The following is an 807,635-nucleotide window of genomic DNA, read 5'->3' on the forward strand; positions in this document are numbered from 1 at the left end:
CTCTACGACCAGAGTTAGCGTTTGAACCGAGAAAGTGACAGGAGACGATTTGATTCCAGTCCGCATCAATCTTGAATCCATGGGGGAGGTTGATGTATAGTGGTATTTTCATGGGACTACAGCAGATGGAGTTCAATATAAATCTGGAATTAAAAGTGTAAAAGACATAGAATCCCTACAATGCAGAAGGAGGCCATTTGGCCCACCGAGTCTACCCCAATCCCTACCGAGGCCCGCTCACCTGCTGTATCCTCATAACCACACCTAACTTGCACATCTTTGGACACTAAGGGGTATTTTCGCGTGGCCAATCTACCTAACTTGCACATCTTTGGACTGTGGGAGGAAACTGGAGCACCCGGAGGAAACCCATGCAGACACGGAAGAACACACAAACTCCACACAGTCACCCAAGGCCAGAATTGAAGGCGGGTCCCTGGCACCGCGAGGCAGCAGTGATAACCACTGTGCCACCATGCCACCTGGTAATGACCATAAAATCGTTGATTGTTGTAAAACAAAACCACGTGGTTTACTACGTTTGAGGTTCCACAGCAGAGTGGAAGCGAGGAGTGAAATATTGTGTGATATGCTTCACTGAACTGATAGTAACCTTGCTTTGGGATATTTTTTACTGGACTTTTACATTGAAACAATCTAGATGGGATTGATGCCTCAAGGGATGTTTATCTTTGAGTCTAACCAAGTAGGAAGTTTGCTTTGGGGACATGTTCTGTAAGACATATTTTAACTATGTAAATTTAATCTTGTGTGTTTAGGTTTACCTTATGTTTGATAATAAATGTTTTAATTTAATACTTAGAATCTCCAAAAGCATTACTGGTATTGTGACTCCTGACTTCTGTGATGAACGTAAGAAATTGTCATATTTTATATTTTTTGCAGTAATGTTATTATTAAAACCTGGGTTAAGATGCATACAGACAGTGGGGCTGGATGCTCTGTTTGTGGGACTATGTCCCCCACGCCGTCATGAAAACTCTGGTCTTTTATGCCATGGAAACTGGCGACAAAAGGCCACAGATTCACAGCCTTGCAGGGAGCCATGGTGAAGCTCACAGCTCCAGCTGCCGATACGGCCCCATGCACTTCCGGGTCAGAGGCCGCACATGCTCACGGCGGCGGCCTCCAGCGGCAGCGCTGTGCTCCATGGTGCACTCAGACGGCGGACCTGGACTGCGGAAATAGTGCCCCTGATCGGCCGCGCGCCCGACCCGGACCGTCCGAACAAAAGAAAAACCCAGTCCCGAATGGGCCGCCCCAGCCCTCCGATCGGCCCGCCCCTGACTGCGGCGGCCCCGGACTGAGCCCGCAGCCGCCTCGCGGGTATCACGGACGGTGGGACCATCATTCGTTCCCACCGTTGCTGAATTCGGGTGGTCAGGGGCGTACTCCCCGAGTAGGCCGCTTTTCGGGGGTGAGGAGAATCGCGGAACCAGTGCCGGTCCGGATTTCATGCTGGAAACTGGATTCTCCGACCCGTCGCCGAACCCGATTTCGCCGTCGGGCTGCGAAGAATCCAGCCAAGTATGTCTGCTAATTCTGTGACTAAGAGGTCACAAAAGTAAGGGCATCATTAATTTTGCAGGAGAAGTGTTCTGCCAATAGAATGGGAACCATTTTCTTGTTTGCAGCTAGCCAGCTAATGGAATATTGTTTACACTTGAAGGATAGCTGGGCTGTAGATAATTTATGAGGGGTGGGAGGAGTTCTCCGTTTCTGAGGTTAGGGGCTGGATTCTCTGATTTTGAGGCTATGTCCGGAGGAAGTGTCAAATTTTACGATGAAAAAGTCGGCGGCGGCCCCGCGCCGATGCTCCTCCCAGTGGGGGGCTAACAGTCACGCCACGTAAAACCCCCGGCGTTCGCGACAGAAATGGGCGGACAATTGCCAGGCCTGTGGCCGCGCATGTGCATGGCGATGGCCTGCACCCGTCGCACGTAAAACATGCCAGATAGTGCCCCCCTGGAACTCCCCACGCCTCCCCGAACCACCCCCCACCTGTCCCCAACTACCGCCGAAGACCCCCCCGGCCAGCGCAATGGCTCTCCCCCCCCCGTCAACTGTGGCAACGCTGGACACAGTCCGCAGCCGCCAAGCGAGGTTGACGAAAACTCAGTGCACGTGTGCCCCACGCCATCGGTAAGTCGGCCCAGAAAGGGCGGAGCATCGAGGGAGGGTCTTCAGATGACGTCCTGAAGCCGTCCCAAAGGTGTGCGGTGTACTCATCGATGACGGTGTTGTGGATGGCGCGGAGCATCCGAAAACTGGCACCGCCTCCGATTTCGGCGTCAAAAGGGATTCTCCGCCCGATCGCCAAATACGATTTCGGCGTCGGCAAGCGGAGAATCCCACCGTAAGTGTTGACACCAACAGAGAATCCATGCCTGTTACGACAGAAAAACCAGCGCCGCTACTGGACCGATTCCGCGACCGTTGAGGGGCTAGAACTAGTGCCGTGATTGACACTCGGGAGGCTGACAAGCCGCAGCCGCACATACGCATTACACTCCCCACACGCACTCCTACCAGCCAACAAGATGGCACTGGTTGTGCTGGAGCGCGCCCATACAGTTGATGGGTCAGCTGGGGCCAGAGGGCACCCAGTGGGGTGCCCTGAGGGGACACCTATACGATCCATGGCACCAGATTCACAGTGGGCTGTTAGCGGTGTGCGCAGCTGCACGGCTGCCTTGCCGGCTGCGGCAATGCTGTTCTGTGCCTGTCCACAGCCCAGCGCCTGGCCACAACCCAATTCATTTTTTTTCCAATTAAGGAGCAGTTTAGCATGGCCAATCCACCTACTCTGCACATCTTTGGGTTGTGGGGGCGAAACCCACGCAGACACGGGGAGAATGTGCAAACTCCACACGGACATTGACCCATGGCCGGGATCGAACTTCGGACATCGGTGCCGTGAGGCAGCAGTGCTAACCACTGTGCCACCTTGCTGCCTGATAGTACTGCAGGTACAGTTCACAATAGTTAGGTTAGCTGCTTGTACATGCGTGTGGCGATCTCTCCATGGTACAGCTTCAATGAAAAAATATGAGTTAATTCACGTTGAAACCCGTGACAGTAAATAAGCAGAGCAGCTGTTCCAGCAAATGACATCTGGCTGTACACAACAAATCTGTATAAAGAATTTCAAAAGGAACAACAGAGATTAATGAGCCACGAATGAGCCGTTTAGAAGTTGTGTATGCGCGCGGGGGGAAAGAAAAAGATAAATGAGCGAAGGTTGTACCGACTGTGGACCCAGCCACAATGTGGGAATTTCTACTGAGGACCCGGCCACAATGTGGGAATTTCTACAGTGGACCCGGCCACAATGTGGGAATTTCTACTGAAGACCCGGCCACAATGTGGGAATTTCTACAGTGGACCCGGCCACAATGTGGGAATTTCTACTGATGACCCGGCCACAATGTGGGAATATCTACTGAAGACCCAGCCACAATGTGGGAATATCTACTGAAGACCCGGCCACAATATGGGAATTTCTACTGTGGACCCGGCCACAATGTGGGAATTTCTACAGAGGACCCGGCCACAATGTGGGAATATCTACTGAAGACCCGGCCACAATATGGGAATATCTACTGAAGACCCGGCCACAATGTGGGAATTTCTACTGAGGACCCGGCCACAATGTGGGAATTTCTACTGAAGACCCGGCCACAATATGGGAATATCTACTGAAGACCCGGCCACAATGTGGGAATTTCTACTGAGGACCCGGCCACAATGTGGGAATTTCTACTGTGGACCCGGCCACAATGTGGGAATTTCTACTGTGGACCCGGCCACAATGTGGGAATTTCTACTGAAGACCCGGCCACAATGTGGGAATTTCTACTGTGGACCCGGCCACAAAGTGGGAATTTCTACTGAAGACCCGGCCACAATGTGGGAATTTCTACTGAAGACCCGGCCACAATGTGGGAATTTCTACTGAAGACCCGGCCACAATGTGGGAATTTCTACAGAGGACCCGGCTACAATGTGGGAATTTCTACTGAGGACCCGGCCACAATGTGGGAATTTCTACAGAGGACCCGGCCACAATGTGGGAATTTCTACAGAGGACCCGGCCACAATGTGGGAATTTCTACAGAGGACCCGGCCACAATGTGGGAATTTGTACTGAAGACCCGGCCACAATGTGGGAATTTCTACAGAGGACCCGGCTACAATGTGGGAATTTCTACTGAGGACCCGGCCACAATGTGGGAATTTCTACAGAGGACCCGGCCACAATGTGGGAATTTCTACAGAGGACCCGGCCACAATGTGGGAATTTCTACAGAGGACCCGGCCACAATGTGGGAATTTCTACTGAAGACCTGGCAGCAATGGATTGGATTGGATTGGATTTTGATTATTGTCATGTCTACCGAGGTACAGTGAAAAGTATTTTTCTGCGAGCAGCTCAACAGATCATTAAGTACATGTAAAGAAAAGGGAATAAAAGAAAATACAAGAAAAGATGTGTATGTGGTATATCTGCATGTGTGTATGTGTATTTGAGGGTGTGTATATGTAGTATATGTGTGTGCAATATGTGCCTGTGTGTATGTGAGAGTGTGTACATGCATATGTAGTGAGGGGGATTCTCCGACCCCCTGCCGGGCTGGAGAATCGCTGGGGGGCTGTGTGAATCCCGCCCCGCCGCCCCGCCGCCCCGCTGCCCCGCCGCCCCGCTGCCCCGCCGCCCCGCTGCCCCGCCGCCCCCGCCGCCCCGCCGCCGGCTGCTGGATTCTCCGACCCCCTGCCGGGCTGGAGAATCGCTGGGGGGCTGTGTGAATCCCGCCCCGCCGCCCCTCCGCCCCGCCGCCGGCTGCTGGATTCTCCGACCCCCTGCCGGGCTGGAGAATCGCTGGGGGGCTGTGTGAATCCCGCCCCGCCGCCCCGCCGCCCCGCCGCCCCGCCGCCGGCTGCTTGATTCTCCGACCCCCTGCCGGGCTGGAGAATCGCTGGGGGGCTGTGTGAATCCCGCCCCGCCGCCCCGCCGCCCCTCCGCCCCGCCGCCGGCTGCTGGATTCTCCGACCCCCTGCCGGGCTGGAGAATCGCTGGGGGGCTGTGTGAATCCCGCCCCGCTGCCCCGCCACCCCGACACCGGCTGCTGGATTCTCCGGCGACGGTTTTTCGGCAGGGACAGGAATCGTGCCGCGCCAGTCGACAGTGGTGCCCCCCGGCAATTCTCCGGCCTGCGATGGGCCGAGTGGCCGTCTGTGTTTGGCGGGTCACGCCGGCGTGAAACACACCAGGTCCTTAGCGGCGGGAGCTGGCTCTGTGGGCGGCCTGCGGGATCCTCGGGGGGAATCTGGCCCCGAGGGCCTGGCCCGCGATCGGGGCCCACCGATCCGTGGGCAGGCCTGTGCCGTGGGGGCACTCTTTCCCTCCGCGCTGGCCGATGTAACGGTCTGCCATGCCGGCACGGAGAAGACCCCCCTGCGCATGCGCTGGGATGACGCCAGCACACGCTGGCGCTCCCGCACATGCGCCAACCCTGCCGGTGCTGGCCGAGCCCCTGAAGGTGCAGAGGATTCCGCACCTTCCGGACGGCCCAACGCCGGAGTGGTTCACGCCACTCCTCGCGCCGGTACGGCCCGCTCTGCCGGTTAGGGGAGAATCTCACCCAGTGTATTTGTGGGAATGTTCGTGTGTATGCCTGTCTATGTCTGTATGTGAGTGTGTCTGTGTTTGTGCGAGTGTGTGCATGTACGTGTCTGTATGTAGGTGTGTACGAGTGTGTGTATTTACAAGTGCCTGTATGTATGTTTGTGTGTCTGTGTGTGTCTATATGTGTGTATGTGCGCATGTAAGTATGTATATGTATGTATGTGTATCTATGTATGTATATATGCGTGTTTGTATGTATGTGTGTGTCTATACATATGTATGTGTTTGTCTCTCATGCAACAGGTCCAAAGCAGACGCCATCACCATAGAACATAGAACATTACAGCGCAGTACAGGCCCTTCGGCCCTCGATGTTGCGCCGACCTGTGCAACACCTCTAAAGCCCATCTACACTATTCCCTCATCGTCCATATGTCTATCCAATGAACATTTGAATGCGTTTAGTGTTGGCGAGTCCACTACTGTTGCAGGCAGGGCATTCCACGCCCTTACTACTCTCTGAGTAAACAACCTACCTCTGACATCTGTCCTGTATCTATCTCCCCTCAATTTAAAGCTATGTCCCCTCGTGCTGGACATCACCATCCGAGGAAAAAGGCTCTCACTGTCCACCCTATCTAATCCTCTACCCTGCACTCTACCCTGAAGCACCTAGATAACAAAGACACCTACGTCAGACTCCTATTTATCGACTACAGCTCATCCTTCAACACCATCATTCCTACGAAACTCATCTCCAAACTCCGTAGCCTTGGCCTCGGCTCCTCCCTCTGTGACTGGATCCTGAACTTTCTGACCTACAGGCCACCATCAGTAAAGATAGGCAACAAAACCTCCTCCGCGATCATCCTCAACACCGGTGCCCCACAAGGCTGTGTCCTCAGCCCCATTCTATACTCCTTATATACCTATGACTGTGTGGCCAAATTCCCCTCCAACCTGATTTTCAAATTTGCTGATGACACCACAATAGTGGTTCGGATTTCAAACAATGACGAGACAGAGTATAGGAATGAGAGAATCTGGTGAACTGGTGCGACGACAATAATCTCTCCCTCAATGTCAACAAAACAAAGGAGACTGTCATCGACTTCAGGAAGCGTAGTGGAGAACATGCCCCTGTCCTGGTCCCCCCCATGCCAACACTATAGTTAAGAAAGCTCACCAACAACTCTACTTTCTCAGAAGGCTAAGGAGATTTGGCATGTCAGCGACGACCCTCACCAACTTCTACAGATGCACCATAGAAAGCATTCTTTCTGGTTGTATCACAGCTTGATATGGAGCCTGCTGTTCCCAAGACTGCAGGAAACTAAAAAAGGTTGTGAATGCAGCCCAGTCTATCACGTAAACCAGTCTCCCATCCATTGACTCTGTCTATAATTCCCGCTGCCTCAGAAAGGCAGCCAGCATAATTAAAGACCCCATGCACTCCGGACATACTCACTTCCATCTTCGCCCGTCAGGAAAAAGATACCAAAGTTTGAGGTCACGTACCAACCGACTCAAGAACAGCTTCTTCCCTACTGCCATCAGGCGTTTGAATGGACCTACCTCGTATTAAGTTGATCTTTTCTCTACACCTTGCTATAACTGTATGATTATATTCTGCAGTCTCTCCTTCCTTGTATGATTATATTCTGCAGTCTCTCCTTCCTTCCCCATGTACGGTATGCATTGTTTGCACAGGATGCAAGAAACAATACTTTTCACTGTATACTAATATATGTGACAATAATAAATCAAATCAAATCAAATACATACATTATGTGAGGACAACATCAAACAGATGGGAAATATCTTCATCTTGCTTCAACTCATTTTAATTTGACAATAACTTTTTACCTGCCCATTGAAACACCCCGGGAAACAAAAAGGATTTGTCCAGGAAATGCAGCTGGGAGTTGCTATGATTCTGAGTTTAGTGAATTCAAATTAGCCATCTTTGTGACTGACAAACACTGAAACTTGTTAATCTGCAATGTTCGCTTTTACATAACAATTCCAACCTGCCGGCAGCAGGAGGCTCAGGACATCGATGTTTTTTAAAATTTAGAGTACCCAATTCATTTTACCAATTAAGGGGCAATTTAGCGTGGCCAATCCACCTAGCCTGCCCATCTTTGGGTTGTGGGGGCGAAACCCACGCAAACACAGGGAGAATGTGCAAACTCCACCCAGTGACCCAGGGCCGGGATCGAACCTGCGACCTTGGCGCCGTGAGGCAATAAGGCTAACCCACTGCGCCATCGTGCTGCCCTGGACATCTATGTTAGTGTTTATTATTTATAATCTTTATTGTCACCAGTGTCATAATATCCACTCATGTATATCATGAGATGCAGACAGGCAGTGATTGACAAACAGGATAACCAATGAACACACACATGGCGCTGTGAAGCAACAGTGCTAACCACTGTGCTACCATGCTGCCCTTAATTCTCTCTGTGAGTCGAAGTCCTCATCCCAGTGTCTGTCCTGTATACACAACCCTTTATATCCCCTTTATCACTCACTTTCACAGCACGTGGGCAGCACGGTAGCATAGTGGTTAGCACAGTTGCATCACAGCTCCAGGGTCCAGGTTTGATTCCCAGCTTGGGTCACTGTCTGTGTGGAGTCTGCACATTCTCCCTGTGTCTGCATGGGTTTCCTCCGGGTGCTCCGGTTTCCTCCCACAGTCCAAAGGTGTGCGGGTTAGGTGGATTGGCCATAATAAATTGCCCTTAATGTCGAAAAAAAAAGGCTAAGTGGGGGTTACTGGGTTACAGGGATAGGGTAGAGATGTGGGCTTGAGTAGGGTGCTCTTTGTAAGGGCCGGTGCAGACTCGATGGGCCGAATGGCCTCCTTCTGAACTGTAAATTCTATGTAGTTATTATTTCTAAGGCTTAATGTTTTATCCATGTTCCCTTTGTTTCCGCCTGCCTTCCATTCCTATATATTTTAAACACCTCTCTCAATTTGTGTCATAGGACAGGAATTTTACCCAATCTTGGGGCAGGAATGGGCAAAAGCAGGCACATAGTTTTGTGCCGCCAGCTCATGCCCTGGTTTGCCTTTACTATTCCGTCTTCTGGACCATTTTCAAGGAATTCAATATTGCCATCGAGGCCTTTGATCAGAGGCCATTTGGAATGTTCTGACCATGTCAGGAGCAGACTCCCAGTGGCAGACCTAGTGGGGCCCCAGTCCAGGAAGCCTTTGAGGTCCCCCCTCCTAGCTGGCCACAGCTGGGTCCTGTTGTTACCCTGTGGGCTGATCCCCCCCCCCCCCACTCCAGTGGTGGCCAGGCAGCTGTGGCTATTTCCCCCCCCCCCCCCTCCACCCCGAGATGTTTTACAACTGCTGGGAGGGCGCCTCAAAATGGGGGTAAGGGGGTGGGGCTCTCCCCCCCCCCCCTTACCTGCAAAGGCAGGTTGCATCTACTTCCATCTTGGGGGCTCTCCAGCTTCAAGAGCGTACTGAAGGGCGGTGTGCACACCTACTGGCCACTAATCAGCCAACCCAGGCAAAACCCAGTGACTGCCATTGACTGAGTGCAGGGTAAGGGCCTGTATTTGACTGGAGGGGAGTCCAAAGCCAGGGGTCATAAATAACAGATAAACACTAATAAACCCAAACAGAAGTTCAGGAGAAACCTCTTTATCCAGAGAATGGTTTGAATGTGGAATCGCCATCAGGGGGAGGGCCAACGCAACGGCCCATAATCCCGCTTCTAACAGAAATGGCTCCCATTATTTCACATTTTCCTTCACATTTGTATTTCCTTGCACCATGCAGGTAGAATTACCTGGAGTCAGGTGGAATATACGCGGCAAAAACCCAAGATCATTTTTCCGTTGGTTGTCATATTCGTAAATGGTTTTACGGGGGCTGGTTCAGCACCGTGGGCTAAACAGCTGGCTTGTAAAGCAGAACAATGCCAGCAGCGCAGGTTCAATTCCCGTACTGGCCTCACTGAACAGGCGCCGGATTGTGGCGACTAGGGGCTTTTCACAGCAACTTCATTGAAGCCGACTTGTGACAATAAGCAATTTTCATTAATTTCATTTCAAATACTTGCCGACTGTGAGAGGCAATTGAAGCAAGGGACAGAGGACTGTGTGAATCTAAACTGTGGGTTTGATATGGTAATGCACCTAACAGCTCATCAAACAGATGCTTACCTAAGGTAATTAATTACGGATGGTGACAGAACAGGAATAGATTTGAAACGGGTGGTTGTGGTTCAAAGGAGAAGATATGCAAGATGTGAAAAAAGGCGTCATAAGAAAAGTGTGGATGAGATTAGTTTAATTTTCGATTAAATTCTAAAAGCTAAAGTAAAGAGATGAAAGTTAATCAGTTCTGGGAGAGGGCAGTTCTAAAATGACTGGGTAAGACGATGGGGAGATCAAAGGGGAAGAACGTATTTAAGGAGCTACTGAAACCTATAAAAGGATCTGTTCTAGGTTAGGATCAGGTGGTCAAACGCCCCAAAAGCAGTGTGAATGAAGACAGATCTGAGAAGCCATCTTCTGGTGTTGTGTATTCATTGTGTTTTTAGCGGTTCCTCTCCAGCAGCCTTATGGCTGAACAGGGGCACTTTAAGAGAACGATTGCATGTCATCATCAGAGATGATGTGGAGATGCCGGCATTGGACTGGGGTGAGGACAGTGAGAAGTCTCACAACACCAGGTTTAAGCCCAACAGGTTTGTTTCAAACACTAGCTTTCGGAGCACTGCTCATTCCTCAGGTGAATGAAGAGGTGGGTTCGACAATACTTTGAATGCGAGCATTTGCAGGTAATTGAGTCTTTACAGACCAAGAGATAGGGGTAATCCCAGGTTAAAGAGGTGTGAATTGTCTCAAGCCAGGACAGTTGGTAGGATTTTGCAAGCCCAGGCCAGATGGTGGGGGGTGAATGTAATGTGACATGAATCCCAGGTCCCGGTTGAGGCCGTACTCATGTGTGCGGAACTTGGCTATAGGTTTCTGCTCGGCGATTCTGCGTTGTCGCACGTCCTGAAAGCCGCCTTGGAGAACGCTTACCTGGAGATCAGAGGCTGAATGCCCTTGACTGCTGAAGTGTTCCCCGACTGGAAGGGAACATTCCTGCCTGGTGATTGTTGCACGATGTCCGTTCATTCGTTGTCGCAGCGTCTGCATGGCCTCGCCGATGTACCACGCTTCGGGACATCCTTTCCTGCAGCGTATGAGGTAGACAACGTTGGCCGAGTCGCATGTGTATGTGCTGCGTACCTGGTGGGTGGTGTTCTCACGTGTAATGGTGGTACCCATGTCGATGATCTGGCACGTCTTGCAGAGATTGCCATGGCAGGGTTGTGTGGTGTCGTGGTTGCTGTTCTGAAGGCTGGGTAGTTTGCTGCAAACAATGGTTTGTTTTAGGTTGCGCAGTTGTTTGAAGGCAAGTAGAGGGGGTGTGGGGATGACCTTGGCAAGATGTTCATCTTCGTCGATGACATGTTGGAGGTTGCGAAGAAGATGTCGTAGTTTCTCCCCTCCGGGAAAGTACTGGACGACGAAGGGTATTCTGTTGGTTGTGTCCCGTGTTTGTCTTCTGAGGAGGTCGGTTCTGTTTTTTGCTGTGGCACGTTGGAACTGTCGATCGATGAGTCGAGCGCCATATCCCGTTCGTACGAGGGCATCTTTCAGCGTCTGTAGATGTCTGTTACATCTATGGACAAGCCCTCCATATACACAGGATCTGCTCCCTGAAAGTTGCCACCCAGATAGATCCCTGAAAGTTGCCACCCAGGTTGATAGGGTTGTGAAGAAGGCCTATGGTGTGTTGGCCTTTATTGGTAGAGGGATTGAGTTCCGGAGCCATGAGGTCATGTTGCAGTTGTACAAAACTCTAGTACGGCCGCATTTGGAGTATTGCGTACAGTTCTGGTCGCCTCATTATAGGAAGGACGTGGAAGCTTTGGAACGGGTGCAGAGGAGATTTACCAGGATGTTGCCTGGTATGGAGGGAAAATCTTATGAGGAAAGGCTGATGGACTTGAGGATGTTTTCGTTAGAGAGAAGAAGGTTAAGAGGTGACTTAATAGAGGCATACAAAATGATCAGAGGGTTAGATAGGGTGGACAGCGAGAGCCTTCTCCCGCGGATAGGGGTGGCTAGCACGAGGGGACATAGCCTTAAATTGAGGGGTAATAGATATAGGACAGAGGTCAGAGGTGGGTTTTTTACGCAAAGAGTGGTGAGGCCGTGTAATGCCCTACCTGCAACAGTAGTGAACGCGCCAACATTGAGGGCATTTAAAAGTTTATTGGATAAGCATATGGATGATAAGGGCATAGTGTAGGTTAGATGGCCTTTAGTTTTTTTTTCCATGTCGGTGCAACATCGAGGGCTGAAGGGCCTGTACTGCGCTGTATCGTTCTATGTTCTATGCTCAGATGAGGAGGAGCGTAACAGACATCTACAGGCGCTGAAAGATGCTATTCAAATGCGGTTGTTAACCGAAAGCAACCTGACCTGAAAGAAAGCTTTGCTGTATCCATGGAATTAGCAGCCATAGAAGTTCAAGAGTTGAGTTGAAGCACAAGAATTCACAAGATGTCAGCTGAAATTTGAAAGCAAACAGAGACCGCACCTGCCATAGGTGGGGCAAAACTGGGCACTCAGCAGCAGATTGATGGTGGAAGCACGTATGTGCAGATACTGTGACTTAAAGGGCCACATTGCACGTGCTTGTTGGAAACAGAAAATAATAATAATCACTTGGTGTCACAAGTAGACTCCAATGAAGTTACTGTGAAAAGCCCCTAGTCGCCACATTCCAGCGCCTGTTCGGGGAGGCCGGTACGGGGATTGAACCCGCGCTGCTGGCATTAGTTCTACATTACAAGCCAGCTGTTTAACAAATTGTGCTAAACCAGCCCCTAACAAGCTCCAGGCAAACGTTGCAGGAAACATAATGGCAAGCTGAATCGAGAAACAATTGTCCTCGTGGTACTAAAAGCACACGCAAAGGAACTCGATTCACAGTCCGAGACGAACCGTCAATAAATGCGTGAGCTACTGCTGGTGCATCAAACCCGTATTGGGTCAGTCCATTGCTGGATGGTCAGCCAGTGAATAGGAGAAGCACACAGGGACTGCAGTTGAGGCCCTCAGTTGAAAGAAAGCCAATAACGTTCGCCTCGAGGACCTTGAATAAATCCAAAAGCAATTATGCGCAGATAGAGAAAGAAGCACTAGGAATCATTTGTGGAATAAACCGGCTCCACCTATTGAGAAAATTCACTTTATTGATGGACCATGGTCTATTAACAATTTTTGGACCAGGAAGAGAGCAGGATACAGAGGTGGTCATTGCTCTTGTCAGCACATACGTTCACGACGAGGTATTGTCAGTCAAACCTTCACGGGAATGCGGATGGACTCTTCCAACTATCCTTACCAAATAGTTCTGTGAAAAGTAGTTCATGTGGAAACATTTTTAACTTCGAATAAGTAGATAACACTCCTGTAATCGCAGGACAGGGGAAAAAGCATGCCAGATGTGATTCAGTACTGTCAGAGGTTATGCACATGGTGCTTCGAGGCAATACTTCAGGAGCAAGCCCTGAGTTAAAGGTATATTGCACCAGAAGTCCTGCGTTATCCGTACAGGCAAGTTGTCTCCTCTGGGAATGAGAGTCATCATTCTGTCATTATTAAGAAAACATGTATTAAACCAATTACACAAAGGCCACTCTTGTATTGTAAGGGTGAAGGAGAGAGCCAGGAGCTATTTTGGTGGCTGGGGCTAGAAACCGAAATCAAACCGGCCAGGTGATCAAATTTTCAGTGGGAGATAATTTCGGGAACAGTGATCATAATTCTGTCAAAGAGTCATTGGACTGGAAATGTTGGCTCTTTTCTCTCCCGACAGATGATGCCAGACCTACTGATATTTTCCAGCATTTTCTCTTTTGCTATGGCGAAATGTGTTTTTTGCCTGGGTCAAGAAGGTCTGGCGAGACATTATAGCACAAGTGAAAAGCGGATTAGTGCCACCATCTTAGCACAAACAGGACGGGTCTCCGACACCGTCCAAACCCGAGACTATGTAATCTGGAGGAAGCACACAGATCAATTTTTGGCGACAAGAACTAACCTGCCAGAGGCAGGACAGAGAGAGAGTCCAAATGTAGCTGTGCCAAGAGACGACCTGCACCTTCCTGAGAACCTGACAAAAAACAAACCTATTGGAGAAACCAGCACCTCAATTGTGAATCAAACACCGAGTCAACCCCAGATCACTACGTCGGCGCCGGTCAAGATAACCACTGGGTGGCGCTGTGGTTAGCACTGCTGCCTCACGGCGCCGAGGACCTGGATTCAATCCCAGCCCTGGGTCACTGTCCGTGTGGAGTTTGCACATTCTCCCCGTGTCACCGTGGGTCTCAGCCCCACAACCCAAAAAGATGTGCAGTGTAGGTGGATTGGCCACGCTAAATTGTCCCTTAATTGGGAAAAAAAATAATTGGGCACTCTTAAATTTTTTTGTTTTTTAAAACCAGTGACGAGACAAGCAGCTGTAGCCACCTGGGTTGGCCACATCCCGACTTTAAAATGGAGATTCGCTAAGAATGCAGGGAAAAATGGACAGGTACAGGGAAGCAAGCAGAATGCAAAGCTTCCTGTATATTAAGATTCGCAGAAAGCAGACAGCACTGAAACTGACGACCATCTGCATATTGATCAGCGATCCCCGGGAACATTAGCAACAGTTAAAGATAATCGAGGCAAAGCCAGACTCCTCGGCGCCAGCAGGAGCCAAAACAAAAGAAGCCAACGGACACTTAGGAACCACCCAGCGATCAGGGAACAGCCCCAGTATTGGGGAAATCAAACTAATCGATTGGAACATGGTCCAATCAATTGGAACCAGGTACGGGGTCTGCCCAAAAGGGCGTGAAGCCCCTGGGGACTATAAAGTACAGTCCCCAAGTTCAATTCGCGCTTCTTAGCACTTAGCCTAACAGCTTCTTAGCAGGGTCTGCCAGCAGCTCGAAACAACCCTTGACAGAGACCTGCCTAGCAGCTGCACCAACAAGTAAGTGTCCAGTCAACGCACGCTACGAGATAGGCGCTCCTAACCCTTAGTCCATACCAGCTGGAAGCCTGCAGTCTCAGGATCGAACGAGAGGCCATTGTTCCCTGACACAGTGGGTCCCTTTTCCGAAGCTAAGTATTGGCCTTTAGTGGTAGAAATAGTCTAGTTCTGTAGTATTTTATGCATGAGTAGCGATTGACTGTATGTAATAAATGTGTTTTGATTTGAACCTTACTAACTGGTGTATTGAGTTATTGATCAGCACTTGAACCTGAACCTCGTGGAGGTATCATAAAGATACCTGGCGACTCTAGAGCAAAGATTATAAAACAGAGCATTAAGTATAATGCACACTTAGCAAAACGAGCAACACAGCAAGCTAAATACATCATATAATATAATAATCTTCATTAGTGTCACAAGTAGGCTTACATTAACAACTGCAATGAAGTTACTGTGAAAATCCCCTAGTCTCCACATTCCGGCGCCTGTTCGTGTACACTGAGGGAGAATTCAGAACGTCCAATTCACCTGACAGAACATCTTTCGGGACTTGTGGGAGGAAACCGGAGCACCCGGAGGAAACGCACTCAGATGCGGGGAGAACATGCAGACTCCGCAAAGACCGTAAACCAAGCTGGGAATCAAACCCGGGACCCTGGTTCTGTGAAGCAACAGTGCTAACCACTGTGCTGCCGTGCCACCCATAAGTGTTTAAGTACTTAAGTGTTTATGTGTAATTCCATTTTTATTCCCCATTTCTTAAAAAAGATTTACTTTCCTATAAAATCATCACAAGTAGTCAGGGACATCATTTTTGGATTTCAAACCTAGTTTACAAATTCCAAATGCAACCATGAGGGCAGTCGTTTCACGATTCCCTTAACATTCAGCCAATCGGGCTGCACCTGCATTTATAAGTCAAATGATCACCATTCCATCCTACTTCATGTCACCCCACCAGCGTATCGTTTTATTCTTCCCTCCACGCATGTATCTATCTCGCTTCTCCTTAACTGCATCTATAGTATGTGTCTCAACCACTCCCCGTGGTAGCAATCCCACATTCTAACCATTCTCTGGATAAAGAGGTTTCTCTTGAATTTCCGATGGGATTTATTATTTTTTTTAATAAACAATTTTATTGAGGAATATTTGGCATAGTAAACAGCAACAGTACAGAACAGTCTGCGAAGAACAATATACATAGTGCAAAAACCGGCTCCCATCACACAGGGACCCGCCTAATTAACCCCCTAATCTACGTTACCCTAACCCCCCCCCCCCTGTTGACGATTAATTTTTCCGCAAAGAAGTCGATAAATGGTTGCCACCTCCAGGCGAACCCTGACAGTGACCCTCTCAAAGCGAACGTAATTTTCTCCAGACCGAGAAAGCTCGCCATGCCTGATAACCAGGCCTCCGACTTCTGGGGGCTTTGAGTCCCTCCATGCCAGCAGTATTCGTCGCAGGGCTACCAGGGAAGCCAAGGGGATCTTCGCTCACTGGCTCCGCTCCTTCGAGGCCTACCTCGGCTCCTCTGAAGCGCCTATCCCCGAAGCTCACAAGCTGCACCTCCTCCTCGCCCGGGTGAGCCATCGAATTTCAGTTTTGATCGAAAAGGTGGCCACGTACGAGGCAGCGGTCGCGATTCTGAAGAAGTGCTTCATCAAGTCTGTAAACAAAGTGTTTGCGCGGCATCTGCTCACTACCCGTCGGCAACACGCAGGAGAATCTCTGGACGAATATCTGGAAAACCTGACCCTACTCACCAGAAACTGTAATTTGTATGGCCGGTCTGCGCATGCGCGGAAATACGCTGGCCGTTCCGCGCATGCGTGAGATCACGCCGGCCGTTCCGCACATGCGTGAACTCGTGCCAGCCCTTCAGCACCAGCTGGAGCAGCGAGGGCGACTCTGGCGGCAACCTAGCCCCCGAGAAAGGTGAGAATTCCTCACCTTGGGGGGCCGTTGACGCCGGTGTTATTGGCGTCAGTTTACCCACCGGCGTGGGGACATAGCTCCATTTTCAGAGCATCCCACCCTGTGTGTCAGACATGAAAAGAAAAATAATTTTGTCTGCATGAAAAACACTTGCTTTGATTGAGGATGAAGCATTAGTGGCACACACACACACACAATTGCACATTGGTTTCCTCATGGTCCTCCCATCGTCAGCCTCTGCTTTGGAAATTAGTCACTAACTTCAGTCTTTCAATTTTTTATCCTGGATTGATGATAAATTGCAGAATAGATAAATATTTCAGTAGTTACTTTCTCATTCTAACAACTTTGCTACCATCCGACTCAACCATTCTAATTTTCACCTGGCCGGTCTCCGATCTCCCATCGTCCATGACCTGGAATCCAACCGGAAGCTTTGCCAAATTTTCCAATTGGCACCAAGTACTATTCTCCGATCACCACTGTGCACCCTCAGCTGCATTGGCGTCTCATCCATCAACACCACAAATCTTGGGTTCTTGTGTCTCTGTAACCTCTTCCCCCTACAATATCTCAAACAAATATGCATGCCGTCATGACCGAGTGGTTAAGGCGGTGGACTAGAAATCCAACAGGGGCCCCCGCACATGACCGAATCCTGCCAACTACGTGTTTCTCTATTTCAATTCCAGAATTTGGCTAAGGACCTTGCAGGTGGATTGTGTCTCACATAAAAAGATAACCTATACCTCTCGACACCGAAGTTGCTTTTCAAGAACAGTGTGGTGGCGCAAAGATTAGCACTGCTGTCTCACAGTGCCAGGGCTGAGAGTTCAATTCCAACCTTGGGTCACTATGCAGAGATTTTTTTTGAAATGTAGAATACCCAATTATATATATATTTTCCAATTAAGGGACAATTTAGCGTGACCAATCCACCTAACCGGCACATCTTTGGGTTGTGGGGGTGAAATCCACACAGACATGGGGAGAATGTGCAAACTCAACACGGACAGTGACCCAGGGCCGGGATTCAAACCCGGGTCCTCAGCGCCGCAGTCCCAGTGCTAGCCACTGCGCCACATGCCGCCCCTGACTGTGCGGAGTTTGCACATTCTCTCCGTGTCTGCGTGGGTTTCCCCCGGGTGCTCCGGCTTCCTCCCACGGTAAGGATTCTATGAGTCTAAGTCCTGGAATCCTTTGATTCTAGCCTTTGTATAACCTAGATTTGAATCCCCTTCCAACTTTTGCAACCTTGCCTTTAATTCTCTATTTTCTAGCCTCAAGAATTCCCTCCCTGAACCTTTCCAACTCCACGCCCCTCTCCTTCCCCCCCCCCCCTCCCCCCCCCACTTTCAGGGGGGCTGGTTTAGCACACTGGGCTAAATAGCTGGCTTTTAAAGCAGACCAAGGCAGGCCAGCAGTACGGTTCAATTCCTGTACCAGCCTCCACGAACAGGTGCCGGAATGTGGCGACTAGGGGCTTTTCACAATAACTTCATTTGAAGCCTACTTGTGACAATAAGCGATTTTCATTTCATTTCATTTCAGAATCACCCCAAAACCCAGCACTGAGAGCAAGCTGGGGCAGCATGGGAGCACAAGTGGATAGCACTGTGGCTTCACAGCACCAGGGTCCCAGGTTCGATTCCCTGCTCGGTCACTGTCTGTGTGGAATCTGTATGCTCTCCCCGTGTGTGCGTGGGTTTCTTCCGGGTGCTCTGGTTTCCTCCCACAATCCAAAGATGTGCAGGTTAGGTGGATTGTCCATGATAAATTGCCATTAGTGACCAAAAAGGTTAGGAGGGGTTATTGGGTTACGGGGATGGGGTGGAAGTGAGGGCTTAAGTGGGTCAGTGCAGACTCGATGGGCCGAATAGCCTCCTTCTGCACTGTATGGTCTATGTTCTACGTTTTGGTCACTTGTCCCGATGTCTCCTTCTTTGACTTAGTGTCACTTTTTGCCTGATTAACGTCCTTATAAAGTGCCTTGGGGGCATTTTCACAATGCTGAAGGTGCGATGCAAATGCAAATTGATCCTATACAGGGTCAGCGAATAACGTTTAGTTCTATTTTCTTTTAAAAAAATAAATTTAGAGTACCCAATTCATTTTTTTAAATTAAGGGGCAATTTATTGTGGCCAATCCACCTACCCTGCACATTTTAGTTTCTAACACGAGCTGAATGCCAAAGCCAAAATATGCAAGCAACAATATTTAGCAGTACTGCAGCTGGAAAAAGGGGTTTGGCGTAACCTATTGCCCGACATCCTGACGTCAATTCAGCTGCTGAGGGGCAGCACGGTGGCGCAGTGGTTAGCACTGCGGCCTCACGGCGCCGAGGTCCCAGGTTCGATTCTGGGCCACTGTCCCGTGTGGAGTTTGCACATTCTCCCCGTGTTTGCGTGGGTTTCGCCCCCGCACCCCAAAGGTGGATTGGCCGCACTAAGTTGCCCCTTCATTGGAAAAAATGAATTGGGTATTCTAAAGTTAAATTAAAATTCAGCTGCTGTAAGGAGGGAAGCTGAGCTGCCAATCCTCCAGAGCCGCCCTGGAGTTAGTGAGAATGACAGATTAATCACCAGCTCACTGACATAAGAGTAAACTCAAAGGAACATTTCCTTTTAATGTTCTGGAACTATTTTTAAGATCATATAGAACAGAAGGAGGCCATTTACATGGAGTGTATGTGCTGGCTTTCTGAAAGAGCTATCCCATTAGTCGCCCCCCCCCCCCCCCCCCCCCCCCCCCCCGCCACGCCCCCCCCCCCCTCCCCAGCTCCTTCACCATCGCCCTGCTATTTTCTCCCCCCTTCAAACAATTATCCAATTTTCTTTGATAAGTTATTACCTATGATGCGTTTCTTGTTGACATGCTCACTACAAAATTCACAAGGCAAACAGCCCAGGCGAACATCTATTTTTAAAATAAATTTAGAGTACCGATTCTTTTTTTTCCAAATAAGAGGCAATTTAGCATGGCCAATCCACCCACGCTGCACACCTTTTGGGTCACATAGACATAGAAGATAGGAGCCTGCTCTGCCATTCATCACGATCATGGCTGTTCATTCAACTCAATAGGCTAATCCTGCTTTATCCCCGTAGCTTTTGATCCCATTCTGCCCAAGTGCTCTATCGAGCTGCCTCATGAATGTATTCAATGTTTTAGCATCAACTACTTCCTGTGGTGATGAATTCCACAGGCTCACCACTCTTTGGGTGAAGAAATGTCTCCTTATCTCTGTCTGAAATGGTTTACCCTGAATCCTCAGACTGTGACCCCCTGGTTCTGGACACACCCATCATCGGTAACATCTCCCCTGCATCTATCCTGTCTAGTCCCGTTAAAATGTTATAAGTCTCTATGAGATTTCCCCCCCCCCCCCCTCCTCTCATTCTTCTGAAAATAAATTGTGGGGATGTCACAGGGAGAATGCGCAAACTCCACACGGACAGTGATCCGGGGCCAGGGTCGAACCCGGGACCTCAGCGCCTGTGAGGCAACAGTGCTGACCACTGCGCCACTGTGTCACCCTACCGACAAACATCTAGGCTTCCCTCGCTACAGGTACATGAGGTTCAATCAAAGTGCAGTTTTTGAATGTGTTCAGTAAAGGATACTCAACCTGTTTTTGGGTAATAAGGGGTTTGGTCATTTTCCGATCGGTGCAGGAGAGAGAGAGAGAGAGAGGGAGGGAAAAGGGAGTGTGGGTGAATAATGGAAGGGAGAGGGGTGGGGGGGGGGGGGGGGGGGTGAAGGAGTGGTTAGCCACCACATGACAAATTTAATTCTTACTAAGGTCTGTTAGAGATCTGACATCACGTCTTGATTATTTTATACTGAGCCTCTTGCCATCAAATCCAGTATCGCATTAACTTTGTGCTACTTTTATGTGAGGAAATTCCCTGGAATGCGTTCAACCAGAGTTGACAGATCTTGAGGTACAGGAGCTAATTGGTTCTCCACAGCTTGGGGAGTGAAGTGGAAGACAAGATGGCTGCCCTCTTGTGTCCATCCTTGCGCTGTGAATGACGCCTGTAAGTCGGCCCCTTCGGAAGAGACGAGAGGCAAAAAGCACACACGGGAACAGGAGAGGAAGAGTTTCAATTTAGCATCTCCTTGGAATGGTTTATTCTGTAATATCTTTTGCGATGTACAATATACAAAAAATACATAGAATAACAAAAAAAAAATTCACAGTGTCTACAGAGGCAGTGATTACTCTCTATGCCACAGTTTACCGACAGTACCATAATTTAAATTGCATAGGAAGGTGCGAGAACCTTCAAAAACTCCTCCGACTCACCAGCGTCTCTGTGATGCCAGAAATTGGTGCAGCATAGCCCATTTGGAGAACCATAAATCTGTCTCTTCCAGGTTTAGAATTGACAGACTGGTGGGCAATATTGTTTGGTACGGTTAAGAGTTGACAATCATCAGGGGTATTATAGCTACGTGGACAGATACAGCCCCAAAGATCAATGCAGTGGATTCCCATGACTGGGCGTACTTTCCAACCTGCCAGTTCCAACACGTGGCACAGTACCTATCAGAGGATTCTGTTCTGCACTGGGCTGCATACCATTGAAATGGTCATGAGTTGGGTCAGGGTGGGCACGGGAGAATTATTTTAAACTAAGCAACTGGGTTTTAAGCCAGCAGGATTGGGCGGAATGCTAAGCTTACGTCCAATCTGCTGGATATTTCTCTCAGGTTTTCAATGGGGAGTAAAATGGAGCAGGGGGATCAAAAACCAGGGTCGCATTAATTAGTAGTCTCCTGGTACCATGTTGTGTTAGGTACACTGGTCTGCAACTGGATGCAGCTTATATCAGAAAGATACTCCAGACCTTGAACCTAGTTCAATCAGATTTATTGACCTAATAGCACAATCAGCACAGTTCTCTGTGAGTTCAACTCTCTGCTAACTTGAGTGTGGTTACTCTGTCTGACTGAACCAGACTAGCTCTTAGCCATGTGGTGGAGGTGTGAGATTGTAACAACACCCTTGACTGTCTCTCCAGCTGTTCATCAGTGGAAAGAGGTGGAGTGTGAGCGCCTCGTGTCTTTTATAGTCAGATCCCACCCCTGAGTGTCCTGCCTGCTTATTGGTCATGTCCTGTTCTCTGTGTCCATTAGCTGCTTGTCTGTATATCATTATGTGCGTGTCTGCATATCATGACAGCACCCGATCCTGTCAGCTTCCCAGTCAGTGGGTTAGGTTAAAATGGCAACCCTGCCCATATCCTGCCCATAATGCCAGCCCCTGGCTCAGCCCATGCGCCAATATTAGATCCTGAATACCTCGTGCCTCCTCCTGGCTGCCTCAGAAAGAAGCACAAACTGACTTGGGGCCTTTGTTACCCGCGTGGCCTGAAGAGATTGCCTCTTAGCCCAGCGAACATTCACACGGACAAAGCCAGCCATAATGTTGAGGACTGCATATATTTGAGGCTACAGCAGGAGCAATCGGGCAGCTGCCTCAGAAGTCGGCTGCAATCAATCACAGGGTTGGACAATCTCACAAAGAGTGCCTGCAAAATATATATTTCGGAGGGCAGTGATTGATTTTAAAACGAAGTGGGAAATACAGTGATGCTTATTTGTTCAGTTTGAAGGCTTCCTTCCTGAAGGAGGGATATTTGCTGGAATTGGTTCAATTGGGATGTTTTTCCTTTCCCCCTCCCCCACCCCCATTCCTGCACAGCTCACTGGGAATTTTCATAATTGTCCAGTCTTGAATTACCAGTTACATGCATCAGTAGAGGCATGGCCTGTTACCCATGCCTTAATGAACTAGTTTCAGCTCTGTGCAGTGCTTAATGGCCTTGTTCCGCCCGGTCCAGTGAGAAATCTGTTCCCGGCTCAAAGGTGAAGCCCCTTGACCAGAGGATGAATGTATCTACTAGCAAGCTCACCTCTGAAACCCCACTGCTACCATTGAGGACACGTCACAGCGGCATCTTTTGGTCTGGGATGGCACCCTCTCCCCGTGTACCATTGTCACACTGTACTTGTATTCGCCGGGTGGCACGGTGGCATATTGGTTAGCGCTACTACCACACAGTGCCAGGGACCCAGGTTCGATTCCAACCTCGCGCGACTGTCTGTGTGGAGTCCGCACGTTCTCCCCGTATCTGTGTGGGTTTCCTCCGGGTGCTCCGGCTTCCTCCCACTGTCCAAAGATGCGCAAGTTAGTTGGATTGGCCGTGCTAAATTGCCTCTTAGTGTCCAAAAGATTAGGTGGGCTTACTAGGTAGGGTGCTCTTTCAGAGGGTTGGTGCAGACTTGATGGGCCTCCTTCTGCACTGTAGGGATTCTATGGATACTCTTAATGGCAATAGAAGCAATTCAGGTGCCATAGGGGTGGTTGGCTTGCTGTCATTTTTAAATTTATTCTTTCATGGGATGTGGCGCATTGCTGGCAAGAACGAATTGCCCGTGAAGTGAGTGGGCTATTTCAGAGGGAAGTTAGGAGTCACATGTAGGCCAGGCCAGGTAAAGCCAGCAGATTTCCCTCCAGAAAGGATATCAGTGGACCAGCTAGGATTCTATGACAATCGATGATAGTTGCCATGATCACCATTACTGAGACCAGCTTTATATTCCAGATTTAATTCATTTTAATTCAAATTCCACCAGCTGCCGTAGTGGGATTTGAACCTGCATCCCCAGAGCGTTGGCCTGGGACTCTGGATTACTAGTGCAGTGAGCTCTTCATCTGGGACAGGCAGGGGTGGGGAAGTTCTCACCTGCGAAGCAAGGCAAAAGAATTGCTTCTCAGAATCTCAGGCCGCCTTTGGCAAGCTGCTTTGGAAAGTCCCACAGACAAGGGCACATTTATACCCTGTCATTCCCACCACACAGCGCCAGGGACCCAGGTTCGATTCCGACCTTGCGGGACTGTGTGGAGTCTGCACGTTCTCCCTGTGCCTGCGTGGGTTTCCTCCGGGTGCTCCGGCTTCCTCCCACTGTCCAAAGATGCGCGGGTTAGGTGGATTGGCCATGCTAAATTGCCTTAGTGTCCAAAAGATTAGGTGGGGTTACAGGGGAGTGGGCGGACGCTGTGACTCCTGAGACAGAGAGCAAGGGGAGGAAACTGAAACCGTATCCAAAAATAACTTAAGAGATTTGCATTTACATCGCACCTTTCATGACGTCTGGGCATCCCAAGGCGCTTTACAGCCAATGCAGCCTCTTTTTTTAAAAGCGTAGTCGCCATTTTCATGCAAGAATCGCGGCAGTCAATTTGCGCACAGCAAGCTCCCACAAACGCCGGCGTGGCAATATCCAGATAATCTGTTCGCTGGTGATGCTGGTTTAGGGATAAATATTGGCCAGGACACGAGGGAGGGTTCCCCTGAAAGAGTGGCCATCGGATCAATTTGGCGCTCCTGAGCAGGCAGACAGGGCCTCATCCGACAGTGTGACTCTTCTTCAGCACTGAATGGAGCATCAGCCTGGGCTTGGTGTAAATTTTGGGAATAAACACCCGGGGCGGGATTCTCTAAAAATGGGGCAATGCCCCTATGCCAGTGTAAAAACGCTGGCATTTCACTGAAGGATTCTCCTACCTGCAGGGGGCTGGCAGGGCCTCGGGGTGCTTCTCACAGCTCTGGCTGCGGATATGGGCCCCCGCACTTCCGCTTGGGAGTCCGAGCATGCGCACGGCGGCAGCATCCAAAATGTAGGTGTGTGTTCCCCCCCCCCCCCCCCGTCCCCCCCCAAGATGGCGCCCGATCGCTGCCCCGGCCGCCCGTGAGGCCTCCCCCGCTACTCGATCCCCCCGCCAGGGTGGCCCCGGTCTGAGTCTGCAGCCGCTAACCGATGTTCCCGACAGGCAATACGTGGTTAGAACCACGCCGTTGGGAACCTGGCCAGTTTTTCCCGGAGAATCGCTGGGCGCCCTCCGGGAACATGGGGGGGGGGGGGGGGCGGGCACTGTCAATGGCCCCCCCAAGCCGTGCCATGCAATCCGCGTGTGAGCGCTTCTCCGGTCCAGGAGCGACGCAGGCCACAATACCTGCGTAAAAATGGAATCTCTGACCCCACGCCCAACGCGATTTTGGCACGGGGCTGCCGAGAATCCAGACCCAGGTCTCTGACAAAGCCCCCATAATTTTTTTTAAAATTCAAAAATCCTGGAACAAAAACAATAAAAATACATTTATTTAAAGAAAGCTGTGCTCATAATTCAACAACTTTAACGAATGCAGAATGTAATTCCCTTGGCAAGGACTGGCCAGGATTGATCAATGTCAGCAGCAACTGGTTACAGTTCTCCCTGGGCACTGGAAACAGCTTCTAATTGATTACTGCCCCCATTCCTGTCATTTCCACACAATGCCAAGTACAAGCCCCTTTAGCAAAGCAGTAGTAAGCAGTAGTTTCACAAGGCCTCTGAACCTTGGTTTCCTGGCCACTGCAATGACAATATGAGGGCAGCGCTCCATTAGCCTGGCAGGTCTCTCACCTGGTTGTTATCATTATAATTAATGTCTTAAAGCGGAAAAACAATTGCTTTTTATGTTGGATGCCAACTCCATCATCAGGAAGGCTACTGGCCAAGGATAAGTTTGTGGGGAAAAAAAATCATCATCTTAATATTGCTGTGTGATCGGCTGCACTCTGATCTCCTTTTTACTTCCCAGCAATCCAAATCTTTGAAGGGCTTCCGTGGTGGGGTAAGGAACGGAACAACTCTCCAGTTCCGACCCCTTCCATTTTAACCATGCCTGCTCCGCTGGGAATGGGAATGTGTTCGGGATGGGGCACCCAGGTTACTTCCCTCCCGATTTATAGCCTTTGCGGATCCAAGGGAACATGAATTGGGCTGGGTATCAGAGCGTGCCACCCCCCCAAATCCACTTTGCACTGGGTGGGGAGGGTGGTATGTGGGTGGAGAGGTTGAAATGGGAAAGACATGGCGTTTGCTTCAAGAACTCCTGGCTCGGCCTTCCCACGGTTGAACGCGTCCTCGTCGTGTGCGAGGTGGAACCTCATCCAGTTTAAAGTGGTACGTAGGGCTCATACGAAGGTGGCGAGGATGAGTAGGTTCTTTGCAGGGGAAAGGATAGGTGAGGGCAGTGTGTGTGGGGCGGGGGGGGGGGGGGGGGGGGGGGGGTGTTAATCACGTCCACATATTCTGGGAGTGCCCAAGACTGAAGGGGTTCTGGCAGGGGTTCTCGGACGTGCTGTCCGAGGTGCTGGGTGTGGAGGTGGTTCCGAGTCCAGAGGTGCCGATATTTGGGATTTGGGGTGTCAGAAGGGTGGGGGGGGGGGGGGGTGTTGGGGAGGGGTAAGGGGGTTAAAACGGGGAAGGTGAGATGTGGTGGGGTGTTGGCATCAGGGGGGCAGGTGGGGTGCGATTGTTCATTGAGTTGTTCTGCTGCCCTTAGTTTTTGTGTGTATGTGAAAATGCCTTGAATAAAACATTTTCTGCAAAAAAAGAACACCTGGCTGGGATACAGTGAGGTTATCGGCAGAGTGAAGTTTCCCCTTATACAGCCCAGTGACAGAATAGTGCATTCAAGTGATAGTTGCCCATTAGCCAGCTAGGGGGTTGCCAAACTTGCCAACTCTGGTAGGTTGTAACCACAGAGACTTTGTCACTTTACTCCCTGCCCCCAACTCCATCCGCCACAATCGCCCGCGTCGCAACACACCACTTTCCCACAGCCAATCACGGGGCAAGCAAACACTTCACAACCCCATTGATTGGCTGATTCTCAACTTCAGTCAAATGGCCTTTCCTTCCTGTTCCCAATGCATTTTTATAAAATTTTGAACTAATGAGCAACAGTTTTCAAGGAACATAAAGGAAGCGCGGCATCTTTCTCATGCCCCCGCCATCTTTCTCATGCCCCCGCCATCTTTCTCATGCCCCCGCCATCTTTCTCATGCCCCTGCCATCTTTCTCATGCCCCCGCCATCTTTCTCATGCTCCTGCCATCTTTCTCATACTCCTGCCATCTTTCTCATACCCCCATCCATCTTTCACCTGTCCTCAAATCCCAACGATTTCAGCACAGTGTTTGGAGGACGAGGAACCCCGACAGCTCCACTGCGCGTGACTAAGGACGCTGATGGAACGTGCACCATTGGGAAGTGGAGCGCAACAACTCATTTCATATGGGAGCCGGCAGACTGACAGGACCTCAAAAACCATCAGTTTGTTGGCCAATCTCCTTTGGGTGGGAGGAATGATAAATCCTGGCCATCTCACTAATAATTGGCATCAATACGGTTCTAACGACAAATCTCATATTTACAAAAACATCTGCTTGTTCCACAGTTTAAAAAAATATGGCTATTCTGAATGGCCTGAACTACTCAAGGTACATTTGCATTTAATCTTCCGAAAAATGTCATCATACTGTTATCACCTACATACAAAGGAGCCGCCACTCAGCACAATACTAGCCTGAGATAGACTATCGTTCAGTCGGCTGAGAGGCCCCATTCATAAACATGCTGCTTTAAACATGCAGTTTCATGACATGGGATCACGAGGGGGAATACCGAAGAGGCACTTTTGTTTTGCTATACTCCTTTTGGCCATTTCTGTCAGGCCTGGCCTGACTGTTTGGGCCTGCCTGACGCTGTGTGTTGGTCGGACTGTTTAATAACGCTGTGGCTCTCCTCTGTCACTGACGTCACAACGCTGACTGACTTCACTGGCTTCATCACCATGCCCAAAGGCTGTAAAAGGCACTGTATAGATTCAATTTGTTTCTGCGTGTTGGTTAATAATCCTTCCCACCCCTTCCAAACAGCGAGTAGCTCCGACCAAGGGGGGGGGGGGGGGGGGGGGGGGGTGATTTCCCCTTTCCAAGAAGCACATGACAACGGAGATCAATCGTCTCTTCATCAAACCCTCATGCATGCTTTCCAATTGCAGAGTCGATGCAAATGTGCGAGAGGACCATGGCTGGTTCCGCCTCCTAAAGTCAGGTTAATGACCTGCAATTGTTACTCTGGCTGAGGTGAGCCGATTCAATAGGCTTTCTGAATAGGCAGTGCACTTACCAAGGGAAAAAGAGGGTCGATCTAACATAGAACATACAATGCCCATCGAGTCTGCACTGACGCACTTAAGTCCTCACTTCCACCCTTCCCCCATATCCCAGTAACCCCTCCTAACTGTTTTGGACACTAAGGGCAATTTATCACGGCCAATCCACCTAACCTGCATGTCTTTGGACTGTGGGAGGAAAACGGAGCACCCGGAGGAAACTCACGCAGACACGGGGAGAACTTGAAGGCGTAACCCAGCAAGGAATCGAATCTAAGACTCTGGCACTGTGAAGCCGCAGTGCTAACCACTCGGCTATCGTGTTGCCCCACAGATCAACATTAATTAGCATGGGTACTACATGGTGAAGGAATGGGTAAAAGGGGTGAGCACTACAGGGTTCATTGGGTGCGGCCTCTGGTAGCCAAGCTTCACTGTGCTAGTGACCTGGGTTTGATTCCCGGCTTGGGTCACTGTCTGTGTGGAGTCTGGACGTTCTCACGCATCTGCATGGGTTTCCTCCGGGTGCTCCGGTTTCATTCCGCAGTCCAAAGATGTGGAGGTTAGGTGGATTGGCCATGCTAAATTGCCCTTCGTGTCCAAAAAGGTTAAGTGGGGTTACTGGGTTACGGGAACAGGGTGGAGGTGTGGGCTTAAGTAGGGTGCTCTTTCCAAGGGCCGGTGCAGACATGATGGGCCGAATGGCCTCCTTCTGCACTGTAAATTCTACGATTCTATGATACTCGGGGGATACATCTTCAAATCTCACTATGGCAGCGTGTGGGATTTTAAAGTCAATTAATAAAGTTAGTCCCATTGATAGTGACCATGACAACTATCATCAATTGTTGTTGAAAACCCAATAATGCCCTTTGGGGAAGGAAATCTGCCATCCTTACCCGGTCTGGCCTACATGTGATTCCAGACCCCACAGCAACATGGTTGACTCTTAACTGCCCTCTGCTGTTAAGCAGGCCACTTGGTTCAAGGGTAATCTGGCCTGGGTAACAAATGCTGGCTTTGCCAGCAACACCCACATTCCCGTGAAGGAACCGTTCAATCAGGTCATGGCGGATCCTCATCCTAACTCTGCATATCCGCCTTTGTCTCACATCCCTTAATACCAGAGGATGACAAAAATCCCGGGGAAGGAGGGTCACCAACCAGACAAAAGTGGGGGGAAAAAAATTCAACTTCAACAATTCCAACTTATATTTATGTGGCACCTTTACAACATCTCCATACTACTTCTCAGGAGTGTTATCGAAACAAAATTTGACACCAAATCGCATGGAGAGGCACCAGGACAGACGACAAAAACATTTGGCCAAAGAGGTAGATTTTAAAGATCGTCTTACAGGGGGAGAGAGAGCGCGTCAAAGCAGTCGAAAGGCTGAGCGGGGGGGGGGGGGGGGGGGGGGGGATTCCAGAGTTTGGGTGCTGGCAGTCAAAGACAACTAAAATTGTCAAATTCTAGATGAACACGAGAACAGATTTGGAGGAGTGCCAAGGCATAGTAGGCTATGGACTGAGTGCTGGTAAATGGGATTGGTGTAGATTGGTGGCGGCATTGTGGCAGAGTGGTTAGCACTGTAGCCTCGCAGCTCCAGGGACCCAGGTTCAATTCCAGCCTCTGGTGACTGTGTGGAGTTTGCCCCATGTGTGCGTGGGTTTCCTCCGGGTGCTCCGGTATCCTCCCACAGTCCAAAGATGTGCAGTTAGGTGGATTGGCCATGATAAATTGCTCCTTAGTGTCCAAAGGGTTAGGTAGGGTTAGGTAGGGTTACTGGGTTACAGGGATAGGGTGGAAGCATGGGCTGAAGTAGGATGCTTTATCCAAGGGCCTGTGTTGGCTCGATAGGCTGAATGGCCTCCTTCTGCACTGTTGAGATTCTAAACATGGTGGGCTGAAGGGCCTAGTTCTGTGCTGCATGTGTCTATGGCCGTAGGACTGGAGGATGTTACTAAGATAGGGTGGGAGTGAAACAGTGGCATGATTTGGAAACAGGAATGTGAGTTTTAGCTTTAGTCACGTGACTTGTTCCTTGCTCGGATAACCTTGGAAACCCATTCACGCACACATACATGTATTATTCAGGAAAACCGACCAAACAGCTCCCCCAAGTGCACCCGAATGTATTTGGGTCCTGGGCACCTGCCATTAGTTTACACCAGCAACTCTTAGCTCTAGGACTGCGGCGCCGAGTCCCCGGGTTTGAATCCTGGCCCTGGCTCACTGTCCGCGTGGAATTGGCACATTCTCCCCATGTCTGCGTGGGTCTCACCCCCACAACTCTAAGATGTGCAGGGTAGGTGGATTGGCCCCGCTAAATTGCCCCTTAATTGGAAAAAAAAATAATCGGGGATTTAAAATTTATATTTAAAAAAAAAACATTTAAACCAGCAACTCAATGAATAGGTTAAACCACAGCCCTGTGAGAAAAGGCCACATAGAAATCTGACAGCTGTGTTGTAAAAGACAGGGGTTTCAGTCAAAGGAGGGAGACCATCACCATGTGATGGCACATGATTCTTTTAGCTTTTTACATGTACGTCAGTGCAGGTAACTTTATAGCTATCTTTGCATGCATACACTCTCAACACATCATCCAGGGAAATTTGGGCTTTCCCCTTTAGGGGAACCCCAGTTGGTTGATCTATTTATATGAAGTTTGGTTTTCATTATCATTGATGGACGGAAATGGAGGTTTGATTTCAATTGGCAGCAGGAGATTCCTTGGGAAGGTAGGGGAACCAGCAGGGTACAAGTGCAGCGTCCCAACGTAACAATGCACAGTCACGCTTTTAAGTCATGCGTGCCCACCTTAATTGCCCACCTTGCAACTGACATCAAACACGAACAGCCTTCTCCAGGGGGCCAAAGAAAATGAGCAGAGGCGACCATGGAACTTTATTCACAGGGAGCTGTCTGCTTGAGCTCTGGGCACTGACCAGTTCTGACATGTCTTTGAACAGTTTCCGCTGAGCTGGCCAGGGCAAGGGCTGCACAGGAATAAAGGGAAGATGTTTGATTTTCTGCTCAAATATCTCATCACTCTGGTGAGCAAGTGGGCGAGTTCCAGTTCATATTACACGAGGATGCATCTGAACCCGTCTCAGACAGAGTCCCCCCCCCACTAAATACACCCAACACCCTGTTCTTCACTCTTTGTTGATAAGCCCCCCACCCCAGGCACTCACCATCCTGACTTGGAACTGTCAGCCGTTCCCCCGCTGGGTCAAACTCTTCGAACTCTCACCCTGACAGCACCAAGGGTGTACCTACACCACATGGACTTCAGAGGTTCAAGAAGGCGCCATCTTCTCAAGAGCAACTGGGAATGGGCAATAAATGCTGAGCTAGCCAGCAAAGCCCATATTTCACGGAAGAATTTTAAAAAAAAATTCCGATGTTGAGCTTAAACCAGGGTAGTATAACTATGCGGATCTCATATTTCAGTGACATTGGCATTTGCAAAACTCTCCACTGTTGCAGGCGCTGCCTCCGCTGCCCACTTCACCATCACCCTTGCATTCTACGATAATTCTTTTCAGACACACTTTCCAATGGAACAGGTAAAATGATGGTGCAGCTTACATCGGCCGATAATAAATACATGAAGCAGTCAAACCATCCAAACTAAGGGCAAAGTCGCATCAAATTAATGGAGTTGAACCATCAAAGGGCTCGCTCCGAATTACTTTAACAATTGCTTGATGATTGAAGGGATTTCAAGCCGAGCTAAACTCAGCAACCAACTATGGTGAACTGTTTGCCCACGTTTAGCATTTTTAGGTTGCTCTCCATACAAAATTTCATCCATTCATCGTTAAGTGCAGAATTTACAATTTTTGGGAATGCAAGTAAGGACAAAACTAGAAAAGAAGAAAGGCTGAAGCTACGCAAAATAAACGAATCAGTTTAAAAAAAAAATCAAGAACAGTTTGATGGGTTTTTTGTTGAACGGTTGATAAGGTGAAGGAGATGAAGGAGGTTGGGGGGAGACTTAAGCAACGTCATGGAATTGTTTGGAGCAAATGGCCTGTGTCTGTGCTCTAAATACAATGTGAGACTATGTTTTGCTACTGTTAGGCTCAATAAGGTACACATCTGAAAATTAATACTGGAGGAGGAAATAGAAAAAAAAACATTCGAATGACAATAAAAAATAGCATCCCCTCAGTAGTGAAGGAGTATTTCTGTATCCAGATGCGATGGTCACATTCTCAAAACCGCCTCTGTGAAGAAATCCTCGGCAAATCTAGTTTCACAGAGACAACACGTTGCTGTGGCAACTCTTATATTGTTCGTCCACCGTGGTGGCCATTTTGTTTCCGCCATGTTTGTCAATTTTTTTTTTCTCCCCGAATATGAAGCTCAGTCTCTCTCACCAGGGAGTCTATTATGAAAAAAAATAAAATCCATTGCTTTGTTTCTTATAAGTCACGAGCAAGTCTCGATGGCTGGACCGTGGATCTTGAGGAAGTGCAAATCGTTAATGAAGGACCCCACAAAAAAAATTTGGACTGTGATTGGCTGATGCTATGACTCGACTACGGGTGTTGCTGTGATTCTGGTGCATTTTCAGGCGGAATCCATTCTGGTTCGTTTCTAAGCACCGTCTCCAGGGGAGGTTCGCTCGGATGGGTTTTAGGTGTAGGTTCTGCCAGGTGAGGAGTCAGGCCTGTAGTCATATTTATTCAGGGTGGTGGGGTAATACGTTGTGGTGTACACATTTGTCTGCTGTAGAGAAGAGAAATAGTTGCTCCGGTCATCGGGAATCAAATTGTTTTTGTTCAGTGTCTGGGGTAAAAGAAAAAAGAGACAAATGAGTGCTTTAGATTCAAAGCAACATCAGGCAATTTTAACAAATTTCTCCTTAGAACATAGAAAATATAGTGCAGAAGGAGGCTATTCGGCCCATCGAGTGTGCACCGGCCCTTGGAAAGAGCACCCCACTTAAGCCCATGCCTCCACCCTATCCCCATAAACCAGTAATACCCACGTAACCTTTTTTTTTGGACACGAAGGGCAATTTAGCGTGGCCAATCCACCTAACCTGCACATCTTTGGACCGTAGGAGGAAATCGGAGCACCCGGAGGAAACCCGCGCACACACGGGGAGGACGTGCAGACTCCGCACAAGCCGGGAATCGAACCTGGGACCCTGGAGCTGTGAAGCAACTGTGCTAACCACTATGCTACCGTGCATAAACCTTAGCCGATTTAAGAAAAGAAAAGACAAAAGAATTTGCATTTATCTAGCTCCATTCCCTACCTCAGAACGTCTCAGAGTGCCCCGCAGCCAATAGCGCACCTTTGATGGGTAGCGACCATTGAGATGTAGGCCAAGGCATTTTATGCTCAGCACTATCCCCGAAGCAGTGGGCTCAATGGCCAGAAGATCTGCTTTTTGAGGGGTAAACGAGAAGTCCCTTGCTCTTCTTCAAGTGCCACCTGAGGGGGCGCAGGGGGCCTTGGTTTAACCTGTCAGCTGAGAGACGGCGCCTCCGGCAGTGCAGCACTCCCTCGGTACAGGCACCGGTGGTGTCAACCGGGTTTTGTGCTCAAAGTCTCTGAAGTGGGGTTGGAGCCCACAACATGTGGCGCCGATAGTGAGCGTTCTAACAAATTGAGCCATGGTTAGTTTAATGAACACAGGTGGCTAAGATAAACTATTCTTCCCCCACCAAGAGGAAATTAGTTTTCAATTAGTGCCAAACAGCAATAGCGACCATGCCTCCGCTAAATAAATTGCAGCACACAGTTTGAACAGAGTTTGTGATTATTATTCTAAGGAGATTGCAATCTCAGTATCCATCGATCTCCATGCAACTGAACACCCGAACTGAAAAGGCCATAACCAGAGGTGGGGCTGGTGGAGTGGGCGGGGGGGGGGGGGGGGGGGGGGGGGGGGGTTGCTGTGGTGGACGCAGTGTTCATAGAACCCACATGTCCCCATTGAGAGCTCACTGACCCATTCAGGCTGCGTGATAGCTCTTCATTAGTAGCCTGAAGGTTACCAGAACCCACTGCTTATCTGTAATAAGTCCACACAGCTAATTATTCCTCCATAATACATTTACAATGCGCAGTGCATTAATCCATAAAACCCATCACGCTGGAGACAAGATTAGTGCAGGAATTTTATAATAAACCTGGCTTGTAGCCAACAAAGATAAGCCTTCAGTTTAAACAAAGCATAAATCAGATTTGATGCCTTGATTATAAACAGGATCATTGAAAGCAATCTCCACTCCCCGCGCGAACAAAGAGCAAATTCATAATAATAATCCTGATTATTGTCACACTGCAATGAAGTTACTGTGAAAAGCCCCTAGTCGTCACACTTCGGCGCCTGTTCGGGTCCACAGAGGGAGAATTTAGAATGTCCAATTCATCTAACAAGCACGTCTTTCGGGACTTATGAGAGGAAACCGGAGCGCCCGGAGGAGACCCACGCAGACACGGGGAGAACGTGCAGAGTCCGCACAGACAGTGACCCAAGCCGGGAATCGAACCTGGGATCCTAGCGCTGTGAAGCAACAATGCTAACCACTGCGCTAGCATGAACAGTCTGATTTCTTTTCAACAATTTTGTAGAATCACACATGCACAGAAAAGAGGCCATTCATAGAACATGCAGTGCAGAAGGAGGCCATTTGGCCCATCAGGTCTGCACCGACCCACTTAAGCCCTCACTTCCACCCTATCCCCACAACTCAATAACCCTTCCTAACTATTTTGGTCACTAAGGGGCAATTTGGCATGGCCAATCCACCTAACCTGCACGTCTTTGGACTGTAGGAAGGAACTGGAGAACCCGGAAGAAATCCACGCAGACACACTGTGCTACCATGCTGCCAAAAGCCCAATCTTGGCTCTTTGAAAGAGCGATCTGATTGGTTCCACTGCTGCTGTTCTTTCCCCCTATTTCCTTCTCCTCGAGTTCTCCACCTGACGGCAGGCCCTTGGCGGTTATGTACTAATCCCCGGCAAAGTGGTGTAATTTTTCTTTTTCCCGCTCCCCCGAGCTTTATTGGCATGGATGAGGTGGAATGGGGACAGAACCTCCATGCTGTTGGTATCAATCCGATCCACAAGCCAACCATCTAAGAGCACTGAGAAACCTGGGCCCTCCCGCCCCCCTCCTTTCCCTCTGATAGCCCACGTAAATACGGTTTGCGTTGCTGGGAATGGCCGGAATGTTCCTGTGGCAGCCGTGTACGAGGGAGGTTTGCAGGGTTGTGGAATGCCATATTGAAATGGAGTCCCCACCCACCTGTTTGTCTTTTCCCTTGCTCCCCTCTGCCGTTGATGACTCATCCTGTGCTACCATGCCATCAACATGCCAGGGGCGAGGAGAGATCCTTTTAACGCAATGAGGGGCAATGAGCTGGAACCCGTTGCTCACGAGAGTGGTGGAAGCGGAAACGATGAATGATTTGGAAAGGAACCTGGATGAGGACGAGGGACATAAACTTGCAGAGCCAAGGGGCTAGAAGGGGGGGGGGGGGGTGGAGAAGGGGATTGACTCGATGGCCCTACAGAGAGTCAGCACGGAGTTAATGGGCTGGATGGCCTCCTCTGTTCTTGTAACGACTCGGTATTGCCAAGACGCACAGAATCAAACGACAAGTTCTAATTTTTCGGGGTCTGAGCTAGCGATTGACATCTGATTTGTTTTAAAGTTTTTTGAAAGTTTTTCTTTTTTTAAAAGAGTACCCAATTATTTTTTTCCAATTAAGGGGCAATTTAGTGTGGCCAATTCACCTGACCTGCACATTTTCTTTTGGGTTGTGGGGGCGAGACTCACGCAGTCACGGGGAGAATAAGCAAACTCCACACGGACAGGGACTCGGGACCGGGATCAAACCTGGGGCCTCAGCGCCGTGAGGTAGCAGTGCTAACCACTGCGCCACCGTGCTGCCCACAATTGATATTTATTCACCAAGAGCCACATTTCAGTACAAGAGAAACAACCAAGGAGAAGAGGAAGATGCCAGTTTCAAAATCATCAAAAGTACAAACGTGCCTGCCCTAATTAATGGACATGTAAGTTGAGAAAAAAAAAATCAACAAAGTTCAAAACACCCGTACCTTGATCTCCATGGGGTTGTAGAGTTCGTTCTTGTTACTCTGACCGCTGCCTTTGTAATTCAAGTGATTGGGGGTGGTTGGATGAATGACTGTAGATTCCTGAGACTGCCTATGGCATCGCTGGCAATATGTATAGATCAGCAGAGTGATGAGGGTGGCACCCAGGAAGCAGGAGACTCCGGTGGCAATCAGATGGTAGACGCTAAAGGCTGGGTGAATAAATGGTCAGGAACTTCAGAGAGGCAGCAGATTTAAAGTCACAACCTTCAAGCTATACTGGAGCACAGCTCAGACGCGCTATCGTTCATCCAACACCCAGGACATGTCGATGTGAGAAGGCATATTACTAGCTCCCTGTGACTCACCTTGCAACTCACCTCTGAGGTGCACATCGCCATCTCCTAATTCTGCCTCCGTAACTTAATCCTCAGGTACACCTAAGAGCATAATGAATAGGAGTAGGCCATTCGGCCCCTCAAGCCTGCTGCATCATTGAATAAGATCTGGCTGATCTGAGGGTGACCTCAACTCCATTTTCCTGTCTGTCCCTCATAACCCTTGACCCCCCCCTCCTCTAACAAACCCCTGTTTAACTTAACCTTGAATATATTCAATGGCCCAACTTCCACAGTTCAATGGGGAAGAGAATTTCCAAACACTAATGATCCTTCCGGGGAAAGAAATTCCTCCTCAACTCCATCTTAGATGAGAAATTCCTCATTTTGAAATTGCGCCTCCGTGATCTAGGCTCCCCCACAAGGGGAGACGTCCTCTCAGCATTCACCTTGTCACGCCCACTCAGGGTCAACCGTTTCCTATGAGTCAACCTCCTCAGCCGAGTGGACCTTCTCTGAAATGCCTCCAATGCAAGTATCTCCCTCCTTTCATAACGTGACTGAAACTGTGCACGGTACTCCAGGCACAGCCTCGCCAGGCCCCGTATCAGGACTCCCCTTGTTAAACTCCAACTCTCTTGCAGCAAAGACCAATACTTCATTTGCCTTCCTAATTACTTGCTGTACACGAGTGCTAACGTTTTGTGATTCATGTACAAGGACACCCTGATGCCTACATTTACGTAGGAACATAGGAATCGGGTGCAGGAAGTAGACAATTCGGTCCCTGGAGCCTGTTCCACCATTCAATCAGACGATGGCTAATGTCTTTCTGGTCTCAAATGCACCTTCCTACCTGTTCCCCATATCCCTTTAACCCGTTTTTATCTGATATTTATTATCAAATAGTGCACAGCTTTTCTAATCTTCCTGCCAAAGTTGGCAACCTCAGGTCGACCCACATCATACTGCATCTGCATAGGGGCTTTTCACAGTAACTTCATTGAAGCCTACCCGTGACAATAAGCGATTTTCATTTTCATTTCATTTTCATCTGCCAATATTTTGCCCAATCAGATAACCTGTCTACTTCCGGAAGGGTTTTAGTTCAAACGGGCAGCATGGTCGGTACAGGCTTGAAGGGCCGAATGGGCCTGTTCCTGTGCTGTAATTTTCTTTGTTCTTTCCCTTTGCAGTTCATTTGTATATTCCTCACAACTTGACTTGCTCACTATCTATGTATCATTAGCAAACTTGGCTACGTTACAGTCGGTCCCTTCTTCCAACTCATTTATAAACAAGGTCAATAGTTGAGACTCCAGCACTGATCACTGTGACATGCAACTAGTTAGTTTGACAAACTGGAAATTAATCATTTGCCCTATTTCCAGTTCATTAGCCAGTCAAATATTTTTTGTAAATCCAAATACACCACGTTCACCGATTCCTCTTCATTCATCTTGTTACATCCACAATGAACTCTAGTGAATTGGTCAAATATGATTTGCCTTCCACAAAACATTGCACCTTACTATCCCCAGTACTCACTCTCTAACATTCCACAGATATACATTACTGCCCCCAGTCTTCAAAGAACAATACAGCACAGGAACAGGCCCTTGGCCCTCCAAGCCTGTCCAGGTCATGATACCAACCTTGGCCAAAACCCTCAGCACTTCCTAGTGCCTTCTCCTCTATACCCGTCCTATCCATGTGTTTGTCAAGTTGCCTTTTGAACGGCGTTAATGTATCTGCTTCCACAACCTCTCCCGGCAAAGCGTTTCAGACACTCATCACCCTCTGCGTAAAATACCTGCCTCGCTCATCTCCTCTAAACTTCGTCTCCGGACCTTAAACCTATGCCCCCTGGTGACTGACTCCATCACCCAGGGAAAGAGTGCCTGCCCATTCACTCTATCCATGCCCCTCATAATCCTGTAGACCTCTATCAGGCCACCCCTCAACCTCTGTCGTTCTAATGAAAACAGTCCGAGTCTATTCAGCCTCTCCACATAGCTAACACCCTCCAGACCAGGCAACATCCTGGAAAACCTCCTCTGCACCTTCTCCAAAGCCTCCACACCCTGCTGGTAGTGTGGCGACCAGAATTGTGCGCAATATTCCAAGTGCGGCCGTACCAATGTTCGATACAACTGTAGCATGACTTGCCAGTTTTTATACACGATGCCCCATCCAAAGAAGGAAAGCATTCCGTATGCTTTCTTGACTACCTTGTCCACTTGTATTGCCACTTCAAAAGATCTGTGGACCTGCACGACCAGATTTCTCTGACTTTCTATATTCCTAAGAGTTTTGCGATTTACGGTATATTTCTCCTCTAGATTAGACCTACCAAAATGCATTACCTCACATTTGTCTGGATTAAACTCCATTTGTCATTTCTCTATTTGTCAGTCCTCAACACTATCTGCCACTCCACCAAACTTACTCATCAGAATAGCTACATTTTCCTCCAAATCGTTTAATTATACAACAACCAACAGATCCCTGTGGAACACCACTAGTCACAAATGTCGGTTCAGAAAAACACCCTCATACTGCTACCCTTTGCCTTCTGTGACCGAGTCAGTTCTGTATCCATCTTACCCACCTCACCTCTGACCCCGTGTGACTTGACCTTTTGTACCAGTCTGCCATGAGGCATCTTGTCAAAGGCTTTACTGAAGTCCATGTAGACAACATCCACCGCCCTCCCCTCATCAATCATCTTTGTCACCTCCTAACATTCTCTAACATTCCTCAGATACACATTACTGTCCCCAGGACTCACTCTCTACCAGTTCTGAAATCTCAGCAGTAGGTCCTAAAGGAATTCACAATCACTCAGACCACAAAGGACTCTCTCACAAAGCAGTTTTCTGTCGCACTGTCAGGACTCACCTCCGCAGCTACTGTCACTCCCAATAGCCGACTGAATCACTGCAGGAGAGAAGAAGAGTAATATTTAACCTTAATGGAGCAGCGCCTCAAATCCCAAACTGAGATAAATTCAGAATTACAGCCAATAATCACACCCGGGCAGTGGTTCTGTTATTGAGCTAGCCATTCAGAAGCCTGGACTGACAGTCCGGAGAATGAGAGTTCCAATCCCACCTTGGCAACTGAGTGCCGGATCCTGTCATAAATATCCGGAAATGAGAACTCTGGTATCGGTGTGGCCATGAGAGTCATAAAAACCCAAATTATTTAGGATAGGGATACCTGCTATCCTGCCCGGTCTGTGACTGCCGTGCCAACTCTCAAACACCCTCTGAAGTGGCTTACAAGCCACTCAGTTGCCAGCCTCGCCAGCGATGGCCGCAGCTACAGAATGAATAAACTGGCGAATCCGTCGCCTGAGATAGAAACAGATGACAGGACAGTGATATTCCAGAGACAGGCTTCCAATGCACCACCAGGGGTCCATCGGGCTGTCACTAGCTAAAGTGGATGGGATCATATTACCTCTGAATTTCAGTCCCTCTCGCTGGCTAATTGATCACAGCCAGATCCACAGACTGTCATGAACCATGGACAGATACAGCACAGAACAGGCCCTTCGGTCCACGATGCTGTGCCGAACCTTTGTCCTAGATTAATCATAGATTACCACAGAATTTACAGTGCAGAAGGAGGCCACTCGGCCCATCGAGTCGGCACCGGCTCTTGGAAAGAGCACCCTACCCGAGGTCAACACCTCCACCCTATCCCCATAACCCAGTAACCCCACCCAACACTAAGGGCAATTTTGGACACTAAAGGGCAATTTATCATGGCCAATCCACCTAACCTGCACATTTTTGGACAGTGGGAGGAAACCGGAGGACCCAGAGGAAACCCACGCAGACACGGGGAGAACGTGCAGACTCCACACAGACAGTGACCCAAGCCGGAATCGAACCTGGGACCCTGGAGCTGTGAAACAATTGTGCTATCCACAATGCTACCGTGCTTCCCTTAAGAACAAATTAATCTACACCCCATTATTCTACCCTAATCCATGTACCTATCCAATAGCCGCTTGAAGGTAGCTATTCGGCCCATCGAGTCCATTCTGGCCAAGGAAAAGGCTATGCAGCTCCTCCCAGCTCTAGGTCTATAACCCTCCAGGTTGTGCCATCCAAAATGCAGATACTAAAGCCTTGCATTGGGGGAGATGGTGGCACGCTGGTAATGCCACTGGAGTAGTCCAGGGGCTGGTGCAATTTAAATTCAATTAATAAACCTAGAATGTAAAGTTCGTCTCAGCAATATTGACCATCACAACCATTACCGATTGTTATTGAGCAAAAAAAACCCATCTGGTTTACTCGTCCCCTTCAGGGAAGGAAATCTGCCGTCCTTTCCTGGTCTGGCCTACATGTGACTCCAAACCCACAGAAATGTGGATGTCTCTTAACTGAAATGGTCGAGCGAGCCACTCAGCGGTTAGGGATGGGCAACAAATGCTGGCGTTGCCAGCGATGCCCAGCATCCCAGCAAAGAATAATTAAAAGATCTGTACTGCCTGTCACACAATAAAGCACAGTCTCTGTTATAGAGATATAGAGAAATACAGCACAGAACAGGCCCTTCGGCCCACGATGTTGCGCCGAACTTTTGTCCTAGGTTAATCATGGAATTTTGAACAATTTTTCATGGCCAATCCACCCAACCTGCACATCTTTGGACTGTGGGAGGAAACCGGAGCACCCGGAGGAAACCCACGCAGTCACGGGGAGGATGTGCAGACTCCACACAGACAGTGACCCAAGTCGAAATCGAACTTGGGACCCTGGAGCTGTGAAGCAATTGTGCTATCCACAATACTACCGTGCTGCCCTTAAGAAGTTAACCTACACTCCATTATTCTACCCTAATCCAAGTACCTATCCAATAGCCGCTTGAAGGTCCATAAATTTTCCGACTCAACTACTACCAGAGGCAGTGCATTCCATGCCCCCACTACTCTCTGGGTAAAGAACCTACCTCTGACATCCCCTCTATATCTTCCACCATTTATCTTAAATTTATGTCCCCTTGTAATGGTGTGTTCCACCCAGGGAAAAAGTCTCTGACTGTCTACTCTATCTATTCCCCTGATCATCTTATAAACCTCTATCAAGTCGCCCCTCATCCTTCTCCGTTCTAATGAGAAAAGGCCTAGCACCCTCAACCTTTCCTCGTATGACCTACTCTCCATTCCAGGCAACATCCTGGTAAATCTCCTTTGCACCTTTTCCAAAGCTTCCACATCCTTCCTAAAATGAGGTGACCAGAACTGCACACAGTACTCCAAATGTGGCCTGACCAAGGTTTTGTACAGCTGCATCATCACCTCACGGCTCTTAAATTCAATCCCTCTGCTAATGAACGCTAGCACACCATAGGCCTTCTTCACAGCTCTATCCACTTGAGTGGCAACTTTCAAAGAACTATGAACATAGACCCCAAGATCTCTCTGCTCCTCCACATTGCCAAGAACCCTACCGTTAACCCTGTATTCCGCATTCAGATTTGTCCTTCCAAAATGGACAACCTCACACTTGTCAGGGTTAAACTCCATCTGCCACTTCTCAGCCCAGCTCTGCATTCTATCTATGTCTCTTTGAAGCCGACAACAGCCCTCCTCACTATCCACAACTCCACCAATCTTTGTATCATCTGCAAATTTACTGACCCACCCTTCAACTCCCTCATCCAAGTCGTGAATGAAAATCACAAACAGCAGAGGACCCAGAACTGATCCCTGCGGTACGCCACTGATAACTGGGCTCCAGGCTGAATATTTGCCATCCACCACAACTCTCTGTCTTCTATCGGTTAGCCAGTTTGTTATCCAACTGGCCAAATTTCCCACTATCCCATGCCTCCTTACTTTCTGCATAAGCCTACCATGGGGAACCTTATCAAATGCCTTACTAAAATCCATGTACACTACATCCACTGCTTTACCTGCATCCACATGCTTGGTCACCTCCTCAAAGAATTCAATAAGACTTGTAAGGCAAGACCTACCCCTCACAAATCCGTGCTGACTATCCCTAATCAAGCAATGCCTTTCCAGATGCTCAGAAATCCTATCCCTCAATACCCTTTCCATTACTTTGCCTACCACCGAAGTAAGACTAACTGGCCTGTAATTCCCAGGGTTATCCCTATTCCCTTTTTTGAACAGTGGCACGTCATTCGCCACTCTCCAATCCTCTGGTACCACCCCTGTTGACAGCGAGGACGAAAAGATCATTGCCAACGGCTCTGCAATTTCATTTCTTGCTTCCCATAGAATCCTTGGATATATCCCGTCAGGCCCGGGGGACTTGTCTATCCTCAAGTTTTTCAAAACGCGCAACACATCTTCCTTCCTGACAAGTATCTCCTCAAGCTTATCAGTCTGCTTCACGCTGTCCTCTCCAACAATATGGCCCCTCTCGTTTGTAAATACTGAAGAAAAATACTTGTTCAAGACCTCTCCTATCTCTTCAGACTCAATACACAATCTCCCGCTACTGTCCTTAATCGGACCTACCCTCGCTCTAGTCATTCTCATATTTCTCACATATGTGTAAAAGGCCTTGGGGTTTTCCTTGATCCTACCCGCCAAAGATTTTTCATGCCCTCTCTTAGCTCTCCTAATCCCTTTCTTCAGTTCCCTCCTGGCTATCTTGTATCCCTCCAGCGCCCTGTCTGAACCTCGTTTCTTCAGCCTTACATAAGTCTCCTTCTTCCTCTTGACAAGACATTCAACCTCTCTTGTCAACCATGGTTCCCTCACTCGACCATCTCTTCCCTGCCTGACAGGGACATACATATCAAAGACACGCAGTACCTGTTCCTTGAACAAGTTCCACATTTCACTTGTGTCCTTCCCTGACAGCCTATGTTCCCAACTTCTGCACTTCAATTCTTGTCTGACAGCATTGTATTTACCCTTCCCCCAATTATAAACCTTGCCCTGTTGCTCGCACCTATCCCTCTCCATTACTAAAGTGAAAGTCACAGAATTGTGGTCACTACCTCCAAAATGCTCCCCCACTAACAAATCTATCACCTGCCCTGGTTCATTACCAAGTACTAAATCCAATATGGCCTCCCCTCGGGTCGGACAATCTACATACTGTGTTAGAAAAGCTTCCTGGACACACTGCACAAACACTACCCCATCCAAACTATTTGATCTAAAGAGTTTCCACTCAATGTTTGGGAAGTTGAAGTCGCCCATGACTACTACCCTGTGACTTCTGCACCTTTCCAAAATCTGTTTCCCAATCTGTTCCTCCACATCTCTGCTGCTATTGGGGGGCCTATAGAAAACTCCCAACAAGGTGACTGCTCCTTTCCTATTTCTAACTTCAACCCATATTACCTCAGTAGGCAGATCCCCCTCGAACTGCTTTCTGCAGCTGTTATACTATCTCTAATTAACAATGCCACCCCCCCACCTCTTTTACCATCCTCCCTAATCTTGTTGAAACATCTATAACCAGGGACCTCCAACAACCATTTCTGCCCCTCTTCTATCCAAGTTTCTGTGATGGCCACCACATCGTAGTCCAAAGTACAGATCCATGCCTTAAGTTCACCCACCTTATTCCTGATGCTTCTTGCATTAAAGTATACACACTTCAACCCATCTCCTTGCCTGCAAGTACTCTCCTTTGTCATTGTTACCTTCCCCACTGCATCACTACATGCTTTGGCGTCCTGACTATCGTCTACCTTAGTTGCTGGACTACAGATCCGGTTCCCATTCCCCTGCCAAATTAGTTTAAACCCTCCCGAAGAGTACTAGAAAACCTCCCCCCCAGGATATTGGTGCCCCTCTGGTTCAGATGCAACCCGTCCTGCTTGTACAGGTCCCACCTTCCCCAGAATGCGCTCCAATTATCCAAATACCTGAAGCCCTCCCTCCTACACCATTCCTGCAGCCACGTGTTCAACTGCACTCTCTCCCTATTCCTAGCCTCGCTATCACGTGGCACCGGCAACAAACCAGAGATGACAACCCTGTCTGTCCTGGCCTTTAACTTCCAGTCTAACTCCCTAAACTTGTTTATTACCTCCACACCCTTTTTCCTACCTACATCGTTGGTACCAATGTGCACCACGATTTCTGGCTGCTCACCCTCCCCCTTCAGGATCCTGAAGACACGATCAGAGACATCCCTGGCCCTGGCACCCGGGAGGCAACATACCTTTCGGGAGTCTCGCTCGCGACCACAGAATCTCCTATCTATTCCCCTAACCATTTAATCTCCTATTACTATTGCTTTTCTATGCTCCCCCCTTCCCTTCTGAGCCCCAGAGCCAGACTCAGTGCCAGAGACCTGGCCGCTGGGGCCTTCCCCCGGTAGGTCATCCCCCCCAACAGCATCCAAAACGGTATACTTGTTTTGAAGGGGAACGGCCACGAGGGATCCCTGCACTGTCTGCTTGTTAGTTTTCTTTCCCCTGACTGTAACCCAGCTACTCTTGTCCAGTACCTTTGGTGTGGCTACCTCCCTGTAACTCTTCTCTATGACCCCCTCTGCCTCCCGGATGATCCGAAGTTCATCCAGCTCCAGCTCCAGTACCTTAACACGGTCTCTGAGGAGCTGGAGTTGGGTGCACTTCCCGCAGGTATAGTCAGCGGGGACACCAGTGGTATCCCTCACCACCCACATCCTACAGGAGGAGCATGCAACTGCCCTAGCCTCCATCCCCTCTTACTTTACAAAATTAGCTGCCCCGTGGACCAACTGGACCTCCGCCCTCCGACTCTACTTCCAGCTGTACTCCAAACTCCTGGCTCCCTTTACGCTCTTTGATAAATATAGGAAATGAAATGTAAGGAGCACCTTACTCCCTCCTCACCTAACTCCCTCAGTCACCAAACTCTCACTGTAGCACTCAAATGCCACAAGCTCAGCACTCCCTCAGTCACCAAACTCTCACTGTAGCACTCAAATGCCACAAGCTCAGCACTCCCTCAGTCACCAAACTCTCACTGTAGCACTCAAATGCCACAAGCTCAGCACTCCAGTGCAAACAAAGTCTGCACTGTAACTAGCTCCTATTTATACTGTGACTCTAGCTTCTAAAAACTGGCCTAATGCAATTAACTAATTAACAAGCTCCAGCTGCAAGTAAGTCCAAGTAGAACCTTGTTTAAAGCTGATTCAAAATTCACCTTCTTATAGACCAAACAGCAACTTTTAAGTTAATTAACTAAATAAAAGAAATACTAGACTTTAAATAAAAATGAACCCTTATACTCCCTCAGTCACCAAACTCTCACTGTAGCACTCAAATGCCACAAGCTCAGCACTCAGTGCAAACAAAGTCTGCACTGTAACTAGCTCCTATTTATACTGTTGGAGCCACTTTGTCCACAGCACGCTCCCATAAACAGCAATGTGATAATGACCAGATCATCTGCTTTCTGTGATGTCGACTGAGGGATAAACATTGACCAGGGAGGGCATCCCACTGCTCTCCTTTGAAATAGTTTCATGGCGTCTTATTTTTCCACCAATAACAGGCAGAAGATCCCACAAGTTAGCATCTTAAAGGCAATGCCACTAGGTTGACCTTGATTTTCCCTTTTGTTCAAACTCTGAAGTTGGACTTTAACTGGGACCCTTGTGACTCAGAGACGAGAGCTACCACCTGAGCCATGGCTCAGTGAGAGGAATGCTCAGTTAATTGGTTGTATTGATTAAGGGCGGCATGCTAGCCAGTTTCTTGAATCTCGAGCTTGTCTGGCCTGTCAGTGGAGACCTGGGGCGGGATTCTCCGACTCCCCCCCCCCCCCCCCCCCCCCCCCAGGGGCCGGGTCAGAGAATCGGTGGGGAGCGGCTTGAATCCCGCCATCCGCCGAATTCTCCTGCACCGGAGATTCGGCGGGAGTGGTAATCGCAGCGCGCCGGTCGGCGGCCGCTCACTGCGGCCCTCCCCTGGCGATTCTCCGGCCCGCGATGGGCCGAAGTCCCGCTGGTTCTTTGCCAGTCCCGGCGGCGTAGATTAGACTAGGTCCCTTACCGGCGGGACCTGGCGGTGCGGGCGGGCTCCGGGGTCCTGCAGGGAGCGCGGGGCGATCTGGCCTTCCACACCAGCCGGGGCGCAAACCACTCCGGCACCGGCCTAGCCCCTGAAGGTGCGGAGGATTCCGCACCTTTGGGGCGGGCCTATGCCGGAGTGGTTCATGCCACTCCGTCCCGCCGGGACCCCCCGCCCCGCCGGATACCGGAAAATCCCGCCCCTGATTTCTGAATTATCGGGATGACCAGTGAGCTATCAATGGTTCTTTCTGAAGTGGTCAGATGGCTATCTGGTTAAGAATGGGACTGAATCTCAGCTGGGGTGACGCTGTGGATGTCAGACCTCGCAGCTACCGTCCTTAGCTTGAATGTCTGGTGACGCAGTGGATACTCTCCCTGGGTCAGAAGCTCAGGGTTGGAGCCCCAAGTTCAGGACATGGTGGCCACGGAAGGTGGCTGAGCAGGTTGATTGGCAGCCTGTAAATTCTTCTGTACACCCGGGGCGGGATTCTCCGTTGTGAGTCCACATCGCTGCTGCTGTCAGCGAGGAGGGAGAATTTGGCGCCCAGCCCAAATCGCCACTCAGTACAGCGGGAACGGAGAATCATAGTCCTGATTGCTAAACGGCCAATTCTCTTTCACTGCTAATATGTATTTGATTGTTTTTAATGTTCAAATGCATTGTATGGCTGTGTCATTTCTGTTGCTGTGTCGTTAGCCCCTTCACCGGGCCGTTATTGTCAGTGAGAATTGGTTCCCAGTTGATTCACCTGGCTAAATTAAGGTTAATGAAAAGAAAAATGAAAATCGTTTATTGTCACGAGTAGGCTTCAATGAAGTTACTGTGAAAAGCCCCTAGTCGCCACATTCCAGGGCCTGTCCGGGGAGGCTGGTACGGGAATCGAACCGTGCTGCTGGCCTGCTTGGTCTGCTTTAAAAGCCAGCGATTTAGCCGAGTGAGCTAAACCAGCCACGAAACAACATGTTAAATAACATTTAGTAAAAGTTATTTATTCGATAATCGGATGTGGGCTGTCGCAGGCTGGGCCAGCGTTTATTACCCATCCCGAATTGCCCTCGAGGGGGAGATTAAGAGTCAGCCACGTTGCTGTGGGTCTGGAGTCACATGTAGGCCAGACCGGGTAAGGATGGCAGATTTCCTTCCCTAAAGGACATCAGTGAACCAGATGGGTTTTTACAACAATCGGCAATGGTTTGATGGTCACCATTACACTTTTTAATTCTCAGATATTTTATTGAGTTTAAACTCCATCACCTGCCGGGGAGGGATTCGAACCCGGCTCCCCAGATCGTTATCCTGGGTCTCTGGTTTTTTACTGAATTCAAATGTCACCATCAGTGGCGGGATTTGAACCTGGGTCTCTGGTTTACTAATCCAGTGGCAATACCACTACGCTACCGCCGCCCTGGGAGAGTTTCCTGCTCAGCCACACCACAAGAGGCAACAGCAAATTATGGCTGTGCCTTGCCAGGCATCATCATGGACCAATCCAATGGCAGTCCATGGTTACCAATGCCGTCTTGGGGCAGGGTACCCAAAGGGGGATCCTCAACTTGGAATGGAGTTGGGCGGTGGGGTTCAGTTTTAATGCTATGCAGTGGTAATTACTTGCACCGTAGCCTTGTGGGCATGGGTACGACGTCAGGTTCATCATAGAATTTACAGTGCAGAAGGAGGCCATTCGGCCCATCGAGTCTGCACCGGCTCTTGGAAAGAGCACCCTACCCAAGGTCAACACCTCCACCCTATCCCCATAACCCAGTAACCTCACCCAACACTAAGGGCAATTTTGGACACTAAGGGCAATTTATCATGGCCAATCCCTCTAACCTGCACATCTTTGGCCTGTGGGAGGAAACCGGAGCACCCGGAGGAAACCCACGCACACACGGGGAGGATGTGCAGACTCCGCACAGACAGTGACCCAAGCCGGAATCGAACCTGAGACCCTGGAGCTGTGAAGCAATTGCGCTATCCACAATGCTACCGTACTAGAACTGCCATCAATGCCTATGCAGATTGATTGGGGGGGGATAAATGTTTCCATTTCCGAATACTGAATATTCAGTTTTGCCGGCCGCCACGGGTCAGTTCACTGCTGCGCTCACCAGGAATTTCATTGTAGAAGCACTGTCGGAATTGGGTGCTGTTCCCCACGCACTGCATTGTCCCCGGATTGAGAATCTCACATCGGCGACTGCGAAACTGGGTATCCTCCTCATTGCACAGACTCCATTCAGTCCACACTGACCAGCCACCTGGCAAATCAGAAGATGAGATGTTTAATTTCCAGCAAAGTTAAATCAGTCCTCCAACGTAGCATCACATTCAAGGCAGAACATTCCGGCAATTAGCAACTTTTTGTGTCATTCAGGAACATCTGAAAAAGCTTCACTCACAATTAGTCACTCAAAAGGGTTATTGTTCTTTTTGGCTTGATTTTAAAATTCCCATCCTTGTTTTCAAATCCCTCTATGACCTCAACCCTCCCTATCTGCGTGATCTTCTCCACCTCCAAAACCTTTTGTGATCTCAGTGTCTCTCTGATTCTGGTCTCTTGAGTGTCGCCAATTTTGATTGCTCCACCATTTATTGCCTGAGTCCCAAGCTCTGGAATTCCTTCCCTTAGCCTCTTCACCTCTCTAGCCTCCCGTAAGACACCGACACGGTGGCACAGTGGTTAGCACCGCTGCCTCACAGCGACAGGGACCCCATTCATTTCTGGCCTTGGATGACCGCGTGGAATTTGCACATTCTTCCCGTCTCTGCGTGGGTTTCCTCCGGGTGCTCCGGTTTCATAAAATCATAGAATTCACAGTGCAGAAGTAGGCCATTTGGCCCATTGAATCTGCACCAGCCCTTGGAAAGGGCACCCTCCATAAGCCCACACCTCCACTCTCGCCCTGGAACCGAGTAACCCCACCTAACCTTCTTTGGAGACTAAGGACAATTGAGCATGATCAATCCACCCAACCTGCACATCTTTGGGCCGGAATACCCGAAGGAAACCCACGCAGACACAGGGAGAACGTGCAAACTCCACACAGACTGTGACCTAATTGAACCTGGGACCCTGGTGCTGTGAAGCAACAGTGGTAACCACTGTTCTACCGTGCCACCTTGATCGGTGGTTTCCTCCCACACTCCAAAGATGTGCAGGTTAGGTGGATTGGCCATGCTAAATTGCCCTTAGTGTCAAAAGATAAGTAGGTTAGATGGGGTTACCACGATAGGGTATGGAAGCGGGCCTAGGTAGAGCGCTCTTTGAGAGGGTTGGTGCAGACTCAATGCCCTTCTGCACTGTAGGGATTCTATGATTAAACCCAACCTCTTTGACCAAGCCTTTTTCCATTTCACCTAAAGTTTCCTTGAGGGCAGCACGGTAGCACAAGTGGAATGCACTGTGGCTTCACAGCGCCAGGGTCCCAGGTGCGATTCCCCGCTGGGTCACTGTCTATGCAGAGTCTGCACGTTCTCCCCGTGTCTGCGTGGGTTTCCTCCGGGTACTCCGGTTTCCTCCCACAGCCCAAAGACGTGCAGGTTAGGTGGGTTGGCCATGATAAATTGCCCTTAGTGACCAAAAAGTTTAGGATGGGTTATTGGGTTATGGGGATAGGGTGGAAGTGAGAGCTTACGTGGGTCGATGCAGACTCGATGGGCCGAATGGCCTCCTTCTGCACTATATGTTCTATGCTCTATGTTGTTCTATGTGGTTCAATGCCATATTTTGTTTTAGAATGGTCCTGTGAATCACCTTGGAATGTTTTCTTATGTAAACATTGCTACATAAATAAAAGCCGTTGTTACGTTGGGCAAGAAATAAAAAGTAGCTAGGTAAAACAGTAATTGAACAATATTAGGACTTCACAGAGAAGATATCTCAGAAATGGAATAGACAAGTTCCCGCGAGGGAAGAGGAAAGACATCCAAAGCTCGACCTCCCAGGCTGTCAAAAGATACAACAGAGGTTAAAATGGGACAGAGAAATGGGGCTTATGACAAAAAAGTCATTTTGTCAAAGCTTCTCATTTTGCACTCATCAGAACAATTGCAAGAATACCAATGTCAGGAGAAGCAACTGTAGTTTCCCCTGATGTGATGAGTGCAGAATGAAAAACTTTGACAAAATGTCCTTTTTCAGCAACACCAAGTTCTGTATTACTAAGCGATTAAAAGTAAGGTTCCGAGTACACTAGTGAACTAAAATAAATATATAAAACAGGGAATAAGATGAGAAAAGAAAAAGTACGAGAATGGTTAACAAAACCATATAACTAGCAAAGGAGTAGCCAATCGGGTGTAGGCCAATTAAGCACCAACAGAGAATTATTCACGTGGAGTCATAGGCTCTGGCTGAGGGACCAATGCAGCACTAGTGGAGATAGCAATGATTTTGCATTGGATAAAAATAGATAAGGAGGACGTACTTAAAAAGTTGGCACAACTCAAAGTCCAAACATTATCCGGTCTGGATGAGATGCATCTGAGGATACTGAGGAAAATCAGGCGGAAATTGCAGAGCCTCCAGCCACATGGTTCCAATCTCGTTGGATAAAGGACAAAGCGGGGGCCACGTCTGTGGTGGGGAATCAATAACCTGGGGCACAATTAATCGCTTTTTGTGCTCATAAATCAATGTCAGCATGGATTTGTTAAGACCAAATCACCATTGACTACGTTGATTGAGTTCTTTGATTAAGTAGTGGAGTGAGTTGATGAGGGTAGTGTACTTGCTGAGAGCAGTATACATGCCGATGGTAGTGTACTCGATGAGTGTAGTGTACTCGATGAGGATAGTGTACTTGATGAGGGTAGTGTACTCGATGAGGGTAGTGTACTCGATGAGGGTAGTGTACTCGATGAGGGTAGTGTACTCGATGAGGGTAGTGTACTCGATGAGGATAGTGTAGTCGATGAGGGTAGTGTACTTGATGAGGGTAGTGTACTTGATGAGGGTAGTGTACATGATGAGGGTAGTGTACTTGATGAGGGTAGTGTACTCGATGAGGGTAGTGTACTCGATGAGGATAGTGTACTCGATGAGGATAGTGTACTCAATGGGGGTAGTGTACTTGATGAGGGTAGTGCACTCGATGAGGATAGTGTACTTGATGAGGATAGTGTACTCGATGAGGATAGTGTACTCGATGAGGATAGTGTACTCGATGAGGATAGTGTACTTGATGAGGGTGGTGTACTTGATGAGGGTAGTGTACTTGATGGGGGTAGTGTACTTGATGGGGGTAGTGTACTTGATGGGGGTAGTGTACTTGATGGGGGTAGTGTACTTGATGGGGGTAGTGTACTTGATAAGGGTAGTGTACTTGATGAGGGTAGTGTACTCGATGAGGGTAGTGTACTCGATGAGGATAGTGTACTCGATGAGGGTGGTGTACTTGATGAGGGTAGTGTACTTGATGGGGGTAGTGTACTTGATGGGGGTAGTGTACTTGATGGGGGTAGTGTACTTGATGAGGGTAGTGTACTCGATGAGGGTAGTGTACTTGATAAGGGTAGTGTACTTGATAAGGGTAGTGTACTTGATAAGGGTAGTGTACTCGATGAGGGTAGTGTACTCGATGAGGGTAGTGTACTCAATGGGGGTAGTGTACTTGATGAGGGTAGTGTACTCGATGAGGGTAGTGTACTCGATGAGGGTAGTGTACTTGATGAGGGTAGCGTACTTGATGAGGGTAGTGTACATGATGAGGGTAGTGTACATGATTAGGGTAGTGTACTTGATGAGGGTAGCGTGCTTGATGAGGGTGGCGTACTTGATGAGGGTGGTGCACTCGATGAGGGTAGTGTACTCGATGAGGGTAGTGTACTCGATGAGGGTAGTGTACTCGATGAGGGTAGTGCACTCGATGAGGGTAGTGCACTCGAGGGTAGTGAACTTGATGAGGGTAGTGTACTCGATGAGGGTAGTGTACTTGATGAGGGTAGTGTGCATGATTAGGGTAGTGTACTTGATGAGGTTAGTGTACTTGATGAGGGTAGTGTACTTGGTGAGGGTAGTGTACTTGATGAGGGTAGTGTACTTGATGAGGGTAGTATACTTGATGAGGGTAGTATACTTGATGAGGGTAGTGTACTTGATGAGGTTAGTGTACTTGATGAGGGTAGTGTACTTGATGAGGGTAGTGTACTTGATGAGGATAGTGTACTTGATGAGGGTAGTGTACTTGATGAGGGTAGTGTACTTGCTGAGGATAGTGTACTTGATGAGGTTAGTGTACTTGATGAGGTTAGTGTACTTGAGGGTAGTGTACTCGATGAGGGTAGTGTACTTGATGAGAGTAGTGTACTTGCTAAGGGTAGTGTACATGATTAGGGTAGTGCACTTGATGAGGGTAGTGCACTTGATGAGGGTAGTGTACTTGATGAGGGTAGTGTACTTGATGAGGGTAGTGTACTTGATGAGGGTAGTGCACTTGATGAGGGTAGTGTACTTGATGAGGGTAGCGAACTTGATGAGGGTAGTGTACTTGATGAGGGTAGTGTACTTGATGAGGGTAGTGTACTCGATGAGGATAGTGTACTTGATGAGGGTAGTGTACTTGATGAGGGTAGCGAACTTGATGAGGGTAGTGTACTTGATGAGGATAGTGTACTTGATGAGGGTAGTGTACTTGATGAGGATAGTGTACTTGATGAGGATAGTGTACTTGATGAGGGTAGTGTACTTGATGAGGATAGTGTACTCGATGAGGATAGTGTACTCGATGAGGGTAGTGTGCTTGATGAGGGTAGTGTACTTGATGAGGGTAGTGTACTTGATGAGGGTAGTGTACTTGATGAGGGTAGTGTACTTGATGAGGGTAGTGTACTCGATGAGGATAGTGTACTTGATGAGGGTAGTGTACTTGATGAGGGTAGCGAACTTGATGAGGGTAGCGAACTTGATGAGGGTAGTGTACTTGATGAGGATAGTGTACTTGATGAGGGTAGTGTACTTGATGAGGATAGTGTACTTGATGAGGATAGTGTACTTGATGAGGGTAGTGTACTTGATGAGGATAGTGTACTCGATGAGGATAGTGTACTCGATGAGGGTAGTGTGCTTGATGAGGGTAGTGTACTTGATGAGGGTAGTGTACTTGATGAGGGTAGTGTACTCGATGAGGGTAGCATACTTGATGAGGGTAGTGTACTTGATGAGGGTAGTGTACTTGATGAGGGTAGTGTACTCGATGAGGGTAGTGTACTTGATGAGGGTAGTGTGCTTGATGAGGGTAGTGTACTTGATGCGGACAGCATACTTGATGAGGATAGTGCACATGGTGAGGGTCATGTACTTGATAATAATAATAATTCTCTTATTGGCACAAGTAGGCTTCAATGAAGTTACTGTGAAAAGCCGCTAGTCGCCACATTCCGGTGCCTGTTCGGGGAGGCTGGTACGGGAATTGAACCCGCGCTGCTGGCCTTGTTCTGCATCACAAACCAGCTGTCTAGCCCACTGAGATAAACCACATGAAGTATACTTAAAGCTGTGTACACAGATTTCAAAAGGGATTTGGCAAAGTAGACGTGTGAGCAAAACGAATGCCCAAGGGATTAAAGAATCAATGAAGAGTGTGGATATGAAATTGGCTAATGGACGGCAAACAGTTGTAACGGTGAATGTTGTTTTTCAGCCTGGGTGTGAAGGTGGGTACCCAGGGTCAGTATCAACACCTGTTTATTTTGATGATAATAATTGCTTTGGCATGGCATAACTTTGAAGTTTGCAGAGGACACGAAACTTGGAAGTGCAATGAACGATGAGGAAGACTGCAACATACTGTGAGGGGACACAGAGAATGTCCGATAAAAAAGGCAGGGTACTAACAGCGGGGTAAGGTAATTAGCTGCAGCCCACAAGGGTCTATAATCACCTCTCTCCATTAGAAAGAGAGAGGCCGTTCCCTATAGCTTGAGGGGCCCCTTCTGGGCAAGCATGGAGCATGGTGCGGTGACAGTCCGCCATGAACGGGTTGCCAACTCTGGCTGGGCATATTCCGGGAGAAGTTGGTGGAAGTGACATCACAGAAAAGCCAGCGTTGTGGCGCAAGGCGGTCTGATTATTCTATTAAATCGTCATGGTCACATAGTTCCTGTAAATTCTACCTAACGTTCATTGCATTGAACTCAACACCAGCCAATTACATATGAACAATATTACTCCCACTTTGCATCTGACCCTGTCCTTTCTGGAGCTGGAGTTATGTCGCGTGGGCAGATTAAAGTCAGCAGCTGTTGAGGGAATAGTTTGCCGCTGTTCTGGATGGAGACACCGGGGAATGCTGCTGGGATTTCACAGTTAGGGAGTCGCCACTTCCCAGCTGGCTCACACATGCAGACTGAGGTTTTGAGTGGGACATCAGCAATTCCAGGAAGTTTGCAGTCAGTCCTGCAGCCAGGGTAACTAACTGAGAATTCGAGTGTGGGAGACGGCTGCGGTTGCTGGTACCACGGGGACAGGGCAGCTATGGGCCCCACACATTCGTCATTAAAGAAGGGGCGGACCAAACAGATGCAGAGCCGAGAATTCAGCCTCGGCAAAGCCCGGTCTGAATGCCTGTTCCTTTCGTCACTGATGTTGTTGTGGTTTAGAATCTCCCAGAATGCCTTCTTTGGTCACGGAAGATTGATGCCGATTCTAGGAAAGACGCCCGGCCATTCAAGGACAGAGGAGGAATTTCTTGAGGCAGTGGGTGGTGAATCTGTGGAACTCTTTGCCGCAGGAGGCTGTACAGGCCAAATCACTGAGTGTCTTTAAGACAGAGGTAGATAGGTTCTTGATTAGTAAGGGGATCAGGGGTTATGGGGAGAAGGCAGGAGAATGGGGATGTGGAAAATATCAACCATGATTGAATGGCGGAGCAGACTCGATGGGCTGAGTGGCCTAATTCTGCTCCTATGTCTTATGGTCCAGGGAATGAACACATATCATTGGCGCCACTTTGCATTGCGCTCGAGCCAACTGAGCTACCAGACCAGCGCCAACCCCTCCACCCCCCCCCCCCCCCCCCCCCCCCCCCCCCCCACAACCCCCACCCCCTCCCCCGCATCCCCAAATTGAGGGTTTATGTACATAAATATTTGAAGCTGGCAGGACAAAGTGTCATGTGAGAGTACCTTTAAGAAATGGGTGTTTATCAAATAGCCGCAGTAATGTCAGAGTATGAGTGGAGTTGGGCTGTCTGTCTGCTTTTACTTTTGTTTTTGAGCTGGCAGCCACAGTGTGTGTTTAGTTTCGTTCAGTTGGAGCTGCATCCAGCCAAACAAGGTGTCATTTTGATCTCTCTCTGCATGAACAGAATGTCTTCAGGTCACTTGCTAATTTAAAAGTGCTAACTGCTCTCAGTAGAGAATTTAAACCGGATCTCTGTGTTAAAGAGGGTATTTGTCTTATGGATGTTGTTAGGAAAGATTACGGGTTACTTATAGAGTACTGTATTCTTTGGGGGGAGTATTTGAGTTGATAGTTCCTAAGATGTTTACTGTGTGTTTATAAAATGTTAACTGGATTCATAGAATAAACATTGCTTTGTTTTAAAAAGTACTTTAGATCTCTATTGCATCACACCTGTAGAGTGGGCCCTTGTGCTCCCCATAAGTTGTGGGTCAGGTGAACTCCATGATACACTTTGGGGTTCTCTAAACCCTGGCCGGTAATAAATGTGAGGAGACTGGTATAAGGTAGAAGTGTCCTGGGCTTCGTTAATAGGAGCAGAGAGGAGAAAATCAAATAGGTTATGCTGAACATTTACAAAACACTGGTTAGGCCTCACCAGGAGCATTGTGGTCAGTTCTGGGCTACGCCCTTTACGAAGGATATCAAGGCCTGGGAAAGGGTGCATAAGATCATAAGACGTAGGAGCAGAAGTGGGGCCATTCAGCCCATCGAGTCTGCTCCACCATTCACTGAGATCTGGCTGATCTGATCTCATAATCCTCAACTCTACTTTCCCGCCTTATCCCCATAACTTTTGATTCCCTCACCGATTAAAAATCTGTCGATCTCAGCCTTGAACATACTTAACAACCCAGCTTCCACAGCCCTCTGCGGCAAAGAATTCCACAGATTCATTCCCCTCTGAGAGAAGAAATTCCTCCTCATCCCGGTATTAAACGGGCAACCCCCTTACTCTGAGATGATGCCCCCTGGTCCTCGACTCTCCCACAAGGGGAAACAAATTCTCGGCATCTACCCTGTCAAGCCCCCCCCCCCCCCCCCCGCGCTGCAAAAGAAATTTAAGACATTGGTACAGGGACTTCAGTTATGCGAGAAGAGGGGAGAAGCTGGGATTATTCTCCTTGGAGCAGAGAAGGTTAGGAGGAGATCTGACAGAGGAGTTCAGAATTCTGAATGATTAGAACAGAGTAAATAAGGAGAAACTGTTGTCCAATGTCCGAGGGTCAGTAACCGGCTGACTCCATGTTTGAGATCACTGGGGCAAGAACCAGGGTTAACGTTTGTGCAGCAAGTTGCTGTGATTTGGGTTGGCTCCGCGTGGAGAAGATTCAACAGCAGCTTTCAAAGGACAAATCCTTAAAAGGAAAAAGATGCCAGGGCTGTGGGCATACGATGGGTAATGGAATAGAGGAATAGGCTGGCAGATGAGGAAAGTGAGGCACGGGTGGAGCAAGGTCAGGCTGCGCCGAATTTCCTGTTTCGGTGCTGTATATCCTTTGGAAAATCTGCACGGGTGCTCGGCCGTGCTTCTCTCGGATACGCATCGGGCAGGGAGGAAACAGGCTACGCAAAAGGGACTGCCCTTTTAAGATGCCCGACCACTGTCTTAAAGGGACCATACTGTGATACAAGCATTCGGATGATGGAGGGAACATTGTTCATGGAGAAAGGGTCGGGCAATGGGATTAACGGAGCCAGCTTTACCAAAGAGCCGGTCGAGGCAGGATGTGCCGAATTGCTGGCTTACTCCGGGCTGTAACGTTCGAAGGTTTTATTATATGCAGCAGTCATTTTTGAGAATGGGAAGACCCCAGAGCCGGCAGTGAGATGAATGGTCTGAGAGAAAGGGTGAAAGAAATAAGGAGAGAATTTGGGCAGCTCGGTAGTACAAGTGGTTAGCACTGTGGCTTCACAGCGCCAGAGTCCCAGGTGCGATTCCCTGCTGGGTCACCGTCCGTGCGGAGTCTGCACATTCTCCCTGTGTCTGCGTGAGTTTCCTCCGGGTGCTCCGGTTTCCTCTCACAGTCCAAAGATGTCCAGGTTAGGTGGATTGGCCATGGTAAATTGCCCTTAGTGTCCAAAAAAGGTTAGGAAGGATTATTGGGTAACGGGGATAGAGTAGAAGTGAGGGCTTAAGTGCGTCGGTGCAGACCCGATGGGCCAAATGGCCTCCTTCTGCACTGTGTGTTCTACGTTCTATAAGGGGCAGCTGGATCTTCAACCAGCAACCTCAGACTCGGAGGGGAGAACCTCGTGCAGACGAGACCTTTAATTTCAACCACTTGCCCCTTACTTAGTGCCAGGCAACTTGGCTGAAACACTAGTTGTAAAGGAATGACCACTGCAGCCCCTTCACATCCCAATTGGAAGTTCTCCCCCTTTCAATAGACAAGCAAAAAAAATAAATGGCCCAAAGAAATAGAAGAGAAACAAAGAGTTTGAAAGTGTCACGGTTACGGGTGAAGAGACAGATCAGTGGAGGGACATAAAATGGAGAGAGGATAGTGCGCAAATACTCAGTGAATAGGAAGGAGGAGTGAGAGGTAACAGCAGACAGGCTCTTAATGGAACGAGGGAGAAGCCGAAAGAGGGAGAGGCAGCTTAAGAGAAAGGCATCGAGAGCGAGAGAGTGCCAAATAGAATGTCAGAGAGATAGAGTGAGAGAGCAGAGAGATAATGAGCACCAGAGAGAGAGAGAAACAGAGATGAGCGACAGAGCGGCAGACACAAAGAGAGAGAGACCCAGAGAGAGACAGAACAGAGAGATAAAGAACATCAGAGAGAGAGAGAGCAACAGAGATGAGCGTCAGAGTGCCAGACCGACAAAGAGAGAACAAGAGAGTGACATAACAGAGAGATAAAGTACACCAGAGAGAGAGAGAGAGAGAGAAAGAGAGATGGAAGTGACAGAACGCTGGACCGAAACAGAGAGAACCTGGGAGAGAGGAAAAGTGACAGAGAGAGAGAGAGAGAGAGAGAGCGCGGCAGAGAGCATGAGAGGAAAGACAAGCATGGGTCAGCCAGCCATCTCACAGAAAGAGATTGAGATAGTCAGACAGACCAAGGAAAGATAATAACAAAGAGGGAAAATATTGTATTTCGCAGTGTTTCTTGCCCTTGTTTACAGGACTGAAACACACAGAAACAACCTCACTGTTGTTAAACTACCCCTGCTGTAGGTATCTTCCATACAGACAGGGGGACTGATGGGCGAACACAGTCTGAACACACCTGGCAAATGGACTGGAGTGCAGAGTGTGCCCTCAATCTGGGAGTGGTGGGGATGTGAACGTGGATCAGGGCAGTTATTGAGCACTGCTGCTGGCTGGACTGTAGTTTGAGAACAGGAGGGAAGCACGTGTGGGTATTAATTTATCCAATTACTGGCCTCCTTCTGCAGAACTAGAGGGGAGTTTCTTGCACATAAATCTTCATCAATGAGAATAATTGGGAAAAGTACCTCATTATTTCTAATAACACACTTTGACGAGGGAGCACTGCAGCCGTCAACGTGCAGCGTTTCGAGGCTCTTTGTTGAGGTCGCTTTCCGCTGATCTCAGCGTTCCAGCGCTGGCTGCAGCGCTGAACACGAGGGGGTCGACGGCCGCTCACCCTTTTGCCGTAGCTGAGGTTAGGTGCCCCTTGACAGGCTTGGGGGGGGGTCGATAGGCCCGAACCTCTGTCAGTGCTGGGAAATCGAGAGGTCACATGCATCTATCACGTCTCCGGGGACGGCCGTGAAAGCTCGTCGAAGGAACAGTCTCCAGGGCCCGAGGGCCCATTCCCAGGTTTCCCAGCCCCGCGTGGGGAATGCAGCGGGCCAGCCAGAACGCCATTGACTCCCAACGGGATCGGAAGACACCGCCGGCAGGCAGGACCGTAAAACTCCGGCCTTAATTTTCCTATGCACAGAGACTTGCATTTGTATAGCGCCTTTCGTGACCACAGGATTTCAAACCGCTTCACAGCCAATGAATAACCTTTTGAACTGTAATCACTGTTGGAATGCGGGAAAATGCAGACAGTCAGTATCACCACAGAGAGCTCCCACAAACAGCAATGTGCTAATAGCCAAATAACCTGTTTGTGATGTTGACTGTGGGTAAATACTGACCAGGACAATGGGGACAACTGCTGTGCCCATCTGTGAAATAGTGTCCCCGGATGGTTTACGTTCATCTGAGAGGGCAGGCATTTACCGTCTCACCCAAGAGAGGTGGCACCTCTGACAATGTAGCAACCCCTCAGTTCGGCAAAGAAGTCAACCTGAAATTCTGTGCTCAAGTCTCTGGGGCAGGACTTGAACCCACAACCATCCGATTCAGAGGCAGGTATGTTCCCCACTGAACCAGGGCTGCTGCTGGTTCCTTTTTATTCGTTCATGGGACATGGGAATCGCAGACTGTGCCAGCATTTATTGCCCACCCCAATTTGATTTGATTTATTGTCACATGTACCGAAGTACAGTGAAAAGTATTTTTCAGCGGCCGAGGGAACGTACACAGTACGTACCTAGTAGACAAAAGAATAATCAACAGAGAACATTGACAAATGGTACATCGACAAAACAGTGATTGGTTACAGTGCGGAACAAGGGGCCAAACAAAGCAAACACATGAGCAAGAGCAGCATAGGGCGTCGTGAATAGTGTTCTTACAGGGAACAGATCAGTCCGAGGGGGAGTCATTGAGGAGTCTTGTAGCTGTGGGGAAGAAGCTGTTCCTATGTCTGGATGTGCGAGTCTTCAGACCTTCTGCCTGATGGAAGAAGCCAATGCCTGGGTGGGAGGGGTCTCTGATAATGCTGTCTGCCTTCCTGAGGCAGCGGGAGGTGTAGACAGAATCAATGTGGGGGTGGCAAGCTTGTGTGATGCTTTGGGCTGAGTTCACCACACTCTGCAATTTCTTGTGGTCTTGGGCCGAGCCAGGCTGTGATGCAGCCGGATAGGATGCTGTCTATCGCACATCTGTAGAAGTTTGTGAGAGTCGATGCAGACATGCCAAATTTCTTTAGCTGCCCTTGTGGAGGCAGTTAAGAGCCAACCACATTGCTGTGGGTCTGCAGTCAGATGTAGGCCAGACCGGGCAAGGATGGCAGATTTCCTTCCCTAAAGGGCATTAGTGAACCAGATGGGTTTTTAACGACAATCGACAATGGTTTCATGGGTCATCATTAGACTTTTAACTCCACATATTTACCGATTTCAAATTTCACCATCTGCGCGATTTGAACCTGGATCCTCAGAGCAACACTCTGGGAGTCTGGTTTACTAGTCCAGTGACAATACCACTAAGCCACCGCCTCCCCCATATTGCAGGGTGGGGCACGACCATATTGGGTCGCTGGTTCCATTAGCTGGATTGCCATGGGCAGGAGTGATAATCGCAGGGTACTCGTAGCTTTCTCCCAGCTTTTTCAGATGTCCATTAGGAGGTGCAACCAGAACAATCTTCTGGCTCTCGGGGGGGGATGGTGGCATAGTGGTAATGTCAGTGGGGTAGTAATCTAACGCCCCAGGGTAATGTTCTGGGGACACGGGTTCAAATCTCACCATAAGGGATTGTGGAATTTGAATTCAGTGAATAAAATCTGGAATTTGAATGTTGATTTCAATAATCATTATATTATTGTACATGTGAAGCTTTAGGAGATGTCCTAACCTGGACCATACACATCAAACCCTACCACACACTCAGTTCAGGATAACTAATAAAGCTGGCATTGCCAACAATGCCCACATCCTAAAAATATCCCTCAAATACCCCAAAGAATGACTTGGGTTGATGGAACAAGAGATGAAAGATTGGCACCTCTAGGAAGAGACCATGGGAGTCCGTGGCAGAGAGGTACTGTCACCGAACTCGTACTCCAGAGATCCAGATTAACGGGCTGGGGTCCCGGGCTTGTATCCCACTATGGCAAATGGTGAAGGTTCTGGATTCAATTTGAATTAAAGCTCTAATGATGACCATAGAATCACAGAATTTACAGTGCAGACCATGAAACGATTGTCTTAATTGTCTGGTTCGCCAATGCCCTTTGGGGAAGGAAATCTGCCAACCTTACCTGACCTACATGTGATTCCAAACCCTCAGCAATGTGGTGGACTCTGAAATGGCCAAGCATGTTCAGGGGCAGTTAAGGATGGGCAAGAATTCGGGCCCGTATTAGAACCACGAATCCCTACAGTACAGAAGGTGGCCATTCAGCCCATCGAGTCTGCACCAACCCTCTCAAAGAGGACCCTGCCTGGGCCCACTCACCCTATCCCCATAATCCCACTTAACCTGCACATCTCTGGACTCGCTGGAATTAAACTCTTGCGAACATAAATCTGTCGATCTCAGTTTTCCCATTTTTCGGATTTTCAGTATGCTTTGTGAGAGAAAGTGCTTCGCCTGGACAACCCAGCTTGAATTCCAATGTTATGTCCGCTTGCTCTGGACTCCCCCACCCGAAGAAATGGTTTCTCTCTACCTCCCCTATTAACTTATTAAATCAATTTGAATACAAAATTAAATCTTTGACCTTCTTTCCTCAAGGGAAGACAAGCCTAGTCTATGTCAGCTGGAGGTCTTGTGGTGCAGTGGGGAGGGTCCCTAGCTCTAAGCCAGAAGGTCCAGGTTCAAATCCCATTCCAGGACTGGATGGCCGAGGGAGGTGCGTTAATAGCGCGGTCAAGCATCAACCTGTAAACCCTTCCAATGCATGCCAAAGGCAAACGGCAAGAGCAGGAGAAATTCTTGGCCAGTCATGCGATGGAAAGGAAGTTATTTCATAGATTATCATAGAATTAACAGTTCAGAAGGAGGCCATTCGGCCCATCGAGTCTGCACCGGCTCTTGGAAAGAGCACCCTACCCAAGGTCAACACCTCCACCCTATCCCCATAACCCAGTAACCCCACCCAACACTAAGGGCAATTTTCGACACTAAGGGCAATTTATCATGGCCAATCCACCTAACCTGCACATCTTTGGACTGTGGGAGGAAACCGGAGCACCCGGAGGAAACCCACGCACACACGGGGAGGATGTGCAGACTCCGCACAGACAGTGACCTAAGCCGGAATCGAACCTGGGACCCTGGAGCTGTGAAGCAATTGTGCTATCCACAATGCTACCGTGCTGCCCTGCTGAAGTTGGACTTTCTGCCACAACACTCTCCAGACCACAACATGTCTGTAAAAGCACAAATAGAGTGGAGCCTCTCAATACTGTCACATGTCTTCACCATCTCCTGTCTAAGTGAGACCGAATACACAGCCTACCTTCACAGGACCCAGTGTTGCAGAGCGCTTCCTCCGTGTGCAGTCCGATACAGATGTCCCCATTGTTAGCCGGCACAGGGTTGGTGCAAGTCCGTGTGCGCTGGTAGTGTCCACCTCCACAAGTCGCTGAGCACAGGGACCAGGGGGACCAACAGGACCAAGCTCCCTTAACTGAAAACACAGTGTGAAAGAACAGAGTTAAACATTAGTCGCGGTGCACAAGCCTGACACCTCTGCTGTCTCGAATGGTACCACCGGATATTTTATTTATTTCCACTGGAACATAAAGCCAAAGTGCCGAAACATCTGTGCCTGAGTTCTTGGGTCAAACTCCTGGAGCTCCCTCTCTAACAGCAGCGTGGGTGTACCTACACCAGTTGGATTGCAGCGGTTGAAGGCGGCGGCTCACCCCATCTTCTTAAGGGCAACTGGGAATGGGCAATAAATGTTTCTTTCTCCTTTTGGCCTTTTATGCAGTTTCCTCTTAATTGTACAGACACCAGTCACAACCTGTGCTAGTGAACTCTACAATTTAACAATTTTCTGGGTCAAGGCGTTCCTCCTGGATTTATTGGTGACTTGTTAATACTGACGGCCCCCAGTTACGATGTACTTCACAAGGGGAAACATCTAAGTCTACTCTATCTTTTTTTAAAAAATGTATTTGCTCACGGGATGCAAGCATGGCTGGCTAGGCCCTTCATAACCTTCCATAATTAGATTATTAGAACAGTACAGCACAGAACAGGCCCTTCAGCCCTCGATGTTGTGCCGAGCAATGATCACCCTACTCAAACCCCAAGTATCCACCCTATACCCGTAACCCAACAACCCCCCCCTTAACCTTACCCTTTTTAGGACACTACGGGCAATTTAGCATGGCCAATCCACCTAACCCGCACATCTTTGGACTGTGGGAGGAAACCGGAGCACCCGGAGGAAACCCACGCACACACGGGGAGGACGTGCAGACTCCGCACAGACAGTGACCCAGCCGGGAATCGAACCTGGGACCCTGGAGCTGTGAAGCATTTATGCTAACCACCATGCTACCGTGCTGCCCTTAATGTCCGTTCTTAATGTCCGTTATCAATCACCCCCTCAGCCTTCTATTATCTAGAGGGAAGAGCTTTGCTGTGCTGACTCATTCCTCATACTGGTACCTTCTCAGTTCTGGTATCACCTTTGTAAATCTTTTTTTTGTTAAATCTTCCTCGGTGCCTCTATATCTTTTTTTCTAATATGGGTAATTGAACCATGCACACTTAACTAAAAGCGTGGTGAGGTTTGATACAAGCTTGATATAGCTTCACTGCCTTTCAATTCTACCTCTCTAGAAATGACACCCAGAGGTTTGTTAGGATTTTTTAGATAATGGCCTTATTAACTGTGTAGCTACTTTTAGGGAATTGTATCCCATGATCCCTTAGGTTATCTACCCCATTTAGAATCTAATTTTCCAAGGAACATGTGGATTCGTGTATTTCTTATCAAAACACACAATCTCACACTTCTCAATACTGAAGCCATTGGCCAATTATGTGCCCAGTTTTCAAACTTATTTTGTGTTATGGGAGAGGTGTTTTCAGAACTCCAAAATGTATCATGGAGTCCAACCCCCCCCCCCCCCCCCCCCCCCCTTTAATGGATTGTTGCTTTTGAAGCACACGGCTTGTTCCCTAGGTGTGATATTACAATTATGGACACGTGGCTTTTAAAACAAAACAATGTTTATTCCATGAACTCAACTTAACCTTTTAAAATAAACATTGAATCTCTTAACACCCCTTACTTCAAAGATAACCCCAAAAATAATACACTAACCAATCCTGCAAACTGTTCTTTTAAACATCCAAAAGACTTCAACCCTTCAAAAATAGGAGCACAATAGGTTGAATTCAATATATGTATAGTCTTTGGATGTGTAGAAATCACCAGACCAGCTCTTTTCCTTCCTGTAGCTCTCAGCAAAACCACACACACTCCCAGCTGCTCTCTCAAACTGCAACTAAAAAACTTCAAAATGGCTGAGCTAAAGCCCAGCTCCACCCACACTCTGACATCACTGCATTTCTTAAAGGTACATTGCTTAAACATCCATTTCTTAAAGACACTCTCAGATGACATTTGTCAGATTCTTCATCAACATTAACCGTACTCTTCCATTCGGTCGCTGTCTATTGTAACTTTTGTATCTTTGACTGCTGAATCCAAATTCTTTCTGTTACCTTGGCAAGGCAGGTGGTTACAGTCCTCGTACTCAACATCGGCTCCCACGCAGAGCAGGCCCCCGTTCTTGGGCTCAGGGTTGGTGCAAGTCCGCCTCCTGGTCCGAAAGCCTGTCTTGCACTCTCGAGAGCAGGGCGACCAAGGCAGCCAGGGAGTCCAGCCGCCATTGATCCTACGGAGCGATTGCCGGCCGAACTTCAACAGGTCATCGACGAGGGCTGCGCGTGGAGAAAGAGAGAGACATGAACACGTGTCAAACTCTGGAACACAATGTCTGCCGCATCTCCAGCTCCTCTCCCAGCATTCCTCAGGTGTGCACCCCTTTTTAAATTCGCTCTTGGGACATGAGCATCCCTGGCAAGGCCAGCGTTTATTGCCCATCTCCAATTGTCCTTGAGAAGGTGGTCTTGGGCTGGCGTCTTCGGAGGACAGTTTAAGAGTCAACCACATTGCTGTGGGTCTGGAGTCACATGTAGACCAGACCGGGTAACAGGTTCAAGGTGACAGAGGGAAAGTTTAAGGGAGATGTGCGGGGTAGGTTTTTCACACAGAGAGTGGTGGATGCCTGGAACGCGCTGCCAGGGGATGTGGTGGAAGCAGGCACATTAGCAACATTTAAGAGGCATCTGGATGGATACATGAATAGGGAGGAAATAGAGGGAAACAGACCGAGTAAGGGCAGAAGGTTTTTAAAAAAAAACTTAGCATCATGGTCGGCACAGGCTTGGAGGGCCGAAGGGCCTGTTCCTGCGCTGTACTTTTCTTTGATCTTTGTTCTTTTTGTTCTTCCCAGTGCAAACAAATGATGGACAATGCATGCTGGTGGAGCTAATGGAGCCCACGTCCCATGAACGAGTAAGAAAGATGATTGGTTCCACAGGGAATGTGGGGCCCTCTTCCCTCCCTTGACTTACAGTCAGTGGTGCAGGCAGAGGTGCCATCTGAGGGGCAGAAACGGCTATCCACCCTCTTTTTTCCAAGCTGCAGATCGTGTGGATCTGCCAATGGCGCCCGGCAGGTGTAGCGGTACCGCTGTTCGTGACGGGCTCCGTTCTGACTGACGTTGACCGGCATCCATGGTGTCCACGGCGTGTTCCTGCGTATCTCTGGGCAGGAATCTGCATTACAGGCCCGATGCTCCTGCAGGGCGGGAGAGTTAAAATAGAGAGGGAGATGGGCAATGAGACATTGGTAAATCAACAACTTCAACTATGATGCCAACTTTGTAATGTCAATGACAACAAATGATCCGTTTTCTGCCGGATCACAAGGTTCTTTTTCAGGAAGAGATTGGAATTGTAAACGATGTAACAGTACAGGACCGTTCGGGATCTGCCAGCTGACTGAATTTGCGCTGGCCCTTTCGAAGACCAATCCAATTTTTCCAACTCCACCCCCCCCTCCTCCTCTCCCTCCCCCCCCCCCCCCCCCCCCCCCCCCCCCCCACCCCTGCCTTTCCTCATATGTTCCAAGTACTTTGCTCATAAAGGAAGGATATGAAGGCCTTTGAGAGGGTGCGGAGATTTACCAGGCTGGTTCTGGGGGTGAGGGATTTTAGCTACAAGGTTAGGTTGGAGAATCTGTAGCAAAGGAGATTGGGGGAGATTTGATAGAGGTGCACAAGATGGTAACTAGTTTAGGTGAGGTAGACAAAGGAAAGGCGTTCCCATTAGCTGATGGTACAAGGACACAGATTTAAGGTTTTGGGCAAAAGATGTACGGGGGTGGGGGTGTGTGGATGCAGATGTGAGGAAGAATCTCTCTTATGTAGCAGATGGCAATCATCTAGAACTCACTGCCTGTGAGGGTGGTGGACAAGGAGATGGTTAATGATATCGAAAGGAAAGTGGAGGGCAGTACGGTGGCGCAGTGGTTAGCACTGCAGCCTCATGGTGCCGAGGTCCCAGGTTTGATCCTGGCTCTGGGTCACTGTCTGTGTGGAGTTTGCACATTCGCCCCATGTTTGCATGGGTTTCGCTCCCACAACCCAAAAGATGTGCAGGGCAGGTGGATTGGCCACGCTAAATTGCCCCTTAATTGGAAAAAATGAATTGGGCACTCTAAATTTATTTTTTTAAAAAGGAAAGTGGATGGGCACTCGAGGGAAATGAACTTGCAAAGCTACAGGGATTGAGTGGGAGAATGGGATTGACTAATCAACAAAGAGCTTGCATGAACCCGATGGGCTGAATGACCTGCTCCTAAGCCATAATTCCCTTTTGAAGACTACAAGAGAATCTTCGTCTCCCGCTCTTATCAAGTAGTGCATTCAAAATCTTAACTACTGGTAGCGTAGAGCCAGAAAGAGGCTACTCGGTCCATTCTGCCTATGCTGCCTCTTGGGTAGGGTGGCACAGTGGTTAGCACAGGGCCAGACACCTGGGTTCAATTTCGGCCTTGGGTGACTGTGTGGAGTTTGCCCTTTCTCCCTGTGCCTGCATGGGTTTCCGGTGCTCCGGTTTCCTCCCACAAGTCCAAAGATGTATAGGTTAGGTGGATATGGCCACACTAAAAATTGGCCCTTAGTGTCCAAAGATATGCAGGTGAAGTGGGATTATGGGGTTACGGGGATAGGGCAGAGGAGTGGGCCTAGGTACGGGGCTCTTTCAGAGGGCTGGTGCAGACGCGATGGGCCAAATGGCCTCCTTCTGCACTGTAGGGATTCTATGAGAATTAGTCCCATTCTGCCAGCTCTTTCCCGGTAGCCCTTATCCAATTCTATTTCAAATGCTACAAATGGAATCGGCATCCCCCAACTTTTCAGAAAGGCCACTTGACTCAATAACTGTGCCCGGGGTCGTCGTCAGGGATTTAATCAACCATTAAATCCCTGATGACGACCTCGGGCACAGTTATTGAGTCTTTTTAGCGTTGCCAACCCGACAGGTTTGCCCTGGATTCTCGAGGAATTAACGGTTAAGATCCAGGACATAGGCGCGCGCAAAAAAACCAAGGGATGAATCTTGGGATCAGAGGGGCGTTAGTCTGTGGAATTCTCCTAATCAGTCAGCAATGGAGGCAAGGTCACTGAATTTATTCAAGGTTCAATTAGATAGATTTTTGACTGAGAAGGGAATCAATAAGGGTGACGGTGCTGGATGAATGGGACTTAATGCGAGTTAGGACACGCTGAGCTCGTGCTTATGGATGGAGGTCGATTGTCCATATCCCGTGATACCACAACATAACAAAATATTCTCCCAGGTCCAGTCATGAAAGCTCCGACTGACCCCAAGCATCCACAACCTTCTGCAGGATAAATTGACCTGAATGGGAACGGAGTCCCATCGCGCGATTAGCCATGTGTTTCCCAGCGCTCGGGGCACCGAGAAACACCACGCTATCGAACGGCCATTCGGGGAGATTGGAGGCCTCAGCGGGGAACGCAAGGCCGACCGCGTCTGGTCCCGTTTTCTTCACCGAGGAGGTCGCTTGCTCAGTACAGGAGGAGATTGGGACGCCATTTAAACCTGCTGTCCTGATGTCTCGGCACCCCGACGGGACCCCCGAATCCCCCCCCTTCCCCCAGCCCCAACTTACCTATAAGGGGATCCTCGCACCCCACCCCCTGCTGCGCCCCACACTCCCTGTTGCCCAGAAAATGCCAGCTTGGCACCTTGGCACTGCCAGCCTGGATCCCTGGCAGTGCCATGTCAGCTGGTAGTGCCACCTAGGCAGCCTGGCAGCGCTCGGCTAGCACCTAGGTGGCACTGCGAAGGTGCCTGGGTGGCACCAGCAGGTCTCAACATGGCCGGTGGATTTCGCCCCAAGTTCTAGATTCCCACTGCCCTTTGTGTGAAGAAAGAGCGTTCCCACGGTTCTGCTGTCCTCGCAGATTCCAAAACACAAAGAATTCAAGGACAAACCTTCGTGCCAAGAAGGAACATCCCATCGTGATTTTTTTTTAACCTTTCAAATTGAGGAAGAAAAATAATTCGTTCCTGTTCCTCAGAAAATAGGAGCATTGACTTCCGGTTGCGGCTATGCGGAGCTAAGCCGCACGTTCGGCAGCTCCCGCTATTTAGGGACTTTTGGGCCGTTTCGAGGGCCCCAAACGGCGCTGTTTCTACGCATCCCGGTGGGGGAAGGTGCCTGGAAGAACTTGCCCCACACTATATGGTGCTCACCCGGAGTGGGAAGAAGAAAAAGGCTGCAGTAACTCCCCCCAAAAAACGGGAGAAGAAAAACAAAATGGCGGCCGGCACTCCCGCTATTTAAGGACTTTTGGGCCGTTTTGAGGGCCCCAAACGGTGCTGTTGCTACGTATCCCAGTGGAGGAAGGTGCCTGGAAGAACTTGCCCCACACTATATGGTGAGAAAGGCTGCAGAAACGCCCCAAAAAAAAGGGGGAAGAAAAACAAAATGGCGGCCGGCGCAACACCCGAGGACTGGTGGAAGTGGGCGCAGGAGCAACAGGCCTCGCTCCTACGTTGTTTTGCTGAGCTGAAGGCTGAGCTGCTGGACTCCATGAATGCTACTACGACCAAGCTGCTTGGGACCCAGGCGGCACAGGAGGAGTCTATTCGGGAGTTGCAGCGGCAGGCCGTTGAAAGAGAGGAGGAGGCCGTGGTCCTCGTTGGGAAAGTGGAGTTGCACGAGGCACTTCATAAAAAGTGGCAGGACCGCTTGGAGGAGCTGGACGTTCGCACGAGGCGAAAGAATCTGAGGATCCTGGGCCTGGCGGAGGGGCTGGAGGGGTCGGATCTCCCGGCGTATGTGACCACGATGTTGAGCTCGTTGATGGGAGCGGGGTCCTTCCATTTGCCCCTGGAGCTCGAGGAAGCGCACAGAGTGATGGCCAGGAGGCCCAAGGCAGGTGAGCCCCCGAGGGCGGTGCTGGTGCGGTTCCACCGATTCAGTAACCAGGAGTGTGTGCTGCGCTGGGCCAAGAAAGAGAGGAGCAGTAAATGGGAGAATTCGGTAGTGAGGATCTACCAGGACTGGAGTGCGGAGGTGGCTAAGCGGCGGGCCGGGTTCAACCGGACGAAGGCGGTGCTTCATGCTAAGCAGGTCAGGTTTGGAATGCTGCAGCCTGCGCGCCTGTGGGTGACATACAAGGCCCGGCACCACTACTTCGAGTCCCCGGAGGAGGCGTGGGCCTTTGTACAGGCGGAGAAGCTGGACTCGAACTAGGGCCTGGGGACATACTTTGGCCGGCGTTGTTTCCGCTGTGGCTGTTTTGTTCCAACTGTTTCAACATTTTCAACTTCGACATGTGTGTATTGTATGCTGGTTTTCTGTTTGCTCTGGTTACGGGTGGGTTTGTTTGTTGGGCATGGTTGTGGGTTAGGTGGGGAGTGTTGGGGGTTTGTGTTCCATATGTTCTCTTCTGTACGGGGCTGGGGATTGAGGGGAAACTGGATATTGGGGAGCTGCGTCGGAAGGGTGGGGTGTGGCAGTGTGAAAGCGCGGGCTTTCCTCTGGTTTCCCGCGCTGCGGGGCGGGGGGGTGGAGCTTGTGGTGGGGGCGGAGCCTCTACGGGTCTTTTTTCCCGCGCTGCAGCAATGCCAAGGAGGTGTGGCAAGAGGGGGATGACCCCAAGCCGGGAGGGGATAGGTTTTGGCGGGAGCTGCCGGGGTCAGCAGAAGTCAGCTGACTCACAGAAGTACCATGGAGGGTGCGTCGCGGCTAGGAGGGGTCCTAGCCTGGGGGGGGGGGGGGGGATACCGGGTTGCTGCTGGAACGACTAGGAAGGAGCCGATGGGGGCCGGGGGGGGGGGGGGGGGGGGGGGGGGAAAGAGGAGAGGCACTATCGCCATGGGGAACGGGTCGAGCGGGGTGTGCTGGCCTGGGGCGAACATCTGCCAAGCTATGGCTAGTCGGCGGGAGAGGGGGGCGGGTTGCCCTCTGATCCGGCTGATTACCTGGAACGTGAGGGGGCTGAACGGGCCGGTTAAGAGAACCAGGGTGTTCTCCCATCTAAGGGGGTTGAAGGCGGACGTGGCTATGCTCCAGGAGACCCACCTGAAGGTGGCGGACCAGGTCGTCTGAGGAAGGGGAGGGTGGGGCAGGTTTATCATTCAGGATTGGACGCGAAGAACCGGTGGGTGGTGATTCTAGTGGGGAAGAGGGTGGCGTTCGAGGCGGCTGAGGTGGTGTCGGACAAGGAGGGCAGATATATTATGGTGAAGGGTAGGCTGCAGGGAGAGAAGGTGGTGCTGGTGAACGTATATGCCCCGAATTGGGATGATGCTGGCTTCATGAGGCGATTGTTGGGCCGCATCCCGGACCTGGAGGCAGGGGGCCTGACCATGGGGGGAGATTTTAACACAGTGCTGGATCCCGCACTGGACCGGTCCAGCCCAAGGACGGGTAGGAGACCGGCGGCGGTAAAGTGCTGAGGGGATTCATGGACCAGATGGGAGGGGTGGATCCCTGGAGGTTTGGGAGACTGAGAGAGCGGGAGTATTCCTTTTTCTCTCACGTCCATAGAGTTCATTCCCGGATAGACTTTTTTGTCCTGAGCAGGGGATTGATCCCGAGGGTGCAGGATGCTGAGTATTCGGCCATAGCGATTTCGGACCATGCCCCGCACTGGGTTGATCTGGAGATGGGGGAGGCGCGGGACCAGCGCCCGCTCTGGCGCCTGGATGTGGGGATGCTGGCGGAGGAGGAGGTGTGTAAGAGGGTTCGGAGAAGCATTGAGGGGTATCTTGATACCAATGACACGGGGGAGGTCCAGGTGGGGATGGTCTTGGAGGCTCTGAAAGCAGTGATCCGGGGGGAGCTTATCTCCATCCGGGCCCACAGGGAAAGGAGGGAGAGGAAGGAGAGGGAGAGACTGGTGGGAGAGCTTCTGGAGGTGGACAGGAGATATGCGGAGGCACCGGAGGAAGGGTTGCTGGGAGAACGGCGCAGGTTGCAGGCCAAATTTGACTTGTTGACTACCAGAAAGGCGGAGACACAGTGGAGGAGGGCGCAGGGCGCGGTATATGAGTATGGAGAGAAGGCGAGCAGGATGTTGGCGCATCAGCTCCGTAGGCGAGATGCGGCTAGGGAAATTGGGGGAGTGAAGGATGGGGGTGGAAATGTAGTGCAGAAGGGGACAGAAGTAAACGGGGTCTTTAGGGACTTTTACGAGGGATTGTACCGGTCGGAACCTCCGAGGGGGAGAGAGGGGATGGAGAGCTTCATGAACAGGCTATGTTTCCCAAGGGTTCAAGAGAGGCTGGTAGAGGGGCTGGGGGCGCCGATAGAGTTGGAGGAGCTAGTCAGGGGGATCGGGCAAATGCAGTCAGGTAAGGCCCCGGGGCCGGACGGGTTCCCGGCAGAATTTTACAAAAAATATGCGGACCTGGTGGGTCCCCTGCTGGTGCGAACTTTCAATGAGGCATGGGGGGGGGGGCTTTGCCCCCGACGATGTCGCGGGCACTGATTTCTTTGATCCTAAAACGGGATAAGGACCCCTTGCAGTGCAGATCATATAGGCCTATCTCGCTCCTTAACGTAGACGCTAAGTTGCTGGCGAAGATCCTGGCTACCAGGATAGAGGATTGTGTGCCAGAGGTAATTCATGAAGAGCAGACAGGATTTGTCAAGGGGCGGCAGCTCAACACGAATGTGCGGAGACTGCTCAATGTTATCATGATGCCGGCAGTGGAGGGGGAGGCGGAGATAGTGGTGGCGCTGGATGCAGAGAAGGCGTTTGATAGAGTTGAGTGGGGGTACCTGTGGGAGGTGCTGGAGAGGTTTGGATTTGGGGAGGGATTCATCAAATGGGTGAGGCTGCTTTACGCGGCGCCGATGGCGAGTGTAGTCACAAATGGAAGGAGATCAGAGTATTTTAGGCTTTATCGTGGGATCAGGCAGGGGTGTCCCCTGTCCCCCCTGCTCTTTGCACTGGCGATTGAACCGCTGGCCATGGCGTTGAGGGAGTCAGGGAAGTGGAGGGGTCTGGTGCGGGGTAGGGAGGAGCACCGGGTATCGCTGTATGCGGACGACCTACTGTTATATGTGGCGGACCCAGAGGGGGGAATGCCGGGGTTGATGGAGCTGTTAGCGGAATTTGGGGGCTTCTCGGGCTATAAGCTGAACTTAGGAAAGAGCAAGGTATTTGTAGTGCACCCGGGAGATCAGGAGGAGGGAATTGGGAGGCTCCCCTTCAGGAGGGCAGTGAAGAGTTTCAGATACCTGGGGGTGCAGGTGGCCAGGAGTTGGGGGGCTCTTCATAAGCTTAACTTCACCAGACTAGTGGAACAGATGGAGGAGGAATTTAAAAGGTGGGACATGGTGCCGCTATCGCTGGCGGGCAGAGTGCAATCCGTCAAAATGACGGTTCTCCCGAGGTTCTTGTTCCTCTTCCAGTGCTTGCCCATCTTATCCCTAGGGCCTTTTTAAAAGGGTGACCAGCAGCATCATGGGATTTGTTTGGGCGCATGGCACCCCGAGGGTGAAGAGGGTCTTCTTGGAGCGGAGTAGAGATGGGGGGGGCTGGCGTTGCCCAACCTCTCGGGGTACTACTGGGCAGCCAACGTGTCAATGGTGCGTAAGTGGGTGATGGAGGGGGAGGGGGCAGCATGGAAACGGATGGAGAGAGTGTCCTGTGGGGATACAAGCCTGGGGGCCCTGGTAACGGCGCCGTGGCCGCTCCCTCCCACGAGGTATACCACGTGTCCGGTGGTGGCGGCTACCCTCAAGATTTGGGGGCAGTGGAGGCGACATAGGGGAGAAGTGGGGGGCTCGATGGAGGCTCCGTTAAGGGGGAACCATAGGTTCGTCCCGGGGAACATGGATGGGGGATTTTGGGGATGGCAAAGAGCGGGCATCAGACAGCTGAGGGACCTGTTTATCGACGGAAGATGTGCGAGCCTGGGGGAGTTGGAGGAGAAATTTGGGCTCCCGCCGGGAAACATGTTTAGATATCTGCAGGTAAAGGCATTTGCTAGACGGCAGGTGGAGGGATTCCCTGTGCTCCCCGCGAGGGGGGTGAGTGACAGGGTACTCTCGGGGGTCTGGGTTGGGGAGGGGAAGATATCCGATATCTACAAGCTTATGCAGGAGGTGGAAGAGGCGTCAGTAGAGGAGCTGAAAACGAAGTGGGAGGGGGAACTGGGGGAACAGATCGAAGACGGGACATGGGCTGATGCCCTGGAGAGGGTAAATTCTTCCTCCTCGTGTGCGCGGCTTAGCCTCATCCAATTCAAGGTGCTGCATAGGGCCCACATGACTGGGACGAGGATGAGTAGGTTCTTTGGGGGTGACGATAGGTGTGTCAGGTGCTCGGGGAGTCCAGCGAACCATGCCCATATGTTCTGGGCATGCCTGGCATTGGAGGAGTTTTGGAAGGGGGTGGCGAGGACGGTGTCAAGGGTGGTGGGATCCAGGGTCAAGCCAGGATGGGGACTCGCGATCTTTGGGGTTGGGGTAGAGCCGGGAGTGCAGGAGGCGAAAGAGGCCGGTGTGCTGGCCTTTGCGTCCCTAGTAGCCCGGCGAAGGATTTTGCTACAGTGGAAGGACGCAAGGCCCCCAAGCGTGGAGACCTGGATCAATGACATGACGGGTTTTATTAAGCTAGAGAAGGTTAAATTCGCCCTGAGAGGATCGGTGCAAAGGTTCTTTAAACGGTGGCACCCTTTCCTCGACTTTCTGGCTCAACGATCGGGTACTGGGACAGCAGCAGCAGCAACCCGGGGGGGTGGGGGAGGACGTTGATTATGTTTGCTTATTTCATTTAAATTTGATTTATTTAATTTTAATTTATGGTTAAGTTCTCTTGTTGGGGGGGGGGGGGGACGTTGATTATGTTGGCTTATTTCATTTAAATTTGATTTATTTAATTTAAATTTATGGTTAAGTTCTCTAGTTGGGGGGGGGGGCGGGGGGGAGTGTGATACATGTGATGTTACGGTATGGGGGGAATTGTGGGTGTTATGGGGCTGTTAGTTGCATATTACTGCTTGTTGCTATACTTTATATTTTTATATTTTCTGTAAAAAATTCCAATAAAAATTATTTAAAAAAAAAAGAAAATAGGAGCATTATGAAACAGGTAAAGATGTAAACTTGACGAGGAGGTGTAAAATGTGCTTTCAATTACAATCAGTGCGGCTCGTGGAGAGCCCATTGGAAACATCGCATCCTGCTCTGAGGCCGACCCATTCGACATGGGTTATATTTTATGAAAAAATAACAACTCAATTAAGGGGAATACCAAACAGATGTGTTACATGGGCCCTGGTGGAGAATACAAAAGAGCTGACACTTAGCTGACCCTAACCTACAGCGTTATACATCCCTCCTCATTCCTCCCCCCCACCACCCCATTCCTCTGAGCAGCCAAGCCCCTTGGGCGCCTTTCAAAATATCCGAGGTATTTGTCTTTCTGCGAATCAGCAGCTATAAAAGGGATGGCTTCTTGCAAATTCTCCCTCTCGGAACACAGTGGAACAGTATGTTGGGAGAAATAGAGAGCAGTTGAGAACTTCCTCCCCGTCTTTTTGCTGCCTAAACAAAATAAACTTCTTTGAGTTCATTTTCACGCACACTTTCTTTCCTCTTTGGAGAACAGTGGGAGGTGATGGAAGGATTTGCAGGCTGGTTATTTGCCTGGTGAACCATATCAGGAATGGTCCTTCTGCAACCAGCAACTCCTTGGGGGGGGGGGGGGGAATGGTCCTTCTGCAACCAGCAAATCCTGGGGGGGGGGGGGGGGCTTGCAGCTTCTGGGCCAGGGGTAGGGACAGTGCCACTGTGCCGCAAGACCTATTGGGCGACACAGTGGTTAGCACTGCTGCCTCACAGATCCAGGGTCCCAGGTTCTATTCCGGCCTCGGGTGACTGTGTGGAGTCTGCACGTTCTCCCCGTGTCTGCGTGAGTTTCCTCCGGGTGCTCCGGTTTCCTCCCACTGTCCAAAGATGTGCAGGTTAGGTGGGGTGGCCATGCTAAATGCCCACTTAGTGTCCAAAAAGGTTAGGTCAAGTTACGGGGATAGGGTGGAGGCGTGGGCTGAAGTAGGATGCTCTTTCCAGGGGCTGGTGCAGACTCGATGGGCCGAATGGCCTCCTTCTGCACTGTGAATTCTATGATTCCGCACGATCTGTCTCCCACCCATCTTTATCTAACCTAATCTATGTATCCTTCAAACCTTTCTCCCTCGTGTGTTTATCTAGTTTCCTCTTAAATACAAAATACGCCATTCACCTCAACTATCTCTTACAATTGCGAGACCCACTTAGTTCACAGTGTTATTTAACGTAACATAAGAATTAAGAGCAGGAGGACGCAATTTAACCCCTCGAGCTAACTCTGCCATTCTATACACTCATGGCTGATCTCTTCTCAGCCTTATCTCCATCTTCCTGCCCGCTCCCCATAACCCTTCATCCCGCTACTAATCAAAAACCTATCTATCTCCTCCTTGAATTTGTTCAGTGTTCCGGTATCCACTCCACTCTGGGGTAGAGAATTCCAGATTCACAACCAATCGAACAAAGTCATTCCCCCTTCATTTCTGTTTTAAATCTGCCACCCTTGGAATCTCTACAGTGCAGAAGGTGTCTTCAATGCCCCTCTTGAGAGAGCGCCCTACCGCGGCCCACTCCCTTGCCCTATCCCCGTAGCCCCACCTAACCTGCACGTCTTTGGACTGTGGGAGGGAACTGGAGCAGCCGGAGGAAACCCACGCAGACACAGGGAGAACGGGCAGACTCGGCACAGACAGACACCTGAGGCCAGATTTGAACCTGGATCCCTGGTGCTGTGAGACTGCAGTGCTAACCACTGTGCCACCGTGCCGATGGGTCAGGATTTACTGGAACACTGGGTGTGGAAAACTTGGAGAGGTAGCCAAAGGTCCATTGACGTACGATGGGAAATTCTGCGTCATGATGTCTGCAATCCTTGCAAACTAGGGCAGTCCAGAGATCAGGAGGTAGTGCTAAATTAGCTTAAAAGCATTCAGTAAACCCTGAAAGGTTATAAAACCCATTTACTTCATTAGATCAAAGGAGAAGTTACAAATAAGGAATAATTAATATAAAGGTCAGTTTGTGGACAGCCCAGATACAGCATTATGGAGATGGGCAGAAATGAAGGGTATCTGGTTTCAATTTATCTAGGTGCTTTCTGACACAATTGCAGTTTGGGCCTTGTGCAGGTTGCTGCTCACTGAGAGCAGTTAGCTTGAGTAATTGACAGTTAGATAGATCTGCACTGTAAGCAGAGCTACCATCATCAATGACTGTGTGGGCTGTAGCTGCAGTTCACTCTCTGTTTGAATCTTGAGGGGAGACAGAAGTTGAAAGATTGGCTAGTTTGCAGGTAGTGGAGGAATCTACAGTGGGCCTCACAGTATCTTATTGCAAAAGAAGATAATCAACTGGCTTAGAGCTATAAGAGTTTTACAGCACGAAAAGAGGCCCTTCAGCCCATCGTGTCTTGCACCGGTCAGCAAGCACCTATCTATTCTAATCCCATTTTATCGCACTTAGTCCGTAGCCTTGTGTGCTTTTGGCGTCCCAAGTGCTCATCTAAATGCTTCTTAAATGTTGTGAGGGTTCCCGTCTCTACCACCCTTTGAGGCAGTGAGTTCCAGATTCCCACCACTCTCTGTGTGAGAAACGTTTTCCTCAAATCCTTTCTAAATTTCATGCCCTTTACCTTAAATCTGTGCCCCCTGGTTACTGACCTCTCTACTAAGGGGAAGAGTTTCTTTCTCTCTGGTCCCTCATAATTTTGTACACCTCAATCAGCCAATCAGCCTTCTCTGCTCGAAGGAAAACAACCCCAGCCTAACCAGCCTCTTCAAAGCTGAAAGGCTCCAGTCCAGGCAACATCCCGGTGAATCTCGTCTGCACCCTGTCCAGTGCTATCACATCCTTCCTATAGTGTGGTGACCAGAACTGCACACAGTACTCTAGCGTTTTATACAGCTCCATCATAACCTCCCTGCTCTTATATTCTATGCTTCGGCTAACAAAGGCAAATATCCCATATGCCTTCTTAATATGGACATGCACCCCAATGTCCCTCTGTACATGCTGGTGTCTGGCCATTCATTGTATATTTCCTTGCCTCGTCAGTTCTCCCAAAATGCATCACTCAGAGTTTCCAGGTTTAAATTCCATTTGCCACTGTTCTGCCCATTTGACCAACCCGTCTATATCATCCTGTAATCTAAGACTTTCTGCCTTGCTGTTTACCACGCCACCAATTTTTGTGTAATTTACGATCTTTACTGATCATATCTCTTACTTTCACATCTGGATCATCAATGTACCCTTCAAACCAGCGCGGGACACAGCACTGATCCCTGCGGTACTCACTGGACACAGGCTTCCAGTCACAAAAACAACCTTTGACCTTCACCCTCTGTCTCCTGCCAAAAAGCCAATTTTGGATCTAATTTGCCAAATTGCTCTGGATGCCATGGGCTCTTGCCGTCTTGATCAATCTCCCATACAGGAACTTGTCAAAAGCATTACTGAAGACCATGAACAACCCAGCTCTCAAATACACACCTAGTCACCTCCTCAAAAAATTCAATTTAATTTATCGCCATGCTGACTATCCTTGATTAATCATTGCCTCTCCAAATGCAGATTAATACCGTCCCTCTGAACTTTTTCCAATAATTTATCTACCAGTGATATTAGACCCACAGGCCTGTGATTACCCAGTTTAACCCTGCTCCCCTTCTTGAATAATGGTATCACATTAACTGTCCTCCAGCCCTCTGGCACCTCACCTGTGGTCAGAGAGGATTCAAAGACTAGAGCGAGAGCCCCTGCAATCTCTTCCCTGGCCTCCCGCAGCAGCCTGGGATGCATCCCATCTGGGCCTGGAGGTTTATCCCCCTTTTAAGCCCACTAAACCTGTTAATACCCCCTCCCTCCCAATGCTAATTTGTTCAATTATATCACAGTCCCCTTCCTGATTTTTATACGTACATCATCCTTCTTCAGAATGAACACAGATGTAAAACACTCATTTAAAACCTCACCTATGTCTTCACACGAACATTGCCACTTTGGTTCTTAATGGGCCTTGCTCTTTCTCTGGTCACCCTCTTGCCCTTAATATATTTTAAAATACCTTGGGTTTTCCTTTATTTTGCCTGCCAGTGATTTTACACCCCCCGCCCCCTGCCCCCACTTCGCTCTCTTACTTTATTTTTTAAGCACCTCCTTCACTTTCCCATGCTCCTCTAGGGGGGCCACTGTTTTGAGCCTCCCTGTATCTGCCTCCCTTTTTTTCCTTATTCAATATATATCCCTGGACATCCGACATTCCCTGGGTTGGTTCCATCTTTTATCTTTACGGGAACATGTTGGCCCTGTCCTCTCTCTATTTCCGTTTTGAACGATTTTCGTTTTGAACGAATTCCCTGTTCTGATGTAGATTTTTCTACACGCAGCTGCTCCCAGACCACTTTGACCAGAAGCTGACTTTTCCTATTAAAATCGGCCTTCCCCTAATTCAGAACCTTTATTTCCAGTCCATCCTTTTTCATAACTTCCTTAAATCTTCCCGAGGTATGGTCACTGTCACTGAAATGCTCCCCACTGACACTTCTACCACCTGCATGGCTTCATTTGCTAAAATTAGGCCAATATATCAGCCCCCCTCTTGTCAGACTTTCTACGTTCCGGCTTTAAAAGCTCTCCTGGATACAGCTTAAGAATTCCATCCCTCTAAGCCTTTCACAATTTGATTATCCCAGTTAATATTGGGGATGTTGAAATCCCCAGCTATTATTACCCTGTAATTTTTACAATTCTCTGGGATTTTCCCACATATCTGCTCTTCTATCTCTCCCTGCTCATTTTAGGGCCTATAGTACACTCCCAACAAGGTAGGTGCCCCCTTATTATTTAAAGTTCCACCCATATGGCCTCAGTTGACGAGACTGCTAAGATATCATCCCTGCTCACTGCTGTAAATGACTCTTTGATCAATACTGTGATGCCACCTCCTCTTTCACACCCTCCTCTGCGTTTAAAAAAAATTAATTTACGGGATGTGGGTGTCGCTGGCTAGGCCAGCATTTATTATCCATCCCTAGTTTCCCTTCAGAAGGTGGTGGTGAGCTGCCTTCTTGAACTGCTGCAGTCCCGGAGGTGTAGGTACACCCACTGTGCTGTTAGGGCGGGAGTTCCAGGAGTTTGACCCAGTGATGGTGAAGGAACGGCGATATATTTCCAAGTCAGGGTGGTGAGCGACCTGGAGGGGAACCTGGGGGTTCCCAGGTATCTGCTGCTCTTATTCTTCTAGATGGTGTTGGTCGTGGGTTTGGAAGGTGTTGTCCAAGGAACCTTTTTGAGTTACTGCAGTGCATCTTGTAGATGATACACACGGCAATTACATTATCTGCTTTCCTGCCGGCTCCTGCTCTGCCACACATTTTTTAGTAGTTTCCCATCAAGTCTCTCTCCCCAAACTTTGTTCTGGTTTTTTAATGATCAATATGTCACTTGCAGGTCAGGTGCCAATGGCATTTTTCCCATGGTTCCGCAACCATGAATCTAATTGGGCAGCTAAAGGCGCCAAAGCAAATTGGGGGGGGGGGGGGGGGGGGGGTAAGGGACTAATATGAGCTCAGGCAGGGGGAATGTGGAGATTAAAACCTGGGTTAATTTCCAGGATAGTTTGGATCTACAATTCATGATAGAACGAGACTTGCACAAAAACGGAAAGAAATATTGGTTGCTCCACGCCTGACCTTCGACCATAACCCCACTTTCCCGTCGTTCTCCTTACCCTTGATCCCTAGAATCCATCAATCTCAGTCCTGAACATACACAATGACTGAGTGTCCACGCCTCTCCAGGGCGGGGAATTCCAAAGATTCAGTAGCCGGTGAATTAAGAGATTTCCCCTCGTCGCAGTCCGAAATGACCATCCTCCTTCCCGTAGACACCACAAAACAAACGGCAGTAATTCTACATAAAACTAAAGAAGCTCATATCAACGCTCGACCTGCTGAATAAAAGGGGGCCAAACAACAGATGGCATGACAATCATTTAAACCCTCAACGCGCAGAGCTAACTAGGCGCAACACACTCAACAAAAATATATTTAAAGAAGATGCAAATCCTCCAATTTTGAAGCGATAGAAAATTCTGGAAATAGTCATCATATCTGGCAGCGTCAGAAAGAGAAAAATTAGCTAATGCTTCAGGTAGAAATTCTTTATCGAATTCTACAGCACAGAAGGAGGCTATTCTGGCCCATCATTCCGGTGCTGGCCCTTTCAAAGAGCAATCTGACTAGTCCCGCTCTCCCCAGATCCCTCAACAGAAACAACTGTTTCTTTTCAAGCATTCATGCAATTCCCATTTGAGGGTTACTCTTCATCTGCTTCCCGCCACCCTGCCAGGTGGAGAATGCTAGACCGCAACAACACATTGAGTTTCCTCTCACTCTGGTCCATTTGGCAATGATCTCAAACCTGTCTCCACTGGTTACTGGCTCTTCTGCTGCCACTGAGAATAGTTCTCCCTATTTGTTCCATCAAAACCCTTCATGATTTTGATCACCTCCACGGAATCTCCCCATAACCTTCCCTAGTCTAAAGAGAACAACTCCAGCTTCTCTGGTCTCCCTACGTAACTGAAGTCCCCCATCCCTGGTAATGTTCCAGCTGATGTGAGTTGTGATGCCCCTTCAGCGGACTGCCTTGTCTGATATGAAACATCAGATATATAGAACAACGTGGAGGAAACAGCATGGCCAGTTCAGCTATACACAGCTGACGGAATTATATTGATGTGTTCAGAGGCATTCAGTACAAACTATACAATCCAAGTTAAATTTACCAAGCACAATTCTCGGCAAAAAACGGCAAATCAAACCCAGGCTTTTGGGAGAAGAGGAACATAGGAATTAGGAGCAGAAGTAGGCAATTCAGCCCCTCGAGCCTGCTCCGCCATTCAATCAGATCATGGCTGACCTCTTCCTGGTCTCAAATCAACCTCCCTACCTGTTCCCCATATCCCTTTAACCTATTTTTTAAAATCAGAAATGTATCTATCTCCTTCTTGAAACCATTTAATAACTCAAAGTCCACCGCACTGTGGGGCATCGGGTTCCACACATTCACCACCCTCTACGAGAAGTAGTTCCTCCTCATCTCAGTTCGAAATCTACCGCCTCTCAATCTATATCTGTGAGCTCTCGTTCTAGATTCCCCACAAGGGGGAACATTTGGTCTACGTTTATTTTTTCAATCCCTTTTGGTATTTTATACACCTCGATCAAATCCCCTCTCATCTTTCTAAACTCCAGCGAGTATAATTCCAAACTGTTTAATCTTTCCTCATACGTCAACCCTTTCACCCCTAGAATCAATCTGGTGAACCTCCTCTGAACTGCCTCCATAACCCACAACAGCTGGAGCGGCTGAGGCTGTCAATTATAAATGTCAATGAAGGCATTAAATCACTGTTATAACCTGCACGGGATCTATGGGATGGACCAATTAGCCTCGTAGAATATGAGCTTCCTGCTGAGGGACAGGTGCCCATCCGCGGAGTAAATGGCCTCCAGCATACAAGTCGGCCCAGATGACAGCCGAGCATGTGCAGTCCCGCCTGGGACCTGGCGTGCACTGTGTACATAACTTACTTTGTAATGAAATAAGTTTCTTTACGCCTCTCGTTTTGAACTCCTCTGTGGCCACTAAAAAGACTCGCGAGGCAGTTCAATGATTAAACGCAATCATGTTACGGCGAAATGAGTCCATTTAAAATTTTGATGACACTTTTACTTGGGACATTAGACTTTTCAATTACTGACGAAAGATGGCGGCTGAAACATTTTCAGAAATTAATTTGAGCGATGCGTGAGAATCCACGGAGTGACAGGTTTATGTGGGTGGGAACATTGCATATGCGGGCATAGGAATTATAACAGGACGAAGCTGACAAAAGTGTAAGAAGCTCACGAGAACAGGAAGTTAAATTGGGCAGACACATGCTGCATGCAGATGTTCAGAATTCATGAAAAGGTTTAGGCCTTAAATTGACATTGAATAAAGCATATTTCATGCCTCTACCCCAACCCCACTACATCGTTTTATCCAGTTTAAACTCTGCACTAAGCTAAGATGTTGGAAGGGGTAGAGTGGGTTAGGATGGAGGAAGAATCTTGTAAGGGGTCTAGTTTGAGGGCTATGGTGACGGCAGCATTGCCAATGGCTCCGAGTGGGTATTCAGGGAGCCTGGTGGTGCAGTCCACACCGAAGATATGGAATCAGTTGAGGAGGCATTTTAGGGTGGAAGGGTTGTCAGTGGTAACGCCACAGTGCGAGAATCATGAGTTTGAGTCGTGGGGGGGGGGGGGGGGCAGATAGTGTATACAGGAGGTGGAGGGAAGTGGGGCTGGTCAAGGTGAGGGATCTGTATTTGGAGGAAGGGTTCGCCAGTTTGGAGGAGCTATGGGAGAGGGTAGAGCAGATGAGGGGGAGTGAGTTCAGGTATCTGCAGGTTAGGGACTTTGCACGAAAGGTCTGGAGGGGGTTCCCTAGGTTGCCGGGGTACACCCTGCTGGAGCGACTGCTGCTCCCGGATGTGGAAGGGGAGGGAAGAATTGGGGATATATACAAGGGAGCAGGAAGGCGAGCGGGTGGTGAAGATCAAGGAGAAATGGGAAGCGGAGTTGGGAATGGAGATCCATTGGGGAGTATGGAGTGAGGCACTTCGTAGGGTAAACGAGACCTCCTCATGTGCAAGGATGAGACAGATACAGTGGAAGGTGGTGCACAGGATGCATATGACTCGGTCGAGAATGAGTGGGTTCTTTCAGGGGGTAGCAGATGAGTGTGAGAGGTGTAGGCGGGGGCCAGCGAATCACGCGCATATGTTTCGGGGTTGCAAAAAAATTGGGAAGATTCTGGGCGGGAGTGTTCGCGGTCTTAGCCAGGATAGTGGAGGAGGAGGTGGACCCGGACCCTTTGGTGGCGATATTTGGGGTTTCAGAGAAAATGGGGAAAATTCTGTACAGACTGTACAGTTGATTGGTGGGAAGTATGTTTCCCGGGGTGTTTACTGGCTGTAACCTGTTTTGATACATGTTTGTAATAAAATACATTTTTTAAAAAACTAAGATATTGGATTGTAAATCTTTTAGAATAAAAAAATAATGCTGTTCTACAATTAAGATTGTAAGAATTATATCTAGATTTTTCTAAAGTCTGCTTATACATAATTTGTGTGCAAACAGATTCCAGCCCCCTTCAAAGGGTAAAAGTCAAAATAAACATAACAAAGATCATGGTAATAATATCCCCAAAGGAAGGGTCCCAATTGCATCAAACTGTCTCCACTCAGGAATCTTTGCTAACCAACCCAGCATATTTTGACAACCGATTCATTTTGGAATTCTGCCAGGATTTCCTTCTTTTTTTTCTCACAGTGTAGTCAAGGTTTCCCAGAGCAGATGTTTGGATTTAATATTGACATCCCTACATGGATTAGCGAGCTGACCTCCTCCTCTCCATTTGTGTCACTTTCACTTTCAGTGAGGAGAGGCAGGAATTTCCAACCTGAAACCTTCCCGTTCCGGCCCAGCACCACGCAACGCTGGCCACCAGGGGGCGCGGCTGCCGTCAGTGACTGCGCCGGAGCTCGAGATATCTGTGACGATCCCCGCGGGAATGGGCAAGCAACGCACGGAGCTCTCAGCTGAGAGATGAAGACCGTGTGAAGTGTAGATCCCTGTCCAGGGAAGGCAATCAGGAACCAAGAGCAAGGACACCAAAATTCCACCCCCCCCCCCCCCCCCCCCCCCCCCCTCACACCCCCACCCGAAGCCTGTCCACCATCTACAAGGCACAAGTCAGGAGTGTAATGGAACACTCTCCACTTGCCTGGATGAGTAGCAGCTCCAAACAAAACTCAAGAAGCTCAACACCATCCTCGGACAAAGCAGCCCCGCTTGATTGGCACACCATTCAACACCCTCAACCTCCATTCCATCCACCACCGACGCACAGTGGCAGCCATGTGTACCATCCCCAAGAGGCACTGCATTTTTAGAGGGCTGCTAAGAGTCAACCATGCTGCTGTGGGTCTGGAGCCAATCATAGGCCAGACCAGGTAAGGAAGGCAGATTTCCTTCACTAAAGGGCATTTGTCAATCAGATGGGTTTTTACAACAATTGACGATAATGTAATGGTCACCATTACAGAGACTAGCTTTGGATTCCAGATTTTATTAATTGAATTTAAATTCCATCGGACCCCCTAAACAGCGATGACATTCCCAAAGTGCTTCTTTTGCCATAAAGAGCTATGAAATGTCCTAAGATCACGAGGAACATTCTATAAGCGCTGGTCTTTATCTCTTTGTTCCATGGGCGAGAGTCTCTGGCCTCCCCATGGCAGGAGGCGATCTGCCGTTGACCGGCTGTGGCATCTTCTGGTCTCACCGCCGTCAACGGGATGTCCCATTGAATCCACCCACGCCACCGGGAAACCCATGGCGGGGTGTGCCATCGGTGGGGCTGGAAGATCCCACCAGCATGAACAAGCTGGAAGATCTTGCCCAATGGTCTACTTTCTTGACGGGACATTCTAGACACCTAGCTCATTGCTTGATCCTTGAAGACCTGGGTAATGATGATAGCGGCAGTTTGGAATTTAGCCAACCAGGTTTGAACAAATCAGGGGCAGTGTGGGAGGTTGTGCCAGTGGGTGGGAGGGTATTCCTGGCACTGACAGATCGGATACTTTCTCCCGGCTTCCAACGGATGACAACATTTGCACAAACCTCCGTACAACCCGGGCAGGTATTGCCATTCTCGCAGCTCCTCTGTCGGGAATGCATCCCTCCACCACAATCAGCGCTGCATCTGGTCCATGGGCCCCAGCTGGACCAGAACATGGCGAGCGGGCAAGCTGCGTTCTCATTGCAAAACCTGAAACGAAAGGAGCCAGCTTCATCGGAGGTCAATTACCGGAGCGTAAAGAAGATTTTATAACCACGACCCTTCGCGGGATGCAGTGGGTACATGCACTGCTCAATGCGGGGCTGGATAACACAGGCCTGGTGAGCTTAAATATCAGCAACATCATCTCCCTGACATGTCCTGTCTGCTGCCCTTGTCCTCCCAATTGGTGGCCGTGGCAGGTCTGGGAGGTGATGCATCTCCACTAGGTTCCCCTCCGAGTCACGCCATCCCAACTTGGACACAGAATGGCTGTTCCTTCACGGTCACTGGTCACAACCTGGAATGCCATCCCAAACATCGCTGTGGGTGCAGCAAAACCACATCCACTACAGTGGTTAAAGAAGGCGGCTCACCATCACCCTCCTAAGGGCAATTAGGGATGGGCAACAGGTGCTGGCCGAGCCAGCGACGCCCACATGCTGAAAATGAATTAGGAAACAAAGAAATGAGTGTGTTGGACATCAACCAGAGGATCGCACCCATCATCGACGCAGGCTGTCGAAGATACAACCGTGGCCGAGGTACAGAGGACGGATGGGTGCATGGCCAATCATCACCCAGCATGCTCGGAAAGGGGCGGCACAGTGGTCAGCACTGCTGCCTCATAGCACCAGGGACCCGGGTTCGATTCCCGGCTTGGGTCACTGTCTGTGCGGAGTCTGCACGTTCTCCCCTTGTCTGCGTGGAGTTCCTCCCACAGTCCAAAGATGTGCAGGTTGGGAGAATTGGCCATGATAAATTGCCCTTAGGGTGGTGTTGCAGGAATAGGGCGGAGGATTGGGCCGAGGCAGGGTGGTATATTGAAGGGTTGGTGCAGACAGGATGGGCTGAATGGTCTCCTTCTGCACTGTAGGGATTCTATGATTCTTCTTCACACAAGTGGTTAGCAAGAGCATAAGCTTCCCATCTCTCTGCTTCGTACAGGAATACCATACACACCTCATCAAACTAGCATAATGGATTGAATGTTTCATGGCCAGACAGGCAGCTCTTAGATCCACTCTTTGAAATGCAAAGTACTGCAGATGCTGGAAATCTCTCCTCCACTCTCTCTCCTCCCCCTCCTCTCTCTATAACCCTCCACTCTCTCTATCCCCCTCCACTCTCTCTCCTCCCCCTCCTCTCTCTATACCCCTCCAATCTCTCTATACCCCTCCACTCTCTCTATACCCTCCTCTCTCTCTATATCCCTCCACTCTCTCTATACCCTCCTCTCTCTATATACCCCTCCACTCTCTCCTCCCCGTCCTCTCTCTATACCCCTCCACTCTCTCTATACCCCCCTCTCCCTCTAAATCCCTCCACTCTCTCCTCCCCCTCCTCTCTCTCTATATCCCTCCACTCTCTCTATCCCCCTCCACTCTCTCCTCCCCCTCCTCTCTCTCGGTATCCCTCCACTCTCTCTATCCCCCTCCACTTTCTCTATACCCCTCCACTCTCTCTCCTCCCCCTCCTCTCTCTCTATCCCTCCACTCTCTCTATACCCCTCCACTCTCTCTATACCCCCCTCTCTCTCTAAATCCCTCCACTCTCTCCTCTCCCTCCTCTCTCTCTCTAACCCTCCACTCTCTCTATACCCCTCCACTCTCTGTAAATCCCTCCACTCTCTCTATACCCTCCTCTCTCTCTATACCCCTCCACTCTCTCCTCCCCCTCCTCTCTCTATACCCCTCCACTCTCTCTATACCCCCCTCTCTCTCTAAATCCCTCCACTCTCTCCTCTCCCTCCTCTCTCTCTATATCCCTCCACTCTCTCTATCTCCCTCCACTCTCTCTATACCCCTCCACTCTCTCTATACCCCTCCACTCTCTCTATATCCCTCCACTCTCTCCTCCCCCTCCTCTCTCTCTAAATCCCTCCACTCTCTCCTCCCCTCCTCTCTCTATATATCCCTCCACTCTCTCTATCCCCCTCCACTCTCTCTATCCCCCTCCACTCTCTCTATATCCCTCCACTCTCTCTATATCCCTCCACTCTCTCCTCCCCCTCCTCTCTCTCTAAATCCCTCCACTCTCTCCTCCCCTCCTCTCTCTATATATCCCTCCACTCTCTCTATCCCCCTCCACTCTCTCTATCCCCTTCCACTCTCTCTATCCCCCTCCACTTTCTCTATCCCCCTCCACTCTCTCTTTATCCCTCCACGCTCCCCTCCCCTCCTCTCTCTCTCTATCCCTCCACTCTCTCTATACCCCTCCACTCTCTCCTCCCCCTCCTCTCTCTATATCCCTCCACTCTCTCTATCCCCCTCCACTCTCTCTATACCCCTTCACTCTCTCCTCCCCCTCCTCTCTCTCTTTATCCCTCCACTCTCTCTATCCCCTTCCACTCTCTCTATACCCCCCTCTCTCTCTAAATCCCTCCACTCTCTCTATCCCCCTCCACTCTCTCTTTATCCCTCCACGCTCTCCTCCCCTCCTCTCTCTCTCTATCCCTCCACTCTCTCTATACCCCTCCACTCTCTCTATCCCCCTCCACTCTCTCTTTATCCCTCCACTCTGTCCTCCCCCTCCTCTCTCTCTATACCCCTCCACTCTCTCCTCCCTCTCCTCTCTCTCTATACCCCTCCACTCTCTCTATACCCCTCCACTCTCTCTTTATCCCTCCACTCTGTCCTCCCCCTCCTCTCTCTCTATACCCCTCCACTCTCTCCTCCCCCTCCTCTCTCTCTATACCCCTCCACTCTCTCCTCCCTCTCCTCTCTCTCTATACCCCTCCACTCTCTCTATACCCCTCCACTCTCTCTATATCCCTCCACTCTCTCCTCCTCCTCTACTCTCTCTATACCCCTCCACTCTATCCTCCCCCTCCTCTCTCTCTTTATCCCTCCACTCTCTCTATCCCCTTCCACTCTCTCTATACCCCCCTCTCTCTCTAAATCCCTCCACTCTCTCTATCCCCCTCCACTCTCTCTTTATCCCTCCACTCTCTCTTTATCCCTCCACTCTCTCCTCCCCCTCCTCTCTCTCTATACCCCTCCACTCTCTCCTCCCTCTCCTCTCTCTCTATACCCCTCCACTCTCTCTATACCCCTCCACTCTCTCTATATCCCTCCACTCTCTCCTCCCCCTCCTCTCTCTCTATATCCCTCAACTCTCTCTACCCCCCTCCACTCTCTCTATATCCCTCCACTCTCTCTATATCCCTCCTCTCTCTCTATATCCCTCCACTCTCTCTATATCCCTCCACTCTCTCTATATCCCTCCACTCTCTCTATCCCCTCCACTATCTCTTCTCCCCCTCCACTCTCTATATATCCCTCTACTCTCTCTATCCCCCTCCACTCTCTCTCTATTACCCCTCCTCTCTATTCCCTCCTACCTCTCGATTACTCTCCTCTCTTTCTCTATCCTGCTCTCTTTCTCTTTTCTCCTCCTCTCTCTTCCCCCTCTCTCTCTTCCTCTATCCTGCTCTCTATCTCTCTCCACGCTCTCTCTATCCACCTCCTCTCTCTATTACCCCCTCCTCTCTATCTCCTCCTACCTCTCGATTACCCTCCTCTCTCTCTCTATCCTGCTCTCTCTTTCTCTTTTCCCTTCATCTCTCTTTCCCCCCTCTCTCTCTCTTCCCCCTCTCTCTCTTCCCCCTCCTCTGTCTCTCTATCCTGCTCTCTCTTTATCTCTTTCCCATCTCTCTGTTTACCCCCTCTTTCCGCCTACTTGTTCTCTTTCCCGCCTCACTCTCTTTCCCCCTCTCTCTTTCTCCCTCCCCTCTCTCTTTCACCCTCCCTCTCTCTCTCTTCCTCTCTTCCCTCTCTTTCCCACCTCTTTCTCCTTCACCCTCCCTCTTTTTTCCCCTCTTTCTTAGCCAAGGGCAAGAGTCAGTGCCTCCGGGGCAGAAGGGGAAGTGTGGAAATCCATCCAATATCAGGAAAAGAAAAGTGGCTGATTAAGGCAAAAATATATACCCTGACCAAAACATTCATTCTCCTTTCTCGAGAAATAGAAGACTTCAATTGGGGAAGAGGCAATGGGAACGTGGGGAGCTTACCTCTCTTCCCTGCTCTGACCCACACAGACTCGTCCTCCGTAGCGGGGCGTGGGATTACTGCAGGTACGCTGGCGAACCTGAAAGCCGATTCCACATGTTGTACTGCACGGCGCCCAGGAAGCCCAGAGAGTCCACCCACCGTTCCTTAATGCAAAAACAATACAACGTTAAAGAGTCGCCATTAGACAGACGGACTTCAACAAGAAGCCAAGAACTCGGTAAGAGCGGGATTGACAAAAAGGCGATCATTTCCTCCCCCCCCCCCATCTATTCTGTCATGGGAGGTGGGCATCACTGGGCTGGGCCAGAAACTGTTGCCCATCTCTAACTGCCCTTGAAATGAGTGGCTTTCTGGGTCATCCCAGAAGGCAGCTAAGGGCAAACCGCATCGCTACGAGTCTGGAATCAGATAGGCGCCAGCCCAGGGTAAGGACGGCAGATTTCCTTCCCTAAATTGGCATTAGTGAACCCGATTTGCAACAGTTAACCACAGTTTCACACGCTCACCATTACTGACAATCGCCTGAAATTCCAGATTTTTTCATTGAATTTAAATTCCACCAGCTGCCATGGTGGGATTTGAACCCATGTCCCCAAAGTATCAGCCTGGACCTCTGGATTACTAGCCCACTGATATTACCACTACACCACCATCTCCTCAAACAAAGCATTGGGGACCAAGGGTCGAAGCTATCTGGCACCAACTTCGACATTCCGAGACAGATGAATTAGGAGCCGGCCATTCAGCCCCTCGAGCCTGCTCCACCGTTTAGTAAGATCATGGCTGATCTGATAGCACCCTCAAATCTGCATCCCACCTATCCCGATAACCTATCACCCCCTTATTTACCAAGAATCTATACATCTCTACCTTAAGAATATTCGAAGACGCGGTTCCGCCAACTTTTCAAGAAGCGAGTTCCAAAGACTCACAAGCTTCTGAGAGAAAATATTTTGCGTCATCTCCGTTTTAAATGGGTGATCCCCTACTTTCAAACAGTGACCCCCCAGTTCTAGATTCTCCCACAAGAGGAAACATCCTCTCCATATCCACCCTGTCAAGACCTTCTGGATCTTATATGTTTTAATCGATCACTCTTCCCGACTCCAGCAGATACAAGGCCAGCCTCTCCAAACTTTTCCTCATTAAACAATGCACCCATTCCAGATGTTAGACTGGTAAACCTTTTCCAAACTGCTCCCAATGCATTTACATCCTTCCTTCAATAAGGTGGCCAAAAGGGTGCACAGTACTCCAGATGTGGTCTCACTAGTCCCCTGTACAATTGAAACATAACTTCCCTACCTTTGTATTCAATTCCCATGGCAATAAATGATAACATTCCATTAGCTTTCTTAATTACTTGCTGAGCCTGCATATTGTGATTCATGCACTAGGTCACCCAGATCCCTCAGAGCTCTGCAATCTCTCACCATTTTGATAACAAGCATCTTTTTAAATCTTCCTGACAAAGTGGGCAATTTCTCATCAGCCCACATTGTACTCCACTTACCAGATCTTCGTCATTCATTTAACCGATCCATGTCTTTTTATCCCAATGTCCTGTTCACAACTTGCTTCCCTACCTATCTTTGAATCGCCAGCAGCCACCCTTTCAATCCCTTTACCCAAGTCATTTCCAGAAATTGATCCAGCACTGATCCCTGTGGCACACCGCTCGTTACATCTTGCCAACCTTAAAAAAAGACCAGTAGTCATGGGCGAGTGGTTAAGGCGATGGACGAGAAATCCATTGGGGTTTCCCCGCACAGGCTTGAATCCTGCCGACTACGTATCTTCGTTTATGGGTGGCACAGTAGCACAGCGGTTAGCTCACAGTGCCAGGGTCCCAGGTTCGATTCCCTGCTGGGTCACTGTCTGTGCGGAGTCTGCACGTTCACCCCGTGCCTGCGTGGGTTTCCTCCGGGTGCTCCGGTTTCCTCCCACAAGTCCACGTGTACCCGAACAGGCGCCGGAATGTAGCGACTGAGGGCTTTTCACAGTAACTTCACTGCAGACACAGGGAGAATGTGCAGAAACTCGCACAGAGTGACACAAGCCGGGAACCGAACCTGGGACCCTGGCACTATGAAGCCACAGTGCTAACCACTGTGCTACATTGCCACCCATAATGCAGTGTTTTCAGGGATTTCACTTGCTCTGCCTGATCTTTGCTGCCGTTCTTTTATTTGAATGGGTGAGGTGTAGGAGACACTTGTTTTTTTAAATTATTCTTAGTTGTAGCCCCTTTAAGAAGGAGGATGAAAGGGGGCTTTGGAGCTCCATTCTGCAGTTTATCATTTACAAAGCCACACTGCAGCTACCCCCACTCCCCCAATGCGACAGGGGGGCACATTGGTGGCAACTGTGCCCGATCTCAAAACCATTTTCTCCCTCCTTCTGAAATTGGTGACTTCTTGAAAAATAAAAATTATTCTCAGTCACAAATCTTGACCAAAGTTCGAGGTGATATCTTCTGGTTGAGATGTTAGCCCAGTGAGTCGGCCGCATGAGTGGCCCTCCGTCATCTCAGTGGGCCGCAAGATCGAAATCGGGCTTGTCCACTAACCTTGACCCCATCAATACGATTGAATATTTGCCAAATCTTTCATAAGTTATAGCAAATGCTTCAGCATTTATATATTAACAGAACTGCCATCAACTTCAAATGGTGGAAACAAAACGAATAATTACACTTTGGATACAGAGGGAGCGCTCGGCTCTCACAGTCAATGTTGTGAGCAATCAATGCCCACCTCACTTCACTCGCCCTCGCAAATCACTTCAGTCAAACCGGTAAGAAAAAAGCTACGCGGATGGAAACCAGCGGAATGTGGCAACGGTCAACAAAATGTCTCATAGGCTGCACTCATATCCCTGATGGGCCACACGTGGTGGCACGGTGGCACAGTGGTTAGCACTGCTGCCTCACAGCTCAAGGGACCAGGTCCTTGAGTGACTGTCTGTGCGGAGTCTGCACGTTCTCCCCGTGCCTGCGTGGGTTTCCTCCCAGTGCTCCGGTCCCCCCCCCCCCCGCACACCAAAGATGTGCAGGTTAGGTGGGGTTACGGCGATAGGGTGGGTGAGTGGGCCCATGGGTCTCATGTTTCAGAGGGTCAGTGCAGACTTGGCAGGTAGGGTCTATGCTTAGGCTCACAATCTGTATAACCTGACACACGCACATAAGCGTGCACACATACACCATACACACATACATAATAATAATAATCTTTATTGTCACAAGTAGGCTTACATTAACACTGCAATGAAATTACTGTGAAAATCCCCTAGTCGCCACATTCCGGCACCTGTTCGGGTACACTGAGGGAGAATTCTGAACGTCCAATTCGCTTAACAACACGCCTTTGGGGACTTGTGGGAGGAAACCGGAGCTCCCGGAGGAAACCCACGCAGACACGGGGAGAACGTGCAGACTCCGCACAGACAGTGACCCAAGCGGGAATCAAACCTGGGACATTGGAACTGTGAAGCAACAGTGCTACCCACTGTGCTACCGCCCTTTCAGGTTCCCCCAGACTCTTTTGAGTGAGGGGGGGGGCCTGCAAAAAACTTTAAAAAAAAATAAATTTAGAGTACCCAATTATTATTTTTTCTGATTAAGGGGCAATTTAGCGTGGCCAATCCACCTAACCTGCACATCTTTGGGTTGTGGGGGTGAGACCCACGCAGACATGGGGAGAATGTGCAAACTCCACACGGACAGTGACCCGGGGCCGGGATTCGAACCCGGCTCCTCAGCGCCGCAGTCCCAGTGCTTGACCCTTGACCGCCTTGACCCTCCCCCAACCTTGAGGAGGCCCCCGGGAACCCCCCCGCCCATCTCATCCTGGCAAGGCTACCCTGGAGCCGACCCCTGGCAGTGCCAACCTGGCACCTGGACAGCTTGGCAGCACTCCTGGCACCTTGCCAGAGTGGCACTGCCAGGATGGCGGGGGGTGGCACTACGAGTCTATCGGGTTTGCTGCGCCAGGGTGCCACCTTCCCCTGTCTCTGAACACACAGGCCAAGGTGCTTTTACGACTGGACAACGTTTGTGTGGACCGGAACTAAACATTGAATTGGGGAGGTCTCCCAGGTGTGGTCGGTGAGTCCCGGGCACCGAGTGAATTTGGCGTCTGGGTATTTAATTGAGCTGCAAGACTCATTTAAATATTCAGAACGCGGCGGGCGGAGCAAGTTGGGTGACCCGAGATCAGCCCAGTGCGGAGCCTGATTTGGGGCATGCGAGCGATTCACCCATTCTGCCAGGATCCACGTTGGGCATAACGGGATCGTTGAATTGCGCCCTCCATGTCTCTTCTAGGTTGCCCACCACTGTGTTAAACTGAGGCTCCCTCTGCTCTCTCGGGTGGGTGTAAAGATCTGCACCCTAATTTGAAGAAGAACAGGGGAATTCTCTCTTCCAATGTCCTGGAAAAATATTTATCCCTCAGCCAACATCACTGGGAAAAAATAGGATCTGGTCGTTACGTCGCAGCTGTTTGTGGGAGCTTGCTGTGCTCCAAACTTGCCACTGTGCTTCTGAAAGGGTACTTCATTGACTGTGAAGTGCTTCGGGACATCCTGAGATTGTGCGAGCTGCTTTGATAAGCACGATGATTCGAACAATCAGCAGCGCCAGCCAAGGCAAACGTGCCTCTTCGCGAGGGCGCAAGGCTGCCTCCACATGTCAAACAGTAGACTGAAGAAAACCATCCCTTATCAGGCTCTCCAAGAACCGCCCGCACAATCTCTTCAGATGCCTGCACTCACCGTTCCAAAAATAAAGCCAGTCGCTCAATGGAACATGGCAGGATAACCCAAAGAAAGATTTCCCACTAAGATGCCATTGCCTGCCAACGCAAAGGCTCCAATCCGCCTTCGCCAAGCTTATCTCAAGGAGATGGGAGGATAAAGGCTGAGAACTCCTTCAAGCAAAGCGCAGCTGAGAGAGAAAGAGAGAGAGAGAGAGAGAGACAACAAACCTCTTGTGTGTGAAGAAATCCAACAGTTTTTGGCGAAGGATCAATCTGGGTAACAAAGAGATTTTAAGCTTCCTGCCTCAGCGATTAATTCTTTTTTCATTTCTTTAACTGATTTTGTTACTGCTGCTACAAAGTAACATGATCAGCATCAGCCACAACACAATAATCGGCAACAGATGCACAGTGTAGCATTAATTGAAGGTGACGGCAGTGTTTCCGACTGCCATCCTGCAGATAGAAAACATTTCAATTTGGAAGGAAAAGCCATATGGCATTTATTTTTCTTTCTCCCGAGCTGAGGCGTGGCGATTATCAATGAGGATATTTTACACCCTGTTTGGATGGTGTTCTTGTCTCCGATGATGACCCTGGGACACAAAACTGTCCAACTCTCCCAGTTGGCATCCTTCCTACTATCTACTCGAGCTCAGGCTCAATTCCTTAATCCCTGTATCCTGACCCTGCAGGGAATCGAACCTGGGACCCTGGCGCTGTGAAGCCACAGTGCGAACCACTGTGCTAACATGCTGCCCTTTAGCTCCCAAGGCCTCAACTCTGGGATTGCCTCACTAAATCGTAAGTTCATAAGTTCATACGATATAGAAGCAGAATTAGGCCCATCGAGTCTGCTCCGCCATTTGATCATTGCTGATCTCATCCTGGCATTAGCTCCACCGCCCTGCCCATTCTCCACAACCCTTCAACCCATTACCAATCTAACTCCTCCTTATAGTTACTCACTGCCCCAGCAACCACCGCACTCTGGGGTAGCCAATTCCACAGATTCACAACCCTTTGGGAAAAGCAGTTTCTCCTTAACTCCGTTTCAAATTTGCTACTTATTACCCTAAGAATATGACCTACCGTTCTAGAATGCCTCTTTTAGAACGTCTACTTTATCCATACTTTTTATCATCTTAATTTGATCTCCCCTCATTCTTCTAAACGCTAGAGAGTATAGGCTTAAACTGTTTAATGTCCCCTCATATGACAAACCCTTCATCTCTGGACTCAACGTAGTGAACCCTCCTCTGAACTGCCTCCAATGTCACTATATCTTTCCTCAAACAAGGGGGACCAGAATTGTGCCCAATACTCCAGGTCATCCTTCGTCATCTCTGGCTTGCTACAATTTTTGCAATTTTTCCATGAGGTACCTTGCAATGTTGGACTACCTTAAAGGCGCTGCCTAAATGCAAAGCTGACCACCCCATGAGCCGGGTTTCCAAGATAACCTGAGGAAGGTCCATCGCTAAACTGTGGAAGGGGACTGTATAAACACCGCTTGTGCACCTGTGGGATTAGAAGATCGAGAAGTGTTCTCGTCAAGGTATTTAAAAATTAAAACGCATTCATTTTTTAAATAAATTTAGATTACCCAATTATTTTTTCCAATTAAGGGACAATTTAGCGTGGCCAATCCACCTACTCTACACATTTTTGGGTTGGGGGGGCGAAACCCATGCAGACACGGGGAGAATATGCAAACTCCACACGGACAGTGACCCAGAGCCGGGATCGAACCTGGGACCTCAGCGCCGTGAGGCGGTTGTGCTAACCACTAGGCCACCGTGCTGCCCTTAAAACACATTCATTAAGATAAGGAGACTATTTGCTTTGGCATTGAAGTGCAGAGCCAGAGGGAGCAAAATGTTAATTACAGTGAGCCTGCTTGGGACTGAAACACTTTTCCACATAGTGGGAATCTAGAATTCTCACCCACAACAGGTCGTGGCCGTGGAGAGGAAATTGGAGCTTTCGAGACGCATTTCAATAGATTTCTGTTAGTGACGGTAGGCGTTAAGAGCGGGAGAGTTTCCTGGTCAACCAGACTGCGGAAGGCCGATGGTAAATCACTGCAGTACTTTGCCAAGCATCATCATGGACCAACCTACTGGAAGTGCGTGGGCGCTAGTGCCCTCTTAGGGTGTGGTACCTGAAGGGGGAGGATGGGTATCCAGGGATATGGAGCAAAGGTGGGTAAATGGGGTTAAAGTGCAGTACCGCCATGATCTAACCACACGTTGGTGTGATGAGCATCGTGCTGGACGTGGCGCAAATAGGGGAGGATGATCCGTTGGATACGGAGGGTGGTGGGGCGATTTTGGGAGATAGCGGAAGGGAGCGAGAGCAGGAGTGCATGAAATGGAATGGACACAATTGATGGCCCTGCCAACATAGATTCAGAAGAGCCAAAAGTCCACTGCAGCCAGAGGCATGGTTGATTAATCCTCTCCAGCACCCTGTTGCAAGGGCAGCCCGATAGCATAGTGGTTAGCACTAAGGCTTCACAGGGTCCCAGGTTCGATTCCAGGCTTGGGTCACTGTCTGTGTGGAGTCTGCACGTTCTCCCCGTGTCTGCGTGGGTTTCCTCCGGGTGCACCGGTTTCCTCCCACAAGTCCCGAAAGACATGCTGAACATTCTGAACTCTCCCTCTGTGTACCCGAACAGGCGCCGGAGTGTGGCGACGGGGGGCTTTTCACAGTAACTTCATTGCAGTGTTTTAATAGAAGCCTACTTGTGACAATAAAGATTATTATTATTGTTCATTTACGTCAAGCAAGTTCACTTATCTAATAAAAAAGTGTCAATTAAAATCTCTGAGCCTTGAGACAGACCTCTTCACAAAAACAATTCAGTCCCTTTGCAGAGGTGACACTTGACCCTAAGCCAACTATTGTCCCTGGCAGGCGTGCTATTGCACAGCGAGGCCAATTTATCCCACCTCCTCCATCTCAAACCTTTCTGATCTTTCTACACATGTCCACTTGTTCTATGCTCCTCTTCCCGGTTAATCAGCTTCCTTCAGTTGATATTAATTAATTCTGGATATTAATTAAGGAGACGTTATTAGATGGAAGTGAATTCCTGCTCCCTCCCCTGCACATGATTAGCGAGTAAGGTACCTGGAGCTCCTTCTGTGCCAGAGGTAGATTAACTGAATAAAGTGGCCGGGTCAAGTCTTGGGATTTCCGGCCAGATTGATCCGCAGCAAAGGATTTGATCCATGATCCATGAGGTGGTACCTGTCAGGTACCAGCTACCTCACAGTGCAATTGATGGAATTCCCAGACACTCTGTGATGTTTCTCTTTGATCTCAGTTGCTGTTGCGTTTGCAAAATAATGACTCAGATAAACAGCAGTGGGCATAAAAAACAGTACATTTATATAGCAGCATTTAACACTCCCAGGATGTGCCAAGCACTAGAGTCAATGAAATATTTTTTGGAATGTAGTCACCGCCATCGCCACACAGCAATGTGATAATGGGCAGATAAACTGGTTTAGCGCTTTTATTTCAGGCATACATTGGGGCCCGGACACCGCAGAGAACTACCCCACCCCACCCCATGCTCTTTCTTTGAATTCGTGTCGCAGGATATTTCACATACCCCTGCCCCCCCCTCAAGATGGCAGAGCACCTGGAGCTCCAGTTTAGATTATACACTCAAGTCTCTGGAGTGCATTTTGTACTCACAACCATCATATGGGTGGGGTTACTCGGTTACGGGGTTAAAGGGGGATAGGGTGGAAGCGTGGGGCTTAAGTGGGGTGCTCTTTCCAAGGGCCGGTACAGACTCGACGGGCTGAACGGCCTCCTTCTGCACTGTCAATCCTATCATATGCAGCACCTGGCCTGCGGGTGGAGCAGTGGAACCAGATGTGCTCACGTGAGCACTGAAGAGATTGTGCCCTTGTTTGAGGGAGGGGTATGGCAGTCTTCACTCCCTCAGTGGATGGGGTCATTGCAGGTCTGTATCCATCTGGCGAACGTGTTTGCTGTCAAACCAGACAACCCCTGAACCCTGCATTACAACCCCAAGTAAATGGTCTTCTTAGAACCCACCAGGGAACGGGCTCCTCTTGCTATAAGCTTAGGAGAACCAATAAAATACTTTGAAGTGGCTTTAAATGGTTCAGTGGGTGAACGCACTTGCCTGGTCTGATATGGAGTCATATAGACCAGCAATAGCCCAGATTCCATTCCCAGTTTTCTGGTCCTATATCAGCACAGCTAGAGGGAGACTCAATGAGTCAGCGTGGTCTTGAAGTGATGAAAGTGAGAGATATTCAGCCGGGTTTCATTTTTTGATTTCCTTTCTAATGAGCTTTGAAGTTCGGGTCCACAAGTTAATGTCAGGTGGGGTCGGATTTATATCCCGACCAGCCCCTGAGAAGGCATTGGGTATTGAGCTGCCTTCTCAAACTAGTTTAGCATGGGGCTGGTTTAGCACAGTGGGCTAAACAGCTGGCTTGTAATGCAGAATAAGGCCAGCAGCGCGGGTTCAATCCCCGTACCGGCCTCCCCGAACAGGAATGTGGCGACTAGGGGCTTTTCACAGTAACTTCATTGAAGCCTACTTGTGACAATAAGTGATTATTATTATTAAACCGCTGCAATCCAAGTGGTGTACATACACCTACTGTGTTCTTGTCCTCCCCGTGCAATTTGGTACAACGGATCCAGCAGAGGGCAGCAGAGCGGAGCTACTGATTGGCTGTTCCGGGGAGATTTGCATACGTGCAGTGCGGTCAGCCTAATTTGAAGCTGTACCTGAAAAAGAGACCCGAGGAGTTCGAGTGCAAGCAAGCATCCAACAGAGGGCAGCAGAGCGGAGCTACTGATTGGCTGTTCTGGGGAGATTTGCATACGTGCAGTGAGGTCAGCCTAATTTGAAGGTGTACCTGCAAAAGAGACCCAACGAGTTCGAGTGAAAGCAAGCATCCAGCAGAGGGCAGCAGAGCGGAGCTACTGATTGGCTGTTCCGGGGAGATTTGCATACGTGCAGTGCGGTCAGCCTAATTTGAAGGTGGTTTGTGAAGGGGCTGTTGTCAAGTGACAATTTAACCCGAAACACTTCCTTAGTGTTTCCCTCCCTACCCCCTCCTCTAACCAAAAAAAAAACAACCGTGGTTGTCGGGAAGGTAAGTTTATCTCTTTAAAAACTTACCTTGAAGGGTGACATCACAACAAAGCAGTGACCTGATTGGCTGGCAAGGAAAGTGCTCCAATTAGCAGTTGCTGGGAGAAATTTAACTCTTCGTGTGTTGGTGAGTATTGTGATTGGTAAGTAAAATCTTTATTCCTTTCACTTATTAATTATTTGATAGTATATTTGTAATCAGTTAAGGTAAAGGGTAAAAATGGCAGGAGATCCCAGACCCGTGTTATGCTCCTCGTGCGCAATGTGGGAGTTCAGGGACGCGGCCGATGCCCCTGACTTCTTCATGTGTGGGAAGTGTGTCCAGCTGCAGCTCCTGTTAGACCACATGACGGCTCTGGAGCTGCGGATGGACTCACTTTGGAGCATCCGCGATGCTGAGGAGGTCGTGGATAGCACGTTCAGTGAGTTGGCCACGCCGCAGATTAGGATTGGTGAGGGAGACAGGGAATGGATGACCAAAAGGCAGAGAAAGAGCAGGAAGGCAGTGCAGGTGCCCCCTGCGGTCATCTCCCTCCAAAACAGGTATAACAGGTATGACTCACCAGGGGAAGGCAGTAGTAGCCAGGCCCATGGCACCGTGGATAGCTCTGCTGCACAGAAGGGCGGGAAAAAGACTGGCAGGGCTATAGTCATAGGGGATTCAATTGTAAGGGGAGTAGACAGGCGTTTCTGTGGTCGAAAGCGAGACTCCCGAATGGTATGTTGCCTCCCAGGTGCTCAGGTCAGGAATGTCTCCGATCGGCTGCAGGACATACTGAAGGGGGAGGGTGAACAGCCAGTTGTCGTGGTGCATATAGGCACCAACGATATAGGTATAAAAAGGATGAGGTCCTACAATCAGAATTTAGGGAGTTAGGAGATAAGTTAAAAAGTAGGACCTCAAAGATAGTAATCTCAGGATTGCTACCAGTGCCACGGGACAGTCAGAGTAGAAATTCAAGAATAGTCAGAATGAATACGTGGCTTGAGAGATGGTGCAGGAGGGAGGGGTTCAGATATTTGGGACATTGGAACCGGTTCTGGGGGCAGTGGGACCATTACAAACTGGATGGTCTACACCTGGGCAAGACTGGAACCAATGTCCTAGGGGGTGCTTTTGCTAACACTGTTGGGAAGGTTTTAAACTAATGTGGCAGGGGGATGGGAACCAGATTAGGAAGTTAGAGGTCAGTAAAGAAGCAGCAACGAAAGCCAGTAAGGTACGAGACAATAAACTCAATGTGACTAAGGGGAAGAGTAGACAGGGACGAGATGATGATGTTTTAATGCGAGAAGTGTAGCAGGTAAGGCAGATGAACTTAGGGCTTGGATCAGTACCTGGGAATATGATGCTATTGGTATTACTGAGACTTGGTTGAGGGAAGGGCAGGACTGGCAACTGAATATCCCAGGGTATAGATGCTTCAGGAGGGATAGAGAGGGAGGTAGAAGGGGTGGAGGAGTTGCATTACTCATCAGAGATGATATCACAGCTGTGATTAAGGAGGGCACGATGGAGGATTCGAGCACTGAGGCAATATGGGTGGAGCTGAGAAATAGGAAGGGTGCAGTAACATTGTTGGGACTTTACTACAGGCCTCCCAAAAGCGAGCATGAAGTAGAGGTACAAATATGCAGACAGATTATAGAAATATGTAGGAGCAATAGGGTGGTTGAGATTTTAACTTCCCCAACATTGAATGGGATTCGTGTAGTGTTGGAGGCGTAGATGGAGCAGAGTTTGTAAGGAGCATCCAGGAGAGTTTTTTAGAGCAGCATGTAAATAGTCCAACTCGGGAAGGGGCCATACTGGACCTGGTATTGGGGAATGATCCCGGCCAGGTGGTTGATGTTTCAGTCGGTGATTACTTGGGAATAGCGATCACAATTCCGTAAGTTTTAGAATACTCATGGACAAGGACAAGAGGGGTCCGAAATGAAGAGTACTAAATTGGGGAAAGGCAGAGTATAACAAAATTCGGCAGGAGCTAGGGAATGTGGATTGGGAGCAGCTGTTTAAGGGTAAATCCACATTTGAAATGTGGGAGTCTTTTAAGGAAAGGTTGATTAGAGTGCAGGACAGACATGTTCCTGTGAAAATGAAAGATAGAAATGGCAAGATTAGGGAACCATGGATGACGGGTGGAACTGTGAGACTTGCTAAGATGAAAAAGGTAGCATACATAGGATCGAGGCAACTCAAAACTGATGAAGCTTTGGAGGAATATCGGAAAAGTAGGACGAATCTCAAACGCGCAATAAAGAGGGCTAAAAGGGGTCATGAAATATCTTTGGCTAACAGGGTTAAGGAAAATCCCAAAGCATTTTATTCGTATGTAAGGAGCAAGAGGGTAACTAGAGAAAGGATTGGCCCACTTAAAGACAAAAGAGGGAATTTATGCATGGACTCAGAGGAAATGGGTGAGATTCTTAATGAGTACTTTGCATCGGTATTCACAAAGGAGAGGGACAAGACGGACATTGAGGCTAGGGATGGATGTTTAAATACTCTCGGTCAAGTTGTCATATGGAAGGGGGAAGTTTTGGGTATTCTAAAAGACATTAAGGTGGACAAGTCCCCAGGACCGGATGGGATCTATCCCAGGTTACTGAGGGAAGCGAGGGTCGAAATAGCTGGGGCCTTAACAGATATCTTTGCAGCATCCTTGAGCACAGGTGAGGTCCCGGAGGACTGGAGAATTGCTAATGTTGTCCCTTTGTTTAAGAAGGGTAGCAGGGATAATCCAGGGAATTATAGACCTGTGAGCTTGACGTCAGTGGTATACAAACTGTTGGAGAAGATACTGAGGGATAGGATCTATTCACATCTGGAAAAAAATAGACTTATCAGTGATAGGCAGCATGGTTTTGTGCAGGGAAGGTCATGTCTTACAAACCTAATAGAATTCTCTGAAGAAGTGACAAAGTTAATTGATGAGGGAAGGGCTGTAGATGTCGTATACAAGGACTTTAGTAAGGCATTCGATGAGGTTTCCCATGGCAGGTTGATGGAAAAAGTGAAGTCGTATGGGGTTCAGGGTGTACTAGCTAGATGGATAAAGAACTGGCTGGGCAACAGGAGACAGACAGTAGTGGTGGAAGTGAGTGTCTCAAAATGGAGAAGGGTGACTAGTGGTGTTTCACAGGGATCCGTGCTCGGACCACTGTTGTTTGTGATCTACATAAATGACCTGGAGGAAGATATAGGTGGTCTGATTAGCAAGTTTGCAGATGATACTAAGATTGGTGGAGTTGCAGATAGCGAGGAGGACTGTCAGAGGATACAACAAAATATAGATAGATTGGAGAGTTGGGCAGAGAAATTGCAGATGGAGTTCAATCCAGGCAAATGCAAGGTGATGCATTTTGGAAGATCAAATTCAAGAGCGGACTATATGGTCAATGGAAGGGTCTTGGGGAAAATTGATGTGAAAATTGAGAGGGTGCAGAGGAGGTTCACCAGGATGTTGCCTGGTATGGAGGGTGCTAGCTATGAAGAAAGGTTGAGTAGATTAGGATTGTTTTCGTTGGAAAGACGGAGATTGAGGGGGGACCTGATTGAGGTCTACAAAATTATGAGAGGTATGGACAGGGTGGATAGCAACAAGCTTTTCCAAAGAGTGGGGGTGTCAGTTACAAGGGGTCACGATTTCAAGGTGAGAGGGGGAAAGTTTAAGGGAGATGTGCGTGGAAAGTTTTTTACGCAGAGGGTGGTGGGTGCCTGGAACGCTTTACCAGAGGAGGTGGTAGAAGCGGGCACAATAGCATCATTTAAGAAGCATCTAGACAGATATATGAACGGGCAGGGGACAGAAGGAAGTAGACCTTGGAAAATAGGAGACAGGTTTAGATAAAGGATCTGGACCGGCGCAGGCTGGGAGGGCCGAAGGGCCTGTTCCTGTGCTGTAATTTTCTTTGTTCTTTGTTACACTTTATCAGCGAGCAGTTTGGAGTCAAGTGACACTGCTGTGGGCCTGGTGTCACGTGTGGATTAGATGGATACGGATGGGGGAATTTCCTCCACTGAAGGACACCAGTGAACCGGATGCGTTTTTGAAACAATCCAGCAGTTTCACAATTATTATTAATGAGACCAGCATTTAAATTCCAGATTTATTAATTGAATTTCAATTCCCCCAGCTGCCGTGGCGGGAAATGAACTCGCATCTCTCGCCTGGTAGCCGTACCTCGATGATACTATATCCAATTAAGGTAAGAAAGGAAAGTTGTATATAAATGCAAGTTGGTGTTGTAAACAGATACAAGTTGTTGTAGTAAACAAATGCAAGTTGTTGTAAACAAATGCACGTTGTTGTAAACAGATACAAGTTGTTGTTGTAAACAAATGCCAGTTGTTGTTGTAAACAAATGCACATTGTTGTAAACAGATACAAGTTGTTGTTGTAAACAAATGCACGTTGTTGTAAACGGATACAAGTTGTTGTTGTAAACAAGTGCAAGTTGTCATGAACAAATGCAGGTTGATGTTACAAACGATAGAAGTTCTTGGCTATGAATGCAAGTTGTTGTTGTGAACAGATATAACGTGTTGTAAACACATGCAAGTTGTTGTTGTGAGTAAAGGCAAGGGGCGGGATTCGGGGTCGGAGAATCGGCGGGGGTCGGCGTGAGTCCCGCCCCCGCGGCGTCCTCCAATTTCTTCGGCGCCCCAAAAATCGGCCCGGCGTGAATCACGCCGCACGCCTCGGAAAATGGCGGGGTCCGGCGCGACTCAATGGGCCCCAGAGCTTCTCGAATTCTCCGGCCCGTGATGGGCCGAAGTCCCGCCCGTTCTTTGCCAGTCCCGCCGGCGTAAATTGGAGTAGGTCCCTTACCGGCGGGACCTGGCGGTGCGGGCGGCCTCCAGGGTCTTGCGGGGGGATCTGGCTCCGGGAGGTGTCCTCACGGTGGCCTGGCCCGCGATCGTGGCCCAACGATCCGCCGACGGGCCTGTGCCATGGGGGCACTCTATTGTTCCGCACCGGCGGCTGTAGCAGTCTGCCATTGCCGGTGCGGAAACAAAGCCCTCTGCGCATGCGCGGGGATGACGCCAGCACACGCTGGCGCTCTCGTGCATGCGCCAACTTGCGCCGGCCGGATGAGGTCCTTCTGCGCTGGCATGGCACCAAGCCCCTTTCCCGCCGGCTGGCGTGGCGCAAACCACTCCAGGGTGGGCTTAGCCCCTGAAGGTGCGGAGGATTCCGCACCTTTGGGGCGGTCCGATGGCGGAGTGGTTCATGCCACTCCGTCCCGCCGGAGTTGCCCGCCCCGCCAATTACGGCAGAATCCCGCCCAAGATTTTCTATATCAATGCATTTTGTTGTTACCAACAAATGCAAGTTGGCCACACTGCAGCAACTGGCCATTAGCATATTTGTGTACAATTTCTCAGTACTGGGCTTCAAAGTAAATGAACCAGCAGCCTTCCCTCTATTGATGCAAAGAAATCTCACACCAGTACGTGAGTCATCAATGTCACTCAAAAGCAATTTTAAGATGCACACGCGTTCATCCTAAGTCTCTTATTTGCCATAACGAATGTGTGTGACACTTTAAGGAACAGCTGGAGACCTTTAAGCCCATTGAGCCTCTTCAATTTAATCACAGCAGATCTTCATCTTGACTCCACCGTGGATCTATAACTCTTAATGTACCCTTAGAACATAGAACATAGAAAAATACAGCACAGAACAGGCCCTTCGGCCTGCGATGTTGTGCCGAAACTTTGTTCTAGATCAATCATAGCTTATCATAGAATTTACAGTGCAGAAGGAGGCCATTCGACCCATCGAGTCTGCACCGGCTCTTGGAAAGAGCACCCTACCGAAGGTCAACACCTCCACCCTATCCCCATAGCCCAGTAACCCCACCCAACACTAAGGGCAATTTTGGACACTAAGGGCAATTTATCATGGCCAGTCCACCTAACCTACACATCTTTGGACTGTGGGAGGAAACCGGAGCACTCGGAGGAAACCCACGCACACACGGGGAGGATGTGCAGACTCCGCACAGACAGTGACCCAGCCGGGAATCGAACCTGGGACCCTGGAGCTGTGAAGCGATTGTGCTATCCACAATGCTACCGTGCTGCCCTTAGGAACAAATTAATCTATACTCCATTATTCTACCGTAATCCATGTACCTATCCAATAGCCGCTTGAAGGTCCCTAATGTTTCCAACTCAACTACTTCCACAGGCAGTGCATTCCATGCCCCCACTACACTGGGTAAAGAACCTACCTCTGACATCCCCCCTATATCTTCCATCATTCACCTTAAATTTATGTCCCCTTGTAATGGTTTGTTCCACCCGGGGAAAAAGTCTCTGACTGTCTACTCTATCTATTTCCCTGATCATCTTATAAACCTCTATCAAGTTGCCCCTCATCCTTCTCCGTTCTAATGAGAAAAGGCCTAGTACCCTTATTTAACAAAAGTCTATCAATGTGAGTTCTGAGATTTCCCAGAGCTCGGGGCCAAAGCAACTGAATACATGATCACCCGTGGTGGAGCCATTAACATTGGATGAGCTGAGACAGGTTGAAGTTGGGTGATGCTACTGAGGTGGAAATAAACACCTTAACGCTGGTATGAATATGAGGCCGAAAGCCTACCTTGGGATCAAATGTGACATCAATGTTGTGAACAGATTGGCTTAATCTCAGACTGTAGGCAGAGAGAGGGGTGGAGTGGTTGGCTGGGGAACGGAGATTGGAGCAGGGACTGAAAACAGTGGCTTCTGTTTTCCCAGTGTTTAATTGGGGGTCATTTTAGGAGACAGTTTAGGAGAATGGTCCAAGAAGTGGCTGATGAAATTCAACGTGGACAAGTGCGAGGTCTTGCACTTTGGAAAAAAGAATAGAGGCATGGACTATTTTCTAAACGGTGACAAAATTCATAATGCTAAAGTGCAAAGGGACTTGGGAGTCCTAGTCCAGGATTCTCTAAAGGTAAACTTGCAGGTTGAGTCCGTAATTAAAAAAGCAAATGTAATGTTGTCATTTATCTCAAGAGGCTTGGAATATAAAAGCAGGGATGTACTTCTGAGGCTTTATAAAGCACTAGTTAGGCCCCATTTAGAATACTGTGAGCAATTTTGGGCCCCACACCTCAGGAAGGACATACTGGCACTGGAGCGGGTCCAGCGGAGATTCACACGGATGATCCGAGGAATGGTAGGCCTAACATACGATGAACGTCTGAGGATCGTGGGATTATATTCATTGGAGTTTAGGAGGTTGAGGGGAGATCTAATAGAAACTTACAAGATAATGAATGGCTTGGATAGGATGGACGTAGGGAAGTTATTTCCATTAGCAGGGGAGACTAGGACGCGGGGGCACAGCCTTAGAATAAAAGGGAGTCACTTTAGAACAGGGAGTCACTTTAGAACAGAGATAAGGAGAAATTTCTTCAGCCAGAGAGTGGTAGGTCTGTGGAATTCATTGCCACAGAGGGCGGTGGAGGCCGGGACGTTGAGTGTCTTTAAGACAGAAATTGATAAATTCTTGATTTCTCGAGGAATTAAGGGCTATGGGGAGAGAGCGGGTAAATGGAGTTGAAATAGAACATAGAACATAGAACAGTACAGCACAGAACAGGCCCTTCGGCCCTCGATGTTGTGCCGAGCAATGATCACCCTACTTAAACCCACGTAACCCGAATACCCGTAACCCAACAATCCCCCCATTACCTTACACTACACTACGGGCAATTTAGCATGGCCAATTCACCTATCCCGCACATCTTTGGACTGTGGGAGGAAACCGGAGCACCCGGAGGAAACCCACGCACACACGGGGAGGACGTGCAGACTCCACACAGACAGTGACCCAGCCGGGAATCGAACCTGGGACCCTGGAGCTGTGAAGCATTGATGCTAACCACCATGCTACCGTGAGGCCCAGAAATCAACCATGATTGAATGGTGGAGTGGACTCGATGGGCCGAATGGCCTTACTTCCGCTCCTAGGTCTTATGGTCTTATGGTCATTTCTACTCATCCAGTACTGGATGTGGTATCATTTGCAACAGTGGCAGAGCTGAGAGAGGTGGCGGGGGTGAGATGGAGCTGGAGACTGCCAGCATACATGTGAAAACTAACTTTTGGGGGCGGCACAGTAACACAGTGGTTCGCACTGTTTTTTTAAAAATAAACAATTTTATTGAGGTAGTTTTTGGCTTCGTAAACAGTTACAGACATTAACAGAATGAAAGCAAAAAAGGCAAAAATGTGCAAACATCCATGTACTTTCAATACTTCAATCGTAACATATTGCACAGGCCCGCTCCTCTCCCAGCGGTACTACCCGCCATTTTATCCCTCCTACTCTACTCTACTACTCTACTCTACTCTACCCCCCCCCCCCCCCCTCCCCCCCACCCCCTGCTGACGCCCACTCTCCCGCAAAGAAGTCAATAAATGGTTGCCACCTCCGGGCGAACCCCTGTACAGATCCCCTCAAGGCGAACTTAATTTTTTCCATACCCAGGAAACTCGACATGTCCGCAAGCCACAACTCAGTCTTCGGGGGCTTTGAGTCCCTCCACGCCAATAGTATTCGTCGCCGGGCTATCAGGGAAGCAAAGGCCAGCACATCGGCCTCTTTCTCCCCCTGGACTCCCGGGTCTTCCGAAACCCCAAAAATTGCCACCCCTGGACCCATCGCCACCCTTGTTTTTAGCACCCGGGACATGACGCCCGCAAATCCCTCCCAGTACCCCCTCAGCTTAGGGCATGCCCAAAACATGTGAACGTGGTTCGCTGGTCCTCCCGCGCACCTAGCGCATTTGTCCTCTATCCCAAAGAATTTGCTCATCCGAACCACCGTCATGTGGGCCCGGTGAACGACCTTAAATTGAATCAGCCCGAGCCTGGCACATGTCGCGGTTGAATTTACCCTACTCAGGGCCTCTGCCCACAGCCCGTCCTCCATTTCCCCGCCTAGCTCCTCCTCCCATTTAAGTTTCAGTTCCTCCGTCTGGGACCCTTCCTCCCTCATGAGCACCTTATAAATATCCCAGACTCTACCCTCCCCTTCTTCCCTCCGAGAGACTATTCTGTCGAGGATCCCCATTGGCGGGAGGCGTGGGAAAGATGGGACCTGTCTACGAACAAAGTCCCGCAACTGTAGGTACCTAAAATCATTTCCCCTTACCAGCCCAAATTTCTCCTCCAAGCTCCTCAAACTCGCAAAGCTCCCTTCCAGGAACATATTGCCCACCCCCGCCCGCCGCCATGCTCGAAACCCCCCATCCATACTCCTGGGGACAAACCGATGGTTGTCGCAGATTGGCGCCCAAACCGCGCCCCCATCTCCCCCACATGCCTCCTCCTCTGGCCCCATATCCGCAGGGTCGCCACCACTACCGGGCTGGTGGAATACCTGGCCGGCGGCAGCGGTAGAGGAGCCGTGACCAGGGCTGCCAAGCTGGAGCCCCTGCACGAAGCCGCCTCCACCCGCTCCCAGATAGACCACGTACCCACCATCCACTTCCTTATCATAGCGATGTTGGCCGCCCAGTAATAATTAATCAGACTCGGCAAAGCCAGCCCTCCCTCGCTGCGGTTCCTCTCCAGCATCGCCTTCTTCACCCGCGGGGATTTTCCCGCCCAGACAAAGCTCATGATCATCCTGTTAACTCTTTTGAAGAAGGACTGTGGAACAAAAATTGTGAGGCACTGAAAAACAAACAGAAATCTAGGGAGGATTGTCATCTTTACAGTCTGCACCCTCCCTGCCAGCGACAGCGGGAGTGCATCCCATCTCCGAAACTCTCCCTTCATTTGCTCCACCACCCTGGCCAAATTTAACTTGTGCAGCCTGCCCCAGTCTCGTGCCACCTGGATTCCCAAATACCGGAAATTTTCCTCAACCAGCCTAAACGGTAGCCCTCTCAATCTGTTCTCCTGCCCCTTGCCTGGACCACATACATTTCACTCTTGGCCATATTTAATTTGTATCCTGAAAACTGGCCGAACTTCCTCAACATTCCCAGTATACTTCCCATCCCGGCCACTGGGTCCGACACGTACAGGAGCAGGTCGTCTGCGTAAAGAGAGACCCTATGTTCAACCCCGCCCCTCACCATCCCCTTCCATCCCTCTGCGGCTCTCAGCGCAATCGCCAGCGGCTCTATGGCCAGCGCAAACAGCAGCGGGGAGAGCGGGCAGCCCTGTCTGGTCCCTCGGTACAGCCTAAAGTACTCCGACACCTCTCTGTTAGTCCTGACGCTTGCCCTCGGGGCCTGATATAATAATTTTATCCAATCCACCAGTCCCTCCCCGAACCCAAACCGTCCGAGCACCTCCCATAGATAGTCCCACTCCACCCGGTCAAAGGCCTTCTCGGCGTCCATCGCCACCACTACCTCCACCTCCCTGCCCGCCGGGGGCATCATTATCACATTAAGTAATCTTCTCAGGTTGGCCGCCAGCTGCCTACCTTTCACGAACCCAGTTTGGTCCTCCCCAATCACCTCCGGTACGCAGTCCTCTATTCTAACCGCCAGTACCTTTGCCAGGAGCTTGGCGTCAACATTAATCAGGGAGATTGGCCTGTAGGACCCACACGCCTCCGGGTCTTTACCCCGCTTCAATATCAATGATATAGTGGCTTGCGACATTGTCGGCGGCAGGGTCTCTCTGTCCCTTGCCTCATTGAAAACCCTCGCCAAGACCGGGCCCACCAGCTCAGAAAACTTCCTATAAAACGCTACTGGGTATCCATCCGGCCCCGGGGACTTCCCCGACTGCATGGCCTTTAGGCCCCCCAATACCTCCTCCACTCTAATCGGGGCCCCCAGCTCATCCACTCGCCCCCCCTACTGTTGGGAATGTTAACCCGTCCAGAAACCTTTTCATCTCCTCCGGTTCTTCCGGCGGCTCCGAAGTATACAGCTTGCGATAGAAGTCCCGGAATACCTTATTCAATCCTGCCGGGTCCTCCACTTTACGCCCGTCCCTATACCTATCACTCTACCTATTTCCCTGGCCGCCTCCCTCCTCCTGAGTTGCTGCGCTAACAGTCTGCTAGCCTTTTCCCCATGCTCGTACACCACTCCCCTCGCCTTCCTAAGCTGTCCCACGGCCCTACTCGTAGACAGTGCCCCCAGTTCTGCCTGTAGTCTCTGCCTCTCCCTGAGTAAAACCTCCCCCGGGGACTCCGCGTGTTCTTCATCTATCCGACCCATTTCCCTGACCAATCTATCCATCTCTGCCCGGTCTTCCTTGGCTCTGTGGGCCCCGATTGATATCAGCTCCCCCCGCACTACTGCCTTTAGCGCCTCCCACAGGGTCGCCGCTGAGACCTCCCCCGTGTCATTCACCTGCAGGTAATTTTGCATACACCTCCGAAGCCTCTCACAGGTCCCCTCCTCCGACAGCAGTCCCACGTCTAGCCTCCATTGCGGGCGTTGGTAGCTCGCCCCCCCGATCTGCAGGTCTACCCAATGCGGGGCATGGTCTGAGATAGTAATTGCCGAATATTCCGTGTTCTTTACCTCCCCTATACAATCCCTGCTTAGTACGAAGAAATCTATCCTAGAATATACTTTATGGACGTGCGAGTAAAACGAGTAGCCCCTTCCTGTCGGCTGTCTATCTCTCCAGGGGTCCACTGCCCCCATTTGCTCCATAAACCCTTTCAGCTCCCTTGCCATTGCTGGGAGTTTACCCGTTCTGGGACACGACCGATCCAAAGCCGGGTCAAGGACCATGTTAAAGTCCCCTCCCATTATTAGCCTGCGAGAGTCCAGGTCTGGGATCTTCCCCAGCACTCTTTTAATGAAGTCCACGTCATCCCAGTTCGGGGCATATATATTCACCAGCACCACTCTTCTCCCCTCCAGTCTGCCCCGTACCGTTAGGTATCTGCCCCCCCTGTCTGCGGCTATGCCCTCCGCCTCAAATTGAACCCACTTGTTGATCATGATTGCCACCCCTCTGGACTTCGAGTCCAAGTCCGAGTGGAAGACCTGGCTAATCCAGCCCTTCCTTAGCCTGGTCTGGTCAGACACTTTCAGATGTGTCTCCTGCAAAATAATTACGTCCGCCGTGGTTAGCACTGTTGCTTCACGGTGTCAGGGTCCCAGGTTCGATTCCTGGCTTGGGTCACCGTCTGCACGCAGTCTGCACGTTCTCCCCGTGTCTGCATGTGTTTCCTCCGGGTGCTCCAGTTTTCTCCCACAAGCCCCGAAAGATGTGCTGTTAGGAGAATTGGACATTCTGAATTCTCCCTCGGTGTACCCGAACAGGCGCCGGAATGTGGCGACTAGGGGCTTTTCACAGTAACTTCATTGCAGTGTTAACGTAAGTCTACTTAATATATATTACTATTTTTGTCTAGCCGAGATGTTGAAATATAGACGTAGTCTTACATAGAAACATAGAATTTACAGTGCAGAAGGAGGCCATTCGGCCCATTGAGTCTGCAACAGCCCTTGGAAAGAGCACGCCACTTAAGCCCACGCCTCCACCCAGTAACCCTGTCTCCCCTCCTAACCTTTTTGGAGACTTAAGGGCAATTTATCATGGCCAATCCACCTAACCTGCACATCTTTGGACTGTGGGAGGAAGCCGGAGCACCCGGAGGTAACCCACGCACACACGGGGAGAACGTGCAGACTCCGCACAGACAGCGACCCAAGCCAGGAATCGAACCCGGACCCTGGAGCTGCGAAGCAGCAGCGCCAACAACTGTGCCACTGTGCTGCCCCACTCCACTAGGTTCTCTATGTCCCTCCTGAATTCTGACTCATCGTTGTTCGAGATCCGATCCACTACGGTCGTGTCGTCAGCAAACTGTGTCGGGCAGCATGGTAGCACTGTGCCCAGCACTATGGCTTCACAGCGCCATGGTGTTCAAGGCTTCCAGTGATGATAAAGTAATTTGATGAGTAATATAAAATAATCTTCAATTCTTTAAGTTCTTTTTACTTAATATTGAACTAGTAAAACAAACAAATAACTGTAGATTAAATTATTAAATAGGATAATGCTATTTACTGATAACTAATAACTTCTTCTAACTAGCTGTCTCCCTTCTGTATTCTCTGCACTCTTGACACACTCTCCTATTGGAAAGAGCGGGAAAACCTTCATATAGGTCCTGATAGTGTGGCCATCTAGTGTTCAATTACCTATAGATCACAGAATTTACAGTGCAGAAGGAGGCCATTCAGCCCATCGAGTTTGCACCGGCCCTTGGAAAGAGCACCCTATCTAAGGCCACACCTCCACCCTATCCCCACACTTCCACCCTGTGCCCGAAACCCCGCCTTACCTTTTTTGAACACGAAGGGCAATTTAGCATAGCCAATCCACCTACCCCGGCACATTTTTGGACTGTGGGAGGAAACCGTGCGGCCCATGTACGTGCTCAACATAGTCTGATCGTGAATTACAACATACAGAGATCACCACACATGTGACAATAAAGATGTTTTTTTTAAATTAGCGATGTCACCGTGTGTGCAGATGAGAAATAGGAGGTGACTAAGGATAAATTCTTGGGGCACGAGAGGTAAGGGTGTGGGGAACAGGAAGAGATGTCCTTGCAGTTGATTCTCTGGCTGCGATTAGATGGATAAGAATGGAGTTAGTTGAGAACAGTCCCACAGTGGAGAGGTATTGGAGCTGGATGATCGGGTCAAACTGTGTGTTGGAACCAACAATTCTACGGACACGTGCTTGTAGGATTAGAATAGCGGTTTTAATATACGTACAACAGAGCCAGCCTGTTAGCCGTTGAACTTTCGGTGAACTGGCTGGTTGACCCTGTGGCACGGATCTTTATACAGCAGCTCCAGGGGGAGGAGTCCTGGGCGGAGCCAAGGGAGTAGCCCAGTACAAACTCTCGAGTACTCCCAGAGCTACTCCCCCTGGTGGTCAGGTAGTGCAACTGCACTTACAATATTGATACATATATACAGATTATAATACCGTGTGAATCTCATTCACCACACTGTGTCAATAACTGCAGGCAGGTCGAGACGGACAAGGAGGGTAAGTTTATCTTTGCTGCAGTCACTTCGGGTGTCATTTGTCACACTGTACAATCAAGATGGCAAATCATACAGGACAGATGTGGATAACCGGTGGAATGAGAGGATATTAGTTTGATGTTTTTCTGACTAACCTGTGGCAGTAGTACATCGGAAATGTACCAAGCTCTCCCCCCAATGTGTTATGAATGTTGGCAGGTCGTTCTGTGGCACCCCCTTTGCACATCAGCTTCCCATCCTTATGGATCATTCATTGTCGCTACACTGTCTGTGATCACTACTTAGCACCGACTTCAATTAGGACATGAATAAACAGGGCCTGGAACTCACTTTTCAGCATTCATCCCACACCCTGCGCTCTGGAGCTCTGCAACAATCTATCATCAGCTGGCAGCACTTCCATTCATTCTGCAGACCTCACCTTGTCCTGTCCCCCCTGTAGACTCTTGTCAGATTACATTCAGTAAGATTCATTGCTACCACTTGTGGTCGTGATGGCAGCGATGTCCCCGGGAACTGCTCTCCTTCAGGGAGGTTAGGATTTAAAAAAAATACCTCCAGTTCTATCTGTCTTTTCACGCATATATCGTTCATCATTTGAAAGGGCGGGAGGGGAGGGTACAACTCACTGGAGCGCTCGTCGTGAAGGTTTGCGAATCTCACTGAGACCACTCTGTCGATTAATATATTACAGACAGCGTACGATTCACGCAAAATCAGGGAGGCATTAACTAACGACAGCTACTGTGGAACACACTGAACGCACACATTGTTTAACTTCATATCAGATTTCAATGGCAGTTCAATGCCCCCAGGTAAACCTCACCCAAATCGGCGATTGTCACACAAGGTACAAAAGCTGAGGCTGTACAGAGTGTTACCAAATTGCCGTGGAATAATTCAAGGGGAGGAAATGGGAGAAAGAGATGTAGCCACAAGATGTTAATTTGCATACAACATGTTCGTATTAAATATGTTCTAACACAGCCGTGACTTGACTCCGCGCTCAATCAAAAGTGATTTGTCTTGCTTCCCCCCTTTCTAACAGCGTGAAGTATTGCCTGGTGTAATACGACTGTCATGTTAACTAGAAGCTGCTGAGCTTCAGACCGCAGTCTGTGTTCATTGATCTCAGTTGGAGTACATTGCAGGCAAGCTATAATTGGCCAGTGTCTGGCCCCCTTCCCCTACTGACTGGGACAGATCTCCCTGGGTTCCTGCTCCTGACTGTTCATGATCCAAATTCCGTTCACCCACCACGCTCTAAACTCAATGACCGAACATAAGCTCCTAGTCCAGCATTGCCTCAATTTCATAATCCTCATCCCTTTTTTTAGGTTCCCCCACAGAGCGGTTCCTTGTTCTATTTCTGTCACCTTCTCAAGCTCCAAATCCCTCTTGGATGTTCCAATACATCGACAATTCTGGTCTCTTGTGTGTCACCGATTCCTATTGCTCCTTCGTTGTAAGGGTGCAGCAAGGATTGAGAACAGTGCTGCCCACAGTGTGATGTAGAGTCAAACAATAGTGAACGGAGTACGGTAGAGTGCATAGAAGCAAGTTTTGTGTGTGTGTGTGCGCTCATGTATATTGTCTGTCTGTTTGGGTGCATGTGCGTGTGTTTGTGGATGTCTGGGTACATGTAGGAGAGTGTGTATTTATATGTATGTGCGTGTATGTGTTTGAGTATATGTTTGTGCATGTGTGTGTGTGTGTGTGAGTTTGCACATACAGGCACACGCACATGTGTCTGCACGTTCTCCCCGAGTGTGCGTGGGATTCCTCCGGGTGCTCCGGTTTCCACCCACATGTCCCGAAAGATGTGCTGTTAGGTGAATTGGACATTCTGAATTCTCCCTCTGTGTACCCGAACAGGCGCCGGAATGTGGCGACTAGGGGCTTTTCACAGTAACTTCATTGCAGTGTTAATGTAAGCCTCCTTGTGACAATAAAGATTAATATTATGCATGTGTGCGTGTGTGTATAGTATATGTATGTGCATGCTTACGTGCGTGCGCAGGCGTACAGATTGTGAGCCTAAGCATAGACTATAATCTCACATTTGGCATCAAATAAAGTGAACCCACAGATGCCTAATCACCTTGAATTGTGCAGACAGTTGGACCTGGTACTTTATTCTCTTGGCAACTTATGTCCCATGAATAAAATTCTGCTTGTTCAGCCTCGCCCATGGAACAGTTGTCCACCTAAATTGTCAAATGTTCCGAAGTGAGTTGCATCGTGAGTTAAAACTGAGCTCAGCTTATCGTGTTGTGCCCACCCCCATTGCACCAGCGCTGACATTTCCAGATCTCACACCTGACAGGCTTACAGCTCAGAGGGAAACTAAATTTAGCAGCAATCAGGGTCCAATTATAGGCAGTTTGAACTGAGTTGATGTTTCGCCAATCTCGTTTTGCATTGGATCCTTCCAGATGGCAGGGAGAGGGGGAGTGAGAGAGAAGTGGCTTTCCCTTCGTTGCTCCAAGCTGCGGTCCTTTCCAGAGCCAAGCACCATCCACACAGCTGCAGCTAAACTGAGGACGCTCGGGCTGCTGAGTCAGAAGATTGTGGTGCTCACGCCCCACTCCAGGAACCTGGACGTCAAATCTACCTTTCCGCGGCCAATGCCACCACTGAGGGTGTGCTGCACGGTCGGAAGTGCCACCTTTGGATGAGACCTGCCCTGTCAGAGGTTCGATCTGTCGGACCCGATGTTAAACCGGGGCGGCCCCTCAGGCGGTGCTACTTCGAAGATAGAAGCAAGGAGGTGCACCCTGGTGGCCCGGCCAATATCTATCCTTTCAAAACAGATGTCGCCGAAACCAATTTTCTGGTCATTCACTTACTGCCATTTGCGGGATCCTGCTGTGCACTGTCGTACTTCTCACAGTGGCGGCATTTCCAAAGCCCTTCATTTCTCTTGAGGGCTGGTTTAGCTCAGTGGGCTGGACTGCTGGTTTATGATGCAGGACAAGGCCAGCAGCACGGGTTCAATTCCCGCACCAGCTTACCCGAACAGGTGCTGGAATATGGGGACTAGGGTCTTTTCACAGTATCTTCATACTTGTGACAATAAAAGGTTATTATGTTATAATTTGGAGTGTGCTGACAGAGAGGGTGGAGGAAGCAGATTCTGTCGTCACTTTCGGCAAGGAACTGGACAAAGAACAAAAAAGAACAAAGAAAAGTACAGCACAGGAACAGGCCCTTCGGCCCTCCAAGCCCGTGCCGACCATGCTGCCCGACTAAACTAAAATCTTCTACACTTCTTGGGTCCGTATCCCTGTATTCCCATCCTATTCATGTATTTATCAAGGTGCCCCTTAAATGTCACTATCGTCCCTGCTTCCACCACCTCCTCCAGCAGCGGGTTCCAGGCACCCACTACCCTCTGTGTAAAAAAACCCGCCTCCTACATATCCTCTAAACCTGGCCCCTCGCACCTTAAACCTATGCCCCCTAGTAATTGACCCCTCTACCCTGGGGAAAAGTCTCTGACTATCCACTCTGTCTGTGCCCCTCATAATTTTGTAGACCTCTATCAGGTCGCCCCTCAACCTCAGATGAAAGGAAACATTTGCAGGGTCCAGGGTTAGGAGCAGGGGGAATCGTTATGGTTGGATAGCCCGTTCAATGGGCCGACAGAGGCAGAATGGGCAAAATAGCCTCCTTTAGTTCGGTATCTGCCTATGGTTGGTCAGCGCCGGCCCTAGGGTTGCTGGCGCCCCGGGCAAGCTGAACTTCAGCGCCCTTGGGGGGGGGGGGGGGGGGGGGGGCGGGACTGAGGGGGGGCGGGGCCGAGGCGGGGGGGGCGAGGTGGGGGGGGGGGCGAGGTGGGGGGGGCGGGGCCAAGGCGGGGGGGCGGGTCCGAGGCGGGGGGGGGGCCGAGGCGGGGGGGGGGGGGGGGCGAGGCGGGGGGGGGGGGCCGAGGCAGGGGGGCGGGGCCGAGGCGGGGTGGGGGGGCGGACGGAGTGGTGGACGGAGGGGGAGGGGTGGACGGAGGGGGAGGGGTGGACGGAGGGGGGGGGCGGCCGGAGGGGGGGGGGGCGGAGGGGGCCGCCCTGGGGGAGGGCGGGTTGGCACCGGCCCAATTGCGCATGTGCGGGACCCGAGTCTGGCGCCCCCTAGCACATGGCGCCCCGGGCGACTGCCCGAGTTGCCGGTACCTTGGGCCGGCCCTGTGGTTGGTGGTAAAGTGCTTTGGGGGCAATTTGAAACCATGAAACATCCATAAAACTGCGACTCTGTATTTTTTACTGCCCTCCTAGAGTTCGTCCTCCGGTTCCTGATTCTGTAACTCTATGGTTATACTGTGCCCCAGTTACAGTAAATGCTTTGTATTCATGTGACTCGAACCAAGCTGATGGGCTGACCAAATAAATATTGGCACCGACTTCACAAGGGACGACATTAGTCACGATGAGACATCTTTTGCAAGGTAAAAAGTTCTATCCTCCTACCTTGAGCAATTTGCCACCTCAATCCGGGCTCCAGCGCACTCGCAACCTCCGCAACGTGGAGCAGGGCTGTCACATGACCTGGAGCGGCACATGCACGACCCTGTGGCCTCTTTGTCTGTGTGCTCGCACAGTTGCCAAGGAGACCAAGGCCCGAATTCACCATCCGCTGTGAGGTTTCTCACCTAAATCAAAGGATCCCAATAGTTTAGGTGGACCAAACAAAAGTTCAAAAGGTGAAGCATTGAATCACAAGCTGAGAAAAATGGCACAATATTGCGAGCAGTTGCATTTCTTAGCGGGAATAAAGTCTAGACAATTTTTTAAAAAACTTACCCCTTTCCATTCTCTCATCTTACCAGACAACAGATCAACAGGCAACAGTCAGTGACGCCCCAGGCAACACCCACATCCCAGAACGAAACAGAAGCTTGATTGCATCCAGAACAAAGCGGCCCACCTGATCGGCACCCCGTCCACCGCCTTCAATATCTGATCCCCCCCCCCCATTACCGACAGTGGCAGCCATGTGTGCCATCTACACTGCAGCAACTCACCAAGGCTCCTTCAATGGCAAATTCAAAGCCTACGATCTCTACCATCGGGAAGGACAAGGGCAGCGGGTACATGGGAACGCCACCACCGGGAGGTTCCCCTCTAAGCCACTCACCATCCTAACCTGAAACTATAGCGCCGTATTTTCACTGTCGCTGGAACTCCTTCCCTAACAGCACAGTGGATGCACCTACACCACGGGAAACGCAGCGGTTCAAGATGATGGCTTGCCACCACCTTCTCAAGGGGCAATTAGGGATGGGAAATAAATGCTGGTCTAGCCAGTAATGCCAACACCCTGTGAAAGAATATCTCCCCCAAAAAAGCCTTTAGATTAGTAATATGGCCCCAGGCATAATTAGACACCAACTGACCTTGAGCCATGTAAGGTCAGCTGAGGGAAGGTCAAAGATGTGGGCTTTAACGGAGAGAGTCTTGGAGAGGCTGCCTAAGCAGCTGAAGGCATAGAATCACAGAATTTACAGTGCAGAAGGAGGCCATTCGACCCATCGAGTCTGCACCGACTCTTGGAAAGAGCCTAAGCCCACACCTCCACCCTATACCCACACTTCCACCCTACCCCAGTAACCCCTCCTTATTTGGACACTAAGGGCAATTTATCATGGCCAATCCACCTACCCCTGCACATCTTTGGACTGTGAGAGGAAACCGGAGCAGCCGGAGGAAACCCACGCAGACACGGGGAGAACGTGCAGACTCCGCACCGACAGTGACCCAAGCCGAGAATCGAACCTGGTACCCTGACGCTGTGAAGCAAGTGTGCTAACCACTGTGCTACCGTGCTGCCCACTGGTGAGTCAGAATGAATCGATGTGCATGAGCGTTCAGAGATGGAGGGTCGCAAAGATGTTGACGGGGGCGGGAAGAGATAAGAACTTAAAATTCCATAGAATCCCCACAGTGCAGATGGAAGCCACTTGGCCCATCCCGACTGCCCCGAGCCTTCGAAAGAGGCCCCCGACCTCGGCCCACTCTCCACTGCCCCATCCCTGTAACCCCTTACATTGATCACGGCCAGTCCACCTGACCCGCACGTCTTTGGACCGTGGGAGGAAACAGGAGCACCCGGAGGAAACCCACGCTAATGCGGGGAGAATGTGGCCACTCCACACAGACAAGTCACCCAAGGCCGGAATCGAATCAGGGTCCCTGGTGCTGGGATACGAGCAGCCAAGAGAATTGGCACAATTGCCCTGGAAAGAGTGCCAGTGGCCCAGAGCCAACTTGCAGCCCTAAACGTTATTTAGCCTGTCACATTCGCATCTTGGTTGAATTAATGCAACACCCAGCGCTTTCCTCCTCTCCCCCAAAGGGACGTTCAAATCTGTTCCGATGTAACCCTGCCCTTCTTTGCCAGTTTTATGTTGGGAAGAGATTTGTGGACAAGTGTCACGATTTTGCAAGCTTCTGAATTTTTTAAAAGACCATTTCACCTGCTAAATTTTTTAAGTATCTGTTTGAAAATTGATAAGTTTCTTGGAAGGAGGGCAAGGAGTGAACATCCCAACCATCTGTTACAGCCAGCCCATAGCATTTTTGAAATCAGTGAACAGAAACATATTAAGATCAAAGTGTGAGCTTTTTAAAAAAAATAGTTGTCATGAATGAATAACTGGTACCAAGATGCCGATAAATTTCTGCCATTTAAACAGTCGCTTGGGAATATCGCTGGAAAGAGACACATGTTACCGAAGCTTTTCATTCTGCACTCATCAGGGCAAACACAAGAATGCCAAATTTCAAACGATCACAGAAATCTGTACTACAGGAGAAAAGGATGCTGATTGGTTGGTGCGTCATCTCTGATGGCCGAGATGTTGCCATAGAGAAAGGTTCCCCACGTTCACGGTTCATTCAACGAAAGGTGCAAGGCTTGGACATGTTCCTTTTGTTTGCAGAGAATGGGTCCTTGTGTATGCATGTATATTGAATATTGTGTGCAAGAATGTCAGAAGCAGCATACATTCAAACGTGGGACCTACTCTCTGCAAACAAAAGGAATATGAATGAAATGAAATGAAAGTCGCTTATTGTCACGAGTAGGCTTCAATGAAGTTACTGTGAAAAGCCCCTAGTCGCCATATTCCGGCGCCTGTCCGGGGAGGCTGGTGCGGGAATCGAACCGTGCTGCTGGCCTGCTTTAAAACCAGCCCCTGCACATATAATACTAATAATAACAATAATAATCACATACTGTCACAAGTAGGCTACAATGAAGTTACTGTGAAAAGCCCCTCGTCGCCACATTCCGGCGCCTGTTCGGGGAGGCCGGTACGGGATAAGGCGCCGGGATGCTCAAACCTTGCAGGTTTTTGAATTGCCCGAGAGCTTGGGGAGCCGATAGTTTACCCAAGGTTTGCTCCATGGAAGAGTCCTCCCAATCAGATTCAGCTTGCCAACCAATTAGCAAATCTTTCCCTCGCAGTATCAATTGTAATTGTTTGAAATTTGGCACTCTTGTGTTTGCCCTGATGAGTGCGTGATAAAAAGCTTCAGCAACTTGTCCCTTTTTTGTTTAGTGTGGCAACCTTGGCTCAGCGGGTAACACCCCTGCCTCTGTGTCGCATGTGCTCGAGTCCCACATACCCCTGAGACTTGAGCACAAAATCTAGATTGACACTGTGCCCAACTGAAGGAGTGCTATACTGCCAGAGGTGCAGTCGCTCAGGTGAAGTGCTAAATCATGGCCTCCAGCTTTCCCCCTCGTGGCAGTATTTTAAGAAGGAGATCTCCCCAGTGTCCTGGCCAATATTTATCCTTCAAACAACACTTTAAAAAAAAACACAGTCTGTCTGCTCATTTACCTCATGGATGTTTCTGGGATCTTGCTGTGCACAAATTGACTGCCACGTTTCCCACATTACAACAGGGGTTATCTTCAAAATGTTTTAGGATGCCCTGGGGTTGTGAGAGACCCTGCCTGTGTTTTTATTTTTTAATTGAAATATAGCCCGAAAGACCGCTCCTCTCCTTCCCGCTGCTGTCTGTGGACTCAACATTTCAGCAGTGGTTGATAGCCAAGCAAAGCCTAAGGAGCAGGTGCTGGAAAAACTCAGCCGGTCTGACAGCAGCTGTGGAGAGAGAAACAAGGTTAACGTTTTGAGTCCAATGCGACTCTTCTTCAGAACCGGACCTATGAAGCATTCAGTAGGGGCTGGCAGGGAATTAGCATCATAGAATCGGCAAAGAAGCAGGCCATTCGGCCCACTGTGTTTCTGCTGGTTGTTTGGTAAAGCCATCCAAATAGTCCTCCTTTCCCACTCTTCTCCCACCATATAGCCCTGCCTACGTTTCCCCTTTAAGTATTGATCCAATTCCCTTTCGGAAGTTATGGCGGAATCTGCTTCAAGTCAATGCATCCCAGATCGTAATAATTTATTTTGTCAAAACAAACATTCTCAACATCTCCTCATTGGTTCTTAAACCTACGTCGCTTGGTCGCCAACCCCTCTGTCAATGATAACAGTTTCTCCTCACTTGCAACTCTATTGAATCTCCCTTCACTGCTCTAAGGAGTGCAATCCGAGCTTCTCCCGTCTCTCCGCATGAGTGAAGTCCCTCATCCCCGCTACCATTCCGAGCCGGAATTCCCGACCTCCCGATGCCGAGAAAAACCCCAGCTGGGAGGCCGGAGAATACCGTCCCCGATATTCCTTCGAGACCCTCTCCTGGGCCCCTGATGGTGCTCAGATTAAAGAGACGACCAATGGCGAAGACACGAACGGGAAAGTATTTGCGACGTGTTTAACCAAACACCTACCGGGCACTCTGTGATGTTCTGACTCCACAGACTCATGTTGGAGCTGTCTTCAATGGTGGTGCACCGCCTCTTCCGCAGGTCCCAGCCACAGTAAGGGTCCCTCACTCCCAGGCAAGATCTGCCAATCAGATACAACCATGAACAATTAACCGATTAAAAATAAAATACACATATTCCATCACAAAAGTGAAATGCCACCCCAATGCAGAGAAAAATCACTTCAGAAGCAATGATTTGGTTGTGGGCCGGAGATCGGTGAGATGCGCTCTCACACAGTGTAAAGACGAGTATGTTCGGTTCTGGGACCTGAAACACAGGACAGCACCATGGCAACAAAAGGTGATAGGTCAATAAATATCAGCGCCATAAAAGAAACCAGGGATTAGAAATTGAAGGAAACTCCAGTGGACGGGCGGGGTGGGGAGAGATGCCATGAGCGGAATGGGAAGAATTCGCCAGAGGGGAGGGCTGGAAGATTCCGGAGTTTCTCTTTTTCATTGCAGTGTATTTTTGGAAACAGGAACAGAGTAGATACCTGAGCAGCTGATGCAGGAGCTACATTGTCACCCTGACCGGTCTGCTACCTTTCCGTCACGACAATTATTCACTGAAAACCGTTTTGTCTATATTCCATTTTTTGCACCTTCTCACCTGCCCCTGAAGCTCCCCCCATCCCTGTCGGAAATATCGGTGGAATGCCTGTTTTCATTCGCACTAAGTCCCACTCACCCACCACCGCTCTGCGCTTGATGGCTCCTGTGTTGGAGCAGTCTTGATTTCAAACATTTTTATCCTTGTTTTCAAATCCCTCCGTGAACCCGCATCTCTCTATCTTTGTAACATACTCCTGCCCTACAACCCTCCGTGATATCGGCACCTTGCTCCCTTTTGCACCGGCGATTTTAATCCCCCCCATCATTGGCTGCCTTGCCTTCGGCCAATTGGGTTCTAAGCTCTGGATTTCCTCCCTAAATCTCCCCACATCTCTCCTTATCCTTTAAGGTGCTTCTCAAAACCTACCTCTTCGACCAAGTTTTTGGTCATGCCCTCTCTATCTTAATAATAATAATAATCTTTTATTGTCACAAGTATGAAGTTACTGAGAAAAGCCCCTAGTCGCCACATTCCGGCACCTGTTCGGGGAGGCTGGTACGGGAATTGAACCCGCGCTGCTGGCCTTGTTCTGCATTACAAACCAGCTGAGCTAAACGAGGAGATCTTAATATCTCCTTACATAGTTCCATTGTGGTGCACCTTGGGATACGTGTATTTTATATGTTGCAGTCACTATGTAAATGCACATTGTTGTTTTCAGTAGAACTGTCCATTGGGCCACTGATACAAACAGCTGATCCAGCAACATTGCGCACCAGGTGTGTTTGTGCTGGCTTTAGCTGGGAACCTCAGTGCCAGCTGTGGATCAATGATAGCACTCTGACCTCCGAACCAGAGGTTCATGGGGTCAAAACCCATTCCCAAGCCTTGAACACAGTAGCTGTATGTCTTGTACACAAAACAGTAGGACAAATCCAGCCGGTCATTTACCGCCCCATTGCGTCCACCCTCGATCATCAGTAGAGTGAAGGAAGGGGTCATCAACAATACTGTCAACCGACACTTTCTCAGCAATAACCTGCTCACGGATGCTCAGTTTGGATTCCACCAGGGTCTCTCAGCTCCTGACCTCATTACAGCCTTGGTTCAAACACGGACAAACAAGCTGAATTCCACAGGTGAACTTCAGAATTGAGGTGAGAGTGACTGCCCTTGGCATCAAGGCGGCATTTGACCGAGGGTGGCATCAAGGAGCTTGAACAAAACTGACATCGGAGGGAATCAGGGGGGAAACTCTCCGCTGGTTGGTAACTGGCACAAAGGAAGATGGTTGTGGTGGTTGGAGGTCAATCATCTCAGCTCCAGGACATCACTGCAGGAGTTCCTCAGGGTAGTGTCCTAGGCCCAACCATCTTCAGCTGCTTCATCAATGACCTTCCATCGTAAGGTCAGAAGTGGGGATGTTCGCTGATGGATTGAACAATATTTATCACCATTCGCAACTCCTCAGATACTGAAGCAATCCCTGTCCACATGTAGCAAGACCGGGACAATATCCAGTCTGGGGCTGACAAGTGGCAAGTTACATTCATGCCACACATTGCCAGACAATGACCATCTCCAACAGGAGAAAATCTAACAATCGTCCTTGACATTCAGAGCCATTACCTTCACTGAATCCCCAACAACATCCTGGGGATTACCATTGATCAGAAACTGAACTGGACTACCCATATTAATACTGTGGCTACCAGGGGAGGTCAAAGGCTAGGAGTCCTGCGGTGAGTAACTCACCTCCTGACCCCACAAAGCCTGACCACCATCTACAAGGCACAAGTCAGAAGTGTAATGGAATATTCTCCAGTTGCCTGGATGAGTGCAGCTCCAACAACACTCAAGAAGCTCGACACCATCCAGGACAAAGCAGCCCCGCTTGATTGGCACCCTTTCAGCCAACATTCACTCTCTCCCCCACCGAAACACAGGAGCAGCCATGTGCACCATCTCCAACATGCACTGCAGTAACTCACCAAGGCTCCTTCGAAAGCACCTTCGAAACCCACGACCAACACCATCTAGAAGGACAAGAGCTGCAGATACCTGGGAACCCCATCACCTGGAGGTTCCCCTCCAAGCCAATCACCCTCCTGGTTTGGAAATATATCAGCCGTTCCTTCACTGTCGCTGGGTCAAAATGCTGGAGCTCCTTTTCTTAACAGCACTGTGGGTGTACCTACATGGACTGCAGATGTTTATGAAGTTGGCTCACCACCATCTTCTCAAGGGCAATTTGGGGCAGGCAACAAACGCTGGCCTAGCCAGTGATGGGCTGATTTAGCTCAGTTCGCTGGTTCGTGATGCAGAGCAAGGACAGCAGCACGGGTTCAATTCCCGTACCGGCTGAGGTCATGAAGACCCTGCCTTCTGAAACTTGGCCCTCGCCTGAGGCGTGGTGACCCTCAGGTTAAATCAGCACCAGTCAGCTCTCCCCCTCAAAATGGAAAGCAGTCTACGGTCATCTGGGACTATGGCCACTTTACAATAACACTTTGGGAGAAGGGATAAGGTGGGGCGGAGGGCACCATTCAGCTTCTTCTGCTACCAAACCTGGTCAGGCAGGAAGCAGAGACACAGCCTGATGTAATGTAGCTATTTACCTGTCCTGTTCTCATACTCTGCCTGAACGCTCTGAGAAAACACACAGTCAATGTCACACAATTCATCACCGCAGGGCAATCAATTTCATTTTGTGCCCGAACAGCCTGAACCCATCGCAGTTCATAATGATACCAGGCGACGAAGGAAAGGGCAAAGAGTTGACGTAGGCATAGGGTGGGAGAGGTAACAAGGATAGAGGGCAGAGCGCACTGAGGATAATGACAGAACAGAAATAAGACCTTGTGGAACAGAAAAGCGGACAAGAATGAAGCGCGCAAAGCAATCAAAGCTCATTTTCAGAGAGAAGGTGTGGGTGTAAAATCATTCTTGCTGTTCTGAATGAATCTACAGGACATTTTATTTTTCTTCCCTCTTCAATTGCCTGCTCACTGACGCATTGGCACTCAGCCAGTGAAAAGGTGGCACATTAACATTGCACTTTTATCACCACTCCACAACATGTCTCAGGGTTGCTACACTTTGAATTGCTGGTGGCGAGGGGGGAATACCAGGAGTCACAATGTTTCGCTGAGTCTCACCTGTTTTGGAGGAGGCTCGGAGGGGAAGGTTTCCTCTCTGCATTTCCATACGCGGCAAACAGTCGTCAATGCTCAAAGCTCAATGGTGGGATTTGAATTCACGTTCCCTGGTTCGTTAGCTTAGGCAGCGCGTAACTTAACCAGTGCATGGCCGTACCCCCAAACAGTGCACCGTACCCCCAAACAGTGCACCGTACCCCCAAACAGTGCACCGTACCCCCAAACAGCGCACCATACCCCCAAACAGTGCACCGTACCCCCAAACAGTGCACCATACCCCCAAACAGTGCACGGCCATATCCCGAAACAGTGCACCGTACCCCCAAACAGTGCACGGCCATATCCCCAAACAGTGCACCGTACCCCCAAACAGTGCACGGCCATATCCCCAAACAGTGCACCGTACCCCCAAACAGTGCATAACCGTACCCCCAAACAGTGCATAACCGTACCCCCAAACAGTGCGCCATACCCTCAAACAGTGCACGGCCATATCCCCAAACAGTGCACGGCCATATCCCCAAACAGTGCACCGTACCCCCAAACAGTGCACGGCCATATCCCCAAACAGTGCACGGCCATATCCCCAAACAGTGCACCGTACCCCCAAACAGTGCATGGCCATATCCCCAAACAGTGCATGGCCATATCCCCAAACAGTGCACGGCCATATCCCCAAACAGTGCGCCATACCCTCAAACAGTGCACCATACCCCCAAACAGTGCATAACCGTACCCCCAAACAGTGCACCATACCCCCAAACAGTGCACCATACCCCCAAACAGTGCACCATACCCCCAAACAGTGCACGGCCATACCCCCAAACAGTGCATGGCCATATCCCCAAACAGTGCATGGCCATACCCCCAAACAGTGCACGGCCATATCCCCAAACAGTGCACCGTACCCCCAAACAGTGCGCCATACCCTCAAACAGTGCATGGCCATACCCCCAAACAGTGCACGGCCATATCCCCAAACAGTGCACGGCCATATCCCCAAACAGTGCGCCATACCCTCAAACAGTGCACCGTACCCCCAAACAGTGCACCATACCCCCAAACAGTGCACCATACCCCCAAACAGTGCACCATACCCCCAAACAGTGCACGGCCGTACCCCCAAACAGTGCACGGCCGTACCCCCAAACAGTGCACGACCGTACCCCCAAACAGTGCACGGCCATATCCCCAACCAGTGCACGGCCATATCCCCAAACAGTGCACCATACCCCCAAACAGTGCATAACCGTACCCCCAAACAGTGCATAACCGTACCCCCAAACAGTGCACCATACCCCCAAACAGTGCACCATACCCCCAAACAGTGCACGATCGTACCCCCAAACAGTGCACGGCCATATCCCCAAACAGTGCACGACCGTACCCCCAAACAGTGCACCGTACCCCCAAACAGTGCACCATACCCCCAAACAGTGCACCGTACCCCCAAACAGTGCACGGCCATATCCCAAAACAGTGCACGACTGTACCCCCAAACAGTGCACGACTGTACCCCCAAACAGTGCACGACTGTACCCCCAAACAGTGCACCACCATACCCCCAAACAGTGCATGACTGTACCCCAAGCAGTGCACCGCACCCCCAAACAGTGCACGACCGTACCCCCAAACAGTGCACGACCAGATCCCAAAACAGTGCACGACTGTACCCCCAAACAGTGCACGACTGTACCACCAAACAGTGCACGACTGTACCCCCAAACAGTGCACGACTGTACCCCCAAACTGCATGACCGTATCCCCAAACTGCACGACCGTACCCCAACCAGTGCACCGTACCCCCAAGCTGCACGACCGAAACCCCAAACAGTGCACGACTGTACCCCCAAACAGTGCACGACTGTACCCCAACCAGTGCACCGTACCCCCAAGCTGCACGACTGTACCCCCAAACAGTGCACTACTGTACCCCCAAACAGTGCACGACTGTACCCCAACCAGTGCACCGTACCCCCAAGCTGCACGACCGTACCCCAAAACAGTGCACGACTGTACCCCCAAACAGTGCACGACTGTACCCCAAAACAGTGCACGACTGTACCCCCAAACAGTGCACGACTGTACCCCAACCAGTGCACCGTACCCCCAAGCTGCACGACCGTACCCCAAACAGTGCACGACTGTACCCCCAAACAGTGCACGACTGTACCCCCAAACTGCATGACCGTATCCCCAAACTGCACGACCGTACCCCAACCAGTGCACCGTACCCCCAAGCTGCACGACCGAAACCCCAAACAGTGCACGACTGTACCCCCAAACAGTGCACGACTGTACCCCAACCAGTGCACCGTACCCCCAAGCTGCACGACTGTACCCCCAAACAGTGCACGACTGTACCCCCAAACAGTGCATGACTGTACCCCAACCAGTGCACCGTACCCCCAAGCTGCACGACCGTACCCCAAAACAGTGCACGACTGTACCCCCAAACAGTGCACGACTGTACCCCAAAACAGTGCACGACTGTACCCCCAAACAGTGCACGACTGTACCCCAACCAGTGCACCGTACCCCCAAGCTGCACGACCGTACCCCAAACAGTGCACGACTGTACCCCCAAACAGTGCACGACTGTACCCCCAAACTGCATGACCGTATCCCCAAACTGCACGACCGTACCCCAACCAGTGCACCGTACCCCCAAGCTGCACGACCGAAACCCCAAACAGTGCACGACTGTACCCCAACCAGTGCACCGTACCCCCAAGCTGCACGATCGTACCCCAAAACAGTGCACGACCGTACCCCCAAACAGTGCACGACCGTAACCTCAACAAGTGCACAACCGCACCCCCAAACTGCATGACCATACCCCCAAACAGTGCATGACTGTACCCCAACCAGTGCACCATACCCCCAAGCTAGGCACGACTGTACCCCCAAACAGTGCACGACCGTAACCCCAACCAGTGCATGACTGTACCCCAACCAGTGCACCGTACCCCCAAACAGTGCACGCCCGCATCCCCAAACAGTGCACGACTGTACCCCCAGCCAGTGCACGACCGTACCCCAAAGCTGGGCAACTGTGGCTTCTTGCCTGACTGCATTATGGAGCCAAGGAGGATTTTCTCCAACGCTAATCCTGAGATAAGATGATTGCTGTAGTGCCGTGCAGGGTGAGATGGAAGACACGCTGTTTTTACAAAGAGCGACGTAACTTCGAATACACAGCATTTTATTTTCCTGCAAAACTGTGGCAGGCTCTCTTTGAGGACAAAACGGTTACGTGGCTTTGTAGCCAGCTGCTGTCTTGCTCTATTGTTGTGTGAGGGTCTGGCACATACAGAGTTAATGTGGGGCTGAGTACAGGTGATGATTTCTGACAGAGACACCACTCTGTAACCAACAGCCTCCCAACAATTCAGCAGCTCGAAGCTGCAATCCCTCAACTTCACCCCAATTCTGAGCCGAGAGAAGCTCCCATCAGGAAGCAGAGGATGCTGAGAACATTCACCACAGAAACAAACCTGCAGTGAGGAAGGGTTATTGGGTTACAGGGATAGGGTGGAAGAGAGGGCTTAAGTGGGTTGGTACAGACTCGATGGGCCGAATGGCCTCCTTCTGCACTGTATGTCCAATGTCCCAAGATGAAGGCAGAGAATTTGCAGGAACCTCCGTAAAATTTCCTTTGCACATCCAGCTTCAGAATTATTGTACAGTCATCAGGAGCAGAAACTCCGAGTGATCCCGTTCGCTGCTACCCCCTAACACTCCTGCTGCCCCCTAACCCTCCTGCTGCCCCCTAACCCTCCTGCTGCCCCCTAACCCTCCTGCTGCCCCCCTAACCCTCCTGCTGCCCCCTAACCCTCCTGCCCCCTAACCTTCCTGCTGCCCCCAACCCTCCTGCTGCCCCCTAACCCTCCTGCTGCCCCCTAACCCTCCTGCTGCCCCCCTAACCCTCCTGCTGCCCCCTAACCCTCCTGCCCCCTAACCCTCCTGCTGCCCCCAACCCTCCTGCTGCCCCCTAACCCTCCTGCCCCCTAACCCTCCTGCCCCCTAACCCTCCTGCTGCCCCTAACCCTCCTGCTGCCCCCTAACCCTCCTGCCCCCTAACCCTCCTGCTGCCCCCTAACCCTCCTGCTGGCCCCTAACCCTCCTGCTGCCACCGAACCCTCCTGCTGCCCCCTAACCCTCCTGCCCCCTAACCCTCCTGCTGCCCCCTAACCCTCCTGCTGCCCCCTAACCCTCCTGCTGCCCCTAACCCTCCTGCTGCCCCCTAACCCTCCTGCTGCCCCCTAACCCTCCTGCTGCCCCCTAACCCTCCTGCTGCCCCCTAACCCTCCTGCTGCCCCCTAACCCTCCTGCTGCCCCCTAACCCTCCTGCTGCCCCCTAACCCTCCTGCTGCCCCCTAACCCTCCTGCTGCCCCCTAACACTCCTGCTGCCCCCTAACCCTCCTCCTGCCCCCTAACCCTCCTATCCCCTAACCCTCCTGCTGCCCCCTAACCCTCCTGCTGCCCCCTAACCCTCCTGCTGCCCCCTAACCCTCCTGCTGCCCCCTAACCCTCCTGCTGCCCCCTAACCCTCCTGCTGCCCCCTAACCCTCCTGCTGCCCCCTAACCCTCCTGCTGCCCCCTAACCCTCCTGCTGCCCCCTAACACCCCTGCTGCCCCCTAACCCTCCTCCTGCCCCCTAACCCTCCTATCCCCTAACCCTCCTGCTGCCCCCTAACCCTCCTGCTGCCCCCAACCCTCCTGCTGCCCCCTAACCCTCCTGCCCCCTAACCCTCCTGCTGCCCCCTAACCCTCCTGCTGCCCCCTAACACCCCTGCTGCCCCCTAACCCTCCTGCTGCCCCCTAACCCTCCTGCTGCCCCCTAACCCTCCTGCTGCCCCCTAACCCTCCTGCTGCCCCCTAACCCTCCTGCTGCCCCCAACCCTCCTGCTGCCCCCTAACCCTCCTGCCCCCTAACCCTCCTGCTGCCCCCTAACCCTCCTGCTGCCCGCTAACCGTCCTGCCCCCTAACCTTCCTGCTGCCCCCTAACCCTCCTGCTGCCCCCTAACCCTCCTCCTGCCCCTAACCCTCCTGCTGCCCCCAACCCTCCTGCTGCCCCCTAACCCTCCTGCTGCCCCCTAACCCTCCTGCTGCCCCCTAACCCTCCTGCTGCCCCCTAACCCTCCTGCTGCCCCCTAACCCTCCTGCTGCCCCCTAACCCTCCTGCTGCCCCCTAACACTCCTGCTGCCCCCTAACCCTCCTGCTGCCGCCTAACCCTCCTGCTGCCCTCTAACCCTCCTGCTGCCCCCTAACCCTCCTGCCCCAACCCTCCTGCTGCCCCCTAGCCGTCCCCACTCCCCGATACTCCCCTCGCCGCTCTCCATGACCTCCCCACTCACTGATACTCTCCTGCTGCCCCCTAACCCTCCTGCTGCCCCCTAACCCTCCTGCTGCCCCCTAACCCTCCTGCTGCCCCCTAACCCTCCTCCTGCCCCTAACCCTCCTGCTGCCCCCTTACCCTCCTGTCCCCTAACCCACCTGCTGCCCCTAACCCTCCTGCTGCCCCCTAACCCTCCTCCTGCCCCCTAACCCCCCTGCTGCCCCCTAACCCTCCTGCTGCCCCCTAGCCCTCCTGCTGCCCCCTAACCCTCCTGCTGCCCCCTAGCCCTCCTGCTGCCCCCTAACCCTCCTGCTGCCCCCTAGCCGTTCCCACTCCCCGATACTCCTCTCGCCGCTCTCCCTCGCCGTCCCCACTCCCCGATACTCCCCTCGCCGCTCTCCATGACCTTCCCACTCACTGATACTCCCCTCGCCGCTCTCCCTGACCTTCCCACTCACCGATACTCCCCTCGCCGCTCTCCGTGACCTTCCCACTTCCCGATACTCCTCTCGCCGCTCTCCCTGACCTTCCCACTCCCCGATACTCCCCTCGCCGCTCTCCCTGACCTTCCCACTCCCCGATACTCCCCTCGCCACTCTCCCTAAACTTCCCACTCACTGATACTCCCCTCGCCGCTCTACCTCGCCGTCCCCACTCCCCGATACTCCCCTCGCCGCTCTCCCTGACCTTCCCACTCACTGATACTCCCCTCGCCGCTCTCCCTGACCTTCCCACTCACCGATACTCCCCTCGCCGCTCTCCCTGCCCTTCCCACTCCCCGATACTCCCCTCGCCGCTCTCCCTCGCTGTCCCCACTCCCCAATACTCCCCTCGCCGCTCTCCCTGACCTTCCCACTCACCGATACTCCCCTCGCCGCTCTCCCTGACCTTCCCACTCCCCGATACTCCCCTCGCCGCTCTCCCTGACCTTCCCACTTCCCGATACTCCCCTCGCCGCTCTCCCTGACCTTCCCACTCACTGATACTCACCTCGCCGCTCTCCCTCGCCGTCCCCACTCCCCGATACTCCCCTCGCCGCTCTCCCTGACCTTCCCACTCACCGATACTCCCCTCGCCGCTCTCCCTGACCTTCCCACTGACCGATACTCCCCTCGCCGCTCTCCCTGACCTTCCCACTCACCGATAGTCCCCTCGCCGCTCTCCCTGACCTTCCCACTCACTGATACTCCCCTCGCCGCTCTCCCTGACCTTCCCACTCACTGATACTCCCCTCGCCGCTCTCCCTCGCCGTCCCCTCACTGATACTCCCCTCGCCGCTCTCCCTTGCCGTCCCCACTCACCGATACTCAGCTCGCCGCTCTCCCTGACCTTCCCACTTCCCGATACTCCCCTCGCCGCTCTCCCTGACCTTCCCACTCACTGATACTCCCCTCGCCACTCTCCCTCGCCGTCCCCACTCCCCGATACTCCCCTCGCTGCTCTCCCTGACCTTCCCTCTCCCCGATACTCCCCTCGCCGCTCTCCCTGCCCTTCCCACTCACCGATACTCCCGTCGCCGCTCTCCCTCACCGTCCCCGCTCACCCATACTCCCCTCGCCGCTCTCCCTGACCTTCCCACTCACCGATACACCCGTCGCCGCTCTACCTCGCCGTCCCACTCCCCGATACTCCCCTCGCCGCTCTCCCTGACCTTCCCACTCACCGATACTCCCCTCGCCGCTCTCCCTGACCTTCCCACTTCCCGATACTCCCCTCGCCGCTCTCCCTGACCTTCCCACTCCCCGATACTCCCCTCGCCGCTCTCCCTGACCTTCCCACTTCCCGATACTCCCCTCGCCGCTCTCCCTGACCTTCCCACTCCCCGATACTCCCCTCGCCGCTCTCCCTTGCCGTCCCCACTCACCGATACTCCCCTCGCCGCTCTCCCTGACCTTCCCACTCACCGATACTCCCCTCGCCGCTCTACCTCGCCATCCCCACTCCCCGATACTCCCCTCGCCGCTCTCCCTGACCTTCCCACTCACTGATACTCCCCTCGCCGCTCTCCCTGACCTTCCCACTCACCGATACTCGCCTCGCCGCTCTCCCTGACCTTCCCACTCCCCGATACTCCCCTCGCCGCTCTCCCTCGCTGTCCCCACTCCCCGATACTCCCCTCGCCGCTCTCCCTGACCTTCCCACTCACCGATACTCCCCTCGCCGCTCTCCCTGACCTTCCCACTCCCCGATACTCCCCTCGCCGCTCTCCCTGACCTTCCCACTTCCCGATACTCCCCTCGCTGCTCTCTCTGACCTTCCCTCTCCCCGATACTCCCCTCGCCACTCTCCCTGCCCTTCCCACTCACCGATACTCCCGTCGCCGCTTTCCCTCACCGTCCCCACTCACCCATACTCCCCTCGCCGCTCTCCCTGACCTTTGCACTCACCGATACTCCCGTCACCGCTCTACCTCGCCGTCCCCACTCCCCGATACTCCCCTCGCCGCTCTCCCTGACCTTCCCACTCACCGATACTCCCCTCGCCGCTCTCCCTGACCTTCCCACTCCCCGATACTCCCCTCGCCGCTCTCCCTGACCTTCCCACTCACCGATACTCCCCTCGCCGCTCTCCCTGACCTTCCCACTCACCGATACTCCCCTCGCCGCTCTCCCTTACCTTCCCACTCCCCGATACTCCCCTCGCCGCTCTCCCTCGCCGTCCCCACTCCCCGATACTCCCCTCGCCGCTCTCCCTGACCATCCCACTTCCCGATACTCCCCTCGCCGCTCTCCCCGACCTTCCCACTCCCCGATACTCCCCTCGCCGCTCTCCCTGACCTTCCCACTCACCGATACTCCCGTCGCCGCTCTCCCTCGCCGTCCCCTCTCACCGATACTCCCGTCGCCGCTCTCCCTGACCTTCCCACTCACCGATACTCCCCTCGCCGCTCTCCCTGACCTTCCCACTCACCGATACTCCCCTCGCCGCTCTCCCTGACCTTCCCACTCCCCGATACTCCCCTCGCCACTCTCCCTGACCTTCCCACTCACCGATACTCCCCTTGCCGCTCTCCCTGACCTTCCCACTGACCGATACTCCTGTCGCCGCTCTCCCTCACCGTCCCCACTCACCGATACTCCCGTCGCCGCTCTCCCTGACCTTCCCACTCACCGATACTCCCCTCGCCGCTCTCCCTGACCTTCCCACTCCCCGATACTCCCCTCGCCACTCTCCCTGACCTTCCCACTGACCGATACTCCTGTCGCCGCTCTCCCTCGCCGTCCCCACTCACCGATACTCCCGTCGCCGCTCTCCCTGACCTTCCCACTCACCGATACTCCCCTCGCCGCTCTCCCTGACCTTCCCACTCCCCGATACTCCCCTCGCCACTCTCCCTGACCTTCCCACTCACCGATACTCCCCTTGCCGCTCTCCCTGACCTTCCCACTGACCGATACTCCCGTCGCCGCTCTCCCTCACCGTCCCCACTCACCGATACTCCCCTTGCCGCTCTCCCTGACCTTCCCACTCACCGATACTCCCCTCGCCGCTCTCCCTGACCTTCCCACTCCCCGATACTCCCCTCGCCACTCTCCCTGACCTTCCCACTCACCGATACTCCCCTTGCCGCTCTCCCTGACCTTCCCACTGACCGATACTCCCATCGCCGCTCTCCCTCACCGTCCCCACTCACCGATACTCCCCTCGCCACTCTCCCTGACCTTCCCACTCCCCGATACTCCCCTCGCCGCTCTCCCTGACATGCCCACTGACTACACTGCCCCATGCCAGCTTCCCGTTCGGCACTTCATTGATCCTCGATTCAGGAGAGAGGAAGCGCGAGTTAAAGAAATGGCTGCGTGTGTGTGTGGGAGGTGAGTGGAGCACATGGCGGGAAGCATTGAGCAGGAATATCAGAGTAGGGAAGCAGCGAGCGGGAAGCAGCAAACTAGGCGTCATTCAAAAGTGTAAGTAGGAGGATTACTGGGCCGCTCAGGTTTAAGGCGGCCAATAGGTTTTTAATGTAACTTACTCTTATTATTTGTCCCTTTATTGAAAAGTGTTTTCATTTAACACATTTTCTTTCAGCACACTGTTTTTTTAGGAAAACATAAGGAAGGCTAAATGAGTGATGGGTGTAATTTGTTTTTAGTGATGCTAATTGAGGGATGAATGTTGGCCAGGACATCCAGGAGAATTCCCACACTCTTCTTCGAAACGGTGGCCACGTGAGACAGCAGCCTGGGCCTCGGCTTAACATCTGAATCAAAAGACAAAGCAGCGCGACTCGCAATCTGCCCTGGGAATGTCAGCCTGGATCCCAAGCACAGGTCACTGGAAGTTGAGGAGAGGCTGGGCAGTGAAATTGTTGCCTGAAGATTAGAAACAGCCACCATGCCCTCCTTGCTCGGAAAGAGCAAGTTAGATATGGACAGTGAAGACAATTTTACCCATCCTCGCCCCTCCGTCTGAAATAAGGGCTGAAAGTTCACTCACCCACTGCGCCCACCTAACTCGACTGGGTTTGTTTAAGTTGTCGCTGTGCTCTGAATGATTTGGAGGGAAAATAGTTCCAAAAGAGGAAGTAGGTCCCGCACTTTATTATGTTCCCTAACCCCCCCCCCTCTCCTGTTTAGCTGTTATGGGGCTGTTTAGCACAGGGCTAAATCGCTGGCTTTGAAAGCAGACCAAGGCAGGCCAGCAGCACGGTTCAATTCCCGTACCAGCCTCCCCGAACAGGCACCGGAATGTGGCGACTAAGGGCTTTTCACAGTAACTTCATTTGAAGCCTACTTCAAATAAGCGATTTTCATTTCATTTCCCCACTCCTCCCTCTTCAGGGTCCCCATGCCCCACAAAGCAGCAAACAAGATTTTGCACTGGGGAAAGTTGTTGGATTGACGCCAGGGTGAGGCTTGTCAATTATCACAGAATCACAGAATTGTTACGGCGCTGAAGGAGGCCATTTGGCCCATTGTGTCTGCCCCGGCTCTTCAAACGAGCATCATAACTCAGTGCCATTCCCCTGCCTTTTCCCCGCACCCCTGCACATTGTTTCTGTTCAAATAACCATCCTTTTGAAGGTCTCGATTGAACCTGCCTCCACCACACTTCCAGGAAGCACATTCCAGAAGGTTTTTTTTTCTCACATCACACTCTCTTCTTTTGAGGGGACTGGAGAAACTGGGATCTTTAGGACGGAGATGATTGAGGTGAGATTTACCAGAGGTGTTCAAAATCTATCTGGGACCTTTGACAAACCTGAGGGCTGGTGAGCAGAAGGTTCTCATTGAAGACCGTTGGCCAATGGATGGCACGGTAGCACAAGTGGGTAGCACGGTTGCTTCACAGCGCCAGGGTCCCGGGTTCGATTCCCCGTTGGGTCACTGTCTGTGTGGAGTCTGCCCGTTCTCCCCGTGTCTGCGTGGGTTTCCTCCGGATGCTCCGGTTTCCTCCCACAAGGCCGGAAAAACGTGCTTGTCAGGTGAATTCGGACATTCTGAGTTTCCGCTCTGTGTACCCGAACAGGCGCCGGAATGTGGCGACTGGGGGATTGACACTGATAAAGATTCTAAAAAAAAACCAGAGGGGAGATCCGGAATTGGGGATCCTGAAAGGTGGTTGGGGGGGCGGGGGGCGCGGAGGGGGGGTGAAGCGGATTCAACAGCAACCCTCAAAAATATTGGATAAATACTTGGAAAGAAAAGATGTGGCTGGAAGACCGAAAACCCTAATTGGATTGACGAGCTGGCACAGCCACGGCAAGAGTGACCGAATGGCCTCTTTCTGTGTTGCAGGCTTGGGAGGTTTAGGACTGAGTTTAGGAGGAACTTCTTCACCCAAAGGGTTGTGAATCTATGGAATTCCTTGCCCAGTGAAGCAGTTGAGGCTCCTTCATTACATGTTTTTAAGGTAAAGATAGATAGTTTTTTGAAGAATAAAGGGATTAAGGGTTATGGTGTTCGGGCCGGAAAGTGGAGCTGAGTCCACAAAAGATCAGCCATGATCTAATTGAATGGCGGAGCAGGCTCGAGGGGCCAGATGGCCTACTCCTGCTCCTAGTTCTTATGTTCTTATGTTCTTATGTTTATGTTTAGTTGGAAGGAAGGCTGTGGAAGTATTGAAACTAGAGACACGTAAATGGTGAGTGGAGCTAAAGTGAGAATCCGAAATGGCGATAGCATCAGTGACTGAACGGCAAACTGGTGAAGCAGCGCCCATCAAGAGGCGGGCACGGGCATAGCGGGCATCCGGGCTGGTAGCCAGGGCAACGGCAATATCTGTCTACCAACGGGACCCGCAGCATGCCAAGGATGAGGGGGGGGAGGAGGAGGAGGAGGACAGGGGGTTGACAGCTGTTATCATGCAAAGTGATCGGAGAATCATCAAGAGCTCTCTGGAAACAAACGAAACCATCACAAATCAACATGACGAGCCTTCATGGTGTCTGCCGCAGAGCTGTCTCCAGGTGTTGGCACCAATCCCCAACAGCAAAAAGAAAAAAATGAATATGAAAGTATTGAACACTCTGCACTTTAATGTTGTGCCAACACATTTCTACGCGTGACGCTCGTGCTCTCATCGCTGTGAATTGTTCCCACCGTCTCCCATTCTCCAGTGACAGGCCTGCGAGAGCCGTCTTGCAGCTCAGGCCGGCACCGGTAATCGTGTGGTTCAAGTGGACATAAGGTGCAGACCTCGCAACACCCTCCCTCACTCTCTCTCACAAAATCTCAGCGAATAATGCTCCACCAGTTTTTATCTTTACTACGTGGCAACTTTGTCAAAAGTGCCACATGACCCCCCCCCCAAAAAAAAACACAAAAGACCCCCGACATGACGTCAGCAGCGGATTCAGAAGCTGGATGCTCCATCGCCCAGGCAACCAAGCCCGGCCAAGACTCCATTCACAAAAAAAAACAAAAAACCTGCCCCTTGCGAAGGTGGCGGCTCTTGGTAAATGATGCGGTCCCATGAGCACCCCCTGGCACGTTGCCCACAATGGCGTCCCTTCGTGGACGCACTCAAGACAATTGAGGCAGTCGCTCCCTCCATCTATCTTTAAGTTGCGGGCACCAGGCAAAGACGGAATAAAGCTCTGATGTAGCAACAGCCTGAGGTGGCAGCCAAAGCGTCGTCAAATGTGGAACCAGCATTGTGCAGGGGTGCAGAGGGCCTGGGTGGTTTGTGGATCAGTAATTCCTCCATGAAATTCAGCAGAAGGAAGGATAAAAGATAATTGCTGCTCTCCTGCAACTGCCCCCACCCCCTGGTTAAATCATTTACATGACAGAAGTCCTTCTATTTCACTCGACTCTTGTTCTATAATTCTCTAATGAGGATTTAGTAAATCTCTGTTTAACCAGCTTATCGCCATGGTAGTGAACACACAAAAATATTAACACACACGAGAACAAGCAGGCATAAACAAACATGAACACACGTACACGTGAATGCACACACATACATGCAAACACACACACGAACACACAAAAATGAACATACACCTGAGCACACACACACATGAACAGAGACAACGCACACACAAACATGAACACATATGCGGCACAGTGGTTAGCTCTGCTGCCGCTCAGCTCGAGGGACCCGTGTTCAATTCCAGCCTTGGGTGATTGTCTAGACTCTGCACGTTCTCCCCGTGCGTGCGTGGGTTTCCTCCGGGTGCTCCGGTTTCCTCCCACAGTCCAAAGATGTGCGGATTAGGTGGATTGGCCGTGCTAAATTGCCCCTAAGCATCCAAAAGGTTGGGTGGGGTTACTGGGTTACAGGGATAGGGTAGAGGCGTGGGCTTAAGTAGGGTGCTCTTTCCAAGGGCCGGTGCAGAGTCGATGGGCCGAATGGCCTCATTCTGCACTGTAACTTCTATGATTCTATGACACACACAAAAATGAACATACGCACGTACATACGAACATGGACAAACATGAACAAACACAAAGAACAGACACAAGCATGAACAGATGTGAACATGAACACATGTAACACAAGCATATGTGAACACACATGAACATGAACACACATGCATAAACACACACACAGAAGAGTTACACCCAGAGATTATTATCTAATAAAACATAGAACAGTACAGCACAGAACAGGCCCTTCGGCCCTCGATGTTGTGCCGAGCAATGATCACCCTAACACATCCACCCTATGGCAGTAACCCCCCCCCCCATTAACCTTATTTTTTAGGACACTAAGGGAAATTTAGCATGGCCAATCCACCTAACCCGCACATCTTTGGACTGTGGGAGGAAACCGGAGCACCCGGAGGAAACCCACGCACACACGGGGAGGACGTGCAGACTCCGCACAGACAGTGACACAGCCGGGAATCGAACCTGGGACCCTGGAGATGTGAAGCATTTATGCTAACCACCATGCTACTGTGCTGCCCCAAATCTTAGAGTTAAATCAATGTGCAATTAGCAATATTTTCCATTCCTCCCCTGGTCAGACAACTTACAGCATTATGTAATGTTTACAAAACTGGATCAGTAACTTAGACATCATGAGGTCACATCCTACTGTGGCCAAGTTATGAATCTGAATTCAATGAACCTGCCAATATGTGGGCTCACATCCTAAAGCTGGCTGTAAAGGTTCAGCCAATTGTCATAAACAAAACCGGCATGGTTTAGTAATGTCCATTAAAAAGAGGGAACCTGTCACCTCTACCTGACCTGGCCGACACAGAGCTCTAGCCCACAACATACGGTTGATTCTGAAAGAACACAGGAAACAGGAGCGGGCCATTCAGCCCCTCGAGTGTGCTCCGCCATTCAATAAGATCAGGGCCAAATCGGTGGCTTTTAAAGCAGACCAAGGCAGGCCAGCAGCGCGGGTTCAATTCCCGTACCAGCCTCCCCAAACAGGCGCCGGAATGTGGCGACTAGGGGCTTTTCACAGTAGCTTCATTTGAAGCCTACTTGTGACAAGAAGCGATTTTCATTTCATTGTCATGATCTGATTGTGGCGTCAACTCCGCTTTCCTGGGGCGGCACGTGGCACAGTGGTTAGCATTGCTGCCTACGGCGCTGAGGACCCGGGTTCGAATCCCAACCCTGGGTCACTGTCCGTGTGGAGTTTGCCCATTCTCCCCGTGTCTGCGTGGGTTTCACCCCCACAACCCAAAGATGTGCAGGGTAGGTGGATTGGCCATGCTAAATTGCCCCTTCATTGGAAAAAAAATAATTGGGTACTCTAAATGTAAAAACGAAACTCCGCTCTCCTGCCTGACCACCATAACCCTTGACCACCTTGTCGATCAGAAATCTGTCTTACTCAATCTTGAACATATTCCACAGCCTGATGGCCCTCTGAGAGAAGATATTCCCACTCATCTGCGAGATAAAAGGGAGACCCCTGATGTTGAAAAGGTGCCCCCCCCCCCCCCCACCCCGGCCGATTCTAGAATCCTCCACGAGGGGAGGGGCGGGCTCCGTCAAGTTGGCTGGCAGCTCACGAGGGCGGACTTCCTCCCACTGGGTCTGACCCTTACGTCCTCAAAGCCGTCTGCAAGCACGCGCTGGCTGTGGGGCAGCCTTGTTTAAAGTTGGTCGGTCCGGGACCAATATTTCTACCGGGGAGAAAGCAGAAAAGACACCCCACCGGACAACTTGCTTTCTCGTCTTTCTACGGATGGTAAGTTTGGCTGCAGCCCACGCTGCCCCTTCCCCCGGTTCACTAATACAGATGGCCAACAGATGAGGCCCTTGAACTGACCCCTCTGGTTCTCGATTTAGCTCCAATTTGCCGAGTTGAAAATGCCCCCAATTATCCAGACCCTGAAGTAGTTTGACACGCAGCTCAGCTCTGCAAATAAATCGGGAATGAGAACCCCACCAGTATGGAAGGGTTATTGGGCCTTGCCACGTCACTGCAGTCGGGGGGGGGGGGGGGGGGGGGGGGGGAGCCAGTGCTGTGACAGTGGGGGAAATAAAAGGTCCTCAAATATTCAAACTTCTTGCCGACTCCAGGGAGAATGGGAAACTGAATTCAAATGAGTCCAGTCAAGTGGGAGTGTTGGATTTTGACAAGTTATTTCCAGGGGAAAACATAATTTATGTGGGCTGTCAAAGAGTGAAGTTTTAATTGAAGATAATCATATTATTTGAGATACATGACGGTGAGGAAGGAAATCATTTTTCCTCATAGTTTGAAGGTTTATGATTCTATAGGTACAGTAGACATCTGTTTTCTGACAGTGTTGTACTTCAGCTCAGCCACAGGCTACCTGACTAAATAGGGAGTTGGGTAACAGGTAATTATCTACAGCTGTAGCTCCCGTTTCCTCACCCCACCCCTCTCTGCTCCATGCCCAAATGTTTGGGCAACCACAACATTTTGACAGCTTTCCATCTGGACATTTTTCTCCTCTGTCCTCTCCTCGTCCCCACCCCCGACTCCACAACCTATTTCCCTCCACACCTCCCGACATCACTGGGTGTACCCGACAGGGTGAATGGCACTTGCTAAATTGCCCAACGGCACGCCGTCTACTTGGGCAGGAACGTCGGTATTCCAGCTCACCCCCAGTCTGCCTTTACTTTACATTCCCTCAGAATCCACCGGATGACCCCCAACCGATGGAAATTCTTCCCGATTTAATTTGTCCACTCTCCGGCAAGCTCTCTCTGGCACTGAGGCCAACTGTGACGTTCCTACCCTCGGAGGAGGCGTTGAGCTTGACCTCCTGTCTTTCCTCTCAGGTGTACGTAGCCAGTCCCATGGCAATCTCTCCAGGTACCATGCCTTGAAAGGGTGACCATGGACTTCAGTGCTGGTCCATGGTCACCAGCCCATGGTTATGCTTAGCAAGGTACTGCAGTAGTTTGCCCTTGCCACCTGCAGATGGCTAACCAGGAATCTCTCCCACTCTTCCCGCCTGCCATTGGCACAGTTTGGAAGGACTTACAAGTTGACCCACAGCCTCTTTGGCCACGTTGCGGATGCACCTTCTTTCGCCATCAAGCCCTCCAGTGGGATTTGAACCCAGAGAGTCTGGTTCAAAGGCAGGCGGGTATTGTTTCTGGTGCCACCCGCAGCGACTCCCGTGGTGGGTGACGGAAAATGTGGCGGGCCATTTATAGGTCCGTTGGCCTTGGGCGGGAATTTCTAGTCTCAGGGCGGGAGCAACCGGAAAATCCCGCCCAGGGCTGTTGTCCACTGCACCACAAGTGCTCCAATGGCAACACTTTGAAGAAATTCCGAGGAGATCTCACTTGAGCTAGGGCCAACATTTATCCCTCAAACACCATCAGAGACTCTATCCATCACCGTGGGTGCGATTCAGCGGACTCAAATACAAGCCTGCCGAGCGGCAAAGTGTTTCTCAGCAGCTGTAATCTGAGAAAGACCCCTCTATCCAACCGCCCTTTGCTGTTTCTTTCGGCCTCGAGGAGTTCCCCCCGCCCCCTGCCAAGGGTGCCATGCTGGCAATCCCATGGTGCCTGAGTGCCAATGGCCCAGGAGACACCCCCCCCCCCCCCATCCCCCCCCCCCCCCCCCCAATTGCCGTCAGGACTGGTCTACATCTGTGAGAACCAATACTAAACGTCGCCTTGGCGAAGCCTCCCAGAGAGGTAGAGCGGTGATAGGGAGGGTATTTCCAGAGCTTAGGACCCAGGCAGCCGCAGGCAAGGCCACCGATGTTGGCGCGAAGGAAGTCGAGGATGCGCAAGAGGCCAGAAGAGGAGAGTGGCAGAGCACTTGGAGGTTGTAGAGCTGGAGGGAGTTATTATTGTGAAAATAAATTCACAGAACCCAATTCTCTCTTTTCCGACTAAGGGGCAATTTAGCGTGGCCAACCCCCCTACCCTGCACAACTTCTGGGTTGTGGGGGGTGAGACCCACGCAGACACGGGGAGAGTGCGCGAACTCCACACGGGCAGTGACCCAGGGCTGGGGTCGAACCTGGGATCTCGGCGCCGTGAGGCAGCAGAGCTAGCCACTGCGCTACCCTAGCTGGAGGGAGTTATAAACGCACCTGAGGGAAGTAAACACTAATACCTGTAAGTCAAATGATTTGATGGGACCTATTAGAGAGGCTTGTACTGACAAGGACTCAAGGTGTCAGCCGTTATTCAGCAGATAGAGCATGGATCCCTGAGTCAGCAGCCGCCTACTATACTCCCTTTAAGACTGGATGGCAAAATGTGGCTCCAACTCCATCTACAAGTTTGCTTTGTTTGACGCAACTGTAGTGGGTCGGATCACGAATAACGATGAGTCAGAGTACGGGAGGGAGATAGAGAACCTAGTGGAGTGTTGTAACAACAACCATCTCTACCTCAACGTCAGCAAAACTAAGGAGCTGGTCATTGACTTCAGGAAGCGAAGTGCTGTACACACCCCTGTCTGCATCAACGGGGCCGAGGTGGAGATGGTCGACGGCTTCAAATTCCTAGGTGTGCACATCACCAAAAATCTGTCCTGGTCCACCCACGTCGACGCTACGATCAAGAAAGCACAACAGCACATATACTTCCTCAGGAAACGAAGGAAATTTGACATGTCCACATCGACTCTTACCAACTTTTACAGATACACCATAGAAAGTATCCTATCTGGCTGCATCACAGACTGGTAACTGATCGGTCCAAGGCCGTATGAAACTACAGAGAGTCATGAACACAGCCCAGTCCATCACACGAACCTGCCTCCCATCGATTGACTCAGTCTACACCTCCCATCCGGCTTACTCACTCTTCCAACTTCTTCCATCAGGCAGGAGATACAAAAGTCTTAGAACACGCACTAACAGATTCAAAAACAGCTTCTTCCCCGCTGTTACCAGACTCCTGAACGTCTCTCTTATAATTCTAATAATAATCTTTATTATTGTCACAAGTAGGCTTACATTAACACTGCAATGAAGTTACTGTGAAAATCCCCTAGTCGCCACACTCCGGCGCCTGTTCGGGTACACAGAGGGAGAATTTAGAATGTCCAATTCACCTAACAGCGCGTCTTTTGGGGCTTGTAGGAGGAAACCGGAGCACCCGGAGGAAACCCACGCAGATATGGGGAGAGCGTGCAGACTCCGCACAGTGACCCAAGCCGGGAATCAAACCCGGATCCCTGTAACAGTGTTAACCGTTGTGGTACTGTGCCGCCCTGGGCTGATTTGACCTCCTCCCACATCTTCGCCTGTGCCTATGTATGTATATCCTATGTTTTCTTTCCCTCATGTATAGAACGATCTGTCTGGATTGTACGCAGAACACATCGGTACACATGACAATAAACAAATCCAATCCAATCCAGGTTGTAAATTCAAGGTTTGAGCATATAACCCAGGCCGACACTCCTGTGCAGCACTGAGAGAGTGCGACACTGTGGGAGGTGATGCCTTTTGGATGAGGCGTTAATGAGCCTGCTTTTGAAGGCGGACAGAAAGGATCGCACAACACCTTTTGAGCAGAAGAGCAGGGGACTGATCCACTGTTAGGGCCAATATTTATACCTCAGATTGTTCTGTCTTCTGGTTACTGGCGTTCAAAATAATCACACATTGAGACTGTGGAGCTCGCCATGTGACTGATAATACTCTTGCTGAGCACCTGCCAGCGATGCAGCAGTGAAACATAGCATCCAGGACGTACATTGCATCAACTATTAGTTATTAGCTCTTTATGACTAATCTAACAACATAAGAACGGCAAAACAGATTATCTGGTCATTACTGTCTGTGGGATTACTCTCGCGTGTCTTACCATCCCTATATTTTAAAAGTAGCTGAATAGCTATAAAGGGTTTCGAGGGAGGTGCTGAGCTTGTGGAAGTTGCTATATAAATGCAGGTTGATTCATTTCCCTCAGTGCAGGCTTAAAAAATTCAAATGAAAACTGAGGGCGGGATTTGCCAGCCATTCCCGCCAGCGGGATCTTCCCGTCCTGCCGACGGCGACCCACCCACCTCCCCCGTTGTCGCGGACGACGGGAAATCCCGTCGAGGGTGGCGGGGACCGGCTGCCGGCCAGCAGGGGGCCCCCTCCGTCGCTGCAAACGGCACGGCGAGGGCGTACGGAAAATCCCGCCCCTTAATTTACCGAGACGGAGATGGCATTGGATAATCTTTCAACGGGTCGGCACCAACACAGAGAGCTGAATGGCCTCCCCACCCCGCAGCAGCAATCGAGGATCTCTGCGGCTTGGGCCACTCAGCCTGTGGAAAGTCAGTCATTCCTGTCTTTCCACAGCCAACGCCCTCCCCTCCGTGGGGAAGGAAGGAATGGTCCATGTGTTCGCTCAGTGCCGCCCTTCTGACATACTGGGGTGTCGCAACTGGTATCAGGGTTTTGGACAGCGATCAGAAAAATAAGCATCTGTTGACGTTGACTGTCCCCTGTTGGCACACGAATGGAAATAGGACACTCCCGGTGTCAGCAAGCTACTAAATCCTCATTTACATCATGAAGCCCCAGGTGAAAATGGAGTATCCCGCCGTTTTGCTGATTGCCTCCCCTCCCCCACGTTACATAAATACCAGCTGTCCCGCAGCATCTCGCAGCAAAGGGATTATGCCTGAAGATTAATCTTGCTGGCAAGGTCACACATCGGATTGAAGTTGGACAGGCAGCACAACTTTGTCAAACCCAAGGTGCTCGGAGGATGAAATCTGATGCATTCAAGGTCTCCCGTGACCCCTGCCACCTTAGGAGGGGGCAAGGGCAGCAGATAACTGGGAACCCCACCGACTGGAGGTGCCCGCTCAAACCACCCACCGTCTCGACTTGGAAATATATTGGCCGTTCCTTCACTGTCGCTGTGCGAAATCCTGGAACTCCCTCCCTAACAGCAGGGTGGCTGTACCTACACCACATGGGGTGCTGCAGTTTAAGTAGTTGGCTCACCGTCACCTTCTCAGGGGCAATTAGGGACGGGCAACAAATGCTGACCCAGCCAGTGACGCCCACAGTGAAAGAATTGAACTAAGGTCTCCATGATTGAAAACCGCACCCAGCAACAGTTTCCAATCGCTTGACGCAACTCCCATCACCCCTGACCTTCTTGGGTGATGACCTTTGGCATTTCAATTCCGGCACCTGCCCATCTTTTTCTCCACTCCGCTGCTGGAGGCAGAGCTTCCAGCCATCCCATTCCCACTGTCGAAACCTCCCCAGGAAAACCCTCCCTATTGCTACTTGGCAACCTGTCTGTCCATCAAAACCTCCCCATTGCTGTCAGTCACCTCTCACCTGCCCTGAAACATGGTCACTGCATTAACGCAGTAATGGCCAATAACAACAGCAGTGCGCATTCATATAGTGGCTTCAACACATTTCTCCACTGGAGTACAATTGGCACCAAACAAAAGAGGGCAACATTAGATCAGATGTCAAAGAGTTAAGTTTCAAAGGAAATAGAGAGGCAGAGGTCATTAGAGTGGCAATTCCAGGGTTTAAGGCCTAGACAGCAGAAGGTATGGCTGCCGGAGCAGGAGTAATGGAAATCAGGAATGTGCAAAAGGTCAGAGTTGGAGGGGCACAGAGATCTCGGAGGTCTGTAGGCCTGAGATTGAGAGGTTGAGGCAAAGAACCAATTTGAACACATGGATAAAAATCATAAAGCCAAGGTCAGGAGCCAAGGTATAGTCCTATGTTTACAGGATGAAATAGGACGTCAGGAGGGGAACAATTCAATCTGTCTGAGGCTGAGGCCAGAGGGTGAAGCATAGAGAGGACATGGGGACAGAAGCTCAGCACAGTCACATATACACCACCCAGCACAGTCACATATACACCACTCGGCGCAGTCACATATACACCGCTCAGCACAGTCACATATACACCACTCAGCGCAGTCACATATACACCACTCAGCGCAGTCACATATACACCACAGCGCAGTCACATATACACCACAGCGCAGTCACATATACACCGCTCAGCGCAGTCACATATACACCGCTCAGCACAGTCACATATACATAGCACTGCGCAGTCACATATACACCACTCACCACAGTCACATATACACTACTCAGCGCAGTCACATATACACCACAGCGCAGTCACATATACACCACAGCGCAGTCACATATACACCGCTCAGCGCAGTCACATATACACCGCTCAGCACAGTCACATATACACCGCTCAGCACAGTCACATATACATAGCTCTGTGCAGTCACATATACACCACAGCGCAGTCACATATACACCGCTCAGCACAGTCACATATACACCGCTCAGCACAGTCACATATACACCACTCAGCGCAGTCACATATACACCACTCAGCACAGTCACATATACATAGCACTGTGCAGTCACATATACACCACTCAGCACAGTCACATATACACCGCTCAGCACAGTCACATATACATAGCACTGTGCAGTCACATATACACCACTCAGCGCAGTCACATATACACCACTCACCACAGTCACATATACACCACTCAGCGCAGTCACATATACACCACTCAGCGCAGTAACATATACACCACTCAGCGCAGTCACATATACATAGCTCTGTGCAGTCACATATACACCACTCAGCGCAGTCACATATACACCACTCACCACAGTCACATATACACCACTCAGCGCAGTCACATATACACCACTCAGCGCAGTCACATATACACCACTCAGCACAGTCACATATACACCACTCAGCACAGTCACATATACACCACTCACCACAGTCACATATACACCACTCAGCGCAGTCACATATACACCACTCACCACAGTCACATATACACCACTCAGCGCAGTCACATATACACCACTCAGCGCAGTCACATATATACCACTCAGCACAGTCACATATACACCACTCACCACAGTCACATATACACCACTCAGCGCAGTCACATATACACCACTCACCACAGTCACATATACACCACTCAGCGCAGTCACATATACACCACTCAGCGCAGTCACATATACACCACTCAGCGCAGTCACATACACATAGCTCTGTGCAGTCACATATACACCACTCAGCGCAGTCACATATACACCACTCACCACAGTCACATATACACCACTCAGCGCAGTCACATATACACCACTCAGCGCAGTCACATATACATAGCTCTGTGCAGTCACATATACACCACTCAGCGCAGTCACATATACACCACTCAGCACAGTCACATATACACCACTCAGCACAGTCACATATACACCACTCACCACAGTCACATATACACCACTCAGCGCAGTCACATATACACCACTCAGCGCAGTCACATATACACCACTCAGCACAGTCACATATACACCACTCAGCACAGTCACATATACACCACTCACCACAGTCACATATACACCACTCAGCGCAGTCACATATACACCACTCAGCGCTGTCACATATACACCACTCAGCGCAGTCACATATACACCGCTCAGCACAGTCACATACACACCACTCAGCACAGTCACATATACACCACTCAGCGCAGTCACATATACACAACTCAGCACAGTCACAGATACTCCACTCAGCGCAGTCACATATACACCACTCAGCGCAGTCACATATACACCACTCAGCGCAGTCACATATAAACCACTCAGTGCAGTCACATATACACCACTCACCCCAGTCACATAGACACCACTCAGCACAGTCACATATACACCATTCAGCACAGTCACATATACACCACTCAGCGCAGTCACATATACACCACTCAGCGCAGTCACATATACATAGCTCTGTGCAGTCACATATACACCACTCAGCGCAGTCACACATACACCACTCACCACAGTCACATATACACCACTCAGCACAGTCACATATACACCACTCAGCACAGTCACATATACACCACTCAGCACAGTCACATATACACCACTCAGCGCAGTCACATATACATAGCTCTGTACAGTCACATATACACCACTCAGCGCAGTCACATATACACCACTCAGCGCAGTCACATATACACCACTCAGCGCAGTCACATATACACCACTCAGCGCAGTCACATATACACCACTCAGCACAGTCACATATACACCACTCAGCACAGTCACCTATACACCACTCAGCGCAGTCACCTATACACCACTCAGCGCAGTCACCTATACACCGCTCAGGGCAGTCACATATACACCTCTCAGCACAGTCACATATACACCACTCAGCGCAGTCACATATACACCACTCAGCGCAGTCACATATACACCACTCAGCGCAGTCACATACACATAGCTCTGTGCAGTCACATATACACCACTCAGCACAGTCACATATACACCACTCACCACAGTCACATATACACCACTCACCACAGTCACATATACACCACTCAGCGCAGTCACCTATACACCGCTCAGGGCAGTCACATATACACCTCTCAGCACAGTCACATATACACCACTCAGCGCAGTCACATATACACCACTCAGCGCAGTCACATATACACCACTCAGCGCAGTCACATACACATAGCTCTGTGCAGTCACATATACACCACTCAGCACAGTCACATATACACCACTCACCACAGTCACATATACACCACTCACCACAGTCACATATACACCACTCAGCGCAGTCACATATACACCGCTCAGCACAGTCACATATACACCACTCAGCGCAGTCACATATACACCACTCAGCGCAGTCACATATACACCACTCAGCACAGTCACATATACACTACTCAGCACAGTCACATATACACCACTCAACACAGTCACAGATACTCCACTCAACACAGTCACATATACACCACTCAGCACAGTCACAGATACTCCACTCAGCACAGTCACATATACACCACTCAGCGCAGTCACATATATACCACTCAGCGCAGTCACATATACATAGCTCTGTGCAGTCACATAAACACCACTCAGCGCAGTCACATATACATAGCTCTGTGCAGTCACATATACACCACTCAGCGCAGTCACATATACACCGCTCAGCACAGTCACATATACACCACTCAGCGCAGTCACATATACACCACTCAGCGCAGTCACATATACACCACTCAGCGCAGTCACATTAACATAGCTCTGTGCAGTCACATATACACCACTCGGCGCAGTCACATATACACCACTCAGCGCAGTCACATATACACCACTCAGCGCAGTCACATATACACCACTCAGCACAGTCACATATACACCCCTCAGCACAGTCACATATACACTACTCAGCACAGTCACGTATACACCACTCAGCGCAGTCACATGTACACCACTCAGCACAGTCACATGTACACCACTCAGCACAGTCACATATACACCACTCAGCACAGTCACATATACACCACTCAGCACAGTCACATATACACCACTCAGCGCAGTCACATATACACCACTCAGCGCAGTCACATATACACCACTCAGCGCAGTCACATATACATAGCTCTGTGCAGTCACATATACACCACTCAGCAGTCACATATACACCACTCAGCACAGTCACATATACACCACTCAGCACAGTCACATATACACCACTCAGCACAGTCCCATATACACCACTTAGCGCAGTCACATATACACCACTCAGCAGAGTCACATATACACCACTCAGCGCAGTCACATATACGCCACTCAGCGCAGTCACATATACACCACTCAGCGCAGTCACATATACACCACTCAGCGCAGTCACATATGCATAGCTCTGTGCAGTCACATATACACCACTCAGCGCAGTCACATATACACCACTCACCACAGTCACATATACACCACTCAGCGCAGTCACATATACATAGCTCTGTGCAGTCACATATACACCACTCAGCACAGTCACATATACACCACTCAGCGCAGTCACATATACATAGCTCTGTGCAGTCACATATACACCACTCAGCGCAGTCACATATACACCACTCAGCACAGTCACATATACACCACTCACCACAGTCACATATACACCACTCAGCGCAGTCACATATACACCACTCAGCGCAGTCACATATACACCACTCAGCACAGTCACATATACACCACTCAGCACAGTCACATATACACCACTCACCACAGTCACATATACACCACTCAGCACAGTCACATATACACCACTCACCACAGTCACATATACACCACTCACCACAGTCACATATACACTACTCAGCACAGTCACATATACACCACTCAGCGCAGTCACATATACACCGCTCAGCACAGTCACATATACACCACTCAGCGCAGTCACATATACACCACTCAGCGCAGTCACATATATGCCACTCAGCGCAGTCACATATACACCACTCACCACAGTCACATATACAACACTCACCACAGTCACATATACACCACTCAGCGCAGTCACATATACACCACTCAGCGCAGTCACATATACACCACTCAGCACAGTCACATATACACCACTCAGCACAGTCACATATACACCACTCAGCGCAGTCACATATACATAGCTCTGTGCAGTCACATATACACCACTCAGCGCAGTCACATATACACCACTCAGCGCAGTCACATATACATAGCTCTGTGCAGTCACATATACACCAGTCAGCGCAGTCACATATACACCACTCACCACAGTCACATATACACCACTCAGCACAGTCACATATACACCACTCAGCACAGTCACATATACACCACTCAGCACAGTCACATATACACCACTCAGCGCAGTCACATATACATAGCTCTGTACAGTCACATATACACCACTCAGCGCAGTCACATATACACCACTCAGCGCAGTCACATATACACCACTCAGCGCAGTCACATTAACATAGCTCTGTGCAGTCACATATACACCACTCAGCGCAGTCACATATACACCACTCAGCACAGTCACATATACACCACTCAGCACAGTCACCTATACACCACTCAGCGCAGTCACCTATACACCACTCACCGCAGTCACCTATACACCGCTCAGCGCAGTCACATATACACCTCTCAGCACAGTCACATATACACCACTCAGCGCAGTCACATATACACCACTCAGCGCAGTCACATATACACCACTCAGCGCAGTCACATACACATAGCTCTGTGCAGTCACATATACACCACTCAGCACAGTCACATATACACCACTCACCACAGTCACATATACACCACTCACCACAGTCACATATACACTACTCAGCACAGTCACATATACACCACTCAGCGCAGTCACATATACACCGCTCAGCACAGTCACATATACACCACTCAGCGCAGTCACATATACGCCACTCAGCGCAGTCACATATACACCACTCAGCGCAGTCACATATACATAGCTCTGTGCAGTCACATATACACCACTCAGCAGAGTCACATATACACCACTCAGCGCAGTCACATATACACCACTCAGCGCAGTCACATATACATAGCTCTGTGCAGTCACATATACACCACTCAGCGCAGTCACATATACACCGCTCAGCACAGTCACATATACACCACTCAGCGCAGTCACATATACACCACTCAGCGCAGTCACATATACACCACTCAGCGCAGTCACATATACATAGCTCTGTACAGTCACATATACACCACTCAGCGCAGTCACATATACACCACTCAGCGCAGTCACATATACACCACTCAGCGCAGTCACATATACACCACTCAGCGCAGTCACATATACACCACTCAGCGCAGTCACATATATACCACTCAGCGCAGTATATGTGACTGCGCTGAGTGGTGTATATGTGACTGCACAGAGCTATGTATATGTGACTGCGCTGAGTGGTGTATATGTGACTGCGCTGAGTGGTGTATATGTGACTGCGCTGAGTGGTGTATATGTGACTGTGCTGAGTGGTGTATATGTGACTGCACAGAGCTATGTATATGTGACTGCGCTGAGTGGTATATATGTGACTGCGCTGAGTGGTGTATATGTGACTGTGCTGAGTGGAGTATCTGTGACTGTGCTGAGTGGTGTATATGTGACTGTGTTGAGTGGAGTATCTGTGACTGTGTTGAGTGGTGTATATGTGACTGTGCTGAGTGGTGTATATGTGACTGCGCTGAGTGGTGTATATGTGACTGCACAGAGCTATGTATATGTGACTGCGCTGAGTGGTGTATATGTGACTGCGCTGAGTGGTGTATATGTGACTGTGCTGAGTGGTGTATATGTGACTGCACAGAGCTATGTATATGTGACTGCGCTGAGTGGTGTATATGTGACTGCGCTGAGTGGCGTATATGTGACTGCGCTGAGTGGTGTATATGTGACTGTGCTGAGTGGTGTATATGTGACTGCGCTGAGTGGTGTATATGTGACTGTGCTGAGTGGTGTATATGTGACTGTGCTGAGTGGTGTATATGTGACTGTGCTGAGTGGTGTATATGTGACTGCTGAGTGGTGTATATGTGACTGCACAGAGCTATGTATATGTGACTGCGCTGAGTGGTGTATATGTGACTGCGCTGAGTGGTGTATATGTGACTGCGCTGAGTGGTGTATATGTGACTGTGCTGAGTGGTGTATATGTGACTGTGCTGAGTGGTGTATATGTGACTGTGCTGAGTGGTGTACATGTGACTGTGCTGAGTGGTGTATATGTGACTGCGCTGAGTGGTGTATACGTGACTGTGCTGAGTAGTGTATATGTGACTGTGCTGAGGGGTGTATATGTGACTGTGCTGAGTGGTGTATATGTGACTGCGCTGAGTGGTGTATATGTGACTGCGCTGAGTGGTGTATATGTGACTGCGCTGAGTGGTGTATATGTGACTGCGCCGAGTGGTGTATATGTGACTGCACAGAGCTATGTTAATGTGACTGCGCTGAGTGGTGTATATGTGACTGCGCTGAGTGGTGTATATGTGACTGCGCTGAGTGGTGTATATGTGACTGTGCTGAGCGGTGTATATGTGACTGCGCTGAGTGGTGTATATGTGACTGCGCTGAGTGGTGTATATGTGACTGTGCTGAGTGGTGTATATGTGACTGCACAGAGCTATGTATATGTGACTGCGCTGAGTGGTGTATATGTGACTGCGCTGAGTGGCGTATATGTGACTGCGCTGAGTGGTGTATATGTGACTCTGCTGAGTGGTGTATATGTGACTGCGCTGAGTGGTGTATATGTGACTGTGCTGAGTGGTGTATATGTGACTGTGCTGAGTGGTGTATATGTGACTGTGCTGAGTGGTGTATATGTGACTGTGCTGAGTGGTGTATATGTGACTGCACAGAGCTATGTATATGTGACTGCGCTGAGTGGTGTATATGTGACTGCGCTGAGTGGTGTATATGTGACTGCGCTGAGTGGTGTATATGTGACTGTGCTGAGTGGTGTATATGTGACTGTGCTGAGTGGTGTACATGTGACTGTGCTGAGTGGTGTATATGTGACTGCGCTGAGTGGTGTAAACGTGACTGTGCTGAGTAGTGTATATGTGACTGTGCTGAGGGGTGTATATGTGACTGTGCTGAGTGGTGTATATGTGACTGCGCTGAGTGGTGTATATGTGACTGCGCTGAGTGGTGTATATGTGACTGCGCCGAGTGGTGTATATGTGACTGCACAGAGCTATGTTAATGTGACTGCGCTGAGTGGTGTATATGTGACTGCGCTGAGTGGTGTATATGTGACTGCGCTGAGTGGTGTATATGTGACTGTGCTGAGTGGTGTATATGTGACTGTGCTGAGTGGTGTATATGTGACTGCACAGAGCTATGTATATGTGACTGCGCTGAGTGGTATATATGTGACTGCGCTGAGTGGTGTATATGTGACTGTGCTGAGTGGAGTATCTGTGACTGTGCTGAGTGGTGTATATGTGACTGTGTTGAGTGGAGTATCTGTGACTGTGTTGAGTGGTGTATATGTGACTGTGCTGAGTGGTGTATATGTGACTGCGCTGAGTGGTGTATATGTGACTGCGCTGAGTGGTGTATATGTGACTGTGCTGAGTGGTGTATATGTGACTGCACAGAGCTATGTATATGTGACTGCGCTGAGTGGTGTATATGTGACTGCGCTGAGTGGCGTATATGTGACTGCGCTGAGTGGTGTATATGTGACTCTGCTGAGTGGTGTATATGTGACTGCGCTGAGTGGTGTATATGTGACTGTGCTGAGTGGTGTATATGTGACTGTGCTGAGTGGTGTATATGTGACTGTGCTGAGTGGTGTATATGTGACTGCTGAGTGGTGTATATGTGACTGCACAGAGCTATGTATATGTGACTGCGCTGAGTGGTGTATATGTGACTGCGCTGAGTGGTGTATATGTGACTGCGCTGAGTGGTGTATATGTGACTGTGCTGAGTGGTGTATATGTGACTGTGCTGAGTGGTGTATATGTGACTGTGCTGAGTGGTGTACATGTGACTGTGCTGAGTGGTGTATATGTGACTGCGCTGAGTGGTGTATACGTGACTGTGCTGAGTAGTGTATATGTGACTGTGCTGAGGGGTGTATATGTGACTGTGCTGAGTGGTGTATATGTGACTGCGCTGAGTGGTGTATATGTGACTGCGCTGAGTGGTGTATATGTGACTGCGCTGAGTGGTGTATATGTGACTGCGCCGAGTGGTGTATATGTGACTGCACAGAGCTATGTTAATGTGACTGCGCTGAGTGGTGTATATGTGACTGCGCTGAGTGGTGTATATGTGACTGCGCTGAGTGGTGTATATGTGACTGTGCTGAGCGGTGTATATGTGACTGCGCTGAGTGGTGTATATGTGACTGCACAGAGCTATGTATGTGTGACTGCGCTGAGTGGTGTATATGTGACTGTGCTGAGTGGTGTATATGTGACTGCACAGAGCTATGTATCTGTGACTGTGCTGAGTGGTGTATATGTGACTGTGTTGAGTGGAGTATCTGTGACTGTGTTGAGTGGTGTATATGTGACTGTGCTGAGTGGTGTATATGTGACTGCGCTGAGTGGTGTATATGTGACTGCACAGAGCTATGTATATGTGACTGCGCTGAGTGGTGTATATGTGACTGCGCTGAGTGGTGTATATGTGACTGTGCTGAGTGGTGTATATGTGACTGCACAGAGCTATGTATATGTGACTGCGCTGAGTGGTGTATATGTGACTGCGCTGAGTGGCGTATATGTGACTGCGCTGAGTGGTGTATATGTGACTCTGCTGAGTGGTGTATATGTGACTGCGCTGAGTGGTGTATATGTGACTGTGCTGAGTGGTGTATATGTGACTGTGCTGAGTGGTGTATATGTGACTGTGCTGAGTGGTGTATATGTGACTGCTGAGTGGTGTATATGTGACTGCACAGAGCTATGTATATGTGACTGCGCTGAGTGGTGTATATGTGACTGCGCTGAGTGGTGTATATGTGACTGCGCTGAGTGGTGTATATGTGACTGTGCTGAGTGGTGTATATGTGACTGTGCTGAGTGGTGTATATGTGACTGTGCTGAGTGGTGTACATGTGACTGTGCTGAGTGGTGTATATGTGACTGCGCTGAGTGGTGTATACGTGACTATGCTGAGTAGTGTATATGTGACTGTGCTGAGGGGTGTATATGTGACTGTGCTGAGTGGTGTATATGTGACTGCGCTGAGTGGTGTATATGTGACTGCGCTGAGTGGTGTATATGTGACTGCGCTGAGTGGTGTATATGTGACTGCGCCGAGTGGTGTATATGTGACTGCACAGAGCTATGTTAATATAACTGCGCTGAGTGGTGTATATGTGACTGCGCTGAGTGGTGTATATGTGACTGCGCTGAGTGGTGTATATGTGACTGTGCTGAGCGGTGTATATGTGACTGCGCTGAGTGGTGTATATGTGACTGCGCTGAGTGGTGTATATGTGACTGTGCTGAGTGGTGTATATGTGACTGCACAGAGCTATGTATATGTGACTGCGCTGAGTGGTGTATATGTGACTGCGCTGAGTGGCGTATATGTGACTGCGCTGAGTGGTGTATATGTGACTCTGCTGAGTGGTGTATATGTGACTGCGCTGAGTGGTGTATATGTGACTGTGCTGAGTGGTGTATATGTGACTGCGCTGAGTGGTGTATATGTGACTGTGCTGAGTGGTGTATATGTGACTGTGCTGAGTGGTGTATATGTGACTGCTGAGTGGTGTATATGTGACTGCACAGAGCTATGTATATGTGACTGCGCTGAGTGGTGTATATGTGACTGCGCTGAGTGGTGTATATGTGACTGCGCTGAGTGGTGTATATGTGACTGTGCTGAGTGGTGTATATGTGACTGTGCTGAGTGGTGTACATGTGACTGTGCTGAGTGGTGTATATGTGACTGTGCTGAGTGGTGTACATGTGACTGTGCTGAGTGGTGTATATGTGACTGCGCTGAGTGGTGTATACGTGACTATGCTGAGTAGTGTATATGTGACTGTGCTGAGGGGTGTATATGTGACTGTGCTGAGTGGTGTATATGTGACTGCGCTGAGTGGTGTATATGTGACTGCGCTGAGTGGTGTATATGTGACTGCGCTGAGTGGTGTATATGTGACTGTGCTGAGTGGTGTATATGTGACTGCGCCGAGTGGTGTATATGTGACTGCACAGAGCTATGTTAATGTGACTGCGCTGAGTGGTGTATATGTCACATATACACCACTCAACACAGTCACAGATACTCCACTCAACACAGTCACATATACACCACTCAGCACAGTCACATATACACCACTCAGCACAGTCACATATACACCACTCAGCACAGTCACATATACATAAGTTGATGCTCTTTTAGCTGCGGCTTCAGGAGACTCACTGTTCTGTTTTGTAGGAGAAGCATCGTTCCAATGGAATCTTCAACACCATCCCGTTCAATCCCACAAACAGGGACCTGTCGCTGTGAAGGATCTGCAAGCTTCGAATCGGCTCCTGTTTGCCAGGTGGAAGCAGCTGCAACTCCTCCAAGTAGCAGCCTCGCAGGCTCTTGGTCTCCGACGAGAGGGTCTTCAGAATGGTGCCGTGCTCTGCGTTCAAAAATAAATAGTCATGGGGTACCAGTGAACCAGGGCATCGGTCGTGTTGACGAATCCATTAGTTTAATTTGGCAAAACAGAAATCAACTAAACACCTAGATCCAGGACATTAGCCTATATGAATGGAGAAGTGGGAGGCCACAGAGTGGAGGCAACCAGGCCAGAGTGCGATGAGGAACCATTCCCAATTGGGAATTTAGTGCAGATGAGGAAGGCCGTGCTGCCTTTATCCTTTCTCAGAGTCGAATAGCTAGTCACTGTTCAAAAGCGTTACTTGGGTGAGCAGCTCGGTGGTCGATTGATGAGTTTAAAGATTTTATCCCTGTTACGGGGGCAGAAGTTTAAATCGGTACTGAGGAGAGAAAGGCATTGCATTGAGTTTATAGCTTAACTCGTTAAACCGCTCGGTATAACTACACACAACAGGTGTGGTATTGCTAGAGTAGAAAAGTAATTAGCTGAATTGAACACAATAAAGAAGGCAGGGAAGATGGTGTGTCGCGGCTGTAGTATGTGGGAGTTGCCGGTGGGCACCACTGTGGCCCACGGCAACCACATCGGCAGTGAGTGTCTGCAGCTCGAGGAACCTCAGCTCAGAGCTGCTGTGCTGTTCTCCGAGGTGCGGACACCACGATGCATCAGGGAGGAGGCAGTGCTCCAGGAGGCAGTCACATCTCTGAGGCTAGCTCCCTTCAATTTGCTCCATGGTCATAAGACCAGAAGACCATAAGAACAGGGCTAAATCGCTGGCTTTGAAAGCAGACCAAGGCAGGCCAGCAGCACAGTTCGATTCCCGTAACAGCCTCCCCGAACAGGCGCCGGAATGTGGCGACTAGGGGCTTTTCACAATAACTTCATTTAAAGCCTACTCGTGACAATAAGCGATTTTCATTTCATTTCATAGAATCAGAATTAAGCCACTCAGCCCATCAAGTCTGCTCCGCCATTCAATCACGGCTGATGTGTTTCTCATCCCCATTCTCCTGCCTTCTCCCCACAACCCCTGATCCCCTTATTAATCAAGAACCTATCTATCTCTGTCTTTTAAAAAATAAATTTAGTGTACCCAATTCATTTTTTTTCCAAATAGGGGCAATTTAGCGTGTTCAATCCAACTACCTTGCACATCTTTGGGTTGTGGGGGTGAAACCCACGCAAACACGGGGAGAATGTGTAAACTCCACACGGACAGTGACCCAGAGCCAGGATCGAACCTGGGACCCTGGCACCATGAGGCAACAGGGCTAACCAACTGCGCCACCGTGCTGCCTACTATCTCTGTCTTAAAGACACTCAGTGATTTGGCCTCCACAGCATTCTGCGGCAAAGAGTTCCACAGATTCACCACCCTCTGGCTGAAGAAATTCCTCCTCATCTCTGTTTTAAAGAATCATTCCTTTAGTCTGAGATGGTGTTCCCTGCTAGTTTTTCCTACAAGTGGAAATATCCTTTCCACATCCACTCGATCCAGGCCTCGCAGTATCCAGTAAATTTCAATAAGATCCCCCTCATCCTTCTAAACTCCAACGAGTACAGACCCAGAGTCCTCAACCGTTCCTCATACGCCAAGTTCTTCATTCCAGGGATCATTCTTGTGAACCTCCTCTGGACCCTTTCCAAGGCCAGCACATCCCTCCTTAGATACGGGGCCCAAAGCTGCTCACAATACTCCAAATGGGGTCTGACCAGAGCCTTATACAGCCTCAGAAATACCTCACAAGGGGCAGAAGTGTGTGCCAGTGTGTGAGGCAGTATAGTTATGGGGTTAGATGCTGTTCTCTGCAGTTGAGAGGGGGAAACCCTTGGCTGTGTTGCTTGCCTGGTTTCAGGATCAAGAACCTGTCAGGATCAGCAGAATCTCCTCCGGGCTGGAGAGGCACAGTAAGAAGTCTTACAACACCAGGTTAAAGTCCAACAGGTTTGTTTCGAATCACTAGCTTTCAGAGCTCCACCATCAGGCGAGTGAGGAAGGAGCTGCGCTCCGAAAGTTAGTGATTCGAAACAAACCTCTTGGACTTTAACCTGGTGCTGTAAGACTTCTTACTGTGCTCACCCCAGCCCAACACTGGCATCTCCACATCAGGGCTGGAGAGGAACTTAAGAGTGAGAGGACGGGCAGCACGGTGGCGCAGTGGGTTAGCCCTGCAGCCTCACGGCGCCGAGGTCCCAGGTTCGATCCCGGCTCTGGATCACTGTCCACGTGGAATTTGCGCAATGTGGTAAACCACATTGTTGCCACCTCTATTAGAGGATGTATGGTAGGACCTGTACTACAGGAACGTTGGTAGTCCCTGAGTATAAATATGTGTGTCCTCCATGCTGCAGCCATTTCGCCAGCTGCTGCGGGAGGCCACACATCTTAGAGCAATAAAGCCTCAGTTGTATCCAACTCCAGTCTTTGTGCAATTGATCGTGCGCCACACGTTCTCCCCGTGTTTGCGTGGGTCCCAGCCCCACAACCCAAAGATGTGCAGGCTAGGTAGATTGGCCACGCTAAATTGCCCCTTAATTGGAAAAAATGAATTGGGTACTCTAAATTTTAAAAAAAAAGTGGGAGGGGAAGGATCCGGTTGTCATGGTGACTGTGGGTAGCGATGACATAGGTAGGACTAAGAGCAGCTAGGGGCAAAAGGTAATAATCACTTGACTACTACCTGAGCCACAAGCGGATTTAATGAGGAGAAATAAGATCAGAGCATTGAAATGAAATGAAATGAAAATCACTTATTGTCACGAGTAGGCTTCAATGAAGTTACTGTGAAAAGCCCCTAGTCGCCACATTCCGGCGCCTGTCCGGGGAGGCTGGTACGGGAATCGAACCGTGCTGCTGGCCTGTTTGGTCTGCTTTCAAAGCCAGCGATTTAGCCGAGTGAGCTAAACCAGCCCCTAATTGACTGTGACTGTGCGGCTCAAAGATTGGTGTGGGAGAAATGGGTTTTCATTCACTGGGCACTGGTGCGAGTGCTGGGGAGAGACAGAGCTGAACCATTGTAACGCTCTTCACCTGAACCATGCTGGGGTCTGTCGTGATCAGTCGTGTAATTAGAGTTATAGAGAGGGCTTTAAACTAACTAGTTGAGGGGACGGAAAGGTTCACATGAGGGGAGATTTGGGAAGTTGAAGAGAAGGGACAAGGCAGAAAGACGTGCTGGATAACGACACGGGTATTGGTGACCAGAGTGTGCAAACAGAAAAACGCAACAGGGAATATGGAGAGAGAGGGGAAAATTATCTTAAACCAACAGAGAGGGAACAGGGTTCAGGTGAAGGGAGGTTTAGAAATCCAAAGATAAAAGTTGGGGCAGTCGACCAGTATTACCGAGGTGGTTAAAAAGGAGCTGAGTGGGACAAGGAGAGCCAGAGCGTTTAATGGTAATAATGTGAGGTCCATGCAGGGAACAGAAGTAAAAGAAAAAGTCAAATTTAAGTCACTTTATCTGAATGTGCATAGCATCTGTAATAAGATAGATGAACTAGTGGAACAACTGGAGATAAACTGGAGAGTGGGGGGGTGGGGGGGAAGAGAAATTCCAAAACCCAATCACGCCGGAGAGAATGGTGTTTTTTTGACTTGATTTTGTGTCTCATACCGCGTTTCTCACAGGTGGAGAGCGTGGGCTCAAAAATGCCCCATTAACTCCATTCTCTCTCCACAGATGTTGTCAGACCTGCTGCGATTTTCCATCAATTTCTGCAGTAATTTGCTTTTCTTTTACATACAATTTTATTGAGGTATTTTAGGCATATAGAAAAAATGACATTGTACGGTACAAAGAAAAAAGAAGTCAAGACACAAATTCCACATTAAACATAATGCAAACCACGGCTCTGTTCACGCACAGACCTCAGTAATTTGCTTTTATCATCAGACCAGCTCCTCAGGGCCAACAGGAAAGGATTACTAAATCTCAGCCTTGAAGGTGTCACCCCACACATCAACCCACCCCCCCCCATGCCACACCTCAAAAAGAATTATTTGACAAATGTCAGGTGCCACCACAGCTGAATAGCTTACTAACATTCACTACAGAGGCGCCTACTGGTATCCAAGCAGCCAGTGCCTGTTGGAAGTACGCTCCAGCGTGTCTCATGGATTGGTTGTATTACCAAAGGCGGCCGTTCAGCCCCTCGAGCCCATGCTAGCTCTCTGTCAGGGCAGTTTAGTTACTCCAATCCGCGTGCCCTCCAACTCTCCAGATAATTGTCCAACTCCCTTTTGAAAGCTACGGTGGAATCTGCCTCCACCGCACTCTCAGGCAACACACTCCAAATCCTAACCACTCGCTGCATGAAATAGTTTTTCCTCACATTGCCTCTGGTTAGAATCATAGAATTTACAGTACAGAAGGAGGCCGTTCGGCCCATCGGGTCTGCACCGGCCCTTGGAAAAAGCACCCATGTCCATGCCTCCACCCCATCCCTGCAACCCAGTAACCCCACCTACTCTTTTTTGGACACTAAGGGCAATTTAGCGCCGCCAATCTGCCCATCTTTGGACTGTGGGAGGAAACCGGAGCACCCGGAGGAAACCCACGCAGATGCGGAGAGAACGTGCAGACTCCCCGCAGACAGTAACCCAAGTCGGAACCTGAGACCCTGAAGCTGTGTGGCAACTGTGCTAGCCACTGTGCGACCGTGCCGGCATTCTTTTGCCATTCACATTAAATCAGCGCCCTTCGATTGTCGAACATTGGGCCAATAGGAACAGTTTCGCCTTGGTTACTCTGCCCAGGCCCCTCATGGTTTTGAGCACCTCGATCAAATCTCCTCTCAACCCTCTTCTTCCAGGGGAACAATCCCAGCTTCTCCAACCCATCCCCGTAACTGAAGTCCCCCCCGGTCCCTGGAACCATTCTCAGGTGAGGCCTCAGATTAAATGGGGGAGCGAAGAAGGTGAAGAAAATGTTTTACCTGTGCCAATATATATGACGTGGTAGAGCGTGTCCCTGCCTTGCACGATGTCCACTACAAGCTTGGAGAAACGCATGTTATCGTGAGTGACCAGGGGGTCAACAGTGACCGGCTGCACCACATCGTTCATGAGGAAGAAGCGCTGAGCATCCTGGAGGCTGCGCTCCGTCAGGTTCTCGTTGGGTCCGTGGTCTCCGAGTGAGCCACACTACAGGGTGAGTAAACACAAGCCACATTAGGGGTTCCTTCAGCCCAAGACTTTCATCCTCATCATCTAGGGCCTCCACCCAAAAAAGATCGAATATAAGCAAATGCTATGTTGGCTTTTATTGCAAAGAAATTAAAGCATAAAATTAAAGAATTCCTTATTACAATCATATAGAAACTTGGTGAGTCCACACTTTGTACAATATCGCTACCAATCAACATCCTGGGGTTTACCATTGACCAGAGACTAAACTGAATTAGCCACATACATACTGTGGCTACAAGAGCAGGTCAGAGGCTGGGATTCCTGCAGCGAGTAACTCACTTCCTGACTCCCCACAAACTGTCCACCATCTACAAGGCACAAGTGAAATGAAAGATGAAAATCGCTTATTGTCACGAGTAGGCTTCAAATGAAGTTACTGTGAAAAGCCCCTAGTCGCCACATTCCGGCGCCTGTCCGGGGAGGCTGTTACGGGAATCGAACCGTGCTGCTGGCCTGCTTGGTCTGCTTTCAAAGCCAGCGATTTAGCCCAGTGTGCTAAACAGCTAAACAGGTGTGTGATGGAATATTCTCCACTTGCCTGGGTGAGTGCAGCTCCAACAACACTCATGAAGCTCAACACCATCCAGGACAAAGCAGCCCCGCTTGATTGGGCACCCCATCCACCACCTTCAACATTCACTCCCTTCAGCACCAACGCACAGCAGCAGCCGTGTGAACCATCTACAAGGTGCACTGCAGGAACTCACCAAGGCTCCATTCACAGCACCTTCCAAACCTGTCATTATCTAGAATGGCAAGGACAACAGATACCTGGGAACCCCACCACCTGGAAGTTCCTCTCCAGGTCACACACCATCCTGACTTGGAAGTATATCGCCGCTCCTTCACTGTCGCTGGGTCAAGATCCTGAAAACCCCTCCCTAACAGCACTGTGGACTTTTGCAGTTTAAGAACGTGCTACACCACCACCTTCTCAAGGGAAAGTAGGGATGACACCGGGCACTGCCAAGATGCCCAGGTGGCACTGCCAGCTGGCAGGGGCACTGCCAGGGTGTCATTCTTTACACGGCCGTGATTGGGACAGAGTGTACCCTGCGCTGCATTATACCTTAGTTAGGCCACACTTAGAGCATAGTGTTCAAATCTGGCCGCCACACTACCAGAAGGATGTGGAGGCTTTAGAGAGGGTGCAGCAGAGATTTATCAGGATGTTGCCTGGTAAGGAGGGCATTAGCTATGAGGAGAGGTTGAATAAACTTGGTTTGTTCTCACTGGAACGAAGGAGGTTGAGGGGCGACCTGATAGAGGTCTACAAAATTATGAGGGCATAGACAGAGTGGATACTCAGAGGCTTTTTCCCAGGGTAGAGGGGTCAATTACGTGGGGGCATAGGTTTAAGGTGCGAGGGGCAAGGTTTAGAGTAGATGTACGAGGCAGGTTTTTTACACAGAGGGTAGTGGGTGTCTGGAACTCGCTGCCGGAGGAGGTGGTGGAAACAGGGACAATAGTGACATTTAAGGGGCATCTTGACAAATACATGAATAGGATGGTACTAGAGGGATACGGACCCAGGAAGTGTAGAAGATTTTAGTTTAGACGGGCAGCATGGTCGGCGCAGGCTTGGAGGGCCGAAGGGCCTGTTCCTGTGCTGTACTTTTCTTTGTTCTTTGCGCTTGTATGGGGGGGGGGGGGGGGGGGGGGGGGGGGGGCAGGGACCTCCTTATAGTGGGTTGGGGCTTGAAGGGGGGTTCGGTGGTCACGTTGAGAGTTCACAAGGTCGGGACACCATTAATCTCTTGCTGCACTGAGGAGTTTCGGCGATGGAGCTCCACAGTGCAGTAAACGGGGCTGAGTAAGGCCTCGCAGCGAGTTTCTCACTGAGGCCCCGATGTTCCTGGATGGGCGATGGATAGCAGGGTGTTTCTAGGTGCTCCGAGTCCCCGGTGAACACCCGGCTAATCTCGTGCCACAGGACTCGGTCTCAATTCGGGTAGGCCGCTCCCATGGGGACAGTGTGGGGAGGTGCAGCAGAGATAGAAGATCAACCCACGCTGCTGATACTATCACTAATATCACCATCGCTTGAAAGGTCAAACCTGTATCGAGTCCCAAATCAAAAACTTCAAGGAGAAAGTAAATGAGGGCCGTAGGAGACATGTGCCCGGAATAATCTGTGAGGGGTCAAAAACAATCACCTGCGCCATTCAAAGTGGAGCTGGTACTGGGACAGTCGTGTTACCAGGAGGGATTTGCCATGTACCTGAAAGTTAGGAATGGGGTTTGAGGCCGGCAGCCATGTTGATCGAGGGTTCTCCTGGTAGCGGAAGGGTCCGTTGAAGGCCTGAGTGATGGCGCTGAGATTGTAGGCACAGACTGCAGAGGCCGCGATGCTGTTCCTGTTGGAGAATCGGAGAGGTTAATATTGAGTGGGTGTATTAATACAGGACTCACGTCCCCCTCAGGTGTCCTGCATTATTCGCTGCTTCCTTCCACTCCTTCACTTCCCTAGTGAGAGGGCAGCCACTCCACGTGGGCCCCGGGTTAGCTCTAAGATCACCTCTATCAGCCCTAAGGAGGTACGTTATAGTATACATGGCTGCGTTAACTCCCAGATAATAGAGCACAGAAGGCGGCCATTCGGCCCATCGTGTCTGTGCATGCTCCTTCGAACTCTCTTCCTCAAAAGACAGTGGAAGCAGAGTCTTTGAATATTTTTAAGGCAGAGCTAGGTAAGTGTCTTGATTAGGGGGTGAAAGGTTATCGGGGGTCAGCGGGAATGTGGGGTCGAGGTTACAAGCAGGTCAGCCACGATCTTACTGAATGGTGGGGTAGGCTCGAGGGACCGAGTGGCCTACTCCTGCTCCCAATTCATATGTATGCATGTACGTTCATAAAGAGTCATTCAATTAGTCCCACACCCACTTGCTCCGACCCGCACTAATCCAATTTGAATCTATTTGCCAACCCTGGCTGGATGTGTGCCTGGAGGATTTCCCATTTCTGTCACCTGATGAAAGGTCACCGACCTGAAAGGTTAAACTGCCTCCCTCTCTCGCCACAGATGCTCCCTGACCTGCTGAGTATTTCCAGCATATTTCTGTTCTAATTTCATACTTCCAGCATCGACCCTTTGCCGATATCCCTTTGCCCTTCTTTGCAATGACACCGAAAAGCACCGAGTTACCCCAAGGTCCCACCAACTAACAATTATCCCTCGATCAATAGCTGAACAGAGTCGTCGACTTCAGGAAGCGTAGTTGAGAACATGCCCCTGTCTACAGCAATGGGAACGAAGTAGAAAGGGTCGAGAGCTTCAAGTTTTTAGGTGTACAGATCACCAACAACCTGTCCAGGTCCCCCCATGCTGACACTATAGTTAAGAAAGCCCACCAACAACTCTACTTTATCAGAAGACTAAGGAAATTTGGCATGTCAGCTACGACTCTCACCAACCTTTTACAGATGCACCATAGAAAGCATTCTTTCTGGTTGTATCACAGCTTGGTATGGAGCCTGCTCTGCCCAAGACCGCAGGAAACTACGAAAGGTTGTGAATGTAGCCCAGTCCATCACGTAAACCAGCCTCCCATCCATTGACTCTGTCTATAATTCCCACTGCCTCAGAAAGGCAGCCAGCATAATTAAGGACCCTACGCACCCCGGGACATACTCTCTTCCACCTTCTTCCGTCAGGAAAAAGATACCAAAGTTTGAGGTCATGTACCAACCGACTCAAGAACAGCTTCTTCCCTACTGCCATCAGACTTTTGAATGGGCCTACCTCGTATTAAGTTGATCTTTTCTCTACACCTTTTTATAACTGTAACATTATATTCTGCAGTCTCTCCTTCCCTCCCTATGTACGGTATGCATTGTTTGTACAGCATGCAAGAAACAATATTTTTCACCGTATACTAATACATGTGACAATAATAAATCAAATCAAAATCTGCTGATTATCACAGTGCTATTTACCGAATGCCATCAGAAATACCTCAGCGGCACTTTGGGACATAATGAGGTTGAAAAAGGTGATGATAAATGTGCAAGTCTTTCTATATCCTCCCCCATTTAATGGTGGCTCCGACAATCGGGAAGGAAGAATAATAACAGCCTTGTGTCTACCGTATATTACTGCAGTTGGTTTTGCTGTCCAAAGCTTTTCACTGTGTAGGACTCGGCCATTGCTGCAAAGCTGCCTATACCTGCGTTCTACCCACTTGGCCCCATTCTCTTAACCCCTTTCTTCAACTCTTACTTTATTTCTCAAATATTCAGCCACTTTCCTATAAGATCATAGAATCAAAGGGCGGTATTCTCCGGCCCCGCTCACCCAGTGATCGTATATTCCTGCCCAAGGTCAATGGACCTTTACATTAAAATGAAATGATTGGGGGCCCTTAGTTGGTCGGGCTCTGGGTAGGGTGGTACCCTTGCACCACCTGGGAACCATGACACTACTACCCGAAATGAAAAAAATCGCTTATTGTCACAAGTAGACTTCAATGAAGTTACTGTGAAAAGCCCCTAGTCGCCACATTCCGGCACCTGTTCGGGGAGGCTGGTACGGGAATAGAACCGTACTGCTGGCCTCCCTTGGTCTGCTTTCAAAGCTAGCAATTTAGCCCTGTGCTAAACCAGCCCCTTGCTAAACCAGCCCCTATTTAGCCCAGTGTTCTAAACCAGCCCCTGGGCACCCTGCCAGTGCCACCTGAGCACCATGCCAGTGCCAGCTGGGTACCACCCTGTCCAGGTGGCACTGCCAGCCTGGCATGGGCACTGGCAGCTCGGGTGATATTTTGCCCATGCCAGGGGTGTGGGGTGCGGGTGGCTTGGTAATTTGGGGCGTTGGTGGGGTCTGGAGGCTGTGGTGGGATGAGGGGTTCAGAGTCTAAAATGGCACCCTGGCGAGCGGAGATCGTTAGTGCAGGAAATCAGGCCTCAGTGGGGCGTCCCTCACAAAGGCCCAGAAATAAAGTCCCATTTAATAGTGGGGTCATTCTCGGCGCTGTGAGCACCAGGAAACATAAACGCACCTGACATGGGACTCCGTTCCATTTCCGTTAAATTGAGCCCGTGGCCTAACAAATGTCCTGTACGGTCCAAATGTTATTATAGATTCTGCTGCCACTGATGGTCAGGCTTTATACCTTCAGCAACAATGAAAAGGTGACACATTCTGACCCAATCCTACTGCGATGGTGTAAATCCTGGATAACAAATCTCTCTCAATTTCTGTTCCCCAGTGACTTCACTGTCCCTTCACATTGGTGGCAGCCTGTTACTGTCCACTCGGGGAGTCCGGGTTGCCGTGGCAACATGCACACTGTAGGCTGGAACTGTGGAGGGCGAGGGTAGGGGGCTCCAGCTCCCTCTCCCATCACCTGGCTGGCCTGCATTTCCCCTGTTCTTCCCACCTGCCATTGACGTGTACTGGAAAGATTTGCAAGTTGATGCTCAGGCTGTTTTGGTCGCATTAGGAGCGCCCCTTCTGTGGTCTCAGGTCCTGGGGTGGGACTCGCTCCCAGAGCTTCCGGCTCACAGACAGGCATGTTACCCCCCCCCCCCCCCCCACCCCCTGCTGAGGAAGATGGCCAGCCTTCCATTACATGCCAACAGCAGCGGGAGAGATTGCCAGTCAGCCATATGGGAGCTAAGTTGAGGCCTTGAATGTCACAGACATTCGCTCCAGACCACGACAGCCTTGTTTCAGCAGCAGTTCAATTATGGAAAATCAGAAACCAATTGTGCGCACAGCAAGATCCCTCACAAAGCTCTGATCTAAATAACCAGATTATCCCTTTTGAACGATGCTGAGCGATAAATATGTAGCGGGAGAAGGCCCCTGGTCTCCTTTGGGAAGATATACCGTGAGATCCTTCACATCCACTCGAGAGGGCACACTGGGACTTGATTTAATCTAATAATCTTTTATTAGTGTCACAAGTAGGCTCACATTAACACTGCGATGAAGAAGGGCAGCAAGGTGGCGCAGTGCGTTAGCACAGCGGCCTCACGGTGCTGAGGTCCCAGGTTCGATCCCAGCTCTGGGTCACTGTCCGTGTGGAGTTTGCACATTCCCCCCGTGTTTGCTTGGGTTTCGCCCCCACAATCCAAAAATGTGCAAGCTAGGTGGATTGGCCACGCTAAATTGCCCCTTAATTGGAAAAAAATGAATTGGGTACGCTAAATTAAAAACAAAACACTGTAATGAAGTTACTGTGAAAATCCCCTAGTCGCCACATTCCGGTGCCTGTTCGGGTACGCAGAGGGAGAATTCAGAATGTCCAAGTTACCTAACAGCACGTCTTTCGGGACCTGTGGGAGGAAACCGGAGCATCCGGAGGAAACCCAGGCAGACACGGGGAGAATGTGCAGACTCCGCACAGACAGTGACCCAAGCCGGGAATCGAACCTGGGACCCTGGCGCTGTGAAGCAACAGTGCTAACCATTGTGCTACCATGCCACCCATTTAACCACCCACCCCCAGGAGTACAGTGGGAAAGAAGCAGAAGAAATACAGAGAGAGAGAGAGAGAGCATTAAAAGTTTATTAATACACAGATTTAACTCACAGAACAAGCCACTGTTTCTGGAGTTGCTGCCTCAATGTGCAGCCTGGGAGCGAGCTACACACGATCACAGCGAACAGCTCTAAGTGGGGCTGTACAGTCTGTATCAGCTACAAATCTGGAGCAAACTCGAACTGACATCTCCAATTAAATGCAAGGCTCAAGTTACTGCTCGCTCATCTGTGCTAAATATTCCCAGGGAAAAAAAATATATAATCAGCATTTAGCAGCAACTGGATTGACACGGGGTTGAGCCGTACATTTCGACCCTTCCACACAAGACCCAAATGAATTCTGCCCTGCTTAAAAGATGGCTTCATTTGTTAGCGAGTGACAAGTGCGATGTTATTACAGCGCTCTGGCCGGCTGCCAGCAGTTGCCTGCTTACATCCTAAATCTCCAGGAACGAGACAGAAAGGAACAAGCAACGGAGTAAAGAGAAACTGAAACCCACCTGGGCTTCAGAGAACAATACCACTGGCTATCGTGAGCGATTAGCATCCAAGAGTAAAAATCCTGCAACAACAGGCAAAGGTGTAGGATGTCTTTCCCACTTTGACTCATTAAGTCAGAGCAATACCCAACGTGACAGTCAGCCAGCCCCACAGAGACCAGGCCCCACCAGCAACATTTACAAAGCACCTTTAACATCGCACATTTATAACCTAAAAATCAGATGTGGAGATGCCGGCGTTGGACTGGGGTGACCACAGTAAGAAGTTCTACAACACCAGGTTAAAGTCCAACAGGTTTGTTTCAAATCACTAGCTTTCGGAGCACTGCTCCTTCCTCAGGTGAATGAGGAAGGAGCAGTGCTCCGAAAGCTAGTGTTTGAAACAAACATGTTGGACTTTAGCCTGGAGTTGTAAGACTTTATACTGCTAAAAATCAGAGTCAGCCCTTTCATTTTAAATAATTGGGGCTCACCCCCCCCCTCGGGCCCCACTCCAGAAGCAAAGTCCGCTGGATGCTCCATGCTAGCCCGCCCCACAGCCTCACCGCGTAGCGGGTGGGCTACGTTGTCTGACAGTGGGACGTCAGCCCCTCACTCGGGAGATGTCGGCCTAACAGATTGGCTGGCAGCTCCAGCGGTCCCGACAGCACCAAGATCTGGGTAGTGGCCGCTGCCGGGACTGCAACCAGTCCTGAAAAGGCGGTCCAATGGATCGTGGAGTGAGGCGGTCTGGGATTTGGGGTGGGGGGGGGGCGGGGTGGGGGGGGGGGGGGGGAGTGTTTGGCTGGCTTAGGGACGGTGGGATGGAGGCAGTAGGTTTTGGAGAGCAGGCGGGCAGGTGGAAAGGAGGGGTACTATCTCAGGGAGGACTGCCCCCAACACCCCCCCATGCGCAGAGGGCATCTACTGAAGACAGTACCCCCTTTCCTATCCGCTCTTATAACATTTGGATTATAAAGGGCCTGCCCACTCCCACTGACGGCCCACGCCAACTGTAATATGGCATGGGCAGCATCGCCTTGGGGACAAGTGGCTTGTTAACAAGCTCAATTGGCCCTTGAACATAGATTTAAATATGGCAAACGAGCTGCCGATTTGGCATCTGCCCATCCACCGGGTTAAGTGGATGAGCTCGGGGGGTGGGAGGGAAGGTGGTGGGGAGGGCTCTATTTTATGTCCCCACCTCCCCCCCCTCTTGCCAAAAACACATCTGGCGGGGGATGGGGGGGGGGGGGGGGGGGGCAGGTAAAATCCAGCCTCATGTAAAGGGTGGAGGAATTGTAGAATCTTCCCTCCTAACAAGAAATGCATGCTAACTCATTTCATGATTTCAATTCTGAGGTAGATTTCTGCCCTCTAAGGTTGTACAGGGATAGGGGGTGGGGTAGGGTTACGCTATAGATTAGCCATGATCATAGATCATAGCATTTACAGTGCAGAAGGAGACCATTCGGCCTATCAAGTCTGCACTGGCCTTTGGAAAGAGCATCCTACTCAAGCCCACGCCTCGACCTATCCCTGTAACCCAACCTTTTGGACACTAAGGGGCAATTTATCATGGCCAATGCACCTAACCTGCTCACCTTTGGACTGTGGGAGGACAGGGGACCCGGAGGAAACCCACGCAGACACGGGGAGAAAGTGCAGACTCCACACAGGGAGCGACCCAAGGCCAGAATTGAGCTTGCGACCCTGGAACTGAGGCAGCAGTGCTAACCACTGTGCCACCATGCCGTCCAATGAATCTCACTGAATGGCAGTGAAACAGACTCGTGGGACTGAATGGCCTACTCTTGCTCCGTAAATGGCCCAAGGCACTTCTCTGGGTAGTTATTATAGTCAACTAAGTAAATCCGTCTTAGTCCCAGATGACCATAGGCTGCTTTTGCCTTTCTGAGGGGGGAGAGCTGACTGGTGGTGACTTAACCTGAGGGCCACCACACCTCGGGCAAGGATCAAAGTTCAGAAGGCGGGGCGGAAATTGAACCCACGCTGCTGGCCTTGCTCTGCATCTCAGCCAACTGAGCTGAGCCGGACATTGGGCTGCATAAAGGGACATTAGGACAGGAAAGAGGTTGAATTTAAGGCAAAGAGCCTTAGACGATGAAAGAGGTGGTTGTCAGATCTCAGGCTGGAGGAACCAAGCTACAAGTCACAGATGTAACTGTGGGAACAATAGCTATTGAGTCAGCACCACAGTGGGCAGGGAGGGAAGCAATTCCAGAGGCTCAGGCCCAGGCAGCTGCCCATGGTGGGGTGAAGGAAGTCAGGGATCCACAAAAAAGGCCAGAATTGGAAGAATACAGCGTTCCCAGCAGATTGTGGGGCTGGAGGAGTTTATAGAGATAGGGAGGGGCAAGGATGCAGGGGTGGGGGGGGTGAGTAGAAAGACGAAAATGGAGGTGTTGCTGGATCAGGCTGAATCTGCACCACGTTAGCTGACCCTAGACCGGGCTGTAATGGGGGATTGCAAATGGTATATCACCACCCCACAAAACCTGAGGGTACAACAACCAGCCCGGACCTCCATTCCAATGGCTATCCAGTGACTCTGCTCTAAAGTCTATAGACAGGTAGGCTGTGCGAGGAAAGGATGAGAAATGTGACAATAATAACCTCTAAATGTTCTGAATGTCATACGGGCAAAAGGGAAGATGAGGAAAATGTCTTTTATGCATGCAGTGCGTAATTCTGAAATGGGGAACTCACTGTCTGAAAGGCATGTTCCATAACTTTCAAAATGGAATCAGATAAATATTTGAAAATTAAGCCAGCGTTATGAGGAAAGGGTAGGGTAAAGAGTGGGGAACAGGGCGTGGGCCAGGCCTTCAAAGAGCTGACATTGACTCAAATGGGCTGAATGGCCTCATTCTGTGCTGTACGATTTTGATGCAAGGGAGTGAAAATAGAATCGGAGGCGGGAGGCCACGTGGATTTGTTTAACTTGTCGGTTCAAAGAGAGAAGACTGAAACCACATCCCCCCTTGCTGCCAGGCAAAGATCACTCAGAGAAAATTTGAGGGTTTTTGTATACTTACCATGTCGACCTTTGCCCTTCACCTCCCACTTCCTGCCAATCACAGATTCAGGAACGGGGGGGGAGGGGGGGAAACAAAGGCTAAAGGTCAACACTCAATTACCTTTTTTTGACATCTGCGACTTTTTTTTAAAAAGCCAAACGTTCAAAACTAATGACAGGGTTTTACTAAATATAAAAGCATTGGTTTGCTGCTGTCATCTACAGGAACAACGGTGAATGATGAGGCAACAGAGCTCAAACTGGGGAAACTCGATTCCTTCCCTCCTGAACGAAGTGCCAGTTGTGGCTGAGTGGGTTCTAATCTTGCCTTTAATTCAAAAGGTCGTGAGTTCAAGCTTTTGTTTGTCCACTGCGATGGGAGGTAGTCAGTAAGCTGGAGGATCTGGTCACGAGGCTCGATTTTACAGTCTTGTCCATGCAATTGAAGGCCCAGAAAATCCAGTGGCTTCATCACACCCCCCCCTCCCTTCCCCCTCTTCCCCATCCCCTCCCCCTTCCTTCACCCTCTTCCCCATCCCCTCCCCCTTCCTTCACCCCCTCCTTCCCCCTTCCCCTCCCCCTTCTCTTCCCTTCCCTCACCCCGCCCCCTTCTCCCCCTCCCTCTTTCCCCCCTTCCCCCTTCTTTCCCCCCTTCCCCTCCCCCACTTCCCAGGTTTTCTGAAATTTTACAGGGGACAGTGACAGCATCAGGGGTCCACCCACCCTCAGGCCTATTGAGGCCCTTGAGGGCTCGAAGCTCACCCCGGCCATGCTGCGATGTTACCTGCAGCAAGAGGTGAGGGCAGCAGCTTTTGCAGCTGATGGAACCATCAATTCACTAGACACGTGCTTTTAGATATGAACAGTGGTTTTAATCTACTTACAACAGAGCCAGCCTGTTCCGCGTTGAACTCTCCATGAACTGAACGACTGGCTCTGAGCATTGGTATTTATACAGCAGTCCAGGGGGAGGAGTCGCGGGCGGAGCCACGGGTGGAGCCCTGTACAAACTCCTAAGCATTCCCAGCGCTACTCCCCCTAGTGGTCGGGCAATGCAACTGTGCTTACAAATGCATGGTCTCATGTATATACAATACAGTGTGAATTACGGAGTTACATTCGCCACAGCAGTGCGGGCTGATATTGGGCAAGGAGAGGGACCACCTCCCTTGTGGTTCCCTGGATCCCATCGGAGGCATTTCTGCCCCCCCATCATCTCACCTCCCCCTCACCGCACACCCCCCCCCTTTCGCCTCGGCCTCTCAAACCCAGTACCCCACCCCCCCTGCCAAAACCCTTTGTGAGCGTCCGTTAACGTGGTCTCAGCGATACCCTGGACCTGCCTCGGGAGAGGGTGCTCCTGTAGTCCCAGCAGTGGCCATCACTCCTGCTAGTCAGTGCTGGGACCACAGTGGCCTGATTGGCCAGCAGCTCCCTGAGGTGGAGTTTTGTCCCGAGGGAGGGGGTGGAAGTCTTGCTTTAAAACAATGAGCGCTGCTCCCAGCATTAAATTGCTGTGAGGGTGGAATAGGATTACGATACAGATTAGCCATGATCTCCTTGAATGGCACGGAACCTAAGACCTCGAGAAATTTCAGAGAGTTGTGAACACCGCCCAGTCCATCACACGACCCTGCCTCCCATCCATTGACTCCATCTACACATCCCGCTGCCGGTGGAAAGCGGGCAGCATAATCAAAGACCCCTCCCACCCGGCTTACTCACTCTTCCAACTTCTTCCATCGGGCAGGAGATACAGAAGTCTGAGAACATGCACAGAGACTCAAAAACAGCTTCTTCCCCGCTGGTACCAGACTCCTAATTGACCCTCTTATTGACTGACCTCATTAACACTACACCCCTGTATGCTTCACCCGATGCCGGTGTCTATGTAGTTACATTGTGTATTTTGTGTTGCCCTATTATGTATTTTCTTTTCTTTCCTCTTAATGTACTTAATGATCTGTTGAGCTGCTCGCAGAAAAATACTTTTCACTGTACCGCGGTACGCGTGACAATAGACAAAAGCCAAATCTAACAGACTCGTGGGACGCAATGGCCTACTCTTAACCCCATTGTGGGAGGCTATATTAGGGGTATTGCGGTACCTAGGTGGGATGTACCTTATACTGTAGTATGAGTGGTAGAACCTGCCTGCTGGTTCCGCCCAGCAGGCGGAGCATAAGAGTCTGTGTTTCACCCACAGCAGTCATTCTGTACCGGAACTGCTGGGGTAACTACTTGTTCATTAAAGCCTTCAATTGGACTACAATTGCGCTTCAGTAGTGATTGATCGTGCATCACCCATAAGGTGTCCCAACACTTCACTGGACAGTTGTTGTACTAAAATGTGATACCTGCTATAACCTAACCCTATATACCCTAACCCTAATGAGAGCCATGAGAAAACAATCATTCATCTCCCAATGGGGCTGATTGAATACGAGCTCCCCAGGTAAGGTGGCAGAGACCCATCACCTGGAGCCGGTTAGGATAAAAGCAGGCCCAAATCAGAGCTCTGTGAGACCAATCCTCCCTATGAGGTCTACACCGGGAGTGAGATACTGTGTAAAGTTCAACTTGTATGTATGCAAATAAATTCACCTATGTTTATGACGATTTACTTATTTTTTTTTTTTACATAGAATTTACAGTGCAGAAGGAGGCCATTCGGCCCATCGAGTCTGCACCGGCTCTTGGAAAGAGCACCCTACCCCCTATCCAAGGTCAACACCTCCACCCTATCCCCATTACCCAGTAACCCTACCCAACACTAAGGGCAATTTTGGATACTAAGGGCAATTTATCATGGCCAATCCACCTAACCTGCACATCTTTGGACTGTGGGAGGAAACCGGAGCACCCGGAGGAAACACACGCACACACGGGGAGGATGTGCAGACTCCGCACAGACAGTGACCCAAGCCGGAATCGAACCTGGGACCCTGGAGCTGTGAAGCGATTGTGCTATCCACAAGGCTACCGTGCTGCTGAGTTATTAAGATACCGAACAACTGTGTGTGACAGCCGGCATTATCATGGGTGGGCCTTAGTGGCAAGGTGGTGTGAGCTGTCATAATGTACATCCATGTATATAATGGTGTGCAGACAGGCAGTGATTGACACACAGGATGATCAGTGAGCACACAGAACACAGCAGCCAATCACCAGACAGGACACGACCACTATATAGCCAGAGGGCACCAGTTTTCCCGCTCTCTCGGGACCCAGCCTCTGAGACAGTCAGAGCTCGTGAGCAGCAGCCAGTGCAAACACCATGTGGTAGTCAGTAAGTCTGGTCAGGCAAGCCTCAGGTCTCCAGTCAAGTCAGCATAGTGTCACCCCGCAGTTCAACATGTAAAATAGTCAGATGTTAAATAAAATCGTGTGGCATCTTATCAAGTGTTGGAAGCCTGTCTCTGGCTACACTGCATCAAACGCAGTCCACATAGACCCAGCCTGCCCAACACATCAGGAGCAGGGATGGGAATTGAGGTACCCTGTAAAATCGAGCCAATGGGGCCAATGCCTGGGCCTAGATCAATCAACAGCAATTGCTGGCCTTAAGTAGGTGGGGTCTATAATGGGGAGGTGGGCGATCATGTGTTTTAGAATATAATCTGAAGTGTAATGTTGGAAGACCATAAGACAGTGGAGCAGAATTAGGCCATTCGGCCCTTCAAGTGTGCTCCGCCATTCAATCATGGCTGATATGTTTCTCATCCCCATTCTCCTGCCTTCTCCACACGACCCCCCGATTCCTTTATTAAGAGTGCTGCACTTCAGGCGATGCAGTCGTGTGAAACTCAGGCCACAGTCCCAGTTTCCTGGGTTACGACGGTGGCGACACTTCAGAAACAAATGAATTGGATGTGAGGTGGATTGAAATGTTTCACAAGGAGTTTTGTTAAAGGCGGTTAAGTAAATGCCAGTCTTCATTTACACTTTGACCTCTTTGCGGCTGAGATTCTTTTGTCAATACCATTCAACTCTCGGGGCGTGAGCATCACTGACAAGGCCAGGATGCATCACCGCTCCCTTCAATCGACAAATGAGGCCTGACCTGCAGGCCGTCCCACAGGGCAGTCAGGGTCTGGGACCACCTGTAGGTCAGACCAGGTGAGGATGGCAGATTTCCTTCCCGAATGGATATTAGTGAGACAGAACCTTGGGGATCATTAGTCCGGGTGTCTGGATTACTGCTCTACCGCACCATCAGACCCACATGGACTGGGTGGCTCACGGGAAGTTGGTTGGAGTCTCTTTAACGATGGTTAAAATATTCATAAGGTACAGATTGCGGCTTTATGCTTACCTCTTTTTTTAATAGAGAGAGCAACAAAAATTCCTCGGAACACACTGGGGACATAAGCAAGATCAATGAAAGCAAACCGCCAAGGCAGTTACTGGTTCCCTCAAAATAAATGTGATCCCTCCATCCTCACTCGCGACAGATTAGTCACAGGCTGAGATCTACTGGACTGTTTTCGGAAGAGGCACTTGCAGTCTTTGCTGCTTTTCAAAGTCATTCTGCCTCATTCAGTGAGGCAAAACGAGACGCATGAACAAAGTCTTTCTGTTTGGAGGTTGGGCAGTGTGGGAGGAGGGGCTGGTGGGAGGGGACTTGGGAATTAATTCTTGTTACTCGTGCTTCCGCACACAGAAATTTGCTTCAGTTTTTACCTCAGCGTGTACAAGGTGCACTCTCTCAGTGTAATGGGCTAAATAATTATCACTGATTGGAGCCTAAGGGGCTGGTTTAGCTCACTGGGCTAAATCACTGGCTTTTAAAGCAGACCAAGGCAGGCCAGCAGCACGGTTCAATTCCCGTACCAGCCTCCCCAAACAGGCGCCGGAATGTGGCGACTAGGGGCTTTTCACAGTAACTTCATTTGAAGCCTACTCGTGACAATAAGCGATTTTCATTTCATTAACCAATGTTTTTTGTGCCAATTTTGGGCAGATGCATGTGAATGGCAGGTTCCGCCTGAAGGTGAGGTTTCCTGCCCGCACAGAATGAGTCCATTCAGTCCATCAGCTCTATGTTAGCTCAATACAACAGCAATTCAAATCTGATGCTGCTTCAAACCAGTCCCCCCCCTCCCCCCCCCCCCCGCCCCCCCCCAAACCTAGCCCACCAATTCCATTCCCTTCCCATCGCTCTCGGCATCGAATCCCAAACTCTACCCATTTCTCTGCATCAATCCCAAACTAATTGCACTGTCCCACATGCTTCCCATTGCTCTCCATCAATCCCAAACTAATTCCCCTTGTCCCACACTTGTCCCATTGCTCTGCATCGAACGCAACCAAATCCCAAGGGGCTGTTTAGCACACTGGGCTAAATCGCTGGCTTTGAAAGCAGACCAAGGCAGGCCAGCAGCACGGTTCGATTCCCGTACCAGCCTCCCCGGACAGGCGCCGGAATGTGGCGACTGGGGGCTTTTCACAGTAACTTCATTGAAGCCTACTCGTGACAATAAGCGATTTTCATTTTTTTCATTTCAAACATTTCCCAACCCTCCGCTTCGATCCCAAACTTATTCCACGGGCCCACACTACTCCCATTGCTCTGTATCAATCCCAAACTAATTCCACTGGTGCACACTCTACCCTTTGCCCCGAGTCAATCCCAACTGGGGGTGGGATTCTCTCAGCTTACGCCGGGCCGGAGAATCGGTGGGCCGGGCGCGAACCGCGCGACGCTGCCCCGATGCTGGTCCGCCGATTATCCAGAGACTGGAGAATCGGCGCTATTGGCGCTGGCGAGGTCGGCGCGGCGCCGGTCGGGGGGGCCGGCGCCGTCCACGTGTGGTCTATCCACGGCAGGGACTTTATGATTAGTAGCCGTGACTTCAGCTGCCTAGGCCCTAACTTTGGAAAGACATTCCTTAAATCCCAGCTCTTTGCCCAAGCTTTTAATCACCTGTCCTGACATCTCATTAACTGGCTCAGTGTCAAATTTGGTGATGCGAAGCATCTTGCGGTGTTTGACTACATTGGAGAGGCTATATAAATTCAGGTTGTTGTTGGCCATTTCAATACTGCTGAGCCACTGGGGGAGCTTCATCTCTCTCCTCAGTCAACATTTAATAGAAAGAACTGTAAGAATAAATAGCTTGGGACAAATTTGTTTCTAAATGCCTTCATTCACCCAGCCACTCTGTTCTTGAGAGTTGACACAGTTTCTGCTCAACCAATAATTTGACAAGTAAATTCTATAGCCTCACTCCATGTAAAGAAGTGCCACTGATTCTCTGACCCTTATTTATAATCGTGCAGTTTTTTTTATTCGTTCACGGGATTTAAGCAACACATTCAGACCAGCATTTGTTGGCCCACTCCATGATTATCCGAAAGGAGATTGTGGTGCAGCGTCTTATTGTGGCTTGCTGGGCTATTTCAGAGGGAAGCACATTGCTGTGGATCTGGGGTCAGTTGGAGGTCGGACAATATAAGTGTAGTAAAAGGGTCCGGCACATATAGGGTTAATATGGGACTGGGTACAGCACCGCCCACGTGGTGATGTAAGAGAGAGCATGACCCTTACGCAGGGTCAGCAAAGTGTTGGACAGAGACCTGTGTACCAGCAAGCATGGAGTCAAGCTTGTACCCTTTACTGTATATTTGTAAATAGTTCTAAGAACCAATAAAGATTTACAATTAACCTACAGGTGACTACAAAGAACTGTATCCAACATTGCTACAACAGTAAGGATGTCAGACTTCCTTTCCTGAAGGACATGAGTCAACCAGATGGTGTTTTACAACAATTCAGTAGTTACTGATTTTTAATTGCCGAGTTTATTTAATTAATTGAATTTAAATTCCCATCAAATGTTCTGGTGGGATTTGAACTCGCATCTCCAGACCGTTATAATCTTTATTGTCACAAGTAGGCTTACATTAACACTGCAATGAAGTTACTGTGAAAAGCCCCTGTGAAGAGCCACATTCCGGCACCTGTTCGGGTACACAGAGGGAGAATTCAGAAAGTCCAATTTGCCAAACAGTAAGTCTTTCAGGGTTTGTGAGAGGAAACCAGAGCACCCGGAGGAAACCCACCCAGTACGGGGAGAACGTGCAGACTCCACACAGACAGTGACCCAAGCTGGGAATCAAACCTGGGACCCAGGCGCCATGAAGCAACAGTGCTAACCGGTGTGCTGCCGTTAGTCTAGTCATCTGCATTACTCGTCCCGCAACATAAACACAACGCAATCATGACCCACTGTGGTGACAGCATCTAAGTCCATTACTGGCAACAATTGGCTTACATCTAACCTACACGATGCTTTTAAAATTGTGAACACTTGGATCGTATCTCTCCTTAATCGGAACTGTTTGATGAAAAAGCAGATTGAGAATGAGGTGACTGAGGAAGGAAACCACAGCTTGAAAGGAGGGGTACACGTGTTGCTCTTTTTAGCCAAAAGCAGCGACGGGCAACATAAGTTTAAAGTTTCAAAGAAAAACAGACAAGGTTATCACATGCTAACAGAGAGCATTTGAATCTCTAGCCTCAAGCCTCACATCTGTGTCACAGCCAGGGCAAAGAAATGAATGGTATTTGGGGGTCAAATATGCTTTGCTTTTTGGCAGCCTCCATCCCAATGGAACTCAGTCCCAGGACAGAACAAACCCGGAGCAGAGTTACTATTTCCAGACACTATCTGACACGTGCCAATATTCAACAGAGAATGCGTCAGCAGAGAAAAGGCTGCCTTATCTCATATTCCCTTCCCTAGTTTAAAGACCCTTACGATCACAGTTAATTTTCATTTTGGTTATGGAGGTACAGTCATGTTTAGCCAGCACAGAGGGGAAGATATTCCGAGCAAGGTTCCAGGGAACCACAAGGATTTGAAGATTCTCAACCATGTAGGGTGGGTGGGTGTGTGGGTTGGGGGGGGGGGGGGGGGGAATTATAAGACAAAAATCCAGGAAGGAATTCTCTGATAATGGGGCTGGTTTAGCTCACTGGGCTAAATCGTTGGCTTTTACAGCAGACCAAGCAGGCCAGCAGCACGGTTCAATTCCCGTACCAGCCTCCCCGGACAGGCGCCGGAATGTGGCGACTAGGGGCTTTTCACAGTAACTTCATTGAAGCCTACTTGTGACAATAAGCGATTTAAATTTTAATTTAATGTCCCCACGCCCACGGGAAAACGGGCGCAAATCATTCTGGACTTAGCTGGAGAAAGTCCAGAGTGATTCTCCATTCTGCAGGGAGCTAGCAGGGCCCTGGAGTAGTCGACACAGCTCCGGCTGTCGATGCGGGGCCCAGTACTTCCGGCCATTGACGACACAGAAAGAGGCCATTCAGCCCATTGAGTCGATGCTAGCTCTCCGTGGAGCAATTGAGTCGGTCCCATTGACCGCTCTGCCCCATCACCCTCAACTTTATTTCTTTCAAGAGTCCATCCAATTTCGTTTTGAAATCATTGACCGTCTCGGCTTCCACCATCCTCCTAGGCAACGGGTTCCAGGCCATCAACACTTGCTGCGTTTAAAAAAAAAACTTTCTTCCTCATTCGCGCCCCCTCCTGGCATCTCTCGGTATTTGAGAAAAGGACCAAGAGGAAACTGAGTAGAATTTGTTTTTATAAACACAGCGAGTGTTCCGATCTGCAATGAATTGCCTGAAGGGATGGTGGGAGCAGACTCAATAGTCACGATAATAATAATAATAATCGCTTATTGTCACAAGTAGTGACAATGAAGTTCCTGTGAAAAGCCCCTAGTTGCCACATTCCGGCGCCTGTTCGGGGAGGCCGAATTGAACCCGCGCTGCTGGCATTGTTTTGCATTGCAAGCCAGCTATTTAGCCCACTGTGCTAAACCAGCCCCTTTCAAAAAGGAATTGGGTCAATACTTGAAGGAGAAAAGTTTGCAGGTCTTGAGGGACGGGGAGGGGTAGGTTATGGATTAATTGGATTGCTCTCTTAAAGAGCCAGCACAGGAACGATGCGTTGAATGGCCTCCTTGCTTGTTATATGGTTCTCTGAAACAGTACGGACAAAGTGTATAGGTTTTGAAATGGAGGTTTCAAGTGGCACGGAGCAAGTCCAGCTCTGTTTTGCCTGAAAATCACACCTACGCTTGACTCCTCAATTTGTGCTGAGACCAGAGAGATGGACGTGCAACGCAGATTCAACATGCACTTACACGTTGGTTGTGAAGATCCCATAGATGAGGTCCTGCTCGGGCAGATAGAACGTACTCTGCAACTCGTTGTAGTAAAACGGGATCTCTCCCGAGCGTGAGCAGTTGAGTCGGGCCTTCATGAAGGTGGTCCACGTGTCCTCCAGCAGAAAGCGGCCCCCGATGTCACTCTTGCACACCCGCCCGACGCGGGAGTAGACGGTTTTTCCGCAGTCGTGCTCCACGGCGTTCTCACGGAAGAAGAAGTAGATGAACAGGCCGATGTCGTAGGCCGAGATGAAGTTTGGTTCTGGGAAGGAAGGACAAGGCAGCAAAATGAGTGAAGGGAGAGAGAGGCCAGGCTTGCACGCCCACCCCAACCTGGGGCCTCCATTTAATCCCACCAAATATTATAAATTCCAATTGTACGACTGGACTGTGTTTATGGGCCCAGTAGCTTTGCAACATGAAACCTAGGACTGATGCATTTTACTGAATATCAGCCCCAGCTCGGCAAACATCCAAGTCCTCAAACATAGACTAATTGGCCTCAATGGACTCAAGGAGCTGAATTATGAATGCTCTGGATTCCCCACATTCCCCTGCCCCCTAATCCAGCTAAAACATTGGGGGTTGCCCGCTGAAGGAAACAGGAAGTCCCGCAGCCATTTATTGGCCAATTGGCCCTTGAGAGGCTGAAGGCGGGACTTCTGCCCTTCTGGATCTGGAAGTCCCGCCTCAGAGATCATGCTGACCAATTAGAGGCCGGCTGCTCTGCGGGGACAGATGTGTGCGGCGCTGGATCGATTTGGATCAGCGTTTGTGGGTCTCATCGGCTCCAAGAGTGGCAGGGCCCAGTGAGGGGGTCAGCAGGGGCAAGGGGGTGGGGGCAGGTTTGAAAAGCCATGGGGACAGAGCAACCTAGAGGGGGTTGCACCTTAGGGGGAGACCTCCGATTGGCCCAGCGGACCCATTAAGGAAGGGACTCCCACTGCCTGTCAACAGCCAGCACAGGGAAACACGCCAAGCTCGCCACTTGGAGCGGGCCTCTCCCTCTGCTGGTTAAATCTGAAGGCAGTGGGATGAGGCCCTTAGGTGGGCATCAATTGGTCCACTGGTGGTTAGGCTGCCTGAGGCCACCCCTACTCTTGGTATAATTGGAGCGGTGTCAGGGCTGGATAGGAAAATGACAGGCATCCCCCCCCCCCCCATATGGAATTTAACAAGCCCCTTCCTTCAAGCCCAATGGTGGTGGAGCACCAAGATTTGGGCACCATTATAATACTGCTGTTTAGCTTCCCTTCACTCAGTGAATAACAGAAAGCAATGCACCATATCAAATGTGGTACTTTGAGTGGGGGAGGGGGGGGGGATTCGGCAGCAGGAGTGGGGGGGGGGGGCAGGGGAGTGGTTTGGGGGGAGGTACGTGTGCTGCTGTTAACCAGGGATCAGCAGCCCGTCACTACCTGGTACCAAGGTTGGACCCAGCCAGAAGGCATACCAGACAAAAGGTGCGCCAGGCAGAAAGTGTGCCAGGGTGGGTGGTCGCAATTGTAATGGGGGGGGCCAGGCATAGTGAGTGGCAGACGATCCTGAGACAGCTGAAATCCCAACCGGAACCTGAGGCTGCGCAAGGGAGCAGAATTGGAGGAACACAGTGGTGGCAGAGGGGTGTGGGAGGCTGCGTAGATAGGGCGGGGCAGGGCGTGGAGGTATTTGAAACCAAGGATGAGAATTTTAAAACTGAAGCATTGCTCGAGAGGAGCCAATGATGCGATTCGGCACTGGTCTGTCCAACACTGGACAGCCGTGGGAATCCACCTTTCCTTCCAAAATGTAGATCCAAGTCACATCCCACAGTGACGAGTGTCACTATCGCTCGCAGCCCACACTTAAGAGTTACAGTTTGCTCGTTACCATTAAGCCATTTGGAGTTGTACTGAGCAGTCCGGAGGGGTGGTCCGTTTCCCAAACTTCGGTAGATTGCAGGGTCACGACCTGAGAAGTCTATCACCGTGGCTGCGTACAACTCCCCCCGTGAGGTAATCACAGCCGTGGAATTGTGTCTCGGATCGTAGGGGCATCTTGCCACACCGTTAATCTTGTCCAGCACGTGGCTCAGGTTCCCAAGCTACAGGAAGCAAACACACATGCACAACCTCAGTAATTGCAGTAGACACTTCTTACCTCACCACTTGCCCACCCGCCTTTCCTCATTGGCTGTTAGACATAAGGAAATGCGGCATCCGTTACCGCCTTGCTTCCCCCCCCCCCCCCCCCCCCCCCCACAACATTGGTTTTTAGGTTGATGACCTTTCAAGGCTCGATTCGCCTTCCTGACTTTGTTGTCTCTACCCTGTACAGTACATTCAGAACCCCAGGCCCTGTATTCACACCCAGCCTCCTGTCATTCCTTTAGCCAAGCCCCTTAAGTAGTCCAGTGCAGTACAGGGGCGGGGAGTGCTGCACTGTCGGGTAATGCTGTCTTTCGGATGATAGTTAAGCCGATACCCCGAGTGCCCGGACAGTGAAAGATCCCACTGCACTATTTCAAAGGTAAGGAGGTGAGTTCTCCCCAGTGTCCAGGGCTGAAATCTATCCTTCAACCCAAAGGCAGGAATTTGGTTCTTATCTCGTTGCCGCTTGTCCAAGATTGTGGCTGTATTTTCACAGGTGTCTCTGACTGAAACTCGTGCTTCTCGCAACCTTTCCGTTCCTCCTCTCAGTCCTGTGAAATGCTCCAAAATGTATTCTCTTTTTGCACGGCAACATCCCACTTTCCCCTGTACTATAAATTGTCGTCAGCATTTGAAATTTGCAACTCTTGCCTTTGCCCTGATGGATGCAAGACGAAAAACTTTGACAGCGCGTTCCTCTTTTCAACAATGTTCTCTCCTTGAGAGGAATTGGTAAAGAAAGGCAAGTTGTTGCTCAAACCAGTCTGCATACAATAGGTTCATTCTGACGCAGGGGCGAGGGGAGGGGGTAAATGTTCCATTCCTGCCAGCTCACGAAATTGCCATGGGCGGGACGGACAATTTCACGCGCGGTTTAAAGGTCCGTCGGAGCGGGCGCGACCAGAAAACCGCGCCCGATCAAAGTGGGATTTATTTCTCCTTCTTCCCCTACTTCCACAACTCCTCTTATGGTTCTGAGTTGCCACCTCCATCTCTGCAACAAACAGATCAAGAAAAGGCAAATTTCTCCCGCACCAGCGATGCCCTAAATCTAAAATTATTTTTTTTTAAAATAAATTTTGAGTACCCAATTGTCTTTTTTTTTCCAATTGAGCGGCAATTTAGCGTGGCCAATCCACCTTCCCTGCACATCTTTGGGTTGTGGGGGTGAGACTCACACAGACACAGGGAGAATGTGCAAACTCCACACGGACAGTGACCCAGGGCCAGGATCGTACCTGGGTCCTCGGCGGCGTGAGGCAGCAGTGATAACCACTGCGCCACTGCAAATTTCAAATTCTCGTCTTGCCGGTCAAAATCCGTGGCCTTGACCTCATCCAATTTCTGTGAGCTCCAACCTAACCCTCAGAGAATTTACCGTCTCCTTGAGAGTCCCCAATTTCCTTCACCCGGCCATTGGTGGCTGTCCCTCAGCGATCGAATTCCCTTTCATAAACCTCCCCAACTCTTTACCTTTTCCTCCTCCTTTTATGATGTTGCTTGAAACATTTCCCTTTGACCCAGCTTTTACCTCCCCTAATAACTCTTTATCTGGTTCAAAGTCAAATTTTGTTTGCTAACACTCCTGAAAACACTTTGAGACATTTCACTTTGTTGTAAGTCTTCCCGTTTCTCTCTCGGAGTTTCCTTTTTGCCTTTCACTCTCTTTCAAGCAGAGAGAATCTGATAACATTCCATCTCTCCCAACTTTGTCAAGTTGGCGGTGTCACGCAAATGGTCGCGCAACAGAAAGCAATGGCAGATTCCTAATGAGCATACGTTACAAATTAAATCATGATTAACGACCAGCTTTAATGTACCAGGGAACTGAGAATAGGGAGGTCACTCTCAAGGACAAGAACAGAGCGAGAATCCTTCAACCAGGCTGCTTTACAAGAAAGGCTTGCATTTATATAGCGACCTTTTTCCTTCTACTCTTTCACAGAAATGTGGCTTTGGGTCACTGCCAAAGGCAGCATGTATTGCCCATCCCCCTAAATGCCCTTGAACTTGTTTGTGAGGCTACCTCAGATTGGCGTGGATCTGAAGTCACACCAAGGCCAGACCAGGTAAGGATGGCACATTTCTTTCCCTGAAGGACCATAGCGAATCAGATGGGTTTCGACGATGGTCATCGTTAAGACTTTGAATTCCAGATCTGTACTGAGTTCAAGTTCCACCATCTGCTCTGGTGGGATTTGAACTCGGATCTCTCGAGCATCAGCTCTGGGTGCTGGATTACTAGTCCAGTGGCAATACCACCATACCACCATACCACCTCCCCATCCCCGACACCGAATGATGCCTCAAAGCCCTTTACAGCCAAAAGGGTACTTGGAAGTGTAGCCACTGTCTCAATGTAGGAGATGAGGTGACCACTTTGCACGCAAGGCATCACAAGGGAAATGAGAAATGCTTAAAACCCATCCCTTTGATGAGGTTTTTGGCATTCTGTCCTAATGTCTCCTCACGTGGTTCACGGTCAAATTAAATCATAGAATTTACAGTGCAGAAGGAGGCCATTCGGCCCATCGAGTCTGCACTGGCTCTTGGAAAGAGCACCCTACCCAAGGTCAACTCCTCCACCCTATCCCCATAACCCAGTGACCCCACCCAACACTAAGGGAATCAAAGAGAATGGTTCCAGTGAAGCACCTTGGGACGTCATCCTGCGTAAAAGGTATTACATGAGCTATTGACCAATGTTAATGGTTGCAGGAAAGACATTAGCCAAGGCATCGAGGAAGAACACCCCTCCTCTTCATTTGAGACAGTCCAATGCAATCTTTTCCATCCACCTGCAGAACAGACAGGCCTGAACATTCCATCTGAATGTTGCAGTAGCACCAAATAAGGTAAAAGCAACAGACATTTAGATTTAATGTAAGGTAGACCGACGATGATACAATGTCAACATGACATTGTCAGGCATCATCAATCAACGTCAGCCACCATTTGCTGGCAGCTGGAAGAGATAAAGCAACTAGCTTTGAATAATGAAATATTCTGCGATTGAATTCTTCCTTTACCTTGCCTCCGCCTCCGTTGTAATATTAATGGCAGATATTTAAAGAACCGATGACTGCGAGGTCTGGATAGAGTGGACGTGGAGAGGATGTTTCCACTTGCAGGAAAAACTAGAAGCGGAGGACACCATCTCAGACTAAAAGGACGATCCTTTAAAACTGAGTTGAGGAGGAATTTCTTCAGCCAGAGGGTAGTGAACCTGTGGAACTCTTTACGACAGAAGGCTGTGGAGACCAAATCACTGAGTTGTCAGATGGGTTTCGACGATGGTCATCGTTAAGACTTTGAATTCCAGATCTGTACTGAGTTCAAGTTCCACCATCTGCTCTGGTGGGATTTAAACTCGGATCTCTCGAGCATCAGCTCTGGGTGCTGGATTACTAGTCCAGTGGCAATACCACCATACCACCTCCCCATCCCCGACACCGAATGATGCCTCAAAGCCCTTTACAGCCAAAAGGGTACTTGGAAGTGTAGCCACTGTCTCAATGTAGGAGATGAGGTGACCACTTTGCACGCAAGGCATCACAAGGGAAATGACAGAGATAAATAGGTTCTTGATTAATAAAGGGATCAGGGATTATGGGGAGAAGGCAGGAGAATGGGGATGAGAAAATATCAGCCATGATTGAATGGCGGAGCAGACTCGATGGGCTGAGTGGCCTAAAGCTGCTCCTATGTCTTATGGTTGCTCTCAATAGTTAAGGAAGCAGCTCAATATTTGGTGTCAAGCCCGGGCAGCACGGTGGTGCAGTGGGTTAGCCCTGTAACCTCACGGCGCTGAGGTCCCAGGTTCGATCCCGGCTCTGGGTCACTGTCCGTGTGAAGTTTGCACATTCTCCCCGTGTTTGCGTGGGTTTCACCCCCACAACCCAAAGATGTGCAGAGTAGGTGGATTGGCCACACTATAAAAATTGCCCCTTAATTGGAAAAAATTAATTGGGTATTCTAAATTTAAAAAAAAAAAAAAATATTTGGTGTCAAACCTGCTGACTAGAGTGGGTGACCCAGTAGTCCACCATATTGATTGCTGGGGTTAGTTGGACTGTCCTTTGAGTAGAGATCAAGCTGAATGGGCTGATACTCTCTGGAGTTTAGAAGTATGAGTGAGGTGGTCTCATTGAAACATCTAAGGTTCCGAAAAGACTCGATCGGGGTTACAAACAGGAGAGAGTCAGGCAAACCGTACTTCTTTCCCCTCACTACCTGCCTGTAAGTAAGAGGTGTTTTGAATTATTTTTAGGGTACGCTGTGGAGTGTTTTCCTAAATCCTCGGTTTGTCTCCCCGTGTCTGCGTGGGTTTCGCCCCCACAACCCAAAAATGTGCAGAGTAGGTGGATTGGCCACGCTAAATTGCCCCTTAATTGGAAAAAATAATTGGGTAATCTAAATTTAAAAAAAAAAAAAAAAATCCTCGGTTTGTGAGATCCAATTCACCAATAATTCACAGCAAACGTGCGTCATGATTAACTCAGAGGGTTAGTTTAGTCACATTCAAACGGGGGGGGGGGGGGGGGGGGGAGCGGGGGGGATTGTTTGCAATTCGTTTACGCACACATGGTAAGGTGGAGCGATAGAAAAAAAAGTGTTTTACAACTATGGATAGTAACAGTACAAGAACCACAGAAATTAATATTAGTTCACGTGGTCAACAGAGTCCAGAATAAGAGTCCAAGAGGAATTTATTCACATAGGAGCTCTGCTCAGCTGGCTGCAGACCAGAGTTGTAGAGGTTTTGTTACAAATGGCACTAATAACACAAGACAGGTTAGACACTGAGGGTCCGTTTTCATCAGTCTGAAGAGTCTAGAACCAGGGAAGGTGGTCCCATGTTAAGGTGTCCACCTAGGATTGAGATGAGGAGAAACTGCCACACACCGAGGGATGTAAATCCTTGGAATTTTCTATCCCAGAGATGTGTGGACGCTCAGGCCATTGAGGCTACTTCAAGGATGAGATCGATAGATTTTTGGACTGTAGGGACATAGGAGTGAGAGGAAGCCATTCAGCCCATCGAGACTGCTCCGCCGCTCAATATGATCATGCTTAATCGAACGCTTCATTGTCTTTTATCCGCACTATCCCTATAATCCTTTACATTATTGTTAATCAGAAAGCTATCACAGAATAATACAGTGCAAAAGAGGCCCTTCGGCCCATCGAGCCAGCACCAACACATGAAAAACAGCTGGCCTGAGTACCTAATTCCTATTGCCAGCACTTGGCCCATAGCCTTGACTGTTGTGACATGCCAAGTGCTCATCCAGGTACTTTTTAAAGAATGTGTGGCAACCCGCCTCTTCCGCCCGTCCAGGCAGTGCATTCCACACTGACCACTCTCTGGGTAAAAAATCTTTTTCTCAAATTCCCCATAAACCTCCTGTCCTTCACCGTGAACTTGTGTCCCCTCGTAACTGACCCTTCAACTAAGGAGAACAGCTGCTCCCTATCCACCCTCTCCATGCCCCTCATAATCTTGTACACCTCGATCAGGTGACCCCTCAGTCTTCTCTGCTCCAGCGGAAACAACCCAAGCCTATCCAACCTCTCTTCATAAATTAAATGTTCCATCCCAGGCAACATCCTGGTGAATCGCCTCTGCACCCCCTCCAGTGCAGCCACATCCTTCCTATAATGTGGCGACCAGAACTGCACACTGTACTCCAGCTGTGGCCTCACCAAAGTTCTACATAACTCCAACATGATCTCCCTGCTTTTGTAATCTATGCCTCAATTGATAAAGGCAAGTGTCCCACATGCCTTTTTCACCACCCTATTAACCTGCCCTACTGCCTTCAGAGATCTATGGACAAACACTCAAAGGTCCCTTTGTCCCTCAGAACTTCCCAGTGTCAGGCCATTAATTGAATTACTCCTTCCAATGTCTATCACCTCACACTTTTCAGAGTTAATTCCATCTGCCACTTTTCTGCCCATTTGACCATCCCATCTATAACTTCCTGTACCAATCTCTACTTCAAACGTACTCAATGACTGAGCGTGGTCAATGACTTGCATTTACATAGTGCCTCTCACCATCTCGGATTACCCCTAATCCCTTCATAGCCAATGAAGTTGCAATACAATTGGATAGATGTACAGCCCTGAAACAGCCTTGCAGCCCAATTGGCCCACTACAATGTTTATTTATCGATTTTGTTCTTTCACAGGGGGTGGGTGTCACTGGCTAGGTTAGCATGTGTTGCCCACCCCTTGAGAAGGTGGTGTTGAGCTGACTTCTTAAACCGCTGCAGTCCACGTGGTGTAGGTACACCCACTGTGCTGCTGGGGCGAGTATCCCAGGATTTTGACCCAATGACAGTGAAGGAACAGCGATATGATTCAGGGTAGCGAGAAGTTCGGAGGGAAACCTGCAGGTGGTGCTGTTCCTATGCATCTGCTGCCCTTGTCCTTCGAGGTTGTAGCGGTCGTGGGTCTGGAAGGTGCTGCCTCAGGAGCCTGGGTGAGTTGCTGAAGTGCATCTTGTGGATGGTACACACGGTTGTCGCTGTTTATCGGTCGTGGAGGGAGTGGATGTTGACGTTGGCGGATAGGGTTTGTGCCATGGCCTAGCCACCTGAGACGGTTGGTTTAATGCCCCATCAGAAAGACGACACCTCCGGCAACGCTGCACTCGCTCAGCATCGCACTGGGAGTAGCAGCTTAAATCTTGGCTCTAATCATTGGAACGGGACTGGAACCCACAGATTTCTGACCCGGGGATGAGAAAGCCAGCCAGCGAACTGGAGTCAAACTTTATCCCATTTTGTCCACGAGGCACTGAATTTATAATCCACCCAGAGCACTTTAGAGACAAGATCCTGATTCAGGCATAACAGTGCCTTCTTTCTAAAACGTTGGCACATGAAATATGGTCAACCCCCTGCCAAATGTCACCTGGCGACAGCATCACACTACATTAGTCTAATCACGTCAGCCATAGAATAGAGGATTTTCTGCAGTGTACTGAGTTTTTGCTCTTAATTGAATCACTGAGTGAGTGATTAAATGGGCTGTGCGTCGATTTGGAAATTGGCCGATGTTACCGACAATTGCTGGAAATCTGGTTCCTCTTTCAATTCAATAGACTGCCATGCATCCATCTGAATGTAAGTGGTAGAGTCAATTAATTCTGTCTATAAAACCCAGACCACCTTCCAGCCCTGCGGCCTCTACCATCTAGAAGGCCATGGGAACCCCACCGCCTGGAGGTTCTCCTCCAAGCCACTCACCATCCCTGACTTGGAAATATATTCCCGTTCCTTCACTGTCACTGGGGCAAAATCCTGGAACTCCCTCCCTAACAGCACAGTGGGTGTACCTACAGCGGTTCAAGAAGACAGCTTATCACCATCTTCCCAAGGTGTTTTGTGAGAATTGTGCTCTCATGGGCAGCACGGTAGCATAGTGGTTAGCATAAATGCTTCACAGCTCCAGGGTCCCAGGTTCGATTCCCGGCTGGGTCACTGTCTGTGCGGAGTCTGCACGTCCTCCCCGTGTGTGCGTGGGTTTCCTCCGGGTGCTCCGGTTTCCTCCCACAGTCCAAAGATGTGCGGGTTAGGTGGATTGGCCATGCTAAATTGCCCGTAGTGTCCTAAAAAGTATGGTTAAGGGGGGGGGGGGGGTTGTTGGGTTACAGGTATAGGGTGGATACGTGGGTTTGAGTAGGGTGATCATTGCTCGGCACAACATCGAGGGCCGAAGGGCCTGTTCTGTGCTGTACTGTTCTATGTTCTATAATGGAGTTAGGTTGGTAATTCCAATAATGACATAAGAGCATAAGATGTAGGAGCAGTAGTAGGCCATTCGGCCCATTGAGTCTACTCTGCCAGTCAATAAGATAATTTTTTTTTTCTTTATTAATTCTTGGGATGTGGACATCGCTGGGCCGGGCCAGAATTTGTTGCCCATCCCTAATTGCCCTTGAACTGAGTGGCTTGCTTGGCCATTTCAGTGGGGGGCAGTTAAGAGTCAACCACATCGCTGTGGGTCCGGAGTCACATGTAGGCCAGGCCGGGTTAGGACGGCAGATTTCCTTCTGCCATGTGAGAGTGCCTTTCAGAATTGGATGTTTAAGAAATGTACCTTTAAGAAATGAAGCTGATCATATTACTGAAGAGATATCACGGTTGGGGGGGGGGAAGGGAAGCTGAGCTCGCTTCTGCTTTTTGGGAGTTTTCGTTTCAGTGAAGAAAGCTTGGGTGTAGCTGTGAGCTGCATTGCTGGTGATCTCTGCCATCTTAATCCTTTGGTGAAATCGGAATTGTAAAAAGGTCTCAGTAGTGAATATAAATCTAATGTGCTTCTGCTTGAAGGATTTGTTCAGTCTTTTGGATGGTTAAAGGAACAGTTTGCAGGATTGGGTAGTGTTGTATTATTTTCGGGGTTATGTTTGCTGTAAGGGGTGTTAAGAGATCCAATGTTTAGTTAAAAGGTTAATTTGAGTTCATGGAATAAACATTGTTTTGTTTTCAAAACCACGTGTCCATAATTGTAATACCACACCTAGGGAGCAAGCCGTGTGCTTCAAAAGCAACAATCCATTAAAGGTGGGGGGTGCTTGAAATCCATGATACATTTTGGGGTTCTGAAAACACCTCTCCCCATAACACTTCCCTGAAGGACATTAGTGAACCAGATGAATTTTTATGACAATTGGTCAATGGTGATCATTAGACTTAATTCCAGATTTTTATTGAATTCAAATTTCACCATCCCTTATTGCCCTTGACCTGACTTGGTTTGCCATGGTGAGATTTAAACCTGGGACCCCAGAGCATTGCCCTGGGTGTCTGGATTACTAGCCCGGTGACAATGCTACCGTCTTCCCTAACTGATGTATGATCTGATGCAACAATCCTCAACTCCACTTTCCCACTTTAATAATAATAATAATAATCGCTTATCGTCACGAGTCGGCTTCAACGAAGTTACTGTGAAAAGCCCCTAGTCGCCACATTCCGGCACCTGTTCGGGGAGGCCGGTACGGGAATTGAACCCGCGCTGCTGGCCTTGTTCGGCATTACCAACCAGCTGTTTAGCCCACTGTGCTAAACCAGCCTCATAAACCTTGATTCCCTTCCCGATTACAAATCTGTTTCTCTCAGCCTTGAACACACTTAACAGCCCAGCCAATGCCGTAAAGAATTCCGCAGATTCGCTACCCTCTCCCCACCCTGAAGGATCAAGGATGTCGTTGCGACTTGGACGGGAGGTCGGCACTGATGGCGTTACCCACCATGTTGTGTTCTTGACTTTCCTGGAGGTAGAGCTCACAAAGTTGAGGAAGGTTCTGTTGAGGCAATCTTGGCAAGTTTCTGCAATGTAACCTGCAGGTGCTGCGTGCAAGGTGAAAATGTGCCAGTGGCGAATTTGATTTGAGCCCAGCGGCAGGAATGTTGATCAAGAGAACCATTCTCTCCTGGAACACCCAGAGATTTCATGAAGAGCATAGAGAAGCCACATTGAGTGGCCAGGTCTGGTCTACTTGACTACCTCTGTCCCAGTGGAGAACTCGATCAAGAATGAAGTGCATGCATCAGAACTGTCACCCTTGCTGTCATCAGTATACAAGTCTTAAAACAGCGGCGGTTTCAATAATCGTGCAACGATTAACAATGGCCCTGATGGGTAGGACAGTAAGGAACAGCAGCAGTCTACAAAACACTCAGTTTGTGGTCTCCCACTTGAGGTAGGTGTGCGAAGTTAGGATGCAGAACAGCCACCATCTCACGGAGTAGCGGAATCGACTGGAGGGGCCGAATAGCCTACAACTGCTTCTATCTTTTACCTTTTTATGGGAGAGGACAGGAGTTGGATGCAAGATGAGACAGGAGGAGACAGTGCTGGGAAGGAGTATTGTTTATTCAGGATTCTTGGGCCAGTATGGTGTGAGACAGGCTTAATGGACCAGCCCTGCCCATCCGTGTTGTATTTATCCTTATGTGGAGAGACGGGTTCAATGTTGTTCGATATACAATACAGTAGAAGTTGAACTAGATGAGGTTCAATCCAGTATTCTCTGCACGATTGCTTTGGAGCACTGTATTCCTATGCAATGGATTCTCCTTCCCTCTACTGCCTCTGAAGTGAAATCACTTGAAAGGTAAATAGAACAGGTTTTACAACATGACTATCCACAGAACTTGGCAGGCAAGATAGAGCGTCGGCATTAAACTCATGCCTGATTCCTGAGTGAGGTTCAGCAATGTTTAATCTGTTCTCTCCTAGCTCCTCTCCCATCACCCACCCCCTCAAAACTTTAGCTCATTCCAATCTTACTGATACCTTGTAATTAGTTGCCAGGAATTAAGTAGATGACACAGATTGTGCTACAAAGATGCGCAGGAGTTTAAGACACTCCCCATTCTTTGCGTCAGGTGCCGATGATGTATCAAAGTGGTGACCAGACACACCCACAGTTCACTTTTATATTCAGTGTACAAGTTGACCCCTGCTTTTGGAGGGGCTTTTCAAGGCTTCTTAAGGTCAAATTTGACAGTAAACATCCCTGGAACCATTCTGGTGAATCTCCCCTGAACCCATTCACGGCCTTCACACCTCCTCCATGATAATCCTCAATACTGCGTACTTAGCCCCCTGCTATACTCCCTGTACACACACGACTGTGTGGCAAAACTTGGCTCCAACTCCATCTGTAAGTTTGCTAATGACACGACCGTGGTGGGTCGGATCTCGAACAACGATGAGTCAGAATACAGGAGGGAGATAGAGAACCTAGTGGCATGGTGTAACGACAACAATTTCTCCCTCAACATTTGCAACACTAAGGAGCTGGTCATTGACTTCATGAAGCAAAGTACTGTCCACTCCCCTGTCTGCATCAATGGGGCCGAGGCAGAGATGGTCAACAGCTTCAAATTCCTAGGTGTGCACATCATCACCAATCTGTCCTGGTCCACCCATGTCGACGCTACGATCAATAAAGCACAACAGCGCCTACACTTCCTCAGGACACTAAGGAAATTCGGCATGTCCACATTGACCCTTACCAATTTTTACAGAAACACCAGAGAAAGCATCCGATCTGGCTGCATCACAGCTTGGTATGGCAACTGCTCAGCCAAGACCTTTAAGAAACTACAGAGAGTCGTGAACGCAGCCCAGCCCTTCATGCGAACCCGCCTCCCATCGATTGACTCCGTCTACACCTCCTGCAGCCTTGGGAAAGTGGGCAGCATAATCAAAGACCCCTCCCACCCGGGTTATTCACTCTTCCAACTTCTTCCATTGGACAAGAGATACAAAAGCCTGAGAACACGCATTAACAGTTTCAAACACAGCTTCTTCCCCGCTGTTACCAGACTCCTGAATGACCCGCTTATGGACTGATCTGATCTCTTCACAAACTTTCTCTACTTTTTTTTCCTATAAATTTAGAGTATCCAATTATTTTTTTCCCAATTAAGGGGCAATTTAGCGTGGCCAATCCACCTAACCTGCACATCTTTGGGTTGTGGGGGCGAAACCCACGCAGACACGGGGAGAATGTGCAAATGTCACACGGACAATGACCCAGGGCCCGGGATCCGAACCCGGGTCCTCAGTGCCGCAGTCCCAGTGCTAACCACTGTGCCACATGCCGCCCCCACACACCTCTACTGAGTAGTACTATAATATGTATGCTTCACCCAATGCCTGTGCCTATGTATTTACATTGTGTATTTTTGTATATCCTATGTTTTTTTTCATCTATAGAATGATCTGTCTGAACTGCATGCAGAATAATACTTTTCATTGTAACTCGGTACACATGACAATAAATCAAATCAAATCAAATCATTGTTCCTGGAGCATGGTGATCAGAACTAGATGCAATATTCAAGTTGTGGCCTAACTGAGCCTTGCAGAGATTCAGCACAACTTACTGTTGTGGTCAATACCTCTATTTTGGACGAGGTGGCAGTAGATAGGCCAGTGGGAGGGTATTCTTAAATTCTTTCATGGGACATGGCGGCCGCTGACGTCACCCTGGGGCATGCGCGGTGGAGGGGGTCTCTTCCGCCTCCGCCATGGTGAAGGCTGTGGCGGCGGTGGAAAAAAAGAGTGCCCCCACGGCACAGACCCACCCGCCGATCGGTGGGCCCCGATCGCGGGCCAGGCCACCGTGGGGACACCCCCCGGGGTCAGATCGCTCCGCGCTCCCCCCAGGACCCCAGGGCCCGCTCGCGCCGCCTGCTCCCGCCGGCACCAGAGGTGGTTTAAACCACGTCGGCGGGAGAGGCCTGACAGCGGCGGGACTTCGGCCCATCGCGGGCCGGAGAATCGCCGCGGGGGCCCGCCGACTGGCGTGGCGTGAATCCCGCCCACGCCGATACCCGGGTGGCGGAAAATTCAGGCCATGGCGGGGGTGGGATTTACGAAGGCCCCAGGCGATTCCCCGACCCTGCGGGGGGTCAGAGAATTCCGCCCTTGGTCACCATTACAAATTTTCAATTCCAGATCTACCAATAGAATTTAAATTCCACCAGCTGCCGTGCTGGGATTTGAACCCGTGTCTCCAGAGAAGAAGCCTAGGCCCCTGGATTACTAGGCCTGTGACATTACCATTAGGCCACCATTCTGATCCAGACACTTTGTTAGCTGCCCTCATCTCTCTTCCCTGGACTAACGTGACCCCTGATCGGGTTCAGACTTGGTTCTTGGTTCTTATGCAGTACTTTCCCAGCAGGGATTGGGTATGAGAACGGGACTTGTTTGTCGAAAACGGCTTGTTGACACTCAGTGGGTGGGCCGGAGACATTAAAAATGGCTGCTCGGTCAGGCCACGGCAGATGCCTGGTGCCCCGATCAGGAGTTAGTCCAGGGAAGAGAGAAGAGGGCAGCTAACAAAGTGTCTGATATTGAACGTTGGAATGCTGGGACGGAGCGCCGGAAAGGGACCAGGTGGATTGCTCTTCGGAAGAGCTGGTGCAGACTCGATGGGCTGAACGGTCTCTTCCTGTGCGTACCATTCTGCGACTGGACGGTAGGTGGCTTCCCACAGCTGAGGAGAGTCTCCTGAGTCGAAGGAGCATTTTGTTTTGAACTTTTACGAAGGAACAAGTCAGCAGGTTTATTTTTACCTGTCGGTTGGTGCAGGTTGGAGAAAAGGCGTTGGTTCCACAAGCAAAGATTTTCTTTCCATTAATGAGCAGGACGCGAATATAATTCTGACACTCGACCTGAACAGGAGAGATAAGATACCAGAACTGTATTTAAAGTAAGAACTTGCATTTGCCGGGCATCTTTCATCGCCTCAGGGCGCCCAAAAGTGCTTTGCCGTTAATCAAATAGATATAACACGTATACTGTAGGAATCCTGGTCGCCAATTTGCACACAGACAACTCTCATAATGAGCAACGTTACAACAACAACATTACCTGTTTTTAGTGATGACAATTGTGGGATTAATATTGGTCCAGGACATGTGGGGAAATTACACCCCAGCTTAGCTACAAAATAGTAGCCGTTTACATCTATGTTGAGAGGTCAGGCGGGTCTCGTCTGGAAGACAGCGCCTCGGAGAGTCCAGCACTCGCTCAGTGCGGCCTTGGAGTGTTATTAGCCTAGACGCCTGTGCTCAAGCCTTTAGAGTGGGACTTGTCCCAGAACCTTGTGACTCAGGAGGTTATTGGCTGACACGAGGGTGGGGGTTTACCGATAAGATCAGGGAGGGTATGGCTAAGACTATTTATGAAAGAAGTCACGTGCCACAGGAAAGGAGTGGTATTTAAGAAGAGGAGATAAATAGGCTGAAAAGCCTGCCTCGTATACATCCAACTCGTTACTACTACTGTGGGCCATCCTTATCAAACTTGGTGGATGTAAGTGATAAAAAATATTCCAATCCCCAGGACTCTATATCCTTGCTTCAAATCAATGATCATTGCACTCAAATCGGCGATGTTTCTTGAATACACAACAGAAAATATGGGGAAAGAATTTCTTGAAATATCGCTGAAAAGGAGGACATGTTGTTGAAGCTTTTTATCTTGCACTCATCAGGTCAAGCACCAGGGTACCAAATTTCAAACAATCACAACAATTTATACTACAGGTGAACATGCAAACATACAAATTAGGGGCAGGAGTAGGCCACTCGGCCCCGCTCCACCATTCAATAAGATCATGGTTGATCGGATTGTAACCACAACCCCACATTGCAGCCTGCCCCCATTTGCCACCCCCCCCCCCCCCCCAGCCCCCAACCCACACACACACCTTGCTTAACCAGAATGAAATGAAATGAAAATCGCTTATTGTCACGAGTAAGCTTCAATAAAGTTACTGTGAAAAACCCCTAGTCGCCACTTTCCGGCACCTGTCCGGGGAGGCTGTTTGGCTCTACCATAAAAATATCCAAAGATATTTTTCTGCTTCCACCGCCTTTTGAGGAAGAGAGCTCCAAAGACTCACAACCCTCGGAGAGAAACAATTTCTCCTCATCTCTAGTTCTAGGTTCCCCCACAAGAGGAAACATCCTCGCCGCATCCACCCTGTCAAGACCCCTCAGGATCTTATATGTTTCAGTCAAGTTGCCTCTTCCGTTTCGAAACTCCAGAAGATACAAGCTTAGCCTGTCCAACATTTCCTAAGATAATCCATCCATTCATTGTATTAGTCCAGTAAACCTTGAAGCTGCATCCAACACATTTACATCCTTCCTTAAATTAGGAGGCCAATACTGTGCACAGTACCTCAGATGTGGTCTACCCAATGCCATGTACAACTGAAACACAACCTCCCTACTTCTGCATTCAGTTCCCATCAGAATAAGTTCTAACATTCTATAAGCTTTCCTAATCACTTGCTGTATCTGCAGACTAACCTTCTGTGATTCAGGCCCTAGGACACCCAGATCCCTCTGCATCTCAGAGCTCTGCAATCTCTCACCATTCAGATAATAAGCTTCTTTATTATTTTTCCTGTCCAAATTGGCAATTTCACATTTTCCCACATTATACTCCGTTTCCCAGGTTTTTAACCAACTCGTTTAACCTATCTATGTCCCTTTGTAGCCTCCTTGTGTCATCTTCACAATTTACTTTCCTACTTATCTTCGCCCAGGTCACTTATATATTTGTAAATTTGAGAACGCAGCACTGATCCCTGTGGGACAATAGTCATTACATATTGCCACCTGGAAAATGGCCCATTTCTGCCTACTGTCTGTTTCCTGTCAGCTCATCAATCTTCTATCCATGCCAGTATGTTAGCCCTCTCCACCACAAGTTTTTAGTTTCTGCAATAACCTTATATGTGGCACCTTATCAAATGCCTTCTGGGAATCTAAATATAGTACATTCACTGCTTCCCCTTTATCAACGGCATATGTTACTCCTACAAAGAACCCCGATAAATTGGTTAACATGATTTCCCTTTCACAAAACCATGTTGACTTTGCCTGATTACCTCGAAATCATCTAAGTGCCCTCCTATAATGTCTTTAATAAGAGATTCTAACATTTTCCTTGTGGCAGCTAACTGGCCTGTAGTTTCCTGCTTTCTGCCTCCCTCCCTTTTTGAATAAGGAAGTTAGATTTGCTATTTTCCAATTTAATGGAACCTCTCCTGAATCTAAGGAAATTTGGAACATTAAAACCAATGCATCAACAATATCAGTAGACACTTCTTTAGGACCCTAGGATGATGTCCATCAGGACCCTGGACTTGTTAGCTCGCAGCTCCAACTATTTGCTAAGTACCACTTCCCTGGTGATTGCAATTTCTCAGAGTTCCTCCCTCCCTTAAATTTCCTGATTTGCAGCTATTTCACCCCTGGGCATTTTTCTTTCTCACTGTAATGTACCTATTCTGTGCATATAATTTCAAATATCTGCCACTGCACCTCTATTGACCTATCCCTTAACCTCATTTGCCAGCTCCCTTCGTTTTCATGCCCTCATAATTGTCCCTGTTTAAATTCAAAATGCTGGTCTTGGACCCATTCTTCTCTCCCTCAAACTAAATGTAAAATTCTATTATGACGCTGTCACTATGAGATCATTAATTAATCCTGTCTCATTGCACAAAACCAGGTCTAGCATTGCCTGCTCTCTGATTGGCTGTAGAGTTAAGAAAATAGCCCTAAAACATTCAATAAACTCTTCATCTAGGTTGTCTTTGTCCATTTGATTATTTCAGTCTATATGCAGATTAAAATCCCCCATGATTATCGCTGTACCTTTCTGATACACTCCCATTATTTCTTTCTCTATAAACTCCCATTATTTCTTTCTTTATACTCTGCCCTACTGTGTGGGCACTGTTAGAAGGCCTGTATATCACTACAGGACAAATACAAGAATACCAAATTTCAAACAGTCACACAAATTACGAACTCAGGAGAAAAGAGTGCTGATTGGTTGGCAAGTTGACTGCTGTGCTACACGCCATGGGGAAGCCAATCAGAGTCAACTTACCAACCAATCGGCGTCCTTTTCTCCTGAAGTGTGCTTGTTTGAAATTTGGCATTCTTGTGTTTGTCCTGATGGGTGCTAGCTAAAAAGCTTTGGCAGGTTTCTCTTTTCAGCAATATAAAAGAATTTCTCAGCCGCCCAAATTCAGTTCAAGGGAAATCCAATGAAAAGGTCTAAATTACTTAAACCAAACAATTATTTTCTAAATTCTGCAAGGAAAGCAAAAGGCATCAACAGCAACAGCATAGTCATGCTGGAACGATGAAACATTAACCGGGTTGTGACAATGGTTTAAAAAGTTACCTCGGTCTTCCCTTTACTCTGACAGGCCTTCCTGGTGTCTTCCTCTGGTCCCCATTCTATTGCCTAGGAAACAAGAATGTACAAGTCACATGACATGCTTCAGCTGCCGAAAGCCAAGTTGTAACGAAATGGAGAGGCAAGGCGGCAAGATGCAGGGAGGAGGAGATGGAGGGAGGGGAGGGGAGGGAGACGTGGAGGGAGGAGGGATGGGGAGGTGGGAGAGGAGAAGCGTACATGGAGGGAGAGAGTGCGGGGTAGGTGGAGGGAAAAGGGGAGAGGGAGGTTGAGGTATCAGAGGGCAGGGAGGTGGAGGGAGGAGAGGGTGGGGTGCAGGCAGAGGGAAGGGAGTGGGAAGGGGAGGGATGAGAGAGGGCAGGGTAAGTGGGAAGGAGTGAGCAAAGGGGAAGATGGGGGAGGAGTGTGGGAAGGGGGATGGAGGGAGGAGAGGGAGGAAGGAGACAGAGGAATGGGGAAGTGGGCAGAGAAGCAGCAATGGAGGGGAACATAGAACAGTACAGCACAGAACAGGCCCTTCGGCCCTCGATGTTGTGCCGAGCAATGATCACCCTACTTAAACCCACGTAACCCGTATACCCGTAACCCAACAATCCCCCCATTAACCTTACACTACGGGCAATTTATCATGGCCAATCCACCTAACCCGCACATCTTTGGACTGTGGGAGGAAACCGGAGCACCCGGAGGAAACCCACGCTCACACGGGGAGGACGTGCAGACTCCACACAGACAGTGACCCAGCCGGGAATCGAACCTGGGACCCTGGAGCTGTGAAGCATTGATGCTAACCACCATGCTACCGTGAGGCCCGTGAGGGAGATAAGGGAAATTGGAGAGGGAGTGGATTGGAATGGAGAAGTGTGGGGCAGAGGGGAGAAGGGGCAAGGGATGGGGAAGTGGATACAAGAGAGGTAGGAGGGGATGGAGCGAGGGGGAAAGTAGGTGAAATAGATTAGGTGGAAGAAGGAGGGAGGGGGTGAAGAGGGGGTTGGGAAGTGGGGAGGCGAGGAAGTGGAGAGAAGAAGAGGGTGAGGGATAGGGAAGGAGCAGGAGAAAGGGGGCGGGTGATTGGGGTGGGGAGAGGGAAGGTGGATTTGAATTGAGGGGGGGAGGGAGTGAGTGAAAATGGAAAGGGGGTAAGAGTTAGCATTTAAATTCTAATGAAAAAAACCTTCACCTCTTGAAGAAGACTTAGTGAGCAAGACGTTTTGTTAGCTTGCTGTGTGTACAGCAAGGAGTGAAATAATCCTTTCAAACCCTTGTTAACCAACAAGTCAACAGAGGAAAACGTTCTTCATTTGCATGTTTGGTTTGCAGTTCACGAGTAATTTCAGTGAAAGAGGTTCGCTTCATCACCAACCAATGGCTGAACCATTCACTGACTTAATGCTAAAAACAACCTCTAAAAACTATTGGACAGAATTCTCTGTCCCATCAGACCCATTTTCTGTGCGGCATGCGCGGGATCCTCCGTCCCGGCAGCCAGCCAATGGGGTTTTCCATTGTGGCCACCCTCCGCCGTTGGTGAATCTACGGGCGTGAGTGCGCTGCCGGCGAAACGGAGGATCACGATGACGGAGAATTCCCCGCCATTTTGTTTTGGGGCAGGCTTTCTATCCTGAAAATGGCAAATCAGCTCCAACGTAACCCCTTCGAAATGGACATAAGCGATTATTATTATTATTACATGTCCCCCCACCACGGGTGCCTCACCGGTTTATCAACCTTATGGGGCATCAGAACATAGCCTAACACCATCCATCGTCCGACTGGGATTACTGTACAGCAATCAGGAGCAGGGGGCCCACCCTTACCCTTGAACCTATCTCCCCGCTGCCCCTCCCCACTCCCCCCAACTCTGTCGAAAGTAGCAAACATCTCCTCAAGGCATTGTTCATTCAACTGTTACTTTACTACCGAAACACTCCTGGTTCAGATCACCAGGTAATGAATCGTACAGCAGAGCAGGAGGCCATTTGTACCATTGGGCCTGTGCAGGCTCTTCGAAAGAGCTAGCTGAATAATCCCGCCTTCTGTCAGCTATCCTGTCCTTGCCCCACAGTCCAGCAAATTCTTCCTTTGTGAATATTTATCCAATTTGTTTTTGAAAGTTATTATTGATTCTGCTTCCATCTCCCTGTCAGGCAGCGTCTTCTAGATCACACTGAGTAAAAGAACATTCTCCTCTTTGGGTCTTTCCAGGGTCTTTGTCATTTACCTTAACTTTGGTTATCCACTGTGCATTCATCAGAACCCCTCACCTTTAGAACAGACCTACTGAATCTCCGTAACCTTCGCTGCTCTAAGGAGAACAATCCCAGTTCCTTCAGTCTCTCCTCTCTATCTGTAGTGAGAGCATCTTTAAGAAATGGGTGTTTATTACTGCAGTGATGTCAGAGAGTGGGTGGAGCTGGGCTGTCTGTCAGCTTTTTACTTTTGTTTTAGGCTGTTTGCTGCAGGTTGTGTTTTCAGTGTGGGAGCTGAAGCCAGACACAGCAGCTCTACTGTTGAGCTCTCTGCCATGAAAAGGCTATCTCTTGATCATTTGGTGAATGCAGAATTATAAATGTTTTCATTAATGACTTTAACCTGATGTGCTTCTGTTAAAAGGTGTTTCTTTTGTAAGTCTTCTGGGTGTTAAAAGGACAGCATAAGTGTTACTTAGTGTTGTATTCTTTGGGGGTTGTATTTGAATTGATGGTTGCTAAGATGGTTGCTAACCCTTTGGGGCAGCAGGGTAGCATGGTGGTTAGCATAAATGCTTCACAGCTCCAGGGTCCCAGGTTCGATTCCCGGCTGGGTCACTGTCTGTGTGGAGTCTGCACATCCTCCCCCTGTGTGCGTGGGTTTCCTCCGGGTGCTCCGGTTTCCTCCCACAGTCCAAAGATGTGCGGGTTAGGTGGATTGGCCATGATAAATTGCCCGTAGTGTGCTAATAAAAGTAAGGTTAAGGGTTGGGTTACGGGTATAGGGTGGATACGTGGGTTTGAGTAGGGTGATCATGGCTCGGCACAACATTGAGGGCCGAAGGGCCTGTTCTGTGCTGTACTGTTCTATGTTCTATGTTCTAAGATGTTCACTGTACATTTCAAAAAGGTTAACTTGAGTTCATAGAATAAACATTGTTTTGTTTTAAAAATACTTTTCCATTTCTGCACCTGTAGAGTGGGCCGTGTGCTCCCCATACCACAATCTATTAAAAATGTGGGTCAGGTGAACTCCATGATACACTTTGGGGTTCTCTAAACCCTGGCCCATAACAAACTGGGGCTCGTCCGGGATTTGAACCCGGGAGCTTTTGCAAATTTGTTATGGGGCAGGGTTTAGAGAACCCCAAAGTGTATCATGGAGTATCACGCACGAACAGACTCAAAAACAGCTTCTTCCCCGCTGTTACCAAACTCCTAAATGACCCTCTTTTGGACTGACCTCATTAACGCTACACCCTGTATGCTTCATCCGATGCCAATGTTTATGAAGTTACATTGTATACCTTGTGTTGCCCTATTATGTATTGTCTTTTATTCCTTTTTCTTCCCATGTACATAAGAACATAAGAACTAGGAGCAGGAGTAGGCCGTCTGGCCCCTCGAGCCTGCTCCGCCATTCAATGAGATCATGGCTGATCTTGGACTCAGCTCCACTTTCCGGCCTGAACACCATAACCCTTAATCCCTTTATTCTTCAAAAAACTATCTATCTTTACCTTAAAAACATTTAATGAAGGAGCCTCAACTGCTTCACTGGGCAAGGAATTCCATAGATTCACAACCCTTTGGGTGAAGAAGTTCCTCCTAAACTCAGTCCTAGTTTGAGGCTTTGTCTCCTAGTTCTGCTGTCACCCGCCAGTGGAAACAACCTGCCCGCATCTATCCTATCTATTCCCTTCGTAATTTTAAATGTTTCTATAAGATCCCCCCTCATCCTTCTAAATTCCAACGAGTACAGTCCCAGTCTACTCAACCTCTCCTCATAATCCAACTCCTTCAGCTCTGGGATGTACTGAAAGATCTGTTGAGCTGCTCGCAGAAAAATACTTTTCACTGTACCTCGGTACACGTGACAATAAATCCAATCCAATCCAATCCATACCGGCCTCCCCGAACAGGTGTCGGAATGTGGCGACTAGGGGCTTTTCACAGTAATTTCATTGAAGCCTACTTGTGACAATAAGCGATTATTATTATATGCTTTCAATAAGATCCCCTCTCATTCTTCTAAATTCCAATTTTAGGTCCAGCCTGCTCAACCTTTCCTTATAAGATAAGCCCTTCTATGAGTCGAATGATCAAGGATCAATCGGTGGGCAAATGGAGGTGATGTAAAAGTTCGGATTGATCTTCTTGCTAGTGGAGCAGGTTGAGGAGCTCTGTGGCTGCCTCGCACTGTTAAATTTTATGTTCTACGAAAGGGCAAGACATCTTTTCTAATGTATGGTTCCGGGGATTGGACACAATAGTTCCGCTGAGGTTTAACCAATGATTTGGAAAGGTTCAGTATAATCTCCTGATTTTGTTCTTGCCCGATTCTAAGGTTTCTCATCTCCTCTTCTCGAGTCCAATCGATGTGTTGACCTCTGCGGAGAAGGAATTTCAAACTTCCCATGCTTCAGGAAAGTGGGTAATGCTTCAGAAATAATAAATGAGGAGGGTTGCCAGGGATGTGGGACTTCATTCCCGAGGAGAGGTTGGAATAGTTCGGACTTGTTCTCCTTGGAACAGGAACGGTTGATGTTGTAAGTGTTTTTCCAGCAGGTCTTACAAAGGGGTTCAAAGGCTCGTCAGCTCAAACATTAAGGGGGCTAATCTGAGCCCGCGCAAGCCCTGCGGATGAGCTGGCGGAAAATCCCGCGGGAATCGGGAAGCCCGTTTCTCGCTGGAGAGAACAAACAAAGAACAAAGAAAAGTACAGCACAGCAACAGGCCCTTCGGCCCTCCAAGCCTGTGCCGACCATGCTGCCCGTCTAAACTAAAATCTTCTACACTTCCTGGGTCCGTAGCCCTCTATTCCCATCCTATTCACGTATTGTCAAGATGGCCCTTAAATGTCACTATTGTCCCTGCTTCCACCACCTCCTCCGGCAGCGAGTTCCAGGCACCCACTACCCTCTGTGTGAAAAAAACTTGCATTTCCCAATCCTCTTCGCCCCACCGCCCTGCGACGTCACAAGATTCATGCCCACAAGCACGCACCACCCCCCTCCCCCCAACTTGATTCTCCCTCACTAAATATTCATACCGTTGGTGAGGTTTCTAACAGGTTTGGCCAGAGGAGAAGCAGTTGAGGGGATCTCTCCGGGAGCTGTTTAGGTAAGCGTGCCAACCTGCACTGGGGGCAGTGCCAAGATGGCCCTAGTGGGAGCCCCTTGGGGAGGTGCATTTACGTGTGGTGGCGGTGGGGAAGGGGAGTGGGGAGACTGGATACTGAGGGAGTTCAGGTGGAGGGGGGGGGGGGGATCCATGGTGGTGGGAGAGGGGTGGAGTGCCGTTGAGGAACTTTGTGGTGGGGGGGCAGAAGGAGCCCCCGATACCTCCGTGATAAGAGGCTGGAGTCCATTAGGTTGCACTGCTGGTCAGCACTGCAGCCCTGATGGCGTCCCGCACCTCTGTGGAACCGGTAGCCGGCTCTATGAGGACCCGCACCACCAGAGTGACGGCATAAACCACGCCTGCTCATTTTCTTTTTTCTAAGAGGCTGAATATTTGGCGAGAAGACTGCTGTGTGCAACTGGAGAGTTACTCATCAGTTTTCAATCTGAGCCTGGCACTTTGCCAAGTTCTGGTAAGATTTCCCCCAAAGTGTTTATTGGTAACACATAATTATATACATATTGTGATGGCTCAAGACATAGGCTGGAGGCTTCCACTAATAAACAAAGGTGAACATTGGTGAAAGGCAAAGTCAGTTAGATAATAGTGTCATGTGAGAGTACCTTTAAGAAATGGATGTTTAAACAGTGTACCTTTAAGAAATTGGGCAGCTCATATTACTGAAGTGATGTCAGAGGGTGGGGGTAGCTGAGTTGAGCTCACTTCTGCTTTTAGTTTCAGTTTGAAAGAGCAGCTGAAAAGTGCCTGGCTGGTTTGCTGAGAGCTGCATGAAGGAAAAGAGCTTGGGCGTGTCTATGTTTGCAGTGAGCTGGATCTGCTGTGATCTCTGCCAGGAAAGACTATCTCTGAATCATTTGGGTGATTTAAACTCATAATAGTAATGTCTTTAACCTGATGTGTTTTTGTTTAAAGGTGTTAAGTCTTTTGGGGGTTTGAAGGAACATTTTGAGGGATTATTTAGTGTTGTATTACTTTCGGGGTTACCTTTGAAGTAAGGGGTGGTAAGTGATCCAATGTTTATTCAAAAAGGTTAAGTTGAATTCATGGAATAAACATTGTTTTGTGTTTAAAAACCCACGTGTCCATAATTGTAACACCACACCTGGTGAACAGGCCGTGTGCTTCAAAAGCAACAATACATTAAAGGGTTGAACTCCATGATACATTTTGGGGTTCTGAAAACGCCGCTCCCATAACAATAGGCACAGAACACTTCAGCTGCCTGGTCCCCACTGCCCGGGATCCTGCTCCCAGTGCGCCTCATAAACTTTCTATTGGCCGGGGTTCATGTGCTCCAGTGCAATTGGCCCCAAGCCAGTCACGTGGTCCATGTAGGGCCCACACAACAACATCCCTCCCCTTTTAAGTTCCTTAATACACTACCCCAAAATTGTCTACAAAAGTTACAATTGTTAACAGGACAACTAAGGAAAGAGAATTCATCAAACTGTCAATCGATTCGAAGAACTCGGCACTCTTTTGGGGCATGGCGTTGTCCACAGTCGATGCCACTTCAGGAGGGCCCACTTCAATGTCGGGTGAACTGGCCTCACCGGCCGCCACAGACGCAGCAGGCTGAACAGAAATGGCAGTCCCTGGTTCCCCTCGGCTGGGCTGAGTTACGGGAGAATTCACGACTCTCGCTGGACGTGCCGACTCCACGTCAAGGTTCAGTGCCCCTCAACTCCTCAGGTGATTAATTTGCTTTTTGACTCTCCGTTAATATCGACCAAATAAGACACCGGCCCCGACTGGGCCGCAACCTGTCTTTCTAACCACGGCCAACCGGCGGTGAAATTCTGGACCAAAGCCGGGTCTCCCACCCAGAGCGACCTGTCACCTCTCTGCTCTGACCGTTCACTCTTCTGGGAGGTCTGACGAGGCTCTAACCTCCCGGCCAAATTTGGAAATACAAGATCCAATCAGGTTCTCAACTGACGGCCCACGAGCAGCTGAGCTGGTGTGACCCCTCCTGGTTGAATGAGGGGTTGAGTTGAACCACAACAGAAAATCTCTGCCGGAGGGAGGGGGGGGGGGGGCCGGAGGGGGCCCGAGGGGGGGGGGGGGGGGGGGGGGGGCCGGAGTGAGCCCGAGGGGGGGGGGGGGGCGGAGTGAGCCCGAGGGGGGGGGGGGGCCGGGGTGACCACCGGCGAGCCTGGATCTATCCGCCATGTTTGTGCGGGGCGGCCTGAGGGAGGGCGGCCACCGCGCATGCGCTGGTTGGCACCGGCCCAACTGCGCATGCGCGGGACCCGAGTTTTTTACGCGGCGCCCCTAGCACATGGCGCCCCGGGCGACTGCCCGAGTTGCCGGTACCTTGAGCCGGCCCTGATTGGGTCCAGTAGTGGATGTGCCCCGCGGACACTGGCAGGGTGTCTAGCAAGTTTGGGGCTAGAATGATCACCTGGGATACCAGTGGTAGCGGAATGCTCTTTGAAATGAAAAATGAAAATCGCTTATTGTCACGAGTAGGCTTCAATGAAGTTAGTGTGAAAAGCCCCTAGTCGCCACATTCCGGCGCCTGTTCAGGGAGGCTGGTACGGGAATCGAACCCGGGCTGCTGGCCTGCCTTGGTCTGCTTTAAAAGCCAGCGATTTAGCACAGTGAGCTAAACCAGCCCCTACTGAGCTAAACCAGCCCCTTTGGCCGGGCAGGTGGCTTAACGCATCCGCGTTTGCGTCGCAGGCCGGTGCTGAAAAGCACAATAGTAGGCTGCCAACAGCAGGGCCCAGCGATGCACCCACGCCGAAGCTGTGAGTGGTATGGGCTTGTCTTCCCTTAACAAACCCAGCAATGGCTTGTGGTCAGTCACTACGTCAAACTGTGGCCCGTACGCATACTGGTGGAATTTCTTCACACCGAATTGTAACTGCTAAGCTGTCCTTCTCAATCTGGGCATACCTTTATATTAGCCGTCTGTAAATCATGCACCAGGACACCCAGATCCCTCTGCACCTCAGAGCCCTCCAATCTCTCTCACCATTTAGACCAAAAGCTTATTTTTTTATTCCTCCCGCCAAAATGGACAATTTCACATTTTCTCACATTGTACTCCATTTGCCAGATCTTCATCCATTCACTTAACCTCCATGTGTCCCTTTGTAACTTCCTTATGTCCACTTCACAATTTACTTTCCTACGTATCTTTGTGTCATCAGCAAATTTCGCACTGGTACCTCCAGTCCCGTCAACCAAGCCATTTGTATAAATTGTCGAAAGGTCCCAGAACTGATCCCAATGGAGAATAACACATCGTAACCTGACAACAAGAAAAAGACTCAGTTACGCCAACCCTCTGCCTCCTGTTCGCCAATCTTCAGTCCATCTCAATGTGTCACCCCCTACACCAGGAGCTTTCATCTTCTGCAATAACCTGGCTGCTGGCCAAATGCTTCAGTACCGTGCATGCAACAAACGGTTCCTTATCGGGGGGGGGGTGAAATGGGGTGGGGAAAGGGGGAGGAGGATGGGGGGAGGGAGAGGGGGATTAAACACAACTGCTCTTTCAAAGAGCTAGAAAGGACAGGATTGGCCAAATGTAGGTTTCTCTCAGTCCCAAACCTGCCTTTTACAATTCTGTCCCACTTTCATTGTTGCATTTTAATGTTAATTAACTTTAACTAAAGGGCCTCGTTGCAAAAATATTTGGATCAACTTTCTTTAGGTTCGAATGCTGGCAGGGCTGTTCTGCATTTCCATTGTCAATTTTGTGTTCCCGCGTTTTCCAGGGAATTTTCTTTTGCATTCCGATCCCAGGAAAGAGGTGGTGGGGCTGGTAACAAGAGATCCGATTGCGATGAATGTGGTGCTTCTCTCTAATCACTTGTCCGCCAGACTGTGTTTTTTTTGTATTGTTGGAAGACACGGTGGACAAAAGGGATTGAAAGGGGGCGATACGAAAAGCCAGACTAAATGAAGCCATTGAGCCGAGGAGCAGAGGTTAGGCTCGTCAAAGGTGCTGAATTAGCGGCAGGAATCATACCCGGCCACCAGGGAAGGTCGGGCCAGGTCACAAAGTGAATGGGCAGCCAGGGGTATTGAAGTGTGAAAATAAAGGCAGTAAAGTGTTTGTCTCTCGTTTCCCCTGACAACCACATTCGGAATCAAAACGTGAAGAGCACAATCACCTTCTACACTGTCGACATTACAGCGGTCGCCACTGGACACCAAGCCTGCGCTGCGAGAGAAGAGATGGGGAAAGGGGGAGGGGAGAGGACGAGGAGGGGGATGGGAAGGAGGATGAGGCTGAGGAGAGGGTGGGGAGAGGGGAGGAGGATGGTGGAGGAGAGAGGGGGAGGAAAACGTGGAGGGGGGAGGGGGATGGGGAAGGAGAGGAAGATGGGGAGGGGAGGGGAGAGGGGGAAGGTGGAGGGGGGAGGGGAGGAGGATGGGAGAGGGGAGCAAGATGGGAGAGGGGAGGAAGATGGGGAGGGATGGGAGGAGGAAAAGGGGAGCGGAGGTTGGATGGGAGAGGGGGAGGGGGGACGGGGCGAGGAGGTGGATGGTAAGGGGAGGGGGAGGGAGTGAGGGGGAGGGAGATGTGGGGGTGAGGATGGGAAGAAGATGGGGAGGGGACAAGGATGCGAGGGGGAGAGGGGCAGGAGGATGGGAAGGGGGTTTGTTTGGAAATAATAATAATCGTTTATTGTCGCAAGTAGGCTTCCATTAAGTTACTGTGAAAAGCCCGTAGTGGCCAGATTCCGGCACCTGTTCGGGGAGGCTGGTACGGGAATTGAACCCATGCGCTGCTGGCCTTGTTCTGCATTACAAGCCAGCTGTTTAGCCCACTGTGCTAAACCAGTCCCTTAAGAGGAGGAGAATGGGAAGGGGAGAAGGATGGAGCAGGAGGGGAAAGGTTAAGGGAGGAGGAAGAGTGGAGAGGGATGGAGGAGGGTAAGAGCAGAGGGAAGGAGGGGAAAGGGAGGTGGGTAAGGGAAGAGGGAGAGGAGGTTGGGGAGAGGGGAGAGCTGCAGGGGAGTTCGGACGGGCGGAAGGGAGGAGGGGACAGAAGAGGGGAAGTTGGTGGGTATGATGGCAAGGGAATGTGAGGGACAGGTAGGCACAGGGGGCTGGGGAGGGAGGATGAGGAAGGGGGAAATGTTCCGCGGGGGACAGTTTTGGAGAGGGGATGTGTTGAGGTTGAGCGTGATAAGGATTGGGGAAGAGGAAGGGATGGGGTGAGGTGAGGCCTGTGGAATCAGCCAGGGAGGGGCATGTGGCGGATGGTGGGGGGGGGGGGGTTGTTGGAGAGAGGGGAAGGGCTGGGGGGCAGTTCCCTGTGTTCACCAAGCCCACGATCGGATTGAAAAGCCTCCAGCTATGTAGAATTATCCCTGGGTGGTCAGCTAATTAATTTTCAGGAACACAAGGTCCAGCAGAGCGTGTGGTAAATGTCCTCTTAACCTGAACACACTTAAAGTGACATCTCATCCAAACCACAGCAGTGTTGTAAAAAATATTGGTCCTCTTTTGCACTGGTTTAGAGGGACAATAAATAATCCTTGTATAATAAATAAGAGACGACACATCCAGGCACAGAGTAAAGAGAGAGCGTACAGGTTGTCAGGGGATTTAACTCTTCAATAGCAATTGCATACTTTCTTGTCACCTAAAGGCAGGTTCACTGAACTTGACCAGCCTTCTGCTCTTCCACATCGACATAAATCACCTACAAAGGTCTGTACCTCGACGAAAACGGTACTAATCTCATTATACCAGACCCAGGGCACACCACAACTTATCGCAGAGTTACTCGGACTGTGAGAGATAGAGAATGAGGAAGAGAGGCAGAAAGACAAAGGGGAGGGGGGGGGGGGGGGGATTTTTCCCCACCCCACACGGTGTGTGTCGGAAACGAGAGGCGGCCAGCCCGCTGCCAATGGGATTTGCCATCGAATCCACCCTCTGCCTCCGGGAAACCCGGGAGGTGGAGGCTCTAACATAACTGTCCCCCCTCAGCCCCTCCCCCACTCCAAGGTTTCCACCCCCCCCCCCCCCCCCCCCCCCCCGATAATCCCAGACCTCGACCGTCCTCACTGGGACCTGCCAGGTCGGACCCGGTGAGAGCATTGGTAAAGTCTGGGCCCCATCGGTGTTTCCGCGGTGATACCGCCTGCAGTCCCAGCTGCGGCCACGGCTCCCAGTGGCACTGCTGGGACAAGAGAACACTGACAGCCCTCTGGCTGGCCGGCAGCTCCCAGAGGGGGAACCTCCTCCCGGATGAGGGAAGAGAGTGACAGAGAGCGAGAATGTGTATGTGAGATTTTGTGAGGGAGAGAAAAAAATACTTGTGTGAAGCAAAGTTTCTACCATGTTAAAGGCATTTATTCTCCAGTTCTCTGTCTAAGATCAGGTCTGACACACAGCACCTCAATCTCCACCTTGGTTAGGGCAAGGAAACAGTTCCTGAATCCATCCCAGCCACAATGGTTATTGAAGCCTGTGCTATTGGGTTGGGTTACGTGGAGGCATGGTGCTTAAGAACGGTGCTCTTTCCAAGGGCCGGTGCAGACTCCATGGGCTGAATGGCCTCTTTCTGCACTGCAAATTCTATTTAGTTCCACACCAGACGACTGAGCCAACCAGTTCCCAAGGAGGCCACGTTTCTATGGCAACATGTTTTTTTACATGCATGTTGTAGTCTGGACCTCTGGACAGCAATGGTGGAGCCTCCAATGCTCTTTCTATCACATGGCTGACCTGGAATCTCTCCCATTCTTACCACCTCTGATTGATGCGTGTTGGAAGGATTTGCAGGTTGATGCTTAACCTGTTTGCCAATGTTAGGAACACGCTATCCTTGGTCATCAAGTCCTGGCGTTCGGCACAGACCCAGAGATCCTGGATCAGAGGAAGGGACGCCAACACTGTTCTATATGATCTCTTTAAAGGTACTGTCTAAATTGTGATGTTGTTCAGGGAGAGTGTGTGTGAGAGAGGGAGAGTGTGTGAGAGAGAAGGTGTGTGTGAGAGCGAGAGAGAGAGAGTGTGTGTGAGAGAGTGTGTGTGTGTGTGAGAGAGGGAGAGTGTGTGAGAGAGTGTGTGAGAGAGAGAGTGTGTGTGTGTGAGAGAGAGAGTGTGTGAGAGAGAGAGTGTGTGAGAGAGGGAGTGTGAGAGAGAGTGTGTGTGAGTCAGTGCAGTACTGAGAGGGAGCTGCACTGTTGGTGATGCAGTCAGTGCAGTACTGAGGGAGAGCTGCACTGTTGGTGATGCAGTCAGTGCAGTACTGAGGGAGAGCTGCACTGTTGGTGATGCAGTCAGTGCAGTACTGAGGGAGAGCTGCAGTGTTGGTAATGCAGTCAGTGCAGTACTGAGGGAGAGCTGCACTGTTGATGGTGCAGTCAGTGCAGTACTGAGGGGGAGCTGCACTGTTGGTGATGCAGTCAGTGCAGTACTGAGGGAGAGCTGCACTGTTGATGGTGCAGTCAGTGCAGTACTGGCGCAGCACCCTCTCCGGATTCTAGTCCCACTCCGTAAGACTTTCCGGGCGGGAGATTACAGCTGTTCCTTGATGCCAAGGAAGGAGGGTTCATAACTCAGCCAAACCGGGTGATTGTCAATCTGTAAATCCCTTCAATACCAATATGGCCAGGTGGTCAGACGAGGAGGGCGGGACTTTCCACCTGCCTGTTTGGTGGCAGCCCCACCATTGCCCAAGAGCGGGATCGTTGTTCGCACCCTCTGCCAGCAGGGAATCCCTGCGGCGGGCACAGGTTGGTGGCGGGGTTGCTGGCGCGGGGGTTGGGGGCGCGGGTTGGTGGAGGGAGTTGGGGGCGCGGGTTGGGGGCGCAGGTTGGGGGTGGGGCTTGGGGGTGCGGGTTGGGGGAGGGGGTTGGGGCGGGGGTTGGGGCAGGGGGTTGGGGTGGAGGTTGGGGCGGGGGTTGGTGGTGGGTGTTGGTGGTGGGGGTTGGGGTGAGAGGTTGGGGACGCGGGTTGGGGGTTGAGGGTGGGGGCACGGGTTGGGGGCGCGGGTTGGGGCGGGGGTTGGGGGGTTGGGTTAGGGGTTGGGGGTTGGTGGCGAGGGTTGGGGGTTGGTGGCGAGGGTTGGGGCCGGTGGTTGGGGGTTGTGGGTGGGTGTTGGGGGTTGGGATTGGGGGCGGAGTTGGTGGGGGTTGGGGGTGGGGGTTGGGGGCGGGAGGTGGGTGGTGGGGGTTGGGGGTTGGAGGCGTGGGTTGGGGGCGGGTGTTGGGAGTTGGGGGCGTGGGTTGGGGCGGGGGCAGGGGGTTGGAGGTGGGGGTTGGGGTGGAGGTTGGGGCAGGGGGTTGGAGGTGGGGGTTGGTGGAGGGTGTTGTGGTGGGGGTTGGGGGTGGGCGTTGGAGGCACGGGTTGGGGGAGGGGTCTGGGGCGGGGGGTTGGTGCTGGGGGTTAGGGGCCTGGGTTGTGGGCGGGGGTTGGTGGCGGGGGTTGTGATTGGGGGCGTGGTTTGGGAGCGCGGGTTGGTGGTGGGGGTTGGTGGAGGGTGTTGGGGGCGGGGGCTGGAGGTTGGGGGCGGGGGTTGGTGGCAGGTTGGTGGAGGGTTTTGGGGGCTGGGGGTTGGGGGTGGAGGTTGGGGGCGGGGTTTGGTGGCGGGTTGGTGGAGGGTGTTGGGGGTTGGGGGCACGGTTTGGGGGGCGCGCGTTGGGGGCGTGGGTTGGGCGGGGTTGGTGGCGCGGGTTGACGGTGGGGTCTGGGGGCGGGGGGTTAGGGGCCTGGGTTGTGGGCGGGGGTTGGTGGCGGGGGTTGTGATTGGGGGCGTGGGTTGGGGGCGGGGTCTGGGGCGGGGGGTTAGTGCTGGGGGTTAGGGGCCTGGGTTGTGGGTGGGGGTTGGTGGCGGGGGTTGGGGGTTGGTGGCGTGGGTTGGGGGCGGGGTCTGGGGGCGGGGGTTAGTGCTGGGGGTTAGGGGCCTGGGTTGGGGGCGCGGGTTAGTGGTGGGGGTTGGGGGTTGGTGGCGTGGGTTGGGGGCGCGGGTTGGGGGCGGGGGGTTAGTGCTGGGGGTTAGGGGCCTGGGTTGGGGGCGCGGGTTAGTGGTGGGGGTTGGGGGTGCGTGTTGGGGGCACGGGTTGGGGGCACGGGTTGGGGGCACGGGTTGGGGCGGGGGTTGGCGGCAGAAGTTGGTGGCGCGGTTTGGTGGTGGGAGTTGGTGGCGCGGTTTGGGGGTGGGAGTTGGTGGCATGCCTTGCCATTGGTGGGTCCGGAAGACCCCGTCGGCGGGATCAGCTGGAAACTCCCAGCCGGAGAGTCTCTGTCGGCCATCTTCAATCCAAACCCATTCCTCAGAGACAGACATAAGCACTGCTTTGCCCACCTCATGTGTCACTTGATTCAGAAAGTGTCTCAGTTTAATGGTAGCATTAATGGGGATGGAAAGTGAGGGGAAAGCAGGTGGGGTGGAGTGTGTGTGTATTCACATGTCAACGTGCTTCCTGTTGCCCGGGAGGCTGCAGAGACTGACTGAGACATGGGGAAGAGGAGAGAGAATACAGAATAGATTTCTCTATCCCCCAAAATGAGCCAACATTGGTCACACTGAGTGGCTTTAAATGTCTGCTTCCCTCCCGTCACCCACTTTTGTTTTCGAAGCAGTGACAGCGCATAGCGGCCAGCTTTCAGCACCGAGTGAATGATTTCTTTCAGCCACGCTGGGCACCCACTCTCCCACACCTCCTGGTCTCAGCCACTTGAGGTAGGAACATTCTCAAAGTCAATTGCTGACATCCACAGAATACCTGCAGTGCAGAAAGAGGCCATTCGGCCCATCGCGTCTGCACCAGCCCTCCGAAAGGGCACCCTACCCGGGCCCACTCATCCGCGCAACCGTGCATTGATCATGGCCAATGCACCTAACCTGCACATCTTTCGAGATCTGGCGCATCTCATCAAAAACACTCGCCCGAAACCTCTCCCATGTCCGGTGGTGTCAGACCTCAGATTGGGACGAAGCTTCTGCATGAGGAGCTGCATCTCATGCACCACCGCCAACACCCCCGGCCTACAGGGCTGCCAGTCCTCCGCGATGGCCCAGGGTCACCAGCAGTTTGCTGCTGTTTGCCACCCTGTTACCTCAGGACATTAAAACAATTGGGGGTTTTTTTTGTTAACTTTCTTTGGACATTTCTTTTTTGCAGGTATTAAAATATTGAAAATCAGGGGGGCGGGGGGGGGGGGGGGGGGCTGCTTCTTGTCTGACAGTCAAACGTCATCCACTTGGGCAACAAGTCATTTTGATTTCCATTGGACTTTGCAAGGCCGTGCGTCACAAAGGTGGACATGTTGGCCGACTAACGGCTGGAGCATGTGGGCAGGTCATGTGACAAAACCACCAGGTAATCACCTCACCTCTTCCAACAACTGCTTGCATTTATGGAGAGCCTTTGAGAGAGCCACAGTACTCCACAGAATTGCAGTTGGACAAAGAAAACTCCCACAGAGTCAAAGAACGAGATGTAAAGGCGGGGGACTAAGAACTTCTTACAGGGAGGGAAAGAGGCAGAAAGGTTGAGCAAGGGAGCTCCAGGACTCGGGAGCCCAGGCGGTTGAAGGCGCCACCAGCCATCGTGAAGCGATGGAAGTTGGAGATGTCCACACGACCAGAATTAGAGGAGATCAGGGGGAGCTCCCTTGCTCCTCTTCGAAATAGCACTGCGGGATCTTTTACAGGAACCCGAGAGGCCCTCGTGACAGCATTTCGCCCAGGAGCAAGGTGGCCCTTTGCCACTGCAGTACTCCTGCACTGGAGCGCCAGCACTGGCCGTGAACTCTGGAGCCAGCATTGAGCCCATGACCTCGTTAACTGAATAAGCCAATCAGGTGACAGAGCATCAGCTTTCCAATTGACCACACACCGTGGGGATGGGCATGTTGGATGCCACAGTGGCAGAGGTGTGGGTGGGGGCAAGTAGGGCAGGAGCGGGGAGGGGGACTGGTTGCAGTCAGCCAACTAAACAAAGACTTCAGGAACATGTCCAAAGAGAGTTGCCAATTCTGAGAAGGATAACTGGTGCTTACGGTCCTGGATTAATAATCTAAGAGATCATGAGTTCAAATGTCACGATTAATCACAGGAGAAAATAGCTATAAACCCTGTTGTAAAAGCCTCACTGCTTCATTTACATTGTTAATATTCTAACTTACAATGACTGGCGTTCTTAAGCAAACTGGTACTGCTGAATGCGCTGGAGAGAAATTTATGTCAAAACCTTGAGAAATATGAATCTGGGTTAGCCCTGTTGCCTCACGGCGCTGAGGTCCCAGGTTCGATCCCGGCTCTGGGTCACTGTCCGTGTGGAGTTTGCACCATCTCCCCGTGTCTGCGTGGGTTTCGCCCCCACAACCCAAAGATGTGCAGGCTAGCTGGATTGGCCACGCTAAATTGCCTCTTAATTGGAAAAAATGAATTGGAAACTCCAAATTTATTTAAACAAAAGAAATATAAATCTGGAGCTGGATTCTCCGATTATGAGGCCATGGGAACATTGGCGTTTTACACCCGGAAAAGTGGTGTCAAACGGCCACTGAATCCCCGTTTGCCGGGGGCGAGCACGCCGGCAGTGTACAGCACCCGGTTCTAGTTGCCGATACGACCCGGAGCATTTCTGAGTCTCACGACGTCACCTGAGGCCCTCCCCCCGGTGATCCGCTCCCAATGGGCCGAGCCCCCGACGGCATGTAGCGGGTGTGCTCTCACTTTTCGGGACCTCGTGTGACGGCTGCAGACTGTGTCCAGCACCGCCACAGTCGGGGGGGGGGAGCTGTTCCACTCGCGGGGGGGGGGTTTCGGCAGGGGCTAGGGGTTCTGATGGGGGGTGGTCCGGGAGGTTACGGGGGGGGGCAGTTTTTGGCAGTCCGGGTCCGCGCCATGTTGTATGGCACGGCCGCTACCATACGCATGCGCGGCCACGGACCTGGCCGCTCTGCATCCATATCGACGGGGGGGGGGGGGGGGGCTTTACGTGGCCCAGCTGCTATCCCCCCACCAGGGTCGGAGGTGACTTTTAGGTCATAAGACCAGACGGATCCTGTAGACATAGCCGCAGAATCGGAGAATCCAGCCCAATATGTTTTCAGTTTGGGGAGATGATGTCATTGCTGGATGGGGCTAAGGGATTCAGCCATTTTGCGAAAGCTTTTTGAGTCGAGTTCTAATCTGGCTACCCTTTAAACCACAAGTAAAGTCTATTGCTCTCACAGTAGGATAGTTAAAAATAAGATTAATAGTATTTAAAACAGTGCAGACTTGTCTGAGGATAAGTGGGAAGCTGAAACAAACTCGTTGAAACAACATTTTGAAGATATCCAGCCAGAGTCTGCAGGGGTTCTAACAGGAGCCAAATCTGTTCCGAAAAGCAAATATTACTCTGTGCCCTTGGGATGGAGGATGGACTGAGAGCTGTATGTATTTTTTTCTTTCATATTGTTCAATTGGGAATAGAGATAGTAATTAAGGGTGTGTTTACCGTATTGAGTAGGATTGTTTAAGGGGTAAATTGTAAGCTATTTTTGGGTCTGATGTTAAAGAGTTTAATATTGTGTTGATAATAAAGTTTTGTTTTAAAATATCAAATCCCTATTTCTTCAAGCAATCACTCGTGGTGCAAAGTATTCTTTCCGCACAATCTTACAAGACAAACTAAAATATTGTTTCCGTCCAGTATCTGAGCCACTGTTGGGGGTCTGGTCTGGGATCGTAATACAGCCCCCTATTCCCTTCTCCCTCGTGTGCTCATCCAGACCCGCCTTATCTTCACTCCAGGGGCGACTTCCACATTCTCACCACCCTTGGGGGGTCAGTCAAGAGATTTCTTCTGAATTCCCGATTATATTTCCTAGCGACTATCTTATTTTGATGACCTCTAGATCCGCCGCCCACCCCCCCCCCCCCAACAACACAATAGGAAACATTCTCTCTGTATACATCCTCTCATAGATTATCATAGAATTTACATTGCAGAAGGAGGCCATTCGGCCCATCGAGTCTGCACCGGCGGCTCCTGGAAAGAGCACCCTACGCAAGGTCAACACCTCCACCCTATACCCATAACCCAGTAACCCCACCCAACACTAAGGGCAATTTCGGACACTACGGGCAATTTATCATGGCCAATCCACCTAACCCGCGCATCTTTGGACTGTGGGAGGAAACCGGAGCACCCGGAGGAAACCCACGCACACACGGGGAGGATGTGCAGACTCCGCACAGACAGTGACCCAAGCCGGAATCGAACCTGGGACCCTGGAGCTGTGAAGCCATTGTGCTATCCACAATGCTACCGTGCTGCCCTCGAAACCTTTCATAATTTTAAAGACTTCTATAAATTCATGCCGCTGCCTTTTTTTCTACCCCCCCCCCCCCCCCCCCCCCCCCCCCCACCCCCACCAAGAGAAAATAAACATCTCCCGATGTGTAAACCCATCCATTTCTGGTACCGTCCTTGGAAATCTTCTCTGCACCCTCTCCAGTGCACCGATATCCTTTTTTATAAGATAGCGATCAATCGCTAAATATGGCCGAAGGAAGGATCGATAAAAGCTCGGCATCACTTCCCTACTTTTTAAACACTAACCCTTCAGAAATAAATCCTAGTGCTCGGTCTGCTGTTTAGTAGCCTCGTTAACTTTTGGCGGTTGCTTGATGTATTTGTACTCCGCGATCCCTTCGTTCTTCTATCTGACCCAGGGCGGGATTCATTTGGCCTCACCCCCTGCCAGGATTGGTACGACCCCGCTGAAAGCCAACGGACTATGGGCAATGGACCCTGCCCCGAGGAGGCCGGATGGCTGAGACGAGAGTGGGGTTTGAACCCTCAACTTTCGGACCCAAGAGGTCACTGCGTGGCCGGCTGAGCCCAGCTGACACCTCACAACATTTGGGCAGGGGGTTAAATTATAAAAAAAAAAGAAAGCAACGGAATCCTAATTGCGGGAGACGCTGTGCTCTGAACTCCTCGTTCGCAATCAATTTATTGCTCCTTCACCCGAGTAGAGTTGGCTCTGAATCACTCACTGACTGAGGAAAGAAAGAAATAGTGAATAGTGCGTAACGAATAATAGATGTCTTGGAGCTGGTTGAAGGCAGTAATTGAATCCTTAAATTCTTCAGAATCTTATGAGCAGGGAGATCAAAGCCCGGGTAGTTCCATATAGTCACCAGAAACGCTCGATTGAATTACTGTCTTGTGAATAACAGTCGGCTATTTAGCACTTGGCTACTTAATACCTTCGCTTATTTTGCAGGGACTTGGAGGTAGTTGTGCAGGGCCTGGGATTTCATTACAAATATTGTCGGGCTTCTTCCCTTCCCCGAAGTTGGATGTACTCAGAGAAGCGATTCCCTCCATTCTGACAATCGCAAACAAGTGAGGCAGAATCTAAAATTAAACCAAAGCCATTTAGGGGGGGAAATCAGGGAGTGCTCATTCACCTGGAGGGTAGTGGACATCTGGCATTCTCACCCCCAAAACATGGAGTCCAGAGTGGTGGGAAATTGGGGGAGGGGGGCGGGGGGAGCATTCAAGACTGAGATTGATGAAGTGTAGCTGGGATAGGGCAACAAGGGATGTGGAGCTGACACAGGAGCCTTGTTTTAACAGCCCGATCAAAAGACGGTACCCCTGACAATGCGGCACTCCCTGCATTGCAGCACGGGGAGCGTCACCCTGGGCCTTTGAACTCTGTCGAGGGGCTTGAAATGCCAGACTCGGAACCCAAAATGTTGCAACTGAAGCAAGGCTGGAAGTTTAAGAATAAAAGACAGAGATGGGGAGAAAAGAGGGACATAGATGGGGAAAGAGAGAAGGAGACAAGAGGGAGAGAGAAAGAGAGACGTACGCACACACAATTGGACAATTGCAAACTTGCGGAGCTATTTGCAAATTAATGTTCCCCCACACAGAAGTAATGCAAAAAATCTTATTTTGGTCATTGTGTGTGTGGATGAACTGGGTCCATTTTTATTAATGCACAAAATACTGATGGCATTTTATAACCAGGATACGTCAATTAAATTGTCGTGGGTCAATGCTGTGAAAGCAGATCAGTGGGCGGCACAGTGGTTAGCACTGCTGCTTCACAGCGCCAGGGACCTGGGTTCAATTCCAGCATCAGGTAACTGTCTCTGTGGAGTTTGTACTTTCTCCCCGTGTCTGCGTGGGTTTCCTCCGGGTGCGGAGTCCGGTTTCCTCCCACAGTCGAAAGATGTGCAGGTTAGGTGGACTGGCCATGCTAAATTGCCCATTAGTGTCCAAAAGATGTGCAGGTTAGGTGAATTGGCCATGGTAAAATTGCCCCTTAGTCTCCAAAGATGTGCGGGTTGGGTTGGGTTACGGGGATAGGTGAGGGGATGAGGTGGGCCTAGGTAGGATGTCCTTTCTGAGGGTTGGTGCAGACTCGATGGGCCAAATGGCCTCCTTCTGCACTGTAGGAATTTCAATGATTCTGTCATTGTGGTTAGGGCCACAAGGACCATCAACAAATTTCGAGAGAGAGTGGATATCTCTTCTTGCCCCTCCCCTTATCAACCATAGTGTTGAATGTTCTCTGGAAGAGCATTTTCTTATTGAGAATGGGAACACAATTTGCAATCAACACAGGGTTTGTAACTGTGGGATTTGGGATGATGGTGAAGGTTTCAAAGATTGCTAAATAGCTCCTCAAGGTTGGGTTTGTTTTAAAGATTTACCTTATAAGGGGAGGAAGAAACGATGGGATAAAATAAACCTGGGGTAAGATTTTCAGGTAAACCCAAGCAAAATGTTCAGGCAGGGTTGCTCAGGTGAGGACAGGTGTCGCGAAAGGTGTGCCCACTTTCCCGATCCCAGTGTTGTATCATACCAGCCTGATTGTCTACTGCAATGGAAATCCTGGGCCTACGGACAGGAACCTGCCCTCAAGCAGGGGCGTGGGTTTAGGTGGCTGGAGTCCAATGGTCCCAGTGGGACTGGGAGTGACAAGTTGAGGGGGGGGTGGGCCCCAACAATAACCAGGAGGAAGGGGCCGAGTGCGCGGTGGCTAAATTTCTGATGACACAAAGATAGTAGGAAAGGAAGTTGTGAGGAGGACGTGCAGAATCCACAAAGGAACTTAAGATGGGTTAAGCAAGTGGGCAAAGATTTGGCAGATGGAGTATGATGTGGGAAAATGTGAACTTATTCACTTTGACAAGTATAGAAAAGCAGCAAATGATTTAAGTGGACAAAGATTGCAGAGCTCCAAAGTACAGAGGGATCTGGGTGTCCTGGTGCATAGATCCAAAAAGTCAGTATGTAGGCACAGCAGGTGATTAGGAAGGCAATTGGAATGTTGTTGCTTATTGCTAGGCGGGTGGAATATAAAAGTAGGGGGGTGTTGCTACAGTTGTTCTGGGCCTTCGTGAGACCACATCCAGCGTACAGCGTCCTGACTTAAGGGTATAAGTGCAGTAGATGCAATTCATTGAAGGTTAATGCGACTGATTCCTCGGATAGGAAATGATCTCAGTTGGAAAGGCTGGACAGATTGGGCCTGTATCTATTGGAGTTTAGAAGAATGAGAGATGATCTTATCAAACGCACAAGATCCTGAGGGGGCTTGACAGGGTGGGAGGGTGTTTCACCTATGGCGGCGCCTAGAACTGGAGGGACACAGTTCAAAAATAAGGGGTGTCCCATTTAAGATGGAGATACGGTTGAATTTCTTCTCTGGGGGGGGGGGGGGGGGGGGGGGGGCCAGGTTAGTCTTTTGAATTATTTTCTCGAGAGAGAACAGTCGTGGCCGGAACATTGAACCTATTCGAGGCTGAGTTAGATAGATCTTGGATTGATAAGGGGGTCAAGGGTTATTGGAGACGGGCAGGAAAATAGAGTTGAGGCCACAATCCGATCAACCATGATCTTATCGAATGACGGCACAGAACCGAGAGGCTGAATGGCCTTACTCCTGCTCCGAATTCTTGTGTTCCTGTATGATCTTCCCAGTGGGGCAGGGAAGAATCCGGTGGCCCCCTCATTTTTAAAGAAAAGTTGTTTTTTTTAACACTTCCTGAACCATGGCCGGGATTCCCCCCGGCCTCAAGCCCGTGGCTTGCTTTCCAGCAAGGAAGCAGCTCGACATTGGCCGGTGGCGGGGTTTTCCAATCCCCCCCCCCCACCTCGAGGTCAATGGCCATTTGCACCGTTTGCCGGCCGCTCGAACTCGGTTTAACATATTCCGACATTCTCTGTGTGTGCGATTGTCTCCAGCTGCCTTTCCCTGCCGTTTCTCTGCTGCGACCAGGTATGGTTAACCATGATTGGACCTCTTTTTTTTAAAAAAATCTCTCCGATTTTCTAACACGTTTTGCTCGCAGCAGAGAACCAAATATTAATCTTCAATTCCTGGAGTCTCCAGTCCCTTGGCGAATCTCACTGCAACGCCAGTGAGTCAGTTCCAGTCATTAGCACAGCAAGGAGTGAGATTAAGCTGAGCAAAAGCTCCAGGAGCAGTCTTGTCCTATCTTGATTGTGTACACAGAAAGCACAGAATCGCGTTGCTATCTGTGTACATACTAACACGCACACACGTATGTTTGAATAGCCGGCGCCTCAGGAACTTAATCTCTTGGATGCTGCTGAGCGCAAAACTCGTAAGAAAAACCACAGGCACTTCAAATTTTCTGACAGTGCGTTTCAAAAAATATATTAACCATTTTGAGTGGGTGGGTTGGAGAGGGGAGAGGGGGGGCGAGAGAGGTGGGGTTTGGGGGAACATGGTTGGAGGGCAGCGATTGCATAATCGAACCTCCAGGTCCATCCAGAATTAGCAGCCGTAACACACGCACAATGTCCTGCTGCTTTGGGCAGCTGGCTGCGGTTTGATAGTTTTTCACTTGTTTCCTTGGGCTTCTCCACCTTTCAGATAACATTTTTGGAACAATGACATTGTGGTAGTCACCACTGTTGTATTGTATATATTGTATATAAGGTGTATTACGGTAAGGCCCCTGTACTACAGGTACAGGGGTAGATCCCTGCCTGCTGGCTCCGCCCAGTAGGTGGAGTATAAATGTGTGTGCTCTCCGAGCTGCAGCCATTTTGGCAGCATCTGCACGAGGCTACACATAGAACAGTACAGCACAGAACAGGCCCTTCGACCCTCAATGTTGTGCCGAGCAATGATCACCCTACTCAAACCCACGTATCCACCCTATACCCGTACCCCAACAATACCTCATTGCCGTGGAAACAGACGGCCTTCTGTAGGCCTCAAAGAACATTAACCATTGAAGAGGAAACCGTATAGACAAAGGCATTAGAATCTTGATCAGTCCCCTGAGGGTCTCATTGAACTCTGACCAGTTTAACTCTGAACCGTTCCCTCATAAACAATCAAAACCTGACTAACTTTGCCAAGTATTATCTCCTGACTTCGAAGTTCTGGAGAAATATTAAGACCAGGATGGGGAACCTAGGCCAGTGTTTTTCAAACTTTCTTTACCAGGACCTACTTTTACCAATCGGCTGACCTTCGGGACCCATGCCATTCGACCTTTGCAACCCACACCGGCCGACCTTCGCAACGCACGCCGGCCGGCCTTCCCGCCCCACGACGGGTAACCTTTGGGACCCACGCCAGCCGATCCTCACGACAATCCATTTTTACTTACCTTAAATGCGACACGTGAGCCTCCTTGGTCCTCACGATCTCACTTGCTTTGTCATTCAATGTTACATTTCAGACTTCAGCTGACACTTTAAGATCTCTTTGAAAAAAATCAAGAGGTTTGTCCTCGAACATGCCGTGCTTAGTCTTCAAATGTCTTTGAAGTTTTGAGAGTTTTAAAATTTCACTTGCCAGTACTTCCCTGCATATAACACACATGGGCTTTGCATCCTGATTTGCATTGGCACAATTAAAGTCATATCTCAATAAATCATCCTTATTATGCTTTGTTCCCGATTTCAGTTTATTCTTAATGGGTTGTTCACTAGGGGCCCTGGAGCTCGGATACAGCTCACACCAGCACTGCTTTGTCCTGCTGTGGACTCTCCAGGGAAGCTCTCTCCATCGGATTCAATTGTGAGATCCTGGCCTGTTTGTGTCTCTTCCTTATAATAAAATAATCCATCTTCAGTTCTCCACAGAGTCCTATTGCTTGCTTGCTGGCAGCTACAAAATGGTGGAATCTCTCCTCCGTGATTTCACGCCCAAAGCACAGATCCACACAGGGTGCGTGATGTCAGTGTACTTGCTGGGCACGAGACCTTCTCTCTGCCGCCGCTTCCAGTGAGAAGACTCCAGTGTTTGTGTTTAAAGGCCGTTCGCAGCGGCATTCTCAATTTTAAAAAATGAAATGAATGAAAATCGCTTATTGTCACGAGTAGGCTTCAAATGAAGTTACTGTGAAAAGCCCCTAGTCGCCACATTCCGGCGCCTGTTCGGGGAGGCTGTTACGGGAATCGAACCGTGCTGCTGACTTGCTTTGGTCTGCTTTCAAAGCCAGCGATTAGCCCTGTGAGCTAAACAGCCCCTAAAAGCCGGTCGTGGCTGTTGGGCACTTCTCCCACAAATCGGGAACGCCATGGCCGACTGCTTCGCTGACACTCCCGACATCCGTCCGCCACCCTGAGTTCGAAAAACCCTGATCTGGGCTAGTGAGTGGGCCGCAATGGGGGGGGGGGGGGGCCTCCTTCATCTCAGTGGGCCGCAAGATTCAAATCGCGGCTTGTTCACTAACTGTTATGGACCAGGGCTTAGAAACTCCAAAGTGTATTATGAAGTTCACCTGACCTATATCTTCGATGTTGAGTTTGGCTAGGATGGGCACAAGAGTCTTCACTTCAGGTGTGATTCAGATACAGATTTCCGAGGCACTTTTATCAAAACAAAATTTATTATACGAATGTAGTTAACATATATAAAACGGAAAGCAAGAATATGTTAAAAATTGCAAACAGAAATAAAACACAACAGCTACTGTAATCTATGTATATAACTCTTAATTAACCCCCCTTAGTAACTGTTCCAATTCAATACAAAATCCAATGAAACCAAAACCCCTTTCAGGGCCCAGCACACTGTAATCACACTTGAATGGGACTGGTCCATTCCCTGAGATTCTGGTCCAGCCTCCAACCAGCAGATTCAAAACTCCTTCCGGAAAGCAACTCTATCTTTAAAGTTCCCAAGGCAGTTTCCACACCCAATGTGCTTTCAGTTCAATGGAACAGCTTTAAAATGAAAACAGGGAAACACTGCTTTTTTTTCTCCTGCACTCCAAAGCAACAAACCAAAACTGAAACCTCAAACACTTAACCCCCTCTCAGCTGACAGCCACAGCCCAGCTCCACCCACAAAATGACATCACTGAAGCCACACTACAAGTCATGTGGTCAAACAAAACCTTTCTTAAAGGGATGCTCACCATGACCCTTGAATAAGGTAAAATACATTTAATACACGCCGAATATTTCACAGCAAGTTATCGAAAATGCTTAATCATTTACATATTAATAGAAGTATCATCAACTTCAAGTGGTTAAAAACAAAATAAATATTTATGCTCGATTGTGCGCAGACGGCTCTCAGAGTCAATGCTATGAGCAATCAGCACGGTCCTCACTTCACCCGCCCTCGCTTTACACGTGAATCACTTCAGTCACACTGGTAGGAAAAAAAGCTACGTGATGGAAACCTGCACATGGGAAACGGTCAACAAAATGTCTCGTGGCTGCACTCAGAACCCTGATGGGCCTCATGTGGCCCCCGAGCCGTGGATTTCCCACAACTGATTTAGAAGGATAGGAGCAGGACTGAGCGGTTAGGCCTAACGACAAAGACTGAGAAGACTGGGATTCTTCCGACTAGAAAGGGTTCAACTGCCTTGACGTAGAGAAGATGTTTCCAGAGCGACCAAAATTAAGGGTCATAAATATACAAGACAACAACTTCTTATACCAATATTGAATTCCGGAGAACAAAAATAACAGGGTTAATGTGAGCTTTCATTCGAACTCTGATGGAAGGTCATTGACCTGAAACATTAACTCTGTCTCTCTCTACAGGTGCTTTCCCAGCTATTTTGCCCCTTATATTGAGTTTTCCAGCAACCTTAATATATTAACAAATTCCAGGGGAAACATTGCTAGGCAGAGCACGGTGAAAATGTAAAAGTTCACAGAATCACAGAGTTGTTACGGTGCCGAAGAAGGCCATTCGGCCCACCGTGTCTGCCCCGGCTCTCCAAACGAGCATCATGACTAGGTGCCATTCCCCTGCCTCTTCTCTCTACCCCTGCACATTGTTTCTATTCAAATACTCATCCAATGCCCTCTTGAATGCCTGGATTGAACCTGCCTCCACCACACACCCAGGCAGCGCATTCCAAACCCCAACCACTCACACTGCATTTGCTTCTTTCGCGAATCATATTAAATCTGTGCCCCTCTCGTTCTCGATCCTTTGCCGAGTGGGAACAGTTTCTCCCTCTCTACTCTGCCCGGAGGGGGTTTGGAGAGGGGTGGGGGGGAAATAACGCCGATGCATTTCAGGGGAGGTTGCATAAACATACAAGGGCGAAAGGACACGCTAAGAGGGTTGAATGACCTTCGAGGAGCAGAGGAAGTCTCACATGGAACATGAAAACTGGCATGGACCAGTTGGGTCAGATAGTCTGCTTCTATTCTTTCCCCGCCCCTGTTGAAAGGTCATACGCCTGAAACGTTAGCCTTGTTGCTCTCTCCACAGACGCTGCCTGGCCTTCTGAGTATTTCCAACATTCTCTGTTTTTATTTATTTCATTCTGGTTGTTTTGATTTTGTTTACTGCCACGTGTACTGAGGTACAGTGAAAAGTATTTTTCTGCGAGCAGCTCAACAGATCATTAAGTTCATAAAAAGAAAGGAAATAAAAGAAAATATATAATAGGGCAACACAAGGTACACAATGTAACTGCATAACACCGGCATCGGGTGAAGCATCCAGAAGTGCAATACTAATGAGATCAGTCCATAAGAGGGTCGTTTAGGAGCCTGGTAACAGCGGGGAAGAAGCTGCTTTTGAATCTGTTCGTATGTGTTCTCAGACTTTTGTATCTCCTGCCAGATGGAAGAAGTTGGAAGAGTGAGTAAGCCGGGGGGGGGGGGGGGGGGTCCGTGATTATGCTGCCCGCTTTCCCCAGGCAGTGGGAGGTGTAGACAAAGCCAATGGATGGGAGGCAGGTTCGTGTGATGGACTGGGCTGTTACCTAGTGTGTTTTGACCTGGTGGTGGAAGTCATTGGGCGAGTTAAACCAAGGTACCTTTCACAGCCACAGAGTCAGAATATCTCACCTGAATAAGAGAGATGTTATCCAGAGTGAGGCGAAAGAGGTAATTTCTGTAAAAAAAAACAGACACACATAAGCATGCTAATATTAAGAAATCAAACACAATCTCATTGATTTTGCAAGTCATTGCAGCTTTCCACGAATTCAACCGTAAACATTCCACAATCAATAAGGGTTCACATTTCTGGGAAATATCAAAAGCGGGCAAGAGGATGATTAAAATGCAAAATTCCTCGGTGCATGTCACACGGAGGAAAATTTGGCATGGGCTGAGCAAGACAGATCCTTGGCAACACAGAGAGGGAGAGAGAGAGAGAGAGAGAGCGAGAGTGAAAAGAAATAGAATAGACAGATGAAGAAATACAAGAAAATAGCAGGAAAGCAAAAGATTAGAGGAGAGGGCAAAACCAGAGGGAGAGAAAAGCGAAAGGAGATGTAAATGTGCAAAGAGGATCTGAGAGTGAGAGAGAGAGAGAGAGAAAGACAGGAGAGGGGGGAAATCAAAGGAAAGGAGGAGAGAGAAAAGGAAAAAGAGAAACAAAAGAGTGAAAAGAAAGGGATGAAAGGATGGGAGGGGGAAAAAAAAGAGAACAGGGATTAAAAGAGACGAGAAAGATCAGAAAAGAAAGAGATGGAAACGAAAAGAGAGAGAAAGGGAGTTGGATAAAAAGAGGGCATCAGAGAGAGAGAGATGGAGAACATGGGAGAACAAACGAGAGAGAAAGAGAAAAACAAAGATAAAGAGGGATTCGGGAAGAAGGAAATAAAAAAAATACGGGAGATCAAAAGGGTAAACTAACTTGGCAGAAAATAGGGAGAGACATGTTAAAACTACACCAGGTAAACTAGACCAAGTGATAGCCTCTCAGGAATTTCACGCTTTGTGCACAGCTTCAGGAAAACAGAATTATCAGAAGACAAGAGACAGCGTCTGACTGATAGTCAATCATGCAATTGGCCGCTTACTGTGTTTCAGCACAGACAGCTGGAAAATGTCACCTTATTTTAAAGAGGGTTCTTAACGAAAGAGAGACTGAGTGGGGAAAGTGTGTTTTTCATTCAAACACCACTTTTGCCAGTTTTTCTAAGCTGGACATATTTCTCATTCGGACAGAAGTGGCGTCTGGCCATCAATGGTGGCCATTTCCCTATGGCGGGGTACAGGCGGTTGATGGGACAAGAAAGGAACTTCAGAGGATCCCGCTAATTCACAGAGAATATAATGAAAGTCGCCCTAGTCCCCGAGGACCAGAGGCTGCTCTCTGCCTTTTTGAGAAAGAGCTGACTCGTGGTGGTTTAACCTGAGGGTCACCGCACCTCGGGTAAGGGGCATGGTTCAGAAGGCGGGGCCTTCATGAATAACCTCAGCCTGTACGGGAATTGAACCCACATCATCAGCCAGCCGTTCGGCCAGCTGAGCTAACAGACCCAAGTGTGAAAACGTTCTGGTCTGAAAAAGGGAGTCATTTGTGGCCATTTGGACACCTCAATTGAATGCTGAATTCTGATTGGATCAAAGTAGAGTTGCCATATATTTTATATTTTCCTCGAATCTGGTCACTGTTTTCTTTCAGATTCTGAATAATTAGCATTGCAAAAAGATATGATACTTGAAGGTTGATCATCATACTTCCTCCAAATTCCTTTGGGGTACTGCGCACAGTTTTAGGGAACTGTGGCAAGGAAGATCCTTGCTGACTCTTGCAGGTCCAATGCCATGTTACACTCTAATGAGCGTTGACTGGCATAAGGCAGAACTTGTGACCCACACTCGGGAGAAGGTCCCACCTTGGAGAGCTGCCAGCCAATCTGATTGGCCAGCAGCTCTCCAGAGCCTCCAGGCACAGCGCTGCAGTGGCCGGAAGAGGCACTGCAAGCGGGGGGGGGGGGGGGGGGGGGGGGGGGGGGGCACCTGGTACTCAGTCCCAGGAACTGGAGGACAGGTGGGATAGGGGCTGCCTGGGAGGTGACAAGGGGGGCCACTGGGGTCTTGGAAGGTAGGGTGGGGTGGTGAGGGAGGTCCAGAAGTTATCAGGCCTTAAGGGGAGGGCGCTCCAGTCAGGAGGCTTCTGATGGAGGGGTGGACCCCTTTCCTCCTGAGAGCCAGCTGTGTTCATTCATCCAATTCCCTCCCTGAGCTGTCATCTGCCCACTAGCCTGAAACTTGAGGATGTGTGGGAAAGGGCTCTAAAGTGGCCAGTAAGTAGCCACTTAAGGGCCTTAATTGGGGCAAGGGCGGGATTTCCATCTGAGGTCCTGCCCAACGCAATGTAAAGTCACTGCCAGGTCAGGGTGGGTGAGAACCAGGGAGTAATACCCTCCACGCAATTTCTCCCTCCCCTCACCATCTCAGAACCCGCCGGAGGAGGGCAGGGAGGAAGGGGTTTAAATTTTAGCCCTGGGTCCAAGTTGTTTAAAAGAATCATCTCTTAGCGGCACGGTGATGCAGTGGTTAGCACTGCTGCCTACCTGTCCGTGTGGAGTTTGTACAGTCTCCCCGTGTCTGCGTGGGTCTCACCCCCACAACCCAAAGATGTGCAGGGTAGGTGGATTGGCCACCCTAAATTGCCCCTTAATTGGAAAAAATGAATTGGATACTCTACATTAAAAAAAAAGAATAATCTCTGTGGAGAAGGTGCGACAGGGATTTAGAAAGTGGATACCGTAACTGAGAGGCTTTGGGAAGGGGAGTGACCCCGGTGGAGGTTTTTATGAAATGGTTTGAGAGGGTGGACGTGGAGAAGATGGGTGTGGTTTTCCCAGCGTGTTGTGCCCGGCACCGATCCCGTTGTTGGGTGCATAGCGGGCAATGCCACAAACAGGTTTCTCACTGGGCACCGAGCGCGATGCACCTGACCCGCTCTGCCCGACGCAATTGAACTAATTTAAATATATGTAGTCCATTCAGGGCCGCAGTCTCCCGCCCAGCAGTATTCACCCGCCCCGTGAAACCCACCAACAACTGGGAGAATTTCGTCCGATGTTTCCATTTGTGGAGGAGTCCAAACTTAGAGGCGATAATTATAAGATGGTCACCAGTAAATCCAATAGGAATTTCAGGTGAAAACTCTTCATCCAGAGAACAGTTAAATGTAAAACCTGCTCGAACAGGGAGTAGCTCATGAGGTGAATAGTACAGTTATATTTAAGAGAAAGCTGATTAATTTCATTTAATAATCTTTATTGTCACAAGTAGGCTGACATTAACACTGCAATGAAGTTACTGTGAGAAGACCCTAGCCGCCACACGCCGACGCCTGTTCGGGTACACGGAGGGAGAATTCGGAATGTCCAATTCACTAACAAGCAGATTTTTCGGGACTTGTGAGAGGAAACCGGAGCACCCGGAGGAAACCCACGCAGACACGGGGAGAACGTGCAGACTCCGCACAGACAGTGACCCAAGCCGGGAATCGAACCCGTGACCATGGCGCTGTGAAGCAACAGTGCTTACCACTGTGCTGCCGTGCCACCCATGAGGGAGAAGGAATTAGAAGCTGATGGGGTTAAATGAAGAGGGATGGGGGTGGCTCCCAAGGAACATAAACCTCTGAGGATGAGATAGTGGTCTCACTGCACGAGTCACCTCGAGACCAATCTGGATTTGAAAGTTAGTCTCAGTAATGATGACCCAGAACTATCATCGATTGTCATAAAACCCATCTGGTTCACTAATGCCCTTGAGGGAAGGAAATCTGCCGTCCTTACCGGGTCTGGCCTACATGTGATGCCAGACCCACAGAAATATGGTTGACCCTTCACTGCCTTCTGAAATGGCCCAGCAAGCCACTCAGTTCAAGGGCAATTAGGGGTGGGCAACAAATGCTGGATTGAACAGAAAGTTGAGCATACAGGGCTGTATGTAGAGTGCCGAGTTGAAAGATGAGGTGCTATTCTTCAGATTTACATTGAGCTTCAATGTAACACTGTAGCAGGCCAAGGACAGTGAGGTCAGAGTGGGAGCAAGGCGACCTGTTTCTGTTCTGTACACTCTCAGCCCTGTGCTGTCGCATCCAGCCCAGGATGCCCTAAACTGTTTTGGAGGTAGTTCTATGGGGCGGTGCAGTGGCACAGTGGTTAGCACTGCTGCCTCACAGCGCCAGGGACCCGGGTTCAATTCCAGCCTTGGGTGACTGTCTGTCTGTGTGGAGTCTGCACGCTCTCCCCATGCCTGCGTGGGTTTCCTCCGGGTGCTCCGGTTTCCCAGGTTAGGTGGATTGGCCATGATATATTTCCCCTTAGTGTCCAAAGGTGTGCATGTTAGGTGGGGTTACGGGGATAGGGCAGGGAATGGGTCTAGGTAGAGTGGTAATTCTGAAGGTCGGTGAAGACCCGATGGGCCAAATGGCCTCTTTCAGCACTGTAGGAATTCCATAGATTCTGTGGTAGTCCACGTAGTCCATGAAAGCTTCACTGATTGAAAAGTTAGGCCTTTTGGCAAGTCATGATGGAGCCGACCATTCCTCGGGTAACACACAAGAATTAAGGTTGCTGCATCTGAATGAAAAATGAATGAAAATCGCTTATTGTCACGAGTAGGCTTCAAATGAAGTTACTGTGAAAAGCCCCTAGTCGTCACATTCCGGCGCCTGTTCAGGAAGGCTGGTACATCTATTAGACAATCAGCAGAATTATCAATGCTCCTGAGCTAAATGGTGATTTAAAATAAAAATTGAACCCCGATGTAAGAAGGAGCAAGCATACAGTTCAGGATACCTGTAAGTTGAAAAGATGATGAGGGAAAGCAATGGGCAGAGTAGCACGATGATAAGGCTGGCAGGCAAATATCACAGGAAATAGTAACATATTAAATTAATAATACAGAGTTTGAACTAAGCACCCAGAGATGTATGTTTATCATGTGATTGTGGCAGCTCGGTAATGTAAATACAGTTTGTTAAATAAATCTGGAATAGTGGGCTGGATTCTCCGCCCCGCCGCGCCACTTTTCTGCCCCGACCCGCCGGCAGGATTCTCCGTTACGCCGCCCGGTCTACGGGGTTTCCCATTGTGGGGCAGCCCCACGCCGTCGGGAAACCGGCGGCCGCTGGCAAAACGGAGAATCCCGCCAGCGGAGAATCCCGTGTGACAGGGACCACGCAAATGCCAAATTGTCGTGAGCAATTGAATAGCAGAATCAATTGGGCCTGAGGAGGAAGCGAGTTTCAACACAAAATAGTCCAAGTTGTTGTACTTTACCTGGCTCCAATAATCAGCTGATTCCTGTTGAGGTCAATTGCCAACTGAGAGTAGTCATATACTCCGGGAAAGCTAAAATTCACCGCCCAGGGTCTGAAATCTGTGGAGAGAGTGAGGCAGGAATGTTATCAAAGTAAAACTTGAACGACAACAAAGACTTGCATCTGTCTGGCACCTGTGATTTGTTTTACTCATTCATTCTTGGGATGTGGCTGGCACTGCCTGGGTCAACTTTTATTGCCCATCAACTGAGTGGCTTGTTTGGTCCTTTGGATCTGGAGTCACATGTAGGCCAGACCAGATAAGGACGGCAGATTTCCCTTCTAGAGGACATTAGTGAACCAGATGGGTTTTTAATGACAATCAGCAACCATTTCGTCATTCCGGATTTTTATTGAATTCAAATTTCACCATCTGCCGTGGCAGGATTGGAACCCGGTCCGTTTTCACACAGCGAGTTCCGGGTCTGGAATGCTCTTCCTGGGAGTGCGGCGGAGACAGGTTCAATCGAGATAATCAGGTGATGGACTTGAATTAAAAAATGGGCGGGATTCTCTGATCCTGAGGCTGTGTTGACGCCGTTGTAAACGCCGTCGCGTTTCTCAACGGCGTCAACATGGCCTCAGGAGCAGCGATTCTGACCCCTACAGGGGGCCAGCACGGCACTCCAGCGGCCCACGCCGCTCCAGCTGCTGATCCCCGGCGTCAGATGGGCGCCGCGGGCCTGCGCATGCGCAGTGGGACCGGCGCAATTGCCGCGCATGGGCAGTTCTCCCTTCTCCGCGCCGGCCCCGACGCAACATGGCATAGGGTGACAGGGGCCGGCGTCGGGCGGCGTGGCGCGATCCGCGCCGGTCCCGGCGATTCTCCGGCCTGTCCCCGGGGTGAGAGAATCCCGCCCAATGTGCAGGGGTACGGGGAAAAGGCAGGGGAATGGCACTAAGTCATGCTGCTCAATCGCGGGGTTGGTGAAAAAAATGAAAAATGAAATGAAAATCGCTTATTGTCACGAGCAGACTTCAATGAAGTTACTGTGAAAAGCCCCTAGTCGCCACATTCCGGCGCCTGTCCGGGGAGGCTGGTACGGGAATCGAACCGTGCTGCTGGCTGGCTTGGTCTGCTTTAAAAGCCAGCGATTTAGCCTTGTGAGCTAAACCAGCCCCTTGAGCTAAACCAGCCCCTTACGTGCAGGCACGTAATGGGCCGAATGGCCTCCTGCAGCGCCAGAACAATTCTGTGATTCTGCTAAATGCCAGTACAGGCTCGGCAGGCTGCATGTATGGCCTACACTTGCTCCTGTTCCTCATGTTCCTTTGTCAGTCAAATGAATAAATCTCATCACTTCAATCTACCAGATCTTGTTACAGTAGGGGTAAATATAGCCATTACTGGTTGTTGAAGGACGAGCTGAGGATCAGCATTAGACACGGTGCATTATTTTTCATTCTAGTAGCACTTCCCCCTTTATATATTAACTAAATCTAACCCTCATTCACATTTTATCCTCATTACAATGCACCGTCTACAATCCATTGTCATTTACAGAAGCCATTACCATATTTTCATGGCAACACATTTCTCTCTTATTACCTCAATTATTAATTCATGCTGATCTAATCGAGGTATTTAATTAGAGGGTCGGCAGAGCGAAACTATTTTCTTTGGTGAGAGAATCAGAACAAGAGGGCACATCCTTAAAATTAAAGACAATTCCTCAGGAATGAAGGACTTGTTCACACAAAGGAGTCTGGAACTCAGTCTCCGAGTCCTGGGGCTGGCTGAAACTTTCGGGGATAAGGTGGACAGAATTTTGTTGGTTAATTGTCCACGCAACCAGGAGAGAACATAGTTATTATTTATAATACTAAAAGGCGGATTAATGGCCATGATCTAATTAAATGGGGGAGCAAGTCCAAGCTGCTTCTGTTCCTGAGGGAACCTGCATTTAGATAGCACCCCTCACATCCTCATGCAACCCCCAACCTGTCACTGAGTGGAAGATCATGAACGGTTTGTGGTCCATTAATTGATTCACCCTCACCTTTGATTCATGCTCATTCTCGAATAAGACCACAGGGAGCAGGAGTGGGGCCACTCGGCCCATCGAGTCTGCTCCGCCGTTCACTGAGATCATGGCTGGTCTGATGAGATTATCCTCAACTCCGCTTTCCCTCCTTATCCTCACAACCCTTGATTCCCTTCCTGATGAAAATTCTGCCCACCTCAGCCTTTCATGTGAAATGAAAATGAATATACCGATCGACCCAGCCTCCACCGCCCTCTGTGGTAAATAATTTCACAGATTCACTAGCCTCTGAGAGAAGAAATTCCTCCTCATCTCTGTCTGAAATGGGCGACCCCCTTACTGTGAGATTATGTCCTCTGGTCCTAGACTCTCCCACAGGGGGAAACAACCTCTCAGCATCGACCCTGTCAATCCCCCTGAGAATCCTGTGTGTCTCAATAAGGTCACCTCTCATTGTTCTAAACTCCAATGAGTACAGGCTCAACCCACTCAACCTCTCCTCACTGGAAAACCCCTCCATACCCGGGATCAACCTAGTGAACCTTTTCTAGATTCCCTCTTTGGTCTCTCACTTAAGAATGTCCTGAAGAAGCTTCACTGCAGTTTTGTTCTGCATGCTCCCATTTGCATTGTATTCTCTACTTATTCATTTACAGGATGTGGATGTCATTGCCCATCCCTAATTTAATAGAATCAGAGAATTCTAGAATCCCTACAGTGCAGAAGGAGGCCATTCGGCCCATCGGGTCGATCCCAACCCTTTGAAAGACCACCCTACTCGGGCCCAATCGTCGCCCTATTCCTGCAACTCCTCCCAAAGGGGCAATTTAGCATGGCCAATCCTCCTAACCAGCACAAGGTGGGTTGAATGGCATCCTTCTGTGCTGAAACATTTCTTTGGTCCTATGATTCTAACACTCTGCTCTAAGGAGAACCCTTTCTATTCAAAGAAAAACGACAGCACAGATTGTGTCATGATATATTTTTTTCTGTAAATTTAGAGTGCCCAATTATTTTTTTCCAATTAAGGGGCAATTTAGTGTGGCCGATCCACCTGACCTGCACATCTTTGGGTTTTGGGGGAGAAACCCACGCAGACACGGGGAGAATGTGCAAACTCCACACGGACTGTGACCCAGAGCCGGGATCGAACCTGGGGCCTCAGTGCCGTGAGGCAGCAGTGCTAACCACTGCACCACCGTGCTGCCTGTGTCATGATATTTGCGCTTTTCTCAATGTGCAACGTTTCCATCTTGTACCCCAATCCAAAATGCTCTCCAGTTCCAGGCAATCACTCGGTAAGGCCTTTGCGCACCGTGATACCTGTTCCTCTTTATCTACATTGGGTGTTTCATTTTTGATGAGCGCAGACTTGATTATTCACTTAGAACATAGAACATACAGTGCACAAGGAGGCCATTCGGCCCATCGAGTCTGCACCGACCCACTTAAACCCTCACTTCCACCCTATCCCCGTAACCCAATAACCCCTCCTCACCTTTTTTGGTCACTAAGGGCAATTTAGAGAATCGCCCGCCAGCGAGTGGCCGGAGAATTCCCGCTATTGTTTGCTGTGCAGACTGTGTGATTTTACTTCAGGACCCCCCCCGATCTGTGATGACGTTTTTGTTCCCAGTGACAAGAACAATCTCTTGTTTGCCATCTTCATGCTCGTTTCCTGGCTGCGGTTTCCTATTTACAGTTTCCCGGCAGGAGTTGCAGCCACACACGGCAGACAATGAATGCCGACCTTATGTTGGAATCCGCACCCCAGGAGCCTATCTTTCAATTAGCCTCAGCTTGAATTCCATCGATGCATCCGAATCAGTCCCGACCGATCCCGCTTCAGTGATCGTCAACCAAACCTCTGCACTCCTCCAATTCTGCAAGGTACCCTCGCCCCAGCGTTGTTGGCCGTTCCTTCAGCTGACTGGTCCCGGGACCCTGGAGTTCCCTCGCCGAAGCCTCTCCATCTCACTGGTCTTCCGTGAAAACCTCCGTCCCGTCCCGTCGTCAGTATCTCCTGGCCCTGCTGAAGTCGGTGGGAATTCGGACGGTTCGCCGTATCCGGCGGAGTGGAACCAGCCGCGGCGGACCAGAAAATCCCGGCCTCCTTCTCTGGCTCACTGTCAAACTTGATTTGACAATTACTCCCGTGAAGTGTCCTTGGAATGTTTTACTTTGTTGAGGGGTTGGGGGGGGGGGGGGGGGGGGGCTATGTAAAAATAAGTTGTTACTTCATAAAACAGATGCCTTCTCAAGCCAAAACTGAACTTAAGTTGTGAGACTCTGTTGAAATTGGCTTCGTCCGAATTTGTCTAATTCACAGAATTTACAGTGCAAAAGGAGGCCATTCGGCCCATCGAGTCTGCACCGGCCATCGGAAAGAGCACCCTACTTAAGCCCATGCCTCCACCCTATCCCCGTAACCCAGCAACCCCTCCTAATCCTTTTGGACACTAAGGGCAATTTAGCATGGCCAATCCACCTAACCCGCACGCCTTTGGACTGTGGGAGGAAACCGGAGCACCCAGAGGAAACCCACGCAGACACGGGGAGGACGTGCAGACTCCGCACAGATGGTGACCCAAGCCAGGAATCGAACCTGCGACCCTGGAGCTGTGAAGCAACAGTGCTAACCACTGTGTTACCGTGCCGCCCACACTCCTTATGGCTTTTGGCAGCCAGTGAGGTATAGTCAACCCCCCACAAAGAGGCTACCAACGCCCACTGCAGAGCTCACACAGACAAACTCCGAGGGAAAAGAGTGAAGAGCAGGAACCTTTCCCTTCGAAAACAGGAGGAGGGGGAATAAAAATAATGGATTCCAGTTTCTTTCATTGTCCCCAGAAACCCTTTGGTTTTCATTGCCCCACAGAAACGAATCGAGAAAATCTTCCAGGATCCACGCTCCTTGCTGCTGAACTGTACCATAGCGATGATCACACCCTGAAGAATCAAACAGCCTGGCTGATTAACGACAGCCTTCAGCAAAGATATTTATTAGGCCCTCACCTCCTGCATTCCCTGATCCAAATTAAGCAACCTAATGCCCTCAGTTTAATGCATCTGAGCGGTACAGCGTGCCGATCTCAGTCATAAGTATCAGAACCAAGAAGTCAGCGCATTGAACAGCAACTGACATAGGCCAGGAGAAATCAGGGATTGGTAGAGTAAGGCCAATGGCAACGGCAATTTATCACAACAAGAGGCAAATTAATAGTAGTATAGAATACAAGAAGAAACAACAAAGTTATACTAAATCTGGAAATTGCTGAAAAAGAGACATGTTGCCGAAGCTTTTCATTTCGCACTCATCAGGACAAACACCACAATGTCAAATTTTAAATGATCACACCGAATGATACTACAGGAGGAAAGGGTGCTGTTTGGTTGGCAAGTCATCTCTGATCAGACAAGGCATTACAGGGAGAAAGCAATGGGGAACTATAGAACTATAGGCTCCCCAAGCTCCCAAAGAAAATGTTCAAGCTTTGCGACTTTTTTTGAATTATCTGGGAGTTTGGGGAACCTATTGTTCCCTCTTGCTTTCTCCATGGTAACGACGTAGCTAATCACCATTTCTCCTTTTGTATAGGTTGTTGCGATTGTTTGAAATTTGGTATTCTTGCGTTTGTCCCGATGCATGCAAAAAGCAAAGCTTCAGCAACATGCCTTTCTTTTCAGCAATATCCTCCTGAATCTATGTCAATCATCAGGTTAAACCCCAGCTGCAATGCTGGCTAGAATCAGTAAGAAGTCTTACAACACCAGGTTAAAGTCCAACAGGTTTGTTTCAAACACTAGCTTTCGGAGCACTGCTCCTTCATTCACCTGAGGAAGGAGCAGTGCTCCGAAAGCTAGTGGTTCGAAACAAACCTGTTGGACTTTAACCTGGTGTTGTAAGACTTCTTACTGTGCTCACCCCAGTCCAATGCCGGCATCTCCACATCATGGCTAGAATCATATCACCTCTAAAGATTCTCTGAGGTGCGGACCAAGAGCAAGGCCCATGCCCGCTGGTGATGCCCGGCTGCACATGCCCCTGTACCACCTCACCAATTAGGAGGCTGCCACCAGAATTGAGGGTGGCAGGAGGGATAGGTGCCCGGCTGGTCCACTGGGGGAAGGTATGCACTGCTCTGGCAATGGAAAATGCTCTGGAAAGTGAGGGCACATCAGGATGGAGGCTCTCTTGGAAGATTTGTGCAATTATTAAAATGACAACGGCCAGGCCATCATTGTCTATTTTAAAAATGTGTTCAAGGGCGTGGGTCCCGCTGGCAAGGCCGGCATGTATTGCCCTTCTTAATTGCCCTTTAGAAGGAGGTGGTGCTTTGCCTCCTTGAATTGGCACTGCCCATGTGGTGCAACTACTCACAGTGCTGTTGGCAAGGGATTTTGACCCAGCATCAATGAAGGAATTATGTTACAGTTCCAAGTCAGGATGGTGTGCGGGCATGAAGGGGAACTCCCAGGTGGTGGTCTTACCATCTTGTCCTTGTCCTTCTAACACAGTGGTGGGCAACCTGCAGTCTGGGGTCTCATACGGCCGATCTGGATTCTGAGTGCGGCCCACAAGATATTTCGCTGACCGTCGCTCAGGCGCAGGGTTATCGAACATTACAGCGCAGTACAGGCCCTTCGGCCCTCGATGTTGCACCGACCTGTGAAACCAATCTAAAGCCCATCTACACTATTCCCTTATCATCCACATGTTTATCCAATGACCATTTAAATGCCCTTAATGTTGATGAGTCCACTACTGTTGCAGGCAGGACATTCCACACCCGTACTACTGTCTGAGTGAAGAACCTACCTCTGACATCTGTCCTGTATCTATCCCCCCTCAATTTAAAGCTATGTCCCCTCGTGCTGAACATCACCATCCGAGGAAAAAGGCTCTCACTGTCCACCCTATCTAATCCTCTGATCATCTTGTATGCCTCTATTAAGTCACCTCTCAACCTTCTTCTCTCTAATGAAAACAGCCTCAAGTCCCTCAGTCTTTCCTCATAAGATCTTCCCTCGATACCAGGCAACATCCTGGTAAATCTCCTCTGCACCCTTTCCAATGCTTCCACATCCTTCCTATAATGCGGAGACCAGAACTGAACGCAATACTCCAAATGCGGCCGCACCAGAGTTTTGTACAACTGCAACATGACCTCATGGCTCCGATACTCAATCCCTCTACCAATAAAGGCCAACACACCGTACGTCTTCTTACCAACCCTATTAACCTGGGTGGCAACTTTCAGGGATCTATGTGCATGGACACCGAGATCTCTCTGCTCATCCACACTACCAAGAATCTTACCATTAGCCCAGTACTCTGTATTCCTGTTACTCCTTCCAAAATGAATCACCTCACACTTTTCTGCATTAAACTCCATTTGCCACTTCTCAGCCCAGCTCTGCAGCTTATCTATGTCCCTCTGTAACCTGCAACATCCTTCCGCACTGTCCACAACTCCACCGACTTTAGTGTCATCTGCAAATTTACTCACCCAACCTTCTACGCCCTCCTCTAGGTCATTTATAAAAATAACAAACAGCAGTGGCCCCAAAACAGATCCTTGTGGTACACCACTAGTAACTGAACTTCAGGCTCACACGGTTCTCACATTCCACTGATTTCCAGTCGTGTAATTTTTTTCCTACCGGTTTGACTGAAGTGATTTGCACGTGGAGCGAGGGTGAGTGAAGTGAGATGTGTGTTGATTGCTCACAACATCGACTGTGAGAGCCGGGCCCTCCCTCTGCGTCCAAATTTCTTTTGTTTTTACCACTTGAAGTTGACGGCAGTTCTATTAATATATTAATGATTAAGCATTTTCTATAACGTGTTGTGAAATATTCGACGTGTATTAAATGTATTTAATCTTATCCATGGGGTCATGGTTGGTGAACAAGCCCCGATTTCAACCTTGCGGCCCACTGAGATGAAGGAGGGCCAGTCACGTGGCCCATTCACTAGCCCAGGTTGCCAGTCACTGCTCTCGGTGATAGCGGTCTTGGCTTTTGGAAAGGTGCTGTTGAAGTAAGTGTGAGTAATACAGGGGTGTGCCTTGTCTCAAAGGGGCAGCTGATAATTAATGCCTCCCCTCCCGAATCTGTGACTTTATCTATAGTGCCTCTCATGATTCAGGACGTCCCAAAGCACTTTGCGACCAATGAAGCACTTTTTTTCCCCCAATTAAGGAGAAATTTAGCCAATCCCCCCCACCTTGCACGTCTTTGGGTTGTGGGGGTGAGACCCACGCAGACACGGGGAGAATGTGCAAACTCCACACGGACAGTGACCCGGTGGCCAGGTCCTCAGTGCCATGAGGCAGCAGTGCTAATCACTGAGTCACCATGCCGCCCTTCATAGAACATAGAACATTGCAGCACAGAACAGGCCCTTCGGCCCTCGATGTTGTGCCGAGCAAGGATCACCCTACTGAAGCCAACGTATCCAGTAACCCAACAACCCCCATTAACCTTATTTTCCAGGACACTAAGGACAATTTAGCATGGCCAATCCACCTAACCCGCACATCTTTGGACTGTGGGAGGAAACCGGAGCATCCGGAGGAAACCCACGCACACACGGGGAGGACGTGCAGACTCCGCACAGACAGTGACCCAGCCGGGAACCGAACCTAGGACCCTGGAGCTGTGAAGCATTGACGCTAACCACCATGCTACCGTGCTGCCCCCAAATTAGGGTTAGGGTTAGGGTTAGGGTCAATGAAGCATTTTTTACCGTGGACTCACTGTTGTTATGTCGGAAACGCCGCAGCCAATTTACGCACAGCATGCTCCCACAAACAGCAATGTGATCATCCGGTTTAGTGACACTCGTTGAGGGAAATATATTGACCATAACACCAGGGAGAAGGCTCCCTGTTCTTCTTCAAAATGACGTCACGGGATCTTTCACAACCAGCCTGAGAGAGCCAACAGGGCCTCGGTTTCATCCTCAGCCTCGGTTTTGTGCTCATGTTTCTGGAGTTGAGCTTGAATCCATGATCTGACCTAGCCAACACATCCACGCCTCCCCATACACATTCATATCCCATACACATGTTTACGAGGCTGCTTCTAAAGGCCACGGAAAAACAGTGATACAGCTGAACTTCAGAATTCCCTTATTAAAGATTAACATTTGGAGGTGGAAAATGTCACGAGAGCACATTTAATCAATGACGGTTAAATGCTGAACTCGTTTCTTCATGCAGGAAGCTCTTCAAACCACTCCAACCGTTACAGCGGTGACCCCTTCAACACTACTTGATCAACTGCAAAGCACTTTGAGACCTCCTGAGGTCGTGAAAGGCGCCATAAAAATGCAAGTCTCGAGTTTGCCTTCTCGAGCCACCAGTCTGTCACTTTTCAGTGTGAGCCTCATTCAGCTGAATCGGCCCTTCAAACACACAGCTCGCGGGTTTCTAAGGGGAGAATGACCTGCCGTTGCCTGATGCTCGCCGCAGATCGAAAGGGCAGAGAATGAGAATTTGAGACACTAGCCTGGACTCCTAGTGACCATGCAGCCTCTGTCTTGCTGGGGAGGGGGAGCTGAAAGTGCTTTAATCGATTAGAATTCTGCTCGCCGGAGTCAATAGGAAGGGGTTTGATCCATTAGGATTCTGCGCCATGAACCATGGTTTTATCAGTCTGACAAAGCACCGAATGTTCCCGGCATCATTACTTATCACTTCAAGGTTTCTGTTGATGCTGGCAGCATTCATCGCAGGAGCAATAACACAAAATGAATGCGCACCACTAAAGCAGAATAAGGGAAACATATGCTTTGAAACCTTTGACTTATCCCCGTTATGGACAAAACATTTAAGGTCTTGACTGTTGAATATTCAACATAAGCCTGTGACCCGAGGTCCGTACTATCATGTTGTGGCTAAATGCCTTCAAGCATAAAACCAGAATGTTAAAACATTGATAAAAGGTTAAGCTCGAACTCCAATTTAGCTTCGACCTTCACTTTGGAAAACTGCAATCAAAGATTAGTGTCTATAAAGTGCTTCATCACTCCCAGGGCTATGTCGAAGAGAACATTTCACACAGTACATTTCTCTGCTTACATAAATACAGCCACCACCGTTCAAAGGTGGCAGCCACGGCACAGTGGTTAGCACTGCTGCCTCACAGCTCCACGGACCCGGGTTCAATTCCGACCTCGGGTGACTGTGTGGAGTTTTCACTTTAGAATTTAGAACAGTACAGCACAGAACAGGCCCTTCAGCCCTTGATGTTGTGCCGAGCAATGATCACTCTACTCAAACTCACGTATCTACCCTATACCCGTAACCCAACAACTCCCCCTTAACCTTACTTTTTAGGACACTACGGGCAATTTAGCATGGCCAATCCACCTAACCCGCACATCTTTGGACTGTGGGAGGAAACCGGAGCACCCGGAGGAAACCCACGCACACACGGGGAGGACATTCAGACTCCGCACAGACAGTGACCCAGCCGGGAACCGAACCTGGGACCCTGGAGCTGTGAAGCATTGATGCTAACCACTATGCTACCATGCTCCGGTTCCCTCCCCAGCTCGAAGATGAGCAGGTTAGGTGGATTGGCCACGCTAAATTACCCCTTAGTGTCCAAAGGTTAGGTGGTGAGCTTAAGTGGGGTGCTCTTTCCCAGTGCAGGTGTAGACTCGATGGGCTGAATGGCCTCCTTCTGCTGTGTATTCTATGATGATTTTGTACACAGCCAGATCCCATAAACAACAATGCAGTAAAGAATCAGATAATCTATTTAGAGTTGCTTTTTTGAGGGAAATAGATTGGCCATGACACCTGGTTACACACCCATTCACATTTGCAAATAGTGACATGGGATTTTCAACATCCACAGGAAGTGCAGACACAGCCTCGGGTTTCACATCTCACCTGAAAGATGGCGTCTCCAACAGTGTAGCATTTTTTTAGTACAACACTGAGGTGTCAGCCCAGCTCATGTGCTTCAGGCCAAAATTAGGCTTGAAACCATATGGTACAGCAGCAAGATTACTGCCACTGAACAAAGACTGTTCCAATGGTGTGGAATGCCAAGAAGCCATTGCCCATTGGGGTTACACAAGAGAGCACCACACAGCAGCCCCATAATCATTATAATAATCGCTTGTCAGAAGTAGGCTTCAATGAAGTTACTGTGAAAAGCCCCTAGTCGCCACATCCCGCCGCCTGTTCGGGGAGGCCGGGAGGGTAATGTAACCCGTGCTGCTGCGTTAACAAAGAACAAAGAGAAAAAAAAAGTACAGCACAAGAACAGGCCCTTCGGCCCTCCAAGCCTGTGCCGACCATGCTGCCCATCTAAACTAAAATCTTCTCCACTTCCTGGGTCCGTATCCCTCTATTCCCATCCTATTCATGTATTTGTCACGATGCCCCTTAAACGCCACTAACGTCCCTGCTTCCACCACCTCCTCCAGCAGCGAGTTCCAGGCACCCACTATCCTCTGTGTAAATAAAACTTGCCTCGTACATCGCCTCTAAACCTTGCCCCTCGCACCTTAAACCTCTGCCCCCTAGTAATTGACCCCTCTACCCTGGGAAAAAGCCTCTGACTATCCACTCTGTCTGTGCCCCTCATAATTTTGTAGACCTCTATCAGGTCGCCCCTCAACCTCCGTCGTTCCAGTGAGAACAAACCGAGTTTATTCAACCGCTCCTCATAGCTAATGCCCTCCATACCAGGCAACATCCTGGTAAATCTCTTCTGCACCCTCTCTAAAGCCTCCACATCCTTCTGGTAGTGTGGTGAGCAGAATTGAACAATATACTCCAAGTGTGGCCTAACTAAGGTTCTATACAGCTGCAACATGACTTGCCAATTCTTATACTCAATGGCCCGGCCAATGAAGGCTTGTAACGCTTGTTCTGCATTACAAGCCAGCTGTTTAGCCCACTGTGCTAAACCAGCCCCTTTGGAGTGTCGGATGTCACGGCAAAGATGTCATCTGTGGAGCTGCAACTGACCAGCCTGCTCCCCCTTGTCTTTTTGATTCTGCACTCTGCTGAAGACACTGAACTACTCGACCTATGGCGCCTTGCCCCCTCGGTCACCTTTCATACGTAAACTTAGACAGTGCGTACCTAGCGTTCTCCTTCACTGTGTTCTTCATCACAGTCATTCCCCTCATCAGGGTGTCCAGAGTCACTTTATACTTTCCTTTAGAAAGGCATTTAACAAAGAACGTCATAATAAGCAGGTCGGTAATTAGCCACAGTCCATGAGCAACCAGCGGTTAGATAGCTCGAGGGCACCACTCCAGATCAAGCATTGGGCAGGCAGCTACGAAGTCTGCCTCAGCCAGAGCAGGAATTGAACCCGCGCTGTTGCCTTTATTCTGAAGCGCACAATAGCTGGCTGAGCTAACCAGCCACCCACATAATAGGCTTGTTAGCAAAACAAAAGCCCCTGGGATTAAAGGGAGAGTGGCAGTGTGCATATCAATTCGACCAGGGACAGGAAGCAGATCGTAGTGATGAACAGGCGGGAGAGGAATACTGTGCCGTGTTCCCCAGGAAGCAGCATTAAACCCACTGTACCTTTTGATACATATGAATGGCTTGGGGTAGATTGTGCATAACTTTAATGTTTGCAGATGATATACAAATCTGCAAAATGGAGAGAACAATGAGGTGGATAGGAAGAGCATTGAGAAGGACAGAAGGCTGGTGAAATGAGCAGAGAGTTGACAAATGAGAGTTAACACAGAGAAGTGCAAAGTGAACCATTTTGGTAAGAAGGACAAGAAGGCGATATAAAGAAAACAACACAAAGGGTGCAGGAGCAGAGAGACCTTGGTGTGTGTGTATGTATGAATAAATCTTTCAAAGTGACAATGCAAGTTAAGATGGCTATGAAAAAGACATATGTGATCCTTGACTTTCCTATTAGAGGCACAGAGTGCAAAAAAAAACCCAATCACAACATACAACATAGGAGCAAGCCATGAATACGTCATGCTAAACCAGCAGGGATCGGAAGGTACTGCCAGGGGCTGGTTTAGCACACTGGGCTAAATCGCCGGCTTTTAAAGCAGACCAAAGCAGGCCAGCAGCGCGGGTTCAATTCCCAGCCTTCCCGAACAGGCGCCGGAATGTGGCGACTAGGGGCTTTTTCACAGTAACTTCATTTGAAGCCTACTTGTGACAATAAGAGATTTTCGCTGCAAAACACGCCACGGGTGGGGCGGTCATGAAGACAGTTAGGAGGAGTTTCTTTCTTTCATTGAATGTGTGCATCACTGGCTGGGTGGGGGGGCCAGCATTTGTTGCCCATCCCTACTTGCCCTTCAGCTGAGGTTGCTGCGAGCCTGGAGTCACGTGCAGGCCAGATCGTGAACCGCATGGACTTTTATGACAATCTGACGATGGTTTCAAGGACCCCTTTTGGGAGAAAGCTGATTGGTGGCGATTTAACCTGAGAGTCACCACACCTCAGGCGAGTGGCGAGGTTGAGAAGGCGGGGCCTTCATGAATAGCCAGTACAGGAATTGAACCCGCGCTGTTGGCATTGCTCCGCTGCTGTCCCGTCCACTGAGCTAACCTTCGTGGATATCCTTGGACACCTAATTCCAGATTTTTATTAAACTCCATTTTCACCATCGACCTTGGTGGGATTCGAATCGGGGTCCCCGAAATGTTACCCTGGTCTCTGGATTACTAGCCCGGTGACAATACCACTGCGATTTGATAGAGGCTTTCAAAAGCGTGGACGGCTTTAAAGCCTATGCTGGATGGAGAAGGGAGGTGCCATGGCCTTCTATTGAGCGGTGGTACAAGCTGGGGCAACGCTCTGTATGAAATGAGTTCCCTTTGACCGTCTAAACTGCAAGCCAATCCAATATAACACTCAGTTTCCCTTCACTTAGCAAGCTGCAAAAGGCATTCCAAACAATATTTACAGTGCTTTAAAGAAACCAAAATTTAAATGCTTGCTTAATTAGGATAATGAGGGCAAATGAGAGTTTCTAACAAGGTTAATGAATGAGCACAGGAGGCAGCTAATTAAAGCAAACACTTGGAACTATCTACTCCAGGGAAGACATGCCTGAGACCTCATACATAAAGAAAAGGAAGACTCAGAATTACCGAGTGCCTTTCACGTTGCAATATAGGAAACGGCGCAGCCAATGAGCTCAGCAAGCTCCCACAAAGTAGCAACACCATAATAACTAGATAAACTCTTTCAAGTGTTGTTTAAGGCTGGGACATCTGCTCTTCTTTGAAACATGCCCACCTGAGGAGGCAAACTGGCTCTCAGTTTAACCTCTCCAGTGAAAGGCAGAACTCACTCGGGTGTAGCACTGAAATATCATAGAACATACAGTGCAGAAGGAGGTCATTTGGCCCATCGAGTCTGCACCAACCCACTTGAGCCCTCACTTCCACCCTTTCCCCGTAACCCAATAAGCCCTCCTAACCTTTTTGGACACTAAGGGCAATTTAGCATGGCCAAGCCACCTAACCTGCACATCTTTGGACTCTGGGAGGAAACCGGAGCACCTGGAGGAAACCCACGCAGACACGGGGAGAAAGTGCAGACTCCGCACAGACAGTGACCCAGCAGGGAATCGAACCTGGGACCCTGGTGCTGTGAAGCCACAGTGCTAGCCACTGGTGCTACCGTGCTGCCCAACTGAGATTGACTATCAGCTGAGATTATAGATTCAAGACCCCGGGATGAGATTTGAACCCAAAACCTTCTAACGCAGAGACCAGAGTCTTACCACTGAGACATCGTTCGCTCATGTGGCCATGAATTCTCCACGACTAAACTGTTTTTGAGACAGTGAGAAATATTTGAAATTAGAATTCTGCGATGACCTAATCTGTGTCCACAGCTATTGTACAAGGTGTTCCACGTTTTGTAAACCTAATCGACCCCATAAATCAGGAAATAGAAAACGCATGTAAAAAAGGCAATATTACAATAATCATGGGGGACTCCAATATGCAGGTGGGCTGGGAAAATCAGGTTGGTAGTGGATCCCAAGAAATGGAATTTGTGGAATGTCTAAGAGATGATTCTTTTGGAGCAGCTTGTGACAGAGCCTGATAGGGAACAGGCAATTCTGGATTTGGTGATGTGTAATGAGGGAGACTTGATCAGGGAACAAGGTGAAGGAATCCTTAGGGAGCAGGGACCACAATATGATAGAATGTACCCTGCAGTTTGAGAGGGAGAAGCTGGAATCAGATGGAATGGTATTACAATAAATAAGGTTAACTACAAAGACATGAGGGAGTTTATTGGAAAAGAAGCCAGGAGATTTGGGGGGTTATTCGGGAGGCACAACAGAAATTCATCCCAAGGAGGAGGAAACATGCGAAGGAGAGGACAAGGCATCCATGGCTGATCAGAGAAGTCAAGGACAGTATAAAAACAAAAGAAAAAGCATACAAAGTGGCGAGGCTTAGTGAGAAGTCAGAGGATTGGGACTCCTTTAAAAGCGACCAGAGGACAACTAAAAAAGCAATAAGGGGGGAGAAGATGAAGTACGAGTACAAGCTAGCGAGTGATATAAAGGAAGATAGGAAGAGTTTTTTTCAATATATAAAAGGTAAGAGAAAGACAAAAATAGACATTGGACCACTGGAAAATGTGGCTGGAGAAGTAATAATGGGAAACAAATAAATGGTAAAGGAACTGAAGAGTTAATTTACATCAGTCTTCAGGGTGGAAGATACCAATCGGTTGTCAGAGCTCCAGGAGAACCAGGGGGCAGAGGTGAGTGCAGTGACCATTACTAAGGAGAAGGTTCTGGGGAAACTGAAAGGTCTGAAGGTGGATAAATCACCTGGATCCGATGGACTACACCCCAGGGTCCGAAAACAGATAGCTGAGGAAATTGTGGAGGCATTGGTGATGATCTTTCAGGAATCACTGGAGGCAGGAAGGATCCCAGCGGACTTGAAAGTGGCTAATATAACACCACTGTTTAAGAAGGGAGGGAGGCAGAAGACGGGAAATTATAGACCGGTAAGCCTGACTTCGGTCATTGGTAAGATTTTAGAGTCCATTATTAAAGATGAGATCGCAGAGTACATGGAAGTGCATGGTAAAATAGAATTGAGTCAGCACGGCTTTGTCAAAGGGAGGTCATGTCTGGCAAATCTGTTAAGAGTTCTTTGAGGAAGTAACAAGGAAGTTAGACAAAGGAGAACCAGTGGACGTGATTTATTTAGATTTCCAGAAGGCCTTTGACAAGGTGCCGCATAGGAGACTGTTAAATAAGTTAAGAGCCCATGGTGTTAAGGGTAAGATCCTGGCATGGATAGAGGATTGGCTGACTGGCAGAAAGCAGAGAATGGGGATAAAGGGCTCTTTTTCAGGATGGCAGCCAGTGACTAGTGTGCCTCAGGGGTCGGTGCTGGGACCGCAGCTTTTCACAATATATATTAATGATCCGGAAGAAGGAACTGAAGGCACTGTTGCTAAGTTTACATAGATACATAGAATTTACAGTGCAGAAGGAGGCCATTCGGCCCATCGAGCCTGCACCGGCTCTTGGAAAGAGCACCCTACCCAAGGTCAACACCTCCACCTATCCCCATAACTCAGTAACCCCACCCAACACTAAGGGCAATTTATCATGGCCAATCCACCTAACCCGCACATCTTTGGACTGTGGGAGGAAACCGGAGCACCGGGGAGGACGTGCAGACTCCGCACAGACATTGACACAAGCCGGAATCGAACCTGGGACCCTGGAGCTGTGAAGCGATTGTGCTATCCACAATGCTACCGTGCTGCCCTTTGCAGATGATACAAAGATCCGTAGAGGGACAGGTAGTATTGATGAAGCAAGGGGGCTGCAGAAGGATTTGGACAGGCTAGGAGAGTGGGCAAAGAAGTGGCAGATGGAATACAATTTGGAAAATGTGAGGTTATGCACTTTGGAAGGAGAAATGGAGGGATGGACTATTTTCTAAATGGAGAGATGCTTAGGAAATCAGAAGCACAAAAGGACTTGGGAGTCCTTGTGCACGATTCTCTTAAGGTTAATCTGCAGGTTCAGTCGGCAGTTAGGAAAGCAAATGCAATGTTAGCATTCATGTTGAGAGGGCTAGAAGATAAGACCAGGGATGTACTTCTGAGGCTATATAAGGCTTTGGTCAAACCCCATTTGGAGTATTGTGAGCAGTTCTGGGCCCCGTCTCTAAGGAAGGATGTGCTGACCTCGGAAAGGGTCCAGAGGAGGTTCACAAGAATGATCCCTGGAATGAAGAGCTTGTTGTATGAGGAACGGTTGAGGACTCTGGGTCTGTACTCGTTGGAGTTTAGAAGGATGAGGGGGGATCTTATTGAAATTTACAGGCGAGGCCTGGATTGGGGACATGAAGAGGAAGTTTCCACTTTAGGAAAAACTCGAAGCAGAGGAGATAATCTCAGATTAAAGGGACGATCCTTTAAAACAGAGAGGAGGAGGAATTTCTTCAGCCAGAGGGTGGTGAATCTGTAGAACTCTTTGCCGCAGAAGGCTGTGGAGGCCAAATCACTGAGTGTCTTTAAGGCAGAGATAGATAGGTTCTTGATTAATAATGGGATCAGGGGTTATGGAGAGGAGGCAGAAGAATGGGGGATGAGAAACGTATCAGCCATGATTGAATGGCGGAGCCGACTCGATGGGCTGAGTGGCCTAATTCTGCTCCTATGTCTTATGGTCGTAAAGATAAAACAACTTACAATTTCTATCTTATAATCAAACATTAAAGGTAATGATGATGTACATGTGACTTAAGAAGCCAACACTGGTCGAACACACCACAATAAATGGTAGATGTGACCAAAACAGAGTCCACGGATTTCTCAACAACCCACCCAGATATTTGTAACACTGTGAGGCAACCATTCTCACTAAAACTTTGCCTCTCTCACGAGAGATTCCAGTCTTCACCTCTAAAGGTCTAACCAGGGAATTCGCTCCAAAGGTCGCCCCAACTTAGATCGCATCCAACTCAGTTTTTCAATCTCATTTTCCGAGATTCCGTTCCACTGCATTTCTGAGCATGCACTCAAACACAAACTCACAATCAGCTGCACCAAGCAGATAACTACAGTTCCAAAGAAGTATCTTTGCACGAGCCACTGAAACACGGCTACCTGCTTGGACTTTGGGGGTTTCTCCTCAGCCCCTTTCATTTCATGCTTGTTCCCCGCAGCCCCTATCCTGTTTGGATCCTTTCTCTCTGTTGAACTGAACTGGAGTCTTTTCCTATTCCTGATCCTCCCTGAGACTCTTATTTTGTCCCCTCTTCTTCTGGGACCTCGCCCTGCCCCTTCTCCCTTTGGGATTTCTCCCTGTCCCGTCTCAAATTCCTCGGGGTACACATCTCCAAAAATCTGTCCTGGTCCATCCACGTCGACGCTACCACCAAGAAAGCACAACAGTGGCTTTACTTCCTCAGGAAACTAAGGAAATTCGGCGTGTCCACATTGACTCTAACCAACTTTCACAGATGCACCATAGAAAGGATCCTATCAAGCTGCATCACAGCCTGGTATGGCAACTGCTCGGCCCAGGACCGCAAGAAACTTCAGAGAGTCGTGAACACAGCCCAGTCCATCACACAAACTTGCCTCCCATCCATTGACTCCATTGTCATGTGAGAGTACCTTTAAGAAATGGATGTTTAAGCAATGTACCTTGAAGAAATGGAACAGCTCATATTACTGAAGTGATGTCAGAGGGTGGGGGGAGTTGCTGAGCTCACTTCTGCTTTTTGCAATGCTTTTGTTTTCAGTTTGAGAGAGAGGAGCTGAAAAGTGCCTGGCTGGTTTGCTGTGAGCTGTTTTGAGAGGAGAAAGCCAGTTTTGAGGAAAATAGCTTGGGTGTGTCTATGTTTGCAGTGAGCTGGGTCTGCTGTGATCTCTGCCATGAAAGACTATCTCTGAATCATTTGGATGATTTAAACTCATAATAGTAATGTCTTTAACCTGATGTGTTTCTGTTTGAAGGTGTTAAGTCTTTTGGAGGTTTGAAGGAACATTTTGAGGAATTATCTTGTGTTGTGTTATTTTAAGTAATGGGTGTTAAGGGATCCAATGTTTATTTGAAAGGTTAAGTTGAATTCATGGAATAAACATTGTTTTGTGTTTAAAAACCCACGTGTCCATAATTGTAATACCACACCTGGAGAACAAGCCGTGTGCTTCAAAAGCAACAATACATTAAAGGGCGAGGCTGGTTGAACTCCATGATACATTTTGGGGTTCTGAAAACACCGCTCCCATAACACCATCTACACCTCCCGCTGCCTGGGGAAAGCGGGCAGCGTAATCAAAGACCCTTCCCACCCGGCTTACTCACTCTTCCAACTTCTTCCATCGGGCAGGAGATACAAAAGCCTGAGAACACGCACAAACAGATTCAAAAACAGCTTCTTTCTAGCTGTTAGCAGACTCCTAAACAACCCTCTTATGGACTGACCTGATTAACACTATACCCCTGTATGCTTCACCGGATGCCGGTGTTATGTCGTTACATTGTGTATCTTGTGTTGCCCTACTATGTATTTTCTTTTTATTTAATTTTCTTTTCATGTACTTAATGATCTCTTTGAGCTGCTTGTAGAAAAATACTTTTCACTGTACCTCGGTACACGTGACAATAGACAAATCCATCCAATCCCTTTGCGATTTCTCCCTGTCCATTCTGTCTTTGGGATCTTTCCCTGTTCCATGTCTGGGACACTTCTTCTCGATGGTGTTCTGCTCCCGGTCACCTGACCTGCTTTTTTGTTCCATTTTCCATCTCTGCATGGGTACGCTGGGCCAGTGCTTGGCCCAAAGAGTTTCCCCTGCCAAGCTGCATATGTGCAGCCACTCCTATTCTGCGCACACATGGAAAGTCTGAGGTTTGTTTGGAGTTGAAGTTCCCGACCTACACCCTGAACACCAAGGTAAGCTTGGTGTTCATAACAAACCCAAACCTCTCCTACTCCATATTGCTAACTTACCAGCAATGAGTTTCACAGGAGAGGGATCAAACACACTATCAGTGGAAGGGGATTCAAGTTAATGGTCTGTGGACATGGGTTCAAATTCCACCACAGTAGCTTGGGCCAATTCATAGGTATCATGAAGGTATCATAGAATTGACAGTGCAGAAGGAGGCCACTCGGCCCATCGAGTCTGCATGGCCCTGAGAAAAAGCACCCTACCTAAGCCCACAGCCCCACCCTATCCCCGTAACCCAGTAAGCCCACCCAACCCAACCTTTTTGGACACTAAGGGCAGTTAAGCAAGGCCAGTCCACCTAACCTGCACATCTTTGGACTGTGGGAGGAAACCAGAGCACCCGGAGGAAACCCACGCAGACACGGAGAGAACATGCACACTTCGCACAGACAGTGACCCAAGCCGGGAATCGAACCTGGGACCCTGGAACTCTAAAGCCACTGTGCTAACCACTGTACTACTGTGGATTAAATCCAATTAATAAAATCTGGATTTAATAGTACTTTTAGTAAGAGGGATCATAGCACATAGAACATACAGTGCAGAAGGAGGCCATTCAGCCCATCGAGTCTGCACCGACCCACTTAAGCCCTCACTTCCACCCTATCCCCGTAACCCAATAACCCCATCTAATCTTTTGGGACACTAAAGGCAATTTATCATGGCCAATCCACCTTACCTGCATGTCTTTGGACTGTGGGAGGAAACCGGAGCACCCGGAGTAAACCCACGCAGACACGGGGAGAACATGCAGACTCCGCACAGACAGTGACCCAAGCCGGGAATCGAACCTGGGACCCTGGCGCTGTGAAGCCACAATGCTAACCACTGTGCTACCGTGCTGCCCATGCGGATCATGAACTGTTGCAAAAATCCACTTGGTTCACTAATGTCCTTTAGGGAAGGAAATCTGCCGTCCTTACCCGGTCTGGCCTACATGTGACTCCAGACCCACAGCAATGTGGTTGACTCTGAACTGCCCTCTGCAATGGCCCAGCAAGCCACTCAGTTCAAGGGGCAATCTGAGATGGACCCACCCACTGGCCTTGCCAGCGACGCCCACTACCCATGAAAGATTTTTTTTTTAAAACAAGCCACAGGAGAAGGTTTAGGTTTTGAGGAGAGGGAGGGAATGGGGTACAGGAAGGTTTCGGGAGGGAATTCCGGAGCTTAGGATCCAGCTTGCTGAGGGCATGGCCTCCCATGCTTGAATGAAGAAAATATGCAACATGCGGGAGGGAGGAACGCAGATATCCAGGAGCGTTGCAGGACTGGAGGAGGACGCAGAGACAGCGACGGGGAGACGCCATGGAGGGATTTGAAAACAAAGACGCAAATGTCAAAATCGTGGCATTGCCAGACCGGGGACCAATGTATGTCGGTAAACACAGGCCTGATAGAAAGGCGTTTGCTAGGCGACAGGTAGAGGGATTCCCTCTGCTGCCATCGTGGGGGACGATGGACAGAGTGCTTTCGGGGGTGTGGGTCGGAGAGGGGAAGGTGTCTGACATCTATAAGGTAATGCAGGAGGTGGAGGAGTCGTCAGTGGAGGAGCTGAAGGTTAAATGGGAGGAGGAACTCGGGGAGCAGATAGAGGACGGGACTTGGGCGGAGGCCTTGGAGAGAGTCAACTCTTCCTCCTCATGTGCGAGGCTTAGTCTCATCCAATTTTAGGTGCTGCACCGGGCCCACATGTCCGGGACTAGGATGAGTAGGTTCTTTGGGTGTGAGGATAGGTGCACCAGATGTTCGGGGAGCCCAGCGAACCATGCCCATATGTTCTGTGCATGCCCAGCACTGGAAGAATTCTGGAAGGGGGTGGCGGGGGCGGTGTAGAGGGTGGTTGGATCCAGGGTCAAACCAGGGTGGGGAATCGCGATTTTTGGAGTTGCGGTAGAGCCGGGAGTGCAGGAGGCGAAAGAGGCCGGTGTCCTGGCCTTTGCGTCCCTAGTAGCCCGACGAAGGATTCTGCTACAGTGGAAGGATGCAAGGCCCCCAAGTGTGGAGACCTGGATCAGTGACATGGAGGGATTTATAAAATTGGAAAGGGTCAAATTTGCCCTGAGAGGATCAACACAAGGGTTCTATAAACGATGGCAGCCTTTTCTGGACTTCCTGGCTCAAAGATAGGTAGCTTGGTCAATGGCAGCAGCAACCCGGGGGGTGTTCCTTATTGTAGTGTCTATTCTGTAACTTTATATTGTGTTAATTTGCGTTGTTGTTAAAATGCTGTGTTGTTCATGGGGATGGGGCGAATGTTTATGATTGTTAATATTATTGTTATTTTTGGTATTTTACTATGGTGCGTTATTGTTGTATAAATTCAAAATTTTTCAATAAAAATTATGTTAAAAAAAACACAGGCCTGATAGATGAACGGGTTAGAATACACTCTGCAGAGTTTCAGATGAGCTGAGTTTTAGTAGCAAGTGCGAGCTGGGTCAGTCGAGCATTGGAATAATCGATTAACTCCTCCAGCCAATTTAGGAATGGGCAACAAATGTATCTCTGCCACCATTCACCCCCCCCTGCCCACCCCGAACATCCCGAGAATAAATTGTTACACAAAGGACAGTAAATTTATTAACTGAGCCACAAACAAGAGATCACAGTTGTCCTGTATCCCACCTCTGTGCTTAATAAATGAAAAAGGAATTGTAAAGTTCAAATGGCACAGTTAATTTATAACAGGACCAGAAACCCTTCCCATCAAAGACGAACCTCTGCTGTCACCAGTTTTATTAGACCCGTGGGCTGTGGGAATATCAGTCTGGTATCTGTCAATGGCATGGGTTTTAAATTAAACGAATGGAAACTCAATGCCAAGACTTCACTTTCTGCTTTTATCGTGCGGGGTGAGGGGTTTCTAATTCTGACAGATTCTCGGGTTGCCGTGGCGACGGTTAAAAGCAGGCTGCCAACTCCCAGTCAGCACCTTTGGGCTATCACAAAGAAACAATGTCTTCTCAACGTCTCGGCCCATCAGCTGCCAATCCCCCAGCACTTTTAGCAGCATCAAATTCCCTCCTCCCTTTGTACGATCAACGACATAAGTGGTTGGGACACGCAACTCACTTGGCCCCGGAAAATAATACCTAACTCGCAACAGGTTTAATTCCCGGGACTTTCATGTCGTGTCATACAATTGGGAGTAGCCGCATTCAATTCAGGGCACCGCAGCCCAGGAAAGAGGCAACGGCCTCGGTGGGGATTCAGCTACGGGGTTCACTACACTGGCACTCGGCTTAAACAGGCCGCCCAGGCGAGGGCTGTGGCTCCGTCTGCAGAGAAGGTGATGTCGTGATAGAATTGAGGGGTTCGAGGTGACTAATAGAGTTCTTACGCTGGGCGGTGAGAGAGTGTTTCCTCTGGTGAGGGGTGTCCTGAACAAAGAACAAAGAACAATACAGCTCAGGAACAGGCCCTTCGGCCCTCCAAGCCTGCGCCGACCAGGTACCTGCTAAACTAAAACCGTCTGCACTTACGGAGTCATAGAATCATATCATAGAATTTACAGTGCAGAAGAAGGGCATTCAGCCCATCGAGTCTGCACCGGCCCTTGGAAAGAGCACGCCGCTTGAGCACTACACCTCCACCCCATCCCCCTTTATCCCCGTAACCCCACCTAACCTCTTTGGACACTAAGGGCAATTTAGCATGGCCAACCCACCTAACCTGCACATCTTTGGACTGTGGGAGGAAATCGGAGCACCCGGAGGGAAACCCACGCAGACGCGGGGAGAAGGCGCAGACTCCGCACAGACTGTGACCCAAGCCGGGAATCGAACCTGGGACCCTGGAGCTGCGAAGCAACTGTGCTAACCACTGTGCCACCGTGCTGCCCACGTCCGTATCCTTCCATTCCCACCCTATTCATATATTTGTCTAGATGTCCCTTAAATGCCGCTACCATACAAGAAGTGGGAGGGCAGGATATAAGCTTAAAATTAAGGCCGATCAAAGTCAGGAAACACCTTGTCGCGCGGTACACCAGTAATAGATAACCGAACGACCAGACGAGAAAATAAAAGTAAACACACACACTGCCACTCACGTTGACAACTGGCACCAGGCCTGAAAACTAGAGACTATTTATTTTCAGGGCTAAGTTTCAGAAAACACCATCAGGAAACGCTGAGGGAGGGCGGCATGATGACGCAGTGGTTTGCATTGGGACTGCGGCGCTGAGGAGCCGGGTTCGAATCCCGGCCCTGGGTCACTGTCCGTGTGGCGTTTGCACATTCTCCCCGTTACACCCAAGATGTGCAGGTTAGGTGGATTGGCCAGGCTAAATTGCCCCTTGACTGAAAAAAAAAATAATTGGGTCATCTAAATTTTTTGAAAAGGAAAAAAAAAAGAAACGCTGAGGGAAGTCAGCGGGAAAAGTCAAATCGTCATCATGATGGCCACGCCCCACACTGTAAAAACCTGGCTATGTCTTCCAAAGGGAGTTACCATGGCAACCACGTGCTTTTACCAAGAGCTGAAAGCAATATATTTTGACTCATCTTCGACAATCTGAGACCAATCTTTACTTCATCCTGTTGTTATGTGACATCCTTCTGAACGGATCTAATCCTCGCGTCAAGTCCTGAACTATCCACGAAAGTCAAACCCCACGTTCCCGATTAGATGGGAAGTGTCGCTGTTTTCCAACCTCTGAAGGATTTAAGGGAGGTGAACCTTTCTCAAGGAGGTCAGGTCTGCAACCTCTTGCTTGCTTTCTTTTTAACCTCTTCCCTCCAACCCTTGACCCTGCTCTTACACATCGCTGTCGGTGTGTTAAACGTCAGGCATACAGGCAGTGTTATAGAAAGTTCTCAGGATGAAACAGAGGAAACAAATTGCATTATCATAGAATCTTAGAATTTACAGTGCAAAAGGAGGCCATTCGGCCCATCGATTCAGCACCGGTCCTTGGAAAGAGCACCCCGCTTAAGCCCATAGTAACACCACATAACCTTTTTGGACTCTAAGGGCAATTTATCATGGCCAATCCACCTAACCTGCACATCTTTGGACTGTGGGAGGAAATCGGAGCACCCGGAGGAAACCCACGCAGACACGGGGAGAACGTGCAGACTCCGCACAGACAGTGACCCAAGCCGGGAATCGAACCTGGGACCCTGGAGCTGTGAAGCAACCGTGCTAATCACTGTGCTCCCGTGCTGCCCAATATCACTCCTTTCACAACCTCAGGTATCCAGACTCGAGAGGCCAGATGGCCTACTCCTGCTCCTAGTTCTTATGTTCTTATGTCTCTGTAGTAGGTCTTAAACCCACAACGTTCTGACTCCAAGTGAGCGGTTACCGATTAACCCATAGTGGGATAGTGAGAAAATGGCTGGCTCGTCAAGTTAGTTCTTCACATTCATGTTTGCAATGGAGGAAGGGGATAAACATAAAACAGTGGTGCAAAAGAGTTTATTAATTTAATGCATGTAAGAATGGCGATGGAGAAAATAACGGGACTTAAGATAGATAATAGTCTAGGATCTGATGATTTCCACGTCAGAGTGCTTCAAGAAATAGATGGAGAAACTGTAATTTTCCAAAGCTTTCTAGATTCAGGAATTGTGCACCTGTACGGGAAAACTGCAAATGTGACTCTACTATTTAACAAGGGGATAATCAAGGAGTGAGAAACTAGTCAACTAGCGAGTTGTAATTTTAACATCAATTTTGAGAGGGTTACTGCTTTCTGTCACTAGACTGTGCAAGTGTGAGTTAATCAGAGAGCGTCGGCATGGACTTATAAAGGATCGATCATGCCTGAATAATCTAGTTGCATTTTTGAGGCGGTCACTAGCATTATCAACAGGGACTGACAAGGGATGTTGACGTCCAGAAGGCATCTGATAAGGGGCTGGTTTAGCTCACTCGGCTAAATCGCTGGCTTTTAAAGCAGACCAAGCAGGCCAGCAGCACGGTTCGATTCCCGTACCAGCCTCCCCGGACAGGCGCCGGAATGTGGCGACTAGGGGCTTTTCACAGTAACTTCGTTGAAGTCTACTCGTGACAATAAGCGATTTTCATTTCATTTTTTCAGGTTCCACGCCATAAATTATTGGACCGGTTGGACGGGCTAGACGTGTATCTGCTGGAGTTTGGAAGAGTAAGGGACAACTTGTTTCAAACGTAAAAGATTCTGAGGGGGTCATAGAAATAGGGGCAGCAGGGTAGCATGGTGGTTAGCATAAATGCTTCACAGCTCCAGGGTCCCAGGTTCGATTCCCGGCTGGGTCACTGTCTGTGTGGAGTCTGCACATCCTCCCCCTGTGTGCGTGGGTTTCCTCCGGGTGCTCCGGTTTCCACCCACAGTCCAAAGATGTGCGGGTTAGGTGGATTGACCATGCTAAATTGCCCGTAGTGTCCTAGAAAAAGTAAGGTTAAGGGGGAGTTGTTGGGTTACGGGTATATGGTGGATACGTGGGTTTGAGTAGGGTGATCATGGCTCGGCGCAACATTGAGGGCCGAAGGGCCTGCTCTGTGCTGTACTGTTAAAAAAAAAAAAAAAATCAGAAAATAGGAGGAGTAGGCCATTCGGCCCCTCAAGCAAGAGGATGTTGGGAGAATTTAAAACCGGGGGTCACTGTTTAAAAATAAGGGGATGAGGAGAATCTTTTCTTTCAGAGGGCCATAGGTCTTTGAGAGTTTGAGGAACTCTCTTCCTCAAAAGGTAGTGGAAGCATATTTGGATATTTTGGATATTTTTAAGGCAGAGCGAGATAGTTGCTTGGTAAGCAAAGGGGGGGGGGGTGAAAGTTTATTGGGGGTAGGTGGGAATAGGCAGGCTCGAGGGGCCTACGCCTGCTCCTAATTCATATGCCCATAATTCACGTTCACAGAAATTAACCACGTGGAGCTGGAGGTATGGAGAGAGCTCAGCACAGTCAGCGATGTCGTGGAATAAAAGGCAAAGGGAGTGGTAATGGTTGCAGTAAAGAAACAAAGCATTTGTCCCGAGCAGGTACAAATGGCAGAACAATAGAACCAGAGAAACACAGCAACGTTATGGTGCAGAAAGAGGCCATTCAGCCCAAAACGCAGCAACGTTATGGTGCAGAAAGAGGCCATTCAGCCCATAATCTCCACAAGCAGAAACCAGGCTTAAAAAAAAAAGAATCAAAATGGAGGACAGAGCTCAAAGTCAGAAACTCAAGTGTTGACTCCAGAAGGCTGTGTGGTGCCTAATCGGAAGACGAGGTGATGTTCCTCAGGCTGTTGTTGAGCTTCACTGGAACATTGCAGCAGGCGTAGATCGCCGAGGTGACCATAAGGGCAAGGCGGTCCACTAACCAGAAACTCAAATGAGATGTTCTGCCAAAGTCTCTCATGGAGGATGTGAAGGATCCCAAGAGTCCAGGATCTGATTGCGAAACAGAGCAGCAGGGGTAGTGTCTCCAATGTGCTGTCTAATGTGTATCCCTCAACCAGAATCATTAAGAGAGATGTACTGATCATTTATCGTAATGTTGGAGTTTGTTGTGTGCAAATTGGCTGCCAGGCTTCCTACATTACAACACTGGCTAACAGAAAGTTAGCTTTTGCTTGTAAAACACTTTGTTCAGAGGTTGCAAAATATGCTACGTAAATGCAAAACCGTTTGTAAAAATATCGTTCGGGCTCAAACCGTGGGAGCGATTCAGCGACCCCGTTGTGCCCAACGCGGATCCAGGCCGATTCGCGGGCTAGCCTCAAATCGGGACTCACTGGCCACGCCAGGGAGACCATGTCAGGGCGTCTCTCAATATTGGTCCGCACAAACGTGGACCAGGCCACTCGGCCCCTGGAGGGTCTCTCAGGCCATTGGAGACAACCCGGAAGATCGGGGACATTGCAGGGTGGCACCCTGGGCAGCACGGTAGCACAGTGGTTAGCACAGTTGCTTCACAGCTCCAGGGTCCCAGGTTCGATTCCCGGCTTGGGTCTCTGTCTGTGCGGAGTCTGCACGTTCTCCCCCGTGTCTGCGTGGGTTTCCTCCGGGTGCTCCGGTTTCCTCCCACAGTTCAAAGATGGGCGGGTTAGGTAGATTGGCCATGATCAATTGTTCTTCGTGTCCATAAAAAAGGTTAGGTGGGGTTACTGGATTGTGGGGATAGGATGGAGGTGTGGGCTTTGGTAAGTGTTCTTTCCAAGGGTCAGTGCAGACTCGATAGGCCGAATGGCCACCTTCTGCACTGAAAATTCTATGATTCACCCTGGTACTCCCCCAGGCATCTTGGCAGTGCCAGCCTGGCACCCTGGTTGAGCCACCTGGACACCCTGTCAATACCACCCTCTAATGGGCCATAAAACCCGACAAAGTGACGTTGGACAGCAGGGTGTTTCCCAGTGTTGCAGCCACCAAGAAACAGCCCGTTAAACGTGCCATTCAGGGGAACTTCTGGTGATGGCGGGCAGGAGGCAGCCGCCCGTTGGAGGGCTCCCATTCGGGAACGGTATTGTCGGGGATTGACGCCCGATCCTAGGGGCAGCGAAGGCGGTGAAGGCCAGGAGAAAGCACAGGGAAGGGATATGTCGAGGACCAGTAAGAAAACGGCTGTGAAAACAGCTGGAAGTTCGTCGTGGAGTAGAAAGGTCACCGCGGGGTCACCAAGGAAAATGGAGGCTGCAGCACCAGGGGAGGCCGTATTGCTTACGGCTGAAGAAATAACTAAGGCGATGGCTGCGGAACTCGAAAGGCAGTTTACAAAACACATGGAGGCAATGAGGAAGGAGATGAGGGAGGTTTTGAGTGGCTGGTGGAGGAGGCGATTACCCCGGTGATGACGGCGGTGGCGAGCGCAGTGGCGGAGGTGCGGGAGCAAGGGGAGGCGCTGAAGGAAGTGGAGGAGACATTACTGCAGCATGGTGATCAACTTACGTCGATGGGGAAGGAGATGCAGAAGGTTATGGAGATTAATAAGGATCTGCGAGGAAAAATGGAAGACCCGGAAAACAGATCCAGGCGACAGAATTTGAGGATTGTGGTGCTGCCCGAAGGAGTTGAAAGGCCGAGGCTGACTGAGTATTTTGCCGCAATGCTGGCGGAACTATTGGGGGAGGGGGAGGATCCCCCCACGATATGAACTGGATCGGGCTCATCGGTCGTGGAGGCCTGTACCAAAGGCGAGTGAACCGCCAAGAGAAGACTCTGCTTCCGTAGGTACAGTGTGACGGAGAAGGTCCTGTGCTGGGCCAAGCAGAAGCGGGTGGTGCAGTGGGCTGGTGCTGGTATACGTGTATACCAGGACTTGACGGTGGAGCTGGTGAGGAGGCGGGCTGCTTTCAACCGGGTGAAGAGGGCCCTGTACATTAGCAAGGTGCAGTGCGGCATTGTATATCCAGCAAAGCTGAGGGTGACTTACAAGCTCAAGGACTTTTATTTTGGAATGGCAGAAGCAGCGGAGGAGTTTGCGAAGGCAGAAGGACTGTGGCAGAACTGAGAAATTGAGATATGGCCATGTGCCGATGTAACCTCATGACTGTATTTTCTTTTTTTTTGTTTGTTTGTTTCACTGCGTGCGGGTGTGTGGGCTAAAGGAGCCAATGTTGTATATATTTGGACAAGGGAAGTGATGGGACTTTCACTCGAAGTGAGGGCTCTTTGGGGTGTAGGTATTTTGTATTTGTTATCGTTTACTGTCTGTGGGTGGGGTGTCAATTTTGAAGGAAAATGTGAAAATGGAGAATAAAAACATTTACTTAAAAAAAACGTACCATTCAGGGGCTTTAACTTGAGTCCGCTGAATCCTACCCCATGTCCAATTTACGCTTACGAGAAGCAACAAACATTCATCCACAAGGACCCGCTGCCGGCAAACAAAAGGAACATGCTCAAGCCTTGCACCTTTTACTCAGGAGTTTGGGTAGTTCTCCTTTTCCTTCTCCATGGCAACATCTCAGCCAATCAGAGTTGACTTACCAACCAATCAGCACCTTTTCCCCCTGAAGCATTAATTGTGAGCCTTTGAAATTTGGCACTCTTGCATTTATTCTCATGAATGCGAGACAAAAGGCTCCAGCGATCTGTCTCTTTTTTCGGCCTTTTTTCCCCCCCCAGAGTGGAGCTTTATATGAATATACAGAAGATGGTAAAGCTGGGTGAAGAAATTAGAAATGTGCTCTGTTTCCCCCAGCAAGGGTGACCACGCATGTCAACAAGCAGAGAAGTTTCCGAAAGACATTCCGAAAATCATTAGCATCATTTGATTCTAATTTCTTACCATTAAAAAGCACGATTGGATGGTCCTTCTTGTCACACGGAAGCTCATTCTCCCGAAGGTGTTCCGAACTGTGGGAGGCCGTGAGGTTGCACCTGATGATAAGTAGAACACATGGGACAGACAGACAGCAGGCCACCAACCGTGATGCACCCATGGTTGAATGTCTTGGCTACCAGGGTGGTGGGACTTGGGAGACGTGCCTGAAAAGAAACAAATTGATTTACTTGCAAGGTGGTTGGAGGGATCCAATCACACGACAGCTCTTCATCATCTTTACCCAGAGCATGGTGAGAATGGGAGGTGTTGAAGTCAATAGTAGAGGTGCACCTTAGAGTCTAGATATGGATATCACAAGGGAATAGAAGGTGGTGCTGATAGGAAGTTAGATATGGAAGGATGGGTTAAGTCACTAACAGAGCATAAATGCCAGCATGTACTCGATATAAATATACTAACATATGGGCCGGGATTCTCTCACCCCGGGGCCCGGCTGGAGAATCGTCGGGACCGGCACGAATCGCGCCACGACGCCGGTCCGCCAATTCTCCGGAGCACGGAGAATCGGTGCCGTGGGCATGGCACGGCGCCGCTCGGGAGCCGCTCTACGGGGCCGCCCGGTGGTTAGCACTGCTGCCTCACGGTGCAGAGGACCCAGGTTCGATCCCGTCCCCGGGTCACTGTCCGAGTGGAGTTTGCACATTCTCCCCATGTCTGCGTGGGTCTCATCCCCACAACCCAAAGATGTGCCGGGTAGGTGGATTGGCCACGCTAAATTGCCCCTCAATTGGAAAAAAAATGAATTGGGTCATGAAATGAATTTTTTTAGAAAAAAGAAAATATATATATATGTACATTCCCACCGCTTTCTGAGGAAGTGAGTTCCAGAAATTCATGACCTTTAGAGAGAAATAATTTCTCCTCATCTGTCTTAAAGGACCAACCACTTATTTTTAAACAGTGACCCCAGTTTTAGATTCTCCCACAAGAGGAAACATACTCTCCACATCCACCCTGTCAAGATCCTTCAGGATTTTATATGTTTCAATCAAGTCGCCTCTTACAATTCTAAACTCCTGGGGTAAAAGTCTAGCCTGCCCAACTTTTCTTCATAGAAAAAGCCACCCAATCCAGTTATTAGTTGAGTAAACCTTCTCTGAACTGCGGAGATCTGGGCCGGGATTCTCCAAAAACGCGGCTAAGTGTTTCACGCCGACGTCAATGGGCCCCTTGGCCCAGCGATTCTGTAGCCCACAGGAGGCCAGCACGGCGACGGAGTGCTCCACGCTGCTCCAGCTGCCGAGCGTGACCGTGCACTGCTGGCTGAGGGTCCGAGTGTTTCCGCGCAACATGGCGGAATCATACAGCGGGCCGCGCGGAAGAAGGTAGGCTCCCGCCAGAACGCGCGCGTCCGCTGATCGGTGGCCGCCGATCGCGGGCTTGGTCGTCGTGGAGGTCCCCCCCCCCCCCGGAGACTGATTCCCCTGCCCCCCCCCCCCCCCCCTCTAACGCCAGGACGGCCACCGCAGCCGCAACGCCGAGCTCCCAGCGGGTGGAACCATATGTGAACCACGCTGTCGGGAACTTGGCCGGTCGACCACGGAGAATCGCCGCAGGGGCCTCCTTCAACGGCCCCCTGACCTGCGCCCCATCAACAGCGCGCGCGCGACTGCCGCCGATTCCCCGGTCGCCGGAGAATAACGTCCCGGCGTCGGACCCGATCGCAGGTCTGATGCAGAGGCTGGTTTAGCACACTGGGCTAAATCGCTGGCTTTGAAAGCAGACCAAGGCAGGCCAGTATCACGGTTCAATTCCCGTACCAGCCTCCCTGAACAGGCGCCGGAATGTGGCAACCAAGGGCTTTTCACAGTAACTTCAATTGAAGCCTACTGGTGACAATAAGCGATTTTCATCATTTTCATTCTGTGCCCCCACGCCGAGCGCCATTTTGTCGCAGAGGCTCGGAGAATCCCAGCCCTGTACTATACTCACTATTCCAGGTGTGGGCCCAACAATGGGATGTGTAACTGAAGTAAAACCTCCCACTATTGTTTTTATAAATGTTTTTTATTGGGTCTTTGAACAAAGTATATTTACCGTTATGTACACAGAATAAGAAATATATGTATATATACATATATAGAAGAGAAGGGCACACCCAAACATACCCAAAAAAAAGTAAAATAAAAAATAAAATAGAATAACTGGGGTATTGTGCACCAGCTCAACAGCAGCAACTCTGTACAACTGTCAAAGTTATTTATAATACATAAGTAGGCGACTGTTTGTTAGGGGGGGTGTGCGGTGGAGACTGGGGAGGTAAATATACATTTGGGTGAAGGAGAAACAATTGCAGTGGGCAATACTCGAATGGGTCTGGTGTTGATGTTGTCGCTTGCTTCTCCCGGACAGATTTCGCTGCCGTCTCGCGCTCACCTCCGCTTCAGCCGTTCCTCCCCTCTTTTGTCTTTATTCTCCTTGTTCTCTGTTCCTGGAGATGCCAAGTTTGTTATCATATCCCGTGCCCTCCTTCCGACTGTCATTTCCCTGCCTCCCACCCACCTCCCTGGTTCTCCTCTCTTGTTCCCTGTCTCTTCCCTCTCCCCCCCCCCTCCCCCCGCTTCTGCCCCCTCCGCCTCTTCTCCTGTGGTTCACCTTTCTTTCCTCTTAGGTTTAGCTGCTTCCCCCCCCCCCCCCCCCCCCCCCCCCCCCCCGATCTATCTCTCCCTCTCATGCTTTGGCCGCTTTCCCCTGATTCTTGGCCACCCGGCTATTCTTCTGCTTGCTCGTTGGCCACAAACAGGTCCCGGGACAATTGGGTGAATGGTTCCCACGTTCTGTGGAAACCGTCGTCCGACCCTCGGATGGCGAATTTGATTTTCGCCACTTGGAGAGATTCCGAGAGGTCGGACAGCCAGTCTGCAGCTCTGGGCGGTGCTGCTGACCGCCAGCCAAACAGGATTCCACGGCGGGCGATCAGGGAGGCAAAGGCAAGGGCGTCCGCCCTCCTCCCCAGGAATAGATCTGGCTGGTCCGAGACCCCGAAGACCGCCACTATCGGGCATGGCTCCACCCTCACCCCCACCACTTTGGACATAGCCTCGAAGAAGGCTGTCCAGTACCCCGCATGTCTGGGGCATGACCAGAACATGTGGGTATGGTTGGCCAGGCCTCCTTGGCACCGTTCACATCTATAATCCCCCTCTGGGAAGAACCTACTCATACGGTTTCTTGTTAAGTGGGCTCTATGTACCACTTTTAGTTGCCTCAGGCTGAGCCTTGCGCACGTGGAGGTGGAGTTGACTCTATGCAGTGCTTCGCTCCAGAGTCCCCACCCTATCTCAATCCCCAGGTCATCCTCCCATTTCTTTCTTGTTGCGTCCAGTACGGTGTCGGCCCTTTCTGTCAGTCGGTCATACATGTCGCTACAGTTTCATGTATCTAGTATGCTTGCGCCCAGTAGGTCTTCCAGTAGTGTCTGTCGTGGGGGTTGTGGGTACGTCCTTGCCTCCTTTCGTAGGAAGTTTTTGAGCTTCAGGTACCTTAGCTCGTTCCCCCTGGCTAGCTGGAATTTCTCTGTCAGTTTGTCCAGTGTTGCAATCCTGCCGTCCATGTATAGGTCCCTGACTGTCAGTGTTCCTCCGTCCTGCCTCCACCTTTTGAAGGTGGCGTCAGTCAGTGCTGGTGTGAACCTGTGGTTGTTACAGATGGGAGCTTTGTCTGACATTTTGGTCAGGCCAAATTGCTGCCGTAGGTGCTTCCATGACTGGAGGGTGGCTGTCACCACTGGGCTGCTGGAGTGTTCTTTGGGTGGGGATGGGAGTGCTGCCGTGGCGAGGGCCCGGAGGTCCCCATGCAGGAGGCCCCCTCCGCACGCACCCACTCGGCCTCTGGCTCCTGGATCCATCCCCTTACTCGATCGGCCATCGCCGCCCAGTGGTAGAATTGTAGGTTTGGGAGGGCTAGCCCCCCCCCCCGGATTTTGTTTTTTGCAGAACACACCCCCCCCCCCCCCCCCCCCCAATACGAACGCCATGATTAGTTTGTCTACTGCTTGGAATAAGGCCTTGGGGATGTAGATCAGGATGGATCTGAATAGAAAGAAGTACCTGGGCAGCGCATTCATTTTGATCGCCTGGACTCTCCCCGCGAGGGAGAGTGGGAGTGTGCTCCATCTTTGCAGGTCCTTTTTTACTTCCTCTGTCAGACTGGTGAGGTTCCATTTGTGGATCCCTTTCCAGTCATGGGCTATTTGGATCCCCAGGTAGCGGAATTTATTTCGGGCTTGTTTGAACGGCAGCCCCGGGGGTTGCCCCCACGGTGACCTGGCCCGCGATCGGGGCCCACCGATCCGCCGGAGGGCCTGTGCGCGTCAGCTGGTGTGGTCCTCCGCCATGGCTGACGCGGAGATGATCCCCCCTGCGCATGCGCTGGGATGACGCCGGCACACGCTGGCGTTCCCGCCCATGCGCCGGCCGGCGGAGGCCCTTCGGTGCCGGTTGGCGTGGTGCCAAGCCTCTTCCCCGCTGGCTGGCGGGGCGCAAACCACTCCGGCGCCGGCCTAGCCGGAGGATTCCAAACCTTTGGGACGGCCCGACGCCGGAGTGGTTCACGCCACTGCTCGGCGCTGGGACCCCCCACCCCGCCGGGTAGGGGAGAATCCCGCCCCTCTTTTTTCTTCCTGCCAAAATGGGCAATTTCAAATTTTCCTACATTATACACCATTTGCCAGATATTAACCTATCAACATCCCTTTGTAGACTCCTTGTATCCTCTTCACATCTTACTATCCTACCCATCTGTAATTCATCAGCAAATTTAGCGATCATATCTTCACTTCCTTCATTCGATTAATTTTTACAAATTATAAAAATTTGAGGCCCCTGCACTGATCACTGTGGGACACCGCTCGTTTCATCTTGCCAACCAGAAAAAGGCCCATTTATGCTTACTCTCTATCTCCTGTTAGCCCATCTTATATCCATGCCAATATGTTACCTCCTACCCCATGAGCTTTCATTTTCTGCAATAACCTTTGATGTGGCACCTTGTGAAATGCCTTTTGGAAATCTAAATACAGTACATCCACTGGTTCCCCTTTACTGGCATATGTTATTTCTTCAAAGAACGCCACTAAATCGGTTAAACAGGATTTCCGTTTCACAAAACCATGTTGACTCTGCCTGATTGTGCTGAATTTTCCAAGTGCTATTGGACCAAATGGCCTGTTTCCGTGCTGCATTTTCTGTGCAATTCTACAGGAAGCTCAATGGGAATTAGAGAACACTACCTGATCCAGATACTTTACAGCCTCGCAACGTCAACAACGAGTTCAACAATTTCATGGCGCCGAGGACCCAGGTTCAATCCCGGCCCTGGGTCCCTGTCCACGTGGAGTTATCACATTGTCCCCGTGTCTGTGTGGGTTTCACCCCCACAACCCAAAGATGCGCTGGTTAGGTGAATTGGCCGCGCTAAATTGCCCCTTAATTAGGAAAAAAAAAATTTGGTACTCTAAATTTTAGGGGCAGCATGGTGGTATAGTGGTTAGCACAGTTGCCTCACAGCTCCAGGGATTGGGTTCAATTCCGGCCTTGGGTGACTGTCTGTGTGGAGTTTGCACGTTCTCCCCGTGTGTGCGTGGGTTTCCACCGGGTGCTCCGGTTTCCTCCCACAGTCCAATGTTGTGCTGGTGAGGTGAGGTTACGTGGATAAAGCAGGGAAGTGAGCCTAGGTAGGGTTCTCTTTCAGAGGGTCGGTGCAGATCCAATGGGCCAAATGGCCTCCTTCTGCACTGTTGGGGAACTCTGAACTCTACGAGCTTATAAAGAGGGGAAAGTTACTTCCTAATGTCTGCACCTCATAATGCACTGGATTCGCAACACAAAGTGCAACCCCTTGCGTGCAGAGGACAGTTTGTATTGTTACAAATGTGCAAGTATTAAGGAAGGAGTTAAAATACCCTACAAACCTTTTCCAAATATAAGGCGTCACTGTTTCTATTGAACCATTGCCCAATTCTGAAGGTATGGGGGGGGGGGGGGGGGGTCACTTGTTGAAATGGGAAGAGGAACTTTACGTAAGACAAAGCGAGGACAGATCAGAAAGACAGGATTTAGAAAGCTCTTTATAGGAAAGACTTTGCTTTAAAAAGAAAATCAATGCAAAAACGTGCAGCCTGTAAGAATAGCACATCTGCATTGCAAACACAGGCCGCTTTATCTTAGCAGGAACACAGCCTAATGTCAGGCAATCCGCACAAATTACACATGATGAATTAATGCTGCATGTTTAGCCAAGGCGTTGTGTATTAATAGGTCCCCAGTGTGCATTCGAGCAGAGTCAGAGAATGCTTCAGTAAAGTTAATCAAAGAGCTTCTAACAATTCAGCGACACCGCCACAGGTTCGGGTTAGGGCTCGAATCAAATTTACAATTCGTGCAACATTTCATATTTATTTCCCAAAGAAAATCACACAACCTTCCAAGTAAAAGGCCTTTCCTCTGTCGGAAGGGTTTACCTCAACAACTCACATTTATATACCACCTTTAAAGTAGTAAAACATCCAAGAGCGCTTCATCTTGAGGTCTGCATTCTGTTAATCGCTGGCAGCAAATCAAAGCAGGAGACATTAGAAGAGGTAACCAAAAGGAGAACGGGCATGGTAGGGATGTGGTCTTGTTGAGTTGAGATCAGCCATGATCAAATTGAACAGTGGAGGAGGCTCAAGAGGCTAAATTGCAGACTCCAGCTGCTAGTTCTAAAGTTCTAAGAAAAAGCTCTTCTGCCTAATTCCACCTTCCAGCTCTTGATCTGTAGCCCTGTAGGTAGCAATGCCTCAAGCACAAATCTGGTGCTCTTGATTAATAAGGGGATTTCATGATTAGGCACAGGGACGATGGGCCGTGGGGCCTTTTCTATGCTGAAAACCTCTATGACACTAAAGATGTAGCTTCTAAGGAATGAAAGAGAAGGGAATGGAGAAGCAGGGAGGTCTCAGAATTAATTTTTTTTGAGGTTAGGATCTAGACAGTGGGAGACAAGGCTGCCAATGCTGGAACATTGGAAGTGGGGGAGGGACAAAAAGCCAGAGTTGGAGGAACACAAGCGTTCTCAAGGTGTTGCACAATATGCTCAAAAGAGGGGTGGCTGGATTATTCTTCAGGCGACAGGAGGATGACGCCGGGAGAACTCCCACTTATCTGTTTCCAATCCCTCCACCCATCATTCTGCAAAACTCTAGTCCAGAGTGCGGTGAGCCAATTGAGAGATTTCAACCCAAAGGTGAGAATTGTTAAATCACAGCATTGTGGGCCAGCAGGCATTGTAGATCAGTGACCACGGGGGCGATGGGCAAAATGATGTGGGCAGAACATTTTGGATGAACTCCCTGTTTCTGTTTTATTTAAGGGTTTAAGGCTTGTGGGAGAACAATGGATTCTGAAGATTTCATAGAATTTACAGTGCAGAAGGAGGCCATTCGGCCCATCGAGTCTGCACCGGCTCTTGGAAAGAGCACCCTACCCAAGGTCAACACCTCCACCCTAACCCCATAACCCAGTAACCCCATCCAACACTAAGGTCAATTTGGGACACTAAGGGCAATTTATCATGGCCAGTCCACCTAACCCACACATCTTTGGACTGTGGGAGGAAACTGGAGCACCCGGAGGAAACCCACGCACACACGGGAAGGATGACCCAAGCCGGAATCGAACCTGGGACCCTGGAGCTGTGAAGCAATTGTGCTATCCACAATGCTACCGTGCTGCGCTTAACAGAAGTAGGGATGAGGACCGCAATCTGCTTATTCCTCCACCTGCCAGACCGCCATCCAGGAATCACTAGCTTTAACCCGCCAAATATTTGGTAAGTGAGTGGAATATTTCAAATACAGAGATGGTAACGGCCATGACTCGCATTGAACTGTTACTCTATCCTCAGCTGCCAAGGGCTGGGGAGAGTGGTTGGGATATTATAATCGGCTACGGGTGGTGAGTCAGCCAAGGTTCGCTATCCAAATCACTAGTCAGCGATTCCCATTAAAATGTGCACATTAGAAATAGAAGAGCAGATATGTCGGCAGATTTCAGAGAAGTGTGGTGATAGTGGGGCATTTCAACTTCTCAAGTTTAACTGGGGTAACCATAGGCTTAGAGGGAGCAATCTTTTAAAAAATGCATCCAGAATGTTTTAAGCCAATACGTAGAATGTCCTACAAGAGAAGGGGTGGTCCTGGACTCCATTTTTGGTAACTAAGCCAGACAAGTGGTTGAAGTATCAGTGGGGGAGCATTTTGCAGACAGTGATCATAACTCGGTTAGATTCAAGATTGTTGTGGAAAAGGACAACGATGGGCCTGAGATCAAAGTTCTAAACTGGGGAAGGACGATTTTAATAAGATCAGATATGATTAGGCCCAGAGCGGACTGGGAGCAGATACCTTTCGGTAAATCTGTGACAGAACTGTGGGATGCATTCAAGAAGGAAAGAGGGACAGTACAGGGCCAATTCTTCCAATCAAGATAAAGGGTGGGATCAACAAATCCAGTAAATCCTGGATATTGAGGATATACTGCTTTGGATAAAAAAGAAAAGGGAGGTTTGTGGTAGATATTGTGGTAGGTTTGTGGCACAAAACAGCAGAAGCCCTGGAGGAGTAAAGAATGTGCACGAGGGAACTTTAAAAGAAAATTAGAAGAGCAAAAATGGGACATGAAAGGACATTGGCAGGTGAAATAAAGGAAAATCCTATGTTGATTTACAAGCACATTAAGGGTAAAAGGAAACCTGGGAAAAGAGTAGGGCCCATTAAGAACCATTGTGGTAATGCGTGTGAGGAGCCAGAGGACTTAGGTAGGGTTCTAAATGAATACTTTGTGTCGGTGTTCACTAGGGAGAGGGATAGTGTGGGTATAGATATCCGGGAGAAAGGCTGTGATAAAATTCAAGTCATTAACATAGCCAGAAAGAAGGTTCCGAGTAGTCTGGTAGGCTTGAAAGTAGACAAACCTCCAGGACCAGATAAAATGTATTCCAGGCTGTTGAGTAAGGCAAGGGAGGAAATGGCAGTGTGCTGGCAATAATTTTCAATTCCTCTCTGGCTACAGGAGAGGTGCCAGAGGACAGGAGGATAGCCAATGTGGTACCATTATTCAAGGAGGGAGGAAGGGATAAACCAGGAAACTACAGGCCAGTCAGTCAAACCAGAGTGATGGGGAAAGAGACACAATCAATCTGCATTTGGAGAGACAGGGATTAATCAAGAACAGTCAGCATGGTTTTGTTAAGGGGAGGTCATGTCTGACCAACTTGATTGAATGTTTCGAAGAGGTGACCAGGTGTGTAGATGAGGGAAATGCATTTGATGCAGCCTACTTGGACTTCAGCAAAGTTTTTGATAAAGTCCCACATAGGAGACTGACAGCAAAGGTAAGAGCCCATGGGATCCAAGGAAATTTGGCAAATTGCATCCAGGATTGGCTGTGTGGCAGGAAGCAGAGGGTGATGGTCGAGGGGTGTTTCTCTGACTGGAAGCCTGTGTCCAGTGGGGTCCTGCAGGGGGCAGTGTTTGTGGTTTATATAAATGGTTCAGATACGAATGTAGGAGGGGTGATCAGTAAATTTGCAGATGATATGAAAATTGGTGGAGTGGTAAATAGTGAGGAGGATAGCCTTCGATGACAGGAAGATATAGACAGGCTGGTCAGGTGGGCTGATCAATCGCAAATGGAACTCAATGGTTTAGCACACTGGGCTAAATCGCTGGCTTTTAAAGCAGACCAAGGCAGGCCAGCAGCACGGTTCGATTCCCGTACCAACCTCCCCGAACAGGCGCCGGAATGTGGCGACTAGGGACTTTTCACAGTAACTTCATTGAAGCCTACTCGTGACAATAAGCGATTTTCATTTCATTTCATCTGGATAAGGGTGAGCTGATGCATTTGGGCAGGACAAACAAGGCAAGGAAATACATGACAAATGGCAGGACCCTGGAAAGCACCAAGGATCAGAGGGACCTTGGTGTGCATGTACACCCATCCCTGAAGATAGCAGACTAGATGGATACAGTGGTTAAGAAGGCATATGGTATACATGCCGTTATTAGCTAAGGTCGAGAGTTTTAGAGCAGGGAGATTATGCTGGGATGTATAAAACGTTAGTTAGGCTACCGCTAGAGTGCTGTGTGCAGCTCTGGACTCCCCATTATAGGAGGAATGTGATCGCACTGGAAAGGGAGCAGAGGAGATTTACCAGGATGTTGCCTGGGCTGGAGAGTTTTAGCTATGAAGAGAGATTGGATAGACTGGGGTTGTTTTCCTTGGAACAGAGGGGACAGATTGGGCACATAATTGAGATGTATAAAATTATGAGGGGCACAGATAGAGTACAGGAAGAAACGTTTCCCCTTGGTGGAGGGATCAGTGACCAGGGGGCAAGGATTTAAGATGAGGGGCTGGAGGTTTAAGAGGGGATGTGAGGAAAAACCTTTTCACCCAGAGAGTGGTGGGGGTCTGGAACTCGCTGCCTGAAAGGGTGGTGGAGGCAGAGACCCTCATAACATTGAAGGGGTATTTAGATGTGCATTTGCGATGCCGAGGCAGGCAAGGCTATGGGCCAAGTGCTGGAAAATGGGATTAGAATTCTTAGGTGATTGTTTTTGACTGGCGCAGACGCGATGGACGAAGGGCCATGGTGTAGACCTCTATGGCTCTCTAACTGCGGCAGGGGCAGGAGAAGAGCGGGTGCACTGGTCACTGTTCACTGCGTGCAGAAGGCAGTGGAGAAGGAGTAAGACAGCGAGTGAAATTCTAACCCCACGGGCTTTAGGCAAAACACAGGATTGCTCCAACTGATTCAATAAAAAGCACAAACCATCATTCAGCATTTGGGGAACTACAATTCCGCCAACCATTGAATATTCAGTATAACTACCAAACATTAAAATATTATTGCGGCGTTTCAGAAATTCCAGACCATTATCAGGTTCCAGAATCTGACTCTCAGAGCAGCCCCCTGGCTTCCCAGCCATATATTTGTTTTATAAAACAATGTTCAGAAAAATGTGTAACCCTATACTTCATGTAAAAAGTCTGTTACTTGCACTCTAAATATTAACGATAGCACAGTTTTCCAACCATAACGCCTCTCTCAGTGGGGACCAATAAACATAGGCCGGAATTTAATTCTCAAGTCGGGGGTGCAGGGTCAGGACATGACCCGGTTTGTAGGCTCCATCCGGGAGAAAGTGCCCGGGAAGTTGGAATTTTTATTCCGGGGTGGTGCGGTTCCCTGGGAATCAGACCGGCTAACCCTGGAAAGTGTGCAGAGGGTGGGTGCAGGGTGCAGAAGCGGGCTGGATGGAAGGCCTGCCTCGGTGCCAGCGCTGTGCCAAAGCCTTTTTTCAAGGCATTAAAACGAAAAACAGCTCTCCAGTCCTCAAACCTTCTCAGCCCCCACACGTACTTCCCCATTCCCCAAATTTGCCGGTGACATTCCCCTGCTCACCCTCCCCCATGGCCCCTCAAACCACCGGTGCCAACCTATGCTCCTCATGGCTCTACATAGCCTCTATGCCAACTCAGTGCCGAGACGCGCCAACCCATGCCCCCCACCCACCACCGTTTTCCTGTAATCTACCAACTCGCCCAGTATCCACCATGCGCAGACCTCAGGAGCCATGCTGAGATTAAATACAGCTTTAATTATCCATTACAGACTTTAAAGAGCACAGCCAGAAGTCTTACAACACCAGGTTAAAGTCCAACATGTTTGTTTCAAACACTAGCTTTCGGAGCACTGCTCCTTCCTCAGGTGAATGACTTCCTCAGACTTTAAAGAAACATGCTCAATCATAAAAACCCATTCACTGCCTCTAAATTCCTTCAATTACAATATTCATTCATGTGCATAATTCCTTATAAAAAGAATAATTGGAATTCATAGTCCAACTTCAAGAGCCTATCACCACTTGGAGTTGTAAATCAAGCTGTGAAATGGCTAGTACGCTGGAAGGTAATGGAAGGTTGCGAAATCCGTCTTGTAACACTAATCTAGTAATGGTAGCACGCAGGCTTATATCAACAGACGGAGTGCAATAGCAAGGAATGATTTACAAAAAACACTTCAGGTGTTTTAAATACTTTGAAAGTAGCTTTTCACAGCTCATTTTGACACTTTTGACAACTGAGTTTGACCCCTTTGACAGTTGTAATGATTTGACAGTTAATGCGTTTATGTACTATTTACACACATTCATGTCTACTTTTAACAATCTCAGGGGGCATCTGACCGTCCTTAAAGGGCACATGACCTCCCCAAAGGTGTCCTGGCACCACATCCAAAGAGTTATGCTACGTCTCCAAAAGTGTACCACACCTCTCCAAAAGGACTCGGCAACGTTAGCTCTGCTCCTTCAAGGGCACAGTGTGTTTCACACTCCTGGGTCACCAAAATTAGACACGAGTGGAGGCAGCTGCTCATTTATATCAGTAGCTGCATCTGCGAAATCCGCATCCACAAATCCCAATCTGCCTCCATTTCCCGCTCCCCTGAAAATGGAGCCTGGTCTGGTGGCAACACCCTCTACGGTTGAATAATTAACCAGGACGTTTTCGAATTTCCAACCCCGGTAGGTTGTGGAGTTTCAATCATTGAGCCTGTTCATGACAGAGCTCGATAGATTTCCGGATACCAAGAGATACGAGGACAGTGGGGAAAGATGGTGTCGAGGCAGATGAGGAGTCATGATCTGTTTGAATGGCGGTGCAGGCTCAAAGGGCCAAATGTGGGGGCGGGGGGCGGGAAAGAGCCATATTGAGAACAGCATTGCATGAGTGTACAAGGTGTCCATCTCAGTGACACACTCCACTCAGTCAAATATCATTGTTAGATTGCCCAAGACCCATGAGAGTGGCATTCATTCAACTAAGCTCATGAATAGAAATCTTCCAGCTGCTGGTCTAACACTAATAATAATAATAATCTTTATTAGTGTCACAAGGAGGCTTACATTAACACTGCAATGAAGCTAGTGTGAAAATCGCCACATTCCGGCGTCTGTTCGGGTACACAGAGGGAGAATTCAGAATGTCCAATTCACCTAACAAGCACGTCTTTCGGGACTTGTGGGAGGAAACCGGAGCACCCGGAGGACCTGGAAACCTTTACTTTCAGAATTACTGTTCAGAAACAGTCCATTTCCCCCCGAAAGGAGGCGTTTGTAATTTTCAAATGGGTTGGATTGGGGCAGATGTGGAGATTAATGGTCCCACTTGTGGGAAACTCAAGAACTAGAGGTCATAGATGCAAGATACTTACTCATAAATCCAACAGGGAAATAACTGTTATTTTTTACTCAAAGAGTGATTGGAATGTGAAACTGACCACCACAGGAGGTGGTTGAAGCAAATGGCTCAACAATTTTGAAAGGAAATTCGACAGGTGGTGGCGCATTCCAGTACATTCAGGTTGCAGTCCGGAGCTATGGATAGTGACGGCAGAGGTTGCAACTTTCTTTCCATCATACGGCTGACCTGAAATCCCTCCCGCTCTTAGCACCTGCCATTGGGGCTGGTTTAGCACACTGGGCTAAATCGCTGCCGTTTAAAGCAGACCAAGGCAGGCCAGCAGCACGGTTCAATTCCCGTACCAACCTCCCCGAACAGGCGCTGAAATGTGGCGACTAGGGGCTTTCACGGTAACTTCACTGAAGCCTACTCGTGACAATAAGCAATTTTCATTTCATTTTTTCCATTGACATGTGGCGGAAGGATTGGCAAGTTGATACTCAACCTGGTTGGCCACGCTAGGAACACAGCTCTCTTGACTGTCAATTCCTGGGGCAGGACTCAAACCTGGAGCTTCCGCCAGAGGCTGTGAAAACCTGAGGCTGTGAAAAGTTCCAAATAAAAGTAATTTTTCTCTCCCACCCAGCTCCCGTGTTTCTCAATTCACTCATGCATTCATCAAGCCCTTACCAACCCTTAACCGTGCCACTGATCCCTGCGTCAAGCATTTCAAGTGGCAGAGACAGTGCCAGCGTGCACCCAGCCTCGGCAAACCCCAGAGGTTCGTGCCAATTGCATGGGCGTTAACTCAGTGCAAAAGCAACTTAAAGCCCTTCCCCTCTTACTCTTACTGAGTTAGAAATAAAACACGCGGAAGACGGCAAACTCAAACCGGCAGCCCCAGTGCCTGAGCCGAGGTATTAACTCACCCAGGTGGCGGACCTGTTGTGCTATATCACCAGGCAAGGGCTGCGTCATGTCGGTGTCACTGAAGACCGACCAGGCTTTACTAATGGATGGTCGAACCGCAACACACACTGGCAAAGAAACGCAACGCCAAGTCAACGTCCCGATTATGGCTTGATTCAAGGTTTGGCGTAAGTATTTGCGATAATTAAAACAAATTAAAATGGAAGGTGTGGGCGAGTGAAGAAAGGAAGCCACTTGTAAAATCAAAGTTGCATCGGGCAAGTCAGGGCACAAACCTCCAATAAATATCGAAGGACTTGGCTGTCCCAATCTAACCACAACTTTACAAAATGGCCCATTGCTCAAGCTAAGAGGCTGCGACATTCCCTCTGGTTATCCAGGGACAGTTGTTGTGGAACTGTAACCCACGGCATAACTTCAGATTTTGATCTTTTTTCCCTCTCGATCGCCTCTCCAGTGACAACGCCCTCCTTGGACAATATTATCTTATTGTTGTATGTGGGAGCTTGCTGTGCAAAAAAACGGCCCCTATGTTTCTCACCTGAGGAAGGAGCAGTGCTCCAAAAGCTGGTGTTTGGAACAAACCTATTGGACTTTAACCTGGTGTTATAAGACTTCTTACTATGTTTCTCGACACTGCAACACTGATGACACGTCTAAAGTACCTCATTGGCTGGAAAGCGCTCTGAGGCATCCCAAAGTCACGGAAGGTGCTATACCAAGGCAGCTTTTTTCCTTCCCTCAAAGTGTTCTCCCCTTCCTCCCTGAGGCTGTTGATTTCTGACCGCCAGTGAAATTTCCTCATGCCCAGATGGCGAGGGGACCCGACCGATGGGGAATTCAAAACCGTAACCTGTTCTCACCCAAAGTTTCCAATCATAGGGAGGGAAGAAACTTCAAAAAGTTGAATTCTGTTGACTTAGTCGGTGGTGCCACCTTGGGTCGTGTTGCTGCCTCTGAGCTCCAAGTTCAAGTCCCACTCCAAGACTTGATGGCCCTGGAAGGTGCATTCATACCAAGGCCAAATATGTCAATTATCAGCCTGGGAGTCCTTCCAATACACCTGTTGGCAGGCTGTAGGAGTGGGAAAGTTTCCTAGTCAGGGAGGCTGTAAATCCGACAGTCCAAAGACGTGCAGGTTAGGTGGGTTGGCCATGATAAATTGCTCTTCGTGATCAAAAAGGTTAGGAGGGGTTATTGGATTACGGGGATAGGGTGGAAGTGAGGGCTTAAGTGGGTCGGTGCAGGCTCAATGGGCCGAATGGCCTCCTTCTGCACTGTGTGTTCTATGTACTTTGCCAAGCATAATCATGGGCCACCCCAATGGAAGTCTCCAAAATCCTCTTAATGCATGAAGAAGGTGTGGGTAATTTAATCCCTGCTCTGTGCTGCTGGCTAAAAGGAGTGAGACCTGCAGTCGAAGTGCAGAGAAACAATCTAATTGATTGTTTGTGAGCCAAGGGAAGCACAGAATCATACAACACAGAAGAAGGCCTTTCGGTCCATTTTCCTTTTGCTGTCTCTGTGAAGTAGCTATGCAATTAGTATCTCTCGCCAAAGTTCTGCTCTTCAATCATTCTTCAATTCCCTTCTGCAAGTTACAGATCATAAACCTCATAAAAGTATTCTCCTCGTGCCCACCCTGCCTCCCTTGCCAATTATCTTAACCAGTTACCGAACCTCCTGCCGGTGTAAAAAAGTTACTCTGCCTGAGAGCGTAGTAGTCAGATTCCATTGAAGCATTCACAAAGTGGATGTGAACGATCCCAAGGCACTATTCAAAGGATACCACCATTACACGTGAGAACACCACCCAGCAGGTACGCGGTACATACTCGTGCAACTCGTCCAACGTTGTCTACATCATACGCTGCAGGAAAGGATGTCCCGAAGCGTGGTACATTGGCGAGACCATACAGACGCTGCGACAACGAATGAACGGACATCGCGCGACAATCGCCAGGCAGGAATGTTCCCTTCCAGTCGGTGAGCACTTCAGCAGTCAAGGGCATTCAGCCTCTGATCTCCGGGTAAGCGTTCTCCAAGGCAGCCTTCAGGACACGCGACAATGCAGAATTGCCGAGCAGAAACTTATAGCCAAGTTCCACACACATGAGTACGGCCTCAACCGGGACCTGGGATTCATGTCGCATTACATTCATCCCCCACCATCTGGCCTGGGCTTGCAAAATCCTACCAACTGTCCTGGCTTGAGACAATTCACACCTCTTTAACCTGGGGTTATCCCTATCTCTGTATCTGTAAAGACTTAATTACTTGCAAATGCTCGCATCCTAAGCAGTGTCATGCATTTTTGAATTTGTCCATATATATATGTTTCTGGAACATACTTCTTCATTCACCTGAGGAAGGAGCAGTGCTCCGAAAGCTAGTGTTTGAAACAAACCTGTTGGATTTTAACCTGGTGTAAGACTTCTTACTGTTCTCACCCCAGTCCAATGCCAGCATCTCCACATCATGACTATTCAAAGAATGAACAGGAGGATTCCCTCCTGGTTTTCTATTCCAGAAAGTCAGGTGGTGTAGGATAGAACTGGAGCCTTGGCTAGGTTTTTCCAGTCCCACAGGGATCATAGAACATACAGTGCAGAAGGAGGCCATTCGGCCCATCGAGTCTGCACCAACCCCACTTAAGCCCTCACTTCCACCCAATCCCCATAACCCAATAACCCCTCCTAACCTTTTTTTTGGTCACTAAGGGCAATTTATCATGGCCGATCCACCTAACCTGCACATCTTTGGACTGTGGGAGGAAACCAGAGCACCCGGAGGAAACCCACGCAGACATGGGGAGAACGTGCAGACTCCGCACAGACAGTGACCCAAGCCAGGAATCGAACCTGGGACCCTGGCGTTGTGAAGCCACAGTGCTAACCACTATACTACCGTGCTGCCCATGGAATTCGGCAGCGCAGTCAATATCCATAGATGTTCAACAGGACCGGTCGATCCCGGTGGTGGGTGGGGCTGGAAAATCCGATCCCTAATTTTTACACGTCCGGGCAGACTTTTACAGTCCACCACAGGCCCACTCAAGGGTAGCTGTTTATATTATTAATTTTAACGAGATGTGGCCAACATTTGATGCCCATCCCTTTAGAAGGTGGTGGTGAGTTTTTTCTTGAACGACTGCAGTCCATGTGGTGTAGGTACACCCACTATGCTATTAGGGAGGGAGTTCCGCGACATGGCTGGGTTTCTCAGACTCAAAGGTGGCACTGTTTGTGTAAACTAGTCCAGTTCAGTTTTGGTCAATGGTAACCCCCAGGATGTTAATTGTGGGGTATTCAGTGATGGTAATGCCATTGAATGTCAAGGGGTGATGGTTAGATTCTCTCTTGTCGGAGGTGGCCATTGCCCGGCATTTGTATGGCATGGATGTAACTTGCCACTTGTCGTCCAAGCCTGGATATTTTCCAGGTCTTACTGCATTTGGACGTGAACTGCCTCTGTATCTGCGGAATCACAAATAGTTAAGAACGTTGGGCAGTCATCAGCAAGCATCCCCACTTCTGACCTTATGATGAAAGGGAGGTCATTGATGACGCAACTGAAGATGGTTGGGCCTAGGACACTACCCTGAGGAAGCCCTGCAGTGATGTCCCGGGACTGAGATGATTGACCTCCAATCACCACAACCATCTTCCTTTGTGCCGGGTATGACTCCAACCAAGGGAGAGTTTTCCCCCTGGTTCCCATTGACTACAGTGTTGCTAAGGCTCCTTGGTGCCACAAGGGCAGTCACTCTCACCCCACCTCTAGAATTCAGTTCTTTAGTCCACGTTTGAACCAAGGCTGTAATGAGGTCAGGAGCCGAGACCCAAAGTGAGTATACGTGAGCAGGTTATTGCTGAGTAAGTGATGCTTGATAGCACTGTTGATGACTCCTTTACTGATGATGGACAATTGGCTGCGTTGGATTTGTCCTGTTTCTTGTGTACAGGACACACCTGGGCAATTTTCCACATTGCCGGATGTTGTAGCTGTACTGGAACAGCTTGGCTAGGGGTGTGACAAGTTCTGGAGCACAAGTCTTCAGTACTATTGCTGGAGTATTGTCAGGGCCCATAGTCTTTGCAGTATCCAATGCCTTCAGCCATTTCCTGATATCACATGGAGTGAATCGTATTGGCTGACATCTGACATCTGTGATGCTGGAACCTCCGGAGGAGACTGAGATGGAGCATCCACTCGGCACTTCTGGCTGAAGGTTGTTGCGAATGCCTCGGCCTTGTCTTGTGCACAGATGTGCTGGGCTCCTCCATCATTGAAGATGGGGATAGTTGTGGAGCCTCCTCCTCCAGTGAGTTGTTTAATTGTTCACCACCATTCACGGCTGGATGTGGCAGGACTGCAGAGCTTAGATCTGATGCATTTGTTGTGGAATCGCTTAGCTCTATCACTTGCTGCATATGCTGTTGGGCACACAAGTTGTAGCTTGTGTTGTAGCTTCACCAGGTCGACACCACATTTTTCAGTCTGCCTGATGCTGCTCCTGGCATGCTCTCCTGCTCTCTTCATTGAAGCAGGGTCGGTCCCCTGGCTTGGTGGGAATGGTAGAGAGTGGGGGATATGCCGGCCACGAGGTTAATGATTTTGGCTGGGTGTAACTCTGCTGCTGATGGCCCACAGCGCCTCATGGATGCCCAGTCTTGAGTTTCTAAATCTGTTCTGAATGTGCTGGTTTAGGGGCTGGTTTAGCACGGTGGGCTAAACAGCTGGCTTGTAATGCAGAATAATGCAGAACAAGGCCAGCAGCGCGGGTACAATTCCCGTACCGGCCTCCCCGAACAGGCGCCGGAATGTGACGACTAGGAGCTTTTCGCAGTAACTTCATTGAAGTCTACCTGTGACAATAAGTGATTATTATTATTATGTATCCCATTTGGTACAAAAGTAAATTACTGCGGATGCTGGAATCTGAAAGCAAAAGAGAAAATGCTGGAAAATCTCAGCAAGTCTGCCAGCATCTGTAAGGAGAGAAAAGAGCTAACGTTTCGAGTCCAGATAACCCTTTGTCAAAGCTAAAAGACATAGAAAGTGGGAAATATTTATACTGTGGGGTGAGGGAATGAAAGATGAGTCATAGCCACAGAAACCAAGTGCTGACGGCAATCCCCAGAGAGAACAAAAGGTGTGAAAGGCCAAACAGCAGAGAAACTAACATCAGAGGGTAAACTGTGACAGATGTAGATGTGGGGGGAGGGGGTGGGGGGGGGGGGGGGGGCATAGGTGGGAGAGAGGGGACGGGGAAGCCAAAAGGAGAAAGGTAAGGAAAGGGGGGATAAGATAAGGGGGGGGGGGAAGATCCATATATAGAAAGACACGACAGAAATAACATTTAAAAGACAGTTAAAATGAAATGGAATGAAAACAAAGGGTATACTCCCTGTGACTATGGAACAGATCCCGGGTCCCCAGAGGATTACCATGGGTCACTTGATCACCAGTCCAGTGACACTACCATTAGGTCACCACCTCCCTCGAAAGTTTGAGGCTGCTGGGAGGAGATCAGGGCAGTGGGAAAGTTCATAGGTCACCCATCGGTGGGCAGCAGGAAGCACCTTCTTCAAGAAACCTCTTACCCATTGAGTGTCCTGTTCTCCACCCCCCCCCCCCCCACGCTACAGGATAAGGTGATGTCTAAAACAGGGGTTGGGGAGGGGAGGGTCTCGGAAATATATAAGGAACTGATGGAGTGGGAAGGGGGTCCCAAACGGGGAGGTGAAGAGGAAGTGGGAGGAAGAGCTGGGAGGAGAGTTGGAAGTCGGATTATGGGAGAAGGCCCCGGAGAGAGTCAGTGCATCCTCGCTGTCTGCCAGGCTTAGCCTGATCCAGTTCAAGGTGGTTCACAGGGCTCATATGACTGTGGCCCGGATGAGTAGGTTTTTTGAGGAGGTGGAGGACAGATGTGGGCTGTGTGGGGGAAGTTCAGCGAATCATGTGCACATGTTCTGGGAATTCCCCGAGGCTGAGGGGATTTTGGCAGGGATTCACGGATGTCATGTCAGAGGTCCCGGAAGGGAGGGTGACTCCGAGTCCAGAGGTGGCAATATTTGTGTCGGAAGATCCGGGAGCCCAGGGCGGAAGAAAGGCCTACATTTTGGCCCGGAGACGGATTTCATTGGGATGGAGGGACACGGAGCTTCCAAAGTCGGGGATGTGGGTCAGTGACATGGCAGAGTTTCTTAGGCTAGAGAAGATTAAGCTCGCCTTAAGGGGTTCATTACAGGAGTTCGCAAGGTGGCAGTCATTCATCGACTTCTTTAAACAAAACTGACCATCAAAAGGAGGGGGGGATGGGGTGGGGGGGGGAAGGGGAGGCATGGAAGTCTAATATATGGGTAGCTGGGAGTTAGGACAGGGGGACGTTTGGTGTGTTATTGTGGGGGTTTTGCGTGTGTTGGACCACTCTGTTGTTTAGAAGGTTAAAATTATAAATGCCCCAATAAAATATTTTCTAAAAAAAAGATCCCCTCCCCATGCTTCCCCATCCCCAGCCATCATGGGACCCCCTCCTCCCACTTCGAGGGCCCTGGGCTCTGTGACTTAGAATCTGGAGACTACTTGCAGTACCAGTCCTAGCCACTGCTGCCAGTGGCACTGCTGGGGCTACAGAGCTGCCCACCGGGACTACCTCAAATATTAAATAGGTGTGCGAATGCTGTGACTGGCGGGAATGCGTGCACCACTGACCCTTTGGGTACTTAAGGGTTTCCTATCCTACTATCAGAAAAATACTGTCCTTTGCAAACTTTTATTTACGGAGATAAACACATATTTCCAAACTGAACAACCAGGGTGTGGTAGGCTATATTTGGGGTATCGCGGTACCGAGGTGGGATGTACCTTATACTGTCGTATGAGTGGTAGAACCTGCCTGCTGGTTCCGCCCAGCAGGCGGAGCATAAGAGTCTGTGTTTCACCCACAGCAGTCATTCTGTACTGGAGCTGCTGGGGTAACTACTTGTTCATTAAAGCCTTCAATTGGACTACAATCTCGCTTCAGTAGTGACTGATCGTGTATCACAGAGTTTCAGTCTATTCCTGCTTCTCGGAACAAAAGTGAATCCCACCACCTAAATACAATTAAGTAGTCAGTTGCTGTACAATTAAGACTGATGTCCTGGCCAATATTATTCCTTAACTTCCAATGCAAGAACAAGACATCAGGTTGTTTATTGATAGTGCAGAACTCAGTGCGTGAATTGGCTGCCACGTTTCCTACATTACCACAGAGACTACATCTCAAAAGTATTTTAATGTCCATAACGAGTCTGAAGTCTCAGTGCAGACACAATGGGACCAATTGGCGTCCTTCTGCGCTGCAACAGTTCTGTGCTTCTGTGGGACTTGGGGCAGGCAAGAAGGCAAAAGTTCCAATTTAATAAGCCGCAAGCTTTCTAAACACTTGATACAAGGCCAAACATCCATTACGGTGTCCCAACAAATCTTTATTCAGTACACACGGCTCTTCCTCTCGAAAATGGGAGGACCTTCCGCTCCTCTAGAAGCTTCTCCCAAGGGACACTGTGCAACGGCAGAATGTTCCGGATCGTCCAAGGTACAGAACTGGTTAATCTCTGGTCGCAATAGATGAACAGCTATTGCAATCTCGAGTACGCAGTGAGTCTGGGCTTCCAATGTAAATTGCAGAGTGAGCCAATTTTCAATTATCCACATTGTTTGACAGTAACTCCGCATTCGACGCACACACACACATTCACAGAGAATAGTGTCCAATTGAGATATTTTTTTTTCCTGGCACAGAACCTGTGCAATTACCAGGAGCTTTGGAATGATAATCTGAGTAAATCAAGTTGTGCAGGACCCAGCCTGATGAAAGGAAATTCTTGCGGCACATCACAATTTCTGTGCTCAAAGCTGACTTGCCCCCCCCCAGCAAATTCCTTGACCCCCCCCCCCGTGGTGATGGATTTTGGAGACGTAACAGGGATAGATCTTGAACGTTGTCAGAGAGTGCAGAATGGGCAGTAACAACTTGGCAACCCATTTTACACTTTCTCCCTTTTTCCCTGCATGGACTTCAATCAAGCCTGGGCTTCGCTTGCCAATCGTATGTCCAGGTGGATCTCCTCTGCCAGGTGGTAGCGCCAGGCCATGACGAGATTGGTTCAACTGGGATGGCGCCCATTGACCACCGGCCAACTGGCACTTATTCTGTATGAAGAGAAGCCACTTGGGAAGATACTGCAGGGCAAGCTGGCACCGATATAACTATATGGCTGGAAGAGCCAATGTCTTCGGGAAGGGAGGGAAAAGCAACAGGGATGATGAAATTGTAAGTAAGTGCACTTCAATTATGCAGCATCATCGAGCATGGCATTGACATAGTGAGGGGCAGAAACTGTAACTCTGACAGTTTGTTACATAATCCGAGCTCAAGTGTAGGTTTACCTGCGTTAAACCTCGGAGCGTCCCCAGGTATGATGTGAAATGAAATGAAAATGAAAATCGCTTATTGTCACGAGTAGGCTTCAATGAAGTTACTGTGAAAAGCCCCTAGTCACCACATTCCGGCGCCTGTCCGGGGAGGCTGGCACAGGGAATCGAACCGTGCTGCTGGCCTGCCTTGGTCTGCTTTAAAAGCCAGCGGTTTAGCCCAGTGAGCTAAGCCAGCCCCTATAGTAAGGGGCCGATGGTGACACAGTGGTACTGTCACTGGATTTCCAATCCAGAAACCCAGGGGGCATTCTGGGGGGCATGGGTTCTTTTATTGCCCATCCCTAATTGCCCTTGAGGGGCAGTTGAGAGCCAATCACATTGCTGTGGGTCTGGAGTCACATGTAGGCCAGACCAGATAAGGTCAGCAGATTTCCTTCCCTAAAGGACATTAGTGAATCAGATGGGTGTTTACGACAATCGCCAATGGTTTCAGGGGCATCGATAAGACTTTTAATTCCAGATTTTAATCTAATTCAAATTTCACCATCTGTGGTGCCGGGATTTGAACCTGAGATCCCAGAGTACTCTGGGTCCCTGGATTACTAGTCCAGTGACAATACCACTACGCCACCGCCTCCCCCATCAAATCCCACCACAGCAACTGGTGGAATTTAAATTCCATAAATTAATATATCTGGAATTGAAAGCTTGTCTCAGTAATGGCGAATTGTTGTAAAGATCCATTCTGGTTACGGAGGGGAATCTGCCATCCGTTACCTGGTCTGACCTGCACGTTACTCCAGATCCACAGTTGATTCTTAACAGCCCTTTGAAATGGCCTAACCACCCACTCCATTCAAGGACCATTTGGGATGGGCAACAAATGACCAGAAGGTCATGAGTTCATGTCTCCCTCCAGAGCTTTGGGCACACAAGCAGGCTGACACTCCCAGTGCAGTACCGAGGGAGTCCTGCAATGTGGAGGTGCTGTCTTTCAGGTGAGACTGAAACCAAGGTCCTGCCTTCCCCCTCAGGTGAATGGAGGATTATGGCACTATTAGAAGAGCTGGGATGTTCTCCCAGTGCTGTGCCAATCTTCATTCCTCCCAGCTGCATAATAACGCGAAACGATCCGATTATTGTCTCACTGGTGTTTATGCGAGCTTGCTGTCCATAAATTGGTTGCCATGTTTCACACATCGCCACAGTGGCTGTGTTTCAAAAGTTCTTCATTGGCTAAGAATGTCTCACATTGTCCTAACATCGTGAAAAAGCTCCATGTCGTTGAAAATTATTTCAGTTGAGAGGGCCCTATCTGCCTGCCGGTGGACGGGTAAGATCCCATGGGACTATTTCGAAAAGAGCAAGCAGAGGTTTCCCGGTGTCCTGACCAACATTCACCCCTCAATCAACGTCACCAAAACAGTCACTGACACACTGCCACTTGCGGGGGTTTGCTGTGCAAAATGGCTGCCGTGTATCCTACATGATCACAGCAACCACAATTTCAAAAGCTTTGATATGTCTGGTGACCCTGAGTAACGTGTACAACGTAAATCTTTCTTTTGGTTGAATGAAGGGTGGGGTGTTAGGGGTGGGGCACGGAGAAAGAGATAAAGAGATACAAGACCAGAAAGGTACTTCTGCGGTTGTATAATTCTCCCAGGGGCTAGTGAATCTGTGGAATTATTACCGCAGAGAGCTTTAGAGCTGGGGGTATGTTCAAGACTGAGCGAGACAGATTTGATTACTTTTTGTGAAGTATTTTTATTCAAACTTTTAGCATTTTTACATTTTATAAAAGAAAACAAGACAAAAACATTACACCCCCAATACAATAAACCTGGCACCACCCCCCCCCCCCCCCCCCCCCCCCCCCCCCCAACCCACCCCACATCCCTCCTAACAGTTAACGGTAACTAGCACCCCAAAATGCAAAATAAACAAACCCTATCTCTGGTGGAACCCCTCATCTGTCCCCCTTAGGGAAAATTTCCTCTTCTCAAGGTGTAAGAGCTCCATTAGATCCCCCCGCCACGCCGAGGCACAGGGTGGAGAAGCTGACCTCCACCCCAACAGAAACCGCCTGCGAGCGGTCAACGAGGCAAAGGCCAAAACATCTGCCCCATTCCTTGCCATGATATGCAAACATGCAACTAATGAACACTTAGAATAGGACACGACCAATCAGCAGTCAGGACACTCAGGGGTGGTATCTCACTATCAAAGGGGATGAGGCGCTCACACCCCGCCTCTTTCCACAGACCAACATCTACAGAGTGAGACAGGGCGTATCCTCAGCATCACACCCCAGCACGTGGCTCAGAGTAAGGCTGGTTCAGTTAGACTGAGTTACTACATTTAGATCAGCAGAGAGTCGAACTCATTGAGAACTGTGCTAATAGTTCAATAAAACACATTGAACTCACTTCAAAGTCTGGAGCATCTTTCACTCAAAACTGCATCAAGTGGCGGCCTGTATTATTCTAAATTACATAACACAACACTCCTGTCTGCAACACCGGTAAGCCCGGCACCCTGAATATGGCCTCCAGGGGAACCGGCTCCAAATCCACATACAGGATCGACAACATGGTGCTGAAAACAACCCACAATATTTCTCCATCTTCGGCAGGACCAGAATATGTACACATGATTAGTTGGGCCCCTCCCACACCGCTCACAAGTGTCTTCTACCCCCTCAAACAGCCGGGTCACCCTTGACTTCACCAAATGCGCCCTGTGCACGACCTTCAACTGCACCGACCTCAGCCTCGCGTACGAGGTTGAGGCATTCACCCTCCGCAGCCCCTCACACCACAGTCCCTCCTCCAGCCCCATCACCAACTCCTCCTCCCACTTGGCCTTAACCCCGTCCATAGTCACCGTATCCTTCTCCAAAATCCTCCCATAATTTGCCGAGACGACCTCTCTCTCCATCCTCTTTACCAACAGCACCTCCTCCAACAACGAGGAGGCCGGCGCTATCAGAAAGGTCGGGGAAACCTTTCTAGCAAAGTCCCGCACCTGCATAACTGAAAACCCTCCTCACATGGAAACCCAAACTTCCCCCTCAGCTCCTCCAAGCTTGCAAACTGCCCCTCCAAAACCAAATCCTTCATCTCCTTCACCCCTCTCTCTTCCCATTTCCAGAACCTCGCATCCATCCTCCCCCGGCTCAAATCCATGATTGCCCGGATCGGCATCGGCCTTGACCCCACTCCCAACCTAAAGTTCTGCCAAAATTGCTTCCAAATCTTCAATGTGGCAACCACCAAAGGACTTGAGATAGACAGATTTTTAATCAGTAACGGAATCAAGGGTTATGGGTGTTATGTATTGATGTCTTTTTTCCTAGTTGGAACAAGGTCACTTTAAGAGTTTGATCACATGATGTATTGATGATGACATCGGCAGTCTGGGTCGGATAACAGTCAATCCAGACTGTAGAGAAGACACCTTTCGGCTAAAACCCCTGTTTGTTTGTACCTTCGTCGTCTATAAGTCTACCCTTTAAAAATACCATAAGGAAACAGGCGACGAGGTGGTTGATCGGCACTGCAAGCACCCGAAAATGAACTTCAGAAATCTGGTGGAGTAAGAAAAATCTACGATCTGCGCACAGCCATCCAAAAGGGATTAAGAAGATAAAAACATCACCACAACAAAGCTGGCTATGGAGGGATTCCAAATAAGAGCAGCAACCATCGAAGGAACCAAAATTTAAACCAAGGTTTTGGTCTAAACGGCATCAAAAGAAGCTTGCCATGTGCTCTGCCCGGAAAGTTCGGGAACAGTGCTCCCTCTACTGTGAGGAGCAAGTAAAGTAACAAATGCCCTGCAACAATTAATTGAGAGCTGGGGGAGTTTTGCTACACTCTTTGCAAAACTCAGAAAGGAACAGGTTGCGCTCAGGGTTACCTTCGTTAAAGGAAACGAAAAGGAGGTGAGGTATTGATCAGGTTAGATGAGGTACAGGAGAAGAGGTCTGATGTGCAGCATTAACACCAGTGTAAACCTGTTGGGCTGAATGGTTTGTTCCTGTACTGTGGAATCCTGTACAGTTCTATGTGACTGCCTGTAACCCTCCAGCAACCTCCTGTGTGAACTCAGGCAAGGAGTTCACATCACATCTGAACGCAATCCAGATCTCACCTACTGCCCACACACTTTAAATATTATCCCCAGCAATCAGGAGTAGGATATACCTCAAGCATTTCCAATATGTTCCATTCCTGCAGACACATGCCTGTGCTTCTGAGAAATGTTTAAATCTGGAAGCCCTCTTGTGTCCTCGCATAAATTTGGACCCTATTTCTCCACGGGATGCGTGTTAGAGATCTGGTTGTCTTTACCTGGTTGTGGCGCTAACAATTATACTCAAAGACGAGAGACAAGTACAATAGAGGCTTTATTGCTGTGTGATGCTATTCCTCCATCTGCAACTGTAGACTAGGGTTTGAGTGACTCACACTCATTCCTGACCAAAGTTCATGAGTATTCAGCGGATCAGATTAAATAATGGTCTGGTGAGTACATAAAATAATTACATTTTACAAAGTACTTTTAGACACAAATTTTCAGGTTTATATGATGTATTATATGTTGACCAAATTTAATCATTATAAACCATGCTGCATTATTATTGTTTTGCTTTTGTTGGTGTCTAGGGTCGCATCAATTTTCAAGTGTTAAAATGGGCTCGTATTGGAAAATAGTTCAGGAAGTGCTGACCAAAGCCAACAGATCAAAGAACAAGGAAGAATACAGCACAGGAACAGGCCCTTCGGCCCTCCAAGCCTGTACCGGTCATGATACCACCCTTTGCAAAAACCCTCAGCACTTCCTTGTGCCATATCCCTCTATACCCATCCTATCCATGTGTTTGTCGAGATGCCTTTTGAACGTCATTAATGTAGCTGCTTCAACAACCTCCCCTGGCAACACGTTCCAGGCACTCACCACCCTCTGTGTGAAAAACCTGCCTCGCACCTCTCCTCTAAACTTTGCCTCATGGACCTTAAACCTATGCCCCCTGGTGACTGACTACTGTTCCCTGGGAAAGAGTGTCTGCCCATCCACTCTATCCATGCCCCTCATAATCTTGTACACCTCTATCAGGTCACCCCTCAACTTCCGTCTTTCTAATGAAAACAATCCGATTCTATTCAGTCACTCCACATAGCTAACATCGTCCAGACCAGGCAACATCCTGGTAAACCTCCTCTGAACCCTCTCCAAAGCCTCCCACCTGCAACTTTACTTACGAGCCACACATCATCCTGACTCGTAAAAATATCACTATTCCTTCACTGTCACAGAATCAAAATGCTGGAACCCCCTCCAGAGCAGCACTGTGGGTGTACCTTCAAATTACAGCCATTCCAGAAGACGGCTCTGCACCACCTTCTCAATGAGCGATCAGCGATGGACAATAAATGCTGAGCTTGCTAGATCTGCCCACAGCTCGTGAACAAATAAAGAAAGGATTAAGTTCAGCTCAACCGCATTTGATTCCTCATCAATTGCAATCATCCACTTTGACGACGTGAAATGAGTACAGAGGCTGTCAAAGCCAGTGGCCGGGATTCTCCGATCTTGCGCCGGGTCGGAGAATCGCCAGGGGGGCGCGTGAATCGTGCCATGCCGCTCCCGACGCTGGGCCGCCTATTCTCCAGCGATCGGAGAATTGGCGGCAATCGCGCCCGAGAGGTCGCTGCCGCGTTGGCCGGGGGCCGTTCAAAGCAGCCCCCCCCCCCCGGTGATTCTCCGTGCCTCGACGGGTCGACTGCCCACCAAGTTCGGCCGAGTCCCGCCGGCGTGGGTTACGTATGGTCCTACCCGCCGGGATGTCGGAGTTCTGGCTGCGGGGGCCGCCCTGGTTGGTGGGGGGGGGGGGGGGGGGGGGGGATCCGGGTGGGGCCTCCACAGTGGCCAGGCCTGCGATCGGGACCTACCGATCGCCGGGTGGGTTAATTCCGTGGGGAGCCTATGTTCCTCTGCCTGGGCCCCTGTAGAGCTCTGCCATATTGCCCGGGGCCGGCGTGAAGACGGCAACCCGCACATGCGCGCACCGGCCGTGGCGTGCATGTGCGGACCCACGCCAACCATGCCGCCCATGCGCGGACCCACGCCGGCCGTGGCGCACCGGCTTTCGAGCGCCAGAGCAGCGGACATCACTCTGCCACTGTACTAGTCCCCTAGGAAGGGGTGAATGCCTGAGCCTGGAGGCCCTTTGAAGCCGGAGTCGCTCGCAATGCTTTCAACGCCGGCGTCAGAACTTGGCCGCAGGATCGGAGAATCCCAGCCCATTAGTCTATACTCTACAGTCCGCGAGCAGATTTGGGAGAGGGAAAGCAAAGAGAGAGATATAAAAACACAACAAAGTCCTGGGCAACAAGTATATCCCAACCCCAAACTGTCAACCCTCTCACCCAATGCATTGGTTGCTTCCTCTTTCACCCTGAACGTATCTGGGGCTGACCAATCATTTCATTAGATACGGTCGGATGCTTAACATATCTCATCATACCTTTCAAAGTCTTCACACTGTTCCTCCTCATTAAGTCACTTTCTCCTTTCTGTGAATACTCTCTATGTCTGATTTGCCAAGTTTCTGCCACAGGGGCCCCCCTCTTTTACAAATCAATAGGAGCAATGTGACCAGTGAAAAAGGCAACTAATTCTCCACGCCTCACCCACAATGAGGCATGCTAAATTGCGATGACTAATGATGGCGCACAGACTGATGAAGCCAAAGGACAGGATTTGCTAGTCTGCCGAAGTGAAAAGGGGTTTAAACTCTTACCGTAGCTGCATCACAAATGTGTCGTAACTCTCGTCTGTAGGCTCCCGTATGACCTGGAAGAGAAAGTGGGGAAAGTTCCTTTGGTAAAATGGTTCCTTCAGTTTGAATCAGATTAGAAGAGAAACGTAAAGTCATCATGGCACAGGGTTGGGGGGGGGGGGGGGCCTTTGGCCCATCGACTCCAGGCTCCGTGGAGAAATCCAGTCAGTCTCGTTCCGCCTGCTCTGTGACACTGTTTCCCTCAAGTGCCAACCCAATTTCCTTCCGCCATCATCATCTTTCCTTCCATCATCCTCATAGGTAGCAAGTTCCAAATCATTATCACTCACATCCTGAAAAGGTCCCTCCCCAAATTCCCCCCCATTTACCCAACACCCCCCCCCCCCCCCCCCCCCCACCCACGCATCTCTTGCCAAGAAACTTAAATCTGTGACGCCTAATCCTTGTACATAACAACAGAAGAACATAAGAACTAGGAGTAGGCCATCTGGCCCCTCGAGCCTGCTCCGCCATTCAGTGAGATCATGGCTGATCTTTTGTGGACTCAGCTCCACTTTCCAGCCCGATCACCATAACCCTTAATCCCTTTATTCTTCAAAAAACTATCTATCTTTACCTTAAAAACATTTAATGAAGGAGCCTCAACTGTTTCACTGGGCAAGGAATTCCATAGATTCACAACCCTTTGGGTGAAGAAGTTCCTCCTAAACTCAGTCCTAAATCTACGTCCCCTTATTTTGAGGCTATGCCCCCTAGTTCTGCTTTCACCCGCTAGTGGAAACATACTGCCCGCATCTATCCTATCTATTCCCTTCATAATTTTATATGTTTCTATAAGATACCCCCGCATCCTTCTAAATTCCAATGAGTACAGTCCCAGTCTACTCACCCTCTCCTCGTAATCCAACCCCTTCAGCTCTGGGATTAACCTAGTGAATCTCCTCTGCACACACTCCAGTGCCAGTACGTCCTTTCTCAAGTAAGGAGATCAAAACTGAACACAATACTCCAGGTGTGGCCTCACTAACACCTTATACAATTGCAGCATAACCTCCCTCGTCTTAAACTCCATCCCTCTAGCAATGAAGGACAAAATTCCATTTGCCTTCTTAATCACCTGTTGCACCTGTAAACCAACTTTCTGTGACTCATGCACGAGCACACCCAGGTCTCGCTGCACAGCAGCATGCTTTAATATTTTATCATTTAAATAATAATCCCTTTTGCTGTTATTCCTACCAAAATGGATAACCTCACATTTGTCAACATTGTATTCCATCTGCCAGATCCTAGCCCATTCACTTAACCTATCCAAATCCATCTGCAGACTTCCAGTATCCTCTGCACTTTTCGCTTTACCACTCATCTGAGTGTCGTCTGCAAACTTGGACACATTGCCCTTGGTCCCCAACTCCAAATCATCTGTGTACCATCAGCTAATGGAAACAGTTTGTCTTTGTTCATCTTATCTAAACTTGTCACAATCTTGTACACCTCGATCAAATCTTTCCTTAATCTCCTTTGCCCCAAGTAGAACAGTCCGAGCTTCTCCAACCTACCCTTTCAGCTAAAATTCCTTGTTTCTGGAAACTAGGATACCCAACGAAAAGGAACTCCCAATATTGGCAGTATAGGATCGCTCCAACAGTAACGATCAACTTATACATTTGGAATTTGCGTTAACAGAGATGTAGCAATGTGAAATGAGTTAATTGACCTCCACCTTTCTCGAAAGGCATTGCTACAATCCGATCGCACTGAGCTACCTCAATATCCCGCCTGAGCGAGTATATTCATGAGGATCAGTGGAGACAGCAGGAAGAATGAAGCTCCTTTCATGACTTAAGGCTTTCCAAAGTGTTTTATTGTCAACAGAGTACTTTCTCTACGCATAATGACTGTTGTAATGAAGGGGCAGCCAATTTATACACAGCAAGCTCTCACAAACAGCAATATGCCAACGCCCAGAAGGCATCCAGTTGGGTTTTCCAAGACAATCTGGATGTTTAGATTTGGAATATCTTTGAAGCTGAACTAGATAGATTCTTGATTAACAAGGGGGTGAAAGGTTATCGGGGGTAGGCAGGAATGTGGGAGTTGAGGTTATAATCAGATCAGCGATGATCTTATTCAGTCATTTTAAAACTCAGGGTCGCGACCCACGGGAGGGTCACGGAGCGATCGGTCGCGGCCCTCTCGAACGCGGGAAGAAGTGCCCAACAGCCGTGACCAACTTTTAAAAATGCCGTTGCGATCAACTTTCAAGAATGCCGACTGGTGGCGGCCATGGAGTGAACGGTCGCACATGTGGTAGCTCCCGCTCATGGTGGACTTTGTGTTGCTTTTAAGCCGGATTCTTGCAGAAAATTTGTAGAGAAAGGGTGTAGAGACAAGAACAGAAGGAGGGACCCACAGTTTATGGACCTGTGGCCCAGAAGTCATCGGAAAAGAACAAACCAGGCGGTGGACAATGCGCGTGAGATGGCGGACGAACAGGGTCGGACCCCGTCAGCTCAGTGGTTGATGGACCAGCTGGTGGAGCTTCTTCAATGAGAAGTTCACTCAACAACGGAAGGAGAGCGCGGAAGAGGAGGTCCTGGTCTCGATCAAGGTGGTGGTTGACCGCATGAAGACGAAACTGGCAGCCCAGGGACAGGCAATCCAGAGGTTGGAGGAGCTGGCGGGGGAGCATGAGGACCAGTCCAGCTCGATGGCAGTAGAGATTATGATACTGCGTGACAGCAGAAGAGGCTCCTGGAGAAAGTGGAGGACCTGGAAAATTGTTCTCGGAGGCAGAACATTTGGATCGTGGGTCTGCCGGAGAGGATCGAAGGATCGGACACTGGCGCATATGTGGGGAAGATGTTGGAGAAGCTGCTTGTGGAAGGTGCGTTTGATCGACCGCTGGAGGCTGATCGGGCCCACAGGGCGCTGATGCACAAACTCCAGGGGGGGGTGAGTGATGGTGGTGCGATTACATCGGTTCCTGGACAAGGAACGCATTATGAGGTGGGCCAAGTAAACGAGGCGATGTATGTGGGAAGAGGTTGAGATACGGGTGTACCAGGACACCTGGGAGCAGAGTTTGCGAAGAGGAGGGCAAGCTTTAATAAGGTCAAGTCGGCTCCGGGGGGGGGGGGGGGGGGGGGGGGGGGGGGGGAAGAGAGAGAGAGGAGGAGAGAGAGAGAGAGAGAGAAATGTTATGGTTAGTAAGAAGTTGGAGGGAATGGCCATGGTATTGGTAAATATAAAGGCCTCAAACTGGGACAATGTTGCGTTTGTCAGACGGGTGCTGGGGAAGATCCCAGACCTGGATTCATATCGACTGATTATGGGGGGAGATTTCAACACGGTCCAGGATCCGTAAGGAGTGTTATGGGCCAGGGTTCAGAGAACCCCAAAGTGTATCATGGAGTTCACCTGACCCACTACTTTTAATAGATTATGGTTATGGGGAGCACACGGCCCACTCTACATGTATGGTGCAAACAGAGCTTTACAGTACTTTTTAATTAAAACAATGTTTATTCTATGAACTCAAGTTAACCTTTTTTAAAACATACAGTGAACAACTTAGCAACCATTAATTCGAATACAACCCCCAAAGAATACAACACTAATTAATCCGTAAGCTGTCCTTTTAACATCCAGAATACTTAAGAAACCCCTTTTAACAGAAGCACATTAGGTTTACATTCACTACTGAGAGCATTTATAATTCGGAATTCGCCAAATGATCAAGAGATAGTCTTTTCATGGCAGAGAGATCAACAGTCCACCTGCTCTGTCTGGCTTCAGCTCCAACACTGAAAACGAAACTAAAACACACCCTGCAGCAAACAGCCTAAAACGAAAGTAAAAAGCTGAGCGGGCGGAGTTGGACAGGCTGGTAGGTGAAATTTTACAGGTGGACAAGAGGTATGCGGAGTTTCCGGATGACGGGCGTTTGAAAGAACGTCAAAGACTGCAACTGGAATTTGGGCTCCTGTCCACAGGTAAGGCGGAGGGACAGCTGAGGAGGGTGAAGGGGGCGGTGTATGAATATGGGGAAAAAGTCAGCAGGATGTTGATGCACCAGCTGAGGAAACGGGAGGCGGCGAGAGAGATTGGGAAAGTAAAAGATACAGGGGGGAAGTTGGTTTTGGATCCGGCGGGGGTGAATGCTGTGTTTCGGAAGTTTTACAGTAGATTGCATACATCAGAACCCCCAGCCGGGGAGGAGAGTATGAAACGATTTCTGGGGAGGGGGGGGGGGGGGGGGGGGGGGGGGTGGCTGGAGTTCCCAAGAATAGATGAGGAATTAGTGGAGTGTTTGGGAGCCTCAATTGGGCTTGGGGAGGTTATAGACGGGTTGGGGGCGATGCAATCGGATAAGGCCCCGGAATCTGACGGATACCCGGTTGAGTTTTATAAAATGTTTTCCAGGTTGCTAGGGCCGCTCCTGCTAAAGGCTTTTAATGAGTCCAAGGAGCTGGGAGTGCTCCCCCAATGTTATCTCGGGCATCGATCTCCCTTATTTTGAAGCGGGATAAGGACCCGGAGAGCTGTGGGTCGTATAGACCAACCTCCACGTTGAATGTAGATACTAAATTGCTGGCAAAGATCTTGACCATGTGCACAGAGGATTGTGTCCCAGAGCTAATAGGGGTGGACCAGACGGGAGTTGTGAAGGGTCAACACCTGACATCCAATATTAGATGGCTCCTAAACGTGATAATGATGCCCGCGGAGGGGCGCGAGGTCGAGGTGGTGGTGGCCATGGGTGGACTGGAGGTACCTGTGGGATGTACTGGGAAGGTTTGGGTTCGGGCAGGGATTCGTGGATTGGGTCCGGTTGCTTCATCAGGCACCAGTGGCGAATGTAAGGACCAACCGGGTCCGGTCAGAATATTTTAGTCTGTGCAGGGGGACAAGGCAGGGGTGCCCATTCTCCTCAGTACTGTTTGCCTTGGCCAGAGAACCTTTGGCAATGGCGCTGAGGGCATTGAATATTTGGAGGGGGGACAGTGAGAGGTGGGGGGTGGAGCACAAGGTCTCGCTCTATGAGGACGATCTGCTCCTGTATATAACAGACCCGTTGCGGGGGATTGCAGGAATTATGGGAATACTGGAGGAATTTGGCCGGTTCTCAGGCTACAAACTAAACATAAGCAAGAGGGAGGTCTTCGCGATCCAGGCAAGGGGGGCAGGTGAGGAGACTGAGGGAGATGCCGTTCAAAGTGCTGGGAAGGAGTTTTAGGTATCTGGGGAGTCAGGTGGCAAGGGACTGGGGTCAGCTTCATAAACTAAATTTGGGCAGGGTGATTGAAAGCAGACTTCCGCAGGTGGTGCATGCTCCTGCTGTCATTGCTGTTTGTGTTTCAGTGTCTCCCAGTGTCTCCCAATCTTTATCCCCAAGGCATTTTTTAGGAAAATGAACGCGGTGATCTCAGGTTTTATATGGGCTGGGAAAGCCCCGAGTGTGAAGAAGTTCCTTCTTGAGCGGGGGCGTGGGGAGGGAGGCTTGGCCCTTCCGAACTTTATTAATTACTATTGGGTGGCTAATAGAGCACGAGTCTGGAGGCTCTGTTAACGGCACCTCTGCCGTTCTCGCCGGCTCAGTACTCTACAAGCCCAGTGGTAGTGGCAGCCCCGAGTCTGTGGGGGCAATGGAGGTAGCATATGAGACTGGAGGGTGCATCGTTGTGGTCACCGATCTGTGCCAATCACCGGTTCGCTCCGGGGAGGGGGGGGGGGGGGGGGGGGGGGGGCTTTAAGAGGTGGCAGCGGGCAGGGATTGAGAGATTTAGGGGATCTCTTCATTAAGGAGGGTTTCCAGAGCCTGGAGGAGCTAGAAGAGGAGTTTGAGTTACCGGGTGGGAACGAATTTCGGTACCTACATGTACGGGACTTCGTCCGGAGGCATGTTCCAAGCTTCCCTCACCTCCCTCTAAGGGGACTACAGGATAAGGTGATGTCTAAAACGGGTCTCAGCAATATATAAGGAATTCCCAATCGGGGAAGTGAAGAGGAAGTGGGAAGATGAGTTGGGGGGGGGGGAGTTGGAAGTTGGGCTATGGGGGAAGGGCCTGAGGAGAGTCAATGCATCCTCGTCGTGTGCCAGACTTAGCCTGATCCGGTTCGAAGTGTTCCACAGGGCTCGTAGGACTGTGGCCCGGATGAGTAGGTTTTTTGAGGAGGTGGAGGAGGTGTGGGGGAAGTCTGGCGAATCATGTACACATGTTTTGGGCATGCCCGAGGCCGAGGGGATTTTGGCAGGGATTCGCAGATGGCCTGTCAGAGGTCCTGGAAGGGAGGGTGACTCCGAGTCCAGAGGTGGCAATATTTGGAGTATAGGAAGATCCGGGAGCCGGGGGGAGGCGGGGGGAGGGGGGGGGGGGGGGGGGGGGGTTGGCCTTTGCCTCCCTGGTGGCCCAGAGACAGATTTTGCTGGGGTGGAGGGACTCGTAGCCTCCAAAATTGGGGTGGGTCAGTGAGTTTCTCAGGCTAGAGAAGATTAAGTTCGCCTTAATGGGGTTCGATACCGGGGTTCGCTCGGAGATGGCAGCCGTTCATCGATTTCAACGAAAATTGACCATTAACCATGTTAATATGTTTCAATGTTAAAATTATAAATGCCTCAATAAAATGTTTCCTAAAAAAAAACTTTCAAGGATGCCAGCCATCTCACGCAGGCGCGCCCCCTCAGCCCGATCTAGCAGTGCATAGGCCCGGAGCCCAGCAGGGCAGACCGCTTCCCCCTGATGTCAGCGCACTGTCCCAGGAACAGATATTTTTAAAAATTGATGGAGTCTTCCCGACAGAAACGGTGGCAGAGAGAGGGTCACGTGCTTTGGGCGCAAAATCATAAGAGGAGAAATTCCTCCATTTTGTACCTTCCAGCAAGCAAGCAACAGGACTGTGCGAAGAACTGAAGATGGATCTTTCTGTAATAAGGAAGAGAGGGCCAGAGACATGCCAGGACCTCACAACTGAACCCGATGGAGAGAGCTTCACAGGAGAGTCCACGGCAGGACAGAGCAGTGCTGGTGTGAGCTGTATGCAGAACTCCCAAGATCTCCCGTGAACAAACAATTAAGAAGAATCTGAAATCGGGAACAAAGCCGTATAAAGATGAGCTTTTGAGGTCCCGGGAAAAAAAGTTTGAAAACCACTGATCTTAATACAATAATCTTTATTGTCACAAGTAGGCTTACATTAACACTGCAATGAAATTACTGTGAAAAGCCCCTAGTCGCCACATTCCGGTGCCTGTTCGGATACACAGAGGACGAATTCAGAATGTCCAAATTACCTAACAGCACGTTTTTCAGGACTTGATGGAGGAAACCCACACAGACACGGGGAGAACGTGCAGACTCCGCACAGACAGTGACCCAAGCGGGAATCGAACCTGGGGCCCTGGCGATGTCAAGCCATAGTGCTAACCACTATGATATCATGCCGCCGGCGGAGCAGGCAGGGGTGGGGGGGGGGGGGGGGGGGGGCGAGTGGCCTACTCCTGCTCTTAATTTGTACGTTTCCATGATCATTCTTTTCCCCCATGGAAATCAACGCATTAAAATTATTTTATTGAATTTTGTTCCACAGCTCGCCAATGGTGGGACTGTAATCTCACTGCCTAGGTTGCTAATCCACTTCTGTAACCATAGAAACTAGGAGCAGGGGTAGGCCAATTAACATGGCAATGCGGTTACTGTGAAAAGCCCCGAGTCGCCACATTCCGGCGCCTGTTCGGGTACGCAGAGGGAGAATTCAGAATGTCCAATTCACCCAATTAGCACGTCTTTCGGGACTTGTGGGAGGAAACCGGAGCACCCGGAGGACACCCACGCAGACACGGGGAGAAAGTGCAGACTCCACACAGACAGTGCCGTGAATTGAACCCAGGCCCTCGGTGCTGTGAAGCAACAGTGCTAACCACTGTGCTACTGTGCCACCCACATCCCTGCCCACCCCAGGAACCTTCGGTTCCCTTGTTAGTCAAGAATCTATCGACCTCCGCTGTAAAAATATCCAACGGCTCTGCCTCTATCATGGTCCAGGGAAAGAGAGTTCTAAAAACTCATGGCCCTCTGAGGAAAGGAAATTTTCCCTCATCTCTGTCGTAAATGGGAAACGGGAGACCCCTCATTTCTTAAATTGTGTCCCCCTAGGGATACAATTGAAAAAATTAAAATTGTTTATCGTCACGAGTAGGCTTCAATGAAGTTACTGTGAAAAGCCCCTAGTCGCCACATTCCGGCGCCTGTTCAGGGAGGCTGGTACGGGAATCAAACCGTGCTGCTGGCCTGCCTTGGTTTGCTTTAAAAGCCAGCGATTTAGCCCAGTGAGCTAAACCAATTCCCCACAAGGGTTAAGATCTTTTCAGTATCCACCCTGTGGGGCTGATTTAGCTCACCAGGCTCACCAGGCTAAATCGCTGGCTTTTAAAGCAGACCAAGCAGGCCAGCAGCACGGTTCGATTCCCGTATCAGCCTCCCCGGACAGGCGCCGGAATGTGGCGACTAGGGGCTTTTCACAGTAACTTCATTGAAGCCTACTTGTGACAATAAGCGATTTTCATTTTTCATTTCATTTCAAGTCCCCTCTGGGTATTGTATGTTTCAAATATGCAAATAAACTGGAGAAGCTGAAGTTGTCCTCCTTGGAGCACAGGAGGCTGAGGAGATTTCATGGAGGGGTTTCTAATCCAGGAGCGGTTGGGATCAAGGGGGTGAAGGGACACTGATTTCAGGGTCAGTAACCAGGGGGCACACATTGAAGGTGACTGAAAAAACAACAAAGAAAACATGAGAAATAACACTTTTACACAACCAGTGACATAGAGATCTTTCAGTGTGATTTGGACAAGTTGAGTGAGTGGGCAAATGAATGGCAGATGCAGTATAATTTGGAGAAATGAGAGGTGGTCCACTTTGGTGATAAAAACGAGAAGGCAGACTATTATCCGAATTGCCATAAGTTAGGAGAGGGGGATGTGCAACGAGACCTGGGTGTCCTTGGACACCAGTCGCTGAAGATAAGCATACAGGTGCAGCAGGCGGTAAAGAAGACAAATGGTATGTTGGCCTTCATAGCGAGAGGATTCGAGTACAGGAACAGGGATGCCTTGCTGCAAATATACAGGGCCTTGGTGAGGCCACACCTGGAATATTGTGTGTAGTTTTGGTCTCCTTATCTGAGGAAGGATGTTCTTGCTGTAAAGGGGGTGCAGAGAAGGTTTATCGGGTTGATTCCTGGGATGGCGAGACTGACGTATGAGGAGAGATTGAATCAGTTAGGATTGTATTCGCTGGAGTGCAGAAGACTGAGGGGGGGGGGAGATCTCATAGAAACCTATAAGATTCGAACGGGGTTGGACAGGGTAGATGCAGGAAGGATGTTCCCAATGGTGGGTGTGTCCAGAACCATTGGTCATAGAGAGGAATCTGTTACAATGTAGGTTCTGGCCCCTTAGGGGGTCATAACAGGGGTAGACTCATTCCAGGCAGAGATGAGGAATAATTTCTTCACCAAGAAAGTGGAATTCGTTACCACAGGAAGTAGTTGAGGCCAAAACATTGCATATTTGCATATTGCATTGCACTTAGGGCGAAGAGCATTAAAGGAAACGGGAGGAAAGTGGGATTAGGCTATTGAGTTGGATGATCAGCCATGACCATCAAAAATGGCGGAGCAGCGAGGGCGGCACGTGGCACAGTGGTTAGCACTGGGACTACGACGCTGAAGACCCGGGTTCGAATCCCGGCTCTGGGTCACTGTCCATGTGGAGTTTACACATTCTCCCCGTGTCTGCGTGGGTTTCACCCCCACAACCCAAAGATATGCTGGCTAGGTGGATTGGCCAGGCTAAATTACCACTTAATTGGAAAAAAAAATAATTGGGTACTCTTAAAAAAAAAAATTTTTTTTAAATAAATAAATGGGGGAGCAGGCTTGGTGGCTGGCATGGCTCCCTCCTGCTCCTATTTTCTATGTTTCTATTACGATTTGAATGTGTTCTCTTGGGGGTGATGGCGGCGCAGTGTTAAAGCCACTGGATTTATAATCCAGAGGCCTCAGGATAATAACATAGAATGTTCTGAGGAGAAGGATTCAAATCCTATCATGGGAGCAGGGAGAACTTAAATTCAATTCATAAATCTGGAATCAAAAGCTAGTCTCAGAAATGGTGTTTGGCGGGAAATCTGCCGTCCTTACCCAGTCTGGCCGACATGCAACTCCAGACCCACAGCAAGGTGGCTGACTCTTAACGGCCCTCACCAATTGCCCAACAAGTCATGGGCAATTAGGGATCGGACAATAAATTTGGGTCTTGCCAGGAAATGAAGATTTTTTTTTTTTTAAATCGTGCGGCGGAAACAGATTCAACAGTAACCTCCAAAAGGGAATTGGGTAAATACTTAGAGGGGAAAGAAGATAGGAAGGTAATAAAGGAAAGAGAGGGTAGCGGGACGAGCAGGGGCTGGTTTAGCACAGGGCTAAATCGCTGGCTTTGAAAGCAGACCAAGGCAGTTCAATTCCCGTACCAGCCTCCCTGAACAGGTGCCGGAATGTGGCGACTAGGGGCTTTTCACAGTAACTTCATTTGAAGCCAACTTGTGACAATAAGCGATTTTCATTTCATTTCAAAGAATCCAGCACCAAACCAGCTGGGCTGAATGGCCTGCGTACGGGCTGTACAAAAAAGGCCTGAGAAATGAAAGCCCAGCTGACCGACATCCTCCTGGTTCTTTGGTGTGATAGCGAGACAGTTATAACCGCACAAACAAAATTAATTTTCTTCACGTTGAAAGCCACCTCTGGTCTGTGCCACCAACAGATGGCTAAATCTGTCGATCCACGAGCTAGCATTTTATGACCAGGATTCGGTTGCTGGAAAGCGGAGACGCAAAATGCACCCGCTCCTGTAATTTGCATGCAATCATTTAATGCCTTATTTATGCCTCCAACTAGCCTCTACCACCCACCACCCGCACTCTCAGGAATCCCTGGGCTTCGGAGCCTGAATCGCAGCTCCTGGGTGAGAGAGGTTTTTGCAACGTTTGTAGGTTTAATTTGAAATAATAATGAACAGATTGTTATCTTCAATTGGCATTAGCCCAGTCTGTGAACAGAATAATTGCAACCTGCAGCTGCAACCACAGTTTAGCTGGCAGCGGTACCATCTCTCAGCTGTTTATTCGAAGGGCAATCTAACGTTTCATTCTCCCCCACCCCTCCCCCCTCTCTCTGGAACATGCTCGGATTTAGTTCCCTCGGACACTGTTGCCTTCCCGGAGCTGCAGGCTATTCCTCCATGGGAATCTCGGATCGCTGTCCGCGCCAGCCAGCTGGATGGGAACTGGGAATGGGAACCCTGGATGATTTCCCCCTTCCCTCTTTCCACCCCGACCCCCGACCTGGGACGTTTCAGCCCCCTGACTAAGCCCAAACCCCTGAGGTGTTCCCGAGCACTGAGGTAGCAGTCCCTGCGCCATTCAGCTGCAGGGCCGGGAAATGGAAATGGTTCCTCACTTCCCCTCAGTAGCCTTTGTGCCAGGTTGCCATTTTTGAGAAGGAGGAGTAGTAAACGACGCCCCCTTGACTTACATAGAACATAGAACAGTACAGCACAGAACAGGCCCTTCGGCCCTCGATGTTGTGCCGAGCCATGATCACCCTACTCAAACCCACATATCCACCCTATACCCGTAACCCAACAACCCCCCCCTTAACCTTACTTTTAAGGACGCTACGGCAATTTAGCATGGCCAATCCACCTAACCCGCACATCTTTGGACTGTGGGAGGAAACCGCTGGGGTCTTGGGTAATTGCCGGGAGGCCGCTGCATTCGTCTTCAATCTCGGTAATGGAGATTGACAAGAATGCAAATGAGAGGGTTAACGATATTCTCACCATTTTGGGGCGAGATCTGGAACTCGCCATTGGGAGAGGGTGGGGTGAATCGGAAAATGGATTGCGCCGGACACGAATCTCGATTTTGCCTTTCCCGCTATTCGCACGGCACGTCCTGATTCGCGCCGGGAGCAACACGGTTGCTGAATCGCGCCTTCAAGTCTTTGAGCACAAACGTGCCTTTCGTTGACTCAGTGCCAGGATTTGAGTGATAATGCTTCAATGAAACACTTTGGGACATTTTACTGTGTCAAAGGCAAGCAGCTGGGTATGAAGTCTTAAATTTAATTTGTTGCGTTAACTTGTAGGGGCTGGTTTAGCTCACAGGGCTAAATCGCTGGCTTTGAAAGCAGACCAAGGCAGGCCAGCAGCACGGTTCAATTCCCGTACCAGCCTCCCTGAACAGGTGCCGGAATGTGGCGACTAGGGGCTTTTCACAGTAACTTCATTTGAAGCCTACTCGTGACAATAAGTGATTTTCATTTTTTTTCATTTCCCGCGTGGAATTCCAAACTAAACCATCTTTCCTATTTACTCCCACTCTATAAAAACACCAAACCAAACGGGTTTGCTTTTATCTGGCTTATCACTTCATAAACCTGCATGGATTGACCACCAGGCTCTTGTTTCCAATGTCCCAACACATTCTGAAACTAAACTGATCTTGCTGAAGTATTTTCTTTTGCTTTTTCTCCCAGACCCCATTTTTTGAATAAACAGTTTAATCAATTCTAATTATTAGTATCAACATATGTTTTAAAGAAATGTTGTTGCTGGGTAATTTGTTTCGCAAGAGCATGTTTATTGGGCTTGTAAATAAAGTAAAGCTGATCAGGCATGCGTTGTGGCTGTCTAACTGTTCCCACTTGACGTGAAGTGTAATTACAGCAGGAGGATTTCTCCGCGTCTCAAAATAGCTGGCCTGTCGCAGTGCTGACTTAATCATGGCAACCAAAGTGGTAGTCCGCAGGCCACCTCTTCAGTTTCCTGAGGCTGCTGCTGTTCCCAGCTACCCCAGGAAATTAGCCAGGTCCAAGAGCACCTCCCCCCCCCCCCCCCCCGCCCCACCCTCCCCATCTCCCCCCGAAGCAGCCTCACTCCCTCTGCGTTACACATTCACCGTCAGAAGGAATGAGGTTCCCGCAAACCATGTTCACATGTGTCGGGCGTGCCCGAAGCTTCGGGGATTTTGACAGGAATTTGCGGATGTCATAGAACATAGAACAGTACAGCACAGAACAGGCCCTTCGGCCCTCGATGTTGTGCCGAGCAATGATCACCCTACTCAAACCCATGTATCCACCCTATACCCGTAACCCAACAACCCCCCCCCCCCCCTAACCTTACTTTTTAGGACACTACGGGCAATTTAGCATGGCCAATCCACCTAACCCGCACATCTTTGGACTGTCCATGGTACTAAAAACGAGAGGTGGCGATCTTTGGAGTGTCAGAAGACCCGGGAGCGAGAGAGGCTGATGTTTTGGCCTTTGCCTCCTTGGTAGCCCGGAGATGGATATTACCTGCGTGGATGGACTCGAAGCCCCCGAAATCGGGGGTATGGGTTAGCGACGTGGCCGGGTTTCTCAGACCTGAGAAAATTAAGTTCGCTCTGAGAAGATCAACGTGAGGGCTCGTTCAGAGGTGGCAGCCCTTTATCGACTTCTTCGGAGAAAACTAAACTGTCAGCAGACTCAATGAGGGGTTTAGGGGGTAAGGGGAGTTAATATATTATTGCTTGTCACAAGTAGGCTTCCATGAAGTTACTGTGAAAAGACCCTAGTCGCCACATTCCGGCACCTGTTCAGGGAGGCTGGGATGGGAATTGAACCCACGCTGCTGGCCTTGTTCTCCATTACAAGCCAGCTGTTTAGCCCACTGTGCTAAACTAGCCCCTGCGTTAGGCTTAGACTCGGCAGGAATAGTGGGAGATGGAGGGATGTGTTACGCACTGAACTATGTTTACACTTGTATGTGTATCTTTTATTGTTATAAAACCATAAATGCCTTCATAAAATGTTGGTAAAAAAAAAAGGAATAAGGAGGCTGGCATCCAGTACAAGGCCATGTGGGGCGATTGAGCTGCTGCTTCCGAATATACCCGTAACCCAACAACCCCCCCCCCTTACAATACAATAGACTCCGTGACCCCAATGCAGTGTCGGCCGTGTATCCTGAAAGTATACTTTATTCAGAATATGATACGATCAATCAAAGTTGACGTGCCACGAGGTGCAAAGCCAATTCAGTTCCTTCTAATGCTACATGTTACTCATTGCGTTTACAAACATTTACAATATTCATGTCATATCAAACATACAGGCGTAGGGTTTTACCCCTCAGTAAACCATGGCTGAAGGGCCTCGGTTATTGGCCTGTCCCTCATTACGCCTCTGCCCCAAGCTGTAGTCCATCCCCCCCCCCCCAGCACGGAGTCCTGGACCTTTGGAATGCGCTCGTCGACAACACCTCGTCGTGGGCAACTCTTTGCACTGGAGAAGTAGCAGATTTCGGGCAGACCGAATTGCGCCACTCCCAGTTTAGGGTCCTCCAGCCGCAGTTGATGTTTCTCTCGGTGTGCGCCCCTGGAGCACAGTCCGCAGAGCAGTCGAGTCCTGCGTCACGGGGATGCTCAGGCAGAACGCTGACAAAAGGCACCTCATCTCTTTTTAGCCCTCCTTTGCAAAGGCACAGTAAAGAGTTACCCATTTAATCCCACTCCCCTGTTGCTCTTTCCCCATAGCCATTGAAATATTTTTCCTTTCCAAGGGTTGAAATTCCCTTTTGAAAGTTACTATCTGATCTGCTTCTCCCACACTACCAGACAGTTTATTCCAGATCATTATAACTCACTGGGTAAAATATCTTCCTCCATATTTGCTCTTTGGGCCTGCCCTTGCCTCATAGTCTAATGATTCACCTAACTCACTCTTAAATGTCACGATCGACTTGATTTCAATGGTTAATGTTGGCCATACAACCTATGCTTCAAGTACGCTTTGTCTCAATGACAGTCCTTACAGCTTTCCACTTTAGGCTCCTTAGCTATCAAATCATGAGTTCTATCTACATAATTTCCTCACCCGAGGAAGAGTTCTGGATGAATACTCCTTGATTTCCCCAAAGCTAACCTTAAACTGAAGATCTGGATACTTGCTCAAAGCTATGCCTCCCCCGTGTCATCTTAACCTCCAGGTAACATTCGTCACCTCTCCACTTTCCCTTGCTGCCCGACTCAGGCGTCTTCAACCATGTCACCCCTCTGTTGATTTGATCACATCAGTTTACACCTACCCTCAATAACTTCGAACCCTGTTTGTGGCTGGTAATGATTCAGCACCTTTTCCTTCACAGGGCATCAGTCCTGCTGCTTTTAATTGAAACTTGGGTGCAAAGGATGCCATGTACAAGGGTTGACAAACACTAAATAAATCATGGAATCCACCCCCCCCCCCCCCCCCCCCCCCCCCCCACCCCCCCCCCGGCCCTCCACCACCACCATCAACAGCCTGGGGAGTCATCAGATATTTAACTGGATCAGTCAATTCAGTATTGCCGAAGTTTTTCATAATGCACTGATTAGGACAATTGCAAGAGTACCAAATTTCAAAGGAATGACAATTCATACTGCATGAAAAAAGAAGGGTTTCTGCTCATGTGCAGTATAAATTGCCGCTCTCATTTAAATTTAGTACTCTTGGAGCTGTCCCGAAGTGTGCAAGGTGACAAACTCCAACAGCATGTCCCTTTTGTCAGCAATACTCAAGATCTATACTACCAAGTGACTTCTTGGACTAGAACATAGAACAGTACAGCACAGAACAGGCCCTTTGGCCCTCGATGTTGTGCCGAGCAATGATCACCCTACTTAACCCACGTAACCGGTATACCCGTAACCCAACAATCCCTCCATTAACCTTACACTACGGGCAATTTAGCATGGCCAATCCACCTAACCCGCACATCTTTGGACTGTGGGAGGAAACCGGAGCACCCGGAGGAAACCCACCCGCACACGGGGAGGACGTGCAGACTCCGCACAGACAGTGACCCAGCCGGGAATCGAACCTGGGACCCTGGAGCTGTGAAGCATTGATGCTAACCACCATGCTACCGTGAATAGCCATATAAATATTGTGGGCTACCAGAGCAGGTCAGAAATTGGGAATCCTGCGGTGAGTAACTCAGCTCCTGACTCCCCCGGAGCCTGTCCACCATCTAAACAAGGCATAAGTCAGGAGTGTGATGGAATACTCTCCACTTGCCTGGATGAGTGCAGCTCCAACAACACTCAAGTACCTTGGCCCATCCAGGACAAAGCAACCCGTTTGATTGGCACCCCATCCATTACTTTGAACATTCACTCCTTCCATCACCGACACACAGTGGCAGCCGTGTGCACCATCTTCCAGATGCACTGCAGGAACTCCCCAAAGCTCTTTCCAAATCCGCGACCAGTGCCAGCTGGAAGGACAAATGCAACATAAGCATGGGAACCCCGCCACCTGGAAGTTCCCCTCCAAGCCACACAACATCCTGGTGGCACAGTGGTTAGCACTGCTGCCTCACAGCACCAGGGACCCAGATTTAACTGTGGCCTTGGGTCACTGCCTGTGTAGAGTCTCCCCGTGTCTGCGTGGGTTTCCTCCGGGCGCTCCGGTTTCCTCCCACAGTCCAAAGATGTACGGGGTAGGTGGATTAGCCGTGATAAATTGCCCCTCAGTGTCCAGGGATGTGCAGGTTTCCAGGGGTGGGGAGGGGTGGGGCGGGTGGACATGGGTGGACTGCACATTTTGAAGGGTCGTTGCAGACTCGATGGGCCGAGTGGCCTCGTTCTGCACTGTCGGGATTCTAAGATTTGGAAATATATCACTGTTCCCGGGTCAGAATCCTGGAACTCCCTCGACAGCACCAGGACAGCAGCAGTTCAAGAAGTCGGCTCAGCCTTTCAAGGACAGTCAGGGATGAGAAATAATTGCTGGTCTCCCCAACAATGCCCACATCCCTTAAATAAAAATTTTTTTAAACGCAAACATGGAAGTACATTTACAAACGGAGTTGTGCCGGTGAATGACGAGGCAGTGCGGCTGGAACTTTGATTACAATTCTGCTCCAGAAGTATAGTCAGGAGAAGTTATTCCCTCAGATTTTCATACCCTCAGGAATGAAGAAATTTGGTCTTGCTCCCTATCCACCCTCCCCCAATCAAACCCAGCACCTTCCAACACCTCCTCCTCGTCCTCCATCAGCCTATTCAGAACATGCTTAAATTACAAAGTATTACAAAACATTTATAGCACAGAATCAGGCCTCTCGGCCCCACTGGTCTTTATGCCAGTGCTCATGCTCCACACCAGCCTCCTCCCAACACTCTCCACCTCTTCCATCAACGTATCTTTTTATTCCTTTCTTCCTCACTCATTTACTTGGCTTCCCCTTAAATACATCTTTGTTTTTTGCATCAACTACTCAGAATAATAATAATCTTTATTGTCACAAGTAGTCTTGCATTAACACTGCAATGAAGTTACTGTGAAAAGCCCCTAGTCGCCACATTCCGGCGCCTGTTCGGGTACACAGAGGGAGAATTCAGAATGTCCAAATTACCTAACAGCACATCTTTCGGGACTTATGGGGGGGAACTGGAGCACCCGGAGGAAACCCACACAGACGCAGGGAGAATGTGCAGACTGCGGCAACACGGTAGCATGGTAGTTAGCACTGTGGCTTCACAGCGCCAGGGCCCCAGGTTCGATTCCCTGCTGGGTCACTGACTGTGTGGAGTCTGCACGTTCTCCCGGTGTCTGCGTGGGTTTCCTCCGGGTGCTCCGGTTTCCTCCCACAGTCCAAAGACATGCAGGTTAGATGGACTGGCCGTGATAAATTGCCCTTAGTGTCCACAAAGATTAGATGGGGTTATTGGGTTACGGGGATAGGGTGGAAGTGAGGGCTTAAGTGGGTCGCTGCAGACTCGATGGGCTGAATGGCCTCCTTCTGCACTGTATGTTCTATGTTCCGCACAGACAGTGACCCAAGCCGGCAATCGCACCTGGAACTATGGCGCTGTGAAGCCATAGTGCTAACCACTGTGCTACTATGCTGTCCAGTGCAGCGTTGATATGGATTCGATGAGTTGAGTGGCCTCCTTCTGTGCCGTAATGATTCTATGCGACAGCAAATTCCACATTCTCGCCAATCTCTGGGTAAAGAAATTGCTCCTGAATTTCCTGACTGAATTTATCAGTGACTCCCTCACACCGATGCCCCTAGTTCTGGTCTCAGCCACAAGCAGGGCATTTTATCTCTGTATACCCTGTCTGCTCAATCTTAAAGACGTTGATCAGGTCACTCCGTCAGTCTTCCCTTTTCTGGAGAAAATTAGACTGATAATCCTCCCATGGGCTGCCCTTTCCTGCCGCTATTTCTAAACAGATACTCCAAGACCTCCACCACCCCCCCCCCCCCCCCCCCCCCCCCCCCCCTCTCTCTCTATCTGGGGCAAAGTCTCTCTTTCTCTGTCCCCCCTCCCCACCCTCGCCACAATATAGTGCTTGCTTAGGACCGGGCGCTGGGCCATGCATGACACCATTCCTCGGGGCAACAGTCAGGAGAATGGATGTCTGACCCTGGGCTCCATTCCCCTTGACTCTGCAACAGCGAGGAATGATAGAGAGAGAGAGAGAGAGTTGCCGAGATAGGAACTGGCAATATTCTTTACTGGGATATATAGCCAAGCCATCTGCAGTACTCATAAACTACTGCCGGTTGTTCATTATTCAACTTAAGTACAACCAATAGAACAGTGTTGAGGTATTGCCAAGACTATACATCTCTGGCTAATCAAACCCTCAAAAAAAAAACCCTCGGCTAGAATAAGATTTAGCAGGACAATCTCAAGCCTGCAAACTCGTAACATACTTCCCCTGTGAAATAAGCAATAATGAGTTGATTAATTACTCAGAATATACACATCCTATGGTAGTAATAGCAATGTCTAGGTCACTTGCAAAGTGTCTTATTGAACTTCAGTTTCATTACTGATGTCTCCACCCCCCCCCCCCCCCCCCACCCGCTGCCACTCCCCAATCCATCGCCACATTTCTGCTCTTAAAGGGAAGCCCCCAGCACGTGTTTAAAACTAAAAACAATGAAATATTAAGAAATAAGATGGGTCGCACTCTCGCCTCAAGGTCAGAGGGTGGTGAATTCAAGAGCTGCTCCACAGGCACGATCAAGGCCTAGATGCCAGTGTTGGCACTGAGGAAGTGCAGCGCTGCCAGAGATGCTGACTTTGAAATGAAAATCGCTTATTGTCACGAGTAGGCTTCAAATGAAGTTACTGTGAGAAGCCCCTAGTCGCCACATTCCGGCGCCTGTTCGGGGAGGCTGGTACGGGAATTGAACTCGCGCTGCTGGCCTGCCTTGGTCTGCTTTCAAAGCCAGCTATTTAGCCCTGTGCTAAACCAGCCCTTTGGGATGAGATGTTAAGCTGAGGCCTTGTCTACCCTCTCAGCTGGGCGTACAGAACCCCCTGAACTCTGGTGCCCTGGCCAATATTTATTCCTCAGCCAATGTCAGAAAATCAGATTGTCCCGTTGCTGTTTGTGAGACCCTGCTAGTGTGCACATTGGCTGCCCTTTTCAACAGTGACGACATTTCAAAAGTATTGGCTGAAAGCCTTGGGATGTCCTGAGGTCATGATAGGTGCTATATAAATGCAAGTCTTTCTTTCAATGTTTATAATATGCAGAGATGGTGCGGAGCTCCCTAGGAATGCTCCGTCCAATGCCACTTGTCAAATACCTCGTTGATAGTCATCTTCTAAATGAGCACAAGGCGGGTTGGGGGAAGAGTGCGTTGGTTAAGGCTGTCCATGCAAGAACTTTCTAAGCTCTTCTTAGAAAGGGGCTGTTTAGCTCACAGGGCTAATCGCTGGCTTTGAAAGCAGACCAAGGCAAGCCAGCGGCAAGGTTCGATTCCCGTAACAGCCTCCCCGAACAGGCGCTGGAATGTGGCGACTAGGGGCTTTTCACAGTAACTTCATTTGAAGCCTACTCGTGACACTAAGCGATTTTCATTTCATTTTCATTTCCAAATAGTATCTTCTCCACCTGCAAAGGCAGACTGGGTATTGTCACATCCAAACGACAGCAGCGTCTCTGACAGGACAGCACTCCGTTGGCAGTCCGCAGGAGGGTCGGCCTGGATTGTGTTTTCAGAAATGGGAAATTGATGCCACAACCTTCAGAGGCAGGGACAAGAACCTTATCCTTTTCTGCTTTGGTTATGTCAGCATCACGCCTGTATTCCACCAACATTTATGGCTGTGCTTTATCACAATTTGATAATGACCAGAGGTAAGCTGTTTTTCATGATCTTGACTCAGGGATAGATATTGGCCAAGGTACTCCTCTTCAAAAATAGTGCCACGGGATCGTTACATCGCCCTGAGCAGGCAGGTGAGGGTCTCCGTGATGATAGGTAGACTAACATCTGCACATATTAGTCAATCATCATCATCTGCATGTGTATTATAAGTTATATCTTTTACTGTTGTAGTTCTAGCATCCGACCAGCAGGTGATGCGAGTATGCAGGCATGTGTCCCGGACACACCATGTGTTACAGGACAAGGTGTGAGTAAGGATAGCAGTCGCATCTTAAGAGTCGCTCTGTAGTATCTTAGTGTAATTTATTGGTTAGCACAGTGGTTAGCACAGTTGCTTCACAGCGCCAGGGTCCCAGGTTCGATTCCCGGCTTGGGTCACTGTCTGTGCGGAGTCTGCACATTCCCTCCGTGTCTGCGTGGGTTTCCTCCGGTTCCCTCCCACAAGTCCCGAAAGACGTGCTGTTCGGTAATTTGGGCATTCTGAATTCTCACTCGAACAGGCGTCGGAGTGTGGCGACTAGGGGCTTTTGACAGTAACTTCATTGCAGCGTTGACGTAAGCCTACTTGTGACACTAATAAAGATTATTATTATTTCCAACTGTATTAATCTTAGACATTATAGTAATCCTTTCGAGTAGTGTTAGTAATAAACAGTTTTGTTTATAAAACAATGTCTAACGTTCTTTGTCACACGACAATATCAAGATTCGACATCAGCCCAATCAATGAACAATCCCTCTGCCAGTGTAGTGCTCCCTCTGTCAGTGTAGTGCTCCCTCTGCCAGTGCAGTGCTCCCTCTGCCAGTGTAGTGCTCCCTCTGTCAGTGTAGTGCTCCCTCTGTCAGTGTAGTGCTCCCTCTGCCAGTGTAGTGCTCCCTCTGCCAGTGTAGTGCTCCCTCTGTCAGTGTAGTGCTCCCTCTGTCAGTGTAGTGCTCCCTCTGCCAGTGTAGTGCTCCCTCTGCCAGTGTAGTGCTTCCCCTGCCAGTGTAGTGCTTCCCCTGCCAGTGTAGTGCTCCCTCTGCCAGTGCAGTGCTCCCTCTGCCAGTGTAGTGCTCCCTCTGCCAGTGCAGTGCTCCCTCTGCCAGTGTAGTGCTCCCTCTGCCAGTGTAGTGCTCTCTCTGCCAGTGTAGTGCTCCCTCTGCCAGTGTAGTGTTCCCTCTGCCAGTGTAGTGCCCCCTCTGCCAGTGTAGTGCTCCCCCTGCCAGTGTAGTGCTCCCTCTGCCAGTGTAGTGCTCCCTCTGCCAGTGCAGTGCTCCCCCTGCCAGTGTAGTGCCCCCTCTGCCAGTGTAGTGCTCCCTCAGTGTCGCATCAGCCTTCATTAACTTCACGCTCTAGCCCTGGAGTGGGCCTTGAACCGGGAACCTTGTGATTCAGAGGCCAGAGAGCTACCAAATAAACCACAGCGGACTGACGGACGCTATGTACAACTCTATAAGGCACAGAAGGAAACAACACACAGCCCTTAATGCCTTGGCCAGCTTCTTGAAAGAACAATCCAATTAGTCCTGTCTCCTGCTCTTTCTCCAGAGCCCTGTAGTCATTTTATATTCCCTTTTCAACTCTATATATCAAATTTCATTTGCTGTAATAAGCTGCTAACAATAAATTCAGTTGCAGGCGTAAAGATTAAGAGATGGTGGGGACGAATTATAAGACTGTCATTCAGATCAGTGGCTCTAACGTCAGGTGTAAATTATGACCAGGAGCCTTCAACATTTTACGGACGCCAGCGCAGGTTGAATTATAGCCCAGAACACGCGGCACCTGTTATTTCTTGAAAAATACAGGCTGCAGCTTGGATCTTAAGGGCTTATAACCACAGCGTATGCAAAAAGCTGATAGAGATGACGGCAATAAATCATCAGTGTAACCACACTTAAAACACCGTGCACTGTTCTGGTCGCCACAGTACATGAAGGATAATGCAGCTGTTGAAAGGATACAGAAGCAGGGCAGCCGCAATCATTGAGGGGATGAAGAGATTGAATTATGATGAGCGATTACATAAATTGGGTACGCAGTCACGGGAAGAGAGTAGGCTGGAAAGCGATGTGATTGTTGCTTTTCAGGACTCTAAAGACCTGAGGTAATGTTGCAATTCGATGAGCTCTTTCACCTTGCCAGGGACGGTGGAACTAGAGGGCACACAGCTTGTGTATGAAAGCGGGGTAAATGCTAAAATGCATCTACAAAAGCGATGGCTGAAATTTTCCGGCCCTTCCCACCAGCGGGACCTTCCAGGCCCGCCGATGGAAACCCCCCCCCCCCCCCCACAGCATGTTTCCCCCTCCGGCAGTGGAGGGTACGGGCATGCAATACCCCACAGACATCAGCGGGATGAGAAGAAACAACCTGATGGCCAATAGCAGACTGCCTCCGCCAGCAGACAATACGCCACGGGTGTAATGTTCTCTGTACGCACGGATGGCGATATCTTTATTGTTGAAGTGATCAGAGAACACGCGGCTTTGTAAATGAACAAAAATGTTTACTAACTAACTAAAACACTAAAGGGTTTCTATGATGTCTACTACGATTACTGTTGGATACTGTGTCTAAATACAAATAACGATGATTAGCTAGTATTAATTACTACTGACTAAGGAACGACTCGATAGGCGATGGACTCCACGCCTGCTCTCCACGTTTTGCCCCACATGTGTCTGTGTTCCAGTAACGTTCTCCTGTCGCCACGCCACCTGTGGTCGGATGCTAGAATTGTAATCTATACACGCAGGCACATATGTCTGTGTTCCAGTAACGTACTTAGGGGCAGCAGGGTAGCATGGTGGTTAGCATAAATGCTTCACAGCTCCAGGGTCCCAGGTACGATTCCCGGCTGGATCACTGTCTGTGTGGAGTCTGCACGTCCTCCCCCTGTGTGCGTGGGTTTCCTCCGGGTGCTCCGGTTTCCTCCCACAGTCCAAAGATGTGCGGGTTAGGTGGATTGGCCATGCTAAATTGCCCGTAGTGTCCTAATAAAGTAAGGTTAAGGGAGGGGTTGTTGGGTTACGGGTATAGGGTGGATACGTGGGTTGAGTATGGCTCGGCACAACATTGAGGGCCGAAGGGCCTGTTCTGTGCTGTGCTGTTCTATGTTCTATGTACTCCTGTCACCACGCCACCTGTGGTCAGATGCTAGAATTGTAATCTATACATGCAGGCACATATGTCTGTGTTCCAGTAACGTTCTCCTGTTGCCATGCCACCTGTGGTCGGATGCTGGAATTGCAATCTATACATACAGGCACGAATGTTTATGTCCAGTTTGGTTATTATATTATACACACAGATAGCTCACAACAGGGTCCTGGAAAATCCCGCCAGTGAGTGATGGGACTGGCTCCCTTGAAAGATGGTGGATGTAGTTAGTATTACTTCATTCAAATGCAGTAGGTTTATTTCAGAATATAATAACCTGGGATACGGTATATAAGTAATTTGAGACCGGGGCAGGATTATCCGTGCAACCCGCTGTGTATTTGCGGATTTGGTGCTATCTCCTATGATGAATTTTGTCTGGTGAATGTGTTTTCTGCTAATGTTTAGATGCTGAATAAAACTCAAGTTCGAACACCAAGAACCACCAACTTGAGATCAATGATGTGAATTCAGTTTCCACACATGCTCCCCACTGCACACAACGATCCATAAAATCCAAGAGCGGGATACTCCCCATTCAGACAGCCAGAACAGACACAACAGGCCAAATGGTCTCCTTCTGCAGTGTAACCATTCTGTGATTCCATTCCAAGAGTTCAGCTTTTCACAGACTACAGTGCGGCTAATGTGACAATATAGCGCCTTTGATTCAATGTGTGATCTTGCTGTCCATGCTAACAGTGTTGATGAACTACAGTGTGAACTGCCACCAGTATATCGACTACGTCGCACTTTCCCACTGCCCCCGTCCTGTGCTCGCTCACTCACAGCTGGGCTGAGAAGTGGCAGATGGAGTTCAACCTTGGTAAATGTGAAGTGATTCATTTTGGAAGGTCGAATTTGAATGCGGAATACAGGGTTAAAGGCAGGATTGTTGGATGTGTGAAGGAACAGAGGGATCTTGGGCTCCACATACGTAGATCCCTCAAAGTTGCCACCCAGGTTGATGGGGCTAATAAGAAGGCGTATGGTGTGTTGGCTTTCATGAACAGGGGGATTGAGTTTAAGAGCCGCGAGGTTTTGCTGCAGCTTTATAAAACTCTAGTTAGACCACACTTGGAATATTGTGTCCAGTTCTGGTCGCCTCATTATAGGAAGGATGTGGATGCTTTGGAGAGGGTACAGAGGAGATTTACCAGGATGCTGCCTGGACTGGAGGGCATGTCTTATGAAGAAAGGTTGAGGGAGCTAAGGCTTTTCTCACTGGAGCGAAGAAGGCAGAGAGGTGACTTGATAGAGGTGTACAAGGTGATGAGAGGCATGGATAGAGTAGATAGCCAGAGACTCTTCCCCAGGGCGGAAATGGCTGTCACAAGGGGACATCATTTTAATGTTATTGGAGGAAGGTATAGGGGAGATATCAGAGGTCGGTTCTTTACACAGAGAGTGGTGGGTGTGTGGAATGCACTGCCAGCAGAGGTGGTGGAGTCAGACATTAGGGACATTTAAGAAATTCTTGGACAGGCACATGGACAGCAGTAAATTGAAGGGGTGGAGGTTAGGTTGATCTTAGATTAGGATAAATGGTCGGCACAACATTATGGGCTGAAGGGCCTGTAATGTGCTGTACTGTTCCATGTTCTATTTCTATGATACACTAGCCCTGGTTGTGCACTGCCTTGATTGCAAAATTTTCCTCCTTGTGCTCAAATCCGTCTGTGGCTTCATCCCACTCGATCTATATAACCTCGAGCGGTCCGCTAACCCAGCAAACACGCTGTGACCCTCTTGATCACTCTCTTCTTTTGCTTGACCGTTGCCTTCAGATGCCCCAGGGCTCAGCTTGACACCAGAAGTGAAGCCCTCACACATTCCGACGCCTGTTCGGGGAGGCCAGTACGGGAATTGAACTCGCGCTGCTGGCATTGTTCTGCATAGCAAGCCAGCTATGTAGCCCATCTGGGGAGGGAGAAACACTTTTAATATCTCAAGTCCAATTTGACCCTTCTTTGGACATACTCGGATTCCGTACAAAATTATGGCCTAATCTACAATATTGGTTTTAATTTTAAGGTCATTTTTGAGGGGAAAAAAAGCAGCTCTGGACTGTCCGACAATTCTCTCTCACAAGAATGCGAGTACAGGACAGTCAAAGATCACTCAATTGATCGAAGTAGGATCCTGGGCCAGGGCAAACAGCTGAGCCCATTCTCAATGCCGGGATGTCTTGGTCTCCGGTTTAGCTTCTGATCGGGCAGTGAAACACGGCTTCTTAGTCAGGGTTGCCAACCCTCCGGGATTGGCCTGGAGTCTCCAGGAATCGAAAATGAATCCCCAGAGCACTGAGAAAACTCAGAACGGAATTTAAAATAAAACGGTGGTTTCTTTTTGGTTTTCATTTCAATATTGTTGAAGAGGTATTGGAGTTGGGAGCAGTCAGGATTAATCTAATTGGGCATCAAGACGTTCATTTGCTTTCCAGTTGGAAGGTTATGCACTCAGGGGATGGACCAATTGTAAGAGTGGGTGTGGGAATGGTGGTACGTGGCGCTGTGGTTAGCACTGCTGCCTCACAGCTGCAGGGACCCGGGTTCAATTCCGGCCTCGGGTGACTGTGTGGAGTTTGCATTTATTCCCCGTGAATGCATGGGTTTCCTCCGGGTGCTCCGGTTTCTTCCCATAGTCCAAAGATGTGCAGGTTAGGTGGATTGGCCATAATCAATTGCCCCTCAGTGTCCAAAGGGTTAGGATGGCATTATAGTGGTTCTATGACATAACCTCCAGGAATACACTCGACCAGAATTGGCAACCCTACTTCCATCAGTCTATAAACGGCAGCGCTGTTTGCCTGATTTAATGTGATGAGACCACTTGGGTGGCAAGTTAAATTTATTGGGTTAAAATTTTGCCAGGATCCCCGAATTCCCTGCCCTAACTTCAGAGCAAACCCCAGAGGAAGAGGAATTGGCTCGATTTTAGAGCAGGGGATTGGGTAACCCTCGCGGATTCTATCCCCCATAGTTTTTGATCAAATTCGACTGGCTCCTGTGCCTAGTCGGGTTGACTGAGGGGTGCGATGTGGTTGGGGAGTGGGATGGCATACTGAACAAAGGGAAGAAGTACACAATGCAGAGTATCCGGTAGAACCTTCTAGGTTCTTAGTGGAAACACAAATCCTGCACAGGGTCACGTTACCCAGAATGCTGTTTTTTTTTAGATGACTCAACATAATACATTTTAGCCCGCTGGTCAAGCAGTCTTGGTGGACCTTACCATAGAGCCATATCCTCTCGATGATTGGACACGATTGCCGAGAAAAAGCTCCAGATAAAATCAAGCACAGGTACCTTTGCTGATGGTCTTCCCTATTGCTACCTCGAACCAGTCTGCCCCCAACCCAACACAGCCCACAAAGGCCTACTGTACTATCCAACTTACCACCTCAGCTAAGGTCAACTGTCGTAGAACTGTCCAGGTACTGAAATTAGGACAGTCCTGTTAGGTTTGACTCAGTATCCCATCAGACTTTCCAATTACAACTAAATTGTGAGGTAATGATCAGAACCATCAGTTGTTTTGATTATCTTTCCAATAAGTGGGATGCACCTTGTCATCTGTCTTCTATTTGAACTCACGCTGCTCAGCAAGCATGTGCATTATGAAATCCACTCATCTCTTTGATCCATTCCTGCATCTGGTCAATCATTCTGACCTGCCGGAAGAAGCATTTATTGCCCTCACCTACATTTTAAATGGACTCTTTGCTAATCTTGTGTCCTGTTAGCCTCTTTAAACTTCAATATATATATATATTCTAGATTCAGGAGAGACTGTGGCGGAGTGTGAATGTCACTGGACTAGCAACCCAGAGGCCACGGCGAATACTCTGGGGACATGTCTTCGAATCACATCGCATCAGCTAAATTCAATTAATAAATCTGGGATATAAAGCTAGTCTCAGTATCGGTAACCATCATTGAAAAAAAAACCCACCTGGTTCACTAATGGCCTTTGGGGGACTAAATCTGCCATTTTTATCTGATCTGGTCTGGCTTCCATGTGACGTCAAAGCCACAGAAATGTGGTTGATTCTTAACTACCCTCTGGAATGGCCCAGCACGCCACTCAGTTCCAAACAAGGATGGGTAACAAATATTGGCTTTTTCAGCAATCCCGTGAAATAATAAAAATCATTCTCCTTTCTTGTTGGGTGAACAAACACGTAGCTCAAGAAAAGTCTCTTGAACATTTTTCAAATATTCCTCCCTTCTCTGCTTTTGACGCAATCGTTGTTCCGCTCAGTATTGGGCTGGTCAAACTCTTCCATTATCACACATCCTTTCACCTCTCAGTAATCTCATTGCATTTTTGCCCCTCTGTTTTCTGTCTTTCATTTGATGGCCTATAAAATACACAAAGCAGCTCCTCTATCGTTTCTGAACTCCAAACAAATGGGCAGCACGGTAGCATTGTGGATAGCACAATGGCTTCACAGCTCCAGGGTCCCAGGTTCGATTCCGGCTTGGGTCACTGTCTGTGCGGAGTCTGCACATCCTCCCCGTGTGTGCGTGGGTTTCCTCCGGGTGCTCCGGTTTCCTCCCACAGTCCAAAGATGTGCAGGTTAGGTGGATTGCCCTTAGTGTCCAAAATTGCCCTTAGTGTTGGATGGGGTTACTGGGTTATGGGTATAGGCTGGAGGTATTGAACTTGGGTAGGGTGCTCTTTCCAAGAGCCGGTGCAGACTCGATGGGCTGAATGGCCTCCTTCTGCACTGTAAATTCTATGAAATAGATTTACTACCCACTAATGATTTGTCCCAACGGGCTAGTTAACCGTCAGCTAATATTCCCGATCGCCAAAACGTCAATGCCACTTAATACTTCCAACAGGGCTGTCGAGAGGGCGAGAATCCAAGGTCAGGGATGTACTTCTGAGGCTGTATAAGTCTCTGGTCAGACCACATTTGGGAGTATTGCGAGCAATTTTGGGGCCTGTATCTAAGGAAGGATGTGCTGGTCTTGGAAAGGGTCCAGAGGAGGTTCACAAGAATGATACCGGGAATGAAGAGCTTGTCGTATGAGGAACGGTTGAGGACTCTGGTTCTGTACTCATTGGAGTTTAGAAGGATGAAGGGGGATCTCATTGAAACTGACAGGATATTGCGAGGCCTGGATAGAGTGGACGTGGAGAGGATGTTTCCACTTGTAGGAAAAATTAGAACCAGAGGACACCATCTCAGACTAAAGGGACGATCCTTTAAAACAGAGATGACGAGAAATCTCTTCAGCCAGAGGGTGGTGAATCTGTGGAACTCTTTGCCGCAGAAGGTTGTGGAGGCCAAATCACTGAGTGTCTTTAAGACAGAGATAGATAGGTTCTTGATTAATAAGGGGATCAGGGCTTATGGGGAGAAGGCAGGAGAATGGGGATCAGAAAAATATGAGCCAAGATTGAATGGTGGAGCAGACTTGATGGGTCGGGTGGCCTAATTCTACTCCGATGTCTTATGGTCTTATGGTCTAAACTTCACTGATGGTTGGATTGGATTGGATTTGTTTATTGTCACGTGTACCGAGGTACAGTGAAAAATATTTTTCTGCGAGCAGCTCAACAGATCATTAAGTACATGGGAAGAAAAGGGAATAAAAGAAAATACATAATAGGGCAACACAAGATATACAATGTAACTACATAAGCACCGGCACCGGATGAAGCATACAGGGTGTAGTGTTAATGAGGTCAGTCCATAAGAGGTCACTTAGGAGTCTGGTGACAGTGGGGAAGAAGCTGTTTTTGAGACTGTTCGTGCGTGTTCTCAGACTTCTGTATCTCCTGCCCGATGGAAGAAGTTGGAAGAGTGAGTAAGCCGGGTGGGAGGGATCCTTGATTATGCTGCCCGCTTTCCCCAGGCAGCGGGAGGTGTAGATGGAGTCAATGGATGGGAGGCAGGTTCGTGTGATGGACTGGGCGGTATTCACGACTCTCTGAAGTTTCTTGCGGTCCTGGGCCAAGCAGTTGCCAGGCTGTGATGCAGCCCGATAGGATGCTTTCTATGGTGCATCTGTAAAAGTTGGTAAGGGTTAATGTGGACAAGCTGAATTTCCTTCGTTTCGCTGTTGTGCTGTCTTGGTGATAGCGTCGACGTGGGTGGACCAGGACAGATTTTTGGAGATGTGCACCCCATGAAATTTGAAACTGCCAACCATCTCCACCTCGGCCCCGTTGATGCTGACAGGGGTGCGTACAATACTTTGCTTCCTGAAGTCAATGACCAGCTCTTTAGTTTTGCTGGCATTGAGGGAGAGATTGTTGTCGCTACACCACTCCGCTAGGTTCTCTATCTCCCTCCTGTATTCTGACTCGTCGTTATTCGAGATCCGGCCCACCGTGGTCGTATCGTCAGCAAACATGTCGATGGAGTTGGAACCAAGTTTTGCCATGCAGTCGTGTGTGTACAGGGGGTAGAGTAGGTCTCATAATCCTTTCTTGTGTCTCATGCCTTGACACGAAGGTTAAGACTAAACGGGGTAACAAGGAATAAAGGTTCTGCCGCTTTTCAAGGACACACTCTGCTCGCCTGAAATCCTGCAAATGGTTGCTGCAGTGACAGAGATGAGAGAGACAAAAATGAAGAATAACAAAATCCCACTCGGACTTGGAGGCCTTCCCCAGATGGTTGCCAACTATCAGGATCAGCTCTTTTAAAAAAAAATGACATGGCAACATTTGGAAGGAAACACTGCCAGAAAGCTTGAAGCAGAATCAGGTCACTTGGCTCATCGAGTCTGCTCCGCCATTCAATCATGGCTGATATTTTTATCATCCCCATTCTCCTGCCTTCTCCCCATAACCCCTGATCCCCTTATTGATCAAGAACCTATCTATCTCTGTCTTAAAGACATTCAGTGAGTTGGCCTCCACAGCCTTCTGCGGCAAAGAGTTCCACAGGTTCACACCCCCCCCCCCGGCTGAAGAAATTCCTCCTCATCTCAGTTTTAAAGGATCGTCCCTTCAGTCTGCGGCTGTGCCCTCGGGCTCCAGTTTCTCCTACGAGTGGAAACCTCATTTCCACGTCCACTTTTTCTCGGCCTCTCAGCATTCTGCAAGTTTCAATGAGATCTGCCCACATACTTCTAAACTCCAATGAGTACAGACCCAGAGTCCTCAACCGCTCCTCATAAGACAAGCCCTTCATACTTGCCCGAGAGGCAGTGCACCAAAAAGCTCACTGAACTGGTGCGCTGGGATCAGGGAATATTCCTTATAATCCGCACATATGTACGTCCAATAGACATCACTGGATTCAAATCAGAAGCAGGAACTGTTGTAAATTTTTTCCCACCCCTCCCCTATAGAGACCCAAGGCCACCGTTCAGATCAGTGTTGGGCAACTTAGGCCAGTGAGTGGGCTGCCTGAGTGTCCCTCCTTCATCTCAGTGGGCCGCAGATTGAAATTGGGCCTTTCACCAAGCATGCCCCATGAATAAGGTAAATACATTTAATCCACGATAAATATTTCATAACCAGTTGTAGAAAATTGGAATCAATTATATATTAATCAGACTGTCATCAAATTCAAATGGTAATAACAAAATAAATATTCACACATTGAACCCAAAGTCTCTCACGGTCAACGTTGTGAGCAATCAGCATTCACCTCACTTCACTTTCCCTTGCTTTATGTGTGTATTACTTCAGTCAAACCGGAAAAACTGACATGGGCGTAAATCAGCGGAATTTGGCAACAATGCGTCAGGGCAACGGTCAACAAAATGTCTCGTGGGCCGCACTCAGAGCCCAGATGGGCCGCATGTGGCTCCCAGGTCGCAGGTTGTCCACCATTGCTTTGATTGACCATGGTTGGCCTGTATCCCAGCTCCTGTTACCTAGCTTAGCTCCATATCCCTTGATACACTCACCCAACATAGAGTCGTATGTTAATAGAGTCATAGATGTTTACAGAATGGAAACAGGTCATTCGGCCCAGCTTGTCCATGCCGCCCAGTTTCTATCACTAAGCTAGCCCCACTTGCCCACATTTGGCCCATGTCCCTCAATACCCACCCTGCCCATGTAACTGTCTACCTGCTTTTTAAAAGACAAAATTGTACCCGCCTCTACCACTGCCTCTGGCAGCCCGTTCCAGATGCTCACCACCCTCTGTATGAAGAAATTTCCCCTCTGGTCTCTTTTGTATCTCTCCCCTCTCCCCTTAAACCTGTGCCCTCTAGTTCTAGACTCCTCTACCTTTGGGGAAAGATGTTGACTATCGACCTTATCTATGCTCCTCATTATTTTATAGACAAAAACCTTGTCGATTGCAGACTTGAAAGCTCCCAACTAATTCCAGATACCCCAAATCCTTTTGCGGGGAGTGAGTTTCAGATTTTATAGGGGGTTCAGGGGGTTGGCAAAAGAACCAAAGGTGACCCGAGGAAATATTTATATGCAGCGAGTTGTTCAGATCGGGAATGCACGGTCTGAGAGTGTGAAAGAATGCCTGAAACGAAAGGGGAAATGCTGGAAAAGGGGGTGTCTTTCCCCTTGTTTCTGTGGCTATGACTCATCTTTCATTCTCACTCCACAGTATAAATATTTCCCACTTTCTCTGTCTGTTCGCTTTGACAAAGAGTCATCGGACACGAAACGTTGGCTCTTTTCTCTCCCTACAGATGCTGCCAGACCTGCTGAGATTTTCCAGCATTTTCTGTTTCGTTTCAGATTCCAGCATCCGCAATAATTTGCTTTTATCCAGTGAAAGAAAGCCTCCTGATTTCAATTAATTTTCAGGCTATGTCACCTTGTTCTAGATTGCACCCATCAGAAAGAAATTGTTTCTGAACATCTATCCTATAGATAGGAGCAGGAGGAGGCCTTTTGGCCCTTCGAGGCCTAGGATTCAGGCTTCTGAGCCCCAGGGAATGAATAAGGGTTAAGCTGATGCAAAACGTCATCATAATCTCGCCCTCGGATTAGCCCAGCTATCGCCCTGGTGATTCCGGCGTGGGATTCTGGTGAGCTCTATCCGTAAAGTCAAGGTTTAATTTTTATGTGCGATAGCCAAAGGCGGTGAACCCTCCAGAACAAACCGTTCCTGAGAAACACAAAACAGGCACACGGGCTCACGTCTGCAAGTCTGAGCTGCCTAACCTGTTGTGACTACACAAGCTTGTATCACAAAGCCTTGGCCTCGAGTGAGACGCATCGACTCTCCCAGTACGCCACCTCAATGACTCTGAAGAGATATCAGTCACTGCCCACGAAGTTTCTGAGTTATTCTGGTCTTCAAAATTGTAAAAAAAGTGGTTAGCACTGCTGCCTCACAGTGCCAGGGACTCCAGGATAAATTCCAGCCTTGGGTCACTGTCTATGTGGAGTTTGCATGGGTTTCCTCTGGGTGCTCCGGTTTCCTCCCACAGTCTCAAGATGTGCAGCTCAGGTGGATTGGTCATGCTAAATTACCTTTAGTGTCCAAAGATGTGCAGGTTAGGTGGGACTACGGGGATAGGGAGGGGGAGTGGGCCTTGGTAGGGCGCTCTTTCAGAGGATCAGTGTTGACCCGATGGGCCGAATGGCCTCCTTCTGCACTGTGGGATCCTATGTCTGACATCGATAGGATTTTTGTTGGGTAAGGTAAGGTGTATGGAGCAAACGTGGGTAAATAGAGGTGAGGTACGGAGCAGTACTGATCTAATTGAATGTGGGGATAGGTTTGAGGGGCTGAGTGGCCTTCTCCTATTCTAAGGAGCTCAATTGAAAAGCTCAGCTGAGGGGATCCAGGAAATTATATTAATACTGGGAGTACTCAGCACTCTGTGAATAGGGAAGAGCATAATTCATGTCTCCAGTCTGTGGCCTTTCTCCAATTCTGTTGTAAGTTCACAGAGCTGAAGGGAGAGGGCAGGGCCCTGCACTGCTCACTGTGGGACCGCGTATGCGCACGGTGGCCGGCCGCGGGTCCGCGCATGCACACGGAAGCCGCATGCGCGGCAGCAACACTGTGGCGGAGCCACACTGCGGGTCGGCGCGCAAGGAGGTAGGCCCCTCCCCGGATCGCGCGCGCCCGCCGATTGGTGGCCCCCGATCGCGCACCTGGCCATCGTGGAGGCCCCCCCCCACCCCCAGGGTCTGACCCCCCCCCCCCCCCCAAGCAGGACAGCCACTGCGGCCACAGGTCCGAGCTCCCGCCAGGTTGAACCATGTTTGATCCACGCCGGCGGGAACTCGGCCGGTCGACCGCGGAGAATCACCTCTTTCAGGCTCCCGGCCGGCACTGCGTCGACCGCGCGCGTGGCTGGCGGCGATTCTCCGACGTCTCGGCATCACTTCCAATTCTCCGAGCCGGCACGGGCTCAGAAAATCCCGGCCATTATCTCCACAGATGCTGCCTGACCTGCTGAGCATTTCCAGCATTTATTGCTCTTCTTTCAGATTTCTAGCAAGCGCAGTTATTTCGCTTTTGTCCATGAAATGATTCCACGTTTGGCATTGAATTGGTTGATCCTGCCAAGGTCAGCAATATCAAACTTTAACATGAAACATCAGCCTGCTCTAGACCATTGCTCAAAGAAATCCATTGAATGTGAGGTGATCTGAGAGATGGCAAGCTGTTTGTTGTATAAAGTTTTCTTTGTCTCTTTTTGTCAATGCTGCTAGATTTATGCATCATGTTCCTGGGCTTTGCCCGACAATCTGAGGAGATGAAACCTAACTGAGGACACTGGAAAAGAGCATTTTCAAATTTTGAAGCTACATTAAAATTATAAGAATCATCCCAAATCAGGTAAAATTCGAACATATGAATTAGGAGCAGGAATAGGCCACTCGGCCATTCGAGCCTGCCCCGCTATTGGATAATATCACGGCCGATCTGATTGTGCCCTCAATTCCTGCCTGCCCCTGATGACCTTTCACCCCCTTTGTTAATCACAAACCTATCAAGCCCTGCCTTAAAAATATTCAAAGGTTCCGCTCCCACTGCCTTTTGAGGAAGAGGCTCGCGACCGTCTGCGAGGAGAAATGTCGCCTCTCCTCCATCTTAAATGAGGGACCACTTATTTTTTTTTTAAACGTCTGTTTATTGGAGTTTTTCAAATTTTACACAAATTAGCACAAGACGAAACAAAAGCAGAAAGACAGCTAACAATGTCAATGTACAATGTCAATGTTCAACAGGTACAGCCCCAAACAACAGTCAGGGGCAAAATCCCTAACAGGTTCCCTCCATGGATAAACGACCCGTCCGCACCCGAATATTTGGCGTTAACACTGGGCTCTGATACCAGCGAAAGAGATTATGCGGCAAGGGGGGGGGTTCCGGTTCCGTGGCGCCCGAGGTCAACGGACATTTGGCCGGTCCGTCACATTTTTTTAATCCCAGTCTGTATGCTGATGGATGTTAATGCTATAAAGTGTTTTTTGACCTAGTTTTACAGTTCCACGCTCAGTCCTAGTTTGACATGAAGCCACCTAACGAAGCTTCAGAACAGGTGAGCAAAAACCTGGTCAAAGAGGTAATTTTTAAGGAGCGACTTTAATGAGCAGAGAGCGGTAAGAAGGCAGAGAGGTTGAGGAAGAGGGCCTTCCGGAACTTGGGGTCACGGGAGGCACAGACGCCAATGGTGGGACAAGGGAAGTCGGCCTTGTTGAAATTGCCGGAATTGGAGGAGCGCAGAGATCTTGGAGGTTTGTACGACTGGAGGAGAGCAAAAGAATTTTTAGAAGGACGCCTACTTGTACTGGGATCCAATGTTGGCAGCACGGTAGCATTGTGGTTAGCACTATGGCTTCACAGCGCCAGGGTCCCAGGTTCGATTCCCGGCTTGGGTCACTGTCTGTGCGGAGTCTGCACGTTCTCTAGCTTGTGGAGCACAGCTCCTTCCTCGGGTGAGCATGTAGTATCTTAGTGTAAGTTAGTGTGTAGCACAGTGGTTAGCACTGTTGCTTCACAGCGCCAGGGTTCAGTTCCCGGCTTGGGTCAATGCCTGTGCGAAATCTGCACGTTCTCCCCGTGTCTGCGTGGGTTTCCTCCGGGTGCTCCGGTTTCCTCCCACAAGTCCCGAAAGACGTACTTGTCAGGTGAATTGGACATTCTGAATTCTCCCTCTGTGTACCCGAACAGGCGCCAGAGATGTGGCGACTAGGGGCTTTTCACAGTAACTTCGCTGCAGTGTTAATGTGAGCCTACTTGTGACGATACAGATTATTATTATGATGTAGGTCAGCAAGCACAGGGTGTGAACAGACATTGGCGCAGATTAAGATTAGGGCAGCAGAGTTTTGGATGCACTGAAGATTAGAGGGTTGAAGGTGGGCGACCATCCTGGAGAGCGTGGCAATGGTCACATCCGCTAATAACAAAAACGTGGTTCAGAGTTTCAGCAGCGGACTAATGGAGGAGTCAGAATACAGAAACTGGCCATTCTGCCAACCAACCTTTGCCAGCGTTGACCCCGCATACGGGTAAATAACCCACCCAGTTTCCACATCCTTTATCATCCTTTCCTTCATCTACCTGTCTGGTCTAATCCTGAATGTCGACACAGTATTTGTGTTGACCATTAACCCTGGAAGTGAATTCTGCAGCTCTCTTTGTGAAAAGGATTCTCCTTCAAACTATTCTAAATCCCTTATAGTTCATCTTGTAACTGAGAGCCCTGGTTACAGACTCTCATTGACTGCCAGAATAAATTTGCTTCTATCTAACCTAACCTGTCCGCTTGTGACTTTAAGCACTTGTATCAGACCACCTGGCAATCTGAGTTATTCTAATGATGAAAGAGCCTTTTTTTCCAGCCTTTCTTTAGAATTATATTGCCACACACCAGGCCGCACCCAAGTGGACCTGCATTGAAGCCTCACTAGAACGTCAACATCCTTTCTCTCACATACATTCCAATACTGCACACTGCGCTCTAATTGAGGTCTTCTTCAGGTTATATATAGTCTTATCAACACTTCTTTGCTTCTATATTCTATGCGCCTAGTGATAAAACCTAGCAATTCATTAACTTGTTTTTTTACAGCCTTATCAACACGAGATGCTGCCCTTAAACTCCTGTCATTTCCACTGAGAGTATCGAAACGCAGCTTGTAGGTGGCATGCAGCTCCGACAATTCAACTCGACAGCATCTAGGATAAAGAAGACGGCTTGATTGGCGTCCCATCCATCAGCATAAACGCTCACTGCACCTGTCATTGACACACAGAAACTGCCGTCTGTACTGCCCACAAAATGCAAGCACTTACAGTCACTCGGCAAGTATCCTTCGACAGCACCTCCCAAAACCATGAGCTCTGCCAGCTGGAAGGGCAAGGGCATGGGAACACCACACCAGCAAGTCCCGCCTGCCCCCTCCATTCAAGATACACACCATCCTGACTTGGGAGTTATACCGCCGTCCCTTCACTGTCGCTGGGTCAAAATCCTGAACCTCTCTACCTAACAGCACTGTGGGTGTGCCTACACCACATGGACTGCAGCACTTCGAGAAGAAGCCACCGCCGGGTTTAAATCCCACTCCAGGCCTTGAGCACAGAAATCCAGACTGGCAGACGCTCCAGTTCAGGAGTAGAGAAACGCTGCATTCATGGGTGTTAGCGCCTCTCAGACGAGCCGTTAAACCTAGGCTCGGGTGAATGCGATGGATCCCCCGGTACTTCGAGCAGGCTGGGAAAATCCGAGGTCACTCTCCCACATTTTCCCGTCCCGCCCACAACGATGCCCGCCAGAGGCGGGACTGAAAAATCACGGTCGTATGAACGAGTGTCTGCATTGCTCCAAGATCCATTAAATTAAATATCCAACTGTTATCAGGAAAGGGTGTAGGACGAATTGGATTGCTCTTTCAATGAGCCAACACAGGAACGATGGGCCAAGTGGCTGCCATCTGTGCTGCATTTGGCCTCATTGGTAAAGCTGCAGCAGAAAATTAATTTGACTAGCAAAATTACCTGTTCAAATGTGTTATTTCTGCAAAGGTGGTGTGATTCCAGAGTTATTTTTACACTTTACGGGTCGAATTATCTGTCTGCGCCAGCTACGATTTGCTGAGGTGAATAAGAAAGCGATTTTCTTCAAATGCACACATCGGGTTTATTGTCACTTTTAACGCACAGTTCTTTATTCCTTCGTGGGGCGTGGGCATCACTGCCAAGGTCAGCTTTTGTTTTCCACCCCGAACTGCCCTTGAACTGCCTTCCTCGGCCATTCCAGACAGCAGCTAAGAGTAGACCACATTGCTGTGGGTTTGGAGTCGCATGTCGGCCAGGCCCGGTAAGGATGGCCGATTTCCTTCTCTAGTGGGGAATAATGGGTGTTTCTCTGGTTGGCAATCAGTGGCTAGTGGTGTCCCTCAGGGATCAGTGTTGGGCCCACAATTGTTCACAATTTACATCGATGATTTGGAGTTGGGGACCAAGGGCAATGTGTCCAAGTTTGCAGATGACACTAAGATGAGTGGCAAAGCGAAAAGTGCAGAGGATACTGGAAGTCTGCAGAGGGATTTGGATAGGTTAAGTGAATGGGCTCGGGTCTGGCAGATGGAATACAATGTTGACAAATGTGAAGTTATCCATTTTGGTAGGAATAACAGCAAACGGGATTATTATTTAAATGATAAAACATTAAAGCATGCTGCTGTGCAGAGAGACCTGGGTGTGCTAGTGCATGAGTCGCAAATAGTTGGTTTACAGGTGCAACAGGTGATTAAGGCGGCGAATGGAATGTTGTCCTTCATTGCTAGAGGGATGGAGTTTAAGACGAGGGAGGTTATGCTGCAATTGTATAAGGTGTTAGTGAGGCCACACCTGGAGTATTGTGTTCAGTTTTGGTCTCCTTACTTGAGAAAGGACGTACTGGCACTGGAGGGTGTGCAGAGGAGATTCACTAGGTTAATCCCAGAGCTGAAGGAGTTGGATTACGAGGAGAGGTTGAGTAGACTGGGACTGTACTCGTTGGAATTTAGAAGGATGAGGGGGGATCTTATAGAAACATTTAAAATTATGAAGGGAATAGATAGGATAGATGCGGGCAGGTTGTTTCCACTGGCGGGTGAAAGCAGAACTAGGGGACATAGCCTCAAAATAAGGGGAAGTAGATTTAGGACTGAGTTTAGGAGGAACTTCTTCACCCAAAGGGTTGTGAATCTATGGAATTCCTTGCCCAGTGAAGCAGTTGAGGCTCTTTCATTGAATGTTTTAAAAGTAAAGATAGATAGTTTTTTGAAGAATAAAGGGATTAAGGGTTATGGTGTTCGGGCCGGAAAGTGGAGCTGAGTCCACAAAAGGTCAGCCATGATCTCATTGAATGGCGGAGCAGACTCGAGGGGCCAGATGGCCTACTCCTGCTCCGAGTTCTTATATTCTTAAGGGGGCATTAGTGAGCCAGGTGGGTTTTTATGTCAATGAATGATAGTTTCATGACCACTATTACTGAGACGAGGAGGTCTTTGTGGCGCAGTGGGTAGCGTTCCTGCTTCTAAGCCAGAGGGTCTGGGTTTGAGACTGAGTCCCAACGCTGAGGGACGTGCGTTCACAATGCAACCAAACAGGGTGAGTGACATTCTGTAAAATCCTTCCAAACACACGCCATTGGCCGGCGGTAAGAGCGAGAGAGACTCCTGGTCAACCACGCCTACAAAGAACAATACAGCACAGGAAAAGACCCTTCGGCCCTCCAAGCCTCCGTTGATCACTTGTCCTATCTAGACCAACCGCCTGTATCCTTCTATACCCCATCTGTTCATGTGTCTATCCAGATAAGTCTTAAAGGTCGCTAACGTATCTGCCTCAACCACCTCACTTGGCAGTGCATTCCAGGCCACCACCACCCTCTGTGTAAAAAAATCTTTCCCGCACATCTCCACTGAACCTTTCCCCCCTGACCTTTAACCTGTGCCCCCTTGTAATTGTCATTTCCGCCCGGGGAAAAAGCCTCCAGCCTTTCACCCTATCTATACCCCTAATAATTTTATAAACTTCTATCAGGTCGCCCCTCAGCCTCCATCTCCCGAGCGAGAACAATCCCAGTTTATTCCATCTATACTCATAGCTAATACCCTCCATACCAGGCAACATCCTGGTAAACCTATTCTGTACTCCCTCCACCTCCTTCTTATTGTGGAGGGGCACCCCTCAAGCTACAAGCCTCTGGCGGCGGACTAGCGACCTGTCCCGGGAATTACTAACTCTGGAAACGGGCGAACCGGAATTAGAATTGCTGAGACTCGCTCTCAATTCCGGATTTATTCATTGAATTTAAATTCCACCGAGTGCGGCAGCGAGGTTTGAACCCACGTCACCAGAGCACTTCGTCAATCTCTGGATTACTAACCCAGCAACAGTACCACTCCACCACTGTGTATATCGCCCCACAGCCTGCAGGCTCATTCAGTCCAGGCAGTCATTGACTGGCATCCAAGCCATTTCCCAACCCCCTTCACCAGAGAGTTCAGGGCTACAAGGAGAGTTACCAATTCTCCAGGGTTTCCCTGGAGATTTCATGATTAAAAAATGCACCTCCAAGGTAGCAAGCAAAACCTGGGGAAAGATCATCGAAAAAAAAACCAGCAGGAAAAAAAAAGGTGTATTTTATTTAAAAATTCCCTTTGAACATTTTTCTCACATGGTTGTGGAAATATTGCTGGGGTGGGTGTTGGTGGGAAAGTCTGTTTGACTGACAGTTGAGAAGCGCTTTCACTTGAATCCTGCTGAAAAGCTCTTCTTACACTTATCAGGACAAACACAAGAATGCCAAATTTCAAACCAGAAAACTCTGTATATGCCCCTCATAATTTTGTAGACCTCTATCAGGTCGCCCCTTAACCTCCTTTTGTTTCAGTGAGAACAAACCGAGTTTATTCAACCTCTCCTCATAGCTAATGCCCTCCGTACCAGGCAACATCCTGGTAAATCTCTTCTGCACCCTCTCTAAAGCCTCCACATCCTTCTGGTAGTGTGGCGACCAGAATTGAACACTATACTCCAAGTGTGGCCTAACTAAGGTTCTATAGAGCTGCAACATGAGTTGCCAATTTTTATACTCAGTGCCCCGGCCGATGAAGGCAAGCATGCCGTATGCCTTCTTGACTCCCTTCTCCACCTGTGTTGCCCCTTTCAGTGACCTGTGGACCTGTACACCTAGATCTCTCTGACTGTCAATACTCTTGAGGGTTTTACCATTCACTGTATACTCCCTACCTGCATTAGACCTTCCAAAATGCATTACCTCACATTTGTCCGGATTAAACTTCATCTGCCATCTCGCCGCCCAAGTCTTCCAATTGGTTGGGAAGTCCACTCTGATCAGCTGAAGCATTGCCACGGATAAAGCAACGGGGAACCATAGGCTGCCCAAGCTCCCAGGTAATTCAAAGAATATGCAAAACTTGAACATATTCCTTTTGTGTGCAGAGTATGGGTCACTGTGTATGAATGTGCGTCACTTCTAGCAACAAGAGTCGCTTCTAGTACAAGAGTTGGCAGGTCATGTTACAGTTGTATAGGACTTTGGTTCGGCCACATTTGGAATACTGCATGCAGTTTTGGTCGCCACATTACCAGAAGGATATGGATGCTTTGGAGAGGGTGCAGAGGAGGTTCACCAGGATGTTGCCTGGTATGGAGGGCGCTAGCTATGAAGAAAGGTTGAGTAGATTAGGATTATTTTCGTTGGAAAGACAGAGGTTGAGGGGGGACCTGATTGAGGTCTACAAAATTATGAGAGGTATGGACAGGGTGGATAGCAACAAGCTTTTCTTAAGAGTGGGGGTGTCAGTTACAAGGGGTCACGATTTCAAGGTGAGAGGGGGAAAGTTTAAGGGAGATGTGCATGGAAAGTTTTTTACGCAGAGGGTGGTGGGTGCCTGGAACGCTTTACCAGCGGAGGTGGTAGAGGCGGGCACGATAGCATCATTTAAGAAGCATCTAGACAGGTATATGAATGGGCGGGAACAGAGGGAAGTAGACCTTGGAAAATAGGAGACAGGTTTAGATAAAGGATCTGGATCGGCACAGGCTGGGAGGGCCGAAGGGCCTGTTCCTGTGCTGTAATTTTCTTTGTTCTTTGTTTGTAATCGAGCCACGTTACGAGCTGGACTGATTATCTTAAATTTGTTGTTGGTGTCGCGATTAGCACATTTGGGGTTGTTCAGCAAGAACTGCCCAATCGCAGAATCACATCTAAAAGTAAACGTTTTGTTAAATGCCGAAAGTAGAGCCTGATTGATCTCTGATTGGGGAAGGCTGTGCCAGCATTTATTGCCCATCCCTAATTGTCCTTGAGTGGGCAGTTAAGAGTCAACCACATTGCTGTGGGTCTGGAGTCACATGTGGGCCAGACCGGGTAAGGACGGCAGATTTCCTTCCCTTAAGGACATTAGTGAACCAGATGGGTCTTTATGACAATTGACAATGGTTTCATTAGGCTTTTAATTATTCACACACAAAGTCCCCCACATTTCCATTAAGCGAAAGCTGAATTAACTTCTGTTCGCAGAAATTACGAAAGACGGAAGCATTGAAGGTTCCAACAGTGTTCAGCGCAATATCGGTGTTGGGAAAAAAAGCTGCTTCTGATTATCCTGCTGAATGGAGGAGGAATCCTCCAAGGGCTCTCTGTCACCATCCCAGAGAATGTTTATTTGCAACGGCAGAATCATGCCTCTTATTGTAATTACATTATTCATCAACAGGCTGAAACAATAATCAGGACGCAACATGAGATTCTGAAAGCAGCCGTTGTTGGCACAGATTACCTGCGTTCGAATGTGTCCGCACAGTGACAGATTACTTGCACCTTTCTCTCAGATTGCATAAGTGGACCAAGCCAAGAAATAAAGTAGCCACTTCATCTCCCTCTGCCCTCCAGCTACAATACCATCCATCAACCCCCCAACTCATTTTATATCTTTTAATCCATTCTCATTTCTGTCCACTCTCTCCGTGGCATCTGTAGCGATTTCGCAGAGAAGTGCCCGAGGTAATCGTTCTCAAACGATCAGCACCAAGGAAGTCAACTGTGGGCGGAGTTTTCACCCAACTATGTGGACGCGCACCAAGACAGAAGGGTGCAAAGGTTTCAATTCCGGCCTGGTCTGTGCAGAGTCTGCACGTTCTCCCTGTGTCTGCGTGGGTTTCCTCCGGGTGCTCCAGTTTCCTCCCACAGTCCAAAGCTGTGCGGGTTGCCTGGCATCCTCTGCTGGGCTGCCCTGGCGGAGGTTTCTCCCTCCAAAATGGTGGCCCGGCTTCGGAGGCCATTTAGAAATTTTAAACTTTTAAACGTTGGGGAGGGGCTGTCTCAAAATGGAGGGCTCTCTCTGAACTGCAGGCTGCCACTCCTTCCCGCTCAGGAACTTCTGATCGGACTCACGCTTCAAAGCGCGCCCTACCTAATCCTAATTTGGATGGCAAGCCAGCTTTCTGGCCACTAATTGGCCAATTCAGGGGACAATCACTCCTGGTTATTGCTTTCCACGCAGTTAAGGTCGTCGCCCCCATATTTGACCTCGATGATGAGGTCCTGACCCAACATTCCGTCTCAGGGGCTGTTTACCACAGGGCTAAATCGCTGGCTTTGAAAGCAGACCGAGCGGGCCAGCAGCACGGTTCGATTCCCGTAACAGCCTCCCCAAACAGGAGCCGGAATGTGGCAACTAGGGGTTTTTCACAGTAACTTCATTTGAAGCCTACTCGTGACAATAAGCGATTTTAATTTCATTTCATTTTTCATATCTTGCTTAGCAATCCAGATCAGTATTTGGAGGAAGGACTCGCCAGTCTGGAGGAGCTAAGGGAGAGGGTAGAGCAGATGAGGGGGAGTGAGTTCAGGTATCTGCAGGTTACCTACTACTTTGCGCAAAAGGTCTGGATGGGGTTCCCTAGGTTGCCGGGATACACCCTGCTGGAGCGACTGCTGCTCCCGGATGTGGAAGGGGAGGGAAGAATTGGGGATACATACAAGTGACTGGGGGAGCAGGGAGGTGAGCGGATGGTGAAGATCATGGAGAAATGGAAAGGGGAGTTGGGAGGGAAATCAATTGGGGAGTATGGAGTGAGGCACTGCAAAGGGAAAACGGGATCTCCTCTTACGCAGGGATGAGCCTGATACAGTTTAAGGTGGTGCACAGTGTGAATATGACTCGGGCGAGAATGAGTTGCACAGGACCTTCAACCGACGTTATACACCAGATCATGATGACAATTTTTTCCTTTGGACCCACGGCGAAGAATCACTGAAACGACTACACGATGACATCAATAAGTTGCATCCCACCATCAGACTCACCATGGACTACTCTCCAAAATCAGTTGCATTCTTGGACACACTCGTCTCCATCAAGGACGGTCACCTCAGCACTTCGCTTTACTGCAAGCCCACGGATAACCTCACGATGCTCCACTTCTCCAGCTTCCACCCTAAACACATTAAAGAAGCCATCCCCTATGGACAAGCCCTCCATATACACAGGATCTGCTCAGACGAGGAGGACCGTAACAGACATCTACAGATGCTGAAAGATGCCCTCGTACGAACGGGATATGGCGCTCGACTCATCGATCGACAGTTCCAACGCGCCACAGCAAAAAACCGCACCGACCTCCTAAGACAAACACGGGACACAACCGACAGAATACCCTTTGTCGTCCAGTACTCTCCCGGAGCGGAGAAACTACGACATCTTTTTCACAGCCTTCAACACATCATCGATGAAGATGACCACCTTGCCAAGGTCATCCCCACACCCCCACTACTTGCCTTCAAGCAACCGCGCAACCTTAAACAAACCATTGTTTGCAGCAAACTACCCAGCCTTCAGAACAGCGACCACAACACCACACAACCCTGCCATGGCAATCTCTGCAAGACGTGCCAGATCATCGACATGGACAACATGATTACACGTGAGAACACCACCCAGCAGGTACGCGGTACATTCTCGTGTGACTCGGCCAACGTTGTCTACCTCATACGCTGCAGGAAAGGATGTCCCGAAGCGTGGTACATTGGCGAGACCATGCAGACGCTGCGACAATGAATGAACAGACATTGCGCGACAATCACCGGGCAGGAATGTTCCCTTCCAGTCGGGGAACACTTCAGCAGTCAAGGGCATTCAGCCTCTGATCTCCGGGTAAGCGTTCTCCAAGGCAGCCTTCAGGACTCGCGACAACGCAGAATTGCCGAACAAAAACTTATAGCCAAGTTCTGCATGCATGAGTGCGGCCTAAACCGGGGCCTGGGATTCATGTCGCATTACATTCATCCCCCACCATCTGGCCTGGGCTTGCAAAATCCTACCAACTGTCCTGGCTTGAGACAATTCACACCTCTTTAACCTGGGATTACCCCTAGCTCTGGATCTGTAAAGATTTGATTACCCGCAAATGGTCCCATTCCAAGCATTGTCTGGCATCTTTGACTTTGTCTATATATATGTTTCTGGAACATACCTCTCCATTCACCTGAGGAAGGAGCTGTGCTCCGAAAGCTCATGTTTGAAACAAACATAGAACATAGAACAGTACAGCACAGGCCCTTCGGCCCTCAATGTTGTGCCGAGCCATGATCACCCTACTCAAACCCACGTATCCACCCTATACCCGTAACCCAACAACCCCCCCTTAACCTTACTTTTTATTAGGACACTACGGGCAATTTAGCATGTCCAATCCACCTAACCCGCACATCTTTGGACTGTGGGAGGAAACCGGAGCACCCGGAGGAAACCCACGCACACAGGGGGAGGACGTGCAGACTCCACACAGACAGTGACCCAGCCGGGAATCGAACCTGGGACCCTGGAGCTGTGAAGCATTTATGCTAACCACCATGCTACCCTGCTGCCCCTAAACCCGTTGGACTTTAACCTGGTGTTGTAAGACTTCTTACTGTGCTCACCCCAGTCCAACGCCGTCATCTCCACATCATGAAATATTGTAGTAATATATGTAACATCAGCTAATGTATCCCCTATATGGTCCAACAGAGGTCAGGTGACAACGGTCAAATTCATCTGCTTTTGTCAATGTCAGTTGAGAGTAAAATACTGCCCCAGAACAGCAGGGAGAACTCTGCGTTCTGCTAAGTCTGGCCACTTGCTCATCCTTGATTTTAATTTTTCTCCAACTGGCAGCTCTGGGCTGGCTTCCCCTGCCCCGTCCACCGCAGGAACGCAGCGGGCGAGACGCCGACAATGGAGACATCCATCCACCTTAGCCGGGCCGACTTGATCGGAGAATCCCGTCCTCTATCTTCAGCTGCCTGGGCCCTAAGCTCTGAAATTCCCTTCTTAAACCTCTCCGAATCCCTGCCTTCCTTTAAGATGCTGATTAAAAGCCAAGATCAGAGTCTGGGGAAGTGATGTGTTGAAACTGCAGAATGTGGAAGCTCCTGCAGGCCAGTGTGATCCAGGATAAACATGTCTGCAGTAGGTGTCTGCTGCTGCTCCGTGTCATAGAACATAGAACATACAGTGCAGAAGGAGGCTATTCGGCCCATCGAGTCTGCACCGACTCAATTAAGCCCTCACTTCCACCCTATCCCCGTAACCCAATAACCTCTCCTAACCTTTTTGGACACTAAGGGCAATTTATCATGGCCAATCCACCTAATCTGCACGTCTTTGCACTGTGGGAGGAAACCGGAGCACCCGGAGGAAACCCACGCAGACACGGGGAGAAGTGCTGACTCCACACAGATAGTGACCCAGCGGGGAATCAAACCTGGGACCCTGGCGCTGCGAAGCCACAGCGCTATCCACTTGTGCTACCGCACTGCCCTCATTGAGTCATTGACTTAGAGGCTGAACTACAGACACTACAACATATCAGGGAGGGTGAAAGTTACCTGGACATGTATCAGGAGACGGTCACACCCCTTAAGACAGGCTCTTCTGATGTGTCCCACGGTCAGGGGCAGGAGGGTGTGACTACAGGTTGAGCAGATAAGGGGATCCAGAAAGTAAAAGTGGAGGAACCTCATCCTTTGAAATTGTCCAACAGGTTGGAGGGAGGTTCTTGCAATCCCTCCAGATGAAAGCGAGGACTGTGAGGTGGATAGGTTATCTGACCATGGCATCAGGATCCAGGAAGCCATTCAAGTAGTGCGTGTTAATGGGAATGTAGTGAAAGTAGGGGCGAGCATTGTCAGGGGAATAGGCACAGTTTTCTGCAGCTCAGGGTGTGAGCCTCGATGGCTTTGTTGCCTTCCTGGTGCCAGGGTTCAGGGTATCTGCTCTTGGCTGGAGAGGAACCTGCAGTTTGAGAGGAAGAGCTTAGTGGCCATGGTCCACCAAGGTACCAATGGCACAGGTAAAAATAAGAAAGTGGTTCTGCAGAGGGAATATGAGCAACTAAGAACAAAATTAAAAAGCAGAACCTCAAAGGTAATAATCCACCTGAGCCATGAGCAAAATGGCATAGGGTCATAAGACTAGAGACTTAAATGTCTGGCTGAAAGATTGATGTTGGAGAATTAGCATTTCAACTCATGGGACACCGACACCAGTACTGGAGAAAGTGGGTGCTGTTCCGTTGGGACGGTCCCCATCTGAATCAGTTTGGGTACAGATGAGAAATAGTGACAATAAGATGTCGCTTGTGGAGTTTTTAGATCCCTTAACAGTAACCAGGACTATATATACAAGAGGAGATAATGAGGGCTTGTGAGAAATGCATGGTGAAAATCATCACAGAATCTTTACATTGCAGAAGGAGGCCAGTCGTAAGAACAGAGAACATAAGAACTAGGAGCAGGAGTAGGCCATCTGGCCCCTCGAGCCTGCTTCGCCATTCAATGAGATCATGGCTGAATTTTTGTGGACTCAGCTCCACTTTCCCACCCGAACACCCTTTATTCCTTTATTCTTCAAAAAAACTATCTTTATCTTGAAAACATTTAATGAAGGAGCCTCAACTGCTTCACTGGGCAGGGAATTCCATAGATTCACAACCCTTTGGGTGAAGAGGTTCCTCCTGAGATCAGTCCTAAATCTACTTCCCCTTATTTTGAGGCTATGCCCCCTAGTTCTGCTTTCACCCGCCAGTGGAAACAACCTTCCCACATCTATCCTATCTATTCCCTTCATAATTTTATATGTTTCTATAAGATCCCCCCCGCATCCTTCTAAATTCCAACGGAAAATTCCAACAAAAAGTCCATTCGGCCCATTGAGACTGCACTGGCCTTCAAAAAGCATTCTACCTAGCCCCACTCCCCTGCCTTATCCACGTAACCTTTCGCAGTCTTCATAACACTCAGTAAAGATACATTTCAGTGAGAAAGAAAGACTTTAAAGAAGGACACTCCATCTGTGGCTTACTAAGGAAAGTAAAGATCAACATGTAATTCCACAAAGGTGAGTGGCAGGTCAGAGGATTGGACAGAATATAAAGATCAGCAAAGAATGACTAAGTGATTAATAAGGAGGGAGAAAGAGTACAAGAGAAAGCTAGTTAGAAGTTTAAAAACAGATAGTAAGAGTTTCTACTGGTATTTAAAAAGGTAAAAGTTAAATAAGTGAATGTTGGTCCTCGAGAGAGTAAGAACGGGCCGGAATTAATATGAAATGAAAACCGCTTATTGTCACAAGTAGGCTTCAAATGAAGTTACTGTGAAAAGCCCCCAGTCGCCACATTCCGGCGCCTGTCCGGGGAGGCTGGTACGGGAATTGAACCGTGCTGCTAGCCTGCCTTGGTCTGCTTTCAAAGCCAGCGATTTAGCCCAGTGTGCTAAACCAGCCCCAGTGGAAAATAAGGAATTGGCAGATGAATTGAACAGATATTTTGTGTTTGTCTTCACTGCAGCGTAAAGCAAGTAACATTCCAGAAATAATTGTGAAAAGGAGGGAGGCACTTCAAACATTCACAATCATCAGGAAAGGGTACTGGGAAAATTCTTAGAACAAAAAGCTGAACAGTCTCCAGGGGCTGGTTTAGCACAGGGCTAAATCGCTGGCTTTGAAAGCAGACCAAGGCAGGCCAGCAGCACGGTTCAATTCCCGTAACAGCCTCCCCGAACAGGTGCCGGAATGTGGCGACTAGGGGCTTTTCACAGTAACTTCATTTGAAGCCTACTTGTGACAATAAATGATTTTCATTTCATTTCATTTCAGTCTCTGATGGACTTCATCCAAGGGTCTTAAAAGTGGCCGCTGAGATAGCAGACGTTCAATTTTCCAAAATTCTCTAGATTCTGGAAAGGTTCCATCAGATTGAGAAATCGCAAAATGAGAATCAATTCAAGAAAGGAGAGAGACAGAAAGCAGGAAACTACAGACCAGTTAGTTTAACATCTGTCGTTGGGAAATTGTTGAGATCTGTTATTGAGAAGGCTATGGCGGGGCACTTTGAAAATCACAATGTAATCAAGCAGAGTTAACATGGTTTTGTGAAAGGGACATGATGTTTGACTAATTTATTGGACTTCTTTATCAAGCAACGAGGATAAAGGGGAACCTGTGGATGTGGTGCACTTAGATTTCCAGAAGCCATTTGTCAAAGTGCCACATGAAAGTTTACTATGCAAAGTAAGAGCTCTTGGTGTAGAGGGCAAAATGTTTCAATGGATAAAGGATTCGTCAGCTGACAGGAATAGGTATAAATGGGTCATTTTCTGGTTGGCAACATGAGGGGGAGGCAGTGGTGTAGTGGACGAGTAATCCAGAGATCCCAGGAAATGCTCTGGGGAACCGGATTCAAATCCCACCAGGATAGACGGTGAAATTTGAATTCAATAGATTCTGAAATCAAAGTCTAATGATGACCATGAAACCGTTGCTGATTATCGTACAAAAAAAAAAACCCATCTGGTTCACTAATGTCCTTTCGGGTCAGGCCTGTATGTAACTCCAGATCCACAGCAATGACTCTTAAATGTCCTCAGCAAAGCAGCTTGCACAGAGGACATAAGGAGGCTGCAACGGGTAGGTTAAGTGAGTGGGCAAAAATTTGGCGAGTAGAGTATAATGTCGGAAAATGTGAACGTATCCACTTTGGAAGTGTGGTGAACGTATTGCTACTGCAATTCACCACTGTATTGTACTGTACTATGTTGATGCCGCTGTGGGCTCCGCCTGTGGCTCCGCCCCCTCAGGGGTGGTATATAAACCTGCAGCCTGTAGGCGCCACTCAGTACAGAGCAGTCGCAGGCAGGCACAGATCTAGCTGATTCAAACCACTGTTCACTTCTACTACTCGTCTCGTGTGAATTGATGGTCGCATCAGGCAGGAAGAATAGAATAGAAAAGCAGCAAATTATTTAAATGGAGAGAGGTTTCAGAACTCTGAGATGCAGAGGGATCTGGGTGACCTGGTACATGAATCACCAAAGGATCGTGTCATATCCTGGGACACTAATGAAAGCTTCGACAGGTCATGGGACACTTATGAGACTGGGGGATTGATATTCCCAAAGGACTATGGGGAATACACCCCTTCACTGAGGGGCAGGGCACTCCCTTCCACATCTTGTATAAAACCGGAAGATCATGAACTATGAGTGCCCCTTGTAGTAGAGTAACTGCTCTGTACTTAGGGGCTGGTTTAGCACACTGGGCTAAATTGCTGGCTTTTAAAGCAGGCCAGCAGCACGGTTCAATTCCCGTACCAGCCTCCCCGAACAGGCGCCGGAATGTGGCGACTAGGGGCTTTTCACAGTAACTTCACTGCAGTGTTAATGTAAGCCTACTTGTGACACGAACAAAGATTATTATTATTAATTCCCTCCCCCCCCACCCTCCATTTCAGTTTTAAGCTGTCCAAGTTAAAATAATAGTATGGTTAGATGCAAAATAAAGCTCATTCCTGGTTTAGCACAGGGCTAAATAGCTGGCTTTTAAAGCAGACCGAGGCAGGCCAGTAGCACGGTTCAATTCCCGTACCAGCCTCCCCGAACAGGCGCCGGAATCTGGTGACTAGGGGCTTTTCACAGTAACTTCATTTGAAGCCTACTTGTGACAATAAGCGATTTTCATTTCATTTCATTACTCTAGGTCAGTGTGGACTCCTTTCTGAACTTTATTATAGATAATCTGCAGATACAACAAGCGATTAGGAAAACAAATAGAATGTTGTCATTATTGCAAGGGAACAGAAATATAAAAATAGGGATGTTTTGCGACAGTTGTACAGGGTGTTGGTGAGGCTCCATCTGGAGTATTGTGCACTGTATTGATCTCCTTGTTTAAGGAATTATGTAAACGTGTGAGAGGCAGCACAGAAAAGGTTTAATCGACTGATAACTGGATTAAAGGGTTATTCTTATGAGGAAAGGCTGATTAAACTGGGCTTATATCTATTGGAGTTTAGAAGAATGAGAGGCAATCATATCGAAACAAGGAAGACCCTGAGGGGACTTTCTGGAGGGATGCAGAATGAATGCTTCTTCTTGTGGGAGAGGCGAGAAGTAGGGACACAGTTTCAAAATAAGTGGTCTCTCATTTAAGATGAAATGAGAATTATTTTCTCTCAGAGTGTTGGGAGTCTTTGGAACTCTCACAGAAATATATAGTGGAGAAGAGACCCTTCAGCCCATCGCATCTGTACCAGACAGATTGGAGAGTTGGGCAGAGAAATGGCAGATGTAGTTCAATCCAGGCAAATGCGAGGTGATGCATTTTGGAAGATCTAACTCAAGAGCAGACTATATGGTCAATTGAAGAGTTCTGGGGAAAACTGAGAGATCTGGGTGTTCGGGACCATTGTACCCTGAAGGTGGCAACGCAGGTCGATAGAGTGGTCAAGAAGGCATACAGCATGCTTGCCTTCATCGGACAGGGTATTGAGTACAAGAGTCGGCAGGTCATGTTACAGTTGTATAGGACTTTGGTTCGGCCACATTTGGAATACTGCGTGCAGTTCTGGTCGCCACATTACCAGAAGGATGTGGATGCTTTAGAGAGGGTGCAGAGGAGGTTCACCAGGATGTTGCCTGGTATGGAGGGCGCTAGCTATGAAGAAAGGTTGAGTAGATTAGGATTGTTTTCATTGGAAAGACGGAGGTTGAGGGGGGACCTGATTGAGGTCTACAAAATTATAAGAGGTATGGACAGGGTGGATAGCAACAAGCTTTTCCCAAGAGTGGGGGTGTCAATTACAAGGGGGTCACGATTTCAAGGTGAGAGGGGGAAAGTTTAAGGGAGATGTGCGTGGAAAGTTTTTTACGCAGAGGGTGGTGGGTGCCTGAAACGCTTTGCCAGCGGAGGTGGTAGGGGCGGGCACGATAGCATCATTTAAGATGCATCTAGACAGGTATATGAACGGGCGGGGAACAGAGAGAAAATAGGAGACAGGTTTAGATAAAGGATCTGGATCGGCACAGGCTGGGAGGGCCGAAGGGCCTGTTCCTGTGCTGTAATTTTCTTTGTTCTAACACGTGTAAAACACCGGACCTCACTTACCTAATCTCATTTGCCAGCACTTGGCCCAGAGCCGTGAATGTTATGACATGCCATGTGCCCATCCAGGTACTTTTTAAATGATGTGAGGCAACCCGCCTCTACAAGGCAATGCATTCCAGACCGTCACCACCCTCTGGAGAGTGAAGGGTTTTCCTCACATCCCTCCTGAACCTCCTGTCCCTCACCTTGAACTTGTGTCCCCTCGTGACTGACCCTCCACCAAGGAGGAAAGTTTCTTCCCGTCTACTCTATCTATGCGCATCATAATTTTATACATCTCACTCATGGCCCCCTTCAGTTTCCAAGGAAAATAAATCCAAGTCTATCCAATCTCTTTTCATAACTCCAACTCTCCAGCTCAGGCAACCTCTACACCCTTTCCAGTGCAATCACATCCCTCCTACAATGTGGATTCCAGAGCAGCACACAGCACTCTAGCTGTGGCCTAACCAACGGTTTATACAGTTCCAGCAAAGTCTCCCTGCTCTCAAACTCTATGCCTCGAATAATAAAGGCAAGTATACCACGGGCGGGATTCTCCGAGCCTGCGCCGGGTCGGAGAATCCCTGGCGAATCCTTCCACGGCGCTCCGGCACCGGGACGCGATTCACCGGAGAGTGGAGAATCAGCGCCATTGGCGCCGGCACAGTCGGCGAGGCGCCGGTCGGGGGTCGCTCTATGCGCGCCCCCCCCCACCCCCCCCCCCCCCCCCCCCCCCCCCCCCCCCACCGATTCTCGGCCCGGGATGGGCAGAGTGACGGTACAAAAAAATCCGAGTCCCGACGGCGCCCTTCTAACCTGGTCTTACCAGGTGGGACCTCGGCGTGAATGGATCCGGGGGCGGCCTGTTGGGGGGGGGGGGTTCGACCCCGGGAGGGGCCTCCGCTATGGCCTGGCCCGCGATCGGGGCCTCTCAGGCTGGGGGCCTCCTTTGTTCAGCGCCGCCCCCTGTAGCCCTGCGCCATGTTGCGCCGGGGCCGGGCGGAGAAGGGAGCCACCGCGCATGCGCGGCAATCGCGCCAGTCCCACTGTGCATGGGCAGACCCGCGGCCCCCATCTGACGCCGGGATGGCCCCCTGTAGGGGTCAGAATTGCTGCTCCTGAGGCCATGTTGACACCGTCAGGAAACGCGACGGCATTTACGACGGCATCAACACTTAGCCTCAGGATCAGAGAATCCCGCCCCATATACCTTCTTAACCACCATATCCACCAGTTTGGCAGCCTTAAGGAACGGATATACATGCACACCAAGTTTCCCTCTAATCCTGATGACAGGTATCAAGGGTCCCAACACTGATCCGTGTGGGACCCCACTGGACACAGGCTTCCAGTCAGAAAAACACCCCTCGACCATCACCCTCTGCTTCCTGCCGCTCAGCCAATCCTCGATCCAATTTTCCAAATTTCCTTGGATCCCGTGGGCTCTTATATTCTCTATCAGTCTCCCAAATGTTAAATTCCATCTGTCACTTCTCTGTTCATTTGACCATCCCATCGAAATCTTCCTGTAACCCACAACTCTCAGCCTCACAGTTGACCACTGGGCCAATCTTCGTGTCATCCGCAAACCTACTGATCCTACCCCCCAACGCCGTCGTCTATGTTGTGCTCCCATTACAGGAGGGGGGCCATTCAGCCCATCGTGTCTGTGCTAGATCCTTGATGGTGAGATCCCATTTATCCCATAGACCTGTAATTTATTTCACTCCTTTCAAGTATTCATCTAGGCCTCGTTTGGGAATCCTTTCTGTTGAATCTGTTTCCACTGCCCTTTCAGGCAGCACCTTCCAGATCGTAGCAACCGGCTGCAAAAAAAAAAAAATGTGTCCCCACGTTGTTTCTAGTTCTTTTGCCAATTATCTGTCTGCTGGCTATGGTCACTTCAAATAGTTTCTCCTTATTTACGCGATCAAGGCCATTCACAAGGTGAATTCAGAACCCATGGAATCCATTGATGGCCGCATGGTAACAGTGCTGTGCATTGTGCCTGATGCATTTAGAATGGTTAAGCTTGCCAGTTCGGGAGCTTATGTGTGTAATGAGTGTGCGTGCAGTGGCTACTCTTTAGTAGCTTGGCAGCTGATGTAGTCATGGGAGAGAATAAAATCCTTTCTAAGCAGCAAGCACGACTTGATTGGGTCGCTCGCACCAGGGCTATTGGGGCCTGAGCAACACAAAACCCAAGTTTTGTCACCATCAAAGAATTCTTCTTCTTGTGCTTTTGCTGTCTCTCGGTATGGGACCCTCCACCACCCCTGCTTTGGAAGCAATGGCCTGTCCTATTGGTAAAGACGCCGTCCTTCACGGGTGAATCACTTAATGCGTGTGGGTAGAGTGTTTAACCACAGGGGCCACTTGTAACCTGCGCCTCTTTGAAAGGAATGTGCATTACTTAAACTTCCCAGCTGGACTTTCCAGACACTGACACAGAGTGGAAATCCAGGTTGATCTTCCTCCCGCCTTTCCACCCTAAATTTACATGAATTATAAATGAAGCATGTCATTTAGGGGGTGGTGGGTTAGTGGTTGGGGGAGGGGGGGGGATGGGAGAGAAATGTAATTGTACATTTGGCTGGGATCTAAAGAGTAAGGCCGGAAGAATTTTTATTGGATCCTAAATGGAAGAAACGTCACTAATTGAAGGAGTTTCCAATTGAGGAGGACTGTGACTTGCCGGTTCTGATGTTCCCGTGCAACCTACTGCCATCGTCCTTCAAGATGGCGGCAGCCATGGGCTTGGGAGGTGCTGTCGGAGGAGCCCTGGAGGTTTGCTGCAGTGCATCCTGAAGGCACGGCATACGAGAGTCAAAGTGAGCTAGTGGCCGAAGAGGTGATCACCAAGCGGGCTGCTCTGCCCAGGATGGGGGTCGAGCCACTTGAACACCTTTGCAGCTGCGGGCCATCCAGACAGGTGGAGAGTATCCCGTCACAATCCCGGCCTTGTTTCCCACACTGCTGCAGGGACTGCACTTCAAAACATGTACTATTTTTTTCATTCTTTTGTGGAGCATCGCTGGCAAGGCCGGGATTAGTTGCCCATCATTAATCGCCCTTGAACCGAGCGGGTTGCTAGGGCCATTTCAGAGGGCAAGAGTCAACCAGATTGCTGTGGAATCAAGAAGAACTTTGTTTTAAAACTCAGACTGAGCCCTGGGAGGAACTGCTATGCACCAGATGTTCAACCTGCTTGGCTGCATTATGAACGCCCTTTCCTTGGACATCAAGTCGTGGGGTGGGACTTGAACCAGAGCTTCTGGCTCAGAGTCAGAAACACGAGACGCTGCGCCAAACACCCTCCATATTGGACAATGGACCACCACCTTAAAAAATACTTAATTAGCTGTCAAGCACTTTGGGATTGTTGGAACCAACAATTCTACGGACACGTGCTTGTAGGATTAGAATAGCGGTTTTAATATACTCACAACAGAGCCAGCCTGTTAGCCATTGAACTTTCGGTGAACTGGCCGGCTGACCCTGTGGCACTGATCTTTATACAGCAGCTCCAGGGGGAGGAGTCCTGGGCGGAGCCAAGGGAGAAGCCCAGCACAAGTCCTGCGCATTCCCAGAGCTACTCCCCCTGGTGGTCAGGTAGTGCAACTGCACTTACAATATAGACACATGTATATACAGATTATAATCCGGTGTGAATCACATTCACCACAGAGATATCTAGGGGTTGTGAAAGGCGCTATATAAATGCAAGTTTACCATTCTATATTTATAGTAACAGAATGAGCAATGTCCATCTTGATGGTTCAACAAGCAGTGTTGTGGGTTTCCTGTCAGATCCGCACTTTCTTCATTCTTCCAGTTTTAAGATTTGTGCTTGATTGTTTGCAAAACTGACAACTGGGGATAGAATTTGAGGACATCGCAACAGCCCCTGAACATCCTGCCTCTCAGGACATCAAGGAATATGGGAAGGGAGGGGGGGGGGGTGTAATAGTGAAGTTGAGGTCGAAGATCAACCGTGCTGATGGGCAGCACGGTAGCATGGTGGTTAGCATAAATGCTTCACAGCTCCAGGGTCCCAGGTTCGATTCCCGGCTGAGTCACTGTCTGTGCGGAGTCTGCATGTCCTCCCCGTGTGTGCGTGGGTTTCCTCCGGGTGCTCCGGTTTCCTCCCACAGTCCAAAGATGTGCGGGTTAGGTGGATTGGCCATGCTAAATTGCCCGTAGTGTCCTAAAAAGTAAGGTTAGGGGGGGGGGGGGGTTGTTGGGTTACGGGTATAGGGTGGATACGTGGGTTTGAGTAGGGTGATCATTGCTCGGCACAACATCGAGGGCCGAAGGGTCTGTTCTGTGCTGTACTGTTCTAATTCTAATCAGCCATGTTTGTGTTGAACGGTGCAGCAGATTCGAGGGGCTGAATGGTCCATATATTCCTGCTCCTATTTCTCATACTCACTCCTCTGCCCAGGAGCTTCCCAGAGGCCTTGCTGAAGGTCGCCTCTTATCACAGAGCCAGGAGCTTGCATCGAGTGGCAGAGATCAGCATCCATTTTAAATTAAAATAAACACACAGTGCAGGACCTCAATTCTCTGCTCTAATAAACAAACCGCAGTTCAAACAGTCTTGGCGATAAGTAACCTGAAAACTTTAAATCCGTCAGACGCATCAGTCAGGATCACAGGCGAGGCTCAGTAGATTGTGTAAACGTTGGCACCGCTCCTTGCTTAAGTGTGTAATTGAGGTTATGTTTCCTTTGTGAATCTCTTTCTCACCCTGGGTACATGCTGTGCATTAATTCAGTCACCTTGAGTGTTTAAAGCAGGCCCAAGACCTCTGAAGGGGCTTCTTTAACGCCCCACCAACTGTTAGCGTCTGCGCGTCACTTAGCTATTGAGATGAGTTGACGCCATTTGATAACTTCAAGGTGGCGCGAAATGCATCAATCGTACCCGAGGCAACGGCGTACATGAGGCACCGCAGGCAATGCAGGCCTTTAAATTATAGAATCACCCAGAACAAGGCCATTCAGCCTTACTTTTGTGGATCTATCCAAGTTGTCCCAGCCCTCGACTTTCTTCCCCATAACCCTGATTTTTTCTCCCCCTTCAAATGTCGGACAGAAATCTACATTCTTTTGAACAAATTTAGAGTTCCCAATAATTTTTTTTCCAATTGAGGGGCAATTTAGTTTGGCCAATTGACCTACCCTGCACATCTTTGGGTTGTGGGGGCGAAACCCACGCAGACACGGGGAGAATGTGCAAACTCCACACGGACAGTGACCCGGGGACGGGATCGAACCTGGGACCTCGGTGCCGTGAGGCGGCAGTGCTAACCACTGCGCCGCCCTGGGAAACCCAGTTTTAAATCTTCTTGAAACTCTGGGCCACAGACCATTCCAAGAGTAAACGCAGCATGTCACTTGTTCTCTGGTTTTTAAAAAAAAATCAGCTCTTAATCAATTCATCGAGAGGGGCTGACCAATAAAGGTGACCTTGCTCACTAAGTCTTCTCCACTCCAGTAGGGTTTGCAATATATAATACTTTGAAGATTTCCGTTAAAGAAGCATTAATCTATTTGCTATCCAAGTGAAGTATTAAAAAAAAATGCCTGCAAAAACCAGAAAAAAATCCTTCCATTCAGATGTCGACATGGAACAAGGATGAGAATAATCCTGAAGTGAAGACCTTGACCATTACGGCTGGTTAATTCTTCAAGCTAACTTCATGCACATTGCAGCCAGAACTGATAACTAACTCCTCCAGGGTGTGAGCATGATAGGGCGGTTTCAGAGAATGAGCTTCTGATCAAACGACAAACAAGAGATGAGTTCAGGGGTGTCGATGGCCTGGTGATAATGTTACTGGATTAACAATCCCGTGGGTCTGGGCCTAACTCTCAGGATATAGGTGCAAATTCTACCGGCTGCTGAATTCAATTAACAAACCTGAAATTAAAAGCTTGCCGCAGTGACTGTGAAACTATCCCTGACTGTCATGGAAACCCTGTCAGGAAGGGAAATCTGCCACCCTCACCTGATCTGGCCTTCATGTGACTCCGGGCGCACAGCAGTGTGGCTGACCCTAATCTGGCTCCTGAAATGGCCGAGCAAACCATGCAGTTCAATGGCAATTTGGGATGTGTAATAAATGCCGGCCTTGCCAGTCATGCCTGCATCACATGAATGAAAAGATCCTAATTCCTTCCCAAAGATTCTCTCCTTTTCCCATTCTGTGGCCCTGCCTGGACAGTACAGACACATGACAGTATCACTAATGCCAGACACTTTACTTCAACAAACAACAACTTGAGTTTATACAGAGCACCATTAATGATAGTTAATCGTCTCAGGACACTTCACAGGAGCGGGAGAGAGGACTTGGCACCCAGCCAGAGTAAAAGACATTAGGACAGGTGACCAAAATATTGGTCACGAGGTAGATTTTAAAGAGCTTCTGAAAGTAAGGGAGAGAGGCAGAGATGGGAATTTCAGAACTTAATGCCTAGAAGGCACTTACAGTGTACTGAGAACCTAGATAGAGTGGACGTAGAGAAGATGTTTCCATTACTAGGTTAAACTAGAACCTGAGGGCACTGCCTCAAGCTGAAGATCCTTTACAACATAGATGAGGAGGAATTTCTTCAGCCAGAGGGTGATGAACCTGTGGAACTCTGCCGCAGAAGGCTGTGGAGTCCGAATCAATGAGTGACTTTAAGACAGAGAGAGGTAGGTTCCTGATTAATAAGAGGATCGGGGTTATGGGGAGAAGGCAGGAGAATGGGGATGAGAAAAATATTAGCCAGAGGAGAGGTGAGAGTGTCAGCATTTGACCGAGTCTGGTATCAAGAAGCCCTAGCTAAGCTGGAGTCAACAAGAATCAGGAGGAAAACCCTCCACTCTCCATCTGGCACAAAGGAAGGTGGTTGTGGTGGTTGCAAGTCAATCATCTCAGTCCCGGGACATCACTGCAGGAGTTCCTCAGGGTAGTGTCCTAAGCCCAACCATCTTCAGTTGCTTCATCAATGACCTCCCTTCCATCTTAAGGTCAGAAGCGGGAATGCTAGCTGTCGACAGCACTATGTTCAGAACCATTTGTGATTCCGCAGAAACAGAGGCAGTTCATGTCCAAATGCAGTAAGACCTGGACAATATCCAGGCTTGGGCTGACAAGTGGCAAGTTACATTCGTGCCACACAAATGCCAGGTAATGATCATCTTCAACAAGAGAGGATCCAACCATAACCCCTTGACATTCAATGGCATTACCATCGCTGAATCCCCCATAATTAACATCCTGGGAGTTACCATTGATCGGAAACTGAACTGGACTAGCCATATAAATACTTTGGCTACCAGAGCAGATCAAAGGTTCGGAATCCTAGTGGAGGATATGTGCTTAACTCACCTCCTGACTCCCCAAAGCCTGTCCACCATCTACAAGGCACAAGTCAGGAGTGTAATGGAATACTCTTCACTTGCTTGGCTGCGTAGTACCTCCAACACTCAAGAAGCTCAACACCATCCAGGACAAAGTGGCCCGCTTGATTGCGCCCCCTTCCACAAACATTCAAACCCTCCATCACCGACAAAACATGACAGCCATGTGTACCATCTACAAGGTGCACTGCAGTAACTCACCAAGGATCCTTAGACAACACCTTCCACACCCACAACCACTACCATCTAGAAGGACAAGAGCAGCAGATACCTGGGAACCCCACCACCTGGAGATCCCCCTTCAAGTTACTCACCACCCTGACTTGCAAATATATCGCCGTTCCTTGATTGTCACTCGGGCAACATCCTGGAATTCCTTCTCTAGCAGCACACTGGGTGTACCTACAACACATGGAACTCCAGTGGTTCAAGAAGGCAGCTTACCACCACCTTCTGATGGACAACTGGGGATGGACAGTAAATTCTGGCCGAGAAGCGAGGCCCAAACCCTGTAAATTAATTTTTTTATAATTCCACAAAAGTCAACTGTATGCAGCCTATTATATTCATCATCCATTTTCTCCTCTGCTTCCCTCTTGCATGTTTTCCATCGATTTCCCCTGCGATAACTGTCCCAGTCCACCGTCAGCTCTAAGGATGTGACTGAAGTATTGTATCTTTCTCTCTTTGGTGCTATGCACTAGTTTCCTCTTTTCTCCGGCCATTTCCAGCACTTCCTCATTGGTCTTCCGGGCCATGTAGGAAGTGCGGAACATCCTCCTGTATGCCCACTTCTCGAATGCATTCAGCTTATCAACATGCTGTTTGCTTGCTGTCCATGTCTCTGAGGCACATTACCGAGCTGTAGCACAGCAGCATCCCTCTGCCTGCATTCTTTGATGTAGCACACATATACATCTGCTTAAAAAAAAGTCATTAACTTCTGAGACCTGCAAACAGTAAAGAACGGCTGAAATTCAGAAACACTTAAATTGTGCCAAAATATCATTAAAAAATCACCGTTGCACCGGAGGGAGACACGGCAGGCAATTTGCACACAGCAGGGGCCTTCCAAACAACAATGACATAAATGGCAGGCTGTGCTTTAGTGAGGTTAGTTGAAGGACAAACAGTGTCCAGAATGACGGGGAGACCTCCCCTGCTCATCTTCAAAATAGTAGTCGTAGCATCTTTTCAATCCGCCCGAGAGGGAAGATGGATTTAGCCATGACAGGCTCAAGGGGCCGAATGGCTGACTGCTGATCCTATTTCTTATGTCTTTGTATCCCCGACAGCTCTTGACGAAAGTGTCAGCCTTATATTAAACTGACTTGGCTCCACACAGATGCTGTTTTTTTTTTTATGGTGTTGATTCAGCTATCTGTTCCAAACTATTGCCCACTGAGCGCAAATTCCTTGTGCTGCGAATGTTGATGGAGAGGGGCGGGGAGGAGGGGCGGGCGAATGGACCATGCACACTGAGGTGCGACATTTTTCAATAGCCCACACACGCTTGACACATTTGCTCCATGTGAGCTTTGTAATGATTGCATTTGAAACTCGGGCTAAACCAACGCGATAAATCCACCAAAATGTCAGGGAAAGGATTCTTTCCCCCTCTCCCCAGCCCCAACCCCTTTCTTGATGCTCTCTGGATCGCTGAGGCCACGAAGCGTCTGAATTGTGAAGAGCCAACTAATAAAAACGCCAGACAGTTTCCCGCTCCTGTCAATTTTCCTCGACTCAGGGATGTGGGTGGATGTGTAGGTGGGTTTGTGGGCACGTGTGTGGGTGCATGTGTTGGCATGTGTGGGCACATGTGTGTGCGCACAGATGTGGGCACATAGAGATTCATCCATGATTTATTTGAGGCTCAAAAGTGGTTACCACTAAAACAAAACAGGGTATTACAGCACCCTACCCACCCACCTTGACACTTGCAATCTTCCCCTTCCCAATCCTTCCCTCCGTATAGTTCCTCCCTCCCATCCAATCCAGGCTCTTTAACCACTAGAAATGGCCCAATATCCCCAGGCAGCCGACAATGGTTTAAAAATCCATTCTGACGCCGCGACATAACCTTTTATGTAGGAATTCGACATTTATCCAGCTTCCTCAGCTTCACCGCGGTCGCACTCTGCTCTCCCCATCCAAATATGGAAATATGGTTGGAAATATATGTTCCTCCGCGCAGGCCCCTGTAGCTCTCCGCCATGTTGCGTTGGGGCAGGCGCGGAGAAGGCAACCCATGTGCATGTACAAATTCACGCCTGCCGTAGCGTGCATGCGCAAACCCGCGCCGACCGTAGCGTGCATGCGCAAACCCACGGCACCCGTTCTGACGCTGGTTTTGGCAGCTGGAGCTGTGTGAGTCGCTCCACTTACGTGCTGGCCCTCTGTGCTGCTCCTAGGGGCCTATTGATGCCGTCGTAAAACGCGACGGCGTTTACGACGGCGTCAACACTTAGCCTCAGGATCAGAGAATTCCACCCCCTTTCTTTAAAGTAAGACATCGCATTGATAGCGGTTGGGAAAACACTTCCCAACCGATCAGTCACACATCTGACTGGGTCGCACGGTAGCATTGTGGATAGCACAATTGCTTCACAGCTCCAGGGTCCCAGGTTCGATTCCGGCTTGGGTCACTGTCTGTGTTGAGTCTGCACATCCTCCCCGTGTGTGCGTGGGTTTCCTCCGGGTGCTCCGGTTTCCTCCCACAGTCCAAAGATGTGCAGGTTAGGTGGTTTGGCCATGATGAATTGCCCTTAGTGTTGGGTGGGGTTACTGGGTTATGGGGATAGGGTGGAGGTGTTAACCTTGGGTAGGGTGCTCTTTCCAGGAGCCAGTGCAGACTTGATGGGCCGAATGGCCTCCTTCTGCACTGTAAATTCTATGATAATTCTATGATGATCTGGCTACAGCAGCAACATAATAGGGGATAGAAGTATAAGAATATAAGAACTAGGAGCAGGAGTAGGCCATCTGGCCCCTCGAGCCTGCTCCGCCATTCAATGAGATCATGGCTGATCTTTTGCAGACTCAGCTCCACTTTCCGGCCCGAACACCATAACCCTTAATCCCTTTATTCTTCAAAAAACTATCTATCTTTACCTTAAAAACATTTAATGAAGGAGCCTTAACTGCTTCACTGGGCAAGGAATTCCATAGATTCACAACCCTTTGGGTGAAGAAGTTCCTCCTAAACTCAGTCCTAAATCTACTTCCCCTTATTTTGAGGCTATGCCCCCTAGTTCTGCTTTCACCCGCCAGTGGAAACAACCTGCCCGCATCTATCCTATCTATTCCCTTCATAATTTTAAATGTCTCTATAAGATCCCCCCTCATCCTTCTAAATTCCAAGTGGACAATGAATGAGAAATAAATGCTTCTATCCTGCACCCAGTCAACAGCCCGGATCTGAATCCCCCAAAGCTGTGTCCGGTTCTGGCCACCAGACTTCAGGAAGGATGTGAGGGTCTTTGTGGGTGCAGACGCGATTTTGCAGAACAGCTCCAGGGCTGAGGGGGTTTTAGCTACCGGGTTAGGTTGGAGAAACCGAGGACACGCCGTGTCTCCCCTCCTTCTATAGTGCCACCAATCGACAGTCGAGACTGTGAGAAAACATTGTAAATGAGTAAGCATCTAACTTCTTAAGAATGCCAAAACAGTTCAGTATTTTAGCCAATAAACTTCAACTGAAGTAGATATGGCTGCTGATCCGAACACAATCAAGATGGCCGCCACCTCCCCCGTGCTTCGAACATCCGACACTCCGAGCAAAATCCCCATCACTTAGCTGGACAAATCTCGATGGAGTTTGGTTCTGGAGCTGAAAAACTAAGTGGAGGAGGCACTGCCCCACCCCAACTGATCCACCCTCGATTCCACTCACCTAACCATTGACTCCCTCGCCACCACCAGCACCAAAATGGAGCCGGCCTCTCTGGCCACAGCGACAGGATCAGCGCACTGGAGTCTGAGCTGGCTGCGGGGAGTAAAGAGAATGTAGAGCTGAGGGATTGGGTCGATAACCTGGAGAACCAGTTCAGACGACAGAACCAACTGATTGTGGGGTTAGCAGAGGGGTCTGAAGGCCGCACCCTTACTCAGTTTACATCCAAACCTTTAACAATATGGTGGGTGCAGACACGTTCCCAGAGCCCCCGAAGTTGGATTGGGCCTACTGCACCCTTCCAGCTGGAACCTCGTCCTGGTGACTCCCCATTGTCAGGTGGATGTACCTTTAAGAAATGGGTGTTTATCAAATAGCTGCAGCGATGTCAGTGTGGCCTCACAGTGCCAGGGTGCCAGGTTAGATTACCCACTAGGTCACTGTCTGTGCGGAGTCTGCACGTTCTCCCCGTATCTGCGTGGGTTTCCTCCGAGTGCACCGGTTTCGTCCCACAGTCCAAAACAGGTTAGGTGGATTGGCCATGATAAATTGCCCTTAGTGTCAAAAAAAGGTTAGGAGGGGTTATTGGGTTACGGGGATAGGGTGGAAGTGAGGGCTTATGTGGGTCGGTGCAGACTCGATGGGCCAAATGGCCTCCTTCTGCACTGCATGTTCTATGTTCTATAATGTCTCCAGATAACTTGATGATTTCAAAGTTATACCTGTTTCTGTAAGGAATGCAAACCTACTGTCTTTGTTAAAAAGGTTTTTTTTTGACTTATGGATGTTGTTAGGAAAGTTACTAAGGGTTACCTATAGAGTATTGTATCTGTGGGGGTTATCAGTGTTGGCAGTTGGTAAGATGTTTACTGTGGGTTTATAAAATGTTAACTGGATTTATAGAATAAACATTGTTTTGTTTTAAAAACTTTTAGTTCTCTGTTGCATCACACCTGTAAAGTGGGCCCTTGTGCTCCCCATAACCACAATCCATTGAATGTTGTAGTTCAGGTGAACTCCATAATTTACTTTGGTGTTCTCTAAACCCTGGCCATATAACACCATAGCTCCAAAGACAAAGAGCTGGGGCTGGATCGACTGGTCGCCGACGCCGAAATCGCATTCGGCGACTGGCTGGAGAATCCGAGTTCCCAACCAAATTGGGGGCAACGCCCCTTTAGTGTGCTCCGTCCCCAACCGGACGAGTTCCCGCCGGCGTGGGACACGTGTGGTCTCAACCGTCGGGAACTCGGTGTGGCGGCTGCGGACTCAGTCCAGCGCCGCCACAGTCGGGGGGGGGGGCTGATACACGGGCAGGAGGGGACATTATTCGGGCCTGGGGCACAGTGGGGGGGTGGTCCGGGGCGTGCGAGCCGCCCGAAGGGGGGGGACTATTGCGCGAGCGGCCGGCGTCACGTGGCACGACACGGCCACTGCAGGCCATTGCACTGCGCATACGTGGCCACGGACCTGGCAATTCTCCAGGCCGTATCAGCATCCAGAGCCGGGTGCTCTACACTGCCGTCCTGCTAGCCCCCAGCAAAACAGGGAATCAGTGGCCGTTTTGTGCCATTTTATCTGGCATAAAACGCCACCGTTCCGACGCCGGCGTGGGAACATGGACCCAGAATCAGAGTATTCAGCCACTGGTCTTCCGATGGGTGACAGCTCACTGCAATCTCAGCTACCAGGGCCACTCAATTAGGATATACTGAAACATGAGCGTGGACCTGGCTAAGGGACGATATGCATTCAACAGTACCAAGTCCACACTTAACAAAAAAAGAATTGGTTCTGGGAAGATCGACACTGCCCTTCTGCAAATCGCTCTCAATGGAAAATATCACTTCTACAACCTGGCGAGGCAGACACTCTCCTGGAGAGGTATGTACCTGACTCAGAAAAGGCTTCTTCCACTGGTGGATACGTTTGTTTCTGGGCATCATATCATATCTCATACGTGTTTTCTTTTCTTCAACACTTGTATTGGTGTGAGTTGCGAAGGTCGGCCGGTTGGCAAAAGTGGGTCTCCAGGAAATAACGTTTGAAAAACAATGCTCTAGTTGGCGCTAAACTGGTGTTTGATATATAGAACATAGAACAGTACAGCACAAAACAGGCCCTTCTTAATATAACCCCTCACTATGCCCTCATTAATAAAGCCGCGGATACTGTTTGCTTTGTCAACCACACTCTCAACCCTTTACTTCTCTATTTTTCCCAACATCAGTCCAGATGACATGATATCCAAGAACATGAGACAGCCGATCCCTGCTGTTAACTTTGGGATATCTCAAGATGGCACTGGGGATTGTGATCTCCGGGCACTTCAACCTGTGCCCAGTGATTGCGAAGGGTCAACTTCTGTGTCGTCTGTGCCCCTCGCCCGCTCCACCATCCATGAAGGTCCGGCATTCTGTATGGCCGTGGCTATGGGTTCGGCTATTTTGGAAAGGCATTGGGTGGCACGTTCAAGCCGCAGTCATATACAGTCCGCCTGCGGAAATACTGAGTCTGTATATAGAGAGAAAAGAGAGGAGAAAAGAGGGAGAGGAGAAAAGAGGGAGAGGAGAAAAGAAAGAGTCGGAGGAGAGAAAAAACAGAGGAGAGAAAAGTGAGCGGGAAAGAGAAATGAGAGGGCGGCACGGTGGCACAGTGGTTAGCACTGCTGCCTCACAACACCAGGAACCCGAGTCCGATTCCGACCTTGGGTGAATGCCTTTGTGGAGTCTGCACGTTCTCCCAGTGTCTGCGTGGGTTTCCTCCGGGTGCTCCGGCTTCCTCCCACAGTCCAAAGATGTGGAGGTTAGGTGGGGTTACGGCGGGGATTTGGGCCTAGGTCGGGTGCTCTCTTGGAGAGTCGGCACAGACTCAATGGGCCAAATGACTTTCTTCTGCATTGTGGGGATTCTGTGAAAGAGGAGCGAAAAGGGAGAGAGCGGGTAAAGAGAAAAGAGAGGAGAGAAGAAAGACGGGGGGCAGAAAAAGATTCCAGGTCATTACCACATGCCACATAACAAGGTTCTTCCTCACATCCTTGCATATCTTTTGATTTGATTTGACTTATTATTGTCACATGTATTGGTATTCAGTGAAAAGTATTGTTGGAGCTAGGATGGAAGCTCAGAGCGAGAACAAACAGAGTTGTTATCTCTGGGTTGTTGCCCGTGCCACGTGATAGTGAGATGAGGAATAGGGAGAGAGAGCAATTAAACACGTGGCTACAGGGATGGTGCAGGCGGGAGGGATTCAGATTTCTGGATAACTGGGGCTCTTTCTGGGGAAGGTGGGACCTCTATAGACAGGATGGTCTACATCTGAACCTGAGGGGCACCAATATCCTGGGGGGGAGATTTGTTAGTACTCTTTGGGGGGGTTTAAACTAATTCAGCAGGGGCATGGGAACCTGGATTGTAGTTTTGGGGTGCGAGAGATTGAGAGTAGAGAGGTCAGGAGCACAGTTTTGACTTCGCAGGAGGGCGGCAGTGTTCAGGTCTGTGGTTTGAAGTGTGTCTATTTCAATGCCAGGAGTATACGAAATAAGGTAGGGGAACTGGCAGCATGGGTTGGTACCTGGGACTTCGATGTTGTGGCCATTTCAGAGACATGGATAGAGCAGGGACAGGAATGGTTGTTGCAGGTTCCGGGGTTTAGGTGCTTTAGTAAGGTCAGAGAAGGGGGCAAAAGAGGGGGAGGTGTGGCGCTGCTAGTCAAGGACAGTATTATGGTGGTAGAAAGGATGCAAGATGGGGACTCTTCTTCCGAGGTAGTATGGGCTGAGGTTAGAAACAGGAAAGGAGAGGTCACCCTGTTGGGAGTTTTCTATAGGCCACCTAATAGTTCTAGAGATGTAGAGGAAAGGATGGCGAAGATGATTCTGGAAAAGAGCGAAAGTAACAGGGTAGTTGTTATGGGAGACTTTAACTTTCCTAATATTGACTGGAAAAGATATAGTTCGAGTACATTGGATGGGTCGTTCTTTGTACAATGTGTGCAGGAGGGTTTTCTGACACAATATGTTGACAGGCCAACAAGAGGTGAGGCCACTTTGGATTTGGTTTTGGGTAATGAACCAGGCCAGGTGTTAGATCTGGAGGTAGGTGAACACTTTGGAGACAGTGACCACAATTCGGTGACCTTTACGTTAGTGATGGAAAGGGATAAGTATACCCCGCAGAGCAAGAGTTATAGCTGGGGGAAGGGCAATTATGATGCCATTAGACATGACTTAGGATGTGTTAGTTGGAGAAGTAGGCTGCAAGGGTTGGGCACACTGGATATGTGGAGCTTGTTCAAGGAACAGCTATTGCATGTTCTTGATAAGTACGTACCAGTCAGGCAGGGAGGAAGGGGTCGAGCGAGGGAACCGTGGTTTACCAAAGAAGTGGAATCTCTTGTTAAGAGGAAGAAGGAGGCCTATGTGAAGATGAGGCGTGAAGTTTCAGTTGGGGCGCTTGATAGTTACAAGGAAGCGAGGAAGGATCTAAAGAAAGAGCTGAGACGAGCAAGGAGGGGACATGAGAAGTCTTTGGCAGGTAGGATCAAGGAAAACCCAAAAGCTTTCTATAGGTATGTCAGGAATAAAAGAATGACTAGGGTAAGAGTAGGGCCAGTCAAGGACAGTGGTGGGAAGTTGTGTGTGGAGGCTGAGGAGATAAGCGAGATACTAAATGAATACTTTTCGTCAGTATTCACTCAAGAAAAAGATAATATTGAGGAGGAGAATGCTGAGACCCAGGCTATTAGAATAGATGGCAATGAGGTGTGTAGGGAAGAAGTGTTGGCAATTCTGGACAAGGTGAAAATAGATAAGTCCCCGGGGCCGGATGGGATTTATCCTAGGATTCTTTGGGAAGCCAGGGAAGAGATTGCTGAGCCTTTGGCTTTGATTTTTAGGTCATCATTGGCTACAGGAATAGTGCCAGAGGACTGGAGGATAGCAAATGTGGTCCCTTTGTTCAAGAAGGGGAGTAGAGATAACCCCGGTAACTATAGGCCGGTGAGCCTAACGTCTGTGGTGGGTAAAGTCTTGGAGAGGATTATAAAAGATACGATTTATAATCATCTAGATAGGAATAATATGATTAGGGATAGTCAGCATGGTTTTGTGAAGGGTAGGTCATGCCTCACAAACCTTATCGAGTTCTTTGAGAAGGTGACTGAACAGGTAGACGAGGGTAGAGCAGTTGATGTGGTGTATATGGATTTCAGTAAAGCGTTTGATAAGGTTCCCCACGGTCGGCTATTGCAGAAAATACGGAGGCTGGGGATTGAGGGTGATTTAGAGATGTGGATCAGAAATTGGCTAGTTGAAAGAAGACAGAGAGTGGTAGTTGATGGGAAATGTTCAGAATGGAGTTCAGTTACGAGTGGCGTACCACAAGGATCTGTTCTGGGGCCGTTGCTGTTTGTCATTTTTATAAATGACCTAGAGGAGGGCGCAGAAGGATGGGTGAGTAAATTTGCAGACGACACTAAAGTCGGTGGAGTTGTAGACAGTGCGGAAGGATGTTGCAGGTTACAGAGGGACATAGATAAGCTGCAGAGCTGGGCTGAGAGGTGGCAAATGGAGTTTAATGTGGAGAAGTGTGAGGTGATTCACTTTGGAAAGAATAACAGGAATGCGGAATATTTGGCTAATGGTAAAATTCTTGGTAGTGTGGATGAGCAGAGGGATCTCGGTGTCCATGTACATAGATCCCTGAAAGTTGCCACCCAGGTTGATAGGGTTGTGAAGAAGGCCTATGGTGTGTTGGCCTTTATTGGTAGAGGGATTGAGTTCCGGAGCCATGAGGTCATGATGCAGCTGTACCAAACTCTGGTACGGCCGCATTTGGAGTATTGCGTACAGTTCTGGTCGCCTCATTATAGGAAGGACGTGGAAGCTTTGGAACGGGTGCAGAGGAGATTTACCAGGATGTTGCCTGGTATGGAGGGAAAATCTTATGAGGAAAGGCTGATGGACTTGAGGTTGTTTTCGTTAGAGAGAAGAAGGTTAAGAGGTGACTTAATAGAGGCATACAAAATGATCAGAGGGTTAGATAGGGTGGACAGCGAGAGCCTTCTCCCGCGGATGGAGGTGGCTAGCACGAGGGGACATAGCCTTAAATTGAGGGGTAATAGATATAGGACAGAGGTCAGAGGTGGGTTTTTTACGCAAAGAGTGGTGAGGCCGTGGAATGCCCTACCTGCAACAGTAGTGAACTCGCCAACATTGAGGGCATTTAAAAATTTATTGGATAAGCATATGGATGATAAGGGCATAGTGTAGGTTAGATGGCCTTTAGTTTTTTTTTTCCATGTCGGTGCAACATCGAGGGCCGAAGGGCCTGTACTGCGCTGTATCGTTCTATGTTCTATGTTCTATGTTCTATGTTTCTTGCATCTTGTACAAACAATGCATACCGTACACGGGGAAGGAAGGAGAGACTGCAGAATATAATGTTACAGTTATAGCAAGGTGTAGAGAAAAGATCAACTTAATACGAGGTAGGTTCATTCAAAAGTCTGATGGCAGTAGGGAAGAAGCTGTTCTTGAGTCGGTTGGTACGTGACCTCAAACTTTGGTATCTTTTTGCTGACAGAAGAAGGTGGAAGAGAGTATGTCCGGGGTGCGTGGGGTCTTTAATTATGCTGGCTGCCTTTCTGAGGCAGTGGGAATTATAGATAGCGTCAATGGATGGGAGGCTGGTTTGCGTGATGGACTGGGCTACATTCACAACCTTTTGTAGTTTCCTGCGGTCTTGGGCAGAGCAGGCTCCATACCAAGCTGTGATACAACCAGAAAGAATGCTTTCTGTGGTGCATCTGTAGAAGTTGTTGAGGGCTGCAGCTGACATGCCAAATGTCCTTAGTCTTCTGAGAAAGTAATCGTTGGTGGGCTTTCTTAACTATAGTGTCGGCATGGGGGGGACCAAGACAGGCTGCTGGTGATCTGGACATCTAAAATCTTGAAGCTCTCGACCCTTTCTACTTTGTTCCCATCGATGTAGACAGGGGCATGTTCTCAACTGCACTTCCTGAAGTCGCTAACAATCTCCTTCGTTTTGTTGACATTGAGGGAGAGATTATTGTCGTTGCACCAGTTCACCAGATTCTCTATCTCATTCCTGTACTCTTGCCTATAAACCTAAATCTGCGGCCCTAGTCATTGTACCATGGGGTAATGGAAACAGATTTTCTTTGTCTAACCTTTCTCATGCCTGATAAACCTCCTCTGCACCGTCTCCAAGGGTGCCTGAAGTGTGGCCTGCAGGATTGGACAGAGTGCTCCAGCCGAGGCCTGGGCCAGTGATTTATGAAGCAACACCAGTGTTGTAATAAAGCAGATGTCGAGAATTGGGCACAAAAAATAAGTGCCCTGTGATGGATGAGCAAACAGATTTCACCCACTCTGAGGATTGCCTGACGAGCAACAGTACAGTTATCTTTAAACAGCAAGTTAGAGAAGGAATCAGTCATCCTGCAAGAATTACGTCAAAGTATTTCTGAATACTTCAAAGGTTGAAACTGCAGCCAGCCACTTACCAGGGCAAGTATTGGGTGAGAGAGTCTGTTAATCAGTCACGCTGCAAAAGCCAGCAAAGCTCCTCTATTTCCCCCATTGTGCAGTGCCATTGTCAGTCGCTTCTCATGCAGCGACCAAAAGAAAGGGAAAAAAAGATGACCAAAGGATAATGTGCCAGAAGCCGTTCTCACACTAGCTCGCTGCAAACAGAAGGCAAGTCGATAACTCCCACACCAGCTCCACTCGAGACGGCCTAAATGCCAGACTGGACTAACGCTCCCCAGAGGAACACAGGATTGTGTGTATGCGTGTGGATATTTGTGTGTGTGTGTATATTTGTGCGTGTATGTGTGGTAGTGCTGCCCCTTTAAGGGGGCGGGCTCCACGGACCAGGTAACCGGCTCAGGACTAATTGCATGGGAGGGTGCAAGCCCCGGCCAATAGGGTGTTTGCACTGGGCCCTGGTAGCGGGACCCCGGGTTGTGTACCACAGAGCCGTGTACAGACCTGTTATATAGTGTTTGTGCCTGCTGGCTAACTGCCTGTCATCAATCAACCCCTTTGTTAACTACTGGATGCCTCCCAGTGTATGTCTCGGGTGTGTGTGCATTTGTGTATGTATATTTGTGCATATGTGTATATGAGCGAATCCACAGAATCCCTACAGTGCAGAAGGAAGCTATTCAGCCCATCCAGTCAGCACACTACCAAGGCCCACTCTCTCCGAGCATTGATCATGGACAGTCCACCTAAAGTACACGTCTTTGGACTATGGGAGGAAACCGGAGCACCAGGAGGAGGCCCAGGCAGACAGGGGGAGAATGTACAAACTGCACACCGTCACCCCAGGCCAGAACTGAACCCAGGTCCCTGGCACTGTGAGGCAGCAGTGCTAACCACTGTGCCAATGCGCCGCTGTGTGTGTGCATATTTGTTTATTTGTGCGTGTTTATGTTTGTGTGTGTGTGTATTTATGTATGTGTGTATTTTTGCGTTTGTGTGTGTATATTTGAGTATGTGCGTATGTGTATTGTGTGTGCCATGTATGTGTATTTGCGTGTATGTATATTGTGTATGCATGTGCGTGTATTTGTGCATGTGTATGTGCGTATATTTGTATGCATGTGCTTTTGTCTGTATATATTGAGTGTGCATGTGCTTATTTGAGTGTATTATATATGTGTGCATGTGTACCTTGTACCTGGGGGCTGGTTTAGCACACAACTAAATCGCGGGCTTTGAAAGCAGACCAAGGTAGGCCAGCAGCGGGGGTTCAATTCCCGAACCAGCCTTCCCGAACAGGCGCCGGAGTGTGGCGACTAGGGGGTTTTCATAGTAACTTCATTTGGAGCCTACTTGTGACAATAAGCGATTTTCATTTTCATCTGTATAAATGTGCATTTATATTTGTGTGTGTATATTTGGGTATATGCATAATTGTGTATGTGCATATATATTTGTGTGTGTGTATTTATGTGTGCGTATTTGTGTGTGTGCATATATATATATATATATATATATGTAACTTCATTGAAGCCTACTTGTGACAATAAGCGATTTTAATTTCATTTCATTTTCATGTGTATGTGAATGTGAGTGTGTATATTTGTGTGTATATATATATGTGTGTATATATATATGTGTGTGTGAGTGTGAATATTTGTGTGTATGTATATGTATATAAATATATATGAATGTGAGTGTGTATATTTGTGTGTATTTGTGTGTGTATATATATGTGTATGTGAGTGTGTGTATTTGTGTGTACATATATATGTGTGTGTGAGTGTGTATATTTGTGTGTGTGTATATATATATATATGTGTATGTGAGTGTATATATTTGTGTGTATTTGTGTGTGTGCATATAAATATGTGTATGTGTATGTGAGTGTGTATATTTGTGTGTGCATATATATATGTGTATGTGAGTGTGAGTGTGTATATTTGTGTGTGTGTATATATATATGTGTATGTGAGTGTGAGTGTGTATATTTGTGTGTGCGCATATATATATATATGTATGTGTATTTGTGTGTGCAGATATATATATGTGTATGTAAGTGTGTATATTTGTGTGTGTGTATATATATGTGCGTATGTGAGTGTGTGTATATATATGTGTGTATGTGAGTGTGTATATTTGTGTGTGTGTATATATATATATATATATATATGTGTATGTAAGTGTGTATATTTGTGTGTGTGTATATATATATGTGTGTATGTGAGTGTGTGTATATATATATGTGTGTATGTGAGTGTGAGTGTGTATATTTGTGTGTGTCCAGATCAATGGCTGGAATGATCTTCGCTCACAGCAAAGTCCCATCACTGTGCTCAATACAATGAGGCACTCTGCAGGAAAATAGGAAGCATGGAGAGGAATTTAAATTGTATTCCAGTTCATAGGATCAGTGCAGAGATTGTAGATGGAACCATTTTCCCTCCCCCCCCCCCCCCCCCCCCCCCCAAAGAGCAACTCACAAATCATACAAGAGAGAGTAGCACACCAGTGACAAAGATACGTCCTTTACTTGCAGACTCATTGGCCATGATTAGGAATTATAAATAATTATACTAAAACAAATAGCTATCACATTGTTCGAAGCTGTGCACACATTTTGAGTGCTCTCTTCCCCTTTTCGTCACTGCACTCTGACATCACTATTGATCACGTTCATGCTCCAATTCCCAGGATGATGGGATATTGTCCCATGAGGAGAGATTGAGTAGATTAGGTCTGTATTCCCTGGGGTTTAGACGAATAACAAGTGATCTCACTGAAACTGATACCATTCTTATGGTTAGATGCTTCTCCAGGTTGGAGAGTCAAGAACCAGGGGCGCAATTCTCCCCCAACCGGCGGGCGGGCCGTACCGGCGCCAAAGAGTGCCGTGAACCACTCCAAAGTTGTGGAATCGTCTGCACTTCCGGGGGCTAGGCAAGCGCTGGAGTGGTTGGCGCCGCGCCAACCTGCAGCGAAGGGCCTCCACCTCCGGCGCATGTTGGCGCATGCGCAGAACCGCTGGCGTGATCCCTGCACATGCGCAGAACCGCTGGCGTGATCCCTGCACATGCGCCGGGTGTTTCTTCTCCACGCCGGCCATGGCGGAGCTTTCAGAGGCTGGCATGGAGGGAAAGAGTGCCCCCCACGGCACAGGCCCGCCCGCAGATCTGTGGGCCCCAATCGCAGGCCAAGCCACTGTGGGGGCCCCCCCCCCTGGGGCAGGATCCTCTAGCGCCCCCCTCGGGGCAGGATCCCCCCCGAACCCCCCCCCCCCCCCCCCCTCCCGAGGACTCCGCAGGCCGCCCTCAGAGCCAGGTCCCGCCGGTATGGACCTTCTGTATTTCGCGCCCGCGGGACCGGCCGAAAACAGGAGGCCACTCGGCCCATCGGGGCCCGAAGAATCGCTGGGGAGGGGGGGGGGGCCACTGCCAACGGCCCCCGACTGGCGCAAAATGATCCCCGCCCCCGGCATAAAACCACAGCCGGTGTCGGAGCGGCGGGGCACGATTCACGCCCTCCCCAGCGATTCTCCAACCTGGCAGGGAGTCAGAGAGTCCCACCCCCCCACCCCCCCCACCTCCGAATATGCTGTTGGCCATTTAGAACTGAGATGATTAGATTGTCATGTGTACCGAGGTTCAGTGAAAAGAATTGTTCTGCGTACAGTCCAGGCAGATCATTCCACACATGAAAACATAGAACATAAGATAAATACATGAGGATACACAATGAAAATACATAAGCATAGACAGCAAGTGAAGTATACAGTACAGAGTGTTACAACTGTAGAGAAGATGTGTAGAGAGATCAGTTCAGCCCATAAGATCAGTACAGTCCATAAGAGGGTCATTCAGGAGCCTGGTAACAGTGGGGAAGAAGCTGTTTTTGAATCTATTGGTGCAGGCTCTCAAATTGTTGTATCTTCTGCCTGTGCAAGAGGTTGGAAGAGCGAATAACCTGGGTGGGAGGGGTCTTTGATTATGCTGCCTGCTTTCCCGAGGCAGCGGGAGGTGTAAATGGAGTCTAAGTGTAAATGGAGTCTAAAAAGGGTTCCCTGTGGAGTATTTAATTAGAGACATTGGGCAGGATTCTCCGACGCCCCCGCCGGGGCGGAGAATCGCTGGGGTGCGGCGTAAATCCCGCCCACACCGGCTGCCGAATTCCCCGGCGCCGGGGATTTGGCGAGGGCAGGAATCGCGTCGCCCCGGTCGGGGGCCATTGGCAGCCGCCCCCCTGGTGATGCTCTGGCCCGCAATGGGTCAAGTGGCTGCCCATTTTCGGCGGGTCCCGCCGGCGTATGTTACGACAGGTATTTACCGGCGGGACCTGTCTCCACGGGCGGCGTCCAGGGGGAATGCGGAGGGATCTGGCCCCGGGGGGGGGGGGGGGGGGGGGGGCCCCCATGGTGGCCTGGCCCGCGATCAGAGCCCACCGATCCATGGGCAGGCTGTGACGTGGGGGCACTCTATTCCTCCGAGCGGGCTGGTGTACCGGTCCGCCATGGCCGGTGCAGAGACGAACCCCCTCTGCGCATGTGCTGGGATTATGCCAGCATGCGCTGGCGCGCCCGCGCATGTGCCAACTCGCGCCGGCCGGCGAAGGCCCTTCAGTGCCAGTTGGCGTGGCGCCAAGCCCCTTCGGCGCCGGCCGGCGCAATTCACTCCGGGGCCGGCCTAGCCCTTGAAGGTGCGGAGGATTCTGCACCTTCGGGGCGGACCGACGCCGGAATGGCTCACGCCACTCCTTCACGGCGGATTTGCCCGCCTCGCCGGTTTCTGAAGAATCCCGCCCCATTGTGTATAGTTAGTAATATGATGCAGTTACTGGTAGGAGCTGAAGCAGTCAGATGTTGAGGTTTCACTTTAGGTTTTAGATTGGGATGTAAACAGAAATCAAGCATCTGCTCTCGATACAGTTCAGTTAAAGATCTGTTGGTGGATTATTTCTTTCAAAGCAGTTCAGAGTTTCAGTTGGGTTCCGGACGTCAAGTTCTGAAGCACTTCAGCTATATATCCTGCATTGTTCTGAAAGGGCCAGGTCTCTTTCTTTAAAGCAAACTCAAAAGATTATTTTTCCAAAGCTAACGTTCAAGACATCCCTCTACAGCAAGTATTCCTGAGTGCTAACCGTATTCAAAAGTGGATTGGGATCGGGATTGGTTCTGTTGTTTGAGTGGAAATAAAGATAGCATTTGAGGGTAATTATGTCACTGTACTGATTAACATTGTAAGGGTAATTGTATGTTCTTTTCTTGTGCGATGTTAAAGATATTTAAATACTATGTTATCAATAAAATTTGTTTTAGTGTACCATATCCCTATTTTTGCATGAAATCACTCCTGGAGCGAAGTTGGGGGGGTGGTCCCTATAGGTGCGGGGGTCCTCAGCAACCTCCACAGCAGGGTGTGCTCACTTTGGAGGGGGTGTAATTGACCATTGGGTTGATGGTGTAGGGGACCCTCCAGCTCACTTAGAAATCAGAGCACCTTTTCAAAATGGCGCTCTGATCGGCAAGGAGCTGGTCTGGCCGGAGAGTTTAGTTCCCCACTCCAGAAAGAAGATCTCGGTGACAAACTCCCCAAACCCCAAAAAAAGTGACTTAGCGGGAGTGAATCCAGGTCTGAGTCTCACCCAAAGGGCAGACGTGAAACTCCTCTGCAAACCCACCAAAGTCAGATTTTGGGAGAATCAGTCATTTTTCAGGAGAATCGCACCCATTGAATCATAGAATTGTTCCCGTGCAAGAAGAGGCCGTTCAGTCCTTTGCGTCTGTGCCAGCTCTTTGCAAGAGCATCTCAGCAAGTCTCACCACACCCCACTCCTTTCCTGCAAATGTTTTTCTTCTTCCGATAATCATCCAATTTCCTTTTGAAAGTGTCATGTGAAATGGGTGTTTATAAATGAGTGTGTATACAAATATCTGCAGTGAGAGTACCTTTAAGAAATGGGTGTTTATTACTGCAGTGATGTCAGAGAGTGGGTGGAGCTGGAGGGTGTGTTTTAGTTTCGTTTTCAGTGTTGGAGCTGAAGCCAGACGGAGTAGCTGTACTGCTGACCTCTCTGCCATCAAAAGACTATCTCTGAATCATTTGGTGAATTCAGAATTATAAATGTTCTCAGTAGTAAATGTAAACCTAATATGTGCTTCTGGTAAAAGGTGTTTTAATCCTTTGAATGTTAAAAGGAAGCTTAATTGATTACTTAGTGTTGTATTCTTTGGGGTTGTATTTGAATTGATGGTTGCTAAGATGTTCACTGTATGTTTTAAAAAAGGTTAACTTGAATTAATAGAATAAACATTGTTTTGCTTTAACAAATACTTTTCCATTTCTGCTGTACCACACCTGTAGAGTGGGCCGTGTGCTCCCCATACCACAATCTATTAAAAGTTGGGGGTCAGATGAACTCCATGATACACTTTGGGGTTCTCTAAACCCTGGCCCATAACAAAAGCCATGATTGAATCTGCCTCCACCACAATCTTGGACAGTGCATTCCAGATCTTAACCATTCACCGGAAGAAAAAATGTTTTTCCTCATGTCACCCCTTCTTCTTTTCCCAATCATCTTCAATCAATGTCGCCTGGTTCTTGATCCTTCTGCCACCTGGGAGCAGTTTCTCCCAATCTATCCTGTACAGATCCCTCATGATTTTAAATATGTCAATCAAATCTTCACGTCTCAAAGGAAAACAACACCTGGGGGTTGTCAGGAATGGAAAATTGCAGCTATGAGGAAGGATTGGATAGGCTTGAGTTGTTCTCCTTGGAACAGAGGAGGCTGAAGGGAGATTTGATGGAGGTGTGGAAAATTGAGGGGCCCGGATAGTGAGGATGGGAAGGGCCTGTTTACCTCAGCAGAGAGGTCAGTGACTCGGGGGCATAGATTTAAAGTGGTCAGCACTTTACCGAGACCAACATAAGCCTCTCTCTCTCCAAGATCAGCCAACTTGACAACAATAACAAGTGTGCACACAAATTGCCTTTAGCACAGTAAAACTTTCCAAGGTTCTTCACTGTCACAACATCAGTCAAATATAATTGAACATCTCCTCCTTTGGCTCAGTGTCAAGACAAGTGACCGAAAGCTTGGCAAAAGAGGTAGGGATTAAGGAGCACCTCAAAGGGAGCCCATGGCTCGGAGTACGGCCAACAAGCCACTTTCCTGACCCATGCCCATGCGTAAGGTTGCCACACTCCGCTGGTTTCCATCACGTAGTTTATTTTCCTCTCGGCATGTTTGAAGTGATTTGCACGTAAAGCAAGGGGAAGTGAAGTGAGGTGCAGGCTGATTGCTCACAACATTGACCGTGAGAGCCGTGCGCCTCGATGTCCAATCAAAGGGCAAACACTTATTTCGTTCATACCATTTGAAATTGAGAGTTTCATTGAGATATGAGTGATTAAACATTTTCTATGAGCAATTATGACATATTCTCCATGTCTTAAATGTATCCCAGTAAGAAGTCTTACAACACCAGGTTAAAGTCCAACAGGTTTGTTTCAAACACGAGCTTTCGGAGCACTGCTCCTTCCTCAGGTGTCCAACCTTATTCATGGGGTCAAGCTTAGCGAACAAGCCCCGATTTCAATCTTGCGGCCCACTGAGCTGAAGGAGGGCCACTCATGCGGCCCACTCACTAGCCCAGGTTGCCATTCACTGGCCAAAGGCCTGGGCAGCTGAAGGTATGGCTTCCAGTAGTGAGGTGAAGGACGGTGGAATGCACAAGAGCCCGGAATAATAATAATCTTTATTATTGTCACAAGTTGGTTTACATTAATGCTGCAATGAAGTTACTGTGAAAAGCCCCCCGGCGCCTGTTCGGGTACACGGAGGGAGAATTCAGAATGTCCAATTCACCTAACAGCACGTCTGTCGGGACTTGTGGGAGGAAACCGGAGCACCCGGAGGAAACCCACGCAGACACGGGGAGAACCTGAAGACTCCGCACAGACTGTGACCCAAGCCGGGAATCGAACCCGGGACTCTGGCGCTGTGAAGCAACAGTGCCAACCACTGTGCCGCCCAGAAATGGAGGAACGCAGAAATCTCAGACTGTTGTAAATCTGGTGGAGGTTTCAGCGGCGCCGCGGAGGGGTCTGTACGGAAAGATAACAATTTAAATTAGAGACGTTCGCAGGCCAGGAGCCTGTTGGGGTTCAACGAGCACAGGACTCGGTGTGAGTTACGATGCAGGCAGAAGGTGTTTGGAGGAGATCAAGTTTGAGGTCGGAAGGCCGGCCAGCAGGGGAGTATTGGAATAGTTACGTTCCGAAGCAACAAAAGCTAAGATGAAGGTTCCAGCATCAACACTGCTGAGGCAGGGGTCAAGATAGGTGATATATTCTGGAGACGCAGGCCGGGGATCAAAGTAGGGCTTCTGTGCTCCTCAAGGGTAAATCGCTTAAATGCCCCAATGGCCTAACAAGCCACTCAGTTCAAGGGCAATAACTGCTGGCTGGGTCAGCGATGCCCACATCCCACAATGAAATTCAAAGAAACACAAACTCTAATATTAGTTTGACGCAGAACGGACAATTCACCTGATAATTTCTTCGTTGCTCATCCCCCATGTTAAGGTTGCCAAATCCAGGACGTTTCCTGGACAAAGAACAAAGAAAAGTACAGCACAGGAACAGGCCCTCGGCCCTCCAAGCCTGCGCCGACCATGCTGCCCGTCTAACTTAAAACCTTCTACACTTCCGGGGTCCGTAGCCCTCTATTTCCGCCCTATTCATGTATTTGGCTAGACGCCCCTTAAAAGTCACTATCGTCCCTCCTTGCACCACCTCCTCTGGCAGGCACCCACTACCCTCTGTGTAAAAAAACTTCCCTTGCACATCGCTAAACGTTTCCAACTGACCCCTGCCCAATAATTGCCCCCCTTCCTTTATTGATCAGACAATGAACAGCCCCTTCGTGAGATGATTGGCTGACCTTTGACTATCAGTCAGAGTCTTTTCTCCCCCTCCCCCTCCAATATCCAATATTTATATAACTAGCATTCAAAGAAGTTATTTTAAGGCCTGTGTGATTCTTTTCCCTTGGCAGCGGTGTCCTGGAGATTTATCTTTAATTCCTGAGAAGTCCAGGGCAATCCAGGAAGGTTGGCAGCTGACAACTGTCTCTCCATTTGGTGGTAAATGGATTCAGTATGTGGCTGATCCGCCATCTCCAGTAATAGGGCCATACATCACACAGGCAACAAGCCATGCTGCTTTTATTTCTCTCCAAACTGTCTGGAAGGGCTCTGGGAATGTAAACAGAGCAGCCGTGAAGAGGTCACCAAGGCAGCTAAATCTCTCGGGGGCTGCGTGGGGAAAACAGGGGATGGATAATTAATAGCCTTTCAAACGCTGCCTAGTCCCAGTCAATGGAGAGCGTACGAAACAGCGAACGACAACACATGCCAGTCGGCAGGGTGTGTTCCCAGGCTCGTGAAGGCTAACGGTGCATTTATAAAAAAGAGAGATACCTATGAGTGCGGCGGGGGGGGGGGGGGGGGGGGGGGGGGGAGGGGGGGGGGGGGGGGAGTCTCTTCTTTAAAATCCCTCAGCTGCCAGCACTGGCCTTTGTGTCAGCGAGGGGGGGGGGGGTGAACTTTGTTGAAAGGCAGGGAAAGGGTGGCACGGCGGCGCAGTGGTTAGCACTGCTGCCTCACGCCGTCGAGGACCCGGGTTCGATCCAGGCCCCGGGTCAGTGTACGCTTGGAGTTTGCACATTCTCCCCGCGTCTGCGTGGGTCTCACCCCCACAACCCAGGGTAGGTGGATTGGCCACGCTAAAATCGCCCCTTAATTGGAAAAGATTTTTAAAAAGAGAAAAGGCAGGGATGAGACATGAACCAAAGTCACCGCGATTCCGTTTCCATGAAACACGACCGTTATTTGAAGAACGGGTGAAAAGTCATTCCGGCGCTGTAACGTGGGCCGTCAAACTAACTGTTCATGTAACTCCCATTAGGAAGTTGAAGTGAAATAGAAATGGTAAATCTGGATTCTATTTCAGCCTCCCACCACATCCCAAATTAAAACCACAAAGGGCAAAGTTACCAGAATATTTTCAGCGATATTTAGGTAGTGTGATGGGAAAAGAAGAGGGAAAGCTACGAAAGGAAGAGTAGAAGGAGTGGCTCAGTACTCCACTGGCTGTTCCCAAGGGATGCACATGAGGGCAAAAACCAACTGTGGGTGAAATACGCTCTTAGGTCTGCCCAATACCTGCTTCTCTGTGCAAAGATCTGTCAAAGGCCAATTGTTGCAGACAGGCACATTGAAAGCTGCAGCACTAGACATGCTGAGGGACGCACTAAAGTTCGGGGAAGCCATCTCAAAGATTCAATGAGCAAAAGGTCACTCCCTCAAGCCCTTCACCCATTGTGCACTGAGGGGTTGGAAATAGTATAAAACTCCTTGAGCTGTATGCACCAGAGAATGTTTGTTGTGAGATGCTCATGTATACTGCAAATATCCCTAAAATAGCATGTGTAGTGTGCATCAAGTGGATCCACTTGATGAAATGTCAGCTTGAACTGTTATTCATATATTTTAGAAAGCTACCATTTTACATAAGGAATATTTTGGCAAAGGAAATTCCAAACAGGAGGCCATTCGGCCCCTCAAGTCTGTACCGCAATTTAATTAGCAGCCCACTTGATTGGCACCCTTCCATATGCGTTCACTCCCTCCAGCACCGACGCACAGTGGCAGCCGTGTGTACCGTCCACAAGGTGCACTACAGCAACTCACCAAGGTTCCTTAGACAGCACCTTCCGAACCCACGACCACTACCATCTAGAAGGACAAGAGCAGCAGATACCTGGGAACCCCACCACCTGGGGGTTCCCCTCCAAAGTCACTCACCACCCCTGACTGTCGCTGGGGCAAAATCCTGGAACTCCCTCCCTAACAGCACTATGGGTGCTCCTACACCACAGGGACTGCAGCAGTTCCAGGAACCTACTCATCGCCACCTTCTAATACGATTCCAGACCAGACCCAAAAAGTGGCTAGGATACTGGACAGAAACCCCAATATTTTGTTTTGTTTTATTTTGTCAGACTGTGAGGAAAGGACGCTGTGCTCCAGGAGAGATTTCATACAAAATAAGGATGTGGTATATTAAAACAAACTATATTACTAACACAACATTAAAATATCTTTAACATCGAAGCTTAAAATTACTCCTTAAACAATGTTAATTAATAAAGTGGCACAGTAACCCTTAACTGCTATCTTTATTCCCACTCAAACAACAGCACGGTAGCATTGTGGATAGCACAATTGCTTCACAGCTCCAGGGTTCCAGGTTCAATTCCCGGCTTGGGTCACTGTCTGTGCAGAGTCTGCAGGTTCTCCCCGTGTCTGCGTGGGTTTCCTCCGGGTGCTCCGGTTTCCTCCCACAGCCCAAAGATGTGCAGGTTAGGTGGATTGGCCATGATAAATTGCCTTTAGTGTCCAAAATTGCCCTTAGTGTTGGGCGGTGTTACTGGGTTATGGAATGGGGTAGAGGTGTGGGCTTGGGTAGGATGCTCTTTCCAAGGTGCAGACTCGATGGGCCGAATGGCCTCCTTCTACACTGTAAATTCTATGATTCTATGAAAACATTCCCGATCTTAATCCAGTTAGCACTCAGGAATACATTATTAAGCAGGCAACTAATATCTTACCTGTAGATTAGTGTATCTTCCTTTAATTTCTTAATGCAATGAAAAGCCCCACACCAAGTTTATAGATGATACCACACTTTCCATAGACATGAAGGGCACGATCGAATGACCACGTTGCACCTGGAAAGCAGCTTGCCGCTGTGCAGTGTGGCCAATAGAAGTCGGGAGACCCCACTCCCGGGATCTACCCGGCTCGCAATGCCTTGCAAGATCCAACATGATTGTGCCAGATGCTGCGATGTAAATCCTGCCCACTGTAGGCAGGATCACCTTTAGGCAAATCTGCATATTGGAGCAAGACAGCTGGTCTCACTGTAACATGCAGATTCTCGAGGTACCCGAGGTGTTGGGATCTATCCTCTTCACCTCCGAGATCTCGGGCGAGCGCCGTTCAGTACGGAACAGCACTCATGGGGATCGGAGGCCCCCCCCGGTACATGCCCTTTGGACAGGGTGGTCCCCTGCCACTGCTGGTGCCACCTGGAAACCCTGGCAGTGCCACCTGGTGCAAGCCAGGCACTGCCAAGGTTCTCAGGTGACACTGTCAGCTGGCAAGGTTACTGCCAGCATGCCAGGTTGGCACTGCCAAGGTTCTCAGGTGACACTGCCAGCTGGCAAGGTTACTGCCAGCATGCCAGGTTGGCACTGCCAAGGTGCCAAGCTGGCATTTTTTGAGCAGTGATAAATCGGGCTGGGCTTCCCCAAGATGAATCTCTGTCCCTTTAAACCAAGTTCTCTTCACTCAACCCTTTGAGCATAATTGAATGAACTTCCTGCTGTGAGGTTTCATCTGGGTGTGAGCATGGATTCTGTCCTCACAAGGCCTTTGCTTTGCGGTGAACCCAAAAGCAGCCTCTTTATTCAGCTTGGCTTGGCATCACCTGTTGTGGGTTCTCTTGGCCAAGCTCCTTCAGTACTTGAGAGTCTGTGGATCTGGTGTGGGTTGCAGCAAAACCAGCTGCCTTTTCCCTTGTGTCCAGATGTTAAAGCTCGCGCCTGACCTTTGACCTGGGCCTACGTCCCCATGGCAAACAGGTCACGTGAGCTAAACACTGGGCACAATTCCACACCACCCACCCCCCCCATTTCCAAGCATGCTGTGCTATCTTAAATTAAAGAGACAATTTAAAACAGGGTTTATCAAACTCAGGGTTGCGACCTGCGGGTGATTCGTGGGCGGGTGTTGGGAAGGTCGCGGAGCGATCGGTTGTGGCGTTTCTGATCATGGGAAGAAATCCCAACAGCCGCTGGCAGTCCCTGATTGGTTGCAGCATTTGAGGAGGCGGCGCAAAGCTGGGCTGTGTGCTGGTCACCCCGCGTGTGCGGGTGGGTCAGGGGCTGACGGGCATCCACGTGGGTGCGCGATGCTAGCAGTGGTGGCTCCAGTTTGGAGCTCCTCTCCGGAGCTCATCCTCTGCACACTGCTCGTACAATGGCCACTTGCACTCCTATGATCTGAAGTACTGGTCAGGAAGTGGTCAGCAGTCTGTGACTGGGGTGGAATCAGCTACTGGACAGTGAGAGGGAAGCCTGGACAGCTTTGTCGGCCAGGAATACCGATCAAACAAGGCCAGTCAATACAGCTGACACATGTCAACACTGGAAGTAACCTACAGTCATCACTTTGTGTGGCCACTTTCTGGAAACCAGGAAGTCAGAGCTTTTGCTGAGAATGGAGAAGGAGATAACTTGGCTGTTTGGATAGTGCGATGCAGTGGAACCAGTGAGAAATATTGTGACATTGTGTGTGCTTAACAAGTTACTTCATCTCGCATGAAGTCATAGTTCGTAAAGTCAAAACAAGATTGTACTTTTTTCTATACTTGTTTAAATTTCTAAAGAAATGGGAACATATTTAAAACAAAGTTTGTGTGTTAATGTAAGGATGCGCATGTTCAACTGAAATTGTTTTAAGTTTCAGTAGTAAAACGTCATAAACTTGGAAAAATCAGGAGCGGGATTCTCTGACCCCCCCCCCGGGTCGGAGAATCGCAGGAGGGGGCGGCGTGAATCCAGCCCCTGCCGGCTGCCGAATTCTCCGGCGCCGGGGATTTGGCGAGGACGGGAATCACGCCACGCCGTTCGGGAGCCGTTGGCAGCGCGGCCCCCCCCCCCCGGTGATTCGCCAGCTCGCGATGGGCAAAGTGGCTGCCCGTTTACGGCCGGTCCCGCCGGCGTAAATTACAACAGGTACTTGCTGGCGGGCCTTGGCACCGCGGGCAGCCTCTGGGGTCCTCGGGGAAGCACATGGGAATCTGGCCCCAGGAGTGGGCCCCCAAGTTGGCCTGGCCGGCGATCGGAGCCCACCGATCCGCGGGCAGCCCTGTGCCGTGGGAGCGTTCTATTCCTCCGCGTCGACTGCTGTGGACCTCCGAGATGGCCGACGCCTGGAGATGAATCGCCTGCGCATGCGCTGGGATGACGCCAGCATACGCTGACGCCCCCGCACATTCGCCAACTCGCGGAGGCCCTTCGGCGCCGGTTGGCGTGGTGGCAAGCCCCTTCCGCGCCAGACGGCATGGCAGAAACCACTCCGGCATCGGCCTAGCCCCTGAGGGTGCGGAGGATTTGCGCCGGAATTGCCCGTCCCGCCGGTTTGCGGAGAATCCCGCCCCAGGTGTTGGAAATAAAGTTTCAATGTAAATACATACATAGATACATGGAAGATAGGAGCAGGAGGCCTTTTGGCCCTTCGAGCCCACTCCGCCATTCATCACGATCATGGCCTTGGAAAGGGTCCAGAGGAGGTTCACAAGAATGATCCCTGGAATGAAGAGCTTGTCATATGAGGAACGGTTGAGGACTCTGGGTCTGCACTCTTTGGAGTTTAGAAGGGCGAGGGCGGATCTTATTGAAACTTACAGGATACTGAGAGGCCTGAATAGAGTGGACGTGGAGAGGATGTTTCCAGTTGTAGGAAAAACTAGAACCAGAGGACACAGCCTCAGATTAAAGGGACGATCCTTTAAAACAGAGATGAGGAGGAATTTCTTCAGCCAGAATGTGGTGAATCTGTGGAACTCTTTGCTGCAGAAGGCTGTGGAGGCCAAATCATTGAGTGTCTTTAAGACAGAGATAGATAGATTATTGATTAATAAGGGGATCAGGGGTTATGGGAGAAGGCAGGAGAATGGGGATGAGAAAAATATCAGCCATGATTGCATGGCAGAGCAGACTCGATGGGCCGAGTGGCCTAATTCTGCTCCTATGTCTTCTGGTCTTATGGAGTGGAAGGGCCTTTCGGTAGCATCTGAAGCCACACGGCTGTCTAAACTTGGCCATTTGTGGCCAGTCAGTGCAAAGCTCACCAGGGACCTGGACCCTGGCATGTAGATAAGAACGGCGAACTTAAATGAACAACCCGTTACAATTAAAGTCACTCAAGCATCCAAGCATTATTCTCAATAATTATGTGTTCTCATTTTATTTTCTACCTTATTAATGCTTTCAAAGGAAGGACAGATTTTATTGGCCTGCTGTCTCCACATGGCCAAGGTCAGTGTTTGGGAAGTGAATCTCGGAATAACAAGGCACTCTGTTGAAGCCACCCATATTGTCTTTAAATTCGACACATTAAGACTTACAACGTTATTACATATAATGGGATTCAGTTAGAGGAAAACATGAAGGGGAAACAATTGCGCTAACTTCTTCAGTTTATTGGCCTTAGTTACACTGCTATATAAAACACATAAAGAGTCAATTAAACACGATCAGCAACGTTTTGCCAATCTCCCAAAGGAGAAACTTCATAAGAACAGTTTTGGTTACAAATTAGGTATCCATCTATTGAGCAATGCTTGGCGTTATCTACAAGAGTGATCTTTTCTGAACTGTCCTTTTTTTTGTTATTTACAGCTCAGAAGGAGGCCATCCAGCCCATCGTGTCGACCCCAGCTATCCTGTAGCCACAACCCAACACAGAGGCACTGTCATGTTCTGTGGACTGGCCGAAGGGAATGATGAACTACAGGCCATGTAGTTTAAAATAATTTATTGTAGGACAACTGTGTGGTAAGATAACTAAGATAAATAAAATAATCAACAACCAACACTAAACAACTACAGTAAAACTACTGCAAATATGTCTATCACCCATCACGACCAACTCCCAGATCACATGGTGTCGTGATGGGTTTACAATGCCACCTAGTGGTCGGAGGTCACGCATAACATTATGTACAAACTTACATTATGCATATAACAACAAGGAATAAAGAACAATACAGCACAGGAACAGGACCTTCGGCCCTCCAAGCCTGCGCCGATCACGAGTCCCATTTAGCCAAACCGCCTGTATCCTTCTATACCCCGTCTGTTCATGTGTCTATCCAAATAAGTCTTAAAAGGTCGCTAACGTATCTGCCTCAACCACCTCACCTGGCAGTGCATTCCACCACCACCCTCTGTGTAAAAAACTTCCCCCCCACATCTCCGCTGAACCTTTCCCCCCCTCACCTTGAACCTTTGCCCCCATGTAATTTTAAATTCCGCCCTGGGAAAAAGCCTTCAACTGTTCACCCTATCTATACCCCTAATAATTTTATAAACTTCTACCAGGTCGCCCCTTAGCCTCCGTCTTTCTAGGGAAAACAATCCCAGTTTATTCAATCTCTCCACATAGCTAATACCCTCCATACCAGGCAACATCCTGGTAAACCTTTTCTGTATTCTCGCCAAAGCAGCCACGTCGTCCTGGTAGTGCTGTGACCAGAATTGGACACAGTATTCCAAATGTGGCCGAACCAACGTTCTATATAACTGTAACATAATTTTTAAGCTTTTATACTCGATACCCCATCCTATGAAGGCAAGCATGCCATATGCTTTCTTTACCACCATTTCCACCTGTGCTGCCACTTTGAAGGATCTGTGGACCTGCACGCCCAGATCTCTCTGTGTCTCTCTGCTCCTGATGGTTCTGCCATTTATTTTATAGCTCCCACCTGAATTGAATCTACCAAAATGTATCACCTCGCATTTGTCCGGGTTAAATTCCATCTGCCATTTCTCTGCCCAATTTTACAGCCTATCTATATCCTGTTGTATTCTCTGACAATCTTCATCACTATCCACAACTCCTGCAATCTTAGTATCATCCGCAAACTTGCTAATCAGGCACAGGCATGACCTCTCATACAGAGAAACATCACCGGGAAAAAACAAAGTGCTGGGGATGCTCAGCAGGTCTGGCAACATCTGTGGAGAGAGAAACAACGGGTCCAATATGACTCTTCTTTGGCATTCCAAATGGGGAGTTGGGTGGTGGGAAAAAAAAGGACTTAAGTTTACAGAGTGGCTTACAGAAAGCCTCAAAGTAATATTCTTTTATTTATTCACAGGACGCAGGTGTCACTGGAAAGGCAAGCAATCGTTGCCCATCCCTAATTGCCCTTGAGGAGGTGGTGGTGCGTGGGCATGAACTGACCTGCTGCAGACTGCCATGGTGCGTTTAGTACGACTGAAAGGCTCATTAACATATCAGAGGGTAGTTAAGAGCTACATCGCTGTGGCCCTGGAGTCACATATCGGCTAATCCAGGTAAAAATGCCAATTTCCTTCCCTGAAGGACATTAAAAACCCATGTGGTTTATCAGTGACAATCTGGTAGTTTCATGGTCATCATTGCCAATGCTTGCTCTTTATTCAAGATTTATTTAATTAATATTCCAATATCGATTTTAAATTCCCCAGGAGGTCATGGGGGGATTTGAGCTCACTTCCCCAGATCATCAGCCTGGGTCTTTGGACTCTCTTGGCAGCCTTCTGTCACGTCAGTGGCGTGCAGAGGGGGGGGGGGGGGGGGGGGGGGGGGGGGGGGGGCGACGGTGCATTGGCCCCGGGCATCCATTGGATGGGGGCAGCCAATCAGAGAAGGAAAAAAAAAAAAATTGTTTTTTTTTTAAAAAAAATTTTAAATTTAGATTACCCAATTATTTTTTTCAATTAAGGGGCAATTTAGCTTGGCCAATTCACCTACTCTGCACATTTTTTGGGTTGTGGGGGCGAAACCAACGCAGACACGAGGAGAATGTGCAAACTCCACACGGACATTGACCCAGAGCCGGGATCGAACCTGGGACCTCAGTTCCGTGAGGCGGTTGTGCTAACCACTAGGCCACCCGTGCTGCCCCAGAGAAGGAAATAAGATAGTAATTTTAAAATTTCAGCGGTGATAAATCAATTTTTGGAGGCTCACCACACTGCAGAGGCAGTTGTTAGCCCTTGATTCCTTTAACATGGTGTACCCTTTCTGTCTAGAGAAAATGGTCCTTCTCCCCATCCCCCCACACGCATGCGGATGATGTACGTGGTGCAACCATCAAAAGCAACAAGCAAACGTGGCTGTTCGTTCCTGCGTTTCCTCGAGTCATAACTCGTCTTTTCTTCAGCTTTTTGTGCATCTAGATTAGTTCTTTTACCTACTCAGGTCAGTGAATAGCTCTAGAACAGGTGCAACTACGGTTTTTATAGGTTTTTTGGCGATATTTAAGAAATATTTACGTGGGATGTAGTAAGAGTGAAGCCTGGATGATCAGAGGACTGCTATGGCATTTAATCTCGGAATAGGAGACATTTATTCCTTAACATGCTAATATTCGAATACAGATACCACTAATTTGCAAGTCTATGATATAAATTGCATAAAATTATCAGTGGAGAATCAGTGTGAAATAATTTGATACGAAGGAACAAAGAAATGAAATATGGTTTATCCGTCTGCAACTGACCGATTGTTTACCATTTTCTTCCCATTTTCTCATGCGTCTTACGGTTTTTGAGATAGAAAATGAAATGTTACGAGTATTTCGTGTACAACCGAGTGGAGCACAGAACAGGAAAAAAAAAGAGGGCCAGAGTCGAAGAAGAGTCCCATCAAAGAGGGGCATTAGATGCATGGATAAAAAGAAGTAAAGAAGAAGTAGGAGAACCTGGAGAAGTAAAAGATGATGTGGGTGCAGAGAAGGATTTTTCTGATACGGATTCAGCTCGGTCAGAACATAATACTCTCTCTCCTCAGTCTCGTTGTCAGGATGATGATCCATGTGAAGAAAATAAAGAAGATATTTGCATATTTTTGCAAAGAAGCGATTTTGGCTGTTTGAAGAAACCGATTCCAGATCATTTGAAGATGACAATATTACAACATGGCCCTGAAAGATATCAGAATAAAAGTGGTCCATTTGCTGAGAAGGATGGGAGATCATTTTCCAAACAGTGGTTTGATAAAGTTTCCACAAACGGAGAAATTGTGGAGAGGAAATGGTTGTTATACTCTCCATATCGGAAAGCATGCTACTGTTTTGTTTGCTTTTTGTTTTCAAAGGAGCATTTGTCGTCTGTGTCAAACTTTGGAAAGGAAGACGGTTTCTCCACTTGGAGAAAACTAAATCCAACAATACCTGACCATGAGAAAAGCCCTTCTCATAGAGCTCACATGAGGGAATACCTGAACCTTGTAGATCGACTCCATCATTCAACTACGATAGATGCTGAACTTCAACAGCAAATGTCTGCTGAAAAGAAAAGATGGAAAGCTATAACTGAACGGATTGTCGAGGTTATATCCTTTCTGGCAAAACAGAATCTGGCCCATCGTGGACATTGAGGAGAAGGAATATCTGGGTTATCAGAGCCAGGGGAGACAGTCAGTGAAAATACAGGAAACTTTCTACCAACAATCAGACTTTTGGCCAAATATGATGACATCTTAGCAAAACACTTGCAGAGAGGGAAAGAGAAACCAAAAAGTGTCACCTACTTGTCCAACAGAATTCAAAACAAAATAATCAATCTTCTTGGTGAAACTGTCAAGAAAAATATAATTTCTGAAATTAAGGACGCAAAATATTTTAGCATAATGCTGGATTCAACTCCAGATATTGCCCATGAAGATCAGGTTTCTGAAATTATGCGTTACGTTCATATTGATGAAAACAGAAAAGTAGAAATAAAGGAGACATTTCTGGGATTTTTTCAAGTCAACAAGAAAGATGCAGTCAGCCTGGTAAATAAAATTCAGGAAAAATTGGAAGAAGACAAAATTTCCATGAATGACCGTCGTGGTCAAGCATATGATAACGCAGCAGTTATGGCTGGAGTGAGAGGAGGTGTTCAACAAAAAATTCTTGAAGTTAACCCAATAGCTGTGTTTGTGAACTGCGAGAACCACAGCCTCAATTTGTCCTGTGTCCATGCAAGTGAGGTGCAACCTGTTGTTACATTTTTTGGCATTCCAGAAAAACTCTACTTTTTTTTCTTCATCTACTTCTCGTTGGGAAGTGTTAAAATCATTTGTCACTCGGACTGTGAAAAGACAGTGTGACACAAGATGGAGTTCCAGCCATGATGCTGTGCAAGTAATCCACGAAGAGTGTGACAACGATATTGCAAGCCTTCAACACCTGCTGGAAGGAGAATTTTCAAGGGAAACTAAATCTGATGCAGGATCGCTACTGAACTCTATTCAACAGTTCCCGTTTATAGCTTTATTAAATTTTTGGTACTCAGTTTTATCATCAGTGGATAAAGTCTCAAAACGTTTGCAGGATCCGAAAATGGGGTTCCATGAAGCTTCTTGTGATCTGAGAGGACTTATTCATATCTTGAATTTGAAGAATGACGAAATTATCCACAATGCAATAGATTTAGCCAATGAATATTGTCAAAATTGGGGAATACCAATTGCACGAACAAGGAGAAGCAGAATAATGCCTGGAGAGTCAGCAAGAGATAGTGGACTGACGGCACAAGAAGAAATGAATAGAGTAATGGTAGAGATTGTGAACAGATTAAAAACTGAAATTGAAGACCGCAGTGTCCGGCTTCAAAGACTCAGTGACCGATTTTCTTTTCTTCTGAACTTGAATTCAGGAGTGATTGAAGATAAACAAGAAAGAGAGAAATTAAAAAAGGAATGTTCAGACTTTGCAAATTATTATGACAATGATGTGGTTGCAATTCAGTTATATGACAAAATTATTGATTTTGTGATGCTCCTTCGAGCTGGAGGGAATAGAGATCCCCCTGATCCTAAAGATGCTCTGGAGTCTTTACTGCAGTATGGGAGGGATGTCTTTCCGACGCTGTGTGCTTCATACAGATTACTGCTTACAATCGCATTTTCAGTCGCAAGCTGTGAAAGGTCATTTTCAAAACTGAAATTAATAAAAACATATCTGAGGTCTTCTATGTCACAGGAGCGCCTGACCAACCTGGCTTTAATAAGCATTGAAAAAGAATTTCTCACAGCTGATGTAAAAAGTGAAGTAGTTCAGGTGTTTTGTGACAGGAGGTATCATTTGGGGAAAAGAACTTAATAAATTTGATTGATTTATATTAAAATCGAATAAAGCGTTTATTTCATGTTTCATCTGTGTTTATATATTCAAAATGTTTTCCTTTCTCATAATATTTCTCAGTATATTAGGCCTTATACTTGAGTCTTTGGGGCATACAATCAAGATTTGCCCCGGGCATCACCAGACCTCTGCACGCCACTGTGTCACGTTGAGACGCTGGTTTGCGCCGTGGTGGTCAACTCTGTGTTAAGGATTACCCAGTGTGGCTCGGGGGCCCCACTGTGGTTTGACGGTCTCTGCTTCTCTGCTGCATTTGCCATGGAGGATGAGAGTGGGCTGAGAAGGAGTTCTCTAGCTCCCTTCTCGGACAGCTGAGCTTTTGGTTAATGACCACCTCTTTCAATGCCCTTCCAAACAGACTCCAGATGTCACGGTCATCAGCGGGTGTCTCCCAGTTGTTATTGTAAATGTCCACCATCTTCATGTCTCATCTACAGGTGTCCTTGGAGCTGTACGTATGGACACCCAGGCCTTGAAGCAGTGGCCAGTTCAGGGTACACAAGGTCTACGGGTATATAGTCAGCATCCGTCCGAAGAACATGCCCAGGCCAGTACAGATGCCAATGGTGGTTTAGCAATGAGTGTACATGGAGTCTTTACCCCTGCCGAGCTCATCAACAGGAAACTAGCACAAGAAACTGGCACTCCTGCAGCACCTGGAACCCAGCTTAGCAATGTAGCCACTATGCTAACCCACCTGATGAATTTGCAACCAATGAAATACTTTTTAAAACTGTGGTCACTGTTGTAATGGAGAGGTGGACAAGTTCACCCCACATCATCTATTGACATCACTGAGTCAGCCAGTGAATTACATGCGTGTTGTGATTTACAGCAAGACTTACAGCAAACAGTCTACAGAGTCTATTTTGTTTTTAACAGTAAACTACGATGTGGAGATGCCGGCGTTGGACTGGGGTGAGCACAGTAAGAAGTCGTACAACACCAGGTTAAAGTCCAACAGGTTTGTTTCAAACACGAGCTTTCGGAGCACTGCTCCGAAAGCTCGTGTTTGAAACAAACCTGTTGGACTTTAACCTGGTGTTGTAAGACTTCTTACTCTGTAAACTACAGCAATCAGAACCCGTGACAGAAGTTACGACAGCATGTCCTGATAAAAGTTGGGTGATTTCTCCAGTTAAATGCAGGAGTGGAGGATAGTCACATACCGATTGTGTTCATACAATCCATCCATCAGCTCCAGGCACGATTGACGAGATAAATTAACCAACCATTTCCAATTTAGTGCTGTGACTATAAGCAGCCCAGTCCACAACCCCTCCCCCCCTCGGCCCGGGCTCCACCTCCAGTGGGTGCACCCATTATTCAACTCATTCCATTGGACGGGTTATTGACCAATGGGGTGGAAGCTGTGACAGAGCTTCCAACAATTCCACCCACCAGTACACACCACTCACACACAAGCAAAGAAAATCTCCCACGCTCCCCGAGCTCTGGGAAAGATATTAACCATTGTAGAAACAGTCACAGACTGAAACGCCCCGAGGTTTTCAAATGAAAATCACTGCTTTTAAATGTGAACTCGTGTCTCACCTTTCGGTTTCCTACCCCGGGAAATATTGAGGACTGACTCTCTGAGCAGCTCCATGAAAGACCAACAGGTGTCAGCTCCTCGGGTACGCATAATCCAATTTTTAACAAAGTGCTTCCCCATGGGCTGTGCTCTGATCATTATAATTTGCATTTCTCCAGCCTCTCAAAATGCACACCCACATACGTAGCTATATTTTTCTGGATTAATCATCCAGAGGCTAATGCTCTGTGGGCCCGGGTTCAATCCCTGCCACAGCAGCTGAAGGAATTTAAATTCGATGAGTAAATCTGGAATTACAAAGTAAGTCTCAGTAATGGTGAGCACGAAAACAGTAATCGATCGTCAGAAGAACTCATCTGGTTCGCTAATGCCCTTTTAGGCTGGGAAATCGGCTGGACTTGCCTGGTCTGGCCCAGATTAGCACAGGGCGAAAGAGCTGGCTTTTAAAGCAGACCAAGCAGGCCAGCAGCACGGTTCGATTCCCGTACCAGCCTCCCCGAACAGGCGCCGGAATGTGGCGACTCGGGGCTTTTCACAGTCACTTCATTTGAAGCCTACTTGTGACAATAAGCGATTTTCATTTCATTTTCCATGTGACTCCAAACCCACGGCGATGCAGTAGATTCTTAACATCCCTCTGCGAGCCTGGGCAATTAGGGATGGACAACTGCCGGCGACGCTGACACCTCATGATAGGATTTCCCCTCGCCCCCTCCCCCCCTCTCCTCCCTCCCCCTCTCCACCCCCTCCCCCCCTCTCCACCCTGGCCCCCCTCCCCCCTCTCCACCCTCCCCCCTCTCCACCCCCTCCCCCTCTCTCCACCCCCTCCCCCTCTCTCCACCCCCCTCCCCCCCTCTCCACCACCTCCCCACCCCCTCCCCCCCTCTCCACCCCCTCCCCCCCTCTCCACCCCCTCCCCATCCCCTCCCCCCTCTCCACCCCCTCTCCACCCTTCCCCCTCTCCAACCCCTCCCCCCCTTCCCAAGTGTGATGCAACTCAACCAAAAATCGGAAATTGCCGGGAATGTGGTGCGGGTCAGTCAGAACCGCGACAGTTGTTCAGAGCTACAGTTCCAAGCTGCCAGTGAAACCGAAAGAGAACTTTTGTTGATTCTGAAGAGTTGGGGAGGGAGGGGTTGCGGGGTTATAGTGGTGGGAAGAAGAGAAGGCCATTCAGTTAGGAGCCCCTTCAGTCTTTTACATCATGGTTGATCTGTACCTCAACCCCATTTACTCGCTCCCACCCTCCATTTGCTGCATACCCCTGACACGTTTGTTCAATGAAAATGTATCCATGTTTTGTGATATTTCCCCAGGGTTGTAAACAGTAGTGTCCCGGAGATTCATCCTTAATCCATGGAGGCTACAGGCCAATCCACAGAATCCCTACACTTCAGAAAGAGGCCATTCGAGTCTGCACCCTCCGAAAGAGCACCCTACCTAGACCCACACCCCGCCCTATACCCATAACCCCACATCTTGGACACCAAGGGGCAATTTAGCAAGGTCAATCCACCTTACCTGTTTGGCAAACCTGAGTAGGTTACAGAGACGGGGAGTGGGGCGATCATGAAGGCATTTGAAAGGACGGCACGGCGGCACAGTGGCTAGCACTGCTGCCCACAGCGCCGAGGACCAGGTTCGTTCCCGGCCCCGGGTCACTATCTGTGTGGAATTTGCACATTCTCCCCATCTCTGTGTGGGGCTTACCCCCATAACCCAAAGATGTACAGGGTAGGTGAAACGACCACCGTAAATTGCCCCTTAATTGAAAAAATGTTCTAAAATGAAGGTATTTCAAAACCAGGTTAAGAATATTGACATTTTGAAAAGCAGGATCATGCAGAGAGGTAGCACCGACTCGATGGGCCAAAAGATCTTCCCTTCTGTATTGTAACCATGCCATGATTCAAGAATTGCGGCCGAGAAAAGGAGCTTTAGCAAGTCCCAGAACGCCTAGTTCTCCTCCTCCCCAACTTTTATATCTCCCCATCAACAAGCAAATAAACGAGTGATTCTCTCCCTCTCTCTCTCTCTGCATTTTAACAGCCTCCTGGGGAAACCACAATGTTGACTTTTTTGGGAAGGTGCGACGCACTGAGACAGCGAAGGCTATTAATCAAAGTTTACTCTTCACGCTATAGCATTATTCAGGAAAATCAGGACACTGAGGCCTCCAGCTTGAAAGCTAAAGAGCAAATTCCAACTGCTGGTCTCCCAATGATTTGCGGCTCCAATGTTGCGATTTTACACCATCCTCACCCGCCCCACACCCCTCAAAAGGCTCAGGGACAAACGGGTTTCTAATTCAGCGAGACAGAGCGAATATAGCTCACTCGGTTGCCAGGCAAACAAACCTGGAGAGATTATTAGAGGGAGTTTGAGCAGTCTATGCAGGACATTGCTCTCAGTTATACTCCCTTCCATTATGGCGAGGCATCAGAAAGAGCACCGGAGCATTTTAATGGCACCGCAATTCTTTCAGGAATTGTCACACTGTGCTCTACTCCAAATAGTTCTTTACCAGGATCTCAAAACCATTTTTGGAGCCATCTCGCGGAAGACGCATTAAACCACGCGCGGCACCTTCTGTCCACTCGGGTGGACGCAAAAGATTTCAATGCACTGCTCCTGAAATCAGTACTCCTCTGTGCCTCTAGCCGATTTTCAACCCTCACTAAAAATACATGGGCCGGGAAATTCCGGGCGTTCTCGCCGGCCGCATCTTCCGGCCCCGCCGACGGAGAATCCCTGTCACGGGTTTCCTGGTGGCGTGGGGCGCAGAGAGTCAGAAACCCCACTGCCATGCGGCGGAATCTTCCGCTCTCGCCATCGGCCAGTGACAGGCCGCCTGGAAACACGCCGCGGGCGGGGGAGGAAGTGGGAAACCCCGCCCACCATTCCTTTCCTTCACTCTTTCACGGGATGTGGTATTGCAGCAAAGTCAACGTTTGTTGACCGTCCCTGACTGACCTTGAACTGAACGCTTTCAGAGGACAAGAATCAGTCATCCCACTGCGGGGTCAGGAGTCACACAGTGGGCCTGACCAGGCAAGGGTGGCAGATTTCCTTCCCTAAAGGACATTATGGAGCCAGATGAATCGTTACAACAGCCAGCGAGAGTTACATGTGGTCACCATTTATATTCCCAAATTACTGATTGAATTTAAATTCCACCAGTTGCCATATTTGAACCCATGACTCCGGAGCAGGAGTCCGGGTATATAATTGGATTACTTATTCAGTTACACTGTCACTACCCCACCGTTCCCCCACCCCCAGCCTCCCCCCTCCCCCCATATAATTGATGCCCCATTGTGCGAATTGGCCGCTGTGTTGCCCTGCAATACAACAGTGACTAACTACACTTTAGAATGTATTTCACTGGCTGTGAACCACGTTGGTGCATCCTGAGGCTGTAAAAGGATGTGCTGTGATTTATTTCCTCCTGCCATGCCTCACGATTAAGAATTCAAGTTTTTGACGTTTTTCAACTTTTACAGCTGTACTTTCCGACATCCAAGGTTCTTCAGCTGAAACCGCCCATTTCTTTCTGATTAACGAAAACAGGAATTGAGCCCACACCAAGTTCGAATGCAGCAATAACACCCCTTTAAAAAGCAGGCACCAAACCGTTGCTGCTCTTTCATTGCTTTTTTAAAAAATTCTATCGCGGGATTTTTGGTATCACTGGGAAAGCCAGCATTTATTGACCATCTCTGATTGCCGTTTGGTAAGTGGTGGGGAGCTGTCTTCTTAACAACCGAGTGGTCATTTCAGAGAGCACCTAAACCACATGGGATCTGGTGTCACGTATAAGTCGAACTGGGGGATGGAAGATTTCCTTCCCTCAAGGGTGTTAGTGACCCAGATGGGCTTTTACAACATTTCAGTAATTACATTGTCCAGGATTCGCTAACCGCAGCATTCACGATGGCCTGCTTGAATCCCGTGTCAGGCCAGTCGGGAGTCTCCTGGCCCACCCTGCCGGCCGTAACAGGTTTCCTGGTGTCCCCAATGACCTACCCACCCCGACCCAGCGGGAACATCCAAACAGATCATTAGAGCTATTCCGCTCTTCCCATCTGCAACCTTTAAACCCATCAAACAGTATGTATGTAAAAATTTAAGTTTTCTCCTAAATTGAAAATGGTGCCCAGGGGCTGGTTTAGCTCACTCGGCTAAATCGCTGGCTTTTAAAGCAGACCAAGCAGGCCAGTAGCACAGTTCGATTCCCGTACCAGCCTCCCTGGACAGGCGCCGGAATGTGGCAACTAGGGGCTTTTCACAGTAACTTCATTGAAGCCTACTCGTGACAATAAGCGATTTTCCATTTTCCATTTCCCTATGAAAAGGTCTGTCAGTATGCCAAGTTTAAAGCCTGTGAGATGAAGGTAAAAATAATTCCTTTAATGTGGTAGAAACATTTTGATGTGATTGTCTCACCGTCAATTTAATTGCCCTTTAAAGCATAGAAGCCCGTTTGTATGCCGAGAAGGCTAAAAGCTTTGAACTGCATTGTTCACATTCAATTTCACACACCGCTGCCTCCAAAAAGCTCATTGATTGACAGGTCGAGGCAGTTTCAAAGCGGAGATTTAGATTGTTTATTTGTATTGCTCTGCCGGGATCCATTAACACAGGGGATCATCTTTGTTCATCCAGTTTGCGAGGTTCTTCAGAAAGGTGGCTCTTTGTCTAATGTGATCCTTTTTACCATCCATCTTTCCCATCGGCATCAGACTTTCTAAATCATAATTCCTTATTGCGTCAACGAAATTCCAACAGTCTCTTCCTGACCTTAGTCAGCAGAGATCTTTTGCTCGTGGATTTTACTCACACCTCCTCACTAGTTGTGTAAGCGCGTTCAAGGTATCTTCATTGTTCGTCCCAAAAACCACAACTCTTCAACTTCAATTCTTCTCTGTGTTGCTGAAATGATCGTCCAGCACTTGCATCCTTATCCAAAAATTGGGGTGGTGTCTCATTCTGGGATTCTGTTTCCATGGTTCATTTTCAATTGAGCATCACTTTAAAAAAAATTTTGAAATGCACTTTTGGACATTCCAATAATTCGTCTTATTTCTGAGTCACACTTTCTATCCAAGGTTAACACCACTTCCTAGGTAACAAGATTTGTCTACCAGTGTGACCTTCTCATGATCTCCATTACTGATCTATTCATCAACTGAATTTAAATTGTCTCTCTGCTATGGTGGGACTTCAATTCAAGTCTCCAGATCATTAGTCTGAGCCTCTGGATTCTTGCTCCTGTTACATAACTGTTACAGGATGCTACAGCTCTGCTTAATATATCTGATTCAAAATTAATCTCGATCACCTCGCCCATCTTTACTGCTTTTAAGGTAATATTGTGGTAAAGTGCTCCCTCCAAATCATTTCCTTTTAAACTGATGAGCATCACTCTTTGCTGATAGAACACAACAACAGAGCATGGAGGGAGGTCATTCGTTCCATCAAGTCTCCTATATTAATAACAATAATAATAATATGGGCCAGTTTAGCTCAGTGGGTTAGACAGCTGGTTTGTAATGCAGACCAAGGTCAGCAGCGCGGGTTCAATTCCCGTACCGGCCTCCCCGAACAGGCGCCGGAATGTGGCGACTAGGGGCTTTTCACAGTAACTTCACACTTGTGACAATAAAAGATTATTATTATTACCTTTATTATTGTCACAAGTAGGCTTACATTAACGCTGCAATGAAGTTACAGTGAAAATCCTTTACTCGCCACATTCCGGTGCTTGTTTGGGTACACGGAGCGAGAATTCAGAATGTCTGATTCACCTAACAGCATGTCTTTCAGGACTTGTGGGAGGAAACCGGAGCACCCGGAGGAAACCCACGCAGACACGGGGAGAACGTGCAGACTCCGCACAGACAGTCACCCAAGCTGTGAATCGACCTGGGACCCTGGTGCTGTGAAGCAACAGTGCTAACCACTGTGCTACCGTGCCGCCCTCTGCCTCTTTCGAACAGCAATGCCTTCGACAAGCTCATGGTACAGAACGCGCCTTTGACAGTGCCTTCCACAGCGCCTTCCAAAAATGTCACCTCTACTGCCTCGGAGGACCAGGGCAGTGGGTGTACAGAAACACCACCCAGCTGCAAGTTCCCCGCACCATCCATACTTGGAACTATATCACCATTCCATCACTGTCGCTGGGTCAAAGTCCTGGAAATCCCTTCCCAACAGCTACTGTGGATGTACGTAGACCACACAGACTGCAGTGGTCTAAGAAAGGGATGGGGTGGGGGGTGAAATCACAAGATCCTAAGAAATAGGAGCATCAGTAGGCCATTTGACCCATTGAGTCCTGCTCGAACATTCAATAAGATCATGGCTGAGCTGACTGCGGCCTGAACTCCATTTGTCTGCCTTTCCTTGTAACCCTCGACTCACATATTAATCAAAAATCTACCAAACTCAGCCTTGAATGTATTCAATGACCCAACCTCCACTGCTCCATGTGGAAGGGAACTCCAAGGATTAATTATCTCTGAAAGGTACATTTCCTCCTTGTTTATATCTTGAATGGGAGACTAGCAATGTCCGCGTCTTCTAGATGCCCCACAAGGTGAAACACAGCAGAGTGGTTAGCACTGTCGCTTCACAGTTCCAGGGTCTCAGGTTCAATTCCCGCCTTGGGTCACTGTCTGTGGGGAGTCTGCAAGTTCTCCCCGTGTCTGCGTGGATTTCCTCCGGGTGCTCCGGTTTCCTCCCACAGTCCAAAGATGTACAGGTTAGGTGGAGTGGCCATGCTAAATGACCCTTAGTGTCCAAAAGGGGGTGCGTGGGGTTACTGGGTTACAGTAATAGGGTGAAGGTGTGGGCTGAAGTAAGGTGCGCTTTCCAAGGGATGGTGCAGACTCAATGGGCCGAACGGCCTCCTTCTGCACTGAAAATTCTATGATTCTATGATCCCTTCGGCATCTACTGTGTCAAGCCCTCACAGATTCTTATGTTTCAATAAGACCATCTCGCATTCTTCTAAATCTCTACGAATATAGGCCCAACCTGCTTAACCCTTCCTCATAAAACAACCCCCCTTTTCTGAGGAATCAGTGGAGTGAACCTTCCCTGAACTGCTTCCAGTACAAGTATATTTCGCCTTAAGTGAGAAGAGCAAAACTGTACACAGTACCCCAAGTGTGGTCTCACCAATGCTCTCTATGGCTGCAGCAAGGCTTCCCTACACTGACAATCCATCCCTCTTGCAATTATGGCCAACATTCCATTAGCCTTCCTAATCACTTGTACCAGCATTCTGACTTTCTGTGATTCATTTTGACCTCCGCATTCTGCAGCCTCAGGCCATCATTTTACATTCTGCTTTTCTATTTCTTCTGCTAAAGTGGACAACCTCACATTTTTCCCATATTAAACTCCATCTGTCAGGTTTTTGCCCACTCACTTGCCCATTGCAGACTCTTCACTACTTGCCCTCCTGTCTAACTTTGTATCATCAGCAAGTTTGGTTACAATGCAGCCCGAATAGAAAAGGTAACGGTAAAGGTGCCGTAGTCCCAGATGACCATCGACTGCTTTCCCCTTCGAGGGGGAGAGCTGAGAGGTGGTGATTTAGCCTGAGGATCACCACTCCTCAGGCGAGGAGCAAGGTTGAAGGTTCATGAATAACCTCAACCCGCGCTGCTGGCCTCGCTCGACATCACGAACCAGCTGCCGAGCTAACTGAGCGACGAGGCCGTTGAATCGCGCCCCATTATCTACTGGATCCTTTTTATCCACGCCATTTGTTACAGCCTTAAAGAATTCCAAGAAATCAGTCAAATGTCCTTTCAGAAAACCAGTTTGACTCAGTCTGACTGTATTACGATTTTCTAAATATGAAATGAAAATCGCTTATTGTCACAAGTAGGCTTCAAATGAAGTTACTGTGAAAAGCCCCTAGTCGCCACATTCCGGCGCCTGTTCGGGGAGGCTGGTGCGGGAATTGAACCGTGCTGCTGGCCTGCCTTGGTCTGCGATTTAGCCCTGTGCTAAACCAGCCCCTGGTTTACCACCTCCATAATAGCAGAAGCTTGCATTTTCCCAATGACAGATGTTAGGCTAATTGGCCTGTAGTTTCCTGCTATCTGTCTCCCCCCCCCCCCCCTTTCTTGAATAATGGTGACACATTTGTTGCTCTCCAATCCGCTGGGACTTTTCCAGAATCTAGGGAATTCTGGAAGGTTACAATCGATGTATTTGCATTCACTGCAGTCACTTCTTTTAAAACTACGGGCAACAGATTCTGGCTTTGCCAGTAATGCTTCCCAATCAGTTAAACAAGGTGAGAGATTGAGCCTGCAGAGATGTCACCACTTTGTCACCCGTGACAGGTTAGTTCCATGTGGGGAAATGTTTAACAGTCAACCTCCACCACAGCTTGTTCCTCAGATGGGATTTTGATTTATATCCTAAAATACCAAAGTAAGCATTGTTAACTGATGTATAATGTACAAGCATTAACTATCATGTCAGGCTTCATTCCTTGTGAAGTACATCTGATGAACATTGACTCCCAACAACTTGCATTCATTATCATGACTTAACAGAGTAAAATATTCAAGGCAGTCCACAGGAGCATTAGAACAACAAGACTTGAGGCCTTCATAGTATCATAGAATTCCTATTGTGCAGAAGGAGGCCATTTGGCCCATTGAATCTGTACCGATCCTCTGAAAGAGCAGCCTACCCAGGTCCAATCACCTGCCCTAACCCCGTAACCCAACCTAACCTTTGGACACTAAGGGGCAATTTAGCACGGCCAGTTCACCTAACCAGCACATCTTTGGACTGTGGGAGGAAACCTGAACACCCGGACGAAACTCAGGCATGGAGAGAATGTGCAAACACAGTCACTCGAGGTCAGAATCGAACCCGGGTCCCTGGTGCTGTGAGGCAGCAGTGCTAACCACTGTGTAACTGTGCCACCTCCTCAGCCACAGTTCATAGAACATACAGTGCAGAAGGAGGCCATTCGGCCCATCGAGTCTGCACAGACCCACTTAAGCCCTCACTTCCACCCTATCCCAGTAACCCAATAAGCCTTGCTCATCTTTTTGGACACTCAGGGCAATTTAGCCTGGCCAATCCACCTAACCTGCACATCTTTGGACTGTGGGAGGAAACCGGAGCACCCGGAGGAAACCCACGCAGACATGGCGAGAACGTGCAGACTCCGCACAGACAGTGACCCAGCGGGGAATCAAACCTAGGACCCTGGCGCTGTGAAGTCACAGTGTTATCCACTTGTGCCACCGTGCTGCCCCACAATACCGGACATCAACTCAGGTGACCAAATGCTTGGCCAAGGAGGTGGGTTTTAAAGAACTTCTTAAAGGGGGAGAGAGTGCCAGAGAAATTTAATAAGGGAATTCCAGACCTTAGGGCCTAGACAGATGAGGGACATTGGCATATATTCTGGTATTGGAGGCAGTCCAGGGAAGGTTCATGAGGTTGGTCCTGGTTTGGAGCGATTTTCTTAGGGGCTGGTTTAGCTCACTGGGCTAAATCGCTGGCTTTTAAAGCAGACCAAGGCAGGCCAGCAGCACGGTTCAATTCCCGTACCAGCCTCCCCGAACAGGCGCCGGAATATGGCGACTAGGGACTTTTCACAGTAACTTCATTTGAAGCCTACTTGTGACAATAAGCAATTTTCTTCTTTCTTCTCTGATGGAGAGAGGTTGAGTAGAAAGGGCCTGAACTCATTGAAGTTTAGAAGAATGAGAGGCGATCTTACAGAGACATATTGGATTCTCACAGGGCTTGGACAGGGTAAATGCTGAGAGGTTGTCTTTCCTTGAGTTTAGGACCAGAGGATAGAATCTCAGAGTAAGTTGTCACCCATCTGAGACAGAGATGAGGAGGAATTTCCTCTTTGAGGTTACTGAATCTCTGGAATTCTTTACCGCAGAGAGTTGCAGAGGCTGGGTCGTTAAGTATGTTCAAGGCTGAGACAGACAGATTTTTGATCAGTACGGGATATGGAGATAAGGTGGTAAGTGGAGTTGAGGATTATCATATCACATCAGTGATGATCTCATTGAATGGCGAAGCGGACCCAGGGGCTGAATGGCCGACTTCTGCTCCTGTGTCTTATGGGGGCAGCACGGTAGCAATGTGGATAGCACAATTGCTTCACAGTTCCAGGGTCCCAGGTTCGTTTCTGGCTTGGGTCACTGTCTGTGCGGAGTCTGCACATCCTCCCCATGTGTGCGTGGGTTTCCTCCGGGTGCTCCGGTTTCCTCCCACAGTCCAAAGATGTGCAGGTTAGGTGGATTGGCCACGATAAATTGCCCTTAGTGTCCAAAATTGCCCTTAGTGTTGGGTGGGGTTACTGGGTTATGGGGATAGGGTGGAGTTGTTGACCTTGGGTAGGGTGCTCTTTCCAAGAGCCGGTGCAGACTCGATGGACCGAATGGCCTCCTTCTGCACTGTAAATTCTATGATCTATGTTCTCAGGTGCAAATAGTGGAGTGCTTAAAATCGATGGTGCGCAAAAAACATTAGAGAACGTTGTAGGGCTGAAGAAGGCTACAGAGATAGGGAGGGCTGCGGCCTTGGAAGGATTTGAAGATAAATGTGATTGGCGGGCCAGGAGCCTGCGTAAGGCAGCCAGCATGTGGAGCGAAGGGTAAACAGGATTTGGTGCGAGTTAGGACATGAGCAACAAACTTTTGGCTTTCACAATATTTTGTTGTAGGAAGTACAGTTGGAGAGTGTCGGGAGGGCCAGTTTATTCGGGAGGTATAATAGACAAATCCACCATCAAAAACTGGCTGTTACGGTAAACTCTTAACAGACAAAGACCAGAGCAACTGCCCTCTCAGAGTGAACCTGGATTGGGGTTTGAAGTGCACAATCTCACACCGAGGTTCAGTTCTGACAGCCGCAATATTCGCTGCTCCACTCCCTCTTTGCAAACAATGCCACAGTAATGGTCAATCTGCCAAGGGGTGGGGAGATACACATTACGATCCTCCAAGATAAGCTTTTGCTCCACTTTGACATGACGACAGGAAACGTAGGTGAATTACAAATACACAGCTTGAGACTTCTCCATCCCGGCAGCTGAACAGCGCCCTCTGTGGCCAGGGGGCACAGTGCAGATTCCAAAAGGGGACACACACCCTTGGGTTGAATTTTCCCACTCTAGGAGGAGCGGGCGTGGAGGCGCGCTGCGGCAAGGAGACTCAGAGCGAAACCGCGCCGGGGGGGGCGACCAGACGCATTCCTGCTGCTGGCAAAGTTCCCCACGGCCAGTGGCAACGTGGTGCAAATATAAAAACAGGAAGGGCTGGAAATACTCAGCAGGTCTGGCAGCATCTGTGGAGAGAGAAACTCGAGTCGAATATGACTCTTCCTCAGAACTGAAGGGAGGTTGAAATGTGATGGGTTTTATGTTGTTCGGCGGTGGGGGGGTGGAACAAAAGGGGAAGTTTGGGATAGGTTAGAGGGCAGGAGAGATTGAATAACAAAGGTCTCTATCAACAAAAGACAAAAGGAGTGTTAATGGTTGCCGTGAAGAAACAAAACATTGGTTGAGGGTCAGTGTCGATGGCAGAATAATGGACAGTTCCCGCCTGAAAGCAAAAACATGAAGAAGGACAACATACAAACCGGGCCTCTTGGCAAAAAAAAAAGCAAATGTGAGGATGGTGTAAAGTTATTGAACCCAATGTTGAGTCCAGAAGGATGTAAAGTGCCCAATCAGAAGATTTGGTGCTGCTGTTCCTTCAGCTCACTGAGCTTGAAATTGCGCAGACAGATGGCCAATTTATATTCTCAAGGATCCAATCGGGGTGGCCTTGCTGCCTCTGCACCATATTGCCAGTGGACAGGCCTACTCCTGCCAGCTCGATGGAAGCAGCCACCCTGTGGCAGGCCGGGGCCTTGAGAGGCTCCAAGGCCCAACGAGAGCTGTGAGCACAATTGTTAGGCCCCAGAGCTCCCCAGTGAGCCATCTGGAGAGGTTTCCCCCTCCCCTGCTTTAATAAATTAATTTGGTCCCTTTGAGGTACCCTCATGGTTCCCGGCCGGCCTCAACGGTGACCACCTTTCCCGCTGCAATGGCCGAGAATGAAGAACTGCTGGCCCAGAGATTGGGCCCACAGCATTGGGAGCCCACCCTGCCATGTGCAGGGGCAGCCAATGAGGAGGCTGAGCTGGACTCACTGTTGGCAAGCGAGGAATCGGGGTGGCCGTTTGATCCCATCATTAGGCCCCCAAAGCCCCCGGGGATATCTTTGCCCATGTCTCCCTGCGCTGGTAATGTTATATAAACCATCCGAACGCAAGTACATTGGGCTTCCAATGCTGACCTTTTAACCGTACCCAGTGGACTGTACTCAATTACCATTGATAATATCACCTGCAAAGCTGCCTCACACAGTTCCCGTTGTCAGCAACAAAATCTGACCCAGTGAGGGAATGTCAACATCACAAAAGTTATCAACTGCCTCTAGTCCCTGCCTTTCAAAAGCAAATCTCTGCAATGGTTGAACAATCAGAAACTGCATTGCTACCATTCTCCACCCCACTTTTAAATTCTCGCCTGCAGAATTTATTGTTAGACTGTCAAGTCTCCATATTTCTGCTCCTCGCAGGCTATTTCCTTTTTTTAAAAAATAATTTTTATTGAGATTTTTGAAAAATGTATAACAACAGAACAATAATAATAACAATAATAAACACCCCCCCCCCCCCCCCCCCCCGGCACCCATAACAACGCATATAACAAACCCCCCCACCCAATAAACAACAAAATAAATTAACAATAAATTTAATTAACATAACAATTCCCCCTGAAACCCCCCCTCCCCCATCCCCTTCCCCCCCTTTCCCCCCTTCTCCCCCCCTCTCTCCCCTTCTCCCCCCCTCTCTCCCCCTTCTCCCCCCCCCTCTCCCCTTCTCCCCCCCTCTCTCCCCTTCTCCCCCCCTCTCCCCCCTCTCTCTCCCCTTCTCCCCCCCCACCCTCTCTCTCCCCTTCTCCCCCCTCTCTCTCCCCTTCTCCCCCCCCACCCTCTCTCTCCCCTTCTCCCCCCCCCACCCTTTCTCTCCCCTTCTCCCCCCCCACCCTCTCTCTCCCCTTCTCCCCCCCCACTCTTTCTCTCCCCTTCTCCCCCCCCCCCTCTCTTTCTCTCCCCTTCTCCCCCCCCCCCACCCTCTCTCTCCCCTTCTCCCCTCCTCTCTCCCCTTCTCCCCCCCCACCCTCTCTCTCCCCTTCTCCCCCCCACCCTCTCTCTCCCCTTCTCCCCCCCCCCACCCTCTCTCTCCCCTCCCCCCACCCTCTCTCTCCCCTCCCCCCACCCTCTCTCTCCCCTTCTCCCCCCCCCCACCCTCTCTCTCCCCTTCTCCCCCCCCCACCCTCTCTCTCCCCTTCTCCCCCCCCACCCTCTCTCTCCCCTTCTCCCCCCCTCTCCCCTTCTCTCCCCCCCTCTCTCCCCTTCTCTCCCCCCCCTCCCCTTCTCCCCCCCCCACCCTCTCTCTCCCCTTCTCCCCCCCCCCTCTCTCTCCCCTTCTCTCCCCCCCTCTCTCTCCCCTTCTCCCCCCCCCCCCTCCCCCTCCCCTTCTCCCCCCCACCCTCTCTCTCCCCTTCTCCCCCCCCTCTCCCCTTCTCCCCCCCTCTCCCCTTCTCCCCCCCTCTCTCCCCTTCTCTCCCCCCCCCCCCTCTCTCCCCTTCTCTCCCCCCCCTCTCTCCCCTCTCTCCCCCCCCCTCTCTTCCCTTCTCTCCCTCTCTTCCCTTCTCTCCCCCCCCCTCTCTCATCCTCTCCCCCCCCTCTCTCCCCTTCTCTCCCCCCCCTCTCCTCTCCCCCCTCTCTCCCCCCCTCTCTCCCCTTCTCTCCCCCCCCTCTCTCCCCTTCTCTCCCCCCCCTCCCCTTCTCTCCCCCCCTTCTCTCCCCTTCTCTCCCCCCCTTCTCTCTCCCCTTCTCTCCCCCCCCCTCTCTCTCCCCCTTCTCTCTCCTCCCCTCCCCCCTTCTCTCACCCCCCTCTCTCCCCTTCTCTCCCCCCCCTCTCTCCCCTTCTCTCCCCCCCTCTCTCCCCTTCTCTCCCCCCCCTCTCTCCCCTTCTCTCCCCCCCCTCTCTCCCCTTCTCTCCCCCTCCCTCTCTCCCCTTCTCTCCCCCCCCTCTCTCCCCTTCTCTCCCCCCCCTCTCTCCCCTTCTCTCCCCCCCTCTCTCCCCTTCTCTCCCCCCCTCCCCTTCTCTCCCCCCCTCTCTCCCCTTCTCTCCCCCCCCCTCTCCCCCCTTCTCTTCCCCCCCCCTCCCCCCCCCTCTCTCCCCTTCTCTCCCCCCCCTCTCCCCTTCTCTCCCCCCCCCCCTCCTCTCCCCTTCTCTCCCCCCCCCTCCTCTCCCCTTCTCTTCCCCCCCCCCCCCCGGGTTGCTGCTGCTGCTGACCTAGTTCCCTATCTTTGAGCCAGAAAGTCGAGGAAAGGCTGCCACCGCCTAAAGAACCCTTGTACCGACCCCCTCAGGGCGAATTTGACCTCATCCAGCTGAATGAATCCCGCCATGTCATTGATCCAGGTCTCCACGCTTGGGGGTCTCGCATCTTTCCATTGCAACAAGATCCTCTACTGGGCTACTAGGGACGCAAAGGCCAAAACACCGGCCTCTTTCGCCTCCTGCACTCCCGGCTCCACCCCAACCCCAAATAGCGCGAGTCCCCAGCCCGGCTTGACTCTGGACCCTACCACCCTCGACACCGTCCTCGCCACCCCCTGCCAGAATTCCCCCAGTGCCGGGCATGCCCAAAACATATGGGCATGGTTCACTGGGCTCCCCGAACACCTAATGCACCTGTCCTCATCCCCAAAAAACCTACTCATCCTCGTCCTGGACATATGAGCCCTGTGCATTACCTTGAACTGGATGAGGCTAAGCCTCGCACATGAAGAGGAGGGGTTCACCCTCTCCAGGGCGTCCGCCCATGTCCCCTCCTCAATCTGCTCCCCCAGCTCCACTTCCCACTTAGCCTTCAGCTCCTCTACCGACGCCTCCTCCACCTCCTGCATCACCTGGTAGATGTCAGACACCTTCCCATCCCCGACCCACACCCCCGAAAGCACCCTATCCCTTACCCCCCAGCGGGGGCAGCGAAGGGAACCCCTCCACCTGCTGCCTAGCAAACGCCTTGACCTGAAGGTACCTGAACATATTCCCCGTGGGGGGGGGGGGGGGGGGGGGGGGGGGGGGGGGGGAGCTCAAACTCCTCCTCCAGCTCACCCAGGCTCGCAACGCGCAGACTATCTCCTGACGTGCAGCTTTCACAGGTCCAAGACAACCGGTACTTTACTGTGTCAGTCATAGCCCGGTGGGTAGTGCTCCCGCTCGAAGTCAGAGATTTGGGGGTTCAGGTCCCCACTCCCGGAGCGTCAGCACAAAAATCTCAATGAATGCGCCAGTGGGGATGACACAGAGCTGGGCGGGAGGGTGAGCTGTGAGGAGGCTGCAGAGATGCTTCACTGTGATTTGGACAAGTTGAGTGAGTGGGCAATTTAATGACAGATGCAGTATAATGCATCTTTCATAGCCAAAGCAGGAAGGTAGATTATTATCGGAATGGCTATAGATTGAGGGAGGGGAATGTGCAACGAGCTCGGGGTGTCCTCGTACACCAGTCACTGAAGGTAAGTGCGGAGGTGCAGCGGGTGGCAAAGGCGGCAAATGGTGTGTTGATCTTCATAACGAGAAGATTCGAGTACAGAAGCTGGACTGTCTTGCTGCAATTATACCAGGCCTTGGTGAGACCACACCAGGGATATTGGTCACCTTCTGCACGATCGACCAGCCATGTCCCGCCCGAATGGAGGCACGACACGGCTGGTAGATGCCGGGGGAGGCTTCTTACAAGATTTACATGGCTCGCCACGCCTTGCGAGGTCTAATGGGTGATTGTCCCCTCGGCGGAGTGACACCCTGGCACTGCTTGTGTCACCTGGGTACCCTGGCACCGCTACCTGGGTGTGAGCCTGGCACTGCCAAGGTGCCCAGGTGGCACTGGCAGGGTTAGGTGCCGTGCTCCTGTAAGGACCCCCTTATAGGTGAGTTGGAGCTTGGGGGTGGGGTCGCATCGGGGTGGGAGATCGGATCTCCTCCGACACCGAGGAGTTCTGGCGAGTGGAGCTCCTTAATGCAGGAAACCGGGACTCAGCGAGGCATTGGCCACTCAGCCCCCGGATTGCAACAGAATCCCATTCAATAGCGCGGTGCCGGGAAACACCTGGCTAAACGCACTCGACGCGGACTCTATTGCAAATCGGTTAGATTGCGCCCCTTATCTGAGGATAAGGGTCTGAGGAAAGTTGTTCTTGCTAGGGAGGGAATGCAGCAAAGGTTTACCAGTCTGATCCCTGGGATGGCAGGACTGACATATGTGGAGAGATTGAGTCGGTTGGGATTATATTCGATGGGAGTTCAGAAGAATAGGGAGGGATCCCATAGAGACCTGTAAAAATTCTAACAGGACTAGGCAGGGTCGATGCAGGAAGGATGTTCCCCATGGTGGGGGCGCCCAGACCAGGGGTCACAGTCTGAGGATTCTGGGTATTTATTACTGAGATAAGGTGAGGTGGCCAGTCTTGAAATTTACCACGACAAGGAAGTAGTTGAGGCCAAAACACTATGTTTTCAAGAAGGAATTCGATACAGCTCTTGGGGCGGGAAGGGAAGGGAAGGTGGGAACAGGCTATTGAGTTGAAGTGTCTTTAAGACAATACAGTAGTCCCCCTTTATAACGCGGGTGTTGGGGTCCAAGACAGCCACTTGCATCCGAGCCGCGGATATCCACGATGGGGGTTTTAAATTTATTTTAAAATCTATGCATGCGCTTCCCATTGTGAGATTACGGGGGGCGGGGGAGAGGTCAGACCCCCTGTAGACTCACAATGGGAAGCGCATGCATAGATTTTTAAATAAATTTAAAACCCCCATCGTGGATCTAATTAAAACAAGCACTGCTGCATTTTTAACAACTTAAAAGTTGGATTGGAGGGAGAGAGCAGCCGGCAGTGGCAATTTCAGCGGCCCGCTGATTGTTTCAGTGAGAGAGCAGCTTCCCACTCCGGATCAAAGTGAGCCGGCCGCTGAAATTGACACTGCCGGCTGATTGGAGGGAGAGAGCAGCCGGCAGCGTCAATTTCAGCGGCTGACTGATTGTTTCAGTGAGAGAGCAGCTTCCCTCTTCGGATCAAAGTGAGCCGGCCGCTGAAATTGACACTGCCGGCTGATTGGAGGGAGAGAGCAGCCGGCAGTGTCAATTTCAGCGGCCGGCTCACTTTGATCTGGAGAGGGAAGCTGACAGTTGGGGTCCATAAGCCCCCCCCCCCCCCCCCCCGCCGTATATCGCGAACCGCGGAGCGCGGTATAACGGGGGACTACTGTAGTAAGCTTTTTGATTAATAATGGGATCAGGGGTTCTGGGGAGAAGGCAGGAGAATCGGGATGAGAAACATATCAGCCATGATTAAATGGCGGAGCAGACACGATGGGCCGAGTGGCCTAATTCTGACCCTACGTCTTATGGTCTCATGATCAACCATGATCATAATGAATGGCGGAGCAGGTTCGAAGGGCCGAATGGCCTCCTCCCACTCCTATTTTTGATGCTTTTATGCAGTACTGAGGGAGTGCTGCACAGTTGGATGTACTATCTTTCAGCTCAGACAATAAACTGAGGTGTGTATAAAACATTCCATGTCAATATTCTTTTTTTATAAATTTAGTGCACTCAATTCATTTTTTTTCAATTAAGGGGAAATTTAGCATGTTCAATCCACCTATCCGGCACACCTTTGGGTTGTGGGGGCGAAACCCACGCAAACACGGGGAGAATGTGCAAACTCCAAACGAACAGTGACCCAGAGCCGGGATCGAACCTGGGACCTCGGCGCCGTGAGGCAGCAGGGCTAACCACTGTGCCACCGTGCTGCTCTTCCATGTCAATATTCTAACGGAGAGTCAGGGGCTGATCCTTGGTGTTCTTGCCAATATTTACCAACGCCATGGGAACAGGTTGTTTGTTCATATTAATTGGCTGCTTGTGGGAAGCTGCTGTTTGCAATGTTTCCGACATTGCAACAGGAACAATACTTCAATGTTTGCTGTACAGAACTTTGGGATGCCCTTTATTGCAAAAGGATTTGAGTACAGGAGTATAGATATCTTGCTGCAATTACACAGAGCTTTGGTGAAACTGCACCGGGAATCATAGAATCCCTACAGTGCAGAAGGAGGCCATTCAGCCCATCGGGTCTGCTCTGACCCTTCGAAAGAACATCCCAGGTCCAATCCCCCACCCTAAGGGGCAATTTAGCATGGCCAATCCACCTAATCTGCATATCTTTGGACTGTGGGAGGAAACCGGAGGAAACCCACGCAGACACGGGGAGAAAATACAGAGGGAGAATTCAGAATGTCAAATTCACCTAACGAGCAGAGTCGGGATTCTCTGACCCCGCGCCGGGTCGGAGAATCGCGCCACGCCGCCCCGACTCGCCAATTCTCGGGCAACCGTGGGATCGCCACCGCACCAGTCGGGAGCCGTTGAAAGCGGATCCCTCAGCGATTCTCCGCTGAGTTCGGCCAATACGGCGTGGGTTACGTATGGTCCCATCCGGCGGGACCTCGGCGTTCTGTCTGCGGGGGCCGTCTTGGTGGGAGGGGGGGGATCCGACCCCGGCGGGACCTCCACGGTAGCCTGGCCAGCGATCGGGGCCTACTGATTGGCGGGCGGGCTAGTTCCATGGGGGCCTATGTTCCTCCGCGCCGGGCCCCTGTAGGGCTCCACCATATTGCCCAGGGGGGCGGCGCGGAGATGGGAACCCACGCGCATGCGCAAACTCGTGCCGGACGTGGCGCGCCGGCTTTCGGATGCCGGAGCTGCGGACACCACTCCGGCACCACCCGAAGTGGCTCGCGCCGTTTTCACACCAGCGTCAGAACCTGGCCACAGGATTGGAGAATCCCGGCCAAGGTCTTTCGGGACTTGTGGGAGGAAACCGGAGCACCCGGAGGAAACCCACGCAGACACGGGGAGAACGTACAGACTCCGCACAGACAGCAACCCAAGCCGGGAATCGAACCCGGTTCCCTGGTGCTGTGAAACAACAGTGCTAACCACTGTGCTCCCGTGCCGTCCAGGTGGAAGGTCAGCCATGATTTATTTAAATGGTGGAGCAGCCTCGAGGGGCTGCTGCCATGTTCCTATGGTCGTGAAAGGTGTTATATAAATGTTATTAAGTCTGTTGCTTTTTTATCCCTTCCATTCACTTTTCTATGACTGACGCCACTTTCCAGTCAGCTGCCATTTATCACTCCTGCTTGTGACGAATTCCTCTGGATCTCATCTCCCAGAACATGGTTTTTGGCCTCTTTCCATCCACCTCCAACATTTTGTCACCCCCGCCCCTCACATCTGCCATTCTTTAAAGCTGGACAATTTCCGCTCATGCCCCTCACTGACCTACCAGATGGAGCACTGACGATGGCAGCTTTTGCTATCACATCCCTGCTCCTCTGAAATTCTCCCACTTAAAGCCACCCACTTCCTTGCTCACCTTTAACGAAACCCAAAAGCGACCTCTGGAAAGCCACCCTTCGATGTGGAGGTACAGGACTCCTCCACAAAGTCTGGCTCGGCATCAGAATTCACTCCCACCGCACACACATTTCACAAATCTGCTGCATAATCTTAAGCCAACTCATAACGTGAACTGAGATATCAGCCAAAATCCCCCCCCCCCCCCCCCAAAACCTCCCATCACTACCACCACCAGACAAGGTGCGCCCTGGTCCATTTACTATCCGTGCCAAAACTCCACTGTGAATGGCAGGCAGATTATCATGACAGGGAGCCCAGTCATTTCGACCCGACCTCTGGCCGTGAACCAAACTCTCTGTTTCTGGTCAAAGCAAAATACTGCAAGAGATCTGAAACAAAGGGAGAAAGTACAGGAAAAACTCATCAGGTTCTCGCAGTATCTGTGTCGAGACGACAGAGCTAATGCTGTGAGCCTGGTATGACTAATGTTCGGAACAGAGAAGTGCTGAGGTTTCCCAGCACTTTCTCGTTTTAATTCCTGTTTCTTCCACTGCTGGACCTGAAGTGGCAATCTTTTTCCAGAAATATTTACAGAGGTATTGGTATGAGTTGAGTTAACCAGACCTACTCTACCCCTGTCTCTCCCCAACCATATACACGTACATGTTGTCTAACACTGCTGTTGTATCTGATCTGCGACACTTGGATAGTTGTATCACTAAACACGCCATTGGCTGAATTACAGCCTCATCCTCCATATGCTTGGCTCAATGTGTCACACATTGGTCACACCTCTTAGTTCAGAGGTCATGGCTTTAAACTCCAATCCAGGAATTGGAGGAGATCATCGAGGCTGACGCAGCAAACGTAATACTGAGAGAGTTCTGCACTGTTGAAGGCACCGTCTTCTGAATAACATGTCAACCTGAGACACTTTACGTCATGGTGGGCAACATGCGGCCTGGGGGCCACATGCGGCCCATCTGGCTTCAGAGTGCGGCTCACGAGACACTTTGTTGACCGTTGCTCACACGCAGAGTTGCCAAATTCCGCTGATTTCCATTTGGTTTGTTTTTTCCTACCGGTTTGACTGAAGTGACTCTCACGTAGAGCGAGGGCGAGTGAAGTGAGGTGTGTGCTGGTTGCTCACAACATCGACTGTGAGAGCCGGGCCCTCCCTCTGTATCCAATGTACAAATACTTATTTTGTTATCTCCATTTGAAGCTGATAGTTCTAATATATAAATGATTAAGCTTCTTCTACAACTCGTTACGAAATATTCAGCATGTATTAAATGTATTTAATCTTATTCATGGGTCACGGTTGGTGAACATGCCCGATTTTATTAATAATAATAATAATCTTTATTATTGTCACAAGTAAGCATACATGAACACCGCAATGACGTTACTGTGAAAAGCCCCCAGTCACCACACTCTGGCGCCTGTTTGGGTACACGGAGGGAAAATTCAGAATGTCCAATTCACGTCTTTCGGGACTTGTCGGAGGAAACCGGAGCACCCGGAGGAAACCCACGTCAGACACGGGAAGAATGTGCAGACTCCGCACAGACAGTGATCCAAGCCGGGAATCGAACCTGGGACCCTGGCATTGTGAAGCAATGGTGCCAGCTACTGTGCTGCTATGTCGCTAAATTTCAATCTTGCAGCCCACTGAGATGAAAGAGGGCCACTCATGCGGCCCACTCACTGGCTTAGGTTGCCCGACACTGCTGTGCGCCCTCTGAGGTGCACCTAAAAGAAAGGTCCCATGCCACTACCTTGAAGAGCAATAGGGGGTCAACTCCACGACAACAGATTATAAGATTATATAGCTGTTTTAGCACAGGACTAAAATCGCTGGCTTTGAAAGCAGACCAAGGCAGGCCAGCAACACGGTTCAATTCCCGGACCAGCCTCCCCGAACACGCGCCAGAATGTGGCGACTAGGGGCTTTTCACAGTAACTTCATTTGAAACCTACTTGTGACAATAAGCGATTTTCATTTCATGGTGATGCTGTTTGTGAGAGCTTCCTGTGCATAAATTGGCTGCAGTCTTTCCTGCAATACAGAGGCTATACTTCTAAAGAACCTTATTGGCTCTTTAGATGTCCCAGGATTGTGATAGACACCGTATAAATGTAATGTTTTTATCCTCCTTTAAGAACATCAGTAGCATTCACATGTTAGAATTTGCATTTGCTTTGCCGGTCTGGACCCAGTGGAGTAGGTCGTGTACATCAATCCTGTGGGTTGTTGGACTCCTGGGAACACTGTCAGTGTGACAGGAATGCGCAGGCAATATACTCAAAACTACACAGATATGCGTTGGATTGAAGCACATCAGAATACTTACCATGTCGTCCTCTTAACCCCCATTTACTGAAAACCACTCGGTACGTATAATATATTCATTTTTTTGGAAAACTTCCCAACATTGAAGGAGACATTTTGACGACAGAATGCACCAGCCTAGCATTCTGACATTATTCAGTTCCTGCACTTGTGTAGGTTGGAGATGTGATAATTATTTACATTTGACATTTTTTTTTGTTTCTCTCACTTGTTATTTTCCTGTTCTTTTCTGGAAGATTGTGCTCTTTCTCTACTCAACAGAACTGCATGGAAATATACTGATTGCAATCACTGGTAGCGCTCTTAGACTGGTCATTTGGAGGTTAGCACCAAGAGCGCAAGGTGACTAACCCACAGGTTTACTTGAACTCTTTTTCACTGAAGTGCACATTTTCTCATCCTGGCAAGGTTGAAAATGGGAAATCCCACTCTATTCAGATCGTGCATCTTCGTATTCACATCGGGTAACTGCACAGAAACCCGCCAATGAGCCTTCTCCCGCCCGAATGCTCCCCACGCCGGGTGGGAGAATCGCGGGAGGGCCGCTCTGGCACCCCCCGCGATTCTCCCACCCCCGCTCGGAGAATCGCCACTTTTCCCGGCGACCAGCGATTCTCCGACCCGGATGGGCCGAGCGGCCTGACGACCCCGACGGGTTCACGCCAACGGCAACCACACCTGGTCGCTGCCATCATGAACATCGCGCGAAAGATGAGTTTGGGGCCTGTGGGGGGGCGGAGAGAGGATTGAGCACCACGGCCGTGCTCGGGAGGGGACTGGCCCGCGATCTGTGCCCACCGATCGTCGGGCCGGCGTCTCCAAGAGACGCACTCTTTCCCCTCCACCGCCCCGCAAGATCAAGCCGCCACATCTTGCGGGGCAGCGGAGGGGAAGACGGCAACCGCGCATGCACGGGTTGGAGCCGGCCAACCTGCGCATGCGCGGCTGACGTCACTTAGGCGCCGCCGCCACGTCATTCTCGGCGCGCTGCCTTGACGTCAGCGTCAAGGCCCGGCGCCCAAGCTCCTAGCCCCCCCCGCGGGGGGGGGGGGGGGGGGGGGAAATAGGGGGCGAGGAGCGGCCCCCGAAACCGTCGTGAAACACTCCTGGTTTCACGACGGCGTCGGCCGTTGCGGAGAATTCCGCCCTTGGAACCCGATCAATATAACCTCCTGTCTCTCATATGCGATGCTAACGTTCCCTTAAATGCATCGATGCTACCTTCTGCCAGGACAAGTACAGCAGATACATGGAACCCCACCACCTGGAGATTCCCCTCTAAGCCACTCACCACCCTGACTTGGAAATATATCGGCTGTTCCTTCACTGTCGCTGGGTCGAAATCCTGGAAAACCATTCCTAACAGCAGTGTGGGTGTACCTACACCCCAGGAACTGCAATGGTTCGAGACTGCAACTCCCCACCACCTTCTCAAGGGCAATTTAGCGATGAGTAATAAATGCTGGCTCAGTCATCGACGCCCACACCCCAAGATGAATTTTTTAAAATGCTATTCACTTCAACTTTGGAAGGTTCCAAATTCTCACCACTCTCTCCAGTGCAGGACTGATGGAGTGCAGCGCTGTCAGAGGTGCCGTCCGTCGGACGTGTTCTTAAACCGAGGCCCCATCTGCCTGCTCGATTGAATGTAAAAGATCCCAAGGCACTAGTGCAGGGGAGTTATCAGTCTCCTGGCCAACATGTATTCCTCAAATAATGTCACAAAGAAGAATAGGTTATCTGCTTATTATGACATGGCTGTTTGTGGGAGCTCTCTGTGTGCAAATTGTCTCTCACATTTACCTCACTACAAATGTCAACTCTTCAAAAAGTATTTCATGAGCTATAAAGTGCCTTAAGATATCCTGTGGTCAGAGAAATGGTTATATAAATGCAAGCCTTTCTATTGCCTTATGAAGAAGTTTTCTGTTACATTCCTTGTGGGATTTATTTGTCACAGAATCCCTACAGTGCTGAAGGAGGCCATTTAGCCCATCCAGTCTGCACTGGCTCACCAAAAGGGCATTGGACCCAGGCTCAATCCCTTGCCTTATACCCGTAACCTTTCACAGTCTTTCTTCTCAGATAGAAATTCAATTGCCTTTTGAATACCTCGATCGAACCTGCCTTCATCACTCTTTCAGGAGGTTTGTTCCAGACTCCAACCAGCCTCGCATCACTTCAACTCTTTTTGCCCATTATTTTCAATCTGTGCCCTCGTTCTTTATGTACTTTTGAGAGGGAACACTTTCCCATTGCATACCCTGTCCATCATACCCCTCAGGATCTTGAACACCTCCATAAAGTCTCCTCTCAGCCTTCTTTTCTCCAAGGAAAACAGACCCAACCTCCCTTATCTATCCTCATAGCTCCAGTCGGTTATTCCTGGAATCGCTTTTGTCAATCTCCTCTGTCCTCTCTCCAATGTCGTCACATCCTTCCTCAAGTGTGGCACCCATTTACTCCAAACAAGGCCGAACTAGTGTCTTATGTCAATGCAACATGATCGTCATTATCACATATTGGTGTCATCTGTTGAATCCCTGCATCATTTTTAAAGAGCCCCTTTTTATTTGTACACTGTGTGTCGGTCGATACAAGCATTTATAGACGCTCCCTAACTTTCCTGACATCAATGTTCATGACTGTTTCAGCCCGCATACATAGCCAAACATTTACACATTTTATGCAAGGGTTTTCTCTGGGTACTTGGCTCTTTATGTTGGCTCCTTTGGACCATTGCTTACACTGCAGTCAGGATTATGTTACAAGTTGATTACTTGGCTCCCCGGACTGTGCATTGTTTCATGACCTGCATGGTACTTTTCTACTGCTTTTTGTGTTTATGGTTAATGTGTCACCTTTGCCTGATTTTCCAAGTCCAACAGCTTAATGGGAGTAACAAAAAAAAAGAAAGTCAAACCCTATAACACAGAAAAATCTTATGCCTCCATCTTCCTTCCCTCCTCGAATCTGCAGGCTTTTAAATCTAAGTGAAGCATCGCCAAGAAGGTACTCTTCAATTTACTCGTCTTCTCTCCAACTCCAATTCAATCATTGGTAATAATGTTCTCTACTCAACCTCGACCCTGACCTACATTTCGGAACATTTCTCACATCCACTGGGTTGTTCTGTAGAGACACTAATTAAATTGATTTTGCAGCACTGTTGAGAAGCTATTTCCTCTGACAGGGAATCTAACTACAGGGGGACATGATCTTGAAAATTAAGAGTTCGGCTATTTAGGTGCAAAATCAAGAAGCATTCTTTCCACAATACGGGCAGCACAATGTGAAATTTTCACGTTCAGAAGGTCGTCGATGCTGGGGGTCAACTGGAGCTTTCAAGACACAGGTTGAGATGTTGTTGGTTGGTGCACAAGGGATATGCTGACCAGTGGGATGCCAGAGCTCCAGGAGAACCAGGGGGCAGAGGTGAGTGCAGTGACCATTACTAAGGAGAAGGTTCTGGGGAAACTGAAAGGTCAGAAGGTGGATAAATCACCTGGACCGGATGGACTACACCCCAGGGTTCTAAAAGAGATAGCTGAAGAGATTGTGGATGCATTGGTGATGATCTTTCAGGAATCACTGGAGGCAGCAAGGGTCCCAGAGGACTGGAAAGTGGCTAATGTAACACCACTGCTTAAGAAGGGAGGGAGGCAGAAGATGGGAAATTATAGGCTGGTTGGCCTGACTTCGGTCATTGGTAAGATTTTAGAGTCCATTATTCAAGGTGAGATCGCGGAGTAATTGGAAGTGCATGATAAAATGGGAGTGAGTCAGCACAGCTTCGTCAAGGAGAGGTCATGTCTGACAAATCTGTTAGAGTTCTTTGAGGAAGTAACGAGGAAGTTAGACAAAGGGGCGATCCTTTAAAACTGAGATGAGGAGGAATTTCTTCAGCCAGAGGGTAGTGAATCTGTGGAATTCTTTGCCGCAGAAGGCTGTGGAGGCCAAATCACTGAGTGTCTTCAAGACAGAGAAAGGTATGTTCTTGATTGATAAGGGGATCAGGGGTTATGGGGAGAAGGCAGGAAAATGGGGATGACATAAATATCAGCCATGATTGATGGCAGAGCAGACTCGATGGACTGAGCGGCCTAATTCTGCTCCTATGTCTTATGGTCTTATGGATGTGGAGCAAAGAGGATTAGGTGGAATTAAGATACAGGCCAGCCAACACCTAACTGAATGGCAGAGTAGGCCCCGAGGGGCTGAATAGTCCTTAGTTTTTCTGTTTAATTTTAGCAGTTTTCTGTAGATGATTGCATTTATATAGCACCTTTAATGCAGTAAAATACTGTAAGTGCACATTGTCAGGCAACATTTGACCCTGAGTAAAGTGACATTAGGACAGATGGCTAAATACTTGGTCAAACAGATAGGTTTTTGAGAAGTGTCTTAGAGGAGGAGAAAGTGTTAGAGCAATAGAAAAGTTTAGGGAGCAAATTCCAGAGCTGGGAGCCTGGTCAGTCGATGGTCACCAATGATGTCCCCACCACAAACACTGACCCAAGCCACTGACTCCATCCTTCTTCCAAGCAACTCTCTCTGAGGCTGAGCTGGACTGTTTGCAACTTTGGTGTTGGACTTGACCTCGAGGTGAGTTCCTGACCACATACCTGCACCATCACCAAGAGCATCTATTTCCAAGACCATATCATTGCCCACTCTTATCATAGAATTTACAGAGCAGAAGGAGGCCCTTCGAGTCTGCACCAGCTCTTGGAAAGAGCACCCTACCCAAGGTCAACACGTCCACCCTATCCCCATAACCCAGTAACCCCACCCAACACTAAGGGCAATTTTGGGCACTAAGGGCAATTTATCATGGCCAATCCACCTAACCTGCACATCTTTGGACTGTGGGAGGAAACAAGAGCACCCGGAGGAAACCCACGCACACACGGGGAGAACATGCAGACTCCGCACAGTCAGTGACCCAAGCCGGAATCGAACCTGGGACCCCTGTCTCAATTCACCTTATCCCAAAACCCTCTGTCATGCCTTCTTTACCTCTAGGGTTGCCCATTCCAATACACTCCTGGCCTCTTTCCCATCTTACACCCTCTCTGTTACTTACATCCTAACTCATACCAGGTCATGTTTGCCTCCCCCCCCCCCCCCCCCCCCCCCCCCGTGCTTGCTGACCTCCATTGGCTCCAGTCAAGCAACACTGTAATTTTAATTTAGACCTTTACAAACCTCTCTCTGAAACCTCCTCCATCCCGCCCTATAATCCACCAAGATCTTTGCTCTCCACCAATGTGCTGTTGCCTCGCGCATCTCTTATTTTAATCCCCTGCCGTTGTTGGTCGTACTTTCCGCTGCCAAGGCCCAGAGCCTTTGGAATTCCTTCTCAAGGACTTCCGATTCACATAGTTCCCCAGGAGAAGAGTTCCAGAGTTCATCCAGACTGTTGAGGGATTCATCTGAAGGTGTAAATGAGCCTTCTTGCAATGGATGCAGGAAACCTTGTAACAGAGAAGGAGACTCTTGCACATCTCTCAGTGGCTTCACGTAAAAATACAAGGTTACCAGATTAACCCTCTGACCAGGGAATGCATGGGCCTTAAAACATCAAGGAATTGAAACTAGTAAAACTAGTGATAAATTAAGCTTTGTAAAATTAATTCTAAAAAGGCGAGGACAAAATAAAAACATTGCTTGATAAGATGCCTTACTGGGTGTCTCAAAGCATCCAAGACATGAAGTGCAGCTACCTCTACAAGAAAACATTGCAGCCATTTTGTACAGAACAGTGGTCTTCCAAATTGCGATAGGTGCATTTAACCAGTTATCTCTTCTTTTGTAGCAGTGCTGGTCACTTACACAGGAGAGGAGGTGAACTACTTTCCCAATGTTCACCTTAACAAGCAGACATTGCCTTAGTTCAACAAAATAAATTAATTTTAACTGATGAGCAACATCAAATGTGCGCGAGGTGGATTCTCTGATGAAACCATGTCTCCATTATATTTTATGCCCAAATATAAACTACACAAGCAGAAGCTATAATGCAACTGGTCAGAGTCCCACGTGATCTCAACTTAAATCCCTAAACATTTAGTGTACAGTAATAATGTACACGGCTAAGGAAATGAGCAGCTAAGAAAGTAGGTTTAACTGGATAGTTCTCTAGAACAGCCACACAAGAATAATCTTTATTATTGTCACAAGTCGGCTTACATTAACACCTCAATGAAGTTACTGTGAAAATTCCCTAATCGCCATATTCCGGCGCCTGTTTGGGTACACAGAGGGAGAATTCAGAATGTCCAATTCACAGAACAAGCATGGCTTTCGGGACTTGTGGGAGGAATCCGGAGCACCCGGAGGAAACCCACGCAGACCGGGGGAGAACGTGCAGACTCCGCACAGACAGTGATCCAAGCCGGGAATCGAACCTGGGACCCTGGCGCTGTGAAGCAACAGTGCTAACCACTGCCAAATGGCCTCCTTCCGTGCTATTTGATTCTATTGTTTAAACTTGTTTGACAGAAATATGGCATTTTATGATTCCCTAATGTCTTATCAGTTAGAAATACATTCTGTGACAGGTTGATGGTGGATGATACTCTCAGCCAACTCCGTAGTGGAGGAGGAACGATTATCCTCAGTGTCTCTTCATTTCAGAGAAAAAGGAAGCAAATGGAAATTATCCAGGGCTCTCCTATGCAAATCAAGCCACCCCTGACAGACATGTAAACTGGGTGCAGATTGACTGTGTTGCACCCTTCCAGTGCATTCTACAATGGAATAACCCATTAATGCTCGCAGTTACAAACAGATTGCTGCAGGATTGGCGATGCTTATAAATGACAGGAGCTCACTGCTGCCAGGATGGGAGTGGAGGCAAGAGGGTTAACAAAAAATTATGAGGATTGAATTCTCAATCCAGCAGTGCATTGTCAAATAACCCAACTTTGGAGAGAGCTTTCCACTTCGAAAAGTAAACGTTAGTTCACAAAACACAACGCACTCAACTTGATTCACGGGCAGGGAATGAAGCGGAATTTTTATTCGGGAATACCGCACTGGTCCCTGCCTGGATGGTGGATAACTACCTCTCAGAAACTCCGAGAAGAATGTCGTTCGTATTTCACACACGAACGCCAGCACTAACCTTCCTTCAACCCCATTAAACCGTGGCGGATTCAGAACTGAGGGGGAAAAAAAAAAGAACCACGTACATTTATTTAAAGAGAAAAAAAAACTCAATTGGAATAGTTCAGAATACAGAAATCACAAGAAAAGCACATTTATAAATTAGCTCGGAGCAATATTGTCACAGCCTGTGCATGTCAGAGCTGACTGTGGGATAACATGCAAATGGACCTTGGGAATGCTATGTAAAGAAAGTGCTTTTTTTAAACACAGATATGGGAGATATTATGCTTCCTTGGTGCAACACATACATAAATAGCCTCTTTGGAATATTAAAATGCAGCGTTCTGCTATGGTGACAATGCCACCGTGTTAGAAGTCACTTGAGTTCACTGCACTGAGCATCAACCTGATCGTTCTCCCAGTTATCCCAACCCCTAATTTATGCTATTTTAACATTCCTGCCCCCCCCCCCCCACACACACACAACTCCTTTGATGTAGATAATAGAATACATTATTGCTCTCTGGCTGCACACTGCCAAGCCTGTCACTCAAAGAGATGACAGCTCTGTGATGACACAAAGGCGGTTAATCACTACAGGAGTCTCAACAACGCAATGGGAAGATGGAAGGCGGGGGGGGGGGGGGAATCAACTTACCTCTACCATTTGACAGCCTGCAAAAAGGCTGCAATGGCGAGGAAATCTTTAGATACGCTTTTTAAAAAGATGTACATGTCAACAAAACTCAAGAAATTCGTCCCCCCCCCCCCCCCAAAAATAAACAATCAAGGATTTCTACCTCTTTCCCTCCCTCCCTCCCAATCCATGGGCTGAATTTTAATCAAGTTCAGGACAGCTAATTACGCTTCCCGTTTCGCTGCTGATTGAACTTGTTTGTTATCATATCCGTGTGTGTGTTCAGCTGCCAACAGAAATAAAAAGAGAGAATCGGAGGAGATTTTTCTAAAAAATGAAGACAACTGAGAGAGGGCGGAAATAGATTTGTGAAAAGCTGGTAGAAACTTGGACCCTCTCCCCACCATTAATCACTCATAGGACATACAGTGCAGAAGGAGGCCATTCGGCCCATCAAGTTTGCACCGACCCACTTAAGCCCTCACTTCCACTCTACCCCCGTAACCCAATAACCCCTCCTAAACTTTTTGGTGACTAAGGGCAATTTAGCATGGCCAATTCACCTAACCTGCATGTCTTTGGACTGTAGGAGGAAACCGGAGCACCCGGAGGAAACCCACGCAGACACGGGGAGAACGTGGAGACTCCGCGCAGACAGTGACCCAGCGGGGAATCAAACCTGGGACCCGGGCGCTGTGAAGCCACAGTGCGAGCCACTTGTGCTACCGTGCTGCCCTACAAAGCATTTGCAGTGCTGGGTTCAGCCCATACAGGCCTCATAAAAAACCTTTAAAAAAATCTCGTCCTTATTAGCAAACAGCAGCATGAAATCTCCCATTCAAATGAACAAGTCTCGTTGGTATTAGCAAAGCTTAATGCTGCCCCTCATCAACAAAGTGTTGGTATGTTTGAGAAAAGAGAACCACACACAAACATCACTCTTCCACCGAGACTATTCAGTTTGCCCACACTTGCAGCTTGTTGCGTGCCCAGACACACAAACCAGGTGCTAAATTCATCATCAGATTCCGGAGTTCAGGCAGGCTCTGACAACTTGAACTGCCTTGGCTGAGGCAGCAATCGGGAGTGTAGCAATTCGCTTCACCGTCCCCTGGGGTAGGCAGGGAGAGGGTGCGGGGGTGGCGGAAGCAGGAATCTCAGGGCTTCTCCAGATTCCAGGGCTACGTTAGGAGAATTGCTTTGCACAGATGTGGCTTGTATTTCTTTTGAGGGTAAGAAGATCAAAGAGGGGATCTAATTGTGGCTTTCAAGGATTTGATAGTGTCAATAAAAAGCATTTATAATGTCCCTTGCACGACATACCAAATGCAAATTCAGTACTTTTTTACAAATGAAGTCAATGTCAGTGCAATAATAATCTTTATTATTATCAGAAGTAGGCTTACATTAACACCGCAGTGAAGTTACTGTGAAAATCCCCCAGTCGCCACATTCTGGCACCTGTTCGGGTACACGGAGACTGAATTCAGGCTGTCCGATTCACCTAACAAGCACACCTTTCAGGACTTGTGGGAGAAAACCGGAGCACCCGGAGGAAAGCCACGCAGACACGGGGAGAATGTGCAGACTCCACACAGACAGTGACCCAAGCGGGATTCGAATCTGGGACCCTGGAGCTGTGAAGTAACAGTGCTAACCACTGTGCTACCATGCCACCCATATAGGCAACGCAGCAGCTAATCTGTGCACAGCAAGCTCCCACAATCAATAATCTGAGAACCAGATAGTCTGTTTATGTTTAATTGGTGTTGACTGAAGGGTAATAATTGGTGAGAACTCCAGGGATAACTCCCCTGCTCTTTTCAAAAAGTCTCATGTGATCCTCTGCATCAGCAATGTGGTTGACTCTTAACTGCCCCCCTACTGAATTGGTTCAGCAAACCACTCCGTTCAAGGGCAATTAGGGATGGGCAACAAATGCTGGCCCAGCTAGTGATGCTCACATCCCAAGAATGATTTTTTTTTTAAATCTGAGAGGGCATATGGGGTCTTGCTTTAATGTCTCGGGAATCGGAGCCACGGTGCATTGGCCACACTTAATTGCCCCTTCATTGGAAAAAAAATAGTTGGGTATTCTAAATTTAATTTGAAACAGAGAGTCAGAGCCACCGACATTGCAGCACTCCCTCAGTACTGACCCTCTGACAGTGCAGCACTCCCTCAGTACTGACCCTCTGACAGTGCAGCACTCCCTCAGTACTGACCCTCTGACAGTGCGGCACTCACTCAGTGCTGACCCTCTGACAGTGCAGCACTCCCTCAGTACTGACCCTCTGACAGTGCAGCACTCCCTCAGTACTGACCCTCTGACAGTGCAGCGCTCCCTCAGTACTGACCCTCTGACAGTGCGGCACTCCCTCAGTACTGACCCTCTGACAGTGCGGCACTCCTTCAGTACTGCACAGGAAAGGCGGACTCAAGGTTTGTACTCGTGTCCCACAGAGAGATTTGAACATGACCCTTTGACACACAGACAAGGGCCTGGAATTGTAAACGTCAAAGCTGATATTGATAGATTTTTATTCGGCGAGGGGCATTTCGGATTACAGGACCAAGAGTGGAACTCAGTGTCAATACAGATCGACCATGATCTAACCGGTGGTGGAAGGCTCGATGGGCCGACTCTTGCTCCATCAATCATGGGACAACTTCGGCTGGAAGATGGGCATGTTGGCTGGGGGCATTTAGAGTTAGCTACAGTCATGGAGAAGCACTTTTATTCTGAATGTCCCAGCCATCTGATGGACAGAGGCACTGTGGTGGCAAGTACTTTATCCCCATATTTGTATGTTCTCGTTTGTCCATCCAGGATTCTTCACTCAATGCCACACATCATTTCAAGGCAATTGTTTCCAGTAATGGCAAAATCACTTTAAAATCAGTGCAAAAGCAACAAGTGCTTGGATATACATAAAGCTTTGAATGCAGCATAATATTTCAAGTCACTCCACAGGAGCGTAATCACACAAAATTTCACACTGAGCCAGGCAAGTGGATATTAAAACAAAAAGCTTGGTCAAAGAAGTAGATCTTAAGGGAGCACCTTAAAGGGAGAGCGAGGTAGAAGAGTCGGGACAGGTTTAGCAAAGAGAATTCCATACCTTGGGGCCTAGTCAGCTGAAGGTACAACAGCGCGACAAAAGAAATTGTGGGCGCACAACAGGCCACAATTGATGGGTCGTGAGATCTTGGGAGGTTGCAGGGCTGGAGGAGGTTATAGAGGTAGGGAAGAGGTGAGGCCACGGAGGGATTGGAAAACAAGGACACGCCTTGTACATGAAGCCTCAGCTTCGGCTAATGTAGGTCAGCGAGTACTGAGGTGATGGGTGAGTTAGGATGCGGGCAGCTGTGGTTTCCAGGAAAGCACATCTGTCGTGAATTCCAGAGATGAATTCATGTTAGGGGCTTATGGATTATGAGGAGGGAGGAAGGGGGTGGATTGCGATAGGGAGTGAAAACCATGATGCCATCAAACACAGTGCAACAACATACTCCCCCAAACAAAAGACTGTTTTGAAAAGGTCACGAACGAAATGAATTTGACCTATTTGTGAAATATTCAAGATGACCTAAAACCTGTGGCAAGATACTAAAGGTTTGAAGCAGATTACCCCGGCGCGGCAAGATCCAGTCAATCACCACTTAGAATGTCTTTTGAAACTCTATTTGTGAGGAGCATCTTAGTGGGAGAAAGTGAGCTGGAGAGGCAGAAAGATTTAGGGAAGGGTATTCCAGAACATTGGTCGCAGGCAGTTGATGGCACAGCTACCAATGGATTAAAATGAGGGATGCCTAGAATTAGTTCAAGCTGCAGTGCATGTGACAGTTGACTCTGCGTAAACTCCTGCAATGCAGATCTGTGCCTTTTAAATCTCATTGGTGGTCTGCTTTGGCAAAACTACATTACAGATATGGGTTTTTAAGCAGGGTGATGATGATAGCTTATCTCCCATTGGAATTGCTCATTGAGGGCAGTCCAAGAGCATGGCGTGATGTTCAGCTGCCCACCTGGTCTGTTCCTTCAATCTGGCTGATGCTCACAGCAATCGAACAGCACGTAAAGAGACCAATAAGTTACTAATTATTGTTGCTGTTGGAAATGTCTGTGTGTGCGCGCGTCCTGGCAGCTCCTTGGGAAGATGCCAGGTTTTTCTCAAGGTTAGACTAAAAAGACCAGGGAGCAACTGATTTTCTTCTTTAAAGCATGTTTCTTTTTAAAAATTCAATTGTAAAAAAGCCTGGGTCTCGTACAAAGTGGGATGTGTAAGCTGTACCCCAAAGGCTGCATTTAAAAAGATACTAATATGTACAATCATTCCACTGATCTCATTGTGTCCTCTACCTGCACCAGCAAAACAACAACAGGGTCATATGAAACACTGTACAATACTGAAAATCAACATCTAAAGTGAGATAAATGTTCAGCTATAAAATGCTAATTATCTGTGTTCCAGCACTTTCACCCATATAAACGCACTGCTTATGATTTAGTGGAAACTTCCAACAGTACATGATAAATAGAGAAGTTTATTAAGTGCACAAGTAAAATCAACTCACTAACGACACCCACTGCTGCTGTTTATATCCCTCACAGAACTGCTAACTCAACCAATTTGCAAAACAATGCCAAAAGCTTTGCATTTCTCAGACTTGATCCAATAAAGGTGCAACTTTGTTCAATACTGTTCTATGTAATTCAACAAAACCATTCAGGCCAAAGGGGGAACAAAATAATGATCTGTATTTATATAGCACCTTCCATGATGTCAGGGAGCCCCAATACTGCAGACAACTTGCGACACCAAGGTCTGACAAATGATAATGTTATAATGACCATAAAAATCGTGGGCGGCACGGTAGCACAGTGGTTAGCACTGTTAATTCACTGCGCCAGCGTTCCAGGTTCGATTCCAGTTTGGGTCACTGTCTGTGCAGAGTCTGCACACGGGGAATTCTGAATTCTCCCTCAGTTTACCCGACCAGGCGCTGGAGTGTGGTGACTAGGGGATTTTCAGTGTAAACTCACTGCAGTAAGCTTACTAATAAAAGAGATGTTGACGGAGGGCATTTTGGAGAATTTCCAGGATCTTCTTTGAAATAATGCATTTTGATTGTCTACATCCACTCAAAAGCCGTGATGTGGAGATGCCGCGTTGGACTGGGGTGAGCACAGTAAGAAGTCTTACAACACCAGGTTAAAGTCCAACAGGTTTGTTTCAAACACGAGCTTTCGGAGCACTGCTCCTTCCTCATGTGAATGAAGAGGTATGTTCCAGAAACACATACATAGACAAATTCAAAGATGCTTAGAATGCGAGCATTTGTAGGTAATTAAATCTTTACAGATCCAGAGAGAGGTGTAACCCCAGGTTAAAGAGGTGTGAATTGTCTCAAGCCAGGACAGTTGGTAGGATTTTGCAAGCCCAGGCCAGATGGTGGGGGATGAATGTAATGTGACATGAATCCCAGGTCCCGGTTGAGGCCGCACTCATGCGTGCAGAACTGTGTCCACTCAAAAGGATAGAGGGAGCCTGGGTTTAGCATCTTAATCGGAAAGATGGTATCTCCGGCAGTGCAGCACTCCCTCAGTACTACACTGGCAGTGTGAGCCGAGAGCTTTTGTGCTCATACCTCTAGCGTGGGGATTTAAGCTCACAATCTGGGTCAGCAATGAGAGAGTTACCCAGTGAGCAGGCACAAGAGAGAGAGAGAAGTGATACCAAACTGATGTGAATCTTTGACTTCACAGTCCAGGTCTGCACCAAAGGAGAAAGTGGGATTTTTTACCTTGATGTGTGATAGCTTGGTATTATTTACTGTTGTCGACGTTTGATGCTTTGAAGTAATTCAGCTGCAAATCTATAATAAATGTGGATTTAAAGATATAGCACAAAATGTGTCTGAGACTTTGAAATTCTTTTTAACCCATAATGAGGTTACGACCAGGTGGGATATCTCTGTGGAAGCAGAATACCAGTAATTTCCCCCCCTGCCCTTTGAAATGTGTCTCAACACAGCCAGGCAAAAGTCAAAATGTGAAAGTCAGGACAAGGTTTAACACCCTAGCTCAACTGAATCCTCTGGAATCTGCAAACTGATCCAATCTATCGCAGTTTAAAAAAACAACTGTATTTACAGAGTATCTTTCACAACCCCACGGGACCCCGAAGTGCCTCACAACTAATAAATTACCCCCCCCCCCTTAATGTAGCCACTGTTGGCAAACAGAAGAGCCAATCAGAGTTTAAAAAAAAATAAATTTATTGTACCCAATTCATTTTTCCAATTTAGGGGTAATTTAGTGCACCTACCCTGTACATCTTTGGATTGTGGGGGCTAAACCCACGCAGATACGAGGAGAATGTGCAAACTTCACCCAGACAGTGACCCGGGGCTGGGATCGAACCTGGGACTTCGGTGCCGCGCGGCAGCAGTGCTACACACTGCGCCACCATGCTGCCCCTACCAATCAGGGTTAACAATTAGACCATTTAAGGTATCATTAAGTATTACAGCTTGGAGGGAGGCCAATGAGCCCATCATGACTATACCACTATACAGTTAAGAAGAAAGGCTTGCTTTTATAAAGCGCCTTCCAACTCACTTTTTCCCCACAACATTTAACAGCAAATGAAATAGTTTTAACACGTGGTCCCTGCTGTAGTTTGTTTTAATTGTTCACTGGATGTGGGTATCGCTGGCCAGGTCAGCATTTGTTGACCATTCCCCAATTGCCCTCGGGAAGGTGGTGAGCTGCCTTCTTGATCCCCTGCAGTCCACATAGTGTAGGTACACCCACAGTGATGGCGAGTGACTTGGAGGGGATGGCGAGGGACTTGGAGGGGATGGTGAGGGATTGGAGGGGATGGCGAGGGATTTGGAGGGGATGGCGAGGGATTTGGAGGGGATGGCGAGGGATTTGGAGGGGATGGCGAGGGATTTGGAGGGGATGGCGAGGGATTTGGAGGGGATGGCGAGGGATTTGGAGGGGATGGCGAGGGATTTGGAGGGGATGGCTAGGGAATTGGAGGGGATGGCGAGGGATTTGGAGGGGATGGCGAGGTATTTGGAGGGGATGCTGAGGGATTTGAAGGGGATGCTGAGGGATTTGAAGGGGATGGTGAGGGATTTGGAGGGATAGCGAGGGATTTGGAGGCGATGGCGAGGGACTGGAGGGGATGGTGACGGATTTGGAGGGGATGGCGAGGGATTTGAAGGGGATGGCGAGGGATTTGGAGGGATGGCGAGGGATTTGGAGGGGATGGCGAGGGATTTGGAGGGGATGGCGAGGGATTTGGAGGGGATGGTGAGGGATTTGGAGGGGATGGCGAGGGATTTGAAGGGGATGGTGAGGGATTTGGAGGGGATGGCGAGGAATTAGGAGGGATGGTGAGGGATTTGGAGGGGATGGCGAGGGATTTGGAGGGGAACTTGCAGGTGATGATGTTCCCATGAGTTTGTTGCCTTTGCCCTTTTAGGTGGGAGAATTTGCAGGATCGGAAGCTGCTGTCGGAGCTTTGGTGCAATGCATTGTAGATGGTGCACACGGCTGTGATGGTGCGCAGGTGGTGGAGGGAGTGAATGTTTGTGGACGGGGTGCCAATCAATGGGGGCTGCTTTGTCCCCGATGATGTTGAGTTTCTTGATTGTTGTTGGAGCTGCAGACATCCAGGCAAGTGGAGAGTATTCCATCACACTCCTGACTTGTGCCTTGTGGTGGACAGGCTTTGGGGAGTCAGCAAGTGAGCACTTGCCGCAGATATAATGTAGAGAATGCCACTTTAAAAATCATTATTATTTGTGCTGAGTGAAAATTAGCTGCTGCATTGACACTCCCTCAGATTAGGTAAATGCATTCTAAATGCAAGTTACACAAGGCAAGCTCTCACGGGTAGTAACGTGATAATGACCAGGAAAACATGTTCTTGTAAAATTGATTGGGGGATAAATATTGGCCAGGACAGTGGGGCAAGCATAATGCACATCTGAAAGGTCAGATAGGGACATTGGCTTAATATCTCACATCAGATACAGGACCACTGACAGTGCTGCACTCCCTCAGCACTGCACTGACCCGTCAGCGTTGAATTTTTTGCTTCACGTCCTGAGTAATACTTGAAGTCACACACGCAGCAAGTGCTACCAACTGAGTCCTGGTTAAGCCTCTGCCCTTCCCCGATAGCGCTGCAGAACCTTCCCCCCCCCCCCCCCCCCCCTTTGACTATTGATCCAATCTCCCGCGGTGAGTTGGGTTCAGGGTTACATGTTGGTCAGTTCACCCGAGTGGGCTGAATTGTTCAGCGGGGTCTTCTCTACATCCACCTGTTCTGGCACAAAGGTAATGCAACATTCTCTCAGCAACGCATTGAGGTGTCAATTTAGACCTTATTCTCAAATCCCTGGAATCTACAACCTTCTGACCGAGGGGAAGAGAGTCTTACAAACGGAACCAAGCCTGACACATGTCTGTAAATGTATTACAGCTGAACGTGGTTTCTAAATACTGGCCCAAGGTTTACACCAAACCAGTTTCTGAAAAACTGCCACCCCCAGCGCTGTAAAGTGGGGAGTTCGCGCATACTTTCAAAGTTAGCCCGCCGAACGACATTAAACGCAAAATAAACGGCTGCCTCGCACCCATTCCTCCTGCAGTGGGGATCGTGGACAAATTGAACTGCTCAATCCTCCAGGAGGAGAAACGGAGCTGAACTCTCTCTCCCCCAGCCACTTCCCACAGAAGTGTTTTGGAAGTGGACTGGAGACATGCAGTGGCGAAATCCAGACAGGCCGACCCCCCTCCAGTGTGTTGTATGCAGGTCACGCCAAGGTAGTAACCCCCTCTGCCACACACACACACACACATGTGCAAACACACATACAAATACACACACATACAAACACATGCACATACATGCAATCACACAAACACATGCAATCACACACACGCAAATAAACACACATGCAATCACACACACACATGCAAACACACAGATGCGAACACAGGTCCAATACAAAGAATAAACCATTATTTCTTACATCTAAGAGGAACTAATAATGCAGGCAGGTTTCGACTCATTCGGGAATTGAAAGGGTCAATTAATCAATTATGATTCATGCCATAAAACTTGGAATTATTGCTTAAGGCGGCTCAAAAGGGTATCTCAAAACTGCACCGCCGTGCTCAGAACGACCTGTGATTACCGAGGCGCTGGCACCTTTATTGCAGGAGGTACAAGGTGCACAGGTAGACTGCAGAGCGCCAAGATGCCAATCTGGACCCTCCAGCAGGTCACATTCCCTCTGCCTTTCTAACCACACAATCAGACTCGAACCCAGAATCTCTGCGCCTCCGTCTAAATACCTGGAGCGTCGCTATGTTGGTGCGTGGGATAAAAGTTTTAATTGCCCTTCGACTTCCTGATGCAAGTGATGATATTCTTGTCTGTAAATTATGTACAGCTTTTACATCTCGTTCAATAAAAAACCCTCGGTTTGCACAACGGCCCCACATAGTCCCAGCCAAACGTGACCCAAACACAGAAACAGCGGATTATAAGGAGAGGATTTGGCCACAGACACCCCCGACATAACACAACAGAGAGAGAGAGGAAGGGGGGGCTCCCAGCTCGCAACTTTCAATCGCTTTGGGGCTTCACATCAAAGCCGAGGTTCCTTGCATTTCACTAAGAACATCTGCAGCCAGCAGATTGTCTTTCCATCTCGAATAGCAGCTCTGACGGAAATCCAAAGGTGTTGAAACAAAAAACTGCAATTCATTAACCGGCGTGATTATCCGGGTTATTCCTATACAATAGGCTTTATTTTTCGGTCGCAATCTTGCACTGAGCTCCTGAAAAGAATCCTCCCCCCTTCTCTCCCCAACCCAGCAAACCGTACAACTTTCAATGGCTTGTTTGAATAGAGCGTGCATGAAAAGGGGATTCGGATTACGCTAACTCCATCCATGCCCGTTTGCTGCACCAACTCACAACACTGCGAAAACCTACAGCACAATAAGGAATCAGCTTCTCCTTGTTTATTTTTTTAAAAAAAATCAACAATATCATTTAAAAAAACAACAAAAGACAAACAGAGGTGAAATAACACCAACACAAAACCTTCAGACAATCCATCAAACAAAAAAAACAATCAGTCCTACAAAGGTTGAAATATCACATCGAAGCTACTGCATGCAGCTGCCTTCTTTTGCCAAAAAACATTGCATCTATTGTGTTAAAAGAGCAAGGAACTCCTATTTCTATTTGAGATTGAATGTAATATATCAGTAGCAAGCGCCAGCAATTTCGATCAGTGGTATTTTCGCCTTGAAGTTTTAATGTGCGCCAATTAGAAGTTGCAATAAAAGTTTCTGAAACTTTCCAAACTTTTTTTTTCTAAATCACAAAAGTTGCAAAACGCGGTTTCCCAAAGGTTGTGCTCACCATGAGAATGGTTGTCCGATTAATTAAATAATTAAGGTTTTCCCTCCTTCTGCCGCTCTTTAATCCCGATTGTATTTAAGAAGTGGTTCTCCAGCCCGCCGTGGTTACAGTATCCACAAGAACTAATCTGCAAAGCGATGGCTCTCTCACCAACAGCGCAGCCTGAACCATTTCACAGGGATATTGCAATTCCCATCTCCCAAAGAGGTGACACTGTGAAAATATACATAATATACACATTCATATTTATTACTTCTTGCCGAGCAATATGAGACTTGTTAGATTGTAAGAAAGAATTAGATTCCTCCTGGCACCAATTTTCACCCTTACTCTTGCCTCTTACTCAAATCCTTTGTTCATTTAAATTGTTCCCCCCTCCCTGCTCCTGTTTAGAGAGGCCAACTGGTCGGGCTCCTTGGGATCGACTGGCTGGCCGCGAGCACGCATGCGCCTCGCCATGGCGGCGCAATGCATGACGGGATCTGTAGTCCCCGCCCGCCCAATCTGAAGGCCGAGCGGCAGGGCGGGGGACCACAGCCCCCAGGATCCATTGCGTCCACAACAGGTCCTGCCCCCCCCCCCCCCCCCCCCCCCCCCCCCCACCCCCGCGCCACTGCGCAGGTGTGAGTCGACACCGTGGCAAGATGGCGCCGCGCAGGCAGAGCGGCGCTCCGGGCGCCGCCGGGACTTTGCAAACCGTTTGTTTCTTATGGCTGGTGAGTTGTCTCCCGCCGCGTTCCCTCTTCCTCAGGATGCAAGCAGTTGGGCGACATTTAATAGTTGTTATTAGGGAGAGGTGGTTGCAGTGATTTATTGCGGAGCTGGGAGGGGAATCAGGCGGCGAGTGACCTGCGGTGGACACCGATCACCCTCTGTACTCCCACCCGGATCCTGCTGGTGTCCGCCTGTCGCGCCAGCTGCCTCATATTGCCAGATCGCCTCTCCTGCCCGCAAAACCACGGGCTTGCAACTTTATCTTTGCCATTGAAAGCTTCAATTAATTCTTTGTGCAATCAATAACTTTGTTCAGTTTTTTGTGCAATTAATAACTTTGTTCAGTTATTTTTTGTGCAATTAATAGCTTTGTTCAGTTAATATTTGTGCAATTAATAACTTTGTTTTGTTGTTTTTTTGTGCAGTGAATAACTTCAATTAATTTTTCGTGTAATTAATAACTTTGTTCAATTAATTCTTTGTGCAGTTAATAACTTTGTTCTGCACTTTTTTTTTGCATTTTGTTGCAACAAATCCCAGCTGTTCAATTCTTGGCTTTCTGAAGCCAGATTATTTCATCATCTGTTTTCCTGAAGCAAATGTTTGTACAAGTGCCTTAAGTCAATGAATCAAAAGGCCCTTCATTAATATGTATATATATATGTTGTAATACATAGCCCCTGTGCATTCAGGAAATTATGTGTTGAACTTTTAAAAAAGTTTAACAATGTAGATTTTGAAGTAATTAGTAGAAGGTGAAATGAAGAAATGTTTATTTGGCTGGAGGGATAGTGGGGGCCTGAAGGGGTGGTAGAAGTGGAAACTCTCAATGTTTTAAAAGTACTTTGATGTCCACTTAAAAAGCTGGGAGCTGTAGGGCTACAAGATCTAGTTCTGGAAAATGGGATTAGCCAGGGTAGTTTGTTGACTGGCACACAAATGGTGGTAGAATTGTCAATTTTCTATGATTTACCCTGAAGATTGGCAATGTAACCAGAGAGACATCTCAACAGTCTGCAAGCTTATCTGTGTGTCTGAGTGGACATCCCCTCGAAAGGAAACAACACTTGGCAGAGAAACAGGAATTGTTACAATGACATAAAATCAAAATGTTGCAAGCCAATGCCAAATCTCTGGCTGGGGAAACATAGTGACATTTCAGGTCTACAACTTTTTCATAGTGAAAGATCAAAATACTTTACTTGCTGGAAATCTGAAATAGAAACTGAAAAACAGGTTGGTGACATGTCATCGACCTGAAAATGTTAACTCTTTTTCTTGTCTCAGATGATCTGCTTATCATTGCTAACAGTTTCTGTTTTTGGTCCTCTTCTTAAAAGGAATATTTAGCCAACTTTTACCAATTAGCTTTTTAACAAGTTACATAGTCAGAATGAGTTTCTTTGTTTAAAAATACTTTGCTAAACCAGCCCCAATCTAGCAACCCATGATTGAGGCGGTGCGGGCCACCAGCAACAGCAGAATTGTACTCCCCATAATCTGTAACTTCATGGCCTGGCATATCCCCCACTCTACCATTACCACCAAGCCAGGGGATCAACCCTGGTTTAAAGTAGAGTGCAGGTGGACATGCGAGGAGCAGCAGCAGGTATACCTAAATATGAGTTGTCAACCCGTTGAAGCAACAACACAAGACTACTAGCATACCTAACAGCAAATAATAGATAGAGCCTCACTGGTGGAAGTGCCACAAACATTCCTCTCCTCAATGATGAAAGAGCACTAGGGGCTCGTTTAGGGGCTGGTTTAGCTCACTCAGCTAAATCGCTGGCTTTTAAAGCAGACCAAGCAGGCCAGCAGCACGGTTCGATTCCCGTACCAGCCTCCCCGGACAGGCGGTGGAATGTGGCGACTAGGGGCTTTTCACAGTAACTTCATTGAAGCCTACTCGTGACAATAAGCAATTTTCATTTCATTTTTTCATTTCACTGCACCTTTTTCCATCCACAAAAGACGAGGCTGAAGCATTCACAACAATCTTCATGCAGAGTGGATGATCCGTCTCTGCTTCTTCCGGAGGTCCCCAGCATTTCAAATGCCGGTCTTCAGACAATTCTATTTGCTTCACATAATGTCAAGAAATGGCTGAAGGCACTGAATCTGCAAAGGCTACAGGCCCTGACAATAGTCTGTCAATAGTCCTGAAGACTTGTGCTCCAGAGCTTTCTGCACCCCTAGTCAAGCTGTTCCAGTGCAGCTACAACACTGGCATCTACCCAGCAATGTGGGAAAATTGCCCAGTTATGTCCTGTACACAAAAAGCAGGTCAAATCCAACCCGGTCAATTATCGCCCTATCCGTTTGCACTCAATCGTCAGTAAAGTGATGGAAGGGGTCGTTAAAAATGCTATCACATGGCACTTGTTTAGCAATAAACTGCTCACTGACACTCAGTTTGGGTTCTGCTAAGATAGATGACGAAATTCTTCATCACCTCCAATGTGCCAGTTCAGCCTTTGGCCAACTGAAGAAAAGAATATTTGAGGACCGGTAGATTGAAACCGTGACTACGGTAATTGTTTACTGGGCAGCAGTGATCTCTCTGCGACACCATGCTTCAGAGACTTGGACAACCTACAGTGGGCACTTCAAAGCACTGGACAAGTACCACAGATGCTGCCATTGCAAGATCCTTGAAATCTAGTAGCAAGAAAGATTAATTTTAATAATCTTTATTGTCACAAGTAGACTTACCTTAACACTGCAATGAAGTTACTTTAAAAAGCCCCAAGTTGCCACAATCCGGCACCTGTTCGGGTACACAGAGGGAGAATTCAGAATGTCCAATTCACCTAACAAGCACGTCTTTCGGGACTTGTGGGAGGAAATCAGTGCACGCGGAGGAAAAGCGCGCAGACACGGGGAGAATGTGCAGACTCCACACAGACAGCGACCCGAGCCGGGAATCGAACCTCGGATCCTGGTGCTGTAAGCAACAGTATTTTTTTTAAAAAATAATTTTTGTAAAGGTTTTCACAAAATATAAACAACAAAACAATATTAACAAAACAACCGCGGTAAAAACCCAAGAACAACACACACCTAACTACAAAAGCAACTGCAAAAAAAACCCAAACAACAAAAGGGAAAGAGATAACACCCGCCACATCCCACAAACCCATGTGCACAGTTCTCCCTCCCACCGAACCAACCCCCCCCCCCCCCCCTTGCTGCTGCCGCCGGCCTATTTCCCTACCGTTCCGCCAGGAAGTCCAGGAAAGGCTGCCACCGCCTAAAGAACCCTTGTACTGATCCCCTCAGGGCAAATTTCACCTTCTCCAATTTAATAAACCCCGCCATATCATTGATCCAGGCCTCCACGCTTGGGGGCCTCGCATCCTTCCATTGAAGCAAGATCCTCCGCCGGGCTACTAGGGACGCAAAGGCCAGAACACCGGCCTCTTTCACCTACTGCACTCCCGGCTCCACTACAACCCCAAAAATTGCGAGTCCCCAGGCTGGCTTGACCCTGGATCCCACCACCCTCGACACCGTCCTTGCTACCCCCTTCCAAAACTCCCCCAGCGCTGGGCATGCCCAAAACATATGGTCGTGGTTCGCTGGGCTCCCCAAGCACCTAGCACACCTGTCTTCGCCCCTGAAAAATCTACTCATCCACGTCCCAGTCATGTGGGCCTATGCAGCACCTTGAACTGTATAAGGCTAAGCCTCGCACAGGAAGAGGAGGAATTCACTCTCTCCAGGGCATCCGCCCACGTCCCCATCTCAATCTCCTCACCCAGCTCATCTTCCCATTTCCCCTTCAGTTCCTCCACCGAGGCCTCGTCTACCTCCTGCATTACCCGGTATGTGTCCGATATCCTCCCTCCTCCAACCCACACCCCCGAGAGCACCCTGTCCCGTACCCCCCGTTGGGGCAGCAAGGGGAACCCCTCCACCTGTAGCCTGGCAAACGCCCTAACCTGCATGTACCTAAACATGTTCCCCGGGGGGGAGCCCAAACTTCCCCTCTAACTCCCCCAACCTCCCCTCCACAAACGGGTCCCTCAACCTCCTAACCCCTACCCTGTGCCAGCCCAGAAATCCGCCATCAATGCTCCCTTGGACAAACCGATGGTTCCCCCCTATCGGGGCCTCCATCGAGCCCCCCACGTCTCCCCTATGCCGTCTCCATTGCCCCCAAATTTTGAGGGTAGCCGCCACCACCGGGCTCGTGGTATACCTTGTTGGAGGGAGCGGCAACGGCGCCGTTACCAGCGCCTCCAGGCTCTTGCCCACACAGGACGCCATCTCCATCCTCTTCCATGCTTCCCCTTCCCTGTCCATTACCCACTTACGCACCATCGCTGCGTTGGCAGCCCAATAGTACCCACAGAGGTTGGGCAATGCCAGCACCCCCCTATCCTGTTGACCCTCCTAAAAAAGGCCTTCGGGATAAGGATGGGGAGGCACTGGAACAGGAACAAAAACCTCGGGAGCACCATCATCTTAACGGACAGCACCCTCCCCGCCAGTGACAGCGGTAACATATCCCACCTTTTGAACTCCTCCATCTGCTCCACCAACCTTGTGAGGTTGAGCTTGTGCAGGGCCTCCCAGCCACCTGGACTCCTAGGTACCTGAAGCTCTTCCCTGCCTGCTTCAGTGGGAGCCTACCAATCCCCTCCTGATCCCCCGGGTGCACTACGAACAACTCGCTCTTGCCCAGGTTCAGCTTGTACCCAGAGAAGCCCCCGAAGTCACTAAGAATCCTCATCCCCTCCGGCATCCCCCCACCGGGTCTGCCACATACAGCAACAGGTCGTCCGCATAAAGCGACACTCGATGCTCCTCCCCACCCCGCACCAGACCCCTCCAGTTCCCTGACTCCCTCAACGCCATGGCCAGGGGCTCAATTGCCAACGCAAAGAGCAAGGGAGACAGGGGACACCCCTGTCTCGTCCGCCGGTACAGCCGAATGTACTCTGACCTCCTTCTATTCATGGCTACACTCGCCCTCGGGGCCTCATAGAGCAACCTCACTCAACAGACATACCCCTCCCCAACCTTCTCCAACACATCCCACAGATACCCCCACTCAACCCTATCAAAGGCCTTCTCCGCATCTAATGCCACCACTATCTCCGCCTCCCCTTCCACAGCCGGCATCAAAATAACGTTGAGGAGCCTTCGTACGTTTGTATTCAACTGCCTTCCCTTCACAAATCCCGTCTGACCCCCGGCACACAATCCTCTATTCTTGTGGCTAGGATCTTTGCCAGCAGCTTGGCGTCTACATTTAGCAGCGAAATCGGCCTATATGACCCACGCTGCAGAGGGTCCTTGTCCCGCTTCAGGATCAAGGAAATCAGCGTCCGTGACATAGTTGGGGGCAAAGCCCCCGCCTCCCTTGCCTCGTTAAAGGTCCGGACCAACAGGGGGCCCAACAGGTCCGCATACATTTTATAAAATTCCGCCGGAAACCCATCCGGCCCCGGCGCCTTCCTCGTCTGCATGCTCCCTATCCTTTTAACCAACTCCTCCAGCTCGATCGGCGCCCCCAGTCCCTCCACCTGCCCCTCCTCCACCCTCGGAAATCGCAGCTTGTCCAAGAAGCGCCCCATTCCACCCCCCTCCACCGGGGGTTCAGACCGGTACAGTTCCCCATAGAAGTCCCTGAAGGCCCCATTAACATCTACCCCCCTCCGCACCACCTTCCCAGCTCTATCCGTCACTCCCCCAATCTCCCTGGCCGCGTCCCGCTTTCGGAGCTGGTGTGCCAGCATCCTGCTCGCCTTCTCCCCATATTCATACAGCGCCCCCCTGTGCTTTCCTCCACTGAGCTGCTGCCTTTCTGGTGGACAATAGGTCAAACCTGGCCTGAAGGCTATGCCTCTCCCCCAGCAATCCCTCCTCCGGAGCCTCCGCATAATCTCCTATCCACCCTCACCATCTCCCCTATCAGTCTCTCCCTCTCCCTCTGCTCCCCCCTCTCCCTATGGGTTCGGATGGAAATCAACTCCCCTCTAGTCACCGCCTTCAATGCCTCCCAGACCGTCCCCACTTGGACCTCCCCGTTGTCGTTGGCCTCAACGTACCTCTCAATACACCCCCGAACCCCCTCGGCCACCACCTCATCTGCCAGCAGCCCCACCTCCAAGCGGTAAGCAACAGTATTAACCACTGTGCTGCCCATGGTATGACAGATGGTTCAACAGCAATTCTACCAAACCAACTTTCTACGTCAATGCATTAGCTCACAAGGCTAAATCGCTGGCTTTTAAAGCAGACCAAGCAGGCCAGCAGCACGGTTCAATTCCTGTACCAGCCTCCCCGGACAGGCGCCGGAATGTGGCGACTAGGGGCTTTTCACAGTAACTTCATTGAAGCCTACTCGTGACAATAAGCGATTTTCATTTCATTTCATTTTCAAAATCAGCTTTGCAAGGTGGTGCTTGTTGCTCATACACCTGAACTCCTAACACCAGGCTGGTTTACTCTGTGGCAGGTGAGTTCCAGGAGGACATGCTTTAGGGATGTCCTCCATGGGCAAACAGCCCCACCGATTCAAATGAGTCCCTGGCTTGTGACCAGCGAAGATTTGAGAAGGTTCACCCAGGAAGCCATCAAGCTCATCGAGAGAATATGGCAGGAATACCACATTAAGGTATCGGTGGGAGTTCACACCACTTATCTACTCTACCCTTTAAGGGCCACCTGTCCCACTTGTGGCAGAGTCTGGACTATCAGCCATCTCACAACCCATCAAACCTTCGTGGAAGCAAGTCATTCATTTTTTTTTATTTAAAAAAAAAAAAAAATTTAGAGTGCCCAATTCATTTTTTCCAATTAAGGCGCAATTTCGCGTGGCCAATCCACCTACCCTGCACATCTTTGGGTTGTGGGTGCGAAACCCACACAAGCACAGGGAAAATGTGCAAACTCCACACGACAGTGACCCAGATCCGGGATCGAACCTGGGACCTCCGTGCCGTGAGGCAGCAATGCTAACCACTGCGCCACCATGCTGCCCCGGAAGCTAGTCATTCTTAATCCTGAGGGACTGTCTGAGGAGGATCGTACCTTGGTTCATTTCGGTGGGAAAAATAGCTGGCCAAACTCTCCTTGGAAAATAAGTTTGTAATTGGGGGTAGAAAAACGGAGTGATCCGGGGGTACTGATACTCAAAATTAGTGACAGGTGAATAAGGCCATTAAGAAATGGGGTTCATTTCATGGAAAATAGAATTAGGTTATGTTAGACTGGTATAGAACCAAGCTTAGACCACACTTGGGATACTGATGGTTTGTAAGGTGCTAGAGAATGTGGAAAAAACAATTCTTCATTGGAATATTAGAATCCGTGGTTATTATCAGGAAAGATTAAACAGGCTAATAGGATCAGGAAGTCTGAAGCTTGACCTGATAAAGGTCTGAGTTTATGGAAGGTTCTGATGAAGAAAGAGTGACGCGAGTTGGACGGGAACTGTTTCAAAGAGCCAGCACACATGATGTGCCAAATGACCACCTGTGCTGTATGATTCTAACTATACCAGCATATGAAACATAAAATGTCATTCTTTAAGAAAAAAAAGAGACCTACCAGTTGATGCAGCAAAAACGGAAAATGCTGGAAAAACCCAGCAGGTCTGGCAGCATGTGTGGAGAGGGAAACATTACCGTTCAGAATCCGTATTGAATCTTGTGAACCAAAGAGGGAGAAATGTGAGGTGGCACGGCGGCGCAATGGGTAGCACTGCTGCCTCACAACGCCCAGGACCTGGATTCGATCCCGGCTCCGGCTCACTGTCCGTGTGGAGTTTGCACATTCTCTCCGTGTCTGTGTGGGTCCCGCCCCCCATAACCCGTGTGCAGGGTAGGTGAATTGGCGATGCTAAATTTCCCCTTAATTAGAATAAAACATAATTGGATACTCAATTTATAAAGAAAAAAACCCTTGATTTTAAAAGAAAAGAGGGAGAAATGTGATGGATTATGTACTGTATAAGGTGGGGTAGAGCAGGGTAGAAGTGATTGGTGCAAACTAGGACAGATTGCAACAAAGATGCGCAGGTCGTGAGACAGGAAGTATTAGTGGCAGGAGCAGGTGCATATTAGTTGCATAACGGTAACATATCAGAATGTATTAATAGGAGAGTAAATGTGTGCTCGGCGAGAAAAAACAGGTGACAGCCTGGTGGGGGAGGGGGCGTTTGCATTGGGACGAAAACATGTAAAAAAAAAAGGTCAAGATGGAGGTGGAAGGTCACAGTTTAAAGTTGTTGAACTCAATGTTCATCTGGATCAAAGAATCCCTACAGTGCAGAAGGAGGCCGTCCAGCCCATCGAGTCTGCACTGATCCGCTGAAAGAGCACCCTACCTAGGTCCACTCCACTGCAACCCCCCTAACCGTTGGATGCTCAGGAGTAATTTAGCGTGTCCAATTCACCTAACCAGCAGGGCCGGCTCAAGGCACCGGCAACTCGGGCAGTCGCCCGGGGCGCCATGTGCTGGGGGGCGCCAGAGACTCGGGTCCCGCGCATGCGCAGTTGGGCCAGTGCCAACCAGCGCATGCGCGGTGGCCGCCCTCCCCCGAGGCGCCCCCCCCGGTCCGCCCCCTCGCTCCGCCCCCCCCCTCGGGGCCCCCCCCCCCCCCCCCCCCCCTCGGTCCGCGCCCCCCCCCCCCCCCCCCCCTCGGTCCCCCCCCCCCCCCCTCGGGTCCGCCCCCCTCGGCTCGCCCCCCCCCCCAAGGGCGCCGAAGTTCAGCTTGCCCGGGGCGCCAGCAACCCTAGGGCCGGCGCTGCTAACCAGCACATCTTGGACTGTAGGAAGAAACTGGAGCACCCGGAAGAAACCCACACGACACTGGGGCCGCACACAAGTCGCTCAAGGCTGGAATTGAACCTGGATCCCTGGCGCCCCGAGGCAGCAGTGTTAACCATTGTGCCAGTGTGGCGCCCTTAAACACCAGAATGAACCCGTTTTGCGGGATGAGGTATGTACCAAATGGATGAACAATCTAATCCTCAAATGTCCCAAAATTCCTCAAACCAGTGAATTATTTTTTCAAACGGGTACGGGAACTTGCTGAGGTTATTCATGAAGGCCTGGTTTCTCAGCCTTGTCCCTCGTCTGAGGTGTGGTGATCCTCTGGTTAAATCATCACCACCGTCAGCTCTTCCCCCTCAAAGGAGAAAGCAGCCTTTGGTCATCTGCGACTGGCAACTTTACTTTTTGAACTACATTTACTGTTTTCTAGACAAACTTGACAAATTATTTAAATACAGCTGAACGACATTAAATGCCAAATAGAATGATTGTCCTGATGATTTTGGTGTAAACCCTCGGGTCAGGTGCCACCTGTGGAGAGAGAAATAGGTTGATGACCTTTCATCAGAACTAGTGCATCAACCCTGACATGGGCCATTAACACTGCAATAAAGTTACTGTGAAAAGTCCCTCGTCGCCACACTCCGGCGCCTGTTCGGGAAGACTGAGGGAGAATTCAGAATGTCCAATTCACCTAACAAGCACGTCTTTCGGGACTTGTGGGAGGAAACTGGAGTGACCCAAGACAGGAATCGAACCTGGGACCCTGGCGCTGTGAAGCAGCAGTGCTAACCACTGTGCTACCATGCGTAGTATTTGACTTTCGGAATCTTTACATGGTCTAGGTTGTATGGAGAAGTTTGGTTGCCTAGGTTACTAGTTGAGCTGTGTACTTTCATTTCAATAATTCTAAAGCATCGCCTGCATCTACTTGAATAGATCTGCAGTTCCTCAACTGAACTGGTTAGACTTCATCTGGAGTACAGTGCTCAATTCTACAGAACGTACTTTAGGAAAGGTACACCCCTTGGATGAACGTAGGGTTGGTTCACCAGAATGCTCGGGCTAATAGAGTTAAATTATAAGCACAAACTGCATTAGGCTTGTATTCCCTCGACCGTAAAATATGAATGGGTATTGTAACTGAGGTGTATATGATTTTGCTGGGTCTATAGAGAAAACCCCCTTCTGGTGGGATGGATTGCTGAACAAGGGGACGTAACCATAAAATGGGAGCCAGGTTGTTCAGGGGTAATGTCAGGAAGCACTTCACACAGCCGTGGAAATGTTAAACTCTTGGACACCGTCCCCGCCAATAAAAACAACTGTTGAGGCTTGGGGATCAATGGGAGTTTTCAAATCTGAGACAGTTAGATTTTTGTTAGATAAGGGTATTAAGGTTATGGAAGGTGGGTTAATGGAGTTCTGATACAGATCCGCCATGATCTACAGAATTGGTACAACAGGCCTGAGGGGTTGAATGGGCCACTTCTGTTCCTTCGTAATTGCTCATGCAAACGGTATCAACTGAAACAATGCAACACCCCCATAAGGGCTCATTTTTTTGTCGTGAGCTTGAGTTCTACCTGCAAACCCTTTGTTCAGCGGGCTACCACCATTTATATAAAGTACAACTGTGCACAGATTTGGTCCCCTTATTTGAGGGGCGATCTAATTGTATTAGAGGCAGCTCAGAGGAGATTCACTGGATTGATTCCTGAGGGGAGGGGTTTTTCTTATGAAGAGAGATTGAGCAGTTTAGGCCTATGCTCTCGAGTTTAGAACAATGAGGGGAGATCAAGTTGAGGTACATGAGATCATATAAGGTATTGACAAAGTAGACGTAAAGCGGATTCTTCCCTTCGTGGGGCAATCTAGAACAAGAGATTTTAGGGTACAGGGTAGCAGATTTAAAACAGATGAGAAGGAAATACCTCTCTCTCAAAGGGTTGTGAATCTGGAATTCACTATCCCAGAGTGTGTTGAATGTTGGGGCAAACTTTGAGGAGATGGACAGATTTTTAATTAGTAATGGGTTGAAGGGCTATGAAGAACGGGCAGGAAAGTGGAGTTGAGGTAGGGGCTTTTCACAGTAACTCAATGTGAAGCCTACTTGTGACAATGAGCGATTTTCATTTTCATCTTGTTGCATGTCAAGGCAGACTCGGGGCTGAATTGTCGAATTGAGTTGACATCGGGGAAGGTTGTGGGGATGGGGTTGGGAAAGTTGTGGGAATGGCGTTAAGTTTAATACCCATGGCTGCAATGTGGACATGTTGGTTCAGGGTTTTGTCAAATTGTTAAGAGGGCACTGGGTGACGTAAAACAAGATCAGATGTGATGTTGTCTATGGCTGAAATCTTCCAACAGAATCAATGATAAGAATGTTGGTGATTATTTGTCCCTTTTTTTCTCCCCAACCCATCTTGAAGCTGAAATTGCCGAAATTGATAATGTCTCAACTGCTTCTACTAGTGCTTATGAATATTAGTATCTTTTTGTGGAGAGTATGCAAAATAGCATGCAAAAATAGCAAATGAGATGCAATACTGAACCAAGGGTGATGCACACCCCTGCACGTCACTCTGAACCATTGACTGAACTGAAACAGTGAACAGAAATAAAATATAGTTTGGGAATAATGTTCTGCAACCCTGAATTTAACATAGGGTTACCGTTTGACAGCGCACATCATCCAACACGGGACTTAGTTCAAATCTGATTATTTTATTGCTGTGGTTGAATCGGGCAGATTTTCTGAAATGCTTCTCCTGGCTTCCTATTCTCCAAGGGGCAGCACGGTAGCATTGTGGTTAGCACAGTTGCTTCACAGCTCCAGGGTCCCAGGTTTGATTCCTGGCTTGGGTCACTGCCTGTGCGGAGTCTGCTCCTTCTCCCCTTGTCTGCGTGGGTTTCCTCCGGGTGCTCCGGTTTCCCCCCACAGTCCAAAGATGTGCGGGTTAGGTGGATTGGCCATGCTAAATTTCCCTTAGTGTCCAAAAAGATTAAGTGGGGGTTACGGGGATAGGGGAGAGACGTGGGCTTGAGTAGGGTGCTGTTTGTAAGGGCTGGCATGGACTCGATGGGCCGAATGGACTCTTTCTGCACTGTAAATTTTATGATTCTATGATAACTGTGTTTCAAGAACCTGTTGAGTGTGGTCTTTCTTTCTGATTCATTTTGCGCCTCTTTGTACTTTTATGCCCAGCAGAAAACTCATTGAATTTTTAACTAGCAATTTTTAAAAAATGGCTAACTGGTTATTCACTGAATGATTTAGCTGCAGATTTTTTAGGTGATTTTTGTCATGAATTTATTGTGCCTGGTCCAAGAGAAAAATAAATATAAATCTAGATGTTGTTTGTATTTTTTCAGTTGCGTGGTCAGTCTAAAGGGTTTCACACTGGCTTGCTCTCCCTTATAACTTTTCTCCTCTCTATGTCAAACTGTGAAAGAGGCGAAACTTGCATTTATTTATTTAATTTTGATGTAGCCGAGTGAGTCAGTTGAGAATCAATTCTCATTTACAGTAACAACCTATTCAAGAGGCCACAGCAACAGAACTTGCACAATACAATTAATTTAAACACTTAAAAACAATAAAATACAGATTCGCTGTGAAGTAGAATTGGCAGTTCAGCAAGTACAAGTATCAGTCAACAGGGCGTTTATCTTGCTGCGAAAGGCACCAACGGTAAAAAAGCTAGTTGGCTTCAGCTTCAGTTGCGTCTCGTTCCGGTCGCTGACAGCCGCAAACTGAAATTAATTACGACCAAAGACTCTTGAAGACACCAATTTGATCAAGTCACATGACCTCGTGATAAGCTGAGTCAGTGAAATGTTACACACTTTTCAAATAGGCAGGCTTTTTCACAAGCAATGTTCGATTAAATTAACAACAGCAGGAGATGGAACCTTGTGTTCAATGAGGGCCAGTTAATCAGGGAGTACAGGTCACAGTGACGGGTGTGAAAAGGGGCACCAGTCAAAAATCTAATTGCAGAGTGAAAGAGGACGTCTGACTTACTGAGAGAGACACTTTAGAGGACGTTTTATAAGTTAGTGCCTGCATTTCGCTCTGTCACGTGGAATGCACATCACAGTCTTGAATCTTAACACTTCAGAACAAGACAGACCGCATGATCCATTAAGTTAATTGTTGTTGAAGGATCCTTCTCACAGGTAATTCAAAGCAGCTGACTCACATATGCCTCTTCAGTTTGGTTATCTTGACCCTTTTGCCCAACCAGACTGCACCGCCTGAGTATTGTGTTGAAACTTTGTTCTAACTGCCAAAGATACTTGTTCAAGGCCAGCAACTTCGGTAATTGACAAGCTGTTAATGACAATGAACTCGAGCAATTATTAGAGATATTTTATTTCAATTTATATTTGAGAGATGTTGAAAGATCTATCTTGTTCTGCTTTTTATGTAAGTCCACAGTCCGCCTGAAGCCTGCCGAAAGGCGAAACTTGGCATCTTGAAATTAGCAACCCCCAAAATACCTGTGTATTGGATTATAGACCAGGCCTTGGTTTGTAGTATATCTTCCATTAACTAAGGGCTGGGCAATTGTGAAGCATAGTCGCAAGGATTAGCTCTGTTCGAATTCTAGAACTTGCAGTTGCTCATTTAGGCATTGGGCGAGTAAAGGTGCCCTCTAGTTTATAAAGGGATGCCATGACTGCTGACTTCCTCATTGCCCGACTGTGCTCCTCACTCAGCGTCTCTGTTGAAACCTTCATGCACAGGTTAGTTTCTCTGCACATGACTGTTTCAGGTTGTCCTGGCCAGCCTCCATCTCCCACCTGACTTAAACCTGCCTCTCGTACTCTAACTGCACCATCACCACTGCGCTGCGCTTTGTGACCTAAGTTGGTGGCTCCTGGTCTTGCAGCACCTGTTCTAAAATTCTCATCCTTGTTTTTCAAATCCCTCCACAGCCTCATTCCTTCCCATCTCTGTAACCTTCTCCAGACTTGCAAGCCCCAGAGCCCTCCAATTCTAGCCTTTTGAGCACGGTTGATTTTAATCACTCCATCGTTGGCGGCCATGTCTTTGGACACCAAGGCCCTAAGTTCTGGAATTTCATCCCTCAACCTTCCTACCACTTGCGGCGGCGTGGCGGCGCAGTGGTTAGCACTGCTGCTTCACGGCGACGAGGACCTAGATTCGATTCCGGGTCACTGTCCATGTGGAGTTTGCACATTTTCCCCATGTCTGTGTGGGTCTCACCCCCACAACTCAGATGTTCAGGTGGATTGGCCATGCTAAATTGCCCCTTAATTGAGCTTTGACAAAGGGTCACCTGGACTTGAAACGTTCGCTCTTTTCTCTCCCTACAGCTGCTGCCAGACCTGCTGAGATTTTCCAGCATTTTCTTTTTGGATTCAAAAGATATTGTTCTGGTTCAGTGATCCTGGTTCCATATGAGGCCAATGGGATCGAGCTCCTGCACAGTTCCCAGTCTTGGTTCAATAGTAACAGTATCGTTGTCTTTGTTTCCAGTATGATTTTTCCTGAATCCACTGGTGGTGTTCATCCTCAGAATCTGGAAGCAGTTCAGGCAGCATTTTAAGTTCAGTTCCTTGTCTTCACTAACCCCCATCTGCAACAGCCACCTTTTTCTGCCAGCGGGTTTAGACTCGACGTCTCAGTCACGAGAGGGGAAGGGACAGGTTTGGAGACTGTTTGTGGAGGGGAGGTTTGCCTAAGGAGCTGATGGAGAAATTTCAACTGCCTGGTTCCAGTCTTTTCAGATGCACAATTTTTTTGCATAAGGGTTTTCCTTGGCACCACCCTCCTCCCTGTTGAAGAGGATTTTATCTTTGGCTGGGTCTGGTGGTGGGGGGGGGACTATTTTGGACACATATGGCCATATCCTCTCAGCGGAGTCAGCTCTGTTGAGTGAGGTGAGGCGAGGGTGAGATGGGTCCCATTCTGGATGATGGGGTATGGAGTGAGGCCCTTCAGATGGTCAACTCCATGTCTTCATATGCTGATCCAATTCAAGGTGGTGCAAAAGGCGCATCTGACTGAAGCGAGGATGAGTGGATTTTTCTCCTGGGTGGAGGGCAAGCATGAGTGTTGCTGTTGGGGGCCGGCTAACCACACATTCATTGTGGTCTTGTTCCAAGTTGACAGGTTTTTGGGCCTTTTTCTTCAACACCATGTCAGAAATACTCGATGTTGATTTGGATCCATGTCCAGGGTATCCGACTCACCAGTGCCTCAGATTTTACTTTCGCCCAGTGCCTCAGCTTGGTTGCGTGACCGCAAGTCGTTCTTAACAAAAACCATTAGGATATTTGACAATGGTTCAGTATTAATGCCCACCAACAATGAGCATTTTTAGACCACCTTCCAATGTGATGAAACACCCTAATGTGACTGGGAGGTGGCGGCGCAGTGGACGAGTTACTGGACTAGGGTATGCTCTGGGGACCCTGGTTAGAATCTCGTCATGGCAAGTGGTGGCATCCAAATTCAACAAAAATCTGGAATTAAAAGTCTAATGATGACCATGATCCCATTGACAATTGTCGTAAGATCCCACCTGGTTCCCTAATGGCCCTTTAGGGAAGGAAATATGCCGTCCATACCTGGTTTGGCCTCCATGTGTGTCCAGCAATGTGGTTGCCTCTCAAATGTCCTCCGAAATAGCCAAGCTAATCACTCAGTTCAATTAGGGATGAGCAACAAATGCTGGGCGAGCCATGATGCCCACAACCCGCGAATGGACCAAAATATCTGATGCTAGATGGCATAATTACAGATTCTGACAGGTCATCAGATGTTTAGACAAGGAAGTAAGCTATTTAAGCAGCATTTGAATGAATATTTTCTGAATATTGACTGCCCAATAGTAAAACAGTAAATTGGGTAAATCCACACTCCCAGACTGCCTATCTCTTTGAAGCAAAGCCTCATGGGATACCTGATAGAGGTCTACAAAATTATGAGGGGCATAGGCAGAGTGGATAGTCAGAAACTTTTTCCCAGGGTATAGGGGTCAATTACTAGGGGGCATAGGTTTAAGGTGCGAGGGGCAAGGTTTAGAAGAGATGTACGAGGCAAGTATTTTACACAAGAGGGTAATGGATGCCTGGAACTCGCTACTGGAGGAGGTGGTGGAAGCAGGGACGATAGTGACATTTAAGGGGCACCTTGACAAATACATGAATAGGATGGGAATAGAGGGTTATGGACCCCGGAAGTGGAGAAGATTTTAATTTTGATGGGCAGCATGGTCGGTACAGGTTTGGAGGGCCGAAGGGCCTGTTCCTGTGCTGTACCTTTCTTTGTTCTTTGACAGGGGGAGATTATCCCACCTCTGAAAGTTGGACTTGACATCATCAACCAGACTAGTACCATTTAAGATATGAAGCGAGGCCCAATTGTGGGCCACCCAAACCTCCAGATAACAGAAGCTTGTCTTGGCTCGGCGAAAGGTAGCATCCCACGTTGGGCTCTCCTCCCAGGGGGTTGATCGGGAAGCATTCGCTCTTGTCCAAGTTAGACTTGTACCCAGAGAAGGAGCAATAACTCCTAAGCAGCTTCATTATCTCATCCACAGGGAGCACTTGGTCTGTAATACAGAGAAGTAGATCATCCGCATAAAGGAAAACCCAATGCTCCTCCCCGATTTGTCTCCTTCCGCTTAAGAGGACCTCAGGGCTACAGCAAGCGGTTCTATTGCCAAAGCAAACGAGTGGAGACAGTGGACACCCCTATCTTGTGTCCCTATTCAGTGAGAAGTAGCCAGGGTTCAGAGCATTCGTACAAACACTAGCAGTGGGGGTCCCTATACGGTTATCAAATCCAGGAGACGTCCAAATCCAAACCTCCCCAAAACCTTAAACAGATATTTTCACTCCTCTCTATCTATGCCTTTTTGGCATCTAGGGAAACAATCACCTCCAGTTTGGGCACCACGGAGGGATCCAGGGAAGTGCAGGTGAAGTTCTGAGTTAGGGTGGGTGGGCAAGGGTGTAAATGGATAGAGTGTTCATTCGAAGGGTCGGTGCTGTCTCGATGGGCTGAATAGCCCCCTGCACTCTAGGGATATGCAAATTTTTTAAAAAAAATCTTTTTTTTTCAAATTTTTGTCAAAAACATAATTTTTGCATAACCGTACGCAACAATTAACAGAACAAAATAAATATTAACCGTATATACAAAGAAAAGAACAATACAGCGTAACAATTGCTGCTGACATTTTAACGCTCTCCTAGAAAGTCGAGGAATGGCTGCCACCTCTGAGAGAACCCCGCCATGGACCCTCTCAAGGCAAACTTTATTTTCTCGAGACTGAGAAACCCAGCCATGTCACCAATCCAGGTCTCCACACTCAGGGGGGGGGGCTTTGAGTCCCTCCACATTAAAAGGATCCGTCTCCGGGCTACCAGGGAGGCAAAGGCCAAAACGTCGGCCTCTTTCGCTTCCTGAACTCCTGGATCGTCTGACACACCAAAGATCGCTATCTCTGGACTCGGCATCACCCGCGTGTTTAAGATCTTGGACATTGCCTTAGCGTAACCCTGCCAGAATCCCTTAAGAGCCCGGCATGCCCAGAACATATGGAGATCTGCAGGGATTCTCGCATATTTATCCTCAACCCCAAAGAGCTTGCTCATCCTGGTTGCTGTCATGTGTGCCCGGTGGACCACCTTAAACTGGATTAAACTAAACCTGGCACATGATGAAGGGGAATTGAGCCTATTTAGGGCGTCCGCCTACAGGCCCGCATCCAGCTCCCCACCTAGCTCCTCCTCCCATTTGCCCTTAAGCTGCTCTACTGGGGCTTCCTCCGACTCCTGAAGTTCCCAGTAGATGTCCAAAATCTTCCCCTCCTCTACCCAGGTGCCGGAGGCTACCCTATCCTATATCCTGCTTGGGGGTAGCAGCGGAAATGATACCACCTGTTTTTTCAGAAAGGCACATACCTGAAGGTATCTGAAAGTGTTTCCAGGGGGCACACTGAATTTCTCCTCCATCCTTTTAATGCCTGTCGATGCCAGCTTTAAAACCTTCCATCTATCTTGCCCGGGACAAATCTGTGATTGTTGCGTATCGGGGTCCAGACTGAGACTCCCTCCACCCCCCCTTCTCCACTGACCCAGATCTTTAATGCCGCCACCACCACCGGACTAGAGGAGCAGCGGGCCAGCGAGAATGGCAGAGGTGCCATTACAAGTGCCCCTCGGCTGGTACCTTTACATGAGGCCGCCTCTAACCGCTCCCACGTCGACCCCTCCCTCAATACCCATTTCCTAATCATAGCTATGTTAGCCGCCCAATAGTAGCTGCAAAGGTTCGGCACGCCAGCCAGCCCCCCCCCCGGACTGCGCTCTACGTACAGTCTCTTCACTCGCGGGGTCTTATTTGCCCATACAAATCCCGAGATGATCTTGTTCACCCGCTTAAAGAAGGACTTAGGGATGAAGATGGGAAGGCACTGGAAGATGAACAGAAATCTGGGGAGGAACAGTACAGCACAGAACAGGCCCTTCGGCCCTCGATGTTGTGCCGAGCCTTGTCCAAAATCAAGATCAAGCTATCCCACTCCCTGTCATTCTGGTGTGCTCCATGTGCCTATCCAATAACCGCTTGAAAGTTCCTAAAGTGTCCGACTCCACTATCACAGCAGGCAGTCGATTCCACACCCTAACCACGAGTCAAGAACCTACCTCGGACATCCCTCCTATATCTCCCACTCTGAACTTTATAGTTATGCCTCCTTTTAACAGCTACATCCACCCGAGGAAATAGTCTCTGAACGTCCACTCTATCTATCCCCCTCATCATCTTAAACCTCTATTAAGTCACCTCTCATTCTCCTCTGCTCCAAAGAGAAAAGCCCTACCTCCCTCAACCTTTCCTCATAAGACCTATCCTCCAAACCAAGCAGCATCCTGGTCAATCTCATTTGCACCCTTTCCAATGCTTCCACATCCTTCCTATAATGAGGTGACCAGAACTGCACACAATACTCCAAATGTGGTCTCACCAGGGTCATGAATAGTTGCAGCATAACCCCGCGGCTCTTAAACTCAAGCCCCCTGTTAATAAACGTTAACACACTATAAGCCTTCTTCATGGCTCTGTCCACTTGAGTAGCAACCTTCAGATACCTGTGGACATGAACCCCAAGATCTCTCTGTTCCTCCACATTACTTAGAACCTTGCCGTCGACCTGTAATCCGCATTCAAATTTTTCCTACCAAACTGAATCACCTCGCACTTATCAGGGTTAAATTCCATCTGCCATTTTTCGGCCCAGCTCTGCATCCTATCAATGTCTCTTTGCAGCCTACAACAGCCCTCCACCCCCTCCACTACTCCACCAATCTTGGTGTCATCAGCAAATTTACTGACCCACCCTTCAGCCCCCTCCTCCAAGTCATTGATAAAAATCACAAATAGATGATAATCACAAATCGAAACCGTCATCTTAACGGTCTGCACCCTCCCCGCCAGAGACAGCAGGAGCATGTTCCACCTTTTGAAGTCCCCCTCCATCTGCTCTATCAGCCGAGATAGATTAAGCTTGTGGAGGGCATCCCACTTTCGAGCCACCTGTATCCCTAGGTACTGAAAGCTCTTCTCGACCAACTTTAGCGGAAGCTCTCCCAGTCCATTTTCCTGCCCCTCAGCTTGGATCACGAACATCACGCTTTTCTTCTTGTTTAGTTTGTACCCAGAGAAATTGCCAAAGTCTCTCAGAATCTGCATGACCTCCCCCATCTTCTCTAGTGGGTCTGAAATGTACAGGAGCAAATCATCCGCGTAAAGCGAGACCCGATCCCCCCCCCCCCCCCCCCGAACAAACCCCCGCCAGTTCTTTGAAGTCCGCAGTGCTATAGCCAGCGGCTCTATCACACTCTTAACGGGAGAGGGGGCACCCCTGCCTCGTCCCCCGGTGGAGCCTAAAGTATTCCATCCTGTTCGTGCACACACTTGCCTGGTAGAGTAGCTGGACCCAACCTATGAACCCCTCACCGAATCCGAACCTTATTAGCGCTTCCCACAGGTACTCCCATTCCACCTGGTCAAAGGCTTTCTCCGCGTCCATTGCCGCCACCACTTCTGCCTCCCCTCCCTCTGAGGGCATCATGATGATGTTTAGGAGCCCCCGTACATTGGAGTTCAATTGCCTGCCCTTGACGAAGCCTGCCTGATCCTCCCCATCACCCCAGGGACACAGTCCTCAATCCTAGCAACTAAGATCTTGGCCAGCAGTTTGGCGTCTACGTTCAGGAGCGATATCGGTCTATAAGATCCACACTGTAGCGGATCATTCTCTCATTTGAGGATGAGTGAAATCAAAGCCTGTGATATTGTTGGGGAGAGGGCCCCTCCTTCTTTGGCCTCATTAAAGGTCCTTGGTAGGAGTGGGCACAGCAGTTCTGAAAATGTTTTGTAGAATTCTACAGGGTAGCTGTCTGGCCCCGGGGCTTTGACTGACTGCGTGTTCCCTAAACCCTTTACCATCTCCTCCAGCTCTATCGGGGCCCCCAGTCCCTCCACCAGATCCTCTTCCACCTTTGGGAACCTCAGTTGGTCCATGAATTGCTTCACCACCACCCCCCCCCCCCTCCCCCCCGGGGGCAGGGGGCTCTGACTCATAAAATATACCGTTAAATGCCCTAAAGACTTTGTTCACCCCCTCTAGGTCTATGACCGTGGTTGAACTCCTTATCCCGTATTTCCCTGGCCGCCTCCCTCTTGCGACGTTGGTGAGCCATCATTCTACTCGCTTTCTTCCTGTATTCGTAGACAGCCCTTTTGGCTTTCCTCAGCTGTGCTACCACCTTCCCAGTGGTCAGCAGGTCGAATTGGAGACTGCAATGGCCGAGTGTTCTGTCCCCTCCACCCTAAGGATCAACGCCCTGCTCATCACAAAGAAATCTATACTGGAGTAGACTTTGTGGACATGGGAAAAGAAAGAGAACTCTTTCGGCCTCGGTCGGTCGAATCTCCACGGGTCTACGCCCCCCACCTGTTCCATGAATCTCCTCAGTTCTTTAGCCGCCGCTGGTCGCTTCCCCAACCTGGGGTTTGACCGGTCCAGTACAGGGTCTATAACTGTGTTAAAGTCACCCCCCCCCCCATTATCAGATTGTGTGAGTCTAAGTCTGGAATTTTACCCAGCGTGCATCTCATAAATTTCACGTCGTCCCAGTTCGGGGCGTAAACGTTCACTAGCGCCACCTGAGTCCCCTGCAGTTTCCCGCTGACCATTATGTATCTGCCCCCCTTGTCAGCTAAAATATTCCCTGCCTCAAAAGCCACCCATTTGCTGACCAGGATTGCTACTCCTCTGGTCTTTGAATCCAGCCCCGAGTGGAACACCTGGCCCACTCGCCCTTTTCTCAATCTTGTTTGGTCTGCAGATTTTAGGTGCGTCTCCTGTAACATGGCTATGTCTGCCTTTAGCCCCTTTAGGTGCGAGAACACGTGAGCCTCTTGACCGGCCCATTCGGGCCCCGCACATTCCACGTGATCAGCCTGGATTGGGGGGCTGACCCCCCCCCCCCTCCCCTGCTGATTAGCCATCTCCCTTTTTCGGCCAGCCACGAGCCTTGCATCCCCCGCTTACTCGAGCCCTCCCATTGGAGCCCCCCCCCCCCCCCCCCCCCCCCCCCCAAACCCCCATGTCAAGCACCCGCTTGACACTGGCTCTCCCCCCATTACGCTTCCGTGAGTCAGCTGACCCATGCTGACCCTGGCAGCTCCAGCCTCTGACTCCAATTACTCAGATGCCTCATTTTGCCGGCCCCTTCCTCCCTATGGAAAGCCAACTTATCAGCTTCAACGGCCACCAAAGAACATTTTCTGCCCCCTCCCCCCAGCGAAACAAACAGCCAACCCCGGGCACAAACCCGGCCCCACCAAAGAAACAGGAGAGCAGCCCTACGTGTCGGGCCCCCCTCCTCCCTCTGCGGCCGAGTTCTACAAAACCCGAAAACGTGGCCGAAGAAACGGGGAACAAACAAAAATAAGAGGAAACAACATAATGTGGCTCCCTCCGGCTACTCGGCAATTACCATCCCCACCAGGGTAACGTCCTAGTGTGACTGTCCTTTAGTTTGAGTCCAACTTTTCTTGCTTGATGGAATTCCACGCCTCGTCCGGTGTATCAAAGTAATGGTGGCGATCTTGATACGTGCAGCAGCCCGAACTTTACCCCTTTGCTGTGGAGGGCCGCCTTAGCTCGGTTGAATCCAGCGCGCCTCTTGGCCAGTTCTGCTCCCAGGTCCTGGTAGATGCGGATTACGCTGTTCTCCCACCTGCTGCTCCGTTCCTTTTTAGCCCATCGCAGGACTCGTTCCTTATCTGAGAAGCAGTGGAACCGTACCACCATGGCCCTCGGCGGTTCATTCGTTTTGAGCTTCCTTGCAAGGACTCTGTGCGCCCCATCCAGTTCCAGAGGCCGAGGGAATGCTTCTGGCCCCATCAGGGACCCCAATAACGTGGTCACGAATGCGCTTGCGTCCGACCCTTCCGCACCCTCCGGTAGGTCCAGCATGCACAGGTTCTGCCTCCTGGACCTGTTTTCAAGGTCTCCCAGTCTCTCCTGCCACCTCTCGTGTAGGGCGTCATGTGCCTCCAACCTGACGGCCAGGCCCAGTATCTCGTCTTCATTATCTGAAACCTTTTTCTCAATCTCTTTGATCGCCTTGTCCTGCATTTTCTGGGTCTCAACCGTTTTCTCCATTGAGGCCTTTATTGGAGCCAGAATCTCCGTTTCAGGTCAGCAAAGCAGCTTCTAAGAAACTCCTGCTGTTCCCGCGACCACTGGGCCCACGCTGCCTGATCCAAGCCGGCCGCCATTTTCTGATCCCGCGCCCGTTCCTGCTGCTTCTCACTGGTCGTTTGTTTGGCCGTCCTGCTCCTGGTCCCTGCCATAAACTGCTGTGGGGAGCCTTCTCGCGCCGTTTGCCCGCCGGTTTGCATAGAAAAGGGGCCGTCAAAGCCCCTTGAAAGGGCCCGTTAGTCCATTAGCGGCGGGAGCTGCCAAAAACGCAACCTACCCACGCATGGCCGCCACCGGAAGTGTGCAGTTTGTTATTCAACCACTACTTCGCCTCAATCTCGACCGATATGCAAAATTTAAGGCACCAACTGCTCCACAAACTTCTAAAATTCAATGGGGAAGCCATCTGGGCCAGGGGCGTTACCAGACTGCATCAACCAAATGCATTTCATACTTTCACCTGGTCCCAATGGGGATTCCAATTCCTCACCCCTCTACCCTCCACGGCTGGGATGGATAAGTTGTCCAAAAGGTCAGTCATGACCGATTCCTCAGCCGGAGGTTTCAATCTATCGAAAGACCCTGATAGGACAATTCGAAAGCTGCATTGACCTCGGGGGGCGGCAGAAACCAGGCTGCCGCTCGGGTTACGCACCTGTACGACCTCCCGGAAAGCTTCGTATCGCTCCATTGGTGAGCTAAGAGGTAACTGGCCTTCTCCTTGTATTCATAAAACATACCCCCTCGAACATGGCAGCTGACCCCCCCCCCCCCCCCCCTACAATAGCTCGGACTGTGTCTGCAGCTTTTTCCTACTTGCCAACAACTCTGGCGTTGGGGTGAGTGAGTGCTGGTGGTCCACCTCAAGAATGGAGCCCGCCAGCCTCTGCCGCTCTGCCTTCACCATGTGCATCTTGTAAGAGATAATCCCCCCCCCCCACCCGCCCCTGAACCACAGGCAGCACAGTGGTTAGCACTGTGGCTTCACAACTCTTGGGTCACAGTCTGTGCGGAACCCGTGCGTTCTCCCCGTGTCTGCGTCGGTTTCCTCCCACAAGTCCCAATAGACGTGCTTGTTAGGTAATTTCGACATTCTGAATTCTCCTTCTGTGTACCCGAGCAGGCCCCGGAATGTGGCGACTAGGGGATTTTCACAGTAACTTCATTGCAATGCAAGCCTACTTGTGACAATAAAGATGATGATGATGATGATGATTATTAAGGGCTTCCCACAGTGTTGAAGGTGAGGTTGGCTTATGTATTTCCCAATGGCGGTGGACATGCGCTTACACAATCTAATAATGTCACGTTCAGTCTCCATGATGGGCGCTGGGCGGGACCTGACTCTAGAGTCAAATCAACAAAGTGCGGGACGTGGCCCGAAAGCATAATCAGTGAGTAACCAGCTGCCACCACAAAGAAAATCGACCCACAGGTATACCTGATGCACATGTGGGGGGGGGGGGGGGGGGGGGGATGAAAACTCTTTATCCTCTGGGAGCAAAAAGTGTCAAGGACCCCCCCCCCCCCCCCCCCACCACCACCACCACCACCACCACCACCACCACCACCACCAAAAGACAACAAACAAAAAATCTGTTTCATGACAAACAACAAAGTTCTGGCCACCCCTGATGGAGTCAGAGATTTGGACCTATCCAAGGTAGGGTTCAGCACACGATTAAGTCCCCCACCCAAAATAAGCTGATGCAATCTAAATCGGGGGGGGGGGTAAGGCCAGCAAATTATTACTAACATTTGTTTGCACAGTGGCAGCCGTGTGTACCATCTACAGGATGCACCGCAGGAACTTACAAAGGCTCCTAAGGCAGCACCTTCCAAACCCATTACCCATTAAAAAATATATACAAGTTTAATTGATTTATCCCCAAAAATCAGGGTAACTGGCACTAGGTTGCACTACACAAGTTAACTTTGCGTAATCACTGTAAATGCTGATCTATCAGGCGAGCTGCTCTTGAACAACAAGATGGTTTCTCCAGCAATAGAGTTTTAGCCTTTTTTTTAGTAAACATCAATTATATTTATTATTCTACAACAACAGAAAGAATAAAACATGTCATGATTGTATAGACCACCACAACTCCCAAACGGTTTATGATGCAGGAGCTGTAGTTTATAAACTATGGGTCAATAACATGTTGTTTTGAAGAGATGCAAGTATGACAGCATCTGTCAAAGCATCTTGTAGATGGTACACACGGCTGCTACTGTGCGTTGGTGGCAGAGGGATTGAATGCTGTGGACGGGGTGCCAATCAAGGGAGCTGCTTTGTCCTGGATGGTGTTGAGCTTATTGAGTGTTGTTGGAACTGCACACACCCAGGCAAGTGGGGTGTATTCGATCTCCTGCCTTGTGCCTTGTCGATAGCTGACAGGCTTTGGGATGTCAGAAGTTACTTGCTGCAGGGTTCCTAGCCTCCGGCCTGCTCTTGTATTTATATTGCAACTTATACCAACTTTCTTAGTTGGTCCACACAGCAGTTCAGGGTTGGGTGATAAGATTCAGATAATTATATTGTCTGCAAAACATCCAATACTTGTTGAACAAGGGATACTTGCAAGCTGTTGATATCTAAATTGTCTTACTTCTTTCTAAAATAATTCAATACAAATCGGTGCTTATTTAAGGATAGTCACTTTTTCTGAAGTCATACCCACCAGCAAATTTGAAAATGAATTTCTCTCAAAGTAGAAAATCAGATTTAAATGAAATTTATTTTGAGCTAACAGACATAGGTGCTCAATTTGCTGCAGAACTTATTCAGCCACAAAATCCTAAATGTTGCATTCAAGATCATTGCTGATGAATAAAATATTAACTGCTAATAAAAGCACTGTAATTTAATTCACAAGCACAATTTCAATGCAGCTATTTTCCAAAAAAAGTTTGCAAATTTAGAGATAATTATAATAATAATAGTTATAAATCTGAATATAGCTTTTTCTATCATCAGTCGCTTTTGGTCTTGGCTCGTTTGGAAAGGGGTAACCCTTCATCCTTCTCTTCAGTTGCTGAAAGGGGCTGTTTAGCACAGGGCTAAATCGTTGGCTTTGAAAGCAGGTCAGCAGCACGGTTCGATTCCCGTTACAGCCTCCCCGAACAGGCGCCGGAATGTGGCGACTAGGGGCTTTTCGCAGTAACTTAATTTGAAGCCTACTTGCGACAATAAGCAATTTTCATTTCATTTCATTTCTTCACTGTGTAGATCATGCCGAATGAAGTATTTCTGGTTTCTCCATGCAGAAGGGCTGCTCTACGATTGGTTGGCACGGCAGCTTTGGCATCTCCTTCAGTTAAGCCAAAAAGCAACCCAACGTTAGCAATATCGTATGGTCCTCTCAGTTGCAAAGGCCTTTCTGCTGCACTTGACATAATTATGTTCTTTCCTTTGCATATCTGCTAGCTAGTATTCTCAGTAATGAACCAAAACAGCCCGGTCACGTGAAATTACAGTGGGAACAACTTGTATCTACCTCTGTATTTAAGCTCTGAAGCTCTGCTGATGTAGGATATATGGGAAATTGGTGGAACCATTGCAGGCATTATCCTGTTTGAGCACACCTATTTCTGGCTGCCTGATTTACCTGTTTTTCCCCCCTAAGGCGATGCTGTCCACATGCCTCATGGCAGCAAAAGTGTCTCCGCTGATTGAGAAAGTTGATGACCATAAAGAACTGAAGAAACTCACGCGGACAAGAAATAATGTATTGGTCCTATACTCCAAATCAGGTGAGCAGATTCTGCATCTTTGTCGGATAGCTTGGAGCAGTTACTTTGGAAACCCTGCTGTACGACGCATCCCATTTCACCTGCGTAGTGATATCGTGTCTTGTCTGCATGGGTGATATCATTCAGGAGCACACAATCCGGTTCTGCATGTTCGCTGATGACACCTCGCTATTCACTTTCCCAATCCTTCCAATGTCCAATACCGGATAAGCAGAAATTGCCCAACGGTGTATTGGAAATACCAAATCCATTGTCTTCGGTCCTTGCCCCTTACTCTGTTCCTTATCTATTGACTTTACCCCTCTTCCTGGCATCTGTTCGAGCTGAATCGAACTGTTTGCAACCTCTGTATTGTATATGATCCTGACATAAGCTACTGGCCACATATCCATATTGGGCTGCCTAATTCCACCTTTGTAACATCACTTGACTGTGCACTGGCTAAGCACATCTGAAACCCTCGTTCTTACAATGGTCTAGTCTTGAGATGACAATACAAGGCAGCCCTGGCCAGTTTCCTGTCTTCATAACCTCAAACTAATCTAAAACTCTGCTCCTCAAATCCAAACTTGTATCAAGTCCTGCTGTCTTTGACTTGCACTGGCTCCCAGGTTAAGTAGTGCTTCGTGTTTTTTTAAATAATTCTCATGGTTGTTCTCTAATCCCTCTACATCTATGCAACCTCCTCCGGCCCTACAATTCTGCAAAATATTTGTACTGCGTCACACCACTCTCCTGTACATCCCTGATTTTAAGCACTCCACCATTAGAAGCTGTGCTTTCGGCTGCCATGCCTTTAGGGAAGGAAATCTGCTGTGCCTGACACCCAACCTGGCCCACTTGAAACTCCAGTTCCACATCAAAAGGATTGACTTTTCAGTTGACTTTCGAAGTGGCTTAAAGCTTTCCTGTTCCAGCACCCCCCCCCCCCCCCCCCCCCCCCCCTCCTCTTTTATGGTAATCTTTAAAACCTACCTCTTTGACCAAACCTTGACCATCTGCTGTAATACATCCTTAATCCTGTATTACGGGGCTGGTTTAGCACTGTGGGCTAAACAGCTGAGTTGTAATGCAGAACAATGCTAGCAGCACGGGTTCGATTCCCGTACCGGCGTCCCCGAACAGGCGCTGGAATGTGGCGACTAGGGGCTTTTCACAGTAACTTCATTGGAGCCTACTTGTGACAATAAGCAATTTTCATTTATTTATGTGGCTTGATGTCAAGTTTGGTTTGCTCCTATGAAATACTTGGTGGCATTTTACTACACTTAAAAGCACCAAATAAATGCATATTGTTGCTCTGGTCTCACCGAAGCGTTGTTACTCGTTATTAGGTATGGGTTTACTACGTGTGTTATCAAGTGGTAAGTTTCCTATTTTGTTGGAAGTCGCAATTGAAGGCCCTTCTCCGAAAGAGTTCCAGGTTGAATGTGGCACCACTGAAGCCCAGTTCTCTGCCCCCACCCCCAACATGTCCCGAAGTAGCACTGGGGAAGATAGGTGAACCGCGTGAGCCAGAAGGCTGAAAAAGGAAATTGAGCAGTAATTGAAAGGTGGGCCAAGCGGGTAAGATGGGAAAATCCAAGCACCCTATCTTTAATTGTTAGTCAAATCTCCTCATGAAGGTGGCGCCTTTAAAAGAAGATTGTGGCAAGCTTCAAGCATGTCTAACAGTGTCACCCAGTTCGTGATTTCTTGTTTTTAAAAATGAGTTGGTGCCTTCCCACCGCTGCTGTAATGGTGTGTAACCACCAGCATTGTGTAGCTCACTAAACTCTCTTCAGGAACAATCCAGATTTGGACAGAGAGCAAAATATGCAGCTGGTCTCTGTAACATAAAAATTTCACACCCACGTTGAGCTTTATCTAAATCCTACTCACAGCAGTGTGCACTGTATTTTAATCAGCAATTAGGCGTTGTAAGGATGCAGTCCCTTTCCCTGTGAAGATGCACAAGCCGTATATATTCCTGACTGGAATACTATTGAAGAAGGAAGCAAACCTTTCAAAAGCAAACCAAAAAAAAAAAATTAGCTGTGACATGAAGCTGTGAGATTGTTGTAAAAAGCCAACTGGTTCACTAATGTCCTTTGGGAAAGGAAACCTGCTGTCTTTAACACCCAGCCTGACCTATATCTGACTCCAGTTCCACACCAAAGTGCCTGACTTTCAACTGGCCTCTGGAACAACCTAGCAAGCCACTGAGCTGTGTCAGAACACTGGGAAACGAAACAAAAATACAGCAGCCCAAGGAGAAGGCGTATCACCACCATTTCAGGGCGACCATGGATGGATAATAAAGGCCTGCTTTGCCCGTGACTGTCGCATCTGAAGAATGAACTGAGACCATATTCTTTGTGGCAAATTTTGAACTAATGTACTCTGTCGTAGTAGAAGCACTCTAATTATAGCCTAGGCATGGTGTGAGTCACTTAGTGCTCATCTACTTGGAAACTACTTGTGCAAATACCGAAAAGATAACCTTTGTAAGCCAGGTGCGTGAAGAGATTTGACTGCTGTGAAATTGCACTGCATTTGGGAGAAAAAAATTAAATGGAAAGTTGGCATTTCGCAACAATCGCAACAGCTTCCACGGTTGGAGACTGATTTTTTTTTTTTAAAAAGACAAACTGTTCCTGGAGTAGGGCGGTGGTGCCGGGTGACTATCCTTTCAAAATTTGTAGTGCCAACCAGGCCTGTTAATTGACAGTAAGAAATTTGCCCAAGAGAAGGGTCCGGTGGAGCAAAGTGCAATTCTCATTCGACATTTTCTCCCTTCCTCCTCCTCCTCCCCTTTCGGTGTTGCACTTTTAGCTGGAGTCAGTAAGCAGTGATTAGCTCAATCAGAGCTCCTGCCCCGTTGTTAACGTTTTCGTCTTTTACTCGGCCCCAGTCCCAACCTTACTTTCCCCTTCCCTGAGTTGTAGCCCTTCTACTGTTCCCCCAGCCCAGGTTCGCTGGCTCCTCCCAAGACCCCTGTTGCAGTGCAACCTTCTTGGGCCTTAATATTCCCCATCTAGCTACCTTTGAATTCCTTTTGCTAAGACTATTCAGAGATTTGGGAATGCTCAACATTGATCTATCTACATCCTGTTCTGTGCTGTGCTCAGCCATTGCCACACTGTACTGGTGCAGGCCAGTTTGGCAGATTTCACCAGGCTCCTGGAAGCCAGTGTGCGCCTGGTTTGGTGATTATATGGCAACTGTAATATTATTGAAGGGTCTGTTTGTTATCTCAATGTACTTTGATAATCTGTTGAACAAGGCTGACTCTTTGCAGCTCACTGCACAGCACAATGTTGATAAGTAATGTTCAGTAACGCCCGTGTTTGCTTTCTTACTGTGTGATAGCTGCCACTGCTGAACGACCGCTTAAACTGCTCTCTGACGTGGCAGAAGCAGTGAAAGGGCAGGGCACCATTGCCTGGGTAGATTGTGGGTAAGTTATTTCTCTTCTAACAGCCATGATTGCAAACACCTTAAAACCTTTTTGATTTAACCCATTTCTCTCATTCTCGTGCTTCCACCTCATTTCTAATCATTTCCCTCTGTTGGATCTTTTTTTGCTACCGACCTGTTTGCATTTTTAAAGGGGTCGACAGGCATCTAACCAACTTTTCAGGTCTCTTTCCTTTTCTGCCAGGTATGCTTTTTGTGCGCTCATCTGTTCAGAACACTGGAATTGACCATTCAGGCTCCAGTCTATTCGGCCATTCATATGGGGTCCATTACCAATCTCCTCCATTTACTGTAACTGTATGTCGTTCAATAGCGGCACCCAAGAAATATCTATTATTCTCCATCTCAGGAGCTCTAGTTGCCCCATTGTCTAATGCCTTTTATGGGGGAGGATTTCCGATTTCCATTATTCTTTGTGTGATGTATTGCCTCCCCCCCTCTAAATGGACTAGCTCCAATTTTAACATTTTACCAAATGGTATTTATGTAGCTGCTGTAACCTAGCAAAACCTCACAAGATGCTTACTCCTTGTTCTTGATATCCTCGCCCGCCAAAGCAAATAACTTCTTTGTATCTGCTCTATTGGATCCTTTTTTATCATTTTCAATACCCTGATCAGGTCATTCGCTAGCTGATATATTTCCATCTGCAACATTTATTGCCCATCCCCTAATTGCCCTTGAGAAGATGGTGGTTAGTTGTCACCTTGAACCGCTGCAGTCCCTGCTATGTGGATGCACCCACGGTGCTGTTAGGGAGGGAACCGCGGAAAGGTTACAGAGCAGAAAGAGACCATTCAGCCCATTGTGTCTGTGCGGGCCAACAAAGAGGGAAAAGAAACAAACTAATGATTTTTTTTTTAATACAAAAAATACGGCAAATACAAAAAAGAAGAAATAGATTAACACCCGTCATAAACAAAGAACACATGTACACGTCCCTTCAACCTAACCCACCGGAACACACACAAACACACAACCCCCCCCCCCCCCCGGGCTGATGCTGCTGCTGGCCTTTTTCCCTACCGTTCTGCCAGGAAATTTAGGAAAGGCTGCCACCGCCTGAAAAACCCCTGTACTGATCCTCTCAGGGCACATTTCACCCTCTCCAATTTGGTGAACCCCGCCATATCATTGATCCAGGCCTCCACGCTTGGGGGCCTCGCATCCTTCCACTGAAGAAGAATCCTCCGCCGGGCTACTAGGGACCTAAAGGCCAGGACACCGGCCTCTTTCGCCTCCTGCACTCCCGGCTCTGCTGCAACCCCAAATATTGCGAGTCCCCAGCCTGGATTGACCCTGGATCCTACCACCCTCGACACCGTGCTTGCTACCCCCTTCCAAAATTCCCCTAACACCTGCGCTAGGCACGCCCAAAACATATGGGCATGGTTCGCTGGGCTCCCCGAGCACCTAGTACACCTGTCTTCGCCCCCAAAGAACCTACTCATCCTCGTCCCGGTCATATGAGCCCTATGCAGCACCTTGAACTGTATGAGGCTAAGCCTCGCACGAGAAGAGGAGGAGTTCAGACTTACCAGAGCATCCGCCGACGTGCCCTCCTCAGCTCCTCACCCAGCTCCTCTTCACATTTACCCTTCAGCTCCTCCACCGAGGCCTCGTCTACCTCCTGCATCACTTGGTACATGTCCGAAATCCTCCCCCCTCCAACCCACACCCCCGAGAGCACCCTGTCCTGGACCCCACGCGGGGGCAACAGAGGGAACCCCGCCACCTGCCGCCTGGAAAACGTCCTTACTTGCATATACCTAAAAATGTTCCCGGGGGGAGCCCGAATTTCCCCTCTAACTCACCCAGGCTCGCAAATTTCCCGTCTACAAACAGGTCCCTCAACCTCCTAACACCTGCCCTGTGCCAACTCAGGAACCCGCCATCGATTCTCCCTGGAACAAACCAGGGGTTCCCCCGTATCAGGGACCCCATCGAGACCTCCACCTTCCCCCTGTGTAGTCTCCATTGCCCCCAAATTTTGAGGGTAGCCGCCACCACAAGGCTCGTGGTATACCTTGTTGGAGAGAGCGGCAACGGCGCCGTTACCAGCGCCTCCAGGCTTGTGACCACACAGGACACCATCTCCAGCCTCTTCCATGCTGCTCCTTCCCCGTCCATTACCCACTTATGCACCATCGCTGCATTGGCAGCCCAATAGCACCCACAGAGGTTGGGCAGCGCCAGCACAAACTGATGATTTTAATCCCAATTTTCCAGCACCTGGTCCGTAGCCTTGCAGATTACAGCACTTCAGGTGCAAATACCTTTTTAAATGCGTTGAGCGTTTCCGCAGTGAATTCTTGACACCCACCACCCTCTGGGTGAAGTTTTTCCCCATATCCCCTCAAATCCTTTCAACCCCCCAATCTCCTTAAATCTATGCCCTGTGGTAATTGTCACCGCTAGGGGGAATGAAGTCTTTCCTGTCTCGGCCCCTTATAATTTTGTCCACTTCAGTTAGGTCACCCTTTAAACTCTCTTCCAAGGAAAACAACCCTCGCCCATCAAATCTCTGATAGCTGCAATTTTCAAGCCCTGGCAAAATTCTTGTAACTCTCAGAGCAATTATGTCCTTCCTATAATCTGTTGACCAGAACTGTGGAACTATTGCAACCAATGTTTTATACAGTTCCATCATTGCATTTTCGCTTTTGTTTCACAACCTAGCCAATAAAGGAAATCATCCCATATGCTTCCTTGACTGCCATTTCCATCTGTTCAAGGACCTGTGGACATGCACTCCCAAGGTCTCTCACTCACTCGACCTCTCAATATCTTCCTGTTTTATTAATATTCCTTTGCGTTGTTTGCCGTCCCCAAGAATTACCTCACTTTTTCGGATTGAATCCCATTTGTCGCCGCTTTGCCCATTCAACCAAACCATTAATATATTTTCTCGAATCAACAGCCTTCACTATCAACTACGCAGCCAATTATGTGTTCTCTGCAAATTTTCCGATCGTGCCACCCACATTTAAGTCGAAATTAATATATATGACAGACTGCAATGGCCGTAACACAGCCCTGTGGAACATCACTGGAATCTGTTTTCCATTTGAAAAAACATCCATTGATTATTACCCTTTATTTTCTGTCACTTAACCAATTTTGGATCCAATCCGTCATCCCTTGTATCCCCTGAGATCTCATATTTTTATGACCAGTTTCAGGATTTTGATATCAGTGACATAGTTCCAAGTCATGATGGTGAGTGGCTTGTAAGAAAATCTCCGGGTGGTGGTTTCCCTTGCATCTGCTACCCATGTCCTTCTAGGTGGGCGAGGTCGTGGGTTTGGAAGGTGCTGTCAAAGGAGCCTTGGTGAATTGCTGTGGTGCATCTTGTAGATGGGACACACGGCTGCCGCTGTGTATCGGTTGTGGAGATGGTAGATGTTGAAGGTGGGCTGCTTTGCCCTATTTTTGTATCAAGCTTTTGGAGCTGCACTCATCCAGCCAAGTGAGAGTATTCTGTCGCACTTCTGACTTGAGCCTTGTAGATAGTGGGGAGCCGCAAGGTGAATTACTCACTGCAGAAGTCCCAGCCTCTGACCTGCATTTGTAGCCACCGTGTTTACGTGGCTAGTTTATTTCATTTCCTGGCCAATGATAACCCCCAGAATGTTGATTTAATTCTGTTAACCAGCCAGAGATTTTCTTGGCGTGTCGACATATCCCCCATTCTACTTCTCTATTGGCCTTGCTGCTGATTCATTGTTTCACCTTTCCACTTGTGTTTATGTAGACGCACCCGGAGCTTTGTCTGAGACCTGTCTTGACTGGCAAAATGCTTACAGCCAACCTAAGTGATTTAATTTTGTAAATGTAACTATACTTCTGAGTTTTGTAGCATCCCCAGGAATAATATGCTGCTAGAAAGTTCTATGAATGCCTCTTCAGTACAACCTAGTAATCAAAAAAGCTTCCGGGAGCTACAGGTAAAGAGGAGTGTAGGGCTGACAGATAAATAAGGGGAAGTTGTTTCTACCAGCAGGTGGGTTAGTAACCAGAGGACACAGATTTAAGATAATCAGCAAAAGAGCTGGGGAGGAGATGAGAATTGCTTTAATGCAGTGACAGAAGACCTGAATGCATTGTCTAACAGGGTCATCTAAGCAGATTCAGCAGTAACTTCCAAACACAAATTGGATTTTACTTTAAAGGAATAAAGTGGACAATGGGAAAAGAAAAGGGGAGTGGGATTAATTGGGTAGCTTGTTCATTGTTACCAAAACACTAGCTTCACCGGACACGTGGAGCATAAGGGGCAGCACGGTAGCATTGTGGCTAGCACAATCGCTTCACAGCTCCAGGGTCCCAGGTTCGATTCCGGCTTGGGTCACTGTCTGTGCGGAGTCTGCACATCCTCCCTGTGTGTGCGTGGGTTTCCTCCGGGTGCTCCGGTTTCCTCCCACAGTCCAAAGATGTGCAAGTTAGGTGGATTGGCCATGATAAATTGCCCTTAGTGTCCAAAATTGGCCTTAGTGTTGGGTGGGGTTACTGGGTTATGGGAATAGGGTGGAGGTGTTAACCTTGGGTAGGGTGCTCTTTCCAGGAGCCGGTGCAGACTCGATGGGCCGAATGGCCTCCTTCTGCACTGTAAATTCTATGAAAACTCTATAAGCCCAAAAAATAAAAACATGCTTTTTTAAAAAAAAAAACTGACTTTGGGCAACGGTGTAACAACTTAATTCATTGTCACAGACTCGTAGAAAGTTACAGAACTGAGGGAAGCCATTCGGCTAGACATGCCTGTGCTATCTCTTTAGAGGGTGGTTTTGTTTAGTCTCACATGCATGTGTACTTTATAGATTTGAGTCTATGGCATTGATTTAAGCTGTCCTATTTCCTCAAAGTCAGTAAGAGATTCAGTTGTTTTCTACCATTTATATTCTGAAAATGCAGTAAAGTTGGTGCTCTGCCCGCAATGGTGCCAACATCATAAGTGTTCAACCTCTGCACTAGATTTCTTTTACAGCTAAGAACATTAGCTGAAAGATCAAGACTCATTGTGCAGATTAACAGGGTTCGAGAGAATAGGAGAGAAGGTGAGATAAACACACAGTTGTGGGTGGCTGATGTCAAGCTCAAGCTTTGCGTGTCTAGATTGTGAGAAATGGAGGATGAGAGAGGTGAAGAGTTGGCACCATCCTGAAGTTATAGTGATTCAGTGCACTGGATCACGAGATGAATAGCAAATCAACCCATCGCAATCCTCTACCCTCCGACAGCAGTCCTCCCAGCACAGTATCCAGATTTCAGTGTTTGCCTTCATACCATATCCATAGCTGATCTGCTCTTTAGTGTGAGCAAACATTTCCTGGCTTAAGTGCTGTTTGACCTCGTGTCTCTTTTGCCCACTTTAAATTTTTGTATTTACTTTTCCTATTCCATTTCTTAATTTTCAGTGTTTCATTTAATTGGTTTTCTTTTGGGGAGATGAGTGAGGCATGTGCACAATGTATAAAATCTTTTTTTAAAAATAAATTTTGAGTACCCAATTTTTTTAAATTTCCAATAAAGGAGCAATTTAGCGTGGCCAATTCACCTACCCTGCACGTCTTTGGGTTGTGGGACTGTGACCCATGCAAACACGGGGAGAATCATAGAATTTCCAGTGCAGAAGAAGTCCATTCGGCCCATCGAGTCTGCACCGGCCCTTGGCAGGAGCACCCTACATAAGCCCACACCACCACCCTATCCCAGTAACCCCATTTAACCTTTTTGATCACAAGGGCAATTTATCATGGCCAATCCACCTAACCTGAACATCTTTGGACTGTGGGAGGAAACCGGAGCACCCGGAGGAAACCCACGCAGGCACTGGGAGAACGTGCAGACTCTGCACAGACAATGACCCAAGCTGGGAATCGAACCTGGGACCCTGGAGCTGTGAAGCAATGGTGCTAACCACTGTGCTACCGTGCCGCCCGAGAATGTGCAAACTTCACATGGACAGTGACCCAAGGCCGGGATCGAACCCGGCTCCTCAGTGCCATGAGGAGCACTGCTAACCACTGCACCACCGTGCCGCCAGTGTATACAATCTTAACTGATTTTTGATTGCTGAGGTAAGAGTTGCTGCAACACATTGAATGGTGGCGATGACGTGCATTCAAATACGTCATGTATCTTTTTTGTTCCAAATGGAAGCAAACTATTGTGGTTTCCGGAAATATGAAATTAAAGCAGAAAAGTGCTGGAAAAACTCAGCAGATCCGGCTGGAGACTTGACGTTTCAGATCGATGACCTATCGGAGGAACGGAAGGGCCGGTTTTAACCTCGCCTGTGAGGCAGATCCTCCATTACGCTCCATAAACAGCCTCCGTTTCTGTTTCTGATCACTGTTCCCAATGCTGGGAATGCATGCTTGGACACTTGGCTATGGCACTGATGACAATCCCCCACCCTCTCTCTCTTTCTCTCTGCCCCTTACCCCCAACATTCTGGTGGTCAGATATTCTGCCAGCTGTAACACTCATTCATTGAGTAATAACAACTTAAGTGAGATACCAGTGTCAATGTCACAGCCAAGATTCAGCATTCATTTGGTGGTGTGGGAAGTGGGTGGGGAAGCAGGGATAATAGTTTACAACAGTTACATTTTAAGCTTGTACAGAGAGGATAATTTGTTCATACAGCGCAACAGGGAGCAGCACTTAATTTGCCATGCAAATCAATTCTTTTGTTTAACGGTATTCTTCATGCCAAAACGTTGATATTTTACTCGAGTAATGCTGATATTTGAGCATAGTAGACATGGCCCAATAGAGGCCAGTATTTATCAATCAGGAATGTGAACTTGTTATTTTATCCCATCCTACTTGAGCCAGGTACACTGATCAGGGATTTGATCAGCATTGATCAGGGATTTTGTTTGGTGGGGAAAGGTTGGACTGGCTCAGCTTGGATCTACTGGAGTTTAGAAGAATAAGAGGCGACTTGAGGGCTCTTGACTGGGTGGATGTGAAGCGGCGGCGGCATGATAACACAGTGGTTAGCACTGCTGCTTCACAGCGCCAGGGACCCGGGTCGATTCCTGCCTTGAGTTACTGTCTTTGTGGAGTCTGCACGTTCACCCCGTGTCGGCATGGGTTTCCTCCGGGTGCTCTGGTTTCCTCCCACAAGTCCTCAAAGACATGCTTGTTAGGTAATTTGGAATATTCTGAATTCTCTCTCTGTGTAGCCGAACATGCGCCGGAATGTGGTGACTAGGGGATTTTCACAGTAACTTCATTACTTGTGACACTAATACAGATTAGATTATTATTAGGATGTTTCCCCTTTTGGGAGAATCTAGGGGTGGGGGGTGTCACGATTTAAAAATAAGGTGCTGCTCAGTTGAAACAAAGAAGAGGAGAATTTACTTTCTGAAGGAACCCTCTTCAAAAGATGAGCTTAGCCTTTTGAGTATTTTTAAAGCAGAGGTAGACAGATTCTCGATAAGCAAGGGGGTGAAGAGGTTATCGGGATAGGTGAGAATGTGGAGTTGAGACTATCCATTAGATGAGCGATGTTTTTACTGAATGATGGAGCAGGCTCGATGGACCGATGCCTTCTCCTAATTCATATATTTATTCTGTATATATTTATCTTTGAACAGTCTATTTTGGGACATGAATAGGCCATTTAGCTCATCAAAAATTCTAAAGTGCCAGCCATGGCAACAGATCAATAGTTTAATCTTAATTTCCCACTTTCCTTCATATTTCCATTTACTTCTGAAGTAAGTAGCTATCTCCTGCAGAACACCTGGATTGACTACACCTTCCGGGGCAGTGCATGCTAATTTGTTAGTATTTCTTGATATGGTTTTCCAACCACAGGCGTGCTTAATTCCTACCCTGTCAATTCCCTTTGTCATTTCCGTAGCAATTTGCAGTATAGAGACAGGCCATTGGGCTCAACCAGTCTGTACTATTGTTTATGTTCCACTTGAGCCTTCTCCCACCTGTCTTTGTCTAAACTTTTTCTTTTAAGCTCGTCCATTTGCAAAGTGGCAGAGGAGCTTGTGTGGTGTTACTTGAAATGGGGGGGGGGAAAAAAAGTTGTAATGCACAGCAGGTGCATTTTAGAAACTGGATAAGTAGCCGTGTCCAAATTGTTTCCCACAGATTGGCTAATTGCTGCTTCAGTGCCTCTGATTTGCGACAACTGACCTTGATTACCGATGAAATGATAATTGTCTTGCTGTCGCGTCGACGGAGCTCCTCCTGCCAGGCAAGCTTATGGCTGCTACCTGCTGGCAACCTGAGATAGATTAAGCCCAGATATTAGTTTAATCTTCTGCAGCTGAATTTATGAGAACACTTGGCAGACAGCTCTGCGCTTTTAAGAATTTTTGGCTTTTTTTTTGTGGAGGAGGAATTTCAAGTATTGTCGCAGTTAAGAGATTCTCCCATTTGCAGTCAAATCATGCTGCTGTCTTCTTGCAGGAACAGTGAAAGCAGGAAGCTGTGCAAGAAGATGAAAGTGGAACCGGCCTCAAAGAAAAATGGCGTTGAGTTGTTGCATTACAAGTAAGCCGAAACCCAGTCCTTTCAGTGATGAGGGTTAGCATTTCCGACGAGGCGTTTTCTTTTTGTGGGACCACAGTTACTGTTTCGTGCCGTTTTCTCCCGAAGCCACAGATCATCCTCTGACTGAGAGCAGCAGATGGGTGCCTTGCTGCATGACTTCCGCAAGTGTTGCTCTGAAGCCAGCTGCAGTTGCTCTTCCTGTTTTTTTTTATATCTCCTGTCTTCCCAGCTTGGCACTTGCCCATATCAGTGTGGCTCAACGGCGCACGTCAATTGTGGCACACTCTGCCATCATGCTCCTGTAACTTGACATTTGTTTTGAAAAATTGCTTTACCCCTTGTTTTTGTCACCTGTCTTTTATGAAGGCACAGTATTGAGTCGCTGCCTTAAAAAGTAATAAAGAACATAAGAACTAGGAGCAGGAGTAGGCCATCTGGCCCCTCGAGCCTGCTCCGCCATTCAATGAGATCATGGCTGATCTTTTGTGGACTCAGCTCCACTTTCCGGCCCGAACACCATAACGCTTAATCCCTTTATTCTTCAAAAAACTATCTATCTTTACCTTAAAAACATTTAATGAAGGAGCCTCAACTGCTTCACTGGGCAAGGAATTCCATAGATTCACAACCCTTTGGGTGAAGAAGTTCCTCCTAAACTCAGTCCTAAATCTACTTCCCCTTATTTTGAGGCTATGTCCCCTAGTTCTGCTTTCACACGCCAGTGGAAACAACCTGCCCGCATCTATCCTATCTATTCCCTTCATAATTTTAAATGTTTCTATAAGATCCCCCCTCATCCTTCTAAATTCCAACGAGTACAGTCCCAGTCTACTCAACCTCTCCTCATAATCCAACCCCTTCAGCTCTGGAACCTTCCCCCCCCTCACCTTGAACCTATGCCCCTTGTAATTGTCATTTCCACCCTGGGAAAAAGCCTCCAACTGTTTACCCTATCTGTACCCCTAATAATTTTATAAACTTCTATCAGGTCGCCACTCAGCCTCCGTCTCTCTAGAGAGAACAACCCCAGTTTATTCAATATCTCTCCACATAGCTAATACCCTCCATACCAGGCATCATGCTGGTAAACCGTATACGCTCTCCAAAGCCTCCACGTCCTTCTGGTGGTGCGGTGACCAGAATTGGGCAATCAACGTTCTATATAATGGTGACATAATTTTCGAGTTTTTATACTCGATACCCCGTCCTATGAAGGCAAGCATGCCATATGCTTTCTTTACCAACATTTCCACCTGTGCTGTCACTTTTAAGGATCTGTGGACCTGCACACCCTGATCTCTTGCATTTGTCCTGGTTAAATTCCATCTGTCATTTCTCTGCCAATTTTGCAGTCTGTTTATATCCTGTTGTATTCTCCGACAATCTTCATCACTATCCGCAACTCCTGCAATCTTAGTATCATTAGGTGTGCAAGAACCAATTTGTGCACAACAAGGTCCCAGAAACAGCCAGATTGTTGGTTTTAGGTTTCGGTTGAGGCATAAATGTTGGTCAGTACACAGGGAGAACTTGCCATGTTCCTCTTTAAATAGCAGCATGAGATCTTTTAAGTTCACCTGAGAGGACAAGCAGGTCTTGGTCTCGGGGGTGGCGCCTCTAACGGTGCAGCACACCATTTAGCTTGCGTGTTGAAGTCTCGAGTGTGGGACATTCACCTCAACTTTCTAGCTCCGAGGTGAATGTGCTGCCTCTAATCGAGAGCTTTGGTTACTTTGCTGAGCGCTGTCCTTTGGGTGAGAGGCCAGGTAAGTGCCAGCAGGATTTTCGACTGGCGGGACATTATAAGTGATCCTATTCAAACATACACTTTCCATCAGATGCTTAAATGTTGGCTGATATATCACCCCTCTGTAGCTAAATGAGCCATCAAAATGGCTTCATCCCAACCCTGGTTGACTTGCAGCTAGTTCAGAAGGGAACAGGGGTCAGATTTGGGACCTTCCTGCTCTGTTTAACTCGATTGGGTCCACTTGAGCAGAAACCTTACTATACAAGTTATCTCACACCTCCATCCTGGCATGAAAGCAAAGATTAGTACATTACACCTGTCAGCCTTTAAAGAAAACTTAACAAGACATTGACAGGCTATCTGTGCCAAAAGATAATGAGGCTGACGGGCATGAAAGTGAATGATTTTGAAGTCTGACTCAGTGTTTTAAGTCCTTCTACATGGGTCCTATTTCTCAAGATATGGTGCGGTCTGTTTTATTGAAGAAGGCGCTACACTTAGTTATTGGGGTAAGTTGGATTATGTGCTGAAGAAAGGCATAACTGAAATCCTCAGCCAATCGTACTCGGCCCTGCTTATGAAGTAATCAAAGTATATGAGAGATTGGTTCATACCAAGAATCATTAAACATTGTTTTTGAAAAAAAATAGTTTTCTGTCTCGTTGTCCTTTCCCATGCTGTACTTACGTTTGGCAGGTGGTTACCCACCCTGAACAGCTATTTAAATAGCCACACATGAGCATAGATTGTTCAGTGGTGTTCAGCCATCATGGTTAAGCAGCTGAAAGCACTTGGAGCAGGGATTTCTGGACAGTGATCCCTGGACATAATGGGTGTACTCCATGTTCTTTCCCCTGTCAAGCTCAGGAACGCTGTCTTCACAGTAAATACTCTCTTGCCAACCCAGCTGATGCTGGTGCTAATGGTGTATTTAACTTCAATTTAGAACATGCAATAGTTAGAGCCAATTCCAGGGCATCTCACTCTGAGAAACTGGTTGAATCACTTCTTGCCATTTTGAAGATATGCCAGATGGGTGTTTGCGTCTCTTAATCGGTGTCTCTGTTTTGAGGAGAACAATGAGAGGGAAGTTGTATTCGTTTTTCAAGGGAGAAGGATGTTGATAATTGTGCTGCAAGGTACTGATATCTGCCTGTTTCTGACTGCCTAGGGACGGAGCTTTCCATGTTGAATATGAAAGGCCTGAAACATTCAAGGTAATAAATGTTTCTTCCAAGCGTCTGTGGTCATTTATATGCCGCTTTACCTCCACATGATTAATTGGACGGTGCATTGTCTTATATTTGGAATATCTTTGGCTACAAGTCTTGATGTGTTGGGCTTGAGGGAGCGTGAATTGCTCAAGCGATTGCCTTCTTCAAATACTCTTGTTTTGGTTAATTTCAGTCAGTGAAGCTCCAGTGTATAAATCGGACTTGCATTTGTCATTTTGGTTTACGGAAAAGAACCGAGCGATGAACCAGTTTTCCCTCTAACCTATGTGGCCACGCAACAAAACGAAAGACCCCGTGCACACTGGTCAGTTCTTCCACAACCGAGCTCTCCAACTAAAAATTCAGAGGTTCCATTGGCAATTACTGTGGCCAAGTGGTTCCTTTGGGTGAGTCTCTGCTTCATTTGCAAGTGACAATGCTTTCACCTCTATGCTGTAAGAACACTTTACCAAGTGCCCTCCATGTATGTTCGCAAGCATACATGGGCACATGCGCACGCACCACGCATGCATGTTATACACAAACGCCATGTGCACTCTTAGCTTTATTGCTAATCCCTGAACAATCTCCAGCAGAGAAACGGGAATAATAAATTCCTTTGGCTTGTGTTTCTCATCTGTGTTGTTTAACCTCACTGCCCTCTCTCGCAGTTGTACAATTAGCTTGCTGCAATCTATTGTAGTCTGACTCCCAGTTCACTTCATAATAGTGCAATTGTTTGAGCAGTATTTCTGAAAAACCTAATCCGCCTATCAGTGGATGTCCCCACTATTGTGGCTATGTAGAAAATAAAAATTCCCGTTTCCAGCTGTTCCAAGTCATTGATGAAAAATGCTACGTGCAATCATGACTATAAACTTTTAAATAAGGGTGAGATGTGGGATAGGTAGCAAACCCCAAGCTACTGTTGACTCCTCAATGACTCGCTCAAGGTTGACCCAGAGCTTTGGGTGAAGTTTTCCTGAGTTACCTCTTGTCCCAGCGGGGCATCAAATTTTCTTCCTTATTCTCCTGAAATTGTGAACTCCTGCCAGGAAATGTTTACATGCACCGTCATCCAGTAATTGATCCAGTTGTCCACTCGTCATGTGAATCTAGTGGCAGTAAACCTTGGCAGCTATTCAGCCGTGGAGGTGGTTGTATATGAGCCTGATCTGCCCGTCCCTATCAGCCACGCATGCCTTGTACAATAGACATCTCTGGATATCGAGGGAAAGCTGGCTGTTAGTTTTATTGTCACCCTGCTCCTCCACATCCCTGACTTGCTGAAGCCAATTGGTACCTGGGCTGAAATCAGCTAATCCTAGCACAAGACAAACCTGCCTTTTTGCACTTCTCTCTCTCTCTCTCTCTCTCTCTCTCTCTCTCTCTCTCTCTCTCTTTCCACCCCCCCCCCCCCCCCCCCCAACCGTTCGAATAGGAATATTTTAAAAGCTGCGGAAGAGACCCAACCAACCTTGCCCAGTAGTTTTTGTTTAAAAAGGAAAGTCCATGTAAAACTGGGCAACGAGGTGTTTAATGTAAAGATCTAAAGGCAGGAGGTGTTAAAATTACATCCCTTTTTATGGTTGAAGATAAACCACATCACAATAGCGGATGTCATTCAGTTAACTTGACTCAATACAGATGTTGTGTAAGATGTATAGTTTCCGTGACAGTCAGGTTGCAACATGGCCTGAGGTAAACCACATTTGCTTATTTTTGTTTTGGTTTTAAATTTAGAGTACCCAATTTCTTTTTTTCCAATTGAGGGGCAATTTAGTGTGGCTAATTCACCTAGGATGTACATCTTTGGGTTGTGTGGGGTGAAATCCACACAGATACGGGGAAAATGTGCAAACTCCACACTGACAGCGGGCTGGGATCGAACCTGGGTCCGCGGTGCCGTGAGGCAACAGTGCTACCCACTGGGCCACCTTGCTTTTTTTTTGTACATGTCTTTTAAAATGACAATGCTTCAGAATGTTTGCCCTTTTGCGACCCAGCTTCCGTATTTGCATAAGTAAAGTTCACATTTGGTCCATCCAAAATCTACAATCTGCCTGCTGCCACGTGAAACCCTCCTGCACTGCCGCAACATCTGATTTTTAAAAAATGTATTAATATCCTTGAATGATTTCCAAAGTTGCCCAGTCATAAACCTATTTTATTTGCTGATCACTTACCACCATGAAGAGCCCTCTGTTATCACTCCTAAATTGTCCTCTCCACTGTTCTTCTGCCCTCCTTTCACCGCCCTCCCTCCTGCCCACTACCTTTGCTTCCCATTCTCCCACTGATTTAGTGTTCGAGTTTTTTTTCCAATTGTTTACGATCTTTAAACAACTCTCTCTCTCTCTCTCCTGAGTTAAAGTTTTGAATCTTTCTTGGTACATCCCCTGGGGATTCCCACTCTCTGGCTCTTTTACAGAATGTCTGTGAAAGGTCTGGTGGTCTAGCTCACGAGTGTACTAATGCCCAGTGACTGGAGAATGGTGGTATTCAGGCTCTGGTGGCAGGGGTATCTTGGCAGCCGGCTGCAGAGCAGTAATCCTTGCGTCATAGCAAAAACTACTTTCTGGCAAAAACCAGCTTTCGAGCAGAACTCTGCGCTTGATGCCGGGAAGCTTGCAAAAGCGGCCACCGTTTTTTTTTTTTGCATGCAGTTTAACACTTGCAAACTGAGCCCTAATTGGAATTTCCTCTGTTCGTTGGAAGCGGGAGTGTTCTGGCTGGGGGGGCGTCGGATGGTAACCCGATTCATACGTTTCTTGCTGAAACCTCATCTGTTGGCCTGTTCCATGTTGTAATGCTTGATGTAATCTCCTCCCCATCCCCTGCCAGTCTGTGAGAAACCTCTTTGGGACCAGGCTGGAATAAGCACAATACCACTGATGAGCCCAAGAAGTTTTAGATGCAAATAGTCTTTTCTTTTCCTTTAATCCTCCATGCCACCACAAATAATTTGTGTATTCAAAACTTGAGGTTCTGCTCCTGAGCTTTGAAACTCATGAACTCTGCACTCTTTTCTGATTGTTCACAGTCAATGGTGGCATTTATGAGGGATCCGGAGGGTGCTCCATTGTGGGAGGAGAATCCCGAAGCAAAGGATGTGGTTCACATTGACAGTGAGAAGGTTTGACACTATTCCTGATAATGGACTTGGCTGGGAAATAGGATACTCAATGGTGATAATAATGCTGCTTTATTTTATTTGTGCGCACGAGAATGTGAGTGCTGTCAAGTGTTTTAGATCGTTGCATAAAGGACATGTAGTGCATGCAACACGGTGTGACCTTGCTTTATCTGTTTTTTAAAAAGGCAGTTCTTGGAATGGTCTATGTGTCCATGCGGAAGGTTTCAAGAAAGAAATGTAAATGCATATTGTGATTTAATGCTAATGTGGTGTTAAAAAGTAATTTTTTAATGCTGGAAATCTGAAGTAGCAACATCGAGGGCCGAAGGGCCTGTACTGCGCTGTAATGTTCTATGTTCTTTGGAAAGTCACAATAAGATGATCACAAAACCACAGAGATTTGCAGCACAGTAGGATGGGATTGTTATTTGGAGTACTATGTGTCAATATTCCTTCTGGGAAACTGCCCCAAGCAACCTCCCGCTTAACATGAAAGCCAAATACGGCAGATGCTGCAAATCTGGAAAAAAAAATGGAAATGCTGGAGATAGAATAGAATCCCTACGGTGCAGAAGGAGGCCATTCGGCCCATCTGATCGCCACCGACCCTCTGAAAGAGCACCCTACCTAGGCCCTTTCACCCACCCTTTGGATGCGTAGTGACAATTTGGAACGGCCAATCCGCCTGACCTGAGCATCTTAATAATCTTTATTGTGACAAGTAGGCTTACATTAACACTGCAAAGAAGTTACTGTGAAAATCCCCTAATCGCTACATTCCAGCACTTGTTCAGGTACACACAGGGAGAATTCAGAAGGTTGGGTGGGGTTACTAGGTTACGGGGATATGTGCTTAAGTAGGGTATTCTTTCCAAGGGCTGGCGCAGACTCGATGGGCCAAATGGCCGCCTTCTGCACTGTAAATTCTATGATGGCCTTTCATCAGAGCCCATTCATGTCAATGATCATGTTCCACGCAAGCCTGCACCCATTTCTTCAACTTGGCCAACTTGCTGTCAATGTTTACATTTCTATGGTGTTGGGGGGGGGGGGAAGAAGAGAGAGAAGATTTAAAAACTTTACAGACAGCTAAAATGACATCAAAGGGTAAATTTCTTGGACCTAAAACAAAACTTCTCTCAGCCCAACTGTGCTCGAAGCCCAACCACAGAGTGTATCACAGTCAGCTGGAAGACCAGATAAATGTCTCAAGTAAAATCTGAGAAACCACGGAAATGGAGGCACAGATATCGCACTGCTGACCACAACACGTCCTGTACATGCTGTACAATTCATTTTGAGCAGTCTTTGGACATTCATAAGGTCCTTTTAAACAATTAATACTTTCCTTTGATATTGGAATAGCTGTTTCCTTGTGCAGTCTACGCAGGGGGAGGCTTCCTATTGGGGTGAGGAGATGCACAAATGCTGTGAGGGATTACGTGTTTAATGTATATAATAATCTTTATTGTCACACGGTTCTAGACAGCCTTCTTCGAGGCAATGTCCATGGTTGTGGATGTAAGGGTGGAGCCCTGCCCGAGAGTAGTAGTCTTCAGGGTATCAGACCAGCCAGAACTCCATATGGGGAAGAGGGCTGACGCCCTGGCCTTTGCTTCCCTCAATGCCCGCCGGAGAATCCTGCTCGGCTGGCGATGAGCAGCACCACCCACAGCTGCGGTCTGGCTGGCAGACCTATTGGAACTTCTGTTTGAAGCCAACAGCTGTGGGGGTGGGGGGATGCACGGGAGCCACCAGGGCTACAGAAAGCAGGCAGGAACGAGAAGGGGGCAACGGGGAAGAGACCCAAGGAAACGCCAAAGGGGAGCCAGGGGCGAGACTGACACGGGGACCAGAGGGTCCATCACAAAACCTTAAGAATAAGATAAACGCCAAACAAACCACCTATGGTGAAAGAAAGGGCCTAGGATGGGACCCGGAGACAGCAGGGAGTAGAGTGTGGGGGGGGGGGGGGGATGCATGGAAGGGTTTGAATACAAATGCGAGGTATTGGTGATACCTGGCAGAAATTTATAATAATTATTGTCACAAGTAGGCTTTCATTAACACTGCAATTAAGTTACTGTGAAAAGCCCCTAGTTGCCACACTCTGGCTCCCGTTCGGGTACACAGAGGGAGAATTCAGAATGTTCAATTTACCTAACGTCGCGTGTTTCGGGACTTGTGGGAGGAAACCGGAGCACCCAGAGGAAACCCACGCAGACACGAGGAGAACGTGCCGATTGCACACAGACAGTGACCCAAGCTGGAATCGAACCTAGGACCCTGGAGCTGCGAAGCAACCGTGCTAACCACTGTGCTACCATGCCACCCATTTTTGGGATGTGCCAGCATTTATTTCCTATCCCTAATTGCCCTTGCACAGAGTGGGTTGCTCAGCAATTTGAGCAGACATTTAAGAATCAACCACCGTTGTTGCGGATGTGGAGTCACATGTAGGCCAGTCCAGGTAAGGACAACAGATTTCTTGCCTTTAAGGCCATTAGTAAACCAAATGGGTTTTTACACCAATCAACAATGGTTTCATGGTCACCATTCAACTTTTAATTTCAGATTTTTACTGAATTCTAATTTCACCATTCCTATGGCTCTCTGGATGGCTAGTCCAGTGGCAATACCGCTACACCACCACCTCCCACAGGTCGGCCAGTATGTGGGATAGCGACTGATTAGGACTTGGTGTGAGGTTACAGGCAGCGGAGTTTTCAATGATTTCACTTTTCTAGCAGGGAGAAGATAACCGCAAGAATCTTTGAGATCGTAGCACAGTCTACAGTCATAAACAACTACGAAACAACACCCGGACGCCTTGTTCATCGTGGCCGGGGACTTCAACAAGGCCAACCTCAAGAGTGTACTGCCAAAATCCACCAGCACATATCCTGTCCTACCAGGGGTAACAACACTCTTGACCACTGCTGCTCAAAAAAATCAAGGGCGCCTACCGTTCCATCCCCCGATCGGACTTTGGGAAATCAGACCATAAGACGGTGCTCCTTCTCCCGGCATACAAGCAGAAACTCAAGCGGGAGTATCCAGCTAAGAAGGTTGCGTAGTACTGTTCCGAAGAAACAGAAGAGCTCCTATGTGATTGCTTGGAGACAGTGGACTGGTCCATATTTAAGAATTCAGCAACCAACTTAAATGAGTATGGCACCACCGTCACAGACTTCATCAGCAAATGTGTTGGCGACTGCCTGCCAAAGAAAGCAATGCGTACGTTCCCCAACCGGAAACCATGGCTCAGTGGCGAGATTGATTCCCTACTGAAGGACAGGTCTGAGGCGTTCAAATCAGGCGACCCTGACCTATACAAGAAATCAAGGTTCTATCTCTGCAAAGCTAACCGAGCTGCCAAGAGAGAATATCAGACCAAGCTAGAGTCACAAACTAGCACAACATAACGGGCTACAAAGCGAAGCTGAGCAGTATCTCCAGCGGCAGCGCACCCCTCCCCAATGAACTCAATGCATTCTATGCTCAGTTCGAGCATGGAACCAACGATCCGCTGTCGAGTGCCCCAGCAGCTCATAACACACCCATACCCACCATCACAGCTTCCGAAGTCAGATCGCCTTTCCTGAAAGTGAACCCTCGGAAGGCGACGGACTCGGCATACAAGCAGAAACTCAAGCGGGAGAATCCAACTAAGAAGGTCGTGCAGTGCTGGTCCGAGGAAACAGAAGAGTCCTAAGTGACTGCTTGGAGACAGTGGACTGGTCCCTGGTTGTGCACTGAGAGCCTGCATGGACCAGCTGACAGATGTGCTCGCGGACATCTTTAACCTGTCCCTACTCCGCTCCAAGGTTCCCACCTGCTTCAAGAAGACCACCATCATACCAGTGCCAAAGAAGAACCAGGCAACGTACCTCAATGACTACCGTCTCGTGGCCCTGACTTCAGTCATAATGAAGTTCTTTGAGAGGTTGTTCATGAAGGGCATCACCTCCATACTCCAGAACGCCTTGATCCACTGCAATTTGCATACCGTCGCAACCGGTCCACAGCAGATGCCGTCTCTCACGCCCTACACTCATCCCTAGAGCATCTCGACACCAAGGACTCCTACATCAGACTTCTATTTATTGACTACAGCTCCGCCTTCAACACCATAATCCCAGCCAAGCTCATATCAAAGCACCAAAACCTAGGACTTGGCTCCCCACTTTGCAACTGGATCCTCGATTTTCTGACCAACAGACCACAATCAGTAAGAATGAACAACAACACCTGCTCCACAATAGCCCTCAACACCGGGGTCCCGCAAAGCTGTGTACTTAGCCCCCTACTCTACTCCCTGTACACACACAACTGCGTGCCAAAAATTGGTTCCAACTCCAACTACAAGTTTGCTGCCGATCCGACCATAGTGGGCCGGATCTTGAACAGCGACGAGTCAGAATACAGGAGGGAGATAGAAAACCTAGGGGAGTGATGCAGCGACAACAATCTATCCCTCAACGTCAGCAAAACTAAAGAGCTGGTCATTGACTTCAGGAAGCAAAGTGCTGTACACATCCCTGTCAGCATCAATGGGGCCGAGGTGGAGATGGTGAGCAGTTTCAAATTCCTCGAGGTACACATCTCCAAAAATCGGTCCCGGTCCACCCACGTTGACGCTACCACCAAGAAAGCACTAAAACTAAAGAAATTTGGCATGTCCACATTAAATCTTAGTAACTTTTACAGGTGCACCATAGAAAGCATCCTATCTGGCTGCATCCCAGCCTGGTACAGCAACTGCCCGGCCCAAGACCGCATGAAACTTCAGAGAGTCGTGAACACAGCCCAGTCCATCACATGAACCTGCCTCCCATCCATTGACTCCATTTATATCTCCCGCTGTCGGGGGGAAAGCGGGCAGCATAATCAAAGATCCCTCCCATCTGGCTAAAAAAGTCTGAGAACACCCACGAACAGACTCAAAAACAGCTTCTTCCCCACTGTTACCAGACTCCTAAACGCCCCTCTTATGGACTGACCTCATTAACACTACACCCTGTCTGCTTCATCTGATGCCGGTGTTATGCAGTTACATTGTGTACCTTGTGTTGCCCTATTATGTATTTTCTTTTATTTCCTTTTCTTTTCATGTACTTAATGATCTGTTGAGCTGCTCGCAGAAAAATACTTTTCGCTCTACCTTGGTACACGTGACAATAAACAAGATCCAATCCAACAGTGGTTAGTACTGTTGCTTCATAGTGCAGGGACCCAGGTTCGATTCCCAGCTTGGGTCACTGCCTGTGCGGAGTCTGCACGTTCTCCCTGTGTCTGTGTGGGTTTCTGCCCACAGTCCCTAAATACGTGCTTGTGAGGTGAATTGGACATTCTGAATTCTCCCTCCGTGTACCCAAACAGACGCGGTAATGTGAAGACTGTAGGTTTTTCACAGTAACTTCATTGTTAATGTAAGCCTATTTGTGAGACTAATAAAGACTATAATGATTATCCAGCTAATGAGGTCCAGCTTTTGGTGTTTCTGTACACCTGTAATTCAGAATGCAGTTTTACTGATGACTGAAGTCAGTATTTTAAAGTCGAAGGGCAGGAACTGAAGAATTTATATTGGGGAGGCGACTGTTTGAAGATAAATCAACATGTGACATCTGGCATGTGGGAGTCTTTCAAAAGTCAGTTGATTAGAATTCAGGACTGGCATGTTCCTGTGAGGATGAAGGATAAGTTTGGAAAGTTTCAGGAACCTTGGGTAATAAGGGATATAAGAACATAAGAAATAGGAGCAGGAGTAGGCCATCTGGCCCCTCGAGCCTGCTCCGCCATTCAATGAGATCATGTCTGATCTTTTGTGGACTCAGCTCCACTTTCCGGCCCGAACACCATAACCCTTAATCCCTTTATTCTTCAAAAAACTATCTATCTTTACCTTAAAAACATGTAATGAAGGAGCCTCAACTGCTTCACTGGGCAAGGAATTCCATAGATTCACAACCCTTTGGGTGAAGAAGTTCCTCCTAAACTCAGTTCTAAATCTACTTCCCCTTATTTTGAGGCTATGCCCCCTAGTTCTGCTGTCACCCGCCAGTGGAAACAACCTGCCCACATCTATCCTATCTATTCCCTTCATAATTTTAAATGTTTCTATAAGATCCCCCCTCATCCTTCTAAATTCCAACGAGTACAGTCCCAGTCTACTCAACCTCTCCTCATAATCCAACCCCTTCAGCTCTGGGATTAACCTAGTGAATCTCCTCTGCACACCCTCCAGCGCCAGTACGTCCTTTCTCAAGTAAGGAGACCAAAACTGAACACAATACTCCAGGTGTGGCCGCACTAACACCTTATACAATTGCAACATAACCTCCCTAGTCTTAAACTCCATCCCTCTAGCAATGAAGGACAAAATTCCATTTGCCTTCTTAATCACCTGTTGCACTTGTAAACCAACCTTCTGTGACTCATGCACTAGCACACCCAAGTCTCTCTGAACAGCGGCATGCTTTAATATTTTATCGTTTAAATAATAATCCCGTTTGCTGTTATTCCTACCAAAATGGATAACCTCACATTTGTCAACATTGTATTCCATCTGCCAGACCCGAGCCCATTCACTTAACCTATCCAAATCCCTCTGCAGACTTCCAGTATCCTCTGCACTTTTCGCTTTACCACTCATCTTAGTGTCATCTGCAAACTTGGACACATTGCCCTTGGTCCCCAACTCCAAATCATCAATGTAAATTGTGAACAATTGTGGGCCCAACACGGATCCCTGAGGGACACCACTAGCTACTGATTGCCAACCAGAGAAACACCCATTTATCCCAACTCTTTGCTTTCTATTAATTAACCAATCCTCTATCCATGCTACTACTTTACCCTTAATGCCATGCATCTTTATCTTATGCAGCAACCTTTTGTGTGGCACCTTGTCAAAGGCTTTCTGGAAATCCAGATATACCACATCCATCGGCTCCCCGTTATCTACTGCACTGGTAATGTCCTCAAAAAATTCCACTAAATTAGTTAGGCACGACCTGCCTTTTACGAACCCATGCTGCGTCTGCCCAATGGGACAATTTCTATCCAGATGCCTCGCAATTTCTTCCTTGATGATAGATTCCAGCATCTTCCCTATTACCGAAGTTAAACTCACTGGCCTATAATTTCCTGCTTTCTGCCTACCTCCTTTTTTAAACAGTGGTGTCACGTTTGCTAATTTCCAATCCACCGGGACCACCCCAGAGTCTAGTGAATTTCGGTAAATTATCACTAGTGCATCTGCAATTTCCCTAGCCATCTCTTTTAGCACTCTGGGATGCATTCCATCAGGGCCAGGAGACTTGTCTACCTTTAGCCCCATTAGCTTGCCCATCACTCCCTCCTTAGTGATAACAATCGTCTCAAGGTCCTCACCTGTCATAGCCTCATTTCTATCAGTCACTGGCATGTTATTTGTGTCTTCCACTGTGAAGACCGACCCAAAAAACCTGTTCAGTTCCTCAGCCATTTCCTCATTTCCCATTATTAAAACTCCCTTCTCATCCTCTAAAGGACCAATATTTACCTTAGCCACTCTTTTTTGTCTTATATATTTGTAAAACCTTTTACTGTCTGTTTTTATATTCTGAGCAAGTTTACTCTCATACTCTATCTTACTCTTCTTTATAGCTTTTTTAGTAGCTTTCTGTTGCCCCCTAAAGATTTCCCAGTCCTCTAATCTCCCAGCAATCTTTGCCACTTTATATGCTTTTTCCTTCAATTTGATACTCTCCCTTATTTCCTTAGATATCCACGGTCGATTTTCCCTCTTTCTTCCGTCCTTCCTTTTTGTTGGTATAAACCTTTGTTGAGCACTGTGAAAAATCGCTTGGAAGGTTCTCCACTGTTCCTCAACTGTTCCACCATAAAGTCTTAGCTCCCAGTCTACCTTAGCTAGTTCTTCTCTCATCCCCTTGTAATCTCCCTTGTTTAAACACAAAACACTAGTATTTGAATTGAGTATTGTGAGGATGGTTCAAAAAGAAAAGCATTCGTAAGGTCCAGAAGGCTGAGAACAGACAAAGCCCTTGGAGAATACAAGGAAAGTTGGAAGGAGCTTAAGCAAGTCATTGGCAAACAGGATTACGGAAAATTCCAAGGAATTTTCGACGTGTATATAAAGAGCAAGATGATAACCAGGGAAAGTTGGCCCACTCGAGGTCAGAGGAGGGAATCTATGCGTGCAGCCAGAGGAAATGGGCGAGTACTAAATGGGTGCTTTACATCAGTATTCACCAAAGAGAAGGACTTGGTGGATGATAAGTCTGGGGAAGGGTGTGTCGATAGTCTGGGTCATGTTGATATCAAAAATGCAGTGTTGGGCGTCATAAAATGCATTAGATATGTCGCCAGGGCCTGATGGGATCTCCCCCAGAATACTGAGGGGGGCAAGAGAGGAAATTGCTGGAACCTTGACAGCAATCTTTGTATCCTCATTGGCTACAGGTGAGATTTGAATTTACATAGAATTACATAGAATTTACAATGCAGAAGGAGGCCATTCGGCCCATCGAGTCTGCACCGGCCCTTGGAATGAGCGCCCTACTTAAGCCCATACCTCCACCCTATACCCATAACTAGTAACCCCACTGAACGATTTTTGGACATTAATGGCAATTTAGAACGGCTGAGGAAGTGAACAAACGAACAGGGTGGACTTTAGGACCATGAGGGTACTGTGTTCACACGGCCAATCCACCTAACCTACACATCTTTGGACTGTGGGAGGAAACTGGAGCACCTGGAGGAAACCCATGCAGACATGGGGAGAATGTGCAAACTCCACACAGTCCGTGAGCAAGCTGGGAATCGAACCTGAGACCCTGGCACTGTGAAGCAACCGTGCTAACCGTTGTGCTACTGTGCCGCCCATACCCTTAATAAAAGCAAATTACTGCGGATGCTGGAGTCTGAAACCAAAAGAGAAAATGCTGGAAAATCTCAGCAGGTCTGGCAGCATCTGTAGGGAGAGAAATGAGCTAACGTTTTGAGTCCAGATGACCCTTTGTATCGGCAGATATCCTTCTCTGAAGGATACTAGTAAACCAGATGGCATTTTGCAACAATCGGCAATGGTTTCATGGTCGACAATAGACTTAATTCCAGATTTTAAAAAATTTAATTCAAATTTTACTATCTGTTCCGGGGGGGGGATTTGATTTATTGTCACGTGTACCGAGATATAGTGAAAAAATACTATTCTGCATGCAGTCCACACAGATCATTCCATACATGAAAAAACATAGGACATATGATAAATACACAATGTAAATACATTGGCACAGGCATCGGGTGAGTATAATACTCAGTAGAGTAGATGTGTAGAGAGATCAGCTCAGTCCATAAGAGGGTCATTCAGGACACTGGTAAAAGAAGAAGCTGTTTTTTGAATCTGTTAGTGCGTGTTCTCAGGCTTTGCATCTCCTGCCCGATGGAAGAAGTTGGAAGAGAGAATAACACGGGTGGGCGGGGTCTTTGATTATGTTGCTTGCTTTCCCAAGGCAATGGGAGATGTAGACAGTCAATGGATGGGTGGCGGGTTCGCATGATGGACTGGGCTATGTTGACTATTCCCGGTAGTTTCTTACTGTCTTGGGCCAAGCAGTTACCATACCAGGCTGTGATGCAGCCAGATAGGATGCTTTCTATGGTGCATCTGTAGAAGTTGGGAAGAGTCAATGTGGACATGCCAAATTTCCTTCGTTTCCTGAGGAAGTATAGGCGCTGTTATGCTTTTTTGGCCGTAGCGTCAAAGTGGGTGAACCAGGACAGGTTGTGGTGATGTGCACACCTAGAGTTTGAAACTGTCAACCATCTCCACCTCAGCCCCGTTGATGCTGACAGGGGTGTGTACAGTACTTTGCATCCTGAAGTCAATGACCAGCTCTTTAGTTTTGTTGATGTTGGGGGAGAAATTGTTGTTGCTGAACCACTCCACTAGGTTCTCTATCTCCCTCCTGTACTCTGACTCAGAGGACTGGAGAATTGCCAATGTTGTTCCTTTGCTTAAGAAAGGTAGCAGGGATTTTAGACCGGTGAGCCTTGCGTCAGTGGTAGGGAAATTATTGAGGAAGATTCTTGGGGACAGGATTTGCTCACATTTGGAAACAAATGGATTTATTAATGATGGGCAGCATGGCTTTGTGAAGGGAGGTGTTGTGTCTCTCTACTTGATCAAGTTATTTTATGAGGAAGTGTCCAAGATGATGGAAGATAGGTCAGTGGATGTTGTCTACAGGGACTTTGACAAGTTGCAAAAGGTGAAGTCACATTGGATTAGAGGTGAGCTAGCAAGATGGAACAGAACTGGCAGTCATAGAGGACAGAGGGTAGCGGTGGACGGGTGCTTTTCTGATTAGAAAGCTGTGACCAGTGGTGTTTCCTGGGATCAGTGCTGGGACCTTTGTTGTTCATAGTATATCTAAATGATTTGGAGAAAAATGTAGTTGGTCTAATTAGTAAGTTTGTGGACGACACAAAGATTGGTGGAGTTGTGGATAGTGAAGCGTATTGTCAGAGTATACAGCAGTATATCGATCAGTTGGAGACTTGGGCGGAGAAATGGCAGATGGAGTTTAATCTGGACAGATGTGACGTAATGCATTTTAGAAGGTCTAATAGAGGTGGGAATTGTACAGTGAATGGCAGAACCCTTAGGGGTGTTGACGGGCAGAGAGATCTGGGCGTACAGACCCACAGATCACAAAGTGGCAATGCAGGTGGATAAAGTAGTCAAGGCATACGGCATGCTTGCCTTCATCGATCAGGGCAGTGAGTATAAAAATTGGCAAGTCATGCTGCAGCTGTACAGAACCATATTTGAAGTATTGCGTACAATTCTGGTCACCTCGCCGCACTACCAGAAGGATGTGAAGGCTTTGGAGAGGGTACAGTCGAGGTTTACAGGATGTTGCCTGGTCTGGAGGGTATTAGCTATGAGGAAAGGTTGGGATAAATTCATTGTTTTGGAATGAGAGATTGAGGGGCGACCTGATATGGTCCACAAAATTGTGGGGGAAATGGACAGAATGGATAGTCAAGCTGCTGCTTCTCAGGGCGGAAAATCAATTGGGTTTAAGGTGTGAGGGGGAAAGTTTTTTACATAAGAGGGCGGTGACTGCTGGGAGAGGAGGTGGAAGCAGTTGCGATAGTGCCGTTTAAGAGGCATCTTGATGAATACAGGAATAGAGGGATATAGACCCTGGAAGTGCGGAAGGTGTTGGTTTAGATAGGCATCCTGATTGGCTCAGGCTTGGAGGCCCTGTTCCTGTGCTGTAATGTTCTTTGTCGCAACCACAAAGGAATTGTGTGTTTTTCTATGTCAGCATTGGCTGAGTGGCAGCACACTGTTCCAAATTAGAAGGTCTGGATCCAAGACCCACTTCTGAGACTTGAGCCGGCAATACTTAATGAAATGAAAATCGCTTATTGTCGCGAGTAGGCTTCAATGAAGTTACTGTGAAAAGCCCCTAGTCGCCACATTCCGGCGCCTGTCCGGGGGAGGCTGGTAAGGGAATCGAACCGTGCTGATGGTCTGCTTTAAAAGCCAGCGATTTAGCTCAGTGAGCTCAACCAGCCACTACTAGTGATACTGCTAGTGCAGATCTGAAGGAACACTGCACTGTCAGATGTGCCGTCCTTTTAATGGAACAGTAAATGAGGGCTCTATATGGCCCCTCAGTTGAGCATAAAAGATCCCACAACATTATTTGAAATAAAACTATGCGGTTCCCCGTGGTGCCTTGGCCAAATTATTTATTTATTTCAATTTGGAGTACCCAATTCTTTATTTTCCAATTAAGGGGCAATTTACCGTAGTCAATCCAACTACCCTGCATGTCTTTTGGATTGTGGGGATGAGACCCACGCAGACACGGGGAGAATGTGCGAACTCCACACGAACAGTGACCCGGGACTGGGATTGAACCCGGATCCTCAGTGTTAACTGGCTGATTATTTATCGCTCGACCAGCACATAAAAACACACTATCTGGCTATTGCTGTTTGTGAGAGCTTGCTGTGTCCAATTTTTAACTACCACGTTTCTTACATTACAACAGTGACTGCACTTTAAAAGGTCAATTGACTGTAAAGCACTTTTGGGTGTCCTGGGGTCTTGAAAGATTTCTTTGCAACTGCACGGAAGGAGCGATTTGCCAATAGGGAAAAATGTCAGAAAAGTCTTAACCTTGCCGGTTAATGGACGGCTCCAAGTGTGGGTAGGGCTCCAAGTGTGGGTAGGGCTCCAAGTGTGGGTAGGGCTCCAAGTGTGGGTAGGGCTCCAAGTGTGGGTAGGGCTCCAAGTGTGGGTAGGGCTCCAAGTGTGGGTAGGGGTCCAAGTGTGGGTAGGGCTCCAAGTTCAATGAAATGAAAAGGGGCTGGTTTAGCACACTGGGCTAAATAGCTGGCTTTTAAAGCAGACCAAGGCAGGCCAGCAGCACAGTTCAATTCTCGTACCAGCCTCCCCGAACAGGCGCCGTAATGTGGCGACTAGGGGGTTTTCACAGTAACTTCATTGAAGCCTACTCGTGATAATAAGCGATTTTCATTTCATTTCATTGCATTTTCATGAAGGAGCAAATGGCAGACTATCTCGTAGATCAGCGTAAGCGCCCACAACCCTGATTCTGCAGATTCTCCCCATTCATGCTGCAGTGTATAAGGGGCAGAGTTCCAAGGACAACACAGTGTGGGATGAACATTTCATAGCCAGAAGCAAAATAAGCCAAGCTTGACTTTACAGTTAAAAATGGAAAGCTCTGGACATACACAGCATATTGGATTGGATTTCAGTGATTGAAAGGGGAAGCTGAGCATTGTAACCCCTTCAGCAGAGCTGTGCTTATATTGTTTGGGTTTCCAGTAATTGGTGCTTTTCTTTTTATCTCCTCCCTCGATCTGCATCTGGCATCAAGGATGCCAATTGCCAATCGGGAGACTGACGGACGGCCCGTGCGTTGAGCAGGCCGTCTCGAGTTTGGGAGTCTGAAGTGTTGGTGTCCTGATTTCCTTCTGACTCTCCAGGATCCGTACGGTGGATGGCAGATTGTTTTCTTTTTTTTTGATGGCACTCCTTCCATCATCATCCACCAAGAAAGCACAACAGCATCTATACTTCCTCAGGAAACTAAGGAAATTCGGCATGTCCACATTAACCCTTACCAACTTTTACAGATGCACTATAGAAAGCATCCTATCGGGCTGCATCACAGCCTGGTATGGCAACTGCTTCGCACAGGACCGCAAGAAACTTCAGAGTCGTGAATACCGCCCAGTCCATCACACGAACCTGCCTCCCATCCATTGACTCCATCTACACCTCCCGCTGCCTGGGGAAAGCGGGCAGCATAATCAAAGATCCCTCCCACCCGGCTTACTCACTCTTCCGACTTCTTCCATCGGGCAGGAGATACAGAAGTCTGAGAACACGCACAAACAGAGTCAAAAACAGCTTCTTCCCCACTGTCACCAGACTCCTAAATGACCCTCTTGTGGACTGACCTCATTAACACTTCACCCTGGATGCTTCATCCGATGCCAGTGCTTATGTAGTTACATTGTGTACCTTGTGTTGCCCTATTATGTATTTTCTTTTATTCCCTTTTCTTCCCATGTACTTAATGATCTGTTGAACTGCTCGCAGAAAAATACTTTTCACTGTACCTCACGTGACAATAAACAAATCCAACCCAATCATCACCAAAAACATGATTGACTGGCTATTTATCTGATTGTTCATGGGTTGTTCAGTTCCATGTATCTGCTGTGGGATGTTTAAGAGATATGATGGTTCTCGTAAATGAAAATCTTACCTTTTTTCCCCCCTTCTAAGCATGGCGTATCCCCTTAAAACTGTTCAACTTTTTTTTTGCCAACACTAGGTAATATTCGTGGTGCAGTAATAGTTGAAATGAACATGTAAGGACTGTGTGTGACTTGGGACTCTAGATTTCTCCGTGCTTGGGACATAACAAAATAGCAGATTTAAAAATGGCCCCAGGCCTACCTTTTGATACATTTTTTGGTCCCTCATGATGACACCCTCGCACCATTTCACTTTAACTTGTTAACCTTGGTCACTCCAAAATGGGCAGTGTGCTGAGCACCACAGGCACGTATGCACTGTAACATGTGCATGTCCTGGGTTCAAGTACACATTTTATACAGAAAGGTGGAGTGACTAGCATGCAAGACATAGGATCAAATTCCCGCAGTGCAGAAGGTGTCCATTCGGCCCATTAAGTCTGCACCGACACTCGAAGAGCACCCTACCTCGGCCTCCTGGAAATTGGGAAGGGAGGGGATGTTGGGGTGATTGAGGAGTGGACTAGGTTTTTGAGGAGGGAACAATCCCCACAATGCTGAAAGAGTAGGGCAGGGGAAGATCTGTTTGCATCATGTAAATGGCAGAGGATGTGCAGGTTAGGTGGATTGGCCATGCTAAATTGCCCTTGGTGTTTATAAAAAATGGTTAGCTGGGATTACTGGGTTACAGCGATAGGGTGGAGGTGTGGGCTTAATTAGGGTGCTCTCTCCAAGGGCTGGTGCAGACTCGATGGGCCGAATGGCCGCCTTCTGCACTGTAAATTCTATGGGGATGCGTTGAACTGGAGGCTGGTGGGATGGAACGTGAGAAAGGGGGAGAGGGAAACGGTGAGAGCAAATGGTGGGAATCCTCCGTAGAGGAAAAAGGAAGACCTGTTGGAAGCACAGGTTTGGAAGGTTGCAAGGAGAGGAGAGCGGGAGGACGGTGTTGACCGTAGAGGGATTAGATGTCCATTGTGCACAAGAAGTGGTTGGGGCCTGGAGACGTGAAGTTGGCTTCATCTTTCCCACGGTCTTATTGAATATAGACAGTTTTCCAAGGCTTGCCTTTCCAGCATGCATATTCCAAAGCTGTTTTACCGCTGTTCAAATGCCGCAGTTCTTTTAAAAAAAATAAATTTAAGAGTACCCAATTATTTTTTCCAATTAAGGGGCAATTTAGCGTGGCCAGTCCACCTATCCTGCACATCTTTTGGGTTGTGGGGGTGAAACCCACGCAGACACAGGGAGAATGTGCAAACTCCATACGGACAGTGACCCAGGGCTGGAAATGCTGCAGTTCTACCGGATATATGGCGTTGTTGCGGCCAGCACTATCTTTGTTGTTTTTACTCTTCCTTCCTGCCGGTCACAGAGAGGGACAAAAATAAACAAAGGAAAAAATAGAAAGCATTATATCCCTTCCTCAGGAACAGCTTGAGGTTGGGACAGCCCCAAGCTATATTGCATATGTGCCTGTGGTGCTCAGCACCCACCCTGTCTTGGAATGAACAAGGTTAACAGGTTACATTGTTGATGTGAGGGAGTCATCTTGAGGCACCAAAAGTTTCATCCAAAGGTAAACCTGGAGCAATTTTAATATCTGCTGTTTCTTTGTGTCCCAAACATAGTGGGATTCTGGAGCACAAAGTCACTCACCGCTATTACCTGTCTGCGTTTTATCCTTCTCCTGTTAGTCACAACGATCTGTTCCCACTTCCCCCAAAGCACCCAATTTCAAATATAAACTCCAGAGTCCAAAATATCAGTGCCGCGCACAGTCAGTGCCATGTACGCAGACAGATTAATTTTATTCTTGCACACATATTACACCCAGGACAGTTTTGAGTGTTGGAGGATCAGCAAGAGGGGTTCTGTAAGGGTTTTATTTTAAATAGTATGGGGAATCATTTTGAGCATCCAATGCGAACATCGAGAAGTGTGCCAAAAAACAATGCGATTCTTTATTTTGAGCAGAGAAGACATCTGCTGAACCATTTGGGGGGGGGGGGGGTGGACAATTTTCCTCTCGTAAGTCTTTCTGGTTTCAGGGAGACACAATATACTTAAAATAAAAACGTGGAAACTGTTTTTATTGAATCCCTGTCACCTCCAGGGCATTCTAAAGCTGTCTCGCAATCAATTGAATCTCCCCGCCCCACACACACACACACACAAGCGTGAAGACTTTTGGTTGCAGGCAAATGTAACATCCAATCTATATACCGGTAACAGTGTGGTAAATGACCATGCAGTTAGTTTCAGTAACATTGGATGAGGAATAGGACGTGATGGCTAAGATTCTCCCACTCTTCATGTGGTACCAAGGGGATATTTTGAGCCCACCTTGGTAAGCAGCTCTGTTTATTGCCTTAAGCAAAAGATGTTTGACTCTTGACAGCACATCACTATCTCCGTACTACATTCGGTTTGGTACTACATTTCTATAGGCTTCTTTTGCCTTTTCTCTCATCTCTGATGCACTGCTTTCCAATGTATTAAGTATTGATTTACTTTCCTTGGCCATGCTGTTCACTGTCTCCTTAGGAATTCAGAAAATTGATGAAGAAGGAGGAGCGACCAGTTCTTATGATTTTCTACGCCCCATGTAAGTTTTTCTTCACGCACATTCGCATTCTTGGCAGTCGGTAGTAGCAATACTGTATGTTTCTTCTCTCCCGTCAGCTCAAGGGTGCAGAGCGATTGGCATGTTCCAACTGCTTTGGCAGCAGGAGTGAGGGACCACCTTGCTGGGAAGTTGGATAACTAACCCGCAACTCCTTTTATACGCCCATATCTTTAAAGGAAAGACCACCCGAAGGGCCATACAAAGCACAAAGAGAGGAAATTTGTGGCGGGGGTTTGGGGATATGTGGAGTGGGTATCAGCCAGGATGCCTTCTCCTGGTCACCCTGCCCCCACACAAACAAAAAAGTTCTTGAGGCTGGGAGATTAATTGAAAATTTCAGGACTGAGGTTGTTAAATGTTGTGTATTGCATATTGCGGTCTACAAATTGAAGGTGGGTCAATGGAGTTGGGATACAGATCAACCATGAGGTGATTGAATGATGAAGCGGGCTCGAGGGGCAGAATGGACTTTCACGTTCCTACATCGCACTTGAAGCGTGACTGCTTTGGTGGGGTGACATAGGCCCCTCCCGCCTGCTGTGGATCCGTACTGAAGCCCAGGAGGGAACAAAACGAGGGAAAGGAAATTGTAGCATCCCTCGTTCAGTCATCTTAGAAAAACACTCCGTTCTATTTTTGCAAAGAATACTTTTTACAATGTTTTCACTGCTGCAACCCCTGATGATAATGAAGCAGCACGATTCCTCTCTGCCTTCTGTTACCCAGTCAGTGTTTTGTTGCTTTGTGACTTATTTTAATTCTGGAACAGATGCTAGTTCTTTTGTGTTTTTTTGTCTTCAAATTGAAAGAACCTGTACAGTTGGTACATTTATTGAATAAAGTGAGTGCTGCCAGAGCTTGCAGGATCTTTTTTTGGTAATTTTTTGTGACGCGCAGGATGCATTTCTTCTTCCCATTCTGTCTGTTCCACTCCATTGTGCAATTTGGCTCTTAGGCGCTTTCCTCTTTCTTTTAGCTCCAGGCTTCTTCCCTTACCCCCACTGCACCACCACCTCCCAGGGTTTGAGAATGAACTATGCATCTGGTTATGTTCCTGTTGCATCCTAGTTGTGGAGGATCGTGACCATCAACCTATATCTGTAACTCTGTGATGCATTTTTATACCTGTATTAGACGGCTGCACAATGGAAATGTGAGAAGTAAGGATCTGCAGTTCACTGAGCATATGCTGTTCTGCATTGATTTAAAGGGGGGCTTGATGTTTGTCCAGCAACGATGCTCCTACTGAGTGAATAGGGCAGTTTGCAATAGGTATTGACCGAAATGATAGAAACCTAAATTGAAAGCGGAAAAGGGCTGGAATTGCACCGTAGGCTGATCAGGATCTGGGGAGAAAGACTGGTTAAACTTTCAGATGTAACTCCTTCACCCAAGACATTGAGTAGTGAACTAGGCCTAATCAGGTGAGCTGCGAACAGATTATTCACCAACTGTGTTCAGCTCCCGACTGACTGATGGTGAGTTATAGGCTGTCTTCTGACGTGTGCAAAGCACTGTAACAATTCCCTTGTCCTTGGAGCAACCTTTGTTTAGGGTGCCAATGCCGGTCAATGTTTGGTTTTAAGCATTAAAGGCATGCTATTGAAGTTTGCTGATGGAGTAAATGTGGGAAGAGTTTGTAGGAGGGGGGAATCCCACCAGTTCTGAAAACCTAAAAACAAAATATTGGAAACGCTCAGTAAGTCGGCTGCAACATCAGTGGAGAGAAGCATAGTTAACATTTCAACAATTGCCCTGCAGGAGGCCAGGTAGGTGGCAGATGTCGGTCGGCCAAATACGAAGTGGTAGATTTTTGGGAAGAAATAGTGAAATAATTTAATGTCCCCGAACTGCAGTCGAGTGGAGAAATGCAGAAATCTGATTTCTGGGCCTTTCTAATGGTGTGAGATGGATGAAGAGGATGTAAAAAGACAAATAGATTCCTGAGATATGATACTATGTTGATTTTTGTCTTAAGGAGCTGGTGAGGAAGAATGTTAAAGCCATAGAAAATAAATAGCTGAATTATATTGAATAGAATGTAATTGATTGAGGATCTCTGATTTGTGAAGAAAGGCAGAGCAATTTTGGACATTATTTTAATTGGTATAGTGAAGCTTAATCAAGGGACAAATTAATAAAGGTTTTCAAAATGATGGAAGATAAATGGTGAAAGACAGTTTCCACTGATTGGCGAATCATGAATAATTGGGTTTAAATTGGGGACGAGGGCTAGAAGAATTGAGTGGTATAATCTTACAGTACAGAAATAAGCCATTCAGCTCATTGTGTCTATGCCAGCTCTTTGAAATAGTTGTCCAATTTAGTCCCGCACCCAGCTTTTTTCTCGCACATCTGCAGATGAGCTCTGATCAAGTAAAATATCTAATTGCCTTTCAAAACGTCTTGCAGAATCTGTTTCCAGGTTTTGCATTGCCGATGTTAACAATCCTGTGTAAATAGAATTCTCATTTCCCTTTTTATTTTCGCCAATTATTTTAAATCTCTGGATGCTCTGCCCCCACCAGTGGGAACTGTTCCTTCCTACTTAATCAAAACCCCATATTATTGTATCCAAGTCACCACGTCTTACGTATTCTGATTTCCCCATAGAATGGCATTTAAAATTGAATAAATATCGAGAGAGGCTAAAGGAAAGTGATTGGATTGGACATTTTTAATTGGAGAGCTGGCAACTTGCTGTGTGCTGTCATGTCCACGGAATGTCATTCGGTGAAATGGTTTTGTTAAAGCTGTCATTGACTCGTTTAGTACAATGTTTGTCTCTCTCTTTCTTTCTGTTCATTGTTCTGCTGCTGCCTTTGACCTGCCCTTTTGCCCAATGAGTCAGGGTGTGGAGTGTGTAAGCGGATGATGCCAGCCTTCCAACAAGCTGCCTCAGAGTTGAAGGGAGCCTATGTAAGTATTGCAGTTTAGCTGGACGATTTTTAAAAAAAAAATGTATTTTAAAGCATCCCGAATAGAGACACTCTCATTTTTATATTGTGTGTGTGTGTAAATTCAGTTTAGTCAGATTCAGCTATTCTGCTCAGGTTTTTCAGTCAGACGTTTTATTTAGGAAGATGTGGGAATGATATCCATAATGAAATGTAAGGCTCTGCTTCATTTTGTTAGAGTCTGTGAAGCCCAGCAGGCAAATACTAGACAGGATGTCGCCGCTTAACATCATCCTGCACAATTTGCGTCAACGTTGCTCTTCAATTAGGATCCTGCATTCTCATTGTGTTGCTGCTGCGCATTAGCGCCACATACGCCTGGATATTTCTGTGTAACCCCCATGTTGAGCATGCGAGAGCCTTGGCCTCTGGCACAGTGGCAAACAGGCTATCTTGAGATGGAGTTAGGAGCCTCAAGACGCACAGTTTCCCATGACACCGTCTTCCACTGAGTCTTCCAATTAATTATGTTGAGTGAGGAGCTTTTATACGATTTGTTTCCCGTATGTAACCCCAATTTATAAAATGTGCATTTACTGGAACAGGTCCCGTCCAAAGCCAGATCGGTAACTCATCGCTAAACAATGCACAGCCTTGCCATCTCACTATAGGATTGTTTGTCCTGCCGTATACCCGTTTCTCGTTTGGTGCCGGTGTTTAACAGGTGCCACGGGGCTCTTTTACCTCTCAGGTGGTGTGTGAGTGGCCAGCTATTATTGATGCTACTTCACGCTCGGACTGCAAATGCACTTTGCAGAGTGGAGGGACTCTAAAGTTAATTCTGGGATATTGATTTTGCTCGCAAGATATGGGAGCACAGGAGCAGGAGTAGCCATTCAACCGCTCATTCCTACTCTGCCATTCAGTTAGATCATAGCTGATCTGCTTTAATGCTACGTTCCCACAACATCCTCATAGCCCATGATATCTTTAATATTCAGAAATCTGCCCATCTCTGTCTTGAATATACGGAATAGATGAACTTCTAGATCACCGCAACTGCCCCCCCCCAAAAGTCAGGGGGCGCATCCTTCCTGATCGTATTGGAATATTGTGTGCAATTCTGGCCGCCATGCTATCAGAAGGACGTGGTGCTTTGGAGAGGATACAGAAGCTGGTACATAATGCAGGGTCTGGTTTAGCACAGTGGGCTAAACAGCTGGCTTGTAATTCAGAACAAGGCAGCAGCGCGGGTTCAATTCACATACTGGCTTCCCCGAACAGCCGCCGGAATGTGGCGACTAGGGGCTTTTCACAGTAACTTTATTGCAGCCGACTTGTGATAATAAGCGATTGTTATTATTATCAGAAGCAGTTTACCAGGATGTTGCCTGGTATGGAGGGCATTAGCTATGAGGAGAGGTTAGGTAAACTCGGTCTGTTTTCACTGGAACGATGGAGGTTGAGAGGCGACATGATAGAAGATTTATGAGTGGCATAGACAGAGTGGATAGTCAGATGCTCTTTCCTAAGGTAGGAGAGCCAAGTACTAGGGGACATAGGTTTAAAGTGCGCGGGGAAAAGTTTAGAACAGATGTGCGAGGCAAGTGTTCTACACAGAGGGTGGTAAATATAGGAACTCGCTGCCTGCGGATATGGTGGAGCAGGTACGATAGTGGCATTTAAGGGGCAGCTAGACAAATATATGAATAGGGTGGAAATGTAAGGATATGGACTCTTAAGTGCATACGGTTTTAGTTTAGGCAGGTCGGTGCAGGCTTGGAGGGCATGTCTGCTTTCAGTGACTTACGATCAAGGACACCCACGTCCCTTTGAACACACAACTTTCCAATCTCTCGCCATTGATAAATATTTTGCATTTATGTTTTCCCCACGAAAGTGGACCATTTCGCATTTTTGTACCTTGCATTCCATTTGCCATGTTCTGGCCTGCTCACCCAGCCTGTCTACAACTTCTAGAAGCCTCTTTGCATCCTCCTCACACCTCACATTTCTCCTAGTTTTGCATCATCACCAAACACCAAAATATTACATTTGGTCCCCACATCCATATCATTGACATAGATTGCGAATAACTGGAACCCAAGCACTGATCCTTGTGTTATCTACCACACTAATTGCAACTTGTCGTCCTGAGACTGATCCACTTATTCCTACTCTTTGTTTGGGGTCTGTTAACAAATCCTCAATCCATGCAGTATATTGTCCCCAATCTCTAATTTTTCTTAAGGTCCCATGTAAGAGGTTATTATCGAAAGCCTTCTGAAAATCCCAATTCACCACATCCACTGGTTTCTCCTTATCTATTCTAGTTGCATTCTCAAGAAAACTCCAGGCTTGTCAAGCAAGATTTCCCTCTCATAAATCTATGTTGTCTCTACCAATCATACCTTATCAATACATAGAAAATAGAAGCAGGAGGAGCATTTCTGCCCTTCGAGCCTGATCCGCCATGCATTATGTGCATGGCTGATCATAAAGTTCAATCCCTGATTTCCCCCCCCCCCCCCCCAAAAAAAATATTCCTTTAGCCCCAAGAGCTACATCTAATTCCTTCTTGAAATTACACAACATTTTGGCCTTAACTACTTTCTGTGGTAGTGAATTCCACAGACTCACCACTCTCTGAGTGAAGAACTTTCTCCTCACCTCAGTCCTAAAAGGTTTACCCCTTATACTCAAACTATGACCCCTAGTTCTGGGGGTCCAATAAGGAGACCAAAGCTGCACACAATATTCCAGATGTGACCTCACCAATGTCCTATACAATTGCAGTAAAACATCTCTATTCCTATACTCAAATCCTCTCGCTATGGAGGCCAACATACCATTTGCCTTCTTTTGCTTGCTGTACCTGCATGCTTACTTTCAGTGACTGATACATGGAGACACTAAGGTCTCGCTGGGTATCCACCTCTCTCAATTTACATCCATTCAAATAATTTTGCTTCCTGACTGCTAACCAACTTTCTATTCATCTCCAGGCGCTACCCGCAATCCCATGCTCTTTAACTTTACATAACAATCTGCAATGTGAGACTTTGTTAAGCCTTCCGAAAGTCTAAATAAAGCACATCCACTGGATCTCCCTGGTCAACTCTACATTATTTTCTAAGTGCCCAGTTATCACATCCTTTATAACAGATTCTAGCATTTTCCCTACTACTGATGTCAGGCTCACAGGTCTGTCGTCTGCTTTCTCTCTCCCTCCTTTTTTAAATGGTGGGGTGACATTTGCTACCTTCCAATGTGCAGGAATTGCTCCAGAATCTATTGAATTTTGAAAGATGATCATACCCGTATCGCTCAGGGTTGTAGAGTCCACACTCCGGGTGGTAGATAATCAGATCCAGGAGGTTTATCAACTTTCAGTCCCATTTAATTTCTCCAGTGCTGCGTTTGTGATAATACTAATTTATTTCAGATCCGCGATCTCACTAGTGCCTTAGTTTTCCAGTATTTCAGGGAGGTGTGTTTTTTTTTGCACAGCAGTAAAGACTGACACAATCATTATTTGGCTTCTCTGCCATTTCTTTATTTCCCATTATAAATTTTCTGCTTTATCTAATGGGCCCACATTTGTCTTTGTTAGTCATTTCCTTTTTTGATAGTAAAGAAATTTTTGTGTCCGTTTTTGTGTTTCTCGCCAGTATACTTTCATATTCTATTTCCTCTTCATCAGTTTCTTGGTTCCCCTTTGCTAAATACTAAAATGCCTTACTATTTTTGGCAACTTTATAAGCGTCTTCCTTTGATCTAACAGAATCTTTACCTTCTCTTGTTAGCCATGCTTGAATTACCTTTCCTGTTGGTTTTTTGTGTCTCAAAGGAATATGTATTTGTTGCTGACCATGTATTAATTCATAGAACAGTACAGCATAGTACAGGCCCTTTGGCCCACAATGTTGTGCCGACCATTTATCCTAATCTAAGATCAACCTAACCTACACCCCTTCAATTTACTGCTGTCCATGTGCCTGTCCAAGAGTCACTTAAATGTCCCTAATGATTCTGACTCCACCACCTCCGCTGGCAGTGCATTCCACGCACCCACCACACTCTGTGTAAAGAACCTACCTCTGATATCTCCCCTATACCTTCCTTCAATCACCTTAAAATTATGTCCCCTTGTGACACCATTCCGCCCTGGGGAAAAGTCTCTGGCTATCCACTCTATCCATGCCACTCATCACCTTGTACGCCTCAATCAGGGGCTGGTTTAGCACAGGGCTAAATCGCTGGCTTTGAAAGCAGACCAAGGCAGTCCAGCAGCACGGTTCAATTCTCGTATCAGCCTCCCAGAACAGGCGCCGGAATGTGACGACTAGGGGCTTTTCACAGTAACTGCATTTGAAGCCTACTTGCGACAATAAGCGATTTTCATTTCATCAAGTCATCTCTCTTCCTTCTTCGCTCCAGTGAGAAAAGTCCTAGCTCCCTCAACCTTTCTTCATAATACATGCCCTCCAGTCCAGGCAGCATGCTGGTAAATCTCCCTTGTACCCTTTCCAAAGCATTCACTTCCTTCCTATAATGAGGCGACCAGAACTGGACACAATGGGCGAAATTCTCTGACCCCCGCAGGGTCGGAGAATCGTCCGGGGCCGGCGTAAATCCCTCCCCTGCCGTGGCCGGAATTCTCCGTCACCCGGGAATCGCCAGGAGTGGGAATCGTGCCGTGCCGATCGGCGTGCCCCCCGTGGCGATTCTCCGGCCCGCGATGGGCCGAAGTCCCGCCACTGACAGGCCAATCCCGGCGACGTGGTTTCGACCACCTCTGGTGGCGGCGGGATTGGCGGCTGAGCGGGCCCCTGGGGCGCGGGGCGATCAGACCCCGGGGGTGCCCCCACAGTGGCCTGGCCCGCGATCGGGGCCCACCAATCGGCGTGTGGGCCAGTGCCGTGGGGGCACTCTTTTTCCTCCGCTGCCGACACGGCCTCCACCATGGCGGAGGTGGAAGAGACCCCCTCCACCGCGCATGCGCCGGTGGTGACGGCGCATGCGCGAACCGGCGAAGGACTTTCGGCCAGCCCCGGCGGCGGGCGTCAACGGCCGTTGGCGCCGGTTTTGGCGCCAGTCGGCGTGGCGCCAACCACTCAGGCGCAGGCCTAGCCCCCAAACGTGCGGAGAATTCCGCACCTTTGAGGAGGCCCGACGCCGGAGTGGTTGGTGCCACTCCACTACGCCGGGATCCCCCGCACCGCCGGGTAGGGGAGAATCCCGGCCAATATTCCAAGTGTGGTCTAACCAGGGTTTTATAAAGTTGCAGCAAAACCTCGCGGCTCTTAAACTCAGTCCCTCTGTTAATGAAAGCCAACACACCATTCACCTTCTTAACAACGCAATCAACCTGGGTGGCAACCTCACACCCCCCCATATATCCTTTGATTCCCTTTGTCCCAGGTTCTACATCTAACTGCTTCTTGAAACCATACAATGTTTTGGCCTCAACTACTTTCTATGGTAAACAAATTCCACAGGCTCACCACTCTATGGGTGAAGAAACCTCTGCTCATCTGTGTCCTAAATATCCGTAGACCGTGACCCCCCACCCAATCATTCTTCTGAACTCAGGATACAATCCTAACCCACTCGATCTCTCCTCATACGTCCATCCTGCCATCCCAGGAATCAGTCTGGTCAACGTGGTAAGTCTTGATCTGAGATCCTCTCTCACTAATGTACTGATCCTATTCTTTATTCATAATGCTGTCCCATGTCCTTTTTGTCTCTTTCCTTTGTGTTGACCATCCTTGAACATTCAGCTCCCAACCTTGGTCACCCTGCAGCTACGTCTCTAATGTCAATTCGGTTATATCTGTTTATTTCTCTTTGTGCTGTCAATTTATCTACCTCATTGTAAATGCTGTGTGCATTCAGCTTGTGTCTTAAACTGTCTTTTTATTTAATTTTGCAACTTCTATCCTTATCTGCCAGCAGACACTTAAGTTTTCATGCCCTGTTCCTTCCTGCCACACACTAACCACCATTTTCCTGATTGCTACATTGCTCTCTGGCTTTCTCCTCCCTCTTTAAGATATCACATCTTCCTAAACTTGATTCCTCAACCACAGTATTTAATTTAAAGTCCTCTCTTCGACCCTGTTCACATGACCTGCAAGAACACTGCTCCCAGCACGGTTCAGTTGAAGTCTGTCCCAAAGATATCACTCTGACGTTTCCCAGTATTGGTGCCAGTGTCCAAGGAATAGAAACCCATTTCTCCCTCGCTAATCTTTGAGCCATGCATTTCACAATGGCGAACTCTGGCCGCTGTGCAGAAACTGGCCAGGATGTGTTTGGCAGAACCCCCCAACCCATGACTCCCAACACCTGGAACACTGGGAGCACCATCGGCTCCAAGTTTCCCTGCAAGTCACTCACCACCCTGATGTGGACACACAATCAGTAGTTATCTTCCAAGGAAAGGGTGGGCAGGTTGGGCCAGTACCATTGACGTTCAGAAGAATGAGAGGTGATCTTACGGAAAGATATCATATTCTGAGGGTACTTGATAGCGTGCATGTCTTCCTTCATGGGAGTAGGGACACAGTTTAAAAATAAGGAGCCTCCTATTTTAGATGGAGATGAGAAGAATTTATTTCTCCCAGATGGTTGGCTGTCCGTGGAATGCTCTTCCCCAGAAAACAGTGGAGACGGGGGTCATTGAATATTTTTTAAGTGAGTTAGATAGGTTCTTGGCTGGCAAGGGAGTTGAGACCACAATCTGATCAGTCATGTTCTTCTCAAATGGTGGAGCAGGCTCCTAATCCAGATGTTCGTATCTCTCACACTTTGATCCTGTGAACTATGGGACTCTGAGAACACTTTCAACAAACGGACTGTACAGCTCCCAGGCGGAGGGCGCTCGCTACCACCTTGAGGCAATTAGGGATGGTAAATCAGTATGGCCGCATCCTGTGATATTTTTTAAGGCTTTTTTAGAATAGATTATATCCCAGAATGTTGAATGCATCGGGGTTGACCCTTTCAAAACGAAGGTGGATACGTGACTGATATTGAGCTGTGTTGGCATTTTGATTAGTATGAAGGGTAGGAGCGAAGTAAAAATAACATGAGAGCATTCCTACACTGTGTAGGCTACAGTCGCTTCCCCCAGATCCCAGAACTGCCTGTTGATGTTTTGTTCATGACTTTGCATTCACAGCTCCATTAACCCAGTCTTGGTCTGGTCTTTCCCAGCTCGGGTCTCATTGCATCACCCAGTCTGTTCAGTGATTGAAGCAAAATAAACAAGTGGGAGTTTCAATTGTTAGCTTAACCAAGACTGAACAGAACCATCCTATCTTGAGTTTGGGGATCTGGGACGGAGGGTGAACAACCTACTGCTTACTGAATCCCTAGTAGAATTCGATATTACGATCAACCCTAACTTAGAATATGATTCGGGAAGATTGCCTCGTCTTAAAATACTATGTCTATGAATTCATCTAGTATTCGTTAAACATGCAGCCCTTTTGTGCACCAATTTTAATGCTAAATGTTTCCTTTATAGATAATGGCTGGGATGAATGTCCATCCATCTGAATTTGATGAAATCAAACAGGAATTTAACATTAAGGGATATCCAACCTTCTGTTACTTTGAGTAAGTTCTTGATACATCAGTACGGTATAACTAATCCGGTCCTAACAATCTTGTGTGACGTTGTTAAGTTAGACAACTTTATAAAATTGGATGGCTTAATCAGTGCTGAGACTTCCTCTTTTTTTTCCTCAACTCCTCCCCCCCCCTCACTCCTCAAAAGAAAGTATGCCCAAAACAGATTCTGGATACAAATGCGTTTCATCACTATCCTGCATTTCTTAGCAACTTTGACGCAGTTAAGTTTCCAAAGGCACGTGACAGCAGAATAATTGGACAAAAATGGTATCTGGCTAAAATATTTGTCAGCAGGCAAAAAAAAAAGAAAGATGAATTTGTATAGTGCCTCTCGCAACCTCCAAGGACTGGAGGAGGTTATGGAGAAGTGAAGGAGGAAAAATAGTGTGGATTTAATTTTGGGAAGGATATGATGGTGTTGGAGAGAGACACTTAGGTGAAGCATTCCAGGGGTGAGAAACTTCAGTTCTGAAGATGGATTAGAGAAGCCCAAACTCTCTTCCTTGGAGAAAAGAAGACTGAGAGGAGATTTGGGAAGTATTTGGAATATTGAGGGCCTGGAGAGAGTAGCTAGGGGGAAACCGTTCCCATTGGCCGAAGGATTGAGAACCAGGGGCAGAGATTTAAGGTGATTGGTAAAAGAAGTAAAAGCGATATGAGGAAAAAAAATTTCACACAGCAAGTGATTAGGGTCTGGATTGCACTGCCTGAGAGTGAGGTAGAGGCAGGTTCAATCGAGGCATTCAAGAGGGAATTAGATTATTATTAGAAAAGGGACAATGTTGAGAAGGTGGGAGAATGGCACTCGATGAAATGCCCATTTGAAGAGCTGGTGCCGACACGATGGGCCAAATGACTTCCTTCAGTGCTGTAACGATTCTGTGAATGGTCTATCGAAATTTAAGGTGCTGGGAACTACTGTATGTAAGTGAGTGCGAGACGGTGTGGAATAGGGTATGGGCAGCGAAGCTTTGGATGAGGAATGTTGAGGCTGCCAAGAAAGTATTGCAGTAGTCAATACGACGAGGATTTAATCAACACGTGGGCAAAGATGGGCAGTGTCCAGTTGAAGTTTAAGCTGGGGTGAGGAACTGGTCAGAAACTGTGTCCAATATGAACAATCAGTTTGACTTGAGACAGTGGGCAGAGAGAGGGTGGTGAACAGTGGCAAGGCCTGCATTTTGTCATGTGTGCCAAAGCAGTCTTCCCGATGCTTAACTGGGGTAAAGGGAAGATCATCCAGATGTTGGCCAGCATCCTGACAAAGTCACGCGCTGGAGGAAGCTTGGAGAGGCGATGGAGAGGTACAACTGGGTGTTGTGAGCATACGGATGGAACCTGACCCGGAGTCTTCAGAAACCATTGCCAAGGGGGTTGGACGTAGAAAAATAAAGGATCAGATGATAGGTTTATGTGGAATTCCAGAGGCAATGTATTATATGACAGGAAGTGAAAGCACTGCTGGATTCTACAATATTAACAGATTGAATTGCAGATAAGAGATGTGTGCATTTTCTTCCTGTCTAATTAAATGACACCTCAAAGAGGAAAAAGATTAAGTTAGAAGTGAAACACACGATCAACATAATATAATCAGAAATAGTCATTGCATTCTGATCTCTTCAATTTTTTTAAAGTGGCTTCAGATACTTTGAGAACAGACAGTGTTTATATCTGTGAAAATCTGTCTTTCTGTTTGTTCACTCTACCGGAATTGGGATTTTGTTTTTTCACGGGGTGTGGGCGTTGTTGGCTAAGCCATCATTGGTTGCCCATCTTTAATTGCCTTAGAAGGTGGTGGAGTGTCGGCGCCTTGATCCACTGCAGTGCACATGATGTGGGTGCACCCAGAGTGCTGTTAGCCAGGGAGTTCCAGGATATTGACGCAGCGGGAGTGCAGGAACGGCGATATGTTCCCAAGTCAGGATGGCGAGTGGCTTGGAGGGGAACTTGGTGGCGTTCCAATAGATTAGTGCTCTTCTCGAGGCCTGGACGTTGGTGTTCAATGAGGTTTGATGGTGTTTGTCGGAGCGGTTTCAAGACCTGTGCATTGAGTCAGCTTCCACGTGGGGTTACTCCCTGTCGCTCAACTCAGTACAGAGAGGAAAAGACTCATCGACAAGATGGCTATTTAATCAAGCTTGTTACGTGTACACTGAGAACAGACCTGGATATCTGCCAAGATCTGTTCTTCTGAACAAAAATCAGAACACGGTACTTATACAACGTTCAAAAATAAATAGCCCATCCCAGTTGGACGCGATCTAATCCCTGAAGCTGCTACGGTTAAACTTATCCAATAGAATTGCAAGCAATGTTTAAACTTCACCCAATAGAATTGCAAGCAGCGCATGATTGATCCTCATCCTGACAGCTGTGCTTACTAGTAATTTGCTGAGCATTCATTGTCTGTGAGAAGCAGGGCAGCAAAACCCTCATCCTGGATTGTTTCACAAAGACAAGATATCAGAAGTGATGTCCTTTTGGTCAAGTTAGCTATCCTAAATCCCATTTGATTACTTATTTCTGCTATGTCCTAAAAATACATGTTTAATGGTTACTCAAACCTATAATTCATCTCAATCCTTAATAAAGTAACTAGTAGTAAAACTACTCTAGTGACATTCTAGATATTCAGTTTTAAAAGTATCATCACTGACCCCCCCCCAATCAGTGTTGGAGGAGGTTGAGGATTCGGTGTAGGAGAGATACAGAATGATGCTTATGACCATTGGGTATAATAAATATTCCGCCCCAGTCTGTTTCCTTCACTTCTCACTGGCGAGAATGTTGTTTATTATAATATTTTTTTTTACATTGCCGTGGCCACATCAGCAAATAGCCTAGGGATTGTTGTAAACCTGCCCAACCATTGCAAAATATGTGACTGGGGAAGAATGTATCATTGCCCAGATGAGAGGATGTGTTAAGGGTATGAAAGATTCCATTTGATTTAGTTCTTCTGGTCTGTAAAGCCATCGCTGCTTCTGTGTTTACTGTCGTAATGAGGCTCCATCTGCGCTCCCACAGAACAATACAAATATTAAACAAATTGCAGGTGGGCAAAACAAAATACTGAATATTCTCCGACCTGACTTTTCTCCTGTCCCTCCACTAAAGGCGCTGGGGCTTGCATCGAGATAGATTTGCACATATTTTGGCCTACTTAGCATATTTTGCACAAGATCATAAGACGTAGCAGAATTAGGCCACTCGGCCCATCGAGTCTGCTCCACCATTCACTCATGGCTGATATTTTCTCATCCCCATTCTCCTGACTTCTCCCCATAACCCCTGATCCCCTTATTAATCAAGAACCTATCTATCTCTCTCTTAAAGACACTCAGTGATTTGGCCTTCACAACCTTCTGCGGCAAAGCGTTCCACAGATTCACCACCCTCTGGCTGAAGAAATTCCTCCTCATCTCTGTTTTAAAGGATCGTCCCTTTAGTCTGAGATGGTGTCCTCTATTTCTAGTTTTTCCTACAAGTGGAAACATCCTCTCCATGTCCACTCTATCCAGTCCTCGCAGTATCCTGCAAGTAGCCGTTCCTCTTGTTCGCTGAATCATTTGAGGTTAGCAGGCAGTTTGGCTGTGTGTGGCAGTACAGGTGAGTTTGACTCAAGCTCTGCGCCACATTTACACATTCATTTTTCAAGGGATTTGTCACTAGACCACAATCAATTACAAATGGAAACATTGGCTTGCAAATCGGGGCGGTGGGGGGAGGAAAGCCCGCACCAACCTGCGGCATGCAACATTCAAAAAAGTTATCCTCATCTCCACCTTGGATCTTCTGCCAATTATCCTAAACTTGTCCTTCTACATATCAGCCCTCCTGCCAGTGGAAGCAGATTCTCTTCTTTCTTCTATCCATATCCTGCAATTTTTTCTGCATCTCGCTTAAATCTCCTGCAAGGAAAATAACCCTGGCCTCTTTGGTCTCCCACATAACTGAAAACCCTCTTCTCAGGTTCTATCTCCTGTACAAAAACTGCTCCAAGATCATGACATCCTTCCTAAAAGTGTGGTGCACAGAATTGCACACCGTCCCGGGCAGCACGGAGGCACAGTGGTTAGCATTGTTGCTTCACAGCACCAGGGTCGTAAGTTCGATTCCCGGCTAGGTCACTGTCTGTGCGGAGTCTGCACATTCTCCCCGTGTCTGCGTGGGTTTCCTCCGGGTGCTCTGGTTTTCTCCCACAAGTCCCGACAGATGTGCTGTTAGGTGTATGGGACATTCTGAATTCTCCCTCTGTGTACCCAAGCCTCCCCCCCCCCCCCCCCCCCCCTCCCAGTTGAGGCATAAATGGTGGTTTATGAAGATGCAGTACAACTTCCTTACTTTTGAACTCCGTGCCTCTATTTATAAAGCCCCGGATCCCATATGCCTTGTAAATGGAGGAAAAGATTTGGAAAGAGAGAAACAATAATCCTTTGGCAGGCAGTAAATTTTGTACACCAGTTGCGAACATTTAGTTTGAAAGACAAATAGGAATGCACTGGAGAAAAACCTGCTTAATCCAACCGATCAATATTTATTTTCTGCCTTGCAGTCTTTCTCGCTTCTTGGAGCAATTCAGTCTAAAGTTTGAGACTGGAGAAAAGCGATTTGCATATGACAATTTGCCGAGGAAAAAAGATGATTTTTAACATTAAAGATGGTAATTACTGTAGCAGAGCATGATCCTTTGGGGAATGTCGATGAACTTTAATTGGAACTTTGCCTAGACTGATTGCCATTTGTTAATTTGAGCAAATTAGAAAATGTTTCTGAAGTATATTTATAAAATGATGTTTATAGAGTTGCTTAAAATTGATCTCTATAAAAGCTGTTTTAAAATTACTATAGCTTCCTGAGGACCTATTTAAAATTCTGTTTTCAGAAATTGCTGAAAGAATCATTTCACAGCAACTGTCAAATTATGAATTTTAAAGTGTTTTTTTTTAATGCATGACTTTCTGGGTTTTCTGTCTGCAGAATTGAAAGTGAGTGATATAGCCTTCACTTAACAAAACAAAAATTGGCATTTGTTTTTATGTTGAATGCTTCTAATTGCTGTTCATGACTTTGCCGTCTTCTCTGATTCTGTGCTAATGAGTGCGCGACTTAGTTGACCGATCAGATCTGGATGTGATTTTGTAAATTCCCACTGCTATGATATTTGCGATGGATTGTGAAGATCTGTAGTTTTTTTTTCAATAGTTACTTTAGGTCAAGGTCCTCTTGATGGCTTTCATGGGCAAATGTCTAGTATGGCCTCAGGCTCTCTGTTCTAGTGATGTGGGATGAAGGATGAATGCTGGTCAGGATACCAGGGGCAAAACCCCACCTCTCTTCAAGGGGCCCACTGGATTATGAGGGGCATGGATAGAGTGGATGGGCAGGCACTCTTTCCCAGTGTGGAGGGGTCGTTCAGGCGGCATAGGTTTAAGGATCGTGGGTCAAAGTTTAGAGGAGATGTGCGAAGCAAGTTTTTTTTTTACACAAGAGGGTGGTGGGTGCTGGGACAAGTTGCCAGGGGAGGTTGTGGAAGCAGATACGTTAATGGCATTGGAAAGGCATCTCGACAAATACATGGATAGGATCGGTATAGAGGGATACGGCACTAGGAAGTGCTGAGGGTTTTGGACAAGGATGGTATCATGACCGGTACAGGCTTGGAGGGCCGAAGGGCCTGTTCCTGTGCTGTGTTGTTCTTTGTTCAAAACGGTGCAACGGGATCTTGTGCATCCACCCGGGTGGACATGGCCTTGATTTAGCATCTCATCTGAAAGATGTCATCTCCAAAAGTACAGCCCTCAGGTGCTGCACTAGGTTGCTGGCCTAGGTTATGTGCTTAAGTGCTGGCAGTGGGATTTGAACCCATAAACATCTGACTCAAGTGAGCTTGCTACGGCAAATCGAAAGAGTCAGCTAGCGATATTGCTCTTCAAGCTCATCCATTGGCAGCTGCAGGAAAGCAAATGCATCTGCCAGAAGACGTGACTTGGCCATTGAGCTGATTTTCCTCAACGTCTGAGAAAGAAACAAACTGTACTCCAGGTTGAACAGCATTCATTTGTCCAGAAATAATTGCTCTTTGCCTGAAGTATTGAAGGGCTCCTATGGTCTTAGAACTCTAGCTCAAACTGAGTCAGCACTCCTGGTTGCAAAGGGAAGAAAGTATTTTTTTGTTAAACAAATTCTACGTTTGTTCCTGTCAGACAACTCTCGGAACTTGTTTCGGGCATAATTGCCGCACTGTTTATTTATGTGTAGGTAGTAAAATAAAAATTTGAGGTGCTATTATACTGGATTTTGCGATAGAAAATGTGAAACATGACAAGTCAAATAAAAGCGAAATGCTGGAAATTTGAAATAAAAAGCAGAAAATACTGGATGAACATACTGCCAGACCTGCTGAGTTTATCCAGCGTTTTCTGTTTTTATCAAACATAATGACAGCTCCCATTTCAATACGATACGTTTGCCAGATGTCTTTGTGTGAAGAGGCCCCTTCGGCCCATTTAATCCCATGACTCCCCATCCTTCATCAGGAAGAGTTTTGTGCAATGCTGCATGGTTTACGAGATAATTGAGTTTTATTTTTTCTTTGGCTTCTTTCAAAAGGAAGGGAAAGTTTCTATTTAATTTTGAAAACTACGGAGCTACTGCCCAAGATTTTGTTGAGTGGATGAAAAAGTGAGTACGATTAAGTGTTGTATGTATAAAGAAAATTACGTGTGCCTTATCTTACTGACGCTACTGCCATGGATACAAAAGAGGATTTTTTTTTCTTGCCTCGCGGGCTACTTTAATACATTGGCAACATGAATGGTTCATTGCACTGAGATTATGAATCCTCTTAAACCTTGCCGTTAGTCTAATTATGTTGGGCATGTTTTCAGAATAACTCAAACACATAGTCTATCATTAATTATATCCTTTATCGTTCATCTAAACAAATATTTACTAATAGTTTATTGTCTGAAAGTATTTTGTTACTGGATCTAAGCAATCCGAAAGGCCAAAAGCACAAAACAAATTACTGCTTAATGACGAACATTTTTAGAATGAGATTCTTTGTGTTACATCTTTCGCTTGGCCACAAACTTAAATGCAGCCAGGCTAAATGCACTGAACCATAAGAAGTTATTCGTAATCTGCCTGGCAAAGAGATGCATTGGTCGGTGGTGGGGGTTGGGGGGGTGGGGGGGTGTTGGTGAGAATTGAAGCATTGGTACATTCTCTCTGGTGCATTCAGCTCTATAAAGCCGTTGCGTTCCTTTCTGCCACCAGTCCGCAAGCAGTGCCGCTAAAAGCCCCAGAGGTCCCGTGGGCAGAACAGGAGTCTGCAGTGTCGCATTTAACCGACGATAGCTTTGATGGGTTCGTGAAGGAACATTCGTCAGTGCTCGTTATGTTTTATGCGCCGTGTAAGTTGCAGTCTGAATTCAAGAAGACCGTTATCTGTCGCTTGTGTGCATGCCCTGCAAGGGCTAAGGAAATTCAATGGTTCACCACTCACTTTTATTAATTGCATGTTTGTTCTGGAGCTTTCTTGACATGCCTAACTGAAATATGGTGGGTTTCAATGATAATTGCTCGAAACTCAAGTCACTAGAATCTGCGATTTCCTCCTTCAATCCCATCACCTCTCTCCCTGGGTGCATGCATGTGTTTTAGGCACTGAGGTCCAGACACCTACCATCCTCTGGGTGCAAAAGTCTTTGCTGGCCTCCCGTCTAATCTTTCTACCAATCACGAAATCTATGACCCCTAATCACTGACCTTTCTGTTAAAAAACATAGAATATATAACATACAATGCAGAAGGAGGCCATTTGGCCCATTGAGTCTGCATCGACCCACGTAAGCCCTCACTTCCACCCTATTCCCCCTAACCCAATAACCCCTCCTAACATTTTGGTCACTAAGGGCAATTTATCATGGCCAATCCACCTAACCTGCACGTCTTCTGGCCTGTGGGAGGAAACCGGAGCACTCGGAGGAAACCCACGCAGACACGGGGAGAACGTGCAGACTCCGCACAGACAGTGACCCAAGCCGAGAATGGAACCCGGGACCCTGGAGCTGTGAAGCAACAGTGCTACCCATGTTCCACCATGTTGCCCGATAAACACTGCTTTTAAATATTGCTTAAGATGTTCTAGAAAGAACAGAAGTTTTAAAAGCAGTTGCGTTTTTCTTAAAACTGGGAGGAAGGTACTGATTTTTAATTGTGCAAACCCCAATTTTGTATATGAACAGGAAACAACCAGCTGGCCTCTGTCCACAGTTAACTCCGCCACATTCTCCCCCCTCCCGCCATCTCATCCTCTGATGAGAAAGAAATCTTTAGGCCATTTAAGGAAAGAAAATTCTGGGAATTTCCTCTGTGACCCTCCAGGAGGTTGCTTGGACTGGTACCACCGATGCCTTTGTACCTTGGCTTGTACGTACCCCTGGGATTAAGGGGGTTTAAACTCCTTAGACACTGAACAACAGTGACGCGCAGTGAAGCGCAGCATCAAGTCAGCTTTGTCAACATGCCAAAGACAGTCTTTAAAATGCTGCTAATCAACATGACTTATCATTGACCTCCTACAGTTGACAGTCCGTGAAATCAGGACCATTGATAACCAAGCAGCAACACAATTTGCTGAATCTCATTTCTGCAAGAAGTGCCATCAAACCTGGCCAAGTCGCACTGGCTCGGCTGTAAGTAGACGAGGCAAGGGAGGATTGGTTCTCACTGTCTATTATTTCACTGTTTAATAAGAAATGAGTTTTTGGTTATTATCGAAGCAGCACCTAGTTGGTGTGGGGCCGCTGCACAAAGCCACATTCTCGATCAAACTGTGGCAGTGAAAATGCAGTGCATTTGTGCTTTGCACCCTGCCAATAGTCTTCTGTTTTCACTGACCATCTGTGCTCCAGGTACTAATTTTTCAATATAATGGAAATCGAGGGTATTAGTATGGGAGGAAAACTTGGTAAGGAAGAAACAAGGTTTGCTTAGAATTATGCAGAATGTACTATGTAGAATCAGACCATTCAGCCCAATGGGTTAATGCCGGTGTTTGTGCTCCACACAAGCTTCCTCTCGCTCTACTTCACCCAACCATTTCAGCATATTGTTCTGTTCCTTACTCCATTCATAGGTCTCGATTTCTCTTGACTACATTTATGGTGTTCACCTCAACTACAACTTGTAGCGTATCTTGTATTTTGAGGAAAGGTTGGACAGGTTGGGCCTTTAACCATTGGAGTTTAGAAGATTGAGACATGATATTCAGACATGTAAGATCCTGAGGGGACCTGACAGGATGGATGCTGAGAAGATGTTTCTCCTCATGGGAGAGACGAGAACCAGGGGACGCAAAAATAAGGGGTCACCCATTTATGATGAGAGATGAGAATTATTTTCTGAGGGTCATTAGTCTGTGGAATACTTTTCCCAGAGAGCAGTGGAGGTCATTGAATAGTTTTAAGGCTGAGTTCGACAGATTCTTGATTGACTGGGCGGCACGGTGGTGCAGTGGTTAGCACTGCTGCCTCACAGCGCCGAGGACCCGGGTTCAATCCCGGCCCTGGGTCACTGTGTGGAGTTTGCTCATTCTCCCCGTGTCTGTGTGGATCTCATCCCAAGAGTGGTGCAGGCTAGTTGGATTGGCCAAATTGCCCCTTAATTGAAAAAAAATTATAATCGGGTGCTCCAAAGTTTTTTCAAAAGGTTCTTGTTGACGAGGGAGTCAAAGGGTCTGGGGGTAGGAAGAAAAAAAATGCCGTTGAGTGCACAATCAGAGCAGCCTTGATCTAATTAAACAATGGAGCAGGCTCGTGGGCTGAATGCTCTATTCCTACTCCTAATTCGCATGTACATATATACGTACATGTTGTGGTAGTGAGTTTCACGTTCTTCATACTCCAAATGAAGGAGATTCTCCTGAATTCCCTGTTGTGTTTATTAGTGACTATCTTACATTTATGGCTCTTAGTTCTTGTCTCGCATGACCTCAACAGATCATCCCTAGGCCTTTGCTTTTCTTAATGAAAAAGACCAATCTAATTCAAGGTTGCCTGATAGGTTTAAATTTTTAACTTGCTTATGAATTTTCTCCCCTCTCTTCCTTTTCCAGGGGCAATGGCTACTTGTTGTAGAAAGGCCCATTGCAGTTATTAGCCCCCCCCATGCCACACATATGCACACTATTCATTTGCCAGCCATGAGTGAATGTCTGCAAGCTTATTGGCTGCTCAGTTGGGTGGGGTGGGCGCCTCAGTGAAGGCCTCACCCAATGCCCATCATAGTCTGTTTGGTTCAATCAGCTACACTACAAATGTGCTAATCAATGAAAGAAATCCTTAGGAGCTTTTCATTTTTTAAATTATGTCACTGGGTGTGGCATCACTGGCATGGCCAGCATTTGTTGCCCATCCCTAACTGCTCTTAAACTGATTGCCTTGTCTGTCCCTTTCAAAGGGGTCAAACCACATGAATGTGGTCTGGAGTCACATGTAGCCCAGATAGGGTAAGGCTGGCAGATTTCCTTCCCTAAAGGGCATTGGTGAGCCTGATGGGATTTTATGATCAGTGATAGTTTAACTGAGAGTAGCTTTCAATGCCAGAATTATTAATTTGGACCACCGTCTCCTCCCACTGTCAATTTAAAAAATACACATGTATGAGTTAGAAGTAGGCTACTGGGCCCTTCAAGCCTGCTCCGCCAATCAGTAAGATCATGGCTGATTTGACTGTAACCGCCTGCCAACCCCGATAACCTTTCACCCCCTTGTTTATCAAGAACCTATGTGGTTCAGCTTTGTAAACATTCAAAGGCTCAACTCCCACTGCCTTTTGAGGAAAGGATTTGCAAACAGCAATAGACTGGACAGCCCCTCGAGACAGCTCTGCCATTCAATACGCCCACGGCTGATTTGCCTCAGCTTTACTTTCCCACTCTACCCCCATATTCATTGATTCCCTTAAAATCTAAAGTTATCGATCTCAGTCATTGAGCTTCCACATTCTTCTGGGTAGGGAGTTCCAAAGATTCACAACCCTTTGAGCAGGAATCTCCTCCAGGTTACTACAATTACTCTCCAGGTTAGCTCTTCTGGCCAGTAGATTAACTTGTTTACTCAGAGGTGAAGCAGTGAATGTCCTTTGAGAAGCTGGCAATTGGTTCCACGTGAAAGGTGCCACGAATAAATTGTTAATTATAATCGACTTATGTGAAGTAGCTGGGATTACTCTTATCTGAACAAAGCAACTCCCCAAAGTTCCTCCGACAGCACCTTCCAAACCAGCACTACTGCCCAGAAGGACAATAATAATAATCTTTAGTGTCATAAGTAGGCTTATATTAACACTGCAATGAAGTTACTGTGAAAAGCCCTGAATTGCCACATTCCGGCGCCTGTTCGGGTACACGGAGGGAGAATTTAGAATGTCCAAATTGCCTAGCAGTGCGTCTTTCGGGACTTGTGGGAGGAAACCGGAGCATCCAGAGGAAACCCACGCAGACAGGGAGAACGTGCAGACTCCACACAGACAGTGACCCAAGCTGGGAATCGAACCTGTGACCCTGGCGCTGTGAAAAAACAGTGCTAACCACTGTGCTACCGTGCCGCCACCAAGAGCAGCAGATGCATGGGAACCCACCACCTGTAACTCTCTCCTCTCTCTCCTTCCCCCCCCCCCCCCCCCCCCCCCAAAAACCCACACACTATCCTAACTTGGAAATATATAGCTGTGCCTGATTCAAGATCCTGAAACCCCCTCCCTAGCAGCATTGAGGGTGTACCTACACATGGACCGCAGCGTTTCAAGATAGCTCGCCACCATCATCCCGGGACAATTGGGGATGGGCAATGAAAATGCTGGCTTAGCTAGAGATGCCCACATTCAGTAAAAGAATTAAATAAAAGGTTAGGAAGTGATTTAATTCAAAACCGCAAGAGAGTCTGAGAGAGCAGTTTGGGCCGGGAGGGGTTTGTGCGAGATGGGAGGAATGAAATTCACTCGCAGACGTGTCACGGATTTAAGACAATTGAAAATAGAAGCTGCGAGTGGATGAGAAATGTAGCCATGCGATTGAGTTAAAATCTAAAATACGTTGCCTGAAAGGGAGCTGCTTTTTTTTCAAAAGGGAACTGGATATACTGGAAAAGGAAAGATATGCAGGGCAAAGGGGAAAAGACGGGGGAATGGAACGAATTGGTAGTTTTTTCAGAGACAAAATGGACTCTTGTGCTGTAAGATAACATATGAATTTAGGGGTTCATTTGGCAAGAAGGTGGATGAATACAGAGTTTTGGAAAAACAGGTGCAATCTGTTAAAACCGAGCCAAAAATACCTCCACCCTTGGCCTCTCTAAAGAGTTTTTAAATGGAGATTCTCTCAAGTGCATTTGAACAGTGACAGGTGTGTGTTAATAAAACTGTATGCACCGCTGAGGTGACAGCTGGTAATTGCTACAGTGACAGGAAGTTATTAAACATGGAAATAATAGCTGAAGAATAAACCTTTCTGCTTAATGCTGAGGCAGAGTCAGCTGGCCAATTATTACTGAAATGACATTGAGCATTCTGTTGATGTTTAGTTCCCAATTGTCCTTAATTCATGGACTGTCAATTATAGAGGGTCAATAATCTGTTTTGTGTTGATTAACAGCATTTTAGCAACTTGTTCTGTTTGGTTTGTTGCCAAAACTAACATCAAGTGCATCACTTTATCTTCTGTTTGTCTGTCCCTATGGAGCCCTGCTTTCTTTGGGGAGAAAAAAAAAGACTTTTATTTATATATATTCACGACCACCGGACATCCCAAGCACTTTACAGCCAATGAAGTACCTTTGAGTGTGCCAATTTGTGCACAGCACTCTCCCAAAAACAGCAATGTGATAATCACTGGATAATCTCTTTGCAATTTTGACTGAGGAATTGTTATCGAACAGCACACTTCTCTCTCTCTCTCTCTCTCTTTTTATGTGTGCAAATTGGCTGCTGTTTCCTCTATTACAAGAGTGAATACACTTCAGAAGTACATTATTAGCTGTGAAGCACTTTGGGTTGCGGAAGGTGCTGCATAAACCAAAGATTTTTTTTTTGGAAAGCAAGTGGCAAGAACAAGAAATACTCTAATGTTTTTAATATTAAGGAAGTTTTTTAAATTAATAATCGCCTATTGTCACAAGCAGGCTTCAATGAAGTTACTGTGAAAAGCCCTTAGTCGCCACATTCCGGCGCCTCTTCGGGGAGGCCGGTACAGGAATTGAACCCGCGCTGCTGGCCTTGTTCTGCATTACAAGCCAGCTGTTTAGCCCACTAGGGAGGGGAATTTAACTAACAATGAAAGGGAAGAGAAAACATTCAAATATGTACCAGTTTTCATCTTTTTTTAAATAACAGCCGGAACGGTAGATTGGGAAATACATAATTTGGCCCTTGACATTTTTTTCCACCATCCATGCATGTACTTTATCTTGAATTCAATCCCGCCCAATTAATCTCCTCCTTTGCCCCATATACAACCTACTCTATTGTGGCCTCTACTCCCTCATCCAATTAATCTCCTTCTATATCCCCGGTATAATGCACACTCTAGGGTGCACTCTATCTCACCCATTTAATCTCCTGAAGAAAGATCCTGTAGAGATGTTTACTCATTGCTGGGTGATTAATCCTAGAATATTCCTTGCATCTCTACTATTTAACCCATGTCTGTGATTTACTGTAGAGTACATTCCTCTTCCAAGCCCAGTTTGTCACAGTCCGTTTCCTTTCCCTCTGCTTTTTAAAAAAATATTTGCTTACACCCTCTGTGGTTGCTGTGAAATAATGACTGGACTGGGGTGGACATTTTGTGCAGTTGCAGTTATAAAGCCTCTCTTGAGATGGATGCATTCTGAACCTTGGTTCTGTTTCCGATTGTAGGGTGTGGTCACTGTAAGAAGATGAAGCCAGATTACGAGGAAGCTGCTGAGGTGCTGAGTAATGACAGTGATGTAAGGAAATGTTGGTGTTCTTCCTGAAACTTCAGCCGGAGTTATTGGTTGGTGGAGCTGGCGCGCCTAGAAAGGAGAAATAAAGATGCCATTGCTTATAGCCACTTCTAAAAAACAAAATGTCACGTGCCTTTTTAACTTCCCGTCTGCTCGCTTGCTCCTCCACTTACTGTTTTGCTTTGTTAACCTAGAGTCCAGGCGTGTTGGCAGCAGTTGACGTCACAGCTCAGAAGTACTTGGGTGAAAGGTATCAAATTACTGGCTTCCCAACACTAAAGTACTTTGAAAATACTGAAGAGAAATGGACGCTCCCGCATCTGCGGACCAAGGACAAGATTATCGAGTGGATCTACAAGTACGTTCTTGGCCTCCACCAACATTTATCGTTGCTTGTACTGCATTTCTCTCTATGACAAATCCATCCGCAAGACTTTTAAAAAATTTAGATCGCCCAATTCATTTTTCCCAATTAAGAGGCAATTTAGCATGGCGAATCCACCTAACCGGCACATCTTTGGGTTGTGGGAGCGAAACTCACGCAAACATGGGGAGAATGTGCAAACTGCACATGCACAGCGATCCAGAGCCGGGATTGAACCTGGGTTCTTGGTGCCGTGAGGCAGCAGTGTTAACCACCACGCCACTGTACTGTCCTCATCTGGAAGACTTGCGGTACAGGACACCGCAGAAGGTGGCATGGTAGCACAGTGGTTAGCACTGTTGCTTCACAGCTCCAGAGTCCCAGGTTCGATTCCTGGCTTGGATCGCTGTCTGTGCGGAGACTGCACGTCCTCCCCGTGTCTGTGCGGGTTTCCACTGGGCGCTCCGTCGTTTCCTCCCACAGTCCAAAGATGTGGGATTTAGGTGGATTGGCCATGCTAAATTGCCCCTTAGTGTCCAAAAGGGTTGGGAGGGGTTGCTGGGTTATGGGTATAGGGTGGAGGTGTGTGCTTAAGTCGGGTGCTCTTTCCAAGGGCCGGTGCAGACTTGATGGACCGAATGGCCTCCTTCTGCACTGTAAATTCTATATGTCGAAGGTGGAGTGAATAGCACAGATGGAATGATTGGCAGATGGATCCCAGGTTTGTGTTTAATCAGTGATTGACTGAAGTTACAGGCGCTTGAGCAGGTACCTCAGCTGCACAGCTGTGTATATCACTGGGCAAAAGATTTCTGCACCTCAGTTGATGCCTGAGTTAGGTCCACAATTCAATGGATCTTGAAAGCATGGGTGAAGAATTTGAAAACAACAAGTCTTGCTGAACTGGGAGCCAATGTAGCACATGAGAATAGTGAACGGTAATATGGGCAATTTGTGGGCAGTAGAATTTTGGATGAACTCTGATTGACGGACGGTGCAGAGCAAGCCAGGAGATTATTGGAATTGCTAATGCAAACCTTACTATCCCAGGTACACTGACAGGCAATGCCTGTCGTCACTGAGCTCGACGCTGCTTTCCATACAAGTCCCCCCCCCTCCCCAGCTGCTGATTGTCCTTGATGGTTCAAGGGGTGATATCGATGTGCTCTTTGATTGTGACAAAATCGCCCAATAGTTACTGCTTCAGTGGCAGCCTGCAGATAAGTGACTGTGTCAGACGTAGTGCCACTCACCAGGAACCACGGTGGAACTAATTACTTTTAATTTGACATTTTGATGACAAAAGGGTGAGGAGCGAATCCTCAATGCTATAAACCTTTAATTAAATTGTGTGAGGAAAGGGAAGCGACTTGGTCAAATCCATTCGGTTTGTGGAAAATGTATGGAAATTTCAGTCTCCTGCTATTTGGCAGTCACCCTGTTCAGAATTCTCAATGTTTTTTTTTGATCTATTAAAAGCATAACCAAGAGCTGCAGCTGGCTCGGAGAACTGTTTTATTAAAATCCACGAGCAGCTTCTGGCAGGAAATCCAAATTCTACACTTGACATTTTCTACCTCTGCCGCTGCTAAGTATTGGAAGCATTTTATCATATCAAACTGGTGGTTATGGAAGCGCTCTCTGAATATAGATTGAAAATGATTGAAGGAGAATTTGACTGGGCTGGAGCAAGTTTATTTTCACTAATAAAAAAATCCCATTTGTTTGGTTGGGATGGGGGGTGTTGTGAAGCAGACAGTCCTGGAAAACCTAGGTTTGTCTCTCCTTTTGCTCCCCAACCTTGTCCTCCACATCTGCAACGAGCACTCGTACGTCAAGTGTGAATGAGACAGATGCAACTGGAAAGACCCGCTACTAGGGCTGGCATTCCAGATTGTTTTGGGTTCAGAGACCAGCTGCCCACAAAGCACTGGTGTAGCGGCAACTTTCATCTGTGCCGCGCCTTTGGCCAATGGAACATTGCACGGCACTTCGCAGAGGCACAATTAAACAAATATTGGCACAGAGCCAAAGAAGAAGATATCACTCTCTCCCGATCGGAGTGCTACAACACTGATGACCATGGCGTCGACTACCTGGACACGAAGCTCTGGAACTCACCACCCCTCCTTCTCCTCCTACCTCTTGCCTGTATTTCCTAATGTAGCTCATCGTCAAATATGTTTGATAATGCTCTGCACGGCCTTTTGGAACATTTAGTGTGTTAAAGATGCCATGTAAAGGAGTGGTGGTGGCATAGTGGTTATGTCACGGACTCTTATTCCAGAAACCCAGGCCCTGGGAATAGTGGTTCAAATCCCACAGAGGCAGCTGTGTAATTTTTCTGCCAAAATTGGGAGAGCTGCCCCACAGACTAGTCGAGCAACAGCTGGACAACGGAATCATACCTGACAAACATTGTGCCATAAACCACCGCTACCATTGCTGGTTATATCCTGTCCCAACAGCAAGAAGGACCCACCAGTGGTGGTGGCTCAGTGGTACACATTCAGGAGGGAATTACCCTGTGTATCCTCTTTTTAAAAAAAATAAAAATAAATTTAGTGTACCCAATTCATTTTTTTTTCCAATTAAGGGGCCATTTAGCATATTCAATCCACCTACTTTGCACATCTTTGGGTTGTGGGGGTGAAACCCACGCAGACACGGGGAGAATGTGCAAACTCCACATGGACAGTGACCCAGAGCCAGGATCGAACCTGAGACCTTAGGCGCCGTGAGGCAGCAGGGCTAACCCACTGTGCCACCGTGCTGCCCACCCTGTGCTTCCTCAACATTAACTGTGTGAAGTCTCATGACATAAAGTGAAATGTGGGAAAGTAACCTCCATGTTGAATACCAATTGGAAGATGCACTGAAGGTGGCAAAGGCACAGAATGTACTCCAGGTGGGAGAAGTGAAAAAGAAAAATGCCTCAGTCGCACCATTATTGACTAAGCTAGCTGAGTCCAAAAAGTATATAGCTGCTGAACTCAGTCTTTGTCAGACGGTGAGGGAACCAACAAGAGGGAAAAGAACACCAATAATTTACCTGCCGCTGAGCCATCTGTCCACGACTATACTGGGAGGAGTAACCACAACATAGTCCTTGTGGAAACAAAGTCCCATCTTCACATTGAAGATACCTTCCATCCTGTGTGATGCAACCATTTTAAAAAAAGTTTAAAGTGCCCAATTCTTTTTTTTCCCAATTAAGTGGCAATTTGGCGTGGCCAATCCACTTACCCATCTTTCCGTTGTGGGGGTGAGGCCCATGCAGGCATGGGGAGAATGTGCAAACCCCACACAGTGACCCAAGTCCGGAATTGAACACAGGTCCCTGGTGCTGTGAGGCAGCAGTGCTAACCACTGCGCCACCATACCCGCCTATGTGTGATGCAACCATAGAAGAATATTCATAAAATACCTACAATGCAGAAGGAGGCCATTCTTCCCTTCAATTCTGCACTGACTCTCCTCCAGACCAACACTAGATTTGTGAAGCCTCATGGCTCCAGGTCTCGGGCAAGGCAACCTCCTGCTGATTAAAACCGACTGCACCCCCTCCCCGCAGCTGATGAATCAGTTCTCCTCCATGTTGAATACCACCTGGAGAAAGCACTTGAGGGTGCCAACCACACATAGTGTATCTTGGGTGGGGATATTCAATGTCCAGCACCAAGAGTGGCTTGTTAGCATCACTACAGACCATGCTCGTCGAGTCCTAAAGGACATGAATGCAGCAGATGGTGAGCAAACCAAGAAGAGGGAAAAATATACTTGTACTCCTTCTCAACAACCTGCCTGCCGCAGATGCACCGATCCATAACGGTAGTAGTGACCACTCCTTGTGGAGACGAAGACAAAGTCTTCACATTGCGGATACTCTCCAGTGGAACTACCACTGTGATAAATGGAAAAGATTTCAAACAGATCTGGCAACTCCAGACTGGGCAACGAGCCTTGTGGGTCATCATTACAGCAAAATCGAACTCAACCACAATCTGTAATCTTATGGCCTGGCATATCCCCCATTCTACCCTTCCCACCAAGCCAGGGGTCACCCCTGGTTCAATGAAGAGCGCAGGAGAGCATGCCAGGAGCAACACCAGGCGTACTGAAAAATGAGGTGTCGACCTGGTGAAGCTAAAACACAGGACTACTTGCCGCCAGACAGCATAAGCAGCAAATGATAGAAGTAACCAACTTGGCCAACACCCAAGGTCCTGAGCATAACAGATGTTAGTTTTGCTCATATCAAAGCTCCAAAACCTAGGACTTGGCTCTCCACTCTGCAACTGGATCCTTGATTTTCTGACCAACAGACCACAATCAGTAAGAATGAACAACAACACCTGCTCCACAATAGTCCTCAATACCGGGGTCCCGCAAAGCTGCGTATTTAGCCCCCTACTCTACTCCCTGTACACACACGACTGCGTGACAAAACTTGGTTCCAACTCCATCTACAAGTTTGCTGCCGATCCGACCATAGTGGGCCGGATCTCGAACAGCGACGAGTCAGAATACAGGAGGGAGATAGAAAACCTAGGGGAGTGGTGCAGTGACAACAATCTATCCCTCAACGTCAGCAAAACTAAAGAGCTGGTCATTGACTTCAGGAAGCAAAGTACTGTACACACCCCTATCAGCATCAACAGGGCCGAGGTGGAGATGGTTAGCAGTTTCAAATTCCTAGGGGTGCACATCACCAAAAATCTGTCCTGGTCCACCCACGTCGACGCTACCACCAAGAAAGCACAACAGCGCCTATACGTCCTCAGGAAACTAAGGTAATTCGGCATGTCCACATTAACCCTTACCAACTTTTACAGATTCACCATTGAAAGCATCCTATCAGGCTGCATCACAGCCTGGTATGGCAACTGCTCGGCTCAGGACCACAAGAAACTTCAGAGAGTCGTAAACACCGCTCAGTCCATCGCACAAACCTGCCTCCCATCCATTGACTCCATCTACACCTCCCGCTGCCTGGGGAAAGTGGGCAGCATTATAAAAAAAACCCTCCCACCCGGCTTACTCATTCTTCCAACTTCTTCCATCGGGCAGGAGATACAGAAGTCTGAGAACACGCACGAACAGACTCAAAAACAGCTTCTTCCCCGCAGTTACCAGACTCCTAAATGACCCTCTTATTGACTGACCTCATTAACACTACACCCTGTATGCTTCATTCGATGCCGGTGCTTATGTAGTTACATTGTATATCTTGTGTTGCCGTATTATGTATTTTCTTTTCTTCCCATGTACTTAATGATCTGTTGAGCTGCTCACAGAAAAATACTTTTCACTGTACCTCGGTACACGTGACAATAAACAAAACCAATCCAATCCAATCCAATTTGATTAACTCGCCTTGTAACAAGAAACGGCTGAAGGCACTGTATACTGGAAAGGCTATGGGCCCTGACAATATTCCAGCAATAATACTGAAGGCTTGTGCTCCAGAACTAGCTGTGCCCCTAGGCAAGTCGTCCCCATATAACGAACACTGGGATCTACCCGGCAATGTGGAAAATTGCCCTGGTATGTCCCGTTCACAAAATGTAGGACAAATCCAACCAGACCAATTACCGTCCCATCAGTCTATGCTCCATCATCAATAAAAATAGTGTAAATGCTATCCAATGGCACTCGCACAGCAATCCTGCTCATGGACGCTCAGTTCGGGTTTCTCCAGGACCATTCAGCTCCTGGCCTGATTGCTGCTTTGGTCCAACCATGGACTAAATGTGAAAGTGACTGCACTTGACATCCAGGCTGCATTTGACCGAGTATGGTATCAAGGAGCCCGAGCAAAACAGGAATCAGTGGGATTCGGGGAGAAATCTCTCTGTGGTTTGGAGTTCTACCTGGCAGAAAGAAAGATGGTAGCAGTTTTTGGAGGTCAATCATCTAATTTCCAGGACATCACTGCAGAAGTTCCTGCTGGGTAGTATTTTAGGCTCAACCACCTTCAACCGCATCATGAATGACCTTCCTTCCGTCATAAGGTCAGGAATGGGGATGTTCGCTAATCACTGATTATACAAACATAGAACATTACAGCGCAGTACAGGCCCTTCGGCCCTCGATGTTGTGCCGACCTGTGGAACCACTCTAAAGCCCATCTACACTATTCCCTTATCATCCATATGTTTATCTAATGATCATTTAAATGCCCTTAATGTTGGCGAGCCCACTACAGTTGCAGGCAGGGCATTCCACGCCCTTACTACTCTCTGAGTAAAGAACCTACCTCTGACATCTGTCCTATATCTATCTCCCCTCAATTTAAAGCTATGTCCCCTCGTGCTAGCCATCACCATCCAAGGAAAAAGGCTCTCACTGTCCACACTATCTAATCCTCTGGTCATTTTGTATGTATCAATTAAGTTACCTCTTAACCTTCTGACGAAAACGGCCTTAAGTCCCTCAACCTTTCCTCATAAGATCTTCCCTCCATACCAGGCAACATCCTGGTAAATTTCCTCTGCACCCTTTCTAATGCTTCCACATCCTTCCTATAATGCGGTGACCAGAACTGCACACAATACTCCAAATGCGGCCGCACTGGAGTTTTGTACAGCTACAACATGACCTCATGGCTACGAAACACAATCCCTCTACCAATAAAAGCTAACACACTGTACGCCTTCTTAACAACCCTATCAACCTGGGTGGCAACTTTAAGAGATCTATGTACATGGACACCGAGATCTCTCTGCTCATCCACACTACCAAGAATCTTATCATTAGCCAAGTACTTTGTCTTCCTGTTACTCCTTCCAAAATGAATCACCTCACACTTTCCTGCATTAAACACCATTTGCCACCTCTCAGCCCAGCTCTGCAGCTTATCTATGTACCTCTGTAACCTCCAACATCCTTCCGCGCTGTCCACAACTCCACCGACTTTAGTGTCATCTGCAAATTTACTCACCCATCCTTCTACGTCCTCCTCCAGGTCATTTATAAAAATGACAAACAGCAGTGGCCCCAAAACAGATCCTTGTGGTACACCACTAGTAACTGAACTCCAGGCTGAACCTTTCCCATCAACCACCACCCTTTATCTTCCAGCTAGCCAATTTCTGATCCAAACTGCTAAATCACCCTGAATCCCATGCCTCCGTATTTTCTGCAAAAGCCTACCGTGGGGAACCTTATCAAATACTTTACTGAAATCCATATACACCACATCAACTGCTTTACCCTCGTCCACCTGTTTGGTCACCTTCTCAAAGAACTCAATAAGGTTTGTGAGGCACGACCTACCCTACACAAAACCGTGTTGACTATCCCTAATCAAATTATTCCTTTCTAGTTGATTATAAATCCTATCTCTTATAAACCTTTCCAAGACTTTGCCCACAACAGAAGTAAGGCTCACTGGTCTATAATTACCGGGGTTGTCTCTACTCCCCTTCTTGAACAAGGGGACAACATTTGCTATCCTCCAGTCTTGCACTATTCCTGTGGACAATGACGACATAAAGATCAAAGCCAAAGGCTCAGCAATATCCTCCGTAGCTTCCCAGAGAATCCTGGGATAAATCCTATCCGGCCCAGAGGCCTTATCTATTTTCACACTTTCCAGAATTGCTAACACCCCTCCTCCTTATGAACCACAAGCCCTTATAGTCTAGTAGCCTGAAACTTAGTATTCCCCTCAACAACATTGTCTTTTTCCTGCGTGAATACTGACGAAAAATATTCATTTAGCATCTCTCCTATCTCCTCAGACTCCACTCACAACTTCCCACTACTGTCCTTGACTGGCCCTACTCTTACCCTCGTCATTCTTTTATTCCTGACATACCTATTGAAAGCTTTAGGGTTATCCCTAATCCAACCTGCCAAAGACTTCTCATGTCCCCTCCTGGCTCTTAGCTCTCTCTTTAGGTCCTTCCTCGCTAACTTGTAATTCTCGAGCGCCCTAACTGAACCTTCACGTCTCATCTTTACATAAGCTTCCTTCTTCCTCTTGACAAGTGATTCAACTACTTTAGTAAACCACGGTTCCCTCGCTCGACCACTTCCTCCCTGCATGACAGGTACATACTTATCAAGGACACGCAGTAGCTGTTCCTTGAACGAGCTCCTCATTTGAATTGTGCCCATCCCCTGCAGTTTCCTTCCCCAACCTATGTATCCTAAGTCTTGGCTCATCGCATCATAATTGCCTTTCCCCCAGCTATAACTCTTGCCCTGCGGTATATACCTATCCCTTTCCATCGCTAAAGTAAACGTTACTGAATTGTGGTCACTATCACCAAAGTGCTCACCTACCTCCAAATCTAGCACCTGTCCTGGTTCATTACCCAGTACCAAATCCAATGTGGCCTCGCCTCTTGTTGGCCTATTTACATACTGTGTCAGGAAAACCTCCTGCACACATTGGACAAAAACGGACCCATCTAAAGTACTCGATCTATAGCGTTTCCAGTCAATATTTGGAATGTTAAAGTCCCCCATAACAACTACTCTGTTACTTTCGCTCCTATCCAGAATCATCTTTGCAATCCTTTTCTCTACATCTCTGGAACTTTTCGGAGGCCTATAGAAAACTCCCAACAGGGTGACCTCTCCTTTCCTGTTTCTAACCTGAGCCCATACTACCACAGTAGACGAGTCCTCATCAAACGTCCTTTCTGCCACCGTAATACTGTCCTTGGCTATCAATGCCACCCCTCCCCCTCTTTTACCACCTTCCCTGAGCTTACTGAAATATCTAAACCCCGGAACCTGCAACAACCATTCCTGTCCCTGCTCTCACCATGTCTCCAAAATGTTCAACATCATTCCTGATTCGTCAACTACTGAAGCAATCGTCTAAATGCAACAAGACATGGACAATATGCAGGTTCAGGCTGATAAGTAGTGAGTACCAGCCAATGACCATCTTCAACGAGATAATCTAACCACCTTCCCTTGACATTCAATGGCATTACCATCGCAGAATCCCCCACTATCAACGTCCTGTGGGTTGAATAGAAACTAAACTAGATTAGACGTATAAACGCTGGCTACAAGAGCTGGTCAAAGGATAGGAACCCTTCTCCCGACTCCCCAAAGCCAGTCCACCATCTACAAGGCACAAGTGAAGTGTGATGGAATACTCTCCACTTTCCTGGATGAGTGCAACTCCAACACTCCAGAAGCTCAACACCATCCAGGACAAAGCAGCCCACGCGATTAGCACCCCACTCCACCCACCACTGTCAAAATTCATTCCCTCCGACGCACAATGGCAATGATCTGCCTGAGCTACAAGATGCACTGCAGCAACTCTCCCAAGTTTCCTTCAACACCGCCTTCCAAACCTACAACCTGTACCACTTAGAAGGGCAATGGCAGCAGATGCATTGGAACCATCACCTGCAAGTTCCTCTCCTAGCCACTCACCATCCTGACCTGGAACTATATTGCTGTTCCTTCACTGTCACTGGGTCAAAATCTTGGAAATCCCTCCCTAACAGCACTGTGGATGTACCTGAACCACACGAGTTGCAGCGGCTCAGGAAGGCCGCACAGCACCACCACCTTCATGGCAATTAGGGAATGGTAATAAATGCTGGCTTAGCCACATCTCATGAATGAATAAGTAAAATTAATAACTGTGAATTGTTGTTGTCTTGGGACTTGTGACCAATCATTTGATTGGAGAGATAAGACCACTCTTTAAAGGAGGAGGAAAAGACGGGAAGGTTTTGGAAAACAATTCCAGAGCTTGACCCTAAACTAGTTGAAGACCTGGTCAGTCCACCCACTTCCTATGTCAGATGTACTGTAACGCTTTGGCTGCTCATTTACAGTAAGTTCACCAGCCGGGAGAAACGGAAAAGGGCAACACTGCTCATGTGCACGAAGGGTTCAGGGCTCATAGAAGAGTAAAGGGAGATTAGTTGAATAGCTCTTTCAAAGGGCTGTCCAGGATGATTGGCCATCTTCTCCTGCACTGTTTGACGATCGGAGTATAGTTCGCAGCCCAAACAAGTAGGAACAGAAAAATACGTTTTGAGTTGGTGCTGATGCAGAGAGGGTACAGTGATCTGGATTGATCCGTGCTGCAATGTTCACGTTAAACTGATTGCTGTTCACTTGACTTCCTCTTTGTGCACTAGAAACTTGATTTGTATGCAGGTGGCTAGTTTGGCTTCTAAGAAAAATGATGTGGTCTAACTTGACCTTGTTCAAAGTCAATGTTGTCGTAAGTCCTGGTTACTCAATTACCCATTAATGAGTTGAAATAATTCCAATTGCTCATAGACCCAGTATTACCTGGATTTCTACTGATCATGACGGTAATTGTTCATGTGTGGAGGGATCCATCTATTAACCTGACTCTGTTTGCAAGCATGTTGCATGAATATGATTTCATTATTAAAATTAAATGAAAATACTGCGGATGCTAGCGATTTGAAAGAAAAAGAACAAAGTGGTGGAAAAATTGCGTATGGCGGCACTGCACGTCCTCGATGTTAACCCCGTTTCTCTCTCCACAGCCGCTGCCAGACCTCTGAGACTTTCCAGCACATTTTGTTGAGATTTATTTGTTGCCTGGTCAGCTCACCTGGGTAAAATAGTTGGATGGCAAATGCACAACTGGGCCATTTAATGCAAATTGGAATGTCTGTGTATGCTTTAGGCCACGTTGCGGGCAAAAAACAGGTTCCATGCACAAATCGCCGGGTTCCAAATGCAGAGGATCTAAATTTGACTACTATAGGCCCATCCTTCACGTTTTACACTGTTAGACGACCATCGGTAATGTTTCCAGAGCAGACCAATCTCTTCCAGTGTCTTAAATACTCTGCGGGGCAGTAGGAAAAAGGTGGAATAGCAAGAAAAGCAGAAAGAGCTGTAAATGAGGGCTTGTAGGAAGCCAGGTAGGAGGTGGCCAGAGGGCAAGATTGAGGAGGGATTTCCAGAACAGAAAGTAGACCTTAAAACAAGTGATCACCCACATCAATCTAGGGGAACGAAGAGTTCATCCAGTTTGGAAGGAAGAGTGTAGAAATGGAGGAGGCCACTTGAATACGATGGATTGAAACCGAGTTAGGATGGTGAAGCACAGACAAGAATCTCAAGTTGTTTTCCTGGAATGCACTTTCATTTCCTCTTTCTTTTTTTCTTCCCCCCCCCCGCCCCCAATCATCTCCTCTTCACCCCCACCCCACCAATAGTCCTCAAGCCCCTCCACCACCAGAACAGTCTTGGGACGAGCAGCAGACCAGTGTCACCCACCTCGGTGCTGAAGATTTTAAGGAATTCATGAAGAAAAAGAAGCAAGCCTTGGTCATGTTCTATGCTCCTTGTAAGTTAACGTTTGTATATTTTTGCATGTGATGTTGAACTTTTTAATGTTACCCTACTTTTGAGTTCTGTCATGACTTTTCCCATTTGCAAAGGTGGGCTGGAACTGACCATAAGACCAGTTGCATAGACTAGGTTTATATTCCTATGAGTGAAGAAAATTAAGGGGTGACCTATTTAAGGTGTTTTCAAATGATTAGTGGATTTTCAAAGGTACATAATGAGAACCTATTTCCTCTGTGGGGACGAGGGGCGCAATTGTAACATCATAGCAAGTGCAAAAAGGAGTGAAATCTCTTCGCTTCTCTCCTGCAAAGATCCGGGATTGTTAGATCCTTTTAATCCTTTTGTTAGATTAGGAAAATGAGGGGTAGACATAGAACATACAGTGCAAAAGGATGCCACCCGGCCCATCGAGTCTGCACTGACCCACTTAAGCCCTCATCTTCCACCCTATCCCCGTAACCCAACAACCCCTCCCAATCCTTTTTGGTCACTAAGGGCAATTTATCATGGCCAATCCACCTAACCTGCACGTCTTTGGACTGTAGGAGGAAACCGGAGCACCCGGAGGAAACCCACGCAGGCACGGGGAGAACGTGCAGACTCCGCACAGACAGTGACCCAGCGGGGAATCGAAGCTGGGACCCTGGTGCTGTGAAGCCACAGGGCTATCCACTTGTGCTGCCCACTGTGCTACCGTACTGCCCACATATTTTACCAAGACGTGTAAACAGAGTTAAGATACTGATTAGTAATTTTAAGTGATTTGTTGAAGAGGTTACACGTACATAAAGAGCAAGAGGGTAGCCAGGGAAAGGGTTGGCCCACTGAAGGTCAGGGAAGGGAATCTATGTGTGGAGCCAGAGGAAATGGGCGAGGTACTAAATTAATACTTTGCATCGGTATTCACCAAAGAGAAGAAATTGGTGGATGTTGAGTCTGGAGAAGGGCGTGTAGATAGCCTGGGTCACATTGAGATCCAAAAAGGCGAGGTGTTGGGCGTCTTGAAAAATATTATGGCAGATAAGTCCCCAGGGCCTGATGGGATCTACCCCAGAATACTGAAGGTGGCAAGAGAGGAAATTGTTGAGGCCTTGACAGAAATCTTTGGAGCCTCACTGTCTTCAGGTGATGTCCCGGAGGACTGGAGAATAGCCAATATTATTCCTTTGTTTCAAGGGCAATCCAGGAACTATATGCAAGTGAGCCTTACGGTAGGGAAGTTACTGGAGAGAATTCTTCGAGACAGGATCTACTCCCATTTGGAAGCAGGGGGACGTATTAGCGAGAGGCAGCATGGTTTTGTGAACGGGAGGTTGGGTCTCACTAACTTGATAGTTTTTCGAGGAGGTCACAAAAATGATTGATGCAGGTAGGGCAGTGGATTTTGTCCATATGGACTTCAGTAAGGCCTTTGACAAGGTCCCTCATGGCAGACTGGTACAAAAGGTGAAGTCACACGGGATCAGTGGTGAACTGACAGGATGAATACAGAGCTGGCTAGGTCATAGAAGGCAGAGAGTAGAAATAGAAGGGTGCTTTTCTGATTGGAGAGCTGTGATGTGGTGTTCCGCAGGGATCAGTGCTGGGACCTTTGCTGTTCGTGTATATATATAAATGATTTGGAGGAAAATGTAACTGGTCTGATTAACAAGTTTGCGGACGACACAAAGGTTGGTGGAATTGCAGATAGCGATGAGGACTGTCAGAGGATACAGCAGGATTTAGATTGTTTGGTGACCTTGGCGGAGAGATGGCAGATGGTGTTTAATCCGGACAAATGTGAGGTAATGCATTTTGGAGGGTCTAATACAGGTAGGGAACATGCAGTGAATGGTAGAACCCTCAAGAGTATTGACAGTCAGAGAGATCTAGGTTTACAAGTCCACAGATCACTGAAAAGGGCAACACAGGTGGAGAAGATAGTCAAGAAGGCAAACGGCATGCTTGCCTTCATTGGCCGAGGCATTGAGTATAAAAATTGGCAAGTCATGTTGCCGCTGTATAGAACCTTAGTTAGGCCACACTTGGAGTACAGTGTTCAATTCTGGTTGCCACACTACCAGAAGGATGTGGAGGCTTTAGCGAGGGTGCAGAAGAGATTTACCAGGATGTTGCCTGGTATGGAGGGCATTAGCTATGAGGAGATGTTGAATAAACTCGAAAGGGAAAATGCTGGAAACTCTCAGCAAGTCTGGCAGCATCTGTAGGGAGAGAAAAGAGCCAATGTTTCGAGTCCGATGACTCTTTGTCAAAGCTTTGACAAAGAGTCATCGGACTCGAAACGTTGGCTCTTTTCTCTCCCTACAGATGCTGCCAGACTTGCTGAGATTTTCCAGCATTTTCCCTTTCGTTTCAGATTCCAGCATCCGTAGTTAATTGCTTTTCTCTCTCTGAACTCGGTTTGTTCTCACTGGAACGATGGAGGTTGAGGGGCGACCTGATAGAGGTCTACAAAATTATGAGGGGCATAGACAGGGTGGATAGTCAGAGTCTTTTTCCCAGGGTAGAGGGGTAAATTACTAGGGGGCATAGGTTTAAGATGCGAGGGGCAAGGTTTAGAGCAGATGTACGAGGCAAGTTTTTTTACACAGAGGGTAGTGGGTGCCTGGAACTTGCTGCCGGAGGAGGTGGTGGAAGCAGGGACGATAGTGGTGTTTAAGGGGCATCTTGACAAATACATGAATAGGATGGGATTAGAGGGATACGGACCCAGGAAGCGTAGAATATTTTAGTTTAGACGGGCAGCATGGTCGGCACAGGCTTGGAGGGCCGAAGGGCCTGTTCCTGTGCTGTACTTTTCTTTGTTCTTTGGGGGGCTGACTAGTCTCCTGTTTCTATGCTCTGATCACCTGAACTGATTTCTCCTCGAAATAGGCTTGTGACTGATGGTTGAAGGATTTATGTGAACGGTTTGTAGAATTACTGGTCCCCTCTCTCTGTGGGGGAAAGGTCAAAAGTCCGGACTACCTTGCTTCGGTATAGTTAGACGGGTCAAGCTCACAGCCGAGCATCCTGGACACAAGCTCGCGTGCCCTTGCCCTCTTAAAACTCAGTACAGTGCATTTTCAATCCTGCATTATATTAATTGTCTATGTTAGCAAAGCTGATGTTCAGAGGAGGCATGCCCACACAGAAAGGAAGCTGGATTGATGAATCTTGAAGGAAAATTGAATTGCAAGAGATATTAATAATATTGCTTGCTTATCCTGCCAAGATTGGAAATCAATTTAGTTTTCATTGCATTTGAGGATTAACACAGCTGCTGGGGGATGGGGGGAAGAGGAGAAAGGACATGGGAAGAGTCTATTGGACAAGAAAGTTATAAATGAACTCTGCATTCAATGTACTGAAGCGACACGATATTAAAAGATGCGGTAAATTGGGAGTAAAGATAGGATGGCTCCATTGTAAATGGCTGCAAGTTGGACGAGAAAAGAACGCCGGAGATAAGTAAAATTTCCAACGTTTTAGGGAGGAATGATGCATTTCAACATGTTGGACACAAGAAAATAACGCGGCACTGTGACACCGTGATTAGCACTGCTGCCTCACAGCGCCAGGGACCCAGGTTCGATTCCAACCTCGGGTGGCTGTCTGTATCGAGTTTGTACATTCTCCCCATGTCTGTATCGGTTCCCTCCCAAAGATGTGTAGGCTACGTGAATTGGCCGTGCTAAATTGCCCTTCAGAGTCCCAACGGTTAGGTGGGTTTACGGGGATAGGGCAAGGTATTGGGTCTAGGTAGGGTGGTCTTTTGGAGGGTCAGTGCTGACTCAATTGCCGGAATGGTCTCTTCCTGCACTTTAGGGATTCGCTGAAGCATGTGTTAGACATTGTACTTGTGAGAAGACAGAAAAGTTCAGGGAATAAGTGATTGTATGTTGGGAGCCTTCAATTTAAACATTTTTCCTGCGGGTAAGGAGAGAGATAAGGAGAAATTCTTTGTGCAGAAATGTGTTGCAACGTACCACAGGATTTAGGTGAGATGAATCATTGCACCTGGTTGAGAAGAAAGAAAAGTACAGCACAGGAACAGGCTCTTTGGCCCTCCAAACCTGCGCCGACCATGCTGCCTGTTTAACCTAAAATCTTCTGCACTTCCGAGGTCTGTGTTCCTCTATTCCCAACCTATTCATGTATTTGTCAAAATGCCCCCTGATTCCACCACCACCTCCGCTAGCGAGTTCCAGCACCCACTACCCTCTGTGTAAAAAAAAAAACTTCCCTATCACATCTCCTCTCAACTTTGCCCCTCACACCTTAAACCTAAGTCCCCTAGTAATTAACTTTTCCTCCCTGGCCCAAAAAGCTTGTGACTATCCACACTGTCCATGTCCTTCATAAGCTTGTAGACTTGTATCAGGTGACCCCTCAACCTCCTTCGTTCCACTGAGAACAAACAGAGTTTATCCAACCTCTCCTCATGTCTAATGCCGTACATACCAGGCAACATCCTGGGAAACCTTGTTTGTACCCTCTCGAAAGTCTCCACATCCTTCTGATAGTGTGGTGACCAGAATCGAACACAATATTCCAAGTGTGATCACTGTTTCCGAAATGCTCCCAGACTGAAACTTCGACCACCTGGCCGGGCTCATTCCAAGTCCAGTATGGCCCCTTCCATAGTTTGACTATCTGCATATTGTTTCAAGAAGCCCTCCTGGATGCTCCTTACAAACAATCCTGTTGCTTTTACACCTTTCCAAAATCTGCTACATATCTGCTCCTCTATCTCCTGCTGGCTGTTGGGAGACCTATAGTAAACCCCCAACATTGCGACTGCACCCCTCCTATTCCTGAGCTCTACCCATATTGCCTCGCTGCATGAACCCTCTTGAGGTGTCCTCCCACATTACAGCTTTGATATTCTCCCTCACCAATAGTGCAAATCCTCCACCCCTTTTACATTCCCCTCCATCCCACCTGAAACCTCGAAATCCTGTAACGTTTAGCTGCCAATCCTGTCCCTCCCTTAATCAAGCCCCTTACCTGTTATACTTCTCGCATTGCCACAAATACACTTCAGACCACCAGTCCTGCTGTGTTCAGCAACATCTCCCTGTCTGCTCTTCCTCTCAGTCTTACCGGCCCTATTCTCTACTTGCCCCTCAGTTATTTCACCTTCTGACCGATTGCTCCAGTTCCCACCCCCCTGCCACACTAGCTTAAACCCTCCCGTGTGATACTAGCAAACCTCACGGCCAGGATATCAGTGCCCCTCCAGTTTAGATGCAACCCGTCCTTCTTGTACAAGTCCCACCTACCCTAGAAGAGGTTCTAATGGTCCAGATATCTGAAACCCTCCCTCCTACACCAGCTGTTTAGCCACGTGTTTAGCTGCACTATCATCCTATTTCTAGCCTCACTGGTACGTGACACAGGGAGTAATCCCAAGATTACAACGTCCTGTTTACTCCCTAAACTCTGGCTGGAGTTCCTCGTCACACTTCCTGCCTATGCTGTTAGTACTAATATGTGCCACAACCTCTGGCTGTTCATCCTCCCCCTTCAGAATGCCCCCTGCACATTCAGAGACATCCTGGACCCTGGCACCAGGGAGGCAAAATATCATACTCAAGCCTTTCACCTCCACAGAAGTGTCTATCTGTTTCCCTGACTGTAGAGTCCACTACCTGTTGCTCTTCTGTGCTTTGTCCCTCCCTGCTTAACAACAAAGCCAGCCGTGGTGTTACTCCTCTGGCTGCTGCTGCTGCTCTTTCCCCTAAAAAGACCAGAAGACAAAGGAGCAGAATTAGGCCACTCGGCCCATCGAGTCTGCTCCGCCATTCAATCATGGCTGATATTTTCTCATCCCCTTTCTCCTTCCTTCTCCCCATAACCCCTGATCCCCTTATTAATCAAAAACCTATCCATCTCTGTCTTAAAGACACTCGGTGATTTGGCCTCCACAGCCTTCTGCGGCAAAGAGTTCCACAGATTCACCACCCTCTGGCTGAAGAAATTCGGCCCATCGAGCTTGCACCAGCCCTTGGAGAGAGTACCCTACTTAAGCTCATGTCTCCACCCTATCCCCGTAACCCAGTAACCCCACCTCACCTTTTGGACATTATGGGGCAATTTAGCGTTGCCAATCCACCTAACCTGCACATCTTTGGACTGAAGAAAACCGGAGCACCTGGAGGAAACCCATGCAGACACTGGGAGAACGTGCAGACTCCGCACGGACAGTCACCCGAGGCTGCAGTTGAACCTGGGTCCCTGGAGCTGGGAGGCAGCAGTGCTAACCACCGTGCCACCATATTGGAGGATGCACAGTTTTGTACCAGACAATAGAGATGTTTAAGTCCCAGATAATGGTAAAATCATTACATGTAGCAGATACTTCCTGCAAGTCTCTCACTGCCTGTAGTGGTTCGGATTTATATTTTTTGTGGAGTACTTTACATTAATATACAGTTAGTGAGATGCACAGCCTCGAATGAGCTAATTTGTGAGAAAAGCAATTTTGAACATTTGTCAAAGTTACAAATTTTTGAAGAGAAACATTGAACGGCCAATGACAGCCTTGTAAAATGTGACACGGATGTCCTTGTGGTAACTTTGCAAAAAGAAAAGGCTGAATTCTCTGAACCACCTGGTTCCTAATTTAAATTATAAATCCTTTTGCTTTTCTCAATCCCAACAAGGATGTAACAGGATGGAGCGCTGAATATTTTGGTTATTGTAACAAATCCTTCCATTATTATGAATAATAATAATCGGTAATTGTCACAAGTAGGCTTCAATGAAGTTACTGTGAAAAGCCCCTAGTTGCCGCATTCCGCCGCTTGTTCGGGGAGGCCGGTACGGGAATTGAACCCGCGCTGCTGGCATTGTTCTGCCGTACAAGCCAGCTGTTTAGCCCACTGTGCTAAACCAGCCCCATATTTGTGTTGGGGGGGGGGGGGGGGGGGGGGGGGGGGAATGAGAACTGCACTTTTCCCCCATTAAAATATCTTGCTAGAGCTCTCCCTTCTCAAAGAAAGATTATCCTTTAAAAATTTCATGAAATTCCTTTTGGAATATTATCAGTTGAGCCTCATGGGCCCCTTTGTCCGAGTCTCAATTCATATGCAAATTGACCCTGTATTCTGGCCATACCCAGCAGTCTTTGTAGGCTGAACAATGAGAGAAATGAATTGAGCAGAAATGGCAAAATACTAATCCAAAGGTGAGAGTTCCTTCCTGCAGAAGAACTTTAATCTGCATGATGTGATTAAGGAAAAGAACTCTTCGAGCCGTATTATTGGAAAGCATGTCCAAAAAAATCCCAGAGTGCCTCAGTGGCACTACAGCTTATGGCACTAATATTTTAGTTTGTGGGTATGCAGAGCAATAACCAAGAGGGCACGATGCTGTGTGTTGCTAAGGAGGAAGAGATTTTTTTTTTTCTTGTACCAGCCATTGCTCAGTGTTCAGAAGCAAGAGGTTCTGGGTTCCAGTTCCCACTCTCAGAAACTGAAGCACAAAATCTAGGTGACGTTTCCGGGCCGGGGGTGGTGGGGGGGGGGGGGGGGGGGGTGCCCTGTTGTCGTCGGTACCATCATTCAGGTGAGTATCAATCTGGGGGACCCCTCGAGTCGGGTAAAAGATCTTGTGGTGTAATTTGAAGAAGAGAAGAGCAGGGGTTTTCTCGTGCTCGGGTCAACAGTTATCCATCAACAAAGCTTGCTCAAACAGAATATCTGGTCTTTATTGTAGCGCTGTTTGTGGGATCTTGCTGTGCTTAAATTGGCAGCTGCTTATCCGCCATTGCACTTCAGATGTATTTCATTGGCTACAAAATATTTTGGGGGTAGCCTGTGATTGGGAAAGGTGTTATCTAAGCTTTTAAAGTATGGATTTGCTAGCATTGTAAAGCTATATTTATATTTTATTCTGTGCACTGGAAGCATTCCAAGAAGATTTGTTCGACTTGCATGCAGAATGGAAGGGTTGCCTTATGAGGAAAGGTCAAACAGAACGAGGCTTGTATCTGCTGGAGTTTAAAAAAGAGGCAACTTGATTGAAACACAAAGCCCTGAAGGGTCTAAACAGGTGGATTTCGAGAGGATGTTTCCTCTTGTGGGAGAATCGGGAACGAGGAGTCACTGCCCATTTAAGGCAGATGAAACATTTTTTGGTGAGGTTAGTGAGTCTTTAGAACTCTCTTCCTCAAAAGGTGGTGGAAGCAGAGTTGTTGAATATTTTTAAGGCAGAGGTGGATAGATTCTTGGTAAGCATGGGGGGGGCGGGAGGTGAGAGGATATCTGGGGTAAGCGGGAATGTGGAGTCGAGGTTACAATCAGATTGGGTTGCTCTTATTGAATGGCGCAGCAGGCCCGAGTAGCCTACTCCTGTTCCTCATTTGTATGTTCATATATATTGTTCAATTCTGCAATTTATTAAAGTACTGTGGGCAGCACAATAGCATAGTGGTTAGCACAGTTGCTTCACAGCTCCAGGGTCCCAGGTTCGATTCCCGACTCGGGTCACAGTCTGTGTGGAGTCTGCACGTTCTCGCCGTGTCTGCATGGGTTTCTTCCGGGTGCTCCAGTTTCCTCCCACAGTCCAAAGATGTGCATGTTAGGTGGATTGGCCATGATAAATTGCCCTCAGTGTCCAAAAAAGGTTAGGTGGGGTTACTGGGTTATGGGGATAGGGTGGAGGCGTGGGCTTAAGTAGGGTGCTCTTTCCAAGCGTGCAGACTCGATGGGCCAAATGGCCGCCTCCTGCACTATAAATTCTATGATTCCTTTTCACCCCAGTGAAAACCTCATATAGACCTTTGGTATCTGTAAAATTAGAGGTACTGGATGTGTTTCTCTGCTTCGCTAAGCTGCAGTGGTGGCAATCGTGGTCAGCTACAATATTGACACTGCAGCTTCAAATCTCTATCCGTGTGGCCGGGTCTCTCCAGAGGCCAACAGTGCACTCCTGTCCTGAAAGGGCAAGGTTTAGCTCTTGAGCCCAACCCAATGTGTCCGTGGACAGGGAAATGTGAATAATCCAGAAACCTCCCAAATTCAGAGAACCAATTGTACGAATGGGTCTTAATTATCAGAGTGTCTTGCCCCCTTGTGCTAGTTGTTCCAGCCTGTGACCAAAGAGTTGCGTCTGGTGCACCAAAAAAAATGAATGTTTCAAAACATTGAGGAAGTATCAGCCCATCTTGGATCTCATTCTGCATGGAACTTCTTCAAGGTTGGTAACTGTTCTATATACCACTTACTGGAATAGCAGCAAATATTCAAAATTCAAGAACAGGTAATTTATCATGTATGAGGTTTAGGTGCTGAAATTACTTTGTTGTTGGAGTGTGGGAGGGAGAGGACTCAGCTTGTTTCGTGGGCCTCAAATGTATTCAAGGCTGGGTTCTGTCTTGGCAATTTGCAAGTACTTTTTTCATGGTATGCTAAAGGCATGGCCTTTTTTTTTTGGGAAAGAAGTAACCAAGACATCCCTGCGCCCTCTCCGAACATGGAGATCAAATAGTTAATGAAACCCTTAGCTCACTGGGCTCAACTGCAACCTGGATTCTTCATTGTTTTCTTTGCTGCCTGTCTCTCAACAAGTAGATTGGTTATCTCTTTCTCGTCTAAAAATGTCGCGATATTTTAGTCCCTTAAATGGATGGTGTATCTTTATGATGCAAAGCAAATCTTTTCTAGCTCTCAAGCTCAGCGAGTCTCATTATGTTCTGCCCTTCATTGTCCTGATCTTAAATGTAGACGTTGAAGATTTGTGTAAATATAAATAGTTCGATTAATTTGACAATAAAACATTGGCTGGCTGTCACTGTGTTAGTAGATGTGTTTTAGAAGGACTATTAAACATGGTGACGGGTGTAAATTCACTTCACTTGGCTGAAGGCACTGAAGTCTAATGGACTAACTTCTAGAAACTTTCCTCTGTAAAGGGATTAAATCAAGCACTTATTGTTTGGATTTGTGTCAAAAACAATATCTACTTTGGGTAACATCAGTTCTCCGAAACCATATCAGACCTTGAACTGAACTTGTACATGAATTTGCAAGTAGCCCATCTCTTTTACTTTGGCGATAATATAAGGCCGCTTGTGTGTACAGGATGGATGAAAAGATTCTAACCCTGCAAGTGGGTTATTTTAAATGTAGATTGTCGTCCACCTGCAAAGGCCAACCCCCCCCCCCCCCGGGCCAAAAACAACTGTTTCTGACGTCGATGTGTTGGTGATTGGCAGCTATTTTATTTTAATTGAGGAGCTGGTTTCCAAAACCAGCTAAACATGGTATCATCTGCTGGCCTCCTTAGTTACTACGAACAGAGGAATCTTGTTACTGGGGATCTTATGCAGTAAAGGAGTGGGGCCGATCACATGGCTGCCTAGGGAGGTCTCTGATCCCCCTCCCTGGTTTTGTGCTCTATCCTAGCATTATGCAGTAATACAATGCAGAAGGAGGCCATTTGGCCCATTGAGTCTGAACTGGCTCTTTCAAAAAGCAATCCCAATTAGTCCCACTCACTTCCGTTTTATTGGGTAAACTGCTTCCAGTGGAAATGTGGACCGGCCACGCTGCCAGTGGGTGACCCTACTTCTTGAACGATTAGATTACTGTTAGATGGTGACGTTCCTCAGGGGTCGAGATTTTTTAAAATTAATTTATGCTGTAGACGTCGCTCATCCCTAATTGCCCTTCAGAAGGTGGTGGTGAGTTGCCTTCGTTGAACCGCTGCAGTCCCCGAGGTGTAGAGACATCTACAATGCTGTTAGGGAGGGAGTATGACCCAGTGACAGTGAAGGAATGACGATACATTTCCAAGTCAGGATGGTGAGTGATTTGGAGGGGAACCTCCAGGTGGTGGGGTTCTCAGGTATCTGCTACTCTTGTCCTTCTAGATTGTCGTGGTCATGGGTTTGGAATGTGCTGCCTTGGTGAGTTACTGCAGTGCATTGTGTAGATGGCACATGCGGCTGCCTTTGTTCATTGGTGGTGGGGGGATTGAATGTAGGAGGGGTGCCAATTAAATGAGCTGCTTTGTCCTGGGATGGTGTCTAGCTTCTTGGGTGTTGTTGGAGCTGCACTCATCCAGGCAAGTGAAGAGTATTCCATTACACCCCTAACTTGTACCTTGCAGATGGTGGACAGGCTTTTTGGGGGGGGGGGGGGGGGGGGGGGGGGGTGTTCAGGAGGGAAGTTAGTCTGATAGCCACAGTATTAATATGGCTAGTCCAGTTCAGTTTCTGATCAATGGTGGCCCCATGATGTTGATTATGGGGGATTCAGCAATGGTAATGCCACTGAATGTCAAGGTCGCGATGGTTAGATCCTCTCTTGTAGGAGATGGTCATTGCCTGGCACTTGTGTGGTGTGAATGTAACTTGTCAGCCCAAGCCTGGATTTTGTCCAGGTCTTACTGCATTTGGACATGGACTGCTTCACTATCTGAGTCATCGCGAATGGTGCTGAACATTGTGTAGTCAAAGAACAAGAACAGTACAGCACAGGAACAGGCCCTTCGGCCCTCGAAGCCTGTGCTGATGGCGATGCCTGTCTGAACTAAAACCTTCTGGACTCTCGAGGCCCGTATCCCTCTATTCCCATCCTATTCATGTATTCGTCAAGATGCCTCTTAGATAGTTAATCATATCTGCTTCCACCGCCTCCCCTGGCAGCACGTTCCAGGCACTCACCACCCTCCTGTGTTTTAAAAAACAAAACTTACATCACCCATTTCCTCTAAACTATCGCCCCTCACACCGTAAATCTATGTCCAATAGTAATTGACTTTTCCACCTTAGGAAAAAGGGTCTGACTATCCACTCTGTCCATTCCACTCATAATTTTGTTAACCTCCATCAGGTTGCCCCTCAACCTCTGTCATTCCAGTGAAAACCATCCTAGTTTATCGAACCTCTCCATATAGTTAATATCTCCAGACCAGGCCACATCCTGGTAAACCTCTTCTGTACCCTGTCCTCTGCGAACAGCCCCACTTTGACAATATGATAGAAGGGAGGTCATTGTGAAGCAGCTAAAATGGTTGGGCCTAGGACACTACCCTGAAGAACTCCTGCAGTGACGTTCTGGAACTGAGATGATTGACCTCCAACCACCACAACCACCTTCCTTTGTGTCAGATGTGACTCCAACCAGTGGAAGTTTTTCACCCTGATCCCATTGACTCCAGTTTAGTTAGGGCTCCTTGAGGCCATACTCGGTCAAATGCTGCCTTGATATCCAGGGCAATCACTCTCACCTCACCTCTGGCATTCAGCTCTTGTCCATGTTTGAACCAAGGCTGTAATGAGGTCAGGTGCTGAGTGACCCTGGCAGAACCCAAACTAAGTGACCGTGAGCAGGTTATTGCAGCGTAAGTGTCACTTGATAGCATTGTTGATAACTCCTTCATCACTTTGCTGATAATGGAGAGTAGACTGATAGGGCGGTAATTGGCCGCGTTGGATTTGGCCTGTTTCTTGTGTACAAGATGCACATGGGCCATTTTCCACATTGCCGGGTAGATGCCAGTGTGGTAGCAGTTTGGCTTGCAGTCTGGAGCACAAACCTTCAGCACTATTGCCAGGGCCCAGAGCCTTTGCAATGCTTTCAGCTATTTATTGCTATCACATGGAGTGAACCGTTTTGGCTGAAAACTGCCATCTGTGATGCTGGGGACCTCCGGAGGTGAAATCCACACAGCACTTCTGGCTGAAGATTATTGGGGTTACTTCAGCCTTGTCTTTTGCACAGATGTGCTTGGCTCCTCCATCATAGAGAATGGAATATTTGTGTAGCCGCCGTCTCCAGTGAGTTGTTCAATTGTCCACCGCATTCACCGCTGGATGTGGCAGCACTGCAGAGCTTAGAATTGATGTATCGTTGCGGAATTGCTTAGCTCTGTCTATGACTTGTTGCTTATGCTGTCTGGCAGGCAGGTACTCCTATGTTGTAGCTTCACTAGGTTGACCCTTCATTTTTAAGTACTCCTGGTGTTGCTCCTAACATGCTGTCCTGCCTCTTTATTGAACCAGGGTTGATTACCTGGCTTGGTGGTAATGGTAGAGTGGGGGATATGCCAAGCCATGAGCTTGCAGATTGTGGTTGAATACAATTCTGGTTCTGCTGATGGCCACAGCACCTCATAGATGCCCAATCTTTAGTTGCGAGATATGCTATAAGCCTATGGTGGTAGTGCCACACAAGACGATGGAGGGTATCCTCAATGTGACGTTGTCTCCACGAGGACTGGGTGATGGTCACTTCTTCCGGTATTGTCAAAGGTAGATTGGTGAGGATGAGGTCAAATATTTTTTCCCTTGTTCGCTCACTCCCGGTCTAGCGGTTATGTCCTTCAGGACCTGGCCAGCTCAGTCTGTGGTGGTAATACCAAGCCACTCTTGGACATTGAAGACCCCCACCCAGAGTGTATTCTGCATCCTTGCCACCCTGAGTGCTTCCTCCAAATGGTGTTCAACATGGAGGAGTACTGATTCATCAGCTGATGGTGGGTGATAATCAACAGGAGGTTTCCTTGCCCATGTTTAACCTGAAGCCATGAGACTTCCTGGGGTCCAGAGTCGATGTTGAGGACTCCCAACTCCCAACTGTATACCACTGTGCTGCCACCTCTGGGCGCGTCTTGCCGGTGAGACAGGACATTGCCAGGAATGTTGAGAGTGATGTCTGGGACATTGTCTGTAAGGTCTGACTCTGTGAATATGACTATGTCAGGAAGTTGCTTGACTGATCTGTGAGACAGCTCTCCCAACTTTGGCACAAAGTTAGTAAGGGAGATTCTGCATGGGCGAAAGGACTGGGTTTGCCGGTGGTAGTTTCCAGTGCCTGGGTTGATGCCGGGTGAGCTGTCCAACGATTCACCACTCTGGCTGAACAAATTCCTCCTCATCTCATTCCAAAATGGATTGAAGCATTCAAGGGGAAGCGAGATAAATGCATGTGGGAGAAAGAAATCAAAGAATATGTCCATAGTGTGTGAGATGAAACAAGGTAAGCAGAGACTAGTGTGGAGCACAAACACAGACATTGGCCAAATGTGTGAAGTGGTCTGCTGCTGTGCTGTAAAATTCAACAGAGTTAAAATATTTTGATTCTATAACAAATCATCAAATTGCAGTTTTCTTAAGGACGTCCCTATTTTGAGTAGAGCTAGATTTACATCTTTCTTAAAGGAAAGACATGAACGTCTGAACATCAGTGAAACATGACTTTTGTACTCGTTCAAGGAAGAACAGGGAGGGAAAACAACCTGCTTGGATGGCATCCACATTTGGGAAAAGGCATCCATAATCCAGCATTCCCAGATATCTTAACTGCCCTTCTGATCTTGGAATGATCAGGACAGATGTTTTTGTTCTGACGAGTCGAGCTTACTAGGAAGTGGGTTGGTGCACAAGTAATTAGGACTTTTACCTTTAAATTCTCATCCTTGTCTTCAAATCCCACCATGGACCCAATGACTTGGATGAGGAGAACAAAGGCATGGTAGCTAACTTTGTGGGTGGCACAAGGATAGGTCCAAAAGTACGTTGTGAAGAGGACATAAGGAGGTTGCAGACGGATGTCGATGGGTTGAGTGAGGGATGATGTAGGGAAATGTGACGTTGTTCCCTTTGGCAGGAAGAATACGAAAAGCAGAGCATTACTTAAATGGAGAACGACTACAGAATTCTGAGGTGCAGAGGGATCCAGATGTTCCGCGTGCATGCATCACAAAATGTTAGGAGGCAGATGCAGCAAGAGGGCTGGTGGAATGCTATTCTCTATTATGAGAGAAATCTAACATAAAGGTAAGGATGTTATGTTTCACTTATTCAGGGCACCAAACCTCGAATACTATGGGAAGTTTTGGTCTCCTTATTTAAGGAAGGAAGCAAATGCGTTTGAGGTTGAACAGACTGGGGTCGTTTCCACTGGAGTTCAGAAGAGTTGAGGGGTGGCTTGATTGAGCTATATAAGATCGTAAACGGTATTGACAAGCTGGACGTGGAAAGGATGTTTCCTCTTCTCCAGAACTAGGGGACGGTGATTTAAAATTAAGGCAGAGATGAGAATTTATTTTCTGAGGGATGTGCGTCTCTGGAACACTTTTCCTCCGAAGACGGTGGAGGCAGGGCCATTGAATATTTTTAAGCCGGAGGTAAATAGATTCTTGTTCGGCAAGGTGATCAAAGGTTATCGGGGTCGATGGGAATGTGGAATTCAAAGCACAAATAAATCAGCCAAGATCTTAATGAATGGCAGAGCAGGATCGTGAATGTCCTACATCTCTTATTTTATATGTTCCCTGCCCCTCTAATCTCCTCCAGCCCCCACCCCCCTCCCCCACCCCCTCCCTGCACTCCCAAATTCAGGGCCCTTGAGCATTCCCAATTATAATTGCTTCATCATTGTTGACTGCACCTTCAGTTGCTTGGGTCTCAGGCTGTGGGCTACCCTCCCTGCCCCTCACGTTTTCCGTTAAGAAGTCTTACAACACTTGTAAGCGCAGCTCCTTCCTCAGGTGAATGGAGAGCTGCGCTCCGAAAGCTCGTGTTTGAAACAAACCTGTTGGACTTTAACCTGGTGTTGTAAGACTTCTTACTGTGCTCACCCCAGTCCAACGCCGGCATCTCCACATCATGGCTTTCCTTTAAGATATTCCTTAAAACTAAATTATTTGACCAAGCTTTCAGACACCTGACCGAATATCTTCTAGTGTGACTCAGTGTAATATTTTGCTTTATAGCGCTCCTGTGAAGCACCTTGGGGCATTTCATTACATTAAAGGCGCTATATAAATGAGTTGTTGTGGTTGTATTTGGAGTTAAGTAACAGTTTATCACCGCACGTCACTTTAAAAAAAAAAAATCAATATTCTGCATAAATGTAATGCAGAGCATAGCCCACGCGTGTTCCTAAATTCAATGTCAGTCTGTTTTTGCTGCTCAAAGATGCTGCTCAATGTGTTTCTGTCATCTGGAATGAATTTAGTTTTAAAAACTGTAGTATCGGAATTGTTTGCTAATTAATAATCTGCCTTCAATTTGGCATCTCTCTTTGTGTTGAAGAAATGTAATTTGTGGCATGGTTTCAAAATTCTCTTCCAAGGTTGTTTCAAAAAGCCTGACCATGATGGATCCTCCTTTCTGGAGGAGAAAGTGGCAGATTCCCAAGTGCGCTTCGTTATCCAGATACTAGGTTGCGGATAATTTTGTAAATCTGTGTTTTGCTGTTTTAGCTCTAATACACAATTTTGCCCCTTGTTTTCCTGTTGGTTGGTGTGTTGAAGTGCTAATGCACTGTGCCCTGTTTCATACTAAAATGTGCCATTTTATGGGTGCAATAAGCCGAAGGTACTTCTGGCTCCTTTGGGAAACATCGATCTGTTCTTCACGCGTAAAAAAAAACTTAATTTATGTAACAAGAAGATTGTGGATTCTAGTCTCATTTCATAGACCATAAGCCAGTACTGAGGGAATGCAGCACTGTCGGAGGCACCATCGTAATGAAAGACATTAAACCAAATTCCACCTACCCCCTCAACAGATCCACCAACACTATTTTGGAAGAGGAGCAAATGGTCCACCCATTATTTATAACTCAGTAAATATCCATTATTTTATCCAATTATTGCATTGAAGTATCCGCCTAAATTATTCTGCAGCAATTTCTGGGTTGGAGCATGAACCTGTGACCTCCTAACTCTGGTTTAAGATAACTTTGACCTGTTTAGAATCTTCATTGGACCACATGGGTGCTGTCACTCTTCATGTCTCCAAATTACAAAAAGGATTTAGAAACACTGAACAAAATGCAAAAAGAATTTGCACAGTGATACCAGAATCACGGTGCAATTATCTGTAAAGGCTAGGCTGCTTTCTCTTGTGAAGAGAAGACGGTGAGATGACCTGATTAAGTTCTTTGATAGTCTGACTAGTCAGCCTATCAGCATCCAGAGCTCCCCCTTGCCTGATTGGCCTATCTCATTGCTGTAATTCTGTTTGAAATTGGTCAGTTGCTCCTTTCAAACTGACATTTACTGGTCACATGGTGGCCACCAGCTCCGTGGAATCCTGGAAGCTCTTCACTGACCCCAATTTGGGAGCCTGTGCTACAGATAAATACACAATACAGCAAAGTTAGAGAGAATGGATATAGCATCTGGTGGCAGGGTGACCAGTTGAGTAGATTGCAGACTTGGCTGATGTTGAGCATTCTGAGTATTGCTGAAGCTGCATCCATTCTCGCCAGCTCTGAGCATTCCATCACATTCCTGACACCCTTGTGGATTGTAGGCAGGCTTTTAGAGGTCAAGAAGTGAGTCTGTTCTCACAGAGCACAACATCCCCAACCTTTCTCTGTTCTCCGTAGCCATGATGTTGATAATGGCCATTTCAATTACATTTCTGTTCAAAAGTTACCACCCCCACCTCAGCCAATCTCCACCTACTCTCCCCTTTCAGTATGTTGATGTCTCTGCAATGCGGCAGCACAGTGGTTAACACTGTGGCTTCACAACACCAGGGTCCCAGGTTCGATTCCCGACTGGGTTACTGTCTGCGGAGTCTCTATGTTCTCCCCGTATCTACATGGGTTCCTCCGAGTGCTCCGGTTTCCTCCCACAAGTTCTGAAAGGCATGCTGTTAGGTAATTTGGACATTCTGAATTCTCCCTCAGTGTACCCCAACATGTGCCAGAATGTGGCGTTTCACAGTAACTTCATTGCAGTGTCAATGTAAGCCTACTTGTGACAATAAAGATTATTATTATACCATGACCCAACGCTTATATGGCAGGTACTATTTATGCTACGTACCTGCCCAAGCCTGTGCTGTAAACTCATATGGGATCCATTATTTGGAAGAGGATTTGAGCTGAGCCGAATATGATCCCAGTGAGCAGCCCCCACCCTGACCTTGAGGAAAAATTATTTCTCTGTCCGTATATCCAAATTTGACAATGACCACTAGATTGGTGGCATATCAAGTAGTGTGAATGGGAGCATAAAATTACAAAGATGTTGAAAGATTGAGCAAATGGACAAAAAGTGTGATGAGTTGATTTTAACAAAGTAAATGGAAGGTCATCTAATTTGGACCAATAAAGGATAGACCCAAGTATCAAGGTGATTTAGACAAGTTGCGAATGGAAATACAAGGCAAATGCAGTATATTGTGGATAAGGGGGCTGGTTTAGCTCACTGGGCTAAATCACCGTACCAGCCTCGCCGGAATGTGGCGACTAGGGGCTTTTCACAGTAACTTCATTGAAGCCTACTCGTGACAATAAGCGATTTTCATTTTCATTTCATTTCAAGTGTGAAGTTGTCCACTTCGGCAGGAATAACAATGGCAGAATGTTAATACAAAAAGGACATGGGTGTCCTTGTACACCAGTTGCTGAAAGCAAACATTCAGATACAGAAAGCAATTCGGAGGACAAATGGTTTAAATACATGAATAGGATGGGAATAGAGGTGATGGACCCTGGAAGTGTGGAAGATTTTAGTTTAGATGGGCAGCATGGTCGGCGCAGGCTTGGAGGGCCGAAGGGCCTGTTCCTGTGCTGTACTTTATTGTTTTTTGTCTTTGTTCTTTGGTCTTCACTGAAAGAGGATTTGAGTACACGAACAAAGATGTCTTACTGCAGCTGCGCAGGGCCTTGGTGAGCCCACTCTAGTTTAAACACTCTCCCTCTTCAGAATGCTCTGCAGCCACTACGTGACATCCTTGGTCAGTGCTCAATTTGAATCTTGAAATGACGTGGAAGGTGAATAACAGACACCATTGCCTTGAATGTCTCTTAGCCCCGGGTTCCAACTAGTTTGTCTTAACTCTTGTGCAAAAAGCCAGTATTTAAAACAAAAACAGAAAAATACTGGACAAACTCAGCAGGTCTGACAGCATCTGTGGAGAGAGACGTTTCCAGTCTGGATGACTCTTTGTCAAAGTTATCCAGCCTCCAAACATTAGTTCCATTCTCTCTCTTCAGATGCTGTCAGACCTGCTTAGATTGTCCAGTCTTTTCCGTTTCAGATTCCAGCATCCGCAGTAATTTGCTTTTAAAACAAAACTGATCATTTTACCGTGATTGACTATAGCCCCTACTTTCAGTGCCGTTTTCTATTATTGGACCCCTCAATTTTCACAACCTTTCCTCCACTGAGTAATGTCGCAGTTGCTAATTGTGTTGCTCTGAGGGCAGAAGCTTGTGCAGCCGTATAGCTACATGTGAAACTCTGTGGGCTGCATTATCTTGAGGTTGAGATGGGACAACTGAAAATCGGTGAGATGATTAGATGGGAATAATCATAGAATCCCTACAGTGCAGAAGGAGGCCATTCAGCCCATCAAGCCTGCACCAACCCACTGAAAGAGCACCCTACCTAGGCCCTTCCCCCTGCCCTATCTCCGTAACCCCACTTAATCTACACACCTCTGGATGCTATCGGGCAATTTTTAGTGTGACCAATCCACCTAACCTGCACGTCTTTGGGAGAATGGATCAGTTAATTCCTGCTACAGTGACAAATCAGCAAGAATCTCAACAGAGCCGCCTTTTGAAAAGGGAGCTTGTTGTCGAAAACAATGCCTAACTGTTTGACCTCCCAGGCAGCTCGATCTGGGGCCAGTGCGTATGATTGCGAACAGTATAATGTGAGCACTCATCTGATCGGAAGGTTTGGGCTTTCTTCCAGCACCGTGTCAGGTCAATTTCGGTTTGCTCAAGTGCCCACACGGGTGAGTCAATGCATCAGACCGGAATCGTTGCCTGGTTTTGCTCCACCGTAATCCTTTCTCTTGCACACGCACGATATCAGAGAAACACATTTTATTGCCCAGACGAAAGGGTGGTTTCCTTGCCAGCACAATCTCGGTGGTTTAAGCGACATTGGAGAATATGTATTACTGTGATGCAGGCAGATGTAAAATACCTAATCGACTTGAGTGTGCGTGTCTTTTTAGTGACCTGACCGAGCTTGGTTACTAGAATGGGGCCCACTATTAGGGAGCAAGAAGAACATTGTGAAAACGAGTCGCTGTGAGGGAAGATATCCGTGCTCTGAGGAGACCGAGAAAGAATCCGGTGTGGAATGTGAAATGAAAATGAATGAAAATCGCTTATTGTCACGAGTAGGCTTCAAATGAAGTTACTGTGAAAAGCCCCTAGTCGCCACATTCCGGCGCCTGTTCGGGGAGGCTGGTATGGGTACGGGAATGTGTGTTGCATTTCTCAAGAAAGAAACACTAATGTTGTCATGCTGAGTTAATGACATGAACTTATTCCGAACATATCTTGTGTATTATATTAGCCCATCACTGGCATCTTGATTTCACTTGCATTAATGCTGAAGCACCTTGTGAAAAGCAATATGCTTGCACTTTAAAAAAAATAAAATTACTTTAAAAGTATAGTTCACAAAGCCAGCTTCATGGAAAGGATCTACAGTAGCAGGTGATGGAACACAGCATTGTCATGAGAAATAGTTTTGTACCTCTGATCCCTCGCTGCTAAGGTGAAGCGTTATCAGGTGGGGATGAGAAAGCGGTGTGTTGAGAGCTGTTTCTGACCTGCTCCGGCACTGCATTAAATTTTACAATTCTCATCCTTGCTCAACAATCTCTTCGTATCTCCATAATCTCCTCCTGACCTATAGCACAGCCCTCTGAGATGACTACTCTCCTTCAATTTTGTTCTCTTGCGCAGTTTTTAATCACTTCACCATTGGCAGCTGCCTGGGCCCCAAACTCCAGAATTCCCACCCCTAGGGTGCCACAGTAGCACAGTGGTTAGCACTGTTGCTTCACAGGGTCCCAGGTTTGATTCTTGGCTTAGGTCACTCTGTGCGGATTCTGCACATTCTCCCCGTGTCTGTGTGGGTTTCCTCCGGGTGCTCAAGTTTCCTCCCACAAGTCCCGAAGGACTGGGGCTGGTTTAGCACAGTGGGCTAAACAGCTGGCTTGTAAAACAGAACAAGGCCAGCAGCATGGGTTCAATTCCTGTACCAGCGAGACTTCTGATTGCGGCTGTGCCTGGGTAGGTCGCACGGTCGGCAGCTCCTGCCAATAACGGACTTTTGGGCCCTTTTAAGGAGCTTCAGTGGCATTTGTTTGACGATTCCCGGTGTGGGAAGGTAGCAGTGAGGGTCCCCCAGCACTGTATGGAGTGGACCCGGAGCGGTCAAAAAAGTGGCTTTGGAGCAGAGAGGAGAACGGGCGCGAAAAAACAAGATGGCGGCGGGTGGGGACCAGGCGGCGTGGGCCCAGTGGTCTCGGGAGCAGCAAGAGTTTTTAAAAAGCTGATTTGCTGACTTGAAGGCGGAGATTCTGACCCCTATGAAGGCGTCGATTAAAGGGTTGGTGGTGACCCAGAAGATGCAGGGGACGGCAATTAAGGAGGTGCAGCAGAAGGCCTCTGACAACGAGGACAAGATTCTGGGCCTGGCGGTTAGAGTGGAAGCGCATGAGGCGCTTCACAAAAAATGGCAGGAGAAGCTGGAGGACCTGGAGAACAGGTCGTGGAGGCAGAACCTGCGGATTCTGGGTCTCCCTGAAGGCGTGGACGGGTCGGATGCTGGGGCGCATGTGACCACGATGCTGAGCACGCTGATGGGTGCGGGGGCCTTCCTGAGGCCCCTGGAGCTGGATGGAGCGCACAGAGTCCTGGCAAGGATGCCGAGGGCGATCCAACCGCCGAGGACGATGGTGGTGAGGTTTCACTGTTTCAGCGACAGGGAGTGTGTCCTGCGATGGGCGCAGAAGGAGCGGAGCAGCAGGTGGGAGAATACCGAGATCCGTATCTATCAGGACTGGAGTGCAGAGCTGGCCAAGAAGCGGGCAGGATTCAACCGAACTAAGGCGATCCTCCACGGGAAGGGGGTGAAGTTTGGGCTGTTACAGCCGGCGAGACTGTGGGTCACATACCAGGATCGACACCACTATTTTGATACGCCAGATGAGGCGTGGACTTTTATCAAAAACGAGAAGCTGGACTTGAATTAATGGTTTGCAGTGTGTTATGTGGGATGTTGGTGAGGGAGTGGGGGCGAAACCCTTGTTTGGGTAGGGTTTATTTTTTTTTTTTAAATTTCCCCCACGTCTTCTTGGGAATGGTTGGGCCCGTAGCCCGGGGCCCTCGGGGACTGGGGTGTGGTCGCAGTTAAAAGGAACTGCGCCACAGGGGGCATGGTCGGCCCAGGCAGGGAGCGTGGCTTTTTCCCGCAAAATGGTGGGGGCAGTACCTGAAGCGGGTGGGGGCGGTACTGTGTGCAGTATCTGCTTTGGTCTATATGGGGTGCAGACTTTCACTACCCAGTTTGGTGGGGGGAGGGCTGGTGATTTGGATGGAAAATCCAAAAGGGGATTGGAGGCAGAGGCGGGAGCGGCCGGCGTCAGCATGAGTCAGCTGACTTACAGGAGTGCAATGGGGGGGGGGGGGGGGGGGGGGTAGGGAGGTTAAGCAGTTGCTTGGCCGGGGCCGGGTAGGAGGGGGTTGGGAGGGGGAACTGGGTTGCTGCTGTTCTAATGAAATGAAAAAATGAAAATCGCTTATTGTCACGAGTAGGCTTCATTGAAGTTACTGTGAAAAGCCCCTAGTCGCCACATTCCAGCGCCTGTCCGGGGAGGCTGGTACGGGAATCGAACCGTGCTGCTGGCCTGCTTGGTCTGCTGTAAAAGCCAGCGATTTAGCCGAGTGAGCTAAACCAGCCCCTGATTGAGGGGGAGTTGACGGTAAGAGGGAGAGTCGGGGCGGGGAGCCTCCACCTGGTGGGCTGGAGTGTGCGGGAGTTGTGGGCACGTGGCTGGCCTAAAAAAGGAGATGGCTAGTCGGCGGGGGGGAGGTGGGGGAAGCTTGAATGGGCCGGTCAAGAGGGCCCGGGTGTTTTTGCACTTAAAGGGGCTGAAGGCAGACGTAGCCATGCTACAGGAAACACACCTGAAGATCGTGGACCAAGCTAGGCTGAGGAAGGGATGGGTGAGACAGGTTTTTCACTCGGGGTTGGATGCGAAAAACAGGGGGGTCGCAATCCTGGTGAGTAAGCGGGTGGCATTTGAGGTGGTGGGTATTGTGGTGGATAAAGGGGGCCGATATGTTATGATGAGTGGTAGGCTGCAGGGGGCCCGAGTGGTGCTGGTGAATGTGTATGTCCCAAACTGGGATGATGCAGGGTTCATGAAGCAGATGTTGAGTAGGATCCTGGATCTGGAGGCAGGTAGTTTGATAATGGGGGGGGGGGTCTTCAATACGGTTCTGGACCCGACACTGGATTGGTCTAGATCGAGGTCGGGTAAGAGACCGGCAGCGGCTAAGCTTCTGAGAGGTTTATAGACCAGATATGGGGAGTGGATCCGTAGAGATTTGCTAGGCCAAGGGCGAGGGAGTTTTCCTCCTTCTCCCATGTATACAAGACTTCCTTGCGGATAGATTTTTTCGTGGTAAACAGGGCGCTAATCCTGAGAGTGGAGGGGTGGAGTACTCGGCCATTGCGATCTCGAACCATGCCCCACACTGGGTGGACCTGAAGATGGGGGAGGAGAGAGGCCAGGGGCCGCTGTGGCGAATGGACGTGGGACTACTGGCGGACGAGGAGGTCTGTGGGCGGGTCCGGGGGTGTATCCAAAGATTTGTGGAGGCCAATGATAATGAGGAGGTGTCGATAAGTGTGGTCTGGGAGGCGCTGAAGGCGGTGGTCAGGGGGGAGTTAATTTCAATCAGGGCCCACAGAGAGAAGAGGGAGAGGATGGAGAAGGAGAGATTGGTGGGGGAGATACTGAGGGTGGATAGGAGATATGCGGAATCCCCTGAGATGGGGCTGTTGAAGGAGCGCCGGAGCCTCCAGACGGAGTTTGACTTGCTAACCACGGGGAAGGCTGAGACCCAGTTGAGGAAGCTACAAGGAGCAGTGTATGAGTATGGGGAGAAGGCAAGCCGGATGTTGGCACATCAGCTAAAAGAGGAAGAGGGAGGCGGCTAGGGAGATTGGGGGAATTAGGGATAGGAGGAGGAACACAGTGTGGAGTCCAGCTAAAATAAACAAGGTCTTTCAGGACTTTAATCGTGAATTATACGAGTCAGAACCCCCGGAGTGGGTGGGAGGGGATGCAACAGTTCCTGGACCAGCTTAGGTTCCCAAAGGTGGAGGAAGGGCGGTTAGAGGGACGGGGGGGGCTCCGATTGGGATGAAGGAGTTGGCTAAGGGGTTGGGGAGTATGCAGGCGGGCAAGGCCCAGGGGCCGGATGGATTCCCCATTGAGTTCTACAGGAAGTTCTCGGAGCTGTTGGGCCCGCTGTTGCTGAGAACCTTTAACGAGGCTAAGGAAAAGGGAATCTTTCCCCCAACGATCTCGCAGGCTTTGATCTCGCTTATCCTCAAGCGTCATAAGGACCCGTTGCAATGCGGCTCCTATTGGCCGGGGGGGGGGGGGGAGAACACCGCGTGTCACTGTATGCGGATGACCTGCTTTTGTACATTGCAGATCCGGTGGAGGGGATGGGAGAGGTTATGCAGATTCTTGGGGATTTTGGAAACTTCTCGGGATACAAGTTGAATGTGGGGAAAAGCGAGCTTTTTGTGGTGCATGCGAGGGGCCAGAAAAAAAGATTGGGGGAGCTACCGCTCGAGATGGTGAAGAGGACCTTTCGGTATTTGGGTATCCAGATTGCCAAGAGTTGGGGGTTTTATCAAGCTCGATTTAGCACGCCTGGTGGATCAGATGGAGGAGGACTTTAGTGGTGGGATGTGTTGCCACTCTCCCTGGCGGGCAGGGTGCAGTCCATAAATAGATGGATGGGGGGGGGTGGATGGATGGGGGGGGGGGGGATGGATGGATGGGGGGGGGTGGATGGATGATGGGGGGGTGGATGGATGGAGGGGGTGGATGGATGTGGGGGGGTGGATTTTTGGAGGGGGTGGATTGTTGGGGGGGGTGTGGATGGATGGGGGGTGGATGGATGTGGGGGGGGTGGATGGATGGATGTGGGGGGGGTGGATGGATGGATGTGGGGGGGTGGATGGATGGGGGGGTGGATGGGGGGGGTGGATGGATGGGGGGTGTGGATGGGGAGGAGGGATGGATGGGTGGGGTGGATGGATGTGGGGGGGTGGATGGATGGGGGGGTGTGGATGGGGGGGTTTATGGGTGGGCTGTTTTCATGTTATTTGTTAGGCGCAGATCCCCCATTTTGTTTTGTTTGTTAATTTCTTAGCTGGATAGAGGGTTAAGTGGTTTTTGTTGATCTATTGCTTTGTTCTCTTTGCATTATTTTCTTTTTGGTAGTGTTTTATAAAAATTATTGAAAAATTTGGAATAAAAACATTTTTAAAAAAATTCCCGTACCAGCCTCCCCGAACAGGCGCCGGAATGTGGCGACTAGGGGCTTTTCACAGTAACTTAATTTGAAGCCTACTCGTGACAATAAGCGATTTCCATTTTCATTTCATTTCATTGTTAGGTGAATTGGACATTCTGAATTCTCCCTCTGTGTACCCGAACAGTCGCCGGAATGTGGCAACTAAGGGGCTTTTCACAGTAACTTTGTTGCAGAGTTAATGTAAGTCTACTTGTGACAACAAAGATTTTAAAAATAATCTCTGAAGGCACTCCTTAAAACCAATATCTCGCCTTATGTTTGAGAACACTCCCGCAATGTGCCTTGGGCCATTTAACTAGATTAAAGGAGTTTTTAAAAATGTAAATTTAGAGTACCCAATTCATTTTTTCCAATTAAGAGGCAATTTAGCGTGGCCAATCCACCTAGCCTGCACATCTTTGGATTGTGGGGGTGAAACCCACGCAAACACGGGGGGAATGTGCAAACTCCACATGGACAGTGACCCAGAGACGGTATCGAACCCGGGACCTCGGCGCTGTGAGGCAGCAGTGCTAACCACTGCGCCACCGTGCTGCCTCGATTAACAGAGCTTTTAAAATGCCAGTTGTGCATCTCCCACTGACCGGTTCAGAAATCATTGATGGAGATTGAATTCAATTGGTATTTGGTGAAGGGGGTTCTGTAATTCAAAGAGCAAAGTAATGTGGACTGGCACACAAATATAAATGTTCTTCTTGCAGTCTGGCCCATGCAATCTGGATTCAATGGATTCAATCTCAGACTAACCAGGAAAGTGGGCACCCAGGGGTGCTTCTTTGTGGGTTGCTGCAAGTTGGAATCCCCACTGTATGCTTTTGCTTTGAAATGTCTGCTGGAGACGGTGTACTGTGCAGCAAACCCGATCTTGACGCAAGTTCATAGCTGTGATTTGGTTCAGGGATGCAGTGTCCTCTGACAAATGCCGTGACAACTCAGCTGACGGCTTAGTGGATTCTTTCCAATAGCTAGCTGAGTTTTACAGACCAAGAACAGTCTCTGTTTTAACCTTCTGATCTGTACTGAGAGCACTGATCTGGGGCAGTATACTCTAATTAATCTCTGTGCCCTGGGTAAGTTTCCAACTCCTTACTGTTAGCCAGTGACCCTCGCAATAAATTATTTGTTAATGTTCAGTGAGAACAAGTTTGGCCCCGCTGGAGAATCTCTTGCACACTGACCTTGTCAAAACTGTCTCATGAATAGTGGTCATTTGGACTGTCGTGGAACTGTGATTCAAGCCTTCAGGTGAGTTCAGAGAAAGAGTTGGCTGAATGGGGGGAGAGGCTGTAGATATTGCCTTTAGTGGCCCTGAGGAGGTGAGAGTAAAATGGTGTACCGACTGAATGAGATGATGTCCCTCTTCCCATATGTATATTTAAAAAGAAAGATTGACATTTATGTCGCACCTATTCCAGACTTCTAGATATCCTAAATGATTTACAAACAACTGCTACTTTGATGATGTAGTCACTGTGGCAAGGTAGGAAACACAGCAGCTGATTTGTGCACAACAAGATCCCACAAATAGTGATGTGATTTTGACTGAGGAGTAAATATTAGCCAGGACTAGGGCACTACATTCTGCTCTCTTGTGCCCACCAAAGAGAAACCTTGATTTAACACCGCATCTGAAGGTCGACACTTCTGGCAGTGCAGCACTCCGTGTCAGTGAGACAGCTGGCACCTATTAAACTAATGTGCAAGTTTTTGTAACACTCGCCTTGTTTGTCCACTCTTCCCAATCCCATTCTCCAGCCGTGCCGGCGTGTTTAAACATAGGGGCATGAAACCCTGATCATTCTTTCCTAAACCTCAAGAACAGAGGGCAGATATAATGCTGCCCTCCCAGAGATTGTCTCTGTGGTTAGTCAGTCCAATCTGGGATCTTCCTCATCTGTTTGACTCCATGCTGTGTGCCCAGAACAAGAACAAAGAAAAGTTACAGCACAGGAACAGAGGAATTACAGCACAGCCCTCCAAGCCTGCGCCGATCCAGATCCTCTATCTAAAACTGTCGCCTATTTTCCAAGGATCTGTATCCCTCTGCTCCCTGCCCATGTATCTGTCTAGATACATCTTAAATGACGCTATCGTGCCCGCCTCTACCACCTCCGCCGGCAATGTGTTCCAGGCACCCACCACCACCCTCTGCGTAAAGAACTTTCCACGCATATCTCCCTTAAACTTTTCCCCCCTCGCCTTGAACTCGTGACCCCTAGTAATTGAGTCCCCCACTGTGGGGGAAAAAGCTTCTTGCTATCCATCCTGTCTATATCTCTCATGATTTTGTAGACCTCAATGAGGTCCCCCCTCAACCTCCGTCTTTCTAATGAAAATAATCCTAATCTACTCAACCTCTCTTCATAGCTAGCACCCTCCATACCAGGCAACATCCTGGTGAACCTCCTCTGCACCTTCTCGAAAGCATCCACATCCTTTTGGTAATGGGCCTATTGTGTTGTGGGTGAGGTGGGGCAAAGGAAAAGAGGACTGCACCATTTTCTACCTTTGGCCACGCATCGAGCAGTAATAGAACAGCTGACGCATGTATAGGATGTCCAGGAAGCAGAGATTTCAAACTGGCAGAACACAGGCTTGGTCTTATGGGGTTGAGGAGAGACGACAGTTTTTATTTGCACAGATATTAAGTTTGGATAGTTGTAATGTGGATGTAGAATGCCACATACACTAGTGATTTAGATGCTTGCGTGTTGATTTGGACAATCCGTGTCAAAGTGGTCCAAATTCCCGGCTGGGTCACTGTCTGTGCGGAGTCTGCACGTCCTCCCCGTGTGTGCGTGGGTTTCCTCCGGGTGCTCCGGTTTCCTCCCACAGTCCAAAGATGTGCGGGTTAGGTGGATTGGCCATGCTAAATTGCCCGTAGTGTCCTAAAAAAAGTAAGGTTAAGGGGGGGGTTGTTGGGTTACGGGTATAGGGTGGATACGTAGGTTTGAGTAGGGTGATCATGGCTCGGCACAACATCGAGGGCCGAAGGGCCTGTTCTGTGCTGTACTGTTCTATGTTCTATGTTCTAAATATCTGGTCCATTTGAAGCACGAGAATTTGCTGCTGTACTTTCTGTACTAAACAGTAAGAGTGATGTTTCACGGCGGTGCTGCCACTTATTGATCATTATTTGCTATTTACCATTCTGCCCATTGGGGCCTTGATACCCTCCCCTCCTTGCCACTCTGACCCAGGACCTCTTTTTTAATTATTCCAGCCACTGCCAGCATTGGGTGGAAATTCGTGAGAGCAGGAGCACCTGTGGCCAATGCTGTGGCCAGAATCACTCGGCATCAGACCAGGGCAGAGGTAGAAACATGACTTGAGGTTGCTATTTGGGGGCCAAGGAGTAAATGGCAGGCGTGAGAGAAGGAACGAGGATGGGGGAAGAAGGGAAGGAGGGAAATGAAGCAGAGAGGAAAGCGGTTATGAAGAAATGAGTGTGTGCTCCCCACTGTTATCTGAGGGAAGAAAAGCTACTAGCTTGTACTGGGTACCAAGTTGAATTGGCCTTGTAGCTGGAAGATGTGCGATAACTTGAGTGGGAGGATATGAAGAATATCAGCTGGAACTGGGTTGGAAAAGATGAATGGCAGCATGAATATGGAGGGGATGACGCAAAATGGAAAAAGCGAACCAGATTGAATGGAGGGAGAAGAGTATGAACGAGGATGGTTGGTGGAGACCACGAGGGAAATGGGATACAGTCTCTCTGGTAATGGAGAGAGTTGAGTGAGTGTGTGAATGATTATGGGTGTTTATACAGTTGGAATTGGAATAGTGGCCGATCTTGAAGCAATTGTCTCACTGGGCTACGGTTCAAATGTCACTCCTGATCATCAGCACGGGACCATTTTGATCTTTCTAACTGGCCTTCGCCATCAGAAATCGAATATCCAGCTCCTGGCTGATAGGCCAACAAAATCTTGTATTATGCGAAAACAGCTATCCATTATAAAATATAAAAATGCTTAAAATGAACCCAAATCCTGTACCAGCTTCCCCGAGCAGGTGCCGGAATGTGGCGACTAGGGGCTTTTCACAGTAAGTTCATTGAAGCCTACTTGTGACAATAAGCAAATATTATTATTATTAAATGTACCATGTTAAAATAAGAATTTGGCATTTCTTAATGGAGTGTAGTTTTTCAGCTCATCTTTTCTCTCCAGGTGAAGTGACATTTTCCATGCCTATAATTTAAAAATTTCCAGTTACCAAGCTCATGTGACTAGTTGGCTTCTTTGCAGCCATTGGTTTGATTTAGCTGTCTTTTCCAGGTTGGCCTATATTGATTTTCCCAAGCACGAGGGTCAATTCTTTTTCCTTCCGCCACCGAATACCCAAATCAGCAGTTTACTATTGGTCCAGGCCGTCAAGCAGTATCCACTAAAGAGAAGGACATGGTGGATGAGGAGTATCCAGTAGAGTGTGTAGATATTCTGAGTCGTGTTGATATTAATAAAGAAGAGGTCATTAAAGTAGGTAAATCCCCAGGGCCTGATGGGATTTACCCCAGATGACAGAGGGTAGCAGTAGAAAGGTGCTTTTCTGAATGGAAGGTTGTGATTAGCGGCGTTCCACAGGGATCAGTTCTGGGGCCTTTGTTGTTCGTGGTGTATATAAATGATTTGGACGAAAATGCAGCTGGTTTGATTGGTAAGTTCGCAGGCGACACAAAAATTGGTGGAATTGCAGGATATAAACTGGTTGGAGTCTTGGGTGGAGAAATGGCAGATGGAGTTTAATCCGGACAAGTGTGAGGTAATGGAAGGTCCAATGCATGTAGGGATTACACAGTAAATGGTAGAACTCTTGCGAGTATTGACAGGCAGAGCGATCTGGGCGTGCATATCCACCGATCATTGAAAGTGGTAACGTATGGGGATAAGATGGGTAGCAAAGTGGTTAGCACTGTTGCATTACAGCCCCAGGATCCCAGGTACGATTCCCCGCTGGGTCACCGTGTGTGCGGAGTCTGCACATTCACCCCTTGCCTGCGTGGGTTTCCTCCGAGCGCCTCCCACAGTCCAAAGGTTAGGTGGATTGGACATGCTAAAAAGGGCCCAAAAAGGTTAGGAGAGGTTATTGGGTTACGGGGATAGGGTGGAAGTGAGGGCTTAAAGTGGGTCGGTGCAGACATGATGGGCTGAATGGCCTCCTTCTGCACTGTATGTTCTATGTCCCAAGACATTTTGTAGGGACACTCTAAAATAAAATATGATCTATACTTGGGTCTTTGTGACTCCGCCTCACTGAACATAGATAACCGCCAAACCCTGTAAACCACACATAATGGCATCGATATTTGTTTGCTGTTTGATCAGAAAAAGCCTTGTGGACCACGCAGACTTTTGTGCAAGTGCGATTAATGCTGCTAATACCACACACATTGCTGGAGACTGCAACCAATCTGTTCTTAATGTCACATGGGAATTATTTCCACGAATAAAATGCTAAAGTAAGTAGTTCCCATGAGTATAATGCACTTGAAGGAATCTGATCACAACTTTGGAGAAACAAATATGGCATTATGCTTGGCCCTTTGTTTATACCACTAGTGTGACTAGATGTAACGAAAGCTCAATTTTGTTTTTTTTTCCCTCTTCTTTTAACAGCATAATCAAATCTTCCAAATCAAGCTTTCAATTGTGCCCAAGGTGATTTATGAACTGCTCTTTCATTGTTTTTTGTTCTAGGGTGCCCTCACTGTAAGAATACTATCCCACATTTCACAACAGCTGCTGACCATTTTAAGGAAGAACGAAAGGTAATTTTATGGTTTAAGGGACTGTTCCTGTCTCCTAAACCAGGTGTAAAACAATTCAACCTTAAATTTGCATGAACGTGTTTAAGCTACACCTCACCCCTCCCGTGCACCTTCCTGCCTATGGCACACTGGCTAAATGCACCAAAAAATGGAACTCTGCATAGATGAGTGTCGAATCGAGGATCCTCCTCGGCGTAAGGCTGAGTTAAGCTGAGGTGGCAACGAGGGGCACTGCAGTGGCAGCACGATATCACAGTGGTTAGCACTTGCTACACAGCTCCAGGGTCCCAGGTTTGATTCCCGGCATAGGTCACTATCTGTGCGTAGTCTGCACCTTCTCCCCGTGTCTGAGTGGGTTTCTTCCGGGTGCTCTGGTTTCCTCACACAATTCCGGAAAGACGTGCTGTTAGATAATTTGGACATTCTGAATTCTCCCTCTGTGTACCTGAACAGGTGCCGGAAGGTGGCGACTATGGGCTTTTCATGGTAACTTCATTGCAGTGTTAATGTAAGCCTGCTTGTGACAATAATAAAGATTATTATTAAAAGTTGGCCTTCTCACCCCTTGGGAGTGCAAGAATGGGAATTGCACTCATTTCCTGCTTTCAATGGTTACCCGTGCTGGAAAGCGTGCATCATGTGAGACCAGGGCATTGAAATCTTGCCACTTCAGATTAGTTGCACAGAAACGGAACATTTTTGGAGTATGAAGGAAAAATTAAGGCGAGTGGGACTGACAGGTTGTTCTACAAAAGAGCAGGAGCAGACTTTTTTTTAAATATAAAAGTACCCAATTATTTTCTTTTTAGAGGTTGGTGGGCCTCCCCGCACACCGCTCCCACCTATCCTCCACCCCCTCTAAGAACCTGCTCATTACCCAATTATTGTTTTCCAATGAAGGGGCAATCCACCTACCTTGCACATCTTTGGGTTGTGGGGGTAAGACACACGCAGACACAGGGAGAATGTGCAAACTCCACACGGACAGTGACCCGGTGCCGGGAACGAACCTGGGCTCTCAGCGTCATATGCAGCAGTGCTAACCACTGCGCCACCATGCCGCCCTAGACGGACAAGACTTAATGGACTGAATGTTCTCCACCTGTGCAGTACTGTTCTATTACGGGTCACCAGGTAACCAGGGTTCTCCCTGGGCAGCCTGTGCCCTGAGCTATAGAATTATATGCAGTGTACTCCACAGAAACTGCGCATGGCCAGAGTTTCTGCTCCCTAGGAACCTGTTCTCTCCCTCCTCCATCTCAGATAGGATGAGACAAACTTCATCCTGTTAGAATTGTGGTCAAAGGGACAGAGTCTTTGTTTCTTAGATCACTGCAGTGCTTGTAGTTGCAGTTTTTAGGCATTTTGATGACTCTGCAAACTGGGAGGGAATTAACTTTGCAGTGAGATTGGAAGTATTTGTGCCTGCGTTTGCCAACAAGCCGAGGAACAGAAGCTCCCAGCTGGATCACCAGCTTGCATTCCTTTCCCTTCCTTCTTATTTCCCTTTCCTCAGCCTCTCTCCTTCACGCTCCATTCCTCCAGTCTGATGACTGAAATGTTCAAACCTTCAACACCGAGCCCCCATCGGGTGGCACAAAAGGGAGCCATCGCCCACTGAGGCATCCCACAAAGTGAGCTCCTGATTCCCAGCAGCACAGGGAGAGCTCCGTGTCTGCCCATGGGCAGGCAAGGAATTTCAAATATACTCTACACTAACATCACAACTCGTCCATTTCTTAGTGAGCTCATAGACCCATTGCCCAGTGCTACATTTGGCAAGGGCATCATTCATCCTGGTTTCTCTCCTGCTTGTTCGGTGTTCCCACTGCGCGCGCACACACCCCGGGAAATGAATATTTTCTCATAAGGGGCGGTACAGTGGTTAGCACTGCTGCCTCGCCTTGCCAGGGACCTAGGTTCAATTGCAGCCTCTGTGTGGAGTTTGCACTTTCTCCCCACGTCTGCATGGGTTTTCTCCGGGTGCTCCGGTATCCTCCCACAGTCCAGAGATGTGCAGGTTAGGTGGATTGGCCACGCTAAATTGCCCCTTAGTGTCCAAAAGGTTAGGTGGGGTTACTAGGTTACAGGGATAGAATCGCGGAATTGCATCTTGGTAGGGAGCTTTTTCAGAGGGTCGGTGCAGATTCGATGGGCCAAATGGCCTCCTCCTGCACTGTAGGGATTCCGTAGTTCAGTGCAGCTAATTTGTGGCTGGTGTCATTAGGCGTCGCCCATTGCTCAGAGTCAACACTCTCGCCTTGTCCTCATGGCTTCAAATCCCAAACCAGGGGAAAGACAAAAAGGGGCTTGACCCCACCATCCAGTTTAGTAGAGAAGGCATGGCGCACTGTCTGAGGTGCTACCTTTTGGATCAGATGTTAAATTGAGGCTTTGTCTGTTCTCAGGTGGACATGAAAGATCCTGTGGCACTATTTCAAAAAAAAAAGTCGAGGCAAGATTTCCAAGGTGGAAAATAGCCAGTATCACGAACATATTATCTGATCATTATTAGAATGCAGTTTATGTGGATCTTGCTTTGTGTCAATTGACAGCTGCACTTTCTATATTATAACAGTGACCACACTTTGAAAGTATTTAATTGGCTGTAAAGTGCTTTGGGACAGCCTGAAATATAAATGCAAGTCTTTATTTCCAGCACAGTAAATACTGACAAGGGAGACCATTCCAGTCATCTTAAACACATTCTTTCAAAAGGGCTTCAGTTTCCCTGTCCTCCCAAACATGACACTGATTAAATCATTCTGTCTACATCATTTATGGTTTTTAATCTCTCCTCTAACTGCTCTCATATTGTTCACCGTCAGAAACACTTTCAGTTTAGGCAGCCGTCCTTTCTTCCAATCTCCTCTTTGCACCCCTGATCTTTTTTAATGTGCTTGCATCTGCTCTAGTATTCATGTCTTTTTCCCATGTGGAATTTAGTGTTTGTTCCAGTTGCTTATATTACCTCTGATTGATCTGATAATTGGTCTACATACAAAATAGAAGCAGAAGTAGGCCATTCGGCCACTTGAGCCTGTTCTATCATTCAATACGATCATGTCTGATCTCTCTTGAGTTCCACATTCCCCATTTACCCCGATAACCTTAGATTCTGGAGTCTATCTATCTCCGCCTTAATAATCAGAGACCCCGCCTCCACTGCCTTCTGAGGCAGCATTCTAATGTTGCACAGCCCTTGGAGAGAACTATTCTCCTCATCTGCCCTACAAGGGTGACCCCGAATTATAAAACTGAGCTCCCTGGTTTTTTTATTTGTTGGCGCAGGTTTTTCATGTGACAAATAGCATGCTCAATGTTGTGTCCTTAAAGTTCTCACTTGTCCCCCTTATTGTTGACAAACATCCACCAGTAAGTGTGTTAAAGCCTCTCTTTTTTTTAATAGCTTTCAAATTCGTTTGAATCCAAAATCTGACTCTTCCAGTCATTCTCAACCCCAGATCATAGAACATAGAACAGTACAGCACAGAACAGGCCCTTCGGCCCTCGATGTTGTGCCGAGCAATGATCACCCTACTCAAACCCATGTATCCACCCTATACCCGTAACCCACTAGAGAAATAGGACGGTACGAACCACACTCTATCGGGAGTTTATCCCTCTTAAGAAGCAGAGAGATAGAGGCTTGAGTAAGGGCCGAGGGAGGCGACCCTCAGGATAGGGATTCATTGAACTTGTCCAGAATTAAAGGCACAGGCTGTTCCAAGAACTTACAGAATTCAATCGGAAAGCCATCCGGACCAGGGGCTTTGCCAGACTGCATCAGCCCGATACATTTTAAAATTTCATCAGGATGTAACGGGATTTGAACTCACTGCTCCTATCCACCTCAACAGTTGGGATGAGTAGGCCGTCCAAAAAGTCAGACATGACCGTCCCATCTGCAGGAGGCTCCGATCTATAAAGATTGCGGTAAAAATATTCAAAAGGCCGCATTAACCTGAGGAAGGGTGGATACTATTTCACAGATGCCACTTGCCCTTTAAGGTGGTGATCCAAAAAAAGACTGGCCGCCTTCCTGTATTCATAAAACATGCCCCTTGAGCGTCGCAACTGACTTACCGCCCTGCTAGTCGACAATAATTCAAACTATGTTTGCAGATTTTCCTACTTGCCAGTAACACTGGGGTAGGATCAAGCAATGGAGTCCACCAGCCTCTGCTGCCCCACCCTCGTCGGCCTCAGCAGATGCACTCTCGGAGATAATTTCCCCCCCCTAAATACCACCTTAAGGGTCTCTACAACGTGAAAGGTGAGATTGACTTGGTTTTGTTCAATTCTATATAGTCCTCTATGGCAGTGGACACTAACCATGTTGTGTCTAATCTCCATGATGAACATTGGGTGGGGCCAGACTCTGACAACAAATCAATGAAGTGCGGGGTGTGATCCGAAATAGCAATTGCTCCATACTCCGCCGTCACCACCACCACTGAAGGGAGGAGAGACCTATCTAAAATGAGGAAGCCAATAGCGATTATACTTGGTAGACATGTGGAAAAAATCAAATTGCTTGGGTGCAAAAAGCCACCTAGGATCTATTCCCCATCACCCATCTGCATCATGAAAGACAACAAAGCCTTGGTCATCTACGATAGAGCAAGAGATTTAGGCTTGGAAAGATCCAATCTGGGGTCCAAGGCACTATTCAGGTTCCCACTATAAAAAGCTGATGCGAGTCTAAATTGGGGAGAGGCCAGCAGGGAATTAATACAATTAGTATCATCCCAGTTGTGGGCGTCAATGTTAACCAGGACAACCGGGGTGCTCACCAGAGAGCCACAGACAGCAACGTATATCAACCGGTCGGCTAAAATCTTAAAAGAGACAGAAAATTGAACTCTTTTATTAATTAAAATTGCCGCACTCCTGGCCCTACCCTCGAAACCTGAATGGAAATCCTGCCCTATCCACCCTTGCGCAACCTAGTTTGATCCCTGCCCTGCAAATGGGTCTCCTGCAAAAACACCACATTGGAATTTAAACTCATTCCCTCGATCTTTTCACTGGGCCATTCAAGCCTCTAATGTTCCAGGTGACCAAACAAATTGGAGGTCTCCCACCACCCCTTCCCCACCCCAGAGTCAGCCATTTCCACCAGGAGAGACCACTGTGCCACACCCCCCCCCCCCCCCCCCCCACCACCACCGCCATCACCATTGAACGTAACCACACCCAAGTGCAAATACAAATAGAAACGAAGCAAGCAAAGACTACTAAAGTCCACGTCTAGTAAACCCAAACAAAACAGGAACTTGAAGCACCTTATCTTTAAAACAAATACTATGAAGAGCTGCAGCGGACCCTAGAAAATCACTCCCATTAACTAACTCTTCAGTTAACAGGGAGACTCCCAACTGCAGGAAGAGAAAAATCGATACAAATCCCATTTACCTTGCGCACCGAAAGGGAACTACATATCAACACAACAGACTAGTGCTGTTGCTTCACAGCGCCAGGGTCCCGGGTTCAATTCTCGGCTTGGGTCATTGTCTGTGCGGAGTCTGCATGTTCTGCCCGTGTCTGCGTGGGTTTCATCAGGGTGCTCCAGTTTCCTCTCTCAGTCCAAAGATGTGCTTGTTGGGTGAATTGGACATTCTGAATTCGCCCTCGGTGTACCCGAACAGGCGCCGGAATGTGGCGACTAGGGGCTTTTCACAGTAACTTCATTGCAGTGTTAATGTAAGCCTACTTGTGTCAATAAGGATTATTAAAGTCCCAATTCTAATCAAGAACTAGTAGGAATTCAATCCCAATAAGAATAAGAAAAAACGCGAACAGACATGAAACCCCAACAATGCAACGTGCCCGTCGACAAAGCCAAACGCCCAATTCCGTGCCCAGTGTGTCTTTTAACAAAAGAGTCTCCCTCTCCCAGCACGTCAAAGAACTCCAAAGTCACTCTAAGCCGAGCAGGATGGACCAAACCAAAGAACTACACTCTTTTATAGGGTGGCCTTGACTCCATTGAACGCGGCCCTCTTCTTTGCTAGCTCTGCACCCGCTCCCTGAAAGAACCTGATGATGGGGAGTTCCCACTTAAAGTCACGGTGTTCATTTGACCATCACAAGACCCTCCTTTTTTTCTTGATGCTATGGAACCTCACTATTGCCGCACACTATGGGCCTCGGCCGAAGTCTGCGATGGGCTCGGTCCAATTCAGGGGGGAACGTGAATCCTTCCTCACCCACCGTTTTGCAGAACATTGCCTGAGAAGTACGCCATGGACGCAAAGCCTCCAGCAACCCCACAATCCGAATATTTTCCCTTGTGGACCCTATTTTCTAGGTTATTCATGTTTGGTTCTGAAGATCTATTTGTTACGGTCATCGAAAGCCATCCCATTTCCAGCACGGCAACCCCAATCACTGTGGTCCGATGAGGACGCCTTCATACTTTTGATCGTGGCTCCCTGGACTTCCAACAGGCTGATTAGTTTTCCCGAGAGCTGCTGAAAATGGGGCCAATCTTCCGATTGATTTCTTGAGGTCTTCTGACAAATTCGTCAGTGCTTTTCAAATTCCTTAACCAAGGTCCCAGAAAGAACTTCGGCCGGTAGTCGAGTGGATGGAGAATCAGATACTGACTCCGCCATTTTACTTGTCAGTGAACTCCGAAGACGCCTCCGACTCTGTTGATGAGTTTCTGCTCCCAGCCGCCTTTTACTTGATCTTTTTGGACATTTCAGTCATAAAAGACCTCTTGCTACAAGAACAGTGGGTTTCCGAAGAATAAATGATCTGTGACACCAAGAAAAAGGGCAAAAACAACAGTACTCTAGAGGGAGCCACCTTGTGTGCATCTTCCCCCTACATCACGTCACCAGAAGTTCATTTCCCCACTTTTTGTTCGAAGCATTTCAGAAAAGCTTGTAGCGTGTGCGTTTCTGGTGGCCACATTATAGGACGGATGTGATTGCACTGGAGGATTCACCCGGATATTGCCTGGGATGGAACATTTAAGTTATGAAGAGAAGTTAGATAGGCTTGGGTTATTTTCGCTGGGGCAGAGAACACAGGGGTGACCTGATCGAGGTGTACAAGATTATGAGGGACATGGACAGGGTGGATAGAAAGCAGCTGTTCCCCTAGTTGAAGGTTCTGTTACGAGGGAACGCAAGTTCAAGGTGAGGGGGAGGAGGTTTAGGGGGGATTTGAAGAAAAACATTTTTACCCAGAGGGTCTGGAATGCACTGACTGGCAGGGTGGTAGAGGTGGGTTGCTTCACATCCTTTAAAAAGTATCTGTGTGAGCACTTACCACATCAAAACATTTAAGGCTATGGACCAAGTGCTGGCAAATGGGATCAGGTAGGCAGGTCAGGTGTTTTTCATGTGTCAGTGCAGACTCGATGGGCTGAAGGGTCTCTTCTGCACTGTATTAATCTGTGAAAAGCTTCACTCAACTAACTTCTGGGACAAAGATCTTAGTTTGTGAAGGAAGATTGGGCCGAAATCCAATAGTAAGAAGTCTTACAACACCAGGTTAAAGTCCATTAGAGTTTAGAAGAATGAGAGGTGATCTTATTGAAGGGACTTGACAGGGTGGATACAAGAAGGATGGTACGGGAGACTAGAACTAGGCCACACAGTTTAAGAATAAGAGGTGTCCCTTTAAAGACCATAAGACATAGGAGCAGAATTAGGCCACTTGGCCCATCGTGTCTGCTCCACCATTCAATCATGGCTGATTTTTTCGCATCCCCATTCTCCTGCCTTCTCCCCATACCCCTGATCCCTTATTAATCAAGAACCTATCTCTGTCTTAAAGCCACTCAGTGAATTGGCCTCCACAGCCTTCTGTGGCAAAGAGTTCCGCAGATTCATTACCCTCTGGCTGAAGAAATTCCTCCTCATCTCTGTTTTAAAGGATCGTCCCTTTAATCTGAGATGGTGTTCTCTGGTTCTACTTTTCCTACAAGTGGAATCATCCTCTCCACGTCCACTCTATCCAGGCCTCGCAGTATCTTGTAAGTTTCAATAAGATCCCCCTCATCCTTGTAAACTCCAATGAGTACAGACCCAGAGTCCTCAACCGCTCCTCATACAACAAGTTCTTCATTCCAGGGATCATTCTTGTGAATCTCCTCTGGACCCTTTCCAAGGCCAGCACATCCTTCCTTAGATATGGGGCCCAAAGCTGCTCACAATACTCCAAATAGGGTCTGACCAGAGCCTTAAACAGCCTCAGAGGTACCTCCCTGGTCTTGTATTCTCACCCTCTTGACATGAATGCTGACATTGCATTTGTCTTCTTAACTGCCGACTGAACCTGCACATTAACCTTAAGAGAATCGTGAACAAGGACTCCCAAGTTTCTTTGTGCTTCTGCTTTCCGAAACATTTCCCCATTTAGAAAATAGTCTATGCCTGGATTCCTCCTTCCAAAGTGCATAACCTCACACTTTTCCACATTGTATTTCATTTGCCACTTCATTGCCCACTCTCCTAGCTTGTCCAAGTCCTTCTGCAGCCCCCTTGCTTCCTCAATACTACCTGTCCCTCTACAGATCTTTGTATCATCTGCAAACCTAGCAACAGTGCCTTCAGTACCTTTTCCCAGATCATTAATGTGTATTATAAAAAGTTGGGGTCCCAGCACAGACCCCTGAGGCACACCACTAGTCACCGGCTGTCATCCTGAAAAAGACCCCTTTATCCCCACTCTTTACCTTCTGCCAGTCAGCCAATCCTCTATCCATGCCAGGATCTTACCTTTAAATACCATGAGCTCTTAACTTATTTAACAGTCTCCTATGCGGCACCTTGTCAAAGGCCTTCTGGAAATCTAAATAAATCACGTCCACTGGTTCTCCTTTGTCTAACTTGCTTGTTACCTCCTCAAAAGAACTCTAACAGATTTGTCAGACACGACCTCTCTTTGACAAAGCCGTGCTGACTCAGTCCTATTTTATCATGCACTTCCAAGTGCTTTGCGATCTCATCTTTAATAACAGACTCTAAAATCTTACCAATGACCGAAGTCGGGCTAACCAGCCTATAATTTCCCTTCTTCTACCTCCCTCTCTTCTTAAACAGTGGTGTTCCATTAACCACCATCCAATCCTCTGGGATCTCTGGGACTGAGATGAGGAGAATGCTTCTCTAAATGGGATGTTAGCAGGTGAAATTCTCTTCAGCAAAAATCAGTGGAGGCAGGGCCGCTGAATTAATTCAAAGTGAAGTTAGGTTCTTGATAGACAATGGTGTCAAGGGTTAGAGTCTTCGGGTTGTGGTGGACGCGCTGAAAAGTGGAGTTGGCCACAGCCGTGGTCACATTGAATGATGGAACAAGCTGAATGGCCGATTCCTGCTCCTAAATCCTGTGATTCTGTAACCGTTAATGCACTTGCATAACAAAAACATCTGACCTATCCCAGTTATACCATTTTCAGTTCACCCCTTCAACTGCAACAACTTGTTGGGAAAGAGTTTCAGATTCCCACTGCCCTTTGTATGAAGCTGTGCTTCCGAGCCTCAATTTGAACAGCTGAACTCTAATTTTAAGATTATGTCCCCTTGTTCTGCATTCCCCCCCCCCCCCCCCCCCCCCCCCACCACCACCAACAGAGGAAATAGTTTTGCTCTCTGTACTTCATCAAATCCTTTAATCATCCTAAACACCTCGATTCGATCACCCCTTAATCTTCTCCACTCCCGGGAATATAAGCCAGGTCTATGCAAGTTGACCTCGTAATTTAACCTTTATTAGCTGATGCACTGCCACCAGTGAGTTGCAGAAATTCCAATTTTAAGAAGCTAAATCCAGGATTACCTAAATGCAAAATGATGTGATGTGTCAGAGATGTGGTTATTGACCTATGCTTCGGCGCAACCTTGCTTTGCAGAGCACATATTGATTAGCAACTAGCGTTAATGGAATAAAACAATGCCTGTTCCTGCACATCTTGCAAACAGCGGCAAGAATCAATGCATTTTATGCTGCTTTGTTCACTTTCCCTATTTTCCCACATGACTGTCAATAACAATTCCATTAGGCCCTTTTCTCTTTGCCAATAAAGCAGTTACACAAATAGGATCCTGGCCGTTTCAAGCAGGCTAAATGCACTGTCACAGAGTCATACAGCACAGTAAAGGCCCATCGTGCCTTCACCGGTCAAAAACAATCAGTTAACTATTCTAACCCCATTTTCCAGCACTTGTCTGCTTTGGGATCGCAAATGCACATCTAAATACTTCTGAAATATTACGAGGACCTCTGCCCCCAACCACCCTTTTAGGCAGCGAGTTCCAGACTCCCATCACACTCTGGGTGGAAAAAGTTGTACCTCACATCCTCGCTAAAACTCCTGCCCCTTCCCTTAAATCTATGTCCCCAGGTCATTGATCCCTCCACTAATGAGAAAAAAATTCTTCCTGTCTACTCTATCTCCTGTCATAATTTTCTACATCTCAATCATTTCACTCCCTCAGTCTCCTCTGCTCCAAGGAAAATGAGCCTAGTCTACCCAATGTCTCTTCATAACTAAAACTCAATACCAGGCACTATCCTGGTAAATCTCCTCTACACCCTTTCTTGATGCCATCACTTCCCTCCAAAATGTGCACACAATATGCTAGCTGTGGCCTAACTAACATTTTAACGTTCTTAAACGTTATGCCTCGGCTAATAAAGGCAAGTATACCGTATGCCTTCTTAACCATTGTACCTACCTGCCCTGCTACCATGAGGTACCGGTGTACATGTGCACCAAATTCCCTTTGATTGTCAGTGTTTCCCAAGGTCCTGCCGTTCATCATATATTCCCTTGCCTTCTTTGTCCAGCCCAAGTGCATCACCCCACACTTATCGGGACTGAATGCTATTTGCCACTGATCAGCCCATCTGATTAGCTTGTCTATATCCTCGTAATCTAAGGCTATCCTCCTCACTATTTACCCCACCACCAATTTTGGTATCATCTGCGAACTTACTGATCAACCCTCCTACATTCAAATCTAAATCATTTATATAAATCACAAGCAGCGGGGTCCCAACACTGATCCCTGCTTGACCCCATTGGACATGAATTTGCAGTCAGAAAAGCACCCTTTTTCCATAAGACCATAAGACATAGGGGCAGAATTAGGCCGCTCGGCCCATTGAGTCTGTTCCGCCATTCAATCATGGCTGATATTTTTCTCATCCCCATTCTCTTGCCTTCTCCCCATAACCCCTGATCCTCTTATTAACCAAGAACCTATCTATCTCTGTCTTAAAGACACTAGTGATTTGGCCTCCACAGATTCACCACCTTCTGGCTGAAGAAATTCATCCTCATCTCTCTTTTAAAAGATCGCCCCTTTCGTCTGAGATTGTGTCCTCTGCTTCTAGTTTTTCCTACTAGTGCAAACATCGTCTCCACGGCCAATCTATTCAGGCCTCGCAGTATCCTGTAAGTTTCAATAAGATCTCCGCCCCCCCCCCCCCCCTTCATCCTTCTAAACTCCCAACAAGTACAGACCCAGAGCCCTCAACTGTTCCTCATATGACAAGCTGTTCATTCCTGGGATCATTCTTGTGAACCTGCTCTGGACCCTTTCAAAGGCCAGCTTTTCCTTCCTTAGATACGGGACCCAAAACTGCTCACAATACTCCAAATGGGGGTCTGACCAGAGCCTTATACAGCTTCAGAAGTATATCCCTGGTCTTGTATTCTAGCCCTCTCGACATGAATGCTAACATTGCATTTTGCCTTCCTAACTGCCAACTGAACCTACACGTTAAATTTGAGAATCGGGAATAAGGACTCCAAAGTCCCTTTGTGCTTCTGATATCCTAAGCATCTCCCTATTTAGAAAATAGTCTATGCCTCCAATTCTCCTTCCATCACTTGCTGCTTCCTGCCACTCAGCCAATTCTAGTTCCAATTTTCCAAATTTTGTTGGATCCCATGGGCTCTTACCTTCGCTATCAGTCTCCCATTTGGGACCTTATCGAAAGTCTTGCTGAAGTCCAAGTAGACTACGTCAAATGCATTTCCCTCCTCTACAACACCTGGTCACCTCTTTGAAAAATCCACCAAGTTGGTCAGATAAGTCAGGCTCCCTTGATCCAAGATTGAGAGTGACTGCATGTAAGCACATGAGGATGTCCCACTTCTTGAGCTGTGCTGAATTAGTTAATCTCAAACTGGACACATTAAGGAAAACTGTCTTCTGTGCTCCAAAGTCTTGTCAGAGGCTTGATACCTCAATGCAATTGCACCTACCTTCACTGCACTTGGGGTGAACCCAATCATGTTTTTAAAAATTCATTCATGGGATGTCAGTATCGCTGGGTAGTCCAACATTTGTTGCCCACCCTGAATTACCCTTGAACTGAGTGGCTTAGAGTCCGAGGTTTACAGTATGGAAACAGGACCTTCGGCCCAACTTGTCTCTGCTGCCCAGTTTTTAACACAAAGCTAGTCATTTGGCCCATATCCCTCTATTCCCATATAATTGTCTTGCTCGGCCATTTCAGAAGACACTTAAAAGTCAGCCATACTGCTGTGGGCCTGAAGTCTCATGTGGGCCAGACCAGGTATGGACAGCAGATTTCCTCCCCTTGGTGAACCAGATTGTTATTTACAGAAATACACAATGGTCATCATTAGACCATAATGACAAATTAATTCCCCCATCTGCCATTCTAGAGCATTACCCTGGATCTCTGGATTACTAGTCCATTGACAATACCACTGCCTCCGTGCCATGTCTGATCCTCAACTAAGCTTCAAACCCATCCCCGATGCACATCCTATAACCATTACAAGCACCTATATCCTTTGGTTCCAGAAAGACCAAAGTTCTGTCTGTCCCAACCTTCAGTGTATTCACCAATGGAGCATCCACAACCCTCTGGGCTAGAAAATTCCAAAGATTTGCAATCTCCTCACCAATGCCTGCATCTCCTCCAGGCCTAATCTACTCCCAATACTTCCATCACCATCCTCCCAAACTTCACCTTGAAGAGATTTCAGCTCATTACTCCATCGCCCTTATCCTGTTCTATGAATGCAAGTTGCTATGGCTTCCATTGACTCGCCATGTCATGTGAATTCCAGTTTCTTTCTCAATGTTCACTGTTTGTGCACACTACAATCTTCAAAATTGTGGTTCTGACTTACGGATCACACTAAGGCCTCGCTTTATCTCTGCCGCCTCAAATTCTACATCCAAGTTTTTGTCCTCGTCCAAATCTAGTATGTTGCACCTATTTCGCAAGGCATTCAGCCATGGCTCCGTGCATAGTGACCTCGCATGTTCAGCCAGAGGTTTGTTGGTTCAAGTCCCAGTTCAGAGACGTAAACACAAAAACCTCGGCTGACATCCCAGTGCAGTAGTGAGGGAGTGCTGCACCGTCCAAGATACCATCTTTTGGCTGAGACCTTAAAGCAAGGCCCTGTGTGCCCTTCAGGGTGAATGCCAAATGACCCATGCACTGGCAGCGCAGGGAGTCATTCCCACTCCTGAGAACATCTCTTATTTGGTCATTGTCACATTGCTGTTTGTGGCGGTTTACGTGCAAGTTAGCTGATGTGCCTCCTGCACTTTAAAAAGCGCTTCAGTGGCTTTAAAGCACTTTCAGACATCCTGATGGTGTGAATGAAGCTACATAAATGCAAGTTCTTTTGATATTTGCCTCCAAATTAACATTATACAACCCTGGAATTCTCTTGACCCATCTTAGTGAGCCTTGTTCATAACGCTTTCAATCATCTCTAATTCGGCCTCCTTCCCCTCCCACACCTATTCCATGTGTGCCACATGAAGCAAAGAGGGATACTTTGCTAACTTACGACCCTTGCATAAACGCTTGTGCTTGAGCCAGGGAGAGGGAACCTGTTGGGGGGCACTGGCATCTGATAAGGGCATGATCAAATCGGTCACAAAATCCCTGCGATCAAACAGCTGAGTTCACGCATGGAGAACGGCTGAGGTAGCAGAAGGCCCCTTCAATGCTTCCAAGAGGGGAGAAGAAAATCATTTGGCAATATAAAATAACAGGAATTGGCGGCAACAACTTGCCTGTCTCATTTAAGTTTGTCTATCTCCAGTCACTTTGCTGTTCAGTGCCCCTCTCTGCACTTTTGCTGTTAGTCACAACAAGTGAATTGCTCCAGTGGACTGATCATTCTGTGAACTGTACTACTTTGAAATTTAGCAATCGTGACAGATGCAAACTAAATCACATGGCATTTCATGGCACTTGTTTCTAATCAGTCCTGCCATCAGAATTGCACGCCATAATGTTAGTTGGGCACGGAATTTATTGTACGCTCAAATGTCATTCTTACATGGATATAAGATTGTGATGGCAGCATGAATAGAGTAATTACAAAGCTTATTGGAATTTTCACAGTTGGCAGGTCAAAGGGTGAATTTCCTCTGTGTTTTTGTCTCGTACTCTTTATCAGCACGGAGAGAATTACACACACGTGCACGTGCCTACTGCTGTTGCACAATATTGGCAACTTGCATTCCAAACATAGCTCTCGCTCGCTCGCTCCCGGGAGTGTTTCCCCTTCCGACTGTTCCGGCCTCAACAAAATTCCTGTGGAGGAAGTGGGGGGAAATGTAAGATGTAAAGTAAAGTACCAATTTAGCTTAGCTTCTGTTTCTTAAACATGCGCCATCACTTTCCTTCCAGGAACCTGTGCCAGATGAAAGCGCAAAAGCACCCTGTGAACTAGCTTCATGTCTGCAACTTCGTCCCGCATCGCTTAATGGCCTTGGCTAACAACAATCTCTCAACAATCTAGCAATCTCAGATTTAAAATTAACTACTGATCTCGAATCGCGTGGCTGGTTTAGCTCACTGGGCTAAATCACTGGCTTTTAAAGCAGACCCAAGCAGGCCAGCAGCACGGTTCAATTCCCGTACCAGCCTCCCTGGTACAGGCGCCGGAATGTGGCGACTAGGGGCTTTTCACAGTAACTTCATTGAAGCCTACTCGTGACAATAAGCGATTTTCATTTTTCATTAGAATACTACTATTTGTGGAAAAGTTGCCAACTGCTACCATCCTCTGCAGTATGAGTGTTTCTGACTCTAGTTTTTTAGGTATATATTCTAGTTCCAACAAAAATGGCCTCTCTCTATCTAACCAACCAGGTCTTCATAAATAACTTGGAAACTTCAATCAAACCACCCCTAAACGTTCGGGAAATGCAACCCAAAATTGTGTAAAGGGCAATAATGCTGACCTAAATTATTATTATTTTTTAAACTGGTAACTTAACTGGTCATGGCACAGTGGTTAGCACCGCTGCCTCACAGTGCCAGGGATCCGGGTTCAACTCCGACATCGGGTGACTGTGGAGTTTGCACGTGTTCTCCGTGTCCGCGTGGGTTTCCTCCGGGTGCTCCGCTTTCCTCCCACATCCAAAGGTGTGCAGGTTAGGTGGATTGGCCTTGTTCATATTGCCCAAAAGGTTAGGTGGGGTTACAGGGATAGGGGCAGAGGATTGGGCCTAGGTAGGGTGCTCTACCGGAGCAAGGGCCGGTGGAGACTCGATGGGTCAAATGGCCCCTTTCTGCACTAGAGGAATTCTATGAACTTAGAGTTCAGGTGGCATTACGGTAAATCTGTGCAGATCTCTTCTTCCATGCCCAGCGCCAGAACGAAAGATTCGAGGTTTGGTCTAATCAGGGTTTTGTGTAGCTTTTTTCTTTCTTTATTCTTCCATGGGCGTGTTGCTGGCTGTGCCAGCATTTATTGCCTATTAATTGCCCTTGAACTGAGTGGCTTCCTGGGTCATCCCAGAGGGCAGTTAAGAGTCAACCACATTGCTGTGGGGCTGGAGTCACATGTAGGTCAGACCAGATAAGGATGGCAGGTTTCCTGTCCCTATGGGTTTTTACAACGGCCAATGATAGTTATCATATGAACTCCCTTGTGCTCTAGCAAGTGCATTCCTTCAATTATGTATTGTGTTAATAATTTGACATTGGTGCACTTTGCATGGGAGGATGAAACTTGCTATCTGGAGCTACCTGTTTTGGTGAGCTGCACAGTGGGAAACCATGCCTCGCTTTTACACTGGGTGCCAGGCTGACCGGTCAATGCATAGTTTCCCTTGCGCTGCTTGCTCCCCACCAATCCCCCAACAAGCCGTTGACAGTGCTTGAATTAAAGGAGATGCCTGCTGGAAGTGATGTTGGACCCACATTCTTTGGGCTTCATAATTTGCTCTTCCTGATGTTTCTTGTCCCAGGCCTCTAAATGCATAGGGCCAAATATTAGTCTGCCAGGATGCACAGAACCAACATTAACATCTTTTTCAGGCCTACATGATAATGAAAATCGCTTATTGTCACGAGTAGGCTTCAATTAAGTTACTGTGAATAGCCCCTAGTCGCCACATTCCGGCGCCTGTCCGGGGAGGCTGGTAAGGGAATCGAACCGTGCTGCTGGCCTGCTTGGTCTGCTTTAAAAGCCAGCGATTTAGCTCAGTGAGCTAAACCAGGCCCTCTTGCACCCATCTTGCAGTCAGCCGAAAGAGGGGAGGTCTTTATAACCATTAACGGTTCTGATAGCATGAATGCAGAGTGTTTACACTTGAGAAAGAGCAAAACTAGGCCAATATTAGATAGTCGTAAAGGAATAAAAGCGAGAATTCAGAAGAAACCTCTTTCCCCAGGGAGTAAACGAATGTGGAGCTCACTACCACTGGGATTAAGGGGGAAACTGGCTAAGCAGACAAGGGAGAAGGGATTTGAAGATTATGATGAGGAATGATGGGAGGAAGCCTGATCGGCTGGAGCGCAAATTGGTTGGTCCTAATAACTTCTTTCAGTTCTGTGTGTTGTGTGTGAGCATGGGGAGGGGGTTGCCAGCTCCCAGAGGTCAGTTAACTGATCCCAAAGAGCTTGACCAATAAGATAAAACGGCTTTAATTCTGCAGTGCACCACATGATCCTATCACTGCTCTCCGTTCAGTCCTAAGCATGCTGTCTGTTTTATCTCACTTGTGGATTAGCTTCTTTTCATTTTATATCTTGCAGATTGCCTACGCCGCAGTCGATTGCACTAAAGGACAGAATCACGAGTTATGCAAGCAGGAAGGTGTGGAGGGATACCCCATGATCAGCTATTACAATTATGGCAAATTTGTGGAGAGGTACAGTGGGGAAAGAGCGGTGAGTGCAACATTCTTCTAGGAGGAGTCGGTGTGAGGCGGCTCCAAGCTAACACGCCTAATGGTTGGCACTGATTTAAGTCAGTACTCTGGAGGTGGTTTCTGAATCTGGCTGGTTCACTGTTTCCAGGCATCACTGTTGATTGACCAGCTAGTGTAATGAAACCTGCGGTGGGTAAACTGGACATGGTGGGCAGCTGTTGTCCCCTTTTGGCTCCAGATGTGTGTAAGCCAGCACGCTAATAGGTGCCAGCTGTGACCCAGTGGCCAACACACTCCGTTCTGAATCAGAAGGATGTGGGGGCCGAACCTCACTCAGGCACTTGAACACAAAACCTAGCAGTACTGAGGGAACGCTACATTGTCAGAGGTTCTGCTTTTTGAATAAGTGCCTAAATTGAATCCCTGTCTGCTATCAAGTGGAATTTATTTATTTTATTCGATTGGGATGTGGGCATCGCTGACTGGGCCAGCATTTGTTGCCCATCCCTAATTGCCTTTGAACTGAGCGGTTTGCCGGGCCATTTTGGAGCGCATTTAAGAATCAGCCACATCGCTGTTGACCTGGAGTCACGTGCGGCAGATTTCCGTCCCTAAAGGACATTAGCGAACCAGATGAATGTTTACAACAATCAGCAACGGTTTCATGGTCATCATTAGGTTTTTAATTCCAGATTTTTATTAAATGCAGATGTCAATATCTGCTGTGGCTGGATTTGAACCCAGGTCGCCAGGGTCTCTGGATTGCTAGTCAGTGACGATGCTACCACGCCATTGCTTAACCTTAGTGTAAAATATCCCATGACACTGTTCGGGGGTGGGGGGGTGGGTGAAATCTCTCTTGAAAGTTCACAGAACTGGAGGGTTCTGTCTCCACAGACTTGCTGAGTATTTCCAGCATTTTCAGTTTTTGTTTTGAATTCTCCCTGGTTCCCTGGCCGACATGTTTCTCAGCCAAGGTCACTGTCACAGACACTATCTGGTCATTTACCTCTTCTGCACGTGGGACACTGCTATTCACAAATTGGCTGCCTCGCTTTCTGCTCTTCAAAAGCACTTCATTGGCAATAAAGCACTTGGACATTCTGAGGTCGTACAGGTCTTTCTAATAAGCGAGTGGTCCTAGCCTGAGACCCAGCAGGGGACATTCAAGTAGCCCTCCTGGGCAGCGCGGTTTTAGCTCAGTAAATCCTTCCCAAGCCCCAACTGTGCATAATATAGGCCAAGTCGCATTTCGTAAGTGGAGTGCATCTCTTTGGGGGGGGGGGGGAGAAAAGAGAGCACCGACCAGTCAATATCGGGCAAAGAAAAGTTCTACCTGTGGAGCGCACTCGGTAGCTTGGCTCAAAGATTTTAAGTCTGGCATTTATCATTCACAGGACTCAGCCTGAAGAAAAAATACTGCACGATAGAGCAATTTTCAGATCAGTAAATTGCCAACGTCTTAGATACAAGTGACCTGCAGCCACGCAGGATTGAGCAGTTCGGTCTACTCACAGAAATTACATTTTCAAATAACTTCAGTCATTCAGAGACATAGGTTTTCATCCTGTAAAATATTTTATTTTTAATAATAGGCATTTGTATGCTGCCTTTCCTCAACAAAACGCTTCACAGTTCGAATTATTTTTGAAAATACAAATAATGAATTCGTTCTGGTATGGACAGGTTGGGGGGGGGGGGAATGGTTTTGAAAAAAGATTAGATTCTGCAAATGTAATTCCTGCTCTGTGAAAAGCTGCCTCTTCCTTACTCATTGTCCATTTTTGCACTCTTTTCCACAGAGCTGGGAACTTCATGATGAGTTTTTGTGTCTGTTTAATTTTGTTGATGACCTCCTTTGATGGAAAGAACCAAATGCGGACTCTGCGAATAGTTCAGCAACCATTGAAACGCCTATTCTGAGAGCCGCTTTATATTCCAGATTTATTAAAATCCTTGGTGGAACTTGAACCCATGTCCCCAGAGCATTAGCCTGCATCTCTAGGTTACTAATCCTGTGACGTCACCATTGTGCCATGATCTGCCCATCATGCTTCCCATTTGCGTGACAATTAATACTCAGCCAAACAAGGAGTCATTGAGAGAAATCACCAGAAGCTTGGTCAAAAAAGTAGGTTTTAGGGTGTGCAGTAAATCGTCCAGCAGAGGTGGCAGAAGAGGCTTCTGGGAGATGTCAACTCGGTCACCTCGACCTGTGATTGGCTGGTGACTGTCAAGTAGTTTTACTTTTCTTTTTTCTCTTGCCATTGAGTTGTTGTAAGTTAACATAAAGGTTAAGTCATGGCAGGAGAACCCAGATTCGTTGTATGCTCCTCTTGTGCAATGTGGGAATTCAAGGACCCTTCTGGTGTCCCTGGCTCTTCCGCCTGCAAGAGGTGTGTCCAACTGCAGAACAGGGCTCCCCTGTGGTCAACTCCGTCCAGTGGATACTGTTGGGGGAGGTAGTTCACCAGGGGAAGGTGGCAGCAGCCAGGTTCATGGCACCGTGGCTGACTCTGCTGCACAGGAGGGCAGGAAAAAGAGTGGCAGAGCGATCGTGATCGGGGACTTAATGTTAAGGGGAATGGACAGGCGTTTTTGCAGATGCAAACATGATTCCAGGATGGTATGTTGCCTCCCTGGTGCAAGGGCCAAGGATGTCTCGGAGCGGCTGCAGGACATTCTGGCAGGGGAGGGTGATCAGCCAACTGTCGTGGTGCACATAGACATCAACGATACAGGTAAAAAATGTGTTGAATCCTACAGCCGAATTTAGGGAGTTAGGAGTAAGAACTCAAAGATAGTAATCTCAGGATTGCTACCAGTGCCACGTGCTAGTCAGAGTAGGAATATCAGGATGGATGAGATGAATGCGTGGCTTGAGAGATGGTGCAAGAGGGAGGGATTCAAATTCCTGGGACATTGGATCCGGTTCTGGAGGGGGTGGGACCATTACAAACCGGACAGTCTGCAGCTGGGCAGGACTGGAACCAATGTCCTCAGGGGAGTGTTTACTAGTGCTGTTGGGGAAGGTTTAAACTAATGTGGCAGGGGCATGGGAACCGATGCAAGAAGTCAGAGGGAATTAAAGTGGGGACAGAAACACAAGGCAGTAAGGGGAAAAGTGAAAGGTAGAGAAACCAAAGTCAACAATCAAAAAGGGCCACAGGGTACAGTGACTATGGAGAACTCGCTGAATGGGCCCAGGAAGGCTAAGAGAAATAAAAGACAGGGAGAGTGTACAAAACATGACCGGACAAATGATCTGAGAAAGCAGGTCAGAAAGCAAGGGAAGTCTATATTAAACTGCATTTATTTCACTGCAAGTGGCCTGATGGGCAAGGCCAATGCACGCAGGTCGGCACGGTAGCACAGTGGTTAGCACTGTCGCTTCACAGCTCCATGGTCCCAGGTTCAATTCCCGGCTTGGGTCACTGTCTGTGCGGAGTTTGCACGTTCTCTCTGTGTCTGCTTGGGTTTCCTCCGTGTGCTCCGGTTTCCTCCCACAGACCAAAGATGTGCAGGTTAGGTGGATTGGCCATCCAAAATTGCCCTTAGTGTCCAGAAGGGTTGGGTGGGGTTGCTGGGGATAGAGTGGAGGTGTGGGCTTCAGTGAGGTGCTCTTTCCAAGGGCCGGTGCAGCCTTGATGGGCCGAATGGCCTCCTTCACTGTATGTTCTATGATTCTATGAAGGCATGGATGGGTACATGGGACTGGGGTTTTATAGCTATTGCTGAAACATGGCTAAGGGAGGGACGGGACGGGTTGCTCAATGTTCCGGGGTACAGATGCTCTAGGAAAGATAGAATAGGAGAGGAGGGGGAGTTGTGGTTTTGATTAAGGAGAATATTATGGCAGTACAGAGAGAAGATATATCCAAGAGTTCACCCACTGAGTCTATATGGGTAGAACTGAAAAATAAGAAGGGAGAGATCACTTTGATAGGACTGCACTATAGGCCCCCGAAATCAGCGGGAAATCAAGAAGCAAATATGTAAGGAGATTACTGCAAGGAAGATAGGATGGGAATAGTTGGGGACTTTAACTTTCCCAGCATTAACTGGGAAAGCCATAGCATTAGAGGCTTGGATGGAGGGAAATTTGGTGAGTGTATTCAGGAAGAATTCCTCATTCAGTATACGGATGGCCGACAAGAGATGGGGCAAAACTTGACCACCTCTTGGGGAATAAGGAAGGGCAGGGGCAGTGTTAGTGAGGGATCATTTTGGGACCAGTGACCATAATTCCATTAGTTTTAAGATGGCTATGGAGATTGATAGTTCTGGCCCAAAAGTTAAAATTCTAAATTGAGGCTAGGCCAATTTTGATGATATTAGACAGGAACTTTCAAAAGTTGATTGGCAGGCAAAGGGACAGCTGGTAAGTGAGATGCTTTCAATAGTGTGTTAACTAGGGTTCAGGGTATGCACATTCCTTTTAGAGTGAAGGGCAAGGGTGGTAGACATAGGGAACCCAAGATGACTCTGGGAAATTGAGGCCCTGGTCAAAAAGAAGGAGGCATATGACATAATAATAATCTTTATTGTCACAAGTCGGCTCACATTAACATTGCAATGAAGTTACTATGAAAATCCCCGAGTCGCCACATTCCGGTGCCTGTTCGGGTACACAGAGGGAGAATTCAGAATGTCCAAATGACCTAACAGCACGTCTTTTGGGACTTGTGGGAGGAAACCGGAGCACCCGGCGGAAACCCACGCAGACACAGGGAGAACGTACAGACTCCGCACAGACAGTAACCCAAGCCGGGATTTAAACCTGAGACCCTGGCGCTGTGAAGCAACAGTGCTAACCAATGTACTACCGTGCCACCCATGCCATGCACAGGTAGCTGGGATCAAGTGGGCCCCTTAAAGCCTATAGTAGTTGTCGGAGTAGAGTTGAGAGAGAAATCAAGAGGGAAAAAAGGGGACATGAAATTGCTTTGGCAGATAAAGCAAAGGAGAATCCAAAGAGCTTTGACAAATACATAAAGGGCAAAAGTGTAACTAGGGAGAGGGTAGGGCCTCTTAAGGATCCACAAGGCCATCTGTGTGGGGATCCACGAGATGGGTGAGATCCTAAATGTATATTTCTCATCGGTATTTACTGTTGAGAAAGGCATGGATGTTAGGGTACTTGGGTAAATAAATAGTGATGTCTTAAGGAGTGTACATATTACAGAGAAGGAGGTTCTGGAAGTCTTAAAGCGCATCAAGGTAGATAAATCCCTGGGACCTAATGAAATGCATCCCAGGACGTTGAAGGGAGACTAGGGAGAAAATTTGGGTCCCCTAACAGAGATATTTGAATCATCCTCAGTCACAGGTGAGGTGCCTGAAGATTGGAGAGTAGCAAATGTTGTGCCTTTGTTTAAGAAGGGCTACAGGGAAAAGCCTGGGAACTACAGATCTGTGAGCCTAACGTCTGTGGTGGGTATGTTGTTCAAAGGTATTCTGAGAGACAGGATGTACAGGCATTTAGAGAGGCAAGGAATGATTACAGACAATCAGCATGGCCTTGAGAGTGGAAAATCATGTCTCACGAATTTGATTGAGTTTTTTGAAGGGGTAACCAAGAAGATAGATGAGGGCAGTGCAGTCGACGTTGTGTACATGGACTTTAGCAAGACCTTTGACAAAGTACTGCATGTTATGTTGTTGCATAAGGTTCAATCTCACGGGATCCAGGGTGAGGTAGCCAATTGGATACCAAATTGGCTAGACGACAGAAGACAAAGGATGGTTATAGAGGGTTGTTTTTCAAACTGGAGGCCTGTGACCAGCAGTGTGCCTCAGGAATCAGTGCTGGGTCCACTGTTATTTGTTATTTATATTAATGATTTGGATGAGAATTTAGGAGGCATGGTTAGTAAGTTTGCAGGTGACACCAAGATTGGTGACATCGGGGACAGTGAAGAAGGTTATATAGGATTGCAACAGGATCTTGATCAATTAGGCCAGTGGGCCAATGAATGGCAGATGAAGTTTAGTTTAGATAAATGTGAGGTGATGCATTTTGGTAGATCGAATTGGGGCAGGACCTACTCAGTTCATGGTAGAGTGTTGGGGAGAGTTATGGCACAGAGAGATCTAGGAGTACAGGTTCATAGCTCCTTGAAGGTGGAGTCATAGGTGGACAGGATGGTGAAGAAGGCATTCGGCATGCTTGGGTTTCATTGGTCAGAACAGTGAATACAGGAGTTGGGGCGTCTTGTTGAAGTTGTACAAGACATTAGTAAGGCCACACTTGGAGTACTGTGTACAGTTCTGGTCACCCTATTATAGAAAGGATATTATTAAACTAGAAAGAGTGCAGAAAAGATTTACTAGGATGCTACCAGGATTTGCTGGTTTGAGTTATAAGGAGAGGCTGGATAGACTGGGACTTTTTCCCTGGAGCGTGGGAGGCTTAGAGATGATCTTTTTTTTTAAATTTAGAGTACCCCATTCAATATTTTCAATTAAGGGGTAATTTAGCGTGGCCAATCCACCTACCCTGCACATCTTTGGGTTGTAGGGGCGAAACCCACACACACACGGGGAGATGTTCAAACTCCACACGGACAGTGACCCAGAGCCAGGATCTAATCCGGAACCTCGGTACCGTGAGGCAACAGTGCTAACCACTGCGCCATTGTGCTGCCATGGCTTAGGGGTGATCTTATAGAGGTCTATAAAATAATGAGGAGCAAAGATGAGGAAGATAATCAACATCTTTTCCCAAAGATAGGGGAGTCTAAACTAGAAGGCATAGGTTTGAGGGGAGAGATACAAAAGGGTCCAGAGGGGCAATTGTTTCACACACAGGGTGTGAGTGTCTGGAACGAGCTGCCAGAGGCAGTAGTAGAGATGGGTACAATTTTATCTTTTAAAAAGCATTCAGACAGTTATATGGAAAGATGGGTATAGATGGATATGGGCCAAATGCAGGCAATTGGGACTAGGTTAGTGATAGAAACTGGGCGGCATGGACAGATTGGGCCGAAGGGCCTGTTTCCATGTTGTAATGGGTTGGGGAGGGGATGTCCAGAATTTGGAGCTTGGATAGCTAACAGCAAGGTTGCTTATGATGAGGAGAAAGAAATCATCAGATGTGCAAGACTAGAATTGAGGGAACGCCGAGATCTCTCCAATTTGTAGGGTTGTCGGAGGTTATGGAATCAGAGAGGGGTTAAAAAAGAATCAAACACAAGACTGAGAATTTTAATTCCAGTTTATCTGCTAGGGTCATTTGAATGATCTCAACTTTCTGGAAGGTAGAAGATGGACAGGCGAGCATTGAAATAGTTGAATCCAGCGATAATAAAAGCACGATGAAGGCTTTCTCAGGAGATGGATGGACTGAGGCAAGAATGGAGGAGTACGATGTTATGGAGGTGTAAATGGTGGCCTTTGATAGAGAAACGGGTCAAATGATTATTCCCATCACCGAGCATTAAGCCATTGTTTCCAGAACTGTCATTGACCTAGTCTCCTCTGGAGATCTTCCCTCCACAGCTTCGACCCTCAATCTCCCAACCCCAGAGAGCCCGCTTCCACCCCCTCCCCAAAATCGACAACCAGGGCTGTCCCGGTCGGCCCATCGTGTCAGCCTAATCCTGCCCCACCTAACTCATTTCTTCCTATCTTGACTCCATTCTCTCCTCTTGTCCAGTCCCTTCCCACCTACATTAGTGATTCCTCCGGTGCCTTACATCATATCAACAACTTACAGTTCCCCGGCACTAACCGTCTCCTCTTCACCATGGATGTCCAATCCCTCTATACCTCCATTCCCCACCAGGATGGTCTGAGGGCTTTCCTCTTCTTCCTCGAACAGAGGCCTGAGCAATCGCCATTCACCAACACTCGTCCGTCTGACTGAACGTGTCCTCTCACTGAACAATTTCTCCTTTAACATGTCTTATTTCCTCCAAACCAAAGTTGTGCTGTGGGCACCCACCTGGGTCCCGGTTTTGTCTGTCTCTTTATGGGCTATGTGGAACATTCTTGTTCCAGTCCTACTCCAGCCCCATTCCATGACTCTTTTACTGATACATCAACGACTGTTTCGGTGCCGCTTCACGTTCCCATTTGGACCTGTAAAAATGTATTAATTTTCCTTCCTATTTCCACCCCTCACATGGTCCATCACCGACACTTCCCTCCCCTTCCTGGACCTTTCTATTTCAATTTCTAGGAATAGATTCTCCATTAATATCCATTAGAAACCCACTGACTCTCACAGCTACCTCGATCATAGCTTGTCACACTCCACATTCTGTAAGGACTCCATCCCGTTCTCCCAGTTCCTTTACCTCAGTAGCATCTGTTTGATGATTCCACTTTCCAAAATGGTGCTGCTGACATGTCTTCATTCTTCCTTAATCTTGAATATCCACCCACTGGTCACCAGAGCTCTCAACTGTGTTCAACCCATCGGCCGCACCTCTGCTCTCACCTCTTGCCCTCCATCCTAAAATCACGATAGGGTCCCCCTTGTCCTCACTTTTCACCCCACCAGCCCCAGCATTCAAAGAATCATCCTCCGCCAGTTCCACCAATACCAGCATGATTCCACCACCAAACATCTTCCCCTCACTCTCCCTATCAGCATTTTGCAGGGACCGTTCCCTCTGGAATACCCTAGTCCACTCCTCCATCACCCCCAATACGTCACCCTCTTCCCACTCACCTTCCCATGCAATCGCAGAAGGTGTAACACCTGCCCCTTTACCTCCTCCCTGCTGACCATCCCAGGGCTTAAACACCATTTTCAGGTGAGGCAGCGCTTCATGTGCACCTCCTTCAATCTGGTCTATTGCATTCACTGTTCCCAGTGTGGTCTACTGTACATCGGAGAGACTAAATGCAGACTCGATGATCGCTTGGCAGAACGCATTCAGCCCGTCTGCAAGCAGGACCCAGACCTTCCTGTCGCTGCCATTTCAACTCCCCGTCCCGCTCTCACATCCACATGTCCGTCCTTGGCCTGCTGCAATGTTCCAGTCAAACCCAGTGTAAGCTGGAGGAACAGCACCTCATCTTCCGATTAGGCACGTTACAGCCTTCCGGACTTAACATTGAGTTCAACAATTTCAGACTGTGAACTCCCTCCTCCACCTTCACCCCATTTTTATTTCTATCAATTTATTTTTTATTTCTTCTATTGCTCTGTTCTTCCATCACCCCCCCCCCCCAAAAACTTGGCCAATCTGTTCCCTGTTCCTAGTTGCCCTTTAACACTGCTCACCTGTGTTCTGCCATTCACACATTCTAATCTCTTAATATACCACTATCAGCACCCTTCTTAGCCTTAATCACCTCCATTTGCATTCCTTTTGTCTTTCTGTCCACGACACCGTTGTCAACCTCCACCTATCGCTACATCTGACCGTTTCCAGTTCTCTTTGGCTTTGGCAAAGAGTCATCCAGGCTCGAAACGTCAGTTCCCTTCTCTCTGCGCAAATGCAGTATTTTTTTTTTTGTTGCAATATCTGATATGAATCCTGTAACCTTGGTTAGAGTAGTGCTATGGACACAATTGACCTATGAGCTAGAAATGGGAAAATTAGGCCTGGTTCCCACTCATGATAACTGTCCATCAACCTTTCCTGGAATTTCATTTGATTAGATTTATTGTCACATGTACCGAAGTACAGTGAAAAGTATTTTTCTGCGGCCAAGGGAGTGTACACAGTACGTACATAGTAGACAAAAGAGTAATCAACAGGGAACATTGACAAATGGTACATCGACAAACAGTGATTGGTTACAGTGCGGAACAAGGGGCCAAACAAAGCAAATGCACGAGCAAGAGCAGCCGAGGGCGTCATGAATAGTGTTCTTACAGGGAACAGATCAGTCTGAGGGGGAGTCGGTGAGGAGTCTTATAGCTGTGGGGAAGAAGCTGTTCCTATGTCTGGATGTGCGAGTCTTCAGACTTCTGTACCTTCTGCCTGATGGGAGGGTCTGGAAGAAGGCCTGGGTCTCTGATAATACTGTCTGCATGTGCTAAAATCTTGGTGGTAACAGGGATCAGGTTAGTGTGTGATAACCACCGACACCACATGTCAGCCTGCTGTTGGACAAATAGAATCATCAAATGTTATAGCAGAGAATTGGACCATTCAGCTCATTTTTGTTTCAGAAAAATTCCAATACAAACTCACGTTTTTAGAAATGGATTCTGGTTCCATCATTGTTTCTAGTAAAGCACTCCATCTCCGTCAAATCTCCTCCTAACCTTCAAACAAAAGCAAATACTGCAGGTGCTGAATATCAACATGGAAGATGCTGGAAAGCGCCTGGAGAGAGAGAATTAGTTATCATTTCAGTCCCTGTAACTCTTCTACAGAACTTTACTTTATTCCTTCTAACCTTTGCTGAGAAAGGCATTAATTTAGCTTGAAGTTCCTCACAAATAAATTCTCATTTGTGAAATGTATCTCTTCTGCCCCCGTCCCTCTAACTCGAGATAAGCAGAGAGTAATTAACATCACTGGTCATTGAATATATTCACGGCTGAGTTAAGACAAATTCTTCATCTGTAAAGGAGTCTCGGGTTATTGGGGACGGGACGGGGGGGGGGGGGGGGGGGGGGGGGGGGGGGGGAGTCTCGGATTATTGGGGACAGGGGGGAGTCTCGGGTTATTGGGGACGGGGGGGGGGAGAGTCTCGGATTATTGGGGACGGGGGGAGTCTCGGGTTATTGGGGACGGGGGGGGGGATTCTCGGTTTATTGGGGACGGGGGGCAGTCTCGGGTTATTGGGGACGGGGGGGAGTCTCGGGTTATTGGGAACGGGGGGGGAGTCTCGGATTATTGGGGACGGGGGGGGGTCTCGGGTTATTGGGGACAGGGGGGAGTCTCGGGTTATTGGGGACAGGGGGGGAGTCTCGGGTTATTGGGGACAGGGGGGAGTCTCGGGTTATTGGGGTCGGGGGGGGAGCCTCGGGTTATTGGGGACAGGGGGGAGTCTCGGGTTATTGGGAACGGGGGTAGTCTGGGGTTATTGGGGACGGGGGGGGAGTCTCGGGTTATTGGGGACGGGGGGGTGTCTCGGGTTATTGGGGGCGGGGGGAGTCTCGGGTTATTGGGGATGGGTGGGGGGGAGTCTCGGGTTATTGGGGACAGGGGGATGTCTCGGGTTATTGGGGACAGGGGGGGAGTCTCGGGTTATTGGGACAGGGGGATGTCTCGGGTTATTGGGGACAGGGGGATGTCTCGGGTTATTGGGGACAGGGGGGGGGGAGTCTCGGGTTATTGGGGACGGGGGGGGAGTCTCGGGTTATTGGGGACAGGGGGGAATCTCGGCTTATTGGTGACGGGGGGAGTCTTGGGTTATTGGGGACAGGGGGGGTCTCGGGTTATTGGGGACAGGGGGGTCTCGGGTTATTGGGGATAGGGAGGGGGTCTCGGGTTATTGGGGACAGGGGGGAGTCTCGGGTTATTGGGGACAGGGGGGAGTCTCGGGTTATTGGGGACGGGGGGTCTCGGGTTATTGGGGACGGGGGGTCTCGGGTTATTGGGGACGGGGGGGGGAGTCTCGGGTTATTGGGGACGGGGGAGTCTCGGGTTATTGGGGACGGGGGGAGTCTCGGGTTATTGGGGACGGGGGGATCTCGGGTTGTTGGGGACGGGGGGGAGTCTCGGGTTATTGGGGACGGGGGGTCTCGGGTTATTGGGGACGGGGGGTCTCGGGTTATTGGGGACGGGGGGGTCTCGGGTTATTGGGGACGGGGGGTCTCGGGTTATTGGGGACGAGGGAGTCTCGGGTTATTGGGGACGGGGGGGTCTCGGGTTATTGGGGATGGGGGTGTCTCGGATTATTGGGGACGCGGGGGGAGTCTCGGGTTATTGGGGACAGGGGGGAGTCTCGGGTTATTGGGGACAGGGGGTCTCGGGTTATTGGGGACGGGGGGGGTCTCGGGTTATTGGGGACGAGGGAGTCTCGGGTTATTGGGGATGGGGGGGTCTCGGGTTATTGGGGATGGGGGTGTCTCGGATTATTGGGGACGGGGGGGAGTCTCGGGTTATTGGGGACGGGGGGTCTCGGGTTATTGGGGACGGGGGGTCTCGGGTTATTGGGGACGGGGGGGGTCTCGGGTTATTGGGGACGGGGGGTCTCGGGTTATTGGGGACGAGGGAGTCTCGGGTTATTGGGGACGGGGGGGTCTCGGGTTATTGGGGATGGGGGTGTCTCGGATTATTGGGGACGCGGGGGGAGTCTCGGGTTATTGGGGACAGGGGGGAGTCTCGGGTTATTGGGGACAGGGGGATGTCTCGGGTTATTGGGGACAGGGGGATGTCTCGGGTTATTGGGGACAGGGGGGGGTGTCTCGGGTTATTGGGGACGGGGGGAGTCTCGGGTTATTGGGGACGGGGGGAGTCTCGGGTTATTGGGGACGGGGGGGGTGTCTCGGGTTATTGGGGACGGGGGGAGTCTCGGGTTATTGGGGATGGGGGGGTCTCGGGTTATTGGGGACGGGGGGGAGAGTCTCGGGTTATTGGGGACGGGGGGAGTCGTGGGTTATTGGGGACGGGGGGAGTCGTGGGTTATTGGGGACGGGGGGAGTCGTGGGTTATTGGGGACGGGGGGAGTCTTGGGTTATTGGGGACGGGGGAGTCTCGGGTTATTGGGGACAGGGGGGAATCTCGGCTTATTGGGGACGGGGGGGTCTCGGGTTATTGGGGACGGGGGGGGGGAGTCTCGGGTTATTAGGGACGGGGGGTCTCGGGTTATTGGGGACGGGGGGGGTCTCGGGTTATTGGGGACAGGGGGGTCTCGGGTTATTGGGGACGGGGGGAGTCTCGGCTTATTGGGGACGGGGGGAACTCAGGTTATTGGGGACGGGGGGAGTCTCGGCTTATTGGGGACGGGGGGGGGGGAGTCTCGGGTTATTGGGGTCAGGGGGGAATCTCGGGTTATTGGGGACAGGGGGGAATCTCGCGTTATTGGGGACAGGGGGGAATCTCGGCTTATTGGGGACGGGGGGAATCTCGGCTTATTGGGGACGGGGGGAATCTCGGCTTATTGGGGACGGGGGGAATCTCGGCTTATTGGGGACGGGGGGGAGTCTCGGGTTATTGGGGACGGGGGGGTCTCGGGTTATTGGGGGCGGGGGGGTCTCGGGTTATTGGGGACAGGGGGGTCTCGGGTTATTAGGGACGGGGGGGTTTCGGGTTATTGGGGACGGGGGGGGGGGTCTTGGCTTATTGGGGACAGGGGGGAAGTCTCGGGTTATTGGGGACGGGGGGGGTCTCGGGTTATTGGGGACGGGGGGGAGTCTCGGGTTATTGGGGACGGGGGGGGGAGTCTCGGGTTATTGGGGACGGGGGGGTCTCGGGTTATTGGGGATAGGGAGGGGGTCTCGGGTTATTGGGGATAGGGAGGGGGTCTCGGGTTATTGGGGATAGGGAGGGGGTCTCGGGTTATTGGGGACAGGGGGAGACTCGGGTTATTGGGGACGGGGGTCTCGGGTTATTGGGGACGGGGGGGTCTCGGGTTGTTGGGGACGGGGGGGGGGTAGTCTCGGGTTATTGGGGACGGGGGGGTCTCGGGTTATTGGGGACGGAGGGGAGTCTCGGGTTGTTGGGGATGGGGGGGTTAGTCTCGGGTTGTTGGGGTCGGGGGGGGTCTCGGGTTATTGGGGACGGGGGGGGGAGTCTTGGGTTATTGGGGACAGGGGGAATCTCGGCTTATTGGGGACGGGGGGGTCTCGGGTTATTGGGGACGGGGGGGGGTCACGGGTTGTTCGGGACGGGGGAGTCTCGGGTTATTGGGGACGGGGGTGGGGTGAGTCTCGGGTTATTGGGGACAGGGGGGTCTCGGGTTATTGGGGACGAGGAGTGTCACGGGTTGTTCGGGACAGGGGGGGAGTCTCGGGTTATTGGGGACGGGGGGGGGGAGTCTCGGGTTATTGGGGATGGGGGTGGGAGTCTCGGGTTATTGGGGACAGGGGGGGAGTCTCGGCTTATTGGGGATAGAGGGAAGTCTCTGCTTATTGGACAGGTGGGGAAGTGGAGTTGTGGCCGCCGTCAGATGAACCATGATCTTATTGACTGGTGGGGTAGGTGCGAGGGGCCAGATGGCCTACTCCTTACTCCTGTTGAACTGTCGGCTGTGAGGCAGTGAGAGGGAACAGAGGTGAGAAAGGCAAGGGGGGGAAATTTCCTAACAAATCCTCACATAGAATCACTACAGAGAGAGGAGATTCCATGCTGGCGTGAGTATTATGCAGGAATGTTTTGGAGAAAGTGTTTCAACATCTTGAATCGCAGCTTTTTTGGCTAATTTTAAAGAAAACAAAGGACTGGATGATGCAATGGATTAGGCATTCTGGGCAGCAATCCAGACTCTTCTGCTGGCTGTAAGATTCACACGTGCAATGTGCTTGGGCGGTTCCTAGCAGACTAGAGAACGATAATAGTATTGCCTCTTAATTCAGCACCAATTCCTCTCACTCTACCATCATGTTTAGAAGAGCTATGGAGTGAGAAACGGCATGGGAAATGGGCGAAGGTACTGGTAAAGTCTCCCAAGACCATGTCTGGGACAGGTTGCTGAGGCATATGAGACAGTTTTACCCTGCTGTATCTTGTCTGAACGCTTTGATACTGGCCCAAGGCGAGTGTGATTTATTCCTCATTAGTAACGTAGTTCCACCCAACAAACACAACTTCCACAAGGCAAGGAAGCTATGCTTCCGATAGCTGAGCTTAATGTTGCATCTCTGCAATCTGGTAAAATCTTGCTGAGCTTTAGAGTTGTGAGCACTCTCTTTAGCTGCTCCCTGGGATCTCGGGAGAACGTCTTTGAATCTTTCCTACAGAGCTTGCAATTCTCCTGCACAAACTACCCGCAAATTGTTTGGGTGCAAAGTTTTCTCTGTCAGAGGAACGGCTTAACAGAGTTACAAAATATTGATTGGGTTTCCTTTCTGAAATGAAATGAAAATCGCTTATTGTCACAAGTAGGCTTCAAATGAAGTTACTTCCATTTGTTTCCTTAGGGAGCTGCTTTCATTGAATACATCAGAGGAATGAGAGGGCTGGACCATGAGAAGATTGCAAAGAGGAAAGAGGAGTTGTAACGTTGGATACCTCAAGCTTGCCACTGCACTGTGAATGGTCCCTACTCTCATCACTGAAACAACCCACTTTCTTAGACTGAGAGCTTTGTTTTTTTTTAAATGAAAAGTGCCCAATTATTAAAGAAAAATGTTGTAATAAGTGGACCACTCGCAGTTCCTTTTTTTAAAAGGACCGCACTCTATAATGAGACGAATACAACTAGAGTTTCAGTACCACCTTCCTCACTGTTGTGTCCAAGTACAATGCTTGTAACTAGTGATTGACTAGTACAAAAGCATCCTGGTGCCAGTGTTGTCAGTGCCCCTACTGACTGCAATATTCCAGTTTCTAATGACTTTTTAAACAAGATTTTAAAAAAGGTAGGGGGTTCAATAAATGCAGGATAAAGCCATTCCTTCAAACAGCTTGGAAGACGGAAGTGTAATTATGCCTCGACTGGGAAGCGAGGCTTAAAGCATCCGCCTTATTAGCTGCGCAAGAATAGACCAACCTTGTGCTGGACCAATTACAGCCAACAAGCAGTGGAACTGGACTTCATCACCGATCACTAGCTCGTCTTCTATGCAAATATTTTGTAGTTGTGGATTTTCTGTATTAAGGTCCACCAAATCGGCTGAGATTGCCTAATGTTGCCAGGTTTTTCATTTCGGGCTGGGGAGGTTTGGGGGTTAATGTCTTGGAGGGGGTAGGTTAAAAGTTTTAATCAAATTGCTCAGGGATGGCACGAGGAAGTTCCAAAAGAAAATAGCACGTCAAATGTGATTATTTTTTAATTCTGAGATTATTTGGGATGCTAAATTAAACAGGTAGGAGATCAGAGAAAATGGAAATGATCATGGGTATAATTATAGACTTTGTGTATTGGTCTAGTAATGACTGATTATTTTTGGATTGCATGTTGAATATGGAAGGTGATCTTTGCTGAAAAATCTAATAAAATGTTCTTGTGTTTCACTTGCCCTGGTTTTATATATTCCGCTACTGACCAAGCTCCCATGGACCGAACATATGGTCCCTTGTATATAAAAATATAAGTTTATTGTGTTGCTTTCAACACCAGGATAAATTGATGATGTAGAGATGCCGGCGTTGGACTGGGGTGGGCACAGTAAGAAGTCTTCCAACACCAGGTTAAAGTCCAACAGGTTTGATTGGAATCACTAGCTTTCGGAGCGCAGCTCCTTCCTCAGGTGAGTCTACCTGATGAAGGAGCTGCGCTCAGGATAAAGTGGAGTAAGCTATCAGGGACATCAATGGGAGTCCTAAGTTGTCATCTCCGTCCCCGTTTAGTGTGCTCTGTTGGGACCTTCCACTCCTCGGTCAAGTCAATCACTGCTGCCTTTGGCTTTGGTCCATTTGTGCAAGTTTATTTTGTCCAGTTTTGTTCACTGGTATAGAATCACAAAAAGGCCACTCGTTTTTTTGGGGAAAAGCAGGGAGGTTGTGCTCAAACATTACAAAGCTCTGGTTCGGCAATGGCTGGAAAAGTGCACTCACTTCCGGTCAGCACACTAGGAAGGATGTGTGGGTTCTTGAAAGGGTGCAGTGGAGATTTTCCAGAATGGTTCCAGTGATGAGGTTTTGGTGACAAGGTGGCACAGTGGTTAGCACTGCTGCCTCACAGAGACAGGGACATCGGTTTGATTCCAGCCATGGGTGAGTGTGTGGAGTTTACACATTCTCCCCATGTCTGTGCGGGTTTCCTCTGGGTGCTGCGGTTACCTCTCACAGTTCAAAGATGTGCAAGTTGCATGGGGTTACGGGAACAGGGTGGGGTAGTGGGTCTAGATAGGCAGCTCTTTTGGAGGGTCGGTGCAGACTCGATGGACCGAATGGCCTCTTGCTGCACTGTAGGGATTCTGTGGAAGCTGGATCTCCTTGGGGCAAAGGAGAGTGAGGGGTGATTTGATAAAGTTAGACAGGATTATGACAGATTTAGATAAAATACACAAAGAAAAACTTCCCATTGGCTGATAGTATATGGATTAGCGGAGACCTACTTAAGGTTTTGGACAAGTGATGCAGGGACATGAGGAAGTACATTTTAATGCAGCGGGTGGTAATGAAATTGAGCTTGCTGCTTCCGAAGGTGGTGGAAGTTTCATAGATTCATAGAATTTACAGTGCAGAAGGAGGCCGTTCGGCCCATTGAGTCTGCACCGGCTCTTGGAAAGAGCACCCTACCCAAGGTCCACACCTCCACCCTATCCCCATAACCCAGTCACCCCACCCAACACTAATGGCAATTTTGGACACTAAGGGCAATGTAGTATGGCCAATCCACCTAACCTGCACATCTTTGGACTGTGGGAGGAAACCCCCCCCCCTCCCCATACACACGGAGAACATGTAGACTCCGCACAGACAGTGATCCAAGCCGGGAATCGAACCTGGGACCCTGTAGCTGTGAAGCAATTGTGCTAATCACTATGCTACCGTGCTGCCCCTGAGTTGAGATGATCAGTGATTTCAAACGGAAATTGGATGGGCACTTGAGGGAAATGAATGTGTAATATGGGTTACAGATGTAAAGTCAGGGGTTGGGACTAATTAGATTGCCTACCAGAAGCTGGATGTACTTGATGGGCCGAGTGGCGACCTCCTTTACCTTGATGACGTTAGGCCTCTGCTTATGATATTTCAATAAGAAGTCTTACAACACCAGGTTAAAGTCCAACAGGTGTGTTTTGAAACAAACTTGTTGGACTTTAACCTGGTGTTGCAAGACTTGGTACTGTGCTCACCCCAGTCCAACGCCGGCATCTCCACATTATGATATTTCAAATGTTACCATGTGTATGCAAAATAACGGAAGTGCATGACAAAACCAGCTTGTTACTTCCTGATTTGCGGTTGTTGTGAATTCTTTAATGTCATTGGCTGCCCTGATATTTTTTTAATGTATTTTATTCCAAACATGTATCTAAACAGGTTACAGCAAATACGCACCCCGGGAAACATACTTCCTAGCAATCAGCTATACAGTTTGTACAGATTTTTCCCCTTTTTCACCCTTCCCCCCGCCCCCCTGCTGTGACGAACTGCTCCTCAAACATGGTCACAAACATCCTCCACCTTTTCTCAAACCCCCATACTGAGCCCCATAACGGGTCACCCAACCAAGCCCCTACCCCCAGCAGCGATGCCGACCGCCACTCCAGCAAAATGCGTCGCGTGCAATCAGAGAGGCGAAGGCCACACAATCGGCCTTCCCCCGTCCATGAGCTCCGGCTTCTGTGAAACCCCAAATAGCGCCACCAAAAGGGTCCGGGTCCACCTCCTCCTCCACTATCCTGGCTAAGACCGCGAACACTCCCACCCAGAAACTTCCCAATTTTTCACAAGCCCAAAACATGTGCGCGTGATTCGCTGGCCCCCGCCCACTCCTCTCACACTCATCTGTTACCCCCTGAAAGAACCCACTCCTTCTCGCTGAGTCATATGCACCCTGTGCACCACCTTAAACTGTATCAGGCTCATCCTTGCACAAGAGAAGGTCCCGCTTACCCTATACAGTACCGCACTCCATACTCCCCAATTGAGGCTGCCCTGACATCACTGTTCCACTGCCCTATCACTGGTGCCGCAATGAAATTAACATTGAGATAGATCAGATCCACTCCACAGAACCGACTAGAACTCACTGCCGACTGCAAAATCCAGGCCAAGATAGTTTTCAAGTTATCCTACTTGGTACAAAAACAGGCTTACTCTTGTCAGACCTTTTTGACGTGGGAGTGGGTGGAGTGCCTTTGCTTGGCGCCAGGATTTCTCAGCTGGGATTTTCTGGCAGAAGCACGGTTAATATCTGAACTGTTTTCAGGGAGTAAAATACATGTTGCGTCATTATTTTGAACAGAGACTAAATTTAATTCCTCAAATCGGGGTCGTGGGAGCTATTGCTTCAGACCTGAAGGCCAGCAGCTGCCTGCGTCTCCTTCATAATCATGCCCTGTTTACAAATGCACTTTGAATTGAGCTCATTTTAAATTAGTCTGCATATAATTTTTGTCTTGCTAATTTATGTTGCATTTTGAACCCATCTAACTCCTGAGGGATTGCCATTATAGAATTTGACCCAAGTACGCATGAATCTCCCAAGACATTTTAATAAGTATCGATTTTTTTTTTACATCGAGGTTAAGTGATAAATTACATTTTTGTGAGCTTTTTAACCAAAGATCCAACTTATAAAATTTTTCAAGGTCCAAAATAAAATTTTGTTTCAGAGTCACTCTCCTCACCGTTATTGTAGTATTTCTTGTTTGTGGGTGTTAGAATTATATCAATCACTGCATCTAATTGTAAATAGTTGTGGGAATTGTAAACCTCTCGGCATTATTACTGTTATATTTTACACGATTATCTCCAACCTCACCCTTTCCCCACTTTCCTTGCATTGTGGCTGCTCCCCCCCGCCGTTATTCAGTTATCGACAGAAGCTTTTCGTCGAATCAGATTCCACAGAAGAAGGCCATGCAGCCCATTATCCCTCGGCTGGCTCTTATGGGAGAAGGATCCATCCCGTCCTTCTTGCCCGCTCTTTCCCTCATATGTCTGCAAAACTTTCCCTTTCAAGTATTTCATCAAATTCCATCCTGCACGTTGTTATTTAAATGTGTTCCACCAGGCAGTGCATTCCAGAACTTAACACTTTTGCTTCAATCCTGTGAGACGGGGGAGTGGCCAATTTGCAACCGTTGTCTTTTAGGGAAGCATAAAAGAATTAAATCTGTGACAGCAAAGCTAGTTTTGCTGAGAAGTTCCAGCCCAATTGTTTATTTACTTGCGCCGTTACTACCTGCCTTAACACCCCCCCCCCCCCCCCCCCCCCCCCGCTTCACTTTGCAACACAATAATCTTTATTGTCACAAATAGGCTTACATTAACACTGCAATGAGGTTATGTGAAAAGCCCCTACTCTCCACACTCTGGCGCCTGTTCAGGTACACAGAGGGAGAATTCAGAATGAGCAATTCACATAACAGCACGTGTTTCGGGACTTGGAGAAAACCAGAGTGCCCGGAGGAAACCCACGCAGATACAGGGAGTGCATGCAGTTAATTCCGAGCATATAAATTAGGAGCGGGCGTAGGCCATTCAGCCCCTTGAGCCTGCTCCACTATTCAATAGGATCATTGCTGATCTGATTGTAACCTCAGCCCCACATTCCCGTCTACCCCAATAACCTTTCACCCCTTGTTTTAAAATTTTTTTTAGAGTATCCAATTATTTTTTCTTCCCCAACTAAGGGGCAATTTAGCGTGGCCAATCCACCCATCTTGCACATCTTTGGGTTGTGGGGTCGAAACCCACGCAGACACGGGGAGAATGTGCAAACGCCACACGGACAATGACCCGGGGCCGGTATCAAACCTAGGACCTCGGCGCCGTGATTTACCCCCTTGTTAATCAATAATTTTTCTCGCTCAACCTTACGAATATTCAAAGACTGTGCCTCCACTGCCTTTTGAGGAATAGAGTTCAAGACTCACGACCCTCAGAAACATTCTCCTCATCTCTGACCTAAATGGGCGATTCCTTATTTTAAAAGTGGCCCCAAGTTCTGGTGATCCACAGTTTAACTCCTGTTGTTCCACCTATCGCAGATATTCCCGTTTATTTCTCTTCTGTCATTGTCTGCTTTCCAGTTTCCCCGCCACTGTACGTGCCCAGGATCAGTTGCATATCTTAAATTTTTGCCAATTCTGACTGAAGGACATTGTTCCGGAGCATTAACTCTGTTTTGTTCTACGGATGCCTCCTGCTCCGCTGTTTGCTTCCAGCATTTTCTGTTTTTATTTCAGATTCCAGCATCCACAGTATTTTGCTCTCAGCAATTCACCATATCTCCTCCAAACTCCTCATGAGTGACAGTGTCAGCCATGGCCCAAAGGCAACATTCGTGTCTGTTAGAAGGTTGTGGGTTCAAGTCCCACACCAGAACTTGAACACAAATGTCAAAGCTGACACTCCACTGCACTTGGGCAGAGAAATGGCAAATGGAGTTTAATCCGGACAAATGTGAGGTAATGCATTTTGGTAAGTCTAACATAGATGGGAATATTGAAAGTCAGAGAGATCTGGGCGTGCAGGTCCACAGATCTTTGAAAGTGGCAACACAAGTGGACACGGTAGTCTTCATTAAACGGGGCATTGAGTATAAAAACTGACAAGTCTTTGCAGTTGTGTAGAACCTTGGTACGGCCGCACTTGGAATATTGCGCACAATTCGGGTCGCCACACTACCAGAAGGATGTGGAGGCTTTGGAGAGGGTGCAGGGGAGGTTTGACAGGATGTTGCCTGGTTTTCAGAATCCTTAAGGTTTTCAGAATCCTTAAGGAGGAGGGGGAACAGTCACAAGTCGTGGTACACATCGGTACCAACGACATAGGTAAGAGAAGGGACGGGGATTTAAAACAGGAATTTAGGGAGATGGGGTGGAAGCTGAGAGCCAGGACAAACCATGTTGTCATCTCTGGTTTGTTGCCAGTGTCACGTGCTAGCAAGTTGAGGAACAGGGAGAGAGTGCAGATAAATACGTGGCTGCAGTGATGGTGTAGGAGGGAGGGTTTCAGTGACGTGGATAATTGGAGCACATTCTGGGGAAAGTGGAACCTCTACTGACAGGACGGTTTGCACCTGAACCAGAGGGGCACCAATATCCTGGGAGGGAAATTTGCTACGACTCTTCGGGGCGGTTTAAACTAATTAGTCAGGGGGGTGGGAAAACGAGCTGTAGTCCAGAAGCCAGTGTTGAGAGTAGTGAGGTACTGAGGAGGGTATCAAGGTCGCAGGAGTGTACCGACAGACAGGAAGGTGGATCTACTTCAATGCAAGGAGCATCCGGAATAAGGTAGGTGAACTTGGAGCGTGGATTGGTACTTGGGACTATTATGTTGTGGCCATTACGGAGACATGGTTAGAACAGGGACAGGAATGGTTGTTCCAGGGTGTAGATGTTTTCAGTAAGAGTAGGGAAGGTGGTAAAAGAGGTGGAGGAATAGCATTGTTAATCAAGGATAGTTTAATGGCAGCAGAAAGGCAGTTCGAAGGGGATCTGCCTACTGAGGTAGTTTAGGCCGAAGTTAGAAATAGGAAAGGAGCAGTCACGTTGTTAGGAGTTTTCTATAGACCCCCGAATAGTAATAGAGATGTGAAGGAAGAAATTTCAGATTATGGATAGGTGTGGAGGTCTCAGGGTAGTTGTCATGGGTGACTTTGGCTTTCCAATATTGATTGGAACCTCTATAGATCAAACAGTTCGGATGGGGCAGTTTTGCACAGTGTGTGCAGGAGGCTTTCCTGACGCAATATGCGGATAGGCCGACAGGTGGGGCCACATTGGATTTGGTATTGGGTAATGAACCGGGCCAAGTGTTAGATTTGTTTGTGGGAGAGCACTTTGGAGATAGTGACCACAATTCGGTGTCTTTCACTATTGCAATGGAGAGGGATAGGGCCATACGGCAGGGCAAGGTTTATAATTGGGGGAGGGGTAATTATGATGCGATTAGGCAAGAATTAGGGAGCATAAGATGGGAACAGAATCTCAGGGAAAGACACAAATGAAAAGTGGAGCTTGTTCAAGGAACAAATACTGCGTGTCCTTGATAGGTATGTCCCTGTCAGGCAGGGAGGAAATGGCCGTGTGAGGGAACCATGGTTCACAAAAGAGGTTGAATGTCTTGTCAAGAGGAAAAAGGAAGCGTATGCAAGGATGAGAAAACAAGGTTCAGTTGGGTCGCTTGAGGGTTACAAGGTAGCAAGGAATGAGCTAACAAAAAAAAGGGCTTCGGAGAGCTAGGAGGGGGCATGAGAAGTCCTTGGCAGGTCGGATCAAGGAAAACCCCAAGGCTTTTTAGAGAAATAAAAGAATGACCAGGGTGAGGTTTGGGCCGGTCAAGGACAGTAGTGGGAACTTGTGCATGGAGTCAGAAGAGATAGAAGAGGCGTTGAATTAATACTTTTTTTCAGTGTTCACCAAGGAGAGGGGCCATGTTTTTGAGGATGAGAGTGTGATACAGATGGGAAGGCTGGAGGAGGGAGATGTTCTGAGGGAGGATGCATTAGCAATTTTGAAAAACCTTAGGGTCGACAAGTCCCCTGGGCCAGATGGCATATATCATAGGATTCTTTGGGAGGCAAGGGATGAGATTGCAGAGCCTTTGGCTTTGGTCTTTGGGTGCTCACTGTCCACGGGGATAGTGCCAGAGGACTGGAGAGTGGCGAATGTTGTTCCTCTGTTCAAAAAAGGGAATAGGAATGACCCTGGTAATTATAGGCTGGTTAGTCTTACTTCGGTGGTCGGTAAGTTAATGGAAAAGATCCTGAAGGATAGGATTTATGATCATTTGGAAAGATGCAGCTTAATCCGGGATAGTCAACACCGATTCGTGAAGGATAAGTCTTGCCTCACAAATTTGATTGAATTATTTGAGGAGGTAACTAAGTGTGCAGATGAAGGTAGAGCAGTTGATGTCGTATACATGGATTTCAGTAAGGCGTTTGATAAGGTTCCCCATGGTCGGCTCATGAAGAAAGTAAGGAGGTGTTACGGAAGGCCACCCTCCAGCAATTCAGCAAACTGCACCGTTTCCCGGAGGTCAAATGTCTCCCTCTCTAGCAGGTGCTGGCGAACGCAGTGTGAGTCAATGCCGGCAACATCGGCATCCCGGATCAGAAGTTCAGTGTGCTTAATAGCCGACACCGCCTCGCAGTTGCAGGCCCCGCCGAGCACCCGAAAAACGCGCAGAAATTCTGCCAGCGACTCTCCAGGGCGCTGACGCCGCGTGGCAAGGAGGTGCCTGGCAAACAGTCCATTAACCCATTTCACATACCGTCCTTTCAAGAGATTAATGGCTTCATCAAACGAGGCCGCGTCCCGGAAGATGAGAGAAATTTGCGGGTTCACCCGGGAGATGAGGACTCGCAGCTTGTGTTCCTCGGCGACGGCGGCAGAATTGATGAAAGATTCTAGACAGCGTAGCCAGTGTGCGAAGCTGACATTGGCGTCGGCTGATTGGGGATCTATCTGCAGGAGGTCCGGTTTGAGATCCGGATCCATGTTAAGCAGCTCTTTAATGTAAGTCAATTAAATTGATATGCCATCAATTAATGAAAAATGAAAATCGCTTATTGTCACGAGTAGGCTTCAATGAAGTTACTGTGAAAAGCCCCTAGTCGCCACATTCTGGCGCCTGTCCAGGGAGGCTGGTACGGGAATTAAGACGGAGAACGCAGAGTGAATTAACTATGGCTTTAATTGACTTACAACACAGCTGGCAGTGTGCCCCAGAATGAGGCAGTGTGAGAGGTCGGCAGTTTATATACCCAGGCCCTATGGGGAGGAGCCGCGGGCAGAGCCGAAACCGTGGCAATACTGTACAACACGTAATACTGTGGCAGCACAATACAACACAGTGGTTTCGCCGCATGTCTGCATCGCCAGCTGCTGGTTGGAGGCCGCGCTAAATCCATCTATGATATATAGCCCATAGGCATATCACCACAATGATCTCATTGAGTGGCGGAGCAGCCGCGATGGGCCAAATGGCCGACTTCTGCTCCTACATCCTATGATCTTATATTATGCCGAGGGAAGTTTTTTTCCCCCCCAAGGAGAGACAAGCAAACTTAAATATTAGAGCATACTCTTGGACCTTCAAAAAAAATGATTCTGTATGAAAACGCAGAGTTATTATTGGTTTATTCACACTTCATTGCAATGGAAACAGTGCGTAAGGAAGCAAATAATATGGTTCAAGGAATCGTCAGAAAGCACAGCTGGGATGGATTTTAAAAGTGATAAAGGCTACAGAGATGTCGGGAGATTTGAAGTATCCTGGTTATGTTGAAGCATAAGGACAACATATGGCAACGGTAGTAATTATTTTCAGAGCTTTGCAATCATTTTTGCTTCACTGGTGTGATGTAATCCTGGCAGAGTGTGTGAAGAAACAGTGCTGGATGAATTGAAGCCTATGTCAGATGTGCAAAACCACAGAACAAGTGACAGTGACGAGATAACGCAGCAGGAATTCTACCCAAAGCGTTCAATCTGGATTTTACAACTTTTATTTGTTTACGTTGAGAAATGTTATTGTTTTCTGGTGTGTTGTCTGCTTGCTGGGGTGCGGTCACATGTGTCACAGAATCGTACAGCACTGGAGGCCACTCAGCCCATTGCGCCTGTGTCAACGTCTCGAAAGTGCTATGCAATGAGATCAACACCCCTTGTAAAAAATGGAGGGGGCTGTGTCCCAGCTCCCACCTTGTTTGGCATCTTACCCTCCATCCTGTCTTTCGTCTTCCCCACAGATATGGAAGGATTGGAAAATGTTGTGTGTCAGATGAGGATGTTTCCTAATCTGGAGAATAAGAAAAAGGATTGGATAGGTAAATTAAAGTGTGATAGTTATGAGAAATCTGGATAGGTAGACAAGAAGGCCTCTTTCCTTTGGTTGAGGAGCTCACAGGAAGCATAGATTAAAGTTAAGCGATAGGAGGTTTCATTTTTTAAAAAATGTTTTTATCAACATACATATACATACATCAAACATAACCAAAACCAAAAAGAGGACAGGAAAGCACATAACAAAGCAGATAAATAACCAACCCCCCACCCCCACCCTCTCTGCTGTTACCCTCCACCCACTCTGCCTCCATTTTCTTTCACCCACAATGTCCCCCCCTCTCCCCCTACTGACTTCTTAACTATCCTTGAAGAGGTTGGGCAGCACGGTAGCATTGTGGCTAGCACAATGGCTTCACAGCACCAGGGTCCCAGGTTCGATTCCGGCTTGGGTCACTGTCTGTGCGGAGTCTGCACATCCTCCCTGTGTGTGTGTGGGTTTCCTCCGGGTGCTCCGGTTTCCTCCCACAGTCCAAAGACGTGCAGGTTAGGTGGATTGGCCATGCTAAATTTCCCTTAGGGTCCAAATTGCCCTTAATGTTGGGTGGGGTTACTGGGTTATTGGGTAGGGTGGAGGTATGAGCTTGGGTAGGGGTATGGGTATGGGCTTTCCAAGAGCCGGTGCAGACTCGATGGGCTGAATGGCCTCCTTCTGCACTGTAAATTCTATGTAAAAAAGTTGAGAAACGGTTTCCATCTCCAGGCAAACCCCTCCAGAGTCCCTCTCAAGGCGAACTTGATTTTTTTCCAACCTAAGGATTTCCCAAGTCGCTCACCCAGAGCCCCCACTCCCCCGCCCGGTTTTGGCGACCCCGAGTCCTTCCATTTCAACAGGATCTGTCTCCGGGCTACCAGAGAGGCACAGGCCAAAACATCGGCCTCTCCCAGCCCCTGGACTCCCGGGTCTTCTGAAACTCCAAACATCGCGACTTCTGGACTCGGGACTACCTTCACCCTCAGCATTCAGACCTCACATCAGCAAATCCCTGCCAAACTCCCTCCATGTTTAATGCAGGCTGAACACATGTGTTTAAGCACAGTGGGCTAAACAGCTGTCTTGTAATGCAGAACAAGGCAAGCAGCCCGGGTTCAATTCCCATACCAGCTCCCTGAACAGGTGCTGGAATGTGGCGACTAGGGGCTTTTCACAGTAACTTCATTGAAGCCTACTTGTGACAATAAGCGATTATTATTATATTTTCATATTGGCCCAGTTTTGGGAAAAATAACTGAATTTGTGTCATTCTTGGGTTTTTGCAGATTTTGCCGCTAACCGTTTTATCTGATGCAAGCAGCTTTTCCGCCTCAAGCTCCATTATTTTAATAATAAATGTTCTTTGTCAGACTCTCTGCAAAGCCATCAGGGAGCTGCAGCCTCCGCGTACCACGTAGACACAAGACACGTGGCTACTGATTGACAGGTGGGGATCGCCGCTCGCAATGCGCAGGTGCGAGCCTGGAAGCGGCGCGCAGGCGCCTGACAGGTTGGGGAGGAGGCGAGCCGGGTCGAGGAGACGTTGTGAGCATGCGTTCCGTGGTGGCCGGGCCCGGCAGCAAAGATGCTGTGCGCACGCGTTCCGTGGTGGCCGGGCCCGGCAGCGAAGGAGCTGTGCGCAGGCGCATCCGCTCTGCCGGATGCCTGCGCCTGCGCGCTACTGCCTGTCCGCCCGTGGGGGGCGGGGTGGGGGGTGACAGGCCGGAGATCTCGACTCCCGCAAGCCGGCCATCCCCCGAAGTAGCCCGGCCGACTCTCCGCCACAGCCGCCGCCCCCTGACATAAGGCGGGAGGTGTCAGGCCTGAGCTCCCGCGGACGAAGTTGGGGCAAGACCGAGAGGCCTGGGAGACAGCAGAGCCGCCGCTTGGAGCAGCATCTGGGTAAGGAGCTGAGAGCGGGGAAAGGCCGAAGTGGGAGTCCCACACAGACACTGGCATCCAGTGAGAATCCCCCCAGACACTGGCATCCAGTGAGAATCCCCCCAGAGAGACACTGGCATCCAGCAAGAATCGCCCCCCCCCCCCCCCCCCCCAGTGAGACACTGGCATCCAGTGAGAATCCCTCTAGAGAGACACTGGCATCCAGTGAGAATCCCTCTAGAGAGACACTGGCATCCAGTGAGAATCCCCCTAAGGAGACACTGGCATCTAGTGAGAACCAGAGAGACACTGGCATCCAGTGAGAATCCCCCCCCCCCCCCCCCCCAGAGAGACACGGGCATCCAGTGAGAATCCCCCCCAGAGAGACACTGGCATCTAGTGAGAATTCCCCAGTGAGAAACTGGCATCCAGTGAGAATCCCCCCAGAGAGACACTGGCATCCAGTGAGAATCCCCCCAGAGAGACACAGGCATCCAGTGAGAATCCCACCCAGAGCGACACTGGCATCCAGTGAGAATCCCACCCAGAGAGACACTGGCATCCAGATAGAATCCCACCCCAGAGAGACACTGGCATCCAGTGAGAATCCCACCCAGAGAGACACTGGCATCCAGTGAGAATCCCACCCAGAGAGACACTGACATCCAGTGAGTGAGAATCCCACCCAGAGAGACACTGGCATCCAGTGAGAGTCCCACCCAGAGACACACTGGCATCCAGTGAGTGAGAATCCCACCCAGAGAGACACTGACATCCAGTGAAAGTCCTCCAGTGAGCCCCACCCAGAGAGACACTGGCATCCAGTGAGAATCCCACCCAGAGAGAGACTGACATCCAGTGTCTGAGAATCCCACCCAGAGAGACACTGGCATCCAGTGAGAGTCCCACCAAGAGACACACTGGCATCCAGTGAGTGAGAATCCCACCCCAGAGAGACTCTGGCATCCAGTGAGAGTCCACCAGTGAGAATTCCCACCCCAGAGAGACACTGGCATCTAGTGAGAGTCCGACCCAGAGAGACACTGACATCCAGTGAGTGAGAATCCCACCCTGGAGAGACACTGGCATCCAGTGAGAGTCCTCCAGCGAGAGCCCCACCCCAGAGACTCTGGCATCCAGCGAGTGAGAATCCCATCCAGTGAGCGACCCAGTGAGAGTCGCACCCAGAGAGCCACTGGCATCCAGTGCGAGTCCCCCAGTGAGAATCCCATCCCAGAGAGACACTGGCATCCAGTGGAAGTCCCCCAGTGAGAGTCCCACCCAGAGAGACACTGGCATCCAGTGAGTGAGAATTCCACCCCAGAGAGACACACATCCAGTGAGAGTCCTCCAGTGAGAGTCTCACCCCAGGGAGACTCTGGCATCCAGTGAAGGAGAATCCCACCCCAGAGTGACACAGGCATCTAGTGAGAGTCTCCCAGTAAGAATCCCACCACAGAGAGATACTGGCATCCAGTGAGAGTCCCACCCCAGAGAGACTCAGACATCCAGTGAGTGAGAATCCCACCCAGAGAGACACTGGCATCCAGTGAGTGAGAATCCCACCCAAAGACACAGACACCAGTGAGTGAGAATCCCACCCAGAGAGACACTGGCATCCAGTGAGTGAGAATCCCACCCAGAGACACAGGCATCCAGTGAGTGAGAATTCCACTCAGAGAGACACTGGCATCCAGTGAGTGAGAATGCCACCCAGAGAGACACTGGCGTCCAGTGAGTTATTCGCACCTGAAAGAGATACTGGAATTCAGTGAGTGAGAATACCATCCAGTGAGTGACACCCATCCAGAGTGACACTGGCATGAAATGAGTGAGTCTCACCCCAGAGAGACATCGGCATCCAGCAAGAGTCCCACCCCAGAGCGACACTGGCATCCAGTGAGTGTGAGTCCCACCCCAGAGAGACACTGGTATTCAGTGAGAGTGAGTCCCACCCTAGAGAGATACTGGCATCCAGTGAGAGTCAGTCCCATCCCAGACGGCTACTGGCATCCAGTGAGACTGAGTCCAATGCAGAGAGACACTGGCATCCAGTGAGAGTGAGTTACTCCCCAGAGAAACACTGGCATCAAGTGAGTATGAGTCCCACCTCAGAGAGACGCTAGCATCCAGTGTGTGTGTGTGTGTCCCACCCAGAGAGACACTAGCATGCTGTGACGGATAGTCCCACCTCCGGATGACACTGGATCAACACAATCCAGTGAGATTGAGCCCGACACAGAGAGGGACTGGAACAACACAATTCAGTGAGTGTGGGCCCCACCACAGAGAGAATGAAACAACACAATTCAGTGAGTGTGGGCCCCACCACAGAGAGACTGGAACAACACAACCCAGTGAGTGTGGATCCCACCCCAGAGAGACTGGAACAAGACAATCCAGAGAGTCCCACCCCATAGAGACTGGAACAAGACAATCCAGAGAGTGTGGGTCCCACCCCAGAGAAACATTGGATCAACACAATCCAGAGAGTCCCACCCCAGAGAGACTGGAACAACACAATCCAGTGAGTGTGGGTCCCACCACAGAGAGACTGGAATAAGACAATCCAGTGAGTGGGAGTCCCACCCCAGAGAAACACTGGAGCAACACAATCCAGTGAGTGTGGGTCCCACCACAGAGAGACTGGAACAACACAATCCAAAGAGTCCCACCCCAGAAAGACTGGAACAACACAATCCAGTGAGAGTGTGTCCCACCCCAGAGAGACTGGAACAACACAATCCAGAGAGTCTCACCCCAGAGAGACCTGAACAACACAATCCAGAGAGTCCCACCCCAGAGGGACTGGAACAACACAATCCGGAGAATCCCACCCCAGAGGGACTGGAACAACACAATCCTGTGAGAGTCCCACCCCAGAGAGACTGGAACAACACAATCCAGTGAGTCCCACCCCATAGAGACTGGAACAACACAATCCGGAGAGTCCCACCCCATAGAGACTGGAACAACACAATCCAGTGAGTCCCACCCCATAGAGACTAGAACAACACAATCCGGAGAGTCCCAGCCCAGAGAGACTGGAACAATACAATCCGGAGAGTCCCACCCCAGAGAGACTGGAACAACACAATCCAGAGTCCCACCCCATAGAGACCTGAACAACACAATCCAGAGAGTCCCAATCCAGAGAGACTGGAACAATACAATCCAGGAATTACACTGAGAGAACAAAAGAACAAAGAAAAGTACAGCATAGGAACAGGCCCTTCGGCCCTCCAAGCCCGTGCCGACCAGGCTGCCCGACTAAACTACAATCTGCTACACTTCCTGGGTCCATATCCCTCTATTCCCATCCTATTCATGTATTTATCAAGATGCCCCTTAAACGTCACTAACGTCCCTTCGTCCACCACCTCCTCCGTCAGCGAGTTCCAGGCACCCACTACCCTCTGTGTAAAAAAATGTTCCTCGTATATCTGCTCTAAACCTTGCCCCTCGCACCTTAAACCTATGCCCCCTAGTAATTAACCCCTCTACCCTGAGGAAAAGCCTCTGACGATCCACTCTGTATATGCCCCTCATAATTTTGTAGACCTCTATCAGGTCGCCCCTCAACCTCCGTCGTTCCAGTGAGAACAAACCAAGTTTATTCAACCGCTCCTCATAGCTAATGCCCTCCATACCAGGCAACATCCTGGTAAATCTCTTCTGCACCCTCTATAAAGCCTTCACATCCTTCTGGTAGTGTGGCGACCAGAATTGAACACTATACTCCAAGTGTGGCCTAACTAAGGTTCTATACAGCTGCAACATGACTTGCCAATTTTTATACTCAATGCCCCGGCCAATGAAGGCAAGCATGCCGTATGCCTTCTTGACTACCTTCTCCACCTGTGTTGCCCCTTTCAGTGACCTGTGGACCTGTACACCTAGATCTCTCTGACTTTCAATACTCATTAGAGTTCTACCATTCACTGTATATTCCCTGCCTGCAATAGACCTTCAAAAATGCATTACCTCATATTTGTCTGGATTAAACTCCATCTGCCATCTCTCCGCCCAAGTCTCTGACCGATCTAAATCCTGCTGTATACTCTGACAGTCCTCATCGCTATCCGCAATTCCACCAACCTATGCGTCGTCTGCGAACTTACTAATCAGACCAGTTACATTTTCCTCCAAATCATTTATATATACTACGAACAGCAAAGATCCTAGCACTGATTCCTGCGGAACACCACTAGTCACATCCCTCCAATTAGAAAAGCACCCTTCCATTGCTACTCTCTGCCTTCTATGACCTAGCCAGTTCTGTATCCACCATGCCAGCTCACCCTTGATCCCGTGTGACTTCACCTTTTGTACCAGTCTACCATGAGGGATTTTGTCAAAGGCCTTACTGAAGTCCATATAGACAACATCCACTGCCGTACCTGCATCAATCATCTTTGTGACCTCTTCGAAAAACACGACACGACCTCCCCTTCACAAAACCATGCTGCCTCTCACTAATACGTCCATTTGTTACCAAATGGGAGCAGATCCTGTCTCGGAAGAATTCTCTCCAGTAATTTCCCTACCACTGACGTAAGGCTCACCAGCCTGTAGTTCCCTGGATTATCCTTGCTACCCTTCTTAAACAAAGGAACAACATTGGCTATTCTCCAGTCCTCCGGGACATCACCTGAAGACAGTGAGGATCCAAAGATTTCTGTAAAGGCCTCAGCAATTTCCTCTCTAGCCTCCTTCAGTATTCTGGGGTAGATCCCATCAGGCCCTGGGGATTTATCTACCTTAATATTTTTCAAGACGCCCAACACCTCGTCTTTTTGGATCGCAATGTGACCCAGGCTATCTACACATCCTTTTCCAGACTCAACATCCACCAATTCCTTCTCTATGGTGAATACTGATGCAAAGTATTCATTTCTATCTTGCCATTTCCTCAGGCTCCACACAGAGATTCCCTCCCCTGTCCTTCAGTGGGCCAACCCTTTCCCTGGTTACCCTCTCGCTTTTTATGTCCATGTAAAAAGCCTTGGGATTTTCCTTAACCCTATTTGCCAATGACTTTTCGTGACCCCTTCTAGCCCTCCTGACTCCTTGCTTAAGTTCCTTCCTACTTTCCTTATATTCCACACCAGCTTCGTCTGTTCCCAGCCTTCTAGCCCTGACAAATGCCTCCTTTTTCTTTTTGACGAGGCCTACGACATCTCTCGTTATCCAAGGTTCCTGAAATTTGCCGTTTTTATTCTTCTTCCTCACAGGAACATGCTGGTCCTGAATTCCTTTCAACTGACACTTGAAAGCCTTCCACATGTCAGATGTTGATTTACCCTCAAACATCCGCCCCAATCTTTTGTTCCCGCCTAATATTGAGTCATGGTTAATAGATGTTTTTCAGACTGGAGGCAGGGTTGGGACCATTGCAGTTAATAAAACTACAGTATCCTGGGATTTATTAATATGGACATACAGTACCAGAGGAAGGAGGGGATTTATTTTGTATTCGTTCATGGGACGTGGGCATCACAGGCTGGGCCAGCATTTATTGCCCATCCCTAATTGTCCTTGAGGAGGCAGTTAAGAGTCAACCACATTGCTGTGGGTCTGGAGTCACATGTGGACCAGACCAGGTGAGGACGGCAGATTTCCTTCCCTAAAGGACATTCGTGAATCAGATGGGTTTTTACAACAATCGGCAATGGTTTAATGGTCATCATTAGAGTTTTAATTCCAGATTTTTATTGAATTCAAATTTCAGCCTGTGCATGGCGGGATTTGAACCTCGGACACCAGAGTACTCAGTCTCTGGATTTTTAGTCCAGTGGCAATACCACTACACCACCGTCTCCTTGTCTAAGGAACTAGCTAGACCTTAGCTGGAATATTGTGCACAGTCCTTGAGAATGGTCCCTGGTATGAGTACATTCAATTATGAAGACAGTTTAGAGAAGTTAGGACTGTTTTCTTGGTGAAGAGAAGACTGAGGGATTTGATTGAGGTGTTCAAAATCATGAGGGGTCTGGACAGAGAAGGTTGGGAGGAACTGCTCCTACTCATGAAAGGATCAAGAAAAAGAAGGAATAGATTTATAGTAATTAACAAAAGAAGTAAAAGCAACATGAGAAAAAGTATTTACACGCAGGGAGTGGTGAATGTCTGGAATGCACTGCCGGCGAGTGTGGTGAAGGCAGAGTCAGTCGAGACATTCAAAAGCGAATTGTACGTTTCTGAAAAGGAAGAATATGCAGAGTATCGGCGAGAAGGTGGATTCCTAAGGAGAACTGGTGCAGACACGACAGTCCAGCAAAAAGTCTGTGACTCTGTCAGAGGGCCAGCCCCGAGGGAGCGCTGCACTGTCGGAGGGTCAGCCTCGTGGGAGTGCTGCACTGTCAGGGCCAGCCCCGAGGGAGTGCTGCACTGTCGGAGGGCCAGCCCCGAGGGAGTGCTGCACTGTCGGAGGGCCAGCCCCGAGGGAGCGCTACACTGTCGGAGGGCCAGCCCCGAGGGAGTGCTGCACTGTCAGGGCCAGCCCCGAGGGAGTGCTGCACTGTCGGAGGGCCAGCCCCGAGGGAGAGCTGCACTGTCGGAGGGCCAGCCCCGAGGGAGTGCTGCACTGTCAGGGCCAGCCCCGAGGGAGTGCTGCACTGTCAGAGGGCCAGCCCCGAGGGAGCGCTGCACTGTCAGAGGGCCAGCCCCGAGGGAGTGCTGCACTGTCAGGGCCAGCCCCGAGGGAGCGCTACACTGTCAGGGCCAGCCCCGAGGGAGCACTGCACTGACGGAGGGCCAGCCCCGAGGGAGTGCTGCACTGTCAGGGCCAGCCCCGAGGGAGTGCTGCACTGTCAGGGCCAGCCCCGAGGGAGTGCTGCACTGTCGGAGGGCCAGCCCCGAGGGAGTGCTGCACTGTCGGAGGGCCAGCCCCGAGGGAGTGCTGCACTGTCAGGGCCAGCCCCGAGGGAGTGCTGCACTGTCGGAAGGCCAGCCCCGAGCGAGCGCTGCACTGTCGGAGGGCCAGCCCCGAGGGAGTGCTGCACTGTCAGGGCCAGCCCCGAGGGAGTGCTGCACTGTCGGAGGGCCAGCCCCGAGGGAGTGCTGCACTGTCAGAGGGCCAGCCCCGAGGGAGCGCTGCACTGTCAGAGGGCCAGCCCCGAGGGAGTGCTGCACTGTCAGGGCCAGCCCAGAGGGAGCGCTACACTGTCAGGGCCAGCCCCGAGGGAGCACTGCACTGTCGGAGGGCCAGCCCCGAGGGAGTGCTGCACTGTCAGGGCCAGCCCCGAGGGAGTGCTGCACTGTCGGAGGGCCAGCCCCGAGGGAGTGCTGCACTGTCGGAGGGCCAGCCCCGAGGGAGTGCTGCACTGTCGGAGGGCCAGCCCCGAGGGAGTGCTGCACTGTCGGAGGGCCAGCCCCGAGGGAGTGCTGCACTGTCAGGGCCAGCCCCGAGGGAGTGCTGCACTGTCGGAAGGCCAGCCCCGAGGGAGCGCTGCACTGTCGGAGGGCCAGCCCCGAGGGAGTGCTGCACTGTCAGGGCCAGCCCCGAGGGAGTGCTGCACTGTCGGAGGGCCAGCCCCGAGGGAGTGCTGCACTGTCAGAGGGCCAGCCCCGAGGGAGCGCTGCACTGTCAGAGGGCCAGCCCCGAGGGAGTGCTGCACTGTCAGGGCCAGCCCCGAGGGAGCGCTACACTGTCAGGGCCAGCCCCGAGGGAGCACTGCACTGTCGGAGGGCCAGCCCCGAGGGAGTGCTGCACTGTCGGAGGGCCAGCCCCGAGGGAGCACTGCACTGTCGGAGGGCCAGCCCCGAGGGAGTGCTGCACTGTCAGGGCCAGCCCCGAGGGAGTGCTGCACTGTCGGAGGGCCAGCCCCGAGGGAGTGCTGCACTGTCGGAGAGCCAGCCCCGAGGGAGTGCTGCACTGTCGGAGGGCCAGCCCCGAGGGAGTGCTGCACTGTCGGAGGGCCAGCCCCGAGGGAGTGCTGCACTGTCGGAGGGCCAGCCCCGAGGGAGTGCTGCACTGTCGGAGGGCCAGCCCCGAGGGAGTGCTGCACTGTCAGGGCCAGCCCCGAGGGAGTGCTGCACTGTCGGAAGGCCAGCCCCGAGGGAGCGCTGCACTGTCGGAGGGCCAGCCCCGAGGGAGCACTGCACTGTCGGAGGGCCAGCCCCGAGGGAGTGCTACACTGTCGGAGGGCCAGCCCCGAGGGAGTGCTGCACTGTCAGAGGGCCAGTACTGAGGGAGCGCTGCACTGTCGGAGGGCCAGCCCCGAGGGAGCGCTGCACTGTCAGAGGGTCAGTACTGAGGGAGTGCTGCACTGTCAGAGGGTCAGTACTGAGGCAGTGCTGCACTGTCGGAGGGCCATCCCCGAGGGAGTGCTGCACTGTCGGAGGGCCAGCCCCGAGGGAGCGCTGCACTGTCAGAGGGCCAGCCCCGAGGGAGCACTGCACTGTCGGAGGGCCAGCCCCGAGGGAGCGCTACACTGTCGGAGGGCCAGCCCCGAGGGAGTGCTGCACTGTCAGAGGGCCAGTACTGAGGGAGCGCTGCACTGTCGGAGGGCCAGCCCCGAGGGAGCGCTGCACTGTCAGAGGGTCAGTACTGAGGGAGTGCTGCACTGTCAGAGGGTCAGTACTGAGGGAGTGCTGCACTGTCGGAGGGCCATCCCCGAGGGAGTGCTGCACTGTCGGAGGGCCAGCCCCGAGGGAGCGCTGCACTGTCAGAGGGCCAGCCCAGAGGGAGCGCTGCACTGTCAGAGGGCCAGCCCCGAGGGAGTGCTGCACTGTCAGACAGCCAACCCCGAGGGAGCGCTGCACTGTCGGAGGGCCAGCCCCGAGGGAGCGCTGCACTGTCAGAGGGTCAGCACTGAGGGAGTGCTGCACTGTCGGAGGGCCAGCCATGAGGGAGCACTGCACTGTCAGAGGGTCAGTACTGAGGGAGTGCTGCACTGTCAGAGGGTCAGTACTGAGGGAGCGCTGCATGGTTGGAGGGCCAGCCCCAAGGGAGCGCTGCACTGTCAGAGGGCCAGTACTGAGGGAGCGCTGCATGGTTGGAGGGCCAGCCCTGAGGGAGTGCTGCACTGTCGGAGGGCCAGCCCCGAGGGAGCGCTGCACTGTCGGAGGGCCAGCCCCGAGGGAGCGCTGCACGGTTGAAGGGCCAGCCCCGAGCGATCGCTGCACGGTTGGAGGGACAGCCCCGAGGGAGCGCTGCACTGTCGGAGGGCCTTCCCAGAGGGAGCGCTGCACTGTCGGAGGGCCAGCCCAGAGGGAGCGCTGCACTGTCGGAGGGCCAGCCCCGAGGGAGCGCTGCACTGTCGGAGGGTCAGTACTGAGGGAGTGCTGTACTGTCGGAGGGCCAGCCATGAGGGAGCGCTGCACATGTCAGAGGGTCAGTACAGAGGGACTGCCACACTGTCAGAGGGTCAGTACTGAGGGAGTGCTGCACTGTCAGAGGGTCAGTACTGAGGGAGTGCCGCACTGCCAGACGGTCAGTACTGAGGGAGTGCTGCACTGTCAGAGGGCCAGGCCTGAGGGAGCGCTGCACTGTCAGAGGGTCAGTACTGAGGGAGTGCTGCACTGTCAGGGTCAGTACTGAGGGAGTGCTGCACTGTCAGAGGGTCAGTACTGAGGGAGCGCTGCACTGTCGGAGGGCCAGCCCCGAGGGAGTGCTGCACTGTCAGAGGGTCAGTACTGAGGGAGCGCTGCACTGTCGGAGGGCCAGCCCTGAGGGAGCGCTGCACTGTTGGAGGGCCAGCCCTGAGGGAGCGCTGCACTGTCAGAGGGTCAGTACTGAGGGAGCGCTGCACTGTCGGAGGGCCAGCCCCGAGGGAGTGCTGCACTGTCAGAGGGTCAGTACTGAGGGAGCGCTGCACTGTTGGAGGGCCAGCCCTGAGGGAGCGCTGCACTGTTGGAGGGCCAGCCCTGAGGGAGCGCTGCACGGTTGGAGGGCCAGCCATGAGGGAGCACTGCACTGTCGGAGGGTCAGTACTGAGGGAGCGCTGCACTGTTGGAGGGTCAGTACTGAGGTAGTGCTGCACTGTCGGAGGGTCAGTACTGAGGCAGCGCTGCACGGTTGGAGGGCCAGCCCCAAGGGAGCGCTGCACTGTTGGAGGGCCAGCCCCGAGGGATCGCTGCACTGTCAGACAGCCAGCCCCGAGGGAGCGCTGCACTGTCGGAGGGCCAGCCCTGAGGGAGCACTGCACTGTCGGAGGGCCAGCCCCGAGGGAGCGCTGCATTGTCGGAGGGCCAGCCCTGAGGAAGCACTGCACTGTCAGAGGGCATCGAAGGCCATGGGACATGGTAGGCAGTAGGCTGCCTCCATCTCTGATGTGCATCCAAGGACATACCTAGGCGCAAGGTATATGGGCTGGTTGAGCTCACTGGGCTAAATCACTGGCTTTTGAAGCAGGCCAGCAGCACGGTTCGACTCCCGTACCAGCCTCCCCGGACAAGCACCGGAATGTGGCGACTAGGGGCTTTTCACAGTAACTTCATTTGAAGCCTACTCGTGACAATAATAAAATGAAATGAAAAGGAAAATCGCTTTCCATTCCTGTTCATGCTTCGGTGACCACTGGAAGACAACATCCTTTCTAATCGATTCCCTGAGCTGTGACGTCTTGGAGGGCAGATTGAGAATGAGCTTTCCCACAACGTTAATCATGACTATAATGTGCAATACTTTTTATCCATGGGGCGTGGCATCTTATAATAATAATAGCTTATTGTCACAAGTAGGCTTCAATGTAGTTACTGTGAGAGCCCCAAGTCGCCACATTCCGGCGCCTGTTCGGGGAGGCCGGTACCGGAATTGAACCCACACTGCTGGCCTTATTCTGCATTACAAGCCAGCTGTTTAGCCCACTGTGCTAAACCAGCCCCTGCTAAACCAGCCCCTTAATTACCTGGGGATCCAGGTGGCTAGGGACTGAGGTCGGCTCCATAAGTTAAATCTGGGCAGGATAGCCGAGCAAATGAAGGCGACTTCCATAGGTGGGACATGATCCCGCTGTCATTGACGGGGAGGGTACACACTGTGGCGATGACATTCCTCCCGAGGTTGCCGCTTGTTTTTCAATGTCTTCCAATTTTTATCCCTAAAGCTTTTTTCAGGAAGATGAACACGGCGATCTCGTGGGCTGATAAGACCCCGAGGGTGAAGAACGGGGGCGCGGGGAGAGGGGCTTGGCCCTTCCGAATTTTATCAACTATTACTGGGCCGCCAACATATAGATGGTTAGGAAGTAGGGAAGGGGTTAGTGTGGGAGCGAGTGGAGGCAAGGGTACAAGTTTGGAGGCTTTACTAACGGCGCCCCTGCCGTTCTCGCCGGCTCGGTACTCCACAAGCCCGGTGGTGGTAGCAGCCCTGAGGGTCTGGGGACAATGGAGACAGCACATGAGATTGGAGGGGACGTCAGTGTGGTCACCGATCTGTGATAATCACCGGTTTGTTCCGGAGGGACTGAACGGGGGCTTTAGGAGGTGGCAATGGGCAGGGATTGAGAGATTTAGGGATCCCTTCATTAAGGAGGGCTTCCCGAGCCTGGTTTGAGTTGCCGGGTGGGAACGGCTTTTGGTACCTTCAGGGGCAGTGAAGAAACGGCCAATTATATTTCCAAGTCAAGATAGTGAGTGGCTTGGAGGAGAAAATCCAGGTGGTGGTGTTCGCATGTATCTGTTGCCCTTGTCCATTCAGATGGTAGTGGGTGTGGATTTCAGAGATGCTGTCTAAGGAGCCTTGGTGAGATCCTGTAGACATAATAATAACCGCTTGTTCGGGAAGGCCGGTATGGGAAATGAACCCGCGCTGTTGGCCTTGTTCTGCATTACAAGTCAGCTGTTTAGCCCACTGTGCTAAACCAGACCCTGATGATCTTGATGAGGGCATTGATTTTTTTCATCATCTGGTTGTACACCTTTTGACAGTCTGTATCCTCGGCTGGTTTAGCACAGTGGGCTAAACAGCTGACTTGTAATGCAGAACAAGGCCAACAGCGCGGGTTCATTTCCCATACCGGCCTTCCCGCACCAGCTGAAAATTCTGAATTCTCCCTCTGTGTACCCGAACAGGCGTCGGAATGTGGCGTCTAGGGGCTTTTCAGAGTAACTTCATTGCAGTGTTACTGTAAGCCTACTTGTGACAATAATGATTATTTACATTTAGAAAGGTAATAGTGTCAACGCCGACTTGGCATTTCGCCTGATTGAGCTTGAGGCCATTCTTGCTGACTCTTTGGAGAACTTATAAGAGCCTGGCATCATGCTCCTCACGCGTGGACCCCCAGATTTTAATGTCAGCGACATAGACACTTACACCGGGTAATCTTTCCACTACGTACTCCATGGCTCGATGAAAGATTTCTGATGCTGAGATAATACCGAACGGCAACCGCAGGAAGGAGTAACGGCTGAAGGGTGTGTTGAAGGTGCACAGTCTTGAGCTTGCCTCATCGAGCTTGAACATAGAACATAGAACGATATAGCGCAGTACAGGCCCTTCGGCCCACGATGTTGCACCGACATGGGAAGTCAAAAACTAAAGGCCATCTAACCTACACTATGCCATTATCATCCATATGCTTATCCAATAAACTTTTAAATGCCCTCAATGTTGGCGAGTGCACTACTGTTGCAGGTAGGGCATTCCACGGCCTCACCACTCTTTGCGTAAAAAACCCACCTCTGACCTCTGTCCTATATCTATTACCCCTCAATTTAAGGCTATGTCCCCTCGTGCTAGCCACCTCCATCCGCGGGAGAAGGCTCTCACTGTCCACCCTATCTAACCCTCTGATCATTTGGTATGCCTCTATTAAGTCACCTCTTAACCTTCTCTCTAACGAAAACAACCTCAAGTCCATCAGCCTTTCCTCATAAGATTTTCCCTCCATACCAGGCAACATCCTGGTAAATCTCCTCTGCACCCGTTCCAAAGCTTCCACGTCCTTCCTATAATGAGGCGACCAGAACTGTACGCAATACTCCAAATGCGGCTGTACCAGAGTTTTGTACAGCTGCAACATGACCTCATGGCTCCGGAACTCAATCCCTCTACCAATAAAGGCCAACACACCATAGGCCTTCTTCACAACCCTATCAACCTGGGTGGCAACTTTCAGGGATCTATGTACATGGACACCAAGATCCCTCTGCTCATCCACACTACCAAGAATTTTACCTTTAGCCAAATAGTCCGCATTCCTGTTATTCTTTCCAAAGTGAATCACCTCACGCTTCTCTACATTAAACTCCATTTGCCACCTCTCAGCCCAGCTCTGCAGCTTATCTATGTCCCTCTGTAACCTGCAACATCCTTCCACACTGTCTACAACTCCACCGACTTTAGTGTTGTCTGCAAATTTACTCACCCAACCTTCTGTGCCCTCCTCTAGGTCATTTATAAAAATGACAAACAGCAACGGCCCCAGAACAGATCCTTGTGGTACGCCTTCCGTAACTGAACTCCATTCTGAACATTTGCCATTAACCACCACCCTCTTGTCTTCTTTCAACTAGCCAATTTCTGATCCACATCTCTAAATCACCCTCAATCCCCAGCCTCCGTATTTTCTGCAATAGCCGACCGTGGGGAACCTTATCAAACGCTTTACTGAAATCCATATACACCACATCAACTGCTCTACCCTCGTCTACCTGTTCAGTCCCCTTCTCAAAGAACTCGATAAGGTTTGTGAGGCATGACCTACCCTTCACAAAACCATGCTGACTATCCCTAATCATATTATTCCTATCTAGATGATTATAAATCGTATCTCTTATAATCCTCTCCAAGACTTTACCCACAACGGACGTGATGCTCACCGGCCTATAGTTACCGGGGTTATCTCTACTCCCCTTCTTGAACAAAGGGACCACATTTGCTATCCTCCAGTCCTCTGGCACTATTCCTGTAGCCAATGATGACATAAAAATCAAAGCCAAAGGCTCAGCAATCTCTTCACTGGCTTCCCAGAGAATCCTAGGATAAATCCCATCAGGCCCCGGGGACTTATCTATTTTCACCTTGTCCAGAATTGCCAACACTTCTTCCCTACGCACCTCAATGCAATCTATTCTAATAGCCTGGGTCTCAGTATTCTCCTCCACAACATGATCTTTTTCCTGAGTGAATACTGACGAAAAGTATTCATTTAGTATCTCACTTATCTCCTCAGCCTCCAGACAAAACTTCCCACCACTGTCCTTGACTGGCCCTACTCTTACCCTAGTCATTCTTTTATTCCTGACATACCTATAGAAAGCTTTTGGGTTTTCCTTGATCCTACCTGCCAAAGACTTCTCATGTCCCCTCCTTACTCGTCTTAGCTCTCTCTTTAGATCCTTCCTCGCTTCCTTGTAACTATCAAGCGCCCCGACTGAAACTTCACGCCTCATCTTCACATAGGCCTCCTTCTTCCTCTTAACAAGAGATTCCACTTCTTTGGTAAACCACGGTTCCCTCGCTCTACCCCTTCCTCGCCTGACTGGTACGTACTTATCAAGAACACGCAATAGCTGTTCCTTGAACAATCTCCACATATCCAGTGTGCCCAACCCTTGCAGCCTACTTCTCCAACCTACACATCCTAAGTCATGTCTAATGGCATCATAATTGCCCTTCCCCCAGCTATAACTCTTGCCCTGCGGGGTATACTTATCCCTTTCCATCACTAACGTAAAGGTCACCGAATTGTGGTCACTGTCTCCAAAGTGCTCACCTACCTCCAGATCTAACACCTGGCCTGGTTCATTACCCAAATCCAATGTGGCCTCGCCTCTTGTTGGCCTGTCAACATATTGTGTCAGGAAACCCTCCTGCACACATTGTACAAAGAACGACCCATCTAATGTACTCGAACTATATCTTTTCCAGTCAATATTTGGAAAGTTAAAGTCTCCCATAACAGCTACCCTGTTACTTTCGCTCTTTTCCAGAATCATCTTCGCCATCCTTTCCTCTACATCCCTAGAACCATTAGGTGGCCTATAGAAAACTCCCAACAGGGTGACCGCTCCTTTCCTGTTTCTAACCTCAGCCCATACTAGCTCGGAAGAAGAGTCCCTATCTAGCATCCTTTCCGCCACCGTAATACTGTCCTTGACTAGCAGCGCCACACCTCCCCCTCTTTTGAAATGAAAAAATGAAAATCGCTTATTGTCACGAGTAGGCTTCAATGAAGTTACTGTGAAAAGCCCCTAGTCGCCACATTCCGGCGCCTGTCCGGGGAGGCTGGTACGGGAATCGAACCGTGCTGCTGGCCTGCTTGGTCTGCTTTAAAAGCCAGCGATTTAGCTGAGTGAGCTAAACCAGCCCTTTTGCCCCCTTCTCTGAGCTTACTAAAACACCTAAACCCCGGAACCTGCAACAACCATTCCTGTCCCTGCTCTATCCATGTCTCTGAAATGGCCACAACATCGAAGTCCCAGGTACCAACCCATGCTGCCAGTTCCCCTACCTTATTTCGTACTCCTGGCATTGAAGTAGACACACTTCAAACCACCTACCTGAACACTGGCACCCTCCTGCGAAGTCAAATCTGTGCTCCTGACCTCTATACTCTCAATCTCCCGTACCCCAAAACTACAATCCAGGTTCCCATGCCCCTGCTGAATTAGTTTAAAACCCCCCCAAAGAGCACTAACAAATCTCCCCCCCCCAGGATATTGGTTCCCCTCAGGTTCAGATGTAGACCATCCTGTCTATAGAGGTCCCACCTGCCCCAGAAAGAGCCCCAGTTATCCAGAAATCTGAATCCCTCCCGCCTGCACCATCCCTGTAGCCACGTGTTTAATTGCTCTCTCTCCCTATTCCTCGTCTCACTATCACGTGGCACGGGCAACAACCCAGAGATAACAACTCTGTTTGTTTTCACTCTGAGCTTCCATCCTAGCTCCCTAAAGGCCTGCCTGACATCCTTGTCCCCTTTCCTACCTATGTCGTTAGTGCCAATGTGGACTACGACTTGGGGCTGCTCTCCCTCCCCTTTAAGGACCCGGAAAACACGATCCGAGACATCACGTGCTCTTGCACCTGGGAGGTAACATACCAAATGTGAGTCTCTCTCACTTGACAACAACCCCTCCACAAACCACCTTCAAATTAGGCTGACCGTACTGCACCTATGCAAATTTCCCCAGAACAGCTGATCAGTAGCTCTGCTCTGCTGGATGCATGCCTTCACTCAAACCCCTCGGGTCTCCTTCGCAGGTACACCTTCAAATTAGGCTGACCGCACTGCACGTATGCAAATTTCCCCAGAACAGCTGATCAGTAGCTCTGCTCTGCTGCCCTCTGCTGGATGATGCCAGAAACCCTGAATCGCATCCAGCTCGCTGAAGCATGTTGCTCCAGCCATTTCACACGCAATTTCCTCCTTCTTTGGGATAGGGTAATGCTCCCTTTTAATGTTCATGTTAAGATCCTTGGGTCCATGCAAATTCTTAGGTCTCCCTTCCATTCTTTTACGCATACCATAGAGTTGACCCAGTCAGTGGGCTCTTCTATTTGCCTAATGACGCCCAGAGTTGTCATTCTCTGCAGCTCAGCTTTCAGCTTCTCCCTCAGCGCAGCAGGCATTCGTCTGGGCGCATGCAAGACCTGTCTCATTCTCCTTTAGCTATATGCGGTAAGTAAAGGGTGTGGTACCAAACCCTTGAAACACCTCCAGATGTGCCTTTAAGAGCGACTCCACCCAGATATGTCGCGGGGTGTCATGCACGTTGCGGTATACACCCTCTTGACGAGCCCGAGCTCTTCCCATGCCTGTACCCCTGATGAGCGATTCACACTCCGTCTCCACCATGGAGAACAGTATTCAACACGTTACAAGGGGCTGGCTTAGCACAGTGGGCTAAACAACTGGCTGAAATGCAGAACAATGCCAGCAGCGCGGGTTCATTCCCGTACTGGCCTCCCCGAACAGGCGCCAGAATGTGGCGACTAGCGACTTTTCACAGTAACTTCATTGAAGCCTACTTGTAACAATAAGCAATTATTATTATTACCTCCCTAGCAGTGACATCAAGCTCACGTGCTCCCAAGGTTGGGTTCCGATGACCATTCTAGTCCTTCAGAAGCATTCCTCCAGGGGTGATGTGAGGTCTGACTTTTAGCCACTGCATTGCCGACAACGGGATCATTATCGGGAATGTCCATCTCTCCTTGATAGTTCCGACAGTTGCCTCACTGTGATTGCAGGCTGGATGAGCCAAGTCTATGTTTCGGCCGGTCAAACTGCTTGAGTCCCTATTCAAAACCATATTCACATCGGCCAGTTGTTGTCGCCTTTGTCCTTGTCCGGACTCTTCTTTTCTGTCCGGACAACTGTCCGACCAACGGTGCACGGCAGGCAAAGTGACCCATTCTGCCACACTTGTGACAATCTTTTTTAAATGCAGGGCATCACTGCAGCAAGTTGGGGCTTGTTGCCCTAAATGGCCGCCCGCATTGCGAACACAATTTTTATGATGCTACGTAGCGGTGCGCTGAAAATGGCCGCTCGCACTGAGACCACGTTTCTTTCTGAAAAGCACTTATGGCGCCAGCATCGCCTCCAAGATTGGTGCCAAATTTTCTGAACCGAAGGTGCCAATCCGCTGTGCAGATAACTCACTTGTCTGGTTGTGGCGACTAGGGGCTTTTCACAGTAACATCATTTGAAGCCTACTTGTGACAGTAAACGATTTTCATTGTTTACTGATAGTCCCTGATAGTCACGGATGGAGGTCACGGGTCAAAAGATAGAGTTCAAACTGCTGTATAAAAAAGCGCCAGTTTTGTCCACGTTACCCAAGAATTGAAGTTGGTGGGGTACCTTCAAACCATCCATTTCACACTTCACTGTCTTGTGTTGCGTTGGGTCGCCAATCCATAGTTCACCAGGTTGGCAGAGAAGTCATTTGTTCAGATTGTCCTAGCCTTCAGCGTGGATTATTTTGTCTGCAGTTACCTTCAGTTATTCAGCACTCCTGGTCCCATGAACAATATGCAGGTGGACTTCAATAAGCAGGTGGACTGGGAAAATCAGGTTGGTAGTGGATCCCAAGGAAAGGAATTTGTGGAATGTCTAAGAGAGAGTTTTTTGGAGCAGCTTGTGACAGAGCCTACTAGGGAACAGGCAATTCTGGATTTGGTGATGTGTAATGAGGGAGACTTGATTAGAGAACTAAAGGCGAAGGAACCCTTAGGGAGCAGTGACCACATTATGATAGAATTTACCTTGCAGTTTGAGAGGGAGAAGCTGGAATCAGATGTGACGGTGTTACAATTAAATACGGGTAACTACCTGAGGGAGGAGCTGGCCAGAGTTGATTGGAAAAGGAACCTAGCAGGGAAGACAGTGCAACAGCAATGGCAGGGGATTTATGAACAGAAATTCATCCCAAGGAGGAGGAAACATGCGAAGGGAAGGACAAGGCATCCATGGCTGACGAGGGAAGTGAAGGACAGCATTGAAGCAAAAGAAGAAGCATACAAATTGGCGAGGATTAGTGGGAAGTCAGAGGATTGGGAAGCCTTTAAAAACGAGCAGAGGACAACTAAAAAAGCAATAAGGGGGAAGAAGATGTAATATAAGTGCAAGCTAGCTAGTAATATAAAGGAAGATAGGAAAAGTTTTTTTCGATATATAAAAGGTAAGAGAAGCAAAAATAGACATTGGACCACTGGAAAATGTGGCTGGAGAAGTAATGGGGAAAAAAAGAAATGGCAGATGAACTGAATAGTTACTTTGCATTAGTCTACACGGTGGAAGTCACCAGTGGAATGCCAGAGCTCCAGGAGAATCGGGGCAGAGGTGAGTTCAGTGGCCATCACTAAAGAGAAGGTTCTGGGGAAACTGGAAGGTCTGAAGGCCGTTAAATGACCTAGACCGGATGGACTACACCCCAGGGTTTTAAAAGAGATAGCTGAGGAGATTGTGGAGGCATTGGTGGTGATCTTTCAGGAATCGCTGGAGGCATGAAGGATCCCTGAGGTGGCTAATGTGACACCGCTGTTTAAGAAGGCAGGGAGGCAGAAGATGGGAAATTATAGGCCGGTTAGCCTGACATCGGTCATTGGTAAGATTTCAGAGTCCATCATTAAAAATGAAATCACTGAGGACTTGGAAGTGAATGATAAAATAGGCTGAGTCAGCACGGCTTTGTCAAGGGAAGGTCATGTCTGACAAATCTGTTAGAGTTCTTTGAGGAGGTAACGAGGAAGTTACACAAAGGAGAACCAATGGACGTGATTTATTTAGATTTCCAGAAGGCCTTTGACAAGATGCCGCATAGGATACTGTTAAATAAGTTAAGAGCCCATAGTGTTAAGAGTGAGATCCTGGCATGGATAGAGGATTGGCTGACTGGCAGAAGGCAGAGAGTGGGGATAAAGGGGTCTTTTTCAGGATGGCAGCCGGTGACGAGCGGTGTGCCTCAGGGGTCAATGCTGGGACTACAGCTTTTCACTATATACATTAATGATTTGTAAGAAGGAACTGTTGCTAAGTTTGCAGCTGATACAAAGATGGCAGCACGGTGGCATAATGGTTATCACTGTGGCTTCACAGGTTCCCAGGTTCGATTCCCCACTGGGTCACTGTCTGTGCGGAGTCTGCATGTTCTCCCCATGTCTGCGTGTGTTTCCTCCGGGTACTCCGGTTTCCTCCCACAGTCCAAAGACGTGCTGGTTAGGTGGATTGGCCATGCTAAATTGCACTTAGTGTCCAAAAAGGTTAGATTGGGTTAGGGGGATAGGGTGAAGTGAGTGCTTAAGTGGATCGGTGCAGACTCGATGGGCCGAATGGCTTCCTTCTGCACTGTGTTCTTACAAAAAAAAAGATCGGTACAAGGACAGGTAGTATTGAGCAAGCAGGTGGGCTGCAGAAGGACTTGCACAGGCTAGGAGAGTGGGTAAAGAAGTGGCAGATGGAATACAGTGTGGAAAAGTGTGAGGTAATGCACTTTGGAAGGAGAAATGGAGGCAAAGACTATTTTCTAAATGGAGGATTGCTTAGGAAACCAGAAGCACAAAGTGATTTAGGAGTCCTTGTTCACAATTCTCTTAAGGTTAACGTGCAGGTTCAGTCGGCAGTTAGGAAAGCAAATGCAATGTTAGCATTCATGCCGAGAGGGCTAGAATACAAGACCAGGGATGTACTTCTGAGGCTAAATAAGGCTCTGGTCAGACCCCATTTGGAGTATTGTGAGCAGTTTTGGGCCCTGTATCTAGGAAGGATGTGCTGGCCTGGGGAAGGATCCAGAGGACAGCATGGTCGCACAGTGGGTAGCACTGTTGCTTCACAGCTCCAGGGTCCCAGGTTCGCTTCCCGGCTTGGGTCACTGGCTGCACGTTCTCCCCGTGTCTGCGTGTGTTTCCTCCGGGTGCTCGTGTTTTCTCCCACAAGTCCCGAAAGACGTGCTGTTAGGTAATTTGGACATTCTGAATTCTCCCTCTATGTACCCAAACAGGTGTCGGAATGTGGCGACTAAGGGCTTTTCACAGTCACTTCATTGCAGTGTTAATGTAAGCCTACTTGTGACAATAAATATTATTATTAAAATGAGGTTCACAAGAATGATCCCTGGAATGAAGAGCTTGTTGTATGAGGAACGGTTGAGGACTCTTGGTCTGTACTCGTTAGATTTTAGAAGGATGAGGGGAGATCTTATTGAACCTTAGAGTGGATAAAGTGGGTGTTTCCACTAGTAGGAAAAACTGGACCCAGAGGGCACAATCTCAGACTAAAGGGATGATCCTGTGAAACAGAGATGAGGAGGAATTTCTTCAGCAGAGGGTGGTGAATCACTGAGTGTCTTTAAGACAGAGATAAATAGGTTCTTGATTAATAAGGGGATCAGGGGTTATGGGGAGAAGGCAGGAGAATGGGGATGAGAAAAATATCAGCCATGATTGAATGGCGGAGCAGACTGGCCTAATTCTGCTCCTCTGTCTTATGGTCTTATGTTGTGTCTATGGCTCCCCTGATCATGAAGACACACATGATGTATGTGTGTATGACACAACATGTATGTTCAGCTTGAAAAAGTATTTATTATTAAACATGTGGGCAGGTAAACAACAGACCTATGTACAGACAAAGATATTTAAGTTCCTTGAGAGCTATTTTAAAATGCCACTGTCCTCCTATCCATCCTGTTATCAACTGCTTAGTCTGTCAGTCACCTGGCGTATGTCTCACTCCATCTACAGGCAGGAGGGGATAACTGCCAATACATGTACTGATGACCAGCTTTACACATTTGTACAGTTATATACAGATGTATACAGATATGCATGTATGCATATCACCACATGGGGGTTGGAGAGGAATCGTCCGCTGTGTGTTTTCCCTTTTTTCAGCTCGGTTTTCCTCTGGTTTTATGCCTCTCTTTAGAGGCTACTCAGCTTATGAGGTAAAGGGGAGGTGGCTGGAGAAAGTGCCAGTTGGTTTGGGGCAAGATTTGTGGACCAGCTGGTCAGTAGCTGCCTGCTGGCTTCGCTTGTTTGTCTGACACGATAAGGCCGCAATTAGAGGCTCCATTGTGTCATGGCAGAAAATCTACCCTGTTTCCCTTTCTATAGGCTGGCTGAACCTTGCTGAAAAATATGCATGTTGGATAATATGATAAGGGTGTTCCCCTGCAGTGATTGGCTGCCACTCCAGGATCATTCATGAATAAATAACTGCTTCAGCAAAGTACTGAAGGTACCATTGGAACTGTAGCTGCATAGTCAGTGCCTGAGAAAACTAATAAAATAAAACCAGACTGTCTCATCTTGTGACACAGTGGGTAGTGTCCTTACCTCTGCGCCAGAAGGTCTAGCTTAAAATCCTATGCCACGGAAGGTGGGTTGATACGTGGCCAAACAGGTTTATTATCAGATAACAACTCTTTCCAATGCACCGAGGGCAGGCAGTAAATGGGATAGTTTCCTGGTCAGCCAGACTACTGCAGTACTTGGTCCAAGCATAGTCATGGACCAATCCAATGGAGGTCCATGGTTGCCAACACTCTCCTAGGGCATGGTACCTGAAATAGGAGGGGTCTAATTTAACAATGGTCCCACCCAGAATTGTCATTTGAAGTGACAATTAACAACTGTGGAAAAAGTTGCATAAACGCAGTTTGTGCTTCCTTGTGTTTGGAAGGTTCAGGCGGAGGCGTTTAAAACGCTAGAAGGATTTGATGGCCTAACTGCAGAAGAACTATCTCCCTTGCTGGGAGAAACCAGAACAAGGAGGCAGAATCTTAAAATTAAAGCTAGACCATTCAGAAGTGAGCAGTGAGTTTTTTCCGCTGTGGAGATCTTCTCCAGTGGGCTGTGAATGGCGGGTGAATTAAAAATGATCAAGACTGCGACAGATTAAATTTTCATTCAGTAAGACATGAATCTAAGGCGCGTAAATGGGTTTGAGGGGCAGCTCAACGGTGGAACAGCCTCAAGTGGCTGAATGGACTCCTGTTTCTCTGCATGCTACTGTTCAATTTAGTTGGCATTAACGATTCCTGAAGGTTTCCAGGGAAGGGTTTCAAACTCTTGTTGTCAGTGGATCTTCCAGTCTGCTGGTCTTAATGAGACCTGGCACTTCAACATTTTGGCTTGCAGCTGGCTACACAAGAGAACCTAGTATTTGTATTGCAATATAAATGTCTTTAATTGCTTACATGGTGTTCTGTGGGTGACATAAACAAAACCATTGCCAACTGCTGGAGTCAAAAGCGAATTATGCAATTATTTGAATTAAGCAGTGAGAATAAAGTGGGAATTTAATGCGAGGAAGAAAATGAACTATTAAAACACCAACAATGAAGACACAATGATTGTGATCATAGAAAAATCATCGAATCCTACATCGCAGAGGGAGGCCATTTGTGACTCTGCTGGTCCTTTGAAAATACCGTTGGTGCTTAGTCCCATGTCCTTACTTTATGTCCTTAACCTTGTAAGTGCCTGATCCTCACTTGTCCATCTACTTATGGAATTGGCTTCCACCACCTTTTCAGGTGGACTTTTTGATTCTGGAAACTTTTTAACAGCAGTTTGCCTACGAGCATTTCCAACATGTTTCCTAACATTAGCTATCTGTCTGAAGCCAAGAGCCAGTGCTGCACATTCCCCATTACGACTGCTCTCTGAATTGAAATATTTCTCCATCTCCCCTCTGGATCTTTTGCCAATCATTTTAATTCTATGATCTCTATCTATGATCCAATTCTATTGGACCACTCGCCTTTTCTCTTCGAAACCTCTCATCATCTTGGAAACCTCTATCAGATCCCCCTTTAACCTTCTCTGATCCAAGGGGAACAGTGATAACTCTACCAGCTTCTCATAACTAAAATCCCACATCCCTGGTAGCATCCTGATATACCTCCTCCATACCCTTTCGAAGGCCGGTACATGTTTCCTCAAGAGTGGTGACCAGAATTGGACATAATACGACAGCAGAGACCTAACCAGTGATCTATCAACAGTTTTGTATATTTTGATTATTATTATAATACTTGTACAATTTTTTACATGATACCAATTTACCAGCAATGCTACTTTTACAGACAGACTTGCGGAGTTGTACTGGATTGTGGTTGTTTGTCGTCTTTCTGTAGTGGGTCGATTTAGGGAGTTATTGTTGGTATAGTGAGTCCAGTTTAATGCTGGGTTGTACTGAGCTGTGGGGGACTCTGAGGTCATCAGGACTGCTGCTCGGGTAACAGCAGCTTAGAGAGTCACTGACAATTTACAGCTATGTAGCAGGCCTGGAACATTTCAGGACCTGGATTGGTGGCAACCTGTTCAAATTAGCCACGCCGAATCAGGTAAGTTTAATGGTACGGCAAAGGTTAGCACAAAAATCAAAAACAACCAGCTCCAATTGTGCAGTGTCTTTAAAAATCGGCACTGAGCCACATGGAGAAATTTGGAAATCCTTTTTTATGGAATGAATCGGGTCCGACCCATTTCGTAAAAATGGGATTTATCTGTGCCTCTGTTAATCCAACCGTTCTTTTATAGTTTAATAATGTTTCCAGAGCAAATCGATCTACATTTGAATTGCCTACCAGTTGTTAGATAGATTATTTCCATTTACATCAACAAAGGGGCACCCCACCTTTAGAGCAGATTAAATTCTCTTATAATCATTGTTACTCTCTAAAACAGTTATCCACTCAATTATGGAGTTTCAGCGGTGATTTCATAAGCAACTTAGCATCAAGTCCGTGGGTTCAGCAAAATGAATAAAATGGGTTTTCAGTGTGGGAGTCATTGGCTTTGATTATTTACTCCGAGTGCTTGAGTCACGCAGTTCAATATGTAAGCGTGCTAGTTTACTTGCACCTAAATCTGTGCTTTTGGAAAAAATAAAGAATAAACTTCCATTTATATCATGCCTTTCAAAACCTCAGCTTATCATAAAATATTTGCAGCCACTGGAGGTACTTGCAAAGTGTAGTCACTGTTGTCGTGCACAGCAGGTTACCACAGACAACCAGTAGCTACAGATGTGAGCAGGAAAACTTGCCTCTGTTACCTTTACACTTTACACCGACTATTCTGATGAGCATTTACTATTTAAATGCAGGGTCTAGTTATTGAACTTTGTGAACTCAAGACAGAATGCTTGCTGAGATAGCATTGATTTATATGGTGTCCTGGTCAAATCGTACTGGTGGCAACACGGAATCCAAAAGTACTGAATGCAAGTGCTTGCACAATGTAATCTTGATCACATTGTTATCAACGTTTGCCATGAATATCGGATTGTAGGAAAATAGTTAGAATCGATTGGCAAAATTGCTTGTTGCCTTTAAATAGTCTCGGAAGCTGCAATGGCTGAGTTTGTATTGACGGAGCGTCTGATTGACCTTGCACGCTGCATGAAGCGAAGGGTGGCTTTCCCCTCATCCTCTTGTGCACAGCAAGTTCTCATCCGGACTCCATCACTGAACGATGAAAGTTCTCTGTGTTAACAAGTCATGCATTTTACAGGTTAATGTTGATAGGAGCTAAAACTTGACACAGGGATCATTGTCAGTGGCCACCCCTCTGCCCCATGTCCATGGCATCAATCATGCCCAGATTAGTGCACATTGAGCACTGTCCCACAGCTGACATACTGCCCACAGAATTTTCCCAGTTTTATTTTTATTTGTTCAAGGGGCATGGTGTCGCTGGCTAGGCCAGCATTTATTATCTGTCCCTAATTGCCTCTGAGAAGGCTGTGCTTGGCTGCCACCGTAAACCGCTGTAGTCCACATGGTGTAGGTGCACCCACAGTGCTGTAAGGGAGGGATTTTGATCCAGCGACATTGAAGGAGTAACGATATGTTTCCAAGTCAGGATGATATGTGGCTTAGAACATTGAACATAGAACATTACAGCGCAGTACGGGCCCTTCGGCCCTCGATGTTGCGCCGACCTGTGAAACCATCTGAAGCCTATCTGATCTACACTATTCCATTTTCATCCATATGTCTATCCAGTGACCACTTAAATGCCCTTAAAGTTGGCGAGTCTACTACTGTTGTAGGCAGGGCGTTCCACACCCCTACTACTCTCTGAGTAAAGAAACTGCCTCTGACATATGTCCTATATCTACCACCCCTCAATTTAAAGCTATGTCCCCTCGTGTTGGTCATCACTATTCGAGGAAAAAGACTCTCACTGTCCACCCTATCTAACCCTCTGACTATCTTATATGTCTCTATTAAGTCACCTCTCAGCCTTCTCCTCTCTAACGAAAACAACCTCAAGTCCCTGAGCCTTTCCTCGTAAGACCTTCCCTCCATACCAGGCAACATCCTAGTAAATCTCCTCTGAACCCTTTCCAAAGCTTCCACATCCTTCCGATAATGTGGTGACCAGAACTGCACGCAGTACTCCAGGAGCGGCTGCACCAGAATTATGTACAGCTGCAGCATGACCTCGTGGCTCCGAAACTCAATCCCCCTACTGATAAAGGCTAGCACACCATATGTCTTCTTAACAGCCCTATTAACCTGGGTGGCAACTTTCAGGGATTTATGTACCTGGATACCAAGATCTCTCTGTTCATCTACACTACCAAGAATCTTGCCATTAGCCCAGTACTCTGCATTCCTGTTACTCCTTCCAAAGTGAACCACCTCACACTTTTCCGCATTAAACTCCATCTGCCACCTCTCAGCCCAGCTCTGCAGCTTATCTATGTCCCTCTGTATCCTATAACATCCTTCAGCACTATCCACAACTCCACCGACCTTCGTGTCATCTGCAAATTTACTAACCCTACTAAGGGTAGCATGGTAGCATGGTGGTTAGCATAAATGCTTCACAGCTCCAGGGTCCCAGGTTCGATTCCCGGCTGGGTCACTGTCTGTGCGGAGTCTGCACGTCCTCCCCGTGTGTGCGTGGGTTTCCTCCGGGTGCTCCGGTTTCCTCCCACAGTCCAAAGATGTGCGGGTTAGGTGGATTGGTCATGCTAAATTGCCCGTAGTGTCCTAAAAAGTAAGGTTAAGGGGGGGGTTGTTGGGTTACGGGTATAGGGTGGATACGTGGGTTTGAGTAGGGTGATCATTGCTCGACACACCATCGAGGGCCGAAGGGCCTGTTCTGTGCTGTACTGTTCTATGTTCTAACCCATCCTTCTATACCCTCTTCCAGGTCATTTATAAAATTGACAAACAGCAGTGGCCCCAAAACAGATCCTTGCGGTACACCACTAGTAACTGAACTCCAGGATGAACATTTGCCATCAACCACCACCCTCTGTCTTCTTTCAGCTAGCCAATTACTGATCCAAACCGCTAAATCACCTTCAATCCCATACTTCCGTATTTTCTGCAATAGCCTACCATGGGTAACCTTATCAAACGCCTTACTGAAATCCATACACACCACATCAACCGCTTTACCCTCATCCACCTGTTTGGTCACCTTCTCAAAAAACTCAATAAGGTTTGTGAGGCATGACCTACCCTTCACAAAACCATGTTGACTATCCCTAATCAACTTGTTCTTTTCAAGATGATTATAAACCCTATCTCTTATAACCGTTTCCAACATTTTACCCACAACCGAAGTAAGGCTCACAGGTCTATAATTACCAGGGTTGTCTCTACTCCCCTTCTTGAACAAGGGGACAACATTTGCTCTCCTCCAGTCTTCCGGCACTATTCCTGTCGACAAAGACGACATAAACATCAAGGACAAAGGCTCTGCAATCTCCTCCCTGGCTTCCCAGAGAATCCTAGGATAAATCCCATCTGGCCCAGGGGACTTATCTATTTTTACACTTTCCAAAATTGCTAACACCTCCTCCTTGTGAACCTCAATTCCATCTAGCCTGGTCGACTGAACCTGAGTATTCTCCTCGACAACATTGTCTTTCTCCAGTGTAAACACTGACGAAAAATATCCATTTAACGCTTCCCCTATCTCCTCTGATTCCACACACAACTTTCCACTACTATCCTTGATTGGCCCTAATCTTACTCTAGTCATTCTTTTGTTCCTGATATACCTATAGAAAGCCTTAGGGTTTTCCTTGATCCTATCCACCAACGACTTTTCGTGTCCTCTCCGCTCTTCTTAACTCTCCCTTTAGGTCCTTCCTGGCTAACTTGTAACTCTCAAGTGCCCTAACTGAGCCTCCATGTCTCATCCTAATATAAGCCTTCTTCTTCCTCTTGACAAGTGCTTCAACTTCCTTAGTAAACCACGGTTCCCTTGCTCGACAACTTCCTCCCTGCCTGACAGGTACATACTTATCAAGGACACCCAGTAGCTGTTCCTTGAAAAAGCTCCACATTTCGATTGTACCCATCCCCTGCAGTTTCCTTCCCCATCCTATACATCCTAAATCTTGCCGAATAGCATCATAATCGCCTTCCCCCCAGCTATAATTCTTGCCTTGCGGTATATACCTATCCTTGCCCATCGCTAAAGTAAACATAACCGAATTGTGATCACTATCACCAAAGTGCTCACCTACATCTAAATCTTAACACCTGGCCGGGTTCATTACCCAGTACCAAATCCAATGTGGCATCGCCCCTTGTTGGCCTGTCTACATACTGTGTCAGAAAACCCTCCTGCACACACTGCACAAAAACTGACCCAACTTCCAGGTGGTGGTGGTGGTGCTCCCATGTGTCTGCTGCTCTTGTCCTTTTGGATGCTGCTGATCGTGGGTTTGGAAGGTGCTGTCTAAGGTGGCTTGGTGACTTCCTACAGCGCATCTTGTAGATGTGCACACGGCTGCCACTGTGCGTCAGAGATGAAGGGAGCGAATGTTTGTGGATGAGGTGCCATCAAGCAGGCTGCTTTGTCCTAGATGGTGTCAAACTTCTTCAGTGTTTGAACTGCACTCATCCAGAAAAGTGGAGAGTATTCCATCACACTCCTGACTTTTGCCTTGTAGATGGTGAACAGGTTGCAATCAGGAAGTGCTGCAGGATTCCGAGCATCTGACCTGCTCCTGTAGCCACGGTATTTGTATGGCTAGTCCAGTTCAGTTTCTGATGTTGATACTGAGGGATTCAGCGATAGTAATGTCGTTGAATGTCATGGGTCAATGTGGAGAACTCTGAGAGCAACTCCCTCCCGACTGTACCACTGTGCCGCCACCTCTGCTGGGTCTGTCCTGCTGGTAGGATCGGGATACCCAGCGATGGTGATGCCTGTTTATAAGATATGACTGCAGCAGTTCAGGAAGGCAGCTCACCACCTCCTTCTGAAGGGCAACTAGGGTTGGGCAATAAATGCTGGCCTAACCAGCGACCACATCCTGTAAATTAATTTTAAATAATTTCCATGGTAATGACTATGTCAACCTGGTGCTTGACTAGTATGTGGGACAGCTCTCCCAATTTAGGCACAAGCCCCCCAGATGTTTAGGAGCAGGCTGGGTTTGCCACTGTTGTTTCTGGTTCCACCGTCGATGCCTTGTGGTCCGTCAGGTTTAATTCCTTTCAGACTTTTAGTGGTTCGATAACCGAGTGGCTTGCTCAGCCATTTCAGTGTCAACCACGTTAGAATAGAATTCCTACAATGCAGAAGGAGGCCATTCAGCCCATCGAGTCTGCACCAACCCTCTGAAAGAGCACTGTACCTAAGTCCACTCCCCTGCCCTATCCCTGTAACCTAACCTGTACATCCCTGGACAGTAAAGAGTAATTTAGCATGCCATTCACCTAACCTGCACATCATAGGAGTGTGGGAGGAAACCGGAGCACCCGGAGGAAACCCACGCAGACATGGGGAGAACATGCAAACTCCACACAGACCGTCATCCAAAGCTGGAATTGAACCCCGGTCTCTGGCGCTGTTAGGCAGCAGTGCTAACTACTGTGCCACCGTGCCGTTCCTTGATGTAGGTCTGGAGTCACATGTAGGTCACCCAATCTTTGGACACTAAGGGGCAGTTTAGCATGGCAAAGCCACCTAACCTGCACATCTTTGGAGTGTGGGTGGAAACCGGAGCACCCGGAGGAAATCCTATGCTAGATTCCTAACGTGGCAACTTGAATTACAGTAAATGTGTCAACATTTTAAACCTTTTTAAAAAAAGTAACTTTTACATATGTAGTTATTTAGCATGTTATTATTTAACAACTTGTTAAAGCATTTTCCTTCAATGTTTTCCAGAACTCCTGGGAAGTTGTCGGAAATGTCCACGGTGCTGTTTGCTTCTGTTGTGCGTGTCCGAGATGGCCTTCCGCTTTCTGCTTCCACAGATTTCGAACAGAACAAAGGAGTTCAGGAGGTCAAGAAGCATCTTAAAGTGCTGTCAAAAAAATTAGGACATCTGCCTGACCGATGTACTCTGAAAGGTGTGCAGTACACTATACAGTAAGTCACCGCTGCTCCTTTCCTGTGTGTATTTTAGAAAAAAAGGAGGCACTTGCAATTTTAGGGTGTCTTATGTCCTTAAACACCTTACAGCCAATGCAATGCTTGTACTCCACCAACTTACAGGCAGTGCATTCCAAACCCGAACCACTCGCTGTGTGAATTCTTTTTTCTCACATCACATTTGCTTTGGGAAATCAGTTTGAATCTGTGCCCACTTGTTCTTGATCCTTTTACGAGCGAAGACAGTTTCTTCCTATCTGCTCTGTTTAGCTCCCCTCATGATTTTCAACATCTCTATCAAATCTGTCAGCCTTCTTCTCTCCAAGGAGAACAGTCCCAACCTCTCCAATCTATCCTCATTAATGAAGTTTCTCATCCCTGGGACCATTCTTGTAAACCTCTTCTGCACGCTCTCCAATGCGTTCACATCCTCCCTTTCGTGTGGTAACCAGAACTGTGCACAGCATTCCAGGTGAGGATGTGGACCAGGACACTGGGGGAATTCTATGTTCTTCTTCATACAATGCGGTGTGGATCCTTTACATCCGCTTGAGCAATCGGGTTGGCTATCATTTTATCCTACATTTTATCTACAGTAGCTGTAGACTGTAGACCCTCTTTAACTGTACTGAGGATATGTGCTCAAATTCTGCAATATAGTTTCCTGACTCCATTGAAAGCTAATGGCTTTAGGGAGACCTTGGGCTGGATTCCCCTTTCCAGCAGCTAACTTCCAGCTCGAACGGAGAATTTGTGGCTGTTTTACGACCAACGAATCAGCGCCGACCCCCCCTTCGATTCCTGGACCGGTGAAGGGCTAGCAGCGGTGTCGAAAACAGCCGGACAATCTTCAACCCCAGAGGCCACCCCCCCCCCCCCCCCCCCCCCCCCCCCCCCGGCCAGCGGCACGGATCCCTGCCGAGTGTGGCGGAATGGCTCCGATTTGGGCATTGGGAGTTGATTCTTCGCCCGATCACCGATTACGATATCGCCGTTGTGGAACGGAGAATCCAGCCCCTTCTTATGTGAGGCTTGACTGCACCTGGAGAGAGCGGAAATCAGTGTAATGAACGCTAAACATTTCAGCAACAGAAATTAATGACATTCATTAATGCCCTTCATTATAAATCATATCGATAAAGCATTTCAGATTTCCCTTCTCTGCACTCTTCAGTTGCAATGTTCATTACATTTGCATTGCTTAATTCAAAACAATAAGTAATTCTGAATTTTAGAGGCAGGCACAGATGAGAAATGTTGTCAACAATGGAACAAAGCTGTGTAAACCTAAATGCCAATGAATGTCTCCCGCAGAACGCTTTTGTTCAAACTTGTATACAGGTCAGTGTCAACCAAAGAGTCAGTTGTGTTTTTGCAGCACATGAATGAGTCACTGCCTTGTGTATATTGTATGAAATAAAGAATAGTTGGTGGAGAATCGATGTGTATACAGCCTCTTATTGGCTTGGGCGTGTGTAAGATGAAGATGTTAAAGCTGCTTTTGTTTGCTGAACTGGCCTAAAACTTGCCTAAAATGAAATAAATACAACAGAGCCAACATTACCTTTTATTCCAGAGGTCTGTGACTTCTAGAACCAGGTTTGCCTGTTTCATTAATCATCTTAAATGTCATCATGTTTCTGCAGTTCCCACTGCAATCTGAGGTCAGCCCTGTCGATGTGCTGCGTAACCTAGCAAAGAGGTCAGACAGGGAAGTGAGGGGAGGTGATGACTGACATCTCTTTAATCTAAAATTAATGGACTTGTTGAAAGCATAAGACTGCAGAGACATTTCTTCGAAAAACAAATCCATGACCTGGATATCTGCTCATTTCAATCGGCTGATATGGTTATTTACAAAGTAGTTTGTAACCTTTGCCAGTGTAAATGTTGTAAGTGGTAATCAAATGATACAAAGCAGAAACATTGTAGCCCCACCTGTAGTTTCATGTATTACCACAAAGCGTTTATTTCAAAAAATGACACAGGGATAACCCCGGCAATTGTAAGCGTAACATCTGTGGTGCAAAATGTTTAGAGGCAATCTGGAAAAGGCCACTTGGAAAAGTATGGGCTAAGTGAATGTCGGCACAGATTTGTTAAAAGCAAATCATGTTTGACTAACCTGATTGAATTCTTTATAGTGGTGGAGGGACTTGATGTGCATATGGACTTGACGAAGTAGTGCATAATAGACTTGTTAGCAAAATTAAAGCACGGGGGATTAAAGGGACACTGTCAGTATTGTTGCAAATCTGGCTGAGGGACAGAACGCAGGGAGTAGTAGCGGTGACTGATTGTTTTTCAGAAGGCAGGGTGGCCGAGACAGAACAACTGTATGGGGCCCATGGCCCTGGAGGGGGGAGAAATAAGTAGTTGTAAATATGTATGGTGGTCCGTATTTGTTTGTATGTTCTCTCATTGTACTTTAGTCTATATTTTTCATCAGTCTTTCGTTAGTAGCTTTCCCAAACACTATGGGCGCGATTCTCCGAAACGGAGAGAAACAGCCGAGTCCGGAGTGAAACCCGGTGTGTTTCACTCCGGCGTCAGAGGCCGCTCCTCGCCCCCTATTCTCCCCCACTCTAGGGGCTAGGAGCGGCGGTGCGCGAATCTCGGGCGCCGGGCCTTGACGCTTGTGTCAAAGCGGCGCGCCGAGAGTGACGTGGTTAAGTGACGTCAACCGCGTATGCGCAGGTTGGCCGGCTCCAACCCCCGCATGCGCGGTTGCCGTCTTCCCCTCCGCTGCCCCGCAAGACATGGCGGCTTGATTTTGTGGGGCGGCGGAGGGAAAAGAGTGCGTCGTTTACAGACGCCGGCCCGACGATCGGTGGGCACCGATTGCGGGCCAGACGCCCGTGATGCTCGATCCTCCCTCCGCCCCCCACAGGCCCCACACTTGCCTGTCGCGCGCTGTTCACACCGGCAGTGACCAGGTGTGGTTGGCGCCGGCGTGAACCGGTTGGGTTCGTCAGGCCGCTCGGCCCATCCAGGCCGGAGAATCGCTGGTCGCCGTGAAAAACGGCGAGCGGCGATTCTCCGAGTGGCGTCACACAAAACGCGACACGCCATTTTTGGGGGGTGGGAGAATCGCGGGGGGTGCCAAGGCGGCGTGTCGTGTTTCGCCCGCCCCCCCCTCCCCGATTCTCCCACCCGGCGTGGGGAGCGGAGAATCGCTCCATATGTGTGGCTATGAAAGCTGTAAACTAATCGTACAAACTGAAATATGCAACATAAAAGTTGTGAAAACCAACAAAGACATTTAAAAAAACGAGCAGGCAACTAGCTTGCATGCCTTCAGTTGTTCTGAAGATCACAAAGGTGGAATGGGGAAAAACTCAACCATTTCAAGCCAACAGCAGTAAGACCAGCTTATATTTCTCCTATTAACATGCAAAGTTACTTTACAATCAACCTTGATGTTCAGAACTTGTTGACCTGCTTAAGAATCACCATGGTAGTTTACATGATTTTCTAAAACTGAGGTTTGGTTTCACACAGCAAAGCAAGGTGAGAGAAACTAGTTAAATCCTAGTTGTGGAATAATGTAAAACCAATGTAAACATTTCAACATAGATCCACTGGTACATTATAGGTAAAGAGAGAGACTTAAATTGGATTTTTTCGATAGTGCTTGGACAGTTTTTTAAAATAAATTTAGAGTACCCAATTCATTTTTCCAATTAAGGGGTAGGTTAGTGTGACCAATCCACCTACCCTGCACATCTTTGGACACTAAGGGACAATTTAGCATGGCCAATCCACCTACCCTGCACATCTTTGGACACTAAGGGACAATTTATCATGGCCAATCCACCTAACCTGCACATCTTTGGGTTGTGGGGCGAAACCCACGCAAACACGGGGAGAATGTGAAACTCCACACAGACAGTGACCCAGAGCTAGGATCGAACCCAGGACCTTGGAAAGTTGACAGGTGATCTGATCTCAGCCTGCAAGATATGACGAGGTACCATGAAGTAAATACTCAAACGCATGTTTCTGTCAGTGAGACGGTACCGCCAAGAGGGCACGGGTTTTATGACCATCTTGAAAAGAATTATTATCTTTTTTAAGCTGAGAAGATGGTTAGCACGTGGAATTCTCCATTGAAAGCTTCTGGTGCAGGGTCCTTAAATTCTTTAACACATGGGAGGAGAGCGGGATTCGATTCTGTGGCTCGTGGAGGTAGAACAGTGGTGCAAACCTGCTGTTTTTGGGCCGCAACATTTTGTGACTCCCAGCTGTGGTTAACTTTGTGCATTTGACCAAGTTTGATGTATGATAGAAACATAGTTTTTAAGGTTTTTCTTTCCTGCTTCAGAGGAGGCAAGTGCATTTGATACATTAGCGAATTGTAGGATAGAGTAATTTTAGCATGTGCACCATTTGCTCAATTATTCATGAACCATTTCATGACAGTAATTGTGTCACTAATTTTTGTATTACGCATAATTTAATTTGTTCTTCTTCTCCTCAGTTTTATAAGTTCATTAGGACTGGGGTATATGATGATCTGCGCTGAAAACTACCCAAATGTCCTCGCTTTCTGTTTCTTGGATGAACTGCAACGAGAATTCATTACATTATATGACACGATGCGGATAAACATTGCAGTCAGGCCATATTCCTTCATAGAATTTGGTGAGCTCGCAGGTTTCTTTTCAGTAAATGGATTAAATGATGATGAAAGCAATAATAATCTGTCTTCTAAAGTGCAAATTTGTGGAGAGGAAAGATATGAAAAGTGGTAATTACATATTACTGAGGAAGAAGCAGATAGAATTTGAAAATACGTTAATCTAATTTTATTACATAAAATATTTTTCATTTTGGTACTGTGAAGCCAGGTGCATAAGTCACGTATTTCTCTTGTGTAGCAATTTGGACGGGAGGGAGGTTATAACAAGGAAGTCTGCTGTATAATTGAGATCAAACTATCATATATTATTTTGGGGTATGTTGTAGAATAATGTACCATAAATAATGGGTATCATATGGCACATTAACTGAGCATATAATCCTTTGAGTTCAGCATTAAGGGGTTCAGTCCATCTCGGGCTACTGGGATAAAATCAATCTCTCTATCTTCAACTGAGAAGGTGGGCAAGTGTCACTTTTACCATCTCTAACTCTGAGGTATGCAGGTTGACTTACGCTTGCAAGATGCCCTCAGCTCCCCTTCCCACTGCCCCCAGACAGCCTGGGTAAAAATAGAAACTTGCTTTATGGTAAGTGATGGAAGGTTGAAGGATATAAGCTTAGAGTGGGAAGTTATCTTAAAAGTTACTTGTTTCGCAAATTGCTGGCCAAAGAATTAGTCACTGCAGTGCCATTAAAGAATGCTGATTGCTTAAAATGAAAATAGTTTTACATTCAAACTACTTCACCTTTTTGTGAAGAAGAAGAAACCGTATACAAATACAGAGGTACGGGGAAAAGGCAGGAGAATGACACTGAGTCATAATGATTATTTGGAGAGCCGGCACAAATGATGGCCAAATTGCCCCCCTCTGCGCCATAGCAATATTGTGATACTAAAAGTTGTGTTAAAGTTTATTTTATTGCCACAATGGAGTGTTTCCTCTTGCTGGGCTGCTCTGGCATGGCTCCATTACAACCTCTAGTTTCAAACTGTCCCATGGGCCACCTTAGAGCAGTCTAGTAAGACCATAAGACATAGGAGCAGAATTAGGCCATTCAGCCCATCGCGTCTGCTCCACCATCCAATCACGGCTGATGTGTTTCTCATCCCCATTCTCCTGCCTTCTCCCCATAAGCCCTTATCCCCTTATTAATCAAGAACCTATCTCTGTCTTAAAGACACTCAGTGATTTGACTTCCACAGCCTTCTGCGGCAAAGAGTTCCACAGATTCACCACCCTCTGGCTGAAGAAATTCCTCCTCATCTCAGTGTTAATGGATTATTTCTTGAGTCTGAGGCTGTGGCCTTGGGTTCTAGTTTTTCCCACTAGTGAAAACATCCTCTCCATGTCCACTCTATCTAGACCACCCAGTATCCTGTACGTTTCAAGAAGACCCCCACCCCCATCTTAAATTCCCAACGAGTACAGACCCGGAGTCATCAACTGCTTCTCATATGGGATCATTCTTGTGAACCTCCTCTGGACCCTTTCCAAGGCCAGTACATCCTTCCTTAGATAGGGGCCCAAAACTGCATGCAATATCAACAAAGGGACATCTGCACTCGAAACTGTTAGCTCTTTTCTCTCCCTTCGGATGCTGCCAGACCTGCTGAGATTTTCCAGCATTTTCTCTTTTGACTCCAAATGGGGTTTGACCAGAGCCTTATACAGCCTCAGAAGCACATTCCTGCTCTTGTATTCTAGTGCTCCCAACATGAATGCTAACATTGCATTTGCCTTCTTAACTGCCGACTGGACCTGCACGTTAACTTTAGGAGAATCTTGAACTATGACTCCTAAGTCCCTTTGTGCTTCTGATTTCCTAAGCCTTTCCCATTTAGAAAATAGTCCATGCCTCCATTCTTCCTACCAAGGTGCATAACCTCCACATTATATTCCATCTGCCACTTCTTTGCCCATTATCCTAGCCTGTTCAAGTCCTTCTGCAGTCCCCCTGCTTCCTCAATACTACCTGTCCCTCTGCATATCTCTGTATCATCTGCAAACTTAGCAACAGTGCCCTCAGAAGACGGGAAATTTCAGATCATTAATGTATATTGTGAAAAGTGTGGTCCCAGCACTGACCCCTGAGGCACACCACTAGTCACCGGTTGCCATTCTGAAAAAGACCTCTTTATCCCCTCTCTCTGCCTTCTGCCTGTCAGCCAATCCTCTATCCATGCCAGTATCGTACCCTTAACACCACAAGCTCTTAATTTATTTAACAGCTTCCTGTAGGGCACCTTGTCAAAGGCCTTCTGGAAATCTAAATAGATCACGGTAGCACAGTGGTTAGCACTGTTGTTTTACAACTCCAGGGTCCCAGGTTTGGTTCCTGGCTTGGGTCACTGTCTGTGCGGAGTCTGCACGTTCTCCCGGTGTGTGCGTGGGTTTCCTCCGGTTGCTTCGGTTTCCTCCCACGGTCCAAAGATGTGCCGGTTAGGTGGATTAGCCATGATAAATTGCCCTTGGTGTCCAAAAGAGCTGGGTGGGGTTGCTGGGTTGCGGGGATGGGTGTAGTTGTGGGGTTAGATAGCGTGCTCCGGTGCAGACTGGATGGGCCGAATGGCCTCCTTCAGCACTATAAATTCGATGATTCTACGCCCACTGGTTCTCCTTTGTCCAATTTCTTGTTACCTCCTCAAAGAACTCTAATCGATTTGTCAGACATGACCTCCCCTTGACGAATCTGTGCTGACTTAGTCCTATTTCATCATGCACTTCCAAGCACTCCGCAATCTCATCTTTAATAACACTCTAAAATCTCACCAATGACCAAAGTCAGGCTAACCGGCCTATAATTTCCCATCTTCTGCCTCCCTCCCTTCTTAAACAGTGGTCTTACATTAGCCACTTTCCAGTCTTCTGGGACCTTCCCGCCTCCAGTGATTCCTGAAAGATCATCACCAGCACCTCCACAATCTCCTCAGCTATCTCTTTTAGACCCCTGGGGTGTAGTCCATCCGGTCCAGGTAATCTATCCACCTTCAGACCTTTCAGTTTCCCCAGAACCTCCTTTGTGATGGCCACTGCACTAATGTCTGCCCCATAATTCTCCTGGAGCTCTGGCATCCCACTGGTGTCTTCCACTGTGAAGACTGATGCAAAATATCAATTCTGTTCCTCTGCCATTTCTTTGTTTCCTATTACTACTTCTCCAACCTAATTTTCCAGTGATCTAATGTCTATTCTTGCCCCTCTCTTACCTTTTAATATTGAAAAAAACTCTTGCTATCTTCTTTTATATTACTAGCTAGCTTGCACTCGTAGTTCATCTTCTCCCCTTATTGCTTTTTTTAATTGTCCTCTGCTCGGTTTTAAAGACTTCCCAATTCTCTGGCTTCCCACTAATCCTCACCACCTTGTATGTTTTTTCTTTTGCTTTTATGCTGTCCTTGACTTCCCTCGTTATCCATGAGTGCCTTGTCCTCCCCTTAGCATGTTTCCTCCTCCTTGGGATGAATTTCTGCTGTGCCCCCAAAACTCCTGCCATTACTGTTCCTCTGTCTTCCCTGCTTGTCTCCTTTTCCAATCAACTCTGGCCAGCTCTTCCTTCCTGTCTTTGTCGTTACCTTTATTTAATTGTAATACCGTTACATATGACTCCAGCTTCTCCCTCTCAAACTGCAGGGTGAATTCTATCCACCCTTGCTACTGAGGAGGGGCAGGGTAGGGGGTTCAAAGGTAAATGTTTTTGTTCTAAGAGCTGGATTCACTGCCTACGCAGGTCACGGAAGCATGGTTGATAAATAATTTCAAAAGGAAATTGAACAGGCACTTGAGGGAAATAGACTTGGGGCTAGCTGATCGGGTGAATGGGGCTGATTGGATTGTTGGGTGCCAGTGGTGGGCAACCTGTGGCCTGGGGGCCAAGTGTGGCCCACGAGACATTTTGTTGACAGTTGCCTACGCACAGTTGTCATGTTCTGCAGATTTCCATTCATGTAGTTTTTTTTCCTACGAGTGTGACTGAAGTGATTCGCACATAAAGCAAGGGCGAGTGAATTGAGGAACGTGCTGATTGCTCACAACATTGACATGTATCAATATTTCTTTTATTTTCGCCATTTGAAGTTGATGACAGTTCTAATACTACAGAAATGATTAAGCATTTTCTATAACTTATGAAATATTCAGCAAGTATTAAATGTATTTCATCTTTCATGGGGTTATGTTTAGTGAACAAGCCTGATTCTAATCTTGTGGCCCACTAGCACAAAGGCGGCCTACTCATGTGGCCCACTAAGCAGCTTAGGTTGCCTAACACTGTTGTACGCTGAGATGGCATTGGCTGAATGGCCTCCTTCTGTGCCATTTTGACTGAGAATCCATTTCTTTGAAATCATGAAAATCTTCTGAATTCAATTTTTTTTGAAGAAAAAAGATTTCTTTGTTTGAAAATGTGTTTATTTTAAATCTCTAGATAATTATATCCAGAAGACCAAGCAGAGGTTCAATAATCCTCGGTCTCTATCAACGAAGATAAACCTTGCTGACATGCAGACTGAGATCAAATTGAGGCCGGCCCATCAGCTAACTATGCTAGATCTTGGAACAGTAAATGGAAACGCACATGCACATACTGCCCCTTGCAAGGGGATAGGTGAGGCACTTCGCTTTTGGCAAGTTTCATAATTATATGGACCACAGTGGGATGTTGGCAGCTTCGCATCCCCTCTCTAAAGACCTACCACCTGCTTCCTTATTCCCTCTCTGCTCAGCTCCTGATGACTGATCCATATGGCATCTTTAACAGAACCTTCCAAGATATTTCACAGAAGCATTATCTGGCAAAAGTCTCACCGACTGCCTTAAGATGCTACTGAACAAATTTATCACTTTAACCAAGCTTTTAATCACCTGCCCAAATATTTGTGTGGTTTCGTGCCAATTTTTGTTTGATTAAGTTTCTGTGAAGTATTTTGAATGATTAATGTTTTAGTATGTTGAAGGCACCATATAAATGCAAGCCAATGTTGATTTTGTGGCTCAGAGAACTTGACTTTCTCATCGCTTTCCTATCTGTTGGCATCACCATCCCACGTCAAAAGCCCATCTGGACCGTTCCTACTCTTTGGCTGCAGTCCCTACTTTGACCTATCTTCCTTCATAAGGTTCTCAAATGTTGGATGTGTAGGTCCTTGAGAGGGTGCAGAGGAACTTTACCAGAATGATTTCAGGGCTGGGGTTTCAGTTTTTCCCTCCTTGGAGTCAAGGGGATTGAGGGGAGGTTTGTACAAGATGATGGCAGGTTTGGATAAGGTTGTTATGATCGGGCAGGTGGTAAGTGCCATGCAAGCCAAATACCAAAGGGAAATTTGGCAGAATATCATTATTTTCTATTTATATTTTGCTACGAGAAGATATTTGTACTGAAGTCAGGACCCACAAATTACAGTAACACTTTTGGAGATTTTGAATATTAAATTAAAACATTTATTAACAAATGAAATGAAAACCTAAACACACAAGATTACATTTGTGTTACGGAACATTCCCCTAAAAGATTCTTAGTTGGTTAGACTCACAAATAACACTCCTTTAGGCAACAGTCCTTAGAAATATTTAATCTATACAAATTCCAGTAATATTAACACAAATCACACCCCATTGTCGCTGTGGGGACGAGATATCCCAGAACCCTCACTCTACTATAGAAAATTTCAAAAGGTTTAAAATAAAACCTTGCTTTCTGAAAATAAATCAGATACTTTTCTGGGTTGGCTGAAAACTGCTTCATTTTTTCTGCTTTTCACAGCTCTCTCCCTGCACAGAGCACACTCCAGAAGGGCTTGCATGGCCACACCTCAACACAGCTCCCAAACGTTCTTTAAATATATTTCTCTTTTTTTATCTTTTCCCATTCTTCTTTGAAATTTACCTTTCCCAGAAAATAAAGCCATGTTATGTTCTTATGACCAACACTGTCATGTAAAATAAAATTGAATAACCATGCATTATTTATTTATGGCCTTTTCTTAGCTTTAAACCCCTTTACTTTGAAATTTAACAAACCTCCTTTATCTCCTAATGCAAATATCTGCCCATGTCTTATTTAGCTGTAGAACATCCAACTTAGCCATATTCACTTTGAGTGCCTGCCTTTCACACCTAGATCCTTTGATGTCCTCAACTTTGTAGACACTCAGTTCCCAGCTTGTTAAAGTTAGTCACACACACACAAAGAACTGTTCCCTTTTGGAGAACAAAGAAAAGTACAATACAGGAACAGGCCCTTCGACCCTCCAAGCCTGTGCCGTCCATGCTGCCCAACTAAACTACAGTCTTCTACACTTCCTAGGTCTGTATCCCTCTATTCCCATCCTATTCATGTATTTGTCAAGATGCCCCTTAAATGTCACTATTGTCCCTGATTCCACCACCTCCTCCGGCAGCGAGTTCCAGGCACCCACTACCCTCTGTGTAAAACAACTTGCCTCGTACATCTACTCTAAACCTTGCCCCTCGCACCTTAAACCTATGCCCCCTAGTAATTGATCCCTCTACTCTGGGGAAAAGCCTCTGACTATCCACTCTGTCTATGCCCTTCATAATTTTGTAGACCTCTTATCAGGTCGCCCCTCAACCTCCGTCATTCCAGTGAGAACAAACCGAGTTTATTCAACCGCTCCTCATAGCTAATGCCCGCCAGACCAGGCAACATCCTGGCAAATCTCTTCTGCACCCTCTCTAAAGGCTCCACATTCCTCAACACAATCCTGTGAGAGTCCCACCCCAGAGAGACTGGAACAACACAATTCGGAGAGTCCCACCCCATAGAGACCTGAACAACGCAATCCAGAGAGTCCCACCCCAGAGAGACTGGAACAACACAATTCGGAGAGTCCCAGCCCAGAGAGACTGGAACAACACAATCCTGTGAGAGTCCCACCCAGAGAGACTGGAACAACATAATTCGGAGAGTCCCAGCCCAGAGAGACTGGAACAACACAATCCGGAGAGTCCCACCCCTTAGAGACTGGAACAACACAATCCAGAGTCTCACCCCATAGAGACCTGAACAACACAATCCGGAGAGTCCCACCCCAGAGAGACTGGAACAACACAATCCAGAGTCCCACCCCATAGAGACTGGAACAACACAATCCAGAGAGTCCCACCCCTTAGAGACTGGATCAACACAATCCGCAGAGTCCCACCCCATAGAGACTGGAACAACACAATCCAGAGTACCACCCCAGAGAGACTGGAACAACACAATTCGGAGAGTCCCACTCCAGAGATTGACTGGAACAACACAATCCAGAGAGTCCCACCCCTTAGAGACTGGAACAACACAATCCAGAGTCCCACCCCAGAGAGACTGGAACAACACAATTCGGAGAGTCCCACCCCAGAGAGACTGGAATAATACAATCCAGAGAGTCCCACTCCAGAGAGACTGGAACAACACAATCCAGAGAGACTGGAACAATACAATCCAGGAATTACACTGAGAGAACCAAAGAACAAAGAAAAGTACAGCACAGGAACAGGCCCTTTGGCCCTCCAAGCCCGTGCCGACCATGCTGCCCGACTAAACTACAATCTTCTACACTTCCTGGGTCCGTATCCCTCTATTCCCATCCTATTCATGTATTTATTAAGATGCCCCTTAAATGTCACTATCATCCCTTCTTCCACCACCTCCTCCGGCAGCGAGTTCCAGGCACCCACTACCCTCTGTGTAAAAAAATGTTCCTCGTATATCTGCTCTAAACCTTGCCCCTCGCACCTTAAACCTATGCCCCCTAGTAATTGACCCCTCTACCCTGGGGAAAAGCCTCTGACGATCCACTCTGTATATGCCCCTCATAATTTTGTAGACCTCTATCAGGTCGCCCCTCAGCCTCCGTCATTCCAGTGAGAACAAACCGAGTTTATTCAACCGCTCCTCATAGCTAATGCCCTCCATACCAGGCAACATCCTGGTAAATCTCTTCTGCACCCTCTGTAAAGACTCCATATCCTTCTGGTAGTGTGGCGACCAGAATTGAACACTATACTCCAAGTGTGGCCTAACTAAGGTTCTGTACAGCTGCAACATGACTTGCCAATTTTTATACTCAATGCCCTGGCCAATGAAGGCAAGCATGCCGTATGCCTTCTTGACTACCTTCTCCACCTGTGTTGCCCCTTTCAGTGACCTGTGGACCTGTACACCTAGATCTCTCTGACTTTCAATACGCTTGAGGGTTCTACCATTCACTGTATATTCCCTGCCTGCATTAGACCTTGCAAAATACATTACCTCACATTTGTCCGGATTAAACTCCCATCTGCCATCTCCCCGCCCAAGTCTCCAAACGATCTAAAACCTGCTGTATCCTCTGACAGTCCTCATCGCTATCTGCAATTCCACCAACCTTTGTGTTGTCTGCAAACTTACTAATCAGACCAGTTACATTCCCCTCCAAATCATTTATATATACTACGAACAGCAAAGGTCCCAGCACTGATCCCTGCGGAACACCACTTGTCATAGCCCTCCAATTAGAAAAGCACCCTTCCATTGCTACTGGGCTGGTTTAGCTCACTGGGCTAAATCGCTGGCTTTTAAAGCAGGCCTGCAGCACGGTTCGATTCCCGTACCAGCCTCCCCGGACAGGCGCCGGAATGTGGCGACTAGGGGCTTTTCACAGTAACTTCATTGAAGCCTACTCATGACAATAAGCGATTTTCTTTTCATTTAATTTCATTACTCTCTGCCTTCTATGACCTAGCCAGTTCTGTATCCACCTTGCCAGCTCACCCCTGATCCCGTGTGACTTCACCTTTTGTACCAGTCTACCATGAGGGACCTTGTCAAAGGCCTGACTGAAGTCCATATAGACAACCTCCACTGCCCTACCTGCATCAATCATCTTGGTGACTTTTCGAAAAACTCTATCAAGTTAGTGAGACACGACCTCCCCTTCATAAAACCATGCTGCCTCTCGCTAATAAGTCCATTTGCTTTCAAATGGGAGTAGATCCTGTCTCGAAGAATTCTCTACAGTAATTTCCCTACCACTGACGTAAGGCTCACCGGCCTGTAGTTCCCTAGATTATCCTTGCTACCGTTCTTAAACAAAGGAACAACATTGGCTATTTTCCAGTCCTCTGGGACATCACCTGAAGAGAGTGAGGATCCAAAGATTTTTATCAAGGCTTCAGCAATTTCCTCTCTAGCCTCCTTCAGTATTTTGGGGTAGATCCCATCAGGCCCTGGGGACTTATCTACCTTAATATTTTTCAAGACGCCCAACACCTCGTCTTTTTGGATCTCAATGTGACCCAGGCTATCTACACACCCTTCTCCAGACTCAACATCCACTAATTCCTTCTCTTTGGTGAATACTGATGCAAAGTATTCATTTAGTACCTCACCCATTTCCTCTGGCTCCACACATAGATTTCCTTGCCTATCCTTCAGTGGGCCAACCCTTTCCCTGGATACCCTCTTGCTTTTTATGTACTTGTAAAAAACCTTGGGATTTTCCTTAACCTTATTTGCCAATGACTTTTCGTGACCCCTTCTAGCCCTCCTGACTGCTGACATGGGATACAGATTTAATGTTTTTGGCAAGCGGGAGGAATGTGAGGTGAACCTCTTTGTGCAGTGAGTAGTAATAACCTGGAATTTGTTGCCTGTGACGGTGATGGAAGCAGCAACAATGAGTGGCTTCAAAATGAAATTGGATTGGCACTTAAAAGAAATAAACCTGCAGGGCTAGGGTGACCAAGCGGGTGAATGGGGCTGACACGGACTTGATGGGCTGAATAACCTCCTCATGTACCATGTATGACTCTGTTCATTAGCACCTAAATATTTTGTCACTTTCCAAATACATTTGATGTGGATTCTCTGCTGTCCACAGCACTGGGATCACCATGAATTTTTAAACATCAGTAAGGCGATCCTATGTGACTGAAGTCCAGTGCATTATCCCTGTCACATAAATTCAGATGTGCGCATTGAAGAATAAGAGGACTACTGGGTCCACCTAGACCAGTTGACCTATATTACGTCTCACATTGCTCTGAGAGAGAGAAAGAGAGAATCATCTCCTGTGTCCAATGGAGCCATCCCTCCCAATTTATTCCTCTCTCCCATTTAAGCCTCCCCAACCTCTTGAACCTGGCCCCTCACCTTGCTCGCTGAGACCCCGGGCCCCGGATTTAGCTGGGCTCCTCGGCATGGCGGGACTGCCTGTGGTCCCAACAGGGGTCACCTCTCCCGGCTGGTGCCGCTGGATTGAGAATACTATTGGCTGTTCAATTGGATGTCAGCTCTCTGAGGTGGGACTTTCTACCACGATACGGTGGAAGTCTCACCTTAAAGCAATTAATACAACTCCCAGAGCTGTTGGAACTGTATCCATGCTTTCCTTCTGCCCCCACCCTGTCGGGCAGCATGGTAGCACAAGTGGATAGCACTATGGCTTCACAGCGCGAGGGTCCCAGGTTCGATTCCCTGCTCGGTCACAGTCTGTGCGGAGTCTGTACGTTCTCCCTGTGTCAAAGAACAAAGAAAATTACAGCACAGGAACAGGCCCTTCGGCTCTCCCAGCCTGCACCAATCCAGATCCTTTATCTAAACCTGTCTCCTATTTTCCAAGGTCTACTTCCCTCTGTTCCCGCCCGTTCATATACCTGTCTAGATGCTTCTTAAATTATGCTATCGTGCCCGCCTCTACCACCTCCGCTGGTAAAGTGTTCCAGGCACCCACCACCCTCTGCGTAAAAACCTTTCCACGCACATCTCCCTTAAACTTTCCCCCTCTCACCTTGAAATCGTGACCCCTTGTAATTGACACCCCAACTCTTGGGAAAAGCTTGTTGCTATCCACCCTGTCCATACCTCTCATAATTTTGTAGACCTCAATCAGGTCCCCCCTCAACCTCCGTCTTTCCAACGTAAACAATCCTAATCTACTCAACTTTTCTTCATAGCTAGCACCCTCCATACCAGGCAACATCCTGGTGAACCTCCTCTGCACCCTATCCAAAGCATCCACATCCTTCTAGTAATGTGGCGACCAGAACTGCACGCAGTATTCCTAATGTGGCCGAACCAAAGTCCTATACAACTGTAACATGACCTGCCAACTCTTGTACTCAATACCCCATCCGATGAAGGCAAGCACGCTGTATGCCTTCTTGACCACTCTATCAACCTGCGTTGCCACTTTCAGGGTACAATGGACCTGAACTCCCAGATCTCTCTGTACATCAATTTTCCCCAAGACCCTTCCATTGACCATATAGTCCGCTCTTGAATTTGATCTTCCAAGATGCATCACCTCGCATTTGCCTGGATTGAACTCCATCTGCCATTTCTCTGCCCAACTCTCCAATCTATCTATATTTTGTTGTATTCTCTGACAGTCCTCCTCGCTATCTACAACTCCACCAATCTTAGTATCAAAGTGTCTACGTGGGTTTCCTCCGGATGCTACGGTTTCCTCCCACAGTCCAAAGATGTGCAGGTTAGGTGGGTTGGCCATGATAAATTGCCCTTAGTGACCAAAAAAAGGTTAGATGGGGTTATTGGGTTACAGGGAAAGGGTGGAAGTGAGCGCTTAAGTGGGTCGGTACAGACTCGATGGGCCGAATGGCCTCCTTCTGCACTGTATGTTCTATGTTCACCCCCGATTAGTGCCAGGATTTCAAGTCGATGACCCATCAGAACGGAGAAAAGTTAAAAATGCAAGAGTGTTAAACAAGTGAAAAGGGGAGGGTAGAATAAGAGAAAAAAAGGGAAGATCTGTGATAGAGTGAAAGGCAGAAGAGATTCAATAACAAAAGGTTTTGGGGGTGCAAGGTCATAGGAAGTGATGATGGGATAAGTAAAGAAACCAAAGATGTATCCAGAGGAGGTGTAAAATAGCAGAATGATAGACAGATGCTATCCAAATACAAAGAAAGAGGAAAAACAAGACATATAAACAAAACCTACAAAGAAAACGGAAACAAAATGGAGTCAGAGGTTATGGTGTGGAATTGCTGAATATAAAAGTAAAGTCCCCGTAGTGCCAGATGTCCATAGGCTGCTTTTCCTCTTGAGGGGGAGAGCTGACTAGTGGTGGTTTAACCTGAGGATCACTACACTTCAGGCGAGGGGCAAGTTGAGACGGCGGTGCTTCATTGACTCAGAAAGGCTGTGAAGTGCAAAAGGAAAAGACGAAGTGCTGTTTGTCAAGCTTGCACTGAGATTCACTGGAACACTGCAGGAAGCTGAGACAGAGAGATCAGCATGAGAACAAGGTGGAAAATTGAGCTGGCAGGCGATTAGAAACTGCGGGTCATGATTGCAGGTTGGGGCAGCACGGTGGCACAGTGGTTAGCATTGCTGCCTACGGCGCTGAGGACCCGGGTTCGAATCCCGGCCCTGGGTCACTCTCTGTGAGGAGTTTGCACATTCTCCCCGTGTCTGCGTGGGTTTCGCCCCCACAACCCAAAGATGTGCAGGTTAGGTGGATTGGCCACATTAAATTGCCCCTTAATTGGAAAAAATAATTGGGTACTCTAAATTTATAAAAAAAAAAATGATTGCTGGTTGAATAGAGGAGGTCCACAAAGTGATAGCCCTATCTAAACTGCTCTCCCTGTTGTAGAGCAAATGGCATTGTGAATAGTGCTTCCATCATAGTAAAGAAGATGTAACCAAACGTTTCACCTGAAAGGAGTGTTTGGAGTCTGGGACAGTGTGGAAGGGGGAGGTGAAAGGAGGGGGTTTGCATTTCCTGTACTTGCATGGACAGGTGCCATGATAAGGGGAGGGCTTGTCTGGTGTGATTGAGGTTTGGACTAAGGTATCATAAAGAAATTGTCCCTTGGGAATACTGAAGGGGGAGGAAAGTGGTTGGTGGTAGAAGAAACGATGCAGGATGATCCATTGCATATGGAGAGTGGAGCAGTGGCAGGTGCTCTTTGTCAAAGTCACCCAGAGTTGAAACATTGGTTCTGTTCTCGATCCACAGATGCTGTCAGACCTGCTGAAATATTTGGCTTTTTCTGTTTTTGTTTCAGATTCCAGCATCTGCAGTAATTTGCTTTTATCCTAGGTATATATGATTGGTGTTCCCACCAATTTCCAAGCTTAAGGTAACAGTTTGTGCACTACACAGTTCCAGCTCGGGAGCAGCATTAGGCCAATGGCTGGGAACAGCAAGAAACTTGCTTTATTCTGTTTGCCAGGTGAATGTTTTTTTTCGAGTGGACTAGAGATGTAAAAAATGAAAATAAACGACACTGGCTCTCTGCTCCATCTACTTCAGACTGAGCTTTCAACAACATTGTCTATCGTATTTTTAATGTTGTTCAGTGTAGAATTTCATTGTAGCACTTCTGTGAAGTGTCTATGTTGGAAATGCAATACAAAGGATGAGCCGGTTTTTTGGGACTGAGGACAGGTGTATTAGGTGCTCAGGGAGCCCAGCAAACCATGTCCACATGTTCTGGGCATGCCCAGCGCTGGGGGAATTTTGGAAGGGTGTAGCAAGGACGGTATCGAGGGTGGTAGGATCCAGGGTCAATCCAGGCTGGGGACTTGCAATTTTTGGGGTTGCAGTGGAGCCGGGAGTGCAGGAGACGAAAGAAGCCGGTGTTCTGGCCTTTGCGTCCCTAGTAGCCCGGCGGAGGATTCTTCTTCAGTGGAAGGATGCGAGGTCCCCAAGCGTGGAGGCCTGGGTCAACGATATGGTGGGGTTTATTAAATTGGAGAGGGTGAAATTTGCCCTCAGGGGGTCAGTGCAGGGGTTTTTCAGGAGATGGCAACCATTCCTAGATCTCCTGGCAGAACAGTAAAAACAAAATGTCAGCAGCAGCAGCAACCGGGGGGGGGGGGGGGGGGGGTTCTGTTTTTTTTTCTTAGAATTTTCTGTTATTGTTTTCTTTTTTGTGAAAATTTGAATAAAAATTATTTTTTTTTAAAAAAGGAAATGCAATACAAATGCAAATTATTGGTGTAAAACACACCAAAGCGTTTCATGTGAGTGTTAGTTGACATAATTTGGCACAGAGCCATATAATAATATAATAATCTTTATTGTCACAAGTAGGCATACATTAACACTGCAATGAAGTTACTGTGAAAAGCCCCTAGTTGCCACATCCCACTGCCTGTTCGGATACACAGAGGGAGAGTTCAGAATATCCAATTCACCTAACAGCACGTCTTTCGGGACTTGTGGGAGGAAGCCGAAGCACCCGGAGGAAACCCACGCAGACACAGGGAGAACGTGCAGACTCCGCACAGATAGTGACCCAAGCAGGAATCAAACCTAGGACCCTGGAGCTGTGAAGCAACAATACTAGCCACTGTGCTACCGTGCCACCATTAAGAAACAATGGCCAGGTAGCACAGTGGTTATCACTGTTGCTTCACAGCTGCAGGGCCCCAGGTTCGATTCTCGCTTGGGTCACTGTCTGTGTGGAGTCTGCACGTTCTCCACGTGTCTGTGTGGGTTTCCTCCAGGTGCTCCAGTTTCCTCTCTGAAGTCCCAAAAGACGTGCTGTTAGGTAATTTGGACATTCTGAATTCTTCCTTAGTGTACCCGAGCAGGCGCCGGAATGTGGCGACTAGGGGCCTTTCACAGTAACTTCATTGCAGTGTTAATGTAAGCCTACTTGTGACAATATGGATTATTATTATGAGGACAGATGAACAAAATATTGGACGAAGGGGTAGAATTTCAGGAGTGTCTTTTGAAAGGAGAATATTGGTGGCCGAGAGGCTAAGTGAGGAAGTTGCCGCTTGGTATCTGGAGGTCTTTTAAATTCTGTCAACAATTTACCCCCTTTGTTTTGCATTGGTCAATATATTGCCTTTTATTTTTTTCTTTATTTTAACAGTCACTAATCCATTCAATGCAATCTAGTTGATGATGGCAATAAAATAACGCTCAGAAAAATTTGATAGCGGTATGATAATCAACGGGCTTAAAAAAAGTCAAGGGAGCAAATTAAATTCCTTTGGCTGTAAATGTATTAAGTGAGTTGAAGGCATTAGATTTGTATGATTGATCCTGTTGTCAAGTTCTGAGGTTATCCAGATGTCAAATCCTGGTGGTGTATTTTTAGTAAGAGCTTTAACAGGACTTGCACGGTGCTTTGTACTCTCCGGTTTAAAAGGATAGACTTTTTAATTGTGATCACTAAATATCTTTAAGAACAACCTTAACTGGGAAGGAATGTGACCCCAAATCTTTGTCTTGCCTTGCAAGGAAAACTTTAGTTAAAGCTCAGCATATGCAAACAGATAATCATCAGTAGATATGGATTGAGAACTAATCATCTGCATTGAGCATTAAACTTGTGCTGACATTACACAAGGGGTAGTGTTACGTTCTCAAAATTATGAATATTTGTGGCTAGCACTGGAATTTGCTCGCTTTGCTCAGGTGTAGGGACGGATGAATAGAGTTGTATAAATCCTTTCTCTTACTGTTTGGTTAGCAGTGCAAATGGATAAGTTTAATTTTAAGTCCAATTTCAAGTCTTTTGGTTGTTTGAAGTGGGGTGGAAAGCATTTGCTGGAAATTATGATGGCTTCTCTGCTCATTTAATACTGTGGTGAGGAGCTTGTTAATAATTTTATTTGTATTTTTGAGCTGTTTCTGACTTGTCATCTTTCTATCTAATAATTGGAGTATAAAGACACAGGGGTTATGCTGCAGCTATACAAAACCCTATTTAGACCCCACTTGGAGTCACTGTGAGCAGTTCTGATCACCACACCTTAGGAAGGATATTTTGGCCTTGGAGTGCGACGCAGGTTTACAAAAATGATACCTAGATTACAGGGGTTGAGTTATGAGGAGAGATTACTCAAAGTAGACCTGTTTTCGTTAGAATTTAGAAGGTTAAGGGGTGATCTGATTTTTTTTTTTGGTTTCAAATGTTTTATTATAGACTGGTTTCACGTTTTAGAAAAAGAATCCGAGGATTTTTCCTCCCGTATGTTTTTACTTGGCCTCTTCATGGTCCATGATGCCAGCTGAGGTCGTTAGAACAAGATACCCAAACTGACGGGAAGGCAGTAGACCATTTTGCCACCTTTCTAGCTCCTTTACTTGAACATCAAATCGGGGGCTAATGACACCACACTTGTTCAGTCTGCCTGTGAGATTGACAACTATTTTCCCACCCCTGTGGTCATCAATAATTTCAAACTCTCCAATGTAGCCATGCTTCATCATTACAGTCAGGAATCTCACAATCACTTTAGAGCATGGGCGGATGAGAACCTGCCGTTTTCCACGTTTCTCTGCATTGTTGATGCTGGTCAGGGCATCGGCGAGAACATTCATGCGCACCATGCTGCCGCTTCGGCCGCTTTGGGCTGGTTTAGCTCAGGGCTGGTTTAGCTCACTCAGCTAAATCGCTGGCTTTTAAAGCAGGCCAGCAGCACGGTTCGATTCCCGTACCAGCCTCCCCGGACAGGCGCCGGAATGTGGCGACTAGGGGCTTTTCACAGTAACTTCATTGAAGCCTACTCGTGACAATAAGCGATTTTCATTTCATTTCATTTTTCATATGGCGGAAAGAGAAGGAAGTCCCGGCCGCGCCGCCTGATGGGACATTTCTCAAGGGGTGATCTGATTGAAGTATTGAAAATGTTGACAGGGAAAGACAGGGTAGATAAAGTTAAACTATTTCCACTGATTGGAGATTCTAAAACTAGGGGACATAGTCTAAAAATTAGGGTTAGACCTTTCAGGAGAGATGTTAGGAAGCACTTCTTCGTTCGAAGGGTGGTACAAACAGGAGTTGATGTGAGATCAGTTGTTAATTTAGAATCTGAGATAGATAGATTTTTGTTAAGCAAGGATATTAAGGGATATGGGGCAAAAGCAGTTGTGTGAAATTAGGTTACAGATCAACCATGATCTCATTAAATGGCAGGGCAGGCTCGAGGGGCTGAATGGCCTACTCCTGTTCCTATGAACCTCGTCTGAAATTCACTGAAGCTCATTCTGCTTAAATGAGTGTGATTTCCTAACTTTCTTGGACCTCTCTGAGCACCTACATTTAAGCAGAGTGTATTGATTGGGATTAAGAGAGAGCTTCAGTGTCAGTCCCATTTTAGAGATCCACATCTCTTGACAACTGCATCAGTGAAGGCCCACAGTCCAAGCCACCTAATCGAGGGAGAATGGGTGTTCAGGTCATGGAGTGAGAACAGAAGATAAAGGCAAACATATTGGATGAAATTCTCCCAAGACCCTCCCTGACATGTTCGATGTTGGGCATCGGGGGGAGAATGGCAGCATGCCCAATAATCGGTTTCATGCCGGCATGAATTTACAGCGGGATCTTCCACTGGTGCCTGCCTTGGCATCTCGGGGAAACCCGCGGGAGGCCGGTGCGAGCCTCATTTGCACCCTGTTAATGGGATGTAGGCCTGATGACCCCCCCCCCCCCCACCACATTCTCCGTGGAGCTGGTGAGAAAACACACCAGTGTGAAACATGTTTGGAACAACGTGGCCTGCAGGTGTCGAGTCTCATCTGGACAATGTCTGGGGCTGCCTCCAGAGTTCAAGTTGGAAGCTGCCTGCCCACAACCCTGGACCCTGGAGCAACACAGCGGTGGGTTGGGGAGCATCTGCAGGTGAGCCTTCCAGATTAGGTGGGCTGGAGGCGGTCCATCTTTATTTTCAGGAGGTCCCACCAATGGTGTGTCAGTGATGTTGGACACCATTTCAATATGACACCCGCGGGCAAGGCAACAGACTACACATCATCCCATTAAAGGGATGCAAATGTGGTTCACGTAGCCGCTGCAGTGGCAAACACTCCACGTTCCTGCACTTTGTCTCAAAATGGGAGAATTCTACCCATTGTTTCTTTGCTGGACCATGATTATGATGGCAGTAAAAAGTACTATGTGCTGTGTCATATTTTCCTTTTGTTCTTGCTCTCCCCTGCTGTGTTCTTGGTGTCCGTCATGGTAAAGTCAACATTGCCGCTCACTCATTCTCATATATCTGCAAGTGCAATGGTGCAAGAACCAATAAAACTGAAAGGTCACTTGCAAGCATCTGTAGTTACAGTAAGTAGTGTCCCTCCATAAAAATGCTATTTTGATGTTCTTAATATTTTAGAAGATTCTATAAAGCTACGTCTAAAAGTAACAATGGATAGGCATTGAGACGATCACACTGACCTTGACTTCTCTCCATGAATCATTTTATCACTTTTTAATGTTTCAAAAACTTCCAATGCACTCACTCAGTAATTCAAGATTGACTTTCACATTCCGCTAAATCCATTGTCTCTCTGTTAGTGCATTGGACATTGAAGCTATCAAATTCCACTTTCACACCTTTCCTTGTTGGGTTATACCAAAAGGCAGGTGCAGTGTCCCTGATTCAACAAGCAAGCTAACATATTTAAATTATGGAAGCATACAGAGATTGGTTGAATCTGACCTAACTTGGTCAAACACATTGAGGCTGATTTGGAGACCCAAAATGGTGTCCAGATAGAAACATTTCCAGTCACTGCTTGTTACTTGGTTGAATATCTTATTTATATTGCTTTTGTAAACAGCAGAGAGTGAGAACATAAGAACTAGGAGCAGGAGTAGGCCAGCTGGCCCCTCGAGCCTGCTCCGCCATTCAGTGAGATCATGGCTGATCTTTTGTGGACTCAGCTCCATTTTCTGGCCCGAATACCATAACCCTTAATCCCTTTGGGCGAGATTCTCCGCAAATGCGGAGAATCGTAAAGGCTGCCGTGGGACAGGCCGTGACCCACGGCAGCCTTCACGCCCACTTCCGGGGCCGATTCTCCCCCCCCCCCGGGCGGGGCTAGGAGCGCGGCCCCGTGCGTCACGGCCGCACGTCAAGCGTCACGCCAGCTGACGCGGCCGATGACGTCAGCCGCGCATGCGCAGGTTGGACAACGCCAACCCGCGCATGCGCAGTTGGTGTCTTTTCCCTCAGCCGCCCCGCAAGACGTGGCGGCTTGATCTTGCGGGGCGGCAGAGGGAAAAGAGTGCGTCCGTTACGGCACGTGGCATGATACCCAAACTGGCATCTGGCGCCCGTTTCACGATGGCAGCGAGCAGGTGTGTTTGCTGCCGTGTTGAAACGGGCGTGAAGGCTCGGCCCATCGGCCTTAGAGAATCGCCGCTCGCCGTAAAAAAACGGCGAGCGGCAATTCGTGGCGTGGGTCGGGCGTGGTGGGGGAGAATAGCGGGAGGGCGTGAAAAATGCCGGGAGGCCCTCCCGCTATTCTCCCACCCGGCGTGGGGGGCGGAGAATCACACCCTTTATTCTTCAAAAAACTATCTATCTTGATCTTAAAACCATTTAACGAAGGAACCTCAACTGCTTCACTGGGCAAGGAATTCCATAGATTCACAATCTTTTGGGTGAAGAAGTTCCTCCTGAACTTGGTCCTAAATCTATTTCCCCTTATTTTGAGGTTATGCCCCCCAGTTCTGCTTTCACCCGCCAGTGGATACAACCTTCCCACATCTATCCTATCTATTCCCTTCATAATTTTATATGTTTCTATAAGTTCCCCCCTCATTCTTCTAAATTCCAACGAGTACAGTCCCAGTCTACTCAACCTCTCCTCGTAATCCAACCCCTTCAGCTCTGGGATTAACCTAGTGAATCTCCTCTGCACACCCTCCAGCACCAGTACGTCCTTTCTCAGGTAAGGAGACAAAACTGAACACAATACTCCAGGTGTGGCCTCACTGACACCTTTTACAATTGCAGCATAACCTCCCTAGTCTTAAACTCTATCCCTCTAGCAATGAAGGACAAAATACCATTTGCCTTCTTAATCACCTGTTGCACCTGTAAACCAACTTTTTGTGACTCATGCACTAGCACACCCAGGTCTCTCTGCACAGTAGCATGTTTTAATATTATAATTTAAATAATAATCCCTTTTGCTGTTGTTCCTACGAAAATGGATAATCTCACATTTGTCAATATTGTATTCCATCTGCCAGACCCTAGCCCATTCACTTAAACTATCCAAATTCCTCTGCAGACTTCCAGTATCCTCTGCACTTTTTGCTTTACCACTCATCATAGTGTCTGCAAACTTGGACACATTGCCCTTGGTCCCCAACTCCAAATCATCGATGTAAATTGTGAACAATTGTGGGCCCAAAACTGATCCCTGAGGGACACCACTAGCTACTGATTGCCAACCAGAGAACCAGCCATTAATCCCCACTCTTTGCTCTCTATTAATTAACCAATCCTCTATTCATGCTACTACTTTACCCTTAATACCATGCATCTTTATCTTATGCAGCAACCTTTTGTGTGACCTTGTCTATCCTGGTTTTCTGGGAATCCAGATATACGACATCCATTGGCTCCCCGTTATCTACCGCACTGGTAATGTCCTCAAAATATTCCACTCACGACCTGCCCTTTATGAACCCATGCTGCGACTGCCCAGTGGGACAATTTCCATTCAGATGCCTCGCTATTTCTTCCTTGATGATAGATTCCAGCATCTTCCCTACTACCGAAGTTAAGCTCACTGGCCTATAATTACTCGCTTTCTGCCTACCTCGTTTTTTAAACAGTGGTGTCACGTTTGCTAATTTCCAATCCACCGGGACCACCCCAGAGTCTAGTGAATTCTGGTAAATTATCACTAGTGCATGAGCAATTTCCCTAGCTATCTCTTTTAGCACTCTGGGATGCATTCCATCAGGGCCAGGAGACTTGTCTACCTTGAGCACCATTAGCTTGCCCATCACTACGTCCTTAGTGATAATAATCATCTCCAGGTCCTCACCTGTCATAGCCTCATTTCCATCAGTCACTGGCATGGTATTTGTGTCTTCCACTGTGAAGACCGACCCAAAAAACCTGTTCAGTTCCTCAGCCATTTCCTCATCTCCCATTATTAAATCTCCCTTCTCATCCTCTAAAGGACCAATATTACTTCAGCCACTCTTTTTTGTTTTATATATTTGTAGACACTTTTACTATCTGTTTTTATATTCTGAACACTCTTACCATCTATCTTACTCTTCTTTATAGCTTTTTTTTAGTAGCTTTGTGTTGCCCCCTAAAGATTTCCCAGTCCTCTAGTCTCCCACTAATCTTTGCCACTTTGCATGCTTTTTCCTTCAATTTGATATTCTCTCTTATTTCCTTAGATATCCACGGTCGATTTTCCCTCTTTCTACCGTCCTTCCTTTTTGTTATTATAAACCTTTGCTGAGCACTGTGAAAAATCGCTTGGAAGGTTCTCCACTGTTTTTCAACTGTTTCACCATAAAATCCTTGCTCCCAGTCTACCTTAGTTAGTTCTTCTCTCATCCGATTGTAACCTCCTTTGTTTAAGCACAAAACACTAGTGTTTGATTTTACCTTCTCACCCTCCATCTGTATTTTAAATTCCACCATATTATGATCGCTCCTTCCGAAAGGATCCCTAACTATGAGATCGTTAATCAATCCTGTCTCATTACACAGGACCAGATCTAGGACCGTTTGTTCCCTCGTAGGTTCCATTACATACTGTTCTAGCAAACTATCGCGCATACATTCTATAAATTCTTCCTCAAGGCTGCCTTGACCGACCTGGTTAAACCAATCGACATGTAGATTAAAATCCCCCATGATAACTGCTGTACCATTTCTACATGCATCAGTTATTTCTTTGTGCCTGGCCCACCATAATGTTACTATTTGGTGGCCTATAGCCTACTATCAGTGACTTTTTCGCCTTACTATTCCTGATTTCCACCCAAATGGATTCAACCTTATCCTCCATAGCACCGATGTCATCACTTACTATTGCCCGGATGTCATCCTTAAATAACAGAGCTACACCACCTCCCTTACCATCCACTCTGGCCTTCCGAATAGTTTAATACCCTCGGATATTTAACTCCCAGTCATGACCATCCTTTAACCATGTTTCAGTAATGGCCACTAAATCATAGTCATTCACGATGATTTGTGCCATCAACTCATTTACCTTATTCCGAATACTACGAGCATTCAGGTAAAGTACACTTATGTTGGCTTTTATACCTCTGTTTTGAATCTTAACACCTCGATCAGTAACCTCTCCTAAGTTATATTTCCTCTTAACTTTTCTCCTAATTTTCCTTGTCGTTGAACCCATATCTTCATGTAACAACCTGCCGCGTCGTTTACCATTTATGTTTTTACTTCCTGTTTTATTCCTTTTAGTATTACTGGGCCTATTCACTGAGCTCCTGTCAGTTACTGTACCTTGTACTGTCGCCCTTTTGATTTTTGACTATGGCTTCTCTACCGTACACATGTGGCTGGATTTTTAGCCCCACCAGAGGTGGATGGAGCCAAACGTTAGCCCCGCTGGCCAAGCATGCTGGTCCCCCAGCGCCATCTTAGCTCGTTAAGGGCTCAAATCAGGCAAATCCCCACCGGTGACATGGCCTATTTCGGTGCCAGAAGGTTTGCCAGTGGCAGACCAACCTGGCTGTAAAAACAGTCACAGACTGCCCTGAGGAAGGCTACTGCAGCCACCCCACCCACTACGCTGTGGTGGCCTGGCTGCTAAATTTATTTTTTTAATTAAAGATTTAGTACAGTTGGAAAAAGGGCATCTTTCTCTCAAAGAGTCAGTCTCTGGTAATTGCTTTTCATTACAGCCTGCAGCTCCTCTTGTTATGGGCCAGGATTTAAAGAGCACTAAAGTGTATCAGAGAGTTCACCTGACCCACAACTTTGAATAGATTGTGGTTATGGGGAGCACACAGCCCTACTCTGCAGGTGTGATGCAACAGAAATCTACAGTACTTTTAAATTAAACACTGTTTATTTATGAAACCAATTAACACTTTATAAACCCACAGTAAACATTTAACAACTATCAATACCAATAAATCCCCCAGAGAATAACTCTTAATCTTTCCTTGCAATATCCATAAGACTAAAAGAACCCTCTTTACAGAAAGACATCAGGTTTAACTTCACTACTGAGAACAGTTACCACTCTGAAATCACCAAATGAACATTGATAAGCTTGCAGAGATTCATACACATCTTGCTGTGACTTGCTTTTCCAAATCTAAAACGAAACTAAAGCGAATTTAAAAGCAGACAGCCCTGCTCCATCCACACTCTGATATCACTGATAAACACCCATTTGTTAAAGGCACATCCACTACAGCTATTTTTATAAACACCCCTTTCTTAAAGGTACTCTCACATGACACTCAAGCGAGAAGATCTCTCCAACTTTGAGAGCACGACCACTATCCTTAACTGGATGGAGAATCATCTCCATGCCAACTAGTAGGGCACCCCCATAAAAATCAGAATGAATAACTGTTCTTCCCCTCTTTGAGGCAATTTCAGTACTTGGAAATGCTCCGGATTCAGTTCCCTGTGCCCTGAGGGAAAATCCACCCTGTGGTTTTTACAACACAAATAGTCCTTGCATCCACACCGCCAACTTCTGCCATTTTAATAAGTAGGGAGAAAAAACAGGGAAGGATTTCTTGATTTGTTCTAGCAAGCTGCTCACCCACAATGTTTTTGCAGGAGCATTGCTAATGGTGTGTATGGTGAATCTGCTTTGAGGAATATGTTGACCCATTGATTTGGCTAAACCTGTTAAAACCTGGTTTTCTCAGTCAATGTGGAACTCCCAACAAGCTAAAGTCGGGAAAGTGGTGATCATGGTATAGTTCGATTCAGTGCAAGAATAGAAAAGGGAAAAGGAAAATGAAGGGTAAGAGCACCTGACTAGAGAAAAGCAAATAATAGCGAGATAAAAAACAATTCTTGCCCATTTTAAATGGAAGAACAAAAAGGATAACTACAGTCAGATAAATGTTCAAACATGAAATAGAATGGATAAAATTCACTGCATACCATGTGACAAAGGAAATGTAAGCAAGATTAGAATTCCATAGAAGTTGGAGTAGATGGTGGCGTAGTGGTGATGTTGCTGGCCCAGTAATCTGGGGACATGGGGTCAAATCCCACGACTAAGTGTGGGGAATGGCAGAGCTAATAACAGCAGTAAAATCTGTCCAAAAGGCCAAACCCCCTAAAATGGGCCCCGATTACCAGCCCAAATAACTTCATGACAATATGAAAATGAAAATCGCTTATTGTCATAAGTAGGCTTCAAATGGAGTTACTGTGAAAAGCCCCTAGTCACCATATTCCGGCGCCTGTTCAGGGAGGCTGGTACGGGAATTGAACCGTGCTGCTGGCCTGCCTTGGTCTGCTTTAAAAGCCAGCTCTTTAGCCCTGTGCTAAACCATCCCCTGATGCAAATTGCATCTTGAAGGCATGGGCACTTGCAAATTCCAAGCCACAAACAGCCTGCAATGCACCAAATTAGTTTTTGGGTCATCTGCAAACTTCCTGATCATACCTCCCACATTCATGTCTAGATTATTAATGTACGCTACAAACAGCAAGGGGCCCAGCCCGTTTCACCACTGGACACTGGCTTCCAGTCAGAAAAACAATCTTCGAACATCACCCTCTGCCTCATTTTAGATCTAAATTGCCCTGGATCCCATCGGCTCTCACCTTTTTGATCAGTCTCCCTTGTCGAAAGTCTTACTGAAGTCCATGTCGACTGTATCAACTGCACTGCCCTCATCTGTACACCTGGTCACCTCCTTGAAAAATTCAAGCAAACCTGTTAGACATGATCTCTGCCGATAAAGCCATGCCAGTTATCCTTGATTAATCCTTGCCTCTCTACAAGTCAGGGCTAATTCTGTCCCTCAGAATGTTTTCCAATAATGTTCACACCACTGATGTTAGACTCACTGGCCTGTAAGTATCTGGTTTTGTATACCTGCCTTCTTGAATAGTGGTGCCATGGTTGCATACATTATTGAGTAACCCATTAAAGGAAGCCACTGAAAGAGGTACCAGGATGGGAAGATGGGGTACAGGGGTTACACCTATGAAGTGACATTGGAGAAGTGAAGCATATTTTCATATCGTAGCTGCATAGTTTAAGTGGTGCCCTGATTTTGTTTTTTTAAAACCCTTCAGGATTATATTGGTACATAATGATTGCTTCCACTTGTGACACCTTTGAGACAACAGAAGGATCAAAGGGATGTTTGGTGTGTGAAATTGTGTCACAGTTAGTGAAGCAGAGTTCGTTATTTTTTTTTGACGAAAGATAAGCTACTTGAATGATTGTCATGTTGAAAGGTGCAAGCAGGAGAGGAAGACTGTGGAAAAAAACTAAAGCGTGCATTGGCCGTGTTTCTTCAGTGGTAACGTTCTATGACTGACTTACTGAATCATCTAATGCAACGCCATCTGAAGTGCAGATTGGCATGAATGCCTTTTGTATGTTGTGTATGTCATAGAATTGTGTTATGGTTATTTGCATGTTGCACTCAAACTGTTTTTCTGTTTCATTCCTGCTAACTATTTTCTCAAATGAAGTGGCTGTTTGCTCTTTAAGCTGCAAAGTCCTTTCAGGTATCGGTATCAGGTGATGTTTTTTTTTAAATGTTGGCATTAAGAAAAATATATCAGAGCTATTGAGCATTTCTTGCAATTAGTCATTTCAAGTACAGTTCAACCATCTACTAAAACGTGGAACAGTAAGAGTTGAAGTCAGATGTCTCTGCTGTTCTGGGTTGATGTTTGTGCCGGGAAGTAGATAGTCAGCCCCACGAACTTGCTATGTTACTAGTCACTCGTTATTAACCCAATCTGCACGAGATGTTTTAACTTTTTGCTGTGGGGCCCTAGAAAGGAAAGTCAAGTGGAAATGACTGATCCATTTTACACCCGTGCATCTGGGGCAAATTGTAAAGTTGTGCTCTGAAGTCATCTGCTGCAGATGTTGCAAAATGCAGAAAATTTGACACTTACAAGAGCCTATGTTGTTTTTTTCTCTCTCTCTCTCTCTTCCCCGCCTCCCGCAACAAGTCACTCTTAATGGTTAGTTGCCCCTGAATGAGTGAATGCATTGACTATTGGCAGATTGTAAGTTCTGCTCCCTAAACCTCTCCATAAACCTCTCCATATTTCTGCCCCTCTTCCATCCTTCAAGATGCTCCTTAAAACCTTCCAAACCTTTAGACATCCTGCGTAGTATCTCCTAATGAGACAATGGTGCCAAATGTGAATACTCCTTCAAATTACCTCTGGGCATTCGTTAGAGGTGTGGTATAACAGATGTGGGGGCAGCACGGTAGCGGTTAGCACTATTGCTTCACCGCTCCAGGGTTCCAGCTTCAATTCCCGGCTTGGGTCACTGTCTGTGCGGAGTCTGCACGTTCTCTCCGTGGGTTTCCTCCCACAGTCCAAAGATGTGCAGGTTAGGTGGATTGGTCCCGCTAAATTTCCCCGGAGTATCCAAAGGTTAGGTGGGGTTGCTGGGTTACGGGGATAGGGTGGAGGTGTGGGCTCAGGTAGAGTGCTCTTTCAAGGGCCGGTGTAGACTCGATGGGCTGAATGGCCACCTTCTGCACTGTAAATTCTATGATGATTCTGTGATAACAAGATCGACATGTATTTAAACGGCACCTTTAATGTAAATTCCTAGGCACTTCACAGGTGCGTGAAGCGCAATTTTACATTGAGTCACAATTGAGCAGTGACCGTGCAGCATTGCAGGTCCAATTTTACAGTTGATTGCTCAGCTTCAGAGGAAAATTATCTGCACAGAGTAATCTAACAATGAAGTAAACAATGTACACTTCTCAGGTAATACATGACCATAAAATATTGGAGGATACCATCAGTAATTTATTGGTTTGATACAGCATTTTGGGAACTTTATTAGCTGAAAGATGGTGTGTAAATTCAAGTTATTACTGTGGTATAGGCAATTGCTCTGCACAAGCCTTCCTTCTCATGCTGTCAATATAGGTTCGGGGAACTACGTAGCTATTTAAAGGAAAGTGTCTCCAGACACGGTTGCCATATAATAATCTTTATTAGTGTCACAAGTAGGCTTACATTAACACTGCAATGAAGTTACTGTGAAAATCTAGTCGCCACATTCCGGCGCCTGTTCGGGTACACAGAGAATTCAGAACGCCCCAATTCGCCTAACAAGCACGTCTTTCGGGAATTGTGGGAGGCAACCAGAGCACTCGGAGGAAACCCACGCAGGCACAGGGAGAATGTTCAGACTCCACACAGAAAGTAACACAAGCTGGGAATCGAACTCGGATCCCTGGTGCTGTGAAGCAACAGTGCTAACCACTGTGCTACCGTGCCGCCCCTAGGGATGTTGTATACAAGGAAAAGAAAATCTTACCTACCGTCGGCAAGTACAGCTATAATATTTACGCGTTGCATAACACCAAGAGCAACCTAGCCTATGTCAGTGATTACGCTCCACATAAACCACCTCCTACCCCTCTTCGTGTAACCCTATCAGGGGTAGCACAGAGGTTAGTACAGTTGCTTCACAGCTCCAGGGTCCCAAGTTCAATTCCCGGGTCACTGTGCGGAGTCTGCACGTTCTCCCCGTGTCTGCGTGGGTTTCCTCCGGTTTCCTCCCACAGTCCAAAGATGTGCGGGTTAGGTGAAATGAAATGAAAATGAAAAATTAAAATCGCTTATTGTCACGAGTAGGCTTCAATGAAATTACTGTGAAAAGCCCCTAGTCGCCACATTCCGGCGCCTGTCCGGGGAGGCTGGTACGGGAATTGAACCGTGCTGCTGGCCTGCTTGTTCTGCTTTAAAAGCCAGCGATTTAGCCCAGTGTGCTAATCCAGCCCCCTTATTAGGTGGATTGGCCATGCTAAATTGCCCTTAGTGTCCAAAAAGGTTAAGCAGGGTTACTAGGTTACAGGGATAGGGTGGACACGTGGGCTTGAGTAGGGTGCTCTTTCCAAGGGCTGGTGCAGACACGATGGGCCAAATGGCCTCCTTCTGCACTGTAGATTCTATATTTTTCTATTCTTTCCCCGCTTAAGAGCTTGTCTGGCTTCTGTGCTATTTGCCTCAAATCCTTGTGGTGGCTAGTTTCACATTCTAACCACATTCTGGAGGAAGCCATTTCTCCTGAATGCTGTATTGGATTTATTGGTGACTAGAAAATATGAGAGAATTATCCATTTAAAAAGAAATGCCTTGAAATGAAATGAAAATCGCTTATTGTCACGAGCAGGCTTCAAATGAAGTTACTGTGAAAAGCCCCTAGTCACTACATTCTGGCGCCTGTTCGGGGAGGCTGGTACGGGAATTGAACCGTGCTGCTGGCCTGCTTTAAAAGCCAGCTATTTAGCCCAGTGTGCTAAATCAGCCCCTGGTTTAACTTGTGGATTAACTTCCCATTGCACATTACGTAGTTGGGGAGATGAGGCGGGGTCTGGCTGCCAAGTTAATGCCACGATAAAATCAACATCAAAAGGGGCCAAGACTGCCCGACACCATTGTGACCATCGGAGGAAATTGTCCTTCAAATGCAGTGGAGTGAAAATGGCGAGGTGTCTGACATGAAAGGGAAGGAAATTAAAAATAAATGACTTCCTGTCAGGAAATAACCAACTAAATAGCCTCGGAACTTGTAACTTGGAGTTGCTGACTTATGGGCAGGGAATTGAATAGTGTGTCTCTAGTTCGTCATTAGGTGCTGCCATTTCATGGGATGGTGCTTTGGTCAAGGAGCAGAAAGTCCTATCAGATTTCTGTGTTTTAAACAATTATATATGTTAATAGACCATTTACATTTATAGTATTCAAAGTGCACATGAATAAGATGTTATCTCAACCATGGAATGAATGCCTGCTGCCTGCTGTATTCTGTCTGTTCAGTGAAGCAGCACTACCGATATGCTTCGTGAAGTTTTTATTAAGATGCTTGCCTTTTTTCCCTATGGTTCCCCTGGTCTAAATATCAACTATGGGCTGAACATAGTTTGGTCTCCCAAGCTGAAGCATAGATAGAATCATACAGCACAGAAGGAAGCTATTTGCCCCATCATTCCTACACTGGTTCTTTGAAAGAAGTCGAGGTTAAAGGCAGGTTTTAGTCTCGCGAGATGATGATTTGTGCCGTGGTGGTCAATTGGATGTTAAGCATCGTCTCCTGTGACTCAGCACTGGGGTGCCCACTCTGGCATGGCAGTCTCTTTACTGCTTTCGCTGCAGAGAGCTGCAAAGGTGCATGGTCCACTGGACTCTTTTCTCTGGGCCCTCTTCTTGGCCGACTGAGCTTTTAGTTTCTGCCCACCCCTTCCAAAAAGCCTCCAGAGGTCACGGCCCTCAGCAACTATCTCCCAGTTGTCAGTGTCAATGTCCGCCATCTTCATATCTCATTTGCAGATGTCCTTGTAGCGGATGTATGAACACCTAGGAGGTCATGACCCAGTGGCCAGTTCACTGTACAGAAGGTCTTTGGGTGTGCAGCTGCCATCTATCTGATGAAAGTGGCCGAACCGCTGCAGACATCGTTGGCTTTGCAATGTACTATGGCACGGTGGTTAGCACTACTGTCTTACAGCGCCAGGGACCCGGGTTCAATTCCAGCCTCGGGCGACTGTGTGGAGTTTGCAATCTGCCCGTGTCTGCGTGGGTTTCCTCCGGATACTCCGGTTTCCTCCCACAGTCCAAAGGTGTGCGGGTTAGGTGGATTGGCCATGATAAATTACCCCCTAGCGTTCAAAATGTTTGGTGGGGTTACGGGGATAGGATGGAGGCATGGGCTTAAGTTGGGTGTTCTTTCCAAGGGCTCGTGCAGACTCAATGGACCGAATGACTTCCTGCACCTGTAAATTCTATGATGTGTGTTGATGGAAAGTCGTACCATCCAGGACCAAACTGATGACCTTGTTCTGCCAAGAGATGCCGAGGGTGCGTGTGGGACAGGAAAGGTGGTAACAGTTCAGCTTTTCATCCTGCCTAGCATGTGTTGGCCAGGTCTCGCCACAGTAGAGACGTGTGCTGAGGATGCAGGCTTGGTAGACTTGCAGTTTGGTGTTCTCGGTCAGGTTGTTGTTGTTTCACACTCCTCTTACTCAGCTTGGATACAGCAGCTGCAGCTTTTGTAATTCCATGGAAACCCTACAGTGCAGAAGGATGCCATTCGGCCCATCAGGTCTGTGCTGACCCTCTGAAAGAGCACTCACCTAGGCCCACCCTCCAGCCCTGTCCCTGCAACCCCAGCTAATCGTCACATCTTTGGATACTTAAGGGGCAATTTTAGCACGACCAGTCCACCTGACCTGTACACCTTTGGATTATGGATTAAAAATCGGAGCACCCGGAGGAAACCCACATACACATGGGGAGAATGTGCAAACTCCACACGGACAGGCCAGAATTGAACCCGGGTCCCTTGCACTGTGAGGCCGCAATGCTAACCACTCTGCCACCATGCCGTGTGTTGATTTCAGCATTGAGTCTGTCCATTTGCCATTGCAGGTGTTCTCCTGTATGGAATGTTAGGGTGACATTGACAACGTAGAGCAACTCTCTCTGCTATATACTTGGCTGAGAGTTGGAAGAGCTGTCTAATTAATACCTTTCCCTGTAGCCCTTCATTTTTTTTCCTTGTTAATATGTATCCTACCCTTTTGAAAGTTATCATCGAATTCGCTTCTACCAGCCTTTCAGGCAGTGCATTCCAGATCATAACAACTTGATGTGTTTCTTAAAAAAAGAGGAATTATTTTCATCGCCCACGGCTTCTTTGCCAGTTATCTTGTATCTGTGTTTTCTGGCTACCAACCCTTCTGTGAGTAGAAACACTTTCTCTGTGTAACTGCGGCAAGCAACCTTTTCTCTTTACCCAGTCGCTGACATTAAGCAAACCACACATAACAGATGGTGAATGATGTGGTGCCTCTTTTTTTAATTCAAACAATTTTCCATCTTTATCCTGATTAAACCATTAGTGGTTCTCTGGTGGATTACAGTTCATCGTCCAACTAAACATTTTTCATAGGTGGTAAATGCTGGCCTGCGAATAGCTCGTGGGGGCATCACAGCCAAAATGTCTAATGTCCAGTGTAGGTCATTGGCTAGTGATTAGGAGCAGGCGTCTGGTCAAATATCTGCTTTTGCCAACAATTTCTGCAGCACGGTGGCACAGTGGTTAGCACTGCTGCTTCACAGCTCCAGGGATCTGGGTTCAATTCCGGCCTCGGCAGACTGCCTGTGTGGAGTTTGCACCGTCTCCCCGGGGAAAACATGGGTTTCCTCTGGGTGCTCCGGTTTCCTCCCACAGTCCAAAGATGTGCAGGTTTGGTGGATCAACCATGCTAAATTGCCCCTTAGTGTCCAAAAGGTTAGGTTGAGTTACGGGGATAGGGTGGAAGTGTGGGATTAAGTAGGGTGTTCTTTCCAAGGGCCGGTGCAGACTCGATGGGCCAAATGTCCTCCTTCTGCACTGTAAATTCTATGAATTGCCTCGATTGAGAACAACATACTTGGCACCAAATGGGAATCAAATCTCGTGCTCTGTAATGCAGATAGCCTACTGAGCCATTGGGGAAATTGCCCTTGAAATGTTGTGCCATTTCAGAGGACATTTAAGAGTCAACCACATTGCTATGGGTCTGGAGCACATCATTCCTTAAAGGACAATTAGTGAACCAGATGGGTTTTTACAACAATCGACACTGGTTTCATATTCCAGATTTTTAAAATTGCAATTTCACCATCTGCAGTGATGGGATTCGAACCCAGGTTCCCAGAGCATGACTTTGGGTCTCTGGATTACTAGTCCAGCAACAATACCACTGTGCCATTACCTCTCCCAAATGTACAAGCTAAGCTAGTGATTGAAATGTGGGGCTAGATTCATGTTGCCTTTTCTTTTGCTTTTGTTGCCGTCAGCCCCAAATCAGCGACTGGAACCAGTGACGCTGCCGGGAATCGTATCTTGTTTACTATGTGTGCTGTGTGCAGCTTTAAATCTAATCCGTGGGTTTCATGCAATGGAAAACATTTTTCAGGTGAGAGATGCAATTTGTGAACATTCTGCAGTGAAGTTTCCTCGAGTTGCTATGTCTAATTTTGTTCCTGAAATGTAGATTTTACCACGTGAAATAATGTTGTATGAATAACTCTTAAATAGTGATAGACTGGTGTAAAGAACACACTATGCCAGTTTGTAGAACCCCCCCCCCCGTAAAGAATTTCCAATGAGGTGATGAGTGGTGGTCTACAGAGGTGGAGGGAGGGAAAATCGGAGGGCAGTTTGACCAACACTGCTCTTGTGTTAATGGGAAAATAGAGTAGCATTGGCAGCGTTCTGTGTCCGCCCTACAGGTACGTGGCTGAGAATAGGAGGGGATGATTGCAAAAATGATCTGACGAGAAATTCTCATGTAGGTTTCATGCCGAATACCTTAATAAGCACAGGCAGGCAATGGATGGCACGATGACCAATCTCTGCATTTGAGTGTGGGGAAAAGTTAAAAACATTCCATTGCACTTTCCAATTTTATTAAGTGATTAATTCTATTTGATACTAAGAAAGCGACTCTGCCACGCACTACCTTTCAGCAGTTAGCCATAACAGAAAAATAAACCCTACTGCCATGCTTTCTTTCTCTGGGTAGAGGTGCACCAGCCACGTACCAGCCTCCCCGGACAGGCGCCGGAATGTGGCGACTATGGGCTTTTCACTGTAACTTCATTGAAGCCTACTCGTGACAATAAGCGATTTTCATTTCACTAATGTCTTTGTTCCTTTCCAATTATGACTCTTTAAATTATTAAGAAGAGCGTGAGATCTCTCTATCGCTCTAGTCTGTTTCTCACGAACACTCACAGGTTATGAATCAAAGCATAATAGGTGTTATTGTAAACAGGACCTCAAGAAAGGATGCACCTTCTTCAAATCAGATTCCAACAGTCTTAGCCTGTACTCCCATTGTTCTCACTTTAGAACTGCCTTGACTAAGAAATCATGTGGCATGAATCTGAATCATCCAGTCATTTTAGCAAACCCTAAAACCTCAGTTCCATCTAAATCGACCCTTGACAGTTTGAACCTTAAAGCATTGTCGTAATTAACAACTTTTATCATTAAGCAAAGAGAAACCAAAAATTTGAGATTTAATCAAATACTGATCTTCTGCATATATGCAAATACAACTCTTGCAACTTGCAGTAGCCCCAGTGCAAGTTTGAATGTGACTGGGAACTGACATCCTAAACTGCAAAAGCAAAATAATTTATCAATAAACCCCAAGGTGATTTGTTGCCCTCAGAATATGCTGTAGCATATGTCATCTCTTGTAATATGTGTAGACATAACAATGTATTTGGTTGTTTTCCAGCTTTCTGTTTTTGCTTTGGTATTTGGGCTTGTGACAGAAAGTGCTTATGATCAATTTGTGTAAACATCCACCACAAGTGACACCATGCTAAGTGATTATAAAACTAGTAACGGTGTGGTTTGGTTTACGGTGTTATTCTCCAAAGCGAAGTCCATAGTTTAAAGAGTGGAATTGTACATGCAGGCCACCTCGGCCTCGCTGGGAAGCGTCAAGTTGATTTTATGGCCTTTGGGGCTCAGGCTAAGCGAGCGCTTCCCCATCTGGGAAACGGTCCTGCCTTCGAGAGCTTCCGGCCAATTAAATGTCCAGCAGATCTCTGGTCCCAGCAGTGCTGCTAGCAGAGATGGCCACTACTGGGACTGCACACTAGCCCCAACAGTGTTTGTTAGTCAAGCTCGGTACTCGGCTAAAAGGGAGAGGGGGGGGGGGGGTGTTTGCCAGGGCCAATCTGGCAGGCACAGCAAAGGAATTCGGGGGGGGGAGAGGGGTGCTGAGGCACCATTACAAAGGGTACAGGGTGACCAAACGGTAGATCGTGCCTCACGCCCTGACTAGGCTGTCAGGTAAACATGGCTGATGCTACCCCCAGCCATTATTGGAGCAACTGCAGCGACAGAAAGATGGCCATTAAGTGATCATTGATTAGCCACTTGTAGACCTCAATCGGCTCAAGGGTGTGCAAGTCGGCCGGCCCCTCTCCGCCGCTGGTAAATGACCAGTGGAGGCAGGTAGACAATAGCCACCATGATGACTGAATTTGCCAGCCTGAATTTGCCAGCAAATGCCAGCCTGCTCCGGGGGTTGGGGAGGGGGTGGGTTGTAAAGTTCCCCCAAATATATTTTGTTGAGAACTTTGCTCCCAAATTTGTTCCTTCAGCTTGTTTTAAGTATTCCATGTGGTTGTTCTTTCCCTTGTTAATACATTGGCTGTAATGCAAAATGAATGGATCAACATTGTAGCTGGATGTTACTTAATGGCTGAATTAAATTCAATATGAATGCAACTGCAACCCCTGCAATTTATTTTCGCTTCTGGTGCTTTTCCAATTCCCTTTTGAAAACAGCATTTATATCTGTCTCCATCCCACTTTCGAGCAGTGTATTCCGGATCATAACCACTTGCTATTTTTAAAAGAGTTTGCCAATCACTTTCCTCCTCCTGTCAATGAGAGCTGGCATAGGCATGATGGGTTGATTGTCCACTCTCTGTGCTGTAACCATTCTGTGACTCTATGAAGCATGATAGCAATTGAAACGGTGTTTACCACAGCAAAAGGGGAGACTGCAGATAATCAGAGTAGAAATTAGTCTTCATAAATTCAACAAAGTAATAATGGGAACTGCAGTAGACATGAGATTAAGAGATTGTTTAGGCATGAGATGGTGCAAGAGGTCGTACTGTGATTCACAGGAGATTTCCACATCCAGAAGTTATGGGACTGGTACAACCGAAAGAAAGAGGCGTAGGACTGCATCAACTGATGTATCTTGAGGGCATTTGATTTAACCTAAGTTGTTCTAACCTTGTATACACAATTGCTGAGGCCACAGATGGGTTACTCTGTTGTTTTGGTAACTTGCCATATAAAGTATATTGATATGTTGGAAAGGCTTCACAGAGGCGTGACACCGATGATTTAGTGCCCTGTTGTTCCAAGTTCTGAAGACAAAACAACAACACTTGTTTCAAGTACAGAAAGGAAGATTGAGAGTCAATGTGACCAAGGATTTTTTAAATGCTCCAAGAATTGGATTGTAGCACCAACGGAGCTGAAACAGTTGAAAACACAAGGTTAACCAGTCAAAAGTAAGACTAGCAACTGGAGGATTTTTTTTTTAAAAACCCTTTCTGCAGAGTCATAGATACAATTAATAGAATTCCCCCCCCCCCCCCCCCCCCCCCCCAATAAAGTCAGATAATGGTGTTGCCATTAATATTTAAAACCTGCATGATTATCTAATTGAGGACAGCACTTCTGAAAGTATCACTGCAAAAGAGACTTTGTTTGTCGAAGCCTTTTGTCCTGCACTCACCAACTGGCACATTCTCCAAGGCAACACCTCTTCCAAACAGAGTCCTCTTGCCAGCCAATAAGCACTCTCTTCTTATACGGTATAAATTGTTGCTCCCATTACATTTGGTATTCTTGTGAATTGCCAGATGAGTGCAGGACAAAAACCTTGTGAAAGTATTATTTATTTTTTAGCAATGCACAAGTGGGGCAGCACGGTGGGTCACTGTCTGTGAGGAGTTTGCACAGTCTCACCGTGTTTGCGTGGGTTTCGTCTCCACAGCCCAAAGATGTGCAGGTTAGGTGGATTGGCCACGTTAAATTGCCCCTTAATTGGAAAAAATAATTGGGTACTCTAAATTTTTAAAAATTTTTAAAAAAGCAATGCACAAGTGTTGCAATACTAATCGATGTTACTACTGTGCAGACTGAGCCGAATTCCAGCTCAATAGATCACAACTTTTATGTTTTGTTTAGAGACGTGAAAGGTAATAGTCAGAGTGACCAATTACTTTTAATAAAAGAAGAAAACATTTGTTAAACAAGAAAAGATTAAGTATAATACACTACTCCTTCATCCCAACTATACCTTTACAGATATATACAAATTTATCAGGATAACACAAGTTACAAACTTTACCTTATACACTAATGTTCTCTGTAAATACAGAGTTGATATAAGTCAATAGGTGAAATGTGGTCATACACACTAAAACTGAACACTGAAACTAACACTGAAACTAAGTGACCGATACAACTTCCGTGGATTTCTCATCAAATCCCCCTAGATGCTTGTTACATTGTGAGTTAACTGGTCTCACTGGAATTCTGGCTTTCACAGAAGGGTTTCCAAATTCCATTCTCTTTTTTAAAATAAATTTAGAGTACCCAATTTTTTTTTTTCCAATTAAGGGGCAATTAAGGGGCAATTTAGCGTGGCCAATCCACCTATCCTACACATCTTTGAGTTGTGGGGGTGAAACCCACGCAGACACGGGGTGAATGTGCAAACTCCTCACGGACAGTGACCCAGGGCCGGGATTCGAACCCGGGTCCTCGGCGCCGTAGGCAGCAATGCTAACCATTGTGCCACCGTGCTGCCCACAAATTCCATTCTCAAAGAACACACTTTGAAATCTTCTCCCAAACAAGGCTTTCTTTCAGATGCCTTCACCAAGGATCCACATCCAGGCTTTCAACCTCTTCTTCCAGTAGTCCGCTGCTCTTGATAACCATGTGCATTCAAGCTTCCACGCAATCTCTCAGATAACCCAGCCACTCCAACATCACACCACTGCTTCACAGGCTGAATTAAGGTATCACCGATCTTAGGACTGCTTTGGCTGTCAGGCTTCTCACGAGCTGACTTCTCCAAGTCTGCATCTTGCAGCTCAATCTTTAACTAGGAGCCTCTCTTTGTTCCTTTAACTTCAGTGAACAGTGCTTTGTTCAGATTTTGGTTCCTTGTCCCTTTGATTTCAGTCTTCCTGGACATTCTCATTTTATTCCCTGGTTTCTTGAACTTTCTATTCTTCTGGGACTTGCTTCTGGCCCCTTACTTTAATGTCCTACCTGTACCGCCAGCTTCTGTGAAAAACCTTGTGTTTCTGGGTTACTTGTTTCCAAACTGGAAACAACTGCTTCTGCTTTTCAGTGTGAGTTTCGGGTTGCTAAACAACAGCTTAGTTTTATTTAAAGCCTGTAATTGTTTTTGCACCATAACCCTTCATTACAATGCAGGGAAAGTTTAAAGTGAAACTAAAGTCTATAGACATGGAGGCATCTTTGTTTAATTTGAAGATAAAGTTTTAATCCAGCATGCCAATACAGAAACACAAATTAAACTTAAACCTTAGACCTTATGTCTAACACACATAGTACAAAATAAATTATTTAAACTAACTCTATTTCTGAACACAAGTTCTGTACTACCATACGACTATTGTAAAAGACGCTGTTTCAGATGATGATCATTAGTAAGAATTGTAAAAAGTTAACCCTGTTTCTCTCTCTCTCTGGCTGCTGCCTGACCTGAGTATTTACAGCATTTTCTGATTAAAGTGGGGGAAACAGGAGAGAAAGCTTTGACATTATAGTCCTGGGAAAAAGGGCCACTTTTAGCTTTGCTTCTGCAGCTGACAGCTCTTGCCTTCTGTGAAGAATTTGGCTCTTAACATGGGGTTACAGTGTGACACATCTAAAAATATATTTGATTTTTCTGAAATAGAAGGTCACAGTCCTTTGTTGGATTTTTCTTTGCTTATTTTCTAACCTTTAGAGTTGGAGGAAGAGTGAATAAAATATAAGGGGAAAATTGGTTCTAGTTCCTTTTCAATGCATCTTCTCTGCCGCTGACTCTGAATATTAGTATCGAACAGGACTTGTGGTTTATTGGATAGAAAACTACTGGGTCATATGAGGTGCATAATTCATGTCCCTGGGATGCACTTGCAGATTCAGCACCACCATACAGCTTGTACAGTGCCTTTATAGTAATAAAATGTCCCAAAATGTTTTACAGGAGCATTGTAAAACAGCATATGACACTGTACCACAAAAGGAGATATTAGGTCAAATAATCACAAGTGGTGTGTTTTAAACAGTGGGTTAAAGAAGGAAAGCTAGATAGAGGTGTAGGGGTGGTATACCAAAGTTTAGGGCCTAGGTATCTGAGGTACAACCACCAGCAAATGGGGTGATTAAAATTGGGGATGCTTGAGGCCAAGGTTAGAGGAGCTTAGATTTCTCAAGATGGCAGTGGGGCTGCAGGGGATGACAGAGATGGGGAGGAGTGAGGCCTGGAAGGAGCTGAAAACAGAGGTGATTATTTTAAAGCCAAGGTGTTGCTTGACGGGAAGCCAGTGTGGGTCATCGAGCACAGGCATGATAAGACTTGGTGCAAGTTAAGACATGGGCAGCAGAGTTTGGATGACTTACAGTTTAGGGAGGGGAGATTGTGGGAGACCAGCCAAGAGTACATTGGAATAGTCATGTTGAGAGGTAACAAAGACTTGAAGGAGAGTTTCAGTAGCAGATAAGCTGAGACAGGCAACGTTTGGCATGTTACATAGATGGAAATAAATGGTCTCAGTCTTAGTCAAGGTTGTAATTTTGTCTCGGTCTAATGTGACAACAGGGTTGTGAGTAGACTGTTGCCCGAGAGAAGGTTGGAGTCAGTAACTAGGGAAGTCGCTCAGTTTAAATCAGTACGTTATGGGTTCATGCTCCATTTCAGAGACTAGAATATATAATTAAGGCTGATACTCCAGTCTTGGTGGATGTGCCACATTTCAATTGTTTTGTTAATCGGAAGCTCTGTCTACCCCTCAGTTGGGTTTAAAAGTTCCCATGGCACTCTTGGGTAGTGGTCTTCCAGACATCCTGAACAATATTTATTCCTTGACCAACATCACAATAAGAAAAAAGCAGAATATCTGCTCATTGCTGTGTGTAGATCTTGCTTTGTAGAATGGGCGCCCCTATTTCTGGATTTCCCCATTTCCTACAACAGTGACCATTGGCTGAACAGCACTTTGGGACATCCGGAGTGATTACAAATTCAACTTCATTCTCCTTAAATTAAACTCATTAGTGATTTATTTTGTCGGTGAAACACTAAGTGACATTTCTTATGTAATTGTTAATTGAGTACTGGGCTAAAGGCTGTAATGGCAATGAGACTACAATAATCAAATGATCCCCGGGGCACCACTAATCCTTTACTAATTGCGGTGTACGGATTGTCTGGAATAAATTGTTTCGGAAATCTTTGTGCAGAACCATTCCCTCATGAGATTGTCACTGAGGGTGCAACTGATGACTGGTTTGTGTAGATTCTCTGTCGGACTGATGGACTGAATGGTCTTTTACCCGCTGGAAGGGATGTGGGTGATGGTGCCAAACCCAAATTATCCTCGGAAAAAGTAGTGGTTAATCACAATTTACCAGCTAAGCCATTTCAAAGGGCAGGTAGAGAGTCAACCACATTGCAATGGCTAGTGGGTTTTATTTTTTAAAAGAGTTTTTAATCACAGCCAGTAGTTTCACGGTCACCATTACTGATCCTGGTTTTTTATTCCAGATTTACTTAATTAACTGAATTTGATTTCCTCAGCTGCTGTATTGAGATTTGTGTCTCCGGGTTAATTAGTCTATGACTCTGCATCACTAGCTCCATAACTGTACCGTTACACTTCTGTTCCTGGTAATAAGTGTCATGGGTAATCCAGAATAATTGTCCACTTGTGACACAAATAGTTCGATTCGTGGCAAATAATAGTCTATGTTGGGTGAGAGTTTTGCCAGCGGAGCAGTTGTTAAATCCTCTTCCACGTGTCCTTATGCTACACTCTAAGCCCCTACTTTGGGTTGCAGCCAAGCATATTGTCCTTGACATGCCATTGTAACTGGCCATTGGGCAAATCCATTGGAAATATTTGCTGGCAGTTCTTTTCCTTTCTTCGCTGTAGGAGAGTGCTTGGCTGAATGCCATCCCCTAAGGGCTTCTTCATCTGTAATTACTGGCACAAGCCTGTCGAGTTGTAGCACGTAGCACCCAGGCATCTTCCTACACTGCGTAGTCAAGAGTTCTTCCTGGAAATCAGTCTCTTTATTCAGTGCTACGCAGTTGTTGGAAAATTATACAAAGCCCAGAGTACTTTTTCTTCATTTACTGTTCTCTCAAATCAATGAAACATGCTGCATTTAAAATAAATCTGTTTATTAAAGTTTTTTCATAATGAACACAATTCTACAAAACAATTAACAAAGGTTACACAATAAAGGAACAAGACTAACAAGCAGAAACACATTAACTTAACCCCCAAAACTAAACTAAGCCTCCTAACCGCTGACAGTGACTAGCTCCTTAAAAAAGGAAATTAATGACTGCCATCTTGGGTAGAACCCTTCCACGACCCTGCCGACCCTCTAATGGTGTACTTAACCGTCTCCAAATACCAGAAAGACATATCACCCACCCAAGCCAAGGCACTGAGCTGAGTAGGAGACCCTACCCCAGCAGAACTCGTCTCCAGGCTATTAGTGAGTCGAAGGCGAGGACAAATTGTTCCCAGTCAAAGACAAAATCCTCTTCAACAAGGAAGAGGGTGATGCCAAGGGAAAGGAGGGCAATGCCTTGCGCAGAAAATCGTGAATCTGAAAGTATTAAAAAAAAATGGAACCAGGCAGTTGGAATTTCTCCAGCTCCTTAAAACTGGCAAATCTCCCCTCCACAAACAGTCTCCAAACCCTTCCTGTCCCGTCCCGTGGCAGAAAAAGGTGGTTATTGCAGATAGGGGCTAGCGAAGACAGGGAACAGAACTTAAAATGCTGCCTGAACTGCTTCCAGATTCTCAAGATGAACACCACCAGTGGATTCAGGGAAAATCATACTGGAGAGAAAGACAACAATGCCGTTACTATTGCACCAAGACTGGGAACTGTGCAGGAGCTCGATTCCATTGGCTCCATATGGAACCAGGATCAATGAACCACAACATCTTCTGAATATTGGCTGCCCAATAGTAGAACAATAAATTGGGCCACGCCCCAGACTGCCTATCTTTTTGGAGCAAAGCCCACGGATCCTTGGAGTCTTACTCACCCAAATAAAAGAGAACATTAATTTATTATCTTTGACAAAAAACGAATTGGGAAGCAAAATGGGGAGACATTGAAAAAGAAAAAAAAAATCTCTGGAGTAGGTTCATTTTGACAGCTTGAACCTTGCCTGCCAAGGACAGGGAGAGGTTATCCCACTAGGTCGGACTTGACACCATTAACCAGACTAGTATAATTTAATTTATGAAGCGAGACCCGATTGTGGGTCCGCCTGATCCCAGATAATAAAAGCTAGTCTTGGCAAGGCGAAAAGGTAGTATCCTAGTTGGGCTCTCCTCCCTGGGGGGTTGACCAGGAAGTATTCACACTTGTCCAAGTTCAACTTGTACCCAGTGAAGGAGCCAAAACTCCTATCCAGCTTCATTATCTTGTCCATTGAGGGTACTGGGTCCGTAATACAGAGAAGTATGTCATCCTCATAAAGGGAAACAGCGATGCTCCACCCCTCCTGATTTATCCCCTTCCACTTATTAATAATAATAATCACTTATTGTCACAAGTAGACTTCAATGAAGTTACTGTGAAAAGCCCCTAGTCGCCACATTTCTTAACTGAGGACTTCAGCACTATAGCAAGTGGTTATATTGCCACGGCAATCAGGAGTGGAGACAACAGGAAGCAGCCAGAGTTTAGAGCATTCGTATGAACACTAGCAGTGGGAGCCCAACGCATAATTGAATCCAGGTGATAAACTTGTTTCCAAAGCAAAACTCCCAAGAAACGTAAACAGATATTCCCACTCCACTCTATCAAACGCCTTTTTGGCAACCAGGGAAACAACTGCTGTGCTAACTTTGTATAAAATTCAATGGGGAAACCAGGGGCTTTACCAGTCTGCTTCAACCCAATGCATTTTATACTTTCATCAGGGCCTAACTGCGATTCCAACTCCTTGCTCCTCTCCCCCTCCACAGCTGGGATTGATAGGTTGTCCAAAAGGTCCGTCATGACCGATCCTTCAGCCGATCTATAGAGACCCCAATAGTACCATTCAAAAGCTGCATTGACCTGAGGAGGGACGGAAACCAGGCTGCTTCCCAAGGCGCATACCTATACAATCTTGCTGGAAGCTGCCTGTCACTTCTGTTGGTGAGCTAAGAGGCAACTGGTCTTCCCATATTCATAAAACATGCCGCTCGAGTGTCGAAGCTGGCCCCTGCTATGTTTGTTGACAATAGCTGGAATTGTGTCACCAGCTTTTTCCTACTTGCCAACAACTCTGGCGTTGGGGTCCACCTCAAGAATGGAGTCCAGCAGCCTCTGCTGCTCCGCCCTCACTGTCTTGGAACATAAAAACTAAGAGCAGGAATAGGCCATCTGGCCCTTCGAGCCTGCTCCGCAATTCAATGAGATCATGGCTGATCTTTTGTGGACCCAGCTCCACTTTCCCGCCCGAACACCATAATCCTTTATTCTTCAAAAAACGATCTATCTTTATCTTGAAAACATTTAATGAAGGAGCCTTAACTACTTCACTGGGCAGAGAATTCCATAGATTCACAACCCTTTGGGTGAAGAAGTTCTCTCTGCACAGCAGCATGTTTTAATATTTTATCATTTAGATAATAATCCCATTTGCTGTTATTCCTACCAAAATAACCTCACATTTGTCAACATTGTATTCCATCTGCCAGACCCTAGCCCATTCACTTATACTATCCAAATCTCTCTGCAAATCTTCCAGTATCCTCTGCACTTTTTGCTTTACCACTCACCTTGGAACAAAAAACTAAGAGCAGGAATAGGCTTAGTGTCGTCTGCAAACTTGGAAACATTGCACTTGGTCCCCAACTCCAAATCATCTATGTAAATTGTGAACAATTGTGGGCCCAACACTGATCCCTGAGGGACAACGCTAGCCACTGATTGCCAACCAGAGAAACACCCATTAATCCCCACTCTTTGCTTTCTATTAATTAACCAATCCTCTATCCATGCTACTACTTTACCCTTAACACCATGCATCATTAACTTATGCAGCAACCTTTTATGTGGCACCTTGTCAAAAGCTTTCTGGAAATCCCGATATACCACATCCATTGGCTCCCTGTTGTCTGCTGTGTGCATTTTGTAGGAGCTAATCTCCCCCTCTGAGAACCATCTGAAGGGGTTCCCACAGTGTAGAAGGTGACTGACACACTTTTTTTTAATTTGAGAGTATCCAATTATTTTTTTTTCCAATTAAGGGGCAATTTAGCGTGGCCAATTCACCTAGCCTGCACATCTGAAATGAAAAAATTAAATGAAAATCGCTTATTGTCACGAGTAGGCTTCAAATGAAGTTACTGTGAAAAGCCCCTAGTCGCCACATTCCGGCGCCTGTTCGGGGAGGCTGTTAGGGGAATCGAACCATGCTGCTGGGCTGCCTTGGTCTGTTTTAAAAGCAAGCGATTTAACCCAGTGGGTTGTGGGGGTGAAATCCACGGGAAGAATGTGTAAACTCCACACGGCCAGTGACCCGGGGCCGGGATTCGAGCCCGGATCCTCAGCGCCGTAGTCCCAGTGCTAACCACTGTGGCACCTGCCACCCAACTGACTCGCTTGTATTAAATTGATATATTCATACTTTCTTGTAAAATTTCTTGTCCGTTAATAATGTCATGTTCAGTCACCATGGCGGCACTGATACCTGACTAGAATCAAATCAACAAAGTGCGGGGCACAATCATTGAGTAACCAGCTGCCACCACAAAATAAAATCGATCCGCAAGTATACCTGATGCACATGTGAGAAAAATGAAAGCTCTTTATCACTGGGTGCAAATAGTACCACGGATCGAAGCCCCCCCCCCCCCCCCCCCCCCCCCCCCCCCCCCCTCCCCAAAATCAGTTTCATGAAAAGCAACAATGCTCTGGCCACCCCTGAAGGAGTCAAAGATTTGGGCCTGGACTGATCCAGACTAGGTTTCGGAACACAATTTAACACCATGCTGCATTTTAACGTCGCACGGTAATCTTGCATTTCAGTGCATATTTATGATGTTTCATTTTAATGCTGTTACTGTTTTCAAAGGATGCAAGTAATCTATTCTGCTGTGTTGGAATCTGAAGGGATTAGCTAGCAAGCAGATCAATTCTTCAGACTAAATGTGCTGTGACCTGTAATGGTTTCACTCACTCAGACAGTTACTGCATTTCAAGCTTTTTTGAGCAGGTGAATGAATGGTGATTTGAATTGAGGCTGTGGTGTTACATGGCCCCCTGCTGGAATGATGGCCCGTGTGCTCGTTATTTGACGCTTCAGATGGTTTATTTTACCCATTTCTTCCTGGCCCAGGTACAGTCCCACAGGCACCAGCTGCCCTCGTACCTCAGCGAATACCTCCAGTGCGAATCTAAACGATGGGTGTCATCTGCAGATCCCAGACGACGAGGGGAGTTGGGCCTGATCCTGTCTGCACGCGTACAGCAGGAGGTTGTCGGTGGAAGTCAGTCAGAAGCAGGAATTCTGACTGAATTCTTTGTCTCCCGAGCCAAAGGGCATTTGATATCCCACACCCAGTCCCGTGCTGCAGCTAACTCTCGAGATCAGTAATTAACCCAGAGCCTCTGTGTGGCTTTGTGTGTAATACAATATGTGTTGACAGCAAGAGGGGTACCCTAACAATTCTTAATGAACATTGAACCCACGGTTTAGTTCCCTTCTTTTACTTGCTTGTGGGGGTTTCCTTTTTTTGCATGCAATGCTCCCAGTTCAAGACATGGTATCAGCAATAAACATTTGACCAGTCGGGTTATAACAAAGGCAGCCGAGGAGAAATGTCTGCCCTCCTTTAGCTTCAGAAGGCCAGACTGACTGCTTTTTGCTTTCTCACACCACTGCCTTTCTGGTCTATTTTAACAAAAACAAAAAATACTGGACCATCTCAGCAGGTCTGACAGCATCTGTGATGGGAAAAGGGAATGAATGTTTCGAGTCTGGATGACTGTCAAATTTTGCCTATTTGTCTATTTTAAAATGTGCATTCACGCCTAATAGAAAAGGTTGAGGCACTTCACATAGGATCTTTGGAGTCAACTGAGAGACTGCTTTCATTCCCTTAACCTGAACCAGATTCACACTGAAGCCTAGGGTAAAAGGACAATTGTAGTAATCCAACAGTTTCCCCATATATATCCTTTTTTTGTAATTTAAGGGAACACTTCTGTGATGTTCAAATAGATACCAGCTGAACAAATCGGTTATATTTCTGCCTCTCCTGTCGCTTCTCGTTTCAGTCTGTGCCGTAAACCCAAGAAGCTGAAATGTTAACCTGAGCTCTGCCGCCTGCATGTTCAGTAGTAGTGGTAGGACGAGTGATGTGGATGCTGTCGTTTTCAGAGAGAATGCTTTCACCTGTCTCCCCGCACTCTGAATAACACAGACTTGTTTTTAAATCAAACAGGACGATGAGGAGGAATTCAACAATGTTGCTGTTTTTTTCATTGGGACTGCCGCGTGTTTGTATCAAGTAAGTTTCCAGTCATTGTGCAATTTCAGGTGAATGTTTGCTTTTTGTTTCATGGGGGGGGGGGGGTGGGGTGGGGTGGCGTGGCGTGCAGCCAGGTGTCTAACACGTGGAAACACATCGCTACCTTGTCAAAGCTGCTGAGAAATCCCTTCGGCTACAATGTCTGTTTTATTAAGTTCTTGTTACCATTCTTGCCTTTAGCTGTGAAAAATACCTCTTGTGATAGTTAATGCGATAAAGTAAACATTGATTCCAGCTGTGTCAGGCTCGGGGAAAGAAAGAAGCTATGTAAGTTCAGTGCAACCAAGGGCAGGTATCACTGTCAGAAAATATTTCTGTACACAAAGGGCAATCATCAGGAAAGCTGAGTAATGTCGGACATTTCTGAATGGCAAGCTGCTATAATGAGAAGAGGGCTACGGTTGATTTTCTGGAAGGATAAGATTAAAGGGACCAAAGGGTTGCTTTCATTGCAAGTACAGTTTATAATGTTATTGACTCTCTTGATCTAACCTGTATTCCCCACTGAGCTGCAATTTTGTAAGTACTGCCTTTGGTCACTTCTGGAATTTTGCTATTGCCAGCTAAACGGAAGCATGTCTTTTGCTGCACAGATGCAGATCGACAGAAAAATAGAACTTGCATTAACATGGTGCCTTTCGCATCCTCGGAATGCCCCAGATAATAGCCAATAAATAACCTCTGCAGACCATCCGCTGTTGCTCAGGCAGATAGTTTGCAAACAGATTTCTCTTTCCCCTTTTGATACTTTCCAATGCCTGCAGTAAATTATATACCAAGCAGGCTTCTGTCACAGTCTGTGCTGTGCGTCCTGTAACTGCTGTTGAACTTTGCAACGGTGAAGTTAGGATTGTGACTAAAGGTAACCCAGGACCAAATGCATTAATGGAAGCAATGTAGTAACGGTAATACTGTTTTTTTTGTACTGTGCCATTTAGATAGGAATTTCTTTCAGCCCTCCACTACTACGCTGCAGTGGACATGGTGCCAAATATCAAGATTCAACAGTAGTTTTTGAGCAAAAGCACACCAGGCATACCTGTGGTTGTATAAAGCAGTGCAGAAAAATAAATTCCGTCTTCTGTCCAGCTCAACTGATGAGAAAAATCTGTCTAAAAATCACCGTACAACTGACCCATTGAATTATTTACCCCGTGTGTGAGATTGTTCCACCTGAATTCTCTTAGCTCTAGGTCAGAGTCACTACCACTAATTAGAATTTGCAGTATTGTCAAACAGTTTGTTAATAAATAGATTATCTTTTTCCATCAGAACTTGAGCTGCTTAAATAAAGCCTCCCAATATCTCTTCCCTGCTGTAAACATTCCCAGCTACCTCAGTCTCTCCCTCTAACTCAAGTTGGCATAATTTCGCCTCATTTTTTTAGAGTTGGGCTTTGAACTGAGTTGGTCATTTTCTTTCAGCTGGGGAAAAATAGAAGCTTTATTATTTGTACAAGCCCTGCCAATATCGTGGAGATTAACTCGTTTTATTGCACCAGGTTTATTTTACACCGCATTGAATCTTGCAACAAAAAAAAATGATTCCTTTTCAAATCTGCGTTTTCTTTCAGTGTTACTTGCTGGGGTGCTACAGTGGACGGAGGAATGTGAAATCGTTTCTGATGTTCGGTTTGGTCTGCCTGTGCAACCTGTACCTGCATGAACTCCGCAATACCTGGCAGATTCTGTTTCACGTCACGGTGGCTGCTTTTGCGACTCTGCAGACACGAATGAGGCAGCCACAGGGAAAAGCCCCAGACTACAACGTCTAAGATTCTGTGACTATAGAAGGTGCCTGTTTCAGGAGATTTATGATTCCATGGGAAGCACACAATGGTCTGGGACAAAGAATTCGGCTTTTTTTTTTACAAAGAGGGACAATTTAATGGGCCAAATGGGGAAAAATGTGTTTTGAGTTCTTCAGAAATGTGGAAAAATGCTGCCCTCTAAAATTGAAAGCTACTAATCAAAAATTGTGAAGACAAATTTCTGCCGTCAGTTCCTTACTGTCTTATTGCTGCAATATATATATAAACGTCCACCTGTTTCAACATGCAGGTAGAAAAATCCTGGATGTTACATTAGTTCTTTGTTCAGATTGAACTATCCCTTTTATCCTTTTAATTGTACTTCCAGTTTGTTTTTGATTCTCTTCAGAAAGCAGTGTTTCATACTTGGGGTATGACCCTGAGGGAGCTGGCAGCTCTGTCACTTTAATTTTAAGCTACCATTCTTTGTGCAAGAGTGCTGATCACAAGGGTTTTGAAAGCTGTGCTTTCATGTCCTTTTCCAGTGACTTGAACACATACCGGGGACTGCGGGGGTGCTGACGCTGATGGATTGTTATACCAAGGGTCTGTCTTCCTCAGCAGCTGCTTGTTATAGATCACACGATTGTGAAGAAAGTCAGGGGAGTTGTCTTCTGTGTCCGAATCAATATTTGTCATTCAACCAACCTTCCCTTTTCAGCCAGCCGCACTTGTTTATGCCATCCTGTCTGAATTTGCCTGGGTTACCTCCTCATTTAAACTTGCTCTCTTTAACACTAATCCTTTCTGCCCTCCCCAAAATCCACAGAAGCAAGTGAACCGATTGCCAAGCTCCTTGCTAGTGCCATCTTGTAACTCACTGATAAGAGGCTAAGTGCAAGTGTGCCCCACGATTCTCATTTTGCACAGAGACATAGTCGTGAAGAATGGAGCCTTTGTTTTGAGATGTGCCTTTCTGAATTTGTCAACAATCGCGGGATTGAATCCACTCTCTCCCAGCCCATGCCTGGTACCTTGCTACACCCACACGTCACTGTTGGGATCTAAATTATTTTCTGATTGGATGTTCACAGTTGTTGGTGAGACATATACTCTCTTAGGAAAAGTACAACGTGTGCGAATGTCTATATACAGTACACAAATATGTTCCAGACTTTTATAGAAAATCGATAAGAAATAAAATAAGTAAGGTATATATTTAGAGAATCTAGTAATCCCAAATGCTTTCTCCAGTTCAAAATACATTGTCACTGTATATATTTGATGAAACCTCCAGTATGGCATTTCCTATAGCTATTCCCAGCTTCCCATCAAAAGAAATAACATTGTCATGTAACTTTTTCAAATGTTATTCAGCCTAAAGGTGCACATGCATCCTTCCTAAAAATCGACAATGTTGGAAATACCCAGCAGGTCTTCAGCGTCTGTGGGGAGAGGAACAGTTAAGGTAACAGTTCTGTGGCCTTCGATTGCAACTGGCAAAGCTTACTGATGTAACAGGTTCGAAGCAAGTAGAGTTCTATCATCCTTTGGATCTAACTTCAGGTCCCACTGTTTCCTTGCTCTTTCTGGTAACTGTTTTGTCCATTTGGGCCTGCAGGGCATGGATGAGTCTGTAGCTTGCTTCCTCACTGAATCCCATTGAAGGGAAGCAATGGTTTAAGGACAACAGGCCCTTGGGTGGTTGGAGAGAGTAACTCGCAAATAAAATTGGGGGAGAAATGGGATAAGACAAGGAAATGTGTTGCAATTTGGTTAATCAGGACTCCCTATTTCATATACAAGCACAAAGTATGAGGGGAAGACTTCTGAATGCACTTTTAAGATGATTTCTAGCTACCAGGTTTGAAGCCGACCTTAGGGTCATGAGGAAGAGGTTATTTAGCCTTGCGAGCCCTGTTTTGCCATTCAGTGAGTTCATAGTTGATCTGCACCTAAATGCTACGTACCAGCCTTTGCCCCATATCCCTCTTATCATTGGAAAGAGGGAAGGAAGGTCACTGTGCACTTTGCCCCAGAGAAAATTTGACATCCCACTAAATTGATTCAAATTACTTGTGGTTGACTTAGCTACCACCTCAGCTTTGCTGAAATGTCAGGTTCATGCGTTGAATTTAAATGATACAGATAGCTTAATCCGTGGCAGAGTTTTAGATTTCATCTACTTTGAATCGTGTCTGAAGTATCATGAACACTAACAGGAATACAGCAAAATTTGTATCAAATAATTCCAAATAAACTGACCTCAACTCCAGTACCAATCTACTCAATTAACCCATAAAGAATGGAATGCACACTTGCAACTTGATTGACATAAGCAAAATCAATAATGTATGCGCATCATTTAGAATTTCCGATATCCAGGATGAAGTAGAAAGGAATTTCAATTGTTCAGCTCAGTGGGATTTCCCTCGTTTTCTTTTCCACTCATCTATTCAATCATAGCTGGAACATCACCAACAATTTCTTCTCATCCCTGTGTTATTACCTGTAGCGTCTCTTAAGGATCTATCTATGGCCTTCCACATTTCTAATGCTGGAATCCATCAGCCACAGTCAAGAGGCCAGCAGCCCCATCGCACATCTTGACTCCTTCACTGCATATATCTTCTTGGACTGTTTTATGATGAGCAGAAATTTCCTCTAGTTATAAGTTGCGGCATAGGCCCCATGAGGCGCATCACGGTAGCACAGTGGTTAGCACTGTTGCTTCACAGCGCCAGGGATCCGGGTTTGATTCGCGGCTTGGGTCACTGTCTGTGCGGAGTCCGCACGTTCTCCCCGTGTCTGCGTGTGTATCCTCCAGGTGCTCCGGTTTCTTCCCACAATCCAAAGATGTGCAGGTTAGGTGGATTGATCATGCTAAATTACCCCATAGTGTCCAAAAGATATGTGGGGTAGCTGGGTTACGGGATAGGGTGGGGGTGTGGGCTTAGGTAGGGTCCCAGGGGTCGGTGTAGACTCGATGGGATGAATGGCCTCCTTCTGCACTGTAAATTCTATGAGAAGACTGGAGTCATTGTCTTCAGCTCCCAGCACAAATTATGCAACCTTTGCTATTGATTCTAGCCCTCTCCCCATCCACTGTCTCTACTTCCTGGACATTGTTGCAGGAGTTCCTCAGGATTGTGTCCTAGGCCAGCACCTTCAGTTCCTTCATCAATTACCTTCTCTTCATCATAAGGTCGGAAGTAGGTATGTTCACTGATGACTGTACAATGTTCAATTTTCAACTGCTTAGCTACTAAAGCAGCCCATGTCCAAATGCAGCAAGAACTGGACAATATCCAGGTTTGGGCTGATAAGCGACAAGTAACATTCAAGCTACACAAGTGCCAGGCAATGACCATCCGCAACATGAGAGAATCTAATCATCTTCCCCCTGACATTCAATGGTATTACCATTGCTGAAACCCCACAATCAACATCCTGGGGGCTACCATTGACTAGACACTGAACTGGACTAGCCATATCAATACTGTGGCTATGAGAGCAGGTCAGAGGCTGGGAATCCTGTGGCAAGTTACCTGACTCCCCAACATATGTCCACCATCTACAAGGCTCAAGTCAGGAGTGTGACGTAATACTCTCCACTTACCTACATGATTGCAGCACCAAAAACACTCAAGGCGCTTAACATCATCCAGAACAAAGCCGCCCACTTAATTGGTACCACAGGAAGATAGGAAGAGATTTTTCAATATATAAAAGGTAAGAGAGAGGCAAAAATAGACATTGGACCATTGGAAAATGTGGCTGGAGAAATAATAATAGGAAACAAAGAAATGGCAGACGAACTGAACAGTTACTTTGCATCAGTCTTCAGGGTGGAAGACACCAGTGGGATGCCAGAGCTCCAGGGGGCAGAGGTGAGTGCAGTGGCCATCACTAAGGCGAAGGTTCTGGGGAAACTGAAAGGTCTGAAGGTGGATACATCACCCAGACCAAATGGAGTACATCCCAGGATTCTAAAAGAGATAGCTGAGGAAATTGTGGAGACTTTGGTGGATCTTTCAGGAATCTGGAGGCAGGAAGGGTCCCAGAGGACTGGAAAGTGGCTAATGTAACACCACTTTTAAGAAGGGAGGGAGGCAGAAGATGGGAAATTCTAGGCCAGTTAACCTGACATCAGTCATTGGTAAGATTTTAGAGTCCGTTATTAAAGATGAAAACACGGAGGACTTGGAAGTGCATGATAAAATAGGACTCAGTCAGCACAGCTTTGTCAAGAGGAGGTCATGTCTGACAAACCTGTTAGCGTTCTTTGAGGAAGTAACAAGGAAGTTAGACAAAGGAGAACCAGTGGACATGATTTATTTAGATTTCCAGAGGCCTTTGACAAGGTGCCGCATAGGATACTGTTAAATAAGTTAAGAGCCCATAGTGTTATGGGTAAGATCCTGGCATGGATAGAGGATTGGCTGACTGGCAGAAGGCAAAGAGTGGGGATAAAGGGGTCTTTTTCAAGATGGCAGCCGGTGACTAGTGGTGTGTCTCAGGGGTCTGTGCTGGGACCACAGCTTTTCAGAATATACATTAATGATCTGGAAGAAGGAACTGAAGGCACTGTTGCTAAGTTTGCAGATGATACAAAGATCTATAGGGTAGGTAATATTGAGTAAGCAGGCGGGCTGCAGAAGGACTTGGACAGGCTAGGAGAGTGGGCAAAGAAGTGGGAGATGGAATACAATGCGGAAAAGTGTGAGGTTATGCACTTTGGAAGGAGAAATGGAGGCATAGACTATTTTCTAAATGGGGAAATGCTCAGGAAATCGGAAGCACAAAGGAAGTTGGGAGTCCTTGTTCACGAGTCTCTTAAGGTTAATGTGAAGATTCAGTTGGCAGTTCGGAAGGCAAATGCAATGTCAGCATTCATGTCGAGAGGGCTCAAATACAAGACGAGGGATGTACTGAGGCTGTATAAGGCTCTGGTCAGACCCCATTTGGAATGTTGTGAGCAGTTTTGGGCCCCGTATCAAAGGAAGGATGTACTGGCCTTGGAAAGACCCCTGGAATGAAGAGCTTGTCATTTGAGCAATGGTTGAGGACTCTGGATCTGTACTTGTTGGGAGTTTAGAAGGATGAAGGGGGATATTATTGAAACTTACAGGATACTGCGAGGCCTGGATAGAGTGGACCTGGAGAGGATGTTTCCACTAGTAGGATAAACTAGAACCAGAGGACACCATCTCAGACTAAAGGGACGATCCTTTAAAACAGAGATGAGGAGGAATTTCTTCAGCCGGAGGGTGGTGAATCTGTGGAAATCTTTGCCGCAGAAGGCTGTGGAGGCCAAATCACTGAGTTGTCTTTAAGACAGAGATAGGTACGTTCTTGACTACAAAGGGGATCAGGGGTTATGGGGAGAAGGCAGGAGAATAGGGATGAGAAAAATATCAGCCATTATTGAATGGCGGAGCAGACTCGATGGGCCAAGTGCCCTAATTCTGCTCCTATGTTTTATGGTCTTATCTCCCATCAATCTCGCCAACACCGACATGCGATGGCAATGTTATGTACCATCTACCAGTTTTTACCTCAGAAACCCACCAAGGCCACTTCAGCAGCACTTCCCAACTTGTGACCTCTATAACTTAGAATGACAAGGGCAGCAGATGCATAGGAACACCACATTCTCATCCAAGCCAGACACCATTTTGACTTGGAACTCTATTGCCATTCTTTCACTGTCGCTGGATCAAAATCCTGGAACTCCCTCCTTAACAGTCCTGTGGGTGTACCTACACCAGATGGTCTGCAGCGGTTCAAGAACCTAACTGACCACCACCTTCTCGAGGGCAATTAGGGTGGGCAATAAATGCTGGCCTAGCCAACGATGCCCACATCCTATGAAACAACAGCCTCCAATTCATCCTTGAATTGTGCTTATCAGCCTCAAAACCTCTCCATTACAAAGAATGGCTATTGTTCATTTGATTTATTATTGTCACATGTATTAGTATACAGTGAAAAGTATTGTTTCTTGCATGATGTACAAACAATGCATACCGTACATAGGGAAGGAAGGAGAGACTGCAGAATATAATGTTACAGTTTTAGCAAGGTGTAGAGAAAAGATCAACTTAATACGAGGTAGGTCCATTCAAACGTCTGATGGCAGTAGGGAAGAAGCTGTTCTTGAGTCGGTTGGTACGTGACCTCAAACTTAGATATCTTTTTCCTGACGGGCGAAGATGGAAGTGAGTATGTCCGGAGTGCATGGGGTCCTTAATTATGCTGGCTGCTTTTCTGAGGCAGCGGGAATTATAGATAGAGTCAATGGATGGGAGGCTGGTTTGCGTGATGGACTGGGCTACATTCACAACCTTTTTTAGTTTCCTGCAGTCTTGGGAACAGCAGGCTCCATATCAAGCTGTGATACAACCAGAAAGAATGCTTTCGATGGTTCATCCGTAGAAGTTGGTGAGGGTCGTAGCTGACATGCCAAATTTCCTTAGTCTTCTGAGAAAGTAGAGTCGTCGGTGGGCTTTCTTAACTATAGTGTCGACATGGGGGGACCAGGACAGGCTGTTGGTGATCTGTTCACCTAAAGGTTTGAAGCTTTCGACCCTTTCTACTTCGTTCCCATTGATGTAGACAGGGGCATGTTCTCCACTACGCTTCCTGAAGTCGATGACAATCTCCTTTGTTTTGTTGACATTGAGGGAGAGATTATTGTTGTCGCACCAGTTCACCAGATTCTCTATCTCATTCCTATACTCTGTCTCGTCATTGTTTGAAATCCGACCCACTACGGTGGTGTCATCAGCAAATTTGAAAATCAAGTTGGAGGGGAATTTCGCCAGTTATAGGTGTATAAGGAGTTTTGTAGGGGGCTGAGAACACAGCCTTGTGGGGCACCGGTGTTGGGGATGATCGTGGAGGAGGTGTTGTTGCTTATCTTTACTGATTGTGGCCTGTGGGTTAGAAAGTTCAGGATCCAGTCACAGAGGGAGGAGCCGAGGCCAAGGCCACGGAGTTTGGAGATGAGTTTTGTAGGAATGATGGTGTTGAAGGCTGAGCTGTAGTCGATAAATAGGAGTCTGACATAGGCGTCTTTATTATCTAGGTGTTCCAGGGTAGAGTGCAGGGCCATGGAGATGTAGTGGATCAAGGCAATCCGGGAGGCTGGAGTTGATTCGTGCCATGACTAACCTTTCGAAGTACTTCATGATGATGGATGTCAGAGCCACTGGACGGTAGTCATTAAGGCACGCTGCTTGACTATTCTTTTGGTACAGGGATGATGGTCGTCTTCTTGAAGCAGATAGGGACCTCAGATTGTTGTAAAGAGAGATTGAAGATGTCTGCAAATACCCCCTCCAGCTAATCCGCACAAGACCTGAGTGCTCGTCCGGATTTTACATGCCATCATCTTGTAGCCCATTATGTCTTGTAGACCTTGCCATAGACAGCGAGGATCCGTGTGGCTCCCCCCAACAAGCAGTAAACGGTAACAAATACAAAGTCAACACCCTTAACATCAACAAGGATCCCCTCCCCCCACCACCCCAACCAACGGCCCACCTGTCAATATATGCATCAAATAAATAAAACAAACCCTCCCACGGTGGGGAAAAAAACAAAGGAGAAAAAGAAAAAGGAGTCCGGAATCGCCCATGGTCACCATCAACCTATAGAGTCCACCCCCCCCCCCCCCACCCCCGCCCCGACACTCAAGGCCATCCAGCCGCCGAAAGAGTACCGCAAATGGCACCCAAGAGTTGTAAGCCCTCCTCCCCTCCACTTCCTCTTGTAAAACTCCTCCCCCCAACCTCAGTTTCTTCCCCCCAACTTTCCACCCCGGCTAGACTCATCGGACCCTGTTCTGCCAGGCTCCGATAGCCGCAGCCCCTCCCCCCACCTCACCCCCGTTCACTGGCCGGCTTAAACCGGCCAGCGTGGAGACCCCCGCCCGGGTCTCTTTCCCCCTTGCCCGGTCCCAGGAAAACCCAGAAGTCACCTTTAGCACACAAACCCTGCATACACATCCACACCCCAAAGAACCCTCATTACGACCGAAAGTCCCATTTCTTTCCTTGTCCAAATATACACAACGTTGGCTCCTGTAGCCCGTACACCAGCACGCAGTGAAACAAAAAAGAAAAAATACAGTTATGAAGCTACATACCCAGTACATGACCATTTCTCAATTCTGCCACAGTCCTTCTGCTTTTGCAAACTCCTCCGCTGCTTCCGTCGTCCCAAAATAAAAGTCCTTGGACTTGTAGGTCACCCTCAGCTTTGCTGGATATACAATGCCGCACTGCACCTTGCTAATGTACAGTGCCCTATTCACCTGGTTGAAGGCAGTCTGCCTCCTCGCCAGCTCCACCGTAAAGTCCTGGTATATGCGTATAGCAGCTCCAGCCCACTACACCACCTGCTTCTGCTTTGCCCAACACAGGACCTTCTCCTTTACACTGTACCTACGGAAGCAGAGTCTTCTCTTGGCGGTTCACTCGCCTTTGGTACAGGCCTCCACGACCGATGAGCCCGATCCAGTTCATCTCGGGAGGGATCCTCCCCCTCCCCCAATAGTTTCGCCAGCATTGCGGCATAATTCTCAGTCGGCCTCGGCCTTTCAACTCCTTCGGGCAGCCCCACAATCCTCAAATTCTGTCGCCTGGATCTGTTTTCCAGGTCTTCCATTTTGCCTTGCAGATCCTTGTTGATCTCTATCACTTTCCTCACCTCCTTCCCCATCGAGGTAAGTTGATCACTGTGCTGCAATAATGTCTCTTCCACTTCCTTCAGCGCCTCCCCTTGCTCCCGCACCTCCGCCACTGCGCTCGCCACCGCTGTCCTCACCGGGGTAATCGCCTCCTCCACCAGCACTTTCAAAACCGCCCCCATCTCCTTACTCATTGCCTCCATGTGTTTTGTGAACAGCCTTTCGAATTCCACGGCCATCACCTTAGTTATTTCTTCAGCCGTAAGCAATGCAGCTTCCCCTGGTGCTCCAACCTCCATTTTCTTTACCGACCCCACGGTGACCTTTCCACTCCCCGACAGACTTTCAGCTGTTTTCACGGCCATTGTTTTACTGATCCTCGACATTTCCCTTCCCTGTGCTTTCTCCTGACTTTTACTGCCTTCGCTGCCCCTAGGACCGGGTGTTAACCCCCGACAATGCCGTTCCTGAACGGGAGCCCTCCAACGCGCGGCTGCCTCCCGCCCGCCGTCACTGGATGTCCCCTTGGCTAGCCACCTTCAATGACGTTTGTCTCGATTGACGTCAGTCCTCTGCTGAAATCCTAATCTGTGCCTTTGCTGCCTCTGGACTCAACTATTCCGATGCTTTTCTGACTGGCTTCTCATCCTTGATCCAGGATATAAGGTCATCCAAAACTATGCTGGCTGTATACTAACATGAATCAAGTCTCACTCACCAATGACCCCTCTTCTTGCTGGTCTACATTGGCTTCCAGCCTCCCAATATCCTCAATTTTGAACTTCAGGTTTAAATCTCTTGCTACCTCCTCTCTCCCGAGCTCCCCCAGCCATTACAAACACTCTTCAAATTATCCGTTGCTCCCAATCTGCATTCTTGTCCATCATCAACAGTCTGTCCTGGTCCACTTACATTTATGCAACAATCAAGAAAGCCCAACAAAGTCTCTACTTCCAACGGAAGCTAAATAAATTTGGCATGTCTGCATCCACTCTCACAAACTTCTACAGATGTGCGATAGAGAGTAGCCTATCTGGCTGCATCACAGCCTGGTATGGCAACTGCTCGGCCCAAGATCGCAAAAAGTGCAGTGTGGTGAACTCAGCCCAACGCATCACACAAGCTTGCCATCCGCACATTGATTCTGTATACACCTCCCGCTGCCTCAGGAAGGCAGACAGCATCATCAGCGACCCCTCCCACCCAGGCATTGGCTTCTTCCTGACCCTTCTACCAGGCAGAAGGTCTGAAGACTCGCACATCCAGACATAGGAACAGCTTCTTCCCCACAGCTACAAGACTCCTCAGCGACTCCCCCTCGGACTGATCTGTTCTCTGTAAGAACACTATTCACGACACCCTATGCTGCTCTTGCTCATGTATTTGCTTTGTTTGGCCCCTTGTTCCACACTGTAACCAATCACTGTTCGTCGATGTACCATTTGTCAATGTTCTGTGTTGATTATTCTTTTGTCTACTATGTACGTACTGTGTAAGTTTCCTCGGCCGCAGAAAAATACTTTTCACTGTACTTCGGTATGTGACAATAAATCAAATCAAATGAAATCCACTCCTCTTTTCATATAACCGTCGCTGGCCCTACTTTCAGCTGTCCTCTCCCTACGCTCTGGTATTCTCTTTGAGGAGCCTTCATCTCCATTGAATCCTTTAAGTCACCTATTAAAAATACAACATCTTTTTGGCCACGGATTTTGAAATCCTTTAATATTTCCATCTTACTTGCCTCTTGGTCTTCATCATCACTAATCTTTCCTAATTTCTGGGGCAGCACGTGGCACAGTGGTTAGCACTGGGACTATGGCACTGAGGACCCGAGTTCGATCCCGGCTCTGGATCACTGTCTGTGTGGAGTTTGCACATTCTCTGTGTCTGCGGGGGTTTCACCCGCACAACCCAAAGATGTGCAGGTTAGGTGGATTGGCCACGCTAAATTGCCCCTTAATTGGAAAAAAAATCTTTTCTAATCTCTCCTAACTTTTTTTTATGTCTGTCTGGGTTTTGTTTTGAATTATCTGTAGATGTTCCATTTTCATTTTTAAAGCTTTTTAAATTTTAATTCCTCTACTTCCTTAAAGAATTCCAACTTTGGACATTCCGCTCGCGGCAATATTTTCAGTTTTATCATGCCCAGGTTGAACAATTCTCATTGGTTTTTGCTCATTTCCCTTTCCAGTTTCTGGGGTGGTTCCCTTTTCCATTTCATTGAAATTCAGGCAGGCAACGTTGGATCTGGTTTATTGTCATGTGTCCCTAGGTACAATGAAAAAGTATTGTTCTGTGTACGGTCCAGATGTTGGATTTGCTAACCGTTTCTGACCCGAACCTATATTCAAGTTGGCTGCTGAAAAGTGACTGGTTTCGCTTTCCTGCAGCAACTCCATAACACAATAAAAAGTCTTACAACACCAGGTTAAAGTCCAACAGGTTTGTCTCAAACACTAGCTTTTGGAGCACTGCTCCTTCCTCAGGTGAATGGAAAGGTATGTTCCAGAAACATATTTATAGACAAAGTCAAATATGCAAGACAGTGCTTTGAATGCGAGCATTTGCAGGTAATTAAGTCTTTACAGATCCAGAGAGAGGGATAACCCCAGGTTAAAGAGGTGTGAATTGATTCAAACCAGGACAGTTGGTAGGATTTTGTAAGCCCAGGCCAGATGGTGGGGGGTGAATGTAATGCGACATTAATCCAAGGTCCCGGTTGAGGCCGTATTCACGTGTGTGGAACTTGGTTATAAAGCTGGAGAAGTGGAGCATCGTTTGGTTATCCGTGGGCTTGCGGTAAAGCGAAGTGCTGAGGTGACCGTCTTTGATGGAGATGTGTGTCCAAGAATGCAAACGATTTTGGAGAGTAGTCCATGGTGAGTCAGATGGTGGGATGGAACTTATTGATGTCATCGTGTAGTTGTTTCAGTGATTCTTCGCCGTGGGTCCAAATGAAAAAAATGTCATCGATGTATCTGATGTATAACGTCGGTTGAAGGTCCTGTGCGGTGAGGAGGTCTTATTCAAACTTGTGCATATGCAAAATCGCCGAGCTGAAACTTATAGCCAAGTTCCGCACACATGAGTATGGCCTCAACTGGGACCTTGGATTCATGTCGCATTACATTCATCCCCCACCATCTGGCCTGGGCTTGCAAAATCCTACCCCAGCTGTCCTGGCTTGAGACAATTCACACCTCTTTAACCTGGGGTTACCCCTATCCCTGGATCTGTAAAGACTTAATTGCCTGCAAATGCTCGCATTCAAAGCATTATCTTGCATCTTTGACTCAGTCTATATATATGTTTCTGGAACCCACCTCTTCATTCACCTGAGGAAGGAGCAGTGCTCCGAAAGCTAGTGTTTGAAACAAACCTGTTGGACTTTAACCTGGTGTTGTAAGACTTCTTACTGTGCTCACCCCAGTCCAACGCCGGCATCTCTACTCCATAACACAAGACCAGCATCCGTTCTCTCATGAAACCTCTATTTCCACAGTCAAAACTGCATGTCAAAAAGACCTCTCTACTTTCAGACGTTTTGGAGGATTAAGTAATGAGCACAGAAAAATTACAGCCCATATGCTGGACTTGCTGTAAGTGTCTCTAATCAGCTAATGGTGCAAAGATTCGAGTAGCAATTAATGTAAAAATGAAACACCTTGAATGGTGAAAATAATCAATGCAAAGCAGTCGAGGTGCACACAACTCCGTCCCAATCGAAAGGAGAATGGCAGATTTACATTGTTGAGGGATGGGGGAAAGCTGTAGCACAATGGCTAAAGTGAACACACATATGTACTGTGAAGTAAAGTATAGGTGAATAACGACAAGTAAGGAAACAATTAGGGAATAGAATTGGAACAGAGCAACTTGGAAAGCAGCCTTGAAGCAATTGCAGCTTCTCATTGTCAAGAAAATAAAACAGCGCTTTGTTAAAAAGAAAATTAGAGTAGAATCCTAGAATTTAGAGTGCAGAAGGAGGCCATTCAGCCCATTAAGTCTGCACAGGCCCTTGGAAAGAGCACCCCACTTAAACCAACGCCTCCACCCTATCCCCGTAACCCCGCATTACCTTTTTGGACACTAAGGGCAATTTATCATGGCCAATCCACCTAACCTGCACATCTTCGGACTGTGGGAGGAAACCGGAGCACCCGGAGGAAACCCACGCAGTCACTGGGAGAACATGCAGACTCCGCACAAACAGTGACCCAAGTCGGGATCGAATCTGAGACCCTGGAGCTGTGAAGCAACTGAGCTATCGTGCTGCAAGTACAGGTTTGATATACTTTCTTTAGAGGGGATGTAACAAGGTTCGCTAGATTGATTCTTGAGATGGGGAGATTGCCCTCTGAGGAACCAGCAGCCCTACATGCCCTGGAGTTCAGAAGAATAAGAGGTAATCTGACTGAAATATTAAATGCTGAGGGGGTTGGCAGGGTGGATTCCAGGAGAATGTTTCCTCTGGTTAGAGACTCTGGAGGTTTGATTAAACATATTTCTGGAGGTTTCATCACTTGACTTGTCCCACAATGCACTGTCTTCCTACACCAGTTGGAAAGCAAAAAGACTCATTAACCAATTGGATGATGCTTGACTGATAGCCAAACAGTCCGTTTCCCACAATTTGTATATTTTTTGCCTGGTAAGGAAAATGGCAAAAAGAGCAATCGTTTTTAATGTCCGAATGATTTTCTCCAGTGTCGCACACAGCAGTGTCCTGGAGATTGATCTTCAATTTCTGGAGACTCCGGGTGATTCCTGGAGGATTGGCAACACCATAGAAATCGGTTTATAACCTTGGAATAAACAGGTGATGATTTAGGATGGAAATGAGAGAAGTTATTTTCTTGAATGGTTGTGAATCTTTGGACTTCTCTACCCGAGAAGACTGAATGAGTCGTGGAGCACACTCAAGGCTAAGACCATTAGATTTTTAGATGTGAGGGTAAGGCTTGGATGTTGGATTAGGGAGGGAGTTCCAGGATTTTGACCCATCATCAGTGAAGGAGCAGCAATATATTTCCAAGTCAGGCTGTTATGTGGCTTGGAGGAGGACTTCCAGGTGTTCCCATGTATCTGTCCTTCTCGATAGCAGCGGTTGTGGATTTGGATGGTGGTGCCCAAGAAACCATGGTGAGTCCCTGCAGTGCATACTGCAGATGGTACATGATCTTGAGGTAGGAGATAAGCCATGATCCTACGACACCCCACTGGTTAGCAGTGCTAGGGTCCCTGGTTTGATTCTGGGCTTGGGTCACTGCCTGTGAGGAGTCTGCATGTTCTCCCCGTGTTTGTGTGCATTTCCTCCAGGTACTCCGGTTTCCTCCCACAAGTCCCGACACACGTGCTGTTAGGTGAATTGGACATTCTGAATTCTCCCTCAGTGTACCCGAACAGGCACCAGAGTGTGGCGACGAGGGTAGTTGCACAGTAACTTCATTGCAGTTTTAATGTCACCCTACTTGTGGCAATAACAATTACTATTATTATTGAATGGTGGGTAGACTCAAGTGGCCTCCTCTGCTCCTATTTCATCGATCTTTTTGTTTGGGATTTATCGCCATAATAAGATAGATCTACAGTTTAATGCACCAATGAAACCTCATGGTGCACTGTGGGCAACTTTAATCACCACATACTAGAGAGATATATGCATTGTGGAGGCTGCCAACAAGAGCACTTAAGAAGAATCATACCAAGCGTAAAGAGGATGAAGTATTTGTAGGATGTATAACAGTCCAGAGAGGAACTTGTTGGAGAATCTGACTAAGGCAAATGAAGTGTTAAATGGTACAGGTAAGGTGACCCCTGAATACTGGTTTGAGGAAAGTCAAGCTAGTATGAGCAAGAAAATGTGAATGTAGATTGCTGAAAAATAAACTTTGGACAAATAGTAGGGAAAGAAATTCATGGCTAAATGAAATAAAACATTTGAAATAATTTATCAGTGTACCTCTCTTTAACAGCCACCTCTTGGTCAGTGAGGGTAATGGATCCTAGCCCCATCTTAATACCTGAGTGCATAATCCAAACTGTCCTTGGTACTGAAGGAGTGCTGCACGGTAGCACAGTGGTTAGCACTGTTGCTTCATAGCTCCAGGGTCCCAGGTTCGATTCCCGGCTTGAGTCACTGTCTGTGCGGAGTCTGCACATTCTCCCCACATCTGTGTGGGTCTCCTCCGAGTGCTCTGGTCTCCTCCCACAAGTCCTGAAAGACGTGCTTGTTAGGTGAATTGGACATTCTGAATTCTCCCTCTGTGTACCTGAACAGGCGCTGGAGTGTGGCGACTAGGGGAATTTCACAGTAACTTCATTGCAGTCTTAATGTAAGCCTATTTTTAAAAAAATAAATATTTTTATTCTCCTTTTTCACATTTTCATCATATTTACAACATAAATAATTAACAATAACACATACAATGGCAATCGCCTAGCCAACAATCCCCTCATCCCACCCACCCTCAAACTGCTCCCAACATTTTGAATACAAAACACCAATGAAAAAGAATCATCATTAATTTATATATTCCAAACACCCAACCCCCCCCCCCCCCCCCCCCCCCCCCCCCCAATGTTCGATCCAATTCATGAAAATGCATGATGGAGAAGGCCCATGAGTTGTCGAACCCTTCCATCCTACCCCTCAACTCGAACTTTACTTTCCCGAGTGTTAGGAGCTCCAGCAGGTTCCCCCCGCCACGCCGAGGCACAGGAGAAGCTGACCTCCACCCCAACAGAATCCGCTTTCAGGCAATCAATGAGGCAAAGGCTAAGACATTTGCCTCTGCACCCACTTCCAACACATGCCGATCTGACACCCCAAATATGGCTTCTAGGGGACTTGATTTGAGTCTCACATGCACCACCCTTGAGATTACCCTAAAGACCTCCCTCCAATACCCCTCCAGTTTTGGGCAGGACCAAAACATATGAACGTGATTTGCGGGGCTCCCCCCACAGGTTCACTAATATCCTCCACCCCCTCAAAATGTCGGCTCATCCTCGCCCTTGTGAGGTGCTCCCTATACATCACCTTCAACTGTATCAGCCCCAACCTCACACACAAAGTTGAGGCATTCATCCTCTGTAGCACCTCACATCACAACCCCTCCTCCATGCCTTCCCCCAACTCTTCCTCCCACTTTGCCTTAATCCCATCCAGTGATACCTTATTTTCTCCCAGAATAACCACATAAATCGCCGAAAACACCCCTTTCTCCAAAATGTAAGCCTAATTGTGACACTAGTAAAAAAAGATGATTATTGTTGAAAGTGCTGTCCTGTGGGTGAAGTATTCAGCTGAACATAAAGGATTCCTGTGGCACTCGGGATGAATGGTGAATTCTGATATGCTAGCCAACATAGAAATGGGAGTAGATCATTTAGCCCCCTGAGTCAGTTCTGCGATACAAGTTGATGAGCAGCCTGACTCCGTAAATCTGTCTTTGCCTCATATTCCTGACTACCTTTGGCTAATAGAAATCTATCAATCTCACGTGATAAAATTAACAATTGACCCAGCATCAATTGTCATTCATGACGAGGGATCCAAAATTCTACCACTGTGTGTGTAGAAGTGTTGCCTGATTTCACTCACTCTAATATTTAGACTAAACCCCCCCCAGCCTGAGCCTCTCCAACCAGTGGAAATAATTCTTCTCGTTCTAGCAAATACGGCCCTCTAAATATCTTCAAAGATTTGAGCAAGTCGCTCTTTAACCCCTTAAATTCCAGGCAATGCAATCCTATTTTGTGTGATCGCTCCTCTGAATGTAATGCTTGGAATCCATATCTCATTCTGTTAAATCAACGCTGCTCTCCCTCCAAGGCCATCATTACTGGGACATAGAACAGATCAGCTGGCCAAATATGGAGAGTTTACAGGTTTTCGATGTGTGCCAGTAGCCAGCTGCTTTTACCTGTATACCAGATGATTGCACTTCAAAAGTAATTCACTGGCTAAGAAGTGTTGTGAAATTGATGGGATCAGGTGTGATAAAAATGCAGATTCTTTATTAATAAAAGAATTATCCAACAGGAATAAACAATTCAGACCAGTACTCCTATTTGCCCCGTTTTCACTGTTTTCTCTTTCTAGGTCAAGACATTGGAGCATTCAGAGTATGCTGTAATATTAGATGGGGTGAGTTAGAAAGGAGGGACTTGCCTTTATATAGTGCCTTTTGCAATCTTAGGCAGACCCAAAGTACCTTTACAGTCAATTAAATACTTTTGAATGGGATCATTGTTGTAATTTAGGAAATGTGGGAGCCAATTTGCACACAGCAAACTCTCAGACACGCAATGTGATACAAATGGGTGATCTGTTTTTGTCAAATTTATTGAGTAAATATTGGTCAAGGCAATGGAGGTAACTCCTCAACTCTTTGTCAAAATAGAGTCATGAGAGTTTTCATCCACCTTGGAGAATCGATGGGGCCTCGGTTAGCACTGTGGCTTCACAGCGCTAGGGTCCCACGTTTGATTCCCGGCGTGGGTCACTCTGCGGAGTCCGCACGTTCTCCCTGTCTGCGTGGGTTTCCTCCGGGTGCTCCGGTTTTCTCCCACAAATCCCGAAAGACGTTTCGTTAGGTAATTTGGACAATCTGAATTCTCCCTCCGTGTACCCGAACAGGCGCCGGAATGTGGCGACTAGGGGCTATTCACAGTAACTTCATTGCAGTGTTAATGTAAGCCAATAATAAAAAATATTAACCTTCTAAATTCCAGTGAAAACTGGTCTAACTCTTCTAACCGCTCCTACCACTTGTAGTACAGGTATCATTTTTGCACTCCTTCCAAGACCAAAATATCCTTCCTATGGTGTGATGCCCAGAACTGCTCACAGTAGTCCAAGTGGGGTCTGACCAGAGTTTCCACAAGTTACAATACAGAATGCCTTGAACAGTGGTTTCAGTTGGTAATTTTGAAAATTGTTTCCTCTGAGAATTTGTTGGATAATATGTCCCAGAGATTTGCTCCCAAGAAAGGGCAGAACCACATTTCAAATGCACACCAGAAAGGAGAGAATTTCCAATTTTAATAATGAGTAAAATATCGTGAACGATGAGTTAATCCTCATCATGACAATTTTAAAAGTACAGCATTATACAGAGCTACTGTGAGATGGAGCATGTTCAAATACAGGGCTAGCATCGAAGTTTGCTCATTTGCTTTTGAATTGTTTCTAGAACCGGAATTATTTGCATTTATTGTAAGAGGTATCACACAAAGCTCGTGCTGCTTAGGGAATGCTTGACCTATCCCAGTCCAGTCTCTTTCAGTATTTAATGCACAAATAAATCAGAACCCTTGTTTCATAATTGCTCCTGCTTCATAATATGCATGTCAGCCAGCTGTTGGGCCATTGAACTCAGCCGCTGTGTAACCACATCACGTTACAGATGCTTTACATCATGCAGCAATCTTCTGCAGTTGGTAAGCCTTTGTTAGCTTTGTTACATTAAAAAACAAAATTATTAAAATCATAAAATGTCCCTTTAGTCTGAGATGGTGTCCTCTGGTTCTAGTTTTTCCTACAAGTGAAAACATCTTCTCCACGTCCACTCTATTTAGGCCTCGCAGTATCCTGTAAGTTTCAATGAGATCCCCCCCTTATCCTTCTAAACTCCAATGAGTATGAAAATGAAAATCGCTTATTGTCACGAGTAGGCTTCAATGAAGTTACTGTGAAAAGCCCCTGGTCGCCACATTCCGGCGCCTGTCCGGGGAGGCTGGTATGGGAATCGAACCGTGCTGCTGGCCTGCTTGGTCTGCTTTAAAAGCCAGCGATTTAGCTGAGTGAGCTAAACCAGCCCCTGGGTACAGACCCAGAGTCCTCAACCGTTCCTCATATGACAAGTTCTTCATTCCAGTGATCATTCTTGTGAACCTCCTCTGGACCCTTTCCAAGGCCAGCACATCCTTCCTTAGATACGGGGCCCAAAACTGCTCACAGTACTCCAAATGGGGTCTGACCAGAGCCTTATACAGTCTCAGAAATACATCCCTGGTCTTGTATTCTAGCCCTCTTGACATGAATGCTAACATTGCATTTGCCTTCATAACTGCCGACTGAACTTTCACGTAAACCTTAAGAGAATTGTGAGCAAGGACTCCCAAGTCCCTCTGTGCTTCTGATTTCCTAAGAATTTCCCCATTTAGAAAATAGTCTATGCCTAAATTCCTCCTTCCAAAGTGCATAACCCCACACTTTTCCACATTGTATTTCATTTGTTTTGTTTGCTTTATTTGGCCCTTGTTCTGCACTGTAACCAATCACTGTTTGTCGATGTACCATTTGTCAATGTTCTCTGTTGATTATTCTTTTGTCTACTATGTATGTACGGTGTACGTTCCCTCGGCCGCAGAAAAATCCTTTTCACTTGGTACATGTGACAATATATCCAATCAATCAATTTGCCACTTCACTGCCCACTCCCCACTTGTCTAAATCCTTCTGCAGCCCCCTTGCTTCCTCAATACTACCTGTCCCTCTACAGATCTTTGTATCATCTGCAAACTTAACAACAGTGCCTTGAGTTCCTTACCTTGGGATTTTGCACTTATCCAAAATGGGCCTGTTGAGCTTCGCTGATTTTCACTGCTCCGTCTTTGGTGGCTGTGCCTCACCTGCCTGGACCCTCAGCTCTGGAATTCACTCCCACCAAACCTCTCCACCCTTCTTTCTTCTTTCATGGTGTTCCACGAAAGGTTGAAGGGACATTTGATCGAGGCGTGCAAGATTATGACAGGCTTCGATAAGTGAGACAAAATAAAATCTCTTCCTATTAGCTATTTGTGCAACGACAGGGGGACACAGAATTCAGGTTTTGCATGAGAGATACAGAGGGAATGTGAAGAAGAAATTTTACCCAGCAAGTGGTTTTGACCCGAAACTCACTGCCCCACCTGGGTGCTGAAAGCAGAAACATTGGCCCATAACCTCCGAACTCCCCAGCGTGGGATTAAGGGATACCCCAAAAAGGCACAGGAGAACCCCAGTTGCAACTTCACATTCTGGTCGCCACACTACCAGAAGGATGCGAATGCTTTGGAGAGGGTACAGAAGCGGTTTGCTAGGATGTCGCCTGGTATGGAGGGCATTAGCTATGAGGAGAGGTTAGATAAACTCTGTTCTCACTGGAATGACGGAGGTTGAGAGGCGGCCGATAGAGATCTACAAGATTGAGTGGCATGGACAGAGTGGATAGTCAGATGCTCTTTCCTGGGGTAGGAGAGTCAAGTACTAGGGGACATAGGTTTAAATTGCATGGGGAAAGGTTTAGAACAGATGTGGGAGGCATGTTTTTTACAGAGAGGGTGGTAAATATATGGAACACGCTGCCTGGGGAGGTGGTGGAAGCAGGTATGATAGCGGCATTTAAGGGGCATTTAGAGACAACGTTCTACTTGACTTCTTTCTCTCCCTCCACAGAAAGATGCACCTGGTTATTCTATGTGTTAAAAGCAAATTACTGCGGATGCTGGAATCTGAAACCAACGAGAAAATGCTGGAAAATCTCAGCATGTCTGGAAGCATCTGTAGGGAGAGAAAAGAGATAACGTTTTGAGTCCAGATGATTCGACAGAGAGTCATTGGACTCTAAACGTTAGCTCTTTTCTCTCCCTACAGATGCTGCTAGACCTGCTGAGATTTTCCAGCATTTTCTCTTTGGTATTCTATGTGTTGAATGGTGTGGTGAATTGGGGGTTTCGAAGAATGAGATGTGATCTTATTGAAACATGTAAGATTCTGAGTTTTGTTTTTGTTAACTCATTCTTTCCTGGGATGTGGTTATCGCTGGCAAGGCCAGCATTTGTTACCTTTGCTAGCCAAACCATTTCAGTGGGCAGTCAGCCCTCTCAGATCAGGGTAACCACACATTCAGTGGTATTGTCACTGGGCTAGTAATCCACACAGCCAGGGTACTGATCTGGGCACTTAGCTTCGAATCTCACCACGGCAGATGTTGAAATTTGAATTCAACAAAAAGCCTAGTAAACGATCATGAAGCTATCATCGATTGTTGTAAAATCCCATCTAGTTCACTAATGTCTCCTTTCAGGGAAGGAAATCTGCCGTCCTTACCTGGTCTGGCCCACAGAAATGTAGTTGACTCTCAAATGCCTTCCGAAATGGTCTAGCAAGCCATTCAGCTCGAGGGCAATTAGAAAAGAGAAAGAGAAAATCGCTTATTGTCACAAGTAGGCGTCAAATGAAGTTACTGTGAAAAGCCCCCTAGTCGCCACATTCCGGCGCCTGTTCGCAGAGGCCGGTACGGGAATTGAACTGTGCTGCTGGCCTTGTTCTGCTTTACAAGCCAGCTGTTTAGCCCACTGTGCTAAACAGTTAGGAATGGGCAATAGATGCTGGCACAGCCAGCGAAACCCACATCCCATTAATTAATCTTTTAAAAAATCTGCAGATCTAGGTCAGACCGGGTAAGGACGGCAGATTTCCTTCCCTAAAGGACATTAGTGAACCAGATGGGGCTTTTACAACAAACAATGCTATTTAATGGTCACCTTTACTGAGACGAGCTTAATATTCAAATTTTATTAATTGAATTTAAATTCCGTAGGCTGGTGAAATGGGATTTGAATTTGTGTCTTCAGAGCAGGATTACTAGTCCAGTGGCATGACCACTATGCCACCGTCTCCTTGTGGGACAGTGCAGATGCAGGGATGATGGAATCTAGAACTTGGGAGCAGTTTCAAAGTGAAGGCTGCAGTGAGGAGGAATTTCTCTCTCAGAGGGAAATTAATCTTTGGAATTCTCTATCCAGAGAACAGTGGTGTCTCTGAGAGACAGATCCTTCTGTCTGAAGTCTTCATGCAGACAATACTGTTTTTCTTATTTAATTGATTGGCAACGGATATTCCACCATAAATTGACAAAGCAAATTATGCCATCTATATTGATGGTCCAAGTAGCTTTTGAATGACATGATCATTTTAGTTATCATGGGGTCTTCTCATTGTTTCAAAGCTGCAGTAACATGCAAAAATAAATGGCTTCACGACTGGCCTGCCTGAGGTTCCGGGGGACCATTCTAACACCATGATGTAAAATGTTTCGAATTGCACTCAATGACTCCCATTATTTCTTAATTATCACTCTCAATTACTAGGGTAGCGCTTTGGATTCCACTTCACCTGGGCTCTAATGCTGAAAGGAAATACAGCATAACTCTGGGAGCTATTGGGCGCGATCTACCGACCGCATCCAGCCGGAATCGAGAGTTTCGAGAGGACTCTCCCGGGATTCCCGACGGCCGTTACGCCTCGCACGATCTAACCACTTCTCGTGAGACAATCCGGATCCTGCCCGCAATGGGCAGGACCCAGTCTCACACAGCTAAGTTAGTTTAGAAAGCCACTTAGCCATGCTAACGGCAGATTGATCGGCCACACGACATCTATTGTCCTCGCCAAAGAGACCCCAGCCGGGTGCCGTTCAGTACTGGTCCCCACAATCGGGAACGGTACCAGGGGATTGGTAACTGGGGGCTCTCTCACGAAATTGGAGGCCCCCGGGTGATCTGGCCTGTATGAGGTGGAGTGCGGCGGGGGCCCTTGGAACCCCCCAACAGGGGCGTTGGGGGGGGGGGGGGGGGTTAGTCCATGGGATGCGTCAGAGGTCAAGTGATCAGAGCGCCATTTAAAAATGACGTCCCTCTCTCTTCCTGCACTGAGGAGCACCGTTGGTCAGAGCTTCACAGTGCAGGAACTAACAATAAGTGCGGTCTCGGAACTGGCGGTGGGGGGAGGAGTGTTCCCCGCAGGGACATGAAAATGAGACAGTGTGCCATTAGATAGTGGGATCAGTGCGGGAACGATCCTGCTAATCCTGCCCAGAAGGGACTCCGTTTTATTTTGGTTAGATGGCCCCAATTGTGTAATGAGCTGGATCTAACCCAATAAAATAGGTTACTCATGAAGGCCCCACCTTATCAACCTCGCCTGAGGTGTGGTGATCCTCAGGATAACTCGCCATCAGTCAGCTCTCCCCCTCAAAGGGGAAAGCAGCCTCTGGTCATCTGGGACTATGACGATTTTACTTTTGCCTTGATTATTAATTAAAACACATTTCTGCACTGACATAGAGGTTAAAGTTCAAAATGTTAGAAGAGAGACTTTAGAATGAATGGTGAGGGTGCCTTTCTGTGGTTATTTGGAATCTGTGCCATGCCTGACCTGGGTCTGCTTGATCTTGTCAAAAGTGGCAAAAGTTGTTCAGCAAAAATGTGCTTGAGAAACTGGAATTTGTTTTTAACAGAAGCCAAATGAATTCAAAATGTCAAAATCATTTGTTGTATTCCAAACATTAGATTGATTATATTTACTCCCAAACCTATTAAAACCCAAAAATGCAGCTTTCGGGTTCTGCGCCTGCCTGCATTCATGTTGTATGAATTAGCCTTTCGATCATGTTTTCTGTGCTGACAACCAAGAATGTGTCTTCAATTGAAAGGCACTTGAAGGAAACAAAGTGTTATTAGATCTTTAAGCCACGTCTTAAGATTACTGTAACGTCCTTACAAAACAAAGTGAAATTCATTAAACAAATTTCTAGAAAATTAGACGAGCATCCAGAATAGGTCAATCATTTAACAAACGAACAAAGCTGCAACAAAGCTACAACTAATCCACGATATGCTACACATTGCCTCGGCTAGATTACTGAATCCAGTCTGGCCTCTTTACATGGTGGGTGATATTTAGCTTTGGAAATCATGTGGGGTGGGGGTTGGCTGTGGGGAGGGGAGTTAGGGAGGAGACATTAGATCAACTCAAAGTTTGACGTATTTTACTTACCAAGGTAGGCTCGAAGTGCTGGGACTCTTCAGGGCAACACAGGTTTAGGAGTAATTTGATTGAGGTTTTTGAGATGATGAAAGAAATAAATTACATTTGTGGGTAGTCACCACTGTTGTATTGTTGTACTGTATAATCACATATGAGGCATATTACGGTAAGGCCCCTGTACTACAGGTACTGGGGTAGATCCCTGCCTGCTGGCTCCGCCCAGTAGGTGGAGTATAAATGTGTGGGCTCTCCGAGCTGCAGCCATTTTGGCAGCAGCTGCAGGAGGCTACACATCTCTGCGTAATAAAGCCTCGATTACACTCTACTCTCGTCTCGTCGTAATTGATAGTGCATCAATTTATTACGCAGAGATTTTATAACGATGGATCTCCGCATCAAGCCTGATCGCCTGCAGCTGCACCCTCAAGCAGACAGCGCCAAGTCGGTCTTCGCACATTGGCTAGCTTGCTTTGAAGCATACATCGGATCTGCGACAGAACCACCCTCAGAGGCACAAAAGCACCAGATCCTTTCCACGCGGCTGAGCTCCAATATCTTTCCCCTCATCCGGGAAGTGCCTACCTACGCTGAGGCCATGGCGCTACTGTAGGAGAACTACGCTCAGCAGACCCACAAAATCTACGGCAGGCACCTCCACACAGCATCAACTCCCCAGTGAGTCTGTGGAAGATTTCTGGCGTGCCCTGCATGCCCTGGCAAGGGACTGCGATTGCCAGGCCATTTCGGCCGTTGAACATTCTGAACTTCTAATTAGAGACGTGTTCGTTACTGGCATAGGGTCAGCTTACATCCGCCAGCTCCTCTTAGAAGGGGCTACCCTCGACCTCGCGGCGACCAAGAAGCTAGTGATCTCACTCACGGTCGCCTCCCACAATGCACAGGCGTATGCGCCCGACCGCAAGGTCACCCCTCCTGGGCATCGTGGACCCCGCCAGCGAACACCCCATCGTGGACCCCAGCAGCAGCCGCCCCCAGCCAACCCCAGGCCTGCACCGCGTGGCAGCCAACCAACCCCGGGGGACCCAAGTGCTACTTCAGTGGGCAGACAAAACACCCCCCCGGCAGCGCTGCCCGGCGCGGAGCGCGTTCTGCAAGGCCTGCGGGAAGAAAGGACATTTCGCTGCTGTGTGCCAGGCCCGCTCGATCGCCGCTATTGTCCCTGCACCCTCCATGTGTGGCCCGTGGGCATCGCCATCTTGCCTCCCTCAGGACACATGCGGCCGGTGGGCGCCGCCATCTTTCTTTTCAATAAACAATTTTATTGAGGTAGTTTTTGGCTTTGTAAAGTTACAGACATCAACAGAAAGAAAGCAAAAAAGGCAAAAATGTGCAAACATCCATGTACTTTCAATACTTCAATCGTAACATACTGCACAAGCCCGCTCCTCTCCCACCGGTACTACCAGCCATTTTTTCCCTCCTACTCTACTCTAACCCCCCCCCCTCACCCCCTGCTGACGCTCACTCTCCCGCAAAGAAGTCAATAAATGGTTGCCACCTCCGGGCGAACCCCTGTACAGATCCCCTCAAGGCGAACTTAATTTTTTCCATACCCAGGAAACTCGACATGTCCGCATGCCACAACTCAGTCTTCGGGGGCTTTGAGTCCCTCCACGCCAATAGTATTCGTCGCCAGGCTATCAGGGAAGCAAAGGCCAAAACATCGGCCTCTTTCTCCCACTGGACTCCCGGGTCTTCCAAAACCCCAAAAATTGCCACCCCTGGACCCATCGCCACCCTTGTTTTTAGCACCCGGGACATGACGTCCGCAAATCCCTCCCAGTACCCCCTCAGCTTAGGGCATGCCCAAAACATGTGAACGTGGTTCGCTGGTCCTCCCGCGCACCTAGCGCATTTGTCCTCTATCCCAAAGAATTTGCTCATCCGAGCCACCGTCATATGGGCCCGGTGAACGACCTTAAATTGAATCAGCCCGAGCCTAGCACATGTCGCGGTCGAATTTACCCTACTCGGGGCCCTAGCACATGTCGCGGTCGAATTTACCCTACTCAGGGCCCTAGCACATGTCGCGGTCGAATTTACCCTACTCAGCGCCGGCGCCGCCATCTTTAACGCGCCCCGTGGGCGCCAATATCTTCCCCGCCATAGGGCCCCTGCTTGTCGGGCACCTCATCTGGCGCTCATCGCTTGCAACCGCCGCCGACCAGCCATGTCTCGCCTCCATCACGATCGACCAGTCCCGACCGCACAACCTCGCGACCGCGTCGACGACAGTGAAAGTCGATGGGCACGAGACATCATACATTCTGGACTCGGGGAGCACTGAGAACTTCATCCACCCTGATACAGTAAGGTGCTGCTCCCTCACGGTACACCCCATTAACCAGAAAATCTTCCTGGCCTCTGGATCCCACTCCGTGGCGATCCGGGGGTACAGCATCGCCACTCTCACCATCCAGGGTGTAGAGTTCAGCTGCTTCCGGCTCTACATCCTCCCCAATCTCTGCGCTGCCTTGCTACTCTGCCTGGACTTCCAGTGCAATCTCCAGAGCCTAACCCTAAAATTTGGTGGACCCCTAACACCCCTTACTGTCTGCGGCCTCACGAACCTTAAGGTCGACCCACCTTCTCTGTTTGCGAACCTCACCCGTTGCAAACCCGTCGCCACCAGGGGCAGACGGTACAGCGCCCAGGACAGGACCTTCATCAGGTCTGAGGTCCAGCGGCTGCTACAGGAAGGTATTATCAAGGCCAGCAACAGCCCCTGGAGAGCTCAAGTGGTAGTTGTAAAAACTGGGGAGAAAAACAGGATGGTCGTCGACTACAATCAGACCATCAATCGGTACACGCAGCTCGACGCGTACCCCCTCCCACACATATCTGATATTGTCAATCAGATTGCACAGTACCGGGTCTTCTCGACGGTGGACCTAAAATCTGCCGACCACCAGTTCCCCATTCGCAAACCAGACTGCCCGTACACTGCGTTTGAAGTGGACGGCCACCTTTACCACTTCCTTAGGGTTCCTTTCGGCGTCACTAACGGGGTCTCGGTCTTCCAACGGGAGATGGACCGAATGGTTTACCGGTACGGACTGCGGGCCACCTTCCTGTACCTGGATAACGTCACCATCTGCGGCCACGACCAGCAGGACGACGACGCTAACCTTCCCAAATTCCTCCACACCACCAAACTCCTCAACCTAACCTACAACAAGGAGAAGTGCGTGTTCAGCGCTAACGATTAGCCATCCTCGGCTATATGGTTCAAATGGGGTTCTAGGGCCCCACCCCGATTGCATACGCTCCCTCATGGAACTCCCCCTTCCCCATTTCCCCCAAGGCCCTCAAACAATGCCTTGGGTTCTTTTCGTATTACGTCCAGTGGGTCCCTAACTATGAGGACAAGGCCCACCCACTCATTCACTCCACCGTTTTCCCACTGACGGCCAAGGCTCACCAGGCCTTCAACCGTATTAAGGCCGACATTGCCGAAGCGGCGATGCACGCGGACAACAAGGCTCTCCCCTTCCAAGTCGAGAGCGATGCATCAGACGTCGCTCTGGCCGCCACCCTCAACCAGGCAGACAGGCCCGTGGCATTCTTATCACGCACCCTCCACGCCCCTGAAATTCAGCACTCCTTTGTCAAGAAGGAGGTCCAGGCCATAGTAGAAGCTGTGCGGCATTGGAGGCATTACCTGGCTGGCAGGCGATTCACTCTCCTCACTGACCAATGGTCGGTAGCCTTCATGTTCAATAACACACAGCGGAGCAAGATCAAAAATGATAAGATCTTGAGGTGGAGGATCGAGCTCTCCGCCTACAATTACAAGATTTTGTATCGCCCCAGTAAGCTCAACGAGCCCCCCGATGCCCTATCCCGATGTACATGTGCCAGCGCACAAGTGGACTGACTCCGGACCCTGCACGACGATCTCTGTCACCCAGGGTCGCCTAGTTTTTTCACTTCATAAAGGCCCGCAATCTGCCCTACTCCATCGAGGAAGTCAGGGCTATCACCAGAGACTGCCAGGTCTGCGCGGAGTGTAAACCGCACTTCTACCGGCCAGACCGAGCGCACCTGGTGAAAGCCTCCCACCTCTTTGAAAGCCTCAGTGTGGATTTCAAAGGGCCACTCCCCTCCACTGACCGAAACACGTACCTTCTTAATATGGTCGACGAATACTCCAGATTCCCCTTTGTCTTTCCATGCCGTCTGCCACCGTCATCAAAGCCCTCAACACCATCTTTGCTCTGTTCGTTTTCCCCGCCTACGTCCACAGCGACCGGGGATCCTCATTTATGAGCGATGACCTGCACCAGTACCTGCTCAGCAGGGGCATTGCCTCCAGCAGGCCGACCAGCTACAACCCCCGGGGAAACGGGCAGGTGGAGTGGGAGAATGGAACGGTCTGGAAGGCCGTCCAGCTGGCCGTACGGTCCAGGAATCTCCCGGCCTGCCGCTGGCAGGAGGTCCTCCCCGACGCCCTTCACTCCATTTGGTCGCTCCTTTCAACCGTGACTAACTAAACTTCCCATGAACGTCTCTGCCTTTCCCAGGATGTCCACCTCCGGGTTTCACTCCCAACGTGGCTGGCAGCTCCAGGACCTGTTTTCCTCCATAAGCACGTGCGGCCCCACAAGGCGGACCCGTTGGTTGAGAGGGTACAGCTCCTTCACGTGAACCCGCAGTACGCCTATGTGGCATACCCCGACGGCCGCCAAGACACAGTCTCCCTCAGGGACCTGGCATCAGCTGGGTCCCCACACCCCCCCCCCCCGCCCCGGCACCACCCCACCCTCCCCCCAGCACACCCTACCACAGCCCCCGTTCCAGGACAATCTGTCTTTCCCTTGGTCCCGCCCGGGGATGAAGATGAGGTCGACATGCTCCCGGAGTCACCGATGCCTGCATTGCCACCGGGACTGCGGCGCTCGCAATGACGGATCAAGGCGCCCGATCGTCTGAATTTGTAAACTTTTCCTAAAATGTTAAACACCTGCATGTCGTTTTTTAATAGGGGATGAATGTGGTAGTCACCACTGTTGTATTGTACTGCATATATCACATATAAGGTGTATTACGGTAAGGCCCCTGTACTACAGGTACGGGGGTAGATCCCTGCCTGCTGGCTCCGCCCAGTAGGTGGAGTATAAATGTGTGGGCTCGCCGAGCTGCAGCCATTTCGGCAGCAGCTGCGGGAGGCTACACATCTCTGCGTAATAAAGCCTCGATTACACTCTACTCTCGTCTCGTCGTAATTGATAGTGCATCAGTTTGCGTTTTTTTTTCTAATTAAGTAGTTTGCGGCGGGGGGGGGGGGGGGGGGCAAACCAGAGGAGTCACAATTTTAAATTGCACAAGGCCAGATTTAATGAGATGTTAGATGGTTCATTTTTTTCTAGAACTCAGTGGATCTTTGGAACATGCTGGCACCTTGCATGGTGAATTCTGATTCACTGAATTCCTTCAGGCAAGAGCTTTACCAATTTCTGACAGGGGCTGAAATGACCCTGTGCAAAAGGTAGGTTCAGTGTCGAATTATTTGGGGCGAGAATGATCTTGTGCAAAAAGTGGAATTACTTACGGCCAGAATGATCATCTGGACTAGTTTTGATAACTTAATGGGGCTCAAAGACAAACTTTGTTTCCGGGGACCTATTTTTACCAACCGGCCAACCTTCGGGACCCAATGCGGCCAACCTTGCCGACCCACGCCAGGCAACCTTCGCGACCCACGCCGGCCAACCTTTGTGACCCACGCCGGCCGACCTTTGTGGCCCACGCCGACCGACCTGCACAACCCACCATTTTCTCTTACCTTGTTTGTTGCTGACAAAAATGGAGGAAATGGTTTTGGGTCCCTTTGACCCCAATGGTCCCTTTGGCTCCCAAACTTGAAAAAAAAAATGCTGCGACCATATAAAAAAATGCGGCCGCACTGCGCATGTGTGCCCGATCATCAGTGCGCAGATTGGGCACGCATGTGCAGTGTGGCCAGATTTTTCTTATTTGTTCCATTTTGAAGGCCGCTCGCAGCCGGCATTATTAAAAGCCGGCTGTTATGCACGGATTTGCGGGATCGGGACCGCCGCGACGGCTCCGCGACCCATCCACGGGTTGCGCCCGAGTTTGACCATGCCTGTCCTATATCCCCCCCCCCCCCCCCCCCACCAAATTGGCATGGTGTTTAAAATGTTTTTAATTATCTCCCAGGAGACAACATGGTTTATGCGAGATGGGGTGCTATAATGTTTAGAAATTGTGTGGGACAGGTTGATAGAACATTGCCATTGTTTGTATATAAGAGAATACAATGATCCTGAAATCCTCAGACCCTTTTTAGGATGTAGAATTGTGCGGCAGGTCTGCACCCTTCTATTTCTGCCTTACCTTGCCCTTGACCAACCTACATCGTAGAGATGGGGTTCATTTGCACATTATTTGTCCAATGGCAAAGGCTGAAACTTTCATTGGAACAAGATTGCAGCTCCTCCAGGTTATTGCAACAGTATGGCGGTCTATTATAATAATAATGTTTATTATTGTCACAAGTAGGCTTATATTAATAATAATCTTTATTGTCACAAGTAGGCTTACACTGCAATGAAGTTACTGTGAAAATCCCCTAGTTGCCACATTCCGGCGCCTGTTTGGGTACACAGAGGGAGAATTCAGAATGTCCAATTCACCGAACAAGCACGCCTTTCTGAGCAGCCTTCTTCGAGGCGATGTCCAAGGTTGAGGGTGGAGCCGTGCCCAAGAGTGGCAGTCTTCAGTGTATCGGAGCAGCCAGAATTACACATGGGGAAGAGGGCTGATGTCCTTGCTTTTGCTTCCTAATCACCTGCCAGAGAATCCTGCTTGGCTGCCAATCAGCAGCACCACCCACAACTGCAGACTGGCTGGCAGACCTATCGGAATTTCTCCACCTGTAGAAGATCAAGTACACCATTATAGCCTCACTGGGCTGACCCAACAATCCCGTCTAGCTTGGGTTTGCTAACACCAGCAAAACCATTCCAGTTCAATGCAGGCATTCCTAGAAAATTTAACGATCAAAGCTTTTTTTTTTAAAAAGTAATTTTTATTGGAATTTTTTACAGAAAATATAAAATATAACAACAAACAATGAAATGCAAAAAAATAACCCATAACAGCTGTAACACCCCCCAGACCGTATCAACGCATGTATCACACGCCTCCCACAAGAGAACTTAAAAATAAATTAAAATTAAATAAACATAGTCATCGTCCGCCCCCCCCACTCCCCCCATTCCCCTCCCCCCCTTCCCCCCCCTTCCCCTCCCCCCCTTCCCCCCCCTTCCCCTCCCCCCTTCCCCTCCCCCCCTTCCCCTCCCCCTTCCCCTCCCCCCCTTCCCCCTTCCCCTCCCCCCTTCCCCTCCCCCCCTTCCCCTCCCCCCTTCCCCTCCCCCCCTTCTCCTCCCCCTCCCCCCCTTCCCCTCCCCCCTTCCCCTCCCCCCCTTCCCCTCCCCCTCCCCCCCTTCCCCTCCCCCCTCCCCCCCCCTTCCCCTCCCCCCTCCCCCCCTTCCCCTCCCCCCTTCCCCCCCTTCCCCTCCCCCCTTCCCCTCCCCCCTTCCCCCCCCTTCCCCCCTTCCCCTCCCCCCTTCCCCTTCCCCTCCCCCCCCTTCCCCTCCCCCCTTCCCCCCTTCCCCCCTTCCCCTCCCCCCCTCCCCCCCTCCTCCCCCCCTTCCCCCTTCCCCTCCCCCCCTTCCCCCTTCCCTTCCCCCCCTTTCCCCCCCCCAGGTTGCTGCTGCTACTGTCCCAGTACCCTATCGTTGAGCCAGAAAGTCGAGGAAAGGTTGCCACCGCCTAAAGAACCCTTGTACCGATCCTCTCAGGGCGAATTTGACCTTCTCTAGCTTAATAAGGCCCGCCATGTCATTGATCCAGGCCTCCACGCTTGGGGGCCTCGCATCCTTCCATTGTAGCAAGATCCTTCGCCGGGCTACCGGGGACGCAAAGGCCAGCACACCGGCCTCTTTCGCCTCCTGCACTCCCGGCTCCACCCCAACCCCAAAAATCGCGAGTCCCCATCCTGGCTTGACCCTGGATCCCACCACCCTCGACACCGTCCTTGCCACCCCCTTCCAGAGCTCCTCCAGTGCCGGGCATGCCCAGAACATATGGGCATGGTTCGCTGGACTCCCCGAGCACCTGACACACCTGTCTTCACCCCCAAAGAACCTACTCATCCTCGTCCCAGTCATGTGGGCCCGGTGCAGCACCTTGAATTGGATGAGGCTAAGCCGCGCACACGAGGAGGAAGAATTAACCCTCTCCTGGGCATCAGCCCATGTCCCGTCTTCGATCTGTTCCCCCAGTTCCCCCTCCCACTTAGTTTTCAGCTCCTCTACTGATGCCTCCTCCACCTCCTGCATAACCTTGTAGATATCAGATATCTTCCCCTCTCCGACCCAAACCCCCGAAAGCACCCTGTCACTCACCCCCCTTGCGGGAAGCGAAGGGAATCCCTCCACCTGCCGTCTAGCAAATGCCTTTACCTGCAGATACCTGAACATGTTTCCCGGGGGGAGCCCGAATTTCTCCTCCAACTCCCCGAGGCTCGCAAACCTCCCATCGATAAACAGGTCCCTCAGCTGTCTGATGCCTGCTCTGTGCCAACCCTGAAATCCCCCATCAATGTTCCCCGGGACGAACCTATGGTTCCCCCTTAACGGAGCCTCCAACGAGCCCCCCACTTCTCCCCTATGTCGCCGCCACCACCGGACTCGTGGTATACCTCGTGGGAGGGAGCGGCCACGGCGCCGTTACCAGGGCCCCCAGGCTTGTATCTCCACAGGACGCCCTCTCCATCCGTTTCCATGCTGCCCCCTCCCCCTCCATCACCCATTTGCGCACCATCGACACATTGGCCGCCCAGTAGTACCCCGAGAGATTGGGTAACGCCAGCCCCCCCCCCCCCATCTCTACCCCGCTCCAAGAAGACCCTCTTCACCCTCGGGGTCCCATGCGCCCAAACAAAGCTCATGATGCTGCTGGTCACCCTTCTAAAAAAGGCCCTAGGGATAAAGATGGGCGGACACTGGAAGAGGAACAAGAACCTCGGGAGAACCGTCATTTTGATGGACTGCACTCTACCCGCCAATGATAGCGGCACCATGTCCCACCTTTTAAATTCCTCCTCCATCTGCTCCACCAGCCTGGTAAAATTAAGCTTATGGAGAGTCCCCAACTCCTGGCCACCTGCACCCCCAGGTATCTGAAACTCTTCACTGCCCTCTTAAACGGGAGCCTCCCAATTCCCTCCTCCTGATCTCCCGGGTGTACAACAAATACCTCGCTCTTGCCTAAATTTAACTTATAGCCCGAGAAGCCCCCAAATTCCGCTAACAGCTCCATCACCCCCGGCATTCCCCCTTCTGGGTCCGCCACATACAACAGCAGGTCGTCCGCATACAGCGATACCCGATGTTCCTCCCCACCCTGCACCAGACCCCTCCATCTCCCTGACACCCTCAACGCCATAGACAGAGGTTCAATCGCCAGTGCAAAGAGCAAGGGGGACAGGGGGCACCCCTGCCTGGTCCCAAGGTAGAGCCTAAAGTACTCCGATCTCCTTCCATTTGTAACTACACTCGCCATCGGAGCCGCGTAGAGCAGCCTCACCCATTTGATGAATCCCTCCCCAAATCCAAACCGCTCCAGCACCTCCCACAGGTACCCCCATTCAACTCTATCAAACGCTTTCTCTGCATCCAGCGCCACCACTATCTCCGCCTCCCCCTCCACTGCCGGCATCATGATAACATTTAGCAGTCTCCGCACATTCGTGTTGAGCTGCCGTCCCTTGACAAATCCTGTCTGATCTTCGTGTATCACCCCGGCACACAATCCTCTATCCTGGTGGCCAGGATCTTCGCCAGCAACTTGGCGTCAACATTGAGGAGCGAGATAGGCCTGTATGATCCACACTGCGAGGGGTCCTTATCCTGCTTTAGGATCAGAGAGATCAGTGCCCACGACATCGTCGGGGGCAAAGCCCCCCCACTCCCATGCCTCACTGAAGGCTCGCACCAACAGGGGGCCCACCAGATCCGCATACTTTTTATAGAATTCCACCGGGAACCCGTCCGGCCCCGGGGCCTTACCTGACTGCATTTGTCCAATCCCTCTGACTAGCTCCTCCAACTCTATCGGCGCCCCCAGCCCCTCTACCAGCTCCTCTTGAACCCTTGGGAAACATAGCCTGTTCATGAAGCTCTCCATCCCCCCTCTCCCCAACGGAGGTTCCGACCGGTACAGTTCCTCGTAGAAGTCCCTAAAGACCCCATTTACTTCTGTCTCCTTCTGCACTACATTCCCACCCCCATCCGTCACTCCACCGATTTCCCTAGCCGCATATCGCCTATGGAGCTGATGCGGCAACATCCTGCTCGCCTTCTCCCCATACTCATATATCGCGCCCTGCGCCCTCCTCCACTGTGTCTCCACCTTTCTGGTGGTCAACAAGTCAAATTTGGCCTGCAAACTGCGCCGTTCCCGCAGCAACCCCTCCTCCGGTGCCTCCGCGTATCTCCTGTCCACATCCAGGAGCTCCCCCACCAGTCTCACCCTCTCCTTCCTCTCCCTCCTTTCCCTGTGGGCCCGGATGGAGATCAGCTCCCCCCGGATCACTGCTTTCAGAGCCTCCCAGACCATCCCCACCCGGACCTCCCCTGTGTCATTGGTATCAAGATACCCCTCAATACTTCTCCGGACCCTCCTACACACCTCCTCATCAGCCAGCATCCCCACATCCAGGCGCCAGAGCGGGCGTTGGTCCCGCGCCTCCCCCATCTCCAGATCAACCCAGTGCGGAGCATGGTCTGAAATCGCTATGGCCGAATACTCGGCATCCTGCACCCTCGGGATCAATCCCCTGCTCAGGACGAAAAAATCTATTCGCGAATAAACCCTATGGACATGAGAGAAAAAGGAATACTCCCGCGCTCTCGGTCTCCCAAACCTCCAGGGATCCACCCCTCCCATCTGGTCCATGAATCCCCTAGTACTTTGGCCGCCGCCAGTCTCCTACCCGTCCTTGGGCTGGACCGGTCCAGTGGGGGATCCAGCACCGTGTTAAAGTCTCCCCCCATGATCAGGCCCCCTGCCTCCAGGTCCGGAATGCGGCCCAACAAGCGCCTCATGAAGCCAGCATCATCCCAATTCGGGGCATATACATTAACCAGCACCACCTTCTCTCCCTGCAGCCTACCCTTCACCATAATATATCTGCCCTCCTTGTCCGACACCACCTCAGCCGCCTCGAACGCCACCCTCTTCCCCACCAGAATCGCCACCCCCCGGTTCTTTGCGTCCAATCCTGAGTGAAAAACCTGCCCCACCCACCCCTTCCTCAGACGAACCTGGTCCGCCACCTTCAAGTGGTTCTCCTGGAGCATAGCCACGTCCGCCTTCAACCCCTTCAGATGAGAAAATACCCTAGTTCTCTTAACCGGCCCATTCAGCCCCCTCACGTTCCAGGTAATCAGCCGGATCAGAGGACAACCCGCCCCCCTCCCCCGCCGGTTAGCCATAGCTTATTGACTGCTCGCCCCAGGCCAGATCGCCCCGCCCGACCCGTTCCCCATGGCGATAACGCCTCTCCTCCACCCCCCCGGCCCACACCAGCTCCTTCCTGGCCATTCCAGCAGCAACCGGGTATCCCCCCCCCCCCCCCCCCCCCCCCCCAGGCTAGGACCCCTCCTAGCCGCGACGCACCCTCCATGGTACTTCCGTGAGTCAGCTGACTTCTGCTGACCCCGACAGCTCCTGCCAAAACCCATCCCCTCCCGGCTTGGGGTCATCCCCCTCTTGCCACACCTCCTTGGCACCGCTTCAGCGCAGGAAAAAAAACCCAGTAGAGGCCACGCCAGCTCCGCCCCCCCGCCCCGCGGCGCGGGAAACCAGAGGAAAGCCCGCGTTTTCACACTGCCACACCCCACCCTTCTGACGCAGCTCCCCAAAATCCAGTTTCACTCCAACCCCCAGCCCCGTACAAAAGAGAACATATAAAATACAAACCCCCAACATTCCCCACATCCATACCCAACAGACAGACCCACCCGGAAACAGAGCAAAAAGAAAACCAGCATAAAAAACACACATGTCAAAGTTGAAGAACAGCAACAGCGAAAACAGCAACGGCCATGGTGTGTCCCCAGACCCTAGTTCGAGTCCAGTTTCTCCGCCTGTACAAAGGCCCACGCCTCCTCCGGGGACTCGAAGTAGTGGTGCCAGTCCTTGTATGTCACCCACAGGTGCGCAGGCTGCAGCATTCCAAATCTGACCTGCTTGGCATGCAGCACCGCCTTCGTCCGGTTGAACCCAGTCCTGGTAGATTCTCACCACCGAATTCTCCCACTTGCTGCTCCTCTCTTTCTTGGCCCACCGTAGCACACACTCCCGGTCGCTGAATCGATGGAACCGCACCAGCACTGCCCTCGGGGGCTCATTTGCCTTAGGCCTCCTGGCCAGCACTCTGTGAGCTCCCTCAAGCTCCAGGGGCAAATGGAAGGACCCCGCCCCCATCAACGAGCTCAACATCGTGGTCACATACACCGGGAGATCCGACCCCTCCAGCCCCTCCGCCAGGCCCAGGATCCTCAAATTCTTTCACCTCGTGCGAACGTCCAGCTCCTCCAAGCGGTCTTGCCACTTTTTGTGAAGTGCCTCGTGGAACTCCACTTTCCCCACGAGGACCACGGCCTCCTCCTCCGTCTCAGCGGCCTGCTGCTGCAACTCCCGAATGGATGCCTCCTGGGTCCCCAGCAGCTTGTTGGTAGTCGCATTCAGGGAGTCCAGCAGCTCAGCCTTCAGCTCCACAAAACAGCGCAGAAGAGAGGCCTGCTGCTCCTGCGCCCACTTCCACCAGTCCTCGGGTGTTCCGCCGGCCGCCATTTTGTCCTTCTTCCCCCGCTTTTCTTGGGAAGCTGCTGCAGCTTTTTCCTTTGCCCCACTCCGGGTGAGCACCATAAATTACGGGGAATGCTCCTCTAGACACCTTCCCCCACCGGGATTCGTCGAAACAGCGCCGTTTGGGGCCCTCAAATCGGCCCAAAAGTCCTTAAGTAGCGGGAGCTGCCGAACGTGCGGCTTAGCTCCGCATAGCCGCAACCGGAAGTCCCGTTAACGATCAAAGCTGACAACTGAAATTGATGGTGAATCGTCAATTATTGTCAGTTTTTGGAGAAAAAACTCAATTTAGGTTGAGGTAAGACACATTTTTCTCAGCTGGTCATGGTTTTAGATACAAAATCAATAGCTTTTATTTAAAAGTTTAGTTGACATCATTGAATTCGAAAGCAGTACGAAATAGTTTTGCATTGAGAAAGAATTTGACTTTTCCACTGAGGAAAGAAAGGAAGTATCTGGAATTCAGTACCATGGGGTACATAATCACTACAATCTGTCAGGCTTGAGGTGGATTCCCTTCCAATATAAGCAACACTTCTTCTCTCACTCACGCATTTGCACATTTCTACTTGATCTGAGTGAATCAAGGAAGCCTAGATGTAAATTGGTGGCCTTACTGACCACCTTTGTGTTTGGGATCTAGTCTTGGGGCCAGCATGAATGTCTTTCTTTCAACATAAAGCAAAATGCGTACTGCAGATAATGGAAATCTAAAATAAAATCAGAAGATGCTAAAAGCACGCGGAGGTCAAATTTATTCTCACATCTGTGGAGCAAGAATAACAAAGTTAACGATTTAGGTTGACCAACTGGAAAAGATCAGTTTTCAAGTTAGTGTTAAGAATCCCAAGGCTCTGCACTTGTTTAAAACCTGTTTAATCTCTTGACTGCTTTGCCAGAAGTATGGACTGCAAACATTAACTGGTTTCCCCCTCTCTCCACAGATGACCTGCTGAGTGTTTTCCAGAATTTTTAATTTTATTATGAGGCCCTGGCCTTAAGTGTGGTGATCACAAGTTAACCAGATGCAACACAACTGAGCAACCACTAGAGGGAGCACGGGAGAGCCATATAAATAGATCAGGACAGGAAGTGAGGACACACTTCACTAAGGGCAGAACTTGGAGCAACACAGATACAACACTCCACAGCAGGCGGGCTGGTAAGCAGGACACACAGCAAGCAAAGCTGGTAGTTAGCACTGGAAGGTCGTTCTAGGTCGAGCTCTGGAAACTGAACGAACTCACAATAAAGCATCTTCTCCACACTTGAGACTACGAGCTTTATTAAGACACGAGTAACAACACATGGTACCTAGGAGTGATTTCAGACGCTTATGACAGGACAACTCAGCTGCAGATACAGAAAACAAAAAAAAAAATGGCATGGAAATCTCAACCAAGAATGGCATGGAGATCTCCTGCTGGACATTCGACTTGGGAAGACATTGCTGATGAGAGGATGTGCCTTGGATTCCCACTTCACCTGGACACGACTGGAAAAGTAAGAAGTGTCTGGGAAAGGTTTAAACAAATGTTCGATTTCGCTATCATAGCATATGATGCAGCAGCAGCCTCAGACGAAATTAAAATAGCAATTCTCATCGAAGGAAATGAAGCTTGGAAAGTTTATAATGGATTTAAATACTCAAAAGGTGAAGACAGAAACAGCTTACAAACGGTACTAAACAAATTTGAAGAGTACTGTGAGAAATTTGAACAGCAAGACATACTCAGAGGCCAAACTGCACAGAGACTGAGTGATGCAAAACTTAAAAAATCACCAAAAGAGCAAGAAATCGCGAATGAAAAGTACAGATCAAAAAGAAGAAATAAAAAGAATTTCTCACAAAGCCAAAACGCTGAAACCCTGTCCAAATCGGGAAGAGAAGATCACTTACGAATTTTGCAGTCCTGGTGGGACAGTAAAATCGCTGAAATCCGCGAAAAACGGCAAAAAATGGCGTTGGAGCACATTTTGCAGTCTCCGGTAAGCAAAGAACTACAAATCGCGTCTGCGCATGCGCCGGAACTGGAAGCCGCGCATGCGCAGTTTGAAAAAGATCGCAGCGCCGATTGTTATGCGCATGCGCAAGCCGCGCATGCGCAGTCAAAAAAAGTCGTCGTCGCGGATCGTCATGCGCATGCGCAAGCCGCGCATGCGCAATGGAAACAAAACCGCACAGTGAAGGTCGAAAGCCGATTTGCGCATGCGCAAGTCATGCCAACGCGTGACGTCATGACGTCTGAGCATCCCGGCCACGCCCACTTAAAAGGAAAATGCCCGAAAATTGAAAATAAGACACTTAAAGTGGTAAACACAAATTTTCTTGCCTCAGAACACAGAAAAACGCCTGAACTTACACCAACAGTTAAAAACAACTTGCACAACACCCTGAAAAAAGCAGTCTGCACCACCCAAAGTGAAGAGAACAAAAAGAATTCCGAAACAACAAAAGATGATTTGTTTTTCGAACAATACTACTCAGACACAGCTGAGTCAGTCGGATATGCTTCTCACAGCATCAGCGACACGGTCGCAAAGTTCAACACGAATCAACTCGTGGTAGAAGAAGCCAACGAAGATGAAATGGCTATCAAAGAATACTACTCAGACATGGAGGAGTTATTTGGACATGCTGATCACAGCATCAGCGACACCGTTGCAAAGCTCAACACGACTCTACTCATGGTAGATGAATCCAACACCATGAGGCCATGGCAACTCGTCGATACATTGGATGACAGCAATACCCAAGACGAAGACGACGCCACACAGAGAGCACAGGAAGACTCCACAGAGCGAGCGATGACAGGCTCCACAGTGCGAGTAATGAAAGACTCCAAAAGGGATGCAAGCAAACACTCCCTGGCGAACACCATGCATGAACAAGACCATGCAGGTAAACCCGCAGTATCTGAGCAACCGCAAGCAGACTATGACAGTCTACCAAGCTCACAGGAACAAGAAGAAGACAACGTACATCTCACCACTGACACCATGCATGCACAAGACCATGAAGGTCAACCCGCAGTATCTGAGCAACCGCAAGCAGACTATGAAAGTCTAACAAGCTCACATGAACAAGAAGAAGACAATGCACCTCTACCCACTGCATGCGAGAACAATAACAAGGTGATCGCACTCGACGTACAGGATCACAGCGAGACTGACAGTTCTCAGCTTGTCTGTACAGAAGCACAGAGTCGGGCCACCCAACAGTCCAGAGAGACGATGCCGAAAGAAACCATGCAGATTCTGACTCCAGAAGAGGAGCACCTGGAGTCCAGAGAGACCAAGCCAAAAGAAACCATGCAGATTCTGACTCCAGACGAGGAGCACCTGGAGTCCAGAGAGACCAAGCCAGAAGAAACCATGCAGATTTTGACTCCAGAAGAGGAGCACCTGGAGTCCAGTGAGATAACATCAACGGAAATCATGAAGATTTCAACTCCAGAAGCGGAGCACCAAGAGTCCGGAGACACCACGTCAACTGAAATCATGCAGATTTGGACTCCAGAAGAGGAGCGCCAGAAGTCCACAGACATCACGTCAATTGTAATCATGGAGGTTTTGACTCCAAAAGAGGAGCGCCAAGAATCCAGAGACACCACGTCAAACGAAATCGAGAAGAATTTGACTCCGGAAGAGGAGCACAACAAAAGCAAAGATGAGGAATCCAATTCTCCACAAATGATTGAGGTCACCTGCACCGATGCAACATCAGATCATTCGCACCACTCTCGAGACGAAATGCTCAATGACTCAAATTATCCACTCGGGACACTCATAGAGTATAACAAAAAAAACAAAAGTCAAAAGAAACACAGCAAGAACAAAAGCAACATGAAGCGCGACAAGACCAACAACAATAGCAAGAAGCACAGCAGAAACGAGAATGACAACAAAAAGAACAAAAGCAACATGAAGCGCGACAAGACAAACAACAAAGTCAGGAACAAAGATAGCGACAACACCAAAGACAGAAACGACAAAAACAGCAACACGAACGGCAACGAAAACAATAAAGTCAGGAACAACGACAGCGACAACACCAAAGACAGAAACGACAAAAACAGCAACAGGTACGGCAACGAAAACAACAAAAACAGGAACGACAGAGACAACAGCAATGCAACAACGACTTGTACACAATGGTACTACTTGGCACATGACGGACAATGCCACAGCGCATGGCAAAACGATGACAAGACTACCAACATGTCATGGGATGACGACGAATCGCATAAACACACGTCTGCTCCAGAACGAGCAAGCACACCAGCATCCAAGGCGGATGAGACAATAAATCAACACCACAAGCACAGAAAAAAGTCCATGCCAGTCAACATCAGTGATGTGACCATGCAAACACCTCGGGATGATGCATTGGGTACTTAAAATAACAAGGAACACCAACAACATTCACAGCGGACTTGCAATATCAATATCACCACGTCATCAACAACAACAAAAAAAAACAAGAAAAAAAAAGCTCTGAACAAATTCATCAAGTTTGGACTCATAAATGTTTTATTGAGATTGGACATATAACTACATTGGCTTTGTACAGAATGCAATAGCACCATCACCTGTATAGATACGCATATCATAAGTAATTGTTTTCTATAATTTTCTTTAACGATGTACAGCAAATATGTAAAGAGAAAAAGGGGGATGGGGTGATCGTAGATTTACTAGATACAAAACAACTGAGCAAACACCAGAGGGAGAGCTACAAATACACCGGGACAGGATGTACAATTTTCTTTAACGATGTACAGAAAATACGTTAAGAGAAAAAGGGGGATGTGGTGATCACAAGTTAACCAGATGCAACACAACTGAGCAACCACTAGAGGGAGCACGGGAGAGCCATATAAATAGATCAGGACAGGAAGTGAGGACACACTTCACTAAGGGCAGAACTTGGAGCAACACAGATACAACACTCCACAGCAGGTGGGCTGGTAAGCAGGACACACACAGCAAGCAAAGCTGGTAGTTAGCACTGGAAGGTCGTTCTAGGTCGAGCTCTGGAAACTGAACGAACTCACAATAAAGCATCTTCTCCACACTTGAGACTATGAGCTTTATTAAGACACGAGTAACAACACATTAAGTAGGAAGCAGTGCAGACCTGCACATGGCCTCCAGCTGTGGGCCGCACCCAGGCCTGCACTTATAGACAGCATTGGATCAGGGAAGACCTATCAAAAGAGTGAAAACAATTCATGCTATATCCTTATATCCTATGAAAGGCAAATAAGCCACTTACCATAGGTCACTGTCTGCAGAATAAAGAGTTAACAGAAGCATCTGTTACTGATGGGACTGTGATGCAATGTCACATGACTAAGAAACTACGATTTGGTGGGAAGCAGAAATACAACCTTGTGAAGAGATAGATATGTACATTGTGCTGTAAGTAAAGAATGTGTGCGATTCAGCCGACTGAAGTTAAAGTCTACTGAATGCCATGTGTAGTGGGGTGTTTCTCGGTGCCACTATACAATGGCACTTTGGCCTTAGGTAGATTCTCTCTGCCAAAGCCGCGCTTAGAGGGATTTCCGACTGGAAAGAAACCTCACAGATTGGGGCGCGTACCCCTCCCCCCCTCCCCACACACACGCACAAGCTTTCAGGTACCACCACCACCTCCCCACCCACCCCCATTTTTGTGATCCCATTCTCCGCCCCCCTCCCCCCCCCCATACCTGGGGAGGCCCCTGGAAACCACCACTCTCGCCCTCTCTATCTGGTAATGTCGCACCAGGCCTGAACCTTGTTATCTGGGCACCCTGGCATTGCCAGCCACTTGGGCTAGGGTGGCACGGCCAGGGTGCCGGGGTGGCAGTGCCAGGGTGCCACCCTGCTCTGTCCCCGACCACCAGGGATCTCCAATGGCCTGGGAGCCCCCCACCCAGGTGCCATTGCAGCCAGTCAATGTGTGGACCAGTACTAAACAGCACTCAGGTAAGGTCTCCCAGACATGGCCGGTGAATCCTGGGAGTCAGGGGATCTGGTAAGCGCATATTTTATCAGCTCATTTAAATATCTAGATCTGGATCTCGTTCAGGGAGAGCAAGATCCAGATCGCAACACCTCGCAGGGTTCTGTTGATTCTCGCAAGACGTTTCGAGGAGCGCCTCAACGGCCTCGTCCTTAAACCATGTCAAGAGGAAGGATGTACTGGCCTTGAAAAGGGTCCAGAGTCGGTTCACAAGAATGATCCCTGGAATGAAGAACTTGTTGTATGAGGAACGGTTGAGGACTCTGGGTCTGTACTTATTGGAGTTTAGAAGGATGAGGGAGGAGTCTTATTGAAACTTACAGGATACTGCGAGACCTGGATAGAATGGATAAGAGTGGCTGTGGAGAGAATGTTCCCACTTGTAAGAAAAACTGGAACCAGAGGGCACCATCTCAGACTAAAGGGACGGTTCTTTAAAACAGAGATGAGGAGAAATTTCTTCAGCCAGAGGGTGGTGGATCTGTAGAACTCTTTGCCACAGAAGGCTGTGGTGGCCAAATCACTGAGTGTCTTTAAGACAGAGATAGATAGGTTCTTGATTAATAAGGTGATCAGCGGTTATGGGGAGAAGGCTGGAGAATGGGGATGAGAAAATATCAGCAATGATTGAATGGAGGAGCAGACTCGATAGGCCGAGTGACCTAATTCTGCTCCTATGTCTTATGGTCTTATGGCTTGTGTTGCGTGCAATGAGGCTACTGAATCGCACCCATAAATGTTATTTTATGAATAGCTGCCTGTGGTAGCATTCTTAGGGTAACAGGCAAACACTCATGACACCCCATCTAGACCCTGAACACCAAGACCAAACATTTAGGGCCCTGACTTGCCATCTAAAGAAATGAAGCATGAAAACATTTTTTTGTTTTATTCTTTCATGAGCTGTGGACATCTCTGGCAAGGCCATCCCCAATTGAACTGAGTGTCTTGCTCGACCATTTCAGAGGGCAGTTAAGAATCAACCGCATTACTGTGGGTGGAGGCCAGACCAGGTTTCTTTCCTTAAAGGACACTGGTAACCAAGAGATTGGTCAGAAAGTTATGTTTTAAAATGTGTCTTGAAGGGGGAAAGTGAGGCAGAGAGATTTAGGGAGTAACTCCAGAGCTTGAGGCCCAGACAACCAAAAGCACAGTCACCAAAGGTGGAGCAATTATATTTGTAAAGAGTGGAATTACATGAACACAGGTTTCTCGGAGGGGTTGCAGTGCTGTAGGATATTACAGATATAGCGAGGCCATGGAGAGGTTTGAAGACCCCAGGAATGAAAAGTTCAAAATCACAACACGGCTTGACCAGAAGCCAATGTAGGTCTGAGGGCTAAGGGGTGATGTGGGATTTGCTGCGCGTCATCTAATGAACACAAACACCAGCTAATCGAAATAGATTTAGAAACAATTTGTGATGGAGCATTAGTGTTCTGAAATTTTAACAGCTGAACTAATGGACGATGATATAATTGCCTTTGGTTTTCAGAAGGTATTTTCACAGCTGCGATAGTGGAAAATGCTTGAGACCAGGATGATGCAAGGACTCTGGATTCTAAGTAACACGAAGTGATTTGCAGCTTTGAATTTAGCTGAAGACCAGATACATGCTGTCAAAGCTTTTCACCGGGCACTCATCAGGACAGGTGCCAGAATTCCAAGTTTCAAGGAGCAGCAACAATTTGTACTGCATGAGAAAAGTGGTGCAATTGGTTGACAATCAGCTTTGGTTGGTCAACACGATGCCATGGAGAATGCATCAGGGTGTTATTGTCCCCCATGCTCAGGGTTACCAACCCTCCAGGATTGGTTTGGAGTGTCCAGGAATTGAAGATCAATCTCCAGGGCACTGCTTTCTGCAAACCTGGACCAAAATCATTGGGACATTAAAAATTACATTTTTTTGAACATTCCTCTTTACCAGATTAAAAAGTATTGAAAATGCGGAAAATAAGTTGATTGGCAGCCAGTTGAGCATCATCCAATTGGTTAATGAGTCCTTTTGCTTTCCAACTGGTGTATGAAGACAGTGCCCCAGAAGGATGGATGTGGTTGAATAACTAATAGCAAGATTGTGTTGGTAGGTCATGTGATAAATCCTCCAAGAATACATTTAATTGCATTGCCAACCCTCACCATGCCTTTGTTTAATTCAAAAAAGGTACAATGCCTAACTTGTTCCTTTTGCATGCAGAGGACGATATCTCTGCATGTGAACATATGTAGTTTCTCATAAGTTAAAGTGAGCCACACTGCAAGCCTGACTGATAATTTGAAATTAGTTGCTGATGTAATTATTAACGCACTTGGGATTGTTCAGCAAGTGCTGACATTTGGAATCCCTGAATCTGTCATGATGAATGCAAGATAAAAAGCCTCGACAGGGACATGCCCCTAAGACATGAAGGTGATCATAAAGTACAAAAGCAAACTTTTCTTTTTTTGCTTATTCAAAAATAGACTTTGCTGAACTAAAAGATGGCTGTTGCAGGTCTCATGATGCACTAGATTGGCCACAGTTTCTGGAAATTTATAACAGTAGTTTACAAGAACAACAGAGTTCCACGCTTATCCTTGTAGAATCATTGGAAGAACACATAATCCACAAAGCCTGAGGACTAGCAGATGATATGGATGATATATCGAGATATTCCCATGGCTATTTGAAAAAAAATCTGGACAAAAACCTTTTAAAATGGATGAATTTGTGCCTGTGACCCTCAAACAAAAAGAGCTACCTTATGAGAGCTATACAAAGGCCATCTGCAATTCATAATCCAAATTGGTCAACCAGAGTCTACGTGTCTGCTAGGACAAATGGCCCTGCACCCTTCCTTTCAATCCTTAAGAGTTAAGACATTTCACCATCTTGGGGACCCAGAAGAGGGTTAAAAGACACTGGAGAGTAGGGAGTCATATGACATATATCACTAATTTGTGGAACCAGTACATTGCCTTGCTGTATCGCAAACTCAGTCTGCCATTTTACCATCCGACTAGCAGCATCACAGAAAAGGGACTCTGCTCAGATTGAATAGCTATCCCAATCTACACAGTTCCTGGATCACATCAAAACGGAGAGTTTGGGAAGTAAATCAAAACAACTTTCTGTTTATGGATGGGTGGTGAGAAGAGAAATTAGTGCTGTTTAAATTAACTCCCTTGTCCGTGACACTAGCCTCACAAGGCAGTCTGCTGATTTAACACCAACCTGTGAACATCAAAAAGCAGGACTCTGGGCTGGCAAAGCAGCCTGCTACAAACCAGAGCCTCTTTGAATCTTGTTTCTCTGAATGTCAATGGTCATCGCCTGCCTGGAAGACAAATGTCTGAATGTTAACCTCACTTCATTGCACTGCCATCATCCTTAAAAGGGATTCTACCCTACTGCTTTCAGACAGGAACCTGCCTGAATTGGAACTTGAGGGATTTGGACATTGTCTGTGAGGGATTTGGACATTGTGAACTATGGAAATCACATGAACAGATATCCATTTCTGGACGGCACAATGGCGCAGGGGTTAGCACTGCTGCCTCATGGCACCGAGGACCCGGGTTTGATCCCAGCTCCAGGTCACTGTCCGTGTGGAGTTTGCACGTTCTCCCCGTGTTTGAGTGAGTGTTACCCCCACAACCCAAAGATGTGCAAGGTAGGTGGATTAGTCACACTAAATTGCCCCTTAATTAGAAAAATAATATCAATTTCTGTGGTTCTTTTTACTGTATAGTTACTCATAGTTAGTGTGGGTTTCCTCCATGTTCTCCAGTTTCCTCCCACAGTCCAAAGATGTGCAAGTTAGGTGGATTGGCCATGCTAAATTGCCCTTATTGTCCAAAAAGGTTGGTGTGGGTTCCTGGGTTACAGGGATAAGGTGGAGGTGTATGAAGGCAGTGGGTAGGGTGCTCTTTCCAAGGACCGATGCGGACTCGATGGGCCAAATGGTCTCCTGCACTGTAAAGTCTATGATTCTAGTTGTAAAACCCCACTTTCCTATTCCCTTTACTCTATACTTGTTTACAGTTGCAATCATCTCCCAGGTTTGAATGTGAGAATAAACTAAACTAAAGATGTGGATGTGGAAGACACCCCAACAATCAAACAAAACCCTTACCAACTGAGACCCAACAACCTGACAGGATATTCAGTAAATGTTGGACAATGACATAATTGAGCCTGGTCAGTGTAGTTGGAGTTCTCCCAGTCCCCAAGTTGGGTGGATCAGAACAACTTTGCATTGATTACTGAAAAATAAATGCAGTAACCAGGGCTGATTCTGACCCAATTCCATGCCTTGAGGATTGTATTGATAAAGCAGGCCACTAAGCCAGCAAAATGGGTGTTGGCAAGTCTCCTTGACCCTCAGGGCAAGAGAAATTTCAGCCTTTGTCACCTCGGTTGGCCTACCTCAATGTGCGATCGGTGTAAAAAAAAATGCTCCAGTAACCTTTCAGAGGTTGACAAACCAGGTAACCTCAGAAATTGTGCAATGTATCTGGTGACTAGGTAATTTACAGTAGCACCTGGAATGACCACATAGATTACCTGGAGGCATTGTTTCAGGGTATGAAAAGGACAAACTTGCTGGTGAACTTGGAAAAAAGTAAGTTTATAAGTGCCAAGGTGACTTACCTGGGTTATATAGTGGGACAAGGAAATGTGCTACCCTGTGAAGACAAAATATGTGCCCTTATTATTTCCCAACCCCCAAAACAAAAGAGAAATCAAGTGCTTTCTAGGAATGTGTGAGTTCTATAAAAACGTGTCCCAAACTTTAGCATTCTAGGAACCTCTTTAACAGATGCACTAAAAAAACACTCCAAGGTGGTGTGGACAGAGGACTTTCTCACAATTGAAAACCATCCTGGTAAACAAGCCCATACTAGCTGCCCCAGACCTTTAGAGTGCAGTGATCCAGGGGTCAGAGCTGGCCTACTCTAGGAAGATGATTGAGGTGTATAAGATTATGACGGGCATGGACAGGGTGGATAGAAAGCATATATTTCCCTTAGTTGACCAGTCAATAACAATAACATTTAAGGTTGAAGCAGGAGGTTTAGTTGGGATTTTGGGAAAACAAAATTTCACCCAGAGGGTGATGGGAATCTGGAATGGACTGCCTGGAGGATAGTTGAGGTAGGAAACCTCACAATCTTCAAAAAGTGCTTGGATGAGAACTTGAAATGTCATAACATTCAAGGCTATGTGCCAAGTGCTGGGAAGTGGAATGTGTGTAGATTAGAGGCGATTTTGTTCTCAAAAAAGCTCAACGAACGCCAGAAAAAGTACTTCATGGTCAAGAAAGAAACTTTGGGTTTCTCCCCAGCATTTGAAATCAATGTTTCCATGGGCATTGAGAGACCCTAGTAATAGACCTACCACAACCTCTGAAATGTAAAGCCATTGGTCGTTGACTGCTGAGCAGACCAGGTTTCTGAATATCAACCTTATCTCATGGTGTTGCCATCATCTTTAACATGAATTCTCATTTCTGTTTCAGCCAGGAACCCACCTGAACTGGAACTTCTCTGTGAGTGAACCCCACTCTGGCTTTGGATTTCTAGATTCTGCAAACCACGTGAACTGATACCCATTTCTGTGGTTCCATTTACTGTTAAATTATTCATAGTTGTAAAATCCCTCTTTCCTTTCCCCTTACTGGATACTTGTATATATGTGTGTGTGTTAGTATGTGTGAAGTTGCGATCACCTACCCAGGTTTGAATGTGTGAATAAACTAAACTTCTAATTTATTCCTGAGTTTGCTGAGAGCCATTTAAAAATTGGCTACACAAAGAGATTTTGGAATAAGCAGCACAGCCTATTTAAAAAAAAACACCTCTGCTTATGGACATATCGTGAGAGAATGAAAGAGTTCAGTTTTGCCTCTCAGTCCTCTCCGTAATGGACTGCATATCTTTTTTTCAGCAATACTCCAGTTATGTCCTACCAACCGAGATCTTACTTTTATTTTTGGTATAAACCGAAAGATGGAGAGGCTTACAGTCTTCTCTTCGCAATGCCAGAACCTAAGCCAACAACTTTGCACTGACATTTAGTAGCGATTTCTGGCGGTACGACCCACACTGCTCTGGATCCTTATCTTTCTTCAAGGTTAGGGAGATGGAAGCTTGCGACAGCAGCCCCAGCTCCCCACCAAACACATTGTAAAATTCTACTGCAAACCCATCCGGCCCTAAAGCCTACCTGCCTGTATCGCACCCATACCGTCTATCACCTTCCTCAACCCAATCGGGGCCCCCAACCCCTGTACCCTCTCCCCCTCCCCCTCTACCTTCGGGAACTCCAACCCATCCACAAACCGACTCATCCCCCCTCTTCAGCCGGAGGCTCCAACTCATACAGCCACCGATAGAAATCCTCAAATACCCCATTCACCCCCTCCGGGTCCATCACCACCTCACTCCTCTCATCCCTCACCCTACCAATCTTCCTCCCCACTGACTACTTCCTCAGCTGATGGGCCAGCATCCTACTTGCCTCTACCCCGTACTCATACACAGCCCCTCTGGCCCTCCATAACTGCCCCACCGCCTTCCCCGTGGACATTAACCCAAACTCCATCTGGAGCCTCTTCCTCTCCTTTATACAACCCCTCTTCCGGCGCCACTGCATACCTCCGAATCTCCTCTACCAGCCTTGACCTCTCCTCTCCTCTCCTTCCACCCCATCCCTATGCGCCCGAATCCAAATAAATTCTCCCCAGACTACTGCCTTAAGTGCCTCCGTGACCGCGACCTCCCCCATGTCATTCAATTCCTCATAACCCTGAATGGCAGCCCTCACCCACTCACACACACCCTCATCCGCCAACAGCCCCACATCTAGCCAACAGCCCCACATTTAACCTCCACTTCGGACATTGGGCCTCCCCCTGCATCACCCGCAAATCCACCAAATGCGGCGCATGCGGCATATTGTCCCATTTCAGGGCATAAACATTCACCAGGAGCACTGGCATCCCCTCCAGCTTCCCACTGACCCCCGGATCGGTCTCAATGCTCCCCACCTTAAAAGCCACTCTCTTATTAACCAACACCGCCACCCCCCTTGTCGTCCCCACACCTTCTCCTGCCAATCCCCCTACTTTACTCCCGTTAACTAGCCCAGCTAGCATGGTAGCCCCCGCCCAAGGCCTCTGACTTTCCCTCACCCCTTTAGTCGGCACCTCCACGCCCCCCCCAAACCACCAACAAAGAGGAACAAAAGGCACATTCACCATCACCACTCTCCTGCCGAAACTTTCCCTAATTAATTATAATATTTGCTTATTGTCACAAGTAGGCTTCAATTAAGTTATGATGAAAAGTCCCGAGTCGCCATATTCCGGCGCCAGTTCGGGGGGGCCGGTACGGGAATTGAACCCATGCTGCTGGCCTTGTACTGCAATACAAGCCAGCTGTTTTGCCGACTGTGCTAAACCAGCCCCTAATTCACCCACCCAATATGCCCTACAATTTACACAGAACTCCTCCAAAGTTCAATGTCCTCACACTCCTCCCAGTCCATGGTCCCTCATAAAGTACATCTCCTCCTCTGGTGAGTCAAAATAAAATTCCTGTTTTTGATGCGTCACCCACAAGCGGGAAGGGTACAAAACTCTTAACTTCACCCCCTTCTTATAGAGGGTGGCCTTTATCCGATTATACCCTGCCCTCTGCTTGGCCAGCTCTGCACCATGGTTTTGGTAAATCCACAGCTCACTTCCCTCCCAGGTGCTCTTGGTCTGCCTCGCACACTTCAGTATCTTCTCTTTCTCCAGGAATCGATGCAAACTCACCACCATCGTCCTCGGTGGTTCCCCCACCTGAGGCCTCCTCCTCAGCACGCTGTGTACCCAATCCATTTCAAGGAGGCGGTCAAAGGCCCCTTCCCCCATCAATTTCTCCAACATGCTTGCCATAAACCTCCGCATCTCCAATGTCTTCAGGCATCCCAACAATCCTCAAATTCTGCTTCCTGGAGCAGTTCTCGAGGTTCTCCAATTTCTCTCTGAGCCTCTTCTGGCTGCTCTTTACCATCCTCATTTCCACCTCCAGCGGGATCAGCCAATCCTCATGCTCCACCACTGACTCATCCACCTTCTGGATCACCAGGGCCTGAGCCTCCTGACTCTGCTCCACCAGCTCGATCGGCCGCCCTAAGAAGCTCCACCGCCTTGGCCAAATCTTCTAAGGTCTCTTTCCTCTGCTGTTGGAATTTGCCATTTAAAAACTCCATCAGCTGCTCCGTCAACCACTGGGCGGGTAGCACTGCCCTTTTGCCCTCTGCCATCTTCACCTGTGCCACACCACAAAAGCATTCCAAGTGTTCTGTCTTTCTCGTAGCACTTCTCATCTGCTGATCCATACCCAAACCTCACCAGAGGTCATAAAAGCAAATTACTGCAGATACTGGAATCTGAAACAAAAACAGAAAATACTGGACAATTTCAGCAGGTCTGACAGCATCTCTGGAGAGAAAAGAGTGCCTACATTTCGAGTCTGGATGACTCTTAGTCACCAGAGCAGTATTACCTTCCCTGGGCACTCATTCACCTTTTTCCCCTCAAACACCACAACATTCTAGTGGGGAAGGACCAAAAAAATCCACCTTGAGCGGGAGCCACCAAATGTACACCCACTCACTCCATGGTCGCCACCGGAAGTCTCCACTCCACCATTGCTGACCATGCTTTCGGTTGCCTTGGTCCTAAGATTCAGAATTCCCGTCCTAAAATTTGCAGTCTTTCTACCTCACCTCCTTTAAGATGCTCCTTAAATCCTGTCCTTTTGCCCAAGCTATCGGTCAACTACTATAATGCCTCTTTATGTGGCTTGGTATTTAATTTTGTTTAATAACGCACCCCTGATGCACTTCAGGATATTTTACAATGTTAAAGGTGCTACATAAATGCAATTTATTGGAATTTTTGTGGTCCAGGCCACAGCTAGAAACTCAATCACATCCATTTTGCATATTTTTGACAAATTTTTATTCACTTCGCGAGCAAGCAATTTATTACAGAATTTGCTGACTCTGCATAAATAAATCTTGACATCTAACTTAGTTTTATGCAGACTTAATTTATATTCATGTTCCCTGACACTTCTGAATCTAACAGAAATAGACTATACACATGAACAAAATTTAATCTCTTCATTATTTTCATAGATTTCATAGAATTTACAATGCAGAAGGAGGCCATTCGGCCCATCGAGTCTGCACCGGCTCTTGGAAAGAGCACCCTACCCAAGCCCATACCTCCACCCTATCCCCATAACCCAGTAACCCCACCTAACACGAAGAGCAATTTGGACCCTGAGGGCAATTTAGCATGGCCAATTCACCTAACCTGCACATCTTTGGACTGTGGGAGGGAACCGGAGCACCCGGAGGGAACCCACGCACACACGGGGAGAACGTGCAGACTCCACACAGACAGTGACCCAAGCCGGGATTTGAACCTGGGACCCTGGAGCTGTGAAGCATTTGTGCTAACCACTATGCTACCGTGCTGCCCTAAATTTTAAAGAATTCAATCAAAACTCCTCACAATCTATGATTTTCTGAAGTAAAAGGACCCAGCCCTCTCAGCCAATTATGGTTGCTAAAAGGTTTTAAGCTAAGCATCAGTCTAGTCGCCCTCCTCTGAACTGCTTCCAGGGCCTCTATTTCATGACGGATCCTCGCAGATGGACTCGGGGTTAGAAAAAAACTGCCTTATACTGTACTGATGTGAAATCAGTTTTCAGATACTAGATTTTAAATTAAGCTTGTGGCTTAGTGGTAGCATCTGTGGCTCTTGTTGTAGGCATGATGTGGAGATGCTGGCGTTGGACTAGGGTGGGCACAGTCAGAAGTCTTCCAACACCAGGTTATAGTCCAACAGGTTTGTTTAGAATCACTAGCTTTCGGAGCGCAGCTCCTTCCTCAGGTGAGACTCACCTGATGGAGCTGCGCTCTGAAAGCTAGTAATTCCAAACAAACCTGTTGTACTGTAACCTGGTGTTGTGAGACTTCTTGTTGTTGTAGGCTGTTAGTTACAGTTTCGTGAATCTGAAGTAAAGAGTACAAGCTAGGAGCTGTCTCCATGCTTTCTGGTAAACAAGGCTCTGTCCAACACTAGGCTGACCCTGGGTGCAGATTGTGTGCTCTCTTACATCACTGTGTGGGCCGTACTCTACTCAGTCCCTCATTAACGCCATGGGTAAATTTTCCTGCCCCACCACCTAAGTAATTGTCACGGGCATGATGGGAAATTTAATGGACCATTTAAAGGTCCATTGACCTCGGGTGGGAATTTCCGGTCTTGGGTCAAGCACGATCGGAAAATCCCACAACATACCTGTCAGGCCTTTGGCACCCTTTGGGGGTCGTTGGGGGAGGGGGGATGGTTGTTGGGGAAAGGTGCGGTAGGGTCTTTGGAGAGCTTTAACCCAACTCAGAAACTCCTAGGGAAATGTTATGATTTGGAACGCACTGCACGGTGGAAGGGATCAATAACTTTCTAAAGGGAATTGGGTAAGTATTTGAAGGGAGGGCAGGGGGAAACATGCAGGACCATGAGGAATGGACAGCATGAGCATGGCCAATTGGACCGCTCTTTCAAAGAGCTGGCCCAGGCTGGGTGAGGCCAATGACCTCGCTGTTTGCCACATGTTTAAATTTAATCTCGGAGAATGGAGCACTTTGTGTGAGGCATGGAACGCGTATGCTGGGAACTCAAACTCAGCAACAATCTTCTTTTTCTGCCTAACACAGCAACAGGAGGAGACGAGGGTTATCGGCAAAAAAATCCACCTCAGCGTACAATTATCTGACACGCTGGCATCGCACCGCATGCCCAGATGCCTGCTGGGTTTGGAACTGACAAAACGTGGATGGGAAACACGGATGCCAGGAAAAAAAAAGGCTGTTTGAGAAATGGTTTCTGGATCTTAGGAATTAGGAGCAGGAGTGGGCAATTCCACCCTTGGAGCCTGCTCCGCCCTTCATGGCCAATCTCTTCCTGGTCTCAAATCCACCTCCCCATATCCCATTATTTTTTAATCAGAAATATCTGTATCCTTCTTCAAACGGGAAATGGAGAAAAACAGGCCTGTATAAAGAAAAACATGAGATGCAGTACAAAGGGGAAAACATTAATGAAGATACTTGCAATCAGCAAAGGAGACATGCAGCGTTTAGAATGACGTTTACAGATGCTACTCTTCTTATTCCAACAACAAGAGTCCGCAGATGCAGAATATTATGACACAGGAGGGGGTTATTGGTTTAAGGGTGTGACTGTTGGGGGGGGGGGGGGGGGAGGTTGCGGCGGTTCATTGAAAAAATGAAAGGGGGCGAGGGCTTCGGCCAACGGGCCCCAAAATGGCGGCCGAGCAGGGCAGGAAAGGGGGGACGCGCCTGGCGGGGGCGCGCGCGGTAGCCAACAGTCAGGAGGCGCGCGCGGAATAAAGCGGTTGGTGGAAGCACCCCACCCAAAAGCGCCGATGCGCGCGCACCGGGTAGGGCGACCCCGCCCCCTCCCACGCGCGTGAGCGGCCAACGGCTGCTCTGGCAGTTGGTCACCTCGGTTCCACCAGCCGTTTGCTGCCCATTGAAAGCGGGTGGCATCCATTAGACCGAACTGCCCCTTAAACCAGTCCCACCTCTTTGATAACCGACCAAATCCAGCCCCCCCCCCCCCCCAAAAACAAAACCCATCAACTCTCACCCCTCCAGCATCTTTCACCAAAATAAAAAGAATGAATATACTGAAGCTTCACCGACCGGTAGGTATCCTCGTTTTGAAAACCTATTCATCTTCTTTTCAGTTTTCAGATGGGAATAAAATTTTCAAGCCCTCGGGTCTTGAAAAAAGAAACCCCTCTTAGTTTGCGTTCGGGCGGACGCTTTGCGTCGACTTCCTACGATTCTACGCCACCCTCAGTTCCGTTTGGGTCCGGTACGACAAGGTAAGCTCGGGGGTCGATTTTGTTTATTTTTGTATGTATTTTATTACAAACATGTATCAAAACAGGTTACAGCAAATGAACACCTCAGGAGACATACTTCCCAACAATCAACGATACAGTCTGTACAGAGTTTCCCCTATTTACCCCCCCCCCCCCCCCCCCGCGATGAACAGCTCCTCAAACACGGTCACAAACATCCGCTCGTGGGTTGATAAAGGCTTCGCGTGGGGCGGAGTGTTGGCTTGGAAGCAGAGCTGATGTTGGCGGACGGCCGCTCATGATCAATTTCCTGCACAGCAAGATCCCACCAAGAGATCGCCTTCCCACCCTGCCAACCACACCAGGCTAGTTTTGATGGATCGAATTGAGATAAACTGTTTCCACCGGCAGGAGAATTGTTAACCGGCGGATACAGAGGCGAGATTGCACTTTTTTTGCACTTCGTTATGTTTCGGAATGAGCCACCCAAATGAATGGCCGCAAAAAACAAGAATACCTTTCAAGAGGGAATTAGACAAATGCTTGAAAAGGAAAGCATTCGCCCGGTTCTGGGAGCAGAGCAGGGGGAAATGGGTTTAATTGAGTACTTCATTCAACGAGCCAGCAGAAACACAGTGGGTCGAATGGCGCCCCTCTGTATTGTTCCACAATTAAGCTAGTAAAATTATTTTTCTTTATTAAATGGTGCTGGCGGATTTGGGTCCAGTAAGGATTCACACTCTGGGGAAGTCATGTTACATGTGAATGGTATTTGACTTTGGTTGCTGCTTCCACACTCTTCCTACTGCATACACCATTTTGTTTCTATCTGGAGCCTAAACTAATCTAATCAAATGTTGACTCAGATGAAGAGAATCCTGCAGTGTTGCTTCTTTAGCCAGCATACACAAATATTCACTCCCTCCACCACTGAAGCACACTGACAGCAGTGTGTACCATCTACAAGATACACAGCAGGAACTCACCAAGGCTCCTTTGTCAAAACGTTCCAAACCCACAACGGCTACTATCTAGATTCTAGAAGGACAAGAGCAGTAGGTATGTGGGAATTCCACCACTTCGAATTTCCCCTCAAAGCCACTCAACATTCTGAGTTGGAAATATATTGACGTTACCTCACTGGAGCTCTCTCTAGCAGCATTGGGGTGTATCGACAACATATAGAATGCAGCGATTCAAAAAGGCAGCTCATCACCAACTTCTCAAGGACAATTAAGGATGGGCAATACATGTTTGAAAATCCAACATTTCGAGTTGGAAACTAACAAAGAGCATGAGAGAAAGACGATTTTGCATTTAAATAGCACCTATCAGGGCCTCAGGACATTGCAAAGCACTCGCAGCCGATGAAGTATAGACCTCATGAAATGCAACAGCCAATATACACAGCAAGATCCTCTAAGCTGACGTGGTAATGACGATAACATTTACTTTAGTAATGTTGGCTGAGGGACAAATATTGGCCTGGACACCAGGCAAAATACAAACAAGAATTGGGAGCAGAAGTAAGCCACTCGGCCCTTGGAGTCTGCTCTGCCATTCGATAAAATCATGACTGATCTGATTGTAACCTCAGCTCCACATTCCCACCTACCCCCTTTTCAAGAACCTATCTACCTCTGCCTTGAAAACATTCAAATACTCTGCTTCCAACTCCTTTTGAGCAAGAGTTCAAAAGACTCATGATGCTCAGAGAGAAAATACTTCGCTATCTTAAATGGGCGACTCGTAATTTTTAAACCGTGACCCCTAGTTCTAGGTTCTCCCACAAGAGGAAATATCCTCTTCACATTCATCCTGCCCAGATCCTTGAGGATTTTGTATGTTTCAGTCAAGTCGCCTCTTACACTTCTAAATTTCCAACAGATACAAACCTAGCCTGCCCAACCTTTCCTGGGCAACCTGCCCATTCAGAGAAATGCTTCCAATGCATTTACGTTTTTCCTTACATAAGAATGTCAATACTGTACACAATATTCATATTGAGGATACCCTCCATTGTGTTGTGTGGCACGACCACTGTACTAAATGTGATAGATTTCAAACAGATCTAGCAACTAATCTGGGCAACAATGAGGCTTTTGGGCTATCATCAGCAGCAGAATTGTACTCAACCACCATCTGTAACCTTGTGGCCTAACATATTCCCCACCGTTGCCACCAAGCCAGGGGATCAACCCTAGTTCAATGAAGATTGCAGGAGGCCATGCTGGAAGCTGTACCAGGCATACCTAAAAATTAGGTGGCAACCTGATGAAGCTACAACACAGTGCTACTTGCATTCCAAACAGCATAAGCAACATGTGATAGACAAGAGCTAAGTGAGTCCACAACCAATGAAACAGTCTCAGCTCTGCAGTCCTGCCGCATCCAGTCATGAATGGCGGTGGACAATTAAACAACTCACTGGAGGAGAAGACTCCACAAATGTTCCTATCCTGAATGATAGGGAAGTTCAGTACATCAGTGCAAAATAAAAAGTTGACACATTTGCAACAATCTTCAGCCAGAGTATCGAGTGGATGATCCATCTCAGCCACCTCCAGAGGTCCCCAGCATCACTGATGCCAGTCTTCAACCAATTTGATTCTCTCCACGTGATATCAAGAAATGTCTGAAGACACTGGATACTGCAACGGTTATGGGCCCTGGCAATATTCCGGCAATTGGTTCCAGAATTTTCCATACCCTTAGCCAAGCTGTTTGAGTACAACATCTACCCGTCAAAACAAGAACATCGCCCAGGTATGTCCTTTACCCAGAATGCAGGACAAATCCAGCCCTGCCAATTACCGTCCCATCAGTCTTCTTGAACTGCTGCAGGTGTAGGTAAACCCACCGTGCCAATAGGCAGGGAGTTCCAGGATTTTCACCCAGCAACAGTGAAGGAACGGAGATATATTTCCAAGTCAGAGTAAAATAATGGAAGGGGACATCAATCGTGTCATCAAGAGGCACTTGCTTAGCAATAACGTACTCACTGGCACACAGTTTGGGTTCCGCCAGGGCCACTCAGCTTCTGGCCTCATTACAGCCTTAGTTCAAACAGGAACAAAGAGTTGAACTCCAGAGATGAGGTGAGAGTGACTTCCCTTGACATCAGAGCAGTATTTGACTGAGTATGGCATCAAGGGCAGCATGGTAGCATTGTGGATAGCACAATCGCTTCACAGCTCCAGGGTCCCAGGTTCGATTCCGGCTTGGGTCACTTTCTGTGCGGAGTCTGCACATCCTCCCCATGTGTGTGTGGGTTTCCTCCGGGTGCTCCGGTTTCCTCCCACAGTCCAAAGTTGTGCAAGTTAGGTGGATTGGACATGATAAATTGCCCTTAGTGTCCAAAATTGCCCTTAGTGTTGGGTGGGGTTACTGGGTTATGGGGATAGGGTGGAGGTATTAACCTTGGGTAGGGTGCTCTTTCCAGGAGCCGGTGCAGACTCGATGGGCCGAATGGCCTCCTGCACTGTAAATTCTATGATCAAGGAGCCCTAGCAAGATGGAGGCGACAGAAATCAGGAGAAAAGTTTCCGCTGGCTGGAATCATCCTGGCACAAAGGGAGATGGTTGTGGTTGTTGAAGGTAAGTCACCTCAGTCCCGGGACATCACTGCAGGAGTTCCTCAGGCAGTGCCCTCGGCTCAACCATCTTCAGCTACTTCAGCAATGGCCTCCCTTCCATCATAAGGTCAGAAGTGTGGATGCTCACTTATGGTAGTACAATATTGGACAAGAGCAGCAGATACCTGGGAGCCCCACCACCTGGAGGTTCCCATCCAAGTCACTCACCACTCTGACTTGGAAATATATCTCCGTTCCTTCACTGTTGCTGGGTCAGAATCCTGGAACTCCCTCCCTAATAGCACTGTGGGTGTACCTACACCTGCAGTAGTTCAAGAAGGCAAATCACCACCACCTTCTAGAGGGCAACTAGGGATGGGCAATAAATGCTGGTCTAGCAACCAGTGACGCCCACATCCCGTCAATGAATAAAAATAAAAATTCAGCACAATTCCCGACTCTTCAGATACTGAAGCAGTTCATGTCCAAATGCAGCAAGACCAGGACAATATAGAAACTTGGGCTGACAAGTGGGAAGCAACACTCACGCCACTAAAGTGCCAGGCAATGACCATCTCCAAAAAGAGAGAATCTAACCATCACCCCTTGAATCCCCTCATCATCACTGAATCCCGTACTATCAGCACCCTGGGGGTTACCATTGACCAAAACTAAACTGGACTAGCTATATAAATACTGTGGCTACAGGAGAAAGTCAGAGGCTAGGAATCCTGCAACGAGTAAATCACCTCCTGACTCCCAAAGCCAGTCCATCGTCTACAGGAGTGTGATGGAATACTCCCCAATTGCCTGGATGAGTGCAGCTCCACTCAAGAAGCTGGACACCATCCAGGACAAACTAGCCCATTTGATTGTCACCCCATCACAAACATTAATTCCCTGCAGTATGATGCAGTGGTAGCAGCATGTACCATCTACAAGATGTACTGGAAAGCTCACCAAGCCTCTTTAGACATACCTTCCAAACCTGCAACCACTATCATCCAGAAGGACAAGACCAGCAGCCATCACCTGGAATTACTCCTTTAAACCATCTGACTTGGAAATATATTGCTGTTCCTTCACTGTCGCTGGATCAAAATTCTGGAACTCCCTTGCGAACAACACTGTGGGTGTACTTTTACCCCAGGGACTGCAGAGGTTCAAGAAGTCAGCTCACCACCACCTCCCCAATGCAATTAGAGATGGACAATAAATGCTGACATAGTCAATAACTCCCACATCCCCAGAATGTATAAAAAAAAAGTACTCCAGATGTGGTCTCATCAGTGCCCTGCATAAGTGAAGCATAACCTCCCTACTCTAAAGACCCAAAGACCGTAAGACATAGGAGCAGAATTAGGCCATTCGGCCCATCGAGTCTGCTCTGTCATTCAACCATGGTTGATATTTTTTCATCCCCATTCTCCTATCTTCTCCCCATAACTTATGTTCAATTCCTCTCACAATGAATGAAAATATTCTATTAGCTTTCCTAATTGCTTGCTGTATCTGCAATCTAGCCTTTGCAATTCATGCTCTAGATCACCTAGATCCATTTATACTCCATTTGCCAGATTTTTGCTCACTCACTTAACCTTCATGTATCTCTTTGTAACCTTGTGTTCTCTTGACGTCTTACTTTCCTACCTATCTTTGTGTCATCAGCAAATTTAGCAACCATACCTTCTGTTCCTTCATCCAAGTCATTTATATAAATTGTAAGAAGTTGAGGCCCCAGCACTGGACCCTGTGGTACACTACTCATTACATATTGCCAACCAGAAAAAGACCCATTTATGTCTCCCCTTTGTTTCCTCCTAGCCAATCTTCTATCCATGCGAATATGTTAACCTCTACACCATGAGCTTTTATTTTTCACAATAACCTTTGATGTGGCACCTTATCAAATACAGTCTGGAACTCTAAATACAGTTTATATATCGGTTCTCCTTTATCCACAACATATTTTACTTTAGGGGCTAGTTTAGCACAGTGGGCTAAACAGCTAGCTTGTGATGCAGAACAAGACCAGCAGCGCGGGTTAAATTCCCGCACCGGCTTCCCCGAACAGGTACCGGAATGTGGCGACTAGGGGCTTTTTACGGTAACTTCATTGAAGCCTACTTGTGACGATAAGTGAATATTATTATTTTTCATAGAACTCCAATAGAACATAGAACATTACAGCGCAGTACAGGCCCTTCGGCCCACGATGTTGCACCGTCCTGTGAAACCCTTCTAAAGTCCCTCTACACTATTCCCTTATCGTCCATATGCCTATCCAATGACCATTTGAATGCGTTTAGTGTTGGCGAGTCCACTACTGTTGCAGGCAGGGCATTCCACGCCCTTACTACTCTCTGAGTAAAGAACCTACCTCTGACATCTGTCCTATATCTATCTCCCCTCAATTTAAAGCTATGTCCCCTCGTGCTGGACATCACCATCCGAGGAAAAAGGCTCTCAATGTCCACCCTATCTAATCCTCTGATCATCTTGTATGCCTCAATTAAGTCCCCTCTTAACCTTCTTCTCTCTAACGAAAACAGCCTCAAGTCCTTCAGCCTTTCCTCATACGATCTTCCCTCCATACCAGGCAACATTCTTGTAAATCTCCTCTGTACCCTTTCCAATGCTTCCACATCCTTCCTATAATGTGGCGACCAGAACTGCACACAATACTCCAAATGCGGCTGCACCAGAGTTTTGTAAAACTGCAACATGACCTCATGGCTCCGAAACTCAATTCCTCTACCAATAAAAGCTAACACACCGTACGCCTTCTTAACAACCCTCTCAACCTAGATGGCAACTTTCAGGGATCTATGGACATGGACACCGAGATCTCTCTGCTCGTCCACGCTACCAAGAATCTTATCATTAGCCCAGTACTCTGCCTTTCTGTTATTCCTTCCAAAATGAATCACCTCACACTTTTCTGCATTAAACTCCATTTGCCACTTATCTATGTCCCTCTGTAATTTGTAACATCCTATATAAGTTGGCTATACATTATTTCCTTTCACAAAACCACAATAACTTTCCTGATTACCCTGAATTTTTCCAAGTGCCCTGCTATGATGTCTTTAATAATAGATTCTAACATTTTCTCTATGACAGATGTTATGCTAGCTGGCCTGTAGTTTACTGCTTTCTGAATCCATCTATTTTTGAATAAAGGGCTGGAATTCTCTGACCGTTGGAATTCTCTGTCCCACTAGCAGTGCATCCCTGCCTGCGGGTTTCCCGATGACGTGGGGTGTCTTCAATAGGAAATCCCATTGACAAGCGGTGGGTGTGGAGAATCCCGCCGCTAGCGAGCGGCGCTGCTGAGAAACATGCAACAGGGAAACTAGAGAATCCCGTCCTCAAAGTTACATTCGCTATTTTCCAATCTAATGGACCTTCTGTGAAACAAATAAATTTTGGAAAATTAAAACCAGAGCATCAACTATCTCACTAGTCGACTTCCGGTTGCGGCTATGACCAGCTAAGTCGCACGTTTGGCTGCTCCTGCGAGGAAGGTATTTTCGGGCCGATTGGAGGGCCCCTAACGGCGCTGGAACGACGATTCCCGGTGGGGGAAGGTTCCCAGAGGAGAACCCTGCAAAACTTATGGTCGTCACCCGAAGTGGGGCAGAAAAAAAAGCGGCAGCAGCTCCCCGAAAAAAGCGGGGGAAGAAACCCAAAATGGCGGCCGGCGGCGCACCCGAGGACTGGAGGAAATGGGCGGAGGAGCAGCAGGCCGTTCTCCTGCGCTTCTTCACGGAGCTGAAAGTGGAGCTGCTGGAGTCGATGAACGCGACGACCACCAGGCTGATGGGAGCCCAGGCGACCCAAGAGGCGTCAATTCGGGAGCTGCAGCAGGAGATGGCTGTGAGGGAGGAGGAGGCCACGGTCCTCGTGGGAAAGGTGGAGGTGCACGAGGCACTCCACCTGAAATGGCAAAACCAACTGGAGGAGATGGATACCCGCATGAGGCGGAAAAACCTGAGGATCCTGGGCCTGGCAGAAGGGCTGGAGGGGTCGGACCTCCCGAGGTATGTGGCAGAAATGCTGGGCTCACTGATGGGGGCAGGGGCCGTCCCTTCGCCCCTGGAACTGGAGGAGGCCTACAGAGTAATGGCCAGGAAGCCAAGAGCAAACGAACCCCCGAGGGCGGTGCTGGTTCGGTTCCAGCGACTCAGTGACCGGGAGAGGGTGCTGAGGTGGGCCAAGAGAGAGAGGAGCAGCAAATGGGAGAACTCGACGGTGAGGATCTACCAGGACTGGAGTGCGGAGGTGGCAAAGCGGCGGGCCCGGTTCAACCGGACGAAGGCGGTGCTGCATGCCAAGAGAATCAGATTCGGGATGCTGCAGCCAGCGCGCTTGTGGGTGACCTATAAGGACCAGCACCACTATTTCGAGTCCCCGGAGGAGGCGTGGGCCTTTGTCCAGGAAGAAAAGCTGGACTTGAACTAGAACCAGGGGATACTTGGCGGTCGTTGCCGCTCTGGTACTTTAAGCTGGACACGTGGCTTTCTTTTGGTTGGATTTTCACTTGGCTGTATTTTTGGACCCCTTTTTTTCTCTCTACCAGTTTTTTTCTTTTTTCTGTTATTTATAATGTTATGTTGGGGGGGCGGGGTGGGGGGGGAGTGCCGGGGGTATGTGTTTCTTGTGGGGGTTTTTTTTTTATCGGTGTGGGATCGGGGACGGGGGTGGAACTGAAGATGGAGGGGTGGGGAGTGGCAGGGCGAAAGCGCGGGCTTTCCTCTGGTTTCCTGCGCGCGGGGCAGAGGAGGGAAGAGGGTGGGAGGAAGGGGCGTGGTCAGCAATGGCTCCCTTTCCCGCGCTGGAGCGGGGTCAAGGAGGGGTGGTAAGGGGGGGATGTCCCCCATGCCGGGAGGAGTCGGATTGTGGCAGGGGCAGCCAGGTCAGCGTAAACCAGCTGACTTACGGAAGTGCTATGGAGGGTGCATCGCGGCTAGGAAGGGTCCTAGCCTGGGGGGGGGGGGGGGGGGGAGGGGGGTGGGGGGGGGGGGGGGGGGGAGGGGGAGGGGGGAAGGGGGGGGCTACCGGGTTGCTGCTGAAAAGGCCAGGGAGGAGAAGTTGAGGACCGGAGGGGTGGGGGGGAGGGCGCCATCGCCATGGGGAGCGGGTCAGAAGGGGAGGGCTGACTCGGGGCGAGCAGGTGACAGGATATGGCTAGTCGGCAGGGGAGAGGGGCGGGCTGCCCTTCGACCCGGCTGATCACTTGGAATGTGAGGGGGCTGAATGGGCCGGTCAAGAGAACGAGAGTAATCTCGCATTTGAAGGGACTGAAGGCGGATGTAGCAATGCTACAAGAGACCCATTTGAAGGTGGCGGACCAGGTCCGCCTGAGAAGGGGGTGGGTGGGACAGGAGTTCCACTCAGGACTGGACGCAAAGAACCGGGGGGTGGCGATCCTGGTAGGGAAGAGGGTGTCGTTCGTGGCGGCGGAGGTGGTGGCGGATAAAGAGGGTAGATATGTCATGGTGAAGGGTAGGCTACAGGGGGAGAAAGTGGTGATGGTTAATGTGTATGCCCCGAATTGGGACGACGCTGGCTTCATGAGGCGCCTACTGGGCCTCATTCCGGACCTGGAGGCAGGGGGCCTGATCATGGGGGGGGACTTCAACACAGTGCTGGACCCCGTGCTGGACAGATCGAGTTCAAGGACGAGTAGGAGGCCGGCAGCGGCAGAAGTGTTAAAGGGGTTTATGGAGCAGATGGGAGGGGTAGATCCCTGGAGGCCGAGGGCGAGGGAGTATTCCTTTTTCTCCCATGTCCACAGAGTCTATTCTAGAATTGACTTCTTTGTATTGAGCAGGGGACTGATCCCGAAAGTACGGGAAGTGGAGTACTCGGCCATAGCGGTCTCAGACCATGCGCCACACTGGGTAGATTTGGAAATGGGGGAGGCGCGAGACCAGCGTCCGCTGTGGCGCCTGGATGTGGGGTTGCTGGCGGATGAGGAGGTGTGTAAGAGGGTCCGGAAGAGCATTGAAAGATATCTGGACACTAATGACACGGGGAGGTGCAGGTGGGGATGGTCTGGGAGGCTCTGAAAGCAGTGATCCGGGGGGAGCTGATCTCCATACGGGCACATAGGGAAAGGAGGGAGAGACAGGAGAGGGAGAGGCTGGTGGGGGAGCTTTTGGACGTGGATAGGAGATATGCGGAGGCACCAGAGGAGGGGCTGTTGGGGGAACGGCGCAGTTTGCAGGCTAAGTTCGACCTGTTGACCACCAGAAAGGCAGAGACACAGTGGAGAAGGGCGCAGGGCGCGATTTATGAATATGGGGAGAAGGCGAGTAGGATGTTGGCGCATCAGCTCCGCAAGCGGGATGCGGCTAGAGAAATTGGGGGAGTGAGGGAGAGGGGTGGGAACGTAGTGCAGAAGGGGCCAGAAGTAAATGGGGCCTTCAGAGACTTCTATAAGGAGCTGTATCGGTCAGAGCCGCCGACGAGGGGAGGGGGGATGGAGGGCTTCTTGAACAAATTGAGGTTCCCCAAGGTCCAAGAGGAGCTGGTAGAGGGGCTGGGGGCGCCGATAGGGTTAGAGGAGCTAGTCAAGGGGATTGGGCATATGCAGACGGGGAAGGCGCCGGTGCCAGACGGGTTCCCGGTGGAATTTTACAAAAAATATGCGGATTTGGTGGGCCCTGTGCTGGTACGAGCCTTCAACGAGGCATGGGAGGGGGGGGCTCTGCCCCCGACAATGTCGCAGGCACTGATCTTGAAGCGGGACAAGGACCCTGTGCAGTGTGGGTCATATAGGCCTATCTCGCTCCTGAATATGGACGCCAAGTTGCTGGCAAAGATCCTGGCTACCAGGATAGAGGATTGTGTGCCAGGGGTGATACACGAGGACCAGACGGGTTTTGTGAAAGGGCGGCAGCTTAATACGAACGTGCGGAGACTGCTAAACGTCATCATGATGCCGGCAGTGGAGGGTGAGGCGGAGATAGTGGTGGCATTGGACGCGGAGAAAGCATTTGATAGGGTGGAGTGGAAGTACCTGTGGGAGACGCTGGAACGGTTTGGATTTGGGGAGGGATTTATTAAATGGGTGAAGCTGCTCTATTCGGCCCCGACGGCAAGTGTAGTGACGAATGGTAGGAGACCGGAGTATTTTGGGCTCCACCGGGGGACCAGACAGGGGTGCCCCTTGTCCCCCCTGCTCTTCGCACTGGCAATTGAACCGTTGGCGATGGCACTGAGGAGCTCCGGGGGGTGGAGAGGGCTGACAAGGGGCGGGGAGGAGCACCGGGTATCGCTGTACGCGGACGACCTGCTGCTATACGTGGCAGACCCAGAAGGGGGAATGCCGGAGGTGATGGAACTGCTAGCAGAATTTGGGGACTTTTCGGGGTACAAGCTAAACTTGGGCAAGAGTGAGGTATTTGTGATACACCCAGGGGACCAGGAAGAGGGAATCGGGAGACTCCCGTTTAAGAGAGCAGGAAAGAGTTTTAGATATTTAGGGGTGCAGGTGGCAAGGAACTGGGGGACTCTCCACAAGCTGAACTTCTCCAGGCTGGTGGAACAGATGGAGGAGGAATTTAAAAGGTGGGACATGGTGCCGCTGTCGCTGGCGGGCAGAGTGCAGTCCGTTAAAATGACGGTCCTCCCGAGGTTTTTGTTTTTATTTCAGTGCTTGCCCATCTTCCTCCCTAGGGCCTTCTTCAAAAAGGTGATGAGTAGCATCATGAGCTACGTGTGGACGCACGGCACCCCAAGGGTGAGGAGGGTCTTCTTGGAGCGGAGTAGGGATAGTGGAGGGCTGGCATTACCCAATCTTTCGGGGTATCACTGGGCGGCAAATGTATTGATGGTGCGCAAGTGGATGATGGAAGGGGAGGGGGCAGCTTGGAAACGAATGGAGAGGGCGTCCTGTGGCAACATAAGCCTGGGGGCCCTAGTAACGGCGCCATGGCCGCTCCCTCCCACGAGGTACACCACGAGCCCGGTGGTGGCAGCCACCCTCAAGATCTGGGGGCAGTGGAGGCGACACAGGGGGGAAGTGGGAGGTCTGATGGAGGCACCGTTAAGAGGGAACCATAGATTCATCCCGGGGAACATGGACGGGGGATTTCAGAGCTGGCACAGGGTGGGCATCAGGCAGCTGAAGGATCTGTTTGTAGATGGGAGGTTTGCGAGCCTGAGAGAGCTGGAGGAGAAATTCGGGCTCCCCCCGGGAAACATGTTTAGACTTTGCAGGTGAAGACATTTGCTAGACGCCAGGTGGAAGGGTTTCCCTTGCTCCCCAGTAGGGGGGCGAGTGATAGGGTGCTCTCGGGGGTCTGGGTCGGAGGGGGGAGGATATCGGACATCTACAAAGTAATGCAGGAGGCGGAGGAGGCATCAGTAGAGGAGCTGAAAGCCAAGTGGGAGGGGGAGCTGGGAGAACAGATAGAGGATGGGACATGGGCTGATGCCCTGGAGAGGGTTAATTCTTCCTCCTCGTGTGCGAGGCTTAGCCTCATTCAATTTAAGGTGCTACATAGAGCCCATATGACGGGGACAAGGATGAGTCGGTTCTTTGGGGGTGAGGACAGATGTGTCAGGTGTTCGGGAAGTCCAGCGAACCATGTCCATATGTTTTGGGCATGTCCGGCACTGGAGGAGTTCTGGAAGGGGGTGGCAAGGACGGTGTCGAGGGTGGTGGGATCCAGGGTCAAACCAGGATGGGGACTTGCGATCTTTGGGGTTGGGGTGGAGCCGGGGGTACAGGAGGCGAGAGAGGCCGGAGTACTGGCCTTTGCGTCCCTAGTTGCTCGAAGAAGGATACTATTACAGTGGAAGGACGCGAGGCCTCCAAGCGTGGAAACTTGGATTAATGACATGGCAAACTTTATTCAGTTGGAAAGGGTTAAATTCGCCCTGAGAGGGTCGGTACAAGGGTTCTTCAGGCGGTGGCAGCCTTTCCTCGACTTTTTGGCTCAGAGATAGGGTACAGAGGTCGCAGCAGCAGCAACCCGGGGGGGAGGGGAGGGGGGGGGTGGCAACAACGGTTGTGGTGGGTTATTTACGGTTGAAATGCGGGCAAATGTGCTCGCAGTTCATGTTTGATGTTGATTGTTGCTTTGTTTGTTTTTGGGGGAGGGGGGAGGGACAACGCGCGCGCGAGTTCGGGCGGGGGGGGGATATTTGTTAAGAGGGAATATTTTGTAATATTTTATAGTTAGTTGGGGTAAATATCTTCAGGTAAAAAATTCTTTCAATAAAAATTATTTAAAAAAAAAAAACTATCTCACTAGTCCATTAGGAGCTGGGGACTTGTCAGCCCACAGCTCTCACAATCTGCTCAGCACCACTTCCCTAATTATTGTAATTTTCTTGAGTTCCTCCAACCCTTCCATTTCCTGATTTACAGCTATTTCTGGGATGTTACTTAAATCTTCTATAGTGAAGACTGATCCAAAATATCCAATATCCAAAATGGGCAGCACGGTAGCATGGTGGTTAGCATAAATGCTTCACAGCTCCAGGGTCCCAGGTTCAGTTCCCAGCTGGGTCACTGTCTGTGCGGAGTCTGCACGTCCTCCCCGTGTGTGCGTGGGTTTCCTCCGGGTGCTCCGGTTTCCTCCCACAGTCCAAAGATGTGCGGGTTAGGTGGATTGGCTGTAATAAATTGCCCTTAGTGTCCTAAAAAATAAGGTTAATTGGGGGGGGGGGGGGGGGGTTACTGGTATAGGGTGGATACGTTGGCTTCAGTAGGGTGATCATTGCTCGGCACAACATCGAGGGCCGAAGGGCCTGTTCTGTGCTGTACTGTTCTATGTTCTATCTGTTTAATTCACCTGCCATCTCCTTATTTTCCATTATTAATTCCCCAATTAATTTTTGATAGGACAAACGTTTACTTTATTACTCTTTTTTACAGACGTATAGAAACTCTTACTTTCTGACTTTATATTTCTGATGTGGATATGCCAGCATTAGACTGGGGTGGGCACAGTGAGAAGTCTTTGAACACCCGGTTAAAGTCCAACAGGTTTATTTGGAATCACGAACATTCGGAGCGTAGCTCCTTCATCGGGTGAGTGACAAATAAACCTGTTGGACTTTAACCGGGTGTTGTAAGACTTCTTACTTTATATTTCTGGCTAACTTATTCTCATACTCTTATTTTCTTCCTCCTGATCAATCTTTTTTTTGGAATATTTTTATTGGCATTTTCAATTTTACATAATAACATTTTGCTTCCAATATTTACAGTCTATGCAGTTCTTATGTACATACAATCGTACTTGATGTTTCCTCACCCCCCTTCCCCTCTCCCTGCTCTCTCTCCCCCTCCCCCCCCCCCCCCCCCCTCCTAGGCACCACCCTTTTTCATTCTGGGTGTTCTGTCTCCGAGCTCCTGTCCCCCTCCCCTGCCCCCGCTCCCATTTGTGGTTTCTGTTGCAGGCCTTGTAGGTTCGGGTGGGGCCTTTCCCCTCCCCCCATGCTTCTTCCTGTGGTTCCCCTGAGTTTCCTCCTCTTTTCCTCCCCCCTTTCCTTTGTACCTCTTAGAGTTGCGTATCTCTGCTCTCTCCCATCTCTCACTTTTTCCCTAGTCGCTGTTGGCCACAAACAGGCCTTGGAACATGCCGACAAACTGCCCTATGCTTTGAGGAAGCCTTCTTCTGACTCACGGATGGTGTACTTGACCTTCTCCAGATGGAGAAATTCCGCCAAGTCTGCCAGCCACTCTGCAGCTGTGGGTGATGCTGCTGATCGCCAGTCGAGCAGGATTCACCGGCGTGCAATTAGGGAAGCGAAAGCAAGAGCATCGGCCCTCTTCCCCATGTGTAGTTCTGGCTATTCCGATACCCCGAAGGTTGCCACTCTCTGGCATGGCTCCACCCTCACCCCAAAATCTTGGATACTGCCTCGAATAAGGCTGTCCAGAACCCTACAAGTCTGGGATAAGCCCAGAACATGTAGGTGTGGTTGGCCAGGCCTCCCTGGCACCGTTCACATTTATCTTCCACCTCTGGGAAGAACCTGTTCATTCGGGTTCTGGTTAGATGCATTCTGTGCACCACTTTAAACTGCATGAGGCTGAGCCTTGTGCAGGAGGAAGTGGAATTGGCCCTGCTCAGTGCTCCGCTCCAGAGTCCCCAGCACAGGGCTAAATCGCTAGCTTTGAAAGCAGATCAAGGCAGGCCAGCAGCACGGTTCAATTCCCGTACCAGCCTCTCCGAAAAGGCGCCGGAATGTGGCGACTAGGGGCTTTTCACCGAAGAAATTCCTCCTCATCTCCCTTTAGTCTGAGATTGTGTCCTCTGGTTCTAGTTTTTCCTACAAGTGGAAACATCCTCTCCCCATTCACTCTATCTAGGCCTCGCAGTATCCTGTAAGTTTCAATAAGATCCCCCCTCATCCTTCTAAACTCCCAACGAGTACAGACCCAGAGTCCTCAGCCGTTCCTCATACGACAAGCTCTTCATTCCAGAGATCATTCTTGTGAACCTCCCCTGGACCCGTTACAAGGCCAGCACATCTTTCTTTGGATATGGGGCCCAAAACTGCTCACAATACTCCAAATGGGGTCTGACCAGAGCCTTAAGGGCCTCAGGGGCTGGTTTAGCTCACCGGGCTAAATCGCTGGCTTTTAAAGCAGACCAAGCAGGCCAGCAGCACGGTTCAATTCCCGTACCAGCCTCCCCGGACGGGCGCCGGAATGTGGCGACTAGGGGCTTTTCACAGTAACTTCATTGAAGCCTACTCATGACAATAAGCGATTTTCATTTCATTTCATTTCATTATACAGCCTCTGAAGTACATCCCTAGTCTTGTATTTTAGCCCTCTTGACATGAATGCTAAGATTGCATTTGCCTTCCTAACTGCCGACTGAACCTGCAAGTTAACCTCAAGAGAATCGTGAACAAGGACTCCCAAGTCCCTTTGTGATTTCCTAGGCATTTCCACATTTAGAAAATAGTCTATGCTTAAATCCCTCCGACCAAAATGCATTACCTCACACTTTTCCACTATTTCATCTGCCACTTCATTGTCCACTCTCCTAGCCTGTCCAAATCCTTCTGCAGCCCCCCTGCTTCCTCAATATTACCTGTCCTTCTACGGATCTTTGTAGCAACAGTGCCTTCAGTTCCTTCTTCCAGATCCTGGGTCTTGGCGCCTTCCCCGCCTGCATGGAGGTGGTGCTGTCCATGATCTCTCCCAGGTCTTTAGTGCTTCCAGCTTGCCCCGCCTGCCCTCCCCCACAACTGGCATATACAGTCCATCGAGGAACTGTTTCATCCCCACATCCCCATCGGGGGGCACGGAGGTGTCCTAATCAATCTTTCAGTCATTCTTCGCTATATTTTATATTCTGTCCAACCATCTTTCCTACCATCAATCCTTGCGCAATTATATTATTTTTCTTTAAGTTTGATACTGTCTTTAACTTTTTTAGTTAACCATGGATAGTGGGCCCTCTGATGGAATTTTTCTTTCTTTGTTGGACACTATCTATTGTGTGTTCTGATATATCCCCTTAAATGTCTGTCACTGCATCTCTATTCCTATTCTTTAACCTAATTTTCCCGTTCACTTTAGCTAGCTCTACATTCATGCCCTTATAATTGCCCTTATTTCAGTTTAAAATACAGTTACACTATTCTCTCCCTCAAACTGAATGTATAATTCAATCCCTCTGCTCTCCTTCAAAATAATGATGTGGAGATGCCGGCGTTGGACTGGGGTGAGCACATTAAGAAGTCTCACAACACCAGGTTAAAGTCCAACAGGTTTGTTTCAAACACTAGCTTTCGGAGCACTGCTCCTTCCTCAGGTGAATGCTCCTTCCTCATTCACCTAAGGAAGGAGCAGTGCTCCGAAAGCTAGTGTTTGAAACGAACATGTTGGACTTTAACCTGGTGTTGTAAGACTTCTTACTGTGCTTCAAAATAATGCCACAGGATCTTTACCTGAAACAACAGACAGGTTCTCAGTTTAGCATCCTGCTAAGCCATGTCTTTGTTTAGATTTCTGTACAATTGGCATGGGGACAGGTGGAAATCTTTCATTTGACCATTGGGTTTCTTGCCATTGAAGCAAGTGTATTCTGTTATCTATATTGCAATCCTTTGAACCTGACTCTGTACAACAAACATTTGTAATGTATGAAGTTAGAGCTGCAGAAGTTTCTACAGAGTTTATTTACGTCACAGTTTGTAAAGAAGTGGATGAATAATCTTTATAATAATAATTTTTATTTGTGTCACAAGTTGGCCTGCTGAGATTGTACAGTATTTTCTGTTTTTGTTTCAGATTCCAGCTCCGCAGTAATTTGCTTTTATCCAAGAATAACTTGATTAGAGTGTTAAATAATGTTGATCTAAAAGTCCTCTGATCTCATTGGCTTGATGAGCCAGAACCAGAAACATCAAAATTGGAGACTTCAGTGGTAAAAAACGGGTGCTTTGCCTCACCCGTGGGCATGTTGTGACCTATTTTAAGATACTTTAACTGGTGTGAGGTGTCTTACTAAGGTCTAGTCATGAATCATGATTTTTTAAAATTTGCCGTTCATTGAGAGGTTTGAAGAGAAGTGTAAAATTTCTTCAATTCCCACATCAGTTTTCCTTTTACCTCTGACTAATATTGCCATTTAGCGTTGGATCATTACTATTCCCAATATCCACTAGATACTGGCCTTGAACTCGGATCTCAGAGCACAAATGCCATTCTCTAATGCATTGTATATACACAGGTTTCCTGTTGAAGATGATTTCCCAATTTTATGTAGGCCAAAATAAATCATAATTGCTTTCTGTTATTCCCCTGCTCATAAATCTGAGTTGGAAATATATTTCACCATGTGGATTCCTCCAGGATTCCTTTTTATATAGACGATGTCCAATCTTTTTGCCAGCCATTGGATGATGTTTCTATTGGCAGCTTGATTCTTTATTCCCTTGAAAAACTTTCTAGCTTTCTTGGCACATGGTACTACTTTTACCCTGTCTCTAACAATGCACAGAGAATACAAATTTAGGATGGAGAAAGATTGCCTAACTCGGCATTCTTAAGGAGCATCCCCAACACCTCCAAATAGCCATCCCAGCATAGGAATGCAGTAATTGTCTTTTCTGGGAGATGCTTTAATTGAAAATGAACTCAAACTCTGAGTTTGAAGGGCAGCACGGTGGCCAAGTGGTTAGCACAACTGCCTCACGGCGCTGAGGTCCCAGGTTCGATCCCGGCTCTGGGTCACTGTCCGTGTGGAGTTTGCACATTCTCCTCATGTCTGCGTGGGTTTCGCCCCTGTGGTGATTGTGGTACCAGGATTGGCTTCAGACGCTTACTACAGGACAACTCAGCTGCAGACACAGAAAGAACAAAATGGCATGGAAATCTCCTACTGGACATTCGACTTGGGAAGGCATCGCTGATTCGAGGATGTGGCTTGGATACCCACCTCAGCTGGACACGACTGGCAATGTAAGAAATGTCTGGAAAATGTTTAAACAATGGTTCGATTTATATATCATAGCTAATGATGTAGCAGCAGCCTCAGATGAAATTAAAATAGCAATGCTCATCGCAGGACATGAAGCTAGGAAAGTATATAATTGATTTAAATATTCAAAAGATGAAGACAGCAATAGCTTACAAACAATACTAAACAAATTTGAAGAGTACTGTAAGAAATTTGAACAGCACGGTATGCTCAGAGGCCAAACTGCACAGAGACTGAGTGATGCAAAACTCTACAAAAAGAAAGGGTTCAGTCAAGAAATCGCGAGTGAAAAGTACAGATCAAAAAGAAATAACTTGAATTTTTCACAAAGCCAAAATGCTGAAATCCAGTCCAGATCGAAAGGAAAAGGTAACTTACAACTTTCAGAAAGAAAAAACGCTGAAATCCGCAATAAAATGGCGTTGGACCACATTTTGCAGTCTCGGGCAGACAAAGAACTACAAACTGCGTCTGCGCATTCGCAGGAAACGGAAGCCGCGCATGCGCAGGAAACGGAAGCCGCGCATGTGCAGTTACAATCACCCTTTTTGCGTTCTGCGCCGGCGTGGCTTGCGCATGCGCAGTTAAAAGAAGTTTGTGTTGCTGATCGTTATGCGCATGCGCAGTCTCCAAACATTTTGGTCGCGGATCGTTATGCGCATGCGCAGGCCGCGAATGCGCATTGGACACAAAACTGCACAGTAAAGGAAGGCCGAATTGCGCATGGGCAATTAATTCCTACGCACGACGTCACGAGCGTCATGACGTCTGAACATCCGGACACGCCTACTGAAAAGGGAAATGCCCGAAAATTGAAAACAAGATACTTAAAGCGGTAAAACCAAAGTTTCTTGCCTCAGAAGACAAAAAAACGCCTGAACTTAAACCTGCAGTTAAAAACAACTCGCACAACACCCTGGAAAAAGCAGTCTGCACCACCCAAAGTGAAGAGAACAAAAATAAATCAAAAACAACAAAAGATGATTTGTTTTTCGAAGATTACTACTCAGACATGGCTGAGTTATTCGGATATGCTGATCACAGCATCAGCGACACGGTCGCAAAGTTCAACACGAATCTACTCGTGGTAGATGAATCCAACCAAGATGATTTGGTTTTCGAAGAATACTACTCAGACATGGCTGAGTTATTCGGATATGCTGATCACAGCATCAGCGACATGGTCGCAAAGCTCAACACGAATCTACTCGTGGTAGATGAATCCAACACCATGGTGCCATGGCAGATCGTCGATACATTGGATGACAGCAATACCCAAGACGAAGACGACGCCACACAGAGAGCACAGAAAGACTCCACAGAGCGAGCGATGACAGGCTCCACAGTGCGAGTGATGAAAGACTACAAAAGGGAAGCAAGCAAACACTCCCTGGCGAACACCATGCATGAACAAGACCATGAAGGTCAACCCGCCGTATCTGAGCAACCGCAAGCAGACTATGAAAGTCTACCAAGTTCACATGAACAAGAAGAAGACAATGTACATCTACCCACTGCATGCGAAAACAGTGACAAGGTGATCACACTCGACGTACAGGATCACAGCGAGACTGACAGTTCTCAGCTTGTCTGTACAGAAGCACAGAGAGACCACGCCAAAAGAAACCATGCAGATTTTGACTCCAGAAGAGGAACACCAAGAGTCCAGTGAGACCACGCCAAAAGAAACCATGAAGATTTGACTCCGGAAGAGGAGCGCCAAGAGTCCAAAGAGACCACGTCAATTGTAGTCATGAAGATTTTGACTTCGGAAGAGGAGCACCAAGAGTCCAGAGAGACCGCGTCAAATGAAATCGCGAAGAATTTGACTCCAGAAGAGGAGCACCAAGAAAGCAAAGACGCGGAATCAAATCCACCACAAATGACTGATGTCACCAGCATCGATGCAACATCAGATCATTCTCACCATTCTCGAGACGAAACGTTCAATGACTCAAATTATCCACACGGGACACTCATTGAGCATAACAAGAAAAACAAAAGCCAAAAGAAGCACAGCAGAAACGAGAACAACAACAGCAAGAACAAAAGCAACATGAAGCGCGACAAGAACAACAAAAAATCGCAAGAAGCACTGCAGAAACAAGAACAACAACAGCACCAACAAAACCTACAAGCACAACGACAAAAACTACAAGAAGAACAACAAAACCAACAAGAAGCATAACAAAGACAGAAACGACAAAAACAGCAACAAGAACGGCAACGAAAACAACAAAGACAGGAACGACAGAAACAACAGCAATGAAACAACGACTTGTACAAAATGGTACAACTCTGCACATGAAGGACAATACCACAACACACTGCAAAACAATGACAAGACTACAAACATGCCATGGGATGACAACGAATCGCACAAACTTACATCTGCTCCAGAACAAGCAAGCATACCAGCTTTCAAGGCAGATGAAATAATAAATCGATACCACAAGCACAGAAAAAAATCCATGTCAGTCAACATCAGTGGTTCGACCTTGCAAACACCTCGGGATGACGCATTGGTTACTTAAAATAACAAGAACACCGACAACATTCACCACGGCAACAACAAAAGAAAAAACTCAGTGAACAAATTCATCAAGTATGGACTCATAAATGTTTTTATTAAGAGTGGACTCATAAATATAAATTGGCATTGTAAAATATGCAATAGCACCATCACTTGTATAGATACACATATCATAAGTAACTGTTTTGTACAATTTTCTTTAACGATATACAGAAAATATGTAAAGAAAAAAGGGGGATGTGGTGATCGTAGATCTTAGTAGATGCAATACAACTGAGCAAGCACTAGAGGGAGCACGGGAGAGCTATATATACACAGGGACAGGAAGTGACGACACACTTCACGGAAGGCAGAATTCGTAGCAGGACACAGACACACAAGCAGGCAGCATTTGAGGTAGCCGTAAGTTAAGCTCTGAAGAGAGAACAAATTCACAATAAAGCATCTTCTCCACATTTGAGACTACGAGCTTTATTAAGACACGAGGAACAACACAGCCCCCACAACCCAAAGATGTGCAAAGTAGGTGGATTGGCCACACTAAATTGCCCCTTAATTGTAAAAAATAATTGGGTAATCTAAAATTTAAAATAAAAAAAAACTCTGGGTTTGGTCCTTATATATCACGGAAGAGTAGCAAGTTCCATCGTCACAAAACATCTGAAAGGGAGATTGTCCCTCAGCATGAGGTTTGCTGGCAGATCACTTCAGCAGTATTTGCCTACGGTTTTCTTTTAAAAAAAAAAAGAGATGGCTCCAAAAAGTAGATAATCTTTATTTATTTATTTTTTGAAAGTATTTTTATTCATCAAATTTTCAACAATTTTACAATACAAAACGACCCCAAACAAAATCTCCCCAGTCCCCCCACCCCCCCCCCCCCCCCCCCCCCCCCCCCCAGCAGTCAACGGCAACCAACTTTTGAAAGTGCATGATAAATAAACCCCAACAATTGTCGAACCACCTCACTCGCCCCCCCTCCCCCCAGCACGAACTTCACCTTCTCCAGAGCCAAAAAATCCAGCGGATCCCTCACCACGGCAAGGCACAAGAGTGGAGAAGCTGACCTCCACCCCAACAAGACCCGCCTGTGAGCAATCAGCGAGGTGAAGACATCTGCTCCCACACCCCCTGCAACTCGGGCCAGTCTGACACCCCGAATATGGCTTTTAGGGGGGCCAAGCACCACATCTACGTGTAAGACCCTAGCGATTGTCCTCCAAAATATTTCTGATAGGACCAAAACATCTAAAAATAGTTTGCAGGACTCCTCCCACATTGCTCACAGACATTCTCCACCCCCTCGAATAGCCGGCTCATCCTTGATATTTTAAGGTGCGCCCGTACACTATCTTCAGCTGTATCAGCCTCAACCTTGCACATAAAATCGAGGCATTCACCCTCCGCAGCACCTAACACCACAACCCTTCTCCAGCGTCGTCTCCAGCTCTTCCTCCCACTTTGCCATACCCCTTACAGAATCCTCCCATAAACTGCTGAGATGACTTCCACACACACCCCCCCCCCCCCCACTCCACTGACAGCACCGCCTCCAACAGCGAGGAGGCATGCTTTATCGGGAAGGTTGGGTAAATCTTCCTCGCAAAATCCAGCACCTGCATATACCCAAAACTTTCCCCCTGTGCCAGCTCATACTTCTCGCCCAACTCCTCCAAACTTGCAAATCGTCCTCCTAGGAACAGATTCATAATTTCCCTAATCCCCCTGTCTTCCCACCCCCGAAACCTCAAATCCATCCTCCCTGGGTCGAACCCTTGATTCCTCCTAATCAGCATCCCCCTGACCTGGCCCCCAGCTTAAAGTGCTGTCTAAATTGCCTCCAAATTTTCAACGTGCCCACCACCATAGGACTCGCCAAATACTTTCATGGGGCCGTTGTTGCCAGCACCCGCAACCCCGACTCTCTGTAGGAGCCCACTTCCATCCTTACCCCACAGAGCCTCCCTCCCACTCTCTGCTCCAACCCCGCTCCTTCTCTGCATTTGCCAGCCAATAATAATACAACAGTATCACCCTCCTAATCTTGGCCACCTATCCCCCGCAAACAATCGAGGAGGTCAACCTGTTTACCCCCTGAAAAAAGACTTAGGCAAAAAGACCCGCAGACATTGAAACAAAAACAGGAGGGACGTCCGGTGGTGGCCATGGTATTAGTGGTCACACACAGGGCAGCTCCTGCTTAAAGGCACAGAAAAGAGCTCTTTTTACCCGACCCTGGGTGGAATTTTGATGAAAAGGCATAGATGAAGGTTGGAGGAGTAGTTTCCCCTGGGAGCGGTATGTCTGCTGGTTATCAAACCCGGCAGAAGACAGTGAGAGATCAGGCTAGAGAGTTGGAGCAGGCCTGTATTGCAGCAGCAGCCAGTGTAAGCAAGGCGGTGGGGGAAGGGCTGATGCAAGCTGGAAGGCCCCAGATGGCGCATATGGTGGCATTTATTAAGGAGGAATTCCGGCAGCAGAGGAGGGAAATTCAGGAGGATCGCTTGAAGACCATCGAAGGAGCTGTGCACCCCTGAAGAGTTTGTTGGAACGGGTGGAGAAGTGTTTGGAGGTGCATTGGTCGCAGATTTGGGAGATCGAAGGAGTGATCTCAGATCACAGCGATCATGTGGTGGATCTGGAGGCGGAGATGGGGCTCCTAGGAGACCAGTGTAAAATTTTGAGGGCAAAGGTGGAGGAGCAGGAGAATATCTCAAGAAGGCAAAACTGCGAATAGTGGGCCTGCCTGGAGTGGAAGGTTTGAGTGCCATGAGGTACGTCGCGAAGATGCTGCTGGGGCTGGTGGCGGAAAGGGTGTTAGATAAGGCCCCTGAAGCGCGTATGTCCCTGAGGCAGAAGCCTAGAGCTGGGGAGCTCTATGTGGAGAAAGAGAAGATTTTGCATTGGGCCAGGGGGAACCATACCTGCGACTGGGAGGGGAATAAGGTCCGAATTTATCAGGATATCGGAGCCGAGTTGGCGAAGCGGCGTGCAGGCTTCAATAAGGCCAAGGCAGTGCTATACCGATGGCAGACCATGTTTGGAGTGCTGTACCCAGTGGAATTATGGGTGACGTTCGGAGGCCGGAAGTACTATTTCGAGACCCCAGTAGCGGCCAAAGACTTCATTAAGGAGCATAAACTGGGGGAGAACTGAGCGGACAATGCTTGGGAACCGGGGTGCTGGCACTTTGTAATGGTTGGCGAGCTTGTTTGAAGTGGGGGTCGGGATTGGGCATTTTTTGTCTTTTGGGGGGGGGGTGCGGTTGCTGTTTACTGTTGGGATTGTAAGGGGTTGTAGGGGTGAAATGTTTATGTGGGGATGGATGTTCCCATTCCCCCCTCCTGTTTTATGGGACTGTTTGTGTTTAACATTTGTTTGATTGCTTTCGGAGAAGGCTGCCTGGAGTTCAGGAGAAGTCTTTGTTGTGGTGGGAGAGGGTACGGTCAGCAGCGAGCTTTCCTCCTTGAGCTGAGGGGTGGTTCATTGGGCGGTGCCTTTGGGCAGGGGCAGTCGCACTAGCAGGTGATGCTGGTGAATGGAAGTGAGGTGGTGGTGAAGTCCGAGAGGCGTGGCTGGGTGGGGAGGGGGTGGTGGGGGGGTTGTTGCAATGTGGCAGGGGGTGAGAGATGGCATGGTATGGGGCGGAGAAGGGGACCAACTGGGATGGGCTAGGTATAGGGTGGAATTAAGGGCGGGAGTTTAGTGGGGAAGGTGACGGATGGTAGAGGGGATTGGAGACATAAGCCTCCGGTAAGGCTGGTAACGTGGAACGTCCGGGGACTGAATTAGCTGGTTAAAAGGTTGTGGGTGTTTGTGCACCTCAGGAGCTTGAAACCGGGGGTGGTCTTTCTGCAGGAGACGCACCTTCGTGTGAAGGACCAGGTTTGGTTAAGGAAGGGGTGGTTCGGGCAGGTTTTCCACTCGGAGTTTGATTCAAAATCGAGGGGAGTGGCGATATTAATGAGCAAAAAAATGGGATCTGTGAGTGCAAAGGAGGTGAGGGATCCGGGTGGAAAGTATGTGATTGTGAGTGGGGTATTGGAAGGGGCACCGTGGTAAATGTGTATGCCCATTGGGCAGGGGATAGAAAAGACTGAGAGCACGCACAAACAGACTCAAAAACAGCTTCTTACCCGCTGTTACCAGACTCCTAAATGACCCTCTTATGGACTGCCCTCATTAACACTACACCCCTGTATGCTTCACCCGATGCCGGTGTTATGTAGTTACATTGTGTACCTTGTGTTGCCCTATTATGTATTTTCTTTTATTTCCTTTTCTTTTCATGTACTTAATGATCTGTTGAGCTCCTCGCAGAAAAATACTTTCCACTGTACCTTGGTACACGTGACAATAAACAAAAGTCCAAATCCAAATTGGGACGATGTGGGTCTTATGAGGGGGGTTTCTGTCAGCGATTCCAAATTTGGCCACGCACCAGTTGATCATGGGAGGAGATTTTAACTGTCTTAGAGCCGAGGGTGGATAGGTTGAGCCCCAGGTCGATGGGTAGGATATGAATGGCAAGGGAGCAGGGGGGTTTTATGGAGAGGATGGGTATGGTGGATCCATGGTGCTTTCAGAACCCAGGGGAAGGGAGTATTCCCTCTTCACATGTCTATAAGGTGTATTCAAGGATTGATTACTTTGTAGTGAGTCAGGAGATTTTGGTTGGGGTGGAGAGGGCAGAGTATGTGGGGATAGTTATCTCAGACCATGCGCCCTACTGGCTGGAGATTCAGTTTAGATCAGGACGAGAGCAGAGGCCAGGGTGGAGATTTGACTCGGGGTTGTTGGCAGATGGAGGTTTTTGTGATAAGGTGCGCGGGTGGCGATTAAGAAGTATGTGGAGTTGAATCAGAATGGGGAGGTATCAGTGGCCATTTTGTGGAAAGCACTGAAGGCAGTGGTCCGAGGGGAAATTATTTTGTTTAAGGCTCGTGCGGATAGGGAAAGGAGGGAAGAACATGACCGTCAAATGAACGAGATGGTGCAGGTGGACATGGAATATTCAAGCATGCCCACCGCGGAGGGATTGGCGAGGAGGAAAAAGTTGCAGGGACAGTTTGATAGGCTGACAACAGGGAGGGCTGTAGGGCAACTGCATAGGGCAAGGGGGGTGCATTATGAGTATGGGGAGAAGGCGAGCCGCATGCTGGCGCACCAGCTGCGGAGGCAGGTTGCGTCCAGGAAAATATTGAAGTTACGGACTGGGGCTGCGAATGTGGTGTCAGAGCCAGGGAAGATAAATGAGGCGTTTAGGGAGTACTACCAGTGACTTTACGAGGTGGACCCGGGGGAAGATGGGGCGGTTTCGGGACGAGTTAGAATTTCCCCAGGTGGAGGAAGCAAAGAGGCCGGAGTTGGAGGAGCCCCTCGAACTGAGGGAGGTGCTGGATAGTATCAGGGGTATAAAGTCGGGGAAGGCCTCTGGACCGGATGGTTACTCGGCGAAATTTTCTAAGCAATTTGAGGTGACCCCACTCCAAAGCCACATCCTTCCAATGCGGAGCGTGATTGAAATCACAATTGCTGAGTACTCCGTCCTCTTAACCCCAGCCAACAGGGCCTTACCCACCACAAAAAAGTCAATCCTCAAATACACCTTGTGCACTGGGGAGAAAAATGAATACTCTCGATTCCTTAGATACAAAAACCTCCACGGGTCCACTCCTCCCATCTCCCTCATGAGCCCAGCCAATGCCTTTGACACCCCCCCCCCCCGGACAGGGTCAGCGAGCACGGCTGGGGCCTGTCCACTCGGTTCCAGCGCTACATTCCAGTCCCCCCCTATTTTCAGCTCATGGGTGTCCAAATCTGGGATGGCATCCAGCGCCCTCTTCACAAACCCTGCATCGTCCAAGTTGGGGTCATATACGCTCAACAGCGCCGCCAAACCCTGACTCACCCACCCCTTCCTAAGCCTCACCTGATCCTTCACCCTCAATGGGTCCTGCAACATCACCACATTGGCTTTTAAACTCTTCAGTAAGAAGCCTTGCAACACCAGGTTAAAATCCAACAGGTTTGTTTCGAATCACTAGCTTTCGGAGCGCAGCTCCTTCATCAGGTGAATGAAGAGGTGGGTTCCACAACCACATATATAGACAAAGTCAATGATACAAGATGATACTTTGAATGAGAGTCTTCGCAAGTAAATTCTTCAAGTGTGCGAAAACTCTTGAACTCTTCATTGGTCCCCCTAACCCACTTCCCCTTGCAAACACCTCTCCCAGTCTCGTTCCCTCCCCCCATCGAACCCAGTTCAAACAGGCTCCAAAGACTGCGGTCCTTCTCCCAACCACACTCCCGCTCACGAGACAATCTTCACTTACTAGTGGGGTGACCCCTGCCAAAGCCCCCTCTTCTCCCATTCCCTTCCTCAGTAACCCAGTCCCACATACCCCAACAATCCCCCACCTCCCTCATATTAAGGAACAGTACAAAACCACGCCCACAGAAAAAAGACATAAACCTTAAACATATATGAACAAATACAAACAAAGGTAAACTATACCCCCCCCCCCCCCCCATTCAAAAGGCAGAAAAAAAAAACCATCAAATAGAAAAAACTGTCCGTAAGAAAAAATACAATCCCCATCCCCTCAAACCAATTCCAAGTCCCAACTCTCATTTCAGACCAGTCCTTCAGCCTTCATGAACACCTCCGCTGCCTCGGCCGTCTCTCAACTTTGCGGGGTTGACCACTCCGAACCGCAAGATAGTGTTGCCTTCAACCGTCCAAATGCCGCCCATCTTCTCGCCAGCTCCGCTGTCATATCTTGGTATATTCGTATACCAACACCTCCCATTTCACTTCTCGTATCTGCTTTGTCCAACTCAGGACCTTCTTCTTCACGTGGAACTTACGAAAGCAGATTATGACCACCCTTGGTGGCTCATTTGCTTTAGGCCTGAATGGCCTGAACAACCAATGTGCCCTGTCCAACTTGTAGCAAGTGGGTTCTTCCCCTTCCCCCATCAACTCCACCAGCATCTTTGCAAAGTACTCGGTCGGCCTCGGGCCCTCCACCCCGTCAGGCAGACCCCCGATCTGCAGATTTTGCCTCCTTGACTTGTTCTCCAGATTCTCCACCGTAGCCCTAAACCCTTTATTGGCCTCTGCCATCATCCACAGCTCCTCACCCATCGAGGTGAACTGGTCGTGTGCTGCAACAGTGCCTCCTCCACCCCCTTCAACTTCGCTCCCTGCTCCCGCACCTCGACCGACGGCTTCATCATTGCCACATTGACCAGGGCAATAGCCTCCTCCACCCACTCTTTCATCGCAGCCATCATCTCCCTCCACAGCACCTCCATATGCTTGGTGAACAGCTTCTCAAACTGTCCCGACATCACCTCGGTCAGAGTTTCCACTGTGACGGGAGCAGATCCAACCAGCCCCCACCATTTTCCTTCCTGCAGGATTCACCAACTCACTCATGGTGGACTTTTGCTCACCCCCTTCGTTCCAATGCCCTTCTTCTGGGTCTCCAACATATCACACCTTCCTTATAACTTCCTACACCAACTGATTCACAAACTACCTCTGAAACTGAGCATAAAAGTGCAAAAACTAGAGACTAGCAGGAGCCAGCTAACGTGTGACCTCCACCTACATGCTGCCACCGGAAGTCCCTAGTTAATCTTTATTTAATTGAATTTTCATAACTCTACATATTCTAATATGAAACATATCACTATTATTTATAATTCGTACAGTCATAGAATGTACAGTGCAGAAGGAGGCAATTTGGCCCATTGAGTCTGCACCAGCCCTTGGAAAGAGCACCCTACTTAATCAAAAACCTCCACCCTATCCCAGTAACCACACCTAACCTTTTAGACACTAAGGAGCAATTTAGCATGGCCAATCCACCTAACCTGTACATCTTTCGACTGTGGGAGGAAACTGGAGCATCCGGAGGAAACCCATGCAGATACGAGGAGAAAGTGCAAGCTCCACACACTCACATTGGCCTGAATTGAACCCAGGTCCCTGGCGCTGTGAGGAAGCAGTATTAACCACTGTGCCACCATGCTGCCCATAATTAACATATATAGAATTTTTGAATTAATAGCTTGTATCTTGTAATTCTTCAAACTTGAAACAAGCCAGTGGCTCAGTGTTATGTCCCTAAATGAGGTATCTAATTTCACTCTTCTGCTTCCTTTTTATACTCTTTACTAATACTTTTTAATGCAACTTTTAATTTCCTCTTTAACAGAAGTTATGGATTCTGCTTTGACAATGGTTAATGACAGAGTGTGTTTTTAAATTTTAGTGTCATCTTTGTATCTCCTGATTCTTCTCTTTTGTTCAGAGTTTTTATTGCCTGTAGGGAATTGTATGATCCAAAGGCTCCCAGAAAGACAAAATGAATTAGGAGTTTATCTTGGTATTCAATGATGATGCCTACTAATCATTTACTTGCTGTATATCTTAAATTTCAGATGGTTCCTTGTACAGCAAAATTTGATGAAGAATTACGTGAAGAGTCAATAGTAGTTATTAAAGGAAAATTGACTGATGATCCCCTCAGGTAATATACTCAAATAAGCTGAAATTAATATTTATTATCCAATTATAGTATTTTAGCAAGTAAAGAAATCATACGTTTTCTAACATTTGCACATGGGGTATCGTGTATTTGTTAATTTAAAAAAGATCATGGAAATGTTATGGACCTGAGAAAAAAAAACATACTTTTTGAGTCAGAGATCAGGTCCTTGGAGTTGGGGAACTACAGTTCCCGGCCAGCCCTGCGCATGTGCTGGCGATCGAGTGGTGCGCCAGCCTCCTGAAGACACGGTTCAGGTGTCTGGACCGCTCTGGAAGGGCCCTCCACTATGATGCTGAGAGGGTCGCCCGCATTGTGGCGGCCTGCTGCGTCCTCCACAACATGGCACAGCAGAAGGGTGATGTGTTGGAGGAGCAGGAGGAATTCCAGGACTCGTCCAACGAGGAGGATGAGGGGGAGGGTGGGCAGGACATGGGGCCCATGACGTGTGCGCCAGGGCCAACACACACAGGTTGCTCTGATTACCTCCAGACAAAGGAATAAAAGGGTAAGTTAATGGGGTGAGATTAATAACGTTTCGAGGTTCACCAACTGGGGGTGGTGGATTGAGGGACAGGCCAGAGGCACGGACATCGCATCCCATCCCCGCACCCCAGGCCACCCTTTCTGTGATACATACCTTTCACAGTGTGGGGTGGGGGCCCTGAGTTGGCTGTAATAAAAATAATAATTGCTTATTGTCACAAGTAGGCTTCAATGAAGTTACTGTGAAAAGCCCCTAGTCGCCACATTCCGGCGCCTGTTCGAGGAGGCCGGTACGGTAATTGTTTTGCATTACAAGCCAGCTGTTTAGCCTGCTGTGTTCCAGCCCTGTGAGTTTGGAGCGGTGAGTTTGCCACCGCTGTTGTAACAGTGGAGTTTGGAATAAAGCTGTAACAGTGGGTCTGGTCCATGGGATAGATGATGATGACAACCTGCTCTGCGGTGAGCTCTGGTGCTCCGCAATGTTTGATTTCATCTGACTCCTGCCCATGGTAGCACTTTCAACCTAGGTGACCCCTGCATGCGAGCTGGCCATTCCATCACATGGTCCCATCGGATCCCTGAGGTGGCGGTGGTGGGGACGGTCATTGGGAGGGGCGGTTGGAAGCCCAGGCCACCCACAGGGTCTGCCCATTCGCCCCCCCCGCCTCCCTTTCCGGCTAGCCCAGACCAGCCCACCTTACACACCCATCAGACAGAGCAAAGAGATAGGTTGTAACGGTGGCAACACGTGTTTAATGTGAACGAATATGTACAGATTTGTGTCCTGGCCCTTATAGCTAAACTGTGCCCTGCACCCATACCAACTTAACTGGTGCCTAACTTTCTGGCCTTCTGGACCTTAATGCTGCGTCTAGGTGGATCCCCAGACGGTACAGCAGGAGTGGAGGCGGCCTGCTGTGATTCCCACCCTGGGACCTGGGTCCCCGTTGGTGGGTGTCTTCTGGGGCGACTGGGCATGGCTGCTCCCGGGTGGCGTTGATCCACCCTGTTCTGCCCGCTGCCTACCAGATGTGGCAGGGACAGGAGTGCTGGAGTCCGAGGCGCTGCAGTGTTCCAGCATCTCCCCTGTGGCGAGTGTTGTGTATATGCGGCTGCAGCTTGTCAGCCTCATGCGTTAGAATAACGAAACCCCGAATCCGGCACCATTTCTCATTGGAATCGACTGTGTTCCACGTGGCACTGATGCTAGCCCCTCAGCAGTAGCGGAATCAATCCAGATGTGGCGCAAGTTTTTCTGTTGTGAACTCCACGGATTCTGCGTTGGCGTCAACACTTCGTCTCAGAAACGGAGAATCCCGTCTGGAATCTGACTTGTCCAGTAATGACATCAGCTGGGATTGTAATATACATTTTTATTTAATATTGAAAGATAATGTGGTTATAAATATTGTAAATAGCCGAAGCATCATTTAGATGCTGATTGCAAAATTTGTCCCAAAATTCTCATCAGCTGTGTGAGCAAATTTTATAAATCACCTTGGTATCTGGGATACATTCCAGACAAATTGCGAACATTCAATTATACCGCAAGTAAGGTGTGAAATATTTAGTTTTAGAATGAATGTGCAGTTTTATTGCTATTTTGCAGATGCACTTAATGAGGACTGTTGGAAGAATGAAATACACATTAATATGTTACTTTCCCTGAGGTAGCTTCTGGAGGAAAATGGTCAGCGTCTTGAAAAATTCACCAAATTGAGATAGAAATAGAAGAAAGAATAATTCCCAAACCATAGCTTTTTAAACAATTTATGGTTTTCAGTTTTATGTTTCACATTTGTAAAAATTGTGGCACATAAATATATTTATTTTATTGCAACTTAAGATTCCTTTCTTCATGACTAACCATTCCTCAAACCCTTTTTATTCCACTTTGCTATTCAACTCTCAAAGGCAATATCAAGGGCAAAAATGCAAATATTTCTCACCTCTAAAACTTCTTATAGCTGCCTTTTCTGTTTCCTCTCCTCCTATTCTTCAACTTCCCAACTTTCCACCCTTTCCTGTTTCTGTGCCCCATCAGTTTCTTCCTTACCTGATGTGGTGAATCACAATCCTAGTAATTCACACTGTGTTATATTGTATGTGTTGTGTCTCTGTAAACTCGGTATACGAGCAGTTGCGTGGCTCTGCCCATAGGGGGAGATGAGTTTGTACTGGGCTCCACCTTTGGCTCCGCCCATGGCACCTTCCACTAACTGGAAGTATAAATATCTGCAGTTGTGAGCCTGCTGCCAGTTCATCTCGTCGCAGGCAGGCTCAGTTGTAAGACTATTAAAACCACTGTTCACTTCCAAATACGTCTCTTGTGAATTGATGGTCACATCAATTTAATAGTCTTAGGAAACTTGAAGAAAACGACTATGGAATCAGCCCTCAAACCTGATCGACTAGTACTCGACCCGCAGGCTGCAAAGGCGAAATAAACCTTTCAACACTGGCTCAGATGTTTCAAGGCCTACCTGGCTGAATCAAGCACATCAGAAACTACAGAGGAGCAGAAACTCAGTCTGCTGCACGCAAGGGTGAGCCACCTTATCTCTACTCAACTTAACAGTATTACCTCGTATACGGAGGCCCTAGCCATGCTTGATCGAATGTACATGAGGCCCATCAACGAGGTCTACACGCGCCACATTTTTACGACCCGCCGCCAGCGCCCCGCGGAGTCGTTAGATGAATTCCTGCGAGATTAAAAAGCTTTAGCTCGGGACTGTAATTACCAAGCTGTATCAGCCGAACAGCATATGGAGCTCGCTGTCAGAGATGTGTACGTGGCAGGGCTCAGATCAAACTATGTGTGCCAGCGGTTGCTTGAAAAAGGGACCCAGAACTTGGAGGACACTGTAGAATTGGCTACTACCATGGAGGTCTCATTCCGCAGCCTCACCTCGTTCCCCGCGAACCAAGCGACCCCACCCTGGGCCTCCGACCAGCGACTGCCCCAGGCCTGCGCCACACGGCCACCCACTCACTACGCAGCCCCAGTGTGCCATTTTTGCGGACACCCCAGCATCTACGGCAGTACTGCCCGGCCCGCAACGCGACCTGCAGCAGCTACGGTCGCAAAGGACACTATGCCCGGGTCTGCCTGGCAAAGAAATCCCCCTCTCCAAACTCTCCCGCAGCCCAGAGCACTCGTTTCCAAAACTCACTGACCCGCAGGCCCCAAAATGCTGCAGCCTGTACTCCGACTCCGCCCCCACCCAACATGTGCGGCTCATAGGGGCCGCCATCTTGGCAACCCCCCTCCACGTGGCCGGCCACGTGCGACTCATGGGGGCCACATCTTGGGCGCCATCTTCCTCGCTGCCCGCCACGTGCGATTCACGGGGGCGGCCATCTTGGGACCCATCCTCTTCAAACTCTGAAACTCAACTCGAAAACTATGAACTCAGAGGACAGTCATCACGGAGCCACTCCAGCACAGCTGATGACCGTTAAAATCAATGGGTACAGGACACCGTGCCTCTTTGACTCCGGGAGCACCGAGAGCTTCGTATACCCAGACCTGGTAAGATGCTGTTCACTCCCTATCTTCCCTGCACGGCAAACTATCTCCCTCGCTTCGGGCTCACACTCTGTTGACCTCCAAGAGCGCACCGTCGCGACCCTAACGATCCAGGGCACTAGCTATTCGGAGCTTCCAGCTATACGTACTCCCCGAACTCTGCGCCCCACTCTTACTGGGACTCGACTTCCAGTGCAACCTCAAAAGCCTCACACTCAGCTTCGGCGGGCCCTTGCCCCCACTCACTATCTGCAACCTCGCTGCGCTGAAAATCGACCCCCCCTCCACTCTTTGCCAATCTCACGCCGGACTGCAAACCCGTAGCCACTCGCAGCAGGCGATACAGCCTGCAGGACAGGGTGTTTATCAGAACTGAGATCCATAGGCTTCTACATGAGGGGATCATAGAGGCCAGTAATAGCCCCAGGAGAGCTCAGGTGGTGGTCTTCAAGACTGGGGAAAAATTCCGAATGGTAGTGGACTATAGCCAAACCATTAATCAGTTCACGCTCCTCGATGCGTACCCCCTCCCCAGGATTGCAGACATGGTGAATCAGATCGCCCATTATAAAGTCTTCTCCACGGTGGATCTGAAGTCTGCATACCACCAGCTCCCAATCCGCCCGGAGGACCGCCACTACACGTTGTTCGAGGCCAACGGCTGCCTCTTCCACTTCCTCTGGGTTCCCTTTGGCGTCACGAATGGGGTCTCGGTGTTCCAACGAGCAATGGACCGAATGGTGGACCAGTACGGGCTGCGGGCCACGTTTCCGTACTTGGACAACGTCACCATCTGCGGCCATGATCAGCAGGACCACGACGCTAACCTCCATCGATTTCTCCAGACTGCCCAGAAACTCAACCTCACGTATAACACGGAGAAATGCGTTTTCCGCACGACCAGGCTAGCCATCCTCGGCTATGTCGTGGAAAACGGAGTCCTGGGCACCGACCCGGACCGTATGCAACTTACAACTCTTACAACTCCCTCTCCCTCATTGTCCCAGGGCCCCCAAAAGGTGCCTGGGGTTTTTCTCATATTATGCCCAGTGGGTCCCTCAGTATGCGGACAAAGCCCGCCTACTATTTAAGGCCACACTCTTTCCTCTATCAGATGAGGCTCGCCAACCCTTCACCTGCATCAAGGAGAACATCGCCAAAGCGGCCATGTGGGCGGTGGATGAATCCGTCCCTTTCCAGGTAGGGAGCGATGCCTCAGAGGTCGCTCTCGCAGCCACACTAAATCAGGCAGGGAGACCAGTCGCCCTTTTCTCCCGAACCCTCTCCGCTTCGGAACTTCGACACTCCTCGGTCGAAAAGGAAGCACAAGCCATCGTGGAAGCTATACGTCACTGGAGGCACTACCTCGCAGGTAGGAGGTTCACTCTCATCAACGACCAAAGATCGGTTGCCTTTATGTTTGACAACTCACAAAGGGGCAAAATTAAAAACGATAAGATCCTACGGTGGAGGATCGAACTCTCCACCTACAAGTACGATATCATGTACCGACCGGGGAAGCTCAACGAGCCCTCAGATGCCCTGTCCCGCGGCACTGCGCCAGCGCGCAAGACGACCGCCTGAAAGCTATCCACAATGACCTCTGCCACCCGGGGGTCACCTGGCTCGCCCACTACGTCAAAGCCCGAAATCTGCCTTTTTCCACCGAGGAGGTTAAAGCCATCACCAGGGATTGCCCGATCTGTGCAGAGTGCAAACCGCACTTCTATAGACCAGACAGGGCCCACCTGGTAAAGGCCTCCCGGCCCTTTGAACACCTGAGCATCGATTTGAAAGGGCCACTCCCCTCGACCAATCGGAATGTGTACTTCTTAAACGTCATAGACGAGTTCTCCTGCTTCCCCTTTGCTATCCCGTGCCCTGATATGACCTCCCACGCAGTCATTAGGGCCCTGCACAGCATCTTCACCCTGTTTGGTTTCCCCAGCTACGTACACAGTGACAGGGGTTTGTCCTTTATGAGCGACGAGCTGCGTTAGTACCTGCTCGACAAGGGCATTGCCTCGAGCAGGACTACCAGCTACAACCCCAGGGGGAACGGGCAGGTGGAGAGGGAGAACGCGACGGTCTGGAAGACTGACCTACTGACCCTCCGGTCCAGGAAGCTCCCGACCTCCCATTGGCAGGAGGTCCTCCTCAATGCATTCCATGCTATTATGTCCCTCCTATGTACTGCCACCAACCAGACCCCTCACGAGCGGCTATTTGTTTTTTCCAGCGGCACTACCACGGGGGGTTTCGCTCCCAGCATGGTTGAAGACACCGGGCCCGGTTCTCCGGAAGCACGTCCAGACCCACAAAACTGACCCACTCGTGGAGAGAGTGCTCCTACTACACTCGAACCCCCAATACGCGTTCATCGAATACCCTGACGGCCGTCAGGACACTGTTTCCCTCCGGGACCTGGCGCCTGCAGGATCCAACTCCGTCACCACTACCGCCGAGGCGCCCCTCACACTACACCCCATCCAATCCACTGCGCCCGGTGCCCCCACGACTGCAGGTTCACTGCCCGTGCTCCGCACCCCCGCGCCTATGGATTTCCGGCGCTCCCCGCCACCAGTCGAACCAGTCGGGTACGAAGCTCGGACCGAATCACCCCCGGAGTCCGCCATGGTACCCTCGCCGACCGCCACCACCCAGCCACCAGAAGAGGCTGCAACCCCGGTGCTTCGTGGATCTCAGAGGACGACTTGACCGCCGGACCGACTCAATTTGTAGACCCATCACCCCCCGCTGGACTTGATTTTTTACAGGGGGTGAATGTGGTGAATCACAATCCTAGTAATTCACACTGTTATATTGTATGTGTTGTGTCTCTGTAAGCTCGGTATACTAGAAGTTGCGCGGCTCTGCCCATAGGGGGAGATGTTGAGTTTGTACTGGGCTCCACCCTTGGCTCCGCCCATGGCTCCTCCCACTAACTGGAAGTATAAAGATCTGCAGTTGTGAGCCTGCTGCCAGTTCATCTCGTCGCAGGCAGGCTCAGTTGTAAGACTATTAAAACCACTGTTCACTTCCAACCACGTGTCTTGTGAATTGATGGTCACCTCACCGGACCAGGCTCATCTTTTATACAATGGCTATCTCCTGCTCCTTTAACTTTCTGCAACCATGACCTGATCATTCAATTTCCCTTATAACCAGCAGACATTATGAATGGTTCCCTTTCCAATATCAGGTTATTGGTGAGCCACAACCTTCTTCAACTAAAGTGTGAAGACCAGAGGTATCATTTTCAGCTCACATAAACGGTGCGCAATTTCCAATGAATCCTTCCTCCTCTCTGGCCTATTCACTCAGGCTGAGTGCCCAACTATGTCCATTTTGACCTAATAGAGAGTTTCAATCTATATCTTCTCCATCACCAAAACCATATTGTCTGCCATTTTTTGAGCTATTTGTCAAAGTTATGGTTGGCAGAGGGGAGGAGTCCCATGCGACTGGTCCCATGGGAGGAGTCAGCTTCATTTTTAAATTTAAAATCTTTATCTTCAACCCCTTCCAGTTTCACCCAAACTCTGTCTGCAACCTCATGCAGCATGTTCTGGGCCCTACATTCACTCCACTGTTGGTGCCAGTGGGTCCAAATTTTTTGTGACGATACTTTATTAAACATTAATATATATTGTGTTGTTTTTTTGTGTTCACCTCAGCTGAACACAACCGGTAATTTAAGTAACAAATGGAAAATATTTAAACAAATGTTCGATCTATATATCATAGCTAATGATTTAGAAGCAGCCTCAGAAGAAATGAAAATAGCACTGCACATCGCAGGACATGAAGCTAGAGAAATATATAATTGCTTTAAATACTTGAAAAGTGAAGACAGCACCAAATTAGAAGTAATACAAAAATAATTTGAAGAGCACTGTATGGAATTTGAACAGTTCTGTATGCTGAGAGACCAAACTGCAGAGGGACTGAGTGATGCAAATCTCAAACAAACACTATCAGAACAGAAAGGGTTCAATCTAGAAATCGCGAGTGAAAAGTCCAGATCGAACTTTTCACAAAAAAAAAACGCTGAAATCCACTGTAAAATGGCGTCTGAGCACATTTTACAGTCTCCGGGGAACAAAAGACGAAAATCAGCATCTACGCATGCACAGGAAACAGAAGCCGCGCATGCGCAGTTAAAATCAGCCGTTTTGCGTTCTGCGCATGCGCAAGCCATGCATGCGCAGTTAGAAAAAGTTTTGGTCGCGGATCGTTCTGCGTATGCGCAAGCCGCGAATGCCCAGTTGAAAGGAAAGATTGCACCATTTGAAGATGGTTCTGCGCATGCGCAAGGCGCGCATGCACACATGCGCAGTGGACAAAAAAACGCACAGTAAAGGAAGATCGATTTGCGCATGCACCACCCAAAGTGAAGAGAACAATAACAATTCCAAAACGAAAAAAGATGAAGAAAACGATACCAAATCCGAAACAAAAAAAGATGATTTGTTTTTCGAACAATACTACTCAGACATGGCTGAGTTGGTTGAGGTATTCGGATATGCAGATCACAGCATCAGCAACATGGTCGCAAAGCTCAACACGACTCTACTCATGGTAGATGAATCCAATACCATGGTGCCATGGCAGATCGTCGATACATTGGATGACAGCAATACCCAAGACGAAGACGACGCCACACAGAGAGCACAGAAAGACTCCACACAGAGAGCAATGGCAGGCTCCACAGAGAGAGCGATGAAGGACTCCATAGAGCGAGCGATGAAAGACTCCACAAAGAGAGTGACGCAAGCCTCCACAAAGAGAGTGACGCAAGCCTCCACAGGCAGCTCGTTGAAAGACTCCAAAATGGAAGCAAGCAAACACTCCATAGCGAACACCATACATGAACAAGACCATGACGGTCAACCCACCGTATCTGAGCAACCAGAAGCAGACTATGAAAGTCTACCAAGCTCACATAATCAAGAAGAAGACAATGTAAATCTACCCACTGCATGCGAAAACAGTGACAATGTGATCACACTCGACATACAGGAGGTGCAGGATCACAGCGAGACTGACAGATCTCAGCTCGTTTGTACAGAAGCACAGAATAGGGCTACTCATTAGTCCAGAGAGACCACATCAATTGAAATCTTGAAGATTTTGACTCCAGAAGAGGAGCACCAAGACCCACAAGAGAATGAAATCGTGAAGATTTTGACTCCAGAAGAGGAGCACCAAGACCAACAAGAAAATTAAATCGTGAAGATTTGAATCCAGAAGCGGAGCACCAAGAAAGCAAAGAAGAGGAATCAAATCCACCACAAATGACTCCAGAAGAGGAGTACAAAGGAAGCAAAGAAGAGGAATCAAATCCACCACAAATGACTGATGTCACCAACATCAATGCAACACCAGATCATTCTCACTATTCTCTAGACGAAACATTCAATGTAACAGTTACCACAAAGGATACTCGCACCAATAACTGTGACAATGTGTCAAATTATCCACACGGGACACTCGTTGAGCGCAACAGGAAAAACAAAAACCACAAGAAGCACAGCAGAAAGAAGAACAACAACAGCAAAACAAAAACAACATGAAGTGCAATAAGAACAACAAAACTCGCAAGAAGCACTGCAGAAACAAGAACAACAACAGCAACAACAAAAACTACAAGCACAACAACAAAAACTACAAGAAGAACAACAAAAACAATAAGAAGCATAACAAAGACAACAGCAAGCACAACAAGAACAACGACGAAAACAGCAAAAACAGAAGCAACAAGAACGACAACGAAAACAACAAAGACAGAAACGACAAAAACAACAAGAACGACAATGAAAACAACAAAGACAGAAATGACAAAAACAGCAACAAGAACGACAACAAAAACAACAAAGACAGAAACAACAACAATGAAACAACGACCTGTACAAAATGGTACAACTCTGCACATGAAGGACAATTCCACAGCACACTGCAAAACAATGCCATGGCATGACAACGAATCTCACAAATTCACATCTGCTCCAGAACAAGCAAGCACACCAGCTTTCAAGGCAGATGACACACTAAATCGATACCACAAGCACAGCAAAAAGTCCATGTCAGTCAACATCAGTGGTTCGCCCATTCAAACACCTCGGGATGACTAATTGGTTACTTAAAAAAACAAGAACACCAACAACATTCACAGTGGAGTTGCAGTATCAATATCACCACGTCAACAACGAAAAAGAAAAAACTCAACGAACAAATTCATCAAGTTTGGACTCATAAATGTTTTTATTAAGATTGGACTCATAAATATTAATTGGCTTTGTAAAATATCCAATATCATCATTACTTGTATAGATACACATCATAAGTAATCTAACTGCTTTGTACACTTTTAGAACATAGAACATTACAGCGCAGTACGGGCCCTTCGGCCCTCGATGTTGCGCCGACCTGTGAAACCATCTGAAGCCTATCTTACCTACACTATTCCATTTTCATCCATATGTCTATCCAGTGACCACTTAAATGCCCTTAAAGTTGGCGAGTCTACTACTGTTGCAGGCAGGGCGTTCCACACCCCTACTACTCTCTGAGTAAAGAAACTGCCTCTGACATCTGTCCTATATCTATCACCCCTCAATTTAAAGCTATGTCCCCTCGTGTTGGTCATCACCCTCCGAGGAAAAAGACTCTCACTGTCCACCCTATCTAACCCTCTGACTATCTTATATGTCTCTATTAAGTCACCTCTCAGCCTTCTCCTCTCTAACGAAAACAACCTCAATTCCCTGAGCCTTTCCTCGTAAGACCTTCCCTCCATACCAGGCAACATCCTAGTAAATCTCCTCTGAACCCTTTCCAAAGCTTCCACATCCTTCCTATAATGTGGTGACCAGAACTGCACGCAGTACTCCAGGTGCGGCCTGTACATTTTCTTTAACAATGTACAGAAAATATGTAAAGAAAAAAGGGGGGATGTGGTGATTATATGTCAGTGTAGATGCAATACAACTGAACAAGCACTAGAGGGAGCACGGGAGAGATATAAATACACGAACAGGAAGTCAGGACACACTTCACAGGAACGGGAGCTTGTAGCAAGATAGACTAGCAGCACAGATGTAACTTTAAGTTAAGCACTGAAGAGAGAACAAACTCACAATAAAGCATCTACTTCAACTTTAAGACTACGAGCTTTATTAAGACACAAGGAACAACACAGCCAGTACTGGATAAGCAGGAATTTCCTCCAATTAAATATTAGAAAAACTGAAACCATTGTTTTCAGTTCCCACACCAAACTCTAGTTCCTTAGCTCCTAACTCTAACTCTCTCCTTCGCAGCAGTCTGACACAAAACCAGTCTGCTTTTAATATTGGTTTCATATTTGACCCTGAGAAGAGCTTCGAACAAGATATTTGCGCTGTCATTAAGACATCCTTTTTCTGTCTCTGTAACGTCATCAGACTTTGCCTATCTCAGTTCATTTGCTGCTGAAACTGTCATTTTTGCTATTATTGTCTCTGGGCTTGACTATTCCAATACACTGCTGACTGGCCTCCTAAATTCTACACTCTGTAAACTTGAGGCTATCCAAAATTCTGCTGCCTCTCCTGTTCACTCGCACCGTCCTGTTCACCTTTCACCCCTATGCTTGCGGATTTACATTGGTTCCTGGTCAAACAATGTCTAGATTTTGAAATTTACTTTTTTCAAATCCTTCCATGGTTTCACCCCTTCCTATCTCTGTAATCTCCTGCAGCCTCACAACCCTCTGGGACATCTGTTTATCTATATCTGGCTTCCTGTAAATTCCTAATTTTTTGGCTCTACTATTGGTGGCCATACCCTAAGTTCTAGAACACCCTCCCCACACCTGTCACCTCTTTATCTCTCTTTTCTCCTTTAAGACACCTTAAAACCTACCTCTTTGACCAAACATTTGTCATCTGACCTAACATTTCCCTATGTGATTTTTGTTTATAATGCTCCCGTGAAGCATTATACTTTATCAAACATCTTACTTCATCAAAGGTGCTATATAAATTTATGTTGGTGTTGTTTATCCCTGATCAACATTCTCCATTGCTTTGTAGTCGATAACATTGTTACCACTTTCTTTAGATTCGATGTTAATTTTCAAAAGGGTGACCATCCTGATGCAGACATTTTATTCCATTTCAATCCCCGTTTTAAAGAGGAGCTTGAAAAAGTGATATTTAATTCTCGGGGACCAGATGGCTGGGGATTTCAGGGTGAGAAGTATGAAAAGATTGCTTCCAGAAATTCTCCATTTAAGCTGGTATTCATGGTGTGGAACAACTCTTTCCAGGTACTGTCTTTTCAATCTTTTCAGTAATCTGTGATTTGTTCTACGCGGAGAATAAAAATCTTAATGAAAATGATAGATTGTAATCTGAAATAATAATTTGTTTTTAATTGCTTATTTCCTTAAACTGAATAATCCTCCAAGTGCAGCAAAGCTCGTAAATGTAGCTTGTGTTATGTCTGACTTATTCGCCATTCACGTTAACATGGGATACCAAAGTTGTAAATTACACTGCTCCCCTTAATACCCAATTCATCAGCCAGTCAAACATATGTACATGTATATGCAGCATGGCATGGTGGAGTACCAATATCTAACACTCAGAATGGTAGGATATGGATTTATGCCAACAATGTCTTATATCTCCAAACGTCTCATTGTGTGGAATTTTTAAGCAGAGGCCAGATGCTTACCCACAGGGTGATTGCCTTTCAGGCTCCTTTTGCATAATGAAATTGTTCCAGCACTTTCATATAATTTGTATATTAAGAAGGGACACCCAGAAACACTTTCTGAACTGAATTTTGATCTAAATGAAGCAGCTGAAGAATTAATAGATACCAAAAATGCATTCACTTTCTTCCGTTAGCATTGTGTGAAATAAACCTGTTATCAAATGTGTCATGGTTTAGTGTATTTTGTTAAGGTGCTTAATTCGTATAGTTACATCTAATATTCTCTTGTAGATTAACGTAATGACAGTGGTAAGGTAAGAAGCAGATCACACTTCAGGGCGAGAACAATAATTGCAGATAATTAGATCACATTTGCTGCTTCAATAGCCTTAAATATCCCCCACACTCTCTTTTCTCCACACCCAGTAACCCCACTGTCCCACATTACTCACTTGTAGCCTGGGTCCGCCACGATATTGGGACTCCAGGATGGTGTCCTTTCGGCCCCAGCGGTAGCCTCAGGAGCTGCCGAGTACAAGAGCTGCTAACCTCTGATTTTCCGGCAGCTCTCACTAGGCGGTATTCCCACCCTGGTGTCTTGATTCTACGGTACGATCCAACGGTGGGCTTGACACTGCCTGACTGATGTGTGGTTCAGCGACCCTTCCCAAAACAAATTCATCTCCAGCCAGCAGATGAGACCCCAGATGCCACAACAAGATTCTGCCCTAAGCTACAAATGATGGAGATCAGATGTAAAATATAGACGGTCCTGGAAATACATGGAAACTCAGTCAGCATCTTAAAAGAGAAAATGCAACTAATGCTTTTCGACTCTGGACCCCATGAAGTCCTATGGCTTTAGATTAAACACGGGCAAGGAAACCTCCTACTGATTACCACGTACTGGCCACCATCAGCTGATGAATCGGTACTCCATGTTTTAAAAATAATATTTTTATTAAGGCATTTATACAAAGAAAAGTACAGCACAGGAACAGGCCCTTTGGCCCTCTAAGCCTGTGCCGACCATGCTGCCCGTCCAAACTAAAATCTCCTGCTCTTCCGGGGTCCGTACCGCTCTATTCCCATCCTATTCATGTATTTGTCAAGGTGCCCCTTAAACGTCACTATCGTCGCTGCTTCCACCACCTCCTTCGGCAGCAAGTTCCAGGCACCCACTACCCTCTGTGTAAAAAAACTTGCCTCGAACATCTCTTCTAAACCTTGCCCCTCGCACCTTAAACCTATGCCCCCTAGTAATTGACCCCTCTACCCTGGGAAAAAAACTCTGACTATCCACTCTGTCTATGCCCCTCATAATTTTGTAGACCTCTCTCAGGTCACCCCTCAACCTCCGTCTTTCCAGTGAGAACAAACCGAGTTTATTCAACCTCTCCTTATAGCTAATGCCTTCTATACCAGGCAACATCCTGGTAAATCTCTTCTGCACCCTCTCTTAAGCCTCCACATCCTTCTGGTAGTGTGGCGACCAGAGTTGAACTATACTCCAAGTGTGGTCTAACTAAGGTTCTATACAGCTGCAACATGACTTGCCAATTTTTATACTCAATGCCCCGGCCAATGAAGGCAAGTATGCCGTATGCCTTCTTGACTACCTTCTCCACCTGTGTTGCCCCTTTCAGTGACCTGTGGAGCTGTATACCTAGATCTCTCTGACTGTCAATACTCTTGAGTGTTCTCCCATTCACTGTATATTCCCTACCTGCATTGGACCTTCCAAACTGCATTACCTCATATTTGTTTAGACCTTCCAAAATGTAATTTTTTATATTTATGAACAATAAATACAAACCAACACAAGAGCAAGAACAAACAGGAACATCATAATAAATAAATAAATAACTCTAATGAGCCAGGGTTTAAAAACTCCAAAGTACGTTATGGAGTTCACCTGATCTATAACTTTTTATGTTGAATTTGGCTTGGGTGAGCACAAGACCCTACCTACCCTTCAGGTGTTATTCAAGTCTTCCTAGACACTTTAATCAAAATAAGCTTTATTCTAAGAACTTATTTAACATTTATATAAACACACACAGCAAGAATTCTTATCAATTACAAACATAAAGACCGCACACAGCTATAATAATCTATGTATAACCCTTAATGAATTCGCCCTTAACTGTTCCAATTCAAAAACAAAATCCCATAAACAAAAAAAAACTTTTTAAGGCGTGACCCAGCACTCTGCATTGTCACTTGAATAAGACTGGCTTTTCCTGAGATTCTGACCCCGTCTTATCAGCCGGTTTAAACCCTTCCAGAAAGCAAACTGTATCTTTTAAGTTAATAAAACAAAATCCTGGAACTCCCTCTCTAACAGCACAGAGAATGTACCTTCACATCAGGGACTGCAATGGTTCAAGAAGATAACTCATCACCACCTTTTGAAGGGCAACTAGGGATGGGTAATAAAAGCTGGCCTAATCGGCGATGCCCACATTCCGTAAATGAATTGTAAAAATAGGTGTGTACGTTGGTTAAACTGGTATCTCGAAGCAATATGTGCTGTACCTGAATATTATAGCCCAAAATTCCTTAAAATGTAACTATGCCATTGAACTTTAATCTCTGCGATATGGATGGGCAGAGTAGAATTTCCAAGTTATAGCACTGGAACCCTTCACTAAGTTAAATCAGAAGCTACAATTCATTGGAATGTGTTATATACTGTGATGCTGTGTCAAACATATCATTTGTTGGCCTTTTGTTTTGAGAATTAATTATCATTTACAAACTCTTTGTTTAGGTGTCTGTGAATGGAAGACATATCCTTGACTACCCACACCGATTAGAAGATTGGAAGCCAGATACTGTTATAGTTTTTGGAGATATACAAGTTGAAAGTATTGATGTTCTCAAACTTTGAGGCTAAAATAGGTAAATATAACTTTTAATGTAATCACATGAGTACATAGAACATAGAACAGTACAGCACAGTACAGGCCCTTCGGCCCATGATGTTGTGCCGACCATTTATTCTAATCTGAGATCAACCTAACCTAGACCCCTTCAATTTACTGCTGTCCATGTGCTTGTCCAAGAGTCACTTAAATGTCCCTAATGACACAGACTCCACCACCTCTGCTGGCAGTGCATTCCACGCACCCACCACTCTCTGTGTAAAAAAAACCAACCGCTGCCATCTCCCCTATACCTTCCTCCAATCACCTTAAAATTATGTCCCTTCGTGACAGCCATTTCCGCCCTGGGGAAAAGTCTCTGGCTATCCATTCTATCCATGCCTCTCATCACCTTGTACACCTCTATCAAGTCACCTCTCTTCCTTCTTCGCTCCAGTGAGAAAAGCCCTAGCTCCCACAACCTTTCTTTATAAGACATGCCCGCCAGTCCAGGCAGCATTCTGGTAAATCTCCTCTGTACCCTCTCCAAAGCATCCACATCCTTCCTATAATGAGGCGACCAGAACTGGACATAATATTCCAATTGTGGTCTAACTAGGGTTTTATACAGCTGCAACAAAACCTCGCGGCTCTTAAACTCAATCCCCCTGTTAATAAAAGCCAACACACCATACGCCTTATTAACAACCCTATCAATCTGGGTGGCAACTTTGAGGGATCTATGTGGACCCCAAGGTCCCTCTATTCCTCCACATTTCCAAGAATTCTGCTTTTAACCCTGTATTCCGCATTCAAATTCGACCTTCTAAAATGAATCACTTCACATTTATTTCGTTGAACTCCATCTGCCACTTCTCAGCCAAGTTCTGCATCCTGTCAATGTTCTGTTGTAACCTGCAACAGCCCTCAACACTATCTACAACTCCCCCAACCTTCGTGTCATCGGCAAACTTACTAATCCACCCTTCCACTTCCTCATCCAAGTCAGTTACAAAGAGCAGAGGTCCCAGAACAGATTCATGTAGGACACCACTGGTCACCAACCACCTGGCAGAATATTTTCCATCCACTACCACTCACTGTTTTCTCTCGGCCAGCCAATTCTGTATCCAGACAGCCAAATTTCCCTGTATCCCATGCCCCTTAACATTCTGAATGAGCCTACCATGGGAACCGTATCAAATGCCTTACTGAAATTCATACACACCACATCCACTGCCCAACCTTCATCAATGTGTCTCGTCACATCCTCAAAGAATTCAATGAGGCTTGTGAGGCATGACTGCCCCTCACAAAGCCATGCTGACTATCTTTAATCAAACTATGTTTTTCTAAATAATCATAAATCCTATCTCTCAGAATCCTTTCCAGCATTTTGCTCGCCACAGACATAAGACTGACTAGTCTGTAATTCCCAGGGATTTTCCTATTCCCTTTTTTTTTTTTTTTAAATTTTTAGATTACCCAATTATTTTTTCCAATTAAGGAGCAATTTAGCGTGGCCAATCCACCTACTCTGCACATTTTTGGGTTGTGGGGGCGAAACCCATGCAGACACGGGGAGAATGTGCAAACTCCACACAGACAGTGACCCAGAGCCGGGATCGAACCTGGGACCTCAGCGCCGTGAGGCGGTTGTGCTAACCACTTGGCCACCGTGCTGCCCCCTATTCCTTTTCTTGAACAGGGGAACAACGTTCGCCTCCCTTCAATCATCTGGTACTACTCCAGTGGAGAGTGAGGACGCAAAGATCATCGCCAACGGCGCAGCAATCTCCTCCCTTGCTTCGCGTAGTAACCTTGGGTATATCCCGTCAGACCCAGGGGACTTATCTATTCTGATGTTTTTCAAAATTTCCAGCACATCCTCCTTAATAGTAACCTGTTTGAGTCTATTAACCTGGTTCACCCTGTTCTCATGAGCAACAAGGTCCCTCTCTCAAGTGGATACTGAAGCAAAGTATTCATTTAGGGCCTCCCCCATCTCCTCAGACTCTAGGCACAAGTTTCCTCCACTATCCCTGATCGGTCCTAATCTCACTCTGATCATCCTCTTATTTCTCACAAGTGTAGAATATCTTGGGGTTTTCCCTAATCCTTCCCACCAGGGCTTTTTCATGCCCCCTTCTAGCTCTCCTAAGTCCATTTTTGAGTTCCTTCCTGTAACCCTCTGGAGCAGTGCCAGATCCTTGCTTCCTCAACCTTACGTAAGCTTCCTTCTTCCTCTTGACTAGAAGCTCCACTTCTCTTGTCATCCAAGGCTCCTTCACCTTACCATTCCTTCCTCATCTCAGTGGGACAAAACTATCCAGCACTCGCAGCAAGTGCTCCTTCAACAACCCCCCCATTACTGTTGTGCATTTCCCCAAGAACAATTGTTCCCACTTTATGCTCCTCAGCTCCTGTCTAATAGCAGTATAATTCCCCCTCCCCCAATTAAATGCCTTCCCATACTGTCTGTTTCTATCCCTCTCCATGACTATGGTAAAGGTCAAGGAGTTGTGATCACTGTCACCGAAATGCTCTCCCACCGAGACATCTGACACGTGGCCTGGTTCGTTGTTGAGCACCAAGTCCAATATGGCCTCTCCCCTAGTCGGCCTATCTACATATTGAGTCAGGAATCCTTCCTGTACACACCTAACAAAATTTGCTCCATCCAAACCATTTGCATTATGGAGGTTCCAGTCCATATTAGGGAAGTTGAAGTCACCCATGACAAAACTCTGTTATTTCTGCACCGTTCCAAGATCTGCCACCCAATCTGTTCCTGTATCTCTCTGCTGCTATTGGGGGAGGTCTACAGAAATCTCCCAATAAAGTGACTCCTTTCTTGTTTCTGACTTCCACCCATACTGACTCAGTAGACAAACCCTCCTCAACTACCTCCTTTTCTGCAGCTGTGATGCACTCCCTAATCAACAGTGCCACTCCCCCTCCTCTTTTACCTCCCTCCTTATTCTTCTGAAAACATCTAAACCCCAGAACATCAAAACATCTAACAACCATTCCTGCCCCTATGAAATCCACGTCTCCGTAATGGCCACAACATCGTAGTTCCAAGCACTGATCCATACTCTAAGCTCATCTCCCTTATTCCTGACACTCCTTGCATTGAAACAGACAGACTTTAACCCAATCCACTGAGTGCAACTTTGCACTATCAACTGTCTATCCTTCCTCACAGATTCGCCGCATACAATTTCTGCTTGTTCAAAAGCTACCCTATCCTCTGATCCATAGCTCTGGTTCCCATCCCCCTGCCAAACTAGTTTAAACCCTACCGAAGTGCTGTAGCAAACTTCCCACCCAGGATATTGGTGCCCCTCCAGTTTAGGTGCAATCCGTCCTTCATGTACAGGTCCCACCTTCCCCAGAAGATATCCCAATGATCCACATAGCTGAAGCCTTCCTTCCTGCACCAGCGCTGTAGCCAAGTGTTCAGCTGCAGTCACTCTCTGTTCCTTGCCTCACTTGCACGTGGCATCGGTAGCAATCCTGAGATCACTACTCTGCTTGTCCTGCTCTTTAGCTTCCAACTTAACTCCCTAAAATCACTTTTTAGATCCTCATCCCTTTTCTTAGCTATGTCGTTGGTGCCTATGTGTACCACGACTTCTCGTTGCTCACCCTCCCCCTTAAGAATCCTGTAGACTCGAACCGAGACATCCCAGGCCCTGGCACCCGGGAAGCAGCATACCTTCCTGGAGTCATCTTTCGCGGCCACAGAATTTCCTATCCGTTCCCCTAACCACCAAGTCACCTCTCACTATTGCTTTTCTATTCTCCTCCTTTGCTTCTGAGCCACAGAGCCAGGGTCAGTGGCAGAGACCTGGCCGCTACGGCCTTCCCCCGGTAGGTCATCACCCCCCCGGTAGGTAATCCCCAACAGCATCCAAAACGGTATACTTGTTTTGAAGGGGAATGGCCACGGTGGACCTGCATTGTCTGCCCGTTCCTTTTCCTTCCCCTGACTGTAACCTAGCTACCCGTGTCCTGCACCTTGAGTGTGGCTACCTCCCTGTAACTCCTCTCTTATCACCCCATCTGCCTCCCGGATGATCCAAAGTTCATCCAGCTCCAGCTCTCTGAGGAGCTGGAGTTGGCTGCACTTCCCGCAGGTGTAGTCAGCAGGGACACCGGTGGTGTCCCTCACCACCCACATCCTACAGGAAGAGCATGCAACTGCCCTAGCCTCCATCCCCTCTGTTCTGAATTCCCAAAGAGATTTCAAAGGAAAAAAAAGAAAAGATTAAACACCCTTATATATATATATATATATATATATATATATATATATAGGTGTAATATATATATATACTGCTGCTACTCTCTCAAGTGTACCCTCTAAAGTTGGTGATTCTGCTAAATGATCCAAAAAAAGCTTGCTACCCCCAAAAAACAAAACAAACACAAACATTTTTAAAAATTAAAAATAAAAAAAAACCCAAAAACAAACAACTCTTATCTTGCAGAATGTAGCTGCCCTGTGAACCAACTGGAACTCTGCCCTCCGACTCTGCTCCCAGTCAGCTGCACTCTCTGTAAACTGCCGGCTCCCTTCACGCTCTTTGAGGAAATGTAGGAAATGAAATGTAAGGAGCACCTTGCTCCCTCCTCACCTAACTCCCTCAGTCACCAAACTCTCACTTTAACACTCAAATGCAACCCAGTCAGCACTCAGTGCAAACGAATTGAGTACTGATTGAAAGTTGTATGGAAGGGTTAAGAGATGGCATTGATTACAGAAATAGTGCTGGCTGCTTAATTTATGAACATTGCAAATGGGAGTGAATCTAAAAGTGGTGAACTAAGTGGATTATTCTCTGTAAACAATTGATTCACATATATGAAGTTACACATCTTTACAAGCCTTACCCTAGAGGGAAGGATTCCAATTTGCTCTTGGAATGATCTCAACCAACTGACTTTGGTGGTGTTCATGCCTGCACACCCGCAAGATGCTTGAGGGTAAGTTTAACTTTTGCCAATAATGTAAAACGGAAATAGTGGATGGGCTGCCCTGAAATTTGGAAAGGAAGATCAGGAAGTGGTGGATCCTGGCCAATATCATGTATTTTACACTATTGAATAAAACTCTCTGAGCACTGCATCCACAAGTTTGGTCATGACCTTGTCCAGGAAATGAACTTTCCAAATGTATGGCTGAGATCTAAATAACTGGATCGCACCCTACAGCTAGACTAACGGCTGCAATAGTTAACCTTTTGAGAAATATGAAATCTGCATTATCAGAGGTACATACTACTGGCCAGTTTGTGGCATGAACATTACTGCAGAGGTGGTGAAAGACTGCTCCCCGCTGGAAAAATGAGGGATTTCACATAGAGATGGCGTTTAATCCATGCATTTATATTCCTCGAAACAGAAGCACAAAACATACCTAAATACAAAATAATTAGTCTCCACTTGCTGTCTTTTGTAAATATCCTTCAGAATATTTTTTATATCTCTGAAGAGGGATTTTTTTTGGGACATTATGCCGCAATGATAATAGGCAACATCTAACTTTTATATAGTATGGCACTTGCCATCAAATTCTGTTTCTATACTTAATTTATTCCATCACCATTCATCTCCCGCATGTGCATTTAATTTATTATCCAGCTATTAACCTCTGCATTTATAAGCAATTATTATACTGGAATTAAACACTTCATTTATAATTAATTTTAATTTATAATTTATTATACTGGAGTTAAACTGCATTTATATCCAATTTATTATACTACAATTAAATACCTAAATTAAAAATTTATAATTTAATATTCTGCAATTAACCACTTCATTTATAATTAATTAATTTGTAATTTATTATACTGGAATTAAACATTACATGTACATCCAGTTTATTCTACCATCATTAACATTATGCCATGAACACCTCATCTATGATGTTACCATTAACTTCAGTATTTATACTGAATTTATTGCACTACCATTGAACTCTGCAACTTGCCAATTCCTGATCCCATATGGTGGAGAGACCCACACATGTCAAAATTGGTGGAGTCTGACCCCTTGTAAACCCTTGGCAAATTTAATTTATATAATGCTGATGGGACAACACAAGAATCTGGCCATCAGGAGACTAGACAGACGAAGGATTGGGGACAGCCCATCAAAATTTCCTGCCCCAACAAAGAAGCAATTGGCAATTTCCTTAACCAGGAATTTCTGGACTTGCACTCATACCAATTTATTACACCATCGTTAATCTCATGCATGCTGAATATATTCTACTTTTACCATCCAACTCTGCAGCTTTGACCATTTTATTACACCACCACTAGGTTCATGCCCGATTATCCAATTTGCTACAATGCAATTAACCCCAACATTTCCACTCAATTTATCCCCACTGATGTTAAAACTCTGATTTTTAAAAATCCATTATTACACTACCATTAAACCTGTGCGCTACACCTAATTATCTTACTGTCATTAAACTCTGCATGTATTTCCAATTGATTACACTGCAATTAAACATCATATTTATTCTGAGTTTATTACATTGACAGTAAATTGTGCCTGTATATGCAAATTATTGCATTGGTATTAATTGAATTATGTATATTTTTCCCCAAATGCTTTTTCCTATAGCTGGTGAAGGAACAGATGAAACTTCTAAAGCAAAGTTGAATTACACATCAAGAGTTAAAATAGCAATTTATCAGCTTCTGCATTTTGTTCTGTCTATACTTGAATATTTGTTAATTTGTGTGATGATTTTTTAGATTTGTTTCATACAACGCCGATATTGATTCCCTTTAGATATAGAGGAATGAATGTTAGGTTTTGTGGAAGAGTTACTTTTGTAAAGCTTCATTGTTCAGTCTACATTATTTTCAGCTGGACTATTAAAATAATACCCTTTTTAACAAATCAACAGTGTTCACTGCATTTTAATTTAAGGCATTGTTTTCAAATCAAATCACATAAGGGATATTTGCAAATTCAAAATGAAAACAATAACTATCAATTGAACAGGTCCTTAAAAAACAAGGGTAAAAATAGGTGAGTTCTGATGTACTTTTACAACATTTATGATGCAAAGAAACACAACTCCCAAAAATAAACTGGAAAGTGGCTAATGTTTTAATATGTCACGAGAGTGAATTATGGGAGAAATTAGTGTATAGGTCCGTGAGGTCAGCATCCGTAATGAAAGACATGTTAGTCCGTTACAAAGAAAGTAACTCAAGAAATTTGGCAAGAGAGCAAGCAATATATCTCAGCCAAAGTGGATTCATGAAAGGCAGATCATGCCTAACAGTCATAGTGGAATTCTCTGAGGTAATGTGACTGACAATCTTGCCTTCTAAAAAAAAATCATCCACAAGAAACTTACGACTAAAATGGAAGTTCTAAAGATCAAACAGGAAATCATAAAATTAAATGATAAATAGACTGGATAATTTGAAGCATACTGTAGTTAACAATTAAACAGTTCTAACTGAGCTGCTATAACTGATGGACCCCTCAGGCATCCACCCTGAGACCTCGTTACTATTTGTCTTATGCATATTAATAGTTTCAGTGAGGTTATTTTAGTGTGCAGATGATATCAAGCTGTCTGGCAAAGCAGAATTTTACAAAGAGGGTGATATTTTTCAAAGGCACCTTCTGGAGCAGTATCTTGGATCCCTAGCGTGCAACATTGAGCTAAGTATTATTCTAAGCAGAAAATTAAATAACAAGATATTTCTTGTTAAGGTTTTGAACGTTACATTGTAGACTGCCAAGGTAAAAGGTACATCTGGATAGCTGTACATTCCCAGGCTGTGGAGTACTGTCAAATGCAAACTATTGATTTTGGATGTTGCATTCAATTTTGATCAACCCATTTCAAAAAAGACGAGCCTCAAATTGTTAAAACCGATGCACAGATAAAGGCTGTTGGCCATAGATTATGAGGGTTGATTTTATCTCATTGATCTCCACAGCGGAAACTGAATGATCCAGCAATCAAAATGATCATTGTCGTCTTCCCCACAGGTTCAGCTACACTTTAGATAGGTGAGACGGACACCCAGCTACTGGAAAACTCTCTGGGGTCCTTCTTTTGATTGGGCATAATTGCAACTTTAACCTGAGGATATGGTTTCACTGCCACATCATTCATAGAACCCAACGGCAAAAAAAAAGCCAAATCAGAAGAAGCCCAGAGAGGTAATTGTTTTTCCTTCTTTGTCGACAACATGAAGGAGAAATGTTCCTCCGAACCTCACAAGGAAAGCGTGAGCCTTCCCTTGTCCCGTGCTGATCTCCACTTCCACCTACTTTCCTCATAGCCTGTGCAGATCAGGCTTGGGAGTTTTAAGTACCTTCGGATTTGATGTCGTGGAGGATCCAGTGGCTTTGCCACCTGCTTCTCACCGTGTTCAAATAACATCTGGGCAGGAGTTAAAATAGGCCCTATTGGGTTAACAAATGACTCATAACAGCACCAAGAGCTGTGCTTTAGGGGATCTGTTAGGATGTTCAAATGATAGTGGTTTCTGATCGGACTAGATGAAGAGGGATGGGCTTGGCTGATATGGGCACAGACACTGGCATGAATCAATTGGGCCAAATGGCCTGTTGCTGTGCTTCAAACTCCATAATATTCCGCCATTGCTTTTAAATCAAAGTTTCTACTTCTACTTGGCTGCTCCACATTTTTGCATAAAGCATTAATTTTATTAATTTTGCTAAGTTATCTTCTATTTCTGACAATGTCAAATTAATTTTGGAGTGCTTAAGGTGTTTGATCACACCTGTAAGGTGTAAGTGCATCTCATTAATTTACAAGTACAAAGCTAAACAGCTGCCCCAAAATATAAAATGCAGAATGAAATATTCAAATTCAGACCACAATAGAACTACTGAAGCATAACCAATTACAAATCAAGTAAGTATTGCCCTAGCTGAAGCTTTATGCACATTGTCAACTCAAACATGTTTCACTAACTAATAATGGTTCAAGGAATTGTGGATTCAGTGCCAAGTTTTAAAACTTCACACTGAAGTTTAAAATCCTCAGATTACGTAATTGCTGAATAGATGGTGTGGCACCAAAACTTTGGGCCACTGTTCGGTAAGTGTGCATACAGAGAGGACAAGTAGGAGAGAGTGTCATGGATCACTGTTGTACATTTCCCAGGTAATGGTTTCAGAACGGAACTGGCAGAGCAGTAAGCTTTCAGCTCAATGCATGCGTAATATGGGACTTTAAAAAGAAGAAAAAAAGACTTGCATTTATATAGCATTTTTCACACCTTCAGGGCTTTCCAAAGAGCTCTGCCGTCCATGGAGTACTTTAAAATATAGTCACTGTTGTAATGTAGGAAACATAACAGCCAATTTGTGCAAAGTTCCACAAATTGCGATAATAACTTGGTGATCTGTTTTAATCATGTTTGCTTGTGCAAGCCTTGTGCTGGGAATTAGTGCTTCCTTGCTTGAGTTGCTGCAATTTGTTACGATCTCTGTAGAGAAATGCATTTCCCAGTGACGGGCAGAACTAAAGGATTAAAAAAACTTCGGGGAGGGTTCTCCATTTCAGAGACTAAGTGCTGAGGCCGGGACTGACACCAATGAGATGGCACCTTGAAGAGTGGCTACCAGTCCGGTCCCCCCCCCCCCCCCCCCCCACCCACCCACGTGGACCGGTAGGCACTATTGGGTTGCCGATTCAGAGCTTGAGACATTGCTGAATGCCATGGAGGAGAAGTGGGACACCAAGGGAGGAATTCTCCGCAACGCCCGTGCTGTCATGTGAAACCTGGAGTGTTTCACGACAGCGTCGGAGGCCGTTCCTCGCCCCCTATTCTCCACACACACACACACACACACCCCCCCCGGGGGCTAGGAGTGGTGTTCCGTAAATCTCGGCCGCCGGACTTTGTCGCTGGCGTCAAGGCCCGGCGCGCCGAGAATGACGCGGCCGGCGGCGCCTAATGATGTCAGCCGCGCATGCGCGGTTGCCGTCTTCCCCTCCGCTGCCCCGCAAGACATGGCAGCTTGATCTTGTGGGGCGGCGGAGGGGAAAGACTGCGTCCCTTGGAGATGCCGGGCCGACAATCGGTGGGCACCGATCGCGGGCCAGTCCCCTCCCGAGCGTGGCCGTGGTGCTCGCTCCCCTCTCTGCCCCTCATAAGCCACAAACTCACCTTTGGCGCCATGTTCATGCCGGCAGTGACCAGGTGTGGTTGCCGCCGGCGTGAGCAGGCCGCTCGGCCCATCCGGGCCGGAGAATCGTGGGGGGTGGGGGGGCGGCCTGGGCAGTGGAGAATCAAGCCCCATGGGTGGGATTCTCCGTCCCGCCGCTCCAGATTTCTGGTGCTGCACGCCGTTGGGATTCTCCGTTTCGCTGGCTGGTCAATGGGGTTTCCCATTGTATGGCAACCCCACTCCATCGGGAAACCCCCGGGCTGCTGGCAAAATGGAGAATCCCAATGACGGAGAATTCAGCCCCACGTTCCCTGGGGTAGAAAGGAAGCTGCCACCCACCGATGTCAACCGGCCTGGGCAGAGGTGGGAGAGGCCATGAACGCTGAGGGCCCCACCTCGAAGACCAGCCAGGAGTGCAGGAAAAGCTGTGTGACCTCAGGGTGGCCGAGGTGAGTCATCGCCACCATGCTCCTGGCACCACTCCACACCCGGGTGCCCTTCACACACAGTCCACTAGGCTCAGATGCTGTGTACTGCCTGTGTCCGAGTGTCTCTGTGCATTATTTGTTCCCCCAGGAAGAGCTGGCCCACAACTGCAGGGAACTGGAAAAGACAGGAGGGGGCACACTGGTTCTGTGGCCCCTCACTGTCCCAGGGCAGAGGGTGATAGACCTGGTCGGTGGGGTTGAACAGTGGGCAGACGCCGAGGCAGAGGTTGGCATAGTTAGCCCACAATGAATAGTGATGTCCATATGGCACAAGATTAAGCCCTCACCCCCACATCACGCCTATCTGCAATCTAACCATGTATCTTGTCCGTTTTCTTGGTGTGACCAACACCCTCCACCATCCCAGAGACACTCACCTCGGTTGGGCATTTTAGTGAAGAGGCCCCTGGGCCACTATCTGGGGGCGCATGACGCACATGCTGTGGTACATCAGATGGAAGTAGGAACTGCCAGGGGGCAGATGGTCGGAGGGCGGCCTGGCCTCACGGACTATCTGCTGTCCAGATGGCTCAGGCTTTTGGAAAAGTGTTGTGGATGCAGGCGCAGAGATGGGACCTACACAAGGGGGTGTCAGAAGCCTTCCAGCGCCTGCAGGGGCAGTTGGAGGAGTTCAACCACCTGCAGATTCAGGAGGTATTGCCAACAATGCGTGCCGTCCAGGCCAACAGCGTATGGTAGCATCCACAGTGGAAGCCTTGGGTGCGAGGATCATGGCCATAGGTCAAGATGCCCAAGGCCAGAAAAATGGGGAAACCACAAGAGGAATGGTGCTGAAACCAATGGGGGGGGGGGGGGGGGGGGGGGAAGGGGGGATATCATAGACCGATCCAGAGGGCAGCAAAATGTATGTACAGTGAGTCAAATGAAGGACAAAACAAACCTCTGTAAAATGAAGCAAATTAGCGCGGGCAAGAAAAATGTAATGTATATAATTAACAACTGTTTATAAATTTGAGAAAAGCCAGTTAAAAAGATTTTTTTAAAAAGATGCCCATGGCCTGGGCCATTCTGTGCGGACAGTGTTCAATGCACTGGATAGCGCAGCAATGACACAGGCAGCAATGTACCAGGGCCACATGGATATTGCTGCGGCGCCCCAGAGCTTGGCCCAGACAGAATGGGTCAAGGTTGCGGGCACCGAGGGCATTGGCCTCGGTGCTGCCTTTCCTGAGCTTGTCCATAAGTGATGTGGCGCCATCCCAGAGGAACATAGCATAGTCCCTGTGCTGCATGACCGCAAACATTGAGACCCTGGTCAAGACGAGAGCGGGCATCCAGGACTGGCAGTGCCTCCAGGACTGGCACAGCCCATCAAGCTCATTCTGGCCGCACCCCTGTACCCAAGGTACAGCCTGGAGGCCATCGGGCACCCTGAGAGAGGAGGAGGTGATGGGACCCGTGCCAGTGACTCTCAGGAGAGGTGCAGAAACACCGCAGCGCCTCTGAATCTCCCCACCTGTCCCTGGTGCATCCAATGGGCAACTGGCAGAACAGAGTGGCATCATTCCACTTGTGACACCTGGAAGATTTCCTGGCCCACCCAGGCTCGCTCGCTCCAGAGGACGGCTGCCAAAGGGGACCCAGGTCACAGAGTGGGATACACAGCAGGCCACCTCCATTTTCGATGCACCACCTGGGGGATACCTGGAAGGAGCATGAGGACATGTAAGGTTAGAAGGATAGACACCAGTTAAGTTGGCACGGTTGAAGCACATAGGTTAGTGTTAGGGTTAGGCATGGTGCAATACTTGTAAATGGCATTAATAATCACCTGTTCATCACCGTTCCGAACTGCCTCAGTCCTCTGTCTGTAGGGTGTGAGGGATGGGTTGGACTGGGTGCAGATGATGTGCTAGGTGGGGGGCTGGGAGGCAGGTGGTGAGGGATGCGGGTGAGGAGGACATGGGTCAGGGTCCCCAGGGCCGCCGGAGGTTACCCCTATGGTCGCCCCTGGAGTAACATGGGACAGGGACAGATATGTGGGGGTGCCATGTAGTAAGGCCTACCCAGTGAGAGACCCAGCACTGTTAACCACCCCGATAGCCAACCACCTTCTTGTGCACCCCCTGCACCCAATCCCCACACATCCTGCCCAGGGGGGTCGATGGGCCCATGAAATGGAATGGCCAACGCACATGCAGGGATCACCCGGGTAGGCAGTGGAATGTGCTAGCCGGGGCAGGGGTCAGACTTAGTCAAATGATGCAGAGCATCAGAGCTCATCGCACTGCAGGTTGTCATCACCCTCTATCCCATGGCTGAGACCCGCTGATACTGCCAACCCAAGGCCAACACCATGTGGTGAAGCTGGTGGGAAGCACGGAGGAGGGTTCAGGTTCTGGGGTGGGTGGATGGAGTGCAGAAAGGGGGGTGGTGAAGGGGGTGGTTGGCCGGGGTGGAATGGGACTGAATGGTTGGCCTGGTGGCCAGGTCACCTAGACGACAAATCCAGAGACGAATAGGCTGTCTCGTGCGTGGCGGCCCTGGCGCACATATTCTGTGGCCTCCTGTGGCTGCCCACACCCCATGTTCCATTCATCATGGCCCTCCTCTGCTTCCTCCTCATTGGACGAAGTCTGGAGTTCATCCTCCTCCAGCATGCCGTCCCTCTGCTGTGCGATGCAGGTCACCATGATGTAGGAGACCCTCCTGGGGCTATACTGAACGGCCCATCCAGAGCGGTCCAGACACCTGAACCACACTCTCAGGACGCTGATGCACCGCTCGATAACGCCCCTGGTTGGTGCATGGGCTTCATTATAGCGGTTCTTCACAGTGATAAGCCATCGATTTATCAACAAAGAAAATGCCCATTCGTCCTTTGTCACTATTCCAGTATCGCTTTTATCACTTTTTGTTCTTTTTGGCGGTGTTTGCCCTGTCTTCATCCGAGACTACATCAACAAAAAATGTTCCAACTTAATGTTATCAATTGGATTAATTGACTTCCCTGCTTTAACATTTTGCTTGTGAAAAATTGTTTTACAAAATTATTTTTTTCCTTTGCACTTTGTGCAAATTTTGCCATAAGCAGGACATTGCCTTGGCAGGTGCCTGTTTCCACATCTTTTGCTCGTAATGGCTGCTTTTGCCAAGCATTTAAAATGGCCGCCACTGCTGAGACCACGTTTTAGTTTTGAGTGAATCACAATATCTATGGCATCGAAATGGCTCCCAATATTCCTGGCAAAACTTTGTGCAGTGAATGCACAGTTGCACAGCTACTTCACTAGCGTGGCAAATCTTAATCGCGTCTGCGAACTGAAGCTCATTTTCTCATAAGAGATGTTCACGCACCTTATCATCATTTACTCCAAAGACAATTTGATCCCGAATCATTGAAGATTGTAAAGTCGCGAAGTTACACGTTTGTGCTTTTAACTTGAGGTTGATAAGAAAGCTATCAAAGGACACACACGTCTTCTGCATGCCCATTCTGAATATATATATCACTCAAAAGTTTCATTATTTTTCGGCGTACAATGCTCATCAATTTTTTTATAATGAGTTCAAAGCTTTTACTATCGTCCTCTTGTTGATATACTAAGGTGTTATAAATTTCAATCGCATGCGGGCCTGCTGTGGTTAACAACAACGCTATCTTTCTTTCATCTGGCTGCGCCCTCAATCCTAGAGCTGCGATATACAGAGTAAACTTGTCTAAATGCGTGACAATTGCCACCAACATTACCGGTTACCAGAAGTTGTTCTGGAGTTTTTAAATTACCCATCTTCTTCTTGCACTGGTGTTGCGATTTCAGAGAATTTTTTTTCGACGATATTTCTTTTACCTTTGATGTTCCATGTTTTCCCTGTAGCACTGTTTCACCAAATTTGAAGACTGTGTCCTTCAAATCTTTACACTTCTGATCTTTTAGTTTTGACCTCAAACCTGGTACCATGTTATGTTCTTGTACAAAGACAATTACTGAGCCGGCATACTAAAGAACATTCAGTTCCAAGACTAGTTGATTGTATTATAGAATATAAAACTGGGTAGGAAACTAATGCTATAAAACTGGAACTAATACAAACCCGACTGACCACGATGGTCTTTCCTCAAGATCTCTCCCCCCCCCCCCCCCCCCCCCCCCCCCACACCCCCGAGGCTACAGTGTCACGTGCACCTACTGGTCGGAGGGTATACATATTTACACGTAAACTTGTTAATGCATATCACTACAGTACCCACTCATGGCTGGAAGTACCCCATGACGAAGAGATTCAAGGTGACCATTATCCCAACACCTACCATGATTGGGTGTCCTTCATACCTCCGCGGTTCCAGGTGAGCCATAATCCGGCAGGTATGCTGTACAGTCTCCCTGGTCAGCATGAGTCTCCCTGGCTCGGACAACCCGACACCACGGCCCATCCCTTGGTCACCCCCCACCACACTCCCTGGCCCTGGCAGATGTCCACCAGCCAGCGGCGTAACCATCAGCCCACCATTGTTCTTTTGGGAACTTTTCTTACCCCATCTCTCTACCTCAGCAGCTGCGGCACCTGTTCCCTGAATTTAAAGACCACAAGTGAAACTTTCCATCATCACTTCTGCCTGGCAGAGGCGGAGCATCACAGGAGTTGGGAGACGATTGAGTCAGACCCGTTAATGATATGTTGATACATGCTACTGTACACTTTGCATGCCCAAGCTGGCGCGCGGCATGGAATGCATTCATGCTGCTATTGAGGCACTGGAGCATGATGCTCCATTTGGCGCTGACCTCAATTTTCGGCTGACGCCCTATTCTCCGCCCCATCACGTTTCACGATTCTGCTGTCGGCTGATGGAGAATCCCGCCCTTCATGTTTCAAGACTGTTACTGTAAAAACAAACCAAACAACACAGACCAAACAGGCAACAAATGCACCAAACTGAAGGAAAGATACTTCAGCATTTACTAACTAGTACAATCGAATAAGTCTTACAACCCTCTTTGCTGTGCACTGCACCTTTACAAGGATAACTCCAAAGTTATAATCTATAATAATAAGATGGGTGGATCTGTGTTTCTGCTGCTGAAACCGGGAAGATGATAGTATGACAGTAATGTCACCACGTTAGTAATCCAACAGTCCAAGGCTAATCCTCTCGGGGCATGGGTCAAATCCACCATGGCAGCTGGATGGAATTTAAATTTGGTTAACTAATCTGGAACATAGAGCTAGTCTCAGTAATGGTGACCGTGAAATTTTCATTGCTTGTTGTAAAAATCCATCTGGTTTGCGAATGTCCTTTAGGGAAGGAAATCTGCCATCCTTGCCTGGTCTGGCCGACATGTGACTCCAGACCCACGGCAATGAGGATGACTTCTGTGCTGTACTGTTCTTAACTGCCCTCAGAAATGTCCGAGCGAGACACTCAGTTCAAGGGCAATTAGGGACAAATTCTGTCCTTGACGGCAACATAATAATCTTTATCAGTGTCACAAGTAGGCCTACATTAACACTGCAATGCAGTTACTGTGAAAAGCCCCTAGTCGCCACAGTCCGGCACCTGTTTGTGTACACAGAGGAAAGTCCTATCCCCTTCCTTTCAAACAGAACACAAATACTCACAAGCATCCTGGTTGTTAGCACAAAAACAGTCCTTCACTTCTCTTCACAGCGGCAGCTGTTTTGTCTCAATCCTCACAGCAATATCCATCTTGCCTCTTTCTCTGTTTCTCAAAAAAGCAGCTTCCCGGGGTGAAAACTGTCACTTGATATTTCTTTTTTTCCAATTAAGGGGCAATTTAGCGTGGCCAATCCACCTAACCTGCAGACCTTTGGGTTGGGGGTGTGAGACCCACGCAGACACGGGAGAATATGCAAACTCCGAACCCGGGACCTCAGCGTCATGAGGCAGCAGTGCTAACCACTGTGCCACCGTGCCACCCCATCACTTGATATTTCAATCGGTTTCGATTTGAGTTTCTCCCCCATGGCAACCAGATCACATGTGCCTCCTTCTGGGTGACCTCACCATCTTTTCCAGAGCGTTAAAGGAGACATTTTGAAATATACCGTCTTGTAAAGTCTAGCGTTCAAAGCAGATGGCAAAAGGTGGTTTTGTCTTGATGTCTGTTAAGGAAGGCAGAGTGAGAAAGAGGCAGTGAGGGAGGAACTGTCATAGGAGACTGTTTAGAATGATAGAATGTCAGCGTATCACCCTCACGTCTGGCACAATAGATTGCAGATTCAAGTTCCACTCCAGAGACTTGAGCACAGAATCCAGGATGACACTCTGTTGCATTTTTTACTTGCTATAAATATGGCAATCAATAAGGATGCCCTTCTTTCTTTGGATATCGATATTATATTGCTCAGAGTCACTAGTTATCAAATGATACCACCACAAGGTTTAACCGGATATCGATCAAAGAGCCAAACACCAGTTAGTTAGTTCAAGATCAAGGGTACTTTATTTACACACGCAATTATCATGCAACATAGACACTACTAGTTAAACTACACCTATCAACTATGACAACCTGTACTTAACTTCAGGCACCCAGCTTAGGTCAGAGGAACAGTGGCCGTTGATCGAATCTGGGTCTATCGGGTCTGTAGAAGTAACTGCTGCTCAGCTGGGCACATCCGTCTGGTAGCGGGCGTTGAATTTGAATTTGCTTCTTGTGGGGCTGCAATTGGAGGTGGACGTTGCCGGAGCACCAGGTCCAAGAGAGGCCGGACACATGGTGGTCTCTCTCTTTATCCTTGGGGAGTTTTGCGCTCTTTTGAGCGGTCCTTCGGTTTGGACCCCATTAATTGGGTAGTTCTGATCACTGTATTTGATTTGAGCCAATAAAGGGACGGGTGCCTTGATGGCCGGGCGTGTCCTAAGTGGTCATTGACCCTGTTGTTGATGCTTCCTGAGTACAGGGAGTGGCGCCGAAATGTCTGGGATTGTATCGGTTGCTTGAGTATCAGTCTTTTTGGACTTCCGGTTGCGGCTATGCGGAGCTAAGCCGCACGTTCGGCAGCTCCTGCTTTCGTAGGACTTGTGGGCTCTTTTAAGGGCCCCAAACGGCGCTGATTCGACGATTCCCGGTGTGTAAAGGGGTCTGGAGCAATAACCCCCGGGATTTATGGTGCGGGCCCGGAGTGGGGCGAGGAAAAAAACGGCAGCAGCTCCCCTGGAAAAGCGGGGGAAGGTGGACAAAATGGCGGCCGGTGGAGCCCCCGAGGAGTGGAGGCAGTGGGCGGAGGAGCAGCAGGCGGCCCTTCTGCGCTACTTTACGGAGCTGAAAGAGGAATTGCTAGACTCTCTGAAGGTTACGACAAGTAAGCTGCTGGAGACCCAGACAACCCAGGGTGCAGCGATCCTTGAGTTGCAGCAGCAGGCCTCTGAGTGTGAGGATGAGGTTTCGACCCTCGTGGGGAAGATGGAGATGCACGAGGCGCTCCACAAAAAGTGGCAAGATCGTTTTGAGGAGATGGAGTTTCGGTCAAGGAGGAAGAACCTGCGGATCCTGGGCCTCGCGGAGGGGCTGGAGGGGTCGGACCTGCCGGCCTATGTGGCCGTGATGCTGAACTCGCTGGTGGGGGTAGGATCTTTCCATCTGCCCCTGGAGCTGGGGGGGGCCCACAGAGTTCTGGCCAGGCGGTCTAAGGCGAATGAACCCCCGCGGGCGGTGCTGGTGCGGTTCCATCAGTTCAGTGACCGGGAGTGTGTGCTGCGATGGGCCTAGAAGGTGAGGAGCAGCAAGAGGGAGAATTCGGTAGTGCGCATCTACCAGGACTGGAGTGTGGAGGTGGCCAAGCGGAGGGCCGGGTTCAACCAGACGAAGGCGGTGCTCCATGGAAAGCAGGTGAAGTTCGGCATGCTGCCGCCTGCGCGCTTGTGGGTCACCTACAAGGACCGGCATCACTATTTTGAGTCCCCAGAGGAGGTGTGGGCCTTTGTGCAGGCTGAAAAGTTGGACTCAAACTAGGGATTGGGGACTGTGGGGGTTTTTTGTATCACTGTATATGCTGTTGCTGGCTATTCTTTTTTATTTCTGCTTTCGGATGGTGTTGTATATGGTTTTGTGTTTTAAGGGGGGTGTTGGGGTCTGTGGTTGTTTTTTTTTGTTTGTACGGGGTTGGTGGATGGGTTGGGACTGCTATTTGGGAGCTGTGTTGAGGGGGTGGGGTGCTTTGGCCTTTGCATCCCTAGTAGCCCGGCGGAGGATCTTGTTGCAATGGAAAGATGCGAGACCCCCAAGCGTGGAGACCTGGATCAATGACATGGCGGGATTCACTAAGCTGGAGAAGGTCAAATTCGCCCTGAGGGGGTTGGTACAAGGGTTATTTACGTCAGCCATGCATGCGCAGGTTGGCCGGCTCCAACCCGCGCATGCGCGGTTGACGTCTTCCCCTCCGCTGCCCCACAGGGTATGGCGGCTTGATCTTGCAGGGCGGCTCCCCACCCCCCCAACAAGAGAACTTAACCATAAATTAAAATTAAATTAATCAAATTTAAATAAAATAAGCAAACATAATCAACGTCCCCCCCCCCCCCCCCCACCCCCCAACACCCCGGGTTGCTGCTGCTACTGTCCCCGTACCCTATCGTTGAGCCAGAAAGTCGAGGAAAGGTTGCCATCGTTTAAAGAACCCTTGCACCGATCCTCTCAGGGCGAATTTGACCTTCTCAAGCTTAATGAAACCCGCCATGTCATTGATCCAGGTCTCCACGCTTGGGGGCCTCGCATCCTTCCATTGTAGCAAAATCCTTCGCCGGGCTACTAGGGACGCAAATGCCAGCACACCGGCCTCTTTCGCCTCCTGCACTCCCGGCTCTACCCCAACCCCAAAGATCGCGAGTCCCCATCCTGGCTTGACCCTGGATCCCACCACCCTTGACACCGTCCTCGCCACCCCCTTCCAGAACTCCTAGGTGGCCCAGCATTTGGGCCACATAGCACATCGGGTCCCTGCCCTTGATCCCTCTGGGCAGGCCAACAATCCGAATGTTCTGGCATCGGGACCTATTCTCCTGGTCCTCAACATTTCCCTTCAAGCTCCCCTGGGTCATAACCAACCTTTTATTTTTGGCCTCCAGAGCGACAATCCTGTCGCTCATGTCCGTCGACGTCTTCTCCAACTTGAGGATTGTTTTCCCCTGCCCCTCCACCTTCTTCCCCAATCCACAGATCGCCGTTTGCATGACGAACAACGTCTCGGATACTGCCACTTTGACCGCCACCTGGATTTCCACCTTTATTGCCTCGCTCATCATGGCCAGTTCCTGCATAAAGGAATGTCTTCCATCCATCTCCTGATGCTCGGGTCATCGGTCTTCCTCTCTCCAGGGTGGTTGAGGCCCCCTCACCTCGTGGGTCCACCGACTTGCCCGCCTGTTTCCTCCACTCGTGCCGTCTCTTCGGCCTCTCGAGCTCCCTTTTGCTGGTGGGCTGGTTCTGTTCCTTCCTTTTCTGAATTTTTTGGAAATGTTTTTTTATTGAGTTTTCATATTTTATATCCAACAAATTACAAATTATTAGAAAAAATACACGCAAAACTTAACATGTATATCTACAGGTAAGTATCTTCATAATAACAACTGTGGCCACCCCCTTTAACCGGCATACATATTTTACATTCCCCAATATGGCCGAGGCACATGTTTATAGGCATTTATTTACAATTTGGTTTTGGGCCTTAGCTAGCCATCAGACTGTCACTTGCGGCTTTGTCCTTCCTTTTTTTTTGGAATAATTTTTATTCAAGTTTTCAACAACAAATTTTATCACAACAGAGAAAAACAGTAACCCCTCCCCTCCAATACAAAAACAATAAATTAACAAGAAAAAGAAATAAGCGTAAAGCCATGAGAACAAACCCCCATAACGAACCCGTAGCCCCCCCCCCTCCCAACCCCGGCTACCTTCCCCCGATTCCCGTCCATTTTCCCCTGATTCTTGGCCACCCGGCTATTCTTCCTCTTGTTCGTTGGCCACAAACAGGTCCCGGGACAATTGGGTGAATGGTTCCCACGTTCTGTGGAAGCCGCCGTCTGACCCTCGGATGGCGAATTTGATTTGCTCCATTTGGAGAGATTCCGAGAGGTCGGACAGCCAGTCTGCAGCTCTGGGTGGTGCTGCTGACCGCCAGCCAAACAGGATTCTACGGCGGGCGATCAGGGAGGCAAAGGCAAGGGCGTCCGCCCTCCTCCCCAGGAATAGATCTGGCTGGTCTGAAACCCCGAAGACCGCCACTATCGGGCATGGCTCCACCCTCACCCCCACCACTTTGGACATAGCCTCGAAGAAGGCTGTCCTGTACTCCACAAGTCTGGGACAAGACCAGAACATGTGGGCGTGGTTGGCCGGGCCTCTTTGGCACCGTTCACATCTGTCCTCCACCTCCGGGAAGAACCTACTCATACGGTTTCTTGTTATGTGGGCTCCATGTACCACTTTTAGTTGTGTCAGGCTGAGCCTTGCGCACGTGGAGGTGCTATGCAGTGCTTCGCTCCAGAGTCCCCACCCTATCTCAATCCCCAGGTCATCCTCCCATTTCTTTCTTGTTGTGTGCAGTACGGTGTCGGCCCTTTCTGTCAGTCGGTCATACATGTCGCTACAGTTCCCTTTACCTAGGATACTTGCGTCCAGTAGGTCTTCCAGTAGTGTCTGTCGTGGCGTTTGTGGGTACGTCTCTGTCGTGGCGGTTGTGGGTACGTCTTTCCTTTTCTGAATTGAGCGTGAGATGCTACCGAATATTTCGGCTAATTTTGCCTACAAGTGTCTATTTGCCTATATTCTGGAGGAAAGCCACCTGATATCCGTTTGCTCAGCACATGACCGTCACTGGAAGTCCATGGTCTTCAAATTCTGATGAGTTCAAAAAGAAATTTCATTGCTTTTGTCAACATAACGTCAACGGGGAAATCATTGGATGACTCCAGAAAGTGGCCATTTTTAACCCCATTTCTCTGGGTCTTCCACAGAATTAGCCTGGAGTTTCCACACTATGTCTGATCTACCATGTGCGAGGGTTGAATCAGCACAAGATTCTGAGGGAACCTGATAGGCTGTATGCTGAGTTGGCTGTTCCCGTTGGGAGGGTCTAAAACTAAAGAGGTCATGGTCGCAGGATAGTGGACAGCCTTTTAGGATTGAAATGAGGACAAGTTTCTTTGGAATTCTTGACTGTTCTATGTTCAATAGGTCTTATACTTGGGACTTTTCACAGTAACTTAATTGAAGCCTACTTGTGACAATAAGTGATTATTATTATTATTATATTGTTATTAAAGAGGCTCGAAGTCTTGAATGGTTGAAAATTAAATGTGTGGGACTCGAAACTTGGGTCAGTGACATGGCTGGGTTTCTCAAGCTGGAGAAAATAAATGTTTGCCTTGAGGGGGTCAATGCTGGGGTTCTCTCGGAGGTGGCAGCCGTTCGTCGACTTTCTCGGGGAAAATTAAAATGTCAGCAGAAGCAGCACGGGGGGGGGGGGGGTAGGTGCAATATGGTTAAGGGATGTACAGAAGGGATTGGGTGGGAAAGTCTAGTTTATCATGTTGATGTTTATGTTATTATTATTTTGTTTGTTATTGTTATAAAAATTTTGCAAATGCTTCAATAAAAATATTTTTAAAAAAAAGATTAAATGTGTATTGATAATGCATAACTACGTATATATGTACAGGGTATAGCCCAAGCTTCGAGCTAACTCCATGCTTGCTTCTACACAAGTTTCTGTCCGGTTCACAACTGATCCTAATCTCATGTCATGTGTCTCTTTATAGCACACTGTTTTCCATTCCCACATGAATCCTTACCCTGCCAGACCTCTTTATAGTACCTCTACCCTCAGCATACAGGATATTCCACTCAATCTCCCCTCCCCCCCAACACTGCAGGACAGGTCTTATGAGGAAAGGTTGAGGGAGCTAGGCTTTTCTCTTTGGAGCGGAGGAGGATGAGACGCGACTTAATAGAGCTTTATAAGATGATGAGGGGGATAGATAGAGTGGACATTCAGAGACTATTTCCTCGGGTGGATGTAGCTGTTACAAGGGGGCATAACTATAAGATTCAGGGTGGGAGATATAGGAGGGATGTCCGAGGTAGGTTCTTTACTCAGAGAGTGGTTAGGGTATGGAATGGACTGCCTGCTGTGATAGTGGAGTCGGACACTTTAGGAACTTTCAAGCGGTTATTGGATAGACACATGGAACACACCAGAATGACAGGGAGTGGGATTGCTTGATCTTGGTTTCGGGCAATGCTCGGCACAACATTGAAGGCTGAAGGGCCTGTTCTGTGCTGTTCTGTTCTATGTACACACACAATCTCCTCCGAGGAATCAATCTGCTGAACCTTTGGTGCGCCCCCTCAAAGACAGGCGCATCCTTGTTTCGGCAAGGAGACTGTCTCTGTCGTTCGGTCAGTAAAAAGGTCAATAAAACTGCAGATTTATTTTGAATGACAATTGTTAAAACTCTGATTGTTCTGAATGACTGATGGGGGATCTGACGACCAATGGTGCAAACTGGCTCCCTCTGCTGGACCAGTGACATTGTTGCAGTGAATATCTTGTTAGTTGACACTTAATGGGAAGAATTTAAAATTTTGCTGCACTGACTGGTAGATGCAATAACAATGTCAGTAGTAAATATCCAGACATTTTCCATTTGGAAAATTTAAGAATGACTTTTATTGCAGTCAGACCCCTGCCTTTTTTGTTACAGGTAGGAGGAACAAATATTTAATTCACGGAAATAGATAGTCTAAATTAAATATAAACAAAACAGATTAAACTACTGTGACCAACAATAGATTTTTAAAAAATTAATTCCTTGACTTCCATATAAATATTATGAGATCAATTATATATCTAGATTTTCTACAGTTTTAGTATTTATGGATTTGAGAGAGTCACTCCCGAGACTTGACCATACATTCTAGGGTGACACTCCAGCAAGGAGGATGAGGGAGTGCTGTACTGTTGGAAATGCATTGTTTTGAATGAGATATTAAACCGAGGAACTGTCTACCCTCCCGAGGGAAAGTAAAAGATCCCCATGGCCACTATTCTGAAGAAGATCAATATTGTCCTGGCCAATATTCATCTCTCAGTCAATATTACTAGGATGAGAGAGCAAAAGGAAAATGAGTGACCGAGGAGAGAGTTAAGGAAAGAGAAGTGACTGTGGAAGACAGCGAGCAATAGAAGTAGTGGTGGAGAGGGTGAGAACAATTGAGGTGTGTGAAGAATGGAGGATTTTAGGATTATTGGATTCTAAACATTTGGCCATTTAAGGGTTGAATGCTTGGGGTTTAGAGTGTGTTTTTTAAAAAAAGGAATCCTGTTTTGCAGAGCCTGGAGGTTTTAGGAGCCAGGATGTGAAATTGACCAGAGGAATATGTTTTCAGTCTGGGCTAATGCACTGTGGTTTTACTGGGGAAAGTCCCTGGGGTGGTAATGTGCTTTTGGCCTGGAAAGTTAATTTGTTTTTCAGCTTGGGAAGATGACGTCATTGCTGGGTGGAGCTAAGGGATTCAGAGACATTTCTGAGAAAGCTTTGGCGAGGAATTGAAGTCTGATCTGTCTGACACTAAGTCCACAGTTATCTCACAGCAGGATAGTTATAAAAAAAGTAATAATACTTAAAGCAGAGTAGTCTTGTCAGGCGACAAAAAAGCTGAAACAAGCCAGTTAAAACAGCGTTTTGAAGATATCTAGCTGCCTGAAGGGGTTCGACCGGCGCCCAAATCTGTTCTGCGAAGCAAGTATTACCCAATGCCATGCTGATTTTAAGGTGGATCGAGAGCTGTATGTTTCTTTTCTTGCTGTTTAATGGGGAATTGAGTAGTAGTGTTTAAGGGATAATTGTAAGCGTTTTTTCCTTTTGTGAAGTTAACAAAGTTTAATATTGTAGCAATAATAAAGTTTTGTTTTAAAAATACCAAATCCCGATTTCCTCATGCAATCACTCCTGGAGTGAGTCATTCTTTCCATCCAGTCTAACAAATGAGCTGAAATATTGGGGTTTTGGTCCAGTATCCTAGCAACTGATGGGGTCTGGTCTGGAATTGTAATAGACGAGAGAGAAAGGATTGTTGCAGGATAGGTTCAGTCTTAAACTCAGAAATCCTGGAAACACACAGTATGTTACCTTTAGTTGCGACTAGACCAGTGCTCTCCTTGGATAGACTCTCCTCTTCCACAAATTTAAGCTCATCCAAAACTCTGCTGCTTCTGAACTGCCCGTAGTGTCCTAATAAAAGTAAGGTTAAGGGGGGGTGTTGTTGGGTTACGGGTATAGGGTGGATACGTGGGTTTGAGTAGGGTGATCATGGCTCGGCACAACATTGAGGGCCGAAGGGCCTGTTCTGTGCTGTACTGTTCTATGTTCTATGCACTATCCTGTCCATCCATCACCCCCGTGCTCACTGGCTCCCGGTTGGGTAATGTCTCAATTTTAACATTCTCAGCCTTTTCAAAAATCGTGTGTGTCCTGGCCCCCTCCCCTCCCTATCTCTGAAAACTCATAGCTCATAGAACAGACAGTGCAGAAGGAGGCCATTCGGCCCATTGAGTCGGCACTGACCCACTTAAGCCCTCACTTCCACCCTATTCCCGTAACCCAATAACCTCTCTTGATCTTTTTGGACACTGAGGGTAATTTATCATGGCCAATGCACCTAATCCGCACGTCTTTGGACTGTGGGAGGAAACCGGAGCACCCGGAGGAAACCCACGAAGACACAGGGAGAACGTGCAGACTCTGCACAGACAGTGACTCCGCAGGGAGTTGAACCTGGGAACCCAGCGCTGTGAAGCCACAGTGCTACCATGCTGCCCCAGCCCTCCAACCTCCTGAATATTTGTGTTCCTCCAATTCTGCCTGATGTGCATTGCTGATCTTCATTGTTCCAGTGTTGATGACTGTACCATCTGTTGACTGCCCCCTATGCGCTAGAATTCCCTCCCTATACCTCTCCACTCCTTTAAGACACTCCTTAAAATCCTTGATCAAAATTTTCAGCTTTGATCATACTATCTTACGTGGTTCAGTGTCAAATGCTATTCGATAATGTTCCTGTGGCGTGCTGGGGTGCTTTACTACACCAAAGGTGTGAAGTGGCAGGAGATGCATTTTGGTAGGAAGAACATAGAGAGACAATATAAATTAAGAGGTAAAATAATAATAAAAACTTTATTAGTGTCACAAGTAGGCTTACATTTACACTGCAATGAAGTTACTGTGAAAATCCCCTGGTCGCCACATTCCGCCGCCTGTTCTGTACATGGAGGGAGAATTCAGAATTTACAATTCACCTAGCAAGCTCTTATATTAAGAATAAATTCTTACAGGGGGCGCAGGAGCAGAGAGACCTGGGTGTATTTGTGCATAAAACATTGAAGGTGGCAGGACAAGTGGCGAGAGCAGTTAATAAAGCAGCTAGTATCCTGGGCTTCATTAATATGCATGATGTGGAGATGCTGGCGTTGGACTGGGGTGAGCACAGTAAATCTTACAACACCAGGTTAAAATCCAAAAGGTTTGTTTTGAATCACTAGCTTTCAGAGCATTGCTCCTTCCTCAGGTGAATGGAGA

General features: G+C 48.3%; 5 protein-coding genes across 11 annotated transcripts; 3 read left to right on the plus strand and 2 right to left on the minus strand.

Annotated features, from left to right (window-relative positions):
* Nucleotides 1-31,087: 31,087 nt before the first annotated feature.
* sema5ba (sema domain, seven thrombospondin repeats (type 1 and type 1-like), transmembrane domain (TM) and short cytoplasmic domain, (semaphorin) 5Ba) lies at nt 31,088-427,529 on the minus strand. Of its 2 annotated transcripts, XM_038790080.1 has the most exons (23): nt 427,409-427,529; nt 294,095-294,147; nt 264,644-264,843; nt 234,422-234,521; nt 229,227-229,272; nt 201,623-201,685; nt 197,983-198,081; nt 184,611-184,824; nt 182,718-183,003; nt 165,765-165,900; nt 163,291-163,498; nt 158,163-158,370; nt 122,417-122,534; nt 118,084-118,265; nt 89,701-89,844; nt 85,532-85,679; nt 65,738-65,963; nt 64,823-65,041; nt 62,595-62,765; nt 48,250-48,399; nt 39,023-39,061; nt 35,787-35,995; nt 31,088-32,489 (listed from the first exon to the last, which is right to left on the minus strand). In XM_038790080.1, the coding sequence occupies exons 3-23, from the start codon at nt 264,795-264,797 to the stop codon at nt 32,337-32,339; spliced, it is 3,273 nt and encodes a 1,090-aa protein (XP_038646008.1). In that variant the 5' UTR covers nt 264,798-264,843; nt 294,095-294,147; nt 427,409-427,529; the 3' UTR covers nt 31,088-32,336. The 2 variants fall into 2 exon arrangements, with proteins under 2 accessions (XP_038646008.1, XP_038646009.1); XM_038790081.1 differs by lacking the exon at nt 39,023-39,061.
* Nucleotides 427,530-428,027: 498 nt separating this feature from the next.
* On the plus strand, nt 428,028-589,463 carry pdia5 (protein disulfide isomerase family A, member 5). Of its 2 annotated transcripts, XM_038790082.1 has the most exons (17): nt 428,028-428,124; nt 454,299-454,425; nt 457,777-457,864; nt 466,330-466,413; nt 469,335-469,380; nt 472,421-472,513; nt 488,888-488,948; nt 491,821-491,888; nt 499,404-499,495; nt 506,126-506,197; nt 506,795-506,931; nt 513,437-513,507; nt 513,699-513,862; nt 525,058-525,188; nt 556,230-556,300; nt 573,317-573,451; nt 588,428-589,463. In XM_038790082.1, the coding sequence occupies exons 1-17, from the start codon at nt 428,053-428,055 to the stop codon at nt 588,506-588,508; spliced, it is 1,593 nt and encodes a 530-aa protein (XP_038646010.1). In that variant the 5' UTR covers nt 428,028-428,052; the 3' UTR covers nt 588,509-589,463. The 2 variants fall into 2 exon arrangements, 1 of the variants encoding a protein (XP_038646010.1); XR_005459822.1 differs by lacking the exon at nt 556,230-556,300.
* Nucleotides 589,464-600,563: 11,100 nt separating this feature from the next.
* sec22a (SEC22 homolog A, vesicle trafficking protein) lies at nt 600,564-684,536 on the plus strand. 5 transcript variants are annotated; one of them, XM_038790085.1, is made up of 9 exons: nt 600,564-600,800; nt 630,340-630,543; nt 635,027-635,190; nt 639,616-639,795; nt 660,595-660,630; nt 666,955-667,073; nt 679,317-679,414; nt 680,425-680,490; nt 682,085-684,536. In XM_038790085.1, exons 2-9 carry the CDS (start codon nt 630,362-630,364, stop codon nt 682,122-682,124), a joined length of 885 nt encoding a protein of 294 aa, XP_038646013.1. In that variant the 5' UTR covers nt 600,564-600,800; nt 630,340-630,361; the 3' UTR covers nt 682,125-684,536. The 5 variants fall into 5 exon arrangements, with proteins under 5 accessions (XP_038646013.1, XP_038646015.1, XP_038646016.1 ...); XM_038790083.1 differs by lacking the exon at nt 679,317-679,414 and having other exon boundaries at nt 600,566-600,800; XM_038790087.1 differs by lacking the exons at nt 679,317-679,414; nt 680,425-680,490; nt 682,085-684,536 and adding an exon at nt 675,768-677,441.
* LOC119962153 (40S ribosomal protein S15a-like) lies at nt 651,057-651,509 on the minus strand. Its single transcript, XM_038790089.1, has one exon. It carries the CDS (start codon nt 651,494-651,496, stop codon nt 651,143-651,145), a length of 354 nt encoding a protein of 117 aa, XP_038646017.1. The 5' UTR covers nt 651,497-651,509; the 3' UTR covers nt 651,057-651,142.
* A 51,704-nt stretch (nt 684,537-736,240) lies between the features above and the next one.
* Nucleotides 736,241-788,316, plus strand: LOC119962154 (galectin-8-like). The gene is made up of 5 exons (XM_038790090.1): nt 736,241-736,498; nt 765,694-765,782; nt 777,922-778,129; nt 781,295-781,425; nt 788,034-788,316. The coding sequence occupies exons 1-4, from the start codon at nt 736,472-736,474 to the stop codon at nt 781,412-781,414; spliced, it is 444 nt and encodes a 147-aa protein (XP_038646018.1). The 5' UTR covers nt 736,241-736,471; the 3' UTR covers nt 781,415-781,425; nt 788,034-788,316.
* Nucleotides 788,317-807,635: the final 19,319 nt, after the last annotated feature.

Source organism: Scyliorhinus canicula, chromosome 2 (genome assembly GCF_902713615.1).
Source record: "Scyliorhinus canicula chromosome 2, sScyCan1.1, whole genome shotgun sequence".
NCBI lineage: Eukaryota > Metazoa > Chordata > Chondrichthyes > Carcharhiniformes > Scyliorhinidae > Scyliorhinus > Scyliorhinus canicula.

Coding starts and splice junctions, on each gene's coding strand:
- sema5ba (XM_038790080.1), bottom strand. CDS start 264,797: ATGGGTGCATCACGGTTGGTGGCCTGCTGTCTGTCTGTCCCATGTGTT. Junction 198,082..201,622: donor AGAGTAAAGGGAAGACCGAG/GTAACTTTTTAA, acceptor TCTCCTGTTCAG/GTCGAGTGTCAGAATTATAT. Junction 48,400..62,594: donor CAACACTGGGTCCTGTGAAG/GTAGGCTGTGTA, acceptor CTGATTTGCCAG/GTGGCTGGTCAGTGTGGACT.
- pdia5 (XM_038790082.1), top strand. CDS start 428,053: ATGGCGCCGCGCAGGCAGAGCGGCGCTCCGGGCGCCGCCGGGACTTTG. Junction 428,125..454,298: donor CCGTTTGTTTCTTATGGCTG/GTGAGTTGTCTC, acceptor TTCCCCCCTAAG/GCGATGCTGTCCACATGCCT. Junction 454,426..457,776: donor GGTCCTATACTCCAAATCAG/GTGAGCAGATTC, acceptor ACTGTGTGATAG/CTGCCACTGCTGAACGACCG.
- sec22a (XM_038790083.1), top strand. CDS start 630,362: ATGTCCACGGTGCTGTTTGCTTCTGTTGTGCGTGTCCGAGATGGCCTT. Junction 630,544..635,026: donor GGTGTGCAGTACACTATACA/GTAAGTCACCGC, acceptor TCTTCTCCTCAG/TTTTATAAGTTCATTAGGAC. Junction 635,191..639,615: donor ATATTCCTTCATAGAATTTG/GTGAGCTCGCAG, acceptor TTAAATCTCTAG/ATAATTATATCCAGAAGACC.
- LOC119962153 (XM_038790089.1), bottom strand. CDS start 651,496: ATGGTGCGCATGAATGTTCTCGCCGATGCCCTGACCAGCATCAACAAT.
- LOC119962154 (XM_038790090.1), top strand. CDS start 736,472: ATGAATATACTGAAGCTTCACCGACCG. Junction 736,499..765,693: donor TACTGAAGCTTCACCGACCG/GTAGGTATCCTC, acceptor CTTAAATTTCAG/ATGGTTCCTTGTACAGCAAA. Junction 765,783..777,921: donor TTGACTGATGATCCCCTCAG/GTAATATACTCA, acceptor CACTTTCTTTAG/ATTCGATGTTAATTTTCAAA.